Below are 1,153,433 nucleotides of genomic sequence, written 5' to 3' on the forward strand. Positions count from 1 at the left end.
AAATTATGTACTTTTTTTTATTATTTCTTTTAGATAATATCTGTGTCGGCGAGTACTGAAACCGCCACAGACGATACTTATTACATATCAAACAAAGATGAGAATATGTGACTAGTATAAATAATACAGAACCAACATTAATTTCTCTGTCGTCTTCTTGGAGTTACGGCAGTAGGATAGCCTGTGACGTGATAGTGTACGCTAGCGTAGCATTCTTTTTTCTAGATCGAGAGATGTGCGCCATTATGTACTCATTGTAAAGGTGTGTAATAATTAATATATTTAAATGTTTTGAATAGAGTTACTTAGTGAAACCTTGCATTATGATTTATGATAAGCTTGCCTGGTATTTTATCCCATCCCCTTAAGACATTTTCAGTTAGTTAAATATTATTCGTGGTGCAGAGCTGCGCTACGAACGAACGAGCCGTTGCCGCGGCGCATTCAAATTTCATTAAATGAAATCTATCATACCGCAAAGAAGCGGGCAGGTAATAGTGAAGTAAAAATTATTTCTTTCAGCTTTCGAAGTTGCAGAGCAGAGCAGCAGATTTTATGATGTGTTTTACAGGTTGACGCGGGCTGCTGATAATATATTACTAACAGTGCAAAAAGATAATTTACTTTCATCACATAAAAGAAATCTTGCTGTGCGTAGTTCTGGTCTGGCAACCTTATAGTAAAAACATCTTTTTTCTCTGATAATAGTCTCATGTTCTTGTGTTAGTCGTGGTACTTATTGTTGTTTTACTGTTAACAAAAATCCACTGCAAAATTATGATGTTGAACACTCATTGCGTACTGTAACATCAGTACTGATAATGAAGTAATTTTCATTAACCTTTTCAATAACTATAAAGTAAGGAAGATAGGTTGAACTTTATGGCGAGTTACAGTAACGAAAAAATGTTCCTTTAATAGAAAGCCAGTTCCAGAACAATAAGAACATAATATATTTTGTTTTGTTGAAAATTAATGATCCAAAGAAAGGCATAGCACAGCATCACTAAAAGGTATTTCGGGTCTCTTTTCGTAGTAACGTATTTTATCTCATACATTAGTTGTTACGCGAATAATAATAATAAAACAAAACAAATAAGAAAAGAGACGAAGCGAAAGGGACTTAACATCTGAGGTCATCAGTCCCCTAGAACTTAGAACTACTTAATTCTAACTAACCTAAGGACACCACACACATCCATGCCCGAGGCAGGATTCGGACCTGCGACCGTAGCGGTCGCGCGGTTCCAGACTGAAGCGCTTACAACCGCTCGGCCACACAGGCTGGCCTGGATTGGGTCCAATTCTGTTCTTAATATATGTCGATTACTTTCTAGACAGTATAAGGCATGGAGAAAAAGTTCTGACAACAACATCATCATCATCACTGAAAAAGTTCTGGAACTCCCATTAGAGAAAGCAAATGAAACAACAAAGAATGTTTACGATTGGGCTGTAAGTAACAAATAAATGCCGAAAAAAAGTATTATGTGGTTCAGCATAAAGAGGGACACAATTCTGTCATATTATATATAGATTGTGTAACAAAAACGAGGTTCTTAGGGACGAATATTGTCAATTAACATGAAAGATGATAGCAGAAAGAATGTTATCAGTATATTTTGACCTTAGGGTTATATCATCGGTTTGTGACTGCTAACATCAGTATGTAACAGCCAAGGTCCTGTAGCGGTATATTATTCCTACATACACTCATTTATTAGCTATGGGATATTTTTCTGTGGATAGAAGGCAGAGCACATTGACCCAATTTTGAAACTGCAGAAAAACGCCGTTAGAATAATAACTAGAAGTAGTAGTGCAGAGAACTTTTTGCAAAACTGGGTATCCTTAATGCACCAAGAGAGTGCTTTTACCGAACTATTGTGTATAAAAGGGCGAACATAGTTTTATACATAATCGAGGAATAAGAGGCAGATTGTACTTACATTTAGCCAGGAAAAAAAATCAAGACAGTTTTTTTTTCTTGGGATAAAACTTTACAATAAACTGGCCAAGGATGTGTAAAAGATTACTAAAATACATCTGTTAAAAATAGCAGCACAACACTTTGTCACATTACAATACTAGATCACAATGCAAAGCTTTCACAAGAAAATCAAGTGCCAATGTCTATAGTACATGAGAGTAATGAAATGAATTCACACGCTATCACTCCACCATTAGTCTATCCAAGCATTCTTCATGCCCAGTTCTAGATTTCCATATTGTGAGCCATGTGTCTATAACCTGCACTTATAGATCTAATATTCATATTTCTGTACAGGAAACAACACAGCAGTGCAATATTGTGTTTATCTGCTTATGCTTCCAATTAAAATGTCTCCTCTGTTCAGTAATATACATAAAGGGTGTATGAGTGCAGGTCGTAGACACAGGGATGACAAAATGCAGAAGTTTGGGTCTGGCCATGAACTATGCTTAGACAACCTAATGGCAAGACAACCTTTCATGATAAGTGGGAAATCTAGCTTTGAGTCCCAGTCTGACACCAATTTTCATTGTTGTCATTCTGTTATACAGCTGATGGTTGTTCATATTTGTAGGTGCTAATACATTTCATGTATTTCATAATGGCTGTGGTTGCCATTGTACTTGTTTCTTTGAACTTGCGTGCAGGTGCGAAGGAACACTGAATCATACTTCTGAACAATACTGCAGCATCCCATGATGATAATGTATTGTTATTATCCTCAGCTATACACCACACTCATCATGAGGGCATGCTCACTTAGTTTTTGAGACAGACTCAGAGGAGGACATGACGACATTCATGGTGCATAGTTGGAGTCAGTTTTTAAAACAGATTGGAGTTAGAGCAATAGGCACAACTGTGTTGTTGGTGGTCCAAGGTCATCAAAGTGAATGTCCTTACATGTACAGCAGTCAAGTGCAAAACTATGTTTTAACCTGTAAGTCATCAGGAGCAAATTTTCTGTTAACTTTAGAACTCTGTACAATAGAGACTAACCGAAATGAAACAGTGAAGTTATTAAAATACTGGTCTTATATTCAGGAGGATGGGATTTTCTCTGTTCAGTCATCCTGATTTAGGTTTTCCTGTATCACTTCAGACAAATAATGAGATACCTCCATCATAAATACCACCAGCAACCATGTGTCCTTTTCTTATAAAAGCATAGTTACATATTCGGTGTTAATGTATATTTTGAGCTATTTATTTTCACTGTGTTATGTGACAAATCTTATATCAGTGAGGTGATTACTCAATGAATAAATAAACAAATGGTACCACATGTTATGGTATCTTCCCATTCCAATCACATAAGCAACAGGAAGAATGAATGTTTAAATGCCTCTGTGTGTGCTGTAATTAGTCTGTTTTTGTCTTCAAGGTCCTTACAGGAGTGATATGAGTGTCATTCATTACTGATTTACATTTCATGTTTTCCCACCATTAATGGTGCAACATTTGACTCATCATTACAATTATGTATTAAGTATGCAGTACTATGGTGTAATTTCAGGTGTGACACAATAATCATTAGAAGTGTAATCCCTCTAGAGTACAGACCAGTTTCCCAACTGCTGTCATTATGTGAGCACTGGATGACATGGGATCTGTGGAAGGAGAGTATAAATATTGTGGATATTCCCAGGTGAGTGGTGGCTGTGTGGAGAGTGTGCACCATCATAAAAAGTGCTCTTGCAATATGAGAATGCTGTCCCCGTATAAGTCAGAAAATCTTGGCTGTCATCACTGTAATGGGGTTCCAGGTACTACAACACACACTGTATTCCCCTGACTTGGTTCTTTTAACTTCTTGATGCCCTCCTCAAACCGCTTTTGCTGGAGTGCAGTCATAACACAATGGCAGCTCACAGTTCCTGGAAGTCCCAGATACGAAGTCTGAGCAGAGGTTTTGTCATAGTCACCAGTAGGTGGTATAAGAAGGTGCCACGTCAGAAGAATACAGCGGTTGTAGCAGTACCTGGAACCACATTTCAGGAATGACATTCATGATTTTCCGACTTGTATGGGGATGAGAACTGCTGTGTTGCAAGGGTGCTTTTCGTGATATGGCACACTCTCCACACACTCCCACCAATCACTTATAAATATCCACAGTGTTTACACTATCCTTCCCACCAAAATCAAGCCATCTAGGCCATACAGCACATTCCATGTTGTCTGCCTATGTAACAGCATCACTTGTGAAATTGGGCTGTACCATACAGGGATTACAACTGCAGCGATTGTCCTGCTATCTATGGTTAGACCAAAGAACTACATACTTGCAGCTGTAATGGTGAGTCCAATGGTGCATCATGAATGATGGGGAAAAAATGAAGCGTAAATCAATATGGAATATACTGCATACATAGGGACCTGATCTGCCTCTCTAGATTCTTCACTAATATTGTTCTCAATATTTTGTAAATAGGTCTTTCCAGAATAATTTGTGTCTGTCTTTAAGTATCTGCTGAGTCATGATTTTTTTAAACATTTCTGTAATTCTCTCCTGGGAGTCAGACTTGTGATTTCACTTCACTTCACTTCACTTCTTAGTACTCATTCAATATCCCCTGTTACTTCTATTTAGTGTAGATCTCACACACTCGATCAATATTCAAAAATGGGTTGCATGAGTGATTTGTAAGCAGTCTCCTGATCAGATTGACAGCATTTTCCCAAGGTTGTAACAATGAGCCTGCCACCTGCTTACATACAAATGAGCCTATGAAATCACTCTACTTCATATCATCAGAACTGTTACATCTTTTACATGTATGAACTGACTGACTGTACTTGTCAGTCTCTGATGTAGTAAAATATACTACATCTTTTCGTTTTATGTAGCTAGAGCAAGTTTTCAGTTTTTGCACCTCTTTGAAATTTTTTCAAGATCTGAATGAATATTTCTACAGCTTATTTTCAGGTACGAGTTCATTTATACAGAATCATCCAAAAGTATCCTTACACTTTTGATCCTGTGTATTTTAGAAATGGGGTTAGGTAGGGGTTGTTTGTGGCATAATGATCACAAACATCTACAGTTTTAGTAGCCGCTTAACAGAGATTCAACATGTGCACTATCTCCAGGAAGCAAAATTTCTAAGTGATATTCCAGTTCCTCTTAAGTGTTGGTATACCGTCCTGGACACATAAAAGCAAGAAGCAAGCTTCATCACATTTGATTCTATGAGGAAGCAGTTGTACCCAGGGACTGTATTTATTTCAAGTAATACAGAGAAGAGAAATCAGTCACAAATAATGTTTACTTCATATCCAATTTGGACACTGTGTATCCATCTTCAGTGCTAACTGATGTTGAAAAATAAACATCATAAAGTAAACATAATTAAATGTAAGTTAAAATGTTAAAACCATGCACATAGTCCCGACTGGGCTATTCATATCCAAAGCCGAGTTCACACTGAGGCCACTGTTTACAATTACAACACAGTACCCTTCAGTGTATGTCTTAACAATCTATAGTCCCCTCTTTACATGTGTGATGTGTTGACAACATGTATTAACTATGGTTTACAACTTGAATGTTATCGTTATACTTTTTAAAACAAAAACAAATAAGGTGGTTGTAACTGAAAATAGTGACTAATATTTTATAATTATTCATGATGGTAAGTGCGTGAACTTGGATTCCCAGAACTCATTCTCTTCACGGCACTTCTGGATTCTTTTACCTTGTTTAATGTTTTCTGATGGTAGGTGTGATGATGGACTTGGTGGTGAGATCTGGTCTCTGTCAACCATTCGACATGCTGTGGCAATTGTGGAGTATTGCCTATTTTAACAATAACTAACATTACGCTACACCTTTCTACCTATCCTCATTCCTGAAATATATGTGATCAATGTTGTAAATATCATTTTGGAACACCTTGTGTATGAGTACTCCATCTGCAAAAGACGCGATATTACTAGTAATATTGTATGCCAGGTCATTAATACACAAAAGAACATACAATAAGAGAGCCAAGAAACTTCCTTGGGGCCTGCCTGAAGTTACTTCTACACCTGTATATTACTTCTATTACTGTTTGTTCAAACTAACACGCTGCATCCTGACTACAGAGGAAGTCTCAACTCAATCATTAAGTTTAGTTTCATACCACATATAATCATATTTCTGTTAATACACTAGACTCTCGCTAATGCAGCCATTCCTTGGATATATGTGTGCTGGATTTGTGGAAGTAATGGATTACAGAATGTCTGAAGTAAAGTTTAAGTACATAGAGGCTATACTTTATTAAATCTGAAGATTCATTTTCATGCAAAATTTAGTTTTTGAGGGTGCACATATACAATAGTATAACTCACTATGAAACATGTCCTGAACTCTTAGTTGTTGCAATAATCATACACGATAGTGGCATGGTCACCACACAGCAGTTTTACAAGCATTACATTGGGACTTCATCTATTGGGCTTCTCCATGATGATGTATGTAGTTACAGCAACAGCACTGTGGGAAATCTTCATGCTCTCCATGTCCTCTTCTTCATCACTTGCATCATTACTTTCCTGCATGCTTTTGATGACTTCGTCATCTGTTTATGTTTGGTCTCTCTCAGAGTTTCTCTCGTTCAGCCACTACCAACATAATCTCCATCAATTTCTCCTCTTTCTGGGTGCTTGCGGAACATGTCAATGTACAAAGGGTGAGCAGTTGATGATTCTGAATCACCATTGTTTAGTATTGGCTCCAACTCGGTGTGAATGGATGGCTACAGTTTTTTTCTGCTCTTCATCAGGATAGTGTTCTCTCCTTTCTCATGCTCCTGAAGTCTGGAAAACATCATTGAGTTGATAGCTATCCACACCTTCGACATAGCCTTGTTTAAATAATTATCCCTTCTGTTAAGCAATGCGACAGGAATTGCATGTTGATTATGACATTTAATTGATTCCGAAGTTCCTTGGGCTGAAGCAGGGCTGTCACAATGGGTGGAAGAAAGGGTGGTTGTATAGCAACAGACTTGAGAGTTTCATCAGAAGGATCACTAGAGCATTGTCTGTTATAAGGATAACTTTTTCTTCTTCAGCTCTTCTCTCACAGCTGGTACAAATGTTTCATGGTACCACTGTGAAAATATTCCACTATCCGTCCCTGCTTTCTTCTGAGCTCAGTTCTGCAATGGTAGTGTATTTATGCCAGTGTGTTGAAAACAGTGTGGATTCTGTGGTTTCCTGTCACCATGATCAGTAGCTTATGACTATCATGTGCATTACAACACACCATTAATGTTAAGCAGAGTTTCTATTGATTGTATCAACTGTCTTCCTTCTCATTCTTCTTTAACTATCTTCTTCAGTATTTCCTTAATGACTGTCAACTACTGCACATAATGTCTTGTTTTGCAGTTTAATAGCCAACCCTTGCTTGTTGCAGACAAGCTATTGCCAACGTCTTATTTGCTAAAAGCAACTGCTTTTTAATTTATTATTGGAGCGCCATCTGAAATTGCTTTTTGTGAATGATCTTTAAACAGCTATGTCCATTTCTTCACTTCACTCCTTCACATAAATTGCCATTTTCCCAACTTGATCTCCATTTGGATTGCACATTACCAAATAATTTTTTCTTTCTCTTTGATGTCATAACGAGTTTCCTTTAAGAAGCAATGATACTGAACTGTAAAGAATGCCACCATTTCAAATATGTATAGCATTGTTTAATATGGCATTTCACTAACAAAACCATTGCACATTATAATTCATTATTGTATGCATCATTTCTGCTTCAGTGACTAGAGGATGGATGAAGACTGTATGGCTGAAGGCTCGAATCACAGAGATCTGGATTAATGAGTTCTGTGTAAACATTGGTGTGGTACCAATTGAATACTTTCCACGTGTAGACTAATTGCCTTGATTCATAGCTTTCAAGATGTCATGTGAGAGAAGTGGAAGTTGGGTTTGACATGATATACATTTTCATAAGCCATGCGAAATGTGTGAAATGCGATTTATTAGTCTTGTGAAATATAGTGTGCAGATCATTAGATCTGCTTATTTACAGGATATCTTTTTACATTGTATATAGCAGAATTTTTACTTAAGCTGCTCTAACAGACCCTGTTAAGATATTCATCTATAGAGTAGAAGGAGTTGTCTATTAAAAAGTCTTTCTAACTCTCTGTAAACTGTGCTTTATCTGAAATCAAGTTTTTAATGGTTGCTGACTTGCTGGCAGTTTATTGAAAATGTATGTTCCTGAATAGGACCCCTTTTTGGACCAATGGAAGTGATTTTAGGTCTTTATGTAGATTGTTGTTCTTATTCCTAGTATTGATATTATGTATTGAGTTATTGGCTGAAAATACTTGAAACAAATTTTATTAAGGAATACTAGGAAGCAGTGGTTAGAATACAAAGTTCCTTGAACAGGTTTCTACATGACGTTTTTGAATTTATACAACAAATGATGTTTATTACACACTTTTACATGCTACAAACATTTGCTCGGTTTGACGAGTTACTCCAGAATATGATCTTTATTACATAATAGAATGAAAGTATATAACCTTTTTTATATTTATGTCTTCTACATCTGACAGCATTCTCACGGCCAACACAGACTTGTTTAGGTGCTTCAGCAATTCTGTAGTATGCTTTTCCCAACTGAATTTATTATTGAGTTGTAATCCCAGAAATCTAACACTGTCAACTTCTTCGATCTGCATGTCTTCATATGTTATACACATGCTGTAGCTGGAGAAATCGAGCACTTTTCCAAATTTAAAATAAAACTTGATTTGTGTTTCACATTTTCCCCAATAGGACTGTCTTGTAATGGAGTAAACAAATCTACACATTATGTATATTTTTATGTTGTATTACTAGGCTGTACGCTTATTCTATTAGAGGAACTGCACAAGAAATTAAGCTTCGAATTTAACGTACAGTATTCAGTTTACATATTACTTCATATTTAAAAACGTAGTGCTGTAGCGAAGTTCCTCGTACTTTCTGTTGCAGCTGCTAGGATAATATTTCTAATAGAGACTGATAACCTAAATACAAATAATACGAAACAATAATAATCGTTCCAACATCAACTGAAATGTACCTGCAGTTAATTAGCTAAGGTTATGTCACAATTCACATGACATCCCTGCCATTTCGCAGATGGATTCTACCTACGACGGTTATTTAACTGTAGCCCCGTCGGAGTATCGATGAGCAAGAAATCGCGTATCTGTTAGATATCAAAATAAAAACTTTACAGAATCTGGCTGCGATTTCACTCACAACTTGGAGTTGCAGGTACCCTTCAACATTCATCACTGTGTGCCATCTGTTGAACGAATTTCGTACTTCTTCCTGTGAAACTTTCGTCTAGCTGTGATTTCAGCGACAAATCGCAAGTAGCAACTAAAAAACACAGGTAATATTCAGCGACTAGTGCAATCTGTTGCTGAATTTCGTACTTCCTCCCGTGTTCCTCTTGTCTAGCTGCGATTTCCGTGACAAATCGCAGCTAGAAGCTGCTAAAAAGCGCAGGTAACATTAAATGCCGTATGCCATCTGTTGTCCTACGTCCGTACTTCGTTCCAAGAGCCTTGTGTTTCGCGACATTGATTTATTACATACATATGGCCGAAGAAATGAACCAAGAAGCTAATTTGCTCTGAGAAAAATTTTATACTCGGTTAAGAATTGGCGCAGTCAAGAAACGCGAAGACCAAATAAAGGTTGTGCTAATAGACAGACCTATAGCATAGACTTCATCAACTAAAACTGCAGGGCAATTTCAAAAACAGATAATGTATAAGGCTCCGATGACTATTTTGATGAGTATTACACACATATATCATACATAAACTACTAAAAATGTAGTCTAGTGTCTATTATGTAAGTTTTACCAAATGTCTAACAACTGTACTCAAAGGATGGATTTTTTCCCCAATAGTACATTAGGTAGCGAAGCTTTTGTCTGCATTTTCAAATACTGGATTATTGATACTATTCCCAATGTCAACTTACAACTGTAAGATCAGTTCTTTCCACTATTTTCTTTTGCACATCATCACCTTAAAACACACGACCTTCCAACCTAACCAATACCTTGGGTTACGCTACAGATCACTCTGTCATCACAACCAACATTCAAGGTGGGAGAGGTGGATGGATAAGTATCACACTCTAGCAAATTTTTATCACTAAATACACGGCAGAAAATTTTGGAGTATGGGATGAAAGGTCAGAATAGAATTTTCATGATTCACTCACGGTGTGGTTCACATTAATTAATCACCCTTTCAAATCACATAATGGCTTCAATGACACACTGTACCAGTACCTATTTTGTACACTTACATTATCGATTGTGGCTCTTACACAATGTGAATTGTTCAAGGGTCGTTTTGAATTTTCACGATTATCTCTTATAGAGGTGGATGAGTACATAGAGCAGTCATTAATCGAAATGGGAACTACGCCTGGAAACTTCTACACTGCTACTAATTACTAGCAATATAATTCACACTATACAACCCCTAATGCTTGTGGGAATGAAAGCAGTTGAATGGGGGAGGTTTCACACTTTGCACAAACGATGCCCCTACATTTATTCAATAACTTAGACACTAACCTTACTTCTGACGACAACAGTGTAAAGACGATGTGGGAATTTTTCCAGTTTTGTTGTCACCGATTTTTTGAATTATTGCTATATTGAGTGACTGACACTGTGGTTCAGATACTTGTGAACGTAACAATGTGGGTAGAATCCATATTCTAAACATGAACGTCTATGGTACTGAGTGCTATTTGTGTTACAATTCTCAACATCACACTATCAGTATTTTCTCAGTTGTTCCATTAATATAAAACTAAAGCCAAAGGAAGAACGTACGTAAAATATACTTAACACTGACTGTTTTGTTGAGACGAAATTTTGTTTGTGCACAAGCGTTTCTTTCGTACATCATGAAACAACTGAGGAAGAATCGTTGGAAATATTAATAATACCATTTCAGGTAACTTTTTGTCAGTTGGGTTCCTGAAAAGTTACATTGGGCCCTCACAAATAATCTCTCGGTTGCATTGACACAGTTCACGTCTTACTTGCGCCTAATGACAGTGTAACATCCACGCTGATAAATCGCTTAAAGCGCAGAAATCGCAGAAGTCACAGAAATCGCGCAAGTCGCAGAAATAGCGGAAGGGTACAAGTTGTGATTCGTTAATTGCGATTCTTAACTGCGACAATTCGCAGTTAAGAATCGCAATTACCAAAAAGTAACATTTACAGCAGGGCTTAACAACTGGCCGGTTTTGAGCGGGAGTACTCGCGTCTGCTCAGGCACGTGCTCGCGAGCAGGTGCAAGGTCGCGGAGTAGGGAGGGAGGGGAAATGCGCGCGCACTTATGAATAGGACCGCAGCGTGCCTATTGAATTCGCGCCGACTGTGTAACGTTAAAAGTACTACGATCAGCTCTAACGGTCACTTCGCTGGTTAAGAATCATGTCAAGTCGCCATTGTGTAACCCCAACCATGCTTTCGCAGTTCAACCCCCATGGGGAGGAATTGTATCTGTTTACAGAAAAAGATGGTGTTGCTAAATGTTTAGTATGTCACAAAACGCTGAATTCTATTAGGAAATTTAATTTGCAGCGACATTATATGTCGTACCACGCGAAAGAATACGGAAGTGGAAAATGTGATGGACCAGATCGTGCACAGGAAGTTATTAAACTTAAAAGGACGCTATCCGAAGCAGATCTGGATGACGAAGAAAAATCAACTGAGGCAGCTCTCAGAGTGAGCTACAAAATTGCTTTGTTTTTAGCAAAATCCCTGCGCTCCTTCACTGATGGCGATTTAATAAAAGATGTTTGGTAGTTGCAGCGGAACATTTGTGTCCATCTCAAGTTGAACAGTTTCGGATTGTGCCATTATCTGACATGACCATTATGCGTCACATACAGGACATGGCAGACGACGTCCAGAGCCAGCTTACAAATATCTATAAAGATTTTATGGCTTATTCTCTAGCTCTGGACGAAAGTGTTGATATCACTGGAACAGCGCAGCTTTCCATATTTATTACAGATGTTAATAGAGATCTTCAGGTGAGGAAGGAGCTTCTCGATGTAGTAGCCATGAAGAACACTACAAACGGAGGTGATATTTTAAGTAGTGTTGAAAATATAGGATTGTCGTGGAATTCTTTAGTTTCAGTGTCTACAGAAGGTGCACTAGCGATGACAGGGAAAAAATTAGGTTTCGTTGCGCTGTCGAAGGAGAAAATGCAAAAACTGACTGTGCCGAATGAAATAAGGGGCGTTCACTGTGTGATCCACCAGGAAAACTGATGTGCAAAGAGTATCACTCTAAAAAATGTGATGTGTGTTGTTCGTACAACCAATTATATAAGGAAGCATGGGCTACAACGCAGACAATTTAAAAGTTTTCTTGAGGATGTAGAAAGCCAGTATGGTAGCCTGCCTTATTACAGCGAGGTCCACTGGCTTAGTCGTGGCGAATTATTAAATCGAATTTTTGCCTATTAGATGAGATAAATATGTTCATGGAAAGAAATAACATGTATGTTCCTGAATTGAAATAGCCTTAATGGAAATATGATCTCGCGTTCTTAGCAGATTTAACTAGCCATCTGAATGCTTTGAACATTTCACTACAAGGTAAAGATCTGATAATTACTCATTTCATATATCGAATACGAGCTTTTAAAATGAAATTGACACCTTGGGTGAGTCAGCTGGAAACAGGAAATCTAGCTCATTTTCCTAAATTATCATTCATGCAAGATGTTCACAAAGACTGTGAACGTTATTCACATAGTTTAGTTGCCCTTAAGGAAGAATTTGATCAACGCTTTCAAGATCTGACAGCACTAGACAGTGATTCTGATCTGTTCTCCTCTCCATATTCAGCGAATATTGAAGATATTAGTCCTGAGCTGCAACTAGAAATTATTGACCTGCAGTGTGACAGAGAATACAGAGACAAATTTCAGAACAAGAAAAACATTTTGGAATTTTACAGACACTTCCCTCAGGATAGATTTCCTCATTTGCACAAACTGGCGGCTACAATAATATCAATGTTCGGTTCCATGTATGTTTGTGAATAACTGTTCTCTGCAATGAAATGTAACAAGACGCGCCTGAGAAACGCATTGTCTGATCGAAATTTGAACTGCACGCTGCACCTACGATGCATAAGAACAATTACTCCGAACATAGACGCAATTGTAAAGGGCAAAAAGTACAAGATAACAGAGAATTCCACACTTCAGTGACACCTTTTATTGTGTAACAGTTCACAAATTAATACGAATGTAGAGGCATACACTAAGCTAATAAAATTATGTGGCACGTGTACATTCTCCTTTATTTGTTTCATTTGTCACAGTAATATTTCGTGAGTGATATCCCTGCAGGTGGCCGCGGATTTACATTGACTGGCGGCAGCTGTTGTGTGCCCCATGTGACTCTCCCCACTCTCCGCTCTGGTCCGGTAGTGGGGGTAGCGTGCTCGTGCTGCTCTGTGCTCGCACCTTGCTGCTCACAGCTTGCTCCGTGAGCACGTATGTTGTGAAGCCCTGATTTACAGAAATCACTGATATCGAAAAATCGCAGTTTAGCCCAGCCTTACTCTGCGGTAATTTTATAAATGAATACAGAAATAAACATAATAAACAGTACTAGATTACATAATTAATAATAGAAATTTAAAGTGTGGAAATAATTCGTAATTTTAAATGTTTCTTGTTTCAATTAGCTGTACATTTTGAGCTAATACATACAGATTATAACAACGAAAATAAAGTAATTCCTTTTCATAAACTTGAGCTTGAAATATAACATATTGTGTATAGAATTATAAGAAACTTTTCAGAAAAGCAGCTTAGATAATATTGACCTGTCTAAAATTCGAAAAATATTTCTGGTATGGACTATTACTGTTGAGGGAAAGTAATGCTACAGGAGGATGTCCCTTTACAAGTTATTATTTTCGGTCGCCACTTTTGATTTATCACCCCCTTCGGAAATTATCAGTTCCTCTTGCTTTCCATTTTGCTGAAAGTCAATGAACCTAATCTATTCACCTGTAGCCCATCCTTTCCCAGGATGTATAGGTTAAAAGATTGAGTCAATGAATATTGCTACCAGCAAGACTCCACTAACAGCAATTTTTGAACTTGTAGAAACAGGTTTAGAGCAAATCGTTTCGAGTTTCACTACTTATTTCTTTCTCGCTGCTGTCACAATCAGAATTCGTCACAACATGAATTACAACATCTTTGTGCTTGCCGTTTTTTTTTTTTTTTTCATTTCCGCTTTGAGTTACACTTCGTTCCATATTCAGGATGTTTTCAAAATGTCTAAGTCATCTGTCGCGATCGGGTTCCGAGCCGAACATAGATTTCACAGCCTGGAACTATAACATTTTTCAGTATTGAATCGCCATTAACATGGAATTCACTACTTTCAATCGGCTTTTCTGCGATACTTCGACGTTCGCCCTCTTTGTACGTCACTTTTTTCCATTTATATTTATTTACAAATATTCCAGTGAATAGGTTCTGTATGGTATCGATCACGTTTCGCGCAAGTGTATTTTTAAAAGTTTGTGGCGACTACCGCACACGTCGATCGCAGCCAACGCGTAAAATTCGCGCCAACCACAGAGATTATTCTCCACAGTTCGCACGGGAGTCACAGAGAAGAGAGCCGTCGACTGTGACTCTCATTCCTACCTTTTTACTCTTTGTTGTTGCATCTCTTTTATGTATTCTCTTACTTAACAACCTGTTTTATGTGAAAGAAATAAAAAGAAACTTGAGTTCAGACTCCGTTAGTTTCCAATTTCTAACTGTGTTTGCGTGGGTACACACCTACTTACGCAACAAGTTTTATTCCCTATTTGGTAGAAGTTTTCCACACACGCCGGATTGTTGCACTTAATGCCATTCGATGGATTCCATATTTTCTTATATTAGTTTATCATTTTCTGTCTTTGTAGTCAACATTACGGTTTTTAATTCCTCAGTTTCTTTTTGTTGCAACTTTATAATTTTGTTGCCTGAATCTTGTTGTATTTCCGTTTCACACGCGCAGAACTGAGTCTCTCGTATTAATCTATAATTTTCTCTCTTTATAGTCACTATTTGGGTTTTTAGCGCCTCAATGCTATTATATAACAATGTTATAATTTCGTTTTTTGAGTCCAGTGTACTAACGAGATTAGCATTTCGACTCGTAAACTTTTCAGAAAAGCAGCTTAGATAATATTGACCTGTCTAAAATTCGAAAAATATTTCTGGTATGGACTATTACTGTTGAGGGAAAGTAATACTACAGGAGGATGTCCCTTTACAAGTTATTATTTTTATTTTATAAACGTGGCATGTCGACGGAAAATACGTTGCATGTCGACGGAATATCGTCATAATGAATTTCAGGTCTAGTTGCGCGCACTTTTCATGTAACCAGAAGTTGTACTTGACACATATAATTCCTTTCATTACTTGCTTTTCACATTCTGTACACGAGTAACTGTTTATTTGTTGCCTTTTTGACGAGAACTAAGTGTTTACCTTCATGTGGCGCCATCTTGAAAATTTTTGATGGTGCGGAGCATAATGTTTGAGCTTAGATGATGTTCGCGGATCCTACAATAGACAGATGGCAATGATGGGTGCTAGTTTTGTAGATCACTTCCATTACCCTTCTTGTAGACAGTTTTATTTTCCACCAGTTATGTATTAATTTCCAGTTACGGAGCAGATTTTTTTTTCTCACGGTAGCTGTGGAATGTTACGGTTGAAATGGAAACTTCTCTAAATACCCCCCAGGCTTAACTCGGTAGCATCTCTCTTCACAGCGGTTCAAGAAATTAACTGAAGCAGTACATCTGTGTCTTCTTTAGGAAAGAAATATTTGAAAATCGAGTTGAATAATTATGCTTTTGTTTTGCTACCCTCAGTTTCAGTTCCTGAGTTGTCCACGAGTGTCTGGACTCAAACTTTGGTTCTATTGATAGTCTTCCCATATTATCAAAATTTCTTTGGTTTTTGGGTGAGATTTTTTGATAAGATTGGGCTACAGTCGTTATTAAAGCATCACACATTACTCTCTTGACAGCCAAAGACATTTCATTCAGTATGTATCTATGGTTCTGTTCTTTTGTTTTATGCTTACCATAGACAACACTCTGCTCCTTTTGAAGTTTCTTTACACCTGGCTGTATAAATGGAGTGCCTGTCCCATCATGAACTGCTCTAGGTACATATCTATCCAGTGCATTTTTTAAAACATCAGCCACCGTTCTTCTGTGTGTTTCTTGCCCAGTGGTAAATATTTAATATTTGTCTTCGGCATTTGACAAGACTGTGTCTTTATCTGACTTACTTGGTTAGCTACTTTTTGTACTTAATTAATCATTGTTGTTGCAGTTGTCTCATGGTCACTCATACTTGTGGACAACCTCAAAGAGATTAAATCTGTCTGTTGCCATTAGGTCTATTATATTCCCACCATGAGTGAGCTCCTAAATACACAAGATGTCTTATCATGCTCGCCACTATATGTATCCCAACTGATTTTTGGATGCTTATAAAATCTCTGCCAATTATTGGTGAACTGAGCGTTACTGTTATATCTGGGGGCAAATCTAGTGGTCAATAGAAAGACCCAGTTACAAGTTAATCTTCTTCCTCAGTATTGAGTATTGCCCAAACAATTTTTCATGCATTTTTAAAGTCTGTCTGGATGGATTTAAGTTTATGTGGACGTCTTCAAACTCTTAGTTATGAGTGATTTGACAGAACTTTATTGGGGCCATTTCTTTCACTTTTACCCTGATACCTTGGGGTCTCCTACAGCTGTTATATGAAGTGGATGGAAAGACGCCTAAACTGAAAAACTGTGAGAGCACTACACACACACCCAGTCATGTAAGTAGAAGGCTGTGATGAACAATGTGGTCCTGACCCATACAGAGGGACACTAGTACAGTCCTCAGCTATATGGTCTCTGGTTCAAGCCTTCTACTCATCTCAGACCCAGGGAGGCCCAATCAGTTATGGGGATGATGCAGTGTTGAAACTCTGTGAGCAAGGGTGGTTTTCTCACCTCTCTGTGCCTGTCACTGGTAAGTTCCTTGTATGGCATAAGGCCCCAGACAACAGGCATTATTTGTTCCAATGTGTATCACAACCTGCAACCATTTGCACTCTATAACTCCAATGGCTGCCAGAATAGCCTCTTCAACATGTTGAATGAAGTATCCAGGCATTTGCATATAGGGCACAAGGTGACCCCTCCCATCAACTGTCGCCATTTCCCCGACTGGCACCATTATTCCCCTTGCATTTGAACTGATTATGGTTAACAGACCCCTACCGTTTTGTATTTGCGCTTATTGCCCCGGTACACAACAGATTTCCCCACAAGTGAAGTGTGTCTCACTGACTCAGTTTCAGTGGAAGACTGGAACTTGAACTTGTTAGGTAGCTGGGTGGCTGTATCATCCTGAGTTCTTCCTAGTCCCAGTCTCACCTGTACAAGTCTCCTAGGCCTATCATAGGCAAGCTACTCACATTCAAGCAAGTGACTGGTGATAGATCCTGTACTTTCTGCAGCAGCATTCATCAGAAAAATGGCATAACTTTGGTATATCTGGTACACGACTCTCAGCATTTCAGACAGCACACACATTCCAAAAGAAAAAACTGGGATAAAATTTACACATTTCTTGAAGATAGCTTGGTTCACCAAGCATTTTTCGGAGTTATGCTCAATAGAAATTCTTGTAAAAAATATAGAAAACAATGTTAATGTATGACACATAAACAATGTTAACTACTGTTGAAGTGGGAAACTAAATGGAACTTGTTATAACCGTTATAATATGCACAAAAAACAATATTGCAAAACAGAGGTTGAATTCATAGCAACTAAGTTTACTAACTTAGATAAAATATGTAATTATACGAACCAAGTGGTAATATCGTATGATTACATATAACCTAGTACTGTTATAAGTGGGAACTGATTTTCTAATAATATATTATTGTCTAGGTTTACAGAATACACAACTATAGCTGACAATTTAATACAGAATATTTACACCCGACAGTTAGAAGCATCTGAAAATTCTCAAAAATATGCCTTTTTTGCATAAATGCACAATGAAGTTAGGTAATGATTGTTTTTTTAATGTGTATACTGCTGCAAAAAGTTTCCGAAAAGCACAAATTAAATTTACAATTCACAATATAGTATGGATGACGCACAGCACCTGCATATGACTATAAGTATACACTGTATCATGTAAGAAGCAACCCTTGACACAATCAATGAAAGATTATCTGAAAGTATCAGTAATAGTAAAATACTGAAGTCTATAATTTTGAATTGGACCTACCCAGCAAATGTTGTTTCACAGAAAGAAAGAAATGGAAGCTGACTTACATACATAAACATATGAAATGCACATACTTTTTACTTAACTGAATTTGTGGCACATTCTACACTAGTGTATACCAAAGATGAATCTTGGTGTGTTAGTTTGATAAAATCTTAACAGGTTTCTTGCCACATAAGATTGCAGTGAATGTGTGACATTTCGGAGAGGCTGTCCTCTCTTTGAAATCAAATAATGGAAACTCCAGGTAGGAATATCAACAATGTAGGAAAAGACAGATTGCTACTTACCGTAAAGAAGACACATCATGTTGCAGACAGGCACAATTAAAACTATTTAAATAAAGCTTTCTATCATAGCATTCACAACTAAAAGAGAGAGACACACCATTCACACACACACACACACACACACACACACACACACACACACAAGTAAAGAACACCTCACACACACACACACACACACACACACACACACACACACACACACACACACACACACACGACCGCCAACTCCAAGATCTTGGCGGTCGTTAGTGCATGACGTGTGCATGCTTGGTGGTGTGAATGGTGTGTGTCAGTCTTTCACTGGTGACGGCTGTGGTCGAAAGCTTTATGTATGTGGCTTTTAATTGTGCCTGTCTGCAAGTCGCCATACCTTCTTTACTGCAAGTAGCAATCTACCGTATTTACTCGAATCTAAGCCGCACTTTTTTTCCGGTTTTTGTAATCCAAAAAACCGCCTGCGGCTTAGAATCGAGTGCAAAGCAAGTGGAAGTTCTGAAAAATGTCGATAGGTGCCGCCACAACAAACTTCTGTCGTCGAATACGTGTAGCGCTACACAGGCATGCTTTGTAGGCACAAAGATAAATACTGGCGCCAAAACCTCTGCGTCAGTAAATAAATTAAAAAAAAAAGGTGGAAGACGAGCTTTTTTTTTCTCCGCCCCGAGTTTCGAGCACTGCATTTTCATACATTATCCAACGAAGTAAATACAAATTCCGTATTGCTTATCTACGAATGTAGCAGAATTTCAATGTACTACGAAAATCCGACTGGCAAGACTGTTTGGGATGTTTGTCAATATGTTCAATTCCACGTTCTGAATTTTTTCCTACCTATGAGAAGAGGTGGTTGATAATAGGAACCTGATGAAATGTGAATCACATGCATTATTCTCTTCACCATGAGAATAATACGAATGTAAACATTTTGCCATGTATTCTTTCGTGTTTGCTGCTATCTCTTTTAAATCCTGTCTGCCTAATAAACTACGAAACTAGAGTGAGACAACAGCAAACGTGGAAGAATATACGTATCGTGTCATGTTTATATTCGTATTATTCTTATGCCTAATAGTGATACAGCCAGAAATGAAGCACGGCAACTGACTAGATTTTTAAATCTAAGATGATTCTAATTTCTGTGCAGAATTTGATGTACTAAAAAAGCGGTCGCAAAGATTTTCAAACGGAGAAAAATTTTCGCCTAACTCTGGTTCAGAACATGTTCTATCATACGCAGTCTATTATTTGGTTCTTGTTGATCATTATCAAAGAAAGCAGCTGTGTAAGTAACAACAAATAGCAGTCTCTTGCCATTGTTTTGCTAATGAGACGATTCCTCTCGCTCTTCCTTTTTTTTTTTGCAAGAGGTGGTAGCGCGCACAAAAGAAAGCCATGCCGTGAGCGGCGACAGGCCGTAAACAGGCTAAACACTCATTATCAGAATGCGTCAAACAATGAATGACACAGTACAGTAAAGCATTTTCAGCTTAGGGTGACATAAAGACCTATAACAAAGAAAACGCACTTATCAGATCAAAGCAAAATAAGCAATCGATTCAAACCAGATGAAGCGCGTGAAAAAGAAAGGGTACCCGTATAAATACGGACGGAGCGCCTGACGCATAGCAATGGCTACCTGGTAAAGCTTAACTACTAAGCTTACGACTCGAACCAAACTACTGTAGCTGTATCGTCATTCATTCGACCTAAACCATGTCTCATATTACAATGGGCCAACTTTGTTTCGATTTGGAGGTGCGGCCTAAAACTTTTCTCTCCCCTTGAATTTCAAGTCTCAGATTTCAGGTGCGGCTTAGATTCGGGAATTTTTTTTTCCTTTATTTCGAGTCTCATTTTTCAGGTGCGGCTTAGATTCGAGTAAATACGGTATCCCCTCTTTGCATCTTTTGGCAAAGTGTCAGCATGTCAGTCTCTCTCCTCATATAGGTATTGACAGTGAGCATTTAAATCCCCCATTGGCCTTTCCACAACAGTTTAGCAGCGGCCTGACCAATTATTTATGTAGATGTCAAAATGCATCCACTGTCCACTGTTACTCTATGAGATGAAGGCTGCTGCCTCTTCTGCTTATTGCTTCAAAAGCTCGTTGCCAAGCTACACTGACGGCAAAACCCGTATCTTGAGTAATGAGATTTCTCAATACTCATGTCTCTATTGTTTCGTTAATAATGCTGTCCCAGAAATCATTAACTGAGCCGATGATGGACATCTTCAAAATTGAAAATGTGCTTTTCCATTAAGCTGTGCTCAGTGTAATGAATTTGGCAGGGTACTGGAATCATGGCAAAAATACAACAAAAATAATTATTGAAAGGTCATTTGATTAAACAGAGAATTTGAAAAGTTCGTTGTTATACTTCTGTTCCAATGACATCAAGAACGTGTGATCATGGGGTTGTCTTGGTTACTGTCTGTAGCTTGTGGTCTAGTGGCTAGTGTTGCTGCCTCTGGATTATGGGGTCCTGGGTTCGATTCCCAGCCATGTTGGGGATTTTTCACCATTCGGGGACTGGGTGTTTGTGTTCTCCACATCATTTTATCATCATTCATGAAAGTGGCGAGTACGGACTGTGTAAAGATTGGAACTTTGTACGGATACTGATAACCGCGCAGTTGACCACCCCAAAAATCAAATATCATCATCATCATCTTTGTTACTGATCTCACTGACTTCGACCATTAAAAGAAAACTTTGAGACAAATACATATGTTTATAGTTAGAACAGTTTCCAAACATTACACTTTAGTAATTAATTATGCAGTGACATATAAAGTTTAGTTCATTGCTTATACATACCTTAGTTTGGTGTAACTTGGAGTAATCTGCTTCCTGTCGCTGATGCTGAAGTCGCCGTCCCAGTCCATTCATCTGCAAACTGGATCTAGTTATGTGAATTCCATGGAATAATCCAATTACCAATTCATTTTATAGTGGTTTGTTAATCACAAGCTGCACAGTTTGTTCTTGGTGGGGGCCCACTCCACATAATAGGCTACACAGTCACAAAATCAATGTAGTACAACAATTATTTTATTACATTGATGTGCGACACAGTGGTCACATCTGTCTCCAACTGAGCCTCCTCTGAGCCTTCTGCTCCCACTATTTATATGTTCTTAACAATGAAGTTAACTATAGTGCAAATTTATAAAATTAACAATTAAAACTTCAAATTTATTACGAATGACTATAAACAAAACCTTCCATATTTTACGCCCAATCTGGCGTATACAAGATTTTTACACAAGACATATATCACATTATACAAAATAATGAAGAACAACAATGCCAACCTAATTTTTCTTAATTATGGCTTAATTAGTGAATGCAAAATTGTGCCAGCATGTACTGGATGAACATGACATACAAGTAAACAAATGAAATAATAAATTTTATGAAATTTAATGTATTATATGAAGTCACTTACTTTGTGCAGGTATACTAGATACAATTGGAATTAAGAAACTTTCAATAAATTGCCTCTTCAGAGAGTATTTCATTAGGGTACCAAGAAATGAGTGTAAAACAAGGGGTTGTTTTATTTCAATAACCCCCAAAGAGGTTTGAGTATCTGTGAGAGCCAAGCCTCTTCTTCAGAAATAAAAAGGTATGCTTTCAAATGGAGAAAAATCATAAGTGCTACAAAAAGAATAAACCTTACAACTAATATACATAAAATTCTTTAAAGCCAGTGAGTACAGTGACATGTTTTCAATTCTTTTATGCAGCCTTCATAAAATTGGTTTCCAAGTGTTCTTTCACATCACCCATTTTTTGGTTCTTGCATTTTACATTCCCTGTCTCTTTGTTTCTTACAAGAGTCCTTCAATCACTTTCAGACATCGCTTTACAATTGACCTAAAAGGTTCCAATCTTCATCAGCTCATAAAGTATTGATACGTAAATACCTATACATAAGAAAAGACATGCACATTAGAAAAGATCAAATGTCAGAAAAATATGAGAAGTTACATAATTAGATAAATATTTCAAGAAATTATTTTACAATATTCATAAAAATAGTTTCTTTATCATGTATTGCTCATCTCCTGAGTCTCAGTCATATTCCTTGCAATAAAGTGTAATATTTGTCTTCGACAAAACGGTGGCAAAATATTTGTTTACAAATTCAAGTAAGTATCATTAGTATTTCACCTTGTACAGTCTCAGTTAATTTTCAGTCCACATTTTATCATTGTAATGACTTTCACGTTAAGCTGTGTGCCAGACCCTCTTTTAGTTTAACATAGAATAATCAAGACCTTTCCTCTTCGACAACACTAGGATAAAATCTGTCAGCGTTAGGACAGCACCTAACAGTGTTAGGGCAAATTTGATAACTCAACGACAAACCAGACAGCTTTTTACAAAAACTGACGCCACATAGACAAATTAAGTCAAAATTTAAATAAATTTTTCATTATTATTCTCATGTGTTGTTGTTGTTGTTGTGATCTTCAGTCCTGAGACTAGTTATGCAGCTCTCCATGCTACTCTATCATGTGCAAGCTTCTTCATCTCCCAGTACGTACTGCAGCCTACATCCTTCTGAATCTGCTTAGTGTATTCATCTCTTGGTCTCCCTCTACAATTTTTACCCTCCACGCTGCCCTCCAATACTAAATTGGTGATCCCTTGATGCCTCAGAACGTGTGCTACCAACCGATCCCTTCTTCTAGTCAAGTTGTACCACAAACTCCTCTTCTCCCCAATTCTATTCAATACCTCCTCATTAGTTATGTGATCTACCCATCTAATTTTCAGCATTCTTCTGTAGCACCACATTTTGAAAGCTTCTATTCTCTTCTTGTCCAAACTGTTTATTGTCCATGTTTCACTTCCATACATGGCTACACTCCATACGAATACTTTCAGAAACGTCTTCCTGACACTTAAATCTATACTCGATATTAACAAATTTCTCTTCTTCAAAAACACTTTTCTTGCCATTTCCAGCCTACATTTTATATCCTCTCTACTTCGACCATCATCAGTTATTTTGCTCCCCAAACAGCAAAACTCCTTTACTACTTTAAGTGTCTCATTTCCTAATCTAATTCCCTCAGCATCACCCGACTTAATTCGACTACATTCTATTACCCTTGTTTTGCTTTTGTTGATGTTCATCTTATATCCTCCCTTCAAGACACTGTCCATTCCGTTCAACTGCTCTTCCAAGTCCTTTGCTGTCTCTGACAGATTTACAATGTCATCGGCGAACCTTAAAGTTTTTATTTCTTCTCCATGGATTTTAATACCTACTCTGAATTTTTCTTTTGTTTCCTTTACTGCTTGCTCAATATACAGATTGAATAACATCGGAGAGAGACTACAACCCTGTCTCACTCCCTTCCCAACCACTGCTTCCCTTTCATGTCCCTCGACTCTTATAACTGCCATCTGGTTTCTGTACAAATTGTAAATAGCCATTCGCTCCCTGTATTGTACCCCTGCCACCTTCAGAATTTGAAAGAGAGTATTCCAGTCAACATTTTCACTAAGTCTACAAATGCTAGAAATGTAGGTTTGCCTTTTCTGAGTCTAGCTTCTAAGATAAGTCGTAGGGTCAGTATTGCCTCACGTGTTTCCATATTTCTACGGAATCCAAACTGATCTTCCCCGAGGTTGGCTTCTACCAGTTTTTCCATTTGCCTGTAAAGAATTTGCGTTAGTATTTTGCAGCTGTGAATTATTAAACTGATAGTTCGGTAATTTTCACTTCTGTCAATGCCTGCTTTCTTTGGGATTGGAATTATTATATTCTTCTTGAAGTCTGAGGGTATTTCGCCTGTCTCATACATTTTGCTCACCAGATGGTAGAGTTTTGTTAGGACTGGCTCTCCCAAGGCCGTCAGTAGTTCTAATGGAATGTTTTCTACTCCTGGGGCCTTGTTTCGACTCAGGTCTTTCAGTGCTCTGTCAAACTCTTCACACAGTATCGTATCTCCCATTTCATCTTCATTTACATTCTCTTCCCCTTCTATAACATTGCCCTCAAGTACATCGTCCTTGTATAGACTCTATATACTCCTTCCACCTTTCTTGCTTTCCCTTCTTTGCTTAGAACTGGGTTTCCATCTGAGCTCTTGATATTCATACAAGTGGTTCTCTTTTCTCCAAAGGTCTCTTTAATTTTCCTGTAGGCAGTATCTATCTTACCCCTAGTGAGATAAGCCTCTACATCCTTACATTTGTTCTCTAGCCATGCCTGCTTAGCCATTTTGCACTTCCTGTCGATCTCATTTTTGAGACGTTTGTATTCCTTTTTGCCCGCTTCATTTACTGCATTTTTATATTTTCTCCTTTCATCAATTAAATTCAGTATTTCTTCTGTCACCCAAAGATTTCTACTAGCCCTCGTCTTTTTACCTATTTCATCCTCTGCTGCCTTCACTACTTCATCCCTCAAAGCTACCCATTCTTCTTCTACTGTATTTCTTTCCATCATTCTTGTTAACTGTTCCCTTATGCTCTCCCTGAAACTCTGTACAACCTCTGGTTTAGTCAGTTTATCCAGGTCCCATCTCCTTAAATTCCCACCTTATTGCAGTTTCTTCAGTTTTAATCTACAGTTCATAACCAAATCTACAGTTCATAACCAATAGATTGTGGGCAGAGTCCACATCTGCCCCTGGAAACGTCCTACAATTTAAAACCTGGTTCCTAACTCTCTGTCTTACCATTATATAATCTATCTGAAACCTGTCAGTATCTCCAGGCTTCTTCCACATATACAACCTTCTTTTATGATTCTTGAACCAAGTTTTAGCTATGATTAAGTTATGCTCTGTGCAAAATTCTACCAGGCAGCTTCCTCTTTCATTTCTTTCCCCCAATCCATATTCACCTACTACGTTTCCTTCTCTCCCTTTTCCTACTATTGAATTCCAGTCACCCATGACTATTAAATTTTCATCTCCCTTCACTACCTGAATAATTACTTTTATCTCATCATACATCTCTTCAATTTCTGTGTCATCTGCAGAGCTAGTACACATATATACTTGTACTAGTGTCGTAGGCGTGGGCTTCGTGCCTATCTTGACCACAACAATGCGTTCGCTGTGCTGTTTGTAGTAGCTTACCCGCATTCCTACTGCTTTATTCATTATTAAACCTACTCCTGCATTACCCCTATTTGATTTTGTATTTAATACCCTGTATTCACCTGACCAAAAGTCTTGTTTGTCCTGCCACCGAACTTCGCTAATTCCCACTATATCTAACTTTAACCTATCCATTTCCCTTTTTAAATTTTCTAATCTATCTGCCCGATTAAGGCATCTGACATTCACGCTCCAATCTGTAGAATGCCAGTTTTCTTTCTCCTGATAAGACTATTTTACCTCTGGAATATTTTACCCAAGAGGATGCCATCATCATTTATCCACGCTGTAAAGCTGCATGCCCTCGGGAAAAATTACGGCCATAGTCTCCCCTTGCTTTCAGCCGTTCGTAGTACCAGCACAGCAAGGCCATTTTGGTTAGTGTTACAAGGCCAGATCAGTCAATCATCCAGACTGTTGCCCCTGCAACTACTGAAAAGGCTGCTGCCCCTCTTCAGGAACCATATGTTTGTCTGGCCTCTCAACAAATACTCCTCTGTTGTGGTTGCACCTATGGTACGGCTATCTGTATCGCTGAGGCACGTAAGCCTCCCCACCAACAGCAAGGTCTATGGTTCATGGGGGGGGGGATTATTCTCATAGCAAATCTATATTTGAGGTTCTATTCTATCTCATAGAAAAACTCTGAAGCAAATGCAATTTCATGTCAGAGAAACATCAGAGAAACAAACTTATGTCAGTAAATTCAAATATTTCGTAACTTATTTCCTTTCTCTTCCTCACATGTGGTTACATGTAAGCAACCTCTCATCAAGTGTCATAATCTTATGTATCTCATGGAAACATGTATGTAGAATACATATATGTGTAAAACAACACACAGGGAAACTGATGAAGGGGGCCAGTTCTATCCGAATTTGGCCCAATACAACGAATCCAGAAAAAGTTGTCAACACTCAGGTGGACGTTCCGTTACTTTATAGTCAAATTAGTTTTAAAGACCCTCTACCTAATAATATATGCAGTAGTAATTTCGTTATGCACTTGAACATAAGAGGTCTGTCTGAAGGAATGATCAGGAAGCTTTATGATATAGAAATTTTGCTAGAAAGTGTGAAACAATCTGTGAAAGTAATATGCCTTAATGAACATTGGCTAAAATCTGAAAATATCAGTCTCCTAAATAAACTTACAGGTTATAAACTGGCTACCAGCTTTTGTAGGATCAATGGGTATGGAGGCTCTTGCATATTAGTTCATTCCACGGTAGACTATGATATCAGACAGAATTTTAGCCATCTGAATGAAGAAGGCACATTTGAAGGTTGTTGTATAGAACTTAAAGAGTATAACACACTAATTATCAGCATATATCGCACCCCTGGGTACCATATAAGCTCTGTATTTTTAGATAAGTTTGATACATTGCTACATAAATTAAAATGTGAGAAACTGTACAAGAAAGGGGTTATATGTGCTGACTTCAACATAGATGTAAGGACTGATGACAAATTTTCTTCACACTTAAAGAATCTGGTAGCCACAAATGGGCTAAATCTCAATTTCGATCAGTATACAAGAATTACAGCAAGCTCTGCAACATGTATTGACAATATTGTAAGTAGTTATAATTATTATGTAAAAGAAAAGTTTCTTCTAGATTTAGGAGTATCAGACCATAAAGCACTATTTGTATCACTACCGAAGCAAAATTCGGTCTGCACAACAAAAAGATGTAGGAATTTCAGTCAAGAAAATGTGGAAGTATTTTGCAAAAAACTAAGCCAAACCAAGTGGACAGTCAGCAAACACACTTCCACAAGTGACAATTACAATAACTTTTTAACTGAATTCTTGGGTATATTCAATGAATGCTTCCCTTTTGTAACAGTGAGGACCAGGTCCCAAAAAAGTAGATCCTGGGTAACAAAAGGAATTAGAGTGTCTAGTGCTACTAAGAGGAAACTGCATATGGAGGCAAAAGTAAATCGAAGCCCTCAATTTCTTAAGTATGTAAGCACATACAAAAAAACATTTGACAAAATAGTTAAACTAGCAAAACGTACTGCAAATAACAACTTCATTTCAAATGCAAAAAACAAATCAAAAGCTGTTTGGTCTGTTATAAGAAGTGAAGTTGGCAGTGAGGCAGAGAGAAAATGCCCTTCTAAAATAGTGATAAATGGTAGAGCTGTTACAGAACCCAGTGCCATTTGTGAATCATTCAATGACTTTTTCATAAACTGTAACAAATTTGGTGACTGTTCACCACCAAATACAAAGCCCAATATGACAGATAGCAATTGCACATGTTTTAAGTTTTCTCATGTTTCCATCACAGATGTCATCAAAATCATAATGTTCCTAAAAAATTCAAAATCTGCGGGGTGGGATGAGATCCCCACTGAAATAATAAAAATAGTCTGTCACAGTATTGCATATCCACTCTCTTTCATAATCAACCAATCATTTGATGAGGGATGTTTCCCAGATCAATTAAAATATGCAGAAGTTCGGCCCATACACAAAAAAGGCAAACAAGATGAATTGGGCAACTATAGGCCAATCTCACTCTTACCAATTTTCTCAAAAATATTTGAAAGAGCTGCATGTGATCAGATTGAAAATCACAATTCATCTAACAGCATTATCTTAGGCAATCAATATGGTTTCAGAAAAGGCCGCAGCACAATCCATGCAATAAATGAATTAGTCACAAAAGTCAGCAGATGTCTTGATGATAGAATGTGTGTGTCAGGCATCTTTTGTGACCTGTCCAAAGCCTTCGACACAGTAAATCATGACCTGCTTCTCCAAAAATTGGCACGCTATGGTTTTCAAGGCAAATCTCTTAGCTGGATGTCATCATACTTGGCAAACAGAAAACAAAGAGTACTTATTAACATCAACGGCAAGAAATTTCTCTCTGGCTGGAAAAACACTCAATTAGGTGTTCCACAAGGCTCAATATTAGGGCCACTGCTTTTTCTATATTATATTAATGATATGCCATGTCAGGTCTAGTCTGATACTATCCTCTATGCAGATGACTCAACAGCTGTAGTCTGTTGTAAAAATGAGGTAGACCTAATTCGTCATATTGAACAAACACTTGGGGAAGTGGAGGCATGGGTCAAAAACAATAACTTGACATTAAATTTTACAAAAACAGAAATTGTTCATTTTACCACAAAACAATCTGCACAGTCTATAAGTGAAATAAGGTATATGGACAAAAAATTAGAGACTGCAGACTATGTCAAATTCCTTGGCGTGTTAGTCAATAAAAACCTGTTATGGAGTCGCCATGTGGACAACATACTGGGTCGACTGAATAGCCTTGTATATATTATGAATATATTGTATAGTATTACTGATTTAGCTGTAAGAAAAACTGTATATAAGCATATTTTGTTTCAGTCATTAGGTATAGTATAATTTTCTGGGGGTCTGAAAAAACAAATTTACTTAGAGCTTTTAGACTACAAAAAAGAATCATCCGAGCAATGGTGGGAGCAAAACCAAAGCAACACTGCAAACCTTTATTTGTAAAACTGGATCTAATGAGCATTCCAAGCATATACATCTATGAAACTCTCACTTTCACGAAAAGAAACCCACAACTTTTTGAGGGCAACTTCTTCTTGCATCAATATGATACAAGACATAGAACGAGCTACATGTTACCTACCCACCGTTTAAAATCATATGAAAAAACCCCATACTATATGGGCATGAAATTTGTAAATAAAATATGGAAAGATATGGATGACCCAAATGTAAAAGGCACCAAAAGAGACCTGGAAAAATATCTGAAAGATAAATGTTACTATAGTGTAGAAGATTTCATGAATGGTAACAATGCATTATAATTGTAATTAAAATACCTCTTTGAAGATGTTACACCATGTATATTATTAGTTTATTGTTATATATAGTGTAAAAACTGACAAGTCACCTATGTCACAATCTTTGATTGTATAAGGCATGTTATGTGATGATAAAAATTGAATTGAATTGAATTGCAAATAAAGCCATTCTAAAATGCTATTTTTTAAGTGTTTCATTCAGTTTCTTCCTAATCAATTACACCTCAATATTTCAATCTAAAAAGTGACATACTAACCTTCGTGTAGTAGTCTAGAAATAAATTCGTACATCGCTCCCACATAAATGCAGTCTATGAGTGATGTATCTCTGACTTCTCTGTTTTATCTTAAATTTTGTGTGACACAAATGTACCTTTAGTAATTCTTACTCTGAGTATAAGCATGTCAAAATAATTAAGTGTTTGGTCATAACATTAAACATAAGACTACATAGCAGGATCACAATTATTTCTTCTTGGTTCTAGAACACAGCATCTTTTGACAGAAATCTTCAACTTTCATGTGAAATATTGTTAATGTGAAAATTGTGTTTTGCCCATCCTTTAAAAATTGTCAAACTTCATTTCCAATTTGCTCTTGTTTGACACAGGTAGAATGTATCTTTCTCACTATTAATTTCCTCACATTCTCATCATCATCATGGTATAGTAAAATGAATTCAGAATTCACATTTTGTAAAAACCCATCACCTCACAAGAAGTGTTATCCTCTACTTGATTGAAAATTAATCAACAAAATGCTCAGTCATCAGACAAATTACTGAAAATGCTTGAGTTTGCAAAATTGAAGTTTAGTACAGAAAATTCAATACTCTAGCAAAATTTTAAAATAAGTTGGTGTGCTCTCGTAATTACTTAGGTATGTCTTAAAATAACAGAAAACCTTTTCAAATCTGCTCTCATTCATATAATGTAACATTGAATTCAGACTGTGATACTCATGTTCAAAAGAAATTTGATAGTTATCTCCAATTACTGACAGATGTGTAGTTAAGCTGTGTATGTGGAATGTGACACTGGTGTGTTTCTGGTAAGCAAGTATCACATTAGCTGGGGCACCTTGCGTATGCCACACACATAGTACACAAAGTGTGTGTGTGCAATGACATATAAAGTTTAGTTCATTGCTTATACATATCTTAGTTCAGTGTAACTGCTTCCTGCCGCTGCTGCTGAAGTTGTTGTCCCAGTCCATTTCATCTGCAAACTGGATCTAGTCACATGAATCCCATGGAATAATTCAGTTACCAAGTCGTCGTATAGTGGTTTATTAATGACAAGCTGCACAACTTGTTCTTGGTGGGAGCCCACTCCACATACCAGGCTACACAGTCACAAAATCAATGTAGTACAACAATTATTTTATTACATTGATGTGCGACACAGTGGTCGCGTCTGTGAACTGTCTCCAATTGAGCCTTCTGCTCCCCCTATTTATATATTCTAAACAATGAAGTTAACAAAACTGTAGTGCAAATTTATAAAATCAGCAATTAAAAGTTCAAAGTTATTATGAATGACTATACACAAAACCTTTCGTATTTTAGGCACAATCCGGCGTATACAGTATAAAAGATTTTTTACATAAGATATATATCCAACCTAATTTTTCTTAATTATGGCTTAATTAGTGAATGCAAAATAATGCTAGCATATACTGGATGAAGATGACATAAAAGTAAACAAATGAAATAATAAATTTTATGAAATTTAATCTATTATACAAAATCACTTATTTTGTGCAGGTATACTAGATATAATTAAAATTAGGAAACTTTCAATAAATTGCCTCTTCGGAGAGTATTTCATTAGAGAACTGAAAAAGGAATGTAAAACAAGGGGTTGTTTTATTTCTTTCATGGTTTTCTCCTTCTTTGCTCTTATCATTGCACCTGTGTGCCCCAGTGCCTTCTTGATTTCATCACTTCTACAGCCACTGGAAGCAAAAGTCTTTTTCAGGGCAGTCCAGCTCCATCAGTAAGATGCTTTCATCACATATTGTCTTTGCTCTGTGGACCAGCTTCGTCAGGCAGGAGTTTCGCTGTCCTGCATCTTGGCAGCTAGTTGTAAGATATAGATCTGTTGCTGCTGCTGATTATGGGTTTAAAAAGACTAAACATCTAAGATTATCAGTCTCCTGTTCACACGCCAAGACGGAGCAAGTGTATCCCATTTTCCTGTGTCTAAATTCTGTGCGCAAGTGTTCTAAAAGTTTATGTAGTGTGCAACTGAGGTAGGATGTGGGTACCAGCCTGTGATGATTATTTTTGTGGGATGTTTGAAACCACCTAAAAACCATATACAGGCTCTCTGGAGATTCAAACTGGGGCTGGCATATCTCCCTTACCTGGAAGCATGTGCTTTAACGTCACACTCACACTGAATTCTTAGTTGGTAAGCAGGCCTTGATTTTATCACAGTGATAAGCCATGAAAACCTTCATAGACATTATAGTGACAGTTTATCTCAGTCAAAATAATGAAAACCGTTTGATCTCCCACAAAGCATATTTTTCACTTGGCGCGACTGACTATGATGGAGAACACAATGTGAAGGGACTCTCAAAGGAAAAATATCAAAGTCCTCGTTGATCTTTTGCAACATGTCACTAAAACCAAGCACTCCGATAGTCTGTTTATGACATAATTGACACTGTTCTTTCCCCATGAGCCTGTTTCAAACCTGGGTTTTATTTATCATCTCTTATTTCACCATCATCTTGCACAGCTTCTCGCTACTAGCAGGGCCTGCTTCAAATATAAGCATCTCTGTCTTCTCTGGTTCTCCACCACATCTCTGTCGATACTCTGGCCCAGTCTTCTCCTCTCTTCTGGGTGTTTTCTTCCAGTCCTTTTAGACAATTGTCACTTTGCATTCCTCTTCATCTCCTAACCTCCACCCTAATTTCATTCATCTTCTTAGGCATCCTCGTCTTATTTACCTAATGTAAACACCTCTGGTTAGTCTTATTTATTTAATGCAAACATCTATGGTTAATCTGTCTGAAGATAAAAAGGGAGACTACATGATCAAAAATAATCATCAAATTTGTCCCTATCTTCCTCATGCCATTAAATGTAATGGCTATGAAGATATCTCCTTAATTAATATTGTCCTCTTTAGTCACCAGAAACATATTTAGGAACTAAACAAACTGAAAACTTGACTTCACAAAGAGGATACACACAGTATTTGGAAATATGCAAAATTTAAAATCAGTCAGGAAAATCAAAAATAAAATATGAGTGCCTTATTAGTCACAGTTTCTACAGTAGCATGCCTCTTATTTGACACTTTTTAATTCTTTTTTAATAATATTTCTTGGGCTACTCCCCAGTTCAGTTTAATTTCGTGTGAAAATGAGCAATGTGTAATTCGGACTCAGTTGAACAATGCGAAAGAGTATTCAGTTTATTCACCATTGACCTCCCACAGCTAGGTTTGAACATTAAATATACAACTAAGAATAATTTTTACAGTGAAGTTTTTACAATTTAGTTCCATATTTTTTTTTAAAAAATCCTTAAGTAGCAATGTCGGTCATATTTCTTTCAAATATTTTGGCTATATAGTAAAATAGATGTTTGAGTAACAAGTCATAAATATTAACTTTGAAAATATTATGGAGCAATGTCCAGGCAGGTATTGGAAGTTTATTAAGAAATTTTAAGCATGTTATTTTGTTTGAGTTTGCCATCTTAGTGAGTCTATGTCTCAGTATATCAAGATTCAGTTTGTGTCTGGTATTGTGGGGTATATCATCTCTCTGGGTTGAACGCATTTAAACTGCTTTTGACATAAGGCAGTGCTTTGTATATGTATATATTAACAACAGTCAATATGTGGAGTTCGACAAAGAGCGGTTGGAAGTGTCCTTAGATGTAAGTTTGCTCATTACTCTGATTACTTTTCTGATTTCTCAGAATTTCACTGACAGATGGACTGTCCCTTTAGCAGTATGCCATAGTAAATGTGTGACAGAAATAGGCCAAAATATGAACCCTTCGGATACTCAACAGTTACTGCCTCAGTCAGTTTCCAGGTGAGATAGCTTCCTCGTGCTATTGCTTTGCAGACATGGCTAATATGTTCCTCCCAGTTAAATTTCAAATCAATGTCAAAGCCTAACAGCTTTACTGATTTACTTTCCGCAGCTGTAGCCAGACCCAGAATTAGTTCCTGTGTTTTATCAGGATTGCTTAGGAATTCACTGGAAGGAAACCAAATCATTGCTAGTTGTAATTTTGCCTGTGTTGCCAGATGCAGTTCTGTCATGTCATGGTCGGTACTGAGCAGTGTTGTGCCATCTGCGTAACACACTATGGAATCTGCTCCTCCATTGTTACACTGACCGTTAACTGTAACGATGGACAGAAAGGGACCTAGGACCGAGCCCTGAGATGCTCCAGTTCAAACTTCCTTCAAAGAAGAGCAGCTGTTTCTGACTGATACAAACTGCCTTCTGTTGCTTAAATATGATTGTAATTATATCTAAAGATGAATTGTGTATACCATAATACACCAGTTTTGCAGGTAGGGTGTTACACAATATACAGTTAAAGGCTTTGCTGAGACTAGATTCTTATGTTCAGATGCAGTTAACATCTGATTACGGGCACTGATGACCATACAGTTGAGTGCCCCATAAACCAAACATCATCATCATCAACACATGATTAACAACTTCAGTGACAGCTGTAGTGGTAATTTTTGTCCTCTTGGAATCCAAACTGTGTGTTGAAGAGGAAATCATGTTTCTTGAAACAGCTATTTAGCTGGTTGTACATTAGATGTTGAAAAACTTTGGAGAAAATTGGAACATTAGAAATTGGTCAGTAGTTTTGGGGCAGATTCTTTCTCCCTTTTTTAAAACTGGTGTCACTTTAGAAATCTTGAGCACTCCAGGGAAAAGTCCAGATTCTAAACACATATTGAAAAGGGCGGAAAGAGGCTAACAGTTAAGATATATTATTTTTTACTTAAATAGTTGGAGAACCAGTAACAGTCCATTCTTTTGGAGTTTGAGAATCTTGACACAGATTTTATAATATCCTCGAGGGTGATAACATTCCAGTAGAAGGCATACCCCTTAAGTGGCTCAGAAACAAGATGATTTAAAGCACCAGTGCCATTTTGATCAATTTGTTTTTCAGCACGGGATATAAAATAATCATTTACTTCTTCTTAGTCCAGTGCCGCACTCTGAGTGTGGTTCGGGACTTTCTGTCACTGATGATGGACCTTCAAAATCAGAAAATTCAGAAAGAAAGATAATCATCAACTTAGAAAAATATTATTTCTGCAAGACAAATTCATTCACTAACCAATGTATGCAGCTTGTTTAGCTCTGTTCTCTTAGCTGAATGCATTCTCATGCCACAGACTGTACTGGTTGGGCGACACGATGGGTCCATGACCCCCAAGAAAGGTAGAGTGTGGGGAGAGCGAGCTGAGCTGTTTATTTTTATGACCCAAGCTGGACTACATGAACAGACTTTTATTTTTGTATGAAGGCAGCAGTCACAGCAAGGGCAGTGACTTTGTCGTCACCTTGTTTAAGGGAGAAAGTTTGTTTACTTGGGTACTAATCCAATGAAACAATGGGAAACAAACTGTTACCTCGCAAATAAACAAAGGTTTTGATTTACAACCTGCAGATGTGTAAATTAAGTCTGTCTCAAAGTGCCACATTTGTTCTTTGGGAAGAGATGATTTGTTGGGAGAAAAGTACATATTGCAACACATGATTTGACAGATTGCATACCAAAATTAAAGCATTAATAACAACACTGGAGGCAGCTAGCAAGATACGCTGTGACATCATGAGGGGGGGGGGGGGGGGGGGCGGCACAGGCAAGTGCTTTAAATACCATTACTTTTGAATAATATAAACAGTTTTGATGAACAAATGGTTAAAAGGATGGCCAAGGTACCTGCACAGAATCGATCTCCAGCTATCTGAGAAAGAGAGAAGAGTTTCTGAATAAGCAGAAGCTATTGGGAAGAAACAGGAGTGAATCAAGTAGGAAACTTAACAATTTGGTAGGCTAATTAATTTATCAATTTACAATATAAATACATTTGAAATAATTTTTTTCCTCTAACCAGCTTGCCAAGTATGTGACATCAAGTTGAAGTGGTATTGAACCAGAGGTATATGAATTTCAGGACTTGCCAGGAACACTGTCTGCTAATACTGTCTCAAAAATTCCTTTACACAAGTAAAACGAGAGGAACCACACTATAATTGATGGTCTGGGTCAAGATATCGAAGATTTTGCTATCAATAGGTATTCTATTTCAAAATTTCTGAGAGAAAAAGACTACTAAAATCAAGAAACAATTTAAGGATAAGAAATTGGAGGCTGATAGCATTTATTGGGATGGTAAATTATTATTAACATTAACAAGTAATAATACAGTAGAAGGACTTATGTGATTCTTTCAACTAGTGCTACTCAGCAACTTGTTGAGTGTCTGCTTTGTGATCTTGGATTGGGAAAGAGCAGGTTTTAGTCTTATGGTAAAACAAAAATTTTTAACAGAACAGCATCAAATATGGATAGTTTTATAGAGGCATGTGTTTTGGTTAAAAACTTTTTAAACAAAGACCTCTTGTATTTCCCTTGCAGGCATCACATGCATGAAATTACTCTCAGGAATATTTTTGAGGAAAAGATGACTTACAATAATATAGGTCCAATTATAACAATCTTTAAAAATTTCCGAAATGTGCGCCCCAGAATTGTTAATAAATTTCAAACTGGCATTCATTGTAAAAAAGTCAATGAGATCTTGAATTGAGTAGAAGCAATTTGTAATATTTTTATAATCAGTGTTCATGTCAAAACACAGTTCTCTGGCCCTTCTGCAGCCAAAGCAGCATATATGGAGTTTATTTATGGTACCTGACTCCAGAACCTGTTGCATTTACATTCTTATCTTAATTTGTTTTCTGGTCCAAAATTTAAAACGGTCAATACGATGAACCATCAGGTGCAAACATCATATGAAAATATTAAATTGTGTGATGAGTTCCTTAAGACAGGTCCTTCATAGTGGCATGAAAATAACTTTATCAACTTTCTACATCTAGTCAGTAAACTGAAAGCTGTAAATGATGTGGCAGCACGAAGTGCAAAGCTCATGGAGGACTACAATAAATTATTTAAAAAAAATGTTCAGTTTTTTCCAATTTGGTGACCAGCTATCAAACATAATGGGATAATGGGCATAGAGAAAAAGTCAGTCTAATGGAGAGAGTGAGTGATTGAAGTGCCCCAAGAAAAACTGAAGAATTCTATCTTATGGTGGGATGTTTTTCAAATGAACCTGCCTCATTATAAATAGACTCCGAATACAATTTTAGTATTTGAATAAAGAAATGAAACATACAAATTGCAAAAATCAAGTGTGTATTAATAACAACATATGTGCAATAATTATATAAAGTGAAATGTAGATAAGTATACTACAATTAGATCTCACAGTGTATGAATTTTGAGGATGTGATTCTATCATACAATCATTAAAACACTTTCTATGCAATTTATTATTTGGTGATTATGTACAGAAAATGGCTTGTGGCTTGAAAGGAAGGAAAAAACTAGTTTTTATCTGGAACTAGTATTGAATGGTCTAATATCAACAACACGATAATTCATTTTCTTTCCTTTCAAATGAGGTTCCAGAGAGAAGTTAGCTGCATCCTTCAAACACCAGTTTTGTCTATTGCCACCCTTTATAAGGTGTTTGAAGGAATCCCAAACTCTTCTCTGAAAGTCTTCATTCCTGATGAACTCCTGAGGTTGGCAACCTGAAAGTTGAGGCAGAAAGATCAGCATCTTTAGTACTAACAATTACAAGTATCATAAACAAATAAATGTCCATTGCCAGGCCACAATATCATCTGCAGCTTACCATTTAAATAAAATACATTCTATTACAATATGAATGCCCTCCCTACATACTTTGCATACAATCATTTAATTTAAATCCAATTTCAAAAGTAATTGTAGCTACTGTTCTGTTACAGAAATTATAAAAAAGAAAGTCAAAGAAAGTCATGCAGCATAAAATTTAGTTAATTTTTACAGTACAACACAAACTGCTTTTTTAGGACTACAGAAATTCCACACACATAAAAAAGGGCGGATGAAGTGTGCATTGTTTGAGTGTGCACTAGTGTTTAAGCACATAGTTTATTATATGATTAAGCCAAAAGTTAACATCTTCAGGCGATTCAATATTCCTTGCAAATATATATCTGTGAACCAGACTTGGTGAATCTGCTGTTTTGAAGGAACACATTTGATCTGCATTCCACGCTGCTTCACCTGCAACACTTTCATCTTCTGAAATATCATCTATTATCTCATCTATGTCTAGAATATGAGCTGTAATAATATTATCGACCAAACTAAGTTTTAAAAGTGGACATCACTGGAACTCTTTGCAAGCTACCAGCCAGGCTTCATAAAAGATCATTAACATGGAAATTTGCCCCTCCATGTGTTTACAGCAAAAACTATATCCACTCAGCCATGTAAACTAGCATGACATCAGTAAACCCCTGAGTCGTTTAACAATCAAACTGTCATGTATAAAAGAGCTACAGACATCTGATTACTTTACAAGTGAGTTACTGTGTTACATGTTTGACATTAAGCATGAAAAAGTTTGAAATTATGTATGAAGTTCATTGGAAGTCACTAAGTGCTCTCATTCTCAAATAATAGATGAATATAGTCTCAGTAATTGATGTGCCATGAGCTACACTGCCTCAAGACAAATAAACAGTTTCTAACTGTAATACTTGTCATACTACATTTAACTTTTAATATAAGATTATACTTCTTAATTAGAGATTATGACAGCATTTTACATTTTTAACTTCGATCAGTGATTATATGAAACACTGAAAATTAAATTTTTGTTCTCCCTGGAAGCTATTAGATAGTCAACCTAAAACTGTGGACCACAAACAATGAACCATGAATTGGATTAGCCATTTAGTAATATAGCTATCCTAAAAAATTCCAGGGGACTGATACACGCATTTTGTTACTTGGCCTTCTAGGAACACTTGACAATGATTTAAGGTTCCACATCCCACACAGCTGAAGTAAAACTCAGATTATCCCGGAGACTCAGCAACTTCACAGAATCTGTTGTAGAAACTGTTATAAAACAGTTTTTTCACTTTCAGAATTCCTTGATGCATGAACTGAACTTAGCTGGTTGTAATGGGAGCAAGGCAAGCAAGTTTAATATTTTGCAGAGATTCATCTTTCCGGTGGTCAGGAAAGTTGTCTGCAAGAAGCACAATCCTGCAGTTTTCTTTCATATTGTGATCAAATGCCTTCAACCATGTGACAAATTGTATTCTTGGCTTCCAGGCTAGATGATGATTCATGAACTTGCTTAGCAGTTCCACACATTTTTGAAGCAACTGAAATGACACGAAATTCAATTTCTCTATATTCTCAGCATTAGCACAAGCTAGTACTGTTGTTCTGTCTTTGTTGTGATTCCCAGCACACAGAGTGTAAGTTTCCAACACCAGCTTACAACATAGTCCAAATTTGCCTGCATTAAATATAGCACGACTTTCATTCTATTCCCTGTTGCCTACTGTGATGCCATATTTCCAGGCTTTAACATCATCTTTGTTCATGCATTTGGCCACACCACTGATATGTAAATAATTACAGTGTGTTGCTTAAGCAAGGTGCGCCACCCCCTACACACAGTAAAATTCACTGTTTCCACCTTACTCATAATTTTTAAAGCCTTGGCTTAAATTACTGGTCCACATAGAGTAATTGACACAACCCTTGTTGTGTGAATTGAATTAAAATGTTTTCCAGCTCAGCACGTCTCTCAGCTTTCATCTTCTGGCACTTTCTTCCTTACCAAACAATTTGTTCAAGGTTCTCTCATTTTCTAATAATATCTCTCAATGTCAAAGATGGTCGCCCGAGATGCTTGAGTTGTGTGCATAAGGTGTGCTTGCTTGTGTGTATGAATGGTGTGTGTTTCTTTTTTGCTGATGAAAGCCGTGGACAAAAGCTTTATGTAAGTGTCTTTTAATTATGTCTGTCTGCAACTTAATGTGCCTTCTTTATGGTAAGTAGCAATCTGTGTTTTCCTACATTGTTGAGAATAAGTACATCAGAGGAACCAATGGCTGAGGAGAGACTTAAGCCTCATGAAACAGTCCAATTTTACTCAGCCCAAAATATTATTTTGGTTGTATTAGATTACAGAATTAATTTCATTTGATACTGCAATATAAGAGGCAGGAAGACTCAGAAATGAAAAAAGAGGGGGTTAGGATAGGAGAAGGGGTTGAACATATTTCTGTGGATAAAAAAGTCTAAATGAAGAAAGACTTGAAGGTAGAAAGAGGGAAAAGAAGTACAAAAGTATGAGGCATTGAAGTAGAAAGTAAAAAGTAGTGTGGAAGAAATTGCATGTTGCAAGCAACACTTAACATTTAAGGAGAGTTATAGTTAAAATAAAATGACTTCATGAAAGACAGTTTGCAGTGGCAGAAGGCAATACTGCCTGCATGCAGGCACCATGCTTGACAACATTCTACATGTTTCAACAGACGAGGCAACATGCAGGCATTCAGGGCCTGAGGAAAAACTGTGATGCACCAAGTTTCGGCATACTAGTTGGGGCCACAAAACAAACTCCTGTGACAGAAATCAGGTCACTTCACTTCCACTTGCAAAATAATAGAGATGAAAGGTCATGACACACAGGATCCATTTCAGGGAAGATGGAATTTGTTACAACACCCGAAATGATGCAATTTTATTTATATACATCACATCTACATCTAAGAGTTTCACAGAGGTCAAGAATAGGTGATGTTGATCCACTGGAGGTGCACTTGAGAAGGAAAGCCCTGCTAATTAGGGCAGTGGCCAAGTGATATAAGATGTATGTTCTGATCCTGGTGAGATTCTGTGTGCTCGGATTCAAATGGCACTCTGGGTAACATTTCTTACTCTTTGTTGGGAGCATAGTCTTTACATAAAAAAAACAAATTTTATTATGAGCAATGAAAAAAAAGGGGAGGGGCAGTACATGTATACTTGATGACAAGTGTTTCAACCGCAACACAGACTGATAATTATGTATTCTCTTTGAAGGCATGTGACCTTATTATTGAAGGAATATCACCCCCCCCCCCCCAGAAAATACCCACATCATGAGGCCCCCCCCCCTCTCTCTCTCTCTCTCTCTCTCTCTCTCTCTGTGTGTGTGTGTGTGTGTGTGTGTGTGTGTGTGTGTGTGTGTGTGCGTGCGTGCGTGCGTTTGCCAAAGGCTCACTTATTTTCTTCCTGTAACTGTAATCATCACAGAGTGTTGGATGATATTTATCACGTAAGTAGGGAAAGCAGAGAAATCTTCATCATCAAGCACACTGGGTGCTTGATGTAACAACCCAGAACATAGCTACAGCGCAGAGCCATAACTAGGGCTCAGTCGCCAGACAACGACCTGCCTACTCAGCAGCAGCAAGACATTTCCACATGGAATACTGCCAACCAATGGCCTGGGATGTTGACCGACCTCTAGGAAACTTACGCAATTTGATCTACTGCCATGTGACGACTGATGGACCTAGATCACGCTGGTCCAGAATTAGACTCTGGGTGATGCTGTGACCTGCGGCAAAGTCAGGAGACATCAATGGCTGCCTTGTGTCTGTAGCAGAGCCTCATTCAGAACCCTGGCCACCACCGCTGACTCAGTGCCCAGCATGCCAGCAACACTAGGCCAGAAGGCTGACAGTGTGTGTATGCCGCATTCCACGTGCTGTGTCCATCTTGCCTGCCACTACAAGTGGAAATATCATAAGCTGATACCAAACTGTACCAGAGATGATGGTGCACCTGAATGACTGTTCAGTTCTATAGTGATTCAAATGGGACAGCACCATATACACTCCTGGAAATTGAAATAAGAACACCGTGAATTCATTGTCCCAGGAAGGGGAAACTTTATTGACACATTCCTGGGGTCAGATACATCGCATGATCACACTGACAGAACCACAGGCACACAGACACAGGCAACAGAGCATGCACAATGTCGGGACTAGTACAGTGTATATCCACCTTTCGCAGCAATGCAGGCTGCTATTCTCCCATGGAGACGATCGTAGAGATGCTGGATGTAGTCCTGTGGAACGGCTTGCCATGCCATTTCCACCTGGCGCCTCAGTTGGACCAGCGTTCGTGCTGGACGTGCAGACCGCGTGAGACGACGCTTCATCCAGTCCCAAACATGCTCAATGGGGGACAGATCCGGAGATCTTGCTGGCCAGGGTAGTTGACTTACACCTTCTAGAGCACGTTGGGTGGCACGGGATACATGCGGACGTGCATTGTCCTGTTGGAACAGCAAGTTCCTTTGCCGGTCTAGGAATGGTAGAACGATGGGTTCGATGACGGTTTGGGTGTACCGTGCACTATTCAGTGTCCCCTCGACGATCACCAGTGGTGTACGGCCAGTGTAGGAGATCGCTCCCCACACCATGATGCCGGGTGTTGGCCCTGTGTGCCTCGGTCGTATGCAGTCCTGATTGTGGCGCTCACCTGCACGGTGCCAAACACGCATACGACCATCATTGGCCCCAAGGCAGAAGCGACTCTCATCGCTGAAGACGACACGTCTCCATTCGTCCCTCCATTCACGCCTGTCGCGACACCACTGGAGGCGGGCTGCACGATGTTGGGGCGTGAGCGGAAGACGGCCTAACGGTGTGCGGGACCGTAGCCCAGCTTCATGGAGATGGTTGCGAATGGTCCTCGCCGATACCCCAGGAGCAACAGTGTCCCTAATTTGCTGGGAAGTGGCGGTGCGGTCCCCTACGGCACTGCGTAGGATCCTACGGTCTTGGCGTGCATCCGTGCGTCGCTGCGGTCCGGTCCCAGGTCGACGGGCACGTGCACCTTCCGCCGACCACTGGTGACAACAACGCTGTACTGTGGAGACCTCACGCCCCACGTGTTGAGCAATTTGGCGGTACGTCCACCCGGCCTCCCGCATGCCCACTATACGCCCTCGCTCAAAGTCCGTCAACTGCACATACGGTTCACGTCCACGCTGTCACGGCATGCTACCAGTGTTAAAGACTGCGATGGAGCTCCGTATGCCACGGCAAACTGGCTGACACTGACGGCGGCGGTGCACAAATGCTGCGCAGCTAGCGCCATTCGACGGCCAACACCGCGGTTCCTGGTGTGTCCGCTGTGCCATGCGTGTGATCATTGCTTGTACAGCCCTCTCGCAGTGTCCGGAGCAAGTATGGTGGGTCTGACACACCGGTGTCAATGTGTTCTTTTTTCCATTTCCAGGAGTGTATGAATATTAGTGCAGGCTTTTGATTTTTGCTTGTGGGATGCATTCCCTTGGGTATCTTTGTTATCTTGTATTCTTATACTCATGTAGCCTTGCTTTCCACTAAGTCGAGTTTAGACTCAGATGTATTTCTTAAAGGCCAAAGGGCTCGCACTCAAAGTAATGCAGCACCATGCATGAAGTCACACAATGCAACTTGTTGGGCATGTCAATGGATAGGGCATTACGTTGGCCTTTGCCAGGAGTGCATCTAACTTAGACATGGGAAACCATGGATTCCAAGAGGACTTAGGAATAGGCCAAAATAGCCTTAAGTTTCTCTTGTAAATACGAATTTTGTAAGTACTGTACATAGTAAAGTTTAGACTGAACTTATATGTGAATAGTTATTGGGACTTTGCACATTTAGTAGTAAAGGTAAATGTAACCGGTGGTAGTTCAGAGCTGACCAAGTAGAACATGGTCTACACAACAGAATCGGATGGTTTCCTGTCTTCGCATTATATGACCTTGACTGAAAGCAGCAATATGCTGAGACACCACATGGATGCAAGATGAGCCATTGGTCCTGGCACCACCAATTAAACTGCTCCATGTCTGTGAGGACACTGTGCACATAAATACAGAGAATTAGGCTTACATATCGGTAGTGTTTTGACACTACAGGATAACGTATTGAGTACTAGAGAAAGTTTTATACGTTTTTGAAAGGTGTATTATGGGCATAGGAGTGTAACTGCAAAATGACCTGCCTGCCCAGCAATAGCCAGATAATTCCCTGCAGTCGACATGCTGGTCATAGCCTCCATCACAGAGCTGGTGTCCTGAAGCAGGCAGTGAGGTGTCTTTGTTGTAGCCAGCGATGTCCTAGTGATGTGATGGCTGGCAGTGTCACCATGGAGATGAACCCTATATTTTAGTCTGTGGCACCTGTAGTTGTGCCATTACTCTACTGATAACATTTAGACACAATGGTTGTAGAGTCATTCAAAGATAGCCTAAACTCAACAACACTGATACACCCCAGTCATACGATAGAATTAAATGGTGACTTTAACCTGGCCAGTATTGACTGGCAAAACAGTGCACAATGTACACTGTATGGCAACTGACTCAAATAACTGGTTCTACAACTGATATGCGAAAGGAATATTTTATCTGTCCTAGTTATTAAAAGACGTGATTTTCTCAAGAGAATCAATAATGAAAGACGGATTAGTGACTATGACGCTATTACAGGAAGCTGATCAAGAAAATTGGGGGTGCATTTGTGTTAGGTTAAACTGATTGTCACTCTCAACTTATTTGAAGGATGAAATGAGAAAATTTAGTTCAGATCTGTCATAAGTAGAACAATTGTGACCAAAGCTGAAAGATGTCATGAACTGTAGTCTGGACAAGTACTTTCCAAGTAAAGGAATAAAAGATGGTCAAGAGACACCCAGGTTTAGTAGTACTATTTGGGATAGAAAAGTTCTCTGTATCACAGGCTTTAATCTCAATGTTCTGAGAACTCACATTCAGATATAAGTCAATAGATATCTCTCACATAACGAATATTTCACATGATATAACTACAACATCAAAATTGGAGAAATTTGGGCAAATACATAGAGATACCAATTGTGGTATCGGCCAAAGAGTGAGGTGCGAAATCGAGGTTGGTAACTCACAATGCAACCACAAGAGAAGATATTTGCTGCAAACCGCACCAATGAATGAGCACACCAATGTAGCAATGCCCAGAAATGTTTTGCTACGCCGTCACAACCACTTTTACTTAAGGCCTAGAACAGTACCACTCAGCGCAATCCAACATCAACTAAGACAACATGGTTGACAGCTGTAACCATAAATAAGTTTTCTATACAGACAACCATATGCATATTTAATGTAAAAACCTTGAACAGGTTTCGATACGCCAATGGTATCTTCGTCAGAAGGAAGTCACATAAATTACATGATATTAAAATTGTAAACATACATGATGAGCTAAGGAGATCAAATCAAATAGGCCGCAAACAGGTTACAACAGATACAGCTACTAATGTCTGCTCTTTTAACAAGCTGTACCTATTGCAACAATTTTTACTGTTTCCTTGGAGGACTTTGTCATATTTTCTACTGTTTAACTTGAGCTCCTTCACTCATCATGTACATTTACAATTTTAACAACATGTGGTATTTGCTCCTGCTATTTTTCAACATTTCCTGGAAAAATTAATGGCAGAGGTCACTTCTTGTACAAACTATTGGATGATATTGTTGTCGTGAGGTCATACGTCAACATTTGGCAAATTTAAACTACATGTTGCAAGTTTTTTCCGTGGTTGGTGTAACGTGAAACAAGGACAAGCGCTCTTTCTTCCATAAACATCTTGACTGATTAGGACACATAATTAATGCACACGAAATTCATCCTGCTACTTCGCACATAAAAGATCTGCTGGCATCCCATAACATTAAGGATCTCCAAGCTGCAATGTGGAAACTTACCTTTGACATCAAATTCATTGCCAACACTGCACAAATTGCTGCTGCACTGAACCAAATGTGCCAGAAAAATGTTCCTTGGTGTTCTTTCAAGAATTTGAGAAATTAAAGCATGTGTTATTAAGCCATCATTGTTTGATGCATCTTCTTACAGAACTGGAGCTGTGCTTTCCCATACAATTGGTTCTCCAGGTAGGTCTATTTCTTTTGCTTCAAAAACTCTTACAAAAGTGCAGTGTAGTTACAGTCAGCTTGAAAAAGAGGCATTCTCCATTATCTATGTTGTTACCAATATGTGCCAAAATTTGTACTGGCAGAAGTTATATTTGATTAAGATTATCAGCCTTTAATGACCTTGTTCAATCCTTCCAAGACTGTTCCATTACAGACAGCACAAAAATTGCAATGTTGGGCTTTAATATTGTCTAATTATCAGTATGAGTTGTAGTACAACCACCAACATTTGAATGCTGACTTGTCTTGGTTACTGGTCAGTACTGACACAGCATTTGATTGATCTGAAGAATCAGGTTTTCAAATTTGTACCTAGTATTCTAAAACTCTTCAAAATCTTCCTCTCAATTTTTGGTGCATAGCCACAGCAACTGCTGCTGACCAGCTCTTCAGGTTGTTCTGTAAAATGTAGGCCACTGGTGGCTGCATGGTTTGAAATAATTTCCCCACCCAATGGTGCATCGCTATTTTTCCCATTGTTACGTGCTATGCACAGCCAGGTGTTCAATTTTTGCATATGGGGAATGCTGATGGATGTGTTCGTGATTCCTCACTCCCTCAGTGGGAAGTTTTTCCTTTATTGCATCTTCGCACAAAGCAACGCTAAATATCACTGTACTTGGCAAGCCATAGATGCTCAGATTGAACAAATGACCTCTCCTTGCAATATTTGTGGAGAACACCTATCAGTTCTGCTCCAATGCTGTTTTGAGTTGCCATGCCTGTCCGGGCCATGGCAATGCATCCAAATTGAGTTCATAGGTCTGTTCTGGAACATGCTATGGTTGCTGGTGGTAGATGGATATATTAAATTTCCTTTCGTTGTCCTCATGACATCCACCACTACTGCGAGCACAGTATCAACTTTGTTTTCTATTTTTTTTTTTGTCTTGAAGGTCTTCCTATGGGTATCGTCTCAGACAATACTCCACAATTCATGTCGTCTTGCAGTATGCTAGCTGTGTGATCACTGTATTAAGCAGAGCTTTACATGAAAGCTATTGTTAAATGTACTCTTGAGTGAGAGGCTCGTATTTTGTGTGTATCAAGAGCTACATTAATGTTCAGAGACAGTTGTGAATACTCATGTCATTCCTGTGGAAGTGGATTGTACAAAGTTAAGTAATTCTTCTTATCAGTGTTATTATTAAGTGAAATAATATTTTGTGTGTTATAGTGCCCATATGCTCTTCTCCTGGAACAAAGTAAAGAGCCCACCGTTGTACTGATGAGCGTATTTTCGTCCAGTGCAACACCAACAATTTTTCTTTGTGTGTTTCTGCTCTGGATGAAACAAGAATGGGGGAAATGTTTCTGATACATCATTTGCCCAGTGCTGCAGACTATACATTGGCTTGTGGAGCACGATAACTGACTATTAACTTACAAGGTAAAATTCACAAATGAAAAAATACAACTGATTATAAAAGTTTTACAGCAAGTGCTCATGGTAATAGAAATGTATTAAATGTGAATCACCATATTCTTAAGCCTGTGATTGTTTAAAGGAAAAGTGAGAGGGATGGTACAGTGATCAGAGAAGAGGAAATACATAGCAAAGAATGTTGGTTTAAAGGGCACTTATGGTTCTAAAGGAGGAAAAATATACTTACTGTATTTACCAGAGTATAAGACAACCATGATTGCAAGATACAGATTCTTTTTCAAGAGGTGTTTTGAGAAAAAATTATTTTTAAAATATTCTGATAAATCAAAATTATGAACTGTTTTACTGACATAAAATAATCTGCCTAAAAAGTTAACATTATACCTATTCTCAATTTATGCCATTTATTGATTGCCTACATTTTGATAATATAAGGAGAAATAAAATAAACAAAAAAGTCACTTACTTAAATTGCAGACCATTTTCTTCTCTAAATTTTTCACTTACTAACCCTATCATTATTTTTAATCACCAGGATTCTCGTAGCACAGCTGTGAAATTTGTATCTTTGTTGTCACAAATACTTGACTGTTTCTTCTAAATACGTTGTGATTTCTGAGGTTTTGGTTACTGTGGGACCTGAGATCAGATCTGTTTCTTTTCAAATACATTTGGACTTCCCTTCTATATTGACATGGGAATGTTACAGTTTCTTGCTTCCAAACATATTGTCTGCCCACTGCTCTCATTGGCTGCACAGTACCAGCAACTGAAGTACACCCTTTCATTCCTGACATATGTTACAGTGATCATCGACAACATTGCAGTACGAACCACATAAGTATGCCATTGGCCCCCATCTGGACTTCTACCACCTCCTTGTTGAGTATGTGTTCAATTTTAAAGTCAGTTCAATTCCAACTACAATTGGACTCAGGCAAACTGCAGTTTAAACATAGTTCATGTTCCTAAAAAGCCAAAGTATGCAACACAGATTCCCCTGGTTGGCAACATGACAATTTGCTGCCCGCTCACTACTCCCCTCCCAGCACTCATCTAGTTCTCAGCCAAGATGGTATCACAGTTCCCCCTCCAACCCTTCTATAGTTCTGTGCATGAGCAACTGTGAAATACTGATGCAATATCTTCTAGGGTGCAAGCATATTAACAACAACAAGAACAACAAATACATAAATAAAAGATCGTAATCACAATTCAATCTAATTCTTGAACTTGCGTTCATTCTGCCTTCTACAGATGTCTGTTAGTACTATCTCCATGGCAGATCTTGCTGCTGTAATTTATTCTTGTGACAATAATTGCAGTCTGTTTAATATAATTTATTTCATTTGTTATACATTTCATTCTCAATAAATTTTCTTTCTTGTTTTACCTGAATGTCAGCATCATGTTCTAAAGCTGATTACGTTTTTATCTGGAACTCTAAAACAAGAACGTGACCGAATTTCTCATTTGAACCCACTCAGTAAATCATTACAGTCTTTCATGATCATTGATCTGGATTCAGAATCAAGTAACGTTTTTTGAAATACAACATTTCTGCTTTTGGATGTTATCTTTACTTAAAAAGCAGCATAATGTTTGTACAAGGTATCCATACGTGTATGAGAGCTTTTACTGCAAACCTGTTCAAACACACAAAGTGTTTGTAAGATGATAGAATTTGGTGCTATGTCCACCAGTGTTTAAGCAGGGTAATAAATAGTTGTAGTGACTAGTTCATAGTTTCTTGCATATCCACTGCACTACTGCTGTGTGGGTTAAATGCCACGTCAGGAAATCTAGAGCTTATTCGAAGGTGAGTATCATTTGCCAATCCTGCCTTTCCGAATTCTTCAAAATAAATCTGCATGAGACCAAAGCTTCATCTCTAAATGTAAGACGAGCTCTGCAGACTCTATTAAACATTGTAAAAATGCTGCAATAGTTTAATCTTTGATTATAAGATGACCCATATTTTTTGAATGAAGAACTGGGTAAAAGCCTTGTCTTATAATCAGGTAAACAGGACAAGTATACATAAAAATCAAACAGTTCTTTATTTATCTTTTCTTGCTTATGGCATATTACTATACCAACACTCTTAACATCGACAGAACCTCTCATAGTTCTTCAGTGTCCTTAATGGAACTAATGATCATTCTGATGCTGAAATAACTGTAATTTACTGTCTATTGATAAAAATCTGTGTCACACATGCTGTGAGTTGTTGCCAAACTATCCCAGTAGTTTGTTCCACAAGGGATAAATAATGCAATAAGCACACAACAAATAATGGGAAAATCAATGCAGACTCAGTGCTACTAGCTCCAAAATACTTACCAAATAGTTTTGTTGCCTGATCACCAGTAAGAGCTACTTTCATTGTCTCTTGGGTCTCATCATATATTTCAAGCTCAACATAGAACATTAACTTCAGAGATTTCTGAGAATCTGAAACAGTATTTATCAAATATACACATATCCTAGAAATCATATTTTCCAATATTTAAAACATATTTTTCTTGTGCTGCATTATTTTTACAGGAGAAAAGATTTAAATTAGCTCATTTTCGGAAAGTGGTTTTGGTAATACATATGTTGTAGAACTACAGTACCAGAATCACCATAAAATGAGTACCGGAAAAATCCACAGGATACTGACATCATCATCTTAGTTCTTGTTACAAACTAAATGTAACTTTAAATATGAACAGTGTAGGAGAAAAGACAGACTGCTACTTACCGTAAAGAAGACATGCCAAGTTGAGACAGGAACAATTAAAAGACACTCACATATAGATTTTGGCCACAGCCTTCATTCGTAAAAGAGATGTGCGCGCGTGCACACACACACACACACACACACACACACACACACACACACACACACACACACACGCACAAGTGCATCTCACCTCACGCAGATTGACTGCCAATCCCAGCATCTCAGGCTGGAATGCAACATCACATGGGTGCAAGCAGCAATCTGGGTGGAGTGAGGAAGGGGAACGGAAATGAATAGTAGTGCAAGGGGTACGGGTGGGGAGAGAGACAAAAGCTATATGGTGGAGCGTGCAAGGACTAGATTGTCGACAGACGCAGCGTCAGGAGGTTGTGGGGCAGGGAGGTGGGGGGAAAAAAGGAACTAAAAAGGAGAGGAGTGGGGAAACATGGGTGGCTGCATTGGCAGAGAGCTGCAAATAAACAGGGTGGGAGATCAGAATTGGGGGGGGGGGGGGGGGGGGGGGACAGAGGGTGGAAACTGTTGGGTGGCGGGTGTGGGAACAGTGTGTTACCTTAGGTTGAGGCTGGGATAGTTACAGGAGTGGAGAATGTGTTGTAAGGATAACTTCCATCTATGCAGTTCAGAAAAGCTGGTGGCGGAGGGAAGGATCCAAATGGCTTGGGTAGTGGAGCAGCCATTGAAATCATGTGTATCAACGATTGTCCGTGCACAACACTGACTTCGTGATGGCGTGGATTGCTGATGCAGCTTCTAATGCCCCAGATTACTTCCTCCGACAGTTATAATTACATTTATTCCTATTGATCTCACTTCACCCTCATCCTGACATATTTAAGCGTTTTGTTTTCCACACCTGGCCCTGCCACCTGAACTTTTGATCCTCGACACAACGCATCCTCCGCCACCTGTCTTCAATTAATGCAACATACACACTCTCCCATACTTCATTGTTCTTTATTACCCGTGTTTCCGCATGTTTTTACCATATTTGTGCGTCATGTCACATGGTTTCAAGTATTTTTTATGTATCTGTGCATACTTTTGCGTATCTGTTGGGGGTTTCTGTGTGTCTTTACGTATTTTATATGCATCTTTTCACTTATCCAGCTCCTTTAACAACCATAAACACCTATTTTGCCCATTTCTGCGTCATTCCGATTTCCTTCACATCATTTCCGCCACAATGGACTTTTGCTCCATCTTTCTGCATCAGTTCAGAAGAGTATCCCCCTCCCTAGCTAAAGCCCAGTCCAACATCCTGTTTCTCAAATACTACCTAAACCATGGAAACTCCCCAAACAGTCTAACTGCAAAAACTACTTTCTCTGTATACCACCCCCCTTTCAGATACTATTAATCTGCAATCCCTACACCATAAATCACAACTCTGATGTTGAATCCCTTGCTCTCCAGCACCTGGGGGAGAATTCCAGACACCACCTCCATAAGTTATCCAACCCGCTGGCAGCCTTCTGCTGCTTTGGGGCACCACAATCCAACCCGTATCATATCCACATTGTTTCACCTCATCTGTCCCTCATAGCAGCTAAAACCTGCCTAGCCGACCTTTTCAACTTGCCACATCCTCCAAAACTCCCTACCAACCCTCCACCAAATCCATATCCAGGGCCAAAACATTCCCATGACAGAGTTGTTAACCTCTCCACCAAAATCCTCAGCTCCACAGAAGTTTCAGTCATTTACAAAGGCGTTATCTTTAGCCCTACACCCAAATTTAACCATTCTGGACTTGTCAAAGACCTACTCTCCTTCTACCGATGCCCGCAGTGGAACCACTTCTTTGCCACCCATCTCTCCAACCAAAACCACCCTAATTCCAACACTGAACCCTGCATCTTCCATTTCATATCAACATCCAACCATGATCCTAATCCCGTCTCACCTAACCACCCACCCTTCCTGGAATTCCTTACCTCCAACTTGGCCTCACCATCCTTCCCCAGGCCTCTTCCCCAGAACATCAAAATTTCAGTAGAAGAAAGAACAGCCACACACAACCTTAAAACAAAATCCTGACCTAATCATCCTACCTAAAGACTACGGTTCTACCACTGTTGCTATGAATAACAGTGACTACCTCTCAGAATGCTTCTGTCAATTATCTGACTCCTCCATCTATAAACTCTGCCAGAGTGATCCCATCCCAAAACTCCAACACAAACTCCAGTTCCTGCTTAAAGTTGTAGGCCCTTCCCAGAATATTTCCTCTGAATCCATTTCCCTCCTCACCCCTATAACAACCCAACCACCCATCTTCTAGATGCTCCCAAAAATACACAAATCCAACAATCCTGGACACACCACTGTGGCTGGTTATTGTGCACCCACTGGAAGAATTTTGGCCCTCACTTGCCAACACCCCTAACCAACTGCCCATAATGTAGCCTCCCACATCAAAGACACCAACCAGTTCCTTCACCAACTCTCCATCATCCCCACCCCCTTACCTTCTGAATCCATACTCATTATTTTTGATGCCATGTTCCTATAAACCAACATCCCTGATGTCCATGGTCTTACCACTATTGAAACTACCATTACTAACATCCTTCAGTCTCCTAACCTTACTAACTTTATCCTAACCCACAACTACTGCTCCTTTGAAGGGAAGGTATACAAACAAATCCACGGCACAAACACGGGTATCCGCATAGCAGCCTCCTATACAAACCTTTTTATGAGCCATCTACAGGAGACCTCCCACAACACCAAATCCCTAGTCTGGTTCAGGTTCATGGATGATATCCTCATGACTTGGACCCAGGGCCAAAACACCAAATCTTCAATCCTTCACAACCTCAACACCTGCTCTCCCATCTGCTTCACATGGTCCTCCTCACCCCAGCATGCAACCTTCCTAAATGTTGACCTCCTCCTCTCTCATGGCTCCATCTGCACCTGTGTCCACATTAAACCCACCAAACGCCAACAGTACCCCTACTTTGTCAGCTGTCATCTCTTTCACACACACACAAAAAATCACTCCCTTACAGGCTTGCTACCTGGGGACGGCATATCTGCAGTGACAAACTCCCTTGCTCAGTATGCTGTGGGTCTCACCAAGACCTTCACAGGCATGCACTATCCCACAGACCTAGTCTGCAAACAAATCTTCCCCTCACCCCAATCCTCCCACCACCCCCAAAAACCAGCCACAAAGGAGTGTCCCCTTCATCACCCAATATCACCCCAGACTAGAACAACTGAACCACATACTTAACCAGCGCTTTGGTTACCTATTATCGTACCCCGAAATGAGGGGCATCCTACCCAAGATACTTCCCACCCCTCCCTAAAGTGGTGATGCCCACCCTACCTCCACAACATCCTAGCCCATCCCTATGCAACTCCCAATCCCAAACTCTTACCACAAGGATCGTGTCCCTGTGGAAGGTCCAGGTGCAAAACTTGCCCAATCCACCAACCGCACTTCCTACTCACAGGTTTATCCTACCCCATCAAGGACCGGGCCACCTGTTAAAGCAATCATCTCATTTACCAGCTCTCCTTCAAATATTGTACAGCTTTTTATATTGGTATGACTGCCAACTCACAGTCCACCAGGATGAATGGGCACTGCCAAACTGTGGCAAAGAACAAAGTAGACCAAACTGTGGACCAACATGCAGTTGAACATAACACACTTGATTTCAAATGCTGTGAATCACACAATTTAAACCACATTCCTCATTCCCTGCAGCATCTGGCAGTTAATTTCCTCTGACTGCCATGTGGTCTGTTCCCAGCAGGACAACCTTCCCCATTGTTGTAATAGGAAAAAGACATTGCCTGTAATATAGCCTCCTACATCAAAGACACTGACCACTTTCTTCATTGACTCTTCACCATCCCCACCCCTTTACCTCCTGGATTCCTAGTTATCACTGCTGATGCCACCTTCCTACACACCAACATACCTTATGCCCAAGGTCTTACTGCTATTGAAAACTACTTTTCCCAACATCCTTCACACTCCAAACCCACTACCTCATTCCTCATACACCTTCGTAACTTTACCCTAACCCACAACTATTTCTCATTTGGAGGGAAGTTATATAAACAAATCTGTGGTGTAGCCATTGGCACACTCATGGCACCATCCTCCCGAAATACCAAACCTCTAGTCTGGTCTAGGTTCATTGATAATATCTTCATGATCTGGATCCAGGGCCAAGACACCCTATCTTGAATTCCTTCATGACCTCAACACCTCCTCTCCAATCTGTTTCACGTGGTCCTCCTCAACCCAGTGTCCCACCTTCCTAGATGTTGACCTCCTACTCCTTCATTATGATGGCCCCATCTGCACCTCTGACCACATTAAACTCACCAACCACCGACACTACCTGCATTTTGACAGCTGTAATCCCTTTCACACCAAAAAATCCCTCCCACACAGCCTGGCCACCCGGGGGCGGCATATCTGCACTGACAAAACTTCCTTACTCAGTATGCTGAGGTCTCATCAAGGCCTTCACAGACAGGCAGTATCTTTCCCAAACCTAGTCCACGAACAGATCTCCTGTGTCATTTCCCCTCATGCCCCCAATCCTCAAATAACCACCATGAACCAGCTACAAAGGTGCATTCGCTTTGTCCCAGTGCCACCCCGGACTGGAACTGAACCACATCCTTTGCCAGAGCTTTTATTATCTGCCATTGTACCCTGAAGTGAGGGACAAATCCTACCCAAGATACTGTCCACACCTCTTGAAGTGGTGTTCCATTGCCCACCCAACCTCCACAACATCCTAGTCCATCCCTATGCCACTCCCACTCCCAATCCCAAACCCTTCCCACAAGGATCATATCACCACAGAAAGCCCAGGAGCAAAACTGGCCTAATCCACCCATCCAGCACTTCCTATTCCAGTCCATTCATGGGGTTTATCCTACTCCATCAGGGATTGGGCCACCTGTGAAGGTAGACATATCATTTACCAGCTCTGCGGCAATCATTGGACAACTTTTTATATTGGTATGATTACCAACCAGCTGTCAACCAGGATGAAGAGCAAAGTAGACCATCCTGCGGTAGAAGATGCAGCTGAACATGACATGTCTGATTTCAATGGCTGCTTTACTATCTGAGGCATCTGGATCCTTCCCTCCACCACCAGCTTTTCTGAACATAGATGGGAGTTATCCTTACAACACATTCTCCACTCCTGTAATTATCCCAGCCTCAACCTAAGGTAACACACTGTTCCCACACCCTCCACCCAACAATTTCCACCCTCTCTCTCCCATCATCCCCCCCCCCCCCCCAATTCTGATTTCCCACCCTGTTTATTTGCAGCCCTCTGGCAATGCAGCCACCCATGTTTCCCCACTCCTCTCCTTTTTTTCCCCCCACCTTCCAGCCTCACAACCTCCTGACCCTGCACCTGTTGGCAGTCTAGTCCTCGTACACTGCACTAGACAACATTCTTCTCTCCCCCCAACCCACACACTACTATCCACAACTACCATCCCTTCCCCTTCAGCTTCACCTTCCCCACCCCCTCCAGATTTCTGCTTGCATCTCATGTAATGTTACATTCTGGCCCGAGATGCTGGAGGTGGTGGTGGTGCTGGTGGTGGTGGTGGTGTGTGTGTGTGTGTGTGTGTGTGTGTGTGTGTGTGTGTGTGTTTTACAGATGAAGACTGTGGCTGAAAGCTATATATGAGTGTCTTTTAATTGGGCCTGTCTGCAACTTGACATGTCTTCTTTACAGTAAGTAGCAATCTGTCTTTTCCTACATTGTTGCTATCTGTACTTGGAGTTTCGACTGTTTGACTTTAAATATCAAATTGACTTAATGGCCTCAAAATTAGTGTGGTATGATGTATAGTCCAAAGATATATTTACTGATATCACAGCAAAACATGGCTACTTGGTATTACCAACATCAGCTGAAGGTGTTTGTTGTGCCACATCGCACTGGCTTCACAGCCGTGTCACATAGCAACCATACTTGGTCCTTGCTGCAAATACTTTATGCTTTAGTCTTTCATCACTGGTTTTTGACTGGACACACAAGATTACATTTTAGACTTGATTATTTTGTGCAGTGAGAACCACATTACTGTTTCCTGCTGACACTGAGTATAGTATGAAACACTATGTCCAGCCTGATTCAATCTACACATCACAAAAATGAAACTGAAAATATCTTTAGAAACACCAAACAAAAGGCATCCAACAGTTCTTAGTAGTGATGTCCAGTATGTTTATAAAGATGAATCAAGCACAGAAAATCCATTTTCTTAAAGGAAGAAATTATTACTGTAAGTCTGTTAATCTATAACATTGTATTAATAGATTACTTTTATACTGAGTGACACATAACCAGAAATACTCACCTACTACACGCCTTGAACACAAGTGATTGGATTCATTCTCATCATGACAGTATTTTTTATGACAATCAACACAGAATTTTATCACCAAATTTGTTGGAGGCCCTGTAAAAAAAATAATAAAGACTACATATTCTTCTACTAATTTTCTCCCTTTCTCTGACCTCCCCCCCCCCCCCCCTCTCTCTCTCTCTCTCTCTCACTCACACACACACACACACACACACACACACACACACACGGAGAGAGAGAGAGAGAGAGAGAGAGAGAGAGAGAGAGAGAGAGGGAGAGAGAGAGATCATATGTAAGAGATTGAGGACAAAATATTTATTAATTAAAGGTGACCAGTGAGATAGACATGTTGAAACCTGAATTTTTAAATTCTTGTGGCTGGCTGACCACTTGTGTAAAGGGACTACTTGTGGTGTCACCGCCAGACACCACACTTGCTAGGTGGTAGCCTTTAAATCAGCCGCGGTCCGCTAGTATACGACGGACTCGCGTGTCGTCACTGTCAGTGATTGCAGACCGAGCGCCGCCACACGGCAGGTCTAGAGACACTTCCTAGCACTCGCCCCAGTTGTACAGCCGACTTTGCTAGAGATGGTTCACTGACAAATTACGCTCTCATTTGCCGAGACAATAGTTAGCATAGCCTTCAGCTACGTCATTTGCTACGACCTAGCAAGGCGCCATTATCAATTGCTATTTATCTTGTGATGCCTGTACCGTCAGACCGATGTTCACCAATTATGGATTAAAGTTAAGTATTCCAGCAACAATGTACCTTATTGGCTATATTAATTACATTGTCCTGTTCCAGACCTCACGCCAGCCTGCGTGAGCTTAAACGCGTGCCTTTCGGCTACCAATCATAGTGGCTTGGCTGTCTTGCCAAGTCACAACACAACTATACCATTTTGAAACTCGTGCTACATTTGTTCAATCTTTGTTTAAAGTCTGAGGTAACTGTAGGATTATCAAACAGCAAATAAGGAACTAAAATATGCCATACCACAACTGGTATCCACAAGCACTGCATATTGGTTGGGCCTGTCACTGATGGAGAAATAATACATGAATTATTATTAATGAATCATGGGGCAATGCCTACTCAAAATTTAATTGTGTGATTATGATGTGGAGTACAGCTTATTGTAGTAGTACTCAGACTCTCATCGATGCACGACACATCCTCGCAAATATTATAACCACAGCATTTAAGGGTATGGCACAGTGAATTACACAATTTACACCACTTTCCTCATTGCCTGCAGCATGTAGTAGTTAATTTCCTCTGATTGCCATGTGGCCTGGTTCCCAGCACAACAACCTTCTCCCATTGTTGTAATAGGAAAAAGACATTGCCCATAATCTAGCCTCCTACATCAAAGACACCGACCACTTTCTTTACCGACTCTCCCCCATCCCCACCTCTTTACCTCCTGGATCCCTAGTCACCACTGTTGATGCCACCTCCCTATACACCAACATCCCTTATGCCCAAGGTCTTACTGATACTGAACACTATCTTTCCCAACGTCCTTCACGCTCCAGACCCACTACCTCATTCCTCATACACCTTACTAACTTTACCCTAAACCAACAACTACTTCTCACTTGAAGGGAAGGTATATAAACAAACCCGCAGTGCAGCCATGGGCACCCTCATGGCACCCTCCTACGCCATCCTTTTTATGGGTCATCTAGAGGAGACTTTCCCTGCCTCCCGAACCACCAAACTTCTAGTTTGATTCTGGTTCATTGATAACATGTTCATGATCTGGACCCAGGGCTAGGATACCCTGTCTTCATTCCTTCATGAGGTGAACACCTTCTCTCTCATCTCCTTCATGTGGTCCTCCTCAACCCAGTGTGCCACTTTCCTAGATGTTGACCACCTCCTCCTCCTCCTCCACTATGATGGCTCCATCTGCACCTCTGTCCACATTAAACCCACTAACCACCAACAGTACCTGCATTTGGCAGCTGTAATCCCTTTCACACCAAAAAATCCCTCCCATACAGCCTGGCCACCTGGGGACAGTGTATCTGCAGTGACAAAAACTCCTTTACCCAGTATGCTGAGGTCTCACTAAGACCTTCACAGATAGGCACTTCCCTCTGAACCTCATCTACAAACAGATCTCCTGTGTCATTTCCCCTCACGCCCCCAATCCTCTAACCACCCCAAAGAACCAGCCACAAAGATACATTCTCCTTGTCATCCAGTGCCACCCTGGACTGGAACAACTGAACCACATCCTTTGCTAGGGCTTTTACTACGTATCATTGTACCCTGAAATGAGGGACATCCTACCCAAGATACTGCCAACACCTCAAAGTGGTGTTTGATCGCCCACCCAACCTCCACAACATCCTAGTCCATTCCTATGCCACTCCTACTCCCGATCCCAAACTCTTCCCACAAGGATCATATCACCATGGAGGGCCCAGGAGCAAAACTGGCCTAATCCAACCACCCAGCACTTCTTATTCCAGTCCATTCATGGGGTATATCCCAGCCCATCAGGGGCCGGGCCACCTGTGAAAGTAGCCATGTCATTTACCAACTCTGCTGCAATCATAGGACAACTTTTTTATATTGGTATGGTTACCAACCAGCTGCCAACCTGGATGAAGAGCAAAGTACACCACCCTGTGGTAGAAAATGCAGCTGAACATGACATGTCTGATTTCAATGGCTGCTTCACTAACTAAAGCATCTGGAGCCTTTCCTCCACCACCAGCTTAACTGAGCTGCGCAGATGGAAGTTATCCTTACAACAAATTCTCTGCTCCTGTAACTAACCTGGCCTCAACCCACGGTAACATACTGTCCGTCCCCTCACCCTCCACCCAACAGATTCAACCACCTCTGACCTATCATCTCCTCCCCATTCTCATCTCACGCACTGTTTGTTTGCCACCCTCTGCCAACGCATCCACCCATCTTCCCCTTCTCCTCTCCTTCTTTGCTTCTTTTTTCCCTATCTCCCTCCCCCACAACTCCCAGATGGTGTGCCTTTTGGCATTTAAGTCCCTGCACACTCCACCAGACAGTGTTCGTCTCTCTCCCCACCCGTACACTACTATCCCGTCTCCTTCCCCGCCACCTCCAGATTGCTGTTTGCATCCCACGTGATAGTTGCATTCTGACACGAGATGCTGGAGTCAGTGGTCGAATGGCATTTGTCTCTCTTTTACTGATGAAGGCTGTAGCTGCCTGTCTGCAACTTAACATGTCTTCTTTATGGTGAGAAGCAATCTGTCTTTTCCTACATTGTTGTTATTCTAGCAGGAGTTTCCATTGTTTGATTTTGCCAACCTTTCTTCCATCCTACAACACTGTGATTTTTTTTTGTTATTCTTCTCTACAGCATTACTTTGCTCAGTGTCCATTCTTTCACTTCTTTCCTGTGTTTATTGACTGCCTTCCAAACTACATCACTTCTGAGCCACACTATATCAACGATTGTTCGCACAAAACACAGACTTCATGACCATGCTGATTGTTAATGCAGCATCTGATGCCCCAGATTGTTTCCTCCGATAGTTGTAGTTATATTTATTCCTACTGATTCCATCCTGACATACTGTAGCATTTTGTATTACCACACCTGCCCGTGCCACATGGACTGTTGATCCTTGACCTAACCCATCCCCCTCCATCTCATCTCTCTTCACTTACTGCAACTCTCTCTCTCTCTCTCTCTCTCTCTCTCTCTCTCTCTCTCTCTCTCTCTCTATATATATATATATATATATATATATATATATATATATATATATATATATATATATACCCCCCCTTCCCACATAACTCATCCTTCCTTTTCTCCCACATTTCTATAAGTTTTTAACATAGTTGTGCGTATTTTAAAATGCTTTTACATATTTTTGCACATTTTTACATGTATGTGCATGTTTTTGCGTGTCTTTATGTATTTTTTTACGCACCTTTATGCATCTTTTTGCTCATCCAGCTCCTCTCACAACCATCAACACCTATTTTGCCAATTTCTATGTAATTCCCATTTCCTTTACACTATTCCTGCCACAATGGACTCTTGGTCCATCTTTTTGCACCAGTTCCCTTGCTGAAACCCAGTCCCACATCCTGATTCTCAAATGCTGTCAAAACCATGGAATCCCCCCAAACAACCTAACAACTGTAAAGATTCCTTTCTTTGGATCCCACCTCTCTTTTCACAATGACCTACACCTTTTCTGATTCCGCCAATCCCTAGCCATCACAAACCTGGTATTGCAAAAACATATCCATGGCACAGGCATCCCAGAACCACCTCCGCTCCCTCAGCAAGATATTACTACTCTGGAATCCCTACTCCATACACCACATATCTGAAACTGAATCCCTTGTTCTTTGCTCTCCAACACCTGAGGAGCATTCCAGACACCACCACTGCATTTTATCCAACCTGCTGACATCCTACTTGGTGCATGACTATGCAACCCCCATCATACAGTATTCCTACTCTTCCACCCCTCATAGCAGCTAAGCCATGCCTAGCTGACCTTTCGAACTTGCCACTCCCCCCAAACTCCCTACTGACTCTGCACCAAATCCAGAGCCAAAACATTCCCCTAACACTGTTGTTAACCTTCCCACCAAAACTCTCTGCTCCACACAAGTTTCAGTCCTCTACAAAGGCCTCATCTTTAGCCCTACACCCAAATTTAACCATGCTGGACTTGTAAAAGAACTACTCTCCTTCAACTGATGCCTTCTTTGCTACCATTCCTCCAACCAAAGCCACCCTAATTCCAACACTGAACCCTGCCTCTTCCAGTGCATATCACCATCCAACCATGATCCTACTCCTGTTCCACATAACCACCCACCCTTCCTGGAATTCCTTACCTCCAACTTAGCTTCACAGTCCTTCCCCAGGTCCCTTCCTCAGAACATAAACCTTTCAGCAGATGAAAGAACAGCCAAAACCTTAAAACAAATCATGACCTAATTATTCTACCTGCAGACAAAGGTTCCACCACTGTTGTTATGAATTGCAGTGATTACCTGGCAGAAGGCCTCCAAAAATTATCTGACTCCTCCATCCATAAACTCTACCAGAGAGACGCCATCCCAGAAGTCCAACAAAACCTCCAATCCCTGCTTAAAGCCTTAGGCTCTCCTGAATCCATTTCCCTCCTTACCCCATGACACCCTGCACACCCATTTTCTACATGCTCCCCAAAATCCACAAATCCAACAATCCTGGGCACCCCATTTTGGCTGGTTATTGTTACCCCACTGAAAGAATTTTGGCCCTCACTGACCAACACCCCCAACCAATTACCCATAATCTAGTCTCCCATATCAAAGACACCAACCAGGTCCTTCACTGGCTTTTCACTAACCCCACCTCTTTACCTCCTGGATCACTACTTGTCACTTTTGACACCATATTCCTATACACCAACATCCCTCATACCCACTGTTTTATTGCTATTGAACACTATCTTTCCCAAGATAGTTACCTCATTCCTCATACATCTTACTAACTTTATCCTAACCTAAAAACTACTGCTCCTTTGAAGAGAAACCGCATGGCACCTTCCTATTCCAACCTCTTTACAGGTCACCTAGAGGAGACCTTCCTAGTCTCCCAAATCACCAAAGCCTCAAAGCCCTAGTCTGGCTCAGGTTTACTGATGATATCTTCATGATTTGGACTCAGGGCTAAGACACCATATCTTCATTCCTTCATAACCTCAACACCTTCTCTCCCGTCCGCTGCCTCCCTCTGTCCTATCATCTCCTCTCCATCTCATCTCACACCCTCTGCCAACGCAATCGCCTGGCTTTCCCTGTTTCTCCTCTCTCTTGCTTCTTTTTTCCCCATGACCCTGCCCCACAACCTCCTGATGCTGCACCTGTTAGCATTCTAGTCCCTGTACACTTCACCAGACATTCATCTCTCTCCTCACCCATACACTACTATTCCTTCCCCTTTACTGCCTCCTCCAGATTGCTGCTTGCATCCCATGTGACAGCAGAAATTTGTGTTAAGTTCCTACGGGATCAAACTGTTGAGGTCGTCTGTCCATAGGCTTAGACACTACTTAATCTAACTGAAACTAACTTACGCTAAGGACAACAAACACACCCATGCCCAAGGGAGTGCTTGAACCTCTGATGGGGGGAAGCTGCGCAAACCATGGCAAGGCACCTCAGACTGCACGGCTACCCCATGCAGCTGTGCTTGTTTGTGTGTATGAATGGTGTGTGTATGTCTCTTTTAACTGTGCCTGTCTGCAACTTAATGTGTCTTCTTTACGGTAAGTAGCAATCTGTCTTTTCCTACACTGTTGATGTTCTGAGCGTGTTGGATTGACTTGTCAGTTCGGTCCAGTTGCTAACTGGTCTGCACAATGTTCGGAGTACACAAAGAATTTTTACCTCTGATTGCATCTGATGCACACCTGTGATCAAGTTTAGCATCAAACACTATAGCAATTCACCAGGCATATTCTGATGCTGGGACTACACACAGGGAAACAACAAAGGTGCAACCAACATTATTCCTCTATTTGGATCCATCAGTGATGACTACCTTATAATTAAGGTATCTTCTTAAACTATCAAAGCAATTTCTCTTAAAAATGTAGTCTATGTAACAGGTTGGAAATTTCTTCCACTCTTGTAACAGAACATTCATGTCTGCCAGCCTCAGTTTTGTCAGTTGCTGCTTTAGTCACTCTCTGAATGGTCACATGGTTACTGGTGATGGTAGTGAAGGTAAGTGATATCAGGGTGTGCTCAAAACTTGATGCTGTCTCTGCACTAAGAACAATTGCTGCTTTGGCAACTGAGCTGGTTGAAGGGCTGATATATAGGTTCTAGTAGCTAAAGTATGTTCTCTTGGTGGAACAAGTCAAGTATTTTAAGGTAAGATGATCGTGCAGATCCACAGACAATGCAACTACCATCTAAGAAAATGAACAAAGCTCTTACAATATGGAACAGACATGTTCTGTCTGTCCTCCAGTTTTCCTGTTTCAGACACTTTGAAATATTCATGGGTTTGAAGCAACTTAATTTCTTATCCTCCAAGCAGGGTAAGTGATCAAAGTTTTCATCTAATATACGACCCAGAAATATTACTGTCTCCTTAAAACTGTCACTTAGTTGAAACTGTGGTCAGAATGAAACAATACGACTAATAAAACAAATGCATAGTTATGATGAAGCTAATGGTATATCTGAGCATATGACATCATGCACTACAAATTCATAGTTATGATCAAAGTAATGAATAATATAACCTCAGCATATGACATTATGGACTTCAGTTCCTGCACTAAAATGTCTCATGAGATTAATGTGGTTAAAAGAAACCATAAAAGTTTTGACATGAATGAAAATAAAAAAAATAATATCACTATTATCTCCCCCCCCCTCTTTCAAAAGAAACACACACACACACACACACACACACACACACACACACACACACACACAGGGACGAGGAGGGGGGGAGGGGGGAGGGAGGAGGGAGAGGGCGAGAGAGCACCACTTTGCAGTACATTAAAACCTCCAATCCAAGTGTTTTGGCCGTAGTCTGAACAATTCACAAAATTTTTAAAATAGCTAATATACAGAGTGAGTCAGGAGGAAAGGTACATGGTATGATAGATGATACTACTGGCGAATCTGAACAAAAATCTTCTAATAAACATATGCCCTTTTCTTAACCACCTCCGGTTACACCAATGAAAACAGCTAGGAACGAGAAAGGTGCAGGTGATGGTAAATTAAGATACTGTTATGTTATGGTTTGTTTAATTGTGTACGTTTCCTCACAGATGATATTCAAACAGTCCACTGTCAACTACAATGCATATTGCTGCTCTTGTAGACAGGTGTTGTGTCACCAATCAGAGCTCAGTTTTGCATTCCTTCACCTGGCCACAAGTATGTAAAATATGAGCACGAGAAGTTCCTCTCATGTCTACTCTGCACTAGTAGATGTTGCTCTTCAGCCACCCCCACAAACAGTAATCCAATGGGGTAATATCGGGTGACCTTGGTGGTCAAGCAATGACTCCATGGTGTCGATCAAACGATCAGGATACCTTGTGTTGATATACCATGTCACTGGCTGTAAAGAATGTGTAGGAGTTCCAGCATGCTAAAGTACATATGAGCTCATGTTGCCAAAGGGATATCCTCCATGCAGTCTGCTAACACATTTGGAAGAAACTCAAGATACCGTGTCCCAGTAAGACGGTTATCTAAAACAACTGGACCGATGAGTTGGTCATCAATAATACCGCACCACACGTTGACTGAGAAACATTGTTGAAAATTCGTCTCCACAGTAGCGTGCACATTTTCTTTTTCCCATACATTAGAGTTGCGTGTGTTGTTGATTCTGTTGCAGGTAAATGTTGACTCATCAATGAACAGAATACATGGAATTATCGCTCATTGGCAATGATCCATTGACAGAATTGATGCCGGACGACAGCATCTCCTTCATGCAGATGTTGTACACACTGCCGATGAAAGGGATAAAGACCGTGCTCATGTACTGTGCATATCACTCATGTTTGTGGAATACCAAGGTGCACAGCAATTCTTCTAGAGCTAGAAGTAGGACTGAGTTCCACTACTTGAAGAATGGAGTCAACTTCATTAAGAGTAGTTGTATGGGGCACTCGGAGACAACATTTACGCTGGGAAGGGTGCCACACTCACACAATACATGACACACCCTGCTATCTGGCACTCTGAAATTTGGAAATGTTATTGGTATTCTTGCACAGTAGCTCTGGCATTTCCATTGGACAAACCATAGACAAATACCGTGTCAGCATACTCTGCACGTGTGAAGATCCGTGGCATTTTCACTACACAAAACTGTATTTGTTGTTCATGTAACAACACTGTAGTGCCGTGCACTGTTGGACTGAGACTGGAGGGAAACAACTGCACCATGTGGAAGTGAACGGTGTATAGACACCGTTAATAAGGACGACACTACACGTTTCCCGTTCCTAGTTGTTTTCATTGGTTTACCTGGAAATGGTTAAGAAAAGGGCATATGTTTCTTAGGAGTTTTTTTGTTCAGAATCATCACCAGTATCACCTCCCAAACCATGTACATTTCCTCCTGACTCACCCTGTATAATGCAGATTCCCACTTAAATTTACTGTTGCCCTCACCTCAAGACATAAAATGCAGTCTATTAAAATAAAATATACTGATAACACCCGCAGCTGGCTGTAAAATGCCCAGTTTGTCCTGCTGAGTACCCATTTTGTGCAGCTTTCTCTTGTGGAGCACTATGTTTGGTGGACACATCCAGATTGGAAAGTTGTCACTGTAGTGTAAATCATCATCCAATTCCTGCTGAGCAGTCCATAAGTGCTGAAGAGTGTAAGGACAGACTGATGGCAGAGAACAACTATGTGATAGTGCTGAAGTGCACACACTGCTAACAAGTGGCTCCCCGCAACAAAAGACTGATATAGGTGGTAGGAATGCCCCATAGAAAAATTAATGGCTTGGCAAAAAGAGGACAGGAGAGTTATGCATAAAGCTAGCAGGAGTCTCCTGGCCAACTAGATAATGAGGTGGCAGAGAAATGTGACACACAGTAACTCTATGCTGCATACACACTGCAACAGCAACTGTTTGTAAGCTGCTGTTGATAGAGGGAAGGAATGTCACTGGACTTACTACGCAAACCTGCGAAGAAATGCACTGCACATTTTTCGATCTTTTCTATTTCATTTATCAGTTTTATCTGTAATGGATCCCACACTTCTAAGAGATACTCAAATATCAGTCAAATGAGGGTTTTGTATGCTGCTCCTTCATGAACAACCTACACTTTCTGAGGACTCTTCCATAGCCTACACTTTCTAAAGACACTTCTAAAGAATGTCTGTCTGGCATATGCCTTTCCTATGACTATTTTTATGTGGCCATTTCACTTTAAATTGCTCCACATACATACTCCAAAATATTTAATCAATTTTATCTCTTCCAGTAACTGTTCAGTAATTCTATTATCATACAATAACGGATATTTCCACCTAGTTCTGTAAAAGATATTACATTTGTGTACACTGAGGGTCAACTGCCAATCCCTGTACCAAGTGCCAATCTGCTGCAGGTCCTTCTGCATTTTGTTACAATTTTCTAGTGTTATGACTACTCTATATACAACAGCAACACCTATGTACAGTCTTCTGGAGCTTCTAGCATTATCCAACAAGTCCTTGGGATCTTTTGCAGCAGTATGCCTGAATAAAATCTTCTCGGTTTTCAAACTGCATTAGTTTGAATAAAATTTTATTCTATCTGTCAGTCTGGCATTTATTTATATTGTGAACAGCATTGACCTTAAAACACTCAATTGGGGTACGCCCAAACTTGTTTTTATGTTGAAAGATTTCTCTCCATTGGACTTGACATACTGTGGTCCCATTGCTAGGAAATCTGCAATCCAGTCACAAAGCTGGTCTGAAGTTTCATGCACTCTTACTTCATTCTTTAGGCAACAGTGTGTAACTGTTTCAAATGCCTTCCAGAAGGCGAGGAACATGGCATCAACCTGACCACCAATATTGGTCACCTTCTGGGTCTTGTGGATGGACAGAGCGAACTGGTTTCACGCAATCATTGTTTGTGGAATCCATGGTGATTCCTACTGTACAAACTTTTGATGTCCAGAAAGGTCATAATGTATCAGCATAAAACATTTTCAAAAATCTACAATAGATGTAAGCGATAAAGGCCTATAGTTTTGAAAATTGTACCAACCTGCACATTTTTCCCACCAATTGCAACCTTTGTTCCTGCAATAACCTACAGTAAACAGCTGTTAGAAGAGATGCAAGTTCTCTTTTGCATTCACTATGTAGAACTGTACGGGTATCCCATCAGCTCCAGTCACTGTAGTAATTAGAGAATTTCTGTGTAAATTCTAGAACCACTCAGCGTTCTACCATCTCGAACACACAATATTCTGGATACGAGTGTGGGATGGTAGAACCCTACCTACTGCGTGTCACATATTTGTGTGTGCAGGTTTAAAATCAGTTGCGGAAAGAAAGTAGACGTGGCGGACGAACGGCACCGACAAACGCCTGTCGGGCAATCCACAGATGTTTTAGTGTGTGTGTGTGTGTGTGTGTGTGTGTAAGGAAGAACCATGGAGTTTATATGCAGTTCTGTGCTTATTGGGTCATTGACTATTTTCATTAAAACAAAGACAGTTAAAAAAGAACTCTTGGAAACTCTTGACGTAAGCTTGCTATAGGCAAGACTCATTTTCTGATTCATGTTAAGAAAAGTTATGGTATCTAAGCCAACTTTCTTTTAACTGTAACTCAATTCGGCTGTACGAGAGACTTACAGGAAGTTACATATTTATGTGGAAAGTGAGAGTTTTATTGTGTGTGAAGGGCAAATACATCATTAACGGACGAAAAGTAAAGTTTGTATGTCTACTTATTTAATAAGTAGAATGAGTCTAAGAATTCCTGTACCTAGCATTCTTCGACGGAGGAGAAGTCGAAAGAGTTTCCAGCAGCCAGCTAGCCAGGAAAGAAGAGTGGCTGCAAGTTCCAAGTAAGTCACCTCATAAAGATGTGGAAGGTGGTTTGGGGGAAATAAACTGATACAACCCAGATTCACACTCACACTTTAAGTTGTTAGAATGTTAGATCACCTTACCTTTGTTAAGTGATTTTCTATCATGCGGTCACTTATTTCAGTATCTCTCATTTTGACATTTGTGTAATGATTTAAAGGAGGAATCTCAGTTCAATCTTCACCAGTGAAACAATTTTGCAAAAGATAATTTAATATTTTGGCCTTTTCTCAGTTATCCTCCTTTTCAATACAATTACAGTCACAGAGTGTCTGGCCTGATGGCTTTACTGATTTAACATAAGGTTACAACTTCTTAGGACTTTGTCAGCTTGATAGAATTGTACTATAAAATTCACTTAACACTTCATTTGTTGCCCTCCATGGCTACTTTGGGCTTCATTTAGTTAGGGATGAATTTACAGTGTTGAGAGTAAGTTTGTCTTTGAGGTTTACTTGTTGGGTAGTGGTGAAAATTGCCTTTATGGCAACTCCCCACCACTGCAAGTGTGTTTGCATATTCAGGTGTTTGTGGCAGCTGCAGCTGATAAAGTCTGAGCTGAAAAATCCTTTTTCGAAATGATGTTCTGGCTACAGAAGCAAATGACTTTAAAAAGCTTGGTAGTTTCTGAACAATGCTTGGCAGTTTCTGAACAACATAACTTGAAAAGTAGGACTTTCACCTTGTGACTTTGATCTCATGGATTTTCTGCTCCTGAATGATGTAATACTATACAAATTGAGTGTCATCACTTGGGACATCTCTTTGTAGTCTTTGTGAACACTTTGTTGTTCATTCATCTGTCATGTGAACAGTCCCATCATTGGCTAAAAACCACATTCTGGATTCCAACACTTTTGAGGAAATGCAGAATGGCTGATGGGATACAGGATACAGGTCGTAAGGTTCTCCTTAGGAAATATTGTTTTTAAACCTCCACAGTATCACCAGTCTGTCCATCACTCAACCAAGAGACAGGCTTTCTTCTTATGCAGTCTTAAGATGTGTGTAATGACAACCAGGCAGCTTTGTGGATATTTTGTTTATATGAAGGAGAGACTTCAAGGATGTATAACATGTCATGTTACACATTAACTGTTAGAAGTAACCACTTTCACATCTGTGCAGCAATCTAGCACTGAAATTGTCAACATCAAAGTGCAACTTTATACTTTTGTGGAAACTGACCGGCAATACAAAATTTGTACACAATAGCTGCATGTTATCTGTAATATTTTTGTTGAGCCTTGTGCAAATACAAACCTGATATGGGCGGGTGAATTCCCTTCACCCACGCCTTGACAACATACCGTGTAGCAACTTCCAACAATTCTCCTAAATCTGAAGGCTTGCCTCTTGGAAAATATTCTATGACAAGAAAAGAATAGTAAATTAGTGAGAATCTAACATCTGGAAAACATTGCACAGAATTTCATCTATGGGGAGAACAGAACAGATCAGATCAATGATAGCAATGAGGGAGACAATTGAAGAATCAATACATATTCACATACAGTTGACAGCTCACATTTATGACAAGGCACTGCTAAATAATGCTTCCCAAAATACTAACTAAGGAATAGGAATAATTTCAAATTATGATTATTGGAGTTGGTGGTTTCCTGTCATAGAAAAATACAATCTAATACTGAACTAGCAAAGTTTAATTCTATTTCTGGAATTAGCTTTGCGAAACACACATAATTCAATATCCAAACGTTTCCTTTTTTCATTATGAAAGTGCTAGTCACTTGTCCATTATTGGTAAAACATGAAGAACCTCTCTCTATTTCAATAGTGAGTGATAAATATGCAGGTCATTTGCTGTAAATTTACACATTGTTATCAGTCAGTGCTCAGAAACAGTGTCAAACAATGGCTGAGGCCTCAGTACTTGAGACAGTAGTGCCCCCCCCCCCCGGTGTGTGTGTGTGTGTGTGCGCGCGCGCATATTAACAGATCAAATTCTTGTTGGGTCTTCAGCTGGATCGAACTGTCATCTGCACACAATATTTCCATGGTCCACCTGTAAGGCAATGTACAAGCGCTCAATTGTTGCTGCTGCCCCTTCGCGCATGAAGAGCTGCAGTGCCTCCAGTGGTGAATATTGTCAAAAAACGATATATCATTAAAAATTATTACTCATAGCTGGCTGATTCAGATGCAGTTGTTTCTCCGTATCTAATAACACAGGATTCCAAGTTTTACTTAACAGGTATCCATTGTCATGGTTAATGATATTATCTGTGATTCCAACAGATTCTTTTGAAACACAATCCTAGTACCATGCAGTGTTTGCTATCACTTGTGTCTCATTGTATAGCATCCTATGCCCATCTGTAAGACAGTGCTCAGCCACCGCAGATTTGTCAGGTTGTAATAATAGCATATGGTGATGATGCAACACATCTGTCATTGACGGTACAAATAGTTTGGTCATTGTATATTTTACCACTCGCACATGGTATTTTGTAAATGCCAAGCTTCCTCAAACCTGAATCATCCATAACAGAGCCAAGAAGTGATCTACTCTTAGCTGGCAGATGGAATACACATGTGGTTTCATGTTGCTTCAAACCCTGCCTATCTTGGCAGACATGCGCCCAGAATGTTGAAGGAAAGCCACAGAACTAAAAGTGTCTTCAGCTCAAATCTGTCTGACCATGTAGGCATTATGATAAAACATGCCCTTAAGATGTTGCAGCTCTTGTGGTAAATTCTCAGCATCTGAGATAGCACATGCTCTTTTGACCAAGGCCTGTAGGACTACGTTGAAATGGTGGATGACAGCTGGTAGCATGTAGATACCTATCAGTATGTGTTGGTTTCCAATAAACTCTGCGTCCAAAAGTTCCATCATTTTTTTTTTTTTTATAAATTAGTACAATCTATTCCATGTGGCCAGTCCAGAAACATATCGTCAACATACCTCAAAAAACAAGCAGCCTTCAGAAAAGAAGTTTTCAGGGCCACGTCCTCAAAGTCCTCCATAAAAATATTAGTGACTATGGGGGATAAAGAACTCCCCATACCCACACCATCAATCTGTTCAGAATATTTATCATTGAATAAAAAATAGGTGGACATCAGTATACAACAACAGAGCATCAGTTCCACATCTAGTTTCTTATTAATTAAAATCAATGACTCTTCAAGAGGGACCCGAGAAGAAAGAGACACCACATCAAAACTAACAAGTAAATCAGAGGAATCAAGATGACGAGACTTTAAATACTGAATAAAATCCATGGAATTGAAAATATGGTGCTCACATTTGCCCACATGAGGGGGCTGAGGACCGATGCTAAATATTTTGCAAAGTTGTAAGTTGGTGCACCCAAATGACTAAACTTGATATTGGGAAACAATACTTGTCAATAGACTGTGATAAATATGACAAGTAAAGAACTGGATGACGTCACGGTTTCAGTATTACTAAAATTGATACCGGGAAATGATACTTGTCGATGGACTGTGATAAATCTGACAAGTAAAGAACTTTATATCATCACAGTTCCAGTATTGGGAAAAGGTTTAAATTTTGCACCCACACCTAGAAGTATTTTCACCATGAAATTCATTTCTTCCATTGAGCAATCAGTGTCATATCTTCTGGAAGAATGGACGAAAGAGATAATACAAAACATTTCTCACCTTTGGTGTCAGGCTCAGCCTCCACAGAGTAACATTTCCTCGGCTGAAGGGGCATCTATTCAGTCTATTAGAGAGGACTCTTAATTATTAATTTTACCAGCAGACAAAGGTAATACTATCATTCTAATCTCCAGGCCAATTATGTGAATAAGATGTACGATTTACTGAAGGATCCATCATACCATAAATTACATAAGGATCACACAAGGATCACATAAGAGGGATGATGACTTTACTTCTGAAGAAGAGCTCATGAACTGAATACATTATTAAAAAAAAATCTTTGTCCTGGTACAGCTGTTCCACCCACATAATATAAACTGACAAAGGTCCATAAAGGTGGGGTCCTATTACACCTGCCTGTTAGCAATTTGGGTACAGCGACTTACAACTTGGCCAAACATTTAGTATCGGTCCTCAGCCCTCATGTGGGTAAAATGTGAACACCTATTTCCAATTCCATGGATTTCATTCGGTGTTTAAGGCTGCTTAGTCTTGGCCCCTCTGATTTATTTGTCAGTTCTGATGTAGTCTCTCTTTCCTCTTTTACCTTGGGTACCTCTTGAAGAGTCATTGATTTTAATTAATGATAAACTACATGTGGAAATGACAAAACTCGGCCATCATGTACTGACAGTCACCTAGTTTTTATTCAATGAGAAGTATTTTGAATAGACTGATGATATGGCTATGGGGAGTTTATCATTTATACTTGCTAATCTTTTTATGGAGGACTCTGAGAACATGGGTCTGAAAACAACTTTTTTGAAGCCTACTTGTTTTTTTAAGGTTTGTTGACAATATGTTTCCTGTTTGGCCACATGAAATAGATTCTTTGCACCCGCTATTGGCCCATTTTAATTGTCTTCATCCTAGCATCAAATTCACAATGGGACCGAAAAGGAGGGGAAGTTACCCTTTTTTGGATGAACTGATATATAAAAAAGATGATGGAAGTCTTGGACACAAGAGTTTATACGAAACCGACACATACTGATAGGTATCTACATGCTACCAGTTGCAATCCACCATATCGACATACAGGGATCCTACGGGCCTTGGTCAAGAGAGCATATGCTATCTCGGATGCTGAAAACTTACCACAGGAGCTGCATCTTACGGACGTGCTTAATCACAATGGCTATACAGACAGACAGATTCAACATCTGAGTTTGGGCCATTACCTAAACCAGCTGAAGACACTTTTAGCTCTGTGGCTTTCCTTCCATATGCTGGGAACGTGCCTGTCATGATAGGCACGGGTTTGAAACAGCAGGAAATCAGATGTGTATTCTGTCTGCCAGCTACGAGTAGAGAACTTCTTGGCTCTGTCAAGAATGATTTAGGTTTGAGGAAGCCTGGCATTTACAGAATACCATGTGAGTGCAGAAAATATACACTGGTCAAACTACTCGTTCTATCAATGACAGGTGTGTCGATCATCACCACCATACGTGATTATTACAACCTGACAAATCTGTGGTGGCTGAACACTGTCCTACAGAGGGACATAGGGTGCTAGACAATGAGACACGAGTAGTTGCAAACACAGAGTTTATATGAAACTGACACATACTGATAGGTATCCACATGCTACCAGTTGTAATCCACCATTTCAACATACAGGATTGTGTTTTAAGAGAATCTGTTGGAATCAGACTAACAGGTAATATCATTAACCATGATAATGGATACCCACTAGGTAAAACTTGGAATTTTGTTTTATCAGATATAAAGAAACAACTGCTTGAGTAATAATTTTTAACGATACATTGTTTTTCACCAGTATTCACCACTGGAGGTGCTGCAACTCTTCTTGTACCAGGGGGCAGCAGCAACGATTGAGCACTTGCGCATTACCTTAGTGTGTACAATTTTGTATTTTTGCTGTATATAAAGGTTCCGTCATTCATGGTCTGAATCAGTTATTGGTGAGAGAAGCTTATCTTTTCTTACCTGATGATGGCGGCCAGGTGGACTGCGGAAATGTGTGCAGCTGACTGTTTGATCTAGGGAAGACATGACAAGAATTTGATCCAGTAGTCAACTTTTAAATTTGCTTGTCTACTGTTCGATGCCTCCTTTACATGGTCAATCCTAATTTATATTGGAAATGGTTGTTTTTTTTTTTTTTGTCATCAATCTACTGACTGGTTTGATGCGGCCCGCCACGAATTCCTTTCCTGTGCTAACCTCTTCATCTCAGAGTAGCACTTGCAACCTACGTCCTCAATTATTTGCTTGACGTATTCCAATCTCTGTCTTCCTCTACAGTTTTTGCCCTCTACAACTCCCTCTAGTACCATGGAAGTCATTCCCTCATGTCTTACCAGATGTCCTATCATCCTGTCCCTTCTCCTTATCAGTGTTTTCCACATATTCCTTTCCTCTCCGATTCTGCGTAGAACCTCCTCAGTCCTTACCTTATCAGTCCACCTAATTTTCAACATTCGTCCATAGCACCACATCTCAAATGCTTCGATTCTCTTCTGTTCCGGTTTTCCCACAGTCCATGTTTCACTACCATACAATGATGTACTCCAGACGTACATCCTCAGAAATTTCTTCCTCAAATTAAGGCCGATATTTGATATTAGTAGACTTCTCTTGGCCAGAAATGCCTTTTTTGCCATAGCGAGTCTGCTTTTGATGTCCTCCTTGCTCCGTCCGTCATTGGTTATTTTACTGCCAAGGTAGCAGAATTCCTTAACTTCATTGACTTCGTGACCATCAATCCTGATGTTAAGTTTCTCGCTGTTCTCATTTCTACTACTTCTCATTACCTTCGTCTTTCTCCGATTTACTCTCAAACCATACTGCGTACTCATTAGACTGTTCATTCCGTTCAGCAGATCATTTAATTCTTCTTCACTTTCACTCAGGATAGCAATGTTATCAGCGAATCGTATCATTGATATCCTTTCACCTTGTATTTTAATTCCACTCCTGAACCTTTCTTTTATTTCCATCATTGCTTCCTCGATGTACAGATTGAAGAGTAGGGGCGAAAGGCTACAGCCTTGTCTTACACCCTTCTTAATACGAGCACTTCGTTCCTGATCGTCCACTCTTATTATTCCCTCTTGTTTGTTGTACATATTGTATATGACCCGTCTCTCCCTATAGCTTACCCCTCCTTTTTTCAAAATCTCGAACAGCTTGCACCATTGTGTGTTATAAGATCTTCAAAAAATCGAACCAAACAGCATATGCACACACAAGCTTGTTCACTGGTGTGTTCTAGTAATTAGCAAATTCACCATCCTGGGACTGGACCAGAAACCATGTCAAAGCTATTTCTTTGATTTTACAGAAGAGAATTCATGTTACAAATTTTTCTTTTACTGGTTATAATACATCTCACCTTTGAACAGAAGGCTTGACATTTGGGGTTTTACTGGCAGATTCTTCAGCATTGACATTGTAACTGATGACAAAATATTTTTCCATCAAATTACCCTGAGATAAATTATGAACCATATCAACTGATCTTATGTAACAACACTATAAGGAGGACAAGATATATGACTGAATGAATTATGTTTCTTCACAGTAAAAAGCAAACTTTATCACATTTAATGAAGTTAGCGTAGTAATCAAAGATAGGTACGAAGAACTACACTTTTCTTTCAAGACACTGTAGGAGAAACAGTCAACAGCAGCCATATAAAGAACATGGTTGTCTTATGACAGCACATCTGTCAACAGAGTATGCAGTTCTCAAGATTTATTGAGGAATTGAAAATACACACACATTTCTGTATCTACCTTCAATGTAGAGTTAGTCATTTCACTGTAGTGACTGAAAGCACCTATTGGCACACTTTGAGTCTCCAGCAACACATAACAACTGAAAGGAAAGTAGTTTGGAAACATATGAAGTTTGAGTTATCAAACAAGTGGGAATTGGCACTACTTTTTCAAAACATGTTTAAAGTGACCTTCATACAAACATAAGTTTATAAATAGCAATACTGTTTGATCAGAGGTCAATGAAGTACTGCACATATTACGAAAAAGCAGATGTATGTGGCTCTTACATTTTTTCCTTTTTTAAAAATCATATTTTGTTCAACAAATACAGGGGACAATTTTTCTGTGTTTCTCATTGTGGAAAGGAATGCAATAATATAACCAGGATAATTTTTAATAACGATTCATACACACAGCAAACAGAACTGTCGATTCATGTGTGCAAGTTGTTGCTTGTACCAGCAAGTCATTCAGTAGGCCCTCAATCAAACAATCTTTAGACTGATTTCACATATGACTTGACAAAGATTGTTGATGAGATATTTAGACTAAGCACAAGCTCAGAGTGGGAACCAAATGGATCACATTTGCCAGTGTCCTTTCCAAGGGAATCACTCAGCTACAATGGTCAGTCAGATTGTAATGCTTCCTATGAGGGGTGCTCAAAAGAAAAAGCACTGTGGGCATAAATGAAAGCTTTATTCAAAAGTAATCACTAGAGGCCTGAGCACAAATATCCCACTGTTTCATGAGACTAAGGATTCCCTGTTCCCAGACTTCCTGTGTCTGTGACGGGAGCCAGTCCTCCACTGTGTCCTTCAATTTGTTATTTAAACTGAAGCACTTCCCTTTGAGATGTTTTTTTTTAGCAGACCTAAAACATGACGGACACAGGGCAACATGTCCAGGTTGTAAGGCTGATGCTCAAGTTGCTCCCACTTGAAGTTCACTATTACACTTTGTGTGACCTTGGAGACATTTGGATGCACATTACTGTGGAACAGACTCCCTCCCTCTGTGAGCAGCCCAGGCTGTCTGCTCTTGATGGGACTTGCTTAGGCTACGGAGTAAATGTCATGCACGAATTCAATGAGTATCAGACAATGGACATTAAAAAAGACAGTGAATAGTGCCTTGCCTGCTGAGGGCACAAATTTGAATTTTTTAGGGGGAAATGTCAACACATGCTTTCATTGCCTAGGTGTCTCAGTACATTATCCCAAAGTGGCATATGCAAAATTCAACCAGTTCTGTTGTTCACATTCCGTATCTTTTCATTTGAACACTCCTCATTGTATTTTTTTTTTTTAATTTGTCAAGAATTCTACATGCAGTTACACAGGTTCAAAACCACAACAGTGATGGTTAATTTATGATATGAATGCATGGTGTCTGTATTTTCAGACACGTCCGAAAGAACAGACACCACACATTCAAATAACTAATTTGCCCGATTTCCACAATCTTCAGTGCAGAGACATACTTATGTTTGCCTTCCAGTGGGAATCTAAAGGAGGATCTGGAGGACATCAACGGGGAGAGCTGACCCAGTGCAAACTCTGTGCGAAGATAGTCCGTGCGTTTGCAATAAACACTGTCCGGGTGGTTAATGCAACTACCTATTATGCAGGAGATCGCAGAGTCAAGTCCTGGTCCAGCACACATTTGCACTCATTGTCGCTGATTCTGCATAAGGTCCTGAAGCAGCTGCCATCACTAGTTCCTTCCCTTTCCTTCTCTTTCTCCCCCTGCCACCATCAATTTACATAATATGTATCACAGCTGTAGATTATGTGTGGTCTGTTCTTTTGGATATATCTGAAAGAACAAGACAGCATTCATATAACTGATTCACCTTCAGTGTGGGTGCACTTTTACATTTGACCTCCAGCGGGAATCTCAAATTAGCGAGCACATAGAACATGAGCAGGGACTGCAGACTGGGGGGGGGGGGGGGGGGGCATTAGATGGAACTGTGGATCAGCTGGGGAATGTGCTGAGATAGTTTGTGCATTTGTGATAAACAATGTGTCCAGGTGGTGGAACAGTTATCCCAATTGCCTGGTGGAACATTTATCGCAACTGCCTCATAAGCAGGAGATGCTAGGTTTGAGCCCTGGTCTGGCACACATTTTCACTTGTTGCTGCTGAGTTGTGTAAAGTCCTAATGCAGCTGATATCATTAGATCCTTCCCTTTCTTCTCCCTCCACCTTCAATTTACATAAAACTAATTTATGATTTTTCAGTATAATCTCTGTCCAGTTTCACAGTTTTGGTCCATCTTTTAATAAAAGCGTGTATCCAAGTGGGGTAAAATGCATGGTCCTGCTTCTGAAGCAATTTACACATATGACATTTTCATGCCCCCCTCATCTTCAGAGTGAGTGCCATATTGAGCTTCTCTGAGCAGCTTGAGCAGATGGACAATGGATGGTGTCAGGTCAGTGCTGTATGAGGGAGGCAAGACTTCGCTGAATGTTGTATGGCTGACATTATGTCAACACAAAAAGTATTGAGACTGCTTGTATTTTTAAGGAATTGTTTGTTGTGACTTATTATTTTGTAACTGTTTTTGTCTTAATCTGAGTGACCAACTTCATCAAAACCTCTCAACTCTGTACCAGTGTTCAGATGTAGTCACACTTCTAAATTACAGTCTTCCTTTTTTTCTAATTACCGTAGACAAAGAGTTTCCAATCAAGTTGACCTCGTCATTTTTCATTGCATGGTACTGAGATTGCAGCAAGCATAGTTCTTGGATCTTCTCTCTTCACATAGAAAAAGAAATGTTTTTAAAAAAATTCTCTCGGCACTGCAGTATCAAACAAATGGAAGCACCACCTAGAAACCTCCCTAGTCTCAGACAGAATAATTTCTTTGCAAATCGGGAAAAAAAAATCTGATAGAAAAATGATTACATAGCGGGTGGAGTATATGTGAAACAATAAGTTGAAGTTACATAAAATGAGGGAAAGGCAACTACTCACTTGTGATGATGTATGGTGCACAGAAACACACAACAGAAAACAATTCAACTAGCTTTCAAGCTCTTGCTCTTTTATTCTAGTAAAAGAACACACAATCACACACATGAAACCACACAGACCCAAACATAGCTCCCACGGTAGCTGAACTTTCATTTTGAAACTCTGTAGTAGCTGTATTACCAGAGATACATATAGAAAAAGATACCTACATAGAGATACTTGTGTAGATTGTGTGTTGTGTATTGTATGTGTGTTTCAAAACATTTTGTGTTATACAGTGTGTCCCAGGAGGAACAGTAAATATTCAGGGCCATGGCAGGAATGATCTATTGTGGGTGAACTTAGTATATAATTTCATAGCAAGAACACAACACTTTTAGGAATAGAGATCTTCTTCCTCTAATATCTAAAAGATGACTTATACCAACAACAAAAATTCGTAGAGTAAAATAATGGAAAATAAAAGAAACTCTTAGGAGCAAAGAAATTCACACAACACAAAACCAAGTACCACCATAGGAAAGGAGAGGCGTAGAGAGGAAACATACTGTTACGATTTATTTACTTTAACACTTCCCCCTAAATCAAACTGTGGTGCACTGAACAACTTTTAAATAAAAAATAAGAAGTCAAAACACATTAGTTATGAAGTCATATCTTGGTACACATTGCTTTAAATTTGTTTGATTTTAAAGGCTTTGTAGACATGTCACCATGTTGATTTTCAGAACATACATATTCTACATTGATATCCCCGTTTTGATTGAGTTCCTGCACGAAATAACACCATACTTTGATTGCTTAGAGCATTTGTGGAACACTGTGTTTTTCAATAATTTAATGGTACTTGCATTGTCAATGAACAAATGGGCGTGTTTCTTAACAGCAGTCTGTTGAGCCATACTAATTCTCAATAAGAAGCTTTGTCGTCTGCTCAGATTTAGGAACATGATACCCAGCCTACCTGTAAAACTGATATTCGGGTCCTAATGTTCTGAAAATACGATGGTGGAGCAATGAAAGGGGCAAAGTTGCATTTGGATTAATTTTGTTCAGTTCACGCACAAGTCATGGAAAATGTTCGCAAGTAGCGACATGCGTTTTGTTATAGACGTGGCATCATCTTTTGATCTTTCAAAGAAACAATCGAACAACGTATATAGTCACTGCAATGAAGAGTGTTCATATACTGACGTAAGGGTATCCCAAATTTCTTTTGCATCTTCTTTGTTACATGAATAGCAGGTTTCTCATCAAGCACAGTTCCAACAATACAAGCTGCCCAAGCATTGTCCCATTGCCAGTGCTGGTATGCATCGGACAGTTCATCTCCTTCCACTAATGATGGACACTGATGTGTACCATCTATAAACGAATAAAGAGAATGTTTCTTTAAACAAAGTTGAATCTGTCATTTCCATGTTCCCCACTGATCTTCACTTGACAATTTGTGAATGTTTGTACGACTACTATCATCACTCAACTGGAGTGCTGTCTCTGTCATTCCAAAAGTTTTGCAGTCTCATAAATATCCTAGTAATTGAAAAAATAGTCTGACGAACAAATACTATAATTCTCAGAACCTGAAGTGTTCAAATCTGGGCCCATAGCCTGTTGTGGGTGAACTTATGATATAATTTTACTGCAAGAACATAACACTTTTAGGAATAGTGATCTTCTTCCTTTGATATCTAAAAGATGACTTATAGCAACCCAAAGTTTGGTACAGATTTATTGATGACATCGTCATGATCTGGACTCACAGTGAAGAAGAACTCCAGAATTTGCTCTCCAACCTCAACTCCTTTGGTTCCATCAGATTCACCTGGTCCTACTCCACATCCCATGCCACATTCCTCGACGCTGACCTCCATCTGTCCAATGGCCAGCTTCACACATCCGTCCACATCAAACCCACCAGCAAGCAACAGTACCTCCATTATCACAGCTGCCACCCATTCCACATCAAACGGTCCCTTCCCTACAGCCTAGGTCTTCATGGCAAATGAATCTGCTCCAGTCCGGAATCCCTGAACCATTACACCAACAACCTGAAAACAGCTTTCGCATCCCGCAACTACCCTCCCAACCTGGTACAGAAGCAAATAACCAGAGCCACTTCCTCATCCCTTCAAACCCAGAACCTCCCACAAAAGAACCCCAAAAGTGCCCCACTTGTGACAGGATACTTTCCAGGACTGAATCAGACTCTGAATGTGGCTCTCCAGCAGGGATACGACTTCCTCAAATCCTGCCCTGAAATGAGATCCATCCTTCACGAAATCCTCCCCATCCACCAAGAGTGTCTTTCCACCGTCCACCTAACCTTCGTAACCTCTTGGTTCATCCCTACGAAATCCCCAAACCACCTTTCCTACCCTCTGGCTCCTACCCTTGTAACCGCCCCCGGTGTAAAACCTGTCCCATGCACCCTCCCACCACCACCTGCTCCAGTCCTGTAACCCGGAAGGTGTACACGATCAAAGGCAGAGCCATGTGTGAAAGCACCCACATGATTTACCAACTGACCTGCCTACACTGCAAAGCCTTCTATGTGGGAATGACCAGTAACAAACTGTCCATTTGCATGAACGGACACAGGCAGACAGTGTTTGTTGGTAATGAGGATCACCCTGTGGCTAAACATGCCTTGGTGCACGGCCATCACATTTTGGGACAGTGTTACACCGTCCGGGTTATCTGGATACTTCCCACTGACAGCAACCTATCAGAACTCCGGAGATGGGAACTTGCCCTTCAATATATCCTCTCTTCCCGTTTCCCACCAGGCCTCAACCTCCGCTAATTTCAAGTTGCCGCCCCTCATACATCACTTGTCACTCAACAACATCTTTGCTTCAGTACTTCCGCCTCGACTGACATCTCTGCCCAAACTCTTTGCCTTTACAAATGTCTGCTTGTGTCTGTATATGTGTGTGTGTGTGTGTGTGTGTGTGTGTGTGTGTGTGTGTGTGTGTGTGTGTAAACCTGTCCCTTTTTCCCCCTAAGGCAAGTCTTTCCGCTCCCGGGATTGGAATGACTCCTTACCCTCTCCCTTAAAACTCACATCCTTTTGTCTTTCCCTCTGCTTCCCTCTTTCCTGATGAAGCAACCATGGGTTGGGAAAGTTTGAAATTTGTGTGTGTGCTTTTTATTGTGTCTATTTACCAGCACTTTCTCGTTTGGTAAGTCACAACATCTTTGTTTTTTTAATATACTTTTCCCATCTAGAATGTTTCTTTAACTAAATGAATTTCAAATGATTGTATACAATGTATTATATTTGATGTATAAAAATAAATTAATTTGTTACAATCAATATGTGCTAAAGGTTAAAATTACTCTTCTTTTAGAAATATTTGAAATTACGAAATATCCGACAAATTTAAAATTTTTAGTATTATTTATGCAATCTAATGCTAATTATTAAATTTATTTCTGTTCATTTATAAACTAATGTTATATCTTGGTGATAATTCTTCTTTTGTCAAGAAAGTATGTAAACTCTTTTGATTTGTAAACTCTTTGGAATTTTATGAGTACTGCAGAATGTAAGTAGTGGTGGGCATTCCTCTGATGGAGATAGACATATTTTTATAATCGGCATTAACATTTATAATCGACATTAGCAATGTATTTTTGGGGTGTTTTAGAAGTGGGAATTGTAAAGACGGTGTGATACTGAACAATGTGACAAAGAAAGAAATTCAAGAGTAAAACAGGCAAATCTTCAAATATTATTCAGATCAACAGGAACCTGCAAAATCAAAATTTCAGACTCAAGAGTGTACCCCTACACGTGAGAACTGCAGCCACCAAGAGAAAATGAAGATAAGTAAAAAGTTTTTCTTTTTGTATATCTGAGGCCTCTCGAAGCTTTCGAAACTTTATGGCAATGTGTGGGAGGGTAAGATTACAAGTGTGAGCGTCAGCTGGGACCTGTTGACTGATGATGATGATGATGATGATGAGTTTAGTTGAGGGGGTGCTTGACATCATGGTCATCAGTGCCCTGACGAAAAATCAACAGGAAATCTCATGGGTGGGGACGAAGGCTGTCCCCACACGCAGAGCAGTTTATAACATACTATAGTCTGCCACCCTTCCCCACCAGTTTAGGAAAGTGAGTGTTGACTGATAACGAAGTTTTGTCTGTTGCAGAAGAAGAAAGGACAATCATTTGTGTATTTGCAGTTTATATAAAATTCCAGTTACTTTAAGAAAGAAGACCGAGAGCTGTCCAACAAAGTCGTATCAACAGTGATGAGATACTATCAACAATCACGGACCAGATGAACTGAAAGAGGACTTTACACTTATGCTGGAGGACATCAATAAGAAAAATTAGATAAACACAAACTATTTGTTAATTTTTTTTTTGTGGACTCATGTAACTGCTAGGAAAATGAATGGAGAGTAACAAGGGTAGTGATGAAGAAGTGAAAGCTGTAGGACCCAACTCAGACATATTTGAAACAAGTGAAAGTGTAGTCAGCAAAGAAACAGTTAAAACTGATGTTATAAAATTGATTTTGGCAAAATTGAATGCAGTTAATGATTAGCTAACAGAAATTAAAACAAATAACTATAGCAAATTTCATGCAGTTAATGAGCAATTAAGTGAAAAATTTACTTCACTACAAGGACAATTAAATGACCTATAAACTGATGGACATGGTATAACACCGAATAGACCAACTTAGTAATTAGGCTTCGGAACTAAAAAATGGGTTGTCAGAGGGATTAAAAAGTGTGAATGAAAAAGCTGATGTATTAGAAAATAAATTAACTGTTTTGGAAAATGAGTTAGTAGCACAATTTCAACAAATGAAGAATGTTGATGGCGTCAGAGTTGAACAGAAAGCCGTTGCAAAAAGATGGAACAGAACTTTAGTAGTTTAGATTAAAAAATTTTAAATGCTGGAAACAGTATGCTAACTAATGTTTTAGATCAAAAATTTCAGCAGTTCAGGAAAACAGTATTCACAATAATCTGTATTCAAATAATGATGTTGCATGGTACAACATTCCAATCAAAAGTTTTCCATCAGACAATTTACATCCAGTGGATTTTCTACACCACTGTAGAGATAGTTTTGTGTCAGGCATTAGTGATGACCAAAAGATTAAGTTTGTTAAAAGACATCTTCAAGGCAAAGTTCTGTCTTGGCTAAATATAAATTTAAGTCAGTGGGAGATATATCACAGTTTTGAAAAAAGTTTTTTTAAATAAATTTTGGTTGGAAGCTGAACAAGGGAGAATTAAAAGTGAATTTCTGAAAGGTCCAAATTATAAGAATAGGGATGGTACACTGAAAGAGTTTTGTAAGAATCAGCTCAAGATATTGGAACACCTTGACAGGCCATTTGACGAAATGACATTGATTGATGCACTAAAAAGGAGATGACCAGAGAGGTTGCAGTGGGATTTAGTAAACTGAGCTGATGATTGCCTTGAACAATTTTTATGATATGCTGACAGGCTGGATAGGGCAGTAGAAAGGAGCATGAACCATAATAATCGAAATGATAGATATCACATTGGTAATAACTACAGAAACAGAGATAATGGTAATTTCTATCAGGGTCAATATGGTTAAAGAGACAGAAATTTTGAACATCAGCAGAATAGGAACATGGTCAGTTTAATAGCAGAAATAATCAGAGGTAACTTTTCGGGAAACAGCAGTCTGCCTCAATGAAGGTCCACAGTTTTGGGGTGGGGAAACACAAGTAGTTCAGGACCCCCAATTTACACTTACAATTAGACAATAACAATGGTGTTAATAATGTGGCACAGGTATCTGAAATTGGACAGAAAGAATATCAGATTTCTCATTTATGTTTTGATCAAAAGTTTTGGAATACTATGTTTGATTATAGTAATGCAAATGCTAATTACAAACCAGAATGTGAGAGTAATGAGAATTTTGATGTAGTGTGTACTAATGATTTCTTCTCTTGGGCAGAAAACAGTATTATTGGGGTACGTAGAACAGCTGACGATTGTATTGGATCTAAATTAGGAGGTATTTTTGATGTAGATGTGAATGACAGCTGTGAAATGACTGAGGTTGGTAAGTGTGAGACTGGTAGCTTATTGCAAATAAATCTAGGTGAGGAGTGTGACTTTGATGGTGATGAGACTTGTGTTGTTAATGATGTTATTGATGAAGTAATTTTGTAAGAGTGTGGTGGCGGTGGTGGTGGTGGTGGTGGTGGTGGTGGTGATTATCAGGTATTCGTAGAGTTTAAGAATAATGAAGTTTCAGAGTTATTTGTGAATACAGGTAAGTGGAGTACGTGATGATGTCAGTGACAGTCATGGAATACCAGTCGAGTCAAAGCAGTTTTTCATTAATGTCATGGGGAGTAATGATCAAAAAAGTAGAGGTGAGTTATCAGTAAATCTAGAGAATAAAAGTGAAAACTTTTTTTGAAATTTGTTTCAGACCAGATTGATAACATAGATAAATGTGCATTCTGGAATAAGGTAGCTGTGGTTAGTCAAAGTTTGTATCAAAATTGGTGGAATGAAAGGAAAGGAGATCTAAATAGAAAACATAATTTTGACAGTAATATATTTTGTTTTCCTTCTGTAATAAGTGATGCTTTTTGTGCTATGGAATCAATTTGTTCAGTCATTAACTGACAACATGAGTAGCCAAAGTAATGCTATGATACCAGTAAAGTTGATAATACCCTGCAAGAACAATATGGATGTAGCATTTGATGGAATTGAAAGTGATCTTTTACACGAGGTGTCTAATAGCAGAGATGACGATTCAGACTTTGGATGTCCTTACATTAAGATTAAGATTGATCAGTGGGACGGGAACTGTTTGTTTGATACAGATAGCAATCTATGCTATTGTAATCTTTTCCACAATAGTTTATCAAATATCTTGCCAAGAACATTCAAAAGACAAATCGGTCAGTAGGATTTGGATATTGTTGGATTCTTATCTTGCCCTTTACTCACTCATTGTATGGTCTGTACAAGTAACTATGTAATTGGTAGATACACAAACAAACACAAACATACACACAAAATTCAAGCTTTCGCAACCAACAGTTGCTTTATCAGGAAAGAGGGAAGGAGGGAAAGACGAAAGGATGTGGGTTTTAAGGGAGAGGGTAAGGAGTCATTCCAATCCCGGGAGCGGAAAGACTTACCTTAGGGGGAAAAAGGACATGTCTGCTTGTGTCTGTGTGGATGGATATGCGTGTGTGTGCGAGTGTATACCTGTCCTTTTTTCCCCCTAAGGTAAGTCTTTTCGCTCCCGGGATTGGAATGACTCCTTACCCTCTCCCTTAAAACCCACATCCTTTCGTCTTTTCCTCTCCTTCCCTCTTTCGTGATGAAGCAACTGTTGGTTGCGAAAGCTTGAATTTTGTGTGTATGTTTGTGTACCTATCAACATGCCAGCACTTTCGTTTGGTAAGTCACATCATCTTTGTTTTTAGATATATTTTTCCCACGTGGAATGTTTCCCTCTATTATATTCATAACTATGTAATTGGTCACGTAGGGCTTGTATTACTTCGGCAAGGATCCCATCTGGTCCTGAAGATTATTTCTTTTTCATTCTTAAAATTATTTTCCTTATTTCTTCTTGCATGATGGGGGTCCACAGGTTTATTGATTCTATGGTTTTCCAATAACGTTTTTCATAACTTACACTGATCATCTGCCTCACCTCCTTCTCCATCATCAGAAAGTAGTGTTTCCACTAGCAGGTGACTATTCACAACTTTCTGTTACCGTCCCATCATTCCTTTTGAGTGTGGCTGTTGGCATCTGGAGCAGAGTCAATGTTCTGCCTCATTCTAAAGATATTCCACTGGGATTAGTTTGGGACTCTGGGCAGTCCAATCAATTTCAGGAATGTTTTTGTCCATAAACCGTTGCCTCATAAATCCTGCTTTATGACAGGGTGTACAGTCATGCTCATACAATCAATCATTTCCTCTGAACTGCTCCTCTATTGTATACAGTACATAATGCTGTAAAATGTATTCATATCCTTCCACATTGAGCATTTTCTGAAGCACAATAAGGTGACCAGCCTCTAACTGTGAAAAACAGCCCCACACTATAATACCACTTCCTCTATATTGTACTGTTGACACTGCACATGGTGGCATGTAATGTTCACATGGCACAGCACAGTTCATCACTCCAAAATCACTATTTCCAGTCATCCATTGTCCAGTGGCATTGATGTTTACAAAAAGTCAAGTGCCATGTAGCACTGGCTACAGAAATGTATTATTTGTGAGAATTGCTTTACCATTGTACCTGATTCTTTTTAATGCCATATGAACAGTCACTGTGCTAATGTAACTGTTTTAGCAGTTTGGAACTCATAAATAATTCCCCTATGCTGATTTTTGTAACGACTTTCTGCAATAATTGACAGGTCCTGTCCATCAGTACATGAGGTGTGCCTGGTTTTGGTGTGGCTATGATTCTTCCTTCACATTTCCACTACAAAGTTATATCAACAACAGTCACGAATGAAATGTCCCAATGGGTTTGTTACTCAGGTAATATCCAATGACTAGTTCACATTTTAAGTCACTGAGCTCTACTGAGCGACCCATTCTGCTGTTACTGTTTCTCTATTCACAACATAGTACTCCCCACCTCATTTCATACTTCCGGGTCTACCTTTGACGACATCTAGTAGCACATTCCACATAACATAAGGGTGTCCAGATGCTTTTCATCAGACAGAGTATGTAATAGTAGACTTTCAAAATGACTACTGGTTCCTTTCCTCTTTTGTATTTGACAGTGATTCAGATTCCAAATATAGCCCAAATATTGGTACAGGCATGCAGTCATATATCCTTGGATTAGATAGCTATCAAGTTAACTCACAGACCCATGGAGGGCACAACAGTCTGGTGAAGCAGGTGTGGCCACTGATGGCATATTGCTGATAAATACCATGGCTGGCTGTTTGTCAGTCACTGTCTCGTTTAGTACATAGAGTCTTTGTCTACATGCCATATGATCATCCAGAGCTCAACCTTGTCTCTTTATGTTTTTTGATTTAGAATATTCTCTGGGCAGTTTTGTCACACTTTGTGACAACCTCCACTGTGTTCTGGAAATTGCTTCTGGTCAGCTATTCACTATGTGAACTCTGTTGTTACTGACCACATACAACTGCCTGTTTGTTCCCCTGGTTTCCATGTCACTACTTGCACATGTGATCAAGACCTTTGAATCTCCCTACATCTGAGTAGGATAGAAAAGCTTTGGTCCACGAGAAAGCAGGATTGCTGCCACTTCAAACACAACAATTTATATTCATATACCCAATTTAGTGTAGGTATCTAGGGCAATGAAGTCTTCAAGAAAAGAAGCACAAGTATTCATATGAATTGTGTAAGCAGCAAATACTTTAACTGTGTTGGTTGTCCAGTGCAGTGGAAGATGGTGCAAAATTCATCAATCCTAAAACAACTGTCATTCCACCTGCTTATCCTGTTTTACAAGTTACTGACAAATTTTCAGCTGTTACTATTCATTATTTCCATGTGCACACTACAGTACAAAAATCATATTTCACACACGTTAAACCCTTTTAGTTGGTTTAAGAATGTTTTCTACCACTGCTTGGTGAACCGCTTGTTGCTCTCTAGCATTGTTCAGTACTTGTCTAATAATCCAGCAATCCCCTATTCATCTACATCACAGAGTAGTTTAATTTTCACTGCATGCACTTATCCTGCACACTTTCTCAAGTTAGGATTCCTCCTCCATTCCCCAGCCTCACTTCCTCCTCCCACTCATTTCCCAACCTCTAGGCCCCATTTCATTCTATTGTAATGCTGATTGTTTTTAAGGAACATGTGTGTATAAAAAGTGTTATCCTTAAAAGGTGAAAGGGGGGGGGGCAACATAAGCATCACCTCAAATAAAAAAAAAACATCATCAATTACCTGACTGAGCTTCTGACCAGACTGACAGGGTCTGAGCTGATCCACCACCACCACCCTCATTTTGGCCTGTAACAGAAAAAAATGAAGCTGCTATAATATAATAATACTTGCTGTAACATCAAGTGATCAGTTTAAAAAAAAGGACACAAATATTGCCAAGTCTGTGCGAATGTTTGTATGCTAAAGTTGGAATAAGAATGTATGTTGGAAATCTACAAATGTATGTCTAATACTTTTATTATGGGACTATGCACCACAGACAATGAACTGTAGGTAATTAGTTGTATGTTATTTTTTGGACAGATGTCAATTTAACGTGTAAAGTCATAAGCTTCATCATCATGGATTATAGGAGAGAGATGTAATTTCTCACTCTATGTTCAGAGCTACACAGCATGCTTAGCCTCCATACTTAACACATTCCATTTGTACATAGCAAGGTAAGAGATGCAATAATGCATAAAATAATTACAGTGTGTTATTATTGACAACAAACTGTTTTCTTCCAATTCTTCAAATGTAATCTGATTGACATATAATCCTCCAATGGCCAGACATATAATCCTCCAATGGCCACTGAAGTCATTAAGTTCATTTCAGTTGAACTAATTCTTTACTTGCAATTGGCCACATACTGAATCATTCCACATCATAGTGAGGCTCACAATTATGATCCACAGAAAATGCAAAAAATAACTAACTAACTGACAACAGAACAGGCTTCATCATGAAAAAACTATATCTTTTTTCCCCTCAATAGGATTCTTATAAAAAATTAGTCTACTTTTATGAGGGACAGTCAAAGTTTTATTTATTCCATGAAGTTTTGGGTTTGCAGATGGATAATGTCAACTTCCCATCATGATATTTCAGCTGACAACCATTCAGCCATTTTCAGGTGAATGTTTTGCACTGGAGATTGCTAGAGCACATCACTATCTTTATATAAAAAACAGACCTGGAGACGCATGCACAAAGGCAGCCGCTGCATGAGTGACCTATGTGGACATGCACATCCTCTCTGAATATTGGCCCAGCTATGGCACACAGACATGTGCATAGTGGTGTAGTACATGCACATTCTCTGTCAGAATGTGTACTCATGGAGTCAACATTCAGATGTCAAAATTTCAATATTAACAAAATTAACTATCACTTGATGTGTTGTTGGTCATAAAATGTTTTGTTTCTGAAGAAATTAAAGCAATCACTGGGTCTCACATCTTAGCCAGGTGAAAGCCACCATCACGATTAATAAGATCTTGCAATAAACATATTTCCACAAATTCTTTAATGACTGAATCCCAGAAGGATCTTGTTGAGGCCAAGATTTCCTTTGACTGTCCTGTGGAGATACAATGCTCACCTATGGCTGACTTACTGGGTCATGAAAGATGCACTGAACATTATTGACAAACATGCCTTCCACAGCCCAGTAAGTCAGCCATAGCTGAGCACTGTATCTCCACAAGACAGGTTCTTTCCACAGAAATCTTAGTCTCAATGAAATTCTTCTGGGATTCAATTATTTAGGAATTGGTGGAAACACGTTTAGCACAAGATCTTATTAACAGTGATAGTGGCTTTATACTGGCTAAGACATGAGACCTGGTGATTTCTTTAATTTCTTAGTAACAAAACATTTTATGATCAATGACATGTTTAGCGATAGTTAATTTTGGCATCTGAATTTCAACTCCACGAGTGTGCATTCTACGAGAGAGTGTCACCATTACGCATGCATCTATGTGCCACAGACGGGGCAATATATGAAGATGGCACGAAACTTGACAGAGGCTGCTCATGTAGCGGCTGCCTTGATGCATGCGTCTCTGCACCAATTTTTGGTACAAAGTTAGCCAAGAGATCTAGCAATCTCCAGTGCAAAACACTCACCTGAAGATGGCTGAATAGCTGTCAGCTGAAATATTGTGGTAAGAAGTCGATGTTATCGAGCTTCAAAACCTGAAACTTCATTGAATACTCTTCACGCAGGAAAATTTCACGAATCACAAAGTTTTATTCATCACAATGAAAAAATCAAGATGCAGCCATAAAACTTGGTGACGGTAGTGGTTCTTGCTGCATACTCACATTTCAAAGCAACAATATTCCCACTGACGAATGACTTGGCTGAGACCTGGATTGTAAAAGTCTGCATTTTGACTGTCCAGGAAATGTTTCACCTTGAAAATCATATTATCATTCTGGAAATGTCTGCCACACAGTGGTTTCTTATTTCTTTGTCCAAGGAAAGAAGATGAAGTCACTGGGTGTTGCATCAGCAGAACATGGATTGGCATAGTGGGGGAATGAAGCAACATTTTATAGCCCAAAGAATCAGCATATGTGACTGTTCCCTGGGCAGAATGACCTAGGGCTCTGTCTCGGAGCAAAAGCAGCCCCATGGATAGCTTGGCGTGCCATGATGCTTCATCTTAACAGCCACCCACAACCTCATTAAGTGATTCAGACAGTATGCATCTGTAGTGGTTTGCCTCTTACAAGCCTAATCTGCCAATACCTCACCATGGCATTCCCAGAAACACTCAGCATCATCTTGCCCAATAACAGTACGGTCTTTGTCTTTCTTGGTGGGGTCAAATCCATGGTTCCACTACTTACTTTGTTCCTTTGTCTTGGTGTCACAGTGAAACACCCAGCACTCATCCATGGTGCTTAGGCACCTTGACTGAGACTGATACATCTCCAACATTCTTGCTCCTGACTCAGTTCAGTGTGCTTTTTGAATGGGTAAGAGCAGTTGCAGAACCTAACAGGTGGCAAACTCTGTCAGGTTCAAAATGTGTGCAACATGTTTAATATTGATCCAGAGCTGATTGTCATTTTTTTCATGAGTGTCTCAACAGTGATACACTTGTCTTTGAGTATCAGAACCTCCACTTCTTTTGTAATTCACAGTTCTTCACAGAGAGATGGTATGCCCCTTCGTTCTTCAGATTTGTTTGACCATACTGGAAGTGTTCAGGTCCAGTAACAACTGTCATATGTTGGTGAATTGCTGCATTAACTTCTACCAACTCAGCATGGACTGTTACTGTGTTTTTCCCCTTCAAATTGTAGATGTAGATAACAAATTATAATACCAAACTCCAGTGTTTTAAAGGACTGTGCTTTTTTTGGCTCCTCTAAACCTATGCAATGATATTGTGGTGCAGGGATTTCAATATGTACGAGAAATTAAAAATAACAACAATCAGGAAAAGGTGGATTGCTATGCACCATACAGAGAAGGTGTTGAGTCACATGCAGGCACAGTGAAAAAGACTGCTAAACATTCATGCTTTTTGGAGAAAAGTACTACTTCTAAACAGGAAAAGACACATACATTCACACAAGCACAACTCACACACACATGGTCACTGTCTCTGCCCACTGGAGCCCAATCGCAGACTCTGGTGTGGTTTCGGGGGTAAGGAGGAAGCATGGGGTGGGGAAGGGGTGGGATAGCAGGGTGGGGGTGGGGGTGAGGGTGGGGGTGGGGGAAGATGCTGTGCTGCCTGTGGGAGAGTGCAGGGATGTGGTGGGGGCAGGATAGGACTACTAGATGCAGAGCTGGGAGGCTGTTCTGGAGGAGAGGGGGGGGGGGGGAGACAAGCAGCACTGTAGTGGGAGCAGGGAAGTGGATACTTACGTGAGGGACAGAGATTAGGAGCTTGTGTGAATATGTGTGTGTGTGTGTGTGTGTGTGTGTGTGTGTGTGTGTGTGTGTGTAAGTTTAGCAACCATTTCCATTGTATTCTCTGTGACCTAGCACCTCTTCTATATGGCGAGTAGCAATCTATCCTTTTCATATTTTTGTTATTCCATCCAGAACTGCAAAATAGTTACTGATCAACAAACAAAAAATTAGCAAAGTAACTTTATATTTTAAGATAATGATTAAAACACTATGACTTTTCTCACACACAAATGATCTTAAAAACTGATGTCAATATTGCTCATATTGTGGTACTGCCTTAGATTATTAAAGAATTGATGTTCCAGTATCTAGCCATAAACCTTAACTTTACAGTTGCTAATGGATGAGGACTGAACAGAATATTGGAGTTTATTAAAAAAAATCATACTGATTATGTTGAGGGAGTTACCTGTCACCTATATCTTGTGATGTCTAGATTTACTTTACAGCTAGTGGTGAATATTGTCTTTAATATCCGCACCATTGGTCGATATCTATCACGGCTCAGAGGGATTACAGCTCAGTGGTTATGATCACCACAGCGGTGCGTGCGGCATGTCATGTGGGATGAACTGACTGCGACAACAGAGGCAGGCAGTCAGCCATTGATTCAGTCTAGTAAAATCTGTTGCATGAGCTACTATCAATCACAACATTCTGTTTATAGGACTTCAATCCTGCACTGTACCTGAACTTTATTGTTCTCATTATTGGCTTTCATTCAGTGTTCTATTCTCTAAGAACTTGGTTTAGACCGAGCGAGGGGGCGCAGTGGGTAGACACTGGACTCGCATTCTGGAGGACGACAGTTCAATCCCGCGTCCGGCCATCCTGATTTAGGTTTTCCGTGATTTCCATAAATCGCTCCAGGCAAATGCCGGGATGGTTCCTTTCAAAGGGCACGGGCAACTTCCTTCCCCGTCCTTCCCTAAACCGATGACCTCGCTGTCTGGTCTTCTTTCCCAAAAACAACCCAACCCCAACTTGGTTTAGTTTAAGAAGCACACATTTGTATCGGGAGCGAACAGAAAAATGGCAACGAGGTATTACCCTATTGTGATTTCAGCAATGCATTCACAGCCAGTTCTGATGTTCTGCATCTGAAATTTCTGGAACTCTGGCACCAAAAGCTGTCACTGAAGCAGTGGCAGTACCAAGAACAATGGAGCAATGGCAAAAAGAGCATTTTGCTCTCCTGCAGCTCGTGTTTCAGAAGCGAAAACATCAGTCAGTAGTCACAGCTAAGCTCTCAGCACTGTCCGCTGCCTTCAGTGAGTCTTTGAAGAGTTGAGAAGTCTACTTTCATAGTTTTGAACCATACTGTTTTGTTATACCATTTCTGGTAAGCAGCTCAGTACATTGCTTTTGTCTTTTAGTGGTTGGTTATACCTTAAGTGGTGAAAAAATTGCAACCACTCTCAAACTCTAGCGCTATGTCTTTCAGTGGTCTCCATGCTCAGTTAACTGAATATTACAGCCACAAGATGCATCGTGTTGCAGCTAGGCTACAGTTTAATCAGTGTCATGACTGACATGGACAGTGTTAAGCAGCATGGGCTGCCGACTTGTAGGGTCTCATGCGCAAGTTCAGTTCCACTTGTCAGAATTGTAAAGTGTTGAATGCACACTCATTGATTTGGGATGTAATTGTGTGCCTTGCCACAGACAGCGAGGTATCAGCAAAAGGTTTGGCCACATCCGATCCCAGTCCTGGGGAAGTGCTCAAAATTATTAAATCTCTTATGTTGCTTCTGAATCATAGCACGCTTTCGCAAATGAAATTCTAGTTTCAAAAGTAGTTCACTGTCACCATGAGCAGCAGTCAACTGATGATTCAGTCTTGCCATTTTCTTTTTCTGCTTCTAAGTTTCAGCCGAGTTCATAAGAGTCCAGATTGCTGATGTGTCAAGAGAGACTTAAGTATGTCAGTCATTCTGCTCCTCCTCAAAACAGAGTGCCCTATTTTGTAATGTTAACTGGATAGGTCACAAAATGCTCTCCCTTCTCAGCATTGTGACATGCTTCACACAAGCTGAAGAAACTCCAGACCTGCCCCAGCTGCAGTGGCCAACATTCCAGATGCAGCTGTCTGCATCATGCAGCAGACCATTAGGCCTTGGCGTCACCCAAAATCAGTGCGTCAACAAGCAGTCCACCAGCAGGGCACTCAGCCATGGCATTGGGACAGCACATCAATACACACCATCACAACTGTGGAGCAGGTGGCATCCCTGCTATTACGGAAGCTTATATTAGATCTGACATTTTCCAAAGGGTCCCTTATCTTCCACATAGAGATCAGCACTGCCGTGTCATTAATAAATGGGGACATGTATCAGCAGCTCAACTATCCTTTGCTGTGTAGGGCCTGGTGCCAGGTCATGTTTTACTGCCGCACGGCCATTTTTTCCCCTCAGAGAACTGTCATTGGAAGCCAAGTACAACAATGATGAAGGTGGACTAACATTTTTAGTTGTGCGTCCCCCTGCTGATGCTGACTTTTTCAGCTTAGATGCCTTCAGCAGTTTTGGTCTAAAAGTAGTGGAACAAGTCAATTTAGTGCCTGAAATGAAGTCCTTTTCCAACCTTGATGCTTTGTCCAATTCATACAAGGAGATTTTTGAACCAACGCTCAGATGTGCACATAACTTTACTGCTCTTGTCTCTACGTAGTTTTCAGCAGTATCAAAATTTTGTGTTCCTCGCCTGCTGCCATTTCAGTTACAGAGTCTGGCGACACAGAACTCGCAACTTCAGGGCCAAGGCATCATTTCGCCAGTTTTAAGCATTTAGTGGGTGATGGCTATGGTTGTCCTTAACAGGTCAGTGATTTTAAATCCTCTAAAAATGCTAAGTCTAACACTGATTTCTATTCTATGGCTTGCTTGGAGGATGTGTTAAGTAAACTAGCTGGAGGCTGCTATTTTTCGAAGACTGTTGTAAAGGAAGATTATTCACAACTGGCACTTGATGATGCATCACATCAGTTGCTAGTCTTAAATAAAATGTTTGGCTAATACAGGCACAACTGCTTACTAGTTGGTGTTGCTATTGCACCCACTATTTTCCAAAAGTATTTAGAACAATTGATTCAAAGTATTCTGCACTATGTTATTTAATCAGATGGTATCATTGTTACAGGGTCGACACGTGTAACAGTGAAGGAAGCTTGCATACCTTTTCAAATGGCTCCAGCAAAATACTTACACTGTCAGCTAGAAAAGTGCAGATTCTTCACTCCCAGCTTCAGATAACTAGGGTACATTCTTAGACAAAAGGTTTTCACACCTGAGTGCATTCACGCCAATACAATAACTAATATGCCGATGCCGCCTATTGTCCTTAAACAGTTGCAGTCATACCTGGGTAAAATCATGTGCTATGCCAACTTTATTCCCTGAGCAATGTAAACTGCACAGCCCCTAAATCAGCGGTGCAAGAAAGGTGTCCAATCTGTGTTGGCGTCTACCTGTCAACAAGCTTTCCAACTTCCTAAAGATGTCTCAAGGAGGCGCCATATCTGATACCATACACACTGGATCTTCCAATGACACTCTAAAAGGACATGTGCCAGCACATAATTAGTGTCTAAATGGACATGTGCCACCATATCATTACTGTGGTTTTGACCCAAGAGTTGTTGGATGGGTCTGAACAACCAATTAATTTCACCTGCAAAACTATTGAGTGTGGGGCAGTTCCACTATTCACAAACTGACGGAGGGTTTAGCAGTCATTCACATCATCCAAAATTTCACGAGTATTTGTGTGGGAGCAATTCCACATTTTGACTGACCACAAACCATTGATTTCACTGTTCAGCATCATTATAAGTTCCCAGAAAAGACAGTGCAGGATCTGCAGTGCTGGGTATTGCTTTTATGTGGGTACCATCATAAAATCAACTGTCCCCCACACCACCCAACATGCCAATGCAGACACCCTTGTCCCAATTCCCTCTTGGCCCTGATGTGACTTCAATGACCAGGAAACAATTTGTTTTGCCCTGAAATAACATCTACCAGGAACCCTTGATGAATTCCCACTGACTGTGTGAAAGGTAGCCATAGTACTGCCATGGTCCAATCCTGCAGAAAGTTTTGTCTGTGGTACAGAATGGGCAGCCAGAGCATGTTCCCAGCCAGACTGACCAGCCTTAATTCGTGTTGTGTTACTGGCTCACTGACAGGAATAAGGGCATCTTAATGTTGGCCACAGAGGAATCTGAATGCTGGTCATCTTTCTGGGCTCCCTCTAGCCCTGCATTCTCCGGTTCCTTCATGTTTTGTATTGGACGATGACACACATGAAGGCGTTGGTCCAGCATTTCACGAACCCGCTCTACTGTGCAGGAAAAGTTAACTCCATAAGGACACCGTTACGGTGTGGCTAATGGCTGTAAAGTAATTTAGTAGAGTTGGCCATGATGTCTCCTTTGTTGATGCTGCTGTGTCTGCGTTGTCCTTGTGGCTTCTTGTTGTCTAGGCGATGATTCCTTGGCTGCTTTGGGTCCAAGAAAAAGGTGCGGGTTTTTTAATTATTAGTGGACTATCGAAAAATGACGCAGTATTCCACGGTTTCTTTGTATCAAACACATTTATTGCAAGAACTATATGCACAACCACACTCAACCGCGGCCAACACACCAGTGGCCGAAAAACCGTAGTCGACCAAAGATCACAGTCATAAAGTACAAAGAACATACAATTCCAATATCGATCACAACACCTAACTTAGTATTATCTTAAGTGAAACCTTTTTTTTTAACACGACTTTAGTATATAATGAAATAAATAATGAAATGAATAATGAAATAAAATGACGTCTATTTGTCAGTTCCATTACAAGCAGCATGTCTATTGTCCTGGCAACAATGCCAACATTGAGCCTATGTGCTGCTATTGTTGTGCCTGCTACCTCAATCAGAGCAATACGTTTCTCACCATGGCCACTCACAGAAGAAGGTAATAATCGTGCAAACTAGGTTGACACTTGGCGCGGTGGCTGAAGGAAGAGACCATAAATGCATTTCCCATTTACAACTGGTCCCATCAGCCATCGCATCAAGTGTCAACTTAGTTTGCGTGAATAATACATGTTGATTTTGCTGAGCTGTTCCTTGGAGTTATATGGCTGCTGATGGTAGATGCCCTGTTGAACTTCCTTAATGTGGTACTGATGCCATACACTGCCACCCCTGCTACGATCCATGCTCTCTTAATGATACCTGCCATGAAGCAATCTTCATGTACCCTGGTGTCAGATAAAAGGCCACTTTACATCAGCACTGTTCCAGACCATTTGTCCCCATAATAGTATCAAATACCTGACCATCACAGCTTTTCATCCCACCTGTAACGTGGAGGCTAAGGTACTGGCAGAATTGAAGCTGTGATGACAGGTCGTGAGTCGTGCTTGCATAGCTCAGTTGGTAGAGCACTTGTCCCGAAAGGCGAAGGTCCTGAGTTCGAGTCTCAGTCCTGCACACAGTTATAATCTGCCAGGAAGTTTCACATCAGTGCACAATCTGCTGCAGAGTGAAAATTTATTTCTAAATAGACAACTCACTCAACCATTTGACAAGAGTCAGAATTTATCATGTATGGCAAGGGTAACTTAAAATATATAAGCCTGATAGTAAGGAAACTGTATTTGTTACTCAAGAAAGGCACATCATTTAAAGTGATGCCCATTTATGTAAAGCACAAGATGTATTTGAAAACGTAACTGAATATTTGCTATCCCACCCAGAGTGTGAGTGGTGTTATATATTATTAATTTGTTGTGGCACAAAATGATGTACTTGGCACAGCTGGGAAAATTAAGATATTTGTCTTGGCTAATGCAAAGAATGTCAGTCAGACCAACTGAGCAAGTTATAGAGTACTACATGTCAATGCAGCGAGAACTGCTGCCCAAAAACTGAGGCAGTTACTTCATGTTGTCACCAAACTGGGCAACCAGGGGTGCCAAAGTATTGACATAGCAGAAATACGGAGCACCCATGGCACATGCGCCTGATTACCCGGCCCATAGTTCTGTTACAACTTGCATGAAAGAAACCACCATTGCTGTAGCAAAACAAGCAAGGACTAGTCTCTTATAAATCTTCCACATTTTCAGTTAGAGGTATCCCAGCCTGCCTGCATCCAGGAATGGGGAGGGACATGTGATGGTCCTCATTCTTTGTGTCAACTGATCTACGAGTTCCATGGGGCTACATGTCTTCTCCTGTAGAATTAGATGCTACTAGACTCAGTACTGTGCTCATGCAGAGTCCAAGGCTGTGGACTGCAACTGGTACACCTCGTCGTGCCCTCTAGTTTGTGACTGGGGGTGTGTGGCGACTCGCCCACTCCCCCTTGTGTGGGCAAACCACCTGCTGCCTGCACAATTTGTGGGCAGACTCTGCTACTGGTGGCTGCTGCTTCTGCACATAGTCTACACCCAGATCACTTGTGAGCTGCCTGCCTACTTCCAATGCCCTGTTAGCACTAGCTGTCTGGAGCAACATCACAGCTACTGATGTATACTGAATAATAAGTGTATGTTTTGTCAATGCTGGTTCTGTGGTGTCTCATCGGATATTTAGCTGGCACCCATTCTTGCCTTGTGGTGACAGTTCGCCGACATTCTGATCTTGACTTACCGTCACTATTACCCACCATATCAGCTGGCCATCATGGCTGTTACATCTGGTGTTGGAATTGGTCACTGGCATCTGCAGCTGTGTCCAGGACTGTGTATTCACCTGTAGCATACAGTTCAGCAGTATGGAATTGGTTAGTCACTTTTTGTTATTGGCCTTTTCATTTTCTTTTGTTTCGGCCATGGTGCATAGGCAAGACATAGAATTGAAGGATCCTGTGAATTTATTACAATTTCGGGGCAATTGTAAGGAATATTACTTATGTCAAGCGAGATGCCAGTAACTTGAACAGTCATGAATTGGCTTGTATGCACGCAGTGCCAGCTATGTGTAGCACATGCCAAAGGTATGGCCATGAAGCACAACAGTGCTCTGAATCATGTTGGGCAATGTTTCATCATAAGGATTAGTGTAATTTTTTCTTGTATCTGTGTCTGTGTGTTTTTCGTAGATATCCTTCATTTGTATCGTATTGTCAGATGGAGGTTGTTCAAATGTCAAATGTAATTGTAGTTGTATGAATGATATAAGGTAAGCAAATATATATTGTGTTCTGGAGATTGTGTGTATTAGTTTGTGCCAGTTTGGAATATGCAACCTATTTTGGTTTGAGCAAGGAGTACAGCTCATTGTGTTTAAATACATGATAGCGAGAGTCATACAAGAGGAAAGTTATGTTGTAGTAAGTTAGGCTAATAGTATATTGAAGTGCCCTCGTCATAGATTTACTTTGTTCTCTTGTCATTTTGTGTAATTATTAGAGGATAAACCATGCTATTTTTGATTTCTGGAGGAAATATTGTGAATTTTATCAGCTGAAGTAGCTCAGTTTTAAGCAAGCACTGTCAATATGTCTAAGCAAGTACAGGTTTTGAAAGAACACACAACTTTAGCAGAGGAGAAAAGAAGTTGAAAAGGAAAGGAAACTGTGAAGAGAGAGAAAGAATGGGATGCTTGGTGGGAGGATATGCTGATTATGTCTGTCCAGCAGTAAAGAATGCTACAGTTTTGAGAAAGCATGAGGAATTAAGAAACAGGAGAGCTTTTGTGTGAACAGACAGTCCAGACACATGTCAGGAATTAAGGGCTGTGGAAGAAAACAGGTCTGTGTCTAGTTTACTGTCTCCCATAATATGTTCAACTACAGCTGACCTAGTTAAACTTGACAACACTTTGAGGAACAACAGTAAATAGGACGATTTCATGACTTGCGTGAATGAGAATCTTAAGAGATTAGAAAGGAATACTGACATTGTGGAAGTTAATGTGAGTTTACTTGATGTGAAGAGCATTAGTGTTATGGAAATTACGGAGAGTAGTGTAGAATGTTAGCTCCAATATCATGACTGTAGTGCGAGGCAAAGTAATTGTGTGCTGTACTGAAGTAAATGAGTAGCAAAACTGTTGATATTGATTTAGATGCACTGGGCGACAATGTCTGTTGTTTTGAGGTCATGGAACCTTGGCTTTTTGTGTGCAGGAAAGTGCATGTGCCACTTATTTTTGTGCCATGCAAAGTGTCATTGCAGATGGTAATGTTGTTACAGACATTGCAAAGGATGAACAAGATGCTTTAGATTATGTTAGTTATGTTACAAATATGGTGGATAACGCTGTAGTACAGATGCATTTATTTCTGAAGGACGCAGATTCATCACCATCAGCTGTGGTGCCACCTCTACTAAAGGGAGTGTAGGAAGAAGAGGAGGAGTAAAAAAGCTTACAGGGTTAAGTACTGAGCTGACAAGTCTGGATCCTTTCAGAATGTGAGCCTGAAGATCAGGATGAAGTTAATGATGCTTGCAACACTGTAGGTACTGAGGATAAGAAAGAACATTGTGTAATTATTCTTGAGTGTACCTTCGAACTTGGGGAGACACGTTTCAGCTGAAGGAGACAGCTAACAAGGATACATGGTCAAAAGGTTCACCAATCATGAAGTAGGACAATCCACAATATAAAAGGAAGTTGATTTTTATGAGAAAAGGTACATAAAAGCACAGCACTACAAGATGTAGTCAATCTATATTCAGCTTTATAATAAAGGAAATAACTGGAGCTACTGATGAGTATGCTGAGCCGGATGTTCAGTGTTCCGGAAGTTTGAATTCGTGTGCCCATCTACCTGACAGCGAACTTTGATGGCGCTGGCCTGTAGCTCGCCTCTACGTTATACATGAAGCACTCTCTGCGGGAAGCATGGAGTGCTTGGGGCATCATCATAGCATGGAGTGTCAAACATTTTTATTTTGGGAACACAGTTTTGGTCAGCAATAGTGAACTGCAGATTTCAACTACTTCTTTCAACAATCCATCTAAAGGAATTGTTTTATTATGCCAGTGGTAGTGATAATGTAAAAGCGGACATTACATGCTGAAAGAAACTTTTTTTTTTATGTTGTAGTTGACTGGTGATTTATAATGTTTGTCAGTGAGAGTTCTTAATGTCACTGTAGCAATCAGTCGGATTTGTACAGGCTCATTTTCTAAGGTGATACTGGTTGATGCATACAGTTGCATAGACTACAGTGTGATCCATTTACTAAAGCCTCTAGTTTCACTTTTGATGTATAACTGGGATCAGTAGTACAGCTCATAAACAAGAGTTCTTTAGCATAACTTTATCTTAAGCTATGCTCAACGATCAAAGACTGCTGAGAAATTTGTTTGGGTTGTGGTGTTTGGACGGTAATGAGTTAAAGCACAATGCTGCACAATAAGCCAGTGTTCAGGGTGTGTGTATCTCCATTTTATTTGGTTTATATTTATTATGATTCTTGTCCATGGGGGCAAAGTAATTAAACCCAGATTTTATTTCTGATCAGTTTCATTAATCTTTGTTTCACTGAGTGAAACTTTGGTTAATGAATGGATATAATTTAAAGATTGTATGTCATCAGTCTACCAGGATAGATGCTTTAAACTTTTTTATCAAAGTTATTGAGAGCTTAAAGTAAATGAAATTGCTTTTCTGTCATTTGAATTCAATTTTAACTATCTACAGTGCTCTCATGGTCTGTATCACTGTTGGGTTAACTACTATTCACTGTGATTAATGGCTCTGGGAACACTGTAAGTGGGTCATTGCTTATACCTGTCTTAGTTTCAGGTTAAGATCAGTGCTTATGACTGAAAAAACCTTGGTGTCCAGCATGTCCGCCTGAGCTGATGGTCCTGCAACCATGAGGCCAGCAGCCCTGTAGCCAGCCAAAAGTGCTAGCTTCATCTAAGGGATGTTTTTGTTAATAAGTGGTATTCAGCTCAGTCTTGCCAGTTAATTACCCCAGCTCTTCACCCCCAACCACAAGGATTCTGCACAGTGAGTAATAGTACTACATGTAATTTTTACATAAGCACAGTTTAAACGATATTTTTGCCAGGAAAAGAAAGGTACACTTTTGTTTCAAAGACTAAGTTTTAGATGGTGTACCGATATAGCCAGTTGAGAAGCCACCTGATAAATGAAAGAAGATGCTGAGTGCAAGAAATAATTAAGTGGAACCATTTGTGGTGGAATACTTTGTTACAGGAAGGAAGAGTTTCTAATCTTATTTTACTAATTGTAAGTAACAGTTCAGTGGAGTCATGGCTACATGTGGAAACGAGAGAATATGACTGAGTAACCTGAAGCAAATAGTGATTAGTAAGTAAGCTTTAAGAAGGAAACTGCCTGGTAAGTGAGGAGGAGTGTAAAGCAGGAGGTGTGTAAAGCAGGAGGAGTGAGTGAGATTGTCACTGTGAAATATTTGTTGAGAATCCGTGGAGATGGAACGATGTGATAATATGATTATAATAGTTTATAAATGGTGATTTAGTACAAATAAGTTCCTGAAGGAATACACAACGTTCCAATGGACTGAATCTGGAAAATGATGTTTAGAATCAGGAACATAACCATTGAATCTTGTGGTTGAGCTAGTATAAGAGCAAAACTGAATGTACTGTATATGACTGTCAACTTGTAAACATATGTTGAAACTTTTTCAGAGGAATCACTGGCCAAATCAATGACAAATTTTCTGACTGAGGGAGGCAAGTTGTGCTGCAAAATGATTTACCATCAAAACGAGGTTTTCATCAAATGGTAGTACAGGGTCCAGCATAAAAAACTCCCCGATTACAAAGTAACGTGCAGCGGACAGTAGAAGGAGCAGAGTGGTGGGGGGCGCGTCGTTAAGTAGCTGCCTACGTGCAGTTTTCAGTGTACGCCATGGCGTGGTCTGGTGAACATCGTGCCTTCGTAGTGGAAGATTTTATTCAAAATGGCGAATCGCCTATTAATACTCAACGTGCTTTTCGCGTTCGCTTTGCGCTCGGACGACGGGACCCTGTTCCCGATAAGAAAAAAATTTATTCTTGGGTTGCTAACTTTCGTGAGACAGGTTCCGCATTAAAAAGGAAACCACCTGGACGACCACGGACTGCAACAGGCCCCGGAAATGTTGATGCAGTTAGAGCTTCAGTTCAACAATCTCCTCGACGATCCGCTAAAAAGCATGCGGCAGCATTACGGATATCTGATCGAAGTGTGAGAAGAATCTTGCATCGAGATCTTAAAATGCATCCTTACAAACTTGTAACTACGCAGGAACTGAGTGAACGAGACTGTGGTGTCCATGTAAGTTTGTGCCAAGACCTTCTTCGGAACATTCGTCCCAACGATATTGTGATTTTTTCTGATGAAGCACACTTTCACCTTGCCGGAACAGTGAACAGTCAAAATTGCAGGTACTGGTGTGAACACAATCCCCAAGAACTTCATCAACGACCACTTCATAGCCCTAAAGTAACAGTATGGTGTGCTGTTTACAATTCCGGAGTGATCGGTCCTTACTTTTTCGAAGAAAATGACAGGAATTTAACCGTCAACAGTGAACGCTATTGTGCCATGCTCCGCGACTTTCTCCAACCGCAACTAAGGGAGCTTTTTGGTGAAATAGAGAACGTGTGGTTCCAGCAAGATGGTGCTACAGCCCACACAGCGCGGCAGTCACTGGCATTGGTGAAGGAAATGTTTCCTGGACATGTGATCTCGTTGCGTGGAGACATTGGCTGGCCCCCACGATCGCCGGACTTAACGCCCTGTGATTTCTTTCTTTGGGGCTATTTAAAAGCAAAAGTTTATGAACAACGTCCACAATCTTTACGAGCCCTGAAAGAAGCAATTACACAAGAGGTTGAAGCTATTCCACCTGAAATGACTCAAAGAGTAATGAATAACTTCAGGGAAAGACTCAATCAGTGTGTCGACAGTGCAGGAAGCCATTTAAGGGATGTTTTATTTAAAAAGTAAGACCATAAGAGTATTTTCTAAAATGGCATAATATGTACTTTTATTTAGTATAAATAAAATTGTTCTACCTTATTTGGTTTTGTTTTTATTAGCTTTCCTTAAAGGGGAGGTTTTTCTGCCGGACCTTGTAGCAAAGGAGCAAATAATTCCGTTGTGTAGTTAACTGAGTACAGTCATATAATGCTTTTTAATGTTGGCATTGAAACTTTCAGCAAAAGTATCTCAGAAGTATGCTAAAATTAAAAGCTAAGTTGGCCAGAATAAGTTGTTTTTGGTGCAAACACCAACAAGTGGGGATCTTATATAAGCTCCCAACACTGTTTCAAGGCTTTCAACTGTTTACTTGTGTGTACTGCAGAAGTTGCTAGAAATGTGTCACAATGTCTTCAGTTATTAACCCAAGTCCTATGGCAACCCAGGTGAATGTCCACCACAGCATAATGCTGCACCCACCAGCCTGTGTCTGTGGTATGAAGCATGTTTCAAGCAGTGATTCACCTGGATGACAATGTGTTTAGACACAACTTCGATCTGGTGTAGCAAGAAATGTGATTAATCCAAACAGGTGACACTTTTCTATTGATCCATGGTCCAGTCTCTACGACCCTGTCCCCAATGCAATTGTAATTGAGGCAGTCATTGTGCCAGCATGGGAACACACCAGGAGTGTTTGCTGCAGAGTCCCACATAAAACAATGTGGCAACTCCTCCTTTCTCCATTTCTGATCCACAAAAGTGAGATGCTAACATAAACCCTGTAACACTTAAAAGTTCTATACAAGTGGTCACACGATGTTCAGGGAGGCAGATTATGTCAGCTGGGTTTGAAGACTAATTCATCTATGCAGATAATTAATTCATTAATTTTATTTCTCAGTCCTCGAGTATTCTGATGCAATAAAGATATCTGACATTTCACATTGACTGAGTTAAAATTGGGTAGAGTTAAAATATCTGCTGACTGTTGAAAATTCTTAACCAATGGCTGTTTATGCTGATGTAATAAGCTAGAATTATGTTGTTTGGTTTCTTTCTAAAACTGAAGGTTTGTCTCAGTCCTAACCTTTCTTAAAATTTAGTGAGGACAGAAAGAAACCAAATTTTAAGAGAGGTTAGGACTGAGACAAACCTTCAGTTTGAGAAAGAAACCAAAAAACATAATTCTAGCTTATTACATCAGCATAAACAGCCATTAGTTAAGAATTTTCAACAGTCAGCAGATATTTTAATTCTACCCAATTTTAACTCAATCAGTGTGAAAAGTCAACTATCTTTATTGCATCAAACATCTGAGGACTGAGAAATAAAATTAAAGAATTAATTATCTGCATAGATGAATTAGAGTCTTCAAACACAGCTGACATAATCTGCCTCTCTGAACCATCATGTGACAACTGATATAGAACTTTTAAGTGTTACAGGGTTTAGGTTAGCACCTCACTTTTGTAGATCAGAAATGGAGAAAGGAGGAGTTGCCACATTCATCAGGAACTGTCATAAATTTAAGAACATAGACATTCATAAATTTTGCCTAGAGCAGCATATGGAATCACGTGCAACAGAAGTAGAACTTCACAAAAAATCCTTCATAATATTAAGTGTATATCGAGCACCTGCAGGTAACTTTAATCTGTTCGTAAACCACCTTGAAGCTGTACTGGCCCATTTAACAACCAAAAACAAAGAAATAGTGGTTGCTGGTGATTTCAATGTACATTTCCTTAAAGACTCTCCCAATAAGAACTTATTTGAGTTAGTAATACTATCATTCAACTTAATTCCCACTGTAAAGTTCCCCACTAGGGTAGCCAATTGCTCACAAACAGCCATTGATAATATCTTTATAGAAAAGTCCAATGAACAAAATTATATTACAAAACCAATAGTCAATGGCCTCTCAGATCATCACATGCAGTTCCTTCTGTTAATTGTCAACACTGAAGAGGATATAAAATCTGTTAAATCTGAGCTCAAGAGGGTAATCAATAAGCCAAAAATTGATTATTTTAGGACACTCCTCAGACATTCACTGGGCTGATGTTTACAATGCTCATGGCATGAATGAAAAATATAACACTTTTGCTAATAAAGTGCTTACCTTATTCGAACACTGTTTCCCCCAAAAACTTACCAAGGTTAGAGCAAAGTCTACAAAGAAGCCATGGATTACTCGAGGAATAGGGGTATCTTGTAAAACAAAAAGGCAACTGTATCTGTCAATCCGAAACAGTTCCGATGTTGATGCTGTAGCACATTACAAGAAATACTGCAAAATATTAAAGACTGTAATATGGACATCAAAGCAAATATATTACAAGGAAAAGATAGTTCAAATGGTTCAAATGGCTCTGAGCACTATGGGACTTAACATCTTAGGTCATCAGTCCCCTAGAACTTAGAACTACTTAAACTTAACTAACCGAAGGACATCACACACATCCATGCCCGAGGCAGGATTCGAACCTGTGACCGTAGCAGTCCCGCGGTTCTGGACTGCAGTGCCTAGAACCGCACGGCCGGAAAAGATAGTCATATCAGATAACAAAATAAAGACAATGTGGGATATAGTGAAGGAGGAGACTGGTAGAACCAGATATGAAGAGGGACAAATAGCATTAAGAGTAAATGATACATTGGTGACAGATGCGTATACTGTTGCAGAACTTTTTAACAAACATTTCATAACTGTTACTGAAAAGAGGGAGTTGTCAGGTTCTGTAGATCCTGCTATGGAATACCTCAGACCAGACATTTCAAGTAACTTCCATAATATGAATTTGACCCTCACTACCCCAGCAGAAATAATGTCCATCATAAAATCTTTAAAATCAAAAACATCTAGTGGGTATGATGAAATATCAACAAAGCTAATTAAAGAATGTGATTCTGAGTTAGGTAACATATTAAGCTATGTGTAACCAGTCATTTATCAGTGGAATATTTCCTGAATGGTTAAAATATGCTGAAGTTAAACCACTGTTTAAGAAGGGAAATAAAGAAATAGCATCAAATTTCCGTCCAATTTCACTTTTGCCAGCATTCTCAAAAATTTTAGAAAAAGTAATGTACAATCAGCTTTATAACCATCTTATCTAAAATAACACACTGTCAAAGTCACAGTTCAGATTTCTAAAGGGTTCTGATATGGAGAAGGCCATCTACACTTACAGTGAAAATGTGCTTAATTCATCAGATAAAAAATTGCAGACAACTGGTATATTTTGTGATCTGTCTAAGGCATTTGACTGTGTCAATCACAGTATCCATTTAAGTAAATTAGAATATTATAGTGTAACAGTAAATGCTGCAAAATGGTTCAAATCTTATATCTCTGGCAGGGTGTTATTAGGAAAGAGACATGTATCAAGCTATCAGGCATCATCCAACTGGGAAATAATTACATGTGGGGTCCCACAAGGTTCCATTTTAGGGCCCTTACTTTTTCTTCTGTATATCAATGACCTTTCATCAGTAACATTACCAGAAGCCAAGTTTGTTTTGTTTGCCAATGATACAAACATTGCAATAAATAGCAAATAAAGTGTAGTCTTAGAAAGGTCAGCTAATAAAATATTTGTGAACATTAATCACTGGTTCCTAGACATTTCCTTGCTGGTTCCTAGCCAATTCCTTGACACTAAACTTTGAAAAAACACACTACATGCAGTTCAGAAATTGTAAGGGGCGTCGCGCGAGTATATGCTTAACATACGATGACAAGCAGATAGAAGAAGTGGACAGTGTTAAATTCTTGGGATTACAGCTTGATAATAAATTCAACTGGGAGGAGCACACCACAGAACTGCTGAAGTGTCTTAACAAATCTCTATTTGCAATGCGAATTGTGTCAGACATAGGGGATATAAAAATGAAAAAGCTGGCATACTATGCTTACTTTCATTCCTTAATGTCATATGGGATTATTTTTTGGGGTAATACATCAAGCCAAGCTACAGTTTTCTGGGCACAAAAACGTGTAGTAAGAGTTATATGTGGTGTGAACTCAAGAACATCCTGCAGAAGCCTGTTTAGGGAACTAGGGATACTAACTACTGCTTCTCAATATATTTATTCTTCAATGAAATTTGTCATTAAAAATATACCACTTTTTGAAACCAACAGCTCAATTCATGGAATCAATACTAGAAATAAGAATAATCTTCTCAGGGATTTAAAGTCACTTAGTCTTGTACAAAAAGGTGTGCATTATTCAGGAACACACATTTTCAATAACTTGCCAGCAGCCATAAAAAGCTTAACAACCAATGAAATTCAGTTTAACAGAAGCCTAAAGGATTTATTGATGGCCAACTCCTTCTAATCCATTGATGAATTTCTCAGTAGAACCAACTGATTTTTGTGTGTGTGTGTGTGTGTGTGTGTTCGCGCGAGTGTATACCTGTCCCCCCCCCCCCCCCCCCCCCCAAGGTAAGTCTTTCCGCTCACGGGATTGAAATGACTCCTTACCCTCTCCCTTAAAACCCACATCCTTTCGTCTTTCCGTCTCCTTCCCTCTTTCCTGATGAAGCAACCGTGGGTTGCGAAACCTTGAAATTTGTGTGTGTGTGTTGTTGTTTCTATCAACGTACCAACGCTTTCGTATGGTAAGTTACAGAATCTTTGTTTTTTGATACATTTTCCCACATGGAATGGTTGTATTACACATTTATTACCTGATAAATAAATAAAAAACTTTTTTATTTTAAATTCAGTGCATTAGTATTTGTAAAATGATTCTTTCATATAGTGTTCATTAAAAAATGACGATCATTCCACTTGGGATCTGTGGAATGGTACTTTAGCTTATTTGAGTTGTAAATATTTGTCATGTATTGTTGTTTTTCTGACATGTTCCACATCCTGGATGACCTCCTCACTACAGATCAATTGGAATGAAAGTAAATCTAATCTAATCTAAATGGTGGGCTCCGAAACGCTTATGCCTATACCTGCATTGTGTACTGTTGCCAGACCAACCACAGGTCACGGTCTATCTTGCTTTACAGAGTGGACAGGCTTCTGACCTCAATATACTTGGAATGTCTAACACCTGGACACTTACTTGTGGTTTCAATGTTCTTAAACCAGTTTCCATAGATGCTCATCAAAGTAGCATGTGAACAGCTGACCACCTCTATTCTTTTCAAGGTGCTCATTCCAGGCACCAGGCCATAATAATCTGCCCTTCCTCAAAGTTTCTTATGTCAGTAATTTTCCCAGCTTAGTCCGTATCATAACTCAAATGATTCCATGTTCATTTTGGCTCTGCTTTTATACTTCCCTTATCAGGTCAGGCCCACAATGTTGTCAGCTGGCATTCAATCCTGTGGTAGGCACTGATGTTTTCCGTGGGATAAATACGGGAGGAATTGCTTTATTCTTCTTAGAATATGTACTTTCAGATTTTTAACATTTCCATCACATGTTACCATTCAATCGTAAATTGCTCTGGATGCATACCTCCAGATATTTTACAATTTTAATTGTTTCAATTATTGATTGCCAATGGTCCGGTTAACACAAATGTATCTTTTGTCTTTTAATGTGCAGCATGATCCATGCACTGTTTAGCGGAGTGTGCAGGTACTAGAATGCCAAGAGGTAGAACGTCAGGAGAATGTGGGGAAGGGAAGTGGGGAAAATGGAGCAAAAAAGGAGAGGGGCAAGGAAAGATGGGTGGATGCTTTGGTACAGGGTGGCAAACTAAGAGGGAGGGAGACAAGAACCAGGAGGTGGTTATAGGACAGAGGAGGAGGAAACTGTTGGGTGGAGGGTGTGGAGACAGTGTGTTACCATAGGTTGAAGCCAGGATAGTTACAGGAGTGAAGAATGTTTTAATGATAACTCCCATTCACACACTTCAGAAAAGGTGATGATGGAGAGGAAGATCCAGATAGCTGGGGTAGTGAAGTATCCACTGAAATCAAGAATGTCATGTTCAGCTGCATGTTGTGTCACAGGGTGGTCTACTTTGCTCTTGGCCACAGTTTGACTGTGGCTGTTCATACTTTTGGCCAGCTTGTCGGTAGTCGTACCAATATAAAAGGCTGTGCAATAATTGCAGCAGAGATGGTGAATGACATGGCTGCTTTCACAGGTGGCCTGGCCCCTTATGGACTAGGATGAATTTGTAACAGGACTAAAATAGGAAGTATTGGGTGGGTGGATTGGGCAAGTCTTGCACCTGGGTCTTCCACAGGGATATGATCCTTGTGGCAAGTGATTGAGATTGGGAGTGGCCAGCGCAATCCTATCCCTGTGGAAGACCCATCGCCAAACTGTGGCCAAGAGCAAAGCAGACAACCCTGTGGCACAACATGCAGATGAAAATAACATGCACGATTTCAATGGCTGCTTCACTACATGAGCCATCTGCGTCCTCCCCTCCACCAGCAGATTTTTTGAGCTGCACAGATTGGATTTATCCTTACAACACATTTTCCGGCCTCAACCTATGGTAACATAATGTCTCCATAAACTCTACCTCTTTCTTTGTATTCTATTTTCCCAATTTCCATGCCCCAAAACCTGCTGATGCTGCACTTATTGGCCTTATAGTGCCTGCACACTCTGCCAAACGCAATTCCTCTTCCCCCACACGTATACTGCTATCTGTTCTCCCTCCCTCCCACTCAAGATTGCTGCTTCCATCCCATGTTATAGCTATATTCTGGCCTGAGCTGTCAGAGTCGGCGGTCATGTGTGTGTAGGGTGTGCTTGCTTATATTAATGAACGGTGCGTATTTCTTATTCTGACAAAGGCTGTGGCCAAAAGTTTAGGTGTAAGTGTCTTAATTGAGCCTGACTGCAACTTAGCATGTTATCTTTATGGTAAGCAGCAATCTATCTTTTCCTTCATTGTTGACATTCCTTACTGAGTTTCCAACGTCAGAAATTTTTGTTGCGTAGACTCCATATTACGTCAGTGAAGATAAAAGACAATACATCAGCTGAAAAAAGAGAGAAGAATGTACAATCTTTCAAAGTTTTATTTCAATATCAATTGTGTAACTCACAAACAAAGGAATATATGGGTTCAACATCCCACTGACAATGAGTCATCAGAGATGGAGTACCAGCTCATTCCGTGGAAGGAATTCACCGAGGTCCTTGCAAAGGAACTATGCTAGAATTTACCTTAAGTAATTTAGGGAAATCATGACAAACTAATCATGATGGTTGTACAGGGATTTGGACGCCATTCTCCCAAATATGAGTCCAGCATCTTATGAGTGCCCCACCTCTCTCGGTGAGTAGCTCAAGAGATGAATTAGAAACATAACTAGTTGATAATGAAAATTACGACATTCTGAGTATAATGTCAAATAATGTAATGCATTAAAAAACGGGTGTAGAGGTAAAGGCTCCTTGACATGACTATGTTTCAATAGAAATGTTAAGACTAAGAGGAGAAGTAACACGAAAGAAGTTTTCAAAATAATTTGCATAATGGGTCCAGTATTTATTCCGATGCTCTATCCCCTCCAAGGTTGGTTCCAGGTGTTCCATCTGTAGAACTTTCTTGCCAGCAGTGTACTTCTTGGTCTGATGTGCCAGGCAAATCGAATCGCAGGTGGAGCACCTGGAATCAACCATGGAGGGGGAAGAGTGTATCTGGCAGACTACCTGATACCTCAAGATGTCAACAGAACACTGGTAAAATCTGAAGAACTACATTAATTAGATGAATGTCTGCAACAATTATAAATCCTCAAAACTGCAATAATACTGTAATTCTTCAACTTTATAATAAAAGAGACAGGAAAGACATAAAAAAAAAATCTATGACCATATCAGTCTCCTCTAAAAAAATCATCATCAAGCTCACAGAAAAAAAAAAAAAAAAAAAAAAAAAATTAACCAAGCTAAAGAACAAGCTGGCTATAAAAGTAGACGAAGCACGATGGATCTTCTGCAATCTTCTGCATGAACGAAGTTACAGAACTGTGCAACAAGTATAAATTACCGATTTGTCTGGAATTCATACATCTCAACACACCTTTGGTTTTGTTTTTATGAAATTTGTACTATCAGCTTTTGAGGAGCAAAGTACCGATTTGACATATGAAATGGTACTGAAGGATATGTAAGTCAACACTAGAGCTTCCATTACAGTTAATTTGGATAGAGGCAACAAGGAGACTCTACATTGCTTTTACTACCCTCAGGGGGCCTGTGTGAAGTTTTCAGGACTTTAAACTGGCAAAAATTATAATGAACACACACAACAAGGGCATATATGAACAATCTTCACCTTGATGATGACGCTGTATTATTCACATCACATAAAGATAAACTTCAACACCTAATAGAAGAATTTAATAAGGAAAGTTTAAAAGTAGGCCTGAAAAATCAGTGCACTGAAAAGTTCGATTAGTAGTAGAATAAATGGTTGATTTCATTTTTAGTTGGAATAGTTGAACACAATAAATGGACTGGCAGGAAAAGAAAGGAACAGTAGCAAAATTGGCTTCAAGTTTGTGAGAGTTTGATTGATATGTGTGTTACAAATAAACTAAATATCTGCCCTGTAGAAGTTGTCGAACTCTTGATCAGATGAAATCTTCTTAGACCCTGATCTGATGCCATCATCTACTGAATCAGTATTCCGACATTTTGGTGTTACGATTGGACTTTATTACATGTTACCTATATGTCAGACTAGAGATTAGTTATTAGCATACATCTTTACTAAATGTTACCTATACATCAGACAAGATATTAGTCATTAGCATAAGTCGTTATGTTAAACTGACATCCAGTTCAGATTATGATTTTCAAGCAGTTACACAAAAATGCTATAACAATTATAAATTATGTTAAAGCCATTGGTAATGTATGGTGCAGCAGTCAATTTGCTACACTTGTGATGACATCCAGCACAGCACTACAGTTCTTGGCACCGCACAAAGTCCATAAGGAATACCTCATGCAAATAAACAGAACAACCATGACAGAACACACTCCATAACAAACATTCTTACATAATAAAGATAGCTCTAATTCCCAAAATGACTTTCCTGGCTGACTTTACCGAAACACACAACTATGTATGCTTGTTCATTTATACAGGGTGGTCTACTGATCATGACTGGGCCAAATATCTCACAAAATAAGCGTCAAACGAAAAAACTACAAAGAACAAAACTTGTCTAGCTTGAAGGTGGAAACCAGATGCTGCTATGGTTGGCCTGCTGGATGGCGCTGCCATAGGTCAAACGGATATCAACTGCGTTTTTTTAAAAATAGGAACCCCCATTTTTTATTATATATTCGTGTAGTACATATAGAAATATGAATGTTTTAGTTGGACCACTTTTTTTGCTTTGTGATAGATGGCACTGTAATAGTCACAAACATATGGCTCACAATTTTATACGTACAGTTGGTAACAGGCAGGTTTTTTAAATTAAAATACAGACCGTAGGCACGTTTGAACCTTTTTTTTGGGTACCTCCAATGTGATACATGTACCTTTGTCAACTTATCATTTCTGAGAACGCTTGCTGTTACAGCGTCATTACCTGCAAATACCACATTAATGCAATAAATGCTCAAAATGATGTCCGGCAACCTAAATGCATTTGGCAATACGTGTAACGACATTCCTCTCAACAGTGAGTAGTTCGCCTTCCGTAATGTTCGCACATGCATTGACAATGCGCTGACACATGTCGTCAAGCATTGCCAGCGGATCACGATAGCTAATATCCTTCAACTTTCCCCGCAGAAAGAAATCCGGGGATGTCAGATCCAGTGAACGTGCGGGCCACGGAATGGCGCTTCGACGACCAATCCACCTGTCATGAAATATGTATTCAGTACCGCTTCAACCGCACGTGACCTATGTGCCGGACATCCATCACGTTGGAAGTACATCGCCATTCTGTCGTGCAGTGAAACATCTTGTAGTAACATCGGTAGAACATTACGTAGGAAATCAGCATACACTGCACCATTTAGATTGCCATCCATAAAATGGAGGCCAATTATCCTACCTCGCTGATGTTCCACTTGTTGCAGCCAGCTTGGATTTTCCATTGCCCGATAGTACATATTATCCCGGTTTACGGGCCGCTGTTGGTGAATGACACTTTGTCGCTAAATAGAACGCGTGCAAATAATCTGTCATCGTCCCATAATTTCTCTTGTGCCCAATGGTAGAACTGTACACGACGTTCAAAGTCATCGCCATGCAATTCCTGGTGCATAGAAATATGGTATGGGTACAATCGATGTTGACGTAGCATTCTCAACAGCGACGTTTTTGAGATTCCCAATTTTCACGCAATTTGTCTGCTACTGATGTGCGGATTAGCCGCGACAGCAGCTAAAACACCTACTTGGGCATCATCATTTGTTGCAGGTCATGGTTGACATTTCACATGTGGCTGAACACTTCCTGTTTCCTTAAATAACGTAACTATCCGGTAAACGGTCTGGACACTTGGATGATGTCGTCCAGGATACCGAGCAGCATACATAGCACACACCCGTTGGAATTTTGATCAGAATAGCCATACATCAACACGATACCAACCTTTTCCGCAATTAGTAAATGGTCCATTTTAACACAGGTAATGTATCACAAAGTAAATACCGTCCACACTGGCAGAATGTTATGTGATACCACGTACTTATACATTTGTGACTATTACAGTGCCATCTATCACAAAGCAAAAAAAGTGGTCCAACTAAAACAATCATATTTCTTTACGTACTACACGAATATGTAATAAAAAATAGGAGTTCCTATTTAAATAAACACAGTTGATATCTGTTTGACCTATGACAACGCCATGTAGTGGGCCAACCATTGTGCCATCTGGTTTCCCCCTTCAAGCTAGACGAGTTTTGTTCTTTGTAGTTTTTTCATTTGATGCATATTTCATGAGATATTTGGCCCGGTCACTATCAATGGACCACCCTGTACATCAAGCAAGTACAGGATTTTGCTATTAATAAAGTGGTTTCCTCTTCTGAAATCCTTATCAATGAAAAGCAAAAAATCTCATACCCTCTAGAAGTTCTTTTGGTAGACTTAATACAGTTTTCAAAACGAAACTCCTAATACCTCTGAAACAGAAAGTTTACAATCAGTGTGCTGCTAATTTTGACTTATAGCACTGAGACACGGAATTTAACTGTGAAAACCATTCAACAAATTAGCATTGCTTTGTGAGCAATGGTGAGATACGTGCTGGGATTCACTAGAAGATGCTAATGGAGCAAACTGCAGTAAAAGGCATAGTAATGACTGTAAATAGGATGAAATGGAGTTGGGCAAGCTGCGGAATGTACAGTAAATGATTTAAGAAACTCATTTGCTGGATTCTGAAAGATATGGATGCTAAATGGATTATGACAGTGATGGTGGTTTTTTTTCTGGTGAGTTCTGTGACACCAGCTGTTATATTTATGTGCAATAATGATAATACCTTCAGCTGTATGTATTAGTTTTTATTTATGACAACAGGTTTTGGTGATACTGTCAACCACCTTCAGGTCACTAGACACAGGAAAACACATAATTTATCAAACTATACAAAAGACACCATCGTAACAAATGCTAACTATATAAGGAACAATTTTCATTAGTAATGTGTAAGTAGTATAGTATTAAAACTGTAAAGACATCAACTGTAGATAGTGTCTCCACTGCAACAAATTTCTAATAATTGTTAGTTGGTTGACTGGGGGGGGGGGGGGGGGTGTTAAGGGACTAAACAGCATGGTTGCCAGTCCCTCGATCCAGTAGTAGTTCATCCAGAAATAGACACATCCACAAAGTACGCATTGTGCTGATGGAAGTATATAGGAGCGATAAGACTGAGATATTAAAAGCAACACTGGTGTTTATGGAAAAGTGTATGGATGGGCTGGTACATGGGATAGAGCATACAGTGAGTCCCCCAGGGCTCTTTGAGTGGTGAGAGTAGCACCATCCCGCATCCAACCCCTGCCAGTCCGATGAAGGGCGAAGTCAGTTACTGACCAAAGAATGTCTTTATGTAGGCAGATAAAGAGCAGTAAAAGTGGGAAGGCTAAAAATGTAACAGATATCGATTGGAAGGTTAATAATAAAAACATGAGGAGAGAAATAAGGTAAGTCAGCAGGTGGGTATCCTGCAGCTCTGAATGTGATGGGAGTCACCCCACACACAGCTGTCCCACTCCTCCTCCAGTGGAATCAAGGAGTTAATGAGCATCCACTATTTAACAGAATGCTGCTTCTAAAATAGAAAATAGGGCACGGCAGAAAAGGAGACAAAAGCAATTAAAACGGAGTAAGAGAGGGATGAGAGAGTGAGCTGGTCAAGGAGGTCAGGTTAGGAGTCCCCCCGACCCAGCATACAGCAGAAGATGCCTCAGCCTGTATCCATGCAGGCATACATACATACATAATATACAAGCCATCATATGGTGCATGGTGGAGGGTACCTGTAGCACTACTAGTCACTTCCTTTCCTGTTTCACTCTCAAACAGAAAAAGGGAAAAACGACTGTATCTGCCTCCATATGAGCCCTAATTTATTGTACCCAAAATGTATGTTGGCGGCAGTAGGATTGTTCTGCAGTCAGCTTATCTAAATTTTCTCAACACTGTTCCTCGAGAAGAACATCACAATTCTATAATCCAACCTAGAGCGGATCCCAAAAATAATAGGTCACACCAGCATTATATATGTGTCTTCTTTAAAGATGAACCACACTTCCCTAAAATTTCCCCAATAACCCGAAGCTGACCATTTGCCTTTTCTACCACAGTCTTCATATCACATGTTTGTTCCATTTCATACCGCTTTGCAATGTTATGCTTCGACATTTAAACAACTTGACTGTGCCCAGCACAACACTGCTAATGTTGTATCTAACATTAGTTGTTTATTTCTCCTGCTCATCCACATTAACTTACAGTTTTCTGCATTTAGAGCCAGTTGCCATTCATCATGCAAAAAATTTTGTCTAAGTCATCTTGTACCCTCCTACACTCAGTCAACTTTGACTCCTTGCCGTACATCACAGAATCATTAGCAAACAAATGCAGATTGCTGCCCACCGTGTCCAGCAGATCATTTATTTATACAGAAAATAAAAGCAGTCCTATGACACTTCCCTTGGGCACTCCTGATGATACCCTTGTCTCTGATGAAAACTCGCTGTCGAGGACAACATACTTTCTATTACTTAAGAAGTCTTTGAGCCACTCACATATCTGGGAACCTATTTCATATGCTCATACCTTCATTAACAGTCTGCAGTGGGGCACCACCTCAAATGCTTTTCAGAAATACAGGAACCTGCCTGTTGTCCTTCATCCACAGTTTGCAATATATCAGTGAGAAAAGGTCAAGCTGAGCTTTAAATGAGTTATGCTTTCTAAAATCAACCATCCTGCCTGCCCGTGTCCCAAAAGTAGCCTAAGATCTTATATCTGAAAATGAAAAACACTTTCACAGAGAAAACAGACAACCAGCTGAACCACCTGTGGATTGTAAGGACTTGAGGCAAAGAATTCAGACAGCCATGCCCACCATGGAGGGCCAGGAGAAAGGGTCATTCCACCAAGATATGAGCTACTCTCTGTAAGACTCCACAACTACAATGTGGGGTGGCTTCATTATGTGAAACAATATTATGGGTTAGCCTGATATGACCAATGCCGAGGTGACTTAGGATGGTGGATTCCTTCCTATAGGAAGGAATGCCTATAGGAATGGAAGGAAGAGCATCGTGAGGCAGTAGTCTTCTTGGTAGTATGGTATTTATTAGAGGGGGCAGTAGTCACCAAATGTCATTCCATCTCCAAGTGAGCAGAGGTCTTACTTGCACCCATGAATCCACCCCTGTGACCAGCAAAGTGAATGGAGGGGCAAGTAATCTTTCCTCGAAACAAACGGTCAGCCATTTCATTCCCTGAGATACCTACATTACTTAGGACTCACAGTTAAGACAACTGAGCAGTCAGTATGATGGCCTCAAGACTGCTAATTGAGTCACTAAATATTACAAAGTGGTCAAGGGAGGACTTTTAATAAAGTGTAGGCCTCTGTTAATGGCTATCAGCTCTGCTGTAACAATACTACAAGTTCCTGGCAACAAATGGTGTTTATGACCAGCTGGTGATGTAAAAGCATTCTTGTCTTATCTGCAGTTTTAGAGCCATCAGTGCAAACTCCTGATGAAATGAGCGTAACTAACACCGAAAGGTCATAATGGCAACTGAGACTTTACAACCTTTAAATAAATCCAACCCCATGGAGCTGGGGGTGGCACAAGAAAACACAGGGAGTTCATTCCAGAGGAAGGAGAGATGGAGATCCTGGCAGAGGGCTGTGATGCACTTTCCAACTGGTAATCCAGCACGAGGGCAGATATCAAGTGGTCAACACCCCTCTTATGCAATGTTATACATAGGATGGTCTGGGAATTGTCAAATGGTGATTGCAGAGGAGACCAAGAGTTGGTACTATCATCAGAACTGAACATTTAAGATTCCTACTTCGGCAAGGAGATCATCTATGGAACTAGTCTAATCTGGAAGATGTTAGTGGCCAAATGAACTTCATGATGATGGACTAGGTTTCACAATTTCAAAGATGAAGGCACCACCGAGTCATAAACCTGACAACCATAGGCAAGTTGGGGTGAGACCAGAGCTTGGTAAAAATGGAGAGAAGTAGCATGATCCACACCTCAAGAGGTGTGGGGTGAGGAAACAGAGTGTTAAGCTTCAGCATGCAGCTAGTCTTTAGGTGATGAATATTGGGAAACCCATGTCAGTTTTTTTATCAAAAAGAAGGTCCAAAAATCAGGACTGTGCACTTCCAAGAGCTGGGTTCCAAAGCAGATTTATGAGTGAATATGGCTCTGTGATATGATTAGAGAAATGCATGGCCTATGTTTTTGTAGGGGAGAATTGGAAACCATGGGAAAGGTTCCACACAGGCCTGTTGCATGGTGCCTGGGAGCTGGTGTTCAGCCAAGGCTTCTGAATGGAAGCTGTGGCAGATGCAACAGTTGTTGAGATACAGTGCAGAGTTGACCAGTGGCCTGATGGAGGTCGTGAGCCCATTGATGGCAATTAGAGTGTGGGGCTCAGGACAGAGCCCTGTGGGACACTCTTCTTACGGAGCCCTGTGGGACACTCTTCTTTCGGACCTGCGGTGAGCTGAGCGAAATACCAATTTGAACTGGGAACAACTAGTGGGATAAAAACTAATGAATAAATATTGGTAGGGAGCATTGCCCTTTCATGGAGGGTAAATAAAATATGACAGCGCCATGTAGTTTTGTATAGCGCCAAGTAGTTTCGTACACCTTATATTTGTCAAAAAAGACTGCAATGAGGTTTTCATGTTTACAAAATAACCTGTTGGATTACTGTTTCCAACTGGACCACATAGTCAGTTGTGGGTCATCCCTCCTGGAAACCACACTGTTGGGGGAAAAAAGGCAGAACCCGGCATAATCTCAAGGCAACCATCCTTTTAAGCAGCCTGCAGAGCATGTTCGTGATGCTAATTTCTCGGTAGCTGTTGAGACACATTGACTTTTAGTGTAGCTTAAGGATTAGCTTGCCATTCTGAAGGGAAGACACCATCAAGTGAAATATTGATGACTGTGAGTAGCTGTAGCCTTTCAGTAGCACTCAGGTGTTGGATCATATGATTATGAATTGAATCAGAATGTGTGCTGTATCGTGAGACAAGGCAAGAACCTGAAACAGTTCCCAGTCAGTGAAAGGTTCATTATACGATTTGGCTGGGTTGTTGGGGGGGGGGGGGGGGGAGCTCAAATAAAGGAGAATTTCTTCAACCTGTTGTTTCTGCAGTCAAAAGATAGTGGGACATGAAGATGCTGCTGCAAAATGGGCCACAAGGTGTTCAGTAAGAACCGACATATCATTACAAGGACCATCCTGAAGGGCAAGACCCAGAACAGTTGTTGAACATTGGTGACCCAGAAGACTACAGAACATGAAGAGGTACACATTTCCAAGAAGGAGACATAGCCCTGCAGTATTTCTTCTTACGGTGTTTAACTACATAGCAGGCCTAAGCATGAAGTCACTTAAAAGTGATGTTTGTCTGTGAAGGATGCTGATTAGATCATTGCAGGGCTCTTCAGTAAGCCTGAACAGCTATTTCAATGTCTTGGGACCACCATGGCACTGGCCAGCAGTGGAGGGGCTTTGTAGAACGGGGAATAGCAGTTCTGGAGATGCGTGAGATCATGTCGGAGACATCTTACACAACCTCATTGATGCATTCTGACAGACAGGGGGTGAAGGTAACAACAGAGGCATAAGACTGGCAGTTGGCTATTCAAAGTGCACAATGTGGCAGTCAGTCAGTCGGATGATGGCAAGGAAGTGACAAGATCAATGGAAAATGGTCACTGCTACAAAAATTGTCATGTAGCGACCAATGCAGCAAATCCACGAGACTGGGGTAAGACATCATTAGATCAACAGCTGAAATAATGCTGTGGATGGCACAGAAGTGTTTTGAAGTACCATCACTGAGGAGACACAGACCATGGTTGGTAAGAAACTGCTCAAGTAGAAGGCCTCTACCAGATGAAATGGTACTCCCCTAAAGGGGGTGGTGTGCACTGAAATCCCGGGGGGGGGGGGGGGGGTTGTATTAAGATGGTCACCTCAAGTAAGTGGCCCACCTGGAGGTGCAAAAATATTGCAAATGATGATCGCCGAGGTCATTTGCACTCGAATTGCTACTGCTTTCAACAAGGTACGAAAGGGAACCCACTCGCTGATGACCAAAGTACAAACCCCTCCAGATGCACTCTTGGGGCCAGTATGGTTCCAACAAAATGCATGATGATCATGAAGCATTGGGGAAAGGTCATCAGTGAAGTGTGTTTCTTGTAGAGCATTTGCAAATTACAGAAGAGGACAAAATAATGGTTGTAGTTTCAGTACAGAAATGTCCATTAGAGTTCCACATAATGCTCACATTATGGGAGTCCAGTTTAGGCATGAAGGGACCAGGAGGTCTGGTCACACCCCAGGATTACTGCCTATTACTGATGGTGATGAAACCACATCAATAATCATTGGTTCAAAATTCTATGGCATAGGGGGATCTGAAACCTCCGGGATCACCAAGATAGCATTTTCTCAATTATTCTTCTTCTCCTCCTCCTTCTTTGCAGCCTTTGGTCAGTCTGTGATTCTTGCAAGAGCCTATCCATGACAAGTGTATGGATGGATGAGTGCGAGCAGCCACAGGTTGTAGTTCCTTCAGCCACTGTCTGGTACTGCGCCTCTGATCTGTGGATTTCAGAGAGAAGCATCCCAACAGTGAGCCCTGTCACTGGTAGGTAAAAGATTAGGAAGCTGCTCCTCTGGATGGGTGTGGCAAGTGGTTCCCAAAGATGGTACCATGGAACCACAAGAGAGGATGGCAGTTGGACAATTGGCTTAAGAAAAATTGAGGTGCAGGGAATGATAGCTGCAACTTTTTCTCATTGGACATCATGTCAACAGGATGTAGGCACTCATATTTTTTACATGCCTCATTATGTGAAAGGTGGTCAATGCATTTATATTCTTGTATTTTCTTTTCTTGCTTGAAGACTGGGCAAGCCAGCGAACATGGAGGATTGTGTTCCATGCGACTGACACACAAATGTGATTGTCCATAAGGACTACCTTCATTAAATGATCATCCCAATTTACAATATTTTGGGTCCATCGAGTAACAGAATGATGTATGCCCCAAGTACAAGCATCGAAAGCACCTCATGGGTGGTGGGACTTAAGGACTCACAACACACTTATACACCATGACTAACTTTTTCTAGGAGGACATTCCCTTCAAAGGCTAAGATAAAGGAGCCTGTATCTCTTATATTATCCTTAGGACATTTCTGGGCATATTGAAGAAAATGTATGCCCTCCACTCAGGATTAGCATGTAGCTCCTCATGTGTTTGGAGTGTAATGTCTCACTGGAATACAATTCCTTGGACCATATGCAAAGTTGTCACTCAGATGTTCGCATATCTGAGGAGCTGTGCAGAAGAAGAGGCTTTAATCAGCAGCGATTCATTGTGCATTTTTTCTAATGACTCAACTTCTCCATGTTTATGTTCAATACACTCCACAAAAAATAATGGCTTCGCCACAAAGAAAGTATCCCCTTCAGTTAAAGTAAATACTAAATATTGAATAAATTGTTTTGCTCCTAGACGGCTGGCTTGTCCTCTTTCAATGTGGTGGCCAGGGTAGGGAAACCAGTATGGTTGTTACTGTTTGCATTGAAGTTCAGATTCCTGTCTGAAGTGGTAGATGGATCAGAATGGCCATTGTTCCGATACAATTTGCTTTCTGTACAAAACGTCCACCCTGGTGTCACCTACTCTGATCACGGGCTCTCCCCATGGCCATCACCCAGACACAGCAAAGACCATCTGATATGATGACTATTTCTGGGAGTCCTGATGCCCAGTAAGATGGGCATCTACTTCTTGGCATGTGTAGGGAGCTAGCAGCTGAGGCATCAGCAGTGTGTTCACTTCATTGTCAGGAGGCTCATCCAAATGGGTACATAATGACTCCACCACTTTGGATTGTCTACTGCGTTAGCTTTGAGGCCTATTGAAGATCCTATGCAGTTATTGTGAGCAGATGATTTTTAACATTGCATGCCATTGGTGCTATTTAAGGTGTTCTTGCCCAGTCAGTCCACACTACAGAAAAATTTGGTAAATGAAGGTCAAACCCAGAAAGAGACCACAAATTACTTCAGCCAAATGAAAGAATATTCCACGACAGGGAGGCAGAATCTACAGAATAGCTGTGTCAACATTGGGGGCTGCCAACACAAGAAAGAGAGCAAGAAAACAAGAGGTAGTCAAAAATGAGAGATTGTGGTACAGGAAAGGAAGTAGGTGCTGCAACAGCTTGGGGTTCCTTGCTTGTCACACATGTACCCACAAAATAGTTATGAGTCCTCTGAGGGGAATAATTATTGGAAAATAAAATAGCCTACACCTTACGCCCTTAGCACTGTCTGTATTCCTCTTGTGCTGATCAAATAATACATAAGTCATTTCTGTATAATACTCTCATCAAACAATACTTCAGTAAAATTTAAAAATATCAACACATTTTCTACAAAGTAGAGAGAAACTACTTGGTAATGAAGAAAAAGTGACTTGCCTTCACTTCCACCAGCATGAAATTAAAAATAAATAAATATTTTTCTGGAAGACTGTGAGAACATCCTTTACTTCACAAATTGTCTGTATGGAATGAGCCACTTGGGTAATTCATGTACCAAGCAATTTGTCTTCCATGTTCACTGCTACAGCATGTAAATGAAAGAATGAAAGACTTGAAAGAAAGGAAATTCACTTATGAGCCAAAACATTGTGACCAATTTCTTAACAGCATATTGGTTTGTCTTTGGAGCACAATAGTGAATTCATTATAAATGGCGCATGGATTTGAAAAGTTGTTTGTAGGTTTCCAGAGGTATGTGACATTAGATGTCTATGTATAGATCTTGCAATTCCTGTAAAGTACGAGTCAGTAGTTTGTGGTTGTGGAGCTAGTGCCTGATAGTGCCCCAATGTGTTCTGTCAGGTTCAAATCTGGTGAATGTGATGGTCAAGACATCAACATGAGTTCACTATCATGTTCATCATGTCGCTGTAACATGACTCTGGCCTTGTAACATGGACTATTATCTTGCTGGAAGTTGTCATTGCTATGAAGGAAGATATAAAGTATGAAGAGATGCAGGTGGTCCATAATAATATTCATGTAGCTAGCTGTCATGCCAGTTTTGATTAGTCACAGGTCCCACGAAAAACCACGAAACTGTCCACCATAGTAAAATGCTGGTCCCACAGGCCTTCATCTGTGGCGTGGTGCATGTTTTGAGCAGTCATTCACCTGTATGACAGCATATTTTGACAAGCATCTACCTGGTGGAATAAGAAACGACATCCAACCAAGGACACATATCGATTAATCCATGGTCCTATCTCAATTATCTCATGCCAGCTACCATTGTAATTGTTCATGGCATTGGGTCAACATAAGAACATGTTGGGGTTGTCTGATGCTGAGTCCCATGTTTAACAATTTGGGGTGAATGGTATGCTCTGAAACATTTTTGCTTGCACCAGCATTGTACTATGTTGTCAGATATGCCACAGGTCGACACCTATTCTGCTTCACAGAATGGGTAAGCCTCCACGTTTTGTGATGATGTGTGCATGTCCACATGTCCAACACCGTGTCGCCCACTCACAGTTTCACCGCCCTTCAACCAAACAACCCAGCCCTGGATCTACAATATTTCCAAATTAGGGCAAGAACTACCCCCCCCCCCCCCCCCCTGCTGCCCTAGAAACAGAACATCAAAAATTAAAACATTTTTTCAAAAATATGTTCATTTTGTACCCCACATCATTCTGAAGAGTTTGATACATAAAACACATAGGTTCAAGGAAATGTAGACATGTTATTTGATCTTAAGTGAGCCAAAGTGCAGTGTATTTTACTCTGTGGAATTCAAATTTGTGTATTTTGTAATGGAAGCCATCAAATCCATATTCACGATAGTGGACATTAAGATGATCTATGGTGTCTCTCCAGCTCCCTGTTGGCTGATTTGACATCCTACCTCCCTTAGAAAGAAAAAAAAAGCCTAACAATTAATACAGGGTGGGATTATTTGTGAGCGGAAGAATAAGAACTCTTCAGAAAATTTGCACTCTTTATTGCCTCAGGACGACATTGTTATCAGGAGAAAAAAAACTGGCGTTCTACGGATCGGAGCGTGGAATGTCAGATCCCTTAATCGAGCAGGTAGGTTAGACAATTTAAAAAGGGAAATGGATAGATTAAAGTTAGATATAGTAGGAATTAGTGAAATTCGCTGGCAGGAGGAACAAGACTTTTGGTCAGGTGAATACAGGGTTATAAATACAAAATCAAATAGGGGTAATGCAGGAGTCAGTTTAATAATGAATAAAAAAAAAAAAAAATAGGAATGCGGGTAAGCTACTACAAACAGCATAGTGAATGCCTTATTGTGGCCAAGATAGATACGAAGCCCAAGCCTACTACAGTAGTACAAGTTTATATGCCAATTAGCTCTGCAGATGATGAAGAAATTGAAGAAATGTATGATGAAATAAAAGAAATTATTCAGATAGTGAAGGGAGATGAAAATTGAATAGTCATGGGTGACTGGAATTCGGTAGTAGGAAAAGGAAGACAAGAAAAACTAGCTGATGAATATCGACTGGGGGTAAGGAATAAAAGAGTAAGCTGCTTGATAGAATTTTGCACAGAGCATAACTTAATCGTAGCTAACACTTGGTTCAAGAATCATAAAAGAAGGTTGTATACATGGAAGAAGCCTGGAGATACTGACAGGTTTCAGATAGATTATATAATGGTAAGACAGAGATTTAGGAACCAGGTTTTAAATTGTAAGACATTTCTAGTGGCAGATGTGGACTCCGACCACAATCTATTGGTTATGAGCTGTAGATTAAAACTGAAGAAACTGCAAAAAGGTGGGAATTTAAGGAGATGGGACCTGGATAAACTGACTAAACCAGAGGTTGTACAGAGTTTCAGGGAGAGCATAAGGGAACAATTGACAGGAATGGGTGAAAGAAATACAGTAGAAGAAGAATGGGTAGCTTTGAGAGATGAAGTAGTGAAGGCAGCAGAGGATCAAATAGGTAAAAAGACGAGGGCTAATAGAAATCCTTGGGTAACAGAAGAAATATTGAATTTAATTGATGAAAGGAGAAAACAAAATGCAGTAAATGAAGCAGGCAAAAAGGAATACAAATGTCTCAAAAATGAGATCAACAGGAAGTGCAAAATGGCTAAGCAGGTATGGCTAGAGGACAAATGTAAGGATGTAGAGGCTTATCTCACTAGAGGTAAGATAGATACTGCCTGCAGGAACATTAGAGAGACCTTTGGAGAAAAGAGAGCCACTTGTATGACTATCAAGAGCTCAGATGGAAACCCAGTACTAAGCAAAGAAGGGAAAGCAGAAAGGTGGAATGAGTATATAGAGGGTCTATACAAGGGCGATTTACTTGACAATATTATGGAAATGGAAGAGGATGTAGATGAAGATGAAATGGGAGATACGATACTGCGTGAAGAGTTTGATAGAGCACTGAAAGACTTAAGTCGAAACAAGGCCCCGGGAGTAGACAATATTCCCTTAGAACTACTGACGGCCTTGGAAGAGCCAGTCCTGACAAAACTCTACCATCTGGTGAGCAAGATGTATGAGACAGGCGAAATACCCTCAGACTTCAAGAAGAATATAATAATTCCAATCCCAATAAAAGCAGGTGCTGACAGATGTGAAAATTACCGAACAATCAGTTTAATAAGTCACGGATGCAAAATACTAACGCGAATTCTTTACAGACGAATGGAAAATCTGGTAGAAGCCGACCTCGGGGAAGATCAGTTTGGATTCCATAGAAATATTGGAACACGTGAGGCAATACTGACCCTACGACTTATCTTAGAAGCTAGCCTAAGGAAAGGCAAACCTACATTTCTAGCATTTGTAGACTTAGAGAAAGCTTTTGACAATGTTGACTGGAATACTCTCTTTCAAATTCTGAAGGTGGCAGGGGTAAAATACAGGGAGCGAAAGGCTATTTATAATTTGTACAGAAGCCAGATGGCAGTTATAAGAGTCGAGGGACATGAAAGGGAAGCAGTTGTTGGGAAGGGAGTGAGACAGGGTTGTAGTCTCTCCCCAATGTTATTCAATCTGTATATTGAGCAAGCAGTGACGGAAACAAAGGAAAAATTCGGAGTAGGTATTAAAATCCATGGAGAAGAAATAAAAAGTTTGAGGTTTGCCGACGACATTGTAATTCTGTCAGAGACAGCAAAGGACATAGAAGAGCAGTTGAACGGAATGGATAGTGTCTTGAAAGGAGGATATAAGATGAACATCAACAAAAGCAAAACAAGGATAATAGAATGTAGTCGAATTAAGTCGGGTGATGCTGAGGGAATTAGATTAGGAAATGAGACACTTAAAGTAGTAAAGGAGTTTTGCTGTTTGGGGAGCAAAATAACTGATGATGGTCGAAGTAGAGAGGATATAAAATGTAGACTGGAAATGGCAAGGAAAGTGTTTCTGAAGAAGAGAAATTTGTTAACATCGAGTACAGATTTAAGTGTCAGGAAGTCGTTTCTGAAAGTATTTGTATGGAGTGTAGCCAGATATGGAAGTGAAACATGGATGATAACCAGTTTGGAGAAGAAGAGAATAGAAGCTTTCGAAATGTGGTGCTACAGAAGAATGCTGAAGATTAGATGGGTAGATCATATAACTAATGAGGAGGTATTGAATAGGATTGGGGAGAAGAGAAGTTGGTGGCACAACTTGACCAGAAGAAGGGATCGGTTGGTAGGACATGTTCTGAGGCATCAAGGGATCACCAATTTAGTATTGGAGGGCAGCATGGAGGGTAAAAATCATAGAGGGAGACCAAGAGATGAATACACTAAACACATACGGAAGGATGTAGGTTGCAGTAGGTACTGGGAGATGATGAAGCTTGCACAGGATAGAGGAGCATGGAGAGCTGCATCAAACCAGTCTCAGGACTGAAGACCACTACAACAACACATTGCCTATTAGCTAAAAACTTTCTCTTTTGTGTGACATAAAATTAAGTATAGGAAACCTAAATCCAGTAAAGACAAAAGACATGCAAGACAGTCTGGTACACATTTCTTCAATCCTTAGGTCCCAGCATTTTTTCTCTGTAATCTTACTAAAGCTTTACACGGCATGCGTTCCTTTCTGTGAAAGGATCTATTACCTCACCAAAGTTCATCAAATGTTATGCTACAAGAAAAATTTAAATCTCCTTGTCTAATATTGGAAAAGCTGTTAATATGTATAGTACCCAAGACTGGTGTGGTTTCTCAATTTGATTACACCTACTTTGTCACTGTCTGCTAGATAAAATGAAATAGACCTTTCTAATATTGCAGCAACTGTAGCATATGCCGAATAAGCAAGACTATTTTGGCACAAATGATCATTTTTATGTACCTCATTTACATAAATAACATGTCAGAATATAAACCATGAAGTACCAATATCAAATGTCTATAGGCCTACTACAAGAAAAAAGTTTTGTGTTAGGAAATAGTTTTACATTTGATTCATATCCAGTTTCTCAAGCATGACATCGAAAAGTAGTGGTACAAAATTTTTGTATAAGTTTGGAATCTTCATATTCTTCCATATAATTTGTGTGATGTGCCCATTTTCTTTTCCTTCCTTGTTCTAACAATCAATCTTGTCATCACTAATACTGTAATTATTCCTGCCACTGTCAAAACTCATTCTCCAGTTAACTTCACTAACACTGTCACAATCATCTGTTCAGTTATCCTATGTTTATTCTCTGGTTAGGCATTATCAGATGTCTGTACAATGCATTTTCCGTACTATTACGAAAATAGAACTTTAGCAGCTGCTAACCGGGGACGGTACAACTGGCCCTTAGTGGTGTAGCAACCTGGCGAAAATTTTGTCAAAAATTTCATTTTCTTGGATACACCAACAAGATAATATGTGATCTCCCTTACCTGTTATCCCTGTTAGTCATTTATTTACATTGTGGTAGTGTGAATCTATGGATGTCACTAATAATTATAACAATGCTGAACACTCGCACACCCACTTAACCACAAACTGCGATCGGCATTCACCCATTCGGGTTTATTTGGCTCAGCTCATATAGCCCCATCCCATTTTGTCTGCAGGAATTTTTTTTATTTCTGCATGTGCCGGCAATTCCCCTAGCAGAGACAGCATGAACACTATGCACGCATTCAAAAATCAACTTATGATTCATTCAGACATCAATATAGTGTGTGTTCAAAAACCAACAGGGATGAATTTCAAAATCAAATGAATAATCGATAGACCAATGTGCGTTAGATGCTAGGTGCTCTGGTTCAAATGGCTCTAAGCACTATGGGACTTAACATCTGAGGTCATCAGTCCCCTAGACTTAGAACTACTTACACCTAACCAACCTAAGGACATAACACACATCCATGCCCAAGGCAGGATTCAAACCTGCAACTGTAGTAGCACTGCGGTTCCCGACTGAAGCGCCTAAAACTGCTCGGCCAGTGGCTGGCTAGGCGCTCTGTGAAACAAGGTTTTTCTCTCCAAGAATTTGGCACCCCTGAAATTGCTGCCTGGGTTGGATAACCTGGTTTGACATCCACCCCCTCCCCCACCCCCACCCCCACCCCAGATCCGGGGCCTGCTTCAATCAATTTCCACAGATGCTCACAACAGAAGCATATGACAAGCACCAACTGTGATGTTTTCTGAGATGATTGTTTGCTGGTGCCAGATGATAACAATTCGCTCTTTGTCAAAGTTGCTTATGTCAGGGGATTTCCTCATTTGCAGCCTCTATAATTGCTAACATGATTCACAATTTGTCTCTGCTCTGTTTATATGCTTTCCTTACCATGTCATGTGTTCGCTGTGCCAACAAGTGACATTCAGTCTGGTGGTGGGCATGGTCATAATATTTTGTCATTAGTGTATTTAAGCACAACAGAAGAAAGAATGCACTGCTGCTAATCTTATACATGTCATGACTATGGTGAAGTAACTAATGTATAATTTAGAAAGTTGTACTTCTAATCGAGTCCTCTAGTGGGAAATAAATGGCTGCTACTCATTCTTACAGATACCTGCTGAAATTTTCTACGACTCTTCCATTACTCTTTTCCAGCTACTCGTGTGGCACTATGGAATTTTTTCAAAAGTTTTAATGGAAATGATAAGAGAATTTATTCTTTGGGACAATTCTCTAGTATTGAGCACTTTGTGACACAAGGTTAAATACATGAGAGAACAAATACCAGCCCTCTGGGGCTTCCAAGTCCTTACGATCAACTATCTCAGATAATTTATTCCTACTAGCGTGAGAGTCAGGAGATTAATCATTGCACAGATTATTTACTCTACATAAAAGGTATACCACTAAGAAGACTTAACTGGCTCTATTCTAGTGAATAAAATCATTACTGTTTGCTGGCAACAGAATAAAAGACGTGGGGCTCATTGGCTTATATAAGGAATAAGACAAACAAGGAAACTTCTACATCTACATTTATACTCCACAAGCCATCCAACGGTGTGTGGCAGAGGGCACTTTACGTGCCACTGACATTACCTCCCTTTCCAGTTCCAGTCGCGTATGGTTCGCGGGAAGAACGACTGCCGGAAAGACTCCGTGCGCGCTCGAATCTCTCTAATTTTACATTCGTGATCTCCTCGGAAGGTATAAGTAGGGGGAAGCTAAATATTAGATACCTCATCCAGAAACGCACCCTCTCAAAACCTGGACAGCAAGCTACACTGCGATGCAGAGTGCCTCTCTTGCAGAGTCCGCCACTGGAGTTTGCTAAACATCACCGTAACGCTATCACGCTTACCGAATAACCCTGTGCCGAACCGCACCGCTCTTCTTTGGATCTTCGCTATCTCCTCCGTCAACTCCACCTGGTACAGATTCCACACTGATGAGCAATACTCAAGTATAGGTCGAACGAGTGTTTTGTAAGCCAACTCCTTTGTTGATGGACTACATTTTCTAACAACTCTCCCAATGAATCTCCATCTGGTACCCGCCTTACCAACAATTAATTTTATATGATCATTCCACTTCAAATCGTTCCGCATGCATACTCCCAGATATTTTACAGAAGTAACTGCTACCAGTGTTTGTTCCACTATCATATAATCATACAATAAAGGATCCTTCTTTCTATGTATTCGCAATACGTTACATTTGTCTATGTTAAGGGTCAGTTGCCACTCCCTGCACCAAGTGCCTATCCACTGCAGATCTTCCTGCATTTCGCTGCAATTTTCTAATGCTGCAACTTCTCTGTATACTATAGTATCATCCGCGAAAAGTTGCATGGAACTTCCGACACTATCTACTAGGTCATCTATATATATTGTGAAAAGCAATGGTTCCATAACACTCCCCTGTGGCGCGCCAGAGGTTACTTTAATGTCTGTAGATGTCTCTCCGTTGAGAACAATATGCTGTGTTCTGTTTGCTAAAGACTCTTCAATCCAGCCACACAGCTGGTCTGATATTCTGTAGGCTCTTACTTTGTTTATCAGGCGACAGTGCGGAACTGTATCAAACGCCTTCCGGAAGTAAAGGAAAATAGCATCTACCTGGGAGCCTGTATCTAATATTTTCTGGGTCTCACGAACAAATAAAGCGAGTTGGGTCTCACACGATCACTGTTTCCGGAATCCATGTTGATTCCTACAAATTAGATACTGGGTTTCCAGAAATGACACGACACGTGAGAAAAAAACATGTTCTAAAATTCTACAACAGATTGACATCAGAGATATAGGTCTACAGTTTTGCGCATCTGCTTGACGACCCTTCTTGAAGACTGGGACTACCTGTGCTCTGTTCCAATCATTTGGAACCTTCCGTTCCTCTAGAGACTTGCGGTACACGGCTGTTAGAAGGGGGGCAAGTTCTTTCGTGTACTCTGGGTAGAATCGAATTGGTATCCCGTCAGGTCCAGTGGACTTTCCTCTATTGAGTGATTCCAGTTGCTTTTCTATTCCTTGGACACTTATTTCGATGTCAGCCATTTTTTCGTTTGTGCGAGGATTTAGAGAAGGAACTGCAGTGTGGTCTTCCTCTGTGAAACAGCTTTGGGAAAAGATGTTTAGTATTTCAGCTTTACATGTGTCATCCTCTGTTTCAATGCCATCATCATCCCGGGGTGTCTGGATATGCTGTTTTGAGCCACTTACTGATTTAACGTAAGACCAGAACTTCCTAGGATTTTCTGTCACGTCAGTACGTAGAATTTTACTTTCGAATTTACTGAATGCTTCACGCATAGCCCTCCTTACGCTAACTTCGACATTGTTCAGCTTCTGTTTGTCTGAGAGGTTTTGGCTGCATTTAAACTTGCAGTGAAGCTCTCTTTGTTTTCACAGTAGTTTCCTGACTTTGTTGTTGAACCACGATGGGTTTTACCCGTCCCTCACAATTTTACTCGGCATGTACCTGTCTAAAACGCATTTTACCATTGCTTGAACTTTTTCCATAAACACTCAACATTGTCGGTGTCAGAACATAAATTTTCGTTTTGATCTGTTAGGTAGTCTGAAATCTGCCTTCTATTACTCTTGCTAAAGAGATAAACCTTCCTTCCTTTTTTTATATTTCTATTTACTTCCATATTCAGGGATGCTGCAACGACCTTATGATCACTGATTCCCTGTTCTGCACTTACAGAGTTGAAAAGTTTGTGTCTGTTTGTTATCAGTAGGTCCAAGATGTTATCTCCACGAATTGGTTCTCTGTTTAATTGTTCGAGGTAATTTTCGGATAGTGCACTCAGTATAATGTCACTCGATGCTCTGTCCCTACCACCCGTCCTAAACATCTGAGTGTCCCAGTCTATATCTGGTAAATTGAAATCTCCACCTAAGACTATAACATGCTGAGAAAATTTATGTGAAATGTATTCCAGATTTTCTCTCAGTTGTTCTGCCACTAATGCTGCTGAGTCGGGAGGTCGGTAAAAGGAGCCAATTATTAACCTAGCTCGGTTGTTGAGTGTAACCTCCACCCATAATAGTTCACAGGAACTATCCACTTCTACTTCACTACAGTATAAACTACTACTAACAGCGACGAACACTCCACCACCGGTTGCATGCAATCTATCCTTTCATTGCAAAAAGGAATGTCATTGTGTTATCTGAAGCACCATACTGCCACAAATTTACCAGAACAATGTAAGACAGTGTAACAATGGATATTTAGTCAACTGTGCTGTAGCGTAACTACTGCTGACCCCAAAACCCTCAATGATAACTGTATTCACTGTGAAGAATATATTGTCTTAGAACAAAGATCTAACAACAGTAATAAATGATGGAACAAATGTTCTTCATTTTGTGATTCTTATAAGAGGTTATCTAAAACTGGGGAGGGGGGACAGTTCAAATAACTTGCAAATGGGATTATTTGCAAAGCTTCTTGGATTAAATTATTTTTTGTTTCACCCACTGACCAGCTGACTATTGATTCAAATGTGTAATGGTAGGTTAAATAATATTCAGTCTATGTAGGAATAAGTTAAAGCACATCTCTAACTGCCAATACACTCACTGCCTTGTCTACCTCTGTAAGGAGATATATGGCAAAGGGGAATGGCCTGATGGCTTTCTTGCAATTGGTCATGATACTAACTGAGAAATACCAAAAAATGTGAAGAGCGTAGGACTAGTGGCCTAATTTCTCATGCAGCTAAAGAATTATTGAGAGTGCTGAAGGCTATATGGCTAGCTGGACAGATGGATTGGGCACAAATAGTTTGGATTTAGAGGAGGAAAAGGAAGAGAAGATGCTATTGGCCTGATAAGAATCACAGGGGAAAGATATATGGAGAATGATAGAGAAATTTATGCTGTTTTTATTGATTTGGTTGGTTTAAAAAAAGGGGGGAACGGACCAAACAGCTAGGTCATTAATTCCCACATGTCCTGGGCTCCACACAAACACGACTAAACGACCAGACTGTTCCAGGCATAGATGGACTCCAGGACAGTAGCTACCAAAGGATGACGAGGGTAGCACTGGTTGATAGCTTGTAGGTTGCTCAAGGATTCAGTACACAGAAGAAATGACTCCCCAGAGCATGAACGGATGTGCTCAAGAGCACGAGATATAGCCACCAGCTCTGCAGTGGAAACACTGCAGCCATCGGGGAAGGCTCCATGGACATATGCGAAGCCGATGTGAACATCAGCCATCGGTGGAAACCACTTCATGGCCTAAGTAAGATATCAAGAATCGAGATGAAGCGACAGCAGAGTGCCGTGGGGTGAACTGAGTTCTTTGGGCCAGTGAAAGGTCTAGGCGAAGCCACGGCCTAGGTGTATACCGTCAAGGTGTATGTGAATGGACCTCGAGTATAGGTGGTAAAGGCAAGGACTTCAGTTCAGATAGAAGGGGGTCAGATGCGAACTGCAATTGTAAGCCCTGAACTGGGCTGCCAATGCAGGAGATGAACCGCCAAGGTTGGATAAAGGAGACGGTAATTCAGATGAGCAGGAGAACTGTGAACGTGTGCAACATAGCTGGCAAGCAGTTGTGCATGTCCGACCTACAATAGAGGGACTCCAGCTTCCACAAGGATGCTGATCACAGGGCTTGTCCTAAAAGCTCCTGTCGCTAGTCGAATGCCACAGTGGTGCACTGGGTTGAGTAAACGCAATGCTGAGGGTGCCGCCGAGCCATAAACCACACTCCCATAGTCAAGGTGGGATTGAAAAAGGGTTCTGTATTGCTGCAGCAATGTAGAGCGATCTGCATCCCAGTTGGTGTTGCTCAGGCAGCAGAGGGCATAGAAGTGCTGCCAGCACTTCCACCTAAGCTGACGAAGATGAGGAAGCCAAGTCAATTGGACATTGAAAACCAGTCCTAAAAATTGATACATCTCCACTACAGTGAGAGGATTGTCAATAAGCTAAAGTTCTGGGTCCGGATGGACAGTACGATGCCGGCAGAAGTGCATAACACATGACTTTGCGGCCGAAAACTGAAAGCTGTGGGCTAGAGGCCATGACTTCGCCTTGTGGCTGGCTCCCTGTATGCTCCGTTCAGCAACACCTGTACTGGTGGAGCAGTACAAAATGCAGAAGTCGTCTGCATACAGAGAGGATGAGATGGACGGCCCTACAGCTGCTGCTAGACCGTTAATAGCCACTAAAAATTGAGATACACTCAATACAGAGCCCTGTGGGACCCCCATTCTGCTGGATATGGGGGAAACTGTGGGAGATGCCAACTTGGACATGGGAAGTACGAAGCGACAGGAAGTTCTGGATAAAAATTGGGAGAGGGCCTCAGATACCCCACTCGTATAATGTGCCAAGGATATGATGTTGCCAGGTGGTCTCATACGCATTTCGTAAATCATAAGAGACAGCAACAAGGTGTTGGCATCTGATAAAGGCTTTTCGGATGGCAGACTCAAAGGACACAAGGTAATCAGTGGTACAGTGACCCAGGCAGAAGCTACCCTGGCATGGAGCCACTATGCCATGTGATTCCAGGACCCAACCCAACCACCGACACACCATACGTTCCAGTAGCTTAGAAAGAATGTTGGTGAAGCTGATGGGCCGACAGCTTGTAGTCAGACAAGAGGTGTTAATCATCTGGCTGTGGAACTGATTGGGCCCAGGAGCTGTGTCTGGGCAATGTACAAGGGCACTGAGGAACTCCCACTTTGTAAATGAGGCATTATAGGTTTCACTGTGGCGTGTAGTGAACGAGAGGACTTTTTCCTCCATCTGCTGTCTGAGAGTGCGAAAGGCTGGAGGGTAATTCTCCGATGCGAGCACAGTGCTCAGCAAAGTGCTTGGCAATCGCATTTGCATCGGTAGATAACACGCCATGTATGTTAACACCGGGAACACCTGTTTGGGTCTGATACCCAAAAGCTCATTTAATTTTTGCCCAGACTTGGGAACGTAATGTATGGCACCCAATGGTTGAGTTGACAAGTACCTCTCCCAACACTCCCGTTCTTCTCTGTTGATAAGCTAGCGAATGTGGGCACAGAGCCGTAAAGGCTATGAGGTGCTCCAGGGAAGGGTGGCGCTTATGCCACTGTAGAGCTCACCGACATTCCTTAATTGCCTCAGCGATTTCCGGCGACCACCAAGGGACTGTCTTTTGCTGTGGCATCCTAAAGAACAAGGGTTCGCATTTTCCGCCACAGAAATGATCATTGAAGTTACCTGCTCAACCACCACATCAATGTTAACATGTGGGGGTGATTCAACGGTGACAGCAGAGGTTAAGGCTTCCCAGTCTGCCTTGTTTAAAGCCCATCTGGGTAGGCACTGTGGCCCTGATGCTGGGGCAGTGACAGGAAGATGGGAAAGTGATGACTACCACACAGGTCGTCATGTGCTCACCAGTGGACAGATAGGAGAAGGCCAGGACTCCAAACTGAGAGATCAGTGGCCGAATATGTGCCTTGTGCCACACTGAAATGTGTGGCAGCTCCAGTATTTAAGAGGCAGAGGTTGAGTTGTGACAGTAAATTTTCGACACCTCTGCCTCGGCCAGTAAGACCTGTGCCACCCCACAAGGGGCAATGAGCGTTAAAATCTCCCAAAAGTTGGAAAGGTTTAGGGAGTTGATCGATCAGTGGAGCCAATGCGTTCAGGGGTACTGCATCATCTGGAGGAAGATATACGTTGCAGACAGTTATTTCCAGCGTCGTCCTTATCCTGACAGCCACAGCTTCAAGAGGGGTTTATAGGGGCACGGGTTCACTGCATACTGAGTTCAGGACATAGACGCCAACTCCACCTGGCACTCTATTATAGTTGCTACGGTTCCTGTAATATTCCTTATAGCCACTGAAGGCAATGCAAAAAGCAGGTGTAAAGCTTAACAGTTGCTGTAGCTCAGCCAGGTGCTGAAAAAAAAAAAAAAAAAAAAAAAAAAAAAACCTCCACAATTCCACTGGAGGAGGAAGTTATTGTGAGGATGGGAAGGCATGAAGCGCGCAAGGAGGCAGGTTATGCCTCCGGGTCACCTGCTGCCTCTGACTGAGTATTTGTAGCCATTTCTATGGTGGATGAGGCATCAGTGAGATCCAGGTCCGCAGGAGATGCTAAGATGTCCACTGCATCCTCAGATGCGGAATTGATAGGGAGTGGTGATGTTGGGGCCACCAGAGGGTCCTGTTTCTTCCAGACTTTTTCTTAGTTTGCTTGCACTCTCACTTCTCTTTAGAGGATTGCTGGGAAGATTTCTCCAAAGCAGCTTCAGGTACGGAGGAAGACCGTGAAGCTCTTCGTCCAGCAGTTTTTGGCTTCTTTATCCAGTGGTGAGTGTCCGCCATGGCATTAGTGGAGGCCTTGGGAGAGAGGGCCCAAGGGACCCCTTCCAAACGAGAGGAGCCGGAGGACGCTGTTGCTTCTCTGGCAGGGGGCAGGGGGGAGAAGACCGGTGCCCTCTGTGTTTGATGGGGGGGGGGGGGGGGGGCTTGCTCATGAAACAGGTGCTTTTGGAGCAATGGAGGAAGATTTGCCTCCTACCACCAAGCGGGTGGAAGTATTCTGGTGGCCCGGAGGGCCCACTGTTCGTGGCACAGAGTGAGGAACCACTGGCACCTGGAACGGCGATGGTGACGTAACTGCAGTGTATGTCGACGTCAACCAAATTGGGTTTAATCTTTTGAATTTACGTTTAGCCTCTGTATAAGTCAACTGGTCCAGGGTCTTGTACTCCATGATTTTCTGTTCCTTTTGGAGTACTGGGGAGTCTGGTGAGTACGGGGAGTGGTGCGCTCCACAGGTGATGCAAGTGGGAGGTGGTGCACATGAAGTATCAGGGTGCAGTGGACGTCTGCAGTCTCGACATGTGGTGTTAGAACTGCAGCGGGAAGACATGTGCCCCAACTTCCAGCATTTAAAGCACCGTATAGGAGGAGGGACGTAGGGTTTAACATCACAGCGGTAAACTGCCACCTTGACCTTTTCAGGCAATGAATCACCCTCTGTTGTCATTGGGTTCCTGGTAAACGTGCCAGATGAAATTAACACCATGACTTTCTAAATTAGCGCAGAGCTCATCGTCAGACTGCAAGAGGTGGTCACGATGGAAAATAATCCTCTGGGCCATGATGAGGCTTTTATGGGGAGTGATGGAAACAGGAATATCACCCAGCTTGTAACAGGTGAATAGCGCTTGGGATTGGGCTGGGGATGCTGCCTGAATCAAGACTGCACTGTTTCGCATCTTGGACAGCGCTGTCACTTCTCCAAATTTATCCTCAAGTGTTCAATGAAAAATTGAGACTTCATAAGTAGAAAAGAGGCTCCAGTGGTTCTGCTACAGATTAAAAAACGAAGTGAATATGGCTCTCTTTGTTCTGTAGCTCTACATTCCTCCCATGGTGTAGTGAGGGAGGGAAATTTGGGGTCATACTTGTTGGCATTGTATTCTATCTTGCCCTCCTTAGAGACTGCTGGTGCCATACGGTCACCAGCAGGAGATGACTTAGTCTGCTTCATTGCAGGTCATCCGACCTGATGGCACCCACTCTGATCAGGGGCTCTCCCTATGGGCACCACCCAGCCACAGCAATGGCCACCTGGCATGATGGCTGTTGCCGGGAATCTTGATGCCCCAGGAAGACAGGCATGTACTCCTTAGCATACTTGGGGAGTTTACAGCTCAGGCATCAGCAGTGCAATCGCTGTGTTGTTAAGGAGCTACCACCAAATGGGTACATGACGGCCCCACCACAATGGACTGGCTACCGTGCTGGATATTGGGTGCACAGAAACCCAATATTGTCATGGGGGCGAAAGAGGACAGGAGACAATGGGAGAAGATGAGATACCCCAGAAAGTGTCCTCGCCCAAACAGTTGAATCGCAGGTGGAGATGCAAAGCCATGACAAGAGATACAGGAGAATGAATCTAAGGGCACTTGTGCACCACATAAGGAATCCTTCCCCATATGGCCCGCACTTCCATAGAATTTTTAAAGTAGCAGGTCAAACCATAGAATGGGACCTGAACTTGGCTGAAAAGTGTGAGACTTCTTTTAGTTGCCTCTTACGACAGGCAAGAATACCTCAGGCCTATTCTAACCCTTGGACTCGCAGGGGGGATATTGATTTGGGAAAAGATTTCAACAGAGTACAATGGAAAAAGCTGATTGATATTTTGAAGAGAAAAGGAGCAGATGGGAAAAAGAGATGATTGATACAGAATCTATATTTACAACAGACAGCAAGAATAAGGACTGAAAATTAAATGTCTGAAGCAAGTAGCATTGGAAAGTGTGTTAGGCAATTTTGTTGCCTCTCCCCTTTACTGCGCAAGTTATATCTATAAGAGATTATTGTGACAGGTTTAGATGGAAAAAGAGGAGTGTGTACTGGTAGAAAGAGCACAGAATGTATACAATTTGCTGGTGATACGGTATTAGTGGTAGAAAGTGAACAAACTTTAAATAAAATGCTAAAAGATCTCAATGATGCTTGAGTGGAATATAGGACGAGAATCACTATTGCAGAAACAGAGAGTATGGTGATCAGCATAGGATGGAGACTGAAATATATCAAGATAGGACAAGTTGTTATTAGCCAAGTAAGAGCATGTAAATATCTTGGAAGTATGATTACTGAAAACTTGGAGATTCCACCAGGAAGTAAAAACTCAACTGCTGTAGTTGAAAAGGCATTCAATGAAAAGAGGAGATTATTATGTGGCAAATTAGATAAAAGTCTGAGGAGGAGACCTGGAAGGGATTTTGTCTGGAGTGTTGCACTCTCTGAAGCAGAAACATGGGCACTGAGACAAGACGATGAGAAAAGGTTAGAAGCACTTGAGATGTGGATGTGGAGGAGAACGGAGATGATATGCTGAATTGAAAGAGTAAGTAATGAAAGAGTGTTGGAAAGTTTTGGTGAGAGGAAAAGATTGCTGTAGGTTATAAGAGAAATGAATAAGAACTGAATGGGTCATACCAGGAGACGGGAGTGCCTGCTAACAGACACTTTGGAAGGTGTAGTTCATGGGATGAGATTGAGAGGAAGGAGGAGATACAAGATGAAAGATGACGTAAATAAGTGGAAATTATCTGGACTTGAAGAGGGTGGCAGAAGACAGACCACATGAAAACCTGCTTTGGCCAGGACACTGATGACGATGACTGTATCATGCGTTTTCATTTGGAAGTAAAGTCTGGAGCTAGAGCTTCAATGTGAAAGACTTTGATTTGTGACAAATACTTTATGATTACATACTGGGGTTTGGACATGAATATGGAAACACGACAAACACAACACTTCACCATGCCTAATTCATGTTAGGAAAATTGTTTGCACTCAAAAAGCTTCCAGTCATCTCCAAACGGACAAATACAGGTCCTGTATGATTTTCAAATAGTGGCAAGTTCACATAACAATGATGGGAGATGGATGGTGATCACACACCATTCACCCCATACTAAACCACAAAGGCCAGGGGAGATGCAAGAACTCGTCCTCATACTCACAAAACCAATTCCAGATGGTAAGAGCTGCGTAAACAGGGGCCCTGTTATCATTGAACACAACATCACCACTGGGAAACAAACATTGTACCATGGGATGGACATGGTCAGCCAAAATGGTCATGTAGTCCTTGGCAGTAATGTGGCCTCACAGAGTAACCACGGCACCCACAGAGTAACACAATATGGAAGCACAAACTGCCTATTGGCTCCTGTCTCGGGTTCTTCGGCTGACGTTCATCTAATCACTTAACCCCCACCCTGGTTCACTCTTGGGACATAATCTTGGCCAGAAGTTGGAAACAGTGTGAAATAAAACTCATCCGACCAAATGACATTTTTCCATTGCCGCACAGTCCTGGTTTTATTGCTTTGGCACCTCGTTTTCCAGTAACAGAGATTTGCATAACTGACGAGTGGATTTGGAATTCCAGCTCACCCTGAAATTCCCTGCTTCTGGTGCTCCCTCAGTGTTGTTTTGATGCCGAAAGAGTTCACGAATGTGACATCCAGTTCTCCAGTGATTTTTGCAGCTGTTGTCCTCTATTTTTCGTTTAAGTCATATTCTGTGATGGTCTATCATGATCACTTAACACACTTTTGTCCAAATTGTGACTTAGCACATGATATTTTCCTTCTGCTGTTCTTGGGTGTGGTATAAATCTTCGATATGGTGCCTCTTGAAACACCATGCAGTTTGGTTACCTTGGTTACGGAAGCACCCCATCAAACAAGCCCAAATTCGAATTCACTTAGCTCTGACACAACCACACATAACGTCATTCTGGCTATGACTGACACTTGCAATATATTGAGGACATCACACACAGGTGCTGTTCATGGTGAAATAAAACAGCACAACCTGCAGGCTTGGCTAGCATCTGCACTTGGTGTTCAAGTGTGCATTTCTCACGGTGTTTCCATATTTTTGTCCACCCCTATACTGTTATTGCCTGTTGAGTTCTTTTACTAATTAATGGCTAAATAAAACATATTCATTAACCACAATTAATTTTTCCATTTTTGCATCTTGGTTAATCATGTAATACTTTGTTTTCTTTGAACACTGCTCCACAGTTGCATCCGTAACTCTCAGTTTTTAGTTTATTTTTCATAGTAAGGTCAAAACTGCATAACAGTGTCAAAATAAACTAAAAATTGGCTGCTTTGCAACTTTACTCAATGATGGATTAGAAAGCAGACAACGATATTTTTGACGACTCTATTCCACACGCAGCTGATAACTTTTGATTTATTTTCCGCGCTAGTGTATAACTTCATGCTTAATATGAAAAATAAACCTAAAACTGACAGATGCATCTGGTATTCACTCACGAAAGATGTCACTGTCTGCTTTCTCGTCCACAATTGAGTAAAGCTGTAGAGGAGTAATAGGCAAGAATAGAAATGCAGAAGAGGAGTAATCAAATCAGGGCAGATATGATGAAATAAGAATGTTACACAAGGGGGCTCATGACAAGGATGAAACTTTCTGAAACACTCCTCAGATCTGCAGCTCAACTGCCATCATCAAGATGCAGTGAGCTTTTTCTTTTTTTAAAAAAAAAAAAAAAACACACAGTGGTGTTCTTTTCCGACAAGCAATGCTATTTTAAGGGAACTTACTTTGGTCTTGCTGTACTGCTTGGGTTTTCTGCCTTATTTGATTTCTTGAGAATTGGCAGTTTAGTAATTTTTTCATTTTAATAGATAGTAAAATACCTATGGTATTCCCTGACTATGGAGACTCCTATTTTTTTATCATGTAGTAATTATTTTGCTTTGCTTAGTCTGACTGGAATTACTAACATTCCCATACAGAAAACAGGACTCTTATTTTGTGGAAAAATATTGTGCAAACAATTAAACTGATTTATTCAAGTAAAAATTATAATAGTTTTGCTTCAGAAGATAAGGTGAATGAGTTTTTGGACAATTTCAATTTAGCCACAGAACTTAAAAGAGTCATGGAATCTTGAAACGCATAAAAACCAGAATATTAAGACTTACCCATTTAAAGACAATTAAGATGGATCTAATCACCAGCTGGGGTGACATGAAAAACTTGCCAATGTTCCGTGTCCAAGATGTCATGTAATTAGGAAATCTCTCACTGGATAAAAAGTTTGGATGCATTGCGATACCTGTTTCACAAAACTGTTTCCAGAATGATGGAGACAACTGAGCTAGCCAAGAGATTAAAACTTGTGTTAAACTCTGCAGTGCTCTGTCTAAGGAAATAATGAACCAAAAAGCTGTTTTATGCCTGCATTGCCCTTAGGAAGCTCCCGTATTGTGTTGATCTCCAGACAGAACTATTTCACTTTACACATTCTCCCTCAATACTGTCCTACGGTCTAAGCTCTTGAGACAAAGAAGCTAAGGCCAAAAAAGAAACTATTTACAAAAGCACGCAGTAAGAAAATTATTTTAAGTTGAAAATCAAAACATCTTGTACACGTCTGTAGTTAATAACAAGTGTGAAATTAGGGTGAATTGTGCAATTCGAAAGCACAACATCATAAGTAAAATAATTTCCATATGGAATGTGCATCCTTATCTATGGTTCAGATCAGAGTTTCATACTCTAGTGCTCAAATCTATAAAATGTTAATGGCAGGAAATTGAAAATTCCCAGATATTAAAAACTGAATAAAAGAATACCACATTAGCAACATCTTTTACAGTTCATCAGGATATCAGAACCTGGAGAAGCAAATTCCACATACCTTGTAACACCTATTTTTGACATATTTTGTATATGTATCAATATTTCTACGTCATTTTGTAGTGTTGCTTATGTGGTGTGTTGTAGTTATTATTGAAATTCTTTGACTCTGTATACATATTTCAATTATGTGAACTTTTTGAACGATAATGTTTAAACTGTGCTTGTGGATTTAAATAACTACTGGAATGATTGTTACATAATGTACTATAAATGACTTGGTCCATAGCTAGGGAATGTAAGGTTGAATTTAAAAGATGTGGGGAAGCCCCGCACCTACAGAAGTAGCCTGGCGGAGTGGAAAAGGTGAGGTTGGCACGCAAGTGGCAACTTGTCCTTTGTGCTGGGTAAGGAGTTTGACCTGAGCAAAGCTGTGGTTAACATCTCATTAGCAGTAGTGGATTATTGTGGCTCATATTCTTGGAGTTTTGAGGCCAGAGGAGTTTAAGAGCAGTATTTATGGGCCTCGGATGCTGCATCTGGTGATAACATTATCATAGCATGGGTATTGGCCCTATAAAAATATAATTCCAATGGCAAAAAGATCTGTAACAGGGAAAGGCCAACAGTACTGCCATGACTGTATCACCATGAATGTTAACAGCCTTGGCAAATTACGCCACCAGTACCACCAGCCTTCTATTAAATTGTTTATATTTGGCACTCTGTAAATGGACCAGGTATTTGTGAATTTTGGTTGATTTTAATAATAATCATGGTGCTACTAAAAACTCTATCTTATACCCCCAATTATCCCAAATTGCAAATCTGGACAGTAATCCTACCCTACTGAATTTAATTCTGAGTGCCCTAATTTATTATGGAAAGACTTCTTCAGCGGTTGTAAAAATAGCTATGATTGCTTTCTAATGTGTGGAGTTGCAGGGTTTTAAGTTCAGTTTTATAGTTTAAGAAATACTCCACCGCCAGGGCATTTTTAAATCAATCTGCAGTCATTTTCTTAAATAATTTGCCTTATTTGAAAAACTTTCTGAAAATAGTAAAGTTGATCTGAAGTAAAAAAGATTATTAATTGTTGCATTTATGCACTTCGATCAGAATTATAAAGTTTTATCAATGTTCACTTCACGAGAAAGTGTTTGAATTTAAATTTAATGTTGTTTTGGCATTTGCACAGCCAAATATATTTAAAGTATGTTAAAAGATTGCTTATCAAAGCACATTTGTTATTTAAAGATTTATAGTTAATGCCTCATACATTCCAAAAACTCATGAATTCTGTTCTGGTGGGGCTGTAGGAGGAACCTAGCAGAAGCGTTACATTGAAGAAGGATGTGATTGTGAAAATCCAGGCAGTGTTCTTGGATTTCTAGTTTTCTACTTCTTCAACAACTGTATTATGTTCTATCTGCTACATATTATGGTGAGACCTACCCCCTTGGGAGTAATAAATAATTGGTTATTGAAGCATAGGTAGATCCATAGGTTACATTGTTAATCTAACTGCAATCTGATCAAGTCCTCTAGAATTTTGCATTCCAGTCTTAACATTCACATTTTACATTTCTCATGACCATTTGTGGAAAGTAAAATGAAGATTTAGTTGCAAACCTTGTGATAGATCCAATATTCCTGAACTGTAGTTGTTTCTTGTGCACTCTGGCACAGCAGCATTTGGCCTTTCTTAACAGTATAAGCGCTAGGACTAACCTTCACCTCCTCGTGTCAATTGGTAAACAGAAATACCACATAGCTGTACAGGCAAAAGAAAATCCTTATCATTTTACAAAGCCCAAAGCCAACAGAGTGTACGTTCTACATTTTCTTAAGGGGGAAGGGGTGGAGGGAGAGCACACAGACTAGTTTCAGAATGCGTAGGAAGCTTTTCCAGTAGGGCTACTTTCAGCAGTGAAAGAGAGTTTCACATTACTTACTTCCTCTATTTTGTTGTTCCACAAATTCTGGTGATTCACGTATCAGAGAGTCTTGACGACTGAAACGGAATCCTGTAAAATTAGGCCGGTAAAGCTGGAAACCAGTTTTACTTCTAGAAGGCATCTTTTTTCCAACTGGAGGTAAAACATAGTTTGGCAACCCCTGTCGATCAGATACAAGTATTTGCCTTCGTACCCCAATATCTTCAGGACAGCTATGACTGATAACAGTAAGAGAATGCTCAACTGGAGGAACATCATGGTTATCTGATGTGATCACATCTTCAATTTCTTCACCTTCTGCCACACACTGCCCTGTTTTTTGAGAAGCACATATCTTACTCAGACTGAAGTTTTCATCATTATGTAGTCTTTGGGAAGTTATGGAACTTCTTGGTTCTCTGGAAGTCCTGGAATTTATAAGAGAATAAAAAATTTAACACTAAAAGAAATCAAGTAAGTAACAAGAACAAGTACAGAGAAAGAAAAGATAATATCTCGGAATGTATATATTCATTATTAACTTCTTATGTCACTATCAGAACAAAACCATTTTCATTAACACTGACCAATGTCTCAAAACAGGCACAATAATCAAATAATTTGAAACATGGGCTTGAGTGCAGAGAGAGAGAGAGAGAGAGAGAGAGAGAGAGAGAGGTGTTAACAGTCTTAAAGATAGTAACTTTTAGTGGGACGAAAAATGAAATTATATCTGCACACTACTGAATGTTCTGGAAGTTATAAGGTAATGTTAAAACAGTGGCGGCTTTGAAGTTCTATCTTTGTTTCACATTATATCACTTTATGAATAAAATCAGACTGCTCTAAGTGGGTGTATGAACTTAAAACACTTACAAATCTTGGTTCTATAATGTACTCTGGGTCTATAGTCTGACACAGGATCAATGGCAGTTCATGCAGGCCAAAATAAGGATGGGGATAGCATTATTGTTGGTTCCAAGAGACATACATGTACTTTGCACTTGATGAAAAAATGTACTAGTATACCGCGAATTATGCCTCTCGCTTGCTTGTGTAGAATTTGTCGTTCAGCACCATTATCAGCATTGAAAATTCTCGAAAAGAAATAAAAATTCACTAAATAACTCACTATGACCACATATAAAGCTCGTATACATACAACATTCACAGCAGAGCACTCAGAAAACTACTGAATTTTCACTGCCTGTTGGAGAACGTTTGATGTAGGCATGCAGAACAATTCTGAACTCTCTCACCATCGTTACAGACTCCAACTATGGCAGACAATTGTACTACTTCTTTACAATTGGTGAATTTGAGAGAATTTATAGTCATATTGACTGTTTTTCTTCTATGCATACAAAATTTATAAGAATGTTTTGAAGGAAAATTAGCTGAGAAAACTAATACACAACTGGCTATTAAAATTGCTACACCAAGAAGAAAAGCAGATGATAAACAGGTATTCATTGGTCAAATATAATATACTAGAATTGACATGTGATTACATTTTCACGCAATTTGGGCGCGTAGATCCTGAGAAATCAGTACCCAAAACAACCACCTCTGGCCGTAATAACGGCCTTGATACACCTGGGAATTGAGTCAAACAGAGCTTGGATGGCATGTACAGGTACAGCTGCCCATGCAGCTTCAACACAACACCACAGTTCATCAAGAGTAGTGACTGGCATATTGTGATGAGCCAGTTGCTCGGCCACCATTGACCAGACGTTTTCAGTTGGTGAGAGATCTGGAGAATGAGCTGGCCAGGGCAGCAGTGAAACATTTTATGTATCCAGAAAGGCCTGTACAGGACCTGCAATGTGTGGTCGTGCATTATCTTATTGAAATGTAGGGTTTCGCAGGGATCGAATGAAGGATAGAGCCATGGGTTGTAACATATCTGAAATGTAACGTCCACTGTTCAAAGTGCCGTCAATGCGAACAAGAGGTGACCGAGACGTGTAACCAATGGCACGCCATAGCATTACGCCGGGTGATACGCCAGTATGGCGATGACGAATACACACTTCCAATGTGTGTTCACCGCGATGTCGCCAAACACGGTTGCGACCATCATGATGCTGTAAACAGAACCTGGATTCATTCAAAAAAAAAAAAAAAAAAAAAAAAAAAAAAAAAAAAAAAAAAAAAAAAAAAGACGTTTTACCATTCGTGCACCCAGGTTCGTCGTTGAGTACACCATCGCACGCGCTCCTTTCTGTGATGCAGCATCAAGGGTAACCGCAGCCACGGTTTCCGAGCTCATAGTCTATACTGCTGCAAACGTCATCAAACTGTTCGTGCAGATGGTTGTTGTCTTGCAAATGTCCCCATCTGTTGACTCAGGGATCGAGATGTGGCTGCACGATCCGTTACAGCCATGGGGATAAGACACCTGTCATCTCGACTGCTAGTGATACGAGGCTGTTGGGATCCAGCACGCCCTCCCGGATTACCCTCCTGAACCCACCGATTCCATATTCTGTTAACAGTCATTGGATCTCGACCAACGCGAGCAGCAATGTCGCGATACGATAATCCGCTATCGCGATAGGCTACAATACGACCTGTATCAAAGTCGGAAACGTGATGGTACACATTTCTCCTCCTTACACGAGGCATCACAACAACTTTTCACCAGGCAATGCCGGTCAACTGCTGTTTGTGTATGAGAAATCGGTTGAAAACTTACCTCATGTCAGCATGTTGTAGGTGTCGCCACCAGTGCCAATCTTGTGTGAATGCTCTGAAAAGCTAATCATTTGCTTATCACAGCATCTTCTTCCTGTCGGTTAAATTTCGCGTCTGTAGCACTTCATCTTCGTGGTGAAGCAATTTTAATGGCCAGTAGTGTAAATTATGAGACAGAACTGCTAACCAGTACTTACTGCTGACAGACACATATAAAAATAAAAGGAACACAGCACCCACATTTCAGAAATACTAGTAGAGAGAGGGATATGTTCGGGAAGATTAAAAAGAAAAGGCAGGTTCCTCTGGCCTCAGAATTAGAAAGACCCACCTGTAGTGAGGATCAGGGTTCACGAAGATGAAGCAGAAGGCATCAGAGAAAGTAGGTCACAGATGGTATATTGGTAAATGTTGTACCAGCTTCAGCCTGGGGATGATGATAACACACTGAGAAGTAAACACCTATTAAGGGGAAGAGAGACGAACAGTTCAATTAAGAATTAGGACAAAAGAAAGGGTTATGGAATAATCAAAAATACAATAATGAAAATGAAAATAATAATAATAATAATAATAAACCCCGTGGAGGCCCGGGAAAAGAATAGGACTCCGGTATGTTCTGCCAGTCGTAAGAGGCGACGAAAAGAACAAACCACTAATAGGGCTAACCCCCCTTTCAGTGTGATTACTTGGTTCAGGACAGAACTAAAGACGCCTCGGACAAGCGCCGTCATGGTCGGGGACGAAGCTTGAACCCTATGCCCGCCCACAATGGTAATGACACTTCTAGCCAACTGGAAAATGATGTAAATCCAAATAGAGGTGTTTTGCAGGATATGCTTCCTGCAACCACCCTAGAAGGAAAACAAAGACAGAGGATGAGATGGTCAGATGAAGTCAATCGACACCTCATGTTCTGTTATTACCAAGCAACAAACCTAGGAACCAACACAACTGGATACAGATCACAAGTATACACAACATTTATTACCAGATACCCGGAATTAAAATTTTTAACAGAACAACGACTAGCTGATCAGATCCGTATAATAATAAAAAATAACAGGATACCCCAGTCAGAATTAGAAAACATCAAACAACAAGTACAACAAATACTGGAACAAAATAATGTGCAATTAGAAGAAGAAGAAAATACAGTAATGGACTCAAACATCCCAGGGAATACAAACAAAGAACAAAACGCATCAATTAAACAATCAGAGGAAAACGAAATCTTAAGACAGCCACCAGAACAAGCACAAATAGAACACGAAGTGACACACATGTTAGATATAGAAGAAAAATTGCAGCTGACATATACAGAATACAAAGACACAAATACAGACATTAGACCATTCTTGCATAGACCACCAAATAACCCACAAGTCGAAACAACAATAATAACTATCAACACAATCATACACAACAAAATAAATGAAAATCCAACTATGTAAGAGTTACAACTACTGGTTTATGTAGGACCACTCACTACACTACATATACACACTAGGCAGAGATCAGAACCAACCAACACACAGAAGAAACCCACAAAACTTCATCCCTTCAAACCCAGAACCTCCCACAGAAGAACCCCAAAAGTGCCCCACTTGTGACAGGATACTTTCCGGGACTGGATCAGACTCTGAATGTGGCTCTCCAGCAGGGATACGACTTCCTCAAATCCTGCCCTGAAATGAGATCCATCCTTCATGAAATCCTCCCCACTCCACCAAGAGTGTCTTTCCGCCGTCCACCTAACCGTTGTAACCTCTTAGTTCATCCCTATGAAATCCCCAAACCACCTTCCCTACCCTCTGGCTCCTACCCCTGTAACTGCCCCATGCACCCTCCCACCACCACCTACTCCAGTCCTGTAACCCGGAAGGTGTACACGATCAAAGGCAGAGCCACGTGTGAAAGCACCCACGTGATTTACCAACTGACCTGCCTACACTGTGACGCATTCTATGTGGGAATGATCAGCAACAAACTGTCCATTCGCATGAATGGACACAGGCAGACAGTGTTTGTTGGTAATGAGGATCACCCTGTGGCTAAACATGCCTTGGTGCACGGCCAGCACATCTTGGCACAGTGTTACACCGTCCGGGTTATCTGGATACTTCCCACTAACACCAACCTATCCGAACTCCGGAGATGGGAACTTGCTCTTCAATATATCCTCTCTTCCCGTTATCCAGCAGGCCTCAATCTCCGCTAATTTCAAGTTGCCGCCACTCATATCTCACCTGTCATTCAACATCATCTTTGCCTCTGCACTTCCGCCTCGACTGACACCTCTGTCCAAACTCTTTGCCTCTGTATATGTCTGCTTGTGTCTGTATGTGTGTGTGTGTGTGTGTGTGTGTGTGTGTGTGTGTGTGTGTGCGCGCGCGAGTGTATACCCGTCCTATTTTCCCCCCTAAGGTAAGTCTTTCTGCTCCCAGGATTGGAATGACTCCTTACCCTCTCCCTTAAAACCCACATCCTTTCGTCTTTCCCTCTCCTTCCCTCTTTCCTGACGAAGCAACCGCTGGTTGCGAAAGCTAGAATTTTGTGTGTATGTTTGTGTTTGTTTGTGTGTCTATCGACGTGCCAGCGCTTTCGTTTGGTAAGTCACATCATCTTTGTTTTTAGATTAAATTATTTAACAGTTACATTGCAGACCCATACACATTCCCTGATACACTTACACATGGAATAACCTATCTGAAACCTAAAGATCAAGCAGACAGAGCAAACCCAGCTAAATATCGCCCCATAACATGCCTACCAACAATATACAAAATATTAACTTCAGTCATTACACAGAAATTAATGACACATACAACACAGAACAAAATTCTAAATGAAGAACAAAAAGGCTGCTGCAAAGGAGCACGAGGATGTAAAGAGCAACTGATAATAGATGCAGAAGTGACATATCAAGCTAAAACTAAACAAAGGTCACTACACTATGCATACATTGATTACCAAAAAGCTTTTGATAGTGTATCCCACTCATGGTTACTACAGATATTGGAAATATACAAAGTAGATCCAAAATTGATACAGTTCCTAAACATACTAATGAAACATTGGAAAACCACACTTAATATCCAAACAAATTCAAATAATATCACATCACAGCCAATACAGATTAAGCGTGGAATATACCAAGGAGACTCATTAAGTCCTTTCTGGTTCTGTCTTGCTCTGAACCCACTATCCAACATGCTAAATAATACAAATTATGGACATAGTATGACTGGATCATACCAACACAAAATCACACATTTGCTATACATGGATGATCTAAAGCTACTGGCAGCAAGAAATCAACAACGCAACCAATTACTAAAGATAACAGACGTATTCAGCAACGATATAAATATGGCTTTCGGAAAAGACAAATTTAAGAAAAATAGCATAGTTAAGGGAAAACACACTAATCAAGAAGATTACACATTGGATAACCACAGCAACTGCATAGAAGCGATGGAAAAAACAGATGCCTATAAATATCTAGGATACAGGCAAAAAATATGAATAGATAACACAAATATTAAAGAAAAACTAAAAGAAAAATATAGACAAACACTAACAAAAATACTGAAAACAGAATTGACAGCAAGAAACAAGACAAAAGCTATAAATACTTATGCTATACCAATGCTGACCTATTCATTTGGAGTATTGAAATGGAGTAACACAGACCTAGAAGCACTCAATACACTTACAAGATCACAATGCCACAAATATAGAATACATCACATACATTCTGCAACAGAAAGATTCACATTAAGCAGAAAGGAAGGAGGAAGGGGATTTATTGACACAAAAAACCTACATTATGGACAGGTAGACAATTTAAGAAAATTCTTTATAGAACGAGCAGAAACTAGCAAAATACACAAAGCACTCACTCATATAAATACATCGGCTACACCACTGCAATTTCATAACCATTTCTACAACCCTTTAGATCACATAACATAAACAGATACAAAGAAAGTAAACTGGAAAAAGAAAACACTACATGGCAAGCACCCGTATCATCTAACACAGCCACACATCGATCATGATGCATCCAACATATGGCTAAGAAAAGGCAATATATACAGTGAGACGGAAGGATTCATGATTGCAATACAGGATCAAACAAAAAACACCAGATATTACAGCAAGCATATTATTAAAGATCCCAGTACCACAACAGATAAATGCAGACTTTGCAAAAAACAAATAGAAACAGTAGATCACATCACAAGCGGATGTACAATACTAGCAAATACAGAATACACCAGAAGACATGACAATGTAGCAAAAATAATACATCAACAACTTGCCATACAACATAAACTAATAAAACAACACGTTCCCACATACGAGTATGCACCACAAAATGTACTGGAGAATGATGAATACAAATTATACTGGAACAGAACCATTATAACAGATAAAACAACACCACATAACAAACCTGCCATCATACTCACCAATAAAAAGAAGAAATTAACACAACTAATCGAAATATCCATACCCAATACAACAAATTTACAGAAGAAAACAGGAGAAGCGGATGTACAATACTAGCAAATACAGAATACACCAGAAGACATGACAATGTAGCAAAAATAATACATCAACAACTTGCCATACAATATAAACTAATAAAACAACACGTTCCCACATACGAGTATGCACCACAAAATGTACTGGAGAATGATGAATACAAATTATACTGGAACAGAACCATTATAACAGATAAAACAACACCACATAACAAACCTGCCATCATACTCACCAATAAAAAGAAGAAATTAACACAACTAATCGAAATATCCATACCCAATACGACAAATATACAGAAGAAAACAGGAGAAAAAATTGAAAAATACATCCAACTGGCTGAGGAAGTCAAGGACATGTGGCATCAGGATAAAGTTGACATTATACAAATTATACTACCAACCACAGGAGTCATACCACACAATATACACCAGTACATCAATGCAATACAGCTACATCCAAACATATATATACAACTACGGAAATCTGTAATTATTGATACATGTTCAATTACCCGAAAGTTCCTAAATGCAATGTAACGTATACTGTACAGTTAAAAGGAAGTCACGCTTGATCAAGGTCCACATCACTTTCCATTTTTAACCAGACATAACATATGAGAAAGGAAAAAAATAATAATAATAATGAAAAAAAGAGAGGGAGGGGAGTGTTAAAGGAGATTACGTCCAGAAGGGTGTCAGGTTGCAACGATGTGTTGGAGGGCAAGTTCCCATCTCCACAGTTCAGGGAAATTATTATCAAGTGGAAGAACCCAAATAGCCCATGTGGTGTAACAAGCACTGAGGTCACTCAGATCTTGCTGTATAGCACGTTTAGCAACTGGGTAATGACATCTTCAAAGTGGACTGGTCTCAATCTTCCCCTGAACTCTGGGGATGGAAACTTGTCCTACAACACTTCCCTGCATTCAGGCATACTCCTGGTCTTAATATTTGTTAACACATCCCCCCCCCCCCTCTCCCACTCATATAATGTTCACCGTGTCCTCCTCATATAGTATCGGAGCTGGAGCTGGCACAATGCTTACTTTTGTACTATCTCTGATCTACTCCCTTTGATCCCCCACACCCTTTCATCTTCATTTACACTCACCTTCACTACAGGTGAGTCTCTCTCATTCTGAGATTTGAGTGACCTGCCCTTCCTTTTTTCATACTGATAAATACATTTTACAGTTACTGGAACTTAGTCATACCTTATTGCCATCTTTCTTAAATTTACTTTGTGGACCATGTTTTGAACTTAATTAGCCTAAAATGTATTATTATTTATATAATTAAGCAAAAACACAACAAGCTACAACTAGTACAAGTTAATGTGAAACATACATACTGATTTTGAAAGACAGACAACAGTATAATTAAAAACTACTATTTTCTTCTGCACACCTTCTGAAATGTGAATATTCTTATGTATCCTATCATAAGAACTTAGGCACATCTTACCACTATGTAACAATAGAGTCACACTGAAAAGTGTGTGTGTGTGTGTGTGTGTGTGTGTGTGTGTGTGAGTGAGTGAGTGAGTGAGAGAGAGGAGTTTTAGCATGACTACAGTTAACAAGGAGTCCAAACCACTTGCCATTTTTCACACAGATAGTGCGTTATTGGATGTTAAAGAAATAATAAGCGAGGGAAAAAAAGGTCCTAGGACCAACTGGAGATACAACATTGGACTTCTGGACTTTGAGTCTGGCACTTACACCATGAGTCACCAAAATCAACATTAAGCAACATTAATTCACGGTTTCTTATTTTCTTGAGGGGAATTTGCCATATACAAATCAATATCAGACCGCTGCTTCACTGTAATCAAAAAGGTAATGAAATAATTAGAAAACTAATCAGTTTTACTAACCCAACAAAAATTTCAGTTTCTGAGCTGTCAGCATGACTATTGTTACTTCTTTCTGCACATGCAGTACAGGCAGGCAGCTCTAATTCAGTCCCTTTATCTGACACCTGTGATGTAATGTTCACTATCCGTAGCAGTTGTCTCATTGACTTCTCTGAATCACTGTCATTTATGTATGCACTTGGAGCATCTGTTTCAAGTAGTTGAATTGCTGTATTTGGACGGCTCTCTGTTTTTTGTGAGGAGACATTAACTTCTTTCGAAGACTCAGCTGCCTTCTTTGAAAAGTCTGTTTCGAGATGTTGCAAGGCTTTATTTGAAGGACACGCTCTTTCTTCTGAGGAGACATTTGCTTCTCTTAGAGTGTCACCTGAACCTGCCTTCTCTGAGGATTCACCTGTTATTTCTGGATGACTGGATTCTGAGGAGACATTTGCTTCTCTTAGAGTGTCACCTGACTTTGCCTTCTCTGAGAAGTCACCTGTTATTTCTGGATGATTATTTTCTTCCGAAAAACCTTGTCCAGTCGCCAGGGGATCTTTTTCTTTTATTAGACAGCTGTTCCCTGCCTGTGGCAACTGCCCATCATTTTCTCCTAGTTCGCTTTCTCTATGAAGATTTCCATCTTGAACACAGGTTTCCTTCTGTATTAATTCTGCATCCTTTTCTGGCACAGAAACACCCAAGCCACTGTCAGCAATAGCCTTTCGACGTCTCTTCTTTTTGGGTGCCATTGAGATAATACCTGTAACAACGGGAAGTTCAGGATGGAATAACACAATATGAAAAGGATAGATTGCTACTCATCATATGGAGGAGGCATTGAGCCATAGACAGGCACAGTGAAAAAGATTGCTACACATTTAAGGTTTTGGACAAAAAAGCCCTTGTTCTAAAATAACACGCAAACACACACACACACACACACATACACACACACACACACACACACACACGCGCACACGCGCACACACGCACACACGCACACACGCACACACGCACACACACACGCACACGCACACGCACACACGCGCGCGGCCACTGTCTCCAACGGCTCGACTGGCATTTACATAATATATTACGTACTTACTTACTTACCTACAATCTTTTCTTCAAAATTGACTTGAAAGTTTATAATTAATAAATTTAATGTTGACGACCTCAAATAGCAATGAAATTGCGTAAGTAAATTTCAAAATAAATCCCACACTTTAAAAATAATTAAGTTATTGGAAAAATAGTGATGTTAATATTATTCGTGTTATTAAATCTACATGAAATGTGAAATAATAAATTTGAATTTTTTGTATTGTATAACAAATTTATGAAGTGTATCTTGCGATCCTTTCCTTAACTATATCGACAAGTACCATATTGAACTAAAGATGAGCCACTGATCAGTTCCGTTACAACACAAAACTAAAAATTGGAAAACATTGAATTCAAACAGAAATTAAAAACTCATTGTCTACAAACTGTCAGATTATGTACAGTATTTAAAAACTTTAGCTCAATTTATGTTTCTTTGATTGGAAACATCTTTCTAAATACTCGTCTGACCACAACAGATCTCTGTGTAAAGCTAATGTCTTCTGGTGACACTCTATTCCTACATACACTCAATTCTTAGTGATGGAATTCTTTTCTAGGGATTATACGTAAAAAAATATGGAGTCATTTTTTAAACCACAGAAAAGGGCTGTAGCAATAATAATCAGAAGTAGTACTCGGGCACTGTAAAGAACTGTTCAAAAAATTGTGTATCCTTACTGTACAAAATGAGTACTGTATTTACCAAATAAGTTTGGTACCCAACATAAAGGTAACAGGAAGCGAACCCCCTACCACAGAAAGCAGTTGCTGTATTAAGGTGGCATGCTTGCACACAGCATCTGTCTTGTCACAGTGCAAATTAGACAACAATGAAAATAAAGTACACACAAATACCAGCTTAGGTGTTATGATCATTAAGGTGAGGTGTGGCAAACTATGTTAAAGGTATGAACTGTTCTCTGAAACTAACTCAGAGGACAACGACTGACTAACCTAATAGTAAGTCTGGTCTGGCTCTGGTGTTGGTGAAGTTCTAACTCTGTTACTAACACAGCTGCAACACTCAGCATATCCTGCAATATGGTGCATGACTGCAGCAACATGACAACTATCAGATGACTGTTGGATGACTGATAATAACTGATGATTGATGGCAACTGTAAGCAATCGGTGACTGGCCAACTCATGTTACATCCATGGTTGGTGGATGAATCTCAAGTTGCGAACTATTTGTCTGTCAGGCAGAATCAGGATGTAGGCCCCGTTATCAGTGCCCTCTATGGTGCCAAAGCTTAACTTAGGTGTATGGATGGGATTATCTACATGAGTTACAGCAGAAGCATAATATGGTTCCCTGTTACGCACACCCTCTGTGGCGATTAACCACAACTATGCAACACCGCATGACTGACCCTGCCATGTGGCGCTCTCTGCGTATATAGCTGTGTACCATATCTGTTGGTGGACACAAAAGCAACCATTTCAGGGAAAACATTACGTAATATTTCACGAACAGTTCTATTCAAAATCATGGAACAAGAGCCTGTTAAGACAGACTTCTTGAGGAAAAAACAAACAAAAAACTCAAAGCAGCATTTTCTTCCAGAGAATAAAACTGTAAAATAAACTGCCAAATCAGGTGAAAAAATTACTAAAAGAAATCTCTTAACAGGCAGCAGCTACAACATTCTTCATAAGTAATGCATACTACACAATTAAAAATTACTTAGAAGACTCAGAATATGGATTAATAATAAAAGGAGCCAACTACAACATCCTGTCACATTACAGTACATGAACACAATGTAATGATCCTGGAAGAAAATCATTTGGCAAGCTCTATAGCACCTGTCAGTAATATCTTGTCATTCTCAACCTCTCTCTCATCAAGGGGGGATGCTAAATCTGTTTTTCAAGTGGACTGAGGGGAGGATATGAAGATGTTCACAGCACTGTATGTTTACAGACCTGGTGTCAGTTTTCTGAAGGGGCATACCAGCAGGTCCATGGTTTAAGAATCATCAGTGGGCACCCTAATGTGCACAGCAACAAAGAGCAAAACTGTGTTTTTTTTTTCTTTTTTGTTTTAAAACATTAGAAGTAGTTGTTGTGGTGTTTAGTCCAAAGACTGGTTCATGCATTTCTCCACACTACTCTATCCTGTGCAAGCCTCTTCATCTCTGAATAACTGTGGTAAACCAAAACCATTTGAACCTACTTACTGTACTTGTCTTTACATCTACATCTACATCTACATTTCTACTCCGCAAGCCACCCAACGGTGTGTGGCGGAGGGCACTTTACGTGCCACTGTCATTATCTCCCTTTCCTGTTCCAGTCGCGTATGGTTCGCGGGAAGAACGACTGTCTGAAAGCCTCTGTGCGCGCTCTAATCTCTCTAATTTTACATTCGTGATCTCCTCGGGAGGTATAAGTAGGGGGAAGCAATATATTCGATACCTCATCCAGAAACGCACCCTCTCGAAACCTGGCGAGCAAGCTACACCGCGATGCAGAGCGCCTCTCTTGCAGAGTCTGCCACTTGAGTTTGTTAAACATCTCCGTAACGCTATCACGGTTACCAAATAACCCTGTGACGAAACGCGCCGCTCTTCTTTGGATCTTCTCTATCTCCTCCGTCAACCCGATCTGGTACGGATCCCACACTGATGAGCAATACTCAAGTATAGGTCGAACGAGTGTTTTGTAAGCCGCCTCCTTTGTTGATGGACTACATTTTCTAAGGACTCTCCCAATGAATCTCAACCTGGTACCCGCCTTACCAACAATTAATTTTATATGATCATTCCACTTCAAATCGTTCCGCACGCATACTCCCAGATATTTTACAGAAGTAACTGCTACCAGTGTTTGTTCCGCTATCATATAATCATACAATAAAGGATCCTTCTTTCTATGTATTCGCAATACATTACATTTCTCTATGTTAAGGGTCAGTTGCCACTCCCTGCACCAAGTGCCTATCCGCTGCAGATCTTCCTGCATTTCGCTACAATTTTCTAATGCTGCAACTTCTCTGTATACTACAGCATCATCCGCGAAAAGCCGTATGGAACTTCCGACACTATCTACTAGGTCATTTATATATATTGTGAAAAGTAATGGTCCCATAACACTCCCCTGTGGCACGCCAGAGGTTACTTTAACGTCTGTAGATGTCTCTCCATTGAGAACAACATGCTGTGTTCTGTTTGCTAAAAACTCTTCAATCCAGCCACACAGCTGGTCTGATATTCCGTAGGCTCTTACTTTGTTTATCAGGCGACGGTGCGGAACTGTATCGAACGCCTTCCGGAAGTCAAGGAAAATGGCATCTACCTGGGAGCCTGTATCTAATATTTTCTGGGTCTCATGAACAAATAAAGCGAGTTGGGTTTCACACGATCGCTGTTTCCGGAATCCATGTTGATTCCTACATAGTAGATTCTGAGTTTCCAAAAACGACATGATACTCGAGCAAAAGACATGTTCTAAAATTCTACAACAGATCGACGTCAGAGAGATAGGTCTATAGTTTTGCGCATCTGCTCGACGACCCTTCTTGAAGACTGGGACTACCTGTGCTCTTTTCCAATCATTTGGAACCTTCTGTTCCTCTAGAGACTTGCGGTACACGGCTGTTAGAAGGGGGGCAAGTTCTTTCGCGTACTCTGTGTAGAATCGAATTGGTATCCCGTCAGGTCCAGTGGACTTTCCTCTGTTGAGTGATTCCAGTTGCTTTTCTATTCCTTGGACACTTATTTCAATGTCAGCCATTTTTTCGTTGGTGCGAGGATTTAGAGAAGGAACTGCAGTGCGGTCTTCCTCTGTGAAACAGCTTTGGAAAAAGGTGTTTAGTATTTGAGCTTTACGCTTGTCATCCTCTGTTTCAATGCCATCATCATCCCGGAGTGTCTGGACATGATGTTTCGAGCCACTTACTGATTTAACGTAAGACCAGAACTTCCTAGGATTTTCTGTCAAGTCGGTACCTAGTATTTTACTTTCGAATTCACTGAACGCTTCACGCATAGCCCTCCTTACGCTAACTTTGACATCGTTTAGCTTCTGTTTGTCTGAGAGGTTTTGGCTGCGTTTAAACTTGGAGTGAAGCTCTCTTTGCTTTCGCAGTAGTTTCCTAACTTTGTTGTTGTACCACGGTGGGTTTTTCCCGTCCCTCACAGTTTTGCTCGGCACGTACCTGTCTAAAACGCATTTTACGATTGCCTTGAACTTTTTCCATAAACACTCAACATTGTCAGTGTCGGAACAGAAATTTTCGTTTTGATCTGTTAGGTAGTCTGAAATCTGCCTTCTGTTACTCTTGCTAAACAGATAAACCTTCCTCCCTTTTTTTATATTCCTATTAACTTCCATATTCAGGGATGCTGCAACGGCCTTATGATCACTGATTCCCTGTTCTGCACTTACAGAGTCGAAAAGTTCGGGTCTGTTTGTTATCAGTAGGTCCAAGATGTTATCTCCACGAGTCGGTTCTCTGTTTAATTGCTCGAGGTAATTTTCGGATAGTGCACTCAGTATAATGTCACTCGATGCTCTGTCCCTACCACCCGTCCTAAACATCTGAGTGTCCCAGTCTATATCTGGTAAATTGAAATCTCCACCTAAGACCATAACATGGTCTCCCTCTGCCATTTTTACCCTTCAAACTGCCCTCCAATACTAAACTGATGATTCCTTGATGTCTCAGAATGTGTTCTATCAACTGTCCCTTCCTTTAGTCAAGTTATTCCACAATTTTTTTGCTTCCCAATACTGTTCAGTACCTCCACAGAAGTTAAGCGATTTCTCCATCTAATCTTCAGCTTTCATCTATAGCTCTACATTTCAAATGCTTCTATTCTCTGCTTCTATTATCTGAACAGCTTATCATCCACATTTCATTTCTGTACAAGGCTATACTCCATATAAATGCCTCCAGAAAAAGACTTCAGCACTTAAATTTATTTTTGATGTCAACAAATTTCTCTTCTTCACAAATGCTTTTCTTGTCATTGTTATTCAACATTTTATACCCTCTGTACTTCCATTATCATACATTATTTTGCTATCCAACTAGAAAGCTTCATCTACCACACTTTATGGACTGTAAGGCGCACTTTTTTCTTCAAAAAGTTCTCCAAAATTCAGGTGCATCTTACAATCAAAATTAATATAAAAATGTCCACTGTTTGATTTAAAATTTCTGCCAGTTTTAAAAATGGCCATATATTTGATGCTGCGAAAAACCCATATCTATCTGGCAACAGTGGATTCAACTGGCAGCAGAACTGTACTGATGCAATGAACATGAGTTCAGGGGATTCACAGGTTGCTAACACTGACTACCTCCTGCCCTGCCATCACAAACCCAGAAAACAGTCTAACCTATGATGCATCACTGCAGTCTGTGGTGCCAGTGAACTTAAACTGAAAGTGATTTGTGTTTTTGGTACCAGTACAATATTTTTGTTAGTAGCTAGTTTCGTAATGAAAAAATAATGAAAGTTATTCATATGATGCGGGCTATAAATTGAAGGTAACAGCACATACAGAACAAGGAAACAGAGCAACTGAGTGGCATTTTGGCCCTCCACCAACACAAAAAATCATTTGTAATTGGTGGGCTAGTATAGAAGAACTGAAAAACGTGAGGAAGACGAAATGTGCAAATACAGGACTGAATGCAAAATAGCAGAAACTGGAAGATGATAATTTTAGAAATCAGTTCGGTTTTATAAATGAAGATTTTTTAAATTGGCTTTGCAATCTAATATTAAAAATAATAAAAATGTTAATTTTTTAAAGAACTGTTTAAAAATTCAGGTGCATCTTATAATCTGTACAATACGGTACTACTTTTAGTATATCATTTCCTAATCTAATTTTGTCAGCATTTTCCGATTCAATTAGACTACATTCCATTACCCTTGTTTTGCTTTAGGTAATGTTCACTTTATATCCTCCTTTCAACATGCTCTTTATTCCTTTAAACTGGACTTCCAAGTCCTTTGCTGCTTCTGGCAGAATTGCAATCTCCTATGCAAACTGTGAAGTTTGTATTTCTTCTCCTAGAACAGTAATTACTACGCCAAATTTTTCTCTGGTTCCCTTTACTGGCTGCTCAATGTACAGATTGAATAACATCAGGGATAGGTTACAACCCTGTCTCACTCCCTTCTCAACCACCATTTCACTTTCATGCCCTTCAACTCTTCTAATAGCTGTCTGGTTTCTGTAAAATTTGTAAATAACCTTTTGCTCCCTTTATTTTACCTCCACTACCTTTACATATTTAAAGATTGTATTCCATTCAATATTGTCAAAAACTTTCTTCAAATCTACAAATGCTATAAATGTAGGTTTGCTTTCCTTGGCCTATCTTCTAAGATAAGCCATAGAGTCACTATTGCCTTGTGTGTTCCAATATTTCTCAGGAACCCAAATTGATCTTCCCTGAGGCTGGCTTTTACCATTTTTTCCATTCTATTGTAAATAATTCATGTCAGTATTTAGCAACAATTATTTTTTAAACTGATAGTTCGAGCACCCCCTGATCTAGGGGTAGTGTCTGTGACTAGTAATCGAAAAGTCCTCGGTGGCGGCTTATAACCTCACTACTGCTTAAATTTTGAATAAAAATCATCAGCAATTGTGGCCAAAGACTTCTGGCATAAGAAGTCACCCTCATTCTGCAAATGGCCTTGTCAAAGAGGGCATAGGAGCAGACAGAGGTTAAGGGTACTTTTTGTACTTAGGGTGCAAAACTGTCCCTAAGGGCAGAAGAATCAGCAATGATCAATGACATGAGGATGCAGAAGGCAATGGAAACCACTGCATTGAAACACACAACATATATCCATATATCCACAGGACATATGGCCTATAACTGAAAAAGTATCATGATGATCACTCCATTGGCGAAAGATTCTGGACTCCCCATTTCGATCTCTGGGAGGGGGCTGCCAAGCGGGAAGTGATCATATGAGAGAGAGAGAGGGAGAGAGAAGGAGAGAGAGAGAGAGAGAGAGAGAGAGAGAGAGAGAGAGAAAGTTCTACACATCGAGGTGTGGAATGGCAGAAGTTTGAACATGGTAGGAAAGCTAAAAAATCTGGAAAGGGAGATACTAAGGCTCAATCTAGATATAGTGGATGTCATCAAAGTGAAACGGAAAGAAGACAGGGATTTCTGTGTAATACTAGCAGCTGCAGAAAATGGTATATTGGGAGAAGGATTAATTATGAATAGGATGGTAGGACAGCGAGTGTGTGACTGTGAATTTCGTGATAGGAGTTCTCTCATTGGAATCGACAGCAAACTAATATTGACAACGATAGTACACCTATACATGCCAATGTTGTAAGCAGAAAGATGAAGAGAGAGAGAAAGTATATGAGGATAATGAACAAGTAATTCAATACATAAAGAGAGATGAAAATCTAATAGCCATGGGAAATTGGAATGCAACTGTACAGAAAGGAGTAGAAAAAAGGAATACAAGAGAATATGAGCTCGGTAATAGTAATGAGAAAGGAGAAAAACTAACTGAGTTCTGCAATAAATTTCAGCTAGTAATAGCAAATTCTCTCTTCAAGAACCACAAGAGGAGAAAGACTTATCCTTAGAAAAGGGCGGGAAATATGGATAGATTCCAGTCAGATTACATTGAGGTCAGGCAGAAATTCCAAAATAAGATATCGGATTGTAAGGTGTACACAGGTGCAGATATAGACACAGACCTCAATTTAGTAATGATGAAAAGTAGGCTGAAGTTTAAGAGACTAGTCAGGAAGAACCAATGCACAAGCAAGTAGGATAGAGAGGTACTGAGGAATGAAGAAATATGCCTGAAGTTCTCAGAGGCTACAAATACTGCAATAATGAATAAATCAGTAGGCAGTTCAGTTGAAGAGGAATGGACATCTCAATAGGGCAAACACAGAAGTTGGCAAGAAAAACACAGGTACAAGAAAAGTAATTGTGAGGAAACCATGAGTAACAGAAGAAATACTTCAGTTGAGCGATGAAAGAAGGAAGTACAAAAATGTGGAGGGAAATTCAGCAACACAAAAATATGAGTTACTTAGGAATGAAATGATTAGGAAATGCAGGGAAGCTAAGGCGAAATGGTTGTTTGAAAAATGTGAAAAAACAAAAAAAGAAACGATTGTCAGAAGGATTGGCTCAGCATATAGAAAAGTGATAATAACATTCAATAAAATTAAAAGCAGGGCCGTAACATTAAGAGTGCAATGGGAATTCCAATATTAAATGCAGAGGAGAGAGATAGGTGGAAAGAGTACACTGAAGGCCTCTATCTGCAGAAGAACTTGTCTGATGATATGGTAGAAGAGAAACAGGAGTCAATAAGGTATCCAGTATTAGAATCAGAATTTACGAGAGCTTCGAGTGACTTTAGATAAAAAAAGGCAGAAGGACCAGATAACATTCCATCAAATCATGGGGGAAGTGGGAACAAAATGACTATTCACACTGTCGTGTAGAATTTATGAGACTGGCGACATACCACCAGACTTTTGAAAGAAACATCATCCACACAATTCTGAAGATAGTGAGAATCACTGCACAATCAGCTTAACAGCTCATACATCCAAGTTGCTGACAAGAATAATATACAGAAGAATGGAAAAAGATATTGGGAATGATAATGGAAGCAAGACTGAGGAAAAATCAAGCCATGTTCATATGATTTGTTGACCTGGAAAATATGTTCAATGATGTAAAATGGTACAAGATGTTCAAATGTCTGAGAAAAATAAAGGTAAGCTTATAAGGTACCCTTTATTTACAGATAAGAATGCATTTTACTTTATTTCCTGTTTTGCTATTTCACATACATAAAGTGAATGTATAAGCACTGCAATATGTATGGAGTAAGGAGCAAGGGGTAGGTTCCCACACTGGCTAGCAGAGATGGTTGGCAATCTGGCACTTTCAGAGCCAGCGGGATAGGTGCCAATGCAGAAATCGCTCATGATGTCAGCAAAGAGATACATTGGGAATGTACATTTATTCTGGTGCAAATCAAGTGATTGTTATTAATATTCGATAAAAAAATGTTGTTGAGAGGATGCCTTTCGATCTAGTCATGCGGTAGACCATGCTCTCATACTGTTAATAGTTAGCTTATAATCAGTGTGAACAAGTCCATTTTATGGTTTTCTTAAATAAATGTACCATAATGGTACCCTGTGTAAAAATTATTTGCACAAAAAACCTATTCCTGTTTCACTGCATAAAACATGAACAGTAGTATTGCACTTTTAGAATATGATGGCACTGCTACGGCTTTGCAAGGGGACATAAAACTAAGAGTGTACCTCCACATAACAGGTAGGAAAAATTCCTACATGGCAGCTCACTAAGTCAGTTCAAGGATGGACTGGCTTAATTACTGCAAAACTCAGGCGGGAAAATGTGGCCAGTTATACTGTTCACCCGTTATACCACCATCTATCAACTCACAGGCTAATCAGACACATTTCTTGAGGCTTAGGAACAGAAGAGAGCTCAAGCACTTGAATTGTGGTACACAGAAGAATGTTGAAAATTAGGTGGACTGATAACGTAAGGAATGAGGAGGTTCTCCACAGAGTCAATGAGGAAAGGACTACAGGAAACGGTAACAAGGAGGAGGAACAGGATGACAGGGCATATGTTAAGACAAAATGAAATAACTTCCAAGGTACTAGGGGAGCTGCAGAGGGTAGAAACTGTGAGGAAGACATAGATAGGAATACATTCAGCAAATAATTGAGGATGGCAATTGCTACTCTGTGATGAAAAAGTTGGCACAGGAGAGGAATTCATGGTAGGCTGCATCAAATCAGCCAGAAGACCAATAACTCAAAAAAATCGGTGGTATTCACACCTGTCAGCACCTGCCTTCTTTGGAACTGGAATTGTTACATTCTTCATGAAGTCTGAGGGTATTTCCCCTACATATCTTGCACGCCAAGTGGAATAGTTTGGTCATGGCTGCCTTCCTAAGGATATCAGAGGTTCTGAGGGAATGTCGTCTATTCCAGAAACCTGGTTTCAGTTTGGGTCTTTCAGTGCTCTGTCAAATCCTTCCCGCAAAAAATCTTCCACATTATTCTCATCTACTTCCTCTTCCCTTTCTATAATACTGCCTTCAAGTTCATTTTCCTTATACAGCCCTCCTCCTATGAATTCCACTCACCTGTCCTTTCTTTGCTTAGTACTGGTTTTCATTCTGAGCTCTTGATATTCGTACAGCTGCTTCTCTTTCTACAGAGGCATCTTTACTCTTCCTGTAGGCAGTATCTTTATTTTGCCAAGTTATACATGCTTCTATAGATGTACTTTCGTCCTCTATCCTCTCTTTTGCATTTCCTATCAATCTCAATGTTTAGACATTTATATTCTCTTTTTCCTGCGTCATTTGCTGCATTTTTATATTTTCACCTTTTATGATTTACATTCAATATCTCCTGTGATTATCCAGGGAGTTCTACTATAGTTATCTGGTGCAAATCAAAGAATTCTGCACAACATTGAGCAGCCAAATGAAGCAGGGAAGTTGTTAAGCCTCTGACGTCATATTTGGGAGAATAGAGTTTGCTCTGTTTGGCCACACCACTTTATGCTTTCCGTGGTTTCCCTACATAACTTTAAGCAAACACCAGGATGATTTCCTCATCAAGGCCAAGATTGACCACCCGTCCTATATTCATAAAAGCATACTTATACACTGAAGTACCGTAGAAATTGGTATAGGCATGCGTATTCAAATAAACAGATATGTAAACAGGCAGAATACCGCACTGCGGTCGGCAATGCCTATATGACAACAAGTGTCTGGCTCAGTTGTTAAATTGATTACTGCTGTTACAATGGCAGGTTATCAAGATTTAAGTGAGTCTGAACATGGTGTTATAGTCAGCACATGAGCGATGGAACACAGCATCTCCGAGGTAGCGATGACGTGGGGAATTGCCCGTTCTACCATTTCACAAGGGTACTGTGAATATCAGGAGCCCGGTAAAACATCAAATCTCAGACATCACTGTGGCCAGAAAAAAGACGGGACCAACCATGACTGAAGCGAATCATTCAACGTGACAGAAGGGCAACCCATCCGCAAATGGCTGAAGATTTCAATGCCAGGCCATCATCGTTATGGGCTTTTGGAGCCGGAGGCCCACTCATGTACCCTTGATGACTGCGTGACACGAAGCTTTACGTCTCGCCTGGGCCCGCCAACACCGACATTTGACTGTTGATGACTGGAAACATGTTGCTGGTCGGACGAGTCTCGTTTTAAATTGTATTGAGTGGATGGATGGGTATGGGTATGGAGACAATACCATGAATCCATGGAACCTGCATGTCAGCAGGGCACTGTTCAAGCTGGTGAAGGCTCTGCAATGATGTGGGACGTGTGCATTTGGAGTAAAATGGGAACACTGATATATCTAGATATGACTGACAGCTGACATGTACGTAAGCATCCTGTCTTATCACCTGCATCCATTCATGTCCATTGCGGATTCTAATGGACTTGGGCTATTCCAGCATGAAAATGCAACACCGCACACATCCTGAATTGCTACAGAATGGCTCCAGGAACACTCTTCCCCGACATGAACATTATTGAGCATATCTGGGATGCCTTGCAATGTGCTGTTCATAAGAGATCTCCACCCTGTCACACACTTATGGATTTATGCACAGCCCTGCACGATTCATGCTGCCAATTCCCTCCAGCACTACATCAGATATTAGTTGAGTCTATGCCACATCATGTTGCGGCACTTCCACATGCTCGTGAGGCAGGTGTACCACTTTCTTTGGTTCTTCAGTGGATGTTCTGTGTGTATGTGCGTTTTTGAACTATTTGGTTTCATTGTATTACAATGACAAATCCTGTGTCATTGTACAATGATCCCTGGCTGAGTAAATAAATATCTGAGTAATGGAGTTAAAAGTAAATCTGCAAACTCAGAGCAGATCAGTAAGAGTGCTCTGTAACGTCAATCATGAACAAGACAGTGTGTCTTTTGTCCAGTGTTCCGCCTATAAACATGCTTTTGGGGGTCACTTCAAACTTAGGTAGTCTGAGCACATTAGAGCAAGAAGTGTTCACAACAAAGGTAGTTCCCACCAAACTGGTGTACACTACAGTGAAGTCATTCAAACATTTAACCACTTTTGTGACAGGCAAACTTTATAGGATCAGCCTTGCAGTGGGTGCCCATGGTTAGCAACACTAACTGAAGACATTACCTACAAATTATGACTCACAGATACCCAAGTAGAATGCAGCGAAAATGTGTACTGCCTGCTAGGAGACAATTAGGATAGCTGTGTTACTCCAGACAATTTGCAACCAACTCAACATGTTCAATGCGGCTTCTAGGCATCCATTACGAATAACAGTATGAAACCTCCTGCACTATAGTGTGTGAGAGAACAGCTGAAATGGAACCTGGATCAGTATCAGGTTCTTTTCATAGATGAGTGCAGGACTTATTTGCATTTGACCACCATCAAAGGTTGTGGAGGCAGCCAAAAACCAATGTCTGTTGTGGACATGCACCCCCACACATTCAATACGGAGGTGGATCAATCACGTTTTGGGACAGTATGTCTAATGCCTCCTGATCATTACTGAGAGTAATTCGAAGGTCAATGACAGCATTGGTAATAAATGGTATACTATGATAATTCATAACCACATCCATGCCTATATTCCTCACTTAATACTAGTTCTTAAAGTTCTGTAGCTAAGCTATTTGGGGTAGCTGGCATGTATCTTCAAGTGTCTGCTACTTCAGGTTTATCCCCTGTTAGCTCTATTTGGTATGAGTTCCAACTCATGAGTAATACTGCATGATGTGATGTGTGAGTGTTCTTTAAGCGATCTTCTTTGTAGACTTATTGCATTTTACCAGTATCCCAGCTATCAATTGGAGTATCTGACCTGTTTCGCCTATAACTGAACCTATGTGAACATTTCATTTCATTTTTTACAAAGTTTTAAATGTAGGTATTTGTATGAGTTGACTGATTCCAACTGTAAGCCACTGGTATTGTTATCAGAAGGTATTATGCTTCTGGGTTTTGTGGAGAGCATAACTTTACATTTCTGAAGCTAATATTTGTACCACTTTGAAATCTTATTAAGGTCTGAGTATCTATGAAGCTTTCTTTTTCAGATAGTACTTCAATATAGATAACTGCATCATTGGCAAAAAGTCTGACATTACCATGCATATTATCTGCGGAGTCATTAATATACGCCATGAGTTACAAGTTTCCCGATTCACTTTCATATGGCACATCTGTAAATACATCAGTTGATGATTCTTAATACAACGTAACTTGCTGCGTCTTCCCTGTGTTCCTGCAGAACGCTTCACAGACGTATGCGCGAACAGTACCGTCAAATCAAAGAACTTGAAAGAGGGTGCATTATTGACTCATGAGTTTTCTTCAATACCCCACGACATTGTACTTTCAGTAATAACTGTTGGTGTGCTACTGAATCAAATGCTTTTTGGAAGTCAACAAATACTGCATCTATTTGTTTGTCTTGATACATGGTTTTTCAGGAGGTCATGTGAGAACAAGCCAAGTTGGATTTCGCATGAGCAAAGTTTTTGCAATTGGTGGTGGTTGGTGTGGAGGAGGTCACTGGGTTTGAACTACCTCTTTACGTTTGAGCTCTGAACATATTCAAAGAGACTACATCTAAAGGATGTCAATGATACCAGACAGTAGTTTTATGGACTTCCAAAAAGCATTTGGCATAGGTGCCCCACTGCACTTTGTTAAAGCAGGTACGAGAATATGAAATAGGTTCACAGATATGTGAGTGGTTCGAAGACTTCTTAAGTTATGAAACTCAGTATGTTGGCCTTGATGGCGAGTGCTCATCACAGACAAGGGCATCGTCAGGAGTGTCCCAGGGAAGTGTGATGGAACCACTATCATTCTCTATACACGCTCATGTTCAGCATCACAGTGACTGCATTTGCACAAGACATACAATGCCAACTCAGGGCCTTATGGTGTGAGGTGCTATTGGGTACAACCATGCTATTGGGTACAACCCCAAATCACAGTTGGTGTGTGTTCTGGGTACTGTGACCAGTGTGACCTATGTGAATGACCTGTAGCCATATCCTTACTTCAAAACACCCCATACGCCATTTTGCAGCAAGACAATGCATGGTCACATGTTACAAGAACATGGGCTTTCTTGGTGTTACAGGATGTCAGCCTTTTGTCCTGGGCTACCAGATCACCAGACTTGACATCAATCAAAATTGTGTGGGATATAGTGAAACGGAAGGTGCAGTGCTGTGATTCAGTGCCAACCACCTCAGATGAACTTTGGAACCTGGTGAATGAAGCATAGACGGCTATAATACAGGACACCATTTGTGCCTTATATGTGCCAATGCCATTACGCATGGAACAAGTTATCAGGGAATGCTGAACTGAGGTGACTGAAATGCTAATTATTTCTGCAGAACATAATAATGTACATTATTTCTAGTAGTTTGAGGTGATGAATGAACACAAATGATTTTGCAGCAAAATGGACATAAATGTTAATTAAAAGTAACTGACACATGTTGCTTACACAGGAAATTTGGTAGAGTGACAGAACCTCATACCAAAGTCCCAGGTTCAAACACCAATGACAACAAATTTTTACTGTATTATATGTCAAAGTGTTAAATGGGACAACATGTTTATGGCATGTAAAAGGGCTGTTTGGAGTTTACAGCAATGTTCTTTCAAAGTGGAAACCTATTGAGTACATTTATAGTTGCACAGAATATATAATCATAACAGAAAAATAAAGAAACAACTGCATCACACTTGCGGAAGTAATAATAATAAACAAAATAATAAGATCAGTAATAAGTACATAACATTCAACTAACGAAAGGAAAGCAGACTGCCAAAAGAACACTGCTACAAATTCTGAAAAGTCCTTATACATGTCAGGAATTTGTTCTCCCATATACTAGTGTCATGCATAAACAGTTAAAAAAATTGTCATCAGTGGGATTTGAACACAGGACCTATGGTATGATAACCATATGCTCTACCTTCTCACCCACGTGAGATCTACTATATAATCACTCACAGATAGGTTTTTCCTGTGCTCCGTAACTCTAGTGGTACTTTAAATTACCATTTACACAAGTTCTACTGAACAATAGCACACAGCATGAACTAAATCGGTGTTTTGGTTCATACTATATTGACATACAACATTTGGTACGAATCTGAGTGTCTGACATCTAAAGGTTTGTGTGTGAGCCAAAAATTCTTATAGAATCCAACAGCATTACAATCTGGTTCTGGAGCCTTGTTCAGCTTTAGTGATTTCAGTTATTTCTCAACACTGCTGACACTGATATCTAGAGTACTCACCTTTAAAGTCATGTTAAAATTAAATTGGAGCAGCACTGGATTTTCCTTTCTAAAGGAGCTTGTTAAAGCAGAGTTCAGCATTTTGGCTTTTGCTTCCCTATCTGCAATTTTAGTTCCTGTGTTATTCATTAGTGCACACACATTAACTTCAGTTCAAATGACAGCCTTTACAGAGGCCAGAATTTCTTTAGGTTTTATGAAAGACCTATTGATCATAACACGCTAATGAAGGTAATCATTGTAAGCTTCTTGCACTGCTCTTTTCATCACGAAACACATTTCATTCAGCATCTCTCTACCTATATTCCCATGCTTCATACTTTATTTTATGCCTACTATGCAGAAGTTGCTTTTCTTCAGATGTTTTTTTATGGACACTGTATACTATTCCCATATAGAACTGCTCTGCTAGGTACATACCTAAGCAGTGATTGGACAACTATTCCTCTAAACTTGAGGCACATTTCTTCTGTGTCTTCCAGTCTAGAACTGAATATTTTAAGTTCATTTGTATCTAATTTACTGGTAATGTAGATTTTTATACTTGTTTTAGTTGTACTTTGTGCTTTGATAAGCACCGTTGCTAGAAATATGCATCTCATAGCTACTGTCACCAATTACAAAGAAGACATCCACAAAAAGGTCAGGTCTATTTGATGCCTATTGATATTATATATTTCCATAGTGAGTGGGTTTCAGAACTGTGTAGTGGGTTTCTGAACTATGTATTCTATGTGGTTTACAGAAAAAGCATTCAGTATTAATATGATGTTCTGCTGTGCATAACACATCAGTTAAGATACCTTTAGACTTTCCTTTCTGACAATGGAAGCTAATCTTTCTTATTTAACAGGCTATTTGCACTTAAGTGAAAAACATCTAAATGTATTTTTACAGCATGTTTTGTAGAAATATCAGAACATTTTATTATGGTGAATGAGAAATTTACAAGGGACTAAATCACTTTAAAAGTGGATGTGTACCTGTTGCGATGTAGATCGTCCAGGTAGGCCATCTATGTCAAAAAACGACAGGACCATTGAGACAGCTGCATAAATGATTTGTAGTGTGAGAACTGATGTTAGTACAGGGGTTCAGTACATATAGATAAAACAGAAGTCAAATAGGATCAGTTACAGGAAGAAATAACATCATCAAGCAACTGTACAGTCTATGTGGGTTTCAGGAAGACACAGCACTTAGTAAGTAACCACGTACGGAGTTACTATAGGAAATATCACCAATGTGATATCTTCAGTTGAAGGTGCCTGATGGAACCCTATAGTGAGAGTAGATTGTAGGATTGTGAGTCGGTGTCCACTAAGAGAAGGATTCTGCTAAGATGACTGGCTAAACTATGTTTGGTTGTCCTCTTCTTGAGTGTTCATGTGCAGTATGGGATGCGTATCAGTGATGACTGATCAGGGACCTTGAAAAATTCCAAAGAAGGGGAACTCGTTCTATATTGTTGTGAAATAGGAGAGAAAGTGTCACAAATATGGCAAGTGAGATGGTGTGGTAATCATGAAAACAAAGGCGTTTTCCATTGCTGCAAGATTACAATCGCTAACTTCCTCTTCTGAATTCCAAATCATTTTGTTGATTTCCACCTACACAGGGAGAAATGACTATTGTGAGAAAATAAGAGAAGTCAGAGCTTGCATGGAAAGAGTTAAGTGTTCATATCTCCCATGTGCTACCTAAGAGTGGAATGGCCATAAGTGGTTGTATGAACCATCTGCCAAACACATATGTGTGAAATGCAGAGTAACCATGTAAACTACATGTTTAGAAATTCTTCTATGGAGTAGAAAGAGTTGTCAAGTAAATATATGATTTTGATCTGTGTTTGAAATTATCTATAAAATTTTCTATACAAGTGGATACAGAATCAAAGATTTTTATGGTTTAGTACCTCATCTTCCTGTGCTGCAATAGGGCTGAGTGACGGACAGTGTGGATCATTCCTCCTCCTAGTATTATATTTACTTATGTTACTGTAGTTTTCAAACTATGTGACTGATTGATGACAACAAAAACTCATAAGGGAATAAATGTATTGTGAGGCTGTTGTCAATATGCTGAGCTGTTTCAAGAGCTATCTACAAGAGGCTATGGAGTGGACATCACATACTGTCCTTATTACAGGCTTCTGTACAACAAAAACTATTTTCCTCAATGAGTTACAGCAAAATGCCTTAGGATATTAGTGAATGAAAACAGGACAAAAAAGGCAACTTTCAGACATTTTCATCTCCAAGGTATCTACACCTACATCTAATTCTGCATAACAATGAAATGCATGGCAAAGGGTACATTACATTGTATGAGTTATTTGTGTCTCTTCCTGTCCCAGTCAAATACTGAGTGCAGGAAAAATTATTGTTTTAATGCCTCTGTGTGTGGTGTAATTAACGCTATTTTGTCGAAAGTCGACATGTTGAGAAACATGGCTGTTGTACTTAAGGTTTATAATTTATATAAAAAACAGCTACCAGCCACATGTATGGTTTAGAAAGGTTTATTATCTTCAGACCATGACCGGTTTCGGATTTATCTTTACAAATCCATCTTCAGATGGCAGATTACAAGCGTTCTTAGTTGGACCCAGTTTTGTTTATGTTATTCATTTGCTGCACTGGGAAAGAAAAGAAATATTTTTGTTGTCATATCGGTAATGGTATTTTTACGAAAGATTTACTTCTTTTACAAGATCTAATTGCTCAGAGATGGTTTTTATAAACATTAGTAAACTTGCAGGTTAGTGTACTTACGAGCTCGTAAGTACACTAACCTGCAAGTTTACTAATGTTTATAAAAACCATCTCTGAGCAATTAGATCTTGTAAAAGAAGTAAATCTTTCGTAAAAATACCATTACCGATATGACAACAAAAATATTTCTTTTCTTTCCCAGTGCAGCAAATGAATAACATAAACAAAACTGGGTCCAACTAAGAACGCTTGTAATCTGCCATCTGAAGATGGATTTGTAAAGATAAATCCGAAACCGGTCATGGTCTGAAGATAATAAACCTTTCTAAACCATACATGTGGCTGGTAGCTGTTTTTTATATAAATTATAAACCTGGTGTAATTAATCTAAGCTTGTCCTCATGATCCCTGCGTGAGCAGTATGTGGGGGTCTGTAGTATATTTCCAGAATCACCATTTAAAACTGGTTCTTGAAACTTTGTAATTAGGCTTTCTTGGGGTAGTTTACATTTATCTTCAAGTGTCTACCAGTTCAGTTCCTTTGGCATCTCTGTGACACTTTCCCACAAGCCAAACAAACACTTGACCATTTGTGCCACCCTTCTCTGTATACATTCAATATCCTCTGTTAGCCCTATTTGGTATGGGACCCACACACTTGAGCAATATTCTAGAACCAGTCAAATGAGTGGTTTGTAAGCAATTTCCTTTGTAGATGGATTGCATTTTCCCACTATTCTACCAATAGACTATAGTCTACCACCTGCTTCACCCACAACTGAGCCTATGTGACCATTCCATTTCATATGCCTACACAATGTTACACCCAAATTTGTTGGAACCTAGTAATTCTACAGGTAAAGGATCTGATGCAAGGAGCAGACAATGTGTGAACACTTCAGACCGTAACTTTGAGGAAACTGTGAGCAGATGGTTGGAGGAATCAGACAATAGTGACTGTGATGATATTCCTGAAGAAACTGAACCCATTGTGAGTGAGCATTTACTTTGTCACAACAAAGTGCAACAGAAAATTACTCTGATGAAAGTAGTGATCCATGTGATGAGCAACGGAGAAGCAATTACTTCTATTGCAAGAATCAGTACAAATGGGCCAAAGCACCTCTGATCTGAGCTGTTAGAACTCCTCGCCATAACATCATCATGAAATTTCCATACACCACAGTGACTACAGGAGATCCAAAAGACCCATTTTCATTATGGCACCTCTATTTTGATGACGAAGTTCTCAATCACATCAAGTTCTCAATCACATCCTACTATGGAGAAATGCTAAAATAGATTGCGTCAGGCAGAAGTATTCTGACAAAAGCAAAGCTGAACTTCAGAACCTGGATTTGGATAAACTTTTGGCTTTTTTAGGACTTCCAATATATTCTTCTGTCTTTAAATCCAACCAAGAAAATGTAAATTATAGGTTTGTAACTGATGGTTCAGGTCAGGAAATTTTCAAATGTGTCATGTCTAGGAACCATTTCCTAATGCTGTTGAATTGCTTACGGTTTGATGACTTTTGAACTAGAAAAGAGTCTCAAAGCTGACAAAATGGCAGCAGCCTCTTTCCTCTTTAGAAAAATTATGGAAAATTCCCAAAAATATTTCAATTTAGGCACATGTGATACTGTAGATGAGCAACTAGTTACCTTCAATGGTAAATGCTCATTTATGGTCTACATGCCAAAGAAGCCTGCTAAATACGGTTTAAAAATTATGTCCTTGTGTGATGTAAAGACCAGTTACTTTTTTAATGGGTATATGTACACTGGAAAAGGCTCTGATGGTGATACTTTGCCGGACAATGACAAGAAACTGATGATACCAATGCAGTCTCTGTTGTGATTGTGTAAACCAATCTATGGCAGTAATCGCTACATTACTGCTGACAACTGGCTCAGCTCAATACAGGCTGTAGAAGAGTTAAGGAAAAGAGAATTGACTTTTGTTGGAACTCTAAAAAAGAATAAGAGAGAGATTCCACAAGCCTTCCAACCAAATAAGCATAGGCCAGTTGGTTCATCTTTGCACGGTTTTACGCAAGGCACCATCTTGTCTCTTCCATACAACATAGCCCTAATGAGGATCTGACTTCTCAGAAACCAGAAATAATATCATACTACAATGCCACTAAAGGAGGTGTCGATGAACTGGCCAAAAAGTGCTCTATATACTCCTGCAGTCGAAGAGCTCGACATTAGCCAATGTGAAACTTCCTGGCAGATTAAAACTGTGTGCCTGACTGAGACTCGAACTCGGGACCTTTGCCTTTCGCGGGCAAGTGCTCTACCATCTGAGCTACCGAAGCACTACTCACGCCCAGTCCTCACAGCTTTACTTCTGCCAGTATCTCGTCTCCTACCTTCCAAACATTACAGAAGCTCTCCTGCGAACCTGTTCGCAGGAGAGCTTCTGTAAAGTTTGGAAGGTAGGAGACGAGATACTGGCAGAAGTAAAGCTGTGAGGACTGGGCGTGAGTAGTGCTTCGGTAGCTCAGATGGTAGAGCACTTGCCCGCGAAAGGCAAATGTCCCGAGTTCGAGTCTCGGTCGGGCACATAGTTTTAAACTGCCAGGAAGTTTCATATCAGCGCACACTCCGCTGCAGAGTGAAAATCTCATTCTATTAGCCGATGTGTTTATTCTACCGTTTACTGGACCTCAGCACAGTAAATGCATATGTTCTTCAGAAGAGTGGATCAGATGAAGCTCCTGTCGACAGAGGTATCTTCCTAAAAGAGCTGGCCCATAGTCTTGTGCTGAAACATATGCTAAAGCAAGCTCAGAACCCACAACTTCCGCAGGAGTTACGACCAATGACTCGCCGGATTTTAGGCCCTGACACTCCAACAGAAGAAGCAGTGGAAGCAGAATTAAGTCCTAGGAATAGGAAAATGTGCAGAATCTGCCTAGCCAGCAAGAAAAGGAAGACTTCGTATGTTTACTACATCTGCAAGAAACCTATGTGCATGCAGTGCTGTTCCCAGGTGTGCAATCACTGTTGTGAAAAATTGTGATTTGGAGGGCTCTGATTTTTCATTAGGTATTTTTTCAGGTTAAAAACGTTACATTTTTTGTTCCAATGGTTCTTCAAGAAGAAATACAAAATCTATCCAAGCATTAATTTCATTATTAGCTTTTGAAAAACATATACATGTATTAGTTTATGAGATGCGCAGTAAAAATATCTGAATGCCAGTTTATCAATAATTATTTAATGTTAATGTTTTGCATTTTCATGTTTATTTACGTTACATTAAAGACTCTGCCATATGCAAAACAGAAAATTTCAAAGAGATTCAAATTGTTAACATTACACCCATCTACAATTAAGAGGTCAGATTGACCGCATCACGGTGTTAGTGTCCCATGTTTGCCACTACGTTAGTTAAAGGTTAGGAACCCCACCCATGATGGAAATACAGGCTGGAGAAAAATTGTGTCACGAAATTTTAACCCTGGATAACTGATGCCAGTAGGAACCAAAATTACTAATGTTGTGTAGGTCAACAACGCACAATTCTTAAACTACGGAAAATTGGCGCCATGCACTCCAATTGACCGTGGGATTGCTCTGTTGCCAGATGCTCTGGACAACGCATGACCGTGAATGCTTTGCCTGCTGAAGATTGTGATGTATCCAAGGAGGCCTACACACTTGGTAGTAGTGCACCAGCCTTCCACTCTAGGGGCCTGGTGGCGAATCCGCTGGGGTCCCTGCACATCCATTGTAGTTTCATGATAAGACGTACCAGGAACAAACCCATCAACAGCTGTTAGTTCATGTTCAGAAAGTCTTTCACAAATTGTGTCGGCCCTAAAAATGGCCATTTTTGTAGCTAGGACATTGTTTCCTTTAAGCAGGTGCTTGAACTGGTAATCCTCTTACGCAACATAAGCTTGGTAAAGGCGAACAGTGTTTTGCTGAACTCTTTCAAAGATTCTTGGCATTGCCTTGATGTGATTGGTGGCCTGTTGAATGCGATCCTTAATTCCCCTTCGTTTCTCTGTGGTTCGCATCCGGGTGGGTGAACTAGAACCTTGAAGAATCCCCACAGGAAAAAGTCCAGTGGCGTGAGGTCTGGTGATCGTGGTGGCCATGTCCTGCAAGCACCTCTGCCAATCACCCAGCCATCGAAGAGTTTATTTAAATATCCACGCACAGCATGACTGTTATGTGCGGGCGCCTCATCATGCTGCAACCACATGTGTAGCTGTATGTCCAGGGGAACATTTTCCAGCAGGCTGGGTAGAGTTTCTTGCAAAAAGTGAATTTAATTTGCCCAGTAAGTCGAGGAGGTAGACAGACCGGCCCAATCAGATGATCACCCACAATGCCTGCCCAAACGTTGAGCGAAAATCATTCCTTGTGTCCATGGACGTACATGATGTGAGGATGTCCCATTACCCAGTAATGACCGTTTCGACTGTTGTAAAGACTATCCTAATGGAAGGAGCACCTGTCGGTAAACAACACAATGGTGGGGAAGTCAGGATCTCATACAACATGTCGCAGAAACAGCCGGCAAAACCCTAGCCTGTGTTCATAGTCCGCCACAGGATTTAGGTCTTGTAAAGGGTAGAAATTAAATGGATGTTGGCCGTCATCCCTCAAAACCTCCCAAACTAAATGATAAGTGACCTCCATGTCATGTCCAACCACTCGAGAACTTGTCATAGGTGCTTCCTCGAAGCACTCGAGAACTGTCTCTTCAAATGCATCCTGTCATGTTCAAAGTCTTCCAGCATCACCATGATATTTCCCTAATGAGCCTGTTTAGCCAAATCACTGGCAAATTGCTGTAAATGTTAGCGGGTGTGGGTGGTCTCTCGCTGGGTACCGTTCCTCATACAACTGTCGAGCTTCATGTTCATTACTGTCAGCTAGTCCATAAACAAAAACCATATCTCATTGTTCATCAAACAAATACTGTGCCACCATGCTTACTGTATGACTAAATCGCAGGTGACGCGTGTGCTCCGAAGCGAAACTTACGTGCAAATGCTTCTGACCTGACAATATTATGAGAAGGAAAGTTGCTACTTACCAAGAGAGAGAGAGTGTGTGTGTGTGTGTGTGTGTGTGTGTGTGTGTGTGTGTGTGTGTGTGTGTGCACATATGTGCGTGTATTGTTGACAAAGGCCATTGGCCGAAAGCTTTAAATGTGAAAATCTTTCTGTTGAGCCTATCTGTGACTCAGCATCTCTGCTATATGGCGAGTAGCAACCTTCCTTCTCATAATATTATTACATTCCATCCTGGATTTTCCATTGTTTACTTAACGTGAGAGTGGAGACAAACAGCAAGACCTATTCGAAATGTGTGCATATCACATTGGGGCAGTGACGGGGCGAGGGACATTTGTACGTGTGAACCGACAACCATAGCGCTGCCTGTCAATCGACGAATGGCACCAGGGCAATCCCACGGCCAATCGGAGTGTGTGGCACCAAGTTTCCATAGTTTAAAAATGGTGCGTTGTCGACCTACACAACATTAGTAATTTTGGTTTCTACTGGCATCAGCTATCCAGGGTTAAAATTTCATGACACAATTTTTCTCCATCCTGTATATTGGATCTAACAGCAAAAACAGACCTGATGTCTTTGGGGATGTCCACATCAAAACTGGTATCAACGACCAGGAGACAGTTGTGGCAACAATGATTAGCAAATTACAAAGGACAACTAAAACAAGCAGAAAGGTATGTATGTTCAGTAAACTAGATAAAAAAAATCAGTAGGATCACATCTCAATGAGGAGCTTGAAACGTTCAGCACAGGGCAGGAGAATAGTTGACCATGCACTGGAGGGATATGTATGCAGTAGAACAGTTTATAAAGGAAAGGTCCGTCCGTGGCATACAATCATTGTAAAGAAACTTTTAAAGAAACATAGATCACTGTGTAATAGATGTAAAACATAGCTTAGGGCTATAGAAGGAGACATGCTGAATAAAATGTGTTTGCTGTCAAGAGAGCAATGCATGATGCCTTCAATGAATACCGTATCATCATATTGTCAAGTGACCTTTCACATAACCCGACGAAATTCTGGTTCTGTGTAAAGTCTGTTAGTGGCACCACCAAAGTTAGTGTCTAGTCCCCAGCAAATGAGACAGGAACCGAGCTTGAGTGTAGCAGAGCAAAAACTAAAATGCTTAACTCTGTTTTCAAATGTTCCTTTACAGAGGAAAACCCTGGAGAATTGCCCCAATTTAATCCTTGTGCCACTGAATATATGAATGAAATAAGTATTAGTGTCAGTGGTGTTTATAAACAGCTGACATTGTTAAAACTGAACACAGCTCCAGAACATGGTAGAATCGCTGTCAGATTCTATACTGAATTTGCTGCAGAGTTCACACCTTGTCCACCTATAATCTATCACATCTGTAGCTGTTGTTGTCTTCAGTCCAGAGACTGGTTTGATGGAGATCTTCATGCTACTCTGTCCTGTGCAAGCCTCTTCATCTCTGAGTAACTACTGCAACCTACATCCTTCTGAATTAATTTACGTATTCATTCCTTGGTCTCCCTCTATGATTTTTACCTTCCACACTTCCCTCCAATACTAAATTGGTGATCCCTTGATGCCTCAGAACGTGTTCTACCAACCGATCCCTTCTTCTAGTCAAGTTGTGCCACAAATTCCTCTTCTCCCCAATTCTATTCAGTACTTCCTCATTAGTTACAAGATCTATCCATCTAATCTTAAGCATTCTTCTGTCGCACCACATTTCGAAAGCTTCTATTCTCTTCTTGTTACCGTCAATGTTTCACTTCCATACGTGGCTATACTCCATACAAACACTTTCAGAAAGAACTTCCTGACACTTAAATCTATACTCAATGTTAAAAAAATTTCTCTTCTACAGAAACACTTTCCTTGCCATAGTCACACTACATTTTATATCCTTTCTACTTTGACCATCCTCAGTTTTTTGCTTCCCAAATAGCAAAACTCATTTACTACTTTAAATGTCTCATTTGCTAATCTAATTCCGCCAACATCACCTGATTTAATCTGAATAAATTCCATTATCCTTGTTTTACTTTTGTTGATGTTCATCTTATATCCGCTTTTCAAGACACTGTCCATTCCGTTCAACTGCTCTTCCAGTTCCTTTGCTACCTCTGAGAGAATTACAATGCCATCAGCAAACCTCAAAGTTTTTATTTCTTCTGCATGGATTTTAATTCCTACTCCATACTTGTCTTTTGTTTCCCTTACTGCTTGTTCAATATACAGATTGAATAACACCGGGGATAGGCTAAAACCATGTCTCACTCCCTTCTCAACCACTGCTTCCCTCTTGTGCTGCTTGGCTATTATACTTGCCACCTGATTTCTGCACAAATTGTAAATAGCCTTTTGCTCCCCGTATTTTACACCTGACACCTTCAGAATTTGGAAGAGAGGATTCCAGTCAACATTGTCAAAAGCTTTCTCTAAGTCTACATATGCTAGAAACACAAGTTTGACTTTCCTTAACCAATCTTCTAAGATAAGCCGGAGGGTCAGTATAGCCTCGCATGTTCCAACATTTCCCAGAAAATCAAACTTATTTTCCCTGAGATCGGCTTCTACCTGTTTTTCCAGTCATTTGTAAAGAATTTGTGTTAGTACTTTGCAACTATGTCTTATTAAACTGATAGTTCGGCAATTTTCACACCTGTCAGCAACTGCTTTCTTTAGGATTGGAATTATTATATTCTTCTTGAAGTCTGAGGGTATTTTGCCTGTCTTGTACATCTTGCTCACCAGATGGTAGAGTTTTGTCATGGTTAGCTCACCCACAGTTATCAGCAGCTTTAATGGAATGATGTCTACTCCTGGGGCCTTGTTTCAACTTAGGTCTTTCAGCAGTTTGTCAAATTCTTCATGCAATATTATATTTCTCATTTCATCTTCATCTATGTCCTCTTCCATTTCCATAATATTGCCCTTGTATAGACCCTCTAAATACTCCTTCCACCTTACTACTCTCTCTTCTTTGCTTGGGACTGGTTTTCCATCTGAGTTCTTGATATTTCCTCCAAAGGTCTCTTCAGTTTTCTTGTAGACAGTATTTCCTACCCTGACATTCCTTGCTCTGATCTGTAGAAAGGCAGTTTTGTTTCTCCTGATAACGACGTCCTCCTCAGTAGTCCCCGAACGGACATCTGAATGGGGGCCTCTTTTACATCTGGAATATTTTACCCAAGAGGATGCCACCATCATTTAACCATACAGTACAGCTGCATGCTCTCATGAAAAATTACGGCTGTAGCTTCCCCTTGCTTTCAGCCATTCACAGTACCAGCACAGCAAGGCTGTTTTGGTTGATGTTACAAGGCCAGATCAGTCAATCATCCAGACTGTTGGCCCTGCAACTACTGAAAAGGCTGCTGCCCCTCTTTAGGAACCACACGTTTGTCTGGGCTCTCAACAGATATCAACTGTTGTGGTTGCACCTACGGTACGGCTATCTGTATCGCTGAGACATGCATGCCTCCTCACCAATGGCAAGGCCCATGGTTCATGGGGAGGATACTTTTGCTTACAAATCACTATCATAGCTACCTTGAACAAAAACCTGTGCCCAGTTCCTGGACAAAGGCACAGGTCACACCGTCTACAAGAAAGCTAGTTGAAACTATCCACACAACTACCATCCAATATCCTTGACATCAATTTGTTGTAGAGTCTTAGAACATATTTTGAGCTCAAATATAAAGAGGTATCTTGAACAAAATCACCTTCTCAATGCCAACCAGTACGCATTTCGAAACCTTGATCAAAATGCCTGTGTGTAACACTCTGTAGGAATACGAAATGTAATAATCGCATATATTCACTTGAGGCAAGGCAGAGTCTTTGGTTTGTTGGTAGAATACTGGGGAAGTGCAATCAGTCTACAAGGGAGATTGCTTACAAATCACTTGTGCGACCATTTCTAGAATACTGATCAAGTGTGTCGGATCCATACCACTTAAGACTAACAGGGGGATATTGAACGGATACAGAGAAGGCAACACAAATTGTCAAAGATTTTTTTAATCCATGGGAGTGTGTCACAGAGGAGCTGAACTGGAAGATTCTCGAAGATAGACATAATCTACACGGAGAACGTCTGTTAAAGTTTCAACAACCGGCTTGAAACGATCACTCTAGGAATACACTACAATCACCTACGTATCTCTCACATAGGAATCGTGAGGGTACTCAGAGAAATTACTGCACGCACAAAGGCATTAAAAACGGTCATTCTTCCTGCACTCCATACGTGAATGGAACAGGATGAAACCCTAGTAACTGGTAAAATGGGACGTACCCTCTGCCATTCACCAGTCGGTGGTTTGAACTGGATAGATGTAGACCAATGATACATCGATCTAAAAGGTTAAAAAATGTAGCACAAACAAATAGGTTTAAAGTTAAAGAGTTTATGCAGACAGCAACGCTACTAAAGAATACAGAAATAGTTGACGAAGTGACACATACCTTTACTTCATGTCATTCCCTCTTTCACGGTTCCAAACTCGCGCTAAACGGTGTGCATTTTAGTTCACTGAAAGTCGCCTATCTGTCAGTCAAAGAAATTCAGAGCAGTATTGCACAAAATAAAGGTGTTTGAAGACAGGAAATTATTTTTATTGATAATAGGATTTTTTTACACCGTTGGTCATATTGCAAAAGCTTTTAGCAGTAATGGATATTTAGAAGCAGACATAAACTTTTACGGGTTTACGGGAGCGTACAGCGTAGCTGTTATGCGCACTGAAACTGTCATTTGTCTTGCGGTGGGCGCTGTGTGTTTACATATACTGAGCACTTTGAATTGGCACAGGTTGGAACTAACAGCAATTTTCTCCCATTTGAAGTTTCGGAATATTGTCATAGTCCTTTATATTGTAGAAAGAAAACATTATCTTTGCTGTAAAATGTAATGAAGTAAATTTTCATTCAAAGCTAATGCAAAATATATGAACTCATTAGTTACTTAGGTCGTTAGAAAACGACACTGCTAAAATTCATGACCTTCCATCTTACGATATAAGGATACACAAAACCGCTGTAGTAACTGAAATTTTTGTCGTAGCACGCAATATTCCATGGTTTTAATGAAGTTCGGGGCATAATTAACAACTGCTTATAGACTCAAAACGTAGATCAATGTCACCAATAGATGTACATTATACGATCTCACGCGAAATTTTAACCCCAAAGTTGGCAGATTAATATCTTAGAAGTGAAGGATATTTATTGAAACGTAAATTGGCGGTTATGAATTAAGTTGTATTGCGTGGCAACTTATTTCGAGTTACTGATGTGACTTACAAATAGGGCCTAAATTTTTATATTGCCATTCAAAACATAATCTACTGTTTACAACGTGGTATAAATAAAACATCACGTACAAAGTAAAAAAGCGACATTTATTGCCACATTGATCAGGTGATGCCCTTTATTTTCTAGATTGCATCGATATCATTAAAGAAAATAATTACTGCATGTATAAATAGAGGTTGCTTTTCATGTGACTTTACGAAGAACACTGATACTTGCCTTGTAGTTGACATAACTTTTCAATCCTTGACCTAGATATTCAGAGAATTTTTTGATGTAGTTGCTGATTAGGTATGTTTTTTTTTTAAATTTTCTTTTGGATTGGAGATTCCTAATTTCTTACATAGGCTAGGTGAGAGCATGTTGATTGCCTTTACAGCAAAGTATTTAACTGCAGTCTGAACGCTAGATAAGTAGGCAAAGCCTACTTGAAAATTATTTTTGTGTCTTGTGTTATGACTGTGCAAACCACAATTCAGATGAAATTGATTTTATCATAAGCAACTTAAAACATCAGCCCTAAGAAGAAAACGAAGCAGAAAATGAGTATAAGAATTCCAATATTCTTAAAGAAGCCTCAGCAACATGTATGTGTATCTTTGTTCCACAATATTCTTACTGCTTGCTTCAGCTGAATAAGTGTTTTATTTATGGGTGTGACACCAAAAGAAAATTCTGTATGACAGCAAGAAGTGAAAACATGCAAAATAAGCTCACATACTCATCTTCAGATCAGTGCAATGGGAGATACTTCTAAGCGCAAAATACATCCAGCTGTAAGCTGCTTTGGTAGTTTATCTTTGTGCTGACTCCTTTTGAACTTGTCATTCATGCAGAATTTTACACCATGTGTCTCATTTATTGTATGATCATTAATGTCTTGTGCTATCAGTCAATCTCATCATGTACTGAGATTTACTATCATTTTCTCATTTTTGCAATTCATCATAGAAGTCGTCTATACTCTCAATCGTTTGAGCACCCTTTGGCGCAAAGCTTTCAGTGATTCACGTGGAATACCTTTTGTTTTTTTAAGTGCAAGTCTTGATATTCTCACCCAGATTCCTTTAGTATCTGTAATGAATAACCTCCCACTTGGTTCTGTAAAAAATGAACTCCCACATATAAAAGAGCTTCAGATATATGATTATTTTACAAATTAATAAATGTGTTAAATACTTGATGTTAATCTGGTTTTTTGTACAACCTGGTGTTTCTGACATCATATCTCCTGAACTGTGTGTCGTACAATGATATAATTTTACAGGTAGTTTGTATGGTGTCTGCAAAATATGCTGTGGAAAGAGTTAGTAGGCCTAGTAAAGAAGGAATAAATTAAAATGTCATGACTTATATAGAAATTTTACTGCATGAACAGTGAAAATGTGATTAACTTTTTCCTTTTAATTATTTTGTGGGGATGTAATTAAAATAAAGTAATATGGCATGATTGGCTGGGAGATACTGAAGGGCAGTTTCAGCCACCTGAGTTTTCTGGGATTTACATGCTGCTACAACTCCTCCTGCCCCTCTGCTAAGAAGACAAAGGGAAAATTATCAACATCACACAGCATATACCCAAATGGTCACTCCTCCAAATACTGGCCACTGCTGGTGTTGCTTAACTTCAGTGACGGGAACCATTGTATCCACTGTGTCACAACTATTGGTGGGAGGTTTTTATTGAGAATGACAGAATTGGAGTAAAGTTTATTGGATGTCGCTAAGTGATCTCGTTCTCAAATATTGGTTGTATATAGTCTTTTGCATACCACGAGTTACACTGCCTCAAGACACATACACATTTTCTAACTTTAATACCTGACTTACTGCATTAAACATCTAACTTGACTGTAACTGTTAATCTAATCTACATCCATACTATGCAAACCGCTGTGAAGTGCATGGCAGATGGTACTTCCCTCTATACCAATTGTTAAGGCTTTTTCCTGTTCCATTCACATAGGGAAAGAATGACTGTTTAAATGCATCCATGCATGCTGTAATTAAGCCACTATAGTTTTAACAACCCCTATGGAAGCCATCTGTAGGGAGTTGTAGTAAATTCCCAAATTAATCATTTAAAACTGTTTCTTGAAACTTAGTATATAGGCTTTCACTGTATAATTTGCATCTATTGTTAAGTGTCTGACAGTTCAGTTTCTTTGGCATCTCTGTGACACTCCCCCATGGGTCAAGTAAACCTTCTCTGTATACATTCAGTAACCTCTGTTAGTCTAATTTGGTACAGGTCCCACACACTTGAGCAATATTCTAGGATGGGTCACACAAGTGATTTGTAAGCAATTTTCTTTGTAGACTGATTGCCTGTCCCTAATATCCTATGGGTAAATTGAAGTGTGTCACCTGTTTTATCTGCGACTGTACCTATATGAGTATTCCATTTCATGTGTCTACGAAGTGTTACATCCGTGTATCTGTATGAGTTGACATTTTCTCATTCTAGGAAGCACAGAATTTTACAGCTCTGAATATTTAAAGCAAGTTGCCAATCTTTGCACCACTTTGATATTTTTATCGAGATTTGCCAGAATATTTGTGCAGATTTTCTCAGATAGTTTATAGATATCTGCAGCTATGAAAGCCAAGTTGCTGTTGAAATTGTCTGCAAGGTCATTAATATACAACACGAACAACAAAATAACAATGATACCAACACACTTCCCTGAGGCACACCTAGAATTACTTCTACATTCTTTGTCAGCTCTACATCTGAGATAACATGGTGTTTCCTCCTTACCAAGAAATCCTCAGTCAGGTGCCAACTCTCAGCAAATATACATCTACAAACCAGCAGGTTAAGTGTTTAACTTTTGCTGTGTTTTTGTCATACTATATTTATTAAATTTTGTGCATGTTTTTCTGTTTAAGACTTTAATCTCTTGTTTTTGTTAGTTGTTCACTCTGTAGTGCAATAGTTGCTTACTGAACAGCCAGCTACATAGCTCATTAATGCATTAGCATCCATTGGTGACACATCAGGAGGGTAGCAAGTTGCATATTTAGGATTCTGTTTGCTTTACTCCTGCAGTAAGTCTTGGTAAGATGGTTAGGATATGGGCATACTGTGTGCAGTTGCAGGAGGAACTGGCTGCAGTTCACAAACAGCTGAATGTGCATTTGTCTATGGTCAGTCACCTACAAGGACTAGCGGTGTTGGAGAATCTGGGATGTCACATGGGACAGCTCAGGTGTCACTTGTTTTGCCTATGGACTCTACTTCCAAGACAACTCTTAGTGCATGCGGCACAGTGGATCTGCCTCCACAAGGGTGAGTGGCGGGTGGTAATGCATTCGCATTGCTAGAGGCAGAGAACCAATGTGGAAACTGGCTGCTTGGCCTCGCTCATTCCTCCTGTGAGTGGACAGGGAGTCGCTCCTTCAACAGGGTCCAAGCAGGCACACGGCGGGAGCTCCAATGTTAGGCACATTATGGAGGCCCTTCGGCAGATAACGTTCAGGGCTGGAAAGAAAGCCAATGTGCACTCAGTATGTCTGCCAGGGACCTCATCCGAGATGTGGAGGCTGCCTTGCCTGTGGCTTTCAAGTGTGCAGAGTACAGTCATCTGCAAGTTGTGGGTCATGTTGGCACCAGTGACGCGTGTCACATATGCCCTGAGGCTATCCTTAGTTTGTACAGGTGGCTGGCGAAGGAGGTGAAGACTGCTGGCCTTGCGCATAGGGTACAAGAAGAGCTAGCGATTTGCAGCATTGTTCCCAGAGCTGATCGGGGTCCTTTGGTTTGGAGCCCAGTGGCGGGTCTCAATCAAAGCCTTTGTTGACTTCATGATGGTCTTGGTTGCAGATTTCTAACCCTGCATTATTATGTTGGGATTTGTAGGACTCCTCTTGATAGGTCAGGGGTACACTACACAAAGGAAGCAGCTGCTCGGGTAGCAGGATTCTGGTGGAGTGCACATGAGGTTTTTTTTGTACTAGATTGTAGTTTGAGGTGCTCTGATGAACACTTGCCACCCGATACACAGCAAGGGAAGTCAGATGACATTCAGAATAAAGACACTTCGACTGTCAAAATTTTATCAGTAAACTGTCGAAGTATTTGTAATAAAGTTTGAGAATTTATTTCCCTCCAGGAAAGTTATCACACTAAAATTATTCGTGGGATTGAGAGCTGGTTGAAACCTGAGATATACAGGGTGTTACAAAAAGGTATGGCCAAACTTTCAGGAAACATTCCTCACACACAAAGAAAGAAAATATGTTATGTAGACATGTGTCCGGAAACGCTTACTTTCCATGTTAGAGCTCATTTTATTACTTCTCTTCAAATCACATTAATCATGGAATGGAAACACACAGCAACAGAACGTACCAGTGTGACTTCAAACACTTTGTTACAGGAAATGTTCAAAATGTCCTCTGTTAGCGAGGATACATGCATCCACCCTCCGTCGCATGGAATCCCTGATGCTCTGATGCAGCCCTGGAGAATGGCGTATTGTATCACAGCCGTCCACAATACGAGCACGAAGAGTCTCTACATTTGGACCGGGGTTGCGTAGACAAGAGCTTTCAAATGCCCCCATAAATGAAAGTCAAAGCACCGAAGTCAACATTACCTTCCTTCGATTGGGCCAACTGGTGGTGAATTGAGGAAGTACAGTACATACTGATGAAACTAAAATGAGCTCTAACATGGAAATTAAGCATTACCGGACACATGTCCACATAACATCTTTTCTTTATTTGTGTGTGAGGAACGTTTCCTGAAAGTTTGGCCGTACCTTTTTGTAACACATTGCATAGTGAGTCATGGAATGTATATCAGAAAGACAGATTAAAGGCGTTAAGAGGGGGGAGTGATCATTGCAGTCAACAAAAATATTATCTCTATTGAGCTCGATGTTGAGTGTGACAATGAAGATGCTGAGTCACGTATAACTGGTCTAGGTGAAACCAAGTTGATTGTTGGATGTTTTTACTGGCCATCCAATTCTACTGTGACAGTTATAAAGTCATTCAAAGAAAGTCTATTGTCAGCAGCACGTAAATACGCAGATCATGCAATACTAGTTGGAGGCAACTGTAACCTGCCAGGTATAGACCGGGATGTCTATGGATTCATTGTGGGGGGACAGACAGACAGACAGTCACGTGAAATACTTTTGAATACTTTTCCTGAAAACTGTCATCAGCGTCTAGCTAGGCAGCCCATATGTATTGGAAATATCTTTGACCTTGTAACTGCAGATAGACTTGATCTTATTGACAATTGCAGTGTAGAAATGGGGCTTAGCAATCATGATGACATTATAACAACTGTGATTACGAATGTTGATAAATCAGTTAATAAAGCTAGGAAAGTGTTTCTGTTACGTAGAGCAATAAGTAGTTGTTAGCATCTCTGTTAGACACTGAACTGGCATTGCTTAGTTCCAGTAAGGTGGATGCAGAGGAATTACGGGCAAAGTTTAAACTGTTTGTAAATCGTGGTCTGGAGTGTTATGTGCCTAGTAAGTGGATGAAGGATGGGAAAGATCCACCATGGTTCAATAATGAAATTTGGAAGATGCTGAGGAAGCAGAGGCTGTTACACTGTTGGTTCAAAAGAGAATATGCAAATGATGACAGGGTGGGTAGCTGTTGGTAGCTGATGATACTGTGGTGTATGGTAGGGTGTCGAAGTTGAGCAACTGTAAGAAGTAACAAAACGACTTAGACAAAATTTCTAGTTGTTGTGATTAGTGGCAACTAGCTCTAAATGTGGAAAAATGTGGGTTAATCCAGACGAGTAGGAAGAACAAACCTGTAATGTCCAGATATAGCATTACTAGTGTCCTACTTGACACAGCCAAGTCATTAAGTATCTGGATGTAACATTGCAAAGCAATGTGAAATGGAATGAGCATGTGTAAACTGTGGTAGGGAAGGTGCATGGTCAGCTTTTATTGGGAGAATTTTGAAAAATAGTGGTTCACCTGTAAAGTAGACTGCATGTACAACACCGGTGCAGCTTATTTTTGAGTAGTGCTCATGTTTTTAGCATCTGTACTAGGTCAGATTGAAGGAAGACACTGAAGCAATTCAGAGGTCTGCTAGCTTTCTTACCAGTAGGTTCAAACAACATGTAAGTGTTAGAGAGGTGCTTTGTGAACTCAAATGGGACTTCCTAGAGGGAAGGCTATGTTGTTTTCACAAAACACTATTGAGAAAATTTAGAGAACTGGCATTTGAAGCTGACTGCCAGACGATTCTACTGCCATCAACATACACTGTGCATAGTGACCACAAAGGTAAGATACGAGAAATTACGGCTCATGTTGAGGTACATAGTTGTTTTTCCCTCGCTCTGTTTGCAAGAGGAACAGGAAAGGAAATGACTAGTAGGATGCAGGCTAGCCTCCGCCACACTCTGTACAGTGACTTGCGGAGTACCTGTGTGGATGTGGAATCAAATGTAGAGACAATCAAAAATTTTGCTTGTTACCCCATATGATCATACTCTTCTGATACTGAGTGAAATGCTTTTTGGAAATTGAGAAATACTGTGCATCTACCATACGGCTTTGGTCCATAGCTTATAGGATGTCATGTGAGAAAAGTGTGAACTGGATTTCACATGATCAGTTGTTTTCGAACCCTTGATGTTTAGCGTGGAGGAGGTCAGTTTGTTCAAGATACCGTGTTACATTTGAGCTCAAAATATGTTCTAAGATTCAGCAACAAATAGATGCCGAGGATATTGGACGGTAGTTCTGTAGATCACTTTTTATAGAGGAGTCTAACCTGTGCTTTCTTTCATCTATTGTGTCTAGATTTTAATTTGAGGGATCTGTGGTAGATGTTGTTTAAAAGAAGTGCTAACTTAGCCATAAATTTGGCATGGAATCTGATAGGTATTTATTGTGCCCTGGAGCTTTGTTCAGTTTTAGCAATTTCAGCTATTTTTCAATGGCATTGATACTAACATTCATATCATTCATCTTTTCAGTGGTGTTAAAATGAAATTAAGATAATACTCCTGGATTTTCCTTTGTAAAGGAACATTTAAAAATGGAATTCAGCATTTCTACTTTTGCTTTGTTATCCACACTTTCAGTTCCTATCTCATCCATGAGTGTCTTGACACTAACTTTGGTATCATTATCAGTACATATATAATGTTACATATGACCAGATTTTTTTTTTTTTGGTTTTGTGAGAGGTCCTTCAATATTAATCTGCTATGGTAGTCTTTAAAGGCTTCATGCAATGCCCTCTTGACAGCCAAATGTACATCATTGAGCATCTCCCATCTATGCCTAGTTTTATACCTACCACGCTCCCCCTGCGGGTCCGGGGATTAGAAGAGGCCCGAGGTATTCCTGCCTGTCGTAAGAGGCTACTAAAAGGAGTCTCACCCTTTTCGGCCCTATGAGTTCAGGTCCCATTCTATGGTTTGACCTGCCACTTTCAAAATTCTACAGAAGTGCGGGCCATATGGGGAAGGACGCCTCCTGTTCTCTTTTGCCCCCATGACAATATTAGATTTCTCTGCGCCCAATATCCAGCACAGTAGACAGTCCGTTGTGGTGGGGCTGTCATGTACCCATTTGGTGGTAGCCCCCTGACAACACAGGGATTGCACTGCTGATGCCTGAGCTGTAAACTCCCCCTGTATGCCAAGGAGTAGATCCCTGTCTTCCTGGGGCATCAGGACTTCCGGCAATGGCCATCATGCCAGTTGACCTTTGCTGTGGCTGGGTGGCATCCATGGGGAGAGCCCCTGATCAGAATGGGTGGCATCAGGTCAGATGACCTGTAATGAAGCTGACTAAGTCATCTCTTACTGGTGACCGTACAGCACCAGCAGTCTCTAAGAAGGGCAAGATCGAATACAATGCCAACAGGTGACCCTAAATCGTTTCCCTTCCTCACTACACCCCCCCCCCCCCCCTCTTCTCAGCCTTTTGCACTCTCAGACGGCGGATGGAAGGGAAAGTCCTCTCATTCACTACACGCCACAGTGAACCCTATAATGCTCTATTTACAGAATGGGAGCTTGCTCCGACACAGCTCCTGAGCCGATCAGTTCCACAGGCAGATGATTAAACATCTCCTTGTTATCTTCAACTGGATCTGGTGAGATGGCATCTTTCCATGCACTAGCGGGAGAGCACCATCATTCCAGTGCTCAAACCCAGTAAAAGCCCACTTGATGTGGATAGCTATCTACATCTACATTTATACTCCGCAAGCCACCCAACAGTGTGTGGCGGAGGGCACTTTACATGCCACTGTCATTACCTCCCTTTTCTGTTCGTCGCACACGGTTCGCGGGAAGAACGACTGTCTGAAAGCCTCCGTGCGCGCTCGAATCTCTCTTATTTTACATTTGTGATCTCCTCGGGAGGTATAAGTAGGGGGAAGCAATATATTCAATACCTCATCCTGAAACGCACCCTCTCGAAACCTGGACAGCAAGCTACACCGCGATGCAGAGCGCCTCTCTTGCAGAGTCTGCCACTTGAGTTTGCTAAACATCTCCGTAACGCTATCACGATTACCAAATAACCCAGTGATGAAACTCGCCGCTCTTCTTTGGATCTTATCTATCTCTTCCATCAACCCAATCTGGTACGGATCCCACACTGATGAGCAATACTCAAGTATAGGCCGAACGAGTGTTTTGTAAGCCAACTCCTTTGTTGATGGACTACATTTTCTAAGGACTCTCCCAATGAATTTCAACCTGGTACCCGCCTTACCAACAATTAATTTTATATGATCATTCCACTTCAAATCGTTCCGCATGCATACTCCCAGATATTTTACAGAAGTAACTGCTACCAGTGTTTGTTCCGCTATCATATAATCATACAATAAAGGATCCTTCTTTCTATGTATTCACAATACATTACATTTGTCTATGTTAAGGGTCAGTTGCCATTCCCTGCACCAAGTGCCTATCCGCTGCAGATCTTCCTGCATTTCACTACAATTTTCTAATGCTGCAACTTCTCTGTATACTACAGCATCATCTGCGAAAAGCCGCATGGAACTTCCGACACCATCTACTCGGTCATTTATATATATTGTGAAAAGTAATGGTCCCATAACACTCCCCTGTGGCACGCCAGAGGTTACTTTAACGTCTGTAGACGTCTCTCCATTGATAACAACATGCTGTGTTCTGTTTGCTAAAAATTCTTCAATCCAGCCACACAGCTGGTCTGATATTCCGTAGGCTCTTACTGTGTTTATCAGGCGACAGTGCGGAACTGTATCGAATGCCTTCCAGAAGTCAAGGAAAATAGCATCTACCTGGGAGCCTGTATCTAATATTTTCTGGGTCTCATGAACAAATAAAGCGAGTTGGGTCTCACACAATCGCTGTTTCCGAGAATCCATGTTGATTCCTACAGAGTAGATTCTGGGTTTCCAAAAACGACATGATACTTGAGCAAAAAACATGTTCCAAAATTCTACAACAGATCGATGTCAGAGATATAGGTCTATAGTTTTGCACATCTGCTCGACGACCCTTCTTGAAGACTGGGACTACCTGTGCTCTTTTCCAATCATTTGGAACCTTCCGCTCCTCTAGAGACTTGCGGTACATGGCTGTTAGAAGGGGGGCAAGTTCTTTTGCGTACTCTGTGTAGAATCGAATTGGTATCCCGTCAAGTCCAGTGGACTTTCCTCTGTTGAGTGATTCCAGCTATCGGCCCATCAGCCTCACTAACGTTCTTTGTAATCTGCTGGAATGTGTGGTGTGTCGGCGGTTGGGTTGGGTCGGTTCCTGGAGTCAGGTGGCCTACTGGCTCCGTGCCATGGCGATTACTGCCTAGGTCGCTCTACCACTGATAACCTTGTGTTCCTCGAGTCTGCCATCCGAACAGCCTTTACCATACGCTAACACCTTGTTGCCATCTCTTATGATTTATGAAAGGTGTATGAGATCACCTGGCGACATCATATTATTGCCACATTATACGAATGGGGTCTATGAGGCCCATTCCCGATTTTTATACAGAATTTCCTGTCACTTCGTACTTTCCGTGTCCAAGTTGGTGCCTCCCGTAGTTCCCCCATATCCAGGAGAATGGTGTCCCGTATGGTTCTGTACTGTGAGTGTATCTCTATTTTTAGTGGCCATTAACGGTCTAGCAGCAGCTGTAGGGCTGTCCGTCTCACCCTCTCTGTATGCAGAAGACTTCTGCATTTTGTACTGCCCCACCAGTACAGGTGTTGCTGAGCGGTGCCTACCAGAACTTTACCTTACTGACAGTCCCCTCACTGTAGTGGAGATGTATCAATTTTTAGGGCAGGTTTTTGATGTCCGATTGACTTGGCTTCCTCACATCCGTCAGCTTAAGCGGAAGTGCTGGCAGCACCTCTATGCCCTCCATTGCCTGAGCAACACCAACATTGGGTGCAGATCGCTCTACACTGCTGCAGCTCTTCAGAGCCCTCTTTCAATCCTGCCTTGACTATGGGAGACTGGTTTATGGTTCGGTGACACCCTTAGTGTTGCATTTATTCGACCCAGTGCACCACTGTGGCATTTGAATAGTGATGGGAGCTTTTAGGACAAGTCCGGTGACCAGCGTACTGGCTGAGGCTGGAGTCCCTCCATTTCAAGTTAGGCATGCACAACTGTTCGCCAGGTATGTTGCACACGTTTGTAGTTCCCCTGTGCATTCGAATTACCGTCTCCTTTTCCCACCCATGGCTATTCATCTCCCGTATCGGCTGCTTAGGGCAGGGCTCACAATTGCAGTTCGCGTCTGATCCCTTCTATCTGAACTGGAGTCCTTGCCTTTACCACATATACTTGAGGTCCATTTGCACACACTTCTACGGTGTACACCTAGGCCGCGGCTTCGCGTGGACCTTTCACATGGCCCAAAGGACTCAGTTCACCCCACGGCTCTCCGCTGTGACTTTCTCTCGATTCTTGGCATGTACCAAGGCCATGGAATGGTTTACAGCAATGGTTTGATGGCTGATGGTCATGTTGGCTTCATGTATGTCCATGGAGGACATACTGAACAGCATTCCTTGCCCGATGGCTGCAGTGTTTTCACTGCAGAGCTGGTGGCTATATCTTGTGGTCTTGAGCACATCCATTCATGCCCTGGGGAGTCGTTTCTCCTGTGTACTGACTCCTAGAGCAGCCTACAAGCTATAGACTAGTGCTACCCTCAGCATCCTTTGGTAGTGATCATCCAGGAGTCCATCTTTGCCTTGGAATGGTCCGGTCGTTCAATGCTGTTTGTGTGGACCCCAGGACACGTCAGAATCCCAGGCATCGAACTTGCTGACAGGCTGGCTAAACAGGCTACACGGAAACCACTTATGGAGATCGGCATTCCAATAACTGACCTGTGTTCATTTTGACACCACCAGAATGTTGTTTTTTACAATGACACTTTGAAATCGGCATCTTAATTATCCACATTGATACACTGAGGAGATTTTATGTAATTCGATGCTTTTGTACTTTCGTGATAATGCATTATGTAGTTGCCTGTTATAATTGTGTGGTTTAATATGACTGTTTGTATTTTAAAATATTGTAGTGTATGTACAGTACTTTCACAACCTTTGGCGTCAGGATGTTAATTTAACCCTGCACTTGGAACTTCTAAGAGTTTTCTAATAATTATACACTCAATCACTACAAATAGAAGGAGAAACCTAGTTTTTTAGAGTCTTTGTTTTCAAAATGTTGCCATGTATGTTTGGCATCGTGTAGCCATCTACCCAATTATTCTGCACTTGGGAAGGAGTGGGGGAGGAGTGGGTGCAGTCGTTCAGATACTGGATTTATGTAACAAAAGAGCAGGGTTCAGATTCTCATCTTGTTGACCCAGTTTACATTTTGCATTTTTTGTTAAATCGCTTTAGTTAGATCATGGCTAAATTTTTTCCATATCTACACTCATGCTCATAAATTAAGGATAATTGCAGAATGTGGTGCCACACAACGTGGCACTACTCAAAACTGGTGCTAATAACATAGGCACTTAGGGAACACACATGGCACAGACCTGTAAGTCTACAATATTGGTGATAAATTGAGAAAACCGTCCCGAAACACATGTGCTACAAAACGCCACTGTTTCCTGTACATGTACCCTGACATCAATATGGGATATGATCACCATGCACATGTACACAGGCTGCACAATGGGTTGGCATACTCTGGATCAGGTAGTAGAGCAGCTGCTCGGGTATAGCCTCCCATTCTTGCACCAGTGCCTGTCGGAGCTCCTGAAGTGTCCCAAGGGTTTGAAGACGTGCAGCTACACATTGACTGAGAGCATCCCAGACATGCTCAGTGGGGTTTAGGTCTGGAGAACAGGCAGGCCACTCCATTTGCCTGATATCTTCTGTTTCTAGGTACTCCTCCACAATGGCAGCTCAGTGGGGCCGTGCATTATCATCCATCAGGAGGAAGGTTGGACCCACTACACCCCCGAAAAGGCGGACATACTGGTGCAAAATGGCATCCCAATGCACCTGACCTGTTACAGTTCCTCTGTCAAAGACATGCAGGGGTGTACGTGCACCAATCATAATCCTACCCCACACCATCAAACCACATCCTCCAAACAGGTCCCTTTCAAGGACATTAAGGGGTTGGTATCTGGTTCCTGGTTCACGCCAGATGAAATCTCGGAGAGAATCACTGTTCAGATTGTACCTGGACACGTCCGTGAACATAACCCATTGTTCCGATGACCATGTACTGTGTTCTTGACACCAGACTTTACAGGCTCTCCTGTGACCAGGGGTCAGTGGAATGCGCCTTGCAGGTCTCCAGGCAAATATACTATGTCTGTTCAGTCGTCTGTAGACTGTGTGTCTGGAGACAACTGTTCCAGTGGCTGCGATAAGATCCTGAGCAAGGCTGCTTACAGTACTTCGTGGCTGTCCGTGTGTACTGATGTTGACTTATCGGTCTTCTTATGGCGTTGTACACTGTACATTAGTGCCTGGACACGTTTTCTGTCTGCTGGAATCATTGCCATGATCTTGAGATCACACTTTGTGGCACACGGAGGGCCCGTGCTATGACCTGCTGTGTTTGACCAGCCTCCAGTCGCCCTAGTATTCTGCCCCTCATAACGTCTTCAATATGTGTTCTTTGAGCCATGTTCAACACAGTCATCATTAGCACATCTGAAAACGTCTGCACACTTACTCGATGCACCGTACTCTGACATGCACCAACACACCTCTGTGTTTGTGGACTGCTGCCAGTGCCACCGTGCTACGACCACAGGTCAAATGCACTGCATGGTCATACCCCGAGGTGATTTAAACCTGCAAACCACCCACCAGAACATTGTTTCACCATGTATCAGCATTATCTTTAATTTATGAGCATGGGAGTAGAACAAATTGAGTCTGTTATCTTTCTCTTATCCTAATCTTGAGGAGACATTTAATCTCCTCCCCTTTCCCCTTCATGCTGCCCTGTGCAACTGTATTTTGATTGCACATGTGAATAATGTATTTTTATAATTGTGCTCACCCAGTGACATTTTCTGTTTCACTGTGATTTATTTTGTTAAAAAGTATTGTAGTCAGGAACACTGTGTTTGACTTAGTCTAACCAAACTAAATTAGATTTCGTATGGGATACAAAAGCCCTACAGTTAATGACAGGATGCACCCTTACCCTGGAATTTAACAAGTACCCTTGCCATCTTTCATCAAGTGAGAGAATGAGCTTTGTTACTGGAAAAACACTTGTTGGAACTTATCCATTTTGATGTCAAAATTTCACTTACTTTTCATCTTAGTGCAGTATATGTGCACTCCGCTTACAGATCATAGTTGAGACTTGTTAGGTTACTTTTGCCTACAAATATGAATAATTCTATTTTAAGAATTTTCATTAAATCAGCGTGAAATCCTAGCAGAATTGTCACTTTTTTTTTTTTTTTAATAGACCACATAAGAAATTGAAAATCCTGGTGTCTGAAGTGTTGCAGAAAACTACTCTAAATAATTATTATCTAAACAATGTGGCCAAAGCAATGCTTTCAACATATGCATATATATAATCTCTACTTTTAACATCTAGTAACTGAGCTTTATTTTTATGAAGCTATTCATCTATTGTGTCTCTTACTAGGATACTGACAATGATGCCCCCCCCCTCCCCCCACTTTCTCTCTCTCTCTCTCTCTCTCTCTCTCTCTCTCTCTCTCTCTCTCTCTATTAGGAGAGATTGGAGAGGAAAGATGTGTGACAGTTGAGGGAGGGTAAGGTGTAAACAAGGAGGAGGCTTGGGGAGGGGGTAGAATAATTAGAAGTATGGTACAGGACAAGACAGGTAAAATGAGGATTCTGAATGTGAGAGTGACAAAATGGAAATAAAGAAGGGGGGAGGGGGGGTATGGAGAAAAACTGAGTACAGTGTTTGGACAGGAGAGGAATGGTACAGAAATTGGTAGGAGAAGGGAAGCCTCAAATCTTCTCACTCCTATCTGCTTGAGCAGTCATTTATAAACTGTCAGTATCACTATGGCTGTGGGTGGACACATTTGAATTGGTGTATTGAATGTATTTTAAGTAGAAATGTAGTGGTACCTCAAAAGCTACTCCATCAGCTACTCCATCAGTGGTGAAACTGAAGTCCCAACTGCCACTCTGAGCAGCTACTCTGTAGCATCAGAAAGCTGAATGCTGACTAGCAGTAGCACCCAAAGTTTGGTCAATGTTTCGCTTGTTCATCTGGAGACTTCCAGTCCCCATTACAGCAGCCACTGGGCACCTTGCTCCTCTCCCAGATACTCTCCTGATGGTATCCCATGCAGCCACACTTTCAGCAGAACAATTTACAGTGATCAGGAACTGTTGTTTGTAATAATGTTGTGACATTGTGCCCCCACTACATGAAAGGCTATGAGGTTCACTGCAGTTGACGTGCACTTGAACCTATGCAGAGCTGTCTGCCCTGTCCTGGCTGCAAAGTGGCATTTGTCATTCCCTCAAGGGACAGGGTGCCTTTTCAGCTTGTCTGGAGACTATGGAAAGGATGCTTCAGAAGCATGGGGGATCCTTTTGGTAATATCATCTGTGCATTCCTGGATACTGTCGTGGCACTCAAACACAGCGAGTTGTCTGTGGAGTATCCAGTCTTCCCTACTGAGCATCCATCTTGGTGGCTTTCCTTTGGGCACCACTGTGTCCAGGGAATCCAGATCAAGAAGTGATCACTTGAGTGCAGGTCATTGAGCACTTCCCTTTGAGCCGTGTGTGCAAGGGCTAGAGAGCAAACCGAGAGAATAACAGTAATAGACCCTATTGCAGTGCTGAAGTGAGTGTACCTCCTCATGCTCAACAAACATGCATACAAGGACATGAGAAGGCTCTCAATTGTTCTGCACCTGGTATTTGCAGGGGGGGGGGGGGGGGCTGAGGGAGCTGATTAAGGAGGTCACAGAGAGCCTGGTCGTGTAGCTCCTCATGTGGGGGCAAGTAGGAGGAACACATAGTCATTTGCACTGGTGCAGCAACTGCTTGTGATGAGTAATACAACTGACCCTTTTCCATGTGGGATCTGGATTTTGCATTATCTGCGATTTGTGACATGCACTGTAAGTTTATATTTGTTGACCCTTTTCCATGTGGGATCTGGATTTTGCAGTATCTGTGATTTGTGACATGTGCTGTCAGTTTATATTTGTTGATGAACTACGGTTTCGAATACTGAAATTTATTCCTGAAATTCAGTTAAATGCTAATAGGTACAGGTATATTGCCTGAAGTGATGCATGAAAATTTGTTCCAGACCAGGATTTGAATCCGGATTTCCCACTTATTGCAAGTGGTTGCCTTACATTCAGGCTATCTAAGCATGCTCCCTGGACTGACCCAAACTTTCATATGCCACACACACATATCTATGTCTTCTCATATATTATTAATTCATGTACCCACACATGCACATCTTGTGAGTCCTGTGCTGGTTTTAGGATCAAGACAATGAAAAGTTGTAGGCTAGAAATAAGGTAAAAACAGATCTGTGATAAAAATGACCATGATAGTTTATGATTTCTTGTTGTCTTGATTCTACAACCTGCACGGGAATTACAAGATGTGTGAGTGTGGGTACATAAATTAATAATCCATGATGAGAAACAGATAGGTGTTTGGCATATGGAAGTTTGGGTTGGTCCAGCAGCTGCTTGTGGTATGCAGGAAATCAGAGTTCAAGTTTTGATCCGGCACGCATTTTTTTATGGTGCTTAGGTAGTACATCTATACCTATTGCAGCTAAGTTGAATTTCAGGAATAAATTTCAGCGTCACTATAAGGTAGTTTAAAATATGTTACAGCATCTTACAGGACACAGCAAAGAAATCCTCCTCATCCTTTTTAACCTCATTTGGGCTTCCTGACACTTTTCCAAGTCATTGTGAGGGGCAATTTTAAATTCTAGTTTTAAATCCTGGGAAGGACTGTAGAAACACAAATCGTTATTGTAGTGTTTCCATCACTAGTCGTCTGGAACTTAGAATCCAGACAGCTCCATAGTCAGTTTAAGTGTGGGTCTAGGAGATACCAATCCACCTTTGATAACCTGTGATAACCTGGCCCTACTGGCAGTGGCTGTACAAAATGCTTTCCTGCACCGGCATCACCTAATGGGTATATTTTAAAATGTCGTAGCCACAATTCATGGGGAGCAGACTGAACTTGTCTGCTCCAGTTTTACAGGACCTTTTTGTGATCTTGGCTTGATTGCCAGCACACGGTATATGTGTGTGCATGACCCCCTTATTTAAAAATGTTGGATGTGGTGTACCATGAAGGACTTAGGCTGGTCACCGAGGCCTTTAGTACCAGCCACATACCAAGCCTACATGCTAAGGCTGGTGAGAGATCACTTCACATGAGGGGATAAATTCTAATGGTGCCACATGTGTATGAATCAATGTGCACACCAAACACACCCACATACCATAAAATTGCTCATCAATGAATGTAAAGGCTTTTACGTAATTGACAACAAGCAATGAGTCCCTTTGGGATTCCCATGAAGGATTATCTTTTAGAGATGGGTGTGACAGGTTTTAAAGTTTTACACCAAGGTTGAAGCAGATCTCCAACTTGACTCCTACAGAGGTTCAACATTATTTTAGACTTGACAGATTATGGGACAGATTACACTCCAGATTTTATGTTTCAGTCTCTGTTTCTTAACATTTTAGATAAGTATTACTGTTTTAGAGTTATATTCACTGATGGTCCTAAACAAGGGGACTCCCTTGGATATTCAGTAGTGTCCCCCAAGTGTTTCTTCAGGATTTGCCTTCTCCGTGAATACACTGTAGTTATAGCAGAGCTCCTTGTGATCCTGAAGGCACCTGAGAATAAGAGGCATCTTCAAGGCAACCAGTTTCTCATCTGCTTCGATTCCCGGTGTCCTGCAATGATTGTAGTACATGTGTCCAGCAGAGAAAATGGTCCAGCTATGCTTCAGTGACAGGGAAAGCAGGTACTAGGGAAATGAACAAGTATATCGAGCCACTGAGCCACCAAGGAGGCCTGCAGGGAACGCAATGTGACATTCCCCTGGAGGCTATCATTTCATTCTTGCCTCAGAGATCCATGCAGTTGTGGGGGGAGGAATGGCCAGTGGTGAGGGACACTAAGCTATGGTTGGTGAGACCAACTAAACAGCCATGGCATTCCTTATGCTGATTACTCAGGTGGGATGACGTGACCCTGACCTGCCTCCGTATTCAGCACTGTCCCCTAACGTGGCTTCCTATTCCACTGGTAGGATTTCCCAGTCTGTGGTAACTGTTGTGTGTAAATCACTGAGTGTGTTTTATATTGTGGTGAGAGGGCAGAAATGAATTTCAGTGGTGATCTGCCTTCTACTTTATCTGATGATGGGACAAGCATTGTAAAGTTTTGTGGTGTCTGTATTCCAGCCACAGCTATCAGCTGTATTATTTTAGTTCTTTTCTCTGAACTATTAACACCTCTTTTATGTTACTACATGGTTCTATGTGCCTCTCATCAATCTGTTCTTGGTGAGTAGTTATACATATATTCTGTCAAATGACTGTGTAGTGTATTGTGCAAATCACAAAACAGAAGAATGTATTATGTTATGATTAGAATATCAGTGGAATTGACTGTCATATAAATATGTGGGTGTAATGCCTTGTAGGGTTGGGAAATGGAATGATCACATAGGCTCTGCTGTTGGTAAAGCAGGTGGTAGACTTCAGTTTATTGGTGGGATACTGGGGAAGTGCAGTCAGTCTACAAAGAAGATTGCTTACAGGTCACTCGTGTGACCCATTCTAGAATACTGCTCAAATGTGTGTGGAACGTGTATCAAATAGGACTAACAGGGGATATTGAATTTATACAGAGTAGGGCAGCATGAATGGTCACAAGTTTGTTTGGTCCTTGTGAGAATGTCACAGGGATGTCAAAGAAACTGAACTGGCAGACTCTTGAAGATAGAAGTGAACTGTCCTGAGAAATCCTGCTTACAGTGTTTCAAGAACTGACTTTATATGATGAGCCTAGGAATATACTATAACCCCCTGTGTAGTATCACTCACATAAATATTGTGAGGAAAAGTTTGGACTAATTACAGGGAGCACAGAGGAATTCAATCAATCATTTCTCCCACGCTCCACACATGAATGGAATGGGAAGAAACCCTAATAACCTGTACAATAGGATGTATCCTCTGCCATGCACTTCTTGATAGTTTGCAGAATATGAGTGTAGGTGTAGATGTAGTGTATGGTGGGCAGGGGGGGGGGGAGGGGCAGGGTACTTTATATCTTTGCTAGTCACTCCCAGTCCTTTCCTGCTAACAAATGGAGTGAGGAAAAAAATGAGTGCCTGCGTGTCTCTGAATGAGTGACCCCTAATCTCTTTTATTTTATCCTTATACAGGATAAATGTAGGTGGAAGCAGATCTCTTCTGCAGTCTGTTGCAAATGCTGGTTCTCTGCACTTCTTCTGTAGCATTTTATGAAAAGATCATCATCTTCCCTCCAAGAATTCCTATCTAAGCACTTTGAAGTATATCAGTAACACTCGTGTACTGTCTAAGAAATCTAGCAGCAGTCTATGAATTGCTTCTAGGTCTTCTGCTAATTCAGTTTGGTTGAAATTCCAAACATTTGAGTTGTACTTGAGAATAGGTTGCTTAATGTTCTCTGAATGATCTACTTTCCGTCAACTCTCCCAATACACCATAGTTAGTCATTTGCCTTCACCACTACTGACCTTATGATTTTGTGGAATTTCATGTCATTTTGCATTGTTATGCCTAGATATACTGTATAATTGATGTGACTGAGTCAAACAGCATACCATAATACTGTATTTGAGTAATATTGTGAGGAAGTTTCTTCTGTCCACCCACTTTAACTTAAATTTATCCACATTTAAAGCAAGCTGCTATTCATCACACTAGATAGAAATTTTATCAAAGTCATACTGAATCCCATTACACGTGCTGTCCCATTCATCACATCAGCAACAGCTTACAGTCTCAGACTGCTTGTTTACGTGCATGAGGAGTAGGAGCAGTGCTAATTGTCTTTGGGGCACTCCTGGCGTTACTTCTGTCTGTGATGATCACTGTCATCCTGGACAATGTACTGGTTCTATTGTTCTAAAGGTCATAATGTCACCCACAGATCTGCTAATAGTCAATAGTATGGAACAGTGTAGAATGCTTTCCAAATAGCTAGGACTAAAGAATCTGTTGAGCTGCATCCACAGTTCACAGGATATTGTGTGTGAAATAAAAGAAATGCTTTTCGCATGAGCAATGCTTTGTAAATCCAGGCTAATTTATGGACGGAACCTTTTCCTCTGTCTAGGAATCTTATGATATTTGATCTTAACATGTGCTCAAGAATCCTACAGGAGACTGATATTATGGATATTGGTCTATAATTTTGCATTTTCTTATTTTTAAGCAGTGATGTCTGTTAAAACTGTTGTGTTAGGAAGGACCCATCATAGAATCCTGTGGAAAATCCAAAGCAGGTTAGGAGTGACAAAAGATTACAAGTGCAAACCAACTGCACATGTCTGGACTCCAAAGTAATATCTATATATTTGTATGGGACTTACAAACAGGCGGTTTCTGAACAGTCGGACCATTTCAATGAGACTGCCAGAGAACAGATTTTGCCTGGTAGAAACCATTATACTGTATCAAGATCAGTGAATACTTTCGCATTTGCACTAACACAAGTTTATTTCAGTAGTGTCTACCCCCTTAGCTGAGTGGTCAGCATGTCTGACTGCCAGGCCAGGGCCGGGTAGAAAATTTTCTCTGCTTGGGACTGATTGTTGTGTTGTCTTCATCATTCCTTCATCATTCACATGCAAATCACCTGATGTGAAATCAAGTGAAAAGACTTGCAACTCAGTGGCTGAACTTACAGGTGGGGACTCCTGGCCATCAATGCCACATGATCATTTCATTTTAGTACCACCATAGAAGCTCCGGAGGAGCAAATACAGACACAATCAATCATATGTCTAGAGAAACACAGTCATCATAGTCTAAAGAGAAAACTGTGTAGAAACAGCCGACAGAAAATGTGTCAGCTGCAAAAGTTTGGTTACAAGAGTTACCAGTAAACAACCACTGTGCAATCTGAGACAAAACAAGTCCACATCTATTCTCTGATAGCTGGTGCAGTGAGAAGATGGTTTGACAGTTTATCACTGACATATGAGGTGAATATCTACAAAGTGTATGCCATAATATGTCTTTTGGCAATCAGTGCCAACAAGTACTGGAGCATAATTTTATTATGACAGCAAATAATGCAAGAAAACATTGTCAACCTCTAATTAAAAGCTGTAACTTACAGATGCTCTCATGACACTTAGTTTCAATGAAAAATACTAACTTTTGATAGTAATGAATTATTTAGGAATAAAGGAGGTGATTAACCGAAAGGCAGAAGCACTGCGATGCCGATAGGTGCACAAACAAAAGATACAGAGCTTGGCTAACTTTTGGAATGCACCTTCTTTTTCTAGCTGTGGGGAAAAACACACACACACACACACACACACACACACACACACACACCTGTCTCCCTACATTGTGCACAGTTGACTTTGATAATGAACAGTCGACTGTTCTGTAGCTTACATCCCCTATTTGCATAAATGTTAAGCATACTTAGCATAAGTCTCATACTTTGCTGTTGGTGAAGTTGTCATTTTGCAGTATTTGGATCTGTTTGTGAGTTCAAAAATCTAACTGGCCTGTACAGATCAGTGCTGTATTAAGCCACATTTACTAGCTGGTATATGTCACTAGTTTAGTGCACGTGCACATCCCCCCCCCCCCCCCCCTTCCCCGCTCTCTCTCTCTCTCTCTCTCTCTCTCTCTCTCTCTCTCTCTCTCCTGACCACCACAAGATAAGAAAGGTATACAAGTGGGTTGGAGACGAATGTGGAATCATTCTAGTGACGATCTGGGCCACAGGTTCCACTAACATAAGTGTCTTTGACACAGAGCAGATTGTTAAGAATAAGTATCAGTCTGTGACAATTCTGATGCCAGAGTACAGTGCTGGTGCTTGCACAAGAGTTTTGGTGTACACCATTTAACACATGTAGTTGAAGACGGGGCTCCGCAGCAGATGACTCCTACGTTTTCCCGTGTTACCCAATGCCACTGTCAGTTACGTTCGTAATGGGCATGGGACCATGAAGACTGGACCTTAACTAGTGGAAACATGTCACCTGGTCAGATGAATCATGTTTCTTGCTATGTAAGATCAATGATCATTTCCTGATAGTTGTCATTCAGTGAAGTGTCTGCTGGAAACATGTACCACACTACAGCCACAATCTGGTGGGGACAGTATTTTGCTGTGTGTGTGTGTGTGTGTGTGTGTGTTTGTCTTGTTCACCAATTTTGCTTGACCTGAACCCATGGAACTCACATGGGATGCTATCAGGTACCAGCTTCACACCCATAAACCATCATCCCTTATTTCATGTAATCTTTTATGCAATGTGCGTAGAAATCTTGTGCCACATACCTCCGGAAATGAACCACCCAGGACTCGCCAAACTCATGCCCTGCAGACTGCTTCTGTATTGTGTTCCAAAGTTGTATCATCATACTATTAAGCAAATGGTGGTAGTGCTTTAGCTCCTCTCTCCCTCTCTCTCTCCCTCTCCCTCTCCCTCTCCCTCTCCCTCTCCCTCTCCCTCTCCCTCTCCCTCTCCCTCTCCCTCTCCCTCTCCCTCTCCCTCTCCCTCTCCCTCTCCCTCTCCCTCTCCCTCTCCCTCTCCGTGCGTGTGTGTGTGTGTGTGTGTGTGTGTGTGTGTGTGTGTGTGTGTTTGTACTATACAATGTGAAGCAAACCAACTTGATATTTGAAGTCACAAACATACATAATTATATACAGAGCTGAGGAAATAGTACTATTGAATGTCTTTGTAATTAAAGTAAAATGTTTTCGACATAGTTTTTTCGGTCCTTAGGCTGCATGTTTTAGTTTTTTGATGTAAATATCTGCAGTGCTAGTATATTTAAGGAATACATAGTAAGTACTGTCATCATACATTGATAACAGAATGGTCACATTAGTTGTCAATGAATGCCCAAGCTTTACAAGGACATGTAAGAGATCTGCCATAATTTCAAATCGCCTAAGACACCTTGCACACTCTGTATTCCACAAGAGCAGAAAGGTGTCTCCACACTGATGTAGCCTATGCAGATTTCTTTTTAAATGCCCCTCATTAAATTGTAGTCTAGATATTGAAGAAGCAAGGTGCTTAGAGATTGAACGTAGGTGGGATTTGGTGGAATGGGAAACCGCATTCTGCAGGTCATGTCTTTGTATCTTGATGTCTGGTCCTACTCTCTTAAGCAGGTCTCTATCATGCCCCTAAATAACAAGTGTTTGTAATCTGTAAGGCTGCTTGGGATTCCAGTCCAAATTATGTCCACCACTATAGCAGCTTCTCTGACTTTATGGTAAAGAAGCACACAATCAGAAATCAGTCTGTGATTTCACTGATTCGCAGTTAACATATTTTTGTACTTTCACGTCAATTAGTGTTTCAATGCTTATAATGTATGAGGCTGTAGTTATCCATGAGCTAAAAGGTAGTACTTTTAGAATGACCATGAATTTCACAGCTATGATGCTTACCTCTTTCAGTAATATCAATAAATTAGTCTAATGGGAACTTGAAATGTAACACTGTGTTAGGAATGAAACTGACTTGGCAAAGCAAAAGACAGTAGCAGCAAGACAGATGATAAATTCAAATCATTGGCCACAAAATTCAATGAATTCTTCATATAAGTAGTTGAAAACACAGGGACAAAAGTGGACCATCAAAAGCAGATTCACTAAATCTAGTTGCACATCCGCTGCATACTTCATCACGACACCAAATTTGCCAAAGCAACTCTTAGAGAAATTACAAAACTATTACATGAAAAGTAGCAATCCTTGTGGTTATGAAGGTATTTTAGCCAAAGCAAGAAAATCTTGTATTTACATGGTAGCACCCTCCCCCTCACGTACACCCCTCTCAATTTTAACATTTTGTATATTAACAGATTCAAGCAAGTGTGTGTGTGTGTGTGTGTGTGTGTGTGTGTGTGTGTGTGTGTGTGTGTGTGTGGTTGGGTGGTCCTGATGACATTGAGGCAGATTGGGAATGATCAGGGGAAGAATTGTCCAATAGACAGGGAGAAATGTGAATCAGACAAATGGAAATTTTGCAAGCTTGCATTTATTTTGACAGTAAACTGTGCAAACAGGTGATAGTAAAGTAGAAACAATGTAAAGAATGCACAACATAAACAACTGCAACAGGCATAACAGTAGACAAAAATGTTCCTCATTTTTTCCTACAACTGGTTAACGTGCTCAGTATGGGGTGTTCCCATATCTGGCTGCAATACAGGCCTGATAATGATGTGGTATGCTGTGAGTGATGTCATCAGTCTCATGTTGAGGCAATAATGCCCATTCTTCCTGCAGAGCTGCTCCCAAGTCTTGGAAAATTGTTGGTGGATGCTGACGTGATGCAAACTGTCTCCCTAGTGCATCCCAGACATGCTGTACGGAATTTAATTCAGGAGAGTGTGGAGGATATGCCATGCATGCAGTATCTTCTGTTTCCAATAAAACGTTAACCACCCATGCTCCATGAGGTTGAGCATTATCGTCCATCAGTACGAAGTCTGGGCCTACCCCACCTTGTGACAAGCACGCATAAGGGCCCAAAATCTTGTTGTGATACCTGACAGCAATTAAACCTTGCGGATTCACCCATACAACTTTACAAACAAGTGTTTGAGTGGTCAGCATAATCCCTGCCCACACCATTAAGAATCCTCCTTGATATCAGTCTCTTTCCATAATGTTTGGGTCCTAAAATCATGTTCCATGTTCCTTCCAGACGTGAAAGTTGAGAATCACTCTCCATACCAAATCAGGACTCACCTGCAGAAAGAACATTGGCCCACTGTTCAACCTTCCAGCTGGCATGTCGATGATGACTCCACTGTAGACATTCCCTTCTGTGAAGATGCGTCAGAGGTACACATACATAAGGTCACTGACAATAAAGACTACTCTGCTGAAGTCTTCTGTGCTGGGCTTGTTTCAATACATAATGTCCCATGGGTGCTGCGAGTTCAGATGCCAATTGCCGTGCACTACTAAAGCGGTATCATCATGCTCTTATGGTCAAATAACTGTGTCTCTTTTTGGTTTCACACATGGTCAGCCCTACCCTGTTCTTTGGGATACTGTTTCAGTCTCTATACATTGTCACCATACATGAGAAACAACAGAATGATTCACATTAAGCCTTTGGGCCACATCAATTTGCACCTGTCCTGCATCCATTCATCTTATGGCCCTCCACTGCAGACAGTCTGGTAGGCATCTTCTTTGTACTGTACTGCACCAGTGGTAACAGTATACACAGTGAATGTGGATGAGGGACTACCCAACAAACACTACTCCATTTGATACGTGCCCTGACGGCACTGTTGCCGTGGTTGTCCATTGACTGGAATGCCATCTTCTGTGCAGAATAGGATTGTACGCACATCTGTTGACATTTTGCATGATTATGCTGTGAATTAGTCACAAGACTGGGAAATAGTAGTTTGTTTCTTTAATTTTGGACTCTCGTGTATGATTTCAGGAGTCACCAGTGTTGTAAATGATATTGGAGAAGAAACCTCTTTGGTTGGGATAGATGTATAATTTCCTGGAAGTGTTTTGAGTATCTAAATCCACCTCTACTGATGGAGGAAGAGGTCTAATAACCCAGAATAGTGCAGTTAAGAACTGTACGCTTGGATTTTAAATGACGGATTGAAGCTTGTTTGATTTGATTTAAGCTGTTTTTGGCAGATAACAGATACAGAAGTACTGTTTTAGATGAGATGGTGGTTCATGAGATTCAACCAACAATGCACTCGTTGGGTTGGTTACTGGGTAACAGCAACACATTGCTCACAGAGAGCAGGTTGTCCCCCAAATAAAGAAAAGTAGGAAGAAAAGTAGATGTTGATGCAGTTTCTGGCGAAAGAACTCTCATAAACATAAGTTTTTACTAGATGAAGCTGACTGAATAGTCTGTGTAATTGAGCATTTTAATTTCTAAGGGCTGAAGATAGATGAAAAGATTTGTTGAATCTGTCTCTTGCAGGATCTTGTGCAAAGAGTGCTTCTGTCAGTTATAAGCCTAAACCTCATTGTCACTGATTCTGAAACATACAGCCTATTTGATTTGTTCATCGTAATATGTCCTATGGTATCATATTTTGGTGCAACGCTATGCATTCACAAGGAATATTCTTAGTCCAGAAGATGGCTAATGGAATGCTCTAGGGAGTTGATTTATTCAAAGGAATTGCAGGATTCACTGATAAACACTAGAGAAAAATACTTAGGTAACACTTCTTTAACTGTTACACATTTTCAGGCTCCGTTTACAATTGGTTTCCAGAATAACTGGAAAATGTGAGTGATACCCATCATCTTTTCAAATGTTATTTGAAAGTCTAATTTGGGGCGGACTTATTTTACTCTGTCCGGATGTTTCAGATACTAATTTAGATTATTTCTGTTTGAAGTGTTACTTCACTTGTATATTCTCTTATAAATCTGTCATTTTAATTTTTCCCCTAATTGTCATTCTGTGGATTATATATACAGTGATTCATTCTGTAATGGATTAGCATTGGCTGAAAAGGCCTGTTTAATAATAATAATAATTCTCATTTGTTCTTATTCTGAGAGAGAGAGAGAGAGAGAGAGAGAGAGAGAGAGAGAGAGAGAAAGGGGGGGGGGGGTTAGTGATTCAAACCATTCATGGCACTATTAGATAATATTTTTTACTGATAATGGAGTATTACTGTGATGGAAATTTTACAGAGAATAGTTAAAATTCTGTGCACAGATGCTAAGAAGTGGTGAGACAAGAGACAAACAAATATTTAGTCAGTTGGCGAGTTATTTTTGGGCAGCATAATTACTAGTGCAATGCCTGAGAAAGCTAGTGATTCCAGGTGCAAGGATTGGTTCTGCATAAAGTTTTAATTTGTCACAAAAATGGTACAGACGTCATACAGGGATCATTCTTGTGCTTCAAAAGTAAGGAAAAATAGCACCATCCATGTGCTGGGTAAACTTGGCTCTGGTATAGGAGGTGGCCTGAATCTTCACTTCAGGTCTCACTTCCTACCAACTCTATCCTACTGGTCCTGACACTGGCAGAAGACCTGTCTATTCCCACCAATCTAAATTCTTAGGTGTGCATGCTGATCAGTACTTGAATTGAAAGTCACATACTGTAGATCCTTTAAAAGACTTGGGTTCAGCAACATTTGCTTCGAGTGCGATTGCTGGATTTGGTGATCAAAATATCCGGAAGTTTGCATCCTTTACATTCTTCCATTCAGTAATGTCACGCAGAGTAATTTTCTGGTGTGATTTCACACGAATGTTAGACATGAAATATTCATCACACCCTACCCTGCTGTAAGATAATACAACTACTGTCCATACTAGAACCTCATGGAGACATCTGGTAAAAAATTAGGCATACTAAAAAGACTCAATACATTACTCTCTCTTACAGTTTGTTTTGAAGAACCAATCACTAATTCAAAATAATAGTAGCATTCATAAATATAACTCTAAGGACAAAAATGGCTTTCAGTAACGTAACCTCACTCTTGTACAGAGAGGAACAAAGTATAGAGTCAAAAAATATTCGACCATCTCCATTGTGAATTACAGGCACTGACAGCTAGTGAAAGCAGTTAATCCAGAATTGGTATGCCATTCAGCCAAAATCACCCAGAAGATTGAGGCGATCATCACACCAACGCAACAGATTGAAGATACCAGTTTGGTAAAACACCATGTCTTGCTGTGTGAAGAAGTCTGTAACTGCCTGCTGCACATCGTCATCTGACAGGAATCATTGGGCCATCAAGGCCTTTTGTAAGGGACAAAAGGCATGATAATCATGTGGGGTAGGATCAAGACCATAGGGCGGGTGCTCAAGTGACTCTTACTTGAGTTGGTGTAAGTTCTGCATTACGACATTTGCAATATGGGGTCATGAAACAGAAGCACCCTCTGGTAACTTGGCACACCACTCCACAATGATTGTTTTTGACAGACATGCTGTTCCATACACATTCTTCCTTCTCTGATGGATGTCCACCAAAGTTTGTCCTTTGGTAACCAAGGAAAGATTAACAGCATGTTGGTCCTGTTTGGATGCATTTGGTAATAATGTTGCCATAGTTCATATTTCCACATTTACACTGGAAAGAGGTGAATGCCACACTAATCCCTTACCTACAAGTCAGTGTCTATATACCTGCTGCAGCAGTGCCCACAAATGGAAGCTTTTTGATTGTTTTAGTATCATTTCTGGTTGATAACTCCTCCTATCATGTAGCTGTAAATGTACTTCTGAATTTATAAAACCTGTGTACAGTTGGGTTACATTTATTAAATTTTATGCGACAGAATTAGTGAGCAATACATACCTTCAAGAGAAATGTTAGTACTACTGACAGACACACATAAAAGTCTGTCCTCATTCTCACAATAGGTGAGTATCTCTCAACTCGTGGTCTGAGCGATCTCCCTTTCCTTTTTATCATTCCTGATTCTATCCCTCTCTTCTCACCTAGGAAGAAGCTATTGGTTCTGAAAGTTAGCATAGTGTGGGTACTTTTACATGTGTCTGGTGGTGGTACTCACCTTTTTTCCTAAAAGTACTGGCCTACAGTTCTCTCTGATAATTTTGTAGCTTTCTGTAAAGAACTTTCCTTTTGACACAATTACTGAATTTAATCTATATTAAGAGTAAACCATTTTATAAATGGTTGGCATGCAGCCATTTTTCACTTAGTGAGTAGACAACATTTGTAAACCTACAGACATGTTTTACATCTCTGAGAAAAAGATGATCTGTAGAACATGTAAATAACTAAACTGAACTAAATAAATTTCATGCAAGTTTGAAAATCTGTAGAAAGACAATTGTCTTTGTCTCCAGCCACAACTGGTGTGCTGTGGTCCAATGCTGTTTACTTGGCTATGCCTGTTCACAGTACCATGCCTCAAGGAACTAATTTCCCCTACATTTGGCCGTTTTTGTGACACATTCAATTAAAGTCCCCACCTCCACCACCCTACCCTACTGAGTCTCCAGCGATGTGGTGTTATTTCATTAAGTTGGAAGCCAAATATGAGGCCAGAAATACCCAGAGTCAGTATTTCCCTAAACCTCACTGAGTGAGGTAGTGTAGTGTTAGTACTACTACCTTTAGAGAAGCAAGGCTCAAATCACCATATGGCCAAACTGACTTAGCATGTTCATGGTTCATCTAAATCACTTAAGGCAAATTCTGGTGCGGATCCAATGAAAAGGACAGTCAATTTTGCCCTCCTCCTCTGGCCCCTTCATCCCCCCTCCTCTGGTCTAGTTTGAGCTTGTCCTCTGTCTCCATTGACCTAGACATTGATGGGATGTTAGATCCCAGTCTCCCTTCATTTCCCTGTAAATTTCTTCAAGCAATTGTTGATATGTATCTAAGTCCACTTCCTTCCAAAATAATTCTCCACATGAGTTGAACTCCGCGTCTCGAAACCTCAATATCAACAAGAGATTAAATATTAACCTTCTTTTATTTCTTGCAGTTTTGAGCACCTGTAGAAAGTGTTAAATGTAAAAGAGTGATACTGGTCTTTGACACATTTTTGAAGGGGGCATCTGTTCCATGGTGACAGTGGGAACTTGGTTTTGAAAGAGGAAATGTTTGCAATTCAAAAGCAGTAGCACAAGAAAACTTTGATTTTTTTACTACATATAAGATATGTAGAGATTGTCTGGACTAAAAATATTTTTGACTATGGTATATACAGGTGTGCCGTATTTAGCAGAAAGCTATGGAGCATGCAGTATATTGACTGTTTACGAGACTTGCTAACAGCACTGTTAACCCAAAACTGCATGATAGTCTGGATTTTGGTACTCCTGTGATCGTCTAGAATCATGGAGGAAAGGACGCTCTGCTGCAGGAAGAAAATGGTCGAACTAGTTTTCACAAAGCCCCTGTTCCTTTTCACAGTGACTGCTGAGTAAAATGTAACACATAATTTGACTCAAGTCATTGCCAGTTGGCCTCTGTAGCATTCAAATCAAAAGCAGACCCCTCTCCTAACGTACCACAATAATGCATCTGCCCTCACATCAGTATGAATGTCACCTAATCTACTCTTTTCAGTTGTTGGAAACTGTTTTGGTAAGTTCTATGGGACCAAACTGCTGAGGTCATCGGTCCCTAAGCTTACGCACTGCTCAATCTAACTTAAACTAACTTACGCTAAGGACAACACAAACACCCATGCCCGAAGGACGACTCGAACCTCCGACGGAAGTAGTCGCGCGAACCGTGACAAGGCGCCGGAGACCGCGCGGTTCTTTTCAGTTTGTCTAGTGCTAAAGCGAAGAGTAGCACTTTTGTTCAGAAGAAGAGATCGCAATTTCCTAAATATGTCTTGTGAACGTGCCCCAAAAAATGAACCCATTTTAAATGTGGGCCTAGAGAATGAAAATGTACAAAAGTGTTCATACGTAGTATTAAGGATAAAATACAGCATGTACTTCTTGGAGAACTTTATTATTCTTGATTCAGCTTAAGCAACTGTTGTTATGGCCCTTGTATGATTATTCAACGAACGCGAGTTACTCAACATCATGTACATTATTCAGAGAAATTTCCTGCATGCAGCCGGTCATCGTTCACTTCAATGCACAATACCTTGACAGGCCACCTATGTTACCCTCAGGTGACCCGTCAAAGACTGTTGAAGATTTCCCCTGTCCTGCAGTTTATTAGTGCACTGTGTGTATTCCGCACATGGGTTAAGGTTTAGGTAACAGGCCGACCACAGTACCTGCCTGGCAGCATCATCGCTGATGGAATTGTGGAGCTCAGCTATCCTCAGGGTTGGGGCTCACTGCAGTCATCGGCGAACTCTCATCTTCATTTGGAGAAAATGGTAGAAATGATGGGGTTCCATGCCTTATTCAACTGGGAGCCGCTATTCTGGATCATCAGATTGAGACATCATGTGTAGTTTCAAGATTCTCTAATAATGGAGTGCCAAAAACATATTGTTGAGCCCAAAATTACTATTTTATCATACTCCATTGAACGTCTAATGGAAATGCAATGCTTAGTAATAGAAACCTTGTTTGCTTGCTAATGGCGACTGTAGTGTTGATGTTTGATCCAGAGTTCTTCCATGGCGCGAGTCATCTGACCTATGTAAGCCGTACCACATTTGCAAGATATTTTATAAATTCCAGCCTTCCGCAATAGTAAATCATCCTTCACTAATTTCAGAATGTCTGAAATTTTACATGGTGGATGGAAAATCACTCCAGCCTGAAATTTAGGGAGGATTCCGCTGTCTTGAACAAAAGATTGCCAACAAATGGAGGGTGAATGAGGGATTTTGCCGGCGTACTCTCCTCTTCATCCTCTTCTTTTTTTTACCTCAACTAATATTTCTCTGTTACTCTGTCGGATGGAATATCCATTTTCTCTTGACATTGTCTATAGATGGACGAACTCTTTAGGCAAAGTATCTAGATCTGAGACTGTGTGAACTCTGTGAGCAAGTTTTTTAAACGCACTCACAGTCTGTGAAAGTTGACGACAACTCGACGATTGTAGATAAATGTCGGTGTGAGTGGGCTTACGATAAACTGAAAGCCCCCAAAGAGCCATCAGTTGTCTGTCAAACAAAAAAGTCTAGGAAAGGCAGACAAACATTCTCTGTTCCCGTAGTGATTTGAGATTTACACAAGTGTAGCTGAGGAAATGTAAAAACTCCATTATTTTATCTTTTCCATGAGACCATACTGTGAAAGTATCGTCCACATATCTATAAAATACAATTTATGATGATGGTTGAAGTGATCGCTAGAGCAAAAATCTACTAATACCAGTACTGCTGGCCCCTATTTTGATCACAACTAAGGTAGAATCTTCCTAGACGTCGGTTAAGGCCCTGAAGATGGCGTCGTAAAACGCCGAAACTGATTGCCAAATAAAATAAGGTTGGAAACCAGACGGCTGAAAGGTCTTTAACTTGACATCGTGTATAGAACAGCCGAGTCCTGGAACCATCTCTAAAAGATGGACACACAGAAATATGTTTAAAAGTTTGAGAAGTATTTGAGTCACGCAATTCGTGTAAGAACGACAGTAGCAAAGCAACAGCTTGTCGCAGATTTGATAACGTCGCAATTTACACAATAAACATTGAAGCGTACACTCACAGTTATCATTATTTCACGAAGCACTACAATTGCGAACACTGGTCTGGAAACTGTTGCATACAACGGGTAAATGAGGAATGTTCTTTCTTTCAGTAGTCTTTCGGGAAGTCGGCCTTTCTGTTACTTGTCTTGTTTAGTAGTCTTTCCTTTCCGGTCTTGCGTTACTCAGTGTTGTTTGTCCTTTCTATGTGTGGACTCACAAACCGTGGTGGGTTTGTTGTTAGGAGCACCTATGTTTAGGCTGTGAATCTCCGCGATCACCTGGCTGGAACGTAACTGGTCGGATCGCAAACACATCCACGTGAGCAGGCCCCCAAGCAAGCAGTTAAAAGTATCATTTGTTAAATGTTGTTGTAAGTTATAGAATTCATCGCCGTTATCAAGACTCTTAGTTTTCGTTCTACTTTATTCTCCGAAAGTTAGCTATGAAATTTGGAAATTAATGTTTGAAAAAATACAAATGCTTCTTCAAATTTTTTGATCAGCACCTATTTAGTGAAGGATGAATGACTTGGTGTGTGAACTGTAATTAGCTTTCCTATCTTTACAAGCCCTACCTGGGCAGTAAGTAGGCGTTAACAGCACGGAATTAGGTTTATCGCTTCATATTGGCAATTGGCTGTGGATTTTTCACAATGTAATCGACACTTTACTTAGAAGTTTGCCAAGATTTTACAATAGTCTCCGTTGTCATCGGCCAGCCTTCGCAACTAGCCAAGGGGCGTACAAGCAAGTCGCCTGCAAAACCGTTCCTCTGGGTACTGAAGTAATGCTGGAATAATACTTGGCAATCCAACCGTCTGCCGTAGCTGCGGGCTGGGTTCCCACATGCTTTGGCCTAACGCTGCGTTTGCACATCCACCTACGTGACAGAAGCCCGCCTCCTGTCATACCATAGCTGGCCAGAGTGACTATAAATTCTACCCGCTCATCTCTAAGCAACCAGTGTTCCTGGACTTCAAGACTCCAGCCAACGCCGTGGAAGTCTCATCACCAGCCGACAGACCAATGTGGGGCTGAGCAGCTTCAACCTCACCAAGCGGCGTCATCAGTTAGGTGAAGCCGCTAGTCCACGAGTCGCCAGCTAGACCGGATGGTTGTGGGTCTCGATCCGGTGCCACTGACTGGAGGCCACTTCCAGGCTATCATTGTCTGACACACTGACAGTCCTGGGTTCAACGCAGGGAATCTGCATGTCTGATTGGCATTTTTGGGCTGCCAGCAGTCCAACAGAAGCTTGTCGACTGCCGCCCTGATGCCATCCTTGCGTCAGCAAGACTCCTACACTAGCCAGTGCTGTTTCACTGTGGCAGGATCCAGCTGCTACTGCATAGACACAGGGGGGCGTGGCACTAGCAATATTACACTGAGGTAGCAAGCTGCTGTCTCGATGAACACACCGGCCCCGGGGGGCAGACATAAACCCCTTCTGTGGCACTACATCTACATCTACGTGACTACTCTGAAAATCACACGTAAGTGCCTGGCAGAGGGTTCATCGAACCACCTTCACACTAATGCTCTATTATTCCGCTCCAGAAAAGCGCGCGGAAAAAGAGAACACCTATATCACCATGCGAGCTCTGATTCCCCTTATTTTATTATGCTGATCGTTGCTTCCTATGTAGGTCGGCGTCAACAAAATATTTTCGCAGTCTGAAGAGAAAGTTGGTGATTGAAATTTCATGAGAAGATCCCACCGCAACGAAAACGTCTTTGTCTTAATGATTTCCATCCCAAATCCTGTATCATGCCCGTTACACTCTCTCCCCTATTTCTCGACGATACATAACGTGCTGCCCTTGTTTATCTCCGTTAATCCTATCTGATAAGGATCCCACATTGCACAGCAGTACTACAAAAGAGGACAACAAGCGTTGTATAGGCAGTCTCTTTAGAAGATCTGTTGTATCTTCTACGTGTTCTGCCAATAAAACGCAGTCTTTGGTTCGGCTTACCCACAATATTTTCTGTGTGTTTTTTTCCACTTTAAGTTCGCTGTAATTCCTAGTTATTTAGTTGCATTTAGGGCCTTTAGATTCGATTGATTTATCATGTAACCGAAGTTTAACGGATTGATTTTAGAACTCATGTGGAGTATTTCACCTTTTCATTATTTAGGGTAAATGGAAATGAGCGTTTGGCGTCATTGGCCGGGGGGCCCTTTACGGGGCAGGTCCGGCCGTCTTGGTTATTTAGGATCGAAGACGATGAACGACAGCATCATCTGCAAACAACCTAAGACGGCTGCTCACATTGTCTCCTCAATCGTTTACAAAGATATACAACAGCAAAGGGCCTCTAACAGCACTTTGGGGATCGTCAGAAATCACTTATGTTTTACTTGATGACTTTCCGTCAATTACTACGAACTGCGACCTCTCTGAAAGGGAATTACGAGTACAGTCGCATAACTGACACGATATTCCATAAACCCGCAATTTGATTACAAGCTGCTTATGAGGCACGGTGCGAAAAGACTTATGGAAAAACGGAACGAATTTGAAATTCTTATCGATAGCGCTCAACATTTCGTACGAGTAAAGAGCTAGTTATGTTTCACGAGAAATATTTTTTCTAAATCCATGTTGACTTTGTATCAACAGACCGTTCTCTTCGAGGTACTTCATAATATTCGAACACTATATATATATTCCAAAATCCTGCTGAATAATGACGTTAATGATATGAGCCTGCAGTTTAGTGCATTACCCCTATTGCCTTTCTTGAATATTGGCGTGGACTTGAGAACTTTCCAGTCTTTGGGTACGGATCTTTCGTCGAACGAGCAGCTGTATATGATTGTCAAGTATGGAGCTATTGCATCAGCATACCTTGTAAGGAACCTAAGTGATATACTTATTCTAAATAGTGTATTTTGGTACTGAATTAGCTTTCCTGACTCTGCGCGATCGCCGCTGTATTAGTAGAATGCAATCCACAGTTTCCGCACACACCATTCTGGGACAGAAGCAGCTTTCCTGGCTAGTTCTGGTGTCAGTGTTGACTGTCGCTCTGCCACGTAGGCTGCTGCTGTGCGGTGTCTGATGCTACTTGGCAGACCTGACACCATGGCATCTTGTTAAGCTCTTTCGAGAGTTGCAGTCCCTCCTTTACTTGTGTTCAGTGCGTAACTTGTTATAAGCGTATTATCCTCCGGATTTAAACGAAAACTGCACTCCACTAGTACGTATATTCCCTTGCGATGCTATCATTACTAAAGGATATTTCGATCATGCACAATCGATTTGTAAATGGTAGGCAGGGCTAAACATCCTGCAAAAGAAACTGAATGCTTTCTCAGAAAACTATTTAGAACAGAGAGTTCGGAATCTCACCCATTACGGAAATACATTCTAAGACAAAAAAAGGCGCTTCATGAAGCAATTGTTGGATCATTCATTCAAAAAAAAAAAAAAAAAAAAAGCTGCATAAATTGATCAAGTCAGTTGTGTGTTGGTCGACCTCTGGCACTTAAGCAACCTGTTATTCGGCTTCACATTGATTGGTAGCGTTGTTGGGTGTCCTTCTGAAGGATATCGTGCAAAATTCTGCCCACTTGCCGCGTTAGATCGTCAAAGTCTCGGCTCAAATTTAATTTAGTCTCTTGGACAGAATGGTTTTCTTGTGTGCCAACCAGCGTGGATTCCTGAAAGATACATCTTGCGGAACCGACCTCTCATTTTTCTCACATTGCACCCTGAAAATTATGTATCAAGACAGACAGGTTGGTGCAATAGTCCTCGTCTTCCAAAAATCATTTCACCTGGATCCACACCAGTGTGTACTAACGAAAGTGGGATAATATGGAGCATCAAACAAAGTTTGTGACGTAGTAATGATTTTTGATGGGGAGGACACAGCATGTTATATTGGACGTGCCCCAAGGAAATGCGTAGTGACCTTGCTGTTCATGTAGCGTATTAATGACTTTGCAAACAATATTAACAGAGTTTTCTCAGAAGATGCGGTTATCTGTAATGAAGTACTGCCCGAAAATACTGCACAAATATGCAGTCGGATCTGACTTAGTTCCATTGGTAGGACATTGGGAAAATGCAATCAGTCTAAAATGGAGATTGCCTGTAAATCACTTGCGCGACCTCTCCTAGAATACGGCACGTTTGTGGTGCCAGTATGAAATGGGACTGGCAGGGGATGTAGAATGTAGATTATGCTATTTACAATGCAAAGAGAGCAGCAGTCATATGAGAATGCAATGGGAAGAACCCCTTATACGTGGCACAATGGGACGTACCCTCTGCCACGCACTTCATAGTGGTTTATTGAGTATGAATGTAGATGTAGATGAATACGAAGCCTGCCGTTCCTTTTACACAGGACAGAACTTGTGAGGTTATTCTAATTCATTACATGGAAAGTTTTGGATTCCATTCGTGAGCCGATAATACACTCATCAAAGGGAGCTGGACTTTCTTCCCCAGCCGCAGCAGCAGGCACATCAGGTATATATGTATTAACATGTTGCCGAAAAGTGGACGATGAGGAAGGAAGACATGAAGCGGAAGACGCAGAATAATAAATACATAAATAAATAAAATGGGCAGAGTGATAAACGAAGAGGCGCTGAGGAGAGCGAGAGAAGAAAGTGAATTACTAGTTGTAATTTTTACGTTGGAAAATAAACTAGATCTAGGTGTGTAGTTAGAGTGTATGACTAAATTTTAAAAACCATTTTAGAAGGATATATGTAGAGGAAGAGAAGGCAAGGACGGGAGAACTCAGATCCTGGATTTACCTAATGGGTGTAAGGACAACAACCTGAAGAAAGAAATGCCAACAGCAAGAAGTGGAGCAAAAAACTGATATTCATGGCGATGATGATGGTGGTGGTGGTGATCACGATGATTCACACGTATTTGGCAAAAGCAACATTCAAGTTACAGTGGGCTCTTCTCATTTCGATTTTCCGTAGTTAATTTGTCTCACTTCAGGAAAATGGTGACTTGGTTCCTTGACCAGAGTTGTATCCAATTCTTAACCAACCGATCATGCTCCAACTTAGATGGTAGATTGTTCTCTTCCTCAATAACAGTTCGTGCTTGTTGTGTCTGTCCTAACGAAACCAAATAGAGCAACAGTATAGCGAATTTAAAAATATGTATATGTACCTAAAAAAACTTCTTGTTCTGCACATTTTTAAAAGAAAAGGACGTGGTTTTTATTTCCATTGTATCATTTGGCTGCAGCATACTTTAGTATCATCTCCGAACTGTGTCCCTGCAAGAGTGTAGATAATATGAAAGTATATAGCCATATGACGAATGAGTTTGCTCTCTGTTGCATATTGTCAGATTATCTTTACGTAGGATAACTAAAAAAAAGAAAAAAAGTAAGTTAATTGGGTACAGCTTTTCTCTTAGTCGAGTCTTAGATAATTCTTATAATAATTATATTACGTTGAAAATTTCGTGATTTTTACCCACAAGAATCTAGTTAGGTTTACGTCTCCACGAGACAGGAACGAGTTCCTCGTAGTGTTTCCTCACTTTCATTCCCGTTCCTAGATGCAGTTCTCAGCTACGATGAGTCGATAAGGATCCTATCTTTGTACTGACAATTTTCATTCTTGGTACGTTAAAAATTACCTTCATTGTAAGCTTTAGCCAGGTACAGTCTCATGAAGTCTCTTACATGCAAACTGCTGTGTAATATCTATCGTTATCATGTGAGTCTTTTTTGTTTTTACTCATTACGATCCTTCACTTATCTCTTGATTATGGTTCAGCTTCTGTTCCAGTGGGAAAAATACTTCCTACTTCTGCTCTTTTTCCTTACCTCTTTGTTCCTTATTTACTTCTTTCTCTCCCCATCATCATTCCTGTTGTTGTAGATACCAAGATAGACCTAACAGCTTTATTCCAATTCCAACTTCAACAAAATACCCATCCTAACCGAGTTTGGAATAAAACAAGGAGTAAGTTTAACCGAGTTTGAGAATAAAACAAGAAGTTAATTTGTTGCTGGCCACCAGAGGACGTATCCCCACCATGTATGAAACACACTTACAATAGCATGAGTCGTGCTTGATTTTCTTCGTCTCTCTTACCTTCTTCTTATTGTGAAAAGGTCTAACGTTAGCATGATTCTCGTGCATCGTTTAAAAAGATTTTCGCAAACCAGACTCGCATGCTGCCCTGCCAGACAGAGACACACGTATTAATCCAGTACGTCTCAAGAACGCCAGAACATGCGATAGATATTGACTAGTAGCAAGCGTACCTGGATCTATCCGTCGTGAAATCTAAAATTTGTCCGTCATTCGCAGGACTAACATGATTTGCCGCTGCCCCCCCTCCCCCCCCCCCCCCCCACACACACACCCATCCCTCCTTTCTACTGGTACTACCAGCGGAGTTCTGTTACCAGAAGATAAAAATGTAAGTTATGTTTGTTTTCTAGTAGCATTTACGTGACCATGAATCCATACATTCAAGTAGCGTGTGACAGTACTCACTTGTAACCGTACTGCTGCTTCTCCTCGGATGTGACCAGAGCGGTGCTGCAACTGCGGCTGAGCCTACAGCTGTGTGGTAAAACATCGGTTTATGGTTAAGATATCCATGGATGCAAAAACTGGAACTAAATCGTTTACGAGGGCATGCTGTTAAGTAAAGTCTCCGAATTTTTATGTGAAAATTGTTTAAAGATTTTTAACCAAAACAAACGTTATTAACATTCTACATCTTTATTCTTTATGTCTATATATTTATTCTTCAACGTAATCACCCTGGCGACGGACACATTCTCCCAACGAGAGATCGGTTTGTAGATGCCGTCACTGTAGAATGTTTGACTTTATCGATGGAGCCAGAACCCCACTTCTGCTTGCACGCCTCATGGCCATCAAAGTGAAGTTCTTGAAGGTGTTCCCTAAGTTCTGGAAACAGGTGAAAATCGAATGGGGCCAAGTCGGGACTGTGTGGAGGAAGATCGATGACAGTGAACCCAAGGCATTGGACTGCTGTCAGATGTCGCAGTGGTCGTGTGTGATCTGGCACTATCATGCTGAAGTGTGTGGACGAACCCTTCGAATTCAAAACTCAATTACAGCACGCTGTTTCTCAAAGATCGACATAATTACATTACACACTGCCATGTTACACACTACAATTAGCAGCCCTCTAGAATAAAGATGTTGACGGTTAATAACGTATGTTTTATTTAAAAAGCTTCAAGAGCTTTCACATAAAATTTCAGAGGCATTACTCTTCAGCGTGCCCGTGTAAAAATTTTGACAGACTTTCAAACTGGTGTAAAAGTTAATCAAATGGTTTGACTCAAGAGAGTACCCGGGTCCTGAACCAGGGGAAAGTGGGGAAACTCGTGTTAGTTTCAAAGTGAATGCAGGAATAGTTTTGAGATTTAACAGCAAATGCTTCTGGGTACACATGCTGTATTATATGTTCTTGCTTTCTTCACACTTCTGCGTGCCTGATAGAGTAGGATTCGAGTTCAACTTGCAAAGACTTTTCTTCTTCTTCTTCTTCTTCTTCTTCCACTCCTCCTCTCTCGACCTCTGTACTATCTATCTTTACTCTCTCCGCCACTTCCCTCTCTACTGCTCCCCTCTCCATTCCTCCCCTCTTCACCTTTTTTTTACACCAACTCTTCCCACTTCACCTCTTCTCACTCCACCCTTTCCGCACTCAGTCCACCCCTTCCACTCTTACTTCAGCCCTTCCCCCTCCCATTCTGCCCATTCCCCTCACATCACCCCTTTTCCTCTCACTAAACCCCTCCCTTCCCTTTCCACCTCTCTCCACTTTCAATCCACCCCTTCCCCAGTTGACATCACCCCTTCCACTCCACCAGTTGCCCATAAGCTCTCCGCACTTCTCCCCCTCTCTCTAAACCTTGTTGCTCTTCTGATTCCAATTCCGTACCCATCTTTTCTTCACTACTTCTCACTCTCCAACTGCACTACTTCCCATTCCGACTGTGCACTTGTCCCTTCCTCTCCACCCTCCTCCCTATAACATCCCTTCCCCCTATCATATCCCTTCCCTCTCCCATTGTGCCCATTTCTCCTCCCACACAATCCCTTCCCCCTTGGATTCCCTTGGAATCCACCCTTTCCCCATTTCAGTCCAACCCTTCCTTCTTCCATTCCACCACTTCCCTCATCCACTTCTTTCGCTTTACTCATTTACTTTCTTCCACTCTTCCCTTTCTCCTCCCACTACACTCCTTCCACTCCCCCACCCCCTGTAATTCTCGCTTGCACTCATATACCCCTACTGTTCTATTCCTTCAGCTTTCCATCCACTTCTCCATCTCCTACTCCTTCTTTTCACACTATATCATGGCCATTTTCTTTCTCACCCCACCCCTTCCCTTTCCTGCTACGCTTCTTCCCCTCCCATGTCACTCTTTCTCTTTCCATCTTCATTGTCACCTTCCCTTTCCATCCCTTCTACCCACTCATTCTACACTGTCCCCTTCCTATTCCACCCCTTCTGCCTCATTCTCTCCTCCTGCATTCCCTTATTTCACCTTCACCCTCTCTCACCCTACCCCTGTAAATTATTGCATGTGCCTTATGTCTCTCCTGTATTGTTGTACATACTCCTAATAATCTCTCTCTCTCTCTCTCTCTCTCTCTCTCCCCCTCCCTCCCTCCCTCCCTCCATCTCTCTCTCTCTCTCTCTCTCTCTCCTCTCTCCCTCTCCCTCCCTCCCATCTGTATCTTCACTTCTTCCTCTGTATTGCTACCTTCTCTCTCTCTCTCTCTCTCTCTCTCTCCTCTCTCCCTCTCCCTCCCTCCCATCTGTATCTTCACTTCTTCCTCTGTATTGCTACCTTCCTCAACTCTCCATGTTGATAACGTCTTCTCTTTTCACTTGTCCTGTTGGAATTGACAATTTATCTTCCTTTTCAGGTGACTGCAAAAGCAGAGAAATTCGACAGAACATAATCAGTGGAAAACAGTAAGTGTAATAATGATTACGCTCTTTATTTTTGAATTTTGGTTATGTCTGAAACTTATTTTTGCCTTTTTTATGTTGTCTTGATTTGTTGTTACTGTGCTTGCAAAGCTGCTTGATTTTAGCTGTGTCTGATATGCTGTCATATTTAAACAATGGGGACAAGGAGCAGTATCCTTTCATTTTGTGTGATGTTCGTCTACATAGCATCAGTGCAGTGGATACATACCTAGATTATTTCTGTTTTGGTTCAGGAAGTGCTGCTACAACCCGTTACAGTGTGTCTACAGTGTGGTATCAGAAAATGGCATTAGCTAAGGATATGAGAGAATTTAGTCCACTAAGGAATCCAGAGAAACTTAATATGTCATAGTGTAACTTGTGCACGACTAGCTGAATTCTCTCTGTAATCAGAGAGCTCCTAGCAATCACTAGTTTCAAAAAGTCTAAATCTGTAACTTAATGCTTCTTCACTACTTTCTGGTTTTCCTTCAGACATATGGAACACTGAAATGTAATAAAATACAGGCACTTAAACGCAACTTGAAATATGGAACCTAAATGTACTTCTTGTTCTAGACCAGGCACACTACTGTAGAGAGCACTTATTAAACTTCAGACAATCACAACCAGACTAAATAGAAATTGATGCGACTTTCGTGTCTAAGTATTGTTTATTTGTACCAATAAACGTATTCCAACGCCCATGTCTTGAAATGCAGTTAAATGTGTTGTGTTTAAGCCAATCATAACATCCCCAAATTTGTGCCAACTCGGGTGATCAGGGAGAATGTAAAATAATAGTCAACGTTCTGTAAATGTTAGTATCTGAATAATGGGCAACTGAATATCCCAAATTTTGCGTCAATGAAGCTGTCGTATTTGTACCATAAGCGTATGGAGCAGCATTCTTTCATTCTGTGTAATGTTCGTCTTCATTACATCAATACAATGGGTACTTACCTTGATTTTACTGTATTGGTTCAGGAAGTGCTGCTATGATCCGTTACACAGTCAGTGTGTCTGCAGTAAGGTATCCAAAATGCCCTTAGCTGAGGATATGGCAGACCTTAGCACACTAAGGAAATATGAGAAATGCTTCATACATTGAATTGAACAGAACGCAAACTGCGACAAGTACCATTCGAGAGCTAGTAAAAAGAAACATTTTCACGAATGCTAGACATTTATTATACATCCATAGCCAGCACAAGTATGGGAATATCTTTTAAGCAGAAGGTACAGCAAAACAAATGTTAGCGAATAAAAAACAATAATTAACGAACCAATAATTTATTACAATATGTAGTGTTAAATTCATGCAAAGATACAATACTTTAGACAGACATAAATACCTCTGTAGTTAATTGTTCGGCTCTTCCAGTTTACACAACATTGTCTACAAAGGATCATCTAGGTATTTTATTGTCATTGTTGTAAACTGTATGGGGGACTTTCAGACCCGAATGTGGGAGTGAACTTTCAGTGACGATCTCTGACTCTGCTACTGCCAAAGGCCCCGGTGCAGTAACTTGAGTTCGACATTTGCAACGGTGGAGCGTATTTTTCGTTTGGCGTTGTCTTACCGCTACTATGCTTTGAGGCAGATCTGTTTCACATAATATATGGACCTTCACGAAAATCATAAGTAGAGAGAATGCTTTGCTGCACAGATATGAAAGTTCACCTATGTACCAGAGATACCGGTGAGCATACACTATGGTTTTCAGTAACTCTGTGCTGTAGGTGAACATTATCCATTATGAAGGATCCTTCCGCCTTTCATCTCAATGTGTGTAAGAAACTGGAGCTAAACATCGTCCCACGGAGACGAGTTCACAGCGGTTTGCATGCTGTTCACCCCACCGTGCTTCCAAGGTACCGAGCGAATGAACAGCGAGAAGTAATCACGGCACAAGTGACTACATATTAATACTGCATTGCATTCAGTTAAGATTAGTTCGAGGTTAGCGGGTAAGAAACGATAATACTAAGAAAAATGGCGTAGTACTCCAGTTCGTCCAGCGGATCGTACATGCGCGCGTAAGTACATTTCGGTCGACAGTCAGAAGCTAGAGCAACAGAATAGCTGTAAGCGGCTCAGATTCATTGCGTCTGCCTAGAGAATCGGGTTAGAGCAGCGAAAAGGTGCGAACGGCGGCTGCGAAGGCGGAGGCGCGATGCGGAGTGGAGGCGTCGGCGTCGGCGTCGGCGTCGCGGCGTGGCGTGGCGTGGCGTCGCTCAGTGCGCGGTCCTCGCGCCCTTCTGCTGGTTCCGCTTCCGGCCCATGTGGCAAATCTTGAAGTGGCACAGCGTCGGCATCATCCCCTGCACTGTTGGGACAGACGGAAAATGCTCGTGTCATACACAGTAATACAAGCTCACGAGAGAAAATATTGAGTCTCTGGTAATCCCCGAAGGGAAGTGGGACTGCAGCCGGACACGTAGTACTAGAATAACGACAACAAACCCAGCGGCTATATTTGAAACTATCGTCGTTTATTCTTTTTAAAACATGCTACCAGTTTCGACACCACATAGTATCTTCTTCAGGCCACGAACGTAACCTACCATCCACAACGGCTTTTCATGTGCAGTGAACAGAATTGTATACAGTGGGCCAAATTAACTGGATTCCGTACCTTCTGTGGCAACAACAAGCCCAGCATGGTCAGACGACATGTTGTCTGACCATGTAAGACAAAATACAGGGTGTAAATAAAGTCTGGGAACACTTCCAGTTATTTATTGCTCAAGGATCAGACACTGTACAGATATCATACATCTGTCATTTTGAAGAGAAACCCTGAAATTTTTTTTCATTTATTCCGCCATGGCGTATTTTGGTAACTCGCCGAGCGCTAGTCGCAAACATGACGAGTTCAGGTGCGGAGCGAGTTTTCTGTGTGTTGGAGGTCATGAAATTGCCTCCCCGATCACCAGATCGCACTCCGTGTGACTTTTTTCTGTGGGGACACATTAAAGATCTGGTGTGTGTACCGCCTCTACTACGTGATGTAGCAGAGCTCCTGGAGAAAATATGGGAAGCGACTGCCAGAGTCTACGATACCATGCTGGGATGGGTACGGCAAGAATTCGATTACCGTATTGACATCTGCCGGGTCACTCATGGTTCGCATATCGAATGTTGGAGAAAAAAAAACCTTTCAGACTTTCTCTTCAAAATGCAATATGTATGACATCTGTGCAATGTTTAGTTGTTGTGCAATAAATAATTGAAAGTGTTCCCGGACTTTATGTACACACTGTATTAGTTACTCCTCTTAAAAGGGCACACTGGTCACTTTGGAGTGAACGCTGGGTTAGAGATTTTACCAGTTGGTGCAGTTGTCTTCAACCACTGACGTAAGCTGTGGAAGGGAAGTAACGTAGATGTGCCAGTCGGTCGCATGGAATCAACGCAATGAGATGGCTTGACGTGGAGCCATGGCAGAAAGCAGCCGACGTGTTGGGAAGTGTCATGACAACAGTGAGAACGAAGTTACCCGATTTCCTGCGGTATCGGTGTGAACTGTCCAACGTGTCTGCAAGGAATGGTACACCACTTGCAGCTGTGTAACACAACTTAAGAACAGTAGTAAGAAATCCTAACCGAAAGGAACCGGAGACGCGTGTCACGTTCACTGTCAGTCAATCATTTTCATAAGTGATAGGAGTTGATACTGTCCGTGATTGTAGGTCCATCTCAACGAGCGAATATTGCCGTGAGACCTCCATACGAGCCAACTTGTAGAAGGGTACATCGTAGATTGCCATTGCTCAGAGCGGCATCTAAAGCGGCTCATCTTCAATGGACCGAACAACACGGAAAGTGGACATAGACGACTGGTGGCGAATAATGTCCTCAGACGAGTCGCGATTCTGCGTCTGTTCAAGTGATGCAAAACGTGGAGTGCACCAACAGCTGAGAGAGGCGTTTAACCTGCGTTGTGTGGAGGGTATACAGGCTAATTCTTATTGACGTTTAAAACCCCCCGAAGCGATGTAGAGTCTAGACAAGTAATTTAATATAAGATACATTGGGCTGCAAAAGTTGGGAAATACCCATAAAGTGGACGACAGATGTTGAACATGTAACGTCACCAGATGACGTACTTAGCCGTAAGTGCAGCGATTGGGCTTGTCAGTCCTATCCTTGCCGGTAGGGGGTAGTGCTACACATTGTTTCACTAGGCTACAGTGTTTTAGAACACCTTTCGAAACGTAATCTGTTGTAAACGTAGAAGCTACAAAATTGTTGTCCCCCTTGTAACCAAGCAAAAGCTGTTCCTATTTCGTGTTTCTTTCCTTTGTTTTTCCTGTTTTTTGTTTTCATACGAGGTCTGTTCAAAAAATTCCGGAACATTCCTAATTTCGCGCCAGTGATGTGTTGGAGCGTAATGCGGTTGGGATCTCTGCACACGCCTGTATTCAATATGTAACTGCCGGAAGTTTCATTGTTGTATGTCAGTTAGTTATTGTTCAGTGCTGTATTGAATGGAACGTTGTGCCGCACTGTTTGCGAATTTAGAAATGGCAGAGTTAGAGGAGCAACGCGTCTGCATTATATTTTGCGTGAAACTCAAGAAAACCTTCATGGAAATACACCAAATGATGCAGAAAGCCTACAGTAATGAGAGTTGAAGCCTTACTCGGTATTATGAATGGGAAGTTAAAGATGACCCTCGTTCAGGATTCCCTTCGACGTCTGCCGACGACTCTCATGTCAGGAATGTTAACGAAATTGTGTGTGCCAATCAAAGAATGACTGCCCGAGAGATTGCAGAAGAATGTAACGTATCAGTTGGATTATGTCATGAAATCTTGACATAGCATATTGGAATGAATCACGTTGTCGCGAAGTTCGTCCCACGGCTCATGAGGCAAGACCAGAAAGACCTTCGCCTCGCAACTGTGTCGAACTTTTGAACCGCGTAAATGAGAACGATATGTTCCTTACGAGAATCATAAGCGGTGATGAGACTTGGGTTTACGGTTATGATGTTGAGGCCAAGGTTCTGTCTTCACTATGGGTCTGGGAAGTTTCTCCAAGATAAAAAAAAAGCTCGTCAGGTCAGATGTCAAAGTCACGTTGATAGTTTTCTTTGGCTTTGAAGGATTAACATGAATTCGTGACACAGGGACAGATGGTACTATCGGGACGTTTTGCGACGCCTGCAGGAAATGTGAAAAGGAAACGTCATGAAGTGTGGCGCGACAATTCATGGCTGTTGCATCACTCATCCCTGTCCGTGCGTGAGTATTGCACAAACAACGAAATTATGTGCTGCCTCATCCTCCGTACTTTCCAGACCTGGCCCATCGGGACTTTTTTTCATTTCCAAAGTTGAAAAACCCACTGAAAGGACGAAGATTTGCAACAGTAGACGAGATAAAAGAAAATCCGCAGACGGCGCTTCGCGCGATCCAACTAGAGGCTTATCAAGACTGCTTCCGGAAGTGGAAACGGCATTGGGAGCGGAGTACCAGTTGTGGAAGAGAGAATTTCTAAGGAGACCATGCACAATAAGTAAAAGGTTATGTTATGTTAACCGGGGACCTAGAAACGACGGAGAGGCTCCTTCCCCGCCGCAGCCCGCAGTGTTCCACAACCCCACGACGACTACCGCAGTCCACTTCACCCCTCCGCCGCTCCACACCGAACCCAGGGTTATTGTGCGGTTCGGCCCCCGGTGGACCCCCCCAGGGAACGTCTCACACCAGACGAGTGTAACCCCTATGTTTGCGTGGTAGGGTAATGGTGGTGTACGCGTACGTGGAGAACTTGTTTGCGTAGCAATCGCCGAGTCAGAATAAGGGGAACCAGCCCGCATTTGCCGTGGCAGATGGAAAACCGCCTAAAACCATCCACAGACTGGCCGGCTCACCGGACCTCGGCATAAATCCGCCGGGCGGATTCGTGCCGGGGACCGGTGCTCCTTCCCGCCCGGAAAGCCGTGCGTTAGACCGCACGGCCAACCGGGCGGGCAAGTAAAAGGTAAGCGTATAAAAAATTTGTAGATGAAGTTCCGGATTTTTTGAACAGGCCTCATACTTTATTTAGTAAAGAATACATAGGTCATTTACTGCTTGCAATGCAATTTGAAAGCTTATACTTATTTACGTGTGAGGTGATACGGTAAATATTTGTTCACTAAACTTTGCAATTACCAGTGGAGACCGCGAGACTGGTCAATAAAATAATAAATATTACTTTAATGTAAAAACGCAATTGTCTAACGTAAAAAAAATACTGTCTACCAGAGGCAAGAGTCGAACCCTGAGCCCCACGCGCTAAAGTAGCGCACATAGGCCTGCAGCCACACCAAGTACTTGACTTGGGCTGGGATGATCAGGTGCGACAGACCGATAGGCTCCACCGCTGCGCGTACGGCGAGGTACGTCATCTGCTAACGTCACATGTCCAGTATTTGTCATCCTCTTTTGGCATATTTCGCGACATTTGCGGCCCCATGTGTCCTATACTAAATTACCTGTCCTGACACCATCTACGTAGCTTCGAGGGTTTTTAAACCTTAATAAGAATCATCCTGTAGTTTAGGGTGGAGGTATTTCTGTGATGTTCTGGCGTTGTTTTTCGTACCATGAGCTGAGTCTACTGGTTCATGTTACCTTGAACATGAACCAGGATGTTCATTTCAGCATTCTCATTGATAAAGTGTCGCCCTTTCTGCTACATCTTCACGATGAGCATACTATGGAAATTACCGTCTTCCAAGAAGACAGCAGGCGTTCTCACAGTTCTGCAGACATATGTTTCAGGTTTGACGAACTCTCAAGCACTCTATCGTAATTCGACTGGCCCGCTAAATTACCCGATCTCAGTCCCGTAGTAAATGTGTGGGAGTATTTAGAACATCGAGTGAAACGGAGCAATCAACCCCCACGAAATTAGGTAGCACTGAGGGATCTACTTATCGCTGAAAATACAGTTGTACATATAAAGTTCAAAGTGAGTGAAAATGTGCGGAATGGATGTGTCAGTATGGTGCAGCACAAACGAAGTCGATAGAAAGTGCAATTACCTGAACCAGATATACAACATGTCGGCCGGCTGGTGTGGCCGAGCGGTTCTAGCCGCTTTAGTCTGGAACCGCGCGACCGCTACGGTCGCAGGTTCGAATCCTGCCTCTGGCATGGATGTGTGTGATGCCATTACGTTAGTTAGGTTTTAGTAGTTCAAAGTTCTAGGGGACTGATGACCTCAGCTGTTAAGTCCCACAGTGCTCAGAGCCATTTGAACCATTTTTTTACAGCATGTCCACTGTTCAGTGATGCTATTAATGGTGGTGTCTATTAGCCCCATACGATGCGGATGTTATTCTTACTAAATGACAGGCATCGAGCGTATGAAGGGGGAGGAATGCAGCCAGCAGCAACACTCATCCTGAGCTCTTCCCTGTTATTGTCTGTGACATTCAAACCGACAGATCGCGATGGTAACACCATACGCGGAAGTCTTTCCTATTGAAGGTATTTGTCGCCGTGACGAGCTCATTGTGGCCGAGCGTTTTCACTTTGTCGAAAAATTTATCACCAACTGTACCGGTGTAACGACTTCTGTAAACGTCATGATGTAGCATCTTCACGTTTTCACAGCGCAGTGAATGATCCAGTAAGTTTCGGGGGATCCAACCGCAGAAACCCTAAGTCTTTTCCTGAAATTTCGCCTGTGTGTCTTTCGGCCATCTTCCGAGACAGATGACAGACTGAAGCTGCAGTACTCGCGGCGTTATTATAACCTGCGGAAACATCACGTGAAGAAACATGGTTTCTGCAGTTGGACGTTCGAAATCTAATGGATCGTGAATACGTCACCTGCGCATACTATTCTCCCAGTTAATAATGTTGGCTCTCGAAGTCACGGCAGCCATTTCTCCTTCAAATAGTTTTCCTGTTTGGTGATCCCATAAAGAAAAAAAAGTCTTAACAGTGCCAGAAATCGAACGTTTGGTCTTCTGGGTGGTTAACCATTCAATTATTAACACGTATTGTTCTTGTTTAATACCAGTGTATTGTCCTCGTCTGATATCAGTCAATATGGTTGAAACACCTCCCATCCTGCGTTTATGACCGAGATTTTCGAGAGGTTTCCCTTGGTTGAAAGGCAAATTCCCGGACTAAAAACTCCCTCCTAAAAATTCCCAATTGGGATTCCCTCTCCCCTTAGCAGCTTGCTTGGTTTTTGGGTCAGTAGTTTCTGGTTCCACATGTGTCTATACTCGGAGTAGTCCGCTCATCTAGCAGATAAAATGGGTGTTAAAAATAAGAACAAGATCCCGACATTTCTTGCAGGAAACCGGTTGGAGTATTTCTCCAACACTAGGTCGCGATTCGACTGATAACTCGAAAAGATGATATCGGTGAAATATGCCGAGACTGCATTCTCATAAAAAAATGACGGCTCCTGAAGGAATGCCTTTATGTACTAGTGTTGGCAGCTGTGCACTTTCTTCACTAAGGTGGTACTCACAGTTCCTCTTGTCATCGGGAGTGTGCGGGCCGCCGTACGGGAGCGGGTGTTCACCGTCTCCCTCGGGGTCGTCTGCGACATCTCCCGGCTCCAGCAGCGGCCCGGCGTCGTGGTCGGCCTGCGCGTGCTGGTCACGCTCCTGCATCATGCGTAGCAGTAGCATGCGCAGCAGCCGCGTCTGCTCCTCCTGCGGAACACAAACAAACACACACATTCACTACGAGGCGTCCATCTGACGGCCAAGATGCGAACTGCTAGCCATAAGTTACCAAAATTCGAATTTTGCGCGTGAATTGCGTATAAATACCCTGTAGTACAGCTACTTGCCTCCACGTACATACCCATTAAAAGTCTGGCAAGTAGTTGCGAGCTGAGTGGTTTCGTTAATGAACACACACTCATGCTCATAAATTAAGGATAATGCTGGTACATGGTGAAACAACGCTCTGGTGGGCGGTTTGCGGGTTTAAATCACCTCAGGGTATGACCGTGCGGTGCATTTGACCTGCGGTCGTCGCACGGTGGCGCTGGCAGCAGTCCACATACGCAGAGGTGTGTTGGTGCATGTCAGAGTACGGTGCAGCGAGTAAGTGTGCAGACGTTTTCAGACGTGCTAATGGTGACTGTGTGTTGAAAATGGCTCAAAGAACACATATTGAAGACGTTATGAGGGGTAGAATACCAGGGCGACTGGAGGCTGGTCAAACACAGCAGGTCGTAGCACAGGCCCTCCGTGTGCCACAAAGTGTGATCTCAAGATCATGGCAACGATTCCAGCAGAAAGGAAACGTGTCCAGGCGCTACAGTACGGGACGTCCACAGTGTACAACACCACAAGAAGACCGATATCTCACCATCAGTGCCCGCAGACGGACACGGAGTACTGCAGGTAGCCTTGCTCGGCACCTTACCACAACCACTGGAACAGTTGTCCCCAGACACACAGTCTGCAGACGACTGAACAGACATGGTTTATTCACCCGGAGACCTGCAAGGTGCATTCCACTGACCCCTGGTCACAGGAGAGCCCGTAAAGCTTGGTGTCAAGAACACGGTACATGGTCATTGGAACAGTGGTCCCCGGTTATGTTCACGGACGAGTCTAGGTACAGCCTGAACAGTGATTCTCGCCGGGTTTTCATCTGGCGTGAACCAGGAACCAGATACCAACCCCTTAATGTCCTTGAAAGGGACCTGTATGGAGGTCGTGGTTTGATGGTGTGGGGTGGGATTATGATTGGTGCACATACACCTCTGCATGTCTTTGACAGAGGAACTGTAAAAGGTCAGGTGTATCGGGATGTCATTTTGCACCAGTATGTCCGCCTTTTCAGGAGTGCAGTAGGTCCCACCTTCCTCTTGATGCATGATAATGCATGCCCCTACCGAGCTGCCATAGTGGAGGAGTACCTTGAAACAGAAGATATCAGGGGAATGGAGTGGCCTGCCTGTTCTTCAGACCTAAACCACATCGAGCACGTCTGGGATGCTCTCGGCCGACGTATCGCTGCACGCCTTCAAACCCCTAGGACACTTCAGGAGCTCCAACGGGCACTGGTGCAATAATGGGAGGCTATACCCCAGCAGTTGCTCTACCACCTGATCCAGAGTATGCCAACCCGTTGTGTGGCCTGTGTACCTGTGCATGGTGATCATATCCCATATTGATATTGGGGCACATGTGCAGGAAGCAGTGGCGTTTTGTAGTACATGTGTTTCGGGGCGGTTTACTCAACTTATCACCGTAGACTTACAGATCTGTGTGGTGTGTGTTCCCTATGTGCCTTTGCTAATAGCGCCAGTTTTGTGTAGTGCCACGTTGTGTGGTACCACATTCTGCAATTATCCTTAATTAATGGGCATGAGTGTATTTCCATTCTCATGTTTCCGCAACTTTGCGATTGCTGGCCAGAAAAAGTAGTATGTCTGTATGAAGTTTAAAACAACATTTGGGAAAATCGCTGCAGAAACATGCCAAATTTTGGAGCAAGCTTTTTGAGGCATTTTTAGGTCAGACACAGACTTACGACTGGTTCCCCGCTTCAAATTCGTGCGAACTGAAGATGACGACCGTTCCTGTCGTTCGTGTCCTAGAACCAAACTAGAAAATATTCAGAAAGCGAGGGTACGGATTCAGCAAGATCGTTTACAGGCCATCCAAATCCTTTGCGACACCCTGGAAATAATTTACGATACATGTCAACGTATTCTGTGAGAAGAATTGATCACGAGTAGGCCTGCGACGAAGTTTGTGCCACGTCTTCTTCAAGATGATCAGAAGCAATATCACATGGAAGTCAGCAGGGAACTTAAGCAATTGCTTCAAGACGATCCGAACTTACTTTCAAAGATTATCATCGTCGATGAAAGTTGGGTTTATGACTATGAATCTGAAAGATCTTACAAGATGGCACTTTTCTCCATCTGCCGTACCCACGACACTCACCTCCATGTAACTTCTTCATGTTCCTCAAGATGAAAGTCAATTTGAAGGGGTGAATAATTAATACACAGAAGGAGATTCATGAGGAACCATAGAGTGTACCAAAACCCTATCTTCAAGGATGCATTTAAAAAGTGGCAGGACTGTCGGAATTCACGTACTCACTCCAAGGGGGACTTGTTTGAAGCTAATGGTACAGAATGATATCTAGTTGAAATATAAAAATTTTAACTAATGTATTTCGGGAACTTTCAAACACTACCTTGTAACTTGCGTAGCAAACAGTAGATAATGTCGAAGGTGAATCTTCCTGACAGATTAAAACTGCTTGTCGGAGCGAAATTATTCCTTAAATCTTGTCTTTTGCGGCCTATGCTCCTACCGACCAAGCTATTCAGGCCCAACTCTCTACCAACGCTGACGGCGCACACTCCGCTACAGAGTGAAAGTTGTAATACGGAAACAACCCTTGCACTGGCTAAGCTGTTTCTCCGCGATATCCTTTCTGTCAGAAGTGCTAGTCACGCAAGGTATGAAAGAGATGTACTGTGACGTTTGCAACGAAAGAGGGAGGTGTTAGTCAGTCGTGCTGGGATATCGGCCGGTAAGAACATTGTCCGTGAAAGGCACTGTTCCAGGCTCGATTGCCAAACTGGCACACAGTTTTAATCTGCGAGTAAGTTTCAAGGCAGTGCGCACTTCGCTGGAGACTGAAAGTTTCGTTCCGGAATGCCGGACATGTCTCTATGTACCACAGAATTCTGATAATTCTTGTTTTGTGTCTAACTGAAACTTGAATATCAACTGTGCAATGACGGTTGGTTACACCACTAATACACGCTTTGGATACCCATCTCCTTTAGTTCGTTCGTTCATTTGTTAGACAGACCTCACCATGTACCGAAATGTCAATGGAAAATACTCTGGGAAACTACACTGGTGCGCAAAATTTAAGGATGCAACTAACTTTTGCATGCTGTGTCGCTGCCAGGTAATATAGCTGTATGAAACTAGGATCACAGACAGAACGAAAGAACTACTACATCACAGTATATAAGGTTGCCGAAACAAAACATCCATTGAGAAGAACACGGGAAACTGAAGAAATTGGCCCAGGTCATTACACGAAAAACACCCACAATACATGAAAGAATCACCTTACACTTGAACTACGCCCTCCACATACGATCAGTTAAACACTGTACTGGGCCGTCATTTCACTCGAAGCTTCGCATAATTTTAAAAATAGGCAAATCTCGACTTGTCGGGCCACACGAACGCGTAGAGTCAACTGTTATTCACTTCCTGTGTTGTTTGTTCCACTGAAGAGGTCCGCAAGCAGTGGCGTTCTGTGAGTTACCCCCCCCCCCCCTTCCCCCTTCCCCCATATTTCTATTGCTTGCAGTTCTCTTTGGATTGTTCGCTCGGAAACTGATTGAAATGTTCCTACATTTACTGACAGCAGCTATTCTTGTCGAGTATGAAACCGATCTGTGCTTGACAAGGCGTGATACTTGTCTCTGGCCCCTGTCAGGATATTTTTACGATCACAGTTCTTATTATTACGTGGGTGCGAGTGGTACAGAATTCCTTTTAGACACTTTGGCAGTCTGTATTGATACAGAACAAGTCGGGCAACTTCATTCATGGTGTGGTTATGGCGTGTCCAAACACGATACTTCGTGAAACTTCCTGGCAGATTAAAACTGTGTATCAGACCGAGACTCGAACTTGGGACCTTTGCTTTTCGCTTGCAAGTGCTCTAATCTGCCAGAAAGTCTTATATAAGCGCACACTCCGCTGCAGAATGGAAATTTCACTCTGGAAACATCCCCCAGGCTGTGGCTAAGCCATGTCTCCGCAGTATCCTTTCTTCCAGGAGCGCAAGTTCTGCAAGGTTCGCAGGATAGCTTCTGTGAAGTTTGGGAGGTAGGAGGCGAGGTACTGGCGGAATTATAGCTGTGGGGACGGGTCGTGAGTCGTGCTTGGGTGGTTCAGTCGGTAGAGCACTTGCCCGTGAAAGGCAAAGGTCCTGAGTTCGAGTCTTGGTCTGACAACAGTTTTAATCTGCCAGAGAAGTTTCATATCAGCACACACTCCGCTGCAGAGTGGAAGTTTCATTCTGGTTCACGATACTTCCGTTTCTGCCACACTGTCACGACTCACGGCGCGCCACTTTACTGTGGTTGTTCCATCCAGTCTACTGGCACATACACACCGCTTCACTGTCATGACTTATTGTACGGGTGGAGGGCCACACGACCCCTTCGTAGATGTTGTACATCATCTGCAGTGCTCGAAAGCGAGAAATATGCTCTTTTAAACGGGTGAGTAATACTATGTCCAGTGAGCTCATTTCTATTTGGGGAACCCTTTGCTTCTCTTCCAGCTTTTGAGATTAGGCTGAAAGGAATTGATTTTTTTCCCTGTGCTGGATCTCAAACCGACTGCCCTAACTATTCGGTCAAGAAATGAGTTTTGCGTCTCTATAAATAGCGCACGAGGCACTGTACAGTGCATGGCTGAAGGTAAATCGTACCAGTATTATCAGTTTTCTTTCCTATTCCGTTGGTATATTGAGTGAGGCAAAATGACACTCAGTTTGCATGTGTGTATATCTTAATGTCCCTTTTTTCGTGTTTCCTTCGTGAGGTAGTCGCCATGTGTTTTTCGATTACAGCTTCTCTAAATGTACTCAACAATGTTTCACGAGAACTACACTGTCTGATCGAAAGTCCATCACCTATTAGTGGACAGTAATTTGGGGTGTCTCTATCTTTTGCCCTTATGGCAGCTTGAATTCTGCTGACGACGCTTTCAATGTAGTCTCTGAATGTCTGGAGAAATGGCAGCCCGTTCTCCGTCAAGAGCCGAAACCAGAGAAGGCGGTAATGTTCGACGCTGGGGTCCACTCAAAAGTGTTCGTTTGGGTTCAGGTCGGTGCTCTAGAGAGACCACTCCATTTCAGGAATGTTTTTATTCACGAACCACTGATTCACAGATGACGCTTTATTGCAGAGTGCATTGTTACCCTGATACAAGCAGTCATCATCTCCGTACTGTTACTCTGCTGTATGTAGTACACAATTCTGCAAAAAAGTGTTCATATCCTTCCGCATTTACCGTTTTCTTAAGCGCAATAAGAGGAGCCCACCCTAACCGCGAAAAACAGCCCCATATCGTAACATCACCTCCTCCATACTTCACTGTAGGCGCTACACATTATGGCGGGTAAAGATCCCCAGGCATTCGCCAAACGCAAACTCTTTCGTCGGATTGTCATAGGGTATAGCTTGGTTCGTCACTCTAAATCACTCGTTTCCAGTCATCCACTGTCCAGTGACATTGCTCTTTACACCACCTCAAGCGTCGCGCAGCAACGACTACAGAAATGTCTTTATTATGAGGACCAGCTCGATCATTATACCCAATTCTTTTTAATCTCCGTATGCACAGTCATTGTGCTAGATGAACTGCTGGGAGCAGTTTGAAACTAACGTGTAATTCCTTCCACTGATTTCATGGACTTTTTTTTACAAATACCCTCCGCAATGCTCGACAGTCCCCGTCCGTAAGTACAGTGAGGTCTACCTTCTCTTGGTTAGAATGGTTAAAATTTCCGTTACGGCTTTGTTACTAGGTTGCATCCAATTACTAGTTCACTTTCGAAGTCACTGACTTGTCCTGGCTGAGCCATTTCGCTGACACCGCTTCTCTGCTAACAACACAATACTTCCCGCCTGCTTTTATACTCTCCTGACATGTAGTGATCAGTTCCGCATTACATGGGTCTGTCCGGATACCTTTGATCATATCGTGTACGTCCTTTCTATTGCAAGGATTCCGATTTCAGTTATCTTAACATTTCGTTTACGCTTTCGTATCGGGTATACCGAATTGTTACGGCCCTCGCAACTAGTATTTGAATTAGTCGATATCTGTTGTCAAGCCTAATTGATAAAGACTCCAAACACGGGAATAATACTATAGAATTGGCCAGAGCAAGGACTTGTATCCGGTTTCTTTTACAGACGCACTGCATTTTCCAGAATCCGTACAACGAATCTAAGTCTTCCATCGCCTTACGTGATTGTTCCAGTTCATTTGGCTTCTTAGTGCAGCAGGACATTGATAGCTCTGCATGCTAGGGGATCTGCTTATGCCGTATTATCAAATATTCCGAATTATCGTGGTTACTTTTTTTTTAAAAAAAAAGACCTTGTCTTAAAAAAAGGGTATAAACAAAACCTATTGTTTTAATGTGCAAAAACAAGTAACAGTGTTTTGTTACACATAATAGTAGTGGTTAGATTACAGTATAAAAAAATTAAAAGTATTTATTGCTATTCTGTAAAAACGAAATTGAAGTAAAAGCCGATTACTGTACTTTTCTATTACATCAGATTAAGGCATATGTGTCACATTTTTAGTGGTCTGGGCTTTTGATATTTGCCAATCACAAACAAAGGGAGTGTATTGTTACCTGAAGCATTTCCACATACTAAGACAGTTATTCTGCCTTTATTCTATTTAAAACACTTTGCGGTGGACTCCATAGCTTCCACTGGTGTTCAATTGGGCAAACAGCGCCATAACAGGCCAATCGTATCAGCGCTACAAATTTGTTGTGGGGAAAACTTACGCTCATCACCAAGCTTTTGAAGCATTATTTTGTACTCGTTTGCAGCAGTCTTATCAGCAGATTTTATTGCAACATACACTGCTAGTTTACGGATGCTAATTCGTGCCGGATTATCGTGATCTTACTGTATTACGTTTAAATGCTTATAAATTGTGGAATCCTTAAGATGTACAGCAGTAATCTTTTAGTCGGATGCTATCGGGTTCTTTCTCTTTGTTATAAGCATCACCTTACACTTATCCACATTAAAAGGGAGCTGCCGTTCCTTAGCACAAGTGGAAATATTGTCGAAGTCTCTCAGCAATTCCTTACGGCCGTTGAACGGCGACGCTTTTCTGTACATAACTGCATCGTCAGCGAAAAGTTTTAAAGTGCTGCTGATCCTACTTGATGAATCGTTGAAATATACGGAAAACATTAGAGGTCTCATTATGCTTCCGTGATTCACACATGAAGTTACTTTCGTCTCAGTAGATTATTCACTGTCCAGTATGACGTACTGGGTTCTAATAGTCAAATACCAGTAAACCGCACTCTGATTCTTTAATGAAACTAGCTCCCATGTATAAAACGTCATATCTCCTGAAGTATGTGTCGTACAGTGATATAACTGTGCAGATACAGTCGGTGGTATGTGTGAGTACTTTCTGAAAAAAGTGTTGCGAATAGATGTGGTAGTAAAGAAGTAATAAATTAAAACTACATCCCCGATGCTACATTTTACTGTGTGGGCAACGAAAATGTAATAAACGATAAACTTTTTCCCTTTCACCATTTTGTTGGGTTTGCCAGTGAGAGAAAGTTTCGTAAAGGCTTGAAATTATGCGCAAACTTCGTTGCAGATCGCTATGTGCTCTTATTGTGAAAGCTGAGTGAATATAGTTTGGGTAATTTACGCGCTGCGAGTTGCACCGCCTCAAGACATACTCGTGTACACGGATTCCATCTATAATATTTGACATATTGTGTTAAACCCTGAACAGAAGATTATAGCTCTTAATGAGTATATTATGACGGCACTTTAAATTTTTAAATCCGGTCAATAATTGTGTGAAATATTGAATACCACACTTTTGTTGCCCCTTGGGACCCGTTAGATATGCAACGTGGAACTAATCTTGTAGTAATACGCAGTGAGGCAGCTAAGACAGGCAACTCCAGATAAATTCAGGATGCATAAATATATTGAGGTGCGGTTTTCGCCAGGTTAAAGCGTTCATTATGGCAAATTTCCAGACGTTCGCAATTAATTTTATCGTTTATAGTCTCGAAATTACGACATCGACTTCGTTTCTTTCTAATGGAACTGTATACTTTTTCTGTGACATTTGAAAGAAACTTCTAAGAGACCATCAACGATGTGGCATATATGGGACTTGATCAAACAGTACGAAGATTACAGCGCCGCGAACCACTGTCCCGTCTTCAGAAGAAAAGGTTCCACAAACGTCTGCCTACTATACACAATGTTAGCAAGCACGTAACTGGGGTACAGTTCTTGTGTTTACCTCTGCCCTTGAAGCCTATCTATCTCCTGTTATGCTGTTGTAGCAATCGGGTAACTTGTTCGTAAAGGTATTGAGACGAAAAAGTGCTTCGGTTGTATGTTGAAAAGTATCCAGGCCGTGCCGAGCACTCACCATCTGTCTTTGCAGACGTAATAAAAATAATTTGGAAGTGTGGAAAATAAAGTACCCCATGGAAAAGAAAATAATTAAAGAAATGAAACTAACATTTTAACACCAGTAACAGAATGCAACTGTCACTAAGAGGCATCTCGGAAGTACGAGAGGGATAAACCAACGAGTGTTCTGCGAACACTACATTCCATTGCATTTCATCCTCTTCAAGTTTCGCTGCATCAACAGTTTCGTGACAATGACTTCCAAAATTACTTACAGTCCTCCGAATGTTATCTAAGAAAAGCGCAAAGTGATGCGGCATGCCTAGGCAAAATTTTGTTTATGGAAGAAGCATCGTTTTCAAACCATGGGCAAGTCAATCTTCACAGTGTGCACTAATCTTCAGTTGAAAATCCACGCTGACTCGAAGACGCTCTTGTCTATCACCGTTTGGTGCGTGTTTTTCAAGACAGGAATCATTGGTCCCTGTTTTATTGATGAGAATCTAAAGAGACTCAAGTATTTCGAGTTCCTCAGGTATACTGTTGCCGCAGTTATTGGAAGACATCCCATTGGATGCAAGACAATCATTTTGGTATCAAGATGACGGATGTACCCCCCACTCCACAAATGTAATAACAGACCCTCGTAAAAAAACATTTTCAAAGCACTAGAACAGGCCGTGCGGTTCTAGGCTGGAGCCGAGCGACCGCTACGGTCGCAGGTTCGAATCCTGCCTCGGGCATGGATGTGTGTGATGTCCTTAGGTTAGTTAGGTTTAATTAGTTCTAAGTTCTAGGCGACTGATGACCTCAGAAGTTAAGTCGCATAGTGCTCAGAGCCACTTCAACCACTTCGCACTAGAACACAAAATCGTGTGCACTCTCGCCAAATTTACTTTTATTGGTGGTGAAAGTTAAAACAAGAGGCCTGTTAGGGAACACAGACGACTCTCGAAGACATGAAACGCCTTGCAACACGGACCTGTGCTGCCATAAACTTGAGATGAAATTCAACGTGCGCTGTTGTTACTCCAGAACCACTGTATAGCCTGTTGCAATGTTCCAGGTCAATTTTTTGAGTACGATATGACAGCTTTAATAATAAGCACGCGAACCGAACCTGAGTTATGTGTTGCTTACATTTTTTGTAACACGGCAGACATTTGTGGAACCTCTTTTTCTGCCGGCGAGACAGTGATTTGCGACGCTGTTATCTTGACACTGTTTGAACCCCTACGTGTTATGTCGCTGAAATTTTTCGTAGAAGCTTGCTTCAGATGCCACAGAAAACAGCATATAACTCCATTAGAAAAAAAGACAAATAATTCGGCGACTTTAAACTAGGGATGGGAAAAACTAACCTGTTAAAACCGATACCGGTATTTTAGTTCTGAGTAACCGGCATTTTTCGGTATTTATTAGGTCTCGCTTATAACAGGTGTTTTTTGAACAAATACCCGAGTAAAAAATCTAAATATCAATTAGTCATAGCGGCAGTACTAAGATTTTTCGTTTTTAAATAAACCTTTTTTAAAAAGGGGTGATTTTTATTCGTAAAATTTGCACTGGTTTGAAATATTAAATTGTTATAGAAAATGGGAAGAGCGATTAGTGCTTTCTTAATAACACTGCCGACAGAAACGAGCAACGAACGAATGGTATAAGAATTAGTGCAACATTGCTGAGACAATAATGTTCCTGTTGCCGTGACGTGGCTTAAGGCACGCGTATACGAGCAGTGTGCAAGACTTTCCCCCACTTGGTCTATACGGTAATTTCTCACTGTCGTCTCTGGACATCCGTCGTATTGCAGAATGGGACCAACCCTAGTCTGGAAATATTTTTTACGAGGTGATGTAGCAGTGAAGTACAATGCGTCATTTGCTTTAAAAGCTTGAAGATTTGTCTGCCATTCCTATGAAATACTAAAAGAAGAAGGGAATTTGGCAACAGTAATAAATGAAAAACTTAACAACAGTTTATTCATAGTGTAAAAAAAAAAAACAAAAAAAAAACAGAAAGCAGCGAATCTGCTGCATGTTTCTACACAATATCCCTTTATCTGCTTGTAGCGCTTGAAAACGAACAGATTAGCAAGAAAAACAGAATTCTTCAACCTCATTTTTCACGCTTGAACACAAACTATTAGTAATGTCCAAATAGTGGTATGATCCCAGATTGAAACACTGTTTCTGAGCAGAGATTCAAAAAATTAGAATCAAAGAATACGCCTGGTTTTTTGTAGTATTCAACCACTTATCACTTTTCGAGAAAAGCAGAGAACCGTGAATGGACTAAGTATTCTTTTATTTGTCTTTTTAATTTAATATTTTAATTCTACGTATCCTGAAACTGCAAGAGAGTGAGTGTCATAATGTTTCAACAATTGTTCGATTTCTACGTTTATTACAGAAGTAATAGGAAAGAAAAACTAAAAGTCGGTAATTTTGAACGTTTGTAACAGTCAGGTTTCTGACGTGAAAAAAAGGATGTTACCGAACACCGGTTGTTTCAGTGATAACCGCCAAATAAAAATTGTTCGTCAGGAAATTCATCATGCTGTGCGCTATAACCGGGCGAAAATCTCACCGCGATATATTTTTTTCATTCTGGATATACAAGGTGAATCACCAAAAAATTGCAACACAAAATTGTGGAAATGGAAAGTGCTACTGATGTGCAATTTCCGCAAAATGGATTGGTAGGTAGGGGTTCTTATTGTTAGCCAATAAACAGATTGTGATAATACTTAGAAAATGTATTTTTTTGCAAACACATGTTTTTTTTAATGGAACAATTCCTATTGGCATTAAGAAACTAAAAGTAAGGAAATTAGAAAGTCAGTTGTGTTTGTTGTAGGATTCTTGTGCCAGTCGTTTATGAGATATCGTATTTTAAAAACTTCCTACCCCGACAATACCTATGGTAGCACATACTAAAGAACAACCCAAGTGCATGCACCTGTTATGTGGATTCTGATCAGTAACGAGAGAATTAACCACTACCGGTTGCGTTCAAAATAACCACCGGCAGCGGCAATACACGCTTCCAGTCTGGCATGGAACGACTGCTGCACACGTCCTAGCATTTCAGTGGAGATGTCCGAGCAGGCTGCAGTAATTCGTCGTTGCATATCACCGGATGTTGTTGGTATGACCCAGTAGACCGCGTCTTTCAGCTTTCTCCACATAAAAAACTCTACAGGAGTCAAATCGGGGAACGGGCCGGCCAAGGTATAGGTTCTCTGCGTCCAATCCAACAATTTGGAAACAATTCGTGAAGACTTACTGTAGTTCTACGTGCACTATGGGCTGGGCAACCACCATGTTGGTATCAAATTTTCCTCCTAGTCTCCAGGGGAACGTCTTCCAGCGTCCTAGAAGACAGTCGTTTAGGAATGTGGTGGTTTCACTATCCCACACCACACGTTTACACTCGGTGGGTGCTGACTTTCCACATAACGAAGCCAACAGGGATTGTCAACAGACAAATGGTGCATGTTTCGGCGGTTTACGTGGCCGTGATTGGTAAACGCGGTTTCACCACTAAACAAGATACATGTGTAGTATACTGTCTTAATGCCTATATACGGAAGTTAACACGATTCTCATAATCATTTCCATGCAGCTCTTGTCCATGCGTAGGACACTTGCCTGACTCATGCCACTTCCTTGTTCGATTGCGCGGGAGTGGATCAACTGCAACAGCAGCAAGGCCATTAATTTCACCATCTTCTGTCGTCATTTGTTTCCTTCTGTCACGTCGTGTAGGTGCTACTATACAACTTTCACGTAACTGGTTGAAGAGGTTGATAAATAATTGCCGAGATGGTTGACGTCTGTTGAGTCATCTTACCACACGCACCGCGCAAGAACGAACTGCATTTTTCCTACTCTCTCCATGCACCATGAGCATGTCGCCTTTTTCTCCGTTGGTGAGTCCTATCGTCCACTCACGACCTACTGCTTGGACTAGTCACATACTAACTGATTAGCCAGTCGCAAAGCACTCGGACAAACAAGGACACTGTAAGCAAACATAACAACATCGTACCTAGCAACTACGCAGGTTGAATGGCACAAACAAGTGTCGGTGCGGGAACTTCTTAAAATACCATGTCTAGTAAACGACTCGCACTAGAATCCTGCAGCAAACACCTCTGACATTCTAATTTACGCTACTTTCATTTTGTTAATCTCAATAGGCATTGCTCCATTTAAAAAATTATGTTTGCTCAAAACTTCACTTTCAAAGTATTATTACACTCTGTTGATTGGCTAACAATACGAGTCCCTGACTACCGATCCACTCTTGAAAACTGCACGACAATAGCACTTCCCCTTTCAGCAATATTTGCGGGGCAACTTTCAGAATACTGGTCTTGTGTTTGGGGTGGCCCGTCTTGGCTGCCTCACCCAGTATACAGGGTGCGGCGCTTGGATCCGGACAAATTTCAGTTTAAATTTCCCGCCATATCGTAGTTCGTCGGAGGTCGCGATTGGCGTTCTTCAAAGCCATAGGTATCTAGTAAACAGTCAGAACCTCAAAATGCCCGGGATGTTACGGACAAAGTCGGAGTACGCCCGAAGCGGCGCGATTAATGAAAGTCTACGCGCTGAGCGTTCGCCCAGTGAAATAGTTCGATTCTTTGAGTACCCGAGATCAACTCTTTACGATATTGTGACCAAGTATAATGCTTGGAAGAAGTCTGGGGTTCGCGTCCTAGGTATTGTGTTCAGTAACCGCCACATTTATTTTAAAAGAGACAAACTGTCACAAAAGAAGTTTACCTGCGAGTGTTGACGAATGACGTGAAACCGTGGATGGCAACTGTGGCTTTGGGGAGACAATATGTCTTTCAATAGGACGTTGCACCGGCTCATATGAGCCATTTAGTCCAAAACTGGCTCTCGGATAACGTTCCTTGTTCTGGTCAAAGGAGTTCTGGCCACGAGTAGCCCAGATTTGAACCCCGTCGACTACTATGTTTGGAGCATAGTCGAAAGAGTTACCAATAAGACGAGGCACTCTGATTTGGCATCTCTGCGCACCGCTATCGAAGCAGCATTCGCGAAAATAGACTGTGCTGTTTTAAAAAGTGCGTGCGATCGCTTCAGGACAAAATTGGAGATGGCTATTTCGGCTGAAGGTGGTTACATCGAGTAATGTCACTCTTGAAAGGTACCACTACTTACAGTGTGACAATTGTAGATCTATAGGAAATAAAATCGTCGTAACTTCTGAATGGTTTTCGTTAGGACGCTCAAACTGCACGGTTAACCGATGGTTTTCGTTAGGACGCTCAAACTGCACGGTTAACAGCGGGGCATGATAGAAATTCGTGTGGACTTTGTATGATTTGGTTTAGCGACGAAGCTCACTTTCATTTGGATGGGTTTGTCAATAAGCAAAATTGGCGCATTTGGGGGATTGAGAATCCGCATTTCGCGATCGAGAAGTCTCCTCAAGAGGTGACTGAGTGGTGTGGAATGTCCAGTCACGGAATAATCTGTGCGATATTCCTTGATGACGCGGTGACTGCTAAACGGTAGGTGAAGGTTTTGGAAGATAATTTCATCCGCATTATCCAAAGTGACCCTGATTTCGACAACATGTGGTTCACGCAAGACGGAGCTCGACCCCATCGAATCAGGAAAATGATGTGCTGCAGGAGCAATTTTGGGACCGCATTCCGGCTCTGGGGTACCCAGAAGCCACTGGCTTGGGCCTCGATTGGACGCCATATTCCGCGGATTTGAACACATGCGAATCCTTTTTGTGTGGCTATGTTAAGGTCATCCATAGCTGAGCTGAAAACAGCCATTCAGGAGGTCATCGACAGCATCGATTTTCCGACACTTCAGCGGGTTATGCAGAATTTCGCTATTCGTCTGCGTCACATCATCACCAATGATAGCAGGCATGTCGAACAGGTCATAACCTAAATTCTAATATCTGTAGTGACGTTTAAATGTTGGACAGAGTCTGTGCACTCCGTAGTTTGTAACTAATTTACGTTTCTTTTCATGTAGTTCAGTAATTGTCGCCCTATACAGGGTGGTCCATTGATTGTGATCGGGCCAAATATCTCACGAAATAAGCATCAAACGAAAAAACTACAAAGAACGAAACTCGTCTAGCTTGAAGGGGGAAACCAGATGGCACTATGGTTGGCCCGCTAGATGGCGCTGCCATAGGTAAACCTTATATCAACTGCGTTTTTCAAATAGGAACCCCCATTTTTATTACATAATCGTGTAGTATGTAAAGAAATATGAATGATTTAGTTGGACCACTTTTTTCGCTTTGTGGTAGGTGGCGCTGTAATAGTCAGGAACGTATAAGTACGTGGTATCACGTAACATTCCGCCAGTGTGGACGGTATTTGCTTCGTGATACATTACCCGTGTTAAAATGGACCGTTTACCAATTGCGGAAAAGGTCGATATCGTGTTGATGTATGGCTGTTGTGATCAAAATGCCCAACGGGCGCGTGGTATGTATGCTGCTCGGTATCCTGGACGACATCATGCAAGTGTCCGGACCGTTCGCCGGATAGTTACGTTATTTAAGGAAACAGGAAGTGTTCAGTCAAATGTGAAACGTCAACCACGACCTGCAACAAATGATGATGCCCAAAGTAGGTGTTTTAGCTGCTGTCGCGGCTAATCAGCATATCAGTAGCAGACAAATTGCGCGAGAATCGGGAATCTCAAAAACGTCAGTGTTGAGAATGCTACATCAACATCGATTGCACCTGTACCATATTTCTATGCACCAGGAATTGCATGGCGTCGACTTTGAACGTCGTGTACATTTCTGCCACTGGGCACAAGAGAAATTACGGGACGATGACAGATTTATGGCACGCGTTCTATTTAGCGACGAAGCGTCATTCACCACAGCGGTAACGTAAACCGGCACAATATGCACTATTGGGCAACGGAAAATCCACGATGACTGCGACAAGTGGAACATCAGCTACCTTTGGGGGTTCATGTATGGTGCGGGATTATGGGAGGAAGGATAATTGGCCCCCATTTTATCTATGGCAATCTAAATGGTGCAATGCATGGTGATTTCCTACGTAATGTTCTACCGATGTTGCTACAAGATGTTGCATGACAGAATGGCGACGTACTTCCAACATGATGGACGTCCGGCTTGCGTGCGGTTCAAGCGGTATTGAATAGCATGTTTCATGACAGGTGGATTGGTCGTCGAAGCACCATACCATGGCCCGCACGTTAACCGGATCTGACTTCTTTCTGTGGGTAAAGTTGAAGGATATTTGCTATCGTGATCCTCCGACAACGCCTGACAACATGCGTCAGCGCATTGTCAATGCATGTGCGAACATTACGGAAGGCGAACTACTCTCTTGTTACACGTATTGCCAAATGCACTGAGGTTGACGGACATCATTTTGAGCATTTATTGCATTAATGTGGTATTTACAGGTAATCACGCTTTAACAACATGCGTTCTCAGAAATGATAAGTTCACAAAGGTACATGTATCACATTGGAACAACCGAAATAAAATGTTCAAACGTACCTACATTCTGTATTTTAATTTAAAAAAACCTACCTGTTACGAACTGTTCGTCTAAAATTGTGAGCCATATGTTTGTGACTATTACAGCGCTATCTGCCACAAAGCGAAAAAAGTGGTCCAGCTAAAACATTCATATTTATTTACGTACTACACGAATATGTAATAAAAAATTGGGGGTTCGTTCTAAAAAAAAACGCAGTTGATATCCGTTTGACCTATGGCAGCGCCATCTAGCGGGCCAACCATAGCGCTATCAGGTTTGCCCCTTCAAGCTAGACAAGTTTCGTCCTTTGTAGTTTTTTCGTTTGACATTTATTTCGGCAGATATTTGGTCCGGTCACGATCAATCGACCACCCTGTATATGTAAAAGGATTTTAATATTGATTTGAATTTCTTTTAGTAAATTTGCTCTTTAAAAAAACGTTTCATTTGTCCGGATTTGAGCGCCGCGCCCTGTAGATTCACTGTATCTGTGAGGTTGCGGTACTAGCGTTGCCCCGCGACTGACCTGGCTGAGCCCCTGGGGCGGCGGCTCGTCGTCCGGCCAGTTGGCGCCGGCGACGGCGTCGTACTCTGCCTCGGCGGCGGCGGCGGCCGCAGCGAACCTGGCGGCGTCGCGCGGCAGCGGCAGCAGCATGGCGCGCGCCGCCACGGGCGCCGGGCCCGGGCCGGCCAGCCACAGCCCGGCCGCCAGCAGCAGCGCCGCGCTGCCCAGCGCGCTCCTCCTCCTCATCCTGCTCGCTCCTGCACACGCAAGCACGGCAGAGCCGTCGTCAGAGCGACCCTCCTCTCGCTGGAACACAGCTGCGGGCTGGAAAAAACATGCTAAAAAAAAAGAAACTGGCTACGAGCGAGTAGGACTCGCGCACTGAAGGTTCCCTACAAACTTAACTATCTACACACATCAAAAAAACATTAAGCAACACCTCGGTTACGAGAGTTGCGGAACCTATACAGAAAATTTGAATAGAGATCAACATAAACATTTCCACCCTTTTTATTGCCCATGACAACCACATATTGCATGTTGTACCACCGTACAGCGAGACCTAAAGAGGTGGTGGTCCAGACTGCTGTACACACCAGTACCTTTAATACCCAGTAGCACGTCCTCTTGCATTGATGAATGCCTGTATTCGTCGTGGTATACTATCCACAAGTTCATCAAGGCACTGTTGGTCCAGATTGTCCCACTCCTCAGCGGCGATTCAGCGTAGATCCCTGAGAGTGATTGATGGGTCACGTCATCCATAAACAACCCTTTTCAATCTATCCCAGGCATGTCGATAGGGTTCATGTCTGGAGAACATGCAGACAATTCTAGTCGAGCGATGTCGTTATCCTGAAGGAAGTCATTCACAAGATGCGCACGATGGGGGCGCGAATTTTCGTCCTAGAAGACGAATGCCTCGCCAGTATGCTGCCGATATGGTTGTACTGTCGGTCGGAGGATGGCATTCACATATCGTACAGCCGTTACGGGGCCTTCCATGACCACCAGCGGCGTACGTCGGCCGCACATAATGCCACCCCAAAACAGCAGGAAACCTCCACCTTGCTGCACTCGCTGGACAGTGTGTCTAAGGCGTTCAGCTTGACCGAGTTGCCTCCAAACACGTCTCTGACGATTGTCTGGTTGAAGGCATATCCGACACTCATCGGTGAGGAGAACATGATGCCAATCCTTAATTCTTAATTAAAGGAGCTACAACACACGTTTCGTGCCAACGGCTATGATGACAACATCATAAGAAAGGTAGCTAAAACCAAAGGGAGCAGAACACGAGAAGAAGGCAAAGAAGAAATGCTTCCACTGGTACACTCACCATATGTAAAAGGCGTTAGGCCCCCAGGGGCCCAGCATTCATTTTCCGGGTATGGGCTTGGCGACCCTGGGGTTCCTGAGCTGGGGACTGGTAAGCGTCACCAGTCCCCTGTCACTGTAAGCTCTGGGCATGCTTCAGCGACCACCGTGCGGCACGGAGGTGGAACGTTGTGTGTCTCAGGGAATGGGGATCTTGGCTTGACCTCCTGGTTCGCGAGGATGGAATAAACCTCTATAAAAAAAAAAAAAAACCTCAATCTCAAGGTGTGCTGCGCGCTGATGAGGTGCATGGCTGTTGAGATGGAACAGTCGTCAGTGGGCAACCTCTGGGGAACCTGCCGCACCTCAGTTGTATAAGGCTTACATAGGCATGTGGGGCTCTGCCTAGGTGGACTTCTAGTTCCCTAGCTGCTCATGAGACCGAGATGGAACCCTCGAACTTTTATTCTTCTCCTCCCAGCGGAAAGGGTGGGCTGCTGGTAGGTTCCCACACCCAGTCCAACAAGAGGGCTCGTGTAGCCAGTCCTCCTGATTCAGTTACTTGTAACAGAATGCAAACTGCTTCGCAGAATGTGTTTCTTATAGTTAAACGAAAAGAGGGGAGTTTTGATAAAGTTTCACCATTTTGTATACAGAAAGGCTGAGAATGCATTGCTGGCACCTTAAAATCTGTAAAGCGCTTGCGAAATGGAACCTTGTTGGTTGAAACAACAACAAATCAAGAACCTTCAGAAAACACAATTCCTTGGGGAGTTTGCGATAGAGACTGAGTGTCACAACACCTTGAACCACAGCAAAGGTGTTGTGACTTGCAGGGATCTCGTTGACACTCCCCAAGACGAACTGAAAGCTCAGTGGTCCCAGGAAGGAATTGTCGACGTGCAACACGTTATGAAATGGGTGGATGGCGCTCTCGTGAAGTCCGACTCGTTTGTTCTTACTTTTACCGGCACCAAATTGCCGGAGCATGTGGAGGCAGGTTTCCTACGTCTCGGTGTACGGCCGTATTACCCCAACCCCATGCGGTGTTTTAAATGCCAACACTTTGGGCACACTACTCTCGGCTGTAGAGGGGCAGCCACTTGTGGGGAATGTGGTAAAGCTGCCCATGAGGGAGTTGGTTGCTCCTCTCCTCCCAAGTGTGTCAACTGCTCTGGGGATCACCCTGTGTGGAGTAGGGACTGTCGAGTTTACCTTGAGGAATGGAAGATTCAGGAACTTACAACTACAAAACGCATCCCGTATGGTGAAGTGAAGAAATATACAAATCCATGCAGCCGCCCACGTTTGCTGCCAACTTTTCTTCCGTTCTGAAACAGCAAGTCCTGAAAACTGATGCCGCTAGACAAACGGAGGTTGCTACTGTGAGCACTAGCACTTGCGTTTGTCAATGCATGTGTGCTGCTGCAGTTCCTGTGAAGCCTGCTGCTCTGCCCCAGACTTCTGACCAGCCTGTGGTGGCTGACATTGTGGACCTTCCAGCCCCTCCCCAGGTCAAGTCTTGTGCGCTGCCCAGCGCTGCTACACCCTCTACTGCTTCTGAGGTTGTGGCTCCAATGCCACCTCAGACCAAAAAACCTAAGCCAAAGCCAAAGGGAGCGACTCGCCCGCTGAAGGAGACTGAAGGTATACAGTCTTCTGATGTTGATGTCATTCTCTCTGACATCTCGCCCCAGAACTGAGCCTCCACCTGTTGTGGGCTCCCCTCCCAAACAGGAAGTCAGGATGAAGGTCCTCCCACCCTGATAGATGGCTCCCATTATATAGTGGAACATGAATGGATTCTGGACACATGTGGAGGAACTGAAACTCCTAGTACAGCAACGCCCCCTGTGCTTGTGTTTACAGGAAACACATTTAAAACCATCTGATGCTCCTGGAGTAAGGGGCTATATGTTATATCGCAAGGATGACCTGACTGGGGAAAGGGCCAAAGGTGGGGTCGTCATGTTTGTCAATAATGGCCACCACTCCTCTGCCCTCCCCCTGGATACTGACCTGCAAGCAGTTGCAGTTGAAATTCATTCACGTTGGAGGCTTACCATTTGCTCCCTTTATTTACCTCCTCTGGATCCAGTGAACTTAGAGGCTCTCACAGATCTTATCGAACAACTCCCCTGCCCATTTCTCCTCCTGGGTGACTTCAATGCCCATCATGTTCTGTGGGGCTCAACTTCTATTTGCGCTCGGGGTCGGGTTTTGGAGAGCCTCTTGACATTCAAGTGTTGTGCATACTCAACACTGGTACTCCGACTCATTTCTCTGCTACTACTGGGTAGTAGCCATTGACCTATCTTTCTGCTCCCCAACCCTCACCGACTCTGTTCACTGGGAGGTCATTGGCGACCTTCATTCCAGAGATCACTTCCCCATCCGCATTCATCTCCTGGATGCTGTATTGTTGGAACAGAAGACGCCAACATGGACGGTTGGCAGGGCTAACTGGCCACTGTACAGTCGGTTGGCTGTCTTTGAATGTCGCAACAGCATACAGGAAGGGGGGAATCACATCACACTTGCGATCCATCATGCTGCTGATCTGTCCATACCAAAGTATTTTGGCCCTCTTTAGAGGCGTCTTGTACCTTGGTGGACGGAAGAGTGCCATTCAGCCAACTGGGACAGGCGTGCGGCTCTTCCACGATTTAAATGCCGCCCAACAGCGGTCAATCTTACCGCCTTTCGAATCGCGAGAGCCAGGGCACGCCGTGTCATTAAGGAGAGTAAGAAAAGGTCTTGGCAGGAGTTCCTGGATTCCATCAACCGTTCCACTTAAGTATGGGAAGCCATCTGGAGGATTTCCACTAAACGCAGCCGTTTACCAATAGCTGCAGTCCTAAACCAGGGGTGCCTCCAAACGACACCCAGAGACATTGCTCAGACGCTGGCAGAGCATTTTGCACGAAGTACTGCCACTGCAAACCAGGGTCCAGCGTTTCGTCGCTACCGTGCGACTGTCGAAAGAGCAAACTTGGACTTTCGGTCGAACAGTTCTGAGGCCTACAACTCCCCTTTCTCCATGTGAGAAATCGAATCGGCACTTACTGAGACTTCTGACACTGCATCAGGTCACGACCGCATCCGGTACTCCATGCTTCGACATCTGCCAGCGGCGTCAAAGGAGATCCTCCTCGGATGTTTTAATCTCGTCTGGCAGACAGGAGTATTCCCCACCTCGTGGACTGAGGCAATACTCATCCCTCTCCTCAAACCAGGAAAGGGCCGCACATGTCCCAGTAGTTATCGGAGTATCGCCTTGACGAGCTGTGTCGGAAAGACCCTGGAATGGATGGTTAACCGTCGTCTGGTCTGGCTGTTAGAGACCAGGCTGCTGCTTAGCCGCTCTCAGTGTGGATTCCGAAAATTTCGGTCCACGGTCAACAACCTGACCCTCCTCGAGGCGGCTATTCAGCAGGCTTTCCTTCGTCAGCATCACTGTATCGGTATCTTTTTTGATATCAGTAAGTCATATGATACTACTTAGAGACACTGTATTCTTGCACAACTGCATTAATGGGGCTTTCGTGGCCACTTCCCCATTTTCATTCTGTCTTTCCTGTCTCAGCGGTTTTTTCGGACCCGAGTTGGTAACACACTGTCTGATCCCTTTGAGCAAGAGAACGGTGTTCCCCAGGGCAGTGTTTTAAGCGTTACCCTCTTTGCCGTAGCCATCAACAGTATAACATGTACAGTGAGGAGTCCAGTACAATGCTCCTTATTTGTGGACGACTTTGCTGGTTCCTATTCCTCCTCTAGTGTTGCAACTGTGAGTCGTCAGTTGCAGCTAACAGTGCGGCGGTTAGAGGAGTGGGCTGCAATGACGAGTTTTCGGGTTTCTGCCGATAAGTGTGTTTGTGTTCATTTTAATCGTTCTCTTCGTCTTTTTAATTTTCCTGCCTTGCATATGGGGGATACTGTCCTACATTTTAGAGACACAGTGCGGTTTCTGGGCCTAATTTTTGTCTTCAGGTTGTCATGGCTGCCACACCTACGAGCCTTGAAAGCCAGAACCGTGAAGGCACTAAACATCCTCAAGTGCCTGAGCCACAGGTCTTGGGGAGCGGACAGGGCGCGTCTCCTCCAGTTTTATCAGGCTTCTGTGCGTTCACGGCTGAACTACGGGTGCGCAGTGTATGGGTCAGCGAGACAGTCTATTTGCGGATCCTTGACGCTGTCCACCATGCAGGGATTCGGCTGGCCACGGGTGCTTATCGGACCAGTCCCATACCCAGCCTCTGTGCTGAGGCTGGGGAACCGCCACTTCCCATCCGGCGGCAGCTCCTGCTGGTGCGACAGGCTTGTAAATTTCTTGCAGCTCCAACATCGCCTGCTCACCATATTGTTGCTTATCCACCTCTGGACCGCCTTTTTTCCCCACCGTCCCCGTGCTACGTTGCCATTTGAGATCCGTGTGCAACTTTTGCTAGAGTCCCTCGGTGTGGAGTCTGTACTACTACAAATCCAGGGTTTTAACCGCCTGCCACCCTGGTTACTGGAGAGGCCCAGAGTAATTTTAGATTTGGTGCAGAACAAGAGAGATTGCACTCCTGCCGCCGTTTTTAATGCAACATTTTCTGCCATTTTTTCTGAGCACCACGACTATGTAACTGTTTCTACGGATGGATCGAAACAAGGGGATTCCGTTGGTTTCTCTGTTGTTTTTCCGGATCGTGTCCTCAAGGTTCGACTGCCTCAGACTTTTACTGTGTTTGATGCAGAATTGCCTGCGATCTTGCGGGCACTGGAGCAGATGAGCCATCTTCCTGTCCTAAATTCCTTGCCTGTTCCGATTTACTAAGTGCCCTTCACTCATTGCAACGTTTGTATCCAGCAGATAAAATAGTCCAGACCATCCAGGATGCCCTCCTCCAACTATAGCGACTGGTGAAGGTGGTTGCTTTCTGCTGGGTTCCGGGGCACGTCGGCATTTCTGGGAACGAAAGGGCAGATCTCGCAGCCAAGGAGGCGTGCCTCGATCCGCAGGTATTTCAGTGTGCCATCCCCCTGCACGCACTCACCTTGCTGTTGAGCTCAAGAGTCATGCGTCGGTAGGAGGATGATTGGCTGGAAATGACTGACAATAAGCTCCGTTTAGTCAAGCCCACAACGCGTGTGAGGTGTACTTCCTTCCAGCCCCGTAGACGAGACGAGGTTCTCCTCACTCGGCTTCGGATAGGCCACAGTACTTATGACGCATGGCTTCCTGCTCCGGCGAGAGGACCCTCCAATGTGCGGTGATTGTGGCGTCCAGGTCCTGTGCGCCACGTTTTATTGGATTGCGTTTTATTTTCTGACCAGCGGGTTGCAGGTGCCTTGCCAGCGGATCTGCCACCTCTTTTTAGGAAACACTTGGACGAATGTGGTTAAAGTTTGAAAGTTCTGTGGCTTGTCAAATGTTTTTACAAAGATTTTAGTGAGAGGGTCTTAATTTGCTCACTGTGTGACAAGATCGCCCATATTTTATGTAAGTGGCCAGCCAGTGACACTTTCCTGTGGCATTCTTGCTGCTACGTTTTCGCTTTCCTTACGTTTTACTTTCTTATATAGTATTTTCCTTCTTTTCCTGCTTTCTTTGCGTGTGTGCTTCGTTTTTATTTGGTCTGTCCCCATTCGTTCCTTTTAATGTGTGTCAGGGCGCTGATGACCTCGAAGTTGAGCGCCCATAAGCCCCAACACACCCACACACAAAAGGCGTCAGTGAACGGCTAGGCAACGTCCTCCGCCGACGAGGTTTCAAACCGATTTTTCGAAGCAGTCGCGGGATCCACGAAATGATAGGTTCCAGCAAGGATGTAGTCAACAATCTTAACACTGCAGGTGTTTACGTACTACGGTGTGAATGCGGAGTTGCCTACATAGGAGAAACAGGGAGACCTGTCAGTTTACGAGTAGCAGAACACGAACGCTATGTACGATTACAACAACATAATAAAGCGGCGATAGCGGAACACCACCGTGACTGTGGGCAACCTATCAGGTTCCAGGAAGCCCGAGTACTGGCGAAAGAATTGTGGATGCGAAAACGTAAAATACGGGAGGCGATCGAAATTATTAAGCAGCCTGACAACATCAACAGAGAAGATGGCTACAAACTTCCGGCGTCCTGGCTGCCAGCCATCCCAGTCCAACGGGCCGTGAACGGTCGCGGGGCAGAAGCTGCACGGGACACGGGCGTATCTGCACAAACAGCTGTAGAGCAACTGTCAGTCCACTTCCGCGCACACCAGGAGGAAAACTTGCCGACCAGAAGCCGAACGCTGATTGACGGACAGCTACCAATCGTTGACGACATGGACATCCACGAATAGCATCTTTCCTTTCATCTTCCCTTACATCATGACTAGCCAATCATATTACAGGGCCAATTAAAAGTTTTACAACAGTAGCGTCAGACATCGATAGTCTGTAATAAATAGAAGCACCAATCCCCATGCAAAACCAGTCGTGCCCTGAGGAAGGCCGTTGCATTTCGGTCGAAACGTCGGTTTTAGTTTATTATTGTTGTTAGTTTTTAGCCATGAAGCGGCATAATACCCAGAATTTAGTCACTATATCAACCATATAGTATGTTTATGTAAGTGTTTGTTGATTCACCGTAAGTTATTTATTTTAACATGCTACATTTCTCAATGTGATATGTGTTGCATTGTGTACAAAAGTTTATTAATTTACTGATTTTGTACTGAACATTATTTAAGTCAGGAGTGTACAGGCCGGCTAGAACCGCAGGTCGCCAACCCCTCACGGTAACTACGTCCTAAGGGCCACAAAAAAGTTCACATCATTTGTTTCACAATTATTTATTTAATTTAAATTTTATACTTTTCCTATTATTATTATTATTATTATCATCATTATCAACCGATAATCTTGAAATAAATGGTTCGGGTTCACAGAAATACATAAAATGGTTCCTTACCTTGCTCACTAAAAGTTAAACGCGCTAAAGAGTAGGCTGACAAAGCTTGTCAGTTGTGTACTGCAGAATACACGAACCACTGACGACTAAATAACGTCGTTCCATGTAGCCCTGCGTCCAACTCTTGTTGCAGCGATTGCATTGGTGCGCAAGTGCGAAAGTTTAAAAATAACGTGTCGCAGCTGATTTGGTGTGAATGAAAAGAATTCAGTTCTACAAGGACTAGCCGTCTCTTTTCCGGGAGGGAATGAGAGATGCGAAAGTGACCTCTATATAAACGAAATGAATGAACAGAATGTACGTGTCATTGTGCGGAGAATGGGGAGGATCGCCTTGTCGCCATATTTAGCGCTTGCAGATGTCTGCAACACACCCACTGCTTGTAGGATACTGCGTATTAAAGCCAACATTGGGGCACTCCGTTCCGAATGGATAATGATGACTTAAATAATAATAATTATCAATACCGATTGCTTTTAATGCAAAGAAACGAATACCGTAAAATCGACGTTGACCTGAAACTTCCAACCACATGTACATTATTATTCTACAGTTACATTAAACTGTTTAACAGAGGGCTCGCAGAACTTCATTCAGACCATTTCTCTGCTATTACATTCTCGAATAGCACGTGGGAAAAATAAAATTGTAAATCTTCCTCTGCGAGCTGTGACTAATTTATCATATCTGTGACACACTCTCGCCTATTGCGCGATGATAGAAAACGAGTTGGTCTTGGTTGAATTTTTTCGATGTCCTCAGTCAGTCCTATCTAATAAGGATTTAGTACCGCGCAGCAACGCTGCAGAAGAGGACGGACAAACGCAGTGTAGGCAATCTCTTTAATAGAGTTCTTGCATCTTCTGTGTGTTCTGCCAATAAAACGCAGTCTTTGTTTCGCCATCTCCACATTTACTATGTTATGGTTCCAATTTAAGTTGTTGATAATTTTAATTCCTCGGTATTTAGTTGAAGCAAATTTTTATCGTGTAATCGAAATTATACGAAATTTTTTAGCACTCACGTGGAGGAGCGCCCTGTAGATCTTGTTCTTCTTCAGCGTCTGTCACAATGTGTAGCAGGTTGCGCATTTTTCGCTTTCTGTCCCTACTAGGTATGATGAAGTGCTTGGTCAGATCTTCATCTACCTATATTCTTCTTCTATCTTTAGGTCTATTTGGGGGGGGGGAGGGAGGGAGGGAGATAGATAGATAGATAGATATGCGGCCACCGTTAGCTCGATCCCTGAATAAGTCATACGCCACCTACTTTCAATGAAAACCGGCGTTTTGCTATTGTTTCTTCATGTGATAGAAGTACGTGTCTGTACCAGCTCATCTTCTGAATTTTAGGTGCCATTCAGTAAGGGCTTGATGAAATTATTTTGAAAGCCGTTTTGATCTTCCGATGATTTTACAAGACGGTAAATGATGGTATCACTTGCAAACAATCTAAGAGGGTGCTGAGACTGTCTCCTAAGTCGTTTAGACAGGGTGTCTCAGGCGGAATGGTCAGTATTTCAAAAATTCAAATGGCTCTGAGCACTATGGGACTCAACATCTGTGGTCATCAGTCCCCTAGAACTTAGAACTACTTAAACCTAACTAACCTAAGGACATCACACACAACCATGCCCGAGGCAGGATTCGAACCTGCGACCGTAGCGGTCACGCGGTTCCAGACTGACGCGCCTAGAACCGCACGGCCACACTGGTCGGCGGAATGGTCAGTATTCAGGGATAATATAGCAACGATCATTCAAAACATATAGTAGACACGGGCTCTAAAATGCATACCTTAAGAGCTATGAGGACTTCTTCATTTCGAAATCTCTTCTATTAAATTCTTCATTTGTGTGGCCGCATTGCCTGTAATTGCTTTACAATTTGTGATGATATTTTTGATCTGTCATTACAGCGACAAGAAATGCTGGTTTTTCTCACCAGACGCGTTTCGCTTTATTGAAGTAAAGTATCATCAGTGGTCTGTAATTAAAGACATCTATAGTGTGATTTGTTTTGGGGACCGAAAAACAGTTCGTTAACAAATTGTTGGTAGCCGTAAAACCAAGTATAAATTACCGTATGTAAAAACCAACAATTTGTTAACGAACTGGTTTTTGATTCAGAAAATAAATCAAATTGTAAATATCTTTAATTTAAGACTACTGATGATGCTTTACTTCAATAAAGCGAAACGCGTCCGGTGAGAAAAACACACATTTTTGTAGCTGTAACGACAGAACAAAAATACCCTCAGAAATCTCTTCTAATGCAAGCTCTTTTGCTTTTCATATTTTGAGAGATGCTTGTACGGACCAAAGTAAGGAAAAAAATGTCCAATAAACGTGGGCTCTAAAGTGCATAGCTTAAGAACCATGAGTACTTGTTCACCTTCGCTACTGTGAACCACACGTCCTCTACTGAACAAGTGCTCATAGCTCTTAAGGTACGCATTTTAGAATCCATGTTTACTAGACAATTCTTTCATGTTTTGGTCGAAACTACCTCCTCCCAAAATATGGAAAGCAAGGAGCTGGCAGTAAGAGAGATTTGTTTTACTGTATCGAAAATGAAGTGCTCGTAGCTCTTAAGGTGTGCATTTTAGAACCCACGTTTACTGGACATTTTTCTTTCGAATGATTGTTCCTTTATATCCCTGAATATTGACAATTTTTCCTTGGACACCGTGTGTAGATTAGGGACAGCAGAGGGCCTGTAAGACTGACTGCTGTCTCATTCGATGGCTTTCCCTTAGATACTACTACGAGTTGTGACCTTTCTGACAGGAAATCATGAATTCAGTCCCACAACTGAAACGATACTATATAGGAACGCAATTTGATTAGAAGCAGTTTGTGAGGAACGATATCGAAATCCTTCTGGAAAATTAGAAATATAGAATTAATTTGTGATCTGCTGTTGATATCACTCAGTACTTAGTCCAAATAAGAAGCCAGTTGCGACTCACAAGAACGATATTTCTTGAATCCGTGCTTGTTATTTCTCGATGTATGTTTTTCTTTGAGGGTTTTATAAAGTCGGACACAGTATATGTTGGAAAATTTTACGGATATCAGCAGAGACACCCGCGGGTACCCACATCGGCGCAGGCTTCTGTCCACAAAGTCAGTACTACTGCAGGCATGTCAGCGTCCGCACAGACCTGTACCGATAGGTCAGTGCGGCTGCGTCCCAAGTCCAGCGGCAGGTCGGCGCCCACGCCTTTGCGAGGTACGCGCGGCGCCAGCAGAGACGGCTAATTGTGAGTGCGGCGGGGGCGAGGGTCCTCAATGAGGCGCCCCCGAGCTGCGACTCCTCCCTAATTGCGCACCGCCCCCAGCGCTCGCCGCTGTCGTCAGCCGCGCGTACGCCACACCTTGCCACGTAGAGGCCGGCCGACCCCCGCCGGCGGGTGGGCTACATTTCCGGGCCGTTTCTCAGACGCCGTTCCGAGGTGCTCTGCTGGACGTAATGAGGTCGTGAACCCACTACCAAGGACATATTATTATTACTACCATTATTATTATTATTATTATTATTATTATTATTATTATTATTATTCTTTCGATTTCGGCCATCTTTGGACCACGTTCAACAATTCACTTGCCCGGCTTTTTGATCTTTTTTTCTCTCTTCCCAATATTTCCTCATCATTTTCGAGTGGTTCCTCCTCCGCTCTTCCGACCATTTCCTGTTATTATTCTTTAGTTTCGTTTCTTCTGGAAAACACTTAATTTCGTTCACTATTTGTCTAAACTTTTCCCTGTCCCTGATTGACTCACGGGTGACATTAAAATAGGCCAAATCCTTTTTCACCATCTGTATCCATTTATTGTTGGTTTTTTCGTTCCTGTTACTATGTTCAAACACTTTTCTTGTTAGTCTGTTTCCATCCATCCTCGACAGGTGACCATAAAACGTTAGTCTGCGTTTACGCATTGCCTCACTCACTTTCTCAATAGTTTTGTATATTTCCTTATTACTCTTTAGCTTGCACTCTTCCCCAATCTTTCTCGGTCCTAATATTTTTCTCAAAATTTTCCTTTCTTTCTTTTCCATGTTTTCTATTTCCCCCTTTTTGTTAAGAGTTAGGCACTCCGATGCATACAGGCATTCTGGTCTAATGACAGTTTTATAATGTCTTAATTTAGCTTGAATCGAAATGTTTTTTTTGTTATATATGTCTTTGGTTTTTTGAAAATCTGGCAATAATTACAGAAAACGAAGAAATAGCTCAGAACTACTTGGAGAAACTACAAGAAGTTTCGGCCAGAGCTGGACTGCAGATTTCATTTGAAAAAACCGTGTATATGTCTAATCATAGAAATAACAAGAAAAATCTTATTACTAAATACGGCAATATTAAGAGAGTAGAAAAATTTAAGTATTTAGGTGAAATAATTCAAGTGAATGGTTTAGACAAGAGTGCAAACCAGGCGAGAGCAAGGAAAATGGAATTTGCTTTTCAAAAAACCAAAGACATATTATTATTATTATTATTATTATTATTTGCGAATAAGTCTATTAGACTGTCCAAACTACTTGAGATGGGCAGTAGCTCTGCTTGATGCCAATATTTATTTAATTCACGTCCTGTGAGGCTCCTTTCCCTCTTCAGACCACATTGTTCTTGTGGTATCACATGTCAATACCACCCTACAGGCGTTTCACAGTTGGTAACATAACTGCAAGTTTCCGTTAGACGCCAATAACGGTCGCGCGGGTTCTGGTAGACCCAATGGTGCACGCCCGCTGAGCCACGCCTCCAGTGGCTCTGTACCACAAGTGCTCTCTGCAGTTGCAGCATAGGATGGCCAGTGGCAGTCACTCGCCCCACTTGCACATAGCTTCTTTTCTGTGATACCATTATTCGTGCCTAGTACAGCGAGCCTCATCTTTGTTGCTATTGTGTGAGGTGGACTGTAATTCCTGCTGCATTATTTGTGATGAGTCTTCCTATGCTTGGAATAATACAAAATAAGTAAACCTTTTGTTTGTTTTTCGCTAATAACTTATGATCCTGGCCAGCATTCCTACAACAACAGTTGCTGCACCATTCTGTAGTCCATTTCTCCTTATTGTTGTGTACAAATTCGTACCCGATAGTTCTAGTCTTCTTCTTTGATTTTTCCTCTTGGTCACCTTGCCATGTGAATTTTGCACTTGAAGATATTGCAGTTTCAGACGTGTTCTGCTATAGTTCACAGATCAATGTCGATCTTACCAGTCTGTTTCATCATGTCCTTTTGGGATATACTATCAAAGAATCCATTTTTTTCCATAAACCTATCTTGGTTCATTCTTTTTAAATGTCCTTTGGATATTAACCTACATTTTTAATCGTCCTATGGACACTAGTGTATTGTTTGATGTCGCATTTGCCTCTGACTCGATATTATTTGTCTTTAAGTTTTGAGCCAAGAATTTTTCTTACATTTTTGGGTTCTTTTTTATTTTGTTTTCAGTCATGTTTTCCTATTCAGAATTAGCGTTTCTGATCCATAGTTGCATTCTAGTTTAATTGTAATTAATGGTGTAATGTCTTAATTTTATGTGCTTGGAGATACAGCTCTTGTTGTAGATATTTTGGGTAATTATGTACTCAGTTTACATTTTTTGACATCTAATTTCGTTTCCTATTGTTCGATTCCACCTACCTAAATTGTGTCACAGAGATATTTAAATTGTGGAACTCGTTCAGTAATGCCGCATTTCTTCTGCCCAGTGTGCCTGGAAACCAACTGCCCACTAAGTCTCGGCTGAGTGCACTTCGAGGCTCTTCGTCCGCCTGCAACGCTCGCTATGAGCAACGGTCCACCTGCAGTTCGAATCTTCGTTCAACCTGTTGGATGAGCGCTTGAACAGTTACCTTGTGTACGACTGTAACTTTCGTAGTTCGTGCACCTTGTGTGTTTGTGTGCATGTAGTTTCGGTATGGAAGTATCAACGACCGTCCGCGGTAAGCCATACAGTGTCTGCAAAGATTAATAGAGAATCGAAGTAGTGCGGGCTTCGATTTGACGCTGTTCAAAACAGGAATCAACTTATTGCCGAGAAATGTTTAAGACAAAGGTTGTAAGGCGTTTCGTTCAAAAGATCATCACGTTGCAGTTCCGGATAACACTTGCTAAGTACACCAGTAAACACCCGATTCTTTAAAGAATCGAACTCCCATGGCTTCAAATGTTTGATTAATTTGCAATTGTGCTAATGTGTTAAATATTTCATGTTAAGCATACAAGCGAGAAAAAAAGTTTAGTGAAGCTTTGAAATAATTTCTTGGAAGTCGCTAAGTGCTGTCATTATGAAGCAGTGGATGAATATAGTCTCTGTTTTTAAGGACTAGCAGTTTTTCACGTACACCAGTGTTCATGACGTCATTTCTCGTGAACTGTGTATCATACAGTGATAAAGATTTGCAAATGGTTCAAATGGCTCTCAGCACTATGGGACTTAACATCTGAGGTCTTCAGTCCCCTAGACTTAGAACTATTTAAACCTAACTAACCTAAGGACATCACACACATCCATGCCCGAGGCAATATTCGAACCTGCGACCGAAGCATCAGCGCGGTTCCGGACTGAAGCACCTAGAACCGCTCGGCCACAGCGGCCGGCTAAAGATTTGCAGGTACATTATATGTGGTACTGTCTGCGAACTTCGTTGCGAAAAGAGTCGCTATTAAGGAAGTAATAAATTAAAAGGTAATGTCTGACGGTGAAGTTTTATTGCATGGACAGTGAAAACGTAATAAGCGATAAACTTTTTTTCCTTTCATAATTTTGTGGGGGCTCTTAGCGAGAAAAAGGCGTGGTAAAGGTTTGAAACTATGTGTAAAGTTTGTTGGAAGTTGCTAAGTGCTCTCATTCTCAAGTCCGCAGTTCGTGGTCTAGGGGCTAGCGTTCTTGCCTCTGGATCACGGGGTCCCGGGTTCGATATCCGACCGGGTTGGGGATTTTGTCTGCCCGGGGACTGGGTGTTTGTGTTGTCCTCATTATTTCATCATCATTTGTGAGAGTGACTAGATTGGATTGTGAAAAGTAAATGGACAGTGTAAAAACTGGGACTTTCTGTGGGCGCTGATGACCGCGCAGTTGAGCGCCCCACAAACAAACATCATCATCATCATTATCATCATCTCATTCTCAGATACTGGATGAATATAGTTCAGGTACTTGCGCGCGGATCTGCCATCTCTTTTAGGCAACACTCGGACGAATGTGGCTAAAGTTTGAAAGTTCTGTGCCCTGTCAAATGTTTTTACAAAGATTTTAGGGAGAGGATTTTAATTTGCTCACTGTGTGACAAGCTCGCCCATATTTTATGTAAGTGGCCAGCCAATAACAATTTCCTGTGACATTCTTGTTGCTATGTTTCCCCTTTCCTTAGGTTTTACTTTCTTATGTAGTATTTTCCTTCTTTTCCTGCTTTCTTTGAGTGTGTGCTTTAGTTTTCTTAGGTCTGTCCACATTCGTTCCTTTTAATGTGTGTCAGGGCGCTGATGACCTCGATGTTGAGCGCCCATAAGCCCCAACACACCACCACCATCACGTGCGCGCTGTCAGTAACACTCCCTCAAGACAAAGACACAGTTTCTAGCTGTAAAACTTTTATTACTATATTAGACTTGTAACATAGGATTATACCTCTTAGTCAGTGTATGAGAGGAATTTGAATTTTTAAATTCGATCAATAATTACGCGAAATATTGAAAATAGGATTTTTGTTGGCCCTGGATGTCGTTAGGCAACATGCAATGGGTAAGAGGTTCCGGGGTACTCGCTTAGTAATATACAGGGTGTTTCACATGCCATGTTACGCACTTTTAGAGGTTGGTGAGGGGACTTAACAGATCAAGTTTTACATACGAACCCATGTCCGGAAACGTCATCCAACGACGCTACACAGCGTCAGAGTTTTAGGCGCCGGTGCCTGTAAATCTATGCGTATACTAGGCGATTCCGTGCTGCCGTTACAAACTTTCATGGCTGATGGAGAAGCATAAATGTAGCAATTTGAGGTCTGCAGCGTCTTAAATCTCTCGGCTAATCCCGCGCGGCACTGAATACATTTACCGGATCTGTTGTCGCTACGGATGTAGGCTATGCAACTTTCAGAGGTGGTAGTATGGACCAAAACAAAAAAAAAAAAAAAAAACAAAAAAAATGTTCAGTAAACATGGACGCTAAAATGGGAACCTTAAGTTCTATGAGCATTTGTTTCATACTAGCGGAGATAAACAAGTGATCATAGCTCCTCAGATATGGTTTTAGAGCCCATGTTTGCCAGACATTTTTTTCTTTTCTTGGTCTATACTACAATCTCTGAAAGTTGCATAGCGACAACAGTACCGGTGCACGTATTCCACTGTCAGAGGTATCAGAATGATTTTTGCTAGTAACTTTCGACTCGTTTTATTTCCGAACGACGGGCTGATACCTCAAATTGATACAATTATCCGTCTCCATCACTGTTGGGATTTTGTAACGTCATCGCGGAATCACACTGTATATACGAGGGTCACTCCAAAAGAAATGCACACTATTTTTTTTTTAATCCATCTTTTATTCTACATGTTGGAAAGTTTTTACAGTGTGTAGATACATCCTTTAGGAGCAATATTTTCATTTTTCCACATAATTTCCATCCCTCTCAACTGTCTTAAGCCATCTTGGAACCAGCGCCTGTATACCGGCACGGTAAAATTCTGGACCAACCTGTTGGAGCCACTGTTTGGTAGCGTGCACAAGGGAGTCATCATCTTCAAACCTTGTTCCACGAAGAGAGTCTTTCAGTTTCCCAAGGAGGTGATAGTCACATGGAGCCAAGACTGTAAGGCGGGTGTTTCAGTGTTGTCCATCCGAGTTTTGTGATCGCTTCCATGGTTTTTGACTGACATATGCCCGTGCATTGTCGTGCAACAGCAAAACATCCTGCTTTTCCCGATGTAGTCGAACACGACTCAGTCGAGCTTTAAGTTCCTTCAGTGTCGTCACATATGCACCAGAATTTATGGTGGTTCCACTTGGCATGATGTCCACAAGCAAGAGTCCTTCGGAATCGAAAAACACCGTAGCCATAACTTTTCCAGCAGGTGTGGTTTTGAATTTTTTTTTCTGGTGTGAATTTGCATGATGCCACTCCATTGATTGCCTTTTCATCTCTGGTGAAAAATGATGGAGCCATGTTTCATCACCTGTCACATTTCTTCCAAGAAATTCATATCCACCATTCTTGTACTGTCCCAAAAGATCGCTGCATACCGTTTTTCTTTTTTCTTTGTGAGCCACTGTCAACATCCTGGGAACCCACCTGGCACAAACCTTTTTTAACGCCAACACTTTCAGTATTCTGTAAACACTGCCTTCCCCTGTCCCAACATAGCGTGACAATTCGTTCACTGTGATGCGTCTGTCAGCAGTCACCAATTCGTTAACTCCCTGCACGTTGTCTGGAGTGTGTGCAGTACGAGGCCTGCTGCTGCGAGGACAATCCTCAATATTGCCGTGCCCGCTTTCATCACGTAACCTTCTTGCCCACCGACTAACTGTTATGCGATCGACAGCAGCATTTCCATACATCTTTTTCAACCTCTTGTGGATGTTTCCCACTGTCTCGTTTTCCCAGCACAGGAATTCTATGACAGCACGTTGCTTCTGACGAACGTCAAGTGTAGCAGCCATCTTGAAGACATGCTGTGACGGTGCCACTCACGGGAACATGTTGAACTAAGTTTGAAAACAAGCGGGAAGGATGTATGTACACACTGTAAAACTTTCATACATGCAGAATGAAAACTGTATTTTTACAAAAATAGTGTGCATTTCTTTTGGAGTGAACCTCGTGCAAACATTTATCGGCGCCAGCGCCTATAACTTTGACGCTCCGTAGGGTCGTTGGATGACGTTTCCAGATATGGGTTCACGTGTAAAACTCGATCTACTAAGTCCCCGCTACAACCTCTAGAAACGTGTAACATGAAGTGTGAAACACCCCGTAGGAATCAAACTTGGAAGACACACTAGAGGAATTGCCGAAATGTTTCCCTTGGCTCTACTATCTGCCGGTAAATTTTGGAGTCCGGCCTTGGGGATTAGTGGACCTCTACTCGACCTTTTCTGGGTGCAAATTTCAGTGAGCGCTTTTTAGAGAACACGCTCTTTGGCTTGTACCCAATGTCCCGCTTGTAGTCTGAGGTTCTATGGAGTTCTGATGATTCAGCGTCCAGTAACTGTCGTCGATCTTCGTTTCATAACCAAATGGAGGGACGTGAAGAAACGTGAAACGTATGCAAGTCTCGGTCTGTGAGCAGGTGCAGCCAGCTGCGAGCGCAGGAACTGGATCTCGTTCCGGTCAGTAGCAACGCTGTCTTTTGTCCGTTCCCGCCTCGACCCTGACGCACAGGTCGTGTTCCCGCAATTCTGCCGGCGGACAGCTTAGTGTGATGCAGGGCGGCGAGCGCAGCTGATCGTGGCCGGTGGGCGCGATAACATCGGGTGTTTCAAGTCGGCGACCGGCCGATTTCTCTGTGGTAAGCGAGGCGGCGCACGTGCGGGCCAGCCCCAGCTGCGTATGCGAATGCCGCGCAGGCGCTGCGCGCGTGCAGGCAGGCACCGGGGAGCGGCGCTGTTACGCTCGTGTTTGTGGTCCATTTCGCTAGCGCGCTCCTGAATTAAGATCCTCCGTTCAGGGCCGCATTCAAGCGCGGGATATCTAGCCTACAGCCAAGGGACCCGCGGCACGAAACTTCAAAACACAAAATTAAGTCTTAGTTTCAGTACGGTTACCTAATTGTTTTGTATGGACTTATTCGTCCGAGTTGTTCAGTGGCCTCTCATGCGAATTTAGGGGGGGGGGGGGGGGGGTGTAGGACGTCAAACAGGCAGACTTGGAGACGGAGAGGCACCACAGGACATTTTAATTTCCACTTTCTATACTTTTACAAATAAATTCGTAAAAATTTGTCAGCATGACCAGGAAGGATTCAGAATTCACACTCATAGCAGTGGAAGTTCGAAAACATAACGAAGTAATTTTTTTTTTACACGTGAAATTTCATCATTTTTTTCACTTACTAATGGCAGCATTTATTGCTATAGGTACACTTTTCTTCACAAGTAAGAGAGATGGCTCGATGAATTTTGCACAGCATACAAACCATACTTACAGGTGTATGAAACTCTAGAATTTTCCAAATCTATTAAAAACTGTGGTAAAAATTGAGGTAATTAACTACACAACTTGTGTTTTCTTCTAAACATGAAGTTTAAAATACAACAGATCATTCGTTTTTTTCATAAATTAACTTAATCCTAGAGTTTCATACACCTGTAAGTATGGTATGCATGCTGTGCAAAATTCATCGAAGAATCTCTCTAACGTATGAAGAAAAGTGTACCTATAGCAACAAAAGCAGCCATTAGTAAGTGAAAAAAATGTTGAAATTTCACACGTAAAGAAAAATTATTTTGTTATGTTCTCGAACTTCCACTGCAATGAGTGTGAACTTTGAATCCTTCCTGGTGATGCTGACAAAGTTTTATGAATTTATTTGTAAAAGTATAGACACTGGAAATTAAAATGTCTTGTGATGCCTCTCCTGCCCCACGTCGGCCCGTTTGACGTCCTACCCCCTTTAAGTCAGATTTTACCTATTAAATCTCACACTCCCTTTGCGTCAAATTTCCGATGGCGCTCGGTCAAACGTGTGGTTCCTCGGCAATCTTGTAATGTTGCGTTCTATCGAAAGTAAAACAGGCGTAGACGTCGCAGTTAATGTCTCTACACCTCTGGAATAAGATGTGAATGGAGAACAGAGCCTTTGATTTTAAGGCTCATGATTTGAGAAAGTATTGAGTATGAAATATATATATATATATATATATATATATATAGGTAAAATGTGCTTGGTTGATACTTTCCTTTTGTTATCTTGCATTCGCTAACAAACATTTTCTCTTGTAGTTGGAATTTTTAAGCAGATGCTGGTAGAGACCACACCTCAGATTCAGCCTAGAGGTGCGAAGAGCCTGAATACGGCCCTGCGTCTTAAATTACGGGTGGATAATGAAAGGGTAGTTCCCTCCATAGTACTGTAATTGGTACTAATATTTCTTATAAGGGGTGTTTGTTTTAATTTGAGACAACTAAATATCTCGACTCCATTTTTTTGTACTGCACAATCACATTTGAAACACTCAAGTAACGTTTGAACACCAATATCAACGGTTAGAATCCATCGTAAATGAAACGTAGAATAAAATGGCTCGGTTCTTAATTGTAAAAACGGACTCACTTGATATTTGTAAAGAAATAAAGAAAGAAAAGAAGATACAAAATTGACCCTGCCCTGCCGGCCCCTGTGGCCGAGCGGTTCTAGGCGCTTCAGTCCGGAACTGCGCTGCTGCTACGGTCGCAGGTTCCTGCCACGGGCATGGATGTGTGTGATGTCCTTAGCTTAGTTAGGTTTAAGTAGTTCTTAGTCAAGGGGACTGATGACCTCAGATGTTAAGTCCCGTAGTGCTTAGTGTCATTTGAACCATTTCTGAGCCTGCCCACGCGGACGGGGTAGCTAGGATGTGGCCAATTGGAGCGCAGACAAATGTGCCCTTTACTAAATTAACTTTACACCTACTACATTTTTTCGTACAATGCGTCTTTTCCGAGATATTTAGTTGTTTCAAGGCAAAACAAACACCGCGTATACTCGATTGTTGAGTTCTGGTGATGTCGTTTCATGTCAAAGAAAGAAAGTAAAGAACACAATCCAGCGTTTGTTTCAGCGTGCATTTTTTATGTAATAACAGAAACGCAACATGCTGTAAGTTTAGTTCTGCTATTAAAAAAAGTGCCTTTTCTAAGAGGCACCGTTGGTAAGTAAGTAGTGCCAAATACGTGTTTGCCTATCTCTTTCCTAACGTTTATCCCTCAATACCGGAGCCGTTGTTTTTTATGGTTTCGCAAGCTCATTTAATTTTCAACTTTTTGGCCGGATGCCTTTCCTGTCGCCATAGCCATCAGGCAATTTAAAAGAGGGGATATCGTGTGCGCCATCTGTCTGCCTATCGTGTAAACATCTTTCCGTGCGTTTGTGTATTTAACTGTCTTTGCATCATACATTCTGAGGCAGAAATGGAGTGCCACCACAGCATTTGCCTAGCTGAGCGAGGAAAACAGCCTGAAACCAACTCAGGCTGGCTGGTGCAGCAGGTCAGCGGTAGTTAATTATGAATTCTATCCTCGTGCCGCAAAACTAGTGCGCTGCGCGCTACCAACATCTGAGTTAATGTTCTCAGTATTTTCTGCCGCCAATCGCTATGCCCTTTATTTGTGTACTTAGTGCATTTATCGCAGTGCCTTACAATGTTGTTTACACTTGCGTTGAGTTTGGACTCTCTCTTTTCCTCATCTCTTAATGTCTCCATTTTCCTCTCTTTTGTCGTACTGTAGCAGCAAAATTTGATTTAACTTGTAGTCCATCTGGAAACATGTGTTGTTGTGTGTTGATTTGGACAACTTTCTTCAACTCCTGTTTGTTGCCGTAAGTGGTGAAACAAAAATGGCAGGCCGCCCGAAGTGCTAGCTTATAAACAATTCGTTCATAGAGGGTTGCCTTTTAACGTTATGGTCAGTACATGTAATTAATAGTTGAAGGAAGAGGAGGAGCAGATGAGGTCTCTTTCCACTGAAAAGCATCAAAGTATTGTCCGAACGCGGCATGAGTTCACTATTTTACGGCAGAGAAAAAATAAGCTCTGTGTACTTAGGAAATGAAGAAATGATTTTGTTACGTGGCCTGCACATGTTATTACATGTGTATTATATTTAAAAAATTCGGACGGTATTACAGGATGGTTATGGAGACCAACAGCATATTTAGAAATCGTTTTACATCGATTTTGAAATAGCCACTCCGTCATTTCTCTGTAGAGCATGATTTAAATTTGGACACTTTGACTCGGGATTTTATCATGTTTGAAATTTCTAAATAAGTATAAAAATCTTTGAAAAACGAACTTATTTCAAAGTAGAAGCCAGTGTATGACACAGTTTTTAACAGTTTTGTTATCAGACACAACCATTTTCAATTTTTTGGAACTGACATGTTTCGATCGCCATTAGTGATCATTGTGACAACACATACCTTTCCATTAAGTTTGCCATAGCAAACTGCTTCGTGTATTAGGTTTTGAAGCTGAATGGCTGCGGCAGAAACCGATCAGTTTTGAAAACATAAAAGCGGTAGTTGTATTTGGAGGTGCTGGGTTCAAATCCTCGCGTCACTGCCTTAATGTGCTTTCCTATGATTTCATTATCGAATCAGATTAATACCGACAAGTTCCGCACCTGCCTCTCTGAAGAATAAGATCCGAAACGTGGCAGTTTAAACCTTTGACCTTCGTAACTTTCTTTGTTTTGGACCATGGATGTCTTGGTCACCTACGTAGAAGAACAAGAACAGGCAATGCATATTTGTGCAGTAAAAGTTCGTAATGATCGACGGTTACAAACAGTTGCAAGTGTCAAAGGCCGGGCCGAGATTGATACACCAGTTCCTGTCACTGAAGTTTTAAGCATTGTTGGGTGTGTAGGACAGTGCCTGGATAGGTGCTCGTCCGGGTGAGCTGCGTACTGTTGAGAAATTTCCATTTGCTTTTACGGTAGAGGAGCAGGAGGTGTGGTGGCGCTAAGTCCCTAGTTACCAGTCTTCGTTCCATTGCCCTTGGATTAAATTCCAGACATCCTCAGTGTGTTCCATGAAGTAAGGGCATATGGAACTGTTGATGGTGATCCGTCCGTCGGATGGGAACGTTAAGCTCAATGGCCCCCTTGGTGCTATTTGAGAGGAGTAACCTATGTGCTGGCACCCGGCTTCGCCATCTCCCTTCTCTTATCATCTCTAACATGAACATGACACTACATTACACACACCCATCTCAATCACCCACACTTACATTCACTGCTATCATACTTAGCGAAGGAAAGGTGCCTATGGGGTGCCAAGGATAGGGAAAGCCTTTCAGATTAGGCAGCTGGACCTGCCCTTTATGAGGTTTCACAACCAGTCGTGCCATACGACTTTACTTTTACTTTACTGTTTCTTTCAAGTGTATACTACGTATATACTAAGAGATAATAACTTTCACATATGTCTGAAATATGACAATCTAAATTTTTATAAATACATAATAGATTTAATGCACGTAAAAGCCAAAAGTTAACTCGTTTGTTGCATGGTAACCTAATATATGGTAAAAGATAAAAGCAGGTAACCAATTTCAAATGTGCTGAAAGCTGTGTGCATACAATTTGATCACAAAGGCTTCATGTGAAAAGTGATACATCTCATCACAGCAGCAACACAACTTAATACACCATGACCCATAATGCACGATATTATATCGAAAGTACCAACGATTTAAAGTATATGTTTTCATTTATATTTTCTCATTTTCAGAACTGATGTTGGCTGCAAAGCCGAAGCTGGTAATCAGTTTTAATAAAGTAGCATGTGAGCTAGACACTGACTTACGTAATTAAAAAAAAACCACAAACCAAATTCAAATCCTCCCCATGATGCAGACGACATATCAATTCAGTATCATCAGTAAGGATAGAACCTGATGGAATGAATTAAAATTTATGCCACGGCTGGGCCTTGAACTCAGGTCTCCTGCTTACTTTTTTTTTCTTTTTTTTCTTACTAGGCAGATGTGCTAACCGTTACATCACTGTAGCATTGCGGCTGCCGGAGATACATGGATTACCCTAGGGCAGTGCCCTCCCTAACACAAAACTTCAATTCATACCTTCGGCCCATTTTCTGTGACGATTAAAAAGGGGAAAATTGGCTAAAGGTACGAATTGAAGTTTTGCTTTAGGGAGGGAATTGGACTACGTTAGGCCGTGCAGCTGTGGTAGGCACAATGCTATGGTGCTATAATGGTTAGTACATCTGCCTAGTAAGCAGGAGACATGGGTTCAAATCCCGGCCATAAGACATATATTAATTCATTGCTTCAGCTTCTGTCCTTCTCGAAGATAAAGTTGAGACTTTTATGTCTTCATGAAATTCCGTCATATCAATAATTCACTATCAGTTTTAACTGGTGGATGGTGACTAGTAGGAAATTTACTCAGAACCGTGTGTCGTAAAATCTCGTAACTACGTTGCCGTTAATTGTGAAAAAATATGCATTGCACCCCACTCCAACCTCCCCCTCCCCCCCCCCCCGCTCGCCCTCCTGGAAAATCTAAGAAGCGCCTCGTATGGGCAAGGTATTACAGGTATGATATGAGACTAGCACCTCCACTCGCAAGAAAATGCGCTGGCGCGAGCTGCGCTCGATGCCACCCGACTGACGAGCACCCACCGCCAATCGTCGGCCGTCGTCACCCCTGGCCGCTTCTGCAGAGGTCGACCCTGCTGCTCTTTGTGCTCCTTAATTACTGCCCCCTTCCCCCCCCCCCCCTCCAACTTCCGATATAGATAGCTGCCGTATTTATTGTCTAGCCGGCGGCCCGGTGTGATGGAGTCGATTGCTGGCGAGGAGCACCCACGGTTCGGGCGGGCGCCGGGCGCCGGGCGCCGCCGCCTGAGTGGTCCTTATCTGCAAAACGCCGGCTTGCGGTCGCCTGCGCTATCCACGGCCACTGGAGCCCGTCCCCCATTGGCTACGAATAATCGTCGCTCCTCTTCGCTGCCCTGACTGCGTTGTTAATTTTTTCGTTTCTTCTCTCGTGTTTTCATCCCATTTTTTATTTCTAGCTGGAAGAGTTGTTACGCTCCGTCAACTAGAGAGATTACTTTTGGGAGAGGGGGCTATCTATTGAACTGGTGCATAAGTTCGTAGCGTTTATCAATAAGATTAATAAACAGAACAGATACATACATGTAACAGAGACTTTAGTCATCAGTAATACGTTGTCCTTCACTATTTACAACAGTCTGCCAATGATGCGGTAACTTTTCGATTACGCGACTGTACAGAACACGTGGTTTTGAGGCGAAGAACTCGTCGGGTCATGTTCGGAACGTATTTTCATCCGGAAAAATCGTTCCAGTGCGATAGAGAGCGGAAAAGGTGAAAATTTGAGGGCGCAAGATCGGGCGAATAAGGTGGCTGCGGAATGACTTCCCTGCCCAACTCCTGTATAGTGTTTTTTGTCAGTCTAGCAGAATGCGGGTGGGCGTTATCGTGGAGTAGTATCACTATACGCAGTCTCTCTTGTCGTTCAGCTGGCCGAAGTGGCCGTGCGGTTCTAGGCGCTGCAGTCTGGAACCGTGAGACCGCTACGGTCGCAGGTTCGAATCCTGCCTCGGGCATGGATGTGTGTGATGTCCTTAGGTTCGTTAGGTTTAACTAGTTCTAAGTTCTAGGGGACTAATGACCTCAGAAGCTGAGTCCTATAGTGCTCAGAGCCATTTGAACCATTTTTCTCTTGTCGTTGTTCTTGGACTACGTCAGCAAAATGTCTCAGTTGTTCACAATAAATGTCAACAGTGATGATTACACCGCAGGGAAACAAATCTTAATACACCTCACCGTCGCTGTTCCACCAAATCCGTAACATTGTCATTTCTGGAGGCGCGCAACGGGTAGTTGCTCCTTTTTTTGGGTTCAGCCATTACTTTCTTTTCCTTATGTTACCGTAAAGACAACATTTCTCCTCACCATTAACGATACAGGATAGAAATGGTCGATGTTGTCCACGAGCCAATCGATGACGACCAAGCACACATACACACAAGACCACCCGATGATTTTTGTGATTTTGGCTAAGAGCATGCGATACACGTACAACTGATTTTTGAACCTTCCCCATAGCATAGAAATGTCACACGAAGTAGAATGATTACAGTTCAACAAATTTGCCAGTTCTCGAGTACACTGACGTGGATCATTGTGGTTTAATGCGTTTAAACGATCTTCGTCAAACTCCGAAGATCTTCCTGAACGTGGAGAGATATTAATGTCAAAACCATCCTCCTTAAAACGGAAAATCCATTTTCTTACCGTACTACACGACTGGCCATTAAAATTCCTACACCACGAAGATGACGTGCTACAGACGCGAAATCTAACCTACACGAAGAAGATGCTGTGATATGCAAATGGCAAGCTTTTCAGAGCATTCACACAAGTTTGGCGCCGGTGGTGACACCTACAACGTGCTGACATGAGGAAAGTTTCCAACCGATTTTTCATACACAAACAGCAGTTGACCGGCGTTGCCTGGTGAAACGTTGTTGCGAGGCCTCGTGTAAGGAGGATAAATGCGTACCATCACGTTTCCGACTTTGATGAAGGTCGGGTTGTAGCCTATCGCGATTGTGGTTTATCGTATCGCGACATTGCTGCTCGCGTTGGTCGAGATCCAATGACTGTTAACAGAATATGGACTCGGTGGGTTCAGGAGGGTAATACGGAACGCCGCGCTGGATCCCAACGGCCTCGTATCACTAGCAGTAGAGATGACAGGCATCTTATCCGCATGGCTGTAAAGGACCTTGCAGCCACGTCTCGACCCCTGAGTCAAAGATGGGGAGGTTTGCAAGACAACAACCATCTGCACGAACAGTTCGACGACGTTTGCAGCAGCATGGACTATCATCTCGGAGACCATGGCTGCGGTTACCCTTGACGCTGCATCACACACCCTGCGATGGTGTACTCAACGACGAACCTGGGTGCACGAATGGCAAAACAACATTTTTTCGGATGAATACAGGTTCTGTTCACAGCGTCATGATGGTCGCATGCGTGTTTGGCGACATCGCGGTGGCCGCACATTGGAGGCGTGTATTCGTCATCGCGATACTGGCGTATCGCCCGGCGTGGTGGTATGAGGTGCCATTGGTTACGCGTCTTGGTCACCTCTTGTTCGCATTGACGGCACTTTGAACAGTGGACGTTACACTTCAGATGTGTTACGACCCGTGGCTCTACCCTTCATTCGATCCCTGCGAAGCCCTACATTTCAGCAGGATAATGCATGACCGCATGTTGCAGGTCCTGTACGGGCCTTTCTGGATACAGAAAATGTTCGACTGCTGCCCTGGCCAGCACATTCTCTAGATCTCTCACCAATTGAAAACGTCTGGTCAATGGTGGCCGAGCAACTGGCTCGTCAAAATACGCCAGTCACTACGCCTAATGAACTGTGGTATCACGTTGAAGCTGCATGGGCATCTGTACCTGTACACGCCATCCAAGCTCTGTTTGGCTCAATGCCCAGGCGTATCAAGGCCGTTATTACGGCCAGAGGTGGTTGTTCTGGGTACTGATTTCTCAGGATCTATGCACCCAAATTTCGTGAAAGTGTAATCACATGTCAGTTCTAGTGTAATATATTTGTCCAATGAATACCCGTTTATCATCTGCATTTCTTCTTGATGTAGCAGTTTTAATGGCCAATAGTGTATATCCATTTGCATTATTCCTATACACGGCGCAGGTGTTTCTGTCTGCCTCCGCTGCTGTAACCCCTCTGCTGGACTCATACAGAAGAATATGTCGAAAATGTTGCGATTTCTCCGCTTGGTACTCCATTTTCTAGCGTCCACAACTCCACTATCTCCAAATGACGATATGTAAACTCAAATAGCAACAGTGAAGTACAAATAAAAAATGACACTCGATAAATAAACCTGTAGCAACCGGAAACACAACATGCAAGACAAAAACGCTCCGAACTTACGCAACAGCCGAATACATCTACACCCTGGAAACCACTGTGAAGTGCATAGCAGAGGGCACCTTACACTGCGGTCACAGGGTACCGTCATCGCGTAACTCCGCCGACGACTGATATAGGCCGAAGACGACCATACTTTTCAAATCAATGCAGCAGTACGTGCGCGATCTTAGTGCGCCGATCTGAACGCCCGTACAAACTGACTTCCGACGACCATCGGTGGACCTCCAATTAGTTTGATTTCTTCACCACAGTCGGGCGACGTTCCCACACACAAGGCATGGATTGTGAGTAATTTTTAAGTTTAATACGGAATTTATGGCTTCTTGAGGATGAAAAAATATAACAACAGGGATATGTCTCGGAATCTAGTGTGAAATCGCTACTTTATTGGAAGCCGTAAGTTTTGAACAACTTAAAAATTTAATAATAATAAGATATTGGACGTTACCTTACGATGTCTTATGCATACTGTATGGCTATGAAGCCATTTCAGCCTCATGGATATACTTAATAGAGCGTGTCATCTGCAAGACAGACAAAATCTGTATTTTAGGCTTATAGTGTAACATTAAATAATGCTGTATTCAAGTGAGAATGGTGATGTGTGTCCATTTTGATGCTGGAAGTTGCTGTAGTGTGTCTTTTGTGGATTGTGGAAGGTGGCATTAGCTGTTTACGAATTATCATAACTCCTTGCTGGCGCTTTCAGCCAAGCAGGATGATGATTCTGTTATATGAAGTGGTTTGCAAATGCGGTGTATATTTTTTTCACTTAACAGTGGTTTAAGTGTTCAGATTATCGTATTCTAAAATTCGTGTTTGCCTTTCACACATATAGACCAGTGGCCTTGCTGCTTCCCGCGAGATTACCGAAAGTAAGCGCTGTCGGGCTTGGCTAGCGCATGGATGGATGACCGTCCGGGTCTGCTGACCGCTGTTAGAAATCGTGGTGCACTCAGTCCTTGAGAGGCACTACTTGACTGACAAGTATGGGCCCTGGTCACGAAAACTGACAACGGCGGGGAGAGCGGTGTGCTAACCATATCCGCATCCACTGGCGCCTGTCGGCTGAAGATGATACGTCGATCGGTCGGTGCCATCCTTCCGAGGCATGTTGGGACGGAATTGAGTCACACGTTTGCCGAATGGCAGCCATTGAAGTTTAACTGATATACGTCTATTTTACTAAATTTTATTTGAAGTTGTGCAGAATGTTTGTAATCTTGCTTTTGAGTGTCGTCGCGAATCCTCATGAATAGGTAATGGAATATTTCTCTCTTCATTTCATCTACATCTGCATGGATATTCTGCAAATCACATTTAAGTGCCTGGCAGAGGGTTCATCGAACCATCTTCACAATTCTCTATTATTCCAATCTCGTATAGCGCGCGGAAAGAACGAACACCTATATCTTTCCGTACGAGCTCTGACTTCCTTTATTTTATCATGGTGATCGTTTCTCCCTTTGTAGGTCGGTGTCAACAAAATATTTTCGCATTCGGAGGAGAAAGTTGGTGATTCGAATTTCGTGAAAAGATTCCGTCGCAACGAAAAACGCCTTTCTTTTAATGACGTCCAGCCCAAATACTGTATCATTTCAGTGACACTCTCTCCCTTATTTCGCTATAATACAAAACGTGCTGCCTTTCTTTGAACTTTTTCGATGTACTCCGCCGATCTCATCTGGTAAGGATCCCACACCGAGCAGCAGTATTCTAGACTAGGATGGACAAGCGTAGTGTAGACAGTCTCCTTAGATCTGTTACATTTTCTATGTGTCCTGCCAATGAAACGCAGTCTTTGATTAGCCTTCCCTACAACATTTTCTATTTGTTCCTTCCAATTTAAGTTGTTCGTAATTGTAATCCCTAGATATTTAGTTGAATTTAAGGCCTTTAGATTTGACTGATTTGTCGTGTAACCGAAGTTTAATGGATTCCTTTTAGCACTCATGTGGATTACCTCACACTTTTCGTTATTTAGGGTCAATTCCGAATTTTCGCACAATACAAATATCGTTTCTAAATCATTTTGCAATTTGTTTTGCTCTTATGACGACAGCGTCATCTGCAAATAACCTAATACAGCTGCTCAGATTATTTCCCAAATCTCCTATATAGATAAGGAATAGCAAAGGCCTATAACACGACTGCGGGGAACGCCAGAAATGACTTCTGTTTTACTTGATGACTTTCCGTCAGCTACTACGAACTGTAACCTCTCTGACAGGTAATCACGAATCCAGTCACACAACTGAGACGATATTCCATAAGCACGCAATTTCACTATAAGCCGCTTGTGTGGTATAGTGTCAAAAACCTTCCGGAAATCCAGAAATACGGAATCAATCTGAAATCCCTTGTCAATAGCACTCAACACTTCATGAGAGTAAAGAGCAAGTTGTGTTTCACAAGAACGATGTTTTCTAAATCGTTGTTGACTGTGTCAATAGACGGTTTTCTTCGAAGTAATTCATAATGTTCTAACACAATATACGTTCCAAAATCCTGCTGCATATCGACGTTAATGACATGGGCCTGTAATTTAGTGGATTACTCCTACTACCTTTCTTCAATACTGGTGTGACCTGTGCAACTTTCCAGTCCTTAGGTACGGATCTTTTGTCGAGCGAACGGTTGTACATGACTATTAAGTATGGAGCTATTGCATACTCTGAAAGGAACCTTATTGGTATACAGTCCGAACCAGAAGACTTGCTTTTATTAAGTGATTTAAGGTGCTTCACTAATCCGAGGATATTTACTTCTACGTTACTCATGTTGGCAGCTGTTCTTGATACGAATTGTGGAATATTTGCTTCATCTTCTTTTGTGAAGGCATTACGGGAGGCTGTGTTTAGTAACTCTGCTTTGGCAGCCCAGTCTTTGATAGTATTTCCATTGCTACCGCGCAGAGAAAGCATTTATTGTATCTTGCTGTAAACATACTTCACATACGACCATAATCTCTTTGGATTTTCTACCAGGTTTCGAGCCAAAGTTTCGTTGTGTAAACTATTATAACATCGATCATTGAACTCCGCGCTAAATTTCGATCTTCTGTAAAAGATCGCCAATCTTGGGGATTTTGCGTCTGTTTAAATTTGGCATGGTTGTTTCGTTGTTTCTGCAACAGTGTTCTGACCATTGTGTGTGCCAAGGAGGATCACCTCCGTCGTTTGCTAATTTATTTGGTATAAATCTCTCAATTGCCGCCGACACTATTTCATATATCACAAAACTTGTTTAGTTATTCTGACCAAGGTATCGGCCGATGTTGTCGGGCGACTTTTGGCGAAGGCGTCAGGCGACCATTTTGTCTGTGCCATTTTAAACGCAGCCTTATTACCGCTTACCATATCTTTCTCTCGTTGCATTCGCATATGGAGGGCGGGGACAATGATTGCTCAATGCTTCTGTGCGTGTTGTAATTAATTTCATCTTGTCTTCGCGTTCCATACGAGTGAACTACGTGGGTAGCTGTAGTATAGGGCTAGATTGCTCAGTTACTGCTGGTTCTACTTTGAAACTAAAGTTTCGCCGGATGAACGCCAACCATCTTCACGGGCATGCCAGTTCAGTGCTTTCAGCATCTCCTTGACACTCTCCAGCATGTCAAACCAACTTTTGATAATTCGTGCTCGCCTTCGTCGTAAACGTCCAGTAAATTCTGTTCGGAATAGATATCACAAAGTAAACCAAATATAATGCGAAGTAGCAGAAATGAGAACAACGACAAATTCATCATCAGAATTGGTGAGCAGGAAGTAGATGAAGTTAAGGAATTCTGCTGCCTAGGCAGAAAAAAAAACCTTGACGGACGTAATAAGGAGGACATAAAAAGCAGACTAGGACTGCCAAAACGAGTGTTCCTGTCCAAGGGAAGTTACTAATATGAAACATAGTTTTTAATTTGAGTAAGAAATTTCTCAGAATGTGCGTTTGGAGCAGTGTTGTATGTCAGTGAGACATGGACTGTGCAAAAACTGGAACAGAAATGAGGTGTTTCTCCGAAAAAGCGGCAAGGAAAGGAATATATGGAAAACACAGACAAGAAGAAAGGGCGGGATGGTAGGACATCTGTTCAGACATCAGGGAGTAACTTCCAAGGAACCAGATGGAGCTGTAGAGGAAGACATCCGGAAAATAACTGAGGACTTCGACTGCAAGTACATCTCTGAGGTGGAAAGGTCGGCACAAGAGAGGAATTCGTGACGGGCCGCATGAAACCAGTCAGAAGACTGGTGAGTCAGTAACAAAATACAAACGTGCACAAAATAAAATGCAACTTTAAATCTGAGCTGAAATAATTTCTTCTGCACAGCTCTGTGTATCCAACAGACCAATATGTCATCAAACACTAGCTGCATGCGCAATATAGTACGTAAATGTTTACTTTGTCGTTAAGTTTGTGTTTGCTTTTTGTACGAATAGTTCCAAAGACGTATACTTTTCTTTGCATTAAATTTAAACCACTGTGTTATTTAGTAACTGTAAATGACCCAGGTGGAAGCCATGCGTACAAAACAAATAATCTTATAAAGAGCCTCTAACCTGAATCGTTCTACATCATTTTAAAACAAATATAGCAAAAGATCTGTGAGGCATATAATGTACGTGACGCCTTTGACTCTTCACAGTTGGCAGCAGTTGGTAGCGCTCTACGATCTTTTGTCTCTGATGTTCATAGCAAAAATTCACTCGGCCAGAGAGGAAAACCTGATATCTAATGTTGTTTGTCTCTCATGTGTCCTAGCAAAACCCCGTGGCGGAGTACTCGAAAACCGGATAAGCATCGGTTCTCTGGGTGGATCGTGGTAAGTATGGATATTTTACGGAACCCTCTATAGCGTTACTTTTATACACGAATTATAACTGGCTGGTTGAATTCAAAATGTCGGAGTAAGAGAAGGCATACCGCCTCAAATGCCTAGTAAAGCACTTCGGTTTCATGACAGCTTTATTTTCATTGTGTGTAACAAACACTGTTACATGTTTTCGCCGTACAAATATGTTGATATAATTTCTAACTGTGTAAATGAAAATCTGTGACAGTCTTTGTCTTTCGCCGTTTAGTTTCGGGTGATGTCCGTACAACAAGTGGTTGATTTTTCTTTTGTTTTTTAATTCCAATTACTGCAGCTTTCTCGCGGAGGGCGGCAGTGACAAATAATGGTGTGCTTAAGAGGGGCCCGCTTGGACTGCCATGCCTCTGTGCGCCTCTGCGCTCGCGCCCTCTTCGTAGCGGCGCACGCTCGTGCAAGCATTCGGAACCGAACAGGTGACAACCGCGTTTCATATACCCGGTCAGAGGCGGCTAGAGCTTCACAAATATTCCGCGACTGTAATAGTAATTAGGTGCGCCTCCCGCCGGTGATATTAGCGCGAAACGAATTGCGGCTGCGTGTTTATCTGCAGTTGCAAATATTGATTCTTTCTACATCTAATGTTTGGCTTTTGCCTCTTGCTATTTGGATACTGGTGCCGGAAGACTGGTCGTTTAGAGCAACGAAATGGGTCGCACAGTTCAGATTGCTCTTCCTCATATTTCTTAGATTTGGACGACCGCGTTAAAAATAACGGTAAGTATTTTCGATGACAGTGTCGTGACCTTTTCCCAGTAGCTGTTGAGTAGACGTCACTGTTTTCGTTTTTTGTGGCATGAGTTTGGGGGTCTAGTGAAGTTCGCAATATTGTCGTTCTACTTTGCTGCTTTGGCAAATTACACCACTGACAGCATTTTTTTGAAGGCGCGTTAACCTATCGATATTGAACATCTGCATTTACATATGAAGTAATGATCTGCTGAGTGTCGTCACACGTGCGCAAACAGAAATAGAGCAATGAATGCAGACTGCTGTGACAAACTGATTTGTAGGGCAACGCAAGGGTCTCGGCTCCCGCTCGATCGAATTAATTTAATAGTTGAAATACTCGTAATTGCATGATTTCTTAGTCACCACAGATTGCTTAGTGCTGAGGAATAACTGCCTCTTGTCGAATCTGAGAGGTTATATCGTGTGTTGATGTATCTTGGTTCTCTGTATATATCTGGTGCAATCTGATAGATTCCCAGCTAATGGGTCCCAAGCAGTTTGACAGAAGTCACATAAATTTTTTTAAAAATGAGCGTCCATAATATTAATAAAAGATTGGAGTGCATTGATAGCACGCTACTCATGTTATGCGATAGCGGGGTTCAGTAAAGAGGTCGGTGGAAGAAATTGCTAACAAAGCAAAGCGTAATTTAGAGTTTTTGCTTACTGTATATTGGTTTAATTCCAGGACAATAACATAAACAAAGTAAGATAAAATAATTATTTGCTAGACAGTTCTTTCTAGTGCTAGAAAGTGCTCTACTTATTTCCAGTATGCGGCGCGTTAGAAACAGATAACGTGAGCAGACTAGGCCTTGTTAGCAATTTCTTCCGCCGATCCTTTTCAGTTCTGCCTTCAGACATCGATTTGCATTTTACGCGGTTTTCGTAAATCACTGCAAGCAATGGGCTATTGGTTCCCAGCATAATTCGAATTCGGCGCTTGTCTCTGAGGAGGTCAAAAGAGGCTTAAATTCTTTTGTATACCGTTCTGTGATGTGACGCATCTACGATTTATGGCTTTGTCCGAACGATGAATCCTTCGTGCAATAACGTTTTACTAACAAGTTCTCCATACGTGGGATATTTCTTTGTCGAATGGAAATTGATATTCAAAGTATAGAAATAAACAAAGAAGTTGCTAATTTTGTGAAACTTGTACGGCCATGAAAGGAACAACGATACTATTGTATTAGTGCTAGATGCGTAGCTACGGAATGAACTGACGACCCTAGTCTGTGGTGTAAGATTTTGAATCATACTGAATTTATTTAAGTAAATAAAATGGTAATTTGCGTCTTTTGGAGGCCTTTTAAGGACTTAATTTCTAATTAACGCAGTTTAAGTCGTAACGCGACGTTCTGTGGCTGCACGAAAAGCTTTATTCAACTTGGTGTCGTTGCTGTCAGGTTTCCTCCGCGCCATAATACGTAGGTAGCGGTCATCCACTGCAGTAGTAGCCCTTGGGTGGCCTGAGTGAGGTATGTCGTCTCTGTATCTCCTCCATGTCCGATCAACATCGCTTTGGTACACTCAGATATGCCTGGACGCTTCCCGTGTTGAGAGCCGTTCCTGGCACATGGCAATAATGCGGACGCGATCGAACCGCGGTATTGACCAGCTACGCATGGTTAAACTACAGACAACACGAGCCGTGGATGACTGGAAGCGACCGGCTGTCGGACTCCCTCCGTTTAATAAGCGCTCCTCATACATGGTTTACATCTTTGGGCGGGTTTAGTGACATGTCTGAACAGTCAAAGGGACTGTTGTCTGTGACACTATATCCACAGTCAACATCTGTCTTCAGGAATTCTTGGGACCGGACTGAAGCTAAACTTTTTTTTGATGTTTGTATATTACCCTGCTAAATGAACTGAAGACATGATCTGGGGGACAGCGCCCTTTTATTGAAACCTGAGAAACAGAGAGGAGGTAGTGTTTGCGTTCCGTTCAGTACCCTTGAAACTGAAGCATTACCATACGCATCACCTCTCTTGGCTACATTTACAGCTTGCTTACGAAAATGTTAATTTCGTTGTTGGTCTTTTTGCGTAGTTTTCAACACTGGGCAGTGAATGCTGAGAAATTTCCCGAAGCAACGAGGAACGTGTAGTTACTTTTCAGATCTACATTGCAGTGTAGAGCAATGATCTTAGCGATAGGCTCTGGGTCCTGTCTAATAATGTAGTAGCCAATGCACAAGTAAAAACTTCGCATCCGACACCTGAAAACGATGTATACACTCGTCAGGTAAATACTGAGCAAGGGTAATAAATAAGTCCCTCTTACCAGTTGCTCACTATCAAAACTTCGTGTCTTAACGCCTCCTGGAAGATTCTGATTAAGAATTCATGCTACCAAGAGTTCGAAGAACTGATGATTGACCCCTGAGAATTCTGACACAATAACGTTTGACTTCTAGGTTACCTCACCCTTCCTTTACAAACCATGCACGATGTATTTGAAGGACGCCTTAGCACTTGCTAATCAGCTGTTCATCTTCTGTGTGTACTCATCTTACCTTATATGCTGTCCTGATGGAGATGAGATTGCGGCAGGTACACAAGAATCGCTTGCACGGAGCGATTGGAATTCGAGCGGATATGGCGCAGAGGGCGCGTAACATCACAGAGGCATTCTGCCAATGTATGACGTGACTGCTGTGTTAACATGTAGAGAACAGCAACACATTGGGCGTTTGCCGCCCATGAAATATTCATGGCTTCTCGGTTACTGACATTTTAAAGTTCACTGTTGCTCAATGTCTGCCACGCAGTATCTACAGATTGTCATTCTGCGATGGTTTATTTCGCAGATAGCTGGTAGGATTAGGTGAAAGTTGTGATGAATGAAAAACATCATTTGCATCACTACTTTTATTAATGACTGGTTTCTATGACTAGTATATCTTAAAGACCTGATTGCGGAAAGGAAGAATGAGACGCAGCGATATAAAAACTACACTAGAGTAACGCTGTAAATTATACCGCCAGTGGCACTATAAGTAACAAAATACCATGAACTTATCCATACATAGTGCGGCAAGGTGCAGATTGTCAGTAGTAAGAATGTAATATAAAACTACGTTACAAAAATATGTAGCATGTAATGACGAAGCTTTCGTAGCCAGTATGTTTCAGCGCAACTCAGTATTGGCCCGATTGGTTTGGGTGATAAATCCCTGCTTCGATGCTAATATTTGGCCATTGTGTTCCGGAGCCTGAAAGCTGGTGTGTTACTCTTAAAGTACGTGGTTGTCTTCAAGCAGGTTCTCAAAGACTGCGAGATGTTGAGGTGAAAAGCGCTTGGTACAAGGAAACTGAAGACACCATATTTGCGCCGTCTGGATAGTGGGATGAATTCGATGTGACGAGACTAGAGGGAGCTTCAGTAGTGGATTATAGTAGTTGCAACAAAACTACCACTGTTATGAAGACGTAGGAGTATCTAAAGAGCAAAAATAGTGATCAACAGGCGAGATTCATTGTTCTGTATATAAAGAACAACTTCGTGCGAAGTGTTCAGGCATAGAGCACATGAAGAAATTGGTGGTACGAATAGTAAAATTTCGGAAGTCGCATGCATTATTCCATTGTCAGTTGCAAAAGTCTTAAATGGAACTGTACGAAGAATGAGACGTCATATATTATTGCAAAGTAAGTTGGTTAAGGCGCATGCCTGGAACGATTTGTCGATTTAAAAGTCGCTGTTGCTGAATTCACAAAGCAAAGAGGAGTGCATAAACGAAAATTAGAATATTCGGAATGGAACGGAGGCTTTTCATTTTAAATGAACTTGACTACACTGCCCACAGTAAGACATTGCAAGGTAACTTGTTCCTGATTTGACGAGGGTGCAGTTAAAAAGAAAATCACGTTACAGAAGGGACACATTCTGACAGTCCAGTTTCCTAAGCTCACCTGGCGTTGAAGAAAACTTGAGGTTTGAAGAATTCATTGTGGCCTTGAATGAATTAGGCTAGTTTGGAGGATACTGTCTTGTATACGTTTTAGAGCTGTTTTCGAGACCATTTGCCGTTTCAGTTGACAGCGTCCCTGTGCATGTGCAGATGTAACTGACTGATCTGCAGGGTAATTTTAATGACAAATCTTTTTACGTTAAGTGTCCAGGACTCCTACATTGCTTCCCTCAGGTAGAATTTAAAGTCTCCATAATGGGGTTGCAAAAGTGCGAAAATGTGACAATTTGAGAGCGAAACTTGAAACGTACGTTTGTAATATGATGGATATTACGCAACTGACAGTAGTCTGAAACACAACTGTTAGAATGGGAATGACATGTGAACGTGTATTCTGAGTTTGCGGTCAGAGATGCGAACGAAACAACTGTACTTCCGTGGTGGAATTCTGTAATGGTACGGAAGAAAATCATTTAACTTTTAATCAAAATGCGGTCTGTAACAGCTAGATATTTTTTCTAAATTATCACTTGCGAATGTTACATGAATGTGTGCGTAGGAAAGAATATGACAAACGACACACATTTGAAATTTAAATGTCAATTTTATATAGTCATCATCGGTTTCGCTTTTATGTTTATCAAAATCTCGTTTATGAGTGTCGCTAGTATATCAAGACGACAGAAATGTATGTACTACTTTCTCTGCAGCACAGCCGGACGGGGGAAGGAAGGAAGGAAGGATCATTTCGATACAACAATCTTTTAAATGATCCATGGAACATGTAACTGACCAACACGAGAATTTAACCATCGCGCTAACCACAGATGAGCAACAAGTTGCTCCGTCCTACGTATGTCTCGCACAATGAAGACGACGGCGGCTACAAAATCAAATTACAGCTCATGCGGTGTATCATCGACATTCTTGTCACGAACCATTTACGAACTGAACCGGGAAGTAGTAAGGGTTAGTGGTACCAGAGGTGCTCTGCGTCACTCAGGTCAGGTGCCTTGTGGAATATAGATGTGGATGAAGGCGCCCATTTTTTTCAGAACACCTCAGTGGTAAGCGGGTTTTTGACGGGGAATTGATAAAGATGCGAGATCTATGAATACGCTCGAGAACCTGTAATTTTTGTGGGCCTAGAGATCAGTTGATAGGAAATACGGGCGTTGCTGTCAACAGTTGGGAATTTTTTAAGCAGACACTCCACGGGGGAATATCGCCGCCATTGGACGTATTCCGCCAGCGACTTTGCCTGGAGCTGTCTCTACCGAGCACTGGGGCTGGCGTGAGTGCTGCGCGGTGCTGCCTACCTGGACGCCTGCAAAGCCGCTCATACGAGCCTCGACCGGCGTTCAATAATGGATCCTCTCGTTACAGTCGTCGATTACCTCTGGGGCGTCGGGGACAGACGCGGTGGGTGTGGCTAAAGCGAGTGCCTATGCATTGCTCTCCCCGGAACACTGTACAGCGCTGTCGTGACCGTCTAAAGTTCTCTGGCGTTAGCGTGCAACTGCTGGACACTCAATGTGACCAGGCGTTTTGGAACTCAGGCTTGGTTGTGGGATGAAGACCATCGTGAATTGGACAACAACATGCAAACCGTAATCCTGTTCCATTAACGAGGGACGGTCATGAAGCTTTATCACCTCGAAAAAATAGTTACAAAACTAAAGAATTGAAATATCTGAGTGCCGACATCTCGAATTTGAGGAAAGAGAGTTTTAATTATACATTACTAGGTAATCAATGATCATAATTGCACTATTAATATGTTTCGTTTGAAGGGAAATTACAAACACTGTGTTGAGATAGTATGAAAAACTCACTGAAAAAGGAAATGCAATGAAAACTGCTAAGTGCCGTAGTTCATCACTCAGCAGAAATATAGTAAAAGTTCGTTCTGCCTTTGTGAAACTGTATGTGGTCATCATTTCAATCAAATCTTTCTTCTTCACAGATGCGGCTTGTAACATACTGGACAGGTAGTGGCATTTTCTTGACGTGCTGTAATCTTACACCTTTTCTCAAATTATAGATACCTTCCACGGCCTCCAAGTCTCAACAACATGAGGCTTATGTTTGTCCAACCATACTCGCTGCATTTCGATTATGTTTAGATATGCTGTGTTTATATTAAAACCTGCTGCGTTCTTGAAATCTAAGAAGTCAGGTGCATTTACGTTACTGACAGCTTTGTTTTGATTGCTGTATCGTGTCCTTTACATCTTTTAGAACAATACAGTTGGTAACTCAAGAATAAACATTGTTTAATTATGGTGTTGATTACCGATCAGTAATGAGACTTACCTCCTGTGTTGGATGAGCTTCTGCCGAAATAGTTTTATTACCTGAACTTAGGTATCTGTTACCTCCATTTTTCAGCTTTTCCCTCATTCTTGTCACAGCATTTCCTCCACTACTTCGTTTATTTCCGCTGAAACTCTAACAAACATCTGCTGACTCCGCCATTTTATCTAACACCAAGGAGTAAGCGCGCTTATCATAGAGCCTTTCACATGTCAACAGCAATGGCTTTTAAACCGCATACCATCTGTTGATTGCATTTGGTACTAAATTTTCATTCGTGGCAGTTTGAGTCTTTTATACGTTGTTGGGGTTGGCATGTAGATCTCATTTCACACAAAACCTAAAAATTTCTCATTATGGCACTTATAATATTTTTTTTTTATTTCAAGTCTTCAGTTTGTGTTTGTGCGTTCATGCCTGCAGTCCTGGTACAAGTTGAAATCACTTTCAACAATACCATGCCATGTTGCTGGAGCAGCCAAAACAAAATGGTGCAGCCCTCTGATAAATTGCAGTAGTTGTTTCATCCATTTTGAACGTACTTGCTATATTTGAGGCTTGGTCTCGCTCTAAATTTTCGATCCCCCCACCCCCTCATTTCCTTCCAATACGAAATTTGCGAGTCCTTGATGTTTCAGGTGGTATCCTGTCAGCCGCAACCGTTCTTATAATAAAGTACTGGCGTAAATTTTTCCCCAGTTTCGATTTAGTAGCTCATTAGCTATTGGACCTACTAATCTGATTAACATTCCTCTGTAGCACCATATTTCAAAAGCTTCTGTGCTCTCTTCTGCCTGAACTGCTTATCTTTCCACGTCCGTACAAGCATCGTGCGGTAGTTTTCGACAGCAGCTAAAATGTTGCATCCTTGTCAAACCACTCGAGATGCTATCCTAAATCACCTGGATTGGGCTGACACGGTTGCTACTTTGTCGCTGCTGCCGCACTGCCGCACGATTCTCCAGTTTGTCAGTAAGCTGAACCATTTTGTTTTGGCTCCTCAAGCGTTGCGCTACGATACTGCGGCATGGGGATTTCAGTGTGTGTCGGGGCTGCAGACATTTACCAGCGAGCAAACAAATTATTTACCTAACTTTATTTTTTGAAGAAGATAATTAAAACTTCGCCTTCTCCTTGTACATGAGGTTGTAATGACACCCGCTTTTTCCCCTTGTGAGCGGGGAGTTTGAAAAACATTTAAGCGAAGATGAAGAAATTGTCGACCAGGCATCTCCTGGTACTGATAGAGGAGTATAACTGACATGGAAAAATTAAGTCGTTAAAGTTCCAGTGCACTCGGCTGCCACTTATACTATAAAACCCCTTACATCGTAATTCCCTTAGCGAAAAACCTGCTTTCCTTTTTATCACCGTTTTCGGTTTTTCAGTAGTTTTGATTTAATGAAGTTCGCAATAGCGTCATTCTACTTCGACCAATGATGCCACCGAAGGTAATATTCTTTTTTCAATTTTTTTAGTTGCGTTGAGTCTATAGACATTCAGCATCGCATTTGACATGCGAATTGTGTGATGAGTCACGTCACACATGCGCAAACAGAGATAGAACATTAATTTGTTTATTTTACATGTCTTGCTTTTAGAATATAGCTTGTTGTGACAAACTGATCTGTGGGGCATGCGAGAAGTGGGCTCCTGCAGGATTCGAACTACTTTCATAGATACCGTAAAATACGTGTAATTGCGTTTGACGTCATAGTCTTCGCAGTTGCGAAATGCTGATGATGAAGCTGAGAGGTTGTATCATATTCTTCACCTGTTCATGGTTTTGTATGTGCGTGTGCGCAGATGGACAGATTCAAAGATGATTTTTAAAACAATGAGCCTCTATGTTTTATCGTGTGTCTCGCATCGAATAGGTGCCCACCTCTCGTCTGAAACATGGTAATAACTCGAAAATAACGAAGGTCCTGATTAGTCACTTCGGTACAGACCTTGGTTTTTTGTGCTTACTGTTTTTTACTTAGTGTTTTCATGGAGTTTTATCACTATTACCAAAATTTGTCTTCCGCCTCCTACACTGCAAGGCATGAAGAACCAATTCCGAATGAAGAAGAAATTTTTAAAATAATTCTTAACGTTTTCCAGTGTTTAATGAAAAATTCTTTTATGCTATCTAAAAATGTGAACGGGTGATTAATTTTGATTGATAGCTGCACTAAGTTGTAAATAGAAATGTTGTGTGTATGGACTATTGTACCTTCTACTTCTAGAGAATGTTGAGAGCTGCTACTGCACTTTACACACTTTTACTACTTTCGCATTGTTGTAACCAAGGATTTTAGTCGCAGTGATGGGTTATGCAGCTATGAGAACGACAGGGAGAAAACATGATTCTCAACTTGAGGTCATTTAATTACTACTAACCGCCTACTTACGGAAGGAATAAGGAGGAAGGTTCCACTAGGGCCTTAGGGAATGGAGCACCGGCATCAATTAATGAGTCTGTGATGGGATACTTCATGAATTGACGGAGATAGTCTTTCGGAATACAAACTAAAATCTAATCTACGTAAACGAGTTTTGATTTTAAGACTAGAGCTGCATTTTAGATTTAACGATTTTTTGAAGTTCTTCGCTTTCCCGTTTCGTCACTGCAATTCCGACCTAAACCCAAGTACAGGCAGTCACTTTACTTGCGTGTGATTCAAATTTTGATAAAAGCTGTCAAATCCGTGACTGCTGCTCTCGTGCTATAATTTCAGCAAATATATTCGGACAGAAAGCAGTAATACGTCGTTGCATATCATAGGGTGCAGTTGGTATGTCCTTGTAGACAGCATCTTTCAGCTTTCCCTACAGAAAAAGTCTACACGCGTTGAATCGGGGTAACGGGCCAGTTAAGGTACAGGTCCTCTGCATCCAATCCAACGATTTGGAAACAATTCGTAAAGACATGTAATAGTACTTCGTGCACTATAGGCTGGACAGCCGTTATGTTGGTACCACAGGTTCCTCCTTGTCTGCAGAGAAACGTCTTCTAGCATCCGTGGAAGATGGTTTGTTAGGAGGTTGCGATATTTGCGCGCGTTCGGTGTTGTGTGTCTGCAAAACGCTCATACGAACTGACTGTTTACTATCCAATACCTCACATGTACACTCCGTGAACTCCGACGTTCTAAATGACGAAGCCAACGGGGACTGTCAACAGACCGATAGTGCATGTATCGGTGATTTACCTGGCAATCATTGGTAAATGTGGCTTCAGTACTTAACAATATACATGACTGACTAGCAAGTCGCAATGCACTCGAGAAACACACAAGCACACTGAAGCAAACATATCATACCTAGCAATTACTCAGGTTGAATGGCACAAACAAGTGTCGGTGTGGAAACATACCAAATTGGAAGCGTATGTTGCCGCTACTAGTGGTCGTTCTGAACACGAACTGTGATGGTTAGTTCACTTTACTGGTCAGAATCCACGTAACTGTTGTATGCGTTTGTGTTGTTCTTTAGTGTGTACTACCACAGATATTATACAAGCGTCGGTGTGCGAACTTTTCAAAATACGATAGCTCGTAAAGGACTCGCACTAGAATCTTTCAACAAACAGCATTGACATTCTAATTTTCCTTAATTTTAGTTTGTTAGTTTCAGTAGGCATCGTTCCATTTAAAATGTATATGTTTGTACAAAAAATACTTTCTAAGTATCAATGCAATATGTTGATTGGCTAACGATACGAACCCCTGACTATTAATCCATTCTGTGAAAACCGCTCACCAATATTCACGGTGCAAGTTTTAGATGATTCATTTGTATACTCCGCAAGCCACTGTGCGGTCCATGGCAAAGGGTGCATCGTGTCGATATTATCGTTTTTCATTCCAATTCCATTCGCGTTGCTTCTGCTCTTCCCCACTCGTGGAGAAGGCAAAGCGACGAACGAGTTGTCCAGATTGTAACCCTATTCTAGAGTAAAGTAGGGCTACGCGAGGAATTACGTTCCACGCGTGCTAGTTTTCCCGTCCTATATTGCCTGCACGAAACAGTCTATGCAAATGTCAGGATGGTTCGCTGCACGCAGCCACGGCCGTGTCCTTGCCCCGTCTGTATCAAGTATGAAGACAGGCTCCGTGTGTGGTGTGGTGACCTTACTGATGAGAGATTGCTGAACCATGCCTGCAGAAACACAAGAGTAAATAAAAAAAAGCGTTATAAGGCCGGGAAATGACATGGCTCACAAACGGGGCGGATCTTTCACATTTGATGAAATAATATGAACAACTATCTGCAATGTTTTTCACGGACGTTTAACTTATTTTCGTTTTTGTTATTCGTTGATCTAGTCAGAGGCTCTATCGCAAGTATTCTGTACTATACACGGTGGTCGGAAAGTCCCGTTACAGACTTCTAGGACTTGTAGAGGGGAGTGAGTACATCGTATTTTGAATAGGAGCCCATGTCCTGAAACGTCATCAAACGGCACTACAGAGCGTCAGTTATAGGCGCGGGCGTCTGTAAATGTACGTATTCACGGGGTGATTGCGTGATGATACAGACTTTCTAAGATGATGGAGAACGATAAATGCATTAATTTCAAGTAAGGATCCCTATACCGGAAACGAACGAGTCGAAAGTTTAAACGAAAACCGTTCTGATACCTCTGACAGATGAATACATGTACCGGTTCTTCTGTTGCGAAGAGTGTAGAGTTGGTAACTTTCAGTGGTGGTAATGTGGACAAAAACGAGAAAAAAAATGTCCAATAAACGTGGGCTCTAAAGTGCGTACCTTACCAACTATGAACACTTGCTCAGTAGAGGAAATGGGTTTCACATTAGCGAAGATGAACGAATGGTCATAGCTCCTTATCCGTACACAAGTGTCATCTGCGAAAAGCTTCGTGGAACTTCCAACGGTATTCACTATTTTTTTTTTTGGTATATGTTTTAACAGTAATGGCCCTATGACACGCTCTTAGGGCACGACCGAATCTGCTTTTACATCTGAAGACTTGTCTCCCTTAAGAGCAGGCTGGCGGGCGATAATAAAGACTCAGTCAAACGCGTGTTTTTTAAGCCACTTCTTTCGTGGATGAATTGTATTTCGACAGAGTTGTTCCAGTGAATCGTATCCTAACTTCTGCTTTTAGTACAGGTTTTCCGAGGTCGTTCTACTTTGTGACGATACTCCCAAATATTCTACGGTTTTTATTGTTTCTAGAAACTTACCGCCAGTATTGCTATCGACCAATACTGGATGTTTCCGCCTGTTTGTGTTCAGTACGTTATTTTAAGTTGAGGATCAACTGCTAATCCTTGCACCAAGCGTCGTCTGCAGGACTTTGCTAACATTTTGTAGCATTGCGTCTTCTCTACATACAACAGCATCATCTGTGAACGGTCTGAGTTTCGTACGTTATACGCCAGATAATTTATACATATAGTTAACAGTAACACATCTATAATACTCCCATGGGATTCACCCGAAGTTACTTTTAAGTTCCACGGCACAGATAAATTGCACGTACTTATGAAACTTACTGGCAGAGTAAATCTGTCTCGAATGGGCACTTGAAATCAAGAGTCTTGCTTTTCACGGATAATGAGAGAAGCCTTCGGGAAATACTCCTTCTGTAATATTAATGAGCCAGATGTGAAATGGAACTGACAATGAATATAACAGATGTTATGCAGAAGCTCATTGTATCGCTTTCGTAACGCTAGAATGTCAGCTGAGAGCTCTTAATTGGAACACAATTAACATTTGTAAAAGTTGTGCACTCTTGTTTATTCCACTGAACTTCTGATCTAGAAAGACATCCAATATGACTGACGTCATGTCTGCACTCTAAGTATGAGAGTTCATCTCAGGAGTCATCTAGACGGCCGGCGATAAATTTTCTGTAAGAGTATTGACCTGATTCTGCCGCCATCCGAAGACAGTGTTATAATGTAACACAATTTTTGTTCAGTCTGTCGTAGATATTTTTTTTGTTATTTCACAGCTGGGAATTCTGTTATGTAACAGTAGAATACGATTTTTGTGATAAAACACTATTGACTCAGGCTGGAAGGACAGCGATTTCAATACCGAAACATCGCCTTTGTTCTTAAAGAGTAAGAGAGCATCGCATTATTAGGAATTTACTCAGTAGTGTCTGAAATATGTTACGGTTTCTTTTGGTGCAATGTTTGCAGCATTTGCAATCTCGTTAGTAGCGCGGTTATTGTTTGATCTAGATTGTTCCACTGAGGTTACAACCCAAGCTCCGCTGCCAAACACGACGAGAAAAATGTATAATCTCTTGATTCGTAGCCGTACTGTCGCGAAGCACGAGCGTCGGTTTCGGGTTGACTCTGCACAGCCTTATCAGTGCTTGGTTTGCAGGTTGACAAGTGATGTCCTTCGTGAGGTCGCACGTCGTTTATGACAAAGTTCGACTAGGTATTCTCGGAAGTTTCTGGGTCACTGGACATTCCACGTTGAGTGGAGTATTAGGCAGTAAGCGGTGCGTGTTTTAACATGCCATTTTTTTCTTATGAGATTTCCAATTTGGTTATTGCACTTCACTGTAATAACACTTGACTATTCGTCAAGCGTGTTGAACGATATTTTTCAAAACTTGAGAAGGTTAGGCTGTGTCATTGATATTACTGCCGTTAAACGGCCCGCTTCCGAAAGGGGAAGGTGCACCGGGCCCGGTTCGAATCCGCCCTGCCAATTGACGATGAGAGCTTGGATGTAGTTTCCTATTGTAACAATACGAGTCAAGATAATGTAACGGAACTTGAATAGCGTATTTGCCTCTATTGGTTACGGTAGAGAGCTCGATCTTTCGGTCCTGTCTGTATATTTATATATAATATTACATGAATAAAGGCTGGGCGAGTGTAAAGCTATCGTTAAAAACGCACGCCGCGCGATTTGTTAAGATTTGGGCGGTCATAATAATAATAATAATAATAATAATAATAATAATAATAATAATAATAATAATAATAATAATAATAAGCTTTTGAATACAGTTAAAATATAACGGCGATAGCTGTTTAGTGCCGGCCGAAGTGGCCGTGCGGTTAAAGGCGCTGCAGTCTGGAACCACAAGACCGCTACGGTCGCAGGTTCGAATCCTGCCTCGGGCATGGATGTTTGTGATGTCCTTAGGTTAGTTAGGTTTAACTAGTTATAAGTTCTATGGGACTAATGACCTCGGCAGTTGAGTCCCATAGTGCTCAGAGCCACCTGTTTAGTGTTATTGGAAATAATATGTAGTATATTAATGAGTAAGGTAGCCGATCCTATAAGAAGAGGTAAAATTGGGCATATTGAGGTGTTTTGCTTTATATCGACGAAGCCGATGATTCGGCGTCATTTTTTTTTGTTTACTCTTAGAAATAAACAAATAAAGAAGTGTTAATTGTGCGTAGAGAAAAAATATAGGGGCGAGTTTTAAATAACTACGGTATATAATCAGAGTAACAAAAGGACATTTAGTTACACGAAATCGCGGATAGCGAAGTGTGGTCATGAATTTGAGTACACCTACAGGGCGGTCAATTCCGGGATAAATCTATACGCATCTCACGAGGGACGCGGTATTGAGACAGTTTTTTTTTTAATTATATCGCGGAGAGCGGGCTCCAATTTATGAAAAGGAGAAAAACTGTATAATTATCATTGACTGTTGGGGTTGAGCAACCAAAACTGTTCATCAAAGGATTTCGATGGAACTTGGGAGCTATGATTCAGGCACTCGCATATACTCCACATCAGAGTGTGAATGAGTGGTGAATGCGAAATAAAACTGTGAACAAAGTTACGTTAAATAAAACAGAAGAAACAAGACAGTTTGGTCGTATCTGGTATTATTCCATGAACTGTAACATTTCTTATCGTTGTACGAAGCCTTTATAGACGATCGTTATGACAATTTGCTTCGAAGGGATCTCGTTACGAGTTAAGTTTAGGGGACCTGGTCAAGAGGGGGTAGTTCGTAGATCCTAACTACTGCAGCTATTCTGGAATCAGGTGCTACCGTGACCGTTGTGTGTTGTCAATGACTTAAGGTTACCATATGCTCTAAGATCGACGCGCCTTTCCACTTGGTATAACGGTAACTCACGGCAACAACAACGACGACGACGAAGGAAGATACGGTAGACTACATCCCACTAAGTGAATATTGGCTCGTACCCACGTCTCGGCTCTGCTATACGCTACATGAACGTTTAGAACCTTTCCTAGCCATCACACACAGAATTTAATCTAGACGCAGACCGTTGGGGTGCACTGATCAAGCCAGGATGATCCGGAAAACTAGGCGCTCAGTCTGGAACCGCGCGACCACTACGATCGCAGGTTCGAATCCTGCCTCGGGCATGGATGTGTGTGATGTCTTTAGGTTAGTTAGGTTTAAGTAGTTCCAAGTTCTAGGGGACTGATGACCTCAGAAGTTAAGTCCCATTGTGCTCAGAGCTATTTTTTCATCCGGAAAGGAAATCTCTGAGACACACATCTTGTCCAGTCCGAGGCAATCCTCAGGGGTACCTCCGCCATACTACAAAATGGTCGCTTCAGGGCACAATAACATTCCGGAGAATGACTTTCGCGTTAACGGATCAGTTTTACAGTAGACTTTGAGGCGTTATGAGACAGTCCCGCTGGCAGATAGTTGATCGCGAAAGGCAGAGACGAGCGTCAACTCCCTCCGGTCTCGCAAACATTCCAATCGGTCACAGAGGGGTTAGTGCGACCATTCATACTTCGAATAATTGGTGAAATGTCGTATGTGATGTGAATAACAGGGCTTGTTTGGCGTTTCTTGTGAACATCTGACAGTCTTCTTAATGTACATTTTCAGAGGTTTGATGTTGGGTGCCGCCCTCCGTCTCTCCTTTCTTTTGCTGATCTCGACACGTTCTTGTACTGATCTCGACAATTACACGTAACCGTTAGAATGAGGATCCTCGATCTCTATTTCAAATTTTAATTTTTATTGGTCCCTTGCAGTGTTAGTTATATATAGATGCAGTAGTGGATACCGAATTGACTTGCACCTGCTTTTTGACGTTCGTTTTCTATAATTTTATTACTTCCGTATTATTCGTATTACCAATTTTTTAATTCGTATTTGATATGGTAACGTAACTTTCAACAATTTCTAGGAACAAAATATTCACTCTCAAGCTTTAAACGTGCATTTTTAGGAGCTTTATGTTCAGTTTCATGCCAGGGCTTAATAGCACTAAGGATTTTTCTTCAAACAAGCCTTCTGGGGCAATCTACGTCTTCCTTATTTTGGCCATATTTTTTAAAATAATTTCGCTATTCTCCATTCTACTGCTCATCGCCACATTCGTTTTGATTTTGTGCACCATAAAACATTGAATAATGCTACGGAAATGAAGTGCATAACATGGTTAGAACAACGCACATTTTTTTAGCCGATGATTGCACTAATGTGATCGTAAATTAATTTCATAAAATAGCATATATGAGGTCCTATATAAAACGTAACTTGACTACCCCCACTATAGTGTAATTTGTAGATGATGCCTGACGGTCAGAGTTGTCTGAAAGTAAAAGTAATAATTTTGGTAATCTGTTTCGTCCTTCAGTTGTACTTCCCTCTACAAGTTTTGCTGCTTAAAATTCGCTTCATTACTAAATTAATTAGTCGTTTATGCCTTTAACTGCACGTTTAGTCCAGTTGTGCTATAAATTTACTTCTTCCTCGATTCCATTCATTACTTCTGCATTTTTTTATGGGATCTATCCATCAAACAGAAAAAGATAAAGTATCACTGTGTAACATTTCAGAAGCTTATATTACGTTGTCGGTATCGTTGATGGTTCGTTTGACTTCCATATAAGGCTACATTAGAAAGAATACCCTTCTGGAACATACTTATTATGTTCGATATTACCTATTCTTCTTCATGAAAACTTTTCCTGGTATCGGTAATCTGTATCGCATATCTGCACTCCTACGAATTCGTTATTGTGTTGCGCAAATAGTAAAAATTCCTACTACTTTGTATCTGAAACTTACTGGCAGATTAAAACTGTGTGCCGGACCGAGACTCGAACTCGGGACCTTTGCCTTTCGCGGGCAAGTGCTCTACCAACTGAGCTACCCAAGCACGACTCACGCCCCGTCCTTTCTTTGTATCTTATTTTGTAATGAAATTCCCGCAGGCATTACTTGACTTGATTCGATTAGGCATTTAACTTTACTGTTCATTTTGTAACAGTTTATCAAAACATAACACATTCGGTACGACTGATCTCCCAAGTCTCTTAACGTCTGTGAAAGAATTGAAACGTCATCGCAGACCTTAAAGATTATACTTCATTCTGGTCTTTAATTCCTTTCACGAATTTATTTTTGATCTCCGCCGAAGGCCTTGCCTCGTTGAACCCACCGGTTCCTGTGAGATAACCGAAGTTGAGGAACGCGGTTGTTGCCGTACTTAGGTGGGTAACCGCCCGGGTGCGTCAGGCGCTGTTGGCTGCTTTTCGGCAAAGGGGAGGAGGGTTTCTGATCACCAGACTGTGCGCCAATGTCCTGGATTAAATTCCAAATATCTTCTCATGTCTCTTGGAGTGGAGGGCACGCGACAATGTTGTTGATGATCCGTTACACACACACACACACACACACACACACACACTCTCTCTCTCTCTCTCTCTCTCTCTCTCTCTCTCTCTCTCTCTCCAGTCATCAAGACGTATCAGGTATACTTAACACAAGACTTACACTTCACGGAGGAATGACAGTGTGCGCGAAGAATACACAAAATCTTTGCAATTAAGCAGCTGAACCTGCCCTCCTTGTCTTTCGGCCAATCATGCCAGACGGGTTTCCTTTTTCCGCTTGTTCAATGCATTTGTTGAAAAACCTGAGGGGATAGGCTACAACCCACTCCCTTTCCCACTACTCTCTATTTCATGTACGAGGGGCATTAAATAAGTAATGCAACACAGTTTCGGTTAAAAAAAAAGGGTGGTATTTGTAGTGGAACTTCACCTCTTATAGTTTCAAGAAATTCTCATAGATGGCAGAATTGTACGTAGCCTTAAAAATAGGGTCTATAAAGGAGGCGCGTTCTTTTGGCGGAAAAGCAGAGCATCGCATACTTTCGTAGGCACTTGCAGAATGTACACGGAGACCTGGCAGTGAACAAAAGCTCAGTGAGTCGTTGGGCGAGGCGTTTGTCATCATCGCAACGAGATCGCGCTAACCTGTCCAATTACCCGCGTGCCGGCCGGCGGCACAGAGCTGTGACTCCTGCAGTGTTGGAACGTGCGGACACTCTCATTCGAGGTGCTCGGCGGATCACAAACACCTCGCTGCTCAACGAGAGGCGCTGTTGGCAGTGAGACACACCAGTCCACCAGTTGGGGTACTCAAAGGTGTATGATAGCTGGGTTCCTCGCTGCCTAATAGAAGGCCACAAAGAGCAACGCAGGACCATCTGTGGTCTTCTGGGAATCTGAAGCGGCTATTCTATTTGATGTTCTCCCTCATGGTGCAACAATCGACTCTGAAGTGTATTGTGCTACCCTCAGGAAACTGGAGAAACGACTTCAGTGTTTTCGTCGCCAAAAAAATGGAAACTAACTTCATGTTCTCCATGAGAAAGCAATGCCTCACCCAAGTCTGTGCACCCGAGAGGGGCTCGCAGAAGTTCATTGGACTGTTCTTCCTCATCCACCCTACAGCCCGGATCTCGTGCTTTCTAACTCACATCTTTTTTGCCCAATGAAAGATGTACTCCGCTCGAAGCAGTTCGTGGATGATGGGAAGTGGGAAAACGTGATTTTTTTTCCCTTATAGAACGCCTCTCATACTTATTGAAAAACATGGGGATAGGCTGTAACCCTTTCCCACTCCTTCCCACTACTGTCTCCCTTTGATGTCCTGCGGCTCTTTTAACTGTAGCCTGTTCTTACTACGAAAACCTAAATGACGTGTAGCTAACCTGGAACGCTCTATATGTAGTCGCTAATTGTTTGCCTTGATTTAATATAGTTAGGAAAAAATAGCCAGTCTACATTGTTGATCACAGTTGACTTGATTTCATCACCTGCTAGGAACTCGTAGATTGACTCACCTCGTTCGTGGGAGATTGGTCGGATCCCGCTTGCCTTAAGCGTAGAGTGCAGCTGGTATGCGTCGGACTCGGCAGCATAGCACCCGCGGCGGGTGACGCGTTCTCCTGTTGTGCAGCGGTCGCTGGACTCGGACTCTGCTACTGTACTAGCGCCAGCGCCTCTCTACACACACTGACCAGGAGGCGCGGCCATCGAAGAGTCCAGCTGAATGGCGAACTGAGGGGCAGGCGCGGGGCCGACGCGAAACACGCGGGCCGTGTTGTGAAACGCGCCCTTCGACCCCAGCCCCCTCCTCTGTACCCTGTGCCCGCGAGAATGTGGGCGGCGTTCGCCAGTTACGGCCTGCGCGTCTGCAACATTTATCGCGTCGCTTTGACCACCGAGAAAGTAGCGAAAAAATCAGATCGTTTCTTGGTGCTTCTCGTAGTTTCCATACACCAATGCGAGAAAAGTGTTTAATAAACACTACGTCTGAGTTTTGTCACTTGCCTAAAAGGTGAATTCTAGTTACCATTCTTACGATAGTACATCATGGGAGCAATCAATCATCTTCTTCCGGAAATACTGTATAACAATGAGGTTACTGACCCACTTAAAAATGCGTAGAAACTGGACCACACTGAACCAAAAATTAGTACCTCACCAGGAGACACCACACTAAAACCCACTTTCTTGCCTTGGTAATAGTCTCAGTTCGTCGAGTAAGTCTGAGCATGGTTTGTTCAGGTATGCCATTTCTATATACAAGGGACGTTCAAATAGGAAAAAGCCGGAGTCTGGAATGCGCAAACCAGTGACAGGAGGGTAATATTGTGGGGTGTGTAACGAGGTGTGGTTCCGACCAAAGCATGGAAGTTCACAGCCCGTCGCTAGAGGGCACGCGTGCACGTCACGTGACTATACAGAACTAGCTGCAGCATGCATCAATCGTCCACACGAGTGCAGGAAAGGTTATGCTGACGTTCTTCTGTGACTAAGATTCACTTCTGATTCACTTCCTGCAGCACGGGACAACAGTGAATCCCAGCGTCACTCGCAAACATTGACCACCCTTCGCCAAGCGCTCAAGTCAAAACTATCTGGCAATCGCACCCTTGGGGTCATTCTGCTCCACGACAATGCAAAGCCTCATACGGCCAACACAGTTGTGGCACTCGTGCAGAAATTCAAATGGGTGGTTCTCGGCCACCCTCCATACAGTCCGGACCTCTCTTCCTGTGATTACACCACTTTTGGCCCCCTTGAAAAGGCTCTGAGGGGCAAACGATTCACCTCGGACGACGTCGTACAGCTGTACGTGCGGAACTGGTTAACATCGCAGCCCGGGAATTTTATGAGACAGCCATTCACCGCCTTGTCACAGTGGGGCAAGTGTGTCAACAGCCAGGGTCAATACTTCTAACATGCAGGTAGTGGCTTCCGTAATTATGCCTCCGGCTTGTTTCGTTTTGAACACACCTTATAATACCACTCATTGATAGTTAGATCCTGCAGACCAGTAGTCTTTTGCCTTTTTTGCTTAACAGCCATTTTAGGGCGACACTTCAGGACGCATAGGAAGGGGAGAGGGGTGTAAAGTGGCCACTCAAAGAGAAATTCAATTTCCACCAAATCATGGTTACTGATACCTTACCATTTATACGTTTTGAATCTACATACTGTAAAGTATCATAACAAGTATTTTTCATTGAAAAAGAAAATGTATTGGAACTAGAAGCAATTTCAGAAGGTTTACATACTGACCAATTTTCTGTACTTAGGCGAGCACTGTGGCCAATGCAATAGCAACAGGTACCTACGTTTATTTCTGTGATTTCCGGGCACATTTTCTAGGCATACTTAAGCCCCACTATCTGAAGGAATACAAAGCGCTTGCCGCAAGCCGTTTTCAGTCGGACTTCCGTATTAGGACAAATATAGCAGAACAGAGACGGTTTTAAATAACGTAACTATCTACATAAATACTCCACTAGCCACCAAGCGGTGTGTGGCGGAGGGCACTATTCGCGCCAAAGTCATATTCCCCCCACCTCCCTCTCCTGTACCACTCGCGGATCGCGCGAGGGAAAAACGAATGTCTGAACGCCTCATTACGAGCTCTAATTTCCCGTATCTTTGAATGGTGTTCATTGCGCGATTTGAAAATTTGTGGTAATAATATGTGCTCTACATCCTTGGCGAAGATCGGATTTCGGAATTTACCGATCAGCCACTTCCGTTTAGCGCGTTGTCTATCTGCAAGTGTGTCTCACTTCAAACTTTCTATGAGATTTGTAACGCTCTCGCGATGGCTAAATGTACTAGTCACGAATCTTGCCGCTCTTCTTTGGAACTTCTCAACCTCTTGAATCAGACCCAACTGGTAAGGGTCCCATACAGACGAACAATACTCTTAAGACTTGACGAACTAACGTATTGTAAGCAATTTCCTTTGTTGAAGGACTGCATCGCTTCAGGATTCTACCAATAAACCGCAATCTACAGTTTGCCTTACCCGTTACTTGTGTAATCTGATCATTCTATTTGAAATCATTTCGTATAGTGACACCCAGATACTTGACGGATGTTACCGCTTCCAAAGACTGGGCATTTATTTTGTACTCCTACATTAATGGGGTTTTTCGCTTTGTTACACGCAGTAGGTTACACTTACTAATATTCAGAGGTAACTGACAATCATCACACCACGCATTTATTTTCTGCAAATCCTCGTTGATTTGTTCACAACTTCCGTGTGATACTACTTTCCTGTAGACTACATCATCATCGGCAAACAGTCTAAGGCCGCTGTCAATACCATCAACCAGATCGTTCATGTAAATCGTAAAAAGCAGCGGACCTATTACGCTGCCCTGGGGCGCACTTGATGTTCAAAAAAATGGCTCTGAGCACTATGGGACTTGAACTACTAAAACTTAACTAACCTAATGACATCACACACATCCATGCCCGCGGCAGGATTCGAACCTGCGACCGTAGCGGTCGCGCGGTTCCAGACTGTAGCGCCTAGAACCGCTCGGCCACCCCGGCCGGCTCACTTGATGTTACGCTTGTTTCTGTTGTCTCCCCATTCAGGACGACATACTGCTCTGTGTCTGTTTAAATCTTTTTATCCAACCCTATACGTCATCGGATAGCCCGTAAGCGCGCACATTTTGGAGCAAGCGACAGTGGGGAACTGAGTCAAATGCCTTTGGAAAGTCGAGGAATATATCCTCATCCTGGGAGCCGGTATCTAGAGCCGGTTGTATATCATGCACAAAGAGGGCCAGCTGTGTCTCGCTTGACCGCTGTTTCCTAAAACCGTGCTGGTTTCTGCAGATCAGTTTCTCAGAGTCTAGAAAGGTCATTGTGTCGGAACACAAAATATGTTCCATGATTCTACAACAAATCGATAACAATGAAAATGGCCGGTAATTATGTGCATCCGATTTTCTACCCTTTTTATAGAGTACTGTGACCTGGGCCTTCTTCCAGTCCCGTGGAGCTTTCCTCTGTTCCAAAGATCTATGATAGATGATGGATAAGAGTGGTGCTATATTTGTAGCATAGTCAACATAAAATCTTAGGTGGATACCGTCTGGACCAGATGCTTTCCGGGCGTTTAAGGATATTAACTGTCTTACAATTCCATATACACTAAACATTGTCAGCCTTCCTTGTGTTTGTTCCATAGTTGAAAGGGGGAATGGTGCTGCAGTCCTCTACCGTAAACGAGTTTTTGAAAGCTAGGTTTACAATTTCGGCCTTATGTTTATCATAATCCGTTACATTACCACTACTGTCAGCAAGAGAATGTATTGATTTATTTGTAACGTTCATAGATTTTACGTACAACCAAAATTTTTTGGCTTCATTTTTAGAATCTGCAGATAAAATACTGCTTTCAAAATCCTTAAAAGAATATCTCATTGACCTTCTGAGAGCTGCTTTCATTTCGCATAATTTCTGTTTCTCACCGGGGCAGTGACTACGTTTAAAACGACTGTGCAAAATTCTCTGCTGTCTCAGCAACTTCCTAATATGTTTGTTTAACCCAGGGGGATCCTTTCCCTCCCCTATATTTTTGCTAGGCACGTATTTCTCCAGCACGTGGTGGACAATATCTTTAAATTCCGACCAAAGATGCTGAATATCTTTGTGCGTCTCGGTGAATACGTGGAGCTGACTATGAAGATATTCATTAATGACACTTTTATTTGCTTTCCCAAACAAGAAAACTCTACGCTGTTTTATTTTTCCTCTCTCCATCTTCGACTGACATAGAAACGAGGACAACATTATGGTCGCTAATACCTTAAAGTTTAATTTCCTCGAGAAGATCAGGTCTGTTTGTCGCCAAGATATCTAATATGTTCCCGTCCCGAGTTGGTTTTCTAACCAATTGCTCAAGGTCGTATGTTGAGAGCGCTTCTAGAATAACTTCACACGATTCTTTGCTTCTGCCCCCTGTCATAAACGTGTAATTTTCCCAGACAATGGACGCTAGATTAAAGTCTCCACCTATAACTAACGTATAAATTGGATATTTATTTCCTATGTACTCAAGACTTTCCCTGAAACGCTCTGTGACGTTTTTGTTGCGGGTGGTGGTGGTCTGACTTAATTAATTCAGAATTGTCTTTAGTGGTAGATGATAGCTTTGTATATAAAATGGTGTAGAACTCTGTTTTATTCGTTGTATTATGCGTGTTTTTGTGGAAGTCGCTAACTCTTATTGGGGGGTTAACATCTTCGCCCCTTTTTCCGACATGTAGTGTGTTGTCACTTCTTTCGATCGGACGCTAAGTCGGCATTAGTGAACCACAGAAAAAACCATTAAACTGAAATAAATAACAGGGGACTGTATTTATGGGCATTACTCACAGTATAAGTGAGATTACAAGGGTAATATAAATGACTTACCTCACATCAGACGACCCAGAAACGATGTTATCACCGATGAAATCTTCTCGGGTTATCAGCCGAGTGGTGGCGTCGTCTTGTCGCAACGTTTCAATGAGTTTCGTACCCATCATCTTCTGGCAAAGTGTCGGGATGCTTCGCCAGATGATGGGTAAGAAACTCACTGAAACGTTGCGACAAGACGACGCCACCACTCGGTTGATAACCCGAGAAGAATTAATCAGTGGAATACGACGAGAAAGACTGAAATCGCTTAAATATTTTCACTAAAAAAATAACGTAACAAGCTTCCTCGGTCAGTCTTATTGACGACAAACCAGATGTGTATTACTAGTGTGACCACTTCTGGGCAAGCAGCAGCGCATTTCAGGAGAAAGACTATGCAGTGGTCACTTTCCCGTCCTGACAACTGTACCACACCTTCCTCTACCGATCTTACTATTAAATTGTAACTTGCAAAATGAGTGTTACGTTAATTTATAACAATACTTGCATTATGAGAAACTACTGCATATCTTTAGTAAATGTTTTGCAAGTAATTTTTTTAGAAGTTTGTGATAAGATCTTATGGGACCAAATTGTTCAGGTCATCAGTCCCTAATCTTACATAATACTTAATTTAACTTAAACTAACTTACGCGAAGGACAACACACACCCATGCGCGACGGAGGACTCGAACCTCCGACGGGGGGAACCGCGCGGACCGTGACAAGGCGCGTAGCCGCGCGCAAGTCCTTTTTCTTCTTCTAATTCCGTTGTATTAAAACAGACTTGGTTTGATTTCGTATTACTTATTACAAATATGGATCGAATTTAAAGGTGGCCGCTCCTTTAAAGCGCATTGACGAACCCATGTTACTTCCGTTCCACATTCATACCATAGTACCTAATCGGTGCTCGTTGCGCACTCTCGTGACTTGCCAACACTGCAAGACGAACAATAAAATACTCCCCTTCTCACTTCTCTGAACCCCGCAGTGGCTTCGCTACATAGCACTCTCCCCCTGACGTAAGTGGCAAACTTTACTTAGCTCCCGGCCGAGTTCACCCACTTCAATTAAATTTAAGCGCAAATTAAAACATTACTGTTTCCGTAATTAGTTTTGTTTGTTAATGAAGCTCTTAACGTCAGTTGTAGTTTCTGGATTCAACTATTAGATGATAGAAGCATATTATAATAAAATGCAGCTGAGAAGCGCAAGCCGCACGGACGCTTGACTCTGGCAGCAGTTTGACGACCAACGCTGTAGACCTATTGTATTGCGGAGATATTGCTTGCTACGTTCCCTCCTCTGTTCTAAATAGTCACCAAAATTTATTTTGGAGCGCTTGGGCGTTTGTTAATCTAAGAACGTGTGCGTGCAGCCCTGCGAACTTGCCTGAAGACAGCCTCGAAAATAGAAGCGTCTGCAGTATACTATTCGAGGAGGAGGAGAAGAAGAAGAAGAAAAGAAGAAGAAGAAGAAGAAGAAGAAACTCTCGGTCAACGTTAAAGTTGAAATAAACATCCTTGTAATGTCCATCTTAATCTTAATGAACGGACTCCCGAAACACCACAGAACCGCCTCTGGCCTGAACTAAACCGTGCACACACGGCGTATTAAAAGTCTCATTCGGCTGTTGGTGCACTCGAAGCTTTGCATAATCTCAAAAGAGACAACTTGCGAATAGTCGGACCTTAGCACACGTCTCCAGTCACATATTGTCCAGTCTCTATATTGCTTGGCTCATCGAAGATACGTATCAAGTGCCGCAGTCAACAATGGACTTTTGCGAAGTACCTGACTCCACATGCCCATGGCGTGCAGTTCCCTTCGCAATGATTGCTCGGAAACGGTTTGAAGTGGGCCTGAAATCACAGACAGCAGGAATTCCTACCAGGTATGAAATCAGCCGTCACTGAGAAGGCGTGACGCTCTTCTTCTGTCCCTGTCGGTTAGCATATTTTTGCGACCACTGTTCTTACGACGTCCTATGTGGGTGCGAGTGCACGCAGTTTCTTGTAAACATGTTGGCAGTCCGCGTTGATACACCAACAAATGGGATAACTTCATTCACCATGTTGTCATCGGCGCGTCTAAGTACGATAGCTGTTTTTTGCCATTCTGTCACGTCCCCATGTGCGCTGATTCCATACAACGGACTGACACATATACACAACGAAAGACTAGCAGATACTGAACACCGTAACGCACTCCGCTGGTGTCAGTGTAAGACGTCACTCGTGTAGCAGGCGAAGATTATTCTGGATTATTCTGGATTATTCTGGATTATTCTGGATTATTCTGGATTATTCTGGATTATTCTGGATTATTCTGGATTATTCTGGATTATTCTGGATTATTCTGGATTATTCTGGATTATTCTGGATTATTCTGGATTATTCTGGATTATTCTGGATTATTCTGGATTATTCTGGATTATTCTGGATTATTCTGGATTATTCTGGATTATTCTGGATTATTCTGGATTATTCTGGATTATTCTGGATTATTCTGGATTATTCTGGATTATTCTGGATTATTCTGGATTATTCTGGATTATTCTGGATTATTCTGGATTATTCTGGATTATTCTGGATTATTCTGGATTATTCTGGATTATTCTGGATTATTCTGGATTATTCTGGATTATTCGTTATGTTCGGTTTCCAATAACACTAGTTAGTTTTGCCGATTAGCTAATGTTCATCGCGACTCTAAAAAGATGAAAGTACTATGGACCCATTCAAACACGAAAAATCCTTGATTAAAATGTTTAGCTCAAAAGCCGTCCTCGGACACCATATTCCCTACATGTATGAGTGGGTCTGTCTGGAAGGTGATAAAATGTTTTAGACAGGCAACATAGCGGGCAGGCTGAAAGTGTTCTCAAGCGGCTGATTGGTGGATAGGTCAAATTATGAAACTGTGAGGACTTTGAGGTGCTTTCTCGGAGACCAAAACCATCGTATTTAACACAGTTGTCCTCGACAAGTGTTCATCGTAGACAAGGGAGGGTACCGTCACGACTGCCCTAGGGAAGTGTGATACGAACGCTCTATCCGGAGGATAGAGTAAGCAGTAGTCGGCGGGTGTGGTGTATGGGAAGGTATCGTCGTTCAGTGATTTTAGGACGACACAAGACAGAGAATTTCCAACTGGTCTGATGAATGGCAGCTAACTTTAAATGTAGAAAAATGTAAGTCAGTGCAGACAAGTAAGTAAAACAAACTCATAATGTACTAGAACAGCATTAGTAGTGTGGTTCCTAACAGTACCGTCGATTAAGTATCTACTCTTAACATTGCAAAGCAATACGAAATTGAATGAGCATGTAACGATTGTAGTAGGGAAGGCGAATGGTCGACTTCGGTTTATTGGGAGAGTTTTAGGAATGTGTGGTTCATGTGTAACAGGGACCGCGTTAGGGCACTCGTCCGAGCCACTGTTGAGTACTGTTAAGAGCGTTTGGGATCCTCATCAGGTCTGATTAAAGAAAGACATCGAAGCAATTCAGAGGCGGGCTGCTAGATTTGTTACCGGTAGGTCCGAAAAACATACAAATGTTACGGAGATGGTTCGGAAACTCAAAAGGGAATCACTGGAGCGAAGGCGACGTTCTTTTCGAAGAGCACTATTGAGTAAATTCAGAGAACCGGAATTTTAGGCTGACCGCAGAAAGATTCCACTACAGTTCGCGTAAGGAGCGTGAAGAAAAGATTAGAGAGATTGGACTCGTACGAAGCAATATAGACAGTCGTTTTTCCCTCCGTCTGTTTGCGAGTGGAACAGAAGAGGCAGTGACTAATAGTGGTCCCGGCTACCCTCCGCCACGCACCGTATGGTGACTTGCGGAGTACGTGTGTACATGTCGAACGTTTTTGGGACAGCCTAGTTCCTGATTTTTCGCTGTGGGAGACACTGCAGGAAGTCATTCTATATGCACGTATATTCCTTTCAGTTACTGCCCAGTCCCAAATTGTGTAGCTATGGAGTGTTCTGCTTGATAAGTTACTCTAGAGGCGAATAAGTGCTCATAAAATTGCGAGTCAACAGTGTATTACGCGGTCAATCTCCCAAGCAGCGGATAAAGCTACGAATGCCGCGATGTGTACGTGTTGCGTTGTGGTTTTTTGTGGACAACAGTAGAGTCGTAGGTTGTGAGCCGAGTTCCACTCAGAGCCGGGAAACCCAGCGCAGTCGCCCCTTCCCCTGACGCGTGCCCCCGTTTAAGGAGTGGCGCAGCACATCGAAAATTTCCACGGCCCGTGAGCCGGCCGGCGGCGGTTCGGTGCGGAGTACTTTTGATAAGCGTCCGTCCGCGGATAGCTTGGCGACGTGTGCAGCTGGCGGCCGGATGGGGGGCCGCCCGCCTGTCTGCCCCCCGAGACACACACTTGCCAATGGAGCCCGCGGGTCGCGTCCAGCCGCGCCACGCCGCCGCGCCGGTTCGAATTCGGTCAGTCGCCCGGCCGTCTGGACGCTTTATCTGAGGCGGCGAGTCGTGGCCCGAGGTCAACGGCGGCGTGGGGATTTTGTCTGTGTCAGCGCCGACAGTGTTTATATCGAGGCAACTCCATCTTCCGGACGCTATTAAATCATTCGGCCGTCTCCGTCGGATGCCACGTTCCTCTCGAGTTGATCGGCCGCCGTCGAATACTGTACAAAACAGCTGACGCAGCAGTAAAACCGCGTTTGGGAGAAGTCTGTAAGTTCAACGTTCTCTCAATATGAAAGTCATTAGGGACGGAACACTTGATTGGATTGGACACTCACGGGAAAAACAATCTCTTTAAAATAACTATTAGTTGTCAACTTCAATGAAACCACGGATGCGTATCAGGGAATTGGAGGAGTCGTCGGAAGAGTGCTGAACCACAAGAGCGTATGTTTACGTAGTGCATGTTCGATTAAATTAAAAACCAATAACTTAAATTCTAGCGGAACATAAGGAGCTTCCTGTTACCAGCGTGGTGTGCATTTGAAAACTCAAGATAAGGTGATGACGGTAATCCTTTCTGAATTTAGGATTTCCACTATTCTCACGACGTGCTATGTGGATGCGAATGGAACGCAGTTTCTTGTAGACACGTTGGCAGTCCACGTTGATACACCAACAAATCGGATAACTGCATTCACCATGTTGTCATCGGCGCGTCTAAATAAGATAGCTGTTTTTTGCCATTCTGTCACGTCTCCACGTGCGCGTGCGCTGATTCCATACAACGGACTGGCACATATACGCAACAAAAGACGAGCAGCTACTGATGTCGCTAATAACAGCGTAACGCACTATCTTCCGGCGACCCCTACAATTTGTATTCCGATTGAGGCGTGGCTTGGGGGGTAATTGCCAGATTACGGGCTGGAAGGTGTGGGGTTGGATTCCTGACGAGTTATAAGATTTTTGTCACTAGTCACTTCTGGTTTATGACTTCAGTGTTTATTAATGTGAAAAATGTCAAGCTGCATCGTGTTTCGGTGTCCACGCCAAACTGTAACTTCCCTTATAACTTACTGGATAAGTCAGTTCAAAAGTCGGAAAAAAGAAGTGTAATACTTCTTGAAAAATATTATCGCCTTCCTTCTACTACTACTTGCTTCCCGAGTTGCTAAGCTGGCTTTCGCTACTTTTCCTATGTATATAAGAATGGTTGAATTCTCACTAGTGTAGGCAACGCAACTGTACTGCCAGACAAAACTAATGACGTATACAGAAGGGGAGAAGGAAACGAAATGAAACTTCGCACAGTGAGAGACTACGAGATGTTACTTCAGTGATTACAGCACAGAGTTAAATTAACAAAGAACTTGGCAGTATGACCCCGACTTGTCACTATGACGTTGCACTACATCTGGCATGCATGCTTGCACTGATTCGGTTGGGAAAGGTTACACGAAGTCGTTGGATCATCTCCTGATGCGTGATTGTCCATAACTGTTGCATCTGGTCCTTGATGTTCTTGCTGCTGCTAATCGGACGAGTTGACGTACGAGCTGGTCTGGGCGCATGTTCCTCTGGGGAAAGATCTTAGGATCTTGCTGGCTGTGATTACTTCAACATCATCCAGACAGTTCATAAATGCATGTGCCATGTGCAGACGGGCACTGTGCTGTTGAAAAAGTGAGCCACGATACTGTCGCATGGGAGGTAACGCACGAGGACGCAGAATATCGGTGACGTACCGTGTGCCGTCAGAGTTCCCTCAGTCACAACCAGACATGGCCTGAAGTCAACCCCAATCTCTCCCCACCCTGTGACCCCAAGAATAACACAACTGTGCCCCTCCAAAATACTGGAAGAACGGGACCCCCTTGCACAGGTCGCTCTCTTACTCGCCAATGAATTTCGTCCGCGGTAGTGCAGAACCGCGATTCGTCGCTGAACATAATGCGATGCCATTCCTCAGCAGTCCACTGTTCTGTGATGGCAGCACTTCAGATGCTGCCGTTGCTGTTGTACTGTTTACTGCACCCTACGCATGCAACGATATAATTACCTAGTCCGTATGTTGCTGGTCTCTGACTAATGTTGTGGGATGACGTAGAATGTTGGAGGAAGTCAATTACTTTTTCTCCGATGGCGGGCGTAGGTGTGAAAGGGCTACCAAATGTGGTGCACAATAGGCGGACCTCCCTTATGTTGATCAGATGTGGTCGATCGGAACGTCGACGAGTATGCCAGCCCTCACGCTCCCATGGATCTACATCACTGCTCCGCAACCCGCCTGGTGATGTGTGCCAGAGGGTACTTCCAGTACCATTAACTGATCCCCCCCCCCCCCCCCCCAACATTTCCCTGTTCCACTCGCGAATCGCGCATGGGAAGAATCATTGTCGGTAAGCCTATGTATGAGCTCTAATTTCTGGAATTTTTTGCGTCGTGATCATTTCGCCAGATGTATGTGGAAGGATATAATACATTCCCCGACTGGTCCCGGAAAGTACTCTACCGAAATTTCAGTAGGAAACCTCTCCGTGACTCAAGTGCCTCTCTTGTAACGCCTGCTACTCGAGTTTGTTGAGCATATCTTTAACGCTCTCGCGCCGTGATCCGGTGACGAAAGGCTCCGCTCTTACTTGTATCTTCTCTCTCTTCTATCAGTCCTACCTGGTAAGCGTCCCAGGTTAATGAACGGTAGTCAAGAATCGTACGAACAAGCACCTTGTAAGCCACTTCCTTTGCGGAAGAGTTAATTTGCTTTCATTAAGATTCTTCCTGTGAATGTGTCTGACATCTGCTTTTCCTATTTGCTTCATTTAGTCATTCCATTTAAGGCTGTTTCGAATGTTTACTGCTTGAAATTTTATGGTAATAGTTTCCAGCAGTTCATCAATAGTGTAGTTGTGCGGATTTCTTCTCCTATACATGCGCAATATGTTACATTTACTTACTTTAAGAATTAGCTGCTACTGCCTGCACCATTCATCAGTTTTCAATAGGTAATTTTGCAAATCGATACTATCTTCTGGTGTTGCTACGTTCGGACAGAAAACCGCAGCATCTGCGAAAGTCTTAAAGAGCTTCCAACGTTTTCTTTAGCATCATTTATATAAATTTTACACAGTAACGGTCGTATCACAGTTCCTTGGGTACTCCGAAACTACCATTACATCTGTCGACTTTTTTTTGTTAGAAGCGACGTGTCGAATTCTATCTGCAAGGAAGTCTTGAAAGCAGTCGCAAATCTGGTCCGATACTTAGTAAACTCGTATTTCTTTCTCTAAACGGCAGTGCGGGACGACGTCGAATGCCTCCTGCAGTCCAGTATCGGGCCACTGTCACGGTCGATAGCCCCACAAATCTTGATATTGCACGATTCGACCAGCTATCAAATGGAGACAGACGATGAGGCCCCTTTCAAATTCCATGAGGTGCAGATAACGCAGTCTCATACGAATACGCGGCATCTCCATGTCCTTCACAGTGATTGATGTCTGACGGTGTTCAGGCCACTTATGTACCGTACCCTATCAGGTCTGGTAACACAACTACGAGCCCTAATGCACTCTGGTGGCCGTTCTAGCTGTCATAGTGTTGCAGCTTTAAATACTTACATACCCGCCAATGACATGTAAGTGTACGAACTTACATTGACATCGGACAATGCCTTCTGGGTGCATCACTCGTTTTGTTATGCAGTGCACGAATTCTACATTTATTTCTTCTCAATTTCAGTTTGCTCGATTCAATTGCAAGCAAACAACAGAGCGATCTGTACTCTTCATTTCGTACATGTGAAAATTACTGTCTAACAGAGCTTCATTGTGCTCATTTGAGCGTCTAATCGAGGACAAAACAGAGACAAAACAGTAATATAAAGTAACTATGTTACAACCACGAAGTAAACGTATTGAGGTGTGTTTCAGCTGGGTGACGCGTGACATTACAAAGGACCTTCGACATCCAGTAGGATCGTGCCTAGTGAAGTTACTGTGGTGTTCCAAACAACCGTAGGATTGACGACAGTTCTACGTCACATGCTGAATATGAGTATCCAGTGAAGTGGCGCAGTGGGAAGACAATCCTGCAGATTTCGGTATTCCGCGATTTCTCTAACTCGCTTTAAGCGAATAGCTGGATGATTCCTTCGAAAGGTCACAGCCAATTGACTTCCCCAGTACGAGCTTGGGCCCCGTCCCTAATGACCTCGTCGTCGACGGGACCTTAAATCCTAATATTCCTTTTCGATTGCAGCTCCCTTAAATTCCAGTTAACGCGGTACAATGGAGAGGAGAATCATACAACGGCTCAGTTCCTTTATCACAGTTGTTAATTTGATGTAGAGCTCCTCTACTTAACCCCTCGATGTCGATGCGCTGCTAAATTCTAAAGTCCATCTTAGCCTTTAGAATCCCATAGATAAATACATAGCCAAGCATCGTAATTGCCTAGAAAACTAGTAAGAACCATCCATCCGTCAGTATGTACATCCACTGTTCGATAAAAGCCTCACATAGGCTTTCGCATGCTTAACGGTTTTTAGGGCCATGCTCCTGTATGTTCTCTAATTGTACTTGTTTAATTCCGATTAAGGCTTTGCCTCGGTATTTCCTTAGCGCTCTCTCTCTCTCTCTCTCTCTCTCTCTCTCTCTCCCTCCCTCCCTCCCTTCCCCCCCTCTCCCTTTCTTCTTCGCCTCTGCCACGATTTCCCAACATACATACCTCCATTGCTCCTATGAACAACACTCACATTTAATGAAAAAGCATACCTAAAAAGTGTCACATTCATACTATTACTAAGTCAAAAATAGTGCTACATATTGTTGTGTAAACTTTCCTCCTCACATACTTCAGAAGTTTAGTTTTGGAACCTCTGCTATTTACCAGAAGGACTCTAGTCATTTTTACTTTTTCTTTTCGTGCCCATGTAGCTGTTGTTTTGTTGTCCTTAATAAAAACCTCGCCCACTGTTCCATGACTTCATTGTTAATTTTCTTTCCAGTATCTTGATTATACATTATTTAGCCTTACTGTGATTAGTTTCCGCGGCTGCTCTCGAATAGCTTCTAATGAATTCCATTAAGAGGCTTCCCTTCTTTTTCCAGATGAGAAATAGGGAAACTTCTTGAAGGCCTGCGAATGGTTTTGATGGCTGTACTACTATATGCAGTTTAGTGATTGAGGTAGCATTAATCTATATGTTCTTCAGTATGCTAAAATAGGTTAAAAGAGTGCCATTTTTCTTCAAGGCTAGTCAGTATAGATTAGTTGAAGCGTAGTTAAAATATTTCTCGGAATATGTGAATCCCAGTCAATGTGTTAATTCATATTTGTCGTTCAGTTTCGAAGATGCTCTATGGGATCTGTATTCTCTTCTAAGGTCAGCTTTGTTCCTTTGCCTGAATAAAATAAAATGTGTTTTCTATGTGGTTGCTGATGACGTTAGTAAATAGCTTGTTCATTACGGAGAAAATTCTGATAGGTCTATAAATTTGTGTTGTCTTGGCTGTCAAGGACAATATTATTATTCTCGGAAAATTCTACAAAGATTCCAGCTTATCTGAAGTTTCCCACTGCAGATTTGCTTTTTAGTCTTTATTCTGCCTTCGAGTTACCTTCGAAAAAATTCCTCATTATCACCTTGTTGTAAGATAAGCTCTCATTTGTTTCCGTGAATCTTGGTAGACGCCATCAGCCTACCCATAAGATTTTGAGCAAGTTAAAGTCTGTGCACTGTTGCTTAGTACACTGTATAAATGGCATTTGACATGACTGTTGTATATGAGAACATCTGTTAAGGATTATGGAACCGACCCTCCCTCCCTCCCTCCCTCCCTCCCACCCTATGGCAGCAAGCACATTATTTCCAGAAAATTTTGCATTGGATTCTCTGTGAACGGCAGGTCCGTTGAACTGGAGGACGCCACAACGCAATATTTACGAAATGTTATGGTAAATCGAACACGCCCTTAGGTGATTTATTGGCATTAGAGAAAAATTAAGACACTATTTTATTGCGTGGAAATTCAGCCGTATGGGAACGCACCGGCCTTAACAGAAACTAAGTGAATATTTGAGTAAAAATAAATTATTTTTGGTGTTTGCAGATATCGTGTAACTGCAAGAACAAACAGCTGTGATCCATAAGCAGCAGAATCAAATAAGTGCCATCTTTTAATGCATATTGCTCTTCGTTATTCTGTGGCCACTTCTCATACACAGGCTGCATTTAAAGCTTTCTGCAAAGCACTGTTGTATCTATGACTGACAATGGGTTAACCATGCCAGTAACTGATGGGTGTGGTTAGTTTGTTCGTGACGGTGGCTGGATGAAAATGGATTATTCTGGAGCGTTGGGCGCTGCTGTAGTCTCTCTCCAGAATAGCCACCCCGCTCTTTGTGTGGCGGGCATTGTTTTTATGTGGGTCATTGAAAAAACTACAGGGATATTTCTGACCTTTATCCCTGCTGGAACTGTTGTCGCTTTCTTTACTGTGCGTGCTGTGGGTTACTGTGCAAGTGTCTGGGCCCGTAAGTTGCTATGCTAACACCAGAATAAACTGAATGGGAGTATTGAGAAACCTCACATGTCCGTTTTTGATCAAATCGAGTTACTTAAGATTTTTTACTTTAAATATATAGCCTGATCATGATGTACAGAAATCCCGTATGTTCTGGAATTTTTTGTATTATGCAGCCATTCTATCACCTAAACCGAAGAGAAACCACCATATGTACAAAGATAAGGACTTCCTCAATATTTCATGTCGTCAACACCGTTTTTAGCAGAGAATAATTGATATGTGCATATAGAATGGATGACCTAAGACTATTTGTATTAGTCCTACGAAAAGAAGAAATCATCCAGAACCTCTACACTGACACATACAGTTGGCAAACATGTGTCAAACAATAAACCATCTGTGGAATAAATTGCAAAGAGAATGGGAAATAGGCATAAGTTGTTTGATCGTTGTCCATATTAGCAATAAAATGAGTTAAGTAATGATTTATGCCTATTTTTTACGAAATATTGAGAAAGACCACGTGTTCACGCAATAGATTTTAACCCAATGTCAAAAAGTCTCACAATTTTTACAGCATTTTGGCGTTCTTCTCTCCGCATTCCTTTTAACGTAAAATGAGAAAACCGAGATTTCAGCATAATTTTGGATCTTAATTTTATCTATTTCTGTCGGTGTTTCTTCCGTGACGGTATTACTTTCGTAAAACAAAGAACAACCGCCTTCAGTCATAGTCGTGATTTTATTTCAACACATGATGCATTTCGAGCCCTAGGGGCTCATCGTCAGGTGCTTTGACAGTCTAATTCGATTATTTTTCCAGATATAGGTTCATTCTGGTCCTGATGAGATGACAATGATACATTAAAAAAACGAACATTGTGACATTTCTTTTTCTGACTCTCCCTAGTCAAATTTGTATACTTGGAAAACTGTACGTGTCGCTTCTTACCCTAATACTTGCATGCCGTGTTTGCGTTATTATATCATCCATAATAATCCCTAGAGTGATTAAGAGCGTTTACCATGTAAAAAATCAACCCAAAATGTTCTAAGCGCATCCCGAAGCGTATGCTGCGTTCAGAATAAATCAAGCATTGGCTGGTGCGTCACGGGTACGCTGCCCCTGACCTTCCCTGGCTTTGAGAAGCAATTGTAAAAATTAGAAAACAAGTCGCCAGGTTCAGATGGAATCCCAATTAGGTTTTACGGAGATACTATTCGGCATTAGCTTCTTACTTCAGCTTGTATTCATTGTAAATATCTAGCTGAGCACAAATTTCCAAGCAACTGGGTAGAAGCTCAGGTGTCTCCTATATTACGAGGGCAGTTCAATAAGTAATGCAACACATTTTTTTTTTCTGAAACAGGGGTTGTTTTATTCAGCATTGAAATACACCAGGTTATTCCCCAATCTTTTGGCTACACAACACTATTTTTCAATATAATCTCCATTCAATGCTACGGCCTTACGCCACCTTGAAATGAGGGCCTGTATGCCTGCACGGTACCGTTCCACTGGTCGATGTCGGAGCCAACGTCGTACTGCATCAATAACTTCATCATCCGCGTAGTGCCTCCCACGGATTGCGTCCTTCATTGGGCCAAACATATGGAAATCCGACGGTGCGAGATCGGGGCTGTAGGGTGCATGCGGAAGAACAGTCCACTGAAGTTTTGTGAGCTCCTCTCGGGTGCGAAGACTTGTGTGAGGTCTTGCGTTGTCATGAAGAAGGAGAAGTTCGTTCAGATTTTTGTGCCTACGAACACGCTGAAGTCGTTTCTTCAATTTCTGAAGAGTAGCACAATACACTTCAGAGTTGATCGTTTGACCATGGGGAAGGACATCGAACAGAATAACCCCTTCAGCGTCCCAGAAGACTGTAACCATGACTTTACCGGCTGAGGGTATGGCTTTAAACTTTTTCTTGGTAGGGGAGTGGGTGTGGCGCCACTCCATTGATTGCCGTTTTGTTTCAGGTTCGAAGTGATGAACCCATGTTTCATCGTCTGTAACAATCTTTGACAAGAAATTGTCACCCTCAGCTACAGCTGTGCACGGCCGGCCCGCACGCGGGAGATCAGACAGTCTTGCTTGACCTTGCGGCGATGATGACACACGCTTTGCCCAACGACTCACCGTGCTTTTGTCCATTGCCAGATCACCGTAGACATTCTGCAAGCGCCTATGAATATCTGAGATGCCCTGGTTTTCCGCCAAAAGAAACTCGATCACTGCCAGGTGTTTGCAACGCACATCCATTACAGACGCCATTTTAACAGCTCCGTACAGCGCTGCCACCAGTCGGAAGTCAATGAAACTATACGAGACGAAGCGGGAATGTTTGAAAATATTTCACAAGAAATTTCCGGTTTTGTCAACCAAAATTGGCCGAGAAAAAAAAGTGTTGCATTACTTATTGAACTGCCCTCGTACAAGAAGGGTAAAAGAACGGGCCCGAAAAATTATAGGAAAATTTACTAAAATTTACTTAACATCGGTTTATTGTAGAATTCTTGAGCATATTCTGAGTTCAAATGTAATAAATTTCGTTGAGACAGAAAAGCTTCTGTCCACAAATCAGCACGAATTTAGAAATCATCAGTTCTACGAAACTCAGCTTGCCCTTTCCTCGCATGATATCCCGTGATCCGTGGATAAAGGTCTATAGGAAAATTCCATATTCATAGATTTCTGGAAAACGTTTGCACAGTGCCCATCTGCAGACAGTTAACAGAGGTCCTAGTATACGGAACTGATCGAAGGCTTCTTACGTAACAAAACCCAGTATGTTGTCCTGGACGGCGATTGCCCATCAGAGACAAGCGTACATTGGGAATTTCTCCAGGGACGTGTGGTATGATCGCTCTTGTTATCCAGATACATAAAACGATCGGAAGGCCAGGGTGAGCAGCAATCTACAACTTTTAGCCTTTGACGCTGTAGAATATCGAAAAGTGTCTTTTTCGGTAATTTTAGGAGGATATATTAACGCAGATCAGTGCGAAAACAGTCCCGTAATTTTCGAATACAGTATTAGCGGTGTACTCGCGCGACAGTCATGTCAATTAAATGTCTAGACGTAACGTTGCAAAGCGATATGAGATGGATCGAACACTTAAGTCGATAGTAGAATAAGTGACTGGGCGACTTCAGCTTATGGAAGAGTTACAGGAAAGTGAAGCCTATCTATAAAGGAGATGGCGTATAGAGCACCGGTTCGACCCACTGTTGAGTACTGCTCCAGTGTATGGGATCCGCACCAAGTCGGATTAAACGAAAACATCGAAAAAAGAAAAAAACAATCAGAAACATGCTGCTGGGTCGGGTACCAATAAGTTCGATCAACACGCGAGTATTAGAGATACTTCGTGAACTCAAATGGGAATGCCTGGAGGGAGGACGTCATTTTCTCCATGAAACACCATTGAGAAAATTTAGAGAATCTTCATTTGACGTTGACTGTTGAACGATTGTACTGCCATCAACGTACATTTCACGCAAAGACCGTGAAGGCAAGATAAGAAAAATTAGGGCTCCTAGGGAGTCGTTTAGGTAGTTTATTTTTCCTGGTTGCATTTGCGAGTGGAGGAGGAAAGCCAGCCTATTGCCCACCATGGACAATAGGTTGGCTCGCGGAGTATATACGTAGATGTACACTGAGGATAGCCAAATGCGCATATGTCGGTGCGGTAGTGTAGCGTACATACGGACATACGGTATAAATGGACGATGCACTGGCGGAGTTGTCATTTGTACTCAGGTGATTCATGTGAAAAGGTTTCCGACGTGATGGGAATTAAGACTTTAAAAGTGAAATAGTAATCTAAGCTAAACGCATGGGACATTCCATTTGGGAAATCGTTAGGGAATTCAGTATACCGAGATTTACAGTGTCAAGAATGTGCCGAGATGACCAAATTTCAGTCATTACTTCTCACTACGGACAATACAGTGGTAGACTGTCTTCACTTAGCGAACGAGAGCAGCGGCATTTGTGTAGTTTGCCAGTGCTAACAGACAACAGTGCGTTGAAAAAACTGCTGAAAGCAATGTGGGACATACGATGAACGCATCCGTTTGGACAGTGCGGCGAAATGTGTCGTTAATGGACTATGCCGGCAGACGACTGACGCGAGTGCCTTAGCTCAAAATATATCGTCTGCAGCGCCTCTCCTGGACGCGTGACCAAGTCGGTTGGACCGCAGACGACTGGAAAACCGTGGCCTGGTCAGAAGACTGCCGATTTCAGTTGGTAAGAGCAGATGGTACGGTTAGTGTGTGGTGCAGACCTCACTAAGTCATGTACCCAAGTTGTCAACAGGAAACTGTGCAAGCTGTTGGTGGCTCCATAATGATGTGGGTTGTGCTTACGTGGATAGACTGGGTCCTCTGGTCCAACTGAACTGATCATTGAATGGAAATGCTTATTCATGGACCTCACTTTCCAAACAACGATGAAATTTTTGTGGATGACAATGTAACATGTCACTGGGCCACGGTTGTTCGCAATTTGTTTGAAGAACATTCTGGACAGTTAGTGCGGCTGATTTAGCCACCCAGAGCGCCCGACATGAATCCCATCGAACATTTGCCAGGGTAGCCGAGAGCGCTAATGCGTTGCTTCCTGGACTCGGATAGGCGCGCCGGCCCCGGATCGAATCCTCCCGGCGGACTGACGACGAGAGCCGGTGTGTCGGCCAGCCTGGATGTGGTTTTTAGGCGGTTTTCCACATCCCGCTAGGTGAATACCGGGCTGGTTCCCACGTTCCTCCTCAGTTACACAGCTCGCAGACATCTGCACCCATTCACACTATTTCATGGATTCCACTAGACACAGACAGTTGGGGTACACTAATTCCGTCCTGGGGGTTACAGGGTGGTGGTAGGAAGGGCATCCAGCAACCCCTTAACATTAACATGCCAAATCCGATTAACCATGGCCGACACTGCGTAACCGCGGGACAAGGCGCAACCGATAGAATCAAGAAGTCAGTTTTGCACAAAAACCTGCCTTGGTAACACTCCGCAATTATGGACTGCCATAGAGGCAGCATGGCTTAGTATTGCTGCAGGGGACTTCCAACGGCGTGTATCCTTGCCACGTCGAGTTTCTGCTGCACTACGCCGGGTAAAAGGTGGTCCTACGCATTGTTTGGAGGTATCCCACGACTTTTGTAACTTCAGTGTAGATACGTATAACATTGCGGATCGCCCAGCCAGCGTCGTTTGTACCTTCACACCACTGCATTTGACGAAGAGTGACTGCTACAGATTTCAGTGTTTAATATTAGTGGAGGCCCCAGACCAAAAATAAATAAGAAGTGATAACTCTTTCAACGGCAACGAAAATTAGAAGACAACGAGAAAGGAAATCTAACTGAAAACTTCTTTCCAAACATCAAAAGAAGACTCGGTTTCCATTATTTGAACACCCTCCAATTGGTTGCCCCTCTTTCTAACGGGTGTGACAGTTTCACCAAATCCGAAGAAAGGAAACAGAATAATGACCGTATGGATCAGGCACTCGAGGAATGCCCACTTCATGCAAACACAAAGTGCAGAGCGGGAGCTAGTGACTCAGTTCGGATCAACCTGGCTGATCATAGACGACATTACTGAAGCAGTGTCAGGAAGGTTTCGTTGGCTCATCGCAGTTCTTGTTAACCTACGCCACTTGTACTGGAACAGTAACACCGCTGAGTTACTTTTCTATATGTCCGACGAATCGAGAGAGATGAGGATGACGAGATTCGTCATACAGCGACGGTTGATATCGGACCTAGCGTAGTGCCTTAGGAGCAGTGGTATGTCCCGTGCAACCAGGGAACCCGGGATAAGGAGCAGACTGCTACCCGAACAAATCGACGAATTCGACAAAATATTTCAAGGAAAAAAATCGTAAATAATGAGTCTTAATTTGTGCTTTACACACCAGTGGTCATTTCGCGAGACGTATCGTGGGAGGATGTAATATGTTGCCCGACCCTTCCTTGACACAATTCGCACCCCCTTCTCCCCCCCCCCCCCCCCCTCCCTTGTAGCATCTGCAACTGGAGTTCGTTGAGCATCTCCATAATGCTCTTGCGCAGACGAGACAGTCCTGCGACGAAAGGCGCCGACCTTTGCTGAATATTCTATCTACTATGAATCAAAGCTGGTTAAGGTCCCAGACTGATAAGTATTACTTAATAATCCACAGTAGAAATGTTTTGTAAATCACTTCTTTCGTGGATGAATTACATTTCGTCAAGATTTTCCCATTGACTCTCAGCTTGGCATCTGCTTCGTAAAATCAGATTTATGTGATCATTCCATCTGAGGTCGCTCCAGACGGTTACTACTGGGTATTTTACGATAGTTCTGTTTTCAGTGATTAGCCGCCAATGGATTAATCGACCTCTAGTGGATCACCTCAATTATTTATGCGGAATATGTATTTACGTTCAGAGTCACTTGCCAGACAAGGCACAAGTTATCGGTCCTCAGCACGTCTTTCTGTATTTCGCTCCGTTCTTCTGCGGTTGCTACATGTCTATAGACGACCGAATTCTGTCTAAAAATCCTCATGAATCAACTTCATTTATATATATTGTAAACCGTAACGCCCTTATAACAATGGCATGAGGTCCTCCCAAAAATACCTTTACGTCTGACGGTTTTGTGCCTAGGCACAGAATGTTGAGTTCTGTTTGCTGCGACATCCTGTATGTTGTCACAAATCTGGTCCGATACGCAGAATCTCGTATTTTTTTCACGAAACTGTAGTTCGATTCGTGTCAAATGTCTTTCTGAACAAGCAAAAACAAAAAGGTCGTGTTTGGCTACGGCGCTTTGGATCTCGTGGACGAACAGAGCGAAGTGACTTTCATAAGATCACCGTTTGCTGAATTCATGTTGGTGTTCTTAGAGGTTCGACAAAAGAAATTTCGCAATAGATGTCACCGACCTGTTGACCTATCATTATGTGCGTTGTAGAAATAACAATATCAAAGACTGCTTAGTAAAATAAAGAAAGTGCGACAGAATATAACTGAGTTTTTTGTTTGTTAAAGAAACGGCGCTACTTTTAAGACTGTTTTTGAGAGAGAGAGAGAGAGAGAGAGAGAGAGAGAGAAAGCATTGGCACAACTTCGAACGCGTATGGCACTTTCTTTCGCAATGAACGGTTTTAGCGCTGATGAGGCTTTGCTGTATTATACCGGTCTTAAAGGTGCACGAGATCAGTATAATACGGCAGTCGGCGCCTTTCGCAGAGTGGAAACGGCATAGCTCTCGAGGGGCTTTACGTAACGACCGCCCCCAATTGTTTCTTAAACCTGGAGTTCGCCGTGGTCGACAGGGGCTAGGTGGTTACAAGGGTCTATATTTAATTGAATTTTTTCTTCTAAGGAGAAGCCCTGCAGCTTACAGGGCCATAACGAAGCTGTGGAAGTAAAACGGACTTTACTGCTCGAAGTTACGGAGTTGTCGCTACCCGCTGATTGCGAAGGAGTTGAGGTATGTTCTAGAAGGCCAGAAGATTTCGTTGTTCAGAGCGCCGTCGCAATGCTGCATAGTACATTTGTTTAATGATGCAAAAGTAGCCTCATTGTGTGCTAGAAATAACACCGTGCCCTAAGGGTCTTGTTAAATGCCTTGTCGAGATCATTTCCCACAGAGTTGTATGGTTGTGTAACTTCTTAAAACATATAATTTCGAAGGCAAGGTGGAGATTTGCGGGTTTTCAGAGATGGCCTTGATATTTATATTTTTTATCCGCACATAAATGCACACTAACAAAAGCGTCTGTTCCAACGGTGCAATCCTTCAGTTTATACAACGTTTTGGAACGGTCAGTGCATCCAACCTAGTCATTCAACTTAGAGTGAGCATAAAATGTGTGTATTGAAAGATGGAAAGAAAGTATTTCAGATGAGGCGGCAATACTATAACGAGCAGTCTGTCACCCTTAAATTTGTTGTAACCGATAGATGTTTTACTAACGTAAAACAGGAGGTCTTCAAAAAGGAAGTTACACGTTATTTTGACAGGTCCAGTAACTTCTATAGAATGATGTGCTACACTTTAAAGTGACAAAGACACATGACAATACGTTTTAGTATAGTCGCAATGTCTCTCTACCAAGCGTTCGATTCCTCGACTGTAGACATTCGCTCCTTGCTCACGGAGTCATTAGAGAACCGCTACGTGAATACGGGGGGCATTGGTTAAATTGTTGCTACCATTTCCTTCGGTCCATATACCGGAAGAATTTCTCAGTGAATCTGTGTGCAATTTAAACGTTTTGCCCCCAAGATTCGTACTGCCCCGCGTATTTCAACTTTGGAGGAAGTTTCCAGTTCTCGCGGCATTTCATTCGCAGACTGTGATGCACCTTTTAACCGTATCACAGGAGAACTCTGTGCGCAGTGTCTTCTGACAATGCGCTACTTTTGTTATGGAATGGTATAAGGCTGACATTGGCAACTCACTTTTTGAAGCCTACTCATATAGAATCGAGACCGATAAAATTAAAAAAAGAAGTGGTCTTTTGTGTGCTCTGTCGTCATGAAATTCCTTGTTGTGGACTGTTTTTTGCCAAAAAAAATCATCGAATATCGTTGAAGCTGTCTGCTCTTTCTTTTGTATAGTTGAGAAATAGGCCATAGAATTCATCCGTGGATGTACTACTTTGAAGAATGTCCTGTAGGATGTCACAGAACTGCAACCACAGTATAGCATTGACCGATCGGGTACATTAAGGTGTGTGGAATATACACTCCTGGAAATTGAAATAAGAACACCGTGAATTCATTGTCCCAGGAAGGGGAAACTTTATTGACACATTCCTGGGGTCAGATACATCACATGATCACACTGACAGAACCACAGGCAACAGAGCATGCACAATGTCGACACTAGTACAGTGTATATCCACCTTTCGCAGCAATGCAGGCTGCTATTCTCCCATGGAGACGATCGTAGAGATGCTGGATGTAGTCCTGTGGAACGGCTTGCCATGCCATTTCCACCTGGCGCCTCAGTTGGACCAGCGTTCGTGCTGGACGTGCAGACCGCGTGAGACGACGCTTCATCCAGTCCCAAACATGCTCAATGGGGGACAGATCCGGAGATCTTGCTGGCCAGGGTAGTTGACTTACACCTTCTAGAGCACGTTGGGTGGCACGGGATACATGCGGACGTGCATTGTCCTGTTGGAACAGCAAGTTCCCTTGCCGGTCTAGGAATGGTAGAACGATGGGTTCGATGACGGTTTGGATGTACCGTGCACTATTCAGTGTCCCCTCGACGATCACCAGTGGTGTACGGCCAGTGCAGGAGATCGCTCCCCACACCATGAAGCCGGGTGTTGGCCCTGTGTGCCTAGGTCGTATGCAGTCCCGATTGTGGCGCTCACCTGCACGGCGCCAAACACGCATACGACCATCATTGGCACCAAGGCAGAAGCGACTCTCATCGCTGAAGACGACACGTCTCCATTCGTCCCTCCATTCACGCCTGTCGCGACACCACTGGAGGCGGGCTGCACGATGTTGGGGCGTGAGCGGAAGACGGCCTAACGGTGTGCGGGACCGTAGCCCAGCTTCATGGAGACGGTTGCGAATGGTCCTCGCCGATACCCCAGGAGCAACAGTGTCTCTAATTTGCTGGGAAGTGGCGGTGCGGTCCCCTACGGCACTGCGTAGGATCCTACGGTCTTGGCGTGCATCCGTGCGTCGCTGCGGTCCGGTCCCAGGTCGACGGGCACGTGCACCTTCCGCCGACCACTGGCGACAACATCGATGTACTGTGGAGACCTCACGCCCCACGTGTTGAGCAATTTGGCGGTACGTCCACCCGGCCTCCCGCATGCCCACTATACGCCCTCGCTCAAAGTCCGTCAACTGCACATACGGTTCACGTCCACGCTGTCGCGGCATGCTACCAGTGTTAAAGACTGCGATGGAGCTCCGTATGCCACGGCAAACTGGCTGACACTGACGGCGGCGGTGCACAAATGCTGCGCAGCTAGCGCCATTCGACGGCCAACACCGCGGTTCCTGGTGTGTCCGCTGTGCCGTGCGTGTGATCATTGCTTGTACAGCCCTCTCGCAGTGTCCGGAGCAAGTATGGTGGGTCTGACACACCGGTGTCAATGTGTTCTTTTTTCCATTTCCAGGAGTGTATTTAATAAAAATCCTTTCCAATTGCCAGTAATATACTTAATTTGTTTCACGACCGGTTTCGAAATTTAAAAGCTTCATCTTCAGGTTCCACCAAGTAATTACGGGAACATAAATGTGTGGCGATCGGGCCAGTCAGGGAGGACCACATCCATGTCAAACAAACGCATGGGTCCGTAGGACCGGCAACCGTTTGGACAGCTCGACACGGAAGTGACTAATCCTAATTATGTTCCCATAATTATTTGGGGCACCTGAAGTTGAAGCTTTAAGTCTTGTAACCGGTTGTGGAGTAAATTAAGAAATTTACTGGCAACTGAAGCGGATTTTTATCCTGTAAATATGTTCCTCAGTTGCAGATGTTCACCTGATCAAATATTTTGTCTGCGAAATAGCTGGCTCCCATATTACGTGAAAGAGTACAGTAGTCCAGGATGAATCTTACATTCTGCATGGGTTTGGGCGCTGTTTCGAAGCTTGCTACTAGATTAAAACTGTGTTTCGGGCCGTCACTCGAAACAGTAACCTTGCCTTCGGCGGCACTCCTCTTATCTACTGAGCGAGCAGACACGACTCAGAATTCTTCCTCAGACTGTAAATTCTGCCAGAGCAACTCTCCTTATGGCAGAGTCGAAACTGTGAGTCATGGCTGGATAGCTCAGTCGATAAGAGTATTTTTGTGGAAGGTAATATCGCGGGCTCGAGTCCCGGTCCCACTGATAGTTTTAATCTGCCATGATGATTGAGTGCGGGATATTTTACACTAGGACTTCACAATGAGTCTTTTTTCAACATGTGTGTCATACTTGTTGTAAGTAAAAACGAATTTCTGTGCAACTGATTCTGTGCACAGATTCGTTAGTGTGGATAAATACAGTAGCTTGGCGCCAGAAGCGAAACGGCAATCAAAGCAGAGGACTGAGGCTGTTTCGGATTCTAAAGACGGTCCAATGTCAAAAAGGCGGTGTTGATATGATGCATGTAACATCTGGATCCCCGATGTTATTCAATCTGTAGATTGAGAAAGCAGTACAGGAAACAAAAGAAGTTGGAGTAGGAATTAAAATCCATGGAGAAGAAATAAAAACTTTGGGGCTTGCCGATGACATTGTAATTCTGTCAGAGACAGCAAAGGACCTGGAAGAGCAGTTGAACGGAATGGACAGTGTCTTGAAAAGGAGGGTATAAGATGAACATCAACAAAAGCAGAACGAGGATAATGGAATGTAGTAGAATTCAGTCAGGTGATGCTGAGGAAATTAGTTTAGGAAATGAGACACTTAAAGTAGTTTTGCTATTTGGGGAGCAAAATAACTGATGATGGTCGAAGTAGAGAGGATATAAAATGTAGACTGGCAATGGCAAGGAAAGCGTTTCTGAAGAAGAGAAATTTGTTAACATCGAGTATAGATTTGTCAGGAAGTAGTTTCTGAAAGTATTTTTATGGAGCGTAGACATGTGTGAAAGTGAAACATTGACGATAAGTAGTTTAGACAAGAAGAGAATATAAGCTTTCGAAATGTGGTGCTACAGGAGAGAGCTGAAGAAGCTACAGAAGAGAGCTGAAGATCAGATGGGTAGATCACGTAACTAATGCGGAGGTACAGAATATAATTGTGGAGAAGATCAACTTGTGGGACAACTTGACTAGAAGGGATCGGTTAGTAGGACATGTTCTGAGGCATCAAGGGATCACCAATTTTGTATTGGAGGGAATCGTGGAGGGTACAAGGGTAGAGATGAATACACTAAGCAGATTCAGAAGGATGTAAGTTGCAGTAGGTACTTGGAGGTGAAGCAGCTTGCACAGTATAAAGTAGCATGGAGAGCTGCATCAAACCAGACAACAACAACACCTGGATGCACAACAGTAGATATACTAATTTGTAACAAGTTTTCTTTACTGTAGATTGTAATCTTCTCATTACTGTGAGCTGAAGAAACTGACTCTGAATCTACCACAGTATATGATGCTAAATAATTGAGTCTATTGAGACAGCTGCTTTCGTAAATAACAAACGTCTTGACTATTGACCTACATAGAAGTTTGTTTTTTTCTCCTAAAATTTCCGAAATTTGTGCAACAGAAGCAAATTAATTACGTTATGTCTCTCTATGTATTTCTTGCATTAAAACATTTTTATTCGTGAGACATTTAAATAAAATTTTTAAATTTTCTTTGATTTAGATAGGACAAGTACATGCGTAAATATTCGTCCATTGAAAGCAGTATTTCTATTATAAAAGAGTTGTTCACACTCATTGGCAACGTAATGAGTGACGTGATGAGGAAAGAAACGTTGCTCTGTTTCGTAAATGTTATGAAATCAGTGGTTTTATCTTTCTGCTTGCTGAATCAACAGAGGATTTTTTGGCTTAGGGTAGCTTGATGTCCGTTGCATCATCTTACATCTGTGTTTAAGGCAAATCCTTCATCCCCCCTCCCCCTCGCAATGGAAACACTAGGCTTTAAATGGATTTCGGCGCAGAACAGAAAGACTGTCTCTCTTATCACATCGTGAAGGTCTTATAGAAACATTGTGGGTAGCATTTTCAGGAAAACAGTTCCCTTTGTAACGATTTCCTGAAATACTGACTGCTACTTTGGAAGGCATTTCCGTGTAGAGATCGGCGTTGCTTGAGTGAATTGTAAGAAAGACACACTGAGCGAGCGCATCACCCCTCCGGTTCCTGTCGCCACCTGTTGCATCGTTCACTTGTTGCCTGTAAGCGAGACAGAGGTACTCTTCGATATCGAAGTATTCACGGACGGTTAACTCTTCACGTGTATCCAAAGGTGTTTCCTCGATTGCACATGAAAAGCCCCTCTCAATGACATGCACCAGTCTTACTGACGTGATAAGTCACTGGCTATCTTACGCCACTTACATAGCATTGGCCTATAGTGTAAGAAGTCTAAAACTAAATAGCCAGACTGGTTTCCAGCTGTGGTTCTACCTATCCCATGTTGTAATAGGCCATAACTTTATTCAGATTTCCATGCTTACTTTTGTCTTACAGAGTGAATGGTAAGTATACAAGTTTTAAAATAAAATATTTGGAAATAAGTATAAATGAAGGAAAATATTTCAAGATGTGGGTCTAAGGGTTATGTTGCGCTATTCCTAAATAATAAAAACACATCTGTGATTAGTAGTTAGCTTAAAACTCGTGTATTATATTATGCGGCTTATTACGTCATCTACAGAAGGGTCACGATAACAGCGCTATAAGTTACTCTGCGATAGCGCGCCAGGTTAGCCGTGCGGTTTAAAGCACAACTTTCCCGGCGGGAAGGGGTGTCGGTCCCCTGCACGAATCCGCCCGGCGGATTAGTGTCGAGGTCCGGTGTGCCGGTCAGCCTGTGGATGGTTTTTAAGGCGGTTTTCCATCTGCCTCGGCGAATGCGGGCTGGTTCTCCTTATTCCGCCTCAGTTACACTATGTCGGCGATTGCTGGGCAAACACACTCTTCACGTACGCGTACACTGTAACTACTCTATCATGCAAACTTTGGGGTTATACTCGTCTGGTGAGACGTTCCCGGGGGTCCAGGGGGGGGCCGAACCGCACAATATCCCTGGGTTGGGTGTGGGGCGGCGGTGGGGTGAGTGGACTGCTATAGCCTGTGGTGGGGTTGTGAACTGCTGAGCGCTACGGCGGGTACGAAGTCTCTCCGTCGTTTCTAGGTCCCCAGTTAAATACAATAAAATACAATGCAATGCAATACAATACTCTGCGTTGCACGTGAAGTGTGGGTATCTTTCGCCCCGTGCCGCTCATATTTTTTGTTGCATTCTGTTTCAGGAATGCGTTATGTTACTACTTTGAGTTTACGTTGACTAAGTAGAAGTATGTGAATACGTATGTGATCATTTTGTACACGATTTCCCATTGGCCCTAAGTTTGTTTCTTGTTCTTAACCATGGATTTGCATTTTCAAGACCCAGTCTGTTTCAATCCAGCTGAGGCGGCAGACAGCAAGGCTCTCTCTGGCAATTCCTGACGGAGACCAGTTGCCCAGTCATCGAAGTGTTCAACAAATTAAAGCTATTCAAATTTAATACGGGATAAGCCGCACGGGCGACGTCTAACATGTTTTCACTGCATACGTTCTGATAGTAATTCCTGTTTTGGGTCACATTTCATTACTAGTTAAGATTAGAGACGTGGCCCATTTATAAGATGGATGAAAGAACTCTTCTTAGAATCACAGATTGCAAAAAAGTATCAAAACCGAAGACTAGTTGTGCAAATGTCACTTCTGTGAAACAATGCTCGATCAGCCCAAGTACATTATCTTTCGAAAAAAAGATACAAATAAATAGATTACGCCTCATTAGTTTACGGTTTCGTAATGTTCCCTGATAACCGTAATACGACCACCAGGATTGAGTTCTCAAATGCGTACTTAAGTTGAATTTTTGGTGGAGAGAATCCAGTATCCCGTAAGTTACACTGGACGACGAATATCCAACAGAAGCGAGAGCAATATCGTGAGAACCCCAAGAAAACGTGATGGCACTACTAATGCTTTGTGTTCGTAAACAGTTAACAAATGCTCGATAACACCGGCAGATCATTCTCTGACGTTTCTGTTGCCCTCACCAGAATATCCTAGTTAAATGAAGGTGAGGTACTGTAGAACGTATCAGTAGTTACACTGATTTACTGAATGGCATAGCTCTTGAAATGCGGGTAAGACAATAGTCGAGAATAATAATAAAAATATCTTCAGATGTGAGATTAGAGGCAAATGTATATATATTAAGGTCAATAGTACTAATCGATATGGAATGGAGGGAACATGGCCGGCCGCGGTGGTCTAGCGGTTCTAGGCGCGCAGTCCGGAACCGCGCGACTGCTACGGTCGCAGGTTCGAATCCTGCCTCGGGCATGGATGTGTGTGATGTCCTTAGGTTAGTTAGGTTTAAGTAGTTCTAAGTTCTAGGGGACTGATGACCACAGATGTTAACTCCTATAGTACTCAGAGCCATTTGAACTATTTTTTTTGGAGGGAACATGCGGAATCAGTATTAGGGAAAGGGACAAGCTCTCTGTCAAGTGGATACAAATCAATGGATCAGTCACGAACGTAATTATACAACACAGTACTGAAAGTAAATTACCAATTTGTCCGAGAGTCATAGATTTTTTTGAGAAACATTTTGATTCCAAAATGAAACTACATGGTTCCAGAGACCTTTCCAGGTCTCAAACATCAGTGATATATACAAGCAGATTGATGTGGCGAATGAATACATGGACCCAGTTCGTGATTCGAACCTCGGTCCCCTGCTCATTGAGTAGATGCGCGAACGACTACGCCCCACTGGCACAGTGGCTTTGCACAACTGCACGGACTACCCTAGCATGCCGCCTCCTTCAATCCAAATTCCTGTTCACGCCTCAACTCACTTGGTATTCCTCATAAACTCAGTCATGAGCAGGAGATCCTGGTTCGAATCCCGGTCTTGGTACAAACTTTCAGTCGTCGCTTCAGTCTGCGCGCGCGCGCACCTAAAAAAGTTTTCTCATCCCGCTTCCCAGAGTTCCGGGACCTGCACATTGCTCGTGAAAACCACACATTGCATGTTGTACCAGCATACAGCGAGACCTTCAGAGGTGGTGGTCCAGATTGCTGTACACACCAGTGTCTCTAATACCCAGTAGCAAGTCCTCTTACATTGGTGCATGTCTGTATTCGTCGTGGCATAATATCCACAAGTTCATCAAGGCACTGTCGGTCCACGTTGTCCCACGGCGATTCGGCGTAGATCCCTCAGTGGGTGATGGATCACGTCATCCATAACAGCCTTATTCAATCTATTCCAGGTATGTTCGATAGGGTTCATGTATGGAGAACATGCTGGTCATTCTAGTCGAGCGATGTCGTTATCCTGAAGGAAGTCATTCAGAAGATTTGCACCATGGGGGCACGAATTGTCGTCCATGAAGACTAATGCCTCGCCAATATGCTGCCGATATGGTTGCACTACCGGTCGGAGGATGGCATTCACGTATCGTACAGCCGTTACGGCGCCTTCCATGACCGCCATGCCGTACGTCGGCCGCACATAATGCCACCCCAAAACAGCAGGGAACCTCCACCTTGCTGCTCTCGCTAACAGTGTGTCTAAGGCGTTCAGCCTGACCGGATTGCCTCCAAACATGTCTCCGACGATTCTCTGGTTGAAGGCATATGCGACGCTCATCGGTGAAGAGAACGTGATGCTAATTCTGAGCGGCCCATTCATCTGCATGGTGTCGTGGTTGCAAAGATGGACCTCGCCATTGACGTCGGGAGTGAAGTTGCGCATCGTGCAGCCTATTGCGCACAGTTTGAGTCGAAACACGAAAAGCTTTATTCAACATGGTGTCGGTGCTGTCAGGTTTCCTCCGAGCCATAATCCGTAGGTAGCGGTCATCCACTGCAGTAGTGGCCCTTGGGCGGCCTGAGCGATCCCTGTCTGTCTGTACCTCCTACATGTCCGAACAACATCGCTTTGGTTCAATTTGAGACGCCTGGAAACTTCTCTTGTTGAGAGCCCTTCCTGGCACAAAGTAACAATACGGACGCGATCGAGCCGCAGTATTGACCATCTAGGCATGGTTGAACTACAGACACCACGAGCCTTGTACCTCCTTCCTGGTGGAAGGACTGGAACTGATCGGCTGTCGGATCCCCTCCGTCTAATAGGCGCTGCTCATGCATGGTTGTTTACATCTTTGGGCGGGTTTAGTGACAAAACCTGCGAACAGTTAGAGACGGTGTCTGTGATACAATATCCACAGTCAACGTCTATCTTCCCGAGTTCTGGGAACCGGGGTGATGCAAAAGTTTTTTTGATGTGTATACATTTTGATTCTCTTGCAACGAAATCTCTAATAGAAGTCCTTGAGAAATGGACAGTGATTAAAGTTACTATACTGAAGAATATAACTTCACAAGGCGGAGTATTAGCTATCAGCTTAAAAAAAATTAAAAAATACACTTGGAGCTTTGGAGCGCTGTGTATGTTGCTCATCTGTTACCAGGCTGTCATGTGACTTTCTTCCCTTCGCATTCCTGCATGGCGCAGTGCAGTAAATATTGCTTAACTGCATCTGTGTTTAGGTTCACGTTTCTACGTGTTCGATGCATCGGGGCCTGTGTAGACGTTGAAAGCATATTTCTGGAATTCACTAATGGAAGAAACAAATTTTAGGTATGAGTCCGCAATCATTATTTTGCTCATAAAACTGTCTAGATCGCTGGATTAAAGTCTTTATTACATTTCAGCAGTAGCCTCCATCAGATAGCAACGCCGCTCCGACTAGATAGAGATTTAAATTGTGATACTGAACATTGTTCCGCAGATTCAAAGTTTTTTGATATCTGATGGTGACAGATGGCGAATCGTCGTAATAAACAGATATTTTGTTTAGTGATCTTAGACGGTCTTATTCGAATAAAATTCTGAAATGGTCCAAGTTGCTTTTTCGCGATACTATATTTCTCTCTCTCTCTCTCTCTCTCTCTCTATCTCTCTCTCTATCTCTGTGTGTGTGTGTGTGTGTGTGTGTGTGTGTGTGTGTGTGTGTGTGTGTGTGTGTGTCACTATTTTTTTTAGTCGTCGGCCTCCTGACCTTAGTAGCCCACCTAATTTTTCGACATTCGTCTGTAGCACCACATCTCAGATGCTTCGATTCTCTCCTGTTCTGGTTTTCCCACAGTCCATGTCTCAGTACCACACAATGCTGTGCTCCAGCTGTACATTCTCGGAAATTTCTTCCTCAAGCTAAGGCCTTTGTTTGATAGTAGCAGACTTCTGTTGGCCAGGAATGCCCTTTTGCCAATGCTAGTTTACTTCGATGTCCTCCTTGCTTCGTCCGTCATTGGTGTGTGTTACATTCAATATCTGCTTTTTCCATACCTTGGTCAGATCAGGTTTCTCGTACGCCGGTTAGAAGTTAAGACGTAAAAATCTAACGTTTTTTTCTTCGCTCCTGAATTTTTACATCTCGTGAAGTGCTCTATTTTGATAGTAATATCTAGCGTCAATGTTTACAGTAGGATTATATTTTGTCGCATCTGACTGGGTAGTAACTAAAGGATTTATTCTTTTATGGTGGGTCGGGGCTAGATTTTATTGTAAATAAATGTCATTCGAGAAAAATTCCAAGACTGCAGTCGATTCCATATCCTGAGGAGGAAAACACGGCAAATGCCAAAACCCGATTTTCCAGAAACTTCGCTCTGTGGTCTAAATAAGAGAACACCTTTCTCGGATTATCCGTAGATACTCGACTGGTTCTGAGAAAAGGTTGTCATAGTTTTCGAGGTACTTTACGTGCCTTTTAGCACGCGATTATCTCAGCCGAAGTGGTGGTAAAACGGCTAACGTCGCGAACTATCCAGTTCTGCGCTCCGTGTTTCAAACCCTGTTGCTCTTTTTTTTAATTTTCTTTATTTTGTTTTTTCATTTATTAACCGATGTGAGTAGAAGATTACTACGCGAATGGTTTCCAATGTATATTGAAATAACATTGTCCTTATTCGTCTACTACTTGTATTTCTTATGAATGTCATTCATTTGTTGTTAATTCAGAATTATTTGAAATTTTTTCGGTGAAATTCCAGTAGCGTATCTTGATTCATAATCAATCGCAAGCGCCAGTTTTGGGAAAAGTGGTCCGTTATACGTGATTTACCGCGGCAGTGAAATCTTCAACAACGTTAACGACCCTTCTTTCCCGAATGAGATTCATACGAAGTAGTTTCGCTGCGATAAACGTGCCTTCACGCGCTGCCCATGGTGTTCGGAATTTCTATGTTCTCGAATGTTTCTACGATCGGTTATCATCCAAGGGAACGCACTAAATCTTCCTGAAGAATAAACAGAAGAATAAAAAATAAAAATTGATACAAGGATGGAATATAAGAATATCAGAATTTAAAAAGACCGTGACGTCTGAAAATATCACACACACATATGTTACGTAATTAATGTGATACATACTATTAAACACAGCTCTAATTTTACAATTAATATAACGCCCTTGTATCCCCTAATTTGGGAAGAAAAACTAGTGTAGCAACCCTCTACGAACTTAAGTAGATAAATGAAAAATACACAGATAAAATAAAATGCATAAAAAATTCAGTTTTCGAAGATGGGGTGCAAAACTGAGATACCGCAAAGCTAGCCACTGTGACACAATTTGGGCTGAAATTATGACGCCCTTAATGATATTTTGTCAGACTAATACGTCTAGTTTACTGTGTGTGTGCGCATGATGAAGGTTGTTGATGTGGGGAAAATGACTGTTTTGAATTATTATTCATGAATGTAACAGCTAATGCGATTTTATGATTCAAAAGGTTTGACATGTGACATGCATGAGCTAATTTTTCTTTGACCGAAACCGGTAGCAAATTAATACATTGTATTAATGAAGACAAGTGACGTGAGTTTCCTGAAACATAGTCCACTGCTGACAATTGCCGGGAGGAAACTAATAGACTGCAAACTTTCACCGTTATTTTGTGTGAATCGTTAGAGTATCTGCGCGTAAGCGAAGACACTTGCTCCCTTATTTTGAGACTTCTCCGACTGAACGATGTTTCTGGAAGTAAGGGTTAGCCGGCCGCTGTGGCCGAGCGGTTCTAGGCGCTTCAGTCCGGAACTGCGCTGCTGCTACGCTCGCAGGTTCGAATCCTGCCTCGGGCATGGATGTGTGTGATGTCCTTAGGTTAGTTAGGTTTAAGTAGTTCTAAGTTGTAGGGGACTGATGACCTCAGAAGTTAAGTCTCATAGTGCTTGGAGCCATTTGTTTGAAATAAGGGCTGTGGCACCTATCGTGTTCTCCTCGTAAATAGTTTACAGTCGTTGACGAGTGACGTGGACGGTTAGCACGAAGTATCTAGGGCCGAACGTCTTGCCTGTAGTGTCGGTAATAGATAATATGCAGAAACCTGTCTTGTGAATCAGCATTATCTGTTAGTGAAAACAATATCACATCCACTATAGAAGTTCCTGGTATTAGCGTGCACACACAGATAGAAAACCTCTGCCAGGGAGTTTACTTTAGTAATATTTATAGGTTGAGGTAGAACTTAAGACTGCTTGTTCATTATCACCCAATTCATTAATATATCACATGACGTATTCTGGCCGTATCCAGGATAATCCGCTGCCTTCAGCGTGGGTGTCAATACTTAACTCCGTTGCAAAACTAGACAGATACCGGTGTAGGCTGCACTGAAGTGCTGCATCGATGCTGTATGAAATTCTAGGAACACTTCTGTTCTTGGGTCTTTGGGATTTCTTAAGTCTTCGGGATTTCGTGTACGAAGAGTGCAAGTTTTTTTTTTTTCCTAACAGTTTTTCGAGGCACGTGATAATTGGCATGAAAGATGCCATTGTCGATATGACATTAACATTCTAATAATCCTTCTCTGATTAGTGGTATATAACATCGCAGTGCACACCTTTACATGCTTTGCTGCAAAAAAAGTCTCTGGTGACTTAAGGTTCTTTAATATTACAAAGGACACTTGTACAGGCAATGTTCCGTTACATTGCTCGCTGCGGACCAATAACGCGTTCTTCTCGTTTTCCCGACCGCGCCGCGCGCGTTATTTTCCCCTTCATTGCAGAGGAGGGTCTGAAGCACGTGGCATAGCAGAAACTAACTTCACAAAGGAGAACCGCTGCCTTAACGCAGTCGTTGTCTCGTATAGGCATGAAAAACACGTATCGGAACACGAACATTCCTGGCTGAATTGTTTCTGTGAATTATTTGGTCAGCTAAAGAAAATACGAGTATAATACATAATATAGCTGCATCCTCTGTAACGTGGAGTATCCTTCTGTGTTTGCATTTTGTTCTTTGGAGGATGTGCAGTTTCAAATATTATAATACTCGAAGGAAATATTTTGGTGTCACTATTCTTTTTTACATTTGGGTTCGCAGCCACATTAACTTCTTCAAAGAAGTCATTTTCCTACGAGGGTTTTTAAACTTCACATATATAACTTACATAATTTGTGATAGAGGAATTTGTCCCCTGTAAGCATTATCAAGCAACCTGATTGTTAGAACAATAACTAAACTTACAGGCGGTTCAAACAAATAACAAAATACATGGCTAAATAAATGCAAGTAAATAACGTAATTTTTGGTTTGGTGTGAGTAACCAGTGAACTCCCACCCCAGATTCTATAAATAATCTTACTCCCATGTAAAAAACAGCTTCAAACGTCTTATTACTTTACAAATGAGTTGATGTTATAAATATGGCATTAAGCCTGTAAGTGGAAAAAAGTTTAGAAAAGCTAGTTTTTCACGCATCTCAGTGTTCATGACATCACGTTTCCTGAACTATGTGTCGTACAATTATATAGTAATTTTGCAGTTACATTCAGTGGTATATGTAGGTGCAAAATGTGTTGCGGATGGAGCTAGTAGTAAAGAAGCAACAGGCCCGCAATTAAAACTTCATGCTTCGTGCTGAAGGTTTACTGCACGAACACTGAAAATGTAGTAGCCGGTAACTTCTTTTCCTTTCATCATTTTGTCGGAAAGGGGAGGGGGGAGGGTGATGTCAGCTAGAATAAATTTCATAGAGATTTGATATTATGTGTGAAGTTTGTTGCAAGCGTCTAAGTTCTGTATGAATATAGTCTGGGTAATTTCCGCGACTTGAGTAACGCTGCTTCATGAAGTATCCACAATTTCTAACTGTAATACTTAATATATTGTGTTTAACCTTTAGCATGTGACTATACCTATTAATAAGTGGATTTTAAACTTTTAAATTCGATCCATTAGTACAGTGTGTGAATTACTGAAAATTAAGTTTTTGTTGCCCTCGGAACCGGTTAGATAGGCAGCCTGAAAGTGGATCCTTGCAGCGAGTTAGTCGTTTACTAATATCAGTCGGCACGTGAGATGACTACTGGAACAGTATCGTCCCCCCTCTCCCCCGCCGCCGCCCCCCCCCCCCCCCCCTCTCACAAGAAAGATTGTTGATACTTCTCCGCATGAGTCCGGATTAGTATAATTTTACCATCTTGGTCGATTCGCAAGCCGTATGTTGGAAGTATAGTTTGATTCTTGGTGCTGCTTGGAAGGAGGTCTCTCGGAATTTTCTAAGGCACTCCGCGATGGATAGGCCTTTATTGTAATATCTCTCCAGTTGCTGTTACGATTCAGCTAGTGAGTCTGAGTCTGTCTTCTAGGTTTCTGTGAACGTTCCACGTTAAACTACTGTACGCAGATACTCCTGGATGCTTCCCAGTTGTCAGATCCCGGTGACTGAACGCCGAACGCCTAATCAAACGGTGTTGCATCTTTTCCTCTTTTTAAATATGCCTGGAGGGAGGAGCTGATCTGTGCTGTATGCGCTGATAATCTGCAAGTCTCTCTGCACTTTGCAAGTTTCTAATCATGTTCCGTCCCGGTAAAACTGCCACCAGACTGCGTGAGTGTTGCTCGTGTTTGTGTTGTTACAGGCCTGGTGGGATATAGAAAGGGACGTGAACAGTGTCAGATGTTGGGTGATCACTGTGAATGACACGGAGATGCAGTGTACTGTGAGGCAGCGTTATCAGCACCTGACAGTATGAAAGAGCCCATTGTGAGTCTCCATTTGACCGGATGGTCGAATCGTACAACTCCAGATTCGTGGGGAATTCAGATGTGGCACTGACCCCATGTTGGACTGCCTGGGAACCTGATGACAGGCATATTCGTCGTCAAGGTTCCGGTCGATCACGTGTAATTTTCATGAAGGATCACTGTACTGTGCCCTAGGCACATCCTAACCCCTGCATACTCTTTCATACCAAACCAATGGTCAAAGACGTGCAGCAGCCGGAATAGGGATTACCATCGCATGCGTAGGGTGCACAACAATGACTGCATCTGGAGTGGTGTCGTGACGGGGAAGGGTGGACTGCTAATGAATGGCGTCGCATTTTGTTCAGCATTGGAACGAAGTTCTGAACTACCGCGGATGAACATTCGTTGGCGAATAAGGGGATCACCTGGGGAGGGGTGGGTCCCATTCTTCCAACTACTCCTGGCGCCATAGTGTGGGGGCCATCAGGTATGACTTCAGGTCTTGACTGGTAGTGACTGAGGAACTGTGACGGCACAATGGTACGACACCGACATACTGCGTCTTTGTGTGGTACCTCTCATGTAGCAGTGTCGTGGCGCACTGCTTCAATGGGACAATGCACTTGCCCACATGGTATCAGTCTCTGTGAACTGTCTGCGTAATTTTGACGTACCCTTGTGGCCAGAAGGATCCTCGGGTTTGTCCCGATAGAAGATGCGTTGGACCAGCGCCTGTGTCAACTCCTTCCCACTGCCAGTACTCAGTATATAAGGGGCCAGTAGGACAGTTTTGCATTAGCTGGTCTCGGGAGAGGATACAACGTATTCATGACGTCCTTATCAGCCGAATTAGTGCTTGCAGGCAGTCCAGAGAGCGGTACAACGTCATACTTGGGCTCATACTGCCAAATTCCTCGTAAATCTCGTTTGATTTTGTAATCACTTTAGTAACTTCACATTCCCTTTCAGATTGTGATGTTTGATTTCCTCCTCATTCTTTATTGAGGAAGGGGAGATGTTGCTTTTACTTCTGACGATGCTTGTTCGCTAAGTACGACGTACTAAGGAGACGGCCTGTCCGTCCTCTTTACTGCTGCTCGGTGTGGGATCCTTACCAGATGAGATTGACGGAGTACATCGAAAAAGTTCAAAGAAAGGAAGCACGTTTCGTATTATCGCGAAATATGGGAGAGAGAGTCACAGAAATGATACAGGATTTGGGCTGGAGATCATTAAAAGAAAGAAGTTTTTTGTTGCGACGGAATCTTCTCACGAAATTCCAATCACCAACTTTCTCCTCCGAATGCGAAAATATTTTGTTGACACCGACCTACATAGGGAGGAACGATCACCACGATAAAATAAAGGAAATCAGAGCTCGTACAGAAAGATATAGGTGTTCATTCTTTCCTCGCGCTATACGAGATTGGAATAATAGAGAGTTGTGAAGGTGGTTCGATGAACCCTCTGCCAGGCACTTAAATGTGATTTGCAGAGTTGTGTTTTCGTGGACGTTTTCTAAAAAATATCATATGATAGAAAAATTCCGAATGAACTTCTTTCGTACACGACGGCGCAGATTTACAAGTTGTGTTGAAGGATTTACGAAAGTTGAGGCACGAGGCATTAGCCGTAGCTGCACGATCTACTGCCTTCTGGATCACGTCAGTGAAGAGAGCTAGCTGCGTTTCATATGATCGCTTCTTGTGGAAATCGTGTTCAGTCCTAAAGAATAATTATTAGGTCTTCACAATGGACACTATACGCGTTTACAAAATATAATCCATAAGTTCTTTGCTAGGTGCTTGCTTATACCAAACACTCCGTTGTATTATTAATTCCATTATTTGTAATTTTATATCCACTGTGCAAATCCATGGTACAAGACGTATGCTTTAGCAACTAATTATTTAGTTAAAACCTCACTTTCTTAAAATGTTTTGGCAGTTCTCTGTCAGACGTCGGCGTGAATAGTGGTTCTGTCGTCACAAAGGCATACTCAGTTCTAATGGTGTGGCGAAAGCTGTATGTGTAGAAAGTGGCGGTTGGAAAACCTCAAAAGAAAACCTCGCCGTCGCCCTTCTGTCTTATGTGGGTATCTTAACAATTGGACTGGAAAATGTGTTTTAGAGATGTTTATTTCTGCTGCAATGACGCCAACAGAAGTCATCGAAAAGGCAGGCACTTCACGAGTACTGTGTGAAAATTTTGAGTAACAGGTAGCACATGATTTCTGTTCACGCGCATATCAAATTACCAAAAAAAAAGCATCTTCTAAGGCGGAAAGGCAAGGTTTATCCACAGTTAACGTTTCCCAGTTGCTGTTACGGTATTTACTGATGCCATGAATAAGTTTCTTTTCGGCAGCTTTTTCTTTTATCTCAGACACTGAGGTTCTTCTTTGGTGAAGGACGATTTGCTCCTTATCCCCCACCCCTCTACTAGAGTTCTAACACGTTCCTCTTTCTCTCCCTCTTCCACTCTTCCTCGTGCCCGTTGCTGTCGGTGCGCCCCCCCTTCCCCCCTCCCAATGTGAATCTACCTGGCTGTAACTTCTTTGTTCTGCATTTCATGAACGAATGTAAAATACTTTCACTTTTTTCCTGATATAACTGTTTCCATTACTCATGTCACAGTCCTTTGTAAGTCGTCTCACCCCATATTACGTGTAAGACTTTTTATAATGTGTGTGCCATAATGAACAAAATGTACGAGGGACGTTGAATTAGAGATGCAATACATGTTTAACAGCCAATTTCGGTTCAAAAAAATGCAAAATTTGTTGTACGACATAGCGGAATATTACCTCTTCAGTCCCTATAGTTCAATTAAGTTCCGTTAGGTAGCGGCAGTATACTTAGCCATCAAAAAGGCATCTGTAACGGAGGTGCGTTCCAAGCAGAACTGTCATTGATTCTCTTTGGCGGAAAACCAGAGATATTCATAGGCGCTTGCAGGACATCTACGGAGACCAGGTGGTGAACAAAAGCACGGTGAATCGATGCGTGAGACGTCTATCATCGCAAAAAGGTCGCGCAAACCTGTCCAATCTCCCGCTTGCTGGCCGGCCGCGCACACCTTCAGGAAACTGAAGAAATGATAACAGCGTGTTCGTCGCCACAAAAATACAAACGAATTTCCCACTCTCCATGACAACGCAAGGCCTTACAGAAGTTTGCATACCCGAGAGGAGCTCACAAAACTTTCTCATCCACCCTACAGCCGGGATCTCTCACCTTCCATCTTCCATCTGTTGGGTCCAATGAAGATTGCACTCCGCGGGAAGCAGTACGTGGATGATGGGGAGGTCATTGATGGAGAAAGACGTTGGCTGTGACGTCGACCGGTAGAGTGGTACCATGCGGGCATACGGGCCCTCCCAGTAAAGTAGCGTAAGGCTGTCGCAATGAAGGGAGATTATGTTGAAAAACAGTGTTTTGCAGTCATAAGAGTTGGAAATAATATAGTGTACTGGAATCCTGAATAAAACCTACCTGCTTTCAGAAAAAAATTGTTGCATTACTTATTGAACGCTCCTCGTACGGTATTCAGAATGCGTGGTCTCACGGAAGGGAGGACGTCCTGGCTCTAATCTTGTCAGAATAAATTAATAAAATTCTGTCAAGAAAACGGATGGTATCGCTTTCCTCCCATAAGACGAATCCAGTGAGATCTTTGCTTCTACTACCTCGTCTATATCCCAATCATTTGAGATCTTTTACCTCGTCCATATCTCATTCATTTGAGATAGTAGCTATTCGAGATGAGCTAAACCGAAAGCATTTACTCGAGATTTTCTCTAAATTATTTTAGAAACTGCGAGGAAGTGCTGCCGGCGATATTAGGACTGTGGAATGAAATGGTGGTTCCGAATACTATTTCAGGCAGTACCATTTTGCCGCTATGTTCTTCGACGAGTTGCTGTGAGTAAAATGTGCGTAGACCAGCGTTGTTGGGTTACAGTGGTAAGACACTTTCACAGAATGTAATATGCACGCAATGTCATTGATCGTCAATTTACAGCTTAAACGTCACTTCAGCGTTATATTGATGTATATACTCGTAGCATTGATCAGTGTTAATGTAAGTACTTGTAAATTAAAAACCATGTCGCCGTATACGTCATTTGGATCTATATTTGATGGCTGATAATATAGGCGTGCATCAAGTACTTGTTTGTTTCGCAAATCGCTCGTGAGTCATATACAATGTACTGGATACCAGTACAACTGACTTGCCTCGTAGCATTTCATTGGGGACAGAACCGTAGAGGCAATGCACACTTTTTTGCATCTATAAACCTCTGATTCTATCTCGCCATGTTTTACACTGATTGCATATGAATATCTGACCTTTTAAATATAGCAGGCATTCGAACTGGTTTACTTGCTTGCGATTACTCGCTCAGATCGCAATAAGCGCTGGTGATTATGTGTGCCATTTGATATCATCCCGTAACCGGTATTCGAAAAATAACGTTTTGAGGTAGAAGCGCGTATCCATTTAATGAGTATTTTGATAAATGCTTTTTTAGAAAACAAAGGGCTGAGCATCTTTGTGAAGTTCTGGCAGCATTATTTGCTTAATATACGGTATGGACCAAAGCACGTCAAACTGAAATTGCAAGGTGGTCACTAGAATCCATACTAAATACAAACTACTGACTTCAGATATTAAAATACTGTGTTCATGTTATTTCAAGTAAGTAGTCGACTGTATTTCCCCAACATAAATAGTGGGAGAACTATTACTGTATCTCATACATTTTCTGTCATTTGACAGATTAATATTGGGAGTGTTTCGTTACATGTTTCGAATAGGGTGATGCGTATATCAGTGACTACAAGGGTTACTCTTTAAGACAGTGGAGTTTCTCGCTTCGAAATACATGTATAAAACATTTTTGGTTTGCTTGTCTCGCTATTTTCTGTTCGATATGCTGTAGTGCATACTGTACAAAATGTGAAAGCTTTTTGATGAAGTCAGTGGAGGATATCGTCGAAAGCTCAAGTTATTAACCAGATTTGGCGCGCTAAATAAACCGAGTGTGTTTTATACGAGAATTTCACTTAGCTGCCACTGTCCAGAAAATTTCACTTCTGGAACTTTAATATGCTGTATTGGTCCTTTTGACCACTGATTATGTAATTAATGCCGAATGATGATGAGTGGGTTTCCTGTTTCGAGTTGCTGAAGTCTTTAAAATATCTGATCGTGATGAAATTTTCTTCATGCTGTTTCTGCCTGGTGGTTGTGTGTAGTTGACCAGTGTTGAAAATCGTTGACACGGGCATGTGACAAGAGAAACTGACATAAAAACTATTGTAGCGTAAAGAACAAAATTCCTGCTTTCATCTAGTAAAGGCATAAGAATCCTAATAAAATGTACATAGAGATGTTTTGGTAATAGCTCTGGAGATGCAACGAAAGTATTACGCATGTAACGGAAGGTTTTCATGCGAAGAAATAAGTGTTGATGTACTTGATTGCAAGAGAGAATTCTTCAAAATCGGATGGATTTGCTGATGTTTTTGTACGGTAGTTTCTTTGCATATCACAGTGTCGTATCTTGCTATTTTCTGGGCATGGTGAAGCGAGTTACTGAATTGCGCTCAAATGAGAGCTAAGCAAGAGGGCATTGTGAGTGGTGTAGTGCTTCTAGGGACGTTTTACAACCAATTCGTTACGATATTTGGTATCGACAACAACATCTAAAGTAATATGGACACGAAAGTATGGACTTCTTTTTTATGTATTAAGCCGTTGTTTGACACGGACTTACTTACGCAGAGTACAAGGCTAAATATGAAATTCACGCTGTGTGTCCGTGAATTAACTCCAATATAAAATCAAATACGAACATACGCAGTAAACGAAAAGAATCCACACACATATGTAGGCTTTGTCGTAAAAATAATGCTACACACGTCCGCCGCTTTACTACAAACAGAACTGTTTCTCTGGTGAAAAGTCGTGTCTACTTGAACCAGTCTTTCTCTCATACGCTGCTTAGAAATATAACTTTCCTCTGAGTTAGCCAGATAGCTAATACTCATGTCGAGTGACTAGTTCGAGTTTTGAAGAAAACTTTCGAAATTTAGTGTAGTTGCCATGTTAGCTAATGTATTCTTGCCTGTTTGTGTAACCCAAGGCAGTGGGTACATCCTTGACATTTCTGACACACCTGGCTCAGATCTTACATGTTCATTATATACTACACATGGTACGCAGCTTTTAATACATCGCTTGTTTCCAGTCTTTTCATACAATTTAATTGACATGAAACTAGTAGCAAAAAGTTATTCTTACGTCAATCATTCGATACCTTCGATTCCAATATTAGGATATTTATTAAGTTACTACGAAATTACCTAGCCCTAATTCCCCCATCGTAGTTAAAGGCCATGTTGATTGCGATTAATACAGAAACCGTGAAAAATTACGCATTGTGTAGTCCCTGTAATAAAACAGAATTGATATTTCTAACGTATGCTATAAACGGCCCAAAACATAACGAGGCAGGGCGTCTGTCACGGTCCGCGCGGCTTCCCCCGTCGGAGGTTTGAATCCTTCTTCGGGGATGGGTGTATGTCGTTAGTTTAAGTAGTGCGTAAGCTTAGGGATCGATGACCTCAGCAGTTTGGTCCCATAAAGACCTTACCACAAATTTCCAGGGAGTCTGGATATCTAAGACTTTTGATACAGAAACACAGCTCGTGAGATCTAAAGACTTAATCGAAATTGCGGGCCCACGTTGTGATATAAGTCGTGTAATCACATTAAAAATAATATAAATCCAAGTGCGCTGCTTCAATTGAATTTCTGTATCGCAGTAGGCCTATTTCGGCTATAATAAAGTATTTGTATGGAGTGTGGCCATGTATGGAAGTGAAACATGGACGATAAATAGTTTAGACAAGAAGGGAACAGAAGCTTTCGAAATACGGTTCTACAGAAGAATGCTGAAGATTAGATGGGTAGATCACATAACTAATGAGGAGGTATTGAATAGAATTGGGGAGAAGAGGAGTTTGTGGCACAACTTGACTAGAAGAAGGGGCCGGTTGGTAGGCCATGTTCTGAGGCATCAAGGGATCACCAATGTAGTATTGGGGGGCAGCGTGGAGGGTAAAAATCGTAGAGGGAGACCAAGAGATGAATACACTAAACACATACTGAAGGATGTAGGTTGCAGTAGGTACTGGGAGATGAAGAAGCTTGCACAGGATAGAGTAGCATGGAGAGCTGCATCAAACCAGTCTCAGGACTGAAGACCACAACAACATCAAGCTATATACGAATAATACCTAGAATTTTATCATTATTTGCTTAACACTTTTTACATGTTATGGCTATATTGTGTGTGTGTGTGTGTGTGTGTGTGTGTGTGTGTGTGTGTGTGTGTGGGCGCGCGTACATAAATATTTACGTCTAGTTATTCTTGACTTTAATTTCACATCAGTGGGTACTATCGCTTATTAAACTCACAAATTCGGTAAAATAAAACAATGATAGTAATTTACAGTACCCACCGATATGAAACGGAAGTCAAGAATAACTAGGCGTAAGTACCAATTTATAAAACACACCATGTAGCCATAACACGTAAATGCAAAAAATTAAGTAAATAATGAAATTATATGTATTATTCGCGGATAGCTTCACAATGGCAATTACAGCCGAAATAGGCCTATTGCAATGAAGATACTAAATTGAAGCAGGGGACTTGGATTCATATTTATAATGTCATTACAAGAAATACCAAGGCTATGCGTGTGACTCTCGTCCGTGGCAGTGATGTGAAGAGATGGAATGTTGGGCAATAAACTGAGAAAGGATGGAGATTTTCGTACACATGACTAACGGCCTTTGATTGTCTCATATTTTTCTTATTTTAGGATAAGTACACAAGGACCACCACTTCCTCAGCGTTTTTAAATTTCATTTTGACGCTGTACCCGGGAGAGTATTTAGAAGTGCTGCTTTCACCAGTATTGCGAGGCACTTATACGTGATGAGCTCCATAAAATGCAGATGAGCACTGTGGATTATCTGTTTAGCGAGTCTGCTTGTTTCTTAAGCTAGGATTTAATGTAACGACAGTGCATTCTTCAATAATTAAAAATGTTGTTTCTGCGCGGAGAGAGAGAACTGGTGGCAGACTGAATCTTTGCGTCGGGTCGTGAGGTGTGGTTTCACAGCTCATCGGGTCCCTAAAGGCAAGAAGAGAAGCTTTTGAAATGCGTTGCTATAGAAGGATGTTGAAGATTATGTTCTATGTACTGACTTGGCAGAAAATCCTAAGAAATTTTGGTCTTATGTCAAAGCGGTAGGTGGATCAAAACAAAATGTCGAGACACTCACTGACCAAAATGGTACTGAAACAGAGGATGACAGACTAAAGGCCGAAATACTAAATGTCTTTTTCCACAGCTGTTTCACAGAGGAAGACTGCGCTGTAGTTCCTTCTCCATTTTGTCGCACAGATGACGAAATGGTAGATATCGAAATAGACGACAGAGGGATAGAGAAACAATTAAAATACATCAAAAGAGGAAAGGCCGCTGGACCTGATGGGATACCAGTCCCATTTTACACAGAGTACGCGAAGGAACTTGGCCCCCCTTCTTGCAGCGATGTACCGTAGGTCCGTAGAAGAGCGTAGCGTTCCAAAGGATTGGAAAAGGGCACAGGTCATCCCCGTTTTCAAGAAGGGACGTCGAACAGATGTGCGGAACTATAGACCTATATCTCTAACGTCGATCAGTTGTAGAATGTAGGAACACGTATTATGTTAGAGTATAATGACTTTTCTGGAGGCTAGAAATCTACTCTGTAGGAATCAGCATGGATTTCGAAAAAGACGATCGTGTGAAACACAGCTCGCGCTATTCGTCCACGAGACTCAGAGGGCCATAGACACGGGTTCCCAGGTAGATGCCGTGTTTCTTGACTTCCGCAAGGCGTTCGAAACAGTTCCCCACAGTCGTTTAATGAACAAAGTAAGAGCATATGGACTATCAGACCAACTGTGTGATTGGATTGAAGAGTTCCTAGACAACAGAACGCAGCATGTCATTCTCAATGGGGAGAAGCCTTCCGAAGTAAGTGTGATTTCAGGTGTGCCGCAAGGGAGTGTCGTAGGACCGTTGCTATTCACAATATACATAAATGACCTTGTGGATGACATCGAAAGTTCACTGACGCTTTTTGCAGATGATGCTGTGGTGTATCGAGAGGTTGTAACAATGGAAAATTGTACTGAAATGCAGGCGGATCTGAAACGAATTGACGCATGGTGCAGGGAATGGCAATTGAATCTCAATGTAGACAAGTGCAATGCGCTGCGAATACATAGAAAGATCCTTTATCATTTAGCTACAATATAGCAGGTCAGCAGCTGGAAGCAGTTAATTCCGTGAGTTATAGGTATTGGGAGTGATTTAAAATGGAATTATCATATAAAGTTGATCGTCGGTAAAGCGCATGCAGACTGAGATTCATTGGAAGAATCCTAAGGAAATGCAATCCGAAAACAAAGGAAGTAGGTTACAGTACACTTGTTCGCCCACTGAATGAATACTGCTCAGCAGTGTGGGATCCGTACCAGATAGGGTTGATAGAAGAGAGAGAGAAGATCCAACGGAGAGCAGCGCGCTTCGTTATAGGATCATTTAGTAATCACGAAAGCGTTACGGAGATGATAGATAAACTCCAGTGGAAGACTCTGCAGGAGAGACGCTCATTAGCTCCGTACAGACTTTTGTTGAAGATTCGAGAACATACCTTCACCGAGGAGTCAAGCAGTATATTGCTCCATCCTACGTATATCTCGCGAAGAGACCACGAGGATAAAATCAGAGAGATTAGAGCCCACACAGAGGCATATCGACAATCTTTCTTTCCACGAACAATAAGAGACTGGAATAGAAGGGAGAACCGATAGAGGTACTCAAAGTACCCTCCGCCACACAGGTGGCTTGTGGAGTTTGGATGTGGATGTATATGTGGGCAGAGCGAATAACTAATAAGAAAGTTCTGAGTCTTGAAGGGAAAAAGAAATGTGTAATACGATTAAAAGAAAGGTTTGGTTGATAAAACGTGTCTTGAGGCATCACGGAATCAATTTGGTAATGGAGTGAAATGTGAGGGTAAGAACTGTAAATGGAGACCAATGCTAGAATACAGTAAAAAAGGTCTAATAAATGTAGGTTGCAATAGTTACGCAGAGTTGCCTACTCAGGATAGGCAAGCGGGAAAAAAAACACTTTCGGCGGGAGGGGCCGCGCAATCCGTGACATGGCGCTTCTAACCACGCGACCACGATGTTCTTAATCGAAGAAAGATCGGGGCATGTGAGTAATGTTTCAAGTGCTCCATTTTGAGGCTCCTAGACTGATGGGAAAAATCACAACACAGAGAGATAACTGACGTAGAATAATGAAATTTCAGAAATACATTGGTTTAGGTAAAGCATTCAGTGATTAGCGTTGCAAGTTTAAATGTTAATGTAAGTGCGAGAAAAACCACTGCAAATGCAACATTTTGCTACATTAATTATCGGTGTAACCGCCAGAATGTTGAACGCAAGAATGCAAACGTGCATGCATTGTATCGTAGAGATGCCAGGTTGCAGCTTACGTGATGGAGTTCCATGCCTCTTGCACTTGGCCGGTCGATTCAGAGGCGATTAATGCTGGTTGTGGATGACGCTGGAGTTGTTGTCCGATAATATCCCATATGTGCTCGATTGGAGAAACATCTGGTGGAGGAGCATGCGAAGACAAGTCGAGTATGTTGGGTTGCAACAGCGGTATGTGGGCGAGCGTTATCCTGTTGGAATGCTGTCCATGAACGGCAGCACAACAGGTCGAATCAGCAGATTGACGTGCAAATTTGCGGTCAGATTGCACAGGACGACGACGAGAATGCTGCTCCTGTCATACGAAATGGCACCCCAGACAATAACTCTAGGTATAGCTGAGTGTGTCAAGGCAGCAGATAGCTTGGTTACGGGCGCTCACTGGGCCGCCTTTTAAACACAGCCACCACTGGCCCTGAGACAGAACTGGCTTTCATCGGAAAACACAACAGACCTCCACTCCGCCCTCCAATGGGCTTTCGCTCGACGTCACTGAAGTCGAAACGGCGGTGGTTGTGAACAGTGGAATGCACTCTGCAGGGTGTCTGAGTCGGTGCCTACCTTGAAGTAACCACGTCACAGTTTCTCGTGTCTGTGTTGTACCAACTGCTGTTGAAATTGCTGCTGCAGACGCAGTACGATGCGCCACACCAATACGCCGAGCAGGACGGTCTTCCCTCTCGGTAGTGACACGTGGCCGTCTTGAGCCAGGTGTTCTTGCGACCGTACATTTTCCTGCCCACCGCTGCTAGTAATAATGTACAGTGGCTACATTCCTGCGAAGTCTTTCTGCAGTGTCGCCGAAAGAACATCCAGCATCTCGTAGGACTATTACACGACCTCCTTCAAATTCAATGAGATGTTGATAATGGCATCTTGTTGTCTTAAAAGCATTCTTAACTAACAGCAACTCACGACGTCCTGTCTCAAAGATGACTAAAGCTCACCACCGGTACAGCGCTTATTTAAAGCAAACCAGATTTGCAAAAAAAAAAAAAAAAAAAAAAAAGGCTCTGAGCACTATGGGACTTGACATCTGAGGTCATCAGTCCCCTTGAACTTAGAACTACTTAAACCTAACTAACCTAAGGACATCACACACATCCATGCCCGAGGCAGGATCCGAACCTGCGACCGTATCAGTCGCGCAGTTCCAGACTGAAGCGCCTAGAACATGATTTGCAACCTCATAGTGACGCTACTAGCGCCGCTCATATGCGATTGGCGCGAACTTTGAATAGAAGTCATCTTTAAGATTTAGAAACACACTTACACACTTCCATGTATCTCACGCAACTCGTCCTTGGTGTTGACATTTTTTCCCGGCTGTATATTTACTAAGATTTACTTCCATGTTTCGGTTAAATTGTGTAAGACAGTGGAGACTAGTTTGCTTCATTTTTCCTCAAGTTCTACCGGCATATTACTTCCATTGACCCAATTTCGAACAATACTATTTTGATGTAATAAGATCAGGACTATAAAGTTTTTTTAAAAAAAGTGAAGTTAACAGAAGACACGGTCAATGGCGGATTATTGTTTTCAACGTCCTTGCTCTCGTAATAGCGCCATAGCTGCTGTGCACGCCGCGTATGTACCACCGGAGCCTCCCATAAACCTGGTACCGGCGGAGAGTGTGTGCATATACTGCAGTTTCCTTTTACTGCTCTCAAGAGAATCGTGAAGTTAAGATGGATTACTACATGCAGAAGTAGTCACTCTTCCTGAGCTTTATCGGTGAGCGGAAAGGAAAATCAGAATTTAGCTCAGAGGAGAGTACCCTTGTGATCTGCAAGGTATAGATGTAAGTGCGGATGTGAAAGTATTTGATTGCAGTTGCCTGTTGTACTGCTACCTAATGGGTGTCGATGGATATTACAACCTGTTACGTATAATATGACGAAGCTGTGATTCACTTGATTGACCGTATTTCAGTGAAACGTGAGTTAAAAGTAGCTTTTAAGTTAGAAACAATAGGATGACAATTTAGTGTGCTGTAACGTTATGTGCCGGATATTCTGAGGTTGTTCTTGGTTCAAAAATGGTTCAAATGGCTCTGAGCACTATGGGACTTAACATCTATGGTCATCAGTCCCCTAGAACTTAGAACTACTTAAACCTAACTAACCTAAGGACATCACACACATCCATGCCCGAGGCAGGATTCGAACCTGCGACCGTAGCAGTCGCGCGGCTCCGGACTGAGCGCCTAGAACCGCTAGACTCTTCTTGGTAACCGACAGTCTAAATCCGGTAGAAATCCATTTATCTACATAGTCTGAACCACTAGTGAAAACATATTCATTCGGCTTAAGTTTCTTCATTGATTCAGACTTAAAGAACGTGAAAAGACAACCATTTAACGGGAGACTAATACAGGGAATGTTTTTTCGTGTAGGAACCGAAGATACAGAGAAAAGTAATGTAAGGCGGTAGTGGGGTGAAACCGGGTACTATGTTTCTGATGTCACTATTTGGTGGAGAGATACAGAGTTACACTTCTCAGGTCAAGAAGAGTGAGACCATATTGGTGTGCTATTGCTAATCATTTCATCGCGTGTATGAAAGTAAGTTTCTCAGTATCAAATAACCACGGTTGTATAGTTCTTAAACTGCGATTATGTCATAGCCATTACAGTTACAAAAACTCTATTTAGTCAGTAGTGTTACATGATTAGTGTGTGTTTATACATTTATAAACAATATCAATTAGATTCAACAATGGCGTGCTTGTGTTTCATTTTTGTAACGTTTGCACACGGTGTTTGCCTCATATAGTATTGCGCTACAAACTTTTTTCGTCTTTTTTTAATTTTTTTTAAGACAATTAGACAATCATGTGGCGAAGAGAGCATGGAAGGGCCAATAGACGAAGTGTTATCGGGTAAAATGGGTTACTTGAAAGTTGCAAGAACCTTGAATGTTCCACGAAGTACCGTTTCAGAAAAACAAGGAAAAGAATTAATAGACCATATATCAATGCTAGAGAAAAGGCTTTTTGGTTTAACTTTGAAAGATATCCGAAGATTAACATACGATCTTGCAACCAAAAAAATTTGGAGCATAAAATAAACGATGAAACGAAGACGGCTGGAACGGACTGGTTCTACTGTTCTCTAAACAGACATAAGGACAAACTTTCTTTTAAGATTTCCAGAAAATAGTTAAATGTCAAGAGTCTTGCATTTCAATAAAGTAAGTTAACAATTTGTTTGATTTCTTAGAATATGTGTATGAGAAGCATAAATTTTGTCCTTGCGATATATACAATGTCGATTAAACGGGAATAACCACTGTTCCTAAAAGTCCTTTGGAAGCTGTTGCTATACGAGGGAAAGTATAGCTTCAATCACTGGTTTCGGCTGAGCATGGTGCTTTAGTTACCACTGAAATGTGAGCGCAGTCGGCAACTTTATGAAAACGCCTTGGTCATTGATGAAGCACCATCAGGTACCTTTGCTCAGCATCATCCTTCTGGATGGATGCAAACTTATTGTGTACTGGTTTCGAAAGTTTATTTTGTTTTCTAAGCCATCTGCAAATAAACCAGTTCTCTTGATTTTGGACGGGCATATGTGACACACGAAGAGCCTCGACATGATCAGCTTGGCGCGAGAAAACAATGTTACTTCGTTGTGCTTGCCATTACTTTGTTCCCACAGAATGCAGCAACACATCCTGGAAGGTCTGTGACCGTTCATCAGGTACCCGTCGTATGGTTCTGCTTTCCTCAGAGCAGCAGGAATGTAAACTGCGGTGAATGCGTTCAGGAAAGCAGGAATTTATCCACTCAACAGAAATATTTTTCCTGGTCACTTGTGTGCCCTTTCCGTGACCAAAGACGTGGTCCCTCAGAGATAGCTACTGTCCCAGAAGAGAGTATATCTGTAGAGGAAAACCTCGCTCTAGAAGAGAACCTACCTTCACAGACAAATTTCATTACATGCTGCAGCAGAAAATCCTACACCGCAAACAAAGAATAAACCTGAAACTCTAGTTTTTGGAAACCAAGAATGTTGAATCGTTTATGAATGAGCCCTGCTGCTCTAAAAGTTTGGAACCCCAAGTTTTTGGGAGTGACACTGTGGCTACACTGTCGGTGTTTGTTATATTGCCACAAGGTCGAGTTGCAAACAAGAAAACGGCAAATGGTAATAGAAGGGGATAAACTGTCATTTTATCATCACCATGTAAAACTGAATTGGAATGTCATATAAAGGAAAAGAAAAAGTATTCAATGCTGAAAATGCCTTTGCTGGCCCACGAAAGCTACACTGGAGCAGGTGATGAGAAATGTTACTTTGAATATGAATTTTTTGAATAATAGTGTTACTTAAATTATATTTTAATAAACATTTCTGCTGCTTTTCCACTGAAAATATTTTATCTGTATTCCCGGGAAGTTAGTATATATACCCAATTTTACCCTACCAGTGGGGTAAAACAGGATGATTCGACTTTTTCTATAAAACAAACTCTCATTAAAAAAGTATCGAAGCTATGAGTTTTCAATTAATATATTCTACCCAGTTAAACAATGATTATTTTTACTAAATCTGACAGTCTCTAGGTTAAGTAGTTTAGCTCCAAAGAGCCTTGTAGTATCACCTATCCGAGCAAATGAAGGGTTTTCTTAGTGCGTTAAGCGGAACTACTTCGAAAATTTATCGAATAGCGAGCGCGAATGTATGGCATACAGGCAGATTACCCAATTTTTTAATTAGCAACGTGTTGCTGCCCATCCTACATAGTCGACCAGATATTCTAGCACTAAGATCTGCTGGCGACATGTGCCACTTCATTGCATTTTTACGAATATTGATTTATATTTTATGACCCTCTAGTTCCCATGCCGTTGTTCGCACTTGGTGCCTATTTGTTTCGTCATAATGCTACTTGACATTTGACACCAGTTTTCGCAAGTGTTCAGCGTCTTACATCATCCACTTTTAAATGTTGTTCTTGGGTAATTCAGTGATAACGCCCCGTTTGTCAGCAGGTCTCTACGTATAAATTGTGAAGTATTACTCGCCGGTGTGAAATTAACATACAGAAACAGCGCGTCTTTGGGCAGAATACGTATCTTGTGCTTAGTTGTATGAACTGCAGTGTTCCAAGATCAACGAAAAAGCTGCACTAAAAATGTAACTCCAGTAGCTTAGTTTGCGAAGCGCACCCAAATCCATAGCTTTTGGTAACCATGAATGAAGTGTAGTAGAGGTGACCAAAATACCGTACTACAAAAGGTAATTTAAGCAAGGCAGTATATCTCCAGACCGATAGACACACTACATACTACTAATGCCAGCCGATCAAGTTTCAGGACGTATATTAGAGTTAAAAAATGCTTTATTCTTTGTTACAAATTAGCAGGAAACATTATTCGGCTTGTAGCTATAAAACCTAATGTACATGCTACGTATCTAACAAAAACTTTCTGTTCGTTTGTGAGGTAACGTAGCATCCGGAAAACATTTCTGACGTAACCACCACTGCTCTGAACACTTGGGCTGCTGAAATAGGAAGAACATGTAGACCATATTAGTTGTTTTTGGGAAAGTTTCCTCTGTTTTTCTTCCACATGGATGTGTTCTAAAGGAGAGAACTTCACTTGTTTCTGTCTTGAAACATGTTCCCTTACAAAATTACTAATTCACTTGAATCCTATGACAAGTGTGATAGTCGCAAAAGCCGAGTGATACAGCACAGTGGTCGAGGCCTTGAACTGAACTGGCAGACGGCAGGAGTGGGTTCAAAACCCCGTCGGCCTGTCCAGATTTAGGTTTTCCGTGGCATCCTTAAATTGGTTGTGGTGAATAATGGGATGGGTGCTTTCAAACCACGCGGACGATTTACTTCCACATCGTTGTGGTACTTGTGTTAGAGCTCCGTCTCCTATGAGCCCGTCATCGATGGGATACTGCAGTCAAATCCTTAGTCAGTAGCAACTACTCCTACGGTGCCTTAAGCCTCGATGTTACTGGAAAACACAGACCAAGTAAGTGGCAAGAAGAGGGCGGGGGAGAGGGGAGCAGTTCGAAAACCTATGTGCTTGCTTTACTGGGCTCGTGATTCATTGAGAGGTACGACGACACAATCTAAAAAAGACTGGAATAAAATGCGATTATTAGCATTAAAAATTTCACATACTGACAATAAAATTCTACGCGAAAATATAGCTGTTTTTTATACCTACATCTCTGCTCACCACACGGAGGCTACATCGTGCAATACTGCCAACCCCCCCCCCCCCCCCCCCCGTATGATCAACATATGTACTCACTGTTATTACGCGAGATATGTGGGGGTCATAGGAAGTAATATTTTGCATTATAGGTAAAATATTTGCAGTGTTTTGAGATAGTTTTTTCTACGGCCTGTGAAAAATAACTGTATTTCCGTTGAATAGATGTGAAATAACTTACATATAGCAGAAAATTTTACTGCTTCAGATAGTTAGAACTCTTTGAATACTGTGATGCATGAATTAAATAGAATTCTCTTCATTTTTGACACACTGTCTTTTTTATGACACAATCATAACCGGTTCCGGCCCACAGTGGCCATCTTCAGATGCTGGTCAGACAGCACCTGGACGTTTCTTTGCCAAATTCCGCTCATAGCCTCTTAAGACAGGCATTAAGGGACAAAACCGGTTATGATTGTCATTAAAAGTGATTTGTGCCAGAAATAAATAAAACTTCATAACGACTGTCGCCGATCTTCTTAAACGGAACGTCGGTTTTTATATGAATTAAAGATTCTTGGTCCAAAATAAACCCATGAAACGTGACACTTAAAACCTTTCGATAACTCCCTCCGCGGTGACGTTCCGTTTTCCGCAGCAACGCGTTCAAGTAGAGTTGTTCAGGGGCTTAAGAATAACAACTGAACGACGAGAATGTCATACACAGCATGTTCAGCGGAAACATGCTTATTTGCTACACAGACATCAGAAACGAATATGTGAAAATACTGCAGATATTTTACGTAGAAAGCAACGTATTACCTTCTCCCACATAAATCTTGGGAAATAATCTTGATAGCAAAGTTGGAGATCATACGGAGGCATCTGACAGTAGTGCATGAAGTACCTTCTACCACACACTGTAATGTGGTCTGGCGAGTAGAGATGGAAATTTAAATAACAGCTGGATCTTACGTAAAATTATAGACAATATGCAAAATTTTTAATGTTAATAATCTCATTTTTCTTCCAGTCCTCGTGACAAAATTAGTGCAATTTAATAAACAAGAAACACTGAAAAGGCGGATGCGTCTGCAATGAATTGAGCAAAAGGAGCCTCGGTAAAGAGAGGAAGGAGGACAACAGTAAAAAAAAAGGTATATAGTTGCTACCATGGACGCAGAAAGCGAATGCGACTGTAAACTCTTTCTAATGAGATGTCGACAGTGGTCGGAGTAGTTGCACAATCTTGATGATAAATTCTATGTTAATATTTTATGGCCCACCGCAAAAACAACCTCTTAATTTAAAGATTAATGGAGAATGAAGAACTGACGTTAGCGAATCATAGGTATTTTAGCAAACGTTGTGCCATTCCCGAGAGAGCAATATACCAGCTCAAATGCTGGAAATCGTCTTGCAGCTCGTACGTAGCCTCGCTTATTAGGTTTCTAGCAACATTTGGAAGTAACTTAAAGGCTGCTGTGCGGCTACGATTGATGTTATTCCATCCGATGTTAGTAATAAGATTTTGTCGTATCTGTTTGTTTATTAAATTGGATGTCTGTATTAGAGGCTCACTGGCATAAAATATAAAACAACCAGAATTGAAAGAAAACAGAGTAACAGTACATGGAAATGTCAACTTCCCAAGTTATAACTACACACAAAATAGTAATAACAATTTACAGTTTAGAATTTACTTAATTGTACAAATTTTAATAATGGACCAGGAAAGAGGAAGATGTCAGTCATCCGCTAATGATAGGATAAATCCTGGTTTCATTTGTATTGATTTGGCGAAACAGTGGAAAACATACATCAGGCATACTGTAAGTGATGAAAAATCAGTATCGTCGTCACACTAAAAAATTTAGTACTCAGTGCGTTGTAATGGCTAACGTTGCAGGCGAATAGGACTAACACATGAAAAATATTATCGGTAATTTCATCATTTCAGTGAATTAAATTGACCAAAAGTGATTTCTAGAGGAGAAGGGAGTAATTTTCCAGGAGAAAAGCTGTCAACCACGGGATTAAATCCTGCAGATTGATACCCAGAGCCTTGTACTCTTAAGGAATGCATTGGAAATGCATGCTGTAGGATGATACAATTATTCGGATCACTAATTAGCATCCATGTCCATTTTTGAAAGCCAGTATAAAAACCATTCACCGTTCCTTACTAGCAGTGGGATATTAAAAGATGTGCTAGCATCTGCGGCCACTGAAAATCATCTCAAATTCAACTATTAGTTAAATAGTATCTGAATAAAAAAAGTCGCGTCAGTTCTACGTTATTCACCAACATTATTATATTCTTACAAATACAGAAATGGTGCGTTTACTATTCTATTCACGTCCATGCAGGAGTAGTCAGAGTAGAAATGAGTTTTTCGTTTATCGATTTTGAGGATAAAAAAAATCATCTCCGACAAGCATCAGCCAAACAGGATTCAGTTGACTAACCTAGTAGACTGAAAGAGCAAAAAATATACTGAAAAAAACTTAAGCGAAACTCGGGAAATAGCTTCCCGTCCAATTCTCCCCGGGGTGGTGATTTCACAATAAGCGGACAGATTTACTGGATTTCAGTAGTAGAATCCTTATCTTGTAAAATATAGCGTACACGAGGCTCGTAAATTGAAAATACTATGGTGCTGAGTTTTGAGGTGAAACATTTCATCTGCCTAGAGTGAGTCACCAAAAATACTATTCTATGCGTGCAATAGCGCCTATCCAATAGCCCCATCCGTCAATGGGACACCGAACCCAAAAAAAGAAAACGCTTTGTTTGTAGGAAAGAGGGTTCTTGAAGGCTTCGTGCTGTATATATGTGAATAATACCCCTATTGTACGCGGTACACAAGGTTGGAGGTTAGAAAGGAAAAAGAAAGATGGCCAGGTACGCGAAGGACCCGTGCGCTCAGGGTTCTGTACAAACTTAATTATGTAGAGAGACAGTTTATGCATTTCAGGTATCGAGGATTTCGACGATTTTTGCCAGTTATCGACATGGATATCGACTAGATGTCAGTACCAGGGACTGCAAAGGCTTTCGAGAACGGTTCAAGTTCTAAATTGGATAACAAATGACAAAAGAAATTTATTTCGTGTGATACAATTACAAATTTTCATATTTTTTTCGTTTACTTGTTCTGTGAAATTATGTTTCTTGCAATATTTCACGATTCTACGTCAGCTGCAAGCATCCTAAAAGCTTTGATTAGTGATTTTTGCGAGTAGCAAAGTATGTGACATAAATGTCCGTACCTTTCGGTTGCATTGACTTAGAAGCTAATGTTTCTTGTAGCGCCGAGACCATAGACCTCAGTTTGTGACATAAAATTCAACTCGATACATCATCCTGTTCCAGGGTTCCGTTTTTTAACGACTGCGGTGCGGAACCCTAAAGTCATCTTACTGCTGCCCTTTAGTTAAGTTCGACAAAGCCGTACGCGGCGTGCCTCTCTCTGTCGTTACGGTCGATATTAATGGGACCAGTGAGGCGAGTACCTCGAGACAGCCGAGGACCGCAGAGAGCAGCGGACGCGCTACCAGTGCGGCGGTGGCTGCGGAAGCGGGCGAGCGCGCTCTAGTACTGACCGTGAGTGTGCGGTGCGGTGCCGGAGGCTGCTTCCCGGTGGCGACGGCCGTCGGCGTGCTTCTGCTTCTGCCCGGTGAGCGGGGCGCGCGTGCCTTGTGCTGTGGGCTGCGTGCGAGAGGCGAGAGGGGGGACACGGAGAGCGTGTGCAGTCTGTGGGAGCGCCGCGACGCCCGCGCCGCGCCGTTTTATAGGCGCCGACGCCGGCGCCCGCCCCCGCACCTGCGCACCACCTTGCGGCGTCGGGGGCGGCTGGGCGGGGCCGAGGGGTAAAACAATGAAAAAAGCCACCGTATAGGCTTATCGTCTCCTTCCTCGATGGCAGGCGCTAATCCGAAATCGACACGTTTCGTACGCAGTTGGCGATAAACGCTAATGCCACTGTGTGCCGTGTCCGGCAGCCGTTGTCAGCGTCGTGTCAGATTTGAGGACGGTGCGCAAAGTGGATGGTGCTACGGCGGAGCATCTGTTACTGCTGTAGATAAGGCACGAATTAAATCTTCGATGTTACGTCGCGCTGTCAGTTCCCTCTTCACGGCTGTCAGTGCTACCAGTACGCAGATTCTAGTATGCTCTGTTTTACTTCCACGCACACGCACGCTTGCGCTTGTGAAAGGGAAGACAGACAGACAGACAGAATGGAAGAAACGGAGACGGGCAGGAAAATCGACGGAAAGGGAGAAAGTGTACCTACTTAGCTGCCACAGACTCATTATACATCGATACCTCGGAATGTACGTTGTTTTACTACTACTGCTAATCCTCCTCTTGCTATGACACTTGGGTGTGTGTTTACCGTCTGGATATCGTCAGTAACTACTACTAGTAGTAGTAGAAGATTTTATCTTCCGTCTGAAGACTGGTTTTATGCAGCTCTCCACGCTGTTCAGTCCTCTGCAAGCCTTATCTCCGAATAACTACCGCAGTCTACATCCTTCTGAACCTGCTCACCGTATTCATCTCTTAGTCCTCCTCTAAGATCCTTACTGTCTCCCCCACATCTCCCTCCTCCATACTAAATTGGTGATCCCTTGATGTCTCAAAATGTGTCCTATTAACCGGTCCCTTCTTTTAGTCAAGTTGTCACAAATCTCTTGTCGCTCCAATTATGTTCAGTACCTCCTCATTAGTTAAGCTTTCTCCCCATATAATCTTCAGGATTCTTCTGTAGCACCACATTTCAAAAGCTCTATTCTCTTCTTGTGTGAACTGTTTATCGTCAGTTTCACTTCCATATGTGGCTACACTCCAGATTCACGCTTAAATCTATATTCGATGTTAACGAAGTTCTCTTCTTCAGAAATGCTATTCTTGCCATTGCCAGGCTTTCTGCGTCTGTCACTTGTTATTTTGCTGTCCAAATAGCAAAACTCATCTACTACTTAAAGTGTCTCGTTTCTTAATCTAGTACCCTTAGCATCACCTGATTTAATTCGGCTACATTCAGTTATCCTTATTTGCTTTTGTTGTTCATTTTATATCCTCCTTTCAAGACACTGTCCATTCTACTAAACTGCTCTTCTAACAAGGGAACCTCCCCATCGCACCCCCCTCAGCTTTAGTTATAAGTTGACACAGTGGATAGGCCTTCAAAAACTAAACACAGATCAATCGAGAAAACAGGAAGAAGTTGTGTGGAACTATGAAAAAATAAGCAAAATATACAAACTGAGTAGTCCAAGTGCAAGATAGGCAACATCAAGGAGGATGTGAGCCCAGGAGCGCCGTGGTCCCGTGGGTAGCGTGAGCAGCTGCGGAATGGGAGGTTCTCGGTTCAAGTCTTCCCTCGGGTGAAAAGTTTACTTTCTCTATTTTTGCAAAGTTATGATCTGTCCGTTCGTTCATTGACATCTCTGTTCACTGTAATAAGTTTAGTGTCTGTGTTTTGCGACCGCACTGCAAAACTGTGCGATTAGTAGACGTGCCTCTCCAATGGGAACCGAAAACATTTGATCGCAAGGTCATAGGTCAACCGATTCCTCCACAGGAAAAACACGCCTGATATATTCTATACAACACTGGTGACGGCATGTGCGTCACATGACAGGAATATGTTGTCAACCCACCTAACTTGTACACTTGGCGAATGGGTAAAAAGATTCTTCTACCTTGCCCGATTTAGGTTTTCTTGTGGATGTGATAATCACTCCCAAAAAAGTGATAAAAACATAAGCGTTTGTCACATAAACTGAAAAAAAGTTAAAATTTTTCACCCGAGGGAAGGCTTGAACCTGGGGCCTCTCGTTCTGCAGCTGCTCACGCTAACCACATTTTTTTATAGTCATAACATTCCACAGTAGTACATAATTTTCAACTGACATTTAAAAGTAATAAAACAAACTAAAATCAATTACAGGTTAATTGGCATTTTAGAAAAAAATCCAAGTCTAAACCAGATAGTGATGTTCGCCACTTGATCGTATTTGTTTTTCAAAGATCAAATTGTCTCTCGTTTCTTCATGTTCTGAATCGCATTATCGAAAATGGAGTTCACGGGGCCACGGCACTCCTAAGCTTACTGTTTCCTTGTTATTGCCTATCTTGCGCATAGACTACTCAGTTTGTATATTTTGCTTATTTTTTCATAGTTCCACACAACTTCTTCCTGTTTTCTCGATTGATCTGTGTTCAGTTTTAAAAGGCCTATCCACTGTGCCAACTTATAACTAAATCTGAGGGGGTTGCGATGGGGAGGTTCCCTTGTAAGTCCTTTGGTCTCTCTGAAGCAATTACTATGTCATCGGCAAACCTCAAGTCTTTTCCCTCTTTTCCATGAACTTTAATTCCTACTCAAAATTTTTCTTTGCTTTAATTTTTCTGCTAGTTCAATGTACAGAATGAATCAAATAAGGGGTAGGCTGAAACCATGTCTCACTCCATTCTGAACGAACCACAGCTGCCCTTTCATGCCCCCTCGACTCTTAAAACTGCTGTCTGATTTCTGTACAAGTTGTAAATAGCTTTTCGCTCTATGTATTTTGATCCTGTTGCCTTCAGAATTTTAAAGACAGTATTCCAGTCAACATTATCAAAAACTTTCCTTAAGTCTACGAATACCTTAATCTATCTTCTAAGATAGACGGAGGGTCAATATTGCCTCGCGTGTTCCGACAGTTCTCCAGGATCCAAACTTTCCTTCTACCAGTTTTTCCATTCGTCTGTGAAGAATTTCTGTAAGTTCTTTGCAACCAGGACTTACTAAACTGGTAGTTTGGTTAACTTCCACACCTGTCAGCACCTGTTTTCTTTGGATTAGGTATAAATCACATTTTCGTGTTCTGTGAATGTGTCACTACGTATAAAGTACATTGTCGTCTATAGAGGGAACCGAAGTGACAAGAATGCAGCATCTGAACGCATGTTGTTTGTTTGGAAATAAGCCCATTAGGACTACGCGAAGCACTTAAGATGTTATTAGCCTTCCTTTGTGCCCACATTTCTCTTTTGTTTTTACTTCTAGTGGGCTTCCTTTCTCTCTTAGACCTCGCTGTTGCAGTCTTCTTTGGTTTTTCCTCTTGGTCAACGTGCCAATAGTGACTTTTGGACTTGTGGTTTTCGTGCTTTTCGGCGTTTTCTGGTATAATTCCTGCCAATTTAAAATCAGTTTTCATCTCGCCAGTCGGTTTCATCGTGTCTGTTTCAGCTTTATTGCTGTTGCGAAAGAATCCGATAATTTTTTTCCTGAAATATGTGTGGATTCATTCTTTTAATGTGTCCATAGACTTTTAGCTTGCATTTTTAACGTTGCTATTTATATTTGCGCACTGTTTGATTTTCTACTCGTCTCTCAGTCGCTGTTGTTCGTCTCTAAGTTTTGGGCGTAGAATTTTTCTTACGACTTTGCGTTCTTTTTCTCAAGATTTCCAAAGTCTGTCTTCCTTTGGAATATTAGTATTTCTGAGCCATAGAGGTATTCCGGGTTAACTGCTGTATTCTAATGTTTTAGTTTTTTGTGCTCGGAGATGTTTATATCTTGTAGTAGATATTTTGGGTAACTCACGCATTTTCAGTCTGTCGGAGTCTAATTTCGTTTCCTTTTGTTTCGGTTCCATTTTCCTGAATGGTTCCTCAGTGATATAAAACTGCGGAACTCGTTAAATTTTGCCGTATTTAGCCTCCATGAATTTTGGTGCTTGTTCGTAGTAGTCATGTATTCTGTCTTATCAAAAGTATATGGAGGCCGGTTTTGTTTGCATTTCCTCGTCGTGTGGCATGCATTTCTAGATAACACCGTATCACAGTGGCTTGCGTATCAGTTGTGTTAGTTACATATTCCATGGTTAATTTTAACGATTCTTTTATCGAAATGATACGAAACGAGTCGATTTACAGGATATGTCTATATGATTAGGGTTAAATTAATACACACATTATTAATTTTACTCCTACTCATGCAACCACACTTTTTTTTTACTGGCTACCAGTTTTTAAGTAGAAATTCATCAATGGAATAGAAGCTGTCCTTGAGAAATGATTTTAAATTAGATTTAAAACTTGCTTCGCTACCTGTCAGACGTTTTATGTTAGTTGAACAGTTATCAAAAAATTCTGTTGCTAGATATTGAACTTTTTCTGAGCGACTGACAGCGTAAACCGTGCGCAATAAAGGTCATTTGTCCCCCCCCCCTCTTGTGTTGTAGGTGTTTACATCACTGTTCTTATCAAATTCTAATGCGTAGCTCCTTGAAGGGGTATCTACATGACGTCCGTGGATGAACACCAGATAATATTCTTACTACTCGCTTTTGTGCCATCAGAACTCTCTAAGTGATGAGTTAGCCCATAAAATTATTCCTTATGTCATTACTGAGTGGAAATATGCAAAATATGTCAGGAGGTCGATACATTTGTTTCCAAGATGATCAATTATACGAAGAGGAAAAGTAGCTGTACTGACCTGTTAGAGAAGCTCAATAATATGCTTCTTCCAGTTCAAGTTCTCACCAAGATGGAGTATTCTACCCTACTTACTGTCTCCTGCTCATGTGCTGCATCAGTCGTTGGTATGACTATTTGTTGTAAAAAAAATGTATATAATGTATTTTTCAAAATTTAGGGAGAGTCCATTTTTCGAAAATCACTTAATAATTCTTTGGAAAATATCATTTGCAAATACTCCTGTTACTTTCTCTTTAATGGGATAAATTATAACGATAGTATCGTCTGCAAAAAGTACCAATTTTGAATGTGAAGTGGAAGGTTATTCACATACATAAAGAATGGAAGTAAACCCAAAAATGAACCTGTGGCACTCCTCCTCATTTTTATTTTCCTACTAACTAAAATTTTCTACCTTTTCGATAATGTCTTAATTATTCAGGACAACCTTTTGCATTCTGTTTCTTGAGTGAGATTCAAACCAACTGTGCGTAAAGCCATCAGTTCCATAAAACTTCAGTTTTTCGAGTTGAGTAACATGATACACACAATCAAGTGTTCTGGAAAGATCACAAAAGATAACAAGTGGCCATATGTTGTTGTTATTATTTAAGGCTTATACTGTTTGATAAGTGAATGTATAAACTGCATTCTCAGTCGAGGAACCTTTCTTGTATCCAGACTGTGATGCGCTATGTAAATTATTTGCCCTTAATTGTGCGTCTTGATCATATTACTTTCTCGAATATTTTGGAAAAAGATGCCAGTACGGAAACTGGACGATAATTGAGTCTGTATTGTCACCTTCCTTACGAAATGTTTAACAGTTGGATAGTACCTGTCTGGAAAAATGTCCATTGCAAGTAATGCATTTGCATATGTCGCTAAGGACATTACTTACTAAGCTGGAACAACTTTTCAGAAATCTGTCTCAAATTCCATCAGCCTCACATGAGCTGTTGCTTTTTAGAATTTTTATAACTCCATTAATTTCACTAAAGGATGATGGTGCAACTTCTGATTGCTCAAAGTTTTGTGGAATGGCATTTTTTATGTATTCTTTTGCTTCTTCAACTGAACCATTTAATTCTAATTTGCTGCTACGTTTAGAAAGTGATCATTGAAAGTACTTGCAGCTTGGGAATTATCAGTCACAAATTTGTTGTTAATTTTATGTGGCTTGTACACTGATTGGCTGTTGTCTCCCAGTTGACAAAGTCCCATATATTTTAATCTCGTACAGTGTAACTGGTTAGTGTAAACGAATGTGATAAGCGCTTGAAGAATATAGTCTCGTGTTTGTTAAGTTGCTGGTTGTCAGAGAGACTGGAGACGGCATATAGTCTACACCCTTTCTCTGATATTAGCAAAAGGGCTACCCAGTTTTACATCCCCGTCCAACGAACGTATAACCTGCAACAGTGTGGGTCAGTTACAGGTAAAGGAAGTGGCCGGTTGCGATTCAACGCTAGCAGAGTGAGAAACTGCAGTTTCTCCATTAAAAATATGCTGCAAACAACTCTCTCCTACGGCCCATACTTCAATACTGCATAACTGTGCGAGACCCAAATCAGGTCAGTTTAATAAGGGACCGACAGAAAGGCGATGCGGAATGGTTCTAGGATTTTGTGGCTGGCAGTAGAATTCAACGGAAATACTGGAGGATCTTAACTGACACTCTGAAGACGCCGTACATCCAGCGAGAAGTTTTTTTCTAATAAATAGTCATCTGACTGGTTTGACGCGGCCCGCCACGGATTCCTCTCCTGTGCCAACCTCTTCATCTCAGAGTAGCACTTGCAACCTACGTCCTCAATTATTTGCTGGATGTATTCCAATCTCCGTTATTCTTCTACAGTTTTTACCCACTACAGCTACCTATAGTACTATGGAAGTTGTTCCGTTATGTCTTAACAGATGTCCTATCATCCTGTCCCTTCTTCTTGTCTGTGTTTACCGTATATTCATTCCCTCGCTGTTTCTGCGGAGATCCTCTTCATTCCTTACCTTATCAGTCCACCTAATTTTCAACATTTTTCTGTAGCACCACATATCACTTGTTTAGATTCTGTTCCGGTTTTCGCACAGTCCATGCTCCGCTACCATACAGTGCTGTGCTTCAAACGTATATTCTCAGAAACTTCTTCCTCATATTAAGGCCTATGTTTGATATTAGATTTCTTTTGACCAGGAATGCCCTTTTGCAAGTGATAGTCTGCTTTTGATGTCCTCCTTGCTCCATCCGTCATAGATTATTTTGCTGCCTAGGTAGCAGAATTCCTTAACTTCGTCTATTTCCGGACCATCCGTTTTAATGTTGAGTTTCTCGCTATTCTCATTTCTGCTACTTCTCATTACTTTTGTCTTTCTTAGATTTATCTTCAATCCATATTCTGTACTCGTTATACTGTTCATTACAGTCAATGAGCCTGCAGTTCTTCTGCGCTTTCACTAAGGATAGCAGTGGTATCAGCGAATCTTATCATTGATATCCTTTCATCCTGAATTTTAATTCCGCACTTGGCCCTTTCTTTTATTCCCGTCATTGCTTCTTCGACGTATGGATTGAACGGAAGTGGCGAAAGACTACATTCCTGTCTTAGACCCCTTTTAATCCTAGCACTTCGTTCATAGTTTCCAATTCCATTGTTCCGTCTTGGTTTTTTACAGATTATTATGCATTACCCGTCTTTTCCTGTGGATTACCCTGGTTTTTCTCAGAATTTCGAACATATTGCACCATTTGACATTGCCGAACGCTTTTTTCCAGGACAACAATTCCAATGAACGTGTCTTATTTTTCTTTAGTCTTGCTTCCACTATCAACCGCAATGTCAGAACTGCTTCTCTGGTGCCTTTACATTTCCTAAAGCCAAACTGATTGTCATCTAACACATCCTCAGTTTTCTTTTCCATTCTCCTATATATTATCTTGTCATGGGCTGTTAAGGTGACTGTGCGGTAATTCTCGCACATGTCGATTCTTGCAATCTTCGGAATTGTGGGATGATATTTTACCGAAAGTCAGATGGTATATCCCTAGACTCATACATTCTATACACCAAAGTGAAGAGTCGTTTTGTGTCCACTTCCCCCAATGGTTTTAGAAATTCCGATGGAATTTTATCCATCCCTACTACCTTATTCCATCTTGAGACATTCAAAGCTTCTTCAAATTCTTATTCTAATTCTGAATCCCCTATCTCTTCTATCTCGACTCCTGTTTCTTCGCCTACCACGTCATCAGACAAGTCTTCAATGTACTCGTTCAACTGCAGAGAACTGTTGTATTAGCGCCGTCAGTCATCTGCCACGCACAGCAAAGTTTTGATAACAGGGTCCACCATCGATATTCATTGTTTCTAACGGGACAGAAATCGCTAGTGCAGTAAAGCATTCACCAGTTCAATTCTGGACAACAACCATCGATGGGAAGATATGTGATAGAGAACCATCTTCTCATAACGGGGCCCAGAAGCCATCGTACCTCAAGTGAATCCTTCACAGCTAGTTATTGGGCACAGACAGTGAAAGGGCGCAATAAATTCGGCGTTGGAAGCATAGAAAAATTTCACGGGCTCATGAATTATTGCACACGTTCCTACATATCAATGGCAGTTGTGAGGAATTACGTGAGATGGATCTATGGATAAAGGACGGCAGACCTTTGCCAGAAAAGCTTGCTCACCACTCTCATCAAGAAAAAGGCTGGAAGACGGTTAATCCTAATACCAGAAAGTTCACAACATACCTGAGAGACGGAAACATAGTACATGTGGACTGCAAACCATGTGAAAGTAAAGGCACTCGATCCGATCTCAGATCCGCAAACAACTCTGAAGCGCGTAATAGAGGGTACTTCCCATTGTACCAATTGTTAGGGATTCTTCCTGTTCTAGCGCGGAAAGAATGATCGCTTAAACCCCTCTGTGCGTTCTGTAATTGGACAAATCTTGTCTTCGCGATTCCTGTCAGAGCGTTACTAGGGGTTGTAATATACTCCTTGATTAATAACTTAAAACTGCTTCTAGAATTTTCTAAATAGACTTTCACAGGACATATTGCGAATATGGCTGAATTTTGGTTACACTAAGCATTGATGACAATGAAAATGTGTGCCGGACATTGTCGATCGCTGCTGTGCCTGTTCCTTGAGGTATGCGTGCATGCCTGAAGGACATCGCAGAGCGCATTAGAACAAAACATGAACTACAATTAAGTATTTCACAGAACAGTTTTCGTATATCTTAAGAAGGTCTGGCAGTTCAGTCGTTTCAGTATCTCCGTTGCATTCTCTCTCATACCAGACAAACGTTTGACCATTCGTACTGCACTACTTCATATACGTTCAGTATGCTGTGTTAATTGACATGTCCGTAGTCAATTTACATACATATATATATATATATATATATATATATATATATATATATAAAATGTGTGTGTGTGTATTGAACCGGGATCCTAGAAACGATGGAGAAGGACGAGGGACGGAGAGGCTTCGTCCCGCTGTAGCCCTCAGTGGTTCACAACCCCACTACAGGCCACAGCAGTCCACCCACACCACCGCCGCCCCACACCGAACCCAGGGTTACTGTGCGGTTCGGCCCACGGTGGACCCCCGGGAACGTCTCGTTCCAGTCGAGTGTAGCCCCACTGCGTGGTAAAGTAATTATGGTGTACGCGTACGTGGAGAAAGTGTTTGCGCAGCAATCACCGACATAGTGCAGCTGAGGCGGAATAAGGGGAACCAGCCCACATTCGCCGAGGCAGATAGAAAACCGCCTAAAAACCATCCGCAGGCTGGCCGGCACACCAGACCTCGACACTAATCCGCCTGGCGGATTGGTGCTGGGGACCGGCACGCCTTCCCGTTCGGGTTCTATATATATATATATATATATATTACACCATATAAATGAGATCTGCAATGGTATCTTAAGCATTTCAGATAAGAGAAACTCATTACCATTTATGACCTTCTGCAGGCTCTCTTGGGTTTTCGTTGTGACGGTCAGCGACGTACGGAACATTTACCTTACAGTGATCTAACTTAATCGTTAATGAAGTCTGGAACACCAACACTAAATTGAGTCTGCACCATCTCAAGCACACACGGTGCAGAGTACAACAAGAAATAACATGTAACGATGTTAAGTAAAGAATTCAGGGAAATATTTACCTTAATGTATCTAATTGAGCTTAAATATTTCTCCACAGAAAAATGGCATTAAACGCACGCCAGTGAGCGCACATGTACATGTTGAAATGTTACTTTGTCCTACTGAAAAATGCGATCAACAGGGAGTGATTATAAGAAAAGTTGCACTCGCGTCCTAGCTCTAATAGTGATGTAGCCAGACAGACAGAAGGGAGACATAATCCGTGTTCTCTTATTTATAAAAAAGGTTAAATATTAAATCTATTTGAGCGCTATCTTTTAATATTGTAATGGAACTGCCCCAACGAGGGAATTTAACTATCGCCTATGTCGACGATCTATTAAGAACTGAAGGCGGAATTTTTAAATGCGAAGAATGTCTTCATTCACAATGAATACTTAATATATTGTCATAGCCATGTGCACAGAGAACGACATAACTGCAAGCTGTGAAACGATTGTTCGTAATCACTGATGTATTGTTGTAATCATAATTTGAGTTATTTAACTCGGATGTAGGAGTGTTGAAAGACTTAAAATGGTATCTGTTTACAAAAACAGGACTACTACTTAACAATTGGTAGTGTTTAAATTCTGTAATTACATCAGGCACTAATTATCTGTATACGAGATTTATGTAACAGTGCGTTTCTGTTTTGTATAGTAAACAAATAACAGTTAAGCTTAGCCTTACTGCCGTATCATGATTGGCGTTTTTCAAACTAGCTGTCAACCAAGCGGTAATTTTTGTCATATTTCTGTATGCCTTTGAGATTTGGCGTCTGCTCAGAGGTGACGTCAAACTCCTGAAGAGCTTCCTCATGTAATGTTCCCCGTCCAATTGTAAAAGTGAAATGACAACATTGTCTTCTAAATATCAGATTTCTGCAAAACTGTGAAAGACTTGGAATACTTCCTGATGGAAGGCTAGTTAAGATGGCGTGGACACGTAGTTTGTCCAGAGACTGCTAGAGCTGTGTTTTGTTCGCATTTTTAGAGGGATGAGCTTAAAATTGTTGGCCAATGCCCGCGCTACCAGGACATTTTAAATGAGACCTAGCGTCCTGAGGTGTCTGTCGACGCCTGAGAGCAACGCTTCACAGAGGTAAGAGTGGCGATCAAACGTAAAAGATAAAGTATTTGAAATGATGTTGCCACCGCCCACAAAAGTACGTCCGTAGCGAGCTTATGTTTACACAGTTGACAGCAAGCAGTTGCTCTGCATGACCTCCAACAGCGTCTGCAGGGCCAAACTTGACTATCCCAGTAACATCCGCGCCACTCCAGAAGATGAGTCGGAGCGTCTAGGGAAGATAACTTCACGCGCCGCGAGGAAGCGCGGTGATTCGTCCCGTCCCGCGTCCCGAACGCCATTCGACCGAATTTACAGGCTGGCTACATGGTCGTAATTTAGCGATCACTCGCTGAAATTTTAGCGAAAACACGAATTTTCTCGCGTTGTGCAAATGTCGAGCTGGTTACTCTGTTTCTCTAAGTAACAGGATGGAAGAGAAATATGGAATTATTATTTTTATGTGTTACAGTCGCAGCATCACGTCCGATGGAATACAGCACATTGAAAAACCATTTTAGAAGATTTGTTTTACATTACATAAGGCAACTTGCTTACCGAACATGCGCCTCCTCTAAGAGCCTCTGCCATTCGTTTCTGTCGACTGCCTTGGTTGTCCATTTGGAGTTGTTAGTCCTTATTAAGCCACCCCGAATGTTTCTAGAACGAATTTTCACTTTAGAGCAGTGTGTACGCTTGATTGAAACTTTCTGGCAGATTAAAACTGTGTGCAGCACCTGAAACTTTCCTTTCTTCCAGGAGCTCTGGTCCCGTGAAGTACACGGGAGAACATCACAGACGTTCAGAAAGTAGGAGAGAGGTAATGGTGGAAGTGAAGCTGTGAGGGCGGGCTGTGAGCTGTGGCCGGATGCTCAGCTGGTAGACGGGTAGAACATTTGCTCCTGGTGGGCGAAGGTTCAGAGTTCGAATCCCGGTCCGGCAAAAATTTTGATCTGGGCGTAATTTCCACATCTTGGATGTTGTCTCGCTATCTGATTCTGGGTCCTCCTCCTCACATTCAAACTATTGTTTCTGAGATGTCTGTTTTTAGGTAGCCTATTCTGCGACGTTTCTGTCAGATGACTAGCCCCAGTCTACCTTCTCATTTTTAGCACTTCGACGATGTTATTTTCATCGATAAAACTTTAATATTTTCCTTTCGCATGTTAAAAACTTATCATCGTCTTCATCTCTTTATATCAAAGATTTACGTCCACATATTACTGTTAAAATGGTTGACATAGGCGAATTTTGAATGTTCGAAGATACCATATGAAGTACGTGCAGACGGTTCATCCCACATAGGAGCAACACACTGACATCACTTCTTAGTTCGTTGTGTAAGAGACTTTAGAAATTATATTTATTTGCTCATTGTTTCTCAAATACACTGTATAGATATCACCTTGAGACCTAAAATAGGCTGTACAATATTACATGTTCGTATATGATAATGTGTACAGTGCTTATTACTGCGTGCTACATATTCACCATCAATGGCCTATGCTTCCTAACGGAAGATTCAAGTGGCATCAAGCAAAAATTTTTTTGGTGACTCAGGAGCTCAATGCTAGAGTCCCCTTGGTGCACACAGGTGGGACAAATGTATGCCACATCAAAAGTTAGGTTCGCCGGAGGCGCTTGTCTACACGCTCGTTTTGCAGCTAAGTTGTTCAGCCAGGCGCCATCATGGAACTTGCTGCCGTCATTTGATGAGTTTCCTCCTCCTGCTACGGTCTCCGGCGAGCTCCTCCCATTTGCAGCGGTAAATGTTAAATGCGTTCCTACCACTCTTGACACCATGTTTAAAGCGCAGAGCAGGTCTTCCAGGGGGTCTCTTGGCATGCGATATCTCACTAAGCAGTGTACGGCGAGGAAGACTGGAGTGGTCCATACGATGTAAGTGTCCTAGCCAGTGCAAGCGACGTTCCTTTAGAGTGGCAGTGATACTCGCATCATCCATATCCATCTCATTTACCACATGGTCCCTCCATGTTGCGCCTAGATTGTTTCGTAAACACCGCAGATGGAAGGTGTTGAGCTCACGTTCTTGTTTGATGTACGACGTCCAGCTTTCAGCGCCATACAAGAGGGTGCTCAGCACGCATGCTTGATAGACGAGAATTTTTTTGGGTCAGCGTAACGTATTTGCTGTTCGCCGCTTTGTCAATTCTTGCCTTTACTTCGTCGTAAGAGAAAGATCTTCTGACACCAGTGAACCGAGATGGCAGTGTTCGTCGACTTCATTTAACAAGGAGCCATGTAATCTTAAGGCAGGCATATCTATGTATTCTTGCGCCATAATCACAGTCTGCTTTTCATTCACAGACATGAAGAGCAACGTCTTGTGCTGTGAATACTGAATCATCAGCGAATAAACAGTTACTTACAAGTAAGTCCTGAAAATAGCGGTTGGATCTGAGTAAGGAGATGTGAAGTTTCCCGTCAGCCCTGGTATGCAGATGTATGTCCAGGTTCGTTTCACGGAAAGCAACTTTTGAGAAGTAACGAGAAAAATATACCAAACAAAGTGGGCGCAAGTACACACCTTTACCGAACTCCTCTTTGCACAAGAAAGGAACCTGATCTGCTTTCTGAAAATAACACAGCATCGTGAAAAGTACTGATCATCTTCAGAAGTTTTAGAAAACACCCTATCTTCACAAGTAAAGTATACAGCCCTCGCGGCTGACTGTCAAGTGCCTTATTAAGGTTGATAAAAGCAAGTCTACTAGTATCAAACATAAGCTTTAATTTGAAGAAAAAATTTCTGGGTCAGGGCGTTTGTAGCAAAGCGTTCTCTTGTAGTGAAACATAGACTGTGGAAAAACTGGAACAGAAAATGATCGAAACATTTGCGATGTAGCTCTACAGACGAATGTTGAAAATTAGGTGAACTGATAAGGTAAGGAACGAGGAGGTTCTGCGCAGAATCGAAGAGGAAAGGAATATATGGAAAACACTGACAAGGAGAAGGGTCAGGATGATAGGACATCTGTCAAGGCATCAGGGAATGACTTCCATGGTACTAAGGGCAAAAAATGTGGAAATTGGAATACGTCCAGCAAATAATTGAGGACCTACTCTGAGATGGAGATAGGCACAGGAGAGGAATTCGTGGCTGACCGCATCAAAGCAGTCAGAAAACTAGTGACTCAAAAAACGGAACGAACAGTGGCTTCTTCTGCTCGTGCCATTTTTACTGAATTGGAGTGTGAAGGTCATGTCAGCTGTAGATCACTAGCGTACCAACTCCCATTGAAACTTAGGGTACACATGCTCGGCGAATTTCTCCATTCTACCCAGCACCACATGGGCAAACACTTTTCCAACTATACTCAGCAATGGAATTGCGCGGCAGCAGTTGTAATCATCGCGATCGCATTGAGCTTTGTATGGAGTGACAATATTGGCATCGTGCATATTCTACGGCACAGTGCCATCAGCCCAACATTTCAGGACAAGGTTGTAGAGCTCTGGGAGACACGGAGTCAGTTTGAAAAGAACTGTGAGGGTGTTGTCTTTTCCAGAGCATTTCCCGCATTTAAGCCGCGCACAGCTGTCTGAGCCGCCTGCTTAGTAGGCACGGCATCCAGCGCGTGTCAGGTTGGCAACTGAGAAATTTATTGCTTTTGTGATGTTGGCCGAATGTGACTTGAGATTGGAATAGTGTTCCACCCATTGTTGCAGTAGTTGAGTACAGTTTCTGATGTCTGTTCCATCGATCTCCTTAATTGGGACCTACGTTTGCAGCACACTCCTTTACTCTTAATGCTGTGCTCTGAACAACTGCCTTCCCTTTGCTTGGATCCTTGCGGGTGGCGTTGCAAGAGTCTGAGTGCCAGTTGATAGCTGCCTTAGGCTTAGAAGCAAGGAGCGCTTGTGAGACATCGGTATTCTCGAGGAACCAGTCTGGGATTTTACGGTGCTAAATGGAGTGTCGGCCGTAACGGTAAGAAATGACTTTTTCAGCCAGTCTCCATGCTTCAAAACAACTGCAGCAGTGTTTCTACTGTAAAAACAGATTACATGATTCACTGCACCAAGACAAACTATATTTTTGAAATAATTTGCACCATTGCGTCGAACAATCTTGCACTACGTTTACTTCGCTCATTGCCGACCTCGACTGGCTTTTTCCGTCTTTGGGGGATACTGACAGGCAAATTAACGCAACCTCACGTCGCGAATCTGTCATGGACTCGTTTCAGACGTTCCTAAATACCACGTCCGCATTTTGGTCGAACGAAAATGCGCCATGTCGACTCGATAGTAACCGCTACCTTGGGATCCCGCCTCTTGAATAGCTACTCGCCATGATCTGCGAGACGAGGTCATAAAGTTTTAATCACCACCTCGACAGAATAAAGCTATTAATTGAATTTTTTAATTGACTGCAGTCCTCGTACACATTGAAATCCCTGCTCTACGGTACCACAACACGCCACTCAAGAGACGAAACACGGTGCAGCCCAGAGGTAAAGTGGAGATGGGCTGTGCTATTGTCTTTCTTCTCTTTTAGCGGCGTGCTACGGTACAATGGAGCAGGGATTTCATTGTGTACCAAGACTGCAATCAAGTTCACGAAAAAATTCAATTAATGGCTTTACTTTAGTTTACAGGGCAACGTCATTGTGAGGCTGTATTCCTTCCCCATGTGCGTCTTTCCAGAGCTATAGCCAGATCAGACTTCATTTTTAGGGTTCCGTACCACAGTCAATAAAAACGGAAGTCTCGTTGGATCACTTTGTCGTCTGCCTGTCCGACTGTTCAGAATACTTTTTCTCAGGAACGGGTGGACGTACCAAGTTCAAATGAGTTAAATTACAGTGAAATGAACACCCTTAGCTGCTTACAGGCGTTGACATACGTCAACGGGGGCAGATGAAAATGTGTGCCCCGACCTGCACTCGAACCCGGGATCTCCTGCTTACATGGCAGATGCTCTATCCATCTGAGCCACCGAGGACACAAAGGATAGTGCAGGGATTTATCTCTGGCACGCCTCCCGCGAAACCCACATTTTCAACGTATTGTCCCGCACTACATTCGTAGTGCCCCCGCCCATTATACTCATTACTCGCGGCGCGTTGCCGATTCCCGTAAGAGTTCGGGCACTGTTTGTGCATTCACACAGATGAAGAAGAAGAAGAAGAAGAAGAAGATGGTAAAGTGGCCGGTGAGCCTTAAATATATATATATATATATATATATATATATATATATATATATATATATATATATATATATATATGGTATCTGTTCTTTCGGGCATATATATATTCAAATGAGTTAAATACTAAGGTCTATAGCCATTTGGCGGTGTAATAAATGGAAGTGCAGCCAAAAGAAAAGACCATTTGTAATATACTTTGATACACCCAAATTCACTTATCAAAACCTACAGGTTACTTCCTGTTGACCTAGAAGCAAGGTTTCTCACCACAACCTAAGGAAAAATTGTTACACTGTAGTTACATCGCACGAAAAAGTAACTCTTCTGTTATCCGACTTCAAGCGTGAAATTAAAACTTACTCGGAAGTCTTGGACTCACGGGGACAGATATCTTGCCATTGTCAATGTCTACAGCAGGCGAAAATCGTACAGATCAGCGTTTCCTGGAATGGATGAACTGTCTGTTTAGGTAATTAAGTTTGTACGGAACCCTCAGTGCCAGAGTCCTACTCGCACCTGGTCCATTTTTATGGATGACTATGCCAGACCACATCGAACAACGCAGGTTGCGGACTTCTTGGAACGAGAAAAATTCGACAAATGGGGTGGCCTGCACGTTTCTTGGACTTAAATCGTCTCGAGCACGTGCGGGATGCTTTCGGGAAACGTATTGCAGCACGTCCACATGGACAAACGATCATCCAGTAGTTGTCAAGCGCGCAGGTAGAGGAATGGAAAGCCCTGCCACAAGAACACCTTACCGACCTTGTGGCCAGCTTGAGAGTACGTTGTAGAGCATGCGTTGGCGCCCGTGCTGATCATACACTCTATTAAGAACCAGCCTATTGTAATGCTCAGGGAGCCATCATAAATCGCGCTGACTTCATTGTAATATTGTATGTGAATAAGTGTCATTTCTGTTTGTCTCGTTGCATGTTTCTTTATTACCTTCAGTACTATATTGTAGAAGTTCTTCCTATGTATGGTTCAAGTTTCATTGAGCTATGTTACTTGGCAGTGACCTATTATGCGAAAGATACTTTCGTCCTTCAGCTTTGCACACATGTATGCCTTTTTTTAATCGCAGTACTCTGGATATAATTAAAGTGCGGTTAACTTGGAGCTGTGTCAGATATAATCCTGTCGTCAGTGGTTGACTGGGCGCCATTACGGTACAAAAAGGATTTTGAGGGAACTCGTGGTACTTGGATTTGTTGTTTTACTTCTTTCCAAACCGAACTGTGTATGAAAAACGTTACTCTTATCAAAAACATTACTCTTATCAGAAAGCCGTAGCTCAAACGATATGTGACGCCTTAGGCCTCTAGTGTACGTTGAAAATATCCTATTGTAACACTCCATATGGCTCAAGACCGGGGCACTGCTGCGAGAAGGTGAACGCGGGCGCGCGGACAGCTGGCGGAGATACTTCTCTGCTGCTGCGGGGGTGTGTATAAGCCGTGCAGCTGGTTGGCTTAGCCGCGCTCCGTAATGAAAAGAAGTGAACGAGAGAGAGAGAGAGAGAGAGAGAGAGAGAGAGAGAGAGAGAGAGAGAGAGGTGGGGGGGGGGAGGGGGTAGGGGCCACATGGAATTGCGCTCAACTCACACCATGGGTATTAATTCCTGGCACGCGCGTGGCCAAATGTTTCATTCTGTGATTTCAAATATGAACAGCTCATAAACGATTCGTTTGCCTTGATATCAGCAAAGTAGTGAACTACTTAGTTTCTGTGCTCTGTACAGTTTGTCATCAAGCAAGACTGAATGTTCACTGCTCCGAGGCATCTGGACATTTATGGCACTTAATTTTTCTGTGCCACACAATCATGTTAGCTTCTATGACGTTGACTTCAACCGACTGCCAAACATTTCTTTTGAATTGTGGGGGTACGATTTAGACCTATATTTGAATACTGACTCTTCGACCTGTGCTTCCTTCAAATCAACTTAGCACGTAGTATTACTGAAGCGATAGAGAGACTTTACTTACTACGGAAGATTCGGCCATGTGTCCCGCACCAACACGAGGCGAGACGGCCCGTAGTTAAGGCACAAGACTTGGTCCTTCTGGAGCGCGTTTCAAAACCACATTTGCTCATCGTAATTTTTCGTCATTTCTGTTAATCACGTGGGCGGAAGCGGGACAAAATCCTTCCGCCAGCCTTCTAAGAGGTAATGCTTCGTATTCAGTATATGGACGAAAGGAACTGTAACTTATGGTTCCCCTTGTAACTGTCTTGAAAGAAGTGTGAAGTCCGAGAGGGGTAATTTCTGTTGCCATGATTTCTCCGGACAGTGCTTGAATAAACAATTAGAAACATGAATAAAAAAAGAATTTACGAAACACACAACTGACGAATTATGAGCATACAGTGGACGTTGAATTACGAAACTGAATTTACTAGAGAATTGACGAAACAAAAGTAAAATCGTTTTGAGAGTTTTGTGAGGGAAAAGTTAATTGCCTTAACTCTTAGACAAAAGGCGAAGATAAAGTCAGAAACACCGATAATTTATTTTTTACTTAGTTAAGCAGCCAGTTTCTAAGAACTTCACGTTGTTCGTCTTTAAGAAGCAGCACTGAAATAATACTGGCATGTATGACAAATAGTGAATAGGCGTAGAATCCCAGACGCTTGCTGTCAAAAAGACAGGGAGGGGGGGGGGGGGGAGGGTGAGGGAAGGAGTTGACAACGAAAAATGACTCTCATTCCAAAACGAATTTCCGTGATACCGCTGTGGCAGAACTAAATTAAGGATCTTGAGTGAAACAGACGTTTATAAGCTGCAGTGTACTCGCTGCAGAGCTTGTGGCCATATCTCGTGCACTTCAGTACATCCGTTCCTGTTCTGGTGAGTCGTTTCTTCTCTGTTCTGACTCCCTGAGCAGCTTCCAAGCTACTGCCCACTGCTAACCTCGCCATCCTATGGTAGCGAACATCCAGGAGTCCATCTCTGCCCTGGAACAGTCCAGTCGTTCAGTGGTGTTTGTGTTGACCCCAGGACACGTCGGAATATCAGGCAACGAACTTTCTGACAGGCTGTGGCCAAACAGGGTACGCGGAAACCGCTCGTAGATATGGACATCTCCGAAACTGACCTGAGCTGTCTTAAGGCCGCAAAGTTTCTCGGCTTTGGGAGACGGAGTGGTATAACAGTATGCACAACAAACTGCGTGTCATTAAGGAGACTGAGAATGTGTGGAAGTCTTTCCTGCAGGCTTTTCGCAGGGAATCCGCATTCGCCATACGTGGCTCACACAAGGTTACCTTCTCCGTCGCGGTGATCATGCAGGCTAGGAAAACAGTGGTACCTACACCACGTGTAGTCAGACGGTGCTCTCCTAAATAATGGTATACGCAGTTAGTTGCATTTGAGGTCAATACATTAAGGTTTCAAACTTTCCTCTGACGTAACGGCTTCTATAGACAATGTCATCAATACGTAAGAACTGATATCTAATCTCCCCAAATCATCTCATTTGATCACACACACACACACACACACACACACACACACACACACATACATACACATACACACACGTACGTATATGTGGGGGCACATTACTGCATCAGGCCACCAGTAGCGCTTAGCTCGCACGCCGGTCTTGATCTAAGTCACATGAGACTCATCCAGAAACGCTATACCTTTCCTTTCAATATACCACCGGCGGCATTCATGTTCTCATTACACACTCAGGCTTCCCCCCAGGGGGTCCACAATCTTTTGTGGATACGTGCGTAGCGAGCACGGGACCCCGAGCTAATGTGGCCTTCCTTCCTTTCCAGGCTGCATACCTTCCCATTCCGCATCCTTCCCCATCCCTATCTTCGCCCCTCCTCCCCTCACCTCTGGCTCTTTCCTTCCCTTTCTCCCCATCTGGGAGTATGGTTTGTGCCTACGTCCGGAGACGGACGCTCGTAAATGTACTGCATTCTTCGCCTTTCTTGCTTTTATGTCTTCTTCCTTCCTTTGTCCTTCCCTTTTTCCTTACCTCTTCTCTTTCCCTTTTCTCCGCTGCGGCGTTTGAGACCTCTCTTCTTTCCTTTCCCTTTCTCTTTCTTCCTCCCTGTGCGTGTCTGAAGGCCGACCCACGCCCTTCGTGCGTAGCCGGTGACGGGGTAACGCGTAATTCCCCGCCCCGGGTAGACAGGTAGGACACGTACGTACCCCCTGGTAACGGCCAGGCCCAGGGAGGGGTGATTACCCGAGCTGATACCTTCCGAAAATGCCGATTGGTCCCTCCGTCCGTTTGTCGGGAGGTGTGACCTGAGGTGTGAACAATCACCTAAGGCGGGAGTGCCCTCAGAGAGGGCCCCCACAAGGGAGGAGCGCGCCATCGGAGACGCCGGTAATCATGGGGGATTCTTCCGCAATGGTTTCCTCACCTTCCACTATGTCTGCTCACAAACGTAAGTATACTGAGTCTCAGCCACAGACGATTCTTCCATCGTTGCCACAGTTCCTTGTTGTTTCTCGGACTGATGAAGGTCACGACTTCTCCACGGTCAACCCTTTCATTATTCAGAAAGGTGTCGACGCAATTGCAGGTCCTGTAAAGTCTTGTTCCAGATTACGGAATGGCACCCTGTTGTTAGAAACACACAGTGCCCTCCAGGCACAAAAATTGCTGCGTACTTCTCTGCTCCACACCTTTCCTGTCCGGGTGGAACCGCACCGAACCTTAAATTCCTCGCGTGGAGTCGTTTATACACGCTCCCTCGATGGATTGTCTGACGAAGAAATTCAGCACTATCTGTTTGACCAGGGCGTAACGGCAGTTCATAGAGTAATGAAACGGGTTGACACGAACATCATTCCAACCCGCACTGTCTTCTTGACATTTGACACAGTTCAACTCCCATCGAAAATCAAAGCTGGCTATGAGATAATTTCCGTTCGCCCTTACGTCCCAAACCCTACGCGTTGCTATCGATGTCAGCGGTTCAATCACACCAGCCAGTCCTGTTCCAATCCAGCCAAATGTGTTACGTGTGGCAAGGATGCCCATGAGGGTGCTTGTCCACCTCCATCCCCTCGCTGCATCAACTGTATGGGTGACCACGCTGCTTCCTCTCGAGATTGCCCCGTTTTTAAGGACGAAAAGCTCATCCAGGAAATAAGAGTGAAGGAAAAGGTGTCGACCTTTGCTGCTCGAAAATTATTCGCCAGTCGCAAGCCCACCGTGCCTCAGACAGGAAAATATAGCACTGTCCTTGCTTCTCCTCGGCCAACAAAGGAGGCGGCCACGCAGACTTGCGACCTCACCTTTAGTGCCACGGTCGTCAGATCGGCCAGCGCAAAGATCGCTCGTTCAACCTCACCACTTTCGCCTGCCCACTCTATGGCTCACCCTTCGTCGGGTTCTGCTAAATCTCGAGCCCAAAAGTCGGACGCCAAGTCTTCGAAAGAAGAGCATACTCGTGAAGAGTTTTTACGTACCGCAACTTCCCAACCATCGGTTCCTCCATCTAAACATCATTCTTCCAAGAAGGCTACAAAGAAACCCAGTTCCTCTCCTTCTCCGCCAAGGCGTGCCCCATCTACAGCACCACCTGGCGGAAATCGCCCTCGGCCGTCTTCTGTGTCGCCGAGGCGCACTGCTGGTGGCCGGTCAACCGGCCGATCGCTGGTGGCAGGAGCTGCTCCTGACCAACCTATGGATCAGGATCTTCTGCCTTCGGCTGACTGCCATTCCATGCTGTCGGTCGCTAGCTCCGAACAGTCTTTGACTTGACAGCAACTTTGGTCACAGTCCTCCATTTTCTGTTCACCCCATGTCCATTATCCACTGGAATATCCGCGGCATTCGAGCCAATAGGGATGAATTGTCGATCCTCTTAAGATCCTACTCGCCGGTCATCTTCTGTCTTCAGGAAACAAAGCTGCGTCCCCATGACCGCTTTGTTCTCCCTCATTTTCAGTCCGTCCGATATGATCTCCCCTCTGTTGAAGGCTCTCCAGCCCATGGAGGACTCATGATTCTTCTCCATGATACTCTCCATTATCACCTAATCCCCTTAAACACTTCCTTCCAAGCTGTCGCCGTCCGTCTTTCCCTTTCCGGATACACGCTCTCTCTTTGTACTATATACATTCCATCGTCCACACCAATGGCACGAGCTGATCTCCTTCATCTTCTTGGTCAGCTTCCACCCCCCTATTTGCTGGTTGGGGACTTCAATGCCCACCACCCGCTTTGGGGATCTCCACATCCTTGTCCACGTGGCTCCATATTGCTAGACGTCTTCCACCAAGCGGATCTAGTTTGCCTCAACACTGGGGTCCCCACATTTTTGTGTGCCTCCACGACAACCTTATCTCATTTGGACCTTGCGGTCGGTACTGTTCCGCTAGCTCGGCGCTTCGAATGGTTCGCCCTTGATGATACACACTCGAGTGACCACTTTCCATGTGTCCTCAGACTGCAGCCTCAACTGCCATATATGCGCCCGCGACGCTGGAAGTTTGCCCAAGCCGATTGGACACTTTTTTCGTCTCTCGCGACATTCGATGACCGTCGCTTTCCCAGCGTCGACGATGAGGTCACACATATTACCGACGTTATTCTTACAGCTGCGGAACGTTCAATACCACGCACCTCCGAATTGCCCCGGCGCCCCCCAGTTCCTTGGTGGAACGAGGCATGCCGTGATGCAATACGTGAGCGGCGACGTGCTCTTCGCATTTTCCGTCACCATCCTACTTTGGCCAACTGTATCCGCTATAAGCAGCTCCGTGCGCGATGCCGTCGCGTCATCCGCGATAGCAAGAAGGCAAGCTGGAAATTCTTTATTAGCTCATTTAACACCTTCACTCCCTCCTCGGAAGTTTGGAGTCGGCTTCGACGGTTCTCAGGCGCGCCTAGTTTCTCCCCGGTCTCTGGGCTCACTGTCGCGCATGATACCTTAGTGGACCCCGTCGCAATTTCAAACTCGTTGGGTCAGCACTTTGCTGAGATTTCGAGCTCTTCAAATTACCCGCCAGCGTTTCTCCCGAAGAAACGTGCAGCGGAAGTGCGACCTCTTGCTTTCTCCTCTCAAAATCACGAAAGCTACAATACTGTTTTCTCCATGCGGGAACTCCAACATGCCCTCTCATCTTCTCGCTCCTCCGCCCCGGGACCGGATGGTATCCATGTCCAAATGTTGCTGCATTTATCAACTCCTAGTCTGCGTTACCTCCTTCGCCTTTATAATCGAATTTGGACCGACAGTACCTTTCCCAAACGGTGGCGGGAAGCTATTGTCGTTCCTGTTCCGAAACCTGGAAAGGACAAACATCTCCCCTCTAGCTATCGCCCCATTTCTCTCACGAGTAGTGTCTGTAAGGTTTTGGAGCGTATGGTGCATTACCGTTTAGCTTGGTGGCTGGAATCCCGCAGTCTTTTAACACCAGCCCAATGCGGATTCCGGAAGCATCGTTCTGCAGTTGACCATCTTGTTGCTCTCTCCACTTATATCATGAACAATTTTCTCCGGAAACGCCAAACGGTAGCAATATTTTTCGATCTGGAGAGAGCATACGATACCTGTTGGAGGACAGGCATCCTCCGCACACTGTTCTCTTGGGGCTTTCGAGGCCGGCTGCCCCTTTTTCTTCGCGAATTTATGGCAGAGCGCACTTTTAGGGTGCGGGTGAACACTACTCTCTCCCGTACTTTCTCCCAAGAAAACGGGGTACCCCAGGGATCCGTGCTGAGTGTTGTACTGTTTGCCATCGCCATAAATCCAATTATGGATTGTCTCCTTCCTGATGTCTCGGGCTCCCTCTTTGTGGACGATTTTGCGATCTACTACAGCTCTCAACGGACCAGCCTTCTTGAACGACGTCTTCAAGGATGTCTCGATCGCCTCCACTCGTGGAGCATCGAAACCGGCTTCCGTTTCTCACCCAGTAAGACCGTTTGTGTCAATTTTTGGCGACGTAAGGAGTTTCTTCCGCCCTCCTTACATCTAGGTCCTGTCAACCTTCCGTTTTCGGACGTCGCTAAATTCTTGGGTCTTATGTTTGACAGAAAACTGTGCTGGTCCTCCCACGTTTCCTATCTTTCGGCTCGCTGTCTGCGATTCCTTAACACCCTCCGTGTCCTGAATGGTACCTCCTGGGGAGCGGACCGAGTGGTCCTTCTCCGCCTCTATCGCGCCTTAGTGCGCTCAAAATTGGATTATGGAAGCCTAGTCTACTCCTCTGCTCGGCCGTCTATTCTTCGGCGTCTCGACTCTATCCACCACCGTGGATTACGTTTAGTGTCTGGAGCTTTTTACACTAGCCCTGTGGAAAGCCTTTATGCTGAGACTGCTGAACCTCCGCTGTCCAATCGGCGAGCAGTCCTCCTGAGTCGTTATGCTAGCCATCTGTCTTCCATGCCTGCAAATCCAGCCCATGACCTTTTTTTCGACGCCTCCTTTGATGTAGGGTATGCAGGCCGCTCTTCCTCCCTACTACCCCCGGGAGTCCGCTTCCGTCAATTGCTCGATTCTCTTTCCTGCCGCTTTCCGAAAACCTTTTTGACAACTTGGGGTACAGCACCGCCTTGGCTCCGTCCCCGGATCTGCCTGCTCCGTGACCTTTGTCAATTTCCCAAGGATGGTACCCCTACACTTGTTTACCGTCGGGCATTTGCTGCTCTATGTGCACAAATGACGGACGCCACGTTTATTTACACCGACGGCTCGAAAACAACATTAGGTGTAGGGAGTGCCTATATTGTTGGCGACACCCCAAATCGCTTTAGACTTCCCGACCAGTGTTCGGTTTATACTGCGGAGCTTTACGCTGTTCTCCAGGCTGTCCACTACATCCGCCGCCATCAGCGGATACAGTACGTTATCTGCTCAGATTCTCTCAGCTCTCTCCTCAGTCTCCAAGCTCTTTACCCTGTGCACCCTCTGGTCCACCGGATTCAGGACTGTCTGCGCTTGCTCCACCTGGGGGGCGTCTCGGTGGCGTTCCTCTGGCTCCCGGGACACGCTGGTATCTGTGGGAATGAGGCGGCCGATATGGCGGCCAAGGCTGCAGTCTCTCTTCCTCGGCCAGCTATTCAGTCGCTTCCCTTCACCGATCTACGGAGCGGTTTATGTCGCCAAGTTGCTCATTTATGGCATGCGCATTGGTCAACACTTCCCCGTAATAAATTGCGGGAAGTGAAAGCCCTTCCTTGCGCTTGGACTTCTTCCTCCCGAACGCGTCGTCGGGAGGAGGTAATTTTAGCTCGACTCCGGATAGGGCACTGTCTTTTTAGCCATAGACATCTTTTAAGCGGTGATCCTCCTCCACTCTGTCCCCACTGCTCTCAGCCGTGGACGGTCAGACACCTTTTAATTGAATGCCCCTATTTTAATCCGTTACGCTCCCGTCTACAGCTATCGCCTGATCTATCGTCGATTTTAGCAGATGACACGCGCTCAGCCGACCGCGTTCTCCAGTTTATTAGTGACAGTGAAATGACGTCAGTCATTTGAAGTTTTTTTTTTTTTGGGGACAACCACCCCCTGTCTGTACTGGATTTTTAAGCATTCTTTCTACTTTGTTTCTCCAATTTTGAGTTTGTTTCCATTGCTGCTGGTTTTCAATTTCGGTTTTTTACTGTCTTAAGTCACGGGCTGGGCGCTAATGACCATAGCAGTTTTGCGCCCTAAAACCACAACAAAAAAAAAAAAAACACTCAGGCTTCGGTTTTCTTTTGGGCGACTGCAGCCGACGCAGTGGGCAAGCATGCCACCAGTGTAGCCCGCAGCAGAAGGTAATGAACCAGCATTCTGCGCAGATCCACACCCGGTGCACTGCTTCACCGTCGAGTCAGCGACTTCAGAATATGTTGCGCCTTAAAGATTATTGAAAGAGAAGATGAAGTATATGGAGATAGAGAAGATGGTGTGATACAGCGAAAATAAATTGACAGATCACTGAAAGGCCTAAGTTGAAACAAGACACATGGAGTAGACGACATTCGCACAGAATTATTGGGACTCTTCAGAGAAAATGAGAACGCTATTTCATCAGGTATGCAAGACATAAGAGGCACGAGAAATACTGCCATACTTCAAGAGGAATGTGATAGTCCTAGTTCCAAAAAAAGGCAGTTGCTGAAGGTGCGATTGCTGTCGAACCATCAGTTTAATAAGTCATGGGTACTGAATTCTGACACGAATTACCTACGGAAGGATGGAAAAATGGTCGAATGTAACCTCTGGAAAGATATCTACATCTATACTCCGCAAGCCACCTTCTGGTATGTGGCGTAGGGTATTCTGTGAAACACTGTCATATCCCCCTTTTGCTATTCCAGTAGTGACTGTTCACGGGAAGAAAGACTGCTGGTAAGCCTTCGTGTGAACTCAGCTCTCTCTAATTTTACGTTCATGATGATGTTCCTGCAAGATGAACGTAGGACGAAGCAATATCTTGGTTGGCTCTTCTTAGAATATACACTTTTGAAACTTTTAGAGGTAAACCTTACCGTGATCCGGAACGCCTCTTGTAGCTTCTGCCACTGGAGTTGGCTGCGCGTCTCCGTGACGCTTTCACTCTTTTTAAATGAACCTGTAACGAAACGTGCTTCTCTTCTTTGGAACGTCTCTATTTCGTACGGATCTCAGAATGGCAAGCAGTATTAATGTATAGGTCCAACGAGGGTTTTGTAAGCTACCTCATTCATGGGGCGAACTATATTTCCAGCTAACTCTTCCTTTGAACCTGTCTGACATCTGCGTTACCCGCGATTAATTTTATGTGGTCGTATCACTTCAGATCATTACGTACACATACTCCTAGATAGTTATTGATGTGACTGCTTCCATGGATGTACTGCAATCGTGCAGTCATACAATAATGGGTCTTCTTGCTTATTTACACGCAGTACATTTGTTCATGTTGAGTGTCAGTTGGTAGTTTCTGCACCAAGCGTCTATTCTCTGCGCGTCTTATTGCGTTTCGCTACAATTTCCTAACGTTGCAACTTCTGTTACATCATCATCTGCAGAAAACTTCACAAAATTTCCGACGTTATCCACAAGGTCGTTTATACGTACATTGAAAAGTAATGGTCCAGCTACGTTCCCTTGCGGTACGCTCAAGTTACTTTTAAGTTTCAAGATTAATCTCCGTTGAGAATGACATGCTGTATGTCTCTTCAGTCCAGTGAGAGTAGAGTTATTCTGATGCTCTGCATGCTCACAGTTAGGCCACGGTGTCGAACTGTATCGAACCCCTTCCGGAACCCTGTGGACACGCCATCAAACTGGGCTCCGGTATATACTGGATTCTGTATCTCGCGAGACGAATAGAGGGAGCTGGATTTCACACGATCGTCATTTCTCGAAACCCATGTTGATTCGTACAGAGAATATTTTCGGTCTCCAGATATATTATCCCCCTGCGGGTTCGGGGGTTAGAATAGGCCCGCGGTATTCCTGCCTGTCGTACGAGGCGACTAAAAGGAGTCTCACATGTTTCGGCCTTATGTGATGGTCCCCTCTCGGGTTTGACCTCCATCTTTCTAAATTATTCCGAAGAGCGAGCCAATTGGGGAAGGGCGCCTTACGTGGTGCACTGTATCCGTCGTGCATTGAGACCTTTAGCCGGCTTTTTCGTCGTTGCAATGGTGTTCCGCTCGTTTTCCATCTCTTGGGCGAGGATACGTCCCTGGATGCGATTCCCACGCTGCCCTCTGCAGTGTTTCTTTTAACTGCGACGACGACCTTGGACAGTTTTGCACCTAAGATCCAGCACGGTAGCCAGTCCGTTGTGGTGGGGCCGCCATGTACCCTCTTGGTTGTAGCCCCCTGACAACACAGGGATCGCTCTACTGATGCCTGCGCCGTTAACTCCCCACGTATGCCAAGGAGTAGATGCCCGTCTCCCTGGGGCATCAGGACTCCCGGCAATGGACATCCTGCCAGGTGGCTATTGCTGCGGCTGGGTGGCGCCCGTGGGGAGGGCCCTTGGTCGGAGTAGGTGGCATCAGGGCGGATGACCCGCAATGAAGCGTGGTACATCATCTCTCGCTGGCGGCCAGCCGCCAGCAGTCTCTAAGCGTTCTCGGGCTCAATTTAATGCTGAAAAGTACAATCCGAAAACGTTCCCCTCTCTGGCCACGCCGTGGGAGGAGCGTAAGTCTCAGGATGGAGGTAATAGTTATTCGCCCCGATTCTTGGTTTGTACGAGAGCTGATGGGGAGTCTTTTCTCTCCACAAAGCCTCAGTTCTTCGTCGAGCATTTAGAGGACAAGTTTGGGGAGGTGGAGGGCTTGTCTAAAATGCGCTCTGGCTCAGTACTGATACAAACGGCATCCTCCGCCCAGTCACGCAGGTTACTTGCTTGTGACAAGTTGGGGGATGTTAACGTTACTATTACTCCACATAAGAGTTTAAATATGGTCCAGGGTGTTATTTTCCATAGGGACCTCCTTTTGCAGTCTGATGACGAGCTGCGCGCCAACTTAGAACGTAGAGGTGTTCATTTCGTCCGGCGCGTTCATCGGGGTCCGAGGGACAATCAGGTTGCTACCGGTGCCTTCATCTTGGCCTTCGAGGGTGATACGTTACCGGAAAAGGTCAAGGTGATGGTCTACCGATGTGACGTCAAGCCCTATATCCCTCCCCCGATGCGGTGCTTCAAGTGCTGGAAGTTCGGCCATATGTCTTCCCGCTGCACTTCCAGCCTCACATGTCGAGATTGCGGACGCCCATCTCATCCCGATACTCCATGTGCCCCGCCTCCCATCTGTGTCAACTGCGGGGAGCACCATTCACCTTGCTCGCCTGACTGCAAAGTCTTTCAGAAAGAGCGCAAAATTATGGAATATAAGACCCTGGACCGGCTGAGCTATACTGAGGCCACAAGGAAATATGACAGACTCCATCCTGTGAGAATGACATCTTCTTATGCAGCTGCTACGACAACTGTGCTAGCCCCATCAGTTTCGAGACTTCCAGCCAGCTCGATAAGCAGTACGACTCCTCCTGCCCCCTTGCCTGTGGGGGGCTCTACCCAACCGGTTGCTCCTGCACCACCTACCTCAGGAGCAACCTCCTCCCACCCGTCGGGGACGTCCGTCCCCGCTTCTCAGCCGGAGAAGCGTCTAACTTCTTCGGCTACTCTCGCCCGTAAGAGTTCCCTTGGGACCCTCCCTTCCCAGGGTTCCACCAGCGGGAAGGATGACGGCCGCCAGTGGCATAAGTCCTCACCAGCGGCCGGGCGTAGGGCTTCACGATCCTCCTCTGTCCCGGAGACTGAATCGGTGAAGCCTTCCCAGCCGGTGCAACCCAAGGTTCAGCGAGAGAAGTCCAAGAGAAAGACCTCTAAGGCCAAAGAACTTGCGGTGGCGCCAACCCCACCGCACCTTTCGCGCTCTGCGTCTGAGGATGCAGTCGAGATTCTAGCGTCCGCTGAGGACCTTGATCTCGCTGGTCCCTCAGACGCCATGGATGCCTCTCGTACGGGTACTGAATCGGTGGCAGTGAGTGAACAAGCGGCGTAAATTGCCTTCCCAGTCCTTTCACGCCTTTCTCAGCCATGGACAATATCATCCTCCAGTGGAACTGCGGCGGTTTTTTCCACCATCTAGCTGAGCTCCAACAACTTATCAGCCGTCACCCTTTCTTCTGCATAGCTCTTCAGGAAACTTGGTTTCCAGCACTGCGAACCCCCGCCCTCCGTGGCTATCGGGGTTATTATAAGAACAGGGCAGCGTATGAAAGGGTGTCGGGTGGCGTCTGCCTCTATGTCCTTCACACTCTGCACAGCGAGTCTGTCCCTCTCCACACACCTTTAGAGGCTGTCGCTGTTCGGGTGTGGACGCCACAGGCTGTTACCGTCTGCAGTCTTTACCTTCCACCGGATGGTGATGTCTCGCAGCATGTCCTGGCTGCGCTGATAGCCCAATTGCCGCCACCTTTCTTGCTATTGGGCGACTTCAACGCCCATAACCCTCTGTGGGGTGGGTCAGTGGCAACAGGTCGAGGCGCCATCGTTGAGCATTTATTGTCGCAGCTCGATCTCTCGATTTTAAATGATGGTGCCTTCACACACTTCAGTGTGGCGCATGGCACATACTCCGCCATTGACCTTTCAATATGTAGCCCTAGCCTCTTACCGTCTCTCCAATGGAGTGTGCATGACGACCTGTGTGGTAGTGACCACTTTCCGATCTTTCTGTCACTACCACAGCGTCACTCTTCTGGGCGCCCTAGCAGATGGGCTATGAATAAGGCTGACTGGGACTTGTTCTCCTCCACTGCCGCTATTGAGCCTCTCTCTAGTGATGACATTGATGCGGTGGTTCAATCGGTCACCACCGGCATCGTTACTGCCGCCGAATCTGCCATTCCCCGTTCTTCTGGGTCCCCTCGGCGGAAGGCTGTGCCTTGGTGGTCGCCTGAAATCGCTGAAGCGATTAAAGATCGCCGGCGGGCGCTCCAGCGTCACAAGCGACATCCCTCCTTAGACCACCTTATCGCCTTCAAACGGCTGCGTGCGCGGGCCCGCCTCCTTATCCGCCAAGGCAAGAAGGAGTGCTGGGAGCGGTATGTGTCCACCATTGGCCTCCATGTCACTCCTTCGCAGGTCTGGGCCAAGATTCGACGCGTCTACGGCTATCGGACCCCTGCCAGCGTCCCTGCGCTCTCACTGAATGGAGCAGTTTGTACTGACTCCGACGTCATTGCAAACCGCCTAGCAGAGCATTTTGCTATGAGTTCCGCTTCTGCGAATTACCCCCAGGCCTTCCGCTCCATTAAAGAGCGGATGGAACGTCGGAGCCTTTCTTTTCGCACCGACGCTTCTGAACCCTACAACGCTCCATTCAGTGAGTGGGAATTTCAGAGTGCCCTTGCTGCTTGCCCTGATACCGCTCCCGGGCCAGATCGCATCCACTGTCAGATGCTGAAACACCTTTCAGTGGACTGCAAGCGACGCCTCCTCGACCTTTACAACCGTCTCTGGGTCGAGGGCGAGTTTCCGTCGCAATGGCGGGAAAGTATTGTCATCCCCATTTTGAAACCTGGAAAGAACCCTCTGGAGGTGGACAGCTACCGTCCCATTAGTCTCACCAACGTTCTTTGCAAGTTGCTTGAACGGATGGTGAGCCGGCACTTAAATTGGGTGCTGGAGTCTCGGGGCCTTCTGGCTCCGTCTCAGGGTGGGTTCCGGAAAGGCCGCTCCGCCGCCGACAATCTGGTGAGCCTGGAGTCGGCCATCCGTACTGCCTTTGCCCGCCGTCAGCACCTGGTCGCTGTCTTTTTCGACATGCGGAAGGCGTACGATACGACATGGCGTCATCACATCCTTTCTACGCTTCATGGATGGGGTCTTCGGGGCCCTCTGCCGATCTTTATCCGCAATTTCCTGTCGTATCGTACCTTCCGCGTGCAAGTCGCAGCCTCCTATAGTTCCACCCACGTCCAGGAGAACGGTGTGCCACAGGGTTCTGTTTTAAGTGTCTGCCTGTTTTTAATAGCCATTAACGGGCTCGCTGCGGCCGTGGGAAATTCTGTCTCTGCTTCCCTGTATGCTGACGACTTCTGCCTTTATTACAGCTCTACTGGCATTGCAGCTGTTGAACGTCAGCTACAGGGCGCTATCCGTAAGGCGCAGTCTTGGGCTGTAGAGCATGGGTTTCAGTTTTCGGCAGCCAAGACCCGCGTTATGCATTTCTGCCGGCGCCGAACAGTCCATCCTGGGCCGCGGCTTTATCTTGGCGACGAACTCCTTGCTGTGGTGGAAACCCACAGGTTTTTGGGGGTGGTTTTCGATGCCCGGTTGCCTTGGCTGCCTCATATCCGGCAGCTTAAACAGACGTGTTGGCGGCATCTAAACGCTCTGAGATGCTTGAGCCACACCCACTGGGGCGCCGACCGCTCTACCCTGTTGCGGCTCTACCAGGCGTTAATCCAGTCTCGCCTGGATTATGGGTGCCTAGCTTATGGCTCAGCATCCCCATCTGCGTTGCGGGTGCTGGACCCAATTCTCCACAGCGGGATACGCCTTGCCACTGGTGCTTTCCGCACCAGCCCTGTGGACAGTGTACTAGTGGAGGCAGGTGTACCTCCACTGCGGTTCCGGCGCCAACGTTTGCTGGCCGCTTATGCGGCCCATGTTCTAAGCTTGCCCGGGCATCCAAATTATCGTGTCCTGTTCCCGCAGTCAGTCGTCCATCTGCCAGACCGTCGGCCCCGGTCGGGTTGTCCGATCGCCGTACGCGTCAAGGAGCTTCTCTGTGGGCTTGGGTTTTTCCCTGTTCCACCTCCTTTCCGGGCGCCTCTGCGTACACCCCCGTGGTGTGTTCCTCGCCCTTGCCTTCGGCTCGACTTGACACAGGGCTCGAAGGACTCGGTCCCTCCAGAGGCCTTCCGCTGCCGCTTTTATTCCATCCTGGCCACGTATCAGGGCTCTGGAATTGTTTACACCGACGGTTCGATGGTTGCTGGTCGTGTCGGGTATGCGCTAACTCTAGGGGACCATTCCGAACAACGGTCCTTGGCGGCTGGCTGCAGCGTTTACACTGCTGAGCTAGTCGCCATCTTTAGAGCCCTAGAGTATATCCGCTCCTGCTCAGGTGAGTCCTTCGTTATCTGTAGCGATTCCCTGAGCGGTTTACGAGCTCTCGACCAGTGTTTTCCTCGTTCTCGTCTGGTGATGGCTATCCATGAGTCCCTGCATACTCTTGCGCGTTGCGGCCGCTCTGTGGTCTTTGTGTGGACCCCCGGTCATGTCGGTATCCCGGGCAATGAACACGTTGACCGCCTGGCGAAAGAGGCCACGAGTAAACCATCTCTGGATGTTGGCCTCCCAGAGGCTGATTTGCGGGCGGTCCTCCGCCGAAAAGTTTTTGCGCTTTGGGACGCTGAATGGCGCGATCGGATTACACCCAATAAACTCCGTGCCATTAAGGAGACGACGACTGTGTGGCGGTCCTCCATGCGAGCCAACCGCAGGGACTCAGTCGTCCTTTGTCGGCTCCGCATTGGCCACTCCCGGCTAACACACAGTTATTTACTGCGCCGGGAGGACCCTCCTGTATGTCGCTGCGGGGCGGCTTTGACGGTGGCCCACATTCTGTTGGCCTGCCCCCTTTTAGCTGTGGTCAGGCAGACATTTGCGCTGCCTGATACGCTCCCTGCCGTTTTATCCGATGACCCTGTTATGGCTGCCTTAGTTTTACGTTTTATTAGGGCAGGGAGTTTTTATTCTTTCATCTGAGTGTTTCTGTTTTATTTTTTGTTTTGATTCTGGCCTTTGGCCTATGATTTTAAACTGATCTTTTAATGTGTTTCTAAGTGGTTGGCTTTTCCTTTTTTATTTCTATGGTCGGCCAACCACTGTCACACTCTGTGTGGTTTTAGTTCGTTTTGTCTTGTCCTTGTCTCCGTTTCTCTTGTTCTGTATCGTCTGTGATCTATTCTGTTCCTCGTTTTTATTCTCTGTGGATGTTCTTTGTCTTTGGAAAAAGGGACCGATGACCGTAGCAGTCTGGTCCCTTTCATCCCCCAAACCAACCAACCAACCAGATATATTAGATTACGTGAGCATAAAATAAGTTCCAAAATTCAACAACATACCGACATCAGAGATATAGGCCTGTAGTTTGTGCCTCTGTTCGACGACCGTTTTGAAAACGGGAATAACCTGCGATTTTTCCAATCATTAGGAACATCGTATTGACGTTCGTGCGACAATCTAGAGGATCTTCAGCAATGAACAGTTTAGAAAAAAGACGTTTAGTATTTCGGCCGTGTTTGTCACCCTCCATTATGATGCCGTTATGGTCAAAGTGTATCTGGACAGAGGGCTTCGATCAATTTACTGGTGTAACATAAACCCAAAGCTTAGGATTTTCTGCCAGTTGGAGCTCCGGGGAAATTTAGGAACACGCCAGACAGTACTGGCCATAAGAATCATCGTAGAAAATAGAATAGAGAAATTCTTAATGTAGTTTCGATAAAATAAAGGTAGCGAAAGGTTATCTAAGACTTGTGCAGAAAGCAGACCGCGGTTCTGTACTAGTGAACCAAAACACTGACCACTGCCAACAACGAAACTGAATGCCGCCAGGTGGTGTTGAATGATGAATAATTTATGCGAGGATATGGGCCGAAACGCGGGACATCCACTTGATGTTGAAAGACGGTGAGACAACGAGATGGCGACAAGGTTTCGGACGACCACGTCTCGTCAAAGAACGTAGAGGTCGGAGGTTTTCCCGCTCTGTAAATTAGGTTAGGCGGCGTCCTGTGAAAGATCTGCCTAAAGAGTACAATGCTGGTGCAGGCACGAGTGTTACGGAGCACACCGTTCAACACACTTAGTTGAAAATGGGGCTTCGCAGGAGACTCTTCGTACGTGTTCCGACGCTAACCGCACTACATCACCAATTAGGATAGCAGTGGGTATGAGATCATAGAGACTGGACCGTGGTTAAATGGAAATGCGTCGCCCGGTTGGATGAATCAAAGTTTGTTGTAACGCCAGGTCGATGGTAGTGTCCGGATACAATGGCTGCTCGAAACGTGCACCGCGCCGTGGACGCACCCTGGTGGAGGCAGTGATACGGTGCGGAGGACATTCAACTGGGCTCCCACTGGACTTTTGGTGGTACACCTTCCAGTAGGATAACCGCCCGTTGCAGAAGGCCAGAATCATACTGCAGTGGTCTGAGAAGCGTCGTAGAGAACTGGCAGTCTTTCCCATCATTTTCGCATAGGACACAAATATTTTGCATGAGAACCGAAACTGTTCGTACTCAGTTCTCATGGACTCTCCGACTAATTGTGCGGGAATGATAACTTCATTTGGGTAAGTGGCACCAGGAAAAGGTCACGGTTTGACTGCTGATGCTGTATCATTGGATTTTAGTAATTTGTATGACTGAAATGTGATTTTCTGAATACTCTTGTATTTTTAAGCTAACCAGAATTTTTTGGAAGAAAAACAATTGTTGGCATTTGCCAGGGAGCACGCGGTATACACGCTGGACGAGTCCGTGAGAGCGCTCCCGTTGCCTCTGAATGTGCCAGAGGCTCTCGGCGGAAATGCGGACGCGCTGAAGTGCGTCTGTCGGAGGACGAGAAATGTAATCCGCCACGGCGCGCTATCGATTGTCGGCCGCGCCGCCTTATGCTAATCTTGACGGCTGCTGTTGATGCACAAGGGAAGCGCATTACTGCGTGCCGTCCGACACTTTGTCCGCACGACGCCCACTCGCCGCTCCGACCGACCCTCGGACCGCCCGGCTCTGTTGCTCCACCACAGCCCACACCCCAAGGCTCCCACTGGCCACCCGCGCTCCACCGCCTGGTGTCGGCTCTGCGTCTACGTCGCGCAGTGTGCCGCGACAGTAGAAACAGACTACCTGCATCATTCCCCCTTCCTACTTCACTCGCGACAGATTCACGTGGAGAATGGCTGTGTGTCCCTGCTGATGAAACAAAATTTCTCCAATTTTAGCGTCGTTGTCATTACGCGAGATGTATGTAAAAGGAAATACCGTATTTTGCGGACCACTTTACGGAATACAAGCCGCACCTTCATTTTTAAGCAAATTTAAGAGAGACTTTACCATTTTTATTATTAGATTGCAAATCCAGAATAAAAGATTCGTAGTTTGGTTTTATAAACTGTTTTAAAATCTCTGAAAATCGTCACCTGAACTTTCTTCCTCTTCCCCTTCTTCTTTTCTTCCTCTTCCCCTTCTTCTTTTCTTCCTCTTCCCCTTCTTCTTTTCTTCCTCTTCCCCTTCTTCTTTTCTTCCTCTTCCCCTTCTTCTTTTCTTACTCTTCCCCTTCTTCTTTTCTTACTCTTCCCCTTCTTCTTTTCTTACTCTTCCCCTTCTTCTTTTCTTACTCTTCCCCTTCTTCTTTTCTTCCTCTTCCCCTTCTTCTTTTCTTCCTCTTTCCCTTCTTCTTTCCTTCCTCTTTCCCTTCCTATATAAGATGGTCTTCACTGCCATTTATATCGTTACTTATGCCGCACTTTTTGAAAGATTCAACAATAATGTCTTCTCTCACTCTAGAACACAACTTTTTTATCCACTGAACTCTTGCTTGAGTGTAGGTTGTTTTGTAGCTACCTTCAGTCTGAATTCACGTTGGGTTTCATTCATTTGTCCCATTCCTCTCTCATGTAAACTTTAAATGGTTTGCTTATCGATACATAAAGAGTTCGCAATTGTGAGGAAAGTTCTCCCGGAGTAATAGCAAGCTGTGTGTTTCCCTGTCTCTGTTTCTTTTTCACAGAATTTTTCAAATGTCGACTAAACTGATCTAGCACAAGAAGAGAACTCTTCTTCAGTAAATCACCTTTCGTTCTCTCCCACTCTCTGTTAATCCATAATTTTATACCAGCAAACCCTTGTCAAGTACGTGAACAACACCTGGCGGTATTTCATAAGGTTTTGGCATTGTTCCTTGATTGAAAATGACTATTGGGTTTAGTACCGTCAGCATAACCTGAAAGGATAACAATGTAGTGCATTGTTTCATGTCCATTTGTTTTTATATTTACAATTTTAGCACTTGTCATGGCAACAGTTGTTCCTCGGCACATCAGATGTAAGAGTAGTTTTGTCCATATTCGCTATTTGTCTTATTTCCGCACTGGTTGAATACTCTTGTGGCATTTTTGTGGTATTTTCTGAGATACACTCCTGGAAATGGAAAAAAGAACACATTGACACCGGTGTGTGAGACCCACCATACTTGCTCCGGACACTGCGAGAGGGCTGTACAAGCAATGATCACACGCACGGCACAGCGGACACACCAGGAACCGCGATGTTGGCCGTCGAATGGCGCTAGCTGCGCAGCATTTGTGCACCACCGCCGTCAGTGTCAGCCAGTTTGCCGTGGCATACGGAGCTCCATCGCAGTCTTTAACACTGGTAGCATGCCGCGACAGCGTGGACGTGAACCGTATGTGCAGCTGACGGACTTTGAGCGAGGGCGTATAGTGGGCATGCGGGAGGCCGGGTGGACGTACCGCCGAATTGCTCAACACGTGGGGCGTGAGGTCTCCACAGTACATCGATGTTGTCGCCAGTGGTCGGCGGAAGGTGCACGTGCCCGTCGACCTGGGACCGGACCGCAGCGACGCACGGATGCACGCCAAGACCGTAGGATCCTACGCAGTGCCGTAGGGGACCGCACCGCCACTTCCCAGCAAATTAGGGACACTGTTGCTCCTGGGGTATCGGCGAGGACCATTCGCAACCGTCTCCATGAAGCTGGGCTACGGTCCCGCACACCGTTAGGCCGTCTTCCGCTCACGCCCCAACATCGTGCAGCCCGCCTCCAGTGGTGTCGCGACAGGCGTGAATGGAGGGACGAATGGAGACTTGTCGTCTTCAGCGATGAGAGTCGCTTCTGCCTTGGTGCCAATGATGATCGTATGCGTGTTTGGCGCCGTGCAGGTGAGCGCCACAATCAGGACTGCATACGACCGAGGCACACAGGGCCAACACCCGGCATCATGGTGTGGGGAGCGATCTCCTACACTGGCCGTACACCACTGGTGATCGTCGAGGGGACACTGAATAGTGCACGGTACATCCAAACCGTCATCGAACCCATCGTTCTACCATTCCTAGACCGGCAAGGGAACTTGCTGTTCCAACAGGACAATGCACGTCCGCATGTATCCCGTGCCACCCAACGTGCTCTAGAAGGTGTAAGTCAACTACCCTGGCCAGCAAGAACTCCGGATCTGTCCCCCATTGAGCATGTTTGGGACTGGATGAAGCGTCGTCTCACGCGGTCTGCACGTCCAGCACGAACCCTGGTCCAACTGAGGCGCCAGGTGGAAATGGCATGGCAAGCCGTTCCACAGGACTACATCCAGCATCTCTACGATCGTCTCCATGGGCGAATAGCAGCCTGCATTGCTGCGAAAGGTGGATATACACTGTACTAGTGCCGACATTGTGCATGCTCTGTTGCCTGTGTCTATGTGCCTGTGGTTCTGTCAGTGTGATCATGTGATGTATCTGACCCCAGGAATGTGTCAATAAAGTTTCCCCTTCCTGGGACAATGAATTCACGGTGTTCTTATTTCAATTTCCAGGAGTGTATTTTGGTTTTGGTTCACACGCTATGTCCATGACGCTTCATAAACTTGTAGCACCAGCCCACTCCAACCTTACATGCTGTTTAGTTCCATTGTATCGCTAGCTTACTAGCGTGTATTTGAACCATTTTTGTCTTAATTGTAATGCCATTTTGATGGTATTCCTGAATTCATTTCATATGCCATCTTCTAGTTTTGGCCATTCTAAATCTAGTCCTCTAATTGCACATTTAGTCTTTCTCATTTTTTCAGTTCTTCTTTACTAGCCCGCCACTGCCAATGGTTTTTTTCTGTTGGAGGAGGAACTGCCGACTAACTGCTCTGTTTCTATTTTCTTCTACATATGCCATTACTCTCAATTTATAGCCCGCATCATATGAATAGCTTTTATTTTTTCCATTACGAAACTAGCTACTAACAAAAACACTATACTGTTACCGATAACGTAAATCTCTTAAGTTCACTGGTACCGTAGACTGCAATGACGCATCATAGGCTGAACGCTATAGTTGTTAATAATAGCAGCAGCAGCGTAGTTGACGATGAAAATTTTCATTAACCTCTAACAAATGTTCAATTCGCTGTTCATCGGATGCACTACGTACACACACACACACACACACACACACACACACACACACACACACACAGAGAGAGAGAGAGAGAGAGAGAGAGAGAGAGAGAGAGAGAGAATGAATGTTAATGACATGCCCAATAAATTTTTTTCTGTCTTCCATTTCTTTTTATCATCTCTCTTCCCTTTAAAACTTCCAGTTTGTTTTTTCTTCCCGTCCAACCTGTTCGTCATTTTTCCCCATATTCATATTTCAGCAGCTTTAAGTGGATTCCTTTCCGATTTACCCACTGCCCAACTTTTGTTTCCGTTGAGCATCTATTTTCCTCTGTGATCTTACTACAGACATGATAAAATTTTTACTTGGTCAGTTCTGACTCGTGATTTTTTATGTTGGTTTTCAAGAACATAATAGAGATGTGTAACCAGTTACGCCGCTATGAGTATTATCTTTATTTGAGCTATAGGCCTATTTCAGCTCTACAGCTATCATCAGGTTGTCTGTAATAGAGCACCTTATAAATTTTGGTAAATTTTTGAGTTACTTATGAATAAGACGATTTCACATACGTTTTCAAATCCTGATTTCCATGTCGTATCGTTGTTTCTGTTGCTGTCTTTTTGTTACTGATTATATTTTACTTTGATGTAGCAATGATAAGCAGTTTTGTGGTATGCTCTGACTTTCGTTTAGTAGTGGGCAGAAATATATCTGTCTGTAGTTATTTAATGACAACAGTTGGGGCAGATGATTAACCAGTGATACTGCGTGGAAGTCAGGACCTATAGCAAACATAAAATCGTATTATTCATAAGTAACTCACATTTACTACAAGAAATGTACCAAAATTCATAAAATGTTCTATTATAGATAACCTAATGATGGCTGTAAAGCAGAAATAGGCCTATAGTTCAAATAGAAAAAGATAATACTCACAGCAGCGTAATTGGTTACAGAACTTTATTATGTTCTTTTATGACATTTATTACGCAGCAGGCCCAGAATTACAAATTTTACACTGGTTTCAATAGTCTACTACTACTACTACTGTAGTTTTCTGTTAGTTCACTTTTAATTTCCGTTGTTTATCTGAGAGTACTAGTAGCATTCTATTAATTTATTTTTCGTGATCGGAATATCTTCCTGAACAAAAACATTCAATAAATACGGAGATAGGCGACATCCTTGGATAGCTTTTCGAACCGTGGTCTCTTCCTCTACCTTAACCCTACTTTTTAACACGTTTTTGTTCGGTGGGTTTCTTGTCTGTCTGTTTTGCGATTGATTTTTAACTAACTTCCCGATGAACTAGAGACTTGAAATTTTAAATATAGCTCAGAACTGCAGAACTGCATAACTGTGTGTGTGTGTGTGTGTGTGTGTGTGTGTGTGTGTGTGTGTGTGAGGGGGGGGGGGGGAGGCGCGGAGGGGTAATAACCACCTACCTGCAGTAGCGGGTAGGGGTGAAAACGGTGCAACAAAGAATCTTAACGCAAAACCCGCTTGATCCAATTGGGGTTCCTTCGTGATAGCGGTGCTTAGCAGGTTGCGTCACAGCACCGACAAGCGCAACGTGTGTAGATTACTTGCTGCAGAGTGAGTCTGCGACAACCCGTTCGATTTACAGGTTCGCCTCTGTTACGCCTGAATTACCAAGCTAGGCAAATGCTTAACTAGAAGAAAAAAAATTCGCCTGGAGCAATTCCAACCAAATTTTATTACGTTCTTATTAACTCGCTCTCATCTATCCGCTAGGTACAGATTTGGCAGTTGATTGTAGACTAGGTTCCCAATGAGCTAGAGACTTCAAACATACCTCAACCGGAATGACAATGCAATATTAACTCGCTTTCTTGTCTGGTTGTTGGCGGAGGTTACTACGTGTGCAACTTCCATTTCCCCACTTTCCCTGTTCAACTTGCGATTGTTCGGTGGTAAGTCTCCGTGTGAGCTCGAATCTCTTTCTAATTTATAAATCCGCGGTCTTTTTATGAGGTATATGTGGATGACCCAGATGACGAGAAACCGAAATAATCCTGAAATACCGAAATAATCCTGAAATACACTTCACGTCTCTGTTGTAATCTCATCAAGATGTTTGAAATCGACTGGTAAATTTCACACTCACAAGACTAAAAACAGAAAATAGCTGCTTAAATAAAACAAAATCTTTCATGTAGCACGTATTTATACTTGATTAAAAAGTATAAAATAATTTCAACTAGTCCCATACAGATTCCTAACCCCATAGACAGGTCTGAATATTTGTGATTGAGAATTTTCAGTTGCCTTGAAAACACTTAAGATTTATAACGAAAAACTTGGGAAAATGCAATGCATACACGATTCACGAATAATTCACCTCCTAACTATTATCTGTTGTATGTGCCCCACATTTTTCGCTATAAATCTTAAAAGCTTTTTCATAGCTGTTAAAAATTCAGAATAAAATTTTCAGAAATCTCTGCATGGTACTAGGAGAAATTATTTTACCCATTTTAGTCTGATATAAAAACGTGCTGTATTAAAAATTTATTTAAATAATTACTCAGAGCAGGCGACATCGGAGTGAGAGGTGGAACAGAGCAGTAGAACAATACGCCCCTTTTACTGTAGGAGGTTGTAATTCACGGGCACGTGGTGAATGGGATAATTCCTTCGTGTTGCGTCTGTTTTATGTCTTAGTGTATTTACATAGGTATTTTGTGTGTTATTTCGGGAAAATGGACAACAGAACCCGTCCGATTTCAGTTAACAATTTCAGCCTGCTCATCGTATTTATAATGTGGACGAAGTCGTTGACAGTTCAGACCAAGAACAGCAAACCATTTCCACGTTCCAGTGCATGTGTAAGTTGAAATTCACCAAAAGTTTCTCCTTATTTTATTGAGAGCATAAAGACATATGAAATAGGCTGAGTCTGTTTGACACACCCTGTATGTCTAGAGTTGAATTGCAACATGGGCTCTTGAAATCTGAGTGTGTCTCAGTGCTGTTTGTTTAGCATTTCTGTTCATTCTCATGCTGACTGAACAAGCTCGTGGCGAAACGTGCATCTCTTCTTTGAAACTTTTCCACCTTTTCCGTTAAAGGAATTAGGGAAGGATAGCACACCGCCGAACAGTACTCAACCATTCGTTGATCTGGTAGACAGATGTATCCCACATTTACTACTTTAAGAGTAGGTTCGGTTCAATTATTCACCTCTCTTAGATAATGTAGGCTCCAAATAGGAGTGAAGTTAAGTGTTGAACCTTGGGATCATCATTCGTAAGTGGGTAATTACAGATACACACATTTACATAACCAACATCGTGATTCCAGTCACATAATTGTTGTAGTCTAGTGTACGTTTAGTAATAGAGTAAATGTTATAATAATAAATTTCATGAGGTTGTAAAATGCAGATGCAACTCTTTCATAATTAAAATGACCAACAGAGAAAACTTCTATGGTTTAAGTTGAGAAGCGAAGATTAAAGGAGTTGACAAGTGTTAGTAGTCGTTTTGATGACATCTTTGGAATCAGTTGTGTACTCGAAAATCGGGTTACAACCCGAAACTGCGTTCGTACAAAAATAAAGTTCGCTTAAACAAGGGAATAACATTTCAAGAAGACATTTTTCCATTTCATTGTTTAATAAGTAAAAGAGCAAAGATTGAACGTGCTAATGTACAAGACGTAACTATTTGATCTTTTTGTACATGTTACGGAGTTGAACACGATACTAGACTTATGTACAGAATACATACTTGTATGGTTTATGCAGAGTCATTCATACAAAGGAAATTTTCGTAATGATACAAACTTTTACGAATTTTGGAGACGGGCATATCTATTAATTTCAGATAGGGACCTCTGATACCGGAACGAGAGGGTCGCAAGCTATAAATGAAATTGAGAAAATAGCAAAAGAGCCTTCGTAAGCTGACGATAATAAAAATGGGCTCATTTTGTAGTAATTGTATTTACCGTACAGCTTGCGTAATATGCCACATTTACGACACCTGTTTAGAGTGATATTCTTTAGTTTCCTTTTAGGCTTGAGATCGTCACGTGAAGTTGTCATACCCCTTCGAAGAACAATGGAGTTTATGAATATTGTCACAAGCAGAGAAAATTGTTGCCGGGAGATCCTCTTCAGTGTCGAGCTGGTGTCTCGTACGGAACACCATTCTGAACATCCAGAAAAATAACGTGGGCTCGAATTAGAATCAACTCGCTGGCCACGAAACGGAACCACCTCTTCCTATCAACCGTTAGGTAACTTCTGACGCGGAGGTTCACGAGCAAGATGTGTGAAGTCCACTAGAGCTAAATCATGGTGGAACCACAAACGTCCATGAAGATAATGTAGGCTATCTTCCATGAGCATGGATAGCATTTGTCTCACAAGGGAACCATACACCCTAAGTCACCATTTTGCAAATCTTTCGCATGGTTGCTATACGTCTTAGATGTAAAGAATGCTGCTCTACTACGATGCTCTTTTGAAGAGTTTTCAGAAATGTTCAGTGTTCAATGTGTGGTGGTGGTGGTGGTGGTGGTGGTGGTGGTGGTGGTGCATTGGTAACGAAGTATTATAACGAATCATAATGAATAGTACGTTTATTTATTGGTACGTTCATCCGCGTAGCGAATACTATGTTGTTCTGATTTCCGTGCAATACAAGCATGAATGTATCGATGAACAAATTTTAATTTCACCATTGTATTTTGTTATACCTCATCACGTATGTACCCCAACAATTATTATTGTTATTCCTTTCTGAAGAAACAAAGTTCCCATAGCGATATAAGTGTTTGGTGGAAGATAAAAAACATGGAGGAAAAAGGAAATGGTATGATTCGAACACTGTAAACTGGTACAGTCTTACTCACAAATACGCATGTGCGATAACAGTCATTGTAAAAGGAAAATTAATTATCAAGTGACACAAGACCGAGTGCGCACACAAGGTCCTCGGTAACATTTTCCTCACACAAAAATGTTAAAGAAGTAGCTTCTTTGGAGCCAGTGACTCTACGATAATTCCAATTACGTTAACGCCTGACCCATAATGAAGCGGAGACTTAACTAAAAGTGTTTTGACTTAAAGCCATCAACAATGACGGATTATCGGCGAGGTCGTTCCGGATGGACGCTACGTTGAAGGAAAGTAACGCATGAATCAAGTTGCATCGCGGCGTAGCGTGTATCAATGACCTATTGCGTCGTCTCTTTTCTTCGCGAATTCTCAACAGACGTAGTAACCTCATGAGTCAAGCAGCCTTGATGTAAACAAGCGTCTGTGCGAATGTTTGTCGGGAGATTTACATGTCGAATGAAAGGCAGAAAACGAAATTGTTATCGAGTGGAATCTCACTCCTGGTGGCTGGTTAAATGTAAGTACTGCGACAGTAAAATAAGGAACAGGAAGTCAGAAACAGAAGGAAAAAGGTATAGAATGCTAATGGTAAGCAGTGTAGGGTTTTCAAAAGTAAGCTTACGATGTCTGAAAAGCAAAGTTTACAGTCGGTCTGTATTTACCAATTTGGACTATTGGGCTTGAGACATGGGCTTTTAGTACGAAAATCAATCAAAAACAGTGTTGCTGAACGTGTAATGGGAGGGATACATGTTAGGATTTACTAAGAGAGACAGAGAAATGAATAAATATCAGGGAACATACTGAGTTGTAAAACGTAATTATTATCCTAGTCGAAATGAAATTCACGTGAGCGGTACAAGTAACCAGGTAACTGGGCGTTACGTGCCACAACAAAGTTCTTTGTGGAATTCTAAGAAATTTTGGTACTAGTGCATGGAAAATTCTAGAGGCGGGCTTTATCCAGTGGTGGATTTTATGATGATAACACCGCGTGTTCCAGGAGGCTTACTTAATTTCTAAGTCGACTGTATGGACGGCGCCTATTAAAAAAATTCTCATGAAAACATTGTTTCAGATGCTAGACTTCAAGCTGCTTTAAGGTGGTTGTTGCGGATATGCCACGCGGTTATTTTTGTATCTAAAACCAGCACTCTGGTACCGATTTTCTGACACAATTCAGGTCTTATATTTTCTCTATACTGGTTATGAAACGTATATTTACACTAGAAGTGTCACAATTCATAAGATAAAGCAGACAAAGCCCACCAGCAATCTACGTTTAGCCTCAGTGTGTAGATGGCCTCCCAGATACAGCCAACTCCAAGGGACGGAGAACAAATTATAAACCAGTATCAATACTTGTGCTCTCACTGTAGTTTGTGCGACATGATAATGCGTCTGCACCGAAGATGTTCGGAATAGTTACTACATAGACAAGACTTAATGTACTCTGTCTTACGGCTGCTCGGCAACAGCTACAGAATACTTCCGTCGTTACCTTCCGATTTGATTGTTTCTGCCACAAAGCGGATTCATTGAGTACATTCTAACATCTGCCTGCTCATAGGGATGCACGAGTAGAAACTTCACTAGGATGAATGTTTCATATGGCTGGATCTCACAAAGCGTGACAGGGTGCACACGTTTCTTTCAGCCAGGACAAGAAACTACGCAGGCATTCTCTTCATTTAATAATCATTGTTTTTATATGTGGTATTGTGCGAACAACCAGGCTCAAATATTATCTATCGCCTAAAAGGGTACTATCAGGACCACATGCTTAGGTTCATGTAAGTCGTTGGTCTGCAAGCTGGAGAATTATACATCGACATCGAACTGTGTTGGTCCGTTTTGAGTTTCATGTTTAAAGATATGAACGGCATCAGAATCCATTCAGTAAACACGTGGAATTGTATTGTATGTTTACCGGGGGCCTAGAAACGACGGAGAGGATCCGTCCCCGCCGCGGCCACAGTGGTCCACAACCCCACGACGACCACCGTAGTCCACTTCACCCCTCCGCCGCCCCACACCGAACCACTCTTTCAGGGATATTGTGCGGTTCGGCCCCAGGTATACCCCCCCCCCCCCTCCCTCCACCAGGGAACGTCTCACACTAGACGACTGTGACCCCTATGTTTGCGTGGTAGAGTAATGGTGGTGTACGCGCACATGGAGAACTTGTTTGCGCGGCAATCGCCAGCATAGTGCAGCTGAGGCGGAATAAGGGGACCAGCCTGCATTCGTCGAGGCAGATAGAAAACCGCCTAAAAACCACCCACAGGCTGGCCCGGCACACCGGACCTCGACACTAATCTGCCGAGCGGATTAGTGCTGGGGACCAGACGCTCCTTCCCAATCCGAAAAGCCGTGCGTTAGGCCGCATGGCTAACCGGGCAGGCGGCCTTGTAACAATTGTTGTTGCGAGTGTTACACACTTTTCAGAAAGTGTGTAGCATTTTGCAGGAAATATTCAAAGTATGATTCATAGTGACGGGGATGTTTAGTGACAGAGTAATTTGGCTTTATCCTGAAACACTTCTATTCTGTGCAGGAATAATTAAGATGTACTTAGCAGGAATGGAGTATAGGAAAATGAAATAATAGAATGGTGGTCTATAGTGTGCTTTAGGTCAGCTTGAGTATGTTATTGTAACTTTAATTCACTAAAATGAATTGAAACAGAGCAAGAACTGTAATTACGGTAATGATTCAGACCTGTTTGCCTGACGTAGCTATCTTGTTTTTCGACTCTTTTCTCAAGTAATTCCAGGCGAGTGCTGGGATAATTTCTACTTACGGCCTGTCAAAGGCAGCTTCCTAATTCGTTGCTTGTGTTTCATGTTCCTAAAACGAAACAATTTCTTAAGCTGTGTGTTTTTGCAGTGGTCTTAAGAATCCAACATAGAATTATTTCGAATATGCTGCATGAAAGTGTTATGACATGTTGTATGACCTTACGACACCTCACAGATCAAATCATTTAAAAATATAGTAACATTTATGAAACTGACTTGTTAACTAAGAGATCTATTTGATGCTGCTAAAAAAAAGTGTAATTAAATTCCACAAACAGTGTCAGCGTTGTAACAAAGTAATAACCTTCTCAAGAAGTCTGTGCCAAATCATTGAAACCGCCTGGAAAAAAGTTAGTTGTTATACTGATGAAAGGAACATTTGATTTTGTCTCGTAGACAGTATGATCATTAGAGACGGAGCATTTGTCAGCTAAACTAGGAGGGTGAAGGAAATAGATCGAGTCAGGTTTGAAGGTTGCAACTAAGCGTTGGTCTAAAGTGTTTTAGGAAAAACGTGGAAACATTTTAATCTGGATGGTATGACCGAAATCGAACCCCGCCCGCCGTGAATGCCAGTTCTATTTTAATCGCCCTCCATGTGATTGATGTTTATAGATGTTAGCTCTATTTTATGACCAGTTTGTTGAGAAATCTTGATTTCCACTCGCGTTTCGTTGACGACGTAAACGTGGCTCCAAGTTCGTAACTATTGTTTGACCTGCGTTCTGTAGTGTCCGTTCGGTTGAACCGTTGTCCAGAAATCTACTGCAGTGTTTGAGACTAACATTGGATCACATTGGGCTGCTCAGACTGCCATTAGTGGCATAAAATTCCCAAACAACATGCAGAAGCGGGAGACAGTGACGGTGCGTATTTTTCAGCTGTGTGACAATAAACAGGTCCCGTCCCAGCAGAGCCAAGTTTATGAAACCTTGACGTACTGTCAAGTGGAGCCAATAGTACCGTCTGTTACAGTCCACTTTTACCTTTTTTCCGCGATGATAACCGGTTTAGTTTTGTTACAGAACATATTCGGTTTCAGAACAGTCCGTTCGAGTCGCAGTAAAACACTGATGATTTTTCCTTTGTGGGGGACCACAATTATATAGAATTTTTTGCAAGAAATGTGCGCCATGTGACTGATAATTGTTCATTTATTGTACACAGTCATGATTGCGGCTTTGTAGCCATTCTGAAGTGCGTGCTGAAATGTTAAAATATGTCTGATAGGTCTGTGACGTGCCATCGTCGAAAATATGTATTTATGGTCTTCCATATCCATGTATATTGTGTGTATTGGATATGTACTCGTACCTTCTAATGCGACAAGTGGCCTATAAGACTACAAATATGTATCTTCGACGGTGACATATCACAGATATATTTTTACATTTCACCATGCACTTGACAATGGCTCTAAAGCCGAAATGATGACTCTGTACAATAAATATAGAATTAAATCAAATGGAGAAAATTTCTTTAAAAAAACGCAAAACAGACTGGTTTCCTTGCAGTTGTAGACTGTAATAATACACGTTCTAAGATCTATGTTTGACTATGTTACGTGAAGACATTGCCTTCCATACAAGCATCACATTCTAAATTCCTCATCACAAGTGCTATATTTCCTGATGAGCTCTCTAGAACATTTTTCTAACAGGTATTATGTGATATCTAGTTACAGAGTGGTTGTATGCCATTACCCCTGTTTGTCAGGATGAGTCAAAGACGAAAGACAAACTTTGGCGTATCTTCTAATGGAAACGTCCTACTTAGCAGCCGGGAAGGGAAGCAGCAGTCGGAATTACTCGGTAGAAGTAAGGAACAACACTGGTTGCGTCAGATTTCAGCAGTTGTTACGAGCTCTGTGATCACATGCTCTGCCATTCCGAATTTTCCTTGTTGTATTTCAATGCTGTGTTTTCCCTGTGGCTACTGATGGCGAAACAGTATCTCAGTTGGGCAAGCACTGAAGTAAGGATCAGAATGAAGTCTTTACATTAAATTACGAATAATGTAATTAGTGATTCGACGATTGTTCTTTCTGCTTATTATTTTACCATTGTGTCGCCTACTGTTGAGGAAATACTGTGTTCTTGCCCATATATGGTACATTTAACTTCATACACGAAACGGAATACTTGTTTGCGTTCTTTGTCTCCAGAAATTCAATTTTTGAGTTCTTTGTCTCAGATTCTTGTAGTGGTATCCAAATTTAGGCGACGATTTCATGGTGTTACACCAGAAAGGCAGTAACCTTAAACATTTTGCGAAAATCTTCAGAAAACATGTTTATTGGCCACTTTTGATTTTTTAATTCATGCTCTCAAATATCCAGCATATAGTTGATTTCTTTGTATATAGGATGTTAGAACGAGGATGGACCATTGTATGAGCAATGAAGGAAAATGTAATTCGTTTTTAGAGTTTTGTAATTTGTATGTTCGTTACTGCCTTACCTCATTGCAAACTGTACAATTGGATGTTTTTCCAGAGTAGTCGCTGCCATGTGCTTCTGGTACCTCTCATGGCTCTATACGTTTAGGTATCGAAAGGGAACATAGAAGGGAGAAGAGGAAGAGAAGAATCAATAAACAGATGGTTATGCCACAGGCTACGCACTTGTTGGATTCTGTGGGTTCAGCTTTTTTTTCGTTAACTTGCATTTTCGCGAATGAGTCCATGCGACCCGTGTGCTCCCCGTGTATCGGTTTTCCAGTTACCAACAGACAATTCTGCATGTGGGTAGTCCCAAAATTCAGTTCTTATTGTTTTCATCAACTGCTGTAAAAGTGTTTGTGTCTCGAAAATCCGGGTAAAGGCGTTGCAAGGCTGATTGTGCTGAGATATAATTGTTAAGAAAAAAATCGATACATTTTTCCAGTTAATTAGCATTGAAGGTAGCCAATCAAGCGGTTGTGCGCGAAAATTCAACCGTCTCGCCAGATACGATTGGTGTTCTCATAGCGTACATGATAGTGCAGGAGACTGCTCCCACGCCCAGTTTTGTATTGCTCTCTAGTGGGAGACAAAACGAACACGTTTGGCGACACGGTCGCTGGCGGGCCGCTTGAATTTGCGCGTGCTATGGCCTGATCGACTAATTTCAGTGCTAATTAACCCGGAAACCGCCCATTGTATCGAATTTTTTCCTTAACTATATTTTTCAGCACGACGTAATCTGCAACACCCTTACAAGCTTTTCAGACCGTTTCTGACCACTCTGTATTTTGACTGGCAAGATGTCTTTCAAAATTTTGATTTCAGACCAGAACTGCAGAAATCGTGAAATTATTGAAAATGAAAAAATTAATTTATTCTAAGGAGCTGTGTTTTACACTTCTTCCCTATTTCAGTAGTCGGTATAAAAAGTATTGTCCTACAGCTGTTCTAGTATGTATTTATACTGAATCCCGAAGTTTCATGACTCACGTGTCCACAACATATAGCCCACGGGCCTCTTATGACCCGTTACGTCTCTCGCCGTGGCCTGAGGGAGAATCTTCGAGGAATGGCCAGTTCCATATTTTGTGATATAATTGATTTTTTTTAGATAAATCTATTATGATAAATCTAGATGTCATTTAAAAATTAACTTCTCAGCAATGGCAGTCCCTGCGACAGTTAGGTTACAATAGGTTTAAATTATTAAACTAATTAGTAACGGAAGTGCTTGCGAGAAAATGACAGTTCTGTGCTCGGGTTCAGTGGCGCTTCAATTAAAGAGCGATCGGAACAAAAATTCACTATTAATGCGGTCCATCAAACAGGCGATGCGCGCACCTGCCTAGTGGCACACAGATGGACGTTGTTTGGGGGAAGCTGCTTGATCGGCTGCTATCCCACGCGGACAGAGTCGAGAGTATAAGCTAGTCACTTCGTGTGCATACAAGCACACACTGCATCTGACTGCTGCGCTTTAAAGTGACGTGTGAATTGTTTCCAGTTCTTAAAGGTTGTTGCAAGGGGGAAAACTGGCAACGTACTGTACTACAGTGTCTGTGTCCAGGTCGCCTCACAATATTGAAATTTAATTTCTGACGAATGTTTATATCTTACCATTAGAATTGAGTCATACATAAGCCTATGTATTTTACTTTGAAAGACTTCAAGCTGACAGATGCAAAGTCTAACATTAAAGCTTTGTTTCAGTTTATTAAATGGCTCAAATGGCTCTGAGCACTATGGGACTCAACTGCTGAGGTCATTAGTCCCCTAGAACTTAGAACTACTTACACCTAACTAACCTAAGGACATCACACACATCCATGCCCGAGGCAGGATTCGAACCTGCGACCGTAACGGTCGCGCGGTTCCAGACTGTAGCGCCAGAACCGCTCGGCCACCAGCGGCCGGCTCAGTTTATTATCTTTTTATATTGTTTTCATAAGTAATAGTTTGTCATGCCAGTGTGCTACTAAGACACACATTCCTCACTGTCATTAAATGTTTCTTTTAATAAAAAAAGTTTTGTAAATGTATTTATTCAAGAGTTCAGAGATAAATGTTGTGTAGTTTCACTAAGTTCAATATTTTTGGTTGCTGCTTACGTCACGTAGTCCGTATCTGTTTCTATGTCACAGTTCAGCGAAAATATATAGTAAAATAATAATTAATTATTGGAATAATTAATTTTTATTACTTTTAAAGATTATATTCGACATAATTGACCATTAGTCTGTTGTGGCCCGCGTTATAGATTCTAGTTTCGGTTTGGCCCCAGACTACTTTTGAGTTCTGGAGCCCTGGTCTACGTAGTGAATTTCGGTATGAACCTAATTAATCACAACTACTTGATTCACCTCTGAAATAATATATGTCTGATATATTACAGAGTTTTTTGTTTGCTTCCTTTCTTTTTGCCTCGAATTGCAGGTTAGTTGGTGTAAGAAAATCCAGAAGAAAGCAGATATCTCGTGAAGACTAATTTCATGAAATATGTAAATTTCTTTGTATAACAAGTATACTCTGATCAGTTCTTTCTTCAAATGACTCGTCTTGAAACACAGTATATTAACATCCCTTAAAAGAACTGCTTTTACCAACTTTTGACTAACATTCTCTTTACGTCAGATTAAAAGGTGTGTGTATAATGAACAGAAATTTCTTTAATTTTATTTTTCAATAATGGGCATAGGCATATCTCACTCACTGGCCGTCGGCTACAAAACTGCATTCTTCGGCACAGCAAAGGTGTGCTTTTAATGAGAAAGACGATACTGCGTTGTCACGGTTCTCATCAAATCCGGATGAATGAAATAAAATCACATTTGCATGGATATACTGAAACACAAATATTGTTGGCACATCAAAATATTACAGTATGAATATTTACCTGTTGTCGCTCAGGCGCAAAAAGACAGCATGTCACCGGAACTAATTTGTAACACTGAAAATCCATCAACCGCACACCATAACTGCATCGGCTTATATCGGTAGCCTAGCATTTCCGCAAAGTGGTAGCGGTTCATTTTAGTGTCTAAATTTCGTAAGTGCTTGATATAGGAAGCTTTGTATACTAAGGAGAGGTGCTACTAAAGAGCTGTGTGTTCGAGCCCCGTCTTGACCATTTTCATCTTTTACGCAGTGAAGATGGGTTTACTTCATTTGCATAAAAAAAATCTCTCCGCGCTATTTATTTTCTTTCTCGGACAAAATGGAGGGAGCTTTATCTTCTTGAACTGCAGCATATAGAGCATTGTCCTGCAAACTAGGCATTTATATGGGGATTTGAAAGATGTGGCTCAAGCAGCGTAATCTGTAATCTTTCTGTAACGCAATAGCGAGGCATTTCCATTTATATCCTTTACGCAACTGTCTGCTTTGAGATTGTGTCACTAACGGCAATGTCTTTGGAAGCGTCACTATTATACATAATCAACGAAATGAAGAAGCAAACATTTTGCCCTTTACGCGAACAATACCCGTGTTGTTCAAATCGATTAATCTTCACTATATATTTTAAATCACCTAATGCACGTGGGAGCTCAATAGGAGTGTACGCGGATGATCTGTTGTATATAGAGAATTCGCAACGCCAGAAAATTATTGTGAAATACTGAAGACCTGCGGAGGATCAACGCTAGGTGCCAGGGTTGGCACTTTTAACCCTTCAACATAAACAAGTGCAGCATAAGGCACATAAATAGGCAGAAAGACCCGTTATTGTATCGTTACTTGATTGCTGAACAAGGACTGGAAGCAGTCACATCCATTAATTATCTAGGAGTACACATACGGGCCGATGAAATGGAACGATCGCATGAAACTAATCGCAAGAAAGGCAAATACCACAAACAATCTTCAGGACGTGCAACGAACTCGGAAAGATGTCTTACTAAACTCTCGTGTGAGCCGGCGCCTCCTTTTAAGTCCACAACCCGTGGTCTCGCGGTCGCGTTCTCGCTTCTCGAGCACAGGGGTACCGGGTTCGATTCCCGGTGGGGTCAGGGATTTTCACCTGCCTCGAGATGACTGGGTGTTTGTGTTCTCATCATTTCATCATCATTCCTGAGATTGGACTGAGCAAAGGTTGGGAATTTGTACGGGCGCTGATAACCGCGCAGTTGAGCGCCCCACAAACCAAAACATCATCCTCTCGCGAAAGGACTAAGGAGGAGAGGTCCTCAGAGGTGCTTTAGACTTTTTGAAACTATGTATACGTTTGTATTGGCTAAGATCCAAGGTATCGCACTGTGCAGCCCTCATTTGCTAATAATTGACCAAAAATCAGATTTGTCATTTTGCGCGACTCTCAGTAGAGTTACAGAGTTTGTATTATGTGGACTGGTTGCGTAGTGTCAGGGACAGGGTAAGGGCTTCACATGTGTGAAGCCGTGAATTCGATTCTTGTCAGATGCATTAATATTTTTATTTTTAATCTTTATCGAAATGATTATCATCATTGATAGAAATGTAATTTTATGTTTCCATTCCTTTGTCACATCACCTTAATGTTGTTGTTGTTGTGGTCTTCAGTCCTGAGACCGGTTTGACGCAGCTCTCCATGCTACTCTATCCTGTGCAAGCTTCATCATCTCCCAGTACCTACTGCAACCTACATCCTTCTGAATCTGCTTAGTGTATTCATCTCTTGGTCTCCCTCTACGATTTTTACCCTCCACGCTGCCCTCCAATACTAAATTGGTGATCCCTTGATGCCTCAGAACATGTCCTACCAACCGATCCCTTCTTCTGGTCAAGTTGTGCCACAAACTTCTCTTCTCCCCAATCCTATTAAATACTTCCTCATTAGTTATGTGATCTACCCATCTAATCTTCAGCATTCTTCTGTAGCACCACATTTCGAAAGCTCCTATTCTCTTCTTGTCCAAACTATTTATCGTCCATGCTTCACTTCCATACAGGGCTACACTCCATACAAATACTTTCAGAAATGACTTCCTGACACTTAAATCTATACTCGATGTTAACAAATTTCTCTTCTTCAGAAACTCTTTCCTTGCCATTGCCAGTCTACATTTTATATCCTCCCTACTTCGACCTTCATCAGTTATTTTGCTCCCCAAATAGCAAAACTCCTTTACTACTTTAAGTGTCTCGTTTCCTAATCTAATTCCCTCAGCATCACCCGACTTAATTCGACTACATTCCATTATCCTCGTTTTGCTTTAGTTGATGTTCATCTTATATCCTCCTTTCAAGACACTGTCCATTCCATTCAACTGCTCTTCCAAGTCCTTTGCTGTCTCTGACAGATTTACAATGTCATCGGCGAACCTTAAAGTTTTTATTTCTTCTCCATGGATTTTAATACCTATTCCGAATTTTTGTTTTGTTTCCTTTACTGCTTGCTCAATATACAGATTGAAAAACATCGGGGAGAGGCTACAACCCTGTCTCACTCCCTTCCCAACCACTGCTTCCCTTTCATGTCCATCGACTCTTATAACTGCCATCTGGTTTCTGTACAAATTGTAAATAGCCTTTCGCTCCCTGTATTTTACCCCTGCCACCTTTAGAATTTGAGTCTGTATTCCAGTCAACATTGTCAAAAGCTTTCTCTAAGTCTACAAATACTAGAAACGTACGTTTGCCTTTCCTTAATCTTTCTTCTAAGATAAGTCGAAAGGCCAGTATTGCCTTAATAGTAATATCAATTTCATTTGCTCTCACTTTTCTTCCTATCATTCTTTCTGCACTTGAAACTTTGTTCATGTGTTTTTAATTAATTTTATGCATTAAAATTTATCATCCTATTTTTTTGCCCAGGTTATTGCATTCATTATATCTATTCCTCATTCTGCTTGAATTTCGGTTTACGTATAAACCGTTCTTTCGTTTAAATCTTCATCTGCGTTGTTATGCCCATAGAAAAATAGGAATTTAGGCTATATTTTTAACGTTTGTTTGAAGAATACCACGCAAATAACTTGGACATCTTCTAGAGAAAAATACATTTTTCGCAATATTGCACTGTCAATATAAATAGATTATTTTATCTTTTGTTTTTGAGCTGATAGATTGGAATTAGCAAATAATTGAATATTATAATAGATAAACGTAATCATATGCACATTCTCAAAAATTCCGAACGAAAAAAGAATGATACAAAGAAAAATAAAACAAATGAAATAGTTCATACATTGACGAAATAAATCTCGGGTGAACAGCCTGGTATGAGTGTGCACAGGACACAATATTTCGGCAATCGACCACGTTGCCATCATCAGGTGCGCTGATGTACTGTACATCAGCGCACCTGATGATGGCAACGTGGTCGATTGCCGAAATATTGTGTCCTGTGCACACTCATACCAGGCTGTTCACCCGAGATTTATTTCGTCCTAAAATACGCCTAGAGAAATTGAAGAATCACAGTTCATACATTAATTAAAATTATGTTACAAAGGAATATTATCATTTAATTGAATAAAAAATTATCAAAATCATGTCGATGAAGATCTAGGAATAAAAAAATTAAATTCACTTGACAAGATTCGAACCCATAACCTCCTGCATGTGGAGCCCTTACCCTAACCATTACATCATGCAACCAGTCAATTACAGCTCGTTAAACGCTATTGCATATCGCGCAAAATTCTGAAATTTTTTCGTCAGTTACGCGCAAACGAGGGATCACTAAGTTGAATGGCTGCAGGGTATGATACTTCGGATCTTAATCTACATCACCCTATATAATGTTTCAAAAAGCCGATCCCACCGCGGGGGAAGTATCCTTGTAAGCAGTTAATATTAGAGAGGGTAAAGATCATACAGAGACATATCAACTAACATTTTTCAGAGCACCGTTAGCAACTGGAACAGAAAAGGGGGAAAGTTACACTGGTGTACAAAGCACACTCCTCTATGCACCATCAGTTGCGTTGCAGAGTATAGACGTAGGAGTGAAGACAATGACTTGCGCTCACATAAGAGAACATTATTTCCTCACTCCACGACTCTTGACAGCTCGCGTGGAGAGTTAAAGTACTTGTCGCCGATAAAGACACACGGCCTAATAAAACAATGTCATAGGATGTCATTGTAACTTTTTTCACGCGCACACCGTTGGTGAGTGTGTAAATGATTGGATTTGCACTTCCGGCTACGCTACCAGAGTGCATTAGTGTTGTTGGTGTTTACTGATTTTACCAAGCCTGGTAGTGTTTATAAGGGGCGTCAACAGCGTCAGATGTTGAGTGGTCACTGGGACACCGCGATGCCACGTACACGTATGAGATAGTGTTATTAGGATGTAACAAATTTGAAATTGGTCTCATTGTGGGTCTCCATTTGGGATATGGCAGTGGCCCATGGGAACGCAAACGCTGGCATACTTGTCGTCACGGTTCCGGTTGACAATGTCTAACCACCCCAAGGGAGGATCACCGTACTGTGCACGAAGCATATCCTAACCCATCCACATCTGCACGTGCCATACTAGATCAAGCGATGGACGCCCTGCATCATTCTGTCATTCCACACCATTGGCTGGAGACTAGCAGCAGCCGGACCAGGACTGCCGTCGACACAACACAGACGGCTGCGTTTGGAGTGGTTTCGTGATCGAGAAGCATGAACTGTTGAACAACGACGTTGCAACTGTGTCCACCGATCATTCACGGTTCTGCACTATCGCTGATGACCATTGTTGGCGAGTAAAGGAGCGACTTCACGTCACAGCTGGTATTAACTGAGGGAAATCCGACGGCACAACGGCACGTCATGGACATTCTAGGTCCTTGTGTGTTACGTCTCATGCGACAGTACCGTGGTGTCATTTTTCAGCAAGGTATTGTTCATCAACGCCTGGCAATTGTTTCTGCGAACTGTCTGCGAGATGATGAGGTATTCCCGTGGCCAGGTCTTCAGTTCTGTCCCCGATAGAATGTATGGGGACCACTTCGGACGAGTCCGCCCCCCCCCCCCCCCCTGTAACTGAGTGGTCAGCGCGACAGAATGTCAATCCTAAGGGCCCGGGTTCGATTCTCCGCTGGATCGGAGATTATCTCCGCTTAGGGGCTGGGTGTTGTCCTAATTATCAGCATTTCATCTCCATCGACGCACAAGTCGCCGAAGTGGCGTCAAATCGAAACACTTGCACCCGGCGAACGGTTTACCCGACGGGAGGCCCTAGTCACACGACATTTACATTTACCTCGGGCGTAAACTCCATCTCAGTGCCAGTATCCAGGATGGGGACCAGTTACAACAGTTATGGGCCAGCTTGCCTCAGGAAAGGGTACAATGGCTTTGTGATACTCTCTTTCAACCGAATCACAGCATACGTCGAGGCCAGAGGAGATGCAACGTGACACTAAGTGGGCTCATACTGTCAAGTTCTTTACATATTTGACACGATTTTGTAAGCACTGAAATAGCACATACCGTCGAAACGCGGAAAGTTACATTTCATTTCTTCCTCCTCTTTTCAGTGGTTCGTCTTTTTTTTAGTCGCGCAATGTATATCAGACGCACTATACAGATGCTGATTGGTAGATGGGTGGGAAGTGTCACTCGTCGATGTCGACTTAAAAGCGCCGCCCAGGTGCCGGCGTGCCGTCTCCGTACTTGGCCAAACAAACCACCTACTCAACAGCTCGCCGGACAGCCGCCGAGTTGGCACGGCTGCCCTATGCACAGTATTTCCGGACCGCTGAATCTACAATAGTAGTTTCCATTGGCTGTGCACGCGTCACGTTTTCCACGTCTCTGCCGGCCGTGTGCACGCCGTAGCTCAGAGCAAACGGATATACGGAAAGAAATGTTCGCACGCTAGTAGATTGTGAGGTTCACAGTGTCTCCTCAGCGCGTCCCGGTACTGCTCTTAAGAACAAATGTCGATATTTTTGTTGACTTTGTGAATGAAATGGCCAATCCCACATGTGTGAGTGGTAGTCATAAAAATTTAATAGTCTGCTCGCAATAAGGTGCTTTCTTTGTTTGTTTTGTCGGTCTAGCTACGCAGTCGTGGTACACTACGTATTGAAGTCACCGCGCCGTAGTACGCCGCAAGAAGAGCTAAAACAAAACGAGTCAACCTACCTTCTTCACTGTATCAGTGCGCTGCTACAATACTATTTTGGCTCCTATAACGGTGAGCTATGGTTCTATGGGGTGGGATTTAAAAATTTTACCAGCTCTGCAGTCATGTATCTGCAAAGAAACAAAAACTTAGGTACTGATCCGAGGCATTCTGCCACAGGATGGTAGTTCTGCAGCTGTTCAGTGTTAAGGAAATTTAATAAATTTTTTTATTTTGTCCGTCCCAGTCGCATCAATATACAATTTTTGCCGCAGTGGTTACCGGTGTCGTGCTGACACGACCATTCCCAAACCACACACTTCATTGTGACCCGTAACTTATACAATATAGTGTCAAAATGCGCGAATAGCTACTGGTTGTGTTAATCAGGTACAACAGTAGATACATAGGCTCTTATTAGTGGGAGTACTTTTTACCTACAGTTTGACTTCCAGTACAGAAGTTACTCGTGCCTTTCGGCACGATATCGTATGAGTAGTTACGGTTAATAACGAGGTGTGCGGTTTGAGAATGAGCGTGCCAGCCTGAAACCGGTAATAACAGCAGCTAAAATTGTATATTCATGCAAATGAGACGGACAAAATAAAGAAATCATCAAATTTCCTCAAAAACGTGCATAACTTGATTATTTCGTGGTGGTGATTAAACGCCAAGATTCTCTCGTACTTCATGTTTGGTGATGCTACGCGCTTTTTCGAGAAACAATTTAAAAAATCTGAACCATTTTTAAAATGTAGTTACAAGATAGAGAGGTTTGATTAGGTACGTGGCTTCTAGAAGTGGTGTCATGTACCGTACGTGGTCGGACGGATCCCAAGCTTCGTCATGCTTTCCAAGGAGCAATTTCACCGTTGGTCACGCATTTATTTGCACATAGACGGGCGTACTTCATTCTCCGTAGAAAATTAACGATCTGGTGATGCTTCAGTAGGCTGTCTAAAGAGATATCAAGAAATAACGGAATCTGAGCTGTAGGCAGGGTGTCACAACGGAGCCGTTCCAATACGGGTGGCTGCAGGCATTTTGCGAACCTATCCTGAAACAACACTTTCCCGACAGTAAGCCTGTACATTTGATACTGATTGATGGCTTAGGATTGTTGCAAGCATTTATTGTACCCTGTACGGTTTCTTGCACTGCTCTTCTCAAGGTAATGTTCAAGTACAGGTCCTGTTGAGACACTATCTGATTTACGAGCGTAACTGACCTTTCAGCGTTATTATTGTATGAGAACCTGATCGAAGGTGAACCAATATCTATAATACCGAGACACACAGGAGATTGTGTCTCCTGCGTGGACATCATGATTAAACTAAGCGAAAGTGAGAGATAATCTTCAGCTAAACACTTCGAACATAAGGAAGAGCTCCAAAATGTTACCATCACCGGGAGCCTTCTTGAAATAAACATAACTTACATAATGTAGTGCCGAACGACAGCGACTTTCTCATCATCAAATTATCTGGAGGAGTAGGTGATACTGTAAGTCGGACACTATTCTTCTGCTTTCGTGATATTAATGAAAATATCATAGAATGGTGACACATAGTAAATTTTTCGAAAGGCTCTCGTTTTAAATCTTCACAGTCGTTCCAAAATGTTAGTTCGAAAAGTCTATGTCGATAATCAGGTTTATGGCGTCGTAGTTTCTCGTTGTGCATCATAACGTTACAGTGTTCCTTAATACAGTGGTCAGTCTCTAACTTACATAATGCGACAAAAGGTGAGCTAGATTGCACAGATTACTAGTAGACTATTTTCGGATTACTACTATGCTTCTAATTTTCGACCGTGAACAGTGACCTCACGGTGTTAAAAGTATCGTGAAGATGAACCAGCTCTGTGACGATGGACGAGCAGTTTCCTGCGGAGGTGGTGTCGCGCTTACCTGAAGGGCAAAGACAACTGAGTTCTAGCGGAAGCTTACCGAAAACTACTCGCAGAAATGTTTCGAGTAGTGGAACGAATGAACAAAGAAGGGTGTAGTCTCAAGTATGTTCTACGTCCACTGCTAACGACATGTGGTAAGTAGACATTTTCGGCATCAGTCTCGTTGCTTTTGAGTCATATGTACACACCATTTTTCAGCAGAACTTATGCCAACGGGTCCTGCGTTTTACCGTCGTGGTTTAAAACCGCCACCAGACTGTCAGTCCGCTGTCATGACCGTTGCCTGAAGGTATATTTACAAAGGCCAAAAAATTAAATTTTGCTAACAGTATAGTCCGGTAATGTTGTATGGAAAAAATGCGTACACACCTTTTGCAGCCACATGTGCGACAACATTGCCGCCACTGTTGCCTGGCGATGTTTGCGTTAATATATTTCCGGGCCAGGAGTATTTATGCGAAATGCGAAATGGACGAAAGCGAGATAGTGTGATTGAGTGCAGGTCTCATGCATTTGCATTCCAAAATGAAAGAAAAGTTACCGAAAAAAGAATCTGGCTTTGTGGATGTGCTTTATCAAGTGAGCGAAACTTTCACTCGTGGACTGATACTGGAAAGAAAGTATATACATCTTAAGAACATATACATAGTAAAATTATGGCCTGATACTGCATATCTACTACGACGGTAACAACGGAAGCCCCTTCTTTCAGTTTAATTGATTGTGCATATTATTTAGTGTTGTATACCAGACGTACGTATCACATTTATGGAATTTATGTTTGTCTCGTTTGCCCACTTATACAGTTCTGTAGACAAGTGTCTTTACGATCGCGCACTACATTTCGAACTGAAGGCCAAAAGTGTTTTATGTGACTTGTGCCTGCAGCGCTCGACCAACACGAAATATCCTCCGCACTTGGTGGACAGCACCAGAAACATCTTGGCAGTATGCTGGCGACTGCCAGTAACAACTTTCTGCATTAACGACATTGAGCGGTCATATCGCAGCATTGCCATGTATTGCAGCGACATCGCAGCACTATTGACGGCAATACGTTTGCGGCCACAGACAGCCGTAAAGTATGTCTCGAGTAAACACACTTTAGAGCACCCCCCCCCCCCCTCCCACTGCTGTCGTAATTCGCCATGGCGTCAAGCTTGTTGGTGGAAAAGTGTGACTAAAAGAGGGGTCAGGATTAGTCGACTTAAAGAAGAGTCGACTACACACTCAGTTAAACTTTTCCTATAGACCGATGAATATATCTCCACGTAGACTCGCACATTTAATAGGAGGGGCGCTCAATAAGTAATGCCACACTTTTTTTTCTCGGCCAGTTTACGTTGAAAAATGTGGAATTTTTATGGGGCATCGTTAAATATTCCCGCTTCAGCCCCCGCGGTTCCGGTAGGTGGCGGCGCTATACGAATCCTTCAAAATGGCATCTGTAACAGAAGTCCGTTCCAAGAAGAGAACTGTCATTGAGTTTCTTTCGGCAGAAAACCAGAGCGTCGCAGAGGTTCATAGACTCTCGCAGAATGTCTACAGTGACCTCGAAGTGAACAAAAGCACGGTTAATCGTAGGGCGAGGCGTGTGTCGTCATCGCAAGAAGGTCGCACAAACCTGTCCGATATCCTGCGTGCCGCCGGCCACACACGGCTGGAACATGACGACACAATCATTCGAGTTGATAAACAGTTCACAAAAAACGCCGGCAGAACTGGACGTCTCTGTTGGCAGTGCTTGACACACCCGTCCACCAATCAAAGGTGTGTGCTCGCTGGTTTCCTCGCCGAACAACAACGCACAGTAAAGGGCAATGAAGGACCATCTGTACGGAATTACTTGCGCATTACGATGCTGATCGTGACAATTTTTTGTCGAGCATCGTCAAAGGCGGTGAAACATACGTTCATCACTTACAACCGGAATCAAAACGGAAATCTGTGGGTTTGCGCCACACCACGTCTCCTACAAAGTAGTAGTTCAGAGCCGCACCCTCTGCCGATAAGGTCGTGGCGACGGTCTTCTGGGACTCTGAAGGGGTTATCCCGTTGGATGTCCCCTGTCATGGTGCAAGGATCAACTCGGAATTGTAGTGTGCTACCATCAGAAAATTGACTTCAGCGTGTTCGCCGCCACAAAAATGCAAACGATCCTCCTCCATCGCAATTCAAGACCCCACGAGGATCTCACTAAACTTCATTGAACTGTTTTTCCTCATCCACTCTACAGCCCTGATCTCGCACCGCCCGACGTTCATCCGTTTGGCCCGATGAGAGAAGCATTACGTGCCTGGCCAAGCAAGCTGTTGGCTCGGACATCGACCAGTAGAGAGGTCACATGCGGGTATAAAGGTCCTCCCAATAATGTGGCGTAAGATCGTCGCATTGAACAGAGATTGCGTTCAGAAAATAGGTTTTGTAGCCAAAGGAATAGGGAGTGATGTGGTATTGGAATCTTGAGTAAAACCTGCTTTCAGAAAAAAATTGTTTCATTACTTATTGAACACACCTCGTAAATTATAAAACTCTGAAATCAGTGGCAGAAATGCTGTTATTGTAGAGAATTAATTTGTAAAGAACCGGCAGCCAAAGCTCGGTAAATCAGCAAAAAAAAAGCCACACACAAGAAATCACGGAGCATGAATAAATAAGGAAATTAAACATGACAAACTGCGGGGAAGCGAGAGAGATTGGCTATTGAGGGGGCACAGTAGTAGAATGTCGAAAATTACCTTAGTAGCGGTATAGACGTGTCTGTGGTCCGAATACGTTCGTAATTACGATTTGCCATTGTAATTTCAAGTATCGAACTGTCATGACTAGCGAACGAGAAAACCTTAACCAACTTCAACAAAACAGACATTCTATCCTGAACGTCTGATGCCTTAGGTACTCAGATATGTTACTGCAACATGGCGCCTAAACTGTAGGTCATTGTGACGTGAAGGCTGATTGTACTAACCGCAGGAGACGGTCGTTGTCAGCAGGAGATCAACCCGTACACTTGAGACCGATCCCCCATCGCCCCCCCCCTCCTCCCAAAAAAATGATTGCTTATGACGGAAACGGTGTGGTGTTATATCATTTTTTTATGTTCATGGAATGGTTTAGCAGCATGTTTTACCTGCACACGCATCAGTAACTGGACAATAGTACAGGGATGCCCTGAAATCCATGTGAGGCACAAAGACAACACATCCTTGAAACAGGCTGCACCACGGTAATGCCCAGCGGCGTATTACAGGTGGTGTTACTGAATATCTTGCAAAAATCGATGTGAAATTTATCGCTCACCCTCCTAATAGTCCGGATTTAGCCCCGTGTAACTTTTTTCTATTCCCTAACCTGAAGAAATACTTTTGTGAGGCGTTTTCCATCAGATCGTTCTTTATTGAACTGCCTCGTATTTACTATATCGCGTCTGCCGTCGGATCATACATAAAATTAATAAAAAATTCAGGAACTCATAAGTAAAATCAAAGTTGTATGTCATCGGTGGCCTCGAATTCTTCCTGTGCTTAAATTACCGTGAGTAATTACTACAGTCCGCCACTCCTGAAGTGGCATCACAAGCTGACGAACTTTATTGTTATTGTAATAATATAGAATTTGTTTAATGTCAGGGATATCGAAATTCCTCTGTTTCTGAAAACTTGATGGCAGGTAGGAGGGCGGATAACATTGATAATTTCAGCACACACTCCTACGAGCTCTTGACTTATATCCTCGTCCCGTAAATGATAGTTTGCTTCAGAAAATCAGTTGCCTGAGAGCTATGTTCTCTGTATTTCATTTGCCACCAGATACTCGATCTCATCTTCTCTATAAGCCTATTGTTAGAATTATCTTCTGTGGCACCAAAAGACCACATCCACTTATCATAAACACGTTTAATGAGCGAATCTAAATTTGAGCTACTGAAGTTCTTAACGAGCTCATCGCTTCCTTACAGGGTACTTCTGCTGCAACCGGTACTAATTAGGGAGAATGCTCTGGTCGACTGAAAATTGTGTATACCAGAAGAGCTGTCGGTTACGGCAGCAAATAACTAACAAGTACTGTCCTACGCCGCTGTGTGTAAGGCTCGCATAGATCATCAACGGCTTAAGAGCTAAAAGTTTTCAGTTACGTTCATTAGTCGCAGATTTTCGTATAGCAGTGGTGAGCTTTCATTTGCGTCTTATTGATACGCTTGATTGTTTCTGGCTGTCAGTAGTAATAAAAAACGAGAAGAAACAGAACTGGAAAGAAATCTTGGAGGAATTAAAACGTATCTCTCTTTTTCGACTCCAAGGACGCGAGAATTAGAATAACAGAGGTTGTGGGGAAAATACTGATAGAGAGGATTGAAACGGTAGAAAACTGAAGGGTGTGTGTGTGTGTGTGTGTGTGTGTGTGTGTGTGTGTGTGTGGAAAAAATTAGTTCCAGTTTTGGCCACCAGGTGCAAATCTGGCGCTATACTCTGATCGTATGACGATATAACATCCACTCTGCCATTTGACAAGTGAGTGAACAGTACGGGTAACGTGAAGCCACCGTGCGCTTTAGGCGAAACCGTTTAATGCGAATGGCTGTATAGCAAGCAGTGTGATAGGTCTGAGGAGGAGCTCGATGTCATTAAATGATTTAAAGGTGAGAATGGAATTCAAAAACATGAGTGAGCTTGGTGTGGCACCTGGAAGAGGAAGTTATTGACGAGATTGCTGTAACTGACCATGCAGCACGTGTCTTGGCTGGTACTAGTGTTAGTGCTCGTGTGGTGTCACGAGAATTGTTCCTGTCGTGGTCAGCAATACGGAAAGAGAGCCAGACGGTGCAGCATCTGAAACCTCATGATCAGCAGCAACGTTCTGAGTTTGGTCGTCAGTTTCTGGCACGGATCGAAGTTGATGACGCGTGGCCGGACAGTATTTTTTGGAGTGACGTACATTTTACACTACAGAGTGCAGTGAATACACAGAACTTCGGCGCGTCTGGAGTACTGTTAAACCGCGTATTGCGCAGGAAGAGCTGTTACACTCACCGTATGTGGCTGTGTTGTGTGGATTCACAAGCACCTTTATTCTCGGTCCATTATTCATGAAGAGAATACGTCCAGTGGGCCTGGCATGTATACCGTGGCGTCTGCACGTTAGTGAGTCGTCCTTGTACAGCACGTTATTCCTGTATTGGAAGAGCATAACTGTGTGGTATCCACTGTTTTCATGCAAGATAGGTCAACACCTCATGTCGCTCGCCCAGTGAAAGATCTGCTTAATGCAAGCTTCCACGAACATGTGATTCCCAGAGGTTTTCCAGATGCATGGCCTGGAAGATCAACTGATGTGAATCCATGTGACTTTCGGTTCTGGGGATATCTGAAAGAACATGTTTAACAGGGACACGACCGATCTCTAACTTAACTGAAGGCTAGTATACAGGAACGTTGCTCAGATTCCACCGGAACTGCTGCGAGCAACTGTTGGTCTCGTCGTTTGTAGGTGCAGCATCTCAACATGTCCGGTGCTTATTTACAACAACAGATGACAGAGTACAATGACGTTGCAGGCACACGTGTTTCGGAGTGTTGACGCAGCGTCATCGTCAGCTACCAATTAACCAGGCTATCGGCCAGTAATCGGTGGCGCAGATTCGATCCGGGTCGGGCTCAGCTTGTGCGGCACGTTATTGCGCAGTTCGAAAGATACTTGTGTGGAACATCGGTCCTCAGACGGTAATTTTCGTTACCGTTGGCTTTCCTTCAGTAAGTTGATGCTATGCAATTTTCATTATGAATTAAAACACACACAACACTGGTATAATGTTCTACAATATTATTTCAGAAACCGGTTTTCGGCTATTAAGCGATCACCAGGTACAAAGATCAATATGTAGTGCAGTGACAAAGATAATTATAAAATAGACGCAGTGCATTTCTCACTTGTTTGATCTTTTTTGCCCACGTCGGTAGCTTAGTGGCTAACGTGGCGGCCTCTCACTTTTGCCTCCCATGATCTAAGCCAGGTTATTATTTTATTTTATATTTTCGTTCATCTACCCATGTCCGCAGAAGGTTGCTACACGAATTTTTCTTAGCGAGTTAGGAGGTACTAGGGCATTATATCAATTGTGAAATTACAACTGTGTTTCACAGTAAGTCTCACACATTCGTTGTATAAGTATTTTCAGGGCGTACAACCTCTTTTAAGTTCTCATGTTCTTATATTCTTATATTTCATTCTTATATAGATTCTTATATTTTATTTTTATGTTAATTTTTGAGGATGATACCGATCGTAGCAACATTCAAAACGTAGAAATTCCGAACCACCCAAAGGCAGATTTCCCACAGTGACATTTCTTCGCATGAATCTCACTCGGGAAATAAACGACGCTTTGACGAGTTGTCAATAATTTTGCGGCAGACCACGCATAACGGATCTCTCTCTCGGAAAACTGGCGCTCGCAGTTGGTTGTGAATCAAGATACTGTAGAGGAATTTCACCGAAAACAGTTTCAAATACTTTTCCATTCATTTACTTTTTTTTTACATCATTCAGCAGTGATACAATTAGTAGACCAGTAAGAAGGACGTTATTTCAGTATACGTTGAAAGACATTCGTGTAGTAATCTTCTGCGTACACGGGTAAATGGAAAATAAAAGCAAAAATAATAATCAGGTTTCGAACACGGGGCGCCAAACTGTGAAGCCGCGGTGCTAGGCACTGTGCCACAGCTTTGGTTGAAGCATATGCTCGTAAAAGGCAGATAACTTGAGACACACACACTTATTTTTGAGCCCTCTTCCAACAAGCGAAGTTTCTGGGAAACAGAGTTATGATACTAGCCGCGTTCTCCTCGTTAGTCAGCAATGGTCTCACTGTCAGTACATTTGATTAATAGCTGGGAAATTCCGGACTTCTCAGTGGATCAATATTCCCCCAGCTCGATTCATCTCTAGGGTTAGGAAAAGGAAAAGTACAAAAAAAGGCTGAAATTTACTCGGTGAGTTCCGTTATATTTGTTGGAATTGTTCTCGAATTATCAGATTCACAAACGCTGAACTAATTTTATCATCACAATCAAGACGAACAAACAATTTGTGGAACAGCCTTCTCGACTGAAACAGCTCAGTGCTGTCAGGCTTGCAGTTTGCCAAACAATTCTCTGCATAGAGAGCTAAAAATAAAATTTATTTACGGGGTCCCAAATTATTTCGTTAAAAGTTAATGGTTGCCGAGAGTAATTTTATCAAAATAAAATAATTACGTCACTAGAATCAGTCACGTTATTAAAAATATTCATTATGGTTCTGGGCATCACGCATAGTCAGCTCTCGAAACAATCTAGGCATTGCACTGCACTTCAGTCAGTCAGTTCATTTACGAGATAAATGAATTAAATTTCCGTTGCGGGGTCTGCACCTGCCACCATCAAGAAGCTAAGGCATTCTCAAGACCCTTTTTTTCCGTAGTGTTATCAGGAGTGTAGCGCTCAGAGGGACAGGCGTACGATCAGTAATTCATACGGACAGATAGTGTAGGGAAGGCTGTTAGCTTGTAAAGTGAGTCGTCTTATCTTTATTTTTACACACACTAATTAAATCCACGCAAGTGATTTAGTCTATTAATACATACGAAAAGGTGTTAACTGCAAGCACGAGTAACATTCATGTGCATTAGTGGAGAGGAACTCGTTGATCAAATGTCTTACCCATTGTGGTGCTGATTGTTTATCTGGTCTCGTTGGGCGCCGTAGCCGTGACTACATATATCTGTTTCCGGTTTCGCGTATTCCTTGCTTTATATTCTCATATAAAACTATCAAACATGTAGACTTAGACGCTAAATGAAGCACTACTGCACCATTTTCATCTTTAGCAGAGTATATTCTGTTATAAACAGCAGCCACAACATACAGTTTTGACCACGAATTACATAGATCAAAATGAATAGCGCCTCTGACAAACTCATGAAATAATTATTCCCTTCTCAGGTCATCAGATTTTAGTGCTTTACAATGAATTAACGGGTGCAAATGAGAGTAAACAAACATAAATATCAGGAAACAGATTTAAATATTAATGCTAGAATACTAAAGGGAAAAAATGTTAGTGTTACTAAACCATCGTATATTTTACTACTACATGCTTTATTCAAAGGAAATCCTAATTTATAGTTTATGCAGAAGGTAATAACGCTTATAACGTATCCAGTAGTATGTCACATACAAAATAAGTACAAAATGATCTGTCTCACACCCTATACTGACAATACCAGATTGGCGGGAACTCCGAATTGGTACCAACTGCAATCTTAAATTTTACGATGGTTTAGTAATGTAGCGTTAAATCACGTGCGCGAGTGAACGTTGTTACTTACGCCATTATGTTAAATCACACTGAAACCCTGATACATGAAGTGCGAGAAGTTAGATTTGGAATTAATAAAGAGAAAACGATGTACATACAACTATAAAAAATGCAGAAGGTTGGAAGGGTGACATAAACGCAGTGGAGGATATGAAGCTAAAGATGTTGAGTTCATTAAACTACCTGCGAACGTAAGTAAACTGGAATGAAAGCGTGGAGCAGAAATTTTGAGTAAGGATAAAAACTGCCGAGAGATGCACGTATATCTTATAGAAAATGTATAGTAGTAAGTTGCTGTCAAGGAAAAGAAAATAATTAAGAGTGTGTGTAACAGCCGGCCGGAGTGGCCGTGCGGTTAAAGGCGCTGCAGTCTGGAACCGCAAGACCGCTACGGTCGCAGGTTCGAATCCTGCCTCGGGCTTGGATGTTTGTGATGTCCTTAGGTTAGTTAGGTTTAACTAGTTCTAAGTTCTAGGGGACTAATGACCTCAGCAGTTGAGTCACATAGTGCTCAGAGCCATTTGAACCATTTTTTGTAACAGTGATCTGGTGCGTACTATTATGTGACTCAGATAATTGGACAATGAGTCAGAGAAAAATTGGAAACTGATGATATTTGAAAATAGTCGGATTTAGTATCAATAGGAGAAGCTGCAAATCACGTGTCGAATTAGAACAAAGATTCTGGACGCGTGGATTGTCGCAGATCCAGTAGAAATTAGTCAGGCAGCTACAGTGTCGGGGCCAAATGCAACTTCTTGTAAGCGACAAAAGATTCGTGGAAGAAGTCTAGACGTGAAAAGCCTACCAAGACGACTCAAACTTCGATGGTAAAATGGGGCGATCAACGACATGGATCTTCTGCAGAACATCATGTGATGTAGGTTAGAGGTAAATGATAAAGGCTGATAAGATCAATCTGAATGTCTGACATGTAATTATTAGCAGAATAGTGATATTGGCTTACGGAAATGCACAGTAAAAAAGACGTTTGCTGCAGTAGTAAAGTGTACTGAACAGATTCTCACATTTTTCCGCCTTTGGCTGAGTACTTTAATTGTAAGATGCCATTGTGCGGTACGATTAAACAGGTAATTACGGGCAACAGGGCAAAAGCTATGAGAAAAATTACGCAACGAGGCAGGAAACAAAGCCAGGCAAACGTAACGAAAGTATGAGCTTTTAGCGTATTGGATCTCTTAGGAGGTTAAATGTGGCCGCATCTTGCGGTAATACGATGAATATCTTGATTCTTCCTGCTGCATTTCCTCAACTAGACCACATGACGTTCTCGGTTGAAATATGGGTTGGGTTGTTTTGAGGCAGGAGGCCAGTCAGCGAGGTCATCGGTCTCATCGGATTAGGGAAGGACGGGGAAGGAAGTCGGCCGTGCCCTTTCAAAGGAACCAGCCCAGCATTTGCCTGGAGCGATTTAGGGAAATCACGGAAAACCTCAATCAGGATGGCCGGACGTGGGATTGAACCGTCGTCCTCCCGAATGAGAGTCCAGTGTGCTAACCACTGCGCCACCTCGCTCGGTAGTTAAATATGTAAACTGCACCCAGCTGCATACTTACGATAGCATTAAAAGATTGAAACCATTCCATACTCAAGACACAATGAGTGTTAGTGTGTTTCGGCAGGTATAAGTCACTGGCAGGGGAAGTGGATCCTCGGATTAACATCTCCTTTTGCTGTAAACTTTCATAAAAGAAACCGCAAGTGCAGCTGTGCAGATACTCTACGTAGATGTTCGTGGAACAAAAATCTAACTTACCAAAGAAAATACAGCGGCTGTCGAATTTAAAAGCAGATGGCTGGCGATGTATGGACCGCAACAAGAAAACCCTGAAAATAAAGCATATTTGTCAGTTCTATTCTAAATATGGAACTGCTTAAAATAACATACTTCCCTTAAAAGTATTTTGTTCAGGACAAAGTGCTTCAAAGCAGTTACAGGTTTTTATAGCAATTATAATGGCCGCAAATGGTGAAAATAAGCAGACGTAAGACACTTCCAAAAGGACATGTTATGGCCCGGCATCTGGGATCAAGTATCTCGTACTCATGGGTCTACAGATAGCATCTGTGGAATGTGACTGAAGGTCGGCGAAACCACGAGAAGGAGAAAAGTCATTAACGTCCATACTTCATTATAGAAGGTAGGTTTCGGAAGCTTGCGTGCCCTGTAAAGCAGGATGGGCGGCGATCTACGGCAGATCTGATGAGAGTACAGTGATGTTGCAGGCACGCGTGGTTCGGAGCACACCGTTCAGTGCACGGTTGTTGAAAATGCGCCTCCGCCGCAGACGACCCTTCAGTGTTGACGCAGTCATCGTCAGTTACCAACTAACCAGGCTATCGGCCAGTAATCGGTGGCGGAGGTACGATCCAGGTCTGGCTCAGCTTGGGCGGTATGTCAATGCGCTGTTCGAACGATACTAGTGTGTGGAACATTGGTCCTCAGACGATAATTATCGTTACTGTTGGCTTTCCTTCAGTCAGGTGACTCTTTGCAATTTTCAGTATGAATGAAAACACACGCAGCCCTGGTGTAATGTTCTACAATATTTATTTCGCTAACCGGTTTTCGGCTGTTAAGCGATCACCAGCTACAAAGATATATATGTAGTGCAGTGGCATTTTGTAGTACCAAAGATTTTAAATTAGTTCATCTACAGAGTATCTCCATTTCCAGAGATAAAAGATTTTAACGTTACATTTAGGAATAAAGCAAGAGGAATTATTTCAATCTAAATGCGATGTACGATTATTTAACTAAAATGAAATACGGTACATTAATACAGGGGGGGAGAGGGGAGAGGGGAAGGGGGGAGGGGGGGAGTGGGGGAGTGGGGGAGTGGAGTTGGAGATTAGGACGCATATCCAACTCCCATACATATTAGAAACGTGCAATTTCTCTTTTCTTTATTTTTCCACTTAATCAGACTTTGCCACGGCCACGCTTGGCTGGCTGGGTGGTGGTGGTGGTGGTGGTGGTGGTGGTGGTGGTGATAGCCTTTAGACTTTCTCCTGTTACTTGTGACTGGCTACCTACAGGCTTGCATAGCTTCAGCAGTGTAAGCAATTAGATACGATGTAATAAATTATGGCCCACAGCTTTGTTATTTAAAAAAAACTAGTTATTCATAACGACGTCTATAAATTGTTTCAAATACCTTGATTTGAATTACACTTTTTTGCGTCATCAGTAAAATTTTATACGATTAACAACACACCTTGATTGCTGCGTTATAGGCTTTTAATTAAAAATTGCTCTAAAATGCTGTTGTTACTGGTTAGTTTTCACAAAATTTCCCGTTGTAGGTTCCATACCACAGGTTCAGCCTATGGATCTATAGATCCTGAACACGCCCTTGGTCAGTAGATGTCTATTGGGAAAAAGCTTGTTGCCACATTCCACGCGGACTGACACTAGCAGTAAAAAGCGATAGTTGGACCTCTGAGGCTTCGTTTGGCCTTTTACAGAGCTCTGCAGGCAGTAACGCTTTCCTGAAGATCCGCTTTTCGCGCAGCCGCCTGAACCCCCGCGGCCGGCTGTCGTCGCGCTTTCGTTCTTTTATTGATGGCAGGTGCCGGCGGGCCGGGGACCTCGTTAATAGATTCTGCTGTCGCTGGACGTGGGTGCCGCGCCGCGATACCATCTGTACATAAAGCGACGGCCGCTCTTAATGGATTCCCATGCTCGGCACCCTCCTCCCGAGGAAAACAGTGCCGCCCCCGGGCCGGCGTTGATGCGTGGTAACTCCCACGCGCAGCCGTTTCGCCGTTTCACGATTTCCTGTTTGCGATCTGCTAACGCGTCTGTCGCCGGCGCCCGCCGCTGCACGCGCAGGGGACTCGCCTGGCTAAAAGAATACTCTGACGGCACATGACTGACTCGCCAAGTAAACAGATAACGGCAGCCACTTACGTCGATATCGGAAGATAATTTTTCTGTGTGTATTGTTTTCGAGAGTTTGTCTGCGTGTATATGCGTAAATTAAATTCTCAAACACACATGTACGACGTAAACAGAGGCGTCATTCATGTCTCTCTCACAAGCCCACTACAGCATATGGCAATATATGCTAATAATCTGTAGAATGAGACATCTTTAGTCACGAGAAGCTGTGTGTGTGTGTGTGTGTGTGTGTGTGTGTGTGTGTGTGTGTGTGTGTGTGTGTGTTTGTGAGGAAGCAGACGTGAGGGTGTCGGAGTTAAAGACGTGGGTGCTGGAAGCTAAAACGCTTGTACGTCATTATCACTGAGCCGAAAGCCACGCGCTGGGAGAAGAAGCCGTCGACATTGTGGCCGTTTCTTGTTCCTGTTATTAAAATATGAAATCTCATTGTTATTGAAATGAAAAATGTTCTGTGTGCAAAATGAACCGATCTCTGTTGTTATTCAACCACGAACATATACGTAAACGTACATATTCGATATAAGGGTTGATCTATAACAAATAAATATAAATATGTGAATAATGTGAAATTAAACATCGAGGCGAATATGATATTGCAAATGTGTGTACCTGAACTATGAATTTTATTTCGAAAGTATTTACTTTGAAGAATGTATAAAGCCATCCAACTGAAACAAGAGGATTTAATCTGAGTGACTGATTGAGATTTTTTGCCTACAGGAAATACCACAATGTGTAATATCTTTGAAAACTACTACTTACGAAAATCGAAAATTTGTGTTAAATGACGTGAACTTCGTGAAGTGAGAACATTTTGACCGGAAGTTACAGTGGAAGATTACGTCGTACTAGCCTAAATTTTTCTGTCCTACTTGGGGGCAGTGCTTCTACAAAATTAACTCGTGCTTGCCATCAGTCGCCCCATAACGTACTGCATCGCACTGTTAGACTTTTGGATACCCATTTTATACAACCTCATTCGTCCCTCGCCTTGCAGTGCGAAGAGACCACGCGATGACGACTAGTTGCGTTGTCGAGAGATTCAATGAGAGGCAAAAAAGGGCAGCATTCCCGGGACGACATCATCAACGGTGTCGGCAGGACATCAAAACTTAATTATATCTGAAGGTGTCCCAACTGGCTTCTGCAGGTGGTGCCCTAATTACGTTCAGAGATTCTAATTGTTGATCACGACTTGTAACTACTAGAGAAAACTGCCGTAGACTATCCCAGATTATCAGAAGTAAACGTAAACCACTATAGTTTCTCTAGTAACCTTCGTCAGTTAAGATCGTAACCGCATTACCAGCGTGTTAGGTGCGTTGCATACCTGTGGGGCGTTACCTCATTCCGATCCCTTTGTTTGAGTAAGCGGTCACTGTCTTACTATGTTCCCTTAGTAATCGGAACTGGTGTACAGTCTAGAAACTGTGTGAGGATATGCAAAGGACTTCGTAATCTGTTGTTGTTGTGGTCTTCAGTCCTGAGACTGGTTTGATGCAGCTCTCCATGCCAGTGTATCCTGTGCAAGCTCCTTCATCTCCCAGTACCTACTGCAACCTACATCCTCCTGAATCTGCTTAGTGTATTCATCCCTTGGTCTCCCTCTACGATTTTTACCCTCCACGCTGCCCCCCAATGCTAAATTTGTGATCCATTGATGCCTCAGGACATGTCCTACCAACCGATCCCTTCTTCTAGTCAAGTTGTGCCACAAACTTCTCTTCTCCCCAATCCTATTCAATACCTCCTCACTAGTTACGTGATCTACCCACCTAATCTTCAACATTCTTCTGTAGCACCACATTTCGAAAGCTTCTATTCTCTTCTTGTCCAAACTATTTACCGTCCACGTTTCACTTCCATACATAGCTACACTCCATACAAATACTTTCAAAAATGACTTCCTGACCCTTAAATCTATACTCGATGTTAACAAATTTCTCTTCTTCAGAAACGATTTCCTTGCCATTGCCAGTCTACATTTTATATCCTCTCTACTTCGACCATCGTCAGTTATTTTACTCCCTAAATAGCAAAACTCCTTTACTACTTTAAGTGTCTCATTTCCTAATCTAATTCCCTCAGCATCACCCGACTTAATTCGACTACATTCCATTATCCTCGTTTTGCTTTAGTTGATGTTCATCTTATATCCTCCTTTCAAGACACTGTCCATTCCATTCAACTGCTCTTCCATGTCCTTCGCTGTCTCTGACAGAATTACAATGTCATCGACGAACCTCAAAGTTTTTATTTCTTCTCCATGGATTTTAATACATACTCCGAACTTTTCTTTTGTTTCCTTTACTGCTTGCTGAATATACAGATTGAATAACATCGGGGAGAGGCTACAACCCTGTCTCACTCCCTTCCCAACCACTGCTTCCCTTTCATGCCCCTCGATTCTTATAATTGCCATCTGGTTTCTGTACAAATTGTAAATAGCCTTTCGCTCCCTGTATTTTACCCCTGCCACCTTTAGAATTTGAAAGAGAATATTCCAGTCAACATTGTCAAATGCTAAGTCTACAAATGCTAGAAACGTAGGTTTGCCTTTCCTTAATCTTTCTTGTAAGATAAGTCGTAAGGTCAGTATTGCCCCACGTGTTCCAACATTTCTACGGAATCCAAACTGATCTTCCCCGAGGTCGTCTTCTACCAGTTTTTCCATTCGTCTGTAAATAATTCGTGTTAGTATTTTGCAGCTGTGACTTATTAAACTGATAGTTCGGTAATTTTCACATCTGTCAACACCTGCTTTCTTTGGGATTGGAATTATTATATTCTTCTTGAAGTCTGAGGGTATTTCACCTGTCTCGTACATCTTGATCACCAGATGGTGGAGTTTTGTCAGGACTGGCTCTCCCAAGGCCGTCAGTAGTTCTAGTGGAATGTTGTCTACTCCCGGGGCCTTGTTTCGACTCGGGTCTTTCAGTGCTCTGTCAAACTCTTCACGCAGTATCGTATCTCCCATTTCATCTTCATCTACATCCTCTTCCATTTCCATAATATTGTCCTCAAGTACATCGCCCTTTTATAGACCCGCTATATAGTCCTTCCACCTTTCTGCTTTCCCCTCTTTGCTTAGAACTGGGTTTCCATCTGAGCTCTTGATATTCATACAAGTTGTTCTCTTATCTCCAAAGGTCTCTTTAATTTTCCTGTAGGCGGTATCTATCTTACCCCTAGTGAGATAAGCCTCCACATCATTACATTTGTCCTCTAACCATGCCTGCTTAGCCATTTTGCACTTCCTGTCGATCTCGTGTTTGAGACGTTTGTATTCCTTTTTGCCTGCTTCATTTACTGCATTTTATTATTTTCTCCTTTCATCAATTAAATTCAATATTTCTTCTGTTACCCAAGGATTTCTATCAGCCCTCTTCTTTTTACCTACTTGATCCTCTGCTGCCTTCACTACTTCATCCCTCAGTGCTACCCATTCATCTTCTGCTGTATTTCTTTCCCCCATTCCTGTCAATTGTTCCCTTATGCTCTACCTGAAACTCTGTACAACCTCTGGTTTAGTCAGTTTACCAAGGTCCCATCTCCTTAAATTCCCACCTTTTTGCAATTTCTTTAGTTTGAATCTACAGTTCATAACCAATAGATTGTGGTCAGAGTCCACATCTGCCCCTGGAAATGTCCTACAATTTAAAACCTGGCTCCTAAGTCTCTGTCTTACCATTATATAATCTGATACCTTTTAGTATCACCAGGATTCTTCCATGTATACAACCTTCTTTTATGATTCTTGAACCAAGTGTTAGCTATGAATAAGTTATGCTCTGTGCAAAATTCTAACAGACGGCTTCCTCTTTCATTTCTTAGCCCCAATCCAAATTCACCTATGTTTCCTTCTCTCCCTTTTCCTACTGTCGAATTCCAGTCATCCATGACTATTAAATTTTCGTCTCCCTTCACTACCTGAATAATTTCTTTTATCTCATCATACATTTCTTCAATTTCTTCATCATCTGCGGAGCCAGTTGGCATATAAACTTGTACTACTGTGGTAGGCGTGGGCTTCGTGTCTATCTTGGCCACAATAATGCGTTCACTATGATGTTTGTAGTAGCTTACCCGCACTCCTATTTTTTTTATTCATTATTAAACCTACTCCTGCATTACCCCTATTTGACTTTGTGTTTATAACCCTGTAGTCACCTGACCAGAAGTCTTGTTCCTCCTGCCACCGAACTTCACTAATTCCCACCATATCTAACTTTAACCTATCCATTTCCCTTTTTAAATTTTCTAACCTACTTGCCCGATTAAGGGATCTTACATTCCACGCTCCGATCCGTAGAATGCCAGTTTTCTTTCTCCTGATAACGACGTCCTCCCGAGTAGTCCCCGCCCGGAGATCCGAATGGGGGACTATTTTACCTCCGGAATAGTTTACCCAAGAGGATGCCATCATCATTTAACCATAGAGTAAAGCTGCATGCCCTCGGGAAAAATTACGGCTGTAGTTTCCCCTTGCTTTCATCCGTTCGCAGTACCACAAAAGCAAGGCCGTTTTGGTTGTTACAAGGCCAGATCAGTCAATCATCCAGACTGTTGCCCCTGCAACTACTGAAAAGGCTGCTGCCCCTCTTCAGGAACCACACGTTTGTCTGGCCTCTCAACATATACCCCTCCGTTGTGGTTGCACCTACGGTACGGCTATCTGTATCGTTGAGGCACGCAAGCGTCCCCACCAACGGCAAGGTCCATGGTTCATGGGGGGAACATTTTTGTTCCACATGGTTATCCTCCTGTCTGTTGCTAAAGAATAAACAATATTTACAGCAAAACTGAAACAGTCAATGTTTAATTCACGTTTATTCGAGGATTGTTGATTTGTAACGTGAAAGAGAGGTCTGTTGTGGTAAAAATAGAAAAAATACAGATTTATCATATAGAACTAGAACACGCAATTTCTTCAAAATATCTAAAAAAAATGCGAGACAAAATATATCATTTTTTCAATACTTCGTCGAGCTTATATAGAACATGTTTCTCTTATTCATAAAAACCGAGCGAGGTGGCGCAGTGGTTAGACACTGGACTCGCATTCGGGAGGACGACGGTTCAATCCCGCGTCCGGCCATCCTGATTTAGGTTTTCCGTGATTTCCCTAAATCACTCCAGGCAAATTCCGGGATGGTTCCTCTGAAAGGGCACGGCCGACTTCCTTCCCCATCCTTCCCTAATTCGATGAGACTGATGACCACGCTGTCTGGTCTCCTTCCCAAACCAACCAACCTTATTCATAAACAGCTTTCGGACTTCAAGAAGAATCTTTTGCATTTATTGTGATGAAGAAATTTATAAATGTACAAAACATCAATAATTATATTTATACACTACTGGAAATGTAAAAAAGAACACATTGACACCGGTGTGTCAGACCCACCATACTTGCTCCGGACACTGCGAGAGGGCTGTACAAGCAATGATCACACGCACGGCACAGCGGACACACCAGGAACCGCGGTGTTGGCCGTCGAATGGCGCTAGCTGCGCAGCATTTGTGCACCGCCGCCGTCAGTGTCAGCCAGTTTGCCGTGGCATACGGAGCTCCATCGCAGTCTTTAACACTGGTAGCATGCCGCGACAGCGTGGACGTGAACCGTATGTGCAGTTGACGGACTTTGAGCGAGGGCGTATAGTGGGCATGCGGGAGGCCGGGTGGACGTACCGCCGAATTGCTCAACACGTGGGGCGTGAGGTCTCCACAGTACATCGATGTTGTCGCCAGTGGTCGGCGGAAGGTGCACGTGCCCGTCGACCTGGGACCGGACCGCAGCGACGCACGGATGCACGCCAAGACCGTACGATCCTACGCAGTGCCGTAGGGGACCGCACCGCCACTTCCCAGCATATTAGGGACACTGTTGCTCCTGGGGTATCGGCGAGGACCATTCGCAACCGTCTCCATGAAGCTGGGCTACGGTCCCGCACACCGTTAGGCCGTCTTCCGCTCACGCCCCAACATCGTGCAGCCCGCCTCCAGTGGTGTCGCGACAGGCGTGAATGGAGGGACGAATGGAGACGTGTCGTCTTCAGCGATGAGAGTCGCTTCTGCCTTGGTGCCAGTGATGGTCGTATGCGTGTTTGGCGCCGTGCAGGTGAGCGCCACAATCAGGACTGCATAGGATCGAGACACACAGGGCCAACACCCGGCATCAAGGTGTGGGGAGCGATCTCCTACACTGGCCATACACCACTGGTGATCGTCGAGGGGACACTGAATAGTGCACGGTACATCTAAACCGTCATCGAACCCATCGTTCTACCATTCCTAGACCGGCAAGGGAACTTGCTGTTCCAACAGGACAATGCACGTCCGCATGTATCCCGTGCCACCCAACGTGCTCTAGAAGGTGTAAGTCAACTACCCTGGCCAGCAGGATCTCCGGATCTGTCCCCCATTGAGCATGTTTGGGACTGGATGAAGCGTCGTCTCACGCGGTCTGCACGTCCAGCACGAACGCTGGTCCAACTGAGGCGCCAGGTGGAAATGGCACGGCAAGCCGTTCCACAGGACTACATCCAGCATCTCTACGATCGTCTCCATGGGAGAATAGCAGCCTGCATTGCTGCGAAAGGTGGATATACACTGTACTAGTGCCGACATTGTGCATGCTCTGTTGCCTGTGTCTATGTGCCTGTGGTTCTGTCAGTGTGATCATGTGATGTATCTGACCCCAGGAATGTGTCAATAAAGTTTCCCCTTCCTGGGACAATGAATTCACGGTGTTCTTATTTCAATTTCCACGAGTGTATATTTCTGTTTGTCCATAGAAACTGTACTTGCGTCACAAGTAATTGCTTTGGTTACATAAAAGCATAGAGCTTACGTGGTCAACAATTTTTTTAACTTAAAAAATACAATTATTTTGTAGAGATATAATATACACAATGGACTAACAGAGGACGGTGTGCGGTTCTAATTATGTGTAAAACAAACAAGCAAACAAAGAGAGAAAAAACGAAAAGTTGTCTCTGATTTCCTGTGGCACATCCATTTTTATTTTCTTTTCCTGCCAATTCTGCCAGTACTACAGGTAACCCTACAATTTACTACGTCGTTTATGTACTGTACCAGGGCTACCGGACGGCGGTTTTGGTTCAGCGCAGCTCTACTAACTCAGATCCGAATTTTCCACGTCTGTGAAGAACAGCTCTGCCCCTGGATTTCACAGTTGTCAGATATGACGAACTTCTGTTCAGGAATTCCTGGTCTTGAACCTTCACTTCATTTGAAGTAGTTTATCCTGAAAGCTAATCAAACGGCATTCTCCGTTTCTCTGAGGTGTCTACTGTAGAGCTGTTCTGTTTATCTCTTTGCAGAAATGTCTGACGAAAGCATGGGCGGAGAGGGCGGCGATGCGCCGCAGATGGAGGACAAGAAGTTCTTCGTGGACCGCGCCAAGTCGGGGCGCGCCACGTGCCGCAAGTGTAAGCAGAAGCTGGAGGCGGGCGGTCTGCGCATCGCCAAGGCGGGACACAACCCGTTCGGGCCGGGCCTCATGAAGCTGTGGCACCACGTGTCCTGCATGTTCGAGGTGTTCGCCAAGCAGCGCGCCTCCACCGCCCGCATCAACACGCCCGACGACGTCGCTGGCTGGAGCGACCTCGACGAGGACGACCGCAACCTCATCCTGTCTTTCCTGCCAGGTTAGTCACTGTCCGCCCTCTTCCACTAACATCCCCCCCCTCCCCCCCCCCCCCCCCGGGGCATGTCACCACTCCACTTCCTTCACATGTACACAAACCAGTGACTGACTAGTTAATTTTTCACGCGCTACTGATATTCGTTATGTGGTTACACACTCAAGAATAATAGAATTAATCATTTCTCTTGGGTAGAATGTGACACTCAGTTTCGTCGTGATGGCGGCGCTGACAGTGTCACCGTATTGATTACAAGAGAGAGACTGAAAGCATTGGGGCGACGTCCCAACACACACACACACACACACACACACACACACACACACACACACACACACACACCTATGCACATGATTGGACAGAGCGATAATACACTCCGCAACTAAATTAAAGGATCACTTTTTCGAAAAAGTTTTTCGCACTACGACGCATAAGCTCGAAATTTGGTTAAAGATGCCTACAACCTTGGTCTGTAATGGTGCAAAAGAGAGTCGCCCTGCAGTTTCACCCTCGGGCTCGGCGGCGCCTCAAACAACAAAGTGTCAACACATGCGAAAAAAAAGGCCACAGCTCAGAAGTTCATGTGAGCTGTCAGGTTGGTTAATGATGTCACGTAGGCAGAAAAATTCAATAAGTTTATCCTCAGTACTACCGTGGACGTGTCTGACGATGGGAGGGATGTCACACTCCTCCTTATCCACATTTCACCCCTTCTTTTAACTCCTCTGCTATGGAAGTCAGAACTGCAACGCCCAGCTTAGAAATCAAACGGTTTTCTTATGTGCGGCGGAGGAAAATATTTCAGACACACCGCCCTCAGAACCGATACGAGAACGCCACAGGGGGTGACATAAAGGGCGTGAATGAAACCTTTCCTTCGTTTGGGTCGTTGATTCACACACATTTTGCTGTGGAAAATGGAATTTCGTTGTAACCTTACTCTATGGACATTGCGTTGGTGGCACCGAAGATGTAGCCGAAAGGGGTGATCTCAGACGGACCCTTTGCCATTTCATTCACGCATCATGTGTCAATGCCAAACCTTTCCGTCACCAGGCCACAACTCGGCGCGCAAAAGGAGGGATGAAAAGCACAAAACCACTTCCCTGCTTCGGCTCACGTAAAATTTGATCGAATCATTTTGAACCGTCCTTAGTGGTTCCTCCCTGTATGGCACAGCAATAGTTGTTGCTGCACTCCAAAGCGGTGAAATCAAGTTCAGTGTGATGGCAGCCACGCGGTGTCTTCAGTGTGTGGTAGAAACGCCCAGAGGGCGGCAGCAGTGGCCAAATTTGTCAAGAACGTGGACCTGTTGCTCATCGCACCGTGAACTGTCGTTTTCGAGCGCAAAATGTGTGGGAATCAACTTGTCGAGCGAAGGGGTGGTTTCGTTGACGCCATTTATGCCACCCTCTAAGGCATTTCGTGTCGAATTTGAGCGGCGGTGTCTCCTAAATGTTTTCCTCGGTCACCTATACGAGAACCGCGAGATTTGGAGCCTGGGTGTCGCAATTATGACCTTCATCGCATAGGCGTCAAAGAAGGGATGAAATGAGGGTAAGAGGGGGATGGAATGAGGGTAAGACTGGGTGTGAGGAGCTTCTCATCGTATGGCACGTCCACGGTGGCAATGGGCAGAACAGCGGTAAAATTTCGTGACAACGTAACATGATTAACCCACCTGACAGCTCAGATGAACTTCTGTGCCCTATCCTTTTTTCCGCATGTGTCGATATCTTGCTGTCTGAAGCATCGCTGAGGCGGAGAGTAACTTCGTAGGGCGCCAGTCCTTCGCGCCATTATAGAGAAAGGTTGCGGCCACTTTCGAACCAAATTTCAAATTTATACATCGCGGTGGAAGACAATTCCGGGATTTCAAAAAAGTGATCATTCAATTCCGTTGCCCAGTGTGCATTGCTGTGTGACTCGCCACTGAGAGACGATGACAGACGTTTCAGAGGCACCATTTCATGCCATCTACAACCTTTTCTAAATCCAGGAGTACGGAACTAGCATGTTCATCTGCGTTCTTTATGTGCGAGATATCACCTGCGGGAAGTAAGAGCTGCGTTTCACAGTAAGCTGTTTCTTACATAATTTCTGAGAAAAGCTTTTATTTCCACAGGTACGTCATCATGTTCGAACGTCGAATATCTTTTAGTATCATACAACAGACTGAGTTTACAGATGCACTGGGGTATTTTGTTGGAAAACTCCACGAAACGTATCTTTCTACACTGAGAGATAATGCCCCATTTCCAATGACCCCGTGTCGTTATTCACTGACCAAATCTGGTTAGTGGATTAACAACCTGGTACATAGTTTTCCACCTTTTTGAATACATTCGGTCACATTGTCATACTGAATTTTCTCCTTGCTGCATTTGTTGAAACCATTGTTTGTTTAAACGTTGATTAACATATTGTTGGAAAATGATTCTATCACGTTTAAATTACTGTGAAAGCGGACGATTATTGGCAAATCTTGTGGGGGCCTGTCTGCGCAGATAGTATACAATAGTACCCAACTAGTCTTTTCCAGGGTGGCAATATGGAGGGCGATCAGTGTGGTGTCGAATACCTGCAGGTGGTTATGAATCGGCCGTCTTTTTGTTGCCGCGAAAAGTGGCAAGGTTCTGAAACACACACTTTCAACTGCCACGAGGGTGAGCTGGAACCACATAGTAACATTATCGGCATATTTACCAAAACGATGTTTGCTACGTACCACAGGGGACAGCAGATGCGAACATGCGGCTGCTAATAAACTAAGGGAAGATCAAATACGCGATGCCAATATGAAGCAAGACATGGTTCCAGTGTTTGCTGATGGTATGGTAAGTTGTCTTCAACCCTAAGGCGGATTTGTAGAGTGCCCTTCTCTGCTACCCATCTCCTATTGGAGGTGGGATTCTCTTCTCTGCTTCAGCCTTCTGAAGGACCTATAGTTGAACATGGACTTGGTATATTTTTTTCAAGTGCAAAACACTGCCTACATGCAAGAAGCATAACAGAAAATATCCTAGCGTTGATTGAGAACTGAACCGTGCGTCTTTGGATATGCAGCCTGACACCCACTTAGTCACCGAGTCACATAGTTTTTCAAATCAGCGGAGACGTTCTGATGCCTGGACGCTTGGTTCGCCACACGCATTCAGACTGACTTGGATTTAAAGAGGGCTCTACAGAGAGAATGACATGGGAACAAAACAGTGCAGGAAGTGCTACTATGGAAATTTTGAGTAAAGACGAAGAGGTAGTGTACAAAGATTGTGACGATGTCCTCTAGAGATGCAAAGAATTACTAAAAGAGCTATAGGATACAAATAGCAAACCAGGAACTCTGGAACTTGACCCACACAACATTGTAAGTGATGACGAGAAAGGACCAACCATAATAATGGAAGAAGTAAAGTCTACCATAGCTGCAATGAAAAATGGCAAAACGGTAGGTACAGATACGATACCCGGATAAATATTAAAATGCTTGAACTAAGATGGAATAAGAGAAATATTGAGATTATGTAATAAAATATGACACTGGTGAATGGCCTGAGGACTTTCTGACAACAGTAATGATTCCATTACCGAAAAAACAAGGAACAAAGAAATGCAGCGAGCACAGGACAGTCTACCTCATTTCACATGCAGCCAAAGTGATGTTAAGAATATTTAATAAAAGACTTGAAAAAGTAATGGAGGAGAATCTTGGCGAGGAGCAGTTTCGTTTTAGACGGAATACGTGCACCAGAGATGCAATAGGGCTCCTACAAATCTTGGGAGAAAGGTTTGTTGAAAGAGGAAGAAACTTATATACGTGCTACATCGATCTAGAAAAGGCATTTAACAATGTGATTTGGGACAAGCTGGCGACTGTAATGAGGGAAAAGAGAGTGGAATGGAAAACCAGAAGACTTGTAAACTCATTATATCTTAATCAAAAAATTTCAATTAAAGTGAGAGGAGAAAGTACAAACTGGATCGGACTAGGAAAAGGAGTAAGACAAGGATGCTGTCTAACACCTACTCTTTTCAACCTCTACTTGGAAAATATGATTGACCAATGCTCATTGCCGGCCGGAGTGGCCGTGCGGTTCTAGGCGCTACAGTCTCGAACCGCGTGACCGCTACGGTCGCAGGTTCGAATCCTGCCTCGGGCATGGATGTGTGTGATGTCCTTAGGTAAGTTAGGTTTAAGTAGTTCTAAGTTCTAGGGGACTGAAGACCTCAGAAGTTGAGTCCCATAGTGCTCAGAGCCATTTGAACCATTTTTGAGCCAATGCTCATTAGATGACAAAGGTGTAGAAATTGTAGGAAGAAGAGTAGCGTGTTTGAGGTTCGCTGTTGACATGGTCCTTCTAGCCACAGGGGAAAAAGAATTACAGAATTTGGTGGACACCATTGAATTAATGGAAAAAATATGGAATGAAAATTAACACAAATAAAACAGAAGTATTGGCACTAGGAGGAAATAAGGAAATAAAAATTATGCTGAATGGAGAAATACTAGAACAGGTGCAAAATTTTAAGTATCTTGTAAACAGGATAGACACCGACTGGAAGTGCACCACAGAAATTAAAACAAGGCTAGCAATGGCAAAAAGAGGCGTTTTATAAGGAAAGGAGAATTTTCTGCAGCAGTCTGGACAAAGAACTCAGGAAGGGACTCATAAAATGTCTTGTATGGAGTGTTCTTCTATATGGCGCTGAAACATGGACTATGAGGAAGACACACAAAGGCTGGAGGCTTTTGAGATCTGGACATGGCGGAGGATGGAAAGAATAAGTTGGATGGACAGAGTAAAAAATGAAGAGGTACTGAGAAGAGTGGGAGGGAAAAGACAGTTACTAGATGTAATAAAGCGAAGAAAAAGAAATTGGATTGGGCATGTATTAAGAAAGAATTACGGACTGATAAAAACAGTTTCAGAAGGTTATGTAGAAGGGAAAAGGGAGCGAGGAAGAGATTCCAGATACTGGATGACATGATGGACGGTACAACATACAGCAGCCTTAAGAAGGAAGCAATGGATCACAGAAAATGGAGAGGCAAAGGACTTGCCAATATAGCAGATAACTGATGATGATGAAAGAGAGAATAGTATTTTTTTTAATTTAGAAAGTACACTGAGATTCCGAGCCGCAGCATGCAAAATGTAACTGAAAGTTTGCAGTATTACCATTTGCTTTATGATGGGTGTAATGAGAAAAGTAATGAGACTGAATTTTCATCTACCAAAGTCTTTATTTTTTTGCAACAACTATATTGTCGTCTGCAAAGTAGTTCCCTTTGACAGCTAGACACCAGCAGCACTGAAAGGCTTGAACTGGTAGGATCTTTAAAATGTTGGTCACTTTTTTTTTTCAATGTCCTCCAGAGTCCTAAAATGGCGTCCAAAAGACTTCCTTCAATTTCAGGAAAAGAAAAAAAGTCGCAAGGACTCAGATCGGGAAAGACAGGAAGGTCTTTTCAGGTCAAAAATTCCATGATTGAAATGGCCGACATGAGGTGGTGTGATGCAGCATCCACTTGTCTGCACTGCCAGGTCTCTCTCGAGTCTTCCTTTTGCTGAGCCGTTAAATGACATCTTTTTTCATCACTAGGTTGACAGTTTGGCTTGGAGGAACACATTCGACTTTTTCGTAAGTTTTGAAGTTGATGTTCTCCCAGAGCGAGGCTCATCTTCTGCGTGTTCTCGGCCTTCCGAAAATGATTTGTGCGGGTGAAAGAGTTGTGCTCCTGATAAGAAAAGATCCCCATAGACCTGTTTAAACTTTTCGAAAGTCACATTTGCGGATTCCCCAGTTTTAATACAAGACTTGATGGCATAACGTTGGTCTGAATTCCGCTGTTCCATTTTCGTAACGCACAACAAAAACACAACTTCATCCATGGCGCTCACAAAAATCACCTGGTGGCTGTACGGAGCTGAAATTTGGACTGAGGAATATGAACACACCGGTCAAACAAGTGGAACGACACAGTGTTGCCAGATAATTCGCAGTGTTGTCATTCTCATTACTTTTCGCACACCCCTTGTATATACTCTATGACTTTGAAAAAGTGATTACTGGAGGAAGATGGTTAAAAAGAAATTTGACATTTTCAAAAGAGGAGTAATGAGTATATGTAGACCCTTTAAAGGCAGAACGGGGTGGGGCCGATGTACGAACACAGAAAAATATGATGTTGTGGATAGATATCCGAGTGAAAACAACATGAGGCGGAAACTGATAAATTTGTCTAGGCTTATGGTGAGGATGCCTAAAGGAGTAATTTGCAGAGCTGTGTTATAGGGAAACTCAGAGAAAAGTGCATGTAGTAGACCAAGACTGCGTTTTTGGGGTGAGATGGAAAATTTCTTACCCTTTTGCATACTTCAAGGAGACTGGAAAGCACTCGAAGGAGATGAAACAACCTATTTAGGTACCTCACGGTCTAACGGCCAGAGATCGCAGGATGATGACAGTGAACACATAGTTATGTTCTTCATCGAATAAACTTTCAAGAAAGTCTCACACTGACGAATGCAGTAGCACTGGAATACCGCTTCATTTATTTTTTAGAATGTACAGTTACGAAAGTTTCAATGTTTAATCGGATACTACAATGCTGACAACTTCATCTACAACTGCGTTAAGTCAGTTGAATCCTAAAAAATTCGGTTCACTTTATTGTAGATCGAATCGAAGCTACTAGCTCAGCTGCACAGTTTCTAGCTTTACAGTGCTACCAGTCATCCTCGACGGACATAACAGGACTTGGGGTGGACATAATTAAAACAAAGGCGTTTCTCGTTGCGGCGGGACCTTCTCGTGAAATTTCAGTCACAACTTTTTCCTCCGAATCCGAAAATATTTTGTTGACGCCGACCTATATAGGGACAAAGATCATTATAATAAGGCAAATCAGAACTCGCACGGAAAGATAGAGGTGTTCGTTCTTTCCGCGCGCTTTTTGAGACTGGAATAAAAGAGAATTATTGTGAAGGTGGTTCGATGAACCCCTCTGACAGGCACTTGAGTGTGATTGCGTTGTAGCTATGTAGATGTAGGTCAGTGAGTATCCGCTTCTCTTTGAGTTATTAAAACGTTTTTAGACCAAAAAAATGAAATGGTATAATTAAATAAACTTTAATGAAATATGCGAGGTCGAAAAACTGATGTCAGTGTGTGCGGGACGATGCTAGCGCTGTATTTGCAAACAAAACGTGAGCTACGTTTTCCATGATTCCCCTGAATCACTTCTGGCGAATCTCAGGTTGGCTCCTTTTAAAAGGCAATGACCAATTTCTTGGCCCTTTCTGGGCCAGCCGTTGTTAATCCAACGTGGGAGCAGCCGAGCATAAATAAATAACCTTAAAGGCCAACCAGCGTGAGTTCTTATCTACATCTACGTACATACTCCGCAAACCACTGTGAAATGTATTGCTCAGGGTGCTTAGCATGGTTCCACATGTTAGAGCTCATTCCCATACCATTCACGTATAGAACGCCGGAAGAATGACTGCTTAATTGCCTCTTTGCTCACGGTAATTAGTCTACTTTTGCCTACACGATCCTTAAGAGAGCGATACGTAGAGGGAAGAGGAATTTCTCTAGAGTCGGAACTTATTACTGGTTCTTAAAATTCTGTAGGTAGAATTTCGTGAGATGGTTGGCGTCTATCTTCAGAGTGTGCCAATTCAAGTTTCTAAACGTTTCTGTGATGGTCTCCAGTGACGGAACAAAAAGCCTGTGACCATTTTCGCCGTTCTTTTACATCTGCATATACACACATACATACATACATACATACATACATAAATACATACTGGGCAAGCCGCCATATGGTGCGTGGTGACGGGTACCCTGTACCACAACTAGTCATTTCCTTTCGCCTTCCACACTCAGATATAGCGAGGGAAAACGACTGTTTACATGTATCCATATGAGCCTAATCTGTCTAATGATATCTTCGTGCTCCTAATGCGAAATACACTTTGGCGGCAGTAGAATCGTTCTGTAGTCAGCCTCAAATACCGGTCCTCTAAATTTTCTCAGTAGTTCTCGTCGGAAAGAACGTCACCTTCCCTCCAGTGATTCCCATTTGAGTTCCCGAAGTATTTCCGTGGTAGTTGCGTGTTGTTTGTTTGGCAGCCTGCCTCTGAATTGATCTGATGTCTTCATTTAATTCGACCTGGCGCGTATCCCATACGCTCCAAGAGTACTCAACAGTTAGCACGGACTAGTGTGCTATATGCGGTCTTCGTTACAGATGAACCACACTTTCCTAAAATGCTCTCCGTAAACCGAAGTCGACCATTCGCCTTCCTTATTAATATTCCTATACGTTCATTTCATATTGCTTTGCAACGTTACGCCTAGGTATTTAATCGACGTGATTGTGTCAAGCAGCACACCACTAATTCTGTACTCTGCCTTCTTTGTATACGTTCAGTATCTCTTGTTAGCCTATTTGGTATGGGTCCATAACTTTTGAACAGTGTTTTACGACAAATCGCACAATGGATTTGTATGCGGTCTGTTTTTTAGACAATTTTCCTAGTATGCTGACAAAGAACCGAAATCTGCCATCGGTCTTGCCTACGACTGAGCCTATCAATCGTTCCATTTCATATCCCTATAGATTGTTGCACCTAGGTATTTTTACGAATCAGTTAAGTCCAATTGCGACTTATTCTTATTGTAGTCATTGCATATTTCTGTTCTGCGTTTTGTAAAGTCCACAGTTTTACATACATCAGCATTTAAAACAAGTTTCCATCCTTGCATCTGTTTGAAACCTTCTTAAGATCTTACCTGATATTTGTGCATCTTTTTTAAATAGTATTTCATTATAGGTAACTATATCATCTGTGAAAAGTCTGAAGTTAGTATTAATGCTGTCTGCCATGTCGTTAATTGACAATATGAACAATACACTTCCCTGTCAATGCCTCTCCATCCGCGATAACATGTTGCATCCTCCCATCCACTCAGTCACAAATTTTGTCTGATACCCCGAATCAGTGCTAGTTGATATGCAGCTGGTGATTCTGTTCGTGATCCCTCACCATGTTTGAGCTTAGAATATCATCGCACACTGTACTGCGTTCTGTGAACAGCAGACGCTGGTTATATCTCGTCACCTTACTTAGCTTGTGTGGCAGTTCTACAGTACGTCGTGTTGCTTTTGGTAGTCGTCACATGTCAGGCTGTACCCTTTGTACCACGTCCGTCTGGACAGCGTTTCCGCTCGCACCAGCGAATCAATAGTCAAGAGCTGACCTTCCGGCAATTAGGAAAGCCACCGGGTCGTGGAATGACTCCTCTGCCGTCCGAAATTACCTCTAGGGATTACTTGCTAATGGGTGTGGGGCTGATTCTTAATTGTAAACGGCACCTTTTTTTATTCCGGTTTTATTTCTGTTCCTCTTTCCCACCATTCAGTAGTCGCTCCCTCTGAGTTTACTTTCTGGTTGATAGACGCGCTCGTCTGGTACGACTGTGCGTGTTTCATTCATCGCGCGCAGCTTCCTGGAACCGTGGAGGCTGCCTCTATGTAAAGTCCAACGTTCATCCACCTTCAAGTAAATATTTAATTGGTCAGTTTGTTGTTCATATAGGTATTAAAGGTACCAATTTTGAAAACACAGTTTTCATTGTCTTGATGTAGTTCGCTAGAGGGAGGGGGGAGGGGAGTTGGAAATATTGCGCGTTCCATCTTCATTCGAATTACAAATGAAATCGTGCTTTCACCTGAAACTAGATACAGTATTGGATTGTAATAAATAGAAAAAGGGAGGAAGGTTGTAATTCAGATTTCTCTTAAACTTACTTAGAGAGCGTAGTAATACGAAGATATCGTAATGTTTTTAATACCCATGCTTATAGTAGGGGGTTCAATGCCGTCAGTGGATTAATGTGGGATGTGCTAAAGCGAATCATTGATACACTAGTATAGTCAGGTACCAGTCGGTTTCGTATCAGAAACCTATTTGAAGTATGCTTTGCAAATTATTGATACAATTCGTGAGGCCGTGGCCCCTGAATGCAGTCAGATATCAGCTGGTACCCTTTCACTCCAACCCCTCACCACCAACATTAGCGCCTAACTGAACTTTAAATGAAAAAGAATTTTCTTTGCACACTTTCATTTTTAAAATGATGGAAGATAAACGATGTTTAGTTTTTGTAGCTGTTTCATTAAACCCTTAAGCAATGAGTGAAAGAGACAGTAATTAGTACTGCTTATTTCTAAGAACCTTTTTTATGGAGTGATGAAGTAATTCTCGGTGCATCGTGACCGCTGCCTACTAATCCTTCTCAGATGTGAGAGCTAAGTATCCACACTGAGACTATATACTTGTTACAAAACACGCTTCCCCCTACAGCACTCATCTCACTAGCAGCACTTCATTCGTCCACACTCTGCACCCTCATTTAAAATAAACCATGTTAAGATGTGTGCACTACATTGGGCCTGCTCTTTGTAAATTATTTGATTGTTGGACTCCTTATTTCTGAACTGGCAGGAATTGGAAGACTCCAGGTTGCCAGTGCTTTGTGTCTGATCACTGCGAATAATAATCAAAATACTCTGTACCCCACTGCAGTGTAGTAGCCATTACGTAGTCACTGCTATGGTATGCTGTCTGTCAGTTCGTTTATTGTTGCAAAGTGAATAATGGAGAATTTTCTGGTCTACTACGGGAACTACCAAAAATCTGAGAATTTTTTTATGAGATATTAAAGCATATGTCAGGTATATGTCAAAATTCTACTGTCTTCGATGCACGGTACAAATCATGAGTGTAGATGGTGGACTGTGTAAGGTAAATGCTATTCATAAATTCATTCCTCGAGCTCCATCACATTGTGTCACGTGTTAATGCTTGAATTAAAAAAAAAAAAAGAATTATTGGTAACGTTAAGTAATCGGTATTACGGTCTAACGAAACAATGATAATAGTAATGATATTTGAAAGAAAATGAGGAGTCGTTACCAAAACACACTTAAACCGTTTTGTTTTTACCCCCCCCCCCACCCCAGAAAATTACATTTACCTCTCAGGAGGTAATTACCATGTTTGGTAATCACAGGTTTACTGCAACCGCTGCGTCAGAATTTTTGAGGACGTATGCTGTGCATTCCTTTTATCACTCGCAAGATGTTACTTTCCAACAAGGAACACCAAACCATATGATGCTCAGAATCAGTCTTTCCAGCAGTGCATGCACACTTGACGAGGCCAAAATGTGGACATGCTATTTTATTGCGGTGTATCTGCACTGCAATTCTTCAATAGCAAAAACCATTACATTCACATTATCCAGATCCTAGCTGCGTTTTAATCACTTCAAGATGACCGTCAGTATTGCTAGTGGTCACTTCCATTGTTTCAAGCTATTGTTTAGTTCTTGCCAAATAACACATTTATAACTCCTGTGAGCCTGTTAGTCATAACTGTTACACAATATTGAGTCTTCACCCACTTGGGCTTCTCAAGTGTTTTGATTCGTTAATCTTCAGATATTTGTCGTGCACAAATTCAGAGGTCGACAGATAACTGACCTTGATGGATGACAGAACACACACAACTCCTCTTAATATAATTTTTTATTTGGGTTTAATCGTTTGAACTGTGTTACTTCCCTTGTTACTGAAACTGCCATTTTTGGTAGGGTGTCAAGTTCTTGAGGTATGTCAGCTTTTTACTTCTTTGTGCGCATTATTCGTGTGAAGCTGAAAATATCTCTGGAACAAATAGGTACTAAATATGTTGCCTTAGTTGTGTTGCTGATAGTAAGAAGAAACTTCCTGTGAAATGATCACGGTGACAGCTGACAAGAAGTTTAACGTCGAGGCTGGTTTAAGCGGCGCTTAATATGCCTCCTGCGAAGGGTTCATCACTAACGGACGCGACGGGAAATGGAAAATGTCTCCGGCAACGTGCTTGTAATCGCTCCATGCCGAAAATAGCCTACTCGTTTGTTAGCAGTGCGCTGTCAGCTCTTATAATTCTAATGTCCAACTAGTGTTTGCATTACAAAAATGCGACACTTGTTCGCTGTTCGTCTTAAGATGTAGCTTGTAAATTGTAACGTTTTTTTCGTCGGTTTGTCATCTCATGTGAACCATTTGTTGGTTCGCCGCCATCTTCTGTATGGTGAGAGCAATGTTAACTCCAGAGGCGACGAGGAACAACCTGGTAGGCGTACGTGCATGGAGCCTTTGTTACAGCAACTGCCTACACTTCACTGCACAGCATTAGTTTCCGAACTAACGGTACGTAGTTAGGACTCCCGGTATCTGACAATACAGTATCCGTACTTCCGTGGAAATATTGTTATTACGTAGATATAAACAGACTGGATTCCAGTAATCTTACCCCTGTGGCATTAATTCCCCTTGACAGAGAGGAACGTAGTCGAGTGTAGGGCACACCGTTCATTCTTATTTTCGTGGTTATGCCTGACAGTTTTGTGGAGAGAGGAATACTATGGAAATAGGTACGAGTATTTGGTAGTTATCATTTCGGTTGCCTAAACGACTACTGCCGACACCAAGGAAGTCAGGGTTAGATATTTCCTGACTATTTTAAATTCTTATCTAGACAGTCAACAAATTGTACTTGAGTGGGAAAAAAGTTGCTAAAAAGTTGAACCGGTGTGGTCTTCTCAATTCCGTGTTTTATGTCTACTTGCAGATTATTAAAAGTTTTTGTAATAGACTACAGAGACTCTTTTTGAAATTCTAATAGTAATACAGGTTGATTTTTATCCACCGTGTGCAAATTCTAGGGATCGATGGCTGTGAGGATGCGGAACAAAAAAGGTCTAATGAAGTTATTTACGGAAGTGCATGGTGTCCATGCTAGAAACCACTTATTGAATCATACATTGTTACAGAGACTGTAACGCCCTTTACCATGCAGCCACAATTAAAGTATCTGCTGAAAATGGTTTCCATGTGCCTCAATGCATGCGTGTACGCGTCATAGCATGTTCCGTCTTACACTTTCTCATCGGCCAGGCTGCATCCGAACAGTGTCAAAGGCAGCATGAATACGCTACTCCAGTATCTCCACATGTGGAATGGGCTCCGCAAACACGATACTTTTGAGATGGTCCCATAACCAGAAATCTCACGGGTACAACACGCCATTCAACTGGACGCCCTCGTCCTATCCATCAACCAGGGAACATACGATCGAGATGCGTCCCTTACGTTAGCGGCGAAGTTGGCTGGAGCACCATCATGTAGCAGCCACATAACTCTTCGATCGTCAGTGGCACTTCTTCCAGTAGGGGAGCAAATCACTCGCAAGAAATGCCGATAGTTCCGGCCTGTTAGGCGACATGGAAGGAAGACTTGACCCAAAATACGGTCGCCAATTATCCATGCCCACACATTCCGGCAGCACCTATGCTGATGATTCACTATCCCCATACTGTGGGGGTTCTGCATACTATCTCGCAGATGACTTACGAAAGTTGAAGATACCACTCCGCGTAAAGGTGGCCTCGTCTGTGAATAGAATAGATGACACAAATCCCGGAATCGTGGTTGCATGCTGAAGAAACCAGTGACGAAACTGCTCCCGATGTCGAAAGTCTGTTGCGAGTTATTCCTACACATGCTGTAAGGGATAAGAGTAGTAACAGTTGTCATGGAGAATCCTCCACACGATCGTCTGTCTCATACTGTACTGGTAGGCCATCTGCCTGGTACCTTCCACAGTGTTGGTCAAATTTTCCTCCAAGTCTGGTGTCTGAACGTTTCGGGTACGTCCTTCATAATTTACTGCTTCCTGAAACAACCCTGTCTCAGAGAAATGCCGGAACACTAATACAAACATTGAGCACTTTGCTGGTTGTTGGCGGTGATAAGTCCTCTGGTACGACCTTGCTGCCCGCCGCCCGTTGCCATTTGCCTTTCCGTCAGTAAACACCATGTCAGCAAGCTCTCGATTCGAATACGGAACCATAGTGTACAACGCTGTATCACATCCACTACAAGGTGAGTCTGCAAGAGAAATGAATGGACACAACACTACCAGTTACTACGTCACGAGAGGGTGCGGGGGCATGACGTATGAGGAACAGTACCGCCCTCTAGAACAAAGTATGACTGAATAAATGGTCTCAAGCATGGAAAACATGTATTTCTGGACATAGGTTTATTAGACCTCTTTTATTTCGTATCCTCCCAGCTATCAATCTCTAGAAATTGTACACAGTGGAAAAAATCACGCAGCTTAATTTTCTTGTGTTCAGATTCTGAACTTAATCGTTTTTTAACCATTAATATTGTTAAAAAGCGTATGCATTGGGATATGTAAGTGAAGCATTTTATGAACCTTCTATACGATGTTACATGGTAAACTCCCTGAAATCATTATAAGCGTAGCTTTCACAATGTAAATATTTATTATTCCAGAAATGTGAACCACGAATAAATTATCTGGTAATACAAGACAATGAGCGAAAGATATTTATGCAAAGGACGTGCACATTTCTACCAATTATTAATAAATAGAGTGATGATTAAGCTGATAGACTGAACACTGAAAGGTTGTATGTACATAGTGAAGATTTCCGAATGTACTCGGGGTACATTCATTGGCAACATACCAAAATGGTAATATTTTTACATACTGATCGTAGTTTTCCGCCATTTTACTGTGAAAAATCCACATAATCTATGCGGTGTCTGTGAGTAATGCCCGGTGGCTAGAAAATAGCATTTTGTCATTTCACTCAAGTTGTGCTATGAGAACCACCATATATCTACATCTACATCCATACTCCGCAAGCCACCTGGCGGTGTGTGGCGGAGGGTACCCTGAGTACCTCTATCGGTTCTCCCTTCTATTCCAGTCTCGTATTGTTTGTGGAAAGGAGGATTGTCGGTATGCTTCTGTGTGGGCTCTAATCTCTCTGATTTTATCCTCATGGTCTCTTCGCGAGATATACGTAGGAGGGAGCAATATACTGCTTGACTCTTCGGTGAAGGTATGTTCTCGAAACTTTAACAAAAGCCCATACCGAGCTATTGAGCGTCTCTCCTGCAGAGTCTTCCACTGGATTTCGCGATTACTAAATGATCCTGTAACGAAGCGCGCTGCTCTCCGTTGGATCTTCTGTCTCTCTTCTATCAACCCTATCTGGTACGGATCCCACACTGCTGAGCAGTATTCAAGCAGTGGGCGAACAAGCGTACTGTAACCTACTTCCTTTGTTTTCGGATTGCATTTCCTTAGGATTCTCCCAATGAATCTGTCTGGCATCTGCTTTACCGACGATCAACTTCATATGATCATTCCATTTTAAATCACTCCTAATGCGTACTCCCAGATAATTCATGGAATTATCTGCTTCCAGTTGCTGATCGGCTGTATTGTAGCTAAATGATAAAGGATCTATCTTTCTATGTATTCGCAGCACATTACACTTGTCTACATTGAGATTCAATTGCCATTCCCTGCACCATGCGTCAATTCGCTGCATATCCTCCTGCATTTCAGTACAATTTTCCATTGTTACAACCTGTCGATACACCACAGCATCATCTGCAAAAAGCGTCAGTGAACTTCCGATGTCATCCACAAGGTCATTTATGTATATTGTGAATAGCAACGGTCCTATGACACTCCCCTGCGGCACACCTGAAATTACTCTTCTGAAGTAAGACTTCTCTCCATTGAGAATGACATGCTGCGTTCTGTTATCTGGGAACTCTTCAAACCAATCACATAATTGGTCTGAGAGTCCATATGCTCTTACTTCGTTCATTAAACGACTGTGGGGAACCGTATCGAACGCCTTGTGGAAGTCAAGAAACACGACATCTACCTGGGAACCCGTCTCTATGGCCCTCTGAGTCTTGTAGACGAACAGCGCGAGCTGGGTTTCACACGATCGTCTTTTTCGAAACCCATGCTTATTCCTACAGAGTAGATTTCCAGTCTCCAGAAAAGTCATTATACTCCAACATAATACGTGTTCCTACAGTCTACAACTGATCGACGTTAGAGATATAGGTCTATAGTTCTGCAAATCTGTTCGACGTCCATTCTTGAAAACGGGGATGACCTGTGCCCTTTTCCAATCCTTTGGAACGCTACGCTCTTCTAGAGACCTACGGTACACCGCTGCAAGAAGCGGGACAAGTTCCTTCGCGTACTCTGTGTAAAATGGAACTGGTATCCCATCAGGTCCAGCGGCCTTTCCTCTTTTGAGCGATTTTAATTGTTTCTCTATTCCTCTGTCGTCTATTTCGATATCTACCATTTTGTCATCTGTACGACAATCTAGAGAAGGAACTACAGTGCAGTCTTCCTCTGTGAAACAGCTTTGGAAAAAGACATTTAGTATTTCGGCCTTTAGTCTGTCATCCTCTGTTTCAGTATCATTTTGGTCACAGTGTGTCTGGACATTTTGTTTTGATCCACCTACCGCTTTGACATAAGACCAAAATTTCTTAGGATTTTCTGCCAAGTCAGTATATAGAACTTTACTTTCGAATTCATTGAACGCCTCTCGCATAGCCCTCTTCACACTACATTTCGCTTCGCGTAATTTTTGTTTGTCTGCAAGGCTTTAGCTATGTTTATGTTTGCTGTGAAGTTCCCTTTGCTTCCGCAGCAGTTTTCTAACTTGGTTGTTGTACCACGGTGACTCTTTTCCGTCTCTTACGATCTTGCTTGGCACATACTCATCTAACACATATTGTACGATGGTTTTGAACTTTGTCCACTGATCAACACTATCTGTACTCGAGACAAAACTTTTGTGTTGAGCCGTCAGGTACTCTGTAATCTGCTTTTTGTCAATTTTGCTAAACAGAAAAATTTTCCTACCTTTTTTAATATTTCTATTTACGGCTGAAATCATCGATGCAGAAACCGCTTTATGATCGTCGATTCCCTGTTCTGCGTTAACTGTTTCAAATAGTTCGGGTCTGTTTGTCACCAGAAGGTCTAATATGTTATCGCCACGAGTCGGTTCTCTGTTTAACTGCTCAAGTTAGTTTTCAGATAAAGCACTTTAAAAAATTTCACTGGATTCTTTGTCCCTGCCACCCGTTATGAACGTTTGAATCTCCCAGTCTATATCCGGCAAATTAAAATCTTCCCCCAGAACCGTAACATGGTGGGGAAATCTACTCGAAATATTTTCCAAATTATAGATTATAGATATAGATCACATTACGTTCGCAGCGATGTTGACAAGCATGATATCTGGCCTTTTATTCTTTGTTAGTCACAGTATAGAGAGTGGCAGTTGTTAGTCACCGCTTAAAAAGACAAAACCACGAAAAATAATTTTTACTGTGGTGATCTGCATTACGGTATAGGTGCTTACTATTTGGTTATTCATTTGGCACTATTAGGCAGGAAAACAGTCATGAAGTGTAGAATTAAATTACTGTGAAAACAGAGGCAGTGCGGCCACACGAGAGTCGTATATAGTGTTTTTAAAAGGCCCAAAAAGAGATCTATAGAACAAAAGAATTGTTTTGATATGAAAGAGCGCTTGCACGGACAATTGTTTGGGACTTTCCGCTGAGACAATGGGATGGGAGAGAAAGCCTCGGTTGAGTAACTCTCGCGGCCTTGTTTTTGTACCATAATTTTTTATGACTGTGAAAAAGACTTGAATTCAGAAAGGTTCTGCTGTCTCGTTTTTTAGGTGACATCGATGTTATGGACGCTATTTGTTGACAGTATTGACGTTATTACCAACTTTGACTAGAGCATAGGTCCTATTCTCTTTGGCTGTAGATCTGTGAATCTTCGTATACTTTTTTTAATCTTTGACAGTGTTGTCTCTAACAGTTAGTAATACACGTATCTGTAAGCCTGAACCTACGTGTTAACAGCTAAGTGGCGCCTAGTATATTCTATTGTATTTTTATGGTTCATAGTGGTCGAAGATTGTTGAGTTTATGCACGCAGTTATTGAGCAATTTCGTAATGGACATGGAACTGTACCCTGTTTAATGTATTGTTGATCCATCGATGTACGACTAAGCAAGTATTTTAAAGATGATCGTTCTTCAAACATGTTTCTTGTTTCTAAAAAGTTCGTCCGTGTATACAACATACGTTTCTCTGTTTCTTTATTTTATTAATATTAATTGTATAAGTGATTGTGCAAGGAAAAGGATGCTAGTAGACCTCCTTAATTCATATAATCTTATGCAAACCGTATTCTTTCCAACGAGAGTGTAAGGGAACAGTAGAACAACCATAGACAACATTTTTGTTCATTCCTCATTACTAGAAGGGCATTATGTTAGCAAAAAGGTGAATGCCCTTTCATATCATGATGCACAAAATTTTTTAACTCAAAGATTTTTGTGCTGCAACAGATGTTAAATATAGTTATCAACGGTTTAGGAAAGCTGATCCAGTTGCTGTAGAGACGTTTGTAAACCTTATCAAGGAATAAGAGTGGCAAGATGTTTATTGTGCTGATACAGATGATGATAAATATAATGCCTTTCTCAAGACTTTTCTCGTGCTCTTTGAAAGTTGCTTTCCGTTAGAACGTTCAAAGCAGGGTACTAGCACAAACAGGCAGTCTGGATGGCTGACTAGAGGGATAAGAATATCTTGTAGAACAAAGTGGCAATTATATCAAAACGTTAGAAACAGGCAAAATCTAAATGCAGCAGCCCATGACAAACAGTATTGCAAAGTGCTTAAAGTTATTAGGAAGGCAAAAAGTATGTGGTATGCAGATAGAATAGCTAAGTCTCAGGATAAAATTAAAACCATATGGTTAGTCGTAAAGGAAGTGGCTGGTCTGCAGAGACAGGTCGAGGATATAGAATCAGTGTGTAGTGGGAATGTCCGTGTTACTGATAATTTGCATATATGTACAGTATTTAATAATCACTTTCTGAATATAGCAGGAATCACATAGTGCTCTTAGAAAAAAGTGTTCCGAGACTGTTACCTAAAATGCTCCTCCATGATACTGACGAGGGAGATTGAGTTAATAATTAAATCACTAAAGACCAAGAACTCGAATGGATATGAAGGGGTATCTAGCAGAATACTGAAGTATTGTTCTATGTATGTTAGCCCAATACTTAGCCATATCTGTAACTTTTCCTTTAGGAGTGGTCGGTTTCCTGACCGATTAAAATACTCGGTAGTGAATCCACTTTATAAAAAGGGAGACAGGGATAATGTTGACAATTATAGACCTATTTCTATGCCAACGGTGTTTGCTAAAGTTATCGAGAGGGTTGTATATACAAGGTTACTGGAGCATTTAAATGCACATAATTTACTGTCAAATGTACAGTTTGGTTTTAGAAATGGCTTAACAACTGAAAAGGCTATATTCTCTTTTCTCTGTGAGGTTTTGGACGGATTAAATAAAAGGTTGCGAACGCTAGGTGTTTTCTTTGATTTAAGGAAGGCTTTTGACTGTGTTGACCACAAAATATTACTGCAGAAGTTGGACCATTATGGAGTAAGGGGAGTAGCTTACAATTGGTTCACCTCTTACTTTAAGAACAGAAAGCAGAAGATAATTCTCCGCAATATTGAGAGTGGTAGTGATGTTCAGTCCCAATGGGGCACTGTTAAGTGGGGCGTTCCCCAAGGGTCGGTGCTGGGGCCACTGCTGTTTCTTATTTATATAAATGATATGCATTCTAGTATTACAGGTGATTCAAAAATATTTCTGTTTGCTGATGACACCAGCTTGGTAGTGAAGGATCTTGTGTGTAATATTGAAACAGTATCAAATAATGTAGTTCATAAAATTTCATGGCTTGTGGAAAATAATTTGATGCTAAATCACAGTAAGACTCAGTTTTTACTGTTTCTAACTCACAGTTCAACAAGAACTGATATTTTGATCAGACAGAATGGGCATGTTATAAGCAAAACGGAACAGTTCAAGTTCCTAGGCGTTCGGATAGATAGTAAGCTGTTGTGGAAAGCCCATGTCCAGGATCTTGTTCAGAAACTAAATGCTGCTTTATTTACCATTAGAACAGTATCTGAAATAAGTGACATTTCAACACGAAAAGTATTCTACTTCGCATATTTTCATACGCTTATTTCGTATGGTATTATTTTTTGGTGTAATTCTTCTGATTCAAAAAGGGTATTTTTGGCTCAAAAACAGGCAGTTCGAGCTATGTGTGGTGTAAGTTCGAGAACCTCTTCTCGACCCCTATTCAATAGTCTGGGAATTCTGACACTGCCATCACAGAATATATTTTCTTTAATGTCGTTTGCTGTTAGCAATATTAGCCTATTCCCAAGAGTTAGCAGCTTTCACTCAGTTAATACTAGGCAGAAATCAAATCTGCATATGGAATGCACTTCCTTGACTCTTGTGCAGAAAGGAGTGCAGTATTCTGCTGCATCCATGTTCAATAACCTACGACAAGAACTCAAATCTTAGCAGTAGCCCAAACACTTTTAAGTCTAAACTGAAGAGTTTTCTCATGGCTCACTCCTTCTATTCTGTCGAGGAGCTCCAGTAACAGAACGTACCAGCGTGACTTCAAACAATTTGTTACAGGAAATGTTCAAAATGTCCTCCGTTAGCGAGGATACATGCATCCACCCTCCGTCGCATGGAATCCCTGATGCCCTGATGCAGCCCTGGAGAATGGCGTATTGTATCACAGCCATCCACAATACGAGCACGAAGAGTCTCTACATTTGGTACCGGGGGTGCGTAGACAAGAGCTTTCAAATGCCCCCATAAATGAAAGTCAAGAGGGTTGAGGTCAGGAGAGCGTGGAGGCCATGGAATTGGTCCGCCTCTACCAATCCATCGGTCACCGAATCTGTTGTTGAGAAGCGTACAAACACTTCGACTGAAATGTGCAGGAGCTCCATCGTGCATGAACCACATCTTGTGTCGTACTTGTAAAGGCACATGTTCTAGCAGCACAGGTAGAGTATCCCGTATGAAATCATGGCGGTGAATCGAGACAGTACAGTACATACTGACGAAACTAAAATGAGCTCTAACATGGAAATTAAGCGTGTCCGGACACATGTCTACATAACATCTTTTCTTTATTTGTGTGTGAGGAATGTTTTCTGAAAGTTTGGCCGTACCTTTTTGTAACACCCTGTGTATATATATATATATGGCTCACCGGCCATTTGACCAACTTCTGTGCTGATGCACAAACAGTGCCCGAACTCTTACGGGAATCGGCAAAACGCCGCGAGTAATGAGTATAATGGGCAGGGGCAATATGAATGTAGTGCGGGATAAGAAGTTGGGAATGTAGGTCTCACTGGAGGCGTGCCAGAAATAGTCCCTGTAGTCGCACTATCCTCTGTGTCCTCTGTGGCTCAGCTGGATAGAGCGTCTGCCATATAAGCAGGAGATCCCAAGTTTGAGTCCCGGTCGGGGCACACATTTTCCACTGTCCCCTTTGACTTATATCAACGCCTGTGTGCAGCTAGGCGTATTCATTTCATCGTAATTTCAAATCTCTACTTCTACATCTGGCGGCTCAAAATGCTTTTCTTCTAATAGACACTTAGTAATGACACAAGCAAAGAAAACACACATTATCTTCTACTGGTGTTTCTTGCAATTTTCACCGTATGTACCTTTGAATATTCATCACTTTTTCTTCGTTTCGCTGCAGTTTTAACCCATTGACAGTACAAATTTCTTAGCATCGCCAAGAAAAGTATTCAGACTTGATCAGTTAAAACCAAATAAGAATGATTTTAAGATATGTAGACTTTCGTTTTACGACCAATCAATGTAATTATCTGTAAAAACGCGATCTTTGTTCAAATTAATATTTGAAGGTTAACGGTTCTAAAGACAAGTTGCTTAAGAAACAATACCGTGCAACAGTCAGTTATGACCAGCTGATTCACAAGAGTCATAAAAGAGGTACTGCTTGGCAAACAGCTGAACATTTATTAGCAAAAAACATAAAATAATAAATGAAAATATCGTATCGCATTATTTGACCGGGAGATGCCATCTGAGACTGTTCAGTCGCCAATTGCGTCTTCCTGTTTGACACCACACTGGCTACTTGAGAGTCGATGAAGACGAGATGAAATTATTGTGATAGTTGGGTCATTAGCTGTCTTATGAAGTTTGAAAGGAGTTTAATTTCTCTAACATTTTGAGGAAGGTCGTTCCAAAGTCAGGTTCCTGATACAGAAAATTATTTAGAGACTATGACAGTGACGTGTAGTGGTTGAGAGGGGATTCTACCTTTATTGAAAAAGAGTATTTCTGCTGCGCTGTTCACGTAGTAGCGCAGGGCCTGAAGATAAATAGGAGGGAGTGCAGTGATTGACAAGACGATAGAGCAAACACGGAGTACGATAATGTCTACCGTTATCGGCACTTAGCCATGATGATTGTTCGTAGGCAGGAGTGATATGGTCGTAATAGCGTACGTCACAATTTTATCTCACACAACCATTCACCCGAGTTCCAGTTGGCGTGAGCAGTCGTGCGGTAGTCCTTCGGGAATCGGATCGCCACAATCAAGAGTGGGGAATATTAGTGACTCTGCCAGTTTCTTGTTAAGCTCGAGAGGAAGTACCTTTTTATATTTCAATAGTGAATAAAGTGATGCAGAATACTTCTTGCAGATTGCAGTTTGTGTTCAGTCCAGCCTAAGTGATTGCCCAGAATTATTCCCAACTTCTTTGCAGGAGAAGAAGTTATTTCTGTGCTGTTTAGGATTAAGGATGGAAGAGATTCTCTGAACTGAGGGGTAACCAGTTTTTTGTGAACGACCAAGATTGATTGCGTTTTAGATGGATAGTTTCAAACCTACAGTCTGCGTCCGTTCTGATAAAGCAAGTCAGTCGGCATTTACGTACTGGATGGCTGTGTAAAGGTTTTTGGGCTTACCCTTAAATACCTAACTGATGATCGCCGGTGTGTAAATGATATCTGCAATAGGAGATAGTAGTCGACACATCATTAAAGTATCGTGTAATGAGAAAAGTATAGTGCCCAATACTGATCCTTTTGCTACCCATCATATTACATTCCTCCCTTGTGACTGCTTATTGCAATCATTACACAATACTGCCGGGATGTAAGATTTGAACTTGAAACGTCCCCTTAAAACAATTGTACACGACTGTGCTTAACCTGACACACAATAATTTTTAGCGCAACGCAATCTGACTATCAAAGATCCCTGCAAAAGAATGGCCCTGAGTAACATTAAACTATACCTTTCAGAAATCACTTACCTCACAAAAATCTTCATTACTCGAACTACTGCAATACAGCGAGCGCCACTACTGCCAGCTAAATAAAAGATTCAAACTACGGAAGTCACTAACTACTGATAGGGATAGTTAGCAAATGAAAGATTTTAATAGAGAACAAACACTGTATTTACCTTAATAGTCATAATATATATAGCAGTTCATGACAAATTACAAAACTCCGCCATCTCTCTCCTCACATCCACCACTGCTGGCGGCTCACCTCCAACTGCCCAACAATACAATGGCAGACAACAATGCAAACTAGCCACAGGCTACACACAGCTCAGCCAGTGATTTTCATATAGAGCGCTACGTAACGTTGCCAATAAGAAAACATAAACAGCCTACTTACATAAAGAAAACATAAACAGCCTACTTACATAAAGAAAACATAAACAGCCTACTTACATAAAGAAAACATAAACAGCCTACTTACATAAAGAAAACATAAACAGCCTACTTACAAACTGAACGATTGTACAGCACCTGAAAACAAATTTAGGTATTTGAGTTTAACAAGTGCTACTTCAGAGTCGAAAGTGTCGAAAAATTTGTTGAAATCCAAGGAGCACATAATAGTCTACATTTCTTTGTGAACATGATGGTTCAGTCACTTTTAGAAGAGCCGTCGTCGCGCTGCAATTTTTCCGGAAACCAGATTGGTGTTCATCCAGAACGTTATTTGATTCTAAGTAATTGGTAATCTGGTCATGTATTCCGTATTTTAAAGCCTTAGACAATGCTGGTAGAATGCAAATGGATGTGAAGTCAGAGGCTTCTTTGACAGTTTCGTTTTTGGGTAGTGATTTTCTGAGCCTTTGCTTCCAGGCTATTGCGAAGGCGCTGGAGGTCAAAGAATGGTTAAAAATGTTCGTTATTACGGACAGTAGTGGATCGACAAGGAAACTGATCATTTCCTTGTAATATTGTCGTGTCCCTTAACTACCGAACGGATTTCCGCAATTTCCTTCCTGACTGTAGAAGACTGGTACACATCTTCTTCAGCACCGGAATCCAAATTTCATTCAATATTAGTTCGCTGAGGTGAAAAGAGCGTTGAGAGCACCGCTTAGAAATCATAGGGATGCTCAAGCGCCGGGGAAATCGAAAGTTTTCCTGCCATTCGTTAAGGACGTGACTGACCGCATAGGAAAAGTCTCGAAAAAGCGGAACATCGCGGTAATCTACACACCCACACAGAAGATAAAATATCACCTAAAATCGGCCAAGGATGCTCACAGACTGCTGGGAAAAGCTGGAGTTTATAGGATTCCCTGTACGTGGGTACTACAAAAAGAATTGTCAAAAAACTGCTCGAAGAGCACAAGGGAAATTGCAGAAGAGGGGAGAGTGACAGATCAGCTGTTGCGTAACATACTGTACAGTCAGGAGATCACATAAATTTTGATAGGACTCAAGTAATGGCAGCCACAAGGGGATACCACGAAATGCTATACAGAGAGACAATAGAAATTGCGAAACACCCCAGGAATTTCAATAGGAAGGAAGAGGGCGTGAAACTGAATGAAATTTGGATTCTGGTGCTGAAGATGATGTGTACCAGTCTCCCACCGTAGTATGATAGTAACAGCGGACGACGGCAGTCGTCAACGGCCAATTGCGCTCGCGTACTCAAAACACGTGATGTCACACCACTGCGCGGAAGCGGAATTTTGCTGTAGTCGGTAACGAGCCAGGGTCTGAATCGGACATTCAACGAAGCTGCGATACCCCTTGAAAATTCGTCCACAGATGGGGACGAAACGTCGGGTCTTAAAGTGAAATCCATTCGACCACGGCATAATAGCCCGGAATATTTTATTAATTGTGACTAGTATTACACTGCAACTATTTCACATTTAGTAATAAAATTTAGATGCAACGTAAAGATATCGCAATAGATTGAGTATAGCATGTACAATTGCCACCATATATATTAACCACCCAGAGTAAAACACACTTGCAATGAAAACATCCTCTACAGATGAAGTTATTTACTATAAATGCTCCCCTGACGATGCAGCGCTCTTGATCGATGGAAACGCAAATGATATTAACAACACACTTGATATGCTCGATAAACAGGATAAAAATATAAAATTTCTTGTTAAATATGGCCGGCCGTGGTGGCCAAGCGGTTAAAGGCGCTACAGTCTGGAACCGCGCGGCCGCTACGGTCGCAGGTTCGAATCCTGCCTCGGGCATGGATGTGTGTGATGTCCTTAGGTTAGTTAGGTTTAAGTAGTTCTAAGTTCTAGGGGACTGATGACCTTAGAAGTTAAGTCCCATAGTGCTCAGAGCCATTTGAACCATTTTGTTAAATATGAAAACAATGGTAACGCCAGTTCCTAGACTTCAACATTAGTAAAAAAAACGCTCACACATTCAAAGTCGACAGAAAAACAGTAACAGACATAACCATAGAAACCTAATCTTTTCACCCCACAACACACAAACATGCTGCATACACAGCACTAGTAAAGAGACAATAAAATACCACTGGATAAATATGCGAAGCATGACGAACTTAGCATGATCAAATAAATAGTTCCAACACGTGACTTTGATGATACACGTCTTAACATCATACAAAATAGAAAAAAATATATCAACTGCTACACTAAAAAAAAGAGAAACCATTGCTTGCATACCGTTCACAAAATTCACAATCTCTGTTACAAATTAGCAAATATGTTCAGACTGCACAGTATTTCGTTCAAAAGGCACAACAAACTAAAACAGTCTCTCACACACAACATAAAAACAGAGGCAGATAAACACAATCAGGCAATTACAAAATAAATAGGTGTAGTACATGCAAAGCCATATATGGACGGCCGGTTCAAGAAAATTTTTACACACCAGCGACTTACCATTTGCTACCCTACTTTGTCCCCCTTTTACCGTTATACACTTTCAGTCTCAGTTTTTGCTACTAATTCAGATATGCACTGAATACAAATCTTCCACTAGGACGCCGTTGATAACAGCCCTCTCAGCTTGGTGCCCCAAGGAGCCGCTGATAATTGTGATTCGTCCTGTGTAGCAAACTTAAATTTCTGGCGTATTTGTACTCCTCAACTTTGTGCCCCAAGCGGCGGCTTGTGTCACTTGGACTTAAACCAGCCCTGCATGTCAATAGTAAAGACTGGGAGAGGTTTTCAAGAATTATACAACGATCACACAAAGAATTACTCTAAATCTTCGATAGCCGCCCAGGACACTGGCAACCTATTCCAGGATATCGCGAATGGTGTTCATATATTACATAAAATGGACAAGGGATACTAAAAGGGCTTACACGTGTAAATCGAAATTTTCATTCATGGCCAATACAGGGTAACAAGTTACTAAATAATAAGCTAGAACAATATGACATAAATTTATTAAAAAAATCACTATGTGGAGTGGTCATTTCATTAATATAAAATACTTAGTTAACGGAGATAAAATCTATTAATAACACCGAATAACAAAAACCACTAAATCACACTATATAATATGTGCCATGGTATACATTTTCTTCTTTTGGTGTTTGCTATTTTAGCAATCAAAGTGATTTAGCTGTTACGAAACTTTGGAACGTCAACAACGGAGTTTTGGAGTGTTAAGCGATGGTGGTGTGTTTATTCTCGTACTCAAGTAAAGACATCAAAGAGATGGTTTTTAACATACAACTCCCTTAAGGTAAAAATTGAAATAAAGTAATATTTCAGTAGAGGGGCAAATTGCGGTGTTTAGCTTCACTGGCATACCCAGCGAATACACATCATCACACTGCAGAAGAATCTATAATTATAAATTACCGCAATGTAATTGTATAGCACCTGATGACGGCAGCATGCTGCCGAAATGTGAGTCCCCATAAATACTGGTAAAAGGTGTCTGAAGCAGAAAAATTATTTTATAAATTTTGTATTGCATTCGATGACATCAAAAAACACGATGCAACATGGATAAATTTAAGTTCACGACTATTAACAGTTCTTTTTGTAAATAAAGTGTAGCCATTTGAATGATAAATGGTAATGGCTAGAACCAACGAATTTTTTTAGAAAGATATACGTTTAGTGGCTAGTAGCTGTTATAAAACCTATTTTAACGAGCGGTTGTTATCTCGTCATTATTTCGCCCGTCATACGTCCGAAACCACACCCACTTTGTACTGACAAAATATAAAATTTTGGGAAAGATTGTGTACTGTCCATGTTCATTAAGTGATTATATTCATTTATTTTTTACGATAGCCACAGAAAGTTTAACAATGCTGTAACCGGTTTCGACCAGCCAGTGGCCGTTATCAGTGTAAGGCACACGCTGCAAGCGGTGACGTAACATATTTATTGCACTGTGTTGACAACGCATTGAGAAACGTCGGCACTTGCAGCATGTTCCTTCAATCTGATGATGGCCACTGGCTGGTCAAAACCGGTTTCGGCATTGTTAATTGCCTTTATGCTTGTGTTAAAAATAAAGAGCATAAATAAAACATGTCAGGATATTGTTGAATTTGCTTCACTGCCTGGCAGTGTTGCTGCTCTCTTGCATTTTCAGTTTATGGATATCCATTCTATTGCAGGACGAGGGACTTAAGTGATGATATATACGATAAAAAGTCACCACAGCTGTGTCTTGAGAATTTCTCTTCTCTCACACGACTAGTTTCAGCGGCACATAACTGCCATTTTCAGGCCCCACCACTGCTAAAAGCGTATTAGATTTCCTTGGCGCATTCGTTATGGAGTCCTCATTACTAGCGCACGGGGGCTTAGCTTTCCTCAGGAGTCTCTACCCGACACCGTGTCTCGACTGTGCGGCATTGGAGACAACACGGTGTAGAGACGTTGAGGAAAGCTTGCCCACGTGTAATAAGGACTCCACAATAAATGCGTCAAGGAAATCTACACTGAAGCGCAAAAGAAACTAGTATAGGGATGCGTATTCAAATACAGAGATACGTAAACAGGCAGAATACGGCGCTCCGGTCGGCAGCGTCTATATATGACAAGTGTCTGGTGCAGTTGTTACATCGGTTAGTGCTGCTACAATGACAGGTTATCAAGATTTAAATGAGTTTGAACGTGGTGTTACAGTCGGCACATGATCGATGGAACACAGCCTCTGCAATGTAGCGATGAAGTGGGGATTTTCACGTATGGCCACTTTACGAGTGTACCGTGAATATCTGGAATCCGGTAAAACATCAAATCTTCGACGTCGCTGCAGCCGGAAAAAGATCCTGCAAGAACGAGACCAACGTCGACTGAAGGGAATCATTCAGCGTGACAGAAGTGCAACCCTTGCGCAACTTTCTGCAGATTTCAATGCTGGGACATCAACAAGTGTCGGCGTGCGAACTATTCAACGAAACATCATGTGGGCTTCCGGGGCCGGAAGTCCACTCGCGTATCCTTGATGAGTGCACGACACAACGCTTCACGCCGCGTCTGGGCCCGTCAACACCGAAATTGTTGATGATTGGAAACATGTTGACTGGTTGCACGAGTCTCGTTTCAAATTGTATCGAGCGGATGGACGAGTACGGTTATGGAGACAACCTCTTGAATCCAGGGACCCTGTATGTCAGCAGGAGACTGTTCAAGCTGGTGCTGGCTCTATAATGGTGTGGGGCGTGTGGCGTGTGCATTTGTAGTGACGTGGTACCCCTGATACGTCGAGAAACGACTCTGACAGGTGAACGTACGTAAGCATGCTGTCTGATCATGTGCATCCATTAATTTCCATTGTGCATTCAGAGAGAACTGGGGAATTCCAGCAGAACAGTGCGACACCCCACACGTCCAGAATTGCTACAGTGTCTCTCCAGGAACGTTCTTCTGAGTTTAAACACTAACGCTGGCCTCCAAACTCTCCAGACATGAACATTATTGAACATATCTGGGATGCCGTGTAACGTGCTGCTCAGAAGAGATCTCTACCCTCTCGTACTCTTACGGATTTATGGACGGCGCTGCAGGATTCATGGTGTCAGTTCCCTCCAGCAGTACTTCAGACATTATTCGTGTTCACGCCACGTGGTGTTGGGGCACTTCCGCGTGTTCACGGGGGCCCCCCACGATATTAGGCAGGTGTACCAGTTTCTTTGGCTCTTCAGTGTAACACTCTTCTGGCAGTGGTGAGGCCTGAGGATGGCGGCAATGTGCCGCCGAAACTGGTGGTGTGAGTCAATACACACATTCTCAAGATAATAGCTGTGGTGGTACTTTTACTCATATGTCTCTTGCATTTTATTTGTAAAAACCGCTATTCAGGTTTAGGCTTTCCCTGGGTACGCAGAACTTCTCAAAGAAAATTTTGCAACGCTTCCTTTGAAAAGTAGACGGCCGACTACCTTTCCTATCATCTAAAATCCGAACTTGTGTTCCGTCTCTAGTGGCTCTAGTGTTGCACCTGTTCGGTCGCGTGTGTTTACAGAGGGCGCTGCTGCCGCCGCAGCCTCAGCGAGCAGCCAGAAGGGCAAGGCGGCGCCCGCGCCTGCTGCCGCCCCGTCGACGCCCGCCTCCAGCGCGGGGAGCAAGCCGTCTGCGGAGGACCGCGCCCACAAAGACAACTCCTTCCGGGAGTTCCGACGCCTTTGCGCGGAGGTCGCCAACCTGCCGGCCTACGGCGATAAGACGGCCGCCGTGCGCAAGATGTTCACCTCGGGCACCAGCGGCGGTGAGTCTCTCGCTCCCGTGTCTCTGCTCAGCCTGCTTGCGACCGAACTGAACGCGGCACTTGTCCCAACCGCTCCAGTTGCTTTTTCAGAACTTCATTAAGTTCATACGTTTCGGGCACAGCATTGTATAGTAGTGAACCGTGGACTGTGGAGAAACCGGAACGGAAGGGAATCAAAGCATTTGAGATGTGGTGCTACAGACGAATGTTGTAAGTTAGCTGGACTGATAAGGTACGGAATGAGGTTTTGCGCAGAATAGGAAAGGAATACGTGTAAAACACTGACAAGGAGAAGGGACAGAATGATAGGAAATCTGCCAAGACATTGGGGAATTGCTTCCACTGTACTAGAGGGATCTATAGAGGGCAAAAACTGTAGAGGAAGACAGAGATGGGAATACATCCAGCAGATATTTGAGGACGTAGATTGCAAGTGCTACTCTCAGATGAAGAGGTTGGCACAAGAGAGGAATTCGTGGCGGGCCACATCAAACCCCTCAGAAGATTTAGGTCTAAAAGAGAGTTCATATGAGCGGTTTCGGTCTTATATTATTCCATTATCAAGTGCATCTGAAACTGAAAGATATTATTCTCATCTTGTGGCGAAGATGAACTGCGCTAGAAGATATGAGAATGATACTTATCGAAACGTCGCGGATTTTCGACGCAGCTACCCGGATGGATGCCCGAGATGATTTCATCAGCAGTATACACCGGGAAAGCCTACATGCACATTTGAAAGATATTAGTACATAAAATGATGGGCATATAGATATTTTAGGATTTTAGAGACAATGATTATGTTACATTCGTGCACAAGTTCGTAGCGTTTTTGTTTTTCATGTTAGTACTCAGGTTACTATAGGTTTATTTATCGATTGTCGTTTTTTTTTATTTGTAGTTAGCTGTTGCTATTTGAGTTTTACGTATTGTCATTTGGAGACAGTGTGTGGAGATGCCAGAAAATGGAGTGCCAAGTGATGAAAGCGGAACATTTCCGACATCATCTCTTGTTTGAGTTCAATAGAGTGAGGATAGCAGTCAGAAACATTTGCGCCGTGTGTGGGGATAATGACACGGGACAGAACTGGGTTTCTCGTTTAAAGAGGATCGTTTTGACCTTACTCTCCATGTTCGGGAAGACCTTCGGGGTTTGAAGATCATTTAAAAGCATTAATCCACAATGATCCACGTCAGTGTACTCGAGAACTCGCAGATGTGATTAACTGTTGCCAATCCACCATCGGGCAGCATTTGCATGCAACGTGGAAGGTTCAAAAATCTGGTGTGTGGGTACCGCATGCTTTAAGCAAAAGTCATAAAAATCAGTGGGTGGCAGCATGTGCATCTCTGTTTGCTCTTCATCAACTGGCTCATGAACAACACCGACCATTCCTGCCCTGCATCTTTACTGGTGAAGAGAAATGGTGTCTGTGTTCTAACATAAAAAAGAGAAACGAATGATTGAGCCCTAAAAAGCAACAAATCCCCATACAAAGACGTACGTCTTAATTTGTTAGTTTCCCAGCACTAGTTCTACCTACCTACCTACTTACCTCTCTAAATATCTTTGAGTATAAAGAAGACTGCCTGTCTGTAAGTCATAAAAATCTACAGTTTTATTTAGATCTTGATGAAATTTTGCACTCTTTACCTTCAAGACAAGAGGAAGATCACTGTCCACATAATATTTCGTAATCTGACTTGAAACGTGTGTGTGTGTGTGTGTGTGTGTGTGTGTGTGTGTGTGTGTGTGTGTGTGTGTGTGTGTGTGTGTGTTTAATATATAAAGGGGAAAGGTTGTTACCAAAGACCTCTAATTGACCGATTTACTTCAAATTTCTACACGATTCCGCCCCCCCCCCCCCCATATATATAATTTCAGATGAACTAATGAAGAAGATTAATTACCTAAGAAACGAAATATATCGTGGTAAACTGACTGTACTTCGTATCGCGAGAATAAATTACATCGACAGTACCCTTCCTGGAGATAGTACCATCAGCCGTCACTAGATATCGGGACGAGCGAAAGCTCGAGAATTTGACACAAACGTGATTACAAATTCTTATTTATTGATTAGATACCGTTGTTACATATGCAACGGAACGAAGCTGGCAGCGAAGAACCTATTGCCAAAAGTAATGGAGGCCATCATTACTGCGGTGTATGCCGCAGGTGAGGACTTACTCGTTCCTCGCGTTCCGTATACCCAGTGATTTAAATATGACAATCGATTTAAGGCGATTGCAGTTTCCCATGCGGTTTGCATTCTCTATGAGTATCAACAAGGCACAGGTCGAATTACTGTGTGTGGGATGTATTAAACATGCCGGCAACACCGGGCACTGCAGCTAGTGAACTATAAGGGAGAGTAAAATGAAAACGAAACAACTGGGGGGGGGGGGGGGGGGGGAGATTACTTATCTCCGTTACAGTTAATACGTTTATCCCACTGTGAGAAAGATGGTCAATACCTTCATGGGAAAATGTTTCCGGTGGCATGTGGAACAAACATTACACCCAGGCGTGCAACAATGTCTGAAGAAAAACTTGAGCGCCTGATCCTGATGGACTTTCTGGAACACACCACAAATAACGCACAGCGGTACGTGGACACTTTGGAAAAATTGAGCCACGCCATCGAGTCTAAACGCTCAGGAATGTTGAGGACGCAACATTCTGTTGCAGGACAGTATCCACCCACATGTTGCCGAAGTTGATTCGGGTATGCTCCAGAAGTTCCGCTGGAATGCCTTTCCACACCTTCCATACAATCCCGATCTCTCCCCATGCGATTTCCAAATGTTTGGGGCCCTGATATTCGTGGCCGTCGATTTGCTTGGGATGAAGAGATGCATGTCTGGGTGCAATCATGGTTCTGTAGGCAACCACAAACATTTTTCCGGAAAGGGACTGGCCGTCTTATCTCACAGTGGGATAAATTTGTTAACAGTTACGGCGATTGCTTTTGAAATAATGAAGTTACTTTTTTCTGTCTGTCTCGTTTTCATTTCACTGCCCCTTGTATAATGCCATATTTTTTCGCCGTGACCTAAATGAGCTTCGACTAGCAAAATTTTGCATATCAATTCAAGGTCAACTGCAGTCGTCATTTCGCTATCGAGTGACACTACAGTAAATAAGATTCCGTTTTGGGCAAACAGAAGCTGAAAATAAGTAAATTATAAAGAAATTTTGTTGACACAAAAACTGGCAAGTGAATACGCTTATATGCTACTCCCACTGCGTAAGTTCCAAGTATTATTTGAGATTATTTAAGCTTAGCTTAATTTCTGTAATGGTTTCCAAGTTACGATTTTGTAAATTATCGCGGGACTTTGGGGACACCTTGTTTTTCTTTCCAGATTTTGTGCCTTACCTAGCCTCAGCAATATTGCTTAAAAAGAAGCAGCATTAGTGAAACCTGTTCTCCGTGTTCGTCGTTAACGACGTTAATGTTATCCGGGAAGAAATCCAAATGATCCTTCAAGCAATGTATTTTAAGTGACAGGTAACATCCCATAACGTGGTACCTCGATAGTTCTTGTACAATATCGCGATAGTCCTCTCTCCTGTTGTTGCCTAAAAAGTTCTTGCAGGAACTTGTGAACGACAGCCACGCCATCATCGGCGAACAAAGAAAGAAAATGTTCATCAGGCAGTAATTCCCTAATTTGCGGTCCTACAAATACTCTTTCCCGTATTTTTGCTTCCATGATCCTGGGAAACGTATCTCAGAAATACATGAATGCATGTGAAGTTTTGTTCATGTCTTTCACAAAGTTTCTGGTGGCACCAATTTAATGTGGAACGGAGATAGATGCATGTTTTAGGGGTCAAAGAGAGAAGAGTTGGCCAAATTCTCGTCTGTCCAGGCAGTAGTTCACTCCGATCATGCCATTTTTTCATAAGTGTCTTTTTTTTCCCGGTGTCTCACTAGCATAGGAAACAGCAATGCTTTCTCATACTGGGTAAATGCGAATAACAGTTTTAAGTTTCCAAATGTTATCTTCTAACTGTATGAACAGTCGGGAAAGAAGGAAATTTTTTCCCATTGTAGAGAAGTACTACATTCAGACCAAATTTGCTGGAATTACCAAGCACCACTGATTTACACTGAAATCATGGCCAAGGATCTCCAAAACAAACTCTCTATCATTACAAAACTACCAGCCTTGGAAAGATATTCAGAAAAAAAGCATAGCAGTCACGATACACACTCACTTTCATATTGCGAAGAGGTTTGCATTCCTTTTTAATTGAGAAACTAAAAGTTCAACTCCCTCTACAAATTTAAATCACGAACAAGATCTTTAAGAACGTCTTGACACAAAAAGGGTGGGTCATTTGAGCCACAGCGCCCTTTAAATATTAGGTCAGCACGCATATCTCCTTAGCTGTCTTCTGCATGTTTGTTTCTGTATTAAACCTCACTAAGTGTCACATTTTGAGGACGTAGTGTTATCGGTAATTATTTGCTGTGTCTTACAGGCCTTTTAGCATACGGTAAATTAGGATACTTCAGTTTTTTGTTTTCTAGGCGATTCCATGTCCTTTTGTCAGATGAAATTACAGGGCGTTGTGAGGTCTCCAGATTCCCTCAAAATCGTGGGATAACGGACATGTCACGTGACCCGTCTAACTAGATTATCAGAAGTGTTATACGTGACGAACATCATACCTGAGGGGCCCAATCCTTGTCTTGGACGTTAACCTTACACCCGAAATAGACTGTAGCATTTCTTTCCAAGAGGAGTAAATTTCCAGCTTTGTGGTCTTAGTCATATCTCCACAGATAAAATAAAAGGAATTTGTGCTGTTTACGCAGGTACGAGGCACTTCTTCTGAATCAACATACACTACGTGTCCAAGCATGACTCATCGGTAGTGCTGCCGAACCACCTTCATTTCCTGGAGGTAATTTCTGAATGAGGGTCATATGTGGTAATTCCTTGTGCATATTTCGATTATTTTACTTCGACTAATTCTGCAGAATCTTTTAAATTTAGCCGCATGAGGGTAGCTTGCCACAAGAAAATGGGTCCCGATAGCCAAAAACTGGTTTCACTTTCGGGTTCAGCACCCACAACGGGCGAAAGTCCCCATCGCACATCATCAGATTTAGTGGTAAGGGAGCTCAGTGGATGGCCCGTCAATACCTGAACACAGATCAAGCATGAAAACTGGGAGACGGTGTACTGAACTGTGGAAAAAAATAGCAAAATAGAAACAGTGAATGGTCGAAGGACAAGAAGTGCAATATAGAGCAATCTAGATATGTAACGGCGTCGTGGTTAAGTGGTGTCAATATCTCTGGTTAGCAACGTCAACAACCATCGGTTTTCGTGTGGTTCTCGAGAAATATTGAAAAATATAGATTATTTAGTGTTTGTTCATCTACAAATTAGTGATACCGTGTGTTTCTGCGGTGTCAACGCGTCTCTGAGCAGCGCCAAGTCGTGCTTCGGTGGGCGAGCTGTGCGGACGGGCCTTGTCTACGCGCTCGCTGCGGCCGGCCGCGTGCTGACAAGTAAGTGGACGCTCTTGCGGCTTACACGCCAATTGTATATTTGAAAATGAATCGAACATGAATATGACGCAACCGCTCCGCAAAGATACTTTAAAGTTCACGTTCGATGAACGCTTTGCACGACCTAAAGCATTTGAAGTAGAACAGTTCTTGCGCGATGTAGTAAAGCTCAGTTCCATTGATATAATTGGGATCCACTTATCGATTGTGAGTAGCACAGTTTATGTAAAAATGGTGAATGCTAAATGCTGTGATAGGATTATTGAAGGATGTGGAGGATCTTTTAAATTTAATCACTGTGATGGAAACGTCGGTGATGTCAAAGTAGATCATGCAGGTTTCGGGATAAGAACAGTCCGTATTTTTGAACTTCCCTTTGAAATAAGTACGGAACAAATTAATTGCGTCCTCAAAGCATATGGGAAAGTCATTAGTAATGTTGCGGAAAAGTGGACCACCTTTCAAACGTTTCCAGTTTTAAATGGTGTCAGGCAAATAAAAATAGATCTTCAGCAGCATATTCCCTCGTATGTTTACGTATGCGGTTATAGAGCTATTGTGATGTATGATGGACAGCCGCGTACTTGCTCCGGCTGTGGACAGACTGGACACGTACGTTCAGAATGTATACAGAGGAGAGTGACGCAGGTACCGGCGGGGGAAGCAGTACCTCCCATGACGATGACGACCTTACCAGTGACATATGCTACGGCCACCCGTGGCCACACTGCTACGACATCGAGTTTCGCTTTGGAGAGCAGTGGCGACAGAAATGACGACGACCAAAACTTGTCAGTGACCACTAGCTCTACTGAAGTAAAGACTGTCGCTCCGTCGCCTGAAGCGGCGCCCATCACAGAAGCAGGATGTCTTTCCGAAAGTGACGGAACTATTGAGCAAGATGTACAGAGAGACGAGAATGAGGATGCTGCACAAGATCCCAGCACGGCTTCCGAGACTGAAGAGCGACATAAATCCGGATCTCTTCCCAAAAAGCATAAGAAACGGAGGATAGCTCCACCTGACGCTCCTCAAAAGGTACAACCAGTGCGTGAAAAGGCACAACAAATTGGTCGCAAAATCGGTGGTATGACATCCGTCAATTTTGACGTAGATCCACAGACCCCGCATACAGCGGGAAAAGACGAGTTTCGAAAAGTGAAAACGCGGACGCAACAGGATGGCGAAACGAAACGGTCCACAAGTAAAGAAACAAAGAACAGAACTCCATCTCAACGTGGGCCAGAGATAGAGTTATCTCAACGCAGTGATACGAAAAATTGGGCAGATGACATTGAAGAATTTCCCGCAGATGAGGAAATGAAGGAAGTGTCACACCCACCAGGAGGAAAGACTTCAGTGCAGAAAGACAAGCAAATGAGGGACGAGACATCGTCTCGGCCATTACATGGGAAACATTAGACTTTGTCGACAGTGGGTCATAACGACTTGTTTACTTACTTAATTAATCATGAATTCATTACAAGCTTATAAAATCGGGACTTTGAATCTAAACAAGATCCGTAGCGAATTAAACCTTAAGAACTTGCAAGACATGCTCTATGCCGCTGATATTGATGTTATTATGTTACAAGAAGTAACAGATATTAGACTGGATGCCATCACAGGTTACAATGCAGTCGTAAATCCAGGGAGCGACAGTGACCTCGGAACTGCGATACTCGCCAAAGAAGGAATTATCATCAAAGATGTCGAGAAACTGGTAAACGCCAGAGGTCTAGCTGTCACCATTCATAATACGCGTTTTATAAATATTTATGCACCATCTGGCACCGGGAACAGGAGGCGAAGAGCTGAATTTTATAAAGATGATATAGTTCCCCTTTTCGGTGGCCGCTACGAGCATATCATTTTTGGAGGTGATTATAATTGTGTGCTGTCTCCAAAAGACCAGACGCCGCATTTTAATAACTGTGCAGAACTCGGAGCCATAATTACAGAACTCCGCTTAATTGATACCTGGGAACTTAAGAACGGTGCATTGCCGGGTTTCACTCACATTACGAATCATTCCGCTAGTCGCATCGACAGGATCTATGTAACAGTCGACCTGGAAACGCACGTCCTCCAGACAGAGTTATGGCCCACTATCTTTTCGGATCACGCTGCATACATATGTACCATGAACTTAAAACGGCAAGAAACGTTCAGGGGACGAGGCTTGTGGAAGTTGAACGTGGAACATATAAAAGACCCTGAATACCACGAAATATTCAATAACATATGGAACGCGTGCGAGAACAAATTCACTTCATATACCTCGGCACTGGCATGGTGGATGAAATGTGTGAAACCCGCGATAAGAAAATCGCTGATGAATTACTCCCGCGAGAAAAGTGTTTGGCAAAAACGGACGATAGAATATTACTTCCAAGTCCTTCGTGACCTATATCAATCTGATGCGTCCATAATCGCCAACTACGTGGAAATAAAACGGATTCGGGCTAAACTTCTCGGACTGAAGCGGAAACAGCTGGAAGGTCATCAAGTAAGAGCAGGACTTCACGATGCTGTAAAAGGAGAGCAAACATCTATATATCATGTGATTAATGAGAGGAAAGGGCAACGCAGGAAAATAATAACCGAACTAAGATCTTCTGACGGCAGGTTACTGACGCAGCAAAGTGACATCAAAAACGAAATTCACAAGTACTTCGCAGAGTTATTAGGCAAAACGACAATGGATATCCCGGTGGATAATGACATCATGACGGGATTCACACGCGGGATCGACCCGGTAGAAGGAAACAACTTGTTAACTGAAGTTACAGAAGAGGAAGTCGCAGACGCTATAACACGAAGCCCGAAAAATAAGTCTCCTGGGCCTGACGGAATCCCGGCGGAGTTTTATCAAATGTTCAGAAGGCAGTTGATTCCCAAATTAGCGTGTATCTGTAACGAATTAATGAATCCCGCCAATGGCGTCCCACGCGACTTCCTAGAAGGAACCATTGTTCTAATCCCGAAACATCCTGCAGGAAAATCTGTAACAAATTTTAGGCCTATCACTCTCCTAAATTCGGACTATAAAATATTTGCCCGCATCATAAACGAAAGATTAAAATCAGTATTGAACACAGTCACTGGATCATATCAATCGAGTGTAGGAAAAGACAGATCAATTCACCAAACACTGTGCGACTACAGAGATATTATTTCCATTGCCGCAGCCTGTAAAATAAAATGCGCCATCGTATCATTGGACTTTGAGAAAGCGTTCGATAGAGTAGATCATGCTTACCTTTTTCACACCATGCGTGCCATGAACTTTCCGCAAGGTTTTATCAACATTATTACAAATCTTCTTCAGAAGTCAACATCGACAGTTATGGTAAACGGTCAGTCCAGTAGGCCCATTGTAATGAAAAGCTCGGTGCGACAAGGGTGCCCGATGTCTATGTCACTCTTTGCAATAGCAATCGAGCCATTGCTTTTTCGCCTGAGCCACAACCTACAAGGATTCACTACACGCGGCCGTAGGATTGTCTGCAGGGCATATGCCGATGACGTTGCATTTATTGTCAAAGACAACGACGAGATAGAGAAAGCACTCGACATAATAAACAAATATGAACTAGTATCTGGTGCGAAACTGAATACAAATAAGTCTGGCATAATGGATATTGGAAGCGGATTAGGAGCTCCCATTCATGGGCCAATAAAGGAAATTGTCACCATGACATGTCTCGGGGTGGAGTATACAAGGAATATTCGGCAGACCATCGCAGTTAATTACAGAAGAATCCTCAACACCATCCGTGCTTGTATACGTCAGCATAATCTCCGTACTCTTGATGAGATACAAAGAGTGGCTCTCGTCAACATCTATTTGTCCTCTAAATTAAATTACGTGGCGCAAGCTCTGCCAATGCCGAGGGAAGTGGCGAACAGGATTTTGGCTGCTTTTGGGCACTTCGTCAGCCGCGGCCACATCTTCAAAGTCAAGTACCAAACATTGACTCTATCGATTGAGAACGGAGGATTGAATCTCACAGACGTGTACAATAAAGCACAAGCATTGTACGTCTGTAAAACATATAAACTGTGGAAGCGGTCAGTCGACAGTGTCACCGCATTCTTGTTAAATGAAATAGCGCCGGCCAGCCAGGACGCCCCAATAGACGTTCACCACATCCCAAATGAACTTTACCACCTAAAACATTTCTTCGTAGAATATAGCTACATTGGACTGGGAACACCCGAGAAAGATGTCATCAAAGTCAAGAAAATATACCAAAACTTAATGAATTTTCAGACCAAGAACATCATAGAACAAAAATACGTCGGTCACTCTTGGCAAGATATCTGGAGGAACATACACCACCCGTATTTACCAACAAAAGTGCGGTCATTGTGGTACTACTTTGTGAATAGGAAATTTCCAACGAACTCCAGACTACATTCCATTCACCTGGCTGACTCCCCGTTGTGTACCACTTGCAATCTGATTGATACAGATGAACATCAATTTGTATGTGGAAATGCGAATAATATATGGTTGTCAATTAGAAAAAAATTAGCAACTATGCAGAGAAAACCGCCGTATTTGATAACGCCAGCGTGCCTTTTATACCCGGAAGAGGAGCTATACCCCACCTGGAAGAAAAACGCCGTCAACTGGTTGAAGGGACACGCGGTATTTTACCTGCTGTCCAGTAAAGAAAGGAGCGAAGGAGATTTTTGGACGTACATTTCCGACCAGCATCACAAGCTACTACGCATGAATAATTATTATGATACATACGCCAACTTCCTCAGAAGAACAGTCATGTGAACTCCATTTTCGATGATGCTATTTCAGAACATGAAGAAACGAGAGACATTTTGACCTTTGGAAAACAAATTCGATCAAGTGACGAACATCACTATCTGGTTTAGACTTGGATTTTTTTTTTTTTTTTTTTTTTTTTTTTTTTTCTAAAATGCCAAGGAACTTGTAATTAATTTTAATTTGCTTTATTACTTTTAAATGTCAGTTGAAAATTATGTACTACTGTGGAATGTTATGACTAATAAAATATTTTAACTTAAAAAAAAAAAAAAAAAAAAAAAAAAAAAAAAGTGGTCAGTGTATTCGACTGCCAAGCGGGTGAACCGCGTTCAATCCTCTCTTGTGCCATTTTTTTTAATCGCTGTGTCTGTATCGTGGTGTAACTCCGTTTGCAACAGCGAGATGTAAGGAAGGGAGCTATAGTGACAGTCGATTCTGCACAACTACTGTTACCATCCGAAAGGAAATGGCTTTCAAATGGGAACCGAAAATGTTTGATGACATGTCAACCGAACCCGCCACCGAATAACACGTCTGGTGTGTCATACACGGCAATAGTGACAGTACGCCCGTTATATGATAGGAATTTCGTACCGAAGCACATAATTTGTACGCCTCGTGAGTGAGATATGCGTCCTTGCCCAATTTCGGTGTTCGTATGAGTATAAATGTGGTTACCCAGAATAAATGTTTTGGAAAAAAAAATGACATGAGAGGTTTGAACATCGCTCATCCGCGTCACATACACCGTGACCACTTACCACGACGTCGCAGCTGTTTACCTTCCATCAATATTGCACTTCCTGAGCTTGGACCGTTCACTGTTTCTATTTTGCCATTTTTCCACAGTTCAGTACACCTTCCTGTTTTAATGCTTGGTCTGTGTTCAGTTTTTGACGGGCTAACCACTGGGCCATCTTACCACTAAATATGAGGGAGGTGCGATGGGGAGTTTCTCTAGTTAGCAAAGATCACCGTACACATTCTGTGTAACAAAAATGTTGTTTATCATTTTCAGAGTATATGGTATAAAGAAACGACAGTCAACAGCCATGTGCGTAACGTAAAATGAAATCAGTCAATAAATGAATACGTAATACAAATTACTTACAACCTGGGAACGAACAATTACATTTTCCATCAGAGAAAAACAGTCAGTTGACGAAATTCTAGAGTATACCACCTGTATACAAGTCGAGTGGCAACTGGTTACACTAGCGCTGTCTAGCTTCAAGTTATGCTTCCCGCGAAACTCCATGTCCATTGGTTGTAACTATCTATTGCTTGATTTTACTTTGTGTTAAATACCTGGCTCATGATGAGACGATGATGAGGTACTGAAATGCCTCACGGCCAAAGATAAAAGAAGTTGCGATCAAGACTTTCGTGAATTTCATTGACTGCGTGTTTAAATTGTATTTCTTAAATGAAGGACTAAAGAACGGGAAGTGGGCCGCTGCCTGGTTACCGAAAGAGGAAAAACGTAAATAAAAAATGAATAGAAATTAAAAAAAGGGAGATCAGTATCTCCCTGAAGTCCAAAAAGAAATGTGCCCTAATTAGAGATTAAAATGTGTGGTATTAGCCCAAAAATAAGACATTGATTTTGAGTGTAGCCAGCTTTCTCCGGTTTTGCTTTCAATTGTTTTTTTTCCCTATAACTGTGTGTGTTGTAAGTTGTGTGTGTGTGTGTGTGTGTGTGTGTGTGTGTGTGTGTGTGTGTGTGTGTGTGTCTTCTTTTATTTTAATTTTTAGATTATTTTTTTATTTTAACATACAATTATATTATTGGGAGAGAAATGGGATGTGTGATCGCCAACACCGCCAAGGGACTGTAGACGTTAGTATGTGACATAAATTTCAATTTGATACCTTTACCCGTTCCTGAGAACTTTCTTGCCAGTCGGAAAGACAGACAGACGAACAACACTAAAGTGATGCTGTAAGTGTTTCGTTTTATACCGATTGAGGTACGGAATCTCTACCCCCCTCCCAAAAAAAGACGACGTCGGTGACGTCGTCCCTTTTAACCACCCCAAAAATTCATTCTTGCATTATCGCAGGAAATGGCTTTGCGGGTAGCCGCGGTGGCTTGCTATTAACGTCGTTAAGTTTACTGACGATGACAAGGAGAAAGAAACGACAGAACAGATAGAAGCGGTGAAAATCTGCAAGAAAAATGCTAAAGCTGAGTAAGTCGATGGTGTACAAATTACGGCAGCAGGAACACAATGCTGAATGGAGTGAATGTTAATTATTTACCCCTAAAGAAAAAGCAGCAAAGTTCTCATAATAAGGATCCCATTGACGATACGGAGAAATGTGCTGTTGGGCAGTATTTCTGCAAAATTATGAACAATTCAGAGAAATGCCAACTTCGCGAAAAGTTCACAACTTTTGTTGCACACAGCTGAACTTCAGTTCTAGCAAGTCAACACACAGAAAAATTGTTCACTCCACGGAATTTGTTTTTATAAGTTGACAGAATAGACGAATTATCGAGTACGAACGAGACGGGGAGAAAAATACAATTTCACAAACACAACGCAGCAGGTAGCCATGCCTAATACGGTGTAGGAAACCCGGTTGCATTCAAAACAGCTTCCAGTCGTCCCGGAATCGATAAATACAGGTCTTGCATGGTTTTCAAGGGAATGTTTCATACACATTAGTAGTGGAAACTCTAAGTAATGATTGAGGTGTATAGTGATCATGCATCCTTCTCTCCAAACTAGAACACAAAAGTTGAATAATATTGAAATCTTGATTGTAGTGAGCAAGGAGATGGGACAATTCATTCTCCTGACCATGATGCGAACTGTGTGAACTTTGTCGCTGTGTTCTTGGAACGCAGCATTATCATTGAGGAACAAACAGTAATCCATGGGATGGACCTTACCAGCCAAAGAGGTTCCGTAAAACGTGACAGTAATGCGACGTTGCAGGGTAACGGTGGAGCCTGTAGAATACCTCGATATGGTTGCCCAGATCGTTACCGAACCCCCGCCACATTTCACTCTTGCTACGTAAACTCAGCCAGCAGTTGCAAACAGTGTGAAACAAGAACCATTCGACCACGACTGTTTCACTGCTCCATAGTTGAGGTTTTATGGTTTTCCTATCACGGATATTTCCATCACTGATGAGTGGACAAGGAATTCTATATCAGGCTGCAGTTCCCTGTTCCTGGAACTCACTTGGTGTTCGCGAGTGCGACATTGTTCTGAAGTGACTTTTACTGTTATGACCTCTTATTTTTCGTCACAATCCTCTTCAATGACTGCCCGCCAGTATCAATGAGCATATACTTTAATTCGTGTTATGATCTAGCGAATAATGTTTTTCCGTTTCTCCTGTATAAATCTTCGATACAGTGCCTCTTAAAACACCAAACACTTTGGCCACCTTGGTTACGGAAACACCCACCGTACGAGCACCAACAGTTTCCAATGTTCGGGTTCACTTAGGTCCAATATAATTCACTCACAAATACACAGAACACTGTTCTGAGCACGACAAACACTTGAAACTTGAGGAGGAGATTGCACAAGTGCCGTTCGTGGTCAAATAAAACAGGCAACCTGTAGGCATGGATAGCATCTGCATTCATGTTCAAGCATGTGTTTCGTGTTTTTGTCCAGCCCCTATAGTTTTAAAAAAGGACCAACAACATTAGATCTTTAGCAGTAATTCAAGAACCGAAAATTATTCTGACGAAACGGGAGGCTTAGATGCTGTACTTTGTACTGGCAGAGTGAAAGTATACGAGGGGTATTGTCAAGCAAAAGTACTGGTAAGTGTTAAATTGTTAATCAGTGCAGAGTAATGGCGAAGAGGTTGTAGCGTCTGACAGTGCTTCACTTATAAAAATAGTTGAATGTACGCTGTTACTAAATGATCCCCCTGTTTTTAGAGCGTAAACAAGACGGTAGTGCCACAGTGCCCAGGTCCTCAGTTCGCTTTTCCAGGTAATAGTAACGTATTTCACGTTGTAGGGCAGACTGTACAGTAGTAGAGTGTTTGTAACACACGAGGTGTTAACTCTTTGAGGGGCAGTGGCTATCACCAGGCATTATCTCTTTCAAGGGCGTTGGTTGTCAATGTTAACCACCTATTTTACGACACCTGGTGACCGAACGGTGCAGCAGTTGTCACTGCGAGCCACACAGCTAGTTGAGGGAGTTCTCCCTCGATCACACGGCATTGGATGTCACGCATTTTGTTTCCCTGTGGTACAGCGCAATTCGTTTGTTGCCTTGCAACAGTTTTGTGCTGTTTAGTTGATGCACGTTTCGAAGAACAAATTTGGCACATGTATATTACTTTCATTTCCAAGTAAGTATTTTCATATGTAAATTTAGCTAATGCTAATTACCTTCAGTGCAGTAGTTACGTGAAACAAGTTTATTTCATATTTTTATTACTTTAATCTGGATTAGCGCTGCTGACCACGACGCTACTGGGATACAGCTTTCATTCAGTAAGGCTAGGAGGTGTCTTAGTGGTGATGAAATACGAAAACTATTTTCGAGGACCTTCCACGAGACTCGGATAGTGAAATAAGTTTGTTTGAGGGCTCTGACATTGATCCTACATATGAACCTGAATGTGATAATATAATGTTACGTTCTGAAGAGAGTAGCAATGAAGCAGATGATAATTTACTAGAAAGTAAACCGTGCATGGCTAAAATTCCATAAAATGATGATTCTTCAGCCTTTGAATCACTTTCTCTGTCCATGCCTAGACGTTAGAGATCATCACTGGCTAAAGCAACATCATCTGTGACAGTTCTTCACATATACAGCCAAACATCCCAAATCATTCTAGTACCTCTGATAACTTCTGCCCCTGAAAGAGTTAACATGGTTATTTGTAGGACGGGGAACTGAAAGAAAATTAGAATGTAAGATCTGCTGTTGCATCATTTTCGGTTATATTGGAATGTCATATCTTGAGAATTGATATCTGGGGCTGTAATGATGGTCTGATAATCGCATCCAAATAATATACGTAATAAGATTGGTTCCTTATAAGAAAGGGTGTGTGATCATATAGTGAAGCGTTGGCATTCTAGCTTACATAGGAATTAAAAGGAGCTCAAGACGCCTTTAGATGCCATGGTACAGACCAGTGCCGGCAGCGGGTGCCGAGCTTCACACGAGCAGGGTGTACGGGCCGCGGGCGGGCCAAGCCAAGGCCTGTCTCGGCTTTACTCAATCCTTGCTGGTGGTACCCGGTACAGCGTCATATTTAGTACCGCGATGCGCACTTTTCGGTCGGCACAACTCTCTTCAGTTCGGTAGAATCGTGGTGTCAGCGCTGTTTACCCTTCGCCATTTGTTACGGAGGACGTTCACAGGTCAAATAGCCTAGCGATGTTCCGTGACAAGCGTTTAAAAATGATTGGGAGTGGCAAAAGAGAGCGATGAGAATTCTCGATATATATTATGCACTCGCGTAAGCGACGGGTACTCAAGATTTGCTATGAAACGACTTACAATACCATGCAGAAAGAATTTAAATATTTAGTTGGCGATGAGAGAGCAAAAACTTTAGAGATCGACATTTGGATTCATTATTCTGTACATCAAAAGCACTGTGTGCTAAATTTGTAGGCATGCAGCACGTGAAGACATTGCTGGTACGAATAGTAAAATTTAAGTCGCACAGAGGGTCTCAGTCGCAACTGAATGAAGAGTATGGAGACTTTATGTACTGCAGTAAAGTACGTTGGTTAAGTCAAGGGGCATGCCTGCAAGAATTTTTCGATCTAAAACTCGCTATTGTGGAATTTATGAAGGAAAAAAGGAGTGCAGGAACGAAAATTAGAACGCCCGGAATGCATAGCAGGAGCAGGTTGCAAAGGTACTAAGATATTTCGATCAACACAAATATCAAAAAGACGATTTTTCTTTTATGAAACTAAAAAATTCACGTTTTCGTGGCAACCTGAACGTGTAAATCTGTGAAATTTTCTGCGTCTGTCGTATGCCAACAGTTTATGCCAGATAAAAATTATAAAAATAATTCAACAGATTAAAAATTTGTTTTGTTTTTGATCTGTGTTGAGAAATGTGAAAAATAAAATAATGATTGTACACAGTGCAGTTGCATTGCCATGTAAATGCGGCACGTTCGCAATTTTCCTCTTATGCTGAAACAGCGCGGCGTGGCGGAGGGGGAAATAAGTCGTTTCATAGCAAATCTGGAGTACCCGTCGCTTACGCGAGTGCATAATATATATCGGGAATTCTCATCGCTCTTTTGCCACTCCCAATCATTTTTAAACGCTATTTCACCTGTGAACGTCCTCCGTAACAAATGGCGAAGGGTAAACAGCGCTGACACCACGATTCTAGGGAACTGAAGAGAGTTGTGCCGACCGAAAAGTGCCATTCAGGCTGAGCGCAGTAGCACTCGTGTCAGGGCAAGGCCCGTGAGCTGAATTCCTAGCCACACCTCGTATAGACCGATCTGTAGGATGCAACAGTAGTAGAAGATAGGTAAAACTAGCTCTCAACCATTTTCCTTTAAAGGTTTCAGGAATTACTGCAACCAACTGGCGATTGGTTGCAGTAATTCCTGAAACCTTTAACAAGACAGTCGCAGTGTTCCAAATCCAGAATGGATAAAAGTTTCATTTACCTTTAGTTGCTCCTGGGGAAAGAACTATTATTAATGTAAGAAAACACGTATACAAACCCAGGTTGGTTTTATTCGGGATTCCAATATGCCATATTATTATCCACTGTTTTGGCTACGAAACCCTAGTTTTCAGCATAATGTCCGTTCAGTGCAACGGCCTTAAGCCACCTTACTGGGAGGGCCTGTATGCCTGCATTGTAACACACGGCTGGTCGATGTCAGAGCAAACGTCTTGCTGTATCAATAACCTCACCATCATCCACGTATTGCTTCCCGCAGAGTGCATCCTTCATTGGGCCCAACTCATTGCTCTTTATAGTCTTCTGTTAGGTAGTGATGAACCCATTGGGCGCACACCTTTGAGTATCCCAACTGGTGGACGTGAGAGTCACCCCTTCAAACAGACACATCCAGTTTTTGCAGCGAGGTGTCTGGTTGTGATTCGTCGATCACCTCAAATGAGAGCGTCCACACGTTCTAACATTGCATGAGTCACTGCTGTGTGCGGCCGGCCGGAATGCGGGAGACAGGACAGGTTTGAGCGACCTAGGTGGGATGATGACAGACGCCTCTCCCAACGACTGCCGTGCTTTTGTTCACTGCTAGATCCCCGCAGACACTCTACAAACGCCTATGAACATTGCGATGCTCGTTATCTGGCGAAAGAAACTCAGTGACAGCTTTCTGCTTCGAACGCACCTCAGTTACAGACGCCATTTCGAAGGCTACATTTAGCGCCGCCACATATCGAAACTTCATGATATCCTATGGGCGGAAGCGAGAATATTCCATGATGTCCCACAACAAATTCCGCATATTTTCAACCGAAATTGGTCGGAAAGAAAGTGTTGCGTTACTTATCGAGTGCCTGTCGCAATACGCAGTTCATTCTCTGCAATTTAATTGCGCAAATCTCTGAGGAACTAAAAGAAAGGAAGATAATAAAAAGCTGATGTGAGAACGTATGTTGTCTCTCACATTTGTCACGTGATTGTGCTAAGCCCGTAGTAGCTACATCGTAACCACACCCACTTTGACGGAGAAAACGAAGAGCGTTCGCCCGGGTGACGTACTGCCCCTGTCATCGGAATTTTCCGCTCGCGGAAGCTAGCACAACAAACACGAGCATCGAGGGACGAGTCGGCGGTCTTTGTCTGTTAACAGACCTCGTGGTAGCGTCACGTTCTGCAGTCTTCAGTACTACACGCCAATATTGCTGGTCTCCCATGCAAGATGCGTCAAGTTTTCTTCTCTTTACCAACATGTATAAGTGAACATACCTTGCACTGATGGACGAAAAATTATAATGTATGTAGACACGAAGGAAAATACTATAAATGGAAATGACCATATCTTTCTGAAGGAGAGAAGAAACATGGACATACTACCTTAAAGGAAATATTGCTCTTGGGGTAAGCTGCTAACGGGTGTGTTGGTCGATTATTCATAAACAGAAAATTTCACAGTGAATTTAAACATAGCAGATTAATAAAACGATAAACCACAATTAAAAGTGAAATATTTAAAAGAATCGTACTCGGAGACTTCAATTTCTAAGACGCTGCAGTCATGGACTGTGCGGCTGATCCCGGCGGAGGTTCGAGTCCTCCCTCGGGTATATGTGTGTGTGTGTGTGTGTGTGTGTGTGTGTGTTTGTCCTTAAGATAATTTAGGTTAAGGAGTGTGTTAGATTAGGGACTGATGACCTTAGCAGTTAAGTCCCATGAGATTTCACACACACACAATAAGGACAATAAGACTTCAATTACTCACAAAACGCCACCCTCCAACTCGCACCTCCCCCCCCCCCCCAACTCGCACCTCCCTGCCCCACGCCCCCCCCCCCCCCCCACTCAAACACAAACACGCTTACTCTTACAGGTGACATGACATTCGTGACGATACTCCTGTGTTCATTATATTCCTCGTGGTTTTTCTCTGTCTAAAGACGTGAGCCAGCATCCCTTCATACTGTATTTGAGAGGTTGAGATAAGAAAAGCGAAAGATGATTAGCTTTATCCATATCAGGTCATGGGCATAGGTTACGACTTCCCGTAAACACTTAGATCATTCTGTGCTCCAAAGCTGTATGGCGTAAAAGTTAATCAAAATAACTGTATTTCTGGTACGTTTATTACCCTAAAATCGGTTAAGCTGTAAATGACCAACTTCAGGTGACACCGAAATTTCACTAACAGTCTCCGTAATTCAAAAAACAGCAGAAATAGACGATTTCATGGCTCAAAAAGTCTGATCGCCATACATAACGCTAAGAGGCACATTCTGGAAGCCGAGCGGTTCTAGGCGCTACAGTCTGGAACCGCGCGACCGCTACGGTCGCAGGTTCGAATCCTGCCTCGGGCATGGGTGTGTGTGATGTCCTTAGTTAAGTTTAAGTAGTTCTACGTTCTAGAGGACTGATGACCTCAGAAGTTAAGTCCCATAGTGCTCAGAGCCATTTGAACCATTGAACATTCTGGAACACGAGTAGCACACTAAACGCTTCGCTCACCGCCTGGAACAAGGACGGCCATCAGTCAGTACATGCACGGAACATACAGCGGCTGGACAAAAAGAAATGGAAACATCGAAAACACAACACATTGCAATAGATAATACCGCGTAGGAAACCCGTCGTCTCGGAATGGATAGAGATAGGTCTTGTATTGTTTTCGAGGGATTCTACATCATTTTTCCTGCAAAATAGTGGCAACCTCAGGTAACGCTGGTAGAGGTGGATACCGCTCACCTACCCTTCTCTTCAAAGCAGACAACAAAGGCTCAATTATATTGAGTTCTGGTGACTGGTGGTCAGGGGAGATGCAACAAACCCGCCTCTTGCTCATAAAACCACGATGCGAGCTGTGTGAACACGTGTCCTATAGTCTTCGGACACATCACCACTGGGTAAGTCCACAGCTTGTGTTCTAGTGCTTAGCGTTGCTGCCTCTGGATCATGGGGTCCCGGGTTCGATTCCCTGCCGGGTTGGGGATTTTCTCTGCCTGGGAACTGCGTATGTTGTCCTAATCATTTCATCATCATCGTTTGTGACAGTGACTGGATTGGATTGTGAATAAAAATAGACTGTGTAAAAATTGGGACTTTGTACAGGCGCTGATGACTGCACAGTTGAGCGCTCCACAAACCAAACACAACCACCACCACCACCACCACCACCACCACCACCATTGGGGAACGAAGATTGTACCATGGAATGGACTTGATCAACGAAAATTGTCACATAATTCTTGACAATAACGCGGCTTTGCAGAGGCAGCTTCAACTTGGGGCACATAGTGTACCATGATATGGCTGCCCAAATCTTCACCGAACCCCCACCGTGTTTCACTCTTAGGAGGAAAACTCGGCCAGCAGTTGGAAACAGTGAAACAAGAACCATCCGACCACATAACTGTTCCATTGCTCCGCAGTCCATGTTTTACGGCTTCGGCACCACGTTTACCTATTTCGCCCATTTGCATCATTGATGAGTAGTCTTGGGATTCCAGCTCGCCTTGCAGTTCCCACTTTCAAGAGATTCCTTTGTGCTTCTTGGTGCCGACAGGGTTCGCAAGTCGGATATTTGGTTCTGCGATGTCTTTTCCAGCTATCGTCTTCTTATTTTTCCGAAAAACCTCCTCAGTGACCGTCTGTCACTCTCACTCAACGTACACTTTCTTCGGCGTTTTCACTTAGCTGATAATGTTTCACCGCTTTCCCAGTATGTAGTATACATCTTTGATGTGGTGCCTCTTGAAACACCCATCACTCCATCTTCCTTGGTTGCGGAAACACCCACCATACGAACACTAACAATTTGCCTTCGTTTGAATTCATTTAGCTCCCACATAATGGACTCAAAAGTGCGCAGAACACTGTTCTGATCATAGCTGGGGCTTGCGACGCATGTAGGACATTGCTGTTCGTAGTCAGATGCAACACTGAAACCTGCAGACTTGGCTAGCAACTGATTTTATGTCCAAGCAGCATTTCTCTCAATGTTTCCATATTTTTGTCCCAATCACGCATGTGACTGTTTACTGTCGTTATAGAAGCGCAGACGTTTGGGGGACCTCTTCTCGTGTCGTCAGAACAGTGGTTTGCGGTACTTGCTACTATTTAATCAAGTTCCACATACGTTATGGCGAATTAGTCCCCTTCGGAAGCTCTTACCGCTTAACAAGATATATAGTTAGGTAAAAAAAAGAATTAATTTGACAGCTATCAACGTTAAAAATTACTTGCGTACATCAGAAAATTGGCCACGTTTACGAAACTGTTATCAGTTCCGTATGGCCATAACGGAAGAATCTTCGCCATGTTACTAATTAGTCACGATCACGGCTGTATCCCTTTGAGTTATTTTCCATAACCCACGTTTTCTGACTTTCGATTAGTGCCATTACAATGAGCTGGCAGATACTTTGACGAAGTTTAGTTGAAATGTCCTGCAGAGTATTTTTATCCCTCGAGTTTTAAACGGCGCAGCATGTCATGGTTCCCGTGACCGAAAAGTATCCACTGACCTGGGGCAGCCTTGGCCCCGCGGCATCACGTACAATACGCACAGTGGCAAAGCTCTCGTGCCTGCGTACGATCACGTGACCTGCACCTGAAGACGTTGTCTTCAGGCACAATCCCGCAGCATTGTTAGCAACGATGTGCGTGTGGTGCTGCCTTCTGACACGGTCCCCGATAAAATGTCGCGTGGGAAAGCTGTATCGCCTATTGCGTAAGTGCGTGCCCTAATTTGCTTATCACTCTTTATCAGTTCGTGCCAAGTGCGTAGCTGAGAGCAAAATATTGTCTCACTCGTAACGACTTAATCACGAAGGGTCGCGGCTGCTGTATTCGGTCCTGGAATACGGCGGCATTCTGCTGAGCTCTCTGACGTCATGTGCGCCTCGCTGTCTGTCACGAGACGGGTCTTATTCTTTTTGACTGTTCTCCTTGCGCACTCGAGGAGTCCCGTTCAGGCCGCGATAATACTTGCGATTACGCCGACTCGGGATTTCCGCGGACTTTGCCCGTAATACTGTTTTAGTGAATCTCTCTGAGACAATTCCATCTGAAATTGTCTAATTCTGCATCACCGTATATTCACATTTCCACCTCCATTCTCTGACTGTGTACGGCGGAGAGTACAGCTTTCGCTTCTCGCGTTACCTGTTCAGTTCGCGAGTGGTATGAAGTAACGACGACTATAATTTCTCTGATTGTCTTCATTGTTATTATTTCCCGAGATATGCAGGGCGAGGCGCGTGATACATAACACCCATTTTATTTCGTGGCTGGTTCATGATATAGAAACGAGATTTTCGATAAAAAAAAAGAGCACGCAAAGGAGCACGGCATTTCGGAGTATGTTTATCGAACTTAACTCTTGCATAAACGAAGATACAGAAGCAAGCGTGTTTGTTTTTAATGCCATTACAAAGCTCTTGAAAAGACCAGTGCAGTGATATAAAGCATGTGAATTTGAACTGCAAATTTTCGCAAAAAGACCTGACGATACTAATATTGGAAACCAACACAGGCGGAAACTGCTACTACGGTGCAAATACCCACCATGTGGAGTTCTCCTGCCAGATTGCAGAGTAAGATACATTGGTAATTACAAAATGGCACGTGTTTATATTACAGCAGAGGTGTCAGATTATATATCTGCTCACACATCGCTAACATCTCACGTAAAAAAAGTCGTCATATACGAAAAATAAATTTGAGAATAAAATTATTTCCCGAAAAGCGTCGTTCAAAAAATGAAGAAAAATTTGACAGACAGGCCTTATGTTTGTTAAGAACAAAGAAAAACATTTTTTACCGTCATTCTTTTACGAACCATTTTAAGTATAAAAGAAAATTATTGTATCCATGAACAAGACCTTGCCTGTGCTGAGAACGAAGCACGCCATTTCTAATTATTCAGATACAGAGTGGACAGCTGAAAGTTGTACGCTGTCAGCTGATAAACTTCAGCCTACATGCTTTGAGGAACTAAATCCAGAAGGGGGGGGGGAGGGAGGGGGAGGAGAGGACTGTTTCGCTTCAGAAGCGAGTCATTTGCCAGTGCAGTGACCTAAATGCCTTTAACTGACAGGAGACAGATTGTCGTGTTCACACGGCAGACCGAGTTGATTGAAGTAGTTCGTTCTCTGAAAAAACTACGGGAGGGACATTTTTCAGGTAGTTCTTCTAGAGTGTAGTATGGGTCAGTCTATGCGTGTCTGATATTATCCGTACACATTTGCACCAACTTTCTCATAAAGAAGTTCATGTTGTTTGTGTTACATTCATTTGGTGAGAGAATGATAACAAAGCCTGCTTTGAAGTTTAAGGCATCGCTTTTCATTCAAAAGACATATTTCTAATTGCCTGAAAATGCCACAAGAAAGCCGGGAGATGGTCATTGGTATTTCAGACACGATGCTGCTTGTATCACATTCTTAACTAGGTTTTAGCTAAGTAGAAGGGTTCTGTTTTGTCGGACCTCTTCGGTGGACTAGTTCTTCTTGCAAGGACCTTGCAGTGCATATTGTACAGCTATTTTTCTGATACAGCTGTGCATGAGCGCATTTTGTTTAACCTTGTCCAGGCACTTGTTTTTTGTTAGTCACCTACACTTGAGAATCGATGGTGGTAGTAACCCATACGAACTCGGCGTGAAGTTCAGAGTCTGCAGAACGCATTATATTGACATTTTACTGCCAACAGATTCCTCGTTTTACAAGCCATTGATAATTTAATGACAGACTTATCACCGAGGAAGTGAGTTGCGTTTCTCGTTAGGTGGAACAAAACTCCGAAAATGGTGAAGTCTACCTGCTTATCCTCCCTTTCCCCCTCTCTGCGTTTCTTAATACCATACTACGACGGTTCCTTCCCCATTGTCGCGCCTGATGTCTAACTGTAGCTCAGCAAGTGTTCCGTCCTCAGAGAACCGGTGCCGATCGGACTTCAAAATAAAAGCGACGTGGGAAGGACATGGGTGAATTCTCCATCAAAATATTTAGGTTTTGATTTTTTAGTATATAAACTACTAAATATTGCACTTCTGTAAATACTGTCATACATACCGTTAAAGACCCCATTTAACAGCTTACGTGTAATGAGGCTGGTGCCAAAGGCTTGGTCATTTCTCATGAACTTGACAAGCCTCTCTGTGGTTTCTGACATTGACGTCAATCTGCACGTCTTTAGTAAACTCTCTTTTGTTTGTTTATAGAAGCTGTCACGCGCCAGCTGCTCTACACAGATTACGTTGATACACAAAGATACAGTCATGCATGGTTCCCGGAAAGGGAAAGGAAGGGAAACAAAAATTTCGAACACAAAGACGGCTGTCGGCTTACACAGAGCAACTCGACTGGCGACAAACAGTATGCTTCTTGCCACATGTGATTGTGTCCAGCTCGTCAATGTCAGGAGTATGCGTTTGACAGATCGCTACCGCCTCCATTTTTATGGTAACAGGGGCAGTTGTTGTATGAGTTTTCATCCTTTGGGAAGTTTCATTAAAGTTTCCAAAGTACAAGTCCTTAGTGCAATTCACGGCTGTACAAGGACCCCAGTTGTGCTGAAGAGCCACCTCGTTGTTAGTGAAAGTTCTCTCTCTCTCTCTCTCTCTCTCTCTCTCTCTCTCTCTCTCTCTCTCTCTCTCTCTCTATACACACACACACACACACACACATTGTGTATTTCCACCCTGACTCGTGTCAGAATTTTGCCTTACTCAAAAATGTAAATACATATTGCACATTAACCGTAAACATTAGCTGAACGCCGTACTACAGCCTATACACTACCCTCAGACTCCACCTAAAATTCTTCATGTCCATATACATACGGGAGCAGTATGTATATGGACGTGGCCTTTTGGGCAAGGTACTGTTAGTTTTTAAATATTTTAGCGAAGACAAACAGACAAGCGTTTATGATGTGCTGACTTTTATCCACTTGACATCTTGTGGCCGGCCAGTGTGGCCGAGCGGTTCTAGGCGCTTCAGTCTGGAACCGCGCGGCCGCTACGGTCGCAGGTTCGAATCCTGCCTCGGGCATAGATGTGTGTGATGTCCGTAGGGTAGTTAGGTTAAGTAGTTCTAAGTTCTAGGGGACTGGTGACCTCAGATGTTAAGTCCCGTAGTGCTCAGAGCCATTTGAACCATTTTTTTGACACCTTGTCATGTATTTCCACTGAAAAAAAAGTTTAGGTCCTGAAGATAACAGCCAAGACTCTTGAAACCAGTTGTCTTCAATAAATAATATTTTGTGCGATCTTGGATTCTGAATGGTTTTTAACAAACATAATCCAAAGAGCTCAACACTTAGTAAAATTGTATAAATTAATGTTAGCAAAGGATAGACTAGCTTGGCGAGCTGCATCATACCGGTCTTCGGACTGACGGCGGCGACGAAGACAACATTGCTTCATATCGTTACGCAGAAGTAAAGCACACTTTTTGGTACTAATGACGACCTTCCTACTCAAAAGCATCTAGGCCATGAAGGACGGAAGCGGCGGTGTGTTGCCGTTGCTGAGGTGCCTTGGCAGCCCCCAGCTGTTGGGAGCTCTTGCCGGAGCTCGTTTGCGCGCGACATACCGCCCTCTGTCAGCACTCGCAGACCGTCGTTTGTTTGCTTGCTTGTCTGCCGGTCCGCCTTGCCGCTGTCCGGCGACCTTCCAAGACGCTCACCACGTGTTCCAGCCGATACTTCCGTACGTTATTTCCGCAGGATGTGGATCTGGTTCAGTAGTATAGAACGATCGAAATGTTTATAGCGACGTTCTCAGATTTCTGAAACACGTGGCTAAGTAATCTGAAATTCAGGGATTTTTCTGTAGCACTAGAATCTGAAATTAGGCCCTTCTTGGTCAAGACTGGATGAATCGCGATTGAGTCAATACCCGACATTAGAATAAGAGCTAAAGATAGAATCATACGACATAAATAGCTTTCACGCTTTGTAATCAGTTAAAACTCTCATGTATCTAGGAGAGATCCCATAAATGCAACAGTACGGAAGACAGCCGGATGTCGGGCTTTGATTTATCGGAAGATCAAATCCACGTAAGAGGTTGTTTACAATACACTATCGACCAGTTCCTAAGTATTGTTCGTTGGACTGGAACAGTTGGAAGATATATAAATGAGATATATACAGAGAGATATAAAAGACATATATACAGAGAGAGAGAGAGAGAGAGAGAGAGAGAGAGAGAGAGAGAGAGAGAGAGAATCAAAGAAGAGCCGCAAAATAAAAATATTGACGGGCCCCTTCACTCAGCGCGTGAGAGTAATCGAATGGCTTGAGTCCTTCAGTGGAAAATACTACGAGAAAGATGTTGTGCATTATGGAAAGTTTTACAGTCAAAGTTATGAAAACACACATTTCAATACAAGTTCTCTATAACTTCTATCACAAATCTTGCATTACGTAAAAGTTTGAGTTATTCATTGGGAGCAGGCAGTCTCAATGCGCCGTTGGACTAACCGAATAAAAATCACCACCCTCACATATAAATCGAAAATACTAGTTGCGAGCGATCTCTCTCTCTCTCTCTCTCTCTCTCTCTCTCTCTCTCTCTCTCTCTCTAGCAATTGCAGAATTCTAAGACTTAAAGTTCACAAATGTATTTATGCCAATTTACTGTACTGAATAGGATCTTAGCCTTGACATTAGTAGCTTAGGAAACTTTTGAATAAACAAGTTTTTTACTTAGAGAAACAGTGAACTGTTTTTACGAAATGAAACAAATTTTTCAGCATTGATACAGACGTTGGTTACCGCTCCTGCTGCTGCTCTTATGATATCAGTTTTTGCTGCACTCTATAGGAGACCCTCACTGTGTTTCTTACTAATTCGCGAAGAATTCTCTCTTATTGCAGACCACGGGTTTTTTAGGCCACACTACATAAATTTCCTCTCTGTAGCTGTGTCTTCTCTAGTCTTTCGAAACCAGTCATAAGATTTAAAACTATGATGCCTTCCTTTAGCAACGCCACTCATTTCGACAAATTTCCCAAACGTGGTGATAAAAGTGCTGTCAATGAATGACTTGAATTACAACAAAAAAATTAATACATTAGCTTCACAGCGAACGAAAGGACATAGCTTTTTCTGGCGCTATGCACTGCGCGGTAGTCTACCTGCTAGGGGAGCGTGCAAGTGTGGAAAGATTAAGTCACAGCTAACAGTTGTGTATCAGCGCTAATGGTAATAAGAGTACAGAAAATTATTTATCGCCTAGAATCATTTTGATGCCATTTATCTACTAGCCCTGAAAAAAAAATAGCAGTTCATGGTGACGTCCTGATGCCAAAAGAAACTTTACGTAAAATAGTTTTGTCATCCTCTTAGTACTAAACAACTGCTATGTCCGCACTACCCTTTGATTTATTGTACCGCAGTTTTTCTTAGTTGAAATATGACGGGGAGAATTTAAACGTGTTTAGAGACTAGTTTGCTGATAGTATCCTGTTTCGTGCCTCGATGCAGTGCGGAAAATCGTCCTTAGGCCCTGTAGATCATCTGAAAGCGAAAAATGGTAACGTCGTACTGTGTATCGGGTACAATGGTAGTCATACATGGCGCTAATACAAGAAACGTTCAGTTCGTAGTGTGTGTGCTCGCTGGTAGTTAACTTGCCTGACAGAATATCAGCGGTATTACTGGAAGAGTGAAGCAGGTAACAAGATAGCTCACCCGATCACTTATGATTCTGTTCTGATTGCCTCTTAGACTTATAAGTGTATTTTTGCGTTTTTTCTCTTTCCTCTGATTCAAGAATCGCTAGCGATACCGATGAATTTCTGGGGAAGATACCAGCAGTAGTCTTTCGTAAAATAAAAGTAAATTTTCTGGATACTGGTGAAAAGTTTTTTTTTTAAGAATACCCAGGTGTTTGACTGTATATTACTGTATTTTTTCTGCTCAATCTAGATTTCAGTTTTTACGCTATTATCGACTAAAATGTTCTTTGACCATTAACACTTCATATCTGGTAATGTCAGTCCCAACCAGACATGTCGTGTCAATGGTCTAAGAATATTGTACTCGGCAACGGCCTAAAACCGAAATCTAGAGTGTACAGAAGAAAAATACAGTAATATACAGTCAAATTGTGGTGTATTTTTTCAAAAATGCTATATAAATTTATAGAAGTATTTTAAGTACGGCTTAAAAATTTAGAAGGGAACACCAGTACTTGGAACAACAGCAAATGATTTTGTCGTGTCACACCGTACATAAGACAGGAACAGTGCCAATGATTAATGCTATAAATATTGTCTACCACAGAAATGAAACTTGCTAAATCGATTCACTTACAGGTTTCGTGATTAGCTCCATTTTTCTTAAGCTGTTGCAGCCCTAATGGCTGTTACAAATAGATTGTTTTAGCGTGGTGATATTCGATGAGATTCTTCGCTAACAGGCACTATGCATGAGGATCATTGTCCCCGATACACATTACGGTGATACTATTTTTTTACACATGCAAATGATCCACATGACAGAATTACTATTTTCCACGCTGCGTCAAGGCCATAGAACTAGTCCATCAGTAAACTAGACTATACACATGTTATACTTCAACTAAGAAAAATTCCTACGATACGGTGAATCAGTGGGCAATGCGAACATTACATTTATTTAGTACTGAGGGTGATAAAAGCATTTGATTTAATGTTTTCGAGAAACCACGGGGCAGACGATGCGATTTCGAGCGACAGCGTTAAGATAATTAGTGGATAGTTTGTTAATGAAGGCCTGTACTATCTTTTCTATGATTTGACGAAATTTTGGAAAATGATGTACTGACCTTCTAGATCATAGAGGACATCAGAAATAATTGTTGGGCGCTATTGGAGCTGCTTCTGAGACTTCGACAACAGAAGCTAAATTATAGCGCTGTTTAAACTATGTAATAGTTTACCAAGCTGTAACACACCACGACTTGTTAGAAAAGATATAAAACGACTAGATCGGAAGGATATGTCATTCTTGTAGGAATATTTGGACAGATAATGTGTTCTGGGTGTTGCACATCGTTCATAGCTACCACCAGTTCAGTAACAAGGCATTTCCTCCGGAGAGCTTTAGATATCCAGAGAGTAGCGGAAAGGTGGACCAGTTTCAGGACGCCAACTCACACTTGGAAGAAGGAAATGACACATGGAACGGTTTGTTTTATTGTTAGAATTCGCTTTCTACAACTCTATGCAATGCATTTATCATGGGAAATAAAAACAGGAACAGAACAATACCGGCTTGCCACATGAAATTCTTTCTTAGATTACATGTTAAAAATGTCCCCCGTTAGTCCTGAAACCTGAAGCAACCCACCGTCGCACTGAATCTCGGATGATCCGGTGTACCCCTGGAGTATTGCGTATCGTTTCGTAGGTTCCACTATACGGGCACAAGAACTTCCTGCTTCTGGCGCCGGGGTTCGATACACAAGAGTTCTCGGACAACTGCCACAAACAAAAGACTAAAGGGTTTATTCCGGAGAACGTGGTGGCCAAGTAATAAATTCATTTCGTCTTATACTTCCGCCACAAACTCTTTTACTTGGAAGTGGAACTCGTTAACACTGAAATGAGGAGCAGCTCCAGTGTCTATGAAATAATGTTCCATCGCACTGATACAGGCACTCTTTCAGCACAACAGATATTCTCTCAGAAATTTTTTCTAAATTCGTCCTTCCAGTCTCTGAGGAAAAACATGAAGTCATGGCAGTCACCATCTTAACCAGATGGCATCATGTGGATGTTTGAATACTTCATGTAAGAATGAGTTCCTATGTGGTAAGTTCGTTCCTGTGTTTATCAGTGATAAATCTGCCATGAAGAGCGGCAAAAATTATTTCTAGCTTCCAAATAATGCGTCTACAGACTCACGTCCATAAAATATATTTTCTTATTTTGTATGTGAGAAATGTGTCCTGAAAGTTTGACCTTACCTATTGTTACACCCTCTAGCTGCCAGGATGGCAGCGAAGGTCCGCCGTGACCGCGATGTTATAGCATTGTGAGTAGGAAGTGAAATTCAGTGGATTACGGCAGTGTGTAATTTTAACCGAGAACATTTTAATATTTATTGGAGCTGTCAGTTTATAGGACCTGTTCCCTAGTTTATCACAGGTTATATGAACACATTTTACATAATATGACAAAGGTAGTAACTTTTCCCCCTTACGTCAGTAATATAATAATAATAATAGTAATGATAATAGCCGGCCGGTGTGGCCGTGCGGTTCTAAGCGCTTCAGTCTGGAACCTCACTGCTGCTACGGTCCCAGGTTCGAATCCTGCCTCGGACATGGATGTGTGTGATGTCTGTAGGTTAGTTAAGTTTAAGTAGTTCTAAGTCTAGGGGACTGATGACATCAGTTGTTAAGTCCCTTAGAGCTTAGAGCCATTTGAAACATTTTTTTTGTGTACTTAGTTACCCAGGAACTAGGTTTTTAAAAAATGCGTAGTGAAGTTTCACATCTATAGCGTAATACAAAGTGATTTGATATACCGTTCTCTCCGCATCTGTTTGACTGTATTCTGCTGATTTTATGCAGATAGAGGAGGCGCAATCTGTTTTCAATCATGAAATGCACCATGCCGCTACTTGGGTTGATATACTGTTGTTTATTCCTTTTGCGAATGTTTAAAAGCAGTTCGCAAACATCATGGCCAGTGACGTGACTGTCCAATTACCTTTAAAGGACTGTTTCTCCAGTACTTATATTGTATCTTATTCGTGGTCCCCAGTGATCTACCTCGTCTTCTCAGCGTTTCTTTCTTCTGCAAACAATATAATGCAGATCTGAACTTTAGCATTGTAACAGCAAGGCAGATCTCTAAAATTAGTGACAGTGCTTACAATATAGAATACTGTCGAACGCTGCGCGAAATGCACTTCTCGTGTGTTTGAGGAATGTGGGATACAGTGACCACTGAAAGAGCAGTTGAATTTCCACGAAGCCATGGTTATTGATAGAAGCTTGCTGCATACATATTTTGAATTTATGTATTTTAAGGTATCACACTAAATACAAGTAAAAAAATGTATATATAACGAAAAGCACCCATATGGATTTTTCTGAAGCCTTACGTAAGACTACTTTTCCCACACTAAGGGGATGAAATGACCAATGCAGACACACATACTCCGAAAGTGCACAGTTAACCCTCTTTCGGCTGAAGTAACGCCACCAGCTTGGCGTCTTGCTTTAAATGCAAATGCCTCTTTGTTCTTGGACTGAATCGCCAAAGGTAAGTGCAATGAGCAGCATGAAATTGTTTTTCTTGTCCTGTTTTAAGGATACCAAAAAACTCGTCTTCTTTTGACATTATTAAAAGCTCCTTCAGCAATTGAGAAGGCTTCCCAAGACTAATGTTAGGGTGCTGTCTTTGCTTGCCTTCTCCACCTTTTCGTTAAAACGATGCGATACCTCGTTCCGCATTGCCAACTGGAATAGTAATTTCCGTAGATCGCTGACTGTAAATCTATGAAATCGCATTTCTATTTTAAAAAAAAGGATTTTTTGTTCTTTACTGAACATATTCGATATACTTTCCCTGATCTTATTACTACTTTCTGCACCTAGTTTTCTTCGTAGATCTCTTCTTCTCAGCTTATTACGTGGAACATGAAATGGCTTTGCTGCTGCAGCAGAAGGCGTCTTATCAACCTTTATCGCCTAAATCGTATTTTCTACAGCGTCAGAATTCTACGTTTCTTGCTCTGCTTTCTGAACATATTTTCTAGGTATCTTCTTGCCCTAATGTCTGAAACAACACCAGGTGGCTGATGCAGACAGTATTAGGCCAGATATGAGAGATACGAGAGCAGAGACGGTTTTAAGACTAGATTACTAAACCCTCCTAAAATATGATTGCAGTTGGCGTCTGTTCGCGGTTCCCGCCAGTCTAGACACAGGAGCGACACGTACTCTTGAGTACCTTCATGGGAACATGACAACATTGCTGTTAACAGTGGCTGAATTACTTATTGCCTGACTCCAGCGGTTCGCTGATACTCACGCTCTTGTCTAAATATTTCTTATTTTTACAGATGGTGTACCTTCTTTCTAATAGCCAGCATATTTGTTTTATCGCTTAGCATCATACGTGAAATAAACTAACACTCTTCTAACTGTGAATGCTTGATATGGCACACTACCCCCTTTCAGTGATAACCTTGTCTTTTGCTACTGAAATTAGCGCAATATGGATGGAGCTGAGTTTGCTGTTGACGTTAACAAACTGCACGATTTGCTTGAAGACACTGATAAAGATACGGACAATGAAGAATTTAATATAGACAACAAAAACCTTAAGGGAGAAATATATGCTCATGTCGTCCTTCGAGCAACTGAAGAGTGACGACGACATTTTGTAACCACTGCTCAAGAACAATGTGTGCAGAACACCGACATAGGTCTTGCTTAGGTAGTAACAATAGTGTGTAAAGCAGAAGACCCTGCTCACGTTGTGTGTAAAATACTGTTGGAGTATTGTAATAATTTGTAACTAGTACGTAACAAAATTTGACTTGAGCACTAAAATTGTCATTACAGGGTATAAAACGGGACGTTTTGTACTTATTTTGTGTGTAACTTACCATTGGATATCTAATAATTGTCATTAACTTGTGCATAACATGTAAATTATGACTCTTTGAATAAAATTTGGAGTAGAAAAATTTACGATGGTTTGGTAGCAATCTAACAGATTCCCCCCTTTAGCGTTGTAGGGTGAAGCAACATTAATTCAAAATCGTCAGAAAAGGACAGATAGAATGATGGTAGCGTTGTGTACATAATGATGTAAGTCATTATATGATTCCATGTGTGATACTTAGAAGTAGCTAACTCTTACTGAGGTAAACAGATTAAAAATGAACCGTTGACGATTGGAACGGCACGTTTCCGCGTTCATGTTTCACAGATGAAATTATCAGACCGCAAGAAACTTCGTTTGTATGCCAGAAGTCGTTTACTAGTTGATACTGTAAAAAAGTATCTCTCTACGTTTAAGAGAGCTAGTAATGTAAATAACTTACCTCAGACGACTGAAAATCAGGAAAGTTTTTGCTAAGAAATAAGAGAACGAACTTCCTCTGTCAAACTCACTGACAACAGCGGTGGTGATGTGTGTTAAAATTAGTTTGAACTTCTCTCGACGGGCAGCAAGTGTCCATGGCGAAAAAATGGCATAGCCACTTTCCCAACGTGGCCCTTTACTCCACCTTCCCCTACAACACCACAGTCTCCTCTTCGCCATTAATCTCTACCTCCGATTCAACCAGTGGCATCAAGTCAAGTCCTGAGAAAGTTGGTTGGGCAGCGACCTACCTCGGGTAGCCTTCTCGGAGAGTGCTGTAGTCGGCGGTGTCGGCGTCGGCGGTCACGGCGGTGGCTGTCTCGTCGGCGGCTTCAGCGGGAGTGTAGAGTGCGTGGGGCGCGCGTCAGCGAGGCGCGGCCGCGGCCGACCCCAGCCAGTCCAGCGGCCTGGTCGGCGCGGCCAGCCAGCCCGTCTGTCGCCTCCAGTGACCTTCCTTATCGCGCAACACACGCTGCCCGCACCGAGACAGCCGGCGGTCGCCGACGCCCACAGGAAGCTGACGACGCTCGCTGGGGTGGTCCTCTGCCCCTGCTCTGTCATCTCCTAAACAGTTTTGCATCAACAACAGCATGCAGCTCTGGAGCTGCTTCCAGTGCTCCTTTGTCCTAGGGTCAACGAAAGCCAGAGAATGGACGAATGAGCTTTTAGGAGGGATACTCGGAAATTTTTAATTATCACCTCGGAAAACTCTTGTTGCTAGAGTGAAACATGGCGGTAGACTGGTGCAATGAAAAATAAGTCATGGACTGTTGTTGTGGTCTTCAGTCCTCAGACTGGTTTGATGCAGCTCTCCATTCTATCTATCCTGTGCAAGCTTCTTCATCTCCCAGTACCTACTGCAACCTACATCCTTCTGAATCTGCTTGGTGTATTCATCTCTTGGTCTCCCTCTACGATTTTTACCCTCCACGCTGCCCTCCAATACTAAATTGGTGATCCCTTGATGCCTCAAAACATGTCCTACCAACCGATCCCTTCTTCTGGTCAAGTTGTGCCACAAACTTCTCTTCTCCCCAATCCAATTCAATACCTCCTCATTAGTTATGTGATCTACCCATCTAATCTTCAGCATTCTTCTGTAGCACCACATTTCGAAAGCTTCTATTCTCTTCTTGTCTATACTATTTATCGTCCATGTTTCACTTCCATACATGGCTACACTCCGTACAAATACTTCCAGAAACGACTTCCTAACACTTAAATCAATACTCGATGTTAACAAATTTTTCTTCTTCAGAAACGCTTTCCTTGCCATTGCCAGTCTACATTTTATATCCTCTCTACTTCGACCATCATCAGTTATTTTGCTCCCCAAATAGCAAAACTCCTTTACTACTTTAAGTGTCTCATGACTTAATTCGACTACATTCCATTATCCTCGTTTTGCTTTAGTTGATGTTCATCTTATATCCTCCTTTCAAGACACTGTCCATTCCATTCAACTGCTCTTCCATGTCCTTTGCTGTCTCTGACAGAATTACAATGTCATCGACGAACCTCAAAGTTTTTATTTCTTCTCCATGGATTTTAATACCTACTCCGAATTTTTTGTTTCCTTTACTGCTTGCTGAATATACAGATTGAATAACATCGGGGAGAGGCTACAACCCTGTCTCACTCCCTTCCCAACCACTGCTTCCCTTTCATGCCCCTCGACTCTTATAACGGCCATCTGGTTTCTGTACAAATTGTAAATAGCCTTTCGCTCCCTGTATTTTACCCCTGCCACATTCAGAATTTGAAAGAGAGTATTCCAGTCAACATTGTCAAAAGGTTTCTCTGAGTCTACAAATGCTAGAAATGTAGGTTTGCCTTTCCTTAGTCTAGCTTCTAAGATAAGTCGTAGGGTCAGTATTGCCTCACGTGTTCCAATATTTCTACGGAATCCAAACTGATCTTCCCCAAGGTCGGCTTCTACTAGTTTTTCCATTCGTCTGTAAAGAATTCGCGTTAGTATTTTGCAGCTGTGGCTTACTAAACTGATAGTTCGGTAATTTTCACATCTGTCAACACCTCCTGCTTTCTTTGGGATTGGAATTATTATATTCTTCTTGAAGTCTGAGGGTATTTCACCTGTCTCGTACATCTTGCTCACCAGATGGTAGAGTTTTGTACTGGCTCTCCCAAGGCGGTTAGTAGTTCTAATGGAATGTTGTCTACTCCCGGGGCCTTGTTTCGACTCAGGTCTTTCAGTGCTATGGACTATGTTCACAGAATCACTTTCTTTATTCAGAATAGTGTCCCCTGAATTAATGCGCTGCTGAAATCGTTTTGACAGTGTTTTGATGAAAACCTGTAGTCCTTTTTAGAATTACATGTAGTAATGCAGTAAGATTTTCCTGGATGTCCTGAAGCGTCATAAGTGTCCTTTCATTGCCAACTTAAATTTGGGAAATTGCCAAATCCGGCGAATACGGTTTGTGATCAAGGACTGAGATTCGTTTGCTGGCCAAACCCTCACGCACTATCTTCCTTTCGTGGGCTGGGACTTCGTTTTGGAGGAGCGATCTGGAATTTGCTTCTTGGTATTCAGATAGAATTCGACGAATTCTCGCCCACGAACTATGGAGGACTCCTAAAGTTTGGTGTTACCTTGCCGCTCCACCGCAATTTTACGAGTGTCAGAAACGTACTGGTGTATTCGCGGCCAGGACACCTGCTGCAGCGATGCTTGTGCTTTGACCTTCTATACGGCTGTTGTTGAAATTTCAAGGATCGAAACACCGCAGCTCGCCGCGAAGTTGCACGGTAGTCTGGAATTTCACACAAGCGTCGAAAATTAGATCGTCATTTTGGGAATTTCTGCACGCAATACATTCTTCATCCGAGAAATAGAGAGAAGTTAGCACTTCAGGGGGCTCGCCACTCTTTGGCGGGCTCGTGCTTGGCTACCACAAGGCCGCAGCCGTTCCAGCATCTTCTCCCTTCCATGCTGCATGTTTGGGATGTTTTTTGAAATGTGTTCTGCATACTCACTAACCAATATCAGATAGGTCTCCCAACTATTTTTCCTTTCTTTTTCCTTTCTTTGTTCCTCTTCTCTCATCCTTCCTCCGCTTCGGCGTTTGAGGTTCCTCTTTCTCTTGTTCCTCCCTGTGCACTCCTGAAGGCCAGCTCACGTGTCTGACGAGTAACAGGTGCCTGGGTAACGCGTAATTCCCGGCCCCGGGTTGACAGGTAGGGTTCCCATGTAACCCCCTGGTTTGGGCCAGGCCCAAGGAGCGGTGAGTGCCTGAGCTGTTACCTTCCCAAATTTCCAATTAGCCCCTCTTTTAGGTATTCGTGACGTGTGACTTGAGGTGTAAACAGTCACCTCAGGTGGGTGTGCCTCCCTTATGAGCCCCCCCCCCCCATTTGGAAGGGTTGTGACAGACCCTCCCAGCTGCACCACGGTTGCTCATGGTTTCACATAATGCAGATGGTCAGTCTTTTGCAACGGTAAATCCGTTTATTATTCAGAAAGGTGTTGATGCAATTGCCAGCCATGTGAAATCTTGCTCTCGTTTACGCAATGGCACTTTGCTTTGGGAGATAGACTTCTGAGTCCGAAGCACAACTACTTCTTGCAGCTTCGCTCCTCCATGGCTATCCTGTTAATGCTGGGGCGTATCGCACACTGCCTTCTTTGCATGGTTTTATCTACATTAGGCTGTTCGATGGTCTGACCAAGACAGAAATCTAAATGTACTTCTCTGATCAGGGCGTCATTGCAGTCCATCGGGTGATGAATAATGTAGATGCGTCTTTAGTGCCGACATGCACTCCTTTTGGCATTTGCTTCCATCCAAGATCAAGGCAGCTATGAAGTTATCACAACCCTATATGCTGCCACCAATGTCATTGTTACAACCATACTCTAATTTCCTGTCGACACCTGGCCAAGTGTGTAACCTTGTCATAAGGATGCTCACGAGAGTGATTATCCACCTCTTCCTCCCCACTGCATCTGTTGCATTGGCGACCATCCCGCCTCATCCCGAGATTGTCCCGTGTATCTCGATCAGCGGGCCATCCGGGAGATATGGGTGAAGGAAAAGATGCTGTATCCTGTTACTTGCAAGTTGTTGGCCAGTCAGAAACTCTGTTGTACCATCAAGCACCTAGAGAACTGTTCTTGCTACATCTCGCGCCACAAACAATATGGACATACAGACATGCGATCTCAAATTCAGCACACAATTGTAGGATCGCCCAGTGTCACAGAAGCTCCATCTGAGCGACAAGTCACCAGACTTTTGCCTCACGGGGCGAAGTCACCTGCTACCACCAGGTGGCCGGGAAGGACAGAAGGAATACTCCCACAACTACTTCTTACCTACCTCCAGCCAACAAACATCTGAATCATCATCTGCCACCTGAAAAGGCTGCAAGAAATCAAACGGAAGCAAACTGTCTTATCCTTCGCTGACTCAGGGATCCTCTTCAATGGTGTCGCCACATGATAGCCTCACCTGGCCGACCTCCATGTCATCGTTGCACACCGCCAACAGTTTTTCTGCCTTGGACTCCACAGAGGAACAGAGGGAGAATGCTGATGCCTCTGTCGGTCTTATGGAGCAGGATCCTTTACCTTGTGCCTCCAGAAGCAATGAGCCTACAAAGGCTGGTACTTGGCAGCTGCCGAGATGACACCCCTTCATTCTTTTGCTCCTCACCTTTCCTCATCATGACTCTCCTCCAATGGAACGTTCAAGGCCTTAAATCCTTACACCCAAAAAAGAGAAATTGCGGCTGCTCCTGGAATCACTGTGCCCACTTCTTCTCTGCCTCTAGGAAACAAAGTTGCCCCCTCACGACCACTTGGACCTCTCACATTTCTTTCCGGTCTGCTTTGACCTTTCCCCTGAGGATGGGATTTCATCTTGTGGAGTCATGCTGCTCATCTGGGATGACGTTCATAGTCAAACCATTTCCCTGACTAACTGGCTTCAGGCTGTTGCAGTCCGCATTTTCCTTCCTCATTTCACCTTTTCCCTCCGTACCGTGTACATTCCTCTCTCGTTCCTTGTCACCAAGGTAGACTTCTGCCAGCTTATTGGGCAACTCCCTCACCTCTTTCTGCTGTTTGGTGACTTTAATGCACACCATCCCCTTTGATGTTTCCACAGAACCATCCAAGAAGAGCCCTCTTGGCTGACCTTGTCAATCAACTTAACTTCATCTACCTTAGCACGATACTTTGACTCCACACACATCTATTCCCATTCGGACCTCTCCTTCTGCACTGCCCAGGTTGCACATTGTCTCCAGTGGTCCATTCTCTCTGACGCATAGTCAAGCAGCCATTTCCCATGCGTCATCAGTTTGGTGACTCCTAACCTGCCTACGTTAACACCTAAATGGCAGCTTTCTAAGGCCGACTGTAGGCTTTACTCCTCCCTGACGACCTTCGGCGAACAATACTTCCCCAGTTGTGATGACCCAGTAGACTACCTTACCAATGTTACCTTTACTGGTGCAGGATGTTCCATTCCTATCGCTTCATCTTTACCTCACTGTGTCCCGGTCCTATGGTGGACTGAGGCATGCCACGACGTAATTCGCTTGCGGAGACGTGCTCTCCACGTTTTCAACAATCATCCTATGATGGCAAACTGCATTCGTTACAAACAGTTGCCTGCACAGTATCATCGTGTTCTTCGGGATAGCAAAAAAAGCTAGCTGGATTTCATTTACTACTTATTTTAACAGTTTCATTCCCTCTTGTGTTACGTGGGCTAACCTCTGATGGCTCTCTGGGGCCAGGGTCCATTCCCCAATTTCCAGCCTGACCATAGCAGATGATGTCATAGTGGACACTACTGCTATCTCAAACAGTTTAGGGTACTACTTTGCGGAGATTTAGAGCACCACGCACTATCACCTTGCCTTCTTTCATTGGAAACGAGTCGAGAAGTCTCGAGTGATACCCTTCTCGTCGCAGAATCGTGAGTACAATGCCACCTTCACTATGAGGGAGCTCTCACTTCATCCTCTGCCCCAGGGCCAGACGATGTTCACGTTCAGATGTTGCAGAAGCTTTCTCTTGCGGGCAAGCACTTTATCCTTTGTACATACAGTCGCATCTGGGCAGAGGGCAGGTTTTCCTGATGCTGGCATGAAACCACCGTCATACCCATACCCATACCTAAGCCCAGTAAGGACAAACACCTTCCTTGTAGCTACTGCCCCATTTCTCTCATCAGCTGAGTGTGCAAGGTGATGGATCGTATGATCCATGGCCGGCTGATATGGTGGCTATAGCCTCGCAATTTACTAACCACTGCACAGTGTGGATTTCGAGCGCGCCGTTCTGAAGTTGACCATCTCGTTACTTTGTCCACCCATGTCATGAATGGTTTTCTGCGGAAATACCGGACTGTGCACGTTTTTCTCGATTTGGAGAAAGCCTGCGACAGCTGCTGGAGGATTGGCATCCTCCGTACTCTGTACACATGGGGCTTCTGACGCCACGTGTGAGGTAATGGGCGAGTTGTTGCGCCCTGAAAATATTATAAGTTCTGAGTCGGCGTGGTTGCTGTGGGGCCTCTCGGCGGGCCACGGCTCGTCAGCGGCCGCGTAGTGCCGAACGTTGGCCGGGGTCCGGAGACCACGTCGCTAGGAATTCCATGGTGATGCTGTGTCGATGAAGGAGACATGCCAGGAGTGCCAAAGATGGCGGACTTTGTGAAACCTTAATCGCAACATTTCACAGTTCGTATAGAAGTAAATAATAGCCAGATGAATCATGATACCTAAAAAGCAAGTACATTACCATTATTTGCACGACGGTTCTGATGGTGTCATTAGATTTTCAATATCTTTATTAGTTTTTATTTTTGTCATCAGTCTACTGACTGGTTTGATGCGGCCCGCCACGAATTCCTTTCCTGTGCTAACCTCTTCATCTCAGAGTAGCACTTGCAACCTACGTCTTCAAGTATTTGCTTGACGTATTCCAATCTCTGTCTTCCTCTACAGTTTTTGCCCTCTACAGCTCCCTCTAGTACCACGGAAGTCATTCCCTCATGTCTTTGCAGATGTCCTATCATCCTGTCCCTTCTCCTTATCAGTGTTTTCCACATATTCCTTTCCTCTCCGATTCTGCGTAGAACCTCCTCATTCCTTACCTTATCAGTCCACCTAATTTTCAACATTCGTCTATAGCACCACATCTCAAATGCTTCGATTCTCTTCTGTTCCGGTTTTCCCACAGTCCATGTTTCACTACCATACAATGCTGTACTCCAGACGTACATCCTCAGAAATTTCTTTCTCAAATTAAGGCCGGTATTTGATATTAGTAGACTTCTCTTGGCCAGAAATGCCTTTTTTGCCATAGCGAGTCTGCTTTTGATGTCCTCCTTGCTCCGTCCGTCATTGGTTATTTTACTGCCTAGGTAGCAGAATTCCTTAACTTCATTGACTTCGTGACCATCAATCCTGATAAGTTTCTCGTTGTTCTCATTTCTACTACTTCTCATTACCTTCGTCTTTCTCCGATTTACTCTCAAACCATACTGTGTACTCATTAGACTGTTCATTCCGTTCAGCAGATCATTTAATTCTTCTTCACTTTCACTCAGGATAGCAATTTCATCAGCGAATCGTATCATTGATATCCTTTCACCTTGTATTTTAATTCCACTCCTGAACCTTTCTTTTATTTCCATCATTGCTTCCTCGATGTACAGATTGAAGAGTAGGTGCGAAAGGCTACAGCCTTGTCTTACACCCTTCTTAATACGAGCACTTCGTTCTTGATCGTCCACTCTTATTATTCCCTCTTGGTTGTTGTACATATTGTATATGACCCGTCTCTCTCTATAGCTTACCCCTACTTTTTTCAGAATCTCGAACAGCTAGCACCATTTTATATTGTCCAACGCTTTTTCCAGGTCGACAAATCCTATGAAAGTGTCTTGATTTTTCTTTAGCCTTGCTTCCATTATTAGCCGTAACGTCAGAATTGCCTCTCGTCCCTTTACTTTTCCTAAAGCCAAACTGATCGTCACCTAGCGCATTCTCAATTTTCTTTTCCATTCTTCTGTATATTATTCTTGTAAGCAGCTTCGATGCATTAGCTGTTAAGCTGATTGTGCGATAATTCTCGCACTTGTCAGCTCTTGCCGTCTTCGGAAATGTGTGGATGATGCTTTTCCGAAAGTCAGATGGTATATCGCCAGACTCATATATTCTACACACCAACGTGAATAGTCGTTTTGTTGCCACTTCCCCCAATGATTTTAGAAATTCTGATGGAATGTTATCTATCCCTTCTGCCTTATTTGACCGTAAGTCCTCCAAAGCTCTTCTAAATTCCAATTCTAATACTGGATCCCCTATCTCTTCTAAATCGACTCCTGTTTCTTCTTCTGTCACATCAGACAAATCTTCACCCTCATAGAGGCTTTCAATGTATTCTTTCCATCTATCTGCTCTCTCCTCTGCATTTAACAGTGGAATTCCCGTTGCACTCTTAATGTTACTACCGTTGCTTTTGATGTCACCAGAAGTTATGACTTTCCTGTATGCTGAGTCTGTCCTTCCGACAATCATATCTTTTTCGATGTCTTCACATTTTTCCTGCAGCCATTTCGTCTTAGCTTCCCTGCACTTCCTATTTACTTCATTCCTTAGCGACATGTATTTCTGTATTCCTGATTTTCCCGGAACATGTTTGTACTTCCTCCATTGATCTATCAACTGAAGTATTTCTTCTGTTACCCATGGTTTCTTCGCAGCGACCTTCTTTGTACCTATGTTTTCCTTCCCAACTGCGCTATTCCTTATTGCTGTATCTATAGTGTTAGAGAACTTCAAACGTATCTCGTCATTCCTTAGTACTTCCGTATCCCACTTCTTTGCGTATTGATTCTTCCTGACTAATGTCTTGAACTTCAGCCTACTCTTCATCACTACTATATTGTGATCTGAGTCTATATCTGCTCCTGCGTACGCCTTACAATCCAGTATCTGATTTCGGAATCTGTCTGACCATGATGTAATCTAATTGAAATCTTCCCGTATCTCGCGGCCTTTTCCAAGTATACCACCTCCTCTTGTGGTTCTTGAACAGGGTATTCGCTATTACTAGCTGAAACTTGTTACAGAACTCAATTAGTCTTTTTCCTCTTTCATTCCTTGTCCCAAGCCCATATTCTCCTGTAACCTTTTCTTCTACTCCTTCCCCTACAACTGCATTCCAGTCGCCCATGACTATTAGATTTTCGTCCCCCTTTACATACTGCATTACTCTTTCAATATCCTCATACACTTTCTCTATCTGTTCATCTTCAGCTTGCGACGTCGGCATGTATACCTGAACTATCGTTGTCGGTGGTGGTCTGCTGTCGATTCTGATTAGAACAACCCAGTCACTGAACTGTTCCCAGTAACACACGCTCTGCCCTACCTTCCTATTCATAACGAATCCTACACCTGTTATACCATTTTCTGCTGCTGTTGATATTATCTTACCAGAAAACCTTGTCTTCCTTCCACTTCACTTCACTAACCCCTACTTTGCATTTCCCTTTTCAGATTTTCTAGTTTCCCTACCACGTTCAAGCTTGTGACATTCCACGCCCCGACTCGTAGAACGTTATCCTTTCATAGATTATTCAATCTTTTTCTCATGGTAACCTCCCCCTTGGCAGTCCCCTCCCGGAGATCCGAATGGGGGACTATTCCGGAATCTTTTGCCAATGGAGAGATCATCATTACACTACTTCAAATACAGGCCACATGTCCTGTGGTCTTTAATGCAGTGGTTTCCATTGCCTTCTGTATCCTCATGTCGTTGATCATTGCTGATTCTTCCGCCTTTAGGGGCAATTTCCCACCCCTAGGACAAGAGTGCCCTGAACCTCTATCCGCTCCTCCGCCCTCTTTGACAAGGCCGTTGGCAGAATGAGGCTGACTTCTTATGCCGGAAGTCTTCGGCCGCCAATGCTAATTATTTATCAAAATGTAGGCATTGGCGGGGATCGAACCCGGGACCGAAGACGTTTTGATTATGAATCAAAGACGCTACCCTTTTTTTATTTTCCATAAAGATCACTCTGTTAAAAGGAACATGTAGATCATTTCATGGTATAGTATGTGCATTATATATGGAGCTGTGAGAGAAGCGTGAGGTTCATTATCAGCTGTCAAATGTGCACACCGACTGCACCCGGCACATCCCAACTGCGTGGGGGGTCGAGGAAGACAGACCACGGGTCGTATCCTTTATTAGTTAAAAGTTTAATATCTGACTGTAAATTATACAAGCAATGCCCAGCAACGAATTTCCAAAATCTAAACGGTTCATCCGATTTCGTCGATCGACGTGTCTTTAGAAAACTACTAGTGTAAACCTAAATTGGTATGAATTACAGGCATGTAACTTGAATAGTACATGAGTTATTGAAGGTCAAAGTGGCCGATTACTATGAATCGCATTAGGCCATAAGTACTCCACAGTTACGCGGAAAAACGGTAGCAGCATTCTTATAATTATATTTATTGATCTATGTCTTTGTTTATATCCGATATATACTATTCATGAAGAAATTGGTCAATTATTTACTGTATTTTAGAAAGCACAGAGACATTAGGTTACTGGCTTACTTCTGTTCTATTCCTTTGATATATGGTTATTTAATTTGTTTATGTATTTAATAATGTGTGTTAGAGCGAGTTTATGGTCCAGCCGTAGGAATATTTATTTAATTTCAGGTTATTTAAATGTAAATCCAGTATGTCGACTGTGTTTCATTATGTTTGTGAGTGTGCGTTGGCTTGGAGACAGAGCGGGAGCTCTCTAGGGAGTCACAGCGGTCGTTCCAAAAAGGACACTTGGCGAGACTGTATGAGTGCGGCGCGAGGGACAGTACGGGAGAGGGCACGAGAATGAGTCCTGGACAGTACGTCGCGACGGACGCGCGGTCGCCGGAAAGACTAGGGAAGTGGAGCAGTTTGCGTGTCGTGGCGGGAGACAGAAATATTTCGTAGTGCCGACTTGGGCATTTGTGAGATTTCCATGGCCTCTGCAGTAAAGACGTTGTATGCGTTTAGAAGGGAATATCTCACGAGCTATGTTATTGCTCATAACTAATTACGTGAAGTAGGAATCCATTGTTTCCCTGTTAGTCAACTTATATTTTATTTAATTGCTGGACCATCGACACCAATAAGTGTTTCACAGTAATAAAGGGCATTCTTAAAGGCACTTCTGCTATCATACCCATCATTTAAAGTCGTTAAAGTAGTACCAGCAGAATTTAATTAATTGCAATCGTTCATTTATAAATTTTTATATAACATCCAAATTCGCAATTTCCGAGTGACAGGAACCTTCGACCATTCGATTCATGTGTATATTCATATTGTATACTGTAGACTCAGCAGTATTTGGCTTGTAATGCGGCAACTACGTATCCCAGCCCCTAGACAACGAAACCAGCCAAAACTTTTAATATTTCAATTTCGAGTCAGAGGGTCACCCACACCATCACACATTTATTTTTGTGAAAGCCCGCATCCGTTTCCTTCAGGAATTTTTAAAAGACCGAATTTTCAACGTACGTGCGAGTTCTTACTTGTCGGACACTCCAAGAAAACTGTATGCCGCAGGGTTCTGTACTGAGCGTCGTCCTCTTTGCTATCGCCATTAACCCTATCATGACTGTTTCCCGCTGGACATCTCCGGCTTCCTTTTCGTTGGCGATTTTGCGATCTATTGCAGTTCTCCACGCGCTTGTCACCTTGAGCGGCATCTTCAGCGTTGTCTCGATGATCTTTAGTCCTGGATGATTTGTGTTTTAGGGCGCACAACAACGAGGTTATCAGCGCCCGATTCACTCCTGGAGCACTGATAATGGCTTTTGCCTTTTCATTGACTGTATGAATTTCTGTTGGCCCAGTTGGTTTCGTCTTTATATCTCGAGCGTGTTGCTCTTCCGTTCGTGGAAACTACGAAATTCTTGGAGCTCATGGTCGATAGGAAACTTTGTTGGTCCTCCCACGTGTCTTACCTGGCAGTCTGCTGTATACAATCCCTCAATGTCCTATGTGTCCTCAGCGGTACTTCTGGGCTGTGGATCGGACCGTCGTCCTCCATTTTTACTAGTCGCTCGTCCGTTCGAAATTAGACACAATGGGCGCTTCGTTCATGCATCTGCGCGTCTGTCCATATTATGCCGCCTCAACACAATCCACCATAACAACATCCGTGTATCCACTTTTACACTAGCCTGCCGAACTACTGCTGTCATACCGCCGTGATCGTCTCCTCAGCAGATACGCATGCAGTCTGTCTCCCATACGTGGCGAGGCATCCTATGCCTCGTCCTTCGATGACTCCTTTGATCACCAGTATAGGGCGCATCCCTTTTATCTGTTACCTCCTAGAGTTCGCTTTCGGTTATTGCTCTGGCGGCTTGACTTCACGCTAACTGCCACGGTCTCAGTGGGTGTGAACCCTTTACCACCTCGGCCTTCATTCGCTTCCTAAGACCACTACACCAGACTCGCTCTATCGCCGTAAGTTTTTCGATCTTCTCACGGAAATTCGCGATAGTGCTTTTGTGTACACTGATGGGTCTCGGACTAACCGTGGTGTCTTGTGTGCCTTCATCATAGGCACGGTCGCTCTTCGGTATCTGTTTTTTGAACACTGCTCAGTATTTACAGCGGAGCTCTTCGCTCTGTATCAGGCCACGCAGTAATTCCAGTGACAAAGGCTTTTAGATTGTGTCATTTGCTCCGACTCTCTGTGCCTTTCAGAGCCTCTGTGTGCTTTACACCGGCCATCCATTAGTTGAATGGGTTCAAAAATGATTTCACTTGCTCACTCCTGGTGGAGCCACTGTGTTGTTTATGTGGGACCCTGGTAAACGCTGGACTGACGGGCAGCGAGGCCCCTGACGCTGCTGCCAAGGCTGCAGTCCTTGAACCTTGGTCCGCTAGTTCTTCCATTCCCTCAGATGATTTCTGTGTTGCCGTCTGTCAGCAGGTGGTGTCACTTTGGCATCACCAATGGTCATCCCTTCATGGGAACCAACTCTGGGTAGTTAAACTTCTCCCAGCGGCTTGGCCGACCTCATCGTGGCGAGAGGGCCGCGAGGAGATCATTTTAGCTAGATTGTGTATTGGGCACTGTCTTTTAGCACTTGCTCTTTAACTGGTGATTCCACACCACTTGGTGCGAATTGTCGTCAACTTTTGACAGTTCGCCACTAACGGATAACTTTACCAAAAACTGACACTTGAAATTGATTATGAATCAAGAGACACTACCGGACTTCTCCGAAAACATTTTGAAGTAATTTTCTCATTTATTTACTGGTCTTTCTTTCCAATTCATTGACCGGACATACAACTAGTAGACAAAAGCGGACAACATTATTTCAATATGCATTCGAAAACATTCGTGTAGTGATCTTCTACGGACATGGATAGATAACTAAACAACTAAAACAAAAGTGACTATCGGGTTTCGAACACGGGGTGCGAAAGTGTGAAGCTCAGATGCTAGTCACTTTTCCACTACTTGGGTTGAAATACTTCAACGCTAGAAAGTTCATAAAGTACCTCGAAAACTTTGACCGTCGTTTTCTCGGAAACGGTCGCTAATTTACAGATAACCCGAGACACGTGTTCGCTTATTTTGATCCCTCTTCCACTGAGCGAAGTTTCTGAGAAATCAAGTTTTGGCGCTTGCCATGTTCTCCTCGTTAGTTCCAATCTTCAGAATAATAATTCGGTCACTTTGTTGCTCATAGTCACGCAACCTGTTAGCTATCTTTCTATTCATAACGATGCCAACAGTTGTTCGAGTATAACTCCGATATTTTGAAGAACGCCAACAAGTGTTAAGAACCGACATAAGACCAACCTAGTGCAAAATAGTTTATGAGACAATACAGATAGAAAAATCACAATATTCAGTCTTCGGAAACTGACAAAGATAGTCAAAGATACATCTTGGAGAGAACGTCATACAGGGATTTTCTCTGCCTCGTGATGACTGGGTGTTGTGTGATGTCCTTAGGTTGGTTAGGTTTAAGTAGTTCTAAGTTCTAGGGGACTGATGACCATTGATGTTAAGTCCCATAGTGCTCAGAGCCAGAACGTCATACAGGAATAGTGTAAAAAGAATCCTTGATATACAGCACATCTCACATCGGTGCAACAACCAGGCGAAAACTATTATCCTATAACAAAGAAAAACACCTGGATGTAGAAGATAATGTAGGTTACTGAACTAGTGACCAGGAAGAGTGATTTCATTCGGGCTATAGAGTACACATGGCGACCCATGTACAACTACTAACGAAAGACGTTAAATTATCTCACCACTGTAGCAATGAAAGCATGAGGCGGAAAAAAAGAGAGAAGAGAGAGAAATAAGAACGCTGCTATTGCAGCTTCCGTCTGGTTTGTTGCTGCTGGTGGCTTGTGGTAACGTCCCGTCGACGGGTCATTAGAGACGGAGCTCATGCTCGGGTTAGGGAAGGAAATCGGCCGTGCCCTTTCAAAGGAACCATCCCGGCATTTGCCTGAAGCGATTTAGGGAAATCACGGAAAACCTAAATCAGGATGGCTGGAGACGGGATTGAACCGTCGTCTTCCCGAATGCGAGTCCAGTGTGCTTACCACTGCGCCACCTCGCTCGGTGGTGGCTTGTTCCAATGAATTTTGTGTTGTTTTTTTTTTGCCTCTGCTAATGGATGCAGTATGCTGTATGGTAAAACAAGGAAGCATATGAATGGATGACATACACTATGTGATCAAAAGTATCTGGACACCTGGCTGAAAATGACTTAAAAGTTCGTGGTGCCCTCCATCGGTGGTGCTGGAATTCAATGTGGTGTTGGCCCACCCCTAGCCTTGATGACAGCTTCCACTCTAGCAGGCATACGATCAATCAGGTGCTGGAAGGTTTCTAGGGAATGACAGCCCATTCTTCACGGTGTGCTGCAGTGAGGAGAGGTATCGATGTCGGTCGGTGAGGCCTGGCACGAAGTCGGTGTTCCAAGACAACCAAGAGGTGTTCTATAGGTTAGGACACTGTGCAGGCCAGTTCACTACAGGGATGTTATTGTCATGTTAACACTACGCCACAGGCCGTGCATTATGAACAGGTGCTGGATCGTGTTGAAAGATGCAATCGCCATTCCCGAATTGCTCTTCAACGGTGGTGCGGCGGCGCGGTTCTTTCCGTCCCTTTACGACGAAACCGCACCTACCTGTGACATTGTCTCAGTGTATCACCTGTAGGGAAGCCGAGCGAAAGCTACTGTCCTTGTACGTGAACCAGGCTGCAATTAGTCACTAATCGACGTTTCGGGAGAAAGTTTTCACGCGAAATGAAAGGTTGGAAATTTTGTCCTCAACTTTATATTCTGAAACTTAGGTGAACAAGTATCACTGCCAAGACCGTGCTAGTCTTAACACAGTCACTAACAATCCCTTTCACTCATGTTAGCAATTTTATGGTGTTGGATTTCCCGAAAACGTAATAGCTACAAAAATAAAGATTGTTTTTGATTGAGAATGCTCTCCAAATATTATGTCTGTCGGTATCAAATGCAGTCAGTTTTTTAGCCACCGACCTACTCAATACGCCACGCGGAATATGTCTCTTCTTGTCACAAAATTCACTTAAAAATTCCCAAATTTCTACACGCCCATGGGAATAATTATGCCGTCACTTCACCACACTTTTGATGTATGAAACACTGCTAGATCGGGCAACTTATCGTTTCGATCGGAACTACTACTACACACGTCCGAACTGTTTCATGGCTAGGCTTCCACTCTTCTCTAGGATAGTCTAAGTCTTCTCTATCAGCAGAGAAAGGCGCGCGAAGAATATTGCTTTACCATTGGTCAGTTTACTCAACAGCCAACAGCAAAACAACATTCTCCCGCGTCAATCCGCGCTTTTCATCAATGACCAATCTCAAAATAGTAAACATAACGGCCGGCCGCGGTGGTCTAGCGGTTCTGGCGCAGCAGTCCGGAACTGCGGGACTGCTACGGTCGCAGGTTCGAATCCTGCCTCGGGCATGGGTGTGTGTGATGTCCTTAGGTTAGTTAGGTTTAAGTAGTTCTAAGTTCTAGGGGACTTATGACCTAAGATGTTGAGTCCCATAGTGCTCAGAGCCATTTGAACCATTTTTTTTGTAAACGTAACGACTGCACTTTTTACGGAAGTAATTATCTAATATGCTGAAGTTTTGCTTATGCGTAAAGTTATTTACTATTGTACTTTATACCCGAATTAACTTTCCCTTTACCATAAACTTACTTTACAAATCTATTCTACAAAAATCCCCTTTGTCCATATCCATACTTCTTCGAAATGTTCCCACACTAAATCCTACTACCTCGTTAAATAATTATCTTCATATTAACCTTAAACCACACTCACGGATCATTCATACTGCTAAAACACATTTATAACATTTTACATACACAAAAAGACATAACAACACTTTATGAAAATACTATAACAGTTTATGAAAAACATTCTATTACTTTAGTGTACTCTAGTTGGCACAGTCGAAACTAAAATCACAGTCCCCCTATCCAATACTGTTCTCTATCGGCTGATACATAAACTACGTGCGCGTCCAGTCTCGCGTCACCATCTGTCACTATCCCGCTCTGAGACACATCTCCCACTTAACCGCCTCCAAGGCAGGATCGGTATACGGCGCTACGCCTCAGTGAGAAGCAAGAATGTGCTTAAAATATCAGTGTCGGCCTGTGCTGTGACAGTTCCGAGCTAAACAACAAGGGGTGCAAGCCCCCTCCATGGAAAACACGACCACACCATAACACACGCGCCTCCGAATTTCACTGTTGGCACTACACACGCTGGCAGATGACGTTCACCGGGCATTCGCTTTATCGACACCCTGCCATCGGATCGCCACACAACGTTTTTCCACTGTTCAATCGTCCAATGTTTACATTCCTTAAACCAAACAAGGCGTCGTTTGGCATTTACCGGCGTGATGTGTGGTTTATGTGCAGCCGCTCGACCATGAAAACCAAGTTATCTCACCTCCCGCCTAACTGTCATAGTACTTGCAGTGGATCCTGATGCAGTTTGGAATTTCTTTGTGATAGTCTGGATAGATGTCTGCCTATATACATTAGGACCCCCTTCAACTGTCGGTGGTCTCTGTCAGTCAACAGACGAGGTCGGCCTGTACGCTTTTGTACGTGTCCCTTCACGTTTCCACTTCACTATCACATCGGAAACCGTGGACCTATAGATGTTTAGGAGTATGGAAATCTCACGTACAGATGTATACACAAGTGACACCCCATCACCTGACCACGTTGGGGGTGTCCGGATACTTTTGATCACACAGTGTTGCTGTGACCAGTCTATTTTCTAAGTTAATTTGTTTTATTGCACTGAAATTGGGACGAGGGCAAATGACCATGTTCTTTAAGGCTACAATCTGAATCAAGTAAAAGCAGACAAGATTACTGAGAAGGAAACTGATGACACAAACGCAGTAGGGCAGTGAAGCAGCCACGACGAAAATTCTAATAGGCACCGTATAGACGACCCCTTCGTGCGCCCGTATTGGTCCAACGACACTGTCATTTACGATTACAGTGGGCACAGGTTCACAGAGACCGGGCCGCGGGTCAATGCCAACGTGTAGCTTTCTCGGATGAATCGCGTTTCTTCTTACACTAGGTTGATGGTCTTGTCCGTATACGCAGTCATCCATGCGAAACGCTGCTCCGACTGATCTGTAGCGAAATGCACCTTTTTCTTTGGATCTTCTATATTACTTTCATTAATACTACCTAGTAAGGATCCCATACAGATGAAAAATACTTCAGTCACTCGTATGGATATTTTATATCGAATGGATATTATGTGTGCTACTTCCTCCGTGAAAGAAATTAAATTTCTTTAACCTTTGCAGTTTTGCTGTACCTTCGCGCAGAGGCATTGTATAGCTTTGTGTTGCTCTGTAGAGGAGCCTTTCAGTGCTGTTTACGTGATATGTTGTGATTTTTTCCTCAAAGCTATACTATAAGGTAAATACTTTTGATTTACCCAAATTTATGAAGGAAAACGTAAAATTGGAACGAGGAGAATTCCAGATTGAAACAAAAGGAGCCATTTCTGCAGTAAAATGAATGGATAGCCGTCCAGTCACTTTCCTGTCCTCTATTCATGACCCATGCGAAACAGCCACAGTGAAAAGGAAAAACAAGGATGGTACTAGTACAGAGATTTCTTGTCCTGAAGTTGTGGCAGAATAGAACAAAATAATTGGCGGTGTCGACAAATTTGATCAATTACGAGAAAGGTATGCTATTGGCAGACGTTCTGAAAAATGTTGGCACAAAATATTTTATTTCCTGGTGGACGTTGCTGCAGTGAACAGTTTTATCCCGTGGAAAATAAGTAAAAGAGAAAGTGGACAGCATGATCAGCTCACATATAGGGTCCATCTAGCCAGACAATTGATCGCTGGCTTCTCATCCCAAAAAAGGCGTGGACAAAAACCTGTCTTTCTGGCAAAAAGGAGTAAAGTACCTGAAGATTTTCGTCATGTGGCTGTAGGGGACCATTTTAGGAGAAAGCTACTGTACGTGCCGTCATTGTAGTACCAAAGCTGCAGAAAAGAGCACTAGCTGTGTTTGTACATATTGTCAAATACCACTTTGTATAGACCCATGTTTCAGAAAATTTCATGGCAAGTAATTGTGAACAATCATTGTAACAAGAGAAGTAAATTTATCAAATAAATATCACATATATTGAAAAAGTTGTTTTTGTCATTTAACTCCAAGGAAGGGCAGTGGGAAGAATACTTCTCACCTTGTTGTGTGACCTCACTTTCACAGTTGGAGCAAATTTTATATTCTGTATGATAAATATACCTATCTGTTAACTACTATCTGCTCTCCATTCATTAAAAAAAACTGCTCAATAATTTTTCCCACGAAAGGGTTTAGAGTCTAACGCTAAATTCCAGCCTGCTATCTGCTTTTCATACAATTAGTGTTTTGGTTTAGTTCTATTTTACCTTGCCGTTTTTGCGTACACCTAGATATTTTGCTGCTGTTCTTACTGCCAATTAATAATTGGCAACCAGTGCTGTACAGTCGCAATTAAGTCATGAGATGTTCAATTGACTCTTTAATTTGAACATGTAACGGATTTGGAGGTGACACCCTTCTTCAGACATCCCAAACTTCAACTCCTCCCTAATCAACCAGGCGTACAGCCTCGACAACTCACAGAAAGTGTCGAATAACATATGACTGCGACACAAGCCGTCTTGAAGCAGAGCGTATTAGGGAGGAGTTGAAGTTTGGTATATCTGAAGATTGGTGTAACCTCGAAACGCGTAACATGTTGTAATAAGAGTCAATTGAGCATCTCATGGCTCAGTTTCGAGTAGTGTGGTTCACGACATAAGTTCATGTCTTGTAGAAAATAAACTAACGCTAAATCACAGTAACATTCAGTTTTTACAGTTTCTAACACACAATTAAATAAAACCTAACGTCTTAATTTCACACAATTGACATATGATTAGTGAACTGTCGTGAAAAGCCCGCATTCAAGATCTTGTTCAAAGACTTAATGCTGCCATTTTTACTATTCAAACGGTATCTGAAGTAAGTGATTGTTCGACACGAAAATTAGTCTACTTTGCATATTTCAGTACCTTATGTCATAACGTATTATATTTTGGGGTAACTCTTACCATTCTAAAAGGATATTTTTGGCCCAGAAACGAGCAGTTTGGGCAATAAGTGTGCAACTTCGCAAACCTCTTTTCGACCCCTGTTCACTTGTTTGGGTATTTTGACATTGGCCTCTCATGTTCTTTACTGTCATTTCTTATTAACAATATCAGCTTATTCCCAAGAATAAGCAACATTCACTCAGTTAATACTAGGCAGAAATCAAACCTGCATTTGAATTGGACTTACTTATCTCTTGTGCAGAAAGGTGTTCAATATACAGCTGCATCCATATTCAATAAGCTACCACAAGAATTCAAAAATCTTAGCAGTAATCCACGCTCTTTCAAATCAAAACTGAAGAGTTTCTTCATGGGTCACTCCTCCTAATCTGTTGAGATCCTTGAAAAATTAAGCTGTTTCTTGTGTTCTATTGTTGATTGCATTTACTTAAACGTATGGCTTGATTTTTTTTGGTTCATAAACATTTTATTTCAACCATCCTTAAGAGATTGAAAAAGGTTGGGTCTGACGGTTATTAGATCATCAGTACTGTTGTCCTCAATAATTCATTTCCAGAAAAGGTGTTCAGAACGATCTCACATTAACTCTGTCTTTGGTCCATGGTTGAAATGTGTGAGCCTTCCATCGTATAGATGGGAAGTTAAATCTGTGTACATTAAAATTGTGGTGCACAGGGGCTCAAATCCAGACCTTTGCCTTTTGCATGAAGTGCAAAGTAATCCTGGAAGCTTCTGAGAAGGCTGGGAAGTAGAGGAAGGAGAAACTTGCAGATGATAACTGTGAGGCAGGCAATGAGTTTAATGTTAAGCATAAAGTTCCCTGATGCAGGCCCTGAGCTGCCACACAGTTTTATTCTGTTAGAAAATTTCAAAAGTAAAAGGAAGTTCTCATGAAGTTCTCTTTTATTTCATCTGAAATTTCTCAGTTTTGTTGCTATGGCATTCTTTTTATATAACTGTTTTTTTTTCATTTTATAGGTTTGTTTTCATGTGCATAAAAATAGAAAAAAATTGACTCATACAAATGCTGTTACCTTGATCGGAATCACACTAGATGGAATCCAGTCATTGCAGCTGGCCTGCATTTGATGGAAGTGAGGCTTCCAGAGTTTAGATTTTTCTTAATTTCAATTCAGACAAGAAGTTCCTTAAATAAGGACATAGTCATATAATTTCTTCCTCCAACCTACAACTGAACTACTGTTTTATCTCTAATAACACTGCAGTCAGCAAGATGTCAGACTGTCAGGTTCTTAAAGTCATTACTTAAGCTCGGAGGATCTTTTATCAGGCACCATGTTCAGAGCTTTTGGACTGATGTGATTGGTGTTACTTAAATAAAAATGTTTTATGTGCATCTAGGAAATAGAAGACCCCCATATGAAAATATTTTTACATAATCTTGATTCTGCACATAAAGCCATATGAGAAAATGTTGACTATACAAATAACCATGTATGAAAATCACAGTTTTGTTGTGTAGAATGTAACTGGCTGATTCCTGTCAGTAGTTAAGTAATATAAGAGGCACGTTATTAAAACTGTAATGTGCAAATGACAGCATAAATGCCAAAAGATGATACAATTTTTGTCCTATTTCATGTAATTAATTTGCTGGTTGTCAAGTTATCTTAGATCTTGTGGCATCAAATGTGTAATGGTTCTACAACAGTGGTGAACAAGCTAAAATTCATTGAAATAACTGACAAATAAACTGAAGACAATTTTAAGTTGTATCTTATGTCATATTAACTTGTACTCAAAGAGTACTAGTTAGTTGTTTTGGTAAAAAGAAAAAGGAATTCTGTCTGGTTATAACTGCATTTCCATCATGGTCATCTTACACGAGATTGCATTCATGTCCTAAAACTGGCATAGCATGAATGAAACTGATGCTGTGACAATTTTGTGATGCGTCATTACGTCTGACCCAGTGAAAAAAGGCTGTGACCTGGCTTCTGATAAGGTCTCTGTTTCCATAATACATCAAGGGCCACAAGTGCTTTCAATTAATGAGGGCTTTAACCTCAGGGACAAAGTTTGTTCTCAGACTGTGTCCTAATTGGCAGCCAGTCAATTGGGAGAAATTTCAAATTCTAGCCTTGAGATGATCTCTAGGTAAAACTGAAAAGGCCAGGATGGAAAAACAATAATACGGAAATGACGCTAGATTGCTACTCACCACATAAAGGAGGTGTAGAGTTCCAGACAGGCACAATGACAAGAATGATAGAAATAATTCAGCTTGTAAGCACAGTTCTTAATCAGAAGTAGAATTCTCACTCTTTCACACAAAAAGATATGTGGGTAATGTATCTAATGTCTCTGGCCACTAGGGCCCAACTCCCAAGTAATACTGAGAATTTCCCAATTGAACTGTTGCAAATACACTTCTCAGTTTTGCTGTCAGATCATATTGTGTAAACCTACAATATTTCATTGATGCAACTACTAGGCATCTTCAGGTGGGGGTAGTAGCTGCTGTCACTGCTGCAAGATGCGATTGATGAAGATCATGCATTGGCATTGAAGTTTATCAAGCCAGGAGCAGACAATACATGTGTGTGGGAAGACGCTAGCAGTTGGCGGAAAGAGTGCTCCTAGTGCCCCCTGCTGGGAGCCACAGAAAGGCCTTCAATGGGTTCGCTGTGGGGAATAACAGTGCTGCCAGTTGTTCCTGTGGTTAAAAGCTGAATTAAATCTCGGCAGTGCATTGTGTCAAATCATAAATTAGAAGTTCTTTTTTTCCCTGCTTTGATTTAATGGCTGCTAGTACTGGGTTCCAGGTGAAGCTTACTTGAAAACCAGTACCCCTGTTGATGAGATTGTCCGCCATACAGATATGCATTGCCGCCTTAACAACCCAGTCCCAGAAAGATAACACTGGGGATAAAATTTCCATCTTTTCGTAAAACATGCAATGCCCCCTCCAGGCACTGCTTTGCTACTGCTGATTTATCAGGTTGCCCAAGGCATATATGATGATGGTGTTCTTGCATGGTTCAGCTCATGTACCCAATATAAGACTTCCCACATTGGCATGGAATCTTATACACACCACATTTCCTAGGGTCAAAGTTGTCTTTTACTGAGCACAATACGAGGTGCATTCAAGTTCTAAGGCCTCCGATTTTTTTTTTTCTAATTAACTACTCACCCGAAATCGATGAAACTGGCGTTACTTCTTGACGTAATCGCCCTGCAGACGTACACATTTTTCACAACGTTGACGCCGTGATTCCATGGCAGCGGTGAAGGCTTCTTTAGGAGTCTGTTTTGACCACTGGAAAATCGCTGAGGCAATAGCAGCACGGCTGGTGAATGTGCGGCCACAGAGAGTGTCTTTCATTGTTGGAAAAAGCCAAAAGTCACTAGGAGGCAGGTCAGCAGGGAGTAGGGAGCATGAGGAATCACTTCAAAGTTGTTATCACGAAGAAACTGTTGCGTAACGTTAGCTCGATGTGCGGGTGCGTTGTCTTGGTGAAACAGCACATGCGCAGCCCTTCCCGGACGTTTTTGTTGCAGTGCAGGAAGGAATTTGTTCTTCAAAACATTTTCGTAGGATGCACCTGTTACCGTAGTGCCCTTTGGAACGCAATGGGTAAGGATTACGCCCTCGCTGTCCTAGAACATGGACACCATCATTTTTTCAGCACTGGCGGTTACCCGGAATGTTGTTGGTGGTGGTGAATCTGTGTGCTTTCATTGAGCTGACTGGCGCTTTGTTTCTGGATTGAAAAATGGTATCCACGTCTCATCCATTGTCACAACCGACGAAAAGAAAGTCCCATTCAAGCTGTCGTTGCGCGTCAACATTGCTTGGCAACATGCCACACGGGCAGCCATGTGGTCGTCCGTCAGCATTCGTGGCACACACCTGGATGACACTTTTCGCATTTTCAGGTCGTCATGCAGGATTGTGTGCACAGAATCCACAGAAATGCCAACTCTGGAGGCGATATGTTCAACAGTCATTCGGCGATCCCCCAAAACAATTCTCTCCACTTTCTCGATCATGTCATCAGACCGGCTTGTGCGAGCCTGAGGTTGTTTTGGTTTGTTGTCACATGATGTTCTGCCTTCATTAAACTGTCGCACCCACGAACACACTTTCGACATATCCATAACTCCATCACCACATGTCTCCTTCAACTGTTGATGAATTTAAATTGGTTTCACACCACGCAAATTCAGAAAATGAATGACTGCACGCTGTTCAAGTAAGGAAAACGTCGCCATTTTAAGTATTTAAAACAGTTCTCATTCTCGCCGCTGGCGGTAAAATTCCATCTGCCGTATGGTGCTGCCATCTCTGGGACGTATTGACAATGAACACGGCCTCATTTTAAAACAATACGCATGTTTCTATCTCTTTCCAGTCCGGAGAAAAAAAATCGGAGGCCTTAGAACTTGAATGCACCTCGTAAATTCCTCAATTTTGTTGGTGGCTGAAAAACACACTTGATGTCGGGCCTTTTGAGGATTCTTTCTACTCTTGAAGACATGCTGCAAAAATAGGACTAGAAAGACTGCAAGCATTTGAAAGAGAAAACCACTCATTTATTGGATCCATTATGGATGGGCAATTTGTGGAACAAATATCTAGGGAAAAATGATGAACTACAAATGATGTACAAATATCATGCCATTAAGGAACCAATAAAGATGATAAAGCTTCACTATATGGGTTAGGTTGAGGTGCATGGGAATACAGCTTTTCACATAAATATTCCAGTGACCTAGTAGAACATTGATGAGAAATGCCCAGAACAATATGGAAGGAGAACATCTTAAACTACATGTAAAAGCTGAATAGAATCTTAAGTTGGATGGACAGATGAAGCACAAGACAGAACCCAGTGGAAGAGGATGACTGAGCAGGTTTTTCAAGTCTGTGACTAATCTGAAGTAAATATGAGATTAAATTGATGACATAGATAATTAATATAAATGTATTTTTAAGAAAACAAATACCAAAACGAGAGCCAAAAAGAAAGGGCCTTTTCTTCTTAAAGGCTCCTTGCAGGTAACTAAATCTGTCATTCTCAGATCAATTACTTGTGTTTTCTTTATTGCCTCTAATTGTGATTGTCTGTCTGGGTTTCATCTCAAAGAAATTTATTCATTTTACAGATTAATCGTACTGATGAAAAAGCACAAGATGAAAAGAATCTACAAATGGCAAAAAATAAGAGAGATACTCAGTGCACTGATTTTCCAACAAACCCACTACAATTTGAAATCATAGATGCTCTGGCTTTGCTTTGAATGCTTTTGTTGATGTTTTCAACAAGAGATGAATCTTGGATATTGCCCTCCTTGGGAAAAAAGTTAAAAAATCCAAATTTTTAAAGAGTAAAACAAAAGTAATGAAGAAAGTAAAGATTTGTGCGTGTGTGTGTGTGTGTGTGTGTGTGTGTGTGTGTGTGTGTGTGTGTGTGTGTGTGTGTGTCGTGGGGGTAGAGGCAATGGAAGCTGTCACATAAAGAATGGGTAGAGATGCAACAGGTGTAAGTAGCTACTAAAAATAAACGTTGGTAGAATACTACACACACTGTTGCTGACAGTTATTATATTTGACTGAGAGGGACATAAATACGTTGGTGGTGGTGGTGGTGGTGGTGGTGGTGGTGGTGGTGGTGGTGGTGCATGAATTGTACAGACTAGAGTGGAAAGCAAAGTGAGCAGATCATTACTGCAACTCTCAGTTGATTGAGGGCTAGCCACCACTCAGATTCCAATACTGTGTCAGAATGTAATGGATCTAATTTGTGTGTTACCGTAGTACACTAATTAGATTACATGCAAACATTTCATATTGGGCAAAGAACAACACAATCATAATATCAAAAACATAAACAAAGTAGTAATCTAAACCTAGTGGATGATGATGTATGTAAATGGTTACAAGGTATGAACACATCAAACCTATAAACCATAGTCAATTGACAGGAACATTGGAATTGTTGTATTCTGTTTTAAGTAACTTATAGTGAAAACACATTACACCATGTGTCTCATTTTTATTTATCAGTGAAAATACACCAAGAAATCTTCAGAATATTATAAGAACTGCTATTATCTCCCTTTATAAGCAAAGTATTTATCAGAGTTTAGTGACATCAAAGCATAATGTGAGTTTATCCAAATGACAAATAGTCAAAAGACAAAATACAAAATTATTATAAATTTTAACTGAAAGCTCTGTGAAAATTTATGTTGAAAGCATAGTGGGAAAACCGTACTTAATTTTGCTACTGTGTAATTAATGAAATTATCAAAATCATTGTCTATCCCACATACCTGATGTAATTTCAAAGGTTATCATTGCTTTCTGGCTAATTTGTATGAGTGAAACAAATGGCAATGCGTAACCTTTTTCTGTACATATGTCAAATTGACTTGCCGAAATACTTGTCATTTGTAATTACTGAAAACTGTAAAAGAAACAATGAGGTAATTGTGTGAAAATGTATGGAAGGATGTGGTTTAGTGAGTTCAGAATTCACTGTTGAACTGTTATTTATGATGGACCACCTGTATCACTGTGAGTAATAAAATGTCTTAAAACATGTGAAAGTTACATAAGAAACAACTTTATTTGTATGGTGACACAAATATCGGCAAGTCTACATTGATTGAGAAAATAGTGTCTCGCCGACAACATGTTTATCTTCCCTTTTGTTCCGAATTCGGATTTGGAGGGTATGATCCGCGTGTCCATAATGTGATTGTATTTGAAGAATTTGAGTGGTCGAGGTGGCATCCTTACGCTTAAATTCTTAAGCATATAGTTTAAGGACGACCTGTGACCGTGAATGTAAAGAATAAGCTGGGTATGGTTATTAAACATCGAGGCTTGGTTATATTTGTGTCGAATGAATTCTCTATTGGTGATGAAGCATTAATTTCGCGGTTGCATGTAGTTCATTCGGATTGTCATATTCATTGTTCATCATTGAAGGCGGAGTTGGGTGTACCTTTTATTTAAAGTCATATAGTACACTGATGGTAATCCTGTTCCAGATTACCAGGACATTGAATAAGAAATTGAGTACCTGTTTTCTGCACCCATCTGAAGAACGATCATTTGAAGCAGGAAACATCATGTGGCCATAGATCCTACTCTGGATGGTTTCAGAGATAGGACACATTTAACATACATTGTCATTTATTTTCTCTATTACTCAATACCCTCTGAGGTTTACATGTGTACACATGTACAATCATTAATAAACATTATAACATGTATTTTACAAAGTACTGATTAAGAAATACATATTTTTGATGCATTCATATCTAAACATTCTCATACACATCACATTACAGCTGTTGTAACAATAAATGTTGGAATATACCACCATCGACTTCGCTGCAGCTGTGCACTCTTGTGAGAACTGGGTGCATTGCTTGTCTGAAGGCATCTGTAGTTTTTCTGATGAGGACACCACATCCATGATGCAACCAAACAGTTCGTCTTGTTTATTCACCTTTCGTTTGACCTCATATTTCATCCAACCCCAGAAACAAAAATGTGATGCCCTAATGTCTAGTGATCTTGGTGGTCAGTTAACTGTACTACCGTGACCAATACAGTAATTAGAGTAAATATGATTAAGATATTCCCTCCCACGTGAGGTAAAATGTGGGGATTCTCCATGATTTTGGAAGTACATTTGCAATTCATATGGCAAAAGAAACATCCTCAAAGTGTTCAACAAACATATTTTTCAAAGAATTCGCATAATTCTGTCATTCATTTTGCTCTTCTAAAATGACTGGACCTGTCAACATGTTACTGATAATGCCTCACTAAATATTTATATGTTTGTGGGACATTGACACATGCAGAAAGTCATCAGTTGCTGATAGTAGTACTATGCTGCATGATTTCAGCAATGTGTTTCTGTTCCTCCACAGGTTGTTGAACTAAATGTTCAGAAGAAAAATGGGAACTTGGGAGAATACCTCTCACACAGTGTACTTGCAACTATGATCAGAAATTCAATTTGTTGGAAAGCCCTGATGGTATACTTAAAAAGCAGCAGGAGCATTACTATCACAGAATCTGTAAACATACACTATATCTACATATTCTTCATTAGTGTAAATGTGTGGCAATTTAGCTAGGTTGTGTACACATACAGTTAACTGATGCTTACCTCTGATAACACTATCAGTCCCTTGGAGCACACAATGGACGACAGTGTTTTCACCAAGCAAAGAGGTTGAAAGCAGCACAGTAGGTTGAGCTAGAATAAAATGCCAGAGGCTGTGTGGGTAAGACGTATAAGAGTATGCCACTAGGCCAAAAACAAATATATGTTAAATGTGTTTTATCTTTGACACCATTCGGAATAGGGCACATACCCATATAAAGTTTTTCGCTTCAAATGAGTGTTCCTGTCGCATCCCTGAGTATTGACCATTCCTTCTGCAACATCCTGTATGCAATCCAATTTTACCAGAAGTCAGTCCATTTAAAGGTATTGTAAAAATACACACACACAACACTTCAAGCCCATTTTGGGTGATAATGTCACCATGGATCCGTTCAGGCAGATGAAGATGCAGGGAGGTGGTGCACTGAGCTTACACCAGATTTGGAGGGCCAGATTCTGCAGGATATTAAGATGAATCTTAGTACAAGCTCCAGCAACTGACCCATCAACATGGTGTAAGCCGAAGTGAAATTATGTGTATCCTGCATGACAACTGCTACTATCACAATCACCTGCAGTGAGAGCAAGGATTATATATCACCTTGGTTATGGGATTTCTGTCATCATTCCTCTTTACTGACAAAGCAACCTTTACCAGAACTGGCATAATCAATCTGCATAATCATCGTCTGTGAGCTACAGACAATCCTCTGGGAATGGTTGAGGCATCTCATCAGCATCATTGTGTGAAAAGTGTTCCTTTGTGACCACATACTTGGACCAGTTATTCCACAACACTGCAGTGGAGAAACATGCCTGGACTTCCTGCGGAATACTCTATTTGGGCTGCTTGAGAACGTGCCTTTGGCAATATGACAGATTATATGGTTTCTGCATGGTGGAACACCACTCCATTTCTGCATTACTATTAACTGACACCTCAACAAAATCTTCCCCAGATGTTGGATTGGATGTAGGGGCCCTGTAGCATGACCTGTTAGGTCACTGGATGTAAACGCCCTGGATTTTTTTCACTGGGGCATCTGAAAAATTTTGCTTGTACTGAACCAGTTCCTGATTCACAGGACCTCCAACAGTGTGTTCATGACACCTATAAAGCTGTTCAGAGAAAGATGGGAACATGAGAAAGAGTGTGACAATCCATAATGTGACATGTGAACACACACATTGCAACCCATGGAGGCCACTTTGAAAATCTGTTGTAACATGGATGCAATGTAGCTCTATTCTGTGTTCTGGAATGATTTGTTGTCAGTGCATGCACACCGTCTGCTTCTGGGCACAATTTCATAGGACCTCTTTTCCACCATTTCAAGTCAGAAAGATGCCACTGCAGTTTGTCACTGTTACTAATGTTCATCCTGTATATGTGGCTTATTGGAAATGAAAATATTTCCTTTCATATCTTGGGGCAAGGGATGACTGCAGATCTTACGGCATTGTGAAGAGTAGGGTAATATTTAAGAATCAACAGACATTAACTTTAAAATGTGCAAACTGGCAAAATGTATTGTACAGTTTTTTAAGAGGCTAACCGTACTACTACCTGTGTGTTGACTGTCATTGTATCTTCAGTTCCTTACACAACAGGTGGAATAGATTAACTCAGTAGTATACAATAGCTATTTGATTTGAGAGACACTATGTTCTTGTCAAGAAGCAACTTAGAAGTGGAGATATTCAATCTTCCAACAGACTGTGACAGCTGTGAGTCCATAGATAATATTAGCTGGTCAAAGTGCCTGGTCATTATGTTGATAAAGGCCATAAGTGAATTTGTTGGGTAAAGCCTCCCTTCAGTGCCCTATAAAACTGACATCACAAGAAGCCAGGGTGTGCATCTGCTTATATGAAGCATCTGGTAACATGCTGTAAACATTCTAAAGATAATCACTGTGTTATTGCACCTGGACTTTCTTTGTTTATTATTGGATTGTTATTTTCTGGTTTACATTGATTTTGGCATCTGTTCTGAATGTGAACTGATTCACAAGCTGTTTGATAGTCTTACTTGCTCATGACAAGCTGGTGTGAACCTGGCTTGGTGTTGGTCACAGACTAGCTTAAAGCATTTGTACTAGGGGAATTTGTTACAGAACTTAGGGAGCTGGCCCCCAAGTGTACTTCCATCCATCCATCACTTATGTTGTAAGATCAGTAATTGTGTTTGCATGACACTATAAGTTACTTTTCCATTGTGCAAATACTATGGAAATGAGCAGCATACCACAGTAACAGGTATTTCGTGTCTTTGTTTTTATACGAGTAGACATGGGGATAGAGTCTTACATTTTCTTATTTACATTCTTCACTTATAATTCACAACAATCAAGCAGTTTGATTCATTATGAATAGCTGGAAGAAAATGTGACTTCATTCATTAAACAGTGGCATAACTCTTTTTTTAATTTTTTAGTTTTTTTAAAGGAATTGAGCTACTGTGCAGTATGTCACACAGATGATCTAACAACTCTGCTTGTTGTGATCCCAAGAACGACCTCTGGCCACTCTGCTCTCTTAGGTTATCCACCTCACTGTGAACAGTAAACAGCCAGACTGTGCTCTTGCTTGTCACACAGGTTCAAGTTATTGACATAGAAAATAAGGATATATTGTGGTACATTCTTTCTTACTTGTTATGTTTTGTGAAATCCTCTTAAAAGTATGATAAAACTATTGTCTAATATGTAGTAAAGTATAGAGCGATTTCAGCTATGGAAGTTACAGTTAGGTCATTTATACAATACATATCAGATGTGGAGAAATAGGGTATTGATTATTCAACACTGAATAAATTTTGGTGGTGGTGGTGGTGGTGGTGGTGGTGGTGGTGGTGGTGGTGGTGGTGGTGGTTGTGGTTTTGAGGTCTTCGACCACTGATACACTTATTTCACATTGTAGATTTCCTCTTTCTAAATTACTTTGTCAGTTATCCCTCCTTTTAGATTTGTGTGAGATAATCATTTGCTCATTGTGAATTCAAAATTTTTGCAAGTTCTGTGGCCAGATGTCATTATTGCTGCCAAAAAGCCACTTAAGCAAAGATAGGATCTTTCTGCAAGTAATGTCATTTGTGCTGTATTTTCACATTGTCATTTTTTGTGCTGAGGTTCTGAGACAAAACTGAAGAGTCACTCTGTCATTTGGCTAAGAGGAGCAGGAAACCACTTGTTTGCTTGACAGTGCACTGGACAAATAGTTATTACTTAAATATATTTAATTCACAGCTGGGTCACCTATCTTTATCATAAGCTAGCACTCCATACATCTCTTGCACCTAAGTTAACAATCTCAAGATGTCATAAACAGAATAATGTTTCTCAGTGATGCACAAATGCTCAAACAGTTCACAGAAAGTAGTGCAAGTATTTTATAAACAAATATTACATGATTTCATTGAATTACTAGTAATTACTCCTCTAAATGCGTGTTAATGGGCATGAAGTATAAAATTAAGGACATTTTGGGAAGGGTCTAGACTCTAAGAAACTAGACAGGTCTCTGCTTGTTTCTGTGTAACTTGTTAGTCAGATTCGGGTGAGGGTTGCTTTTTCTTATTTTGTTTAATTTATTTATAAACTGAATAAACATAAATGTCATTATATTTAAACATGCACTGATGGAAAGTAGCTCATTTAGAACTCATAGATTTAGCAGCTAGTAAAATTAATCTTTTCATACAGACAAAATGATCACTTTGTTGAAGATAATACCTCTGCATGAAGTTTTTCAATATAGAATAAAAATAATAGTTTTTTATATGTGGTGTCTGTTCTTTCAGACATGTCTGAAAGAACAGGTAGCATTTTGATCCAGCAGATAGCAGCCAATGTCTGTAATTCCTTTGGCTGCAAGTGGTCATTGATTGAAATCAATGGTGCAAGTTGAAAACTTGTGCAGGACTGGGGTTCAGACATAGGTCTCTTGCTAACTACGCAGATGTTCTGATCACTAAGCTGTCTGGACACAGTGGTCATTGCAGCTCCATGGACTACCCCAGCATGGATGGCTTAGTAGTCAGTGTGTCTGCCTACTAAAGTAGGAGACCCATGTTTGAATCCCACTCTAGCACAAATTTTCAACTTTCCTCATTGATTTCAATCAGTGCTTTCTGAAAGACAATGTCTGTAATTCCTTTGTGTCTTAATGATACTTTTTCTACTTTTCGATATTTGTGTACATTGCAGTTAAACAGCATTAGCATAAATCAGAACAACGTAAATCTTTTTTAATTTATTGATATGGATAAGGTAACACTGTTTTCAAAACAGATTGATTTGAATGCTGCAATGATTTAGTAGAAATGGAGGGGAAATGCCCTTGCCTTTCTTCAGCATTTCAACTGATACAACCACCCAGATATAGTTGGACCTACAATTTAATGCGAACTGTGAAACACAGTGCACCTTGGCACCTTTCAGTGCATTCAACAATAATTTGGTGTTGTATAAGATGTGCAGTAGAGTCTGATAAGGTGTGCATTTATTTGCTTTGATTTATTTTGAACCCTTAATGTTTTGTTTGATAATTCTCCCATAAAACTGTGGTGCGCTTGATTGATGTTGAACTGCTCAAGCCTATAATGCCACAGACTCCTTTATTTTTCTACTCAAGGGAATACCTACATGATAGTTCATAATTTCGTCAACTGCAGATAATTTTGTAAAAATCCTTTTTGTATTCATTTTAGCAAAAAACATTGTCCTTTTAAATATACAGTGTATCTGAAACATTAAATTCAGGTTCCACACTCTTTCTAACTGTGTAGAATCTACACAGTTAGCTGTAACAGGCTATTGATATGTTACTACTGAACACCTCTAAATTTCCAGAACAGAAGCTATTATTTTCAATGTTCGGATACATGTACAATGTGCAAATAAAAGTATAGCTTTCAGTTTGCAGCTGAACCCAAAACAGTATATGAAAGAGCTTGTAAATGGGGGTGGATGACTGACTGTAATCGAAGGATATTCCTTAAGACACAGTAGCTACAATGTTCATAGCAGCACCTATATTTCTCTGTCGTCTCCATTATTAAGTTAATCTGTGTTAAAATTCAGCATAGCTTATTATCAGAATACTGGCCCATAATTGCACCTCATGTTCGTAATTCCACATCTGCTATTCTATCTTTTTTCTCTGCATTGCTTGTTCTGCCAGTAATGCAGATGGATTATATGATGAAGTACTTTCACTTCTTGGAAAAAGTATTTGACTATAGGTCATTTGACACTATTTGTTGGTATCTTTTTATAAATGAATTTTAATAATTTGAGAATAAAATTGTATCAAAAACCTTAAGTCCATAGATTTCCAAAGCAGTTATCATTATGTTTTTCTTTAATGCTGATCCTAAATAATCTTCAGATTCTAATGTAGCGCTACTGTTTGACCTTTTAAGATGCATGCTTCAATGAATTCTCTTATGATTGTAGTATAGTGAATAGATTTGGGCAGCCCATGGGATGCAGTGATAAATTTTCAACACAAATGGCAGATGATAAATATATATATCAAGGGACATTTTTGAAGTGACTTTGCAAATGATGAAAATAAATTGGAAAAATGAGAACCAAACAAAAATGATAAAAGATGTATTTTAAATCGTGTCATACAGTTAGTATTTTGAATGTTTGAGTTTCGTGATTAGAAAGGGGACCATCTCTGGAAGTGAAAATCCTATACAGGACAATAGAATGCAAAAGAGAAAGCAACTAGTTACTGATATCATGATAACATTGTTCCTACACATGCTATCAAGCTTCTTTGTATTATGGAATGTGTAGTGTGCCGCTTTGTAAGAATGTTACACATAATCTCATAATTGTTCATTTTCTGTCAGAAAAATATTAGTAAGATTTTATATTAAAGATGAAAACTCAATTATTTTTAAGGCATGCTGTCATTTGTATCATAATATTTAAGAGCCACACATTTTCCTTGATTTCACAGAAGCTGACAGTTACAATTTATTGGTGCTTGATGATGTGAGTGAGCTCTTTCTGTCAGTTCACTAGAGATTTATGGTATTATTGATACAGAAAGTGTTTTAAATCTGACAGTTGCAAGGAGCATATATCATCTTGTAGAAGATAAAGTCTTTAACACTTATCTCAGGGCAAAAAACACACATACATACATTTTGCATGGTGATGTCATATCACAAAACAAAAAAAGTCATTGGCTAAGAGATTTTGCATCACATGTTCTTGCTTTTTGAGTCATAGGAACAGTTTTGGTAATGCAACATAGACACATGGCAATCTTTCCTCCCTCTCCCCCGTCCCCCTCCCACCTCTCCCTCCGACCCACCCCCCCTTTCCCCCATCACCTGAATATTGCTTTCAAATAACAACATTAGCTTTTTTATGTTGTGATCGATAATTTTTTAATTTTTATTGGCTTCATTATGAATAATTTGTGTTTCATATTCTATGGTAATATTTTATTGTGTTCCAACAGCTCACATTACTGTAGGAGGTCAGTGAATTCACAGGTTTATTCTTTGCAGTGTCACTATCTTCTCAGCACTCCCTTTCTCTAATGACCTGGATGTTCATAGGACATTAAACTTTACCCCTTGTTGCCACCATCTGTTTCTTCTGCTTGTCTTTATCTTCTTTTGTTTCCCTTGGCTGTGTAACCTGCTATAGCTGAAAGATGACTTAATGACAGCTGCTCTGAGTTGGCATGCATTCATTCATTCATTCATTCATTCATTCATTCATTCATTTGTTGCTATTTATTTATTGAATCATATTGTTTATTAGCAAAAATTTTCTTTCTTTGCAGAAAGCTTCAAAGGTGATCTTCTCCTATGGGTTCGCCTGCTCCTGCCTGGTGCTGTGAAGAGAGTTTACAATATCCAAAGCAAGCAGATTGTGAAACTGTTTAGCAGAGTTAGTACTTTACTTTCTGATCAACTACATAACACATTTAGATTTAAATACATTGGGATTTTGTATATCCATGTGCCACCACTCAACAAAACAAAATAAGACATCAGTCTGAATACGCTTTATGTAATTCAAGTGTGTTCGTTTCTTAATTACTTAAAAATTACTTCAACATGTAATATGAAGTTTGTTTGTTCAGGTATCTGTTACTTCAGTCACTTTATTTTAGATACTGAACATATCTGTTTAAGACGTTATGTGTGTAATGATAGTTTAAATTACAATGTAAGGTGGGGGGGGGGGGGGGGGGGGCAAGGAGGGTGAAAATGCTTTATTTGGAAGAAAATGTTTTACATGTTAAATATTTTTGCCTGGGTTTTCATCTTACTGCCAAACCAAGTTGAATGGGTACCAGGCCAAGATTACCATTGTTGGTCAGATTACTTTGTAATAGTTTGATGCAAGAAATATTTGACAGACCAACCGTCATCATTGCAGTTGTATGCAATTCATTATGACTTGAACCTTTTTGGTCTAGTGCAAGTGAACTAGAGAATTGAAAATATATGGTGTGTGTGCTGTTGGCATTGATACTGAGATCAGTATGATCTCAAATGTTTCTGTAAAATGTGTGCAAGCACTTCTTCCATTTATTGTACTTAATTGTCATTGAAATTGAACTGTTCTGTCCTGATAAGTCAGTGTGCTAAGATGTCGTCACTTAAAAGTCAACATTAACTTTAGATGTAGTGCCAACATATTTTCTAAGCTTAGTTTTTGAAGCCACAGAAAACAGCATGGCTAATTTTTCTCTTTCTCAGGTGTGTTTTTCTAAACCCTTACTTCTTCAGCAGCCAACAGATACGACAGGTCAATGTCCTTTAAAGTTTATGGGTCTCCCCTTTTCGTGGAAAGATCTATGGCAAGAACAAATTACTTAGAAATGCAAAATGACTTCATTTTAATGTAAGAAAGCATTCCACAACACTTTGACAAATTGATTTCTGATATTACCTGCACACCATTATTTCAGGACACTGGTCTGAAAGCTGTGAAGTGTAAGATCATGCTCATTGTCAGTAGCCTTATGAGTGACCAAACTTTACTCCATGTGGTTTTTATCTTTGGGGCTACATATGATTATGGGATTGCCTCATTTACATCTTATACTCTTGAAGATTTGCTCCAAAAATTTTTTGAGGCTGGGAGTTCAATAACTAGGGGATGATGTAGGAAGGAAAAAACTGCCATTTCTTATATTTGCCTATATAGTGCCCATATTGAATGTATAAAATCTTGACATTTTGTCTGTTTTCTGAGGATTTCAAATGAGCTGTTAGTGAAGTAAGTGAGTTTTTGATGAGGTATTTGTATAAAGTGGAAAAAAAGTAGTCATGAAGCAGAAAGTTTCTCGGATGTTTTGTTAGTACAGGACATGTAAGAGTATATAAAGAAACTTGTCAAAATGGAATTTTGTCACTGATTAGATTAGATTAGGTTAATTATTCATTCCACAGACCCACAAGCTCATAATTATCCTACACGGTATCATGAGAGTTATTCAGCATGAGAAACTAGTGTTTTGGGAAGGTCATTTTATATATGCACATAGGAACTGATGTGGCATGGAAGCTATAGTGAACCTTTCTGGTATTATATTCCCTTAGAATTTACTGAAACTGTGCAATTTACATCATTCATAGCAGCCTTTGTAAATATCAAATGTTTCTGAGCTATTGTTCATATCTTAAAAGATCATCAAAACATATTATGTATTGTACTTCTTAGCTGTGTAACTGTTCTTACATGTGCAACCAACTCTTTTCTCTCTTCTACTATTGAAAAATACATAACAGACAACCACTTACAGCAAAAAGCATAAACAGCACTCATGAAGTTTTATCACCCTGAAGAAAATACAGTTAGGTAACAATACTTTGTTTGAAGTTAGAATGTCTGCAGGCATGGTGCACCCTGAAATATCTGCACCGCAGGACAATACCACACTGCTAGAGAAACAAAAGTAATAATTTCCTTCATTTTAAGGGAAACGCCTTTGTCAGTTAATGCTGAGTTGGTGGTATCATACAAAAACAATGCCCCATAATGTGACACCATGGATAGGTAACACAGAAGATTCCAGTGTGGTCAGGTAAGCTGGAATGACAGTGTGTCAGACGTCTCTCTGCACCATTTTGAATCGGTAGCCCACTGCCAAGATGGGGGTCTGTGATATGAAATGGCCAATAGCATATGCTTGGGATACATCACAGAAAATCACAATTATTATAACATCTTGAGTTAAAACTGTATCTTCAGTCCAGTGGTTTATATATCCTTTCTGCATACTCTGAATTTCCTGTTATTGTTAAGATTATCACAGTCCAACCAGATTATGATTTATTTGGTTGTAACTATTTTGTCTGTGTCAGAATAGTTTGTAATTTTTTAGTGACAAACCAGAACAATTTCTTAACAAATCTGAAAATATGTTTTGACATTTACTTACACATTATGACTAAACTATAGAATTAATACAAAAATTTTGCATACATGTTGTATTCACTGTTTCAAATCTTTTTTCAAGATTTTGCATGCTGACCAAGATGAAATGTTGGAAGACTTAGAACAAGGAGATGTGGCTGAAACAGTTCGTATCTTCTTTGAACGCAGCACCCACCTGCAGCCTACGAAAAAGAGTACATTATCTTTATATGATGTAAGCACAGATATAGATTTTAGTACAGCAAAGACTTTACAGTATTTTGAAGTAATATATTTAACAAATGGTACCTATGTGCAGTTGTATTCATGACTGCTTCTCTAAAGCAGAAGTTAAAATGATATGACTGAAACACATTAAAGAGAGCAGAAAGATGCTTTGACAGTTATGTTTCCAAAGCTAAGATGTTGATACAACTTATAAATTTATAGTGCACAGCTGTAGGGGGGAATAAAACTGACGTGTAATGATCTAAAATATAAAATGTAATGATGGTATTATATATCACATCAGTATTCTCTTTAATCTTGACCAGTTAATATTTGGTTTCTTCACATCTGCTGATTTACTTACTTGCAGTAAGTTACATTAATGTGCAATCTCTCAACTTCATACATGTGGTCTATCCTCTTGTTTTATAGTTGAACTCACAATAATTTTATGAAAATTCTTGCTGTTTCTGTGGTTTTTCTGTTGTTCAATAATGTTAAAAATGTTACATGTGAAGAAACAGTTTTGTTCATAATGTTTCTGAAACATTCATTTTATGTTCTGTAAAATACCTCCTGCAAAATGTGCAGGCAATAAATTCATACAAAGCAATGGAGATAATTGAATGAGTAAAACTTGGGAAAAATCTGTATTAATTCATAATTTTGTGATTAATGACATAAAGTTGGCAGTGATAGGTTCAAAACACTCACCATTCAGCAATAACTGCAGAAAAAAAAATTTGGTAGGAAGGGGTGCTGCCCAACTAAATAAATGCAGCATCAACTGCTGTACTACAGTAAGACACTAGCTTGTTGTACTGATCCTACAGTCAAAGGTAACACCTCATAACTGTAGAGTTAACCAAGGAGTAAATACAAGAGAGAAGAAATCCAAGCAACAGAACTCGGGAAACATGGAAGAATATTGGAATACTGCATATTATAAGGGACAGTAAAATGAAATTGAAACAGACAGAAAAAAGTAAGTATAAACTGTTTATTATTTAGAAAGTAATCTCCATAACTGATAGTAGAGTAACTATGACAAAATGGTCTGTGCCTTCATGGAAAAATGGTTGTGGCTGCTTATAGAACCATGATTGTATCCAGTCATGCACATCTTCATTTGAAGCAAATCAGCAGCCACAAAGGTCTTTCTTTAGGGCCCCAAAAATGTGGGAACGACACAGAGAGAGCTTGGGACTTAGGATGTGAAAAGGCTTACAAGGAAAATTTATGCAGTATACTCAAAACACAAAGTTCACTGCAGAAGTTTCATTGGGAAGCCCTTACACATCCTCCATATGGTTTCAATCTCTCCTCATCCAATTTCCACATTTTTTGAGCCATGGATGACATTTCTGGCCATTGATTTACTTTGTATTATGTGGTGCACACTTGCATACAATCGTGATTACCTGGATAACTGCAAACATTTTTACGTGAGGGCACTGGCCATCGTGTCTCACAGTGAGATAAGTAGCAGTTATGGCAATTACTTGTGAAATAATAAACAGTTTACTTACTTTTTTCCCTTTTGTCTCATTTTCCTTTGACAGCCCCCTACAAAAGAGAACAATGTTTAAAATATTATAATTCTGGATATAAAATACTGTGTATGTTGATAAATAGTTAAGATGTGATTATTATTTGTTAACTATTAATTTAGGCATTATTTCTTGCAACAAAGCAATTAAATTGTTAAAGAAAATGCAAGTGAGTTTTCAAAAGAAATGAACAAATCTCCTATAAATTACAACAAGCTGTTCAACATACAAAAGGTGAAACCATTGTCATCCTGAAGGCTGATTTGAACACCACAGTGCTAGGTATGGTCCAACTGCAGGTGGTATGCCTATCCTTTGAAATGACGTAACCAGCCTGTTATAGGGGGACCTACAGTTTAATGTGGACTCTGAACCATACTGCAACATGTCATTTTTCAGATTAACAAATATTGCCAGAGGTGAAAGAAATGATAGATATTAGATAAAAATCCTGACTTACTGGGATCAAACCCAAGAGCTTTGGATCTGTAGTCGAACACTTCACCACTAACAAAGCCATCCTCTGTGTAACATATTTGCCATAATTTGTTAGACATTGATCTTAGCATAACACTGTCACACATATGGCCTCCCATGTGTCAACAACAAAGTCTAGAACAATGAGATGGTTGCTGTTTGCATCTCACAGTAGCTGTCTGTACATCTTTCCAGAAAACACTTATGCTGAAATGGTGAATGAAAATTCCTAGATTAAATGTGAGAGCAGAACAGGAGAAAAGTAAAAATATTCCTTGGAGTTGGTGTGCATTGGACTGTGTATCATTGTTGATTGTTGTGAAAGAAAAAAAGAATTTTATGAAGTAATGCAGCATCAGTCTACATCAATTGCTGTAGATTGCAGAGCACATCATGTTGACGGTAGAAGAGACAGTACGTGTTCTCAAAAAACCGTGCCCCTGTGGATCTGGTCTTAATGTGATTTCTCATTTCTGCTAATGCATTGATTGATGTATGTTTGTTTTGTGCTGTGACATAGAATCAGATTTTTTTAACATATTAAACTTTTTTTGAATGTTAAGAGTTTGTGTAATTTAATTTTCATTCCTAACATTGGATCATATTATGTTTATAGGTTGATGAATTTTTGGAGAAGCTTTCTACTATGACAAAGGAGGATGAACAAGCCCATCACTTCAAACAAATAGCAAAAAGGTAATGTGTATAAACTGCATTTGATGTTGCCACAAAAAAAAAGTTTCCATGTATGCAAAGTGTTTGTTCCTATGGCAACAGTATTATGATGACTCTGATAAATTATTATTTTATCTGATAAGGAAAGCTGAATTTTTTTTTTTCAGATGTACATCAAATGACTTGAAAATGATCATTCGACTAGTGAAGCATGACCTGAGAATCAATGCTGGTCCCAAACATATGTAAGTTGTCCATTTTATCAGCTGCTATTATAGTAACATCCATGTTATACAGTGTGTTAGCACACACACACACACACACACATGTAGTCTTCTGTGTATGATACTTCCATCCATTCACAAAAGTGAATGTTTAAACCATTATGCCATTCCAAGAATTTTTTTATTTGATTTGATTTTTATTGATTCCAGAAATCCTGTTGTGTGGTATTACTCATGGATATGAGAGAAGGCACAGTTGCAATGTGTATAAATATTATAATTAACTTATAAGAAAAAAAACCATTACATCAGTAGAATAAATCAGCTGAAAACTTGTGGTGTTTAAGAAGGCGTTTGACTTGATTTCGATTCACTCATGAAAGATAAATAAGTTATATCTGTAAAATAAACTAAATCGGCTATGAACGTGTGGTACATAGGAAAATGTTTAACTTTCTTACTTCAGACTGGCATTCATAATTTCTTCTTCTGTATAGAAGCAGTTCTTCTGAACCAACATATTTACATTTGCTCAAAATCCATCTCCATTTGACTTAATGTTTTTGAGTAGCTTGTTGTGTAGAACAACTCCTAGGTGCCATATACTTAAGAGTCCCTTGCATAGCTCTTGACTAATTGTAGACATGTCTTTGGAATGACAGGTCTGATGATGGTGGATATTTTCATTTATTTATTTGTAAAAATATGTCAATTTTCATGAATAAAATGCACTTTTTTATTCATGTAAGTACAGAGCACTGGCAGGATAATAAGCTCCAGAAAGAGATGTTTAGTGGTGGAGGGGGGTGGCTTTCATCTCCTGATCTTGACTATTATATTCTGCATAGTAAGCATCTCTGTGATAGAGATGCTTCAAAATAGGATGCAATGTGAGAGTACAGAATATACAAGTGCAAAGTATGCATGTTTTAGTGTTATGATATCACAAACTTCATTCAGGACATTAATTGTATAACCCAAAATTACTCAGTCTATTTATTATCTTGTTAATAAATCTAGATCTCACTATAGTGTATGATCTATTCAACTCTGAAGAAATAATTTTTACTTACTTAACCTCGTCTGATTAGGGTCATTAGCCCTTCTTTTATATAAGAACAGGATTTCACAGAGACAGTATCTCATTTACATCCTAGTTACCTGTGAAATAACAGTTTTAGTATGACAAATGGTATTAAAATGATTAGTGTGTCTGTAGTGACAATGTGAGTAAATAATACTGACTATGAACTAATGAAAATATTACAAAAAGGATAGATTCATGCTCAATGTGTAGTTGAGGTGCCGAGTCAGAGAGAGGCACAACAAAAAGACTGCTAAACAATTAAGCTTTTGGCCACCACACACACACACACACACACACACACACACACACACACACACACACACACACACACACACACACCACCCCGTGCGCACGCCCACTCTCACGGGTGTGGGCTCACTGGCTATAGGCCCACAGACCTAATAATCATTCCCACCCCTTTCCCCACCCCTCGGATGTAGTAACTGGCTTAACAAGAAGATCTTAAAACAAAGTGTAGGCTGATTTGAAACTTCCTGGCAGATTTAAACTAAGTGATGGAGAATAGCCCATGATATCTCTTCATCCAAAAGTGCTAGTCCTGCAAGATATGCATAGGAATTTTTGGAATGTAGGAGATGAGGTAGTGGCCAAAGTAAGGCTGTGAGGGTGGGTTGTGAATCGTGCTTGGATAGTTAAGTCAGTAGAGCACTTGCTCGTCAAAGGCAAAGATCCCATAGTCGAAGTCCCTGTGGCACATAGTTTTAATATGCCAGGAAGTTTCAACAATACCTTAAACTTTCAGCAGAGGCTAGATTAATGAGAAGCAAATTCTGTTCAAGAAAGCTAAATATCTTTAGAATTTAAATTAATGTGGTGTTACTTTCAGCCTTGATGCAGTTCATGCTGATGCCTATCAGGCATTCCAGATGTCACGTGACATCTCTTCTGTTATTGCACGTGCCACGGGTAAGAATTTTCTGCAAGGGAAAGGCGAATCTGGGAAGAAACAAGGAACTGCACCTGGTGGCATGAGTATTGGTGTTGCTTTGATGACACCTGTCTTGCCAATGCTGGTGTGTATCAATAAAATTAGTATCAAGTTAAAAATAGAAGATTAGAAAAATTATTAGCATTGGTAATTTTGCTTTGTAGGCAGATGCAAATGAAATTTACTAAATATTTTGAAAGACATAGCTTTATCTTAATCCATTTCAAACCAGCTACTGTCGCACTGGATGGGGCAGCTGGAATGCTATTTTTAACACATTTTTTAACACATTTTAAAAATTACTTTGTAACTGTGAATGCAATGAATGTCTGTGATATTTCATTTGGAATGATGGAACTTGGTTTATATAATCTGAAAATCTTATTATGAAATGTTAGCTGTAGCAGGTATGTGAAAAGTTTTACTGAATCCCTTTTTATTGCAAAGAAAATCTTGTCTGCACCATTCTTGCACATAATTGATGTGCGTGTGATATGTTTTGAAACATTGAGGCATGCAAAGAGCTACATCACAGTTTGCATTCAATGAATATATTTCTTTTTGGCATTTTTCCCTTCTTGATCTAGCTATATTCTGATAGAAAATTGTGAGCCAGAAATAAGAAAGTGACACAGTAACTAACTAAAATTTAGCTTTAACTTTGTGAAGTTCATGAACCATCAGCACCAGCCGAAGACAATGATGTCATGTATTTAAGGAATATGGCATGAATATACCACAGCTCAAGCAGGCAGGAAAAACTTGTGACTGTAAAAATGGTGGCAGTAATTGATTCAGAGGTAGTCCTCCTCTGTGGAGCTCACAGAGACATCAAAACAACTTCGTAAAAAATTGTTACAGCAAAACTAAAGCATTAGAAAGTATATGTGCAAATAAGCACTAGAAATATTGGCAGATGTCTGCAGAAACCATAAGAAATTTGTTTATGCAATTTTGCTTAATAAAACTGGATGCAAAATTGATTTTTCATCAAATAAAGGTTTCTTATCACGGTGTGGTGTTTAAACAGCAACTCATGTTGAGGGGAAGAGGGGTGGAGAAGTTGGGAGAGGAAAGAGAAGAGGCATAGTGTAAAGGAATGGGAGGATGGTGGGGTACCATAGCAGTGGTTGACGATAGGACGGGGGAGGGGGAGCTTTGGCTAGGAAGAATGTGGTGTGGGAGGAGAACAAGAAAGAGGTATTATGTGTAGGGTGAAGGGACAAACGAAAAAAAGAGGAATAATGTGTTAGGGCTGTAGAAGAAAGGAAAGCAAATCTATGAATGAACTTTCATTGCTTACTCCAAGCGCATAATGAGCTCAAAATATGTGTTGAAGAACCGTATAACTTATTTCCAATTCAGTAGAACAGATTTTGTGAGGAGAGGATGCTAAGAATAGTGATGAAATAAGCAATGACAACTCTGCTATGGACATAAAGCATTTGATCAAAGATGACTTTAGAAGCTTTAAAAATATTGATAGAGAGAATATTATTTTGCTGAATAATTAAATAAACTTTTTTCCTTGTTTAAGGCAGTGTTGTGTTATACAGGTTGGGCAAAATAAAACTGGCCTGGGAAATATGTATAAGACTGACGGGAATTGACCCTTGTTAATGAACAGAAAATGTTGAAAACCATGATATTGATGCACCAGTTTGGTTGTTGTCACATATTTGCACATAGATATCTCCCACACATCCTCTCCTGAATACTTCTCTTTGTCATTGCATTTAAGTGATGGAGAGATGCAAACATGTTTAATGACCAGTTAAATGTAACACAAAGTGGTGCTCGTGATAAAACTGCACTTGTTTATTTTTGCTTGTTAAGGGCAATTCAGGCAGAGGTGATACGATAAGCGATATGATACACGATGTGACTTGCGATATGATGCAGAAGCTACGTGCATCAATAGAGTGCATAGAAACATAGTTGAAGCAACATAACTGATTCACACTGGGATGACAGCAATAGGACACCTTTGTCTTATCGCCGAGCATAATATGAGGTGCTGATTGCTACACACAACTAGGGTCATATGATACATGGTGAGGGAAATTTCAAGTCATTTGATATGACTAAAAAAAGTATCTGTAGTTAATGTCTCAGGAAACATACTTTTCGCATAACAAATTGCAAACCACTGTTTTGGGATTTGCACATTCTTCACTATCCATCTTTTCTCATTTGATTTTGAGGAAAGTATTTAGTAAAAAATTGATTTTTCCATGTCTTATAATCTGAAATCACAGCTTTTTAATGAACTGGTTTTCTTTTTGTTACTGCCCATAGCTATTATGATACTTAACAAATAAGAAAACTCCCGGGCATATTTTGAAAAGTTTCCAGTTAAGAATGTAGTTACTGTCCAGTTTGTTAGGTGGGTTTTAGGTCATAGATTGCTGCATATTAAATGTAATAGTAATAATAGTAATAATAGTAATAATAGTAATAATAGTAATAATAGTAATAATAGTAATAGTAATAATAATAATAATAATAATAATAATAATAATAATAATAATAAGGAGGCCCGGGAAAAGAATAGGCCTCCGGTATGTTCTGCCAGTCGTAAAAGGCGACGAAAAGAACAAACCACTAATAGGGCTAACCCCCCTTTTGGTGTGATTACTTGGTTCAGGACAGAACTAAAGAAGCCTCGGACAAGCGCCGTCATGGTCGGGGACGACGCTTGAACCCTATGCCCGCCCACAATGGTAACGACACTGCTAGCCACATGGAAAATGATTTAAATCCGAATAGAGGTGTTTTGCAGGATATGCTTCCTGCAACCACCCTAGAAGGAAAACAAAGACAGAGGATGAGATGGTCAGATGAAGTAAATCGACACCTCATGTTCTGTTATTACCAAGCAACAAACCTAGGAACCAACACAACTGGATACAGACCACAAGTATACACAACATTTATTACCAGATACCCGGAATTAAAATTTTTAACAGAACAACGACTAGCTGATCAGATCCGTGTAATAATCAAAAATAACAGGATACCCCAGTCAGAATTAGAAAACATCAAACAACAAGTACAACAAATACTGGAACAAAATAATGTGCAATCAGAAGAAGAAGAAAATACAGTAATGGACTCAAACATCCCAGAGCAAACAAACAAAGACCAACACGCATCAATTAAACAATCAGAGGAAAACGAAATCTTAAGACAGCCACCAGAACAAGCACAAATAGAACACGAAGAGACACACGTGTTAGATATAGAAGAGAAATTTCAGCTGATATATATAGAATACAAAGACACAAATACAGACATTAGACCATTCTTGCATAGACCGCCAAATAACCCACAAGTCGAAACAACAATAAAAACTATCAACACAATCATACACAACAAAATAAATGAAAACACAACTATGGAAGAGTTACAACTACTGGTTTATATAGGAGCACTCACTACACTAAATATACACACTAGGCAGAGATCAGAACAAACCAACACACAGAAGAAACGCACAAAACCAGCATGGCAACACAGGTTACAGATCAGAATAGAAAAACTGAGAAAAGACATCGGACAGCTAACACAATTTATAAGAAATGAAATATCAGACAAAAAACGAAAAAGGTTAGGTAAAATCTCACAACAAGAAGCAATAGAGCAATTAGATGAAAAAAAGCAGAAATTGCAAGCATTGGCCAAACGACTTAGAAGATACAAAAAAAGTGAAAATAGAAGGAAACAAAACCAAACATTCAACACAAACCAAAAGAGATTTTACCAAACAATGGATAACACACACATTAAAATAGACAATCCACCAAACATAACAGACATGGAACACTTCTGGAGCAGCATATGGTCAAACCCGGTACAACATAACAGGCATGCACGGTGGATACAAGCAGAAACAGACGCATACAAGATGATACCACAAATGCCTGAAGTGATAATTTTGCAACATGAAGTCACCCGAGCAATTAATTCTACACACAATTGGAAAGCCCCTGGAAATGATAAAATAGCAAATTACTGGCTAAAGAAGTTCACCTCAACACATTCACATCTAACTAAGTTATTTAACAGTTACATTGCAGACCCATACACATTCCCTGATACACTTGCACATGGAATAACCTATCTGAAACCTAAAGATCAAGCAGACACAGCAAACCCAGCTAAATATCGCCCCATAACATGCCTACCAACAATATACAAAATATTAACGTCAGTCATTACACAGAAATTAATGACACATACAACACAGAACAAAATTATAAATGAAGAACAAAAAGGCTGCTGCAAAGGAGCACGAGGATGTAAAGAGCAACTGATAATAGATACAGAGGTGACATATCAAGCTAAAACTAAACAAAGGTCCCTACACTACGCATACATTGATTACCAAAAAGCCTTTGATAGTGTACCCCACTCATGGTTACTGCAGATTTTGGAAATATACAAAGTAGATCCTAAATTGATACACTTTCTAAACACAGTAATGAAAAACTGGAAAACCACACTTAATATCCAAACAAATTCAGATAACATCACATCACAGCCAATACAGATTAAGCGTGGAATATACCAAGGAGACTCATTAAGTCCTTTCTGGTTCTGTCTTGCTCTGAACCCACTATCCAACATGCTAAATAATACAAATTATGGATACAATATTACTGGAACATACCCACACAAAATCACACATTTGCTATACATGGATGATCTAAAACTACTGGCAGCAACAAATCAACAACTCAACCAATTACTAAAGATAACAGAAGTATTCAGCAATGATATAAATATGGCTTTTGGAACAGACAAATGTAAGAAAAATAGCATAGTCAAGGGCAAACACACTAAACAAGAAGATTACATATTGGATAACCACAGCGACTGCATAGAAGCGATGGAAAAAACAGATGCCTATAAATACCTAGGATACAGACAAAAAATAGGAATAGATAATACAAATATTAAAGAAGAACTAAAAGAAAAATATAGACAAAGACTAACAAAAATACTGAAAACAGAATTGACAGCAAGAAACAAGACAAAAGCTATAAATACTTATGCTATACCAGTATTGACCCACTCATTTGGAGTAGTGAAATGGAGTGACACAGACCTAGAAGCACTCAATACACTTACACGATCACAATGCCACAAATATAGAATACATCACATACATTCAGCAACAGAAAGATTCACATTAAGCAGAAAGGAAGGTGGAAGGGGATTTATAGATATAAAAAACCTACATTATGGACAGGTAGACAATTTAAGAAAATTCTTTCTAGAACGTGCAGAAACTAGCAAAATACACAAAGCAATCACTCATATAAATACATCAGCTACACCATTGCAATTTCATAACCACTTCTACAACCCTTTAGATCACATAATATCAACAGATACAAAGAAAGTAAATTGGAAAAAGAAAACACTACACGGCAAGCACCCGTATCATCTGACACAGCCACACATCGATCAAGACGCATCCAACACATGGCTAAGGAAAGGCAATATATACAGTGAGACGGAAGGATTCATGATCGCAATACAGGATCAAACAATAAACACCAGATATTACAGCAAGCATATTATTAAAGATCCCAACACCACAACTGATAAATGCAGACTTTGCAAACAACAAATAGAAACAGTAGATCACATCACAAGCGGATGTACAATACTAGCAAATACAGAATACCCCAGAAGACATGACAATGTAGCAAAAATAATACATCAACAACTTGCCATAAAACATAAACTAATAAAACAACACGTTCCCACATACAAGTACACACCACAAAATGTACTGGAGAATGATGAATACAAATTATACTGGAACAGAACGATTATAACAGATAAAACAACACCACATAACAAACCTGACATCATACTCACCAATAAAAAGAAGAAATTAACACAACTAATTGAAATATCCATACCCAACACAACAAATATACAGAAGAAAACAGGGGAAAAAATTGAAAAATACATCCAACTGGCTGAGGAAGTCAAGGACATGTGGCATCAGGATAAAGTCGACATTATCCCAATTATACTATCAACTACAGGAGTCATACCTCACAATATTCACCAGTACATCAATGCAATACAGCTACATCCAAACATATATATACAATTACAAAAATCTGTAATTATTGATACTTGTTCAATTACCCGAAAGTTCCTAAATGCAATATAACATATACCATACAGTTACAAGGAAGTCACGCTTGACCGAGGTCCGCGTCACGTTCCATTTTTAACCAGACTTAAGTCTGAGGAAAAAAAGTCAATAATAATAATAATAATAATAAACCCCGTGGAGGCCCGGGAAAAGAATAGGCCTCTGGTATGTTCTGCCAGTCGTAAAGGGCGACGAAAAGAACAAACCACTAATAGGGCTAACCCCCCTTTTAGTGTGATTACTTGGTTCAGGACAGAACTAAAGAAGCCTCGGACAAGCGCCATCATGGTCGGGGACGACGCTTGAACCCTATGCCCGCCCACAATGGTAACGACACTGCTAGCCAACTGGAAAATGATTTAAATCCGAATAGAGGTGTTTTGCAGGATATGCTTCCTGCAACCACCCTAGAAGGAAAACAAAGACAGAGGATGAGATGGTCAGATGAAGTTAATCAACACCCCATGTTCTGTTATTACCAAGCAACAAACCTAGGAACCAACACAACTGGATACAGATCACAAGTATACACAACATTTATTACCAGATACCCGGAATTAAAATTTTTAACAGAACAACGACTAGCTGATCAGATCCATGTAATAATCAAAAATAACAGGATACCCCAGTCAGAATTAGAAAACATCAAACAACAAGTACAACAAATACTGGAACAAAGTAATGTGCAATCAGAAGAAGAAGAAAACACAGTAATGGACTCAAACATCCCAGAGCAAACAAACAAAGACCAACACGCATCAATTAAACAATCAGAGGAAAACGAAATCTTAAGACAGCCACCAGAACAAGCACAAATAGAACACGAAGAGACACATGTGTTAGACATAGAAGAGAAATTTCAGCTGACATATATAGAATACAAAGACACAAATACAGACATTAGACCATTCCTGCATAGACTGCCAAATAACCCACAAGTCGAAACAACAATAAAAACTATCAACACAATCATACACAACAAAATAAATGAAAACACAACTATGGAAGAGTTACAACTACTGGTTTATATAGGAGCACTCACTACACTAAATATACACACTAGGCAGAGATCAGAACAAACCAACACACAGAAGAAACCCACAAAACCAGCATGGCAACACAGGTTACAGATCAGAATAGAAAAACTGAGAAAAGACATCGGACAGCTAACACAATTTACAAGAAATGAAATATCAGACAAAAAACGAAAAAGTTTAGGTAAAATCTCACAACAAGAAGCAATAGAGCAATTAGATGAAAAGAAGCAGAAATTACAAGCATTGACCAAATGACTTAGAAGATACAAAAAAAGTGAAAATAGAAGGAAACAAAACCAAACATTCAACACAAACCAAAAGAGATTTTACCAAACAATGGATAACACACACATTAAAATAGACAATCCACCAAACATAACAGACATGGAACACTTCTGGAGCAGCATATGGTCAAACCCGGTACAACATAACAGGCATGCACGGTGGATACAAGCAGAAACAGACACATACAAGATGATACCACAAATGCCTGAAGTGATAATTTTGCAACATGAAGTCACCCGAGCAATTAATTCTACACACAATTGGAAAGCCCCTGGAAATGATAAAATAGCAAATTACTGGCTAAAGAAGTTCACCTCAACACATTCACATCTAACTAAATTATTTAACAGTTACATTGCAGACCCATACACATTCCCTGATACACTTGCACATGGAATAACCTATCTGAAACCTAAAGATCAAGCAGACACAGCAAACCCAGCTAAATATCGCCCCATAACATGCCTACCAACAATATACAAAATATTAACTTCAGTCATTACACAGAAATTAATAACACATACAACACAAAACAAAATTATAAATGAAGAACAAAAAGGCTGTTGCAAAGGAGCACGAGGATGTAAAGAGCAACTGATAATAGATGCAGAGATGACATATCAAGCTAAAACTAAACAAAGATCACTACACATACATTGATTACCAAAAAGCTTTTGATAGTGTACCCCACTCATGGTTACTACAGATATTGGAAATATACAAAGTAGATCCTAAATTGATACAGTTCCTAAACATCGTAATGAAAAATTGGAAAACCACACTTAATATCCAAACAAATTCAAATAAGATCACATAACAGCCAATACAGATTAAGCGTGGAATATACCAAGGAGACTCATTAAGTCCTTTCTGGTTCTGTCTTGCTCTGAACCCACTATCCAACATGCGAAATAATACAAATTACGGATACAATATGACTGGAACATACCAACACAAAATCACACATTTGTTATACATGGATGATCTAAAACTACTGGCAGCAGCAAATCAACAACTCAACCAATTACTAAAGATAACAGAAGTATTAAGCAATGATATAAATATGGCTTTTGGAACAGACAAATGTAGGAAAAATAGCATAGTCAAGGGATAATGCACTAAACAAGAAGATTACATATTGGATAACCACAGCGACTGCATAGAAGTGATGGAAGAAACAGATGCCTATAAATATCTAGGATACAGACAAAAAATAGGAATAGATAATACAAATATTAAAGAAGAACTAAAAGAAAAATATAGACAAAGACTAACAAAACTACTGAAAACAGAATTGACAGCAAGAAACAAGACAAAAGCTATAAATACTTATGCTATACCAATATTGACCTACTCATTTGGAGTAGTGAAATGGAGTAACACAGACCTAGAAGCACTCAATACACTTACACAATCACAATGCCACAAATATAGAATATATCACATACATTCAGCAACAGAAAGATTTACATTAAGCAGAAAGGAAGGAGGGAGGGGATTTATCGACATAAAAAACCTACATTATGGACAGGTAGACAATTTAAGAAAATTCTTTCTACAACGAGCAGAAACTAGCAAAATACATAAAGCACTCACTCATATAAATACATCAGCTACACCACTGCAATTTCATAACCATTTCTACAACCCTCTAGATCACATAACATCAACAGATACAAAGAAAGTAAATTGGAAAAAGAAAACACTACATGGCAAGCACCCTTATCATCTAACACAGCCACACATCGATCAAGACGCATCCAACACATGGCTAAGAAAAGGCAATATATACAGTGAGACGGAAGGATTCATGATTGCAATACAGGATCAAACAATAAACACCAGATATTACAGCAAGCATATTATTAAAGATCCCAATACCACAACAGATAAATGCAGACTTTGCAAACAACAAATAGAAACAGTAGATCACATCACAAGCAGATGTACAATACTAGCAAATACAGAATACCCTAGAAGACATGACAATGTAGCAAAAATAATACATCAACAACTTGCCATACAACATAAACTAATAAAACAACACGTTCCCACATACAAGTATGCACGACAAAATGTACTGGAGAATGATGAATACAAATTATACTGGAACAGAACCATTATAACAGATAAAACAACACCACATAACAAACCTGACATCATACTCACCAATAAAAAGAAGAAATTAACACAACTAATCGAAATATCCATACCCAATACAACAAATATAAAAAAGAAAACAGGAGAAAAAATTGAAAAATACATCCAGCTGGCTGAGGCAGTCAAGGACATGTGGCATCAGGATAAAGTTGACATTATACCAATTATACTATCAACTACAGGAGTCATACCACACAATATCCACCAGTACATCAATGCAATACAGCTACATCCAAACTTAAATATACAACTACAGAAATCTGTAATTATTGATACATGTTCAATCACCCGAAAGTTCCTAAATGCAATATAACATATACCTTACAGTTAAAAGGAAGTCACTCTTGATCAAGGTCCGCGTCACTTTCCATTTTTGACCAGACATAACGTCTGAGAAAAGAAAGAAATAATAATAATATTTATTCAACATCGAATAATCAAATACAATCCCTAGAAATAATACAGTTTCAGGACATCATACAGATTATTCTTCTGAATATGTCAGTTTATAAATTACAAACTAAAGATTTGTTTGTGTTAAAAATTTTACATTTTGATGGATTTTGCATTTGGTAGTATACAATCACAATATTACAAATATTGTTTTTATCAACATTATATTAGTTGTAGGTTACTTAAAACCATGAGCTTGACACACTTATGAAGCACTTTTCATACAGATATAATACTTGTCTAGGGAATAAAAAGGGTTTTCAATTAGAATTCTTTTTTAGCTGATCTTTTAATTTGTTAGTAGGAAGGGTTGTGAGACTTTTTGGTAGAGCATTGGCTAGCTTCAGCCCAGCATGAAGTAAATTTTTTTTTCATATAAACCTGTTATGTGGCTATTTACATGATATCTAGCTGACATATCAAAATTTTTTTTAATGATGGAAGGAAAGTAATAACTCTTTCCATTCTTGTAAGAAAATATGATATATACTGAAGGCTGTCCACAAAGATATTGGCACCTCACATGATGCTGTTGCCACCCACTATGGTCTCCTATGTAGAATGTGGAGCTTCTCCATGTTTCTCTTTTTTGTATGCTGCCAAACCTGAAAATGAAAAGCTTCGTGAAATGAAAACTCACTGGAACTGATGATGCTGACTGGATGTTTTCTCAGTTATGCTCACTGTTTTTGGGAAACTGGTGTAAAGGAGACCAGAAGCTCAATTACTGTTACTTCTGAATGAACAGCTGGATGAAGCAATGGAGACAGGATAAGGCACAATAACATCCTCTCCAGAATACTTCAATGTTATAACTGAAACAGAAAAGTGATTTGTTGCTTGTTGTTTGGTGAGTCATGTCACACACTGTATCATATATTGTATCTTTCCAGCAGGATCCCAATTGTCACACCAATAAGTGTTGCATCACAGTGTCCTTTATTGCACTGTGTCGTATAGCATATTGTATCATCCCTGTGTGAACCATACCATATGTAAAGCATAATTTGTGGAAAATGTGTGTGGAACTATTTGTGCAAGCATTTAAGACTAGAAGTATTTTGGCAAAACCTCCAGCAAACTCATAAATGTAACATGTAGTGGTAAAACAGCACAAAATGGGCTCTGCAGCTAATAAATTTCTGTCATCTTCCACGATGTTCATTAGCAAGAGTCAATCTCATCTCTGCCTTCTTGTAAATATTATCAGGTCTGGTTTCATTTTGTCCACCCTGTACCATTATCTGCTTAGTATGATATTAGACTGTGCATTTGAGAGTGCACATGCGCAGACATAATACACTGGTCTTGAAATTTGTTTTTCCACAACAAAGATAAAGTAAACAATACATTTTACTTCACCATTGTTAAGTAATGTCACACTGTTTATCTAGTGTTGGGCAGATGCTATAGATATAATGTAAAGAAATATCATTTATCACCATTACAGTATCCGGAGCTGTTTTGAAGCCATTGTAGGAGACTTCAGTAGCTAAGGCATTTTAAGTAAAATCGAAGAACAATTAACCTAAATGTCATGTGACTGGTGGACCATTTTCTGCCTTCACATACATAATCCAACACAAAAGATATGAGACAATTACTGGAAATTAGTATTCTTACCAGGTGGTCATCTTCAAAATTAGACTCATTTAAATTCCCACACATCCGCATTGGTTCCTTCCCCACCTCAAAACATTTCTGTATGTATGGTCCATAATGGAAAGCAGTAAAAGCAGTTTGGTTTCTAAGGTTTATGTTATTATCTGTATAGCCCAACAATAGACTGAACCCATTGCCCTTGTACCTTCAGCTCACTACTTTCTTTATTCCTGGAACTTTGGTGTGGCTGTAGGGGCTCATGTGGCACATTAGCCTTGGCACTCTAAATAGATGGACAAGACACTTGATGGACAATGCTAAACCTCAGCAGAGCTTTGCCAGCAGCAATTGCAGCACAGTCTCGAAATGCTTTTTACACCCAAACATCCAGAATTCAGACTCTCAGATTGGTACCAAATGTTTTGTGATGATAGTCAACCAAAACATTTAGTTCAAGCTGTGTGCTGTCAGCCACTAGAACATGCTTAAATGGTAATTAAAAGTAACACTAGAACTATGGAGTATAGGAAAAGCGTATCCGAGAGCTGCTAACATGGAGATCTCTGGTAGGTGTGTTGGTAGTGTGTCAGATGCTCATACTACAGTTCTTGAGTTCAAAACCCACCAATGGCAAATTTTTTTTAACAGTTTACGTTTTAAGTTGTTATATGAGAGGACCTCCACATGAGCCATGGACCTTGCCGTTGGTGGGGAGGCTTGCGTGCCTCAGTGATACAGATAGCTATACTGTAGGTGCAATCACAATGGAGGGGTATCTGTTGAGAGACCAGACAAACATGTGGTTCCTGAAGAGGGGCAGCAGACTTTTCAGTAGTTGCAGGGGCAACAGTCTGGATGATTGACTGATCTGGCCTTGTAACACTAACCAAAACGGCCTAGCTGTGCTGGTACTGCAAATGGCTGAAAGCAAGGGAAACTAAAGCCATCATTTTTCCCGAGGCATGCAGCTTTACTGTACGGTTAAATGATGATGGCATCCTCTTGGGTAGAATATTCCGGAGGTAAAATAGTCCCCCATTTGGATCTCCAGGCGGGGATTACGCAGGAGGTCGTTGTTATCAGGAGAAAGAAAACTGGCGCTCTACAGATCGGAGCGTGGAATGTCAGATCCCTTAATCAGGCAGGTAAGTTAGAAAATTTAAAAAGGGAAATGGATAGGTTAAAGTTAGATATAGCGGGAATTAGTGAAGTTCAGTGGCACGGGAACAAGACTTCTGGTCATAAATACTTCTGGTTATAATTAAAAAATCAAATAGGGGTAATGCAGAAGTAGGTTTAATAATGAATAGGAAAATAGGAATGCAGGTAAGCTACTACAAACAGCATGGTGAATGCATTATTGTGGCCAAGATAGATACGAAGCCCATGCCTACCATAGTAGTACAAGTTTATATGCCAACCGGCTCCACAGATTATGAAGAGATTGATGAAGTGTATGATGAGATAAAAGAAATTATTCAGATAGTGAAGGGAGATGAAAATTTAATAGTCATTGGTGACTGGAATTCGATAGGGGGAAAAAGGAAGAGAAGGAAACATAGTAGATGAAAATGGAATGGGAGTTAGGAATGAAAGAGGAAGCCGCCTGGTAGAATTTTGCACAGAGCAAAACTTAGTGACAGATTACACTTGGTTCAAGAATAATAAAAGAAGGTTGTATACATGGAAGAAGCCTGGAGATACTGGAAGGTCATAGATAGATTATATAATGGTAAGACAGAGATTCAGGAACCAGGTTTTAAATTGTAAGACATTTCCAGGGGCAGATGTGGACTCTGACCACAGTCTATTGTTTATGAACTGTAGATTAAAACTGAAGAAACTGCAAAAAGGTGGGAATTTGAGGAGATGGGACCTGGATAAACTGAAAGAACCAGAGGTTGTAGAGAGTTTCAGGGAGAGCATTAGGGAACGATTGACAAGAATGGGGGAAAGAAATACAGTAGAAGAAGAATGGGTAGCTTTGAGAGACCAAATAGTGAAAGTAGCAGAGGATCAAGTAGGTAAAAAGACGAGGGCTAATATAAATCCTTGGGTAACAGAAGAGATATTGAATTTAATGGATGAAAGGAGAAAATATAAAAATGCAGTAAATGAAGCAGGCAAAAAGGAATACAAACATCTCAAAAATGAGATCGAGAGGAAGTGCAAAATGGCTAAGCAGGGATGGCTAGAGGGCAAATGTAAGGATGTAGAGGCTTATCTCACTAGGGGTAAGATAGATACTGCCTGCAGGAACATTAGAGAGACCTTTGGAGAAAAGAGAACCACTTGTATGAATATCAAGAGCTCAGATGGAAACCCAGTTCTAAGCAAAGAAGGGAAAGCAGAAAGGTGGAAGGAGTATATAGAGGGTCTATACAAGGGTGATGTTCTTGAGGACAATATTATAGAAATGAAAGAGAATGTAGACGAAGATGAAATAAGAGATGATACTGCGTGAAGAGTTTCACAGAGCACTGAAAGACCTAAGTCAAAATAAGGTCCCCCTGCGGGTTCGGGGGTAAGAATAGGCCCGCGGTATTCCTGCCTGTCATAAGAGGCGACTAAAAGGAGTCTCAAATGTTTCGGCTTTGTGATGGTCCCCTCTCGGGTTTGACCTCCATCTTTCTAAATTATTCCGAAGAGCGAGCCAATTGGGGAAGGGCGCCTTACATGGTGCACTGTATCTGTCGTGCATTGAGACCTTTAGCTGACATTTTCGTCGTTGCAATGGTGTCCCGCTCATTTTCCATCTCTTGGGCGAGGATACTTCCCTGGGTACGATTACCACGCTGCACTCTGCAAGGTTGCTTTTAACTGCAACGACGACCTTGGACTTTCTTGCACCTAAGATCCAGTACGGTAGCCAGTCCATTGTGGTGGGGCCGCCATGTACCCTGTTGGTTGTAGCCCCCTGACAACACAGGGATCACTCTACTGATGCCTGTGCTGTTAACTCCCCATGTATGCCAAGGAGTAGATGCCCATCTCCCTGGGGCATCAGGACTCCCGGCAATGGCCATCCTGCCAGGTGGCTATTGCTGTGGCTGGGTGGTGCCCATGGGGAGGGCCCTTGGTCGGAGTTGGTGGGATCAGGGCGGATGACCCGCAATGAAGCGTGGTACATCATCTCTTGCTGGTGGGCCTCCACCAGCAGTCTCTAAGCGATCGAGGTCTAACCTCAATGGAAAGAAATTTGATCAGAGATAATTTCCCTCCCTGGCCACTCCATGGGAGGAACGTATGGCAAAAGAAGGCAGTGGAGAATATTCACCCCGGTTCCTTGTGTGTATGCGAGTTGATGGGGAATCGTTTATGTCAACCAAGCCCCAGTTTTTTGTGGAGCATTTAGAGGACAAGTTCGGGGAGGTGGAGGGGTTGTCGAAAATGCGCTCTGGTTCAGTACTCATCAAAACAGCATCCTCTGCCCAGTCACGGAGGTTGCTCAATTGTGACAAGTTGGGGGATGTTTCCGTTAGCATCACGCCGCATAAGAGTCTCAACATGGTCCAGGGTATTATATTCCACAGGGATCTTCTTCTGCAGTTCGACGATGAACTACGAGCCAACCTAGAACGACGAGGTGTTCACTTCGTCCGGTGCGTCTATCGGGGTCCGAGGGATAATCAGGTAGCCACCGGTGCCTTCATCTTGGCCTTCGAAGGTGATGTTTTACCCGAAAAGATCAAGGTGATGGTTTACCGTTGTGATGTGAAGCGATATATCCCTCCTCCGATGCGGTGTTTTAAATGCTGGAAGTTCGAGCACGTCATCTCGCTGTACTTCCGGCATCACGTGTCGGGATTTTGGACGTCCTTCGCATCCCGATACTCCATGTGCCCCGCCTCCTATCTGTGTTAACTGCGGAGAACACCATTCCCCCTGCTTGCCAGACTGTAGGATATTGCAGAAAGAAAGGAAGATAATGGAATATAAGACCCTGGACCGCCTGACCTACCCTGAGGCTAGACGGAAATATGAGAGGCTCCATCCTGTGGCAATGACGTCAACCTACGCCGCTGCTGCAACGACGGTTCTCCCATCATCACGAATCGGCTCTAAGATCAGTCAGCATCCACCAGCCCCCTTGCTTGTGGGGGCACTTCACAACCTGTTGCTCCTGCTCCATCTACTTCAGGAGCAACACCCCCCAAACCATCGGGGACATCAGTTCCCCCTTCCCAGCCAGAGAAGAGTAAGACTTCTTCGGCTACTCTCGCAAGGAAGGGGTCCCTTGGGGACCTGCCTTCCCAAGTTCCGACCAGTGGCACAGCAGACACCCGCAAGTGGCTCAAACAACCACCAGTCCCTGGTTGTAAGGCCTCACGGTCGTCCTCCATCCCTGAGACTGACCCTGTGCAGCCCTCCAAGCCCTCCAGGCCTGAACCACCGAAGGCACAACGATAGAAACAGAACCAGAAGAAAGTCCCCAAAAATACCAACATTTCGGTGGCACCCGTCCCCCCACTTCCTACAAGCTCTGCGTCTGAGGACGAGGTGGAGATTCTGGCGTCCGCTGAGGACCTCGATCTCGCCGATCCTTCAGACGCCATGGCAAGCACTGGCACAGGTGCTCAGTCGGAGGCAGCAGGTGACCCAGCGGCGTAATCTGCCTTCCCAGTCCCGTCACGCCTTTCTCAGACATGGACAATACCATCCTCCAGTGGAACTGCAGCAGTTTCTTCCAACATCTAGCTGAGCTGCGCCAACTTATCAGCCTTCACCCTTTCTTCTGCATTGCACTTCAGGAAACATGGTTTCCACCAATGCGAACCCCCGCCCTCCGTGGCTATCGGGGTTATTATAAAAACCGGGTAGCTTATGAAAGGGTGTCTGGTGGCGTCTGCATCTATGTCCTTAACTCTCTCCACAGTGAGTCTGTCCCTCTACATACAACTTTAGAGGCTGTCGCTGTTCGGGTGTGGCCGCGACAGGCTGTTACTGTCTGCAGTCTTTACCTTCCACCGGAGGGTGATGTTGCGCAGCATGTCCTGGCTGTGCTGATAGCCCAATTGCCGCCACCTTTCTTGTTACTGGGCGACTTTAACGCCCATAACCCTCTGTGGGGTGGGTCAGTGGCAACAGGTCGAGGCGCCACTATTGAGCATTTATTGGCGCAGCTCTATCTCTCAATCTTAAATGACGGTGCCTCCACACACTTCAGTGTGGCGCATGGCACATACTCCGCCATTGACCTATCACTCTGTAGCTCTAGCCTCTTACCGTCTGTCCAATGGGGTGTGCATGACGACCTGTGTGGTAGTGACCATTTTCCAATCTTTCTGTCACTGCCACGGCGCCACTCTTCTAGGCACCCCAGCAGATGGGCTATGAATAAGGCTGACTGGGACTTGTTTTCCTCCACTGCTGCTATTGAGCCTCTCTCTCGTGATGACATTGATTCGGTGGTTCAATCGGTCACCACCGGCATCGTTACTGCCACCGAATCTGCCATTCCCCGTTCTTCTGGGTCCCCTCGGCGGAGGGCTGTGCCTTGGTGGTCGCCTGAGGTCGCTGAAGCGATTAAAGATCGCCGGCGGGTGCTCCAGCGTCACAAGCGACATCCCTCCATAGACCACCTTATCGCCTTCAAACGGCTGCGTGCGCGAGCCCGCCTCCTTATCCGCCAAGGCAAGAAGGAGTACTGGGAGCGGTATGTGTCCACCATTGGCCTCCATGTCACTCCATCGCAGGTCTGGGCGAAGATTCGACGCGTCTACGGCTATCGGACCTCTGCCAGCGTCCCTGTGCTCTCACTGAATGGAGCAGTTTGTATAGACTCCGACGTCATTGCAAGCCGCTTGGCAGAGCATTTTGCTATGAGTTCCACTTCTGCAAATTATCCCCTGGCCTTCAGCTTCATTAAAGAGCGGATGGAACGTCGGAGCCTTTCGTTTCGCACCCACCATCCAGAATCGTACAATGTTCCATTCAGTGAGTGGGAATTCCGCAGTGCCCTTGCCGCTTGTTCTGATACCGCTCCTGGACCAGATAGCATCCACTGCCAGATGCTGAAACACATCTCAGTGGACTGCCAGCGACGGCTCCTCGACCTTTACAACCGTATTTGGGTCGAGGGTGAGTTCCCGTCGCAATGGCGGGCAAGTATCGTTATCCCCATTCTGAAACCAGACAAGAACCCTTTGGAGGTGGTCAGCTACCACCCCATTAGCTTCACCAACGTTCTTTGCAAGCTTCTCGAACGGATGGTGAGCCGGCGCTTGACTTGGGTACTGGAGTCGTGGGGCCTTCTGGCTCCGTCTCAGGGTGGGTTCCGTAAAGGCCGCTCCGCCACCGACAATCTGGTGAGCCTGGAGTCGGCCATCCGTACTGCCTTTGCCCGCCGTCAGCACCTGGTTGCTGTCTTTTTCGACATGCGGAAGGCGTCCGATACGACATGGCGTCATCACATCCTTTCTACGCTTCATGAATGGCGTCTTCGGGGCCCTCTGCCGATCTTTATCAGAAATTTTCTGTCGTATTGTACCTTCCGTGTGCAAGTCGCAGCCTCATATAGTTCCACCCACGTCCAGGAGAACGGTGTGCCACAGGGTTCTGTTTTAAGTGTCTGCCTGTTTTTAATAGCCATTATCGGGCTCGCTGCGGTCATGGGAAATTCTGTCTCTGCTTCCCTGTATGCTCACGACTTCTGCCTTTATTACAGCTCTACTGGCATTGCAGCTGTTGAACGTCAGCTACAGGGTGCTATCCGCAAGGCGCAGTCTTGGGCTGTAGCTCATGGGTTCCAGTTTTCGGCAGCCAAGACCTGCGTTATGCATTTCTGCTGGCGACGCACTGTCCACCCGGAGCCGCGGCTTTATCTTGCCGGCGAACTTCTTTCAGTGGTGGAATCACTCAGGTTTTTGGGGGTGGTTTTCGATGCCCGGTTGACTTGGCTGCCTTATATCCGGCAGCTTAAACAGGCATGTTGGCGGCATCTAAACGCTCTGAGATGCTTGAGCCACACCCGCTGGGGCGCCGACCGATCTACCCTGTTGCGGCTCTACCAGGCATTAATCCAGTCCCGTCTGGATTATGGGAGCCTGGCTTATGGCTCAGCATCCCCCTCTGCGTTGAGGGTGCTGGACCCAATACTACACAGCGGGATCCGACTTGCCACTGGTGCCTTCCGCACCAGCCCTGTGGACAGCATCCTTGTTGAGGCAGATGTCCCTCCACTGCGGTTACGACGCCAACAATTACTGGCTGCTTATGCTGCCCATGTTTTTAGCTTGCCCAGGCATCCAAATTACCGTGTCCTGTTCCTGCAGTCAGTTGTCCATCTGCCAGACTGTCGGCCCCGGTCGGGTTGTCTGATCGCCGTACGTGTCAAGGAGCTTCTCTGCGGGCTTGGGTTTTTCCCTGTTCCACCTCCTTTCCGGGCACCTCTGCATACACCCCCGAGGTGTGTTCCTCGCCCTTGCCTTCGGCTCGACTTGGCACAGGGCTCGAAGCACTCGGTCCCTCCAGAGGCCTTCCGACGCTGCTTTTATTCCATCCTGGCCACGTATCAGGGCTCTGGAATTGTTTACACCGACGGTTCGATGGTTGCTGGTTGTGTCGGGTATGCGCTAACTCTAGGGGGCCATTCCGAACAATGGTCCTTGGCGGCTGGATGCAGCGTTTACACTGCTGAGCTGGTCGCCATCTTTCGTGCCCTAGAGTATATCCGCTCCTGCTCAGGTGAGTCCTTCGTTATCTGTAGCGATTCCCTGAGCAGTTTACGAGCTCTCGACCAGTGTTTTCCTCGTTCTCGTCTGGTGATGGCTATCCATGAGTCCCTGCATACTCTTGCGCATTGCGGCCGCTCTGTGGTCTTTGTGTGGACGCCCGGGCATGTCGGTATCCCAGGCAATGAAAATGTTGACCGCCTGGCCAAACAGGCCACCAGTGAACCCACTCTAGACATTGGCCTACCGGAGACTGATTCGAGGGCAGTCCTCCGCCGCAAAGTTATCTCGCTTTGGGACGCTGAATGGTGCGGTCTGGCCACCCCTAACAAACTCCATGCCGTCAAGGAGACGACGACTGTGTGGAGTCTCTCGCAAGGAGTCTGTCATCCTCTGCCGACTGCGTATTGGGCACACGCAGATGACCCACGGCCACTTATTGTGCCGTGAGGTCCCTCCTCTCTGTCGCTGTGGCTCGGCATTGACAGTGGTCCATATTTTGTTGGACTGTCCACTTTTATCTGTGCTCAGGCAGTCGTTTGCACTGCCTGACTCACTCCCTGCCCTTTTAACCAATGACTCTGCTATGGCTGACTTAGTTTTACGTTTTATTCGCACATGGGGTTTTTGTTATTTAATCTGAGTGTTTCTGTTTTATTTTGTTGATTCTGGCCTTTGGCCTACGATATTAAACTAAGTTTTTTAATGTGTTTTCGGTGGTTGGCTTTTCCTTTTTTTTTTTAATTCCTATGGTCGGCCAACCACAGTCACACTCCGTGTGATTTTATTTCGTTTTGTCTGGTCCTTGTCTATGTTTCTTTTGTTCTGTGTCGTCTGTCTCCTATTTTGTTGAACATTCTTTTTTTTTTTTATTCTCTGTGGGTATTTTTAGTATTTTGGAAAAAGGGACCGATGACCTCTGCAGTTTGGTCCCTTTAATCCTTAAACCAACCAACCATCAAAACAAGGCCCCGGGAGTAGACAACATTCCATTAGAACTACTGACAGCCTTGGGAGAGCCAGGCCTAAGAAATCTCTACCATCTAGTGAGCAAGATGTATGAGACAGGCAAAATACCCTCAGACTTCAAGAATAATATAATAATTCCAATCCCAAAGAAAGCAGGCGTTGACAGATGTGAAAATTACCGAACAATCAGTTTAATAAGTCACGGATGCAAAATACTAACGCGAATTCTTTACAGACGAATGGAAAATCTGGTAGAAGCCGACCTCGGGGAAGATCAGTTTGGATTCCATAGAAATATTGGAACACGTGAGGAAATACTGACCCTATGACTTATCTTAGAAGCTAGATTAAGGAAAGGCAAACCTACGTTTCTAGCATTTGTAGACTTAGAGAAAGCTTTTGACAATGTTGACTGGAATACTCTCTTTCAAATTCTGAAGGTGGAAGGGTGAAATACAGGGAGCGTAAGGCTATTTACAATTTGTACAGAAACCAGATGGCAGTTATAAGAGTCGAGGGACATGAAAGGGAAGCAGTGGTTGGGAAGGGAGTGAGACAGGGTTGTAGTCTCTCCCCAATGTTATTCAATCTGTATATTGAGCAAGCAGTGACGGAAACAAAGGAAAAATTCGGAGTAGGTATTAAAATCCATGGAGAAGAAATAAAAACTTTGAGGCTCGCCGACGACATTGTAATTCTGTCAGAGGCAGCAAAGGACATAGAAGAGCAGTTGAACGGAATGGATAGTGTCTTGAAAGGAGGATATAAGATGAACATCAACAAAAGCAAAACGAGGATGATGGAATGTAGTCGAATTACGTCGGGTGATGCTGATGGAATTGGATTAGCAAATGAGACACCTGAAGTAGTTAAGGAGTTTTGCTGTTTGGGGAGCAAAATAACTGATGATGGTCGAAGTAGAGAGGGTATAAAATGTAGACTGGAAATGGCAAGGAAAGTGTTTCTGAAGAGGAGAAATTTGTTAACATCGAGTTTAGATTTTTAAGTATCAGGAAATCGTTTCTGAAAGTATTTGTATGGAGTGTAGCGATGTATGGTAGTGAAATGTGGACAATAAATAGTTTAGACAAGAAGAGAACAGAAGCTTTTGAAGTGTGGTGCACAGAAGAATGCTGAAGATTAGGCGGGTAGATCACATAACTAATGAGGAAGTATTGAATAGGATTGGGGAGAAGAGAAGTTTGTGGCACAACTTGACTAGAAGAAGGGATCAGTTGGTAGGGCATATTCTGTATTGTAGGACAGCGTGGAGGGTAAAAATCATAGAGGGAGACCAAGAGATGAATACACTGAACAGATTCGGAAGGATGTAGGTTGCAGTAGGTACTGGGAGGTGAAGAAGCTTGCACAGGATAGAGTAGCATGGAGAGCTGCATCAAACCAGTCTCTGGACTGAAGACGACGACAACAACAACAACAACAACAACCAACAACAACAACAACAACAACATGAGAGAACACTTTTCTGACATTTAAAAGGACATTTCAGAGTTTGTAGCACTGTTCTTTTGGATGTCTGGTTTTGCTTCATTAGTTGAAAGTAGCAAATCTACAGAGTACATTTTATACATAGATGTGGTATTATCTATACAAATGTATGCTATAGGTTTGTTATTTCCAAGTAATGAAGTGAAAGCAGACTGCCAAAAGAACAATGCTACAAACTCCAAAACATTCTTCTAGATGTCAGAAAAAAATGTTCTCCCATGTAACAATTTCACATGTGAACTGTTAAAAAAAATTCACCATCAGTAGGTTCCAATCTCAGCACCTTTAGTATGATGATTTGATGCTCTACCAACTCGCTTACCAATGATCTTCATGTCCAGAGTTCATAGGTACCCTTCTCTTGTACTGTCATTCTGGTGTTAGTTTTAATTACCATTTGCGCATCTTCTACCAGACAACAGCACACAACATGAACTAGAGCAGTGTTTTGGTTGATACTCCGTTGGCAGGCAATGTTCGGTACCGATTTGAGTGTCTGAGATCTGGAGGTTTGGGTGTTAGTCGCAACAGCTGGAATCAGCATGGTCAGTTTGTCTAATTAATGCACATCCCAACTATTCTTAGTCATCTATGACCTATGAAGAAATTTTAACTAAAAAAAAGCATCTTAAGGAGTTGAGAAGAAACTGGAACAAAGGAAAAAGAATGTAAAAAAGTCACATAGGGATCCTTTAACATATGCTCTTTTTTTTCTCTTGAAGAACCACCTTTTTATAGGGGAAATACCTGCTTGAAAATAAACAGTGTGTGTGAGTGACCAACAGTCACACCTTTAAGTGCTGAGTGGTGAACATGTGCGTTAGAAGTGGAAGTGACAACCTGCTAAGCTTTTAAAATGTTCATTCATGTAGATGTACACAAATCTGTGGTGAAGCAACTTTAATATTGTATGTAATGTGGTGATTTGAGGAAAAGGTTGTAGCAGGTAGCCTGGGGGTGTAACAAGATGGTATTTTGCAGATTAAAATAATTGCAAAACTATGTATTTCCACAGAAATTTCATGATTAAGTGCAGGAGTAATAAATTTATGTGCTGAATGCAAGTAGGATTGAGGTGGGGAAGGGATTGAGATGTGGAGGGATGAGACAGTGTTGGGTAGGGTTGGGGAGGGATGGGGTGGGGCGGGGATGTGTACCCTAATGTGTCAGTTTTGTGTGCAGCACATTTTCTCATCTGAACACAGCAGCCAGTCAGTGTAATTGAATTTCACTTTCACTTGAATTCAGGATCCAGTGGGAAACATGTCACAGATACACTAAGTTGTTACACTTGGAAAAACTGAATAGTCATTTTATGTTCCTGTAATGTAACTGTTTAGTGTAAGTTTGGTCCTCATGTTCAACTGCTGTTACCAGATTTAAAAAACAACTACACAAACTAACTATAGTTGTTTGGCCAACATAGCTTTGATATTGTGGAAGTTGTAGTCAATACCTGATAAAATTTGTCACTATATCAAGTGACTGAAAAACACTCTAATGATTGTTTCCATTTGTGAAAATGGCTCATAATACAAGTGTACGTACTTTCTGTTTTGTTAGGCTGAGGCATGTAAATCTGTTGAACAAGCAATGAAAAAATGTCCTAATGGGATGTTCTCTGAAATAAAGTATGATGGTGAAAGGGTTCAGGTTCACAAAAGAGGTGATGATTTCAAGTATTTCTCTAGAAGCTTGAAGCCTGTGATGCCCCATAAGGTATGTGAAAATCAGTCATGAATTTATGAATAGTTTGTTATTCATATAAATTTGTAGTCATTAACTTTTATACCAAGGCTGTACCCATTTTGATGTTTAATTCAGTACATACATTCTGATTCCTCAAGGTTTCCCATTTTAAAGACTACATACCAGAAGCATTTCCTCATGGCAAAGATGTGATACTTGATAGTGAAATCTTGATGATAGATACACAAACTGGGAAGCCATTACCATTTGGTACTCTTGGTAGACAAAAGGTAAATATATTTTGGTTTTGGAATCTTGTGAACCATGTTGTAGCAATTCTAAATGCAAAGTGAAGAAGAATAACTGCAGTAAATTGTAAGATCATTGATGGATATGGATTGCAAATGTGAAATGATTATAGTCATTTAAACTTCAGTGATCAGACTTCTCTGAGAACATCAGATGCATACATAAAATAAAAGCACACTGTATCTGTTAATAATATTCCATACTATCTCTGTTAAAAAGTTACTAAAGTTGATCTTATTAGCCTAGTCAAGTCACTCATGGATTTGATAAATATAATCAATAAGCTCCAAATAATGATATATTGATTTGTGGATTTTTACTTCTTGCTGTCAAAATATTTCTCTCTTTCTCGTGTAGTAAATTTTTTGTGTTGGTTTGTCATTTAGAACAAACTGCATAACAACATTCACTAAAAAAATAAATTGACTTTGTTTGTTTTTCTGGCTATTTCTAAATGAACAAAGTGGTCAGAAACTCTCTGAGCTGCCTTTTAATGTGTGCAGAATGGAATAAATTAATATGTAAACAGTCAAATTATATTTTTTAAATTAGAAGGCAGATGATAATACATGAGCTTAATATTTTGATTCAAGCTTTCATTTTAATTTTTTCAGAAAGAGGGGCTGAAATCTGCCAATGTATGCCTGTTTGTATTTGATTGCATTTACTACAATGGTGAAATTCTGCTGTCAAAGTAAGTCTGTTTTAAGTCACAATGCTTGTTACTCTGTCACATAAAAACAGAAAGTAAATGAATTGGAAATTCACTAAGTGGTCTTGTTTCATAACTTCCAGACCGATCAAAGAAAGAAGAAAGATTCTGCACAGTGTGATGACACAGATACCAAACAGAATTATGTTCTCAGAGGCAGAGGAAGTTCATGTAAGGTGCAACATGCTTAAATTCTTGTAGACCATATGACATAACATAACAATTAATGATATGAATATAATAGAGGGAAACATTCCACGTGGGAAAAATATATCTAAAAACAAAGAAGATGTGACTTACCAAACGAAAGTGCTGGCAGGTTGATCGATACACAAACAAACACAAACATACACACAAAATTCAAGCTTTCGCAACCAACGGTTGCTTCGTCAGGAAAGAGGGAAGGAGAGGGAAAGACAAAAGGATGTGGGTTTTAAGGGAGAGGGTAAGGAATCATTCCAATCCCGGGAGCGGAAAGACTTACCTTAGGGGGGAAAAAGGTTCTTTTTTCCCCCTAAGGTAAGTCTTTCCGCTCCCGGGAACCTTTTTTCCCCCTAAGGTAAGTCTTTCCGCTCCCGGGATTGGAATGACTCCTTACCCTCTCCCTTAAAACCCACATCCTTTTGTCTTTCCCTCTCCTTCCCTCTTTCCTGACGAAGCAACTGTTGGTTGCGAAAGCTTGAATTTTGTGTGTATGTTTGTGTTTGTTTGTGTGTCTATCGACCTGCCAGCACTTTCGTTTGGTAAGTCACATCTTCTTTGCTTTTAATCATAATAATTAAAGTATTTTGTCATAAGGTACTTTTTTCATCATATGTTGTTCAATGAGGCATATTTCCTTTGAACTCAATATATATTTTAAACAATAGCCATCAAATTCAAAGGCAAGCTAGCTCCTTACCCTCTTAAAATTTTTTCTAGGAATCCAAATGTTGTGTAAAGCATCGACTGGCAATATACACCTATATACATAGTCTCTTGAGGGATGTCAAATGTTGGTGTATCAGCAGTTTTCATTGTTGTGTTATCTACTCTATTATACTTGTATCCAAAACAGCTGTAAACAGATGTGTTACACAACTGGCAGACAGCTGTTGCTGCAAAAGAGCTGGAAGTGAACCTAATTGAGATTTCACAAGATTGTTGAGAACATCATACATTTTCAGTAATGACTGATAAATTTTGTTGAGGCTGTGATCCATACCTTTTTATTTTACTTCATAGTATGATTATTTTCCAGGAAAATATGAAAGACGTGAGAGGAGCGAGAATGTAGTGTCTCTCTTTTCTGCCACAATCTGTTTGGAAATATGGCTACAAAGTCTTTCGCAACGTATTTCTTGAATAAAAGTCTCTCGGTGTACATGCCGTGTCAATTCAGGATAAAACTCCAAGCTTTCAACCACTACCTCCACGGTCGTCATCAGGGCTAAAACTGACTGTCAAAAACTAGCGGGGCTCTGACTTTTATATGCAAAGGACGGCTTCTGATTGCCTGGAATACATCATAGCAACAGCGATATGGCGCGTAGTGAAGTGGTGCCCTCTACTTCCACAGATGTAGTTTCTATCTCGCGTTGCTTGCAGCGCCATCCCTTGAATCAGGAGGTAAAGTGCGGGAAGTTTTCCTCTGCGATTTTTCTTTATCCAGTGCACTCTTCCAGGTGTATCTAAGTGCATAACTGTTGTCTCTGTTAAAGTTATTATCGCTAAGTCTAATTTTGACTGCTTCGCGCATCACAGAGTCCCAGTAATTCGATGCGTGGGCTGTTACTCTTGTTTCTTCAAATAAAATCTTATGCTTGTTAAGCAAGCTATGCTCAGCCACCGCTGATTTTTCCAAATACCTGTATTTCAGGTGGTGCTGGTGCTCGATGCAATGGTCGGCAGCGGCTCTTACCGACTGGCCCACGTTTGGAAATACATATCAATACGGTTGTGAGGGGAGAGGGAGGGGGAAGGGTGTGAGAGATCAGGCATCAAGAGACAGATGTATTACTTGTGATATGAAGTCAAGGTATGACAATTGTGGCATAAAATGAGGTTTCACTAAGAGCACTTGCAGTAAACACAGTTACCCAATCACATGTTCACACACAAAGGCACAACAGCATGTGCATATGTGAAATTGTAACCTTACGGAGCTCATGCAATAACTCTTTTTCATAATACTAAGGGCAGCATTTGAACTTTAATTTATGAGGTAATTATTCTTTCATTGCAGCAACCAAAGGAACTCGAAGTAATGATTGAGAAGGTGTTTAAATTGGGTCTGGAAGGGCTGGTCCTCAAGGATCTGATGGTAAGCTGCATTTATTTTTACAATCTTTAGTGTTATCAATTTATATTTATTCATTTTAATATTTTTCAAAGTAAATAAAATGCATTAGTTAAAAAATAATGACAGGAATGTCAAAAATAACATTAATGCTTATGATGCAAAATATAAAACTATTGTAATGTTTCTCTGCTGTGGTCTAATTAGCTTATTCTATTTTGTAACTTTAATGCAACTTCTTAAAAGAGAGGCCTACATACATCAGATTTTGAGTGTGAAATCAGCTAATTATTTGCAGATAAAAGGATGAAGGAAGAATGTCTGACTGCTGACAACTTCCTTGGAAGTGGAGCACATGTTAAGGTTAGGGAAGGATAGGCACAGGATTTGATTACTATCCCAGTATTTGCCACAAGTGATTTATGGAAACAATGGAAAGCCTAATTCTTCCTAACAGCTGGAGAGGGATGTGAACAGCTATCCTCTTGGATGCGAGCCCAGTGTCTTTCCACTAAGCCACTGCACTTTGTGAAATAATGAGAAGTGTACTTGCTTTGTGCATTAGAGTATGGTGTGTGGAACATTCCATCAGTGATAGAAACGAGCTTGGTACACACGGTGTCAGACATATGATGAAGTGACTTAAGTCACACTAAATGGATATGATAGGTGATCGGTAAACGGTACACTTTGTTCCCTTAAAGATCTCAGATGGGTAACTTGACCCAATACCTGACCACTTGACATTGTAGGGTAGATCAAAATGAATATCTGGCAACTACCTGATATCTGGTATATCTCCCTAATTTTAATATCCAGACAGATACCATCTCAGCCTTGTCTTCTTAGATTGGATGAAACTTCATATTCTTTTTGTTAGTCGATCACCGTCCATCCTCATGAGATGACCGTAAAATAACAATCGTCTCTTCTTAATGGATGCTGTGATAGGTTCTGTCTTGCTGTACAAGTCCTCATTTGCTCTCATTTGCCGTTGTCCATCCACCCATCTATTGCCTAGGATTTTCCTTAATATCCTACGCTCTCACTTTTCCAGCTGCTCAGCTTGACCTTGTCTATTCATGATCAAAGTTTGACTCATAAAAGCCAACAGGTTTTACAACTGTGTTATAATGTTGGGACTTGGTCCCTTTACTCATAGACCTTTTGTTATAGGTATTTGGCAGTTTGTATGCCTGGTCTAACTTCCTCATCTTGACATTAATTGCTTCTTCTAATCCATTCACCTGGATGTCTGCACCAAGATATCTGAACCTCTTAACACATCTGATTTTTCCCAGTTTGGTGATCATCCATTCAGGTCCATCACAGTGTTTGACATACATTTTGTTTTTTGAATAGAGATCTCGAGTCCAACTTTTTCAGCAATTTCTGACAGCCTATTGATCTTGTTGACTGCTGACTCTATATTGTTAGCAAAAATGGCAAGATCATGCGCAAAGGCCAAGCAGTCAATGTACACCCCTTAGTTCTTAGGACCAAGTCTGAACTGCTCTTCATTTGTTTCTTCTTGGGCTAACAACTTTCTCCACTCTCCAATGACCTTTTCCAAGGTGCAGTTGAAAAGGAGTGGGGATAGTCCATCTCCTTGTCTTACACCTGTTTTGATTGTAAAAGGTTCTGAAATCTCACCCATAACTTTTATTTTTGACACTGTGTTAGTGAGAGTTTGTTTGATCAGTTTTCTTGATGTATCGTTCACCCCAAACTCTTCCAAAATATTTATTAACGTCTCTCGGTCGATGGAATCACATGCCTTCTGAAAATCGACAAACACAACCACGTAGTTATTTCCTACAATTTTTTTTTGTATCTGATGATGTTCTTTAGGTTAACGATCTGTTCTGAGCAAGAACAGCCCTTTCGGTATATTCCCCAGTCTGTTGGTCAAGATGACCTCCTATTCTGTTCTGTATTGCTTTGGAGAGAATCTTATATGAGATGCCCCTATTGATATTGACATTATTTTTATTGCCTTTTTTGTGTAGAGGATGGATGAAAGCTGACTGCCATTCAGTTGGTATCATCCCAGTTCTCCAGATCTCCACAAAAAGTTGGCCTAGTATATCTAGAGTTTCACTATTTGCCTGCTTCAGTAGTACCGCCACTATTAAATTCTCTCCTTGAGGGTCCGGGGTACGAATAGACCCTAGGTGTTCCTGCCTGTCGTAAGAGGCGACTAAAAGGAGTCCCTCCCCCTCAAGGGGGTAGTTTACGCCTACGTCCGGAGAAAGACAGTTGAACGACTTACATTTGGGTCATTTTGGTAATTCGCTTATTCTGGTTTCTTCCTTCCTTTGTTTGGTTCCTTCCTTTGTTTGGTTCCTTCCTTTGTTTGGTTCCTTTCTTTGTCCTTCTCGCTCTCTTACTGTCTTCCTTAATTTTTACCTTGCCACCTCTTCCTCCTTGCCACCTCTTCCTCCTTGCCACCTCTTCCTCCTTGCCACCTCTTCCTCCTTGCCACCTCCTCCTCCTTGCCACCTCCTCCTCCTTGCCACCTCCTCCTCCTTGCCACCTCCTCCTCCTTGCCACCTCCTCCTCCTTGCCACCTCCTCCTCCTTGCCACCTCCTCCTCCTTGCCACCTCCTCCTCCTTGCCACCTCCTCCTCCTTGCCACCTCCTCCTCCTTGCCACCTCCTCCTCCTTGCCACCTCCTCCTCCTTGCCACCTCCTCCTCCTTGCCACCTCCTCCTCCTTGCCACCTCCTCCTCCTTGCCACCTCCTCCTCCTTGCCACCTCCTCCTCCTTGCCACCTCCTCCTCCTTGCCACCTCCTCCTCCTTGCCACCTCCTCCTCCTTGCCACCTCCTCCTCCTTGCCACCTCCTCCTCCTCCTTGCCACCTCCTCCTCCTCCTTGCCACCTCCTCCTCCTCCTTGCCACCTCCTCCTCCTCCTTGCCACCTCCTCCTCCTCCTCGCCACCTCCTCCTCCTCCTCGCCACCTCCTCCTCCTCCTCGCCACCTCCTCTTCCTCCTCGCCACCTCCTCTTCCTCCTCGCCACCTCCTCTTCCTCCTCGCCACCTCCTCTTCCTCCTCGCCACCTCCTCTTCCTCCTCGCCACCTCCTCTTCCTCCTCGCCACCTCCTCTTCCTCCTCGCCACCTCCTCTTCCTCCTCGCCACCTCCTCTTCCTCCTCGCCACCTCCTCTTCCTCCTCGCCACCTCCTCTTCCTCCTCGCCACCTCCTCTTCCTCCTCGCCACCTCCTCTTCCTCCTCGCCACCTCCTCTTCCTCCTCGCCACCTCCTCTTCCTCCTCGCCACCTCCTCTTCCTCCTCGCCTCCTCCTCTTCCTCCTCGCCTCCTCCTCCTCCTCCTCCTCCTCGCCACCTCCTCCTCCTCCTCCTCCTCGCCACCTCCTCCTCCTCCTCGCCACCTCCTCCTCCTCCTCGCCACCTCCTTCTCCTCCTCGCCACCTCCTCCTCCTCCTCGCCACCTCCTTCTCCTCCTCCTCCTCCTCCTTGCCACCTCCTCCTCCTCCTCCTCCTCCTCCTCCTCCTCCTCCTCCTCCTCCTGGCCACCTCCTCCTCCTCGCCACCTCCTCCTCCTCCTCGCCACCTCCTCCTCCTCGCCACCTCCTCCTCCTCCTCGCCACCTCCTCCTCGCCACCTCCTCCTCCTCCTCCTCCTCCTCCTCGCCACCTCCTCCTCGCCACCTCCTCCTCCTCCTCCTCCTCGCCTCCTCCTCCTCCTCCTCCTCGCCACCTCCTCCTCCTCCTCCTCGCCTCCTCCTCCTCCTCCTCCTCGCCACCTCCTCCTCCTCCTCCTCCTCGCCACCTCCTCCTCCTCCTCCTCCTCGCCACCTCCTCCTCCTCCTCGCCTCCTCCTCCTCCTCCTCCTCGCCACCTCCTCCTCCTCCTCGCCACCTCCTCCTCCTCCTCGCCACCTCCTCCTCCTCCTCGCCACCTCCTCCTCCTCCTCGCCACCTCCTCCTCCTCCTCCTCCTCGCCACCTCCTCCTCCTCCTCCTCCTCGCCGCCTCCTCCTCCTCGCCACCTCCTCCTCCTCCTCCTCCTCCTCCTCCTCGCCACCTCCTCCTCCTCCTCCTCCTCCTCGCCACCTCCTCCTCCTCCTCCTCCTCCTCGCCACCTCCTCCTCCTCCTCCTCCTCCTCGCCACCTCCTCCTCCTCCTCCTCGCCACCTCCTCCTCCTCCTCCTCCTCCTCCTCCTCCTCCTCCTCCTCCTCCTCCTCCTCCTCGCCCTCGTCCTCGCCACCTCCTCCTCCTCCTCCTCCTCCTCGCCCTCGTCCTCGCCACCTCCTCCTCCTCCTCCTCCTCCTCCTCCTCCGCCACCTCCTCCTCCTCGCCACCTCCTCCTCCTCGCCACCTCCTCCTCCTCGCCACCTCCTCCTCCTCGCCACCTCCTCCTCCTCGCCACCTCCTCCTCCTCGCCACCTCCTCCTCCTCGCCACCTCCTCCTCCTCGCCACCTCCTCCTCCTCCTCGCCACCTCCTCCTCCTCCTCGCCACCTCCTCCTCCTCCTCGCCACCTCCTCCTCCTCCTCGCCACCTCCTCCTCCTCCTCGCCACCTCCTCCTCCTCCTCGCCACCTCCTCCTCCTCCTCCTCCTCGCCACCTCCTCCTCCTCCTCGCCACCTCCTCCTCCTCCTCGCCACCTCCTCCTCCTCCTCGCCACCTCCTCCTCCTCCTCGCCACCTCCTCCTCCTCCTCGCCACCTCCTCCTCCTCCTCGCCACCTCCTCCTCCTCCTCGCCACCTCCTCCTCGCCTCCTCCTCCTCCTCCTCCTCCTCCTCGCCACCTCCTCCTCCTCCTCCTCGCCACCTCCTCCTCCTCCTCCTCCTCCTCGCCACCTCCTCCTCCTCCTCCTCCTCCTCGCCACCTCCTCCTCCTCCTCCTCCTCCTCCTCCTCCTCCTCCTCCTCCTCCTCCTCCTCGCCACCTCCTCCTCCTCCTCCTCCTCCTCCTCCTCCTCCTCCTCGCCACCTCCTCCTCCTCCTCCTCGCCACCTCCTCCTCCTCCTCCTCCTCCTCCTCCTCGCCACCTCCTCCTCCTCCTCCTCGCCACCTCCTCCTCCTCCTCCTCCTCCTCCTCCTCGCCACCTCCTCCTCTTCCTCCTCCTCCTCCTCGCCACCTCCTCCTCTTCCTCCTCCTCCTCCTCGCCACCTCCTCCTCTTCCTCCTCCTCCTCCTCGCCACCTCCTCTTCCTCCTCCTCCTCCTCGCCACCTCCTCCTCCTCCTCCTCCTCCTCGCCACCTCCTCTTCCTCCTCTTCCTCCTCCTCCTCCTCCTCCTCCTCCTCCTCGCCACCTCCTCCTCCTCCTCCTCCTCCTCCTCCTCCTCGCCACCTCCTCTTCCTCCTCCTCCTCCTCGCCACCTCCTCCTCCTCCTCCTCCTCCTCGCCACCTCCTCTTCCTCCTCCTCCTCCTCCTCCTCGCCACCTCCTCTTCCTCCTCCTCCTCCTCCTCCTCCTCGCCACCTCCTCCTCCTCCTCGCCACCTCCTCCTCCTCCTCGCCACCTCCTCCTCCTCCGCCACCTCCTCGCCACCTCCTCCTCCTCCTCCTCGCCACCTCCTCCTCCTCCTCCTCCTCCTCGCCACCTCCTCCTCCTCCTCCTCCTCCTCGCCACCTCCTCCTCCTCCTCCTCCTCCTCCTCCTCGCCACCTCCTCCTCCTCCTCCTCCTCCTCGCCACCTCCTCCTCCTCCTCCTCCTCCTCCTCCTCCTCGCCACCTCCTCCTCCTCCTCCTCCTCCTCGCCACCTCCTCTTCCTCCTCCTCCTCCTCGCCACCTCCTCTTCCTCCTCCTCCTCCTCGCCACCTCCTCTTCCTCCTCCTCCTCCTCGCCACCTCCTCCTCCTCCTCCTCCTCCTCGCCACCTCCTCTTCCTCCTCCTCCTCCTCCTCCTCCTCCTCCTCCTCGCCACCTCCTCCTCCTCCTCCTCCTCCTCCTCCTCCTCGCCACCTCCTCCTCCTCCTCCTCCTCCTCCTCCTCCTCCACGCCACCTCCTCTTCCTCCTCCTCCTCCTCGCCACCTCCTCTTCCTCCTCCTCCTCCTCGCCACCTCCTCTTCCTCCTCCTCCTCCTCGCCACCTCCTCCTCCTCCTCCTCCTCCTCGCCACCTCCTCTTCCTCCTCCTCCTCCTCCTCCTCCTCCTCCTCGCCACCTCCTCCTCCTCCTCGCCACCTCCTCCTCCTCCGCCACCTCCTCGCCACCTCCTCCTCCTCCTCCTCGCCACCTCCTCCTCCTCCTCCTCCTCCTCGCCACCTCCTCCTCCTCCTCCTCCTCCTCCTCGCCACCTCCTCCTCCTCCTCCTCCTCCTCCTCCTCCTCCTCCTCCTCCTCCTCCTCCTCCTCCTCCTCGCCACCTCCTCCTCCTCCTCCTCGCCACCTCCTCCTCCTCCTCCTCCTCCTCCTCGCCACCTCCTCCTCCTCCTCCTCCTCCTCCTCGCCACCTCCTCCTCCTCCTCCTCCTCCTCCTCGCCACCTCCTCCTCCTCCTCCTCCTCCTCCTCCTCGCCACCTCCTCCTCCTCCTCCTCCTCCTCCTCCTCCTCCTCCTCCTCGCCACCTCCTCCTCCTCCTCCTCCTCCTCCTCCTCCTCCTCCTCCTCCTCCTCGCCACCTCCTCTTCCTCCTCCTCCTCCTCGCCACCTCCTCTTCCTCCTCCTCCTCCTCGCCACCTCCTCTTCCTCCTCCTCCTCCTCGCCACCTCCTCTTCCTCCTCCTCCTCCTCGCCACCTCCTCCTCCTCCTCCTCCTCCTCGCCACCTCCTCTTCTTCCTCCTCCTCCTCCTCCTCCTCCTCCTCCTCGCCACCTCCTCCTCCTCCTCCTCCTTGCCTCCTCGGGTGGAGGCTGACTGCACTTCGAATTCGTCGCGTGGTGTGGAATATACTAGATCACTCGATGGATTGACTGACGAGAAGATTCAGTCTTTCTTCGCTGAGCAGGGTGTGATGGCTGTCCATAGGGTCATGAAAAGGTCGACAATGCCCTATACTGACCTGGACACTTTGTTTGACCTTTGATAGTGTTCAGCTGCCATCGCGCATTAAAGCGGGCAATGAGGTTATCTCTGTCCACTCCTATGTCCTGACACCTACGCGCTGCTACCAGTGTCAGTGATTTAATCACACCCGCCAGTCTTGTTCTAATGCGGCTAAATGCGTCACCTGTGGCAGGGATGCCCATGAGGGTGACTGTCCACCTCCATCTCCTCGTTGCGTGTACTGTCAGGGTGACCATGCAGCGTCCTGTTGCGACTGTCCCATCTACAAGGATGAACACTGTATACAGGAAATTCGGGTCAAAGAGAAAGTGTCCACCTCGGCTGCTTATAACCTATTTGCTAATTGGACACCCACGCTATTCCCAGCGGGGAAATACAGAACTGTCCTCACTTCTCTTCAGACAACCAGGGAGGTGTCAACACAGACATGCAATCTGACCTTTACTGCTACAGTTGTCTGTTCGGCAAGTGCTAAGATGGCCCGGTCAACATCTCTTCTTCCTCCCGTCACCCATAAGACACAAGCACCTTCATCACCTTCTGCCAAAAGTAAGACCCAGAAGTCAGATGCACGGGCCTTCAAAGAAGGAAACGTCCCATGAAAACTTCCTATGTACCCCGAAGTCCCGGCCATCGACAAGTAGTTCGACTAAAGGACCTTCCAAGAAGGCTCATAGGAAGGAAAGTTCTCAAAGTTCTCCATCTCTGCCACGGCGCGTTTCTTCTCCTGCATCATCCAGCGGTTGCTGCCCCAGGCCGTCATCCGTTTCACCTGGCCGCACCGCCATTAGCCGAACATCTGGCCGTTCATCGGTGGAGGAAGTTCCCCCTCCCAGCCATATTTACAAGATGGCCGACGAACCTATTGAAGAAATGGACAATGACTCTACGCCTATTGATAGCGGCAGCAGTGCTCGCTCGAAGCCAGGCCCTCAGCGGCCTTCGTGATGACCTCTTCTTGCTTCTCCTTTTTCTTTTTCTTCTCATGATGGCACTTCTTCATTGGAATATTTGCAGCATTTGCTCCAACCGAGAGGACTTGAAGTTGCTGCTACACTTGCACTGTCCGCTCGTCGTAGCTCTCCAGGGAACGAAGCTATGCCCATTTGATCGAATTGACTTGGCACACTATGCCTCTGTGCGTTTTGACCTACCCCCTATGGCAGGTATTCCAGCTCATGGAGGGGTTATGTTGCTGGTCCGGGATGATATCTACTACGATCCCATCACATTGCACACCAATCTGCAGGCAGTTGCCGTCCAAATTACTCTCCCCACTTTCACATTTTCCATTTTTACTGTTACACTCCATCGCCATCTGCTGTTACTAGGGCAGACATGATGCAAATTATTGCTCAGTTACCTTGCACCATTTTTGTTGACTGGAGACTTCAGTGCCCACCATCCCCTTTGGGGCTCTCCAGCATCCTGCCTGAGAGGCTCCCTGTTAGCAGACCTTTTCAACCACCTCAATCTTGTCTGCCGCAATACTGGTGCCCCTACTTTTCTTTCGGACGCAACTCACACCTATTCCAATTTAGACCTCTCTATATGTACTACCCAACTTGCATGCCGGTTTGAGTGGTACGCGCTTTCTGATACGTATTCGAGCGACCACTTCCCTTGTATTATCCATCTCCTGCATCATACCCCATCTCCAAGCTCAACTAGTTGGAACATCTTCAAAGCAGACTGTGGGCGCTTCTCTTCCAGGGTGACCTTTCAGGATCAAACCTTCGCAAGCTGCGATAGTCAGGTCACACGCCTCACGGAAGTCATTCTCACTGCTGCTGAATATTCCATCCCTCATACTACTACTACTTCTTCACATTCCGTACCGGTCCCCTCGTGGACCGCAGCATGTAGAGACGCTTTACGTGCTCGTCGATGTGCTTTACGCACCTTTAAACGCCACCCTACGATGGCGAATTGTATCAATTATAAACGATTACGTGCACAGTGTCTTCGTGTTATTAAAGAAAGCAAGAAAGCCAGCTGGGCTGCTTTCACAAGCATCTTCAACAATTTTACTCCTCCTGTTGTCTGGGGTAGCCTGAGCCAGTTATCTGGCACTAAGGTCCACTCGCCAGTTTCTGGCTTGACGGTAATGAATGATGTTCTTGTGGCCCCTGAGAATATCTCCAATGCCTTTGGCCAATTTTTTTCACAGGTTTCGAGATCATCTCATTACCACCCTGCCTTCCTCCCCCGAAAACAGGCAGAGGAGACAAGGCCACCTAACGTGCGCTCCTCGAATCATGAAAGTTATAGTGCCCCATTCACCAAGCGGGAACTCGAAAATGCACTTGCCCGGTCACGGTCATCCTCTACGGGGCCTGATTCTATTCATATTCAGATGCTGAAGAACCTTCCTCCTGCAGGTAAAGGTTTTCTTCTTCATACTTATAATCGCTACCGGATTGAGGGTCATGTTCCCACATGCTGGCACGAATCTATTGTTGTCCCGATTCCTAAGCCGGGGAAGGACAAGCACTTGCCTTCCAGTTATCGACCCGTTTCCCTTACCAGCTGTGTCTGTAAGGTGATGGAACGAATGGTTAACTCTCGTTTGGTTTGGCTGCTCGAATCTTGACGTGTACTTACCAATGTAGAATGTGGATTTCGTAGGCACCGCTCTGCTGTTGACCATCTGGTTGCCTTGTCAACCTTCATTATGAATAACTTCTTGCGGAAGTGCCAGACCTTGGCTGTGTTCTTTGATTTGGAGAAGGCTTAAGACACCTGTTGGAGGTCGGGCATTCTCCACACCATGCATACATGGGGCCTTCGCTGTCGCCTCCATCTTTTTGTTCATTCCTTTTTAATGGATCAACAGTTCAGGGTATGTGTGAGTTCTGTCCTGTCAGACGCCTTTCTCCAGTAGAATGGAATGCCACGGGGCTCAGTTTTGAGCGTTGCTCTCTTGGCCATAGCGATCAATCCAATAATGGATTGCCTCCCAGCTGGTGTATCATGCTTCCTTTTCGTGGATGATTTTACCATCTACTGCAGCGCACAGTGTACACATTTCCTGGAGCGCTGTCCTCAGAGTTGTCTTGACCGTCTTTACTCCTGGAGTGTCTCCAATGGCTTCCGTTTTTCTGCCGAGAAGATGGTCTGTATTAACTTCTGGCGCTACAAAGAGTTTCTCCCACCGTCGTTACATCTTGGTCCCATTGCTCTCCCATTCGTGGAGACAACAAAATTTTTAGGTCTTACATTTGAGAAGAAACTTAGCTGGTCTCCACATGTGTCATATTTGGCTGACTGTTGTACCTTGTAATGGTCGCCTGGTCGTAGATATTGCTAATTGCTATAATCGCACTATTTCACTCCCATTTACGGAGCTTGTTAGCACTTGATGTTAGGTTGGCGCCATTAAAATGCATTGTGTTGTGGTAATCGCTGCTACTTGCTGGATCGCTGCTGTCCTTCGATGCTGATGCTGGCTCTACATCTGGTTGTCTAGGGTTAAAAACATGAGGTCCCATGTTTTTTATGTGCTTTTGATGATAAAGAACGAGCGAAACCAACAAATATGTAAACTTCAAATATTTATTACTCTGGTGGCCATCTTAATTCCACTGTCCACCAAAGACCATGACACAACACAAAGTAGTATTTCCGTTACATGTTCTTTGCATTGTTTATCCACCTCAAACAATAACACACAAACACACTTTACCAAAGTGACATTCCGACTGCTCTTTCGACCCTTCTTGCTGCTCGTATTTATAACATTGTCAAAGAACTACTAAAAAGAGATATAGTTTATAAGTCACATGTACATCTGTTATCATAATTTGTGCAGAAAAGTTATTAATTTGCATCGAGTGACATAATTTAACATGTTATTAAAATGACAGACAGATTTGTTGACTTGACAGAATAATTCTTTGTTACAAAAAGGCCGTTTGTTAGAAGTTTGTCAATTGACTTCTCTAATTTGCATAAATAAGTAAATAACATGAATTATTAAGAATTACATTGGTTTTTGTCTAAAATAGGATTGATTTCGTGAATACTGAGTGAAAACGCTCCTAGTGAACAAATAGGTTTCACTGGGTGATTTTTATTTAAGGAGATCCAAAATACCTAAGTTGGCCACTATTTTTCATACTTCATATTAATTATTTAAGATGAACTTAGTGTTTTTACATGATGACATTTGCTGTATCAGTGATCAAGTGATATAAACTTTTGTGTGGGTCAGTTACTCAGTATAATTTAATGGGTTGACTGTTTATGCAGACATGTTATGCAATCATTGTTAACATACACAATAACTTTTCTATAATCATAAATACTCGTTAAACTGGTTGAATTTGGAGGGTATCGCATACTTCGGTACAGTAAAGCCTTTAATATGTTCCATTACAACCTGTTCTCTAAATGTCCTCCGTGTTCTCAGCGGTACGTCGTGGGGAGCAGATCGAACCGTACTACTTCGCCTATATCGGTCGATGGTCCGCTCAAAGCTGGATTATGGGAGCTTTTATATACTCTTCTGCATGGCTGACGATCTTACGCCGCCTCAACCCTTTACAACATCGGGGGTTATGTCTTGCGATCGGAGCATTCTACACTAGTCCCATCGAGAGTCTTCATGCTGAAGCCGGTGAATTGCCACTAACCTACCAGTGTGTTATACTGCTGTCTTATCATCCCTTTTTTGACGACTGTCTTTACTGTCAGTACGGGTTGTATGTATCAGTCCTGCTACCACCTGGAGTTCACTTTCATCACCTCCTTCAGCACCTTGATTTTTCAGTCCCTGCAACCCTTTGAGTGGGCGAGAGCCAAATGCCACTTTGGCTCCAGGCTCTGGTTCGCGTTCACCTTGACACCAGCTTGCTCCCAAAGGTGGTTACCCCAGCTACGGTATACCGCTCGCGGGTTGTTGAACTTCGTTCGAATTTCATTAATACAATCTTCATTTATACAGATGGCTCTAAGACTAATGACGGTGTCTGATGTTCTTTTATTGTTGCGGCACACAGTTTCAAATACCGGCTCCATGGCCATTGTTTGGTCTTCACAACTGAGCTATTTGCCCTCTACCAGGCTGTTCTTTACATCCACCGCCACTGACATTCTGCTTATGTCATCTGCTCTGATTCCCTGAGTGCTGTCCAGAGCCTCAGTGATCCGCATCTGGTTCACCGTTTCGTGCACCGGATCCAACGCTCTCTTCAGCAGCTGGCAGACGACGGTGCTCCGGTTACCTTTATGTGGGTTCCTGGCCATGTCAGTATCCCTGGGAATGAAACTGCAGATGCCACAGCCAAGTCTGCGGTCCTCCAGCCTCGGACAGCTTCTTGTTGTGTGCCTTCATCTGATTTTAGCAGGGTCATTTGTCAGCACATTTTATCGCTATGGCATGCCGATTGGGCTACACTTACTGAAAACCAGCTTCAGGCCTTGAAACCTCTCCCCCTATGGCTTGGACGACCTCTTCACGCCCTTCTCGGCGGGAGGAGGTTGTATTGGCCCGGTTACGAATTGGACACTGCCGGTTGAGCCATCGCCATCCGCCGCCGGCTGCGCCGGCGCTGTTCTGCCAATGTGGGCAATTGCTGACGGTACGCTACATTTTAACGTCCCGTCCGAATTTTAATACACTGCGCATTGACCTTGGCCTGCCATGTACTCTGGATGCCATTTTAGCGGATGACCCAGGAGCAGCTGCTCGTGTTCTTTGTTTTACCCACTTGACAAACCTGGCTAAGGACATTTGATTATGCTGTTTTCTTTTAATCCCTTGCCTGTTAATGTGCCTTTTATAGTGTTGTCCTTATTAGTTGTGCCTCACAGTGGGCGCTAATGACCACTGTAGTTGTGCACCCTAAAACCACAAAAAAAAAACCTCTCCATCTGCCTTATTATTCTTAAGGTTGTTGATGATCTCTCTGAGCTCCTCTTTACCAGGTGGAGATGAATTCGGTTAGTTCATGGATCAGGGCACATACAGGGAATATTTCTTTCAGTTCATCACAATTAAGAGGTTTTCAGAATAACGAGACATGATCGTGCAGTTTTCTTTATTAGTCAGGCCCACCTTTCCATTTTTGTCTCTAAAACAAAGGGGCTTGGTATCCTTTCAAATTCAGCTGAACATCTGGTAGAAGTCTCTGGCATTGTTTTTTCAGAAATCCTGATTGATCTGTTCTAACTGCTGTTTCTCATACAATTGTTTAGCCCTTCGTAAAGTTTTGGCTGCATGTTTTCGAACTTCACGGAATATATCCAAATCTTCAGGTCTCCTGGTTGAGTTCCACATTTTCCAAGCATTTGTTCTTTGGGCCAACACCTCATCACAAACCTCATTCCACCATCTGTGCTTTCTCTTTTTAGCTGTCAGGATTGCAGTATTAGCTGCTTGTTAGATCTTGGAGGCGATGTCCGTCCATTTATGAGATTCAAACGTCGGTTGCTGGTGGTATTGTTCCAATACATTTTGATAGATTTTGAGCTTTGTGATGTCATAGTTATGAATTTTATTTCTAGTTTTCATAGAATTATTGAGGGGGATGAAATTCATTTTGAACTTAAAGAGGTAATGGTCCAAGTCAAACTGGGCACCTCTCTGTACTTTAACATTCACTGTTTATTATTCCTTTTAACAAAAAAATAAATTAGTACTCGTACAGAAATATAAGTAAATTGTGGCAAATGAACACGCTCTTTTTCTGCTTGGTAATAAGAAATTTCACTTTCTTGAAAAATAAGGTCAGCGTAACAGAAAGGTCTTTCTCTGTATACATTGCTGTAAGGAGCTGAAAGATAAATTCTGACAAATTGTGCCAAATTCAGATGCTGTGTCACTTTAACTGACAACCAAATATAAGGATTTCAATTATGGTCAGTTCAAATTGGCTTCAAATAATAGTCAGTATGTCTTGAATGTCGCATTGTCATTATTTTCATTTGCCACCTTGCTAAAAAATGGCTCTGAGCACTATGGGACTTAACTTCTTAGATCATCAGTCCCCTAGAACGTAGAACTACTTAAACCTAACCAACCTAAAGACATCACACACATCCATGCCCGAGGCAGGATTCGAACCTGCGACCATAGCGGTCGCACGGTTCCAGACTGTAGTGCCTAGAACCGCCACTCCGGCCGGCTGCCACCTTGCTAAAACTACCCCAGAACATGTAGTGAACTTTGCAAGTCACAACTGATTCAGTCTTATCTCCTCAATTTCTTTTAGCAGGCATTGGACATGAACTACTACATATGAAGGATTCTTCATAAAATTCCATTGGGGTCTTCTGCCAAGCTCTTCCAGCTTCAACAACCGTGAAATAGTATGCCTGGGATGTTGGGCCTACAAAGGTTGCAGTAGAGTGTATTCAGATCTTTAATGAGAAGCTAAAATGAATTTCTAATTCAATTTTCACTGAGGCTCTGTTGTGTAGTAAGTCAGATGTTCTTTACGTTCTTAGCCTTCCCTAAATACTTATTTAATGGTGCAATATGTGGTATTACATTGGATGACCAAGAGAGACTAGAACTTACTTTTGGTTTTTCTTTGAAGGACTCTGTGAGCTGAATGCACTGCTCCACCAAACATCGCTGATCAGATATTAGATTAGTAACCACATTTTGGTCACTCATATACAGTGACATGTCGCATTTTTGCCCCAACGGGTGTTCTACCTAAAAGAAAAGAGGAATTGCACATTGTTCTGATATCTCACAGCAGCTGATGTTCTGGTAAATATAACTCCTTTTGAATCTCCCAGCAGAGCTCAATTGACTGACATGTGTAGTGAGATGTATATCAGTAGTGATCATTCCTGTTCCTTCAATGATTCAGTTGCAACCCTCTCAAGTGAATGGATGAAACTCAATGAGTTAAGCATCTTTCACAATGTTAGCATCACTTTCATGAATGAGTAAACGTAATTTGCTTTGGTCAAAATCTTGGTGATCCATAATGATATTAAGCCCCCTTGCCATGCTTCCTCCAGTGTGAGAGCCAAGGATAGATTTCATAGCAAAACTCTGTTCTGACTGGAATTCAGGAGACAACCAATGAGCTGTGAAACTCTGGAAGCAGTTATGCAAACAGGCCCATATATCAGACATTACATAAACCCTGAGAATACCTGCGGTTTATCTCTTCATTTTTTTCATAAATTCTATGATAGACAATTTTGTGGAAAATGTCTGTTTAGTTTGGTATTTTATAGCAGGGTAAAGATTTTTCTAGGAGTCCTGTAAATCATCTCCTACCTATGAAGGATAATGGTCCATTGTCTAGTGAAATAATTTCTGCTATTAAATGATGGTATTTCCTGTATTTTGCAGTGTTCATACACAAAAGCAATTTTCTTTCAAACTATTCTCACATAGTCAGTTGCTTATCTGTCAGTGTTAAGGATAATCTTCTTTCAGGTTTGGCTAATGATGATGTATAGGCACAGCAGCAGCTGTACCTATATTAATTACTGAGAATTTATCTGAGTATTTCATTTTCAAATGACTTTTTTTATAGCTGAAGTACCTGTTAGACAAAAAAAATATTTCATTGGATATTTTCTGCTAGTTTCACTGTTTTTATAGCTACATTTCACAAAAACATTTGCATATCCCAAATAAATTTAATTAAACTGTTTGTTTGATAAATTGGTGTCTACTTAACAACAGTAATCATCACATCAATAATCAAAAATCTTGTTGATCAGTGTGATAAAAAAATTCAAAATAAAAGTTCAGCCAAGGCTTTGGTATAAACCTGCCTTTTCTCTGTTCTCTGCCATTAGAAATTCGATCTCAGCATGACAAACAAACGGGAAACTTATTATTGTCACTGTTTTCATCAAAATAATCTCGAATGACATTTTTCATAATTTATCTTGAGATTTACAAATTACTTTCAGCACTAATTTACAACAACAACAACAACAAGTGAAAGTGATTGACATTTGCAACAGATCAAAAAGTTAAGTCAGTCAGTCAGTGTCATTCACTTGCTTCACTCATGAACAACAGCACCCAAATTTACCCATATCAATCCAGTCACCAGCACTTTATCTTCACAGGCTTGATCAGATCTACCCATTACAACATGTTTCATGGCAGTGTTTGGCTGAACATTCAGTTTCCAGATACCTGACTACCCATCTTATAGGATGGCCAAACATCCAGTATCTAGTATCTAGAAAATTGGCTTTCATCTCTAGTGTGTGGCCTCTATACATAATATAAATCTAGAACTGTAAAAGGAGCAGCAGCCCAGTTTTGACCACAAAGTGAAGGTTCATTTGATAAAGAATGTGAAACTCGCATGGGAGATTTTTCCCATGAATATCTAAGAAGGAACACATTGAACAACCCATAGCCGATTGTTTGGATTGAAAAGTGTGTGTAATCCACAGCAACATAACACTCACAGTTCACCAGTGGTAACAAAAACATGTCATCTTAAACATAAAAATAGTAACAACACATTTTGCAGGCAAATAAAAACAAAGTACATCTCATGGCAGTTCAATTACAGCATTGATGTTGGGATTTATTAATTAAGACTTGTGGTTGATTTCTATTGACAGTCAGAGGGCAAAAAATAAAATTAAATTAAAAAAAAACAAACACTGAGGATGCCACATCTGTGAAACATGTCTGGGGATTAAAAAGTTTTCTTGCAAGAAGGCAGACCTTCTTTAATGCATGCTTTTGTGCAAGCAGGGAACAGAGCTTAAAATTCCATCATGACACAAGTAATGCTTGAATGTAGAATGCTATAATAATAAGAATTTTATCCCCTGCCAGTCTTCACTTCCTTTATTCCATCACCTGATACAACCCCTCACCCTCATTCAGACTGCAGTGCCAGTACAATGTAGTCAGTTAAGACAAAGAAGCTAGGCAGGTGAGAATTTGGAGGAAGCCTTTAGTGAATTTAATTTCTTCTAAGATCATGATATTATTGTATTAATCATTTTATTACTTCAGTCGCCCAGTTTTAGAGAGAGCATGTAACATTGTTGGAGTTCCTCTATTTTACGACATGATGCTGGAATGTCATACTTGTCAGTTACAGATGATCTCAAACTGTTTACTGTTATTCTTCTCTTTCCAGCTGGTAAGGTGTAACTTCAAAGTATGTTAGTTCATTCACATATGTTCACCAGCCTTGGCCTATGGCTTCTGTATTATAAAAATGAGGGGATAACAGCAGAAAGACATTCTCTTTGCAACTGTTTCCTTTCTCTGCATGAATTACTTGTCCTTTATCCGTTGTTGGAAAACCAAACTAATGCTTGCCATGGTATCTTCTCTCAAATTACACTCAAAAGTCTGAAGTGTCTGGGAGCTACTAAAAGCAACACCGACAACCACACTATTGACGTATGTCACATGAACTTGCCTATATTATGTAATCTCTTTGCATTTATTTTGTCATGTCTTCCATTTAATTTCATGTTCTTTCAACTTTGTCCCTTTTATTCATACTTCTTCCTCTTATCTTCTTCTATAATTATGCTTGTTTAATCATCTCCCTGTCCATGTTTCTCAGTTTCCTTTCTCCAACATAGTCCAGCCATTATTTATTTGGTTTCCATGTTTCTTTAGTTTTTCTCTTATCTGTATATCCTTCACTTCCTCAGTACTAAAAAATACCTCATAGCCCTCTCCATACTGCCCAACTGTTAGTGCTGGCTATTGCTTCTAAGCTAGTTGACTGCCTCCATCACATCATGGTTATTAAAGTGTGTCATACAGTTCTATCTGTTAGTTACTTCCTGTCCATTTGTGTGTTTTTCTGTTGGAGCCATAGTCTGCTGTTATTGCAGATACAGTCTTCAGTCTGAAAATGTAAGCTTGTGTGTTTGTTTTCATTCCATGCCCTCAGCCAATTTACAGGAAATTACTTTGTGGTTACGCATACTTCACTTTTTAATTTATTGGTTACAGAGCACTTATGAGCCTGGCAAGCGTCACTGGTTGAAAGTAAAAAAGGACTATTTGTTTGGTGGAGCCATGGCAGATGCTGCTGATCTGGTGGTGCTGGGTGCCTGGTTTGGAACAGGACAAAAAGGTATGATAGTTTTGCAGACTGCAGTCAGATGGTTTTACTGTAGATCAACAAAGATTTGATTTACGTCTTTAACAGTAAGCTAATCGTGAATGTAAATTTCCTGAGCATGTACGTATGTTGAGAGTTTCATATTGTAAGAACTAACATTTCTGTCCTTAGCATATTTTTAACTTTTTTTTCCCAATGCCCCTTATCAGCTGAATTGAATAAAGATCCCAACTATTTGAGTTTTATTCAAGAGTAGGTAATGTGAGAGTGTATATGTGGCAGTGTTTACAGATGAGCTGTATTTTCACAGAATTTTCTGAAGAATTGGCCTTTCATTAACTTTACTCAAAATGGAGTTTGTAAATGTGTGTGACTTCATGTAACTTTGTGTTGTTGCTCTTAGATATTTAATTTGTGTGAATGAATATGTAGGCATGTTTCTAATGGTATAATGAATGGGTACTGGAGTATTCTTTTAGCATGTGTCCACATTTGAGGGAAGTTGCCATTTAATGTCTTAGATGGAAATTTTGTCTATGTTGTTGTGAATATTCTTAACTCAACCTACAATGCATAGGCATCACATTTCTCCAAGTGAGAAGGTTGATGACACAGTAATGGAGACAATTATAGAAGCATTCAAAGATATCTTAAATGTTTTTATAATTCACAATATTAATCAGATATGAAGATAGTTAACAACTAAAATTATGACATTTTGGAAGTAAGTCCAGGTAGTGCAAAACTATCTGAGGTATGAAGAAAAGAAAGGCCCCAGAAGACAACAATGTTGCAGTAGAAATGAATAAAGGTGATGGAAAGTAATGGTACTGTGATGGGCTGAAAGTAGAGGTGGGAAACTACAGCCATTACTTTTCCTGGGGCATGCAAAATTATTTATGGACTCACTGGCAAGAAAGATAATCCTCAAACTTGGAACAATGCTGTAATTGTTGTGCTTCACAAGGAGGAGGGGGAAAAAACTGGAAGACTTTCAGCTTCCTCCCCCTTCATAGTGTACAAGAGGTACATTAAAATCATTGCTAAGTTCATGGAAAAAACACTGGAATTTTAATCAGGAAAAGGAAGGACATTTAATCAAGTTTTGAGTGAAATTCTAGAACAGAACAATACATATGTAACCACTTTACTTGGGATTCTTGGGGTCTGAGAGAGTTTTTGCTTCAGTTTCAACTAAATATGTATTAACAGTTCAGTTGGATAAGGAGTCTGACAAGGATATTCCATATCACCAAAACTATCCATATCCACCACAAAGCAATCTTTCATAGCTGTGAAATGGGAAAAAAAGAGGACTTCCCCTCATCTTCACATCTCTCAGCTGGGGACCTCTGTTCCTGGTATCTGAGAGACTTCTCCATCTTTTTTTAATGTTCCCCCAAACTATCCCTCTTTACTCACCAAAGTTCACAGAATGCAAAAGACAGAGCCGCATGTTCCTGTGTTTGGTGGTGGTATCAATGGCTCAAAACCTTTCTAACAGAAATGGTGTTTTGTAAAGGAATGAAAATAGCTACTGATCCAATCCCCAAGAGTGCAATGATTGATGTGAAAGTGCAGCATAAAATCTCTGCAGTAATCCTCAGATTTGGTGATCACTGTTATTGAATGACTGGGCCTGAGTACACCTGGTGAGGTTGTGCAGTGTTAACACAGTGAGCTCATACTTCAGAGGAGTGAGGTTCGAATTCCAATTGAGATATCCCAGTTTATATTTTATGCAGTTTCCATAAATTATCTGAGGTGAATGTTAAGAAGGTTCCTTTATTTAGTTGAAGATGATAGGAAAAAAGGGAACAATTGCAAAGTAATATAGTACTTTGTAATGAACAAATGCTCTTTAATTAAAAATAGTTGTAATATAATAAAAAATTATGAAGTCACAATTCAGCATGGCTTGATAGTATTTTAATTTGTCTTACCCCAAGCAGTGGCCAAACATGAGGTGATGAACTGTCAGTGACCACTAACTGAATACAATCAGCTATTTATCTATTTGCATTTTGATAGACATTCCAGTTTCTGAAAATTTGTTACTTTTCAAGTGCTTCAATAAAATAAAGTAGGTAAAATACTTAACAAACCAAGAGTTTCATCTAATGATAGTATGTTCACAGTATTAAAAAAATCTGAATTGAATGTCTGGGGAAAAATGACCAGACAACCTAAGTAAGATGTGGTTATTTCTGCCAGACATGCATAACACACACTTGTTCAGTCATCATCATGGAGTTTTCTTGGCTGAAAATTAGATTCTTAAGTAATTCCTGTTTGACATTCCCTTGCCAAATGGTGTTTGTCTTCTTAAACTGTACATATTTGTAGTATTTGTATTCACTGACATTAATGACTGCTTCACGAGTTGCACATCTTCCTTTTTCAGCAACTTCTCTCCATGTTAATGATCAGCGAATGTGTGCATATTTGCTGATAAAAATGCAGTCTGAAACTACAGATCATTCGTGAACTCTTACACCATCTCCGATGAGTCTTTGTCATCTCTACGATGTGTATGCTGAAAATTGAACCATTGCAAATATTTTGTAGTAATAGTACTGACTTCTGTACTCAGTCTTCAAGTGTTTTTATTGATGTAGCTTACAGAATTAGTAGACGTATCATTTTGTAGGAAACAACCTCAAGTTTGATTCATGTAGAGCATCAGTAACTCATTCCACCACCAGGAGTGCCAGCATAGTGCACATTTAAAGTGACTACTTCCACTGTTGCGGAGAATGCTTGCTGTTTGTTCTGGTTTCAGTAAAAAAATTTTGGAATAACTGTTCAATGTAAATTTCACACCTTATATGCTAAAGAACCTACACGTAGTTTAGACGTGACACAATAATGTTGTGAAACATGAAATTGAAAGTGTACAGCTAGAAGGAGCTTTGTGAAAACTGTCACTAGCATTGTATATCTGGATATGCTTGAAAACTTTTTAATTCCACAGATCAATAAAGATGATCGAGATGGGATGGTTTACTACAAGCAAGATGGTTCACCACCTCATTTGCTCATGAAAGTTGGAGATTTCCATGATAATTGCATCCCAAGTCAGTGGATTGGCCATGAAGGGTCAACTGCATGGCCACCTCGCTAACCAGACTTAACAGCACTGGATTTCTTTCTCTGATGTTTGATTGAAGACTGTGTGTGGGTTCCTTCCCTACCAAACAATTTAGCCTATCTGAAAAATTTAATCTATGCTGCCATTGCACAAGTTGCACCTGATTTGCTGCACTGAGTGTGGGAAGTTACTGGTTGCATGTTTTCTGTATCACAATGGTAGTTACAACAAACCAAAATGACACTTGACATTTTTGTATGACACGACACTTAAGGTTGTTTGCAACAAAATAACAAATCTACCAATTCTGTAAATTTTCTCAATAACTTTCTGTATTATTCCAAAGTTTTAAAGTTGTTGTTTTATTTTATTTTATTTTATTATTTTTTTTACTCATCCTGTATAATGGGTAATGAGGATGATTTATGACTTTCTGTCTGTGGTAAGGTAGCAGAATTCTGCAACTTTAGTTAATTTACTGATGTGTCTACTATAATGAACACAGTTTATTTCTGAATGTGTGTGGTTGATTAACTCATTTCAAGAAAGGTTTTGTTTAGCAAGTGTTGAAAGTGTCAGGGAGATGCTCATCCAAATCCAGTGGAAAGTGCTAAAAGAGTGTTGTTGTGCATCACAGTGTGCTTTACTGTTATAATTCCAAGAGCATACATTTCGAGAGCAGTCGTCCTATGTATATATGTCTCAGAAAGATTATGAGGACAATATTAGAGAGTTTGAGATCACATGGAGGTTTACTAACAATCATAATTCTCACATGCCAGTCGTGAATGGAATCGAAAAGATGACATGCCAATGGTACATAAAGTGTTCTGTGCCACGGAGCACACCATGGCTTACAAAGTATAGCTGTAGCTGTAGGAAATGTGTGCAAATAGTATCAGACTTTAAAAACTTGCATGTGTGTTCATCAAACTCCATTACACTAATAGGAGCTGTAATTGTTAAAATCAGAAAAGTGTAATCTGACAAGACATTGTAAGCACCACAAATATACATAAAATGACAATCATTAATAATGGCAGTTTTACCCACCTTTTTTAATATTTTTTTTTATTTTACTTTATTTTTTTATTTATTTTTTTTTACTGCATTTAGGGCATTTCAGAATCTCCAGTGTATCAGACTTTAAAAACTTGCATGTGTGTTCATCAAACTCCATTACACTAATAGGAGCTGTAATTGTTAAAATCAGAAAAGTGTAATCTGACAAGACATTGTAAGCACCACAAATATACATAAAATGACAATCATTAATAATGGCACTTTTACCCACCTTTTTTTAAATTTTTTTTTATTTTACTTTATTTTTTTATTTATTTTTTTTTACTGCATTTAGGGCATTTCAGAATCTCAAGTGTCATAGCCCCAAATATTGAAAACTGTCCATGGCCTTGTATCCTAACTAGAAAATGATCTCCATTTGGTCAATGCATTCACATATTTTTGGTCCTAAACTTTTTCATAAAGTACTTGCACTTCTAATAAATGTATGCATGCAGGTATTCAGCTGTCACATTTTGAAAACAAAACTTATTACACAATTTCATACACAACTTGTTGCACAGTCTGATATCAATATTATTCAACCAAGTCTTCTTCTGAAGGTTAGGTACCAGTGTGCACACAAGCTGGCACTGTCAGTATCATGAGAACCTTGGTGTATTTTGTTGACAAATGGGAGAAACTTCTCTGAAAACTAACATCTTTTTTTTTCCTTTTGCAGGGGGGATGATGTCAGTATTTCTGATGGGATGCTATGATACATACCGTGATAAATGGTGTACTGTCACTAAAGTACACACAGGTCATGATGACAAGACTCTTGAGAGATTACAGGTAATCAGCTGATGCATTTCCTCTTTATTAGTCCGTATGGTCTTTCATTTAGATCCAGACATGAGAAACTCGAGCCCATTTCCACTCTGGAAACACATTCTGATCTTACAGAATGGGAGTTGCTCTTCTTGTACTTAGCAGGTTATTTATAAATCATTTACATTCATTCAGATACATTTTTGAATATTAATATGGTATAACTTGAAGCAACTAACCAGCCATCAAAAGCAAATGTGTTATCAGAAGGTGATAGCCACATCAGGTAACAAAATAAAGACAACATGGCAGTTCCTTTTCTGACAGTCAGTTGTACATTAAGTGATATGTAGAAGTATGGGTAGGACTGCTGATGAAGAGTTGGCAACATCACAGTATTTCCACGTTTGTGCATAAGAGGTTCATGTGAAAGTGCATCCTTCCATCTTGGAATGATTACATATTAAGACTTTTTTTTTTGTGAAAGTGTCTACACAGAATCAAAGGCAATTGGGGTAACAAACAGAATAAATCACAGTAATTACTTTATTACTGTATAATAACCCATTAAAGATGGAGTCCCTTGTACCAAAATAATCAGAAAATCCCCCCTGCGAGTCCAGAGTAAGAATAGGCCCGACGTATTCCTGCCTGTCGTAAGAGGCAACTAAAAGGAGTCCCTTCCCCTCAAGGGGGTAGTTTGCCACCCTATGGTCTCCACCATGGCGTTTGAGACAGCCTATTCTTTCTCTCCCTCTCTCAATTTTTTTACTATTCTTCTTTCCTCCCTGTGCGTGCCTGAAGGCCGACCCACACGTTCACAAGTGTAGCTGGTCACGGGGAAACGCGTAATTCCCCTCCCTGAGTAGACAAGTAAGACACGCACATACCCCCTGGTAAAGTGGTCCCTCCGTCCATTTCTCGGGAGGTGTGACCTGAGGTGTAAACATTCACCTAAGGCGGGAGCGCCCTCTGAGAGGGTCCCCACAAGGAAGGAGCGTGCCATTGGAGACACTGGCAATCACAGGAGATTCATCTGCAATGGACTTCTCTTCTTCTTCTCTCTCGACTTCTGCCCAAAAACGGAAACTTGGCCAGTCACCAGTGACAAAAGTACTACCGCCTGCCCCAAAGTTCCTCGTAGTTTATAGGTCCGAGGACAGAAGGGATTTTTCATGTGTCAACCCTTTCGTTACTCAGAAGGGCGTAGATGCCATAGCCGGACCTGTCAAGTCTTGTACCAGGATGTGTAACGGTACCTTGTTGTTGGAAACTGAGAGCACCTTTCAGGCACAAAACCATCTTCGGGCCACACTCCTGTACACGTCCCCTGTCCGGGTGGAGGCTCGACGGATTGACAGACAAGGAGATTCAGTCTTTCCTCGCTGAGCAGGACATGACGGCTGTCCATAGAGCCATGAAAAAGGTTGACAATGACCTTTTACCGACCCGGACACTTTTCTTGACCTTTGATAGTGTTCAGCTGCTGTCGCGCATCAAAGCAGGCTATGAGGTTATTTCTGTTCGCCCCTATGTCCCGACACCTACTCGCTGCTACCAGTGTCAGCGTTTTAACCATTCCTGCCAGTCTTGTTCTAATGGGGCTAAATGCGTCGCTTGTGGCAGGGACGTCCATGAGGGTGGCTGTCCGCCTCCATCTCCTTGTTGGGTGAACTGTCAGGGTGACCATGCAGCGTCCTCTCGCGACTGTCCCATCTACAAGGATGAAAGCTGTATACAAGAAATTCTGGTCAAAGAGAAAGTGTCCACCTCAGCTGCTCGCAAGCTTTTTGCTAGTAGGAAGCCCACACTGCTCCCAGTGGGGAAATATAGTACCGTCCTCACCTCTCCTTGGCCTACCAGGGAGGTATCGACGCAGACATGCGATCTGACCTTTAGCACTATGGTCGTCCATTCGGCCAGAGCTAAGATTGCCCGGTCAACATCTCCTCTTCTCCCGTCACCCCTAAGACACAAGCAACTTAATTAGCTTCTGCCAAGAGTAAGACCCAGAAGTCAGATGCACAGGCCTTTAAGAAGGAACCATCCAGTGAAGACTTCTTACGTGTCCTGAACTCCCAGCCATTGACCAGTACTTTGACTAAACGACTTTCCAAGAAGGCTCATAGGGAAAAAAGTACTCCCTCTCCGCCATGGCACGTTTCTTCTCCTGCGCCACACAGCAGTTGCCGCCCCAGGCCGTCATCCATTTCGCCTGGCCGCACCGTTAGTAGCCGAACATCTGACTGTTCACCAGTGGAGGAAGCTCCCCCTCCCGACCATCTTCACATGGTGGCCAACAAACCTATTGAAGAAACGGACGATGACTCTCTGCCTATTGATAGCGGCACCAATGCTCGCTTGAAGCCAGGCCCTCAGCGGCCTTCGAGGTGACCCCTTCTTGCTTCTCCTTTTTCTTTTTATTCTCACAATGGCACTTCTTCATTGCGGCATTTGCTCCAACCGAGAGGACTTAAAGTTGCTGCTACACTTGCACTGTTCACTCGTCGTAGCTCTCCAGGAAATGAAGCTATGCCCATGTGATCGAATTGACTTGGCACACTATGCCTCTGTGCGTTTTGACCTAACCCCTATGGCAGGTATTCCAGCTCATGGAGGGGTTATGTTGCTGGTCCGGGATGATATCTAGTACGATCCCATCACATTGCACACCAATCTGCAGGCAGTTTCCATCCAAATTACTCTCCCCACTTTCACATTTTCCATTTGTACTGTTTACTCTCCATTGTTGTCATGATGCAAATTATTGCTCAGCTACCTGCACCATTTTTGTTGACTGGAGACTTCAATGCCCACCATCCCCTTTGGGGCTCTCCAGCATCCTGCCCTAGAGGCTCCCTGTTAGCAGACCTTTTCAACCACCTCAATCTTGTCTGCCTCAATACTGGTGCCCCTACTTTTCTTTTGGACACATCTCACACCTATTCCCATTTAGACGTCTCTATATGTACTACCCAACTTGCACATCGGTTTGAGTGGTATGCTCTTTCTGATACGTATTCGAGCGACCACTTCCCTTGTATTATCCATCTCCTGCATCATACCCCATCTCCATGCTCAACTACTTGGAACATCTTCAAAGCAGACTGTAGGCGCTTCTCTTCCAGGGTGACCTTTCAGGATCAAATCTTCGCAAGCTGCAATAGTCGGGTCACACACCTCATGGAAGTCATTCTCACTGCTGCTGAATATTCCATCCCTCATACTACTTCTTCTCCACGTTCCGTACTGGTCCCCTCATGGACCGCAGCATGTAGATGCTTTACGTGCTCGTCGACATGCTTTACGCACCTTTAAACGCCACCCTACGATGGTGAATTGTATCAATTATAAACAATTACGTGCACAGTGTCGTCGTGTTATTAAAGGAAGCAAGAAGGCCAGCTGGGCTGCTTTCACAAGCACCTTCAACAGTTTTACTCCTTCTTCTGTTGTCTGGGGTAGCCTGCGCCGGCTATCTGACACTAAGGTCCACTCGCCAGTTTCTGGCTTGACGGTAACGAATGATGTCCTTGTGGCCCCTGAGGATGTCTCCAATGCTTTTGGCCAATTTTTCGCACCTGTTTCAAGCTCTGCTCATTACCACCCTGCCTTCCTCCCCTGAAAACAGGCAGAGGAGGCAAGGCCACCTAACGACCGCTCCTTGAATCGTGAAAGTTACAATGCCTCATTCACCATGCGGGAACTCGAAAATGCACTTGCCCAGTGACGGTCATCCGCTCCAGGGCCTGATTCTATTCATATTTAGATGCTGAAGAACCTTTCTCCTGCGGGTAAAGGTTTTCTTCTTCGTACTTATAATCGCATCTGGATTGAGGGTCATGTTTCTACATGCTGGTGCGAATCTATTGTTGTCCCGATTTCTAAGCTGGGAAAGGACAAGCACTTGCATTCCAGTTATCGACCCATTTCCCTTACCAGCTGTGTCTGTAAGGTGATGGAACGAATGGTTAACTATCGTTTGGTTTAGCTGCTTGAATCTTGACACCTACTTACCAATGTACAATGTGGATTTCGTAGGTGCCGCTCTGCTGTTGGCCATGTGGTTACCTTGTCAACCTTCATTATGAATAACTTCTTGCAGAAGTGTCAGACCGTGGCTGTGTTCTTTGATTTGGAGAAGGCTTACGACACCTATTAGAGGTCGGGCATTCTCCACACCATGCATACATAGGGCCTTCGCTGTCGCCTCCCTCTTTTTGTTCGTTCCTTTTTAATGGATCAACAGTTCAAGGTATGTGTGAGTTCTGTCCTGTCAGACGCCTTTCTCCAGGAGAATGGGGTGTCACAGGACTCAGTTTTGAGCATTGCTCTCTTCGCCATAGCGATCAATCCAATAATGGATTTCCTCCCAGCTGATGTATCAGGCTCCATTTTCGTGGATGATTTTACCATCTACTGCAGTGCGCAGCATACATGTTTCCTGGAGCGCTGTCTTCAGTGTTGTATTGACTGTCTTTACTCCTGGAGTGTCGCCAATGGCTTCAGTTTTTCTGCCGAGAAGACGATCTGTATTAACTACTGGCGCTACAAATAGTTTCTCCCACCGCCGTTACATCTTGGTCCTGTTGCTCTCCCATTCATGGAGACAACAAAATTTTTAGGTCTTACATTTGATAGGAAACTTAGCTGGTTTCCACATGTGTCATATCTGGCTGCCCATTGTAGCCGTTCCCTAAATGTCCTCAGTGTTCTCAGTGGTACGTCGTGGGGAGCAGATCGAACCGTCCTACTTTGCCTGTATCGGTCAATCATCCGCTCAAAACTGGATTATGGGAGCTTTTATATACTCTCCTGCATGCCGCCTCAACTCTATACAACATTGGGGGTTATGTCTTGCGATCGGAGCGTTCTGTACTAGTGCTGTCAGGAGTCTTCATGCTGAAGCCAGTGAATTGCCACTAACCAACTGGCGCGATATACTGCTTTGTCGGTATGCCTGTCGGCTATTGTCAATGCCTACCCACCCGTCTTATCGTTCCTTTTTTGACGACTGTCTTGACCATCAATACGGGTTGTATGTATCTGCCCTGCTACCCCATGGAGTTCGAATTTGTCGCCTCCTTCAGCAACTTGATTTTCCACTCTCTGCATCCTTTAGAGTGGGCGAGAGCCAAACGCCACCTTGGCTCCAGGCTCTGGTTTGCGTTCACCTTGACCTCTGCTCGCTTCCAAAGGAGGCTATCCCAGCTTCGGTATACCGCTCGCGGTTTGTCGAACTGCGTTCATAGTTCATTAATACGTTTTAAGAACATTGTTTACTACGGCCATTTGCTGGAGATCGATAACATGAGTGTGCGTGCGAGCGTGCATGAGAGTGCACGCATGAGCACACGCGAGCGCACAGTCTCTGACTGAGACTTGTGTGTTTGTGTGTTTGTGTGTGTGTGTGTTTGTGTGTGTGTGTGTGTGTGTGTGTGTGTGTGTGTGTGTGTGTGTGTGTGTGTGTTTTAATGATATTGTTACAGTCCATCCCAAATTTTCTATTGTTGAACACAGTCAAATGCCTTAGGTAGGTCACAGAAAATACCAACAAGGGCTATTTTGTAATTTAACGTTTGTAAAATTTGGTGAGAGAAGATGCAGATGGTGTTCTCAGCTTAGCAACTCTTCTGAAATCCGAATTGTGGTTTGCTGAGGGTGTTATTGTTGTTCAGGTGAGATACTGTTCTACAATACATCACCTTCCAAAACTTTTGGAAAATGTCAGTAGTGTAATGGGTCAGTTGTTATTGACTTCTCTGCTATTGCCTTTCTTATAAAGGGGTGTAAGAAGGGCATATTTCAATCTCTCTTGAAAAATGTGCTGCATTACGTGTTTCAGAAAACACACTGTTTATTATGTGGAAACAAGTCTTTAGTACTCTGTTGGAAATACTAGCAAATCCAGATCACCTTTTATTTTTGAGAGAACATATGACGTTCTTAATTTCAGAAGGAGAATTGAATGAGACATCCATATGATTGAATTTTATGTCAATTGCTTTTTCAACATGTTGCTTCGGTTTTACCCTCGAATTGTTTGCCCCTGTAATTTCTACTACATTTAAGAAATGGTTGTTAAAGATGAATGCTACCTCTGACTGATTTTTTATAGCGCTTCCATTTAAGTCAATATATAGTGATGTTCTTGTGTTCTGTGGCCTGTTATCCTGCCTCTTGTTTTACTATAATCCATATAGACTTAAATCTGTTGTCAGAATTGCTGATTTCTGACATAATGTGTATGTTCATTGATTTATTATAAAACTCTTCTTAGTAATTTTGAGCAGTTTTTGTAGTTTGCAACTACTGCAGGGCCTTAGTTTATCATTGAAAGAAAGTTTCATTTTCCTTTTCCTTTCACATGATGCTTTAATCCCTTTAGTGATCTATTGGCTTTTGCATGGCTATTTAATGTCCTTTCTGTTTAGCTTCTGCAGATTTCTATTTTCAACTAATAATATGAATTTATCATGGAATAGTTTAAATTTTATTTCAACATTTGGTTCGTTACAAATTTCATCCCAGATCAGCTCTTATAAACTATTTCGAGAAATGTTTATCCTGGAGTCATTAATTATTATAACTAATTTCCACTGAGAAGTGTCTATACCATAAGGCACTATCTTGTTATTTTATCCTGGTTGACTGTGCATCACAATCAAAGAGCATTTTTAATACTAGGTATACAGTTTATATTTTCTTGCTTTGAGCTTCATTAAAGAGAACATTGTCAGTTAGGATCCTACTGTCTTTATCCACCTGTGTTGGAATTTTTATTACTGAGGTTAAATTTTAGGATCCAAATAATATTTCTATATCATTTTTCCTATCAGAATCTTTCAGAAAATCTATACTGAAATCACCACAAATTGCTTTCTGTGTTCGATAGATATAAGAGTAAGGAATCCATCTGCCTCACAAACAGTTCAAAATTTCCCAGTGGGGATCTGTATTCAGCTACAATTAAAAGTGAACTATTTTTAGTATTAATATGTACGGACCACTACAAAGTCTATATTCTGATCTAAAAATGGTTCCCTTCTGACCTTCTGATATCAGTAACTTGCTTTGTGTGGTGGATACCATTATACATTTCTGCAGTTATTTAAGGGAGATGAAAATTTGTTATGGAGTGAAATAAAGCAGTAGGGGGAGAGAGAGAGTAGAGAGAGAGAGAGAGAGAGAGAGAGAGAGAGAGAGAGAGAGAAGGAAAAACAGTAAAATAACATGGAATGAGGAATGAAATAGGAAACCGCTTGGTAGAATTTTGCACACAGCCTACTTTAGTCACTACTAATATTTGATTCCAGAATTGGGTAAGAACATTGTATGCATGGAAGAGACTTGGCGACGCCAGGTGGTTTCCGATTTATTGTATAGTGGCAAGGCACAGATTTACAAACTAGATTTTAAACTGTAACACATTTTCATAAGCAGATGTGGACTCTGTTGGTAATTTATAGGTTATGAACTGTGGATGAAAACTGTAAAAAGTGGAAGAACTGGGAATTTAACTTATTGGGACCTGAATAATTTGAAAGAACCATAGGTTATTGAGAGTTTCAAATGGAGCATTAGGCAACAATTGACTGTGATGGGGGAAAGGAATATGAGAGAAAATGCTTGATAGCTTTCACGGATGAAATAATGAATGAGGAAGTGGGAGATGTGTCTGTGTGAGATGATTTTGTCAGAGCAGTGAAAGTCCTATGTCAAAACAAGGCCTCTGGAATAGGTGAGATTCTCTAAGAATAATGGAGGTCTTTGGGAGAATCAGCTGTGACATAGTAGGCTGAAGAAGGGAAATCTACATTCGTAGCTCTTCTGGAGCAAGAGAAAGCTTTTGATTATGTATATTGTGATACACTCTTTGAAACTTGAAGGAAGCAGGGATAAAATACAGGAAGCAAAGATTATTTACAACTGCTACAGAAACCAAACTGCAGTTGTAAACTGAAGAACAGGAAAAGGAAGCACTGTTTGAGGAGGAGGTGAGGTATGGTTGTAACCTATTCCTTATGTTGTTCAATCTATATGCTGAGCAAGCAGTAAAGGAGAGACAAGAGAAATTTGGAAAGGATATTAAAGTTCAGGGAAAAGAAATAAAAACTTTGAGGTTTGTGAATAACACTGCAATTCTGTCAGAGACAGCAAAGGAATCGGTAAGAGCAGTTGAATGGAATTGGTAGTGTCTTGAAAAGAGGTTGTAACATCAAAACAAGAGAAACAATGGTATTGGAATGTAATCTTATTAAATAATACAATGCTGAGAGAATTAGATTAGGAAATGAGACACTAAAAGCAGTAGATGAGCTTTGCTATTTGAGCAACAAAATAACTGATCATAGCTGAAGTATAGAGGATATAAAATGCTGATTGGCTATAGCAAGTTAAGAATTTCTGAGAAAGAGTAGCTTGGTAGCATTGAATATAAATTTGCATTAGGAAATCTGTTTTTGAGATTTTGTATGGAGTATAGTCCTGTAAAGAAATGAAACATGAATGATAAGGAGCTCATACAAGGTAATAGAAGCTTCTGCATGTGGTGCTACAGAAAATATTGAAGATCAGATGGGTAGATCAAGTAACTGATGAGGAGATACAGAATCAAATTGGGGAAAAAGTAATTTATGGCGTAACTTAAATAAAAGAAGGGATCCACTGACAGGGGGGGTGCATTAATTGTAAAGAAATATGTGGGGATGTATACAGTATGTTTTGTTCCTTTTCCCCTGATAATCATTTCTTCTAATTATTTCATGTAATCGCAGGATGAACTGGGGCCCCAGGTGACAAAGATTAGCAGAGAGGCCTCTCGTGTGCCCAGTTGGCTAAATTGCACGAAGACAATGATTCCAGACTTTGTTGCCAAGGATCCTAAGGTAAGTTGCTGTGAACTTGGTTTTCACTTTGTTAATTTGTTGATTATCTCAAAAGGAAAATCCACCATGAGGAAATTTTAAAATCTCATGGAGCAGAACATTTGATCATTAATTAACTTAAGAAGACAAAATTCAAAGTATATCTGGCACACACATTGAGAAGTAGAAAAACTCTGTGTACCTGTCAGAACTGTTTACTTCTGCCTCAGGAAGAAAAGGAGATAGGTTGTGCAAGGCTGTAAACAAGGTATGTCATGTACACCAGGGACTGAAAAGGACTTACATGTAGAGCTTTTCAGGACAAACAGACTAGTGATGCACCTTACATACATTTCACACATGTATAGTCCGTGAAGGACTGAAATTTGCTAGGGGAAATAAAAATGATGGTGATATAAAACTTTCGTATGTCCACTCAACAAGCCACGTTTTGCTATATTTAGTGCAGGGTAGGCTTTTTTTTCTTTTACTACGATAATTCCCCCCCCCCCCCCCCCCCCCCCCCCCCCCCAAAAATTGCCCCATACTGGATGCAATGTAAGCACATTCAGTTTCAATAGTAAATCCCTGCAATCACATCTACATAGACACACATCCATAAATCATAAACCCCTGTGAAGTACCTGGCAAAAAGTGGCTATCATTGTATGACTATTTCCATCACACACTATACCTCTTGTAGGTATTCTGTTGTTAGAATACTTGTCTATGATGATCTTGTGCTTAGTAAATGAATCAAAGATTAAACATGCTGCTCTTCATTCTTCTATCTCTCTCCCATTAATCCTGCCTGATAACGGTCTTGGGCTGGCGAAGTAAATAAAGATTTTATAAGCTGCTGCTTTCATGGGTAAATTACATTTCCTTAGGTTCATCCGGTGAATCTGGTGTCCAATTTTCCTACAGTTAATTTTATGTTTTTGTTCAATTTTAGTTTATTCTGTGCAGATACTCCTAGATATTTTACAGTTGTTTATGTTTATAGTGATGATCAATAGTGTAATAGAATAGTAATGGCTCTTCAGGCTCATTTATGCACAGTGCCTTACTGTCAGTCCCTGCACCAAGCATTTTGCTTAAATATTGTGATGTTGTGACCACCACCACCACCACCACCACCACCATCACCATCACCATCACCATTTGTGAACCCTCCACAGAACTTGACGGTATCCGCCATGTCACCACCTGGGAGTTGCTGTTTGTTGTCCTCTGGATCTCATGTGTAAAAAAGCAAGCTGAGTTTCAAAAGGTGGTTGTTTGCAGAATGCACACGGATTCCTACAGAGGCAACTTCCATTCTCCAGTAGGATCACAATACACTTGCATGAAAGTGTTTCATATCTTGAACAGATTTACGTCAATGGTGCAGGCCTATTCTTGTGTGTCTCTCTTGGATAATATACCTTGTAAATGGAAATAACCTGCCTCCATTTCCCAGTTGCTTGGAATGCCTCACTGCTCCAGTGACCTATGAAAGTGGTATAATAAAGGAGAGGAAGTAATTACACAGAATCTGTATAAAATTATACAATTATTCATCAGGTCTAGTTGCTTTTCCTCTGTAGAATAATTTTAGTTTATTTTGTTTTTTGTTCCATTATCACTTACCTGAAAGTTATTTCAGCACTCGTGCAATGATTGAAGGGATGACCATATTATGATCTACCTCAATGAAACAATTTTAGAAGATTGAATTTAGTATTTTGGTCTTAACAAGAAGCCGTTCTACATGTAACAGGTAGTTTACAGTCATGGAACCATCATCAGTGCACCTTTCTATATACTTTTGTCATTTTTTATCTTTTATTTATTAGGATTTGGCCATGGAATTTTGTAATTTGATCATGTATATTTTAGTTAAGAACTAGTAGTATGTATCTGCATTTTTTAATCCACTGTAAAAAAAATTCTAAATTACTCATGATGACTGAAGGCTAATGCTTAAATATAGAGGAATTAATTAATGTATTACCTCTAAGTACAATAATGGAAAGTCATCGGTGCATTACAAATAAAAGGTGTAGTGCAGGTAACAACTTCCCATATATGTGGTGAGTGCTACTTTTACTCCTTTCTTTATCAGTAAAATATGTATTTTACTTTCAAATTTCATGGAACATCTCCTGTATGCCTTGCTGCACTAACACTCCTGGAAGGAAGGTTATTTCAGAGCAATGTCTTACCTAGAGCCCATGGATTGTTTTCAGAATGAATCATTCACTCTGTAGTGGAATGTGCATGGTTTTGAAACTTTTTAACAAATCAAAACCATGTGGAGAGAACAACTCAAGGTAGGACCTTGCCATTTGTATGCAATGCTCTTATTAAGTAAGGTATCTAGGAATGACTGACAAGTCCCCTCACAAACTGAGTCCTTTCTATATGTTTCAATTAGTTTCCAAACTTTATATGTATGGATACATTCTGGAAACGCCCCATAGACTATGGCAAAACTAGTTTAATATAATATCCTTTTTGTGGTATGCTGGTTCAGCAAGGTATCCAGGACAACTTTGATGCACTTTAATAAGCAAGGTTAAGATACTGGGATAATTGAAGCCATGAGAATGAATTGCAAGTTGTGCCCAGCTTGCTCAGTCAATAACAAAGATACTTGCAACAAGAAACACATAATCTGCATGACATACCAATATGAGATTATTTTGTTCGCAATTGGCATGCTGTAATGCATAGTTGCAGGGAAGCACATTTGCATGGCAGAGTGATATGGATGATTTTATGCATGACTAGGTCACTGGATATTAGTAGTCACCCATCATTACCATGGATGGACTGGAAGTTGACTTTCATCCCCAGTATCATTTCACAGCTGTGGAATAGAGCCCAGTAGGGAGGAAACATTCACAGAATGAGCAAGGTCGACCACATCAGCATTCCAGTATTGGCATCATTACATTGTGTTAGGTACCCAAAGATGTCAATCAACATCTACATTTATAAACCTTGTGTAGTCTCCGGGTCACATATTTATTTTAACTGTATGTTGTCTACTTTGAGACATTTTCTTGTATATATGGTAATGTGCATTTCCATTCCACAACAGTACAATAGAGTCCAGAAAAATTTAGTGACATATTGACCAATGAGTATGTTTAACCTGGCATAATCAAACAATGGAAAACCCAGAATGAAATGTGACAATATTATGAATAGTATAGTTGCTACTCACCATACAGCAGAGGTGTTGAATTGCAAATAGGCACAACAAAAAGATTGTCACAAAATGAGCTTTTGGCCAACAGGCCCTTTCTTGAACAAAAAAATCACCCCCCCCCCCCCCACCCCACACACACACACAAATGTACGCATGTGTGTCTGTGTGTGTCTGTGCCTTTTTGCAAAAAAAAGGTCTTGTTAGCCAAAAGCTCATTTTGTGACAGTCCTTTTGTTGTGCCTAACTGTGACCCAGCATCTCTGGGATTGGCTTAACCTGGAAAATGTGTCACAATGTCTATTCTTACAGTATATGTGGAGGATACCACACCAACATAACAGCACCAATGTTATCTGGGGCAGCATCTTGTTGGGAGCATTTAAGCCAATTTATATGTTAAATAGAAATGCTGTGACATTTATGGTCTGTAGGGTTGACAATAGTGCAGTGGTATGTGCTTTTTTGTACATGTGAATCTGGATTCCATCTGATTTGACCTCACAGGATTGACCTTGGGGGTGGGGGGGGGGGGGGGGGGGGGGGGGAAGAAGAGCACCTTCAGCATGAGAATGTAAAAATGGATAATCATATCCATTGCCACAATGTTATCAATGCATCTTGTTGTTTTGTGGATCTCAAAGAATCCTTAACTCACACACATGTGAGAGTATTTGGCAGTCCGGACACAGGTCTGTCATGGCAGTGTGAAAATGTAATCTCTGATGCAATGTCAGATGGATGTTTTAAAATAAGTGTTTCTCATGGATTACCAGACATTAACACACCCATCATATAGTGCTTCCATCACTTTTCATAACTTTTAGCCAAATGATGCAATAGTATACATGGTTTTCCATTTCTTAGATGTCACACAAATTTAAGTGAGTTCTGTAGTTTTACTCCAGTACATTTTCCTTGACATTAGTATTATATGGAAATTTTTCTTCAGCTTGTTTGGCTAATCATAAGTGCCTCAATTTTTTGTAGGCCAAATCTGTAAGAAGGTAGCTTACAAAACCCTTGTTTGACCAGTTCTTGAATACTGATCGTCAGTCTGGGACCCATACCAGATAGGACTGATAGAGAAAATAGACAAGATCCTAAGAAGAGCAGCTCATTTCATTACAGTTTCATTTAGTAATGTGAAAGCTTCACAGAGTTGCTCAGCCATCTCCCATGGCTGACACTGCAAGAGGAGCATTCTGCATCATGGCATGGTTTACTGTTAAAATTCAGAGCATATACATTTTTACGAGAGTCAACTAGTACATTGCTTCCTCTTGCATATATATTAAGGCTCATATGGCGTCTTACCAACAGTAGTTCATCCCACAAACCATTCATGACTGGATCAGGGAAGGAGGAAGTGACAGTGTTGCACACCATAAAATGGCTGCAGATGTAAATGTAATTGTATTCTAAAATAACAGTGTAAATTTGTCATACCGCCTCCTTCCCTGACCCTGTAATGAATGGTTTGTGTGAAAAATGATTGTTCATAAGTGTCTGTATGAGATGAATATATATGTAGGAGGAAGCAATCTCTGTTGACTCTTCTAGAAATCTACACACTTTGAATTTTAACACTAAACCACACCATGACTCAGAATGATGCTCTTACAACCTCAGCGACTGGAGTTGGCTGAGCATCTCTGTAAAGCTTCTTGCATTTATTAAGTGAATCTGTAATGAAATGAGCTGATTGTCGTATGATCTTCTCTATTTCCTCCATCAATCCTATGTGGTATGACTCCCAGACTGATAAGCAATATTGAAGTATCTGGGAAAAAAGTGTCTCTGTCTCTTGCCTCTCTCATGGATTACTACTGTATAATTAAAATAAATAATGTAAGAGAACATTAAATTGTCTTGTAAGTTGTTGTTATGTTTGATGAATATTATCCTATGAACTGGGAAAGGAGGTAGTTCTAAATGTTGACCATGTTTCCATATTTTTGAGAGAAGCAGTTTTTAACACTGTAGCTAGGCAACATACTACAAAAAGTTCTGTATGTTTGTAAAACAACTAGGATAACAGTGCTATTTTTAAGGCATGTGGAGTACTGGGGCTAAGAGAGATTTAGGCCAAGGGGATAGTGAGAATGAAGCATTCATCGCAGGGATACTTCTCAACAGGACAAATTAGAAGTGTGATGTCACATTACTGACTCCATCAAAGGTACAGTGACCTGCTAAGCACCAACATCATGTACTAACTTCATAACGACCAGTACACAGGACTCAATATGGGTGTGACCATGAACAAAGTATCCACTTGGCTCCACAGGAGAGCTCATAACTGTTTTGTGAATACATGCAAGGGGAACTTGGTGCACCATGCTGTTGCAACACTATTTCCTTTCTTGTGCAGCAGTTACATGCTCTGAATGTATCTTGTCTCAGGCTTACTTCCCAGGGGAGATTATCTTTTGACATCCTAGCTCACTTAAAGGATTTTGATTATAGCCTTTCCCATTATGTTCCACCTATTTTACAGAATATGCAGGCCATGCAGGGAAGGTTTGTCAATGCTCAGCATGGGTGCCAGTCCATATGGGGGTCATCAGATACATATAATGTGGTAGCCCTTGGGATTCACAATACTGAGTTGTCACCATCTTGCATATGTGAAGGAGTAGATGGCTGTCCATTTAGGGGTAGCAGGTAGTGGGGCTCAAGGCACTGGCCTGAAAGCCAAGTGGCCTTCACCCTGGCTGGGTGGTGCCCATGGGAAGAGTTCTCATTCATAGTAGGCAGCATCATAGCAGATATTTGTCATAGTGAAGTGGCCAGATTTATTAGCCGATAACTGTGAGGCTCTTGCAGTCTCTTCATACAGACCACAATTCAGTACACTTCATTAGGACTCTTATGAACTTCCCCTTCTTGGCAATGTCATGAGAGGAAAATGAGACTGAGCAAGTTGAACACACTTTTTCCCCTCTGTTCCTGGTTTGTACAAATCGAGGATGTTTTCTCTCAAATAAACTGATGTTCTTTGTGGACAATATGGAAAACATGTATGGTGAATTCTCTTTCCTTAGTAAATTATGAAGTGGTTCTATCTTAATTAAGACAGCAAATATTATCCAGTTCTGACTGTTATTGTCATTTAAATGACTTGGTGATGTACTTGTTACCATAAAATCCCATAAGCACTTAACATGGTACAGGAATTAATTTTTCACCAGGACTTAATGCTGCAGATTAATAAAAAACTACGTGAATCCTTCATGTAGTGCGGCATCCACTTCATGCATTGTGCACATTGAGACCTGCCGGACAAGAAGGTAGATGCCATATCATTCATCCTCACTATTATGGGGATTTGTTCCCAAAGAAGACCAAAATGTTTGACTGTTGCAATGTGAAGCTGTACTTCCAACCCTAAAGTGGTGCTTTAAGTGTCAATGCTTTGGGCACGTCTTCCTGGTTCACATGTGACTTTATTTGTGGCAACTGGTCAGCCACTTAATGAAAATTTATCATGTGTTCTACCAGCCGTCTGTATCAATTATCACCACCTTCTCTGATTCCTGTAGTGTGTGACCCTAATTGAGAAACGTGAAACCCAAAAATGTAGGTCACAGATTGTCTTCCACTTTCTGAATATCAGAAAAATATGATTGTTCATGTCAAGGCTCAATGATATAGACATTAACTATTGCTGTGGCCAGGTCACTGGCAGTACCTGGTATATTTACTCCCTCAGCATCAACCTCTGGTAGTGGTGCGCATAAACTTTGCCGTAGTGGTGATGGGCTCTCCCCGCTTGTGGCTTATGAAGCATGTGGCTATAAAGGCAGCATGTCCCTCAGGTGTTGGCCAATGGCAGCACTCCCTTCCAGAAAGTTTGCCAGGAAGCCATAGATCAGAAACCTGACACTAACCAGTAGCTGAAGGAGCCACAGATTACACTGAACAACAAATCTGAAGTGAAAGTGTGTAAATTGCATGATTTTGAATTAGTTTTGTTTATTTGAGTATAAAATGATACAAAATCATCATCTTCATAAATATTTAGCTCCAGTTTTTTTTGAAAAGGTATGTTTATTTGAGCATAAAATGATACAAAATCATCATCTTCATAAATATTTAGCTCCAGTTTTTTTTGAAAAGGTATGTTTATTTGAGCATAAAATGATACAAAATCATCATCTTCATAAATATTTAGATCTAGGTTTTTTTAAGTAATCTACAGTTTTGTATAAATAACTCACTAACTAAAAATGCATTCATGTTCCAAGATTCAGCATAACAAATTTTAAGTGAATAATTACTTGAATTATGTTGTGTGTTATGCATTGATAAATTTCAGTGCCATTCTGGGAGTACAAAAGTAAAATGTAAGGAAAAATGAAGATAATATTACATGAATGAAAATTTGTACTAGAAATGCGTAAAGCACAGAAGAAAATATGTAAATCAACTGGTCACAAATGTATATGAAGGATTACAAATGTTAAATGTCCATATGTACAATGTATACAATTACATATTTTGCTCAGAGATAAATTCAGATGATGACCGTTTTTGCTTGGCTTGACATTTATACACATAATCGGGAACATCCCTTATGACAGTCCAGCAGTAATCTGCTAAAATAGTAGGGCTCCACTTTCTGACATACCTCTTCTCAAATGTGGCAATATCTTGATGAAATCACTCCCCATGTTCATCACTTATTGCATCACAATCTTTAGGGAAGAAGTCAGGATGACTATGTAAGAAACGCATTTTCAATGACATGTTGCAACCAAATTTTTTCATAAGCTGACAACATGTTATCTACAATCTCCTAGTAATTTATTGCTCATTTGTTCCCTAAGAACTGTAAACAGACTGTCTTAAAACATTCCCATGCATGCTTCTCATCACCTTGTGTGACTCCATCAAAAGTATGGCCTCCAAAAAGCTCTCGAACCTGTGGGCCTACAGAGATGCTCTCCTTTACTTTGGCATCACTTAAGTAAGGGAATGTTTGCCTTAAGTACTCAACTGCGTCACCATCCTTGTTCATTCCCTTAACAAAGTTTTTCATGAGACCCAACTTGATGCGCAAGGGTGGGAGCAGAATCTTTTTAGGATCTACTAGAGGTTCACTCTTAATATTCCTTATACCTGGTTGAAGAGATTTTCTGGTCAGCCATTCATGTATACTGTAATGAGATGCACGAGCTCCACTATCCTATTCACAGACAATATTTAGTATACCCTAACTGCATGCCTAATAGCAGTGCAACCACTTTCAAGTCACTACAAATCTGCCATCGAGAGGACAATTTTTGTGGATCATCAGTTGATGATATATTTGGAAGAAACTTTGGATCTTGTGATGTACATGGTTCAGGACATTCAGAATCCCCATGAGAAGCAATCTTGTACTCTGTCAGTGGTTCAGGTATTGGCAGTCCCTCCCCATGTAGAACTGGACATATGGCAGAGGGAATGTTAGGATAGATCACTGTCCACTTCTTCTTCTTCTCAGATATTTGCTTTTTGATAGGAGGAACCTTACAAAAATAGCAGTCACTGATGTGGTTAGTTGGCTCACACCAGATCATGGGCACTGCAAAGGGCATTGAACATCCTTTCCCATGCATCTAATTCCTGAGGTTGCTGGCACAAGTGTTTCAGATCACATGTTGAGCCCAGGGTTTATCCTGGTCACCTATTTTGCACCCAAAATAGCAACTGTAAGCTTTTTTAATCAATGGAGTTATTTGCTGTTTTTGTGAAGCATATGTCACTTCACACACACACACACACACACACACACACACACACACACACACACACACACCACAAAATGTGCCAGCAGCACTGTTAACACAAACTCTTGGCATTTTTGTTCACTTCAGTAGTAGTAAACTTGAACAACTGGTCGTTAATCTGGAAACAAATGTGCAGAAGTTATGACATGCATTAACAAAGTCACTGAAGTTGAAGAGGAGGGAGACAAAAATATCACCAAAATTGGTATCAAAATGTTTATATCCAAAATATTGCACACAAGTAACGCCAGGGATAATAATATAATCTGTTGTTACTATTTATTATGACTTTGACAAACCATTATAATATTTGATTTTAAACTTAACATAAAAATCCGTATCTAATTATCTTATGATAATAAAAGTGTAAAATGAAAACTAGAACTAAATTTGTGATATTCGCGATCAGCACATTAGAATTGATAGGAATTGACTATTTTCAATCGATTTAAACTTTCATTGTTGCACAGTGTTATGGATTCCAGGACTGCCTGCTCTTCTTCCATTCATATGTCCTCAGCCTATAAGCCCTCACAAGACTCTAAACAGCTAAAAGTTGTAGAGGAAAAAAAGAATAAAGCTTGGGAGAAGGGTATTCCAGTGACCTCAGAGGGACCAGATCCACCCATGTCATTGGACTCTCAACATTCATTGAAATTTATGACTCTCAATGATGGCAGACAGTGATTGTGTGGTATGACTTGTCCTCCTGGTGTCCTTCATATCTAACCATAACTTCATTAATGTGATAATTCAATGTAATTGCTATGGCTATTAGTATCAACTGCCAGAACTACAACAACAAATTTCCTCCTCTTCTGTGATCTTCACTGGTGACCATTCTTCAACTCTTCAATATTACCATGTATTCTGCCTGAACTACACTGGTCCCAAGACAGCATCTGGATGCGTCATTAGATTGGTTTGCACAAATGTCATCAGTGAAAAGATTCCTCTCCATTCCATGTTGGAAGCAATAGCAGCCTGAGTGCAAATGACCCCAGTGATTACCATCTGTAACAACTTACCTTGAAATGACCACCTTAATCCAACAACCCCCCCTCCCCCCCACCCCAATTTTCTCCTACTTTATAGTTTCAGTAGCACCATTCCTGTGTGGAAGTACTACCACTTCATCTGGTAGGGGCCCTTGGATTAATAAACTTCTTTCCGATTGCAATCTGTGCCTCCTCAATGATGGTACCCCTACCCCGTTGAATGCTACCTGTGGCACTTTTTCAGCTGTCAGCATTGTTTTCTCTTCACTCAATCTTGAAGCTGTGCTATAATGTCACTGCATGACAGTTGTTATGACCATGACCACTTTCTGGTGATTGTCACTTTCTTGGTCCACAGCTTGTGGTCTAGTGGCTAGCATTGCTGCCTCTGAATCACGGGATCCTGGGTTCAATTCATGGCCAGGTTGAGGATTTTCTCTGCCCAGGGATTGTGTGTTTGTGTCATCATCATTTTTGACAGTGGCTAGACTGGATTGTGTGGGGGAAAAAAAATGACTGTGTAAAAATTAGGACTTTGTACGGATGCTGATGACCTTGCAGTTGAGCACCCCGCAAACCAAACATTGTCATCATCACTTTTTTGTCATTGCCTGATGGACCATTTATCATGTTGAACTCTTTGAAGAACCAAGTGATAGTTGTTTATCTCTGCCATCATCTTTGCCCCTCACCATCAGATTGCACTGATGAGTTTGTGGAAGACTCCCACAGTGTGATCATTGCACCACTGTAATTGCTGTTCCCCATTTTACGGATCACCTCTTTCACTGGCTGATGCCATGACATAGATGCCAAGACATCGAAGCAGCTGTTCAGGATCATTGAAGGGCCCTGCAACATCTCTAGCGACATCCTTCACAGACCAGAGGCTCTTTGCTAACATTCCATGGTCTAATTAAATGCATAGACTACTGGGCTGTCTAAAATCAGTAACTACCCTGAGCCCCTCTTTCATCATGGTATATCTACTGATGCATTAGTTCTTAGCAAACACTTTGCAACCAAATTTGTGTCCTGTTCTTACCTGGATTTCTTCTGAATTCATAAATGAGTTACATAATGAACCATTCACTTACATAATGAACCAGCAAATGGGGCAACCCCCTGGCTTTTATTCAGTTCATAATCAGATGAGCAAACATCTGAATGTTTCTCAAAGAATCCATCTATTCAGTTTCTTCAACTGTATTTGGCTGGAAGTTTTTTTTCCCCTTTGCAATGGTGAGATAGTATCATCATCCCAATTCTTAAACCAGGCAAAAACCCAATGTTCATTGACAGCTACAAATGATTAGCTTCTCTAGCATGCTCTGCAAACAGTTTGAAAGGAGATTGCCTGATGATTATTTTGGGTTCTTGAATCATGAGGCCTTTTGTTCCCCCTTCAGTGTGGTTTCCATGAGGAATGATCCACAACTGACCATGGAAACAGCAATATGACAGACTTTTTCTAAACACAAACACCACACTGCAGTCTTTCTTGATATGTACAAGACATATGATGCTGCTTGGCATTATCACATTTTACGTACCATGCATGACTGTGGCATTGGAGGCTCTATCAATTTTTGTTTCAGTTTTTATCCCAAGAGGCTAAGGCTGGTACATTAATCAGCTCCCAATGAGTCCACCAGAACAGTGTCACCCAGAAATGGAAGAGGGATGTCAATTAGACCTTTGGTCATCCCTACACTGTGTGTCAGTGACTTTTGCTTTTGGAAATCTGTAGCCTTGGCTGAATGCCAGCTCCAAGGTGCCATTCAGAGAGCTTCAACTTGAACTGTTTGCCAAGATTTCCAGTTATCTCCCACAAAGTGAGAGTCGTGTATTTCCACCATCAACCCATGGTCCATCCTGACCCAGAACTCTATTTGGGTATGCAGCACTTGGTCATGTTTGTACAGTCACAAATTTTGGAACTCCTCTTTAACTACATGATTTGGTTGACACAAATTCATCAAACAAAGCCTAGCTGCATGTGAAAGCTTAACACTTTCTACACCCTTGCCCACACTTTATTGGTTGTGGATTTTGTATACTGGGACCTGCATTTATCCCAGTTGGACTATGGTTGCTAGGTTTATGGCTTGACAACGCCTTCAGCCTGGAAATTGTTGGACCCAGTCCATCATTGTGGAGTTCAACTGGCCATTGGCACCTTATGTACTATTCTCATAGACATCTCCTTTCCAAAATGTGGATCTTCCCTCTTCAGTTTCAGTGGTACCTAGTCATACTCACTTACACAGTCACCATTTGACAATTTCCCAGTCATCCGACCTATCAAATTTTTTGCATACAAGGGGCATCATTCCCCTAATTACCCGTTGGAATGCACCTTGAGGCCCTCTGCCAAAATCTCTGCCTAACCTTAGAAGTCCCCTCCTTCATGCCCTTGATTAGTATCTAGCATGAATTTGGACCAATCTATTGCAAGGACAGACCCAAAGACACTTCAGAATATGTTCCTTTCTGTTTTTCAGGTGTATAAGGGTGCTACCCTCATTTATGCTGATGATGGCTCTAAAACAGTGGGTAGGATGGGATATGCTTTCACATCTCTCACTGATCAGGAATATCATTTGTTGCTGAGTGTGTGTGTGTGTGTGTGTGTGTGTGTGTGTGTGTGTGTGTGTGTGTGTGTGTGTGTGTGTTCTTTTTGCTGGTGCAGATTTGCAGACACACATACGACCTCTCCTCACTCAAATGTGGATCATCATCTCGTGGGCTACTGATCCCTCTAATAAATTTCACACTAGCCAGCAAACTTACTACTGTAGGGTACTCCTGTTTCCATTCTTCCTGGAAGGAATCCACTGTCCTGTGTCACCTCCATATTGGTCATGACGAATTAACACACAGTGGTGTTCTACATAATAAGCCACCTTATGTTACGGTTGTGAAACCGTACACCCTGTAGCTCACATCTCTGTGGAATGCCCTCTTCTTCTGGCTATCTAGGCTGAACATAGTCATTTGAATTCTTTGTCTGTAATATTAACAGACAACACACAGACATTGAACTAGTTCTATATTTTCTCAATGAAAGTGCTTTTTATTCTCAGATACAATGTTTCAAACTACTTTCAGGACAGGGGCAGGGTGACTGGGGATGGGTGCCTCCTGCTACTGGCTGTGTTTGGGGTCTCTTGATCCTCCCTCCTTTTTTTTTTTTTTTTTTACTGCGGTTAGCCAATTTTTTATGCCACATTTTGTTTTTGATTTTAGGGATAGCTGCTAATCCCCTCTTGACACTTTGACTATAACAGATTGGAAGTGGGACAGTTGCAGTGGGAATTCGGATGGCTCAGGTAGTGAAGCAGCCATTGAAATCAGACAAGTTATGTTCAGCTGCACATTGTACCACAGGGTGATCTACTTTGCTCTTGGCCACAGTTTTGCAGTGGCTATTAATCCTGGCAGACCATTGGTTGGGAGTCAAATCAATATAAAAAGCTGTGCACTGATTGCAGCAGAACTAGTGTATGATATGCTGCTTTCACAGGTGGCCCAGCCTTGATGGTGTAGGATAATCATGCGACGGAAGTGCTGGGTGGCTGGATTGGACTGAGTCCTCCACAGAGATGTGATCCCTGTGGCGAGGGGTTGGGATTGGGAGTGGTGTAGAGATGGAGTAGGTTGTTGTGGAGGTTGAGTAGGTCTTGGAATGCCACTTTAGAAGGGGTGTGAAGGATCTTGGGTAGGATGTTGCACATTTTAGGGAATGATGATAGGTAATTAAAGTCCTAATGGAGGACGTGGTTTAGTTGTCCCAGTCCAGGGTGCTATTGGATGACAAAGGGGGCAGTCATTTGTAGCTGGTTCTTGGCAGAGATAAGAGGCTTTGGAAGTGTATAGAGCAATGGCATGGGAGATTTGTTTCCAGACTAGGTCTGCGAGAACATTGGTGAGACCTTCAGCATACTAGGCAAGGGAACTCTTGTCGATGCAGATATGCTGTCCACGGGTGGCTAGGCTGTACAGGACAATCTTCATTTGGGACACACAACTGTATTACTGACACTAAAGAACTAGGTGCAGTTTTTTAAAGTGAGGTATTTAACATTTTTGTTGGAGAAAACTTGTGTCTTACAGAAAAACACATTTCTGTAGACACTGTATATTTGAAAGTTTATAAAAATGCATGTAAATTTTAAGCAACTCTCAATAGGTAATGCTTCATATTGTTTTCATTATTGTACTGCTGTTCTGGTATTGTAAAAAAAAAAATATTCTTCATTTGTGTGACCTTAGCGTCCGTAGTCGCATTATAATTCTTGAGAGTATTTTTGTTCTGTGTGATTCTATTCACCAGATTGGTTTTGCTTTGTGCAGGTAAAGCATCAACAGTGGTCTGTAATTCAGTTATTGACATTTTGATTTGCTTTTAGATTGAAAAACAGTTAATTAAGAATAAATTGATTTGTACTTACAGTGATTTTCAGTTGTTTTCTTCCTTACATCAGGAAATGCTATCTGCTAGCACACTGCTGTTTTTCTGCCTTAGACACTGGTAATTTTGGTTTAATTTTTAGATGTTCTGCAGCACAATGCATTTATTATGTTTTTCACAACACACTTTTATGCACACCACCATGTTCTGTTTGTTTTTGTACTTCAAGTATATGTTGTGGTTTGTGTTTTGGCCTTTCCACTAATTTGTCTTTGACCTATAACTTTTTTTAAAAAGTAGATTATTGTATGTGTGTAATTCTGTTTAATTATATTTTTCTGTATTTATGTACTGTGTAAGAGTAGAGAAGGAACAGTGATGGAGGGATTTTTATTTATTTATTTATTTTTGAAGCCATGATAAGTGGACATAAGTATATAGCAGTGTGATGGTGTGTGAGTTAGAGGAGAGGGTGAGGAGCAAGAAATGAAATGAAACTGTGTGTGTGTGTGTGTGTGTGTGTGTGTGTGGGGGGGGGGGGGGGGGGTTGTAAAGGATGGAAAAGGCTTTTTTCTTGTTCATGTAATTTCATCAATTATTATATATATAGGCTGCTTTCCAATATTTATTTGGTCATTGAGCAACTGCTTTGTTTTAATGCTTTTTGTACGTGGAAATTTTCTTGGAAAGGGATGAGGTGTCTGTCTTTACTGATTTTTATGATATGAATATCATTTTCAATATTGCTTCGTCTATGATGTTCTTGTTTCTACACGATCCTCAAATGTTGAATGATTTGTACCATATTTAAATGCTCTGGTGTGTTCTTTATATCTTGTGTTGAATGTCCTGCCAATCATTCCAATGTATATCTTCTCACAATCTTTGCAACTGAGCTGCAACTTTGTAACGAAAGGGTGACGTTATGATGAATCTTGTGCCGTTAAAATCATAAATGAAATGGAAAATAGCAAATGTATACAGAATGAGATTTTCACTCTGCAGCGGAGTGTGCGCTGATATGAAACTTCATGGCAGATTAAAACTGTGTGCCCGACCGAGACTCGAACTCGGGACCTTTGCCTTTCGCGGGCAAGTGCTCTACCAACTGAGCTACCGAAGCATGACTCACACCCGCTACTCACAGCTTTACTTCTGCCAGTACCTCGTCTCCTACCTTCCAAACTTTACAGAAGCTCTCCTGCGAACCTGGTTCGCAGGAGAGCTTCTGTAAAGTTTGGAAAGTAGGAGACGAGGTACTGGCAGAAGTAAAGCTGTGAGTAGCGGGTGTGAGTCATGCTTCGGTAGCTCAGTTGGTAGAGCACTTGCCCGCGAAAGGCAAAGGTCCCGAGTTCGAGTCTCGGTCGGGCACACAGTTTTAATCTGCCAGGAAGTTTTAGCAAATGTATAATTTTTTAGGTACATGTATTTCTTTTACCATTTAGAATATGATAAAATTAAAAGGTGGAGGAATTTTTATTTGTCATTATGCATATATGTCTTGTTCTTACTTTAATGTTGATTCTTCACAGAGTATGCCAGTGTGGGAGATAACAGGAGCAGAATTTACGCGCCATGATGTGCATACAGCAGATGGTATTTCTATTCGTTTTCCCCGTGTTACTCGAATACGCAGTGATAAAGATTGGAAGACAGCTACCTCCTTAGCAGAGTTAAAGGTAATGTATTTAACTAAAAAGAGCAAAAAACAGAAATCTATGTTTCTTTAGAGTTGATACTACATGTAGTATATACTAAAACACTACATTTCCACCAAACTTTTCAGCTACGTTTTCCTTGCTCTCTGTCCCTTGAAAGTGATTGCTTGATATTGTGTGAGAGAACTTGAAAGTGAGAGAGACTGGAGTGTGCTTGATTAGTTGCCATTTACCAGCTAGACTTTTCTGGTTGCTGCAGTCCTAGGTCACATAAAATTGCATTTTAAAATACATTGTGGTTGTAACCAGTAATAGATACATTCTGTTGATACTAGGCTTTTTAGTTTTGAGATGTGTGGACACAGTTACATCAATTAAAAACTGCTCATAAAGTAACATGAAATGCTTAGTGTTAACAGATAAAGGTGAATTTCTTATACAAACAAAGTGACAGATTAAGTGGAATATGTGTATCAGTTTGAAAGGGCTGTCCCAAATTAGTCTAGTGGAATATACAGTTGAATGATATTTATTATCAGAAAATTGTGTAATGTGAAGTATAATGGTTAGCCTACAGTGACAGAGAGGTACTGTAGCATGGTGATAGTTGAAAGACATCACATTGTGTGTCAACTTATGAGATGGGGCAAGCAGGGTATGGAAGATGTAACAAACAAATGTTTACACTAATCATTATGAAAACCATTTTAAGTTACTCAGGAAGAACATTTATTTGTTGATGACCAGGTTTGGACTGCTTTCCATTATCAAATCAGCTATAAATGTAAGTCCTGTGTAACACCATTCATATACATGAAAAATTGATCACGAAATCAATACAGGCTCTAGTGAATAATGTGGCCTCCACATGTGCTCGTCACAAACTATCAGAGCTAACTGTTGGAGTTTTTACACTGACAATTAGTGATGAGCACATGTTGAAGCCACATTATTTACTATCATATGTATTGATTATATGGTCAACCTTCCACTTGTATGACTAGTTTAATGCAAGTCTTACATTTATGGCTGATTTGTTAATGGACAAGCAGTCCAAAACGTGCCATCAGTAAGTAAGTGTTCTTCCTGTGCAACTTAAGACAGATTCCAGAATGGTTATTGTAATAACACAAGAAGTTACAGGTCTATTCCTTTCCCAGTATGTTGTAGATACAGAAGTGTTTACACCTTGTTTGGTATTTGCCATTGGAGACAGACAGAGAAAAAGCCAAATAGCCTCAATTCTTATGCATCATATAGAGTATGGCTTCAAAGATGTTTTCACTGAATGGTCTGTTGTTTAAGGTTCCATATCCTTAACATGACACTTTTTACAACATTTTGCCATGATTTGGGATTAAAAAACCTAACTGAAAGTGGACGAAAATGCATATTAACTGCACTCAGTGAGTTTTGTTGAAACAATTGTGTGCTGTAACTTTCCTGCCTAACATCCTGAACCTCATGTTGCAGTCCACTCCTCTCTCTCTCTCTCTCTCTCTCTCTCTCTCTCTCTCTCTCTCTCTCTCGCTCTCTCTCTGTGTGTGTGTGTGTGTGTGTGTGTGTGTGTGTGTGTGTGTGTGTGTACAACAAATTAAAGCTATGTTATTATTCACAGGAACTTTATAAGAAGTCAAAGGACAATGCAGATTTTTCATTGATACAGAGCTCTCCAAAAAGTAGTCCAGATGTGTCGAAACGCCAAAGATTAACAAGATCTCGTTCACCCACACCTGTGAAGGACACAAGGAAGGTATGTTTGAGTATTAAAAAGTAAATTAAGAAGCTAGGATAAGTGATAGACATAGAAGTGAGTGAGTGAAGCATCATAAATATGGTAGAAAAAATGTGAGAACAGGAATGAGATTAAAGTAATATAAGAAACTGCAAGTTCTAATGGCTGGTAAGAGGCATCTATATGTTGGGAGATTGATTCCACTTTAGGGAGCCCAGTTGTATAACAAAAGTCATAATGGGCCTGAATAAAAAATTTATTGTTGTTGTAGTTGTGGTCTTCAGTCCTGAGACTGGTTTGATGCAGCTCTCCATGCTACCCTATCCTGTGCAAGCTTCATCATCTCCCAGTACTTACTGCAACCTACATCCTTCTGAATCTGCTTAGTGTATTCATCTCTTGGTCTCCCTCTACGATTTTTACCCTTCACACTGCCCTCCAATGCTAAATTTGTGATCCCTTGATGCCTCAGAACATGTCTTACTAACCGGTCCCTTCTTTTTGTCAAGCCACAAACTCCTCTTCTCCCCAATTCTATTCAATACTTCATCATTAGTTGTGTGATCTACCCGTCTACTTTTCAGCATTGTTCTGTAGCACCACATTTCAAAAGCTTCTATTCTCTTCTTGTCCAAACTATTTATCGTCCATGTTTCACTTCCATACATGGCTACACTCAATACAAATACTTTCAGAAACGACTTCCTCACAGTTAAATCTATACTCGATGTTAACAAATTTCTCTTATTCAGAAACGACTTGCTTGGCATTGCCAGTCTACATTTTATATCTTCTCTACTTCGACCACCATCAGTTATTTTGCTCCCCAAATAGCAAAACTCCTTTACTACTTTAAGTGTCTCATTTCCTAATCTAATTCCTTCAGCATCACCCGACTTAATTCGACTACATTCCATTATCCTCGTTTTGCTTTTGTTGATGTTCATCTTATATCCTCCTTTCAAGACACTGTCCATTCCGTTCAACTGCTCTTCCAAGTCCTTTGCTGTCTCCGATAGAATTACAATGTCATCAGCGAACCTCAAAGTTTTTATTTCTTCTCCATGGATTTTAATACCTACTCCGAATTTTTCTTTTGTTTCTGTCACTGCTTGATCAATATACAGATTGAATAACATCGGGGAGAGGCTACAACCCTGTCTTACTCCCTTCCCAACCACTGCTTCCCTTTCATACCCCTCTACTCTTATAACTGCCATATGGTTTCTGTACAAATTGTAAATAGCCTTTCGCTCCCTGTATTTTACCCCTGCCGCCTTTAGAATTTGAAAGAGAGTATTCCAGTCAACATTGTCAAAAGCTTTCTCTAAGTCTACAAATGCTAGAAACGTAGGTTTGCCTTTCCTTAATCTTTCTTCTAAGATACGTCGTAAGGTCAGTATTGCCTCACGTGTTCCAATATTTCTACGGAATCCAAACTGATCTTCCCCGAGGTTGGCTTCTACCAGTTTTTCCATTCATCTGTAAAGAATTCATGTTAGTATTTTGCAGCTGTGACTTATTAAACTGGTAGTTCGGTAATTTTCACATCTGTCAACGCCTGCTTTCTTTGGGATTGGAATTTTTATATTCTTCTTGAAGTCTGAGGGTATTTCACCAGTCTCATACATATTGCTCACCAGATGGTAGAGTTTTGTCAGGACTGGCTCTCCCAAGGCCATCAGTAGTTCTAATGGAATGTATTGTTATAAGGTAAAATGTGGTGAGGTCATAATTATATTTATGTTCAGAGGGGGAAAAAATTAACAATATATGGACCATGTACATCAGAGGTAGTATTTTATAAGGATATGCTGGAAAGTAATGCCACTAAGCTTTTTATTTGAAAAATTTTCAATTTTTAAAAAAATAAAGTAAACATTATCAACATTCTATGCCTTATTCTTCATATCTAGATATTGGCAGTCCTCTGCCACTAGAGGGCTATGAATTTTAATGTTCAACATGGCAGTGTGTAACTTAACTTTATAGGTGCTGAGAAACTGTGTGCTGTAGTTAAGTTTCAAATGCAAAATGTTTGCCCACATGTGGAGCACCCTGCCCTTCAGCATGGCAACGCCAGATCACAACCAGAAGCTAAAACATCTGCGGCAACCCAATGCCTTGGGTTCACTGTGGTTGATCATTCACCATGTAATCCTGACTTGCTCTCTTCGATTTTCATCAGTTTCCAAAACTCAAAAACCCCCTTCAAGGACTTCACTTTGATAGTGATGGAGCAGTGCAAGCAGAGGTGAGACTGTGGCTCTGTCAACAAAGTCAAACATTCTACAGTGGAAATGTCAACAAACTGGTCTCTTTTTGGGAGAAATGTGTTTGTCACCCTGGTGACTGTGTTGAGAAAAAAATATACAGACATGAAGAATAAAGATGTAGAATGTTAATAACATTTATTTAATTTAAAAACTTTAAGAGCCCTAACATAAAAAATTTGGAGGCAATACTTTTCAGCATGTCCTCATGTTAGGATGAGGTGTAAACAGTGGCAATGTCTACAGTAAAAGCTCACTGATCGTACATTCAGGAAATAAATTGTGGTCCTGGATTAGAAAAGATAATTTTTGTATGTAAGGCTGTTGTTTTTAATAAAGCATAATGAACATACTTTTGTGATACAACATAAAGGTAAGGAGGAGGATGGCCATGAGTAGCCAACACTGCTGTACTTGATAAACTACAAATCCGATTGCAGTCATTTTTATGTTCCATTTTTTCCTATAGTAAAAAAAGCAAACAGTTTTTGAACTATAGTGAGAGCAGAAGATTGTTAATGTGGTCAGAGTTATTAAATTTTGGTACGTCCTAAGGTTAAGACCCATAGCTAATCCAAAGATTTCTGTCTAGGAGTGGAGGAAAACTTTACTGCACTTTTGAGATTTGCATATGACCAGTTGCAAGCATTTGTTCTGAAGAACAGGAGCAGTCTGTCTGTATTGAGTAGAATGGATATAAGAGAAAATTGGAAAATTTATTAGGACAGAGAATAGGAAAACGGTGGGGAAAGGATGAAGATGATACTTAAAAAACTTGTACACCTCACTTTTGGTTGTGTAAATGAAGCTACGACCCATTGCTCATTGACTCTTTAAAATTTGAGTGTGTACTTCCTGTGGTAGTTAAAAAAGTTTATAATTTCAGCTGCCCAGTTGTTCATAGACTATTTCGCAGACTAACCACTATTTTTAGAGTTCATGAAATCTACAGGGTGTTAGGTTGCAACTTCAACTGTTGAAATTGATGAAATGGACGTGACTGCACCACAGTGTCATTAAAGCCAGTGTAAAAGTACTATTACAGCATCTGCATGTTTAGGACAGGTTTGGTGTATGTGATACATTCCATCTGTTTCTACAGCTCGAAGCCCAAAGAGTTAATTTCTGGTGACTAGATCAAGCAGCTGGAACACCATGTCAGATAAATGACTTGAGGAAGACCTTGTCACTCAATGCATGCATGGAATGGAACTCTAATATACTGTATCCATGACCACACATATCATCGATAACACTTCTTCCAGTGGGGGGTGCAGTATTTCCACAGTATGTGTAAACATGTATCTTCGGTGAGGCATTATGGCAGGCTGCTGAGTCCTATGAAATGGTCATAAATAAGTCTTCTACATTATAACTTTTCCCTTAAACTCTCTGGATCTAAGCATACAATTTGTCCTCATTCTTCAAAAATTGTCCTCTGTGTCAGGTCTATTCAGCTCCATTCTTATTACTATTTCTGATTCAATCATCAACACCACTATCACTCACAAAGTTGGCTTCCTCTCGCTCACAACTGTATTACTTCACCTCATTCCTTATAATTCTGACCACTTTAAATTAGACTTTTGTGATTAAAATTTATAGCAAGAAATGGGCCTTTCTATTTCTTTAAATATCTGGTTCCATGATATCAGTTTCAGATAAAAGAGATCTTTGTTGTTTTATCTCTTGGTTCACATAAATTACCTATCACAGTTTTTTTACCTGCTGTACTAATGTTGGCAGGTCTTGCTTGCTTATTAATGTTTACCCTAAAGTAATATGAATAACAGATTTTTTTTCTCACCAGGAAAGATAGTACATCACTTGCTTATCCAAGAAAACCTTAGACAAATGATTATATGTTATCTTAAACTTACATCTTTTAAGACATTCCCATTTGTTGTCACCCTCCTGGACATTTGCGTCCTGAATAGTTGTTATTGAAATAGTTCTCGTTCTTCCATGATAATTGCTTCTTCCTAATGCTTTAATGAAATAACTTGTTTACTTGGCAAGCTTGACATTTTGTGTGATAGTTGAGATGCGTTTAGACCTTTGTGTCTTGCGGCTAATCACCGTGTGGCTCTAGCTTGGTCCACACAGAAATAGAGGCATCCACTCTGAATATAGATGGGAATGGAATCGCTCACACAGATATGTTGAGAAAGAACATGCAGCCTACATGCACATCTGTACTTGTGTGTGAGATAGTCACAGTCACATGGTGACTAGTGGAAGGCACACATGTAAATGCGCCTTTATGTTACAGGTCTTGTATGTAGTTGCCATTATCTGTGGACAGACTAACATATGTGATTGTTGTTAAGTTATAACTTGTGTGTACAAATGTGTAGTTAGAATTTAAAAAAAATGTATTAGGTTTACTAGATGTTCTACTTTAAATATACGTATTTTGGTATTGCTTGTGTTAATCTGAATCCACAGATGAAATTACAAGTTATAGTAGTTAACACAGAAGAAATTGAAAAGGAGTTTTGGTATACAAGTACATACTCTGGTAAGCAAACAAGTGATCTTTCTTTTCAAATATCTTTTGCAGCCCATTTAAACCTAAAGAAACACACAAAAACACAGCAAAATTTTGCGTACACAGTGGGGTTCAAAGTGATACAAACTGAAACATGAAGAGATAGAAAGTCCATCATCACATCCACTGGAATCTTGCTCTTGGAATGGGTTCTTGATTTACCTGCAGATACAAGCTGCAAAATAATATGATAAATGAGTAATCTGAGTTGTCATCAAATATTTCATGCTGATCATTTGAAGACACATCAAGGACTTATTAAATCATTTGTTTGAGATATCTCTTCTCTTCACTGCACATTTTGAACACAGAATCAACACAAAATCACATGAAACAGAAAACTTGAACAACTAATGCTTGCAAAACAAGAGACGATAACACAAGTTTCTAAGAATGACTAATTTTTCCAGTGATATTTCTACTACTGTCTAGCAAAAACTATGAAACCTGCAGACCTGACAGACATTTTCAGGAGCCACAAATAAATGTCTGACACCATGGAAAATCATCACAACTGCCGTGATATAATATTACGTCTGCCACACATTCCCATTTCCCACAGGCACTGTAATATTGCGTCAGCCGCACACTATGTGTTAAAGAGAATCCAAATGATGCCATTATAAAAGCACATATTTTGTTTGATAAGTACAACTTCTATAGCCAGTTCTGTGGAAAACAGATTCAAGTCACCTACCATTTGTAGAACATCTATTAGCAGGCAGTCAAATGAAAATGAGATGGATGGGGGGGTGGGGGTGGGGGGGAAGTAAACTGTTTATTATTTCAAAAGGTACTGCGATAACTGTTAATATGATTATCCCAATGTGAGACAAGGTGGTCAGTGCCTTTGTGGAAAAGTGTGTGCAGTTGCCTATGGAATCATGGTTGTAGCTAGGGATGCACCACTTTGTGTGATGCAAATGGACAACTGTGAATGCCTCTTCAGAGCTTCAAAAATGTGGAAGTCACATGGGGAGAGATCATAATTGTATAATGGCTGGGCCTGCATGATGCCAAAGTTGTCACAACAACACTGCAGAAGTTTAACTGGGAAGCCCTTCCTTATCCTCCACACAGTCCTGTTCTCTCTCCATGTGAAGCACTGAAGATAGGCATTTTTGACCATTGATTTGCTTCAGATGAAGAGGTACATGCATGGATACAATCAGTGTTCCATACTCAACTCAAACTCATTTGACTGCCCCTTTCTCACAGATGCATCCTCAAATCAGCAGAGAGAGACAAAATAATGGTAAGGCTTCACTATACCAATCACTTTTGAAACAGGTTTCTTTGTAGTTGATTGGATAAATGTCACAATCTAAACACTGCTCATGAGCATGACACATGAAGGTGACTTTTGATTACATGCTATAACTCTTGAAGTGTGTTCTATTGGCTACAATAAAGAAAATTGATTAATTAATTACCATCACAAGGATAAGAACAAATCAATAAATAAAAATGCAAATTGGTTTATATAATAATAATAAATTTCAGAATAATTACTTTTATCTCCATTAGCAGTCCTCTTATTAGCCACGATCCTCATTATGATGCTACAGTATGACGAACTGTGCAGTATGTTAGTTAGATCAGCAACACTTGTGACTGCTTCCAGTTGCTTGTTTTCATGCTCAATTGATATATCGGGACTAACATCGTGTGTGTACATCTGCGGTTTATTAGAACAATCTCATGTTTACACTAAATTGGAAGACAGATATCCCCCCCCCCCTCCCCACAAGGATCACACATACAAAATTAATCGAGGATTATCTGTAGCCTTTCGTATAGTGTGTATTATTGTTATAATCTTAAGGAATGTTACAGTTAATGACTGTGCACTGACTAAATTGCAAGACAGATATCTCTCTCCCCCCCCCCCTCCCCCTGCTCCCCTCAAGGATCACACATACAAAATTAATTGAGGATTATCTGTAGCCTTCCATATAGTGTATATTATTGTCATAATCTTAAGAAATGTTACAGTTAATGACTGTGCAAAGCAGGTGTATCTCTTGATTCACATTGTAGCCAACATTATGGTTTGCAGCACTCCCAAGAATACTTTGAATAAATGGCTTGCTTCAGTAGTAACTTGCTTCTTCACATATTTAAACCTGTGAACTATTTTAAATGCTATTTTAACATTACTTGTTTTAAGATTATTTGTCATCTGCAAATGGCTGCCATAACATGGGATTAATACCATTTTGAAATTTTCTTTGACTCTTACATATTATTTCCTTCCTCAGTTTTTTAAACCAGGCTCCACTGACAACTGTTCACTCTAGCTGCCTGTTCAATTATGTTGACCGTCTCATTCATTGGCACCTTGTGTGCTGTATCCACAAAATTTCTGAATGTGTTGTCTTTTTGAATGTTTATGTGACACACTTTACAATTTATTTGACTGCTAGTCTCTTGGATTTCTGTAAACATTAAATGCATGTGTTCCACCCCATTTTCTAATATTTAAGCCGAGGAACTGCATTTTATCATTACTTCAATATTCCGCTGTTAAACTATATTATTATTTTAGCTATTAAGTTAACTATGTTAATTTCCATAGTTCATACCCTCATTCACCAACAGGAATGTGTGTCCACACAATGTTTATAACATAGAATCTTATCTACCAATAGCTGGTTCTCCCTTTCTTCCCCGTAATTTTCACATCCAAATAATTAACAAAAACATTTGCCAACATTCTGAAAAAGCAGGAGCTCATAGCCTTCACATTTTCATGCATTTAGAATGTAGCTCAATGAATTCAACTGTTGTGTGCATTGTCAACATTTTGTGGTTAGGTTTGTTGAATAACTTCAAATCATTCATTAATCGGTAAGTTCATGTATACATTTCTAATCTCAATGGGTGCACTGCACAATATGCCTGCAACGGATCTTCATTTTGCTTCATTTTTAGTGCTGTAATTATTATTATTATTATTGACTTTTTTTTTTTTCTCAGACTTAAGTCTGGTTAAAAATGGAACGTGACGCGGACCTCGGTCAAGCGTGACTTCCTTGTAACTGTATGGTATATGTTATATTGCATTTAGGAACTTTCGGGTAATTGAACAAGTATCAATAATTACAGATTTTTGTAATTGTATATATATGTTTGGATGTAGCTGTATTGCATTGATGTACTGGTGAATATTGTGAGGTATGACTCCTGTAGTTGATAGTATAATTGGGATAATGTCGACTTTATCCTGATGCCACATGTCCTTGACTTCCTCAGCCAGTTGGATGTATTTTTCAATTTTTTCCCCTGTTTTCTTCTGTATGTTTGTTGTGTTGGGTATGGATATTTCAATTAGTTGTGTTAATTTCTTCTTTTTATTGGTGAGTATGATGTCAGGTTTGTTATGTGGTGTTGTTTTATCTGTTATAATCGTTCTGTTCCAGTATAATTTGTATTCATCATTCTCCAGTACATTTTGTGGTGTGTACTTGTATGTGGGAACGTGTTGTTTTATTAGTTTATGTTTTATGGCAAGTTGTTGATGTATTATTTTTGCTGCATTGTCATGTCTTCTGGGGTATTCTGTATTTGCTAGTATTGTACATCCGCTTGTGATGTGATCTACTGTTTCTATTTGTTGTTTGCAAAGTCTGCATTTATCTGTTGTGGTGTTGGGATCTTTAATAATATGCTTGCTGTAATATCTGGTGTTTATTGTTTGATCCTGTATTGCGATCATGAATCCTTCCGTCTCACTTATTATTATTATTATTATTATTATTATTATTATTATTATTATTATTATTAATCAAGTAGCTCTCAGTGAAAAAATTTCCTTTTTGAAGGACCTGACTAAGTGTGTTAATAATTTTGTGATGACAATTATTTGAATTATTAAATAGGCATAATTGGTCACCTTATTTCATGTAATTTGAACTGGGATGGTAAGCTGTGGAGTTGCAAGATTCGTTACTATAGGTCCTCTCTTTTCTGCTTCTGTCAGAAGGAAAGAGGTGGTTCTGAAAAGTGGGGTAATGAGTTAGGCCAATAGTTAACTTGAAGAACAGACCAGCATATAGGAGTTGGACAAAAATATGTAAACACTGCAAGAAATGCATGCTTGAAAATAGATGCAGAAGCTAGCCAAACCTGCAGGTCGCACTGTTGTATTTGACCACAAACATCACCTATGCGATCTCCTCAACATGTTGCAAACAGGTTGTCAGAATTAATCTAGATTTATCCAAAGCCTTCGTTACTGTGAACCATGTAATGTTACTAGGGAAACTTGAAGCAATAGGCATCAGGGGTACTGTTAAAAAATGGTTTGAATCTTATCTGCAAAACAGGTCACAAGTTGTTGAGCTGAGGTCATCCAACAATCTTCACAATTTTAAACTCATATCTGAACCAAAACCAATTGAAATAGGTGTTCCACAGGGCAGCATTCTGGGCCCATTGTTATTTCTAATTTATATCAATGATATACACGCTCCAGACACCTCAGCCAAAATTCTGCTATTTGCAGATGACACAAGTATCATAATTAGTGATATAAAAGAATCATTGTGTACTAGAGCAGGAAAAATGCTCTCATACATACAGTCATGGTTTTATTCAAATAAGCTGACATTAAATACAAAGAAAACAAACTTTATACAGTATGGAAGCAAGTGTCAAAGGGAAAATATGTGCCTTATGCTGGATAGCAAACAAATAGAAAAAGTGTGCACCACAAAGTTTCTGGGAATGCGAATTGACCAAGATTTAAACTGGAATGAACACAGTGTATATCTTACTCAGAAACTTCACTCAGCATGTTTTGCCTTAAGGATAATATCCAAGGTATGTAGCAAAGAATGTATTAGAGCAGTGTACTTTAGTTATTTCCAATCAGTTGCAAACTGTGGCATAAGTTTTTGGGGAAAAACCAGGTCAAGACTAAATGACATTTTTATTATGCAAAAAAGAGCTATTCATATCATGACACACAGCCCACCACAAACTCACTGTAGACCCTTATTCAGACAACTAAAGATACTGACAATACCATCGATATATATTTTGTCAATGCCTGGAAATGATCAGTAAAAATAACTACGATCTCCAAACCAACTCAAGCTACCATGATCACAATACAAGGCATTGAAAGACTTCCACATTCCCTATGTGGCAAAAACTAGAAGTCAGAAACATGTTAGCCGCTTACAGATAAAGCTTTTAAATGCACTTCCATCTCAAATTAAAGAATTGAAAGGCAAAAATAATTTCAAGCATGAAGTAAAAAAAATACTTGATGGAAAAATGCTACTACAGTGTAAATGAATACCTGTCTCAGACTGTGGATTGAAACCTGTACTTATTTTTTAAAAATTCAAACTAATTTAATTATGTTTTCAACTTCGTAATTATGGTACTTATGAAAAATCTGTTAAATATCCGTAATATGTTTTGTGTGTAAGGCGTAGTTCATGATCTATAATTGTTTATCATGAGCACGTACTTTTGTTTTTGTGTAATAAGTTCTTGTACACTATTTATGTACTATGTGTATGTAATTTGTTTTGCTGTTTGTATATGTTTGTCCAGTTATTATGTGTATGTATTGTTATGTGTTACGTGTAATCAAATGACAAACCCTATATCACATGTGTGATCTATTGGATGCTAAATAAGTAAATAAATAAATATATCTAAAATGAAAGATGATGAGACTTACCAAACAAAAGCGCTGGTAGGTCGATACACACAAACAAACACAAACATACACACAAAATTCAAGCTTTCGCAACCAACGGTTGCCTCATCAGGAAAGAGGGAAGGAGAGGGAAAGATGAAAGGATTTGGGTTTTAAGGGAGAGGGTAAGGAGTCATTCCAATCCCGGGAGCGGAAAGACTCACCTTAGGGGGAAAAAAGGACAGGTATACGCGCGCGCACGCGCGCGCACACACACACACACACACACACACACACACACACACACACACACACACACACACACACACACACACACACACACACCCATCCGCATATACACAGACCCAAGTCTGCTTGTGTCTGTGTATATGCGGATGGATATGTGTGTGTGTGCGCGAGTGTATACCTGTCCTTTTTTCCCCCTAAGGTAAGTCTTTCCGCTCCCGGGATTGGAATGACTCCTTACCCTCTCCCTTAAAACCCAAATCCTTTCATCTTTCCCTCTCCTTCCCTCTTTCCTGATGAGGCAACCGTTGGTTGCGAAAGCTTGAATTTTGTGTGTATGTTTGTGTTTGTTTGTGTGTCTATCGACCTGCCAGCGCTTTTGTTTGATAAGTCTCATCATCTTTCTTTTTAGATATATTTTTCCCACGTGGAATGTTTCCCTCTATTATATTCATAAATAAATAAATAGCATCACTCATGTCCAAAGCAGTGTTGCAAGCATCACTCATGTTCAAAACAGTGTTTCATGTAGTTGTAATTGCATTATGTCAGAACCAAGGGAATTTGAACATGGGCAAACATTTTGTGCTCATGTAGTGGGTGCTTCCATAAGCAAGGTAGGTGGAATGTTTGGTGTTTCAAGGTGCACCATACCAAAAAGATTTATACTTCACACAGGGAAAGTGGAAAAACAACATCCACTAAATCACAACATGAATGAAAGTACATGTTATATTATCATGACGGATGTTCATTGAAGGGTATTGTGACAAAAAATAAGAGGACCATTGCTGTAGCAGTCACTGCAGAACTGAATCTTGCACTGGTGAACCCTGTCTGCATCAAAACAACATGAAAGAAGCTCCATAAGCAGGAAGTTGCAGGGAAAACTGGAATTATGATACCACTTTTCAGTAACACAAATGCTCATAACATAACAGGAAGATATGGTGCCAAAGCTATAAAACCTGGACTGTGGAGTGACAGGAGAAAGTAATCTGGCTAAACAAGTCATGTTTCACATGGTTTCCAACTTTTGGCCAAGTTGACATCCCAGGAGTGAGACATGATGGGGGTTAGGTGATTTTGGCAGCCATATTGTTGTATCCCATGTACCCCATGGTTACTCTGCAAGGTCACATTACTGCCAAGGATTGTAGCCCCCTCTGGCTGACCAGGTCCATCCTACTGTATGATGATCATTACCCAATGGTGATACTGTATTGCAAGAAGACAGGACCCCTGTTCACACAGGTCCTATCATCCAGGACTGGTTTAGTGAACATAAGGGTGAGTTACAGTTACTGTAACTCCCATGACCACCACAGTCTCTAGATCTCAGTATTTGTCTAGTCTGGAGAGCAGAGTGCATGATTGCTATCTCCTCCATAATTGTTACCTGAAATTGAAGCTATTTTGCAGGGAGAAAACCTATAGAACCTCTGTTTATCCATTCTGAGATGATGGAAGTTGTTCTGAATGCCAGTGTCTTCACTACAGTGTGTTATGCTAGGTAATGTGTAATAACTCAGTGTTTCCATATTTTTGGCCACCATCTGTATGAATTACTAACTTGCTTACTCAGATCATTAAGAAATGAAATCAAAAGAAAATCTGTTGCAGATACATCATGCTTTGCATTCTGTAAATTAAGAATCTAAATTTGTGAAGGTAGAGGTCGACTGTAATTCACTGGTAGGATATTGGAAAAATGCAATCCATTTTGTAAGCAAGGTACTTACACAATCCATCCTAGAGTATGTCTTAAGTGAGTGGTACCCACACCAAATTGGAGTAACAAGGGATATTGAATGTATGCAGAGGAGGACAGCTTGAATGGTCACAAGTTTGTTTAACTTAGAGGAGAGCACCACAGAAATCCTGGAAAACTCAAACTGGCAAATGCTTGAAGATAGATGCCAATCATCCCTGACATTTCATCCAAAGCTACATTGGTCATCTTTGGATGTGCTCCTGGTTGTGCTCAGTCTGTCCAACTTACGAGTCGGACATCGAAGAATGGCCTAAATACCATGGAAAGTGGGCTTGGTCTGGATTTCATTTGATGGCAGAGATAAACCTTGTCAAGGACAAAAAATATAACTATCGATCATAGTACATCAAAGGTAAACACTTCTGATTGATTCCGTAGCGCCACTGTCCGTATATCGCTGAGTTTTATAGCTTCTTCTTTTCTGTTAAAATTATCTCCATGTTTATGAATTTCAATGGCTTCTCTATATAGCCATGGATAATAGTTCACCACTTCAGTTTCCGAAAATTTCACTATGTGATCACCTGACTGAAGAGCATGTTCTGCCATGGCTGACTTCTCTCTCTGCCCTAGGTGGCAAAGACTTTTATCTTCCTTCAACTGTGTATTCACATTTCTCTTTGTACACTACTGGCCATTAAAATTGCTACACCGTGAAGGTGACGTGCTACAGATGCAAAATTTAGTAGACAGGAAGAAGATGCTGTGATATACAAATGATTAGCTTTTCAGAGCATTCACACAAGGTTGGCGCCGGTGGAGACACCTACAATGTGCTGACAAGAGGAAAGTTTCCAATCGATTTCTCATACACAAACAGCAGTTGGCCAGTGTTGCATGGTGAAACGTTGTTGTGATGCCTCGTGTAAGGAGGAGAAATGTGTACCATCACGTTCCCAACTTTGATAAAGGTCGGGTTGTGGCCTATCGTGATTGCAGTTTATCGTATAGTGACATTTGCTGCTCACGTTGGTCGAGATCCAATGACTGTTAGCAGAATATGGAATTGGTGGGTTCAGGAGGGTAATACGGAATGCTGTGCTGGATCTCAAGGTCCTCATATCACTAGCAGTTGAGATGACAGGCATCTTATCCACATGGCTGTAATGGATAGTGCAGCCACGTCTCAACCCCTGAGTCAACAGATGGGGATGTTTGCAAGACAAGGACCATCTGCACGAACAGTTCAATGACATTTGCAGCATCATGGACTATCAGCTCGGAGACCATGGCTGTGGTTACCCTTGATGCTGCATCACAAACATAAGTGCCTGCGATGGTGTACTCGACAACAAACCTGGGTGCACGAATGGCAAAATGTCATTTTTTCGGATGAATCCAGGTTCTGTTTACAGCATAATGATGGTTGCATGCTTGTTTTGTGACATCGTGGTGAACACACATTGGAAGCATGTATTTATCATCGCCGTACTGGCGTATCACCTGGCGTGATGGTATGGGGTGCCATTGGTTAGACATCTCGGTCACCTCTTGCTCGCACTGACGGAACTTTGAACAGTGGACGTTACATTTCAGATGTGTTCCAACCCATGGCTCTACCCTTCATTCGATCCCAGCAAAACCCTATATTTCAGCAGGATTATGCACGACCATATGTTGTAGGTCCTGTATGAGCCTTTCTGGATACAGGAAATGTTCAACTGCTGCCCTGGCCAGCACATTCTCCAGATCTCTCACCGATTGAAAACGTCTGGTCATTGGTGGCCGAGCAACTGGTTCCTCACAATACGTGAGTCACTATTCTTGATGAACTATGGTATCGTGTTGAAGCTGCATGGGCAGCTCTACCTGTACACACCATCCAAACTCTGTGCGACACGCAGGCATATTGAGGCCATTATTCTGGCCAGAGGTGGTTGTTCTGGGTACTGGTTTCTCAGGATCTATGCACCCAAATTGCGTGAAAATGTAATCACATGTCAGTTCTAGTATAATATATTTGTCCAATGAATACCCGTTTATCATCTGCATTTCTTCTTGGTGTAGCAATTTTAATGGCCAGTAGTGTAGTTCCAGTGTAGATCCTACCACATGTACACGGAAACTTGTATACACCACTTGCAGACAGAGGGGGGCGTTTATCCTTCCCGGAACAAAGTGCTTGGACTATTTTCTTAGTTGGTCTGAAAATCGGTCGAACATTATGTTTCCTTTAAATCTTACTGATTTGATCTGTTACTTTTTTGGTGAAAAGTAGAGAAACTGTGTTCTTCCGTCACTGTGTTCTTCCGTCACTGTGTCCTATCATCCATAGGCCTCCTGTCATTTGGTCACAAAACTCTATTTCCTTACTAGAGTACCCATTCTTCTCAAAAACCCGTTTTAGATGTTTTAACTCAGCATCCAGGTATTCCAGTGCACAAATCCATTTAGCTCTGTCCTCTAGAATTTTAATTACACCTCTTTTCTTTTGTGGATGATAATTGGAATCCTTATGCTAGTATCTGTTGGTATGTGTAACCCTCCAAAAGACTGCTGCTATCAGTCTGTTTCATAACAAAGACATCCCAGAAGGGTATTGAATTGTCTTTCTCCATTTTTGGTAAACTGGATTTTATACTATTTAAATAACAAATAAGCTTTAGAGGAATTCTTTTGTTATTTAAATAGTATAAATCCTAAAATCCAATTTACCATGGAAATGGAGGAGGACAATACAATATCCTTCTTGGATGACTTTGTTATGAGACGGACTGATGGCAGCTTGAAACATAAAGTCTTTCGGAAGGTTACACATACGAACAGACACTTGCATAAGTATTCCAATCATCTACAACAGAAAAGAGGAGTAATTAAAAGTCTAGTGGACAGAGCTAAAAGGATTTATGCCCAGAATATCTGGACGCTGAGTTAAAAAATCTAAAACAGGCTTTTGAGAAGAAGGGGTAGTCTAATAAGGAAATAGAGATTTGTAACCGAATAACAGAAGGCCTAAGGACGATAGGACACAGCGATGGAAGAACACGGTTTCTCTACCCTTCATCAAAAAAGTAACGGATCACATTGGTAAGGTTTTAAGGAAACATAACGTTCGACCGATTTTCAGACCAACTAAGAAAATAGGCCAAGCACTTCGTTCCGTTAAGGATAAATGTCCCCCTCTGTCTGCAAGTGGTGTATACAAGATTTCATGTACATGTGGTATGGTATACATTGGAACTACAAAGAGAAGTGTGAATACACGGTTGAAGGAACATAAGTCTTTGCCGACTAGGGAAACAGAAAAGTCAGCTGCGGCAGAACATACTCTTCAGTCGGGTGATCACACAGTGAAATTTTCGGAAAATGAAGTTTTATGTACTATGATGAACTATTATCCATGGCTATATAGAGAAGCCATTGAAATTTATAAAAATGGGGATAATTTTAACAGAAACGAAGCAGCTATGAAACTCAGCAATATATGCACAGTGGCGCTGCAGACTTGAAGAGAAGTTTTTATCTTCGACGTACTATGATCGATAGTTACATTTTATCCTTGATAAGGTCTATCTCTGCTATAACGTGAAATCCAGACCACGCCCAATTTTCATGGTATTTAGGCTGTTCTCTGATGTCCGACTCATCAGTCGGCAAGACTCAACACATTAAGGAGCACCCCCGAAGATGTCCAACGTAGCTTTGCATGAAATGTCAGGGACAGAAGAGTTCTATGGACCATGGCCATACAACCTAGAAGAATTCTCGGCAGCTAAACATCCGGTCATGAAAGCCTTCATTGTATGAACCAATATGTATCACACTTGTACAGATGGCAAAGGCAAGATTAGACTAATTATAGTGTGCGTATATGCATTTAAGCTATCATTCTTCCTCCATTCGACATGCAAATAAAGAGTTGACATTGACATAGCTGTTGAACTATTCAAACAAATTGGCTAAATCACATAAGGCTGACACTGCAGAAACTGCTGAATATATTAAGCTGGTACAGTTTTATTCTGAAATAAAACTGTTTTATTCACTAGTAAATTCCTCATTCAAGAATGTGTAGGCTATGTACTCCATCATTTATGGAATGTTATCTGGTATTTACATTAATAATTTGGAGGTGAAAATAAAATTTAAAAAATCCCAACAGCTTATGGATAACATTATAAACATTGCATGCTCTATGAATAGAGATGAAAGTGACATAAATAAAACAGGTGAAGTGAATCCCACTGTTTTAGTTTTAGGGGAAGACAGAACCTCTACTTATTTGCCAGAGGTATCAGTATAGCATCCTGTGTCGCTCTTGGTTTTTTCTGGCCTGTACCTAGACCCAACATTGACACTGTACTCGCAGTCAAGTGAATGGGTAGTGACTGATTGCTGTACATTTCTTAATTTTAATTACTTCTAGGTTACTTCATATGCATATGCTGCATGTGTTAGGAGAAAGATACTTACTTCATCGGGAGGTGGGGAGGGGAGGGGATGGGAACACTGCTTTTCTCTTATCCTACTCAACTGTGTATGCATTTTTATCTAATACTTCAAACAAAGCATTTATGTAATTTTACACATGCTACTATCAGCTGCCTGTATACTGGCAAAGTTGTGATTTGCTGATGTTAAACATTAGTGTTTTTGGGATCTACATCTCGGAGTTCAAATACTCTTAGTTGACTTGTTCTCATGCTTAAAGTTTACTTCAGACTGAATGCTGTAATGAATGATCAAACATGTAGTGTATGAAAATGTATTTTGTTGTTAGAGGAATGGAGAGGAGCTTCAGCAAGTTATCCACTCCTATTTTTAGATGAAATATGAACAATTCAAAAATTTTTCATAATGTGTCCAATGCCTAAAAGAAGTTACACTTTTAATGGTGACATTGACATTCCATTTAGCAACTACAATGCTAAATTTCAAACTTTCTAGAAAATATAGGATATAGTTGTTAATACACTTTACTGTAAGCAGCATATTTTCTCTCACTGAAGCACTCTTTCTAAGAGCAAAGGAATGAAGCATTGTCTCAAGTAAAAAGAAAGTGTTGATGATTGTTATTAATATTGTTGCATAGAAAGGCTGTATGAAATTAGGAAAGGCCCTAGCAGATCTCATGTATTCGGGTTTGGTTTGTTTTAACAGTTACTGTATAACATATTCATGATAACTCATTATGATATGAAATGTCAGTAGGTTTACAAGTATTATATTTTTGTGGTGAAAAATAGTTAATAACATAACTGAGTATTTACTTTTTGTCTTGATTTATAATAAAATTATGGAAATGTATCCCAATTAAAAATATACACTCTGTACAGAAATTTGCCTATGGTTTCAGCAGAATAGTTCAGATGAGATTGTCTGCAAGCACCTTCAACTTGCAAGGAAGGTGACAATGTTGAGTGTTTATGGAAAAAGTTCAAGGCAATCGTAAAATGCGTTTTAGACAATTACGTGTCAAGTAAAACTGTGAGGGATGGGAAAAACCCACCGTGGTACAACAACAAAGTTAGGAAGCTACTGCGAAAGCAAAGAGAGCTTCACTCCAAGTTTAAACGCAGCCAAAACCTCTCAATCAAACAGAAGCTAAATGCTGTCAAAGTTAGCGTAAGGAGGGCTATGCGTGAAGCGTTCAGTGAATTCGAAAGTAAAATACTAGGTACTGACTTGACAGAAAATCCTAGGAAGTTCTGGTCTTACGTTAAATCAGTAAGTGGCTCGAAACAGCATATCCAGACATTCCGGGATGATGAAGGCATTGAAACAGAGGATGACACGCGTAAAGCTGAAATACTAAACACCTTTTTCCAAAGCTGTTTCACAGAGGAAGACCGCACTGCAGTTCCTTATCTAAATCCTCGCACAAACGAAAAAATGGCTAACATTGAAATAAGTGTCCAAGGAATAGAAAAGCAACTGGAATCACTCAACAGAGGAAAGTCCACTGGACCTGACGGGATACCAATTTGATTCTACACAGAGTACACGAAAGAACTTGCTGCCCTTCTAACAGCCATGTACCGCAAGTCTCTAGAGGAGCGGAAGGTTTCAAATGATTGGAAAAGAGCACAGGTAGTCCCAGTCTTCAAGAAGGGTCGTCGAGCAGATGCGCAAAACTATAGACCTATATCTCTGACGTCGATCTGTTGTAGAATTTTAGAACATGTTTTTTGCTCGAGTATCATGTCGTTTTTGGAAACCCAGAATCTACTCTGTAAGAATCAACATGGATTCCGGAAACAGCAATCGTGTGAGACCCAACTCGCTTTATTTGTTCATGAGACCCAGGAAATATTAGATACAGGCTCCCAGGTAGATGCTATTTTCCTTGACTTCCGGAAGGCGTTCGATACAGTTCCGCACTGTTGCCTGATAAACAAAGTAAGAGCCTACGGAATATCAGACCACCTGTGTGGCTGGATTGAAGAGTTTTTAGCAAACAGAACACAGCATGTTGTTATCAACAGAGAGACGTCTACAGATGTTAAAGTAACCTCTGGCGTGCCACAGGGGAGTGTTATGGGACTATTGCTTTTCACAATATATATAAATGACCCAGTAGATAGTGTCGGAAGTTCCATGCGGCTTTTCGTGGATGATGCTGTAGTATACAGAGAAGTTGCAGCATTAGAAAATTGTAGCGAAATGCAGGAAGATCTGCAGTGGATAGGCACTTGGTGCAGGGAGTGGCAACTGACCCTTAACATAGACAAATGTAATGTATTGCGAATACATAGAAAGAAGGATCCTTTATTGTATGATTATATGATAGCGGAACAAACACTGGTAGCAGTTACTTCTGTAAAATATCTGGGAGTATGCGTGCGGAACGATTTGAAGTGGAATGATCATATAAAATTAATTGTTGGTAAGGCAGGTACTAGGTTGAGATTCATCAACAAGGAGGTGGCTTACAAAACACTCGTTCGACCTATACTTGAGTATTGCTCATCAGTGTGGGATCCGTACCAGATCGGGTTGACGGAGGAGATAGAGAAGATCCAAAGAAAAGTGGCGCATTTCGTCACAGGGCTATTTGGTAACCGTGATAGCGTTATGGAGATGTTTAACAAACTCAAGTGGCAGACTCTGCAAGAGAGGCGCTCTGTACCATGGTGTAGCTTGCTCGCCAGGTTTCGAGAGGGTGCGTTTCTGGATGAGGTATCGAATATATTGCTTCCCCCTACTTATACCTCCCGAGGAGATCACGAATGTAAAATTAGAGAGATTAGAGCATGCACAGAGGTTTTCAGACAGTCGTTCTTCCCGCGAACCATACGCGACTGGAACAGGAAAGGAAGGTAATGACAGTGGCCCGTAAAGTGCCCTCCGCCACACACCGTTGGGTGGCTTGCGGAGTATAAATGTAGATGTAGATGTAGATATATTTATAGTTGTGTATTTGGCTTTTTTAGTCAAGCAGTGTGGAGAAGGAATTACTCAGTTTTCATGAAGAGAGATATACACTCCTGGAAATTGAAATAAGAATACCGTGAATTCATTGTCCCAGGAAGGGGAAACTTTATTGACACATTCCTGGGGTCAGATACATCACATGATCACACTGACAGAACCACAGGCACATAGACACAGGCAACAGAGCATGCACAATGTCGGCACTAGTACAGTGTATATCCACCTTTCGCAGCAATGCAGGCTGCTATTCTCCCATGGAGATGATCGTAGAGATGCTGGATGTAGTCCTGTGGAATGGCTTGCCATGCCATTTCCACCTGGCGCCTCAGTTGGACCAGCGTTCGTGCTGGACGTGCAGACCGCGTGAGACGACGCTTCATCCAGTCCCAAACATGCTCAATGGGGGACTGATCCGGAGATCTTGCTGGCCAGGGTAGTTGACTTACACCTTCTAGAGCACGTTGGGTGGCACGGGATACATGCGGACGTGCATTGTCTTGTTGGAATAGCAAGTTCCCTTGCCGGTCTAGGAATGTTAGAATGATGGGTTCGATGACAGTTTGGATGTACCGTGCACTATTCAGTGTCCCCTCGACGATCACCAGTGGTGTACGGCCAGTGTAGGAGATCGCTCCCCACACCATGATGCCGGGTGTTGGCCCTGTGTGCCTCGGTCGTATGCAGTCCTGAATGTGGCGCTCACCTGCACGGCGGCAAACACGCATACGACCATCATTGGCACCAAGGCAGAAGCGACTCTCATCTCTGAAGACGACACGTCTCCATTCGTCCCTCCATTCACGCCTGTCGCGACACCACTGGAGGCGGGCTGCATGATGTTGGGGCGTGAGCGGAAGACGGCCTAACGGTGTGCGGGACCATAGCCCAGCTTCATGGAGATGGTTGCGAATGGTCCTCGCTGATACCCCAGGAGCAACAGTGTCCCTAATTTGCTGGGAAGTGGCGGTGCGGTCCCCTACAGCATTGCGTAGGATCCTACGGTCTTGGCGTGCATCCGTGCATCGCTGCGGTCCGGTCCCAGGTCGATGGACACGTGCACCTTCCGCTGACCACTGGCGACAACATCGATGTACTGTGGAGACCTCACGCCCCCACGTGTTGAGCAATTCGGCGGTACGTCCACCTGGCCTCCCGCATGCCCACTATACACCCTCGCTCAAAGTCCGTCAACTGCACATACGGTTCATGTCCACGCTGTCGCGGCATGCTACCAGTGTTAAAGACTGCGATGGAGCTCCGTATGCCACGGCAAACTGGTTGACACTGACGGCGGCGGTGCACAAATGCTGCGCAGCTAGCGCCATTCGACGGCCAACACCGCGGTTCCTGGTGTGTCCGCTGTGCTGTGCGTGTGATCATTGCTTGTACAGCCCTCTCGCAGTGTCCGGAGCAAGTATGGTGGGTGTGACACACCGGTGTCAATGTGTTCTTTTTTCCATTTCCAGGAGTGTAGATAACTCAGTACATTTTCTATGTTGGGTGTAGGAAGAGAGGTGAGGTTTTACAGTCTCCAAAGTTTACATAATTTGCTTCACTTCCAACAAAGATTATTGTAAAGATGAAAACAGTAACACAGATGCAAATAGCAAACCACCTGCATTTGAAAGAAGCTGAACAATAATGTAGCCAACTTGACTTGTTGTTACCTCAGAGCTTTTGAAAATGAATTCAAAGGCATTAATAACAAAACCAAGATGACATGGGAGAACAAGAAGGATGAGAACTGGGCTGAGGCCACTGAATCAGTAACATCGGTAAATTGTGATGAATCTCATTCAGAAGTTTAGATCACATAAAAAATATTGTCTAGGTCAGCCTCCTCCTTATTCTCCTCTACCCTCCTCCACCCGCCATTGTCCCATTCCATGCAATGGTAAATAAAATAGAAAAAAACAATCATTTTTTCATATATTCAGTGATCTTGCCAAAACTTTTGATTGTATTGACCATGAACTTCTAGTTTTTAAAATAAAAATATTTTGGTATTAATGACATCCCTCTGGTGTAGTTACTGCTACCTTCATAAAACAAAGCTCATCATTACATAGGCAGACTGTGTCACAAGAATGAAACTAACCTCAGAAAGGGAATGCGGGGACTGTAATATGTGGAACCTTACGAGGATTAGTTCTGGGTGGCAGGTGGACAAAGAAATCGAGCTTGAGTGGTCATAGGTTTGTGTAACCTACAGGAAAGAGTCACGAAATTAGTAAAAAGAGCTTGAAGTGGCAGGCAAAGACGACTCACCAATTCAGGAAGTGAATCTGCAACAAAAACAGTACAGGACTCAGAGCCAGCTAGCACATATAACAAACACCTTCCACAAAGAAGTAAACAATAAAACATACACCAGAACATATTTATGAAAGCATAGAGAATGTTATGCAACTCACTAGACTGGAAGAGCCGAGAGTGCTTACTACAGTGTTAAGACATTTAGTAAGGTATAAGCATCCAGAAGGGGAATACATTACTTTTTCTGTACCTGATTTTGTGGATAGAATCCACATCACAGTGAACAATCTGCAAACAGAAGTGGAAAAACTGGAGAAGTTAGTGAATCATGTTTCTGTCAGGAGAAATTAATGATTCTCTTTTGATACTTTGTACAAGCGCTTTGTGATGACGCATGGTCATATAGCATTTGATTACTGGCGAGTAGGCCAAGACTGTTGAATATATACCTGTCACCTCTAATGGAGATCAAGACAAGACAGCTTAATGCCATGAGAAGTGTCAGCATATTGCATGAGGCTAGAGGAGTGGCAGAAAAGTTGCAGTAAGATGTATTGTGCCTACGAGAACCATATATGAAGGCAGGAAAGGTCCCCTGTATGCAACTGCCCAGGTAGTCACACAAGGGCAGCATCCTAGGGCAACAATAATAGTAATTAACAAGGCCATAACAGTGACGAAAATATCACAATACTGCTCAGAACTCACAATCTGTGTGGAAATGTTAACCAGAAAGGAGAGTTTCCATGTATTTTAATTTAGTGATGAGATTGACAAGTATTAAAGAATATTAGTCACCTAGGAGAAATTAAGCCTCTTGTGTACTCCACTGGTTCAAATGGAAAGTCAGTATTGTGGTATAGCCACCTGACTGATGACCATGGAGGACAACTAGAAGAGGCCATTATGGAATTAAACCTCAGGTATTAAATGCATGTCACAAGCCGCTAACCTATGTAGGAAGGGTTGGAGCAGCATCAGACATGGACATCACTTTAAAAAACATGGCAGTGGTGCATCATGTGAAAGACTAGAAGGTTGCAAGTGGAATGACATTGTGTGGTCACAATATCATACACTATACCATCACTGGAAGGGAAATCAAAGATGACCCAAAAAATGTGTGCATAAGGCTTGCATTCATCTGTTGGTCGTTTTTGGAATAACCGTGCTGGGAGGTAGCCCAACAGGCAACACAAAGAGTATGAATTGGCATGAAATTTATGTAATGAGGGATAATTACTACTTGCAGTACTGGAATTAAAGCATGTATTCTCATTGAAACTAAATTGGTGCCATGAACAGTCTTCCTTGTAGCGTAAGAAAAATACAATGCAATGTTCAAATACTGATGTCACAAAAATGAATTTATTTATTTATTTATTTATTTAGATAGTTTATGCCCACATTGTAACACTAAAATCAAACATAATACAACAGAGTCTACAATGCTTAAGTTTAGGTCTTAGTAGTCAGCAATTTCTTTGTTTCCCAAAATTTCTTCATTCACTGTGATCTGGCTGCTCTTTCTTATGCAGATATGACATACTTCTTCTGTTCTGATGGTCAGCCATGGGTATTTATTCTTCAGAAGCAGATTCTCTTCTCTGTGTTGAGTTTGGTGTGTGGTGGTGATAAAGTCATCCAGATCACTTGGTACTTCTTTAAACCAGATGTTTTTGGTTTTACTGTTCCAGAAATGGTCAGAAAGTTGCTTCAGGATTCTAGTATTTGTTAGGTGAGATATGTGGTCAAAAAATGCAATCCTTCTTTTCTGCATTGTATCAATAATGGATTCACTTTCTTTACGCACTACTGAATTGGGCAAAAGTCTCCACTGCTCATTAACTTGATGATTTTACTGGTAATTGTTCAGAGTATTCGTCTGTCAACTATCTGCAATTTGTCAGTTGTTGCTTGAGTATTTAGTTTGAATAGTGTTTCACTTGCGTATGTTGCTTCTGGTTTAACAACAGAGGAGTAATGTCGAAATTTAGCGTTTATTGAGAGAGATCATTTTTTGTAGGTTGGCCTTGTGGCTCTCTGCATTTGCTGTAGTTTTAATGTTCTACAATCTATTGATGCTCTTTCATTAACATTCCAGGTAATAATCTCACCAAGATATTTAAACTTTTTTACTACTTTAATTTTTTGATCATTATGGCATATGATATAGGATGTGTCAACTGGGAAGGTGGGCATCATTTATGTTTCCTCGAACGAAATTTGCAATCCAACCTTTGCTGCTAATCATTGTAGTTGTTCTATCTGAACATTTGCTTCATCAATATTGTTTGCCAACAGCGCCAAATCATCTGAAAATGCAAAGCAGTTAAGTCAAATCTTTCTTCTAATCTTAACAGATGGTGGGCTTATCTTGTTCCATTCATGCGTAGTTTACTCCAGCACATAACTGAAAAATAATGGAGACAATCCATCACCTTGCCGAAGGCCAGTATAAATCTCAAAAGGTTCAGAGAATTCATTTCTGAACCTTACTCTAGCTTTGGTATTTCGAAGGGTGACTGCGACAAGGTTGAAAAGTTTCTGATGTAAACCAAATTCCTTAAGAATTAACAATAAAGATTTGTGATGGATACTATCATAGGCCTTTTTAAAATCAACAAAAGTGGTCACTAGCTTCTTGTTCCTGACCCTTTTATGTTTCATTATCCATTTGAGACTAATAATTTGATCAGTACAGCTTTGTCCTTGCCGAAAGCCTCCTTGATATTCGCTTAGTTCACCATCAAGCTGTTCATGAATTCTGAAATTCAGAACCTTTGAAAGGTTTTATAAGTAATATCCAGCAGCTATATACCCCTATAATTATTTGGATCTGATCTCTCTCATTTTTTGTATAGTGGCTGGACTATTGCAACATTCCATTCATCTGGTAATTTCTCAGTATTTCAAATATCAGTAAGATGTTTATGTAAGTTCAGAATTATTTTCACATTTGAATCACTACATTGCATTCCTCATTCCACCAAGGGTTTCTTGCATTTCCGTACAGGAGCTACATCTTCAGCCAAGACTTTTAATTGAGTGACAGTTGCTTCTAGATTGTCACATAAAGATATTCTTGATCTCTTGTAATATATCTGATTATTAATAATATAACTAGTGTCATATGCTCTCTTTGTATCCAACTTTTGACGTGGTCTGAATCAACATCGATGCCATGCAGCACTTTAACATTATAGATTTCCTTATGAAATTTCTGATCCATGGCCACATGATCTATCTGGTACTCTCCTAGCTTGACGTTAGGGAATTTCCATGTCATTAACTTATGTGGTCTTCTCTTAAACTTTGTTGTCTTCAAAACCAATCCATTTGTAGTCCAAAATTCAATTAACTGTTCACTGTTATTGTTTGTAAGCTTATGTGCTGGCTATCACCTGACCACACCTCAAAATTGCTTCTCTTTTCCTTTCTTCATATTACAGTCTCCAAGCATAATTTTAATGATAGTATGTGGTATGGTCCTTACTAGCTGATAAAGTTCATCCCAGAAATTTTTCTGTTCCATCCTTGTCAGTTCTATTTTCAACATTTGTTGAAGCATGAATATTTATCAGTGTGCATATTTTGTTTTCCATCTTAATTGTGAACATTGCCATTCTTGAGGAATTGGATGAAAAATTCTCAATGGAGTCCAATATTCTATTATGTACCAAGAAACCCACACCGAATAAGAGAACATTTTCTATTGCCCTTTCTCCTGGTGGTCCCTTATAAAGTTGATATCCTCCTGATTCGATTGAGTCCTGGTCAGTATTGTGTAACTCTTGAAGGACTGTGATAACTGTGTTCTGTTGATCTAAGACATCTGTTAAATGTTTCAATTTACCAATGTTCCTTAAGGAATTAATATTTACTGTAGCAAAATATGAAAATCTTCCTAGTTTGTGAAATTTTAGCACCATCTTATGTGGAATATGTTGTATATTTGTTAATTCAGTGCATCACTAGGCGCTCTGACTCGTCTTTGTCCTCTATGTGATGCCCCACTGTATCCAAACAATGGTGTCTTTGCCAGGATAATCTCATAATGACTGTCCAAACTGGAGGATTCTTTCAATAGAAGACTCCTCATATTTTGTTTGATTGTCTGATCAATGATCAAGTGTGTGGCCAAGGTCAGGGCTTACAATTCCAGATGTGATCTGGAAAGGTGGTGGGTGAATTATGGATGGTAAAAAAAGAGATTGATGGGATGTGTGTTTGGTCCATGAGAGCTATTTCATTTTGCTCAAGTCTGCCAGCGAGCTGGTTAGGACCCCCCTATCTGCCACCTGGGACATTCCACATAGGGGTACACCTCTCCTCCTATTATGACACTGTAACAGGTTGGTGGACAAAAATGAATAATGTATATAGGATAATTTTTCTTACTCTGTCTGTGGAGCTTTTTAGTGTGTGTGATTCTGCAGCAAACTTGGTACTTGACAAAAAGTCAACTGCTTGATTATTACACATATATATTTAATAGTAGTCACTATTAGGTTGCACTGCTATCATAATTTACCTCTAATTTTCTGTGGTTGCCGGTCATGCAGTCCATCCACTAAATCTTGATGTTTAGCATTTTAAGATGTCTTGCAGGATGGAAGAAACTACTGCCTTTTCTTATGATTGCAGGCAGAAGTCATGCTTATGAACGAATCTTTTGGCATAATAAATAAAAATATTCTTGCAGTTATGATGATTTTTTAATATTCTTGCATTTTTATACACACACAGCATTTACTACTGATGATGGTCGAAGTAGAGAGGATATAAAATGTAGACTGGCAATGGCAAGGAAAACGTTTCTGAAGAAGAGAAATTTGTTAACATCGAGTATAGATTTAAGTGTCGGGAAGTCATTTCTGAAAGTATTTGTATGGAGTGTAGCCATGTATGGAAGTGAAACATGGACGGTAAATAGTTTGGACAAGAAGAGAATAGAAGCTTTCGAAATGTGGTGCTACAGAAGAATGCTGAAGATTAGATTGGTAGATCACATAACTAATGAGGAGGTATTGAATAGGATTGGGGAGAAGAGAAGTTTGTGGCACAACTTGACTAGAAGAAGGGATCGGTTGGTAGGACATGTTCTGAGGCATCAAGGGATCACCAATTTAGTATTGGAGGGCAGCGTGGAGGGTAAAAATCGTAGGGGGAGACCAAGAGATGAATACACTAAGCAGATTCAGAAGGATGTAGGTTGCAGTAGGTACTGGGAGATGAAGCAGCTTGCACAGGATAGAGTAGCATGGAGAGCTGCATCAAACCAGTCTCAGGACTGAAGACCACAACAACAACAACAACAACAACAACAGCATTTACTACACAAATTGTTGACACATGAGTAAAAATTAATGTACCTTTTTATGTGAGATCTTAAACATAAATACTATCAAGTGCAAAGAAGAAGAAGAAGAAGAAGAAGAAGAAGAAGGGGGGTGGGGGGAAATGAACATACTCCAGACATTGCTCTTCTGTTACAAAGATAATTTTAAAAAGCCTATTTTTGCTGTCTTCTGTGGCAGTGTACAAATTTATTACTAAGGAAAGGAAAACATTCATACAAATTAATAATGAGGGAAAATAAAAAGTATGATACTGGGAGCTAGTTGCTTAGGTATTACACAGGCCCAAATATAAGATCAAGTACGCTAACAGGGAAGAACTAAGAAGAATGTTTCAGTGTCCAGGAACTCCATAGCTGGGTGATAATGTAGATGTTAAAGTGCAAGAACTGACAGTGGCTATACATAGAGCAACCTATCAACAGTGGTCATTCTAAAAGATTACCTTTCAACTGGAGCAAGGTGTGTGAAACAAAAAGAGTCAGAAGCTATACCAGTGCAGCATGACTTGAGAAGAAAAGAGTCCAAAGGTTGCATAGATACAGGTATTTTAAACAAGGTTTTAAGGAAGAGTTGTGGAAAACAAAAATGGAACGATGGAAGCAATTCATGGAGGCTAACTCAGAAACTTATCCCTGGGGTGTATATATAAAATAGTCTGCGAGAAAATATGGTCACCAACAGTCTTATCCACTCTCAGAACAAATGATGGGATGGTAACAAAGTTGGGAATAGTCAGCTGCCCTGTTAATAGAAACACTACTTCCTGATGACAGAGAAGAAGAAAAGACAAATGATCAGTGTAAGTTATGGGACATGTTATGGAAAGAATATAGGAACAACAAACCTGTGTTCCCCTTTGCATAAGAGGAAATTAGGCATATAATTTTAAGACTGAAAAAGAAAAAATCTCTAGGACCGAACAGGATCTCTGCCAAAGTAAAACAAGCCTCATGTGACCAATTAGACAGTTACTTGTGTGATCTGAACAATGAGTGTCTCTTGCCAGGAAGGATCCCTGCACCATGCTTAGTAAGGTGCAAGATAAAGATCCAATGATACACAAATCCAACAGCCCAATTTGTCTTTCGAATGTTCTCGGCAAGATATTTATAAAACTATTATGCAAAAGATTACAAGATCACAGACCGCCAGAAGGGATGAGCCCCCACCAGTATGGATTTAGAAGAGGCAAGTCAATTGAAAACACAACTAACAAGGTGATTTTGCTAGTGACAGATACTCATTCTATGTAAGCTCCAGCGATGATGATTGATATTGCTGGTGCTTTCAATAACCTTTGGTGGCCGCCTTTATTTGATTCCCTTAGGGATTTTGGGGGTTCAGAAGTGCTGTATAATTGCCTGAGAGATTACTGCCAAGGGAGACATGCTTTTTTAACATGCCTGGGAAAGAAAAAATGAAGACTATAACAAAAGGCTGTCTGCAGGGATTAGTGCGTGGTCCAGATTTCTGGTATGTAGCACTGTAGCCCATACTACAGAAGTTACATGACAGCAGTAACATAAGCAGTTTGGTGGCATTTGCAGATGACTTGCTGTTCATTGCATGTGATGACTCCAAAAGAATATGGAAGACAAATGTAATGCGACCCTCCACAAACTTAAGGGCTGGTGTCGAAGTGTTAAATTATCACCGGCACCCCCCAAAACAATGTACCTCCTGCTGAAAGGGATCATAATAAGGAACCTTAAAATAAAATTAAATGATATAACAATTAGAAGTAGTGCAGTAATGAGATATCTATGTGTATTTTTTTGACAAACACTGTAACTTTGCACATCATGTAGAGGAAGCAAGCAGGAAAGGTATCAACATAATGAATAAAGTTACAACCATTGCAAATAGGAAATTTTGGCTTCCCTTGAAGACAATTACAGTACACCCCCAATCTATATTAGCATAAGTTGTAAGATATGGTGTGAGTGTCTGAGCTCATAGACTGCAGCTAGTGAAGCCAGTCTCAATAATGAGAAGAGTTTACTGAGGCATGCTACTAAGATTAATGGGGGCCTCCGGTGCTGGCCCGAATGATGCTTTGTTAGTAGTCCCAGGAATATGCCCACTGGACTTGGAAATTAGGAAAAGGGGAATCTTTTACTGGTTAAAGAAGGGCAATCAAATGGAAGTATGAAGGGTGTTTGGAACTGAAGCCAGTTTGAAAAAGGCAATAAAAGATTGCATATTACACCTGTGGCAAAATGAACAGGACATTTCAGGCACTGGCAGGAGAACATATGAATTTCTCCCTAACATCAGGGAGAGATTAAAGATGATATTTCTTAACCCATCAAGTGGATTGATACATTACCTGACTGGCCATGGGCCTTATGCTATGTATCCATACAAAATCAGAAGACAGATGAATGACAGCTGTGCCTGTGGCAGTGTAGGCACACCAGAACACACATTGTGTTACTGTGCACTCTATGAAGATAGCATCTTGAATGATATTACAGCTGCAGTATCCAGGAAGGCCAAGGAGGACTTCACGAGGCATTCAACCATAAGTCGTCATGCTTCTGTCCAGGCTAGACAAAATACTCTGCAGATGGAGAGATGACGACTGAGGTTGGTGACCTCTAAGTGAAAGACTGTCCCAAGAATCTATATGTGTTGGTGCAAGCGATCATCGAAGTGTGGTGGATGGAATGACTCACAATGGTGGAAATGCTGCTGATGTGCTCCCTGGTGCCCAAGTAATGCAGCAGACCTTGGCTGTTGACCAGGGTACCATGTGGGTGGATCCAGTAGCAGAAACAATGACTTAAAAGTTAAATGCACCAAAATAAATGAAGAAACAAAGAACAAATTCTAGTGTTTGTAGTCGATTAGCAGTGGGGTAGTAGGTTAAGGGTTTTAATGTAGTTTTTGTACTAGAAGAAGAAGGTGTTGTTTTTCCTTTTTAATCTTTTTCTTTTTTTTTAAAAAAAAGTATAAGAAATAAATAAATAACTTATAACTATTCAAGGAAATGTGATTCATATGGCCTATTTTAGCTTTTTAGATAAAAGGCTATAATTATAAAGAATAAATAAATACAAAAATATACTATAGCCCCCCTTTATCACTTGATTAATTTCAGTGTGCATGGGGCATATGCACTGTCATTTTTTCCCATGTTCCATTGAGTAAAAAGAAAGACAAATATGACGAACAGCTGAAAGTATCCTCTGTCATGCAGTTACCAATAATTTGAAGAGTATAGATGTAGATGTAGAGGAATTCCAGTCCCCTTAGAATTCTCCTATTTTGTGGTAATGCACTAGATGGAAGGAAGGAACCAACCTATATGATGGAAAGGTTCCCATACCCAATCTCATTTGCTGACATTCAACAATTTGTATATTCAGGGAAAATGCATATTATGCCCACTAAATATTGGAAGGACTGACAGATGTTGATCACTTGCTGCCACATAATTTAAGTGTTGAGTTCCCTAGTAATTTTCTAGTGCACCAGTGAAAGTACATTAACTTTCTGTGCCACCACAGGCATTGAGTGATTCCATGTTGCTGTACAGGCATTACTTGGGGGTGCTTTACAGAAATGAAATGGAACAGTTATTAGAAGGTTATTCTCAGAAAGGTGGTTAAATATTCTGTTGTAAACCCACTTCTCAAAAATATGTTGAAAACACAGGAAAGGGAGAGCATCAGTAATTCTTTTTTGTGAGTGGAAGCAATTTTTTACAGTCCAATCAATATGTAATTTTATGTCAGTCATGTACAGATAAAAAGAAATAGGTTACACTATTTCTGAACACACAGTGGCCTCATTTTTTCCCAGTGTGTCTTGGTTGAGAAATGGCACAGTATATTTCTCTGCCTCCACAGTGGGGCTCCAGGACACTAAATTCATCTTTGGATTTCCGTTTGTTCATATGCAGCAATGGGCAATGAAAGTTGCTTAATAAATATACCTATGAACAGTATCCATTTAGCCAACTAAATCAGACATGTTCACTACTCTGCTCGTGCAAGCTGGCCTGTGCTCATGCCACAGCAGTGAGAAACTGGCCAACTCACAGTGACTACTGGCAGGGGAAGAGGAGAGAGAGAGAGAGAGAGAGAGAGAGAGAGAGAGAGAGAGAGAGAGAGAGAGAAATTGGAACTATGTAGCTCTGTATGACAAACTGTAGTCAATAATGCTATTCTATGGTCTTTGTTAGGTATACTGACATGAATCACATTACGATGGTGAATTAATGCCTTCTATGACTAATTTATTTTTGTGTATTATTACATTAAAGAGAAATAACAGTGAAATGAAACTTACATTTCTTTCAATTGATGAAGAAATGAACATGGGACCAGGTAAATTGAAGACATGACATTTCTTATGACCAATGCAGATTTATGATGAATGGCATTTTCAGACAAGTTTCAATTGCCATCAATTTGTGCTTCTTGACTACATTATTCACATCTTAAATGTAAAAACACTGGATGTCAATGGATACTAATTATTTTGCTTTTCGCTGAAGCATCAATGTCTTGTTCTACTGTCCGAGCACTGCATATGTGAAGGTGAGCTTTTAAGCTGAAGTCTTCATTGTGGAAAAAGTTGCTCATGCAAGTATGTAGGTCCAAACATAGACCTAGTCATAGCTGAAAACTTGTACAGTCATGGATGGAAATTTATGTTTAGGAAGATTTTGACATGTATCTCAAGACTTATTGTATTATGAAACTTAACATCGACTGCCTGTTACACTGTAGGTCTATAAGTTCTAACTATAGCTAAATAGACATGTTGTAAAGTCATGTTTGTGTCTCTTACTTTCACTTTGAAGTTTGTAACATGACCATCATTCTGTGTTTCATTGATTTAAAATGTGCTACTCACCACTTTAAGCACTGAGCTGTAGCTATATATGCTTGCATCTATTGCTGTGGTGAACATAACACATTGCTCTGAAGAAAGCACACACTTCACTCTTTTCTTATGCTAAGTAACACCATTTTACCAAAAGCACTCATTTCCCAGGTTGCGAGAGAGCACTCGTTCTTGCCTAGGTACTCTCTGTACAGGCCTGCCCTAAATGGACCTCTTCATGTGTCTACGAATCAAAATTTATCATAGGTCTCATATTTTAATACACATATTAGTGTGTGCAAGTTTAAGTAACTCTAAAGGAGGTACACACTGTTATAGATTATGATTTGCATAAATGTTATCGGTGTGTTGGATCAAAAACATGAACCAATGAAATGTATGATACAAACACTCCCTCATTATTGACATAAATGTCAATGGCCACAGGTCTAATGTTTTTTTTATTGAATCATGTAATTGGCAAGATTTGTGTTCATCCAGGAATCTAAGAAGACAAATAAAAAACAAGAGGAAATTGTGGACCAAGAAATGAAGGAGGAAGTGAGTGAAGAAAACAATAGTGCAAGGAAGAGATCACTCAGTCCTAACAAGAGAGGTGAAAACTCTGGCTCTGGACATAAAAGAAAATTTGGCAGTAACCAGTCCTCTCCATCTGAGGAGGAACCACGAGATAGCAGTACACCCAAGAAGGTAGGTAATTAGTTCTGGTCTCTCTCTTTCATTCGTGTGTGCATACAAGATTGTGCACGTGCCCACACACACACACACACACACACACACACACACAGTACTTTTTAAGCTGCACGCTCTACGTGAGAATTTATTGGAGACATTTTTTAATTATAACCTTTATTCTTTAAAACCAAAGATGTATGGGGAAAGTGCTACAACAAGCAAAACAACTTAGACTGCTCTTTTTTGTCTTATTTTGTTGTGTAGTGCTTGTGATGAACACACACAGTATCTGCAGCAATATGATCATTGCCGTCTCCTTTAGGTATCATTGTTTTGAACTGTATGTCATTGAAGTTACCTATGAGTAAATTTGGTATTCTTCTTTTTTATTAGGAAACCTAATTGTACATGATGTGTGATGAGCACTGTCATAGTCACACAATCGCTCAAATGTGTTTTCTATGTGGATAATAGATGAAAATTTCATGTGGTTTATTTCTTTGTGGCAACTCATCAAGCCAAACTCAAGTTTTATCAGAATCCAGAATGTAGGAGATAACCAGGTCCAACTTTCACTCAAACTGTTCATTATTTTCAGTTACAAACTTCAACAATGGTCAAAAATGAAGAAATTAAAGAACAGTCTATGGAAACTCATGTCTTCTCCATGAAGAGTGTTTCTACATGCACACACAGAAACTACTGTACTATATTTGTCTTTTCTGGTGTGTGTGTGTGTGTGTGTGTGTGTGTGTGTGTGTGTGTGTGTGTGTGTGTGTGTGTGTGTGTGTGTGTGGTCTGAGGTTTTCGGGCACTAAACAGCATGGTCATCAGCGCCCAAACGCATAGAAACAGGAGCACATGCGGTGAAGGGTCGAAGACAGACAGTGAACAAGGAGAACGGCTAAAAGACACAGGCCTGATGCAGTTCCAAATCCTCACATACACAGGCAAAACAAGAGGAAAAGAAACGCACTAAAAAAGGAAAGGAAACACAAGGAAAAGAGAACAGAAATTGAAGTGAAACAAGTAGGTAATCGTGACTGGCGGACGTCTTACCTAAAACCTGGGTGAGCCAGTCACCCAGCAGCACATTAAAATCTTCTCCCTAAAATCCGAGGCAACAAATTGGACAGGACACAAAACCACAAGACCTTAACCACAGTTGTTGCGTTGTCTTGCAAAATAGAGGGCAAATCCGGTGGCAAGGAAACCACTGCCCACTGGTCAGAGAATAAAGGACAGTCAAGTAAAATGTGGCGGACGGTAATCTGGATGCCACAAGCACTGCAGATTGGGGGGTCCTTCCGCCGGAGTAAAACACCATGCGTTAAGGGACTGTGCCTGACGCGGAGGCGAGTGAGGAGAACCTCATCCCGCCTGCATGACTGGTAGGACGCACGCCATGGCCACGTGGTGGCCTTGACCAGACGCAGCTTATTTTCACCAACTGCCAGCCACTCCTCTTCCCATTGATGCATAATACGAAAATGCAAAAGGGAGGTAACAGCATGGAGGGGGACGGCACATTCAACAACATGAGGGAGGGAACATGCATCTTTGGCAGCCACATCCGCCAGTTCGTTTCCCCTAATACCCACATGCCCCGGCACCCAGCAGAAAGAAACCTCCTTCCCCTGCTGTTGCAGGTGGAGTGGGGCATCATGGATGTTTTGGACGACCGTATCCACTGGGTACAAGTGTTGTGTGGTCTGAAGGGCACTCAGGGAGTCAGAACAGATGAGAAACTTAAGACTGGGAACACATCTCATCTGCTCCAATGCCCACAAGACCGCAAACAATTTGGCATCAAAGATGGTAAATGCCACAGGAAGCCGTAACTTGACGACTCGATCAGGGAAAACAACAGCACAACCAGCAGAGTCCCCCTGTAAATACTGGTACATGATCAGGATGCTGGTTTAAAATATCGTAAAATAAGGAGGTAAAAACAAACGCAGGAGTGCAGCTCCTCCGGTACTCTGACAAGTCTAAAATGACGCTGGGCCTCTGGAGCAACCAGGGAGGCAGGCAGGTAAACCCCTGGAGTTGGGGAGCCACACGCTCCACACCAAGGGACTCAAGCAAATGCTTGGCACGAATCCCAAATGGTCTTGTTGCCCTGGACGACTGGAAAAGAGACGTTCCATTGGCAGTCGGGCAACACTAGGATACGCAGGGGAGGTATGACAGGCAAGGAATTGACACACCCGTCACACCATGAGGAGTTTCCGCTGGATGGTGAGCGGCGGTTCCCCTGCCTCAGCACACAGGCTGGGGATGGGACTGGTACGGAAGGCACCAGTGGCCAGCCTGATACCCTCATGGTGTACTGCGTCAAGAATCTTCAGCTACAAAGGCCTCGCTGACCCATACATGGTGCATCAATAGTCAAGACACGACCGGACGAAAGCCCTATAAAACTGCAGCAGACACGCCCGATCTGCTCCCCAGGACCAATGGCTCAGACACTTCAAAATATTCAGTGCATTCAGAGCCCCCACCTTGAGGTCTTTAAGGTGCAGCAACCATGACAACTTGGAATCGAAAGTGAGGCCCAGGAACCTCACAGTGTCTCTAAAAGGAAGAATGGTGTCCCTCAGACGCAATTCAGGGGAGGTAAAAGCACGTCGAGAACGACATTTGTCTGCAGAAAAGGTAAAACCCGTCTTCGCAGTCCATGCCTCTAATTGCTTTATCGTAAGCTGCAGCTGCCGACTGGCAGTGACAAGACTGGAGGAAGAACAGAAAACAGCAAAATTGTCCACAAACAAAGAGCACTGGGCAGAACTCCGGATAGTGGACATGATACTGTCAATGGCGACGGCAAAGAGGGTGACACTTAAAACGCTTCCCTGAGGAACACCATTCTCCTGCACATACAAATCACATAGCACATTACCAACCCGAATTCGAAAGAGGCAGCGGGAAAGAAAGGACCGAATGAAGATGGGGAGATGGCCACAAAAGCCCCACTGATGGAGTTGGTTGAGGATAAGGCGGCGCCAAGTAGTGTCATCACCTTATTAATGTCAAAGAATACACCTAGACAATGCTGGTTACGTAGGAAGGCCTGCTGGATGGCTGCCTCAAGCAGGGTAAAGTTGTCTATAGTTGAAGAACATCTCCGAAAGCCACACTGAGAGTGGCTAAGGAGCTGCCTGGTCTCGAGCAGCCAAACCAGGCGACGGTTGGCCATGCGTTCCAATGTCTTCCCGACACAGCTCGTCAAAGCAATACTCCGATAACTACTGGGATGCATTCAGTCCATTCCCGGTTTGAGGAGGGGAATCAAAATTGCCTCCCTCCACGAGTCAGGGAACGTGCCAGATGACCATATCATATTAAAACAATTCAGGAAAACTTCCTTGGATGGCAGCAACAAGTGCTGCAGCATGCTGTACAGGATTTGATCATCACCTGGCGCAGTATCATGAGCCAAAGACAGTGCCAAATCCATTTCCCACATTGTGAAGGGACAGTTGTAGAGTTCAGAATTTGGGGACTGGAAGTCCAAGTGATCCCTCTCGATGGCAGTGCGGTAGCGGCATAAATATGGATCACAGTTAATAGTGGCAGTAGATTCCGCAAAATGCATGGCCAGTGTCTGGGCAATGTCTTGGCGCCGTGAGGAGACACCCCTGATGCAGCAATGCCGTGACAGGTAGTTGGCTGCGTTTCCCGGAAATCCTCCTGATGGCTTCCCATGCTTTCGTAGAACTAGTGGTGCGGGAGACGGAGTTCAAGAACGATTGCCATGACCGTCGTTTGCTCTCTTTAGTCACTCACCACGCCTTGGCTCTTGCCACCTGAAAGGCCGCAAGATTGTCAGCTGAGGGACGGCACTTGAAGTGGCGCAGAGCTGCATGGCGGGCTCGGATGGCTGAGTGGCACTCAGTGGTCCACCAAGGGACAGGACGCCTCTTGGGATGACTTGAGGACTGTGGGATCGACATGGCTGTAACATGGTCGACCCATTTGTGGATGCTGGCATGGTGTTCCAAAACAGCTAAATGGCTGAAAAGTGTCCAGTCAGCTCTGCAGAGGTGCCACCCGGGCGGCGCTGGTAATGCCACAACCTCATCCAGGAGGCAAATCCAAAGGGGGAAGTGGTCACTAGAATGGAGGTCAGCGTCAACCTCCCACAGAGCAGAATCCACGAGTGCTGGAGAGCAAAAGGAAAGGTCAATAGCTGTCGATGACCCAGAAGCAGTACAGAAATGAGTGGGAGCACCAGAGTTGAGGATGCACAGTTCTTCAGACGCCATGAGGCTTTCCAGAACGCGACCCCTGGGGCAAGCAGTCGTAGAGCCCCATAAGGCATTATGAGCATTGAAGTCCCCCAGAAGGAGAAATGGGTGGGGGAGTTGGCTAATAAGGTCTGTGAGAGCCTCGGAGTCTATTGCATCCTGAGGTGGCAAGTAAACGCAACAGTTTGTGAGCATCCGCCCCACAAGAAGGCCAACTGCAACTGCTTGCAAGTCCATAACGAGAGGGAGCTCAGATGAGTGGTGCATGTCACGGACAAAAGTCGCAACACCACCCTTTGCCCTTTCCCCCATCAGATCATCTTTTCGATACACGGTATAGCCCCGTAAAGGAGCAGCATCAGTGGCCCGAAAATGTGTCTCTTGGAGACATAAGCACAAGGGGCGCTCTTGTACAAGGAGTTGTAATTCGGCCACATGCATCCTGAACCCATTCAGGTTCCATTGTAATATGGGAGCCAGTGATCAGGGTGGCTGAATTTTCACCCTGCCTCTTTGCTTTGGAGGAGAGCCCGTACTGGCCGGAGATTTATTCCTGGGGCGAGAATATCGGCCCCGGTCAACATCAATGTCCATCAGCTCTGATGGTGACCCAAGGGAGATGTCAGACAGTACGATGGCATCGTCATCGGACTGACCCTGACTAGTCTCCTCAGGTGGCAAAACCTTCACCTTCGGCGTCTTCGTCTTGGGGGGCTTAGAATGCAGAACCTTGTCAACAGTTGGAGCTTTACTCGCCTGGGCAGAAGGCGCCATATGGGGAGGGGCAGGAAGTACTCCAATGTTAGCAACCACAGCCTTGTCTGATGTTGTGGGGAGAGCTGCAGGTTGCAAAATAACCGTAGCAGCACAAATGCACTGGCAAACGCAGGTATTAGTGCTGACACTAGCAACCTTTGTTTGTGCAGCAACAGTGGCCAACTGTACCAGTTTCTGCAGAGTGGAAGCAAAAGATGTTGTAAACACAGGAGGCTGCATGGCCTTAAAGAGCTTCTTGGCCTCACCATAGGGGATGTGCTTAGATGTTTTGATCTCCTGTATCTTCCGTTCCTCGAGATAGATGGGGCAGACCCGGCTCCAGACAGGGTGACTCCCAGAGCAATTCACGCACTTCACAGGCGATGAACAATTGGCTCCTTCATGGGCGGGCTATCCCATTGCACCCCAACGTATTATGCCCAAAGCGCTGACATTTAAAGCAGCGCATTGGGTTGGGGAAATATGGCCGTACTGGAAAACGTAAGAAACCCACTTTAACATGCTCTGGGAGTCTGTGGCAATTGAATGTGAGAATAAAAAAGTCGGATTTGACTAGGTCCCCATCGACTCATTTCATAATATGCTGCACGTCGACAATACCTTCATCAGCCCACTCAGATTTCAACTTGTCCTTGGGGATATCCAGCAAGTCCCTACATGTTACAACACCCTTACTATAGTTCAAAGTGGAGTGGAGCTTGGTCTCGATAGCATACTCTTCAAGACAGGTTGCTTTCCGAAGAGAAGTGACTTGACGGGAACTAGAAGTTTCAACTAACACAGTCCCATTGTGCAGTCACTTCACAGATTTCAATGTTCCTGCAATTCCCTCAAGACCCTTGTGGATGTAAAAGGGAGAAACCCTCTCAAAGCTACCTTCCTTCCATTTGACAATCAAAAACACATTCTGGTTATCAGCATGTGCTCTGTTACGACAGTCTGATAAATCTCTAGTAACACCAGGCACTGGAGGACTCGCAGCACGAAGTCGCTTTTTTGATGTGTGTTTTCCTACCAGTGGCCCACCCAATCCACTGGTAGGGGGAAATGTAGAGGTCGAAGGGTCCATTGTGGTTCCACAAGCAGCTAGGGAACTAAAGGTCCGCTCATACAGAGCCCCGCATGCCTGAGTAAGCCTTATACAACTGGGGTGCGGCAGGTGCCCCAGAGGTTGCCCGCTTGCGACTGTTCCACCCCAACAGCCATGCATCTTATAGCCGCGCAGCACACCATAAGATTGAGGTTTTTTTTTATAGAGGTTTACCTTCCTCGCAATCCAGGCAGTCAAGCCAAGATTACCATTCCCCACAGCACACAACATTCCACCGCCGCGCCATGCGGTGGTCGCTGAAGCATGTCCGGGGGTTACGGTGACAGGGGACTGGCGGCACTGACCAGTCCCCAGCTTAGGACCCCGGGGTCGCCAAGCCCATACTCAGCAATGAATGCTGAGCCCCTGGGGGGGGTCTTTTCTGGTGCGTCACTTGTCTTGTTGATAGGAAGACCTTTAACCCCACTCCTTGAGCCCACATTTTGACATCTTGACAATCATCCAACTTGGATAATGCATAACCACTTGATCAAGTTTGCATAAATCCAGCACATGTTAATGTTGTCCTTGGACCCTCACGGTTATCATCTTCTCGGCACACATCAGCATTCAGAACTCTGCAGGGAACAAGTTTCTTGGCCTTCAGCTTTAATTTTGGTCCAATTTGTTTTCATTTTATTGTCACAAGATCACTTTGTACTTTTGAAGGCCTTTTTCGTATATCAATTGAAGGTAGCATTTTTGTGTGCATGCATGTGTGCGCGCGTTTGCACGCATGTGTCCTACTGATACATAATTTAAACAATGGAACCTTCAAATAGGAGTATCAACAACGTAGGAAAAGACAGATTGCTGCTTCTGTAAAGAAGACACATTAAGTTGCAGACAGGCACAACTAAGGACACTTCCATAAAGCTATCAGCCACAGCCTTCATCAGTAAAAATACACACACACACACACACACACACACACACACACACACACACACACACATTGATTGTGTGTATGAATGGTGTGTATCTCTCTTTTACTGATGAAGGCTGTGGCTGAAAGTTTTTTGTAAGTGTCCTTAATTGTGCCTGTCTGCAACTTAGTGTCTTCTTTATGGAAGCAGCAATCAGTCTTTTCCTACATTGTTGATATGTAATTTAGCATCTTCCCTCTGTTCATTGCATCTTTCTTCAAATGAATTAATAATTTCTTCTGCTAATAATTTTGTAACACAAAGATCACTCTGTCTGTGCATCTTAACTTCTGTCAGAAGTTGAAATGGTGTTTTTCAACACTTCTGTGGTATGTTGATTTAAGGGCATATTGAACTGACATATCATTTTCCACCATTTGGTAGGGTTATCATTAGTAAGCTTAGCAATGATGGTAGCCAAAGTAAAACTGATTTTCTGAATCTGTCAGTTGGCTTTAGGGGTTCTTCCTTTCAGAAGCAAAGACAGTCCCTCTATCACTAATTTCTTGGGCTGGATTTCTGAAATTAGTTTTGTGAAATTCCATCTTGCTAATTGTGTCTACTGATTTTGTGGCCTTCACAGCATACAGCCAGCTAAACTTAGCAAATGCATCAACAATACTTAGAATGTAGTAGTAACCCTTGAGAGTTGATGTAACTGTTCCACTATGATCAACAATAGTATATAGTGCTTCACTCTCTTTGAATAAGGATGAAGAAAACTTTCTTTCCTGATTTATTATTCACAATTAAATGTTTTACACAACTGAAGATCACTCTTCTCACATTGTTGGTAAAATCTGATATACAATAATCCTGTTTTACTTCCTGTTTAGTTCACTTCTCCTTTCTTGTGTACAAGCTTGATGATTTCATATTGTATAATGTGTGGAACAGCTAACATCGCTCTTCCATCACTGAACTTGAAAAGAATTCCATCTCTCACTCAAAAGTTTGTGTTAGGTCATTCTTTGAGAATGAGAATGTTCTTGATTGCTGGCCAACCATCTTCCTTCTCTTGAGCTTTTCTGATTCTAGCTATTAATCTGTATGCAAAACCAAACAATGTATGTACACAGCAGCTGAATGTCTCATCCTATAATGAGATTAACACGGAATGCTGTAGCAATACTCTTGTGAAACTAAAACACAGCTTGCTACTTTACATGATATATCTTTTTTGTCCATGGTCTTTTGGAATGTGGTACAGGTGGTTACAATTTCTAAAATGCATTCCTAGTAAATACACTTGCAGTTTCTTTAAGGTGTTAACAATAGCCACGAATTCAAGCTCAAAACTACTGTCGTTTTCCTCTTGAAATGTTGCCTTTTTTACTCATGTAGGAGGCTGGAGGGCACTTATCATTTGGTTTGGAGATTTTTGTGATAACACAACTCCAAAGCCGCCTTTGCTTGGATCTGTTTGTATCTTAGTTCCGTATTTGTGTTCTAGACTTTGAAAATTGTATCCATCGAGTGTCTTCAATATCCCCCTCCGTTCTTTTTCTGATTGCTCCTCAGTAAATCACTCATGGGTTTGGATATTTTAGAGTAATTTGAGATAAACTTTTTAAACTATCATGTTAGTCCCAGGAAGCTTTTTACTGTCGGAAAAAGTTTCTGTTCTGCAAATTTCCAACAGCCTTAGTCTTCTCAGGAGGAGACTGCATTTGTCCATACTGTATATCACATCTGAGAAACTCAACAGTTCTCTCCCTGAACTGGCATTTTGAAAAATTAATTTAGAAGCTATTTCTACTGCAGTTCTTAATCTTACTCAAAGCTGATGAAGTGCCTCATCCTCAATGTTTGCTGGTATTATAACATCATCCACATTGAGAAATACTGTGTTCTCTCAAATGAATGCCAAAAAACAGTATCTATAAAGTGCTGGAAAACTGTAGATGACTTTTATAATTGAAGTGGAAGTTTCTTGAACTGGAACTGTCCTGCTGTGTCACAGACAAAGTATACCTTTTTTGGCTTTGCTCTTAAACATAAAAAAAAAAATCCGTTATTGAGGTCTAGTGTGTGAAAACCACAGGTCTCTCTTATCTATAGGTTCCTGTGTAAGGAGCAATGGGTAATGACCTGTTTCTGTAACTTATACAGGGAAATCGTCACTATTTTTCGCCTTTACAACTACAACTGTGCTAGTATATTCAGATGAAATTGATCCTAACATTTAACATAATGAAAAGGACAGTTGTCACTCACCTTATAATGCAGATGCTGAGTCACAGATAGGCACAACAAAAGACTTTTGGCCAGCAAGGCAGAACGCCCCCCCCCCCCTCCCCCCCCCCCCACACACACACACAAAATGCAGCTCAAACAACAGTCTTCATACTGCCTCTAGAAACCGTGTAAATATCTGTCTCAATTTTCACATCATCAATCACAACAGTAGCTGTAAAATAAACTCGTGGAAGACAGTTTTCCCTGGGTACTGTAAAGATCACATTTCTATCTTGTGAACTTGGAGCACCCACAGTCTTACGAACATCTTGTCATCATAAATTACATTGGCTGCCACAGTGGTCGCAGTCACTTGACCTGTGGCTGCTGCCTTTACATTTGAAACACTTGGTTTGGATCCCAAGCCTCACATTGTGTTCTTGTTACTTGAGTCTCCAGTCACTGTAACTTTTATTTGTTTTTGACAAAGGCTTTGATACTCTTTCATAATGCCCCATAGTTTGCTTAAATTCACATTTACAGCTCCATCTTTTATCCTATCAGTCACACACTGGAATAGTGAAGCAGTATCAATATCAACACAGCTAGCACTCTATTTTATTACAAGGAAATATTCCTGAAGAGACTCTTCTCATCATGTCTTCTTCCATCAGTGCAGCAGTTTGTGGATCTCTACAGCACTTGCCTTCACATCAGATCATTTGTGCAAAGCTATCTTCAGTGCAGTTCATGATGTAAGACCCTTGTTACACCATGTAAAAAATGTAGCCATACCTTAAAGAATTTTATTTTTGCCCAAATAAGCTTTTCCAGTAGGTTTCAACCCATTAAAAACACAGTTTCCTAAAGCCCAAGATCCTCTTTTTAACAGAATATCTGTTACTGCTGCTAAATGACTTAACAGCACCCTTAATGTTGTGAAATGACAGAAAATTTACATTGATCCTGTGACTGTGGCGAGAACTGTATTCCACTTTTGTCATCTGTTTCTGAACTGGAAAATCTTTTCATCTTTTTCTCCTGTAAATTCTTAACATTTCTCATTTGGATATCATCATCTTCTTCTTCACCGCCACCACCATAATCTTCACATTCTGTGTTATCATCAACTTTCTATGCAAGTTTGTCAATTTTAGATAAATAACTAGAAATTCTGGTAGTAATTTCATTTTTTGTCCCACTGTCTATACAGAGAACATTGCAGATTATAGAAATTCTGCTTCTGAAAAATGATGCTTCAATAAATGACTTCTTAGCTTAAAGTTCACCTATTACTAATTGAAAAATAAATAAAACACATACTGGTGTGCAAAACTCAAGAATGAAAGTGACTTTCAACACAATATGTCACTGCCAACTAACATAGTTCTATCGAACTTGACCATACACAAAAAGAACTGCTACAGTCTAATACAGAAGGTAGCTGAAAGAAATAACTGTGAGATGAGCAGAAATGACACTTCCATTCAAAGACAATAATTACACTGAAGTCACTATGATTATTATGGTCCCCTGGACATTATAGAAGGCAGGACACAATTCACAATAGGATGTGTGATCACCGTGTTAGGGATGCATGTCTGCAATGCGTTCCTGTGGTGGCCGCAACATTAGTAAGTAGTTCTTGTGGTAGCGATTTCCACGCATCCATCGCTATGACTGATGACTGCTGGTGCACATGGACATTGTACAATACATCTCCCTGATATCTTCCACACTTCTCTGATGGGATTTAAGTTGGGGGAAGGAGGGGGGGTCAATGGGCAGGCCAGTCCATTCACTGAATATACTCTCTTTCCAAGAGCTTCTCCACCTGTGTTGTTTGATGTGGTCACTTGTTGTCACCCATAAAATCGAAGTCAGTGTGGAATACATCATTGAAAGATGCATATGCAAGGAGTAAGTGTCATGATGACACTGAATGGTGATTGTACTATGTTCAAAGATTTGGAGGTCAGTTTGCTCATAGTACATTATGCCTCCCCACATTGTCACATGTCAATCATATAGATCACCAAAATGAAAATTATTTTAATTGATCTATGACAGGAAGGAAATTCTTAGAATAAAGGATGACTAACTGAAACCCTCAGCTGCCGACAGGTGTTGTTACATATGTAGAATTGTGGACAGTTGGGAATGTGAGTCTCACGGGATGCGTGCTAGGGATAAGTCCCTGCAGTCGCGCTATTCATCTGTTTCCTTGGTGGCTCAGATGGATAGAGCGTCTGCCATGTAAGCAGGAGATCCCGGGCTCGAGTCCCGGTCGGGGCACACATTTTCAGCTGTCCACATCAAGGTATATCAACAACACCTGTCGGCAGCTGAGGGTTTCAGTTAGTCATCCTTTATTCCAGGGAAAAGCTGCACGGACATCAACAGTATTCTGTTCTTTCGAGAACAGTTACTCTCTTCATATATATAGGAAATTCTTAGTTTTTACATTTTTGATGAGGTTGTTTCAACATCTCTTGGTTCAAAAGAATAATGAGGTCATCAAAATATATTTGTTTTGGCTGTGTTTTACTTTCTTGCTCAGTGCAATAAGTTGATTTAGCAGCTTTCACCTCACATTATTCAAAGCCCTCATTTTTTGTATCTATGAAGTTTGTTACACATGTTGATGCTGAGGCATTTGTGCTCATGACCAATCTAGGGACCTGCTGAGTTTCATTAGTTTTGCTTACTTGTCTCAAGATATCCCAAGTTACTGTGTAGAGCACTGGTTCAAGCTCTGCCATTTTGTAGTGCAAACTTAGAGCAGTAACATATGATTTTTCTGACTCCTTTTTCTTCTGAAATTTCATAAAGTGCATTTTTTAATTTCTTTATAGCCTCATGGGAGGTTCTTTGTAGCATCAGCTTTTCATGCCCAACATGTATTTGCTATCTGCTTTGACATAATGTGTTATAACGTGTTTCCCAGTGCCTTCTTTTTTGCAGAAATCAGAATTTCATACCTGTTAGTTGAAGCTGTAAAGAAGTAAGTAAATTAAGAAACTTATTCCAAACATTCAAATAATCTTACTGCAGTTGACTGATACCGGCACAACAAAACTCACTGAATGTACAGCACAATGTACATGTACTGACTAAATTATTTTCTGTCAGTACAAACACTCAAAGGCCATTACATTTTCCACTCATTGGAAAAGCAGGAGTTCTTAATGTCTGTGCCATTATGTTGCAAAACTTGTTGAAGCCTTAAATTTTATCATTAATTTTCCTACCCTGATAAGACAGGAATATTAAAAATCTTTCAGTAGGTGAAAATTAAATTAATCTGATCAATGTGACCTTCATCTGGAGTTCAGTCTGATGATACAGAGTTGTGTTTTAACTACTTGATTGGAGAGATCGTTTCATTGAAAATTCATTTACCTATTGTTGTGAAACTTCCTTACCAAACATCACTGAAAGATAGCTTGTATGACCATTTTTACAGTTTGCATGGTTTTTCATGCGAATGCTCAAGCCATCATACTTTGAACTCCAGTCTCAAGTTGTTATAGAAAAATTCATTCAAAATAATTACATCTCTACCTTTTATTATTATACAAGGACCTGCACTACACTATTAAAACAAATATTTGTTTTATTTTAAACAATTGTGGTGTGGTTCCCTAACCTATAGCCTAGATAGCCTGCACCTAAATGTGGCTCCAGCCAGTGTCCCATAATTCTATGATTATATTGCTTGTGGCCTCTGTTCTCATGTCTCTAAAATTCATCCACTCCATTTTCTTCTCGTTTACCAACATCCAATTACTGTATCTCTAAACCATCTTTTTGCTTCTCCTATTGCCGCAGAGACCTCCTGCTGTAAATCAGCTTCTTTGTGTCCTTCAATAATAATGCTGGTATGATCTGCTACAATACTGGCTCTACTGCTGACAAGTATATTATTAACCATTTACAGAAATGTACCGATTGGAAAGAAACATTAACAGCAATACATCTAGTATAGAAAGGTAATGAAATAAATAAATAGAAAGGTAAAATGGAACAAAGACTACAGTGCTTACTATCATTTAGTAAGATATATTATTATATATCTACCTAATGTGCCAATCTGAATGTATCTTGATTCTGAAACAGTGCATGTAAACACCAAACATGTACAATGTAAATATCCACAGCTACTATTTTTCTATTTATTTTTGTATTTATTATTTAGTTAGTAAATTATTTTGCCAACTAATCTTGATGTAGACCACACATACACTCCTGGAAATTGAAATAAGAACACCGTGAATTCATTGTCCCAGGAAGGGGAAACTTTATTGACACATTCCTGGGGTCAGATACATCACATGATCACACTGACAGAACCACAGGCACATAGACACAGGCAACAGAGCATGCACAATGTCGGCACTAGTACAGTGTATATCCACCTTTCGCAGCAATGCAGGCTGCTATTCTCCCATGGAGACGATCGTAGAGATGCTGGCTGTAGTCCTGTGGAACGGCTTGCCATGCCATTTCCACCTGGCGCCTCAGTTGGACCAGCGTTCGTGCTGGACGTGCAGACCACGTGAGACGACGCTTCATCCAGTCCCAAACATGCTCAATGGGGGACAGATCCGGAGATCTTGCTGGCCAGGGTAGTTGACTTACACCTTCTAGAGCATGTTGGGTGGCACGGGATGCATGCGGACGTGCATTGTCCTGTTGGAACAGCAAGTTCCCTTGCCGGTCTAGGAATGGTAGAACGATGGGTTCGATGACGGTTTGGATGTACCGTGCACTATTCAGTGTCCCCTCGACGATCACCAGTGGTGTACGGCCAGTGTAGGAGATCGCTCCCCACACCATGATGACAGGTGTTGGCCCTGTGTGCCTCGGTCGTATGCAGTCCTGATTGTGGCGCTCACCTGCACGGCACCAAACACGCATACGACCATCATTGGCACCAAGGCAGAAGCGACTCTCATCGCTGAAGACGACACGTCTCCATTCGTCCCTCCATTCACGCCTGTCGCGACACCACTGGAGGCGGGCTGCACGATGTTGGGGCGTGAGCGGAAGATGGCCTAACGGTGTGTGGGACCGTAGCCCAGCTTCATGGAGACGGTTGCGAATGGTCCTCGCCGATACCCCAGGAGCAACAGTGTCCCTAATTTGCTGGGAAGTGGTGGTGCGGTCCCCTACGGCACTGCGTGGGATCCTACGGTCTTGGCGTGCATCCGTGCGTCGCTGCGGTCCGGTCCCAGGTCGACGGGCACGTGCACCTTCCGCCGACCACATGCGACAACATCGATGTACTGTGGAGACCTCACGCCCCACGTGTTGAGCAATTCGGCGGTACGTCCACCCGGCCTCCCGCATGCCCACTATACGCCCTAGCTCAAAGTCCGTCAACTGCACATATGGTTCACGTCCACACTGTCGCGGCATGCTACCAGTGTTAAAGACTGCGATGGAGCTCCGTATGCCACGGCAAACTGGCTGACACTGACGGCGGCGGTGCACAAATGCTGCGCAGCTAGCGCCATTCGACGGCCAACACCGCGGTTCCTGGTGTGTCCGCTGTGCCGTGCGTGTGATCATTGCTTGTACAGCCCCCTCGCAGTGTCCAGAGCAAGTATGGTGGGTCTGACACACCGGTGTCAATGTGTTTTTTTTTCCATTTCCAGGAGTGTATATTCACCTACAGTAATAAGACATTAACACCCCCCTTTAAGATGTCATTGTTTTAAAAACTGTACCTTGAAGGTTTCTACAAAAAAATTGAAATGTTTCTTCTCATAAGCAGATATCATCATATGTAATGAAATATGTTGAGCACTGTCATAGTTACAAAGAATTTACATGCAGATTCTGTGTGGATGTTAAGTCACAGTGTTTGTGAACACCTCCAAGGGCCGGTGCATAGTAAGAATACTGGCATGTGTGTCGTCTGTTTGATTCTGAAATGAAAAAGTGATGTAAAGCTTATTAAATTTGAGTCAGTTTGAGAGAGTTGCAACAGATTATGGACTACAGAAATTTGGTTTATTATGTAGTGTAGCATGGTTGGATGATATGATCAGTTATTATGAAATAACAACTGAGGTGATCATCATCATCATGATATTATTATTGACTTTTTTTTCTCAGACTTAAGTCTGGTTAAAAATGGAATGTGACGCGGACCTCGGTCAAGCGTGACTTCCTTGTAACTGTATGGTATATGTTATATTGCATTTAGGAACTTTCGGGTAATTGAACATGTATCAATAATTACAGATTTTTGTAGTTGTATATATATGTTTGGATGTAGCTGTATTGCATTGATGTACTGGTGAATATTGTGAGGTATGACTCCTGTAGTTGATAGTATAATTGGGATAATGTCGACTTTATCCTGATGCCACATGTTCTTGATTTCCTCCGCCAGTTGGATGTATTTTGCAATTTTTTCTCCTGTTTTCTTCTGTATATTTGTTGTGTTGGGTATGGATATTTCAATTAGTTGTGTTAATTTCTTCTTTTTATTGGTGAGTATGATGTCAGGTTTGTTATGTGGTGGTGTTTTATGTGTTATAATCGTTCTGTTCCAGTATAATCTGTATTCATCATTCTCCAGTACATTTTGTGGTGTGTACTTGTATGTGGGAACGTGTTGTTTTATTAGTTTATGTTTTATGGCAAGTTGTTGATGTATTATTTTTGCTACATTGTCATGTCTTCTGGGGTATTCTGTATTTGCTAGTATTGTACATCCGCTTGTGATGTGATCTACTGTTTCTATTTGTTGTTTGCAAAGTCTGCATTTATCTGTTGTGGTATTGGGATCTTTTAATAATATGCTTGCTGTAATATCTGGTGTTTATTGTTTGATCCTGTATTGCGATCATGAATCCTTCCGTCTCACTGTATATATTGCCGTTTCTTAGCCATGTGTTGGATGCGTCTTGATCTATGTGTGGCTGTGTTAGATGATACGGGTGCTTGCCGTGTAATGTTTTCTTTTTCCAATTTACTTTCTTTGTATCTGTTGATGTTATGTGATCTAAAGGGTTGTAGAAGTGCTTATGAAATTGCAATGGTGTAGCTGATGTATTTATATGAGTGATTGCTTTGTGTATTTTGCTAGTTTCTGCTCGTTCTAGAAAGAATTTTCTTAAATTGTCTACCTGTCCATAATGTAGGTTTTTTATATCTATAAATCCCCTTCCACCTTCCTTTCTGCTTAATGTGAAACTTTCTGTTGCTGAATGTATGTGATGTATTCTATATTTGTGGCATTGTGATCGTGTAAGTGTATTGAGTGCTTCTAGGTCTGTGTCACTCCATTTCACTACTCCAAATGAGTAGGTCAATACTGGTATAGCAAAAATATTTATAGCTTTTGTCTTGTTTCTTGCTGTCAATTCTGTTTTCAGTATTTTTGTTAGTCTTTGTCTATATTTTTCTTTTAGTTCTACTTTAATATTTGTATTATCTATTCCTATTTTTTGTCTGTATCCTAGGTATTTATAGGCATCTGTTTTTTCCATCGCTTCTATGCAGTCGCTGTGGTTATCCAATATGTAATCTTCTTGTTTAGTGTGTTTGCCCTTGACTATGCTATTTTTCTTACATTTGTCTGTTCCAAAAGCCATATTTATATCATTGCTGAATACTTCTGTTATCTTTAGTAATTGGTTGAGTTGTTGATTTGTTGCTGCCAGTAGTTTTAGATCATCCATGTATAGCAAATGTGTGATTTTGTGTGGGTATGTTCCAGTAATATTGTATTATTTAGCATGTTGGATAGTGGGTTCAGAGCAAGACAGAACCAGAAAGGACTTAATGAGTCTCCTTGGTATATTCCACGCTTACTCTGTATTGGCTGTGATGTGATGTTATCTGAATTTGTTTGGATATTAAGTGTGGTTTTCCAGTTTTTCATTACTGTGTTTAGAAACTGTATCAATTTAGGATCTACTTTGTATATTTCCAAAATCTGTAGTAACCATGAGTGCGGTACACTATCAAAGGCTTTTTGGTAATCAATGTATGCGTAGTGTAGGGACCTTTGTTTAGTTTTAGCTTGATATGTCACCTCTGTATCTATTATCAGTTGCTCTTTACATCCTCGTGCTCCTTTGCAGCAGCCTTTTTGTTCTTCATTTATAATTTTGTTCTGTGTTGTATGTGTCATTAATTTCTGTGTGATGACTGAAGTTAATATTTTGTATATTGTTGGTAGGCATGTTATGGGGCGATATTTAGCTGGGTTTGCTGTGTCTGCTTGATCTTTAGGTTTCAGATAGGTTATTCCATGTGCAAGTGTATCAGGGAATGTGTATGGGTCTGCAATGTAACTGTTAAATAATTTAGTTAGATGTGAATGTGTTGAGGTGAACTTCTTTAGCCAGTAATTTGCTATTTTATCATTTCCAGGGGCTTTCCAATTGTGTGTAGAATTAATTGCTCGGGTGACTTCATGTTGCAAAATTATCACTTCAGGCATTTGTGGTATCATCTTGTATGTGTCTGTTTCTGCTTGTATCCACCGTGCATGCGTGTTATGTTGTACCGGGTTTGACCATATGCTGCTCCAGAAGTGTTCCATGTCTGTTATGTTTGGTGGATTGTCTATTTTAATGTGTGTGTTATCCATTGTTTGGTAAAATCTCTTTTGGTTTGTGTTGAATGTTTGGTTTTGTTTCCTTCTATTTTCACTTTTTTTGTATCTTCCAAGTCGTTTGGCCAATGCTTGCAATTTCTGCTTTTTTTCATCTAATTGCTCTATTGCTTCTTGTTGTGAGATTTTACCTAACCTTTTTCGTTTTTTGTCTGATATTTCATTTCTTATAAATTGTGTTAGCTGTCCAATGTCTTTTCTCAGTTTTTCTATTCTGATCTGTAACCTGTGTTGCCATGCTGGTTTTGTGGGTTTCTTCTGTGTGTTGGTTTGTTCTGATCTCTGCCTAGTGTGTATATTTAGTGTAGTGAGTGCTCCTATATAAACCAGTAGTTGTAACTCTTCCATAGTTGTGTTTTCATTTATTTTGTTGTGTATGATTGTGTTGATAGTTTTTATTGTTGTTTCGACTTGTGGGTTATTTGGCGGTCTATGCAAGAATGGTCTAACGTCTGTATTTGTGTCTTTGTATTCTATATATGTCAGCTGAAATTTCTCTTCTATATCTAACACGTGTCTCTCTTCGTGTTCTATTTGTGCTTGTTCTGGTGGCTGTCTTAAGATTTCGTTTTCCTCTGATTGTTTAATTGATGCGTGTTGGTCTTTGTTTGTTTGCTCTGGGATGTTTGAGTCCATTACTGTGTTTTCTTCCTCTTCTGATTGCACATTATTTTGTTCCAGTATTTGTTGTACTTGTTGTTTGATGTTTTCTAATTCTGACTGGGGTATCCTGTTATTTTTGATTATTACACGGATCTGATCAGCTAGTCGTTGTTCTGGTAAAAATTTTAATTCTGGGTATCTGGTAATAAATGTTGTGTATACTTGTGATCTGTATCCAGTTGTGTTGGTTCCTAGGTTTGTTGCTTGGTAATAACAGAACATGGGGTGTTGATTAACTTCATCTGACCATCTCATCCTCTGTCTTTGTTTTCCTTCTAGGGTGGTTGCAGGAAGCATATCCTGCAAAACACCTCTATTCGGATTTAAATCCTTTTCCAGTTGGCTAGCAGTGTCGTTACCATTGTGGGCGGGCATAGGGTTCAAGCGTCGTCCCCGACCATGACGGCACTTGTCCGAGGCTTCTTTAGTTCTGTCCTGAACCAAGTAATCACACTAAAAGGGGGGTTAGCCCTATTAGTGGTTTGTTCTTTTCGTCGCCTTTTACGACTGGCAGAACATACCGGAGGCCTATTCTTTTCCCGGGCCTCCACGGGGTATATTATTATTATTATTATTATTATTATTATTATTACTACTACCCAGTGTCCAGTCCCTGGCTGGGTCTGTATGTGGAGCATAAACCTCTCCATCCTTTCCAATTTTTCTGCTCTGTACCAATCTCCTCCTCACATTCTTTCACTCCAAAGATCGACTTGTCTTTCCATCTTCTTCTAGTTCTCTTTCTCACCATCTCATTCCTCACTCCATCAATTCTAATGAGTCCTGTCCTACATTTTTGAAATCTCGTCTCACCTGTTTGTTCTTCTTTACCCACATTTCTGATGCAGATATGAGTATGAAGTATAATGTGCTTGGTATAACATTTGCTTACTTTTTGGTGATACAATCTTGTTCTTTACCAAGATTCTTACACTCTGCCCTTTCTATAATCTCATCATCACTTTTTCTTCTATCTGATATTAAACCTTTCAGGTATTTGAAACTGTCCACTTTCTCTGACACTTCCCATCTAATACTTAAATCCATTGCTATTCCCATCTGTTTCCTCATTGTGTCCATCTCTTCACACTTATTTGCATTAAATTTCAATCCATATTGCCCCACCACTTCCACCATACATTTACACTTTCTTGTACCTCTGCTTCTCCGTATCCCCCTACCATTAAATCATCTCCAAAAATCACTGATTTTCTATTTTTATTTTCTATTCATGCTTCCACTTCTTCCATTATCTCATCCATAATGGTCATGAAAAGTAGTGGAGGTTGTGCACTCCCTAGCTCATTTTTCTGTTCAAACCATTCTGTCTTCTCTCCTCCAACTTTTCCACAACTCACACTCCCTTGGTATAGTCCCTTTATTCTTTCCAATCAGCCTTCCAATTCTCCAGATCTCATTTCAGATTTGTAAGATATTTTTACAACATTTCTTAGACAAACCACATTAATTCACAAAAGATATGCAGAGGTCTGATTTGATGTGACAATTGTGTTGTGTAGACATCGACCAGTTCTTCTAAGAAATTCATCAATGTGGTAGGTGAAGTTGGCAATCAATACATTTATTACTGAATAATGGACACCTTTCTGGACCAACACAAGTGACTTTAAATTGTTATGTAGGTTATTCTTATTTTTAATACTAATTTTATGGAGTGAGTTGCTGGTTTGAAGAGATACTTCATTGATGACAAATTTCATTTAGGAATAAACATTTTGGCAGGCAGTAATTGGTATTCAGTTCCTTGAACAGATTTCTGCACGATCTTTAATTCACACCACAAATAATTCATATTACACACTTTTATAAACTGTAGCTGAACCAGGTATATTACACCAAAGTATTATCCCATATTATAAAGTGAAAGTAAGCAAAATATGCTCATTTTTCTAAAAACTATCATTATGTATCATCTGCATTGCCAATAAAGATTTGTTTAGGTGTTTCAGGAGTTCTGTGGAAAGGTCCACAAAACTATACTTGTCATAAAGTTGTAATCCCCCAACCTGTGGATCAACCTGTACTATTTGTTTGTCAGTATATGTTGGGTAGCAATCTCTTACAAATTCTGAGTTGCATTTAGCTTGTCCTTTTGAAATTAAGTGGCAAAACTTAGTTAGAAACCATTTATTAATTTCCATGACAAAGTCATTAATAGATCTTTCTGAAATGGAACTTCATTTGCTATTTATTTCCATGTTTGTATTATATAAAAAAAAACCTTATAATGTTAGTGATGAATGATTGTGAATATAGGCTTACACAAGAAAATAGAAGAGCCCTATGATACCTTGTAGGACAGTACATGTAAATAGTCAATAGTCGGATGATGACAGTAAATTTAATATGGGCCTTTTGCCTGCTGAACCACCTTGCTTCCTTGTAGGCAGATGAATTTGTACAGTTTTGCAGAAGTTCCTTTGGTGCCATATAATGTTCTAAAATAACGAACAAGGTATTGTGATTTACACTGTCAAATGTCTCTGACAGATCACATAATATAACAGTAGCCTTTAATTTACAGTGTAATGAAATAGGTCCATTCTCACTGTAGGTCTAAATAGCTTTTTCTCAATAGTGGAGCCCCTCAGAAATTCAAATAGTAACTTTGAAATTATATTACTTGAAACTGTTTGTATATTAGCATTTCTAAAATTTTTTAGAATGCTGGCAAAATTGAAATTCAAGGAAATTTAATGGTATTTCCTTATCTCCTGGGCCTGTTAGCGAAGGTAGGTGGCTGCCACGAGGATGACCTGGGTTTGATTCCTGATACTGTTTGAATTTTTGATTGGTAGGACGACTTGTGCAGGGTGGACGCAGCATTGTGAGGACAATTGAGGAGTTACTTGATGGAGCAGTAGTGACTCCATGGTCCAGAAAGCCTGCAAAACTGCCAGGAGAGTGATTTTCTGACCATATGCCCCTCTATACCACATATGCATGATACCTCAAGATGGAGGATGACAAAATGGCCTGTAAGCATCTCTTGGGCCCTCATGGCATAGGTGAAGAGTTCAGTCTTTCTCGGTCTAGTGGTAAAGCACATGCCTGGAAACACAGGTTGTGGCATTGAATCCTGGTTGAACCATGGACTTCACCTCTTAATGATTCGAAGAGCCATCAGGAACAATACTAGGTTCAGATACCACATTAAACTGTAGGTCCCTTTCACTGATCGGACAATTAGAGTACATTTGGTACATGAAAGTTGCCAAAGTGGTGTCCAGTTGGCTCACGACACTCCGGTAGATTAGTATTTCTTGATTTATGAAAAAGCATGTGACTCTGCAGCACATCCACACTTATTATCAAAAGTAGAATTGTATGGGGTACCAAGAGAAATTTGTGATTGGACTGAGGATTTTTTTTGAAGGAGGGTGCAACAAGTTATCTTGGGTGGAGAGTCAACAAGTGTAGAAGTAACTTAGTGCATGCCCCAGGGAAGTATGTTGGGAACTTGCTATTCATGATGTATATTAAGGACCTGGCAGACAATGTTAATAGTAACCTCAAACTTTACACAAATGATGTAGTCATCAGTAACAAAATACTGTTAGGAAGAAGCTGCACCAATATTCAGTCACAACTTTATAAGATTTCAAAGTGATGCATAGAATGATGCCACAGGATAGTGGATGAATGGAAATGAGTGATGTACCACGCTATACCATGGGGCAATCAGATAGAGGGTGAGCAGGCAAATGCCTGTTGTAAGTTACCTACCATCATGTGTAGTGCCAACAGTAAAGTATGGGAGCATTTTTTGTGGTTAGGGTGTGGTCCCATTATTGTGCTTAAGAAAACACTAAAACCAGAAGCATATGAACATATTTTACAGCACTGCATACTGTGTACAGTATAGGAAGCGTTTGGAGACTGGTTGTTTTTATCAGCATGACAAGGGACCCTGACACAAAGCAGCATCTGTGAGGCAGTGGTTTGCGAAAAATAACATTCCTTGATAGGGGGAAGGGCATCATCATTTGTAAATTTTTAATCTATCTGTTTCAGATTGATTTCAGCTGCTAAGTACCAGTCTTCAGTGCATTATATCAAAGTCCTGATGACTTGGATATAATGTAGCTGAAATCTATCTGCAATAAACAGATTGAAAATTTATAACTGATGATGCCCTTACTTTTATTGTGGATGTCCTTAATACAGTCATAGAATATCCTGTTCCTGATAGAAACAAACCTGAACAATAACATTTCTGAAATGGACTGATCTGTCCAGGGTCCAAACATGAACCCAATGGAATGCCTTTTGTATGGGCTAGAACAGCATCTTCACTCTAGATCCTATGTCCAACACTATTACTTTGTATGTTTTTGGCTTGTGAGAAAGAATAAGCTGCCATTCCTCAACACAGTCATTCAGATACCTCATTGAACGTGTCCCCAGAAGAGCTCAAGGAATCGTAAAGGCAAAGATTGGACACATCCTATATTATGGATCACTATGAGGTGTCTGGGTGCTTTTGATCAGATAGTGTATTGCCTAAGGTGGGTGAGTGGTGGAATATCAGTGTGAGAGGATAATGGGGAGGATATTTCTCATTTTAGGACATGATGTGAGGTAGTTGAAATCCTGGTGGAGAACATGATGCCATTACTCCAGTCATGGGTAATACTGAGTCATGAGAGGGGTGCTCCTTTGTGGCTGGACAGTAGGTATATGGAGGATGTTAAGTGATGGAGAGACAGGGGGAGGAGGGGGGGGGTTAATTTTAATCCGCAAATGCCTAGTGAGACCCTTGGGATATTTTGCATGGGCTGTTTGTTACTACAGGTGTGACAGCCATGGATGGCTGGGCTGTATGGAAGGGTCTTCTTAATGTAGAATGGATGGCAGCTGTCAAAGTGGACATATTATTGGTGGTCGGTAGGCCTGAAGTGAATGGAGGTACTGAGGTAGTCATCCTTCAAGGAAGGTAGCTAGTTGGGCTGAAGAGGACCAGATGAAGAGAATTGTGAAATTGATGAGATTCTGCAGGAATGTGGACAGGGCACCCTCACCCTCTGCCCAGGCCATGAAGATTTCATTGATGATTCTGAACAAGTGAGAGGTTTGAGATTCTGGGAGCCTAGAAAGGATTCTTCTAGATGCCCAAAGGACATAGGATGGTGCCATGTGGACACCCATTACTGTTGCAAGACTTTAATGGTAGGTGATGTCTTGAAAGGAGAAGTAATTGTGGATGAGGATATAGAGCCTCATGGTGACCGGGATGGAGTGGAGGTCGTAGGATTGGAGTCAGTTGGGCATTCGGAAAGGTAGCATTCAATAATGACAAGGTCATAGGCATTTGGCTGGTTACTGTATAGGGGAGGTGGCATCAGCAATTATAAGCAGGGCACTGTATGGTAAACAATCAGTAACGGTGGAGAGTTAGCGGAGGAAATGGTTAGTGTCTTTTGTATAGGAGAGTAGGCTATATGGCTATATGTAATAATCTGACAGTAATGGTATACAAGGTCTGAGAGTATCACACGCAACTGTCTCCAAATGTACAACCTCCTTCCTGGTTGACATGAGCAACTGTGTCCTCACTCACAATTACTTTTCCTTTTCAGCAAGTCACCTGCAGACAAATCTGTTGACAACAGTGGGAACCAAACCAGCATGGCATCAACCAATGCTGATCTATTCATATGCCATATAGAGGAATCCTTCCTAGCCACCCAGAATCCCAAACCTCTCATCTGGTTCAGATTCACTGATAACATCTTCATGATCTGGGCTGAAGGTGAGGACACCCTATCCACATTGCTTCAGAACCTCAAGTACTTCTTTCTTATTTGCTTTACATTGTCCTCCTCAGCCCAACAAGTTACCTTCCTCAGAGCCAACCTCTACCTAAAGGATGGCCCCATCAGTACCTCTGCCCATATGAAGCCCACTAGCTAACAACAGTATTTCCACTTGGACAGTCGCCACCAACTCCATGTCGAGAAGCCCTTTGCATACATCCTAGCCACATGTGGTCATCACATCTTTAGCAGTGAGCAGTCCCTCTCCATATATGCCAAGGGTCTCAAAGACCAAAATTACCCTTCTCACCTTAGCCAGAAACAGATCTCCCAGTCACCTACCATTTCTCACATACTTTCTGACAGGTCACAAAGGAGCATCTACTCCCAGCCCCCACCCCCTCTTGTGACACATGACTGGAGCAACTGAGTCACATTCTCTACCAGTGATTTGACTACCTCTTGTCATCCCCTGAAATGAGAAATATCCTCTCCACCATCCTCCCTATCCCTCCCACAGTAGTATTCCACCACTTGCCTACCATGTGCAATAAAATATCCTTACCTGTCCCTATTCCTCCCCTGCTCCCAGCCTGTTGCCCCATGCCTCATATTCCTGCAATAGACCTAGATGCAAGATCTATCACATACATCCTCCCACTACCATATACTCCAGTCCCTTCACAGGCATCTCCTACATCGCCAAAGGCAGGGTCACCTGTGAAATCAGCCATGTTATCTACCAACATAATTGCAACCACTGTATGGCTTTCTATATGGACATGCTGTCTGTCCACATAATGGCCACTAAAAACTGTGACCAAAAAACAACTGGACCAGCGAGTTGCTGAACATGATGACTAACATGATGGACTCACCTGTTTTAACGACTGCTTCACAAGATGTACTCAACTTTTTAACAACAGCTTCACAGCATGTGCCATCTGCATTCTTCTCACCAACACCAATTTTCTTAGTTGCACAGATGGGAACACTCTCTGCAACATAGCCTTCATTTCTGCAGCCTTTTGCTAGTTCCTGGCCTCCAACTGGTTCTACCCCCTTCCCTCCCTTCACTTCTGCCAAACACATGCCTTCTGTCTGCCAGTGTACCTGCATGGCCCTTACCCTTCTCTACTTTTCTCCTCTCTCATTTTCTTCCACTTCTCACCCTCCCCTCCCCCCACTACCCTCCAACTCCTTTGCTTCACCAGCACTGCTCTTGGTACTGCACTTAGCAGCCCACTGTCCTGTCCCAGCCATGTCCCTGCATGCTCTCGGGCAGGACTAGCATTTTGCTGCTCACCCATATCCTGCTATCCCTTTCTCTTCATGCTCCATTACCCCATGCCTCTTCTGTACTATCATGACCCACCAGAGTCAAGAGTGTTTCAAATATGTCATTACAGTACAATAACCCTCATGGAATTTGCTGTAAATAGTGTATTACAGTTCAGAGGAGTAATAGTTTCAGTGATTACAATACTATAAGAAAAACTTACAACTGAGTTGGGTGACACAGTAGTTAGTACACTGGAGTTGCATTTGGGAGGACAACAGTTCAAACCTTTGTCCAGCCATCCAGATTTAGGTTTTCCATGATTTCCCTAAATTGCTCCAGGCAAATTCTGGGATGGTTTCTATGAAAAGGCATGACCAATTTCGTTCTTGTGCTCCGTCTCTAATGGCCTCAATGTTGATGGGATGTTAAACCCACCTTATTTCTTGCCTTTGAAAAACTTACCTTTGTTAAAACTGACTTTAGCTCAAAAGGAGGGAAAATAAAGTACCGGCGAAACACTTGCCTGGTTGATTGATGAATGAATGTGAAATTTTTATGCTTCACAAAATTTATTCACATTAATTGACATCTGAACTGCACACTTGTCATGTAGACTTCACTGATCTCTTTGACTTCCAAAAGTAACTTCAAAACTGATCTGTCGCAGCATTGCTTTATATAGAGTTTTAACAATATCTTCCAAAATAAAGCATTATTATTTTTTTACAATTTTGATGTTACAATTAAAATTTACAAAACTCAAAGAAACTGATGTTACAGCCAAATAAGGTATAAAATACAATATTGAATCAGTCTTTTATAGTAATATCTTTAGTTCTCCATAAGAAAATCATTCTGAACTTTAATTACAACAATGTCTCTCATATTATCTTAGTTATGTAATTACTTACAGTTTCGGTTTGGTTACTAATATTCAATGGCAGTACAGAGCTTGTGCTTTACCTGATTACATACATAAAATGCACAAATAAGGCCACAAATTCTGGAAATAGGAAAACTGTGAGATGTATACAATTGGAGAGTTAATTAGAAATGTAATTAAAAAGAATATTAATTACAGAGGAAGACATAAAAATAAATAACAAATGGAAATGCATCACTTGGTAATAACTTTTAAGCCGTTTCTGAGATAGTGAGGTCTTCTCTTACTGGATTTTTAGATTACCATTTTGTTCATTAGAAGCAAATTATTTTTCATCCTAACAGCTCTGCAGTATCTAGTTATTTATTTCTAAGGACTTATTACTTCAATTTCTTGATTAGTTACTTAATTTAGTATATGTACATAATTTTATCAATGACAATAATTCCACGATAATTATGACAACACACACCCTTCCAGAACATTCCACATGCCTTCGCAATGAATATCAAGGTTTTTTCTTTATCAAATAGGACAGAATGATACATATAAAGACACATATACAAGGCCTTAGGAAGCACTGAATTGTCAGATATCTACCTTGATGTGTATAAAAAAAGGTGGTATCAGACATTTCATATGAATTTTGGGGAAGGCTGTACCGTTATAAGTGGACAGGTGAGGAAATTAAATCCGAAAGCAAACTGAAAAGTTAATTCTGTCAAAATCCTTCTATTGAACTGTAGAATTCTTATTTAGAAATTCTGAGCTTGTCTAGTGGAAAATAATAAATATTTTTAAGGGCATAAGAAAGTGTGTGTAAACAGTCTACATTTGGCCATATTTAAATGTAGATAAATGTAATAGGTTGTAATTTTGGTGTATTACAGAAATGAAATGCACAGCTTGCTAACTAACTAACTCTGAAAACATCTGAAAATTAGAGAAACTTTAAATTTGAATATCTGTCTGCCCTGTACCAGTTGTTCATTTGTTGGTGGCTGCCTAAAGTATTATTTTAGTAAACCTGTTTCCATTTCTCTCTCTTATCCTTAGCGCTGAGTGACATCTATTTAAGGGAGATCAAATTTTATGCAGATAAATCAGGGAACCTTCCATTATTTAAAAGGCCAATTTCTTTCATTATCTTTTTCAAACATTATTTGTCCTTATGGGCTGCAGTTACTTTGCTTAATGTGTCGTTGATAATAAGTCTCTGTAGATATACACAACCTGTAGTTATTTCAGTCCTACAGAGAGCTTTTAAATGTCTCCTAAAAGAAGCATACAATTTATTCACAGGAAAATAACTCCCATGGTTCAGAGAAATTTAACAAATATGATACTGATACAACTATGCCAGAGATTATGCTGTGGAAGTCTTCTTCATTGCAACCTCCTCGTGATCTCTGGGCTTTTGCTACATTTTTGTCATGGGAACTGAATGGTATTGATGATAGAGTACTTCTTGCTCAGGCTAAGAGAAGTATAGTAGATACTGTCACAAGGTTTCGAGTTGAGCAAGAAATTCTGTGCAAGGCCCAAACATCTAGAAACCATGAAACTGAGGAAAGTAATATAAAAGAAGATGAGAAACCAGTAGAGGACACTGTGAGTGCAGAAATGGAAACAAAGATGGAAATTCATTCTCCACAAACTCCCGAGGATAAAGAAACAAAATCTAATGAAGAAAGTGAAGAAAGGAAGGACAAAATGGATGATGTTCAGTCAGATAATGAGGAGGAGGATGAGGAGAAGGAGGAGGAGGAGGAGGAGAAGAAGAAGAAGAAAGCAGATTGGGAAAAGGACAGTGATTGGGAGAGTTGTTGTGATGAAGACAAGAAAGGCCTGTCTGATCAAAGTTGCACAAACAATAATGTGGAACTTGCAGATCCTAACAGTCATGAAAGTTTGCAGAAAGATGAAAAGAGTGTGTGTAGTGAATGAGAGGACTGTTGATGTGTTACTTTACACAGCTGCACAGGATCAATATGTGGCCAGAAGGAGAGGTAGCATTTGGAATGCTAGTAGCCAATGCACATTTTAAATATGTTTCATATTTTCAGGCAATGTTTTCTGTCTTCAGAATTGTTGAGAAATGGAGTAGAAGGAATGATGCATTTATGGAATGGAAATGGTCTGATTACAACAATTTAAGATATTTTCATGTAGTTGAATTACATGCAAAACAATTGATTTATTTCACCAGAGCTGGCCTTTTTTAAATAATTATTTTCACACCACTTTCAAAATAATCATTATTGCATGCTTAATGGTGACTGCTTCATCTACCATTCCATTATTTTACTTTTTCATTGTTGTATTGCAGAAAAATGCTTTGACATCACCTGAAGTGACTGTGTGCACTTCAGTGTGCACAGTGTCTGTCTTATAAGAATCTTTCTTATACATGTCTCAAAACCAAAAACGAAATTTTTGTTTCTTTTCTTTTCTTTTCTGTTCTATTTTCTTTTTCCTTTTTCTTTAGATTTCTGAATGTAACTAGAGAAATATTTCAAAAGAAGTAATTCAGTATTTTTGTTTAGATACCTTTATTTTATGTTCTTATAAATGAGAAAAGAATGTGTTTATTCCTTTAATTATTGTGTTACGCTTGATGATATTCTGTATCTTTAACAGACGCATTAGGTTTTGTGTAATCAAATTTGTGATTTATTGGTAAAAAATTCTATAATGAGTGCATATCTTAATATGTAATAAGTCAAAAGGTTGTTCTTATGTGCAGAGCAACTTTGTTCACCAAGATAGATCTGACAATTTCTGCTTAGCTATGGAATACCTGTTGATAAATCAGGTGTTATTATTAGCTATCTCTGTGTGTAGTGTATGACAGTTGCTGCATGGAATGCAGATTTTAATATAATGGCTGTCATTTCCAAAATGGAAGAAAATTGTGTTCTCTGTTTATTATACTGCTGTGTAATACTTTTCTTAAAGCTTCATATTGTGTTAAAAGTGCCTAGAGGAATAATATTTCCTCATATGCCTTTTGATATTTGTCTTTTTTTGTGAAATGTTAAACTGACCTCAGGTATAAAAAATAATTATCCCAATTGCTGCACTAAAAATAGATCTGAAGATGACCATCTCCTGACACTGCATTTTCATTATAATCAAAACATCTAAAACAACGTTTCACATAATTAGATGGAGATGGGAGCATAAGGGTGAGGGGGAATTGTTTTGTGTAACTCAACTGAAAGTGATTAGACTATTTATGAGACACTTGCAACTGCTGCTGTTGGTAATTGTAGTACCACAATTTTTAAATTAAATAAGATTGATAAAGGGTAGCATATTTATTGTCATCTTGATAAAGAAGTTGTTAATCCAGTTAAACAAAAATTCTTTCTTTTTCCCATTTACTATGATTTCTCTTTTGAAGACATTAAAAACCTAGATGGTTTCACCTCAGGTTTGCTGTTGTTTACTTCATATGCATTAGGCTGGAGGATTCTTTTTCTCTCTCATGTGTGTGAACTCTAAAAAACTCAAATTGTTAGCTATACCTGTTGCTGTTTTTATTCTTTTGTGCTGTCAGTCGTACTGTTTATACACAGGATAATTAATTCATTTAGAATTTAAGCATAGTGCCAAAATTTAGAGTGATTATGATTTCTCTGATATTTGTTTATAATTGTATATAGTGTAAATTTGTTTAATTTACTCAAAACTGATATTCTCACTATGGAACTCCCTTGAAAGAATATAAGTCTGAAATTTAAAGATTAACAGGTATGGCAAAGAGTTGACACAACTGTTTTGCTGTTTTTGGTTTGTTGGTCACTTATTAGTTACTGTTTGCTACTATTCTAAGAAAATGAAGGATAAACTATGAGCCATTTTTGTACCTGATTATTGATGTTCTTGAAATGTTGCTGCTCAAAATAATCTATCTACTGATTATTTGTGAGAAAGGAGAAATATTTAATTTGGTTATTAAGTTGTACAAAATATATTTATTTCTTCGTTCTCCAAATTTACAACAATGTTGACACAGTTTCACAGATTCTTATGCAAATTTCTTGTAAATTTGTAATCTGAAAAAAAATAAAAATAAAAAATAAAATAGTGAGTGAATTTGGGATCTACCTGTAGTGTTTCATAACATTTTTAGATCATCTGAAGCAAACTAACTGAGTGACAAGTCACACAACAGTCATTATAGACAAGCAAATTACTGTTAGAAGTTGAGTATATTTCAATATTTCACCTAGAAAAAAGAATAACAGAGTTAGGCAACTTTTAATACCTTTTACAGAAATAGGCAGGGATTTATTTCTGAAGGTATTGCATGTGGAGAGAATAAAATTCAATGAAATATGAGAAAGCCTAAGCAGAATAAATTAAAATGTAGGAAAATATTCTGTTCAATATCCTGCATACTCTACATTCATATTCTGCCATGCATGGCAGAGGAACTTATCACTGTGCCTCTTACGAAGGCCCTTTCCATTTCATTCATGTATGGAGCATTGCTTAAATACTTCCATCTGCACTGTAATTAATCTAATTTTGCATTCACATCACAAGTGTGATACATACACTGATGGAAAAAAAATCGCAACACCAAGGAGGAGTAGTGGGACATAAGCAAAGTTGGTAGGCGTGTTTTTACATAATGATCATACAGATTTCACATCAATTGCATATGAGTGGTGCTACTAGCACCACTATGAGGATGGATATCAAGTTTGCTTTAAATACACATTGTAAGGTTGAGACTGAATGTGGTGGGTTGATGTTAGTCAAGAATGGCTTTAAGGTGGGAAAGACACCATTGTCAGCACCTCACTGAGTTTGAATGAGGTCGGTTAACAGGACTATGAGAATATGGATGTTCCTTCTGAAATATTGCAGGAAGACTAGGAAGAAATGTATCCTCTGTACATAATTCCTGGCAGAGGTGTTCATGAGAATGTATGGCCACAAGAAGACTGAGCCCCGGACAGCCATGTGGCACTATCAAGAGGGAATAGCGTCGTGTTCAGTGTATGCCTCTGCTGTATTGTACTGCATCTGCAGCAGCAATTTGCACAGCAGTTGGCACCACAGTGACACATTGCACTGTTAAAAACTGGTTACTTAAAGGACAGGTCTGAGGCACATGCCCTGTATCGTGCATTCCATTGACCCCAAGTTGCCGCCATTTGCAACTTTTGTGTTGCCAAGTGAGAGCTCATTGGAGGGCGAGGTGGAGGATCTGTTGTGTTTTTTGATGAAACCTGGTTCTGCCTTGGTGCCAGTGATGGCTTTGTGTTGGTCAGGAGGAGGACAATTGAGGGCCTCCTGCATGTTACACACACTGGACCTACATATGGAGTTATGGTCCGGGGTGCAATTTTGTATGACAGCAGGAGCTCTCTCATGGTTATCCTATGCACCCTGATTGCAAATTTGTATGACAGTCTGGTGATTTGACCTGTTGTGCTGTCATTCATTAACAGCATTGCATGGCATGTTTCCCAACAGGATAACACGCCCCATGTGCTCTACAGTGTGTTGACATTTTGTTCTGGCCTTCTTGATAACCAGACATGTCTTCAGTCAAGCAGATGTGGGACTTCATCAGACGACAACTCCAGCTTGTTCCACAACCAGCATTAATCGTCCCTGTACTGACCAATCAAGTGCAACAGGCATGGAACTCCATCCCACAAACTGACATCTAGCATCTGTACAGCACAATCCACGCATGTTTGAATGTTTGCATTCAACATTCTGGCAGTTAGACCAGTTACCAATGTACCATCATTTCACATTTGCAATAGCTTATCTTTTGCTTACATTAACCTGTGCTTATGTAATGTTAATCACTTAAATGTATTACATAGACAAGTGTATTCCTAAATTTTTATTACTGTACATTAATTATTTTTGGTGTTGCTAATTTTTTACATCGTTGTATATGGAGCTATAGTATATTCCTAGAATCCTCACTTAATATTGAATTTTTAAACTTTGAGATTACACTTTTGCTGCATTGTTGGCATCTGTCTTAAAGAGTCTCAAAGTTCAGGGTTCTCAGTATCACTGTGACCCCTCTCTTACGGGCCCAACAAATGTGTGACTACAAGTACTGACTTTTTTTGCACATATTGTGTCATGTAAGTATTTAGTAACCAATCTTCTTTATTTCCACACACACTGAGCGAGGTGGCGCAGTGGTTAGACACTGGACTCGCATTCGGGAGGACGAAGGTTCAATCCCGCATCCGGCCATCCTGATTTAGGTTTTCCGTGATTTCCCTAAATCATTCCAGGCAAATGCCAGGATGGTTCCTCTGAAAGGACACGGCCGACTTCCTTCCCTAATCCGATGGGACCGATGACCACGCTGTCTGGTCTCCTTCCCCAACCAACCAACCAACCAACCAACCTTTATTTCCACAATGAAGTTCCACTGCACATCAGAGTGTGCACTGACTTGAAACTTGGCAAATGAAAATTGTCAGATCAAAACTCAAACCTGGAACTTCCACCATTCCACAATAGCTAGTCTTGCAAGGTATGCAGGAGGATTTCTGTGAAGTTTAGAAGGTAGGAGAAGATGTACTGATGGAATTAAATGTGTGAGTAGTGCTTGGGTAACTGAGTCACTAGAGCACTTACAGCAAAAAGCTAAGGTCTCAGGCTCAAGTGCTGCTCTAGCACATAATTTCAGTCTGCCAGTAAGTGTAAATCTCTCTTTGAATTCTACCTATCAATAAATCAGCAACTGGTGCCTGCTTTACCAACAGTTCATTTCCCTGCAATACCATGGTATTTCTAGGAGCTGGTAGATTTCAGTTGTGACTCATTGATATCGTAATCTTGTCTCAGGGTACTATGTTTTTTGTAAAGATCACAAATGTACATTTCTGAACATTTAAAGTGAGTTGCCAGTCTGTGCACTACTTTGAAATATTATCACAATTTGACTAAATATTTGTGCAGCTTTTGAAACAGTGCTTTGTTACAAGTAACTGCATTATGGATACTTAAATGTTTTGTGTCTCATGATACCTGTTGAATGGTACTGCTGTGTCATAGGCCAAATCAGTTAGCAGCTTCCATCATGTGACAATGTGTGCTGCACTGTCTCTGTTTGAAATTACTCTTTGAGCTGTGTTGACAAAAATGAACTATGTACACAAGCTTATCATGTTCATGATACATAACCTTCTTGTGAACATGTTTACTTTTACCTCCATTATACATGTGGCTGTGAGTATGATATCCTTTTGAGAAAAAGCTTCCCGATACAAGAAGAAAAGACAAACTATAGCCATGAGAATGATGTAGTATATTTCTACAGCATCTGTCAGAGATGAACGACCCCCCTGCGGGTCCGGGGATTAGAATAGGCCCGAGGTATTCCTGCCTGTCGTAAGAGGCGACTAAAAGGAGTCCATCCCCCTCACGGGGGTAGTTAGCGCCTGCGTCCGGAGACGGACGGTTTCACGACCTATAATCGTGGTCTTTTTGGTTTTTCACTTCTCGTTTCTTCCTTCCTTTTGTTGGTTCCTTTCTTTGCTCTTCTCCACCTCACTGTCTTCCTTACTCTTTCCCTTGACTTCTCCTTGCCTTTTTCTCCTTGCCTTCTCATTGCCTTTTTCTCCTTGCCTTCTCATTGCCTTTTTCTCCTTGCCTTCTCATTGCCTTTTTCTCCTTGCCTTCTCATTGCCTTTTTCTCCTTGCCTTCTCATTGCCTTTTTCTCCTTGCCTTCTCATTGCCTTTTTCTCCTTGCCTTCTCATTGCCTTTTTCTCCTTGCCTTCTCATTGCCTTCTTCTCCTTGCTTCCTCATTGCCTTCTTCTCCTTGCCTTCTCTGGTCTCTGCCTCGGCGTTTGAGACAGTCTGTCCTCTTTCTCCCTCTCTCTCTTCTTTTTCCTCTTCTTCCTTCCTCCCTGTGCGTGTCTGAAGGCCGACCCACGCGTTCGCACGCGTAGCCGGTGACGGGGTAACGCGTAAGTCCCCGCCCTGGGTAGACATGTAAGGCACGCGCGTACCCCCTGGTAAAGGCCAGGCCCGGGGAGGGGTGATTGCCTGAGCTGATACCTTCTGACCATGCCGATTGGTCCCTCCGTCTGTTTCTCGGGAGGTGTGACCTGAGGTGTAAACATTCACCTAAGGCGGGAGTGCCCTCTGAGAGGGTCCCCACAAGGAAGGAGCGCGCCATCGGAGACGCTGGCAATCATGGGGGATTCCTCCGCAATGGATTCTACTCCATCGCTTTCGACTTCGACCCAAAAACGGAAACGTGACCAGCCAACAGTGACAAAAGTACTACCGCCTGCCCCACAGTTCCTCGTAGTTTCTCGATCTGAGGACGGAAAGGATTTTTCCTCTGTCAACCCTTTCGTTATTCAGAAGGGCGTAGATGCCATAGCCGGATCTGTCAAATCTTGTACCAGGTTGCGTAACGGTACCTTATTACTAGAAACTGAGAATGCCTTTCAGGCACAAAAACTGCTTCGGGCCACACTCTTGTACACGTTCCCCGTCCGGGTGGAGGCCCACCGAACTTTGAATTCGTCTCGTGGTGTAGTCTATAGTAGCTCCCTCGACGGATTGACTGACGAGGAGCTTCAATCTTTCCTCGCTGAGCAGGGCGTGACGGCTGTCCATCGGGTCATGAAAAAGGTCAACAATGACCTTGTACCGACCCGGACACTTTTCTTGACCTTCGATAGTGTTAAGCTGCCATTGCGCATCAAGGCGGGCTACGAGGTTATTTCTGTTCGCCCCTATGTCCCGACACCTACGCGCTGCTACCAGTGTCAGCGTTTCAATCACACTCGACAGTCTTGCTCCAATGCGGCTAAATGTGTCACTTGTGGCAGGGATGCCCATGAGGGTGACTGTCCACCTCCGTCTCCTCGTTGTGTGAACTGTCAGGGTGACCATGCCGCATCCTCCCGCGACTGTCCTGTCTATAAGGAAGAACGCTGTATCCAAGAAATTCGGGTCAAAGAGAAAGTGTCCACCTCGGCTGCTCACAAGCTATTGGCTAGTAGGAAGCCCACGCTGCTCCCAGCGGGGAAATACAGCACTGTCCTCGCCTCTCCTCGGACTACCCGGAGGTAGCAACCCAGACATGCGATCTGACCTTCAGCACCACGGTCGTCCGTTCGGCCAGTGCTAAGATCGCGCGGTCGACGTCTCCTCTTCCTCCCATCACCCCACAGACACCAGCCACTTCCTCAGCTTCTGCTAAGTCGAAGACCCCGACGTCAGATGCACGGGCCTTCAAGAAGGAACCATCCCGTGCAGACTTCCTCCGTCCCTTGACCTCCCAGCCTTCGACCGGTACTTCCACCAAACGTCCTTCTAAAAAGGCGCATAGGAAGCACAGTTCTCCTTCTCCGCCACGGCGCCTTTCTTCTCCTGCGCCACCCAGCGGTTGCCGCCCCAGGCCGTCATCCGTTTCGCCTGGCCGTACCGCTGGTAGCCGAACATCTGGCCGTTCACCGGCGGAGGAAGCGCCCCCTCCCGGCCATCCTCCCGAGATGGCCGATGACCCTATAGACCCCATGGACGATGACTGTCCGCCTACTGATAGCGGCGGCAGTGCTCGCTCGAAGCCAGGCCCTAAGCGGCCTTCGAGGTGACCCCTTCTCTCATCTTCCTTTTCTTACGATGGCACTTATTAACTGGAATATTCACAGCATTCGCTCCAACCGAGAGGACTTGAAGTTGCTGCTCCGCTTGCATCGTCCGCTCGTCGTAGCCCTCCAGGAAACGAAGCTACGCCCATGCGATCAAATTGCCTTGGCACACTACACCTCTGTGCGTTTTGACCTACCCCCTGTGGTAGGTATCCCAGCTCATGGAGGGGTTATGTTGCTGGTCCGGGATGATATTTACTACGATCCCATCACGTTGCACACCGGCCTGCAGGCAGTTGCCATCCACATTACTCTCCCCACCTTTACGTTTTCCTTTTGTACCGTTTACACTCCATCATCATCTGCCGTTACCAGGGCAGACATGATGCAACTTATTGCTCAGCTACCTGCACCATTTTTGTTAACTGGAGACTTCAATGCCCACCATCCCCTTTGGGGCTCTCCAGCATCCTGCCCGAGGGTCTCCTTGTTAGCAGACCTTTTCAACCAGCTCAATCTTGTCTGCCTCAATACTGGCGCCCCTACTTTTCTTTCGGACACATCTCATACCTATTCCCATTTAGACCTCTCTATCTGTACTCCCCAACTTGCACGCCGGTTTGAGTGGTATGCACTTGCTGATACATATTCGAGCGACCACTTCCCGTGTGTTATCCATCTCCTGCAGCATACTCCCTCTCCGTGCTCCTCTAGTTGGACCATCTCCAAGGCAGACTGGGGGCTCTTCTCTTCCAGGGCGACCTTTCAGGATCAAACCTTCACATGCTGCGATCGTCAGGTCGCACACCTCACAGAAGTCATTCTCGCTGCTGCTGAATATTCCATCCCTCACCCTACTTCTTCTCCACGTCGCGTACCGGTCCCCTGGTGGACCGCAGCATGTAGAGACGCTTTACGTGCTCGTCGACGTGCTTTACGCACCTTTAAACGCCACCCTACAGTGGCGAATTGTATTAATTATAAACGATTACGTGCTCAGTGTCGTCGTATTATTAAAGAAAGCAAGAAAGCCAGCTGGGCTGCTTTCACAAGCACCTTCAACAGTTTTACTCCTTCTTCTGTTGTCTGGGGTAGCCTGCGCCGGCTATCTGGCACTAAGGTCCACTCCCCAGTTTCTGGCTTGAAGGTCGCGAATGAAGTCCTTGTGGCCCCTGAGGCTGTCTCCAATGCCTTCGGCCGCTTTTTCGCCGAGGTTTCGAGCTCCGCTCATTACCACCCTGCCTTCCTCCCCCGCAAACAGGCAGAGGAGGCTAGGCCACCTGACTTCCGCTCCTCGAATTGTGAAAGTTATAATGCACCATTCACCATGCGGGAACTCGAAACCGCACTTGGCCGATCACGGTCCTCCGCTCCAGGGCCTGATTCTATTCATATTCAGATGTTGAAGAACCTTTCTCCTGCGGGTAAAGGTTTTCTTCTTCGTACATACAATCGCATCTGGATTGAGGGACATGTTCCCGCATGCTGGCGCGAGTCTATTGTTGTCCCGATTCCTAAGCCGGGGAAGGACAAGCACTTGCCTTCCAGTTATCGACCTATCTCGCTTACCAGCTGTGTCTGTAAAGTGATGGAGCGAATGGTTAACTCTCGATTGGTTTGGCTGCTCGAGTCTCGACGCCTACTTACCAATGTACAATGTGGATTTCAAAGGCGCCGCTCTGCTGTTGACCATCTGGTTACCTTGTCGACCTTCATTATGAATAACTTCTTGCGGAAGCGCCCGACCGCGGCTGTGTTCTTTGATTTGGAGAAGGCTTACGACACCTGTTGGAGGGCGGGCATTCTCCGCACCATGCATACATGGGGCTTTCGCGGTCGCCTCCCTCTTTTTATTTGTTCCTTTTTATTGGATCGACAGTTCAGGGTACGTGTGGGTTCTGTCCTGTCCGACACCTTTCGCCAGGAGAATGGGGTGCCACAGGGCTCAGTTTTGAGCGTCGCTCTCTTCGCCATCGCGATCAATCCAATAATGGATTGCCTCCCAGCTGATGTATCAGGCTCCCTTTTCGTGGACGATTTTACCATCTATTGCAGCGCGCAGTGTACACGTGTCCTGGAGCGCTGTCTTCAGCGTTCTCTTGACCGTCTTCACTCCTGGAGTGTCGCCAATGGCTTCCGTTTTTCTGCCGAGAAGACGGTCTGTATTAACTTCTGGCGCTACAAAGAGTTTCTCCCACCGTCCTTACGACTCGGTCCCGTTGCTCTCCCAATCGTGGAGACAACCAAATTTTTAGGCCTTACCTTTGACAGGAAACTTAGCTGGTCTCCACATGTGTCATATTTGGCCGCCCGTTGTACCCGTTCTTTAAATGTCCTCCGTGTTCTCAGTGGTATGTCGTGGGGAGCGGATCGAACCGTCCTACTTCGTCTATATCGGTCGATCGTCCGCTCCAAGCTGGATTATGGGAGCTTCGTATACTCCTCTGCACGGCCATCCATCTTACGCCGCCTCAACTCCATACAACATCGGGGTTTACGACTTGCGATCGGAGCATTTTATACCAGTCCTGTAGAGAGTCTTCATGCTGACGCTGGCGAATTGCCACTCACCTACCGGCGCGATATACTGCTTTGTCGGTATGCCTGTCGGCTACTGTCAATGCCTGACCATCCGTCTTATCGTTCCTTTTTTGACGACTCTCTTGACCTTCAATACGGGTTGTATGTCTCTGCCTTGCTACCCCCTGGAGTTCGCTTTCGTCGCCTCCTTCAACACCTTAATTTTTCACTCCCTGCAACCTTTCGAGTGGGCGAGAGCCGCACGCCACCTTGGCTCCAGGCTCAGGTCCGCGTTCACCTCGACCTCAGCTCACTCCCAAAAGAGGTCACCCCCGGTTCGGTCTACCACTCCCGTTTTTTGGAACTTCGTTCGAAGTTCATCAACATGACTTTCATTTATACAGATGGCTCTAAGACCAATGACGGGGTCGGGTGTTCCTTTATTGTCGGGGCACAAAGTTTCCAATACCGGCTCCATGGCCATTGTTCGGTCTTCACAGCTGAGCTCTTTGCCCTCTACCAGGCTGTTCTTTACATCTGCCGCCACCGACATTCTGCTTATGTCATATGCTCAGATTCCCTGAGCGCCATCCAGAGCCTCAGTGATCCGTACCCGGTTCACCCTTTCGTACACCGGATCCAACGCTCTCTCCAGCAGCTGGTTGACGTCAGTACGCCGGTTAGCTTTATGTGGGTTCCTGGCCATGTCGGTATCCCTGGGAACGAAGCTGCAGATGCCGCGGCCAAGGCTGCGGTCCTCCAGCCTCGGACAGCTTCTTGTTGTGTCCCTTCGTCCGATTTTAGCAGGGTCATTTGTCGGCGCGTCGTGTCGCTGTGGCATGCCGATTGGGCTGCACTTACCGACAACAAGCTTCGGGCCTTAAAACCTCTTCCCGTGGCTTGGACGTCCTCCTCACGCCCTTCTCGGCGGGAGGAGGTCGTTTTAGCAAGGTTAAGAATTGGACACTGCCGGCTGCTGACGGCTGCGCCGGCGCCGTTCTGCCCATGTGGGCACTTGCTGACGGTTAGGCACATTTTAATGTCCTGTCCAGATCTTACCACACTGCGCCTCGATCTTAACCTGCCTAATACTTTCGATGCCATTTTAGCGGATGACCCACGAGCAGCTGCTCGTGTTCTTTGTTTTATCAATTTGACAAACCTCGCTAAGGACATTTGATGATGGTTTTTAATCCTCTGCCTGTCCGTCTGTCTTTTATTGTGTTTTCCCTTTTAGTTGTTGTTGTCAACTTGTGCCTCGCAGTGCATTTTTAGAGTAGTCAGGGCGCTAATGACCATTGAAGTTGTGCGCCCTAAAACCACAAAAAAAAAAAAAAAAGAGATGAACGTTTTCAGTTCTACAGTTCCAAAGTTAGACGCATCTTGCGATTTCCAAGACTATGAATCTGTTCAGTGTAATCAAATTTTTGTGTGCTGGTGTGCCTGATCGAATTTTTTTGTTCCCTTCAGTTACATCTCAAAATGTATTTCTTTTGGCAGTTCTATCTAATGTACATATCACAAAGAACTGTCAAACAGCCTCACAAGTAACAAAAAGAAACACACAAATAATATACTTTTATCAGCCAAATGCAGTTAGCAACCATGTAAATCATTCACAACAGAACGGAACAACATGCTTTTCTTCCTTATGTGATCTAATAATTCGTGAAACTCCAGCTATATGGTGACATGTACATTACTGCATTCTGTAGCGCACTTTGGTAAGTTATTTGTGAATGTAGCATGCCTTTACTGCAGTGGATAGAATTGCCAGTGACAAAACAAAACGAAAAAAAAGTATCTCTTAGATATCGAGACATTAATATTAAACATCAGTAAGTGGGACATAAAAAGATAATACATAGATTCAGAGGCAAGGGTTAGTGTGTGAAGCTTCAGCCACTCCGTTCATTGCTTATCCTTGTAAGTAGTGGAATGTAAAAAGCAGAGGGGGAGTTGTGGCATTATAGAAATGGTTGTGGGACTCCGTTATTAAATTGATAGAAATATTGCCTCTAATATTCAATGTTCTTTAAATAAAAGCATGCGCTCCACAAGGAGTGAGTTTGACCAATTTTATGAAGTTTTTTAAGCTGAAGTTCCTTACCAACATTGTGTGGAACTTTCCTTTGTTCATGGCTATTGAAGTTTTTATGCAATGTATTTATTTATGTATGCTACAGATAGAACAATATGACTAGAATATGGACAAGGGAGGAAATGTGCGTTTTAATAGGCTAACGTGGGAATTTTACACATGTCCATTTTCTTAAACAAACTTTGTGGTTGGGGCCCAAATACAGCCAACCGAGCAAGGTGGCGCAGTGACTAGCACATTGGACTCACATTCAGGAGACAATTGTTCAAACCTACATAATAGGCTGAATTGTTCGCCGTGTTTTCCCCAACTCTGAGGACTCAGAAGTGTTTTAATTGTGTGTGGTTAACCTGTGCATGCAACTTTCTACAATAATTCTTATAAAATATTTGATATTGCATATATGAAATGTAATGAACAGCAATTAATATATATAGAGATATTTAGAATGCCCTTCTCATATGACAGAAAAATTGAATTGTAATATTTCACAGCTATAGAAATGTAGGCTTGAAACTTGTGCGGTAGTTTGTAAATATTAAATGTATGAATTGACACAGGGAGCATGATCAGTTGTATGAATTTTTTAACTCGGTACCAATGTCTTCAAATAGGGGTGTTCTGCAGTAACAACCTGTGACTATTTGTTACTTTTTATCCAGTAAAGTGGTGTTTGCTTTTTAATCGTACATAGGTACTTAAAGAAACGTGGTATTTTTATTCTACAGAGGGGGGGGGGGGGGGGGGGGGGGGGGGGGGGGAAGTTTCATGTCCCTTAAAACGAATTATTGTTAGTAGTTTTGTTTGTTGCTTAGTGAGTTGTGCTCAAAACTGCATTCTTTGAAGGTTATGTTATTTGTGCAGGTTCCCTCACGATGATCAATCCGGTATGAAAATATCTTAATTATTACTCATTACTTAATTATTACTCATCCTAATGTACCTATATAAGAAATGGGGTTAAGTACTGTTCAGTTTGTGTACATATGTTTGTGATAAGGAGATATAAATACACCAAACAAAAGTGCTGGCAGGTCGATAGACACACAAACAAACACAAACAAACACACAAAATTCTAGCTTTCGCAACCAACGGTTGCCTCGTCAGGAAAGAGGGAAGGAGAAGGAAAGACAAAAAGATATGGGTTTTAAGGGAGAGGGTAAGGAGTCATTCCAATCCCGGGAGCGGAAAGACTTACCTTAGGGGGAAAAAAGGACAGGTATACACTCGCGCACACACACACACATATACATCCACACATACACAGACACAAGCAGACATTTGTAAAGGCAAAGAGTTTGGGCAGAGATGTCAGCCGGGACGGAAGTACAGAGGCAAAGATGATGTTGAAAGACAGGTGAGGTATGAGCGGCGGCAGATTGAAATTAGAAATTAGCGGAGATTGAGGCCTGGCGGATAGCGAGAAGAGAGGATATGCTGAAGGGCAAGTTCCCATCTCCGGAGTTCTGACAGGTTGGTGTTGGTGGGAAGTATCCAGATAACCCGGACGGTGTAACACTGTGCTAAGATGTGCTGGCCGTGCACCAAGGCATGTTTAGCCACAGGGTGATCCTCATTACCAACAAACACTGTCTGCCTGTGTCCATTCATGCGAATGGACAGTTTGTTGCTGGTCATTCCCACATAGAATGCATCACAGTGTAGGCAGGTCAGTTGGTAGATCACGTGGGTGCTTTCACACGTGGCTCTGCCTTTGATTGTGTACACCTTCCGGGTTACAGGACTGGAGTAGGTGGTGGTGGGAGGGTGCATGGGACAGGTTTTACACCGGGGGCAGTTACAAGGGTAGGAGCCAGAGGGTAGGGAAGGTGGTTTGGGGATTTCATAGGGATGAACCAAGAGGTTACGAAGGTTAGGTGGACGGCGGAAAGACACTCTTGGTGGAGTGGGGAGGATTGCATGAAGGATGGATCTCATTTCAGGGCAGGATTTGAGGAAGTTGTATCCCTGCTGGAGAGCCACATTCAGAATCTGATCCAGTCCCGGAAAGTATCCTGTCACAAGTGGGGCACTTTTGTGGTTCTTCTGTGGGAGGTTCTGGGTTTGAGAGGATGAGGAAGTGGCTCTGATTATTTGCTTCTGTACCAGGTCGGGAGGGTAGTTGCGGGATGTGAAAGCTGTTGTCAGGTTGTTGGTGTAATGCCTCAGGGATTCCGGACTGGAGCAGATTCGTTTGCCACGAAGGCCTAGGCTGTAGGGAAGGGACCGTTTGTTGTGGAATGGGTGGCAGCTGTCATAATGGAGGTACTGTTGCTTGTTGGTGGGTTTGATGTGGACGGACGTGTGAAGCTGCCCATTGGACAGGTGAAGGTCAACATCAAGGAAAGTGGCATAGGATTTGGAGTAGGACCAGGTGAATCTGATGGAACCAAAGGAGTTGAGGTTGGAGAGGAAATTCTGGAGTTCTTCTTCACTGTGAGTCCAGATCATGAAGATGTCATCAATAAATCTGTACCAAACTTTGGGTTGGCAGGCCTGGGTAACCAAGAAGGCTTCCTCTAAGCGACCCATGAATAGGTTGGCGTACGAGGGGGCCATCCTGGTACCCATGGCTGTTCCCTTTAATTGTTGGTATGTCTGGTTTTCAAAAGTGAAGAAGTTGTGGGTCAGGATGAAGCTGGCTAAGGTAATGAGGAAAGAGGTTTTAGGTAGGGTGGCAGGTGATCGGCGTGAAAGGAAGTGCTCCATCGCAGCGAGGCCCTGGACGTGCGGGATATTTGTGTATAAGGAAGTGGCATCAATGGTTACAAGGATGGTTTCTGGGGGTAACGGACTGGGTAAGGATTCCAGGCGTTCGAGAAAGTGGTTGGTGTCTTTGATGAAGGATGGGAGACTGCATGTAATGGGTTGAAGGTGTTGATCCACGTAGGCAGAGATACGTTCTGTGGGGGCTTGGTAACCAGCTACAATGGGGCGGCCGGGATGATTGGGTTTGTGAATTTTAGGAAGAAGGTAGAAGGTAGGGGTGCGGGGTGTCGGTGGGGTCAGGAGGTTGATGGAGTCAGGTGAAAGGTTTTGTAGGGGGCCTAAGGTTCTGAGGATTCCTTGAAGCTCTGCCTGGACATCAGGAATGGGATTACCTTGGCAAACTTTGTATGTGGTGTTGTCTGAAAGCTGACCCAGTCCCTCAGCCACGTACTCCCGACGATCAAGTACCACGGTCGTGGAACCCTTGTCCGCCGGAAGAATGACGATGGACCGGTCAGCCTTCAGATCACGGATAGCCTGGGCTTCAGCAGTGGTGATGTTGGGAGTAGGATTAAGGTTTTTTAAGAAGGATTGAGAGGCAAGGCTGGAAGTCAGAAATTCCTGGAAGGTTTGGAGAGGGTGATTTTGAGGAAGAGGAGGTGGGTCCCGCTGTGACGGAGGACGGAACTGTTCCAGGCAGGGTTCAATTTGGATAGTGTCTCGGGGAGTTGGATCATTAGGGGTAGGATTAAGATCATTTTTCTTCGTGGCAAAGTGATACTTCCAGCAGAGAGTACGAGTGTAGGACAGTAAATCTTTGACGAGGGCTGTTTGGTTGAATCTGGGAGTGGGGCTGAAGGTGAGGCCTTTGGATAGGACAGAGGTTTCGGATTGGGAGAGAGGTTTGGAGGAAAGGTTAACTACTGAATTAGGGTGTTGTGGTTACAGATTGTGTTGATCGGAATTTTGAGGTTTTGGAGGGAGTGGAGCTGGAAGTGGGAGATTGAGTAGATGGGAGAGACTGGGTTTGTGTGCAATGAGAGGTGGTTGAGGTTTGCTGGAAAGGTTGTGAAGGGTGAGTGAGTTGCCTTTCCGGAGGTGGGAAACCAGGAGATTGGATAGTTTTTTGAGGTGAAGGGTGGCATGCTGTTCTAATTGGCGGTTGGCCTGTAGGAGGATGCTCTGAATAGCCGGTGTGGATGTGGGAGAGGAAAGATTGAGGACTTTTATTAAGGATAGGAGTTGACGGGTGTGTTCATTGGCTGAGTTGATGTGTAGGTGAAGGATTAGGTGGGTGAGGGCAATGGATTGTTCAGTTTGGAACTGGTATAGGGACTGATGGAAAGAAGGGTTGCAACCAGAGATGGGAACTTTAAGTGTGAGGCCTATGGGGGTTATGCCAAATGTCAGACAAGCCTGAGAAAATAAAATATGTGAGCGTAATCTGGCTAGGGTGAAGGCATGCTTGCGGAGGGAATGTAAATAAAACTTAATGGGGTCGTTGTGGGGGTGTTGTGAGGGTGACATGGTATTAGAAGGTGGAAAGTTTAACATGAGGTTGAAATGAAAAAGAAAGATAGAAATATATGGGGAGAGATGAAGGTGAACTAGAAAGCAATTGGAGATCTGGTATGAAAAAAAGGCGAAAAAGTGTTGGTTAAGTTGATCTTGTATTGAACTTGGGTTGGTAGACAGCGATGTGCAAAAAGGTTAGGTGGTTGTGTTGCCGCTAAATCACGTTAAAGGACGGAGAAATTCGGGAAAATTTCGAGAAAATTTCGAAAAAACATATTAAAGGAGTGGTGTTGTGGTGAAAGATTACGAAAATGGGGCTAACAATTGTAGAAAAAATGACGTTAAAACCTGTGGGGAGCGGCTAAAATGATCAGTGATGTGCGAAAAACGGAAGTGGAAATAAAGTTAAAGTTATTAGAAGTAACCGAAATGGTTGTAAAATACGTGAAAGCAGCTGTTATTGAACTAGAAACGGTGGATTTTATAGCAGCGGTAGTGTTGAAAGCGGAAAATAAAATCTTTTGGTTATGGTTGGGAAGTGGGTTACGTATTGTTGAGCGTATATATGGCGGGGTAAAATTGTATAGTAGATTACGGTAAAAGGGGGGTGAATACAAAGTGAGACTACTGGTAAAAACAGAAAGAGAAAATAAAGAGAAAAAAGAGAAATAAGACGACAGGAAAGATTTCGAAATGCAAAGGCGACAATAACAAACGTAATTGTTGGGTTCAAATTAATGATACGGTTATAATAGAAGGAAACATTCCACGAAGGAAAAATATATTTAAAAACAAAGATGATGTGACTTACCAAATGAAAGTGCTGGCAGGTCGACAGACACACAACAAACACAAACATACACACAAAATCCAAGCTTTCGCAACCAACGGTTGCCTCGTCAGGAAAGAGGGAAGGAGAAGGAAAGGCAAAAGGATATGGGTTTTAAGGGAGAGGGTAAGGAGTCATTCCAATCCCGGGAGCGGAAAGACTTACCTTACGGGGAAAAAAGGACAGGTATACACTCGCGCGCACACACACACACATATCCATCCACACATACACAGGCACAAGCAGACATTTGTAAAGGCAAAGAGTTTGGGCAGAGATGTCAGTCGGGACGGAAGTACAGAGGCAAAGATGATGTTGAAAGACAGGTGAGGTATGAGCGGCGGCAGATTGAAATTAGAAATTAGCGGAGATTGAGGCCTGGCGGATAGCGAGAAGAGAGGATATGCTGAAGGGCAAGTTCCCATCTCAAACGGTCCCTTCCCTACAGCCTAGGTCTTCGTGGCAAACGAATCTGCTCCAGTCCGGAATCCCTGAAGCATTACACCCACAACCTGACAACAGCTTTTGCATCCCGCAACTACCCTCCCGACCTGATACAGAAGCAAATAACCAGAGCCACTTCCTCATCCTCTCAAATCCAGAACCTCCCACAGAAGAATCACAAAAGTGCCCCACTTGTGACAGGATAGTTTCCGGGACTGGATCAGATTCTGAATGTGGCTCTCCAGCAGGGATACGACTTCCTCAAATCCTGCCCTGAAATGAGATCCATCCTTCATGAAATCCTCCCCACTCCACCAAGAGTCTTTCCGCCGTCCACCTAACCTTCGTAACCTCTTAGTTCATCCCTATGAAATCCCCAAACCACCTTCCCTACCCTCTGGCTCCTACCCTTGTAACCGCCCCCAGTGTAAAACCTGTCCCATGCACCCTCCCACCACCACCTACTCCAGTCCTGTAACCCGGAAGGTGTACACAATCAAAGGCAGAGCCACGTGTGAAAGCACCCACGTGATCTACCAACTGACCTGCCTACACTGTGATGCATTCTATGTGGGAATGACCAGCAACAAACTGTCCATTCGCATGAATGGACACAGGCAGACAGTGTTTGTTGGTAATGAGGATCACCCTGTGGCTAAACATGCCTTGATGCACGACCAGCACATCTTGGCGCAGTGTTACACCGTCTGGGTTATCTGGATACTTCCTACCAACACCAACCTATCCGAACTCCGGAGATGGGAACTTGCTCTTCAATATATCCTCTCTTCCCGTTATCCACCAGGCCTCAATCTCCGCTAATTTCAAGTTGCCGCCACTCATACCTCACCTGTCATTCAACAACATCTTTGCCTCTGCACTTCTGCCTCGACTGACATCTCTGCCCAAACTCTTTGTCTTTAAATATGTCTGCTTGTGTCTGTATATGTGTGGATGGATATGTGTGTGTGTGCGAGTGTATACCCGTCCTTTTTTCCCCCTGAGGTAAGTCTTTCCGCTCCCGGGACTGGAATGACTCCTTACCCTCTCCCTTAAAACCCACATCCTTTCGTCTTTCCCTCTCCTTCCCTCTTTCCTGATGAGGCAACAGTTTGTTGCGAAAGCTTGAATTTTGTGTGTATGTTTGTGTTAGTTTGTGTGTCTGTCGACCTGCCAGCACTTTCATTTGGTAAGTCACATCATCTTTGTTTTTAGGTATATTTTTCCTTCGTGGAATGTTTCCTTCTATTATAACCATATCATATATATATATATATATATATATATATATATATATATATATATATATATATATATATATCCCATGTGATGCAGAGATTCTCTCTCGTGCAGTTGGATTTCCTGTCTGCATCTACATCACCATTATTTCCTTCGTCCCATGTGAGGATGGGTGTGACTTATGTAGCAGAATCTTCTAGAAGCCCATAGAGCTGCACTACCTGAAAGCCATGCTCCCAAACCTCTGCTATATGAAAGTAAAGGGCATTTCAGGGTACAGCCTCAGTTAAGGATACTATTTGAAAAACTTCACTCATTATCAACTGCTCTAGGAAAGTTGACTGTCTATATTTATACAGGGTGGTCCATTGATCGTGACCGGGCCAAATACCTCACGAATTAAGCATCAAATGAGAAAACTACAAAGAACAAAACTTGTCTAGCTTGAAGGAGAAAACCAGATGGCACTATGGTTGGCCCACTAGATGCGGCTGCAATAGGTCAAATGGATATCAACTGCTTTTTTAAAAAATAGGAACCCCGTTTTTTTATTACATATTCGTGTAGTACATAAAGAAATATGAATGTTTTAGTTGGACCACTTTTTTCGCTTTGTGATAGGTGGCGCTGTAATAGTCACAAACACATGGCTCACAATTTTAGACGAACAGTTGGTAACAGGTTTTTAAATTAAAATACAGAATGTAGGTACGTTTGAACATTTTATTTCGGTTGTTCCAATGTGATACATGTACCTTGTGAACTTATCATTTCTGAGAACACATGCTGTTACAGCGTGATTACCTGTAAATACCACATTAACGCAATAAATGCTCAAAATGGTGTACGTCAACCTCAATGCATTTGGCAATATGAGTAGTGACATTCCTCTCAACAGTGAGTAGTTCGCCTTCCGTATTGTTCGCACATGCATTGACAATGCGCTGATGCATGTTATCAGGTGTTGTCGGTGGATCACAATAGCAAATATCCTTCAACTTTCCCCACAGAAAGAAATCTGGGGATGTCAGATCCGGTGAATGTGCGAGCCATGGTATGGTGCTTCGACAACCAATCCACCTGTCATGAAATATGCTATTCAATGCTACTTCAACCGCACGCGAGCTATGTGCCAGACATCCATCATGTTGAAACTACATCGCTATTCTGTCATGCAGTGAACCATATTGTAGTAACATCGGTAGAACACTCGCCGGCTGAATGGATCTCAGGGAGAGGAAAAAAATACATAGTAGTCAGGTGGTTTTCTTTCAAGAATAGATAGAAAATTAGGTTTCATGCTGGTTTTTACCAGATTCGGAACTAGAACTTTTTATTGTAACTGACAAGTTGCCATTCCTAGTGCAAGATGGTAAAGATACTCCATACCAAGTGAGTGGTGCAGTGGTTATCACTCTGGAGTCGTCTTCGAGAGAACGATGGTTCAAATCCCTATACGGCCATCTAAATTTAGGTTTTTCGTGATTTCCCTAAATCAGCTTGGGCAAATGCCTGGATGGTTCTGTTAGAAAGGTACAGCTGCTTTCCTTCCCCGTCCTTCCGTAAGCCGATTTCTGCTCTCTCTCTCTCTCTCTCTCTCTCTCTCTCTCTCTCTCTCTAATGCCCTTACTGTCCATGCAATGTGAAACCTCCCTGAAAATACTCCGTACCCTAGGCCTTGCCCACCCCCCCCCCTCCCCCCTCCCCCATGCCCCCTGCCCTTCACAAACAACCGTACGGATGCCCTTGATGTGGAAATATTATAAACGTTTTCTGATAATTAAAATTCTATAATACATCATTGCAAAACATTTCTTACTATATCTTTTGGGGCAGCTCCACCTCGGACCCTTTAACTAAGATGTCCAGTGTGTGTATTATGGTTTTTCGGTAGTTTGAGTTAAATTCTATGTAGGTGTAATTGCATTAATATAAATGTGTCATGAAATTGTGGGAGACGAGTGATTTTTACCGGAAAGTGAGTGATCCATTGCATGCCACGCTGTGAGTGATTCCTGAAGCCTGCTCGCCGCTTTCTGTTCCCGGCACTGTATTGGGATTTGCCTGCTTTTTGAAAGCTGGGCGACCGCATGTCACGTAATGAGCTACCGCGCTGTAACGAGTAGGTGGGGCGGGCAGCCTCCCATCCCATCCGATCCGATTACCTGGCTACACGATCAAAGAAAGAAAGAAAGAAAGAAAGAAAGAAAGAAAGGCTTCCTCTTGCGGCAGACGACGGTGCTCTTCCTGGTCTCTTAAAAAGCAGGCGGCTAGTGCGACGGGAGCTCCTGTGTAGCGGTTTTCGGTTGTATCGCTTTTCGAACATCAGTTTAACCTGACCGTTACAATCGCTCAAATTAACCAGTTCCTTAAATAACCGGTATTCAGTTTTGTATTTCCATTAATTCTAGTAATAAACGTAGAAATCGAACAAAGATTGAAAAATTTAGACTCTGTATCAAGAGACATAGTCGAAATATTAAATAGGCAAATAAAAGAAAACACAGTTCGTCTATAGTTAGCTGCTTTTCTTGAAAATTGATAGTTAGTTGAGTGCTACTCGTATTCTCCAATTGATTCTAATTTTTTGAAACTCTGCTCAAAAATCAATTTGTTATCGGGGCTCATATCACTATTTGGGTATTAAGAATAATAACTGCTAAAGGGTGAAAACTGAGATTGAATAACTCTGACGCACATCGTTTGGTGAGGGTTGCGTGCTTAGCCGCCACTTCAGACATCCGTGTGATTACTGGTTAGGGGGTTACCTGGAGCAGCAAGTCAGCCGCGACTCATTACGGATGCTAAAAGACGGATTACGACGGTAATTTCTCGCCATACCTACTGATACGCTGTACAGTGCTGTTCGCAGTATTGTCCTTCGACAACAGTTATTGTTGATCAGTGACGGCCGACATGTTCAAAAGTTGTTATAAAGAACACCGTCTTTGCAAAAAAAAAAAAAAAAAAAATAAATAAATAAATAAATAAATAAATTTTTATGCTATAATTATTGCTTATGTATCATATGAAACGCCATCCGTTGGTCATTTGCAATTTTTGGTTTCAATAAAATTCCGTGAAATTTCAAGCATTTGTGTCAATTCTTCTCTCTCTACCTAAATTATTCCGTGAAGTACTGAATTTCCAAATGTTTACGGAGCTTTGGGCCACCCTGTAGATAGCGTATATTTTTAATGTTATGACCAGTTTCAATCCAATCGAACCATCTTGAGATCCGATTATATCGGCTAAAAGAGTAATACATCAATTTCTTTAAATCATATGCATGCTATAGTTGTGGGGGAACACAGTATTGTAGTACCTTTCGCTTTGTTAATGCAAACGCGAGGCAACTGCTAGTAGATGGAGTGAGTGCTGCAAGTCGAACTCTTGTATTACGTCTGGTACAATTGTTTAAAATACTTCCAAACGTAATTTACTGTTCTTGAGAATAAAATAAAATGTAAACTTAAAATCTTATGTTTAGCGAATCTCCACACACACACACACACACACACACACACACACACACACACACACACACACACACACCATATCTGTTTTAACGCCTTAGAAGTACTGAAAAAATACGTCCATTTTTGGAGAATGTGGTTGTTCAGGGACTAAGAAAAAGAAATTGACAGGTTACTCTTGGTTTAACGTAACGAAAACCGATCATAAAATTAGAACAGTACGCAATCTAGGTGGACAATAAAAATGGTGGTGCAGCCATTATCGTTGTTGACAAGTGTGATCCTCGACTCGGTTTAGTGTGAACTTAAAAACATTATGCAACGCTCAGTTATTTGTCAGTAACTATTGGAAGCAGTGCGTGCCATATGCTTTACAGGAATAGAATCAGGCATGTGTCGTGCATCTGATAAATCATTTTGTTTCAAAAAATGGACAGCGGCCCAGGAACAACTATTAACCAAACTCAGACATTGTGTTAATGCTGTTGCTCAATGCATATTATATGTTTCTCCATAACCACTTAATATATCGAGTTCTATTACTGACAACTATGTGGAAGCGAAACGATGACTGCCTGAAATTAATTTGGCAGATAAGATACGAAAAAGATACGAAAAAAAAGAATGTGTGAGGGGAGAAGTCTGGCAGACCCTTGCGAGCTGAAGGAGCAGGTTAAGAAGATGTAGGAGGCATTCAGCAATAGTTAACCTGGGAGAGAAGAGAAACTGGAACGCAAGACACACTCTAGAATGGGCAAAATAAATAATACAGGATTTTAGTTATGATATTTACGCGAGCAGGATTGTTAGCGATGGAGGACAGCGTTGTATCAGTCTAAAGTCTGTTGAGACAGATGCATGTCTGCATCTGCCTCAAGAAACGTTGAAGAACTTGCAGAGTGCAGTCACTGGTGAAAGAACACTAGGTAACAGACAGTGCAATACGATCTGGGAACGTTTTTGTAGTATTCTCGTTGACCACTAATTAATATGGAAATTACTTTCGACTGATTTGGTTTCGGATCCATCGTTTTATATGTTAATGTGCATTTGATAATCTGTTCCCCAGGCCTTAGACTGTTTGAATGTACAACACGTCCTTCAGCAGATGTGGGAATGGCGGCATGCAGTGTGACTCCATAGGGCGTTGGCGGCCTGTTACCATCACATTGAGTTACTTCCAGTTTGGGTTCCTGCTGTGTGTGCTGAAGTCGCCGGTTACTGTCTATTATAGCAGTTGGTCGTACTAAAGTGGCTCAAAAATGTGTAACGTACGAATACGCAGTGACCATTGCAAATTTTTGCCAGACCGGGACTCAAAACCCTTCAGTACGTATTCCTTACGTTGCATACGCTACCCCCAAAAAATACTTTGGCTGATCATGCTCGAGAAAATGGCTTATGAGATAGCGTAATTAATGAAATCGTTGAAATAAAAATCGCTAACATCATTCTTAATTGAGGCGGCGGCTCAACACGTCTTGGGATCCAGCGAGCGCATCCCACGTGGAGTCAATTTATGATGTCCATACATGACGATCCGGCAGCTAGGGTATATAAATGGTACCAGCAGGTCTTAAGCAATCATTCCGTTTGACAATGGCCAAGGAGTACTTGGTCGAAAGCTCGTGCCATTTTAACCACAAGACGCGGCTGGAATCCCGAGAAAATTTTATTCGACAAACTAATACTGTCAAAAGTTGGGATTATATGTGATGAAAACTTAAAACTTACCGGTCTAAGAAGGTAGGTTATGACACGTAAGTCACCAAGTGGGAATGTGGCCCAGCGGTTGGTGTACCTGACAGTGGACAGTGAATCTCCAACAGAGACAAAAGTGTCATCGAGTGCATCCCAAGGAAATGTAGGACGACTGCTAATATACTTAAAATATTTGCCGTCAGCAGAATTTGATTTTGATTGAATATCTGGGAATAACACTAAGAAGTGTGGCTCTGTGCCTGAGTGCCAGAATACAAATCTAAATGTGTATGGTACGACCTCTGGTCGATCCCAGGACTTTTCTGTCACTCATCTCTTCTTTTTCTTCTGTAAATAATTTGTTAATGTGAAAAATGCCAAGTTGATGTGTGATACGTAGTCCACGCCTTACTGTAGCACAGGGGTGTCCAACATTTTAGCTTACTGAGCTACACTGAAAGAAGACGATTATTTTTGGGCCGCACATAGATACTTAACAATAATAATAACCGCTGAAAACAAAAGCGGAATCGACCAATGAGAGAACAGCATCGTATGCCGGGAATTTCAGACTGAAAATATTCATTAAATCATAACTTTTCGTGAACAGAATTTTACATTTATTTTTTAACCTATCGTATTATAGATGCTCACTTCATGGGACACACTGATACTTACTTTGGGCCGCATGGGGTCTGTTGGCCGTGGATTAGATACCCCTGCTGTAGGCCCATCCTATAGCTGTCTGCGTAAGTCATTTCAGAGGTCACACGAAGACAGAGACTTAACTCCTCGAATAAAAGGATGTACGGCAAACCACAGAGGTGCTGAAATGAGCCTTGGCGTTATGACAACTTTACTTGGTATTTAAGAGGGATATGAACTGCAAATAACTCGTAAAACTAATTATAAATTAGAGCTATAGAAGACTAGGATCTCTTGAAGATTCTAGAAAAATGCGACGCATCTGTAAAGAAAACTACAAACTAGATACAAAGGCGACATGTTCTATAAATCGGTACAGTGTTTGGGGTTTTTATCAAGTACGGGTGAGACAGACATGGAACTCATCCAGAGACGTGATATTACAATCGAAACATCCCGGTACAGCCTACACGAAAGATTAGAGCAAATACCTAAGAGTATGCAGACAGAAGATGGCGATGCTGTGTGAACCGGTATTCAAGAAGACTGTATGTTGTCATACACCGTATCAGGATGTGCTACTTTCCACACACGAACTACTGCTGTAATGCTTAACTCATACAACAGGTGCACACTACTTCATAGTTCCGAAGATAAAATTAACAAAGTCACAGGGTTTGTTTGATGGTCGGTCGTCGGGGCCTTAAGATTTTGATAACCAATAATAGTTCTAACGTTCGTTATTTGCAAATTACTTTATCACAGCCTTGTTTATTCGTTGATGCAGAAAATTATTCACGTCGTGCAAGTTCGGCGTGGGTGAGGAGCTCGACGTAGTTTACTATCTTTGGTCCATCAAAATTAAGTTTGGAAATAGTCTATAACCAACTCACGAAATATAAATGCAACTAAACTGCGCAACATTTATAAGAAAAACTTTTGGCTCGAAGAAAAATATCACAGTCCTTTCCTACATACGACGATACTCTGCATTAGTACTGCATCTGTCGTAATTTATAACGTCCAGCGACGTTAGTATTGTTGATTCCTTAAGTTTCGCTTTAGCCCCAAAGATATATCTGTATTATTATTTTAGAACTATCACTTGAATGGTTTCTTTGCCATTAAATTCGTATTTCCTCCTCCTAAAATGGAAATAAGGTCAATTCTGCCATGAAAAATTTCCCAAATAATACTTTCACCCAAATATCGTGAAATAAAGTGACCTCGAACTCAGTAGCGTAATTCCAGTAGTTCAGAATCTTGGTATTCCATATTAGTTCTTGCACTATCTATATTAAATGACAAAAAAGCTTCACTCGATCTGGAAGAACTTTCTTCTTCATCAGTAATTCATGAAGTAGTCCTCATAGTATGATTTAAAATCTTCAAAACACTTTCGTTCATTTTTTAAATCTTTATTAGTTACGTATTACAGTGGTAATATAGCCACGTCTGAAACATTAACGAACGTAATTTTATGGTAATTATATAAAGTATACGGACTCTTTAATTTTTTTCATTAACGTTACGAAACTTATATTTACTTGTGTCTACGTATTCTGAGCCGGAGGATTATTGCTGTTACAGCCTAAAAACGAATGTACCATCGAACCTGAGACGATTATGCCGTCTTCATCGTACATATCGCTTAGGTACCGTGAGAGAAAGATATTGGAGATTAGGACTCCTACATAGGCATACTCGTAGTCATTTTTCTTCGGCTCAGTTGTTTGGGACGAAGTGGGTCAGTGTCGTACTAAAAGTCGAAAGGCCCAGGGTTCATGGTCAGTCTGTAGAATGGTTTTTTTATCACTCTCGCTTCTGTCACGTGTGGCAATAATTTGTATTGATCAAAAATGCTAAATTGTACCGTAGTTCTCAGTCCATGTTAAACTTTAGAACCGTGTACAGCAAGGTGCGTCAGTTCGAAGGAAGGTAACCTCCAAAATAGCCTGGTTAGTAAAACGTTGTGGTTTCCTAACCAACCTTCAGTCTGACTCCAGTTTTAGTTAGTTTCTCAGTTAAACAGGACAGGAAATTGTTAATATTTGTACAAACTGCCCTGCGCCAAGCCCTGCTCAGTAACTTACACATGCTGTAAGTTGTTTAATCTAGACTTGCTGTCAGTTAAAAAATAAATAAATAAATAAAGTGTCGTAACGGGAGTCGAACTCGGGCCCTTCGCCATTCACAGACAAGTGATCTACAGACTGAGCTACCTAAGGACGACTGGGAGAAAGACGTAGTAGTTTCACAAGATTGCGTGAGAAGTTCTGTGAAGTTTGGAAGGTAGGAGAAGAGATACTAGTGTAAGTAAAGCTGTGCTGGCAGGTCGTACGTCGTGCATCGTGCTTGGATAGCTCTGTCTTTAGAACACTTAACCACGACAGAGGAAGGCTCCATGTTTGAGTGCCGTTTCGGCCAGGTAGTTTCAAGCACACCCTCCGGTGCATAGTGAAAATGCACTCTGGAAATAGTTTCACTTTATATACTAGCCCGAAATTAGGAGATTCCTCGAAACAAGTAAATGGGGAATCACATATACAGTATACGGTGTACAGAGATTTCTAAGGGGAATAAATTCTCCAAAATGTACTGAGTTGAAATTAGTAGCCCCATGCAATAAAACAATTTAAACTGGCATGCAGGTACAGAGACAAACATTCAAAAGACACGTTACCACGGAATACAGCTTTACGGAGACTGCTGCCCCGCTTAATGTAGATTACTAAACAGCGTCTGGTACCATGAAATTATTTTAGGCTTTGTAGTGGAACGGAAGCGAATTTACACAGTGTGTCATGATGCAAAATCCAAAACAAAATATAAAAGTTACATTCACATTTAATGCTAATACTGACGTTAACACAGAAATCAAATTTTTTAGGAAGAAGGCTATCAGGTAGCTGACTAGGAATTTGGGAAGCCACACTACTGTTCTGTGAACCACCGATATTACTAAACGGCTAAAACCGTCGTCAATTTCCAGTTACTGGTTGCCTATTTAACTGTTTCCAGGGGCAACAAAAATTTGATTTTCAGTATTTCATATAATAGTTGACCGAATTTAAAAATTTTAAATGTTGTCATCTACGCACAAAGAGGTGTAATGTTATGTTAAAGGCGTAACATAGTAAATCATTACAGTCAGAAACTGTGTACATATCTTGAAACAGCGTAGCCGGTCGGGGTGGCCGAGCGGTTCTAGGCGCTACAGTCTGGAACCCATAGTGCTCAGAGCCATTTGAACCATTTTGAAACAGCGTAACTAACAGCGCGCAAATTACCGGTACAGTATTAATCCAGTATTTGACAATGAGAACACAAAGCGACTTCGAGCAAACGTTACACATAATTTCGGACCTTTACAAAATGTTCTCGCTGACTCCCCACTCAACCCCCACCCACAAAATAATCAATGCAAAAAATTATTTTGGCGTTATTTCAGTTTCACGTAAGAAAACTATCAAAATTTTACTGACCCTTAAAGGGTGTTTTCATATGAGTGCAATGCCCTGTTGTGGCAATCAGTGGAAAAGGCTACTATCGCATCACAAAAAAAGCGAATATGCTCCTGTTTATTAAAACACTGTGATTGAGAAGTGTGGTACCAGCTGCCTCTTTCTGCCTTCCTCAGCACCTTCAAAATTTTGGCAAACATATTGTGATATGAAAATATTTGTGTTTTTATGTTGAGAGAGGAGGAGACAGTGGCAGCGGAAAGGGGGAGGAGTGGTAATGAATACTGAAAGGTAAAAGACAGTGGCTGTGACGCAGAAAAAAAAATACGGAGGAGACAATGGCAGTTTGGGAGAAAGAGAGGCACGCAGTCGCAGAACAGTGCTTGGAAAAAGACTGAAAGAGACAATGCCAGTGCGAGAGCAATAAAGAAAAGAGAAAGAGAAAGAGAAAGTGGAAGTGGGCGAGCGCCATTGATTGAGAGACACTGAGTCTGTCGATGACAGTGACAGCGGGGAAGAGAGAGGTAGTGACAATGAGAAGAAACAGCAGCAGTGGGAAGTAATGAATGAGATGATAGCAGTGAGAGAGAGCAAGAGGGAGACGGTGACAGTGACACAGTAGTAATGGGACATAAGGAGGAAGACCGTGGCTGTGAGACAGGAAACAGTCACAATTAGGTAGACACAACGAAAAAATAACAGTGCGTTGGCCTAATTAAGAGAGAAAATGGTGAGCAGGGAATGGATGGTTATGAGCGACTTACAGCGATGCACTAGAGGGCGTGAGCGAGTTATACACTCATGCTTACAAATTAAGGATAATTGCAGAATGTGCTGCCACACAACGTGGCACTACACGAAACCGGTGCTAATAGCATAGGCACATATGGAACACACACGACACAGATCTGTAAGTCCACGGTATTGGTGATAAGTTGAGAAAACCGTCGCGAAACACGCGCTACAAAACGCCACTGTTTCCTGCGCATGTACCCCGACATCAATACGGGATATGATCACGATGCACACGTGCACAGGCCGCACAACACGTTGGTATACCCTGGATCAGGTGGTCGAGCAGCCACTGGGGTATAGCCTCCCATTCTTGCACCAGTGCCTGTCGGAGCTCCTGAAGTGTCCTAGGGGTTTGAAGACGTGCAGCGATACGTCGACCGAGAGCATCCCAAACGTGCTCGATGGGATTTAGGTCTGGAGAACAGGCAGGCCACTCCATCCGCCTAATATCTTCTGTTTCACGGTACTCCTCCACGATGGCAGCTCGGTGGGGCTGTGCGTTATCATCCATCAGGAGGAATGGGACCCACTGCACCCCTGAAAAGGCGGACATACTGGTGCAAAATGACGTCCCGATACACCTGACGTGTTATAATTTCTCTGTCAAAGACATTAGGGGTGTACGTGCACCAGTCATAATCCCCCCCCCCCACACCATCAAACCACCTCCTCCGTACAGGTCCCTTTCAAAGATATTAAGGGGTTGGTATCTGGTTCCTGGTTCACGCCAGATGAAAACCCGGCGAGAATCACTGTTCAGAGTATACCCGGACTCGTCCGTGAACATAACCTGGGACCACTGTTCCAATGACCATGTGCTGTGTTCTCCACACCAGGCTTTACGGGCTGTCCTGTGCCCAGGGATCAGTGGAATGCACCTTGCAGGTCTCCGGGCAAATAAACCATGTCTGTTCAGTCGTCTGTAGCTGCGGTAAGGTCCCGAGCAAGGCTACCTGCAGTTCTCCGTGGCCATCTGCGGGCACTGATGGTGAGATATCGGTCTTCTTGTGGTGTTGTACACTGTGGACGTCCCGTACTATAACGCCTGAACACGTTTCCTGTCTGCTGGAATCGTTGCCATAATCTTGAGATCTCACTTCGTGGCACACGGAGGGCAGGTGCTACGACCTGCTGTGTTTGACCAGTCTCCACTCGCCCTAGTAGTCTACCCCCTCATAACGTAATCAATGTGTGTTTTTTCAGCCATTTTCAACACACAGTTACCTTTAGCACGTCTTGAAAACGTCTACACACTTACTCCCTGCACCGTACTCTGACATGCACCAACACACCTCTGCGTATGTAGACTGCTGCCAGTACCACCGTGCGACGACCGCAGGTCAGATGCACTGCATGGTCATACCAAGAGGTGATTTAAACCCGCAAACCGCCCACCAGAGCGTTGTTTCACCATGTGTCAGCATTATCCTTAATTTATGAGCATGAGTGTAGTTAGCGGAGCTTGCGGTGGTGAGAGGTGAGTTGCATGTTAGAAAGATCGCGGATATGTTCTCATGCCAATTTTTGGGCGAAAGTTTTCGAAGGTGCTGAGGAAGGTAGAATGAGGCAGCTGGTTAACCCACTTTTCTATCAGTCTTTTAATAAAGATGAGCATATTTGCCTTTTTTGTGCTGCAATAGGATCGTTTTTCCGCTGGTGTGAGGTACTGCTTCTTGCCAGTTAAAATTTGTGACAGCTAGCTTCCAATGTTCGAGGAAGACTGTGTGCACAGCTGGCCGCTGTTGCGTAGAACTTGCTTTGTACCCGTGTAAGTGCGACGCCTGCTTTGAGATGTGATGCCGGCTTATTGCGTTACGTGGAGCCACCCCAGAGTGAATGAGAGGCCGCGTACGCTGGCGATTAGAAGCTGACAAGAGAGAGTGTGCCGAGTTTTGCGTGTGCAGGTTGATGGCCTGCTGGCCTCTTATTAACGCTCGCAGTGACCATTGTCTGAACGGGGGCTTCAGAACGCAGCCAATTGTAGGAGACGCGAGTGCAGTCCTGATATTAAGAGGTTTCAAACTTCAAAGTAAGACCTACTAGCTTCAGAAATAGATATTGGTCGTTATACACTAAATGAAACACAGTGTGAAAAATTCGTTTGGTGTTCCAGCTGGAGTTATCACACTAATCTCAGATCAGCAATTTTGCTCTTAGAACCTTATCTCATAGTACTGACCTTAACGCATCTGTACTGGCATATTTTCCGTATTTTCATTCCCTTTTATCTAATGGAATTATCTTCTCGCACAGCACCTAAAGTCAATAAAGCGTTTGTTCAGCAGAATCGAGGAGTAAGAATGTTGTGTGAAGTACGAGGGTCGTTCGGTAAGTAAGGAAACAGACTTTTTTTTTCTCGATGCAGGTTGGTTTTATTCATGATTCCAATAAACCGTATTATTCCCCACTCGTCTAGCTACAAAACCCTGTTTTTCAACATAATCTACGTTCAATGCAACGGCCTTACGCTACGTTACTGGGAAGGCCTGTATGGCCACATGGTACTACTCTATTGGTCGAATCGGAGCCAACGTCCTGCTGCATCAGTAACCTCGCGATCAACCACGTAGGCCTACTGCTTCCTGCGGAGTGCATTCTTCATTGGACCGAGCAGATGGAAGTCGGAAGTTGTGGTATTCTGGCCGCACGGTGGGTGAGGAAGAACAGCCCAACAAAGTTTTGTGAGCTTCTCTCGCGTGTGCAGGGTAGTGTGAGGCCTCGTGTTGTCATGGAGAATGAGAAGTTCGTTTGCATTTTTATGGCGACGGACACGCTGAAGTCGTTTCTCCAATTTCCTGATGGTAGTACAACACACTTTAGAGTCCCAAAAGACAGTCGGTATGACTTAACCGGCAGCGGGTGCGGCTTAAAACTTTCTCTTCGCAGCAGAGATGGCGTGGTGCACACTCCATGGATAGCCGTATTGTTTCCAGTTCGAAGTGATGAACCCATGTTTCATTGCCTGTGAGGATGTTCGGCGAAAAATTGTCACGATTAACCTCGTAACGCGCAAGTAATGCTGTACAGATGGTCCTTCGTTTCACTTTATTTCACTCGTTTTTGGCGTCGAAAAACCAAGTGGGCACACACCATTGAGTATCCCAATGGGTGTACGAGTGTGACAGTACGACCAACAGAGACGTCCACTTGATCAGCGAGGTTCTTGACTGTGTTCCTCGAATGATTGGTGGAGATCATACAGGTTTGAGTGGTCGTGTTGCGACGATGATAGACGCCTCGTCCAACGACTCACCGTGCTTTTGTTCACTGCCGTGTCTCCGTAGGCATTTTGGAAGCACCAATGAATATTTGTGATGCTCTGGTTTTCCGCTAAAACTCAATGACAGCTCTCTGCCGACCAGTGATGTCCACACTACCTGGATGTTGAACTTCAGCTGTCTTATCGTGCCAGCAGTAGATTCTCGTATTTAGTTTCTTAACAAACTACAACATGGCTGCTAGGAAATTGTACTCGAACATGAAAAGAAAAAACTTTTTGATTCCGCTCCCACATCAGCCTATTACATAACATGTAGGTACAAAGTTCGAAACAAGAAATCAGTCTGCAAAGCTTTGTCACGTACAGACTACAACGTGGCGGATGATGCAAAGCACATGAGGCTGCAGACACGCTGTAGCTCTATACTCAGAGACCAGCCTTCTACATTCAGGTTGTATAGAGATCACTGCTGCCAACAGACGCCATTTTGGAGGCTACGATAGCGCCACCACGTATCGGAACTTCATGAACTACAGCGGTTGAAGCGAGAATATTGCACTATGTCTAGTGATGGGGAGCTCGTGAATGAGTCGTTCAAATGAACGATTCACTCCAGTGAAGTGTGAACTAACCACTCAATTTCAATGAACTGGTACTTCAAACTCTTCACAGATAACACACTCCACACTTTTTTCTAGTTCACTCACTCTCTTACCCTCTCCCGCTACTTCACTTCAGTCCTCCCTCTACTGCCTGTCGACGAATCGCGCGGTGTTTGTGGGGAACGATAGGTTTAGGAGTGGTTGGTGAGGTGAGGGGCGAGGGGAAGGCAGCGTCAGCTGCTTTCTGCAATGCTGACTTCTTTACCCGTGACTATTTGTGCAGTTATACTTCGCGTCTACGGGTAGCCTACCGTTGGCAGCGCTTGGAGACAAATGAATATTAAAGATACAAACGAAGAGGCTGGCTGTGTGAGCACGCACAGCAAACTTGAAAATAAAATGCCTATCTTGTGAGTCTGGAACTGAAGCATGCGTGGAATCCACACTTGAAAAATAATCGTTTATGTAGGAATGTTTATCTCGTACACATTGAAATAATTACACTAAATGCCAATTTGAGGATTGTCCTAATTAAATTAAAAAAATACATTTATATTTATGAATAAACATCAACGGATTTGGCGAATGTTCAGAGATTTCCGTTTAAAAACACGATTTGTTCCACTTTTTTTTCCTGTCAGGCGATTTCTTCTGTCAGTTATAAGGTGTCCTGCCTTCGAGAACACTCTTTCACATGGCGTGGAGGTTGCAACAATACACAGTCGTATTTTTGCAAGTTCAAAAAGCGAGGGGTATACTGACAGCTTTTCAGATCACCACTGAAGTAGATTGCCTTGTCTCTGTAGCAGGGGCTCTTGTAAATATTTGTCTACTTCCACTATTGCAGCAGCTCTCGGGTGTGGATTACTCTACAGCCTGAAAAACTCTTCATCAAATTCGAGCCAGAGTCTAGAAGTAGATTCAGTGGTTGGAACTGAGATTGTTGCAGCAGCAGTGGATGTGTTCGTCACAAATTTCTCACAGTGCCTGATCAGGTTTAATTTCACCTTCTCAGCAGAATTTTTATCATAAAAACCATGTGATTTGAACTTCGGATCCAATGAAGTTGCTTCTGCGGAAATGGAATTTTCCTCTATATTTCGAAATCGTGGTTTTAGGTCTTCAGCTAACTTTCGTCCATATGTTGCACGTCTACATGAATTTCAGCGTTATTAACAAACCTGCAACACCATCTTTTCAACGAGCGACTAAGGAGTATAACTTTAGAAGCAGTGACAACATTTTCACTTGACATTTCCTTAGTGCAGTCTTTGAAAACTTTCAACAGGTCACAGGCTTATGGTACACTTGCAGTGTCCTCTGCAGTCAGATTTGGAAGATACGGATAATTCAGAGTGATAACTGCCATTAGGGAATTCTTAACCTCGATAATTTTTCGCAGCATATCATAGGTTGAATTCCATCTTGTAACAGTGTCCTGTTTTAGTGTCAGAACTGGCTCTTTTAACTGTTCCTGCATCTTTTTCAGTTTCGTGCAGGTCTGCGAACTTATTTTAAAAAGTCAACATTTTTTTTTTTTTTTACTTTATTCCAGGGCTTAACAACTGACTGGTTTTGAGCGCGAGTACTCGTGTCTGCTCAGGCACGTGCTCACGAGCAGATGCGAGGTCGCCGAGTATGGAGGGAGGGGAGGGAGGGGAAATGCGCGCGCACGTTTAAATAGGGCCGCAGCGTGCCTATTGAATTCGCGCCGACTGTGTAACGTTTGAAGCACTACGATCAGCTCTAACAGTCATTGCGCTGGTTAAGAATCATGTCAAGTCGCCGTTGTGTAACCCCAACCATGCTTTCGCAGTTCAACCCCTATTGGGAGGCATTGTATCTGTTCACAGAAAAAGATCGTGTTGCAAAATGTTTAGTATGTCACAAAACGCTGAATTCTTTCAGGAAATTTAATTTGCACCGACATTATATGTCGTACCACGCGAAAGACTACGGAAGTGGAAAATGTAATGGACCAGATCGTGCACAGGAAGTTATTAAACTTAAAAGGAAGCTACCCGAAGAAGATCTGGACGACGAAGAAAAATCAACTGAGGCATCTCTCAGAGTGAGTTACAAAATTGCTTTGCTTTTAGCAAAATCCCTGCGCCCCTTCACTGATGGCGATTTAATAAAAGAATGTTTGGTATTTGCAGCGGAACATATGTGTCCATCTCAAGTTGAGCAGTTTCGGATTGTGCCATTATCTAACATGACCATTATGCGTCGCATACAGGACATGGCAGACGACGTCCAGAGCCAGCTTGCAAATATCTGTAAAGATTTTATGGCGTATTCTCTAGCTCTGGACGAAAGTGTTGTTATCACTGGAACAGCGCAGCTTGCCATATTTGTTAGAGGTGTTAATAGAGATCTTCAGGCGAGGGAAGAGCTCCTCGATGTAGTAGCCATGAAGAACACTACGGCCGGAGGTGATATATTAAGTAGTGTTGAAGAAAGTGCTGAAAATATAGGATTGTCGTGGAATTCTTTAGTTTCAGTGTCTACAAACGGTGCACCAGCGATGACAGAGAAAATATCAGGTTTCGTTGTGCTGTTGAAGGAGAAAATACAAAAACTGACCATGCCGAATGCAGGGAAAAAATCAGGTTTTGTTGCGCTGTTGAGGGAGAAAATGCAAAAACTGACCGTGCTGAATGAAATAAGGGGCGTTCACTGTGTGATCCACCAGGAAAACTTATGTGCAAAGAGTAGCACTCTAAAAAATGTGATGGTTGTTGTTGTTCGTACAACCAATTATATAAGGAAGCATGGACACAGGCAATTTAAAAGCTTTCTTGAGGGTGTAAAATGGTTCAAATGGCTCTGAGCACTATGGGACTCAACTTCTGAGGTCATTAGTCTCCTAGAACTTAGAACTAGTTAAACCTAACTAACCTAAGGACATCACACACATCCATGCCCGAGGCAGGATTCGAACCTGCGACCGGAGCCGTGTCGCGGCACCAGACTGCAGCGCCTAGAACCGCACGGCCACTCTGGCCTGCTCTTGAGGGTGTAGAAAGCCAGTATGGTAGCCTGCCTTATTACAGCGAGGTCCGCTGGCTTATCCGTGGCGAATTATTAAATCGATTTTTTTGCCTATTAGATGAGATAAATGTGTTCATGGAAATAAATAACATGTGTGTTCTTAGCATATTTAACTAGCCATCTGAATGCTTTGAACATTTCACTACAAGGTAAAGATCTGCTAATTACTCATTTCATAGATCGAATACGAGCATTTAAAATGAAATTGACACTTTGTGTGAGTCAGCTGGAAATAGGAAATCTAGCTCATTTTCCGAAATTATCATCCATGAAAGATGTTCACAAAGACTGTGAACGTCATTCACATAGTTTAGTTGCCTTTAAGGTTCAAATGGCTCTGAGCACTATGGGACTCAACTGCTGAGGTCATTAGTCCCCTAGAACTTAGAACTAGTTAAACCTAACTAACCTAAGGACATCACAAACATCCATTCCCGAGGCAGGATTCGAACCTGCGACCGGAGCGGTGCCGCGGCACCAGACTGCAGCGCCTAGAAACGCACGGCCACTTCGGCCGACTTGCCTTTAAGGAAGAGTTTGATCAACACTTTCAAGATCTGACAGCACTAGACAGAGATTTTGATCTGTTCGCCTCTCCATATTCAGCGAATATTGAAAAGATTCGTCCTGAAATGCAACTAGAAATTATTGACCTGCAGTGTGACAGAGAATAGAGACAAATTTCAGAACAAGAAAAACATTTTGTAATTCTACAGACACTTCCCTCAGGATAGATTTCCTCGTTTGCACAAACTGGCGGCTACAATAATATCAATGTTCGGTTCCACGTATGTTTGTGAGCAACTGTTCTCTGCAATGAAATGTAACAAGACGCGCCTGAGAAACGCATTGTCTGATCGAAATTTAAACTGCACGCTGCGCCTACAATGGACAAGAACAATTACTCCGAACATAAACGCAATTGTAAAGGACAAAAAGTACAAGATAACCGAGAATCCCACACTTCAGTGACACCTTTTATTGTGTAACAGTTCACAAATTAATACGAATGTAGAGGCATACACGAAGCTAATAAAATTATGTGGCACGTGTACATTCTCCTTTATTTGTTTTATTTGTCGCAGTAATGATTCGGGAGTGATATCCCTGCAGGTGGCCGCGGACTTACATCGACTGGCGGCAGCTGTTGTGTGCCCCACGTGACTCCCCACTTTCCGCTCTGGTCCGGTAGTGGGGGTAGCGTGCTCGCGCTGCTCCGTGCTCGCGCCTTGCTGCTCACAGCTTGCTCCGCGAGCACGTATGTTGTGAAGCCCTGCTTTATTCAGAATGGGTTGAATGTGCGGAAGCCAATTCTGAACAATTAAATTGAGTGTGTGTGCAAAGCAGGAGAACTACACTCCTGGAAATTGAAATAAGAACACCGTGAATTCATTGTCCCAGGAAGGGGAAACTTTATTGACACATTCCTGGGGTCAGATACATCACATGATCACACTGACAGAACCACAGGCACATAGACACAGGCAACAGAGCATGCACAATGTCGGCACTAGTACAGTGTATATCCACCTTTCGCAGCAATGCAGGCTGCTATTCTCCCATGGAGACGATCGTAGAGATGCTGGATGTGGTCCTGTGGAACGGCTTGCCATGCCATTTCCACCTGGCGCCTCAGTTGGACCAGCGTTCGTGCTGGACGTGCAGACCGCGTGAGACGACGCTTCATCCAGTCCCAAACATGCTCAATGGGGGACAGATCCGGAGATCTTGCTGGCCAGGGTAGTTGACTTACACCTTCTAGAGCACGTTGGGTGGCACGGGATACATGCGGACGTGCATTGTCCTGTTGGAACAGCAAGTTCCCTTGCCGGTCTAGGAATGGTAGAACGATGGGTTCGATGACGGTTTGGATGTACCGTGCACTATTCAGTGTCCCCTCGACGATCACCAGTGGTGTACGGCCAGTGTAGGAGATCGCTCCCCACACCATGATGCCGGGTGTTGGCCCTGTGTGCCTCGGTCGTATGCAGTCCTGATTGTGGCGCTCACCTGCACGGCGCCAAACACGCATACGACCATCATTGGCACCAAGGCAGAAGCGACTCTCATCGCTGAAGACGACACGTCTCCATTCGTCCCTCCATTCACGCCTGTCGCGACACCACTGGAGGCGGGCTGCACGATGTTGGGGCGTGAGCGGAAGACGGCCTAACGGTGTGCGGGACCGTAGCCCAGCTTCATGGAGACGGTTGCGAATGGTCCTCGCCGATACCCCAGGAGCAACAGTGTCCCTAATTTGCTGGGAAGTGGCGGTGCGGTCCCCTACGGCACTGCGTAGGATCCTACGGTCTTGGCGTGCATCCGTGCGTCGCTACGGTCCGGTCCCAGGTCGACGGGCACGTGCACCTTCCGCCGACCACTGGCGACAACATCGATGTACTGTGGAGACCTCACGCCCCACGTGTTGAGCAATTCGGCGGTAGGTCCACCCGGCCTCCCGCATGCCCACTATACGCCCTCGCTCAAAGTCCGTCAACTGCACATACGGTTCACGTCCACGCTGTCGCGGCATGCTACCAGTGTTAAAGACTGCGATGGAGCTCCGTATGCCACGGTAAACTGGCTGACACTGACTGCGGCGGTGCACAAATGCTGCGCAGCTAGCGCCATTCGACGGCCAACACCGCGGTTCCTGGTGTGTCCGCTGTGCCGTGCGTGTGATCATTGCTTGTACAGCCCTCTCGCAGTGTCCGGAGCAAGTATGGTGGGTCTGACACACCGGTGTCAATGTGTTCTTTTTTCCATTTCCAGGAGTGTATTTCCAGGCTGTGTGTGAGTCTTATAGCTGCCACAATATTAGCAGCATTGTCGCTAACAACACACACGACTTTTTCTTGAATGCCCTATTCCCTCGTGACACGTCGCAGTTCTTCGGAGAGTTTTTCTGACGTGTGCCTTCCGTCGTATTTAACGCACTCTAGGAGGGAAGACGCCAGCTCCAGGTCTTTAACGTAGTGTGCTGTCACCGACAAATAAACCTCATTTGTGGTTGAGGTCCACCCATCCATTGTCAGCACAACCATTTCCGCAGAATTAATTTTGACTCTCAGTTTCTTTCATCATGGCGTACTGTTGTTGTAGAAGTGTATTGGAAATGATCTTCCGAGCTGGCATTCATTAAGTACCATTCAGTTTGCCTACAAAACTTCGGAAATGTTTGCTTTCCACTATGTTGAAGGGCAAATAATCCTTTACAACAGTCTCCAGAAGTGCGAAATCTATCTCCCGATTTCTTTTGTTCGAAAGAGGTTTCGGAAAATACATAGGTAATGTTCCGTGATACTGATGTCTGCTGTCGGATAATGAATGAATGTTATTTTCTGGCACCGACCGCTGTTCGCTTCTGGCAATTGCTATGTTGGTTCCGGATTGTCCGGGTTACTTGTCGAAGAAATATCGGAAGATGCAGGAGCAGGGGGCGCTAATCGCCTGACTGACAATGGCAGTGTTGGATGCAGCATTCGAACATGACGCGCTAGATTAAATGTATTTCCTCCTTTATATGAGATACACTTAGAACAACAGTTGCACTTTGCTTTCCCATCACCTAAATCGGCGAAGAAACCCCAAATTTCACTACTTTTAAGCGACCGCTAGTTGCTAGCCATTGTATAAGGGTGAACAGACACAAAAACTGCTTTCCGAATAAAATAAAGAGGGATTTTACCTGAAATCGTACCAATGACTACAGGTGACAGTTTACGTTTTAAATTTGGAGGGTTATTATGCTCGAAAAAAAATAAAATCTATAGGGAAACTTCTGAATAATTACTTAACGTAAGTGACAGTGGTAAACATACTTATTCTATTTTGGATTAAATTTTAAAAGGAACATAAAATTGGACTGCTTTTCGTTGGTAGCCCTAGTTTTCAGTCCATGAATACAACAAATAAGGTTTCACTTGGCAGATAAAGACTTTCTGGGGCGCTTCATGATAAAATGTCGAGCAAGATTAAATGTAATACCTTCTTTATATGTGACAGGCTTCTCTGTTTATATTTCCTTTGTCCCCTTCGACCATGCTCTATTTAAGTTACCTCAGACGCTATATGAGTGTAAAACGTTGCGTGCACGTTACTGCATAGTTTGGTCATCTGTTGGGAAAATTATGAAGTATTACGAAACTTTATTGTACGAGCGAGGCGAAGCGAGCGTAGCCGCGGCTGAGCGGCGAACTGGGCAACTTCGCCAGGTTTCCGTACTTCATGAATGAACTACTTCATTTGAACGCTTCATGGCTAAGAGTGAAACGAATGAATCAATTCACGGGAATGAACGAGTTCGTCCCATCTCTATGTCCCACAACAAATTCTGCATCTTTGTCAATCGGAATTTGTCGAAAAATGTGTCATTACTTACTGAATGCCCCTCGTATCTTCTTCCACAGTGCAGTAAATAAAGTATGTATTCAGCAGAAGCCAGGAGGAAGAATACTGTGTAAATTAGATAAACATAAAAAACTATACATTGAGTAAAAATAGTGGGTAAGACAAGTTCGTAAGTTCAAAGAGGGACATCAAATGATACTGCATGTGACCTCCAGCCTCCCCCCCCCCCCCCCCCCGGGTGGGGCGGTTGGCAACTTTTAAATCTTAAATGGAAACCCCCATATTTTTTAATGCAGATTCGGATTTTCCATAAAAAAAGTAATCAAGTTTTGTCTGAAAAATTTTTTTAAACCATTGACAGATGGCGCTGAAATCAAGAACAATTAAAATTGGGGAAGAAGTCCGATTTATTTAGAATGATACGAGAAGGACGCATCAAATCGATACAAAATGTGCACCAATTCGTTCATTACGCCAAATTAAGCTATTTTTTTTTTTTTTTTTTACAAAATGTGTTCTACCCGCCACAGTTTTTGATGGAGGGAGGCGGAATGGTATTAAAATTACTCACCCGACTGTGGCGCTACCGTGGTCAAACTGCCAACTATGGCTTCGTATATAGGTCGGTGCAATGCAATCAGATGTCACTTCACTTTCAAATTGTGAACCGTAAACATCAACTGACGAAATTACATTATTCTTTAGCGAAACATGGCTCACTATCCTCCTACAGAGATTGTTGATATGATGTTAATTTTATGTGAATGCCATAACAATTACGCTGCAGCTGTGCAATTGTATGCCGATCGGTTCCCAAACAGACGACATCCAAGCGAAAACATTATCCGAAATTGCAGTCAACGAGCTCGAAATGGATACATGCACCGTCCATCTCGTCATCGCGAATACAGTGAAAATGACGGCTACTGCCTTAATCGCGACTCTAACATTAACTACTAGGCATGTCCAGAAATTAAGAGTACTCGTTTAAAAATCAAAAAGGCAATATATTTATGAAAAATTTACAAATCCGCGAATGTACATCAAGCTTCTTTTTCCGGCGTAGTCGCCTCCGTTTTCAATGCACTTTGTGAGCCGAGGAGTAAGCTTTCTGATGAGCCACCGCCTTTTTGGCCCAATATTTGACTGCAGTCTGCACCTTATTGTTGGTATAAAACATTTTTTCAACTATAAACAACTTCAGGGAAGTGAAAACTTAAAATCTGAAGGTGCCAAATCTGAGTAATGAGCCGGGTTGTGGACGATGTCCCAACCGAATGAATCCAAGAGTCGCATTGTACCGTTGGCTGTGTGGGGACGCGCATTATTCCCAAGCACACTGCCTTCGTCAGCATTGGCGTTCTTCAGTTCCTTGATGTTCTCCGTAGTTTTTCAGGTTTTCGAAGTATCATTCAGCAGTTATTTTTACCCTTGGGACAAAAATTCGATTAGAAGAATCCCTTTACGGTTCCAAAAGACAGGGGCCGTGGTTTTTCTGGCCGAAACAACTGTTTTGAATTTTTTCGCTTATGCTGATGAGGGATATCGTCAGTGCACTGACTGTTGTTTCGCCTCAAGGCCATAGAGGGGACACTCATGTTTTGTCGCCATTCAAAACACAGTGAAAGAATTGTTCACCTTCCTTTTCGAAGTACTCGAGAAATTCTCTCGAAGACGCGATCCCTTTAAATTTGTGTTGATCTGTGAGCTGTTTTGGTACCGACTTTGCATATAATTTTCGAAAATCAAGTGTTTCACAGCAGAAGTGATCTGGTGATTTCTGGAAACATTGCGTTCTTCTCGTCCAAAGTCAATCCACGGTCCCCACGAAGCATTTCTTCAGTATCGTTCACCGACTCCACAGACACGATTGAGAGACGCTTCCTCTGTGTTCATCATGAACATTCGTTGTGCCGGTTTAAACTCACGACACCATTGTACACATTACTACGATTCATTACACCGTCCTCGTAAACAGTTTGGATTTCGGTGCAAATGTGCATCGGCGCATTTCCTTTCACAAGAAGAAGCCACCTTTCGGCTGGCAGAATTCGGAATTGAGACTCTCATTTCAACACTGCAGTACAGTTAAGAGTTTTCAGCCGACTGAGAGAAACGAGAGCGCATTCTACTGCCAAAACCTTGTCCTTGAACGCAGTAGTGCCAACTTTGTCGGGAAAAAAACCTTTGAGCTCATAAGTCGTGGACATGGCTCGTACGGTCATTTAAACGTCTGTAATGGACGGAGTGACTCTGTCGCTATGGCCGATGTCGTCTTATGCTACCCGCAAATCAATATCTCGCTTTCCAAAACCACGTGCCAGATTTTCATATTCTCTCGTTCGCTACGCACAAACTATTATTCCTACAGCAAAAATGAGCAGGACGTTATTACAGGAAATTTAATGCAATTACACTACTGGCCATTAACATTGCTACCCCAAGAAGAATTCAGATGATAAACGGGTATTCATTGGACAAATAAATTATACTAGAACTGACATGTGATTACATTTTCACGCAATTTGGATGCACAGATCCTGAGACATCAGTACCCAGAACAACCACCTTTGGCCGTAATAGTGGCCTTGATACGCCTGGACATTGAGTCAAACAGAGCTTGAATGGCGTGTACAGGTACAGCTGCCCATGCTGCTTCAACACGATACCACAGTTCATCAAGAGTAGTGACTGGCGTTTTGTGACGAGCCAGTTGCTGGGCCACCATTGACCAGACGTTTTCAGTTGGTGAGAGATCTGGAGAATGTGCTGGCCAGGGCAGCAGTCGAACATTTTCTGTATCCAGAAAGGCCCGTATAGGACCTGCAACATGCGTTCGTGCATTATCCTGCTGAAATGTAGGGTTTCGCAGGGATCGAATGAAGGGTAGAGCCACGGGTCGTAACACATGTGAAATGTAACGTCCACTGTTCAAAGTGCCGTCAGTGCGAACAAGAGGTGACCGAGATGTGTAACCAATGGCACCCCATACCATCACGCCGGGTGATAGGCCAGTATGGCGATGACGAATACACGCTTTCAATGTGCGTTCTCCGCGATGACGCCAAACCCGGATGCGACCATCATGATGCTGTAAACAGAACCTGTATTCATCCGAAAAAAATGGCGTTTTGCCATTCGTGCACCCAGGTTCGTCATTGAGTACACCATCGCCGGAGCTCCTGTCTGTGATTCAGCGTCAAGGGTAACCGCAGCCACGGTCTCCGAGCTGATAGTCCACGCTGCTGCAAACGTCGTCGAACTGTTCATGCAGATGGTTGTTGTCTTGCAAACGTCCCCATCTGTTGACTGAGGGATCGAGACGTGGCTGCACGATCCGTTACAACCATGCGGATGATGCCTGTCATCTCGACTGCTAGTGATACGAGGCCGTTGGGACCCAGCACGGCGTTCCGTATTACCCTCCTGAACCCACCGATTCCATATTCTGCTAACAGTCATTGGATCTCGACCAACGCGAGCAGCAGTGTCGCGATACGATAAACCACAATCGCGATAGGCTACAATCTGACCTTTATCAAAGTCGAAAACGTGAGGGTACGCATTTCTCCTCCTTACACGAGGCATCACAACAACGTTTCACCCGGCAACACCGGTCAACCGCGGTTTGTGTATGAGAAATCGGTTGGAAACTTTCCTCATGTCAGCACGTTGTGGGTGTCGCCACTGGCACCAACCTTGTGTGAATGCTCTGAAAAGCTAATCATTTGCATATCACAGCATGTTCTTCCTGTCGGCTAAGTTTCGCGTCTGTAGCACGTCATCTTCGTGGTGTAGCAATTTTAATGGCCAGTAGTGTAAATTTTGCACTGGGACACGTTTTCGCTGGGGGCGAAGGTTTTAGAGTTATTCAAGATAAACGTACAAAAATGACTCTTATCCCTCACCGGTCAGGATTTCTAGTATGTTGTTCGGGCACTCCCAAATACAACTCTACCAAAATTTCCGTCTGTACGAACAGTTCCCGATATTCGATCTCTTTTGTTCTCTATCGATTGGGCCCTTACGCCTCAAGCATAGTCTGGTATTTCGTTAACATTTTTAATTCAAAGGTGCCCGTGAGAACAATGAACGAAAGACGACTTTTGCAAACGTTACGTTAAAACTAATTACGTTGACAATTCTATCCAAAATTAACTCCTACAAGCTCTGTAGTTTCGTAGTCAGAAGGCCTGACTACTATAACGATGTATTGTTTACTTTATGCTGTTAAAATTTGCAAAATTGTTATGTAAAATTTACACAAACGCCGATTTTACAATTTGTAAGTACTCGATTACGCAGGCGGCGTAATAAGGCCTGTCGGTGAAGACAAAAAAATCGTTGTATTTGTGCGAAATAATTCGAGCAGTCGCAAATATTTTTACAGTTTAGAGAATGCCATGAACAACATACTAGAAATCCTGACGAGAGGGGGTCGAGTGTGGTAGCGGGGTTGCATTTGAAGGTCACTTTTGTACGTATCTCTTGAATAACTAGAAAACTGCGAAAACATATCCTAGTACAAAATTTAATTGCATTAAATTTCCCTAAAAAAGTGTTGTTTATTTTTTCTGTAGGACCAACAGTATGCGCATAGTGAGCGAGAGAATATGAAATTCTGTCGTTCATGCAAATTACATCATATAAAATATTTTTGTCACTTCTTAGAAATACTGCAGCAAAAAGTATAGAGAGATTTACTTATCGGAACAGTGAAATAAAATCGAAATAGTTTCTAGCATCAGGAATGTGAGGCAGTATAACTACAACGTTCCTTGCAGACCCTAACACAGAGGGACGTAGGACGAACGAACAGCTCACAATCTAGCGTGAGCATGCTTCGCCAGACTTGAAGCGCTCAGTCTGGCCGGCGTAAATGGACAATGCGAGTGACCCCGGGGCAGCGCGCTATTTCACGTGTCCGCTCGAGGATCGTCGAGCGTCCGCCGCAGCTGCGAAGCCGTACATAATGTACGGGAGCACCGCGGCAGCCTCAGATTTCGGTGCCTCCCTGGTAGCCGCCTGTTTGGACAACGTTTGCGCTTTGTGTACAGTCTGCGTCTGCGTTTCGCTTTGTCCTGTGTCGCGGCGCCAGCGTTTGGCAGTTGCTAAATATTTAGCGCTGGGCAACGCGTCACTAACTGTTCAAAGCTGTCTCACTTTTTGTTGGATTTTTCTGTGTTCGTCGTTACAGTGTCCTTTACAAACATTTTCACGCTGTCACACCGCTCTGTCTTTTACGTACATTTTTACTTACTCCCACATCATTGCTTGCCTTTTTTTTTTAATTGTCCGCCGTTGTAGGGATTTTAACGCGTGGGCGTGTATTTGTATCGTCAGCTTTTTAAATGTTCCGCGGAGTATTTTTGTTTTATATGACTCGTCCTTCCAAGTCAGAATCCCATATTATCCCCAAAAATTACAAAGAGAAAAACTGATTTCTTGTTTCACAATTATTCACTTTATGATTGTAATTATTGTTTGACTAGCCATTCCAGAGTGGTTTATTTTTATGTAGCTTCATGTCTGTTTAACATTTCGTGGGTGTTCACTGAGTGAAATTGGGAGAACAGTAGGGCGATAAAATTAAATTAAAGTCAGTGCAAATAAATACCACCACAGTCATATTTAAGATGTGTTTATTACGCTTGGAAATCGGTTTCGTTCTAGTGAACATTATCAGGTGACACTGTAAACTCACCAACAGTTTTGAGTCAGAATTGCACCGATATGACTATGCGAATCGTGATACAAGCATTTCAGAAACAAATCTTCTCGTACCACGAGGCAAATGATGGTTTTAAGAAAAGAAGCTTTCATGAATGTAAAGGAAATCAAGCAGAATGAGCAATAGAACTAACGATTGCAATAAGATGGATTAAAATATAAAACAATGAAAAGGAAATAAATAAATAAATTTAAATACATGACATTGTTAAAATTGCTTGGGCAAACACTCCAAAGAAAAGAAAAGAATAAAAGGAAGAAAACAATTAGTTACGAAAACTGTTGAATTTTCAGTGTAGGACAAAGTTCCCAAATGAAAAAGGAGTTAAAGGAAGGAAAAATTGAGAGAAAATAAAAGTTAATGTCATGACTAAAACGATACAGCGAAGGATTAGAAATGAAAAAATAGATTTAAACTAATAGATTTAAACTAATTAAATGAGTAAAAATAATGATCATAGTCATTTCGATAAAGGTGTAAAGAAGTAGATGGCAGCTAATAGAACCCGAACCAAAACATTCAGTTTACCAGCCAAGCGCCTAACACACTACTACGGCACTAGTGCTTTTTTTTCCCCTCCAATGCACTAGTAGAACACAAGAAATGCTTTGTTGTCGGTTACTCGCAGACGGAGACCGACCAGGGTGAATGGCTGCAGAATGTGATTGGCTCAAATGGCTCTGAGAACTATGGGACTCAACAGCTGAGGTCATCAGTACCCTAGAACTTAGAAATACTTAAACCTAACTAACCTAAGGACATCACACACATCCATGCCCGAGCCAGGATTCGAACCTGCGACCGTAGCGGTCGCGCGGTTCCAGACTGAAGCGCCTAGAACCGCTCGGCCACCCTGGACGGCCAGAATGTGATGCCTTGGACCCTAACGTAGACGATCGCATAGGTGGTTTCAAAAGTCGATCCAGCCCCTGGGGGCATTACCTTATTAGTCGACTTTCAGCAGTACTAGTAAACAGAAAATAGAAGTGCGGGACCTGCATTAATTTTGCATCATCCTGTAAAAGGACCCGAGCGACAATCTTGTACTAGGAAGTACTAATGTGACTTTGTACATCGTAGATACATGTATATAAGGAGAAGGGACAGTGGGCATAATATGAACAAAGACTCCTTCAGCATGTGAACAGCTCTTGCTATCAAATGCAACAGAAAATAAAATTATACAGTGGAGCTTAAAGGTACTGAAGATGACGACTTATTTTTTTCGTAAAGAAACTTCAGTCCTTGGTTTCATTTCCACCGACCTATTTTTGAGATCCATGAACGCTGCGCACTTCTTTTTATTTATAATCTAGAGGTGGAGCTGGTCACGGAGAGTTTTTTCCAGATAGAGATTTAGCGCTATTTCACTCGGAACTTCGCAGTTGTTCCGGTTGTATAGGGAGCGAGAGAATTTCAAACAGCCGGCTTTTCTGGTCTCGAGGTAGCTTCGCTTCGTCGAAAACCACAGAAAGGGGTGCGGTATTTTTACATACTTTTGATACACTAGAGATATTGATAATCTGTTTTTACTTTGACAAATACCTAAGTACAGCTTCATCGAAGCGCAAACAGCATGTTTTCATAACCTTATTAACCGTAGACATCTAGGTTTAAACTTCTGTTTTCTCAAATGAAACTACGCAGTTTTTTGGTTCCGAAATAGTAATTGTAGGTGATTTGTATGACTCTTTGTGCATTTTCCGTATTTTAGTACATTGTCGCCTTATTCTCCATTACCAAAAATCATTATAAACTCAAAAACGTTTAGAAATTACTGACGCAACGTCACTAAATATTTTACGAGCAGTACAACAAAAATAATATTAGGCGTATGGCCCAATATGTTTTATGTACACAGAGTTTGATTCCACAGTCTCTCATTCAAGTCTTCAGAAGGTCAGTACGCAATTTATCGAGTATGTCCTATCTCTTCGAGCCGTTTTATTGTTGAGGTAAGCACAAACGGCTTGTAGTGAAATTGCGTGCTTATGGACTATCGTCTCAGTTATGTGAATGGATTTGTAATTTCCTGTCAGAGAGGTCACAGTTCTTAGTAATTGACGGAAAATCATCGATTAAAACAAAAGTGATTTGTGGCGTTCCCCAAGGTAGTGTTCTAGGCCCTTTGCTATTCCTTATCCATACAAACGATTTGGGAGACAATCTGAGCAGCCGTCTTCGGTTGTTTGCAGATGTGGCTGTCGTTTATCGACTAATAAAGTCACCAGAAGATCAAAACAAACTGCAAAACGATTTAGAAAAGATATCTGAATGGTGCGAAAAGTGGCAGTTGACCCTAAATAACGAAAAGTGTGAGGTCATCCACATGAGTGCTAAAAGGAACTCGTTAAACTTCGGTTACACGATAAATCAGCCTAATCTAAAAGCCGTAAATTCAACTAAATACCTAGGTATTACAATTACGAACAACTTAAATTGGAGGGAACACATAGAAAATGTTGTGGGGAAGGCTAACCAAAGACTGCGTTTTATTGAGAGGACACTTAAAAATGTAACAGACCTAATAAGGAGATTGCCTACACTACACTTGTCTGTCCTGTTTTAGAATACTGTTGCACGCTGTGGGATCCTTACCAGATAGGACGGACGGAGTAGATCGAAAAAGTTCAAAGAAAGGCAGCACGTTTTGTATTATCGCGAAATATGGGAGAAAGTGTCACAGAAATGATACAGGATTTGGGCTGGACATCTTTAAATAAAAGGCGTTTCTCGTTGCGACGGAATCTTCTCTCGAAATTCCAATCACCAACTTTCTCCTCCGAATGCGAACATATTTTGTTGACACCGACCTACATAGGGAGGAACGATCACCACGATAAAATAAGGGAAATCAGAGCACGTACGGAAAGATCTAGGTGTTCATTCTTTCCGCGCGCTATACGTTTTTTATCCTGCCTGGGAGGCGCCTCGTGGGTAAGGAACAGGAACAGGAAAAGGTACTAATCTCTCGGTACTGCAAATACGGTTTAAGCACCTTTACTAGTGGATAAACATATGCAATCATATTACATAACTTGCAAGGTGGTGCGAAGTTGAAGCGAAGTGTCCTGGCTGTCCGCACCTGATGAAAGGGGCTGAAGCAGTCGTGGAGCTCGTTGAGCTGCACAGCACCAGCTAGAGGGCGCTGCCGTCGGTGTCTCGTGGTAGTGCCAACCTTTGAAACTATGTGGCATCGTTACTATCGATACCACAATACGAGATTGGAATAATAGAGAATTGTGAAGGTGGTTCGATGAACCCTTTGCCAGGCACTTAAATGTGATTTGCAGAGTATCCGTGCAGATGTAGATAGAATACTTTGGATCTCCGTTTTGAGGTATCTTAAAAATATATTTTTCATTTACAGATATAAACTCCTGGAAATTGAAATAAGAACTCCGTGAAATCATTGTCCCAGGAAGGGGAAGCTTTATTGACACATTACTGGGGTCAGATACATCACATGATCACACTGACAGAACCACAGGCACATAGACACAGGCAACAGAGCATGCACAATGTCGGCACTAGTACAGTGTATATCCACCTTTCGCAGCAATGCAGGCTGCTATTCTCCCATGGAGACGATCGTAGAGATGCTGGATGTAGTCCTGTGAAACGGCTTGCCATGCCATTTCCACCTGGCGCCTCAGTTGGACCAGCGTTCGTGCTGGACGTGCAGACCGCGTGAGACGACGCTTCATCCAGTCCCAAACATGCTCAATGGGGGACAGATCCGGAGATCTTGCTGGCCAGGGTAGTTGACTTACACCTTCTAGAACACATTGGGTGGCACGGGATACATGCGGACGTGCATTGTCCTGTTGGAACAGCAAGTTCCCTTGCCGGTCTAGGAATGGTAGAACGATGGGTTCGATGACGGTTTGGATGTACCGTGCACTATTCAGTGTCCCCTCGACGATCACCAGGGTGTACGGCCAGTGTAGGAGATCGCTCCCCACACCATGATGCCGGGTGTTGGCCCTGTGTGCCTCGGTCGTATGCAGTCCTGATTGTGGCGCTCTCCTGCACGGCGCCAAACACGCATACGACCATCATTGGCACCAAGGCAGAAGCGACTCTCATCGCTGAAGACGACACGTCTCCATTCGTCCCTCCATTCACGCCTGTCGCGACACCACTGGAGGCGGGCTGCACGATGTTGGGGCGTGAGCGGAAGACGGCCTAACGGTGTGCGGGACCGTAGCCCAGCTTCATGGAGACGGTTGCGAATGGTCCTCGCCGATACCCCAGGAGCAACAGTGTCCCTAATTTGCTGGGAAGTGGCGGTGCGGTCCCCTACGGCACTGCGTAGGATCCTACGGTCTTGGCGTGCATCCGTGCGTCGCTGCGGTCCGGTCCCAGGTCGACGGGCACGTGCACCTTCCGCCGACCACTGGCGACAACATCGATGTACTGTGGAGACCTCACGCCCCACGTGTTGAGCAATTCGGCGGTAGGTCCACCCGGCCTCCCGCATGCCCACTATACGCCCTCGCTCAAAGTCCGTCAACTGCACATACGGTTCACGTCCACGCTGTCGCGGCATGCTACCAGTGTTAAAGACTGCGATGGAGCTCCGTATGCCACGGTAAACTGGCTGACACTGACTGCGGCGGTGCACAAATGCTGCGCAGCTAGCGCCATTCGACGGCCAACACCGCGGTTCCTGGTGTGTCCGCTGTGCCGTGCGTGTGATCATTGCTTGTACAGCCCTCTCGCAGTGTCCGGAGCAAGTATGGTGGGTCTGACACACCGGTGTCAATGTGTTCTTTTTTCCATTTCCTGGAGTGTATTAATAATCTCAGGTAAAGCCCATATGCAAGAATAATCCCCGAATCTAGTGTAAACTTTGAAGTACGTGCTAATTGCATGTCACGTTAAGTACACTGACGTGACAATAGGTCATGGGATAGCGATATGCACATATACAGATGGCGGTAGTTTCGCGTACACGTAAAAAGGCAGTGCATTGGCAGAGCTGTCATTTGTCCTCAGGTGATTCATGTGATAAGGTTTCCCACGCGAGTTTGGACGCCGGACGGGAATTAACAGACTTTGAACGCAGAATGGTAGTAGAAGCTAGATGCATTGGATATTCTATTTCGAAAACCGTTAGGGAATTCAATAATGCCAAATTCACAGTGTCAAGAGGGTGCCGAGAATACCACATTTCAGACATTACCTCTCACAGAGGACAGCGTAGTGGGCCACAGTCATGACTCAACGACTGAGAGCAGCGGTTTTCCCGTAGAGTTGACAATGCTAACAGACGAGCAACACTGCTTGAAATAGTGGCAGAAATCAGTGTGGGGCGTATACAACGAACGTAATTGTTAGGACAGTGTGGCGAAATTTGGCGTTAATAGGCTACGGGAGCCGACGACCGTCGCGAGTGCCGTTCCTAACAGCACGACATCGCCTGCAGCGCCTCTCCTGGACTCGTGACCGGTTGCACCGTAGACGACTGGAAAATTGTGGCCTGGTCAGTTGAGTCCTGATTACAGTTGGTAAGAGCTGATAGTGTGTTCGAGTGTGGCGCAGACCCCACGAATCTATGGACCCAATTTGTGAACAAGGTACTGTGCAAGCTGGCGGTGGCTCCACAATGGTGTCGACTGTAATTGATATGGAATGGACTGGGTCCTCTGGTCCAACCGAACCGAACACGGATTGGAAATAGTTGTTCGGCTTCTTGTAAACGATTTGCAGTCATTTTGGACTTGACGTTCCCAAACAACGGTGGAATTTTTGTGGATGACAGCTCACCATGTCATCGGGTCACGATCGTTCGCGGTTGGTTTGAAGACCATTCTGGACAATGCAAGTGAATGATTTGCCTACCAAGATCGCTCGATATGAATCCCTTGGATCATTTATGAGACGTAATGGAGAGGTCAGTTCGTGCAGAGAATCCTCCACAGGCAACACTCGCGATCATGGACGGCTGTAGAGGCGGCATGACTCAATATTTCTGCAGGGGACTACCACTGACTTATTGAGCCCATGCCACGGCAAGCTGCTGCACTGCTTCGGGCAAAAGGAGGTCCAGCGCGATATCCCGTGACTTCTGTCACGTCAGTGTATAGTGGAACACGCAGTGTCGATGTCCATTCGATACCTTTCGTTTAATGACCGCCCCATACATTTCCTCATCGCCTCCTATCGCGGGTCTGTGGACAACGGAAGGGAGAGCACTGTTAGAAATTCTGGGTATCTCTCAGGTTAGCCTGATCCACTGAGTAGCTCTATGTAGAGGCCTATCATGCTCCTCTGTCCTGAGTGTTACGCTTTTGTTCCATTCAGTTAGCAAGAACTAGTTAAAGGTTGCATATCTAACGGTTTCTAGGAGCAACAAAAATTTCATTTTCATTGTTACGTATAGTTATCAGCGGAACTTAAAAATTTAAAATGCTTTTAGAATCCACTCATTAAGAGGTAAGTTTTACATTAAAGCTTTAACAGAGTAAGGCAGGTATTACAGTTAGAAACTGTGAATATGTCTTGAGGCATTGGAGCTCACTGCGCGCAACTTACCCATAGTATATTCATCTGATAGTTAAGAATATCATCAATTGGTGTCCTCCAAAAAACTTAAGGCATAATTTCAAACTTCTTGGAAATTTTTTCTGCTTTCACCTCCTACAAAGTAATGAAATGGAAAAAAATTATCATTTACTGTACTTTAGCTTTTCATGCAGCATTATTTAAGCGTCTGGAATGACGTTTTAATTTATTACTACTCTGCTACTAACTCTATTCACAACATATTTTACAAACATTATCCACATATTTCATTGAATGTACCTGATATCATTGTAAGACTCCAAAGTCCATAATATATGACGTCAAGAATATTGAAATACGAGAGGAACTAACTTTTCTTAAAGTGGAGTTCGATTTTTTAATCAGTAGTGGATGCGGGGTTACTTGCTTTAATATTAGTTTTCTTTCGACAAGTTTTTTTTTTTTTTTTCAGTAGCTCTGCCCCCGCCCCTGTTACACTCTTCTTACTGCCTCGTCCATAGCAGTTCTCAGTTTTATTCCGCGGCCGGCCACGGTGGCCGAGCGGTTCTAGGTACTTCAGTCAGGAACTGCGCGACTGCTACGGTCGCAGGTTCGAATCCTGCCTCGGTCATGGATGTGTGTGATGTCCTTAGGTTAGTTAGGTTTAAGTAGTTCTAAGTTCTAGGGGACTGATGACCTCAGATGTTAAGTCCCATAGTAATTACAGCGATTTGAACCTTTTTTTTTTAATTCCGCGTTTGCCAGTTACTGGTTGTCTACAACGCATTCAACAATTAATCTACGAAGAATTTCCCAGAAGTGTGGGTTGTTTCAGCTTTTCCTATCTTCATTGTATGGTTTTCTGTCTCCAATTTGCGGTACAACGTTGAGAAACGCGTCTTAAGTCCAAGTTTCTCGAAAACAAAAGTTCTTAGCTGCCACTATGCTAGATTTCCATTTTTGAGCTCTCCTGGCACACCACTGAAAATAGAGATATTAATTTTTTATTGGCCTTTTTTATACACAATTCAATCAGTTATTAGAGTACTGCGGTGTGTACAATAGCAAAGACTTCTTGTTCTACACTGAAATGAATCTTGACATCTGACATAATATTTTACGCATTACTTAGAGTTTCGTCTCTCTGTGTACCTGAGTGATGAGCATGATGCGGGATGCGGGTTCGATTCCGTGTAGCCTTAGTTTTTTTCTTGGTGAGAGGACAGTGTTATGAGGACTGCTGAGAAGCTACTCAACCGATTAGTACTGGTGTTGAGGTCGAGAAACCGGACGACGACGTGACGAGCTGTGTGCTGTGATTACATGGCCCTCCATACCACCTCAGATGACAGAATTGGCAGAGGATGACACGGCGGTCGGTCGGACCCGATTGGTCTGCCTAGGACCAGAACGCGGAACATGAAAGTGTCACGTATGACGCGACGTTATGCCCGTCGTAACGCGGAAACGAAAGCCGAGGAGGCAGGCTCCGATCTCCGCATACTGTGCGCCCCTTCGCTCGGACTCTGGCTAGTGGGCTTTCGGTTTTAACTAGACGAACTGGGTGCGGCCTCACAAGGAAATAGAGAAAAATCGTTGTGTCATTTAGCACTTCAGACGTTTGTTAGCAACTTCTGCTAACAGAGCTGTGTGTAAACTGAAACTGAAACCTTACAAAGTGACTTTAGTTCATCGACTAACCAATTGCGGTACCGGTGCGTGACGTCAGTACTGCAACTAGCTACTGCTGTTTTTGATAGGGATGGACAAATTTTTAAAAATAGTGATGTATATCGTATCGATGTTTCTATGAGACGTCGTCATTACCGAGACAAAAATATTGATATTTCGATATATCGGTCGGCACTTTCAGTAATTACAAGATTTTAAAAAAAATGATCGAAATCACAGAAATGATTAACCAACACTTAAAAGCTGAGAAATACTTTATCATATCCGACATTAACCAGTAAGAGACAATGTGTTACGGTGTAAAGTTCAGCACCGGCACGTCAGTCGGGAACGACAGAGGAAAGATGCCTATGAAAAGACGTCAGCCAATCGCACTGGCCGAACCCTCTCCAGGACGACAACGCAGACTTAACATCTCAGGTCATCAGTCCCCTAGAACTTAGAACTACTTAAACCTAACTAACCTAAGGACATCACACACATCCATACCCAAGGCAGGATTCGAACCTGCGATCGTAGCGGTCGCGCGGTTCCAGACTGAAGCGCCTAGAACCGCTCGTCCACACCGGCCGGCCAACGCGGTAGCAGTGGCCCCTATGTGAAGACGACACGCCGCGACCGACTGGTGACGCCGCAGTCGAATGGCAGCTTCAAGATTAGGCACTTGTACAGCAGTGTGGACTCTAGTTACTTCGCTTGTAGCCATGTAGCACAGACTTGTGTTTGTCTATACTGAAGAAGATTGATTATTTTGTATGTTGCCCTTTGCTTGCGACACTTCTGTGTAATTGTCAACGTTAAGTATTGTCATTTATTTTTTATACTAAAACTCATTAATACGATTTGTTTGAATTGTTTGCCTAGCGAACCGAGTACGGAGCTTTCCGAGACACCACAGAATATACTATGAAATTACTTATTTCCAAAAAGCTAACTAACGAAAAGAAAAATGATCACCGATAGACGTTAAAACTACTCTTTAATATGTTCTCCTGTAAGACTGTTTCGTTATCTGAGACAACCAAATTTACTAAGAAAGCCACTCTTTCGGACGAAACAGAATAGGCTTGGAATATACAGTGATTATGAGCAATTTATGAGAAATAGGTGTGAAATGACGACTAGACAACAGCGACCATTTTCCCTTAAATACCAGTGCAATGATGCGCGTGACTTGTGCCGAGTGAACGTTACTTTTATAGTGCGTCTATCTTTTCTTGATCCATGCAATCAGGGGTTGAGAGAATCCCACAGTTGGGAGCTAGGAGTAATAATTTCCACCATTCGCATACAGTACTCTCACAAAATTTGTGTATTTTGCACACTGTACGTGTCATTTGCAATGATAGGACTTACACACGAAAGCAACAAACTTTAATGAATATGCAGTATAGATAGATTCATGTTCAAATATGGTGCTCATTTGCAGTACTGCAATTAAATTAACTCCACTGTAAGGCACTTAGCCGGCCAATGTGGCCGAGCGGTTCTAGGCGCTTCAGTCCGGAACCGCGCGACTGCTACGTTCGCAGGTTTGAATCCTGCCTCGGGCATGGATGTGTGTGATGCCCTTAGGTTAGTTAGGTTTAAGTAGTTCTAAGTTTTATGGGACTGATCTAAGTCCCATAGTGCTGAGAGCCATGTGAACTATTTTGTAAGGCTCTTACTGTCGGATTGCAAAGATTAGTAGTAGTTGGAATGGGCAAGAAATCTGCTGATAAGAACTACAGTGCCTATGAATCAAGAAAAGATAGACAATAAAAATATCACGTTCGATATTTAATATTGTATATCTGAGTTCGACAATATATATCGATGTTATTTCGAAGTAATATCGATATTTGATGGAGAGGACGATCTGAAATTTTCTTTCTTTGTGTTGGAGCATGACTGTTTTTATTAGCGTGCGTGAAGCTGCAGAAAAATGGACGTCAGAGATGTGAAAATCCTCGCTTTTGAAATACGTAAAAACGAGAGTGTGGGGTGCAATTCGGGTAACACAAATTGTTGGACCGATTTTTCCCACCAAGACATAATTTCTGACAAGCACGTGACCAATATTGAACAATGAGAAAGCACGGGATTAGGGAAGTGGAACGTGCTGGAGGTTTATTGAATGTTTCGAGGAACTTTTAAAAAAACAATTATCTGATAATAGCAGCCGAAACAAGAATCAATCAATGCTGCACAGTAGTACGTTGTTGTATTTGTTAATTCTTACTAAAAATATTAATTCTCGAAAATATTGTCTACGCAAGTAAATTCTCTTTTCAGATTTATGTAGAACACCAGTTGATAAAAATTACAACTTCAAAAAATAAAAACTTGGTATGCCGTTAACTGCCTTACCAGGTCTTTACTGATCACACTGACGTTTAAGCAACTACGCTCTAAACGCGTTAGTCTTGCAATAAGGCAGAAAATTTATAAAGCTTTTCTTGTGATTAGCAATCGTATATACCCATTTAAAAAGTATATAAAATGTATACTCACCATTTAACTTTAACCAAATACACACATCACCTCGGTTCCGAGAGCTCCGGAACCTGTACAGGAAACTGGAATAGAGATCAACATAAACATCATTTCCGCCCTTTTTATTGCTCATAAAAACCATACTTTGCATGTTGTACCACTATACAGCGAGACCATCAGAGGTGGTGGTCCAGATTGCTGTACACACTGGTACCTGTAATACCCAGTAACACGTCCTCTTGCATTGATGCATGCCTGTATTCGTCGTGGCGTACTATCCACAAGTTCATCAAGGCAGTGTTGGTCCAGATTGTCCCACTCCTCAACGGCGATTCGGCTTAGATCCCTCAGTGTGGTTGGTGGGTCACGTCGTCCATAAACAACCCTTTTCAATCTATCCCAGACATGTTCGATAGGGTTCATGTCTGGAGAACATGCTGGCCACTGTAATCGAGCGATGTCGTTATCCTGAAGGAGGTCATTCAGAAGATGTGCACGATGGGGGCGCGAATTGTCGTCCATGAAGACGAATGCCTCGCCAATATGCAGGCCATATGATTGCACTGTCGGTCGGAGGATGGTATTCACGTATCGTACAGCCGTTATGGCGCCTTCCATGACCACCAGCGGCGTACGTCGGCCCCACATAATGCCACCCCAAAACAGCAGGGAATCTCTACCTTGATGCACTCGATGGACAATGTGTGTAAGGCGTTCAGCCTGTCCGGGTTGCATCCAAACACGTCTCCGACGATTGTCTGGTTGAAAGCATATGCGACACTCATCGGTGAAGAGAATGTGATGCCAATCCTGAGTGGTCCATTCAGCATGTTGTTGGGCCAATGTATACCGCGCTGGACGGTGTCGTGCTTGCAAAGACGGACCTCGCCATAGACGTCGGGAGCCAAGTTGCTCATCATGCAGCCTATGCGCACAGTTTGAGTCGTAACAAGACGTCCTGTGGCTGCACGAAAAGCATTATTCAACATGGTGGCGATGCTGTCAGGGTTCCTCCGAGCTATAATCCGTAGGTAGCGGTCATCCACTGCACTAGTAGCTCTTTTGTGGCCTGCTGAGGCACGCCATCGACAGTTCCTGTCTCACTGTATCTCCTACATGTCCGAACAACATCGCTTTGGTTCACTCCGAGACGTCTGGACACTTCCTTTGTCGAGAGCCCTCCCCGGCACAAAGGAACCATGCGGACGCGGTAGAACCGCGGTAGTTACCGTATAGGCATGGTCGAACTACAGACAACACGAGCCGTATACCTCCTTGCTCGTGGAATGACTGGAACTGATCGGCTGTTGTACCCCTTCCGTCTAACAGGCGCTGCTCATGCATGGTTGGGCGGGTTTAGTGACATCTCTGAACAGTCAAAGGGAATGTGTCTTTGATACAATATCCACAGTCAACGTATATCTTCAGGAGTTCTGGGAACCGGAATGATGAAAAACTTTTTTTAATGTCTGTAATTAAAAGCAGTTCAATTCTTAAGCAGTACCCACACATCAGACCGGTCTATTTCTGAAAACTTCAGGCGTTAGTCTTTCTCTCCGAATGAATAAGACAGCCAAATTAACATAGTGTATCAAATTACATTAGGGCAGTGAGATTTTACCTGTATTGAGCAGTACTGTAACACACTTTAATTATGTTCGCGATTTCCCAAATTCACGTTCCGGCTGTCTTAGCACGTAGTCGAATATCAGCTGCACGTTCGCCTGTCCTCGCTGATGCCTTGCCATTCCACGCACGAATAGTCGAGCAGCAACTGACGGATACAGTTCCCGTCCCTGCGCAGACCGCCTCACCACCAGCTGCAGGGTCCACTGCTTTCCTTCCTGCGTGTGTCAGCGGCCAGCGCTAGAGTACTGCTCAGCTCGGTGTGTCCTCTCTTGACTACAGCTACTCGCAGACAGCCACACCAAGCTCGTGGTCTCCACTCTGTCCGCAGCCCCACTCTTCAACACCGCTTTCCAACTGCTCCACCTCTGCAGCAGTCGGATATCGATTATATAGGCCAGCTGCTTAGCATGTTCTCAGAAAAACAGACGAAAAACTAGAGCTCGACCGGCATCTAGAATGTTTGCTACTTCGACACGTCTCACATGTACTGCAACCAGTTTTCACCGAATTAACAAATAACGAAAAAACCCATGATCATTTCATGCATTGCAAAGCAAGACCATCGCTAGTGCGGCCGTGGCAGTATTAATTGGATAGCTCCTGTCATCGGGAAACACCTAATATTGTCATAGACACATTGGCAATAAGTTCAGCCGTGATTCATTACAAAAAGAACATTTCAGTATCAATCTGTCCATCAGGCACAGATTTCAATAGCCGGTTGCAGTACTCACGTCGAGTAACAGTGTATTTGTCAGTCGACGAACTACCGTTACTCTGTAAGATTTCTGTTCCAGATTGTGCCGATGTTATTGACGCAAGAATTTGATGCTGATGTACTGTGGTTTGCTGTCCTACCGATTTTGCTACCGTATATGGTTGGATTATGGAACTGCTACAGAAATAAGTTAGTGCAATGTAACCCAACGCTGGTTTATTGCAACACGTAAAGTATATGTTGAGTTTAGCTTAGAGATGTATACGAATCTATCCTAGCTGAGAACAAATTCCCATAACAAAACATTGCCTTCCACAATGAAACACCCGTCCAGACTTAACCCATTACCAACATCTTTGTACTGACGGCTGCAGCAGTTTCTATCCTCGTGGGCTGTTTGCTGTAGGCAGTTGATTCCAAACTGGTGGCTAAGTGCGAACTTCGGACTGCGTGGGTGATTTATTCTGGTTCCTGCTGAAGATGACCTCTGTTGCTGCCGGCGAAGAACGAGGTGACGAATCTCACGATGTACTCTTGACACTCAGCGAGGATTTATCACTTTTAGGCTCGCCTGGATGTAGGCTATTGCGCTACCCTACTGTGACGGAAGGGTGGGCTACCCAGCAGGGGTAGTCGCGTGTGGGACAACTGAAGTGCTCAGTAATCCAACGGCGTTTTCCGACTTCCTTCTAAGGCCGCTCCTAACCCGCCTCGTTTGACTGAAGCCAATATACCGCCGTCTAGAGACCGAAAAAAAGGGTCACAGTGTATGCGACGATCGGAGCCTCCATCCACGGCTTTGGTTCCCATGCAACGACGCACGGCGCACGCAAAGTACGTGAAACGCCCTATATTTCAGTGTAGTACATTAATTCATGTTTTTAATTTATCAGAGTGAGAGAGCAGATAGTTGCCGAATTAAAGTTTACTGACTTAGTGGTAAAGACTATTCCGCATTGCATGAAATCGTCGTCCGTCCCTGGTCACTACAAACATACCTAAATATTGCTTTTAAGATTTTAAAATTAAATTTGGCTTTTATTTCTATGCTATACAGGTACCTAATTTGGGTCGAATGTAACAGTATCTGTTGTTACACGTAGCACATATTCCTGTTTAATGTACGTTCAATTTACATTCAACGTGCATTAAACAGGAATATGTGTTGAGTTTTAAGTGAGCTTCTAAATAGCACACACATAGTCAAGGCACATTTAAAACTCACACCCATGCTCGAAGGTAGACCCACAGTATAGATCTTGATTTCAACCACTGTTTTGCATTAGTCGTATTGTAACTGGTCGGGTTCTCACAATGGTATCGTTTCCCGCTGTGGCTGCATCATCGTTTTTATCAGAAGTGTTTAGCTACAGGGTGATCAAAAAGTCAGTATAAATTTGAAAACTGAATAAATCACGGAATAATGTAGATAGAGAGGTACAAATTGACACACATGCTTGGAATGACATGGGATTTTATTAGAACCAAAAAAATACAAAAGTTAAAAAAAAATGTCCGGCAGATGGCGCTTCATCTGATCATAATAGCAATAATTAGCATAACAAAGTAAGACAAAGCAAAGATGATGTTCTTTACAGGAAATGCTCAATATATGCACCATAATTCCTCAAAAATAGCTGTAGTCGAGGAATAATGTTGTGAACAGCACTGTAAAGCATGTCCGGAGTTATGGTGAGGCATTGGCGTCGGATGTTGTCTTTCAGCATCCGTAGACATGTCGGTCGATCACGATACACTTGCGACTTCAGGTAACCCCAAAGCCAATAATCGCACGGACTGAGGTTTGGGGACCTGGGAGGCCAAGCATGACGAAAGTGGCGGCTGAGCACACGATCATCACCAAACGACGCGCGCAAGAGATCTTTCACGCGTCTAGCAATATGGGGTGGTTCTAATAAAACCCCATGTTATTCCAAGCATGTGTATCAAATTTTACCTCTTTATCTACATTATTCCACGGTTTATTAAGTTTTCAAATTTATACTGACTTTTTGATCACCCGGTACATAAAATAACGAAGGGTTCTCGTGGAATACAGTGTGGTTTATTTTGCATAAACTACTAAATCACTACACATCGTTGGTGTCACGGAATGAACTTTCATTGTCTAAGCTATCAGTACACAAGGTGCAAAGTCCTATTATGTATCTAAAAACTATACAAAAACAAGCTCGAATCTCAATAAATGAAATTGTTATTTGTCATGGTAATTTTAGCAAATACTGTCGAGTTCAACATCAACTGCCTGAACGAAACTAAAAAAATAATTTTAAGAAACTGGACGATCGACTCATTCTTTCAGCGAAGAAAAAATTTCAAAATCATCTAATTGTCTCTTATATAAAGCAACAATCCTCTGAAGTCATAAATGCAAAAAGATTAAGTACAACTTTGTTAAGAGTGGTGATACCGATAATTTTTGTAATTCTGTCATAGTAATGATCAACTTCATCGCTTTCATGTAAAACTAAGAAGTTTACCTTTTGCTTTACTATAGACCGACAATATTTTGAATAATATAATTTTGGGTATTTGGCCGCGTCATTATAAGCTAATGAAGCAACTAAAATGCCGAAGTTTCGATTGACTTGTTGGGGTGAGGGCATTTAACTGTTCAACTGCACCAATATCCAAAATTATTTTGTTCAGAATGACACCGTCTTTGAAAGCCTACGAACTTACGTTCTGTGGTGCAATGGTTCGCAACCATACAGCCAGCGCTGGCCTATTACAAAATGTGATTTAGTCTAAGCTCGCCTGTCATCTGTCTTGTGTTGCAGCCGCTGCCTGATGTGTTCGCTGGCGTCCGTCTGGTTCTTCCTCCTGCCACCACCGACGAGGAGGCGCTGCTGCGCCGCTACTTTGTCGGGTATCCTTTTATTGCGACAAAATGTGAGTGGTAATCGAGTTTGGTGGTCACGTCGTGTTAGTTACCAAGTGAATATGGCTGTTAGTTATTGTTGAGTGAAACGACTGCTTAGTTTTGATATCACAGAGTCCACATTTTTTTCACAATACTTTACGTTTTTCTCAGACTTAAAGTTTAACATCAGTTACACAAGATCGTATCTTGTATATAAATATCATTATTATTATTATTGCACCTGTTGACGGAATTAAATTCATTTTATTACCAGTATTTACTTCAACGAGAGCAAATGTAAGGTAGATACGTTGAACTGACATTAGCTAACGGATATAACACTCAACAATTCGACAACTACCATAGTATAGTTTGTTTAAGAATAAAAGTAACGCCCAAATAAAGAAACACCAATAGCTAAGATTTGATGATGTGCCTAATTGTAAGCTTTTGACATTGTGCTAGAGCTGCATGATTTTAGGTGCTAGCTGTACGCTATGGTCAACATAAGTTCGTATCTTCACGCTGGAAGGAGCATTCAATAAGTAATGCAACACATTTTTTTTTATTTTGTGTTGTAATGCATCATATTATTCTCCACTGTTTTGGCTACAAAGCCCTATTTGTCAGCACAATCTCCGACCAATGCGGCCGTCTTACGCTACATGGTACCACTCTACTGGTCGATATCGGAGCCAGTGAGTTGCTGCATCATCCGCATACTTGGTCTCGCGAAATGCATCCTGCATTGAGCCAAACAGATGGAAGTTGGAAGGTGTGAGATTCGGGCTGTAGGATGCAAGAGGAAGAACTATCCAATGAAGTTATGTGAGTTCCTCTCGGGTGGTCAGACTTGTGTGAGGCCTTGAGTTGTTGAGACGTCCAGTTGTGCAGCGTGGTGTTTGATTGTAATCCGTCGATCACCTCGAATGAGTGTGTGCGCACGTTCCAACTCTGCTGGAATCATAGCTGTCTGTGTGCGGCCGGCTGGCGCGCGTGAGATCGAACAGTTTTGCGCGACTTTGTTGCGATGATGACATACGTTTCGCTCAAAGACTCATCGTGCTTTTGTTCACTGCCGGGTCTACGTAGATATTCTACAGGCGCCTATGAGTATCCGAAAAAAAACAGACAACCCTCAAACAACCCTCAATGACAGCTCTCTGCTTGGAACATACACTATGTGATCAAAAGTATCCGGACACCCCCGAGAACATAAGTTTTTCATATTTGATGTCACGTACTGCCAGGTACTCCATATCAGGTACCCCACTAGTCATTAGACATCGTGAGAGAGCAGAATGGGGCGCTCCGTGGAACTCACGGACTTCGAACGTGGTCAGGTGATTGGGCGTCACTTATGCCATACGTCTGTACGCGAGATTTCCACACTCCTAAACATCCCTAGGTCCACTGTTTCCGATGTGATAGTGATGTGGAAATGTGAAGGGACACGTACAGCACAAAAGCCTGATCTGTTGACTGACAGAGACCGCCGACAGTTGAAGAGGGTCGTAATGTGTAATAGGAACACATCTATCCAGACCTTCACACAGGAATTCCAATCTGCTTCAGGATCCTCTGCAAGTACTATGACAGTTACGCGGGAGGTGAGAAAACTTGGATTTCACGGTCGAGCGGCTGCTCATAAGCCACACATCACGGCGGTAAATGCCAAACGACGCCTCGCTCGGTGTAAGGAGCGTAAACATTGTACGACTGAACAGCGGAAAAGGTTGTATGGAGTGACGATTCACGGTATACAATGTGGCGATCTGACGGCAGGGTGTGTGTAGGGCGAAATTCCCGGTGAACCTCATCTGCCGGCGTGTGTAGTGGCAACAGTAAAATTCGGAGGCGGTGCTGCTATGGTGTGCTCGTGTTTTTCATGGAGGGGGCTTGCACCCCTTGTTATTATGCGTGGCACTATCACAGCACAGGCCTACAATGATGTCTTAAGCACGTTCTTGCTTCCCACTGTTGAAGAGCAATTGGGGGATGGCGATTGCATCTTTCGACACGACCGAGCATTTGTTCGTAATGCACGGTCTGTGGCGGAGTGGTTACACGACAATGACATCCCTGTAATGGACTGGCCTGCACAGAGTTCTCACCTGAATCCTATAGAACACCTTAGGGATGTTTTGGAACTCCGACTTCGTGCCAGGCCGTACCGACCGACATCGATACTTCTCAGTGCAGCGCTCCGTGTAGAATGGGCTGCAATTCCCCAAGAAATCTGCCAGCACCTGATTCAACGTATATATGCGAGAGTGGAAGCTGTCATCAAGGCTAAGGGTGGGCCAAGACCATATTGAATTCCAGCCTTACCGATGGAGGGCGCCACGAACTTGTAAGTCATTTTCAGCCAGGTGTCCGGATACTTTTGATCACATAGTGCACCTCCGCTACATACGCCATTTTGAAGGCTACTTATAGCGCCGCCACCCGTCGGAACTTCATAAAATTATATGGGCTGAAGCGGGAATATTTCACAATGTTCCACAACTACCGAAACTGACAGAGAAAAAAGTGTTGCTTTACTTATTGAACATCCTTCGTAGTTCTGTCGTTACACAGGGTATAAAGAGAACGCCGGTAACAAGTTTAGAGCAGGGTAGGGGACGCCGAATCGAGCAAAATGTATCAACTAACCACAGGTCGGAAATGCACCTTTGTGCAGCTGCAAGCATAAAGCTGCTGCCTATCACCCAACCGCACACAAAAGTGTGCATACTTAACCTAATGTACCCAGCTATTACCTGTTAGGCTAAAGAGGGCAGTTACTGGTTAAAGTAGATCAAATAAATTGTTGAACCTGAATAGTTAATGCCAGGTAAACTTTAAAATCATATCAGTGGATAAGATTTTTTCTGTGATGTTTACTGAGAAATTAAAGCGCAGCTATTAAATCAACTACACTTAGAGTTGTTTGACTGCCATAAGCTACTGTAGACTACTGTAGTTTTCATAGTAGCTTTGGTCAGTAAAGGTCATTCCCACATTACCTGTGCGTTAGGTATGTTGCATACCTGTCGGGCGTTACTCCATAATGATCACTTGCATGCAGTCAGTGTCTTTCCCCCAAAAGACCGGAAGCGGTGAACAATCTAGAAGCTTTTCGAGGATTTATAAATGGCTGGGTAACCTATGGAACAATTTTGTTCTGCATAGTTATCCTCCTGTCTGTTACTTACAAATGAACAGCTTTTACAGCAAAATTGAAATTGTGATTGTGTAATTCAGGTTTCATTTGAAAATTGTTTAGTTGTAACATGGAACAGAGGGATGTTGTGGTAAAAATAAAGACAACAATAGAAATTTGTCATACAGTACCAAAATACACAATTCCCTCAACAAAAAGGTATAATAAAAGGACTGAAAAACAAAAATTTTCAAACATAGCTTCAATACTTCATCGAACTTACATAAAACATGTTTCTCTTATTCATAAACAACTTTCGTATTTATCATTAATAATAGAAATGTTATGTTTGTGCATGTAAACTGTTGCTGCATGAAAAGTAATTGCTTTGGTTACATAAAAATCCAGAAGTTAAGAGGTGACCTTACTGTAAGGTTATAAAGTACACAATGAACTAACACTGAATGATATGTGGTAGGGATATAAAATAGACATTGGACTAATACTGAATGATGTATGGTAACAAACAAAAAATGAAGAGATGACGTCAGCACCCCGTTTTTCTCTTACATGTTCATTTATGTTTCTTACCCCACTAATGCTATCAATGCTACCGCTGATCCTACCATTTTTTTAGTCACTTATGTATGGTACCAAAACTACCAAACTGTAGTATTAGTAGAAGACAACTCTAGCTACACTAGAAGAACAGCAATTTAATTAATTTTTTACGGCAATAAAATGCAATACAGAAACAGCACTGTGCTGAAGTTGTCGACAATATCAGTAACTGTATACTAAGATGCTCATGAAAAGTAAAACAGAATTTACTTTTTCATATATCTTCTACATCTACATCTACATCCATACTCCGCAAGCCACCTGACGGTGTGTGGCGGAGGGATGTTTCCTTAAGTATTTTTCTTCTTCCTACACTCATCCCGCATCTTCATGGGATGGCATGTTAATTTGTATGTGGCAATGTTAGTAGCAGGTGACTGGATTCATTTCCTGTCGCCACCCACTTCCCTCCAAGACAGAGTTGTGTTCTGTCATCTGTCTACAACTAGTGTTAGTCCATGTGAAAGTGTGAGAGAGTTTTTGAAATATTTGCCCAGCCCAGCATTCACATTGTGGGAAGTGGGAAACCGCCTAAACATCCAATCCAGGCTGACCTGGCACACGGACCCTCGCCATTAATTCGCCCGGCGGTTTTTTTCCAAGGCCGTCGCGCTTCTTTGAATCCTCAGAGCCGCGTGTAACGCGCGCGGCTACTGCATATGATCGGGTTTTTTTTTGTTTTCTTAAATATCTATTCCTGCGGTAAATTTGGTTTTGGTTTGTTTGGGGAAGGAGACCAGACAGCGAGGTCATCGGTCTCATCGGATTAGGGAAGGAAGGCGAAGGAAGTCGGCCGTGCCCTTTCAAAGGAACCATCCCGGCATTTGCCTGGAGCGATTTAGGGAAATCACGGAAAACCTAAAGCAAGATGGTCGGACGCGGGATTGAACCGTCGTCCTCCCGAGTGCGAGTCCAGTGTCTAACCACTGCGCCACCTCGCTCGGTCCTGTGGTAAATGCTTGACATTTCTAGCATCGCTACAAACTTGACATAAAGTCGCGTTTATTACAACTAATTTGTGTTGATTTCTGGTAAGATTGGCAGTAGCTCCACAATGGCGCGTTTCCTACCTTCGGTTATCTGGGAAGCTTTGCTCGATTCGGTGTACGTCGTGATGGCGGTTATCGCTGAAACAAATGGTCGTCGGTTATATCATTTTTTTTCGCCCATTTAACCTCACTGTTAAACCGCTCAAAATAACTGATTTTCGGTTTTTTATTCCTGATATTTCCTGTACTTAGAAATCGAACAAAAAATGAAAAATTTCTACTCTCTCAGTTTCGAGATACATAAAATCAAACTATTAAATTAAGCAGCAAATAAAACTTAGCCCGTCCACTGCTTGCTGCTATTCTCGAGAAGTAGTAAGTGGTTGAATAGTATTAAAAATTTTTCATTATTCTCGTATTGATTCTAAATTTCTAAAACTGTGCTCTAAAATCATGTTGTAATCGGGAATCATACCATTGTTTCTGCAGTACGAATAGTCAGTCGTAAAAGGTGAACACTGTGGTTGAAGAACTCTATTTTTGGTACTAATTTGTCCGTTTTCAAGTGATGCAAGGGGATAATAGCATATTACGTAGACACAGGCGGCAGATCAGCTACGTTGTATTGTGGTTCAAATGGCTCTGAGCACTATGGGACTCAACATCTTAGGTCATAAGTCCCCTAGAACTTAGAACTACTTAAACCTAACTAACCTAAGGACATCACACACACCCATGCCCGAGGCAGGATTCGAACCTGCGACCGTAGCAGTCCCGCGGTTCCGGACTGCAGCGCCAGAACCGCTAGACCACCGCGGCCGGCACGTTGTATTGTGTGCCATGAATAAAATGTTGCTAAGTCTTTTATTACTGTTACCATATTTCCTTCCTCTTTTATTGTTTCGTATAACTGGCAGACAGAACTTCAATTTTTTAAAGCAAATGAAGAATTGTACTTCATTGCTACGTCACTTGGTAAAAATATTTCCAGGTTAGGGTTGGTACCATTGTACAATATATTGGCTGTCCGGCGACTACAGCGAGAAACTGCCGTGTGGACCAGGTGGGGGCAAGTCATACACTGCACGTACAAGCGTGCCTTACGCCACGACACACGGCAACAGGGACGTTATTGCCTCAGCAGTCCTGCACCAATTCTGACGCCTGTGTTTGGTGCTCGTTTCTGTCGGCGTTGTTATTAAAATAGCACTGATCACTTTCCACATTATTTTAACGCAATATTTTAAACCAATGCACTTTTCACGAGTAAAAATTACTCAGTTTTTAAAAAATGTTTATTTAAAAACGAAAAATTTTAGCGCTACTGCTATGGCTAACTGATATCTCATTTTTTATTCAGTTATTAACAAAAAATAAAAAAAAACCTGTTATAACCGAGACCGAATAAATACCGAAAAATAACGGTTATTCAGAACTGAAGTACTGGTATCAGTTGGTTGTAACAGATCGGTTTTCCCATCCCTAGCGTCCTATGCCGCCCTCTGACTTCTTTATGAGGTTTCTTTCTGCAATCTCTATATCACAACTAGCTATACCCGGCGAACTTCGTTCCGCTTCTGAAAATCTTTATATGTTATTGCTGACCCAGCAAAAGTTTTCCCATATAAATTATCTCTAGTCTATGAGAATAATGTATACGTGTAACACGATAGCCGTTGTTGGCGGGAGCTCGTGACAGAAACAATAATAATGGCCGAAAACTGTGTAGGGAGTGAGAGAAGGCTTAGGGGGAAGTCCGACAGTATCGGCCATTATTAGTTCTAGCGTTTCTGCGGTAGATCGCGCGTATTTAACAATTGCAGCCGATACACGGCTCGTCCTTGAACATCCAAATATAGCGGCAATTTCGTGTCGAAACGTGTTCGCCAGCATTATGAATAAGGCCAAGCGCACAAGTATCGATTTTTATCGTACGTTAAAGTATTGCACGATTAAATTCTTTTAGAGGAACAAAGGAGTGCATAGGAACTTCTTTGTCCACTAAAAGAATTTGATCGTACGATAAAAATCGATGCGTGTGCGCTAGGCCTAAATGTCGGTTTGGCGAATGACGCGTGCTACCTAGTTAAACTTCTCGGTCTAGTTACGTCGATTCAAAGAGGGATATTCGAGTCATTGGTTTTGGTACGTTTTCTGCCATTAACTATCTATTGAATCGTGAAAGCCTATCATCGGTAGACACCTGGCGGGGATAACTGATAAAATGATAATTTATCAGTCATCGACCTGGGTTGAACATTATTAAATTATTAAAATCGCTATTAAAAAATAGGGGTTGGTTGTAGAAGGGTGAAAATTTAGGGTTGTGTGTATTTTTTAATGTCACACCATAAAAAAATAAAAACTTCTGTCCAAAAAATAAGAAAATTTTTTTGGGGGCGGACCACCCTTATCACTTAGAGGTATGAAAAATAGATTACGACCGATTCTCAGACGTCCCGAATATACATGTAAAATTTCATCAAAATCGATTGAGCCGTTGATCAAGTGGTAATTGATGAGTTACCGACCGGGGTTGAAAATTATTAAATTTGGTTGGTGGTAGAAGGTTGAAAATTTAGGGTTGTGTGTATTTTTTAATGCCAAATCATAAAAAAATAAAAAGTTCTGTCCAAAAAAATAAAAAATTTTTTTTGGGGGTGGATCACCTTTATCACTTAGGGGTATGAAAAATAGATTACGACCGATTCTCAGACCTACCGAATATTCATGTAAAATTTCATCAGAATCGATCGAGCCGTTTCTGAGGAGTACGGCAACTAACACTGTGACACGAGAATTTTATATGTAAGGCTTAGCACCCACACATGGAGTATTGCAAAATACATTTGTTGCAAAGTAAATACCGCTCTTAGCGACTGCAGTTAATTACCTTTTTACTGTCTTCATAGTTCGTAAATTGCTCAGCACGCTGTTTCCTGTCCTCTGTAGAGGCTTCCCCTGCCGAAAGCGCTTTCCATTGAATATTCCGCACCAGTTCCTTTGTTCGTTTACCGCGAAATCCGGCCGTGAGACGCAGCGCAGCTTAATTGGAAGGTTTCCTTTTCTTAAATAAATTGTCTGTGCCGTAAATCGGGAGCGAATTTGAAGCTACGAGCCCTGCGTGGCCGTTTCTCTTCCGCGGACCACTCGGTTGGCCCAGCTGCATGATTAACGCTGCAGATCTTCTTCGGAGTCCTGGAGGGGCTGTCGCGGAGGCATCCGGACGCTGCAGTAAAATGATGTCATTCATGGCGTAATATCTTCCAGCGTCTTTTGTGGGAAGTATCTCCAGTGTTAATAACGGCATTTGAAGAAGCGCACGTCCAGCTGTTTCATTTTGAGCGTTGGTTTCAGTTTTCATGGTCCCAATTGTTACATTTACTTTTCTACTTCCACTAAGATTATAGTCCACGACGTCCATGGTTTCTCATTATGCGATTCTATATACGAACAAAGCGCCCCTTCTTCAGATCTCATCCCACTCGTCCTTCCGGTTCGTCCTGGTTTCACCAAAATTCTTGAGACTATCCTCACCCAACGATTCCATCAACACATAGCAACACATTCACCTATTCCCAACATCCAATGCGTTCTGCTTTCTAACGACTTAATAGACGACTGATTCCTTCTTTCCAAATTATCTCCCATCAGCTAAGTAAACTATTTTCCACGCTTTTTGTTTCTCTACACATCGAAAAAGCCTCTGACAAGGTGTGACAATCTGGTGTAATCTTCAAACTCAAAACTGTTAAGAATTTGAAAATAAATTTATACACAATCAGATGCCGTAGGTATGTGAAATTGTATCACAAGCGCCATACCAGACATGTTTCTTAGTACGTTTCTTTAATTCAAACTGGCCAGTCCTAAATAAAATTATCTATTACCATATGTTGATGACACACTGCTACTAGTAGATGAAGAATTTTAAATTTACCTCGCGTTAATAATACGATACAAAATGAAATAAAAACGCTGCAGTTACATAGCGCAACGAAATAACTTCAACCCCAAAATAGTGCTAAAATTATATGAACAGTAGGGTCCATACAAAACGAAAAACAGAAGCCATGCGTAAAGAGATAACATTAACAAGGGAAGAAAAAACTACCTACCCATGTTACAGCATCATACATAAGCCAAATATCGGAAAAGATGAACAATTTGTGTGAGAAAACAAAAATAACATTTAGTAGAAATAAAAACTTGAAGACAAAATTATGAGCAACAAAAAATATCTCCACTTTTTCAAATCCAGGCGTCTAGGAACTTACTTGTGACGACTGCAATAAATTTTATATCGGGCAAACAGGTGGAAATTTCCGAATCAGATTTAAAGAACGTATACGAAATCGCAAAAGCAACCAGTCTACATTTTACTTGCACTTAAAAAATTTTTACACGACTTACATAAGGGACACTCAATGAACATTTTGGAAATTTACATTCCCTCACAAAAATACGTGCAAGACATCCCCAAGAAAGAAAAAGATTTTAAACATAAAAAATACCACGAAAATTTTACTGGCGTTATTAAAGAAAAACTGTAAATTATCGCGATAAACACAAAACCATGGAACACTTAAGGTACAAGTAAAAACAAACCACAAAATATTATCTCTGAAAAATTAAACGTAATCCGTAAATTTCCGCGAAATGGAAATTCCATTGTAAACATATAGCATCACTGGAGTCGAAGCTGTCAAAAAAGCTGTCAAAAATAGTTTTATATGATTACACAAATACAAAGTAAACATATAAATAACATGATTGCAGTATAAAAAAAATGGTAACAGACATTTACGCTCCCAGGACCACGACATACCACCTAAGACGTAAGCGTAAGATGCCATATGTAGACATTAACATAGACGTAAGAAACAATATTATACCTGTTATACCATCTTCGCAGGTACACTTGATACTGGCAAATCGCCGAAACGAGTTCATCGTGTAACTTTTATCACTGCGAATAAATAAATAAACAGTATAGCAAAAAGCTTGTAATTAAAATAAAATGTCTTAATAACTCAATAAAATACTTGGGACTAATCCTTGATGGAAAACTAAGCTGAAATGCACACTTCCTGACCAGCCACCACAAAACGCGTAAGTGACTAAAACTACTTACAAGCCTTTTCTGGGACCTACATCCTTTTACCTTCATCAGCATCCATAAATGGTTCATTCTTTCCATACAAACATATTCTAATGTCGCCTGGATATCTGCCCCATCCCGTTCCCCTCCAAATTTTATAGATACACTCCTGGAAATTGAAATAAGAACACCGTGAATTCATTGTCCCAGGAAGGGGAAACTTTATTGACACATTCCTGGGGTCAGATACATCACATGATCACACTGACAGAACCACAGGCACATAGACACAGGCAACAGAGCATGCACAATGTCGGCACTAGTACAGTGTATATCCACCTTTCGCAGCAGTGCAGGCTGCTATTCTCCCATGGAGACGATCGTAGAGATGCTGGATGTAGTCGTGTGGAACGGCTTGCCATGCCATTTCCACCTGGCGCCTCAGTTGGACCAGCGTTCGTGCTGGATGTGCAGACCGCGTGAGACGACGCTTCATCCAGTCCCAAACATGCTCAATGGGGGACAGATCCGGAGATCTTGCTGGCCAGGGTAGTTGACTTACACCTTCTAGAGCACGTTGGGTGGCACGGGATACATGCGGACGTGCATTGTCCTGTTGGAACAGCAAGTTCCCTTGCCGGTCTAGGAATGGTAGAACGATGGGTTCGATGACGGTTTGGATGTACCGTGCACTATTCAGTGTCCCCTCGACGATCACCAGTGGTGTACGGCCAGTGTAGGAGATCGCTCCCCACACCATGATGCCGGGTGTTGGCCCTGTGTGCCTCGGTCGTATGCAGTCCTGATTGTGGCGCTCACCTGCACGGCGCCAAACACGCATACGACCATCATTGGCACCAAGGCAGAAGCGACTCTCATCGCTGAAGACGACACGTCTTCATTCGTCCCTCCATTCACGCCTGTCACGACACCACTGGAGCCGGGCTGCACGATGTTGGGGCGTGAGCGGAAGACGGCCTAACGGTGTGCGGGACCGTAGCCCAGCTTCATGGAGACGGTTGCGAATGGTCCTCGCCGATACCGCAGGAGCAACAGTGTCCCTAATTTGCTGGGAAGTGGCGGTGCGGTCCCCTACGGCACTGCGTAGGATCCTACGGTCTTGGCATGCATCCGTGCGTCGCTGCGGTCCGGTCCCAGGTCGACGGGCACGTGCACCTTCCGCCGACCACTGGCGACAACATCGATGTACTGTGGAGACCTCACGCCCCACGTGTTGAGCAATTCGGCGGTACGTCCACCCGGCCTCCCGCATGCCCACTATACGCCCTCGCTCAAAGTCCGTCAACTGCACATACGGTTCACGTCCACGCTGTCGCGCCATGCTACCAGTGTTAAAGACTGCGATGGAACTCCGTATGCCACGGCAAACTGGCTGACACTGACGGCGGCGGTGCACAAATGCTGCGCAGCTAGCGCCATTCGACGGCCAACACCGCGGTTCCTGGTGTGTCCGCTGTGCCGTGCGTGTGATCATTGCTTGTACAGCCCTCTCGCAGTGTCCGGAGCAAGTATGGTGGGTCTGACACACCGGTGTCAATGTGTTCTTTTTTCCATTTCCAGGAGTGTATTTTAAAATGGTAGAAACGCATGCACCCATCTTGCCCTCCCCATCTCTCGTCCTGTAAAAACTCATCCATTTCCTACACCTCTTTTTCCTTGTGCACAGGCGAATCCAGTACATCAAAGGAAAACCCCGCTCACAGATCCCAGTATCCTACCTGATAACTAAACCTAAGCTGTGCCACTACACTCATATCCCACTCTCCATGCACCGCCATGGCTTAGCACATTGGACTCGCATTCGGGAGGGCGACGGTTCAAATCTGCGCCCGACGATCCTGATTCAGGTTTTCCGTGATTTCCCATAATCGCTCCAGGCAAATGCTGATACGATTGCTTTGAAATGTTGCGGCCGATTTCCTTCCACATCCATGAAACATTCCGAGTTCTGTTCCATCTGTAACGACGTTGATGCCAACGGGATGCTAAACCTAATCTACCTTCCTTTCTTCCTCCACGCTCCACGCTCTCCCTCTGGAACTTCAACGAGCTTCCATCCACTTCCTAACCATCAAATTAGTACTGATATGTGTTTTTCCTACCAGCCATAGTCTACAACCTCTATCCCACAAATGACTCTGAGCACTATGCGACTTAACTTCTGAGGTCATCAGTCGCCTAGAACTTAGAACTAATTAAACCTAACTAACCTAAGGACATCACACACAACCATGCCCGAGGCAGGATTCGAACCTGCGACCGGAGCGGTCACGCGGTTCCAGACTGAAGCGCCTTTAACCGCACGGCCACACCGGCCGGCTATCCCACAATTATACGTATGTTTCCCATCGTTTTTCTGTAGTAAAAATGCTCGCGTTCAGTATATTAGCTACGCCACACGCAGTTCTTCATTGTCCAATTACTCTAAACGATTTTACGTCTTTTAATACGAACTTAACTGTTTTCCGTACGTTACTGGCACAATCATTACGAAATCGGAGCGCTGTCATCGTCACCCCTTCATATTATTAACTACCAGTAAATGATTGGTCTGAATTGAGAATATGTGAAACTGTCGTGTACGTATAGTATTTTAACACGAAATAATCTCTTGATTCTCTTATACAGTACAACTTTGTAAAAGAAATAACCGTTTGGCAGACGTCGGTTGTATCCGTTACCATCGCGCTCCCTTGTGGGAAATCGAAATAAGAATAAGGAAGAAAAAATATTTTTGATGTATTTCGCAATCTTACAAGGAGTGAATGTTACGTAATCAGTGAGTGATCTGCTTCTTGTTAACGCTTGCCCTGGGATTCTCCGTGCTGTAATTATCTTTGCGTTACTGTCGTCTGATTTCTACTCCCTTTTTATTAACAGTTAATAACGCCCCTGCCGACTGTATCGCGAGAGATGGTGCGTTACTTTCGGTGACTGCTGGCTGTTAGCGCCTGTCTCGGGTGACTTCATTAGGACGACAGTAACTAGACGCAGTGATTACCTGGACGCCTTCGATCCACCTGTTGCAACGGCTTGTTAACGTCCTACCACCGGTAGCGTTGGGGCGCCAGGTGTCCTTTCCTTTGTGTGCGCTTTCGGCGTTATTTTTCATAATTTTAATGAACCATGCCGAGCTAGTTAGATCTCATTAGGAAACAGGAATACCGGAGTTTTGTGTCTCTGTTATCAGGAGGGGACACGATTGCCTCAGGGTGCGAAACGACGAGCACGTGAACACCGTCTCCTTTGATCTGTACGGCTTAACGAGTAGCTACTGCAGATTGACGTAAGGCCTTCGGACATCAGAAGACTGATCTTCCTCAGACGCACTTTACACCTGATTTGGAACTGATTCTCCTTCCGATACCAAGGTCACTTGAGGCTATACATCCTAATTTATGTCTACGTCTGGGAACAAAAACTGCGGACAGCGTAATATTTCGTATAAGTTTTTAGACGTGGAAAAGAATAGGATAAATAATACGAAACTTGGTCATTAGTGTTTATTTCTCACTAGTTGTGCCCGGCATGTGTTGCAGTGTCTTTTCTTTTTTATAAGTGGGTACACATATGCAAATTAGATACATTTATATGTACAAAATAAATGAAAAACAATTATTTTTGTGCATTAAATGAAACTTGAAAAAGCTTATTCTAGTGATTTTGGATATGCAGTATTTTTGTCTTTCCGTCTTCTGCAGATACAAATACATTCTTCAGCTGTCCCACTTGTGAGCGTGAGACATATGACAATGTGTTATAAGAGGCGTCTCTTCTAAGAGTTGCCAAGAGCATTTTCTCTGGTGTTTCAGCAGATATTTGCAATTTCGTTTCTGCATTGTGTATCTGGACTCAGTCCAGACAAATAGCGCTCATCACGTCTTTCATGCGACGTCCAGTGTCGGGGAAAAGCGTTGGTTTATTACCTGTTACAAACAAAATAAGTTTTAAATTGGAGTTTTACATGCCCATTCGACAGAGCGGTTCCAGATTAGCCTGGGTCGATATTCGCTGTGTCGGTACGTATTACCGGGGGAGTAAAACTCGAAGAATCACCAGCGGCAACACTGTCCTGGTCCGCGCTGACTGCTACCGCCAAGCATGCAGCGCTAGTGACTCGCTGTATTCTTGTTTTACTGTCCCTGTTAATACATATCGATAAAATGAATATCGAACTAGTTTACTTTGGAAGGCTCTGTCCAATGAGCATATAAGATGGAAACAAAGCGACGTTCCTGTTGACACTGGGCGTCTCTGAAAGACGTGACGAGCAGTATTTATTTGCGCTGACTCCAGGTACACAATGCAGAAACGAAATTGCAAATATCTGCCGAAACACCAGAGAGAATGCGCTAGATATCTGTAAGGGCAGACACTCTGCATCCTCATGGAAAAAATCCTGACACCAAGAGGGAGTTGAGCGGTATAAGCAGAAGTTGGTAGGTGTGTTTCAACATCTGAAAGATGATGTCTATTCAAATTTCGCACCTGTCGCTAATAGCGCCACTATGAGGATGCAAATTAGGTTTGCTTTAAATACACGTTATAACGGGCTTGAGCGTTAGTTACCTTTGAGACTGGACGTGGTAAGTTGATCTTAGTCAAGAATTCCTTTAAGGCGAGAAAGACGTCACTATTAGCACGTGACTAAGTTTGAACGACGTCGTGTAATAGGGCTATACAGAGGAAAGACTAGGCAGTCATGTAGCCACTGTTGATGACTGTAGACAGCAGTGGTCGCGACAATGTATGGTCGCAAGAAGACCGGGCTGTGGACGGTCACGTGATACTCCCGACCGGGAGAACCACCGTGTTCGGTGTATGGCTCTGGTGCATCGTATTGCATCTGAAGTAGCTACACACTCCAAAACAAGTTTTGCATCACCTCATTTCGGAGAGTTCCGGGACCTTTACAAAAAACTGGAATAAAGATCAACATAAACATCATTTCCGCCCTTTTTATTGCTCATATAAACCACACATTGTATGTTATACCACCACACTGCGAAACCTTTAGAGGTGGTGGTCCAGATTGTTGTACACACCAGCACCTCTAATGCCCAGTAGAACGCCCTCTTGAATTAATGCATGCCTGTGTTCGTCGTGGCGTACTATCCACAAGTGCATCAAGGCACTGTTGGTCCAGATTGTCCCACTCCTCAACGGCGATTCGGCGTAGATCCCTCAGAGTGGTTGGTGGGTCACGTCGTCCATAAACAGCCCTTTCCAGTCTATCCCAGGCACGTTCGATAGGGTTCATGTCTGGAGAACATGCTGGCCACTCTAGTCGAGCGATGTCGTTATCCTGAAGGAGGTCATTCACAATATGTGCACGATGGGGAGCGCGAATTTTCGTCCATGAAGACGAATGCCACGCCAATATGCTGCCGATATGGTTGCACTATCGGTCGGAGGATGGCATTCATGTATCGTACAGCCGTTACGGCGCCGTCCATGACCACCAGCGTCGTACATCGGCCTCACATAATGCCACCCCAAACCAGCAGGGAACCTCCATCTTGCTGCACTCGCTGGACAGTGTGTCTAAGGCGTTCAGCCTGACCGGGTTGCCTCCAAACACGTCTCCGGCGATTGTCTGGTTGAAGGCCTATGCGACGCTCATCGCTGAAGAGAACGTGATGGCAATCCTGAGCGGTCCATTCGGCATGTTGTTGGGCCCATCTGTACCGTGCTGCATGGTGTCGTGGTTGCAAAGATGGACCTCGCCATGGAAGTCGGGAATGAAGTTGCGCATCATGCAGCCTATTGCGCACAGTTTGAGTCGTAACACGATGTCCTGTGGTTGCACGAAAAGCGTTATTCAACATGGTGGCGTTGTTGTCAGCGTTCCTCCGAGCCATAATTCATAGGGAGCGGTCATCCACTGCAGTAGTAGCCATTCTGTGGCCTGAGCGAGGCATGTCATCGACAGTTTCTGTCCCTCCCTCTGTATCTCCTCCATGTCCGAACAACATCGCTTTGGTTCACTCCGAGACACCTGGATACGTCTTCGTTGAGAGCGCTCCCTGGCACAAAATAAAACTGCGAACGCGATCGAACCGCGGTATTGACTGTCTAGGCATGGTTAAACTACAGACAACACGTCCCGCCGGTCGGTGTGGCCGAGCGGGTCTAGGCGTGTCAGTCTGGAAGCGCGAGACCGCTACGGTCGCAGGTTCGAGTCCTGCCTCGGACATGGATGTGTGTGATGTCCTTAGGTTAGTTAGGTTTAAGTAGTTTTAAGTTCTAGGGGACTGATGACCTCAGAAGTTAAGTCCCATAGTGCTCAGAGCCATTTGAACAACACGTCCCTTCGTTTGATAGGCGCTGCTCATGCATGGTTGTATACATCTTTGGGCGGATTTAGTGACATGTCTGAACAGTCAAAGGGATTGTGCCTGTGATACAATATCCACTGTCAACGTCTATCTTCAGGAGTTCTGGGAAACGCGGTGATGCGAAACTGTTTTTTATGTGTGTATTTGAGCAGTAGTTGGTGTCAAAGTGACACAGGTCAACTGTTACAAATCGGTTACTTCAATGACAACTCTAAAACAGACTCTCTGTACCGTGCATGCCACCGATATCAAACTACCGCCGTTTACGAGTACAGTGGAGACAGGGGAGAGCACATTGGAGGGAAGGGTGGAGGTCTGTTGATTTATGATGAAAACTAGTTCTTCCTCGGTGCCTGTGATAACCGTGTATTGGTTAGGAAGAGTCCAATTGAAGTCTCGCAACTAACCAGTCTGCATGCTAGACACACCGGACCTACACCTGGACTTGTGGTCTGGGTGTGATTTCGTATGACAGCAGGTGCACTCTCGTGGTTATCCCACGCATCTCGACTGCAAAACTGTACGTCAGTCTGGTTATTCGACGTGTTATGCTGCCATTCATGAACAGCATTCTAGCGGGAGTTTTCCAACAGGATAACGCTTCCACACATACCGCTGTTGTTATGCAACATGCCCTACGACATGTCGACCTGTTGCCTTGGCCTGCCCTATCACCAGATCTGTCTCCAATCGAGCACATATCAGACTACAAATACAGCGTTATCCACTACAAACGTTAACCGTCCGTTTACTGACCGACCAAGTGCAATAGGCATGGAACTTCATCCCACAAACTGACATCTGGTACCTGTACAACAACAATGCATACAGATTTGCATGCTTGCATTCAACAGTCTGGCGGTTACACTAGTTACTAATGTACCAGCATTTCAAGTTTGCCTTGCCTTATCTCGTGCTTTCATTAACCTGTGATCTTGAAATGTTTATCACTTAAATATGTAGCCTAGAGAGATGTACACTACTGGCTATTAAAATTGCTACACCAAGAAGAAATGCAGATTATAAACGGGTATTCGTTGGACAAATATATTATACTAGAACTGACATGTGATTACATTTTCACGCAATTTGGGTGCATAGATTGTGAGAAATCAGTACCCAGAACAACCACCTCTGACCGTAGTAACGGTCTTGATACGCCTGGGCATTGAGTCAAACAGAGCTTGGATGACGTGTACAGGCACAACTGCCCATGCAGCTTCAACACAATACCACAGTTCATCAAGAGTAGTGACTGGCGTATTGTGACGAGCCAGTTCAAATGGTTCAAATGGCTGTGAGCACTATGGGACTTAACATCTGTGGTCATCAGTCCCCTAGAACTTAGAACTAATTAAACCTAACTAACCTAAGGACATCACACACATCCATGTCAGAGGCAGGATTCGAACCTGCGACCGTAGCAGTCGCGCGGTTCCGGACTGAGCGCCTAGAACCGCTAGACCACCGCAGCCGGCGACGAGCCAGTTGCTCGGCCACTATTCACCAAACGTTTTCAGTTGGTGAGAGATCTGGAGAATGTGCTGGCCAGGGCAGCAGTCGAACATTTCCTGTATCCAGAAAGGCCCATACAGGACCTGCAACATGCCGTCGTGCATTATCCTGCAGTCGCAGGGATCGAATGAAGGGTAGAGCCACGGGTCGTAAGACATCTGAAATGTAACGTCCACTGTCCAAAGTGCCGTCAATGCGAATAAGAGGTGACCGAGACGTGTAACCAGTGGCACCCCATACCATGACGCTGGGTGATACGCCAGTATGGCGATGACGAATACACGTTTCCAATGTGCGTTCGACCGCGGAGATCGCCAAACACGGATGCGACCATCATGATGCTGTAAACAGAACCAGGATTCATCTGAAAAAATGACGTTTTGCCATTCGTGCTTCCAGGTTCGTCATTGAGTACACCATCGCAGGCGATCCTGTCTGTGATGCAGCGTCAAGGGTAACCGTAGCCACGGTCTCCGAGCTGATAGTCCATGCTGCTGCAAACGTCGTCGAACTGTTCGTGCAGATGGTTGTTGTCTTGCAAACGTCCCCATCTGTTGACTCAGTGATCGAGAGTGGCTGCACAATCCGTTACAGCCATGCGGATAAGATGCCTGTCATCTCGACTGCTAGTGATACGAGGCCGTTGGGATCCAGCACGGCGTTCCGCATTACCCTCCTTAACCCACCGATTCCATATTCTGCTAACAGTCATTGGATCTCGACCAACGCAATCAGCAATGTCGCGATATGATAAACCGCAATCGCGGTAGGCTACAATCCGACCTTTATCAAAGTCGGAAACGTGATGGTACGCATTTCTCCTCCTTACACGAGGCATCACAACACCGTTTCACCAGGCAACGCCGGCCAACTGCTGTTTGTGTATGAGAAATCGGTTGGAAACTTTCCTCATGTTAGCACGTTGTAGGTGTCGCCAACAGCGCCAACCTTGTGTGAATGCTCTGAAAAGCTAATCATTTGCATATCACAGCATCTTCTTCCTGTCGGATAAATTTCGCGTCTGTAGCACGTCATCTTCGTGTTGTAGCAATTTTAATGGCCAGTAGTGTATTTCCGAAATTTCATTGCTCTACACTAATTATTTTTTGGTATTGTGATCTTTCTTTGCGCGTTGTGTGTGTGTGTGCGTGTGCGTTTGTGTGTGTGTGTGTGTGTGTGTGTGTGTGTGTGTGTATGTACGTACGTAACCACTTTTAATCCCTACATGCAAAAAGAAAAGAAGAAAAAACATCCCGGGAAACTGTCGAAGGAAGTTTAATTGCTGTACGACAACCTAACCACACAGTCTTCCATCAGACTTCGCCGCACGTAACTGCTTTGGAATATGAAATTTCGTTCCTTCCTCGAACTATGAGCTATTAACTTATTGCATGGAGAGGCTTCCTCCACGGGCAATTTCAAGACGAACGGAAGGTGATAGTTTTGTCAGAGCCCAAGTAAAAAGTCTTTTGTTGTTGTTGTTGTTGTTATTGTTGTTCGTGGTGGTGCTGGCGCTGGTACGGGCTTAAGTCGAACTGGTTTGATTTGCAGAGCAGTGGTGCAGGTATTGGCGAGCAGATCTTTTCGCTGGCCAGCGCAGCTTCTGTAGCCCTTTCCAGTGCCCCTTCAGGCCTTGCCTTGGGACCTCTGCCGGCAGCAGACCGCATCGCGCTCCCCGGCGCGCCGGCCGTGGCCTTCCGCCCTGGCGGTCCTCCACTTCGCCGAGGGCCCTCGAGGCTGCACTCGCCTCTGGCGGGCCCTCAGCTGCCCCCCCGCCTCGCACTCTGCGCGCTGCGCGCTAAACGCCGGGCCCTGCCCTTTGTGCCAGCCTGTCTCCCAGCCAACACCGCAGCGCGGGGTAGCGTTTGGTATGACTGTAAAGGAAAAAGACGATCTTCCTTAGATGTGCGACTAACCTGTTCCTACATCGATGCCTTGCGAGTCATCTTACGATACGTATCTTACCGTATCTGTCACTATTTCGCCCTCTCTTATTCCACTCACGAATGGTGCACGGAAGAACGACTGCCGCTAACCCTTCGTATGCGCACTAATCTGATTTTCACGTTGTGATCATTTCGCTAGCCGCATATGGGACGAAGTACAATGGAGTCTTTTTTGAGTCATCAAGCTTCTTACTGGTTTGATGAGATCCTCCACGAATTCCTCTTCATCTCAGAACAGCATTTGCAACCTACGTCCTCAATTATTTGCTGGATGTATCTCAATCCCTGTCTTCCCATGCACCTTATGGCTCCCTCTAGAACAGTGGACGGTATTCCATGATGTCTTGACATATTTTCTACCATCCTGTCCCTTCTTCATGTCAGTGTTTTCCATATGTTCCTTTCCTCGCCGATTCTGCGGAGTATCTCTTCATTCCTTACCTTAACAGTCCACCTGATTTTCAACATTCATCTGTAGCACCACATCTCAGATGGTTCGGTTTTCTTCTGTTCCGTTTTTCCCACAGTGCATGTTTCACTACCATACGATGCTGTGCCCCAAACGTTTATTGAAATAATTTTTTTTCAAATTAAGGCCTATGTTTGATACTAGTAGACTACTCTTGGCCAGGAATGCCCTTTTTGCCAGTGCTAGTCTGCTTCCTATGTCCTGCTTGCCCCGTCAGTCATTGTGTATTTTGCTGGCTAGGTTGCAGAATTCCTTAATTTCATCTACTTCGGTTTCAACAAACCTGATATTAACTTTCTCGCTGTTCTCATTTCTGCTACTTCGTACTACTTTCGCCTTTCTTTAATTTACTATCAGTCCATTTACTTTACTCATTAGACTATTTATTCCATTCAGCAGATCCTGTGATTTTTCATCACTTTCACGGGAGATAGCTATGTCATCAGCGAGTCTTATCGTTGATGTCCTTCCACCTTGAATATTAAATCCACTCTCGAACCGTTCTTTTATTGCCGTAATTGCTTATTCGATGTACAGATTGAACAGTAATGGCGAAAGACTACATCCGTGTCTTACTCCCTTTTTAATTCTTGCACTTCGTTCTTGGTCTTCCACTCTTATTGTTTCCTCTTCTCTCTTGTACATATTGTATATTACCAGTCTATAGCTTACCTCCGTATTTCTAAGAATTTCGAACATCTTGCACCGTTTGATATTGTCCAACGCTTTTTCCAGGTCGACAAATCCTGTGAACGTGTCTTTATTTTTCTTGTCTTGCTTCCATTATCAAACGCAACGTCAGAACTACCTTTCTGGTGCCTGTGCCTTTATCTTTCCTAAAACCGTCTAATACATCCTCAGTTTGTTTTTTGTTTTTGTATATATCATTCATGTCAGGAGTCTTGATTGTTGCTGTTGTTGTGGTCTTCAGTCCTGAGACTAGTTTGATGCAGCTCTCCATGCTACTCTATCCTGTGCAAGCTTCTTCATCTCCCAGTACCTACTGCAGCCTACATCCTTCTGAATCTGCTTAGTGTATTCATCCCTTGGTCTCCCTCTACGATTTTTACCCTCCGCGCTGCCCTCCAATACTAAATTGGTGATCCCTCGATGTCTCAGAACATGTCCTACCAACCGATCCCTTCTTCTAGTCAAGTTATGCCACAAGCTCCTCTTATCCCCAATTCTACTCAATACCTCCTCATTAGTTATGTGATCTACCCATTTAATCTTCAGCATTCTTCTGTAGCACCACATTTCGAAAGCTTCTATTCTCTTCTTGTCCAAACTATTTACCGTCCATGTTTCACTTCCATACATGGCTACACTCCATACAAATACTTTCAGAAATGACTTCCTGACACTTAAATCTATACTCAATGTTAACAAATTTCTCTTCTTCAGAAACGCTTTCCTTGCCATTGCCAGTCTACATTTTATATCCTCTCTACTTCGACCATCATCAGTTATTTTGCTCCCCAAATAGCAAAACTCCTTTACTACTTTAAGTGTCTCGTTTCCTAATCTAATTCCCTCAGCATCACCCGACTTAATTCGACTACATTCCATTATCCTCGGTTTTGTTTTTGTTGGTGTTCATCTTATATCCTCCTTTCAAGAAACTGTCCATTCCGTTCAACTGCTCTTCCAAGTCGTTTGCTGTCTCTGACAGAATTACAATGTCATCGGCGAACCTCAAAGTTTTTATTTCTTCTTCATGGATTTTAATACCTACTCCGAACTTTTCTTTTGTTTCCTTTATTGCTTGCTCAATATACAGATTGAATAACATCGGGGATAGGCTACAACCCTGTCTCACATCCTTCCCAACCACTGCTTTTCTTTCATGTCCCTCGACTCTTATAACTGCCATCTGGTTTCTGTACAAATTGAAAATAGCCTTCCGCTCCCTGTATTTTACCCCTGCCACCTTCCGAATTTGAAAGAGAGTATTCCAATCAACATTGTCAAAAGCTTTCTCCAAGTCTACAAATGCTAGAAACGTAGGTTTGCCTTTCCTTAATCTTTCTTCTAAGATAAGTCGTAGGGTCAGTATTGCCTCACGTGTTCCAACATTTCTACGGAATCCAAACTGATCTTCCCCGAGGTCGACTTCTAACAGTTTTTCCATTCGTCTGTAAAGAATTCGTGTTAGTATTTTGCAGCTGTGGCATATTAAACTGATAGTTCGGTAATTTTCACATCTGTCAACACCTGATTTCTTTGGGATTGGGATTATTATATTATTCTTTAAGTCTGAGGGTATTTCGCCTGTCTCATACATCTTGCTCACCAGATGGTAGAGTTTTGTCAGGACTGGCTCTCCCAAGGCTGTCAGTAGTTCTGATGGAATGTTGTCTACTCCGGGGGCCTTGTTTCGACTCAGGTCTTTCAGTGCTCTGTCAAACTCTTCACGCAGTATCATATCTCCCATTTCATCTTCATCTACCTCGTCTTCCATTTCCATAATATGGTCCTCAAGTACATCGCCCTTGTATAGACCCTCCATATACTCCTTCCATCTTTCCGCTTTCCCTTCTTTGGTTAGAACTGGGTTTCCATCTGAGCTCTTGATATTCATACAAGTGGTTCTCTTTTCTCCAAAGGTCTCTCTAATTTTCCTGTAGGCAGTATCCATCTTACCCCTAGTGAGATAAGCCTCAACATCCTTACATTTGTCCTCTAGCCGTCCCTGCTTAGCCATTTTGCACTTCCTGTCGATCTCATTTTTGAAACGTTTCTATTCCTTTTTGCCTGCTTCATTTACTGAATTTTTATATTTTCTCCTTTCATCAATTAAATTCAATATTTCTTCTGTTATCCAAGGGTTTCTACTAGCCCTCGTCTTTTTACCTATTTGATCCTCAGCTGCCTTCACTATTTCATCCCTCAAAGCTACCCATTCTTCTTCTACTGTATTTCTTTCCCCCAGTCCTGTCAATTGTTCCTTTACGCTCTTTCTGAAACTCTGTACAACCTCTGGTTCTTTCAGTTTATCCAGGTCCCATCTCCTCAAATTCCCACCTTTTTGCAGTTTCTTCAGTTTTAATCTACAGTTCATAACCAATAGATTGTGGTCGGAGTCCACATCTGCCCCTGGAAATGTCTTACAATTTAAAACCTGGTTCCTAAATCTCTGTCTTACCATTATATAATCTATCTGATACCTTTTAGTATTTCCAGGGTTCTTTCATGTATACAACCTTCTTTCATGATTCAAAAATGGTTCAAATGGCTCTGAGCACTATGGGACTCAACTACTGTGGTCATAAGTCCCCTAGAACTTAGAACTACTTAAACCTAGCTAACCTAAGGACAGTACACAACACCCAGCCATCACGAGGCAGAGAAAATCCCTGACCCCGCCGGGAATCGAACCCGGGAACCCGGGCGTGGGAAGCGAGAACGCTACCGCACGACCACGAGATGCGGGCAATATCTTTCATGATTCTTGAACCAAGTGTTGGCCATGATTAAGTTATGATCTGCGCAAAATTCTACCAGGCGGCTTCCTCTTTCATTTCTTAGCCCCAATCCATATTCACCTACTATGTTTCCTTCTCTCCCTTGTTCTACTGACGAATTCCAGTCACCCATGACTATTAAATTTTCGTCTCTCTTCGCTACCTGAATAATTTCTTTTATCTCATCATACATTTCATCAATTTCTTCATCTGCAGAGCTAGTTGGCATATAAACTTGTACTACTGTAGCAGGCGTGGGCTTCGTGTCTATCTTGGCCACAATAATGCGTTCACTATGCTATTTGTAGTAGCTTACCCGTACTCCTATTTTTTTATTCATTATTAAACCTACTCCTGCATTACCCCTATTTGATTTTGTATTTATAACCCTGTATTCACCTGACCAAAAGTCTTGTTCCTCCTGCCACCGAATTTCACTAATTCCCACTATATCCAACTTTAACCTATCGATTTCCCTTTTTAAATTTTCTAACCTACCTGCCCGATTAAGGGATCTGACATTCCACGCTCCGATCCGTAGATCGCCAGTTTTCTTTCTCCTGATAATGACGTCCTATTGAGTAGTCCCTGCCCGGAGATCCGAATGGGGGACTATTTTACCTCCGGAATATTTTACCCATGAGGACGCCATCATCATTTAATCATACAGTAAAGCTGGATGCCCTCGGGAAAAATGACGGCTGTAGTTTCCCTTTGCTTTCAGCCGTCCGCAGTACCAGAACAGCAAGGCCATTTTGGTTAGTGTTACAGGGCCAGATCAGTCAATCATCCAGACTGTTGCCCCTGCAACTACTGAAAAGGCTGCTGCCCCTCTTCAGGAACCACACGTTTGTCTGGCCTCTCAACAGATACCCCTCCGTTGTGGTTGCACCTACGGTACGGCTATCTGTAATTATTCATGTCCGGAGTCTTGATTATCCGAACCAATTAGGGGACATGGATGTGCGGAAAAACGGTTTATTCGAAAAACTGAACTGTTTGCCTTTATTTACCAATTTACTATTTAAAACTACATATACACTCCTGGAAATGGAAAAAAGAACACATTGACACCGGTGTGTCAGACCCACCATACTTGCTCCGGACACTGCGAGAGGGCTGTACAAGCAATGATCACACGCACGGCACAGCGGACACACCAGGAACCGCGGTGTTGGCCGTCGAATGGCGCTAGCTGCGCAGCATTTGTGCACCGCCGCCGTCAGTGTCAGCCAGTTTGCCGTGCCATACGGAGCTCCATCGCAGTCTTTAACACTGGTAGCATGCCGCGACAGCGTGGACGTGAACCGTATGTGCAGTTGACGGACTTTGAGCGAGGGCGTATAGTGGGCATGCGGGAGGCCGGGTGGACGTACCGCTGAATTGCTCAACACGTGGGGCGTGAGGTCTCCACAGTACATCGATGTTGTCGCCAGTGGTCGGCGGAAGGTGCACGTGCCCGTCGACCTGGGACCGGACCGCAGCGACGCACGGATGCACGCCAAGACCGTAGGATCCTACGCAGTGCCGTAGGGGACCGCACCGCCACTTCCCAGCAAATTAGGGACACTGTTGCTCCTGGGGTATCGGCGAGGACCATTCGCAACCGTCTCCATGAAGCTGGGCTACGGTCCCGCACACCGTTAGGCCGTCTTCCGCTCACGCCCCAACATCGTGCAGCCCGCCTCCAGTGGTGTCGCGACAGGCGTGAATGGAGGGACGAATGGAGACGTGTCGTCTTCAGCGATGAGAGTCGCTTCTGCCTTGGTGCGAATGATGGTCGTATGCGTGTTTGGCGCCGTGCAGGTGAGCGCCACAATCAGGACTGCATACGACCGAGGCACACAGGGGCAACACCCGGCATCATGGTGTGGGGAGCGATCTCCTACACTGGCCGTACACCACTGGTGATCGTCGAGGGGACACTGAATAGTGCACGGTACATCCAAACCGTCATCGAACCCATCGTTCTACCATTCCTAGACCGGCAAGGGAACTTGCTGTTCCAACAGGACAATGCACGTCCGCATGTATCCCGTGCCACCCAACGTGCTCTAGAAGGTGTAAGTCAACTACCCTGGCCAGCAAGATCTCCGGATCTGTCCCCCATTGAGCATGTTTGGGACTGGATGAAGCGTCGTCTCACGCGGTTTGCACGTCCAGCACGAACGCTGGTCCAACTGAGGCGCCAGGTGGAAATGGCATGGCAAGCCGTTCCACAGGACTACATCCAGCATCTCTACGATCGTCTCCATGGGAGAATAGCAGCCTGCATTGCTGCGAAAGGTGGATATACACTGTACTAGTGCCGACATTGTGCATGCTCTGTTGCCTGTGTCTATGTGCCTGTGGTTCTGTCAGTGTGATCATGTGATGTATCTGACCCCAGGAATGTGTCAATAAAGTTTCCCCTTCCTGGGACAATGAATTCACGGTGTTCTTATTTCAATTTCCAGGAGTGTATTTATAACGACATGAATCTCATTTATTATTACAAAGGCTAGTACAGTAGGAACATATGCAGTACAGCATAGCAAACAAAAATGCATTTTTCGTGTACAGCATATAAACATGGAATTAACGCTTTAAAAAAACTTTAATTTTGGTCTGTCTAAGCAAGCCCATCCACTTACGAGCAGCTAAGTGATTCACATTATTGATGACAGCTATCTGGTACTGGTCACTCTCATCTTGAACTTCGGACAATCGCAAGGCAGTTTCTAAACAAGTTCAGAAGCAGCCGATAGATCTTCATTTTCTTTTTCTGGGCTGCTAGTTGATGAGATGCTTTGGGCGTCATCTTCACCAGGGACAAGGTTTACAATTTCGCAATCCTACATGATTTGGTGCCCTGGATCTGAGTCGTCGACACTCATCCATTCTTGATCGTCTTTTTCCCGACGTGCATGACAATCGAATTTTTTTAGCACACTGGGCATTTCGGACATATCATTCTGTCCGTCATTTTCAATTTGACCTGGGGAGTTTTGAGGTGGATCCAAAATATTATTCCAGGCTTTTTTCAAATTCTGTTCCTTTACACTGTCCCATGCTGCTCCGATCATGTGGGACGCATCTTTCAAATCAATAATTTTATGATTTCTTAACAGAGTTTCTTCACCTTCTTCAACTTACGTGACAGATCTTCTCTGTAACACCGTTCGGTAGTCTCAATAAAGCGTTGATCTATGGGCAGTAATAAGGAGGTTACTTCGGTCCTTACCACGTTAAAGCGTGTGAGTAAGATATATCTATAAGTTAATAACATACACTGAGGCGACAAATGTCATGCGATACCTCGTAATATCGTGTGAGCCTCCTTTTGCCCGACGTAGGGCAGCAACTCGACATAGCATCGACTCAACAAGTCACCAGAAGTGTCCTGCAGAAATATTGAGCCGTGCTACCTCTGATTTCGAAAGTGGTGCCGGTGCAGGATAGTTTGCACGAACTGACCTCGCGATTGTGTTCCCCGTGACATGACATCCGTGTTTGGGAACATGGAATCCATGAATGGCTGCAAATGGTCTCCAAATAGCCGAAGATAACCATTTCCAGTCAATGATCGGTTCAGTCGGACCAGAATACCCAGTCAGCTCCTTGAAAACACATCCCACAAACTGGAGCCACCGACAGCTTTCACAGTGCCTTGTTGACAACTTGCGTTCATGGCTTGCATGGGTCTGCACCGCACTCGAATCCTACCATCATCTCTTACCAATTGGAAACGGGAAACATCTGACCAGGTCGCAGTTTTCCAGTCGTCTAAGGTCGAACCCATATGGTCACGAGCCCAGGAGAGGCACTGCAGGTGACGTCGTTCTGTTAGCAAAAGCGCCGCGTCGGACGCGTGATGCCTCAGCCCGTTAACGCCAAATTTCACCGCACTGTCCTAAGGGATTCGTTCGTCGTACGCCCTACATTGATTTCTGCGGTTATCTCACGCAGTGTTGCTTGTCTGTTAACACCGACAACTCTATGCTAACGCTGCAAACACTGTCGGCCAGTGCGTTGTCCGTGGCGAGAGGTAATGTCTGAAATTCGACATTCTCGGCACACCATTGACACTGTGGATCTCGAAGTGTTGAACGCCCTAGTGATTTACGAAATGGGATGTCCCATTCGTCTAGCTCCAACTACCATTCCGCGTTCACCGTCCGTTAATTCCCGTCGTGCGAATCACGTCGGAAACCTTTTCACATGAATCATCTGAGTACAAACGACAGCTCTGACGACGCACTGCCCTTTCATTCCTCTTGTGTATGAGACACTATCGTCATCTGTGTATGTGAATATCGGTATCCCATGACTTTTGTCACCTCAGTATAGATATCTATGTGATATTGCTCATATGCTCGTGTGTTATTAGAAACTGGCACGTGACATGATGTGCTTCTGTTGCGAATGAATGTTAACTTCACTCTCAAGTTAAACTATACGAATGGGTTCGACATGTTTTACCGTTTTTTCGTGGTATTTGGTACAGAGCATGCTGGCGCTGAAGTGTGACGCGGACTAACAAATCTCATACAAGCTTTTTCCGTCGAAAATAACAGCTTCGAGAAGTAATCCCTGTTACAGTAGCATGACATCTACATCTACATCTACATTTATACTCCGCAAGCCACCCAACGGTGTGTGGCGGAGGGCACTTTACGTGCCACTGTCATCACCTCCCTTTCCTGTTCCAGTCGCGTATGGTTCGCGGGAAAAACGACTGTCTGAAAGCCTCCGTGCGCGCTCGAATCTCTCTAATTTTACATTCGTGATCTCCTCGGGAGCTATAAGTAGGGGGAAGCAATATATTCGATACCTCATCCAGAAACGCACCCTCTCGAAACCTGGCGAGCAAGCTACACCGCGATGCAGAGCGCCTCTCTTGCAGAGTCTGCCACCCGAGCTTTTTAAACATCTCCGTAACGCTATCACGGTTACCAAATAACCCCGTGACGAAACGCGCAGCTCTTCTCTGGATCTTCTCCATCTCCTCCGTCAACCCGATCTGGTACGGATCCCACACTGATGAGCAATGCTCAAGAATGACCTGGAAACTTACTCGCAATATTCTCCAAATTTTCTCCGAAGCGCCCTCCCCCTGCAGCTCCTAACGCAGATTGTCTATAAAATTCGATTACCACGATGTATCACCCACATTGGATGCATACTTTCAGCCATATTATTTCACATTCGGATTCTATTATAACCCCACTAGACAGTATAGGATTTTTGGCGACAGTAAATCCACCGCTGCCATTGGCGTCGAGCTTATTCTTGCGAGATATATTCCAATCTTGCTTCAGAAAATTTTCTGCTACAAGTAGTTTTAAAATGCGATATGTGACAATGTGATTAAGTGGCTTAGTTGTTTCTAACGTGGGCACACAAGCCTGGAAGATTAGTTCAGAAGTGGCTACCCATCATCTCTCAACCATGAACTGCGAACAGTCAATTAAGTTTTTTTTTTTTTTTTTTTTTGTTCGGGGAAGGAGACCAGACAGCGAGGTCATCGGTCTTATCGGATTAGGGAACGATGGGGAAGGAAGTCGGCCGTGCCCTTTCAAAGGAACCATCCTGGCATTTGCCTGGAGCGATTTAGGGAAATCACGGAAAACCTAAATCAGGATGGCCGGACGCGGGATTGAACCGTCGTCCTCCCGAATGCGAGTCCAGTGTCTAACCACTGCGCCACCTCACTCGGTAAAGTTTTATTATAACGAAAAAAATGTTACATGTGAGCACTGTAACTTACTATAAGCAAGTGAAGACTTCAGTGAGTGAGAGTAAATAACATATTTAGGTAATGAAATGAGCGTTATGCTTGTATATATCAGTGTTGTTTCGACTAATTTTGGTGTAAAGAAATTATTTTCAATTTAAAGGCAGTTCTTTTTTCCGCACGAAAACAGTTGTAACACTAAATAAATGCGCTCCGTTCCCATTATATGTATGTTTAGTCTTCCATTTCTCCTTCAACGCCTCTTTCTGTGATGTTTTCGCGTATGTGCCTTACTTGCATTATTATTTTGTTGCAGCGTCTGTCTATTCACAGTACTGTTACTTATCTTACACCTTCCATTAATTTTGCACTTCTATTCTGAGTAATTTTTCACTTGCATTATCGAGTATGTCGGTTGCTGCAAAATTCGCTGCCTCAGGATCGATATAATTTTCTGAGCACCTTGTCGTTAGACAGAACTAATTAGAGTACAGAATAATCTTTTCTCAACTTCTGATACCGGTCTGCACTCCACGAGGTGTTATCGCTAGTAGACATTTTATTCACCTTTATGTTTTGCCTACCAAGAGAGAATGGGTTATACGTCCCATAGACAACAAGATCATCAAAGACGGAACAAAGGATGTGATAGTAACTTGAACATGCCTTCTTCAGGACCACCATTCCGGTATTCGCGTTAATCGATTTAGAGAAACCATAAAAACGTAATTACAAATGCCCAGAAGGGGATTTTAACCCCGCTCTTCCCGAATGAGAATGTGCTAACAATTCCGCCACCTCACCTTATTTCTCGTTTACTCTTAAAATAACCATTCTCTTCAATTACTTTTTTTATTTTATTGGGGTAGAAGTATTTTTATAAGCCAAGTAAATGCCTTTATGTTCAAGAAGTGCGTTCCTCTTTCCTAAAATGTGGTGTACGTATTCTGTACACTAGGTAACTGCTCGACTATAATCTACAGATCAGCAACGTTTAGTCGTTTCCTGATGCTTGTACGGTCTGACATGGAATTAAATGTATTTTCAGTACATGAAAGAGATCGAAGGTGCTTAACAACTCTGTCACAAGTGCCGTTTGTGCTTGTGTTTTGTATTTTTCCTGACCTAGATTTTAGATATGGTGGAACTGTGGTCACTTCTGTAGATGACAGCACGCATGTGTTGCATCCTAAAGGCACTGCCAAGCGGCCGGTGAGTACCCAATGTGCACTGATTCTTTTGTAGTATTATACCATATATACAAGGTGTTTCACTAAATGCGTTGTCCGCCCCGGTAGCTGAGTGGTCAGTGAGACAGACTGTCAATCCTAAGGGCTCGGGTTCGATTCCCGGCTGGGTCGGAGACTTTCTCCGCTCAGGGACTGGCTGTTGTGTTGTCCTAATCATCATCATTTCATCCCCATCGACGCGCAGGCCGCCGAAGTGGCGTCAAATCGAAAGACCTGCACCAGGCGAACGGTCTACCCGACGGGAGGCCCTAGCCACACGACATTTGCATTTTTGCTAAATATGTTTGCCTCTGTAAGTTACGAAGTAATAGGCGACGAAAATATTTACTGCGGTATGTCACCATAAGAAACGTTACACTGCCTGCGGAACTATGAATATAGTTTATTGTGTTATTATCCAAAGAGTTACAGCAAAATTATACGATTTTTAAATGGAACAATAGTTGTGTGTATCATCCATTGGAATCAATAACACCAGCTGTTTATACATCAATTTAAATTACATTCCTGTCACCTTTAGTTTAGGAGCTACAACCCTTCAAAGTTTCAGGGGCAGATACCACAAACGCTGCGCATAACGCAATGCGCCTTCTAAAAGTGGTGCGGCCGAGTTGTAACGTCGCCGGTGTCGCGGAGCAAGAAGCTTCCTCGATGCGCTGTTAGACTGCCGCACACGGCCGTATACCCGACAGTTCGAGCCACACAAACAAATGGGGCTCAATATACCACAGTTACTGGCATCTGATGAAGATGGCATACACGAACAACGAGTACGATGACATGTTGCTGATGCTGGGCGAGTGCCGACACGATGCCACTGAAGCGGCCATGGCGTACGCCGTGAGATAACCTAAGTGAAGAGAACAGGCAGCTTTGTAATGCGCCTCAGTAACAGACGAAGAACTGCAAGAAGTGAGAAGACGGAGGTGTTTGTTTTAGCTGCAGTACACCACGATCCTCATGTCAGCTTACGAACAGTTTCTGTAGTCGCCGGTGTCAGTCTCACATCTGTGTGGCGTATAGTATACGGCCACAGGTTTCACCCGTACTGCCTGTCACTGACCCAGCAGCTGCATGGGAACAATTTCCGTGCGAGAGCTACATTCTGTGAATGGGCCATGCGTAATTTCACGCTGGAGTCTTTAAAAGGTGTTATGTTCTCTGATGAGTCCACGTTCACAAATTATGGTGCAGTGAATCGTCATAACGTGCACTACTGAGCCGTAGACAATCCTCGGTGGGTGCGACCTGTCGACCGTCTACGTAGGTGGTCTGTTAATGCATGGTGTGGAATCCTTGGGAATGAAATCATCGGTCCACACTGCTTCCCAGGCACACTGACAGGTGAGTTATATCGCGCGTTTATAGTCGACAGTTTGGGTGGTCTCCTTGAAACATGTGTGTCTACACACGAGAATCCATATGTGGATTCAGCACAGTGGTCACCCAGCCCATTCTGCGCGTGCTGTTGTGGAAGAACTAAACAACAGGTTTGCAGGAAGGTGGTTGCCACTATGAACTAAGTTCATAGTTCCACAGACAGTGTAACGTTTCTTATAGTGACCTTCCACAATAAATATTTCCGTCGCCTGTTACTTCGTAACTTAAGAGGCAAACGCATTTAGTGAAACGCCCTGTATATTAACTGCATGTTTTAATATTAGTGTATTAAGAAAATGTTGATAACTTTGATAAAGCTTGGCCAAAGTCACTTATTTTAGAATTTTTTTCTTGAGTTAACATACATCAGTCATTTACAAAACATTCAGTCTGTTTGTTTCCCTCAACTTAATGATGATAATATGAAAGCATTTGGCATAGGCTGCCCTGCATTACAGTTATGTTATGTGGGAACAGAATCAGCTTGGGTAATCGACATACCTTGCAGTGCAGACTACATCTCAGAGGCAAGAAATAGTGTTTCCAGTCCAGAGGTATGGGCTACCTTACACAACAGATGTGTTGTGTTGGAGGAGTATCGGTGTCCCTTATCGATCTGCTTTGCAGGGTAACCTACATGTCAGGGACAAAAGAAAACATTACATCGTAGTGGAAGTGGCATTCAGGGTTTAGATGTGTGTATAGGCTTGGCAGGGGGATGGTTGACATAGAGGGGAGGCAGGAGGGTGTGGATTGGGATAGAGAAGGGAGGAAGAGATGGACAAGGAGAGGAGGAGATGTGCAGAGAGATGGGCGTTGGACACAAAAAAGAGGATAGGGGGAGATGGTTAGGGGAAGATGGCGAGGTAGACTGTGATGGACAGGGAAAAGGGGTTTTGGAGGAGATGGGCAGACAGAGGGGCAGAGGGGAGGCAGGGAGGATTGACACACACACACACACACACACACACACACACACACACACACACACAAGAGAGAGAGAGAGAGAGAGAGAGAGAGAGAGAGAGGGAGGGAGGTGGGGATGTGATATAGAGAGAGGACAACAGTGAGCTGGTGAGCTCCACAGTGCACAGAGAGAATGGGGAGGAGTAGATAGACAGAGAGAGGGATGTGGAGAGTAGAACAGAAAGAGGGATGGAGGAGATTGTCAGAGAGAGGAGGAGGAAGGGGAGATGGAGGAGGCAGGGGGAAGGTACAAAGGGCTAGTGAGTGAGTGGAAAACAAAGATGGGGCGGAGGAGAGGGACAGAGGGGGGGGTAGTGTTGTAAGGGGAGGAATGCGTTGTTGGCGAGAGGGGGGAGGAGATGGACAAAGAGAGAAAGAAGAAAGGGAGAACAGAGAGAGTGGGGAGAAGAAATGGACATATACAGGTGCGAGGACAAGGTATGGAGAGAGATGGGAGTAGGAAGAGGTGTACACAAGGGGGGGGGGAGGAGGAGATGTTTGTCGAACGTGTTCGTGAGTGCAGCCATGGGGAAAAAGGTAGTCGAATATATGAAGTTGCATATGAAATCGTTATTCAAATAGGCCATTATTAATTTTGAGTGCAGTCTACTGACAATGTGATACATAGCTGAAAGTGGGTTACTGTTGAGTAAGGACATTGCAAGTCAAATTATGACAGTCATCATTAGCAGATGACTTGTAGAGTTTCGAAATCTATATTATTGTGTAGAGTAGAAATTGTAGAAATTGTAACTGCTGCCTCTATCACTAGGAGAAAATATTCTTGTAACCCATACATTATGATATCTTTAGTTACAACTTTCTTTAGTGTAAAATTATTGCATGTGACCGGAAGTGGAGAAGCAGCTTGACTCCTCATTCTGGATCATTGTGTCAGTCGTTACCGATTTAGAAGTTGCCTAACCGTTCCACATCTATAGATGAGTTGAAAGATTTTTTCTTTCACATATCAACATATGTGATCTTTCCACTGGTGTCGGATTTACATGAAAGGTATAAAAGAGTGCAAGATCACAACTCGAAAGGAGATTAGTCCTGGAAAACGTAAAGACTTGCACCAACTTTGAGGCTGGCCTGTGTGGCCGAGCGGTTCTAGGCGCTTCAGTCTGGAACCGCACGACCGCTACGGTCGCAGGTTCGAATCCTGCCTCGGGCATGGATGTGTGTGATGTCCTTAGGTTAGTTAGGTTTAAGTAGTTCTACGTTCTAGAGGACTTACGACCTCCAATGTTAAGTCCCATAGTGCTCAAAGCCATTTTTTGAACCAACTTTGAATTTGCTGTGATAAATGGCAGCTATTATTACACGTGGATATCTGCAAGATAATACCCATAACGAAGAGAAAGATCCGATAATTTCCGATTGGAAGTTTAGTGGTAGGCATCTGGAGCACTTCACATGCAACTTTTAGGGGCGATGATCCTAAAGCAGAGGTAATGATGACGTGTGTTATGTTTGGATGAAGTCCCCTTGTTGCTGACTTTTGAAATGCTAATTTTATCATTGTAATCGTACCAACTGAAATGGTTCCAACCATCTTAAGGGGAAATTTAACAGACCCTTCTTTCATTCAGTGGTTTTTTTATGGCGCAGAATGTTGGGCAGCAACGACAAAACATGTAAAAATGCTGCTTGGAGACGAAAATGTTCAGTCATTACGCGGATGTAACAAGGGTGAATCACAATAAAATGAACATGTAAAGGAACGAATGAGTGACAAGATTAAAATGTACAAATGTGTGTGAATTCCTAAGAGATCAAACTGCTGAGGTCATCGGTCCCTAGGCTTACACAATACTTAAACTAACTTATGCTAATAACAACACACACATACACATTCCCGAGGGAGGACACGAACCTCCAGCGGGAGGGGCCGCGCAGTCCGTGACATGGCGCCTCGAACCGCACGGCCACTCAGCGCGGTGAGAGTGATAAGAATCATCACCAAATTAAGAACAACACACCTCAGTTGTTATGGGGACATCACCAGAAGTGACGGAATTCGCTGCCTCAAACCCCTGGTAGCGCTTGCTCTGCAGGAAGTTGCGAAGGCAAACAATCAAACCAAAGACTTTGCATAAATGTGAGACACACGTCATGAAATACGAATGTAACGCTGATGAAGTGAGATTCAGACTAAACTTAAGGCCGTGATTTTTATTAACTATTTCTGTTATTGAGCAGTTTGTACCCTGAATGTGATGAAAATCTTGTTTTTATAGAAGTTTTGTTTGTTATCGTTCTGAAACAACCATCACTGCAGCACAGCTATAGACAGGGTGGTTCACCTAGCCCTACCTAGAATTTTATGAAGGCTGCAACACCTTCGAATACCACATGTGAGATTTTCATATTCTCTCACTTGCTATATGCAAGTGGTACAGAAAGAAACTGATCAGGACCTATTGTAAAAAATTTAGTATAGTTGAATTTTATACTGGGATACGTTTTCGTTAGAGGTCATAGTTCTCGAATTATTCAAGAAAAATTTAAAAAAGTGACCATCAAACGCGTTTCTGTTGAATAACTCCAGCGAAAACGTACACCATTACAAAATTTAACTACATTCAATTTCATTCTAAAAGGTCCTGTTCATTTTCTCCGTAGAACCAGTAGTTTGTGCTTAGCAAGTGAGAGTATGTGAAATTTCACCCGTGGTTTTTGAAGGCGCTGTGCGTTGCATAAAACTAATTGGTGCAGTCAGTTGAATCTCCCCGTATATGATGTTGCTCGCCTCGAACACATAGCACTTAATAGGAACGTAGTTTTCTGAAGATGGATGAAATTATTCGTGTTTGTAAATTATTACAACAGATTTTTAATTTTTTTTCCTTTAATGGTGAGTAAGGGAATTACAGCGTGACAGATTATGACCAAAGTAGAATGGATATAAAATGCACACTGACAGTAGTAAGAAAAGCGATTCTCAAAACAAGAAAGTTGTTATCTAATATAAATGTAAGTGCTTGAAAGCCTTCTGTGAGAGTGTTTGTCTGGAGTTCAGCCTTGTACGGAAGTGGACGATAAACAGTTAAGGCAGGAATGGAATAGAAGCTGTTGAAATATGGCGCTACAGGAGAACACTGAAAATTAAATTAATAGATGAAGAAGAATATACGATGGGCGTTCAGTAACTAATGCAGCATATTTTTTTCTCGGCCAATTTCCGTAAAAAAAAAAAAGGTTCAAATGTCTCTGAGCACTATGGGACTCAACTTCTGAGGTTATCAGTCCCCTAGAACTTAGAACTAGTTAAACCTAAGTAACCTAAGGACATCACACACATCCATGCCCGAGACAGGATTCGAACCTGCGACCGTAGCGACCGCGCGGTTCCAGACTGTAGCGCCTAGAACCGCTCGGCCACTCAAGCCGGCCGTAAAAAAACCGAATGTGTTATGGAACATCGTGAGATATTCCCACTTCAGCGCATATAGTTTCATGAAATTCCGATAAGTGGTGGCGCTATACGTAGCCTTAAGAATGGTGTCTGGAACGGAGGTGTGTTCCAGGCTGAGAGCTGTCATTGATTTGTTTGGCATTCATAGTCGCCTGTGGAATGTCTGTGGAGACCTGCCAGTGAACAAAAGCACGATGAGTCGGTGTGAGAAGTGTGTGTACTTGTAAAATTCGCAACAAGGTCGAGCAAACCTGTCCGATCTCCCACGTGTCGGCCGGACGCACACAACTGAGACTCTTGCAATGTTCGAACGTGCGTACACTCTCACTCGACGTGATCGACGGATCATAATCAAACACCTCACCGTTTAATTGGACGTCTCTGTTGGTAGTGCTGCGCACTGGAGAGGAGCTCAAAAAACTTTGCTGGACCGTTCTTTCACACCACTAGGGCCAGCATCTCGCGCCTTCCGACTTCCATCTGTTTGGCACAATGAGGATGCACTCCACAGGAAACAATACGTTGATCACGGGGAGGTTATTGATGCAGCAAGACGTTGGCTTCGAAGTTGACCAGTGGAGTGGTACCAACGGGGCATAAGGCCCTCCAAGTAAGGTGGCTTAAGCCCCTCACATTGAACGTATATAATATTAAAAACAGCGTTTCGTAGGCAAAAGAGTAAGAAATAATATGGTACATTGGAATCCTCAATAAAACCAACCTGCTTTCCGGAAAAAGTTTTGCATTATTTATTAAACGCCCCTCGCCCCTCATAATTGTGGAAAAAAGAAGTTTATGGTAGAACTTGACTAAAGGGAGGGATTAGCTTACGTGACACAGCCTAGGGCTTCAAGGAACCATCAGTATGGTAATGGTAGGAGTGAACATTGTAGAGGGAGACGAAGACTTGACTGCTGTAAGGTTTAAATTTGTGTAGGTTGCTGGGTTATGCAGAGGTGAAGAGGCTTGTAGAAGACAGACTAGCGCGAAGCACTACGCCAAACCAGACTTAGGACAGAACGCGACAGAAGTAACAACAATCACCATCTTCATTTTTTACTACTCGTTCACGTTTCGAATGTTGTGTCATAATGCCTCCAAACGCTTCAATTTTTTCGAAAACACGTTGTAATCCACTGGTTTTTGTTAATTAAAACAGATTGCAGATGTGACATTGCACAGTGTGTCGTCGGGGCGCGTCGTGTGTAGACTTGATGTAACCGAAGCACAGTTGACGTGCTACATGAAACGTGGCTCAGCATGTACGGCGACATAACAACAACACGCGACATAATCAGTGTGAGAATCCCGTCCAGCTGTGTTTCGTGCCCTTTTTCCTTTTTTAGTTCATCATATTGGTTGCTGGCTGGCTCCTGCTAATCTCCGCTATTCGGCCGGGCAGAATTTGAAATACAAATTAAGCAGTTTTTGTGCGTCGCTTGTTATGTTAAAATTACGAGGCGAAAAACCGTTAAATATAATGCCTCATATTCTAGCGAGCGTTGTTGTTCTAAGCTATGACTAAGCTGGGCTGTTCAGATTAATTCATACACGTCTGGCCATCTGCGATTGTGCTGTTAATGTGGTCCTTTGTTCGTGGTCATCGTTAGAGTAACAATTGTCATGATGATGTCAGTCTATACGGAATAAGCTTCTAGCAGTGGAGATGTGATTTTCGATCATGGGTGGGTTATGTAGTTCAGGAGAACTAAACAGGAAAAGTTACGTGACATGGGGGAAACAGGACAATTTGAAACATCGAAAAATCGGATGAAGCTGGGGACAAAGCAAAGCAGACATGTATGCTTCGTCGTCTTCGGCTATAGAATGATAGATTGTAGCTAATAGATGAAAAATACTATCGATATCCAACTTGCATAAACCGAGTTAAAATTCTCGAGCTTTCGACAGATGTACTGCCATCGTTGTCATAGTTGAACCACTGGCTTCTGGAAACAAACATCCTCTTCATATGTATTAATTACACATGAAGAGGATACGAAGCAATTCCAAAAGCTAGTAGTTCCAACTCCAGGAGACGATGGCGGTGAGGCCGGCCGGGGTGGCCGAGCGGTTCTAGGCGCTACATTCTGGAACCGCGCGACCGCTACGGTCGCAGGTTCGAATCCTACCTCGGTCATGGATGTGTGTGATGTCCTTAGGTTAGTTAGGTTTAATTAGTTCTAAGTTTTAGGGGACTGAAAGGCTGTGAAAGGTGTCGCAATCTCAAGAATTTTGATTAGGTTTACATGGCTTGCAAACCAAGAATATTTTCTTCAGTCATGCCACTGCTAAAACTTCAGGGGTACAGTAGCGGTTGGTTTTCTGCAACACTGAAGGGAACCTATTTATAGCTTACGCTCTCATATATATTGGTAATATCATATAAAGCAGACGTATTGTGCCAATCTTTGGTGCTCGAAAAGGTGGATTACCTCCAAAGTTTTCCGGAAGTTTTGAAAATTGGTATTTCTATTGATTTTTAAGTGCTGATTTCGCATTTTCACTTAGCCACCTCTTATCTTTGCCGCTCGTGTCAGCATATTTTATGATGGCACCCCCAAAGCAGTTTTTTGACAATGTCTCCTTTCTGCATCGTTTTACGGTGAAAACAGTTATGTAATAAATAGACTAGAGAAAATTTTCTTTCATTTATGTGGTAAACCTTTTTTAACCGTAGCTTTAAAGTGACGTGCCGCAGGTAGAAAAGGACGCCACACCTCGGCATTGGGGATCCCCCTTCTACGGAACATCTAGTGACAGAGCTCAAACATTGAGCGTGAATCGTCAGTACGAGTCTATCGTTCTATAATATCGTTCGCATTTTTAGACACATGGCTTGTAAAGAAATGAATTGTTTTATATCTCAAAATACATTAAAAGGAAATGAGGCAACTGAATTGAAGGTAAAAAGAATTGGAGACATCTCGTATGGCAAGTGTTCGAAAGAAAGGACAACTAGTGCAAACTCTTGGAGTGACAGAGATCTACAGTAGTTCACAATGTGTGTCGAAAACGCTACAGTAATGAGAGATTAATCTCTACATTATTCCGTAGAGGAAGCGATGTTGCACCTTCTCATTCAAAACAGATCCACTGACCCAGCATTCTCATTCAACAGATCACTGAGATAACAGTAGCGAAACAAGAACAGGCGCACTTGTGGGATCGTACTGCTGCCTATATATTTTGCGTAAATTATCGATGAAACGCAGCATTTCAGAACTTTCTAGAGCTCGTAATGATGACTGAGGCCGAGCGATTGCTGAGTGTCTCGAGCATGGTTTGGTCGCGGTCGATGCACAGTATAACTCGTGCATGAAAAAATTGTACTGCCGAATGGACAAATTAACAGAAGAGGTCCATATTCAAACGAAATCGGTACTGCAGTGTTACTGCTGATCTCGAGCATAATGCTCTGGATGAAATGATGCCAAAATTGAAAACGATTCTGCTACGGTCGCAGGTTCGAATCCTGCCTCGGGCATGGATGTGTGTGATGTCCTTAGGTTAGTTAGGTTTAAGTACTTCTAAGTTCTAGGGGACTGATGACCACAGATGTTAAGTCCCATAGTGCTCAGAGCCAATTTTTTGAAAACGATTACCACCACAAATAAAAACTGTGACAGTGCTCAAGAAATATGGTGATGACAGTTTGATTGCCTTCACTGCCAATAAGACTCCTGTTGTTTGTTTCCGAAACACAGGGTATGAGTCGTTGATGGAAGCCTGATATAACCAAAAAATCGACAAGAAAACGGAAGAACGTCGGCATATTGTAAAGACAACTGCAGTAATCAGTCTAGAGGACATTCGCTCCAAAGTCTACGGGTCAAAATATTATCCTCAGACAGATATTTTCTTTTTAAGAAACTGAGTCTGATATACCTGAAACTTTATGCTTTTTCCTGGATGATTTGATGTTGAAGCACAAACATGCATCTCTTGATAAATGCTACAAAAGGAGTATTGCTCTCATATATTGCGTAATTGCCGACTTAAGGTCGGAATCTTTGGTGTCACCAATGCAAGTTCGAGTAGCATTATTTTTATTTCTCTGTGATTAATAGATACATTATTATCTCTCGGATTTTGCTCCTTGTACACCGAAGCGATGCTTTTTTGAAGTTTAAGCTACAATATACTCATCTGCGAATATCACAAAGTAAAAATACGAAATGAGCAAGTCGAAATCAATAAAAATACCAATTTTTAAAACTCTGGGAAAAAATTGCCCGATAGAACTATCAAATGACTTAACTGCGTTGAGAGTATAGGATCGCCACGGCAGACAGTTTTATATGGACAGTCCCATAAGTTGTTCGCATTTTTCAGGCCTTCCATTTCGTGCTTTAACACTTTTGGGACATTGTTTAAATTGACAGCTAGTGACACGGTTGCTACATGGGAAACTACCTCTTTTTTAAATATAGTTAACTTAAATTAAACAAAAGATACAGTGATTCAACCAAGGAACAGTCGCATGCCGCATCCGTATGGAATGCAATACCACCCGCCTTTCTGAAACTTATGTGAAACCACATAGACTTTTTCTCTTTATTAAAGGGAGTGAAATACACTGGATTCCATGTTTCCGCAACATTTCTCATGTGGAGCAGATGATTATAACAGTCCAGGAGAGATGCACGACATATCAGCGACACGTGCAACTAGAATAAATAAGAAGATCGCCTGTCGCAGAGCAGTGCCTCGAGTTATTATACGACGACACCACTATTACTGCGGGACAGCTTAGTTAAGCAGTATGTCGAAAGGAAGATGTCGCTAAAACCAAATAAACAGCAGGGGAGAGAGAGGCAGGTGGTTTCCAATTAAAACAATACTTGGGATCCAGAACTAATTTTATTAAGATATCAGTTGTGACTCATGCCGCTCTGTGCCCTAAGCTGAAGGCTTGAGGAATATGCTACAACCCCCTACATATCGCTCCCGTAGGGACCGTGAGAATATGAATAAATAATTACAGGACGTACAGAGGCATTTAAACATTCATTCTGCGCTCCATACAAGAATGGAAGGGGAAGAATTCTTAGTAACTGGTATAATGTGAAATACTCTGTGCCGTGCACTTCCCAGTGCTTTACAGAGTATGGATGTAGATTTCGAGGCAACTGTCTGTGAGCAGATCTAGTGTAGGCCTAAGTGTTCCTGGATTGCGCAAGTGTCTCAGCATACTCCCTTTCCACACACTTTATCGTCTCTACAGAGCTCTGGACTACTTCACCAGATATTATCTATGACATATTTTGCATGTTCTTTGTCTACCCCTACTATCTTTACCCTCTAGTGCTCCATCCAGATCAGACTCTTACATGGACTTCATTCATTCCGTTCTTTTTATTACTTCATTTTTCATTTGATCAGTATATGTAAATTCTACCGTTCTTCCATATCACATCATCTCAAATGCGTCCCGCTGCTCACTCAGGAGTTTTGGTGGTCCACGTTCACTGCTGTGTTCCAGATGTAGGGTTACTCACCCCTGTGTGGTTCCCACTGTTGTTGTTAAGCAAGACATTATTCTAGTGTATAATAAGTTTCATCACTTTTGTCTCTTTTTTCTTTTTTTTTTTTTAAAAAAAGCCATACTATCCAGTCTCCGCCTTTCTGCTTGTATGCTAAGTCTTCCTTACATTTGCCTGTAAGAGCTATGTCGTTTGCGCTGATACCCGGGGAACGTTCGTTTTTGTTGATAGCTATCTATCGAGTACGTGAAGTAGAAGGTAACAGTTCGGAAAGGAAAGAGGAAGTAAATGAAGATGAGATGGAGGACATGATACCTCGAGGAGACTTTGAGAGACGAAGGAAGACCTAAGTTGAGACAAAGCCTTGATATAGTCGATAATCCCTCAGAAATATTGAGATCCGTGCAACGGGCAGCCATGACAAAACTATTCCGTCTGGTGCGCCAGATACATGAGACAGGCGAAATAACCTGACTTCAAGACGAACGTAATTATTTCAGTACCAAAGAAGGCAGGTGCTAACAGGTGTGACTATTACCGAACTGTCAGTTGGACGAGTCATGGTTCCCAAATACTGACACGAATTATTTTCAGAAGAATGGGGAAACTGGTAGAGGCACCTCGGAGAACATCGGTTTGTGTTCGTAGAAATGTAGGAATACGTTAGGCAGTAGTGTGTGACCCTACAACTTTTCTTAGAAGACAAGTTAAAGAAAGAATAATCTACATTTATAGAACTTGTAGATTTAGAGAAAGTTTGTGACAGTGTTGACTGGTCTAGTCTCTTCGAAGTTCTGAAAATAGTAGGGATAAACTATAGAAACCAGACTGCTTTTATAAGAGTTAAAAAAAAAATGGTTCAAATGACTACTCAGGTCATCAGTCCCCTAGAACTTAGAACTACTTAAACCTAACTAACCTAAGGACATCACACACATCCATGCCCGAGGCAGGATTCCAACCTGCAACCGTAGCAGTCACGCGGTTCCAAACTGAAGCGCTTAGAACCGCACGGCCACACCGGCTTTTATAAGAGTTGTAGAACATGAAAGAGAGGCACTGATTGAGAAGAGATTGAGGTAAGGTTGTACCCCATCCCCGATGTTATTCAATCTATGCATTGAGTAAGAAGTAAAGGAAACCAAGGAGAAATGTGGGGAAGAAATTAAAGTTCAGGAACAGAAATAATAATTTTCAGTTTTGCCAACGACATTGAAATTCTGTTTGAAACAATAAAGGACTTGGAAGTGTAGTAAAACAGAACGCATAGCGTTTTGTAAAGAGATTGTTAGATGAACATCAAGAAAAGTAGAACTAGAGTCATGGCATGTGCTTGAATTAAATCAGGCGATGCTGAGGGAAATGCAAAGTCTCATGGTGCATTTTTAGTATTTTTTTAACAACTAAGTACAGCAGTTGTGCATGACATACAATTTTTTTATTTTTTCAATGTAATATTTAAACATAATATTTGACCATGAAAACCTCTTAAATTGCGGCGTGTATCCCTTATGCTATGGTTGTTATGCCGCATGTCGCAAAACTGCACCGTTTTTTAAGTGAACACACACACACACACACACACACACACACACACACACACACACACACACACACACAAACACACACACACATATATATATATATATATATATATATATATATATATATATATATATATATATATATATATATACATACATTTTTGGTTATGGTTATAAACATGTTGTGGAGTGAAGAAAAACCGATGAAGTGTTAATAGTACTTTTTTAGTGATATCTTATTTATGTGTCTAAGTAGTTCACTGGTATAAATAACTAGTTTACTTGTTGTTTAAGTTAAAAATATCATTTTATTTACAAATTAGGTATACGTATTTTGTATCCGGCGAATAGGTTTTAACTTGCTGACCAATATATATATGGGGTATTGAATATATTGTGCATTGATCTTCATGAGACTGTAAGACCACCCTAAAAATGCATCAAAGTCATTTGAACTACAACGCAAACAAAACCGAAAAGTTTTTGTTTGTTTAAAACTATTATTTGATTTGTGGGACATGTATCACTAACGAAAAAACGTGTGGCATACGTACCGGATTTTCTTGCGGCTTGTGTACTGATCTGTAGGGGAGAGACACCACAACCTTATACATTCGTGACCTCAATAGCGAAGGTGGCTGCTCCAGGCTCAAAACACGCCCAGTGGAACTTACAATTGGAAATATTTGACTATTCAGCATACACTGAGAACTAATGGTGACGCTGAAAAAGGTTTTGTAGGGATGTTCATGGACCTACCTCAGTTATTCCCCCAAAGCTTGTGTAAAAGTTCCTCGCTCAAAACGCAGACACTTTTATTACGGCCTGACGTCCACTGAGCACCTGCAGTTTCGGTATTTGCCGAAATTATGAGGGTGTGCTCAGTATAACTATGCGGCGCGTCTCCCGGATTTACCCTTATTTTTCTCTTTTTGAGAAATGGCGCAACGTTCATTGTTGGTGGTGGCGGGTATTCTTCCTACTGCATCTGATACGCATGTAAAAAGAATACACTGGTTTCAGAATAAATTTGGATCCTGAAGTTTTTACCATTTACGAGCCGTTGTAATATAACAGCACCATCAGTTCAGTGCGGCCTGTATCTAACACAAGCGAGAGCAGCAGATCAAAGTTCAAAGACGATGGCCAGATCATAAGTAATTTGTACATGCTCAGAATGATCGCAAGTCACTGTTAAATGAGCCGCAAATAATCTCAGGGATACGCTTTACTTATAGCTGCAATTGCCGAAAGCGAATGGCATTAGGCACATAGCGTTTCTTTACCAAGATGTGCTAAGTTCGCGGCTCCACCTAGCTTTTCTGAAACAAGTATCACAAAAACCGTAATTCACACACAAATTAATAATTTCTGGGAGAACATATACTTATAAATGAAAGCAAGAATGTAACCCGATTTTAACGTATTTAATTATACATCAAATCTGTAACTACTACATAGACACTTACACAAAATACATCTGCACATTTCGATGGAGGTGGAGGCAAGGAAAATAGTGAGCTTCAGTTTTCTTCGTTTCAGCCACAGGCTGATTTCACTGAATTTGTTGGTCTGAATTTAAGTTCGTACACGTTTCGTTAGGCAACTTGAAATGTTTCTATAATAAAAGAGCACACTTCTGCGAGAAAAAAATATATTGAAATAATTTCATATCTAAATATAGATGACATTATTCAACTAATGTTTCAAAGTACTGTACCGAATAGGGAAAAAAGACATTTATGGCGCACCTTAAGGGGGGGTAGGACGTCAAACGGGCTGACTTGGAGCAGGAGAGTCACCACAGGACATTTTAATTTCTACTGTCTATACTTTTACAAATAAATTCATAAAACTTTGCCACCATGACCAGGAAGGATTGAGGCCTCACACTGATCGCAGTGGAAGTTCAAAAACGTAGCAAAATACCTTTTTTTACATGTGAAATTTCATCATTTTTTCACTTATTACTGGCTGCATTTGTTGCTATAGGTACACTTTTCTTCCTAAGTAAGAGAGATTCTTCGATGAATTTTTCATAGCATACAAACAGTAGTTACAGGTGTATGAAACTCTAGAATTTTCCAAATCTATTAAAAAACTGTGGAAAAAACTGAGGTAATTATCTATAAAACTTGAATTTTTTCTAAACGTGAAGTTTAAAATGTAACAGTTCATTCATTTTTTCATAAATTAAATAATTCTAGAGTTTCATACACCTGTAACTATGGTTTGTATGCTGTGCAAAAGTGATCGAAGAATCTCTCTTACTTAGGAAGAAAAGTGTAGCTATAGCAACAAATACAGCCAGTAGTAAGTGAAAAAAATGATGAAATTTCACATGTAAAAAAAAAGTGTTTTGTTACGTTTTTGAGCTTCCACTGCTATGAGTATGAATCCTGAATCCTTCCTGGTCATGAAGTTAAAGCTTTATGAATTTATTTGTAAAAGTATAGACAGTGGAAATTAAAATTTCCTGTGGTGCCTCTCCTGCTCCAAGTCGACCCGTTTGACGTCCTGCCCCCTTAAACAAAAAGGAAAGATCTGTTGATAGGACCTATTCTGAGGCCTCAAAGAATAATGAAATTGGTAATTGCGTGAAGTGTGTGTCTTTGTGTGAGGGAGGTGGGAAAGGTAGTAAAAATTGTAGAAAGAGCCCATGGTTCGAATACAGTAACTAGGTTCCGAAGAGAAGAGTACTGCACAGGATAGATCAACATGGAGAGCTGCACCAGAGCATCCTTCGGTCTGAAGACACCAGCAACAACATGTGTCGAGAATAGCTTACTGAGTCCTGGATCCATTGAGAGCAGTCGTTTCCGTGTGCCCAGGTAAAAAAGCCGTGAAAGGTAGTGTTGTGCCTTCAACGGCGAATCCCCGCTTTGATTGTGTCGTCTGTGTCACGCACAGAGGCGGCGTGTGCCCGTGTCATTTCCGATAACGTGTCCAGCGCCGTGAACCTTGGCAGTTGGCCGTGTGACAGGCGACGCGACAAACACCGGCTGCTCCTCCTCCCCACCCCTCCTTCCCAACTGCAACCCCTACCGCCGTCCTCTTCGTGTCAGAAGGGTTGGCGGCAGCGGGGGTGGGCGCCTCGCGCCGACGCTTCTGACCGACGCCTGCCGGCAAGCCGTTTACCTGCCTGCCGGTATTGCACCAAAGGTTTCTCCGAAACAGATTTTTTTTTAAACACACAAACACAAAAGAAGGGTAATTTTGAAATTACTGGCGGGTAATGTCTGGTCATACTATTATCATAGTTACGGGAATTGTGTTGTCACATTTTATCCTCTGTGGACGCTACGAAGACGAGAATTTTATGCTAAAGTCGTTAGAAAGGTCTCGGCTTGTGAAAATATAATGGGATTTTATAATTTTTAATTTGGCTTGAGCCACAGTCATGGTAAATTTTTTGAATGATGCTATCGCCATTTGACTATAATAATTTTTATTTTATTGTTATACGATGCAGATTCCGGCCTCAGACCATTTTCAAATATAAAAACTGGAATAAAGAATAGAAGTAGAAATAACAAAAATAAGAACCAGGGCAACCATGAAAAAATAATGTATAAGTACCATGATTCTTTGCCTTACTTATATCTCAAAACACATCAGGCTGGTATGAAATCAAGTCCTTGTCGAAAAACTGTATCTGGTCATATAAGCCAGATCGGTCATTAGTAAAAATGAGAAAATCTCTAAAACGCCTAATTGCAGAATTTCATTTCTGGACCCTGTAACACAGCTGTTATATGAAACTGCTAACCAATAAACAAGCTCGCGCCACACTATTGTGTCTGAACAACAATTGACGTCGACATAAATGAAACTATCTTCCAAAGATCGCCAGAGAGACATTACAGTCTGCATAATGCAATCTGTGGTCTGTTAGAAAACATTGAGGGATCAAGATAGCCGCACTCTTTATTTTGCGTGATCGTAATTACATTATCTTTGCATACACTGGTACAAAACAGTGTCATATAATGTAAACACTGCTATGTAGCAATGTACGCTAAGCTAAGGTAATTATCACGCAAAATAAACAGTTCAGCTACCTTGTTCCCTAACACACCACAGATAGATACATTTTCCGAACATTTAAAGGTATGTTGCTAGTTGATGGTCTACCAGAACGGTCGTCGCCATCATTCGATGTTGACCTGCTCTTGAAACGCGTTTATCAGTCTTGAGTCTTTGTGTAATCTACAGCGTTGTCTCCAAAAGCACGCTTTAACATTTGGTGCAGCTGTTTTCCCACGTTTAAAACAAAACTCCGTACGGACACACAAAACCGCAAACTCACGAAACACAACGATGGAGCCGGGCGATGTGGTCGAGCGGTTCTAGGCGCTACAGGCGGGAACCGCGCGACCGCTACGGTCGCAGGTTCGAATCCTGCCTCGGTCATGGATGTGTGTGAGGTACTTATGTCCTTAGGTTAGTTAGCTTTAAGTAGTTCTAAGTTCTAGGGGACTAATGACCTCAGATGCTAAGTCCCATAGTGCTCAGAGCCATTTGAACCATTTTTGACCCACTACGATGGAAATATGCTCATCAACAACTTATCAGACCACTCAGCAGGCAGCCAATTCCCAAATAAATGCAATAAGATTGTATGGAAAGACACCTAGCGGTTTTTCAGTGTAGTCATAATCACATCCACCGTAAATTCAAATTTAGGAAACTTTTGAATATCATTCCGCGTGTTCAGTTTTCACTTGGGTATTTTCAAAGGATTTTGGTTAAGGATTTACGTCTAGGGATACGACAAAATAATGTGAACATTTGTAAGAAGAGACAGTAACTTTAATAGCAAGCTGTTGGCTCTCCTTTTGAAGAAATGGCTCTGATCCCAATGATTCGACTTTTCTCAGATTCTGAAAGATAGTGATGAGTTGCACGTACACGTACTCTGGGCATGCTGAGTTGCGATCTACCCCTAAGAAGTTCCAGTAACATTAGCCACATTCAATAGCCGTAATGTACTCACACCATTCTTCTTGTGCAGGAATGATTATTTTCTGTTATGAAAATACTGAAAAGATGCTCGCATTAAGATGAACGCATATTCAATACATTCCACATGCAAGGAAATTCTCGAACACCAATTTTGTAGCGTTAGAGCTTGTTGTTCGTGGTGCAACACTTTCAGTCAGTGTAACTGCAGAGTTGAGCGCTTTCTCTTCAAAGTCCTCAAATAGGCGTGAGAGAAGGCTGTCCTCAGAAACAGTGTAAATCTGGAATTAATTTTCACTCTGCAGTGGAGTGTCATAGCTCCCAGGTTCGATTTCCAGTCCAGCAAACCATATTAGTCTGCCACCAAGTTTCACTACAAATCTTTTCAGAGTCATGATCACTACCACAGTCATCAGTTTCCTGGTATGTTAAGAAGTTCTTTTTGTCCCCATGTCCTGCGCTCTGTCGTTTCCTTATTAATGTTCCTATATGCCATCCTTCACACTCCGAGCATCTGGCATCTCCTCCTCCTCGCCTCCTCTTCCCTGACACGTACCTCTGTAAGACTGTCTCTAAAAGACGCTCCTTCTTTTGTTAATATACAGTGTGATTCAGGTGCCCCTACCGCTGTCGTTTTATGCAACCTGGCCTTCAAAACCCACGCTCGAGATTTTCATATTCTCTCTCTCGCTACGTGTAGAGTGTTAGTCCTACAGAAAAAGTGGATGGGACTTTCTTGTAGGAAAATACGGGAGGACGACGGTTCAATCTCGCGTCCGGCCGTCCTGAATAGGTTTTCCGTTATTTCCCTAAATGGGTTCCGGCAAGTGCCGGATGGTTCCTTTGAAAGGGCACGGCCGACTTCCTGCCCCATCCTTCCCTAATCCGATGAGATCGATGACCTCGCTGTTGGTCTCCTCCACCAAATAAACCCAACCATATACCTTCACGTACTGAATTACTCGTTCAATATCCCCATATACTTCTTTTTTTCTTCATCTTGAGCTTTAGACGTCAGCATGTATACCTGAACTATAGCTGTCGGTGTTGGTTTGCTGTCGATTCTGATGCAGTATACAGCTGTAATCGCCGCAGTGCCTGTGCCTCCAGACATGCATGCATATCCGAAGGAACTTTGCACCGTGTTTCTGAATAACACAGCCACTGCAGTATCGTAATTATCACTGAACTGTTCAAAATAACACACTCTATGCCTCACCTTCCTATTCATAACGATTCTATTCCAGTTATAACTTTTTCTGCTGCTGTTGATATTTCACTATACTCATCTGACCAGAAATCATTTTCTTCTTTCCATTTCACTTCACTGGTCCGCATTATATCTAGACTGATCCTTCGCATTTCCAATTTCAGATCTTCTAGCTTCTCTACCACGTTCAAACATCCGACCTTTCACGCACCGACTCGTTGGTTATTCAATCTTTTTCTCGCGGTCACTTCTCCCTTGGCAGTCCCTTCCAGGAGATCCGAAGGGGTTAATTTGGGCGCAGGATAAGCCATTGCAATTAATTACCGGTGTAATCGCCAGAATGTTATGTGCAAGTATGCAATCTTTTGACAATGGAGAGATCATCATGACACTATTTTAATTACAGGCTACATGTCCTGTGGATACACATTATATGTCCTTAATGCAGTGGTTTCCATTGCCTTCTGCATCCTCATGCCGTTGATTATTACTGATTCTTCCGCTTTTAGGGGCAGTGTCCCATCCCAAGGGCAAAAGAGTGTCCTGAACCTCTATCCGCTCCTCCGCCCTCTTTGACAAAGCCGTTGGCAGAATGAGGCTGACTTTTTATGCCAGAAGTCTTCGGCTGCCATTGCTGATGATTTTTATTCAAAATGTAAGCGGTGGCAGGGTTCGAACCCGGGACCGAGGACGTTTCGATTGCTAATCAAAGACGCTATCCCCAGACCACGGGTAAAAATGTATAGCTGCCGAAATCATCACTGAACCCCCTCCGCGTTTCGGAATCACAGCTAGAAATTCTAAACAGTATGAAACAAGGCCCATGCAACTAAATGAATTTCTTCCATTGCTTTATAGATCAGATTTTGCGGCTTCGACACATGTTTGCCTTTATGCTGACGTGTGTATCGCTGATGAGTGATCTTGAAATTCCTGTTTTTTTCTGCAATTCCTTGCTTATTTACTTCCCTTACTGTCGTTATGGTGCTGACAGGATTCGAGAGTCTGACATTCAATTCTGTAGTGACATTTACAGCTGTCGTCGTCTTATTTCTCGTCACAATCCTCTTCAGTGACCCTCTGTCACGTTGATTGAACATACAGATTCGTCCGCGTTGTAAGTTAGTGAACGATGTTTTTCCGCTTTCTTTGTATGCGTTTTAAATCTACTGTACCGTGCCTATTGAAACGCGGAAGACATGGTCTATCTTAAGGAAGCAATCACCATAAAAGCTGCAAGAATTTGCCCACGTTCGAATTTATTCAGCTACGATATAATGCTCTCACGACAGTACAGAACGCTGTTCTGACCACGACTAACGCTTACATCGTGCTGAGGACACTGCGTAGGTGCCGTTCGCGGTCAAATACGAAGGTGCAACCTGTAGTCTTGGCTAGCATCTCCGTTTATGTTCAAGCATACATGTCTGGCGGGAGTTACCATATTTTTGTCTAACTTGTGTAAGTTTTCTGGTTTTCCAGTACACTCTCATTTTCTTCATTACAGTTGCAAGCTAATGCCAAGAAACATTATGAAATACCTTTTCCAGGTCTATAGAACACATATATATACGCTGACGGAAAAACACCAGAAAATAATTGATGTAGACTAAAGAAACTTTGGGAATACATTTGTCTAGGTGACATTTTTAAGTGATTAACATTTCAAGATAACAGAGGTTAATTTGAGCGCAGGATAAGCCATTGCAATTAATTACCGGTGTAATCGCCAGAATGTATTGTGCAAGTATGCAAACGAGCATGCATTGTGTTACACAGGTGTCAAGTTTCATTTTGTGGGACCGGGTTGCCTGCTTGTTGCACTTGGTCGGTCAGTAGAGCTGTAGATAAGCTGTTTGTGATGACGCTGCTATTGTTGTCCATATGTGCTCGATTGGAGACAGATCTGGTGATCGAGCAGGCGAAGGCAACATATCGACACACTGTAGAGCGTGTGGGGTTTACACAGCGGTACGTGGGCGAGCGTTTCACTGTTGTAAAATACCTCCAGGAATGCTGTTTATGAATGGCAGCACGAGAGGTTCAAATAGTTCAAATGGCTCTGAGCACTATGGGACTTAACATCTGAGGTCATCAGTCCCCTAGAACTTAGAACTACTTAAACCTAACTAACCTAAGAACATCACACACATCCATGCCCGAGGCAGGATTCGAACCTGCGACCGTAGCAGTGGCGCGGTTCGAGACTGAAGCGCCTAGAACCGCACGGCCACCGCGGCCGGCGCAGCACGAGAGGTCGAATAACCAGATTGACGAACAAATTTGCAGTCAGGTTGCGTGGGATAACCACGAGTGTGTTCCTGCTGTCATACGAAATGGCGCCCCAGACCTCAACTGCAGTGTGTCTAGCACGCAGACAGATTGGTTGCAGGCCCTTGGCTGGCTTCCTCCTAACCAACTCACGGCCATCAGTGGCACCGAGGCAGAAACAGCTTTCATCAGAAAACACAATAGACCTCCACCGTGCCGTCCAGTGAGCTGTGGCTTGACACCACTGAAGTAACAAATGGCGATGGGTGGTGTTAGTGGAATATACGCTACAGGACGTCTGTCTCGGAGCTGTCCTTGAAGTAACCGATTTGTAATAGTTCGTTGTGTCACTGTGGCGCCAACTGCTGTTCAAATTGCTGCTGCAGATGCAGTACGATGCGACAGAGCCCCACGCCGAACACGATGCTCTTCCCTCTCGGTAGTGCCGCGTGGCCGGCCGGATTCCGGTCTTCTTGCGACGGCACTTTCTCATGACTATCACTGCCAGCAACCATGTACAGTTGGTACGCTCCTTCCAAGACTTCCTACAGTGTGGTAGAAGGAATACGATATTCTTTGTTTTCAGTTTTACACATCGCCGCTTGGAGCCCGGTCTTCTTTTGACTGCACTGTCTCATGATCACCGCTGCCAGCAGTCTCGTAGCCATATCACACGACCTCATTCAAACTCCAGCAGTCATGTACAGGCCACGACATTTGGAACGCGGATTTACTGCAAACTTCGTACACTCGTGGTACTCCATTAGGACAACAAAATGTGTAAGCGGTGGCGCGTACTTCTCTAGCGTTATTGAGAAAATCGCAAGATAATTTCGGTCGTCAAATATATACCTGTGATATACCTGTGGGTGACCATTTTTACCAGGAAGCGCCGGCAGCCGAGTGGTTAGCGTTCAAGCCCCGTAATCGCTGGGTCGCTGTATCGAGTCCCGCTCGTCAGTTATTTTTTATTTCTAACACAGTCATTTTCTTTACTATTTATATTACAATTGATGTAATGGGAAAAATACGTGTAATCGGATGAACTGTTACTAAATTTACAATGTTATTTGGCAGTCTAAAAAGTACGCGCTACCGCTTACACATTTTGTTGTCCTAATGGAGTACCACGAGTGTACGAAGTTTGCAGTAAATCCGCGTTCCAAACGTCGTGGCCTCCCATTGTCAGTGATATGTTGATAATGGCATCTTTGTCGCCTTAAAGGCACTCTGACTGAGATCAAGTCACATGTCCAATCTCAGACGCTCACGTCCGTTATAGTGTGTATTTAAAGCAAACCTGATTTGTATCTTCGTAGTGGCGCTATTAGCGCCGCGCGTAAGCGACTGGTGCGAAATATGAGTAGACATCATCTTTCGAATGTAGAAACGCGCCTCCCAACAGCTTGTTCTCGATGCTTTTTCCGTTAGTGTAGGTCTGTTCAGCAAACTGGCTATTAAATAACTACTGGAAGATAGCACACCCTTAAATAATTATGTTATTTCGGACTTAGCACGGGGATTGATGACCGTAAAAAATTACGTAATATTCTATACGTAGGGACAAGTTCAAATATCAGAGATGTGAAAATTACTTTCATCATCAAGATTCTAAATTGCTAACGGAGCAGAGTTCGTAATGATCCTGGCTACAGATGTTAGTAGAGAAAGAACGGCATACAACAGGTGAAGAAGACGTAGAATGCTGGCTGGTTGCTCGCTTAAAAACAGTGGTTATCGGGAGAACGAGACGCGTCGGCGCCGGCTGGCGAGAGACCACCTGCCGGGGCGGCGCGGCGCGGCTCGCTGACGCGGGTAATTACGGCGTTTTATCGCCGCTGACAGCGGCGCGCGGCCGGTCAAATACACGCTCACGGCTAATTATCGCGTCTGCCACTGCGCGAGCGCGTGCCTCGGTGCAAACTGGTGCGTGTACGTGTCGCGAAACACGGCGCTTCTCTCTCGCACTGCCCAGCCTTCCTGCGCCTCTTCTGGAACGAACGCATGTGCTATTGCTCGAAACCGTGGACTCTGTGTGCACAGCAGAACACACTGTCTCCAGCAGGCGGCAAGTTAATTCACAAACGCACGGTTGTATTTATTTTTCCTCTCTTGTGGGAATCTGGAAATATCATTTTCAGACTTACAGTTTGGCTTCAAGAAAGATGCAGCATCAGAAAGTGTGACTTATTTTTTGTGTAGGAGCCACTTGCAGAGGTTGTTAATGAGCTGAGGATACTATTTATCTTCTTTCATTTACCAAAAGGATTTGACTGTCGCAAGTTCTGAGGACCATGCTACACTCTAGGAGACTGACAATAACCTGCCGCAGTGCTTTTATTAGTCGGATTGAAGCATCCCTTTATTGTGGATTTTTCATTATGCACTGCTTCAACTTTGTAGCTATTTTTAAGTTACTCAAATATGTAGCAGATGTAACACACTTAAAATGTACATACGGAACTATCATCCATTGGTCGTTTAGTCAGATGTAGTAAAATGTTTTGTTTACCCTTTATATCATGCCTACAACTTTCTAATTCTATTCTGTTTTATTTTATTGCGTACTAGACCATACTGCTGCATTTTAATGATGTATGACTACACGAAAGTTTTGAATGAGATCCAAATATGTACGAGGGTTGCCCAGTAAATAATGCCCCATATTTTTTTTCTCCGAAATAAAAAATATTAGAAATGTGACACTTTAGGTGCGAGTTATTTGAAGTTTCCCGCGTGTGTACGCAAAGTTTCAATTTCCTCCGACAGAGAGCGGTGGTGTAGGAATGTTCTAAAATGGCGTCTGCAGGTGACATCCGTCATAAACAACGTGCAGTGATTGAATTTCTCGTAGCAGAGGAAGAAACCGTGGGCACTATTCATAAACGCTTGTGCAAAGTCTACGGAACATCTGCAGTCGATAGGAGTACTGTTGGTCGCTGGGCACAGAGGGTGAAAGCATCAGAGGGCGGTGCTGCGGAGCTCCGAGATTTGCCGCGGTCGGGAAGGCCTCCCACGGCTGTCACGCCTGACATGTTGCAGCGGGCTGATGTTCTCATTCGACGGGATCGACGCATTACGACTCGACAATTGGCACTGGAGTTGTCAGTAAGCAAAGGAAGTGTGGATGTGATTATCAATCAGCTTGGATACTCAAAAGTGTGTGCATGATAACGCTCGTCCTCACACAAGTTTGAGGACTTGTGAACACATCGCGAAACTGGGTTGGATAGTGTTACCCCATCCACCCTACAGCCCCGATTTGGCTCCTTCAGACTTTCACTTGTTTGGGCCAATGAAGAATTTCATTCGTGGAAGACGTTTTGCCGATGACGAAGAAGTGATTCACGAAGTGACAACCTGGCTCCGTAGGCAGAGTACAGATTTTTACCGGCAGGGAATACACGCTCTTGTGTCTCGCTGGAAAAAGGCCGTCGAACTTGAAGGAGATTATGTGAAAAAATAAAGCAAGTAGACAAAACATCAGTCTTTCACATATGTAAATTTGATTGTTGTGGAATAAATACTTCTGGAGAAAAAAAATATGGGGCATTATTTACTGGGCAACCCTCGTATTACTTTTGTAAGCTGGTGTTCTATAGCTGCAATATGTTCCATGAAAGATGTGTTTATGTAGCTATAGCTCTGGCACCTCGTAAAAAAAGAGCATTATACCAAAAGTAAATGGTGTACTTCATAATCACAATATGTTGTTACTTGTCAAAAAACTGATTATATCATTTTTATTTCTAGTGCATTCTGCATAATTGTCTTAATATTAATTTAAATAGGCAATCATCAGTGTTGCCATTACCTGACATGACATAATAAGCAATATGCACATATGATGCTTTTATTCTGGTTAGTGGCCCCTCTGGTGAAGGTAAATGACACAAGCAGTTTCAGTTACATTACAATTCTGGAACATTCATTGATAACATAAATAATGCAGACAATCATAATTGATCCATAAAAGGGTCTTTTGCAGTAGACATAATAACAAAATATGAAAAATATCTTTAAGCAAATGTGTTACATGGTTATAGTGATCAGTGGAAAAGAAGGAATTTTTTCAACCTATTTCTGAGCTACCTCTTATATAAGTTAGAGAGGTGTATTTAACAGAATTTTTTAGATTTTACAAATGTATAAATAGCGACTACAATAGGGAGAATTTTATATTATACCTAAAACAGCAGAATACTTATATGCAAAACACATGTAATATGAAGCCCAACAAAAAACTGTCTTTAAGATCTTTTATGTAAATGTATAAGAAAATGCATACATTATGTATTTCAATGCTTTGTAACTTATTTATTCTTTTTTTATTTACGCTATAGATGTTAAAAATATATTTGTCTTTCGGTTATTACCTCAAGAAAAAAATAGCTGTCTGTGATACATTTGTATGTAAAGACTCACTGTTATTTTAGACATTATTTAATAATGCATCTGGAGGAAAGGATACACTGTGTGTAAATTTATTGTTAATTTCTTATGTGTCTTTTACTACACACTTTGGAAGGTTACTGGAAAGTAGGAGTGTTCAGTCTATAGCTAAGCTAACTCTTCTACAAATAGAAGATAAAATATTTTAACAGATTTTAATAGAAACTGACATTAATGTACAAATAGGGGCTACAACAGGAAAAAAAAATCATGTGATATCTAAAATACCAGTATTCAAGTATAAATAATATGAGGCTTAACTTTGCACTGATTTTTAAAATCTCAAGCATCGAAAGTAATATGAAAATATCAGTACTGGGTTGGCCTTTACAGGTGCATCATAAATCATATGCTTTTATGATGTACTCCAAAAGATGTTTGACTTATATGTTAGTGTCTTTAACTTATTCCCATACATTTTTGTATAAAGAAATACTGTTATTTTAAATTTTACACAATTATACGTTTTAAAGAAAAGATATAGTATGTGCAGTCGTAAGTATTATTTTCTTTCTTGCAGCTGAAACTTCAGTGTAACATAACATTTAATGTTAGGAATTACCCTACAGTCATTTCTGACAATAGTTTACATAAATTAAACTTTGAAATAATTGTTTCCAGTATTTCAGAATTGTTTTTTATACATTTGACAATGTACTTTTCCCCATGCCAAAATGTGTATACTTATGAACATACAACATAACGGTCAGATATCATTTGCGATATTATTATGACAACACTGATGCAAGCAGCTGAATTGACTGCCGTTTGTAGATATTTAAGTATCTGAAAATTGAGAAGTAAATGATAGTTCTCCATAGGTAATTGCTTCAGTTCAGTGATAAAAGACCATATTACTCCAGAAATGGTTGGCATCTATTTTCAAAGAAATGCCTGCAGAAATATAGCACGCATATTTAATAGTAAGCACAGCGTGTATGTGACAGACTGATATGTCAGTGTAATATCTCTGATGGTCACTTGTGTCATAAACGTAGCTGTCTTACAAGAAGTGTTTCTGCCACCTTTTGCAATACAGATCTGTCCGGATAGCAAAAGCTTATTAGTGACACGTAATAACAACACTAATGCTTGCCTATTTAACTTAATATTAAGGCAACTATACGTAATCAGAAAGCAAAATGCCATAAAGAATTTTTCACCATTAACTACATATTGATTTTATGCAATATGAATTAGTATAATTTTTAAATTTTTGATCATTTACTCTTGGTATCATTGCATGTTTTGTTTGTAATTACCAGGTGGCAAACGATGGTCCATGAATACAGTAGACAGAAACTAGTAGCAACCAAATAAAGGTTTAGACAGCAGCTTGTGAGGTCATCGTTTCTACGTCTCGATCGATACGACAGTGCGCGGTTAAGCATTTTAGGCTTAACAATGAGTTTTTCGGTTGTTTGGTTTTGAATGCGGAACAGCGCAGCATCTATAAAAATGGAGTCTATAGATGGGGTCCGTTGCAGACACTCGGTCGGAGGAAAGATTCGAAAGAAAGCAAAGTAGTGTACCGAATTTGGCTGTCACATATCGGAAAAATATTGAACAGTAATTTGAAAGAAGAGAAAGTGTCATCGAAGATTGAAGCGTTCATGAAAGTTGAAGTTGTATTCAAATTTTGTCGCCGATTTTTGTTACTATAATTCAACACGCCACTTTAACCAATGCAAGGAAATGTGTGCTTTTCTGGATGTTTCGCTTTGAACAACCTTCGAACAGAGGTAAAAAAAATTGGAGTCATGAATCAGAAACAATTTAAATTTTATTCTTTAGAGAAATTCCTCCTAGCAGTTTCTTGCACTGTGACGTAATACCAATGTACGTAATAACAATGACGTATGAAAAATGTGCTCACGTTAGAATACAGCAACGTATTCACATGATATGCTTCTGTTCGTTAGATAGTTGGCGCACCAGCTGTCGATTCATCAAGAACTGTACAAAACAATTTGTAAACCAAAAATATTTCATTTGAATACTTCCTTCCTTCATGTGGCACCTAGCGCAAGGTAAACACTTGACAATAGCTTTAAAAATGGTGAAACTAATTTCGCAACGAAGAACGGGTCTGAATAAATACAGCCTAAGTGGAAAACGGCGCCTTCGTTTAATAAATCAGTGGCTGCATTGCCCACTATTAAAAATGACACAATATTAGTCGCATCCTTCACAAACTGCACTAATTATGACAAGTCTTTATTACTAGTGTTTTATTCCTTTTCTGTACCTTTTTATAAATTCTTTTAATTATTATTATTATTATTATTATTATTATTGTATTTTACGTTTGTAATATTAGGTACTAAACAGTTTAAGGAGTAAATAAATAAAAAATGACATAAATGCACATAACCGAAATGATGATCCTGTATCTCGTATTCTGAAAAAAATGAACTTGTCCTAAGGAGTTCAGTTGCTACTTCCACGAATAATCGTATGCCTTTCGTTTACAATGGCACACGTAATTTTGTTTGAAAATAATTGACATCCTATATATATGGCACTAACCGATTTCCTTCTCCATTTTCCACAGACTGGACGGAGTGATGCAAAGCACGTACGAAAATCGTGGCTGTGGCATTCTATCCGTTTTCAACGACTGCAGCCTATATCGCCGTATAAGGTTGTCTGGGTTAAGTAGCGACGTCTCAAAGGGTTCATTTGTCGCTGGGTAAGTAAGTAAGTAAAACTCTTGAAACGTACTGTGTGTCGCTAAGAGTTGCCGTACATCACGCTGATATTAGCTGCGTACACATTGCGTCATAATTATCGAAATGTCATCTGTCAGACGGAAAGCATGGTATGAGTTCGATTGACGCAAGGTAGAGGGGATCCATACGTTAGGTAATTTTCTGAGAAAATTTCACGTAACATACGCGCGCCCAAGTTCATGCTGAAGACACTGTGGAAAATTAGCAAAGTGCTAAACCCAATAATTCCACTGGTGGGCCTGTTAATTTAACCGATAGGAACTGTTAAACTATAAAGTTCAGTGCATGAAACAATCTTGTGAAATCTTTGTCAATTAATAAAGATAACTTCCGTTGCAGCTCAGATAAGTTAGTTTGTAACCGTACCGTCCGTCGTTGATTGCCAGAACGAAGACCTTTACGCCACTTGGAGTGGTGCCAACAACGCTATCGCTGCTCTGTGGAGCTACGGAGGAAGACTTTGTGTAGTGACAAGTCCTGGTGCAACCTAGGGGTACTCGGAAGGGCATATGTGGACCAGACCACGGAAATACCTGTATCTTCCTGTAGATGTCGGTGTGACGAAATTTTATGAAGGTGGTTTCATGGTTTGGCATCAGGTAGTTAGTGTTGGTCGACAGAAGAATGAGCGCAGCTGTTCAGGCAAACGTTTTACGCAATCTGGGATGGCAGTCTGTTTTTTATTCATTACTGGAGTATACGCTGAGAGGAGCACCGTGGCAAGTTAAAACTTTATGCTCCATCGGGACTCGAAACTGGGTCCCTACCTTTCGCGGGCAGTGTTGGGTTGAGTTGTTTGGGGGAGGAGACCAGACAGCGAGGTCATCGGTCTCATCGGATTAGGGAAGGATGGGGATGGTAGTCGGTCGTGCCATCAGGGCATTTGCCTGGAGGGATTTAGGTAAATCACGGAAAACCTAAATCAGGATGGCCGGACGCGCGATTGAACCGTCGTCCTCCCTAAAGCGGGCAGTGTGTTACCGTTTACACCATCAGGGTACGCCAGTAGGTGAAAACTTTGGAGGAGACCTAGTGGTAGTAGGAGCTAATCCGAGATGTGTGATCGGGCAGCGCATTTGCCAACCGCTCGTATTAGGACGGGCGCTGATAAGTTATCCAGCCCGGCGCACCGTTTAAACTTGTCACATACGTGTACCTCAGTCAGTAACGTACGTACCAAACAATGATAGCTGATTAAAAGCGATCCTTCTCTGTGTCACCATGACATTGCCTCGGTCCACAATACGAGTACCATTACATCTTGGTTAAAGAAAATAAAGTGATTTTTCCGGAGGTGCGTGCTTAAAGGGTCCCTTACAGGGTCTGATACGAGGGTCGCCCACAAAGTAAGTTCTGTTTCTATTTCTATCCGCAGTAGCGCTACGATCGCAGTTACGAGCAGGCGCGGCGGTTACTCTGACTCAAGGAGAAGCCATGTACGCCATTTCCAGATCGCTGCTGCCGACGTGTGCTTTGTAGTGCTTATTTATAATGTCAGCCGTAATTGAAAATGCCGCCGCGTGTGAAATCAGATCTTTGATTCGTTTCCTAAATGCAAAGAAAATTAAACCAAAGGAAATTCATCGGCAAATATGCGAGGTTTACGGCCAAAATGCTATGAGTGATTCAATGGTTAGAAGATGGGTCATTCAATGAAGGACGTGATCAAGTGTACGATGAAGAACGAAGTGGACACCCGTCTGTAGTTACTGATGAAATAGTTCACACAATTGAAGAGAAGATTAAGCACAACCGTAAGTTTACACCTAGTGCCGTTGCCATGGAAGTTTTGCAGATCTCACGATCACTAATTCATGAAATTGTTACTCAAAAACCGAAATTTCGGAAACTTTGCTCACGTTGGGTACCCAAAATTCTTACTGAACAACACAAAAAACAATGGATGGGAAGTGCACTTCAGTTTTTGACACGCTGTAGTTTTCTTTCTCGGATAGTCACGGGGGATGAAACTTGGGTATCATAGGGCACCCCTGAAAGAAAACGGCAATCAATGGATTGGAGACACACTTCATCCACAACGAAGGTTAAGCCTAAGCAAATCTTGACATCTCGAAAAGTCATGTGCACCGTCTTTCGGGACAGAAAGGCATTTTTCTGATTGATTTCTTACCACGACGCCAAAAAATCAATGCACATGCTTACTGCGAAACCATTAAGAAATTGCGCCGCGCAATACAGAAAAAGCGCCGAGGATTACTGTCCAAAGATGTTGTTTTTTTCTACAATAATGCCCGACCTCACACGGCGAATATGACCAAATAACCCTTACGGGAACTTCACTAGGACACGTTTGATCATCCTCCATACAGCCCGGATCTCGCTGCTAGCGACTTTCATCTATTCTTACACCTAAAATCTGTCCTTGGTGGTCAACACTTCAACGATGATGACGAGCTGAAAGAACATGTTACCACATGATTGAATACACAGGCAGCAACCTTCCATGAAGAACGCTTACAAAAACTTGTGCCACGCTATGACAAGTGTCTACAAAATTTTGGAAGCTACGTAGAAAAGTAGTTTAACAGTTGTAGATTTTTGTACTATAAATATTTTTTCTATATCTGTACACGTTTGTTTTATTAACCAAACAGAACTTACTTTGTGGACGACCCTCGTATTTGCACCGACTTGTTTGTACAAACAGTGTTTGCACAGGCAAGTCGTCGTGGGAATGAATCAGAGACTGAAAAAAATTGTCTGTTTTATTGTCTTATCTCCGTCCTGTTTGAAGTGTGGCGGCGCTTTAGATGACTCATACCAGATGTGCAAACCAGATGAAGCGCTTTACTGCTTCACAAATGGCACGACCTGTTTCCAGCATGACGTGGCGCGACGATGACATTGATATCGCAGATGAAAATCTGAGATCAGCTTAGCATCTGTTTGTTGCCAAGTATCTCACTGTTACTATAAGTCTTTCATAAGCAATACCAATTTTCTCATTTCTCCTTGTACACAAATTATATACACATTGCAACAACATAAAGAATGTTTCTTTGTCACAGGTAGTTAAATCAGCCCTCTTTCTCAAATTTTTGCCTCTTCGAAGGGTCGTATTTATCTTGAAATAGTGCGAAACACATCTCAAACGATTCCTGATGATTCTTAGTGATTAGTATTGAACATTACACTTAATCAGATACTAAAACTTTTGTCGCAGTCAAACTTTCTTACTCTCTTCACGTCAAGCGTTAACCACAGAAGTTTTTATCCCTTTATCAGCGTCGCTCTTTTGCTGCACGTACTTGAAATAGTAACCTTCCGGTCTCGTGTAACGAGGAATGTATCTGTGACGAGTAAACACAAGTCACCGACTGTTCGTCAACATACCAGCATGAATATTAATAAATGCTACTAGTTGGTCTTATGGAACAAGTGTGCACACGGGAAAGTTCTGCTAAACTAACGGCGAGTTCAAATGGTTCAAATGGCTCTGAGAACTATGGGACTCAACATATGAGGTCATCAGTTCCCTAGAACTTAGAACTACTTAAACCTAACTAACCTAAGGACATCACACACATCCATGCCCGAAGCAGGATTCGAACCTGCGACCGTAGCAGTCACGCGGTTCCGGACTGAAGTGCCTAGAACCGCACGGCCACCGCGGCCGGTTCTAACGGCGAGGACACAACCTATTTAGAATGTATGAATTTCGTCTTTAGTCACAAAAAGACTATTTAAATTATTGAGAACGATGTCTAGAACACTGAGGATACATATTCATGTGCCCTGAGACGTACAGCTTCTAAATGTGTCTTTTTATATAGTTTCCTGAATTGCGGCTATAACGATGTTAAACGGTGTACATACAGTAAATATTACGATAGGAATAGTTATTTTTGTGGATAGGGCCGTTTGTTACCAATGCAGCAACTTAACATAATCCAATTATACAGAAAACTGTATAATCGTATATAATAAAATGACAACATTTAGTACGCGACAGTCTATAAAATTATTAGTCAACAAACCAAAGATACGTACAAGTTTGTGTTCAGAGACGTAACCTTAAAGCTACTAGCTGCATGTGAATGTTCTAAGTCATTTATCATTGCTGACATAACCAAGAGATTATCCCTTATTTCGCTTATTTAAAATAATAGAATTTGAGCTATGTCTTATTAAAATTATCATGATCATTATAAACATAGTTTTTTTAACTCATACCTTAATCAGTTAGGATGATTCGAGATTTCTGCTACAAATTTTATGGTTTGTAGTGTGTATTGCACTCATTAGGTAATGTTTTGATTGTGGATCCGCATATGCTGGATGCATCAACTAAAGGAAACTCAAATGAAGTTTATAACCCCACCATATTTTCTAGAGTGAATACCCACCACTAGTGTGCGTCTGCCAATGATACTGTGCACCATGAAACGTGGGGCATGGGCCGTCCATGGTCATTTCCGCTAAACACTCCAAAAAAAGATGACGATTGAGGTAACGCAGTTTTTGGGCTTCTCTAGTGCAGGATTTAGTTCCTATAGGATTGTACGTATACGGCTACCTAAAATAAGTCACCCTATCCAATTCTGCACGACGGAATTGTAACTGTAGCTGAATTAAACGCTGGGTGAAATTTTATTTTACTTGTAGCTATGCACCTAGTGAGCTGGTGCAGTCATTAAGGAACCAAACTATCATTCGAAACGATCATAAGGCTAATTCTTCTATGGTTCCTTTGCAAAGGTCAATGCTGATTTCCATTTGCATATTCGTCCTTTTACAGCTATTGCTCTGTCGCTAAAGATTTCATCATCGACGGGAGGCACCAAATGAGGTTCATCGCTGTATTTTATTTTTAAGCGTGTAGCGAGTTGAAACACTGACAGTCCTTAACATTTCATGTGGCCCTTTCCGCATTTTAATACCTACGTTACACAGTTCAGCGCGTCTGTTACGAGCGTTTTACGTCGTAACTCGTATATTCTTCAATAGGTTAACCACCAACACGAAGAAAATAAATGATGTCTACTGAGAACTCTGCACGCATACTAGGGAAATACGTGTCTGCATACACATCAGGCTCCTACTTTGTAGACTGCTTGACCAAATAAAGGCTCGTGGGGCCTTTAACGTTTATTTTATTCCCGTGCGGTCTTTCATAATTTATTTGTCGTTCACGAATGGCCATTTAGATGCGTATGCAGCCCCATTTTCCCTGCAGCGTCTGATTTCCCAACTGTGGTATTTGCACACATACATGTTGTACTAATGTAACCATACCGTTATGATTTTTAACAGTTTTTCACAACAGAGCAGCTATTCAGACCTAAGTGTTCCCCGTGGTGTATTTCATAACGCTTAACAGTTCGCCAGTAAACGATTTTAATTGCACAGAGCAATGGCCACGTGTAGTAGCACAACATAATTTGCAGCACAGCAAATCACTAGCTCCAGGGACTGCTCAGAGATATTGGGAGAGGGTGCTCTATTCGCAACGGGATGAGGTGGGGTCCTAGTACCACACACGAATGCCAGGTGTTGATACATCGCACTGATGAATGTATATGACATCCCTCCTGAGGGAATTGTCGAATTGGAGCGCTAAATTGTCAAAATCCCGAGCTGGTTGCAAGGCCCTGCCCGTAATACTCAATTGGGGAGAGATCCGGCGACATGGCTGACCAAGATAGGGTTTGACAAGCACGAAAAGAAGCAGTAGAAACCCTCGCCGTGTGCAAGCGGTCATTATCTTGCTGAAATATAAGACCAGGATGGCTGGCCATGAAGCGAAACAAAATGGAGCGTTCCGCTGTGCTGTCAGAGTGCTGCGGATGACAACCGAAGGGCTCCTGCTATAGAATGGATTGGCACCCCATAACATCACTCCTGGTGATGAGGCGTATGGCGAGTGACAGACAGATTGGCATTCCGCCGCTGCCTGGGGCGTCTCCAGATACGTTTTCGTTGGTCATCGGAGCTCATTTCAAAACGGGACTCATCATGGAAGACAATTCTACACCAGTCAATGAGAGCCCAGCTGAAGACATCTCTAGAGACGCCCGGTGCAGTGGTATGATACCAACCTGACTGTCACCACCATACAGCCCGACGACCAGGAGTGATGGTCTGGGGTGCCATTTCTTTTCATACCAGGACACTGAACCCTCGCAGCACAGCGGTATGTCGACGATATTGTTCGTCAAGTTTTCTGGCCCTTAATGGCAAGCCATCCTGGGATTACATTTCAACAAGATAATGCCTGCCCGCACACGGCGAGAGTTTCAATTGCTTGTCTTTGTGCTTTCCGAACCGTACTTGGTCCACCAAGGTCGCCGGATCTCTCGCCAATTGCGAACGTTTGGAGCGTTATGGGCAGGGCCTCGAAACAGGTTGAGAGTTTGACGAACTAACACGCGGCCGGCCGTTGTGGCCGAGCGGTTCTAGGCGCTTCAGTCTGGAACCGCGCGACCGCTACGGTCGCAGGTTCGAATCCTACCTCGGGCATGGATGTGTGTGATGTCTTTAGGTTATTTAGGTTTAAGTAGTTCTAAGTTCTAGGGGACTGATGATCTCAGATGTTAAGTCCCATAGTGCTCACAGCCATTTGAACCATTTTTGAACTAACACGCCAGCTGGACGGAATTTGGCACATCCCTCAGCAGAACAGACAATCAATGCCAAGCGGAATAACTGCTTGTATAAGGGCCAGAAGTTGACCAACGCGTTATTGACTTGCTCAATTTATGAAGCTCTTTCTCTTGAATAGATCACGCAATTTTTCTGAAACTATAAATATTTGTTTGTCTGTACATGTACATCACATCCTCCGATTTCGGACCCATTCGGATAATTTCTTCGTGGTGCGTCGTTTATTATCTTAGAATATATTTGTGTTCGCGTTACCGAAGGAGAAAAATAGGTGCCTGTGATACGCTTGCCTGTGTGCACATATACATCACATCTACCGAAATCCGACCGATTCGGATAATTTCTTCGTTGTGCGTCGTTTTTCTTGTCTTAAAGTGTATTATAACGATTTAAAAGTCGGCATTAATTTCATAAAGAGGTACTGCCGCGTTTCCTTTCCATGTCTCATCTGTTTTTCATTTGATGTGCGTGATAAAGGCATACTGTGTATATAGTATAAACTATATGTACTGAGACTGAATAATCCTGGAAGCGTAGTCCCATTTATTAAATACTGTAAAAATATCTCACCCCCACATTGCGTAGCCGAATCCTGGACTCGAATCAATACACCACGTCCTTACGGCCAGTCTGAGCGAATGTTCGGCGAATTCCTGTAGGAATTTAGGCAAACTCGCACCAGTTACGGTTTTCGCGAATCTGTAGAAACGTTTCGGATGTTTCTCCTGAAATACGTGGAATGCTTTTCTCTTGTGTTTCTGCGAGTATTTTCATTGTAAATTCTGTGGTATCAAGTGGAGCTAAATTCCTCCCCCTGCCCCACAAAAGAAGTCTGTTTATGCTGTGAGGCAAGTGAGACCCAGTTTAAACGAAAAATGTCATTTTCGGTATCATGGCAAAAAAAGTTTTTGAAAGAACGATTGTGTGTATCCAATAACTGTTGTATCGACTTTCAGTCAGTTTGAGATGTTATTCAGTTCAAAAATATCTATTGACGACAGCAAAAAATGAAATGCAATCAGTATTTTTGCTGTTTACACAATCGCAGCTTGTAACAGCCTTCCTCTGTCGCTGCTTTAAGTTCGGCAGTAAGTATCCTTGAACTGAATGTCACGCAAAACTAATCTTAGTCTTTTCTTTGGATTGGATTCGCTAAATTACACTTCAAACGAAACTTCGTATGCAATAAGAACAATAACGATATTTCTAGTCAAAAATGGGCGACTCACAAGCCACCCTATGAGCAGTCGTTTGTTTTTTCTTTTTGTTCCTCCCCTATAAACACATTACAAAAATAAACTGCAATAACTCCGGAAAGAAAAGCAAAACGGCATGTAACAATTGCTAGGAGAGACACCGATGTAACATTTTCTCTGCCTCGTGATGGCTGGGTGTTGTGTGCTGTCCTTAGGTTAGTTAGGTTTAAGTAGTTCTAAGTTCTAGGGGACTGATGACCTCAGATGTTAAGTCCCATAGTGCTCAGAGCCATTTGAACCATTTTTTGAACACCGATGTAACACATGTCAAATGGAAATGGATGACGTGTTCTATAGTAAGGTGTCAGTTAGCCAACTGTACCCACACCTGTGAGTTCTAATCCTGCTGCATCTTGTTACACCTCTCGGTAGATTTAGCCTATATGCAGATGAATGTGGTGCAATGATTAAGGCAGTTCTGTCATATTCCGTAGAAATTCTGCTTTTCCGTTGTTTCTTAAACCACTAAGCAAAAGTCATAATGGTTCATTTCTAGTTTCTTGTCGACTATTTCAAGCTTGTTCGTTGTACAAATTACTTATTCACACTAAGTTCTGTTACACTCGATCAAAAAATAATTTTGTGACGACTCATTTCTGTCACAATCTTATTACCTCGGATGGCACTTGTAAAATATGTTGGTATGTTGTCATTTTAAAATAACATTTTTCTCCGAAATGTCAGTGACACGTCATCCAAGGCTTCTGGTTGTAGTTCTTACTGGCTGAAAAATCAGGCACATGAGCCTATGATACGTTAATCGAACGGGAACTTGTGTACTGGCCAATGTAAATTGTCAATGTGGGTTGCCTACCACACAGGGAAAGCATGTAGGAAATCTCAACATTAGCGCGAGCTTAATGTTTTGAACATGGCTGTGATCAGCAACCGTAATTAATTACAATGTCACACAAATTTCCAGCCAACCGGTTGCAAATAGAATTTAAAATTCTTTAACTAGTTTTCAACGCCAACTAGGGGTGCCTTCTTCAGAAGAAACTGTTACCGTACATGTGCTTAAAGGGAAATTTGAGCGACATCGCTCTAGTCAAAATATGAAAACCACAATTAAAACATTTTCCACCTGAATACATAACAGATATAATCAAAATTTTAAAACAATATGTAAATATGCCACTAAGGGCACTACAATGGTACAGGACACGAGTAAGTAACAGCGACTATACTATGTCGCTCAAATTTCCTTTTAACCACTTGTAAGGTAAGAGTTTCTTCTGAAGAAGGCGCCCATAGTTCGCGTTGAAAACTAGTTAAGGAATTGTAAATTCTATTTGCAACCGGTTGGCTGGAAATTTGTGACATTGTAATTAGCGTGAGCATTAAAAACGTGACTCGCACTCTCTCTTTTTGTCAACATGGAAATGGGCAGTTTTAGAACGTACGATGTAAGTTGTCATTGTGGGTTGCGCACCATACAGGAAAGGTATGTAGGAAATGCCAATATTAGCTCCAGAGTTAAAAGCGTGACATACGTTAGTTCTCTCTGTCAACACGGAAACGTGTCTTTTCAGAGCATATGCTCATATCTAAAACTTTTTATGCGAGCTCCCTTCCATGACGTCTGTAAATGTGTAAATTCCACATATTTGGTGACTGTACAGAGGACTGTGGAAATTTCTCTTTCTCTGTGTTTCTCTGCGACAGCATATATGGTATCGGCCAGTGACAAGGAGATAGGAGACACATGCAGCACGCGTTTTCGGTGTATCTAAAAAGTCAAATGTGTGGATGATGCAGAAAGGAATCGAAAAGTTACAATATCTGATAACCAGTATCCAGGCCCCTATTACTGGACAATAATACTCGATGTGTCCACCCTTCGTCACTCGAATTGTTTGTATATGACCGCTTGCAGTACGTCTTTTAAAAAAGTTCTTCGAGTGGAATTTTTCCTGTAGCAGAATTAAACGCCGGATGTAATTTTATTTTACTTGTAGCAATTGACCTAGCTAGCTGGTGCACTAATGAAAGAATCAGATTAGCATTCGGTACTTCAGGGGCGCTGCTGGGGATACTTTCAGTGAGCTGTCTAAATTTCTGTAGAGGAATTGCAGCGCGTTCTTCCTGAAGAGCCGAAATGAAGGAAAGTAGTGATGTTGGACGCTTTCGTGTGGAGCCAAGTCGACGGCTCACTCACCTCAAAGGTGTTCCATTGCGTTCAGAATGAGACTCTCAGCTAACCCGTCCGTTTCAGATATGTTATTATTCATATAAATTTGTTAACATCGAGTGTAGATTTAAGTGTCAGTAAGTCTTTCTAGAAGTATTTGTATGGAGTGTAGCCATGTATGGATGTGAAACGTGAACGATAAATTGTTTAGACAAGAAGAGAATAGAAGCTTTCGAAATGTGGTGCTGCAGAACAATGTTGAAGATTAGGTGGGCAGATCGTGTGACAAATGAGGAGGTACTGAAGGGAATTTTGGAAAAGAGGAATTTGTGGCACAACTTGTCTAGAAGAAGGGATCGGTTGGTAGGACATGTGCTGAGGCATCATTAGTATCGGAGGGCAGCGTGGAGAGTAAAAATCGTAGAGAGAGACCAAGACTTGAATACACTAAGCAGATTCAAAAGGAAGTAGGGTGCAGTAGTTACTTGGAAATGAAGAAGCTTGAGCCGGCCGGTGTGACCATGAGGTTCTAGGCGCTTCAGTCTGGAACCGCGTGACCGCTACGGTCGCAGGTTCGAATCCAGCCTCGGGCATGGTTGTGTGTATTGTCCTTAGGTTAGTTAGGTTTAAGTAGTTCTAAGTTCTAGGGGACTGATGACCTCGGAAGTTAAGTCCCATAGTGCTCAAAGCCATTTGAACCATTTTTTTGAAGAAGCTTGCACAGGACAGCGTAGCATGGAGAGCTGCAGCAAACCAGTCTCTGGACTGAAGACAACAACAACAACAACAACAACAACAAAAACAACATCGTTGCTTCACAGATGCTGCTTTATGACAGGATGCGTTGTCATGATGCTACAATCAATCATCGTTCTCGATGTGTTCCTCTACTGTACACAGTGCACAGTGCTGGTATCTCTAGGGTCTAGCATGATTAATCATTCCAAATGACTCGCTTCCTGTCATCGACTGTCCAATGACATCGCTCTGGGCACTATCTCAAGCGTCGCTCAGCACTGACAACGGAAATGTGTGACATATGAGAAGGTGTTTGACCGTTGACTCCGTACGCGCAGTCACTGTACTGGCTGAATTGCTGGCAGCACTTGGGCACTCACGAGTGATTCCTTCCGCTGGTTTCACACGATTTTTCGTTGCGGCGGAATTTTCTCACGAAATTTCAATCACCAATTTTCTCCTCCACATGCGAAAATATTTTGTTGATGCCGACCTACATAGGGAGAAACAATCATAATAATAAAATAAGGGAAATCAGAGCTCACACAGAAACATATAGGTGTTCGTTTTTTCCGTGCGCTCTTCGAGATTGGAATAATACAGAATTATTGTGAAGCTGGTTCGATGAACCCTCTGCCAGACACTTAAGTGCCGATGTAGATGTGGATGGTCTTTACCCGCCATAACATAAGGTCTGCCCGGTATGGTTGTTATTTCGCGTTTCTGCATCACAATTACACCACCTGCAGTTGACTTGAGTAACCTTAAAGGTAAAAAAATCTCAGTGACGGATTTGTTGATCAGCAGACGTACAATGGCTAGTCCACGTTCGAAGTCAGCTCTCCTGGCCGACCCATTCAGCAGGTTCCTTTTATACTAACGGTACAGCTCTGTGATATCTAGTGGTCAACTCCGCATTACGCGCGGGCGTTAAAATGGTTCAAATGGCTCTGAGCACTATGTGACTTAACTTCTGAGGTCATCAGTCCCCTAGAACTTAGAACTACTTAAACCTAGCTAACCTAAGGATATCACACACATCCATGCCCGAGGCAGGATTCGAACCTGCGACCGTAGCGGTCTCGCGGTTCCAGACTGTAGCGCCTAGAACCGCTCGGCCACTCCGGCCGGCACGCGCGGGTGTCTGAATAGTTTTGATGAAATAGTATATGTATCATTTCCCACGCAAATCTATGTTTACAGATATTGCTATTTTTCTGTAACTCGAAAACAAGTCAGAGTATCTAATTACGTAAGTAATGTGTAAAATTATCATATTAGAAAGTTTTGCTGCGGAGCATGAAAAGTTTCATCATTAAACCCCCTTGCGCAAGAAGGTCATAACTTTAGAAACACCTCTAGATTTGTTAGTAACGCCACCTGGTGAGTGAACTTTTCCCCAAATACCTTAACCTACCTATTCCTTTAAACTATTATTAGTTGGTGTTGGCGTCTTGAAGATGGTATTATGTGTTCAGAGCTGTAAAATTGTCGTACTTATCACAAAATTTACATAAACAAAAAGTTTCAATTTGTAATTAGAAACAATAGCCTCATCATAAATAAAAAATTTAAAAAAATGCTGGACGGGCGCCCCATTTGCTTTCTTCATTGTTCTATTCGTCCACGAGACTCAGAGGGCCATAGACATGCTGTGTTTCTTGACTTCCGCAAGGCGTTCGATACAGTTCTCCACAGTCGTTTAATGAACAAAGTAACAGCTATGGACTATCAGACCATTTGTGTGATTGGATTGAAGAGTTCCTAGATAACATAACACAGCATCTCATTCTCAATGGAGAGAAGTCTTCCGAAGTAAGAGTGATTTTAGGTGTGCCGCAGGGGAGTGTCGTAGGACCGTTGCTATTCACAATACACATAAATGACCTTGTTGATAACATCGGAAGTTCACTGAGGCTTTTTGCGGATGATGCTTTGGTATGTCGAGAGGTTGTAGCAATGGAAAATTGTACTGAAATACAAGAGGATCTGCAGCGAATTGACGCATGGTGCAGGGAATGGCAATTGAATCTCAATGTAGACAAGTGTAATGTGCTGCGAATACATAGAAAGAAAGATCCCTTATCATTTAGCTACAATATAGCAAGTCAGCAACTGGAAGCAGTTAATTCCATAAATTATCTGGGAGTACGCATTAGGAGTGATTTAAAATGGAATGTTCATATAAAGTTGATCGTCGGTAAAGCAAATGCCAGACTGAGATTCATTGGAAGAATCCTAAGGAAATGCAACCCGAAAACAAAGGAAGTAGGTTACAGTACACTTGTTCGCCCACTGCTTGAAAATTGCTCACCAGTGTAGGATCCGTACCAGATAGGGTTGACAGAAGAGATACAGAAGATCCAACGGAGAGCAGCGCGCTTCGTTACAAGATCGTTTAGTAATCGCGAAAGCGTTACGGAGATGATAGATAAACTCCAGTGGAAGACTCTGCAGGAGAGACGCTCAGTAGCTCAGTACGGGCTTTTGTTGAAGTTTCGAGAACATACCTTCACCGAGGAGCCAAGCAGTATATTGCTTCCTCCTACGTATATCTCGCAAAGATACCATGAGGATAAAATCAGAGAGATTATAGCCCACACGGAGGCATACTGACAATCTTTCTTTCCACGAACAATACGAGACTGGATTAGAAGGGGGAACCGATAGAGGTACTCAAAGTACCCTCCGCCACACACCGTCAGGTGGAAAGTGGAGTATGGATGTAGATGTAGATGTTTCACTGGCTCACCACCTATATCTCACTTCACAACTCAACACCTCTATTCACTACACTACTGCTCCTGCGAACATACCTCGGAAGGCCCAACGGTAACGACCGGCCCCCGAGTCATCCTCAGCTGATACGTATCACTAGATGCGGATATGGAGGGGCATGTGGCCAATATGCTGCTCTCCCGGCTGCTGTCAGTTTTCGTGACCAGAGCCACTACTTCTCAATCAAGTAGCTCCTCAATTGGCCTCCGAAGGTCTGGGTGCATTCTAGTCGCCAACAGCGCTCGGCAGATCCTAACTGTGATCCACCCAATTGATAACTAACCCGTCAGCTCCTAACTTCGGTGACCTGACGGGAACCGGTTTACCACTACGGTAAGGCGGTTGACTCCACTACCCTGCTGTGAACTTATGAAATTGTGTATTTTACTTACACCTCGTGACTGCTCATAATGGCCCATCTCTCATTACCTAACATATAATTTCAACAAACTGTACCAATTCCGAAGTGTTTTCGAGAGAACCTCAGTGTTTGAAACAGCATATACTCATAGGACATACGCTGTAATATAAAACCTTCCAAAGGCAGGCCTCAACTAAAACGACGAAAGACCATATGGCGTCTTCTCAGAACTCGATACGACCACAAAGTCAATAGACATCCCAAACGGTCGAAACATATAACATGTACACATCATAGTGATGTCAAGGAGCGTTACTATCGCGGAAAGCCTAACATCTCCCACAAAAGGAATGCTGTATCGTTTGATTTGAAGAGAGGGAGTGATATCGACTGAATATCTAGAAATTAAATATGTGTGTTTGAACTAAAACGTCAGAGATGACATTATTGGTAAGGCTAGTCTGATAAAATACTTCCCAATTCCCCGGAATCGAAATTTCTTTCCCAAATTTTCCCCAGGCTTTCCATTTCCGCAAAAGTTCTCCAACAACTGCGAAAAAAAAAAATCAATCTGGAGTAGCTGAGGCACACCATCCCCTAGCGCAGTGCGCTCTAGTGAGTACGAGCGCGCAAAATGCCGTTTTGCAGACCTCTTATTGTGATCACGAAACAGGAAGTCTTCCACGCGGGTATTTGTTCCGACACCTGTATGCCGCTGCACTTCATGTCACAGGTGGTGTCCGAAGCTAGTTTCTACGAACAGTAAATATTGACGTTAATTATTGACTAAACCGTTACCCAAACAAAAAGAAAACTAAGAGAAATTGTCGTCTGCAAATTATCTATACTTCTTGCAGGCGACATTGCCATTCACATTGAAAACTCACCCAATATAGCTGCATGTTGTTCTTGTTGTGGTCATCAGTCCAAAGACTGCTTTGATGCAGCTCTCCATGCTACTCTATCCTGTGCAAGCCTCTTCATCTCCGAGTAACTGCTGCAACCTCCATCCTTCTGAATCTGCTTACTGTATTCATCTCTTGGTCTCCCTCTACGATTTTTACCCCCATGCTTCCCTCCAGTACTAAATTGGTTATCCCTGATGCCTCAGAATGTGTCCTACCAACTGATTCCTTCTTTTAGTCAGGCTGTACCATTTCTCTTCTCCCCAAATCTATTCTGTACCTCCTCATTAGTTACATGATCTTCCCATCTAGGCTTCGGCATTCTTCTGTTGCATCACATTTCAAAAGCTTTTATTCTCTTTTTTGTTTAAATTGTTTGTCGTCTCTTTTCAATTCCACACATGGCTACACTCCAAACAAATCCTTCCAGAAAGGGCTTCCTGACACTTAAATCTGTACTGGATGTTAACAAATTTCTTTTCTTCAGAAATGATTTTCTTGCCATTGCCAGTCTGTATTTTATATCCTCCGTACTTCGACAGTCGACAGTTGTTTTGCTTCCCAAATAGCAAAACTCATCTACTACTTTTAGTGTCTCATTTCTTAATGTAATTCCCTCAGCATCACCTGATTTAATTCGACTACACACCATTATTCTCGTTTTGCTTTTGTTGGTGTTCAGCGTAAGTGTCATTTTGCGCCTCAAAACCAAGAGCTTTGAAACCTAAATTTCTCGCCAAGTGCAGTGCAATGGTTTCGCTCATACCTGACGTCTAGCCAGCAATGCGTCATGTATGACATCTTCTTTGGTGTGACGTCATAAGCGAGTGACTGCGTGTGAGAACGCTCTCTAAGTTTTTATATATTTTTAGGTTTCAGATACATATTTTAACGGTTTTTGTGATAACATTTACTATATAAGTGACGTATTAGTGGTTTCTTCATTCACCTCTGCCTTTATTGTGTTGTGACCTGATATTTGTGTGTGTTTCGTATCGAGCAACGTAACCTCTTACCTGTGTTTACATTCCGCGCTGACCAGTTGCAGCTGTAGCGGCGCATCGTAAGCTAAGTACTGATTAATTGTTTGTGTATAGTGGTTTATTTGGGAACTTTAGTAGTCTTCAACCGGTGTTCTTGGTTTTTTCTGGTGAAATAATTTCAGAAGAACCTTTTGGGAACTGTTTTCAGCTTCGTTACTGTGTCATTAGACGTTTGATTCTCTTTCTGCATTAGTCTTTTGTTATATTCACATTTGTTGTTTATTAGTACTGTTAATAATAGTAGTTACTTCCCTTGTAGAGTAAGTTTGTGATTATTGTAGTCAGGTTTTGAACATCTTCTTATTGTAGTAGCGGAACTTAGAAAAAGTAAAATTTTACCATGAGTGAGAAGTGTGGGCTTTGCCGTAGGTTCGTGAGTAGTGGATTGCGGTGTGAGACTTGTTCGAAGTATTTTCACTGGCGGGAATGCAATGGGGAAGCCAGTGGGCATTCTGGTGAGATCTTCTCCTGGAACTGCAGGTTATGTAGCAAGAGCAAGTTGATAGAGGAGCAGGAGCGTAAGATCTGTGCCCTTCAGGTGCAATTGAAAAACGCACAGGAGGAGCTAGATAGGATGAGGAGGGAGAAGGAGGTTGGGGAATGGGAGCTGGCTGTTGGCAAGAGATCTGCTAGGAGAAGAAGATTTTTAGATAGTTTTACTACTGGTGTTTACAATAGATATGTCCAACTGTCAGAGTCTAGTGGAGAGGAATCTCTAGTAGCTGTAGATGTAGGAAGTATGCAGCAGACCTCAGTAGTTACGGTGGCTAGAACAGTTGCAGGAAGAAGAAGGTTCTGCTGTTAGGTAGTTCTCATGGCAGAGGTGTAGGCCAGCAGTTGCAGGAAGTGCTGGGGAGTGAGTACCAGGTCACCAGCATTGTGAAGCCTAATGCAGGATTGGCTCAGGTGACTGTTAACGTAGGGGGGGGGGGGGGTTATGTAGGGATTTTACTAAAGAGGATCAGATAGTGATTGTGGGTGGGGCTGGTAAAAGTATTGATAGGGATGGGGAGTATAACATAGGCGGTGACCTGGAAAAGATAGCCACTCAGACTGGCAACACGAATGTGCATTTCGTGGAACTGTTTCAGCGTCACGATCGGCCTCATCTTAATACAGCCGTCAGGCGTAATAACATGAGACTTGGGGATGCGCTGATGACAGAAAGCATGGGTCACATTTCAGTGGTGTCGGTGGAGTCTATCAGCAGGACGGGTTTCACTAGACATGGCCTGCACCTCAACAGGTATGGGAAGGGGAGGTTGGCAAAGCTTATAGGTGACAGCATAGGTGGGGTTAGTGAGATCACTCATGGGAAAATTCCTGCAGTAGTGGGTGTTAGAGCTGCACCTTTTTTAGATTGAAGTCAGCTGATAGGTATTCCTGCTTAAGGGAAGTCTCTCTAACAAAGGAACCACTTTTGACAAAGCTTAGGTATCCGAGTAATGAGGGAATTAGTATATTTCATCAAAATATACAAGGTATTAAAGATAAAGATAGTGAACTGCTTATAGATGTTGACTCTGAAATTATTGGTATATCTGAACACTTCTTAAATAAGGAGATAATTCAGAGGCTTCCTTTACCAGCATACAGGTTGGCTGGCAGCTTGTCGAGGAGCTCTTTGCGGTGTGGGGGAGTAGCCATGTATGTGAAAAACGGCATCCCATTTGAGTCAATTGACGTTTCAAAGTACTGCACTGAAAAGGTGTTTGAATGTTGTACAGGTGTGGTTAAATTTAACGGAGCTAAACTTCTAACTGTTGTTATTTATAGATCCCCAGACTCCGATTTCACAGCATTTTTGCTAAAGCTAGAGGAGGTTCTTGGTTCACTTTATAGGAAATACAAAAAGTTAGTTATATGTGGTGACTTCAATATTAATTGTATAAGTGATTGTGCAAGGAAGAGGATGCTGGTAGACCTCTTTAATTCATATAATCTTATGCAAACCGTATTCTTTCCAATGAGAGTGCAAGGGAACAGTAGAACAACCATAGACAACATTTTTGTTCATTCCTCATTACTAGAAGGGCATTCTGTTAGCAAAAAGGTGAATGGCCTTTCAGATCATGATGCAATAATTTTAACGCTAAAAGATTTTTGTGCTGCAACACGTGTTAAATATAGTCATCAGCTGTTTAGGAAAGCTGATCCAGTTGCTGTAGAGACCTTTGTAAACCTTATGAAGGAACAAGAGTGGCAAGATGTTTATAGCGCTGATACAGTAGACGATAAATATAATGCTTTTCTGAAGACTTTTCTCATGCTCTTTGAAAGTTGCTTTCCGTTAGAGCGTTCAAAACAGGGTACTAGCACAAACAGGCAGTCTGGGTGGCTGACTAGAGGGATAAGAATATCTTGTAGAACAAAGTGGCAATTATATCAAAACGTTAGAAACAGTCAAAATCTAAATGCAGCAGCCCATTACAAACAGTATTGTAAGGTGCTTAAAAGTGTTATTAGGAAGGCAAAAAGTATGTGGTATGCAGATAGAATAGCTAAGTCTCAGGATAAAATTAAAACCATATGGTCAGTCGTAAAGGAAGTGGCTGGTCTGCAGAGACAGGTCGAGGATATAGAATCAGTGTGTAGTGGGAATGTCCGTGTTACTGATAAGTCGCATGTATGTACAGTATTTAATAATCACTTTCTGAATATAGCTGGTGAAACAAATAGAAACCTATTCCCAACAGGGAATCATATAGCGCTCTTAGAAAAAAGGGTTCCGAGACTGTTACCTGAAATGCTCCTCCATGATACTGACAAGAGGGAGATTGAGTTAATAATTAAATCACTAAAGACCAAGAACTCTCATGGATATGACGGGGTATCTAGAAGAATACTGAAGTATTGTTCTATGTATGTTAGCCCAGTACTTAGCCATATCTGTAACTTTTGCTTTAGGAGTGTTCGGTTTCCTGACCGATTAAAGTACTCGGTAGTGAAGCCACTTTATAAAAAGGGAGACATTGATAATGTTGACAATGTTAGACCTATTTCTATGCCATCGGTGTTTGCTAAAGTTATCGAGAAGGTTGTATATACAAGGTTACTGGGGCATTTAATTTCACATAATTTGCTGTCAAATGTTCAGTTTGGTTTTAGAAATGGTTTAACAACTGAAAATGATTCTCTTTTCTCTGTGAGGTTTTGGACGGATTAAATAAAAGGTTGCGAACGCTAGGTGTTTTCTTTGATTTAACGAAGGCTTTTGACTGTGGTGACCACAAAATATTACTGCAGAAGTTGGACCATTATGGAGTAAGGGGAGTAGTTTACAATTGGTTCGCCTCTTACTTTAAGAACAGAAAGCAGAAGCTAATTCTCCGCGATATTGACAGTGGTAATGATGTTCAGTCCCAATGGGGCACTGTTAAGTGGGGCATTCCCCAAGGGTCGGTGCTGGGGCCACTGCTGTTTCTTATTTATATAAATGATATGCCTTCTAGTATTACAGGTGATTTAAAAATATTTCTGTTTGCTGATGACACCAGCTTGATAGTGAAGGGTCTTGTGTGTAATATTGAAACAGTAACAAATAATGTAGTTCATGAAATAAGTTCGTGGCTTGTCGAAAATAATTTGATGCTAAATCACAGTAAGACTCAGTTTTTACAGTTTCTAACTCACAATTCAACAAGAACCGATATTTTGATCAGACAGAATGGGCATATTATAAGCGAGACAGAACAGGCGTTCGGATAGACAGTAAGCTGTTGTGGGAAGCCCATGTCCAGGATCTTGTTCAAAAACTAAATGCTGCTTTATTTACCATTAGAACAGTATCTGAAATAAGTGACACTTCAACACGAAAAGTAGTCTACTTCGCATATTTTGGGGTAATTCTTTTGATTCAAAAAGGATATTTTTGGCTCAAAAACGGGCTGTTCGAGCTATATGTGGTGTAAGTTCGAGAACCTCTTGTCGAACCCTATTCAATAGTCTGGGAATTCTGACATTGCCCTCACAGTATATATTTTCTTTAATGTCGTTTGTTGTTAGCAGTATTAGCCTATACCCAAGAGTTAGCAGCTTTCACTCAGTTACTACTAGGCAGAAATCAAATCTGCATGTAGAATGCACTTCCTTGACTCTTGTGCAGAAAGGAGTGCAGTATTCTGCTGCATCCATTTTCAATAAGCTACCACAAGAACACAAAAATCTTAGCAGTAGCCCAAACTCTTTTAAGTCTAAACTGAAGAGTATCCTCATGGCTCACTCCTTCTATTCTGTCGAGGAGCTCCTGGAAGAGCTAAAAAATTAAGCAAATTCCAGTGTTACATTGTTGATTTTCTTTATTTAAACTTACGACTTGTCACCTGAATATGTTTTTTTATATTTCACTTTATCTGTTTCTAATATCGTGTTATAATTTCATGTATTGACTCGTTCCATGACCATGGAGACTTCTCCTTAATTTTGTCCCACGGAACAATAAATAAATAAATACATAAATAAATAAGTAAATAAAATAAAAAGTCACATTGGGGGCGGGTAACATCAGGTGTCACCGAGGGTTCAGTATTAGGTCTTATACTCTTTTCATTGTACGTAAAAGATGTGTCATCAGTTTTGTCCTGCTGCAAATACAACATGTACACCGATGTCTACCAGTTGTATGTAAGTGAAAAACAAATAAACTAGATGACAGCTGTCGAGAATCTTAATATCGACCTGTATGCAGTATCAAAATGGGCACAGAATGTAGGGGGAATCCCTACCATCTCTAAAGCTAAATGGGACAAATATCAATTTCTACCATCCAGCAAAGAGTGTAGGAGTAATAACAGGTGGAAATATAAATTGGACTGAGCACTTAACTACAATGTGCAAGTACACATCAGCGTCTCTCTATGCCTTACAAAACTATAAAGAGCTATTCCCTACTGACCTGAAAAAAACTTGTACAAAAACCTGTAATTCCAATTATTGATTACAGCGATGTTATCCTACAAGATCTTTCCCAGGAAATCTCACATGGAACTGGTTACGAACACCTGTGTTCGTGATACCTGTGATGTTCGACTCTTTGGGGACAAATGCAGAGATTTTCATTACCTCTGTCTTCTCTACTGTCTTATCAACCAACACTGTCCCTCATAACTCTTCTCGACCGTAACGTTGTCATCTGGACAACAAGGCAGAGACACCCGTTCCAATTGGAGCAAAATCCTTTCTGTCTCAATTTATCGTTCCGCCACTTCATGGAAGTCCTCCTCAGTAGTAAGAAGCCAACTCTGGATTAACTTCCCCCATTACATTAGAGAACTGAACAGCATCTCCAGGTTCAGAAGACAGTTAATGACGTATCTACTAAAGCAAAAATAAGAATTGTTATTTATGTCACTGTTATTGTTATTATTATTATGATTTTTATTGTTATTATTATTATCACTATTGTTACGACTGTTAGTGGCAGCAGTTGCCGTTGTACAAGTACTACCAGTATTAAGTTTGTTAGTTCATAGTCAGCATAATTTACTCACGTTGGCACTTCAGATACTCGAATCATTTTAATACCATTTGTCACATTAAAATTGTTATTTCTTAGAAAACTATGATGTAAAAAAAGCACCGTATGTTTGAAACCCTGGTCTGTTGTGCGAGGGCTCGATGGTCCTAATCAGATCAGGTTAAATAAATAAGAAAATGAAAAAACCCTCGATGATTCTAAGGTATCACCGAAAAAACAGTTTATACCATGTTGCTCAGGGCAGATCGTATCATAACGCCAAAATTCTGTCAAATACTAATCTACAATATGAAAGAAAAACAAGTTCGTGCATAATTTTTTTTAATTTTGTTGTCCTGATATGAATAGATGTATATATGATGAGATAAATTCTATCTGATTGAATGTGCTGTTTTATTCTGTTTCAGTTACAACGCGTATAGTCTGGAATCTCAACAGTGGATAGCGACATCGCATCTGTATATCAGAACGAGTTCTCTGCCATGTACATCCGACGGCAAATTTCCTGAATAAAGAGGAAATATTTTGCATTTTCGTACCTGAGTGTACGAGGGCGAAAACCAGCATTATGCGACTCCTACAATTATCAGGGTAAAGCTTGGTGTGGAAACTTGCAGTTGCTTATCGTACAATACATTATGCACGACCGTTTTGGGAATCTGGCTAATGGGGAAGGCTTAGTTAGGAAGAGTCCTTGTAAAATGTACTACATTAAATATTTAACTACAAGACAGTATGATGCTGAACTCGTGTATTTCGCAATTTTGCCCTGTATCGTACCTTGGGATGCAGAAGTATATATTAGTCTTGTGAACATATGCAAATATTTTTTCAGCAGTGTACGAAATTGTTGTTAATTATTCGGGAGTTTCTTGCTTGTTTGTCGGGAATAGTGAAATATTCAGTTCATGGTATTTGTGAACTGTCAGCAACAAGAAAAATAAAAATAAAAATAAAAATTAATGTTATCACATTTTGCTTTTTTTTTTTTTTCTCGGGAATAGTGAAATAATCAATTCATGGTATTTGTGAACTGTCAGCAACAAGAAAAATAGAAAAAATTAATGTTATCACATTTTGCGTTTTTTTTTGTCGTGAATAGTGAAATAATCAATTCATGGTATTTGTGAACTGTCAGCAACAAGAAAAATAGAAAAAAATTATGTTATCACATTTTGCGTTTTTTTTTTGTTCATAACCTTCATACACATCTCAGTCTAAAAACGTCAAAATGTTGGAAAGAACATTAAATACTTTGAGCCTCTTAAATAGTGAGCCTATCAACCCTGAATAACGAATCTGAAAGAGACGCCTTTAATCTTGATCTAAGAACAGAAAAAGAAGATAGCATACTTGTAAAATTAGTGAACTGATCCTATGTCGCCACCCGCTTAGCGATGCGTAGTAACCTGCCGCTTTTCGGGACACGATGAGGACAACCTGATGCTCATGGAACCCGCCTCGCGGGTTAATGATAGGGCTCGTGTTTTTCGACTGATTTTCGTCATCCCACTATGTAAATACCGGGTTGGTTCTCACGTTCCGCCCTGGGATACCTGTAGGCAAACTTTTAGAAAAGGATCTCACACTTGCAAATGAGATACACTATAGACGCAGCCAAGTGGGATTCGCAGGTTCCGGCCTGAGGGATCAATAAAAGACTGATGACGGTAGATGTATAGTCTCTTTTAAACCGCCATCATCATTCTTCGTGTTACACATGTTATTTTGCAGATCTATTATAAATCATGTAATTTCAGTTGCTTGAAGTTAATCATACACCGCGTTTCTCCAGTGTAGAACACTCTGGCTTCGTGTTGGATATCTCGAGGACTCTACTCGTCCTTCTGCTCGTAACCTTGCCCCATGTACCACCACACACACTCTACAGAATGCCTCGGGTTACAGTGGCACCGAATAAGCTCTTCCGTTGATACACAGACTTCAGTTTACATTAAATGGAAATACAGTGGTATATGTTTTTACAGCTCGCAGAAATCAACATTCGCCGTATCTTGAATCATTAGTAAATTATGTTCAGTGAAATCTGGAAATAAATTTTCATCATTTGTGAACTGTTTGTGCACACGTCTCAACCTGTGTCACGAGTCGAAGTATGCCAAATACCCAGCAGACAGCACGATTTATCGGACGAGTATGAAGGGTGCGGCCTCAGTTCGGCTTCACACGCTGCTGTCACATCTGTGGCGCCTTGTTTCTTCACTGCATGCATTGAAACGGGATATAAACAACTTGTTTACAGGTTAATTGCCGTCTTTTGCAACTGTAATAAAAATGTTATTAAGACCAGGCGCGTTTCGCTTTATTTTTATGCAACTTCAGCGGTCACTGTAACAATATGACATTTTTCTCTTACAACTCTGTTTGCTTTGATGATTAACAGTTCTAATATTTTACTTACTGCTATAAACAGTATGTATTCTTTTCGTGGCCTTTTTTTTTTTTGTTTATTCCGTTCTTCTTCGTCTTCCACGTGTTTTTCTTGAGTATTTGCATTAGCACACAGAGCTTTCACTGCACTTAACACATTCACAGTTCTGTGTTGGGAACTATCACTGTCCTCTCACCATTTTGCGTGTTATGTTTTGCTATTGAGGGAGGCTTTCGTCTTTTGTTTGTTTTCAAACTGGTGGAGGTGTCTGCTATCGCTCTGTGAGGATTTTCTCTCTCTCTCTCTCTCTGTGTGTGTGTGTGTGTGTGTGTGTGTGTGTGTGTGTGTGTGTGTTTGAACAAAACTTTTTTTTAAAGTCGCTAAAGACGGCAATTAACTTATACAACTTATATACGTGCACCTACGGAAAAAAGAGGTCAAAAACAGAGAAGACAGTATGTGTAAAAAAAGCTTGTGTTGATGACGATGATGATGATGTAATATCGCACTCAAGTTTTTTTACCACGTACTGAAAATGTCGCAAGTTGATTAAAGTTTTCCTTTGATTTGCAACATAAGCTTGAACTGAATTTGCTTTATTTTGTCATTGCGAACAAATTATCGTTAGATGCATGCTTTGAAACGAGAAATTCTCATGTCAGTTGTGTATACCGTATGAGTAGCGTTACTAGCTATGATAACGTATGTTTTCGCATCGCCAGTCTTGAATAAGAGCTCCACGGAGCTCTTGCCTCGTCAAATTTATGTTCAATTAGTTTGTATTCAGAATACAAATTTGACGTAGTAAAAGCTCCTTGAAACATTTATTCAAGGGCTACCAGATGTATGGAATCTCAGACGTGCATCAAATTTGAACTTTCTTTGTGCTGTCTGGGATGAACTCAAGAAAAATCTCAAATTTTGTACATTGTGTGGGAAAGGAGGTACTTATAATGCCAAGACTTTGGATTTCATGCGTCTTCGGTCCATGTTCATTTGCTACAGCAACTTTCCACCTATAACAGCGAAGTGTGTACTCAAAAACATGAAACCTTAACTAAAATTGAGTACATTTTAAATAATTTTGTGTCTTCGGCTTTACTTCGCAAGAATGGCGAACCAGGTTTCCCACTGACACATTATGCGATCCTCCAAGTAACGATAAACATATTATTTAGGCACATATAGGTATGCACATATTCACATTTTTTATGTTCATATCTTTTCCAGTTCCTTTTCCAAATCCAAAATCACTGCAGGTTTATTTTCTGGTGCCTCATTTCGAATGTATCTGAATTTATGCTGGGGTTTAACTTTCGTATTCTTTCTAGCATTCAACCACTGCAAAAACTGCATTCTTATCATCAGCGTCATCCATATGCGTGTTAACTACTTTGAGAGAAGGAAGAATTGATTGGAAAATGACAATGAATAGTGTCAACGCATGTGCAACAGAAATATGACGAGTTACTTCAGTCTGCCGCCGAGTGAGAAGGGGCGATGAGAAGGGCTGGTTTCCAATTCCCTGCTTCCTAGCGCACCGACCATGGGCATTCTTGTCAGATTCAGGAATGGCGATCATCGCTGAAACAACTGGTTTTCGCTCACATCGGCCTTTTTCCGCGTCAGTTTAACCTCATTGATAAAACCTCTCGAAATAACCGGCTTATGAAACAGTTTATTTCCGGTTACTTTTATTCCTGTTGTTTTCTGCAATAAAAGTAGAACAAAGAATGAAAAATTGTGACACACTCAGTTTCAAAATACATAGACTCAAAATATTAATATAAAGAGGCAAATAATGGAAAACATATTCTATCCACCGATCACTGCTTTTCTCGAAAATTGGTAATTGATTGAGTTCTACAAAAAATTACAAGTAGTCTCCTATTGGTTCCAAATTTTTGAAACTACTCAAAAATCATGTTATAATCGGGGATAATGCCACTATTTGGACATACGATTAGTCAGTGTTAAAGAGTGAAAATTGTGGTTTTCGTGTTAATTCGCCGGTTTTTAAGGGCTACAAGCAGAATAAGGCATATTATGTAGACACAAACAGCAGATCAGCTATTTTCTGTTTTTATTGTGTACTATTAATAAATTATTAAGTTATTGATTTATTCCGGTTACCGTAATTTCCGTCCTGTTTTATTATTTCACTGAAATGGAAGACAAAGTCTTTAATCTTTTGAAGCACATGAAGCGTTGTTCAAATAAGTTACGGGAATGCGGCGAGGTTACGTCGCTGACAACCACCGATATTTCGATAGGAGCACACCCTGCCATATTCAAGGCATAAAAATGGTAGGGTAACGGCGGTTGTCGACGACATCAGCCCGCTGCATTCCCGTAATTTATTTGAACATTATATACGCCGGGAGAAACTCAGGTCTAAATTGAAGCGTTCTGATTCATTGCTACATCATTTCTTAAAAATGTTTCCGCACTAAGGTTGGTGCCATTTTGCAATACAACTTATGTGCGGCAACGACAGCGAGGAACTACCGTATATAGTATAGACGAGGTGGGAGAATGTTTAGCACACCTCATATACACGCGTACCTTAAACCAAGAAACAATGCAACAGGAACATTCGTAACAGGTACCAAAGACATACCGAAAAATACCGTTTGTTCCGAACTAAAATACCGGTATCGGTTTTAAACGGTCGGTTTTTCCCATCCTTAGTGACATACTGACACTACACACACACACACACACACACACACACACACACACACACACACACACACACACACACACAGGTTTTTCCCATGCTTAGTGACATACTGACACTACACAAACACACACACACACACACACACACACACACACACACACACACACAGAGAGAGAGAGAGAGAGAGAGAGAGAGAGAGAGAGAGAGAGACTAGCACCAGTTTTCCCATGTACCCTGCTGACGTTTTGACGTACGATGGATACCTAGGATTTTAACAGCAACAATTTTAGCACTGCTACAGATAGATTATGTAATGGCACGACAGAGATTTCGAAATCAGACTGTAAACTGCAAAACATATCCAATTGCAGATGTAGACTCTGGCTATAATTGATTGATCATGAACTGCAGATTAAAACTGAAGATATTGTAGACAGGTAAGATATAGAGAAGGTACCTTATAAATTGGAAAAAAATGCTTGTTGAGTTTCATAGGAGGCATTAGGCAACTATTGACTGAAAAAGGAGAAACAAATCCGAAAGAAGACGAACAGAATATCTATGAGAGATAAAATATTGAAAGAAGCAAAAGGTCAAATAGAGAAACAGACATGGCCTAGCAGAAATCCTTGGAGAACACATGATATATTGAATTTAGCTGAGGAAAGGAGACAATATATAAATACTGCGAATGGAGTAGGGAAAAGGCAGATGGCAGATAAAAGGGTGTAGAAGCATTCATGACTATAGGAAAGCTAGATACTTCCTACAGGAAAATTAAAAGATACCTGTGGAGAAAGAGAAGCAATTGTATGAACATCAAAGAATTCAGATGCCAAACCAGTATTAAGAGAGAGAGAAAAAAAAAGAAGAGGAAAGTGCAAGTAATATACAGGGTGTTTCACAGTTACTGTTACACGCTTCTAAGGGTACAATTCCTATTATGGGCCTCTAGAGGCTGCAGGCGAGGAAACCAGAAATGCACCATTTGGATATGAAATAAGTTTGAAGATTTGATCAGTTAAAAATCTCGCACTTCACAGTAGGCAGACAAACTGAAAAAGGACATCATCAACAGTGCTGGTCGCAATTATGACCTGAAATACCACTTTTTCCCGACTTCGACGGCTACGAGTAACTGGTAGACTGGTACGACCGCCACTAGGAGGGTAGGCTGTGATGCTCCATGGATGCGCCGCACTCACGTTTTTGAAGGAGACGTTCGTCGTCACGTAAACAGAAACGGAAGGCGAGTAGAGTCCAAGCAAAATACCACCGGCCGGAGTGGCCGAGCGGCTCTAGGCGCTACAGTCTGGAACCGCGCGACCGCTACGGTTGCAGGTTCGAATCCTGCCTCGGGCATGGATGTGTGCGATGTCCTTAGGTTAGTTAGGTTGAAGTAGTTCTAAGTTCTAGGGGACTGACGACCTCAGAAGTTAAGTCCCATAGTGCTCAAAGCCATTTGAACCATTTTTTAGCCAAGCAAAATACCGTAGCCAGTAGATGCGCAGATAGATGGCGAGAGACTTTGGAAACTGTGATTTATTAAACGAGGAACTAAGGTTAAAAACAAACGTTTAATGTCTTCACTTATGGTGTTCCGAAAACCACAATGTTTCTCATTTCAACAGCTATCGATAGCCCTTAAAACCTACGTTCTTTCATCGAAAAAGTGTGTAGTTAGTGGAATAATATAGTATGTAATGCCTTGAAAAATAATCATGTGGCAGTATACTCTCCTCTTTGCGTGCTATCATTTGCCGAAATTTCCTTTTGTTATCTGAAACCGTTTATGAAGTATGAGGAACGTCGTGCATTTTGCTTAAGAATATAAAATAAACGTTATTTCGTATTATTTCGTTTGCCGTTTTTATTTCGTTTGTTGGATGACATTATTTGCACTTGCTGTATTGTCTGAGTGAATGAGTGCGTGGATGCGGCATGTGTGTAAAGCATGAGTTGTCGGTGTTGTTAAAAGCTAACTGTGAGCGAGTGTGACAGTCAGATTGCACAGCCTTCCCTTGAGCCGCACATCATGCGGGAAATGATGACTGTGAAGTAGCCTGTACTTTACTTTAGTGACGTTGTGTTCCTTCAGAAGAGTAAAGATGGGCTTGCTTTTGTATTTGGAATTTATTAATTTGGCTCTTTGTGTAAATTGATTTCGGAACTGGGATTGGCCAAAAGGGAGAAGTCAAGGGAATGAGTTGAAATAGGACGCTGACTGGCTACCGTTTTGCTCGGTCAATTAGAGAAAATATCTTTCGAGCACTTTGGTACTGAGAGAAGATTTCACGCTTTCGTCTTTAGATTAATTCGTAAATGGTTGTGAGTAGTCGTGGATGACAATTACACAAATTTCGAGACGTTTAGTGAGAATTGAGCCCTTATGTGTGGAAAGACTACTGTAGACTGATTGTTTTCGTACTTTCATTTCTGGAACTACACTCCTGGAAATGGAGAAAAGAACACATTGACACCGGTGTGTCAGACCCACCATACTTGCCCCGGACACTGCGAGAGGGCTGTACAAGCAATGATCACACGCACGGCACAGCGGACACACCAGGAACCGCGGTGTTGGCCGTCGAATGGCGCTAGCTGCGCAGCATTTGTGCACCGCCGCCGTCAGTGTCAGCCAGTTTGCCGTGGCATACGGAGCTCCATCGCAGTCTTTAACACTGGTAGCATGCCGCGACAGCGTGGACGTGAACCGTATGTGCAGTTGACGGACTTTGAGCGAGGGCGTATAGTGGGCATGCGGGAGGCCGGGTGGACGTACCGCCGAATTGCTCAACACGTGGGGCGTGAGGTCTCCACAGTACATCGATGTTGTCGCCAGTGGTCGGCGGAAGGTGCACGTGCCCGTCGACCTGGGACCGGACCGCAGCGACGCACGGATGCACGCCAAGACCGTAGGATCCTACGCAGTGCCGTAGGGGACCGCACCGCCACTTCCCAGCAAATTAGGGACACTGTTGCTCCTGGGGTATCGGCGAGGACCATTCGCAACCGTCTCCATGAAGCTGGGCTACGGTCCCGCACACCGTTAGGCAGTCTTCCGCTCACGCCCCAACATCGTGCAGCCCGCCTCCAGTGGTGTCGCGACAGGCGTGAATGGAGGGACGAATGGAGACGTGTCGTCTTCAGCGATGAGAGTCGCTTCTGCCTTGGTGCCAATGATGGTCGTATGCGTGTTTGGCGCCGTGCAGGTGAGCGCCACAATCAGGACTGCATACGACCGAGGCACACAGGGCCAACACCCGGCATCATGGTGTGGGGAGCGATCTCCTACACTGGCCGTACACCACTGGTGATCGTCGAGGGGACACTGAATAGTGCACGGTACATCCAAACCGTCATCGAACCCATCGTTCTACCATTCCTAGACCGGCAAGGGAACTTGCTGTTCCAACAGGACAATGCACGTCCGCATGTATCCCGTGCCACCCAACGTGCTCTAGAAGGTGTAAGTCAACTACCCTGGCCAGCAAGATCTCCGGATCTGTCCCCCATTGAGCATGTTTGGGACTGGATGAAGCGTCGTCTCACGCGGCCTGCACGTCCAGCACGAACGCTGGTCCAACTGAGGCGCCAGGTGGAAATGGCATGGCAAGCCGTTCCACAGGACTACATCCAGCATCTCTACGATCGTCTCCATGGGAGAATAGCAGCCTGCATTGCTGCGAAAGGTGGATATACACTGTACTAGTGCCGACATTGTGCATGCTCTGTTGCCTGTGTCTATGTGCCTGTGGTTCTGTCAGTGTGATCATGTGATGTATCTGACCCCAGGAATGTGACAATAAAGTTTCCCCTTCCTGGGACAATGAATTCACGGTGTTCTTATTTCAATTTCCAGGAGTGTATTTTCTAGGGCGGAATTGGTAGCAAAATTTGTGTATTCAAAGTGATAACACAGAATGAATATTTTACTCCAGATTTTTTCTTAAATTAGTAGTTACAGCTAGACCTAATAACAGCAGCACTCTTTGCAGTGACGAGACAATTAGTTCCATGCGCCCTGTTGACACGTGTAATCAGCTACTTTTCTCAGCTGAGGAACATTATACGCTATTTCAGGGCAGGCCGTGCTCCTGCTGAGATTACCAAGATGAGTTGTTGATGAAACAGTAAACGACTTGATCTTTCATAATTGGCCCGGACGAGTGATACGATTGGACATGAGTGTATGCATAAAACCACACCTCGTGATGTGTACGCCTGCCATGTGATAAACATAGGTTCAGAGCGTAGTGCGGGTTGTCTCAGTGTCAGTGGAGCAGAATAGAGGGGACGATGGCATTCTCAGTGCAGCAGCGGGTATTGGTGACAACGAAGTTGTGGAAGCGGTGTCATCAGCTGTTTTCTGAGAAGTTTAATGGTGTCAAAGTGCCAGCAAAGAGTGTCATACAACCAGCGAAGAGTGCCATACAACGCTTAGTTCGAAAATGACGTCAGACAGGATCCGTTTAGAACAAGCCAAAAAACATTGCGAAACGCTCCGCGCACACCAGAAAATATGTCTACTGTTCACCAGAAAATGCTTCAATGTTTTAGCAAATAAACCCGACGCCTATCGCAAGAGACCGACTTATCACGCCGATCATGCGGACGAATACTCCACCTGGGCCTGCACATGCATCTTTACCGAGCGTCTGCTGTTGATGCATTACAACTAAGAGATGCTCCTCAGCGTCTGAGGAGCATCTGAGCTAATCAATGAATGGCGTGGACGTCGATCTGTTTTTTTTTTTTTTTATGTCTGATGAAGCCTGGTTTCACATGATTAATTAAGTCAACTCACAGAATCATGGGTTCTAGGCAGCGGAGAATCCGTATATCTTCCACGAAATATCATTGCTTGATCATTGCATGATCATTTTAATTAAATGGCTGCTGGTGAGTCTTCTGGGAGCACCTCCTGTGTCCAGCGCAGCTCTGGATGAAACGTCAGGAACCGAAAACTTTCTTGAACCATGGACATACAACCTGGAAAACTAACCGGGAACCATGACGTCCTGTCGTGAAAGCCTTCATTTTTTAATGAAATGTCTTACAGCGATTACGGTGAAGTACCGGGCCAACCCTCAACAACATTATTATCTATTATTAATCTAAACGCTCTGTAATGCTGAATATCAAGGATTTGATTTCATAGTACACCTTTAATAAAGTATGTTTATGCTGGCAATACTTCACATTTTTAAGTGCATATTTCATAAGCAGAATTTATTAGGATGTGTGAAACAAACTCTGCCATTGTTTTGGTTAAGAAATAATTTATTTTGAAGTTGTTGCAACAACAGCAGCAGAAGCCGGCTTATGTTTGTTTGATTTTTTCATTTTGAAAATATTCTGCTTCTCATCATGTGCAATCGAAAATGTGGCATTGCAAATTTTACTCTGAACTTAGTAACTAAACTTTGTCTCTTCGATGAAAGGATGTTTTTCCTTTAAGTTTGAAGCAATGGTGCATTTGCGTGCACGCACAACGGCTTAGCTCACTCAAAGAACAACACACTACATTAACTGCCAACACTAGACTAAGCAAACTTCGTCTGTTTTCATTTTCACAGAACTTGGTAACAATGACAACAATAAGTGAGATAAGCCCCGATCCAGCATTTCCACGTCACGAGAAGGCAAAAATAGTTCGGTTTTTAATTCAAGGAGTCGATGTGCAGAAGACACGATATCGATTCGCGTCCCAGCAAAAATTCTAAGGACGCGGGCACAAAATAAAATAAAGCAGGGACTGTCCCGCTTTTTACAGGACGAACGGCAGTTTTATGTTAGGTCCCTTCTACTATTTATAACAATTATTTTATCTGATTCAAGTTTTTTACCTTGATTTTCTGTACAAAGCAAAACACAATATACACTCCTGGAAATTGAAATAAGAACACCGTGAATTCATTGTCCCAGGAAGGGGAAACTTTATTGACACATTACTGGGGTCAGATACATCACATGATCACACTGACAGAATCACAGGCACATAGACACAGGCAACAGAGCATGCACAATGTCGGCACTAGTACAGTGTATATCCACCTTTCGCAGCAATGCAGGCTGCTATTCTCCCATGGAGACGATCGTAGAGATGCTGGATGTAGTCCTGTGGAACGGCTTGCCATGCCATTTCCACCTGGCGCCTCAGTTGGACCAGCGTTCGTGCTGGACGTGCAGACCGCGTGAGACGACGCTTCATCCAGTCCCAAACATGCTCAATGGGGGACAGATCCGGAGATCTTGCTGGCCAGGGTAGTTGACTTACACCTTCTAGAGCATGTTGGGTGGCACGGGATACATGCGGACGTGCATTGTCCTGTTGGAACAGCAAGTTCCCTTGCCGGTCTAGGAATGGTAGAACGATGGGTTCGATGACGGTTTGGATGTACCGTGCACTATTCAGTGTCCCCTCGACGATCACCAGTGGTGTACGGCCAGTGTAGGAGATCGCTCCCCACACCATGATGCCGGGTGTTGGCCCTGTGTGCCTCGGTCGTATGCAGTCCTGATTGTGGCGCTCACCTGCACGGCGCCAAACACGCATACGACCATCATTGGCACCAAGGCAGAAGCGACTCTCATCGCTGAAGACGACACGTCTCCATTCGTCCCTCCATTCACGCCTGTCGCGACACCACTGGAGGCGGGCTGCACGATGTTGGGGCGTGAGCGGAAGACTGCCTAACGGTGTGCGGGACCGTAGCCCAGCTTCATGGAGACGGTTGCGAATGGTCCTCGCCGATACCCCAGGAGCAACAGTGTCCCTAATTTGCCGGGAAGTGGCGGTGCGGTCCCCTACGGCACTGCGTAGGATCCTACGGTCTTGGCGTGCATCCGTGCGTCGCTGTGGTCCGGTCCCAGGTCGACGGGCACGTGCACCTTCCGCCGACCACTGGCGACAACATCGATGTACTGTGGAGACCTCACGCCCCACGTGTTGAGCAATTCGGCGGTACGTCCACCCGGCCTCCCGCATGCCCACTATACGCCCTCGCTCAAAGTCCGTCAACTGCACATACGGTTCACGTCCACGCTGTCGCGGCATGCTACCAGTGTTAAAGACTGCGATGGAGCTCCGTATACCACGGCAAACTGGCTGACACTGACGGCGGCGGTGCACAAATGCTGCGCAGCTAGCGCCATTCGACGGCCAACACCGCGGTTCCTGGTGTGTCCGCTGTGCCGTTCGTGTGATCATTGCTTGTACAGCCCTCTCGCAGTGTCCGGAGCAAGTATGGTGGGTCTGACACACCGGTGTCAATGTGTTCTTTTTTCCATTTCCAGGAGTGTATTTGGAAGGAGGAGGGGAACTATCGTTATTCGTGTGAAGCAATAATTAACACCATGTTGTTTAATCCTACTGTAAACGTCTGTAATGTTGCTTAGCTTCAATACAAGTAGCAGAACTAAGCTAATGAACCTCTTGACAAGTAACAGTTACGTTAAATATCAGTTTTCATTTTTGTTCAAATCTCTTAAGACCAGTGCGGGAATATAAATCGTCAAACGACAAAACATTAGCAATCAATGGACGAATTTCGATGATCGCTATCTATAAAATTACCGTAATAACGTTGTCTGATAGCTCAAATGCTTCAAATGGCTCTGAGCACTATGGGACTTAACTGCTGAGGTCATCAGTCCCCTAGAACTTAGAACTACTTAAACCTAACTAACCTAAGGACATCACACTCATCCATGCCCGAGGTAGGATTCGAACCTGCAACCGCAGCAGTCGCGCGATTCCAGACTGTAGCGCCTAGAACCGCTCGGCCACTCCGGCCGGCTGTCTGATTAGCTAACCTATCCACTATTTAACTATTGCTGTATAAAGTTATATAATTTGCAGCTAATTAATCCCATTTAACTACCACAAACTTGAATTCTAGGTACAAACTGCGTATTCAACGAACAGTTCGAAAGTAACACCCTCAGCGAACACTGCCGATTTCTAAAAGTACCGGCATGCTTCTTCCCCCATTTTCCGGAGTACGCCAACAAAATTTAGGTTAAAACCGCTCTATCCAAGCATTGCCCGCTCTTTCTTTGTCGGCAGAATGAAAAGTTCTTCCTTTCTCAGCGCAGACTTACTTAAGGACCTCAATATTTCCATACAGCACATGAATTCAATTTAAATGTTTTACTAGTGTATCAGTGTGGAAGACATGGAATTCTTAAAAGTAACAAGATTGAAATCAAATTACAGCACAAGTTGCACTTTTATGAGGGCTGTTCGGAAAGTAAGGCACGATAGGTCACGAAATGGAAACCTCAGTGAAAATCAAAACCGTTTTATTTGCAACGGTTAGCTACACCTTCCAGCTACTTCTCTACACAGCCGCCGCTCAGACTTAGATATCTGTCGTAGCGTTGTACCAACTTTTAAATTCCCTCGTTATAGAAGACAGCCGCCAGGGCTTTTCGACAATTTTCTACTCTGGACAGCAGCTAATTGTCTGTGTCAAAATATTGTCTTCATAGCCAGCGGTTCATTTGAGCGCAGATGAACCTCAGAGGAAGCCGATTACGGGCTGTATTGTGTGGTTTCCCATCGAAAACGATGCAGGAGTGTCTTCATTGCCCCTGCAGAGTGCGGCCGAGAATTTCCGAGTAGAACGAACCGCATGACAGTTATGTTATGTGGATTGCATAGCTTCAGGCGAAATCTTTTGCCAGGCCCTCATGCTTGGCGGGAGACGCAAATTTTTTAGCCATCTTTACATTCTCACTGTGAGCTCATAACTGAAAAGAGCGACATGATGTGATCGACGGGCGTACTACATACAGTGCCCAACACACTATATTTTCCATTTCGTGACGGATAGTTCCTTACTTTCCGAATAACCCTCGTATTTTGATCACCACGACCTGTTTCGGCCACCAAGGCCGTATTCGACTCTAGTGAGAATTCACAGACAATACGCAAAAGATACTAGAATAAGAACCTCGTAAAACCGGTAGTGGTGATTGAAAATGCATATACAGCTGCTAATTTTGTTTGATGCCTAACAAAAAGGTGAAGCGAAACCGAAATGAAATGTCACGGGTTGAGATGGCATGTGATATTATTTCAATGATTAAAATATCGAGTCAGATTTACAAAGAACTTGGCTCTGTGAGTGCACGTAACAGTATGTAGCTCCACCCAATGTGTCCTGAACACATGTACTGATTCGGTCGGTTAGGGCGTCATAAAGCCGTTGTTTACTCTCCTGAGGTCTTTCATATTCTGGATATTGGCAATGGGGCAGAGTTGATGGCCAAGCTGGTTCCACGCTCGTTCTATTGGGGACACAACTGTGTATCTTTCTAGCCACGGGAGTAACTCAACATCACACAGCCAATTCATAGAGACACGTGCTTTGTGTGGACGAGCATAGTCCTGTTGACAAATGGCACCACAGGAATTTTGCTTGAGAGGTAACATATGAGGACGCAGCATGTCAGTGACATACAGTTGTGTCGTCCAAGTACTCTCAGTCACTACCTATCATGAACTGAAGTCATACCCGGTGGTTTGCAACATTATGACGCCAGAAGTAACACCACTGTGCCTCCGCAAAACACTGGAAGAACGAGGTCTGTCCCGAAGTCGCTGCCATATTCGCCGATGATCATCATAGCTGCTAGTGCATAATCGCGACTCATCGCTGAATACAACGCAACCCTATTCATCATCATTCCAGGATTCCTGGTCACGGCAGCACTCCAAACGCAGCTGTTTTAGTGTGGTGTTGCCGGGAGCCTACACATGGTGTGGCAATTCCCTAGTCCGGCTGTCTGCTTGTCTCTGAACAACTGTACAGGATGACACGGAATGCTGCACAGAGTCCGTTACTTGTTCTCGGATGGATATCATAGGCGTGGAGGGGTTATTATGTGCTTGGTGCACAATACGGCGATCCTTCGCGTTGTGGTGGTCAGACGAGGTCGACCAGTACCTGCTGCCACTTTCCCATGCGGTCCAATATCGTGCCACTGTCACATGGGAATAAATCTAGATATTGTATAACTCAACCAACTGGCCGAATGAAACTAATAATGATGCCCCTTTCAAATCATATACTCTGAACTCTGCCTCAGATGAGAACGTGGTATTCCCATGAACTTTATAATGATTACTGAGTATCTGAACCTGTTCATGCCTCTTACATACTCAATCAGGCCTGGTAACAACACTAAACATGAACGATAATAATGCGCTCTCATGGCCGTTCTATCTGTCATAGTGAACTGCAAGTGTTTCATTTACATACTCAATATCTGTAAATGCATAAAAAGTTGACAGCTATGTGTTAGAATGACGTGAGAGGTGATAGGAGCTCGTATCTACGAGTCCCCATACTGCAACATGAGACATCCACAAAACAGTACCTGCACTGACCTTCACCGACCACTTCGAGAAACTGCACTTCTCCGTCGGGTGCATGTTGTTGTGAGAGCACCAGATGCTGTGGATGCCACAATGAATTCAGGGATGCATTATCAATCTTTTCGCATCCTCTGGTAAGAACATCAGACAAAAAAAGAAAAATAGAAGACGGTAGGATAATACCGTATAACACCTCCTCTAACCTTCTTAATGGCCTTTAATTCAGCGAGGAGTAGTCAAACGATTTTTTCGTAAATCCTACATAAGCAAAGCATTTCAATGATGACAAGATCCCGTAACGCTGCCAATAGTCATGAATGTTGATTGCTATGTGCCAAAGGCCTTGCTGCAGTGGTAACACTGGTTCCCGTCAGATCACCGAAGTTAAGCACTGACGGGCTTGGTTAACACTTGAGTGGGTGACCGTCCAATCAGCCGAGCGTTGTTGGCAAGCGGGGTGCACTCAGCCCTTGTGAGGCAAACTGAGGAGCTACTTGATTGGGAAGCAGCGGCTCCGGCCACGAAAACTGACAACAGTCGGGAGACGGTGTGCCGACCACATGCCCTTCCATATCCGCATCCAGTGACGCCTTTGGGCTGAGAATGACACTGCATTCAGTCGGTACCATTGGGTCTTCAAGACCTGTTCGGACGGAGTTTTAGTGTAGCTGATTGCTACAATTCATTCGCTGTTCCAAATGCTACCAGACATTTCCTGTGCGATTAAGATTTGGTGATTCAGCTAAGCAGTGTAGAAGCTATAGGGCTCCCGAATGTTTCTCAAATCATGAACATATGTGTCCAGCCCTTGAACAAAACTGTAGTCATCTTGGAAGATGGGTGTCCTCACAGTACAAGAATGTAGAAGCGACAGTAGTAGTAATTTTATTCATCTGTAGACCTCTTTTACAATGGAATTGGACATTACACTTTAAGAACAACAAAAATAAAGTGATTCGCATTTACAGACGCTTAAGGACTTGCAGGTCTAGTATTACAAGGTTGGGACAGATAGTTGACCATGGCCTTGACGTAGGAACCATCCGGCATTTGCCTCTAATAATTGAGGGATACCATTGAAAACGTAAATCAGGATGGCTGAAAGAAGACTGGAGTCTCCAGCCTTCCGAATACAAGGCCATACTTTTTTAAAACAGTGCTACCTCAATTAGTTTGTCGATAGTATGGAATGCTGTTTTACAAATAAATTATTTAAAAATGAAAAAGGCTGATGCTACACTGTTCATTCATTTCTCACTCTCATGCCTTGCGCACACCACATACATTGATTCACAACACTACATACACTATTATCTGAAGTTAGGACTATTTTGTGCACTGCAACTTCCCATTAGCTAATGTGAGACACGCAGGCAGCCGCGCTATTTAACGAGTGAGATGTTGAGCTCAGCCGCGCGGGATTAGCCGTGCGGTCTGGGACGCTGCAGTCATGGACTTTGCGGTTGGTCCCGGTGGAGGTTCGAGTCCTCCCTCGGGCACGGGTGTGTTTGTTTGTCCTTAGGATAATATAGGTTAAGTAGTGTGTAAGCTTAGGGACAGATGGCCTTAGCAGTTAAGTACCATAAGATTTCACACACTTTTTTTTTTTTGTTGAACTCAAAAAGAGGATAAGGTATTAGTATTACACACTGCGTAGCTATGGGCGTACATTGATACAGAAAAAGAAGAAAAAAGGAAAAATATAGAGTGAAAGTGTTATGAGGAAAGTCAGATGTTTTATTATCGTAATTATGATTTATTTGTGTTACATTTTTAGCAAACACCTACTAGTACAATTTAAATAATTCCTGTATAAAATGAATGGCATAACATATATTTTAACTTCCTTTCTAAAACGGTTCGTTTTAATAACTTCTTTGATCTCCTCTTGCAATTTACTGTACAGTTTTTGAAGCGTCCGGCCTTGCGGTACTTTCACAATAAGTCAGTGATTACACTTACAAATCAGTTTATTGATACCATCAGATTACGTTCACAACCATATGTTCTGTGACCCGTTAGCATTCAAAACAAATTAGAAAAGTCTTTCTTGAAAATAGAAGAATAATTTCTTTGACAACTTAAAGTTCTTGGAAACGACATAAGTAAAGCTTTCCGTGAGACCATCTTCTGAAAAGTTCTCTTGCAAACGAAAACGATTATCTTCTCATACATCAACAGTAGGCAGACAAAATCCGATCTCACGAGCAGTACAAGCACTTCCAGCATCAGAGTCCAAGGTCGTAGCACCGGTCGCGTGGTGGAGTGTTCCCGAGTGGCAAAGGCGACGTCGAGTCCAGGCGACGGCGTGGTGCTATCTCTGCTTCTGCTGACGAAGAAGGAACTCCTTGTTGCTCGCTGGGCAGTGGCAGTTACACCCATGTGGCGGATGAATACTAGATGGCTACTGGTCTAGCGATGTGGGCTCGGATTGCCACAGGAAAATGGCGCGATGGATGCACCAAAAGGTCCGTAGATGTGGCGGCCTCAACTGCTCTTGTGTGCGCCCTACCTCTTACAGGCCAGGCGAAGTTCGCCTGCCTTCGGTTGGTGCGCCTGCAGAGCTGGAGCGATGACCCGCATAGCGACGCTACGTTGCGGGTTGGCAGCGTTGCAGGAGACCCCGGAAACACGCCGGTTTTATTCCTAGCCAGATCTTGCATGGTCATGAACAGAGTTGTTGTGCAGTTTACAATTAATTGATTGGTAAACACACTGACGGAAAAAATATCGCAATACCAAGGAGTTGTGCGACATAAACGGCATTTGGTAGGATCTTTCTACATCCGAAATTTCGCGCCACTATGAGGATGCATATCAGGTTTGCTTTAAATACACACTGTAACGATCGTGAGTGTTAGTATCCTTTGACATTGGACATGGTAAGTTGTCATTACTCGAGAGTTTCTTTAAGGTGACAAAGACGCCGTTATCAACACCTCACTGAGTTTGAACGAGGTCGTGTGACAGGGCTACGAGAAACCAGATGTTCCTTTGTGATATTGCAGAAATACAAGGCAGGAATTTAGCCACTGTAACATGACTGCTGGCAGCAGTGGTCACGACCGTGTATGGTCGCAAGGTGACTCCCTGTAGCCCGCAATCCAATGGCTTTAAACCTCCGCCTTTTGTGACTTCAATGGTGTCAAGCGAGACCTCACTGGAGGGCAGGATGGAGAATTGTTGTGTTTTCTGATGAAAGTTGGTTCTGCCTCAGTGCCAGTGATGGCTGTGCGTTGGTGAAAAGGCTCACATTCGGGACGACGATGGTTCAAACACGCGTCCGGCCATCCAGACTTAGGTTTTTCGTGATTTTCCTAAATCGCTCCAGGAAAATGCCAGGATGGTTCTTTTGAAATGGCACTACCGCTTTCCTTCCTCTTTCTGCCCTAATCCGAGCATCTGCTCCATCTCCAATGACCTCAGCGTCGACGGGAAGTTTTACCCTATCTTCATTTCTTCCTTCCTGTTGGTTAGGAGGAGGCCAACACACTGGACCTACACCGGAGCTATGTTCTGAGGTGCGATTTCGTATGACAGCAGGAGCAGTCTCGTCGTTATCTCACACACGACTGTTAATCTGCATGTCAATTTGTTGATTTGACCTATTGTGCTACCATTCATGAACAGCTTTCCAGATGGTGTTTTCCAACAGAGTAACGCTCGCCTACATACCACTGATTTAACACATTGCCTTGGCCTGCCCGATCACCAGATCTGTCCCCAGTCGAGCACATGTGGGACATCATCGGACGACAATTCCGGCGTCATCTATAAACTGCATAAACCGCCCCTGGACTGACAGACCAAGTGCAGCAGGCATGGAACTTCATCCCCCAAATAGACATCCTTCACCTGCGCAACACAACGCAAGCACGTTTGTATGCTTGCATTCAACATCCTGGCGGTTACACCGGTTATTAAAGTAACAGCATTCCATATTTGCAATGGCTTATCTCGCGCTTACATTAACCTGTGATCTTGCCATGTTAATCACTTAAATATATTACCTAGACAAAGGTATTCCCGAAATTTGGTTACTGTACATTAATTATTTTTTGGTGTTGCGATTCTTTCTCGTCAGTGTGTATTTACACAATGCAGTTAATATCCCTATTGTTTTGAACAGATCTTTACAACGAGCCTGATTACTGTTTTTGGTTGTTATGCTTATGACACTTTCTGCAGTCTTAAAATTGTCTTCAGGTTCAAATGGCTCTGAGCACTATGGGACTTAACATCTGAGATCACCAGTCCCTAGAATTTAGAACTACTTGAACCAAACTAACCTAAGGACATCACACACATCCATGCCCGAGGCAGGATTCGAACCTGCGACCGTAGCGGTCTCGCGATTCCAGACTGTAGCGCCTAGAACCGCTCTGCCACCCCGGCCGGCTGCCTTCAGGTTTTTCGTAATTTTACTTTCGTAATTTTACTATGGCTGATTCTGTACTTATTTATTGAAGTAACTCATTAATCTGTCTTTCATAATTAATTCTATAATTTTTGTGAACTATGACAAGAGGAAAATGGACCATTAATTTTCCATAACTTCTTCATTGTCTTTCTTTAGCGGAATTACAACTCTTGCCTGTTTCCCTAATGCGAAGGATTAGGGAACTTGTATACGCTCTATGCATTGGTTCAGTAAACGCTTTGGTACTTTGTCTAAACCGATTGACATTTTATTTTTTATTTTTTGCGCAGTTTCACTGACTTCATGCTCTGTGGTTGGTAACAACATCATTGTACTTTGTACGTATTTACAGGTGTTGTATTTGTTTTTGAATAATTTGGAAAATGCTCGTTCACATAGTTTTCTAGGTGGTATGGTTCATTTATTACGTTATCCCACTTCCTTATCAGTATGTTATTATGCCTTTGTCTCTCACTGTTTCCTTTTTTATGAGATGCCTGACTGCTTTGATTTTATTCTCTGCACAGTATATTATTTTGTCATTAAATGCCTCATTTGTAGCAATCAGCTCCTTCCTGGTATGAATTTTTTGCATCTCCACCATATTTCAGTGTTGATGCCTGCGCACAGTCAACGTACGGTATTGGAAAACACTGAAGCAAGTACGAGTTACTGTAAAATTCACGCTTTCACCACATTTGGCATCCTCTTAATTTACCGCTTTCCGTGCATGATAAAGTAACTGGACAAAACAGTTACTTTAGCGAAGAGATTAGCGTAGCTGTCGATGAAAAAAGAGTGTACTATAACAAAGACGGAGCAATAGGAATCGAAGACCAAGACAGAAGTGCTCGGACTAAAAACGGTTTTTTTCTCATTACTGTTCGACTTGGACATCTAAAAAGCAGTTAGGAAAAGAAAAGAAAGGTTAACGAGTGGGATCAAAATTCGGGATGAAAGTTATCAATTGTAAGCTACGCTATAGTGATTACATTGCTGTCCTCAGCAGAAGCAAGGGAGAAAGTCTAATGAGCACATAATGTGGATTGAGAGTAAAGCAAAGAATGTGGAAAGTAATGACATATATCAGAAAATAAATAGCAGTAGATTTACCTTCACAATTGAGGTGTATTTAGTAGATGGAGTGAAAGAATTGTACTACCTTAGAACCAAAGTAAAGCGTGATGGACGAAGATGGATGAAGCAGACTTGCAAGGAAACAGAGGGAATTTCTCGCTGAGATAATTCTGATGGCCTCTAAAACAGTCACGATTGGTAGAACGACCTGATCGTCTGTTACTGAAACTTGTTGACTATGTTGACAAACAGTGTCATGTATCTGTTTTACTCTGAGGTGTACAGCAGCATTCAGTACAGTCATCTGGTCTTCCATAATAGTGTATAACTTACTTTCTGAAGTCCCCTTGTATATCTGAATATCTTTTACTAGTTTAAACAAGAGCACTTTTCGACATGCGCATTTTGTTCTTTGTTGCAATAAATTTGACATCTCTAAATCAAGCTTATGCAGTCGACAAACAATAAAGTGAGCATTTGACATACTTTTGTTATCTTTCCCTAGTTTAATCGGATGCTGTTTTCTAAATGTGCGCTTTTTTTGTAGATAACACATTTGATGCAGGGATGTAATCTTTATTGCAAGCGCGGTTGTGACACATGTTTTTCAGTGGATCGACGTATCAACGATTGACTCCTCCTTACTTTACGCCTCAGTGTCTGAAATTTACTTCAGCACAGCAATAACTTTTAAGAATTTTTAACGTCTTTCTATATCCCCTTTTCTCTCTCAGTTTACGGGAACATCCGACATTCTGGCATAAATAATATGAAGGACAACAATATTTCAAAATGCGCACCTCAGTGGCTGTCATTTATTCTTACTCTATCTAAAAATATAAAATTTATTACAAAATGAGGTAAATTTGGACTGTACCTCGGTTATAATGCAAATACTTCATTCGATAAGCGTGTTGTCACATCAACTCTTTTATACCAAATGGAACTAACTGGGAATTTTAAACTTATGCAAAGGACAATAGAAATGTTCATATGTTTGTTTGACCTACGGGAGAGCTTCACGGTGATGGTAAAAATCTGGCAGACGCTTGAAGACAGATGCCAACTTAATATTTTAAGAATCAGTCTCAAATGGGGTAATTCAGGAATGTAGAATGACCCATAAGTACCACGTATGTAAGGATCGCTAAGACACGGTTAGACTACTAGTGCGCACAGATGCATCTAACCAGTCGTTATTCCTGTGATTCATACGTGAAAGGGTCGGAAAGGCACCCTAATAAATGGTACAACAAGAAGTACTCAGTCAGGCACAACACATTGGTTTGCAGAGTATCGATGTAGAGGTGCTGTCTATGTCTGAAACACTCTGAAATTACATCACAATGGTAACGGTCTGTTAGAATTTTCTTTTAACGACGTTTTTTCTTTTTCTGTCTCTTTTACAGCATCGACCGATTCTCTGACACCAACGATATGCTAAGAGAGAGGAAGAAAACGTTATTTCATAGTATTTGTAGTATCTCAGCGAACATGTGACGGATTGTGTATTAAATAATCGATTCTTGTTACTAAACAACAATTTTCGTCATTTATTACGGCTGGTGCATTGCGAAGCGAAAAAGTAATCCGTGGTTAACGTGAAAGATAAATGAGTGTTTCTAACACCGAAGCATCCTTTAAATATTCCTTCACATATCATTTCTCCAATCTCTGCAAGTTAAGGTAATATGTTAGCGGAGGAAGCAGGAGGCAGAAAATTATGGAAATTGGCAATAAGTCTCCTCAGAAACAGCGAATTCTGACGATTTGAGGTGTTCGTCACGTTTGGCCATATTCGCTGAAGAGTGTTTTTTTCCCACACGGTTACGGTTACCGGCTCATCACTCAACAGATGATTATTGGGTTAGGTAGCTACCGAGAAGCAATTAAATCCTTAAACACAAATCTCTATTTTACAGAACTTAAATGAAGCTTAATTGAATAAATTGTTGGCGTTTGTGAGAAGAAAAATAAGGTAACTGAATTTCTTAAAAGAATCATGTAAGTTAGGGGCATAAAATAGCACATAGAAAGAAAGTGAAATGCATTTTTGTTACTTTCGTATCCTCTATCTTAACTGTATTAGTCTACACGTAACACATTAATTTTACCGATAGACTCTACATATCGTGTCGCATAACATAAAGAGACAGACGACAGTGAGTAAAAACCTCTCCATGTTAACTTATTGTCGATAAGTTGCATGGGGCTTAGTTAAATAAAAAAAGGCAAATATTTTTAATCTTAGTAGCTGACTGTCCGGTTATGCTGTCTCGTAACCGGTTGGCCCTGACCAGTGTTAGTACGCAATCTGACTGCATAGAATAACAACAAGAAATGAAACAAAACTTCCGTTAACACAATTAATTAATTAAGTGCCCAGCAACTATAAAAACTACAAAACAACAAAACACAAATGTAACTGTTCTGTGTGTTGAAGTGTGATTCAATGTACACATCTGGCACGTGACTTCCTCAATAAGACAAGATATTTTAAATACCATTTAGACTGAATTAATTAAATAAAACTGAAATACTATAATTGCACATAGAAACCCGAATTACAGTCTAATACATGAACACGAGCCAGATGCTTTGTTGACTGAACCTGTGACCAAGAGGCAATATTGTTTAAGACATTGAAATAATAGAAAAAATGGAATTTTTTACCTTCATATATATTGACGAAAAGTACACTCTAGTCCATCAAAGCAATATGACAACATCTGAACAAGCACTCTAAATGGGATTTTCTCAACAACGACGCGCTACTGCAACATCTCCACAAGCACTCTCTACCACCGCCTCTCGACAAGAACTCTGCCTACCACCACTTCTGAACAACTACTGTCTACCACCGCTTCTCGACAAGAACTGCCAGTGGAGGCGGCTGAATAATACCCTTTGGCGCAATCTCTGGCGCTGTGACTCAGTGTAGCCACCTTTCATATGCCCCTCCTCCACGAGCTAGAATTTGATGGTATTTTTGCCAGCATTGGTGGTGAAAATACCACCAAATTCGTCCAAAAAATACAGACAAAAATTAAAAAGTAATATTAATAAGTAAATATCACATAACTAAATAAATTTTGGCTTGCACTGACCTTTCAATAACCTAATATATAAAATACAGTAAGGAATACAAATGCTTGCATACATATGATTTTACATAATAGTTTACATAAGTATTATTCAATCAATGGCACCAGAAATGACATACAGGTGCAGGTAAGAATCTCATAACATTTCATAAACAGTAAACACACAAAAAATCAGTTTATACAAATATTCACATAAAACCCTTTCAATAGTTCAATAAACAAGTAGAACTCCTCAGATTAGTTGACAGTTCCAACAGTAGGACCCAGCAATGATCAACAGGTGGAAACAGCAGTCTCATAACATTTCATCAACAGTATTTAAACAGCTTGAACAGTGGCACCCAAGAATGTTGAACAGATGCAGACACCAACAAGTGACATCATTTCATTAGAAGCAGTCCATCAATGGCACCCAGCAATGTTGAACAGGTGCAGACATTAACAAGTGACATCATTTCAGTAGAAGCAGTCCATCAGTGGCACCCAGTAATGTTGAGCAGGTGCAGACACCAACAAGTGACATTATTTCAGTAGAAGCAGTTCATCAGTGGCACCCAGTAATGTTGAACAGGTGCAGACACCAAGAAGTGACATCATTTCAGTAGAAGCAGTCCATCAGTGGCACCCAGCAATGTTGAACAGGTGCAGACACCAACAAGTGACATCATTTCAGTAGAAGCAGTTCATCATTGGCACCCAGTAATATTGAACAGGTGCAGACACCAACAAGTGACATCATGTCAGTAGAAGCAGTCCATCAGTGGCACCCAGCAATGTTGAGCAGGTGCAGACACCAACAAGTGACATTATCTCAGTAGAAGCAGTCCATCAGTGGCACCCAGCAATGTTGAGCAGTTGCAGACAGCAACAAGTGAAATCATTTCAGCAGAAGCAGTCCATCAGTGGCACCCAGTAATGTTGAGCAGGTGCAGACACCAACAAGTGACATTATTTCAGCAGAAGCAGTCCATCAGTGACACCCAGTAATGTTGAGCAGGTGCAGACACCAACAAGTGACATCTCAGTAGAAGCAGTCCATTAGTGGCACCCAGCAATGTTGAGCAGGTGCAGACACCAACAAGTGAGATCATTTCAGTAGAAGCAGTCCATCATTGGCACCCAGTAATGTTGAGCAGGTGCAGACAGCAACTAATGACATTATCTCAGTAGAAGCAGTTCATCAGTGGCACCCAGCAATGTTGAGCAGTTGCAGACAGCAACAAGTGACATCATTTCAGTAGAAGCAGTCCATCAGTGGCACCCAATAATGTTGAGCAGGTGCAGACACCAACAAGTGACATCATTTCAGTAGAAGCAGTCCATTAGTGGCACCCAGCAATGTTGAGCAGTTGCAGACAGCAACAAGTGACATCATTTCAGTAGAAGCAGTCCATCAGTGGCACCCAGCAATGTTAAACAGGTGCAGACACCAACAAGTGACATCATGTCAGTAGAAGCAGTTCCATCAGTGGCACCCAGTAATGTTGAGCACGTGCAGACACCAACAAGTGACATTATTTCAGCAGAAGCAGTCCATCAGTGGCACTCAGTAAAGTTGAACAGGTGCAGACACCAACAAGTGACATCATGTCAGTAGAAGCAGTCCATCAGTGGCACCCAGCAATGTTGAGCAGGTGCAGACACCAACAAGTGACATTATCTCAGTAGAAGCAGTCCATCAGTGGCACCCAGCAATGTTGAGCAGGTGCAGACAGCAACAAGTGAAATCATTTCAGCAGAAGCAGTCCATCAGTGGCACCCAGTAATGTTGAGCAGGTGCAGACACCAACAAGTGACATTATTTCAGCAGAAGCAGTCCATCAGTGGCACCCAGTAATGTTGAGCAGGTGCAGACACCAACAAGTGACATCTCAGTAGAAGCAGTCCATTAGTGGCACCCAGCAATGTTGAGCAGGTGCAGACACCAACAAGTGACATCATTTCAGTAGAAGCACTCCATCATTGGCACCCAGTAATGTTGAGCAGGTGCAGACAGCAACTAATGACATTATCTCAGTAGAAGCAGTTCATCAGTGGCACCCAGCAATGTTGAGCAGTTGCAGACAGCAACAAGTGACATCATTTCAGTAGAAGCAGTCCATCAGTGGCACCCAATAATGTTGAGCAGGTGCAGACACCAACAAGTGACATCATTTCAGTAGAAGCAGTCCATTAGTGGCACCCAGCAATGTTGAGCAGTTGCAGACAGCAACAAGTGACATCATTTCAGTAGAAGCAGTTCCATCAGTGGCACCCAGTAATGTTGAGCACGTGCAGACACCAACAAGTGACATTATTTCAGCAGAAGCAGTCCATCAGTGGCACTCAGTAAAGTTGAACAGGTGCAGACACCAACAAGTGACATCATGTCAGTAGAAGCAGTCCATTAGTGGCACCCAGCAATGTTGAGCAGTTGCAGACAGCAACAAGTGACATTATCTCAGTAGAAGCAGTCCATCAGTGGCACCCAGCAATGTTGAGCAGGTGCAGACAGCAACAAGTGAAATCATTTCAGCAGAAGCAGTCCATCAGTGGCACCCAGTAATGTTGAGCAGGTGCAGACACCAACAAGTGACATTATTTCAGCAGAAGCAGTCCATCAGTGGCACCCAGTAATGTTGAGCAGGTGCAGACACCAACAAGTGACATCTCAGTAGAAGCAGTCCATTAGTGGCACCCAGCAATGTTGAGCAGGTGCAGACACCAACAAGTGACATCATTTCAGTAGAAGCACTCCATCATTGGCACCCAGTAATGTTGAGCAGGTGCAGACAGCAACTAATGACATTATCTCAGTAGAAGCAGTTCATCAGTGGCACCCAGCAATGTTGAGCAGTTGCAGACAGCAACAAGTGACATCATTTCAGTAGAAGCAGTCCATCAGTGGCACCCAATAATGTTGAGCAGGTGCAGACACCAACAAGTGACATCATTTCAGTAGAAGCAGTCCATTAGTGGCACCCAGCAATGTTGAGCAGTTGCAGACAGCAACAAGTGACATCATTTCAGTAGAAGCAGTCCATCATTGGCACCCAGTAATGTTGAGCAGGTGCAGACACCAACAAGTGACATCATTTCAGTAGAAGCAGTTCCATCAGTGGCACCCAGCAATGTTGAGCATGTGTAAGCACGAACAACAGTTTGAATGCACACACAATTGCTTTTACAAAATCATTATCAATGCTCTTACACTAATCATACAAATTATAACAAACACACAAATGATATCAGAGAATTGTCATATTAACTATTACAAATACACAAATATCAGTAAACCTATAATATTGATGGGTGTCAGTGCAAGCTGCAACAAACAAGTAAAATAATATTTAGGAGATAGGTCGGTAGCAATTATTTGGGATTAGGAAAGGAAAACACACAAAACACACTCACTCATCTCTCATCCACATATTAAGTACTACTGTGTAATTGAATAGTGTTAACTGTGTAAATGCAATTCTGTCCCAAATTTTATGTTCAACTTGTGTATCAAGTAATAGTGGCAGCAATGTATAACAGTCAATAATAGTTAGTCAACGTCCTAGTCATCATGTCAAGACCAATGTTTGCTAAGCCAAATCAAATGTACGGTTGCTGAACAACTGTCAGTGTGACAAGATATGCAATTACTTCCTCTCTCCAAAAAAAAAAAAAAAAAAAAAAAAAAAAAAAATTGCATAGTGATTTAACAAAGTGTGTGTGTAGACAATCTTCTTTCCACTTGAGTGTTCTAGTCTGCCATCTTCATCCTCCTTGTTCCATATAGACCAACAAAAAAAAAAATGCTCCTCACTTACTTCATCTCTTATCCACCAAAACTCTAATAATCATCAGCATCACATAATCTTAGTACTTTAATAATACCTCTTACGTCGATACATATAAACCTTATCATCAATACCATATACCTTACCTCTTGTCTACCAAAACTTCAATAATCATCAACTTCATACAATCTCAATACCTCAATAATACCTCTTCAATACGTCGATACATATAAACCTTATTACTAATATCATTTCACTTCCATAACAAATACAAACCTTATTACCAATATCATTTCACTTCCATAACAACTCTTTCCTCTAGTCAGTCTCCTCGAACAAGTACAGACAAAATCCTAGTGCAAACTTCAATTTATCATCCCATGCAATCCGAAGACACAATGTCCACACACAACCTCTGTGTAGTCCACCTGAGCCAAATCTTCTACTCATTATGAATTATAAAATACGTTTTCGTTACCTTGTCCATCATAAAATAAAAGAAATGCATACATGACGTCTAACAGCCTTCAGTTTGAATAACTTTCAGTAAGTAGGTGCGAGTACGTGGTATGAAAGATCACATAAGACTTTGAGTGAATAAATCGTAATATTTCACAGTGTGTACACCACTTCAAGAATCATGGCAAAACAGAAGCAAACATGTGGAGTATTTCTTGTGTCAAGTGTCACTTACTATTTCAATTGCTCACGAAGAATGCAGTGTAATAACTGTCAATGGTCTAAACCTAGTGTTGGTATTTCATGTCGTTAGCTTCCCTTCTATTAGCATAAATTTATACAGCTTCCATAAAACCTCCAGCTCATGTGACTTCAATGAAGTTTCTTGTACCAATGTCGTTCGTAGAATTATAGCAGTTCATTTTCTTATCTTAAAATATAAGGCACTGAGCGTAAGCAAAACATGCAATAGCGAGTAAATATACCAGTGGAGAACAGAATGTCAAGCACAATTCCTACAACGAGGCTCTGCCAAGCAAACAATCTATAATTAATACCATAGTGTGACCTAAACTTAATGTTTGTACACCGTATATCAGCATTTCTATATACCAAATTAAAGAATAGTTATGACAACAAAACAGAAATGTGTAATCCATACGCAAAGCAGCAAGTATATATCTTACACAATAAACAGGTCATTAGCATCATATCAGCATAAGCAAATAAATGTTCATATGTAATCTTAATAAGTAAACATGAAGGCGCAAGCAGATAAATCACAAAGTGTAACCTACATACATAACCACATCAGCACAACTAATCAGGTGACAATTATAATTTAAATAAATAAGCACAGCAGGCACATAGTAAAAAGAAATGTGACATCAGTGAAAAAGCAGTGCAGCAAAGCGATGCATAATATACATAATTAACAACCCTGTTCATTAATCAATCATTGTCAAAATCAGTTAACACAAAGTATAAATCACGTAATCGCGAGCAGCAAATTACGTCTAAAGTACGTACCTAAGGGGAAATATGTTACCTGGAAAATAAACTCAATTAATAGTTACCTTTTTAGTTTATTAGTTTCTTCTTCGAAATTACATTCTTCCTGAAAATTTCTCGATAGCAAGTCCTCTTAACGTCGGACACACACAGAATTTACCTGAAGGTTTTAAATATTTTATACAACCGTATCCTGAAAAATACTGAACGTTAATAACATAATTTATCAAGTCACTTTAGCTTTATACTGATTTCATTCGGAGAAATTAGACTGTGTATTTGTTTACGGCTGTCAGTGCATTCGCACTGAGCGCTCGATCAGCTGTAGGTACGCGTGACGTAGGAAGTAATTGTTTGCGGTCAACGACTGCCTTGTGCGGTGCGCAGACTTGACTGTTGCTTTGAGTATGTGCCGCCGCCAAAACACAGCGCGGTATCCTTGTATTCTCTGCATGTTTATGTATAACTGTTGGTTTCTCGAAAGTATGTCATTCCACAAAAATTTTAACGTTCGATATATGATGTATTCCCTTAGAGCGTCGAGATTTAAGAGTTTCTACTTCAACAGTGTTATGATGAATAATTTTGCGAACTCTATATGGACCGTTATAAAGCAGAAAAAATTTGCGACACAAGCCTTTTCCTTTGTGAGAGAAACGGTGAGACTTAATTAATACCTTTTGACCAACTGACAAGGTTTTTAAACGACCAGGACGTTTAGCTGATTTCTCTCTTTTAGCAGCCGCAGATGCAATATTTCGTAGAGCCAGGTTGACAACTTCAGAATGCCGCAGTTTCCGTGTAGGCGGAAAAGGAACGATTTCAGAAATGCGATTTGTCGGTGCTTTATTTTTTTAATATCAATATAGGCGGTAAAGAAGTTGAATCATTAGGGAGTTCATTCCGAATGTTTTGAAAAATATGAAGATACTGATCCCATGTTCTGTGATTCTGATGACAATAAAGTCGACACAATTTATTGATTTCCTTCATCCATCTCTCTGAAGCGTTTGATTGAGGGTGAAAAAGTGAAATGAAAATTGGTTTAATCTTACGACGCCGTAGAGTACGAAGCCAAATTTTAGAACGAAACTGTGATCCATAATCTGATATAACCTTATCAACATGACCCACTTCTTTAAGAAAATGTTTGATGAAAGCATTAGATACTGAATGAGCTGTTGCTTTGCGTAAAGGTGTAAAACACACATATTTTGATGTCAGTTCCACTGCTACCAAAATGTACGCAAAACCATTAGTAGAACGAACCACTGGACCGAACAAATCGACTGCAGCCATCTCCTTTAATTTCACTGGAATGATAGGAAACAACGGTGCTCTGTGAGAAATAGTTGGCGGCTTAGCCTTTTGACATAATTTGCATTTGGCAAGAACAGATCGAATACGTTTTTCCATATTACTGAAGTAGCAATTTTCTCGTAATTTATGAAAGCATTTTCTGGGACCGAAGTGTGCATAACTGAAATGTGTGTACCAAATCAATTTATTAACCCACTCATCAGGAATACAAACTAACCAAACGGAGTTGTCGACCGATTTTCGTTTAAAAAGAATATCATTGCGAACTAAATAATACTGTCTGATCGCTACGCTTTCCTTTCTCCTCCATTTCTCCTTAATGTCCTTCCAGACTGGATCCTTATTTTGCTCCTTAGCGATGTCCTGGAGCGAAGACGAAATAAAATTCTCAAACGCAACACCTTGAATATACATCAAACAATAATTGTTTTCCTTGCAGTCCTCCTCAGCACTTTGTTTCAAACCCATAGGTGCATGTGATAAAGCATCAGCAATAATATTTGAAGAACCCTGTATGTAAACAATACTAAAGTCAAATTCCTGTAGATACAGCGCCCATCGTGACAATCTTCCATGAGTTAATTTTGTTGATATAAGAAATTCCAGAGCTCGATGATCGGTGTAAACTTTAGTATTACTGCCATACAAAAATATGCGAAATTTTGTGAAAGCCCATACAACAGCCAAAGCCTCAAGTTCCGTAATCGAATAATTCTTTTCTGATTGAGAGAGAACACGACTTCCAAATGCAATAGTTTTCTGGACTACAACGCCGTCTTCTTCTATCTCTTGAAATAAGTGTGCACCTAGGCCTTTGTATGATGAGTCCGTCGCCAAACAAAAATCTTTAGGTAAATCCGGATGTGAAAGAAGTGGAGCAGCAACTAAAGCATCATGAAGTTGTTCAAATTCTGATTGAGCTTCCTCATCCCAACACTAATTAGAATTCTTTCCAGATAGTTCACATAAACGAGGTGTGGCCAAATCGTCCAATCTAACAAAGCGTCCAAGAAAATTACAGACACCAAGGAAACTACGAACATCACGTTTTGTAGTAGGCACAGCATAATTACGAATAGCGTCTAGTTTCTCTGGATCAGGAAGAATACCAACTGTGGAAATAATATGACCAAGAAATTTCACCTGAGAACGACCAAATTCAGATTTTTTCAAGTTCACTGTAATGCCAACTTTTGCAAAAATACGTAATAATCAATCCAAAATTTTGTTATGCTCACTCCAAGAACGTTTAGCAATAGGAATATCGTCAACATATGAAGTAATATTGTCACGAAGATAAACAGGTAAAATTTCGTTTAAACTACGAATGAATGCCACAGAAAATATAGTAAGTCTAAACGGTAATTTCCGAAATCACTTTTGGGTAAAATAGTCATATCCGGTTATTTTTTAGCGTCTCTCTAGATAGATTGATAGTCGAAGAGTTGTTTTGATAGATGCAAAGAACAGTAAAAGAGTAGGCAGCAGTGCAGAAAACTAAAAGAGAAATAGCACTACTACAGCTCGGGGCCCTGTGCACGCTACGGCACATATTCACTTAGTGTAGTGAATCCCCTGAGGACATTAATAGCCGCACATAAATTCCAGTTTGTGACTTAGTGGCCAATTTAGTGGAAGTGCGTACATAAATTGATCTAAACATGAACATGGATGTATGTCATTCTTAGAATTGCGAAAGATCTTAAATTTCCGAACAGTTAAGAAGTGTTTATAGTCAAAGTTTTCACCTCGTGGCTACAAAGACCTACCGCGTCTGTCCCAGTCCGAATGTCGATTATTGTAAAGTTCGCGCGCCTGGCGCTCTCTTGTTGCATCTCGTAAATGAAATAAATTATTTTCTTCAAAGCCCTCTGCTATCTGTGATTCTAAATTTCTTCTGCTGTCTTTTCCTACGATTTCGCTTTCAATTTGTTTGACTTGCTTTTGTAATGCCTCAAATTCCCTTTTAACGCGTTCATTAAATTTTCCGTGATTTTCAACATGTTTATTTATGTTCTGGTACTCTTCGGTTTCTGAAAATGGCAATGGAGCTGTATCATCTGAATCTCAGTCCCCATTTAAACTAAGATTTGTCAATTTATCTGAAATCTCCTCAACTCTTTCCGATAAGTCACCTAATTTTTCTTTCTGTTTATTTACGTCTTCCGTAAGTGTCGCGACTCGGGTTTCAGTATTGACACATTTAGTAGTTAACTGTTCACGCTGTTGCGTTAAGTATTTATTCTGTCATTTCGTACGGATTCCTCGATTCTCTCAATTATTTCTTCCTTATCGCGTGCACGTTGTAAATTCAATTCTGAAAATTTTTGTACTATCACGCGATCTTTTTCTTGCTGTTCTCTATCCTGTTCCTTTTGTCTGATTTCTATTGAAATTAATCTATTATTGTGAGCATTCAAAATCGGTTGTACTTCTTCTCTAATTTCTTTCTTTAGTTCATCTTTCATGTTTTTGAAACATGTCCCTATTCGTGAGTCTAACCGTGTTTCCATTGTTTCCATCTCCGTTTTAATTGTTCCTGTATCTGTTTTTAATTCAGATCGTAACTGTGATCCAACTGTTTTTAATTCAGATCCTAACTGCGATCCCAGTGAGTCTAACCGTGTTTCCATTGTTCCCAAGTCAGTTTCAAACTGTGTTGCCAAAGTTCCCATCTGTGTTTTAATTGTTCCTATTTGTGAGTCTAACCGTGTTTCCATTCGTGATCCCAAATTTAATATTGCACTCATCAACAGCTCCATATCTTCTGTCGTTAATCTCGTATTCTGAAAATTTTTGGATTGTGAAAAATTTTGAATTGGTTCCGGACTATTTTCCCGACTTATTAAATTGTTTTCAACTTCATTATTCATCATACTGTTGTCCTGTGTTGGCGAGTTCGCCATGTCAACAATTTCGTCATTCTTTTTCATCGATCACGTAATCATTTACAAAACAAACAAAACTCGTCACTATACAAAAATTACACACAATGAGACTTTATCTCCAACAATACCATTCACACGAAATGTTTCCCGACAAACACGCCTAACGAACAATTAGAACCTTCACAATTGCACAAAATTGTCAGACCTGTATACAAGACATCAAAAATTAAATTATACCATTAAAAGAATGACAAAACAACTATAAATGTTCAGTTACCAAATCTACACATGCAATATAGACTACAATTACTAAACTACAAATTACTACAACAATACTACTGTCTGCTATTTTTACAATCAGAATAATTCCAAGGGACGATCCGAAGCAGCGGTCGCCACGTGCATGGGGGCTTAATTAAATAAAAAAAGGCAAATATTTTTAATCTTAGTAGCTGACTGTCCGGTTATGCTGTCTCGTAACCGGTTGGCCCTGACCAGTGTTAGTACGCAATCTGACTGCATAGAATAACAACAAGAAATGAAACAAAACTTCCGTTAACACAATTAATTAATTAAGTCCCCAGCAACTATAAAACCTACAAAACAACAAAACACAAATGTAACTGTTCTGTGTGTGGAAGTGTTATTCAACGTACACATCTGGCACGGTACTTCCTCAATAAGACAAGATATTTTAAATACCATTTAGACTGAATTAATTAAATAAAACTGAAATACTATAATTGCACATAGAAACCCTAATTACAGTCTAATACATGAACACGAGCCAGATGCTTTGTTGACTGGACCTGTGACCAAGAGGCATTATTGTTTAAGACATTGAAATAATAGAAAAAAAGGAATTTTTTTACCTTCATATATATTGACGAAAAGTACACTCTAGTCAATCAAAGCAATATGACAACATCTGAACAAGCACTCTCCATGGGATTTTCTCAACAACGACAAGCTACTGCAACATCTCCACAAGCACTCTCTACCACCGCCTCTCGACAAGAACTCTGCCTACCACCGCTTCTGAACAACTACTGTCTACCACCGCTTCTCGACAAGAACTGCCAGTGGAGGCGGCTGAATAATACTCTTTGGCGCAACCTCTGGCGCTGTGACTCAGTGTAGCCACCTTTCAAAGTCTAATCCAGAGAGGAAGAATGAATCGTTCTAGTAGTTTCCTACGAAAACTGCTGAAATCAGAGTTATATACTAATTTCAGCATTGTTCCAAACTTCACGGTATTATCGTCATACTCAAATGGTTCACGATGAACTGCACTATTTTTTTACGTAGAATGCAACCGCTCTAACTCGGTTTGATATTTCATTTGCTTCATCACAAAACAGAAGGAAAGGTTTCTCGTTGCATAGTTCTTCATCTTGCTCTCGTAGCATTTTTCTCAGTGGAAGTGCTTTGACACTGGCTTCATAGGAGTTGTATATGCCAGTGTTGTTATAGAGGGTGATTCAGCTGCCCCTATCGACGTCGTTTTATACAACCCGCATTTCTATGTCTGGTGTTAAAAAAATAACCCGCTAAATTTTCTTATTCTCTCGCTCGTTAGGCGCAAACTATTAGTCCAACAGTAAAATGAACATGAAATTTAATGTAGTTAAATATTATGCTGGGATAAGTTTTCGCCAGAAAAAAGAAAAAAAAAACCATAAAAACGTGACCTTCAAACGCATCCCCACTTCCACACTCAGCCCTCACCGCTCAGGATTTCTAGTATGTTGTTCATAGCACTCCCTCCTACCATTGTACAAAAATCAGCGACTGCCCGAACTATTTTCCACATTAGACCGCTTTTGGTCTTCATTCACTGATCTTATTATGGCCCCGGCTTAGTCAAGCCCTTAAAAATTGTAAAAATGATGTTTTTTTTTGTAAATTTTACCTAACAATTTTGTGAATTTTAATAGCTTAAATTAAACAATTACATAGTTGTTTTCGTCAGGCTTTCTGACTACGAAACTATTGTGCATGTAAGTGTTATGTTTCCTTCGAATTGTTACCGTAGTTAGATTTATCGTAACCTTTACAAAAGTAGTTTTCCTTTAATTACCTTTACGGGCAAGTTTACAATCAACAGGGACCAAAAGAGGTCGAATATCGGGAATAGTTCGTGTACTCGGAAATTTTTGTAGAGTGGCAGGACTGTGTGCCACTAACAACATACTAGAAATCCTGACTAGTGAGGAATGAGTGTCAGGGTTAAGTGCGTTTGAAGGTCACTTTTGTACGTTTTTCTTTATTAACTCGAAATTCATGACTTCCAGTGAAAACGTTTCCCAATACAAAATTAACATACATAAAATATTCTAAAAAAAGGTCCTGTTCATTTTGTACTGTACAGGTTTATAACAGCAGAGAAGAAAACAGCAACCAGAAACTTTTAATAATGCTGGTTATTCACGGAAATAGCACCGTTATTACTTTCGAACCGACAGGTTCATCATCATACGGCTGTTCACGTGCAGATGCACATTTTTTTATATTAATTTTCTCTTTTATTCTCCCTTTCTGTGAAAATTCGTTCTGGTGGTGTTGTCGTCGGAAAACCCGAGATGTTGCGTTATATTGATAACTGCTAGTGTCCATGCAGTAGTGAAGGCTACAAGAGTAAGCTTTATATGTAATTTATTGTTTATGAGATACTGAATATTCTTTTTCAGAAAGTTTTTCCTCGTGTAACGTGCCCTTACGATATTGTATTCAATTTCTGAGCAATACTAATTGTTGGTTGTCCCTGTATTGCGCTTGGTTTCGTGAAACAAAACTTTAATCTTAGTGAAATTCTGAATTTGAAATAATGAAAATGAATCTAATTAAGTTCCAAAAGAAACCAATTACTAACTCAGTTAAAACTATTTAACTGAAAGCCAATGCTGAAGTGTTATGGAAGTTACGTAACATGAAATGCAATGTTTGACTTTAAATATCCACAAAATAACATACTGCTCAACTAGTGAGAAAATAACTGTTTAAGATTACCTTCACTGTTCACCGTGAATAATCTGGTTACTCAACTCAACACCTGAAAATTCTGACTGAGTACTGTTTGTTCACAAGAATGCAAAGTGAGATCCACCTTTCTTCCGGATGTGGGTCAACCTTCACGACCAGCATTTCGGTTCAGCACTCTCCCCTGTAGCGCATGCATGGCGCGTTATGAGCATGTATGGTGGGTTACGAATTACTGTGTGGTGTTGTCTATTGGCAAACTGCCATGGACTGTTGCAGCAAAATATGGGAATTTCGGGGATGACCGTAGCTCAAGACAATATTCAAAACTTATAAGGTCGTTTCTGTGCCGACCATGGGTCTCTATTCCAACACGAGACGACTATACAGAGTGAATCACCTAAAACTTACACCCGAAATATTGCGGAAATGGAAAGTACTATTGATGCGCGGTTTTCACAGCATGGATTGATAGTCATAGGTTCGTATTGTTAGCCAGTCAACAGACTGTAATAATACCTAGAAAGCGTTTTTGTGTAAACTTACACTTTTCTAAATGGAACGATGCCTTTTGACACTAACAAACTAAAAGTAGGGTAAATTGGAATGTCAAGGGTGTTTGTTGCAGGATTCTAGTGCGAGTCGTTTACGAGATATCGTATTCTGAAAAGTCTTCACACCGACATTTGTTTGCGCCATTAAAGCTGCATAGCTGCTAGGTACAATGTTGTTATGTTTTCTTACAGCGTGCTTGCATGTTCCTTGAGTATACTGCGACTTTCTAGTCAGTTAGTGTGAGACAGTCCTAGCAGTAGGTCGTACATCGACAATGGAATTTACCAATGCAAAAAAGCTGACACACTCATGGTGTATGGAGAAAATGGGAAGAATGCAGTTCGTTCTTGCACAGTGTATGTTGCAAGATATCCTAATAGACTTCAACTAATCCGGCAGTTATCAATCTGTTCAACCACTTACGAGAAAGTGGTAGTGTAACACCTAGATAACGTAACAGAAGAAGACATGGGACGATAATATTCTTGCTGCTGTTGCAGTTGACCGGCACGTTAGCTCCCGCGCAGTCGCACGGGGAAGTGGCATGAGTCAGGAGGTGTCCTACATATTCACATTCGATAAAGGTTCCATCCCTGTCATATCTCTCTGTCCATCAAGAGCTGCATGCAAGCGATTATGTGAATCGTATTGACTTCTATACATGCGGATTAAGATAGGATACTCCAGATGTATCATATATCTTGTTTAGTGATGAAGCCACAATTATGAATCATGTCCAGGTAAACCGCCGAAACATGCACTATTTGTCTGTTGACAGTCCCCGTTGGCATCGTCAGATGGGACGTCAGCGTCCGTGGAGTGTAAAAGTGAGGTGGGGATAGTGAACCAACAGCTCATTGGCCCGTTTTTCATATATGGAACACTGAACACGTGCAAGTATCGCAGCCTCCTAACAGAGCATCTTCCACGGATGTTAGAAGACGTTCCTCTGCAGTCTAGGAGGAACCTGTGGTACCAACATGATGGCTCTCCAGTCCATAGTGCACGAAATGATACAGCATGTCTTTACGAATTGTTTCCAAATTGTTGGATTGGACTCAGAGGACCTGTACCTTGACCGGCGCATTCCGCGGATTTGACGCCTGTACTCTTTTTTCTGTGGTAAAAGCTAAAATACAAACAAACTGCGCCTGATGATATGCAATGACGTATTACTGTATCCTGCTCGGACAGCTCCGCTGAAATGCTAGCACATGCACAGCAATCGTTCCATACCAGACTGAAACCTGTATTGCCTCTGGTGGTGGTCATTTTGAATACAAACTGCGATGGTCAGTAGTATCGCTACTGAGCGGAATCCAAGTAAGTAGAGTATACACTTGCACTGCCCTTTAGTGTGTGCAGCCACAGGTACTGTACAAGTGTTGGAATGTGAACTTTTCAAAATACGATACCTCGTAAACGTCTCGCACAAGAATCCTGCAACAAACAAAACTGACATTCTGATTTATTCTACTTTTGCTTTGTTAATGTCAATAGGCATTTTTACATTTAAACATTTTATGTTTGCACAAAAACACACTTTCTATGTATTATTACAATCTGTTTATTGGCTAACAATACGAGCCCCTCGTTACCAATACATTCTGTGAAAAAAGCACATCAGTAGCACCTTCCTTGCTGTGCAAGTTTCAGTTGATTCACCCTCTATAACGTGTTTATTCAAGGAGAGCTGTGACTCTGATCGGATAAAATGTACAACCTGCACACTTCGAATAAAACTTCATATATAAGCCCCCTTTGGTTCAATTATCAATTAGCTTGAAGCTCTCTGAGGCTGTAGGTACTGCGATAGTGAATAGCCAAGTAGGCAGCTCAGTTGAAGGGGAGTGGACATCTTTGAAAAGGGTATTCACAGAAGTTGTAGAGAGAAATGTAGGTAAAAGGAATGTAACTGCGAAGAAAACATTAAATACTTCATTTGATCAATGAAAGAAGGAAGTATAAAAGTGTTAGAGAAATTTAGGAAGGCAGAAATTCAAGTCACTTAGAAATGAATAAATAGGAAGTGCAGGGAAGCTAAGGCGAAATGGCTACATGAAAAATGAGAAGAAATAAAAAAGAAATGCTTATCGGAAGGCTGACTTAATATATACAAAAGTCAAAACAACAATCGGTGAAATTAAAAGTAAAGACAGCAATATTAAGGGTGCAATGGGAATTCCACAGTTAAACGCACAGGAGAGATCGGGTAGGTGGAAAGGGCACACTGAGGGCTTTTTTGATGTGGAGCATTTATCTGGTGATGTGACAAAAGAAGAAGAAGAAGAGAGTCCATTGGAAAGAGACAGGAGATCCAGTATTAGAAACAGACTCTAGAAGGGCTGCAAGAGACATAAAATGAAATAACGCAGAAGGGATTGATAACATCCCATCGGAATTTCTAAAGTAGTTGTCGGAAGCGGTAACAAAACAATTATTCACGATGGTGTGTAGAATGTATGAGACTAGCGATATACCAGCAAACTTTCTCAAAAATACTATCGCCACTTTTCCTAGACTGCAAGAGCCAACAAGTGGATAATTACCGCACATTTGGCTTAACAAGAATGGTGTACAGAAGAATGAAAAAGAAACTTGAGCAGTTGTTACACTATGAGCGGTTTGGTTATAGGAAAATGAAAGGCGCCTGAGGGGCCGTTCTGACGTTGCGGTTAATAATGGAAGCAAAGACTGAAGAAAAACTGTAGGATTTGTTGACCTGGAAAAAGCTATCGACAGTGTCAAATGGTGCAATATGTTCAAAATCCTTAGAAAAATGGTGGTAAGATATTAGGAAAGACGGGGTCTAAGACGGCGATGTAGTCTTCCCCCCCCCCCCTCCCCCCCCAACGCTTTCACTTCACTCTACACGTCGAAGAAGCAGTGAGGAAAATAAAAGAAAGGTTCAAGAGAGGGTTTAATTTCAATGTGAAAGGATGTAAACGTTAAGATTCGCTGATAACTTTGCTATCCTCAGTGAAAGAGAAGAAGAATTGCATGATTTGCTCAGTGGAATGAACAGTCTAATCAGTGCAGAATATGAATTTAGAATAAGTAGAAGAAAGACAAAAGTAATGAAAAGTAGCAGAAATGAGAACAGCGAGAAAGTTGATATAAGGATTGATGGTCACGAAATAGATGAAGTTAAGGAAATCTACTACTAGGCAGCAAAATAACCAATGACGGACGGAGGATGGAGGACATTAAAAGCATACTTTCCCTGGAAAAAAGGCGTTCCTGGCGAAGAGAAGTGTAATGGCATCAAATATAGGCCTTAATTTGAGGAATAAATTTCTGAGAATGCGTGTTGGAGCACAGCATTGCATGCTAGTGAAACACTGGCTGTGGAAAAACCAAAACAGAAGAGAATAGAAGCATTTCAGATGTGGTACTACGAAAGGAAGTTGAAAATTAGGTGGACTAATAAGGTAAGTAATGAGGAGGTTCTCCGTAGAATCGTCGAAAAAGGGATATATGCAAAATACTGAAAAGAAGGAGGGACAGGATGATAGGACATATATTAAGATATCAGGGAATTGCTTACATGGTACTAGAGGGATCTGTAGAAGGTAAACGTCTATAGAGGAAAGCCGACATTGAGATACATCCAACAAATAATTGAGAACATAGGTTGCAAATGCTACTCTGAGGTGAAGCAGTTGGCACCGGGAAAGAATCTCAGTATACTGAAAGGAATGTTGATTGCAAAAAAGAACAAAAAAATGGTTCAAATGGCTCTGAGCACTATGGGACTTAACATCTGTGGTCATCAGTCCCCTAGAACTTAGAACTACTTAAACCTAACTAACCTAAGAACATCACACACATCCATGCCCGAGGCAGGATTCGAACCTGCGACCGTAGCGGTCACGCGGTTCCAGACTGAAGCACCTAGAACCGCACGGCCACATCGGCCGGCCGTTGATTGCATGTACACCACTGAACGTAAGTGCAAAATCATATCTTTGTACGTCACAAGTTCAGGAGATATGACGTCATAAGCATTAAGCACAAAGTCAGACGCTGCATAGTACGGGCATGGATGCATAGCTATAAATAAATATTCGGGTAACGCCAATTTTTTCCATTAGTAATTAATAAACGAAAATAAGGGTTATGGCCCACAGCCAGAGGTTAATCCCTCCACCTTTTATTACAAAGCCAATCAGAAAACAATCCGATTATGTTGGCGCAGTTTAATGCTACTACTGTAACCGGATAGCAGTATCTATCATTTCTATCTCACTCCACGTTATGTTGTCATGCGTTAGCTACTGTATCTTTGCTCAAGTGGGATGTGACATGTGGGAATAAAACTATGGTTCCATTAACCAAAAACGTTACAATATACGTACGTAAAACACATTCTTTGTCATACTGTAAAGCTAACGTTCTTCAGTAGCAGGATAATTTGTCGCGCAGAAATTGGTGACAGACAGCACCTGTTTATCTGTCTGGAAAAAGTGTATTGCTCTATGGGTTTGTCCTCATAATTGCAGCGTACACATTCATTTCCTATTAAAGCAAGACTTATTCATTGCTTTCATGATTGCTCGAGATTCTGCGTCTGCAAACTTGAAGCTATTGATAGAGTTTTTTCCACTTTGTATGAATCCAGACTCTTCCGTAACTGAGATGTTGCCTGTACACTGCCAGTGGCAGAACTGTAAAGTGGCATGATTGTCTTGTGCCTGCAAGCTTTCGTGTGCTATAAGTAATATGTGTGAAGCAAATGCTTGTGCAGAACCGACCTCACAAGAGCATAGTTTCTGCATTATAACTCGTACTTCACTTTACGCGATCAGGTCCAAAGACCGCTCTCAGCTGATACGGCTCAACAAGGAGGACACAATCAACAGACCGTAGTTGAAGGACTTCTTTTAAATAATATCCTGACAAAATTTATTGCCCCAGTATAGTTCACCAAAAATTACAAATATACATGTTACTTTCTTTTTACAATAAACCATTTACTAATTACAAAAAATATTTTTTCTATTAAAATAAAACAGTGCAATATTAGGGAAAGTTCATTACGTAGAGAATACAGAATTAGCATTATGTTCCAAAAATTACAAAAGTAGTTTACTAGCTTCAGGCATTAAATCTTTTCTTATTAAAAGAGTGCAACATATGTAAACATTATGCTTCAACTATTTCAGGCAAAACAATTTGCTCAGAGAGCTTCCTTAGGTCACAGTCAATAAATTATGAAGAACCAGCCCGGTGTTTGATCAGGGGGCAAGCCCGCAGACTCACACTACAGTCCGAGGTAGATCTCGGCACATGATCCGCAGCGACGAGGTGGGAAGTCAACGCTGGCTCAACTACAACATACATAAAACCTCTCTTAAACAAAACAACGATAAAACAACAATTCGTTGGCCCACGTAACAAGACACTGTGCTCAAGACTAGGGCAGAAGAATGCAAGAGAAATTAAACAACATTAAAACACAGTCATTAATCTCAAAAAATTTCATATTCAAGTTAATCAAACGTGCCAAACGTTGCAAAGTGCCTTTCCAGGGTGCAACGCATGGGTCACCGGTTACCTCCGTGAATAAATGCTCGACTAGAAAATTTAAGTTAACCACGCCAGCAAGTAACAAGAACGTGAATATGTCCGAAGGATTACTCAGGCAACTATTAACTAAAACTTGACAAGAACTGCAAATTACTAATGCTTCCGCACAACAGTTGTGTCTACTGCCAAGTGGAGCTCCCTTCTTGATAAACAAAAGCTGAACAGTTGAAGTATACAACTACACATACAGGCTACAAGACCCTTTAAAAGAAATTAAAGACCAATAACACCAAAAAAACTCAACCATAAATGATGTCCTTTCGGTACCTTTTTAGTTCTTTTTGGTTCAAGTGGAATTAGCCTTAATAGATCCAGTAATTTGACTACGAGGAAGAAGGTTGAGCACACTTTACGCAAGTTAGGAAATAGACGTTACCAATACAGGACTGCAAAACTGATGGGAAAGAGTTGAGCACCAAGCAGTCAATAATCACTAAACCAGTGCAGCACAGACAAGAACCACCGGTCGGAACGAGTGTCAAAGAAATGTCAAAGAACGCTCACCATTAAAGCAGGTGGCGAAAAATCCCAAGCTTTAACTTCGACCAAGTGTGACAAGCAAGCTGGGCAAATATCCAGTCAAACTACTCACCAAACGGTCCGGCCGGAATATACTAGTAACGGGTGGCCCTTCCCAATAACTGACGCAGAGCTGAATACTTTCAGCGCCGAGACATGAGCCCTGCTGCTGGAACATGCGCACACCGGAAAAACGAGCCGCGCTGACTCAAACCAAGTCCTCTCCAAGACTCCCTCCCCCTCCCCCTCCCCCCCTCCCCTCCCAACCCACGGCCCAACTTTCTCCACAGCTCGTCAGAGAGCGCCACCATCCCAGATACCCAAAGATGGTGTTCGAGTTTCCCGTGTACGAGGTATCGATCACACCACACAGCTCAGCAGAGCTTCTTATCCATTGGATTCAATTTCCTGCTTTCTGCCGCCAATCACTATCTATGCCGATCCATAAGAAGTTCTCACTGGTTCCACATTTCCACCTATTCTTTGGTCTACCTAGAGGTCTTCTTTCGCCGGTAGTAAAATTCATGAGTTTATAAGGCTATCAATGTTTATTCATGTGAGTAAAATGGGTATATAAGCTGTTTGATTCTCAACAGGACGCGAATATTCGGGCCGTTGTAGATCTTAATTTATGCCTTCAGCATTTCCATTTCTTCGCACACCCGTTTCAGGACCGTCTTCTATGCGTCGCAACGCTCACTCCTCCATATTTGCCTACAGCGTAGACTTGTACGGAAGTGAAACGCGGTCGATAAACAGATACTGAATCGTATCGTGCAAAAAAGAATTGATGGCAAATCTTGACTAAAAGAACGAACTGCTCTAGTGGAAAGATACTGAGGCATCAAGGAATCGTCAGTGTGATGGTGGAGGAAATCTGTGGGCGTACAAGTTATAGAGTGAGATGGTTCAAATGGCTCTGAGCACTATGGGACTCAACTGCTTTGGTCATAAGTCCCCTAGAACTTAGAACTACTTAAACCTAACTAACCTAAGGACATCACACACATCCATGCCCGAGGCAGGATTCGAACCTGCGACCGTATCGGTCGTGCGGTTCCAGACTGTAGCGCCTTTAACCGCTCGGCCACGCCGGCCGGCTGTAGAGTTTGCAGTTGTTTCGCCGAAAAATAATCTTATTGGACGTGCTTAAATTTTTTAAAAAAGCTCTGCCAGGTGATCTCAGAACAGAGTAAGTTAGCGGCGGGCCGGTGTGCTCAGAGCACTGCAGACTGAAATGCAAGCCTTGCTGTGCTACATGAAAAGGCATTGTGAGGTAACGTCCACGTAACTTCACCGCCCGAGCACCGCTACGAAATCAAACGCAGGCAGAAAGCGTCGAGCTTGGTGATCCAGAATAATTGTAGAACGCTAGAGCGCGGGTCCGATGGGTCCGATAAATGAGGGCAAATGTGTTCACACACTCGGAGCCACGTCACAGGGGCAGGCTCTGCCCTATCAATAGCGTGGCTTACGGAGATCAGGTGTAACCTCCCCCTCACTTATAGACCTTAATGACAATGAAAAATTAAACCGCGTGCACCTAATGGAAATTTGGGAAAAGCAATCGTCACCGAAGTTAATTAGTCGGTAAAGAGGGAGGAAAGGGTTACATCTAAATGAAAGGAAAATGCAAATGAAATTGGTGGAAATTAATTTTGAGAAAAGGGTAAGATTAATAAAGAAAGTAAATGTGCGGTCGTTACGTTAACAATTAATTGGCGTTAATTAGATATTGTAAGATGGCGGCCACTGAGTGACGCGCGTTTCTTCGGCTCGCGAGTTTTTCCGCTCATTGAAGGTGTTACAGAGAAGTGCGGCAGTCCACAACGTGTGCATCCGACTAAACAAGTGTTACTTGCCGTGGTGTGTTGTTCTCCGTTGATTACCACAAGTGATAAGTGAGTGAAATATGGGAAGAGCACGAGTAAGCGGCAGCAGGCGAGGCTACAAGGGCGCAGGCAGCGCGGGCGCCCGGTCTCCGGCGGCAGGTGAGGCCTCGCTTCGCGACATCGGGGAGCTCGTCCGGTCCCAGCTGAGTGCGGCGCTGCACAGTAAAGACACGCTAGACGTAATCGTGCAATCCATCACGGACTCTGTGACGGCCGCGGTCATGGACAAACTGCAAGAGTCTGTCGGGCGCAACAGCACCGAAATCCAGTGTCTTAAAAAGTCCCTGGCCGCACAAGAGAAAAAAGCCGCCGACCTAGAAGCTAAACTGTCTGCGGCCACCGATGAAATTGAGCAGTATCAGCGAAGGAACAGCTTGCACTTGTTCGGGATAGCTGAAAACGATCGTGAAAATACCGACGACCTGGCCATTAGCCTCGTGCGTGACAAACTTGGCGTGCAGATCGACGTGGCCGATATTGACAGAAGCCACCGTGTTGGGCGCAGGATACCGGGTGCCATGAAACCCAGGCCCATAATAATTAAATTTGTGTCATACCGGAAAAGAGCTGAAGTGTTTGCTCAGAAAAGAAAACTCGCCTAGAGTGGGGTTACCTTGAGGGAAGATCTGACGCGCGAAAGACTAAAAGTTTTGAACAATGCGATCACACAGTTCGGCCTTCAAATTGTATGGACCCACGATGGCAGGATCGTAGTCAAGACGGAAGGAGGGAGGAAAACGGTGACGAACATGTCCGAACTGAAAGACTGAGCGAAATCTCGCGAGACACAAAGTCTCATATTGTACTCTGTCTAATATAAGTTAATTTTTATTCTTTCTTTTCATTTTTTTACGTAAATATTGCTTCGTTATTTCTATAAGTACCATAAGTACTCTATTTAAAATCAGTCAATTGTTTCACATAAATATTGTTTCTTTATTTGTCTATCATAAGTGCTCATGTATATTCATATTGTCAGTCAAACGGGAATTAACTTTCTCCATTAACAGGAATCTCCTTAAAACCACCTTTCTATATCTTTTATTTTCATCCTCGTCACTACCACTACTACTACTATTATCTTTTTCGTAACCACTACTGCCACTTTCCATCTTTCTTTTCGCTCCCTTCTCCGATACCTCCAGCTTGTCTTTCACCTTTAGCCCACAGACGCTTGAGTCCGTCACGACCTTGGACACACCTGTAAATATGTCTACCCCCGCGAAATCCAGCTTTTGTCCCTCTTCCGGCCAGCAGGTAGACGGAGCGCGCTCGGTCCTACAGGCGGCCACAATGGGACGGACCGGTTCCGACGGCGGGCTCTTTGTGGCCCACGCGAACGCTCAGTCGCTAACGGCTCACTTCGACGAGTTCTGTGACCTGTTCTGCCAATCGCTGTTCCATATTATCCTCGTCTCTGAAACTTGGTTGAAACCAAACATTTCTTCCGACGCTATCCGTATCACTGGTTACTCTCTCCTAAGGGCAGATCGTGAAACACGACGCGGGGGTGGTGTGGGTGCCTATGTTCGCTCTGATCTGAGACCTACTATACTATGCACATCGGATGCAAAGGGGGAAGGAGAAGCAGAGTTCTTGTTTTTCGAAATAAATACATCAAATCAGAAACTGCTAATTGGAGTAATCTATAAACCTCCAAACGTCGGTGCTATGTCCTCCTTTCAGTCTGCCCTGTCCTCGCTCGTGACACTATGTGATCATTATGGGTGACATAAACATCGACTTACAGTTAAAATCTCCCTCTGCAGAAAAACTAAGGAGACTGTTCCACTCCAATGATATGAGTTTAACACCGCTGAACCCAACTCATCACACGCCACACAGCCATACACTCATAGATATAATAGCAACAAAGCGACCAGATAAAATAATTCGCGCCAATCAGACATCCGCTCCAGGACTCTCTGCTCATGACGTGATATTCTTAAATTACTCAGTGCATACTACCAAAGAAAAAACTCACCTGGTAACCTATAGAAACCTAAAAAATGTTAACCATGACGCTCTTCAAAAGGATTGCTCAGACATCCCTTGGCATGATATAAGCAATGAACCGACTTTAGACGGAAAAATTCAGGAATTATGTCACAAAATTATTGCACTGTATGATAAACATGCTCCTCAATGCACTGTCAAGGTGAAGAGAGCTCCCGCTCCGTGGCTCACCACTGCATTACGCCAGTTACTGAATAAACGTGATGCTGCACATAGGGCCTTCAAGCGTAACCCAACTCCCGAGGCGTATGAAGCTTATAGGAAACTCTGAAATAGAACCAAGCAAAGCGTGAGGAATGCCAAAATCAGACATGCCCGCTCTGTCGTATGCGGCATATCAAAACCTGCTGCACTGTGGAAAAAGCTGCGCGGTTTCGGTATAGGGAAGCTGTTATATCCTGGCCAGTGGTGCCAGCCGAGCCCGCTGCCAAAAGGTTGGCAGCATCAAAGTCCGGACGCCGTCCGCATAAGCAGCGCCAGCGATACAGGAAATCGCCGCAAGTCTGCGCGCGCCACCGCTGGCTTCTGGCTTCTTAAGCGCTGGAGTCGCGAGCGCCAGGACAGTTCTGTATTCGCCGCTCAGTGGGATACTCGCCACCGATTTGTGTACTGGTTAGTACGTTGTGTGTTCATCGCAGCAGAGTTGATGTTTGTCGTCAGCCGACGCTGACCTAGCCGCTCCGACTCGATCTAGACAGATTTCTGTAGACACAGAGTTCACTACTGTGTTTCTGTATCTTCGTTAATAAAGATAAGTACCGTCTGTTATTTAATCAGAGTGTTTGGGTTTTCATCTTTCTGTTCACTGTTCCAGCGGACCGGTCGGCCCGATATTAAAAGTGTGGCGGTGTCTTCGTAAGCCGTTTCTACAGCGAAGTGTTTGTCGCGGCTCCACCGCCATAAAAGAAGCGAAGATCTGACGCTGTTTATCAAGCGTCTGCAGAAGAATTAAACGATTTCTTCTCAACAGCTGTAAACTGCCACGCAGCGACAAATTACCAGCCCCAAGATATCAATCTCTCGAGAGACAAGTTTTTCCTAAAACATGTCACTACCGGCACAGTACACAAGGCAATTATGAGAATCTCTTCCGAGGCAGTAGGAAATGATGGAGTGAGCATTGGCATGATTAAGAACGTCGTAGACACTATTACTCCAGTTATCACAGACATCTTCAACCTGTCTCTTGCCAGTAGTACATATCCTACTGAGTGGAAGCAAAGTTTAATTCAACCTATACCCAAGACTGACAACCCTAAGTCGCCAGGTGACTACAGGCCGATCAGCATACTACCTGCAATATCTAAAGTCCTAGAATACATCGTCCATGAACAGCTACGGATTACCTCAAAACTCATAACATCCACGACAAATATCAGTCAGGCTTTCGAAAGCACCATAGTACAGCAACTGCATTAATCAAAGTAACTGATGACATTAAACATGCTATGGACAGACGTGAAGCTACCATCCTAACACTACTTGACTTTAGTAAGGCTTTTGATACAGTTGACTTTGATATATTACTAATTAAAATGAAGCAGCTGAATTTCTCAAACAGCGCAATGCACTGGTTCGACAGCTACCTCAAAAACAGAAGTCAACAAGTCATTTGTGGGTCGGAAAAGTCATCATGGAAAAACGTGCGCTCTAGAGTTCCCCAAGCCTCCGTCCTTGGTCCATTACTCTTCTCACTGTACATTAATGATATTTCTTCAGTGATTCACTCCTGCAATTACCATCTATATGCCGACGACATCCAACTGTACATAAGTGCAAGCCCCAAGAACATTGCTGACGCAGTAGCGAGTATGAACGCAGATCTTTGCTCTGTTTCTCGATGGGCACAGAACATAGGTCTGAAACTAAACCCCAAGAAATCCCAGGTCATACTTATATCTCATCCAAAGTTAATCAGTCGGTACTTTCGCGAAACAGTCCCTCAAATACTCCTCAATGGTACCCAACTACCATACCAAAAAACAGTGAAAGACCTTGGAATAATTTTTGATGAACACCTAAACTGGGAAGAACAAACAGTCACAGCTTGCCGGAAATCGCTCTCCTCCCTACACGCAATTCAAAAATTTAGAAAAATATTTCCAACCCACGTTAAACAAAAATTAGTCCAAACACTAGTTTTGCCTAATCTTTACCACTGTGATGTAGTTCAACACGGCACAAATAGTGAAAATTCGAGATGCCTCGAGCTAGTGATGAATGCTTGCGTTAGATACGTATGCAATATACGGTTGTATGATCATATCAGTCCTTCTTCTTCCAGCTAGGTTGGATACGCCCACATAAGGCACGCGATCTCCACACGATGTGCTTACTTCATCGATTTCTTAGCCACTGGTGCCCCCAATACTTATCTTCTCACATTAAATACCTATCATCATTACACAACCGCAATACCAGATCGGATACGTCTAGCATCTTGGCTGTACCTTTACATAACACAAAATCTTTCTCCGTGTCATTCTCCATCTCAGCCATACAACTATGGAACGCGCTCCCCTGTGATCCGCGTCTTATCCAGAACCACTCAACATTCAAGAGGGAACTCAAGACTTACATATTAGGGACGGTATAGCCACCAGTGTTGTGCCCCTCTCATCTTTTTCTTTCTCCTCTCCATCGTAGCTTCGAATTTTACCATTCTATTTCTCTTCGTCTAACCTATCTACCTCTTCTATATCTCTTTCACCCCATTCTATCGTCTTATTTCTCTGCTTGACGAGAATAACTCACAAGCTGCATGAATATAACGAAAAAATTCCCAACTAGCAATAGGACTGACATTCATAAAAGGAAAATATGTTTACTTTCATATACATAGTCATTACTATTATTATTATTATTCTTGATTGTTATAATTATTTTTTGATTGTTATAATTATCATTGTACTACTTTTATAATCTCTATTTTTTTCTTTAACATTGATACTGTATAACATGTTACATGTCCTTAATGTTCTGTAGAAACTGAAATTTGTTGAATCTGAGTATGCCTAGTTAGGTGTAAGAGAGGGCCTGAAGGTCCTAATCTTGCCAGGTAAAATAAATGCATAAACAAATAATAAATATTTGAGATTTGGGGAAAATTACGGTCGCCAGTCTTATGGACAACTACTATAATAACTGACTTAATTTAGCAAAAGAATTAATAAAACTGCAAAATTGAAAGTTAATTTAGTGACTGAAATTAATAGTGAAGTTTGTTTCTGAAGCACTACGAAATTCAATAAAATAAGGTTAGTCTTGGGCTACCTCAACAATCATTTCAAAAGCTACTTGAATGTACGCAATTTAGAAATAAGAGATTTAACTTTGAACTTGAATTAAATGATTCTGAACAATTAACAATAGTAAAATTTAGTACGTATCAAGCTGAGCTGCAGTCACAGGTAAGCTAAAATATGGTAACAAAACTCGCACTCTTAATTTCTGCTTGTGTAATCTAAATATTGTAGTCAGCTATAAATACTTTAACTGAACTTTGAACTTAAAGCAGTGAAATGGAATTACATTACTTTAATGCTGGCGTATGAATTTCAACGACACTCGGCTTCATTCCAGAAAAGGTAATGCAATTGGGACAATGGGCAACAAAGGTTCATGCTAAGTTGCTGTATTTTTGTGATGCAACAGTTTGAAACGCTGAGGTCTGCCATACAATTCTAAAGCTTTACGTGCTTATAGTCTTCCTTGTTGGTTGATTGAAGGTTTGTAGTCGTCGATCGGGGAGGTAGCGACAGTCACTCATTGTCGGCCGTTGCTGTTGCAGAAGCTGGATGTGGCGCGCCTTCTTCTCGACACGGTCACCGGGCGAAACGGGCTCTTGATGTGCGCCAGCTAATGATTCCCATCCGCGACATAGCAAGTAGAGCGCAATTACATGCTGCCAAACCCCGAAAGCGCGGCAACTCGCGGAAGCGTCACACAACACACCTACTCCACCGCCCTACTTCAGCCAGACTCTCTCTGCCCGCGCTCCATGCGGCAGAGTTAACACTACCAAAGATCCTAAACACTTTGGTTCTCCACACGACCTATCGATGTAATCGTTCGATAGCGTAGTTTTCCCTAGGCCAGATTCAGCGTAAAAATACAAATAATATTTACAAAACAAACCAATTATACATCGACATAAATGCATATACATATATACACTCCTGGAAATTGAAATAAGAACACCGTGAATTCATTGTCCCAGGAAGGGGAAACTTTATTGACACATTCCTGGGGTCAGATACATCACATGATCACACTGACAGAACCACAGGCACATAGACACAGGCAACAGAGCATGCACAATGTCGGCACTAGTACAGTGTATATCCACCTTTCGCAGCAATGCAGGCTGCTATTCTCCCATGGAGACGATCGTAGAGATGCTGGATGTAGTCCTGTGGAACGGCTTGCCATGCCATTTCCACCTGGCGCCTCAGTTGGACCAGCGTTCGTGCTGGACGTGCAGGCCGCGTGAGACGACGCTTCATCCAGTCCCAAACATGCTCAATGGGGGACAGATCCGGAGATCTTGCTGGCCAGGGTAGTTGACTTACACCTTCTAGAGCACGTTGGGTGACACGGGATACATGCGGACGTGCATTGTCCTGTTGGAACAGCAAGTTCCCTTGCCGGTCTAGGAATGGTAGAACGATGGGTTCGATGACGGTTTGGATGTACCGTGCACTATTCAGTGTCCCCTCGACGATCACCAGTGGTGTACGGCCAGTGTAGGAGATCGCTCCCCACACCATGATGCCGGGTGTTGGCCCTGTGTGCCTCGGTCGTATGCAGTCCTGAGTGTGGCGCTCACCTGCACGGCGCCAAACACGCATACGACCATCATTGGCACCAAGGCAGAAGCGACTCTCATCGCTGAAGACGACACGTCTCCATTCGTCCCTCCATTCACGCCTGTCGCGACACCACTGGAGGCGGGCTGCACGATGTTGGGGCGTGAGCGGAAGACGGCCTAACGGTGTGCGGGACCGTAGCCCAGCTTCATGGAGACGGTTGCGAATGGTCCTCGCCGATACCCCAGGAGCAACAGTGTCCCTAATTTGCTGGGAAGTGGCGGTGCGGTCCCCTACGGCACTGCGTAGGATCCTACGGTCTTGGCGTGCATCCGTGCGTCGCTGCGGTCCGGTCCCAGGTCGACGGGCACGTGCACCTTCCGCCGACCACTGGCGACAACATCGATGTACTGTGGAGACCTCACGCCCCACGTATTGAGCAATTTGGCGGTACGTCCACCCGGCCTCCCGCATGCCCACTATACGCCCTCGCTCAAAGTCCGTCAACTGCACATACGGTTCACGTCCACGCTGTCGCGGCATGCTACCAGTGTTAAAGACTGCGATGGAGCTCCGTATGCCACGGCAAACTGGCTGACACTGACGGCGGCGGTGCACAAATGCTGCGCAGCTAGCGCCATTCGACGGCCAACCCCGCGGTTCCTGGTGTGTCCGCTGTGCCGTGCGTGTGATCATGGCTTGTACAGCCCTCTCGCAGTGTCCGGAGCAAGTATGGTGGGTCTGACACACCGGTGTCAATGTGTTCTTTTTTCCATTTCCAGGAGTGTATATAGTAAAACAATTTCGATATATAAAGACACAGAAATGTCATATCTGCAGGTAACAAAATAAGGAAAAAAATTTATAGTACAACAGATGGAAATAGGAGGATATGCATTTCCGGCGTTACACAGCTGCCATTCTGTCGGTGCCACTAGAAATAGAGAGAATGACAGTGTATTGAGTTTCAGCGGAACCACGGCAAGCTGATGGATGAAGGCCAGCGTGCTACCTGCTTGATAACTTCAATGCTGAGATGCAGCCAACCCGGTGCACACGTCAGCCGTGGTGTGCCTTTGCTGCCAGCCCTCCTCCATTAAAGGTCATCGTGGATGATCCGCAAGCTGTAATTGTCTCACCAACCCGGCGTGGTGCGTCCGCACAGCGTCCTGGCCAACTCGTTGCCATCTTCGTCGATTGGTGGTGGATGACCAGGGCCTAATCTTTACTACAACTGACATCCTCGAACACAGTTGACGGTCTACACCTAATTACTTTTGACGGATTGTCTTTGAGAGTGCTGGGGTGGTTGCGTACTAGGTCATCACAGAGCGTCTGGGTGTGCAATGCCTTCCTCGCAGTTACCAGCACAGCACGCAGCTATGGCAGTGACCTGCGGAAGCAATGTCACGATTAGCTGACGAGGCGTCAGCACTTCTTTGCGGCATGCGCGTTTGCGCCCGACCAGAGACTGCATCTCTGAACACACTTGTAACTCTGTATATTTTGCGCCATAAATAAATGTTATTAGAGGTACCACTGTGTCACTGTAGCCCCGAAGCATGAACTGGACCACTCACCCTCACTCTGGGCTCGATCTCATATTCACAATGCGACCCCAGATCACAGGATGGACTAAAGTGGTGATCTACAACAAACCACTCTTGAAACTGATAACAAAAACAATTCCATCACAACAGTAATTAATCATGTAATATGCAACCATGGAAACATTCAATACAAAAACACAGTAATGCAACAACCCCCATACGAAACACATACCGTTGCTGTTGGAAGTCTTCACTGGCAAACGTTTCCATGCTCCTGAGTATGACTACTGACGTACAACTAACTGTTGTAAAAAATAGTACTGAATGCAAACTCTAAGGCGAAGAGTAAAGTGGGTCTTACTGCTGTCAACATCAAGTACTGGGAGTGAATGGAATAATCTTATTTTCAAACAAGACACACAGTGCATACCGTCGACATTTGCCCTGTTGTGCAGTATTTTCTGTTCAGTATCTATCAAAGACAAATGAGATAAGAAATCAAACGAAATGAAATTATTCTGTAACGAACCACCGGAAACGACTGGTTCCTCATGCCGAAGACCCGCTGGAATTCGGGGTTCATATACAGTGTGAAGAAAACAATCCGCAGTTGGCTGTCGGCACACGATTCCTCACCCCCCCCCCCCCCCCCGCCACCCCCCCATTCAAGACATAAGTACAACTAGCAAAATCTAGTCCCGTCAATAGGTTTAATGGAAATTCGTTTTAAGAAAAGACTCTGTAACTTCGTGCAGCGTGGCCAAGAACAAAGACTATGAACTCTGCACTCTGCTGGAGCTGTCCTGTAAGGTCTGCCGGAATGGTAGCTCAGCGTGTTCGGTCAGCGGGCTTGTTGCCCTCTGTAATAAAAAAACTAACTAAAGGAATCAACGAGTCATGTCACGTCCGCCTAGCCCAAACGCAATGAACAATACTGGAAAACAAATAGCTTCGTCAGACGAAGCGGTACCATGGGGAAAGGATATGTAGACTCGCCGATGTTTCAGTCAGGTTTTGGCCAAAGTATTTTTTGCACTTGAAGCATCAAGTTGTATCCATTTTACACATTGCCAATGTGGTCTCTCCTGTATTTCTTTATGTTATTGTTATCTTTATTTAAACATTAAGACATAGTATGCACTCCTTACAGACGTAAACGACCACTTTGTTTCGTCCCTGTTTATGTCAGTGGCTGCTTAGACACACTGCACAAAAGTTTGAAACATGTGATTTGGTCATCTATTTTATTCCACAACCATATCAAGTGAGTCATGCTAATTTCCAGTAAATTAGCATATTACACAAATGTTCTCGCATATATTTTGAACAAAATTCGTTTATGTAACTGAAGATACATGTTTCGACGATGACTTATAATACTTGTAATACTTGACAATGACCTAACGCCGAAATCTAGATTGTGAAATAAACCCTGTTGTACAGTCAAATCTTTCAGAAACCAAACAAAGCCAACAGAAAATAATGGTGGATATAGTAAAATCGTCTGTATTCAACGTGGTACAAAAACACAGTAGGTATGCTACACCAGATTGCACTTTATGCTACACACAATAATTCCATTCAGTACGTTTGACGTGCAGGCTCATCTTCAGAATTAGTCCGTACATGTATGACTAACTTCCACTTTAGAGAAGATGTTCAAAGCGACCACCTTGAATTTACAAACACTTAATACTTCGGTGGATCCTACGCAACGCACCTGCATCTACTCGTACCATTCACGAAGAGGCATGCACGCTAGCTATTACGTCATGTGCACCCATATGTGGTATACTATAAACCTGTCCTTTAAGTGTCTCCACAAATGAAACTCTGATGAGTTAAGGTCCGAGGAACTTGGAGACTAGAACATTGGACCTCTAGAACCAACCCATTTCCCTGGAAACGCTTCATTTAAACAGTTACGCACATTCGTTCCAGTATGTGACGGTACACCATCAAACTGAAACCATTGCTGTTGCCAAGCACCAAGTGGAGTGTTTTGTAATGCGTCAGGTAAAGCACTGCAAAGAAACATACGATAAAGGAGCGCATTCAACTTGTCCAGAAATAGGTAGGGGCCCAAAAGCACTCCTCCCGAGATATCAGCTCCAAGGTTTATGCCTGAAAGTTACGTTGATGGGTGACATGTGGGTTGTGTTCCGATCAAAAATGGCTGTTATGGAAATTGAAAATACCTTCAGGAGTGAAGCTAAATTCGTCATTTCATATCAAGATATTTATGAAATGACCGTTATCTTCTACTTGGTGCAAAAGCCATACACAAAACTGTACTCCTCGGATGCAGTCTTCTGGCCGCTGGCGTTGAGTTAACGTATAATGATATGGATGCAGTTCTTCTTTTAGAACACTTCAACAACAAGTCTTTGAGACTGCCTTGCTATATCACGGTTTCTTTTACGAGGCGGTTGGTGATTGGTTTGAAGACTCACATCTTCTGTCTGTGTAGCACATCAGGTCCTTCGACGACCTCTCTCCATTACTTGTGGACGAAGATTATCGGTTTCCCGCTTCAGGTGACGAAACACATTTTTGTCGGGATGGGTCTTTGAGGGCACCGTGCTGCATATGCACGATCAGCAGCAGCAGCTTCGTTGTAGGGTGTGCCCAGCGCGAAAAACGTATCGCCATGTTTATCATTTGTCTACTCCATCGGGAAGCCACCCTACATGAACTTGACGGGACTAGTCACGTGCATTCGGTTTGATAGATCGCACTGTCATGTATTGGGTTACTGTCATGTGTCAAAGTGATTTCCTGCTTATAAACGACAAGAACTAGGGAACGGACGTCTACAAAATACTTAAGAAACCTGACGACTATTCGAATCACAGCTTGTAAGTAGGCTGTTTATGTTTTCTTATTGGCAACGTTACATAGCGCTCTGTATGAAAATCACTGGCTGTGCTGTGTGCAGTCTGTAGCTAGTTTGCATTGTTGTCTGCCATTGTAGTGTTGGGCAGCGGCAGCTGGATGTGAACAGCGGTAGCGTTGCCAGTGGGAGGTGAGCCGCCAGCAGTGGTGGATGTGGGGAGAGAAATGGCGGAGATTTGAAATTTGTAAGACTGGATGGCATATATATTATCACTTTTGATGAATATTAAGGTAAATACATTGTTTGTTCTCTATTAAAATCTTTCATTTGCTAACTATGCCTACTAGTAGTTAGTGCCTTCCGTAGTTTGAATCTGTTATTTAGCTGGCAGTAGTGGCGCTAGCTGTTTTGCTGTAGCTTGAGTAACGAAGATTTTTGTGAGGTAAGTGATTTGTGAAACATATAGCTTAATTTAGTCAGGGCCATTCTCTTGTAGGGATTACTGAAAGTCAGATTGCGTTGCGCTAAAAAAATATTGTATGTCAGTTTAAGCACAGTCTTGTATAATTTGTTCGAAGGGGACGTTTCATAAGCTTTGTTGTGAATGTGACTTTGATGTCGCAGCCGTCTACTCAGCGAGCAACGAAGGCTAGTTCTGCGTGGTATACTTTCCTCTGTGAATTCTGATGCGCTGCACGATGTGGAACTCTTACCAGCTCCTCGTTTTCATACGTTTGTCTTCAAAATGCACCCAGTCTGATTTTATTAGATAAACTTGTCTTCAATCTGGATGAGGAATCACACGCCGACCTCCAATTGCGGAATTTTTTCTTCGCCCTGCATATAGCAGTTCCATTTATCTTGCCCACCCCAAATGACATTGTCCAGAAGTAAAATGCAAAATGCATCGAGCAAACGTCGCTTCTTCCAGGGGAACTTAAGCCATCACGACATCTTTATTTACGAAGATATGAACTGCAATACATCTTTTCTAAATAGCACCCTCTATTCGGTAATCCAATTCCTCTCCTCAAAACTTGTTGAGAAATGTATCACAGAGTACAATTCGCGGGAACATGACGTTGTTAGAACTCTAAAAGCCAACTGACTTCGACTCTCCCGTACTACCACACAGAGCAATTAACCGAGATAATGTAACTGGCCCTAATTCTGGAGTCTAGAGTAAACAAGTGAAAACTCAAGGAAGATGCACACCGGTCGTACAGTCATCGATCTGCAGTTGAAGTTTTTTGCGAGTACAATGGACACCAACAAAGAGAAAGTAGAGATGACAGTCACCGATATACAATTTAAGTTAACGGAACAATAATGACCAGCGTTCGTTTGCTTTGTACTTCCATTTTTTGACTGTCAACTCCAGCAAACGCATAAGTTACGAAACCATAATACTGGTCTAAGCCTCCCCGGCTCTCGAACAACATTTTTCTGATGCATTTTTCATTTGCTTTCGTCGGTATCGTTTTGTTATACGCTGATATATTAAGAAAAGCAACAGACCGAGAACAAATCACTTGGAATGTTAAGTGGTCATTACCGTCATCAAGTATTAAGAGCAGACATACGTGAACCATTTCCCCTACACCGGCAATGCAAATTTTCAAGGTATTTAGGCACAATTTTTGAACAAACTATTGAAGATAGAACGTTGAAACTTGGAAAGGACATTTCCAGTAATCATTGGTTTAATCTAGTTCAGATTCAGGCACACTGAATTTGTAGAGTTCTGTTGCATTTGTTAAAAAGCTATAATACATTTTTTAAGAAATGGATCTTTTAGCGTGAATCAAAAGACATTCCCTTAGAAAGCCAAATGTGAATTTATTTGTTCATTTGTAGCCTTAGAACAACTGCAGAAAATTTCATGTTTCTGTGACACAATTCTGGAAATAATGGTACCTATGGGACAAAAAACGTAGTTTTGAGAAAACTTGATTTACAGTTTTATTTGTGTATTATTTACAAATTTTTATTTCAGTATCTACAATTAATATTTTCCTGCGCCATGTTGAACATCAGTAGAATAGTGGATATCTTCTTTTATTCTTTGCCCTTCTTTGTTTTCTCATGTCCTTTGTGCAATTGAGTGCAGCTATACCTGCTTTACGAATTCTTGAAAAATCGATATTTCGTAACGCCAGTCTTGTGTTTACATCTGCATTGACTCCTAGTCTCTCCAGTACTTCAGTTTTTCTTGATATCATCATTAAAACATAAAACAGTATGTAATACAGCAAATATTAAAGTTTCATTGAGTACAAACACCGTTCCTGGCAAACTATTCCAAATTACATAGTTCAAACCTTCGTTAAGATATTGAGTTTTACCATGTAAGCACTTCTTGAGTACATCTTTGTTAGCAAGGTCCACAAAAACTGGTTTAATGTGTCCATAACTGCTAATGGTAAAGAGTGTTTATGCTCATAATTTTCCCCCAAACTTTCAGGATCGCTTTGGCAAGGGCTGTGTTGTGGGTCTTCATCATCACTTGATAACTTTTTTTGTCTTCAGTCTTCTGACTGGTTTGATGCGGCTCGCCACGAATTCCTTTCCTGTGTCAACCTCTTCATCTCAGAGTAGCACTTGCACCCTACGTGCTTAATTATTTGCTAGACGTATTCCAACCTCTGTCTTCCTCTACAGTTTTTATCCTCTACAGCTACCTCTTGTACCATGGAAGTTACTCCCTGATGTCTTAACAGATGTCCTACCATCCCGTCCCTTCCTCTTGTCAGGTTTTCCATATATTCCTTTTCTCTCCTATTCTGCGCGGAACCTACTCACTCCTTACCTTATCAGTCCACCTAATTTTCAACATTAGTCCACAGTACTGCATGTCAAGTACTTCGATTCTCTTCAGTTCCGGTTTTCCCAGAGTCCATGTTTCACTGTCATGCAATGCTGTGCTCCAAACGTACATTTTCACAAATTTCTTCCTCAAATTGAGGCGTAAGTTTGATATTATCAAACTAGTTTTGGCCAGGAATGCCTTGCTGCTAGTGCTAGTCTGCTTTTTATGTCCTCGTTGTTCCATTCACATGGTTTATTTTGCTGCTAAGGTGGTAGGATTCCTTAACGTCATCTACTTCATGACCATCAGTCCTGATGTTAAGTTTCTCGCAGTTCTCATTTCTGCTAATTCTCATTACTTTCATCTTTCTTCGATTTAACCTCTCCTTATTCTGCACTGATTAGTCTGTTCATTTCACCCAGCACATTTTGTAGTTCTTCACTTTCAGTGAGGATAGAAATGTCATAAGCATGTCTTTATCATTGATATCTTTCCACCTTGAATTTTATTTCCACTCTTGAACCTTTATTTTATTTGCATCTTTGCTTCTTTGGTGTATGGATTGAACAGTAGGGGCGAAAGACTACATCCCCTTCTTACATCCTTTTTAATCCGAGCACTTCGTTCTTGGTCTTCCACTATTATTGTTCCATTTTGGTCCTTGTTGATATTGTATATTACCCGTCTTTCCTTATAGGTTATCCCTATTTTCCTCAGAATTTCGAACATCTTGCACCATTTTACATCGTTATCTTAAGGGAAAAAATTGCCTATACAGCTCTTCTCATACTTTCTAAATTGCTGCGGAAGCAAAGGGCACCTCACAGCAAACATAAAAAGAGCCTGAGCCTTGCCGACAAACAAAAATTACTCGAAGCGAAATGTAGTGTGAGGAAGGCTATGCGAGAGGCGTTCAATGAATTCGAAGGTAAATTTCTATGTACTGACTTGGCAGAAAATCCTAAGAAATTTTGGTCTTATGTCAAAGCGGTAGGTGGATCAAAACAAAATGTCCAGACACTCTGTGACCAAAATGGTACTGAAACAGAGGATGACAGACTAAAGACCGAAATACTAAATGTCTTTTTCTAAAGCTGTTTCACGGAGAAAGACTGCACTGAGGTTCCTTCTCTAGATTGCGGCACAGATGACAAAATGATAGATATCGAAATAGATGACAGAAGGATAGAAAAACAATTAAAATCGCTCAAAAGAGGAAAGGCTGCTGGACCTGATGGGTATACCAGTCCGATTTTGCACAGAATTCGCGAAGGAAATTGCCCCCCATCTTGCAGCGGTGCATCGTAGGTGTCTAGAAGAGCGTAGCGTTCCAGAGGATTGGAAAAGGGCACAGGTCATCTCCGTTTTCTAGATGGGACGTCGAACAGATGTGCAGAACTATAGACCTGTATCTCTAACGTCGATCAGTTGTAAAATTTTGGAACACGTATTATGTTCGAGTATAATGACTTTTCTGGAGACTAGAAATCTACTCTGTAGGAATCAGCATGGGTTTCGAAAAAGACGATCGTGTGAACCATAGACACGGGTTCCCAGGTAGATGCCGTGTTTCTTGACTTCCGCAAGGCGTTTGATACAGTTTCCCACAGTCGTTTAATGGACAAAGTAAGAGCATATGGACTATCAGACCAATTGTGTGATTGGATTGAAGAGTTCCCAGATAACGGAACGCAGCATGTCATTCTCAATGAAGAGAAGTCTTCCGAAGTAAGAGTGATTTCAGACGTGCTGCAGGGGAGTTCAAATGGCTCTGAGCACTATGGGACTTAACATCTGTGGTCATCAGTCCCCTAGAACTTAGAACTACTTAAACCTAACTAACCTAAGGACATCACACACATCCATGCCCGAGGCAGGATTCGAACCTGCGACCGTAGCAGTCGCGCGGTTCCGGACTGCGCGCCTAGAACCGCTAGACCACGGCGGCCGGCTGCTGCAGGGGAGTGTCGTAGGACCGTTGCTATTCACGATATATATAAATGACCTTGTGGATAACATCAGAAGTTCACTGAAGCTTTTTGTGGAAGATGCTGTAGTATATCGAGAAGTTGTAACAATGGAAAATTGTACTGAAATGCAGGAGGATTTGCAACGTATTGACGCATGGTGCAGGGAATGGCAATTGAATCTGAATGCAGACAAGTGTACTGTGCTGTGAATACATAGAAAGAAAGATCCTTTATCATTTAGCTACAATATAGCAGGTCAGCACCTGGAAGCAGTTAATTCCATAAATTACCTGGGAGTAGGCATTAGGAGTGATTTAAAATGGAATGATCATATAAAGTTGATCGTCGGTAAAGTAGATGCCAGACTGAGATTCATTGGAAGAATCCTAAGGAAATGCAATACGAAAACAAAGGAAGTAGGTTACAGTACACTTGTTCGCCCACTGCTTGAATACTGCTCACCGGTGTGGGATCCGTACCAGATAGGGTTGATAGCAGATATAAAGAAGATCCAACGGACAGCAGAGCGCTTCGTTACAGGATCATTTAGTAATCGCGAAATCGTTACGGAGATGATAGATAAACTCCAGTGGAAGACTCTGCAAGAGAGACGCTCAGTAGCTCGGTACGGGCTTTTGTTGAAGTTTCGAGAACATACCTTCATCGAGGAGTCAAGCAGTATATTGCTGCTTCGTACGTATATCTCGCGAAGAGACCATGAGGATGAAATCAGAGAGATTAGAGCCCAACCAGAGTCATACCGACAATCTTTCTTTCCACGAACAATACGAGACTGGAATAGAAGGGAGAACTGATAGAGGTACTCAAAGTACCCTCCGCCACATACCGTCAGGTGGCAAGTGGAGTATGGAGGTAGATGTAGATGTAGATTACAGTTCATTCTTATGGCTAACCTATAGTAGCAATATATAAATTTTTCGTGTCTTGTCATAGCAAGTTTTGAGATGTTCTTCAGATATGTGGCGTTCAGATATTGTGCAATTGCGAAGCCTCAGCTGCTTGAGCGAGGGTGGGTGCTCGGCACAGCGAGATAGCCACCTTGCCGATCGCGGTGTGGCGGTGCCTTGCTTTCGGCAGTTCGGCCGCGTGTCGCGCGCTAAACACCCGCTTCCAATTACAGAGGCATGCACATGCATGAGCCGCAATTTCCTCCGCTGTCCTTCGCTCGGCGCAATTAATGGGACAGCTTCCGTGCTCGCTGCGCTGCGCTGCGCTCCTCCATCGGCCTGTGTCAGATACGCGGCGAAGGAGGCGCTCGGCGCTGAAACGTCGCCACACACAGCTTTAATCAGCCACCGAGTAACCGACTGTTGTTTATTACTGCGGTTTTACTCTTGATTGCCTCCTCTGTAGTCAGTCATTACGTTTAGCTGTTGCGACGCCGCTGCTGAAATGGAGTGTAATTTGATGACAATTGTGCCTCGGTCTACCTTCCAACAAAATTACAAGGAACCGTGTATCACAACTGAATAATTAATGCACAGTTATCTTCGAAACTCCCTTCATGAGACTGGTATCTGCAAATTTCGGAGTTTGCAGCCGAATCAAAGTACTTTTTTCGGTGATAAAGTCTTCTAGGGTTTTTTTTTATTTTGGCCATGTGGAAACAGGTCTATTGGGAATTTGTTATTTGCATTTCTGGAATTTGTACCTACCATGGACGTCTCAAACGCCAAGTGACAATTTCGAATCGCTTATTATTCGCGCGCAGTCTTCGGTCAGAGTAGCTGTGTCGCTGAAAGATGTGCTTGTTTTTGTCATCGCTGCTTGGCTGTGAAGGCCACAGGAGTTCTGTCGCGAGAGAGTAGTGAGACAGTCACCGAGCAGAGGACTCGTGGCGATGTAGATGTAAAGTTAAGTCCATCCGTGTTTAAGTAAAATGGTTTGTGATTGATTATTGTGAAACAGATGAGAAAGCTTCGATTAGTGATTTAGAATGAAATGAAGTGAAAGGATATTAAAAAAAAGCGTATAAAGAGGAAAGAAGGTAAAAGTTTTTATTTAGTGGCACTTCAGTCGCGCGTAGTTAGGATCCTTTGTTGAATGAGACATCCATCTCAGGGAACTTCAGATTTTTCCTTAAAGATTGTGTAATTTTCACTGTAAGGTATTTCTTATGTTTATCAATTATTTGTCAAACATTTGTGAGAGAAGAAGTTTGATATCAATGTTACCCTTTTGTCAATGTTAATGAGTGTTGTAACAAACAATTAATACTATATCAGATACTTTTAAAATAGTCTGTTAAAGGAATATTTCACCTAACAGCCTTGTCGGTACCCACGACCAAAGTAATTTTTATTTAATGAGTATCTCACTCAATGATGTGTATAGAATAATTTAATTGTAGCCTAGAGCATCGCACTAAGCTCTCTGTTACTGTAATTAGTAATTTGCAGCTTGCCCACAGAGAGCAGCAAGCTCCGCGTTTCCGAGCAGTTACACTATGAGGTAAGATGTTTTCATTTCACGATCAGTTTGCTACGATAATTATCAGCGCACAGGGACCATTTCATAAATAGCATTATAAGGACATCTTTAACGCACAGGGACCGCTTTGTTTAATTAAAGAGTCAAGTTCAGGATTTAATCAGTCTGCACATTTTTAGAAAGATTATTAAACAGGACGAAATTCATGTTGTATTCTCACAGGCAGATGTATTTGGTTTATTTCGCGGTTGGAAATACACAAAGTCACCCAAAGTTGAACAACGGCAAAGTTACACTAAACCAATTAAGTCAAAAGCAAAAGAAAATAATTTATTAAGGGAAGCTTTCAATGGTTCGACCGCTATTGCGGCTCTCACCCTCTGGTGTGGCAAAAACAGATCATCAGTGAGGTGACAAAAGTCATGGGATACCTCCTACCATCGTGTAGGATCTCCTTTTGCCCGGCGCAGTGCATGTAGTCAAGAATTCGTTGGAAGTCCCCTGCAGAGATAATGAGCGATGCTGGCTCTATAGCCGTCCATAATTGCCGGTTTACGACTTTGTGCACGAAATGACCTCTCGATTACGTCCCATAGATATTCCGCGGGACTCAAGTCGGGTTATCTGAGGGGCCAAATCATTGGAAAGAATTATTCAGAATGCTCTTCGAACCAATCGCGAACAGTTGTGGCCCGATGACATGGCGCATTGCCAACTGTAAGATGAAGTCCACGAATGGATGCAAATGGTGTCCAAATAGTCGAACAGAACGATTTGCAGTCAACGGTTTAGTTGGACCACAGCCCATTCCCTGTAGGGACAGCCCACACAATTTTGGAGCGGCCACCAACTTTCACAGTGCCCTTGCCAACGACTTGGACCCATGGCTTCGTGGGGTCTGCGTCACACTCGAAACCTACCATCAGCTCCTAGCAGCTCAAATAAGAACTCGGTTTTCCTGCCGTCTTGGGTCCAACCGACATGGTCACGAGCCCAGGAGTGGCGCTGCAGACGATGTCGCGCTTTCTGATGTACAAAAATATTATTATTATTAAGCATCAGATTAAGAAGGGGAAGCAACATATACTTGCGTGGCTCCCTTTCCCGTTTAGAAAGTGCCGCGTACCATTGTGGAACAGTAAGGCTTTGTGCGAGCGATGTGCGGTTGGAGAAGTAAAGTATGCTAAGAAATTCCCGGACGTCACTCGCACTGAAAATGTAACTAAGGGCCAGTTTAATACTCAGTTTGAAGAATATTACAGGGGAGGGGAGGAATATAAGTAGTATGTTAACTTCGGCCTCGACTGTTCTGTCCGGACCGAGCGAGGTGGCGCAGTGGTTAGCACACTGGACTCGTATTCGGGAGGACGCCGGTTCAATCCCGCGTCCGGCCATCCTGATTTAGGTTTTACGTGATTTCCCTAAATCGCTATAGGCAAATGCCGGGATGGTTCCTTTGAAAGCGCACGGCCGACTTCCTTCCCCGTCCTTCCCTAATCCGATGAAACCGATGACCTTGCTGTTTGCTGTCCGCACAATGACACGTCGGACACAGTTGGCTCTGCAAAAAAAAAAAAAAAAACTTGATACGTAGAAAGTAAATGATTAAGCAAACACAAATTTAGAGTAATTGACACTATAATTACTAACTTGGAAGTTAAGTCCATATAACATGTTAACACTTACGTCAATAACAATGACAGAGCTTAAGTGGTTTGAAAAGTTTAGAAATCACGTAGAATTGTCCATTCAGTAACCACTCTGCGTTTTCGACACATGCTACTCCCACGTGCAACAAAATGACAGGGTTTAACAAATTACAAGTCTAATAATGACGCCTATGTAACGGTGCGTTCATGTTATAAAGGAGATAAAAAGAGAGTGATATCGTCCGGCAGTGGACGATGGGTTGCGCGCTTGCTTTTTCTTTTAATATTCAAATGTCTTCAGAGTCTGTCTTTAATATCGATGTTTTTACATGCTCGTTGAATTAGTCTACAGTTTTTTTAGGCGCGTCAGTGGATCTGGATTAATTTCTACACGTAAATCATCAAAATACATCGTTACGATGTGTAGTTAAATATTATACACTGGCAAATAAATGGTTCTTGGCCTTTTTCATTACTCAAATAAGTGTTTTATGTGACGAGATGTGGCGGTGTGAAAATACAACATCTCATCGCCTCCCGTGTGGAGAACGAGAACTCCTACTGGATTCTCATGAGCCACACGTAATTCCAGTGATGTTGTAGCTGCACACAGTACATGCATTCATGTAAATTGTCAAAGTCACACTCTTAAATTAATTAACATATCACATACATCATAATTTCCATAATATTTATCAAATAACTTAGTCCATTGTTTTCGCACTATTATGCTTCAGTTCATTGCGGTTGGTGCCACGGTCATTTGTGATCGTTTGTCAATGGACAGGCAGTGAGTGACCTTCATTCCTTGAAATATAATTGTACAACAGGTTGATCTAGTTTTCATATTCTTAATATTTATTATTTAATAAATTCAGTCTTGCTGAAAAGAGAGAAACTTATAAACTAACATGAAAATAAAAGGTAGATCGCTCATACACTAATCATTGTCTGTACATTTGTACGATGTTTTAGTTAGTCGAGGGGTTTTTGTCTCTTTCGTAGAGTTTTTTTTTATGTGCGAATTGCGCGGCATTTGCTTATCGCTTAAATTTACACTTATAAACTTTCATGTTGCACACGAACATAAAACACTTTGACGTTCTTCGCTGTGGGTTGTGGATGGTAATTTGTGGTCTTGTCTCACCGCATCTTGACATGGTTTGGTGGGCAAGACAAAGACGTTGTGAAGATAGAGTCTCATTATGTTAAATGTTCGTCCATGTAGCTAAATGTCCGTGACTTGGGTTCGTTTTGGTGCATTTCTTCATGAAACAATAAAGAAAACCTGAGTTAGATTCTGCTTAACACTAAGCTTATATCACTGATAGGGTAAGGGATAAGGATGTGAACATCAGATTTACAAAGCTAGCGTGAGTACTCGCTCACTTCATTTATACACTGTTCAGTAATATCTTATTTCCGCTCCGAAATGACTATACAACTATTCGTGTTTAGTGTACACTCGGAACTTGACATAAGTTCTTAGTTTGGATGCATTTATTGTTATACAGGTCTCTATATTTGGGGAAAAGTCCATGTACATATTTTGAATTGCCGCTGGGCACGCGGCCCTTAAAGTCAATCAACTATCATTCATTGTCAGAGGCGACGCATGCCACTGTTGCCGTAACTTGCCTAGCCGTTCACACGCAGTACAGGCTTGGCGGTTGCCGTCGGTACGCACGGGTTAGCTAAGCTGCCTTGGAAGTATTGTCTTTTCGTTGATAACTCACTACTTGACTGCATCGCGAGTGTGTTCGACGCATCTGCGTAACTCACTATAGGGCGAACTTCACTTTATGGTCCTCGGATCATTGCTGTGGTTCTTCGTCTGCAAGCTGCAAGACTCGCCTGCAGGTAAGGACATTTAAAATTTTCAGCATGCACGCTGGAGTGAAAATTCGTAGCACTGGTTATAATTCTCACTGCCTAACGTGTCATGTGATGTTTTGTGTTAATCGGTGATTATCCACTTGAACTTAGTCACTTCCGATTCACATGAGTAACACACGTTTATACTTTTGTCACTGGTTGATTCACATGAGAAGTACACATGTCCATATTTCGTTCGTTTCAATTTACGAAGGAAAATAGCTACTAATCACAATGTTTGCGTAATCACTAGTATGTACAGTTTATTTACTAGTCAGTTTCTTTGGTGTCGGTATAGCCATTCGGTTTCGCCTTCAGAATAATTTTAATTTTCAATTCTGTCTCAAAGATACTCTTTAAAATTAATATGGTTTTTACAGATTGCTGTTACTTTCTTGTTTACGATTTTTAAACCATTTACTTTCATTGATTATGCATTAGAGAGAATTGTATGCCAACAGATAGATTGCCTACTTGCAACAGCGAGAACGTGACTTTATCCAGCTGGAGCTGTCACGGCATTCGGATTTTAAATTTCGTGTGTTCCAGTCGATAAAAGTAATAAAGAAGGCAAATGACCGATAACTGACTATTCGCAGTAAAATCCTATCACAAAATACGCGATCGCGGAACGAAAGTCATTGAAAGGGTTAAAAGAAATTTCTAAGATACGTGGAGTCGCGAAGTGTCAAAATCCTTTGCATCCATTGTGTGTTCGCATTCTGTTTACATGTCCTCCATTCAACTACTGATGCTCACTGTTGTCTACATAGTTCTGCGTAGTTAGCGCATACACAACTTTCCCACCAGAGCGCGCCCCGCTAAGCACAACAGCGCAGGCGCAGCGCTTGTCCGTCTCTGCACTACGAGATGGCGCTGCCATAGAGACAGACCAAATTCTGCTTCCGCCGATCCGTGTATTAATATGTAACGCAGCCAATGAGATTGCTGCTTACGTAGAACCTTTTTCTCCTCATGGATCACACTCGCGCAGTGATACCTGAATGCGCGAGGTATTATAACAAGTGTACAGACCTCCGATTAGTCAGTCTCCATTTGTCTGCACCAGTCTGTACCAGTCTGCATTTGTCTGCACCAGTCTGTACCGGTCTGTACCAGTCTGTACGAGTTCTACATTTGTCTGTACCAGTCTACAGTCTAGTTTCAGTCTGCGCCTAATAAGTTTACCATATTCCTGTACATAGCCATGAAGATAAATGTATAGACACTTTTGCCCAGTATCAGAGATATATGTGAGAATAAGATTAACATACCAATACCAAAGGAACTTCAGATTGACAATTGTAAATAGCATCCAGAACCAAGTTAAGTAATTTTTATGCTTCTTATTATTTTAATAAGTGTGTGTGAAAATTAATCAAGTTCTGTTTAAAGTTGGTCACCGTCAATCTGCTACTCTAAGAGTGCAAGTGGCATTTCTATCGTCTGACCTAACGGCAGAAGATAAACACGCCACAATAAGACCACGAGACATATTGCTGACACTCGCCTACTTCGTTAGAGCGACAAGTCAAATAATCTGATGGTGTGTGTACTGAAGGTCTTACGGTACGCACACCACACTCACTTAGGTTGGGATAGGTAGGAATTCATGGATATATACATACTTGTGTGAGCTCGGAGCCAGACGCCCTGTAGCATGTGTTACACCGACCCCAAACCACCGCCACTTGCGACTTCAGTGGTGTTAAGCGGTAGCTCACTGAAGGGCAGAGTGGAGGACTACTGTGTTGTCTGCCTCGGAGCTAGTGGTGGCCTTGTGTTGATTAGGAGGAGGCCAGAACCTGTCTTTGTTCTTGACACACTGGACCTGTACCTCAAGTTATGGTCTGGGGTGCGATTTCGTATGACAGCATGAGCCCCCTCACTCTGACTGAAAATTTGTACGCCAATCTGCCGATTCGACCTGTTGTGCTGCCATTCATGAACAGTATTCCAGGGAGTGTTTTCCAGCAGGATAATGCTTCCCCACATCCCGCTGTGGTAACCCAACGAGCTCTGACTCTAATACTGGATCCCCTCTCTCTTCCATATCGACTCCAATTTCCTCTTCTGTCATGTCGTCACCCAGTTTCTACCCCTCATACAGGCCTTCAATGCACTTTATTCACCTATCCGCTCTCTCTTCTGCACTTAACAGTGAAATTACCATTGTAATCTTAATGTTGCCACCCTTGCTTTTAAATTCACTGAAGATTGTTTTGATTTTCAAATACGCCGAGTCATTCCTTCAGATGACCATTTCATTTCGATTTCCATGCTGTTTTCCTTCAGCCATTTCACCTTGACTTCCTTACATTTCCTATTTATTTCATTCCCAGTCGACTTATTCAGTTCCATTCCTTTCTTTTCCCCGACACTCTTGTACTTTCTTCTTACATCGATCAGTTTAAGTATTTCTTGCGGTACTCAAGGTTTCTTCTCAGTTACTTCCCTTGTACCTGTACCCATCTGTCCAGCTTCTGTGATTGCCCTTTTTAGAGATGTCAGTTCTTCAACTGAATTGACTATTGTAATATTCATAACGCAGAATCTACAACTATAGAGAACTTCTAGGTGCTTCAGTCTGGAACCGCGCGACCACTACAGTCGCAGGTTCGAATCCTGCCTCGGGCATGGGTGTGTGTGATGTCCTTAGGTTAGTTAGGTTTAAGTAGTTCTAAGTTCTAGGGTACTGATGACCTCAGATGTTAAGTCTATAATGCTCAGAGCCATTTGAACCATATATTATGGTTTGGGTTCTAGGTATGACTTACAGTCTAGTACCTGAAACTGGAATCGCTCTCAGACCATGTTGTAATCATCATCATAACCACCACCATCATGATATTCAGTTTTGGTTTAGACTCCATCTCCTGTTCCAATTTCAAAGACACTGCAACTTATTTTTCCATATCTTCTTAGAACGCCCAAAATTTGTTTTCCCGTCGAGGTGTTTGTTTGCACGTTTATTAATTGGTGTATTCGCTCGACATGCTTTGAATGTGTTCACCCTATTTCTATCTGTACTCCTCTGCTTTCAGGTGTGTGCTTTTGACGCCCAGTTCATTTCTAATTTTACTATTCGTTTTTCGATCTACGTTTTTGTAACCAGCTGGTGACCTTATGGGGTCTCATCTCTGATGCTTCAATTCTAGCCCTTTAGAACTGGTACTGCCGTCACGTTATATAATTTTAATACGTCTCTTTCTCAACATTTCGTTTTTAGGGGAAGGTGACATATAATAACTATCAACTGATTAAATTTTTGCAATTTGAATTCTTGATCATTGGATGTAGTATATATAACATCTCAGGTATTTGTTCTAGCGATTTTGTTATTTTGCTCGTAAATACTCCTTATCATGGATTGCCATTACCTTAATCTTATCTCTACAGATTGTATTACTACAAACATTTGCTACCTCGTGCAGCAACCAAATTACTCTCTGTAATTTATCTTCTGTGTCCGCTAAGATTATTTGATCATCTACAAACAAGAATGTATTTATAACTTCATTATTAAGCTTATAATGGTGCACAACTTTATATCGCCACGTTCTTGCGACGTCGTCTATGTGTATATTAAATTATGTGGGTGATAAAGGACACCGGTGTCTCTCTTCTTGAGAGATCGTTCTCGAAAAATAACTTCCCTTTTGTATATTATGTAGTCCAACAGGAATCTACCCGCGTCTTCAGGCGTTTTCAAAATATGCAGTCTCTTGTGATTTTTTAACAGCGTTCATTCTAGCTGAACTTTATTGCAGAACTCAGTTAGACTTCCTTCTCTCTTGATCCTGCCCCCAAGTCCATATATTCCAGTCACTCTCTTTTGTAGTCCTTAACCTACTACAACGTTGCAGTCACCTATATTACTAAATTTTTTTATATCTTCCTTTAAATATTGAACTAAACGTTCAAAATCGTCATGTAGTTGCCGTATTTCTTCATCTTCTGCTTATGAGGTAGGCACATATAACTGAACAGTTGTTGTTGGCTTTGGTGTGCTGTCGATTGTGATAAGAATAATCCTATCACTGAACTGTCCATAATGACACGTTTCCTGCCGTGCCTTCCTATTCATGACGAATGCGACTCGTGTAACATCATTTTTTGTTGCCGTTGATATAGCCCCATAGTCGCCTCATCTGACATCCTTATCTCGTTTCAATTTCAATTCACGAATCCGCACTCTATCTAGTGTTACGACTTCTGCACCACTTGTTAGCAGCAAACACAGTGGCTGCGCCAAACACTGAGACGGCGTGGAGTTTTACAATTATTTATTTAACTTTCTTTACAATTTCTCCCCCGTCGTCGCTGCCAGCCCTGCGGATATCTCCACCTGGCTGCTGCTGTGTAGATTCTCCGACAATGCGCACCACGCGCGCTGCTGATCGCACTCGGGAGCCTCAGGCCACCAGTGCTCCTCTGAAGCCAGGATGCCCTGTGGTTGAGATGAACTCGTCGCTGCGTGGCGCCCCAGTAAGGCGCGCCCACGGATCCGCGTCGCCGTGAGGTCAGCTGCCGACGCCTGCTGCACCAGCGGCTGGGAAGCCGTCAGTCGCGATGTCCACTAGTTCCCGTCATGGACGGTCCAAGCGCCGTGGGGCCGGGTTGCCGTGAAGTCCGGCCATCAGTCCCCGAGGCGCCTGTGATCAAGACCGCGCTGCGGCTGGTCCTGCTGGAAGTTCTCGCTGTAGTTAGTCAGCCATGGTGCCGACCGAACTCGGGCCGACCTCCAGAGCTGAAGCTGACATCTGGCGGCGAACGGATGACTCCTGCGAGCTGGAACAGACTTCTGGAATCGTCACCTACGAAGATTGAACATTCGGACACAGACCACGTCCGTCCTCAGATCCTAACTGGTTCCTAATGGCTTCTGTCTGTTGCTGTCTGCGCTCGACTGTTTATATCTGGCTGGAGGACGTTTTTTACCCTCCATGGCAGCTTTTTGTCATTACTCCCGCAGTATATTGCAGCGTAACTTAGCGTGCTGGCCTCACTTCCCCTTACTCAGCACTCTCCAGGCTTTGCTCGGCGCTCGGTGTGTGTGAGTCCTTGCACCAGCGTGATGGTAGACTGCTGCTGTCAGCAAGGCTATCTGTACCTGCCTACTTCGCAACGCCTCAGTCGCCAGCGTGCCTCTGTTTTGCCATTCTCCACTGCGTGACGCAATGCTTACTACATGTGGCCGCAACACTGCCTCCTCCTAAAAATTAAATTCGTCCTCGAATTTACCCTAAACGTTAATTCTAGTTCTATTTTATATTCTACTTCTTCCCTATACACATCCAGGTTGTCCTGACTCATGCCCTACTGGTAATCCGTTCTGCAGGAATCTCATGGAGCGGTCTTACAATAACATGCTGAATCCTCCGTTTTAATAAGACAGATACCACACCGATAAATACAATCAACACGTTATAGTACTTGTTGAAATACCAGTGGTCACTATGCTACGTTTCCACTTGGTATCGTACTCCTCCACATGCGTTAATAATTGCTGCATTGAAATTTGACCTTTCTCCGAATCTACTAGTTTATGTATCGTTTGCAATAGTGTAGCATCCAAGGTGTTGTTAATATACGTAAAATTTTCTCCTGGAGCGATGCTGAATGATGCATCTGGCCAGTACAACGTCAGATGAGTATCTGTAACCTTGGTGACTCCTGTGACTGTCGCTGGTAAGCTGAAACGATCGCCTACTATTTCACAATTTGTCCCATTGATTAGCAAACCACTGTCCCATAATTCCATCTCCGTGGTTGCTGTCCAATTCCCATTGTCATAACACTGGGCTGATATCCTCTCCGTAGCGAATACTGAATACAACCATTGCCTCCCAACTTGCTGAAAATGTGGCGTAGGCTTCACTATTATTCTCCAACACTCCGAAGCTTCCGCTTCTGCCCTAAATAACTGGATCTCACACGACCCCTTGCCCGTGAAAACAACCCGTGATGGACAAATTGAAACTGTCTCCATTATACATCTACTCAACTCTAAACTCGACGTAGTAGCATGAGTATTTCCGTCCTTAGAAATTAATAAAACCTCCTGTGTCCTGAACTGTACGCCCTTCCCCATGCGCTCCCATCTGACCGGATAAGGATGCACTGTGTGATACTGTCTCCCCACACTAGTTGCTGGAAATCTAATCTCTATATACATCTTAACTAGATCCGTTGTTACCTTAGTCTTAGACATATGATAAAAAAGTGACATACTCGCTTCAATTATCGGCAATACGTGCTTTACTCCCTCTGGAAACTCTCCCTCTGCCTGCTTCAGACTCTGTCTGAATTCTTCTGATGACATCAACGTCACTCACCTGCCCGTGCAATGCGTGATGTACTGCCTCTTGCAATTCATCCATCCTCACTCGTGCATCACCGATGCTGTTAACCAGTTCCCGCAGCAATTTAGCCATTTCCAACTTCCTTTCCACTATATTCAATCGCGTTTGTACCTGTTCCAGATCCGTATTCAATAATTTCTGTATTTGTTCTAAATATGCTCGCAACCCTGTAGCCATCCAACACACCACGCATGTCACATTCAACAACTTTTAATGTTTTTTGTGGGATCTGAAATTTTAAAAACCTCTCTCACACCAGCCTGATTTAGCTTCACTGATGAGGATAGTAAAAAACATGCGTATATTAAGGGAATTTTCATTCACAAAGCAGGCCTTTCACATTCACAAAGTTCAGTACTGTTCTATCCTGATTAAATTGAGCTTAACATAAATTCCATAAGGCAGTGAAGCAATTTCGAAGTCTCGGTGCGACGAAAATTGTCAGTCGATCTCCTGAAAACATTTGTAATAATTATTAAGTTTCGGTGATCACATGGGGAAGACCGGAGATCTGCTGGTAAGACCGTGTTAGCCTATTTATTGAAAGTAATAAGCTGGATATCTTGAGCATACAAAACGGCAGGTTCGTCCAGTGTAAATCAGACGTTCCCCACTGATCCCGTGCAACACAGCGTAGTAAGCAGACACTGTCAATAGTAATCAGTTAAATAATACGCGAACACACTTACTTTAGTTTAGTTCATGTATTAAATTCCTTCTCATACAGAATCTCATGAAGATGGCGACTGGCTCAACAATACATACATATACATGTTCGTTCTTTCACGGCTAGTCGGCAAGATCTCAATCATTCTTTTCATAAGAGAAAACATAGATAGCACAGAAGCTATTCCATGGAGTAAATGCACGCTCCAAGGAATAATAGGGCTTGAAACTACTTTTCATTGATAATCATCGTATATTAAAGTTTAGGAATCGGTAAGATAAGAAGAGATATTTCGAGATATGTACTGAGTTATATAATTTATAACATTTCTGAAAATATCGCGGAGAGACCGCTGCAAGAGACATTACAAACTCTGTACCTAATCCCCGTATCTCTGTTGTGTGTATATTCAATAACTTCCCTATGCTTTCCTGCCTGTCGCGAATAACTGTTAAAAAATTGTTCAAACCCTCAATATCGTCTCTATCCGCTGTTCCAAAAATTATTTTCAGCAACTTCCCACCTGCATTCAAGCAACCCCTCTTTACTCTCTTTCTCCTCCCTGGAATCATGCTCTTGACTTGGCGCAGTTGTTCCTTTATTTCCTTACATAACCTATCCAAAGCCTCGTACTCTTCCTGCACGTCCCGTAATATTCCGTTCTTAGATGCAACCGTTTCCACACTCGATACCACCTCCTGTATCTCCCGCATCTCGTTCCTTACCTGCAGGATGTTGAGTGCCAGCCGAAGCGTCCACTAGTGACTCGTGAGGACCACATCCGGTTGTTTCCCGTACAACACCCCACTTCGCAACGGCATATCCTGTACCTGGCCAGTTTGTGTCAGCTGCCAGAGGACTACGCCCCATACTATCCACTTATTCCCCATCCCGCGTCATCTACAGAACGGAGAGAGAAGGAAGAAACTCCCATCACTACCCCTTAATACCAATAAAATAACCCTAGTCCATGCTCAAAAATAATATACACATGATAATTACTGCTAACTACACATCCCTCGAACGCAACTTATACTTAATACCCAGTTTACTGTCTGCTTCTGGCGCTTCTTTTCACTTTCTGCCAGAGGGAGAAGTAAATGTACACGGATCTACTACCTCCTGGAACGGCTTAACTCTACTAACGTGAACCACCGTTGTCTTGGTAGGCAGTTGTAATTTTACATTGACAGGTGATGTCATTTCCACTACCTGGTACGGTCTCTGTAAGTTGTTTGTGAACTTCTTGGTTCTCCCTTTTGGAACATACGGATTAGCTAGTAGCACCAATTGGCCTACTCTGTACTGTGGCAACGAGGAGTTGTACCTCCCATTCGTTCTTGTCGTTCCAACGCTTTCGTGTTAGCTCGTCTAACTCTCTGCCATACTTCCATAATGGTTTTCGCAAATTGCCTTACATGGTCGCCCTCCGCTCCCAGCCTTGAACGAAGCAGGCCAGAAGGTGATGGCAACCTCCGCCCATACACCACTTCGTACGGCGACAATCCTGTCGACGTATGTACCTTACTGTTATATGCACTGGTTACGAATTGCAAGTACACATCCCAGTCAGTATGTTGACTATTTACATAGTGACTCAACATCTTAGCGATCGTGCGATGCACTCTCTCCGTTCATCCGTTTGCTTGCGGATGGAATGGACTAGACCGTAATTTCTTTACCTTCAGTAACTTACACAGTTGCTTCACCAGATCAGACGTGAAATTAGTACCGTTATCCGAGATTAAGGACTGAGGTATCCCATACCTGAGTAACCAATTATTAACTAAAGCTTGTGCCACCGTACTTGCTTTCTGATCTGGTAATGCGACCATGACTAAATACCTAGAAAAGTGGTCAATCACTGTTAACACATACTTATTCCCTGCTGCACTCTTATTACATGGGCCTAATACATCAATTCCGATTTGTTGGAAAGGTCTGTCTGCCTCTGGTAATCTTTGAAGCTATGGCTCAAGTCCGTACGCTGTGCGCATGGCACACAATTCCTTGACGTCGTGTCCTCCACCAAAACTTCTCCGCTATCCGCCTATCCGTAGCTCTTCTTCCGCCATGTCCTGAAAGAAAATGGTCTTGCGCCTGTTGCAAAACTTCAGATCTTAACGCTGCTGGTACGACGACGCGCGAGCCGCATTTCGTCGACCTGCGAAGTAACCCGTCCTGTACCAGGAACTGCGGTTGCTTTCTGAACACTTGGAAATCACTATCCACGGCTCGTGCCCTTTTCCACTCATCCTCAGTCACCCCTGTTACTTGTAATACTGCCACTTTCCTGCTCAATGCGTCAGCATTGGCATGTTTCACACCTGGCTTGTGTATCACCACATAATCGAACTCACTGAGTTTCAGCGCCCATCTCACTAGCCGACTCGCTGGGTCTTTCAGACCTAATAACCATTTCAGAGTTGAATGATCCGTCACAACCTTAAAGCTTCTACCATACAGATAACATCGGAAGTACGAAATCCCGTATATTACCGCTAACACTTCCTTCTCCGTCGTGGAGTAATTTTGTTCCACCTTGTTAAGTTGACGAGACGTGAACACAATCGGATGTTCTGTGCCATCAATTTCTTGCCCAAGTACAACCCCAAGAGCGTGATTAGACGCGTCACATTGTAGTATAAACTCGTTCGAAAAGTCTGGAAACTTCAAAACTGGATCTGATGTCAGTATCCGTTTCAACTCTTGAAGTGCTTTCTCGCACTCTGACGTCCAGTGCTTTCTCGCACTCTGACGTCTACTGGAAGGTAACACCTTTCCTTAGCAACTCAGTAAGTGGCCTCGCTATTTCTGCGAACCCCTGTACGAATTTTCGAAAATAGCGCGCAAGACCAATATACGCTTTCAGTTGTTTAACCGTTTGCGGAACCGGAAAATCTCGTACTGCAGAAGTGAGACGAGGATCTGTCCGTATCCCGTCCTGAATGATAACATGCCCGAGAAAATTTACTTGTGCTTGCGCAAAATGGCATTTGTCCAAACTTAATGCTGGCCGTGCAGCCTCCAATCTTTTAAACACCTCCTCTAACCGTTCCACATGCTGCTCTATATCTCTTGAAAAAACTATAACGTCATCCAGATACACCATGCATTTTTTCGGTTTCAACCCGCGAAGGACTCCATCCAACAACTGTGACATGTTTCTGGAGCGTTTTTTAGTCCAAACGGCATTCTTTTATACTCGAAGTGCCCACAATGCGGCGTAAATGCTATTTTTGGCCTGTCCTCCGGACATACTTCAGTCTGGTGAGAACCGCTTCGCAAATCCATAGTGGAGAAAAATTTACACTGCCCTAGGTTGTCTAACGTTTCTGTGATATTCGGAATCGGATATACGTCCGCTACTGTCCGTTCATTCAAATGTCTGTAATCGCAACAAAACGAAATTTTTTCGAGCCGTCTGGTGTCTTCTTCGGAACTAGGACCACGCTACTAGACCAAGGACTATTACTGTGCTGGATTATCCCATCTTCCAGTTGTTGCTGTATTAATTGCTCTGCTACTGGTTGTAATTGTGTCGGTAGTCTGTATGGCTTATGATACACCGGAGGGTGATTCCCTGTCGGAATACGATGCTGTGCTATCGATGTAGCACGTAACGTACCATGTGCTTCTAACAATGCTTTATACTTTAGTAATAATGCTTCCATACCCGAACGATCATTTCCTCTCAAATGATTTACCTTGTCACGAAGTGCAGACGTACTGACAGTTTGCTTTACATCATAGTCTAGCCGCAAACTATCGATGTCCTCTTCATCCATTTACTGTGGCTATTACTAATCCCTTCGGCAGATGGACATCATCCCGCCCGAAGTTACCTAAACTCACCGGAACCATAAACTGCCCGTTTATGTCCGTTACCCATGATACACTCCTACGAATAAAGCAATGCTTTTCGTCTAAAACCTCATTACTTGGTAGTGTCTCTGCCAAGAATAGCCCCTGCTGTGGCACGTCGACATCCACCGATGCCCAGATCAACTTCCCTGTACCTGTTCGTACTTTGTCACACGAAATCATCTTTAATGCACTTGTACGCAGTTTAGTTGGTATCACCTTAGCTATCGGTGCACCTTGCGACTCTGAAACATTTGCAACGGCTGTACCCATTGAGAACAAGTTCCCATCGAGTTCCAGCGTATGTTGCGAAAGGTCAATTTTGGCGTGATGTTTAATCAGAAAGTCCAACGCAAGTATCACTGAAAATCACTGTCCCACAGTTGACAACACATTTGCTCCCGGAACCACACGTTCCCTATCTTAAACTTGAGCTGTGCTGTGCCTAGTGCATCTAATTTTTTATCGCCTACTGCGCGCAATCTGTATCTCGGAACTTCCAATCCTTTCTTGCCCACGAGGTCCACACTGACAACTGATACATGCGCTCCAGTATCCACTAAAACTCTTCACCACATATCTTTTATCCAAACCATCAAACTACAATCCGCCTCTTCGTGCACTCTCTGAGTACCTCTTTTTACTGGGAATGCCTCCCGGCGGCAGGAACACTCCCTTTTTCGTTTAATAGTTTTTCACCTGCTGTATCATTAACCCGTTTCTTGGCTTTACACTGCCGTGCCTTATGCCCTATTTTCTGACAACTGAAACACTGCGGTTCCCGACATTGTCCCTTAAAATGACCTTGCTTCCCACAACGGTAACACTCTTTGGAAGACGAAAAAATTTTCTTGTCATTGCGACTTCTAGTGGCGCTATCCACTTCCTGCAAATGTGTAGCTATGCGCAATGCTGCTGCTAAGTCACTTAGATTTTCCATCCGTATCCGGCGTGAAAAATCCGGCGAGACCGATCGCAAAAATGCGTCTAAAGCTCTATTCTCTGCTTCTTTCAATAGAACTTCATTTGCACCCGCATCTTGCGTTAACTCATATGTGTGCACATTCGTTCTCCTAATTATGTCTGAAAATTCTTCTACCGTTTCACAGGGTTTTGGCATCATCCTCCCCAATTTTTCTCTAAAAAATCTGGCACTGTTTTGTTTCCTAAACCTTTGCAATAATCCCTCAGCCAACTCTGTGGACGTAGTAGCATCCTTTAACCCTTCGTGGTATGTCTTTGCGCCACCTACTAACCGTAACCTCGCCATTTGCAAACACATTTCATCCGACCAGCCACACAGTCTAGCCGTTCTACGTACATCACCAATGAAAACATTCACATCCTCTGAAGTTTTACCCAAGAAGGAAGGTATCAAATTAGCTGCTGAACAATCTGCCACACCGGAAAAGATAGTACCCTTGCATACTACACAATCGCTTCCCGAGCCTGAGTTAGTATTTTGCAACAATTGTTGCTCCATCCTCTGCATGTGCTGCTTTTGCAACCTATTTTCTTCGATCAGTTTCTTAACTTGCTCTGTCAATGCGACTACGGCGTCACTTGTCCCGGTTGCACGTGTGTCTGGCATTTTCCGTGTGGTATACCTCACCTCACAAAAATAAAATTGTATTACCCAGAAGTAAGTTAATTCCTAGCATGTGTAATGGCAAGCCATCTAGACTTACCACATTGCCCCGTTACTTGACCATAGAGGCCACACACATCACAAGTGATTGGTACAAATTTATCGCAAGGAGCGACGTGACCTGTTAATCCACACACTACAAATTAACTAAGTTAACGTGACTATCATTCCCACAAAACTGCGATAAGTCAACAGGGCTGCTAGGCCTTTCAAATGACACTCTCACATCCATTAACGTTAACCTCGACATGTCTAGCTACACAGAAAACATAGAGAGAAGGCAGTTGCTGGACTCACCCTATTCGGTGTTTCTCGCTTGCTCCTCACGGTGCTAGTCAAAGTCGTGGCGTGGGTGCGCCTGACACCACTTGTTACAACTTCTGCACCACTTGTTAGCAGCAGACACAGTGGCTGCGCCAAACACTGAGACGGCGTGGAGTTTTACAATTATTTATTGAACTTTCTTTACAATTTCTCCCTCGTCGTCGCTGCCCAGCCCTGCGGTTCCCTCCGCCTGGCTGCTGCTGTGTAGATTCTCCGACAATGCGCGCCACGCGCGCCGCTGATCGCACTCGGGAGCCTCAGGCCACCAGTGCTCCGCTGAAGCCAGGATGCCCTGTGGTTGAGATGAACTCGTCGCTGCATGGCGCCCCAGTACGGCGCGCCCACGGAGCCGCGTCGCCGTGAGGTCAGCTGCCGACGCCTGCTGCACCGGCGGCTGGGAAGCCGTCAGTCGCGATGTCCGCTAGTTCCCGTCATGGACGGACCACGCGCCGTGGGGCCGGGTTGCCGTGAAGTCCGGCCATCAGTCCCAGAGGCGCCTGTGATCAAGACCGCGCTGCGGCTGGTCCTGCTGGAAGTTCTCGCTGTAGTTAGTCAGCCATGGTGCCGACCGAACTCGGGCCGACCTCCAGAGCTGAAGCTGACATCTGGCGGCGAACGGATGACTCCTGCGAGCTGGAACAGACTTCTGGAATCGTCACCTACGAAGATTGAACATTCGGACACAGACCACGTCCGTCCTCAGATCCTAACTGCTTCCTAATGGCTTCTGTCTGTTGCTGCCTGCGCTCGACTGTTTATATCTGGCCGGAGGACGTTTTTTACCCTCGGTGGTAGCTTTTTGTCATTACTCCCGCAGTATATTGCAGCGTAACTTAGCGTGCTGGCCTCACTTCAACTTACTCAGCACTCTCCAGGCTTCGCTCGGCGCTCGGTCTGTGTGCATCCTTGCGTCAGCCTGATGGTAGACTGCTGCTGTCAGCATGGCTATCTATGCCTGCCTATTTCGCAATGCCTCGGTCGCCAACGTGCCTCTGTTTTGCCATTCTCCACTGGGTGAGGCAAGTTTACTACATGTGGCCACAACACTAGATTGATCCTTTGCATTCCCTTTTCCAGATTTACTAACTTCCCTACAACATACAGACATTTGACATTCCACGCTCTGAGTCGTTGAATGTTACCTATTCGTTAGTTATTCAATCTTTTTCTCGTGCTCATCCACCCTTTGGCAGTCCTGTCCCGCAGATCAGAATGGGGGACTATTCTGGAATCTTTTGCAAATGGAGAGCTCATCATGACACTTTTTTAATTACAGGCCACAGGTTTTGTGAATACACACTATATGACTGCAGTGTAGCGGTTTTCATTACCTTCTGCATCCTCATACCTTTCGTCATTGCTGATTCTTCCGCCTTTTAGAGGCAGCTTCCTGTCACAGGGGCAAGAAGGTACCCCAAAGATCTGTATGCACCTCCACCCTCTTTGAAAAGACTGTAGGCAGAACGAGGGTAACTCGTTATGCAGGAAGTACTCGGACACCATTGCTGATGAGTTTTATTCAAAATATAAGAAGTGGAATGATTTGATTACTAGTCGAATAAGCTACCCCTAGACTACTGTGATCTCGCTTACTCGACTGATAAATGTCCTGTTTCTCGATAGTCTACAAGTTTACGTTCCATAACTCACTGTTATAAATCAAAATTGTTGGCGAACACTGATTGCCAATTTTCCTATCACAGATTTTAGAAGAAATTTATTTTATCGGAAGTACTTCAGAATTTTTTTACTTATTCTTTACTTATTTCTTTACTTGTTCAGCCTGTCTGTTTCTGCCTGCCCTAAATGTAAAAACTAGCCCTGATCTAATACTTTATTGTTAGTCTGTAGTATTTTCTTTTCATATGTTGGTTATACATTATATTAGTCCTATTGTAACTGAAAATGAGAACTACTTTCAGACTTACTCTACTAAGTATGCCGTCTCTTGTAGTACTTCAGCTTTTCTGAAGGAAAGCAGCACATTGTCCTAAGGAAAACGTAGGTGTTCAAATACGTATTATTTCTTCGTTCTTCCAGTTTAAATGTCGGAAAACTTCCTTTGGGACAGTTATAGCGATACGGAGTCTCACTGCATGACTTACTTTCCAATTTCGTTTTTCACGCTTTGCTGATTATGCGTAATGGAAATAATTTCGAACTAAATTGTAGCCACCCTAAGCAAGACATCATCAAATAATGCAGTCATATTGACGCCTTCTGTCAATCACAATATATACATTTTCATAGCCAATATTGATGAAACAGGGAACTACATTAACTGACCATCAAACTAACAGTCGAAATCCCAGGGATTTGTAGCCGTTTTGCTTAGCCCTTCTGGTCAACAAACAAAGAAGGAATGGAACACGACACACACCACACACACACACACACACACACACACACACACACGGAGAGAGAGAGAGAGAGAGAGAGAGAGAGAGAGAGAGAGAGTGAGAGAAAGAAAGAAAGAAAGAAAGAGATATGTTTCATTAGAGGGATGTGTCGGGGAAAAATGTCTAGAAGGCAACATAATTAGGACAACAAATAGTGGGTTAAATGTATACAGCGGTAATCAATAAATAAAGTAAATCCTTTGTTGAGAGCTGACACTACGATGTTTAGCGAACCATGTTCCAGACAAAGTAACAATCTTCACAGACCATCTTGTGGCGGAGAGAATGTAGCCTGCGACTTTCCCAATAGCCCAACCATTTCCTATCCATGCACGAATGGAGCGTGGGATGAGCGAATGTTGGCAGACTCAAACATACCCGACTGTCTCGTCATGATCACTCCGTGAGGCGTAACTGATAGCAAGTAATACGTTGCCTTACTCTTCTTTAAACTTACAATCTCTGAATTATAACAGCAAGACGCCAGTGATAGACAAGGATTCTTTCATAATGTCTGCTAGAGGAGCTAGATATGCATCTCCGTGACGGCCTATCGCTTACTGTTTAAACACGAGAGGGAGGGGGCAGCAGACGACTATACAAGTTCAGCTAGCAGCTCATACACTCATGTTGCTGACAATTATAATAGAGAGAATTGAGGATCTGTTATTTTAAGACGATCAGGATGGATTTCGGAAGGGTTGTGGTACGAGAGGATCAGTTCTGACATTGGGATTGATAATGGAAGCAAGACTTAAGAATAATGAAGACACGTACATAGGACTTGTGAACCTGGAGAAAATGTTTGGGAATGTAAAAAGCGGCAAGGTATTTGAAAGTCTGAGAAAAATGTGAGTAATCTGCAGGGAAGAATGGCTAATGAACTACACAAATCAAAAACAGTTTTGCATCACCTCGGTTCCGAGAGTTCCGGAACTTGTTCAGAAAACTGGAATAGAGATCAACATAAAAATAATTTCCCCCTTTTCATTGCTCATGAAAACCACACATTGCACGTTGTACTACTATACAGCGAGACCTTCAGAGGTGGTGGTCCAGACTGCTGTGCACACCGGTACCTCTAATACGCAGTAGCACGTCCTCTTGCATTGTTGCATGCCTGCATTCGTCGTGGCGTATTATCCACAAGTTCATCAAGGCACTGTTGGTCCAGATTATCCCACTCCTCAATGGCGATTCAGCGTAGATCCCTCAGAGCGGTTGGTGGGTCACGACGTCCATAAACAGCCCTTCTGAGTCTATCCCAGGCATGTGCGATAGGGTCCATGTCTGGAGAACATGCTAGCCACTCTAGTCGAGCGATGTCGTTATTCTGAAGGAAGTCATTCACAAGATGTGCACGATGGGGGCGCGGCTTATCGTCCATGAAGACGCATGCCTCACCAATATGCTGCCGATATGCTTGCTCTATCGGTCAGAGGATGGCATTCACGTATCGTACAGCCGTTACGGCACCTTCCATGATAACCAGCGGCGTACGTCGGCCCCACGTAATGCCACCCCAAAACAGCAGGGAACCTCCACCTTGTTGCACTCACTGGACAGTGTGTCTAAGGCGTTCAGCCTGACCGGGTTGCCTCCAAACACGTCACGGACGATTGTGTTGTTGAAGGCATATGCGACACTCATCGGTGAAGAGAATATGATGCTAATCGTGAGCGGTCCATTCGGCATGTTGTTGCGCCCATCTGCACCGCGCTGCATGGTGTCGTGGTTGCAAACATGGATCTCGCCATGCACCGGGGGAGCGAAGTTGAGCATCATGCAGCCTATTGCGCACAGTTAGAGTCGTAACATGACGACCTGTGGCTGCACGAAAAACATTATTCAACATGGTAGCGTTGCTCTCAGGGTTCCTCCGAGCCATAATCCGTAGTCAGCGGTCATCCACTGCAGTAGTAGCCTTTGGGCGGCCTGAGCGAGGCATTTCATCGACAGTACCTGTCGCTTTGTATCTCCTCCATATCCGAACAACATCGCTTTGGTTCACTCCGCGACGCCTGAACATTTCCCTTGTTGAGAGCCTTCCCTGACATAAAATAACAAAGCGGGCGCGATCGAACCGCGATATTGACCGTCTAGGCATGGTTGAACTACAGGCAACACGAGCCATGTACCTCCTTCCTGGTGGAATGACAAGGACTGGCTGTCGGACCCCCTGGCGCTGCTCATGCATGTTTGTTTACATCGTTGGGCGGGTTTAGTGACATCTCTTAACAGTCAAATACACTCCTGGAAATGGAAAAAAGAACACATTGACACCGGTGTGTCAGACCCACCATATTTGCTCCGGACACTGCGAGAGGGCTGTACAAGCAATGATCACACGCACGGCACAGCGGACACACCAGGAACCGCGGTGTTGGCCGTCGAATGGCGCTAGCTGCGCAGCATTTGTGCACCGCCGCCGTCAGTGTCAGCCAGTTTGCCGTGGCATACGGAGCTCCATCGCAGTCTTTACCACTGGTAGCATGCCGCGACAGCGTGGACGTGAACCGTATGTGCAGTTGACGGACTTTGAGCGAGGGCGTATAGTGGGCATGCGGGAGGCCGGGTGGACGTACCGCCGAATTGCTCAACACGTGGGGCGTGAGGTCTCCACAGCACATCGATGTTGTCGCCAGTGGTCGGCGGAAGGTGCACGTGCCCGTCGACCTGGGACCGGACCGCAGCGACGCACGGATGCACGCCAAGACCGTAGGATCCTACGCAGTGCCGTAGGGGACCGCACCGCCACTTCCCAGAAAATTAGGGACACTGTTGCTCCTGGGGTATCGGCGAGGACCATTCGCAACCGTCTCCATGAAGCTGGGCTACGGTCCCGCACACCGTTAGGCCGTCTTCCGCTCACGCCCCAACATCGTGCAGCCCGCCTCCAGTGGTGTCGCGACAGGCGTGAATGGAGGGACGAATGGAGACGTGTCGTCTTCAGCGATGAGAGTCGCTTCTGCCTTGGTGCCAATGATGGTCGTATGCGTGTTTGGCGCCGTGCAGGTGAGCGCCACAATCAGGACTGCATACGACCGAGGCACACAGGGCCAACACCCGGCATCATGGTGTGGGGAGCGATCTCCTACACTGGCCGTAAACCACTGGTGATCGTCGAGGGGACACTGAATAGTGCACGGTACATCCAAACCGTCATCGAACCCATCGTTCTACCATTCCTAGACCGGCAAGGGAACTTGCTGTTCCAACAGGACAATGCACGTCCGCATGTATCCCGTGCCACCCAAAGTGCTCTAGAAGGTGTAAGTCAACTACCCTGGCCAGCAAGATCTCCGGATCTGTCCCCCATTGAGCATGTTTGGGACTGGATGAAGCGTCGTCTCACGCGGTCTGCACGTCCAGCACGAACGCTGGTCCAACTGAGGCGCCAGGTGGAAATGGCATGGCAAGCAGTTCCACAGGACTACATTTAGCATCTCTACGATCGTCTCCATGGGAGAATGGCAGCCTGCATTGCTGCGAAAGGTGGATATACACTGTACTAGTGCCGACATTGTGCATGCTCTGTTGCCTGTGTCTATGTGCCTGTGGTTCTGTCAGTGTGATCATGTGATGTATCTGACCCCAGGAATGTGTCAATAAAGTTTCCCCTTCCTGGGACAATGAATTCACGGTGTTCTTATTTCAATTTCCAGGAGTGTACATCAATTCTGATTTGTTGGAAAGGTCGGTCTGCCTCTGGTAATCTTTGAAGCTGAATCTTTTGATGGCTCAAGTCCGCACGCTGTGCGCATGGCACACAATTCCTTGACGTCATGTCCTCCACCAAAACTTCTCCGCTATCCGCCTATCCGTAGCTCTTCTTCCGCCATGTCCTGGCTCCGATACACGGACAATATACTGCTGAAAGGTGATATCGCCTTTGGGGAAGACATCAAGCATTAAGGGATGCATGTTGTTTGCAGCTGTCAGCGTGTCTTTGATTACTACCATGCAAGCGCAGGAGAATGTCTCTCATAGCATAACACTGCTCCCACTAGCCTGTGTCAGTAGCGTGCTGCACCTATAGAGCCGCCGTTCAACTCGATGACCGTATTTTTGGAGACGACCATTACCCTAGCATAGTAAAAATGTGATCCATCCGAAGAGCCAACACGTTTCCATTGCTCGACGGTCGAATACCGATAGTCCCGTGCCCACTGCAATAGTAACTGACGATATCTTTGGGTTAACGTGAGAAGACATGGGGGTGGTCTACTGTGGAACTCCTTTTTCTCCAACGAAAGATGAACGCTGTGCTCCGAAACACTTCCGCGTGCACCGACACTGTGCTCTTTCGGCAGAGGTACCATAGATCATCATCTGGTCTAAAGCAGACAAGCCTCCGAACCCCACGTTCTGTGAAGAGTCGTGGACATCCATTCATTTAGTGCCTAATGGTAATTTCACTGTTCTTCTATCTCTTTCCATGGATGCTCACAACAAGTAGCAAGCAAACATTCGACGAATTTCGTCGTTTTCGAGATACTCGTTCACAGGCTATGCGTAATAGTAATGCGTCATTTGTCAAAGTCGCTTATCTCAATGGATTTCCCCATTTGCAGCCCATATCTTCTCTAGGGTGATCCACTTTCCCTATCTGCTCCACTTACATACTTTTGTTACCATGTCACGTGTCCGCAACGCCACCAGAAGGCATCCAACGTCGCCTTGGGCAGTAGTCATAATGTTTTGGCTGTTCAGTGTATTCAGTGCTCATGTGAAGGACATCGCACTTTTTGTTACAGCTCAATAGTCACTTTTTACAACATGCAAATATCTTGTCTAAATCATTTCGCAATTTGGTTTGGTCTTATTAAGATCTTAGTGGACGGTAAATGGCAGCATCATCTGCAAACAATCTAAGAGGGCTGCTCGTATTGTCTCTTAATTCGTTGATATAGATGAAGATCACCAGAGGGCCTATAACACTTCTTTGAGGAACCCTAGGTATCACTTACGGTTTACTGGATGACCTGTCGTGAATTATTACGAACTGTTACGTTTCTGACATAAAAATACCAAATCCAATCGCACAAAAGAGACACGCAGTTACATTAGAAGCAATTTGGGACGAATGGTGTCAGAAACCTTCTGGAAATTGTGGTGTGTGTGCGTTTTAAGGGCGCTAAACAACGAGGTTATTAGCACCCACCTAGAAATATGGAAACAGCTTGAGTTCTCCTATCGACAGCACTAATTATTTCGTTTGAATAAAGAGGCAGTTGTGTTTGACAAGAACAATATTTTTTGAATCCGCGTTGGTTATATGACAATAGATCGTTTTCTTCGAGGTATTTCATAATGTTGGAACACAGTACATGTTAGAAAATCCTACGAGAGGATGTGAGAAATTACAATGAAAATTTGATGAGAGAGATCATTAAAAACAACACAAGTATGAAGAAATCGATACAAAAACTTATTCTGGGACACTGTTGTGTATCAATATAAATAATCATAGCTACACAGAAGACACTCACAAAATTATTTGTAGAATATTTGCGAATGAAGGCAGTTCTGTCAAACTAAAGTAGCGCTCTGATTTTCTACTGCGTTTGTAAGGAAGGGGACAGAGAGACAAACAGCTTCAGATCTAGCTGTATCCTCTCTGGTAACGTGCAAAATGCAGTTTAATCAGGCAAAGAAATGCTGAACAATAGGCTCTGTACAAGTTGTGAACGAATTTTGAACGGGACAATGAGTACGAATCACCACTTCCTCTGGGATTAGTATGTTTGGAGAAAGCTTTTGACGCAGTTTCCTCAAAACATGTTCTAGCAGCCCTTAAGAAACAAGAAACGCATTAAACCTATGTCGATATTTATAACAATATATGGATAAATATTAGAGCTTCAATTAGACTGCTTCAGAATAGCGAGAGGTTCAGAATTGAAGGAGTAGTAAGACAAGATGGTTAGGTATCAACAACTATTGTGATCAGTGCAAGAGGAAATTTTCAGATCTTTAAAGTGGAAAAATTGACAAGGAATTCGTGTCAATGGAATACATCAGATAGATCTTCGTTCCTTCATTGTTTCACCTTTGCTTTGACATTGGCAAATTCTAGCATAACTAGCTATTAGTGTAAGAAGGGGCTTGGGTGTTGCCAGCATTAGCAGACGGCGAATCGTGCTGGGGAACGCACTTCAATTAATGCGAATGGTAATCAGAGGGTAGATATTGTGGCAGAAACTCGACCTGTGTAATGCGACAGTTTCTCGGCTTTAATTACCGTCGTAAGGAAAGCGGAATCTTCTAATAAGAAAGCCGATACTGTGCCTTCCCCTGCTATTAGCACGACAGTAGACTGCAGTGGTTCATTGCAATTCCACGAATAAGTCTGGATTCAGTTACTAAGCATTTTAAAGTGCGGTAATTTTGAGCCTTAATCATCGGCAGAGTGGTAATGAAATTATTAGTCACTAAACACCTTGGATTGCGTTATGAAATTGAAATTATTTACGAAATAAAAACAACAATCTAGATTCTTACGGCATATGTATGGAAATCCATTAGTAGAATACCTAATTATTGAAGTAATCGTAAAATACCTGATTACAGAAGTTTCGTTAATGTCTACCAGTTATAATCATTATTGCATTTATATGTCGATGAATATTTTATTTACAATTGTAAGACAGTACTAGGCTTCTATTTCATATGATATTAACGACTGACAACAGATAATAAAACCAAATTTTCTCACAATTCGTTGCCAGAATCAAGAATAATTGTACAACAACAACTGGAGAACTCCAGGATTTAACGAGATTTACACTATGTGGTCAAAAGTATCCTGACTAATACCAGTGGATATTAATGTGGGCTGTGTCGGCCGTCGCCTTTATGACGGTTTGAACTCTGCAGTGGACGCTTCCATCAGGGTGTCTGAATGTACAGGGTGCGGCGCGGGTTTCAGTGCAATCAAAAGTGCGAGACTTAACTTTTTAAAAAAAAAAAAAAAGATTAGATTAGTAGCGATCATGCAATGGTCAAGAGAGGAGCGCTCGCTCGCCGTTGCGGCCTACTTTTCAATGGACGTTCTGTCATCAGAACTCAGCGTGCATTCAGGAAACAGTTCAACATCGCGCCTGCATGTCGTGTTCCTGATGGGAAATCAATTGTCATATAGGTAGACACCCTTATGGATACTGGAAGTGTACAGAAAAAGAAATGGGGATCTACAAGAATCACCAGAACACCTGAGAACATCGAGACGGTAAGGACGTCTATTTTGAATTCCCCCACGCGATCTGCAGGCAAACATGCAGCTGCCCTTGCAATTTCTGAACGCACAGTGAGACGAATTCTTCATGAAGAGTTGAAATTTCATCCGTATAAACTGTCAGTGGTTCACGAACTTCATCCACGTGACTATTTGTCAACGAAAAAATGCATGTGAAGCATTGATCGATGAGCTGCCTCATGACGCCTTAGTGTTCTTCCACAACGAGGCACATTTTAATTTGTCTGGCTGCGTGAATAAACAAAATGTGCGGTATTTGAGTGGCACGCACCCCCGAGAACTTCATGAGCAGCCCATTCATACAGAATGTGTGACAGGTGCGCACTAACTAAAGCTGGCATTATTCGCCCATGGTTTTTCGAAGAGAACGATAAGGCAGTGACAGTCATTTCTGAGCGTTATGTTCAGATAATTGAACCGTTCTTCCAGAACTTGAAGAAATGGATGTGGGTGATGTCTGGTTCCAACAAGATGGCGCCACAGTTCACACGGCACGAACGTCGATGACCATCTTGCTTGAACACTTCCCCGATTGTCTCATCCCTTCGAGGGGCGATCTCCAGCGGCCAGCACGCTCGCCAGACTTAGCGACGCGCGACTTTTTCTTATGGGAATATCTCAAATCCTTGGTGTATACCAATCGTCCGCAGACTCTGGCTGAGCTACGGAACAATATTCGTGTTGCTATTGCCAACATCGAAAGAGACATGTTGGTAAACGTGGACAGAAACTTCCGATTTCGACTCTCCAAATGCATTGATTCAATGAGCAGAACGGAGGCCACCTTCAAGATATCATTTTCAAAACTTAATGGAACAAATGGTTCAAATGGCTCTAAGCACTATGGGACTTAACATCTGAGGTCATCAGTCCCCTAGACGTAGAACTAATTAAACCTAACTAACCTAAGGACATCAAACACATCCATGCTCGAGGCAGGATTCGAACGTGCGACCGTATCAGCAGCGCGGTTCCGGACTGAAGCGCCTAGAACCGCTAGGCCATAGCGGCCGGCAATTAAATACATGTCTCTAATACTTCCTGATTTACGATTTTTTTGAATAATTCTCGCGCCGGACCCTGTACATCTACATCTACATCTATCTACATACATACTCCACAATCCACCATACGGTGCGTGGTGGAGGGTACCTCTTCCCTCCTCTTCTCCTCTCCCTGTTCCAATCCCAAACAGAATGAGGGAAAAATGACTGCCTATATGCCTCTGTACGAGCCCTAATTTCTCTTATCTTATCTTTGTGGTCTTTCCGCGAAATGTAAGTTGGCAGCAGTAAAATTGTTCTGCAGTCAGCCTCAAATGCTGGTTCTCTAAATTTCCTCAGTAGCGATTCACGAAAAGAACGCCTCATTTCCTCTAGAGACTCCCACCCGAGTACCTGAAGCATTTCCGTAACACTCGCGTGATGATTAAACCTAGCAGTAAAAAATCTAGCAGCCCGCCTCTGAATTGCTTCTATGTCCTCCCTCAATCCGACCTGTTAGGGATCCCAAACGCTCGAGTAGTACTCAAGAATAGGTCGTATTAGTGTTTTATAAGCGGTGTCCTTTACAGATGAACCACATCTTCCCAAAATTCTACCAATGAACCGAAGACAACTATCCGCCTTCCCCACAACTGCCATTACATGTTTGTCCCACTTCACATCGCTGTGCAATGTTACGCCCAAATATTTAGAGTTGGGGGTTGTTTGGGGAAGGAAATCAGACAGCGAGGTCATCGGTCTTGTGGCAGTGATATTTTTCATGTCTAGTGCAAAGTGAGATCAAAAGTGCGAGAGAGTTTTTTTTAGTCATGTGTTGTTTTTTATCTTTGCCGTAAGACTATAGAATCTCCTAGTTTTTGTTACTTCTCTGTTGTTTTTAGTTTTCTTCTCAGTGTGAGTTTTTCACGAATAAATTGTACTCCGTTAACTCATTATACCGGACGGCTATGCAATTATTTGTTGTAGGCTAGTCGCCTACATAATTGGTGACCTCCGATTAAGGAACTTTAAATCTTTCGTTAGCTACGTCGAACATTAACTGCAGAAGCAATGACCGACGACGGCAAACGATACGGTTCGATAACGGAAGAAATTCATAGGCTTCAGAATGAGATAGAAACTTTACAGTTGCATATTTCGAAAGATATGTACTTAAAGCATATACCGGACCAAAGGAATGACGTTGGTTCAACAACCATGGCAGCACAACCACAGCAAGTAACAGCAACGGAAGTACCCGTTGGTTTCAACGCTTCACCAACTCAACGGTTGCAATTACGAACGCCCCCATTCATGCCTTCTCAGCCACACACATGGTTCGCGGTAATGGAAAATATATTTCTACAACAAAGAATATTCAGTGATCACGAGAAGTTCACCTTGGTGATAAGTAATTTGGACCATCAGACCTCGGTTTTGGTATCTGACATTATAGTGAACCCGCCTACTGAAGGAGCATACTGTAGACTGAAAGTAGAATTAATTTCTCGGTGTGTGAAGTCAGTCGACATCAGAGTCAAACAAGTACTGTACCAAGAGAAACGGGGAGATAGGACCCCGTCAGAATACTGGCGTCATTTACGCAGCCTGGTAGATAGATCGACAGTCTCTGATAGACTGTTACTCCACGTATGGCAACAACAGCTACCAGTGCAAGTAAGAACTACACTAGCTATATACGACGAAAGATCAGTTGACAAGCTGCTGCTCGCTGCAGACAGAATCTACGAGACGCACGAGCCTACTGCAACAGTCGCAATGACGTCGACAGATGCCACGTACGGTAACTACCATTACCAGCAAGACCAAACTGACGATATAACAGTAAACTGTGCCGCGGTCGCAACGCGACAAACAGCAAAATGTTCAAACGAAATTAGAGATTTAAAAACTGCAATAGATGATTTGCGAGCGCAACTAAGCACGCTACAACGACCACAAATTATCTTTAAGCGCAAGAGAGACCGGGCTGGGCGTGAAACACGAAGTCAACAAGAGGACGAGCGTAAGGTGTGTTGGTACCATATACGTTTTGGGAGAAATGCTACAAGATGTACATCACCATGCGCCTACTCAGACAACCAAGGTATGTACAGAAATAGTGCAGTGTTTTCATGTCAGCGACAACAGTCGTTAATACATATGCCTCCTGCTTCGAAAAGATTGTATGTATCAGACGTACTTACGGGTACAAGGTTTTTGGTGGATACCGGATCAGACATTAGTTCGCTTCCTGTCAGCCATGCGCCACACAACGAAAAAGACATACAGCCACGTTTGAAGGCAGTGAATAACTCGGTGATTAACACGTACGGATGTAAAGTGTGCAAGATTGATGTGGGTTTTTCCAAACAGTTTATCTGGTCTTTTGTGATAGCTGGTATATCAGAACCTATTTTGGGCGCTGATTTTCTGGCACATTTCGAGTTGGCGGTCGACTTACAAGGAAAACGTTTGTTAAATCTGACGGACAACAGTGCAATATCAAGCACTAAAGGGCATACAACTTGTGAGAAGCTACAGGCGATTGGCAACTCTGTAGTCGAAGAGCTACATGACGAAGAAAAGATTCGGAGATGTTCTGACGGACAGACAAAAGAAGTTAAACATAGCACGGTTCACTATATTCGTACCACGCCAGGACAGCCAGTTTCACAACGAGCACGTAGAATCGCACCAGAGAGAGTGACAGAAACAAAGGCGATATTCGAGGAAATGTTACAGGCGGGAATAATTCGCCGGTCAGACAGTCCGTGGTCTTCACCCCTACACTTAGTACGTAAGAAAGATGGATCATGGAGACCGTGTGGGGATTACCGAACATTAAACTCAAGAACCATTCCAGATAGATACCCAGTTCCTAATATACAGGACTTCACATGTGCTTTGGCCGGCGCGAAAATTTTTAGCGTTCTCGATTGCAAGAAAGCATACAACCAGATACCGGTGGCTCCAAGAGATGTTCAGAAGACAGCAGTGATTACACCATTTGGATTATTCGAGTTTTTATTTATGCCTTTTGGCCTTAAGAACGCAGCACAGACTTGGCAGCGATTTATCGACGAGGTGATAAAGGGCTTAACATTTTGCTTTGCTTATCTTGATGACATTTTGGTTTTCTCTCCGGATAGTCAAACACATGAACAGCATCTGCGTCAACTTCGCAAGCGTCTATCTCACTACGGAGTCGTTTTAAATGAAAATAAATGCGTCATGCACAAGAACCAAGTCACTTTCCTCGGCCATACTGTGTCATCAGAAGGTATATTGCCTCTGCCAGAGAAGATCGCGGCGATACAGGCCCTTCCGAAACCGACAACCTACCAAGAGCTACGACGATACATGGGATTAATAAATTTTTATAGACGTCACCTACCAGCAACGGCTGCGGTGCAAGCACCACTCACTGATGCACTCAAGGGACACGACGCCAAAGGTCGACGAATAGTTAAGTGGACACAAGAAATGGACAAAGCATTTAATGATCTTCAAGCAAGCCTCAGCAAAGCAGTGTTGCTCGCTCACCCAGTTCACTACGCACAATTAGCTATTGTTGTAGACGCGAGCCAGTCAGCAATAGGGGCGGCGCTGCACCAGCGGGTAGAACGGCAATGGCAACCACTACGGTTTTTCTCTAAAAAGTTACAGACTGCACAACAGAAGTGGAGCGCGTATGACAGAGAATTGTTCGCGATCTACGAAGCAATTCGATACTTCCGCCCACAAATAGAGGCTAGACCGGTGACTGTGTTTACAGACCACAAACCCATAACATCGGCTTTTAAAAACACCAGTGATAAATGCTCACCAAGACAGTTCCGTTATATTGAGTTCATAAGTCAGTTCACGACAGATATACGCCATTTAAGAGGCGCAGAAAATTTAGTGGCTGACTATTTTTCACGTATTTGCGGGATTTCAGAAATTATAGACTATGATAAACTTGCAGTGGAACAGACCAAGGATGCAGAGCTACGACAGCTGTTAAACGACCCGTCTACAGGTCTGAAGTTCGAGCAAATTCTGGTGCCTAACTCCAAGCGGAAGCTGTGGTGCGACTTTTCTCAGGGCAGACCAAGACCATTCATTTCAGAAATATTGCGCAAGACGGAATTCGACAGTGTCCACACACTATCGCACCCAGGAGCCAACGCTACAATAAAGCTGCTGACAGACCGCTATGTGTGGCCTTCTATGAAAAGAGACGCGCGCCTTTGGGTACGTTCCTGCATTCCTTATCAACAGAGTAAAGTAGGACGACATGTGCGTGCTGATATTGGAGATTTTAAAGGTACCTCTGCTAGATTCGCACACGTTCACGTAGACCTGGTTGGACCTCTCCCACAGTCAGAGGGTTACAGATATTTGTTTACGGCCATAGATAGGTGCACAACATGGGCAGAAGCAACTCCAATAGTCGATATTTCAGCAGAAACTACTGCTAAGACGTTTCTATGTACGTGGGTTGCCCGTTTTGGATGCCCCCTTCATGTCACAACTGACCAAGGACGTCAGTTCGAATCTACGTTGTTCCTCGAGCTATCCAAAATGTGCGGTTTCCAACGCCACCACACGACTGCCTATCACCCTGCCAGTAATGGTATGGTCGAACGATGGCACAGAACACTCAAAGCAGCATTGATGTGTCATCAAGAGAGATGGACGGAAGCATTACCATTAGTGTTGTTAGGCCTGCGGACAGCTCACAAACCTGATATTGGTGCATCAGTTGCCGAGATGGTTTACGGCGAGCCGCTACGGATTCCTGCAGATTATTTAGTACCAACCGTACTACCTGGATCAGAGTGCCTCACACACTGGGTGCAGCAGCTAAAACGTCACTGCACAAATATACGTTGCCCGCCACCTTCTCGCCATGGTAACCGTAAGGTGTTTGTACACAAAGACTTGTACAATTGCTCTCACGTAATGTTGCGAACAGACTCAGTCAAATCGCCTTTACAACCACCATATACGGGCCCATTTCAGGTGCTGAGTAGAAATAAGCATACCGTGGACATAATGTATAATGGTGTTCCGACAAAGGTATCGATTGAACGTGTCAAGACAGCATGGGTTTTACCCTCTCCGACCTCTGACACCACGCCTGTGCATCAACACCTGATGGACGCAGAGCATACCCAAACACCGCTCAGTACATCGTCTGAGACAGGTGAATCACCACCACAAACAACAACGTCACCGCCCCCGAGACATCCGACGCACACCAGAGCTGGACGTCAAATAAACTTCAAGTATCAAGATATCACTGGGGCTCCGCACTTTAAGGGGGGGGCTGTGTGGCAGTGATATTTTTCATGTCTAGTGCAAAGTGAGATCAAAAGTGCGAGAGAGTTTTTTTTAGTCATGTGTTGTTTTTTATCTTTGCCGTAAGACTATAGAATCTCCTAGTTTTTGTTACTTCTCTGTTGTTTTTAGTTTTCTTCTCAGTGTGAGTTTTTCACGAATAAATTGTACTCCGTTAACTCATTATACCGGACGGCTATGCAATTATTTGTTGTAGGCTAGTCGCCTACAGTCTCATCGGATTAGGGAAGGACGGGGAAGGAAGTCGGCTGTGCCCTTTCAAAGGAACCATCCCGGCATTTGCCTGGAATGATTTAGGGAAATCACGGAAAACCTAAATCAGGATGGCCAGACGGGATTGAACCGTCGTCCTCCCGAATGCGAGTCCAGTGTCTAACCACTGCGCTTCCTGGTTCGGTCCAGATATTTAATCAACGTGACTGTGTCAAGCGCTACACTACTAATGGAGTATTCAAACATTACAGGATTCTTTTTCCTATTCATCTGCATTAATTTACATTTATCTATATTTAGAGTTAGCTGCCATTCTTTACACCAATCACAAATCATGTCCAAGTCATCTTGTATCCTCCTACAGTCACTCAATGACGACACCTTCCCGTACACCACAGCATCATCAGCAAACAGCCGCACATTGCTATCCATCCTATCCAAAAGATCACACGTGGAGGAAATGCTGCCCATTTTTCATCAAGAAGCGAAACCAGAAATTCGGTGATACTGATCGCTGGGTCTGGAGCGAAGTTGACGTTCTAATTCATTCCGAAGGAGTTCCATTGGGTTCAGGTTGAGACTCTGGACAGGCCAAATGAGTTACATTAGGCTTAGGTCATGCTCTGAGCAGGCCAGTCCATTTCAGGAATGTTATTGTCCACAGACCATTGCCTCACAGCCCTGCTGTGCGTTAGGGAGCATAGCCATGCTAATACAATGAACCGTCGTCTCGAAACTGTTCCTCTACCGCACGCAGTACACATTTCTGCAATATGTGTTTGTATCCTCCCGCAGTTAGCGTTTTCTAAAGCGCAATAAGGGGACCACACCCTATTCACGAAGAACACGCCTAATCTGTACTTTACTGCCGGCACTACACATGATGGCGCGTAATGTTCTCCGGGAATTCAGCGGACGCAACCCTTACATTGGATTACCGCAGAGTACAGCCTGATTCGTCACTCCAAATGACTCGTTTCCAGCGATCCACTCTCCATGAGCGTCGCTCTTTACATCACCTCAAGCGTCGCTTTGTGGCTTTTAAATCCCTACGCATAGCCACTGTGATAGCTGGATTGCTGGTAGCATTTTGGAATTCACCACCGATTCCTTCCGATGACTGCATATGATTATTTACAATCATTCTCTGCAATGCTCGACGGTCCCTGTCAATCATTACAAGAGACCGCTCTGGTCTTGATTAAGATGTACTTGTTTCTTCGCATTTCCGCTTCACAATCACATCACCATAATTGAATTGGTTGGCTTCAGAACGGTTTAAATATTCCTGATGCCTTTGTTATTCAGTGACACCTAATGGCTACAGCGTCCGTATTTCGGTGTGAAGGGCTATGATTTGTCCACTTGACAGCTTTGTTGACACGTTCACACTGTAACAGTAAAAGAGGTTAGGGCCGGCTGCATGTTCCATTAATCAATCGCACGGTACGGTAGCCGCTATGATGTGGAACGCGTCAAGTGCACAAGAAATGCACATATGAAACAAGATTTTTGAATATATATATATATATATATATATATATATATATATATATATATATATTACAATACAAAGTTAAGGCTTAATATTTCTATTATTTACCACATTCCCTTAAATGGCACAAAATGCATATACTATATTTATAGTTTTATTTATTACTATTCAAAAATTCATCTATGGTACAGAATCAGTTGTCAAGGAGATATGAATTCAATTTATTTTTGAAGCTATTACTGCTGTCTGTCAGACATTGTATTTCATCTGGTAATGTGTCGAAAATTTTTATATCAGCATATTTTTTCCCTTTCTGTGCCAAAGATAGGTTGAGTAAAGGATAGTGTAAGTCTTTCTTTTTTCTGGTACCATAATCATGAATGTCACTGTTGTTTTTAAACTGGTCCATGTTGTTGAGAACAAATTTCATGTGAGGTGGTTGTAAGAATTCCCAATCTTTTAAAAAGGTGCCTACAAGATGTGCGACTATGAACGCCGCACATTATTCTAACCACTTTCTTTTGAGCAATGAATACTTTTTGTCTAAATGTTGAGTTACCCCAAAATATTATTCCGTATGACATCAGAGAGTGAAAGTATGCAAAGTATGTTAGCTTACTAATTTCTATATTCTCAAAATTGGCGATTATTTTGATTGCAAAAGTTGCTGAACTTAATCGCTTGAGAAGATCCAAAATATGAATTTTCCAATTAAGATTCTCATCTATATGTACAGCCAAAAACTTAGTATGCTCTACCCTGTCTACTGACCTCTGTTGACGTGTTATATTTATTGAAGGAACTGTACTTTTTGCAGCAGAAAATTGGATGTACTGTGTTTTTTCAAAGTTTAGAGCAAGCCCATTTGCAGAAAACCAATTAATGGCTTTTCCAATGACCTTATTTGTATCATTTTCAACTGGAGTTTCTTTTACCGGATTAATAATGATGCTTGTTTCATCAGCAAACAGTGTCAGTTCAGCTTCCTGTTTCAAATAGGAAGAGAGGTCGTTCACATATATCAAGAACAGAAGGGGACCCATGATTGAACCATTGGAACACCTAATGTAATTTCATCCCAGTTAGATGAATGGCAAACGTATTTAAATCACTTCACCCGTATAAGGAAACTTTTTGCTTCCTGTTCTGTAGGTACGACTTAAACCACTCATATGCTATTCCATTTATACCATAGAACTGTAATTTCTGTAACATAATGTCGTGGTTCACACAATCAAATGCTTTGGACAAGTCACAAGAAAATCCTCTTGGTGACATTTTACTATTTAAAGACTCTATTATGTGGACAGTGAAACTATATATTGCTGTCTCAGTGAAACAGCATTTTTGAAATCCGAACTGTTTCTTGTAGTGAGCGTAAAGTAGGAACAAATATCTACTTGTGGTGCTACACAACTCAGTGCCCGTAAAGGGCGACAAGACATTTGAAAACAAACTTGCATCTAACTTACCGAAATTTTTACTCTCCTGGCCAAGAATGAAGACAGGAATAATATAAATTTTGCGCAAATTCGTAAACCGACAGCAAAAGCTTGCGATATTTCGGAATCAAATATACACTCCTGGAAATTGAAAAAAGAACACCGTGAATTCATTGTCCCATAAAGGGGAAACTTTATTGACACATTCCAGGGGTCAGATGCATCACATGATCACACTGACAGAACCACAGGCACATAGACACAGGCAACAGAGCATGCACAATGTCGGCACTAGTACAGTGTATATCCACCTTTCGCAGCAATGCAGGCTGCTATTCTCCCATGGAGACGATCGTCGAGATACTGGATGTAGTCCTGTGGAACGGCTTGCCATGCCATTTCCACCTGGCGCCTCAGTTGGACCAGCGTTCGTGCTGGACGTGCAGACCGCGTGAGACGACGCTTCATCCAGTCCCAAACATGCTCAATGGGGGACAGATCCGGAGATCTTGCTGGCCAGGGTAGTTGACTTACACCTTCTAGAGCACGTTGGGTGGCACGGGATACATGCGGACGTGCATTGTCCTGTTGGAACAGCAAGTTCCCTTGCCGGTCTAGGAATGGTAGAACGATGGGTTCGATGACGGTTTGGATGTACCGTGCACTATTCAGTGTCCCCTCGACGATCACCAGTGGTGTACGGCCAGTGTAGGAGATCGCTCCCCACACCATGATGCCAGGTGTTGGCCCTGTGTGCCTCGGTCGTATGCAGTCCTGATTGTGGCGCTCACCTGCACGGCGCCAAACACGCATACGACCATCATTGGCACCAAGGCAGAAGCGACTCTCATCGCTGAAGACGACACGTCTCCATTCGTCCCTCCATTCACGCCTGTCGCGACACCACTGGAGGCGGGCTGCACGATGTTGGAGCGTGAGCGGAAGACGGCCTAATGGTGTGCGGGACCGTAGCCCAGCTTCATGGAGACGGTTGCGAATGGTCCTCGCCGATACCCCAGGAGCAACAGTGTCCCTAATTTGCTCGGAAGTGGCGGTGCGGTCCCCTACGGCACTGCGTAGGATCCTACGGTCTTGGCGTGCATCCGTGCGTCGCTGCGGTCCGTTCCCAGGTCGACGGGCACGTGCACCTTCCGCCGACCACTGGCGACAACATCGATGTACTGTGGAGACCTCACGCCCCACGTGTTGAGCAATTCGGCGGTACGTCCACCCGGCCTCCCGCATGCCCACTATACGCCCTCGCTCAAAGTCCGTCAACTGCACATACGGTTCACGTCCACGCTGTCGCGGCATGCTACCAGTGTTAAAGACTGCGATGGAGCTCCGTATGCCACGGCAAACTGGCTGACACTGACGGCGGCGGTGCACAAATGCTGCGCAGCTAGCGCCATTCGACGGCCAACACCGCGGTTCCTGGTGTGTCTGCTGTGCCGTGCGTGTGATCATTGCTTGTACAGCCCTCTCGCAGTGTCCGGAGCAAGTATGGTGGGTCTGACACACCGGTGTCAATGTGTTCTTTTTTCCATTTCCAGGAGTGTATGTCAGATTAATAGTGGCAGAGTCTCCAGATGTGAACACGTGTTTTGATTCTCCAAGAAAGAAATACAAATGAGAATGGAAATCTACGGAATTTGATAATTTTTGAACAAAAATTTTTTGTGTAGAACCGTACTTCGTTACGATGACTCAGAAGGGTCCCCAGCTAAAGAAACACAGCGTGATCTCAGTGAAAAAATCGATTATGCTGTGTTAAAGACCTCCATTCCTCGTCTTCTCTGCTCACGTAGTATTCGACTCAGAAAATGTAAAGATAACGAAATTTTTTAGTAGAATACAGAGACATTGCATCAGTAAGATCGAAGATCTCGCTTTCAATGTTCTTTTTGCTTGTTAAGGCCAGTAGCTTGTAGTACACTTTACACTTTCAGAAAACCGTACGAAAAAATATATTTCATTCGACTTTAACTGAAACAATGGCTTGTTGACAGCCAGCTGAATACTACAGTGAACATAATGTCCAGCGCAGTCACATCTACACTCCTGGAAATGGAAAAAAGAACACATTTACACCGGTGTGTCAGACCCACCATACTTGCTCCGGACACTGCGAGAGGGCTGTACAAGCAATGATCACACGCACGGCACAGCGGACACACCAGGAACCGCGGTGTTGGCCGTCGAATGGCGCTAGCTGCGCAGCATTTGTGCACCGCCGCCGTCAGTGTCAGCCAGTTTGCCGTGGCATACGGAGCTCCATCGCAGTCTTTAACACTGGTAGCATGCCGCGACAGCGTGGACGTGAACCGTATGTGCAGTTGACGGACTTTGAGCGAGGGCGTATAGTGGGCATGCGGGAGGCCGGGTGGACGTACCGCCGAATTGCTCAACACGTGGGGCGTGAAGTCTCCACAGTACATCGATGTTGTCGCCAGTGGTCGGCGGAAGGTGCACGTGCCCGTCGACCTGGGACCGGACCGCAGCGACGCACGGATGCACGCCAAGACCGTAGGATCCTACGCAGTGCCGTAGGGGACCGCACCGCCACTTCCCAGCAAATTAGGGACACTGTTGCTCCTGGGGTATCGGCGAGGACCATTCGCAACCGTCTCCATGAAGCTGGGCTACGGTCCCGCACACCGTTAGGCCGTCTTCCGCTCTCGCCCCAACATCATGCAGCCCGCCTCCAGTGGTGTCGCGACAGGCGTGAATGGAGGGACGAATGGAGACGTGTCGTCTTCAGCGATGAGAGTCGCTTCTGCCTTGGTGCCAATGATGGTCGTATGCGTGTTTGGCGCCGTGCAGGTGAGCGCCACAATCAGGACTGCATACGACCGAGGCACACAGGGCCATCATGGTGTGGGGAGCGATCTCCAACACTGGCCGTACACCACTGGTGATCGTCGAGGGGACACTGAATAGTGCACGGTACATCCAAACCGTCATCGAACCCATCGTTCTACCATTCCTAGACCGGCAAGGGAACTTGCTGTTCCAACAGGACAATGCACGTCCGCATGTATCCCGTGCCACCCAACGTGCTCTAGAAGGTGTAAGTCAACTACCCTGGCCAGCAAGATCTCCGGATCTGTCCTCCATTGAGCATGTTTGGGACTGGATGAAGCGTCGTCTCACGCGGTCTGCACGTCCAGCACGAACGCTGGTCCAACTGAGGCGCCAGGTGGAAATGGGATGGCAAGCCGTTCCACAGGACTACATCCAGCATCTCTACGATCGTCTCCATGGCAGAATAGCAGCCTGCATTGCTGCGAAAGGTGGATATACACTGTACTAGTGCCGACATTGTGCATGCTCTGTTGCCTGTGTCTATGTGCCTGTGGTTCTGTCAGTGTGATCATGTGATGTATCTGACCCCAGGAATGTGTCAATAAAGTTTCCCCTTCCTGGGACAATGAATTCACGGTGTTCTTATTTCAATTTCCAGGAGTGTATTTTAGTTCATTGGATTCCATGCTAACCTGTACAATCCCTCGTGATTTGTGCAGGTCTACTGCTCTTGTGAGTGAATTCTACAAGGTCTCAAGGGATACTAGTTTACCCGTGCATGGTGACTTGCCATTTTTGAATCTTAAAAGGCTAAAATCGGGGCCCCCAAGCTTGCGTGATGCTGCTGATATGGATTCCAAGGATTTTAAACGTTTTGATGAATGTAAAGGTCAGTGGGAAGCAGTAACAGATGTGCGCCTGTATAACATCTTTACAGGTAGTAGACATCCACGTGGATCCCACCTATCACGTAAGACCTGGACTGCCTTTAACGGAATTAGAAGGGGCCATAGCCGGTGTGGAGATGCTCTCCGCAAGTGGAAAATTTTGTACATTGGGTTAAAGTACTGGATGTCCAGTTGTGAACCACAAACATTATTAAGTAATAAGTAAACTATTAGTCTCTGTTTTTGGGCTGGATGATGGAATACTTTGCAAAGAAAATTTTTGTCAGTCGTTGAGTTGTTACGAAAAGAATAAAATCTAACATTACAAGAAATTTTCAAGAAAAAGAATTTTTAATTTAACATGTGAAATAAACAACAGACGCTTTAACATATTTGAACTGAAAAAAATTATTAACATCCTGAGTGTTTATAGAAGCATATGATACATATTTTTCGTGGATACATAGAAGTACTCCAAGATAAGAAATAAAATACCTCAAGAAGTGTGAAAGTGTTTCGTCTGTTTGACGAAAATGTCGTCAATGATGAATTTGCGATCTGTTGGACGTCGTGGATGCTTACAGCGAGAAAGTTGTCAAGAAAACCATAATAATTGTAACATCTCACCCGTCAACGCCATTTATTTACGAGGCGCTTGTGTAGCTCGTGGAAGGTACAGCAACAGCTACAACTGCTCTTGCAGCAGCAATTGCAACACCAGTTCCGGCAGGAAACTGTATTCCTCCATCAGGAAAGTTAGCTTTTGCTCGATTAACTCCAGGCTCAGGAAACCCACCCCATCCAAGCTATGGTCGCTCTCAGGCAAAGAGTCACCAACGATGTTTCCGCAGTTTAGCGACACCAAAGAGAATTGGGACGTACAGTATGTGATCAAAGTATCCGGACACGTGAAAACGGCTTACAAGTTCGTGGCGCCCTCCATCGGTAATGCTGGAATTCAATGAATTCCTTAGCCTTGATGACCTCTTCCACTCTCGCAGGCAAACGTTTAATCAGGCGCTGGAATGTTTCTTGGGGAATGCCAGCCCATTCTTCACGGAGTGCTGCACTGAGGAGAGGTATCGATGTCGATCCGTGAGGCCTGGCACGAATTCGGCGCTCCAAAATATCCCAAAGGTGTTCTATAGGATTCAGGTCAGCACTCTGTGGAGCCCAGTCCATTATAGGGATGTGTTTGTCATGTAACCACTCCGCGACAGGCCGTCATTATGAACAGGTGCTCGATCGTGTTGAAAGATGCAATCGCCATCCCCGAATTGCTCAACACTGGGAAGTTAGGAGGTGCTTAAAACATCCATGTACGCCTGTGCTGTAATAGTGTCACGCAAAAGAACAAGCAGTGCAAGCTCCCACCATGAGAAACACGACCGCACCATATCACCACTCCCTCCGAATTTTACTGTTGGCACTACACTCGCTGGCAGACGACGTACACCGGGCATTCGCCACATTGTGTACCGTGATTCGTCACTCCACACAACGTTTTTCGACTGTTCAGTCGACCAACGTATACGCTCCTTACACCAATGGAAGCATCGTTTTGCATTTACCGGCGCGCTGTGTGGCTTATGAGCAGCCTCTCGACCATGAAATCCAAGTTTTCTCACCTCCTGCCTAATTGCCATAGTACTTTCAGTGGATCCTGATGCAGTTTGGAATTCCTGTGTGATTGCCTGGATGGATGTCAGCCTATTACACATTACGACCCTCAACTGTCGACGTTCTGCCTGTACATTTTTGTGCTGTACCTTTACGTATCCACATCGCTATCACATCGGAAACAGTGGACGTAGGGATGTTTAGGAGTGTGGAAATTTCGCTTACAGACGCATGACACAAGTGACACCCAATCACCTGCCCACGTTCGATGTCAGTGAGTTTTGTGGAGCGTCCCATTCTGCTCTCTCCCGATGTCTAATGACTACTGAGGTCATTGATATGGAGTACCTGGCAGTAGGTGGCAGCACAATGCACCTAATATGAAAAACGTATGTTTTTGGTGGTGTCCGGATACTTTTGATCACATAGTGTACATGGCTCCATGTCTAGCGTTGCAGCGGCAACCGCAGCGCTTGCAAATTATAGCGGTGGCGTCTAGCGGCTGTCATCGAGGTCCGTGCCTTCCGGAGGGCTTTCAGACTCGCCGGACCGGGATACCAAAAGCAGGAAATGGACGGGGAGGGGACGGAGGAGGAGATGGCGAAAGAGAGAAGGTACAAAGAGACGAACAGAGAGAGGGGAAAGAGACAATGGACCAAGAGATGGTGAGGAGATGGACAGAGAGTGAGAGAGGAAGAGATGGAGGGAGAGAGGGGGGAGAAGAAATGTGTTCTGAGGATATCCTCGGCCCCTTTCGGCGGATGGATGATTTGGTGAAGGCAACTAGCATCGCATGTCTGATGCAGGCTAAGCTGTATATTTGTACCATCGTAGACAGGAATGATCGCGGTCCTCCGGTTTGGAACCGAGTAGAAGGTCCAAACCAGAGGCTCAGACGACTCTGCGACGGTATCGGACGATAATCTCTCGACCTCCGCTATCGGGTGCAGGATTGTCTCCTTAATAGCTCGGGTGTGCACTACACACAGGAAGCGACTACGAGGGTAAAGAGTACGTGTGGCGTGCACATGGTCCTTTTTTAGGTTTTTGAAACCCTCCCCTGGGATCAAAGACGATTTGCCTGATAAATTAGCCACAATGTCCTCAGAAAATGTTCAGCTTCGCAGATCAGGGATAGAAAAGGTTAATAAGATTCTTGTTAACTGCAGGAGCATCCGTGGAAAGATCCCAGAATTAGTATCGCTTGTTGGAGGTTATAATGCAGAGATAGTATTTGGGAGAGAAAGCAGCTTGAAACCGGATGTTGATGACAACGAAATCCTAAGTTCAGATTAGAATATTTATCGTAAGGATTGGTTAGTCGCCAATGCTGGCCGCGTGTTTATTGCAGCAAAGAATTCGGTAAAATCTAGCGAGGTTATCATGGATTCCGATTGTGAATTAATCTGGGTGAAATTAAGTATCAAAGATCGGTCAAAAATGGTAATCGGGTGCTTTTATAGACCGCCTGTGTCTGGAGGTGTAGTGGTAGATCACATCAGACAGAACGTGCAGAGTATCGTTTATAATTTGCCGTTGTAACAGAGGGTGATTTCAACTTGCCAGGTTTATGTTGGAAGTGTCCTGCTGTCAAAACTGGTGCCAGAGACAGGGATTCGGGTGACATTGTTCTGCATGCCTTGTCCAAAAATTTTTTGAGCAGATATTTAGAGAAGCAACTCGTGAGGATAACGTCTTAGACCTCATAACTGAACTTATCAAATCAGTTAACGTAGAGGAAGGTATCAGTGATCATAAGGCGTTGATAGCATCTATGACAGCGGGTCTTACAAAGAATTTTAAGAAAGACAGGAAGATATTTTTGCTTAGTGACAGGATATAAATTTCAGAGTATCTGAGTAGTCAGCATAAAACATTCGTTGATGACGAAGATGTGGAGAACAAATGGAAAAAAATTCAAAGGCATCGTGAAATATTCCCGAGACAAGTATGTTCCGAGCAAGGTCTTAAGGGCTGGGAAAGACCCACCATAGTTTAATAGCCGTATTAGTAAACTGCTACGTAAACAAACAGAACTTCATCTCAGATTCAAGAGAAGTAAAAACCTAGCTGACAAACAAAATATGAACGAGGCGAAAATGAGCGTAAGGAGAAAAATGATAGAAGCGTTCAATGAGTCTGAAAGTAAAATTTTGTCAATCGATCTGAATAAAAACCCTAAGAGGTATTGGTCTTATGTAAAATCAGTAAGTGGGTCAAAATCATGTGTCCATTCACTAAGTGACCATAGTGGCACCGAAACGGATGATAGAGAGAAGGCCGAAATACTGAATTCGATCTTTCGAAATTGTTTCATCGCAGAAGATCACTTCTTTCAACCGTCGTACGAACGTCGGAAAGCCAGATACTGAGATAACCAATCGCGGAATAGAAAAACAACTTAGTGGTGGAACGGTGATAGGACCAGATGAGATACCTATAAGATTCTACAAAGATTATGCGAAAAAACTTGCTCCTCTTCTAGCAGTAATTTATCGTAGGTCGCTTGAGCAACAAAGAGTAGCCGGCGACTGGAAGAAAGCGCAGGTCATTCCAGCTTTTAAGAAGGGCCGTAAGACAGATGCATACAGTATCGCCAATCTGTTGTAGAATCATGGAACATGTTTTGTGCTCAAGGATTATGACTTTTATGACTTTTTGGAGAATGAAAATCTCCTCTATAAAAATCAACATGGATTCCGCAAAAATAACTCCTGAGAAACTCAGCCCGCTCTGTTCCTCCATGAGATCGCAGCGCCGTAGACAACGCCGCTCAGATTGATGTCGTGTTCCTTGACTTCAGGAACGCATTTGACACCGTCCCTCATTGCCTCTTAGTGAAAAAAAATCCGAGCTTATCGAGTACCGGAGCAGATGTGCGACTGGATCCAAGACTTCCTTGCAGACAGAAGTCAACACGTCTCTCTTAACGAAACAAAATCGACTGATGTATAGGTAATTTCTGGAGGACCCTAAGGAACTGTAATAGGACCATAACTGTTTACCATATATATATAAATGACCTAGTAGAAAACGTCGGATGCTCTTTAAGGCTGTTCGCAGATGATGCGGTTGTCTATAACAATGTAGCAAGGCAAGTAGACAGTAAGAATTTGCAGAACGACCTGCAGAGAACTGATGAATGGTGCAGGCTCTGGCAGTTGACTCTGAATGTAAATAAATGTAGCATTTTGCGCATACATTGGAAAGGAAATCTACTACTGCATAGCTACACCATTGATGACAAACAGCTGGAAACAGCGTCTGCCGTAAAATACCTAGGCGTAGCTATCCAGAGCGACCTTAAGTGCAATGACCACATAAAACAGATAGTCGGAGAAGCAGATACCAGACTTAAATTCATCGGAGGAATCTTAAGGAAATGTAACTCATCCACGAAAGAAGTGGCTGATAAGACGCTTGTTCGACCGATTGTTGTTCATCTGTCTGGGATCCTTCCAACGAAGAGTGGCGCGTTTCGTCATGGGAGCGTTTAGCCGGCGCGAGAGCGTTACGAAGATGTTCAACAAACTCAACTGGATGACGTTGCAAGAGGGGCGTCGCGCATCACGGAGAGATTTAGTATTGAAATTCCGAGACAGCACTTTCCGGGAAGAGGCGGTCAACTTATTACTTCCCCCTACATAAGTCTCGAGTTATGACCACGGGGAGAAAATTCGAGAAATTAGAGGCAATACAGACGCTTACCGACAACCATTCTTTCCACGCGTTATTTTCGAGTGGGACAAGGTTGGAGGGCTCAAGTAGTGATACAAAAGCACCCTCCGCCACACAACGTTAGGTGGCTTGCGGAGTGTGATGTACACGTAAATGTAGATGTGCAATATGTGTGACATTCGCGTACAAGGGCGAAGTCGCAGTTATAGAACTACTGTTTGAATAAAAATCAAGTGAAAAATTTATTTCGCCTACTCCTTCATCTTTTGTACACTAAAAAATTTAACGAGAATGTTATAATATTGGTTGGTACGTACAATACTATGCAATTTCAGATATTTTCAGGTGAAATGACACTGAAATAAAGCTGAAACTTAACACGTCTATCTTATAATCGGAACAACATGTTTAAAATCCACTGAAAACACACGCAAAGGAGTAAGAAGCATAAAATAATTATTAAAGTAAAAATAAAATTTAAATATACCACGTTTCTAAATAGGACTAAGAAGTACATATTTTTCCCCAACTCCCATACAGATTCCTAACCCCATATAGATAGTCCTGAAAATCTGTGATTGTGAATTCAATAGCTATGAAAATAATTGGAAGATTTAAAACGAAAAACGTGGGGTGCATGCTTTACATAATAATAAGGAGATGAACAGTTCCTGGATCAGTTATGTATTGCACGTGACTCACGTTTTTCGTTTTCAATATTACAAGTATTTTCATAGCTACTCAAAATTCACACTCATAAATTTTCAGGACTATCACTATAGCCGTAGGAATCAGTATGGGGTTAGGTGAAATTATTTTATACTTGTTCAAAAAGATACCGGGCTTGCAGCTGGTCATCGTCAACTTTATTGCACGATATTTCGGCTGGACAACTTAAAGCCATCTTCGGTTGAGGCGAACGAGGACTGACGAAGACGTGCTCCAAAGAAAAAAAAAAAAAAAGGTTCAAATGGCTCTGAGCACTATGGGACTTAACTGCTGTGGTCATCAGTCCCCTAGAACTTAGAACTACTTAAACCTAACTAACCTAAGGACATCACAAACACCATTGCCCGAGGCAGGATTCGAACCTGCGACCGCTGCGGTCACGCGGTTCCAGACTGTAGCGCCTAGAACCGCTCGGCCACTCCGGCCGGCGAAGAAGCTTTTTTTTTCCTTTATTGTAATTTTAATACCTGTACAGCAGGTAGGCTGGCAGCAGCATTCTACGCTGCTCTTCAGCCTTCGAGTCGACAAAGATAAAACAGAAAGAAGACACATGATAGACATATTGACAGGCAAAAACAGTAGACATAGAATACAAAAACATGGTGCCGTTCACACTCGACGAAAAATGCACTGAAACACGTTGGCACAGTGCACAAACACTGATGATCTCGACGGCACAGGTGGACGTTGGAGCGTGACGGCGAACACTAAACACAAACACGATGGCACACACACGAGAAACGGACGGCGATGATCTCTGGCGCGCGAATGTCCACGTAGCGTGTGTGAGTCCGGGGACCTGTCGAGAGGGGAAGAAGGGGGAGGGGGAGGGAGAGGGGTGAGCAAAGATGCCAATGGCGGAGGAGATGGTAGGAGGGGTAGAGGAATGGGGTTGGGCGAAGCCCGGGGGAGGAGTGGGGAGAAAGTGAACAGGCAGGGAAGGGGGAGAGAAGGGAGTGTGGGTGCCCATAGGAACAAACACAGGAAGAGGGAGGTAGGATCAAAGTTGGTAGGAGGGGTAGATGGATGGGAGGAGGGCATCATCAGGGAGGGGGAGCTGGCGGATAGGGTATGGAGAGTGGAGAGATGGAGAGCAGGTGGGACATGGAAGTACAGGCACGGCAGCGGGCGGGGGCGGGAGAGGATGGGAGAGACCAGCGGGTGAGGAGGATCGAGTTTATGGGAGGTTTAGAGGATCCGTATCCATTCGAGGAAAAGGAGGAGGTGGGGGAAGGGAATAAGATCGTACAGGATCCGCATGGGGGAGGGGAGACAGATGCGATAGGTGAGGTGAAGAGCATGGCGTTCCAGGATCTGAAGGGATTTGTAAAAGTTAGGGGGAGCGGAGATCCAGGCAGGGTGGGCGCAGCAAAGGATAGGGCGAATGAGGGATTTATAGGTATGGAGGATGGTGGAGGGGTCCAGACCCCAAGTACGGCTGGAAAGGAGCTTGAGGAGACAGAGGCGGGAGTGTGCCTTGGCTTGGACTGGACTGCACAGAGGTGGGGGGTCCAGGAGAGCCGATGGTCGAGGGTGACACCAAGGTACTTAAGGGTGGGGGTGAGGGTGATAGGATGGCCACAGATGGTAATGTAGAAATCGAGGAGGCGGAAGGAAGGGGTGGTTTTGCCTACAGTGGTCGCCTGGGTTTTGGAAGGATTGACCTTACGCAACCACTGGTTGCACCAAGCAGTGAACCAGTCAAGATGTGATTGGAGAAGGTGTTGGGAGCGCTGCAGGGTGGGGGCAAGGGCAAGGAAGGCGAAATGGAGAAGGTGGATGAGGGGTGAAGGCGGCGGCATGTCCGCCGTATACAAGAGGTACAGAAGTGGGGAGAGGACGGAACCCTGGAGCACACCGGCGGAGGGGAAAAAGGTGTAGGAATCCGTGTTGTGGATGGTGACGTAGGAAGGACGTTAGGAAAGAAAGGAGCCTATCAGACGGACGTAGTTGATAGGAAGGGCGAAGGTTTGGAGCTTGAAGAGCAGACTGGAATGCCACACGCGGTCATAGGCTCGTTCAAGGTCAAGGGAGAGGAAGATAGCGGAACGATGGGAATTAACCTGTTCGGAGAGGAGATGAGTGAGGTGAAGGAGAAGGTCATCGGAAGAGAAAGACGGCCGAAAGCCACACTGGGTAACGGGAAGGAGGCGGTGCTGGCGGAGATGCTGGTGGATGCGGCGGGTGAGGATGGATTCCAGCGAAGACTTTTTTTTTCTTTATTGTTATTTTCAAACCCGTACGAACAGACAGGCTGTCAGCAGCATGGTACGCCGCTCTTCAGCCATAAAGTAGATAAATAAACAACAGAAAGAATACACAGACGTGACATAACGGTGGGTAATAAAACAGTAGACACATAAAGACAAACACGGAGCCGTTCACACCCGACGATAATCCACACTACAAACTGTTGTCACGACGCACTAACACTGAAGATGGCGATGGCACAGGTGAACGATGGGGCGAAGATGTTCTCCGCTCCGTCTTATATAGTGTACTGACAGTACTGCCGTGCATGCGTTGCAGTCGCGGAGACAGAAGGCGCACACTGCTCAGCGACAGCGCCCTCGCTGGTGCAACTTTCTAGTCCGATTTAAAACTGTGGCATATTAAAAAAATTGGACAGTTGCGAGCAGGACTCGCCCTCTGAGGCTTTGGTACAAATTTAGTTATGTATGCAGGCAGTTGATGCATTCCAGGAATCGAAAATCTCGACATTTTTGATGAGCAAGTTTGCGAGTATCAACATATCTGACATAAATGGCCGTATAAGTTGGTTGTATTGACTTAGAAGTTAACGCTTATTGTATCGCCAAGGAACCATAGACCTTAATATGTGACATAAATTTCAGTTTCATACGTATTCCCGTTCCTGAGAAAAAGTGATCTTTACAGACTGACAGAGAGACAGTATCATAATAAACGACGAAAAAAATTTTTTTTTACCTGTGATGCCATTACAGATTTACAGTTTTCGGATTTTTTCCTTTGGTTGTATTGCGAGTCTTTGCATTTTGCCAAAGATCTTGAGTCTAGACCAACGCGAAGCACCCTAAGGTGAGTGAGTTTGCGAATAACAAGATATGTGACATAAACGGCCGTATCTTTTGGTTGCATTGACTTATAAGCTTACTGCAATTACGCCGCCAAGGGCCTATAGGCAAACTATGGACAAACTATTCCAGAGAAAAAGGGTCTTAACAGGCGGACAGACAAATGGACAGAACGATAAAAAATGACAAAAAATGGTTTTTCGTGTCATATAATTGCAAATTAACAATTTCCAGATTTGCTCCTATGATCGTACTGTGGAACCTTGCTTCCTGACAAATTCTACGTTCACGGGAAGCACCCCACAGCTTTTAAAAACTGAGTTTTCGAGTATCAAAATATGTAACATAAATGGCCTCATCTTTAAAGTGCCTTAGAAGTATAAAATTTCTACACTCCCAAGGTACCATACTCCTTAATATGTGAAATAGGCACGAACCTGATACATCTATCCGTTCGTGAGAAAAAGGATTACTAGAGTCGGACACACAGACAGACAGGCAACAAAGCGGTGATCCTGTAAAGTTTCCGTTTATTCAGATTGTAGAATGGAACCCTAATAATTAATTTAAATAATTATTTTACTATACTGTGAATGGCCAGTGGGTGGAAGACCTGGTAACTCCCTAGCTGGTTCGCAAGAATCTTCCAGATACGTCTTTGTCAGTGCGGGCGGTCCTGGCGTCGTCAAATCCAAAACAAAACTCTTACCAGAATTTCTTCGCCAACCGTCGCACAATAATATGGGATCCTGATCTCGTGTGAAGTGACTGAAAAAATGTTACATCTGTAACTAGATACATAGAAAATTCTATTTTGCATCAGAATCTTCCAAGATTTACGTTTTGCGTTTTCCAATTGCAGTGACAACATAAAAAAAATACGTCGGGGAAGGAGATTCAGAGAAACATACACGCATACATCACATGCATTACCTATTTAAACACGCAACGCTCTTTAAAATGGGAATAAATTCGCGACGTGCTGCGCATGAAAAAGCATTACTGGTGCCGCATTTTATTATTTGAGTTATTATTGACACAGCTTCCGGATTTCAAAACATATTGTTTGTGACGAATGAAATTAAGCATCATTTTGTTTCACATGTGAGTAAATATGATTAACAATTGAGGATTACCTGATTTTACGCTATATCCAGAGGAACAGCTGTGTGTTCCGAGCGACTGTTGCACCACGGCTTCGGCTGTTACAGAACATTTCAGAATTTTTTCGGTGTGTAAGTCTACAGCTCACAGATATCATCTAGAATTTTGTGTTATTATCCAGTGGCTGATGACTCACTGCCTACTCGCAGTACTTAATGCAATTACGCACGAGCTTCCCCAGATATAATTTTAAGATCACAGACCACATCGTGGCAGTCGTAAACGCTGCAAAGTTGTGACGATGCACACTGCACCGCATTGCGGGTGGAGAAGAGAGATAATGCAAATGAGTACTTGTTCCACATCCAAATGACAGGCTTTAAAATTACGTTACGATCATATTATTGTTAGTGGCTACTTTCTTCATCTGCCTCTTTTTTTGCGTTAAATAAAAAACAAAACCTGCAAATGCTCCATATCTTTCTACAGCTAATTCAAACAAATGTTTGCTTGACCCAAGAGCCCTAAATTTTATGACGTGGCTTGTAATTTTGTGTTTGTACAATAAACCTTGAAAATGTTTACTGCATGAGACAAATGAGTGAGTTTTTTTAGCCAAAGCTACTCTTAACATATAAGAACACACGTGACTATGAAAACCTACTATGAATATATATAAACGTCCCCATCCATATATTTGAGGTGTCAGTTTAACATTATTATGAAAATCAGCTCATATCCACAAATGTCTTTAGTCACATCTCGCTTTTTCTGGGTGTTTCTGCATTACACATCCTATGAAATGTATTTCTATTAGTATTTATCACATTACAAAGAGCCACAGACGACACAGAAAATTTACCCATAATTGTCATCCGAGTGATATTGATTTTAAATAAATCCTCCAAACGAAGATGCTGTCTGTGGAAACACAAAGTGACTAGTTAGAGATATAAATGTATTTCAGTAGATTCCCCCAAGTTAAGATGAGAAAACACACTTTTCCGGACCTTGCTGAAATCTTTCGTGTGAAAACATCGCAGCTGTAAGATTGTCGCCTACAAGCGCTTAGTAATAGCCACTAGATGGTACTGTTAGATATAACATTACCATGGACTTAAAATTTGTTAGTAACGTAACAACGTCTCAGATATTGGCGAAATAGTGACTTTATAGTGACAGTTTAACAGTGTTATGAAAAAAATTGATATTTCACACATAAATTTTCATTGAATGATTTTTTACAGTTACGGTAAAGGGCTAACTCTACAACAATGTCTCGAATCTGTTCTTTCAACTATTGTCAGTCACTTTCAGAAAAGATTATTGAAAAGATATTTGCAGAATTTCGTTCAGGTACATCGTCCTATCTATCTCCACAATCTGCAAACCAATTTGAAGTGCAAGTTACAAGGTACTTCCCATTGCAGTAGTAATTAGGGCTTCTTCCCCTTTGATTCACGTATGTAGCGTGGGAAGAATGACTGTATAAACGCGTCTGTACACGCTGTAATTAATGTGTTGCACGGGAGCGATATTCAGGTGGCCGGAAACATGCAGACACGGGGACTTTCTCAGGCGTGAAATTGGGTAAGAATGTGCAGCGGGTTAACGGCTGCAAGTAGTACTGTTAAAGTTACACATAGCTACCTGGCTTTAGTAGAAGGAAGGAAGAATGGGTTTAACATCCCGTCGACATCGAGGCCATTAGAGATGGAGCAGAAGCTCGGAATGTGAGTTGTGTCAGGGATGGGGAAGGAAATTGGACGTGACCTTTCAAAGGAACCATCCCGGCATCTGCCTGTAGCGATTATGGGAAATCAGAGGAAAACCTAAATCTGGATGGCCGGACGCGTGCTTGAACCGTCGTCCTCCAGAATGCGAGTCCAGTGTGCTAACCACTGCGCAACTTTGCTCGGTTTGGGTTTGATGTTCGCTCCCTCTTGATTAATACGGATACGTACGGGTGTGCTATCAAATTACTTGAGAGGTCGCTTCCGTACGACGAGTACAGATACATACGTCTGTGCTGGTCAATCGTTGCACGGATTGCACTTTTATAATTAATTTTTTACGCATTTGAAACGAACCTTGTCATCAGGTTTGAGGACAGGCTCCAGTCACTATCGGGTATGGTAACCACTGACATCAGTTAATATCTTAATTAATAATTTTGTATTCACTCATTTCGCAGCAACAAAAAATTCTACACATATAAGTCTAAAAATAAAAAATAGAACATTTCCTATCATATGAACTAACAATTAATGCGATGGTTTCTCCCATTTCTTTTTTTTTTTAACATCATGGATATACATGGCAAATCCGTTAATCACACGATAGCGAGCTCGCAAGTCACTTCTGTGTGTAGGTAAAATAATACCGCCGGCCGCTGTGGCCGAGCGGTTCTAGGCGCTTCATTCCGGTACCGCGCGACTGCTACGGTCGCAGGTTCGAATCCTGCCTATGTCATGGACGTGTGTGATGTCCATAGGTTAGTTAGGTTTAAGTAGTTTTAAGTTCTAGGGGACTGATGACCTCAGATGTTAAGTCCCTTAGTGCTCAGAGCCATTTGAATCATTTTGAAAACAATACTACTTGCAGCCTCTACCGCGCTACATGTTGTTACGTAATCTTACTCCTTCCCCAAGCACAGATCCAAACCAAAGTGCCTGTGGTTACTTTGCTTCTGAAGTTTCTAGTGTAACAATAATTGTGGAAGTTGCTGAAACGACCAAGGGTAGACGTGCTCATTACAGCGGTTATCCGTATCGAAAAGTTAGGAAATTTAAAGAAGGTGTTTTACGTGGGTGTGCTTACGCGAAAAGTCTGATCATTGCAAAGGGAAGAGGCGTTCGAAGAATGGAGAGCTTTCGAAGATCTCTGAGTATCACCTGATGAAACAGCTATGGAGGTGAAGCAGCAAATGGAGACGCCGGCTCAAAAAGATATACGAGGATAAAATGGGGACTCTTCATCGTAAAGATTGTGATTTTGTTGCGGTAAGGCGTCACTCAGAAAACATAAAGAGGACCTCGCCTTCTCAGTGGAGTTACGCGCAGGAGAACCAAGAAAAGCCCAAGAAACGTTTATAAATCGATCCGTACGAAGATTTCTTAAAGTGATTGACGGCTGTTGTTGTTTTCTAGAAGAGGACAGGAAATCATTTTTAGTGGAAGCAACGGAAAAGAAAGCTTGAAGACGTCTTGTCATTTTTATGGATGGAACATTGCAGCTAGCAGTTTGCACAAATCCACACCACACGTCTAGTCTCAGACGCCCGAATGATGACACAAACATAATTCCTGTTACATTTGCCCTGCTCCCTAACAAGAAGAAACAAACCAATGTTCGCCTGTTTCGTCTGATGAAACATCCAGTTCATCAGTGGTATCCAAGAATAAGCGAATGATGATTCTGGGGCAGCAGCGATATCGACCTTTCGTGGAGGTCGCTCCTCAAGTGAAACAAGTGGATGTTTTTGGAGAAAAATCCAGGCTCTCGATCTAATTGACGAGTACCGTCAGAAAGAAGATTTAAGACTTCTCGTCAACTTGCGTGCAGCACTGACACCTGTGAAACCGCAGGGAGTAAGTAGTGGCTGGGTTGAGATTCATGTGCAAGCTCCTGATAACGAAAGACCCTCAATTTTTTGACTGTTTTATGGGTACCTGGCTCCAGAACGGGAATTATCCCATCGCAATGTGGAATTTCTACAGAAAAAGGTACCGAAAGACGGTATCTGTTGAAGGATGGCACAACAAAACAAAAAATATTACAGGAAACACTCAACCTAGAATCAACTATTTGGTGGAAAGGTTGAAGAAGAAAGCGGAACTCACAACTGCATGTACGTGATGTTTGAAATGAGTCTTGAAGGAAAGAAGAGGAAGACGAAAAACTTAAAGCTGATGACATGGTCTAGAGAACTGTAAAAAATTATGAAGAGACTGGCGACGTTAGTTTCTACCTGAAAGCCACTTCGCACATTCAGAAACTGGACTACTCAAAATTACTATATTAAAACGCAATGAAAGCCACCGAGTTCTTGCAGATTATTTGGTTAAACAGACCCCGCATATTATTTGATTTAAATTGTTAATTATATTTAAGAAACATTGTCAGCATTAATTTCAAGTTCAATTAATAAATAAAGTGTAATGCATCTCTAGCATTAAAATGATGAAGCCTACGTAAAAAACAATATGAATTATTCGTCGCTGAAACACGTAATTTTCCAGAGCAAGTAAAGAGTTTTAAAAATGAATATGGTAGAGTATTTACAAAAAGTGTGTTCCTGTTTACCTTAAATGTAGCCTATTCTTGAAGACGTCTGTACTTAACCATTTTATAAAGTTTACTTTTATATTTTTCGACGTTCATGATAATTATTTATATGGTTGTGTACAGTTTATTGACCTCTGCTTAACTTTACTTATGCTTATAGTTGTGCCTCACGGTAATTTTTCTGAAACTGTACTCGTATCTGCCATTTTAGATAAGTCGTGAGAATCCTCAGCATCACGAAATTGCACCAAGAAAGGCATGTGGGAGTATAACAGGAAGAAAGGATTAGTAAGCATGAAATCATCATAGCGACTTTGATATCGAAGTTAATAAACCAATCAAGAGGGCCAGGGGAATATTTCTGCTACAAAAGTATAGAGACAGTTGTTAGCATCCCACTTAGACAATGAACTGACATCATTTATTTCCAGTACGATGGGCGTAGAGGAATTATGGGCAAATTTTAAACGGATTGTGAATCAGGTCCTGGAGACGTACGTGCCGTGTAAGTGGATTCAGGACAGAAAAGACCCACCGTGATTTAACAACGGAATTCGAAAACTGCTGAAAGCGAAGGCTGTTGCAATACCGTTTCAAATGAAAAGGTGCAAATAACGACAGAAATTCGCACATCTGTAAAGAGACCGATGCGCGAAGCTTACAACTACTACTAACTTCGTATCTTAGCAATAGGTCATCCCGAGAACCCGAGAAAATTCTGGTTCTATGTAAAATCGCTAAATGGGTCTAGATCTTAGATTCAGTCACTCGTTGGCCGATGTGGTGTGGCAGTAGAAGATAGAAAAAGTAAGGCCGAAGTTTTAAATTTCGCATTTAAGAAATCATTCACTTAGGAGAATCGTACAAACATATCGTCGTTTGACAACTGCATTGACTTCCGTATGGAGGACTTAATACGAGTAACAAGCATCACTGGTGCAGAGAAACAGCTGAAAGGGTTGAAAATAAATAAATCGTCAGGTCCATATGGAATCCTGGTTCAATAGTACAAAGAATAGCCTACGGGACTGGTGTGTTACTTAGCTTGCATTAATCGTGATTCTCTCGCTCAACGCAAAAGCCCACGTTACTGGAAAAATGCGCAGGAGACTCATTTCTATAAGAAGGTTAAAAGAACGGACCCCAAAAATTACAGACCAACATCTTTAACATCGATTTGCTGCAGAATCCTAGAACATATTCTCAGTTAGAATAATAATAAATTTCCTTGAGAGGATAAAGTTTCTGTCCACAAATCAGCACGGTTTTAGAAAGCATCGCTCCTGCGAAACTCAGCGTGCCCCCTTCTCACATAATATCCAGCGAACCATGGATAAAGGGAAGCAATCGGATTCCATACTTCTATATTTCCGTAAAGCATTTGACATCGCGCCATACTGCCGAGGACGGCACGAGCGTACGGAATAGTTTCCCAGGTGTGTGAATGGCTCGAAGACTTCTTAAGCAACAGAACTCAGTGTATTGTGCTCGGCGGCGAGTGTCCATCAGAGACAAGGGTATCGTCAGGAGCGGAAGGACCGCTGTCATTTTCTGTATACGTGAATGATCTGGCGGACAAGGTAAGCAATAGTCTGCGGTTGTTTTTCTGATGATGCTGTGGTGCACGGTAAGGTGCCGAAGTTGAGTGACCGTAGGAGGACACAAGATGAGTAAGACAATATTTCTGTTTTGTGTGATGAATGGCAGCGAGCTCTAAAAGCAGAAAAATGTAAGTTAATGCAGATGAGTAGGAGAAACAAATCCATGATAGACGAACACAGTGTTAGTCGTGTACTGGGTGGCACAGTCTCGTCGATTAAATATCTATGCGTAACGTTGCAGAGCAGTATGAAATGGAATGAGCGTGTACTGACTGTAGCAGGGTAGGTGGACGGTCGACTTTGGTTTATGGAATTTTAGGAAAATGTGGTTCATCTGTAAAGGAGACCGCATATAGAACACTAGTGCGGCCTGTTCTTGAGTGCTGTTCTAGGGTTTAGGATCCGTCTCAGGTCGCATCAAAGGAAGACAAAGAAGCAGTTCAGAAGCGCGTTGCTACACTACTGGCCATTAAAATTGCTACTCCACGAAGATGACGTGATACAGATGCGAAATTTAACCGGCAGGAAGAAGATGCTGTGATATGCAAATGATTAGCTTTTCAGAGCATTCACACAAGGTTGGCACCAGTGGCGATACCTACAACGTGCTGACATGAGGAAAGTTTCCAACCGATTTCTCATACACAAACAGCAATTGACCGGCGTTGCCTGGTGAAACGTTGTTGTGATGCCTCGTGTAAGGAGGATAAATGCGTACCATCACGTTTCCGACTTTGATAAAGGTCGGATTGTAGCCTATCGCGATTGCGGTGTATCGTATCACGACATTGTACCTCGCGTTGGTCGAGATTCAATGACTGTTAGCAGAATATGGAACCGGTGGGTTCAGGAGGGTAATACGAAACGCCGAGCTGGATCCCAACGGCCTCGTATCACTAGCAGTGGAGATGAAAGGCATCCTATCTGCATGGCTCTAACGGATCGTGCAGCCACGTCTCGATCGCTGAGTCAACAGATGGGGACGTTTGCAAGACGACAACCATCTGCACGAACAGTTCGACGACGTTTGGAACAGCATGGACTATCAGCTCGGAGACCATGGCTGCGGTAACCCTTGACGTTGCATCACAGACAGGTGCGCCTGCGATGGCGTACTCAATGACGAACCTGGGTGCACGAATGGCAAAACGTAATTTCTTCGGATGAATCCAGGTTGTGTTTACAGAATCATGATGGTCGCATCCGTGTTTGGCGACATCGCGGTGAACGCACATTGGAAGCGTGTATTCGTCATCGCCATACTGGCGAATAACACAGCGAGATGGTATAGGGTGCCATTGGTTACACGTCTCGGTCACCTCTTGTTCTCATTGACGGCACTTTGAACAGTAGACGTTACATTTCAGATGTACTACGACCCGCGGCTCTACCTTTCATTCGAGCTCTGCGAAACCCTACATTTTAGCAGGATAATGCACGACCGCATGTTACAGGTCCTGTACGGGCCATTCTGGATGTAGAAAATGTTCGACTGCTGCCCTGGCCAGCACATTCTCCAGATCTCTCACCAATTGAAAACGTCTGATCAAAAAATGGTGGCCGAGCAACTGGCTCGTCACAATACGCCAGTCACTACTCTTGATGAACTGTGGTATTGTGTTGAAGCTGCATGGGCAGCTGTGCCTGTACACGCCATCCAAGCTGTGTTTGACTCAATGCCCAGGCGTATAAAGGCCGTTATTACGGCCAGAGGTGGTTGTTCTGGGTTCTGATTTCTCAGAATCTATGCACCCAAACTGCGTGAAAATGTAATCACATGTCAGTTCTAGTATAATATATTTGTCCAATGAATACCCGTTTATCATCTGCATTTCTTCTTGGTGTAGCAATTTTAATGGCCAGTAGTGTAGATTTCTTACAAGTATGTTCGAACAACAGGCAGACGGAGATGCTTCGGGAAATCAAATGGAAATCACTGGGTGGAAGGAGACGTTCTTTTCGAGGAGCAGTATTGAAAAAATTTAGAGAACCGTCATTTGAGGCTGATCGCAGAACGATTCTACTGCCGCCAATGCCCATTTAGCCTAAGGACCACGAAGATTAGAGACTTTGGGACTTCTACAGAGGCATACGGACAGTCGTTTTTCCATTGCATTATGCGCGAGTGGAACAGGAAATGTAGTGACTTGTAACGGTACAGGCTACGCTGCGTCACGCACCATTCGGTGACTTCGAAGTAAGTATGTAGATGTAATGTGGTTACTAAACGATTCTCTGTGACACTACCTTCACTTTATGTAATGAAACACAGTTTTAGTTAGTAGAATTCAATCACAGCTGTATCCCACGATGCAGCTGCGTGAAACTGCTTCCACTTCGAACAGCACATCGTATTTATGCGTTAACTGATAGTCTGTAAAATGCACGTCAGTCTCAAGAAATTATCACAAATGATTCAGGAATATGGATATCAAGCTGTAGTAATCTACTTCTACGTCTACATCCGTACTCCTCTAGCCACCTGACGGTGTGTGGCGGAGGGTACTTTGAGTACCTCTATCGGTTCTCCCTTCTATTCCAGTCTCGTATTGTTCGTGGAAAGAAAGATTGTCGGTATGCCTCTGTGTGGGCTCTAATCTCTCTGATTTTATCCTCATGGTCTCTTCGCAAGACATACGTAGGAGGAAGCAATATACTGCTTGACTCCTCGGTGAAGGTATGTTCTCGAAACTTCAGCAAAAGCCCGTACCGAGCTACTGAGCGTCTCTCTTGCAGAGTCTTCCACTGGAATTTATCTATCATGTCCGTAACGCTTTCGCGATTACTAACGAAGCGCGCTGCTTTCCGTTGGATCTTCTCTACCTCATCGATCAACCCTATCTGGTACGGATCCCACACCAGTGAGCAGTATTCAAGCAGTGGGGGAACAAGTGTACTGTAACTTACTACTTTGTTTTCCGATTGCATTTCCTTAGGATTATTCCAATGAATCTCAGTCTGGCATCGGCTTTACCGACGATTAATTTTATATGGTCATTCCATTTTAAATACTCCTAATGCCTACTCCCAGATAATTTATGGAATTAACTGCTTCCAGTTTTTGACCTGTTATATTGTAGCTAAATGATAAAAATCTTTCTTTCTATGTATTCGCAGCACATTAAACTTGTCTACACTGAGATTCAATTGCCATTCCCTGCACCATGCGTCAGTTCGTTGCAGATCCGCCTGCATTTCAGTACAATTTTCCATTGTTACAACCTCTCGATATACTACAACATCATCCGCAAAAAGCCTCAGTGAACTTCCGATGTTATCCACAACGTCATTTATGCATATTGTGAATAGCAAAGGTCCTACGACACTCCCCTGCGGCACACCTGAAATCACTCTTACTTCGGAAGACTTCTCTCCATTGAGAATGACATGCTGCGTTCTGTTATCTAGGAACTCTTCAATCCAATCACACAATTGGTCTGATAGTCTATATGCTCTTACTTTGTTCATTAAACGACTGTGCCGAACAAAATCTAAATCTACGCAGATTTAAGGCTTTTGTCCCTCTTTGTTAAAACCGGGTGCGCCCGGAACAATGGCCTGTTTTAAGTTGCATAAAATTGTTGAACATGGCCATTAGCAAATCTCCGGCAAACCCTACTGTCGGCATACCTCCACGTCTGCATTTGTTCTGCACATGGCACGCAGGGGTTGCAGTATGTTCGTACAGTCGCCATTAAAGCCAATTCTTGATTCTTCGTGAGTAGGCTTTCTCTGGATAGTTTGCGTCTATCTTCAAGTTACTGACAGTTCAGTTTCTTCTCAGGGATCAGACAAGCCTGTAGCCATTCCTGCTGTCCCTCCCTGTGTACGTTCAACATCCACTGTTAGTCCTTTTTGGTGCAGGTCGCAAACACTTGAGCAATGTTGTACGATGGATCCCACGAGTGATTTGTAAGCGGTTTCCTTAGTGCACTAGTGTTCTGTTAATAAACCGATATCTGACACCTGTTTTATCTACGACTGAACCTATATGATCCTTCCATTTCATGTCCCTACAATACCCAGTTATTTGTACGAGTTGACCGATTCTAGCTGTGTTCGTCGGTACTGTAGTCATACGATACTACGTTATTTCGTTTTATGGAGTCCACAGTTTTATATTTGTTTAAATTTCAAGCAAGGTGCCACTCTTTGCACCACTTGGGAATCAAGATCTGTCTGAAACTTGCGGCGCTTCTTCAGACGGTATATCATTATGGATAACTGCGTATCAGCGAAAAGTCAGAGGTTACTATTAATATTGTCTGCGTAGTCACTATTTCGTATTTCCACCTGGAATCTTAGGACCATGTGTCCAAGGTACATTGACGATGCCCAAGAGGTTGATTTCATCCGTAAGACTGCCGTAATTGACAGAGAGCTCCATCGTTTGAATGTAGACATCGCGGGACTGCAGGAGACGCGGCTTCCAGACGCAGGCTCAGGGAGGATAATTACACATTCTTCTGGCAGTGGAAGTCTCAAGACGAGCCAAGACTTCATGGCGCAGGATTTGCTGTTAAAACGCCCTCCTGGACTGTACTGTGCCACCATCCGGTGGAACAGAGCGAATTATTGATTTGAAAATATGCTCCTCAAGTGGAACTGTCAACATCCTAAATGTGTACGCTTCTACCTTATCATCCAGCATGGAAGAGAAGGATCTGTTTTATGACTTACTCAGTGACAGAATAACCAAGGTACCTAGCACCGAGACACTGTATATTCTAGGGGACTTTAAAGCTAGAGTTGGATCAGATAACGACGTATGGCCGAATTGCCTAGGACATCATGGGGTGGGAAAAATTAATGAAAATGGCCAGAGACTGCTTAAAGTTTGCTGCTTTTATGGACTCTGTATCACAAACACATATTTCCAGCTTAAGGATCAACACAAGATGTCTTGGAGACACCCGCGCTCTCATCACTGGCATCAACTCGACTTAGTCATAGCTAGGCGTACTGGTCTCAAAAATGTGCTACTGACACAAAGTTATCATAGTGCTGATTGCAACACAGACCACGCCCTAGTGGCGTGCACATTGAGGCTCACTCCTAAGAAGTGTCACCACGCTAAACCGAGAGGTCATCCCCGTATCAACACAGATCATGTTCATGACACACAAAGAAAGCAGGATTTTGCCAGTAATTTTGAAAGTGTTTTCCCAGGAAACGTGCAAGCAGAAAGGAATGTTGATAAGAAATGGGCAAAACTCCCGGGTGCAATCTACAACTCAGCAGTAGTGGCCTATGGAATAAAAGAAATAAGGACTGGTACGAGCAAAATTTGGAAGAAATGGAACCAGTCACTGAGGCTAAACGGAAAGCCCTGCTTGCTTACAAAAGAAACCCAAATGAAAGAACTCGAGATGACCTACGAAAAGCAAAGAACAGGGCACAGCAAACATCCAGGAGATGCGCAAATAACTACTGGCTGAATTTATGTGCAGGTATACAGAAAGCGGCCGACTCTGGGAATGCTAAGGCAATGTACGATGGTATTAAGAAAGCAATTAGACCAACTGTCAGAAAAACAGCTCCTCTGAAGTCCAAGATGGGTGAAGTCACTACTGATGAAGGCAAACAAATGGAACGCTGGGTTGAACACTACCTCGAGTTGTATGCAGCCGAGAATGAAGTTAGCAAGGATGCATGTGACGCCATGAAACAAATGTCAGTTATGGAAGAACTAGATGCAATGCCTACTATGGAAGAACTTAGTTGAGAAACAGATTCTCTTGCTAACGGAAAGGCCCCAGGTGAAGATGGGATCCCTGCAGAGGTTATTAAGTATAACAAGTCTGTTCTTGTCAAACATTTATATTCACTTATCACAACCAGCTGGGAAGAAGGTTATGTCCCGATGAGTATGCGGAATTCGAGGATAGTTACTCTATATAAACAGAAAGGGAACAGAAGCGACTGTAACAATTACCGAGGCATTTCATTACTAAGTGTAGCCGGGAAAGCTTATGCAAGAGTCATCCTAATGCGATTACAGATCTTAGCTTCCAGAATCTACCCAGAATCTCAGTGTGGCTTCAGGCCCGGCCGATCAACCGTAGATATGATCTTCTCCTTAAGACAGCTACAAGAGAAATGTCGTGAGCAGCAGAGGCCACTTTATATTGCTTTCATTGACCTTGTTAAAGCGTTTGATTTAGCGTGCAGAAATGGGCTTTTCAGACTGTTGCAGAAGATTGGATGCCCACCTAAACTACTACAGATAATTGTCTCTTTCCATGAGAAAACACAAGCAACAATTTGCTTCAACGGTAAAACATCAGAAGCATTCCCTGTTAATAGCGGTGTGAAACAGGGGTGTGTGTTAGCTCCTACATTATTTGGGATTTTCTTTTCCCTTCTGCTCAGATTTGCCTTTGAAGACTGTGAGGAGGGAGTGTATCTACATACGAGGTCTGATGGAAATCTTTTCAACATTGCTCGCCTCAATGCCAAGACCAAAGTAAATACAGTTGTTATCCGGGAGTTGTTATATGCGCACGATGCAGCTCTAGGAGCGAACACAGAAGATGAGCGGCAGTATATAATAAACAAATTATCAAATGCCTGTGACAAGTTTGGTCTACTCATCAGTCTTCAAAAGACTAAGATCATGGCGCAGAGCACTACCAACCTTCCATCCATTAGCATTGATGGCAATCTTCTCCAGATAGTTGATGACTTTACCTACTTGGGATCCACAATATGTAGCAATTTTTCCATGGACACTGAACTTACTAACAGAATCGCAAAGGCATCATCTGTCATGGCTAGATTGAAAAACAGAGTATGGAACAACGGACTACTTACCACAAAAACTAAATTAAAAGTCTACAACGCTTGTGTTATAAGCACCCTTCTCTATAGCTGTGAGACATGGACAACTCTTTCTAGGCATGAATCTCGACTCAACAGCTTCTATCTCCGCTGTCTCCGGAAGATTCCTCAGATATCTTGGAGAGATAGAGTACCCAACACCGAAGTCTTTCATCGTGCAAGCACAACCAGCATCTTTGCACTCCTGAGTCATCGACGTCTAAGATGGTTGGAACATGTCAGGCGCATGGATCCTGAACGGATACCGAAACAGCTGCTGTACGGCCAACTTCAGGAAGGTGTGAGGCCAGTGGGACGACCGCATCCTCGTTTCAAGAATGTCTGCAAGAGAGACCTGACCAAGACCAGAATCAATCCAAGTCGCTGGGAAAGCATTGCAGATGAACGTGTCAAGTGGCGAGTAACTGTGCGCAACTGCGTCAAGCTTTCAGAGGACGAACGCACACAGGAACAAATCAGGAAGAGGACAAATCGAAGAGACAGAGCGGCTTCTGTTCGAGGTCCCTCAAATTTCACATGTGCAAACTGCAGTAGGGACTGCCACTCTCGAGTGGGACTTTTTAGCCACAGCAGACGCTGCAGACTCTAAACCAAGCATGCTACACCATCATCCCTCAAGGATGGACGGATGCCATTATTATAGTCATTAACATACAACACGAACAGCAAGGGTGCCAAATCACATCTCTGGAGTCTGAGTAGGATGAACTGTGGAATGCATAGCCCTACGTTAATCAACAGATGACTGCAGAATATGACCTATCCTGCCCTCCCCTGAAGATTTACTGTCGCAACCTGATGATCTCATAAGGGAACCTCCCCATCGCACTTGACTTGAACCAAGGACCTCTCGTTCCGCAGCTTCTCACGCTAACCACGGGAACACGGCGCTCCTGAGCTCATCTGTCCTTGATATTGCATATCTTGCACATGGACTACTCAGTTTGTATATTTTGCTTATTTTTTCATAGTTCCACATAACTTCTCCCTGTTTTCTCGATCGATCTGTCTTCAGTTTTTCAAGGCCTATCCACTGTGCCAAATTATAACTAAATCTGAGGGGGGTGCGATGGGGAGGTTCCCTTGTCAGTAACATCACTGTACGATGGCACGGCTCTCAAGCTGAGATAGGCTGGTCGGTCCATTTATTTACAGCGCTCCACCATTACTAACTTGTTTGGTCTAGAGATGGAAAGACCGAATCGATGATTGCCTTATGTTCAATATGCATCTAAAGACATTGCAGACTGTCTGTGAGTGAATAGTGTGCTCGCTGCCGGCCACTGTGGCCGAGCTGTTCTAGGCGCTTCAGTCCGGAACCGCACTGTTGCTGCGGTCGCAGGTTCGAATCCTCCCTCGGGCACGGATGTGTGTGATGTCCTTAGGTTAGGTTTAAGTAGTTCTAAGTCTAGGGGACTGATGACCTCAGATGTTAAGTTCCATAGTGCTTAGAGCCAATTGAACCTTTTTTCATTGTGTATGGTAAAGATTGATAACAGTGCATCAATATAGTAGCGAAAGAAACTAGAGGACAACCAATAAGTTTGAGAGAAATTCAAGCTGAATCTCATGTGTACAAGAAAACTTTATTTGGTAAATTGTGCACAGGAGTGAAGGTGAAGAAAGAACCTGTTGAATTTTTTTCAGATGTATGGCATCCAAAGTGTGATTATTGAATAATAAATACAATATGTATATTACTCGCGTTTTATTTTTCCTATACCTCTCATAAAAATTATAATAGTGTCACTGTTCTCTTGAATTTCAGTACAACTGCACCAGCAGCAAGCTGTGTGAATCATCAATCACACCAACTTCTACATTCATTGTGGAACTGTTTGATAGGCAAAATTTTCTGGAGTATATGTACGATGTAGCTTAGTTGATGACATAAATTCTTTTCTATAAAAGCCCATTGCACGCCAATACCTGATATAGTCGGCATCATGACAGGGGGTGAAGCAGCAGAACTTCGTTGTAAGCGACTGGTCCTATGTGGAAGAAGAAGACCAGAAGAACAAAAAGAATGGGATACTCCTCGCTTGTGGTATATGAGCGATAATTGTAGGTGCATACAGTTGCGACAAGACAAATGTGCTCATGTCACTGTTAACAGACTCTGATGGAGTCCGGTTTAAGTACGTATGTGTATTCTCAAAAACTCTATTTCAACCGAAAAGACGCTACAGGGTGTTGATGGTGTAACATGCACGACATTCAGTCAAAGCAATGAAATCCCTCCACTAGACGAAGTAAGGTCAAACACGGTGTTCGTATTTGATGATGTTGCTGTGGAAAATCCGGATGAAATTCTATGATATTTCTGTTTTGGTCGTCGTACAGGTGTTGATGCATTTTATTTGAGACAGGCGTATTCCAGAACCCCAAAACAGTTGGTTAGGAATAATGCTAACCTCATTACAGACTTCAAACATGACATCTTGAATTTTAGACAACTTGAACTTAGAACACATTTACCAAGCGAATGTAGGGACCGATATGCCATTCAATGAATTTGTAAAAATATGTGGAGATTATTGGAATCACACACAGTACAGGTTTCCTGTTATAGATAAAAAAAGAAAATTGAGTAATGGAAGATACAGGCAAAATTTCCAAGAATTCCTGTATAGGTAGCCTGGCAAGAGAGATGAGTACATCAGCATACGCTGCACTATGGACAAATGTCTGGCTCCCAACCCGAGAGAATGAGTGCATATAGACAGAACATTCGCTTGTACATGGATGCGAAAATTCAGACTATCGTGCATACAGTTGGCGGTGCGCGCAGGGAGATAGAGACGTATTACCGGGGTCTTCTGAGAATGATCAGCGCATTAAATGTTCGATATTTTCCATTAAACTATCCAGTTGAACACGCATTAGTCCATGATGTGTTGTGAGTAAAGTACTGTGAGGGACTGATAGTGTAGCAGAGTCAAGCATTGATTATCTGTGATTGTCCATGCCCTGGCTAAAACGCCACACATTTGTGTTAATGAAGAACATACAGATATGACGTACGTTTACAACTTCTGCGACAGTAGTGCTCCTACTGCTGTCGAAGAATACAATCGGTTCTGTCCGACACATCGAATTCTAATTGTAGAGTGTTTACTAGAGTTTTCAGCACACTGCGTGAAACAGGTATTCTTCCAAGCTCCCATTTTTTCTTCTGAACTTGTAGTTCGACAGCCTGTGCTTGAGTGGAATTAACAGCACACGTGATAATCATCGATGATAGCGGGAAAATCCATACGCTAGCGTGGATGTTTGTTTTTCGATCAAGGTCTGTTGTGGTATGATCGGTAACATATTGATAGGTCCAGTCATTTTTTGGAAAACAGGTAAATTGAACACCTCGAGGCCGTTCCTTTGGCCAGGCGGACTTCAATGCATTTCAGCATGACAGAGCCCCTCCACATTTTACTCGACGTGTGAGGGAACATCACAAACCTACTTGCCTAATCGCTGGGTTGGTCGTGCTGGAACTATTAACTGGCCACCAAGCTCGCTAGGACTTAAGCCGTTAGATTTTTGTTTGTGGTTGTGGATGAAGTCTGAGACGTACAAACGAAAGGCGAATGCGAAAGATGAACACTTGGTAGCATCACGGACGCTACTGCCCTTATCAGGGAACATGCTGAGGCACTCAGACTATCAGCACAACATGTTCTCCTAAGAGTGTGCAAATGCTTTGAAGTTGATGGTGATGTAGTCGAACATTAATTGTGAACATTACAGTAGTTGTAATGTGAGGCGTACAATAGTACTTAGATGTGAATGTGTTAAAAATGCGTATTTTTCAATTGACACTTCGTGCAACGCATGTTGTGATGTTTGCTATAGCACATGTGTACATTATAAAACTCACAATATGTTGAATAATAGAAAAGTAACGATGTTCATTAAATGTGTTCTATTTCGTAAACCATACGGAAAGAGGCATACTCTCATATGAAGTTTTTTGCTTCAAATAATCGTTAATGTCATATCCCTGAATACTGGCTATTTCTCTTTGGACAACCTGCACATTCATAACTGCAGCTTAGATAACTATCTTAGAAACTATTTTTATTATTGGGGCTTTCAGTAAATCGGACTGGACTTGTCTCCGCTAATCTGTATTAGTGAAGTTTCACTGCACTTTAACGGAAACAGTGTACTTAGTGAGCGAAAACGCACATAGCAGACAGCGAAAATAAGATATACCACAAAATACATTTACATAAAGAAACCAAATGTTGAGAGAAGCCAACCACAAGTTCAAATGGTTCAAATGGCTCTCAGCACTATGGGACTTAACATCTGAGGTCGTCAGTCCCCCAGAACTTAGAACTACTTAAATCTAGCTAACCTAAGGATATCACACACATCCATGCCCGAGGCAAGATTCGAAACTGCGACCGTAGCAGTCGTGCGGTTCCGGACTGAAGCGCCTAGAACCGCTCGGCCATCGAAGCCAGCCAACCACAAGTGAAAGGAAACGAGAGAGAAGAATCCGTTGTGGCGTTCTGGTGTAGTCTTCAATTGATTGTTGCATGCACAGATAACAAAAGAGATGGATAAGAGATGGGGATACAAGAAAGTATAAATTGGAATATATCATTTACTTTCTTTAAAGAGCTAGAAAACAAATTCTGGATTGCAAAGCATAACCAAATGAAGATATTGAGGCAGATCATGTATTGGTAATGAAATAAAATACAAGGGAGTAAGACAGATTAAAAAAAGAACGAATTATACGTAAAAGTATTCGAAGTACTAATCGCCGGATAAACAGGTGAGAGTAGTTCAGTAGGAGAGGAGAAGCAGGTAATGAAGTGAAAAATAATTAAATCGAATAGCCCATAGCAGGTATAGCAGAAGCAATACTGAAAATGCAATGACTATTTACAGAAATGAAGTAGCTAAATTATGAATGAAAAAAACAGAAGATAGGAAACCAGCAGTTTAGATCACTTAGAAGTAAAATCACACAAAATCCTAAGATACAAACATAGCGGATGAAAAGAATAGAAAAGAAACCAATAAAGTACGATCGTAAGAGAAATTGCAGCTGTGTACAGGAAAATTGGTAAACATTTCGAGGGAGAGTCACTATAACGAAGAATGAGAGACAAACAGACAATTAGAATGCCTTATACACAAAAGACAACTCTACTTCAGCAGAATGCAATAAGGAAATGTGAAGAGGAGATCGTTATGGAAAAAATGGGTGTATGCACGTATCACACATAGTACACATTCATACACACACACATAACAGAAGTTTTTGAATTTTGTCCGGTGGAATGGGCAACGTTAACATTAACAAACTGAATATTGTTCCAACCGCCAGTTCTGACAAGCGGTTATTAGGAGGATTTCTTTGTTGTAAGGCAAACGCCGGTGTTGGTAATTGCTCCCATCTATTTCCAACTGCATATACCTCAGCATACTTACCAATTAGGCTAATATGTGAATGGAAAGAACCGAAGTTTTACAATGGACTGGATCTCGAAAAGCCCTCTGTACACCCTCGAACAGAGAATGAAAAATACAAAAAAATAGGTGATCTGATATTACATTACTATGGGACTTATCATCTGTGGTCATCAGTCCCCTAGAACATAGAACTACTTAAACCTAACTAACCTAAGGACATCACACACATGCATGCCAGAGGCAGGATTCGAACCTGCGGTCGTAGCGGTCACGCGGTTCCAGACTGAAGCGCCTAGAACCGCACGGCCACACCGGACGGCTAAAACTATCTGATGATAGATATAACATCTGTTGCAACACGTTTCGGACTATAATAATGATCAGAAGGCAGAAAGACAATGTGAAGAAGTAGTATAAGGTGATGAAGTTGGGTACAGAGAACGTAAAGTTACGGTAGATTAATTCTAAGGTTACCCTTAATAGTGGAAGGAAGAATATATTAAAATTACGATATCTTCATGATATCATTTGAAGTTATGATAAGATATGGGTAATTCTGAGAAGAAGGACGATAAAATACAGATGGCAATCACAAATGAAAAATTTGGCAAATCGGGCGTGACAAATTTAGATTAAGAAGGGTAAAGACAACATATCTCAAGCCTTGTAATTTGCATGTCCACTGAGTAATGATGACAGTGAAAGAAACGAACAAATATCGATGCATAGCACAGCATTTGGACTAAATTTAAACAAAGAAATGACAGGAGTGATTTTAGGTAGTGTTTCGCTACATATGAAAACAATTTATTAGAATGCCGTGTTTGATATGCTTGAAAATGTGAATTGGCATAAGAGAGGAATACATGGCGACAGTATAAATCCAATAAGAAGTCTGATAATTAAAAATAATAACAAAGTAAGAAACTGTAGATAAGTGGTTGTACAGCAGATCTCTTGTTGTATTATTTACTATATTTTCTAGTTGGATGTTGAGGAACGAGAGTACAAGAAAATAAAAATTTACACATATCTTTGTTTCAGTGGTGGTGTTTCCAACCTGCTTCAACATTTCGATTAATTGAATCCGCCTTGTTGGTATAATCAATCTACAGTCAAGTATCTGTGAACTACGAGTGTAATTGTGAAATATAATATTTTTTCAACTCATGCTTGTAAGCTTGTGTAACATATTCCAGTAGTGGAGAATTCTACTACAATCTACTACAGAATAATAACATTGTTTGGAAATGTGCTATCAAAGCTTACACTTAATAATGGGTGAATATTGCTGATGTGTTAAACACAAGCGTAGTTGGCGTTGTGAAACGTGGTTTTAGTGAGTTATACCGGAATTGTGCTGTACCAAAGCATCGACTGTACACCGACCAGCGCAGAGCCGCGAAACGGCATCAAGAAAGCGCTGACCCGACAGAAAAAGCGGGCGGCGCCACACCCCCAGGAAGACAGAGCTCAGCGCCCCCTGCCAATGCTGACGTAAACAGCCGCCCATCGGCTCCAGTTCGGTCGCAGATTTCGAGTATATCAGTAGTGACTAATAGCACGACGATACTTACCCTATGTTCTCACGAGTAGTAATAGTGTGCATGTAAGAAGCACAGGAAGAACAGCAAGCCACCTCAAAACAGATGTTATGTTTCTTTTCTTTTTAAATGTAAAGTGCTTCATTAAATTGAAAGTGTTATGTACAGATCATTTTGGATTCCTTCCACCAGCCATCGCAAATTCTCTCGTTCCTTGTTTGTGTCGGTGCTGACAGCCCACAGTAGTCGATACAACAAGAACTATTTCTTTATTGTTGTTGTTGTGCTGAGCTTCAGTCCTGAGACTGGTTTGATGCAGCTCTCCATGCTACTCTATCCTGTGCAAGCTTCTTCATCTCCAAGTACCTACTGCAGCCTACATCCTTCTGAATCTGCTTAGTGTATTCATCTCTTGATCTCCCTCTACGATTTTTACCCTCCACGCTGCCCTCCAATGCTAAATTTGTGATCCCTTGATGTCTCAGATCATGTCCTACAAACCGGTCCCTTCTTTTTGTCAAGTTATGCCACAAACTCCTCTTCTCCCCAATTCTATTCAGTACCTCCTCATTAATTATGTGATCTACCCATCTAATCTTCAGCATTCTACTGTAGCACCACATTTCGAAAGCTTCTATTCTCTTCTTGTCTAAACTATTTATAGTCCATGTTTCACTTCCATACATGGCTACACTCCATACGAATACTTTCGGAAACGACTTCCTGACACTTAAATCAATACTCGATGTTAACAAATTTCTCTTCTTCAGAGACGCTTTCCTTGCCATTGCCAGTCTGCATTTGATATCCTCTCTACTTCGACCATCATCAGTTATTTTGCTCCCCAAATTGCAAAAATCCTTTACTACTTGAAGTGTCTCATTTCCTAATCTAATTCCCTCAGCATCACCCGTCTTAATTCGACTACATTCTATTATCCTCGTTTTGCTTTTGTTGATGTTCATCTTATACCCTCCTTTCTTTATTACATTGTTTAATTCGAAAACACCTCTAGCTTAAAAATGATGATGTCCTCTTTTAGACAAAGTTTACAACAGTGAACTTTTCTTACAAAGTTCCACGTCGCGACAACGCGACTCACTGCTATATCCTGAAAGGACCAATAGAAATATAATTATGAGTCCTTGGCGTGTAACACAAAATTCCTTACCAGATGTGACAGCATTTACTGGTCTCTCGAAACTTCGATCTTCCACACTCTTGACGCCATCAAACAAGCCTGCTTCTCACCTCATTGAAACGAGGCGGCTTTTTCGTCCTTGCGTCTCTCATGTGTAAATTTTTCTTAGTTTTTCAAAAAAAAGTCCATACACCTCCAATTCAGCGTCTGTTGGGTGATGAAATTAGGATAACGTTCAGCAGACTAACGTCCTGAATAAACTTCCATGTTAACTACCTGTTTTGTAGCATCTACTGCAGATACCTATAAGCGTTTTGTGGATCTTTATCTCGTGAACTGTATCTTTCAACAGTAACACCGAGATTTTGAAATACTCTACAATTACACAAATACATTGCATCGCTGCTTAATCGTAGTAATTGAAACTTCGAGTGTAGAAACTGTGGGGGACATCGAATGCGACGTACGGAACGATATGGTCGATTACAGCGTGTTTACGGCTATTAGTTTTTAGTGGCCATTACACCTACTGCGTTACTGGAAGGATGATAGCAAGACATTAACCCCTACCTTTGTGGAATGTGACAGCAATCCTAGTTTGCTCGGCAAGCTCTGCATTTCGAATTTGAAAAAGATGTGCTTACAGTATAGCCAAGATAAGCTTTTCTATTAAGACTGGAAAAAGAAAACTACTCGAATTGTTGAATTCCTAAATTGAAACAGATGGTTTAATTTGGCATAAAATATGGAAAACTAGGGAAAAAAGGTTTAGATGATACGGATATATTTAGGACCGCTGTAGGAACAAAAATAATTTTAATTTGCAATGACATGACTATTGAGTGGCTCAACGGGTCAATAGTTATGTGTCAAAATCCAACTGTTTTAAGATTCGATCCCAGGTGTGTTTTATAAGTCTGTCTTGCCCTTAGTTTAATGTTTGCTTAACAGAAAATTTTAAATTGGAGGTTCAGTTGTAGATTCCCATATAACTAACTAGATGCCCTAGTTCTCAGTTTTATCCGGAGCAAGGCAGGGGAACACAGACAAACAGACTAAGTAATATACTGTAGTTCTCAATTTTTTTTATCTCTTTCTAGCTCGATGGCACAACGGGTAATTCAGAATTCAAATCCAGAGGTCTGGGTTTCAGTCACCGGTCGGTCGTAGATCTTATCTATCATTTATCGCATTTTACTCCTCTGGCAGCGAGAAAGAGTTGCTTGTGGCGTGCTGGTGCTTTCGGTTCGTGTGTTTTACCCATGAATAACGAGTTAGAGAAAATTAGTTGTAACATGGAAAAAAAGCGTTTCCGGATCCATGTTCATATAACATAATTTCTGAGTCTACGTGTGAGGAATGTGTCCTGCAATGTGTGTCGTACATTTTTGTTACACTCTACATAACGCTATAGCGCGTGCAGATGTATGTATACATTTCCGTTGCTGGATGGGCGTGCGTGGTACAGAACAGAAAATCTATTGGTACGAAGTAATGTCCGCTATACATTGTACAGTTGTTTGCAAAGTATATACGCAGATGCAGCTGCAGAATTAAATCAGTTGACGGAATGAGATTAGGAAGTGAGACAATAAAAGTAGTGGATGTATTTTGCTGTTTGGGTAACAAAAAAACGGACGATGGTCGAAGAAGAGAGGATGCAAGCTGGCAACAGAAAGACACACGTTTTATAAAAAGAGAATTATTTTAATACTTAATATTAAGGTGGTAGGAGGTATTTTCTGAATGCATTTGTCTGTTGTGTAGCGTAGTACGCAAGTAAAACATGGACTACAAGCACAGTACTTGTAACGAGGGAACTCGGGGAAGTGTGGAGAGTAAAATGGTAGAGACGGTCCAAGTTCTAACTGTAGTAAGCAGGTTTAAGAGGATGTAGTTTGCAGTGATCATGCAGAGATGAAAAGGCGTGCACTAGCAAGGCGATTGTGGAGAGCTGGACCAACGATGTTTTCAGGTGATACATTAACGAATTTTAAAACATCTACAAATAAAAACACTCATTCTTTGTAAGTGATGTGTGCCATGCGAGACTGAAATGCAACACTGGAAGGCATATGAGAAGATTATTCAGATGACTGTCCCATTTTAGCTGCGTGGGGTAGCCGCGCGGTCTATGGCGCCTTGTCACAGTCCGCGCGGCTCCCCCTGTCGAAGGTTCGAGTCCTCCCTCGGACATGGGTGTGTATGTTGTCCTTAGTGTAAGTTAGTTTAAGTTAGATTAAGCTTAGGTACCGATGACCTCAGCAGTTTGGTCCCATAAGACCTCACCACAAATTTCCAAAAATATCCCGTATTGCTAGACAAGGCGTTTCTAATGAATGCGTCAATAGTTCTCTACTCACATGATATACGTAAATATGCTTTTTGGTATTGTTAACACAATATTATTAAACTTTCATTAATCTGAAATAGCTCAAAACGATCGGCGTAAACATAGGCTTAAGTGGAAATGTTAGCTGTGTATAACATCCTGTATAACTTGTACAAATGGTCACTTTGTAATTTGAAGGGAAGCAATACGACACTGGATCATTTGCAGTCGACACACCTGTTGTGACGGTGGGTGCGGCGCTTCGATATTGAGTAGCTCAATAGAATGGTGAGCCGTATGGAACCGAGCGACTACATTTGTATGTGTTAGAATGTGAATAGTCAAACGACTTTAAAAAATTGTTGGTGTCTTACTTTCCGCGAACGATTAACTGCATGTAGAAGAAAGACGTCGATACTTTGCATGAAACGTACTCGCAGCTGCGAATATAGAGAACCATTAGCTGTAGAATGGAATGACGACAGTGAAAATTTGTTCTGGGCCGGGACTTGAACCCGGATTTTCCGCTGACGGCGAGCAGTCGTTCTTATCATGAGGCTATCGGAGCACGACTGTCACCCGGGCAGAAACTTCCGTGTGCCTACAACCTGGAGTCATACATTCCTTGAAGGCTGATGATGAACACCACTGGCTTGAATCGCGTAGCTAATAGTTTAAAGACAAAAGATTCATTATTCTTAATTACGTACATATATACCGTTTTACCTAATTGTTTATTTTATACTGCCAGCAAGGTGAAGTACATGGATAGCTCTGCAATGCATATTTGAGTGCAGATGCGTCAGAGGAAGATACAGCGCATAGCATCGAAGATGGAAGAGTTGAAATACATTAAAGATGAAGGTAGCAGATGTAAAATACAGGGAAGTTACTTGTATGGAAACCAGGTGGCATTCTCGTGCAGAGGAGACGTTGCAATTAAAAGTAGCTTGCCGGTTTCGACGGATAAATACGATATTGCAGAGTTTGTGTTGTCCAGAAGTATCATGCAACGTTACTTCGGACATGCATGCATGACTTCTCTTGGCCAGGAATTGTCCTTATGCCAGTGCTAGTCTACTTTTTATGTCCTGCTTGCTCCGTCTGTAATGGGTTATTTAGCTGTCTAGGGAGTAGAATTCTTTTAATTCATGCACTTCTTGATCACCAATTATTATGTTAAGTTTCTTGCTGTTTGCACTTCTGCTACTTCTCATTAATTTCATCTTTCTTCGATTTACTCTCTATCCTTATTCTGTATTAATTAACTGTTCATTCCATTCAACAGATTTTGTAATTGTCATCACTTTCACTGAGGATAGTTAAATCATAAGTGAGTCATAACATTGATAGCCTTTCACCATAAATTCTGATTCCACCTTTCTTTTGTTTCCTTAATTGCACGTATAGATTGAACAGCAGGGCGTATGACTGCATCCCTGTCTAACGCTCTTTTTAATCCGCGCACTTCGTTCTTGATCTTCCACTCTTGTTGTTCCCTCTTGGTTCTTGTACATTGTCCATCTTTCCCTATAACGTACCCCCATTTTTCTCAGGATTTACCATTTTACATTGTCGAACCTGTTTTACAGATCATCAGATCCTATGAACATATCTTAGTTTTTCTTCAGTTTTTCTTCCATTATTAATCGTAACGTCAGCACCGCCTCTGATGCCTTTACCTTTCATAAAACCAAACTGATTGCCTTCTCACCGTTCCTCGATTTTCTTTTTCATTCTTCTGTATGGTAAATGTGGCGTCGGAAATCCTGTCGGGCCATAGATAACTATTCTATAGAGAGCAATGGTATCTTCAGAATGGATAAATTGTGTACGCTACAAATCAATTTATTTATGAAAATACAAAGTACAGTCACCAACAAATTTTACATATTCACAAGTACCTTTGCCTTTGATCCAAATAAATACAGTTTCATTAGATGATAACTTACGTCTATTACGTGTATATTTAGTAAAGGGAGAGGGTGACATATAGGTAGATTTGCCAAAGTCTTTATTAGCGTTCTCAGTAACATGGTAAGTTCTATATGCGATGACATCACGGTCCACAAATCTCTCCAGGCCGGATACATTTGGAACTCCGGATCCACCTCGTACTATAGCAACAGTTAACCATCCGTTGCCATGTGTGAAGGAATCGTTGACATCAATGCTGAAGTTGAGCCGGCATCCACAGAAGACTGCTGGTCCATCCAGTAGAGAGTGTGCTGCGACAGACTTTATAGTATTCTTTTTCTTGTCTGCAGCAGAAGTTGTCATTTCAACGTCTTCAATTGTTTTATATATTGTCTGTCTTGAACGCGCCAGCGTGTAAGGCTGACAAACAGCTTACGCGAGCACCTAGAGAGACTAGTGCTCGCGTCCGGGATAACGCTCCGCTGGCAGTATGAAATACGCTAAGTCCGAATCAAGGTCACGCGCTATCGCTCGGCTATATAAGCGAGCGAGCGCTGCTCAGCAGCTCATTCGCGCTGCTGCTGCTGCACAGGCAACTGCATTGAACGCTGCCACCATGCCTTATTACAGAAGATATCGTCGACGTTCAAGACAGACAATATATTTGTTTCTTGCACGTGAGTTTAATTTTGTTTCGTAACCAAATATGTTTCGCCTAATTACTTTAGATGTGTTCCTGTCATTGTGGGCTTCAGTCTGAAGAATGGTTTAACACGCTACTCCGTCCTGTGAGAACCTCTTCACCTGCGAATAACCACCGCAATCTACATCACTTTGTGACTGTTTACTGTATTCATCTCTTGGTGTCCCTTTTCCTTTTTTTTACTCTCCATGCTTCCCAATACTGAACTGATGGCTCAAAATATGTCCTATCAACTGATTTCTTCTTTTAGTCAAACTCTGCCATAATCTTTTCTCCCCAGTTCTATTCACTGTCTCCTCATCAGTTCTTCGGTAGCACCAAATTTCAAAAGCTTATATTGCTTCCTTGTCTGAACTGTTTATCGTCCACGTTTCACTTCCACAGAAAGCTACTCCAGACAAGTAGCTTCAGAAAACACTTCCCAACGCTTAAATCTATATTCGACGTTAACAAACTTCTCTTCTTCAGAAACTCTTTTCTTCCTGTGTCAGACCTATGTCATCAGTTATTTTACACCCAAATAAAAAACTCCTCCGCTATTTATAGTGCCTCTTTTTCTAAACTAATTTCCTCAGCATCGCCTGATTTAGTTCCACGACATTCCATTACCACTGTTTTGATTTCGTTGATGTTCATGTTATATCGTCCTTTCAAGACTTTGTCCACTCCATTCAGTAGTTCAGCCAAGTCCTTTGCGTTTCTGACAGAATTACAATGTCTCTGGCAAACCTCAAAGTTTTTATTTATTTTCCCTGAACTTTAATTCCTCCTCCAATTTTTTTTGTTTCCTTTACTTCTTGCTAAATGTACAGACTGAATAACATCGGTGATAAGCTACAACTCTGTCTCTCACCCTTCTCAGCCAATGGTTCCCTTTCGTTCCCCTCAACTCTTATAACTGCCATATGATTTCTATACAAGTAATAGATAACCTTTCGTTCCCTGTATTTTACCCCTGATACCTTCACGTTTAATGTATTTCAACACTTCAATCTTCGATGCTATATGCTGCATCTTTCTCTGGCGGGCCTGGACTCAAAATCATGAAACTTCCGTGCATAAAGGTTTCCATTGCAGAGCTATTCATGTACTTGACTTTGCTAGCAGTAGAAGATAAACAATTAGGTAAAACGAGATGTATGTACGTACCGCAATCTGTCATAAAATTTAAGAATAATTAATCATTTTTCGTTAAACTATTAGCGACGCGAATCAGGCCACTGGTGCTCATCATCAGGCTTCAAGAAATACTGAAATATTATTTACGCTACTAATACTGTTAACTACATTATAGCCGATTCGCTGAGTTGGCGCGGACTTCACTAGCTCCAGAACGTACGCCTCCTCCATGTACGTCCGTTCAAGTATTCTACATTAATAGCTGAAAGCTGATTTAAACACTCGTTTATTATTAAACCAGTTCACGTTCAGAAAATGTATCCTTATGATCACAATACGGTATTTAAATAATAGTAATCGTCGCCGCAAATTTTTTGATGCGTTTTCACAGAATAGCATCCGTCATTATCCTATCTATGAGGAATACAGTTTTCATACGTTTTGTACTGATCGTAATGTTAATATGCCAAATAGTCGAGAAATTCTATATCTGGTTTTCACGTACGACACGTCTCTACACGAAATTCAGGTTTTTTAAGCCACACCCAGCACGTCACGTTATTTATTAGAAGTAGATGCTACAGTCTCGTTGAATTGCTCCAAAGTAGACGTTTTACATCAGACTACCTAATAAATATTTCGACTGCCGCCCGGTACACGGCACCGTTTATCTTTGTAACAGATTTTAAAAAAATGGATGCTCTGTGTGTCATGCGACAACCAGTCTACAACGCGTTTTGAGGCAGAATGCATGTTCGCGACAGCCTATACAGCGGTGTCCATAAATTTAGTGAAATAACAACGGCTCCGCCACGAAACACATGGCCATCGCTTGGGAAAGACATCCACTTCTCTTCGTCTGCAGTTAGGCCGTAGGCAATTCTCCGAAAGGCGATTGCTGCCAAATGAAACGAAAACATCAGCAGAGAGAAAAGCCGTTACGCATTTTCTGTCGGATTTCGTGACTCCCCTCGCCGCGGTCGACCAGGTACACGCTTTTCGCATCGCTTCTGTAATGCCCCTTATACTCCAGATGTACTAAGTCCTTATGTTACCACGAAACGACCTGCAAGTAGCGATGAAATAAGTGATGAATTAGCTGGCATTCTTATCGTGCAGAAACCACACTTCTTCCAGCATTAACAGTACATTATGAAACTAGAAAAATACATTTAATATGAAGATGCGTCATAAAAGCCACTTTATTTAATATTATGCCACATTTATTCTTCATTTGACTCTATTGTAAGAATGTAAGCCTTACTGTGTTTTTCTAACAATTGATCATTTATTGATATCGAGAAGATTTTAATGTCGTAGAATCTGTATTATTGGTATAGTTTGTATCCTATCAAAGATAAACGAAAGATCTTGAAACGCTAGCACATCATGTGCAGAACACTATGTTTTGATATGCTCTCAGCATATGAGTGATTTTCTCGCAGTCAAATAATTTATCATTTCTAAATAAGATCTGATCACCTCATCACCGTCAGAGGGTGGTACGGGACTACAAGTCCCACTGCCACACCTCCAAAGTGAATTGCCCTGTGGCCCCACTGCCACACCTCCAAAGTGTGCGTCACTGCCCTGTGGAAATTTACTGCCTCACCAACACAGCTAGACCGCAATAGACCGGCGATGCTGTATTGTAACATATCACCCCGGACTACAAATCCATAAAATGAAACGGAGTAGTGATGTTGAATTTCCGTAACAACGCTGAATTAGTTTGCCCAATGTGCTTTCGCAACACATCACTATAACCATTCCAAACAAGTAAATATGTGTGCGATCATTCTAGCTCCTTCCTATGATACTACTGAAGTACAGCCGTCATGCATTGATCGGACGGGTATTTAGACATATGTTACACCCGAATTTATTTTAAACCCCGAATCTAACATTATTCTATAGTCTCGCATCATCCTTCCATATGGTAAAAATCTTAAAACACTCACTTTCTTTGCCTTATAGTTTGGGAGATCTAGAATTTAACAGACTAATCGATTTCAGTGGTTAAGAGGCGTATCATTCAAACACCCATTCGATCTTCATGAAATGCATGACACATAAATGCTGACTTTTTTTTTCCAGACCGGTTTCGGTCATAAATCACGTTCACTGTCGTCATTGGCAGATTATGACCAAAACCGGACGGAATAAAATATAGATAAAGTCAGCATTTGTGTGTTACGCGTTTCATAAAGTACGAGGTGCATTCAAGATCTAAGGCCTCCGATTTTTTTTCTAATTAACTACTCACCCGAAATCGATTAAACTGGCGTTACTTCTCGACGTAATCGCCCTGCAGACGTACACATTTTTCACAACGCTGACGCCATGATTCCATGGCAGCGGCGAAGGCTTCTTTAGGAGTCTGTTTTGACCACTGGAAAATCGCTGAGGCAATAGCAGCACGGCTGGTGAATGTGCGGCCACGGAGAGTGTCTTTCATTGTTGGAAAAAGCCAAAAGTCACTAGGAGCCAGGTCAGGTGAGTAGGGAGCATGAGGAATCACTTCAAAGTTGTTATCACGAAGAAACTGTTGCGTAACGTTAGCTCGATGTGCGGGTGCGTTGTCTTGGTGAAACAGCACACACGCAGCCCTTCCCATACGTTTTTGTTGCAGTGCAGGAAGGAATTTGTTCTTCAAAACATTTTCGTAGGATGCACCTGTTACCGTAGTGCCCTTTGGAACGCAATGGGTAAGGATTACGCCCTCGCCGTCCCAGAACATGGACACCATCAATTTTTCAGCACTGGCGGTTACCCGAAATTTTTTTGGTGGTGGTGAATCTGTGTGCTTCCATTGAGCTGACTGGCGCTTTGTTTCTGGATTGAAAAATGGCATCCACGTCTCATCCATTGTCACAACTGAGGACAAGAAAGTCCCATTCATGATGTCGTTGCGCGTCAACATTGCTTGGCAACATGCCACACGGGCAGCCATGTGGTCGTCCGTCAGCATTCGTGGCACCCACCTGGATGACACTTTTCGCATTTTCAGGTCGTCATGCAGGATTGTGTGCACAGAACCCACAGAAATGCCAACTCTGGAGGCGATCTGTTCAACAGTCATTCGTTCGATCCCCCAAAACAATGATCTCCACTTTCTCGATCGTGTCGTCAGACCGACTTGTGCGAGCCCGATGTTGTTTCAGTTTGTTGTCACACGATGTTTCGCCTTCATTAAACTGTCGCACCCACGAACGCACTTTCGACACATCCTTAACTCCATCACCACATGTCTCCTTCAACTGTCGATGAATTTCAATTGGTTTCACACCACGCAAATTCAGAAAACGAATGATTGCACGCTGTTCAAGTAAGGAAAATGTCGCCATTTTAAGTATTTAAAACAGTTCTCATTCTCGACGCTGGCGGTAAAATTCCATCTGCCGTATGGTGCTGCCATCTCTGGGACGTATTGACAATGAACGCGGCCTCATTTTAAAACAATGCGCGTGTTTCTATCTCTTTCCAGTCCGGAGAAAAAAAAAAATCGGAGTCCTTAGAACTTGAATGCACCTCGTATTTACAAGCTGATAATTACTTTTACAAGATTAACCCATTCAATCAATACGATATGTCTTTCCATCACTGTAGATCTACTTAATGGGTATAGACCTCTGTAAAGAGTTGAAAAAAACGGATTTTTTTGCGCTTAAAATGATTTCTTGTATGTCTATTATATGTTCAAACTCACCAGAAACATAGTAATCGAGTTACAAGGCGATTTGTGAAAAAGTGCCCCCGAAAACTATTCACAGCTGTGAAAATAATAGACAGCATGCAATTTCAAAGATGGCATAACAGTTATTATGGAAATTATGAACTTGCTCAAACTGGAGACTGGACCAACTTGTTACAGTTCCTGTACATAAGCGAACGAAAAGCGTATCGAGCGACACAGCAGCGGATGACAGAAGCTGCCATAAAGGATCGCGGAACCACCATGGCCACGAAGAACATGGAGGAGGACCTCCTTTTGGATCTTGAAGGATTGCTGTATGGTCCAGGGATCGCTGGATAGAGGTACGTTTAAGTTAACTACAAAAGATGTAACCCAAAACTTTAAACGCGTTTTTCATGAAACCATATTTTTCAGATTGGCGGGAAACATAGCATGAGGATGATAAATACGACTTTGGTCGGAATTTGATGCTGACATTCTAAATTGAATTCTCTATCAGCGTACGTAGCCACTTTGTGATATCTTCCAAAGTCCATTTTCGGTGCACGCTTTTGTCCTGATTTTGGGGGCGAAGAAAATTACATTTGTTTCAACACATTATCATTTTGTTAGAACCTAATATTTTTCTATTATGCTATGTATATTAACAGAAAATAATTGGAAATGACTTACCCAAAATTATTTTGTTGCAGGTCCAATAGCGGGACTTCGGGAATTCCTACCGATGACCGATACTTTGGCTGCAAGGTATTCTTCCACCTGACGCAGTGGTTACACGAAGCGTCCGATGTGGTCTCAAAAATGATTTCTGAAATACAACTGTGTAAGGAATAAAACTATCATCAATTGTAGCATTATTTACTTAAAAAAACCTACATCCTCAATCACTTACTGGATTTATTCCAGTCTCCTCTACAGTTTTTACTTTCTACAGCTCCCTCTAATACCATGGAAGTTATTGTCTGAATGTCCCTTACTCTTGTCAGTGTTTTACACATATTCCTTTCTTCTCTGATTATGCGCATCACCTCCTCATTCCTTACGTCGTCTGTCCACCCAATTTTCAACATTCGTTTTTAACACCATAATCTCAAATGCTTCGATTCTTTTCTGTTCCAGTTTTCCCACAATCTATATTTCCTTACCATACAATGATGTGCTCCAATTTACATTCTCAGAAATTTCTTCCTCAAATTAAGGCCTATGTTTGATACTAGTAGACTTCTCTCGGCCAGGAATGCACTTTTTGCCAGTGCTAGTCTGCTTTTGACGTCCTCCTTGCTCTGTTCGTCATTGCTTATTTTGCTGCCTAGGTAGCAGAATTCCTTCACTTCATCTACTTCGTGACAATCAACGATGTTCTCATTTCTGCTACTTCTCATCACTTTCGTATTTCTTCGATTTACTCTCAATCCATATTCTCTACTCATTAAAATGTTCATTCCATTCTGCAAATCACGGAATTCTTCTTCACTTTCACTGAGGATAGTAACGTCGTCAGTAGACCATTTAGAATTCAAAGAGATTTCGGGCTTGCAGTCGGTCGTCATTAGCTTCCATCCACGATATTTCGACTGGACAACTGCCAGCCATCTTCAGGTGAACCATCGAAGACTGACGAAGACGCCCTCCGTTCCGCAATATATAGCGTGCAGCGAGTATTCCGCGCATGCGTCAAAATCATAATTGACAGACGAACCACACCGCCCGCCGGCAGCGCCCTCGCTGGTGGAACTGCAGAACTCAGCAGTCTTCGGCGTTGTCAATTGCCGCGACCATCGGAGTACTCTGACGTCTTCGTCTGGAGCCTACCTTAGAGATGACGGGGTTCCACGCATTGTCTAGCTGGTAGCCATTGTCACGGTTCATAAGATTGTCTGTCATGCGAATTTCCACTGATTCTTCTATGACGGAGTCCCAAAAGGATGTTGCTGTGGCCAAAATTGTTGTCTTGTCATACTCCATTGGGTGTCCAGTGGAAATGCAATGCTCAGCAATTGCAGACTTGCTAGTTGCAAAAGGCGAGTACAGCGTTGATGTCCAGTGCAACGTTCTTCCACTGTTCGCAATGTTTGTCCTATATATGACATGCCACACTGACAAGGTATTTTATAAATTCGCGCCTTCCGCAATACCAGATCGTCTTTCACTGATCCCAGCAGGTCGGAACCATGTAGTAGACAAACCAGGAATTATAGGAAAAGAAAACAACGAGGCCAACTCGAAGACAATCAGTCAATTAAGAAACTATATTTTACATGCGATTCAGTTATATTTCTTTCAGAATTGTTACGAAAACCCGTTTAGCGGTCATGTCAATGCATGGACGTTATTGAAATGACATGTTTCACTGTTTAATACTTTACATACTTCTTCGTCACGTATTATATTATAAACTACTTACTAAGTGTTGTAGCAGTAAGTTTCTTCTAATGGAAATAAACTATCACATGTGTGTAACGGATGACTCCACTGCCCTACATGCATATCCCAGTCACCGCCTTCTCCATACGTAACTCACAAGCGTTCTGTCCCGTCGTCCTCATCACACCCTGGAGTGTCAATATGGAACGCAGAACACGCCGACGAACGCCAATATGGAACGCAATAAGCGTTCTCTCTGAAGTGGGCGCCTGCTCCACAATATTAATTTTTCCGTGCCTTTGGCTTGTTTCCAATTTATTTAATTATAAGAGAACGAGGGATGCGAAACCTATAAAAATTTCGCTGGCCGTTACAAGAGACAGAGAGATGGAGCAGGTTATGATCAAATCTTGCTCCATGGGTGAGAAGTTTGCATGTTGTCTTCAGAGAATGCTGTAGATGCCAATCCTTTTTGATAATGAATGTTAGTGGTATGCAGCTGCAAATCACAAAATTCTTAAGGTGAAATCACGAATGAATGTCAACATTTGCATTCTCTCAAAACGCTAATTAGAATGTCAGAGGGTACTTGTTAACGTGTGTTATCATAAGGGGATACGGAATCGGATTTTGGGTTAAAAAATCGATTTTCGTTTTATTGACGTTTTATATTCCGCCAGGTTTCCCTTTTGAAATGACTTATCATACAAAGCTCTACTTGAATTATAACTATTTTATTTTTATGGATTTGTGAGATCGGGTATTGCGCTTTAGTTATACACGTCTCTCATTGGTGACCATAAACTTTTTGGCAGTACATTTAATTGACATGAATTCAAAAATACCGCTTTCCAGCGACTCTTTATACACTATTTGTCCGAAAATGTTTCCCTCTGGTTTCCTCAAGTTACTCTTTGACTTTATGACGGGACTGTTTGTAAACAGTGTGCTGTATGATAGTTGTTGTTGTCGAGTTATTTCGTATTTAGTGCTCCATTTTTCGCAGGGAAAATGACTATAGCTAGAGCAAAAATGTTTAAAAAGCGCGTGAACTGGCCAAAGAAAAGAAATGATGATTCATTAGAAAAGCAAAGCAGTTCTTCATCGTCACTGTTGGAAAATGTGAGTCCACTTATTACTGATTTGCCGAACGAACTTACTCCAAATGAAAACAATGCTTCTCACAAAAAACGAAGAGATTTGGAGAAGAAATATAATTTACTTGATAAAGGGAAAGAAGTTTTTGGACTCATTGATACGAGTATATTGTGCGAAGCTCTTGAAAACTGTGTGTGCTGCAAAAAATGCCAAGGAAACGTTTCTCTGAAAGTAGAATCCCATGTTCGACTTGCTTCTCAGTTTAATTTAATATGCAGTATTTGTAAGTACAGCTGTAAGTTTCCAAGTTCTGTTTCAGTAACTGTAAATAATGGATACAAGAAAACTGAACTTTATAGTGTAAATAATAGGTTAGTTTATGGACTGCGAGCAATTGATGACGGCAAAGCAGCTGGTGATATCCTATGTGGTGTTCTAAATCTTCCAAGTGTACCTTCAAAGTTTGATGCTTACAATTATGTACTAGCATCTGCAGTTGAAGATGTAGCACAGAAGTCAGTGCAGGTAGCTGTGGAAGAAGCAGTGAAAGAAAATGATGGCAGTCGTGATTTCACAATAGCTTTGGATGGCACGCGGCAAAAAAGGGGTCACACCTCCAATAATGGTGTTGTAACAGCAACTAGTGTTGACACTGGTAAGGTTATTGATTTTGCAATAATGTCTAAATACTGTAGATACATATACAGGCTGAAAAATGAATATAGTGATGACTGTATTGCTAATTATTATGGTAGTAGTGGTGGCATGGAGGTTGCTGGGGTGAAAAAAAATTTTCATCGCTCGTCAGAGTGGTATAATGTTCGCTATGTCAAGTATCTGGGAGATGGTGACTCTAAAGCATTCAAAGAAGTTTTGGAAAGCAAACCATATGGGAACAGTATAAATATAAGTAAACTTGAATGTATAGGACATGTGCAGAAGAGAATGGGTGCCAGGCTGAGAAGGTTAAAATCAGTTATGAAAGGGAAAAAAAACTAGATGATGGGGAAACCTTGCATGGCAAACGAAGATTGACTGGTTCCGTAATAGGCCACATTCAAAATTGCTATGGCCTTGCAATCAGGCAAAATACAAGCAATCTTGAAGGAATGAGGAAAGCTATATGGGTTTTGTATTTCCACTCTGCATCCACAGATGAGCATCCAGAACATGGTTTGTGCCCCAAAGGTGAAAAGAGCTGGTGTAAATACAATAGGGGACTAACAACTGGAGAGAAATACTTTCACCACCACAGTCTACCATTAGCCATCATGGAGAAATAAAGCCCATTTTCAGAGATCTGGCTGACAGAAGTCTTCTAATGAAATGTCTTCATGGAAAAACGCAGAACCCCAACGAGTTCTTGAATAGTGTGATCTGGTATCGTCTCCCAAAAACAGTATTTGTTGGAATTAATACACTACATTTTGGTGTGTATAATGCTGTGGCAACCTTCAATCTTGGGAATACAACTAAATGCCAGGTCCTTCAAAAGTTGGGTTTGTGTGTTGGTTCCCACACAGTACATGCTATGTTGACTTTAGATCAGCACAGACTAAGGCATGCTGACGATATAATCAAGACATTAGTGAAAAAAGCAAGACAGGTGCAGAGGTGTGCCAAAAGAAGACTTGAAGATGATTCTGAATACTGTGAAGGGGGTATTAACTATGGATCAGGAATGTTTTACTCTTCATTCTCCATTTCCCGTAAGTTTGCTTTTTACTTTTTCTGGGAACATTATCTCAGGTACTGGTGAACCTAGAAGTCTGAAATTTTTATGACTTAGTCACATGGGTTTCTTTTACACACTGAAACAACGATTTTAAAATTATTTGATTTACAAAAGACTTAGGGGTGATAATCTAGTAAAAAGTGATGGAAAAATTTACTTAAAAATAAATGTAAAATATCTCTGTAAGAAAACGCTTTGACAATAAACTGTTGTTTCAGTATTGTTATAACATGTTGGGAAAATGTTACCTATACTAGGCATATTTTAAGATTGCGGGGATAGACGATTCCGTATCCCCTTAAGGTTTCCTGTTATTACATTCACGATTGAAGCTTGGAAAAAACAGTTACTTGCATGTCTATGCTCGAGCTGTCATTGATGTATCTTCACTGTTCCTGCCAGAGCAGTGTTTACAGAGTCTACGTTTATTCGTGAATTTCTTCTTGAATCCTGTCCTTGCAGTGTCACAAGTAGGTTTTCAAGAGAAATTACTTACCTTTTTCTTGAGTCTACTCCAGTTCAAATTTTTCGGCAGTAGCTTCACATTGTCTTAGCCAGGAAAAAAACATGCGACTATTCACAGTGTTCTTCTCTCTGTACTACTGATTTCCTCCGTTATAATAACGAGATATTGACGTGACTAGTATTTCAATATAGAGTGCCTGATAAAAAAGCGAAGCACCCAGAAAACATTGTTGGATGTCAAGGTAACCCAGTACACGTACACACCAGCGGCAGGAATAAAATAATTATTTGCAGTCCTCCTGTGGCAGGTAGAACAGTCTCCAGAGACAATTTTGTGTTCAGTGTTCTTGCAAGAACAAGTATTGGACTCCCTGGAATACCTTGCGTCATACCGCACCATTGGTCGGAGACTGGCAGCAACGGGGAAGGGAATTATGGTCCTATGCATAGGCTGCTATTAACACCACAACACAAACGGCTGAGCCTGGAATACTGCGAATGCCAGTAAACGTGGACCGGTGGTAAATGTTGTCGCATTGTTTTCAGCGATGAATCGCGGCTGTGCCGACCAGCGTCGATGAGTATGCGGGAGATCTGGGGAGTTGTCCCATTTTTTCGATGTTTTGGAGAAGCAAAATGGTATTACTCCTGGAGTCATGGAGTGGTGAGCGATCGGTCATGGCTCTAGGTCATGATGTGGAATGTGTCAGGTTAATAAAAGGTGTATATACAGGGTATTACATTACACAAAATATTACATGACACTTAATATTTTAATTTTTTTGTGGGGTTTGGGGAAATTACCCACTTACTATATCCAAAAATTCATCTAGTGAGTAGAATGAGTTACCATTAAGAAATTTTTTAAATTTCCTTTTAAATGCTATATGGCTGTCAGACTTTTGATGCTATTAGTAAGTGACAAATGACTTTTGTGGCAGCATAATTTACCCCCTTCTGAGCCAAAGTTAGATTTAACCTTGAGTAGTGAAGATCATCCCTTCTCCTAGTGTTGTAGCCATGTACACTGCTATTACTTCTGAATTCATTCGGGTTGTTAATAACATATTTCGTAAGTGAATATATATATATTGTGAGGCTGCAATGAAGATCTCTAGCTCTTTCAATGAGTGTCTGCAGGATGATCTTGGATGAGCTGCAGCAATTATTCTGATTACATGCTTTTGTGCAATGTACTCTTTTACTCAATGATGAGTTACCCCAGAATATGATGCCATAGGAAAGCAGAGAATGAAAATAGGCGTGGTAAGCTAATTTACTGAGATGTATATCACCAAAATTTGCAATGACTCTAATAGCATAAGTAGCTGAACTCAAACGTTTCAGCAGGTCTTCAGTGTGATTTTTCCAGTTCAACCTCTCATCAATGCATACACCTAGAAATTTTGAGTATTCTACCTTAGCTACCGATTTCTGATCGAAGTCTATATTTATTAATGGTGTCATTCCATTTACTGTGTGGAACTGTATGTACTGTGTTTCGTCAAAGTTTAATGAGAGCCCATTTGCAGAGAACCACTTAATGATTTTCTGAAAAACATCGTTTACAATTTCACCAGTTAATTCTTGTCTGTTCGGTGTGATAGCTGTACTTGTATCATCGGCAAAAAGTACCAACTTTCCATCTTCGTGAATTTGGAATGGCAAGTCATTAATATATATTAAGAACAGCAGAGGACCCAAGACCGAACCTTGCGGCACCCCATTCTTGATTGTTCCGCAGTTTGAGAAATCACCAGATCAGATCAAGTACGCGCGTGGTCTCTTCCAGCAACCGTATCAGCGGCAATAGATCGTCTGCATAGGCACGACAGCGGAACCTTTATTACCGCAGGGTGAATCCTGAAAAGTGCGTCGTGAGACCCCCAATAAGCGGCTCCAGGAGGAGAGCGTAGAGAAGCACCGATAGACTTACCCTTACGTGAGGTTTCTTCACAGTTAACTTCCTTGTTCTCATGTTTATATATCCAATATCCGTGACTGCCCTTTTTAGGGACATCACTCTCTTGAACTGAACTGCCTACTCTGGTATTCCCTGTCGCAGTATCCACACCATCAGCAAACTTCAAGCGCGTCTCATGATTCTTCAGTACATCAGTATCCCACTTCCTTCCGCACGGATTTCCCGCACGATTCTCTAAAATATCAGTCTACTCTTCATCATTACTAAATTGTGATGTCAATTTATATCTGCTTCTGGGTACACGTAGCAATCCAACATCGTATTTCGGAATCCCTATCTGACTGTGAATACAGCTGATATCTTTCTATGTCTCCTGGGCTTTTCCTATTATACCTCTTCCTCTTGCTATTCTTGAACAGTGTATTCACTATTACTAGCTGAAATTTGTTGCAGCACTCCTTTGGTCTTTCTCACCTCTCCTTGCCACTGTCAAGTCCATATTCGCCAGTAACTCTTGTTTTCCATTCCTTCCTCTACGACGGCATTCCAATCTCCCATGATTATTAGGTTTTCACCATTCTGTACATACTGAATTACCCGTTGTCGTTTCATGTTCTGCCTGCAGTGTCGGCATGTGTACCTGAACTATTGTTACCCGCGTTGGTTTGGCTGAGAACAATTCTATCACTGAGGTGTTCACAGTAACACACTCTCTGCCCTACTTTTCTATTCATAACGAGCCCTACTACTGCTATACCATTTTCTGCTGCTGTTGATATTGCCCTACACTCATCTGACCAGAAATCCTTGTCTTCTTTCCATTTCACTTCACTGACCCGTACTATATCTAGATTGAGCCTTTGCATTTTCTTTTTCAGATTTTCTAGCTTCCCTACGACTTTCAAACTTCTGACTTAAAAGGAGTAATAGTTTGCAGTTGGATGTAGCGGACATTAGCGAAGTGTGGTGGCAAAAAAACAGGGTTTCTGGTCAGATGAGTATTATACCTAATAGTGATGAGTATCGCATATATTAAGAGAACCGCATATAGTAAATCGTCTGGAGTGCTTCGGAGCGACTCAGGACGGTTCACCAGCACAGCTCTCTATACTTGACGTACAGCTGCTCTACGTCGCTCGACGCAGCATCGGTGGGAGCAAACGATATCTTCAAATTGGACTACCGTTGTGAACATTCCACAGTGGTACATCATGGCTGGCGGTGACAACCTGTAATTATCATTTACGGTAATCGTTATCTTCGGTATTATTTTACGAGTCAGAGTGACTAACGGCTCATATGTGACCACCATAAATAAGTTTCTCATCTGATTGTAGACCAAGGAACGTGCGGGTTGTCATTTCTAGCTTCGAGGCTCCAAAGTTTTGTCAAGGATTTATTTCCACATCTCTACTGACCGCTTTCGTAGTTAGAGGACATTGTCAAGTAATACTAAGCAACAGACAAGTCCAACAGCTGTGACCATGTTGGGAAACAGAAGTGAGTATTGCCACATGTGTGTGGCATTTGAGCTCGTCTGACCCACTAGAATGTGACAGCTGACAGAGGAAAAATAGTGACACTGCCATCCATTGCGTAATAGGGAAAAGCATTTTCTTTTGTCCAACGAAAATGTAAACTTGTTTTCGATTTTGTTGCTTAAAATTAATTATATACATCATCTGGGTAGTAATAATATGTAAAAATTGATACGTTAAAACCTTTTCTTACCCCATAGACTCGATTCGTGGTCTATGTGTGGCGTTTTTGCCTAATCGTCAGAACGTATTGGGTCCCATGTTCCAAAGACGTACAGCATAAGAAGTCACCCCCATTCTGCCAACGGCAAATCAAAGAGGGTGGAGTAGCGGATGGAGGTTCAGAGCACTCTCTTGCTCCTGGGGTGGAAAACTGCCCATAAAGACGGAAGAATCTGAATGATCAACGGCATAAGAATGCAGAATGCAATGGAAGCCACCGCACTTAAGACTTAAGACACTTTATTTGTATTCACAGGACATGTGGCCTCTAACTGAAAAATGATCGCGATGATGCCTCCATTGGCAAAAAATTCCAGATTAATACCTCATTCGCATCTCCTGGAGGGAACTACCAAGAAAAAGATGCCTATGAGAAAACCATGGAAGAAAGGGCAACATTCTACTAGTCGGAGTCGTGTGCTTTAAGTACGAAATATTTCTTCAACTTCGCTCAGTTCTGAAAACACTTTTGGAATCGATCATCAGTTACGCTTCTGTGTCTTCCATTTGGAAAGACGTACTGTCCATAGCTTTGGATTGGTAATCTTCTTAAGATGCAACCCATGGTTCTCCGGGACTGTCAACTTTTGTCAAAAATTGAAATTTATTTGCACATATCAACAGGTCAGTTTCGGCCTAAGCGGCTAGTGTCATGTGATTCCATGAAAGCAGAAAATACGTTACCTTGGACGACCCTGGGAAATACGATCGCATCGATCTTGCCAAATATTTCATCTTTCATATTCTAGTGAGTCAGGAGAACGCAGATGTCCCCAGTCCGTAGCGGTACCCACTTCTGTTTCCCATGATGGCCAAAGCTATTGGACTTGTCTGTTGCTTAGTATTACTTGACAATATCCTCTAAGGACGAAACCGGCCAGTAATGATGTGGAAATAAACCTTTCACAAAACCTTGGAGCATCGAGGCTAGAGAGACAATCCGCAGATTCATTGGCCTACAGTTTGATTAGAGACTTATTTATGGCCGGCCGAAGTGGCCATGCGGTTAAAGGCGCTGCAGTCTGGAACCGCAAGACCGCTACGGTCGCAGGTTCGAATCCTGCCTCGGGCATGGACGTTTGTGATGTACTTAGGGTAGTTAGGTTTAACTAGTTCTAAGTTCTAGGGGACTAATGACCTCAGAAGTTGAGTCCCATAGTGCTCAGAACCATTTCAACCATTTTGAACTTATTTATGACGATCACGTATCAGCCGTAGTGGATAAGGGTCCTAAAATAATATCGAAGATAACTAGTACGGGAACTGCTATCAACGTCTGCCATGAAGGTGTACCACAGCGATAGTCAGTTTTGGAGATAGCATTTGCGCCCACCGACTCTGCTTCGAGCGACTCACGATGTAGAAAAGCTGTGCGTCGAATATAGAGAGCTGTGCTGGTGAACCTTCCTGGGTCATTCCGAAGCACTCCAGATGAGTCATTACATGTGTTTCTCGTAATATAGGCGATAGGCGATACACATCACTATTAGGTACAGTACTCATCTGACCAGAAATTCTGCTCTTTTCGATACCACCCTTTGCTGATTCCCACTGTATCTCACTTCAACTATTACTATATTCAAGCTATCTAGCCTATCTACAGTATGAAGACATCTTCAGCTCCACGCACCAATCGTAGAACTCCAGATTTAGTTTTTATGATGACAGAACCCTTCTAAGGAGTCTCCGTATCGAAATGCGGAAAGGGAGGCATTTTTCTTCCGGTACATTTTATCCAGGAGGATGCTACAATCATTAAACTATACGTAGGAGTGGATTTGCTCGTTAAATCTGGCGGATCCAGTTTCCCATTGCTTGCAACTGGGCAGCAGTAACAGCATAACATGTTGGCTAACGCTATACGCTAAGATCAGTCAATCATCTGGTGGTTTATCCCTGAAACTGCTGAAAAGGTTGCTGCTCCTCTTCAGGAACCGTATGTCCGTCTCACTTAGCCGCAGATGAGCCTCAGACGTAGCTGCAACTACAGTATGGCTATTAATCGTTTATGCAGAGAGGAAGAGAGGATAATCTAGTGTCAAAGTGCACTCGGTCTGTTGATGAGTGACAACATTTTTTTCTCGTCCGGTTTCAAAATTGGATTTAGTACTGATAAAAGTTTTACAGTTTCTATTGTTTAGTACTTGGCATAGTATTGGGAGATCGCCTATCGAAGTTTAAAGATCCTTTCTTTCTTTCTTTCTTTCTCGAGGCCTCGCTAGTTCCATTATCACATTGTAGCAGCACTGCGAATATCAGTTGACAGCGACGGTGTGTGATGGTTTTCCAATTGTTTTGGAAGTTTGTTAACCGATGGCGCAGTAGGAGTATAGTGGTGAGTCTTCCATAGATGTTAAGGTGCGTTCATATAGACCATATTTTACGGCAATGTGTGACCACAAGACTTCTGCCGTCAACATTTCGATAATACAGGGCAGTTCTGCGGTGTGGCCCGGCATTGTTTGTGAGGAAGCAGCCTGTAGCAACAGCTGCTGAAGTGAGACCGATGCTTTGCTGGTAGATTAGTGTTTAACGTTCCATCGACAACGAGATCATTAGGGACAGAGAACAGGCTCGGATTGGAGGAGGATGGAGAAGGCAACCAGCCGTGCCCTTTCGAAGCCTTATGCAATTTAGTGAAATCACAGAAGACCTAAATCATGATGTCTGGATGCGGGTTTGAACCGTCGTCCCCCAGAATGCGAATCCAGCGTGCTAACTAATGCGCTCGGAGGGTTGCTAATGTTGTGCGCCAAGGGTGGCGAATATTTCGTATGTCGGGCCGAATTTACTTTGTCCATGTCTATAAATATTTCCCTCTCACTCTCTGCTTTCTGCCACCCGCACCGACAATTCTACAGCGTCTAAACATGTAATCTGAACGGCGGAACATTACTATTTTCCTTCTGTTTGAAAGTTGACGAGCATACGGTCAGGCACTCTATTTGTCTGTTGTATACAGGAAGGCAGAACTGTGCAAACAAAAGACCATGAATCTCATAAAAGTAATAACTGCATCTACAATCAGAACTATGAAACATAAAAAACAATGTATAGAAATACAACAACCTGGAAAGAACGTACTCTTGCTACGTCGTAGTAGAAGATCTGCAGCAGGGAGACATAATTGTATCATTTGCACGTAGGTAATTAAGACTTCTTTTCGAGCTTCATCACTTGTGCTTCCATTTCGTGGGTAGAAAGTCTGGCAAGCGTCGTTTTTCTGATTATGGTCTTTTACGGGTGTAAGTTACTTTCCATGTACCAAAGTTGTGGTCGTATGAGTCGCTTTTATGAAATTTATAGTTCTCTCACTGTATTTGGTGGCCATATACAATACTAAAATAAACATTTTATTGTTATTTTCAACTACCGTAAAGAATTTCTAGAGTACTGCCACCAGAGCGTTTATGAGCATCTGATACCAAGTGGCTTTAACTGGTGTACAGTTATTTACTTTGGTATCAGTGTTGTCAGTTCTCGGACCAATGCCGTTTACGACATATTAAAAAATCCACTTTCAGCATTCTGAAAAAGGTGTGTATCGAATACCAGTTCGCCAGTTAACCTTTCTGAAGCAGTTCGCTTAGTTAACAAAGAACACATCCATAAAGCCCAATTTCTGCCCTTTCTTTTGTTTCTTGTGAAATGCAGATGCTGGAATCGAGACTTATTTCCATTATCTCGCTTTCGTCCAGTGCGCGTGTGGTGTCATGTCCAGTCACCACATTTGCTAGGTGGTAGCCTTTAAATCGGCTGTGGTCCGGTAGTATACGTCGGACCCGCGTGTCGCCACTATCAGTGATTGCAGACCGAGCGCCGCCACACGGCAGGTCTAGAGAGACTTCCTAGCACTCGCCCCAGTTTTACAGCCGACTTTGCTAGCGATAGTTCACTGACAAAATACGCTCTCATTTGCCGAGACGATAGTTTAGCATAGCTACGTCATTTGCTACGACCTAGCAAGGCGCCATTATCAGTTACTATTGATATTGTGAATCATGTACCGTCAAAGCCGACGTTCATCATTAATGGATAAAAGTTAAGTATTCCACCAGCTACGTCCGTTTTTTTAACTTCTAATTTCCTTGTCATGTTCCAGACCTCACGCCAGCCTGCGTGAGCTAAAATGCATGCCTTTCGGCCTCCTCTAGTAACACGGTGTTGGCTCTCCTGCCAACCACAACATTGGCGACGAGGCAAAACCGCGTTCTTATCTAAACTGCCCTGATTTACTTGTGTAATGGCTTCGCCACAATCTCCAGATGTAGTGTCCGAATTTTATCGCTTACAGAATCAGCAGACGCAGGCATTACTGGATGCCCTTGGACAGCTCATCCAGGGTCAACGTACAATGCAAAACGATGCAGCAGCCGCCGCTCCACCGCTAACGCAGCCACAACACGCTGTTGCACCAACTTTTCGACCTTTTGATGCTGCACTGGAAAGCTGGACGGAGTGGTCACGCCAATTTGGATTCCATCTCGCCGCCTACAGAATTCAAGGTAACGAGCGGCAGCCTTTTTTGTTATCATCAGTTGGGGTGAACATGTACCGTGTGATAGTCAAATTATTTCCTCGACGCGACGTAGCAACTCTGTCCAACAAAGAAATTTTGTCTGCATTAGATGCATATTTCATAGAATCAGTCAATGTAGTTGCGAAAAGGTATACCTTCTTTTGTAAAAAATGTATGGTAGGTCAGACTAATCGGGAGTGGGTTGCAACCTTGCAAGACCTTACTAGGGATTGTGCTTTTGAGTGTCAATGTGGACTCCCTTATTCAGATACTATGGTACGTGATGCAATTGCACAGAATGTTTCTCATGTTCGTATCAGGGAACAGATTTTGAAACTAGTCAATCCCTCCCTTCAACAGGTGATGGACATATAGGATCATCAGGAAGCACTTGACTTTGCTCAGGAATAATTTGAAACTTTGCCACCCGTGTGTCAGGTTAACCAGCCTGCTGGGCGAGCTGCACGGAGCAGTAAACAGCCCTCGCGCCCGGCCGCGCCGCTGCCGCCAGGCTCTCAGCCACGTGTGCCGTGCCGGCAAGCAAATGCAGTGCTCAAATCCTGCCCGCGGTGCGCTACTAGACATTCGTGTGAGAATGGCCCGTCACACCAAGCTATTTGCTTTTATTGTAATAAAACAGGACAGGGTGTTTGCCAGGAGAAGCTCAGATCGGAAGCTCAAAACCATTCCAGGCCCTTTGCTTCGCTCCGGAATCGGAATCGAACCACGGATACTCAGGCTCGCGAAACTTCGCCCATGGAAATTCATGTAGTTCATTCCACTCCGCCCAGTGCCACACTCTCTAACAGTGACTGTGTTCGTCCCACAAATAGTGTGCATCGACATTTCCGGAACTCCCATCAAGTCGCAAGTGATTTTGTACCAGTGTCAGTTCACGTTGCATGAGACAGTCGCTCTTGTCGTCAGCAGGACAATAAACTTTTTGTGGACTTGGACATTAACAGCAAAGTGATACCATTCCAGCACGATACCGGGGCTGCAGTTTCACTGAACAATAAAGACACTTACAAACTGCTGGGCACACCTCCGTTGTGTGCTGCAAATGTTAAGTTAACTTGCTATTCAGGTCAAGAGATCCCGGTGTTAGGACAGTGCAGCCTTCTTGCAACATACAAAGGACAAACAAAACTTGTGTCCTTTTACGTCCTTCATTCTTCTTCGGCAGTGAACTTGTTTGGTTTCGATTTATTTCAGTTGTTTAACTTGTCTGTAGTAAATCAGGTCGTATCAGTGAACCAGACTGTGCCTTCAGACAGTGTTTCTCGTCTATGTGAAGAATTTGCAGACATTTTTGCACTGGGCCTCGGTTGTGCTAAGAACTATAAAGCAAATTTGGAACTGAAAGTAAACGCGCAACCGAAATTTTTCAGAGCGCGCAATGTTCTCCACGCATTGCGTGATGAAGTCGCAAAAACATTACACGATTTGGAATCACAAGGTGTTAATTGAACGTGTGCAGGCTTCTCTCTGGGCGTCACCCTTAGTAATTTTGCCAAAACCTTCGGGAAAATTGAGACTTTGTGTGGACTTCAAGGCAACAGTGAATCCACAACTAGTGATTGCAACTTTTCCTTTACCCCACCCGGAAGATCTTTTTGACAAACTGTGCCTGGGTAAATATTTTTCGAAGTTGGACCTCGCAGATGGATACTTGCAAATACCGGTAGACGAAGAATTCCAGCGCGTTTTGGTGGTTAACACGTATCTTGGGTTGCATCAATTCAAACGACTGCCATTTGGGTGTGCATCTGCCCCTGCATTGTTTCAGCAATATCCACAAATTGTTTGTGCGTCGGTCCCTACTGCAGCAAATTATCTGGACGATATTGTGATCCCCGGAAAGACGGAAGAAGAACATTTAGCCAATCTCAGAACATTATTTCAGGTCTTGCGACAAAATGGTCTTCGCTTGTGGAAGGACAAATGTGTGTTTTTTGCTCGTGACTTGCGATACCTGGGACATGTAAATGCCCAAGGCATACATCCCAGTCCCGAGCACCTCCGTGCCATACAAGACTTGCCTTCGCCGCAGAATTTGAAGCAGCTACAGAGTGTGCTGGGAAAAATCTACTATTATCACCGATATGTTCCACACGCCTCTTCCATTTCAGCTCCGCTTCATCGCTTACGCCGTAAAGGTGTTCCGTTCGTCTGGACGACGGAATTCGAACGCGCCTTTCGCCAGTTGAAATCGGCGTTGCTTTCCAATACTTGCCTTACGCCATTCGATCCCCAGAAGCCCCTTTTGTTGATGGTGGATGCATCGGATTTCGGGATCGGTGCTGTGCTTGAGCACAAAGATGGATCGCACGATCGCCCTATTGCCTTTGCGTCCAAATTGCTCTCGTCTACGCAAAGAAATTATTCACAGATCGAGAAAGATGCATTGGATCTCGTATTTGGTGTTACAAAGTTTCATGATTTCTTGTATGGTCGTCACTTTACCATAATCACAGACCACAAACGTTTGACATCGCTTTTTCATCCGGCCGAGCCTGTACCTCCACGTACAGCGCAGAAATTCATTCGCTGGTCTATTTTCCTCTCGCAGTACCGCTACGATATCTTGTATCGGTCCACTGCTAGGCACGGAAACGCCGATGCGTTGTCCCACTTGCTTGTTGCTGAGGATAGTTCATTCGATTCCTCCGAACTTGCTTGCATGTTCATTGATGCGGAAACCGATGACGTGGTCGAATCGTTTCCGATTGATTTTCGTCGTGTAGCTACAGCCACAGCTGCCGACCCTGTCCTTGTTACCGTTCTGCGTTTTGTTGCTACGCAATGGCTCTTGTCAAAGTCATGGATCGGGGACCCGTTGGTTCGCCGATTTTTTGCTCACAGGGAGAGACTTCTTGTTCGACGTGGTGTTTTGCTGTTGCGTTCTGATAATGATCAGTCCAGGGTCGTGGTCCCACGTTCGTTACAGTCCTCTTACAGCCTCCCCACCAAGGACATTGGGGTATAGTGAGAACGAAACTACTTGCTCGTCAGCACTGTACTTGGTTCGGAATCGATGCCGCGATTACGAATATGTGTTCTTCTTGCATGGTGTGTGCCGAACAACAATCAGCACCACCGCGGAAATTCTTTACATGGCCAAAAGCCAGTTCCCCTTGGCAACGCTTACACATCGATTTTGCTGGTCCATTCTGGAATGCTCGATGGTTGGTTGTGGTAGATTCATTCAGTAATTTTCCGTTTGTTGTCCGGATGTCTTCTACCACGTCATCTGCCACCATCCAAGCGTTATCTGCTATCTTTTGCATTGAAGGTCTTCCACAGACTATTGTTTCCGACAATGGCCCACAATTCATGTCCGCAGAATTTCAGTCATTCTGCAAGGCCAATAGTATTCAACATCTGACGTCCGCGCCGTTTTCGCGACAGTCAAACGGTGCCGCTGAACGATTGGTCAGGACTTTCAAGTCAGATGTTGAAGTTGAAAGAGTCGCATTCTCGTATCGCTCTTAGCCCCGAGATGGTCGCTCGCCGGCTGAGTTGCTCCACGGTCGTCATCATCTAACCTTGATGTCTTTGCTACATCCGCCGCATCAGGTGCCTGTGCGGCGGCAGAAACATGCTTTTGCTCCAGGCGACGTTGTCTACTATCGCCACTATCGAGGTTCAGGGCGTTGGCTCGAAGGGCGCATTCTTCGCTGCCTCGGCCGCGCTGTGTATCTGGTTTTGGGGGCCTCTGGTGAGGTGCGTCGGCATCTCAATCAGCTGCGCCTCTGTCGTCGCACGGGATCTGCCGCTCCCCGTCTGCTTTCAGCGACGGTGCCGTCCGGTCAGCGCCCTGGGGACCCATCTACTGGCTCGCCTCAGCCCCAGGTGTTACCGACGTTCCCTTACATTTTGCCCCATGGTGACGCGCCGCCGCCGCCACCTGTTCTCCCCCCGGCGACGCCCGCAGTGGACGCGTCGCTGCAACCGCCGGGCGCCTCCCTGGGTCACGCGCCGCCGATCGCTTCCCGGGACCAGTTGTCCTCCGACATGGAACTCTTGCCCGCTCCGGACCATGTGTCGTCTTCGCCCGTCGGGTGCCCCGGCCCGATGGAGGTCGACCCTTCGGCCCCTCCTGTCTCTCTGCGGGCGCATACACCGCATGTTGGCGTGCACCCTGGAGCAGGTTTTCAGGCGTTTCCTAGCTCCCCTCGGTCCGAATTGCAGGGTGCGGGTGGCACAGCCTCACCTGTTGTTAGGCTCCCCACCTCGTCGCATACGTCAACATGGGGTCCCCCCACGCCGGGCGGAAGCCTTATACCACAACTGTACGCCGATTTGCGGGGGAGGAATGTGGTGTCACCGCCAGACACCACACTTGCTAGGTGGTAGCCTTTAAATCGGCCGCGGTCCGTTGGTATACGTCGGACCCGCGTGTCGCCGCTATCAGTGATTGCAGACCGAGCACCGCCACACGGCAGGTCTAGAGAGACTTCCTAGCACTCGCCCCAGTTGTACAACCGACTTTGCTAGCGATGGTTCACTGACAAAATACGCTCTCATTTGCCGAGACGATAGTTTAGCATAGTCTTCAGCTACGTCATTTGCTACGACCTAGCAAGGCGCCATATTCAGTTACCATTAATATTGTGAATCATATACCGTCAAGAGCGACGTTCATCATTAATGGATTAAAGTTAAGTATTCCACCAGCTACGTCCGTTTTTCTAAATTCTAATTTCCTTGTCCTGTTCCAGACCTCACGCCAGCCTGCGTGAGCTAAAACGCGTGCATTTCGGCCTCCTCTAGTAACATGGTGTTGGCTCTCCTGCCAACCACAACAGCGCGTCTATACTGTGGCACGTGTAAGTACTTCCGTCCCAGATAGTTATAGCCGAAAACTTTGCCGGGCAAGAGCGGCTGGCAATGTTGCTGAACATGCGGTTGCAACTCGTGTGGCGTTAACATACCATCAGAAAGCGGAATTACTGAATACGGAATGCTGAAATTTCTTCACCAAAGAAACAGTAAATATTCCAGAATTCGAATCAAGGTCTAAAACCAGCTTAAAAGTAGGTATCCTCGCTCTAGCGAATCAACCCAAATCACTTAAAAAAGGCAAATGTCAGTCTCCAATGTACACCAATTAGACTCTTTTCACAATATGCAGATATAATGGCTCCGTACTTAGCAACTGTATACAGCTGCTCGGTCGACGAACGATCCGACCCCAATAACTGGAAAGTTGCACACCGATTCTCAATAAAGGGAAATAGGAGTAATTCGCTAAATTTCACTGATGTGGATTTCAAATCAGATTTCGGATCATTGTGAATTGTTTCGAAGAAAGCAATGTACTGACACATATCTGGCATTAACCAAGGAAGTGTTATAAGCCAACATCTGTTTCTGGTCCACACGGATGATTCAGGAGGCAATCTGAGCAGCCCTCGTTGATTTTTTGCAGATGATACTTTCATTTACCGTTTAGTATAGTCCGCAGCAGATTTAAATGCAAAATGATTTAGACAAAATATCTCTGTCTTGTGAGAAGTGTAAACTGATCATAAATAACGGATAGTGTGAGGTCATCCACATACGTGCGAAAAAAGGATCGATTAAATTTCTGTTACATGATAAATCATACAAATCTAAATGCTGTCGATTCAGCTGAATATGTAGGGACGACAGTTACGAATAACGGAAACTGGAAGGATCACATATATATTGTTGTGATAGAAGCGTTTTATAGGCGGAACACTTAGAAGATGCAACAAATCCAGTACCGAAACCCCCGAAACACTTCGCTTGTCTGTCTTCTGCTAGACAGTGTTGCTGTGCGGTATGAAATCCTTAACAGATGGAACTGGCGGAGAACATCGAAAAAGTTTAAGGAAGGGCAGCTCGTTTTGTATTATGGCGAAATACGGGACAGACTGTCACGGATATTATACTCAAGTTGAGGTGGCGATCGTTGAAAGAAACGCGTTGTTCGTTGCTACGAGATGTTTTCACAAAATTTCGATTTCCAGCTTTCTCTTCCGAATGTGATGAATTTTGTTGACGCCCAAAAACTTAGAAAGAAATGCTCATTGTAATAAAATAAGAGAAATCTGGGCTAGCACGGAAAGTTTCAAGCGTCCGTTTTTATCGCACGCTGTGCGAGAGTGGAGCGGTAGAGAAATAGTGTGAAAGTGGTTTGGTGAACCCTTTGCCAGGAATTTAAGTGTGAATTGCAGAGAAGTAATGTAGATGTAGATATAGGAGTTTTCAGTTCAAATGTTTTACTGTACAGATAACTTCTCTGTGTGTGAGTACGAAGTCCTTCCCGACGGCACTATTGTATAAAACATTCTCGTATTTCTTGCCGCGTCAATCACGGTAAAACCTCGAAAATTCCACGATTTCCACCATCGCCATCGTCAGGAGCAACTGACGATGGTGGAAATTGTCGAAAGCTCGAGGTTTTACGGTGAATTGACGCGGCAAGAAGTCCGAGAATGTTCTCCGTGTGTGTTCTCAGAAGTTTGGGCGAAAGTACAGAAGCATTTGATAATACGCGCGGCTTGGCCGGATAGCTTATTGCAGTATCGAGGGGAACAGAGGAGGGCCGGCTTGTTGCTTTGTAAGAACGGGCGATGTGAGTCGGGAGGGCTGGACGATGCGTGGGGTGTATGAGGTGGCTCTGTGAAGACAGAGCACGAAGCTGGGACGCCTGGCGGGAGAGGGGGATGAGCGCCAAGATGGGCTGGCGACCGGAAGTTCTGTACTGAAATCATCGAATGCTCACTAAAAAAGTCGAAAGTAGTAATCATTTGCAGACACCTTACTAATACGTATGACAGAGCAACGGATAGGTCATGTCTTCAGCTACACGATGAATGTGCACTATATTAAACTGTTAAGCACATTATTTATAATATTTCATTCAGCTGTGCCAGAAAAAGAATTCCCACATGCACGCTACATGTCAGATTCATCACGCTGTCATTGCAGTAGGGGCAATCATGTAATACTTTACATAAACATCGATTGGTATATTGAAAGAATTAATAAATTTGCTTTACACCATGTAGTGCCGCAATGGAAGGCAGAATACCGACATACGCTTGACTAAGTTCTGTGACTTGCTCTCAGAACGAATGAAAATTAATAAATGATAAGCATAGAACGTAGATATTTTGCTATGGAACTAGATGTAAATAAAGCACTCCGTCTTCAGGCCACGAGTTTCCTACTGGGACCATCCGACCGCCGCGTCATCCTCTGTGGAGGATGCGGATAGGAGTGGCGTGTGGTCAGCACACCGCTCTCCCGGTCGTTATGATGGTATTCTTGACCGAAGCCGCTACTATTCGGTCGAGTAGCTCCTCAATTGGCATCACGAGGCTGAGTCCATCCCGAAAAATGGCAACAGCGCATGGCGGCCTGGATGGTCACCCATCCAACAAGATGTAAACAGACACAGAATTATGAATATGTTTATTAAATATGTATAATGTATACGAATCAGTGAAAAGTGCATTATTTGGATAAGTTGGCCCAGGGAAAGCAGCAGTCGGGACTGCAGTGGGTGGTCGTGAAACCAAGTGCTGGAATAAGCGACGAGAACGTGGTCTTTGATCTGGTGGTCTTGATTTATAAATATTGTTAAATGTGGACGGTCGTCGTGCCTCGTGTGTTAATGTCGCTTCTCGGTATAGCCATATTACGGATTTTTCGCGATTTCAGTGTTATTGCGTGCAACATAGTTTTACGCGATTGAGTTGCGGAACTGACAGCAGTGCTCGTTTAGTGAGTTATTGTGGTACTTCTGCGAACATTGAAAATTACTGGAGTTGTGGTTTATATGCTACGAACAATGAGATTAGTTTGCGTTCGGAGCTTTCATATGATCTGCTTGTTTCGTTCTGCTCTGTCGATCGATTTCTACAAATAATTGTAGTAAATCCATTTATAACTGTATGGCTACATTTTGTTTCTTATTCTTTTACTTGAAATATATTTGCAAGTTGAATTTAAACCTGTACGTTAGGTTACGTCATTAGCATTCGGAATCCAGTACATTTAATTCTCTGTTTATATGTTTTTAAACAAATTTGGCCCAGCCGGCTAAATGGAGACTCACCCACAATGCAGTCCTCTTCAGGCACTGGACGGGTTCAAATGGTTCAAATGGCTCTAAGCACTATGGGACTTAACATCTGAGGTCATCAGTCCCCTAGACTTAGAACTACTTAAACCTAACTAAGGACACCATGCACATCCATGCCCGAGGCAGGATTCGAACCTGCGATCGTAGCAGCAGCGCGGTTCCGGGCTGAAGAGCCTAGAACCGATAGACCACGGCGGCCGGCTCATTGTACGGGGTTGATAAGGCTGTCTCATACGAGTACGCGGCATCTGTATGTCCTTCAGCGATCAACATGTAAAGCTGTTTGTGCCCCTTAGATACCTCAGACCTGGTAACGACACTAGACGCGATCAACACTAACGTACTCTGGTGGCTGTTCTATCTGTCGCATAGTGATACAGCTCCAATCATTTATGTACACGCCGATAGTGTGTATATGACTGAAGTTACTCTGACATCCGACTGTGTATTCAATGTGCTTGACTTATTTTGTGAGGCAGTGAACACTGAAGCTGTGCGCCACTGTTTGTTGAACAAAGATTTTAGATGATGTTGGATGTAATAGTCACTTACAGATCAAACTATTCGCAGAAGATAAAGATGGAGGGCCGCATCAAACTAGTAAAAAGACCAACGACTTAAAAAATAAGTACTGACAGACTTCCTGTGTTCCATTTCTAAATGGAACTGGTGCTGGAACTCTGTGTAACATCCGGCTCACAACGTTTGCTCCTTTGTGGAGTACAGAATAGGAATCGGGCAAAATTAACTTTTTTTGGAGCATATTTATAGGATCAACAGCGATCTTTATAAAATTATAACTTATTTCAGTACACACTGTCGTCATCGCATTTAAGTTGTTTATTTTTACTTTCAGATGACCGGTTTCGATTTTCTAAGACATCATATTCAGATTTTATGTTTCTTGATGACCGTAGGAACCGTTGGCGTGGCAGGTCCATCGGTGCTGGCGTGAAGAACGCTGCTTAGGTTCATCTGCGCAGGCGTGAAGAATACTGTTCTCCTCGTCACACAGATGGACTTGCTCCACGCCAACGGTTCTACGGTCATAAAGGAACATAAGATGTGAAAATGATCTCTTACAACCAAACCTCCAGATTTCGGACGCTCAGATAGGTACCAAACGTTGTTTGTAGATTGAGTATCAACCAATTTTTCCGATTTTGTTTGTGCTATGTGCTGTCGTCCAGTAGAACATGCGTAAATGGTAATTAAAAGTAGTCCCTGCGGACCACAGGAAAAGCGTATCTAGGAGGGATGGATTCGTATATCTCGCGTGGGTGAGTTGGTAGAGCGTGAGGTTGTCGTGTCTAAAGACCTGTGTTCAAACCGCACTGCTTTTGACTCTTTACGCTTGAAACTGTTGTATGGAAGAACATTTTCTTGACAAGTAAAACGACTTTTCGGAGTTTGTAGTTTTGTTATTTCCGCAGTCTGCTTTCGCTTCATTAGTTGAAAGTAGCAAACATATGGTTTTGTGCAGAGAGGTGTGGTGCTCTGTCGGACACGTGCCAAATAACAAACATCACTCATGATGAAGCAGCCAGTGCATTTGTAGTTACACAGAATAAACAATCGGAACAGTAGAATAAAGAAAGAATTGCACCACACGTGCGGACGAATTAATAGTCCCATATAATACTTTCACGCAAAATACAGTAAAACAAATTGTCAGCATTGGGGGTATAAACACAGGGCCCTCAGTACGAAGATCTAACGCTCTACCAACTTGACCACGGAAGCTACGCAGATTAGTTACTCACGGTTATGGTTTTCATGTGCTCCGTAGTTCCGGTGTTACTTTTAATTAACGTTCATAGTAAGAACTAAATCAGTGTTTTGGTTGATGCTCTATTTACAAACAGGGAACTCAATCGGAGTTTTGATTGATACTATATCGACATACAACGTTTCGTAGCGATCTCAGTGTTTGACACCTGGAGCTTTGGGTGTTAGAAGATCGAAGCCGGTCAGCTGAAAATAAATATAAGCAACTTAAAATCATTCACGACTGTGTGTTTCGAGATAAGTTAAAATACGAGTACAACTTGAAAACTACGTAACCTCGTCCACCTACCTTCGGTGGGATTCGGGCTGCAGATGGTATATTTGGAACTTGATTGATTCGGTTTCGCCTGGTCGCGCATCCTCACCTCCTGGAAATGTCTCAGCGTCTTGCAGGCTCGGGCGTAATCCGCGCGAGCCAATCACAGCTCGGCCACCGCCCTCGATGAATATTTGACGAGATCGACCGGCGAAACGAGAGCTCACCAGCAGCCACTCTCGTCACCAGGGTTCGACGCCATCGATGGGCGGGAAAAGCTGCGACAAGTATTTTCATTTTTAGGATCAGGATTCTTAGAAGCCAGTTTGCCGCACCCAGGCGAAAGCGACTTCTGCGAGCGGTCGCCGGCGTGAAAGGCCTCTGCTTGCGAGAGGGCAGCTACTGGATGGAGGTCAATACGTGAAGCACTGGGCATATCTGAAGAGCCCACGCAAAAGCTCTCTGCATGTCACATTTTGTAGTGTCGCATGAGAACCGCCACCTGGAGACGGCCAAGACATATCTCTCAACTTCTGCAGAATGTTGGTCGTGGGTTCTGAAACCAGAATCCTGCTGACGCCTTCATCGATTCGTCAGCGTGTGTGACTGGCTCAGTGATTATTTAAACAAAAGAACACGGAAGTTTTTACTGGAAGGCGAACGTCGAACTCAAATGAGACTAGCACTGGGTGCATATAAAAAGATCAACGTTCTTAACATGCACAATTGAACGATAACTTTTTCAAAACTTCAAAGCGTAAGTTTTGGCTAAAAGGTGGCTACAACCTTCCACCCTTCCTTGCTAAGGGTGCAACAGCGTGGCGCCCTGCAACATAGCTGCTTGGCTCGATGATGGTGCAAACAGCAAGGTGTCGACACATTATAAAGGCACATTTGCATGCCGAGCGTGAGTTTCCGCGGAAACGCGAAATATTAATTAAATAAATAATCAGTGACAAATAAATAAAGCCTATGGCACACAACTGCAGCGCTGTGTCGCTGATAAAACAAAAGCACAATTACGTTACTCTTATGTTTTTAATTAAGAAAGGGGAGAGCTCTGGTTGAAGTGGTGTGAGAAGCACGTATTTTATTTTATTGTCTGCCACACCGCCATATTTCATGTTAGAGAAGAATACTGCGAGTTGCAACCAGACTAGGCACTCGACTCTGTAAAGAATTTATATTTATAAAAGTAAGTAGGATTATGAACTGTAGGCTTATTCATTGAATATATCTGATTTAACTAACTGTGTAACTTTTTTATGTTTAGTAGACAGACACCTCTGTACGACGTATTGACATGGCTGGCAAATTATTCTAATATTGAGATTTAGATTTGAGTCCGCACCTACCGCAGCAGTCTTTGGAAACGATTTATTTACGAAGTCCGATTATTTCAGTTTTATTTCACGGTCAACTACGAGTAACATTGCCTTTACGAAAAAGCCATTGTCAAGCGTCTGATACCGAATAATTAAACGTCCACGTTCCAGATAAGCAAATATCGATTACAATTACAAACACCATCATACAGATAGAATAATTAATATATTATTATTTTTAATTTATTTTATATTGGCGACTGCGTGTCGGACTTGTTATTTTGTCATTTGTTACATTGTTCTCTTTGTTTCATGTAAAAAATCAACTTTCTGGACCTGGACGTCAATGTATGAGAGATAACAAAATTGGAAGATTTTTCAAACTCTGAAATTTTGCCGGAAGACGCAAAGAAGCTTCCAGCAAAATAAGGTAAGACGCAGCATCTTTGCATTAGCAGGCTTGACCAGACGTATAATTCAGTGTATTAGCTTTTCAGTAAATTCTGTAGTGTTTCTTTTCCGCATAACAGTTTCAGTGATAAATTTCGTTCTCAGTACTTTTCCCTAAACAATAACGTATGCAACAATACCAATACACGAGTGTACAATATGGCCGACTTCTGTACGATATCATGTAACATGGCCAGCAGCCATTACCAATAATCTCAAATTCAGTTTATATTTTTAAATTAACAGACAGCCATTGTTGCTACGAGCGATTCATGCTCAACTACATTTTATTTTAAAATCAGTGTCAAAAATTTTCTTGAAACATATATCACGTGTGGCATGGTAATAACTAGAAAACAATACGCAAAAATGGAACAGCAAGGACGTACTATTCAGACGCAATCCGACTCGGACGTGAGACAAGTGTTAGAAAATGACTTTACGACAGCAACCGGTAGTGACGATTCATCAAACATTGACGCAAGTGTTGACGAAAATTTTGACAATAGGCCGTCCACCACAAAAATTTCAAAGTCTCAATCAGAGCCCATGTTAATGCATGACGTCACGTCTAATGACGCGGCGGGGGCAGAGACCTTGCAAACGGTAAACATTGCCGACATGTTACAAATGCTAATGAAACAAAACGCAGAAAATATGGCAACCTTAAAGACACAAAATGAACAGTTAAAGACACAAAATGACGCAATAAAATCTGACCTCATAGCACTCAAGACAGGTAATGACACTTTATGTAAACGTGTGGAACTTATAGACGCCACACTGACCAAACAGATGACTGAACTCAGTACTAAATTTTCCCAGCTTAATACGAGACAAGAAAAGACTACAACTGACGTAGCACTTTTACAGACACAAGTAAAAAACCTTAATGTCACGTGTGAAGTTCTTACTGAACAAATTCAAACATATCCTTCAGTACATGACAACCTTGAAAAACGAATTACTGACGTACAGAATAAATTTGACAATGTTGAACAACACCTGACTGACATCTTACAATCTGATGCCACAGCTCATTTTCAAAATATTAATAAGGAATTTAATGATTGGGTAGTGAACAAAGACAAACATTTTGATACATGCTTACGTGAAAATTTACCAACAATTGTGCACGACTCCGTAGCGCAATACATTACTAATAACAAACAGCTGATCAGTGACGCTGTACAATCCGTCACTGCACCCATGAGACAATTCACCGATCGACCACAGTCTGAATGTAACGAAAATATCAGTCAAAATGCACAGTTCAGGAACCAATATACATTCGAGTATGACACACACATACCGCACACGACAAACACACAAGAACAAAACACACCACGACTACAACACAAACCACGATGTGCAAACACAAACACAAGCTATTATCATGGTAAACCACAGCAACATTATCGTAATTACTCGCCAGCTGAACATACCAGTAATTACAGTGGAATAAATCCATATCACAATACGAAGGAAGAAGAAAGCTTAATGAAACACAGGCAATTTCAGATTTTTATCCCAGAAAAACGAACCATTCATCCGGTGATTTTTCTTAAATCCTTTAGTAACGCATTTCCACGCACTTGGAGTGACCGGAAAAAGATTTCATATATTGTCGGTTACATCCAAGGCGATGCAGCTGTCTGGGCACACAGTCAAGCTGACGTATGTACCACGTACAGTGAGTTTGAGCGTGCTTTTCTGAACAAATTCTGGTCGCAATCCGTCCAGGAGCGACTCAGAAGACAAATTTTAGAACCTGAAACTTTTAACAGTAAAAATGGTAACTTACGCAGATATTTTGAAAAATACTTGAACATGGGACACTTTTTAGACGAACCAGTCGCAACGCGTGATATACTCCGTGCGCTGAAGGCCAAATTGCCTTTCAACATTAAAGAAAAACTCCTACATATCCCGGATGACGATTCAGATTATTTTTTAACAGCTTTAGATTCGGTTGACATGTTACTTGAAGACCAGCGCTTCGCGCGGCAAAACAGCAGCCACAATGTTTACACTAGTGGTATGCAAAACATGCAGGCTTGCCAACACAATTCTGGCGCGTCCACAGTTGGATACGCGGTACAACAAAAACAGCAAACTCACATGCCGTCTCAGTACGGAAATCAAAATCAACACGCGTATTCCAATACAAACAATAGTTACAACAGTAATAACACTTCATGCGGCAATCCATACAAAAGGCACCGCGGTAATAACTACAACGGTAACAACGGATACAAAGGCAACAACAAAAACACAAACAGAAATAGAAATAATAACAACTACGAGCCAAGACAGCATCAAGGTTGGACTCGTAACGATCAGTACTTTCATTCAAACTCTGCTTTACCACAGCAGACACCAGGACAAAATTGGAGCATACCTTACGACCGACAGGTAAGTTATAATGCGCAACAGCAACAACAACCGCAAAAGTTTGGAGATCATAATAGGCAATATCCGAATGTGAATATAATAGAAATGACACCTGATGCACAACCTCAATCTGTGTCAGTACCTAGTACAAATGCTAATCCAACAAACTAGAAACAGTCACTACTATGCCCCAGGTCGTGGCTGAAGAATTCTTGGGGGGCGACTTCAATGTTAATCAGTTATTTGACACCACACTTGAACAACAGAATAATGATATGCCGAATAATTCTAAACAAAAATTACCTGTTTTATTTATAAGATACAACCACAATGAGAATATATCAGATGAACTTTTGCAAGACAGTGCACAATGTCGTTCAAACACAAATGAAATTGTTTTAGCATCTACTACTGGAGTAGTAGGTGGGATTCCAACTACTATTATCCTAGATACAGGTGCAGCTGTGAGCGTTTTGTCTTTTAATTTCTATAAAAAGATGTGTGAATTGGAACCTGTGCCTGAGTTTCCTGCCCAAAACTGTAAAATAATTACTGCACTAGGTAATAAGTCATGTAGGGTTACGAAGGAAGTTTTTGTAAACGTTAAAATAGGTCATGGAACTGTACAATGGCCATTCCTGGTTGTACAAAACCTTGTGACAAATTGCATATTAGGAATAGATATTATGAGCGAGAAGGACTGCATTATAGACTTCTCCAAAGGTAAATGTATTTTAAATGATAAAAGCAGGGTAATTATTATTGATTTGGACAGGAGAACTCTAAAGCATGACAAACACTGTACAGGGTACAAGGTTCAGTTAGTACTTGACAAAGACATTCAAGACATGCAAACACACTCATCTGACACAGAGCTAATGGACTTGAAGACATTGCTTGATCATAAGATAAGTGAAGCTACAGCTCTCAGTGTACATGAACGTATAAAACTACAGGAAGTGTTATCCAAATATTTACAAGTTTTTACCAAACGATTGGGTGTTATCAACACGTATGTGTACAAGATTGAAGTTAAGCCTCACAAGATCTTCTACCATAAGACATATAATGTACCGTTATCTCAACGACCTGCTGTGTGGCAAGAATTAAAACAAATGTTAGACTGGAAGGTCATTGAACCATCCACCTCACCTTATTGTAGTCCTCTACTTGTTGTCAAAAAATCGAATGGAAGCATTAGGTTAGTGTTAGACGCACGAGCAATTAATGAAATAATTTTACCGGTTCACACAAAACCCGAAAATTTAGAAGAGCAATTACAGAAATTTCTAGATGCAAAATATTTTTCCACAATAGATCTCGCTAATTCGTTTTGGCAGGTGGGTATCACTCCTGATTCACGGAAATATACTGCATTTATGTTCGGGGGGCGAACCTATCAGTTTTGTGTTCTACCCTTCGGACTGAATGTCAGCTCTGGGGTATTCATTACAGCCCTGGATACCGTGCTTGGCGACGATTTAGTTGAGACAGTCACACACTATGTAGATGATATACTGATAGCTACACAGTCTTGGAATGAACACGTTGACACACTTCAAAGAATTTTAGAAAAATTTGCACAAGCTGGAGTCACAGCCAACCTAAGAAAATCAAAATTTGGTTGCAGTGAGATAAAATATTTAGGACATATCATTAATTCACAGGGCATACGTCCTGATCCCAGTAAATTAGATGCTATCAGAAACTTTCCTAGCCCTCGAACTAAAAAGCAGTTAAAATCATTCCTTGGGCTATGTTCATTTTTTAGACGTTTTTTGCCACAACCACTTTTGAACAGTAAACATCTGCTAAATCTACTCAGAAAGAATCAAGTTTGGATCTGGTCGGAACAGTGCCAGAATGACTTTAATACAATTAAACATGCTTTAGTGGGTGCAAACTTATTGAGCCATCCAGATTTCAATTTAGATTTTTGTATGACTTGTGACGCTTCATGTACTGGCTTGGGATGTTGCTTATTTCAAGTTGTAAAGAATAAAGAAAAGGAACAGATAAGAATTATTGGGTTTGCAAGTCGTACTTTAACTGAATGTGAGTGTACATACTCCACTACTGAGTTAGAAACACTTTCCATAGTCTGGGCATTCAAGAAATTCAATTATTATTTATTTGGAAAACATACAGTAATTTACACCGATCACCAGGCCCTGACATTTTTGTTAACTTGTAAACTTGTACATCCTAGACTATCACGATGGGCAGTTACACTTCAGAACTACTCTTTTGAAATTAAGTACATAAGAGGTAAGGACAACACCATTGCAGACACTTTGTCTAGACTTCCACAAGGTATGAATGATACCAACAGTGACTTAGAAAATATAAATGACTACAGGATTCTCTTAATGCAAGACAAGCAGTATCACCAATATTATATTGATATGTGCAGAAACATGGCTGAATTACAAAAATCTGATCCTCACTGGTATAAGATAATAACATTACTGGTAGAAAAACACAATCATCCTTTGACTAAGTATTACAAGTTACACAATGATGTGCTATTTTATCGACGACATCCTAATGCTACTAACTGGTGTGTATGCATTCCCAAAGAGTCTGAACGTAATTTAATTTGGCACACACACTTAGTTTGGGGTCATTATGGGACAAAAAAGTGTTTAGCAAAGCTCAGCACATACTGTTATTTTAGCAATATGAGAAGAAAAATTTACAGGGAACTGAAAACCTGTGTCATATGTCAAAAATCAAAACCTCAGAATTTATCCACAAAAACAGATTTACATTCTATTTTACCCAGTAAACCCCTGGAAATTCTGTGTACTGACATCAGTGGACCGCATCCAGCAAGCTCTGGAGGCGTCAAATATATCTTAGCTTTTTACGATATATTTCCTAAACATGTCAAACTTTATGCTTTAAAATCCGCCACTGCAAGTGCTATAATACGAAGATTCTCAAGTGATTACCTGACGCACGTAGGAAAACCTAAAGCAATTCTGTCAGATAATGCAACATACTACTCTGGGTACAAATGGAGAAATTTCTTGAAGGACAATAACATTAAAAGTATATTTATTTCGAGGTTTAGTCCACAATGTAACGCGACTGAGAGACTTTTCCGAGAACTAAACCGATACATGAGGACCTATATTTCATCAAAACATACTAATTGGGTGTCCTACCTAAGTCTTTTCGAAGACGTACACAATAACTTAAATATTTACGATACAAATTACACACCTAACGAGATCATGTTCAATTGCAAACAGAACGATCAGTGGATAGAACCATTACCTAAGTTGTCAGACAAGGAAATCACACCTGAACAGAAAATAAAAGAAGTATTGACTACATTGACACATCACGCACAAATACGAAACAAACATCACAGAAACATAATAAAAAGAAAACAAAAATTCGAGGTAGGAATGCTTGTACTACTTCGTACTCATCATAAATCTGTAGCACTCAAACGACGCAACGCTAAGTGGCGCCTGCTATATGAAGGACCTTATATAATTGTTAACATACCGCATCCTGGTGCGTATCTGTTACAACATCCTAGAACTAACAAAATTATTGGGCTATACGCACACCGAGATCTTAGAGCATTTCATGCTGAATAATGTCAAGGTCATACCCATCAAAATATTGCTAAGCAACTCGAAAAACTCTGTTGTTACGGCACAGATAATAAGTAGTATAGAAATTTTCATTTCAGCGGTTCCAGTGACGCAGTTGAAGACAGAAGAACTCTTCTTTCAACGCACGGCACCACCTGAAGGACGGAATATTAAAGTAAAATTTATGATTACGTAGCAGTGGATGACATATTAATTTTTCACGGAACATTTGTTACTGAAGGTACCACTGACTTGGTGTGACACCTGACGAACTGACAGACGTCACCTGTGAAGCGATCTTTTACTTTGAGAAATAGATTAGACGCACATCTCTCAACACGAAAAGCATCTATCAGTAGTCAAGGCCACACAGACACTCTACACACACGCACAAAACGCGAGGAATCGAACATTTTCTCTCTCTTACTTTTTTGAATATTATTGAGTAGTGAAAACGCCTGGTCTTGTCTACTGATGTAATGAATGTTGTGTCTAACCAATCTTAATTTCAGATGACATCACAAGAAACATCGATAATATCCCAGCAAAACCGCTAAAGAGGATGTAAATATCGACAATTCATGTAATCAAACGTGACACAATGTAATAACCTATAGCTATGTAATGATGATGCAAACATGTTTATGTGCAACTGTATTATGTTTATGCTAAGAAAATATGTGACGTGTGTATGTATAATTACTTATTTTTTTTTTTTTTTAGCTGATGTATCATGTAACTGTACTATGTAAAAAATTTGAACAAAACGAGTGCCAAAAAGACATTGCATAGTGAACCTCTGTTCACGGACATTAACGAACATTACTAACTCTGCAACTACGCAGAAACCTATGTGAAAGAAACGGTTAATGCCATTCGTTATTCAGCGTATCTATGTAAACGCGATGAATGATTTCTTTGATTAATAACTACGAACATTTAGGTGAACTATATTCAGCGAAAAACTGAAAATGTGAAGTGCATAATTCGTGCATCGTCTAGTGACATTACTACAGTACCTAACTTCAAGATGTTAACTGGATTAAATGGACACCTAGTGCCTGTCCAGAAAACAACACGACGGGTGGAAGAATTTTGGTTGGAACTTCAGGGAATGAAATGTTCTCGAAATGTGACGGACACTCTTACCTGGACTGTCCAAGGATCGACGCCAGCTATGTGCCGTCTGAGGTTCTGCAACCAAGCTTCCACGGAATGTAAAAAAAAAACGAACTGCACGTGGACCAATTACTCGACAGGTCACGTCTGATCTGTAATAAGCAATGCTTTTAGTCACAACGAACTGCATCACAACGACTATAATGGAGATGAGAAATGGACACGCTTATGTATTAATCACATTGTTATACAACGATGTTACTGTGATCAAAAAACTTTACCACGACGATACTAACCTGTAAAAAATTATTGTGCAGCGGATGAATATGAACTGTAATAACGACACGATGTGTATAGGTCAACGCACCTGAAACATACGGACATTTTTCTTTGAAGTATTTCAAAACAATACTATGTAACTAAGAACATTCAACAATCTAAGTTGTATTGTGTTATAACAAATATTGTGAATTTAAAACTAAGTTACCTGTCATAGAATGTAGTCTTCATATGTAATCTTGGTTGAATATTTTCTTTGTGCAACGACTGAGAAACGCGCGCACACGAACAATATGAACTGCAATACTGTGCCGCGTGATCTAACTGTACGACATAACGGCAGTCACACAGACGCTTCTGCGCATGCGCGCACTCTATCTGCCAACATAAGAACTTTTACGGCGCACCCGCGTCATTCAAATTTTGTATATAATGTGTATAATGTGTATAATGTAGGTCATGTAAATAGTTGTAGATAACTTAGATTTTCTTGTGCCTTTAGGTGAATTGCTCGCCTGCAGGTGTGTCCTTTCGCCTCGCAATTCAGGGGGCAATATAAAGGCACATTTGCATGCCGAGCGTGAGTTTCCGCGGAAACGCGAAATATTAATTAAATAAATAATCAGTGACAAATAAATAAAGCCTATGGCACACAACTGCAGCGCTGTGTCGCTGATAAAACAAAAGCACAATTACGTTACTCTTATGTTTTTAATTAAGAAAGGGGAGAGCTCTGGTTGAAGTGGTGTGAGAAGCACGTATTTTATTTTATTGTCTGCCACACCGCCATATTTCATGTTAGAGAAGAATACTGCGAGTTGCAACCAGACTAGGCACTCGACTCTGTAAAGAATTTATATTTATAAAAGTAAGTAGGATTATGAACTGTAGGCTTATTCATTGAATATATCTGATTTAACTAACTGTGTAACTTTTTTATGTTTAGTAGACAGACACCTCTGTACGACGTATTGACATGGCTGGCAAATTATTCTAATATTGAGATTTAGATTTGAGTCCGCACCTACCGCAGCAGTCTTTGGAAACGATTTATTTACGAAGTCCGATTATTTCAGTTTTATTTCACGGTCAACTACGAGTAACATTGCCTTTACGAAAAAGCCATTGTCAAGCGTCTGATACCGAATAATTAAACGTCCACGTTCCAGATAAGCAAATATCAATTACAATTACAAACACCATCATACAGATAGAATAATTAATATATTATTATTTTTAATTTATTTTATAACATGCGAAAGAAAAAGCTGAAGCTCAGAAGTTCATGTAGGTTGTAAGGTGGGTTGATGATGTCAACACCAAATTTTACCACAACTCTACTCACTGCTACTGTAGTCATGTCACAGGCCTCATTATTCTTATGTCATCCCTTCTTTTGACACCTCTGCGACGGAGGTCAGAACCGCGGCGCCCAGCGTTGAAATTACGCCATTTTCTTTAGTGTGGCCGAGAAAAACGTTTCAGACACACCGCCCCTCAGAATGTAAATGAGAAGGCCTCAGAAGGTGGCATAAAGGGCGTCGATGTAACCACTTCTTTCCTTGGAACGTTGATTCCCACACATTTTGCTGTCAAAAACGACAGTTCACATTGCGATGAACGACAGAAAGACGTTCTTCACAACCTTTGACACTGCTGACACCCTCACACGCTTCAACCCTTCTTTATGGACATTGCGTGACTGTATCCCATTGTAAGTAATCGCACCACTTTGGGGTGCAGCCCGACCACAATTGTTATTCTCGTTTAGAGGTTGCACCACTAGGGACCATTCAAAACCATTCGACATGATTTGAAGCAGCAGAAGGTCGGTGCGTTTTCTCAGTTCTGCTGTGGCGTGATCACAGAGGGGAGCGACATTGACACATGTGAAAATAAAACGGCAAAGGGTGCTTCTAAGGCACTTCAGTTCGGCAAATCTGAATGTAGGACCCGTTCAAATTTATTGAGAATTACCTTTACAAAGAAAATCTGCGAAATAACCTGGGGCACCTGCAGGTAGGCAACCACTTGACACACATCTGAGGCCAGTTCCCTGCCTCCAAGCGCCTAGAAGTATTTCGCAAATATTCTCTGTAAAAGCACATTTTTAAAATACTCAATAAATGTGGGCAGGTGCCCCCAAGAATGTTTGCCGAACTGGTGTGTCTTAGGGACACCCTTTTCCGATTTAAAATATGTAAAATATGGAGTTTCAGTCTTCGATCGCTATTCTTTATTTTCAATTACCGGTTTCGGGCTAGCTGCCCATCTTCAGATCTGTTAGACAATGTTAAAAATGTAATTAATAAAAGAGATACAGTTAGTGAACAAATATCTTAGTTTACAAAAAGAAATTTTGGAACGTATAAAATGCCAACATACCATATGTTGTAGTTACAGAGTAACTTGTCCGTACAGAACACACTGTTCACTGTCATAAGTAAAGTAAATTTCCATCTGTTAAAACATTATATCGCAGTATTTAAGAGTAACCTGATTGGTAACAGTAAAAAGTGCCCTCTACCTATAACAATTGTGCATCTGTTATTATTTCGCCGTATATTTATTGGCGAATATTCTTTTTAATAAAACAATTTTTAAGGTAATAACAAATGAATAATCTTTTTGAGTGGACCATGAAACGAAAAATTTTTACATTAATTTAAAATTTCTTTATAAAGAAACATAAAATATAATTAAAATGTAGACATCCTTCCGAAAATGTGCGTTTACTCTTCTTTGTTTTGATTGGTGGTTGAGTGGATTTCCCTACGTCAGAACGTATACAACGCCACGCCGAGTTGTCTTGCGCCGCGCCCAATTCACCTCGCCGCCAGTACGCTGAGGGCCGTTCCGCTGTAGTTGTTTCTTACTGGGGCGTGCTGTTGCATTCAAGAGTAAGCCTAAAACAGGTCTTTAAAAATCTCATAATAATTCCTGTGCATAAACTCACTTTGCTCATTAAGTAGTAGGCCTGGGGTTTTTCTTTGATGTGCGTATATTTCAAGCTCTTCGAGCACGTTGAGATAGAGACTTTTTGGAGCTTTATGTAGCACCTCCATTTGTTGATTTATATTACTAACTTCATGTCTACTCTCTTTTACATGTGTTCCAAATGCTGTTCGATTGCTATGACTACAATGTTCCCTGTATCGGATTTCAAAGTTCCGCCCTGTTTGTCCTATATAATAACTGTCACATTCAGCACATTTAATCTTATATACTCCGGAATTATTGTATTTCATTTGTTTCGTCGTTGCTGGTTTATGTCTTAATCTATGTGCCATTTGCCCTTCGTTCTGAAATGCCACTGCGATGTTTTTTGGAAAGCATTTAGCAATTCTTTCCGACACACGCCCTTTGTATGTCAGGGTGACAAATTTCTTCTTAACTTTAATTTTCCTAGAATCGCTACTGATGCCCGCGGGTTTGTTTTTGATTTTGTTAAACATACGTGTAACATCTTGTGTCCTGTATCCGTTAGCTGCTGCTACTTGCTTAATAATACCCAGTTCTTTCTGCAACTCATCTTCCTGTAGTGGCAATCTTAGGGCTCTGTTGCACATTGCATGAAAGTACGCTCTTTTATGCTGTGCCGGGTGGTGCGACGTCGCTACTATGATGTTGTCGGAGCACGTGTCTTTTCTATAGACGCCGAAAACGTGCCTGCCTCCCTCCTTTCTGACAGTCAAATCTAAATAGTTAATCGTCCCGTTGTTTTCCATTTCTAGTGTGAATTGAATTTTTGGATGCTGCTCGTTTAAAACTTTAGTCATTTCCTCTACGTCTTCTTTTTCCCCTTTGAATAATAAAATAGTGTCGTCAACATACCGTCTGTAATAAATTAGCTTCTCCTTAATTTCTGGAAAAGAGCTAAAAACTTTGTTCTCAAAGTCATTCATAAAAATTTCAGCTAAAATGCCTGATAGACTGTTACCCATAGCTAAACCTTCATCTTGAATAAAAACTGTATCGTTAAAGATAAAACTATTAAAACTCAGTGTGAACTCTAGCATATCTACGAGTTCGACGATTTCACCCATGCTCATTGACTTATTTTTTATCAGGTTTTTCCTTATAATTTGCAAAGTTTCTGGTATTGGTATATTAGTGTAGAGGTTCACGACGTCCAATGAGGCTAGGACTGCATCCTCTGGGATTGCAATGTCCTTCACTTCGTTCGCGAAACATACACTATTTTTTACGTTGTAAACTTCCGATTTATTCACTCATGTGGTAATTTTGCATCCTCAATGATCACGCCACAGGACGGTGTGAACAAGAGCACTGAAAATGCATAAGGTCCCATTGCTGGTTCGGTTCTCTTTCATTTACGTCGAATGGTTCTCAACGGCCAATAGTGGTTCCCTACATACAAGAGCAATAATTTCGGTCATAATAGGTAAGAAAATATTCAATCGTGTTAAAGGCCCGTGACGTCCACTGAGAACCGTTTAATCGCCCAGGAGCTGTCAACAATGCCAAAGATCGTTAAGAACGTTGTCCTTTTATTCATCACACTACGAAGAGACCTTTTCCTTTCGAGTCTGAGAGGCGGTGTCTCTGAAATGTTTTCCTCGGCCTTCCAAAAGAAAACGGCGTGATTTCAGTTCTGGGCGTCGAGGTTCTGGCCTACATCAAAGAGGCGTCAAAACAAGGGATAAAATATGGGTAAGAGGGGCTGCAAAGACCTTCCTATCGTATGACACGTCCAACGGTGGCGTTAGGAAGAATTGCGGTGAAGTTTGTGCCAATGTGACCAATGTGACACCATTAACCCACTTTACCATCACATCAAGTTCTGACTTCTTTTCTACGCCTTGCTGTATGAAGCGCCGTCGAGTTCGAGGATAACGTCGTAGGGTACTCATACTCTTGCACTGTTACAGGTTGTACCTTTGATTTAAATTTCAGACTTAAATGTTGGAATGGGAGGCAATTAGGGGTTTAGTAAAATGATTCTTTAATTCTGTTGTAATAACGACCGAAGATCCTGTCTGTCAGTGCAAATGCCCACCATGTTGAATCTCTTAGGGAATCTGGAACTGAGAGTAAGGGGTTCATAGGTAGGTGAAGCTAGGTCACCGGGTAATAGACTGAGAATTTGGGGCAGATGGGAAGTGTGTTCGGATGGCCAAGACAATTCGCGTTAACCGAGAAATCCGCGTTCTACTCCCAGTCCGACACAAATTTTCACCTGTTACTCTTGAATCATTTCAGTGCCTGAATGCGGCTAACGTTATTGTAATCTTCGTACAATACACCGTTTTATCAGATGGGTTCAGCAGCACTATTAGATTATTTGCTGACGCATCGCAGGTAAATACAAAAAAGAGTTCAAAGATTTCCATTTGGTGAAATGGATGGAAGGCATCTTAAAATGAGAAACGCAAATTGTCTATAAAAAAGCAAGATATTGTTTAAATCCACTAAAAAAGAGTATATCGTATGACTGTCGGCTGCGATATCCCAATGGATGGGTTTCGCCGCTGATAGGAAACAGTGTTCTTCTCGGCGCACATCGGTCCCTTTCCTTGCGGATACGTGGGAACTGCGTCTATGTGTATTTTTAGAATGTAAGTTAGTTTAATGGGTGGGTACATAGCGTAGTGTCGTGTTGTATGATAATGAGACAAGGTAGAGGGTGAAGCCTGGTGCCGGAACGTCGCTTACTCCTCTCGAATAGCCGCTGAGTTTAAAGTCCCCATCTAATGGACGGGTAACTACCACAGGTTTCACCCCCTCATTTCATGAGACAATGTCAGGAGGTTTGGAGCTTAATATAGGTCTCTGGCGCCAAGAAACCTCACGCCGCCATCTCTCATGCCTACTGGAAGCGAAAATTTCATCCAACACCAGGATTCGAACCAGCTTACGTCCGAGTCGAGCGAGCGTGTGATTCTCCATGTTCTGACATTGGGATGGACATGTAAAATCTGTAACGGGTAAGCCAGCTGAGAGATTTAGATTTACTGAAAGTTCTGAGGAACTGCACTGCATCTGTAAGGGAAAACGTATACAGGATTATAGACCAACGAATTCTACAGCTACATCTATACCCCGCTGGCAACTCTAGTGTTAGTGGCGGAGAGTATCTTTTGTATCACTATCATTTTCCCTCATCCTTGATCTGTAGTGGTGGTGGGGGGCGGGGAGGAAGGGGAAAGAACCGTTAATACACTTACATATGAAGTATAATTTCTGATTTTCCGCGTTTTGCGAGACACGTGTGAGAAGATGTAACATGTTGCCTGACTCTTCTTGGATCGTACGCTCTCGTAATTTCAACAGTAATTCTCTCTGTGATTCACAACACTGCTTTTGCAGCACAGCCCACTGCAGTTTACTGAGAATCTCCACAACGTTCTTGTGCTTATTGTTAGTAAACGATCCTATGACGAAACGAGGCGCTCAGCTGTGGATCTACTCTATCGATCACACTTGGTAAGGATCCCAAACTCATGAACAATAATCCAGAGCCGGCCGGTGTGACCGAGAGGTTCTAGGCGCTACAGTCTGGAACCGGGCGACCGCTACGGTCGTAGGTTCGAATCTTGCCTCGGGCATGGATGTGTGCGATGTCCTTAGGTTAGTTAGGTTTAATTAGTTCTAAGTTCTAGGCGACTGATGACCTCAGAAGTTAAGTCGCATAGTGCTCAGAGCCATTTACGGGGGTTACGTTAAATTTATTTGCAAAATTTTAAACATGACAGAAGCAGCAACTGTTGGAAATCTTCACGGTAAATAACAGACAAACAGTTGCAGGATAAACATTTATTGAAATCTTTGGCCACGGTTTCGGTATATCTAAATACACCGGAATAGGAAGACACCTTCATTAGCAGAAAACTCAGCAGCATAAAAAAAAAGCGACTACTTATAGCATTAAGTAACCATGAAAATTACCAAAGTATTACAAGCACAAAACCTCTAGTCACTTACTAAAATCACATCCTGCAGTGGATATGCATAAAACAATCGTGCCAAAGGCGTCGTCAGTAGTTAAAATTAAAATATCACCTCCATCTGTACAGCATAATTATGAAGAGATGGTCGATGCGAACACGGCATATTATCAGTACTTAGCCTGTGAACTAGCGTGAAGAGGGTGTGGAGGCACTAGAGCAGACAGTTTCACCGAGAGAGGGCACTTGGGGTATGCGCGAGACACTCGCGCACATTAAAACCCAGGGATACATACTAATACGCGTCAAAATTTTAAAGGTTGTGCTGATTCAAACCCTCTGTCTTAATAAATAATTCTTAACAAATAAAACCATTTAAAACACCTACACACAATATAAAATATGAACACCAATTTGCCTGTGTCCTAGTCTCAACCAGGTGAAGCTTGCGCTAAGGAGCACATCTAACGAGAGCGTCCGCCGCTCGTGGTCTCGCGGTAGCGTTCTCGCTTCCCGAGCAAGGGGTCCCGGGTTCGATTCCCGGCGGGGTCAGGGATTTTCACCTGCCTCGAGATGACTGGGTGTTTGTGTTGTCCTCATCATTTCATCATCATCCAGGAAAGTGGCGAAATTGGACTGAGCAAAGATTGGATAATTGTACGGGCGCTGATAACCACGCAGTTGAGCGCCCCACAAACCAACCATCATCATCATCATCACATCTAACGAGAGAGAGGGCACTAGTGTCATGCGCGAGAATCTCGCGCAAATTAAAAACTAGGATACATACTAGCGAAAACGAACAAAATGTAGTAGTAAATCCAAACCATCTGTCGTCATGAATAAAAAACATAACGGAATCAATTTAAACTTCAGGTACACATCGAAAACCGCGAACAACGATCATCAAAAACACGTAAAATCCCAACAAGACAGGAAAGGAGCATCTCACCAGCATCAACAGAGAAGAAACTAACTTCTAGTCAGCCAGACTATATTACGTTAGAGCAAGAAGCGATTTAAAACGATCCAAAATTTTTTTGTTTCTAAGCTGCACCTGTTCGTTAAGAATAAATCGATCTTTTTGAGATAGATGTTTGAAAATTTCTAATTCCTCGAACAGGTCCAGTTTGTAATCCTCACTCAGTTCGTGCAGCAGTTCTACGTCCTCCAGTTTACGTGGCGTATGCTGTAAGAGCAATAGATGTTCAGCAAACGTGGAATTGCACACGTTTTCCCCATTTTTACCTAGCATGTGTTCTTTATATATTACTTTAATGGGTCTACCTGTCTATCGAACGTAATATTTGGGGCAGTCATTACAAGTAATTTTGTAAACTCCGGATTTAGTTCCTAGTTCCTCCCGTGCCCCATGAGTATGAATCACTCTTTGTTTTAAGCTATTTAGGATTTCAGTAAATCTTTATCCTGCAACTGTTTGGCTGTTATCATTTACCTTGAGCATTTATTTACATAAATGGTTAACTGCCAGTCCCCGCATCAATCCACGAACCCCTGAGGATCTTCCTGCATTTCGCTACAGCTTTCTGGCATCGAAACCTTGCTATGGACACCACCATCGTCTGCATAAAGTCTAATGGAGCTTCTGACGTCATCGACTCGATCACTTGCATATTTTGTAAACAGTACAAACACTATAACACTTCGCTATTGCATCTGTCGAGTTCAACTCGTTAGGAGTAACTTGTTGAGTCCTATGTCCTAGAGATTACTGACTCTAACCACCAAGCTGGTCCTATACACTGTAAGTTAATATTTTGCTCACTAAATGTCAATGCAGAAATGTACGGAATGCCTTCCGGTAGTCAAGGAACACGGCATCAACCTAACAGCCCTTGTCTACGTTGCTCTGGATCTCATGAACAAAAGCGTGAGCTAAGCTCCATAAGTTCTCTGTTTACGGAATTCCATGATGATTTTTATAGAGGATATGTTCGTTCTCCAGAAACTGTAAAATGCGTAACCATAAAACATGGACCACAATTCTACAACGGATTGATGTCAGCAATTTTACTTTTTTTTTTTTTTGGGGGGCTTCTGACTTATTTGATGCAGGCCGACGCGAATTACTCTCCTTTGCCAACCTTTTCATCTCAGAGTAGCACTTGGCAACTTACGTCCTCAGTTAATTGCTGGATGTATTCCGTTTCCTGTCTTCTCTACAGTTTTTACCTTCTACAACTCCGTCTAGTGTCACGGGCATTACTCCGTGATGTCTTAAAGATGTCCTACGATCCTGTTCCTTCTTCTTGTCAGTGATTTCGGTATATTACTTTCATCGTCCATTCTGCGGAGAAGCTCCTCATACCTTACTTTATCAGTCCACCTAATTTTCAACATTCTTCTGTAACACGACATCTCAAATGCTTCTTTTTTCTTCTGTTTCGGTTTTCCCACAGCTCATGTTTCACTAACTTCAGATGCTCTGTTTCAAACTACATTCTTCGAAATTTCTTCCTCAAATTAAGGCCTATATTTGATACTGGTAGACCTCTCTTGGCAGGGAATGTCCTTTCTGCCAGTGCTAGTCTCCTTGTTATGTCCTCCTTCTTCCGTCCATCATGGGTTATTTTGCTGCCTAGGCACCAGATTTTTTTAACTCCATATCATTCGTGATAACCAATCCTGATGTTAAGTTTCTCGCTGTTCTAACGTCTGCTACTTCTCATTACGTTCGTTTTTCTTCTATATTTTTTCTCAATCCATATTCTGTACTCATTAGGCTGTTCATTACATTCAGTAGATTAATTTTTCTTCACTTTCACTGAGGATAGCAGTCATCAGCCGATCTTATCATTAATATACTTCCACCCTGAATTTTAATCTCACTCTTTGGGCCTTTCTTTTCTTTCCATCAATGCTCCTTCCATGTATACATTGAACAAGGACGAAAGACTACATCCCTGTAATGCACCCTTTTTATGAATTTTATCCATAGTGGATGCTGTCGAACTCCGTGACTGTTCCTTTATGGGGTTGTAGAAAAATATCCACTACCAGTCACAATAAAAGGTTGTTTATTCGTCACACGACCGGTTTCGGGCTTGCGCCCATCTTCAGGTGTTTATACATTCGTTTACATGTTTTTACTGTTGGATATCACTGCATAAATACAAAAAATTATTTGCTGGTGACTACACAAATACAAGTGGGACGATTGTAAGTGGTAAGGCAGCATTTGACGAAAATATATCTATACTGACAAAAAGATGAAGCACCATTATTACAGTTATGCTGTGATGGTAGTTTTGCCACTTAGTTATACACTTATTGTCATTTCCACGTCCATATATCATTTATAGCTCCATATTACACTATTATGATGTGCACTACACTATGTTTACATACAAACATGTGGGCTGTGGCCAAACAACTTCGATGTAGCAGATTTTTTTTTTTTTGGTTCACAAAAATGTGAACAAAAAAATTTCGTAATGTGTGTAAAGAAATGTCGCAGTCTATAAAACCTTTTTAAATTTCTATATATGCAGCACCTTTGCACTTCCTGTGGCTAAGTTCTTTGACCAGAACCTATGAGTTTCTGTGTGAGCAACATCTTTACATCTGCTACATCGAAGTTCTTTGACCACAGCCCACATGTTTGTATGTAAACATAGTGTAGTGCACATCATAATAGTTTAATATGGAGCTATATATGATATATGGACGTGGAAACGACCATAAGTGTATAACTAAGTGGCAAAACTACCATCACAGCATAACTTTAATAATGGTGCTTCATCTTTTTGTAAGTACAGGTATATTTTCGTCAAATGCTGCCTTACCACTTACAATTGTCCCACTTGTATTTGTGTAGTCACCAGCAAATAATTTTTTCTATTTAAACAGTGATCTCCAACAGTACAAACATGTAAACGAATGTATAAACAGCCGAAGATGGGCGCAAGCCCGAAACCGGTCGTGTGACGAATAAACAACCTTTTATTGTGACTGGTAGCGGATATTTTTCTACAACACCCTTTTTAATCTGAGCACTTCGTTTGTATTCTTCCATTATTTTTGTTCACTTTTGGCTCTTGTACATTTTGTGTATTACCCGACTTTCCCTGTAGCGTACCCCTATTTTCTCAGGATTTCGAGCATTTTACACTATCGAACCCTTTCTCCAGGTTAACATATGCAATGAACGTGTCTTGATTTTCTTCAGTCTTGCTTCCATTGTCAACCTCAACACCAGAACTGACTCTCAGATGCCTTTACCCTTCCTAGAGCCAGACTGATCGTCATATGACCCATCCTCAGTTTTTCTTTTCCATTCTTCTGCATATTGTAGTATCAGCTGTTTGCATGGATCTTCTGTTAAGCTGATTGTGCTTTAATTCTCGCACTTGTCAGCTCTTGCAGTCTTCGGAATTGCGTGGATGATGTTTTTCGGAAAGTCAGATGGTATACCACCGAATTTTACATACCAACGTGAGGAGTCGTTTTGTTGCCACTTCCCCCAATGATCTTAGAAATTCTGATGGAATGTTATCTATCCTTTCTACCTTATTTGATCTTAAGTCTTCAAAAGCTCTTTTAACTTTTGACTCTGATAATGGATTCCCAAGTATCTGTTCTACATCGACTTCCATTTCTTCTTCTATCACGTCATCAGACAAGTCTATCCCCCCCTAGAGACCTTTAGTGTACTCTTTCCACCTATACACTCTCTCCTCTGCATTTAACGGTGGAGTTCCCATTGCAATTTTAATGTTACCACCCTTGCTTCTAATTTCACCTGAGGTTGTTTTGACTTTTCAATATACTGAGTCAGTCCCTCCGAGAATCAGTTCTTTTTCGCTTTCTTCTAATTTTTCATGCAGCCGTTTCGCCTTACCTGCATTGCACTTCCTATTTATGTCATTCTTAAGTGACTTGTACCTCTGTATTCCTGAGTTCCCAGGAACCTTTTTGCTACTTTCTTCTTTCGTCGAGCAGCTGAAGTATTTCTTCTGTTATCCTTGGTTTCCTCGCACTTTCCTTCCATGTACCTATGTGCTCCTCCAGGACATCACTCTCTTGCTTCGATGGGGTCGAGCCCCGCCTTGTGTGAACCACATCTTGTTGAAATCAGAATCACTATGGATAATGGGGATGAAATCATCTTCCAAAATCTTCACGTGCCGTTCAGTAGTCATCAAGGAATATCGCACTGATCATTCTGTGACTGGACATTGCACAGCACACAGTCATACGTTGAGAGTGAAGATACTTCTCCATCGCGAAATGCGGATTCTCAGTCCCCCAAGTGCGCCAACTTTGCTTATTGACGAACCCATCCAAATGAAAGTGGGTTTCGTCACTCAACCAAACCATATTCACACCAAAGTCCTGTTCGTCAATTCTGTGGACGATAGTGTTGGCGAAACAAAACCGCTGTTCCATACCCTTGGGGCTAATGGCTGATGGGTTCGAATTTTGTATGGGAAGAGATGCAGGTCTTCAACAACAATTTGTTGCAGTCTCTCCCAGTTGATTCTCATTTGTTGTGCAGATCGTCTGATCGATTTCCTGGGGCTGGTTCGAAACACTGCGCGTGTCTTCTACACGTTTTTAGGCGTTTTCACCCTGTTTGGATGACCGACGTTGCCAACACTGTCACCACGAACACTCAACCTTGCGAGTCAAATTCTTGATTGTTAGCATAATTAGTCCGGGTGTGCTCAGCTTGAACTCCGTCGCTGTTATTGCTCTCATAGTATGCCTTCACAGGCACTATACGCTCAGGTATCTACAAGAAGGCGCACTCGCATGCGCATATGCGTATACTAATTTCCATCACGCCCCGCTGCTAACCGTTCAGATTGAACGTCCTAACGCAAACCATTCAGAAGTTATGACGATTTTATTTCATATAGTTCAATTATTGTCACCCTGTATCTTATAACTATTTATTTCTTCTATTACTGACAATATGGCATAATCTTTTCTTACAATACAGCTCAAACACACTCCAGTTTACAATCTCACTCACTCTACACGTAATTGATAATCTATTACACTCACTCTCAATTAATTTCTCACTTCCACAGATAGAAATTACCCTATTAAATCATCGGATCAAAAATCAGTAAAATAAAATAAAAACTCTTCCTCGTCAGAAAATCATTCCATAGCAAATGGTTCTCTTCAGTTATTTCTTGTGTTTGGAACTTTCCTTCACCTATCAAATTGCTTTTTATCCCGCTGTTTTGGGACATCGTTTGGAACTTCATGTTACAAACAAACATTTCCCTTACGTTTCCTCACAGTACACAGCCTAAAAAATACACTTCACAAAAACTACTTGCACCACATACAGTATAGTGATCAGTAGCTCTAATTAACTCTATCGTTTTTTATCTATTCACAGACTGATTACGCCTTGCAGTGCCATGATTTCTTATACTTTTTCTTTCTATAAAAAACTTCTTTGCGTTCCTTGACACTTAAGTGTGTGCGCTGAATCTTAGTGACGCCGTACAGTTTAGGTGGTTCTGCTTTCATGAAAATAGACCCTTGAGACAGTTTCGACTGACTCCTTGTTTCCCAGAGTTTGACTATTCTTTCAAGATCAATTACGCGACGTTTTTTATCCTAATTACATATAACATTGCAAGCCTCGTCAATTTTACACTGATCCTCTGGCATACAACCTTAAAGAATTCAGTCTTTTCGGCTCTGTCATAAACCTTAGAAACGTTTTCCTCCTCATTTTCCTCCTCCCTCCCTTCTTTAGAGGAATGGAGGCTATTACAAATGGCGACGAACCTGCGTCCATCAGAAAAAAATGCGACTGTATATCCTCATTATTCAAAAGGTTTTCAACACAACTAACATCGTCCATAGCTTCCTGCACATTCTTCATAGTCTCCATAACAAAACCATTGTCTGCAGTTCCAGTCAGCTTGACGCAAAAATCAGTGGCACAGATACTTCCCTGTACATCTGGCCCAGACTCCTCGGCCTCAAAACAACTATTATCATCAAATGGCGTAGATACTACTGTTCCTAAATCAGTATCATCCATACTGCTACCCACACACCCATTTACTTCTGTACGGTACACATTTACAGTAGTTCGTTCAAGTCTATAGTACTTTCTACATTCCCCCAAGATTTTGGATCTGATATTTCTACGTTACTATCCTCAAGCTGCACAACGGTAGCACACTGTGCATCGAATAGATTCACAAGAACTTCCACAACAACTCTCTCCTTCTCATTCCGACGGATCATCAGTTCGTCCCAGCAGTCGTCCCATTCCTTCTTATTAATTACAGGGTCGACAGGTTTATCTAGGTCAACGGTTGTACTGTAGGAGTAGATAAATTCGATGCAGAGCTGTTACCTTTTACAGCCCTCTGTTTTCTTGCTATTTGCTATAGCTGCTTTCATAGCCTGTATCCCCTTCGACATATTCGCATTGCTCGCCTGTAACAGAGCTACTTCAGCTCATAACATTTGCAGTGTTCCCTACAGGGTAGCCCCTATGGTTCTGGCAGCAATATGGCTGACCCTTTACCAACCACACAAAATACAACAACCGATAAGAGAAAAAACGACGCTGCAGACACTTTAATGCACTACTAGTAGACATGTATTGTAACGTAACTTTTCATCTGAATGACTACCCGTAGTCATCATTACCATATATTTCAACACAATGAATCATATTCTTTGTCCATAACAAAATGCATTGCCTTTTTCAAACGCTACCATGGATCTTTCTGTTTGTGAGATGGCTTGCGTGCCTCAGCAATACATATAGCCATACCGTAGTTGCAACTACAGTGGAGGAGTATCTGTTGAGGGTCCAGATCAACGTGTTGTTCCTGAAGAGGGTCAGCAACCTTTCCAGTAGTTGCAGAGGCAAGAGTCTGGATGACTGGCTGATCTGTCCTTGTAATATTAACCAAAACGGCTGATACTGCGAACTGCTGAAAGCAAGGGGAAACTACAGCCAAAATATTTCCCGAGGGCATGCAGCTCCACTATATAGTAAAATGATGGTGGCGTCCTCTCGGGTAAAATATTGTGGAGGTAAAATAGTCCCCCATTCGGATCTCCGAGGGGGGACTACTCACGAGAATGTCATCATCAGGAAAAACAGAACTGACATTCTACGGATCAGAGCGTGGAATGATATACCCCTAAATCAGGCTGGTAGTAGAAAACTTAAAACGGGAAACGGGTAGACTGAAGTTAGGTGTAATGGGAATTAGTAATATTCGGGGAGAGAAAGAACAGAACTGAACTTCCGGTCAGGAGAATACAGGGTTAGAAATACGAAGTCAAATAGGGGTAACTCAGAAATGGATTTAATAATGAATAAGAAAATAGGAGTGCGGGTAAGCTACAATGAATAGCACAGTGATGCACTATCGTATCCAAGACAGGCACGAGGTCCACGTCTAACACAGTAGCACAAGTTTATATACCAACTAGCTCCGCAGATGAAGAGATTAAAGAAATGTATAATGAGATAAAAGAAATTATTCAGATAGTTAAACGAGACGAAAATTTAATTGTAACGGGGGACAGGAATTCGACAGTAGGAAAAGGAAGAGATGAAATAATAGGTCAATATCGACTGGAGTAAAGCAACGAAAGAGGAAGCCGCCTAGTAGAATTTTGCATAGAGCATAATTTAATCATCGCTAGCACCAGATTAAAGAATCATAAAAGTATTGCTAGCACCAGGTTTAAGAATCATAAAAGTAGGTTGTATACATGGAAGAGACCTGGAGATACTGGAAGGCTTCAGATTGATTATATAATGGTTAGACAGAGGTTTAGGAACCAGACTTTAAATTGTAAGACATTTCTAGAGGCAGATATGGACTCTGACCGCAATTTATTGGCTATAAACTATAGAGCAAGATTGAAAAAAAAATGGAAAAAGATTGTAAATTAAGGACACGGGACCTGGACAAGTTGGAAGAACCAGAGGTTGTTTAGAGTTTCAGAGGGAGCATTAGGCAACAGTTGACTAGAACAGGGGAAAGGAATACGGTAGGAGACGAATGGATATCTTTAAGAGATGAAATAGCGAGTGCAGCAGAGGATCAAATATGTAAAAAGCAAGGCCTAGTAGAAATCCTTGTATAACACAATAAGTATAGAATTTAACAGATGAAAGGAGAAAATATAAAAATACAGCAAAGAAGGGGAACACAAAGTTTAAAAAATGAGATTGACAGAATGTGCAAAATCGCTAATCAGGAAGGCCAGAGGACAAACGTAACGATATAGATGCATATTTCTCTAGGAGAAAGATAGATACCATCCACAGGCGTTTGGGGAAAAGTGAAGCAGCTTTATGAATCAATGTATATAGAGGATCCATACAAGGGCGATGAAATTGAAGGTAATATTATAGAAAGATAAGTGGACGTAGATGAAGATGAGATGGGAGATATGATGGTGCGAGAAGAAGTTGAAAAAGGCCCTAGGGATAGACGGTTTTCCGTCAGAACTACTGATAGCCTTGAGTGAGCCAGCCATGACAAAACTCTTATCTCCGGTGTGTGCAAGATGTATGACACAGGCGAAATACCCTCCGACCTCAAGAAGAATGTATTAATTCCAGTTCAAAAGAGAGCAGTTGCTGACAGGTGTGAAAATTATTGAACTATCAGTTTAATGAGCCACGGTTGCAAAATATTAACACGAATTCTTTACAGAAGAATGGAAAAAACTAGGCCTACCTCGAGGAATATCAGTTTAGATTCCGGAGAAATATAGGAACACGCGAGACAATACTGATTCTACGACTTATTTTAGAAGATACGTTTAGAAGTTACGTTTATAGCAATTGTAAACTTAGACGATGTTGACTAGAATACTCTCTTCAAAATACTAAAGGTAGCAGGGGTAAAACACAGGGAGCGAAAGGCTATTTACAACAACTCTTATAAGAGTCGAGGGGCATGAAAGGGATGCAGTGGTTGAGAAAGGAGTGAGACAGGGTTGTAGATTATCTCAGATGTTATTTAATCTGTATACCGAGTAAGCAGTAAAGGAAACAAAAGAAAAATTTGGAGTAGGAATTAAAATCGAGGGAGAGATGATATAAAAACTTTGAGGTTTACCGATGACATTGTAATTCTGTCAGAGAGAGCAAAGGACTTCGAAGAGCACCTGAACGGAATACAGTGTCTTCAAAGGAGGATATGAGATGAACATCAAGTAGAGCAGAACAAGGATAATCGAATGTAGTCGAATTAAATCAGGTGATGCTAAGGGAATTAGATTAGGAAACGCGACGCTAAAAGTAATAGATGAGTTTTACAATTTGGGCAGCAAAATAAGTAATGATGGCCGAATTACAGAGGATACAAAATGTAGTTTGACAATGGCAAGAAAAGCGTTTCTGAAAAATAGATATTTGTTACATCGAATATAAATTTAAGTGCAAGGAAGTCTTTTTTGAAGGTATTTGTCTGGAATGTAACCATGTATGAAAGTGAAACATGGACGATAAACAGTTTAGACGAAAAGAAAATAGAAGATTTCGAAATGTGGTGCTACAGAAGAATGTTTAAGATTAGATTAGTAGGTTACATGACTAATGAGGAGGTGCAGAATAGAATTGCGGAGACAGGAAATCTGTGGCTGCATTGGCGCTTTGTACACCCAGCTTTTACGTTCGTAGCAGTTAACTCTGTCCTGCGGTCGTGTTACATGCAACATCAAAGGTACTTTCTTGTTGCGATTCTGCCCATCTGACCTGCTTTGCTTACCTCTTGCAGTAACAGGTGAAGACTTCAGAATTTTACTCCATTATGCAAAGCCTATAATTATGTGGTGCTTCAGTGCTAAGCAGGGAAGGATGTGATAGTTAAGAGTTACAAATAAAAGAAATAGAGAATGAGATGTTAGCTAGTATTCTCACGGTAGACGCTGCAGTCTATATACAATAGCATGTCTGGATATCAAATACCGTTTTAATCCGGAAACTGACAGCGTCTGGGCCGTAATCTGACAGTGGGTCTTAGCTACTGGAGGAGTGAAATTATTGTATACCTGACAGGTTAAGTTGCACTTTATGGCCAAAACATAAGAGTGGCTCTCAAATTAATTTTCACAATGTTATAACCGTGTTTAAAAATTGTTCGCTTTATGTATCAAAATACTTAAAGATATTGACACTATTGTTGAAACTTACTGCTTAAGATGCACGTACGACTGTGGGTTATCAATGTTATTACCACATCTACAAATGTCAACACTTGTGACCGAATTGACACTAATGGTGTTACAAGTTAAGACGCACTTGATGCGTCTACTGGTGTACGTTTTTTTTTGTTCGTTTTTTAACTTCCGAGGAAGACTGCAACAATTCCAATCGGAACTATGATGCTTAAGGCTCCGAAAAGAATTACACGCTGTATCACCTTTCAGTTATTAAATAATACCAAGATGTGTAGTGTGTTAGCTATTGACGACGAGTTTTACAACAGATTAGTACAACAAACTATACTAAAATGACATATTTTGGAGAGTACTTTAACGCAACGTATCACTGAAACTGCATATTTTTGTAATACGCAAGTATAAATTCGAAAAGTGCCAAATACGATTTGTTATCTTCATAAATACTTAGATAAACATGATAGCTGGTCGGCCTGTTTACGTCAAAGACAGTGATGCACAAGGTGCTACACAGAAGAAAATTTGGTCTCTGATTGCGAGAAAAAATTGGATACATGCACCAAAATCAGCACTAAAATTGTCTCATTATTTATCGAAATACATATAGATTTCTTCTATGAAAGAACACAATGCACATGTGTCGTTTATCTATGTACCACACTCAGTATATGGAACAATGGACCCTGAAACAGCAACGCCTCGCCAGGTACTGTGATACGTTCAGGCATCTGAAAGACGCAAATGACACTTAGCAAAGACTGATCTCACATCAAATATAACAAGCAGTATCTATCTGCAGATGTGATATCAACCTACATAAGTGTGAATATTATCAATACTGTTAAAATAGTTAAAGCAAACTAATAAGTCGGTGGCTCCAGGCAATGATGAAATGCAGTACAAGAAGAACGACCTCCTCAACAAGCAATTGTCTAGTCTACACTTGCAACTTGGGAATTGCCTTTCCAAGCTACAGCTCTCCTATACACACTTTAAGGGAGGAAAAAAGGAAGACGCATCACGAAGGAATTATCCGAACGGTACGGAAATCGGTGGATGTGATGTAAGAGAAAGGACTTCGCAAAATGAACAAGTCAATAAAAAGTTGGTCCCCCTCTCGCCGTTATGCAAACAGTTACTAGGCTTGACATTGATGAACATAGTTGTTGAATGTCCTCCTGAGGGTTATCGTGCTAAATTTGTCCCAAGGGAGCGTTAAATCGTCAAAATCCCGAGATTGCTGGAACGTCCTGCCCATAATTCTCCATACGTTTTTAAATGGGGAGAGATCCGGCGACTCTGCTGGCCATGATAGCACGAAGACAAGCGATAGAAACTATGGCCGTTTGCAGGCGGATATTATACTGCTGAAATGTGAGCCCAGTATGGCTTGCCATAAAGGGCGACAAAACGGACCACAGAATTTCGTTTATGTAGCGCTGTGCTGTAAGGGAGACGCGGAAGACAACCAAAGGGAAGCTGCTATGAAACGAAATGGCACCCCAGACTGGCACTCCTGATTGTCTGGCCGTATGGCGGGCGATTGTCAGATCAGCTTTTCACTGCTTTCTGAGGCTTCTCCACACACGTCTCTCCTTGTCGCCGGGGCTCAGTTCGAAGCGGGACTTATTACTGAAGGCAATTCTACCACAATGAGATTCCAGGCCCAATATGCTTCAAGAGACTCCCCAGACGGTGTGGGATACCAAGCAGCGTGCCGCCCGCCATACGGCCCAACAGGAGTGCTGGTCTAGGGAGCCATTTCGTTTCATCGTAGGACACCTTTGCTTGTCATCCACAGCACCGTTACAGCACAGCGGTCGACGATATTCTACGCCTCGCTTGGATGCCCTTCAAGGTGAGCCATCCTGGGCTTTCATTTCTGCAACACAATGCTCGTCCGCACACGGGGGGAGTTTCCACTGCTTGTCTTGGTGCTTGTCAAAACCTACTTTGGACAGCACGGTCACCGGATCTCTCCCCCATTGAGAAGGTTTGGATCATTATGGGCAGGGTACTCCAAACAGCTCGGGATTTTCACTATATGATGTGCGACGTGGACAGAATTCGGCACATTATCACACAGGGGGACATCCAACAACTCCATCGACGTCAAGCCGAATAACTGCTTGCGGAAGGCCCAGAGGTGGACCAATGCGTTATTGACTTGCTCAATTTGTGAAGCTCTTTCTCTAGAATAACTCATCCAATTTTTCTAGAATTGTAAGCGTTTGTTTGTCTGTAAATGTACATCATGGTGACCAATATCCGTTCCATTAGGATAATTCTTTCATGGTGCGTCGTTTTTCTTTTATTAGGCGTACAATACGTACTCGAATTGTATCTCAAGAATACCCCCATGGATCGAATCTGTGTGGTAGATAACATAGTACACAAACATTCATGAGGAGTGGCCTCCTAGGTGCAGATTTGTCACAATATCCTTAACTCTTTATAGATAGACACTCGAATCTTGTTGTTGTTGTTGTTGTTGTTGTTGTGGTCTTCAGTCCTGAGACTGGTTTGATGCAGCTCTCCATGCTACCCTATCCTGTGCAAGCTTCTTCATCTCCCAGTACTTACTGCAACCTACATCCTTCTGAATCTGCTTAGTGTATGTCTCCCTCTACGATTTTTACCTTCCATGCTGCCCTCCAATGCTAAATCTGTGATCCCTTGATGCCTCAGAACATGTCCTACTAACCGGTCCCTTCTTTTTATCAAGTTGTGCTACAAACTCCTCTTCTCCCCAATTCTATTCAATACTTCATCATTAGTTATGTGATCTATCCACCTAGTCTTCAGCATTCTTCTGTTGCACCACATTTCGGAAGCTTCTATTCTCTTCTTGTCCAAACTATTTATCGTCCATGTTTCACTTCCATACATGGCTACACTCCATACAAATACTTTCAGAAACGACTTCCTGCCACTTAAATCTATACTCGATGTTAGCAAATTTCTCTTCTTCAGAAACGCTTTCCTTGCCATTACCAGTCTACATATCTTCTCTACTTCGACCATCATCAGTTATTTTGCTCCGCAAATAGCAACACTGCTTTACTACTCTAAGTGTCTCATTTCCTAATCTAATTCCCTCAGCATCACCCGACTTAATTCGACTACATTCCATTATCCTCGTTTTGCTTTTGTTGTGTTCATCTTATATCCTCCTTTCAAGACGCTATCCATTCCGTTCAACTGCTCTTCCAAGTCCTTTTCTGTCTCTGATAGAATTTCAATGTCATCGGCGAACCTCAAAGTTTTTATTTCTCCTCCATGTATTTTAATACCTACTCCGAATTTTACTTTTGTTTCCTTTACTGCTTGCTCAATATACAGATTGAATAACATCGGGGAGAGGCTACAACCCTGTCTCACTCCCTTCCCGACCACTGCTTCCCTTTCATGCCCCTCGACTCTTATAGAATCTTACCTTCCAAAATTAAACGGCTAATTTTCTTCCTCATATTTGCCAATGTGGACTGTTATCTGTCCATTGAGACTTCCTCTTCGACAGAGTGTTGTAGCCCAGCCTAACGTTGCCCTTCAAAGCATTAGCATTACGTGCACGTTATCGACAGCTGAGTCCGTAAATTTAGCAGTAGAAATATCACTCGGCTCAGCACGCACTCAGCGGTTTTTATTGAGAGTCGCTTAACGCTGACTGGCGCCATTTGGAATTACTGGCGGTAACGGCGCTCGTATAACTGTGAGGAATTGGATGAGGGGAATTGATTGTCAGTATTGAACCTCTCCGCCAGACTGTATGTTACACGGCTGGAAAATTGAGGAACCTGCCACGGCAGATACTGCAGTTAGTATAAAAATAGGCGATAGTATCTGCAAGAGGTAAGTGACTATGTATGGATACTAACTTCACTACTTGATCTTATGGTGAACTGTGGTACACTTTTCATTCTCTCCAGAATTAATCTAGATAGATAGGTTTTCAACTAGGCATGCCTCGGACCAAACAAGAAGGTAGCTACTGCTCTCTTCTTACGTCTTTCACTTTTTGATACGGTGAGATTTTGTGAAAAAAATGAACACGTAAGTTTAGTCTGAACTCCAGTTTGTTGCATTGCTCAAAGCAACAGATAAGAAAAGGGAGTCCTTCACAGAGTGCCGATTGCGTATATACTGTATATCAAACAAACCTGTGACAATTCGTGCCGCCCTTCTTTGTAAAAGTTCAATGTCCCCTGTTAGTCCTGCTTGGTAAAGGCTCGGCTGAACGAGTGTTCCTGTAAGAATTTTAAATTTTAGACTGGCTGCATTTAGACTGATTACATTCTCCGAGTGTAATATCCATGAATTGAAGTTTGCAACCTGCTTTGCCTAAAGCTGAGTTTATATGATAATTCCATTTCACATTGCCACAAATTGTTAAAGGAAGTTGTTTAAGTTGATTGACTCCATTTGTGATTCACTGATATTGTAACTATAGAATACTATATTTTTGTGTCTTATGAAGTGCACAGTTTTACATTTCTGAACATTTGAACTAAGTTGCCAATCTTTGTGCCAAATTGAAATCTTATCTACATCGGACTGGATATATGTAGAACTTTTTTCGACAGCGTTTCATTATAGGTGACTGCATCAACTGTAAAAAATCTGAAATTACTATTAATATTGTCTGCCAGGTATATAATATAAAACATGAACAACGACGTGCAAACATACTTCCCTGGGACGTGCCTGAAGTTACTTCTACATACCTTGATGACTTCGTCAAAGATAACACGCTTCTTTGTCCATACTAAGAGATCTTCAGCCTAGTTACAAAGTTGGATACCACTTATATGATCATATGATAGATATATAAGGGCCACAGTAGCCGTCACACGACAGTCACACTCAACAAAGGACGAGGAGCACTTAGCCGATAGCTCGTGGATATCTAGCAGTCTGATTCGGTTGGAATTTCGAACAAAATTTATTAGTTTTATCGCCATGATACCACACACTCGTAGAAGATCCAATTATAATTCTGCGCTCACCCATGTTGCTGGAAAAAATTACTCCACTACTCCAATATTTAAAATAAATTGAAGTTTGAAGCATATCAAACGACAGTATTGGACTGAGAGTATTAATCTGCAATCAGATTTTGTCTAGGCAGTGTGTATGATAAGTAATCCATGTTTTTAAGTTCACGCTTTAGTTAATTAGTATTAATTTAAATATGGTCTTGTGTGGTAAACTACATATATATCTGAATAGATTTTGATTTCTTGCTACTACTGCGATATTTAATTTACACCGTTTCTGACACCAAGAGTGCAGTGTTTTCGTACCACAGATTCGATGGAATTAGGTCATGGAATCTATGTCCCACAAAAGCTATTTCGTTATTCCAAATACATGTAAGGCCTTGTTAGCACCGTTAACCACAGTTTTCTAAAAGGGTAAAACTAAAGTAAAGTCTTGTGTCACAAAATGTGAACGGACTGAGCATTTATGCAGTAATGTATATATAATGTATAACAGGTTGTGAAGAAACAGGAAGTTCGAAGCAGTTTTATTTTTAATCGAAAATGTACGTTATGGTACATCAGAAACAACGGTCACTATATTATGATTTTGGTCACATAAATCAAGAACTTTTAGTCATAAACAGTAGCGCGCTTTATACATAGTTGAATGTTATGAGCATTTGATTTGTAAATCTGATATCAAGTGCGGAATGACGTTTATAAAGGGTGAGTTATTTCTGAAGTGGTAAAGAGAAATGTACAGTTTGGCTTGAGAACTTCCTTCAAGGGGAACATGCCAAGCGAACGGATAGAGACTAAAAAGGACTCTCACTTTTAAATTTTCGACACTTTAAACACGTTCATAAATTTTCTAAATGCTGCATATGGGATAACATTGGGAAACATAAACTATGCATCCTTTTTTACCGATACACATGGACGAGTAAGGTCAGTTGTAACATAAGTATTCACTTTTCTCCTAAAGAGTTTAAAACGAGGGTAAGCTGTTGTAGAGTATTAAAAAGGATTTAAGTACATACGTTTTATAACTTTTACTACACTTCTCTGTAACTAAAAAAAGTAACAGACTATATCCATTACGGCTCTATCAGTGACGCATTGCGTTGGTTTCACCATTTCGAGGGCGATGGTGATGACTTTTATCGGACGAATCTGAAAGCGACAGCAGGAAAAGAAGATTTTGTAGGTTTTTAGGACTAGTTGTGGATATGGTGAAATGAGAACGGTGGTGTAGAATTTGCATGTGATAACCATCTTCGTAGTCGAGATCGCGAAAGCACGCTTGTGCGATAGAGCTCGACACGGAGGTAAGTCGATTCGAATCCTAGTGATGAATGAAATTTTCACCGCTAGTATTCGGCCCCTAAAAGGAATGTAGGTGGTGGCGTAAACTTTCCGATCTCGTCTTTTCGCCAATGTGATGAATTAAATTCCAAACCTCTCTGCAGTGTCCCATGAACAGAGACTGTTTGATTCTGATGATAGTTATTCTCCCATCAGATAGGGACGTTAAACTCAGTGGACACCTCTGTGCAATCAGAGAGGAGCAGCCTATGTGTTGGCATCGAGTTTCATCCTCTACCTGTTCTCATCGTCATACAACACAAACTTAACACTACGGTATACGCACTTCTATTACATTCACCTACACTCCACAAACATATATAAGACACAATTCACATATCCGCAAACAAAGGGGTCAATGTGCGTGGAGGAAGATAATCCCTTCCACTAGGCCGCTGAAATCAGTCCGTGAGTGATCCACGCCGACGATGCTACACGACATTTACATTTTTACATTTGATAGTGCCTGTTGAACACTAGAGGGTTGCCTTTACTGCACTTGAAGCCGTGAATCTTGGGTTGCGCTTCTGATTCCTGTTTAAGTTCTGTACCTCTGATTCGATACTGAATCGCTACTCCGGGACTGAAGGCAATATTTTCATCCAATGACAAGAGAGGCTGCACACTATCTACTTCTACGCCTGTATTCCGTAATTCACTGTATTGTGTAAAGCTGATTATATCCGGTGTACTGAATCATTTTCATCTCTTTTTTTTCTGGATTTTCGGATGGTGCGAGGAAAGGAAAATCGTGGGAATCCCTTCATATGGTTCCACATTCTCCAGTTTTCCCTTGTTGCTATTCCGTTAGATACGAAGGTCGTCGACTAAGTAAGTTCGGTTTCTATTTCTATCCGCAGCAGCGCTACGATCGCAGTTCCGAGCATGCGCGGCAGTTACTCTTACTCAAGGAGAAGACATGTAAGCCATTTTCAGATCGCTGCTGCCGACGTGTACTTTGTAGTACTTCCTTATAGGGTCAGTCGTAATTGAAAACGCCTCCGCGTGTGAAATCAGATCTGTGATTCGTATCCTAAATGCAAAGAAAGTTAAACCAAAGGAAATTCTTCGGCAAATCGGCGAGATTTACGGACAAAGTGCTATGAGTGATTCAAGGGTTAGAAGATGGGTCAGACTGTTCAATGAAAGACGTTATCAAGTGCACGATGAAGAACGAAGTGGACATCCGTCCGTGGTTACTGATGAACAGGTTCACACGATTGAAGAGAAGATTAAGCACAACCGTGAGTTTACACTTAGTGGCCCTTGCTGTGAAAGTTCCGCAAATCTCTCGATCACTAATTCATGAAATTGTTACTGAAAAACTGAAATTTCGAAAACTTTGCCCACGTTGGGTACCCAAAATTCTTACTGAAAAAAAAACGTATGGGCAGTGCACTTCAGTTTTTGACACCCTACAATGAAGAAGGCGATGGTTTTCTTTCTCGGATAGTCACGGGGGATGAAACTTGGGTATCGTACGACACCCCTGGAACAAAACGGCAATCAGTGGAATGGAGGCACACTTCATTCCCACCGAAGGTTAAGCTTAAGCAAATCTTGACATCTCGAAAAGTCATGTGCACCGTTTTTTGGCACAGAAAAAGCATTTTGCTGATTGATTTCTTACCACGAGGTCAAACAATCAATGCGCATGGTTACTGTGAGACCATTAAGAAATTGCGCCGCGGAATACAGAACAAACGCCGAGGATTACTGTCAAAAGGCATTGTTTTTTTTGCACGATAATGCCCGACCTCACACGGCGAAAGCGACCAAACAACTCTTATGGGAATTTCACTGGGACGCGTTTGATCTTCCTCCGTAAGCCCGGACCTCGCTCCTAGCGACTTTCATTCTTCTTACACCTAAAGTCTGTCCTTGGTGGTCAACACTTCAACGATGATGACGAGCTGAAATAACATTTTACCACATGGCTGAATACACAGGCGCAACCTTCTATGAAGAAGGCGTACAAAAACTTTTGCCACTCTATGACAAGTACCTACAAAATTTCGGAAGCTATGTAGAAAAGTAGTTTAACAGTTGTACGATTAATATTTTTTTCTGTATCTGTAAACGTTTGTTTTATATGACCAAACGACACTTACTTTGTGGACATACCTCGTATAAGTTCAGTCGTACTCCAGCCTGAGCTGTCATAATTCCGAGAGTAAGGCAGTCAGCGATACACAGCGCCGTTCTCGTAGCTTATCTCGATGCAGATGAGCATTTCAGAGCATCCCACTTCTGATCTTTTTGAAAATCCTGTGTTAATCCAGCTAAAACAATTTCCCAGAAGGACAAAAATTTTTCACGAAATGGTAGTACCACGGCTTGTTAGCGATATCCTTTATGGGCAAATTACAAATCCTTAGAACTCTTCCTGTTGTCTCGGTCTGGCATCCGCTTCCCTAAAGCCAGATTTACATGGTCGTTCCAGTTTAAACGGAATTGGTGGATACTACTAGTTGCTCCTGGTTGTGTCTAAGAACCGTGATTGTTCGCCAACAATGTAGTGAAACGAAATCAGCTCTTCCCGTGCGTTTAGGAGTATCACATTTAGTTATGTTGGCCTTCAGCTGCCTCTCTTTGCACTAAGCATTGTCATTAAGTCTTCTGCTATTCGTCTTTAATTTCATAACCATGTGACTAAGTGCGTTGTCAGCTAGCAGAGAGATGAAAATATTGGCTTCCTTGAGGTACTCCGGCCGCTTCTGACTATGTCTCCCCACTAAGAACGATGTAACGGTTCGCTTGGATAGAAAACAATTGGAATTCCCCTCCGACCACCCGGATTAAGGTTTTCTGCGACCTACCTAAATCGCTTAAGGTGAACGCCGGGCTGGTTCCTATGAAAGGGCACAGTGGGTTTCCTTCGCTATCCTTCTCCAGTTAGAGCTTGTGCTCCATCTCTAATCACCTCTTCGTCGACGGAAAAACACCTATTTTTTGATTTTATAACGATTTCTGCTAGAATCTGCTCTTACCAACGGAAATCGGGATCCATCTGACCAGTACACGGTTTTGGAGTCGTCTAGAGTCCAACCAATATGGTCACCAGCCCAGGAGAGGCGCTGCAAGAGACTTCGTGCTGTTAGCAAAGGCACTAGCGTCGGTCGTCTCCTGCCATAGCCCATTAACACCATATTTTACCATACTGTCCAAATAGATACGTTCGTAGCACGTCCCACATTGATGTCTGTGGTTACATCACGCAGCGTTGCTCCTCTCTTAGCACTAACGGTCCTACGCAAACACCACTGCTCTCAGAATGAGATTTTCACTCTGCAGCGGAGTGTGCGCTGATATGAAACTTCCTGGCAGATTAAAATGGTGTGCCTGACCGAGACTCGAAATCGGGACCTTTGCCTTTCGTGGGCAAGTGCTCTATTATGCGAGCTACTCAAGCACGACTCACGCCCCGTCCTGACAGCTTCACTTCCGCCAGTACTTCGTCTCCTACTTTCCAAACTTCACAGAAGCTTCCAGAATGAGATTTTCACTCTGCAGCGGAGTGTGCGCTGATATGAAACTTCCTGGCAGATTAAAACTGTGTGCCACTGGTAGAGCACTTGCCCGGGAAAGGCAAAGGTCCCGAGTTCGAGTCTCGGTCGGGCACACAGTTTTAATCTGACAGGAAGTTTCATATCAGCGCACACTCCGCTGCAGAGTGAAAATCTCATTCTGGAAACATCCCCCAGGCTGTGGCTGAGCCCTGTCTCCGCTATATCCTTTCTTTCAGGAGTGCTAGTTCTGCAAGGTTCGCAGGAGAGCTTCTGTAAAGTTTGGAAGGTAGGAGACGAGATACTGGCAGAAGTAAAGCTGTGAGTACCGGGCGTGAGTCGTGCTTCGGTAGCTCAGCTGGTAGAGCACTTGCCCGCGAAAGGCAAAGGTCCCGAGTTCGAGTCTCGGTCGGACACACAGTTTTAATCTGCCAGGAAGTTTCATATCAGCGCACACTCCGCTGCAGAGTGAAAATCTCATTCTGGAAACATCCCCCAGGCTGTGCCTAAGCCCTGTCTCCGCTATATCCTTTCTTTCAGGAGTGCTAGTTCTGCAAGGTTCTCAGGAGAGCTTCTGTAAAGTTTGGATGGTAGGAGACGAGATACTGGCAGAAGTAAAGCTGTGAGTACCGGGCGTGAGTCGTGCTTCGGTAGCTCAGTTGGTAGAGTACTTGCCCGCGAAAGGCAAAGGTCCCGAGTTCGAGTCTCGGTCGGGCACACAGTTTTAATCTGCCAGGAAGCTTCACAGAAGCTCTCCTGCAAATCTAGCTCTCCTGTGAGTCTCTGTCCGACAATGGGTCTAGCACCAACTACCGTTCTGCGTTCAAAGTCTGTTAATTCCTGTCGTGCGGCCATAATCACGTCGGAAACCTTTCCACATGAATTATCTGAATACAAATGACAGCTCCGCCTATGCACTGCCCTTTTGTACCTTGTGTACGCGATAACAACGCCATCAGTATAAGTGCATGTCAAATGGTTCAAATGGCTCTGAGCACTATGGGACTTAACATCTATGGTCATCAGTCCCCTAGAACTTAGAACTACTTAAATCTAACTAACCTAAGGACATCACACACATCCATGCCCGAGGCAGGATTCGAACCTGCGACCGTAGCAGTCGCGCAGCTCCGGACTGAACGCCTAGAACCGCTAGACCACCGCGGCCGGCACGTGCATGTCGCTATCCCATGACTTCTGTCAGCTTGGCGTACGATGCCACGTAACCGAGGCAGCAGTATGTCTGTCTTGGCGTGCTCTAGTCGCACAGGTCCGTTGGAACCTGCTTGGTGTTAAAACGCGACCCTCCTGAACTCATAGATAATGTATTGGCATGACAGTCGCAGGATCCCGAACCACACGAGCAGCAACACAGCGATGTGATAAAACTGCAGTCTAGGTAGGCCACGATTCTGGCCTATTTCGACACATTCTGGTAATGGTTTCTTCTTCTTGCGTAAGACTTACTACGATCCTCTCACGGACCACCAATGTTTGGAAGCTATTTCTGAATGAGACGCTCACTGTGGAACGCTTTCATATACACTGAACGGCGATTGACTTTGTTACTGCCTGCTTTGTGCGGTTGCGCTGAAGTGGTAATCGTTTGCGCATCCAACTATGTAGTACATTTCTAACAATTTGAGGTTGTTGCCCGTCGCCTTCGTGGTGTTGCAATTTTAACGGCCAGTAGAGTAAGTATTTCAACATGAGTGGGAGAATACAGCCTTCGTTCATGAAATATTTTCTTGTGTTTCACACTATGAAGACGATGTATATGGTTGTTATAAGTAAACGTTTGCTACTTGAGAGGGCCCCGATGAAAAACGTCTTATCTTATGACAACGAAACTTTGTGGAACCATTTGTAAGGAGATGCGGAAGAGAAATAACGAATAACCCATTAAAAGAAGCACATTTTATTGTCCACAAGGAGGGTAACATTATTAAATATGTGTTACCTTTACGTTCTAAGCTACAAATGTTGCTTAGTGTGACGGCCTGAAGCATACAGGACAGCCTGTAACCGCTGTAGAAGAGTTGTTGGTCATTAAAAAGGAGAGGATTGATACCTCTATAAATGGGGTATGAACCCATTAGCTTGTTTAGCTTACCTTTTTACATTAAGGTGTATGATGCACGTTAGTTTTTGATACTAAAGGAGGTAGTTTAATTCTGTCTTATGTAATTTTTTGTCGCGTCGCGTCGCGTCCAGCAGCCTCAGCCATGGTAAGAACTTCTTCAACAATTTGTGGCACAATTGGCCTCTCCCGGGAGCAATTCCTAAATCGCCAGTTAATTCGCATTTCCGAATCACGTTCTTCAACCTCAGTACGGAAAGCGGACCTCTCCGTGTTCCCTTAATGCGTCTATACTCGCGAAGAGCAGCAGCGCTACTGCTGTTGCTTTGACAGTAATACTTCACGAGTAAAGCCTTGCTCACCTTTTCCAGACGCTTGTTCAGTCTGCAACTGTAATGAACACTGCTGCTTGTGTCTCAACTTATGAGCGGTATTTGGAAATTCACGAAATTTTTGTTTTAATCCGAGTATTACAAGACGTGGCTCAATTCATTTTGGGCCATTGTAGGCCAGAAAATGGCAGATTTTATTTGTATTTTTTTCAATTTTGGCGTATTTTCAGCTTGTTTGTTTATTTCGATGTGAACGGCTTTCTCTACAACTTCACCCGCTTTCGACTATTACTATCTCTTCTCAATGCGAATCATTATCAGCTCTCCTTTAATACACGTTTTCAGTAGTAAGCAGAACTATCTCTGAAAGTCGAGATCCTTTGCGCATAGAACCTGAAGATGTCTATTATACTGCAAGTATGATTTTGGAAGTCTGGTTTCTGTAATCTTTGTGTCTTTCAACTAAATATGACCTGATTTATACCAGTTTTAATTACGTTTACCAAGACGTGAATTGCGAGTTTGCTGAATTCATTTTAAGTGGTCGAAACAGTTCATTCTAAATTCCCCAAATGCGTTGCAAAAACCCCGAAGCTCTTTTTCATATTACGCTAATATAAATAGGACGTGTCTCAAAGAAAAAGCTTTTCTTTGATGCTAAGCTTCCTTCGCACTACGTTACATATACCACTGGGCCATTATTTTTCCTATTTCAATCAATATTTGTTCTAAATTTAGGTAGCCTATATAGTAAGTAGTAAATGCCATCAAGTCCTTAGCACACATTTCCACGCACATGCTATTCAGTTTGTCCCTTTCAAATTATATATTGGATGAGGAATCAGCTGGTCAGATTTACAAACATGTCGTAAGATGCTTGAAGTTCTCGAATGAGTGTTCAGTAACTTTTTACACAATTTCCATTGCGAGACACCTACAGATGTGTTTGATGATGCCTCATAAACATACGAAAATATTTCCCCTGCTTAGTTCGGGCTTGTTAGATTACTGGTATGTATTCTCCAATTCTTAATTTCTCTCCCGTCTTCTTTAAGTTGGGTTCGTTCCTTTTGCAGCTTCCATCGTTATGACTAATGACCTACAGTGAAACATCTTCAACTTTTGTAGTCCTGTCTTACTCAGATGCGTGTAATATTACGGTATATTGATAATTTTTACTTATGAACCGTCTGACAGCAACTGAATAATAAAGGAAATGATAACATAAAACAAAAACTCTCCCCCACACCATCGACACACACACACACACACACACACACACAGACACAGACACACACACACACACACACACACACACACACACACACACACACACACATACACAGCCAAAAAATTATATAACACCAAAATACACAAACACACACACACACATACAGCACAAAAAATATATATCACACCAAAACACACACACACGCACACAGGGAGAGAGGACAAAAAAAATTAATATCACACCAAAAAACACTCTCTCTCTCACACACACACACACACACACACACACACATCCAGAAACGCACACACAAATGCATACACGAACAGACCACAGATACTTCAATAGTTACACTCATAAGTTTGGCAATAACATTCGATCTTTGGCAAAAACATTTGACAGTCGGCAACAGAACCCAAAACAATGCATTAAAACAAGCGTTCAGTGCATAGTGCTGTGGAATGTGGAAAAATCCGCAAATTGGCGTTCATAAGAAGAAGAACAACACCAAAAATGCAACAGGAGCGTAATATGTAAGAAATTGTCCACGCAACCTGCAAGTACAGTTCAAAACATTACTACTTAATAGGAAATACCAACCACCAGAACTGTTTATAACGTATAGGCACAGTGACAAAAATGTAAATAAAATAGCTAACATATGTACATATTCCAGGCCACTGATGATGCCTTGCAGAAAATAAAGGCGAAACGCGTATGGCACTAAAATTGTGTTTTATTCAGTTGCTGTCAGATGGTCCATAAGTAAAAATTATCAGTATACCGTAATACAGTGAAACAACCTATGCGAAAATTACTTTGCTAGTCACGTTGGGTGGATAGCACAACCTGTTGTGAGGTTCAGCAGGCTGAACGGGCCCCGTGAAGCTTGCCAGGCATGCGGAAAGCCAAGTTGGCCTTCTTTAACCACTGTGATAAAGTGCACGTGTACTATTGTATTGTAGTTGCGGCAGGTTAAATTGCTGTGATGGTTGCGGTGGAAATAGGGGTTGACAGACGGGAAGGAGACTTTGTACACTTCTGATTTCAACCCTACGTCGTCAAAAACCAGTATCGGCACCTAACAGCAAGTCATGACATTATACTAACAACGCACAGTCTGAGCACCACTGTAATAAATTTGGGCATCCAGGCAGTAAATATTATTCCGTCTACACTGGCTCAAGTAGCTGAATTTTATTTATCACCGCCCTTTACATCTAACATAGGCTTTTCTTCGATGAATTACCTGTACTCTTCCATCATTTTGATATTCCAGCGGCCCTGAATCCGACCTTCATCACTTTCATGTCTTCATGAAAGGGCTCACCTTTTTCTTCCGTGATATCATCTAAGTGCTCAGGGAAAAAAATTAAGGTGACTGCTCAAAAGGCATACCATGAGCCTTATCAAGCAACATAATTTCTTGAACTCTTCTATCATGTTGCTTATAACAGAAATAAAATGTATGTTTTTATTCTTTCCTAAGAACTTTTGAGGAAACTCAATGGTTGATACGCAAGTAGTCGTTTTTGATTTTAAGGTGAAGCCAGGCTTCGAATGTCAGATACATCAGTCATGCCTTCTTTCGAACTTCGCTTCTGGCGGATGAGAAAAATTCTCACAAAACTACTCGAATGATTTTTTTATCGTTGAGTAAGTCTCTCAAGAAATATTTTATTACCTCTAGCTTAATCTGTACAGTTGTTAAGGAAACTTTTTTGGGCCCACGAGACTCTTGCGCAAAACATTCTTCTCTCCAGGCTTGAAAGATTTCCATAAGGGCAAAGTCACTTTGCTGGTCATGGATCATACATGACACTTCTAATTTTAGAACAATCGATAAGCAGTCTCCATTCCACCTTTGTTATTCAATTCCAAATTCATTTATCATGGGAGCAGTACACTAAATCACCTGAGAAGTCTCTAAGAAAATGGCTGCCTCTCCTTTATATATATATATATATAATCTGCATCACTACAAATCTCCAGAATAATGTAATGAAAATCCTGTGGTGGCTTAGGAAAAGCTAAATCATGCCCCGCTGGCCAAATGTTAAACGAAAGAATAGGGTGCCTGACCACACTTTTTGATATTTTGATTTGTAACGTTTTGATTTGACGGTTTAAAAATAACAGTATTTGGCTGTTTCCATATCAATGGAATATAAAATGTAAAGCCTTGTTTTTCTTTCTTTTGACAATATTCTGTAACCTTCGTCACTCGCTCCCGAGGCTTATCCGGCGACTAATTACACACTAACTAGTACCACCACTGCCACTGAAATGATATTATTAAATGAATTTCTGAAAATATTGAAAGTATAAAAGTAATAGGTGATATGGATTTTTGCTATCGTATATGACTGGCCACGCTATAAACCTGAAGAATAATCCAGTTTTATAAATAAAAAGTTTTGTCACAGTCGGCCAGTGCCATTTAAAGATTTTTGCTTTTACTAAAATGCTGTGCAGTACAAAGGTTCTGGACTCATTAGTGTTTCTCACTGAGAAATTAATGAATGAATTTTAAAGACGCCGAACTATTAGGACTAATTTTATGAACATGATTTACATAGTAAGAGAAATACTTAACAGAGTATTTAATCATTCTTAGTGAGTGGCGAAATACGGTTACTCGACAGTAGAAACCACAATACAGTACTGTAAGTTTTTAGGCCTGTTTTTCGTTAAGCTGTTCTTCCACTTAGTGTGTCAAGGCACCTTAATTTCAGTAGCTAGGCGCATGGCTGTAGCCCCTGGGACGTTTCGACCAATGAGCTCTCCATACTAGTCTGTCCTGTGCATGTCTCTTCATTTCTGAATCACTACCACAACCAACATTCAGTTGAACTCTCTTACAGTATTCCTGCCTTGGTCTCCGTCTACAGTTTATACCCTTTACACGACCATCCAATAAAAAATTAACTCTTTCTTTTTGTTTCGGGATGAGTCGTAAAGACAATCCCTTAAGTTGTGTCGTAAAATTCATTGTTCCCCAGTTCGACTTATTACCTTCTCAAAACCTATTCTTTGTTCCTTTATAGTACGTGTGGCATGTCTATTTAATGCAGCACTATAGACAAGTACTTTCAGAAAAGGTTGCCTGCCTCTTTAGCTGAGTAGTCAGCGCCTGTGACTGCATGCAGTGGGTCCAAGTTTGATTGCCGGCCAGGTGGGAGGTTTCCTCTGCTCCCGGACTGGGTGTTCTGTTGTCCTCACCATTATTTCATCATCATTGACACACATGTCGATCAGTGTGGCCGTTAATTCCACACGATCATTTCATTTGTTGACACTTCAATTTACGTTAAGTATTAAGAGACCTTTACTGGACAAGCTTTACGTGCTATTGCTTGTCTACACTTGATGTTCTCTTCACTTCTGCTATCGTAAATTATTTCGCTACCAAGATAGCAAACTTGTATTCTTCATCAACTATGTCATCTCCTAATACAGTTCCCCGATCATTACCTGACTTGATTCCACTTCTTTACCTTTGTTTTACTTTGATTAATGCCGACTTCATAATCACTTTCCAAAACGCTTCACTCCGTTGTGCTGACCCCAAGCCCCTCCATACGGCAACCGAATGACGCAACTGATAGAGAATGACGTGATGGTCGGTCGGTACTGAATGGCTCGCCAGGGCAGGAATACATAGCCGATATAAATTCTGTTCTACTGCCCTCTCGGGTAACATGACATCTCTGACAGAGTTACTATGTCGTGAGCAGACCTTTAATCTTTTTTTCCTCCTCCTAAACTTTAATTCCTTTTGCAAATTTCTCCTTAGTTTCCTTTATATAGTATCCTCAATGAAGGGAAGTTGCCCAAGTGACCGACACTTTTGTAGGAATTGTATTACAATAGAGCTGTTTCGTCATAAAAATATAAATCACTACTAAAAATAACCAGAATAAATCGTTTTTAAGATCACATTTTTCAAACGTTTTTAAAAAGACATGTTTCAGCTATTTCCAACGCCGGGTATCCTACGTGACGAAGACAGCATTTCAAATACGAGCATAATAAAAGCCGAGCGCTGTGGCCGAGCGGTTTTAGGCGCTTCAGTACGGAACCGCGCTGCTGCTACGGTAGCAGGTTAGAATCCTGGCTCGGACATGGATGTGTGTGATGTCCTTGGGTTAGTTAGGTTTAAGTAGTTCTACGTCTAGGGGACTGATGACCTCAGATGTTAAGTCCCATAGTGCATAGAGCCATTTGAACCATTTTGAACATAATAAAATTAAATAGAACTGTAATATCAATGTTGTTCTAGATCTTCAGAATAACAATCATTGCTCTCTGTTGAAACTTTGTATCCTTCAACGGTGATACATTCGACACACCGTAAGGATGCTTCGTACTGTCGTTTCATGAAGCGCCGAAAAAATTTATTGCCTGTGATTCTCTTGTTCCTCTTGGATTGTTGTGTCAACTTCAAAGGTCCCACTAAATCATAAACTAAGTTTCATATCTCTGTTTTGCTTAGGGAAAAAATTTGACTAAATATCTGAGACATCTGATGAACTCATTTTCCTCTCTATCTACTATGTTCTCACATCTACGCCAAGAAGGTACCACTGCTGTTCTTTATTCTGTTTCAAGGGCAGCAACTTGGTCTATGGACAGAAAAGTACCCTGGTGCCTCCACAATGCTAAATTTTCCAGCTGATACACTATCGATAGCTTTTCTCACTATCTCCGTATCTCATTTTCATTTTTTTTTGACAGTCATTCTGAAATTAATGCCTAAAAATTGAGAGATAGGTTCAGTACGTTTGTCTCTGGAACTGATTTTCTCTCGTGTTCGACACAGACACAGTGTCCAAACTGACGACAAAGTGATAGGTCTGAAAAGACTTACTGCTATTCAAATTTAGATACGTTTAATTTATAGAGAAACACGATGTTCTTCTTAATTCATGCACATAGATTCATATTCAGGAAAAACAGACCAGCTTGAACGACTAGAGATAGGACGTTTACGGTCACAGGACATGTTGATTAGTATGTTCTACAGAAATTATTAGCATTTGAAACATGTCGGCTTGCAGTTTCAAGAAAAACATTGATATCGCGGCGTAACACCACCTATCGATAAAATGTGCTCGCGACTCTCGTTGTAACTATAAACCGAAGGTAATGGATCAGTGTGACTTGAACAGACATGCAGGATACCTCGCAGACGTATGCCTGAACCTTACCGTCAAATCAGGGAGTTTAGTTTTAAAAAAAAAGGATGCATTATTGGCATGAAAGTATGTGATGCATCCATCCGGAAAATGTGGGACGAAGTGTTTCGTCAGTACAACAGGTGTGTGCAGAATGGGTCACGGAAGGTCGTAGAACACGATGAGATGGGTCAAGTCGCACCACCCAGACCCCCCCCCCCCCCTCCCCCACGAGAAGCTAGATAACTCATCCGAATGGCATTCCAGCACAGATCTGTGTCCTGCTCGGCTCTAGCGCTACAGTGGAACACATCGTACGCTACCAGGGGTGACAGTCTGTCGCCGTTTCTATGGCATGGGTTAAGTGGGTGGCGTCCACTTCTCAGCCTACCTTTGACGAATGCACGGAAACATGGTAGATGGCAATGGTGTATGGAACGACGTCACTGGGGCCAGGAATCTTATCACATAGTCTTTCCGGAAGAATCCAGATCCCGTTTGTTTGAAAATATTGGCCGCATTTTGGTTCATCGCAGACAGGGGGAACGGCATCTCAGGAACTACGTTGGCAGAGGACACACAGTGCCAGCTCAAGACACCATGGTGTGGAGTGCTATTGGGTACAACCAAAAATGACAGTTGGTGTATGTCCAGGGTACTGTGCCCAGTATCACTTAAGTGAATGACATCCTGCGACCCGCAGCCATACCCTTCAGCACACCACCCCAGAAGCGATTTCTCAGCAAGACAATGCACGACCAAATGTTGCTGCAGGAATACGTGCCTTCTTGGTATCACAGGATGTCAGCCTCTTACCCTGCCCCGCAAGACATATCGCCAGTCGAAAATGTGTGGGATATGTTGAAACGACAGTTGCAGCGCTGTGACCCAATGTCAAGCACCACAGGTGAACTTCGGAACCATGTGAATGCAGCATGGATAGCTATACTACAGGACGCCATTCACGCCTTATGTGGGTCGGTGCCATCACTCATGGAACAAGTTATCACGGCCCATGGCGGATCCTGTGCCTACTAGGCAACAGGAGACATACTGAACCGAGATGACTGAAATGCTAATCATTTCTGTAGAACATACTAATGTATGTGTGAATGTGAACGTCCTATCTCCAGTCGTTCAAGGTGTTCTGTTTTTCCTGAAAATGAGTGTATTTATCATCATCACCACAGTTTCATTAGAGTATCAGAAGAGCGTCCAAAACTTCTATAAAGTTAATCCGCATAACGTGTATGTGTGTACAAAAGTAAGTGTCACAACTTTATTTCCGCGTCTAGAATATCTGTATTATTATACTGGTGTAACTTATAGTATTTCAACTTCCGAAACGTCTGTATTATTTATAAAAAAAAAGTAAACTTCGTAAGCAACATTTCTTCTCCCTCTCTGTCTTCCTTTCACACACACACACACACACAGCAATAGTTACTTTAAGTTTTTAAACTAGGACTGGAAGCTTGCGTTTCCGAGTATGAAGATGTGAATGCGACCCTAACATCGACAGAGTCATCAGAAAATCATTTCTGCTTTATTACTTTTCATGCTTCACTCTTTCACTGCATTTTCTTGCAAAACAATGCTATTAAATAGAGTGAAGAGCGATAATAGTAGTTTAGGTTTACCGAAACTATAGATGCTTGTAGATCACTAATCAGCAATGGCGGCCAAAGACTTCTGGGATAAGAAGTCATCATAATTGTGCCAATGGCTTTGTCAAAGATTACGGAGGAGTGGATAGAGATTCTGGGCATTCTCGTGCCCTTGGGGTTGGGAAACTGTCCTTAAAAGGCGGAAGAAGGCGGAATAAGGTTGCAGAAGGCAGTGGAAACTACTGTATAAAAGATAAATAATGTGTATCCACAGGGCATGTGGCCCGTAATAGACAAGTGTCATGATGATCTCTCCGGAGTAGTCCCCCATTTGGATCTCCGGGAGGGGACTGCCAAGGGGGAGATGACCAGGAGAAAAAGAGTTAATGAGCAAAGAAAGGATAACGATCTACGAGTTGGGGCGTGGAATATCAGAAGTTTGAACGTGGTAGAGAAGCTAGAAAATCAGAAAATGGAAATGCTGAGGCTCAATCTAGATGTAGTTGGACCCAGTGAAGTGAAATGGAAAGAAGACAAGAATTTCTGGTCAGATGAGTAAACGGCAGCAGAGTATCAACAGCAACAGAAAATGGTATAACGGGAGTAGGATTCGTTCAAAATGGAAATGTAGGGCTGAGAGTGAGCTACTCTGAACAGTTCAGTGATACAATCGCTTTCATAAGAATCGAAAGCAAACCAACATCGACAACGACAGTTCAGATATACATGCCGACGTCACAAGCCGAAGATGAAGTGATAGAGGAAGTACACTATGTAATCAAAAATATCCGGACACCCCCAAAAACATACGTTTTTCATATTATTTGCATTGTGCTGCCACTTACTGCCAAGTATTCCATATCAGCGACGTCAGTAGCCATTGGACATCGTGAGAGAGCAGAATGGGACGCTCCGCGGAACTCACTGACTTCGAACGTGGTCAGGTGATTGGGTGTCACTTGTGTCATACTTCTGTAGGCGAGATTTCCACACTCCTAAACATCCCTAGGTCCACTGTTTCCGATGGGATAGTGAAGTGGAAACGTGAAGAGACACGTACTGCACAAAAGCGTACAGGCCATGCTCGTCTCGTCTGTTGACTGACAGACCGCCGACTATCCAGACCACCACCCAGGAATTCCATCAGGATCCACTGAAAGTACTATGACAATTAGCCTGAGGTGATAAAACTTGGATTTCATGGTCGAGCGGCTTCTAATATGCCACACATTCTGCCGGTAAATGCCAAACGACGCCTCGCTTGGTGTAAGGAGCGTAAACATTGGACGATTGATCAGGGGAAAAACGTTATGTGGAGTGATGAATCATGGTACACAATGTGGTGATCCGATGGCAGGGTGTGGGTATGGCGAATGCCCGGTGAACGTCATCTGCCAGCATGTGTAGTGACAACAGTAAAATTCGGAGGCGGTGGTATTATGGTGTGGTCGTGTTTTTCATGGTAGGGACTCGCACCCCTTGTTTTGCGTGGCACTGTCACTGCACAGGCCTGCATTGCTTTTTTAAGCACCTTCTTGCTTCCCACTGTTGAAGAGAAATTCGGGGATGGCGACTGCACCTTTCAACACTATCGAGCACTTGTTCATAATGCACGGCCTGTGGCGGAGTGGTTGCACAATAATAGCATCCATGTAATGGACTGGCCTGCAAGGAGTCCTGTCCTAAATCCTATAGAACACCTTTGGGATGTTTTGGAACGCCGATTTCGTGGCATTCCTCACCTACTGACCGCGTTACCTCTCCTCAGTGCAGCACTCTGTGAAGAATGGGCTGCCATTCCCCAAGAAAATTTCCAGCACCTGCTTGAACGTTTGCCTGCGAGAGTGAAAGCTGTAATCAAGGCTAAGGGTGGGCCAACACCGTATTGAATTCCAGAATTTCCGATGGAGGGTGCCACGAATTTGTAAGTCATTTTGAGCCAGGTGTCCGGATACTATTGATTACGTAATGTAGATGAAGACATTGAACGTGTAATTCAGTACATAAAGGAGGATGAAAATCTGAAAGTCATGGGGATTGGAATGCGGTTGTAGGGGAAGGAATAAAGTGTTAAGAGAGAATATGGGCTTCGAACTGGGAGTGAGAGAGGGAAACGACTAATCGAGTTCGGAAATAGATTTCAGCTAGTTGTAGCGAATACTCTGTTCAAGAATAACAAGAGGAGGAGGTATACTTGCAAAAAGCCGGGAGATACGTGAAGACGGTGTGAGGAAATCGGAATAGAAATGATGGTCGGAAGTCAGAACAACCTTAGGTCAAATTTAGAGGAAGGGTGGTAACATTAAGAGCGCAATGGGTATACCACCGTTAAATGCAGAGTAGAAAGCGAATAGGTGAATAGAATTCATTGAAGACCTCTATGAGGGCGAAGACGTGTGTGATGACGTGATAGAAGAAGAAACAGGAGTCGAGAAAAAAAAATAGCGGATCCAGTAATAGAATCTGAGTCTGAAATAGCCTTGGAAGATTTAAGATGGAATAAGCGAGTAGGGATGGATAACATTCCATCGGAATTTCTAAGGTAATTGGAGGAAGTGGCAACAAAGCAACTATTCACGTTGGTGTGTAGAATTTATGAATCTGGCGACACACCATCTGACTTTCGGAAAAATATCATCCACACAATTGCGAAGATTGCAAGAGATGACAAGTGCGAGATTTGTCGCACAGTTAGCTTAAGAGCTCATGCATCCAAGATGCCGACAAGAATAATATACAAAAGAATGGAAAAGAAAACGGAGAATGTGTCAGATAACGATTAGTTTGGCTTTATGAAAGATAAAGGCACCTGAGAGGCAGTTCTTACGTTGCGGCTGATAATGGAAACAAGGCTAAAGAAAAACAAAGACAGATTCATAGGATTTGTCGACCTGGAAAAAGAGCTCGACAGTGTAAAGATGTAAGAAATTCTGAGGAAAATAGGAGTAAGCTCTAGGGAGAGACAGGTGATATACAACATGTGCAACAGCCAAGGAAGAATAATAAGAGTGGAAGACCAAGAACTATGTGCTCTAATTAAAAAGGATGTAAGAAGGGGATGCAGTCTTTCGGCCTCACTGTTCAGTCAATATAGCGAAGAAGCAATGACGGAAATAAAAGAAAGGTTCACGGGTGGAATTAAAATTCAAGGTGAAAGGATAGCATTTATAAGATTCGTTGATTACATTGCTATCCTGAGTGAAAATGAAGAGGAATTACAGGATCTGCTAAATAGAATGAACAGTCCAATGAGTACAGAGTAAGGGGTGAGAGTAAATCGAAGAAAGACAGAAGTTATGAGAAGTAGCAGAAGTGAGAACAGCGAGATACTTAAAATCAGGATTGATAATCACGAAGTAGATGAAGTTAAGAAATTCTTCTACCTAGGCAGCAAAATAAGCCACGGCGGACTGAGCAAGGAGGACATAAAAAGCAGACCTGCATTGATAAAAAGAGCATTATATGCCAAGGGAAGTCTACTAGTATCAAACATAGGACTTAATTCGAGGAAGAAATTTCTGAGAATGTACGTTTGAAGCACAGCATTGTATGGTAGTGTAACACGGAGGGTGGGAAAACCAGAATAGGAGAGAACCGCATTTGAGTCATGCTGCTACAGAAAATGTTGAAAATTAGGTGAACTGATAACGAATGAGGAGGTTCTGAGCGGAATCGGAAGGAAAAGGAAAATATGGAAAACAATGACAAGAACAAGGGATAGGGTGATAGGTCATCTATAAAGACACCAGGGAATAATTTACGTACTACTACAGGGAGCTGGGGAGGGTAAAAGCTATAATAGAAGACAGAGATTGGAATACATCGAGCTAATAAGTGAGGATGCACGTTGCAAGAACTACTCTGAGACGAAGAGGTTGGCAGCACAGGAGAGGAATTCGTGGCGGGCCGCGTCAAACCAGTCAATAGAGTGATGACTAGAAAGATCATAAAATCAAGTAACCCAAAGTACGTCGTAACTATGCAGAAGTTTCTGGAACAATGTTCACCCCAATCGCTAACACATATGACTACTGTAGTTAAAAATTACGAATGAAATATGAAAGAACTGCTTATGCAGAAACTTGTATCAAAGTGAAGAAGGGCACATACTTCCCAATTTAAAGCGCGGTACTTATGTCATTGATATCTGAAGTGATACATTACATACTGACACTAAATGTTGAGTTTTCGGGAAGACAACCTGCGCTTCTGTTTATACATGTGGGTTTCTGACACCATTGATATGTATATAAATTTTTTGATTTATGAACGTCCACTGCTCAAGGTCAGATCCCAAGTGAGACACTAACATATATATATATATATATATATATATATATATATATATATATATATATATATACACACACACACACACACACACATATAACACACACACACACACACATATATATATATATATATATATATATATACATGATGTACGATACAGTTACATGTTTACAATACATCTAGAATCAGTGTGTTATATTTTCAGAGAAATGTGTCATATCATTCTCATCCAATCGTGATGACAACTACAGAACTGCCCACATTGCAGGTTCAAACAAGTTGGTCGAGACAGGACTCCCACACGCGATGTGACAACGGACTGTCGTTAGTTACCACCCACTTGCTCCTGCTAAGCTCTCAGACATTCATCGTCTGTGTTGGATTTGTGGTATCTGAAACTCATACGTATATGTTCAGTTCTCCTCTGTAGTCGAATACTATCTCTTGTCAGTAGTTTCCCAGTTCCAAGGTATACTGCTTGATATGAAATGACAATAATCTCATGAACTGGTTCAAAATATTGGAATTTGGCAGTCACAACGTTTTTGGCTGTCTTTCGACTCTGAGAATGTTTTCACATGCAACTGAAATTGGATTTTTCATTTCAATTTCTGCAGCCATCTTAAACTTCAAACTATAATCACCACTTCCTGAGGTTTCCCTTCAGTAGATACTTTTTATCTTCATGTAAATTATTACCCACGGCATTTGATGCTAGCATTAAAAGTAATCGCTCTGCCAACACAGTCGGATTATTCCAGTCGACATAATCGATATGTGCAGACGATTCACTGGAGACTGTCTGCCAGTCTTGACTATCAAGTTTACTTCCGTTCTCTCCATGCTTCTACTTTCCCATCTCTCAATGATGATCTAGCACGTTTACCTTTTGCAGGCTAGCGACATGTAGTCCACAGAAAAAAGGAAAATAAGGGGGAAAATCGTGAAATCGCAAAATTTTGCACAGTGCTAGAAGGGAGTGTAATCAACAACATATTAAAAATCGTGACCAATGTGGAGTGAGTACTGGGGTTGTTCAGGCGTTTAAAGGTCACTTTTCTATGTTTTTCTCGAATAATTCGGAAAACACGATGCCTAGTCAGAATGTTCCCCAGAACAAAATTAAATAGTAAATTGCTTACTCGTTTTTTCTTTAGGACTAATACTTACGTGTTGCAGACGATGGAAAAATAGCAGTTTATTAAAAATATTGTTGTAACAAAAAATTAATGTTTACTTGAAATAAGGTAGGATAATTTAAATATTAAATGTGGCTGACGCATCTAAATGCACTAGGGCCATGGGTTCTGGGGCTGTAAGAGGTTGGAAATGGAAGATGACTGGAGTAGAAGTGCAGGGGAAGGTATGTTGCAGGATTCTGTTGATGTACTTTCCTCCTTCATGGATCCACAAACTGAAGGTCGTGCAGGTTATTCCCCACTCTATCTTCCCCACTACGCTACAAGTAGCCACTACAGAGAGATCCACAAAAGTATACGGATCCTCTACAACTCACCTTATGAATCACTGACGATGCTGCGCAGACATGCCTGGGGAGAGGGGGCACTAATTTTCCAGAAAGTCCGTTAATGTTACGTGGAAAGCAGACATGAATTACTAATGATAATAACGCAACTAAAGCTTATGAACAGGATCTACGTAAGTCTTTACACATTGTGCTACGCTGCCGGAGGGGAAACTGATTCTTCGCCATGACATCTGGAGCGTTCTTCCAGGAAAGGCAATTTCCACCATAATGAATGCTGCTCGCTTTTCAGTTTACAGACTGACTATACATCCCAATCACTTCCTTTCCAGTTCTCTTATGTGAGTAGACAAAATTACTTCACTGAGCTCGAGTTTATTTAGTGGAATTATTTTCAATTTATTAAATGAGTACTTATTTGCTGTTGTTAAATCAGCTATTATGCAAAAAATCACATTAACTGGAGCTGCCAACTGTCTGCCACACTTAAGAACCTTTTCCAAGTATAGGTTTTATTGAATTTCAGGTATTTCGACATAAGTGAAGCAATGCATTGCTTCTGATTACTGTTGTAGACTTGAACATGATCAGTCAGAGAGACATTGTGCATAGCGGAGAGAGTTGCTATTGAAATTTCGAAAACATTCGAAAAACTGGAGCCAATACACAGGCTTACCAATAATCATTCTTCCCAAGCGCTATTTGCGAGTGGAACGGGGTTGGAGTTCTCAGTTAGTGGTACAAAAGTACCCTCTGCCACACACCATTAGGTGGCTTGAGGAGTATGATGTAGATGTAGATGTAGATTCAATTATGTATATTCACACACATGTTGGAATATATACTGTGGATGTGTGGTAAGTGGCTCCACGCAATGCAGTCCATTCTACAAGTGTGCGAAATTTCTAAATGGAAAATATTTATATAGTCCACCAGGAACACAATGAATGCCGAGAGAAGTGCAGTAACTTTCTGGTTATTCATTAATTCACCACCGAATGACTCAAACTCTAATGCATGGATTTACAACATGCTGTCAACGATAGACACCAGCAAGGTTCCACATATATTAATCTACTCTGTTTCCCATCAACACTATGTAGGCCGCCGACAACATTATACCCACAAATTAAACACACAAGAAGCCGAAACATGTTTTCCACGAAAGCTCACTTAACAACTGCAAATAAGTATACACTGAAAGTAACTCCACTGTATAAACGAGTGCAGAGTGAAGTTATTTTGTCTATTCATATTACAGAACTGACGGGAAATGCCGTGGAAGTGGAATCTGTCAATTAACTGAAAATCGGGCAGGACTCGTGGCGGAGGAAATCACCTTCCCCAGAAGATCACTACAAATGCCACACATGATGACTAAGAATCAATTCCCTCTCTAGAAGTGTAGAACAGTGTGCACAGATTTATGTAGGTTCTGGTCTGCTGCTTTACTTGCTTTGGTGTTGTTAACAACTCATAACTGATATCCGGTTAACGTTAACGCACTTTTGGAAAATAAACGCCAGCCGTGCATGTCTGGGCACTGTGGGGGCCGTGACTCATAAAGCGCGCTGTGGAGGGTCCACATAGTTTTGTGAACGACTCTGTAGTTGTTTCTTGTGACGTAGTGGGGTAGGTAGAGTGGGTGATCACCTACTCGACCCCCAGTTTGCAGACCCATGAAAGAGAGAAATGCTTCAACATAATCCAGCGACACATCTCTCCCCTCCTCTCTATTACACCCACAGAAACACAATTTATCCCTTAATACAGTTCTACTGCGTCTGGCTGTGGTACACAATTTGACATTTGTTTTTAACCCACTTCATTTAAAAATTTAATCAATTAATTATATAACGTCAGAACAAAATTTTTAATAATCTGCGATTTTTCTATCCATTCCCTGCAAACGCGGAAACTATTAGTCTAAGAGAAAAAATGAATAGCATCTTTTTGTGTGAAACTGAATGTAGTTTCATAACAGACTGGAAAAAAGTCTCGCTAGGAGCTGCAGTTTTCGAGTTACTTGAGCGAAACGTAATGACTTTTAAAGGCCCTCCCTCCCCCCTCCCTTAGCCGTCCCCACCTCCAGTCAAACGCTCATCACACCCCACCGGTCAGAATTTTTAGTTTGTTGTTCAGGACATTCGCTCCTAGCGCCGTTCGAAAATTTGGGACCACATAATTTTTTCCTCTAAAAGGCCTTTTTTGGCCTTCGTTGACTGGCCTCATTGGTATACTTGTAGCTTCTGTTAGAGTTTACTGGTTTGCAAAGAGATAGTTTTGTTTACAACCATTGACAGCTCTGAGAATTTTATCTCAATTTTGAAGATATGTGTAATTCTGTTGGGTTTATATTTGCGTTTTTCAGGTGTAAGCTGCTAAATCATCTCCATCAGTATCTAACGTTAATCACCAACCATCCAAACTCTTATTATTGGACTGAATCTGATAATAAGTACAGAATCATACATTTTGCCTAAAGGAATATTAAAAAAAATGATGCTGCTACGTTACCTCCTCCCTCAGTCATAATTCTGTTTCATAACCCGTCTTCATTTTCTTCAGTATCAACCCCATCACAATCATCTTCCTCATCGTATTCACTTTACTCATGTTCTCCTCCAGTGCCACCACCTCCTTCTCCGCCTTCTGCTTTTATAAATACACTCCTGGAAATGGAAAAAAGAACACATTGACACCGGTGTGTCAGACCCACCATACTTGCTCCGGACACTGCGAGAGGGCTGTACAAGCAATGATCACACGCACGGCACAGCGGACACACCAGGAACCGCGGTGTTGGCCGTCGAATGGCGCTAGCTGCGCAGCATTTGTGCACCGCCGCCGTCAGTGTCAGCCAGTTTGCCGTGGCATACGGAGCTCCATCGCAGTCTTTAACACTGGTAGCATGCCGCGACATCGTGGACGTGAACCGTATGTGCAGTTGACGGACTTTGAGCGAGGGCGTATAGTGGGCATGCGGGAGGCCGGGTGGACGTACCGCCGAATTGCTCAACACGTGGGGCGTGAGGTCTCCACAGTACATCGATGTTGTCGCCAGTGGTCGGCGGAAGGTGCACGTGCCCGTCGACCTGGGACCGGACCGCAGCGACGCACGGATGCACGCCAAGACCGTAGGATCCTACGCAGTGCCGTAGGGGACCGCACCGCCACTTCCCAGCAAGTTAGGGACACTGTTGCTCCTCGGGTGTCGGCGAGGACCATTCGCAACCGTCTCCACGAAGCTGGGCTACGGTCCCGCACACCGTTAGGCCGTCTTCCGCTCACGCCCCAACATCGTGCAGCCCGCCTCCAGTGGTGTCGCGACAGGCGTGAATGGAGGGACGAATGGAGACGTGTCGCCTTCAGCTATGAGAGTCGCTTCTGCCTTGGTGCCAATGATGGTCGTATGCGTGTTTGGCGCCGTGCAGGTGAGCGCCACAATCAGGACTGCATACGACCGAGGCACACAGGGCCAACACCCGGCATCATGGTGTGGGGAGCGATCTCCTACACTGGCCGTACACCACTGGTGTTCGTCGAGGGGACACTGAATAGTGCACGGTACATCCAAACCGTCATCGAACCCATCGTTCTACCATTCCTAGACCGGCAAGGGAACTTGCTGTTCCAACAGGACAATGCACGTCCGAATGTATCCCGTGCCACCCAACGTGCTCTAGAAGGTGTAAGTCAACTACCCTGGCCAGCAAGATCTCCGGATCTGTCCCCCATTGAGCATGTTTGGGACTGGATGAAGCGTCGTCTCACGCGGTCTGCACGTCCAGCACGAACGCTGGTCCAACTGAGGCGCCAGGTGGAAATGGCATGGCAAGCCGTTCCACAGGACTACATCCAGCATCTCTACGATCGTCTCCATGGGAGAATAGCAGCCTGCATTGCTGCGAAATGTGTATATACACTGTACTAGTGCCGACATTGTGCATGCTCTGTTGCCTGTGTCTATGTGCCTGTGGTTCTGTCAGTGTGATCATGTGATGTATCTGACCCCAGGAATGTGTCAATAAAGTTTCCCCTTCCTGGGACAATGAATTCACGGTGTTCTTATTTCAGTTTCCAGGAGTGTACATTCTTTTCGTTCATCTTAGTATCTTTTTCTTCTTGGTTTCCTTTTGGAAAAGATGCCTTTCTAGAATCAGTCTCAGCAGCGATTGATAAACGGAATTTAAGGCAGTGTCTGTCGATTTCAGGCAGGTTACCGCTGTCGTGCGTGTTCTACCTCCCCACTAGCTGGTGGGAGCTGCTGCGCGAAACCTTCAAGAACGCTAGAAGAGACCGTATCGTGGCACCTACCTTACGGCTCGCGTATGTGAGTTTGTGGGAACTGTGCCAGCCGTCCGCTCTTTGACTGTCAAATGTTCAAATGTGTGTGAAATCTTATGGGACTTAACTGCTAAGGTCATCAGTCCCTAAGCTTACACACTGCTTAACCTAAATTATCCTAAGGACAAACACACACACCCATGCCCTAGGGAGGACTCGAACCTCCGCCGGGATCAGCCGCAGTCCATGACTGCAGCGGCCCAGACCGCTCGGCTTTGACTGTCAACTCGCTTTGTAAGAAGAGCTCCAGATACTGCCCACGATATAAGAATCGTGCAGGTGAAATCATATGGAATTGTAGTAGTGTGCTCTTCGCAGTAAAGCAGAGCTGTGCGGTGACTCGAAGTGTACATCGGAGCTTGAGCGAAGCGTGGAAATAAACACTAGCTACCAGCCAAGAGGGTTCTGCCTGGTGAACTGTTGTTCTGTGCTATCGGAACCACAAGATCGCCGCGGCACGAAATGAGGTGCTGATCCTCTGTTGGAAATTTCTACCTGGCTTCGCTGTGGATAGAAAGCTATGTGGAAAACAAACTCAAGGCGTTCTTACATAATTGAATTTTATGGTGACCATCCGTTCTTGTAGTCCCACGAGAAGGAATGAGTGATGCCTGTTTACTAGTAACTTTCAGCAGGGCCGGTTGTTTAAATAGCAAGAACTGAGGTTTGTAATTTGAGTGTATTTCTTAAGGAGCCGTTGTTTTTATCCTAATAAACTGCCTAAAGCATAAGACTGTAATGTTAAGCTATGAAATTTGCAAATCTGTTACTCAGTACTTAAGGTTTTAAGGGAAATTTTACAGTGCGTTGCTCTTTAATAGTGCAGTTGTCCCTTTTGGCCTTTATTTAAGTTAAGTACGTTTAATATTTTAATAAACACTGACCAAAATAATTTTCTCCCCTTTTAATATTTCCGTCATTTGGTAAAAGAGAATAAAGGTCATAAAGTCCGCTAGATTATTAAATCAATTTAAGCAACTGATGTCCTGTAAACTTTTATATACGCAAGACTGTAAATGGTATCTTGTTTCATAGACTAATTGCTGTTTTAAGGTTGTTACAATGGTAACTGCCCTAGGGTTCACCGCTGTCGGCGTCATGTTTATGAGGCTTACGACACCTGCTTGTGACTAATGTTAATACTGATTTTAATTGAAGAATATTTTGATTATTTGTTGTAAATCTTTAACTGTAATGAAGTGTGAGTTCGTAAAATTTATGGTCTCCGGGGATCAGTTAGCTCCTAAACTTGAACTAAATTGTCCTTCTTAATCTCTATGTGTTATTTTCACTATTTTTAATGAATGCTTGTGAGTTTAAATACTTGCTACCTGACGTTTATTTACGAGAGTTTAAGCTCTAAAGTTTGTACTAGTACAGTCGGACAGTTCAGATTTAAATGCTTGTTCCAGTATACTCAGCTTCAGCCTCCCTCTTTCTGCAGCAACGACAGTTGTTGCAGATATATCGTCGACATTACATCAATAACTGCAAAGATTTTGTGTACCCACAAGAGATGCAGCTAGATTAGGATCTGATATTTACAGTAATATAATATATCGTTAATATCGCTATGAAGGGATGGTAAGATATTGTATAAGTAGTAGCTGAGTACCTGGAATGCCGAGTATGGATTTATTCGAATCTTCTATTACACTATCTAATTCCACCTGTGTCTGTCCATTTCCTCTCCCATCACCACCCGGTTCCTCCTAAACTCGCTCTGTCCATCTGCTCTTTCCTCCTTTGTCCATGTCCCCCTCCCACCTCATGGAGAATCTCCCCCTCCCATCTTCTCCTCCCTCTATGCCTCTCCTCCTACCCCTCTCTGTTCATCTTCTCCTCCTCCATCTCTCTGTCCATCTCCTGCTCCCCCCTCAATCCATTTCCTCCTCAATCCACTCTATCCCCTTCCCTCTCTCTGTCAGTCTCCTCATGCCCCCTCTCTCTGCCATCTTCATCTTCCCACTCTCTGTCCATCTCCATCTGCACCCTCTCTCTATCCATCTCCTCCAGCCACCGTTCTGTGTCCATCTCGTCCTGCGATCTCTCTCTCCCCATCTTCCTCTTCCCACTCTCTGTTCATCTCCTCCTCCCCCCTTTCACTGCCCTTCACCTCCTGCCCACTCTCTCTGCCATCTTCCCCTTCCCTCTCTCTCTTGAACTCCTCCTACCCCGTATCTCTGCCTATGTTTCCTTCCCTATGTATGTTGACCCCCTCCTGCCACATCTCTCTGCTCATCTTCCCCTTCCCCCCTCTCTGTCCACCTCCTCCTGCCCTATCTCTCTGCCCATCTTTCCCTTCCCCTTCTCTGTTGATCTTCCCCTTCCCCCCCCCTTTCTGTCCATCTCCTCCTGCCACCTCTCTGTCCCGTCCGCCCTGGTAGCTGCGTGGTCAGCGTGACAGACTGTCAATCCTAAGGGCCCGGGTTCGATTCCGGCTGGGTCGGAGATATTCTCCGCTCAGGACTGAGTGTTGTGTTGTCCTAATCATCATCATCATTTCACCCCCATCGACACGCAAGTCGCCGAAGTGGCGTCAAATCGGAAGACTTGCACTAGGCGAAAAGTCTACCCGACGGGAGGCCCTCGTCGCACGACATTATTATTATATACCTCTCTGTGCCCATATACTACTTCCCTGTCTTCCATTTCTTCCTCCCGGAGCTCTCTCACCATCTCCTCCAGCCCCCTGTCACTGTCCATCTTACCCTACCAAGTTCACAGTGTCATGAGATATTCAAGTTGTGGTGTATTTGGAATCCATGTCTAGAAGCACCACTATAAACTTTGAAAGCTACTGCGAGACCGTCCGAAAACTGAAACGACGAATTCGAAGAGTTCCTCCACACTTGGAGCATCCTCTCGTTCAGGATGAGAACGCCAGACCACACACTAGGGCTGCACTGTCATTTATGATTCTCCGTACAGTCCTGACATGACCCCATCAGATTTTCATCTGTTTCCAAAACACCTTCGAAAACTTCACTTTGATGAAGCAGTGCTGGCAGAGGTGAAGTTGTGGCGCCGTCAATAAGGTCAAACATTCTACAATGACGGTATCAACAAACTGGTCTCTCCTTAAAAGAAATATGGTCGTCTCCAGAGTGACTATGTCGAGGAACAAATATATGGAAATGAAGGATAAAGATTTAGACTGTTAATAAAGTCTGTTGTATTTAAAAAGCTTCAAGAGCCCTTACATAAAAAATTCGGAGGCATTACTTTTCAGCACGCCCTCTTAGACCAACTCACAGTGACAGAGGTGCTGATCTTGGAGCGATGAAATTTTATAGCCGTGCTTTCAGCCTAGGAGGTCCTGACTTGCGAATACCGTTTCCTGTTTCAATAATGTTAAACAAGTGTCTAGTCCCTCCGTCAGTTACTAAATGGGCTTTGGTGGGTAAGGTGTGTTCCAGCCTACCATCCCGTAAAGATACAGCACAGTGCTCCGACCATTAAGATGAATGATGTGTAGTGTGGCAGAGCTGGATTCAGTGTCTGCCTTGAACTAGTACTAGGAGAATGTCTGCAGGCTACCCATACACTTGAGCAGCAGTGTCCGGAGACGACACAACGCACTGTTGGGGGCTGCGTATCTTCCGCAGACATGGCTGGCGGGCGTTTGCTGTTGCTCAAGACTGACAGCGCTCAGGAACACCTGCTCCACCTTTGAAGTCGCCGCCCCCCACAGTGCCGACGGCCTCCTCTCACACCGCACCACGGCCTGGGGCCAGGGGTTGAGTCCCTCCTCGCTTCAGCCTTCTGAGTGTTAAACGAACCAACCTGCGAAATACTCGAGTACGACGAAGACATTTTATTAACATATTTTCGAGAAAAACACCTACTTTCACTGAAATGAATTGCCCGGAAATTACTTACAAGGGAACATCCCCATCGCACCCCCCTCAGATTTAGTTATAAGTTGGCACAGTGGATAGGCCTTGAAAAACTGAACACAGATCAATCGAGAAAACAGGAAGAAGTTGTGTGGAACTCTGAAAAAATTAATAAAATATACAAACTGAGTAGTCCATGCATAAGATAGGCAAAATTAAGGGCAATGTGAGGCGAGGAGCGCTGTGATCCCATGGTTAGCGTGAGCAGCTGCAGAATGAGAGGTTCTTGGTTCAAATCTGCCCTCGACTGAAAATTTTGCTTTCTTTATTTTCGCAAAGTTATGATCTGTCCGTTCGTTCATTGACGTCTCTGTTCACTGTAATAAGTTAAGTGTCTGTGTTTTGCGACCGCACCGCAAAACCGTGTGATTAGTTGACGAAAGGACGTGCCTCTCCAATTGGAACCGAAAACATTTGATCGCAAGGTCATAGGTCAACCGATTCCTCCACAGGAAAACACGTCTGATATTTTGTATACGACACTGGTGACAGCATGTGCGTCTCATGACAGGAATATGTTGTTGACCCACCTAACTAGTACACTTGGCGAATGGGTGAAAAGATTCTTCTACCTTGCCCTATTTAGGTTTTCTTGTGGATGTAATAATCACTCCAAAAAAAGTGATGAAAACATAAGAGTTTTTCACATAAACTGAAAATAAAAAGTTAAAATTTTAGGTCAAGGGAAGATTTGAACTGAAGACCTCTTGTTCTGCAGCTATTCACGCTAACCACGGGACCATGGCGCTCCTCACATCACATTGCCCTTAATGTTGCCTAACTTACACATGGATGACCCAGTTTGTATATTTTGCTTATTTTTTCACAGTTCCACACAACTTCTTCCTGTTTTCTCGATCTATCTGTGTTCAGTTTTTCAAGGCCTATCCACTGTGCCAACTTATAACTAAATCTGAGGGGGGTGCGATGGGGATGTTCCATTGTTAGCACCCACGTGTACATACATAAAATGCAAAATGCTGTCAATTAGTATGTCTCATATCGGTTTGTTGCAGAATTATTGAACATATTTTAAGTTCTAATAACATAAATTTCGTTGAGACAGGAAAGCTTCTTTCCATAAATCAGGACAGATTTACAGAGCGTCGCCCGTGCAAAATTCAGATTGTCCTTATATCACAAGATATCCTGTGAACCAATAGGCAGATTCGTTAGATTTCTGGAAAGCATTTGACACAGTGCCCCACTGCAGACAGCATACGGAAGAGGTTCCCAGATATGTGAATGGCTCGAAGTTTCCTTAAGTAATGGAATTTAGTACGTTGTCCTCGACGGCGAGTTTTCATCAGAGAGAAGCGTATCGTTAGGAATGCTCCAGGGAAGTGTGACAGGACCACTCTTGTTCTTTGCAAACATTAACAACCTGGTGGAGAGCGTGAGCAGCAATCTGCGGCTGTTTGCTGGTGACGGCGTAGTGTTAGTGGACGGTGTCCTCGTTGAATGACAGCTGGAGGATACAGGATCACTTTACAAGGAGACCGCGCGTACTCGCCATTATAGATTTCGACCGAATTTTAAGGTATATTCAGAGCTCGGCCAGAAATGAAAACGACAGAAATGGAAGCTCCAGATGGCCGAGTGTTCATAAAAATAGCATTTTAGGAACCATATGGGAAAGACATGGGCATCTCACGGTTCAAATGATTCAAATGGCTCTAAGCACTATGGAATTTAACATCCCATATGGGAAAGACATGTGCATCTCATGGTTCAAATGATTCAAATGGCTCTAAGCACTATGCAATTTAACATCTGAGGTCATCAGTCCCCTACACTTATAACTACTTAAACCTAACTAACCTAAGGACATCACACACATCCATGCACGAGGCAAGATCCGAACCTGCGACCGTAGTAGCAGCGCGGTTCCGGACTGAAACGCTTAGAACCGCTCGGCCACAGCTGCATCTCATGTTGGCGCTGTTTTCAGACAGCGGTTGGCGCTGTGCAAGATGAAAGAAAATCATTACTTTACCTGTTTTTACTATGAATAGCCCCCCAGCACCTGTAAATCATCAACCGTAAAATAATAAAACTATCGAATGATTTTATACACGAAATTCTCGTGAACGTCGTACAATCCCTTTCTGAAAATTTGTTTGCGTCCCATTTTTTGTTAAAATTTACTTTTCAGGACTTTATTGAAAATACTGGCAAATAAATATACTGAAAACTATTACAGTTAATTTCAGTGTAAGTAAAGTAAATATTTGTTCATTTAGAGCAAGCTGCCATTCACAACACCAACTAAAATTTTGTCTAAGTCGTTTTTTATCCTCCTCTAGTAACTCAGCGACGACAGCTACCCGTATACTACAGTTGCATCAGCTAACAGTCGCAGACTGCCGTTCAGCCTATACCTCAGCATCACTGGTAGTGGTACAAGTCACCCTCCTTCTTTCCCCGCATGGTAGCTTGTTGGGTACACGGCAGATGGAGCTTATCACGATACCGCATATTAGCGTTCTTACAGGTACAATTGGATATGAAGGGTGGGAGTAATGATTGCTTAAATTCCTTTGTGCACCCTGTAATTTCTACAGTCTTGTCTGCGCAGTCCCTAAGAAGACACTAATCTATTCCCAGATTACGCAGTTAAAGTTGGGTGATGGAACTTTGTAAGTAGTCTTTCGCGGTGTTGTTGGCGCCTGCCAACAAGACTCTGCATTTGAGATTTTTCCACATTTCCTAGACGGACTGCCGATAGTCAAACAAAGGTGTGACATCTGTCTGGAATTTCTCTGTATCCCTCTTATTTGGTATGGGTTCCACACATATGATAGCTGTGCGGTCTAAGGCGTCTTGTCACGGTCCACGCGGCTCCTCCCGTCGGAGATTCGAGTCCTCCCTCAGGCATGGGTATGTGTTGTCCTTAGCGTAAGTTAGATTAAGTAATGCGTATACTTAGAGACCGATGACCTCCGCAGTTTGGTCCCGTAAGACCTTACCACAAAAATTCAGTAATTCAAATTCAACATATTTGAACAATATTCTGAGAGTTTTGTAAGCAGTTCCTTCGTAGACTTTCATTTTCGCAGTATCCTGCCGATTGATCGAAGACTACTACCTGCTTTACCTACAACTGAGGCGATGTGATCGTCCCATTTAATGTCCGCACAAATTATTACACCAGGTATTTGTATGAGGGGCAGTTCTGGCATTGCACTTCATAATGGATGAAAAATCAAGACGCTTTCATTGGATATTTCGACCCGGAAAAAGCGTTCGGCATTGTAAAATGTTGCAAGATGTTCGAAGTTCTGATAAAAACAGGAGTAAGTTATAGGAAAACATGGGTGATAACAAGAAAAAAGAAGAATAACATTGTAAGACCGAGAAAGGATTGAAAAGCTTGTTAGAGAGGGATGCAGGCCTTTATCCAAATTGTTCAATGTATACATCGAAGAAACAATGACGGAAATAAAACAAAGGTTCAAGAGTGGGATTAAAATCGGGGTGAAAGGACATCAATGAGAAGATTCGCTGATGGCATTGCCATCCTCAGTAGAAGTCAAGAATAATTACTGGATCTGTTGAATGGAATGAATGTTATAATGAATACAGAATATGGACTGAGAGTAAATCGAAGAAAGACGAAATTAGCGAGAAGCAGTAGAAATGAGAACAGCGAGATACAAAAGATCAGGACTGATGATCACGAAGTAGATAAAGTTAAGGAATTCTGCTACCTAGGCAGAAAAATAACTCATGACGGGTGGAGCAAGGAGGACATAAAAAGCCGATTAACAGCGGCAAAAAGGGCATTACCGGCGGAGAGAAGTCTACTAGTATCAAACATAGGCCTTAATTTGAGGAAGAAATTTCTGAGAATGTATGTTTGGAACACAGCGTTGTATGGTAGTGAAACACAGACTGTAGGAAAACCAGGCCAGAAGAGATTCGAAGCATTTGCGATGTGGTGCTACAGACGAATGTTGAAAATTAGGTGGACTGATAAGGTAAGGATTGAGGAGATTCTGAGCAGAATCGGAGGGGAAAGGAATATATGGACAACACAGAGAAGAAGACGGGACAGGATGGTAGGTCATAAGACGCCAGGGAATAATCTTCACAGGAACTGTAGAGGGTAAAAACTGTAGGGGAACACAGAAATAGATAGGAATATATGCAACAAAAATATAGGACATATGGTGCAAGTGCTACTCTCTGATGATGAGGCCAGAGCAGAAGACTACTGATGACAAAAAAAGAAAAACAAAGAAATCCAGTTGTGACTCATGGATATAGTAGTTACTACTTCTCTAAGGTTTCTGGAGCGCACAATTTAACATTTTCACACTTCAAGCAATTTACTAATCTTGGTTACATTTCGAAATGCTATCAAAATCTGACTCGATATTTGTGCAGCTTTTATTAATATTCTAACGAAGAAGTAGAAAAATCATTACCACTAGGAAATTTATATAAAAAACAAACTAAATACTTCACGTACATGAGTTTTGCCCTGCTGGCAGACAGGGAGTATCGTACACTTCCACAAATACGGTTTTTATTTAAATATAACTGTAAACCCGTTCAAAAGTGTACACAGGGTCCAAGGTAGGGGGAAGGGTTGTGGGGTGAGTCATGTTACTTTCGCGATGAACGACGGAGCAATATTGTGGGTTTATGACAAGTGGCCCTCGGCACACCTGCCACCAGAAAATATCCGTGTTTTTGGTGGATCACGATGCGAGTTCTATTGGCGACGATTTTTTTTTCAAGGATTGCCGCCAGGGGGAGAAGGGGTAGGAGAATTTGTTCTTCCCGTCCTCTGTAGGGTATATTTTTCAACCTATTAATATTTAGGGTGATTTTCTTAAAATGAAACTAACTGCAGGAAACTATCGCTGAGAGGATAAGAAGTAAGAAAAAGACCCATGGAAATATCGCCGGAAATGTGTTTCATAGGAGGTACATCCTCTTGAATGTAGAGCTAAAAGATCTTTGACACTGTAGGTCTCAATGGTTGGAAGGACACGTGACGAAAAGGAAGGAAGGATGCTTAGAGTATAACGTCCCGTCACCAGAGCGATCACTAGACCGAGCACACGTTCGGAATACGAAACGGAAGGAAATCGATCGTATCATTTTCAAAGGAACCATCTCAGCAATTTCCGGGAGCGGTTTAGTGAAATCATGCAAAACCTAAATCTAGGTGGCTGGTCAGTGACATGAAAACACACCAGGCAAGTGCGAATGTTCTGTCTGTGCTGTGTAGTGTTTTAGCTCCACACTCAAGAGGCCAGTAGCTCCATCTTGCTGTAGCCACATTACCCTTCCTACCAACAAAGATGGAACGCAGGGTCGTCCATAAGGCGCCGCGGAAGGATGACTGATCACAAGGGATGGTCGCTAATAATTCCAGTCCACACACTGAGGGTGAAGCGGTGCTGATGGTCCAGTGCTACAGTATCTTGGCGATTCTACACAGTTCACCTGCGGGTGCTATGGAAGATGACGATACCGGCCCTCGTAAAGGCAGCCATATCTGCCAGCAGGATGGGTGCCAGAAATCTGAGCATCGTAGCGGTCTGTACGACGAACCAGAGACAAAACCGTCGCCGCGCAGTCAAGTCTGTAGGTAATAACGCTTCCACGCGGATAGTGGCAGCTATCGAGGAGAAGATTCCTCACTGTCGTCTAGCGTACCCCATGATGGCTGCACACTTGGCTGGTACTGATTTATTTATTTATTTATTTATTTGGTCATCAGTCTACTGACTGGTTCGATGCGGCCCGCCACGAATTCCTTTCCTGTGCTAACCTCTTCATCTCAGAGTAGCACTTGCAACCTACGTCCTCAATTATTTGCTTCACGTATTCCAATCTCTGTCTTCCTCTACAGTTTTTGCCCTCTACAGCTCCCTCTAGTACCATGGAAGTCATTCCCTCATTTCCTGTCATCCTGTCCCTTCTCCTTATCAGTGTTTTCCACATATTCCTTTCCTCTCCGATTCTGCGTAGAACCTCCTCATTCCTTACCTTATCAGTCCACCTAATTTTCAACAATCGTCTATAGCACCACATCTCAAATGCTTCGATTCTCTTCTGTTCCGGTTTTCCAACAGTCCATGTTTCACTACCATACAATGCTGTAATCCAGACGTACATCCTCAGAAATTTCTTCCTCAAATTAAGGCCGGTATTTGATATTAATAGACATCTCTTGGCCAGAAATGCCTTTTTTGCCATAGCGAGTCTGCTTTTGATGCCCTCCTTGCTCCGTCCGTCATTGGTTATTTTACTGCCTAGGTAGCAGAATTCTTTAACTTCATTGACTTCGTGACCATCAATCCTGATGTTAAGTTTCTCGCTGTTCTCATTTCTACTACTTCTCATTACCTTCGTCTTTCTCCGATTTACTCTCAAACCATACTGTGTACTCATTAGACTGTTCATTCCGTTCAGCAGATCATTTAATTCTTCTTCACTTTCACTCAGGATAGCAATGTCATCAGCGAATCGTATCATTGATATCCTTTCACCTTGTATTCTAATTCCACTCCTGAACCTTTCTTTTATTTCCATCATTGCTTCCTCGATGTATAGATTGAAGAGTAGGGTCGAAAGGCTACAGCCTTGTCTTACATCCTTCTTAATACGAGCACTTCGTTCTTGATCGTCTACTCTTATTATTCCCTCTTGGTTGTTGTACATATTGTATATGACCCGTCTCTCCCTATGGCTTACCCCTACTTTTTTCAGAATCTCGGACAGCTTGCACCATTTTATATTGTCGAACGCTTTTTCCAGGTCGACAAATCCTATGAAAGTGTCTTGATTTTTCTTTAGCCTTGCTTCCATTATTAGCCGTAACGTCAGAATTACCTCTCTCGTCCCTTTACTTTACCTAAAGCCAAACTGATCGTCACCTAGCGCATTCTCAATTTTCTTTTCCATTCTTCTGTATATTATTCTTGTAAGCAGCTTCGATGCATGAGCTGTTAAGCTGATTGTGCGATCATTCTCGCACTGGTCGGCTCTTGCCGTCTTCGGAATTGTGTGGATGATGCTTTTCCGAAAGTCAGATGGTATATCGCCAGACTCATATATTCTACACACCAACGTGAATAGTCGTTTTGTTGCCACTTCACCCAATGATTTTAGAAATTCTGATGGAATTTTATCTATCCCTTCTGCCTTATTTGACCGTAAGTCCTCCAAAGCTCTTTTAAATTCCGATTCTAATACTGGATCCCCTATCTCTTCTAAATCGACTCTTGTTTCTTCTTCTATCACATCAGACAAATCTTCACCCTCATAGAGGCTTTCAATGTATTCTTTCCACCTATCTGCTCTCTCCTCTGCATTTAACAGTGGAATTCCCGTTGCGCTCTTAATGTTACCACCGTTGCTTTTAATGTCACCAAAGGTTGTTTTGACTTTCCTGTATGCTGAGTCTGTCCTTCCGACAATCACATCTTTCTCGATGTCTTCACATTTTTCCTGCAGCCATTTCGTCTTAGCTTCCCTGCACTTCCTATTTATTTCATTCTTCAGCGACTCGTATTTCTGTATTCCTGATTTTCCCGGAACATGTTTGTACTTCCTCCTTTCATCAATCAACTGAAGTATTTCTTCTGTTACCCATGGTTTCTTCGCAGCTACCTTCTTTGTACCTATGTTTTCCATTCCAACTTCTGTGATGGCCCTTTTTAGAGATGTCCATTCCTCTTCAACTGTACTGCCTACTGCGCTATTCCTTATTGCTGTATCTATAGCGTTAGAGAACTTCAAACGTATCTCGTCATTCCTTAGTACTTCCGTATCCCACTTCTTTGCGTATTGATTCTTCCTGACTAATGTCTTGAACTTCAGCCTACTCTTCATCACTACTATATTGTGATCTGAGTCTATATCTGCTCCTGGGTACGCCTTACAATCCAGTATCTGATTTCGGAATCTCTGTCTGACCTTGATGTAATCTAATTGAAATCTTCCCGTATCTCCCGGCCTTTTCCAAGTATACCTCCTCCTCTTGTGATTCTTGAACAGTGTATTCGCTATTACTAGCTGAAACTTGTTACAGAACTCAATTAGTCTTTCTCCTCTCGTTCCTTGTCCCAAGCCCATATTTTCCTGTAACCTTTTCTTCTACTCCTTCCCCTACAACTGCATTCCAGTCGCCCATGACTATTAGATTTTCGTCCCCCTTTACATACTGCATTACCCTTTCAATATCCTCATACACTTTCTCTATCTGTTCATCTTCAGTTTGCGACGGCGGCATGTATACCTGAACTATCGTTGTCGGTGTTGGTCTGCTGTCGATTCTGATTAGAACAACCCGGTCACTGAACTGTTCAGAGTAACACACGCTCTGCCCTACCTTCCTATTCATAACGAATCCTACACCTGTTATACCATTTTCTGCTGCTATTGATATTACCCGATACTCATCTGACCAGAAATCCTTGTCTTCCTTTCACTTCACTTCACTGACCCCTACTATATCTAGATTGAGCCTTTGCATTTCCCTTTTCAGATTTTCTAGTTTCCCTACCACGTTCAAGCTTCTGACATTCCACGCCCCGACTCGTAGAACGTTACCCTTTCGTTGATTATTCAATCGTTTTCTCATGGTAACCTCCCCCTTGGCAGTCCCCTCCCGGAGATCCGAATGGGGGACTATTCCGGAATCTTTTGCCAATGGAGAGATCATCATGACACTTCTTCAAATACAGGCCACATGTCCTGTGGATACACGTTACGTGTCTTTAATGCAGTGGTTTCCATTGCCTTCTGCATCCTCATGTCGTTGATCATTGCTGATTCTTCCGCCTTTAGAGGCAATTTCCCACCCCTAGGACAAGAGAGTGCCCTGAACCTCTATCCGCTCCTCCGCCCTCTTTGACAAGACCGTTGGCAGAATGAGGCTGACTTCTTATGCCGGAAGTCTTCGGCCGCCAATGCTGATTATTTATCAAAATTTAGGCAGTGGCGGGGATCGAACGCGCGACTGAAGACGTTTTGATTATGAATAAAAGACGCTACCCCTTTTTTTTATCTCATTTTGTTCGCTTTTGTTCGTTGCATCTGCTCGGGGCGGACGGTGTAAGACATCCGTTTAAGTACGTTGCTGATCGATTAACTCAGTTTTTTATTACAGAGGGCAGCTGACCCTTTGACCGAACACGCTGAGCTACCGTGCCGGCGTCGTCTTTCTGTTGCGTTTATTAGTCTTCTAGACCACTGGTACTGATACCGTGCTGATTCTAAAAGATCTCTTATCTCCACCTTCAGGTGGGTTTGCCTCCTTTGGAAAGTATTTCCAACCACATATTCATATGATCATTTTTGCTCCATATACTTTCAGGAGTCGTTTACTGCAGTTTGTCGCCACTTAACAGCAAACTTACCCAGTGTAGTAGATGCTGAAGCTCGACAGCATCCTAGATTTGGAAGAATAAGTCAGTTGAAATCTAGATTCACACCCATAATCTGCCAATCACTTGAAGTGGATATTTCTGAACAGTGTTGTCTTGTAAAAGCGGTGTTTGCTGTTGTTGAGTGCGGCAGAAGGTGCTAGATTTCAGTTGCTGCTAGGATAGGGTATTTCCTGGATTGTCGGAATTACCTGTGAATACGGAGCGGAGGTCAATAATTCTGGATCTCAAAGAAAATATTAACTTCGTTATCTCACATAGTATCACAGTGTGTTAATGTTTATAAACAATGAGTTTGAAAATGGTGATGAACAAAGATTGAATCAGTGTGTGCCGTTTACAGGTATCTATGTTATTCCAAATACGGGTCTGCATAAAGTAACCGAAAAAAAACAAAAAAAAACGACTACAGTGAATTGAGTAGTGAGTTGACAAGTGTTGTACACTACGTACAGTGCGTCCCACGAACTCACTAACAAAGTTTGCATTATAATAGGATTACCACAAAGGATTGCAATTTCTTACCGAACATATCATTTTACACCAATTATAAATGTATTACGCACATGCGCGTGGCGCACGATATTACACTTCAAAGAATGACACAGTAGGAGAAATCTGAGATTTTAGTTCGAAGTACGACAAGGCGAAAACTGCAAACAGTTCATGAAGCCATGAGAGCCACACACGTATTCACACAGTTTGTTCATCTCCTGACTCCCTCATTTATCTCTTCCTTCTTCCTCCAAGAATTGGTCTTTCGAAAATCAAGAATTTTTTTTAGTTTCAGCCTTCAACCTGAAATCATGCAAAACCTAAATCTAAATGGCTGGTCAGTGACATGAAAACACACCAGGCAAGTGCGAATGTTCTGTCTGTGCTGCGTAGTGTTTTAGATCCACACTCAGATACTATGCAAAAGGGCAGCAGCTGCAAAGTAGGGCTAAAGCTTAGCCATAAATAACTGCACTTAAGGAAGGCCAGCCGATCCCAAGTTTCCCCAGCGATGTCAGTGGTAGGCACCACGCAGACTGACATAACTGTAAAAACAACACCTTATCTAAGTAACTAACCTCTGAAAATGATTCATTGCCACTTTATAGGACTAATTGAAAACCAGTTACCCCTAGGAACTTGCAATGTGTCACTTCTACCAACGGAACGGAGACTGAATAATGTGACTACAAGCGGCACTAATGTCAATTTACGTGACGGCCCTGCACAAACTTGGCATCAATTGGGGTTCCGTTAGAGTAACCACTTACGTCTCATTTTAGCCTTACTTTGTAGATCAAGTTATTTCGTGCAGACCCTGATCTGCCTCTATTTAAGTTTGTTACTACTTTAAGCCCTCAACGGCGCTTGGAACATGTGGTGACTTACGTCAGCCACATTTGGAAGGTGGTTTTAGTGTGGTTCACTTTCCCACACTTCTTCTGATAAACCATGTATAGCTTCAGTTCTCTCTTTTAATTCTACATGTACACTTTATATGATTTTAAGTATGTTCATTATTATCTGTATATTTTAGACCTCATTTGCTTTTTTACTACTGATAGCTTTTTCATACGTCTGCCGTTCAGACATATTGTTTCATTTTTAATTTACAGTTGCACCTAAAGATGGGGCTCAGACCCCGGAACCAGGTTGTATAAGACTTCACCAATAAAATTTTTGTACAACTGTAGCGGAAACTTCAATTATGAATAATTTACAAAACAGTTGTGGATATCCCACTAACAGAAATTTATATTACTTCCATCTCTGGGTTTACCAAGCGATAAAATGCTGAAAAAACGATCTTCTTACTATGATGATGATAATACTATGGCAATCGGAAGCGCATTCCCCGTTATCATCTGACACACTCTTATTCCTGCTGCTCCCTGAGGTTATAAAGCTGTCGGCCACACAAATTCAAGTATAACTCTGCGCCCCTGGTCACAGACGTCGATGCAACCCGCTTCGCTTTGTCTCTCTCCAGCTACCTGCCACCCCAGCACTTGTGTTTACCTGTGGTGTATAAAACTGACTGACCTTGCAAATTAGCATTTGCAATGTTCATATCACTACTCCTTGTTCACTTGAGCACTGAATGTGTCACTTCCTACGACAACGCTGCAAGACGACTCTCAATTGCCTGGCAGACTTTGGGCCCAGTTTACATCACAACAGGATACATAAATCATAAGCCACTTGGATCCATATCCATTTCTGCGTGCGCTGTGCAAAAGACCTGGTATCTTTGAATGTTAAATAGTATAATGTCATGAAAATTTTGGAAGATTGGCAGAAGTGATACAGTGCTCTGCCAACTGAGCTACCCAAGCAAGATTCACGCCCCGACCTCACAGCTTTACTTCTGCCAGTACCTCATCTCCTACATTCCAAACTTTACAGAAGCTCTCCTGCGAATCTTGCCGAACTGGCACTCCTGAAAGAAAGAATATTGCGGAGACATGGCTTAGCCACATCCTGGGGGATGTTTCCAGAATGAGATCTTCACCCTGCAACAGAGTGTGCGCTGATATGAAAGTTCCACAAGGTTCGCAGGAGAGCTTCTGTAAAGTTTAGAAGGTAGGGGATGAGGTACTGGCAGAAGTAAAGGTGTGAGGACGGGGCGTGAGTCGTGCTTGGGTAGCTCAGTTGGTATAGCACTTGCCCGCGAAAGGCAAAGGTCGCGAGTTCGATTCAGCCAGGAAGTTTCAGAAGTGATACAAACTGAAACGCTTTGACTCATTAAACAGGTTACAATCACAGGAGAAGTTATAGACCCAACTAAAATTCAGCAGCTTTGACTTTGAACCTCCCCCACCTCTCTAGATATTCCGCTTATGATTAGACTGTTATTGTCTGCCCAAAGCTATGCCTCAACACATTTCTGGCATTGCAGTCGTGAGCTATTAGGGAAATTAGGAAAGTAAGGAACGAACGGTCGCGAAACGGACACCACAGAGAAAATCAAATCTGTTTGGTTTGCAATAGTTAGCTACACCTTCCAGCTACTTCTCTACACAATCGCCGCTCCGACTTAGGTACGCCGCTCCGACTTAGGTATGTGTTGTAGCATTGTACAAACTTCCCAAAACCCTTGTTGTAGAAGGCAGCCTCCTGTGCTTTCCGAAATTTTCTAAGCTGGACTGCAGTTCGTTTTCGATGCCGAAATGTTGTCTCCATAGCCAGCGGTTCATTTTAACAGAGATGAATATCAGAGGGAGGCAAGGCCGGGATGTACGGTGGCTGATCAAAGACTGCCCATCAAAGACGACGCAGAGCGTCCTCAGGGCTCCTGCAGGGTGTTGCCGAGAACTGTTACGAAGAAAGAACTGCATGACAGTCACGTTATGTGGGGTTGCCTGAAATCAGCCGAAATCTCGCAATAAACACACATAGTATTTTGTAGGCATCATTACGCCCTCACTGTGCTCTCGGAACTTAGAAGAGCGGCGTGACGCTACCTACAGGCATACTAGAGACACTGTCCAACACATCTGTGCAATGCTTCGTCTGATTTTCACTGTGGTGTCCACTTCCCGAGCGATCGTTCCTTACTTTCCAAATAGCTCTCGTATTTGTAAAACTTTAAAAGAAAATCGAAGTAACCTGATGGAGACATTGAACAGTTTGATGCGTTGTTGGGGGTCTTCAGTCTGGAGACTGTTTAATGCAACTTTCCACACTAGTCTACCCTGTGCAAGTTTCTTCGTCTCTGTATAGCTACTGCAACGAACCTACTTTACTGTATTAAAATCTTGGTCTCCTGCTACAACTTTTACCTCTCACACTTCCTTCCATTATCAAAGAGTGGATTCCTTGATGCCTTAGGACCTGTCCCAACAGCCTATCCCTTCTTTTGGTCAAGCTGTGCCATAAATTCCTATTTTCCACGTTTTGATTCAGTGCTTCGTAACTAGTTATTCGATGGTTCCGCAATTTTCAACATTCTTCTGTTGCATCACATTTAAAAATATTCTATTCTTCCTGTGTAACTTGTTCCTCACTCACGTTTCACTTCCGTACAAGGCTATATTGCGTACAGATACCTTCTGAAAAGACTTCCCAACACTTGAATTTATTTTAGATCTTAACAGATTTCTTTTTTTCAGAAACGCTTTTCTTACTATTCCCAATCAGCATTTTATATCCTCTGTAGCTCAGACATCAGCAGTTGTTTTTCTGCCAAAATAGGAGTAATCATCTATTACTTTTGCTGGCTCTTTTCCTAGTCTAGTACCCTTAGCATCACCTGATTTAATTCGATTATATTTCATTATCTTTGTTTTATTTTTGTATTCATGTTATAACATCTTTTCAGGATGCTATCCATATTGTTACTTGATCTTACACGTCGTTTGCTGTCTCTGTCAGAACAGCAAGGTCACCGGCAAACCACAGTGTCATTATATCTTCTCCTTGAACATTAATTCCCTTTCAAAAATTGTCGTTGATTAGTTGATTTCCTTTAATGACTGCTCAGTGTACGGATTGAATAACATGGGGGACAGATTACAACCCTTTTTCACTTCCTTATCAACCACTTCTTCCCGTTCATGTTCCTCGATTCTTGTAACTGAAGTCTGGTTTCTGTACAAGTTGCAGATAAGTTTTCGCTTCCCGTACTTCACTCCTGCTACGTTCAGTTTTCCAAAGAATATGTTCAAAGCCACAGTAGCAAACTGTTTCTCTAAATATACAATAGCTATTATCTTAGGTTTGCCTCTCTTCAATCTAAGATAAGCCGTAGGATCGTACGGATTCGCGTGTTCGCATATTTCTTCGGAACCCAAACCGACCCTCACCAACGTCGGCATCTAAGAGCTATTTCATTCTGCTACAATAAGTGTAAGATCTGAATTAGTCTGGAAAACGCGAATGGCAACATTTCCAATTTCTGTCCCGTTCATAGTACGCTTTTATCTGTATCTCTACAGAAAAAAAATATTGGTGAATATGTAGCCTAGGAACAAAGGGACTAATCAGAACGTGTTACGGAGCCCATGAGGATGCTCTGGGGCACGAGCTCCGGTCGTTTCATTTCGTAATAATTTTCGATCTGAAAGAGTTAACAGGACATCGGTGAAACGAAATTGCCAATTCGGTGTCTAGTTTCACATATTTGATACACAGGAAGATAAAGGGCATACTTTCGAGTCAATATTGTCCCGATACTGTGTAACATGTTTAGAAAAATTGACATCAGTATAACCTCTCAGTCACGGCCTAATTTTTCATTTGTTTCTGTTTTCTACAATTAATTCCATGACAAAAATAGTGTAAGCACATGATAAGGCTGGAGAAGAATTTAAGTATATGAAGATTTCGAGTTATGAGTAGCAAATGTTTGTGAATGTATTGCAAGTTAATTTCAAATCAGAAGAAATACGCGGTGAAAAATATATTAGTAAACGTGACGAATATTAGCACATTACAGTGGAGACAAAGACTCATCTTAAATGATTAAATTATAGCTATCCTTAAATTAGCGGCAATACGCTTAGACAGCAATAAATAGGGAAAACATAGGACCAATTTGCTCTAATCACGTCGAGACGTCATTCGCATGAGACAGTGCAACATAGTCCCTTCTTTGTTTGCGTATGAATCTCTTGTTAGTCTGAAAATTAAGGAAACACGTGCTTTGATGTGATAAAAAGGAAGAACTCATTGCAAATCACAAAAAATCGCTGAAATAGATTCCTCTGGATGAGACAGTGTGTGCTTGTGTGTGTGTGTGTGTGGGGGGGGGGTGACGGTGTATCTTTAGGTCTTTCGACTTGGAGTTGTGACTGCGTGGAACTAATTGACCTCCTCGTGCTTGCGCTTGTCTTTACGCCTCTGTAATGGGTTTTGACTGGGTTTCCCAAGACGACAGGCAGAGGCAAATATCCTCAACACCACTTGTAGCTAGACGTTCCGATGTGAATCCAAAGCTGCAGGGTTTTATGTATTCTGATCATACTGCTTGCAGTTCTTCTTCGCAGATTCATACAAGAATGAAACAAAAGTGTCATTCACTTTGGACGGGGTTCAATGACCCCATCGTTAATAGTAAGAGGCTCACCGTTCGATGCTACAACATACTGTTGAGCCGTGGCTGGCTCGAGTCCTGCTTGTCTTGGGTTAAACGGTTGCAGTCCTGTGCTTTTATTTCTCCTGCGGTTATCACGTTAATATTGCTGTCCTCTCCGTGAGTGGCAGCAACAGCATGTATCGATACTATTACTGCTGTACTATCTTTGGTGTGGCGTATATTGTTTCCGGCTGGGCGGTGTGTGACCAGTCGGTCGGTTGGTGTGGAGCAGCAAGCAAGTCTCCGTCGCACGTACTCGGACCGGGCCCGCTGGCGGTGTGCACGCGCGGTTGAAGTGTGAGGTGCTGCTTGCGGGTGCTACGAAGTGCGTCGCCCACCGATATTGGACACGAAAGTTGAGCCCTCACTTAACCTACTATCGAGCCTAAACTGTTTCGTTTCTTCGTTTGATCCTGGTTGTCGCTTTTGGGACATTCCCGTGAGTAACAATGTGTGTGTATTCAAGTCGGCTAAGATTCCAGCTGTCTTCCTGTGGAGTTTAACTTAATTTATTCCCTGTTACTGAAGCTGAGCAGCGGTATCTTCTGCCTTGTGGCCGTTGACGTTCCAGTTACCTGCCCTTATCGTTGACGTAATTTCCGGCAGTGTATGTTCCTCATCGTGTTGTTGCTGTCCAGCGCGGCCTGTAGTTCGACAACTGTGGTGTTGTTGGTCATTGTGGGCGCCAATATTCTGTGTGTCGTTGTATTGAAATCTTGTGGTCGTTTTGCTGGTTGCGTGGAGCGAAATTGATCTTGTTGGTTGTTCGGTCGGCTGTCTGTCGGTTTGGTTGCCTTCAGAGTAAGAAGTAGTTGGGCAGGCTGCCTGTCTCACCTAAACGGGCGTTAGTGTTGCAATCTCAGGCCGACTCTTGAAAACTTCTGAGCATCGTTCCTTGTGTGTTACGTAGTAATTTCCCTGTTTGAGCTTTAGCTATTTGGTTGATGTGTGGCCTTCAGCCAAATATCAGTATCTCTTAAATTAATGTTCTTGTCTTGCCCTTAAAGTATAAGATTGTTATGCTTTTGTATGGTGCCTTCAGCCGAATTTTGCATGAAATGCTGTAAGATAAGGCCTTCTGCCTTTTGATGGAAACTTTTCTTATTGCTTAGTATGCGGCCTCCAGCCAAGTTCTATTACAATTAAATTGCTAAGGCCATCAGCCTGTTTAGATTGAAGATTTAGAAAATATTTTTGGGTGAAACCTCCAGAAGAACCTTGTATTTCAATTTCTTACTTAGGCCTGGTGTCTTTGATTTTAAGTGTGGCCTTCAGCCAATCTAAAGTTAATCGAAAGAGGTCGATTAAAGTTTTGAATGATTTGAATCCTTGTTGTGATACTGTGTGTTGATAAATAAAGTTTGTATGTTGAGTGCAGCTGACAGCAACTTATTTTGGCCCCTTTCCACAACCTAATCCGCTCTGTCCTGCTAGCCCAGGCATTTCATTTGTATTTTATGTTGTTTGTTGACTTCTATTTGTTCTATGCAAAAGTAGTAAATACATTTCAAACAGACTAGTGTGCAAAGCATAGCTTGATGAAACATGGACTATGCATAGAATGAATTGCTTCTATGTAGTACTGAAGGTAATTGAAAGGAATACTCAATAAGACGAACATAAATAACACTTTTATGCAAAGGCAATAATTACATAGAAGTCACCGCAATTCTTGACAGTGCCCTGGACGTAAGGTGAGATATGGTTCTTAATGAGGTACGCGATCACCACGGACGGCATTGCGCGTTCTGCAACGTGCTTCCATATTGGCCACGGGGTTGGCAAGGAGTTCTTCTGGTAGTGCCTTCCACTCCTCCATCAGAGCGGTTGACAACTGCTTGATCGCCGTCGGTGCGTATGGACGTTCTGCAATACGTATCCCCAACGCTTCCCACACGTGCCCGATGGGATTTAAGTCTGGGAACAGGCAGGCTAGTCCATTCGCCGAATATCCTCTCGTCCCAAGAGCTCTTCCAATTGCACTGTTCCATATTGTCGCGCAGTGTCACCCATAAGTAAGAAATCAGGGGCGGATGCACATCTGAAAATGCGCATGTTAGGAAGGAGTATGATACAGTATCACAGTAACGTTCATCGGTGAGCATTCCGTTTTCAAAGATCTACAGGTTAGTACTCCAATGCAACATTATGCCTCCCACACCTTAACACAAGGGTAACTGAAACGACCATGTTAGACAATGCTCAACGTACTCTCGTGTGACGTAACAAGGGAATATGTAATGCATTCAGGTACACTGTCCGTGAGGACCAGGAAATTGCAAGAGAGGGAAGCCCCTATTCTCAGAAGAATCTCAAACGAGGTGACGGAGGAAAAACTGAAATCAGTAAGGGGGCAGTTTTCAATGTCTTGTGCGACATTTTGAATAGACGAAGGACCGCGAGAAACCAAGGCACAAAAGAAAGAAAAAACCTGAACGACGTGTAGGAGGAATCCAGCGTCACGTACGGTGGCTAGCATTAAGTGACTGGTTTCGTAGACTTCTGGTTTCAACAAGAAATCTACGGGTACGTTACTTAATGCTGCCCTCTGTTTCGACTGCACATGCTGGATTCCGTTGCTGAAGATGGCATAGTGAAACGCCGAAATTGATCACATAAATAAATTAAATTTAAATATAAAGGGCTAAAGGTCTTTTTAATTTTACATTTTACAATCTATATTACCTATTTATTAGCTTCATTACCTTGAATGAGTACTGGGTGTGAGACGTCCGTATTTTCGCCCCGTTTTGGTATTCATGTGATAGTATTCCAATAAGTTAATAACTCATAGGGAGCAACACATAATTGCATATATATTTTCTTTCTTTTAATTGCCTTTAGGCATGATTTATGTGTATTAATATGTTATAAGAAAGTATTGTCTAAACTGATATTATTATGAGTTGTAATATAATTCGTATTGTACGTCTTTATATTGTCTATGTATTTCGGAAAAACTCTTCGTCCAAACAGGGCTCGCAAGGCCCAACGGTACCGATCGACCGCCGTGTCATCCTCAGACGATAGGCGACACTGGATACGAATATGGAGGTTCATCTGGTCAGCTCTAGGACTGTTGATATTTTTAAAAAGATCAGGAGGCCGATATACAGGTTGGTCCGCTGATCGTGACCGGACCAAATATCTCACGAAATAAGCATCGAACGAAAAAACTACGAAGAGCGAAACTCGTCTAGCTTGAAGGGGGAAACCAGATGGCGCTGTGGTTGGCCCGCTAGATGGCGCTGCCATAGATCAAACGGATATTAACTGTGTTTTTTTTTTAAGTAGGAACCCCCATTTTTTATTACATATTCGTGTAGTACGTAAAGATATATGAATGTTTTAGTTGGACCAATTTTTTCTCTTTGTGATAGGTGTCGCTGTAATAGTCACAAACGCGGCCGCAGTGGCCGAGCGGTTCTAGGCGCTACAGTCTGGAACCGCGCGACCGCTACCGTCGCAGGTTCGAATCCGGCCTCGGGCATGGATGTGTGTGACGTCCTTAGGTTAGTTAGGTTAAAGTAGTTGTAAGTTATAGGGGACTGATGACCTGAGAAGTTAATTCCCATAGTGCTCAGAGCCATTTGAACCAATAGTCACAAACGTATAAGTACGTGGTATCACGTAACATTCCGCCAGTGCGGACGGTATTTGCTTCGTGTTACATTACCCTTGTTAAAATGGACCGTTTACCAATTGCGGAAAATGTCGATATCGTGATGATGTATGGCTATTGTGATCAAAAGGCCCAACGGGCATGTGCCACGTATGTTGCTCGGTATCCAAGTGTCCGGACCGTTCGCCGGATAGTTACGTTATTTAAGGAAACACGAAGTGTTCAGCCACGTATGAAACGTCAACCACGACCGGTAACAAATAATGATGCCCAAGTAGGTGTTTTAGCTGCTGTCGCGGCTAATCAGCACATCAGTAGAAGACAAATTGCGCGAGAATCGGGAATCTGAAAAACGTCGGTGTTGACAATGCTACATCAACGTGGATGCACCCGTACCATATTTCTGTGCACCAGGAATTGCATGGCGAAGACTTTGAACGTCGTGTACAGTTCTGCCACTGGGCACAAGAGAAATTACGGAACGATGACAGATTTTTTTCACGCGTTCTATTTAGCGACGAAGCGTCATTCACCAACAGCGGTAACGTAAACCGGCATAATATGCACTATTGGGCAACGGAAAATCCACGAAGGCTGCGACAAATGGAACATCAGCGACCTTGGCGGGTTAATGTATAGTGCGACATTATGGCAGGAAAGATAATTGACCCTCATTTTTTTCTTCTCATTTTATCGATGGCAATCTAAATGGTGCATTGTATGCTGATTTCCTATGTAATGTTGTACCGATGTTACTACAAGATGTTTCACTGCATGACAGAATGGCGATGTACTTCCAACATGATGGATGTACGGCACATAGTTCGCGTGCCGTTGAAGCGGTATTGAATAGCATATTTCATGACAGGTGGATTGGTCGTCGAAGCACAATGCCATGGCCCGCACGTTCACCGGATCTGACGTCCCCGGATTTCTTTCTATGGGGAAAGTTGAAGGATATTTGCTATCGTGATCCACCGACAACGCCTGAAAACATGCATCAGCGCATTGTCAATGCATGTGCGAACATCACGGAAGGCGAACTATTCGCTGTTGAGAGGAATGTCGTTACACGTATTGCCAAATGCGTTGAGGTTGACGGACATCATTTTGAGCATTTATTGCATTAATGTATTTACAGATAATCACGCTGTAACAGCATGCGTTCTCAGAAATGATAAGTTCACAAAGGTACATGTATCACATTGGAACAACCGAAATATAATGTTCAAACGTACCTACGTTCTGTATTTTTATTTAAAAAACCTACTTGTTACCAACTGTTCGTCTAAAATTGTGAGCCATATGTTTGTGACTATTACAGCGCCATCTATCACAAAGCGAAAAAAGTGGTCCAACTAAAACATTCATATTTCTTTACGTACTACACGAATATGTAATAAAAAATGTGGGTTTCTATTTAAAAAAAAACGCAGTTGATATCCGTTTGACCTATGGCAGCACCATCTAGCGGGCCAACCATAGCGCTATCTGGTTTCCCCCTTCAAGTTAGACGAGTTTCGTTCCTTGTAGTTTTTTCGTTTGACGCTTACTTCGTGAGGTATTTTGCCTGATCACGATCAATGGAACATCCTGTATAGATATTTAAAAGACAACATTGTCGGTCCTTTATGTACCGAAGTAAACTATCGATATATCGACAATGAAAACATCGGCGTATTGGCCTATAAAAATAATGACTGTACATTGTAAATATACTGCCGGTTTTAGAGCTGTGTATTTAAATGTTGATTTTACTATTACATATTCTGTACATTAACAAGCTAGCAGCCCGATTATCACCCTTAGAGCAAGACTTGAAAGGAAAACGATGCGGATTCACGCTTGGAGACAACAACGACTTTGCTAACAATAATAACTGTCTGTAAGTGGCACAATAAAACATGTCCGATGAGTCTGGCTTTCGTTTTCGTTGCATATCGGACTTGTCCGGAACACTTCTTATCGACCTCCCTGTTTTTTTTTATTTCTGCAACCGCTAGCGACGTAGCACTTGTAGTGTCAAAATTGCAGGGTGAAGTGAGACGTTGCAGTTTGTGTTAGTAGCGCCGAGTGTCGATTGCGTCAGCATTTTCCCCAATACGTTTCTGTCCACCGAAAAGACCAGACTTACCATTTAGATTTTTGTACACCGTTTTCAGCAACTGTTTCGAAGAAATAGCACACTAGTTGCGTTAAAAATTGTTTTTAACGTAGTAGTAAGACTCATTCACACAGTGAAAGCCAAATTACGTTCTACTACAATTTCAAATATTTACCGAAAATTGGGAAAAAATATAATATAAAATTATAATATCGGCATTCGATATTGCCTTTCAGTCATCGATGTATTCATAGATCAGGGAAAGACGAGTTTCCCATATATATATATTGATACTTTCGAGAAAAATACCGACATTTCGATTTATAGATATTTTTTTTTCAACAGCCCTAGTCAGCACATCGCTCTCCTGGCCATTGCCAGCTTTCGTAACCGGAGCCGCTACTTCTTAATCAAGTAGATCTTCAATTGAGCACACAAGGGCTGAGAGCACCCGGCTTGGCAACAGCACTCGGCAGACCCGAACAATTACCATGCAAGTTCTAGTCAAGCTATACAGCGCTTAACTTCGGTGATCTGACGGGAACCGGTGTTACCACTACGGCAGGGTCGTTGGCTATTTCGGAAACCTTAGGCCCAGTAAAAAAAATGATATCTGTGGAAAAGTTTTACGAACGGAAAGGACACACTAGAGGAGCGAGTGGGTTCAGAAAGGGGTACTGATATGTAAGGCAGGAAGTCGCAGGTGTGGAGCAATTTTGAGAAAAATTTGTTACTTTGTGAAAAGAAGTGTTGTTTTAGTAGCGTGGAAGTAAGGAACTGTTTGGAGAATATTATTTCATCGTGACCAATAATCAGCAGCCAATCAAGCTAAATTTTCATGATATGTAAGACCAGATACGGACTAATTACACGATACTAACGAATAGAGATTTGCTGAACTCATTCTGTAAACCGAACTCACATTTACTACGTACAAAACTGCGTTTAGAAATGTGAGGACCAAGCTTCCGTAACATACCGACGACTAGATATCTGAACAAGTAATTAAGCTGCCATCATTGTTAAAGTGCAATTTCTGTGTACCAACTGCAAACCCGAAACGCTCCAGCTCCATAACCAGTCTGGAAACAGTTATTTTCTTTTCTGTGTTCTGACGCTAAACTGCGCGACAGGGCAGCCGAAAATTTTATTTCGAGTTTCGTTATTATTTAGTAACTAACAAGTGTCACCGAAACCCTGCAGCAGATCAGCAGTTTTAGAGAACAGCACCGAGCGAGGTGGCGCAGTGGTTAGCACACTGGACTCGCCTTCGGGAAGACGATGCTTCAGACCCGCACCGGCCATCCTTATTTAGGTTTTCCATGATTTCCTTAAATCGCTTCAGGCAAATGCCGGGATGGGTCCTATGAAAGGGGACCGATAACATCACTGTTTGGTCCCCTCCCCCAAATCAATGAACCATCGATCAACCGAGAACAGCAGAGCCTCGGATCCCGGCCACATCCTTCACGACAGCGGCGAGCAAGGCGGTGACACAGGTTAGACAAGCGAATACATCTGTGACTTAAAACCCGACTCCATCTTTGTTTCTATCCCGAAACAACAGTATCGTCATTATAATAATAGAAAACTGAGAAAACTGCTTATACAAGAATAAGAAATAAGTATCACCGTTAATCCGAATGTCATTTGCATTAGTAGCATATAACTTTCCCTCGCAGTGAGAACTTCACAATCACGTGATATAATCGGAATTTTGCTTACCTCAGCGTTTATACGTCGAGTAACATCTTTTGCCTTCTGTTTTGTCACACCTTGACACAAGGAGAATTGTTTATTTCAATACGTTATGAGAGAGCTACAGATGAGATCTAAGGCTGTCGGTAAAGAGGGAGGAAAGGGTTACATCTAAATGAAAGGAAAAATGCAAATGAAATTGGTGGAGATTAATTTTGAAAAGGGGTAAAGTTAATAAAGAAAGTAAATGTGCGGCCGTTACGTTAACAATTAACTAGCGGTAATTACATATTTGAGATTTGGGGAAAATTACGGTCGCCAGTCCTATGAACAATTACTATAGTAACTGAAAAAGAAAGGTTATTGCACATATAATTAGCACTAGAAGCGTGGCAACTGAATGTTGACACGTGTAGTGTGAAAACTGAAAGTTTGTCAGAAGTAATAAATTTCGCTACACTTTGACTTAATTTAGCAGAAGAATTAATAAAACCGGAAAATTGAAAGTTAATTTAGTGACTGAAATTAATAGTGAGATTTGTTTCTGAAGCACTACGAAATTCAGTAAAATAGGGTTAGTCTTGGGCTACTTCAACAATCATTTCAAAAGCTACTTGAATCTACGGAATTTAGAAATAAGAGATTTAACTCTGAACTTGAAGTAAATGATTCTGGACAATTAACAATAGTAACATTTAGTACGTACCAAGCTGAGCTGCAGTCACAGGTAAGCTAAAATACGGTAACAAAACTCGCACTCTTAATTTGTGCTTGTGTAATCTAAATATTGTAGCCAGCTATGAATACCTTAACTGAATATTGAAATTAAAGCAGTGAAATCGAATGATGCTGGCGTTTGAATTTCAACGACACTCGGGCTCATTCCGGAAAAGGAAGGGACCCTGCTTGGTAATGCAATTGGGACAATGAGCAACAAATGTTCATGCTACGTTGTTATAATTTAGTTATGAAAATGGAACAGTTTGAAAAGTTGAGGTCTGCCATACAGTTCTAAAACTTTACGTGGTTCCAGTCTTCCTTGTTGGTTGATTGAAGGTTTGAAGCCGTCGATCGAGGAGGTGGCGACAGTCACTCATTGTCGGCCGTCGCTGTTGCAGAAACTGCATGTTGGCGCGCCTTCTTCTCGACACGGTCACCAGGCGAAACGGGCTCTTGATGTGCGCCAGCTAATGCTTCCCGTCCCGGACACCGTGTCAGAAACTATCATAGCAAGTCGAGCGCAATTACATGCTGCCCAACCACGAAAGCGCGGCAACTCGCGGGAGCGTCACACAACACACCTGCTCCACTGCACCACCCCAGCCAGACTCTCCCTCTGCCCGCACTACCAAAGATCCTAAACACTTTGGTTCTCCACACGACCTATCGATGTATTCGTTCGATAGCATAGTTTTCCTTAGGCCAGACCCAGCGTATAAATACAAATAATATTCACAAAACAAACCAATTTTAAATCGACTTAAATGCATATATATACAAATAGTAAAACAATTACAATATACAAAGACACAGAAATGTTATATCTTCAGGTAACAAAATAAGGAAAAAAATTTGCAGTGCAATAGATGGAAATAGGAGGATATGCATTTCCGGCGTTACACTATGCTACTAGTTCGTTATTACGATTGATCTAAACTTTTGCTATTTTGATCTACCAACAGACGTCAGCAAACCTATTCTGTTCATTTATTCTCTAAATAATCATTCCGAAAAACGTATTTGAGCAACTCTCCCACTCTTATACTTTCGCACATTACTGTTAACTGACAGAAATTATGTTTTGTGGTATTCTTTGTTTCGTAAGTGTGTGTGTGTGTGTGTGTGTGTGTGTGAGTGTGTGTGTGTGTGAGTGTGTGTGTGTGGAAAATGAAAAAAGAATACATTGATGCAAGTGAATAAGACCTGTTATACTTGCATGGGACAGAGAGGGCAGTGCATGCGATGATCAAAGGCGTCATACTGCGGCCACACTAGGAACTGCGTTATCAGGCGTTGAATGTTGCAGTGGTTGTTCACCGCCAGAGCCAGCAGCCAATTTCCCGTGGTATACGGAGCTGCTAGTGTGTCTTCAACATTGTCAGCATACCGCGACAGCGTGAACGTGAACCGTTTGCACAAGTGACGGAGTTTGAGCGAGGGCGTATAGGGGCGTGCGGAGGTCGGATGGACATACCAGAAAATTGCGCAACACTTGGGGCGAGAGGTCTCCACAGTGCATCGATGTTGTCGCCAGTGGTCAGCAGAAGGTGCACATGCCCGTCGACCTGCGTCCGAACAGCGGCGACGCACAGATGCACTCCAAGATCGTCGCATCTTACGAAGTGCCGTACAGGACCGCACCGTCACTTCACAACAAATTAGGGACACTGTTGCTCCGGAAGCAACATCGAGAACCATTCGCAACTGTCTCCATGAAGCAGGGCTACGATCCTGCGCGCCATTAGGGCGTCTTCCGCTCACACCCAAACATCGCTCAGCCCGCCTCCAGTGACGTCACGGTAGGCGCTTATGGAAGGACGATTCGAGACATGTCGCCTTCCGTGATGAGAGTCACTTCTGCCTTGGTGCCAACGACGGTCGAACTCCTTTGTGGCGTCGTGCAGGGGAGCGCCAAAATCTGGAGTGTGTACGACAGAGGCACACAGGACCAACACCCGAAATCATGGTGTGGGGAGTCATATCCTATGCTGGCCATTCTCCATTGGTGACAGTAGAGGGAACATTGACCAGTGAACGGTACACTGAAACCATTATTCAGTCGGTCTTGCTACCGTTCGTGCACCAACAAGGCGACATGCTTTTCCAACAGGACAATACACGTCCACGTCTCCCGTGCCACCCGACGTGCTCTTCAAGGTGTATGCCAACTACCTTCGCCAGCACGATCCCCAGATCTATCCCCCATTGAGCATGTTTGGGACCGGATGAAACTTCACCTTGTGCGGTCTGCACGACCGCCACGGATCTGGTCAAGCTGAGGCACCAGGTGGTCACTACATTCGGCATCTCAACGATCGTCTTCATGGGAGAATTGCAGCCTGCATTACTGCAAAAGGAGGGCATACACAGTACTAGCGCCGACATTGCGCACGCTCTGTTGACTTTACTCACGTGGGTATGGCTTTGGCTTTGTGATCGTGTGTTGTATACATCCCCAGGAGTGTGTCAATAAAATCTCCCTCTGCTGGGTCGACGAATTCATGGTGTTATTTTTTCATTTTCCAGGAGTGTACATCCGTTCCGGTTGGGAACTTTACGTAGTGGTATTTGGCAGAAGAGACGTGGCATCGCGAGCTCATTCCATGAGCAAAGTGTTGCAGTGGCATCTGTTACAGCTTACTGTACTCCTACTATCATACTGTACTCCTACTATCAGAGTTGAAATATACAGTGTGGGCAGAGGATGTTGGTTTAGATCACACTTGTTAATTTCCGTCGGAGCTATCGTAGAGAACGTTATGCGGGACAGGCTCCACGAACTTTCATGAAACTGCCCTAAACAGTATGAAGACAGGCGTGATGCCTAATAAGTCTTAGAAACAGAGAGAGGAAAATTTAGAACTGTTTTAGGTGTACCACTATAACCCCGAGACAAAGGAGCAAAACAAGCAATGGAAACATGGAACAAAGACGAAGACCTCATGACCATCGAGCAGATTGTCTTTATAATGAGCGAACTGCCACAGGAGCACACTGCTGGAATCTCCTGATGACGTTACGGGAGGTGGTCAAGACGAAACGCAGATGTAAACAGAACAAGCTTGGTTTTTACTCCACAGCAAGGACACTGATCGTTCTGTACAAGACACAGACATTTGCTGCTTCTTATGACTCTATAGTTCCCCTTACTCATTCCCCTGACATGGAAACCAGTGGCTTCTTCCTCCTTTCTCAGATGAAGTTTAATTTTCGGTGCCTGTCCCTTCCAGAATCTCGACGAGGTGATTTGCAAGGTGTAACCTTCCTGGACAGCCAGAAAGCAGACTTCTACAAACAAGGTCTCCACTCATTCATCCAGCGTTCGGAAATGTGTCGCATTGACGGATGAGTATGTAGAGAAGGGTTGACGGTCGTCGCTTGATATTTTTCGAAGTCATAAATAAAACGTTGTTCCACGAGTAAATCGTTCTTCAAACTAAATGCACCTGTAAAAATAAAATGTTTCTTTTTCTCTTACGAATCTGACATAGTTCCGTATAGATTCGAAATGTTCTATGTGTCCCAAGTGGATATCTGCATGTCAAAAGAGTCATTCCAAGCATAGTTGAAGGCCAGACGAGGGTGATACGAGTGGTGAGGCGGACACTTGAAACAACAATAGCGTAGTCCAGGTCGAGACTGCAGTACTGTCGTACCGGGGGTGCCTATACAATGAGGTGACAAACCTTACAGGATAGCAATATGCACATATACAGATGGCAATAGTACCGCGTACACAAGGTGTAAAAGGACAGTGCATCGGTGTAGCTGTCATTTGTGCTAAATGGTTCAAATGGCTCTAAGCCCTATGGGACTTAACATCTGAGGTCATCAGTCGCCGAGACTTAAAACTACTTAAACCTAACTAACCTAATGACATCACACACATCCATGCCCGAGGCAGGATTCGAACCTGCCACCGTATCAGCAGCGCGGTTCCGGGCTGAAGTGCCTAGAGCTGCTCGGCCACAACGGCCGGCTCATTTGTACTCAGGTGATTCATGGGGAAAGGCTTCCGGCATGATTGTGATCGCACGACGGGAATTAACAGACTTCGAACCCGGAATGATAGAGCTAGACAGATGGGGCATTCCATTTCCGAATTCAATATTCCGATATTCGCCGTGTCAAGAGTGCGCCGAGAATACGAAATTTCGGGCATTACCTCTCAACACGGACAACGAAGTGACCGACGGCCTCAACTTAAAGACCGATAGCAGCGGCGTATGTTTAGAGTTGTCAGTGGTTCAAATGGTTCAAATGGCTCTGAACTCTATGGGACTCAACTGCTGTGGTCATAAGTCCCCTAGAACTTTGAACTACTTAAACCTAACTAACCTAAGGACATCACACACATCCATACCGGAGGCAGGATTCGAACCTGCGACCGTTGCAGTCGCGCGGTTCCAGACTGTAGCGCCTTTAACCGCGCGACCACTCCGGCCGGCAGAGTTGTCAGTGCTAACAGACAAACAACACTGCTTGAAATTACCACAGAAATCAATGGGGGATGTGAGACGAACGTATCCGGTAGGACATTGCGGCGAAATTTGGAGTTAATGGACTATGGCAGCAGACGGCCGACGCTAGTGCCTTTGCTAACAACACGATATCACCTGAAGCGCCTCTCCTAGATTCCGGACCTTATCGGTTGAACCCTAAACGACTGGAAGACCGTGGCCTGGTCAGATGAGTACCGATATTAGTTGGTAAGAGCTGATGGTAGGATTCGAGTGTGGCGCAGACCCCACGAAGCCATAGGCCAAAGGTGTCAACAGGGCATTGTGCAAGCGAGTGGTGGCTGCATAATAGTGCGGGCTGTGTTTAAATGAGATGGACTAGGACCTGTAGTCAAAATGAACCGATCACTTACTCGAAATGATTATATTCGGCTACTCGGAAGCAAACCTGGGATTTTTATGGATGACAATGCACCATATGATCATGCCACAGTTGTTCGCGAATGGTTTGAAGAATATTATTAAAAATTCGAGCGAATCATTTGGGCAGCCAGATTACTCGACATGAATCCGATAAAACATTTATGGGATGTAATTGAGAGGTCGATTCGTGCACAAGACTCTGCACCGGCAACATTTTCGCAATTATGGACGGCTACAGAGGCAGGGGACTTCCAATGGTTTGTTGAGTGCATGCCACGTCGACATGCAGACATGGAAACCACAGCCTTCTTCCGCTTTTGTCAGATGTAGCTTAACTTCGCTAACAGGCAATTCCGGAATGGCGAAGATGTGATTTTCAACATGGAATCTTTACCCGACAGCTAAAAAGCAGGCCTCTACAAAGAGCGTCTCCGCTAAGTCATCCATCGCGCCGAAAAATGTCTCTTGATGGCAAAATAAGTAAAGAAGGGCAAACTCCAAAAGCTTGGTGGTCGTCCCTTGAGAGATGATTAATACTTTATGACTGGTGTAAATCGTTCTTCAAACAAATTACACGAGTAAAAATAAAATGTTTCTTTTTCATTTACGGATGTGACGCTGGAACAGCAACATCGTGGATACTTTCGTATACATTCGAAATTCTCTACGTGTTTCTTCGACAACGGTGGCACCAGAGTAGAATTAATATTGTCGGTAAGTATCGCTTTCAGCTGCATTTTTGTTCCTTTCATGAACTGAGTTCCAAGAAATAACACCAATCATATTAGTAATGGGCCTTTTATAAAAATGGGTGCAGCAAAACAGCCTGGCTAGAAACTTAGAATGTAGCATTAAATATCACTCGGAGGAAACAGGAGCAGCAACAACACACACTCGTGTGGAGTTTGTGGAGGATTTACAACGCCATGACCAGCCCTGGATCTAAATGGCTATTAACCACGTAAACAAAGAACTGAGCGAACTGCTTTTGACTGAAAGAACGTGTCATATATCTGCCGCGCCTGTCGCTGCAATTGGGAGATGGGAAGACAAAAATTATGGCCTGCATCTGAATAGGAGGCGGAATGCAAGATTAGGTGAGCATCTTGTAGGAAGTGTAAGGTGGGCCACGAACACACAAGATAAAATCCCTGTGATTACTTAAGTCAAAGGGGCACAGTTTCTAAAGGTTAGAGTCATGTTACAGACAGAAAATACTGAAGGACGTTAGAGCAGAACACAACCGTAATATATGTAACAGTTCTCAGAAAAATGAATTTATTTTATTAGATCATTACGGTGCTGAAAAACAAAATATATGAAGTTCTTGTTCGCCTGATGTAGAAAATTCTGAAGTGATAGATATGCTGCCTTTCCGAACACCATGTAACTTCATCGGTGAAGAAGTTACATATCAGGGATTATAGACTAGCGTCATTTTCCGGTAGAGTTAGCAAAGAAAATGGAGAAGTTGCAACATATTGAAAAGCTTTGATACAAAGTCAAAAATACTGAGTTTTTGTTTTGACCATAACACAGAGAGCAGCATGTGCCTCTGAGTTGTTATTACAGAAAATTTATCTGATAACTGTAACAGTCTACAGATACCCTCTAGGAAACTTTTAGCTATTTATGAGAAATCCAGATTCGTTATTGAGCTACCTGTCCGATAACAAGAAAGAATTAGTTGTTTGTGGAGATTTCACTGCAGATTTATTAACAGATACGGACAGGAAAAATGAACTATAATTGTTTTTGAGTATGGCTACATGAATAGGACTGAAAAATAGTGTCTTCATTAACATTAATTATGTATAGATGTCCTGTAAACTGACTCGTTCCATATCATTTTGGTAAAAAAAATCGTTCAATTTGTCTACGCAATATGATGCAACTAACTGACGAAATGAGCTATTATACACAGTGCACTCGGTATCATGTCTTCATATAATTCTCCATCAATGATACAAAAGGAAAAAAAATTATAAAATTTTGTGAATCCAAGTATATTACAGAAACCATACAAAGAAATGGAATCTGAAATCAAATTTACGAAAGCAACGCAGCAGCAACTGCGTTTGCAGCCGTTGCTATGGTCACGGTATGTGTGTGTATTTACGGAACAAATAACAATAATTTCATAAATCAGCGCAGTCATTTTACAGAGATTAAAAGTTTTACGATTGGCAATAACGTCTCTTGATTTGCTGTTTCAGTTGCGTAGCGTATCCTCATATACAGTCTTCAAAAGTATTGCTGCCTGTGATAGAGGCTGTTTTATATCACAAAATGTTTTCTCATCCCCCACATGTATTTTCGACCAGATTGACTTGTTATAAATGAGAAAAAAGTACCACTGTAAACAATGTTTGAAGACAATGTTAATAAAAATTTTGAAAAGTAGAACAAAGCAAAGGGCCGCATATGACAGTCCGTTACATACGTGCTTCGTGGTTTTTATTTGGCAATAAATGACGAAACCAAATAATCGTTTTTTTGCTTTATATTGTGTGTTTGTGTGTGCGTAGCACGTATCAATCTCTCGCTGAACATAGCATAAAATAATCTGATATCTTTTTATTGTGGAAGAAATGGAACGGAATTGATACTCGTTCCCTGCTTTTTCTGATACGTCTTTGTACCCTTTTACAAGTCTGCAGATTACGTTTTACTTTTTTTCACGGCGACAAAGGTATGGAATTTCTTTTGAATGTTGCAACGAAAATCTAATAGAATTTCTTGTAGGTATCCGGAAGAATGAATTACGTGGTCAACTGAAGTGCAGTTCGTACATCAACCGTCGGCGAATAGTTGTCAGTGCATATTTCCGTATCCCTTAAATGAGAAAAGTTAATACACACTCCCTCCTTAATAGAGCATCTATCAAAACAATATACAAATAATTATTAATTTATTGCTCCACCACTGTTAGTTTAAACACTATTACGCATTTAAACCGTCATGTCACCAACTTCAGTTGGTTTAAGATGTTTTTAAATTGTGCTATTTCCTTTTGACATGTAGACGTGTCGCCCATTTGGCAGCGAAGTGAGAAGAAGGTTATGTGTCGTTTTGCGCTGAAGAATAAACACTAGCATTAATTTACAGCAATGAATGGTACCCAATTCTACATGGTTTCAGAAGCTTGTTTTACATCATATCTGGGTGAATATATGGTGAATGCCGCCATAAAGACCATGCACATTTGCGATACAAATTTAAAAATTACGATATTTTACAAGGTTTTCGATGAAAAGTGGTTGATTATCGTACCCATTCTGGACACGGGCGAGGTATTCTTCAAATTTACTGAGCTCCATTAATATTACGCAATCCTTAGTTCTTCGTAATAGTACTGTAGCATTAAATTAATTATTTTATTTTCAAAACCATATGAAACTTATCAAAATCGCTAATATGGGTCGCAAATTTTCGCAGGTTTGTACTACAGCATCATTTACCTTAATCTAATTACGAATATTAGTTCTGTGTAAATTAAAAGAGTGGGCTACGTAAATAACGTTTACAGAATCTGAATAGGTGTTGGCTTTTTAATTTAGTAGTTTTTGTTCAATCTTCTTGCAGGGTATGGAAATCGGAAGTTCTTCATATGGCCTGGCCGTATGGCCTTTCTTTGATTTATGTAGCATTTTCGAGTTATTTTTTACGTTTTCAAGCTTGTGTGCTGTACATTTATTGTGTGTTGCTGTTGCTGATGTGTCAAGTATGTTGTATCGGAAATTATTCAAATTCGGGCTATAAATTGAGCAGAGTATTCACTACGAAGAATATTGTAGATTACAGACTTTAAGAAGATATCAGATTTGCTTCCAACATTGCGAGTTATCCTGTAGTCCAACTTATTTTTGATAGACAAAGCTTTTTTCAATATTATAACACTTAAAGTTATTTGCAATTTTTTGATAAATGTTTCCTAAATGTACATATACAGCGAGTATGTCATTTTTTTATGACTATTTTTGTGTAGATTTTCTTTGTGTACAATGTCTATAAGGGCAGGCTTATCCATTAGCTACAGGTATTTGTGTCACGTATTACATTTCTGTCTTTCTGTTTCCGTCATTCAGTGGAATCTTGTACGGTCTATCGCTGAGTAGTATACTTCTAATTTACATGCACTCTAGTTTTTCCTTGTTATTTGTGTATTATCTTCAAGGCTGTGTACTGAATTACTTGAAGAAATGCAGCAACCACGCACATTTAGACGCTAGAAGCGATTGGGCGAACGCGAGAGACGAGCATTGGCACAAATAAGTCCAAACAAACAGAGGCTGGGCTAGTTGCTACTGTTCTCCAAGTAATTTTGAGGACTCAAGTGGCATTAAGAGTCGCATATATTAGCATCAGAGATATGTAATTTGCTGTTAATAATGAAGGTCGATCTTTCGTTTGATCTGTAGACAGCTAGATGAAAAATTTTACTGTGTTACCCTTCTCAAATTAACATTCCAGTGAGGTGTTCTTACGCTTATTGTTCAATAACTGAAGGATGAGCTGTACATTAACTTCCTGGCCCCTTTTAATGATAAGGAATGTAGAGTCCACATTTCTATTGTAAAACTTCCCTCCTTGCCGTAAAATGATACTGCGCATTCGAGGTACGTTCACATACTGTATATTGTATACAAGACACATTGTCCCGTTTAATCGAGTTTAATTTTACCTCAGTTATAGAGGTGGCTGTACGTAGCGATTTTCGGTGGTGAATAAAATGTTTCCGATTAAAAAAATGCAAGTCATCAGGATGATGGGAACTTTTTGACCAATTTGTTTAGTTAATAAGTATGTACATCTAGAGCGTCCCATTAGGGATAATCGCAGCAAATAGTCATGGAACAATAAAATAGGGAGCAGGTAGGTAGCATTCAAAGCGAACGGAGAAAATGGAAACACTGTGTTCGGGAAAGTTGCTGCTGAGTGTTGGCTGCGCTGAAGGACACTTGTAGTGTTGAAGTGTTGTACCTTGTGAGATAACGTTGTTCCACATACTTGGAATAATCAACATGGGTTTGTGTACCTCTCCCCTCCTTAGCACCAGAGATACCGATTCAGAGCCAAGGTAGACATGGCTGGTCGGTGAAGCAAACTCTTAATATGAGGCCTTTTTAAAATTTTACAAATTTTTGAAGACACGTTACACCAGCTTAGAAAGCTGAAATATAGTCAGTTGGAGACGGGATCTAGTGACAAACCTGACAAGAAAGGAAATTTTGTAGCTATATTTATTACATCTATGTGCATTAGCTTCAGAGTCATTTAACTTTTTAACATAGTAGCACTCTATAGTGTGTACTCATTAAGTTAAATAAAAGAAAACGTAATTTCATTTTGGTCTATATAAGAAGTCGGATGAAAAAGTGTCGTAAGTACCTGACGGGAATCGTTGCGGGCTACTTCAAGAATTTATTAAGAATTAAAGGAAGTCATCATCATCAGTCAGTTCTATCAACTAATGATGTGTCCCTTTGAGGCGCCGTGTAACAAAGCCTACCAGTAAGTTCTTCCATTTCTTCCGATCCGGAGCTTCCCGTTGACAACTGTATCCCACTGTCTTCCTTATATCTCTGTCCCATCTGTCTGGTGGTCTTCTTCTAGGTCTTTTTTGGTAAATTTGGCTCCAGTCTAGGACTTGTTTACACCATCTACCATCTTTTGTTCGAGCAACATGACCAGCATACTGCCGTGTCAATGTATTCACTCTTTCCATTATGCCAGTGACCTTCGTTGCTCGTCTTATTTCAACTCCTCTCCTCCTGTCTTTTTTCGTATTTTCGTGTAACCCACCATTGTTCTTTCCATTACTCTTTGGGCTACTGTTAGCTTCCTAAGAATGAACTCATTTAATCTCCATGTTTCGCGACCATAAGTTATTACTGGCAATACATTGGTCAAAAATAGATTTCTTCAGCTCACACGACATCTTAGATTTCAAAATTGAAGAGTGCCTCCCGTAAGCTTGCCAACCCAATTTCATTCGTCGTAATATTTCTGGTTTTAAATCTCCTTTAATGTTTATCAGTTGACCAAGATAGATATATTCTGTGACTCTTTGGGGTTGTGTACTTCCAACCGATATACTTCCCTCAGGTGTCCATTCATTAATTATTATCTTGTAGCCCAGCGTCAGAGCACACTAATACACGTTCGTTAACCAATACTTGAAGCTCTTCATGTCATTTGCAAACAGGACAATACGAGGTGCATACAAGTTCTAAGGCCTCCGATTTTTTTTCTAATTAACTACTCAGCCGAAATCGATGAAACTGGCGTTACTTCTCGACGTAATCGCCCTGCAGACGTACACATTTTTCACAACGCTGACGCCATGATTCCATGGCAGCGGCGAAGGCTTCTTTAGGAGTCTGTTTTGACCACTGGAAAATCGCTGAGGCAATAGCAGCACGGCTGGTGAATGTGCGGCCACGGAGAGTGTCTTTCATTGTTGGAAAAAGCCAAAAGTCACTAGGAGCCAGGTCAGGTGAGTAGGGAGCATGAGGAATCACTTCAAAGTTGTTATCACGAAGAAACTGTTGCGTAACGTTAGCTCGATATGCGGGTGCGTTGTCTTGGTGAAACAGCACACGCGCAGCCCTTCCCGGACGTTTTTGTTGCAGTGCAGAAAGGAATTTGTTCTTCAAAACATTTTCGTAGGATGCATCTGTTACCGTAGTGCCCTTTGGAACGCAATGGGTAAGGATTACGCCCTCGCTGTCCCAGAACATGGACACCATCATTTTTTCAGCACAGGCGGTTACCCGAAATTTTTTTGGTGGCGGTGAATCTGTGTGCTTCCATTGAGCTGACTGGCGCTTTGTTTCTGGATTGAAAAATGGCATCCACGTCTCATCCATTGTCACAACCGACGAAAAGAAAGTCCCATTCATGCTGTCGTTGCGCGTCAACATTGCTCGGCAACATGCCACACGGGCAGCCATGTGGTCGTCCGTCAGCATTCGTGGCACCCACCTGGATGACACTTTTCGCATTTTCAGGTCATCATGCAGGATTGTGTACACAGAACCCACAGAAATGCCAACGCTGGAGGCGATCTGTTCAACAGTCATTCGGCGAGTCCCCAAAACATTTCTCTCCACTTTCTCGATCATGTCGTCAGACCGGCTTGTGCGAGTCCGAGGTTGTTTCGGTTTGGTGTCACACGATGTTCTGCCTTCATTAAACTGTCGCACCCACGAACGCACTTTCGACACATCCATAACTCCATCACCACATGTCTCCTTCAACTGTCGATGAATTTCAATTGGTTTCACACCACGCAAATTCAGAAAACGAATGATTGCACGCTGTTCAAGTAAGGAAAACGTCGCATTTTAAGTATTTAAAACAGTTCTCATTCTCACCGCTGGCGGTAAAATTCCATCTGCCGTACGGTGCTGCCATCTCTAGGGCGTATTGACAATGAACGCGTCCTCATTTTAAAACAATGCTCATGTTTCTATTTTTTTCCAGTCCGAAGAAAAAAAATCGGAGGCTTTAGAACTTGAATGCACCTCGTATCATCTGCAAACCTCAAGCTGTTTGCGGGTTAAAGGAATTAGTCTAAGTAATATATCCCTCAAATGTTTCTAGCTGGCATGACTTCAATTTTCCTAAGGTTCACTTCAGTTGTCACGGCGTGGTCTGGTCGTAGCAACACCTCTGTCAGTGACGACTACACCAAATCGCCAGTAACTGTGCAGCGGTGGTATCTTCATGCGTGCACAGCCAAGGAGTTCTTTGTAGCTCATATCAGATGGGATGCGCACGGCCTTGATTTTGTCTCGCTCCCCGATCCAGTCAGCTCGCATCTGGTTCCTCGCCAGATCGATTCATCAACTAGACTGTTTTTGCTCCATTTAAGATCGATCAACTTAACTGGGCTGAAAGGAGGCATTAAACGTGCTAAGTGCACAGTCAGAGAAGAGCGGATGCGATGCTGCAGCACTCTGTCAAAGAACAGTCTAAAGGCCCATAGGTGAGGTTCGACAGCTCCGCATGGAGTGCGAGCCATCAGAACCGCTGATGGAAACAGTAACGTTCAGTGCCTGGACAGACAGACCACAATGAAGACTGCGGACGAAGCAGCAAAAATGGTGAATCGTTGAAAAATATACAGAATGTAATTAAATTTCCCTTACTGATCTTTGAGGACAGGTTCCTTAAATAAAAACAGAAAAATGTCTAGCAAAGATGAACTCCAAAACAGATACCTTAAGAGCTATGACCACCTGTTCATTTTCGATACTGTAAAACCCATCTACAGCACGATCTTTGCTTTCCATGTTTTGGGAGGAGGTAGTAAAGGCCAAAACAAGAAAAAAATGTCTAGTAAACATGGGCTTTGAAATGCTTACTTACGAGTACTTGTTCGTCTTCGGTACTGTGAAACAAACGATCTCTTCTACTGCAAGCTCTTTACTTTCCATATCTTGGGAGGAGGCAGTATCGACCAAAACATGAAAAAAAAGACCAGTAACCATGGACTCTAAAATGCATACCTGAGGAGCTATGAGGACTTGTTCAATCGATGAGATGTGTTTCGCAGTAGCGAAGGTGAACAAGTGCTCATAGCACTTAATGTACGCATTTTAGAGCCCGTGCTTACTGGACATTTCTTTCTTGTTTTGGTCCATGCTACCTACTCCCAAAATATGGAAAGTAAAGAGCTTGCAGTAGAAGAGATACGTTTTTTTCACTATATCGAAGATGAACAAGTGATCATAGCTGTTAAGTAACTTATGCATTTTAGAGTCCATGTTTACTAAACGTTTCTTTTCTTGTTTTGGTGTAAAGAACTTATTCTCAAAGCCTGTAAAAGAAATTTAGTTACACCCTTCATAAATTATGTGGACAATCATGTCTTTCCGAGAATGATTCGTCCTTTTCAGAAATAAAATATACCGCATTGAACCACTTTTAGAGACGTTTCTTGTGATTAAAACGCCGTATCTGTGATACTTTGCATGCTACACTGACACAAAATATACTGAAAGGGCCATCCTTTGTTGGTTAATAACAATTTTGAGAACAACTTCACAACACTGTACGAGCCTTCAGATGAAAGCCACAGAGGAGCGCCTTTATTTGACTTCAGCTCCAGCACTATGCACATCCAGAAGCCGAAAATCAGACCTCTCTGGCATAAGCAATTTTGGCACACATTTATGCAGCGCCATGAAAAGAAACAACGGGAAGTAGTTGGCTTAGGACAGTTTGCTGTGTCGTCCGAACAAGACACAGCCAGGGCAGAAGTACCACAGACGCAAAGATGCGAGCTGGTGATAGTGCCATAGAGATTCGGCACTTACGCGAGTTCCAGCAGCGCCAAGTGCGGTGCGAGGATGAAGATATCGACTTCGCCTCCGCCAGTTGCCAGCCGAATACAATCCGCCAGTCACTGGGCAACAACGGACGGAAGCCTATTCGGAAGACAGAAGAGCTACTCTCGCCCACTTGGTTATAGATCATCGTTCAGGGCTGACTTAGTTAGGGAATGTCCTTTGATGAACTCTTAGAAGCGAACAGACAGTTGTTGCAAATTGCATTTGCTATGTTCTGTGAAATTTACCTAAGAATATTTGCACTCGGCTATTTAGGGCCTTTTTAGTGTTATATTGCGTGCAGAGTTGCAGACTTAATCAGTCAACTAGTCACAAAAATAAGTAAATCTTCTTAACTCATTTGTGTGACTTTGCTGCTACACTACTGGCCGTTAAAATTGCTACACTAAGAAGAAATGCATATGATAAACGGGTATTCATTGGACAAATATATGATATTACAGTAAGTAGTTCACGCAATTTGGGTGCAAAGATCCTGAGAAATCAGTACCCAGAACAACCACCTCTGGCCGTAATAACGGCCTTGATACGCCTGGGTATTGAGCCAAACAGAGCTTGGATGGCGTGTACTGGTACAGCTGCCCATGTAGCTTCAACACGATACCACAGCTCATCAAAAGTAGTGACTGGCGTATTGTGACGAGCCAGTTGTTCGGCCACCATTTCTGTATCCAGAAAGGCCCGTACAGGACCTGCAACATGCGGTCGTGTATTATCCTGCTGAAATGTCGGGTTTCGCAGAGATCGAATGAAGGGTAGAGCCACGGGTCGTAACACATCTGAAATGTAACGTCCACTGTTCAAAGTGCCGTAAATGCGAACAAGAGGTGACCGAGACGTGTAACCAATGGCACCCCATACCATCACACCGGGTGAAACGCCAGTATGGCGATGACGAATACACGCTCCAATGCCAATCTGCGTTTACCGCGATGTCGCCAAACACGGATGCGACCATCGTGATGCTGTAAACAGAACCTGGATTCATCAGAAAAAATGACGTTTTGCCATTCGTTCAGCCAGGTTCGTCGTTGAGTACACCATCGCAGGCGCTCCTGTCTGTGATGCAGCCTCAAGGGTAACCGCAGCCATGGTCTCCGAGCTGATAGTCCATGCTGCTGCAAACGTCGTCGAACTGTTCGTGCAGATGGTTGTTGTCCTGCAAACGTCTCCATCTATTGACTCAGGGATCGAGACATGGCTGCACGATCCGTTACAGCCATGCGCATAAGATGCCAGTCATCTCGACTGCTAGTGATACGAGGCCGTTGGGATCCAGCATGGCGTTCCGTATTACCCTCCTGAACCCACCGATTCCACATATTCTGCTAACAGTCATTGGATCTCGACCTACGCGAGCAGCAATGTCGCGATACGATAAACCGCAATCGCGATAAGCTACAATCCGACCTTTATTAAAGTCGAAAACTTGATGGTACGCATTTCTCCTCCTTACACGAGGCATCACAACAAGGTTTTACCAGGCAACTCCGGTCAACTGCTGTTTGTGTATGAGAAATCGGTTGGAAACTTTCCTCATGTCAGCACGTTGTAGGTGTCGCCACAGGAGCCAACCTTGTGTGAATGCTCTGAAAAGCTAATAATTTGCATATCACAGCATCTTCTTCCTGTCGGTTAAATTTCTCGTCTGTAGCACGTCATCTTCGTGGTGTAGCAATTTTATTGGCCAGTAATGTAATTTGTTGGAGTGTTGTAGAACCTTCGGTCTTCTGTCCCGTTACCTAACACTGGGGCATAGCTGTGTAGTACTGGCAGAGAGAAGTTGTCTTACCGGTGTACTGCACCGGAAGCCGTTTGATGAACGCAGAAACTCAGCCTACCATAACAGCAGTGGCAAAAAAAAAAAAAACAAAAAAAAAGTTCTGAGCACTATGGGACTTAACATCTGAGGTCATCAGTCCCCTATAACTTTGAACTACTTAAACATAACTAACCTAAGGACGTCACACACATGCATGCCCGAGGGAGGATTCGAACCTGCGACCGTATCGATCGCGCGGTTCCTGACTGAAGCGCCTAGAACCGCTCGGCCACAACGGCCGGCGTGACAGCAGTGGCAACGCAGACTCCACAGCAGTAGCGACAAGACGTTTACAAAACTGTCGACGAATGTTTACACGACAGGTATTGTGATATTCTCGTTTTTCAATATTTTAAGCGCATTTTGCATTATTAAAAATTTGTTTTTAAGCAACGTCCATAATTCAGAACTGGAGCACAATACGAAAGACAGAGTGTGTCAATGAAGACAACAGGCAAAAACAGGAGGATTAACTTGAAACACTTATTCACTATATTCACTATCTTGTTATTGCGAGAAGCATACGTACGGTGGTATGATGGGCGATGAGGCCACTAGTTTTGAAACCACAATTTTTTACCATAACAGTTTTTGGTGCTGCTGAGGAACAGTCATGCAATAATTTTTAAATGAACACACCGCTATTTGACTGTATTGTTGTTTATTTCATTATGAACCAGGTTCTGGCCTTGTATGCCATTTTCAGTGATTGAGTTTATGTCGTTAACATATATTGCAGGACATTAAGCTCAAAATGGGCTCTAGATTAAGAAAAATATTCGCTACCCAGTGGTGTCCGTTTCGTCGCAGATCAAACATTGTCCCGACACACAAAAGTGTGCAAATAAGGGGCTGTAGCGTCTTAACGTCCATACACGTGTGTTGTTACACTGAATGGGACAGGACGCTTGTGATGACAAAGCTGTCGATGTTACTGTGGCTGTTGGCAGTAGTCCATATTAACATGGACGGCCGTCTGGAAATTCTACCATGAACGTTGCTGCTACTAGAGAAATACTGGGGATGGACGTGTTATTTACAGATATTACTGACCACCTTCTTCCTCTCCATTTGCCGCGAGCTGGTGCTGTGTTAAGTGACTGGATTAGGACTTGGGAAGAACAGGATTGATAGTCATCATTCGTATGACACACACTTACAGTACATTTGCAATATGCAATGAAATTTCATTGTATAAAACAAAAAAGAAACAACTGAATATTAATATCTAGGTTTCTAATCCATTCCACTGCTGTGGCACTGACGCACTCTTCTCTTTTAAGTGTGATAGATTGTTTCAGTGCACCACAGCCACAACTCGGAGACTACACAGAGTGAGTCAGAGGATCGACCACAACTAGTGTGAATTCTATTTGGTCTGACCGACAATTTACTGTCAAGTTCGACACCCACCTTATCACAGTTGTATTTCTCGAACCAGTCCTGTTCTTGGCAATTTCCAGTGTGTTGACCTTGTTCCAGAAAATTCTTACTTTAGTGTTGTTTGTAGTGGCGGATGACTCGAACGAAGCCAGTTTATTCGTAAAACAGGTATGTCGTTAAAAAAAAAGGTTCAAATGGCTCTACGCACTATGGGACTTAACATCTGAGGTCATCAGTTCCTTTGACTTAGAACTACTTAAACCTAACTAATCTAACGACATCACACACATCCATGCCCGAGGCAGGATTCGAACCGGCGACCGTAGCAGCAGCGCGGTTCCGGACTGAAGCACCTAGAACCGCTCGGCCACAGCGGCCGGCAGGAAGGGTGTTTCAAAAATGACCGGTATATTTGAAACGGCAATAAAAACTAAACGAGCAGCGATAGAAATACACCGTTTGTTGCAATATGCTTGGGACAACAGTACATTTTCAGGCAGACAAACTTTCGAAATTACAGTAGTTACAATTTTCAACAACAGATGGCGCTGCGGTCTGGGAAACTCTATAGTACGATATTTTCCACATATCCACCATGCGTAGCAATAATATGGCGTAGTCTCTGAATGAAATTTACCCGAAACCTTTGACAACGTGTCTGGCGGAATGGCTTCACATGCAGATGAGATGTACTGCTTCAGCTGTTCAATTGTTTCTGGATTCTGGCAGTACACCTGGTCTTTCAAGTGTCCCCACAGAAAGAAGTCACAGCGGTTCATGTCTGGCGAATAGGGAGGCCAATCCACGCCGCCTCCTGTATGTTTCGGATAGCCCAAAGCAATCACACGATCATCGAAATATTCATTCAGGAAATTAAAGACGTCGGCCGTGCGATGTGGCCGGGCTCCATCTTGCATAAACCACGAGGTGTTCGCAGTGTCGTCTAAGGCAGTTTGTACCGCCACAAATTCACGAAGAATGTCCAGATAGTTTGATGCAGTAATCGTTTCGGATCTGAAAAATGGGCCAATGATTCCTTTGGAAGAAATGGCGGCCCAGACCAGTACTTTTTGAGGATGCAGGGACGATGGGATTGCAACATGGGGCTTTTCGGTTCCCCATATGCGCCAGTTCTGTTTATTGACGAAGCCGTCCAGGTAAACATAAGCTTCGTCAGTAAACCAAATGCTGCCCACATGCATATCGCCATCATCAATCCTGTGCACTATATCGTTAGCGAATGTCTCTCGTGCAGCAATGGTAGCGGCGCTGAGGGGTTGCCGCGTTTGAATTTTGTATGGATAGACGTGTAAACTCTGGCGCATGAGACGGTACGTGGACGTTGGCGTCATTTGGACCGCAGCTGCAACACGGCGAACGGAAACCCGAGGCCGCTGTTGGATCACCTGCTGCACTAGCTGCGCGTTGCCCTCTGTGGTAGCCGTACGCGGTCGCCCTACCTTTCCAGCACGTTCATCCGTCACGTTCCCAGTCCGTTGAAATTTTTCAAACAGATCCTTTATTGTATCGCTTTTCGGTCCTTTGGTTACATTAAACCTCCGTTGAAAACTTCGTCTTGTTGCAACAACACTGTGTTCTAGGCGGTGGAATTCCAACACCAGAAAAATCCTCTGTTCTAAGGAATAAACCATGTTGTCCACAGCACACTTGCACGTTGTGAACAGCACACGCTTACAGCAGAAAGACGACGTACAGAATGGCGCACCCACAGACTGCGTTGTCTTCTATATCTTTCACATCACTTGCAGCGCCATCTGTTGCTGAAAATTGTAACTACTGTAATTTCGAAAGTTCGTCCGCCTGAAAATGTACTGTTGTCCCAAGCATATTGCAACAAACGGTGTATTTCTATTGCTGCTCGTTTAGTTTTTATTGCCGTTTCAAATATACCGGTCATTTTTGAAACACCCTGTATGTCGTGCTGAATGGGTAGTTCCTTAGTCTCTTGTATATTGTGGTACAGGCTAGGCAGAGTCTCGGTCCTCTGAAACTGTGGTGAGTAGATACTCGTAGTAGGGAAGCCAGTGGACAGGAATTCGTCTGATTGTACCAGTAATCAGGTGCATCGTGTTGTTGAGTTGCGCACTGATGAGGCTGGTGTGACAACTGTTCACTATTACACCACATTCAAGCACAATACTCTGCGACCGAAAGAAACCTGTGCGTGTGCCGATGTACCTGAAGGTTACACTGACGCCCCCAGGCCGTGCCACACAGCCTCTGAATGATGTTTTTGCTAGTTTTTGTCTTGGCTGATGTGTTTCCCAGATGTTTTTTATGAGATGGAGTACGGTCGAGTGTGATTCCAAGATACTTGAGGTACTTGCTGTGACGGAGAGTACCGCCATCAAACTGCACCTCGAGCTCAGCGTTAGCTTGTTTGTTGTCGAGGTGAAACGCACAAACCTCGCTCTTTGTGGTACTGGGCTTCAGTTTCCTGTTCTAGAAACACGAGTTGAGGGTTGCTGAGTCCTCTGTTAGTGGGATTGATTTCTGTGTCTGACCATCGACATTTAGCTTTTATGCAGTTTTCTAGATTGTTTAAGGCAAATTTTGGAATGAACACGGCCGGTTTACTACATCTGCAACCACCTCGTCGTCGATGAGACTTTAAATCCTAATCCTGGTTTCTTCGTCCATTGGTCATTTGTCGATTCTCACAAATCTGATAGCTCAACAGTTTATAGTCACCCTAGAATGGTTCTTGGGCGGGTTATAATGCCTCTAAAACGTTCTACAGGTTTCACTAATAGTCTGCTGGTTGATGTCAGCGTCTTAAACAAATGGGTACTCTTGAGGGATGATGCTGAAGATTCATTACAGTATGGCAGCTAGTGTTAAGTACTTCAGAGGCTGGATATAGTATTGGATGTGTAATTCATGTTTCCTTATGAATAGACAGTGTTTCATTGTACTGTCTCGCGTCTTTTTTTTTTTTATTGGAAACCCAGTTAGCCATCGGAGAACTCTGTCAACCTCACAGTGTTGGCCACAGCGTCTGACCCCCGTGGTGTCCGTTTCAGCTGTCTAGAGATATTATTGAACATCGGCACCGTCATTATAGTCAGACGATCAACACAACGTCTAGTAACATCAAGAAGAGATGATACCTCGTGTATTTCATATTTAGAAGCAATAGGAGTGCCGTTTGCACAACATAGTAATTATCAGGAACCAAGTCTTATATTAAGGAAGGCTTCCCAGCTGGTAATTACATTTGCTTCAGTCACTCATTAGAGCTATATTCCTCGAATGATGCACAGTAAGGACAGGTGAGCGGGAAAGACGTACATTTAAGTTCTTTTCACCAAAACCGGTTTTAAATTTTTTTCTGTACCATCTTCCACAATCTTAAATTAGATTCCTTTTCAGGATTTTTCTTCTTCTTTCATGTCTGTTCTGTGCTATTCTTTTTAACTGTGTCTGGGAATAAAAGCATAAGCGATTCTTATTGTGGGTGCTGTCTGTCATTTTCGTCGTTGCTCTTGCATTCTGGTCATGTACAGAAACTTCTAACGCAGCATATAATTCCCCTTCCCAAGTATAGGTCGCAGCAATGAAACACGCCATGTTATTATTGTCATTCGTAGACACACCACATACTCTTTTAATATCATCGACAGCTGAAAGATCCCCAGTGAAATTTGTTGGAATCCTTGCTGCTTATGATGTAAATCGTTAACTTAATAGTACCCTTAGACTTTTTGCAGATTATACATTTACCTATATTAAGATAATATCTGGAAACGCTGTATACACATATTCAGATTTCTATCTTGGTTTCAAAGGATTGCAAAGACCGACAGTATGCTGTAAATGTTCAGAAAAGTGAGATCTGTGTACTTCACAAAATGACTACGATATTGAGTCACAGCTGGAATCGGTGGCGATATGAAATGGAATGATCACCTAGGGTCTGCTGTAGGTAGAGCAGGTGGCAGACTTTATTGGCCGGCCGGTGTGGCCGTGCGGTTCTAGGCGCTTCAGTCTGGAACCGCGTGACCGCTACGGTCGCAGGTTCGAATCCTGCCTCGGGCATGGACGTGTGTGGTGTGCTTAGGTTAGTTAGGTTTAAGTAGTTCTAAGTTCTAGGGGACTGATGACCACAGATGTGAAGTCCCAAAGTGCTCAGACCCATTTGAACCATATTTTGACTTAAAAGGCAGGATACAGCGAACCGTGGATGAAGGGCAACAGGTAGATTCCATATTCGTAAATTTCCCAAAAGCCTGTAACGAAGATACGAGCATATGGGATAGGTTCCCAAATATGTGTGACCCGAGCACTTGTTATGCAGCAAACCCAGTACATTGTCCTCGATGGCGACTGTACATCACAGAGTTAGGAGTGCCCCAGGGAAGGGTGATGGGACCACTATTATTCTCTATATACAAAAATGATCTGACACACAGGGGACCGGAAAGGGGGGGGGGGGGTTCAAATGGTTCAAATGGCTCTGAGCACTATTGGACTTAACATCTGAGGTCATCAGTCCCCTAGAACTTAGAACTACTTAAACGTAACTAACTTAAGGACAACACACACATCCATGCCCGAGGCAGGATTCGAACCTGTGACCGTAGCGGTAGTGCGGTTCCAGACTGTAGCGCCTAGAACCGGTCGGCCACTCCAGCCGGCGGGGGAAGGGGGCAGCAACCTACACCTCTTTGCTTATTATAGTATGGTGTGCGGAGAGTTATCGTCATTGAGTTACCATAGGAGGTTACAGGGTGACTTAGATAAAATTTCCACCTGGTTTGAAGAAAGGCAGTTAGTTCTAAATACAGAAAAATGTAAGTAACTGCAGATGAGCAGGAAAAACAATACAGTGTTCGTAGTATGCTTCTTGACACAACCAGTTCTAATAAACATCTAAGGGTAATGTTGCAAAGCGATATGAAATGGAACGAGCGTGTGAGGATTGTAGTAAAGAAAACGAATGGTCGATTTCGGTTCATTGGGAAAATTCTGGGAAACTGTGCTTCATCTATAAATGAGACCGCATAAGGACACGAATACGACCCATTTTTGAGTACTGCTTGAGTGCTTGGGATACGTACGACATCAAATTAAAGGAAGACAGAAGAAATGCAGAGGCGGGGTGCTAGATTTGTTACCGGTATGTCCGATCAACAAGCAAACAAGCTACTGAGAAAAGTTAGAGAACCTGCAGTTGTACTCCAGGGTACGTCTATTTCGCGTAACGACCACAAAAGAAAGATAAGAGAAATCAGGACTCGTACGGAGGCATAGAGACATAGAGACAGTCGTTTTCCACTCGCTCTATTTACAGGGTGACAATTATTGAACTATATGAAATAAAATCGTCGTAACTCCTGAACAGTTTGCGTTAGAACATTCAAACTGCACGGTTGGCCGCGCAGCGTGATGGGAATTACTATGCGCAAGTATGGTTTGGTTTAGTGTCGAAGCCCACTTTCATTTGGATGGGTTCGTCAACAAGCAAAATTGGCACATTTGGTGCACCGAGAATCCGCATTTCGCGATCTGGAAGTCTGTTCACCCTCAACGGGTTACTGTGTCATGTGCAATGTCCAGTCACGGAATAACCGGTGCGTTATTCTTTGATGACATGGTGACTACCTAACGGTACGTGAAGGTTTTGGAAGACGATTTCATCCCCAGTATCCTGAATGACCCTAATTTCGATAAGGTGTGGTTAATGCAAGACGGATCTCGACCCCATCGAAAGAGGAGAATGTTTGATGCCTTGGAGGAGCACTTTGGGGACCGTAATCTGGCTCCGGGGTACCCAGAGGCCACTGGCATGGACCTCGATTGTCTGCCTGAACACATGCGCCTCCTCTTTGTGGGACTGTATTGAAGACAAGGTATGCAGAAGCAACCCCAAAACCATTGCTGAGCTGGAAACAGCCATTCTGGAGGTCACCGGCAGCATCGATGTCCCGACATTTCAGCGGGTCGTGCAGAATTTCGCTATTCGTCTGCGCCACATCATCACCAATGATGGAAAGCATATCGAAAACGTCATAGCTTAAATTCGAATATCGGTAGTGACGGTTACATGTGGAATAAAGTGTGTGCACGCCGTAGTTTGTTAATAAAAAAAACTCGTGCGAGCCATCCTAGAGTGCTGCAAGTGTACGGACTAACGTGGAACAAAGAATGTAGCAATCAAGGAAAACACCAATGGTAACAGGTTTGTTTCACGAAAGTGTCACGGAAATGGTAAATGCAATGAAATAGCATACAGATAGATGCCAATTATCTCGCGAGAGTCTGTTTACAAGTTTTCAAGAATCAATAGGAAATAATCGCACTAGGAACATACTAAAGAGACCAGCAAAACCGCTCCCGTATAGACAGTGAACAAAGGTTAGACTAATTACAGGGGGTACTGAGGCATTTGTGCATTCACTCGCGAGCCCAACGCAGCTGGAGGGAAAAAGAAACGGCAGTATGTAGTACAATGCGAACAATGGAAGCAATGGAAGTATGCACTGTCATGCACATCAAAATGGTATGCAGAGTATTGATATAAGTGTAAATTTTTACCGAAGAATGTGTTTGCTAGTAATTTTAACTGCCCACGACACCTTTAACAGTGGAAGTTGCTCCACCTCGTCGTCCGTTGGACGCTGAAAAACTACTTTCCATCCTTTACACTGAGGTGAAAAGAGTCATGGGATAAGTACTAATATCGTGTCTGACCTCCTCTGCTCGGCCTAAAATCAATTGAGCAAGTCGTTGAAAGTCCCCTGCTCAAATACTGAGCTACGCTACCTCTATAGAGCCCGCATCTTGTGGTCGTGCGGTAGCGTTCTCGCTTCCCACGCCCGGGTTCCCGGGTTCGATTCCCGGCGGGGTCAGGGATTTTCTCTGCCTCGTGATGGCTGGGTGTTGTGTGCTGTCCTTAGGTTAGTTAGGTTTAAGTAGTTCTAAGTTCTAGGGGACTTATGACCACAGCAGTTGAGTCCCATAGTGCTCAGAGCCATTTGAACCATTTTTTTTTTACCTCTATAGCCGTTCATAATTCCAGAAGTGTTGCCAGTACAGGATTTTGTGAACGAACTAACCTCTCGATTATGTCCTATTAATATTCGATGGGATTCATGTCGGGCGATTTGGGTGGCCCAATCATTCACTCGAATTCTCCAGAATGTTGTACAAATCGATTGAGAAAAATTGTCGCCCGCTGACATGGCCCATAGTCATCCGTACAAAATTCCATCGTTGTTTGGATATATGAAGTCTATGAGTGGCTGCAGTTAAGCAACGAACATAATCATTGTCCATCAGTGCTCGGTTCAGCTGGCTCAAAGGACCCAGTCCATTTCGTGTAAACACAGCCCACACCATTATGGAGCCACCACCACAAGCTTGCACAGTGCCTTGTTGACAACTCCGGTCCATAGCTTCGTGGGTCTGCGGCACACTCGAACCCTACAATCAGCTTTTACCAATTTAAATCTGGATTCATCCGACCAGTCCACGGCTTTCAGGTCGTCTAGGGTCCAGCCATATGATCGCGAGCCCAGGAGAGGCGATGCAGTCGATGTCGTGCTGTTAGCAAACGTACTCTTGTCGGTCGTCTGTTGCCAAATCTTATTAACGCCAAATTACGCAACATTGCCCTAACGCATACGTTCGTAGTAGGCCCCACATTGTTTTCTGCCGTTATTTGATGCAGTGTTGCGTGTTTGTTAGCGCTGGCAACTCTACGCATACGCCACTGCCCTCGGTCGTTAAGTAAAGACCATCGGCCACTGCTTTTCTTATGGTGAAAGGTAATGCCTGAAATTTGGTATTCTCGGCACGCTCTTGACCCTTTGGATCTCGGAATACTGAATTCCATAACGAGTGCCAAAATGGACTGTCTTATGCTGTAACAACAACGACGCTGTACTATTGTACATATAAGTACATTTTTTTCTGATTTTTCGATAAACTAGTATAATTGATGTTCTGATTTCATTTGTTTTTTGTTTAATGTCATTGTGTTAAGAAAACTGTAAACAAGTTTCAATGTGAAGATTAATGTTTATGTCAAATGTCAAGCAATATTGTAATAGAATTGAAATGTAACAAATGTTGAGACTGTTGTAAGATGTTTAAAATTGTAACTGTGCGTCTGGTCCATACGTAGGCAATGTGTAAGGATATGTAGAATGCAAAACCTCGGGTGAATACCCTGTCTGTAAGGGAGCGGTAAAAGGAGGATGGCAGGCGAGCGCGGGAAAATGAACGTGGGCACTGCACGGCACAACGGGCTCAGCAGTAGTAGTTGGAGTTTGGCATTGGTCTGAGCAACACCTTCTGGAGCGAGGAGGCTCTCCTGGAAGACGTAGTTTCACTGAGCCTGGGTATGCTGTGCCAACGCCCACACAGCATGGCAATATTCCATAGGCACTAAATGGAAAAGTATTGCGACGCTAAGAAGAATTAAAGTGCCGATACGTCAAGAGCCATAGCTGTGGTGGTATGTGTACTCTGTGCTTCGCCATCTCGCCGCCCGCCAACCGCCGCATCGATACAAGCAGGTTGAAACTTTTAGTACTGTATTCGTATGGACCATAAAATCAACTGTTCAATAATAACCTAAATTTTACCAGAACTTTTCCCTCATTTAATTATCCTCGCAACTAACCAAAGCAGGGTCCTTTCCAAATGTTGTGCAATCCGAGTGTCCCGAAATGAAAAATTAAATTTTGTGTTAATAATAATTACTTACAGACCTAGTTATGTTAGAATGGTGTTTAAAGAACTGTTTTGTTAATGAACTAGTAAATGAATGACGAAGGTCTAACGAAGTTGAAAGGTAATTTTAATATTGATATAGTAATGAAGTTTAATTATTTCGAGACAGATATAAAGGTATTTAAATGAGAAGTAAGTAAGATAAAAAGGGTAGTAACTCATTTACTGGAAATCTTGAACGCATGATAATTTCAGTAATCAATTTTTTTAATATAATGATCATAACAGTTTCAGGGTCCCCTCCCTCTTTTATTCATTTGAATTCTGAAGTGTTTCACATTGGTTTGACCAGCAAAAGTTAAGGTCAATATATAAGTCAAAATTTATCAGTGTTTTATCTTTACCAAAATTGAAATTTTGTGTGTGGTTCGAAAGTGCTATTTCTAGGGTAACCTATGCCCGATTTTAATCAGATCAATAGACAGTACGAAGCTTTGTAGTATACATTATAGTCTAATGTTATGCATTCATGGCTTTTCCATATCAGTACAGAATGTGAAACTATCAGTTCAATAGATTTTCTGGTTCTAAAATTTTACTATATTATGAAGTGTTACTACGTGTTGTTTTGAATGAATATACATCAACTTGTACAGGGAAGAAACTCAGTTAATGCCTAATTAGGCTGGCGACCGTATTGTTATCAAATTGGTATCAACTTCAGTGTTGCTTTTGGTACATACAGACGTGTAATTGCATTTTGAACTTACTTGACGGATCATTGTTATTACAGAGTGGGTGTAATTCTGATTTGCCACCATTCAGGTACACGCGGTCAATATCTATACGAAAATCCTGTCTCGTAAGGTGAACCCCGCTCACTTACCATAGTACAGGCTTTAATGAGTATTGTGTGCCCCACGCACACGTTACAATGCGTCTAGCTCCAACTACCATTCTGCGTTCAAAGTTGGTTAATTCCCGACCATAAACACATCGGAAACCTTCTCACATCTATCATCTGAGTACAAATGATAGCCCCGCTAGTGCACTGCCCTTTAGTACCTTTTGTAGATGATACTGTCGCCATCTATCCCATAACTTTTGTCACCTCAGTGTATGAGGTAGATGTCCATTCGTAGTTAATGTTCTATTGCCTTCCGTACCACAAGTTATCCACCGGTATTCGCAAGCTGACACGTGCGCCTGGACCCGCGCCTCTTGCTGTGCTGCAGGCCGGCGCAATTTCACGACCGGTCAGACACAGCAGGCTTCGACATCCGCAGCCGCTGTAGCGGCCGCGCAGCGCGGAGATGGGCTCCGGAAATTACCGGCCCTCTTCGCGACTCTGCGCTAACCGGTCGCCACGTCCGCACCACCTTGCAGAAGACGTTCTGCAGCAGCTGCAGGCCACATTCACGTAGATTTCTTGACAGCTTCCCGCCCACGTGCCTTGTATCTGCGCCGTCAGTCTGGAATTGACTGGAGTGTGTCCGGCGTACGGTACGGTGTAAGAAGAGTTCCAGTACTGGCGCATCCTATCGAACACAGTTCTGATTCAGTCGAGCAGCCGTCATGGGGGAGGTGTGTCAGGTCGGAATGCATGTATTCGTGGTTCTTGTTCCTCATATCCGTCTTTTTTGAAGTTGCGGACGTGGTTGGAAATTGCTAACTATTAGTTTGATGCACAAGTCTTTAGCGTTTTCCCGTAAATTCAATAAACACAACAGATACACATACCAGAGAGTTTTGTCATCCATGATATATTCTCCTTCACTATTTACAAGTCTGTTAACGCTGGGGTAACTTTTCGAGTCATAGACAGTAGAAATCACGTAGTTTTGAGACTAGTAAATCGTCGAGTTATGTTCGGGGCGCATTTTGACCCGGAAAGGAAGTTCCTTGAAGGTTGTTGTTGCAAGATTAGCACTGAATGTCTACGGACCGTAACGAAACGGTCTTCAAGGGTTTTTAAAAATCGAACATCTGACAAGTAAAGGGAAAAATTTATTTTCCACTATGAAAGGGACGGTCTACAATGCATTTGCCCTCCAAGATTGCAGGAATTTACGAGTGTTGAGATCTTATAATTACAATCCTTGCCGTTGAACACTATGAAGGAGCCACGTAACATACGTCGCGTTGGTGTGACACATACTAAATGCTTGGATGTGTAATTGATTAGCGTTTCAAAGCAACGTAACAAAGGAGGTTGGAGTAACGCCATGTACATTCTTGACAAAAAGAAATATGACGCTTCTGATATCAACTTCAATGTGACGGGAGGAAGAAATCTTTTTCTTACCTTTTGCCTAAAAACGTAAAAACTAAATAATCGGAAAGGATTTTCATTTATTAAAAAAAAAACTGAAAATTAGATACTGGAAAACATAAAATTGCTCGAGTGTTCCTCTGACCTATATAATTAAAAATTAAATGCTTTTCATTGTTAAGCGTATCAACTGAGAACGGCTGGACCGTTTTGGCTAATTTTTTTAAAATGTTCTGCAAAACTCGAATAAAGTTTCTGTGGAAACAGTTGCCCGGAATACTGGAAAATTCGAAAACCTGAAATTGCTTCTTTCTGTGGCATTTTTGGATGAAATCACTCACGATTAAAATGGCAGAGAACCTTAGTACATTCTTTGTTTGTTATGGTTTTCACGAAAAAAATATCGGGACAACTACAAAGGAAAAGCCGGAAAATTCGGACAAACTGCAAAAACCATAACTGATGATGGGAACGACATATTTGCTTGATTCTTTTTTATTTTTTTCATTATTCCCCAGCGATGGGATTAACTGAATTGAAAGTTTTCAATTGAAAAAATCTGGAAGATCAGGAGAGAAATCAGGTAAAAGGCATTTAAACCTAAAGTAAAATTATATTTGTTTTTATTTTTGTTTTGTTTCGCGATGTGGAGAGCAGCTACAGGTATGAAGTGCGCAGATATCGATGAACAGCTAACTATCAAATTGTGAATCAAGCTAATCGGTTACGCAGTGACGAAAAATTGACTCAGTTGAACCGTGATTGTAAGTTCATCGCAGTCGTTTCATGAAATGAACTACGTTTCGTCATTTCATCTTAAAAAGATTTAAGGATTTACCTTCGAAATACTGTGAGTCTTAAAGTGACAAACGTTTATACTGTAAAAAAAAAAAAAAAAAGATTCAGATGTCAATTTTCAGTTGAACTGTGATTATTCGCATCACACAGCTGAACTGAACTGACACAAATTTAATTGTATTGCAATGCCTCCGATCACTTAAGGTCCCAGAACTCCCAATGCTACAAATCAAACGAATTTGCCATCCAACCGAAGTGCAGAGCAACGTGAAGTGCGAAATATAATAGAATCAGTAATCACAAACACGTTCAACATGTACACGCGATGAAAGGGAAAATGGAAATAAAGATGATATGCATCGAATGAAACATCATCATTCAGCAGCAACCAATCACCCGACAATGAATTTGAATAATCGTGCAAGAAGACAGACAAATGTTGCGTTGAATACTCATTGAGCTGTATTCCATTACAACGTGGCAATAGCTGACTTTGCAGGCCAGTCCGTTGTTACTTGATCGATAATCGTTGTTTACCTATATTGTAAGCCATTGCGCAAGTGGCAAAGTCAAATTGGCGCCATTGATCCCTCCACCTGAGCCGTTAGCTCACTGGTTTCTGAAACAGGAACAGATTCCACACATTTCCCAACACAAATCCAGAAACACAATCGTTTCCAAATGACTTCATTTGGCACAACAAATGTACGAGAATTCATCTCGCATGTAAAATTTCCCATTGGCGTGTTTCTGAATGTACTCTTCGTCAAATTGAATATCCATTGTCACAATAGTTAATAGATACAATCAACACTCAGAAACACGTTTTTTCTCATTTTTACTTTGCTCAGACATTTCCAGTACTTTTATACAAATTTACACTAAACGATCACAAACAAATTTATTGAAATTTGGACAGGACGGCGCCTGTCTGCTCAGCTTGTGGCTGATAAAGGATATCTGACGAGAAGAGAGAAAAGAAAACGTTACACGAAATCATGAAACTAGACGGAAAGAGTTGTGACGCATGTAGATGTCGGTTGTTTGTGAGTAGATCGTACAGGAAGACGAAACACCGGATCGTCACCTATCGGGACTGCGGTTTGTTGTTCCGTGGTATAGGTGTTCACGTTGTCCGGATCTCACGACTGTCATGCAGTTATAGAACAGGCGGTTTCACGAGAGTCATTGTCAGCGCCATTCTGTATCTCAGCAGATAGACATATCATAGAGATCAGACATACTGTTCGTTCGGAGTGCTGGATCGTAAGTCGACGTATCGCACCTTGTGTCCAAAACGGACTTGTCTGCAGCAAGACAAGTATATACAAGGACGTCGGGGTCGTCATGGACGGTCATCACGGCCACCATTGTTTTAATGGTCACCAGCATAAATGAAAGTACTATTGCTGGGGATCAGTTCTGATTAGTCAATGCTATTGGGAAATGTTCAGCACCAATAGCATGTTACCCAAGAGAGAAATAATCCTTCTGTTCACTTCTGCTGCGTCGAGAATAGTGAATGAGAGTTGAGGGTAAGTCCTGATAGGTTAGCACTCAATGAGAAGCATTACCCTATCACAGGACGGCATTCCGTCATACCGTTAAACGTTAATGTAATTTTAGCATTGCTTCTCATGTAAAATTTCTAATCAGATATGTTAGACGTCTTCTCGGTAACCGGAAGTGACTATTTGTCTTTTGATGACTGTCATTACACTGCCATCTCAGGTGATTAATCTGTGTTTGGCACTGAAACTTGGCGTCACTCGTTTCCCATTAACAATTCGTTAGGGTCTGCTACTTTCGTACCCACTGTATGTACCTAATGTTTGAAGCTGCGAACTTTCTTGGAATATTTATCAGGACCCGTTCGAGTCGTTTCTCTGCCTATACACCGATAGCGAAACCTTTTCATTAGCATATCGAAATCAGCTCCCTTTTGGCATTAAAATACTTACACTATGAAGGCTTCTATTCTTGCAGGCTTCACAGTTTACTATATTTACTACTTCCAAGTGCTAGAACGATTGAGTGAGCTATCGAAAATGGTTAAAATGGCTCTGAGCACTAAGCGACTTAACTTCTGAGGTCATCAGTCGCCTAGAACTTAGAACTAATTAAACCTAACTAACCTAAGGACATCACATACATCCATGCCTGAGGCAGGATTCGAACCTGCGACCGAAGTGTCGCGCGGTTCCAGACTGTAGCGCCTAGAACCGCTCGGCCACTCCAGCCGGCAAAGAGCTATCGAGGAAGAAACGGCCTGTACAGTGACGATCGGAGGATTGATGATAACTCACAGCACTGAATGTCATGAGTGTAAGGACAGTTTATGAAAAATGTCTTTACACCCGCAGTCTTCAGCGGATGTGACCCCTTGCGACTCTTTTCTGTTCCATTAAACGAAGATGAGCGTGAAAGGGAAAATTTTATGGACATAGAAGGGGTGAAACAAAAAATCGCTGAACACGGGAAAGGGCAGATGCGAAGGGACGCGCTATAGTCTACCTCATGCTGCTTTAAAAACGACTATTGGCCAAGTGATTCAAAATAATATGTACCAGTCGCATTTTAGTGTGATAACATCTGTGACCCCTCCAACTGCAGAGTCAGAATTCTATTATTCTTTAGGTTCCCCCTGTAAGAGTATTAATATCTCCCCCTCCATGCTCTATTCTTAATTTCTACTTCATTTTGCTGTGGTTGCAGGAGAAGATCGATTGCCTGCACCCTTGTGTATGAGGCCGAATGGTTGTAGTGTTACCGTTACCGTGCATCTTTACTCGTTTCAGAAAGCGATGTCATTTAGTTCGTCCCGCATAACTTCGATGAAAACATTCATCCTATTTTACTGACTAGATATCAGCATTGAATCCCACAGCTTTATTTCTATATCTTTTATGTTTCTTCTGTTATTCTGTTTGATAAGGAACCTAAAGAGAGCAAACCACGATGAATGTGTCCTAAGAGATTTGTGTAAGGAGTTTGCTTCATCAGTGACTTCCTTTTTCTACGCTATTGTGAGGTTTTCACCTCATGAACAGCTCTCAGCAGCGGTCTGAAAATATCGTTGTCATATTGAGCACTGAACTGTCCTCTCATTATTGGAATGTATAATCTCATTAAATAAGTTATCTCTGAGCAGCTTCTGCCAATTAACTTCCTCGTCACTATGAGCTATTAGCGTTATAACACGTATATTGTAGAACCATTCAATAAAATTGATAATTTAGTAGGAAGTGAATATAGGAGAGACGAAACTAAAATCACGGAAAAAGTGAAACATCAGTTATGAAGAAAAGCATTACATTCTAGCTCATGCTGACACACAGACTTATTCTTCTAATAATTCAAGCACACGACACATAATCTGCAACGAAAATCTCTCTTTAAAAACGTCTGAAGATCAGTGCAGTGTGCGTGTGTAATTTTTCCAGCTGTCAAAACCGTCAGCATTTGTCCAGTTATTACTTAATTTTCTATGAACATTTATTGTTTTATTTCTTGATGATAAGATAAATAAGAGTGACGTAACAGAAATCTTTGTAGTTCATGGTCTCCAGGTTAACCCTCCCAGCCACAAATCCAAATACACTGCCAGAAAAAAATCGCAACACCGAAACTAATTAACGTAAAATAACGAAATTTCGGGAATACATTTGTCTAGGTAGTATGTTTAAGCGATTAACATTGCAAAAGCACAAGTTAGTGTAAGCACGAGATAAGTCATTGCAAATGTAAAGTCTGGTACATTAATAACAGGTGTAACCGCCAGAATGTTGAATGCAAGCATCCAAACGTGCATGCATTGTGTTATACAGCTGCCGGATGACAGTTTGTGGGCGGGAGTTCCATGTTTGTTACGCTTGGTCGGTCAAAGCCGAGACAATTGATGCTGATTGTGGATGACTCTGGAGCTGTCGTCCGACGGTGTCCCATACGTGCTCGATTGGAGACAATCTGGCGATCGAGCAGGCCAAGGTGACATGTCGACGTTCTGTAGAGGTTGATGGGGTACAACGGCGGTTTGTGGATAAGCGTTATCCTGTTGGAAATCAACCCTTGGCATACTGTTCATGAATGGCTGACTAACAGGTCGAACCATCCGACCGCCGTATCCTCAGCTCAGGATGCGGATAGGAGGGGCGTGTGGTCAGCACACCGCTCTCCCAGTCGTTATGATGATTTTCTTTGACCCGAGCCACTACTATTCGGTCGAGTAGCTCCTCAATTGGCATCACGAGGCTGAGTGCACCCCGAAAAATGGCAACAACGCATGGCGGCCCGGATGGTCACCCATCCAAGTGTCGGCTACGCCCGACAGCGCTTAACTTCGATGATCTGACGGGAACCGGTGTACCCACTGCGGTAAGGCCGTTGCCTCGAACCACCAAACTGACTTACAAATTTGCAGACAGGATGTGTGAGATAACCACGAGAGTGCTCCTGCTGTCATATGAAACCACATCCGAGACTATAGCTTCAGGTGTAAGCCCAGTGTGTCTAGATGTAGATAGGTGTGTTGCAGGCCATTAGCTAGCCTCCTCCTAACCAACACACGACCGTCACTGACAACGAGGCAAAGCAAGCTGAAACACAACAGACCTCCACCTTGCCTTGCAATGAACCATCGCTTGACACCACTCAAGTCGCAAATGGCGGTGGTTTTCTTGCGACCGTACATTCTCGTGGACGCCGCTGCCAGAAACCATGTGCAATTGGCTACATTCCTGTCAAGCCTTTATGTAATATTGCAGGAGAAACATTCAGTTTCTCGTAGCCACATTATGCGACGTCGTTCAAGCTCAGGTAAGAGCTGATAGCGGCATCGTTGTCTCTTTAATGGCATTCTTGGTTCCAACTCACCACCTCCAATCTCAAAGCTAACTAACGCTCACAACCGTTAAAGCGTGTTTTTAAAACAAACCCGATATGCACCCTCATGGCCGCGCTACTAGCGCCCCTGTTACGGGACTGACGCGAAATTTGGCTCTGGCTCTGAGCACTATGGGACTTAACATCTGACGTCATCAGTCCCCTAGAACTTAGAACTACTTAAACCTAACTAACCTAATGACATCACACACATCCATGCCCGAGGCAGGATTCGAACGTGCGGCCGTAGCGGTCGCGCGGTTCCAGACTGTAGCGCCTAGAACCGGTCGGGCACTCCGGCCGGCTCACGCGCAATTTAAACAGACATCAACATTCCGATGTAGAAGCACGCCTACCAACTACATTTATATCGCACAACTCTTTCCCCCTGTTGCGATGTTTCTCCATCAGAGAGAAATTCATTTTCACATTTGAAGGTTGCAGGAGAGCTGTGTCACAGAAATTGTGACGGGATAATTTTGTCAGCATCACTCCAAATCCCACTTCAAATTAATTCATAGCAATGCAATGTAATGCAATGGGCAATAAAGGCCTCGAAAGCATAGAATTCGACTTGCCCTTTTTTTTGGCGGATCACCCAATCTCCATAGATGAGATTAAACATCAAAATGTTAAAAAAGGATATAAAAATACCACAATTAAAATTCAAATATGACCAGCGACGTTAGACTCCCAATGAACGTTACTAACACTCACATCCATAAATTAAAGGATCTTAAAGATACAAGAAAAATTTCATCTACAAGCATTGCAAAGCGCTATTAAATGCATGACAATTTACTACTATACGATATTTTTGGATTTCGTTGTCGTTCCGTTTGCGTATGAACGACGGAAGGATTGGCTGCTTAAATGACTCTACGCGCACAGTAGTAGGTCTGATCTTACCTTTGCGATTCCTAGAACCAATTGTGCTGCCCTTCATCTTTTTTCCATTTTTTCAGGATTCCTTGTCGGATCTGTCTGCGTCACCCACATTTTACTCGTACTATAGAGCGGGTCGCGGAATTATTTTGTAATCGTAGTCTGATGCATATCCACACGAAGTCTGCTCCTGATTAACCTGCAATTGTATCTATGTGACCATTCCATTTCTTATCTCCACAAATCATTTGCACGCACATATCTGCGTAAGCTGACACATTCACGACGTGACTCAATGGTATTCTGATCATTGGATATTTCTTCTTGCGTTTTATGACGTGCACACGTTTACATGATGCACTTCGATAGTATGTGCTCATTGTTGCTGGTGTGAAAGAGAACGTCAATATACAGTGTGGCGCTCTTGTATGTCCATGCAAGATCCACATGGTGACTCTTAGCATCACACTATCCCTTCAGATAATGATAGCAAGTTTTCCGTCTTAGAGAAAAGCCGAGAATAGCTTTTTATTTGTCAGCTATCACGAGATGTGAGTTGACAAGCCAAGGGTGTACTTATTTGTCCGCAGCTCGTGGTCGTGCGGTAGCGTTCTCGCTTCCCACGCCCGGGTTCCCGGGTTCGATTCCCGGCGGGGTCAGGGTTTTTCCCAGCCTCGTGATGACTCGGTGTTGTGTGATGTCCTTAGGTTAGTTAGGTTTAAGTAGTTCTAAGTTCTAGGGGACTGATGACCATAGATGTTAAGTCCCATAGTGCTCAGAGCCATTTGAACCATTTTTTTGGTACTTATTTAGGCCTGGGAGGAACCACGACGTTTATCTTTGTAAGCCTGGTCAGCATTGAGCAGATAGGTGGACGGCTGCAGGTGAAGGGCGGAAATGTCGGAAAGTTTTGGTGTGGGAACGGCAGCGGCGGATGCATAGCCGACTGTCGAAATTGTAGCTTTGCAGCAATACAATATCACTCGCAGTTATTACATGGGAAAAAAACAAAAACTGCATCCAATAGAACAACAAAATAAGGGAGTATATCAAATTGTGCGTCATGACATCACGAGTTTAATGTGACAATGCACAACTCTGTGCTTGCTGCAGTTTTTGATTGACACTGATTTTTACAAATAGTGATCGAACAAATTCATTAAATCAAACAACTGGCAAACCAATGCTACTACATAAATGATGTGTTAAACTATAGCTGAACTATACTGTCAAAAAAAATGAAACGATCATATGGCATTATTGGCTAGGAAACCCCATCTGTGGCTTTACACCCTTGTGATGCAGGTCTTGTTATTTCACGCCAGTTCAGCGAATTGCGCCTTTTTTGTGAAGATCAGACGAAATGATAAGACTAATACAAACACACAGTCCCTGAGGTGTATGGTAAACCCATGCTAACCTATTTTAAAACTTGATCAAGAAAATGACAGTTTTAATTAACGCTACTGAAACAATAGATCAGAGCTCAAGGTACTCCGTAACAGCAAGTATCAAGACGTCGGCAATGTTACCAAAAGCTTCTCCTTTTTCATAAATGTATTTATGTTTAGATTTGTAAAATATTTATGTGTCACATGAAACATTCTGTTATTTATATTAAATGAATTCGCCCTTGCGATTAAGGATAGCCATTAGTTGTAGAATGGAATGACGACAATGAAAATCTGTGCCAAATGTCCCACTTATCGCGACCGGTCGCTTTACCATTTGGCTATCCGTGCTCAACTCAGGGTCACACCAAAACTTCCATATGTCGTCAACCATGTTCGTCCAAAGGAGCTTTGCATCGTAATCAGAATAACACTGGCACTGCAATATCGTATTCCGCTATTTGATTGAAACAGGCCACCAGTAAAATCGGGCAGAATTCGAATTTGGTGCATGCCTCATAAAACCCAAGTGCACCACATAATGACAATGTTTTGGTAAGACACACTTGTGCATGTATAAATATTTGTTCACACAAAGACACACTTGTGCACGTATAAATATTTGTTCACACACTCCTATGCCACTGCATGGTGCTGGCTGGACGAACAGTGCCAGAAATTCATTTCGGCAGGTGGACTAGATTGTGGTGAGGGTGGTGTCGGGTTGTGTGGGTAGAAGGAGAGAGAAGCGAAAGGCAAGGAGAGGGATTAGGGAGACTGTTGGCAGTGCAGGGACAGTGGCTTACTGGAGATTGAGCGCAGCAGTATTACAAGAGCAGAGGATGTGTTGTAAGGATAACTCCCATCCTCATAGTTCGGAGAAGCTGGTACTGGAGAGAAGGATTCAGATGGTCCGAGCTATGAAGGCATTTCAATGCCTCTCATAATCGTCCTTGCCTCAATTTCCTGTAACCCATTGTCCGTGCACTCTCCTCCCAACAGTTACCCCTTCCTCCATCCTCTCACTCCCTCCAAGTTCACATCCGTGTATCATTTTCAGCATGACCCACTGGTTTTGACAACTGTGCATCACGCGGTTAGCCTCTGCACCTGCCATCTCGCCCTCCCACATTCCCAGATAGCAAACCAGCTGCGTCCCTCTGAGCCGCCAGCCGCTCAGCCAAATTCCCTTTTCCTACCTCCTACTTTTTCCTTCCTCTGTCAATCCCACCCAACACTACCCCACCACAATCTAGTACAACTACCAAAGCACAGCACTGACACAGGCCATCCATCTGGCTCCAGATAAGGACATAGGCTTGTGTGTGTGTGTTTTCTGTTGTATTTCATTCTAGTTCGAAAACGGATTACTCCAAAAGCTAGCAAGTTTTCTCTCTTTTGTGTGTGCCCATCGGCGTCACAACGCTTCTGCTTTTGTGTGAGTGGTCTCCTTTATTCCAAAAGTATTTACATTCTACTTGAACTTCCCTGCAACTACAAATATTGCTATGTAATTTGTTATTTTAAAAGTTATGCATGATGGCACATTATTATGTTTTAATTAATATTAACTATAATATGCGTGCCAGAATGTTTTGTGAAGTCGGAAAGCGACCAGCATCCAGAGGCATGTTCAGTTGCAAGAAGATCTACGTATATTCAATGAGGGCCATTTTAAAGGTATTTTATGACAGTTCGTGAATATGACTAGTGTGGTCTGGTTTCCGAGGTGTTAAATGGGCAACGCTGCTACGCCTCATTTCCGTGTATGGTCGCTGGTTGCGGTCAGTCAGTCTGTTAGTGTGGCTAGTGGTGTTGAATCTGGAAAACATTCGGAAAGGAGGTGGACGGAGTTTTCCTTGGCGGCAGCACAGCCGTGCCGTTTCAGCATTCTGAAATGTTATGGGTGATAGAGTTCGAGCAGAATATGGGGATTGTGGCAGTTTCACACTGCCTTTATACGATGTATACATTCGTAAAAAAATGGTTCCAGTGGTTCTGAGCACTATGGGACTTAACTTCTGAGGTCATCAGTCCCCTAGAACTTAGAACTACTTAAATCTAACTAACCTAAGGACATCACCAGCATCCATGCCCGAGGCAGGATTCGAACCTGCGACCGTAGCGGTCTCGCGGTTCCAGACTGTAGCGCCTAGAACCGCTCGGCCACCTCGGCTGGCTATACATTTGCAACTGGTAAACTTTAATGTGCCTTGAATGACAGTGGAGTAGCATTACTGGCGAATACTATATTGCAGTGCCTGTGGTGTTAAGAAGAACGATGCAATGTTCCTTCGGACGTCCATGCATGTCCGAAGGAACAGGAACTGTGCTCACTATAGACGTTATGAAATACATGAAATATATTCACAGTTACCAATACGAGCAAACATAAAAAAAGTCCAAATGTGTGTAAAATCTTATGGGACTTAACTGCTAAGGCCATCAGTTCCTAAGATTACACACTACTTAACCTAAGTTATCCTAAGGACAAACACACACACCCATGCCCGAGGGAGGACTCGAACCTCCGCCAGAACCAGCCGGCAACCATCACAACGAAAATTTGTGCCAGATCAGGTCTCGAACCCGGATACCCCACTTTATGTGTGTGGTGTCACCGCCAGACACCACACTTGCTAGGTGGTAGCCTTTAAATCGGCCGCGATCCATTAGTATACGTCGGACCCGCGTGTCGCCACTGTCAGTGATTGCAGACCGAGCGCCGCCACACGGCAGGTCTAGAGAGACTTCCTAGCACTCGCCCCAATTGTACAGCCGACTTTGCTAGCGAAGCTACACTGACAAATACGCTCTCATTTGCCGAGACGATAGTTAGCATAGCCTTCAGCTACGTCATTTGCTACGACCTATCAAGGCGCCATTACCAGTTTATATTGAGATTGTTGTTAATGTACTGTCAAGAGCGATGTACACCAATTATGGATTAAAGTTAAGTATTCCAGCAGCAACGTACCTTATTGGCTATATTAATTACATTGTCATATTCCAGACCTCACGCCAGCCTGCGTGAGCTTAAACGCGTGCCTTTCGGCTTCCTCCAAACCCCGTGAATTGGCTCCTGCCAATTCACAACAATGTGAACGGTTGCTTTAACCACTTTGGATATCTGTGCACGAGCCCCGGCCGAACTTCCAAGTGACGTCGTTCTTGCGCCACAACTTGGGCGTGTGGTAGTTTGGGTCTGCATGTGAGTCGTCCATGGATAGCCAAAACGGTTAAGGCAACTGCTCGCATAACGTCAGGGTTCAAGTCCCAGTCTGGCACAAATTTTCACTGTCGTCGATCCCTTATACAGCTGGTGCTTGTTCGTATTCGTAACTGCGAGTACATGTCATGCATTGCAGGTGAAGTTTTGCAGTACCCTATAGTCGGAATCTGATGACTGGTTTTGCTATTGAGTTAGCTGATTCAACTAGGAAATCTACAAAATATTCTTCGTGGCAAAACCTGTGACAGACAGCTGTTTGAGCAGAAACACGAAGGTGAACGACATACCCTACGACTGTAGTGCCACACTTTGTCGTCAGGTTCGTGCACTGTCCCAGAATGCAATAATCCTGGTACTCATCTCAGAAGACAGATGCGTATGTTTGTGATTACTTTCTCAGCTATGGCGCTCGGCTAGCAGAGAGATACCAGCTTTCCAGAACTCTGCTGGTGCCGGGCTGCCTCGGGGTTATTCACAAAATCTTTTTTACCGACGTAAGGTTTTGATCATAGAATCTATATATCTCTTATAGTCACTTGCAGGGAAAAGAAAATTCTGTAGCAGTAATCGTTATAAAGGCTTTGTTGTATCATGGTGAGAATGATATCGAAATAAATTAAAAATTTAGCAATAATATCCGCCTGTATTTTGACTGTAGGTTTCACTACGCTGTGTATATTCCAGTGACACAACTTGTACATCAGGGTTTCAATTGCAAGGGCCTTCACTGGCGTGCCATCACGCCAGAAATGTGTATGTATGGGACCCATAATGCATAATTAATTTCAGTGTGCAAAACTGAGAGACCATATATACAGAATTGCAAAATAATATGTACAGACCTTTTAAATCACTTATTGCATCTGCAAATTTCGTTGATTTCTTTTCTATATGTCATCGCACTGAACTCACTCGCAGTTATATCAACACATACAGTGTGCAAAGATGTAATTACACGTTTGAGGACCATCACAAATTTTGTGCAGTAAACAGAAAACAAGTAACTCACATTAACGGAGAAATATTAGTGCATCTGGAAAGACGATGCCAACTTTCCAGACGGCATATTCTACCTGTGGGATGTCTATCTGAAATCCAATGGCTGTGCATCACTTACTGCGTTGCGTGTCGGGGATGGGGGGGGGGGGGGCGGATTCGCCCTGTCGGTAGGTCAGAGCGGCGAGACTCCACAACCAAGCTACTCCTTTTGGCAGCTTCCCCCAGTATATGGTATATGATTACAAGCAATCACACTATGGGTCAGGGCCGGTGGTGTGACTGGGTCATGTGTCGGGTTTGGGGGTCGGTTGGGCCCTGCCAGTGGGTCAGTGCGGCGAGACTCCACAACCAAGCTACTCCTTTTGGCAGCTTCCCTCGGTATGTGGTATATGATTACAGGTAATCACGCTATTGGTCAGGGCCAGTGGTGTGACTGGGTTGCGTGTCGGGGGTTGGGGGTCGGTGGCGCCCTGCCGGTGGGTCAGAGTGGCGAGACTCCACAACCAAGCTACTCCTTTTGGCAGCTTCCCCCAGTATATGGTATATGATTACAGGCAATCACGCTATGGGTCAGGGCCAGTGGTGTGACTGGGTCATGTGTCGGTTTTGGGGGGCGGTTGCACCCTGCCGGTGGGTCAGAGCAGCGAGACTCCACAACCAAGCTACTCCTTTCGGCAGCTTCCCCCGGTATATGGTATATGATAACAGGGAATCACACTATGGGTCAGGGCCAGTTGTGTGACTGTATCGCGTGTCGCCGTATGGGGACAGTTGCGCCCTGCCGGTGGGTCAGAGTGGCGAGACTCGAAAACCAAGCTACTCCTTTCGGCAGCTTCTCCCGGTATATGGTATATGATTACAAGCAATCACGCTATGGGTCAGTGCCGGTGGTTTGACAGGGTCACGTGTCGGTTTTGGGGGGCGGTTGCGCCCTGCCGGTGGGTGAGAGCAGCGAGTCTCCACAACGAAGATACTCCTTTTGGCAGCTTCCCCCAGTATATGGTGTATGATTACAGGCAATTACGCTGTGGGTCAGGGTCGGTGGTATGACTGAGTCGCATGTCGCGGTTGGGGGGTGGTTGCGCCCTGCCAGTAGGTCAGAGCGGTGAGACTTTGGGCAGTATATGGTATATGATTACAGGCAATCATGCTATGGGTCAGGGCCAGTTCTGTGACTGTATCGCGTGTCGCGGTTGGGGGCGGGTGTGCCCTGCCGGTGGGTCAGAGCGGCAAGACTCCACAACCAAGCTACTCCTTTCGGCTTCTTCCCCCGGTATATGGTATATAATTACAGTCAATCACGCTATGGGTCAGGGCTGATGGTGTGACCGGGTCGCGTGTCGGGGTTGGGGGGCGGTTGTGCCCTGCTGGTGGGTTACAGCAGCGAGACTCCACAACCAAGCTACTCCTTACGGCAGCTTCCCCACGGTATATGGTATATGATTACAAGCAATCACGCTATGGGTCAGGGCCGGTGGTTTGACTGGGTCGCGTTGAGAGGTGGCATGAGTCCCCTCTCATATATCTATCTTACGATTCTCCTCTCTAATTGCATGCGGTGGAAAGTTGCTATTCCTTCACACGCGGACTTCCCATGCAGCGTCTCTCGTCACCCGGGTGGTCTGGTGACAGGCGGGCTCTGCTGATTTTGAAAGAGTAAGCCGACGGCTGTGAGGGAGTCGAGTGAATGCTTTCCAGACGCCGACATTGTCAAGAGACACGCCCGCATGGGCCTGAAGTAGTGGCTGGGTTAGAGGTTCCGTTACTTCGCAGAAACTTGGCGAAAACACTTTCTGGCGGGCTACCAGCGAGGCGTGGGAATGACTTGTGTACCCAGGCAGCTGTGGCGGGAAAATTCCCGCGCTTTCTGCAAAATAGTAACTGTGATTGGCTTGCTCAGGGCATAGCTCCGTGACGTAGTAAAATCAGCGCAGAAATTGGCGCCAAGAATCTCCATTGGTGGAATGGTAGTGCTCCGGGAATAGAGTGGAATTTTCGCCGGTTTTCGAGTTGCTGATTGGAACGTTTAACCACGGCCACTGTTGTGGTGGCGGGAATGTTGTGTGTTCAGCCTGTTTGGGTGCTCTAGGTAGTCGGCTCTCGCCTTTCGGTCGAGGACGTCGAAGCAACCAGCCATCGCCTCTGGTACGCCAGATCGTGTTCTGGCAGTTAAGATGACAGTTTGGTAATGTATGTCCGCAGCACCGGCAGATAGGGATTTTCCCAGGTGATAATCAGAGCTCAGCAGAGCGCGCCTGTTAGTCTTTTTCTAACTTTGTTCTGTCTTGACTAGCAGCAATTAATGTTGGGTTAGCTGTGTGTCTCTCTTAAGATTTGAGTGGCAAGGAATTGGCTCCACATACCACTTCGTCTTAAACCTCACAATCTAGTTTAGGGACAACTTCACCTTCATAGCGTTTGTTTGAGTATCCAATTTAAGCCAATTTGATGTATTATAAATGTTTCATGTGTTTTGTTTATTATTTTGTGTTTAGTCTTAATAAATCATATTGTTATTTTGGTCAGAACTTTCATTCTGTTAATCGGTAGAGCAACCCATCATTTCTCACTACGTTAGTGAAGCCTTCCTTTATTTAACTTATTTATCAAATTAAATTATTGCAGGTGCCAAACTCTTTTCTACTCCAATTGCAGGGTTGATTACAGTCAGTTCGCGTATATTTTTTAATCCATGTGCAACAGCAAAAGTCGGAGTTAGAATAGGGGGGGCATAGAGCATCATTTACATATGGAGATTCTAGAAGTATTTAGTGTTAAATACACTGCTTGCCCCGGCACCTCGCAGTGTGTCGGTTTTTGGGGGCGGTTGCGCGCTGCCGGTGGGTCAGAGCGGCGAGACTCCACAACCTAGCTACTCCTTTCGGCAGCTTCCCCCGGTATATGGTATAAGATTACATTCAATCACACTATGGGTCAGGGCCGGTGGTGTGACTGGGTCACGTGTCGCGGTTGGGGGGCAGTTGCGCCCTGCTGGTGGGTCAGAGCGGCGAGACTCCACAACCTAGCTACTCCTTTCGGCAGCTTCCCCCGGTATATGGTATATGATTACAGGCAATCACACTATGGGTCAGGGCTGGTGGTGTGACTGGGTCGTGTGTCGGTGTTGGGGGGGCGGTTGGGCCCTTCCAGTGGGTCAGTGCGGCGAGACTCCACAACCAAGCTACTCCTGTCGGCAGCTACCCCTGGTATATGATATATGATTACAGGCAATCACGCTATGGGTCAGGGCTGGTGGTGTGACTGGTTCGCGTGTCACGGTTTGGGGGGCGGTTGGGCCCTTCCGGTGGGTCAGAGCGGCGAGACTCCACAACCAAGCTACTCCTGTCGGCAGCTTCCCCCGGTATATGGTATATGATTATAGGCAATCACGCTATGGGTCAGGGCCAGTGGTGTGACTGGGTCGCATGTCGCCGTATGGGGACAGTTGCGCCCTGCCGGTGGGTCAGAGCGGCGAGACTCCACAACCAAGCTACACCTTTCCGCAGCTTCCCACGGTATATGGTATATGATTACAGGCAATCACGCTATGGGTCACGGTAGTGGTGTGACTGGGTCGCGTGTCCGTGTTGGGCGGGAGGGGGGGGGGGGTTGGGTTTGTTGCGGAGTGCTCTTAGCCGTTGCCTCGAGTCTTTGCGACTGCGAGTGCTACGCCCACGGAGACCGACGTGGACGGGGTGCCTCTTAGCGTCCCTTAGCATCGGAATCCGTACAGTGAGCAACGCGATCGAGTCTGTAGCTCGTAAGTAGTACAGCTCGCAGCTGGCCAGGCTTACCCACTGTCGAGCTTCGACACCCTCAGGCTCACCTGTTTTACCTATCTGCTCCCGAGTTAACCACAGGTTCTAGGCCTTAAAACCAAGTCCCAGATGTTCGGAACTTGGGTACAAATGTACTGATAGTGGTTTCAACGTCGTCCGCCAGCCAACACCGTAGAGGCATATCTACCAGAGCGCCATCTGTACCTACCCTTTAATAGGGAATTCTCACAGCCAGAAGGCTGAGTTTTATGCAGATGCCTGAAGCAAGCAGGCAACCATCCACAGACATGCACTCGTGCTTCCTACAGCGAACCGAACGACTTTGAAAGAAGTCAAATTTTGCCTTCCAAGTGGCGATACAGTCCTTTTGAAGAATTGGCACACAAGGGGTCATTCGAACATTCTCGCATCTGTAGATGATGTTCTGAGGATCGTTTGATTGTAAGGACAGCAGTGGCTGATCGTACAGCGACCACATCGCAGATAAAAGGGCTTGTGAGCCCAGACGTGTCTGTTGCGATCTGGCTGCTAGCAGTGGGACTATGGGCATGCACGCGTCTTTCGGACGGAAAGCAGTAGTATGTTCCTTGAATCTTGTGGAAAAATTCCTCGCAGTTTGTCTCACACAGAAACAGTCACGGTTTCGCTGCTGAAATGACAATAGAAGAATTTTATTATTAAGATTTCCATTTATTCGCCGTCTAGATTTTGACGAGAACAGCCTCTAAGGCTATGGTGAAATGAGATCACAAATTACTTTATTTTGATTACGTTTATCTTTAAATTATCTGTCTCTCTTTGTGTACAAAATTGTTTCTTAATTATATGACTCAACTGATAAAAATGGCTAAGTAACGTTTATGTCATGTCACTTTTCCTGGACACCAATTTTTCATTTCGATAACGCTCTAAACAGCGCCCAGTGTCAGGATTTCAAAAGCTTAAATCAACTTATTCGATCGGCAACGTTATCTCTCGATGGTACATAGTATAGTAGCAACCCAACCTACAATTTAGGGGATTTGAATAACTTCTTAAAATTCCACTTTATGCTTATTAGTGTAAGCTAAACGAATGGAGTTTATCCGGCGAAGAATAAATTTTCAAGGCTTGAGGAGGGTCCTGTGGGGAGAATGAGCTTCTTCTCTCCAGTGAATTTATTTCGAAAGAACGTTTGCGGTAACGGACCATGAGCCAAATGTCTTCCTGTTATTTCGTATTCTTCGATGTCTGTCGATAATCAGCAGCAGCTTACTGGGAAAGACGTAAGTGATGTTTAAGTACGTAGTGCGCGTATTGCTGAATTATGCAATGGACGCCATCTATCAGACCACATTTCAATTACCGAACGTTAACTAATTTACGTGTAATACGCAGTATCATAAATATGCAGCATCGGCGAACGATCGCTGAGGTAGATGATAGGTATAAGCTGCACAGCACGATTAAATTAATTTTGTGACGACGGACCAATAATGACATTAGTGCTCGATTAAAACAGCTACGCGTAATTGGAGAGTCGCTGAGTGCGGAGAAAATCACAGGAACACCACTCCGTCAGGATGTTTAAATTTAGTACCATCTCATATTTCAAATTACATGTTTTTCGCCCGCCTATGTAGTCGAGCTTACTAATGCGGTAATACTCCCCTCATAGATTATTGGTCATTGGTGTTTGGCTGGCAAGGATATAATTTTTGATTACATGTCGCCGGAACAGTGACGTCACTGAACAGTCCTAAAACATTTTAGTCATTTGCTTGTAAAGATTTGGGAATACTGACAATAATCTCACAGTATATTTACTCCATTATGAAGACTGTTGTCAACAATCAAGTACAGTCCGAAAACAAAACATTAATAAACAAAATACTAGAAGGAGAACTGACTTAAAGGATTCCTCACTTAGCTTTAGTGTGGTACAGGAAGAAATGTAAGTATTCAGCAATAAAACTGTTTGTTTCCCTACCCTGTGATATAAAGAATTTAAGAGACAGTCAAATTAACTTCAAATACAAACTGAAATTGTCTTCTTGATAAATTCATATCTACAAAATTACTGAATGTATTAATATAGTGTGTGTGTGTGCGTGTGTGTGTTGTGTTTGAGAAAGACAGAGATAGAGAGAGAGAGAGAGAGAAAGACAGCAAATAGCTAAGTACAAATCACTGTGTGTAGCAAGATAGTTGATAATCATCTTTCGGCCGGAGTGGCCGAGCGGTTCTAGGCGCTACAGTCTGGAACCGCGCGATCGCTACCGTCGCAGGTTCGAATCCTGCCTCGGGCTTGGATGTGTGTGATGTCCTTAGGTTAGTTAGGTTTAAGTAGTTTTAAGTTCTAGGGGACTGATGACCACAGCAGTTAAGTCCCATAGTGCTTAGAGCCATTTGAACCATTATTGATAATCATCGAATTAGACTCTTGCCATATGTTTCACGAGAACGCTGCGAAATACATCTACATCTACATACATACTCCGCAAGGTACAGTACAGTGCGTTGCGGAGAGTACCCTTTACCAGTACTATTATTTCCTTTCCTGTTCCTCCGGTAAACAGAGCGGGCGAAAAAGTACTATCTATACAACTCCGCAAAAGTGCTAATTTTTCTGACCTTATCTTGGTATACTTACGCGAAACGTACGTTAGCCGGAGTAGTATCGTTGTGCAGTCATCTTCAGATGCGGTTTCTCTAAATTTTCTCAGCAGTGTTCCACGAAAAGAAATTCGACGTCCCTCCAGGGATTCCCATTTGAGTTCTGGAAGTATCACTGTAATACTTGCTTGTTGTTGGAACCTACCGGTAACAAATCTACACTGAAGAGCCAAAGAAACTGTCACAGTTGCCCAATAATCGTGTAGGGCCCTTGCGAGCACGCCGAAGTGCCGCAACGCGACGTGTCATGGTCTCGCCAATATCTGAAGTACAGCTGGAGGGAACTGACACTATGAATCCCGCAGGACTGTCCATAAATCCGTAAGAGTACGTTGGAGTCGAGACCTCTTCTGAACAACACGTTGCAAGGCACCGAGACATGCTCAATTATTTTCACGTCTCGGAAGTTTGTGGCCAGTGTAAGTGTTTAAACTCGGAAGAGTGTTCCTGGAGCCACTCTGTAGCAATTCTGGACGGTGGGGTGTCGCATTGTCCTGCTGGAATTGCCCAAGTCCGTCGGAATGCACAATAGGCATGAATAGACACAGGTGATCAGACAGGATGCTTACGTACATGTATCCTGTCAGAGTCATACCTAGACGTGTCAGGGGTCCCATATCATCCAATTGCACAAGCCCCACACCATTACAGAACCTTCACCAGCTTCAACACTCTCCTGCTGACATGCGGGATCCATGGATTAATGAGTTTGTCTCCATATCTGTACACGCCCATCAGCTCGATACAAAGTGAAACGAGACTCGTATTTGAATATGCAAGCTTATGCCAGTTTCTTTGGTGTTTCAGTGTGACAACCCATCTGTGAAATGCTTGGATGTCTTACTTTAATCCGACCTGGTGTGGATTCCAAATATTCGACCAGCACTGAAGACTGTGTCGCACTAGTCTTCTATACGCGGTCTCCTTTACACATGACACACATTTTCTTAAAATTCTTCCAATGAAACGAGGCCAAAAATTCGCCTTTCCCACTACAGTCCTTACACACCCGTTCCATTTCATATCACTTTGCAACTTTACGCCTAGATATTTAGTCGATGTGAGTGTGTCAAGTGGCACACTACAAATGGTGTATTCGAACATTACGAATTTGTGTTTCCTACTTATACGCATTAACTTACATTTTTCTGCATTTAGTCCTACCTGCCATTCACCACACCAACTAGAAATTTTGTGTAAATCACTTTGTATTCTCCTAAAGTCACTTAACGGAGGCACCTTCCCGAACACGACACCACCATCAGCAAAAAGCTGCAGATTGTTGCTCAGCTCGTCTGCCACCTCATTTATGTACACTCCTGGAAATGGAAAAAAGAACACATTGACACCGGTGTGTCAAACCCACCATACTTGCTCCGGACACTGCGAGAGGGCTGTACAAGCAATGATCACACGCACGGCACAGCGGACACACCAGGAACCGCGGTGTTGGCCGTCGAATGGCGCTAGCTGCGCAGCATTTGTGCACCGCCGCCGTCAGTGTCAGCCAGTTTGCCGTGGCATACGGAGCTCCATCGCAGTCTTTAACACTGGTAGCATGCCGCGACAGCGTGGACGTGAACCGTATGTGCAGTTGACGGACTTTGAGCGAGGGCGTATAGTGGGCATGCGGGAGGCCGGGTGGACGTACCGCCGAATTGCTCAACACGTGGGGCGTGAGGTCTCCACAGTACATCGATGTTGTCGCCAGTGGTCGGCGGAAGGTGCACGTGCCCGTCGACCTGGGACCGGACCGCAGCGACGCACGGATGCACGCCAAGACCGTAGGATCCTACGCATTGCCGTAGGGGACCGCACCGCCACTTCCCAGCAAATTAGGGACACTGTTGCTCCTGGGGTATCGGCGAGGACCATTCGCAACCGTCTCCATGAAGCTGGGCTTCGGTCCCGCACACCGTTAGGCCATCTTCCGCTCACGCCCCAACATCGTGCAGCCCGCCTCCAGTGGTGTCGCGACAGGCGTGAATGGAGGGACGAATGGAGACGTGTCGTCTTCAGCGATGAGAGTCGCTTCTGCCTTGGTGCCAATGATGGTCGTATGCGTGTTTGGCGCCGTGCAGGTGAGCGCCACAATCAGGACTGCATACGACCGAGGCACACAGGGCCAACACCCGGCATCATGGTGTGGGGAGCGATCTCCTACACTGGCCGTACACCACTGGTGATCGTCGAGGGGACACTGAATAGTGCACGGTACATCCAAACCGTCATCGAACCCATCGTTCTACCATTCCTAGACCGGCAAGGGAACTTGCTGTTCCAACAGGACAATGCACGTCCGCATGTATCCCGTGCCACCCAACGTGCTCTAGAAGGTGTAAGTCAACTACCCTGGCCAGCAAGATCTCCGGATCTGTCCCCCATTGAGCATGTTTGGGACTGGATGAAGCGTCGTCTCACGCGGTCTGCACGTCCAGCACGAACGCTGGTCCAACTGAGGCGCCAGGTGGAAATGGCATGGCAAGCCGTTCCACAGGACTACATCCAGCATCTCTACGATCGTCTCCATGGGAGAATAGCAGCCTGCATTGCTGCGAAAGGTGGATATACACTGTACTAGTGCCGACATTGTGCATGCTCTGTTGCCTGTGTCTATGTGCCTGTGGTTCTGTCAGTGTGATCATGTGATGTATCTGACCCCAGGAATGTGTCAATAAAGTTTCCCCTTCCTGGGACAATGAATTCACGGTGTTCTTATTTCAATTTCCAGGAGTGTATATACGAGACAATGGGAGCGGTGCTATCACAGTTCGGCTCTGTTGAGAGGACAATGTTACTTAAGAAGTCTTCGAGGCACTTTGATACTTGGGAATCTAGTCTGCATGTTCGTACCTTCGTTAACAGTCTGCAGTGGCGGACGGCGTCAAATGCTTTTCGGAAATCTAGGAATATGGAATAATGATATGTGCCCTAAGTTGATCTGCATGAACTGGCCCCGCTGAGCGTCAAATCCCTCTCCGGTACTCAAGTGCTTAATAAATGTTATGCAACGGATCTAATTAACTAAATTAATGAAAAGGATGGCCCTAGCACTGAATTCCATCTAGCAGTATTCGCATAATTTACTGTTAACGAGCTTCATGAGAGGGATTTACAAATTATTCACGGTAATTGATAAGAGACAACCAGTTGCATAACAAAGATTTATTGATATCCTTGACCATGGTTTGGGTATATTTTAATATACCTGCATAAGAAGCAAAAATACACTAAAATCACATCCTGCAGTGGAGATGGATAAAACAATCGTGCGAAAGGCGTCATCATTAGTTAAAATTAAAATATCACCTCCATCTGTACAGCATAATTATAAAGAGATGCTGGCACTAGATGTGCTTTTTTCACACGACAAAGTGCTTGCACATTTTATCCTCCGGGCAATGTATAGTCTAAAACATAATAGTATACGACTATCAAGGTTTTTACCTTGGAAAATCGCCAAACAGACGTACGTTTTGAGAAGTTATATTATTTTATTTTGAAACCACTTTCGGTACTTCAGTATATCATCTTCAGAACGCATATGCACTTCATGTATAGACATTCAGATGCATCGATATTGGCATACGGAGCCACCAATATCTGGATACCGTGAATTCATTAATCAAGTGCTTCCTGCAAAGACCTTTCAACTTGGTATTTGTTGTCAAGTCTTCGAAGACTTCAGCCACCAGTATCCAGTTACTGGTGGCTCCAGTATGCCCGTATCGATACATCTGAGTGTCTACACAAGAAGTGCATTTCGGGCCTGCAGATGGCATATTAAAATTCCGAAACTGATTGTCAGAATAAAATAAAATAACTTCTCAAAAAGTAGAGCTGTTTTGCCATTTTCATTGGTAACTGTTTGACCAGCTGCAGTCCCGCATCAACAATGGATCAACAAAGGATATCAAGGTTGCTGGATCTTCTGGCTATAGATTTTTGTTTTTTCGTTTTGATGAAAAGCGAAGTATATTAACAGTAGAGAAAGACATTTTACAGCTGATTCAGCCATCTATCATGAAAGGGTATCTGAAATAGCCTGCACGAATATCGAGTCACGAGTCAGTGTTTGATAAGTATTCAAAGTGAAGAAGAGGCTGGCAACTTGTTTTAAATGTTCATAATTGTAAAATTGTGTAATGCACAGAAGTCCTTGATTACAATATCGGTGAGCCATAACTGAAGCCAGTTAAATCACGCAAACAACTACGTATAGTGATTTGTAGTGATATGAAATGGGATGATCGCGTAGGGTCAGTCACAGATAAATAAGGTAACAGACTTCGGTTCACTAGGAAGTGGCTTTGCTAGCCAAAAAATATCATATGGTTCTGTTTATTTAATTTAAAATTGTCTGTCAACTGTCACACACGGTAGCCACTAGGATGTGTAGACAGTACGAGTTGCTTCATGTGGTCAATCTTTGGTTATTGGAGAGAGTGGAATACTTTGACGGCACGCATAGCTTATTATTGGAAAACTAACAATGTTTCTAGCAGTGATACAACGTTTGAAAAGAAAATGATCCTATCACGAAAGTCTTGTCAGGTGTCTACTATTGTGACCAAAGAATTGTTAAATGACATGCCATTAGAGGATATTAAATATCATAAGGAACACTTGGAAAAAGAGCTCTCACTTCTCTCACAATCATTACATACTTCACACAATCATTTCTCGTATGAGGAGTGTACCATAAATTTAAGTTATTTGCGACTATTATCCTACCAAGTCGAAACACGAAATTTACAAGTCCAGGAGGGTTCTCCCATGATATCGCTTGTGACTGACCCAGTTTGGTCTGTTGTTCAGAGATTATGTCAATTAAGCTGCCCTCTATTAAGCTTCAACCATTCTCTGCAGACACAGGGCCCTGGCATAGATTTTGTGAACAGTTTGAAAGCTGTGTCGATTGGAATTCTTCTGTGTCTACTGTTAATAAACACATGTTTCTAAGATGATATCTAATAGGTGAGCCTAAACAACTGAAAGTTGAGACAACTGGACCTTGGCACAGTCTGTTCTGCCTCAATTGGCTCAGCCAAGGCTCACGCCAGAACCGATCCAAGTTATCTAGAACTGATCAAAATATCCTATTACACCGCCATTTTTAGGTCAAAATTGACTTATTTTCATTGAAAAAATACCTATTTTAGTATAAATTACTTGGAAATATTCACCTATTATAAAATAATTATTTTTTCATACAAAAGGTGTATGTAGGAAAATAAATTTTATATATATTTATAGAATGTACCCATAAAAAATAAATGTAATCCATCCTCGCAAAGAATAATTCATATTAAAATTTTGCTGCCTCTCCAGTTCACTGTACGTTATATAAAAGGTGAATGTCAATAACTAAATAAAACCTGTTCTACTCCGTATGCAAAACTTTTCTAATTCTTTCTTCTTGAGCAGCTATAAGATTTTTATGATTTGTTTTTAAGATAAGAAGTTATTTGCAGTTTTACCACATTAACATTTAACCTTAATTTTCTGGTGATAAGATACACATTTTTTTACAAATCTAAGATCATTCATACATATCTCCATGAAATTTATTAATATTCTTTTTCTCTAGACAGTCATCCACTGCTTTAACCATTTGGTATCGCCTTTTAAAGATTACAAAGTTTAATATGAAAAATAAAATTTTAAAAGAATTTTCAGAATGAATTCTAGATCATGGAATTCATTATTTCAATTTCTAAGTTTCTTCATTCCTTTACTTTTCAGTTTCATTAGTTCTTTTTCAGTTTATTGAAAATCCCAACCAGAATTTAAATTATAATAGATGGTAAAATTATCTAAAACTTGTTATGAAGCTCCACAAATTTTTTTTTCCATATCCAGTATTTAAATATTCACATCCAGTAACATTGCATCAAACATTTGTTTCTAAGTCACGTAGGTTGTCATCTCTTTTGAGATATTTGCATTATTGAGTTTCTTGATGAGAGTCTATATTTATATAGAAAAAATTTTATTAGATTTCTTTATAATTTGTAATGCTCATATAGTAATGTATATCTCTTGTCATCAAAGGATGCAGTGCTTTGTTGTTTATTTCAAATGTGTATTTTTTGCATGTTGCACTTTGAATAATATTAATTTTTCTGTACTGTTCTCTATTGTTAAAGAAACAATCTGGTTAATCTTCTAAGTTTATTCTAGTTTTAACAATTCATTTCTTAATTACTTTTGACATTTTTCTATTTTATCACCAACTTTATAAGCATACATTATTTTTATATAGCATTCATCTTTCATTTTTCCTAAAACTTTGTTTACTTGTGAAATACCATAAATACTATTTTCAAGGTAATCACTAGTATCAAATTTATAAGTGATCGTTTTCATGTCTTCATAAAAATCTACAGTTCTTATATTGTATATTGTCTATATCTAGATAAGACGACTCAATATTTTCTCCATATTTCTCTTTCATAACTCTATAGTGAAAGTCATATATCAGTTCACAGATAAAACAAGCATGCTCATTCCCACATAGATCAGTTTATTAAATGAAATTTTTGTTTTATTCGTATGAATAGCAATAAGATTATCGTTAAATATAGTTCTTCCTTAGAAGTTTGGTTCTCCTATAAATTTATCACACTTTTCTCCATCTGATACCAATTTTATAACAACTATATTCATAATCTTTTCCATTGTTTTAGGAAATACTGAATTATTCATCAATTTATAGAAGTCTTTTTCCAAATCATTTTTTGCTTTATTTCTCATTTTTGTATTTAAATCTATATACTTCTTCAATGAATCTGGTAATTTAAACTTTAAAATTCTATATAATTTTGTTATTTACATTCCTAATGGTAGATATTTCTTTAAATTTCTACAGTGAACTACAAAATTATGTTTCTCATTCAAAGTAGTCAACTTGCTTTCTTTAGTTACATTATTTTCAGGAGCTAATATGAGTCTTAAAGCAAATCATGTAACTCTTTTGGATATTCTAAGTTTACTTCAAAAATATATCCGATTCCACAAGTACCAATATTTCACTTATTTTTGTGCAATCAAAATTACTTGGTTCATCCATTCATATCCACCATATATATAAGTATTTACTCATAGCATAAACATGTAAATTATTTGCATCTGAATATGCTAGATCCTATGATATCTTTTTACTATCCAAATATTTTTTACACATTTATTGTGCACTTGAACATATCTTTTACATCACTGTGACAGTCTTTTCCTACTCCGTTTTCTACCATTAAAATCATGTCATAATCATGTAATAAATCAAGTTGTTGTTCAGTCATTTAAAACACTGCATGACAAGATGCTGAAACTGCTGTAATAAAATACCAAGATGGATCGAGATTATATACTTTTATAGAAGTTTTTCTAAAATTTTCGACAACAATACTTCATGTGTAGGATATAGATAACGATTTTCACCCAGATTTTTAATATTAACTTTTTTCCAATCTGTTTTGCATGTTTATAATCTTTGTCACTTATTTTGCAGTCATTCAGTTTGTTATATAACTCTTCTTTGCTGGAAATTGTGTCTCTTAAATTTCTTCAGAGAATCCATGCAATCATAAGGACATACACTTTTTATGATCACTAGATTAAACAGCTTTTCTGGGAAAAAATTTCTAATATTTTTAATTTGATCTCTCTTGAGACATGATGTAAGTTTAGCAAGTAAATTTAAATGTATCAATAAATTTCATTTTCAAACTTTCTGTTGTCTTACCAAAAAAAATATATCCATCTTTATAATTTTGGTTTTAAATCTATTTCTTTTTCGCCATAAACAAGTCCTTTCACAAACAGATGCTAACCATATCCTGATAAATTATCTAAATAATTTGGTACAAAGTTAATGTGTTTTAATTTTAAATCACATTTATTATGTATAAATAAATTTTCCAGGTAAATGATCATGATGTGTGTATGTCGATAATTTTTAAAATGAACATAAAAACCTTCATTTGGAATTTATACTTTTAATGGTTTGTAATTAATCCACTTGATGTGTGATTATCTTATTTTTCTTTGCTAGTGAAATGGGCTAAACATAAATGACAAATAAATTTTGCTTTTTCTTCTTTAGTAATTTGACTTGGAAGAAAGTTCCATAATTTTTTATTAACAATAATGTGAATTACTTCCATCCTAGAAATAAAGGAGATTTATATACTTCTCTCTCTTACATTTCATAATTTTTTAATATTGTACTTGACTTTTTCATCAAATGAACAAACATTAATAAATACATTAATCCTACTCTCTATTTTTTGAATATGATCAACTACTACAGGAAATACAAATTTTTCAAGTTTCTATTCAAGATCTAGGCCAACATTTGTATATTTCACAACCCTTTCTGAATTTTTATATACAAGATATAATACAGATTTCATAGCCCACAGAAAACATTCTTGTTATTTATCTTTTACTTTATTACATGCTTTTTTAATTTTTGTTTTATCTGGTAAATCAAACTAAGATGATCCTCTCGATCAAACATATCTATTAACTTCTATCTGTAATCCAAAAATTGCATTTATGTCTATGTGATTGAAAATCGCACATTCTTGATAAAATATTTTGTTTACTATTCTTACATTTTCAATTAACTCTATTTCATTTGTAATCCTATAGTTTTCTGCCTGGAAATGAAATTCCATAATATTTCTATTTGTCTGCATTTGGTACTCACACAAAGTTTAAAAGTTACTTTTAATCAACAATGTATTTTGAGAATGTCTTCTACAATTTTCATAATTTTCAGTTTTACTGAAGTCATAAAATGATAGCCTCAGTTGAGTTTGTATTAATTTCAAAATTTATAGTTTGTTATCTCTTTGCAACTGCATCATCAACCAGATAATAATAAATAAATAAAAATAAATTCAGTCTTTGCAGAACATTTAAGTTTAATGTAATGTCAATCTTCTTGAAAATACCAAAGAAGGCAAAACGTGGATCTCTCCGAATCCATTACTAGGGGAGTTCCAGTTAGATCACATGGCTATTTATAAATGCAATTTTAATGAAATCATGAATGTAAAAGTAGCAAAGAGACAGGTAATTTGATTCTAATCATTACCTGACTAAGATTAAACTGAAACTGTTTCCCAGTAAGAACCAAAAGAGACAGCAAAAATTAATTAAATACAATACAGACAGGCTCAACATCACCAAAGAGGTAATAAAAAATATCAGAAAAAAATTTAAAGGAACGAAATTAAGAAAATGGGAAGAAATATCGAAAGAAATCCACAGCGAAGCGGAAAATGTATTTGGAACAACAAAATTGAAGATGAAATCTGTGAAGAAGCAGTTACAGAAAGAACGAAGCAGTGGAAGAAATGGAAATGTTCTGGGAAGCCTGAACACCTTGATCCATTTAGAATGCAAAGGAAAGAAACAGCAAGAATAATACAGAGTTGTTGAAGATGGACTTAACTTCTGAGGTCATCAGTCCCCTAGAACTTAGAATTGCTTAAACCTAACTAACCTAAGGATGTCACACACATCCATGCCTGAGGCAGGATTCGAACATGCGACTGTAGTGGTCGTGAGGTTCCTGACTGTAGAGCTTAGAACCGCTTGGCCACTATAAAGAGTGCTAAAAGGTCTTTTGAGAAATCGCAACTTCTTGAGATGCAAAACAACTTTGTAAAAAAATAGCTTCCACAATTTCTACCAGATGTTTAAAAGTCATCTAAAGGGCTACCAAGCACCAAGTATTTGCTTCACAGATGAAAATGGTAAAGTAGTCCTAAGCAACAGCCAGAATTGTGAAATACTAAGAAAATGCATTGAAAAATGATTGAACTGTGAAGAACCAAACTGTAGGCTAGAATTCCCAGATCTCCTTGAAAATACAGAAGCAGATCCACTGCCTACAGCTGAAGAAATTAAAAGAGCAATAAGTAACCTGAAAAACAACAAAGCCAGTGGAGAAGACTCAATTACAGCTGAACTTATTAAATGGTCTCAACAAAAAGTTGTAACTAACCATGAGCTCATGTTTGAAGAAATATGGGAAACTAAAAAAATACCAGAAGACTTGAAAGCAGTTCTCATCCAGCCCTTGCACAAGAAAGGTGATAAGCAAAATGTAAATAACTACAGCAGTATATCTTTGTTACCAGTGGGTTATACAATATTTTCAACAGTACTACTAAACAAGATAGAAGCAACACTTGATAGGCAACTGGGAGAGTATCAGAGTGGATTTAGAAAGGGCAGATCTGGGTCAGAACAGATTTCAACCTAAAGGCCATAATTCGTCACAGACTTACACACTCCAAAGATATAGTTTACAGATTTTAAAAAGGTATTTGACTCAGTTGATAGGGAAATATTAGATAAAGTGATCAGAGAATTTGACATCAAATCTAAATTAGCAAACCTTATTCATGAAACGCTCACAGATACCAAGTCAAAAGTAGTTTCAGGGTGAAATATCGAAGGCATTCAACATAAAACCTGTCTCCATTCCTTTTTAACTGCATACTAGAGAAAGTAGTAAGAGAATGGACACAAAAACTAAAAGAAAAGAAGCTATCAGCAATCAGACTGGGAACTCAAAACAAACGTACTGAAATTCGATGTTTAACTTTCTTTCTGAAAACCTAACAAATGCTGGAATACAGATCAATCTCTCAGAAGAAATAGCCAACTAAGCAGGTTTAAGAATATCTGTAGAAAAAACAAAATTTATGCCAAATAAAAAAAAATGCTCTGGAATCTCTAGCAACAGATATTGGCCAGATAAAGAGGTTAAATAAATTTAAATATTTGGGAGAAATTGTCCAAGAAAATGACTTTAAAAAATACGCTATAGAAGAAAGAGTACATAAAATGGAGAGAGCCTATGGAATAACTAGGAATGCCTACAACAAAAGGAGTCTGTCTAAAAATTTGAAGATACAGCACTGCAGCACAGTAGTAAAACCAGAATGTCTTTATGCAAGCGAATGTTTAGTTCTGAACTACAAAATACACAAACTTGAAGTCCTAGAAAGAAAAATCATTCGAAAAATACTTGGACCATAAAAAAATACAGAGGTATGGAAATTAAGAAGCAGTGAAGAAGTTTATTGCAAAACGTAAATGAAACATTACGAAAGAGGTGACTACTATTTTCTGGACACTTATGCAGAATGAACAGCAACAGGTTAACCAAACCGATTTTTAAATATCTTTGGGACAACAAGTCAACAATAGCCTGGATAGAAGAAGTTAGAAAAGGTCTGGATAAAAACAACACAAATGAAAACAGTATCAACAGAAAGAGTGGGTTTCAAGAGGAAAGTCTTAAAAATGGAAGGATTCCAAGGCAAGAGGGAGAAGAATGCACTCTGTCTTCAGGCTACAAGTGGCCATTCTGGACCATCCGACCGCCATGTCATACTCAGCTGAGGATGTGAATAGCATGGGCGTGTGGTCAGGACACCACTCTCACGGTCGTTATTATGGGTTTCTTTGACTGGAGCCACTACTATTCAGTCAAGTAGTCCTCAGTTCGCATTACGAGGCTGAGTGCACCCAGAAAAATGGCAACAGCTCATGGTGGCGCAGATGGTCTCTCATCAAAGTGCCAGCCACGCCCAACAGCACTTAACTTTGGTGATCTGACAGGTACTGGTGTATCCACTGTGGCAAAGTCATTGCCAAGAGGGAGAACAAGACAGGGTAAATATGGTCTGATGAGAGAAAAAGGATACAAAGTGAAAATATGAAAGAATACTAGTGGATAAAGAAAGAACAACAATGAAGAAAGCATTGAAATTGGTGTGTGGTCCTAAGATGACCCAAATGGAGAAAGAAAGAAGAAGAAGAAATCCTCAAATAAATCAATGTTAAAAGGAAATTATATTTAATTATTAGTTCCAGTTTTTTGTTTCACATTGACTTCGGTAGAGAATGGAAATATTTCTTTCAGTGGTTTGGTTCCATTATTTTGAAGAATTTCATCATCGCTTCCAATTTTATAATAAGGTAAATGTTTCCAAACACTTTCCACCTCAAGGTAGATGCTGTCCACTAATAAATCTAATTAGGTCAAATTTATTTCAAAAATAATTTCTTTTACAATAATCACAAAGTTGAACACCCAAGAATTTTCCATTTGGTCTTCCCATTTATAGGAAATAAAATTTGTTAGATTTTTAAAAATAACTTTCACAATTTCAACCAGTAAGAATCCATGTTTAAGAGTTATTTAAATATTAAGTATGAGATGATGCTTTTATCTTGTTCACATATTCTAAAGTACATTATTATTTGTATATATTGATATGCTTATCTGTATGTGATAGATTAACATAGAAACAATGAAAATTTTTAATCTCTTCACAACCTTTACAATTCTTTGTAAATGTATCACTTTCTGTTTTTCATCATTATTCATTCATAATAATATTCTCGAATGTTCTTCAATCGGAATTGGTTGTAAACGATTTTTATAATAATATTTAGAAATATTTTTCCCATTTACACATGGAGTTTGTTTACTATTGTAACTTTTTACGCGATATTCATTTACACACTGTCTATACATCGAACTCTGTCCATGTCTTGTGTATTTCTGTAAAGTAAAATTATCAATTTACTTCTCAGTGTCAAAGTATTTACAAAGTTGGTGTTTCACACAGGATTGCTCTGGTTGTTGTTGAACCCGGTCCATTTATATAGAAAAAAATTACTATGAAAGTAAAATGTGAATGGTTTAAAGAAAAAATGTTGCTACACTTTTAGAATTTATCATGATTCATGAAAATGTGAATGGTTTAAAGGAAAAATGTTGCTACACTTTTAGAATTTACAAATGCAAGAAAGGCAGTTACAGAGCATGTCAGAGGAAAGCATCATATTAATTATAAAAATTTAAAGAGGACAGTTCATTCCTCTTATATCAAGATATAAAATTTGTTAATGAACCAAATATGATTAATTCAAATGAAACAGGTAGAGTTTTAACTCATCGATTTCGATTTATTAATATTTCATCTTTCATTTTCATTTCAAGTAATAGATTATTGTACAGCTTTTGAAATAAAATTTGTAATTTATTCCTATTATGTCTTTTTATCTCACATGAAAATCAGTAGTTGACACATCACCATCTCTATTGGCCCCAAATAAAATAATTCCCTTGATTTTTAGATCATAATAAAATGTATATTTCAATTTTCATCACCACTAACAAAATCAAATTCTTTGCTGAAGGTTACTTATGTGTCTTTGGTACTGTGTCAAATCTGCCTTTGAGAAATAATCTGTAAAAGCTTTTTCTATTTCCTTCTTTGTAAAGTAATTAGTTAGGTCATTTTTAGAAAGTTTATACAATTTTCAGTAAGTTGTTTAGTAATGACATATTTAATGAGTTGTGTTAGAATATTTCTGTTGGAAGGTTTTCTTACAAATGTGGTTAACTCATTTCGTAAGTACTGTTTTGTAACTGCAACATAAACATTTATTGGATCTTTTATATCTCCTATACTTCTACGTTTAAAATGAATTTATCCATTAGTTGCTTTTAAAATTCATGTAGTTTCTTATTAAACCCTATATTTGTGGATCAATTTTTGCTTCTAATTCATTTTTTACATTTTATAAATTTATTTGACCAGTAACCATATGACATTTAGGCTGCAGCTTGTTTCCAAAAATCTCCATTTATTAGATTTAAAAAATTCGAAATTTATAATTATCCAACAATAGTTTAAAAACAGTTTTTCATTGTGATGAAATTGTAGAATACATCATTGTTTCACAAATTGTTAACTAGTTGTTTAGGTATATTTCCTCCAAATGAATCAAAAACAAATTTTATATCTGTCTTTTTATAATAACAAATCTAATGAGTACCAGGATGATCAAATATATCTAAATTTACTATTCCACATTAAATATTTTGGTCCATTAGGTGATTCCTCATTCATAAGACACCTCTCAAATTTTAAATTTTTAATTCTTTAGAATGTTTTTCTGTATCAAAATTAGATAAAGAATTATTATACTTTCGGATTATTTTTTCTGCTCCCATTTCCTTTGTATTCCGTTTCAGTTTTGTCTTTTTTGTGCTAATACTTCATTAGCTTTTTTCTTATTTACTACTGAATTTGCAGTTGCTGCAGAACTACTAGTGAGTGAACCAGTAGTTGCTAAATATGTTAATGCAGCTAATGGTGAAAATCCGCCTTCATGTTTTGTTAATCTACAACCTTCTTTCGATTTTGTTAAATATTTGATAATATTTTACACAACTGGGATACCTAATGTAATAAGTTAATTTCCACGAGTTTTTAACTCTGTTTCTTTTTTGTGCATCAGTTAAAAATTGATCATTACTACATAAGTTTTAGTTATTTAATTTTATTTTAATTGTTTTTGGTTTAGTTTTGCCACTTGGTAGCAAAGTATAATCAATACTAAAGTTAAACATTAATATAAATATAAAAATATAAGGTTAAGTTATTTTACAATCGTCAACTGCTGTCATCAACATCTACACCCATTCCCAATTTTATTTTTTCACAAATTATTCCTGCAACTGCAGTTGCAATTATTTTTTCACCTAATGAAGCATCTCTTGTGTGCATTCTTTCTTTTGCAGCTAACTGAATTTCTTAGTCAGCTCGATGTCTGCAGTTGCAATTATTTTTTCACCTAATGAAGCATCTCTTGTGTGCATTCTTTCTTTTGCAGCTAACTGAATTTCTTAGTCAGCTCGATGTCTAGATTCTAAATCTTTATGATTACAGTAGGTAATGTCAAGTTGTTTGCGTGCTTCCTCTAATTTATTTATTCCTGGGTAACCGTTAGATAATTTTTCATCTAATGTAGTAAAAGGTACACAAACTGTACAGCCAGGTAGGTGCATCTCAGCCAGTGGTAAATTATTTGAACTCCAATTTACTACTCCTTTCCCATCTTTTTCACTTTTCCAAATTGTATTTGGTGTACTGCCCAAATTGTAATAAAATATCTTTTTGATTATTGATAATGAATTTCTGACTTAATTCGTCATCATATTTGTAATTCCTACTGTTTCATTGAAACAATTTGAGTTGCTAGCATTTTCTGCTTCATGAATAACTATTAATCTGTCAATTAAGCCACAAATGTGATAATTATCAATTACTAATGTAGTTTTTCATCAAGCACTTGGTTCTATGATCGAATATCGAATAGAATTTGGTTAAAGTCAACCTAATTTTTGGGATTTCTTTTCTGTCATTTATTCTAGTAAATTTTTGTTAGTAGAAATGGTTCATCTATTTCAGTTGAGTGATAAATCGTCTGTTCTTACAAACAGTAAACAACAGTTGCAGTAAGCGAAATGTATAAAATGTTACATTACTTGGTTATATACATCTTTTTAACTCCAAATATAACATCGAAAAAAATAAACTATATTGTGATGGGGAGGTGTTAGAAATTTTTGTATGTCAATATAGTTTAAAAAAATTAGGCAAATTTATTCATTTGAAAAATCCAAATATTCACATTATAATAGAAAATTTTTGAATAGAATTTCTGTTGGATATGACATACAATATATATGGATATAAAACATAGTATTGGGAGTTGAAGCCAATAAAAATACTGTTGGTAATGATGTTCCTAAAATTTTCCCATTAGAATTAATTAATATAAATTTATATCCAACTGCTGGAATGTTTGGTAAACCTTCTGATTCTTTTCATAGAGAGACTGTTATTATTGCTTCATTTAAACCAAATCCAGAATTTGGTGGACCAATAATTCATGATCCACATTATGATGTAGATGTTCCTCTTTTTGGTACTATTCAAGATTTATAAATTACTATAACTCACAAAAATGACAATCTGATTGACTTTGATTTTCCTTGTGTAACAGTTGTTTTAAAAATGCCTTAATAAATCATCTGCAAAATCGAGAGTTATTACCTCTACTCATTCCTTGTGAATGAGAAATGTAGAGATAATTTAAATGCACCTGACAAAGACACAGAGATGGAAATAAATATTGGTGATAGATAGCTTCATCAAGATCATGTACAATTATACATGAACTTTTGAACTGTCATAGCTAATCATGATGGATCAGAATAAGACTGTCCGACATACGATGGAAAATCCAATAAAAAATTAATAGATAATTATGTGGCAAAAGTGTTTGATTTTGTCACCATAAAGAAAGAAAATAATTTTTTTTTCTAGAATCGAACATCCTTGTATTTCATCAATAGCTATGTTTTTCACTTCATTTGTTACTGATGAAATAAACTTTGAATGACATATTCTCAGTAATAGAAAAAATAAGTACTAAGGAGAAAGAGGTACTTTATCCACTTTGACTACTTGGTGGATTTCTTAAAGATTCTAAAGAACATTATGTGGAAAGGAGATTTAAGAATAATTTTTTATAATGTCTTCCAGTTATAGAGATGCAATTCTTAGATAGGCTGATTATAACAGTGCTGGAGTTGAAATTAAAGATGAACTTCTGAAACAAAGAAAAATTGTAATACAATCGATGGAAACTTGTGCATCAGTTGTTAAATGTGGTCCAAATTATGAGTTAGAATAATGAGAAAATTTTCTGAAAATTCCATAAATTCTGATATCTTTGTAAATGTTGCAGGACTGAGTGGTAAAATAATTTTGAACCGAATATTACAAATTATCATAAGTCTGCAGAATTTGATATGTTATATTTTCTATTTGTTACATTTCAGACACATCATGAAAATAATCAGTTACTTGACACTTTATTATTCGATGATATTAATCTACAGAACATATACGCTTGAAAAATGGAAGAAACAAAATTTCCCACAGGAGATGTGGAATATTAAGACTACAAATGGTTTTTCAAAGCATATTATCCATTTCTCGATTTTGTATGATTTGCATTACTGAAATAAAACACTAACATAACTTTATATAATTTCATTTCAAATGAAATAAGATTAACATGACTCACAGAAAGAATATTGTAACTTCACAAAAACGACTATGAAACTTTGTGCAACTTTTAATGAAAAAATTCCTTCAAATACTTAAGTACATGGAACATTGTACGGTAAGAAAAATTTAACTTATGATGCATGGCACAGAATACTTACTGAAAATGTTTAACTATATAAGTGAATAAAAATTAGAAAGCATTATAGAGGTGTTAACTTCATGTTTACATTTCCTTTTGAAGTATTTTAAGAAAGATAGAGAAAATAAAAACTGAAAAAATTAATATGTCAATTAGAATATGATATTTCAGATTGCTCTTGTTATGTAGATTAAGTTAGCATTTTGAATTTTCAAAATCAGTTAATATTTGTTTGAGATCGATGTTTGTTCGCTACATATCCATACAAAACAATGTAGTTGTTGCCTGTGTAAGCCTTCCCAAGCATCTGGCAGCTCTGAGAATTTACAGCTCGTATTTATTCAGCAGCGAGTGGCCTTTAGATAAGACAATACTGACCTAGTGCAACAGTCGACAGTGCTGGCATCAGAGGAAACGAGATAAGGCCATGCACTGGCTTTTCCTGTTTGTTCTGTCTCACTTATACTTCCCATTTGCACTGTTCACTAAGTAGTTCATAACTTAATTCAGAGATGATGCTGAAGCAATTGCCATTTACAACAATATGGGAATATACTTCGTTTTAAACATACAATACTCTTTTTAAATCTAATTTTGAGTGTTGTAAAGGAACATTACATGTTATTTACATTTCCTCACTTCGAATAAAATACAAGAATGTGAAGAAAAGAATTTATTTGCACCCAGATATAAACTGATGAAGCATTATTAGAATGTACATTGTCATTCAGATTCCAACTATATATGCAAAATGTGATCGAAAAAATTTGCTCCCAGAGTGCCCATACCAGGAGTGTGCTGATCACCCCAGTAATGGGGATGATCGAGCTCTTCCCCTTCAGTTAAAGATAATGGAACCAGATGCAAAGAAAGACAGCTACCTGAACTTTGAGATGGACTTCGAAGAAATGCGGAGGGTGGAAAGCAATAAAGAGAGCAAAAAATCAAGAAAAAGCCCTCTGGGTTTTCTTCATATGGTGACAAAGCTTTTTGGACTTTTTGAGAGTGTATTTTAATTTAAATTCATTCTAACTGCTCAATTAAATAATGAATTACACTGAACTGGGGTGCCAGTATAATTGTAATACGAATTAGTCTCTGTGAGAATGAATTAATCTTTTTTCCTTTCTTTTTATACTTAACTTTTATAAAAAAGTCTATTACATTTTTTCCTTACATTCACCTTTTTCGTGAAAAAATTTATTTTTTTGCTAGGTGAAAGTGATAAGAAAAAATACTCATTTTTTATTAATTTTCTAAGTTGGCCATTTTAAATGAAAATAAGTGAATTTTGGCCTAAAAATGGGGGTATAGTGAGATATTTTAACCGGTCCTGGGTAACTTGGGTCGGTCCTATCCAGAGTCAGGGCTGAGCCAAGTGAGCTACGACTGGTTAAAATATCCTACTACTGTTTAAGACATTGAGCGAATTCTTCAAGCAAGGAATGAAGATTGTGTAACACAGACAAGCTCAGACTATTTAGAAAAAGTGCGACCTATTGGAATTGAATGTACTGAAATCCTTAATAGGACATTCATAAAATGTAATAAATGCCTCCAAGCTCAGAAATCCGTGGGTGATGATGTAAATAACTACAGCGAAGTTCTCACGCCAAAAATGTTGTGTGCTTTCCCTTCTGACATTTGCCAGTGCTGGATAATCCATGTAAAGAGGGAGAAACGATCCGAAGGAGACATACTACGTTTAGTGGAATTTCTAGGGAAAGAAGTCGATAGTGAAGACACTGCGCAAAAGATACATGAAGGACATGCCATTCACGAGTACATCTGGCCCTTTGGGACATTAAATCCAGCTTCAGCCACTCTCAACGTTAGCTCCAAGCAAGGTCGTTCGAAATATAAGACCACACATTACATCAAGTCTTGCTGCTTTTTTTTTTTTTTTGTGAAGATAGCGATCAATGGGCACAAGACTCCATGACTGTAAACAATATTCCAAAGCGTCTCAGGATACTAAAATGATGAAATCATTGTTTTCCTTGTCACAGTCAAGGCCACATGTCAAAGACTGTTCGAAGAAATGAAGAGCCGCCTGCTCTTATTGCAAAGGGAGCCATCACAAATCAATTTGTTATGATTCGAATCAACCTAAGACTTCCTGCAAACCATCTGGCTCTCCTGCTAGTAGTTATGTAGGCAGTGCTATCACGGGACACTCAAGTTTCAGCACGTTTAGAAGACATGCGTGTTTGTAACAGAATCCACAGGGGAAAGCTGCCTCACACATTGTATTTTGGATGCAGGTAGCCAATCCACGCTAATTTGCACGAAATATAATCGATAATCTTAGCCAAAGGTTATCGATAATAGGCCTCTCAGTAGATGCATTCGAATCTTCTTTGACGTCCATGTCCAGGCCTCGCAGATTTGTGCGTATCAAGCTAAGCAGCGCGATCACTGAATAACGAACAACATTGTGAGACGTTTCGTCTACGAAGTCAGCGTACGAAGTCTAGTCTGCTGACAAAGGGGTGGCCTAGCAAAAGGCGCCGGCTCCTGTAACTTCGATGCTCTTCTGGATGACATTTCCGGTCACGGGTTCTTATCCTCGATTTGCTTCTTAAGGTACCGTCTACACCCTCGAAGTTTGTCACAACGTTTCTGAGGCACCCTGTCAAATTAAATGCTTTTAACAGCACATGTAATGTACCAATTGGTGTTTTTTTTCCTTTAAGAATTGTAATATTTGTTGTGTAAATGTATAAATTTCATTCTCGATCAATCCTTTTCGACAAATTCTGATGTTATAAGTACACTGTTTCTATTTAAATGCGACATTTCTGAAGAGTACATTACATACTTGAATACTTTGTAAATAATACCACTAAGGATGTCAAACAACAGTTATCAATATATTTTTCGCTATCTCCATAAATAAAGGTTTAACAGCGGCATAGTTTCATGTTTTCTGGTATGTGTTGCATTAAAAGCATCACCAAGGACATTACTTATTAAGTTATATTAATTCTTCTGAATTCAATAACAAATTCCATACGATGTTTCAAAGTGAAAGGAGCCTCTCTCAATGTATGTACTTCTTCTCCTCATACATCCTACATGTAAAACAGTACATGTACACTGCACACAGTCCTTTGGTGCACCTTACCTGGACCAATACTAGAAGAGTTCGATTTTACTCCATGCCGCACTCTAGTAGATGTTATTCTCGACAAGCTTTACGTAACTGTTTTAAGTCTTCTCCAGGGATAATGGCTATTACAAGAAGAAATTACTTCTGTAAGACTGTAAAAGTTATTTATTGCATAATTATATGAAAAAATATAAATTATATCTTGATACACGGAATGACGTATTTGAACGTCAGCCAGAAACTTTCATGGTAGTAGTTAAATCCTAACTGCAACGTTACTTAGCTATATATACATATCATTCCCAAATCGGTGTTCTAGAACACCAGAGGACACATTTAATAAGCGTTGCAAAATTATCAGCTTTTGTGGCCACATAGATAACTCTTGTTACAATGAAGCAATTGTTATCTCAAATCTTCCAGCCAGGATACACATGTGTGCCTCTTTCATGTGGCATTCTGCTAATTGAACTATTCTGGCACTCCTCGTTATCTGACTGAAAGCTGCGAACTCCTGCTCGTCTATTAATTGTGCGAGTGACTTGACAACGGAAGATTAAGTTCTTGGTTTCAATCCTGGTATAGTACACAGTATTAACCTGTCAGCAAGTTTCATACCATTGCACAATTCACCAGGGAGTGAAATTTTTTACCTTATTGTTCTAAAAGAGTGGTGCTAACATTTAGAGTTCTGGTTAATTTCACGAATCATTGGTCTGTATATTTCGTAAAAGCAACAGTCGAAAAATCCTTCGTAATATTACTATTAAACACTACACATGCTTCTTAAAACTTTTTGCAATAGTATGAAGTTTGAGGGCACTGCAACAAACAACTGTCACATTCCATCATTGCAAAGCATATATAGAGTTTCAGCTGTTGCTGGAATAGTATCTGGCTGGAACACAGCTGACATTAAATGCCTGTTCATTAAATACATATAAACGACTATATACACTGCAATTATAATGGATACGATTCTTCAGTAGTAACAGAAAAATTGTACCATACATTCTGAACTTGTTTCGGCTGTTTGAATAATCTCAGCAAAGGTCAGAGTCAGTATCGATGGAAATGTCGAGCAATTCATCCCTACAAATCAGTTGTTAGAATGCAGATAGCATGACAGTCGCTGGGGTATATGGCTAATTGAGTCGCTAGAAACAGCTACGAATCTATGAATGATTTGTGCCCAATCGAACACTGGAATTAGCTCTCTATAGATCCTTGGTGCGTTTCTACTTTACTAGATATCAAACTACACTTTAGGCTAAAGAGCACAACGACAACAACAATACGGTAGACAGTGTAAAGGCATGTAATTAACAAAGGTGTAAGCATCAATTTGGGGTAACTGGTGAGGCCAAATAACATTGAGTACATACAAAACACGAAAAAATACAGCCACAAAGTACAGGAATGACGTTCCACTCGCAGTCTGAGGAGTGTATCATGTCCAGACTCTTATTAAGACTTGTGTACAGACTGTTTGTGATTGGATGAAGAACTAAGCGAACAGTGTGTGTACGCCTAAATAAGGAATAAATACACATCGAGAGCAGTTGCAGTTACAGTGGAGGAGGCATATGGATAACATTTCCAATGTGTTTATTATCTTAATTATAAAATATTGGCTACAAGTTTCAGTGAAGGGTTAGTGCATTTTTTTGCCGATGGCCTTTCATTTACGAACAGTGGAATTGCTATGTGTAAAAAAGGAATGCAATTTAAATACACAACATCCGTAACAATTTTCTATCATTGGCTGTAAGCTTCTCCATTGTGTGATAGCTCACATGTTATTGTCATCCAGATCTGGATCCATAAGTGATTTGCTGCACTAATTTCATTCTACAGTTTTTTCAACTCCGCCCACATCGACCTGTCTCATCATTACCCATTTCATAAGACCAGTCACCCGTGACCCAACTCGTCTTATAATATTAAAAATACTCACCTCAGGTCGTTGATATATTAGTACCTGTTGGTACGCGAAGAGAACTGTCGCTACAAGACTCCATAGATCAATTATGCTGACCTTTTCTGCGGTTAGCACTCAGATGGATGTCTGTCGGAATCTGATATTTATCCACTCACTTTCCATTATTACTGTAGGTCTTTGTATGAGGGGAAAACTCAGCATGAGTTACTTTTTCTTGCTATTATACGTCATGTGATTTACTCATCATCGGCTTTGTTAATAATTCACTGTGATGCCTACAAAGATTACCAAAGCACACGTATTTTTTGTGTAAATAGAAGGCTGATTATGATGTTTCCGATGTTCTGTTTAAGAAGCAGAATCGCACAAGCATCAGTCCAGCATTTAAAGGTTAATTGCAAAAACAACTAAATAAAAATATGTAGGAAAGTAGAGATAAAATAGAAAATGATTTAATTAGGATAAATGTGCAGAAAGCTGTTTGAAATTATATAGGATATTTAATTCTAAAATAGGTTTCTTATAGCCATCTTGAGAACCAGACCACCTGCTCCTTCCCAACTCCTTGGAGAGGATCAGGGAAGAGATATCACAGTTTCACATCATAGAAGGAATATCCCAATCAAACCATGGGCTGCTCCTCATTAATGAGAGGTGGTCTAGACGTTCCTGATCTAGCATATCGCACTATTGAATGGCATCCAACATGAGGTCATTTGGTGTTTGAGGAGGGTTCCCAAAACGATTCAGTGTAAGTTTCAGCTGGTTCCAAGCATACTCAATCAACAGGATGTCAGCAAGTTGTAACCTGGAGACTTCCCTAAGATGCAAAGTGCATGTGGAGAAGCCCCAGCAGGTGCCTAGTCCCCTTACAAAGAAAGAGAGTTGAATTAAAATAAAATCATATTTCCAATCGTGGATTATATTTTTAAGGTTGGAGATAATGGTACCAGACCTATAAATCACTTAATTAAAAAGTTGAAGAAATTAGTCGGGCAAGTATTGCATTAAAATCAGTTTCTCCAGCCAACTGAGGCTACTGGTGGCTTGCCTGAGTAGTGAACCATCGTTTAGTGGGCACAAAGCAATATTAATGTTCACCAGACAACTAATTCTGAAAACTCACAAGATGGCAAAAATCTTTAGAAGTCTCTCAGATTACACTCGCATCCACGCCAGTGCATTAGAGCGCTAGTCCTGCCCACATTCGGAGATCTGCCGCCACCACAGGGAAATCAGCCTGAGCTCCAGGAGGACGAACTGCTCTTCGGGCAGAAAGCAGTAGGAACCGTTTGAATTACCATCCAAAGTCAAGTTGGCTATAGGGTCATTTTTTAATCCGAAGGTGCACACTCCTGTGCTGCATCCAAGGCTACAAAGCAGATATTCTCCCAACTCCATTTCGCTGTAGTTTTTGGTCGGCTTCACTTCGTTATTAGTAGTAGCGTGGGGGTCGCAGTCGTTTTATCGTAGCTGTGTTGGCTTCCTTCACTTTGGGAGCAACCATGTGTAGATTCAATCAGCGTTAGTCGAGATGGTTCACGGTAGAATGCTCGTGGCAACTTCGGCGGCCATTAAGATACAAGTACGCTATTTTTACGGTGAGCAGTCGGCGATACGATTCCATCCATGCTAAGGCGATAAGCTTTTTCGTGTTGACCCTATCTATGTGTTCTTATTACGTGACTCCTCGTGGCTAACTACTTTCTTACATGATGCTCAACCACAACATTCACTTCAGTTTTCCGATTATCACTCTCTCGAGGGTCTGGAAGAGTTAACGTTTATAGTTTGGTTCTCGTTGTTTTTCATGTAAATTTACTTCGTCCTACAACAAAATGGCAGCTCGCCGTATATCTCAGAACTATGGATAGCCTAAATTCCAATCTTAGTGACACGGTTTAGCATTTATGTGTTTTTATCTGATAACTATTACTGGTCTGTAGTTTTCCCCCTGTTCCCTTCACTAATTAAGTCATTTATCCAGGCTACAGAATCCGCAGCTGTAGTCGATGTCTCCACGGTCCAGTGAACAAAAGATTCGCAGATGAGTTTGTTCTTATCTCCTGATAATCCTACAGCACCAAACCGAATCCAAAGCTAGGGTCTACTAGGCCATTCCATTCAGCTGATTTCTGCCTCCTAGAGAAACCTATTCATGAAATGGGTGGGTATTTCGTATTGTTCTTTGTAGTGGACGGCTAGAGGCCAAAGTGATAATGGGTTGAACTGAGCTCGAAGCGTGCCTCCACAAAGGCAGCACGCAGCTGCGTAGCAAAATAATGACTGAATGTATGAATAACATCACTGTGGTTAATCCAAATTGGTGACCAACGTCCAGTACCGACAACCCTTCTTGCCATAAAGTGGCAGTCTGCACATGAAATGGGCTTGCAATGCCCTTCTATACATGGTGACCGGTTGAACAGTGTACACAAGCCGCTTTCTACCATTCACGAATGACGACTCGCTAAACTCAACTGACCTGAGAACGCAGTTTTTTTGCTACCTCCATTATACGCGTGGCTATAGGAAACGATTACTGTCAAAAGTGTTGTAACGGTGTTTTCATTCCTTTTGTCTGAACAAAAACCCAAGTTGTATATTTGGTAGAGACTGAGAATTCAGCGTACAATAAACTACTGGCTGTCTGTTACAACACTCTCCTTGCATTGGCAAAACGTGTCCTGGCCTTCATTGGTGGTAGAGCGATTGTACGCGCGAGGTTGTCGTTAGAGATGTACAAATCTGTCACATCTCGCGGTTTTTCTTAATTCCACTAACCTGTCGTCTCCACAGATGTTCGTTCACTGCCGTGGAAGTGCTGGTTGTGGCCTCGTACCTAAATGACGGACACAGTGCTGTAATTGGAGGAAAACTTAACTAATTGAACTGCGGTAAAGAGCACACATTTTGACTTTTTTAAGGGGTGCCGTTTAATGATCCCGTTGGTTATTCACATCACAGTACACTGTACACTTAATATGTTGCACAACTGTAGATATCGCTCCCAGTCTGCAGTTGTAGGCAGATTACAGTTTAAGTACATTTTGCACTTTAATTACTTTTGACAAATTTTATGTTACCGCCCAATTGATCAGCCAACAACTATGTTGTTTTTAATGATATTTGTAACAACTGACGAGAGCCGCTATCGGTACGTTCGTTTACTGTGGACCCCTCTCTAAGACAGCCGCTACCAACACAACCTTTGGGCCTCACGAAACAAGGGAAGGTCTGTGTCACTTGTTTCAGACAATCGCAGCCACGTAAATTTCGTGTTGCTATATACCGGGTGATCAAAAAGTCAGTATAAATTTGAAAACTGAATTAATCACGGAATAATGTAGATAGAGAGGTACAAATTGACACACTTGCTTGGAATGACATGGGGTTTTATTAGAACAAAAAAAAAAAAAAATGCAAATGTTCAAAAACTGTCCGACAGATGGCGCTTCATCTGATCAGAATAGCAATAATTAGCATAACAAAGTAAGACAAAGCAAAGATGATGTTCTTTACAGGAAATGCTCAATATGTCGACCAACATTCCTCAACAATAGCTGCAGTCGAGGAAAAATGTTGTGAACAGCACTGTAAAGCATGTCCGGAAATATGGTGAGGCAGTGGCGTCGGATGTTGTCTTTCAGCATCCCTAGAGATGTCGGTCGATCACGATACACTTGCGACTTCAGGTAACCCCAAAGCCAATAATCGCACGGACTGAGGTCTGGGGATCTGGGAGGCCAAGCATGACGAAAGTGGCGGCTGAGCACACGATCATCACCAAACGACGCGCGCAAGAGATCTTTCACGCGTCTAGCAATATGGGGTGGAGCGCCATCCTGCATAAACATCGTACGTTCCAGCAGGTGTTTATCAGCCAGGCTGGGGATTATGCGATTCAGTAACATATCGGCGTACCTCTCACCCGTCACGGTAGCAGTTACAAAACCAAAATCACGCATTTCCTCGAAGAAAAAAGGCCCGATAACGGTAGATGTGGTAAATCCAACCCATACCGTGACTTTCTCGTCGTGCAGTGGAGTTTCCACGACAGTTCTAGGATTTTCGGTAGCCCAAATTCTGCAGTTGTGGGCGTTGACAGACCCTCGGAGCGTGAAATGAGCTTCGTCGGTCCACAACACGTTACTCAACCAATCGTCATCTTCTGCCATCTTTTGAGACGCCCACACTGCAAATGTCCTCCGCTTCACTAAATCGCCAGGTAACAGCTCATGATGCCGATGTATTTTGTACGGATAGCATCGGAGGGTACGCCTCAGTGCCAACCAAACAGTAGTGTATGGAATGCCGGTGTGACGTGCGACTGCACGAGCGCTGACTTCCCCGTGGGTAGACGAACCTGCTACAGTCTCCATTTCTTCCTGAACTGTCTCGGCAGCATTACGCCTTGTGCTCGGTCGGCCACTACGGGGTCTATCGTCTAAACAACCCATGGCTTCGAACTTCGAAATCATTCTCACCACAGCTGCATTTGTCAACGGACCTTTACCCGTTCGAATCCCCTTCCTCTGGCGATAGGATCGTAACGCGGAACTAGCACATTCCCCATTCTGATAATACAGCTTCATTAAAAGCGCCTTTTCAGGTAACGTCAACATGCTGCAACTGCTGGCGCATCTGATTCTCTCTCTTGTTCTTCTTTATTGTTATTTTACACTACAAAAGTGGGCTGGCAGCGGATAAGTCTACTCCGCTCTTCAGCCACAAGCATTTCAATAAAGGAGACAATGTAGAGAAAAAGGTAACAGATTGGTGGTTAAAAACAGTACAGACAAAAATTTAAAAACACGAAGCCGTTCACACTCGACGAAAAAACACGAAAAACTTTTGGCACTGCGCACTAACACTGATGACTAGACGGTACAGGTGAACGAAGGCGCGTGACTGCGAAAAAAACTAAACACAAATACGACGGCACACACACGAGAAACTGATGGCGATGATCTCCAGTGCGCGAATGTCCACTTTACGTGTGTGAGTCTGGGGACCTCCCAAGAGGGGAAGAAGGTGGTGGGGGAGGGAGAGGGGAGAGCAAAGATGCCAAGGGCAGGGGAGATGGGGGAGGAATGAAGGTATGGGGGTAGGGGAAGCCCGGGGGGAGGGGGGGAAAGGGAGGAGGGAGGGAGAGAAGGGAGAGGGTGCCCATAGGAACAAACACAGGAAGAGGGAGGGAGTATCAAAGGAGGGGTAGATGGAGGGGAGGAGGCATCAGCAGGGAGGGGGAGCTGGCGGAAGCCACCTTGGGAGAGAGTATGGAGAGTGGAGAGCGGGTGGGACGTGGAAATACAGGCAAGGCAGCAGACAGGGGCGGGAGAGGATGGGGAGGGGAGACGGATGTGATAGGCAAGGCAAACAGCATGGCGTTCTAGGATCTGAAGGGATTTGTAAAAGGTAGGGGGAGCGGAGATCCAGGCAGGGTGGGCATAGCAAAGGATAGGGCGGATGAGGGATTTATAGGTATGGAGGATGGTGGAGGGGTCCAGACACCATGTGCG

At 42.2% G+C, this 1,153,433-nt stretch overlaps 3 protein-coding genes across 10 annotated transcripts; 1 reads left to right on the forward strand and 2 right to left on the reverse strand.

Annotated features, from left to right (window-relative positions):
- Positions 1–37,077: 37,077 nt before the first annotated feature.
- On the reverse strand, positions 37,078–182,687 carry LOC126175654 (uncharacterized). Its single transcript, XM_049922555.1, has 8 exons — positions 182,541–182,687; positions 153,838–154,579; positions 144,727–145,136; positions 88,280–88,345; positions 69,191–69,295; positions 56,297–56,398; positions 49,525–49,635; positions 37,078–37,500 (listed from the first exon to the last, which is right to left on the reverse strand). Exons 2-8 carry the CDS (start codon positions 154,566–154,568, stop codon positions 37,298–37,300), a joined length of 1,728 nt encoding a protein of 575 aa, XP_049778512.1. The 5' UTR covers positions 154,569–154,579; positions 182,541–182,687; the 3' UTR covers positions 37,078–37,297.
- A 94-nt stretch (positions 182,688–182,781) lies between these two features.
- Positions 182,782–826,965, forward strand: LOC126175652 (DNA ligase 3). Of its 8 annotated transcripts, none has more exons than XM_049922552.1 (24): positions 182,782–182,886; positions 224,165–224,213; positions 440,025–440,351; positions 470,030–470,272; positions 538,081–538,187; positions 540,772–540,903; positions 543,540–543,619; positions 543,766–543,843; positions 545,757–545,943; positions 569,291–569,446; positions 569,575–569,706; positions 570,340–570,419; positions 570,521–570,608; positions 572,662–572,739; positions 590,614–590,737; positions 595,561–595,673; positions 604,427–604,537; positions 620,434–620,580; positions 622,178–622,312; positions 655,125–655,334; positions 745,616–745,704; positions 776,160–776,235; positions 804,520–804,661; positions 826,417–826,965. In XM_049922552.1, exons 3-23 carry the CDS (start codon positions 440,027–440,029, stop codon positions 804,625–804,627), a joined length of 2,799 nt encoding a protein of 932 aa, XP_049778509.1. In that variant the 5' UTR covers positions 182,782–182,886; positions 224,165–224,213; positions 440,025–440,026; the 3' UTR covers positions 804,628–804,661; positions 826,417–826,965. The 8 variants fall into 8 exon arrangements, with proteins under 8 accessions (XP_049778509.1, XP_049778508.1, XP_049778503.1 ...); XM_049922551.1 differs by having other exon boundaries at positions 804,520–804,657; XM_049922546.1 differs by lacking the exons at positions 745,616–745,704; positions 776,160–776,235; positions 804,520–804,661; positions 826,417–826,965 and adding an exon at positions 683,086–685,068.
- On the reverse strand, positions 225,488–249,608 carry LOC126176498 (uncharacterized). Its single transcript, XM_049923652.1, has 3 exons — positions 249,480–249,608; positions 232,705–232,891; positions 225,488–226,543 (listed from the first exon to the last, which is right to left on the reverse strand). The coding sequence occupies exons 1-3, from the start codon at positions 249,606–249,608 to the stop codon at positions 226,452–226,454; spliced, it is 408 nt and encodes a 135-aa protein (XP_049779609.1). The 3' UTR covers positions 225,488–226,451.
- Positions 826,966–1,153,433: the final 326,468 nt, after the last annotated feature.

The sequence above is a fragment of the Schistocerca cancellata genome, chromosome 3 (assembly GCF_023864275.1).
Source record: "Schistocerca cancellata isolate TAMUIC-IGC-003103 chromosome 3, iqSchCanc2.1, whole genome shotgun sequence".
In the NCBI taxonomy this organism is placed as follows: Eukaryota; Metazoa; Arthropoda; class Insecta; order Orthoptera; family Acrididae; genus Schistocerca; species Schistocerca cancellata.

Excerpts from the sequence above, each read along its gene's own strand:
- LOC126175654 (XM_049922555.1), bottom strand. The coding sequence starts at position 154,568 with ATGGCACCCAAAAAGAAGAGACGTCGAAAGGCTATTGCTGACAGTGGC. Across the intron at positions 88,346-144,726 it reads GGAACAACAAAATAGAGGAA|GCCAAAATGAGGGTGGTGGT; the intron begins GTAAGTAATGTG and ends TTTCTGTTACAG. Across the intron at positions 69,296-88,279 it reads CTGGTCAGAAGCTCAGTCAG|AATATTTTCCAAGAGGCAAG; the intron begins GTAATTGATGAT and ends TTCTTGTCATAG.
- LOC126176498 (XM_049923652.1), bottom strand. The coding sequence starts at position 249,608 with ATGCTGCTGCCGCTGCCGCGCGACGCCGCCAGGTTCGCTGCGGCCGCC. Across the intron at positions 232,892-249,479 it reads CGCCCCAGGGGCTCAGCCAG|GAGGAGCAGACGCGGCTGCT; the intron begins GTCAGTCGCGGG and ends TGTGTTCCGCAG. Across the intron at positions 226,544-232,704 it reads TCCCGATGACAAGAGGAACT|TGCAGGGGATGATGCCGACG; the intron begins GTGAGTACCACC and ends CTGTCCCAACAG.
- LOC126175652 (XM_049922546.1), top strand. The coding sequence starts at position 440,027 with ATGTCTGACGAAAGCATGGGCGGAGAGGGCGGCGATGCGCCGCAGATG. Across the intron at positions 545,944-569,290 it reads CACCTGTCTTGCCAATGCTG|GCTGAGGCATGTAAATCTGT; the intron begins GTGTGTATCAAT and ends CTGTTTTGTTAG. Across the intron at positions 622,313-655,124 it reads CTGTGAAGGACACAAGGAAG|GAATCTAAGAAGACAAATAA; the intron begins GTATGTTTGAGT and ends GTGTTCATCCAG.